This window comes from Loxodonta africana, chromosome 8, assembly GCF_030014295.1.
Source record: "Loxodonta africana isolate mLoxAfr1 chromosome 8, mLoxAfr1.hap2, whole genome shotgun sequence".
In the NCBI taxonomy this organism is placed as follows: Eukaryota; Metazoa; Chordata; class Mammalia; order Proboscidea; family Elephantidae; genus Loxodonta; species Loxodonta africana.
The window spans coordinates 92,589,750-93,743,182 of NC_087349.1; the positions used below are offsets into that span (position 1 = coordinate 92,589,750).

Below are 1,153,433 nucleotides of genomic sequence, written 5' to 3' on the forward strand. Positions count from 1 at the left end.
GGTGAAAAAGTACTGGCTGTGAGTTCTAAACTAGAGGCTGAGAAACATTCAAAGAACTCTAAACTAGGATCTCTCTGGATATGAGACTTAAAATACAGTTGGGGGAAAAAAAAAAAAACAATAACATATGAAGCAAACATGTCAAATTAGCAAAGCAATTCAGCCTCTCCAGGGCCAAGAGGTTGGACTCCAAGGTAAGTTAGTTGTCTGGAAGCCTGTCTGCATGGAGAAGTATTGTAGGAAAGTCATTAAAAGTATGGACCCTGGAGGTAGATTGATTAAATGCAAATCTTGGCCCTTGGCAAGTTATTTACCCACTCTCGGCTTTGGTTTTCTCATTTACTTTGTAAGGCTGTTGTAAAGATTAAGTGCCTAATGTCTAGTAAACCAAAAACCCAAACCAGCTGCCATCCAGTCAATTCCGACTCATGATGACCCCATGTGTGTCAGAGTAGAACTGTGTTCCATAGGGTTTTCAATGGCTAATTTTTCTAAGGTAGATTTCTAGGACTTTCTTCTGAGGTGCCTCTGGGTACACTCAAACTTCCAACCTTTCAGTTGGCAGCTGAGCACACTAACCATGTGCGCCACCCAGGGACTCCAAACTCACAGCAAAGATTACCTACCTATTACTTTTTTTCTTTCGGAACCATGTTAAAAATGAAAGTTCGTGTCTCAGGCTAGTCAGCAAAACTCATTCATGATGACAAGGACCACCACAGCATCCTCATTGTCTTTTGCCATGTTTGATGCACAGGAGGCATTCTTTAAATATGTGTTGAATAAATTAATAGACGAACTAAAACTAATTGTATGTTAATTCAAATGAATTTAACTTAAAGAAATGTTTAACAGGTTTTACCATTTTTATGAGAAATGCCTCTTGACATTCCCACTCTCCCTACGACCACCACCATATTGCAGCCTCCTACCTCAAAATGAAATGTGATTAGTGACTTTCATTCCATGCCCAGGTCTTGGGGATGAGATAAGACCTCCCCAGCCCTGGAATAACTGACAGCAAGACAGGAAATTATCCTTCTTGACTCAATGTCAATAATCAGTAGCCGTAAAAAGGAAAAACTTTCATCTTGTCTCTCACAGTGACCTGGACAAGAGCATTTATGATTTCAAGGTGGTAGCCCCATGGAGTTAATTCCTATACCTAGTAATTTGTAAACTGGGTACTCGTAATTTAGGAGACGTGTTAGTGATAAGGGCAGAATGTCTATCATAAATGCCATAAAAATCAAACAAAGAAGATCATTATGAACAAGCGAGGAGTGGAGCTCCCAAAGACTAGCTGGGTTTTGATGGTATGGAAGACTGCGACATTTCTGCCAGGCTTTCCATAAGCAAAAACTCTTCCTGGAGAATGAGTTTAGATGTTCAGGAGGCTTTGCAGAGATTGTCCTGGGTGAAATCAGGGGTGATAATATGAAAGAAGTATGGAAAGACGGGAAGTTATTGAAATAGAAGGAAAGAAAATGAACACAGAAATAGGAGAAGAAAAGGGACTCTTGGCATGTGAAAGAGATGAGTAGTCATATTCAAGGAGGGAAGAGGAAGTCAAGTTCAGCAGATTCAAGAGAATGTGGATGTATTAAAGGCCATTAACTTTGGTGAAGAGGACACATTTTTTTCAAGAGTAGTTTAAATAGGGCAGAGAAGACAAAAGACAGATTACAGGGGCTTTTGAACTAAGTATGAACCTAATGATCAGAAAAGAAAAATTCAGCTTTGAAAGGAAGAGAGTGAAAGCAATGTATATTCAAGAAAAATGTCTCCTACCTCATTGCCCCCACATCCTTTCAATTCCCCCTCTTAGGATGAGGCAAGGAAATGTTGAGAAAAGATTAGAAATGGTGTATGAAAAGGGAATAATTGAGAAAGGAAAATGTCTTTGAATTTGGAACGGGATTGGAAGAGGGGTGTTGTTGTTATTATGTGCCTCAGAGACAAGCCAAGGGGTAGCAGTAGATAAATCATTTAACTCAACTTTACCACCATGCATCTGTCAGTTTGTTTCACTGTGGTGGCTTGTGTTTTTCTATGATGCCGGAAGCTATGTTACTGATGTTTCAATTACCAGCAACGTCACTCAAGGTGGAGAAGTTTCAGTGGAGCTTCCAGACTAAGATAGACTAGGAAGAAGGGCCTGATAATCTACCTCCTAAAATGAGCCAATGAAAATCTTGTGGGTAACAACAGAACATGGACAGATACATGCTGGAAGATGAGGTCCTTGGGTTGGAAAGCAATAGCTATAACAGTGGACTTAAACATACCAATGATTTTAAGGATGGCACAGGACCAGGCAATATTTCTTTTGGTTAAATATAAGGTCACCATGAGTTGTAGTTGACTCAAGAGCAAGTAACAACAACAAACCATTTCAAATTTCCTGGAAGCTGTATGTATGGTCTTTGAAGTAACAGTCTTTTGCTTATTTCTACGAGCAAAAAATGAAAACTCCAAGTTCAAGAGAACTGACTTTGGGTTTCTGCTTGGGCAAGACTGCTTTGTCTTTAAATCCAGCCTGCTCCTAAGTGGCAGGAGTGAACACCCTTCACATATTTCATGGTGGGAGGAAGCCACCCACAGAACAAGTCATCACAGACTGCTTGTGCCTGTCAGCAGAGTGTTGACAGAACAACCTATTCTCAAGGATCTGCCTCTACCTCACTGAATCATTTGGAAATCTTTAGAAGTGTTTGTGAGACTTTGATACTTGGATGAGGAGGGAGCACAGAAGGGCATATCTGGCTCGGCTTTACTGCTTTGGTGTTTGTGGTCTTCCAAACCTTTAAGTAATGGGAACAATGTTTCTCATTTTTATAGTTTTAATGAATATAGCTTTAAATATTTTAATAATGTGGACCCCATTGGCCAACATTAAATAGTCTATATAAAATAGCCTATATAGAGACTAGAAATAGAACAATCAAATTATGAATTTATCTTGTCTTGTCCAACTCTTTCATTTTATGCAAGAGGAAATGACATTCCAGGAGATCTTGAAATGACATGCCCAATGTCATACAGCCAGTTGGTAACTATCTAATAAGTAATAAATACTTTATAATAAATTACTTTTGTGTTTCCCTGTTGATTAATTAGTATCTTTCATATGCTTGTTAGATGTTAGCAGAAACAGAAGAGAAGTATTTACCTAGGAAATTGTGTTCCAAAATGGCAGAAGGTGTGGGTATCAAGTGCTTAGCCAGAAAATTTGTTTCAAAAGGGAGGAATACCCTTTACATGTGTGTATAATTTTCTCTATTTCCCGATCTACAGTGCATTATTCCCTGATGTTATATACCTGTTCCTGGCAAGTGTGTAGTAGCTGCACATTCTGACAAGTTGTTTAGCTGCTGAGTACCATTCTTAATGACTCCATAACCAAATTTGCTTTGATATTCCTCAATTTCTTGTTGGTATAGACAGTCACTCATTCAACAAACTTGTGCTGAGTACCTTTTCCATGCAATTATGATATGAGAGCTAAAATCTCTGTCCTGAAGAAAATTCCAGAGTGGTTGGACAGAAGTGTAAACACAGACTTAAGAAAAGATTGTGAAAATATTTTAATAGTGCTGTACATTGAACTATAGGATTACAGAGAAACCACTAACAAATGTCCCCCTTGACCACAGGACACATTCAGAAGCTGTGGTCAGGGTACATCGTGTAATTGTTACCATGGGATTAAGTCCACAATGGAAGGAATGTCCAGACTCTGATATGAGCCCCTAACTAGCCTCAGACAAGTCTGCATTTTACACGGTCTCAAGATCACAGATGCGTAGCTCGGAATCAACCTGACGGCAATGAATTTAGGTTTTTTTTTTTGAAGTTCCCAGAATATTCTCTTGCTCCCCGAATGTTTTTATTCCTCAATTATCCAAACTGAGTGATCTCAAGATGACTTAGGTTTTCCACAAACTAAAAGTGTCAGATTTACCTTCTATGAGAACTTTAATCAAAACTCTTGCATTGATTTGTAATTCCTCTCTCTTCACTTGCCAAGACAAAGGCAGAGGGCAATGTGGAGAAGAGAAAGAAAAAGAAAGAATACGGTTTATTGTTTTGTATACATCTTTCCTTAAATATTCCCAACAACCTTATGAAGTGGTGATTTCATACCCATTACAGAGATGAGGAAATAGATTATCAGAGAAGTGTGGATGTTTCCCCAAGGAGATGGCTTTAGAAAGCAGCAGACCAGAGATTAAAATCCAGTTTATTTGGCCTGAAAGTGCTTACTCATTTAACCATGTAAGAACCAAGAATGTTGGCTAAGCCAACTGGATATTCCTGTCTCAAATAACAAAACAATCAACTAATATTCGGGGATTATTTACCCAGGACAAAGTGCTGCACTGGGATCTCTGGGGAACACAGAGATAAATAAAGCACAGTCCCAACTTTCCTAGTATGAACAGCCTGTTTGGAAGGACAGCCTGTTTGCATAATCAAAACCAAAAACCAAACCCATTGCTGTAGGTTCGATTCTGACTCTTGGTGACCCTAAAGGACAGAGTAGAACTGCCTCATAGGGTTTCCAAGGCTGTTAATCTTTACAGTAGCAGACTGTCACGTCTTTCTCCCACAGAACAGCTGGTGGGTTCAAACTGCCGACCTGTCAGTTCACAGCTGAATGCTTTAACCACTGCCCCACCAGGGCTCCTTCCTGTTTGCATAGAGGTGTAAAAATTTAAAGAACGCAGAGGATAAGAATATAATCAGTGTGGCTCCTTTAAGAATCAAAGTATCATGTTCCATGATTTCACTATGGGCTGAAGGTTAAACAGTGGAAAGGAGCATTAATGGTTGAATGTGCTCAAGTTAAAGCAAATATGGAAACCGTGGTGGCTAGTGGTTAAGACCTACGGCTTCTAACCAAAAGGTTGGCAGTTCGAATCCACCAAAAGCTCCTTGGAAACTCTAAAGCAAATATGTAGTGAAATTAAAGTCAAAGCCCATTTTTTCTACTTTTGATGATTTTTAAAAACTTGAGGTCTTGCTAATATTTTGGTACTTTGTTTTTTCTTTCTTTCATTTTCAATACACAGTACTTTTTTTTCCCTTACAAGATTGGGTTCTTGGTTAATATGTAGTTTTGCATCTTCTTTTTTTATTATATATGATATAAGCGTGCTCTTACGTTAATAGGAGTTCTTTATACGCATAAGGATTAATGATGTTATAGTCATCAGAACTGAAGGGATCTGAAGAGAGAGAAAGTGCTGGAACCCTCAGGCAACCTGATCCAGTATGAGGATTCCACTTTGGGCCAAGTCTAAGGCGACAAGAACTTGGTTCTGAAATGGTGCTGAGGACAGAGGTGGTAATCTGAGGAGTCAACAGAGGCCACTCTCCATAACTTCTGCTCCGTCAGTCTGTGTGGGCTCTTTAGGGCTGACACCATGTTGGTGTCCCTTCCAAAGGGCAGCCTCTGGGGGCTGAGGATCTAGGCCAAGTGAGTGGCTAACGAAAGAAGGTCATTCCAGCATTGGAGAATCCGTTTTCCTGAATCAGACTGGTATACTAACTGGGAGGCCACCCACTAAAACAGAGGGAACAAAAGAGTTTTTCTTTACAAACAACCCCTGATCCTTGCTTTACCAAGGGTTCCCACTTTCTTCATCAGGCTTATTCCTGCTTGTGGCCTAGTATAATCCTCATTGGTTGTGCAAGGCTGTGGCTGAGCTCAAACATGCCAGTATAGAATGAAAGTTAGGGACACGAGAATAAAGCAACGCTTTTATTTTAAAATTTAATGATTTTCATAGTGTTATATTTTTGAAAACCAAACCAGTTGCCATCAGTCAATTCTAAGTCATGGAGACCCCATGTGTGTCAGAGTAGAACTGCACTCTGTAGGGTGTTCAAGGGCTGATTTTTCAGAAGTAGATCTCCAGCCCTTTCTTCCAAAGCACCTCTGGATGGACTCAAACCTTCAGTCTTTCAGTTAGCAGCCAAGAGTGTTAACCATTTGGGTCTGCCCGGAGACTCCACAGGGTAGATAGTATCACTAGTGGTCATGGGACAGGCTTGGAGTCCTGCACCGGCTGTGAATCCTGTTTGACTCTGTGGCTTTGGACACGCACTTTGACCCTCTGCCCTTTAATATAAAATTGTATCAATTGTACCTTTGTTGACAGATTATATAATGGATGATTTTAAGGATATAACTGTTAGATGAATTTGAAGGATATTTATTATGCCAAGCAAAATGTTCTAAACTCCCTCCTTGGCCTGGGTGTGCCTTCGAGTTCAATTTCTTTGCTCTCTGTCTCCAACCCAGACCACCAAATTAAACCTCTTCTACCAACATTATGTAGCTGCCTCAGAGTGTGGGTGTGGCTGGTAACAAGCGAAGTAGGCCCTGGTGTCCAGCTACCTCCCCACTCAAAAAAAAAAAAACCCAAGATCTCTGTCAAGTTGATTCCAACTCTTGGTAATTCCATGTGTTATAGAGTAGAACTGTTCCATAGGGTTTTCTTGGCTGCAATCTTTATGAAAGCGGATTGCCAGGTCTTTTTTCCATAGTGCTGCTGGGAGAGTTTGAACTGCCAACCCTTTGAATTAGTAGCTGAGCACAAACTGTTTGCACCACCCAGGACCTTGCCTTCCCACTCGGGGGCGGGGAGAGAGGGGGCATTCTGCTGTATTGAGATTGGAGACCCAGCTCAGATGGGTGAGCCAAACCTGCATAAGGCTGTGAAGCTAGATTCACTCATCTCATTGTGCCGGTTCTAGCCTCTCCCTCTCGCTGAGCTGCTCATTGTGTCTGATCTCTGTGTGTTTTAAATTGGCTTGCCAGGTTACTCTCTTATGATGGCGGGGAAGTCACATGCTTCTGACAACCCTCAAGGAAGCCAGGAAAAGAGCAGGAGAGAGATTCTTAGGTCCACCAAGAGGGCATGGACCCGCCTGGACGAACAGCTGCCTCCTGGCTCGGAAGAGGACAGCCGGGGTCTCACCAACGTCACGCTGGGTGAGAGGGGCTTCAGAGCTACTTATACGATTGGTGAGGGATGTGGTGGCTTATGGCTGGGGGCAGATGATTTGGGGACAAGGACATTGCTTTGATGGGGGGGTCAGTGTTCCTGGCATGATACCAGAAACTTCCATGAAATAGGCACTTCTGACTTGCCACACAGGCACTCAGAACTAAGACCTTCTTGATGGAGATAAACCAACTAAAGAATGGACTCTCCATTCTTCCCACACTGATCTCCCCTCATCTTGAATCCTCCAGGACCCTGAACCCTGGTTCATGCCAAAGGCATGGGGCTTCTTCCAGGACATTTACTTGAAAGTCTTTGCTGTGCTGGGCCTTGCATGAGGCTTTGATAATTATTTTAATCATGTAAAGAGTAATAAGTAAGAAAATACTTCTCCCCCTACCTGCCCACCCAATGGCATAACTGTTTAATGGTTTTACCTCTTTACTTACTCCTCCATTCATTCCTTCTAAGTACTTGAACTGGAGAATAAGAGCCTCCCACATCCACAGCAGTCCATGGGTGATGCGAACTGTTAAGCGTTGGGCTACTGACTGAAAGGTTGGCAGATCTGACCCACTCAGTGGTACCTTGGCAGAAAAGTCACAGCCTTGAAAACTCTCTGGAGGGCAGCTCTATTGCACATGTGGGGTTGCCATGAGTCAGAATCGACTCGATGGCAATAGATATAGCCCATGTTCACCTGGCCGTTTCAGCTCATCTGACACCTTGGGACGTGGTAATTCAATTGCCTTACTGTTGGATCAGATAAAGTCAAAGAAAATCAGTCCAGAGTAGCCTGTAGCCAACCAGAATGGAAGCAAATATTTAACAGGAAACCTGGCCTTTGTACCCTTTCATTTTTGCCAGTTGACGATGTGTTCAGCCAGTAGTAAAGATCCACCTTAAAAGACTGGGGCCTTTTTAACACAGGGTGCCTTTGGCAATCTGGGGACTCTAGTGCAATTTGTCCCTGGAATGAATGCAAATTTGGTTTCTAACCTGGCAGAGAACTCCTTGCAAATAAACATCGCTGGCTGCTTGCCTTAGGTAAATGTCGTGATTCAATAAGGAGAGGCTCTGTGGTGATTTATATCCAACAAGAAAAAGACAAAAGTCTCGTATGCTTTTTCACCCTTCATATTCATGCCAGGTAATTAAAAAATTGCTCTAACATCTCTTGTTCTTCAGTGATTTTTCTTGTCTTCCCTTTCCCGTTTTGTTTCAAAAAAAACTTACGGTTTTTTGGCAAGTTTACACTTCATTCTCAGGAAAGGCTGGTTATGGAAAGCGGGAGGTTTTGCCTCAGGAAGAAAATGAATATGCTTATAGAAACAGGGGACTCAATCTGTAGGAAATAGAACAGTTGAAAGGTGGCAGAATGATGGGGTCGAGTAGTTTTAGCTGGTTGTGTGTTGGCTGACTTGTGTGCTTCCTTCTCATTTGTAGAAGATTCCAAACGAGAAAGTATTCAGCAGTGGGTGGACTCTGGATTCTTGTAAGTGTCTCTTTGTGCCCTTATTATGAAATTATTTGGTCCTCTATTATTTGAACTTGTGCTAGGGAGGCCCCTCTCCTACTTATCACCTGGGCTTTCCCTCCTGAAAAGTCCATAGGAGAAAGGATTTTCTCTAGAATAGCCTAGTTTTAAAGACACATACCTCTTCTGTGTCCCCATTTCCAGTCTCGGCTGGTGGTTCTGCTGCAAAGACCTATGAGAACAATATGAGCAACCCTGCTGGGGAAAAACGAGACATGTAGAGATTTTTCTTTTAGGTGCTTGAATGATTACCCTACTATTGCAAAAGCTGCAAAGCAGTTTAAAAGTACAAAACTAAACGTTATTTTAGTCCCTAACTAAACTACCAGTTGCCCAAAGTCCTTTCTTAATAAAGCCTAACTATGCATTTGCTTTTGTCTGTTTAATTAAAGAGCAATTTGTTATAATTTATCTACACACATTGTTTGACTCTCAATGGTTTTGTTTCTTTGTAGTGTCTTTATAAATGAAAACTTTCAGCAAGGCATCGACCACACCGGTAAGACAAGAGAACCCAGAAGCAGTTACACTTGGTGGATCTGAGAGAAAATGCATTGAAATGTCTGTATGAAAAAATCGTCTTAAAGTGAGCACAGTTAGAGGCTCCTAGAAATGGAAGAGATCTCAAAATCCATTCAGCTTAACCCCTTCAATTTAATATATAAGATGGAGGCCCAGAAAGGACAATGTACCCAGGGGTAGGTCAGGGTCTAGAAAACAAGCTCTTTCTAGACCATCAAGCAGCTCTGACTGGCAGAAAATTTGCTGGGTACTATGAAGGGCATTTGCAAGGATGTAATCAATAGAAATGAAATTGTTTAATTTTCCTCATACTGTGTTTTAATTTTATATCTTAATCTAGTTTCTTTCTGTTCTTTGGTCTCAAAATCACACTTGTACCCTCCCTTTCTAATGACGCATTTGTTCTCAGTAAGAGCAAACGGCTGAATTCTAATACAAACAGTACAAGTGTGTCTGTGGCAGAAAACGTACCACACTTGTTTCACTGAAATTTGCTAAGAGCATTATAGAAAGAAAGAGAAATCTAATTACAAGTCTCACAGTTTTCATCTTTATTAAATGGGATCATGTATTTCATAGAATCCAAGGTCCCTCAGTTATAAGAGGCACTGGTATTTTAATATGCTTCAGACAGAATTAAAAAAAAAAAAACCTGACAATTTAAAATGAAAGCCAACACACCCTGATTTCACAGATGTTAAAATGTGAAAAAGTGTGTCTTAAAATTGATGAAATACCATAAATCATGTGAGTGGACAAAATTAATGAGAATTAAGGATTTAATTATTCAAGGGAAAACTATTAGCTTAATATTTACTTATTTTGCTGCTTTTAATTACATTGCTTTCTCCACTGCTATCTTAAATTAGGATTAACGTTGGCACAAACCATTTGAAATTTAAGCTGTTTTACCTTTTTTTGTTTTAAACTAGGTGTATCACTGAAATTTCTTTTTCACCAAAGTTCTTTATATTTTTTTGCCAACAAATTGAAGTTAAGTGCCTCTGTTAATAATATAACAACCATTAATAATATGACTCAAAGAAAGGCAAGAACTTAAGAAATATAGCCAGCATTTCACATTCCCCTGACATTTCAGCTTGCCTGGGTCACGATGAGAGGCCTGGCACTGGCCTGGCGGAGTCAGGAACTCTATGTAAAGCTTCACTCCCCAGAAATTAAAGACAAATCATGGCCTTCCTCCTCTGAGGCAAGTCAATGAACTGTAAAGGCAGAGACATGAGGTAAAGACCTGAAGGAAAGAAAGATTATCAACGTGGCTCTGAGATCAGAAACGTACAGTTTCATTTTGCCAGGTCCTTTATCTTCAGCAAGCTTGTTAATAACAAAGGAATGGCTTCTTACAGTCTTAATTGAGCCTTCGCTTTTACAAGGCCCTCTCTCATCTATCATATTTTGAACTCAGTAACCTGTGTAGTAGCAAGGGTGGTTCTCAATTTTGTTTTACAGATGAAGAATCTGGGGCATAGAGTGGTCAAGTACCGTGATTTGTGGTCACAGCTGGTTGGAGGCAGGAGGGGGAACTCGAGGCCCAGACATTCTGTTAACCCTTCTGGGTGCTGAGATAGACACACACCAAGGGTCAGGAAGCCAAGCGCCACACTGGAGAGTATGGAGGCTAGGACACTACCAAAAACTGGTGACCTAAAGGCCATGGTAAGGGATGTAGGGAGAAAAACTCTGTGGAAATGGAAATAAACGAAGACGAGAAAGAAGTCACTGCTAGGAAAAAATAAAATTCTGTCCAATCCCATAAAATGCTGATATGATGTAGAGTGGTATACTCATTCCTTAGGGCTGCCATAACAAGCTACCACAAACCTGGTGGCTTAAAACAACAAAATTTTATTCTTCGCAGTGCTGGAGGCTAGAAGTCTGAAATTAAGGTCTTGGCAGAGTGAAGCTCTTTCCAAAGGCTGAAGGGAAGAATCCTTCCTTGTCTCTTCCAGCTTGTGGTGGTTGCTGGCAATTCATGGAGTTCCTTGGCTCATAGCTCCACCGCTGCAATCTCTGCTTCTGTCTTCACATGCCACCTTCTCCTCTGTGGATCTGTGTGTTCTCTCTTCGTCTTATAAGGACATCAGTCATTGGATTTAGGGTCCACTTAATCTAGTGTGACCTTATCTTAACTGATTACATCTGCAAAGACTATTTGCAAATAAAGTCACATTTTGAGTTCCCGGATGGACATGAATTTTGAGCGGACACTATTGAACCCAGTGCAAGTGGAATTCATTCTGAGGCTGGTTTTCCTTATAGATCACGTCACAGGTTTTATACAGTAAGGTGCAGATTAACTCCTCTGAGTGATCACCAGCTACACGGGCAAGCATGTTTGATTCTAGGTTCGGGCTCTACCTTCCCATAACCACAAACACAGTAGGACATTCAGAGCCTTACTAGGGTCAAATATGGTGCTAAAGGGAACAAGAGAATAGGACTGTTAGGGTCTCTCTTCCAAGGCTGCTGACTCATTCTTAATCCCAGATACCAACAGGAAGCTGTGTATAAGAAAGCCTGGAGAGAATAGCTGGTTTGTGGCAAACTCATTCCCTGGGCAGGAGAACAGATTAAACATCAGTACTCTCTGACTATGACAGTGCCTTGTTATTATATTCCGAGGATACACATACCATGAATGCAGGTTCCAACATGTTAAGTTTATAGAATATGTGCTTGTTTAACAAAACATACCAGCATGACAGCAGTTACGCTTGGAACATGCTTGGGATATGCTGTTGAGAAAACTAGAACTGATTAATTCATGTAGTTAACTAATTACATCTAATCTTAGTCAAATTACACCTTACTCTAGTAAAGAGATAGCTTTTGTCAACAATATGCTTGCTGTCATTGACTATTTGATGGGTGGTTAGTCATTTGTCCTTTTTTATCTTTAGATATTTCCTCTCCAAACCCCAGACAGGTCCCACAAGAGTAAACATACATCTTTTCAGAAAGAACATATTAAATAATAAGAACTTACAAATCAAATCATAAATCTTTTTTTTTTTTTATTGTAAGAAAGGTCGAAGTAAATTCAATCCAACATAATAAATGTTCCCCTAATGCTTGTCGAATGAAGGCATTCAGAGCAAGCAGCTGGGCTAGAAGGCGATTACAGAGATGACGAAAATAAGGCTTCTGCTCCCAGGTATTTCCTTATGGCTTTCCAGGACCATTACTATCTGAATGTAACCTCCACCAGCTCTTCTACAAGACCCTTTAGTCATATCCCTTCTCATTTCATCCCTAGTTCATTATCTTTCTTCATCCAGCTCTTCCTTTATTAAAGCTTTTCCCGTTCTGTTCTTCTCTCACCTTTCTTCTGAGGTCTGACTCAAGTCCCATCTTCTTTGTGAGGCCCTTCTTGACTTCTCCAGCACAGAGAGACTCAATCTCTCTTTTGAACACCAGTAACATCCTTTAGGTTTCTGGGTGATGCAAAGGGTCTACACTCATCTACCAAACAAAATGTTGGCAGTTCAAACCAACCCAGGGTGCCATGTAAGAAAGACCTGGCGATCTGCTCCTATAAAGGTTATAGCTAAGAAAACCCAATGGAGCACAGTTCTAAATCTGTAATACATGGGATTCTCCATGAGCCAGAATCAGCTTGAAGGCGATGGGTTTTTGTTGTCGTCGTTGACGACAGGCAGCATGTGTTCTACCTGCGAAACCCTTGGCCTGTGCTGTCTCATATTATTATGGATATGATCTGTCTCACTAACAAAATTGCACACTCCGCTGGGGCAGGAACCATGTCTAAATCATCTGATTTCACCAAAGCTAGTCAGTAAAAAGATCTTAGTAAAACTAGTTCATAAGTAAGATGAACTAGTCAGATCAAAAGATGTAGTCAGATTGGGAAACTATCACAGGTAGGACTTGAGACGGGCAGTGAGAAGGATAGAGCTTTTAACAAAGAAAGAGGAAAGCAAGAAAATTTCATTTGGCAAAAGCGATAGGAGCTGGAGCAAAGGCCCAGAAATGAGAAGAAAACTAAATGCGCACAGGAAAGGATATGAAAGGTGGTCAGATCAGAAAAGTGGTTTCACACTAGGGAGCAATGGAAGAATTTTATTGTTGTTGTTAAATTGAGTGTGGCCAGATTATAAATGACCTTAAAATCACACAAGAGGGAATCATACTTGGTGTCACAGAACAGAGATGGCAAGGAAGTGGCATCTCTTGTCAGAACATATCAAATGGATGTGTAGTTACAAGCGTGGTGTGGGTTGGGTAAAAATTTGAAGTCATATCTTTGTTCTCCTGGAAAGAAGGTCATGAGTAATTAGTGATCACTTCTATAGGTACAGCATTGGGGAATTGAAGCAAGTGTGCTACACATTTACCATGTCTATTGTAATGAGGTAGGTAAGGGTTTTGAGAAGAGGAATGACAGATTCCACTGTTTAAACTGGCAATGGAAAGAGGGTATACATATTGGCTTGAGGTGACGAGGGCTTGGGCAGGGGATCAGCAGTGGAATTGAGAACAGCTATATGGGTGACAAAGGGCAAAACATTAGAGTTGGCTTTAATATTTCGAGCCTAGGTATACCATAGAACGTAGGAGGCTCTATTTTGTAAGAGATGCATTCATAATTTTCCATCTGAGACGAATAAGCCCTGCTGATTGCCTCTACTAAGTGTCCTGGTCATGCAGGAGTTAAATATACAGAAAGCTGCAAAATGCTATTATTTTAGAGCCCTGTGAAAATGTAATTTGATTAGTCTATTGGACGATATTCCAAAGAACCAAATGTCTTCCATGAATCAGTCAGAAATGCTTAGGAAAACCAAAATAAAAAATGCTTTCGAAGCCAATAAAGGTGCTAATTAGTGCCTTCTGCATATCTAGCTCCATATTCCCCCGTAATACATTTTGCAGGGTTAAGTGTGGTGTCTGCTGCTTCAGATGGCAGAAGTCCACCTAACAGTAGGGAGGGTAGCTGGAGACTCAAGTAGATAAAAGGGAATCAGAGCTGGCATGTTAACCCAGGGAATGGGGTGTATTAAGTAGAGCAGGGAAGTTTGTGTTCTCACTTGAGTTCTCCTCCAAATCAACCCTCAGGCAATTTGAGGATAGTAGGGCCTTAGAAGAAGCCCTGGGTACTGCAAATTGTTAAGCACTAAACACCTAACAAAAAGGTTGGTGGTTCAAAACCACCCAGAAGTACGTCAGCAGAAAGGCCTGGCGATCTGCTTCTGAAAGTTCACAGCCTTGAAAACCTTATGGAGTGGAGTTTTACTGTGACACACGTCAGGTTGCCGTGAGTCAGAATCAGCTCAGCAGCCACTGATTTGTTTGTTTCTTATAGGGCTTAGAAGAGGTCCCGGGGCGGTGCAAATGGTTAACACATTCAGCTGCCAACGGAAAGGTTGGAGGTTCGAGCCCACCTGGAGTGTCTCAGAAGAAAGCCCTGATGGTCGACTTCTTAAAAACCAGCCACTGAAAACCCTGTGGAGCACAGTTCAGCGCTCACAGACATGAGGTCGCTGTGAGTCTTAGTCGACTTGATGGCAACTAGGTTAAGGCCTTAGAAAACAATACAATATAGTGGTTTCTTTTTCCCTCCTCCAATGCTTTCAGAGAGCAAAATCTGGTATTAAAAGCTTAATAAGGTATGCTGGAAGGAAGAAAGAAATGGGGAAAACGTCAAAAACTAGAGCAGCAAACGTGGAATTGAGGACGGCTTAGTGAGCAGGGCTTCATGTAGAATCCAGGTAAATTTATGAAGTTCCCGTCTTCTACCTGGGGCAGCCTCAAGAGCGGTGCCTGCAGAAGCTTGGGGAAATTTAGGGTAACAGGAGCACCCTTTTTATGCCATTGTGGCATTCTGTGGAATTGAAATTCTTGCAAAGTTAGCAAAGTCAAACACTTCGTGTAGCCAGGCAGGTGACCACTAATGAGTGAAGCACACAGGATAGAGGCTGTGGACAGTTGGAGAGCACACCGCCTCCAACAGATTGTTGCTCTGAAGAGAAATGAAGGGCATTGCTGGATCTCCCAAGCTGTGAGGAAGTCTGGGGATCCCAGTGCCCGTGGGAGCTGGCACACTGTGGGCCCCAGGCGTGTGCTCTCAGTTCAGGCTCATCGTTGAAACAGGAAAAGAAAGCAAGGACCAGACCCTGGCAAGCTTGCCTTAGGCACCAGGGAGTTTATCTTAAAAATAAAATAGAAAAAAAAAAAAAAATCCAGCAGGAAAATAATAATAATCTCACATGAGTAGGAATTGACTCAACGGCAGCAGGTTTGGTTTGGGTTTTGTGCAAGAATCTCAACTGTCTGAATCCAAGGGCTGGAAAGGCCTATTAGCTGCTTTTGCAACATCAAGTAAACACCAGAGTCGATTTCTACTCACAGTGACTGAAACTGTGCTCCACAGGGTTTTCAAGGCTGTGACCTGTCGTAAGCAGATCACCAGGCCATCTTCTAAGATGCCTCTGGGTGAGTTTGAACTGGCAACCTTTTGGTTAGTAGTTAAGTGCTTAACAATTTGTGCCACCTGCTGGCTCCCAAACACCCAGTAATGCTGTGAAAATACCACCAGGCCTACCAGGATCTAGGCAACCGGGGAACGTGGGATGGAAATCAAGCAGCAAAACAAATTAATGTTTAATAATTTCATGCATTAGGTTTATCTGTGAGTTAAAATACATCTCACAAAATCTAAACTTGGCAGAAGAGAGGCCTGTATGTCTACATGTATTGGATGTAGATAGACATTTGTGACATTTGAAATAAGGTTAAGAAGAAAAAACAAAGTCTAGTAAAGAATGCACAACCTTGCAGTATGCCGGCCGTGGTGGAATTCTGGGTCACCAGTACCAGTTGCCATCGAGTTGGCCCCAACTCATGGCGACCTCATGAATGTCAGAGTACAGCTGTGCTCCATAGGGTTTCCAGTGGCTGAAGTTTTTGGAAGTAGATTGCCAGGCCTTTCTTCAGAGACCCTTTGGGTGAACTTAAACTGCCAACACTTTAGTAACTGCTGAGAACATTCACTGTTTGCACCACCTGGGGACTTCAGGATTCTTTGCGGGGCGGGGAGAATCAAACGTCCCTCCCAACCCTAATTGTCAGTAATGGTGGGCCTCAGAGGGAGCCGCATGGGGGAAAGTGAGAAGGCCCTTCTCTTCAGCAGGGTGCTAAAACTGTGTGTAAGGCTTTTGTATGTGCTACCAGACCAGAACACCCTCCAATTGTGACCTAGCCTGTCTCATTTGCAGACTTCTGAGAAAACATATTATCCACAGAGACTTCTTTTCCTCTGGGAGCCTACTCTTGGTTTCCTGGTAACCAGGTTGCTCCCGAATAACACTGGCAGGGCTGAGGGTGTGGCCCATGGAGTGTGGGCACTGGATTTGTGTGGGCATTAGAATCCCGTGAAGACGCCCTGGGTGAAGTGCTGCGGATTTTTCTGGGTGGCTAGATTTTCTGCAGGGCTAGGACTTCTGAAACCTCGGCAAGGCTGAGCTAACTTTTTTCATCAATATCTAAAAAATTAATCATTTCCTCTTAACAGTTGGAGCAATTCACTGCGACCACAGCGTCGGACTCTTGACCCAGAGTTACACATTCATTCACACCCAGAGCAATCACAGACAACAGAAGAGATTGAAGCAAGGGCTAAGAGTGATGGTTCTGGCAGAACGAACAACCAAATGTCCTAGAACCATGGGAGAGGAGCGGTGCTCAGAAACTCTCCAGAATTGTCCCGATTAGCTAAACCAGGCATACATACAGCCTTCCTATGTGAACTACAGGCAAAGCAGTAGATGGAGCTGGGGGTGGAGAAAACTGAGAAATTTTGCTTCCAATGATAAATATTTCTTTTACCTCCCATTTTGGACAGCTTATTCTTTATTTCATCATGGCATGAAGTCATTACAACATGATTGCTAAAGATTATACTGTGCCTGCATCGCTAACACCACTAATAAGGTGGCAAATGGGTTTTCCCTCATGTGACAACTTCAATCAATTGACAGTAGCTTCATGAGCTTGAGAAGCTCTGAGACTGGGTAGAATTCTGTGAGCAGGACGCTGCAGTGGACTAGCAATGCCTGCCTAGATGACAGACTTGTGCATTGAATACAGTGATAGATACTTTTCCAACTCCAGATCCTAGAAGGGCCTCATGGGTGAAGGACAAACTAAATAGGAAACTACTTCATCCTTACATTATTAGAATTTTGCAAAAGATTTCCTGTGGTTGTGGGATTCCTCTACCAAACGCAAAGTTTCCAATGTACTGGTGCAAAGGTGAAAAAGACTGTATACTGTTTCTAAGTACATTGCTGAGTTGGTGCATAAGTTTAAATCAAATATTTTGTCTTAACTTACGTGAGCATTTGTCACCAGATGTTGCAGAGGAAATTTAAGAAATGTCACACTGTGTCATGCTAATGATTACTCACCTTACTATTCTACCTTTGGCAGCATTTCCCTGGAATGTTTTACGAAGCACTATGTGTTTTCTTCAAGTCACTAACTTCTAAAGTCAAGATATATACCTCCAGATTACTCTGCTTTTCTCAAAAACCCACTCTTGAGTTTACTCTAAACAGAGAATGGTGCATAAGCTTCATCTCATGTGATAATTCTAATCAGTTGTCAGTGGCTTTCCTGATGATTCTGAGAGCCTATCTATACTCGATGGAAAAGTGATGCTATTGATTAATGATGTCTGCCATGGGAGTAGGATTGGCAGTGGTAGGTAGCACAGAGGCCATACATAGCCAGAGGCCATACATAGCCCTACTGTGTACTTAAAACCTTTAAGGCACTTTTATATTTTTCACCTTATATGACTCCTCGTGACAGAGTTCTGTTTGCTCTGTAGGGCAGACATTTCTTGTATCCCTTACATCACTACTTCTTTTAAGGAGTAGTTGTATATTTGGGGCTTAGTTAAGAATTCACTGTTCACTCACACCTCAGTAACGTATCTCCAGTTTTTATCTTTTGAGACCAGTCTTGCTTTTTCATTTAGCAGAGTCACTGAGCCTTTTAAAAATCTGTTGAAAACTATGGGTATTCCTATTTATGACTCCAACATTTGGCATTCAGAGAGAAGTTCACAGATACCTTGAGATCTATTCATAGACCCTAATCCTGACAAGAACTCTATCTCCAGACTGAAGAGCCTTTTTATTATTTTCAGCCTTTTTTCACCCTGTTTCAATCATTTCATGATGGTTTTTCTGAATTTTTGCAATCTTTATTATTTTTCGTATGGTGAAAATCTTCGTATTTTCATAGAAGTGCAGGAGGACAATACTTCCTGGCTTTATACAAATCACACATTTGCACCAAGGAGAGCCACAAGTGTGAGGACATGAGAAGACAAGTGAACCTTCTGAGAAACTTGCCCATATTCTGAACTTGTCCCTCTGCTGACGTTTGCTGCAATGTTATGTCACGACAAAGGGTCTGAATACTGCACCTGCCCTGAGTGGGCCTCTCTGACATCCAGTGTTTCTCTCCTTTAATCTGTCCTTAAGGAGCCCTGGTGGCAGAGTGGTTAAGTGCTCAGCTGCTAACAAGAGGTTGGTTGTTCAAACCCACCAGCCGCTCCTTGGAAGAAAGATGTGGCATTCTGCTTCCATGAAGGTTACAGCCTTGGAAACCTTATGGGGCAGTTCTACTCTGTCCTATAGTGTCGCTCTCAGTTAGAATCAATTCGATGGCAACAGGTTTGGTTTTGGTTTGAATCTGTCCTTAGCACCACTACCAGGCAAATGGCTCTTCAGTATCATCTTTATCACATTTACTTGTTTGCTTAAAAACATTTTATGGTTTTCCATTTTCTCACATATCCATATAAACTCCTCTTTCTGACTTTCAAACAAGCTTCACGACATTCTGTTGGGCAGAGTGGTGTTAGGAAAAGAACTAAAGAAACAACAACAACAAAATACAATAAGTATGGCATCCTATGGGCCATGAGAAATTTATTTAACCTCCGTGAGACTCAATTTTTCCCTCTGTTAAATGGGAGTTAATAATACCTACTTCATGGATTTCTTACTAGAATTAAAGAGAGACTGTACGTGTAACACGCTCAGCACAGGGCTCCTCACAAAGGAATTGCTAAATAAATAGTTACTATTCTGGCTGCAATTAATAAGAAAGGTAATAAAAATTTCCTGGATCTGCTAATTTTAATTTTGTGATTGTGGGCTCATTTCTTAACTTCAACAAGTTTTAGTTTCCTTATCTGAAAAATGAGAATGTTTCCTGAATTATAAAGCTTTTGTAAGGATTATATGATAGGAATAAATGGAGGATGCTCAATACAGGATGGGTCCTTCGTGTATTCTTTTGCCGGTCCCCGCCCTTATACCCCAACTTTATGTACCTTGAAAGGCCATCCCCAAAAGCCCTACGTTGATACCATATGACAGGCCAGCCCTATCATTGTGCTTTGCACTGGCTATAGACACCGTACTTTCTCTTCTTTCACAGTAAGCTCTCTTTTCCATCCATCAAATTCTACCCCTTCTTAAAATACCAAGACAAGTACCACTTCCACTATGACACCTTTGCTGACTACTTCATTAGTCACTAGCTTCTCTGAACAAGTCTCACATTTCTTCAAGTGCTTGTGACACAATACAGCCATTAATTATATCCTGTCTTGTTCACTACAGAAGAGATGTGTATCTCATGCCTATATGCCATTGGGTGTGGAAATCAATTCCATGTCAGTTCATTTGGGGATGAGAAAATCTCCCATGAGACAAAAGAAAATGAACTCTCCTGTCTTCCTTTTGTTGTTGCAGTTTCTTTGCATGAACAAGGAATGGTTCAGATGACCGTGAAAGATTACATGAGGTATGTGGCAGAATCCATGTTGTTTCACTCTAGCTTTCTACAGCCGCATCTTTGACAAATGAAATAGAAGTGAGGGAGTTTGTTGATAATACCATGGGTCTTGGGATCATGTGAAAGGTCACTGGTTTAACCACAGTGCCTAGAATGTTTTCACTAGCCTTGAGAGAGATAGAAGTTCTTTAAATGTTATAAAGGAGTGAGCACATTAAATAAACAGATGCTGACTTGGAGGGAAACGTAACTAGAACATATACACAAACGACATTTTACTACAATTCAACTGTTCTTGAGGGCCTGTTCATACAATAGTGGCATTCATAATTTCATATTGCCAGCATTATCGTGACGTTTGCTGGACGACAATACACATTACTTCCAAGGTTAGATAGAAAGTAGTGAGAGTACCTTAATAGGAGGATAGAATAGGTCTCAGGAGTGTGGCCCCTGGAACAGCATCAGCAGCGTCACCTGGGAACTTGATGGAAATGCAAATTCTCAGGCTCTACCCCATACACACTGAATCAGAAAATCTGGAGAAAGGGTGGAGAAAGCTGTGCTTTTGCAAGGCTTTCAGATGATCCCGATGCACACACTCACTTTAGCACCGCTGGAAACCCCAGTAGCGTAGTGGTTAAGAGTTCGGCTGCTAACCAAAAGGTTTGCAGTTCAAATCCACCAGGTGCTCCTTGGAAACCCTATAGGGCAGTTCTACTCTGCCATATAAGGTCATTATAAGTCGGAATCAACCCGATGGCAATGATTTGGTTTTGGGGTTTGGAATAGATGATGAACAATTTGAGGTTGAGGACTGTGCTTCCTGTGCTTCAGTCAACCTTGCATTTTCAAGCCCAGCACCCAAGCCAGTTTCTGTGAAGCCCATTCAGACTCATAATGACCCTATTAGGACTGAGCAGAATGGCCCCATAGGGTTTCTAAGGCTGCAATCTTTGGGAAAGCAGACTGACACATCTTTCTTCTGTGGAGAGGCAGGTGGATTCAAACTGCCAACCTCTTGTTTAGCAGGCAAGCACATTAACCACTGCACCACCAGTGCTCCTTAGGGCCCAGTGCAGTGCCTGGCAAATAATGAGTATGGAAATATTTTTAGATAATTGAATTGAATTAAACTATTTAAGCCCCATGAGCAGATAAGGCAAAACACAAGGAATACACAGAAAAATCTTCAGATTATACCAACCAAATGAAGACTAAAATGGAGTGTTGCTGTTTATTTGGTTAATCTGTGTGATATAACTGGCAAATTTGTATAGCTCGGGAACAAAAGTCCTTCATACCATGTAGAAATTGCACTGAGAGGAAGACAGTTCGCAAAATGCTGGGATCGGAGTTCTTTCTTAACACGCTCGGGAATGACAGGTGGTTCTTGGGTTCTTGATTGGTCTGGGTGTCATTCAAAAGAGATTTGTCTCCATTTTACCTGTTTCTTTATACAGTCCCACTGCATTATGACAGTGGTTGTCAACCCAGTCCTTGGCTACACATCAGAATCACCTGATGAGCTCTCGGGAAATGCAGATGCCTGGAGCCCCTTCCCAAAAGCTCTGATTCTATAGGTTTGGGATGAAGCCTGGGCCTCAGCAACCTGGGTGATCCTGATGTGCACCCAGGGCTGAGAACCAGGTCTTGACTGCATGAAACTGGGTTGTTGAAACTGTGCGATTTCACTTGGCATTTTATGTTGTTATCCTTCGCGCTTTCAAGTACCATATTTTAAAAGAGAATTCTATGGAGATATGTTTGTCAATCCAACAGTCATGAATGAGAAATGTAAAATTCTGACTGGCCCATTGCATTGCTATTAGAAGTAGTTTGGTCATTTTCACCAAAGCAGTCAACTTGGGATTCTAAATGCTTAAATGAAGACGGAAGGGGGACTTGAGTTCCATGACCTGTAGAAGGTGCAGAAATTGGACAATTGGATGGGAAAAGGCCCTTCTTTGCCCTCTTTTTTGTACCTATACAGTTTGCTAAATGCTTTATATTTCCCACTCAAAAGCAATACCTCTATTGTAGTCACGATTGGCCCCTTGAACTTGATATTAACTTGTCAGGTGATTATGCTTCATGAGTCTTTCTAAAGGAAAGCATTCAATAGTTTTTACTACATGACAATGTTAAATTTTCTCATTTTTCAGGTGAAGATGCTAAAAACCTGTGGGGTAAAATGACTTACCTAAAGTCTCATAGCCAGGTTGTAGCAAAGCCAGGTTGTGGCAAAGCCAGGACTTAACCCCCCTGGCTTCCCCCAGTGTTCTAAAGAAGGCACAATCCAATCTGGTAGATTCTCTCTCCATTAAGCTGTCCAATCTGTGACTTGCCAAGAGCTGCTAAGAACTAATTTTTTAAAGTTTCATTAAAACATCAGTGTCATTACCCACTGCTATCTTGTCAAATCTGTTTATGACATTTAGATGTGAAGGGGAGGGAGATAAAAGAAGAGAATGGAGGACAACCAGGAAGAGAGAGCATGAGAAGGAAATCACAGTATGGAATATATGCATCAGGCTGTACGAGGCAGCCCATGAGTGAACTCAGCTGTATGTGTATAGAGTCAAGTAAGCTTAGCCTGAAATATTTAAAACAGGATATAATTCCAACAATTTGAAAACCAAACATGCAGTCAGTACAATTCATACTGAAATGTTGTCTTAATTTTTCTCTCTTAATGTGTTGGTTGTTTTTGCTACTCATAGAATCATAGAGGTAGAAGGGACCACAAAATCCCCCAGGCATCTCTCTCCTTTTGTTGGAGAGGACGATGAAAGCCAGCTTCAGGGACTTGTTCCTTGGATCCATGGATTCTCCTAGATCCAAGGCTGAGGCTGTTTCTGGCTGACTCTTCTGAACATTAACTAACTACAAATTAGGGTGTAACCTCAAACCCAGAATGAAAAAGAAATTATGGTAGGCTGAATACAAACTGAAGAAGGAAATAAGTGAAAGGATATCTTACCCCTCTCTTCAGGACTGCCAGCAATCTCAGTTGTCTGTTAAAGCCAGAGTTTTTATTATTTAGAGATAAGCACTTTCTCAGCCTTAATGTAAAAAAAGCAACTGAAGAAAGAAGAGGCAGGGCCCAGCTTTTCTTGCTAAATGTGCACTGGATTAAGGCGAATTCGGTAGCCCAAGTAGGTTTTAATGACAGCCTCCAGATAACTTGGTTTCCTTGGGAAGACTGATATCTTCTTTGTTGTTGTTGTTGTTAGGTGCTGTCGAGTTGGTTCCAACTCATAGCAACCCTATGTACCACAGAACAAAACTCTGCCTGGTCCTGCACCATCCTTAACATCGTTGTTGTTCTTGAGCCCATTATTGCAGCCACTGTGTCAGTCCATCTTACTGAGGGTCTTCCTCTTTTCCACTGACCCTGTACTTTACCAAGCTTGATGTCCTTCTCCAGGGGCTGGTCCCTCCTGACAACATGATCAAAGTATGTAAGACACAGTCTTAACATCCTTGCTTCTAAGGAACATTCTGGTTGTACTTCTTCCAAGACAGATTTGTTCATTCTTTTGGCAGTCCACGGTATATTCAATATTCTTTGCCAACACCACAATTCAAAGGGATCAATTCTTCTTCAGTCTTCCTCATTCATTGTCCAGCTTTCACATGCGTATGATGCTATTGAAAATACCATGGTTTGGGCCAGGTGCACCTTAGTCTTCAAGGTGATATCTTTGCTTTTCAACACTTTAAAGAGGTCCTTTGCAGCAGATCTTCTTTGTAGTCTTTGATAAATTCCAATTTTATGCTGACTGACTGTTCTGTTTAATGGAACTAGATCTGAGCCATGGTGTATTTGAGTTATGTAGAACTGAACTGCATTATTACAGAGCTCTCTCTTCTTTGGAAGCACTTTAAAATGATTTGCATTGGATAGTGGTGATGGTCTCACAACATGGTGAACGTAATTAACGTTATTGAATTGTTTACGAAAAAATGTTTGAAATGGCAATTGTTTTTTTTAACATATATTTCACCACAATTAAAAAAAAAGTTTAATTCAGGCCTATGTGAATAGACTGACACTTCCTTTTGTGGTAAACAAGTTGTTTCCATTGTAAATGGATGGGTGACCACAGGAGCCTGAAGACACACTTAGAGATTGTTAGCCATGCAGTATGAGAATTAACGTGGAGTCGCTTCAGTGGCTCCTCGCCGTACCTTTTTCATCACATCATTTTAACTTCTTCCCAAAAGTTGGTGCCTAGCAAAGCTGTATTCCTGAAAGGTTCCCCAATGATTTGCCATCTGTCAGAAGCAAGACATTCTGTCACCTTTATAACGAGCACTAGCGGGGCACCTAACACCTAAAGTCTCACACCTTCTGTAACACAAGGCTCTCAAAAACAGGAGCAGCTCCTCAGCTGCACACACCCGCTTCTTCAGGGGCATGTCCATTGTGGAATTATTAGAAACTAAGAGGAAAGGCAAATGCTTGCTCTGGAAGGGAAAGCTTCACAGTGAGCTCCCAGGAGACTGTCTAAATGAGCACATTTCATCATTGGTATTTTCCTGGTATTTTTCCCCCACTGTAGATCTCTGCATCAGTTTTCAGAAACTCCTACCCTATCCAGAGGGACCAGTTTCAATTCTTGCCATTCTGCTGCAAGTATACCACAAAGGTATGTGATCTCCAGGCACTTGTCATCCAGAGAAATCATTCTGTGGAACAATGGATTTCATGAAATTATAAATAGGCACTTGAGAAATATTTGGTGAATGAATGGATGAGGGAATGAATAAAGGATTTCTATCCTCCAACTTGCAGGAGCAAAATAAAAGAGTCAGTGAAATTGGAAACAACCTAGATATCTGTCAACAGGGAAATGGCCAAATAAGTTATTGGCCAATCCATTTTATGGAATGCTATACAATGGAATAGCACTGGGTTATACAATGGAATAGGCAGAGAAATACATACTAACATAGAAAGCCTTTCTTGTCGTATTTTTTAGTGGGGCGGGGAAGCAAAATACAGAAAGATACACATAGTAACATACTAAGTTACTATTAATAAAGCAAACAAGTAAAAACTATAAAGCATGTGTATGTAATCGCATAGAAAAATATCTGGAAGGGGATTGACATAAATTTAGCAGGAAGGGAGTCAGGACTAGTGGGGGTTATGGCCAACAGGGAAAGGATCCCTGGTAGTGCAATGGTTAAACATTCAGCTGCTAATTGAAAGGTTAGTGGTTCAAAACCAGCAACCACTTTGTGGGAGAACCATGTGGCAATCTCTTTTCATAAAGGTTACAGCATTGGAAACCCTATGGAGCCATTCTACTCTGACTTACATGGTCATTGTGAGTCAAAACAGACTCCCAGGTAACAAATTTGGGTTTTTTTGTTTGTTTTTTGTTTATGGCCAAAGGGGAAGACAGCCTTAAGTGTAATATTGTAATTTTTCAATAAAGTGAGTGTATTTTATGTATTTCTTGCATAACTAAATATAAATAAAAATAGTTAATAATATTGACATTATGTTTAATGACAATTCAATCAATAATACATTCTTGGCCCTGAGGCAGTGAGCCTTGGAAGACAGGGACTACGTCTTTGTTCATTTTTTTGCTTTGGGTGCTTAGCACAGAGCTGGAACATACCAGATGTTCAATAAATATTTTTATAAACAAGTAGAATAAAAATTTGTACAATGAGGTTGATATGATAATAGATTAAATCTTTCAGGAAGAATTTAGGTTTCTCACAAGAAATTTTTTTCTCCATTAAGCCTCTTTTATACTAAGTTGTATGTCAGCGTAATGAAGTAATATGGCACCTCCAATTGTCCAGTTAATTCTAATGATTAAGGTGTCCAAGCTGAGCCATTTAAGCCTCACAGTAAGGGTTCCTGGACTACCTTTTTTTCCCTGGTGGAATCAGGAGGCAAAGCACCAGATCCCTACGTCATATTAGATTGTGTGAACATGAGGCTGGCTGGCGTCTGAAAAGTGGACCTGCCCAGTCAGACTGTAGGTGGCTGCTGTTGATTGATTGAATGGTTGAGTAAATGAATTGTAATTAGTCCAATTTAAATAATGGAGTCATGAAAGCAAAATTCATCTACATTATTTCAAATAAGCACATTGATATTGCATATAAAGTAAAGGTAAAGGCAAACCCCAATGAAATTGCTGAACAGACCTGGAAAAACCTTACAAAAAGTTCTGATTCCCATAGAGACCGTGAGTTTTCAAAGATCAATAGCCTAGTAACAGAAGAGAAATTCGGTAATTGGGAAATGAGTTGTTATACGTAAATATGATGTCCAGATAGTTGATGTTCATCATTTTAAGTGCCCAAACTGAATAAAACTATTTGACAAAAGCATTTCTTATTTCTCAGCAAAGTAAAAAAAAAAAAAAACTATGGAACACATTTTAGCTCTACCAAAAGGTCAGGAGTTCGGATCCACCAGTTGCTCCTTGAAAACCCTACGGGGCAGTTCTACTCTGCCCTATAGGGTTGCTAAGAGTTGGAATTGACTCAACAGCAATGGGTTTGGTGTTTTTCTGGATCTGGGGACTTAAAATCATTATTTGTAAACATCAGTCCTTGTATAATTGTATCTGTATAGTTGATGATGCCCTAGATCAATGCTCTTTAAAAATATTCTCCTTCAAGTCACTGTTGATAGCTTTTTCCCATTTCCTTCCTTGCCATCACCTTCCATTTCTTTGTAGTAGTCAGTGCACTGTCTTGGACTGCTGCCCCACAATCTTCCTGCCCTACGTAATTTAACAAATGCCTACTCTGAAATGGAAAGTCAGATAAATAAATTCATTGGTATTGCACGTAAAGTGAAGGCAAATTGTCCCTGAGAGGAGGTGGAGGGACTGTCCTTTAAGTAAGTATATATTTGTTGTTGTTTGCTGCCATCAAGTTGGCTCTGACTCATGGCAACCCCATGTACAACAGAATGAAATGTTGCCCGCTCCTATTATTGGAATGCTGGAGTACATTGTTATAGCCTTTGTGTATTTTGGGTGTCTTCTAATGTAGGAGGCTCATTTTCCAGCACTATATTGGACAATATTCTATTGTGATACATAGGGTTTTCATTGGCTAATTTTTGGAAGCCCTGCTGGTGTAGTGGTTAAGAGCTTGGCTTCTAACCAAAAGATCGGCAGTTCAAATCCACCAGGTGCTACTTGGAAACCCTATGGGTCAGTTCTACTCTGTCCTATAGGGTCGTTATGAATTGGAACCTGCTCAATGGCACCTAGCAGCAACAGCAACAATTTTTGGAAGTAGATCGCCAGGCATTTTTTCCTAGTCTGTCTTAGTCTAGAAGCTCTACTGAAACCTGTCCACTATGGATGACCTGCCGGTTTTTGAAATAATAGTGGCATAGCTTCCACGTCATAGCAACGTTAGCCACCATAGTATGAAAAAATAACAGAGTATATATTGCCGTTGTTGTTGTGTGCCATCAAGTCCATTCCAACTCATAGCAACCTTATAAAAAAAATAGGACAGAGTAAAACTTTTTTTTATAGGATTTACTAGGGTATAATCTTTACAATTTCTCCTGCCAAGTGACTAGTGGATTCAAACCCCTGACCTTCTGATTAGCAGCTGAGCTCTTAACCATTGTACCACCTGGGTTTCTCTAGGATATATATAAGCATTAGTAAATGCACCATCTGTTTGTCTACTCAGGTCCTTCTTTCACTCAATTTCTGAAGGATTAAGTGGTTGAGATAACTAGAAAAATGGCTTCTGTTTAAGTGAACTGTTACTGGATAAAGATATTCCTATTTTTACTGCAGCATCCCTGAATGGCTAGAATTTTGGGAAAAAGATCCCGTGGAGATTCTCTTGGATCTGGGGTTTGGTGCTGATAAGCCAGACATCTACACACAAATCCCGGCCAGGTTCCTTTGTTGTGGCTCTGCAGCCAAAGGAATCAACATCCGTGTGTTTCTTGAAGCTCAAAAGCAGCGGATGGACATTGAGAACCCTAACCTGTATGGTAAGTGAGGACCGTGTCATATTTACGTCTCAGCAATGACAGTGTGTGACCAGATGGGCCATTGGGATGAGCTAGGAGGTCATGTGCAGTAGTAATCAACCTCTTTATCTCAGTGGCTTGAAACAGAAAAGGTTTATTTCTTGATCACTCCACATTTCCACTGCAGGACAGTGTGTATGTTTGGGAGGGAGGAAAATCTACTCCATGTTGTCCTCCCTCAGAGATCTGGCTCCACCATCTGGAATGTCACTGATGAAGGGCGGAAATGGAGAACAAAACCCTTCTGTTCAGAACTTATATGTATCACGAATGCTCAGATTTCATTAACCAATGTAAGTCATGTGGCCATACTAACCTTTCAAGGGGGAGAGGGAGGATCTGCAATCCTACCATGTGCCTCAAACAAACAAACAAAAAACCAAACCCGCTGCCATGGAGTCAATTCCGACTCATAGTTACCCTGTAGGACAGAGTAGAACTGCCCCATAGGGTTTCCAAGGAGCAGCTGGTAGATTCTAACTGCTGGCCTTTTGGTTGGCAGCCTTAGCTGTCAACCACTGTGCCACCAGGGTTCCACCATGTGCCCAGAATGAAGAAAATAGGCATTACTGGTAAGCAGCACCAATATTGACCATAGCTACAGCCCAGGAAGCGAAGAAGCCAGGCAGGCCCTGACAAGGCTTGTCATGTGTCTCTAGTTAAAGCCTCAATTTCCTCATCTATGACTCTCAGAACGCTACTTCTTCCACCACAACATGTGAAAGGTAGTTATTAATGAGTTGTCTGTTGCCCTAGGCTAGGTTCTCTAGACAAGCAAAACCAGTGAAGCATATGTATGTATATGTATACATATGTGTGTATATATATACATATATTGTATATATAGAAAGAGATCGATCCCAAGGCTCACATGGTTGTAGAGGCTGACAATCCTAAGACTGTGGGTCAGGCATCAGGCTGGAGACTTCTTCTGACTCATGTAGCTGTAGCAGCTGCCGAATCCGAGATCTACAGGTCAGATGGCAGGTTGCTAGCTCATGGCTGCGAAGACTGATGAACTCAAGATCAACAGGTAAGATGTCAGACTGCTGGCCCAAGTCCCAAGAACTGGCGGTCAGATGCTGATGAGCCAAATGCAGGTTCCAGAGCAAACAAAAGCCAGCGGGTTTTGCCAGAGAGTCCACGTATATTGGATGCAGGCCACACCCCCAAGGAAACTCCCTTTCAACTGATTGGCTACTCAGCTACTTATAGCAGGTCCCATCATAGAGGTGATCACATTATATCGGATTTCATCATGGAAGTGATAACATCATTATACAACTGACAAACTACATCATGACTGCCAAACCACTGAGAATCATGGCCAAGCCAAGTTGACACACAACCTTAATGATCACAATCCGCCCCTTGTCAAAATGATGCCTGTACATACCTCCTTAAACCATAGATAATCTCTGAATAAAGGCAACTATAAAGTCATAATTGCACCTAACATGCTTACAACCCAAAATACACTAACCCTGTTTGCACCTTATATTTTATAAGTGAAGAAAACAAAAATATCTGATGAACACATGCAAGGAAGAAATACTCATAACAATTAGAGTCCTTGTTTCTGCAACAGGTCATGTGGTCGTAACTGGTATTTAGAACTACCTTCTTCCACCATCCATTCTGTATTCCTTTTGTCCCCAGCAAGCACTTCAGCTTGTCATGGTTCTTTGCCTGGTGGGGTGACCCAAACCTTCATTCCCGAAAGGTCTGGGCCATTAGTAGTCATGTAGGAATTGGGTTGCTGTAGTTTTCCGTTGACTTTAATCACAGGTCAGGTAGTACTAAGAGACACCGTAAGGGATCTCCTGTATCCCAGACATACGCTTCTTGACCTCCATTATGCAATATCAATCCAGTTTCCTCTTGGCAATCAGCATCAATCACACCAGCCAGTATGGCAACTCCTGTCTTCGATCCAGAGGCATAAGAGGCCCAAAGTGGCCAGGTGGCATTCTTAATTTCCAGTTCAGTGGAATCAGTGATGTATCTTCAGGTAGGAGCATTCCTTCCTTTGGAGCTAGGACCTCTAGACCCACAGAGCAAAGGGTTATGAGTACAGGAAGCAAAAATTTCATGAGTGGGTCAGTAGGGATTCTGTCATACCTCCAGATTTGTGGAATAACTATGCCTAAATTTTGTAGTGAAACTTGGTGGTATGGTGGTCAAGTTCTCGGCTGCTAACCAAAAGGCCAGTAGTTTGAACCCACTTTCTCCATGGGAGAAAGGTGTGGCAGTCTGCTTCCATAAAGATTACAGCTTTGGAAACCTTACAGGGCAATCTACTCTGTCCTACAGGGTCACTATGAGTCAGAATCGACTCGATGGCAACTGATCTGTTTAAACCTTGCAATTATCATGAATGCTGCTGGTTTTTACCAACTTGTGCTTAATGAAATACTTTTCTCTAGAACATTACTAGAGAAGTTGTTGGGGTATGTGTATTGTGCTCAGATACTTTCGTGGAAAGATGCCAGTTAAGCAGGTTTATTTAATTCAGAATTTATTTAATATGCTGAGGTGAACTCTCACTATACTAAAGGGGATACTGTGCAGTGTTTTCAAAATCAGTTAAACGCATAATCCCTCTTGGGGGGGCATGAAAGAACATCTCTTCAGTGGCACAGAGTGTGAGGAATTCTGTTTCTGAGATCTTTTTTTTTTTTTTTAATAAATAAATTCACCAAAAGGAAAGTCAACTGAGTTGAAGTATTTTCCTCAAACAAATATCTGAAGCCAAAGGTTCACTGGAATTTTTCATTTAAGTTTCTGTCTCCTTTGTTTTCATCATTATGTGTGTAAAATAAGGAAGCACAGCCATAAGATTTTTTTTTCAAAGAGTATGTAATTCTGAAGTGTTGCAATGTAGTGTTTCTTAATCTTTTAGAAGAAATCAACATTTTCATTTGTTATCTCTTCTTCCAAATAGCACAGAAATTCAAGCTCTTTGATCAATCCTTTATTTGGGGAAAGTAGTAACACCAATATCTAGGTAGTGTTTAGGCTGATCTGTGAAGAAAGTAAACATCTTACAAATGAAATTGACACATGGATTATGAAGGAACCAGGACTTGACCTCTGCTCTTGCGATTGCTGGCCCACTCTTACTTCCACCACTTACATTGGGCTAATAGTTACCAATGCACTTTTGATTCAAGAAAGCTGAGGAGGTCAAATATAAAACAAGCAATAATAAAATTAGTTGCCTTTGCAAAAGATAGAGTGGAAAATTTATGTCCCCTTCAAAGTCAATAGAAAATGTTCAAACGTGGGGGGATGAAAATCAACTGGTCCATTGTTCAGCCTACCCAAAGGCAAAAAAGAAACGCACTAATCTAACACTTCAGACTATTTTGTTCTGAAATTGACTGAGCCAATTAAATTGATAGGTTTTGTTTTAGTCTAAGCATAAAAATATGCAGTGGAATGGCTATAAGACAATCATAAAAGCTGATTTGTGATTCAATTGTACCCTCTGGCTCATCAGAGATTTATTTTCGACCTTGTCAGAATCTAGGGGAAAGATGTAGTCAGAATTCTTCTGAAAACATCTAGTACCCAAGAGTTCCTAAAGGTCTTGCAAGACTATCACAACTCTCTGTGAGAAACTCATCACATTTTGGAAAGAGAAGAATGGTCAGTCAATATTTTCCCCTTCAGGCGAAGGAACAGGTGGTCTTCAGGACATGCCCTATGGAAGCATCAACAGTGTTGCTCTGATGGTGCAAACAGGACAGAGGACTGCATCCTTACCCACTTATGTGGCCCTTGACCATTGTTGAGGGATGCAAACTTGAATGCTATTGCTGGGGTTGAGAGAAGGCTATGGAATAAAAACAAAGTATTCTGTTTTTACCTTATTTTTATTACCTTGAGATGACAAAAAATATTTTTCACCATTTTTTTTTTCCAAACTGGCCATGTATCCCCAAATTAGCCCTTGCTGCATTAGGCCTTTCTCATATCCTCATTAAGTGAATACTTACATATTACTTAAATGGTAGAGGCTAAATCAACCAGAAAGGCTTACACACTGAGGAACTGGTCTGATTTGATATTCACAGCAGGTATATATTATTATTGTCATTTTTCAGCTGAAGAAATTGACAATTTACAGTACAACTTGCACAGGACTAAGCATTATATTGATTCATTTACTCTATGGTCACTCTGCCAGTGATTGGTTAATAAACTGGGTTTGGATCCAGGTCTTTTGACTCCATATGCCATGATTTCTCCACACCATCGGGCGACAGTATAGATGGAGATGATGGAGATGGTGATGAGGTTATTTACAGCAGAAAGCTGTGAAAGAATATCCAAGGTCACCTCATGTGAAAGAGCTGGCTTTATTCTTTTACATTTAGGTTCATGTACCTAAATATATAGATTTGCTCATGTCTACAGCTTGATGGATTAACACCTATAAAAACTGTAAGCATATATGAATCTATATAGTTATCTGTTTTTAAAACATAAAAGACATTCACTTTGCCCATAATACAGCGATACCTCCTTCTGCAGGGAAATCATCATCATAATTATCAGTGATCTCTACTGAGAAAAACTGGAGTTCAGGAGCTTAAGGTCCTTCCCTTCTTGAAAAGCACATGTGTAAACCTACCTCTTCAGTTTTGACTACATTAATGCATTTAATTGAAAAGAGTCAGTCTAAGAATTTTGTGTTACTCGTATTGTTTAGGACGTTTTCGACAGCTGGAAATCCTGGACCATGTGACCAATGCCTTTTCATCTTTGTTGAATGATGTTAACGTCCTACAGACCAAATCTGAAGAGAAAAATGGAGGAAAGAGTGTGGAAAAAGTTCCAGCGAGTGGGGCCAAAGAGCATCAGAAAAGAATGGGTGAGCTTCTTAAAAGGGCTTCAAAACTGAGCATAAGGAGGGATTGTAACTCAGAAGCATTGGAGTCATTGAAGATGAAGGATGAATTTTTCATCCCGTCTGCAAAACCAGAGGAGTGTGGAGCAGAGTTACCAGGGATGGCAAACAACCATGAACAAAATCATTCACCTCCCTTGACAGAGCACGGATCTCTCCAAGCCCATGGTGACTCACTACCTTGTCATCCTCCCCAAGCTCTTCTGAGAAAGCGGTGGCCTGTCTCATCCAGGCTAGCCCAGAGTACTCTACCTTCCAATGTGTCTGATGGGCCCGTCAAGGACAGAACTCGAAAGGAGGACTCAATTCAGACTAACGAGCTCAAAAACTTGTCTCGTCTTGCAGGAGAAGCCCTGGACTCATTCGAAATGGAAGAGGTCAGTGTTGTCCCTATGCATCTGATCTCCTAATGGAAGTAACCTTCACCCTTTGTCCTCCAGCCCTCATTCAGCCGCTCCATCTTTTAACCCATCCTCATTCATCTTATTACTCTACAACTCTTGTTTAGTCTAGGACATTTAAGGTCATTCGAGTTCCTTCAATTGGGAATAAACTGGTATGAAAGCAGCTTTTGCATTCTCCTATCCTTTTCTCTCCTCACAAATGAATCTACAGTTCATTTTTTTTAAATAATATTTTATTGTATTTTCAGTGAAAGTTTACACAGCAAATTAGGTTCCCATTTAATAATTACTACGCAAACTGTTCAATGACATTAGTTACGTGTTTTGTGATGTGTCAACCTTTTCATTAATTTCATTCTGGATGTTCCAATTCCAGTAATCTGGTTTCCCTGTCCCCTTGCCTTTTCATCTTTGCTTTAGAGTAATTGTTGACCATTTGGTCTCATATAGATGATTTTTTAAATAGACTGTTACTCACTGGTAATAGTCTTTATTTTATGAGCCAATCCGTTATTTAGCTAAAAGGTGACCTCAGGGAGTAGTTTCAGCTCAAGGTTTATGGAGTATCTCACGGCAATAGTCTCGGACAGTTCTATAGTCTCAATAGGTCTAATAAGTCTGGGCCTTTTAAGGATTTGAGTTCTATTCTGCGTTTTTCTCCTCTTCTATCAGGATCCATCTATCATGACCCTGATCAGAACAGTCGTTAGTGGCAGCCAGGCACCATCTGGTTCTTCTGGTCTCAGAGTAGATGAGGCCGTGGTTCATGTAGACTGTTAGTAGTCTCGTAGACTAGTCTCGATATTGAGGAGGTTAGCATTTGTCTGCTTTGGGATTTCTTGATGTTCACATAACTTGATTCCCATTTCAGGCATACTCTTTACTCCTTCATCACCATCTTCCTTACTCACACGTCTTTACCTGTATTTAGATAACAGCCCCACATGTACGTTTCAGTCTTTTGTTCCAAAAAATACATACACGTTTTCCCCATTTCTCTATTCAAATAGCAGCTAGGTTCAGAAAGTACAGAAGAGCCAAAAAAAAAAAAAAAAAAAATCCCCTTTTATCTAAATTATCCAAAGGTAGGGCAGGATATTTATATACAAATCCCAAGGTGGGGCCCCACTTTTGAGCTCTCTGCCTGTTGGGTGCATGGTGGGCCCTGGGCCTTCAAGAGAGCCACAGTGCAGTTGCCAAGGTGAACACAGAAACCAATAACATGGTAGGGACAGGGACAACCCTACTAATATACTTTTATGGAACTATAGTGACATGTTTGGGGTTTCTGGAGAGCAAGAGAAGGGTTCTTAGCACACCTAGGGGCTGAGAATATTAAGGAACATATGAGTAGTGAGCTTACCCATAATAGGAGTTGGTTTTGCCTATTGGTAGTATTCCTCAACGTAGAATGAAGTAAAAATTGCTCCAGAACGTGTAGCTGTTTATGGCCTAAATATCTATGTGTGTGTGTGTGTGTGTGTGTGTGTGTATAGTTGTTGTTAAGTATCAAAAAGTTGATTATGACTTGTAGTGACCCCATGTGACAGAGTAGAATTGCCTCATAGGATTTTCTAGACTGTTTTTTTTTTATTCTCTACTGAAGCACATCATTAGGCCTTTCTCTAGCAGAGCTGCTGGGTGGGGTCAAACCTCCAACCTTTCTGTTAGCAGCTGAGAGCTTAACTGTTGTGCCACTTGAATGCTCTCTCTCTCTATATATATATACATACATATACATACATGTATGTGTGTGTGTATGAATATGACTTGTATACAAAAAATTAAGAATCTTAAAATATTAAGCTGAATTTCAAATAGTACCATAAAAGCAAATAAAAATTATAAATGGAGAAAAAATTATACCTTTGGCCAAGTGCTGTGCTTTGATGATAAGTTGAGATGGTATTATAAAATAGTATCTTCTTTTAACTCTATCTTCCAAAAGGATTGTTTAATGACCAAACTAATAGTTAAATCAGTATAAAGGATTTCAAGTAAATAGGCAACTCATTAGTCAGACTGCAATATTTGCCAGGATTCAAACAAGAAGTTTTGCCAAACTCGAGCTCATTTACAAGACTCGCTAGTCTCTTCCATTCCCTCCATTCCTTAAGCTTCTGCTGCCTCAAACCAGGAGTCAGGAAAAAAAAAAAAAAAAAAGCCATCTATATGTGAGAGTACAGAGATTATAGATAAACACCAAATTCAGCAGTTTTTGCCCAGAATAGTTTCAAATATTGTTATAAAGAAAAAATATATGTGTATAGAGAGAAGGGCACACTCAGACACCAAAATGAAAGAAAGTCACATGTTCTTTTGGCACATAGTAGGTACTCAGTAAATATTTGTTGAATGACTCAATTAACATTAAGAGGTTTTGATAATACTAATTTTGTCTAAGGGTGGCTTTCAGATTTCTAGAAAACAGAATATTCTGTTGAACGTCATAGTCAACTTTGTTTATGGCATTCCTTTAATGTGTTCCTGTGTGTGTAAGAGTGAACTAGCCCCAAAAAAGGTGAGAAAGAAGCTCACTACGTGGATTTTGTTTTTCTAAAAAAGTGTATTTAAAGTATTACACCACACAGCCTAGGGAAAAAATATTTGTTTGACTCAATACCAGTAGAAGAGTAAATGAAGCTTGGGTAGGTTGCATCTTAAAAAGGAACTAATGCCAGATTTAATATTTATTTTTCAATGGCAAATCTAAAAATCCAATTATAAGAAATGAAAAATATGTGTGAAATTGGCAGATGTTCCTGGCATTTAAAGCATGAGCCAATGTGCTTAAATAACTAGCTATCAAAATATCAAATATGGTTGGCCAAATTTTGCCTCCAGATCAATCTATGATGCCTTCCCTAAAGTCCTACTAAAGACTGAATTTGGCAATAGTTGGCTCACTTTTCAAAATTATGATTCCGACAAAATTGTGCATCGATTTTAACGCAAAAATCAACACATTTTTGTGTTTACTTTTACACAAAGTAGAATTGATATTGCTCCTTTCTTTTTTATTCTCAGACATATTGACTAAATTTAATACTTACGCAACTTGTACAATTATAAACTCAAGGTAGGGAACTTCTTTATATCCACAATAAATTTCTTGATTTAAATTTTTTTTAATCCATTAATAAGTTTGGCTCAGATGGAATAGCCCACCAGTAGGCCTAGCTTCCCTTTTAGACCGTTGGGACTTTTTGTTGTTCTTTTCTCAATAGCCAGCGGAGCCTGTGCCGTTGAGACAAATACGTAACTTACATGACACTGAGTGGATTTTTCTCCATGGTAAAGGTCACAGAAAAAGAATTCTTTATTATACTTCTTTACGCACGCTAGAGTGTGTATTACCAAAACCAACCAAAATAATGATAAAAAACGTGTTTAATTAATTACAAGTGTAAAGTAACTTCTTTTAAAAAAATGGGATGAAAAAGAGTATAAATATTTCTTCTGACATTGTTGAGGCATATCCTTAGTATGCTCAGTTTATTCCTGGGTTGATGGTCATTTTTGGCCATGTGTACCACAGTGTTCAAAATAATTATATCCTTTGATAGAGTTTTCAATACTCAGACATAAGCCCAAGTAAACAATATGATATAGAATTAGGTTTACATAAAGTAGGATTGAGCTCACTCATTTCTTTTTTAAGGAGATTCACCTCAATATTATTTCTATCTGCAAAATTTAGAGAGCATTCCAACAGTGGGAGAATTGGTAAGTAAAAAGATGGTGTTTTCAAAGAGATTTTATGAAATGAGGGAAAAAAAACCTTCGAATTTGGGAGTGAAAAAATTTGGCTACACAACTATATCCAGAATAAAATTATTAAAATGAAAATCTGCCAAGAAATAGTCCAAAATATTAACATTAATTGTTTCCTTACTTTTAACATTTTGGATCTATCATGTTTCTATGGTAAGCAGGTATTGCTATTTTATAAGTAATATTTGTTATTTTGCTTTCACAATAATTTTATTCTCATTGGCAGAGTAATATTTATTAATTTCCAAGAATAATTAAAAAATAAATTCTGCTCTATTTGGAAATTAAATTAGCTTTAACAGACCTAAGTCCTGTATGACAACTAAGTCATGAATTTTCTGATTGGCTCTCCATAAATTTATCAAGTAGTAAGTAAATCCTCGGAGAACTAACTTACAATTGAAAAATTACTTATTTGTTCCTAAAAGCTTTAAAGCCCTTTGGAAGAAAAAAAAAAAAAAGAAGAAAATCTAGAATAATAATAATATTATTATTATTTAAACTTAGTTCAAATGTCTTATCTCCCAGAAAGGGCTTCTGACCTTACCACCGAGAAGTAATCTCTCCCTGCCCTGAACTCTTCTGGTTTCTATTCTGATATCATGGACACCTTGTCAACGCCACCTCTTTGCAGTAAACTGTAAGCTATTTGAGGTCAGAAAATTATATTTGTTGCTCTTAGCAGTAGCCAGTAGGCACTCGATGTGGGTTAATCAAATAAAGGAAGTGAATTTATTATGAAAAAATTTCTAATGAGATTAATGCATTTTGATGTCTCAGGTCCAGAGTTTTGAAGAAGACACAGGCCATTCTCTTGACATGACTTCAGAAACCGCAGGTAAGAATTTAGTAATTTCATTAGTTGTCTTTCAGAAAGAGAAGGTGCATCACTGGTACCCAAATTTCTTAATATGTACAGAGCTTAAAATATCTCCGGGAGATACCGTGCATCTGTGTATCATCTGGGACATAAAAAACCTACTAGCATTGCAAATATACATGTAAATTTATAAATACCACAAAAATGTTCAACATCTCTGGGTCTTATTCAGTACATGGATTGTCTAATGCTGACTTTGTGTGATCCAACCAGGATGGTGGGATGGATTTCATATAGTACTGAGATTGACTGGGTAAATGTCTTACTCCTACCTCCAACTAGCTGCTGGTATTACAAAAGTCATATCACTTTCCTGGGCCTCAGTTTTCCCATCTGTAATAAACGGTTCTTTGCCAGCACTTACACTCTAAAATCAGTGATGGTATGGCCTTGCCATAATCCCATCATTGGAACAATTTGCCTAGATGTACCTTTCCAAACCATCTCTTAGAATAACACTGTATCACCCCAGACAACAGAGAAGGAAGCCTTTCCCTACTCCTGGTTCACATGCCCCCACTCTGCCATCACTATGACTCAGCATTTCCATGATCCTATAACAGAGCTAGAAGTAGACAGGAATTAGTCAAGCAAAATAGAGCAGATGAAGCTTGTGCATTTCCTGGAAAGAAATATGCAAATTTTTAATTTACTTTAATGTGGTGTCAAACTTCTCTTTCATTACAAAGTGTATGTATGGGTCTTATTTTGCTAAATGCTGTTTAGAAATTATGCATTAGTAATTACAGGGTCCTACTGATTGACTGATTATATAAATTGTTATCCTGCTCTCCAAAGTAATTACTTCATAACCTGCGTTGAGGTTTATAAGACAAAAATAAGCATCTAATTGAACGGTTCTCGGTGAAGCTGGAGAAGCTTGGTGAAGAGGTTGCCAGTAGAAATTGTCTTCCATAAATTCAGTTAAGAGGTCTGCTGATATCGTGTAAGTCACCCCAGTAATTCCAAAAATGATCTGAGAAGTGAGGCAAAAGTACTAACCTACACTTAACCTCAAACTCAGAGAGCAAAGTAAGGGAGATGAAGGTTAGCCTAAAAGAGAAAATCTGAAATATGGCACAGGAAATGGGCTTTTATTACTTTCACAAACAGTGTTGTTAACCGAAGAAAAAGCAAGGCTGGGGAAAAAATAAGTAAAACTAGTTCAACTAATGGAAAATTATCACTTTGATATCATGTGTGTGTGGGTGTGTGTGGTGTGCGTATATGTGTGAAATTATTTTTTGATTGAATTCAAATGCTAAAGCACATGGACTGCTTTGATCAATAGTACATGGAAGAAGTGATCCTGTGCTAGTTCTGGGACGTGGCCCTTAACCTGCCTGGAAGCTTTGGATCCTAGCTCTGGGGATACTCACTCTTAGAACACTGTCTTTAGGAGCTCAGTCATGACATTGCAAGAATTCTAAGCCGCATGAGGAGGCCACATGTAGGCATTCTAGTGGTGTGGTGTGAGGCATGATGGATCACTTTTATATGGCCTTTCTCGATATGGTCTTGTAACACCGAGCAAATGACTGGACATGAGTATGCAAACAAGGTGCTTGTGGCCCACCAAGGGAATTTGTAGCTTGCTAATAAAGCAAATAAGGTCCATGGCACCCTTGTAGGTATATTAAAAAAAAAAAGCAAATAAGGTCCATGGCACCCTTGTAGGTATAGGACCATGCAAACAAGGTATATAGAGCCTTTGGAGAGTATTGGTCAGTTTTGTCTTCCTGCTAGGCTTAAAATGAGTCATTCCAGAGGCAGGAAGGGGGACCTTACTACCACCAAGAAAGAAGAGCTAGGAGCTGAGCACTTCCTTTGGACCCTGGATCCCTGCACTGAGAAACTGCTAGGAGACAGAGAGAGAGCTGTAACATAGGAGACTGTGAAAGACAGTGAGAAGCAGTGGCAAAGAAATGGCAGCAGCAGAGGCAGCAGAACCAGGAGGCCAGCAGGAGACTGCGCAGTAGGATTCCTGCCCACAGAGAAAGAAAGCTGAGTACCTTCAGGCAGAAGACTTGCTGGTGGAGTGAGGTACTTCCTGGCACATGTTGATGGAGCTAGGCTTGCTGACCCACAGAGCAAGAGAGCTGAGTGCCTCCGGGCTGAGTCTTACTGGCAGAGTGGGGTGCCTCTGGGCACTTATTGGCTGGGCTAAAGAGATTTGTAACACTTGACTGAATAGGGCAGGGGCCAGGCTGGCCCAAGAGGCCCGAGGGGCTGAGGGCCAAGAGGCCAAGCGCCATGGAGAGGCCTGCCTGTGGGCATAGCCAAGAAACTGTCCTGACTGAAGAACTGTATCCTGAGTTGTTCCTGATCCTGAATTGTACCCTGTTACTTACCTAATAAACCCCAGAATCATGAGTATTGTCTGAGTTCTGTGTGGCCATTGCAACAAACTATTGAACCCAGCAGAGAGATAGACAGTGCTGTGTCAGGGACAGCTGGTGTCAGAATTGATAAAAAAGGTTGGAGAGAGAAGGTATGTCTCACCTCTCCTTCATAGGAATCAACCTTCGGCTGATGCTGATGGTGATCCTGTCTCCCCCTCTTGAAGTTAGAGGTGGTCAGATGCCTCTACCATGACATTTTTATGGGTGGACAGCCCTTAATGAGCTCCATGTAAATAAGCCATCTTGGACGTCTAGTCCAGTCCAACTTTCAGACGACTCCAGCCCCAGACATCGTATGTCTGTAACTACCTAAGAGAACCAAGTGACAAGCACTCAGCTGAGCTAAGTCAGCTCACAGAACCATGAGCATTAATAACACATTGTTGTTTAACGCTACACACACATAGAAATAGATGAAAGCACATGACAAACTCTTCAAATACCTTTAAAACTGAGTTAAAAGTCACTTTTTTAGGACTCTGTTTCCTCTACTCATTCACAGCACTCTGAAAATGAGCAGAAAAGATGTATTTAAGCCTTTTACTAAATAAATTTGAGCAAATCAACTTCATACAGAAGATGGTGACCTGAGGTCACAAATTTACTTTCCTCCGTTTGCCACTTACCAAGAGATTAAAAAGACCAAAACTGTACGAAGACCTTAAGGCCGCAATTTCCAAAAGAATCTCACTTAACTCTTAAATTGGATAAGCTACAACTTTTCTGTTGCCTATAAGATAAGCAAATACAACAAAATAAACATGAAAATATTCAGCAGTTCAAAATCAGAGACTATTCAGAAGATGTGCCCACAGATAAAAGGATGACAATAAAGAAGCAAAAGAAATGTTTAGAAATGTGTACTCTGGATGAGATATACAAGAACATTGCATCTATGTACAAGAACAATCTCCAAGGAGTGAATATGCTTTAAGATAAAATATGCAACGTCAGATTCTGCTTCACGTGACAACTAAGTTATTCCTAATGGGTCAACCCTCTCACAGATAATAACTATGAACTCTTTTTTTTTTTTCTGGGCAAAATATTTAAAAACTACTACCTGAGCCCTGATGATGCAGTGGTTAAGCATTTGGCTGCTAACTGAAAGGTTGGCAGTTTGAATCCACCAGCTGCTCCTTGGAAACCCTATGGGCACCTACTCTGTTACATATGGTTGCTATGAGTCAGAGTCAGCTGGATGGCAGTGAATTTGAAATGCACTGGAGAGTGACCAAAAGCGGGCAGATAGTGGAGAGTATTTTAACACTTGGAGGAAGGGAATAACATAGGGTGAGTTTCCTGTTTTAAAAAAGTCCTTTAGCCTGAGGGCAGATTCCTGTTGGTACCATTCTAAAACTTCAGTAGAAAGTAGCAGCCTTAGTGAATAGAAAAAACAGAAGAGAGAGTTTGGAGCAATGCCAAAAGCTAGACAGTGAGGAGGAAATCCAAGAAAAGAGAAAGCCAAAAAGAAGATCCCCCAAATTCTAGGTATGAAATTGCCGGAATCTCTAGCCAATTCTTAACCTAAATATGCATGTGAAATACTTCAAGAGACATAGTAAGGCTGAAAGAAATGAACTGAGATTTCCTTCTGGAGTTTGACTCCAGGTAAGTTTCCTGCCTGCTAAAACAACTTATTATTCACACTGTCCAGGTACAATAAAAAAAAAAAAAAAAAAATACTGGATTTATGAAGAAAAGAATATAATCTTTACTGGAGAAAAGAGGCAATCAGTGGAGACCAACCTCGAGATAACCCAGATGTTGGAATTAGCAAATAAGTTTTTTTAAAGAAGCTATTATAATCATGCTGTAGGCTTTAAAGGAAAATATGCTCATAATTAATGAAAAGATAGAAAATCTCAGAAAAGAGACAGATACTGTAGCAAAGAGTAAAATAGGAATTCTAGAAATGAAAACTATAATTTCTGAAATATAAAATTCAATGAACAGGCTTTATAGCAGGTTAGAAATGACAGAAGAAATATCAATAGAAATTATCCAATCTGAAGAGCAGAAGAAAAAAAATAGAAAGAGGCTACAAATTATCTGAAAAATTTATCTGAACTCCAGGAACCTAGGGACAATATCAAAACCTCAAATGTGCATGTAATTGTAGTCTTAGAAGGAAAGAATAGAGAGAATTGGGCAGAAAAAAGGTTTGGAGAAATGGCAGTGGAAAATTTCCCAAATGTGCTCAAATATTTATAGATTCAAGAAGCTCAGCAAACTTCAAGCAGAATAAATACACACACACTCACACACACACTGCACTTCAACGGTTTTATGGTCAAACTGATACAAATCTAGAACAAAGAGAAAAATCTTCAAAGCAGCCACAGGAAAAATGACATATTATATACAGGATACAAGGGAATAACGATTTTAATGACGTCAGCCTTCTCATTGGAAACCCTGGCGACGTAGTGGTTACGTGCTATGGCTGCTAACCAAAGGGTCGGCAGTTTAAACCCACCAGGCGCTCCTTGGGAACTCTGTGGGGCAGTTCTCCTCTGCCCTATAGGGTCGCTAGGAGTCAGAGTTGACTTGACAGCACTGGGTTTGCGGTTTTGTTTTTTTAAGCCTTCTCATTACAACAACAGGGGTCAGAAGACAGTAACTGTAAACCCAGGGTTCTATATGCATCAAAAGTATTCTTCAAGAATGAAAACAAAATAAAGGCATTTTTAGATAAAGAAAACTAAGGCAACTCATCACCAGTATGCCTGCACTGCAGGCGAGATTGAAGAAAGTTCTTTACACCAAGATAGATCTTCCAGAAGGAATGAAGAACAATTTCATGGCGTATATGAGGATAATATAAAAGGTTTTTTTCCTACCCAAATTTCTTTAAAATACATATAACCATTTAAAGAAATATTATAACAGTGTATTGTGTTTATACCACATGTAGATGCAATACTTAGGATAATTATCACATAGAGGATGGAGAGTTGGTAAATGGACCAAGAGGGTTGCAACAGTTTTACAGCTTACATGAGGTTGTACAATATTAACTTTAGACTGTGAAAAAGTAAGGATATAAAGCAACCACTAAAAAAAAGAGGTATAGCAAAATACCAATAACCAAACAAAAAAAACCATTGCCATCGAGTCAATTCTGACTCACAGCAACCCTATAAGACAGAGTAGAACTGCCCCGTAGAGTTTCCAAGGAGCAGCTGGTGGATTCGAACTGCCAGCCTTTTGGTTAGAAGGCATAGCTCTTAACCACGCCACCATCAGGGCTCCAAAATACCAATAGAAAAATTAAAATACAATTCTAAAAAATGCAATAAAGCAAATAAGTAACAGATTGAATGCTGCCAAAAAATAATAATAACTGGATTACAAAAGTAGGACATATCCTGAGTAGAAAGAGATGAAGAAATGAATATGATAAACAAAATGTCAAGGAAGACAGATCCAGGAAATATTACATAGATGTAACAGGAGGTTGGAGTTGGATTCTCCCTGTCTTAGTTTTAACTGAGGTCCTAAAAAAAGATAGACATGAGATACAAAGGCAATGTGTGACAAATCTATATATGCAGCTTTTCTAAAGAAATTGTAGGAGCCAGTTCAGCAACTCTTAAATGTTTCAGCCCATCATAATGTTTGATAAAGAGGGGGCAAATTGCAGAGACAAGGAGGAGAAGTTTGATAGATTTCACTGAAGAATAATATTGCCTTGCTGCACGTTCCCCTTCCACCTTCTGGGGAAGAACTGGGAATGCTAGCTTTTAACTCCAGGAAGGTTAAATGTGAAAAGCTGAATAGAGGATAAGAGAGGAAATGAAGACAAAAAGAAATCAGTGATTTTGATATTAATGTCTAATAAAATATACTTCAAGGAAGGAGAATATGTTAAAAATAAGAAGAGGACTCTCAAAAATTAATCAGAATTTTAAACCTCATTGAAAACTCAGCAATTTGAATCATTACCTACTAAGTAACTTTAAATCCAATATATAAAACATAAAGGTGCTGATTTTATTAATTTGTAAGAGCTCTTAAAAAAAATTTTTTTTCTTACAAATTAATGAGAAAAAAAAAAAAAAAAAACCAAGATTGTATTAGATTAATGGGCAAGAAAGTAATTAAGCAGTCCAAGGAAGAAACATAAAAGCTCTGTTAAAAAGGGGAAACACGATCAACCTCACCTGTAATTAAGAAATGCAAATTTAAACGATGAGGATGCTGTATCTCACCCATTATTTTAACAAATATTTAAAGGTTTAATAATACCCAGTAAACAGGAAAAATATGGTAAAACATTCATCCACTGTTACCTTGAAATGTGACCTGGCAATGTCTCAATGTTTTAAATATATACACTTTTTCACCCAATTGTCCTGCTTCTAGGATTTTGACCTCCTGGTTTAGATTCACAAGTACACACAAGTCTTTTTTATTTGCAACAGTGTTATAATAAACAACTGGAAAAGTCTAAAGGCTAACAATGTAAGTCTGTTTTGAACAATTAGGGCACAGCCTTAAAATGAAACACTATTAAAAAATTACATAGTCATTATTTTGAAAAATGAGGAAGACTTTTATGTGTTGATATGGAAAGGACTCTGGGATACTGAGTTGTTAAATGAGAAAGATAAATAAAGAGCTATGTGTAAAAGATTCTACAAAGATACCCCTTTGTACTAAAAGGGCAGTACACACAAAGTTTCCGGAAGGATGAATACGTAACTGTTAATGGCAGTACCTTAACAGAAGGGAAGCTGACATGTTTTAAATTAATTGGCATCTTTTAATTTTCTTTTGTTACCATGTGCATATGTTATTTTCCTAACACTACATAGCAAAAAATTCTGGCACTACCATAAGAAATGGAGACAGTAAAATTAGGAGATTTTAATATTCATTTCAGTCTTTACAGATCAAGTGTGAAATAATTAAAAAAGGATAATAAGTACATTTATATTATAATTGATAACATGGCTTAACAGAAAAATATTGAACTGAGTATTCTTCTTCCAGTGTTTTTGGAATATCTACAGAAAATCTAACAACTTACAAATGCAAAGAAATGATATACACACACATACACACCTAATGTTTAGGTCACTTTGCTATAGCTGTAAATGCAGTAACTTTTGAATTCAATAATAAAAGTACAAACAACAATTTCCTCTCCCAAAATAAAACAAGACAAAACTGAGTACTTAGGGGAGTTAGACTGCTTCTGTCCTAAAGAAAAGTGCAAAAAAGGGTAAGTTAAACCTATGAATCCAAATCATTTGAATAATAACAACAAAGAACATTTCATATAAAATCTAGGAGGTGTGACAAAAGTAATATGAAGCCAATTCATAGAATTAATTGCTTTCATTATCAAACAAAAAAATTAATTATTTACCTCAAGAAGTCATCATAAAAACAATAATATAAACATAACCAGAAATTAGAGATTAATAAATATAACCAGAAATTAATAATTTAGAAAAGAGAAAACAAGTAATTTGAGAAGTATAACCCAAGCATGATTTTTCTTGTCAGACAAAGACAAAACTTTTAAGAAATAAAAGTTGAAAATCCATACTAAGTTAGAAAATCAAAATAAAATGAGAGAAAAGGCATATAACTACTGATATAGAAAAGAATTGATACATTTAAAGGCTATTTTTAAATTATAAAGGAAATCTATACAACTAGTGTAATTTTAGGATATATTCGTTTATGTTACCAAAATTAACTCAATACAGAAAGAAAGGCTATAATACGCAAAATCCATTTTTTAATTATAAACACCAGTACAAATAATGTAATCATAGGATATACATACATTTATATTATGAATATGCATAATACATAATGTTATAGCTAAATAATAATAAAGTAATCCCTTACTGGGGAAAACAACAAAATTTCAGTTTATCATAAACTATCTCTGAGAATAGCAATGAGTGAATGAAAAGCAAACAAAGATCATTATGTATCCAGGTTCTTTCAGTCTTTCAAGAAAGAGATAATACTTATTTACAAACTCTTCCAGAGAATATAAAAATTTGTAAATCTTCCCCATTTCCTTTAAATTTTAGAAAAACCTAGTATTAAGATCTGACTAAAATAACTCACACAATTGATTTTTTGTGAAAAAAAATTAAAAATTTTACTTACAAATACAGATCTAAAATTTTTTTAGCATAACAACGATGATTTAAAATCCAGTAATATATTAAAATACTAATCCTTGACCAAGCAGCAGTTTTTCTTCCAAAATTTCAAGAATATTTCAAGAATTGAAAATTTGATATAATTTATCTTAGTTGTTGTTGTTAAGTGCCGTTCAGTTGGCTCCAAGTCATAGCGACCTCATGTACAACAGAATAAATCGTTGCCCGGTCATGCACCATCCTCACAATCATTGCTATGTTTGATTGCAGCCATTGTGTCAGTCCATCTCACTGCGTCATTGAGAATCTTCTTCTTTTTCAATGACCCTGTACTTTACCAAGCATGGTGTCCTTCTTTAGAGATTGGTCCCTCCTGTTAATGCGGCCAAAGAGAGACACATGGGATACCTCAGTCAACTGCCATCACAAAGTTCACTTTCTGCAACCTAGTGAGGTGAGTAGTGTCTAGGGTCTTAAAAGCTTGCCAGTGGCCATCTAAGACACAAATGTTGGTCTCTACCCATCAGGAGCAAAAGAGAAAGAAGAAGATCAGAGTCTCAAGGAAAAAAAACTAGTCTACAGGGCTAATAGCCTATCGGAGACACAATCTCATCTACCTGAGACCAGAAGAAATACATGGTGCTCGGCTACGACTACCAAAAGTTCTGATCAGGGCCACAATAAATAGACCAGAATAGAATGGGAGAAAAATGCAGAACAGAACTCAAATTCTCCAAAAATCCAGACTTACTCAACCAGTTGACACTGGAGGACTCCCTGAGACTATAACCCTGAGATACTTTTTAAAACTTGAACTGAAACTATCCTTTAAGGTCACCTTTTAGTGAAATAACAAACTGGCACACAAAATAAATTATATTACCCTTGAGTACAGAGCTCCATTAAAAAACCACCTATATGAGACCAAAAGGTCAACAATTACTCTAAAGCAAAGATGAGAAGACAAAGGGGGCAGGGAGACTAGAGTACTGGAAATGGAACAACCAGAACAAAATTAAAGAGAATGTTGACACATTGTGAAAAATGTAAGTAATGTCACTGAACAACTTGTGTAGACATTGTCAAATGGAAACCTAACTTGCTGTGTAAACTTTCACTGAAAACACAATAAAATATTATTTAAAAAAAAGAAAGAAACGAAGGAGACGAAATCTTGCCATCCTTGCTTCTATGGAGCATTCTGGCTGTGCTTCCACCAAAACCAATTTGTTAGCTATCCTGGCAGTCCATGGTATAGTCAATATTCTTTGCCCACACAATAATTCAAATATGTCAATTCTTCTTCTGTATACTTTTGTATACATATGAGGCAATTGAAAATACCATGCATGGCTTGCGTTAGGCATGCCTTAGTAATCAAAGTGACATTTTTGCTTTTTAAGATTTTGAAGAGGTCTTTTGCAGCTGATTTTCCTAATGCAATACACTGATTTTTTTTAAATTGTGCTTTAGATGAAGGTTTACAGAGCAAATTAGTGTCTCATTAAACAATTAATACACATATTATTTTGCGACATTGGTTGCCAACCCCATGACACGTCAACACTCTCCCCTTCTTGACCTTGAGTTTCCCATTACCAGCTTTCCTGTCCCCTCCTGCCTTCTCGTCATTGCTCCTGGGCTGGTGTGCCCATTTAGTTTCGTTTTGTTTTATGGGCCTGTCTAAACTTTGGCTGAATGGTGAACCTCAGGAGCGACTTCATTACTGAGCTATACTGGTGTCTGGGGGTAGGAGGCATACTCTTGGGATTTCTCCTGTCTCCATCAGACCAGAAAGTCTGGTCTTCTTTTGTGAGTTAGAATTTTGTTCTACGTTTTTCTCCAGCTCTGTCCAGGAACCTCTATTGTGATCCCTGTGGGAGCAGTCTGTGGTGGTAGCTGGGTGCAATCTAGTTGTACTGGATTTAGTCTGGTGGAGGCTGTGGTACTTGTGGTCCATGAGTCCTTTGGACTAACCTTTCCCTTGTGTCTTTGGTTTTCTTCATTCTCCCTTGCTCCAGACGGGGTGGGGCCAGTGAAGTATCTTAGATAGCTGCTCACAAGCTTTGAAGACCCCAGATGCTACTCACCAAAGTAGAATGTAGAACATCTTCTTTATAAACTGTGTTATGCCAATTGAGCTAAATGTCCCCCTGCCCCAACATCATGATCCTCAGCTCTCAGCCCAGTAATTTGGTCCCTCAAGAAGTTTTGATGTGTCTATGAAGCTTCCATAGAAGCTTCAAGTTGTGCTGGCTTGGTCAAGTTGTGCTGGCTTCCCCAGTATTGTGTACTGTCTTACTGTTCACCAAAGTTACCGCTTATTTGTTGTTTAGTTATTGTTTTTCCCTCCCCACCCTTCCTCTCCCTTGTAACCATCAAGGATTGTTTCTTTTTGTGTGTAAACTTTTTCATGAGTTTTTATAATAGTGGTCTCACACAATATTCATCCTTTTGTGATTGACTTATTTCACTCAGCATAATGCCCTCCAGATTCATCCATGTTGTAAGATGCTCCACAGATTCATCATTGTTCTTTATCACTGCATAGTATTCCATTGCATGTAAATACCGTAGTTTGTTCATCCATTCATCTGTTGATGGCCACTTAGTTTGTTTCCATGTTTTTGCTACTGTGAATGATGCTGCAATAAACATGAGCGTGCATATGTCTATTCATGTGATGACTCTTATTTCTTTAGGATATATTCCTAGGAGTGCGATTGCTGGATCATATGATATTTCTATTTCTAGCTTTTTAAGGAAGCACCATATCATTTTCCAGAGTGGTTGTATCATTTTGTACTCCCACCAGCAGTGCATAAGAGTTCCAATTTCCCCGCAGCCTTTCCAACATTTGTTATTTTCTGTTTTTTTTTTGATTCGTACCAGTAATGTCAGGGTGAGATGATCTCATTGTAGTTTTGATTTGCGTTTCTGTAAGGGCTAGTGATCTTGAGCATTTCCTCATGTGCCTGTTAGCTACCTGAATGTCTTCTCTGGTGAAGTGTCTGTTCATAATCTTTGCCCATTGTTTAATTGGCTTGTTTGTCTTTTTGTTGTAGAGGTGTTGGATTTTCCTTTAGATTTTAGAGATTAGACCTTTGTCGGATTTGTCATAGCCAAAATTTTTTTCCCAGTCTGTAGGTTGTTTTTTCTTTTGGTAAAGTCTTTTGATGAACCCAAGTGTTTAATTTTTAGAAGATTCCTGTTATCTAGCTTATCTTCTGATATTTGTGTATTGTTAGTTATGGTTTGTATCCTGTTTTTGCTGTGCATTAGGGCCTCTAGAATTAACTTACTTTTTCTTCTATGATCTTAATTGTTTGGGGTTTTATATTTAGGTCTTTGATCCATTCTGAATTAGTTTTTGTGTATGATGTGAGGTATGGGTCCTGTCTCATTTTTTTTGCAGATGGACATTCGGTTTTGTCAGCACCGTTTATTAAAAAGACTGCCTTTTCTCCATTTAATGGGCTTTGAGCTTTTGTTAAAGATCAGGTCACCATAGATGGATGGATTTACATCTGGTCAATAAGTCTGTCATTGTACTAGTTCCAGGCTGTTTTGAGTATTGTAGCTACATTATTTGATTTCTTGACTGCTGCTTCCATGCATGCTGATTTTTTATTCAAGTAAAATTAAATCCTTGACAATTTCAATATTTTCTCCATCTATTATGATGTTGCTTATTGGTCCAGTTATGAGGATCTTTGTTTTTTTTTTTTAATGTTGTGGTCTAATCCATACTGAGTGCTGTAGTCTTTTATCTTCATCAGTAAATGCTTCAAGTCATCTTTACTTTTGGCAAGCAGCATATCTCAGGTTGTAGTGAGTCTTCCTCCAATCCTGATGCCGAGTTCTTCTTCATATAGTCCAGTGTCTCAGGTTATTTGCTCACATACATATTGAATAGGCATGGTGAAAGGATACAACCCTGCTGCACATCTTTTTCCGTTTCAAACCACATAGTAGCCCCTTGTTCTGTTCAAATGACTGCTTCTTGATCTATGTACAGGTTCCTCATGAGCACAATTAAGTGTTCTGGAATTCCTATTCTTTGCAATGTTATCCGTAATGTGTTATAATCCACACAGTTGAATACCACTGATAAATGATACAATCAATTTGATAAATTTTGAAAAGGATGTGTGTGTGTTTAAAACATTTCCATCCCAGAAAAGTCAGTACACAATACTGGGGAAGCCAGGGCAACTTGTATAAAGCAAGGTCATGGAAGCTCCTTGGACACATCCAAACTCTCTATGGGACTGAATTACTGCGCTGAGGGCTGAGGACATGGTCTCAGGTACATCTAGCTCAATTGGCATAACATAGTTTATAAAGAAACTTTCCTACATCCTACTTTGATGAGTACTGTCTGGAGTCTTAAAAGCTTGTGAGCAGCCATCTAAGATACTCCACTGGTCTCACCTCATCTGGAGCAAGGGAGAATGAAGAAAACAAAGACACAAGGGAAAGATTAGTCCAAAGGACTCATGGACTGCAAGTACCACAGCCTCCACCAGACTGAGTCCAGCACAACTAGATGGTGCCCAGTTACCACCACAGACTGCTCTGACAGGGATCACAATAGAGGGTCCTGGACAGAGCTAGAAATAAATGTAGAAGAAAATTCTAACTCACAAAAACAGTCCAGACTTACTGGTCTCACAAAGAATGGAGAAACTCTGGGTGTATGGCCTCCAGACACCAGTATAGCTCAGTAAAGAAATCACTCCTGAGGTTCACCCTTCAAGCAAAGTTTAGACAGGCCCAGAAAACAAAATGAAACTAAGTGGTCATACCAGCTCAAGAGCAAGGACAGAAGGCAGGAGGAGACAGGAAAGCTGGTAATAGGTAACCCAAGATCAAGAAGTGGAGAGTGTTGACCTGTCATGGAGTTGGCAACCAATGTCACAAAACAATACGTGTATTAATTGTTTAGAGAGAAACCAGCTTGCTCTCTAAACCTTCATCTAAGTACAATAAATGGATAAATAAATAAATAAAATATTCCCATGTCAACCTTTACCAACCAGCAATTTCAGAGGGATAAAAAGATTAAATGCAAAAACCTCCACAAAATTGTAAAATAATTAGAAGTAAGTGTAAGTAAATATTTATATAATTTTATTTAGAAAGAGAATGATTTTTAAAGTTGGACATAAAACATGACAGCCATATAATTAATTAATTTATGCTACCTAATAGTTAATGACAAACGGGAAGTATATTTTCATCATAAACAACAAAGGATTATGATTTTTACTGGAAATGTTGTTATGTATATTTTTTATAACAATAAGAGAAAAAAAAATATCTTGTAAACCGAACATCTGAAAACAGAAGTGTTTTTTCTATAAATTTGAGGGTAGATTAACATCAGTAAAATTAATAAAGCATATTATATTAATAGTTCAAGAAATAAAAACATTTAAATAATCTCAAAAGGTGTAAAAAAAAGTATATAACCAAATGTAAAACAAAGCAAGCAAACAAACAAAAACTCTTTGCAACTAGCTATACAAGGAAATTTTCTGCCTCAATCAAAAATTCATAACAACTATCAATCCTAACAATGAAATCATAGAAGAAATTCCATTAAACAGGGAACAAAAGCTGCTAGGACTATTTTTAATCAACATTGAACTAAAGATCAATGCAGGAAAACAACACAATGAAGTAAAATGTATAAACTGGAAATTTGTTCTTCTTTGATTCACTTCCCAAGAAAATCAACAGCCATATTGGTAGAAAAATAAAGATTAGTGAGTTTTTTGGATGGAAGATCAAAATAATAAAAATCAGTAGTATTTCCAGGCATCAGCAATAATCAATGAGGAAGACAAAAAAAGGATAAAAGATTTCTTTAATAAATGCAACTACAATAAACCTATTCCGGCACCTTAGAACATATCTGATAAAGACTTTTAGGACATTTATTGGTAAAATTATAAATGATTACTACACCTCATAAAGAAGACCTAAATAAAAGTGGAACTATATCATGTTCATGAATGGGAAGACTCAATATCACAATAAAGTCAATTCTCCAATTAATCTAGAATTGCAATACAATTCCAGTAAAAACCCTGATAAAGTTTTCTGTGGAATCTGCAAGATTATCCTAAAATTCATATGTATCAGCAAAGGTCCACAAAAAGCTAATACAATTATGAAGATCATGGAGGAGGAACTTGCTCTACTAGAAATCAAGGCATATAATAATCAAAATTAAGACAGTGTGCTATTGTTAAAAAAAAATAGATATTAGGCCACATATCTGGAAATGATAAGTAAGAGAGAGCATAACAGAAACAGTGAAGAAAGCATGGGCTTAATTGGTATAGTACATTGGTTATCCATATGGACAAAATGTCAAATTAAACCCTTGGCTTTCCCTCTACATAAAAATAAATTCCAAGTAAAGTCCTAAATGTGAAAAGGAAAGCATTTGTGTTCTTGAAAGAAAATAAAGAATGGTACTTTTATGACCTCAAGGTAAGGGACAATTGCTTAAATAGGGCACACAAAAAGGACAACTCTAAAGAGAAACATTGATAATATGACTGCAATATAATTGTTAACATTGGTGTGACAGTATAAACAAAGTTTGAAGACCAGCCACCAAGTAGGAGAAGGTATTTGCAACTTATATACAACAAAATATTAGTCTCCAGAATTGGTAATTTCTAAAAGACAATAAAAAAGGCAAGTCACCTAAAACAAATGGACAAAGCATATGAATATATGATTCATAGAAACGTTGGCCAATAAACAAGAAAAAATGCTTTATCCCACTATAAGAAAGGACACCATGTTTGATGGAGGGTTAGCAAAAATGAAGGAAACCCCCAATGAGATAGATTGAAATATTAGCCATAACAATGGACACAAGTGTACCAATGATACCAATGATCACTTAGATGGTGCAGGACCAGCAATGTTTCATTCTGTTACACACAAGGTCGCCAGGAGTTGGAGCTGACTCAACAGCAACTAAGAACAGCAATCAGGAACGGATAAAGTCAACTGATTAGATACCATTTAAAAAAAAAAAAATTGACGTTGAGTCGATTCCGACTCATAGCAAACCTATAAGTCAGAGTAGAACTGCCCCATAGAGTTTCTAAGGAGTGGCTGGTGGATTCGAACTGCTGACCTTTTGATTAGCAGCCAAGGCTCTCAACCACTGAGTCACCAGGGCTCAAAAAAAGATACTATTTTAGACCCAGACAATTTGCAAAATTTTTAAATTTGGTACCGCGTAGTGTTGGTGGGAGCCCTGGTGGCCCAGTGGTTAAGTGTTCAGATGCTAACTCCGGAGAAAGGGAACCACTCTTAAACTGCTAGAATTATAAACTGGTACAACCACTTTGCAAGTGGGCAAAGTAGACGAAAGCTACAACAATTTCAGATGCACACACTCCTTGACCCAGCTGTTCCACTTTTAGTATATGCCCTAGAGAAATCCCCACATATATGGAGAAGAACAGAGCCATGGGAATTCTTTTTTTCAATACTGAGTGAAAAACTGAAAACAACCTAATGGGCAATAAAATCAGTAAGACCATGGCTAAATATATTGTAGCATACTTAAAAAAAATATAGCGAAAAATACATACAACAATGATATACAATGAATGAAAGTTAATTTATCCACATGGATTAAAAAAAAAAAAACACAGTTCCAACTCATAGCGACCCCATGTGTTACAGAGTAGAACTATGCTCCATAGATTTTCTTTTTCCCTTTTTTTTTTTTGTAATATTTTATAATGTTTTCCATGAAGATTTATACAGCAGTTTAGGCTCCCATTCAACTCCATAGGGTTTTCAAGGCTATGACTTTTCAGAGGTCAACGGCAAATCACTAGGCCTTTCTACCAAGGCACTTCTGAGTGGGTTCAAACTGCCAATGTTTTGGTTAGTAGTTGAGCACTTAATCATTTTTGTAAATTTCAAAAATGTAAGATGGAGGGAAACAAATCACAGTTGGTTACATACAACATATAAAGTATCTATGAACCTTGTTGTTGTTAGGTGCTGTTGGGATGATGTTGAGATGATTCTGACTCATAGCAACCCTATGTGACAGAGTAGAGCTGTCCCAGAGGGTTTCCTAGGCTGTAATCTTTATGAGAGCAGATCACAGGTCTTTTATCCCACGAAGCGGCTGGTGGGTTCAAACTGTAGACTTTCAATTAGCAGCAGAGTGTTTAATCACTGTGCCATCAAGACTTCTTACATTAACCTAAGCAACATTCACTGTGTGTTAATAATATACGTACAGTAAAAGCACAAAAATGTGCAAGGAAAAATATAAGCACCAAATTCAAGTTAACTCTGGGGTGGAGGGAAAGGAGGGAGGAGATGGGATCAGGGCGGGATAAACCCAGGGCTTCTACTGTATCTGTGATATTTCCTTTTAGAAAAATGTAAAATATGGCAAATGTTAAGATTTAATAGAGTTTCTGGGTAATTACAAGGAATGGGTATTTGTTGTTTTATTTTCTGCACTTTTCTACATGTTTCAATTACTTCCCAATGCAAAAAAAATAAGTAACAAAAGGCAAAGGTGTCAATAGGAACATTTCTAAATAAAAAAAAAAATGAAGCCATTTTCATCCACAGCAGTAAGCTAAGACATACAAAAAAAAATTACACTCAGATAAACAAATCAGTTAATAAACTGATAGAGGTTTAAAACATCATATAATCTAACGTTGGCAAGGAGGCACTTGCTTTCTGGAAGGCAATATATATCAAAAAATTTACCTGAAAATGAAGCTGTGTTTACCTCCTGACCTGTGTATATTTTCCAGAAATTTATCCCAAGGCAATTTTAAAAGATGTATGAAAAATTAGAAATAGCCTAGGTGTTCAATATAGGGAGTTGTTTAAATAAATAATAATACATCCATAAAATGGAATGTCCTGTGTCATTAAAAATGAGGACATAATGATATTTCATGATACAGTGGATGAAAACATACAGTTAAGAGACAAGTCATAATATAAAATGCATATTTACATAGAAAAATATCAGGGTTCTCTTACACAAAATTACATATGTGATCTATACAGAACACCTAAGAATTACATATAAAATTAACTACAGCTAACAGCTTGGTGACCATCTCATAGTGGTGGGTTTTGGGTAGTATTTTTACTTTCTTCCTTTTACTTTATATATTGTTACAGTTTTAATTTTTAAAATAAATTTCTAATCCTCAGCTTTCTCATAAAAAAAGATAGGTAGACAGACAGACAGACAGATCACAGTATTGACAATGTCAGTCTCTAGGCATTGAGATTACATCTGACTTTTCCTTCTTTTTTATCTGTATTTTATAACTTTTCTACAACAAATTAAACAATCATTCAATAAAGATTAACAAAAAGGTTCATTTTTGCAAGTGAGTATGTTTGGGATTTGTTGTTGTTGTCAGGTGCCGTCGAGTCGATTTCGATGCATAGCGACCCTATAGGACAGGGTAGAACTGCCCCGTAGGGTTTCCAAAGAGTCTCTGGTGGATTTGAACTGCCGACCTTTTGGTTAGCAGCCGAGCTCATGACCACTATGCCTCCAGGGTTCCATTTGGGATTTAGTGAGAGCTAAATTATTAAGGTTTTGCTAGTAGAATTTTTGCACCAAAGCACATTTGGAAAAGGTAACTTTGATATAGGTAACTTTTATGTTCTGTCTCCTGACTGGTCTTTAAGTCCCTCTTCCTCACAGGTACCACTAAAATATATTCTATTTAACCTTTGTGTGTGTATGTGTGCGTGTGGTTGTTGTTGTTATTTCAAAGGGGCTGGTTTACTGATTTAGAAAACCCCCCAAAAATAGTCCTTCCTGTGTCTTCAGCAGACAAATTACCCTGTCCCTGCTTCTCTTCCTTCATTTTCTCTAGCTTTAATTTCACATCTTATGCTATTACTGCTCTTGGTAAATGACACCTCTACAGGAGTCATCTGGAGAAACTAATTTCTTATATTTCTCTTCCATACTAGAATGGGTTCCTCTTGAGGACAGGAATCGTTTATTATTTACCCTGTGTCCCCAGGCCTAGCACAGTGCCAGACTCATAGTGGAACCCCACACCTACTCTTTGCCTCCCCGCATCAGTCATGTCACCATAGGGCTGCTCTTGTCTTAGCCAGGAGAGTTCCATTCTAATTTGTCAACGGTGATTTAAACTTGTGGCAGTATCTTACGTGCAGTATAATAGTGACTACTTTAAAAATATACCAGATGGTATTTTTAATGGTTTTTACAGGCATGGATTTTAATATTTGTAACTTAAGAATGTATATTGTCTTCCAATCTATAAATTGTTGCTTTATATTTGCAGGTTCTTCAAGGACACTCCAATATTTACCCTTAAAAAATGTAAACTCATTTACTTTGGTTGTGCACAAACATCTCTCAGAAATGTTGGTTTACCTGGATGTATGTGGAGCCTTGCTTAACTTTATATTAGATCAATTGCAACTGTTATTGAGGAGTATTTCATTGTTAATTAACAATTTACATTGATATGTGGATTTTCAGTGTCCCCGAGCAGTTTCAATCACATTACTTATTGTGATCATCACATTATTATTTCCTCTTTAGAGATTAGACATCAAAAAGATTGAATAACTTGCCTAAGCTTCCACAGTTAACAAAGGGAAGAACCAAAATTCAAGTCAGGATTTCAAAAGATTTCAGAAAATTAAAAATTCAAATCTAGTCCACCTTCCATGCTGAATTCTTTCATTTAACAAATATTTAGTGAGCAGTTAGTTACATGTATAAGACCCTGCTCTAGGTGTTAAGGATACAAAAGGAAACAAAGCAGAACCTAGTCTCATGGTGCTTGTATCAGGAGAAACCAATTAAATTACTGAATTACCATTTTGTTGTATGTCGTGGAGAAAAAGTATAAGATACATCAAGAGTGGCTAACATCTAGGAAAAAGCCCAATATGGGTTTGAGACCTTTACTAAAGGGTCCTTTAAATTTTTTGGCAACATTTACTGAGTGCTTAATCTGTGCCAGGCATAGTTCCAGGCACTTTCCATGTATCAATTCATTTAATCCTCTCTTGGCAGTGGATTCTATTATTGCCATTCCCATTCCACACAGGAGGAAACTGAGGTAGAGAGATTGCTTAACTGCCCACACCGCACACTCCAGAGCCTCTGATGGTTTCCTGCAGCCAGTTGTCCTCTGAATTGACCTTAGCACTTGCCTTAAACCCTAGTGCAGAAAGTCCGTTCAATCAACAAAATCGCTCAAAGATCAAGCAGACTCAGGTCATGAGGCTCAGAAGACACTGATTTCTGCAGTAACCTCCTACATGGGAATCTACATTGCCATCCATGGTTTCATACCTGGGTTTGTTACCCCTGCTGATGTTGCTAACCTGTTAATAAAATGGACTACGTTGTCCCTAAGATCAGAGGCCATGGCACCCATATTTTTGTAGTCTGTTTGGTTTTGGCAGTGTTGTTTGTTTTCAGGGAATTAGTGCATGAGGAAGAAGCACGGCCAAAATGAAGGGAGCTGAGCTTCGGCACCCACCTATTCACAAGACAGATTAGGACCAGGACGCTGGTGGAGAACAGATCCCAGTGGCCCTGTCCCTTGGCTCAGTTGCCTGGCCTCAATTTGAGTCCAATTGCTTAATTTTCTGCACACCCCATGAAAGCCAATTCCCATGCTGCTCTGTGTCTTCTTTATATTTCTCTATAATGTAGTTTCTGGCTGTTTAACTGCAGCAGGCTTTATGATAAGGGTTGTTGTTTGCTGGTTTGTTTGTTTTGTTTTGTTTTTTTTCCCTTGGCGGTAGGCAAAGACTTAATTTTAAAAGACACACTCAAACTCAAACAGCCCTGAACGACTTACACAGAAAACAGGGTGTTTTCTAGCCTTGTTTTTAAAATATTACAATTTTTTTTATTAGGCATTTTTATCATTGTTATAAATAAGTAATTGTACTGGGGAGAAGGGATAATCCTTATTTAATTAAATTCATCTATACTCCCAGGTTGGCAGCAACAAGACATATGTGAGACTAATACCCACAGCCTGCCTCTTTGCATGTGCAATTAAAAATTCACTCTACAGTAGCACTGGCAGTTTAGTGTTGCTTTTGGCATTTACAAATTCTTTTATTTTGTGACTTTTTTTTCACCATACACATATGCTGGAGCAGATGTTGCTTATTTGTTGTTTATTCAAATCTGTAGGCTCTGGCAGCTAACTCCATTGTTCTGTAATGAAGCTTTATTCACTGTCCTGTAATAGGACCCAGCGCCTGCACGAGAGGCTGCGTTCCTTCCCAGTAGGATGCCACAGTTATTGCCCTTCTACTTGGCTGTTTATAGTTGGAAGTTGGCATTGGAGAAAACAACAACAACAAAGGGCTGGGTGGTTACAGTCAGGGTGAGTGGAAGGGACCAGGTTGGGAAGGTCATCCAGCAATTCTCTGCTCTGTGTTTCTGCCTGATATCCTCAGACAGGCATCCATGCTCATCTGCTGTGGGGATTTGGTGTCTGAGCCTGGGAAGCAGATTCTTCCTGTGCGTTATCTTCTTTTCCTTTCCTTTTCAATCTCTAGTTACTTCTTCTGTCCACAAGCCTGATGTCTATTGCATCTCCCTTGCCCCTAATTTCAAGTGTATCCGTAGATTCGTTAGCAGCTACTCTCAACCTCAGGAGCTGTGTCCAGCACAGACCTGGGTCTTCCATCTATCACGCCCTCATCCCACCTTTCCTCATTCAGATACTATTTCTGGCTGCCCATGTTCTGGGGGTAGCCACACTTCATAAAGTCGAGAATGTCAGGTCCATGTTGACCAAAATCAAGACCTGCTGATCCCTAGAGCTCAATGCCAATTTGGAGACATTTGCCTTCTGGAAAACCCCTGTCTTGGCCAGGAGACAATCAATCCGAGATGTAACCACCTCCATCTGGCACATTATGACATGGAACCTTACTATTAACACGTTTGTGATTCATCTTGTCCCAGTGAGCGGTGCCAGGGATCAAATACATCCTCCCGCCCCGTGGCAGCTGGGAGCACTCTAGCTTCCCAGCATGCAGAGTTAACACATTGGCTCCTGTGACATAGCAAGTAACAATTCTTTTAATTATCACACCTCCCCTCCCCCTCCCCACCCACTCCACAGACGTTTTGGCACCATGGGGATATTTTGCAGCCGGCAATCAGTCCTTTTCTTAATTGACTTAGTACGTTCCAGTAGCGGGAAGCATGGTATTATCCCATCAAATGAATTTGCCCCATCAAATGAAAGGGACAGTTGCTTAATGCTAAGTTCTATAGGTATAACACCTACACTTGGTTGGGGGCCTTTACTTCCATAAGGATGCTAGAGTGTTCATTCACAATTATTTTTTAAAAAATGATTTCCCTTAATTATATAATGAATTTGAATCTCCTTAGGATTGAATTCAAAGTATTTTCCTTTTTGGCCTCAACCCATCTTTAGTGCCTCAGTTTCTCTCCCACACCCCAGACTCTGCGTGTGTTGGGTTATTGAGTTGCTCATTGTTCCCCACCATTCCCCACTTACGCATCTCCACAGATAAATTGTTCCTTTTTCCTGAAATCCATGTTCAATATCCTTTTCCACATTCAAAACCCATCCTTCCTTCAAGGTACCCATTCAGTTATTACCTCTTCTGTTATCTCCTCCAAGAACCCTATCCCCCAGAAATACTCCTTCTACAGTGCTCCTATAAATTTTGAGATACACATTGCCATAGGCCTTAACACACTTTATCTTATAGTATTATTACCCGTGTATAACCCTGGTGGCGTAGTGGTTAAGTGCTACGGCTGCTAACCAAAAGGCCAGCAGTTCGAATCCAGCAAGTGCTCCTTGGAAGCTCTATGGGGGCAGTTCTACTCTGTCCTAAAGGGTCGCTATGAGTTGGAGTCAACTTGAAGGCACTGGGTTAGGTTTTTTTTGTGTAAAACATATAGCTCTAACCAAATCATAATTTCTTTTAAGGATATACACATCTCGATGGCTATCTCCGAGCTTGCAGGTGGTATGGCATTGACAGGAGTTTTAGCATGGAGAGTGGGTTATAAGGAATGAGAATAAAGCTTTATAAAGCACAATGTGTCTCAGGTAATATACAAAGCACTTTGCATTCTTAATTTGTCATCACAACAACCATGAGAGTAAATGGATTTTATCTTCATTCTACAGATGAGGACTGAGATGCAGAAGGGATCAGTAATTGGCTCAAGGTAACCTAGCTAGTAAGTGACTGGGCTAGGAGTCAGAGGTCTGTCTGACCCCAAAGCTTTTAGTCTTGCTACAACACGCCTATAATGAGATACCAAGCAAATATAAAAATGTAGGTAGAACTAGATTTGTGGTCCAACAGAGGAAACATTGCTATAGATCTAGATTTGTGGTCCAACAGAGGAAACATTGCTATATTCTAAGGGCGTATTGAAATCGGTGTATACTAATGGGCTTCAAGTGATCCACCCCCACAAAAAGGAGCAAATTAAGTTTGTGATTTAGCCAAGGGTTGAGTTTATTTAAACTTAGAATTAATAATTATGTTATATAAAAATAATAACTCTATGTATTTATCTATAGAAACAGAATTATGCTAGATATAAAAAATAAAGTAGAACATGCTTTTCTATGTGTCTCATAAAAATTAAATTTTTGTCTTTAACAAGAGATGTGTTTCAGAGGAGAGTTTCCATCAGATATAAAGCCAAGGACCCTTTTTTTTTCTCTTAGCCTGAGAGGTTGTTTTGAAAAGAGGTTGGAAAATGAATCTCTCACAGGCCTTTTTGAGCCTGCAAAGGTGATTATAGAAGGAAGGAAAAGTATGGCCAAGGTAGGTGACAGAAGGCACCAAAGGAGGAGGAAGCGGAGATAGAGTCAATGCATTTCAGATGCTCTTTATCTCATGTTCTAGCCCGTATCCTTGTCCCTTTCAGCCCCACCGCTTTTCTCCACTGCTTTCTTATCCCCTTTAACTACTGGCCAAGTACTAATGTATGAACTAAATATGAAGATCAATGGCTTGGGGGAGAGCAAGGGAAAAAGATGTCATAGCTTCCCCTCTCCTTCTCAGGGATCTTTTGGAAGGAAGATGCCAGTTCTTGCTCATGTGTGGAAAACATTACTTTTTTTTTTTTTTTAATTGCACTTTAGATGAAGGTTTACAGACCAAATTAGTTTTTCATTAAACAATTAATATACATATTATTTTGTGTTTTTGTTTGGTTGTTAACCCCACAGCATGTCAACACTCTCGCCCTCTCAACCTTGTGTTCCTCATTACCAGCTTTCCTATCCCCTCCTGCCTTCTCATCCCTGCCCCTGAGCTGGTGTGCCCATTTAGTCTCGTTTTATGGGCCTGTCTAATCTTTGGCTGAAGGATGAACCTCAGGAATGACTTCAGTACTGAGCTATATTGGTGTCCAGGGGCCATATTCTTGGGGTTTCTCCAGTCTCTGTCAGACCAGTAAGTCTGGTCTTCTTTTGTGAGTTAGAATTTTGCTCTACATTTTTCTCCAGCTCTGTCCAGGACCTTCTATTGTGATCTCTGTCAGAGCAGTCAGTGGTAGCTAGGCACCATCTAGCTGTGCTGGACTCAGCCTTGTGGTACTTGCAGTCCATGAGTCCTTTGGACTAATCTTTCCCTTGTATCTTTGGTTTTCTTCATTCGCCCTTGCTCCAGACAGGGTGGAACCAGTGAAGTATCTTAGATGGCCACTCATAAGCTTTTAAGATCCCAGATGCTACTCACCAAAGTGGGATGTAGAACATTTTCTTTATAAACTATGTTATGCCAATTGAGCTAGATGTCCCTGAGACCATGTCTCCAGCCCTCAGCACAGGAATTTAGTCCCTCAGGGAGTTTGGATGTATTTATGAAGCTTCCATGACCTTGCCTTGGTCAAACTGTGCTGACTTCCCCAGAATTATGTACTGTCTTACCCTTCACCACAGTTACCACTTATCTCTTGTTTAGTTAGTGACAAACATCATCCTTTAGGGCAAACATGAAGCTCTAGAAAAGGTTGAGGGAAGAAGACAGCCGATGAAAAGGAAACTGGTGATCGAAAAGGCTTTAAATAGGGTTCTTCCTTCCATAACTGACCCTTTTCTGGCTGCTGTCCTCACCTTGGAAAGAGAATTGGCATAGCCCTCTTTTAGCCTTCCCTGAGAAAGTTGAAGCCAGAGGCGGGACTGGTTTTTCTTCCTGGGAAGAGAGGGTAGAGATCGACTCAGTGCCAGAGCAGCTGAAATTTTGATTGGTTTCTTCTGCTGCCAACTCTAGTCTGCTTCTGGTGCCCACACAGACATCAGTGATGATTGTTGACATGGTCTATTTCCTCCAACATGTGCAGTTTGCCCACCTGCGTGGCAATCACACGGGTTTAACCTTGGACATGGACTGATGCTTGAACCAATGGGATTTAAGATTTATTTTCTAAAATATAACAAAATATGAACTTGTATATACTCTACCTTTTAAAACAATTTTCTTAAAAAGCATAGAGTTGGTCTACAGGGAGTTTCAAGGTTGCGTTTTTATCATCATTGTTTCTGTTCTATTAAATATCTAAAGAAATTGTTTTAAATTTATGGTTGTCTTTGTTAGCTGCCATTGAGTCAGGCCCACATTCATGGCAAGCCCACTCACAACAGGATCAGACTGTTGTGATTCATAGAGTTTTCATTGGCTGATTTTTTGGGGAAGTAGATCACCAGGCCTTTCTTAGTCTGTCTTAGTCTGGAAGCACCGCTGAAACTTGTCAGCATCATAGCAACACACAAGACTCCACTGACCGGTGTGTGGGACCAGAGCTTGTGGTGCACTGGCTGGGAATTGAACCTGGTGTCTCACATGGAAGGCAAGAACTCTGCTGCTGAACCACTATTGCGCTCAAGTTTATGGCTACATAGTTTTGTTGGAAATGACAAAGGTATTTATTTTAGATCAATGCTTTCATATGACTTTAAACCATGAATGGCTGTAGGGAAAAGTGATTTGGGAAAACTACTCATATATTTTCAGAACAGTAGTCACAATATTAAGGAATCAGATGCTAAAATTTCAAAAGTGCTAGAAAGGGGGGGAACAATTAGAAGCTACCTGATATAACAATTTCGATTTATATAAAAAGCAGATTATTTGTTCAGGGTAAAATAAAAACTTCAGTTTCTAATTGGTGGATAATTTGGAACCTCATACTCAGGTTTAAGGCCATTCATGAATTTTTGTCATATTATCATGCAAGTTAGAGTAGATTTGCCTTATAATTCTAACAAATTTATTAAAACTTACATTTTTCTCTGAGTATCAATGTGTTACTTGCTGTGTCAAGTTTAAACACAGGAGAGGGTAGGGGTGGAGCATGGTAAGTGACTGGTAATGGGTATATGGTTTCTTTTTAGGGTGATGAAAATGTTATGGAATTAGTAGTGATGGTTACACAACTGTGAAAATACTAAAAACCACTGAATTGTGCACATTAGAAGGATGAGTTTTATGGTGTGTAAATTATATCTTAATAAAGTTGTTATTAAAAAAGAAATTAATAAATGAAAGAATGAGCAAAAATGCATAAAGAGAGAACAAGAAGGAGATAATGTAATTTTGAGAGATAGAAAGTGTAACTGATTTATCACATAGAGAAAGCTGAATCATAAAACAACATCAAAAATGAAAACCATTTATAAGCAACTATCCTTCTCTATAGGAGTCCTGGTGGCATAGTGGTCAAAGTGCTCGGATGCTAACTGAAAGGTCTGTGGTTTGAACCACAGAGAAAGATGTGGCTGTCTGTTTCCATAAAGATTTACAGCCTTGGAAACAATATGGGGCAGTTCTACTCTGTCCCATAGGGTCTTTGTGAGTTGGAATTGTCTCAACAGCAACGGGTTTGGTTGGCTTTTTGGTGGCCCAACGGTTAAGCCCTCAGCTGCTAATGGAAGGTTGGTGGTTGGAACAATCCAGTAGATCCTTGGGAGAAAGACCTGGAGATCTGCTCCCATAAAGATTAAAGCGTAGAAAACCCAACAGGGCAGTTCTACTCTATCACATGGGGTTGCTATGATATGAGTCGAAATTGACTTGATGGTATGTAACTACAGCAACAAAAATTACCCATTTAGGAGTCCATGCATGGCACAAATGGTTAAGCATTTGACTACTAGTTGAGAGGTTGATGGTTTGAACCCACCCAGAAGAGCCTTGGAAGACAGGCCTTGTGATCTGCTTGCAAAAGTTCAGAGCCTTGAAACCCCCATGGAGCAGTTCTACTCTGCACACATGGGTCACCATGAGTCAGAATCAGCCTGATGGCAACTAACAAAAACAAGTCACTCTTTCTAACTACCCGTGAAACAAAACCACAGAACATCTTTCCTGGGAACTGCTCTTTGACAAGGGTGGGAGACTCTTTAATTGTCTCTCCATACAATGACCAGGCAATACCATTCATTCTAGACAAAAACAAAGCCGGAAGGATTCGGTAAGATACATTGCATGCTGGGAGGTTTAGTTCCAACAGGTAAAGCACTGAAGGAATGTGTATGTGAGTGTGTCCCTGTGTGCGTGCCTCTGTGTATGTGTATGTATATGACAAAGATGAGTTGAGAGAGAGAGATGGTCACAAAAAACCCCAGTAGTTGTGAATGTAGGTGATTATTTTTATGCAAACGATCAAAACTTCAGGATACGAGAAGATCCCATTTTAATAAAGCAGATATAAATTAGGTAAGTGACTACCAAAAATTGGCATCAGGTTGCAATCCCTGCATGCAACCTATGTGGAAATTAAAGGGGAAATTTTATCTGTTACTTAAGTAGACAGTGACTGTAGCCAAGGGAAATATATATAAATGACATTTTTAATAATATTTTATCATATTTCCAGTGGAAGTGTACACAGCAAGACAAGTTCCCATTCAACGATATCTATACATTGTTGTTCACTGACTGGTTACATTCCTCACATTGTATCAGCAGTCTCATCATTTCTGTTCTGATTGTTCCATTCTCATTAACCTAGTCTCCAAGATCCCTAACCTTCTCATCTATGCTTTAGATATTTATTGATTATCTTGTCTCAAGTAGATGATTTTTTAAAAAGAGCACAGTACTCAAAGATGATATTCACTATGCGTATGCATGTGTGAGTTAACCTGCTTTTTAGCTAAAAAGTGACTCGAGGGGATAGTTTCAGGTCAAGGTTTAAAGATAATCTCAAGGCAATAGTCTCAGGGACTCCTCCAGTCTCAATGGGTCCAGCAAGTCTGGAGTTTTTGAGAATTTGAAGTTCTGTTCCACATTTTTCTCCCTTTCTGCCAGGATTCATCTATTGTGGTCCTGATCAGAATGTTTCGTAGTGGTAGCCAGGCGCCATCTAGTTCTTCTGGTCTCAGTGTAGAAGAGGCGGTGGTTCATGTGAACAATTAGTTTCTGTAGACTAGTTCCTTCTCTGGGCCTTGCATTTCCTTCTTTCTGTTTTGCTCCAGATGAGTAGAGACCAATTGTTGTATCTTAGATGGCCACTTGCAAGCTTTTAAGACCCCAGACATTACTAGACTGGGATATAGAACATAAACTTTATGAACTACATTATGCCAACTGATCCAGTTGTCTCATGAGACTGTGAGCTAAGTCTTCAAACAAACAAAAAAATTAATCATATGAGGTGACTGGTTATGTCTAAGAAATATCAGTTTCTGTGACCTTTGTTTTATTGTGTGTGTGTGTGTATTATATAAGTGACTTTTGGCAAAAACTCAGGTGCGTGGATCTCTTCTCATTCCAAGGTGAGAAAAGGAAGTGAGGAAAGAAGCCCTATGAAAAAATATGGCGTAACAGGGGACTAAGATTATCATCCTGCAAACTCAGAGGAAGCGTATATATCTGAAATGTATTTACTCAGGAACCAGAAGAAAATTCTGAAAACTGTTAGGGATCCTCCACGAAATGCTAGGGTGGAAAGGATCTATAATACAGGAAAGAATATTAATAAATAAGTGGCATTTAAAAAGACTGAGAAAGACACAAAGACCAAAAAACTGAGGACAAGATTAAATAAGAAGGATACAGACAGCGTTATAAGAAATCTAAACCTGCAATCACAGGATTAAAAGCCACATTTGAAATATCTTTACCCAAAGCAGATCTTCTAATAGTTATACCCGCTGCCTCTGAGTTGATTCTAACTCATAGCGACCTTACAGGACAGAGTAGAACTGCACCATAGGTTTCCAAGGAGTGGCTGGTGGATTTGAACTGCTGACTTTTTGGTTAGCAGCTGTAGCTCTTAACCACTGTGCCAACAGGGCTCCTCAAATAGTTATAAAGAAACAAAATACGCCAATTTAATAGGTACAAAAGATTTTCTTGTTAGTATTATCTACAATTATTTATGTGAAAATGAAATTTTAACCTGATAATAGGGGTAATTGTATTTCTTCTTTTAGTAATTATTTGTTCATGTTTTGGTCTTTTTGTTGAGTTCAGTTTATAGCCTATTTTCTTTCACAAATTTTTGTCATGTATTCAAAGTTATGAATTTGCTTTGAGAGGAACTTTGGCAGGCTTTCTCATAAATATTTTCAGGAGTCTGAAATTATGGTTTTATTTTTGTCTTGACTAAAAACTTACAATTAAAAGTGTTTTTTATTATTTATTTTTATTTCCAATGAACTTTTGGGATTTTGTCAGGTAAAGGATAATATCTAAGCTGAATGACCTAAAAAAAGTTTTACCCATTATCTCTCTGATTTATTCCTTTAGACATTATCAGGTATCTACACTGATATTAGCATTTATGATTTTTTTGTTTAGTTAATTGCTTCAGGTCCAATTTTCTTTTTATTATAATGACATTCAACTTTAAAGTGCTTATTTCATGGAACTTTATATAAAGAAGGACATTAAGCATATATTCCATAGTAGGTTATCAAAATACAACCAAAATATTTTTCAAACGGCTCTCCCACAAATTGACCTTGGCTTAAATAAAACCAAGGCACTTCAGATAAAACTTTGCAAAGACAGAACAGTCCACTAACATAGCTTTCTGTTGACCTGATTTGATACGGAGAAAGAACTTCAAGCTTAAAGGAATAAAAAGATTTTTATGTCCCTCAGACTGTCACTCTCAAGTATTAATATCAAATACTGTATCAGCTGGGATTTTCATCAGAGAAATTAAAGAGAAAATTGGAAGTCTACATGGAGATGTTGAAAAAAAAAGGTATGAGCCAAAATATTTATGGCAAATGATAATAGAAAGAAAAGAAGTATGACAATATTAATATTAGACAAAAACAAACAGCATTGAATTGGGTGAAGAGGAGTAAATTATACTGATGAAAGGTCCAGTCCACCACCCATTACCCACCACCATCAAGTCAATTCTGACTCACAGCGATCCTATAGGACAGAGTAGAACTGCCCCACAGAGTTTCCAAGGAGCACCTGGTGGATTCAAACCGCTGACCTTTTGGTTAGCAGCCGTAGCTCTTAACCACTACCCCACCAGGGTTTTCCCAGTCCACCAAGGAGATCTAATATTCATGACATTTTAGGTAGGTGGATAGAATTTGCATTTGAGTGTCCTTAGCTCCTAAACCCTCTTTACTATTCCAGACCATGGTAGGTGCCCTCCTGGGATATCAATAGTCATTGGCAACCCTGCCTTGCTTGCTCTAAAACTGATGGAGCACATGCATGAGAGGGGTATCTCTTTGTTTTTATGTCCAATCACCATATTAGCATCTCTCTTCTAGATGTTTTCTCATTATATTGATTTTTTTCTTTTTTTTTTTTTTTTGGAGTCGTAGGCTGGGCTCCAGTGCAGTCCCTGACACCTTTTGATCTCAACTTTGGACCTAATGTCCAATTCTAGGTAACAATTCTATGAAGATCTTATTCTCACAGGGGAGCCATAGGCTTCCTCTTTCCCAAGACGCCTTCTAAAACACCATTAATATGTCTGTTATTTCTTATGTACTCATGTGTCTTAGTTACCTAGTGCTGCTATAACATAAATAACCCACTGCCATTGAGTTGATTCTGACTCATAGTCACCCTATAGTACAGAGCAGAACAGCCCCAAGGGGTTTCCAAGGCTGTAAATCTTTACGGAAGCAGACTGCCACATCTTTCTCCTGTGGAGCTGAGCGGCTGGTAGATTTGAACTGCCAGCCATTCAGTGAGCAGCCAAGCACTTAACCACTGTTCCATTAGGGCTCCTTGTAACACAAATAGGTGGCTTTAAAGAACAGAAATGTATTCCCTCACAGTTCTTCAGCTGTGTCTATTCCTTCCTTGTCAGTAGCCCTGGACGCTCCTTGGTTCCTTGACAATCCTTGCATGGCATCTGTCTTCCCCTGTGTGTGTGTCTCTGTGTCTATTCTGGTCTTTTTATAACTCAGATATGATTGGTTTAGGATCCACTATTTCTTGAAATATTCTTCTGCCCCTTTCTTCTCCTTCTAGGACTTCCATTATGCACATATTGATATATGTTATGGTGTCCCACAGGTCTATGAGAATTTTTCATTTTTCTTCATTCTTTTTTCTATCTCTTGCTCATTCTAGATAATCTTAATTGACCTATCTTCAAGTTTCTGATTATTTCCTCTGTCAGTTCAAACCTGGTGTTGAGTCCATGGAGTGAACTTTGAGTTTCTATTATTTTTTTTTCCAGTGAATGGGCAATACTTTACTGTTTCTTTGCATGTCTTGTATTTTTTGTTTGAAACTGGAAATTTTATAAATAATATAATCTGACAGCTCTGTAACTCAGATATATCCCCAGTGTTTGTTATTGTTGCTATTTGTTGTTGTTCTTGTTGTTGGTTTTTTATTTTGTTCTGTTGTTTTTTAATAACTTTCCTAAATTCGTTCTGTAAAGTCTGTATTCTTTGCCATGTGTGGCAGCTGAAATCTCTGCTCAGACAGCTTAGTGGTCATTTAATGATTAGAAATAGATTTCCTTAAATGCCGTGAACAACTTGCTCCTACCCTCTCTGTGCATGTTGGGATAAGCCTCCAGTGCTCTGCAGCTCTGCCTGAACCTTCACTGCCTGCTTGTGCAGAGCTGCACAGTCAAACAGGTGAGAGACTAGGGTTTTCTCAGTTCTTTACTGGGCATACTCATGGTATTGCACATGTGCCCAGCCTTCTAAGTCTCCGGGAATATGTCACAGTTCTTCAAAGTTCCCCATGGACATCCATTCCTCACATTTTCCCTTATATTTTTTGGTCAGCTTATTTGCCCCAACTTGTATTGCCTCTCTCAGAGTTGCAATGTTAAACAAATTGTTTCTGCTTTTGGCAGATGCCCTGGCAACAGGGTCTTCCTCACGGAAGGAGTTATGGGTAAGGTCAAATAAAGAAAAGCCACTAAATAAATACGGTTTGCCAGAGCTACCAGACTGGTCACATAGTAACAATTCTCAGGGAATGGGCTCTTTCTGGAGTTCCAAACCCTTCCCCATTCCTCCCATAAATGACAAATTACTTGTTTTTACAGTTACCGTATTTTTTAGACTGCTGGTTTTCAATGCTAACACTGAGTCGAGGAGAGGGTGATGGAAATAAAAAAAAATAGGGTAAGTTAAAATGCCACAAGGCTCACTGTTCTTATAAGATTCAGCCATTTTCTCACATATACGCTTCTCAGATTGTTGTAAGCCTTTGATTAATTTCTAGAATCCTTAAAATCCTTAAGAATGATTAAAATGGTGATTTTAATCATTTTTGCTTGTGGTCTCATTGCTATTGTGGAGGAATGTGGTTTTGTGTCTTCCTCCACCATGTTAGAATTGATTCTCTCCCCTTTATGTCTTTTTAATAAAACAAATAACTTCTTTTTAGTTTTAGTGGGATATTCATAAAGAAAAAATGAGACGTGTTATTCTACCATTTTAGTCCAGAGTCTATGTTTGTTTTATTATGCAGAAACAATGAATTTAAAAAATCCTATTAGTGGAATGTCATTTAGTAAGTCAGACCATAAGGACAGATATTTTTGGTTAAGACCATCCTTTCTTTAAATCCCCACATGATTAGCAGTCTGCTCTGTTTCAGCCTAAAGCTAGACCGAGTATTTTGTTTATATTTATGGGGTGTACCCAACAGCACTCTGGGCCTTCCTGAATTTGAAAGGCATCTTCTCAGTAATGCAGATCTTATTTTAAACTCTTTCTTGTCCTCCATATAGCACAGTAATATCACATTACATTTGTGTCATTCTTGCCATTAATAAGAGCTGCAATGTTCTTGTGTTACGTGTTGGTTTTTTGCTTGTTTTTTTTCTTATAGTCAGCTGTGGAATGGCTTAGGCAGTGAAGATTGCCTACAATTTTAAATCTTAACTTCAGCTTAGAGGAGTTAAGTGACTTGCCACAGAGCAACCATTTACTAAGCATCAAGGATGGGAGTTGAATGCATCCAGGTTATCTACATTGAAGTCTAGGGACCACTCCACTAAACCACCCAATATCCTTGGCCTCAGATACCACAGAGTTTTAGATTGTCATTTACTCCAAACCATCTAATGCTTAAAATCCCACTACAACATCCAATATCTTCCTGAGCACCTAAAGTAAAGGGAATGGAGAGATCTCTCTATAAATTCTCTCCAATATAATTATGCTTTACAATGAAAGGATGGAGCCAGTTACCTTGGCTTTCAGTGAGTGGAAGGGGAGGTTGTTACCTCAGTAACTTATTAAAGAAATAATTCTGATGCAGGGCTTCAGATTTATGCTTATTCTGGTAATTTAACAAATATTTATTGACCACTCATTGTGTGTCCGGAGGTGTAAATAAGATAGACAAATCCTCTACAAAAGGAGGAAAAAACAGACAATAGGTATGCATGTCTCATGAGTAAAATAATTTTCAGTTTTTTCCAATACTGTATACCCAGATCCTTAAAACCGTTCCTAAAACATAATGGGTGCCTGATAAATATTTATAGAATGGATGAATGAGATAATTTCAGATGCTTTTAAGAGTTATGGGAAAAAATTGAATGGTGTAATGGAGCACAGAGTGACTTGGCACAGGAAGCTACTTTATACTGAGTGGTTGGGGAAGGATCTCTGAGAAGAGAGTGTTGGAATCCTTTGTCACCTGATTGTAGTACAGTCATTGATCATTTTTGAGAAAACTGCTTCAGAAACAACCATTGAGAAAACTCCTGAGCCAGGAGCCCTATTTATACTTAGAGATCATAAGGAACCCTGGAACACCCTTTCTTGTTCCCTGGGGTAGAATGTCAGGAGTGAACACTAAACCTCACTGGCAGTCTCTTGTTAATGTTTTCCATCACCAAGGGGCTAAATGGATATTTATTTTTAAGCAGTAGGTTGTAGGCTTGATAATGTACCTTAATTCAAGTTAATTTTATATTAACCTTCATGGGCAGAATAAAAATGGCTTTTAGAAAGTATATATTGATTAACAAAATTCTAGTAGTTACCATAACCCAGAATTTAGCCCTTAGAAAATAAAGTGATAGAGGTTTACTAAGCAGATAATATCAACACTGTGTCATTTCTTCTTTGGGCTTAAATATGGGGTTGACCATTAAAATACCAATGATTTGATACGCATGGTTTAACGGGAAAGTATATGCATAAAGTCAGATAGATATGAATCTGAATGCTAGCTCTGCTACTTACCTATGTAAGTTATTTGAGGTCCACCACCTCAGAGTTCCCATCTTCACAATGATCATGATAATAACATGGGTTAGCTGTTGCAGGAATTAGAGACAAATGGCAGATATTAGTACTATCATTATTACTACGGATTCACCTTGCAGTCATTTGCAAATTCTCTTACGCCACTTCTATGGGCAATGACGTGAAAACAAGATCAGTGATTATCAATATATACTCCTTGGTACTCTCTTAACCAAAATGAGCCACTAACTGATTAAAAAATGGAAATCCTTTCTTTGATTTTTATGAGCAAAGTAATTCCATAGACTTTCATCTTCAGATGTGACCAAGCATAATTACTTTTTTTTTAAGTGCCATCGAGTCGATTCCAACTCATAGTGACCTTTGGTATAACAGAACAAAACGTTGCCCAGTCTTGTGTCATCCTCACAGTCATTGCTGTTTGAGCGCATTGTTGAAGCCACTGTGTCAATCCATCTCATTGAGGGTCTCTCTCTTTTTCACTCATCCTCTGCTTTACCAAACATGACGTCCTTTTTCAGTGATTGGTCCTTCTTGATGGCGTGTCCAAAGTAAACTAGACAAAGTCTCACCATCCTCGTTTTAAGATATTACTAGTAACATACTAAGTGACTTATTAAGAGCTAATATAGGTAATATAGTCTTATATTTTACTGAGAATTCTAATTTAATTTTCTGCTAAGAAGCTTAACTGCTAATCAATGCTTTGACAGTGTTGCAAGATTCCTATTGCACATACAGATATGTACATTGCTGGAACTGTAATTTTCAATGTCAATTATTGTAATTTTCAATAATTATAGTTTGTTATCAGTACATTCATAGCATTATCTTGAATTGATCATGGTTTTCAGTTGTAGCTATTCTCGATTTTTTAAATGTAAATTATTGTCAATTTACCTTTTGAATTTATTATGGCTTTATGATTATCTCTTTCGTAATTGGCGATTAAGATTTACATCTCCAGGCCTATTGTTTTCAATAATTAGATTTTTAAGTTCAGCTATGAACCATCCCTATCCCTTGTTTTAGACTGGGTTCCTCAGAAGCAAAACTTTGTAGGAGTTCTTTCTTAAAGTGATTTGTTAGGAAGTGTTTCCAGGAAAAATGTGGGAGTGGGGAATGAGACCAGGAAGAGAAAAGGGTAACCCACTCATTGACACACCCTTCCACATACCTGCAATTTTTTCATCTAACTTATTGATTCCACAGGCACTCTTGTCATTTTAGCTTCGAAAATAACTAGTACCTTAAGTCCCACAGCAGATTTCTCAGATTGCTGGAGGAGTAATCTTTAATGGCCTTTCACTGATTTCCCTTGTGCCCAAAGCAGGAAGAGGCATGAGGATTGAGCACAAGTGAATGAGAAAAAAAGCACAAGACCAAGAGGGTTTATAAAATTCATATGTTGGTAACAGAAAGACATTAGATTCTCTTTCACACAGTTGGCAGACCCCCAAAGCTCTCCTGCTTATTTTTTGCCTTTCGAAACCCCAGTACTCCATTTACAAAAGAAATTATTTTAATCTGGGCTGTTTGGGAGTATGGTGTAGTTGTCCTGGTCATATTCCAGTCAAGATAATTATATCTTCTCTTCTCCAGACTCCCTGTTGCTTATATTCCAAGTGACATTCTTCTTTCCTTTTTAACAAACTGCTCTTTAAGGCATCGCTGTAAGGTTATAAGCAGCTGGAGAGAGCTACCCCGGAGAAAGCTGTGTATCAGTGGTAGGTGAGCTGGTCCCAGTATAATTTGTCTATCAACTTGTTCAATTTTTAAAACATTTGGGATATTTCAGGAAGGAAAGCCTGGAGAATCCTATTATTACTCCTAGAAGCTCAGTAGATTTGAAGCACTACTCTAATTAGAATGGAGATAACACCAATAATTGAAAAGTGGTAGACCTTTGCAGAGAGGATGGTTAACCTATAATAAAGCTAAGCTTTAATTGTTAGATTGTCAAAGATACTATATCTCTACGCAGTATTAGGAGTCCCTGGGTTGTGAAAATGGTTTAATGTGCTTGACTGCTATCTGAAGGGCTGGAAGTTTGAATCCACCCAGAAGCACCTTGGAAGAAAGGCCTGGTAATCCACTTCTGAAGAATCAACCATTGAAAACCCTATAAAGCACAGTTCCGCTCTGACCCACGCAGAGTCATGAGCTGATTAAATGGCTACTGGTATGCAGTGTTAAACATTTCAAAGCTAAGCAAGGTGGGCATTGAAATAGTAACCAAATCTCCCCAAAAGTTTAACTAAAAGCAAATGTGTATCTGAATAAACTCAAAACAGTCTTGCTTTTTGTGAAGAACACTCCACTGTGGGTGGAGCTAACAGAATTCAGACGAAATTATTTAAGAGGAAACACATTCTGATTGGTCTCCTCCATTAGAAGGTAAAGAAGAGTCCTTTACCATCTAAATGATTAAATTCCTCATTTTTTAAAGAAAAAAAAAATCACCTGATTACCTTGTAATCTTCTGGTTTATATTTGTACTTCTTCCTGCAGTACTTTATAGGGACACTGCCTTACCTAGAATAAGTTCAGTAAATTTGGTTGAGAAAACGGAGGTAAAATATTTGAAGAATATTGAATTTCAGAAGAAAATATGTGACTTCTTCAAAGAAAGGTGTTTAGATTTACCACTTCTAACATTACAAACCACTGCGGGAAAAGAAAATAAAGTCCCTTTTCTATTTGTAGCAAGGATGTGATAGGAAAAGAATTTCAGAAGCACAATTATATTCACTGTTGTTAGAGAAATCATTCACACTCTCCAGACATTTCCTAGTAGTCGTGGTCTTCCAGAGATCCTAAAGAAGCATGGAGAAGACAGAAACCCATCTGGTTTATAGACCTTTAGCATAAATTATACCCTTTTGATGCTCATCAATGTTACTGGAACACAGGCTGGGATGTCAAAGATGGAACCATTTCCCCAAACTTTTATAGACTAAGGTCTTTTTCAATTTCTGTATATTTTCTCCAGTCCACACCCAATTTGTTCCTCCCTCCACTGCCATGACCATCACCACAAAAAAAAAAAAAAACAGCCCATACCTCATAATAAATAATTAGGACTGCTCACTGGAAAATCCAAAGTGGTCAATTCCAGGTTATTCTTTGGGGGATCCACCGCACGTCCTCTTCTTCTGACACACAACACCTCTAATTCATCTGTTTGAGTTCCAGAGGCATCTGGATATTTGCAACTCTTGGACCCAGGTTTTACAAATCCTTTGGTCAAGATAGGGAAGGTATGAATGTTTCTTTGCTGATCCATAGCTGTATACCAAGACAAAATGCATCTAAGGGCCCTTCTCCTTGAAGAGATGATGTTAGAAAAGACTTTGAATCAGAAAATCAAGGGGGCAAAGAAAGTCCAAAGGCAGGTTTCAGAAACTTCTTTTCCTTAAATTGGTTTACAGTTATTGTTGTCGTTAGCTGCCATCTAGTCCCCATGCACAGCCGAACTAAATACTGCCTGGTCCTACACCACCCATATGATTGGTTATGGATTGAATTGTTGTGATCCATAGGGTTTTCATTGGCTGATTTTTTGGACATAGACTGCCAGGCCTTTATTCCTAGCTTATCTCAGTCTAGAATCCTCTACTTCCAGATGCTTGGTGTCTGCACATGAGGTGTATTGGCTGGGAATCGAAGTTGGGTCTCCCACAGGGAAGGGAAGAATTCACCACTGAACCACCGCTCTCCCCAAATCCCCCCTAATTCTATATTAGTATTAGGACTTATTGACAATTATTTCTAACTTATGAATGAGAAAGAGTCCTGGTGGCACAGTGGTTAAGAGCTCAGCTGCTAACCGAAAGGTCGGCAGTTCAAAATCCACCAGCCACTCCTTGGAAACCTTATGGGGCAGAGAAAACCAAGGCTTATAAAAGTGAACTTACTCAGTTCACCCAGCCAGCAAGTGTTGGAATCAAGGTAAAATCCAAGTCAATCTAACCCCAAATTGCACGCTCTCTCCATAGTCTGTGTGATGAATAATCTAATGGACATAACCTTATTATAAAATGCACTTTGCTAATGCAGATTGAGTTCTATTAGAAGCCGAAATGAATAAAATGGCTTATCACAGGCATTATGAGACAGCTGGTGGCACCAAATATTTCAGGGTTCACTATGTAAGACCTGATTACCTCAGTCATCTTATTGTATGTGTGAAAGATAAGATCCTTCTCTCTTTCCTGACTCCAGGTGTACTTCTTTCAATTCTAAAATACACGCACTTTACTGTTAATTTATGTATATTAATCATAATGTTTTATTAGCCTTCTAAGTCCACCTTTTTTTTTTCCTTTTTGTCTGTAAATACATGTAAGATGTTCTTTGAATGTCTCCGTAGGCTTCAGTGAACCATGTTGAGACAATACTCACACATGTGTTGAGTATTTGGTGGGATTATGATAATCTAAAAGGAGCTCTAGTGGCAAAATGGTTAAGCACTCAGCTGCTAACTGAAAGGATGGCAGTTCAAACCCACCAGAAAAAAAAAAAAAAAAAGACCTGGTGATCTGCTCCAATAAAGATTTCAGCTTAGGAAACCCAATGGGGCAGTTCTACTCTGTTCTCTATGGCAGTTATGAGTCAGTATCTACTAGACAGCACACAACATAACACAGTTATTTTGAGATAACCACATTTTTATCATTATTATAGAAAGGCTTAATGGCTAGATTTCTAGACTAACTCTCATACTTTACAGGTGAAGAAAGAAAGGCCCATGAGTTTAGGGACCTTTAGGTGCTAAAGGTCATTAGTGACAAAGCCAAACCCAGGACTTTTGGTTGTCGGTTCAATGCTTTCTCAGGTCTGAATTTTCAACTCTGATTTTATTTTATGATTAACTAGTTATCTGTGCAACATGATCATGACTTATTCTTTGTTTAAACTGTATGTGTAAAGCTAGGTTTGCAGCAGATAAATCAAGTGAACCTGAAGCATTTGACATCAGGGACAATGTCTGCTTTATCTTTCATCCTCAGTACCTGGCACATAGCAAATACTCAAAAGTAAATATGTTGAAGAAACAAGTGGGTTTATAAATAAAGAGTATTCTACATATACATACATATATATGTATGTGTATATGTATACATATATATGTATATTTTTAATTACCATAGAGTAAATTGACTTTTTTATGGTGTATAGTTCCATGAATTTTGACACATGTATAGATTTGTGTAATCAAAACCTTTGTTCCACTTTCTTCTGGCCTCTTTAGTTTCTGATGACAAATCCACAGTCATTTGAAATTTGTTCTCCTAAAAAAAAAAAAAAATTTTTTTTTTTTTTTTTTTATAGGTAATAGGAGGCCTGTTGGCGCAGTGGGTTAAGTGCTTGGCTCCTAACCAAATGGTCGGTGCTTCAAATCCACCAGTTGCTCCATAGGAAAAAGATGTGGCAGTCTGCTTCCATAAAGATTTACAGCCTTGGAAACCCTATGGGGCAGTTCTACTCCATCCTATAGGGTCGCTATGAGTCTATGAGTCAGAATTGACTTGACTGCAGTGAGCCTGGTGTTTTATAAGTAATTTGTCTTTTTTTTTTTTTTCTGTCTGCCTTCAAGACTTTTCTTTAGATTTTAGCAGTTTGATTATAAGGTATCTGGTATGGATTCCTTTCAATGTATTCTCTTTGGGGTTCACTGACCTTGTTGAATCTGTAAACTTATTCTTTCACCATGATTGGGAAGTTTTCAGACTTTTTTCTTCGTTTTTTTTTTTTTTTTTCCCTGTACTACATGTTGCTCTCCTCGTTCTGGAACTCTGATGACACAAATGTTTGTCCATTTGTTATTGTCTCATAGGTTCTGTTCTTTTTTTCTTCAATCTTTTTGTATTTGTTGTTCCGATTGGATAATTTCTGAATCTATCTACTTCTTTCTGTTATCTCCATTCTATTATTAAGTCCATAGACTTTTGTATCAATCAGCTCTAAAATTTCTATGTGGTTCTTCTTTATGTCTTATATCTTCTATTCTTTGCTGAGATAGTGTTTCCATTCATTTTAAGAGTAATCATCCTTTGCATGGGGGGGCATTTTATAATAGCTTCTTTAAAGTCTTTGTCAGATAATCCTCAATATTTATGTCATAGCAACGTTGGCATCTGTTCATTGTCTCTTCCCAAGAGAGTTGAGATTTTCCTAGTTCTTTATATACCAGCTAATTCTGGATTGTGTCCTGGACATTTTGAATACTATGTTAGGAGATTCTTGGTCTTGTTTAAATCCTATAAAAGACGTTTATAGTTTGTTTTGACAGGTAATCAAATTGGGTTCAGATTGTAAGTACTGACTAGCCGTCTGTGGTTTGTGATCTTAATCTGAGCTCTGTTTTCAAAGCCTTTGTCATGTTATTAAGGTCTGTTCTGCATGTCTGCTATGCAGTGGTCAATCTAGGCCCTGGGTGGTTTATCTCTTAGTTTAGTTCTCAGATTTTTTGATATGCTATTTAGAGTAAAATCCATACATACGTAGATCAGGGTGACCCCAAGATTCATAAACAACTTTGTGGGGTTGTTTCCCAAACTCCCTCCTCTCTGCAATCTTCCTCATACTTTCTGTTTCCGTGGGGCTCCTTGTTTTGATCCTTGATGAGAAAAATAAGGCCGGGGCTTTAGTCACTCCATTCTACCTCACACTTTCCACAACTGCAGCCATTTCTGAGGACAACTAGCGTGAGAACAGAGAGAAAACGAGTGTTCTACTTTTAACAGTTACAAAGTTAGAGTAAGTGTCTCTAAACATGTCTTTTAACAAAAGCTTTCCTTTTACAAAGTTATTTTACAAATGCTTAGTCAAAATAAAGTGCTCTCACCTAAAATTAAAAGAATATATTTCATATTCAGCTATCGAAAAAACTAAACAAAACACACTTTAATCAAGTGAATTCTGACTCATAGTGACCCTATAGGACAGAGTAGAACTGCCCCCAAAGGTTTCTAAAGCTGTAGATCTTTATGGAAGCAGACTGCCACATCTTTCTCCCATGCAGTAGCTGGTGGGTTCAAACCTCCAACCTTCTGGTTTACAGCGGAGCACTTAACCCCTGTGCCACCAGCGCTCCTGATTCAATTAACCCAAATGTTAATAAGAAGTTTCTTCATTTACAGATATTTGGTGATGATAAATGTCTTCAGTGAACTTTGTTAAGACTTCTTTTTCTATGTCTAAATCTGTGATTTTTCCAATATTAAAATGAGCCTAAGTTGATTCTAAAATGAAAGAACAGACAGAAGTTCAAGTGGGTTGTAAACTTGGCAAAAATATGTTCTACCAAGAAAAAAAAGTCTCGAAATCTGTTACTATGCATGCATCTTCTGGTTTTCCTTACAAGACCAAAGTCCAGAAAAAAGAATCACAACACTGCATAAAGAAATGAAATCTATTTTGTATGATTAAAGATATTGAAAATGTTTTGTCTGAAATCAAGCCAACCATATGACTCCTTCCGAAAAGTCATTTTGAAATAAGATACCTAGTAACCATAATTATGCTTTAAGTTTAAGTGTGTAACCTTATGTTCTGAACACTGTCATCGATAATGTTTTTTATTGCCATTACTAATCTGGTGCTACTAAGTAGAAATAAGCTTTTCTAAGACATTTTTGTTTGCATTTTATTATTTATAGGCTCATGAATGCCGCTTCTACATTATGCTTCCTGTTGATATCATGAATATTGCAATTCATGTGTAAAACATCTTTAGCTGATTTTTCTTTCCCGCTCTAATTGGTGTTCACAATTTCTCTTCTGATCAGTTTTTAGTATTTTCAACCCTAAGCCATGTTCTAAAGGAGGAGTTATTGCTGCTGGGGCCCAGATAAACAGACTTAGTTTTGAATGTCCCCAGAAATATTTTTTATAAGGCATTTTTACTCATTATAAGGGCTACGGAACCTTCTCAGAGTTCATCCTTGGAACATTAGACTCGGAACTTCTAGAGAAGAGAGGCACCATCTTATTCACTATTCTATTCCCTGCATCTAGCGAGCTGCTTAACACACAGTAGGCACCCAATAGATAAGTATTTGTGAAAAGAATGAAGAAATATAACAAGCTTTCTTTCAGAATCAGCTTGAAGAGTAACCAGTGGTTTTTGTTTTGTTTTGTTTTGTTTTTAATTTCATTGCTTAAAGAGGTATGCCTTGTGAATTATGCACCTCTAAAACACATATGTTGATGAAGGTTGTATTCAGGTAATTATCATTGCTATAATTTTTTTTTATCAAATTAAGCTGAGAGGTAGTCCTGGTATTTTTCATTACCATCTATTTTATATTTTATCCTGAATGTGTAGCTTATTCACTTGATGAGATCTTCCAAGACTGGGACTGTGTCTTTCACCTCTGCCCATTGTCTACCCAGTACCTGGCTCAGAGCAGTCACTCTTTAAATGGTTGTTATTAAAGGATTGAATGAGAATACATAAAATAATTTTTAACAGAATTTAAAATAACTTTAAAGCAGTAAAGATTAATTTTTAATGCCAAAAAAGTGACATTTAAGACATTTCTTAGAAAATCATAAAAATGCAGGTGAACTGGACAAAGAGATGAATGTGATTAAATATGAGAGAGATGGAGGGCAATGTTCCAATTCTCTGGCTAAGTGTTTTATATTACCTTATTTAATCCTTACTTATGTCTTGTTTCTCAATTCTTATTGCTTATTATTAGCTGCTAGTAATGCTGAACTGATAACGTTTCTGTGGCTGAATCAGAACTCAGCAGAAAAGTCTGTCATGGACAATTAATGATGCCTTTTTTCATAATGGGGGGGATCAAATGTGATGCATATTTACTACATCAATCACAGTAATAAAAGTAAAGAAAATAAAAGTAGATAACAAAAAATTACAAAAATAAGACCAAATGCGTATCTAATTAAAATAGTTATATGTGAAATAAATGGATCTAACAAAGAAAGAGATTCAAATGTCCTTCAAAAATTGTATCCACATTTAAAATAAAGAATCGAAAAAAGTTACAAGTAAAATGAATGGGCAAAAATATACCAAAAAGAATGCTAATACAAACCAAAAAGAGTAAAATTCAAGCAAAAAAAAATTGTGCATACAAAAATTATGAGATAAGGCCAAAGTTATTACAAGAGGCAGAAACATAGTCTTTTCCCCTTTAGAAAGTATAGAATGAAAATAAATTCATTATTTGACTAATGACATTAGAAAAGTAATAAAAATATATAAATACATGACCATTAAGTCAAGAAGTAGGAATCCTTAATTATCAACAAGTACTGAAGAAATTAAAAGTTGCCAAACAATTTTATCTTTTAAGATGCACGATTGTCAGTAGTTTATGAGCTCTTTTAAAATGTTAAAGTGATAATATTTACGCTTTATAAGCTGCTTGAGTGCATAGAAATGAAACAGAAACCTAACCAATTATTTCTTTAAAGAAGCAGCACAATTGTGATATTAAAACCTGAAAAAAATTCACATGCTCACAAACATACACACACGCACACACACACACACAAATTATAAACTAAACTAATAATCCAATCTCATTTATTCAATCAAATAACCAAACATTTACATAACAAGAAAGCATCTTTCCCCTCTCCAATTGATAAACGTTAAAATTTTTGTCGTTGAAACTGTAGTAACATGCGTACTCTCAAAAATTTTGTTAACAGCTGTGTGAACTGTTAGAACTTTCTTAGAAAAAAGAATGGGGGCTGTTTCTCTAGCCATAAAATCCTTTAAGCCTATTCTAGTTCTATACTTATTAAGTCTATTTTAATTAAGATGTCACAAAAATACATGCTTAAGGGTACTCACGCCATTACTGTTTATATTAGCAATAAATTGGAACCTATAAAGATCCAACAATATGGTATTGGCTAAATTAATTGTACACCATTTTACAATGTATTTTTAAAGAGCATTTAAAGATAAAATTTACAACATATTATTTGAAAATAAGCAAGATACAAAATGTGCGGGGTATGATTATTATTTTACAAAACATACATACACATGCACACAAAGAAAATATCCTGGACTGAAATGCATGGAGATAGTAATTTTTTCTACATGGATAAATTAGAGTTTATTTTTATCTTCTTATTTATACTTTTTGTTTTCCAAATTTTCTTTACTACCATGCATTATTTTTATAATGCTGAAAAACAATTAGTGGTATGAAATTAAGTTTATTCAGAGAAGTATCTCTTTTTTTTTTAATGATGAAGAGAAATTTTTCTAAAAGAAAGAAAGAAAAAGAACTCTCAGCCTATAAGAGCTTGAAACAAAAATGTCAGCAGGGGGCTACTGAAAGGTGTCAAAATGTTATGTAGAAATCTATATAGGGCAGAAAGTCCTCTCCCTAAGTCTCCTGACAAGGAAGGAAAAAGAAATTTGCTCGTAAGTATTTTTCACAGTGTGAATATTTTCGGCCTTAGTTCAGGTCTATGATCAGAGTTAACATACATATAAGCTTCCTGAGGGCAAGTACTTCTGTTGACACTGTCTGTGGATTATCTGGAACAGGGCAGCACCCATAGGTGCCCGATGAATATTTTTAAAGTGAATGAATGAAGGTTTTCAGTACTACAACACCCGGCTCTGTCTCCACAGCCTGTTCTATTCAGAATATTAACAATGACTTGGCCATGCAGCATGAATGTTTATCACAGCTATACCATATTTTACACAAATAACGTGCACCTTCCACATTTTTTTTTTTCCGCATTTGTATGTCAACTGCTCCCTCCCCCTGGGAGATATTTGTGTAAGCACAGCTATGCCAATTTTTTTTCACATGTAGCTCTAAAAAAAAAAAAATAGCATAGCATGTTTACAAAAATACCTTACGCGGGGGGGGAAGCGGTTGGCAAACAGATGTAGAGGATGTGTGTTATTTGCATAAAATACAGTACGTAACAGAAATATTCAGATTGAAAACCAAAATTATCTTTGACAAGCTGAAACATATAGTCCAAATTATGTAAATCAAATTCACAAGGATATTACCAAGTCATTTATTTAGGTTTCAAAACATTTCTTTCTTTCTTTTTTTTTTTTATTGTACTTTAGATGAAGGTTTACAGAGCAAACTAGCTTGTCATTAAACAATTAATACACATATTGGTTTGTGACATTGGTTGCCAACCCCACAACATGTCAGCACTCTCCCCTTCTTGACCTTGGGTTCCCCATTACCAGCTTTACCAGCTTTCCTATCCTCTCCTGCCTTCTCATCCTTGCCCCTGTGCCAGTATCTTCATTTAATCTGGCCAAAACATTTATTTCTTGATTTCAAAGTAAAAACTAATCATATGAATAGAATCCAACACTGTGACACAACTTCTGACTAAGCTAACACACCCTTAGGCTGTATGTATAGAAGTGAAATACCCAGACGAGGAAAAAGCCAGTCCTCTTCTCTTCCATGCTGGTCAAAACAAATCTCAATTATTGAATCTAGTTCTGAGTGCCAGATTTTACAGCAAACATCTAAATAAGATCATATTAAAATAAATAAGAACATATTAAAAAGTACAAGTCCAAGAACACAAATGACCTGGAAACCCTGCCATGTGAGGGTTGATTCAAAGGATCAGGGGAGAGTCAGCCTGAGACAAAGAGGCCTACAAAATATAAGAGAGCTATCTTGAGGAAAACGGGTTAGATATATTCAGTAATTCTTCCAAGGAGCATAACTATGACCAATAGATGGAAAATGCTAAAGTAGATTTGCCTCAATATAAAGAAGCATTTTCTAAAAGGTATGATACACTCTGACTACATATGCATAAGTCTGTCAGTTTGTTGTACTGTGGTGGCTTCTGTGTTGCCATGAAGGTGGAAGCTATGCTACCGATATCTCAAATACCACTAGTGTTACCCATGGTAAACAGGTTTCAGTGGCGCTTCTAGACTAAGACAAACTAGGAGAAAGGCCTGGCAATCTACTTGCAAAACTTAGCCAATGAAAACCTCATGAATAACCACAGTACATTGTCCAATTCATAACAAATTATGGATAACATTGTGAAGAATGGTAACTCCAGAACACTTAATTGTGCTTAAGGGGAACCTATACATAGATCAAGAGGCAGTCATTCAAATAGAATAAGGGTATACCTCATGATTCAAAATTAGAAAAGTGTGCGGCAGGGTTGTATTCTCTCACATTACTTATTCAGTTTGTGCACTGAACAAATAATCTGAAAAGCTGCGCTATGCGAAGAACACAGCATCAGGAATGGAGGGAGGCTCATTAATAAACTGCAATATGCAGATGACACAACCTTGCTTGCCAAAAGTGAAGGTGACTTGAAGCACTCACTGATGAAGGTAAAAGACCATAGCCTTCAGTATGGATTACACCTCAACATAAAGAAAACTAAAATCCTTACAACTGGACCAATAAACAACATCATGATAAATGGTAAAGAAATTGAAGTGGTCAAGGATTTAATTCGTCTTGGATCAACAATCAATGCCTTGGAAGCAGCTGTCAAAAAATCAAATGATGTACTGCTTTGGGCAAATTTCCTGCAAAAGACCTTTCTAAAGTGTTAAAAAAGCAAAGATGTCAACTTTGACAGCTAAGTGGCACCTGGCCCTAGCCATGGTATTTTTAGTTGTCTTATATGCATGAGAAAGCTGGGCAATGAAAAAGGGAGACCCAAGAGAAATTGATACAATCTAATTGTAGTGCTGGCAAAGAATATTGAATTTTAGGACTGCCTAAAGAATGAACAAATCTGTCTTGGAAGAAGTACAGCTAGAATGCTCCATAGAAGCAAGGATGGTGAGACTTCATCTCACTTACTTTGGACACTTTATCAGAAAGGACCAATCACTGGAGAAAGATATCATGCATGGTAAAGTAGACGGTCAGCAAAAAAGAAGGAGATCCTCCATGAGATGGATTGACACAGTAGTTGCAACGTAGCAATGATTGTGAAGATGAGCCCCTCAGGTTGGAAGGAAATCAAAAGATGACTGGGGAAGAGCTGCCTCCTCAAAGCAGAGCTGACCTTAATGACATGGATGGAGCTGAGCTTTCGGGACCTTCATTTGCTGATGTGGAACAGCTGAAAATGAGAAGAAACAGCTGCAAACATCAATTAATAATCAGAAAGTGTAATGTATGAAGTATGAATCTAGGTAAATTGGAAGTCATCAAAAATGAAATGGAAAGCATAAACATTGATATCCTAGGCATTAGTGAGCTGAAATGGACTGGTATTGGTCATTTTGAATTGGACAGTCATATTGTCTACTATGCCAGGAATGACAACTCGAAGAGGAATGGCATTACGGTCATTGTCAGAAAGAACATTTCAAGATCTATCCTGAAGTACAGTGCTGTCAGTGATAGGATACTATGCATACGCCTACAAGGAAGACCAGTTAATAAGACTATTTATTATTCAAATTTGCACACCAACCACTAAGGCCAACAATGAAGAAATTGAAGATTTTTACCAACTTCTATGGTCTGAAATTGATCAAACATGCAATCAGGATGCATTGATAATTACTGGAGATTGGAACGTGAAAGTTGGAAACAAAGAAGAAGGATCAGTGGTTGGAAAATATGGCCTTGGTGATAGAAATGATGCCAGAGATCACATGATAGAATTTTCCAAAACCAACGACTTCTTCATTGCAAATACCTTTTTTCACCAACGTAAACAGTGACTATACACGTGAGCCTCACCAGACAGAATGTACAGGAATCAAATCAACTACATCTGTGGGAAGAGACATGGAAAATTTCAATATCATCAGTCTGAGCAAGGCCAGGGGCCGACTGTGGAACTGACCATCAATTGCTCATATGCAAGATCAAGCTGAAGAAAATTAGAACAAGTCCACGAGAGCCAAAGTACAACCTTAAGTATTTCTCACCTGAATTTACAGACCATCTCCAGAATAAATTGGACGCATTGAATACTAATGACCAAAGACCAGACAAGTTGTGGAATGATATCAATGACATCATACATGAAGAAAATAAGAGGCCATTAAAAAGACAGCAATGAAAGACCAAAATGGATGTCAGAAGAGACTTTGAAACTTGCTCTTGAACATTGAGTAGCTAAAGTGAATGAAAGAAATGATGAAGTAAAAGCACTTAACAGAAGGTTTCAAAGGGCAGCTCGAGAAGACAAAGTATTATATGACATTTGCAAAGACTTGGTGATAGAAAACCAAAGGGAAAGAGCACTCTCTGCATTCTCAAGCTGAAAGAACTGAAGAGAAAATTCAAGCCTCAAGTTGCAATATTAAAGAATTCTATGGGGAAAATAGTAAACGATATAGGAAGCATCAGAAGAAGATGGAAGGAACACACAGAGTCATTATACAAAAAGAATGGGTCAACATTCAACCATTTCAGGAGGCACCATGTGAGCAGGAACCAATGGTACTGAAGGAAGAAATGCAAGCTGCACTGAAGGCGTTGTCAAAAAACAAGGCTCCAGTAGTTGAAGGAATAGCAATTGAGATGTTTCAACAAATGGTTGCAGCACTGGAAGTGCTCACTCATCTATGCCAGGAAATTTGGAAGACAGCTACCTGGCCAACCGACTGGAAGAGATCCATATTTATGCCTATTTCCATGAAAGATGATCCCACCTAATGCGAAAATTATCGAACAATATCATTAATATCACAAGCAAGTAAAATTTTGCTGAAGAGCATTCAAAAGCAGCTGCAGCAGCAAATCAATAGGGAACTGCCAGAAAATCAAGCCAGATTCAGAAGAGGACCCAGATCCAGGGCTATCATTGCTGATGTCAGGTGGATCCTGGCTGAAAGCAGAGAATACCAGAAAGGTGTTTCCCTGTGTTTTATTGACTATGCAAAGGCATTCAACTGTGTGGATCATAACAAATTGTGGATAACATTGCAAAGAATGGGAATTCCAGACATTTAATTGTGCTCATGAGGAACCTGTACACAGATCAAGAGGCAGTTGTTCAAACAGAACAAGGGGATACCATCTGGTTTAAAGTCAGGGAAGGTGTGCGTCAGGGTTGTAGCCTTTCACTGTATCTATTCAACCTGTATGCTGAGCAAATTATCCGAGAAGCTGGAATATATGAAGAAGAACGGGACGTCAGGATTGGAGGAAGACTCATTAACAGCCTGCATTATGCAAATGACACAACCTTGTTTGCTGAAAGTGAAGAGGACTCAAAGCACTTACTGATGAAGATCAAAGACCACAGCCTTCAGTATGGATTACACCTTAACAAAAAGAAAACAAAAATCTTCACAACTGGACCAATAAGCCACATCATAATAAGCGGAGAAAAGATTGAAATTGTCAAGGATTTCATTTTACTTGGATCCACAATCAACACCCGTTGAAGCAGCAGTCAAGAAATCAAAAGACACATTGCATTGTGCAAATCTGCTGCAAAAGAACTCTAGAGTGCTGAAAAGCAAAGATGTCACCTTGAAGACTAAGGTACACTTGACCCAAGCCAAGGTGTTTTCAGTTGCCTCATATGCATGTGAAAGCAGGACAATGAATAAGGAAGACCGAAGAAGAAATGACACTTTTCAATTGTGGTGTTGGAGAAGAATATTGAATATACCATGGACTGCCAAAAGAACGAACAAATCTGTCTTGAAAAAAGTACAACCAGAATGCTCCTTAGAAGCAAGGATGTCAAGACTATATCTCATATACTTTGGACATATTGTCAGGAGGGATCATTCCCTGGAGAATGATATCATGCTTGGTAAAGCAGAGGGTCATCAAAAAAGAGGAAAAGCCTCAATGAGATGGATTGACACAGTGGCTGCAACAATAGGCTTAAGCATAACAACTACTGTGGAGATGGACAGGGCAGTGTTTCATTCTATTGTATACAGGGTCTCTATGAGTCCGAGCCAACTCAATGGCACCTAAGAACAAGATTATGGAATTTTCCACCATTGGGGGGATGGAAGAGAGAGGGACTTAGCAATGAAAGAAGTAAATAGAATTGATTAACGAAGATGGTTAACCCCAGATAATCCAGGGTTGAACTATTTCGCTTGTTCTACAAAGCTCTTGCATAAATCATACCTCTCCAGACTCCCTTTTTTTTTTTTTCTCCCTCCTCCCATTTATCTTTTCAATTCCATAGGCTTTTTTCTTTGTTTTTTTTTCCATGACCCTGTATGAACTCAGACTACATTAAATGTGAAACTGTCCCCTTAGGATTCAGAAGCTTTGATTATCAACCCAGGCCCTAAAAGCAATTAATTCTTCAGGTTGACTTTCTGATTAGTTTTAGCTGTTCTATTGGCAAGGCCCTGGCTCTTTGGGTTCTGTGGTCGGTATAATGCTGCCATCTGGTGATTTTTCTGACAAAGTGCTGAGGCATCCACCTCCTCCCAGGCAAAAATGTTTGCAAACGTATAGGCCAGGCAGGGTCCACCTGTTTGGAAGGGTAAAAGCCAACTCTGTCAGAACAGTTGTGTGCTGAAAAAGGGAATTTCTAGTAAATATCAATATTAATAATGATAATTATTGATATTTAATAATGATATTAATAGTGATGGAGGCCTAATAGATAATAATATTAACAATGATGATGTTCTGCAGCCAAAAATGATATATATAATTGTATTATCTTTTATATGTACATAAAACCTTCATATATATATTACTGGATATTATCCTCATCACAGCCCCACAAGTAAGATACTGTTAACATATTCATTCTTTTCCTCATGAAGAAACAGCCTCAGGGAGGATAGGTGGCATACCCAAGATCACACAGCTAGTAAATGGGAAGGTCAGGATCTGAACCCAACAGATCTGGCTCCACATTTTCTAGATAACCTGCCTATGGGGCCTCATTGGATCTCAGTAGAATACGTCGTGGAAAAGTTAACCACCTTGAGCCATGGGATTGTCAGGGTGGAGATAACCAACAGTCTAAAGGGTCGTGACAAACTCATGGGAGTCGTGGTGGTCGTCAAAGGGTCTCATTTTTCTAACTGGCTTGGAATAGGACCCAGCCAGCAGTGAAGGGTTTGATAAATAAGATCTAGTTAGGGGAAAAGGACTAATAAGCGTAAGGTGGGAAGTCAAGTCCTCAATCCTGTAAGTAAGAGTGAGAAGAGTCATGGCTCACTGGGCATATTAAGTGCCTAGGGAAAATTACATTGGAGGCGATGAGGCTTCTCATGCTCTCCCAGTCTTGCCAAGATAGTTTCAGGAATTGGATGGGGCTCATCTGGGAGATAGTACTCTTCCTTTTTTCTTGCCACATGCTATATTGTCTCCCCCAATTCAAGCCTTCTCTCTTATTCTATATTAGGTGTGAGGGTGTGGGAGTGATAAAGGGTGAACATTTGTTTTGTCTGTATGCTCCATAATCCATCATAGCCATACTGGGCTAGGTGGTTGCTCATCCTTTGTCTCGTTTAAACCCTACAACCGTAAGAGAATGTTTAGAATTCGAAACTTGACTTTGAGATGATTATAGTCTAGTTGCTGGAAAAGTGCTTTATAGGCAGGTAAGATTTTTAGCCTCCTAAGTGGACTTCCTGGGTAAGTGGCCTTCCTGGGTAAGTGGTCTTCCTGGGTAAGTGGCCTTCCTGGGTAAGTGGTCTTCCTGGGTAAGTGGCTTTCCTGGGTAAGTGACCTTCCTGGGTAAGTGGCCTGCCTGGGTAAGTGCCCTTCCTATGCTTAAGTGCTCTGCTGCTACACGAAAGGTTGGTCATTCAAGTCCATTCAGTTGCTCCATGGGAGAAAGGCCTGGAGATCTGTTCTCGTCAAGATTTAAAAAAAAAAAAAATTGCCATCGAGTTGATTCTAACTCATAGTGACCCTATAGAACAGAACAGAACTGCCCATAGACTTTCCAAGGCTGTAAATCTTTATAGAAGCAAATTGCCACATCTTTCTCCTGCGGAGCAGCTGGTGGGTTCAAACGACTGACCTTTTGGTTAGCATCCGAGTACTTAACCACTGCACCACCAGGGCTCCAAGATTACAGCCTAGAAAACCCCATGGGGCAGTTCTACTCTGTCATATGTGTTCGCTATGCATGGAAATTGACTTGATGGCACCTAACAATAACAATGAAATGAAACCGTCTGTAGATCGGTCCATATTCCGACTGGCAAATCTCTCAAAATAATTTGAATGCATACCATTCAACTTCTGACTCTCAAAATAATGAGCTCTACTCCTAAGAAAGGGAGACGTGGTTGTGCAGTGGTTAAAGACTCAGCTGCTAACCAAAAGGTTGTCAGTTCAAATCCACCAGCTGATTCTTGTAAATCCTATGGGTAGTTCTACTCTGTCCTATAGGGTCACTAGGAGTCAGAATGGACTCCACAACAATGGGTTTTACTCCTAAGGAAACTATGCTCAATTCCATCCTATACCTTCATTAAAGTGAGGCTTCCAAAGCCTGATTGTTTCACAAATTCATTTAAATGAGTTTCATAATTTTCTTTTGTACTTTACACAAGTGCAGTTAGCTAAAGGTAACAGTTGCATCCCAAATGTACCTCTTTTAGAGGAAATTACTCTTCCTACCTTTGAGAGACCCTTTATGTTTGTGGATGTATATTTTCATTTAGACCAGGCTGATAAGGACCAGCCAGCATATAGACCCATGGGGCTCTAACATATTTTGTTCTAGTGCTCTAACATATAATTTAATTCTGGGGCTGTAGGAAGGGAATTAGCAAACATTTTATATGACAATTATGTACCAGAATTGCTATTGCTTAGAGATATTCTTGAAAGTTTAAATAATAATAATGTACTGCTGGGAGTCTTTCACAGTTTGCGGAACAATTCTTGCACCTAATCTCATAGAAATAGCAAGAGGACCCAAGGCTTCATCTTGCCCATCGTTCACCAAGGCTCAACCCCTCCTTGCTGAATATCTTTTGGTTCCCTAATGCTTATACAGTGAAACCTGTGAGAGCCAGAACTAGATGGGACAGCCTTGTTTTTCCAGGTCTTACAAGTTTTCCCACTTTGACAAGGTACAGTCTTATCACTTTTCTATTGCTCTCTATTAGTGGAAAATATTTGATTTGCCTTCTCTGACAGGTTTCTGCCACCTTACACAGTTCTGGCTTTCACAGGTTTTACCGCATAGTGTAGGGGTGGGGCGTGAGGAGTGAAAGTCCTCCTTGCTCTCTCCTATCCACACATTCTGCCTAGTGCAGAGGGACTTTGGGGCCAGAGTAGAAACCAGCGATGGTGACTCCTGAAGCACATGAAAGATTGCTTAGAACAGAGGACTTGGAGAGACAATTCTTGAGAAGGGCTGGCCACCTTTACAGGGTTGTTTAGAGGAAAGTTTCTAGAAACGAAAAAAATATTTTAAATTCTCCATTGAGTTGTTGAAATGCTTCTGCCATGATCATCATTTCTTTTAAACTGATAGTTGATGTAAGGAGGAAAATAGATGATTTCTAAATTTACAAAATTCTGAACAGTATTTATATTAGCTTAGTTAACTGTAACAAGGACAGTGAAGTTGCAGTCAGTGGGTTAAACATTACACAAGTTGTTGTTAGGTGCCGTGGATTGGGTTCCAACTCGTAGTGACCCTATGTATAACAGAATGAAACACTGCCCGGTCCTGTGCCATCCTCACAATCGTTGTTATACTTGAGCCCATTGTTGCAGCCACTGTGTCAATCCATCTTGTCTTCCTCTTTTTTGCTGACTGTCACAGATTGAATTGTGTCGGCCAAGAATATCTGTCAATTTGGCTGGGCCTGATTTCCAGTGCTGTGTGATTGTCTACCATTTTGTCTCTGATGTGATTTCCCTATATGTTGTAAATCCTATCACTATGATATTGATGAGATATATTAGCAGCAGTTTTTATATTGATGAGCTCTACAAGATTGGACAGTGTCTTGGGCCAGTCTCTTTTGAGAAATAGGAGAGATAAGCCAGCAGAGACAGGGGGACCTCATACCACCAAGAAAGCAGTGCCAGGAGCAGAGCACTTCCTTTGGGCCCAGGGTTCCTGCACAGACAGGTTTCTTGACCAGGGGGGAGATGGATGGATGGCAGGGACCTTCCTCCAGAGCCACAGAGATAGAGAGAGCCTTCACCTGGAGATGATGCCCTGAATTTGAACTTTTAGCCTACTAGACTGTGAAAAAATAAAAAAGTCATCCACTGTGGTATTTCTGTTGTAGCAGCACTAGACGACTAAGACACTGACCCTCTACTTTACCAAGCATGATGTCCTTCTCCGGGGACTGATCCCTCTTGATAATATGTCCAAAGTGTGTAAGACGCAGTCTCACCATCCTTGCCTCTAAGGAGAATTCTGGCTGTACTCCTTCTAAGACAGATTTGTTCATTCTTTTGGCAGTCCATGGTATATCCAATATTCTTCACCAACACCACAATTCAAAGGTGTCAATTCTTATTCCGTCTTCCTTATTCATTGTCCAGCTTTCACATGCATATGAGGCAATTGAAAACACCATGGGTTGGGTCAAGTGCACTTTAGTCTTCAAGGTGACATCTTTGCTCTCAACAATTTAAAGAGTACTTTTGCAGCAGATTTGCCCAATGCAACGTGTCTTTTGATTTCTTGACTGCAGTTTCCAAGGGCATTGATTGTGGATCCAAGTAAAATGAAATCTTTGACAACTTCAAACTTTTCTCCGTTTATTATGATGTGGCTTATTGGTCCAGTTGTGAAGATTTTTGTTTTCTTTTTGTTAAGGTGTAATCCATACTGAAGGCTGTGGTCTTTGATCTTCATCAGTAAGTGCTTTGAGTCCTCTTCACTTTCAGCAAACAAGGTTGTGTCATCTGCATAAAGCAGGCTGTTACGAAGTCTTCCTCCAATCCTGATGCCCCATTCTTCTTCATATAGTCCATCTTCTCAGACTATTTGTTCAGCATACAGATTGAATAGGTATGGTGAGAGGATACAGCCCTAATGTACACTTTTCCTGACTTTAAACCATGCAGTATCCCCTTGTTCTGTACAAACGACTGCCTGTTGATCTCTGTACAAGTTTCTCATGAGCACAATCAAGTGTTCCGGAAATCCCATTCTTCGCAATGTTATCCATAATTTGCTATGATCCACACAGTCGAATGCCTCTGCATAGTCAGTAAAACACAGGTAAACATTTTTCTGGTATTCTGTGCTTTCAGCCAGAATCCATCTGACATCAGCAATGATATCCCTGAATTTGCATTTTTTTCTGAATCCAGCTTGAATTTCTGGCAGTTACGTGTCAAAATACTGCTGCAGCCATTTTTGAACGATCTCCAGCAAAATTTTACTTGCATGTGATATTAATGATGTTATTCAATTTTTTTTTTTTTTTTTTTTATTCAATAGTTTCCATATTCATTTGGATCACCTTTCTCTGGAATAGGCATAAATATAGATCTCTTCCAGTCTGTTGGCCAGGTAGCTGTCTTCCAAATTTCTTGGCATAGATGAGTGAGCACTTCCAGTGCTGCATCCATTTGTTGAAACATCTCAGTTGGTATTCCGTCAGTTTCTGGAGCCTTGTTTTTCACCAGTGCCTTCAGTGCAGCTTGGACTTCTTCCTTCAGTATCACTGGTCCCAAATCATATGCTACCTCCTGAAATGTTTGAATGTCGACCAAGTCTTTTTGGTATAGTTACTCTGTGTGTTGATTTCATCTTCTTTTGATGCTTCCTGGGTTGTTTAATATTTTTCCTATAGAATCTGTCAATATTGCAACTTCAGGCTTGAATTTTTTCAGTTCTTTCAGCTTGAGAAATGCTGAGCGTGCTCTTCCCTTTTGATTTTCTATCTCCAGGTCTATCTACATGTCATTACAATATTTTGTCTTCTTGAACTGTCCTTTGAAATCTTCTGTTAAGCTCTTTTACTTCATCATTTCTTCCTTTCACTTAAGCTACTTGAAGTTCAAGAGCAAGTTTCAGCATCTCTTCTGACATCCATTTTGGTCTTTTCTTTCTATCCTGTCTTTTTAATGACCTCTTGCTTTCTTCACACATGATGCTCTTCCACAACTCATCTAGTCATCCACAGCTTATCTGGTCTTCGGTTCAATGAGTCAAATCTATTCTTCAGATGGTCTCTAAATTCAGGTGGGATATACTAAAGGTCATAATTCAGCTCTCGTCAACTTGTTCTAATTTTCTTTGGTTTCAACTTGAACTTGCATATGAGCAATTAATGTTCTGTTCTGCGGTTGGCCCCTGGCCTTGTTCTAACTGATGATATTGAGGTTTTCCAAGTCTCTTTCCACAGATGTAGTCTATTTGATTCCTGTGTATTCCATCTGGCAAGGTCCACGTGTATTGTCATTGTTTATGTTATAGAAAAAAGGGTATTTGCAATGAAGAAATTGTTGGTTTTACAAAATTCTATCATGCGATCTCTAGCATTGTTCTATCACCAAGCCCATATTTTTCAATTGTGGATTCTTCTTCTTTGTCTCCAACTTTCGAATTTCAATCACCAGTAACTGTCGATGCATCCTGGTTGCATGTTCAATCAATTTCAGACTATAAACATTGGTAAAAATCTTCAATTTCGTCTTTGGCCTTAGGGGTTGGTGTGTAAATTTGAATAATATTCAGATTAACTGGTCTTCCTTGTAGGCATATGGATATTATCCTATCACTGACAGCACTGTACTTTAGTCTAGATCTTGAAATGTTCTTTTTGACAATGAATGCAATGCCATTTCTCTTCAAGTAACTTACACAAGAAAGTTTCCAGTAATAATTACACAATGAGTATACACTATTTTCTCTGACAAGTAAGCAAGTATTCTGTTACCCAGATTAAAGGGTCTATAAAAATTACACATCACAGTTAAAGGAAAATCTTGCAAGCATCTCTTTTCTATACAAACTACTCAATTGTATAATAACAGGTTTCACAGGCTTTTCTAGGTCTTTGTTGTAATCCCCATTCTACGTTGTTATTATTTTTGCTTAAATAGTCGATTATCCTTTAAAATGATTTAAATAATATTAAAAACCTTGGTATTTACCCATGTGGTTACCGCTTTTCATTACTGTTCATTCCTTTGTGTAACCCCACATTTCTATCTGTTATCATTTTCCTTCTGCCTGTGGAACTTCTTTTAACTTATACTGAAGATTGGCTGGTGATGAATTCTTTCAGCTGTTGTACATCTGAAAAAGTCTTTATTTCATCTTTGTTTTTGAAAGAGATTGAATTTCACTGGGTCTTGGGGTGGGGGTTTAGAATTTTACATGGACAATTTTTTTTTCTTCCAGTATTTTAAAGATGTCTCTCCTCTACCTTCTCACGTGGATTAATTCCGATGAGAAATCTGCTCTCATCTCTATCTTTGTTCTTCTGTATGTACATAATGTATCTTTTTTTCTCTGGCTTCCTTTCAGGTTTTTCTCTCTACCATTGGTATTGCACAATTTGATTTTAAGTCTGTTGGTATAGTTTTCTACATATTTTGGGTGCTTGCGGTTTGTTTCACTTCTTGTATCTGTGGTTTATAGTTGTGTATGTGTGGTTTTGTGTGTGTGTGTGTGCTTTAAGTGAAAGTTTACAGATCAAGTCAGTCTCTCATACAAAAATTTACGTACACCTTGATATATACTCCTAGTTGCTCTCCCCGTAATGAGACAGCACACTCCTTCTCTCCACCCTGTATTCCCCATGTCCATTCAGCCAGCTTCTGTCCCTGTCTGACTTCTTATCTCGCCTCCAGGCAGGAGCCCATATAGTCTCATGTGTCTACTTGAGCCAAGAAGCTCACTCCTCACCAGTATCATTTTCTATCTTATAATCCAGTCCAATCCCTGTCGGAAGAGTTAGCTTTGGGAATGGTTCTAGTCTTGGGCTAACAGAAGGTCTGGGGACCATGACCTCCGGGGTCCTTCTGCTCTCAGTCAGATCATGAAGTCTGGTCTTTTTATGAGAATTTGAGGTCCGCATCCCATGGCTTTCTTGCCCCATCAGGGATTCTCTGTTGTGTTCCCTGTCAGGGCAGTCATCGGTTGTAGCTGGGTACCATCTAGTTCTTCTGGCCTCAGGCTGATGTAGTCTCTGATTTATGTGGCCCTTTCTGTCTCTTGGGCTCATAATTACCTTGTGTCTTTGGTGTTCTTCATTCTCCTTTGATCCACGTAGGTCGAGACCAATTGATGCATCTTAGATGGCCACTTGCTAGCATTTAAGGCCTCAGATGCTACTCACCAAAGTGGGATGCAGAATGTTTTCTTATTAGATTTTATTATGCCAGTTGACCTAGGTGTCCCCTGAAACCATGGTCCCCAAACCCCCACCCCTGCTACACTGGCCTTCGAAGCATTCGGTTTATTCAGGAAACTTCTTTGCTTTTGGTTTAGTCCAGTTGTGCTGACCTCTCCTATTTTGTGTGTTATCTTCCTCTTCACCTAAAATAGTTCTTGCCTACTATCTAATTAGTGAATAACCCTCCAGTTTATAGTTTTGATCAAATTTAAAAATTTTCTTCAAATGCCCCACCTCTTTTGGGGATTCCAGTTATCTACATAGTAGGCTGCTTGAAGTTGTTCCACGGCTCGCTAATGTTGTTTTTCATATTTTCATTCTTTTCTGTGTTTCATCTGGGATAGCTTCTATGGCTATGGCTTCCATTTCACTTATATTTCCTTCTGTAATCTCTAATCCACTATTAATCTTTTTCAGTGTAAGTTGTCACTTTCAGCTCAAAAAGTTAAATTTGGATCTTTTTTTAATCTGCCATATCTCCACTTAACATGCTTAATCTTTCCTTTAGCTTCGTGAACATACAACTATAGTCATAATAACTGTTTTTAATGTTTCGTCTGTTAATGCTAACACCTGTGTCAGTCCTAGGTCAGTTTTGATTGATTGATTTTTTTCCTCATTATGGATCATATTTTCCTGGTTCTTTGCATACCTGATATTTTTGATTGGATACCAGACATTTTGAATTTTACCTTGTGGGTGCTAGATATTATGGTATTCCTATAGATATTCTTGAGTTTAGATCTGGAACACACTTGTGTTACTTGTAAACCATTTGATTCTTTCAGGTCTGGCTTTTACACTTTGTTAGGTGAGACTAGAGCAGTGCTCACTCTAGGTCTAATTATTTCCCACCCTTGAGGTAAGACCCTTCTGAGTGCTCTGCCCACCAATGTCCTATGAATTATGAGATTTTTCAATCTGGCTGGTGGAAGCATGTACTATTCCAGGCCCTGTGTGACTTCTGGGCACTGTGCCCTCTAATCCTTTCAGGGGGTTCTTGTTCTTTCTTCAGTCGTTCGTAATTTCCTCACATGCATGATGCTGATCATTACTCAGCTTAACACTTGAGAGGGACCCCCTGCAGATCTGTAAAGTTCTCTTGATGCAGGTCTCTTTTCTCTGGTACTCTGTCCTGCAAACTCTAGCTTCCTCGGTCTCCCTGGACTCTCAGTCCTGTGTCCTCAGCTTAGGGAGCCTGCCAGTCTCCACTTGAGTTACTTCTTCCTACATCATGGCCTTTAAGCTCTCTCAAGTCAGTAAGCCAGGACAATCTTAGGCTCACATGACTTGCTCCTGTCTTAGTTGCCCGATGGCCATTGTTTTGAAAACCATTTTTTCACTTATTTTTCTAGTTTTTTTTTTTTTCAGGTGTGAGGAAAAATCTGGTCCCTGTTACACCACCAAAAGCAGAAGTCTCATTTACGGCTCTGACTAGTAGCTATTTTCTACATTTTCTCCTCGCCTGTGTAATAAAAAACTATGGCTAGTTTAAGACTTTTTTTTTTTTTTTTCTCAAAACTTAGCTCAAATTCTCTCAGTATCTTCAGGAATCAGTTATTAAAAACTTGTATCCTCTGATTTTTTAGCATTTAATTTTATTTGAGGCCAAATTGAGAGATTTGGGCTTTATAACTTTTAATGACACAAAATTAAGACTCATTCTCTTTACTTTGACCTCAAGTTGCGGTAGTTGAGATTTTGGCTGAGTGGACCACATCTGGGGTTGATGTGCCACCTCCTGTCTTTGCTCAGATGTGCGTGCAGTGAAGACTCCGGTGGGAGACAGCCTTACAGTGAGATGAGGGGCTGCCACCCTTGTTTGGGGAGCTGATCTTGAAGGATGGGCCTAGAATATCTGTCTTAGATATCTAGTGCTGCTATAACAGAAATACCACAAAAACCTGTTGCCGTCAAGTCAATTCCAACTCATAGCAACCCTATAGGACAGAGTAGAACTGCTCCATAGGGTTTCCAAGGAGCGGCTGCTGGATTTGAACTGCTGACCTTTTGGTTAGCAGCTGATCTCTTAACCACTGAGCCACCAGGGCTCCTAATACCACAAGAGGATGGCTTTAACAGAGAGAAATTTATTCTCTCACAGCCTAGTAGGCTAGAAGTCCAAATTCGGGGCATCAACTCCATGGGAAGGCTTTCTGTCTCTGTCAGCTCTGGAGGAAAGTCTTCGACATCAGTCTTCCTCTGGCCTAGGAACTTCTCCATGCAGGAACCCTGGGTCCAAAGTATGCACTCTGCTCCCGGCACTGCTTTCTTGGTGGTATGAGTTCCTCCATGTCTCTCTGCTAGCTTCTCTCTTTTATATCTCAAGAGACTGGCTTAAAACACAACCTAATCTTGCAGATTGAGTCCTGCCTCTTTAACATCACTGCTGATAATCCCACATCATTAACATCATATAGGTAGGATTTTAACACAAAGACAATCATATCAGGTGACAAAATAGTGGACAATCACACAATACTGGAAATCATGGACTAGCCAAGCTGACAGATATTTGGGAGGCGGGGGTGGGGGGGGGGACACAATTCAATCTATGACAATACCTAAGCAGAGTCTGAATTTTTTTGTGTCTGAATCCTTCTGTAGCAGTTAGTTCTTCAAGCAAAGTCAAATACCCTATTTCTTGCTCATCCAGGTATTATATCCCCAACAATTAGCTTTTTCTTTTCAATGCCCTCTTCAGACAAACATCCAGTCTTTTCTCGTATGAGAAACAAGGCTTCTCTCTCTGTTCCGTATCTTCTAAGGGAGGCTGCATCCTAACTCCCTCTCCCAGAAGATTTCTATTCTAGCTTATAGTATGTTATTGTTGTAAGCATTTCTCATTAAAGCAGAGGTGAAAAAATCCTATAATTTAATCTTTAGCAAGGTGACCTTCTAGTAGCCATCAATTTCCCCCACCCCACAATTATAACATAATAATATTGATATAAGAAGCTACAGATGGATTTAGAATTTTAAGGTGCTCATGTTTACAAAGTGGTTATCTCCCCACAATTCATATTATTCTTTCCCTGCCCAATTCCAGCCCCTCACAACTGATAAGAACATGAACCTGTAATCACACAAAGACAGTCCAACTGAAGTTAGTAATAAGAGATTCTTACCCAAAATTTGGAGCCCTGGGGACTCACTGGTCAAGAGCTTGGCTGCTAACCAAAAGATCAGCATGTTGGAATCCACCAGCTGCTCTTTGGAAACCCTATGGGGCAGTTCTACTATGTCCTACAGGATCACTATGAGTCAGAATTGGCTTGATGGCAACAGGTGTAGTCTTTTGGTTTTGATACCCAAATTTTAGTAAAAAGAAATATATATATATAAACATACGGTTAAGATCTCTGCTGCCAACTAAAAGGTCAGCAGTTTGAATCCACCAGCCACTTCCTGGAAACCCTACGGGGCAATTCTACTCTGTCCTATAGTGTCTCTGTGAGTCAGAAGTGACTCAACAGCAAGGTTTATATATATATATATATGAATATAAATGTTGATCTTTTATTTTTTTATTAGAACACCATATAAGGCAAATACGTTTTCTTCCCAATTTTCTTCCTATTTAGTTTTGAGAGAGATTAGTTCCTCCTTCTTTGTTTCTTGTTTTACTCTCACATCAGCAAACAGTGATGCAGTTTTACTTCAACTCTCTGAGAAGTGAGAAAAAAGTGTCCTTGGAATTTCTTCACTCGTTTATACTTCTGTGCAGTGGGCATTTATTGAGTATCTCCAGCATAGCAGGCACACAGAAGATTTATTCCTGGTCCTGTTGGCAGTATGTTTTCACTTTACTAAAACTCAAGGCCACTTGATTTCTTTCTGCAGGTCCTGGGGTAAACAGAGCAAACAGCTGTCAGTCTGGCAGCAGTGGGTTTCTGGAGGAGCCACCGGAACCACTGCCCCTCGAGGTAAAGTGTGCTCGAAGATTGAAATAAAACCCTTATTGCTAATCCCAAACTTCCCACTTCAGCCCTATCAGCCTCCCTGCCTCACTGACCTCACTCACTGCTAGCTTGGAAGGAAATATAAGTTTGAAGTTGCCCGTCCACAATTGGAAAGGCCCAATCAATACTTAGCAGGTACAAGTTACATGTACCCAAGAGGCAGGGAATGATGGAGTCATACTAGACAAGGTATCAGAAAGCTCATGTTTCTTTCATTTGATTTTTCTGAACAAGGAAGCTGAGCCTCATAGAGACAAGGCCCAGGCAAAGTAGTAAACCAGTGAAAAACTCAGATGACCCTCATCTCCTAACTCTTAAGTCAATCATAACTATAAGAAAACAAACAAAAATGAAAACCACTTCTGAAACCTAGTGTCTCCCCCACATTCCTGACCATTTTGCCTTTATCCTGGGTTCTTTTACAGATACCTTTCTTGCCAAGCAGCCAAAGTCCTAGTGAGAATGGGTGTGGAAAGCCCAGGGATCAGAGCCACAGCTTAGCATCATCCCAGAACTGTCAGCAAGAGTCAGACGAGTCTGATTCCAAGAGCATGGTGAGCACATCTTTTTCAAGCCAAGGCTGGAGCATCTTGGAAGAAAAGACCTCAATATCTGTGGAGGAGGAAGAGACTCAGCTTGATGCCATGGAGGGCCCACTGGAAGTGTTGATCCCAGATATGGCCATGGACAAGACCACCGCTGAGGGAGCTCACCCAGGGAAGGACATCCATCTGCGGCAGCTCCCACCAATGCCCAACTCTGAATATGAGGTTGTCAAAGATGTAGCCATTTCCAGGTATGATTGCCCTCTGGGATTTGTGGTGTCTCACATCACAGAAGTGAAAGACAAGTTTCTGAAACCAGAGGAATCTGGGGAAGTGTATGTGGAAAGCCACCACTGTGGGTCTCCAAGATCACCCGGAAGTGAACATGTTCAAGACAAGTTCCTTCATTTTGACTCTGAGGCCACAAGAGGAGAAGAAAGCAACAAACTCTTTTCTGACGTCAACAACACCGTAATGACACTAGAAAGTCCACCACAACTTTTCCGCAAGCACAGCGATGTCACATCCTATACAAAGGATCTCATTCGAACATGTGAAAAGTTCATTCCCCACCAGGGTGAACTGGCTGGAGATACGCCCCAAGCAAAGCCAAGGTGTAATGCTTTGGACGAAATATTATCTAGGGCAGAAGCTGTGATGGGAAATGTTTCTCCAAATTCTGACTCAAACACTGGCAGCTCCAGGTCCGTGACAGTCCATATGTCCTCCAATCTGATGTCAGCTGCCCAGAGTGCTGTGGCCTTAGGGACAGACTCTAAAGGATCATCTTTAGAGTGCACTATGTGTGACCCTATTACCACAACAGGACCAGGGCTGGGGACAGAAGTGAGACAGTCCAGAGATGCTTCTGTTCAGACTTATGTTTGTGAACCCAGGACCTGGCACTGTTTTTCAGCCTCAAGTAACAAGGCCTTGGTACATGGACACCAGCCCCTCAGCAAATCTGTCTCTCTAGACACAGGTTTCCCTAATACCTACTCAGTGGACACCTGCCATGGCTCACCTGTCCACTGCTGCATCTGCTGTCATCATCATCCCCACTGCCACACAGAGGGGCTAGGCCCTGACCCTGCATGCTCAGCCTGTAGACACCGCCTGGGCTCATGTAACCATCATCCGGAAGCCAAGTTCATGAAGACTTTGAAAGTCCTCCAGGACACTACAGTGAGAGAGCTATGTTACGTAAGTGTTTACCTCTGCAAAGATGGAAAGGCAGGTACACCAACAATAAACACCTCAGGGATAATGTTGGACCTTCCTTTCCAAATGTGAGATCCCAGGGCATACCTCTCTCTTTTTAATCATGAGTAAAATTTGTAGAATGCTTTGTTGTTTATGATATAGTCTCACAAATTTCTTCCTGCTTGGTGCTTCCAATCACCTTGTAAAATAAGGAAGGCAAATTTTATTATTAATTCCCATTTTACAGACGGGAAAACTAAGACAGAGCAATAAAGCCATATATCCAAGGTTATAAACATTAACACATCTGTACTTCATCTTCAGTTCTGTATAACTGAAAGTTCTCTGTCTTAAATTCACCTAGCTGTATAATTTTACGCAAGCCCTTGAGTCCCTCTGGGCCTAGTTCCTGTTTCATAAAATTAAAGAAAGGATTCATACCACTAACACAGGATTGTTTTAGGATTAAATGAGATAAAGCTTACAAAACACTCAGAACAGTGTCTGGCACATAGAAAGCTCTAGAAATGTTACTTGTGTGGGTGTTATTATCAATTTTCGCTATTATTTTTATTATTATTGTGGTTTTGAATCTAGAGCTTCTCGTGTCAAGTACAGGGACTTTCGGTCTACCGCTGCCAAGCTTATTTAAAAGAAAGATGGACACAGGGATTACTGAGGACTGAATGATTCCACCACTCTTCAACCCTTGATTAATCAACAAACATTTAATAACTCCCTTCAACCCCCACTCACCATAGTGATTCTCAAAATGAGAAATGATCTAGATCTTCAAGGGTAGCCATTGATTAAAAAATTAAGATTATCTCACACGAAATGACATGTATAGAGAGTATCTGTGGCATTTTCTATGGCACAAGTAACGTAGGACTGCGGGAGAGTGGAGAACTACAATTTACTGACCGCCTACTGTTGGCTGCCTGTTGGTTACTCTTCCATTCTTAAAATTCCACAAATGTTTATTAAGTGCCTATGCTGATCACTTTGTTAACTTTTTTTAATTTTCATTTTCATCTAGAACATAAATATTTATTGAGTCATTGCAACGTGCCAAGTTTTCCCTCTTTTAGAAACGAAGAAACTAGAACTGAGAGAATTTAGGTAATTTTCCCAATGTCACCCAACTACTAAGTGGTAGGTCCAGATTCAAATTCAAATATGGCCGACACAAATTCCTGGAAAATGCACTCCAGGCAAAGATATGTCCACCTTTAAAATATCTAAATCTATATAAAATGCAATACTAACAATAGAAGTGACTGTTTGAAAGATAAAGCAAGTTACCACATGGTCCTTCAATATATGGAAACTTACATAAATACAGTGAAGGGTGTTGTTTAGCATAGGGACCAAAGACTAAACCTGGGCCAGCTCCAGGCATGATGAAAGATACTGAGTGGAGGCCCAAACTCTCCCCATTCCTCCTGCCTAATGTCGAGAGGGGGCCTTGTGCTCTTTTCACAACACTAACGTTTCTAGACAAGAGAAAGCATTTCATGTGCTCACTTAATTAAAAGTACAAAAGAACTCTTTATATTCATATCAGCAAATCATAATTTCCCAGGGCATCTGACAAAACAAAAGAAAACGTTAATACACAGAGCACTTCTTTGTAATAGTTTTTACTGCACCTACAATATAAAATCACCATTTCCCACAGATAACAAAATGAGGATATACATATTTGCTTACATACTTGCTCTGAGAATTAGGGACTCTGGTAAGGATTGTGATTTAGTTTAAGGGGAAAAAAGGTATGGACCAAGTTGCAAAACTAAGCCAATTAGCAAACTAGTTAATACATTGATGGAAAAACAAATATTTCCAGAAAAGAAAAGAAAATGTATCAGAAGATTTTTGATGCTACGAAATCCTTTTATAATGTTTATTATTTAGGTTTCAATAAAATGAAAAGCATACAAATTTTTAAAAGTAGTATGGGTCAATTCAAACTCAAAATTTTATTCATTTTGTTTTGTTTTTGTGGTATTGCACTGAGTGAGTTTTTACTGAGTGAGTTAAAGCTTATTTTAATGGACTTGGGTCAATAGAGAAGGCCTCACATTGTGTTCGGAATTTAATCCGGGCTTTACATTGGAAGAAACAGTTCAAAACATTTTTGTTTTTTTTGAGCCTATGATATCCTTTCTGAAAAGACTCATAACTGGGCTAAAATGTATTTTTTAGTATTTTCAAATGACCAAAAGATGGCAGCCTTTCAGAACCATCCATATCACTCCCTTTCACAGGAAATAAACACTATCATTTACCCCAAAGTCCGGCCCCCCCATACTTTTCATTCACAAAGAGTTACTCCAGACTAAGTACACTAAGCATGACATTCAATGTTTATAATGTTTAACCTATTTGAGCACCATGTTATCATGGCCCCTGGCCTCACTGATCCTAGAACTTTGAAGTGAATTTGAAGCAGCTGATCCGTCTTGCTTACCTTGTAAGAACCTACTAACCCAGTAGAACCACTCAAGCGGCCCACTCCTAAGGACAGATAAATTTTCCATGTGTCCAGCTACACTGTATTCCCTGCTGTGACTCAGATCTTGAGAAAAATAATAATGATAAACCAGGAGACTTGGGTTTGAAATTTGACTGCCATTTTTTGACTGTGGATAAGTTAATTAATCATTCTGTATCAAAAAACCTTATCTATAAATTAAACCCTTCCTGTCTCCAAGATCTTTTCCAGTTTTAGGAGCCCATAATTCTAGTGGCCTTTCAAGACAGATAAATTTTCCACGTGTCCAGCTACACAGTATCCCCTGCTGTGACTCAGATCTTGAGAAAAATAATAATAATAAACCAGGAGACTTGGGTTTGAAATTTGACTGCCATTTTTTGACTGAGGATAAGTTAATTAATCATTCTGTGTCAAAAAAAAACTTATCTATAAAATAAACCCTTCATGGTCTCCAAGATCTTTTCCAGTTTTAGGAGCCCATAATTCTAGTGGACTTTCTCGCACCCATGTCAGCAATAGTAATGCTTCAAACACTTCTCTAGTTCAAATCCATTCACACTGATGCAAAAAATAATTGGAGAGTTTTACTATGCAAATTATGTTTTTCAGTATAAAAATTAGGAGGACAGGATCAAAATCAAACTCTCAAAGAAAAATAAATGGAGAGTTTTCCATATAAAAATACTCCTCTTAAGAAAATATTACAAAAGATTATGACAATCCCAGCAAAGATAGTCATCATGCTGCCAGGATCTTGGCCATGTAGTTTGGGGAAAAGGGTAAGAAATCAGGCTGCCAAGAAACAGTGCTATAAGGTTAGTCTCCATGGAAGGAGGAAGAAGATGCTAAAAGGGGCCTGCCAGCTAAATCAGTTCCCTCTAAAGAGCTTCCGAGAAGCCCACTCCATCTTTTCTGCTTCCATTTCATTGGCTATCCTATCTGTAAAACGAGCTGGGAAATTTTTTTTTTTTTTTTTAGTTAGATACATTGTTGTCCCTAAGGATATTAGAGTTCAGACAATAAGGATTAAAAAAAAAAAAAAAAAAAAAAATCCGTTGCCATACAGTCAATTCTAACTCATAGCAACCCTATAGAACAGAGTAGAACAGCCTCATAGGGTTTTCAGGGAATAGCTGGTGGATTCAAACTGCTGACGTTTTGGTTAGCAGCCAAGCTCTCAACCACCGTTCGGTAAGGATAGTTAATAAAAATAGCTAGTAGGCAACTAGCCCCGGCCTCTGCCACATTGACCTGGAAGGGCTCCAAGCCCACAGGCTTGATAGAGACGGTGATAAGGGTCCAACATGTATTCATAGCACTCAAAGTCAGCTGGGTGGTGGCACTGTGGTTCTGGATCATGGATGTATTCAAAGAATGTTCCAACCTAGGCTGGAAAACAAGAGGGACAGCTGGTAAGAATTTAACAGATCATCAGAGTTCCCAGCAAATGAACTGGATTTGGGAGCAGCAAGGAGATAATGTTTAAATAGGGAACTAAACAAACAAACAAACCCCTTGCTGTTGAGTCAATTCCAACTCATAGCCACCTTATAAGACACAACAGAACTGCCCGATAGGGTTCCCAAGGCTGTAGTCTTTACAGAAGCAGACTGACACATCTTTCTCCCGTGTAGAAGTTCCCCTGATTCTTTGTTTTGAGAGCTTGTTGAGGCGATCATGGTCTGTTTCTTTATGTGACTTGATATTGACCGTTGTCTCTGAGCCATCTATAAGTTATTGTATTAGTTTATTTTATGTTTGCTTACAGTGTCATATCTTCTTACTTTATTTTGTTATGATATGCCCAAATGGGTTGCTTGAGTGAGCTAGCTTGATTATTTTCACCTTTGGAGCTCCGACGTCCTGTCCCCAGATGGCTAGAGCTGTTATCGGGTGTATCAGTCTAGGAGTCCATTTGCTCTTCTTGTATGAATTCAGCTCAGGTGTCCAGGTAGCTGATCACCAAGTGTGTGGTACATGCTGTGTCCTACAGTCTTAGAAGGACAGGGGTGATTGGTGTAGGTACCAGTATCTGGTTGCAGCTGTGGGTCACACTCTGAGCAAGGCAGGGGGCTGAGAATTGTGCCCCACATGTCCCTGAGGAAAGCATATTCCTGTTCCCTAGAGCGTACAGGTGGGTGGGTTCTGCAGATGGACCATGGACACCCAACGTTTTTGGTTGTAAGGAGTGGGAGGTACTATTATCCTTGGACCTCTGTCACAGGTGGCTGGATGAACTGAATAGAGCTACCAGTCCTCAGGCCTCTGATGTGGGTAGATGAGGACCCTGTTTAATAGGCAAAGCAATGTCAAACAACAAACACCCACCTGTCCGCCACACAGCTGAAACGGTTAGAGTCTGCCAACAAGGGCCTATTCTCCTGAAATAGGCCCACACAGGTCCATGCAGAGGGGAAAGGTACTCAAAGTCCACTGACTGTTTATGCCTGGACAGGAGCCACTTCTGTCCTGAGCTCCCCTGGTTAGTGGAGCTGGCAAATTATCTTTTCCCCCAATTGCAAATTTATTCCTTCTCCGAGGCCAGGAGGATGGCTCTAGGCACTCAATAGGCCCTGTCTGAGGCCCAGGGAATTCAGCCCCTGAAGCCGGCTTGGGGGCGGGGTGGGAGGGCGGTAAAATACAGGCAAATACTTAGCTTTTGCTGAGAGCACCGTTCTTCTCTGAATCTGCTGCTCTGGGAATGGTGCCTGAGGGCTCCCTGCGATTCAGGTCCGGTAACTCCTCTCCGCTTCTCAACCATCTTTTCCTCCCTCTGCTGCACAGTTCATTTTCTGACCTTGCCTTTGATGTTCAGGGCTCCTAACTTGTCATAAATATACTTGTTTTCCTTGTTTTTTGGGGGGGGTCTTTGTTGTAGGGAGGGCTCACCAGAAGCGTCTGTCTATTCGGCCATCTTGGCTCCACCTCTCATCTTTCTCCCATGGAGTGGTTAATGGGTTCAAACCGCTGACCTTTCAGTTAGGAGCTGAGCACTTAACCACCATACCACCAGGCCTCCTTAAATAGGAAAACTAAGGCAAAAACATAGTCGTCCAGAAAAGTAAGATTTAGAGGCTGATTCACATCAGGAATAATGGGGAGTGTGATATGGAGGTGGGGAGATGGAGTTACATTTTAGATTCCAAATCCCAGAGAGGATGGGATGCCTGTTCCACGTCTGTTCCAATCTGAGTCTGGATGGGTGCCTTAGCCAAGTGGAGCCATCCTGCAGGTTCCAACCACCAGAGACTGTGGTTAAGGAGGGTTAAAACTAATAAGAAATATTCTAAGCAAATTTTCTTTAATCAAACACATGCCATCTGAACAGATGTGTTCAATGTTATTGATACTCAGCATGAGGCAATAGTCAGCACCAAAGTTAAAAAAAATTAAACAAGACTCGACTTTTCTAAGCACAAGCCCTCACTCTGGGCCTTCATCCTCTGGCTTTATCCTCACATCCCTGCATCATGTAGTCCTCCAGACTGCCTATCCATCTCCATGATGGGACATAATGATTTTCACCCAAAGGGCCGCCAAACAACTGCTGCCCTCCTGTCCCAGCCAAGTACTGCCTCTAATCTCTCCAAGAAGCTAGAGGCTGGGCTTTTTCTATTCTCTTCCCCATGGCTTCTTTACAGCATGGCTTCTGTCTTAGTTACCTAGTGTTGCTATAGCACAAACAAACAAAAAAAAAGTGGGTGGCTTCAGCGAAGAGAACTTTATTTTCTCAGTTCAGGAGGCTAGAAGTCCTAACTCAGGGCAGTGGCTCTAGGGGAAATTCCTTGTCTCTTTCAGCTTCTGTAGCCCAAGGATTCCTTGGTTTCTTGGTGGTGATCCCCACCATCTGGCGTCTGTCTTTCCCATTTGCACTGACTTTTTTTTCTGTGCCTAATCTGCTCTCTTAATAACTGGGAAGTGATTAGATTTAGGACATACCCTACACTGTACGGCCTCACTAAAATAACAAAGAAAACCCTGTTCCCAAATGGAATTACATCCACACTTAGAAGAGTTAGCATTCCAACGTGTATACTGGGGGAACACAATTCAATCCATAATAGCATCTTTGCAAACAGGTGAGACCACTTGGAGAGGCAGGCTCCACTGTGGAGAGCTTTGTAGTGAATTGAAGAGGACTGCCTTCCAGGCAAGTTACTCTCAGCTCATTCTAATTGTTCTCAGTGCACAGTCCACGAGATGGAAACCATGAAGATGGCGTGCCAGAGTTTCCGGGAGCATTTAGAGGAAATGGAACAGCACCTTATGGGACAACAGGCGCTCTTTTCCAGGGACATGTCAGAGGAAGAAAGGTAATTATGTAAGGGAGCCATAAAAGTAAGTACCAGCCCACACACCTGGAACAAGAAAAGGTAATCAGGTCAGGACAAATGAGCATCAGGGAGCAGGGCTAATGAGAAATCTGCCAGGCTTGCCTCTGCTTTCACACTCTTGCTTCCTTGGTGGGAGCCTATGGGGGCCATTCACTAGATAGCAACACTTATTCTTTTAGGAGGGGGATATTTGAGAGGGTGAGAAGAGGGGCAGTCAACTGGGAGAAGGGGGATTACCAGAAGGACAACTTCAATCAATGCCAGTGGGGCTCATGCAAAGGCAAATGTTGGGGGTTATTAGAACTTTGGAAATCTGCATTATTGTCACATAGATTAAAAATATCTGTCCCAGAGGTAGATTAGTGGTGCCTGGGGCTGGGAGTGGTGTGGGAACAGGGATTAACTGTAAAGGGGCACAGGGGATCGCAAAAGGGGAACGGAAATGTTCTATACTGGATGGTGGTGATGGTCACACACTTAGTAAATTTATTTAAAAAATCATTGAATTGTGGTGAATTTTATGATACATAAATCACACTGCAATTGAGTTGTTCGGAAAGAAAAAAAAACTGCTCTAGAAATATACTTATGCCTGTAACTGATGCAAATAAAGAAGGTGACATTCTCTTTTTAAAACATTTCAAGGAAGTGACCTACATCATGAGAGGGGCCATGGAAGACTGCACCTGTGGGTGATTGTTGCTTGGGGTTGTTTTCTACTCTTCCCCTGCAGGGAGGAGGCCAGGGAACTGCAGATACTCCGCGAAGCCCTGCGGCAGCAGGTGGAGGAGCTGGAGTTTCAGCTGGGAGACCGTGCGTGGCAAATCCGAGAGAGGATTCTGTTGGTACGAGGTGGTAGGGTGCAGAGTTTGACTGCATCCTGCCCACCATAGAAGAGGCACATTAAATGAGAACCCTGGGTGTGCAATTATTCTAGATGCTAGGATTATGTACCAATTCTTAATGTGCAAGATCCAGAAGGAAGCTTAGAAAATGTAATCCAACACCCTCGTGTAAGTATAAAGAAATTGACAACCAAAGAAGTAAATTGGTTTTCTCAGGACCACACAGTTATCTGACGGTGTTCTAGATCTAGAATTTAGGACACCCAACTCCCATGTCAATCCTTCCCCTGCCCCGTAAATAAGAGACAAGTAGTCAGTGGTAGAATTCCTCCACATGGGAGACCCAGGTTCAATTCCCTGCCAGTGCACCTCAAGCTCAGCCGCCGTCCATCTGTTAGTAGGAGTTTGTGTGTTGCTATGATGCTGAACAGGTTTCAGCAGAGCTTCCAGAATAAGACAGACCAGAAAGAAAGTTCTGGTGATTTACTTCCTAAAATCAGCCGAAGAGAGCCCTGTGCATCCCAGCGGTCCAATCGGCAACCAGTCGTGGGGACGGCACAGCAACAGGCAATGTTTTGTTCCAATGTGTGTCGGGTTGCCATGAGTCAGGGGCTGACTCAACAGCAGCACAGACATAGTCAGGCTGATCTTGTCAGCTAATATGAGCTAAGTCACTGCCAGAATCTCCTGAGAGCTTGCTGAGCCCACTGTGGGGAATTTTTCATCTCATGAACAACTCTCCCACAAGTCTGGGTTAGCTGTTTGGTGCAAATATGATATACTATATTGTGTTAAATGTTTGCTGTAAATATGTTGTCCACTTTTTGCTGCTGTGTTGTTTTCCTTTTAACAGCTCGAGCTGCTTACAGGGGAACCAGCCGAACTCCATACAAATCTGCGCCAGCATAACTGGACAGAGGAAATAAAGGGTCAGATGTCATGTGTGGAACCACCACTCTACCCAGCAATGGCCCCTGGAGCTACCTCTCCTCCCAATGGTGGGCAGCAGGCTCCCAGCTCAGGTGTGGCCCATGTGGCTGCCTTCACTCCTCCTGCCCTGGAGAGAAGCACCAGGGTGTCTCCTCCATCACCAGCTCCAGCAGAGTCCGGTTCTGTGGTGAAAAGGATACTAAAGACTTCCTCTAGATCAGAGCAGATTTGATGACCTACCCGCTAAACGTAAGAGCATGTTCCAGTCATAGCAAGGAAATCTAAACCTGACCTAATAGAGCCCCTTTTTCCTCAAGGAGAAGGATCTATCAACCTTTCATCAGCTATTTTGTTTTAATACTGTACTCTATGGTTACTTCCTACGGCTGCCGTAACAAAGTACCACAAACTGGGAGCCTTACAACAATAGAAATCTATTCCTTCACAGTTTGGGAGGCCAGAAGTCTGAAATTAGGGTGTCAGTCACGTTGATTCCTTTGGAGAGCTCTGACAGAAAATCTGTTCATGCCCCTCCTAGCTTCTGGTGGTTTCCCGCAATCTTTGGTGTTCTTGGCTTATACCTCTATCAATCCAGTCTCTGCCTCCGTTGTTGCATGCCTGTCTGTGTCCCCCTCTCCTCATCTGATAAGAATATCAGCTATGTTAGATCAGGACTCACCCTACTCCAGTACGAACTCACCTTAATTTAACTAATTGTGTCTGCAAAGATGCTGTTTTCAAATAAGATCAAATTCACAGGTACGGGAGAGGGGTGTTATAGATTGAATTGTGTTCTCCCAAAATGTGTGTCGGAGTCCTAACCCCTATACCCATGGATGTAATCTAATCTGATGTAACTGTAATCACCTTCTGTAATGCAATCTAACGTCATGTAATCAGTCAGTTGAGATCATACAGGTGTAGGTTGTGTCCTAAACTTAATCACTTCTGAGTTATATAATGGGCAGCATAGACACAGAGACACATGCACACACACAGGGGGAAGACAGATGCTGTGTGCAGATCATCTATAAGCCAAGCAATGCCAAGGAACCAAGGAACACCCAAGACTACCTATAAGAAAAGGAATCACCATGGCTGTGACCCTGATTTGAACTTTTAGCCTCCAGAACTGTGAAAAAATTCATTTGTGCTCTGACAGCCACCCATTTGTGGTAAATCTGTTACAGCAGCAGTAGAAATCTAAGACAGGGAATTAGGACTTCAACGTATCTTTTGGGAAGACACAATTCAACCCATAACAATAATTAAACCTGAGAGGGACTAAAACCAAAAACCCATTGCCATCAACTTGATTCCAACTCATGGTGACCCTATAGGACAGAGTAGAACTGCCCCATAGGGTTTCCGAGGAGCAGCTGGCAGATTAGAACTACTGACTGTTTTTGGTTAGCAGCTGAGCTCTTACCCACTGTGTTACCAGGGCTCCATGTTAAAGGGAATAACAGGGCTTTACGAAAAGGAACACAGATGGGAGACTGATTTAGATTAAAGTATCAGGGAGAGCCTGGTTGAAGAAGGGACAATAGGAGGAGGAAAGAGGATCCAGGCCTCAAAAGAACCAGACTGTCCAAAAGCCTGAGTCAGCCAGCCAGCCAGCCAGAAGGAGGTATGAAGCACCTACTATGTGCTGAAGGCAGTGCTGTGGACAAGACAGATTTTCTACTCATAAAGAGTTGGGTGAAGAGTGAGAGAAAAAATAAATAAAAACAACCAACAAACAAGGTAATTTCAGGTGCTGACAAGTGTCACAGAGAAGAGAATGTTATAATATTGTAAAGAGTGATGTGAGATGGAAAGCCCATGATGTTAGCCAGCGTGGTTGGGGAAGGCCTTGCTGAAGGGAAGATAATTGGGTAAGACCTGGATAGTGAAGTAGAGGAAGCCTCACAGAAGTCTGAGGAAAAGCATTTTAAGCAGAAGGAATGGAAAGGAAACGCAAAGTTTAAAGGCCCTAAGACATAGAAACAGCCAGTGTCTGGAGTGTAAAGAGTAATGGGGGAACTGGTGAAACAGAAAGTCCAAGAGATGGGCCAGCCAACTGTAGGCTGAGGCAAGGAATCTGAGAGGCTGATTATCTTTCCAAGTGTAATGGAAAACCATTGCAGGTTTTAAGCAGGGTTGTCATGTGATCTGGAGCCCTAATGGTGTAGTGGTTAAGAGCTCAGCTGCTAACCAAAAGGCCTACAGTTCAAAACTACCAGACGCTCCCTTGAAACCTTATGGGTCAGTTCTACTCTGTCTTATAAGGTCTCTATGAGTTGGAACCGACTCAACAGCAATGGGTTTGGGTCATGTGATCTGATTTACATGTAAAAATCACTCTGGCTGCCCACTGGGAAATGCTGTTGGGAGCCTATAGCTGGGCAGAGCTCTGGGTCAGGAGGCTGTTACTGTCATCCCTGAGGTGAGGAGCAGAAGCCATCCAGTTGCTTTCATCATCCACGGATGGTTTGTGGAGCTCCCACAGCAGTGGAAACCCAAGGAAGCATACACAAAGACCAGACACACTTGGCAGTCTCTAAGGACTACAGGAATGCTAAGAAACTGGGAATAAGGGAAGAATGGAATCATCAGTACAACTTCACGGAAAGAGTAAATTCTTGAGTGATACTTACAATTTGTATAAGAAGACAGACAAGCAGAGGTCACTTCCTAGCAAGGAAAGAAAGAAGCTACTTGTTTTGAAACTACCCACTACCAGAACTGATCTCATAGCCTATTTTTCTTCTCCATCCTTCTCGCTTTTTGGAAAACTTTTGGCTCAGCGGGGCCCTCTTACCCCCGAACCTCTCTGATGTTTCCCTTGTTCATTGTTTGTGGGAACATTCCCATTCCATTCTGGGCTTTCTTCCTTTTTTTTTTTTCCTTCTTTTTATCTCTCCACATCATCTTCAATATTCATACTCACTCCACAGGCATCTTCACCCCCAGCTCTCTCCAGAAATCCAGTCCAGCATTCCCTACTGTCTGCAAGATATTTATACCTGAGAGCAGCATCTGGGGTCTTAAAAGCCTGTGAGTGGCCATCTAAGATACTCCACTGGTCTCACCCCTTCAGGAGCAAGGAAGAGTGAAGAAAACTAAAGTCATAAGGGAAAGAATAGTCCAAAGGACTAATGGACCACATCTACCATGGCCTCCGCCAGACTGAGTCCAATACAACTAAAGGGTGCCCGGCTACCACCACTGACTGCTCTGACAGGGATTACAATAGAGATCCCCAGATAGAGCTTGAGAAAATTGTAGAACAAAATTTTAACTCAAAAAGAAAAACCAGACTTGCTGGCCTGACAGAGACTGGAGAAACCCTGAGAATATGGCCCCCGGACACCCTTTCAGCTTAGTAATAAGGCTACTCCTGGGGTTCACCCTTCAGCCAAAGATTGAACAGGCCCACGGAACAAAACAAGACTAAAGGGGCGCACCAGCCCTGGGGCAGGGACTGGAAGGCAGGAGGTAATAGGGAACCCAGAGTTGAGAAGGGAGAGTGATGACATGTTGTGAGGTTAACCAATGTGTGTACTAATTGTTTGATGAGAAACTAGTTTCTAAAGTGCAATAAAAAACTAATTAAAAAAAGATATTTTCACCTGAAAGACTTGCCTGTAGGTCTCACTCAGTCTCTTTTCCCCAAATCAGTTCATCCTCCCGATGTTTTCCTCCTGCTAACAGCATCGCCATTCTCCTTGCCATGCAGATTCAGAACCAAGAATTTACATCATCACCTCATTCTCCTTCATCCAGTTCCCTCAGATTCAATTATCACATGTCATCCCAAGTGCACTGCCACAAGCTAGTTCCCAGAAGTCCTTCCAGAACCAGCTGTGACGGCACAGCTGAGGGGCCTCCCAACCGCCTCCAGCTTCCTTCTCCCTGAGCTATACTGGCTTCTGCCAAATGGGTCTCCTCAGGCACCATGTAGGTTATAGTCCCTGACCTAGGGTGAGTTCCCAGGGAGTACATTTAGGATATCCCAGAGGATTGGACTGAAATCATAGGTTCATACTTCCCAGAGCAGTCCTGCACCAGAAAAACTCTGTACTCTAGAACCATTAGAATCCTCTGCTTGTCTCCTAAAATCTGTTTCTCCAGTTGCTGCCGATTCAATTCCAACTCATGGGAGCCCCATGTGTGTCAGAGTAGAACTGTGCTCCATAGGGATTTCAATGGCTGATTTGGGGAAGTAGATCTCCAGGTCTTTCTTCTGAGGTTCCCCGAGTGGACTCGAACCTCCAACCTTCCGCTTAGGAGCAGATCTCTTCACAGTTCACTGTTTGCACCACCCAGGGACTCCTCATTTCTCTTTACCAGGTCCCTTTTATGGCTCCTATGCCATGGCTCAGGTTCCACCCCCAATTTGGCTCATGATATGTTGTATTCAAACCTCGCAAATTGCTTCTGACTCCTTCTTAAGCTCTTTGCCTAGATCGGACTTTTGACCACTATTTCTCCAATGTAGTCTTTGCACTTGCTTTCAGCTCCATTATCATTATCTGCGTAGATGATATCTTCTGCACTATATTTAAAGGTGCTTAAAGCCTGTAAATTACCCTCTACCTTTGTGGTTAAGAGTGAGATGGTCTAGGTCAAAGTGCAGGGTCCCACCTTTACCATGTGTGACCTTGGGCACTTGTTCTCTTTACCTGAATTTCTTCCTCTGTAAAATAGGGATAAGGATAATTATATTCCCTCTCTGGTAGGCCTGTTGGGCAGAAAAAATGCAACAAATCATGTTTAATCTAGCACCATCACATAATAAGTACTCAATAAATGTTGGCTACTGGAAAGAGTCACTTATCAAGGACTCAATCAGAACTCAAGCTGTTATCATTATCTTTCTTCTTTTGAAAAGTACTCTATTAGCAAAGTACTTTACACACAGGGAATATTAACAAATGCTTGATGAATGAATGAGATGGGAATAACTGTGGTGGTCTCAGGACATAGTGAAGGGAATTATCTAAGGAGAAGCACCATTTTAGGTTGTCATAGGAGGCTGGTTTGGATTTTTCAAAAGGGAGCTTGTTTATGGTTGGCTTTGACAATCAGGCAAATGGCTTAACATACAGTGGAGGAAGGAAGGAAGATCCTTTGCTTTCAGGTGAAGGGTAGCCTATGGAATCCCCCAAAGACCTCCAGCATTCAGCGGTATATCCTGGTTTATTCTCCCAATTTTCTAACAAAAAGAACAAAAGAACAACCAATATGTAAAGAAGCTACTCCCTCCTACCCAGAACCTTTGCTGCCATCAGTCCATAATGAACTGATTACCATGCCACTTCCAGATATCTTCTTTTTTAGCTTATGCCTTTACTTTCATGGATATGAGAACACTAGAAGCCCACCCTTCCAAGTGATCTGTGGATTAACTGTTAGCCTACTCAGTGGTTTTCAATCCTAGCTGCACTTTAGATAGGAAGGTTCTAAAAAATACTATAATAAGGCCCCACCCCAGACCAACTAAATAAGAATGACCAGGAGTTGGGTCCAGGTAACTACAAAAATTAAAACTCCCCCAGGCAGTTTCAATGTGCAGTTAGAGTTGAAAAGTATTGCTGTAGATGAATTTTTCTGTTTGTTGAATTTTCCTGTTTTTTATTCTAAGGACTCTTTTTATTTCTCTTTTTTTCTCCCAGGTAAGAAGTCTTTCAAGAATTTGATTAGTAGTACCAATCACTGAAGACAAAATAAGGAGAAGAAAGAAAGAAAAAACGATATGTGGACTTTACTTCTGCTGCTACTGCTTTTACTTCTTCCTTGCTCACCAGGTCAAATGTTTCATCTTCATTTGACTTTGCCATTGAAAACTTTGGTCTTTGTTTTCCTATCTTCTTCAAAGGACCTGCTCCAAATTTGGCAAGTTGAATTAAAGATACATATTTGATTCAGTAGGTCAGTTTAGGATTATTTGCTTTCTCAAGCCTAATAACTCCAACAACCCAAACACCCCTTGCAGAGTATGTATGTATAAAATAGCCAATTATGAAAATTATCCAGATATGAATAGCCTTTCAAATGTATCTAGGTGTTTCATTGTTAAGGTACGGCCCAAGCATTCTAGGAATTAAACAATTGTCCTTTACAGTGTAAATATTAAAATGTCAGAAGCTGAGTGTTTTGAATATTATTTATAACACATGAGGATATGAAGCAAGTCGTTCAAGGATAGAATCTAAGACAAGCATTCAGGTAGCTTAAATATTCTAATCTTACAGTGTCCCCTATAGGGGAGTCATGAGTCAGAATCAACTCTATGGCAACGTGTTATCTTGTAATCTTATAACATCCCTTATTTTTTGTTTGGGACTTCCTGGGTTGTGCAAATGGCTAAGTGTTCTGCTGCTAACCAAAAGGTTGGTGGTTTGAGTCTACCCAGGGGTACCTCAGAAGAAAGACCTGGTGATCTGCTTCCCAAAAAAATCAGTCATTGAAAACTCTGTGGCTTATAGTTCTACTCTGAACATATAAGGGGTCACCACGAGTTGGAATTGCCTTGATGCCAACTGGTTTCATTTTTTTTTTTTTTTAACTTTTGTTCTGCCACCTTTCCCATCAATAAATTTCAGAAAATTGTGCATCTATCATAGTGTTTATAGAAATCATAGTGTTCTACTCAACATCAATTTATTCGACTTAAAACATTATGGATATGAATAGAATGTCAAAACATTTTTTGCAGTGACCTAGTAAAACAAATGTCTCCCCTCCTGGCCCTTCAGGTGTGCCTTGCTGGCTTGGCTTTTTATTTTCATGTAATATATAAACAATGCCCCATGCCAATTACTTATACTATAATCTCTTTCTCTCAAAAGCAGGCCCAGAGCAAAAATGTTCATTAGGCTTGGAAACCCTCTCCTCTCTGAAAACCTACCTTAAAGCTAACCAGAATTCCATTTTCAAGTTCATAGATGCTTTCAACTTGAGTTGCTTCCACTCAAAATAAGTGGAAATAATGACTTGGTGGTTAGTAGTTCACATGCTCAAACTGAATAAGATAGAGCGACCATGTAAGTCACCATTTGCTTGTTAAAAAAAAAGTCTTTTGCATGTGACAGGCTTCACTTCGTTGGAACCTCACAACTCAAAGGGTAGCACTCCGCTATTTGAACAGTGAAGAAGTTATGTAATATATGGAGAGATTGACCTACATAGGCACACACTGAGTTCTGCACTTTGTTATTAATGAGAAAACACCGAGCCCCAGGGTTAAAGGCTCAAGCTCTGGAGGCAGATCCAGGGTTTGGGGATCAAATCCAACTCCTGTATTTACTATCTGTGTGGCATGGGATAGACTACTTAACCTGCCTATGCCTCAAAGTCATCATCTGTAAATTTAAAGAGTTAATGCATATGTAGACCTTTAGAGCAAACCTGGGACATGGTAAGTATTAATGATTAGGATGACGCTGATAATAACAAGAATAGATGCAATTTATTATCTACCTACGTGCAATATTCTGTACTAAGCACTTTATTTGCATTATTGTTTGTCTTTGCAATAATCTCGAGAGGTAGGAATTAGTCTACAAATGTGCACACAATACAAGCTCAAAGAGATTGTAAATTGTCCAAGGTGTGGCAACTAGTAAGTGATTGAGTTGGCTCTATGATTTCCTGTTTTGCTATACCAGTGGTTCACCCTTGTGGCTCTGTGAAGCTCTGGTGCCCAAATGAACCAGAGTATTCTTGTATTCTATATCAGGCTTTAGCAGAGATTTTTCCTTATGGAGAAGATTTCATTGTTATAAAAAAGTTTGAAAATCACTATGCTTATCTCATCCAGCTCTTGTAGTCAGATATAGGCTCTGAGTTGCTTTGATATAAGACTTCCATCACATAGGAATCCTCTTGGACCTACCATCCTAACAAACTCTTATTTTATTACCACTTGTCCCACTACCATGCTTGTGAAAATAATGCCAAGAGCCCTTTGCAGTCCTTGAATGATTTTAATCCCTAAAATCCTGAATTCTCTTTCCTCTTATATGTTGACCGTATTAAAGTTGACTATATTTAGGAAAACCCAGGTTGCAGAAAATGTAGTAAATGTTTGCAAAAAATTAATAACATAACAAACTCTTTAATTTTGAAACCAAACTCAGGTGAGAGTCATTTTGTTTAATTGAAAAAGAAGAAAAACTGTAATACCAAACTACCTGATCCTTTTCAAATTTAGAAATTGGCAAGGAAACAATTTGACCTGTTGTACATCAAAGGACAAGCACTCTTCCCACATGTTAATTTCATTCCATCCATATTCCATTTCTGTAATCAAAGCCAAGAATTTGGAAGAGCTAAATGTAGAGCCATGAATCATACATTTGCTTTCTCTAAAAAAGCTTTACTAAAATGGGGACTTTATGAGATTTAGAAAGGCAATAACTTTTCTTTCTTATAGTTGGGTGGTGTTTTTGCAAAACTGTAGATTGCAAAAATACTTGGTGTGGACTTTTTGCAAAACATCCAAGTCACTTAGAATTACATCAGAAACTTCCAGCTGTTTCTTACTCACTTTTTTATCCTTCACAAAATCTGGAACCAGTTCCATAGTCACTTCTCTATAATGTTGATTGAGGTAAATTAAACTGCTTTACTTTGCTTTGAAACACCAGTGGCATAGCTTCCAGCATCACAGTAACACAAAAGCCACCACATTACAACATTCTGACAGATGGTTGATGGTGTTCACGTTTACTTCATGGATAATAATTTTAAGGGGTACTTTAGGTCTTTTCTGTCTGATAATTCCAACATCTTTGTCCTCTTGGAGTTTGCATCTGTTGTTATTTTTTTCCTTGAATGTTACTGAGATTTCCCTAGTTCTTAGTATGTCAAGTAATTCTGGATTATATCCTGGACTTTTTGAATATTATGCTATGGACTCTGGGTTATGTTAAAATTTTCTGAAGAATGTTGGGTTTTTTGTTTGTTTGTTATTTGCCTTAGCAGGCAACCAAACTAATTAGGTTTAAACCACAGTCCTGACCCATCTGCAGACTCTGGTTTCAATGTCAGTTTAGTTTTCAAAGCCTTTGCAGTGCTGCTCTGGCCTGCCCTGTGTGTACCCCACGCACGTGTCACTCTGGGACCTGGGTGGTTATCTACACTATAGTTCAGTTCTCAGAGCCTTTGCTGTGTTGCTTCTGATCAGTTCTATGCATTCACAGCTTGGAGGTAAACCCAAGACTTTATATACGTGGAGTCTTTTTGAGATTTAAAAAGGCAATTTCTTTTCTTTCTTATAGTTGGGTGGAAAGGATCCCCTTCTCCAGCTAATTCCTCTCTGAACTCCCTCACACTGTCTGGCTTCTAGGGGCTTTTTTCCTGGCTAACTAGAAAACCATGGTTTTAACATGATTACACTGTCATGCACTTTCTGCAACTGGGTCTAGCTGAGGGCAAAGTAATAAGAAAAAATACTCTTAGGTGATCCTGCTGCTCTAGTTGCCAGCATGGATACTGCCACCACTGCTGCTACTATTGTCACTGCCATGGGTGTGCCACTTCATTACTGGGGCATGCCTGAGTAGGGCCGGTGGGTTGGGTGATTTAAAACAGTTCTGTCTCTCAGGGGCTCCTTTCCTGGTTCTCTGGCCCAAGAAGGAGATTTTACTTACAGCTTTTTCTGTTAACACCTGTTATACAGTTTCAAGATTCAGGCTTTCCTAAAGTCTATGCCAAGAGATACGGAAGAAAAAAAATACTCAAACTCTTTGAATTTTTTATTCTTCTCCCCGGTTGGCCTGCTACTCTTTAGTTTTCAGAGTCCTCAGATAATTGCATCATGTTTTCTGTCCAGGGCTTTTAGTTGTAATCAGTGAAAAAGATAGGGCAGTATGACTTACTCTAGCTTGACCAGAACTTAAATTTATCAACTTAATTGTTTTTAAAACTATTTTAAGTAAAAAAAAAAAATGCTCCAACTTGCTTACCATGTGCTATGTGCTGTGCTAACCTCTTTACATGCATGATTTTCATATAGAACAGCAAATATTTGAGGTATATATGATCATCCCCATTTTAAAAGATAAGGAAACTGAGGCTTACAAGGGTTAAGTGAATTGATCAGTGTCACACAACTGGAAAATCAGGTTTGAGCCCAGGCCGGTTTGAGCCCAGAGCCAAATTCTGGATCACTCTACAATATAGCCATAACCAGCTCTGTCATGAAGATTGAGTGGGAACACAGCTACAGGCATTCTGATTACAGGTGAGGATCAGGCAACGGTCTTATCTGAGACCCCTGTTTTCCTAGCTTTCATCATTGATTAGGTCAGGTTGAAAGATGTACTTATGTGCAAGGCAGGTTGAGACTTAATATTGCTTTGTGTTGATTACTGGGCACATGTTTGCTTAAAGGAAGAAGAAACAGGTGTGTGGGCACTGATTTAATTACATGATGGAGGAGGACACGCTGATCCATGGCCATTCTCAAGGAGAGATGCTGATTGTACAAATTAATCATTTGTCAGTGACCACAGAACATAATAGAAAATGATGTTCCAGTTTCCATAGTTATGGAACACAGACTCGTGTCTGGCTCTCCCAGCAACCAGATGCAACTGTTTATGATGACAGCAATTAAGATGTAGTACCTGAATCCTCCTGGATTACCATATCTGGGAATATTTGAAGGAAGAGTGCTTTATAAACTCACAGGACCTCATCCAACAGAAATTACCTCTCAAAGGAACTTTTCCCTTAAAAAAAAATTGTGTCTTTTAAATCATGCAGGTATCCCTGAGATGCCTGGAAAAACATTTGCCCATTCTGTGATTTGAAATAGTCAAGTTACCTCACCTGACCAAGACATTTATGCTCAGTATGGAGTGTCATAATAATATTTAGTTCATTCTTTCATTAATCCATTTGCCACACTAAAGCCAGAATGGTCCTTTAAAAACATAAATCAGGTGCATTGCTCCCTTGATGAAGAATCTCCAACAGCTTCTCAGTACATTTATAATCAAATCCCAACTCTTTACCAAGACCTACAAAGCTCTACAGGACGCATCCCTGCATACTTCCCTGACCTCACTTCATACCACTCTCTCCCTCCCTCACTATGATGCAACTACTTGGGTCATCTTGCTATTTCCTGAACACAGTAAGGCATTCTCACCTCAGGGGATCTGCCCTTGCCATTCCCTCTTTGCATTTACAGTTCGTCTTTTCCTAGCTATTTGTATGACGGGTAACTTCTCATTATTCAGATTTTTTCAAATGTCACTTTTCAGAAATGCTTCTCTTGAATCCTATATCCAACATAGTACCTCTTCCTACACACATTTCTAGGTATTCTCTACCCACTTAATCTATTCTTTTTTTTCATTGCATTTATTACCTGGATTTTTATTACTTTGTTTACTTGTTTAGTGTCTGTCTACTGTTATGGGTTAAATTGTGTCCCCCCAAAATATGTGCTGGAATACTAACCCCTATACCTGTGGATGTAATCCTGTTTGGAAATAGACTATTATATTAACTAGACCAGATCCAAGCAAGGTGGATTCTAAATCTAATCACTTCTAAATTATAACAAGAGCAGATAGACACAATGGCATGCACACATGGGGGAAGGTAGACACCCTGTGAGGACCTGTCTACAAGCCAAGGAACTCCAAGGAACCAAGGAATGCCTATGGCTACGGTCAAGGAAGGAATCAACATGGCTGAGACCCTGATTTGGATTTTTAGCTTCCAAAACTCTGAGAAAATAAATTTCTGTTCTTTAAAGCCACCCACTTGTGCTGTTTCTGATAAAGCACCATTAGGAAACTAAGACAGTACTTTACTGGAATGTTAACTTCATGTAGTCTATCTTTTATTCACATTTTATCCCCAGAAACCTAACACACAGCCTGGCATGTAGTGGGCTCACAAAAAGATCTAATGAATGAATGGACAAGAGATTTAATTAACTACTCAACTTATCAAGTATAATAAATATTGGATATATAAAAAACAAGAAACAATCTAATCCTATGAAGGATTTTTAGTTGTGGAGGAACACAGATATAGCTAATAATCTGTTTGTGTTACTTCTCTGTGTATAGTTTTCAAAAATTCCCCATCAACGGTGGGGCTTCTGAACCAGGGATCATTGTTTTCACCAACCAATGCAGAAGCTGAAGGAAAATAAAAATATTCAGACAATGTGGCAAATTTTTAATGAAGTTAACTAACCCAAGTAACAGCTTTCTCCCTTTTGCTTCAGGGTTGCAGCTGGACAGATTTCCTGAACTTCTAGGACTCTATCTCTGTGTGGGTTATTTTGGTTTTACTCAAGGATCTAGATCAGTGATTCTCAAATCTGGCTGCCTATCAAAATTATCCAAGAGGTTTCAAAAAGTTACCAAGGCCTAGGAACCACACGTAGAAATTCTAATATAATTGATCTGGGGTGGGACCCAGGCATTGGTATTTCATAAAAGTGCCCAAGCGATATAATATATACCCAAGGTTCAAGAGATTTTAATATGTACCAAGTTTCAGAACCAATGATTTAATATCTGTAGAGAATTATAGGGAAGTAATTTCACTTTCTCATAAAGTGTCTCATTCAAAACTTCTCTGTGAGAATCTCCTATAATTTCTTCAAGAAACCACACCTCTTACACTTACAAGTGTTGATGTCACCACAAGAGCCACCCTAGTCTCCAGGTCTACATTATTCAGTCTTGACCTCCACCCTGGGGTCCCCCAAATTTGGAGGCCTCTGCTGTAGTCTTGTGGATGGAGTATAGAGTAGAAAATGTGGAGAAACATACTCCATGGATTGTGGCTTGTTTTCACCAAAAATACCTGAAATCAAAACCCCTTTGCTACATTAGAGGTTAAATTTCAAGAGACCTGTATCCTCACAGAATATATAAAGCTGGAAAGAGCACCACCTTTAACAGATAAATTACAAAATCACAGTTTCTGCAAACCTATCAGAGAGCTGAAGTCGCAGAGCAACAAAGTAGCTGGAAATCCAAGGAGAGACAACCACCTCCCCAAGAGGAGAGACAGGAATGTCTTACCTGAGACAGAGCCTGGGAGGAAAATGTGAAGGCCATACAATGATGTAGAAGCAATCAACTGATGAGGTAAACAGTAAAGGCTGAGTGTGGGCTAGCCCCCGGGCACCTCAGACACGTTTAGACTCTCTCCCATGGAACCCAAAGAAATACTCAAAAGGATTAGGGGCGGAACAGGAGAAGAAAGAGAACTTCTCCCAGAGGTACATACATACTGAAGGGAATTAATCACCACTGTGAAAAAGGCATGGAACTCTGCCAAGCTGCCCAAATCCTCTGTGAAAAACAAGTTGCCCTCAAGTGGACTCTGACTCATGGCGGCCCCGTGTGTGTCGGGGTAGAACTGTGCTCAAAAGGGTTTTCAATGGCTGATTTTTCAAAAGTAAACCACTAGGTCTTTCTTTTGAGGCACATCTGAGTGGGTTCAAATTTCCAACCTTTCGGTTAGCAGCCGAGTGCATTAGCCGTTTGCGCCACCCAGGGACTCCCAAACCCGAAAACTCTGGGAACAGTTCAGCAAAGCCTGGGGACCCCTGTGGTACAGGTACATACTCGTTACTACTGGAAGAAAGATAGAAGGAAAAACTCTCTACCCCTGTGAAGGAGCAGAAAACCAAACTGGGCCTAGACATTTAGAGTTCTCCTACCACTGGGGGAGGGTCACTGAGAAAGACACACCCTGGAGAGAGAGAAAATTCCAGGCCTAAATGTCCTCCCTGGTGAATTCTACTAAACATTTAAGGAAGAAATAACACCAATTCCACATGAACTCTTCCAGAAAATAGAAGAGGGTCTATTTCTGTTTTCTGCTCTGTTCAAGTGGTCTGTCTGTGCATTCATGCAAATATTCCATACTGTTAATTTGAGAGGCTTTATAAGGTTGGCAGTTTGAATCCACCCAGAGGCACCTCAGAAGACAGGCCTGGCAATCTGCTTCCAAAAGGTCACAGCCTTGAAAACTTTATGGAGCAGTTCTACTCTGCACATGTGGGGTTGCCATGAGTCGTAACCAACTGGACGGCAACTAACAACAACAACAAAAATGCTGGATAGAGTACCTGTACAATCCCACCACCACCACCACACACATATACACCTTTGCTTTTCTTTTTCAAGGTTTCTTTGGCTATTTTTGCTTGTTTGTTCTTTCAAAGGGACTTGCCTGGATGGGCGGGGTGAGGGGAGGAATGTGTTTTAAACTTGTTCAAGTCTACTTTTGAGTCCTTCATGACTACAGTGCTCCTCCTATAACTTCTAGATACTTCCTCTTAAATTTATGCCTAGCTTTTTTCTTTTTTTTAATCTGTTGTAAATGGGGTCTTTTCTTCTGTTGTACCTTCTACATTGTTATTGTTTATATGAAGGCTATTGACTTCTGTATATTGGTTTTATAATCTGCTATCAAAACAAAACAACAAAAAAGATACTAAAAGAGAAACAACTACCAGCCAATATCCCTAATGAATGTAGATGCAAAATACATGCAGCAGAATATTAGAATTTACATTTTCAATAGACAAAAAGAATAACAAACGATGATACAATTCGTTTTAAGAAGATTGGCCTGGTTACCTTGTGGATAATGGACTCACGGGGCAGGGAAGTCTGAACTTAGAAATCAAATGCAGTAGATTTTTTCTTTTCCTTCTTCTCTCTTTTTTCTATATACACAAGAAGCAAGGTCGCTTTATATTTAGAAGAACTGTTCACCTCATGAATTGTCCCAGAAAAAGACACCGCCCAAAATATTTGACCTACTATTGACCTTTGGTAATTCAACAAGTCATACATTATGGTCACCAGAGAATAGTCTAATAATAAAAATTTAAACTACTCTTTATATAATCAGTCTTTACAAAGAAGGTATTATCCTAATTTAGTATCTAAACCTGCTTCACTCCAAATAACACTGTCAAAGTAAAACATAGGCCACTTTGTCTATAACAACTCTTTCCGCACCAACTTCCTAGCTCGCAGCAGCCAAATGAATTTCCTACATTACAAACTACACAGTCTTCAGTGCTATATTTGGAAACAGAACAATAAGGCTTCTGTAGAAAAGCAGTATTTGCATCAGTCTCCTCTTCTTGCCTAAGGGATTATTTCCTTTGCGCACGCTGAAGTGGGTGGCAAAGAATAGGCAGGCTTTGTTAGGCCATTACTCATGTAATGAGATTTGAGGTCTGCTATTCAACTCAATTTTCAATGGGCACTTTTCCCAGGGCTAAATTGCTGCCTACAGACATTTTGATTATCAAATATAATTTAAAAATAAAAGAGTACAAAATACCCCCTCTTTTCTGCAGCCCACACGCTTTTGAGCTTGTCAGCTTATCTGATAGAGGATTGCCCAACCCAGTGCTAGGCTCAACCTTGGAATGTCAGATTCTGATCTGGGTCTCCTCCAGCCTTTCTCCCATACCAATGACAGATCCCAAGGCATCTCTCCAGATGGCCCAGATATTTCTATCCTGGAGCCAATCAACCTTGAAAGTATGAGTGACTTCATAAAAAATACCTTGTCTTTAAGCCACTCCCATTCATATGCCACATATCCACTTGTCCATAAAGTTGAGACATGCCCATTTTAACGTTCATTCCAAAGCCTGTTCATCAGTTCTAAACCTGCCCTAGCCTCCGTGACAATTTTCTTCCAGCTTCTCTCCTTCGTGATTCCGCACATTTCCCTGTGGACTTTATTTTGCCCCAATCCTCTCTGGCTGATAACTCTTGTCCTATTATAGACTCTCATCTGTAGTCTACAGTCTGTAATTCAGGAGAGTTTGAGGTGTCCTTTAAGGTAGGCTTGTAGGCAATGTTGCGACTTCAGGCCCAAGCTCTGTCTATACACTGACATGGTACCATCATACTACACATGACATAAAGCCATATTGTGTGAAGTAGTACGGTTCATCTCAGTTTTGAACATCAGCCGCTGTCCTCACTGCTTTTACCACCAAACTCAGAAGCATCTGAGTGGTTGATTCTGGCTTAACTGATGTTTTTTTTCTCTCTCAACAGTTCCATTACCTGCCACTACTTAGTTGTCCCTACCTCAGCTGTAGCTGATGCTACTGACCCCCCCTGAGGCTCAGTGATATTCCCCACATAGCCCCCAGCCTTGGGCAGCCCATCCATCCATCCTGCAGCCTCTGCTATAAGGTTCCATTGTCCTGCACTAAGGTTACTCATTATCTTGTGCCATGTCTGGCTCCCAAATATCAGTTAGCTGCTATGCATCCCTGATTCCACCTACCCCTACCAAACTGGAGTATGCTGGAATGTCTGGCTTTCTGCTATACCATGCCCAGGCTGCAGAGAACCCCAGGACATTGTCTCAGATCCTATCTCTACCTAAGCCCACCAGGCTGGCATTTTTAATCTGTTGTGCCCACCCCGTATAGCCATGGGACACGTTGCTAGGAGGTCAACCAGAGTCTCTGATAGGCAGAGGGCCGTAAGTTCCCTTAGCTCTGTGTTTCTCAAACCTCTCTCAGAAAATCCCAGAGGTACAACAGAAATCTAAGAGGTAGGATCCAAGTCCCACACCAGAATTCTTTCCCCCTCCATCTCCTAGCTTCCGCTATTTTTAATTTACAAGGACTTTTGTATTTGTGGAGGATAGGAATGTCCTCTATCATAACTGCCATTCTTTCATGCACAATGAAATTAATCCCTGATTTGTTAAAACCCAGTGTCATGGATTGAATTGTGTCCCCCAAAAATATGTGCCAACTTAGCTAGCCCATGATTCTCAGTATTGTGCAATTGTCTACCATTCTGTCATCTGATGTGATTTTTCTGTGTTGTAAATCCTGCCTCTATGATGTAAATGAGGCAGGATTAGAATCAGTTATGTTAATGAGGCAGGACTCAATCTACAAAATTAGATTGTATCTTGAGTCAATCTCTTTTGAGATATAAAAGAAAGAAGCTCGGAGAGAAACAGGGGGACCTCATACTACCAAGAAGGCACACCAGGAGCAGAGCATACCCTTTGGACCTGGTGTTCCTGTGCTAAGAAGGTCCCAGACCAGGGGAAGATTGATGACAAAGACCTTCCTCCAGGACCGACAGAGAAAGTCTTCCCCTGGAGCTGGCACCCTGAATTTAGACTTCCAGCCTCCCAGGCTGTGAGCAAATAAATTTCTCTTTGTTAAAGCCATCTACTTGTGTTACTTCTGTTGTAGCAGCACTGGACAACTAAGACTCCCAGGATGGGAATTTTCTAGAAAATTATTATTTTTCTCTCCTAAAACCTTGTTTTTATGACTTTTCACTTTACACAAACTTAAGAATTCTCAAAACTGAGCTATGACTTCTCTGTTCTACATGCTATCTATCCTCCCCTTAACTAAGGCAAAAAGTCTCAGACTCATGGTCAAGTCCTAACATCAGAAAAACTGTTTGGCAAGGGAGAGGAGACATACATTACCAAGAAGGGAAAATACATTGGGAAATCTTTAAAACATTACACAACTGCAAATATATTGTTGGCATTGCTTCATGGCTTCATTGTATTGAGTTATAAATTGTTTTACCATTCCCACTAATTCCTCACATTGACATATAGATAGCTTCTCATATTTCCTTCTTATTAACAATAAAATAAATATATTTGTACATTGATCAGATTATTTTTGTAAATTAAATTCATAAAACTGGAATTTCAGCATCAAAATATGAACACATTTAAAGCCTTAGATACATGTTGCCTAAGTATCTCTCCTTTTGATATACACACAATTGATAAACTCACCAACAGTGACCCTTACTCCATAGCCTCTCCATTGTAAGTCATTATCATTTCATTTACATCTTTGTCAATCTTATAGGTGAGTTTGGTTTATATTTATCTGAATACTAGTGAAGTCAAACATATTTTCATGTACTTTCACCCTTTGTGATTTTTTCTTTGCTTTTTTTTTTTGGTTTCAAATTTACTATTCAAATTCTTCGTCCATTTTTCTATTAAGTACATGTTTGGGAGTGTGAAAATAAACGAAGACTGCTCAAAAGAGAACAAGCAGCAACAATTTGTTCAGAGGTTACTATAAAAAGGAGTCAGACACCACCTTGCATTTAGCAGAGACTCCAGGGCAGGCAGAGGAATGAGAAGCTTCATAGTAAAAAAAAGGAAGGCTTTAGGTATACTCTGAATGGAAACTGTTGGTATGGGAAGCTGGAGGCAGGCTAACTAGAAGCGAGGCCTGCTGTCTGATTGCTTTGAGAAGCATATTTGACTTTTTCTGCCTGAGTTGGAAGTGAGGGAAAAAATTAGGGAAGCTGGCAGTAATTTGACCAAGTCCTGAATGCTTTAGGGTCCATTGCTAGAGAGATGTTGTTTGGCTTCCTGGAATGGCTTCTACAAAGGTTGTGTTTTGGCTGGTCACCGCAGAGGTGGTGGGTCAGAGTTCTACTTTTATATAATGAGCTGGCCATATAATTTGGTATATTCAGTCTCTTAGGAAGAATAAAAAGTCTCCTTCTCTTATAGATTAAGGAGATTCAGTCTTTGTCAATGTGTTGCAAATATTTTAATCAACTGATCCCGAATTTTGAATTTTTTATGGTGTATATGCCATATTAGTTTTAAGTTTTTCTATAAAATATAAATTTTCATGGCCTCTGATGTAGTTAGTTTAGAAAGATTTTTCACAAAAATTGTAAAATATTTACCTACATTGAAAAATGCATCAAGAAATAATATGTGAGTGATAAACCCATGGCCATCAAGTCAATTCCGACTCATAGCAACCCTAAAGGACAGAGTAGAACTGCCCCGTAGGGTTTCCAAGGCTGTAAATCTTTACAGAAGCAGACTGCCACATCTTTCTTCTCAGAGCAGCTGGTGGGTTTGAACCGCAGATCTTTCAGTCAGCAGCTGAGTGTTTAATCACTGTGCCACCAAGACTCCTGGTATATGCATAACCAAAAAACCAAACTCACTGCCGTCAAGTCGATTCCGACTCATAGCAACATATTTCCCGTAAAATCCTTTCAAATTTTTTGTATGTTTGGAAATTTCCATAATAAAATGTTAGGAAAGAGAAAAGGAAAAGCAAAAGCCCAAAGAAGAATTAAAAAAAAATTCTGAAGAAAATAATCAAGATTAGGGGAATACATCTTACTAGGTACCACTCTACGGGGCAGTTCTACTCTGTCCTATAGGGTCGCTATGAGTCGGAATCGACTCGACGGCACTGGGTTGGGTGGGTTTAGGTATCAAGAATGATTATAAAGACATATTAATCTATACAATGTGGTGTTGACATAGAGATAGAACAGTTGACCAAGAGAACAGAATAGAGATCCCAGAAACCCACACTTATGCAGAAATTTGTGATTGAATTTATGCATATTCATTTATGATTGAAATAGCATTGCAGATCAGTGTGGGGAGAATGGATTTTTCAAGAAATGGTATTTGGGCAATAGGTTATCCATGCAGAAAATAAATAAATAAATAAAGATTTCAAGCTAACAGCATAATACCAGGCGAATTCAGGATTAAGTGGAAAGGCAAAGCTGTGAAAGTTCTAGATGTGCTAGATGTGGTTGACTGATGTACAGAATCCATTTCCACTTCCTTCTGATGGGTCTCCCCGCACTGCAGAAATCCTTAAAAAAAAAAAGACATTTTCCAAACTTCCGGCAGCTATGGATCTGGATACAAATTAGGTCTCGTCAATTATGGGCATGAGATCTAGACGGTGGCAATGAGGCCAGGGCCATTTACCTGTTGCTTTAAGCTGTTTTCTGTTTCAAGCAAGACCAAGGAGATTCCAGCAGGCAGCCTCCTGAAGACTGCAGCAATAGACAGGCTCTGCTCCAGTCTTCAGTCACCAGCTACTGAGCTGCCAAGAGGTGGTTGGTTTGGTAGTCATGGTGGCTTTGTGATTAAGGCTTACTAATCCTGGAATGTAGCTACTGTGGTGTGTTCTTGATTTAATAGTTGCAGAGATGGCCTTGCGATTCACTTCTTCCAGATTTGTGCACAGGTATAAATTCCCTTGATGGGTCAGTTCTATAAGTTCTGGAAGTTCCTGGTTGGCACAAACAATTAAGTGCTCAACTACTAGCCAAAATTTTGAGGTTCGAACCCACCCAGAGTCACCTCAAGAGACAGGCCAGCGATCTGCTTCAGAAAGGTCATACACAGCCTTGAAAACACTATGGAGCAGTCCTACCCTGCACAATGAAGTCGCTATGATAGGAGCTAACTCCATGGCAACCAACAACGACAACCCAAGGGCCCAACCTACAGCTTACTCTTGGAGGCCTGTGTTTCCTAGGGCTGCTGTAACAAATTACCGCAGACTTGGGGGTTTTAAATAACAGAAATGGATTCACTCCCAGTTCTGGAGGTTAGAAGTCTGTATCCAAGCTGTTGGTAGGGTCATCCTCCCTCTGAAAGCTCTAGGGGAGTATCTGTCATTCCTTTTTCTAGCTTCTGCAATCTTTTGTAGTTTTCTGTGAAAACATTGCACATATATTTTGTTATATTTATCCCCAAATTTTTCATATTATTTGATTATATATAAATGGTCTTTTTAATTTCATTTTCCAATTGTGCATCACCTGTACAGGAATATAACTCAACTGTACTGAGCTTGTTATCAGGAGGGACCAGTCCCTGAAGAAGGACATCATGCTTGGTAGAGGGTTAGTGAAAAGAGGAAGACTCTCAATGAGATGGATTGGGTTGACACAGCAGAGGCAACAATGGGCTCAAGCATAACATAGATCATGGAGATGGTGCAGGATTGGGCAGTGTTTTGTTCTGTTGTACGGAACTGACTCAATAGCACCTAACATCAAATAACAACATACTGACCTTAAATCCTGTAACTTTGCTCAATTTGCTTACTATTTCTTGTATTTTTTTAGATTCCTTTGTATTTTCTATGAATACAGTCATCTAATCTGAAAAATATTTTTACATCTTTCTTTTCAATATTTCCTTGTTCTTGATTCTAAGGGTAATACACTTATTACCCTTAGAAACTACCATTTGTAGTTTACCAATAAGCATTATGTTAGCAGTAGGTTTTTAGCCTAAATATTTTTTATCAGGTTGTAGAAATTCCTAGCTTAATACTAGATTTTATCATAAATAGATTTTGAATTTTGTTAAAATGCTATTTCTACATCTAATTATAAGACCATGCATATTTTCTCCATTATTCTGGTGATGTTGGTAAATTACATTGATTGATTTTTGAGTGCGAAACCAATTGTGCGTTCTTGGCATAAACTTCAGTTGGTTATGATATATCTTCCTTTTTTATGTATTGTTGGATCTGATTTTCCAGTATTTTTAAGGATTTTATTCTGAGCACTTTTGCATTCATCAGAGATGTTGGTTTTCTTACAAAGTCCCTGTATAGTTTCCGTGTGAGAATTATGTTGGTCTTATAAAATGACTTTGGACGTGTTCCCTTCTCTGCTTTCTGAAAGATTTTGTTTAAGCTTGGTATTATTTCTGTCTTGACGGCACTGGGTCTGGGATTATTTCTGTCTTAAAAGTTGATAGTACTCAGCAGTGAAGCCCTGTGGGCTGGGAGTTTTCTTTGTGGAAGATTTTAATTATGAATTAAGTTTCTTGATAATGAAGAACTATTCAGATTTTGTTTTTCTTGCATCCATTTTAGTAATTTCTTTCTTCCCTGCAATTTTATCTAACTTTCAAAATTCATTGAGGTAGAATTCTTCATCATATTCTCTTATTATACCGATGTTTCCTCATTTATCCCTGTTATTAGAATTTTGTAATGTCTTTCTTTTTCCTTGAGCAGTTCACTAGGTTCTTTACTAATCTTATAAATCTTTTCCAAAAACTAACTTTTGGTTTCATTCATTTTTTGCTATTGTTTGTCCATTTTCTATTGCACTGACTTCTGTTCCTTATTATTGGGTTCAATTTGATTTTCTTTTCCCAGTTTCATAATATGGGAATTTAAATAATATATTTTGAAACTTTTTTCTAATATGAATTTAAAAACCTAAATTTACATGTAAACATTGCTTTAATAACACCTTACAAATTTTGATATGTTGTCTTTTTATTATCATTCAGTTCAAAATGTTTTTTGTTCATTTTTTTCCTAGACTAATGGGTCATTTGGAAGTGTGACATTAATATCCAAATGTTTGGAGATTTTCTAATCATTAAAAAAATGTTAAAGTTAAGTCCACTGCAAATATATTCTGTATTATTTCAGTCTTTTTTTTTTTTTAGAAATTAATTAATTGATCCTGTGTGTGTGTGTGTTTATGGATCAGCATACAGTCTATATTGGTAATGTTCTATGTGCACTTGAAAAGAATATGTTGTTGAATGGAATAGTCTAAAATGTTGATTAGTTTAATTTGTTCGATGGTGCTATTCAAGTCTTCTATATTGCTACCAATGTTTTCTTCCTAGTTGTTCTATCAATTACTGAAAGAAGAGTGTCAAAATCTCTAAAATTGAAATTCGTCTATTTTTTCTCTTTAGTTATAGCAGTTTTTGCCTCATGAAACTCTCAGATGCCTACACATTTATGATTTTATGTATTTTTGATGAACGAAGCCTTTTGTCATTATGAAATATCTCTCTTCATTTCTAGTAATGCTTCAGTTCCTGAAGTCTATTTCATTTGATATTAGTGCTACAACTGCAGCTTTGTTAAGCTTGTTGTTTTCATGACACATTTTTATCCAATCTTTTCATTTTATCCTATTTGTGTCTTTATACTTAAAGTCTATCCCTTAGAAGCAGCACATAATATGGCCTTTTATTGTTTATTTAATCTGACAATCTCTGTCTTTTAATTGGAGTGCTTATTCCTTTTACATTTAATGTCATTGCCAATATTATCCATTTTCATACTATAATCCTAATTTTTCTATTTGTCCCATCTGTTCTTTGTTCCATTTTTCTCAATTCTTCCCTTCTTTTGAATTAATTATTTCTTAGGTTTCTATTTTATCACAACTCTTGGTTTATTAGACATACCTATTTGTTTTCTTTTTAACTATTACTCCGTGGTCTATAATATGAAATTCTGGGTTGCTGTGAGCTGGAATTGACTCCATGGCAACAGGTTTGGTTTTTTGGTTTTTAACTTATTACAGTCTAACTTCAAGTGATATTATGTACTTTATATGTAATGTAAAGTGTTACATTATGCTTCCCTTAGTTCAGTACGCATCCTTTTATCTCTCTTTGAACCTTTGTTCTCTTATTGACATACATTTTACTTCTACATATGGTATAATTTCCACAATAAATTGTTATTCCTTACGCTTTCAGCATCAATTATCACCTAAACAAATTAAGAAATGCAAAAAATAAGTATTTTATATTGACTCACATATTTACCATTTCCATGAGTCATATTTTTTGCTTCTCTGCATACCTAACAATTTTTCTGTTGTGTGGCAGATATCATGGGTAAATCAATAGTAGAGGCTGAGATAAATAACATTTACCTACAGAAATGGGCACATGTATTCCTCTGTCAAGCAGGCCTTTGGAGGTCTTAATAAATTTAGTTTGTGATTGAGTAGGGATTGGGCTTTGTTATAGCTATAGTTAGGTTCAGCTTACCACTGGCTTCAAATGTTTTCAAAATGGCATTAGAATTTTCCATTTAGTAGGTTCTGTGCATTGGTGATTTCAAGATCTCTTTAAGGTTCACTGCCTAACTGCCTGCTTTTAGAACTATGGGACATCATTCTCGTTTTATAGCCCAATTTTCATCTTTTCGGGACTTTGGAGTATTCTCTTTGCTCTCCAGTCCCTCCTCTGGTTTTGTGTATCGGGAGACCTCTCTCCATCCTGCCTCTCTGCTTCCAGTCTTTGACAGTCTCTAGAATGGGTCCAAGTGTACTTGGTGATGGCCTAGAGTGCCTTGGAGCAATTTCTCTTGTTTTCCTGCTCTGCTCCACCATCCCGTAAGCACCTCAGACAACCTCCTTTAGTTCTCCTGTCCTTCATGCAGCCTTCTGCAGGCCACTGAATTTCACTTGGAGAAGGCCTCATGTGCCTTGCTTTCTCCTGCCCCTTGCCTTGCCCCAGCTTTCGACACACTACCTACTATCTTGCAATCAATGAATATCCTTGGGAAAGTGATAGCAAGTAGGGGTTGATTCACATCATGTACAGGGAAATTCAGGATTCCAACCCATAGCTCCAGTTCATACCAGCCATTAAGGTCTCCCTTATCTCTGTCTTCCCTCCTCACAAGGGATGAAGGCAGCCATACGTCTCTTCTCTTTGAAGAAGTGCTCATCACTTTCTCTAGTTTAGCTCATTTAAGTTTCTTTGCATCTTCAACTCTCTGATAGGTTAAAAAAATAAAAACCTATGATTTTGTGGCTGATCTTACTTGTTCCTGTTGTTAGGATGAAAGCAAAGATCTCTTGCAATTTTCTACATCCTAACTGGTAGCAAAAGTTTCTCCCCAATGAATATATTTTGTAATGGTCATGGAACACTTACTAGATCCTCTTACATATGATTTTCAAAGTTCTATTGAACATCTAAATACATATTTTGATTGAGTTGATCCAGAAAATCCTTATTTGACAAAATGAAACTTGATATTATCATTGAAGAGAATATGAGAGTAAAAGATGAGGCAAAGGAAAAGGGAAAAGGATGAATATTTATTAAGTACTAGATCATTCATGGTGTTATCTACTTTAATACTCACTACAACTCTGTAAGTTGTGTAATTACTATCCCCATTCTTGGATAGGTAGGGAAAATGTAGTCTCAGAGACATTGAATTGTCTGTGATTGCCCAGAGAAGATAGAATTCAAGCCCAGCTTTCTATGATTTAAAATCTTGTACTTCATTCCCAATGCAATATATTTGAGACAAGAGTATCTTCTGGAAAAAGAAAGGAAATCATTTGGAAGTAGTGGGTGACCAGGTTGGAGAGGTAATATGGAATCATACAAATAAGCCTTGATTCTGGTTGAAGATGTTCAAAACTGACCTCAAAGCCAATTGGCGCCATTACAATTTCCCTAATTGTGATGGAACATAAGAAAAGCTCCTCTGGCAGAGACAGAGGATGATTGACTCAGTCTTCCCATAATCTGCATCAGCATTACCAGTTCAAACCCAAATGAACTTACAATCTAGTGAAAAACTATATGCTTGTTTTTAAATGCAGCTTCAAGGCAGGTCTTCAAGGCCCCTCCTATGTAGGCATTCTAGAAGTGCCACTGTCAGGCCAGGGTCTACTGGACAGACTGGAGGAGAGGGCCAGAGCTCTGTAAAGAGACCCTTGCCAAAAACAGTGTAGCTGACCTTCTTACTGGCAAAAGGTAAGAGAATTTCCCACCCGGCTTTATGAATGTAGTAATATGAGGCAAATGCAGAAATTATAACTGCTATTTTAAATACACACTAGGCTTAAAATTTGCTTTCACATATTCCTAAATTGTGTCATTTTTATGCAGTTGAAACTATAGCTGCAAAGTCCTAAAACTTAGAAAAAAAAGTTCCGCATCATAAAATCCTTAGTCAACACTTTTCTTTATGCCCTTAGAAAGCTAATGAACTTTGTTATTAATATTTTTCATAACACAATTCAAACGTTATAACCCCTCATGTTTAACCACTTCCCTCTGAGCAACAGAAGCTTGAAACTACTTTGTACATACCTTAAAATTCTATGTGCCCTTTGGGAAAAAAATATGTGCTTGCTCCCTCTGTGTTTAGAAGCCCCCATAAATAGTGTGTCGTATCTGCACTATTGCCATCTGGTAACTGACAACAATTCCCTTGCTGGTTTCCTCCAGCAAGGCAGCCTTATATGAACACTTGCGGTAATGTTTGACAGGCTTTGGTGACACCGTGGGGATTAGGCTTGGTTTCTCTTCTGTGCTGCCTCTATAGAGGAAATTCCTCAGAATTCAGGCAGGTCTCAGATTTAGGAAGTTCTTTAATAGCTTAAGTGGAAGGAAGCAAGCAATGGATGAGGGCAATGCATACTTCTCTCCACAGGCTAATTCCTTCTTGTGTGCTGTGAGAGATAACCAGTGGCCACAGAGCATTCAGCGTGCCCTTAATGACTTAGAGCTGCATTAGTCAGCATATTTTCATCATGTTTCTCATCTTTAGTACACTTAATTGAGCATTGAAGAAGAGGTGATAGAATTAATATTCAAGCAAATCTTTGGATTAGTAACTGAATGAGAGCCACATGGCTCTCTTGCTGTTCTGCTGAGCATTGAACACCAGTTGATGTGGCAGCCAGATGTCCAGCTTTGAGAGCATGTTGCTCAGGAAGAATAAAAGCAACTTGGTTTCCATGAGGAAGCAAACGATGGGTCAGATCCATCTCTTCAGTGCAGGAGTATAGGAAAACATGAAACATGGGAGACCACCCATGCAGAGATAGCTGGGGGAAGAGTCATGTGCATTACAGGGTGAAATAGATGGAGGAACACTGACTCTGGAGAAGAGATCTGGATTCAAATCACTCCGTTGCTCTTTAGTAGTTGTGCTAATCTGACAAGCTATCTTTGTTGTTGTGGGTAGCTGCTGTAGAGTCATCTTCTGACTCATGGCAATCTCATGCACGATGGGATGGAACACTGCCCAGTCCTGCACCATTCCCATAATTATTGCTGACAGGATCATTGTGATACATAAGGTTCCCATTGGCTGATTTTCAGAAGTGGATAGCCAGGCTTTTCTTTCAACAAGTTACCAGATGAAGTTCAGGTTTCCAGAAAATAAGATTTTATATTTATAACAAAAGGTGATAACATGTTCCTCATGAGGTTGTGATGGGGATTAATCAGAATATGGTTTGAAGGCTATAGTGGTATTTAATAAAAGGTAGCTAAGTCAGAGAGACTGTGGCCCTTTGGATCAAAATGGCTTTCAAGGTAACTGTGACTATGGCCCCTTTGGTCAAAATGGTGCTCAGGGTCAGTGTGTTGATGACCCACTGGGTCAGAATGATTTTCAAGGTCAGCGTGACTACAAACATTTAGGAAATAATGGCACTCAAAGTCAGCATGACTACAGTCCATTGGTCAGAATGACACTCAATGGACTCATGACTGGATCTCCATTGATTAAGACAAACTAACATAGTTCAGGACCTGGAGACTAGATAGATGCACCTAGGTAGGGCAAGCCTTAAAAAAAAAAAAAAGCCTTAAGACCAAATTAATCACATGAAATGAGAGAAAATCAAGGCCAAAAAGTGGAACAAAGGATGTGGTATGTTTAGAAAATGAGTCATTTTGCAAATCAGATACACAATCAAGTACTGGAATGCTTCATTAAGAATATAGTTGTTCACGTTCTGACAGGTATGTATATACCCCAGAGATGTTCAGACCAGGAAGTGGGGGCCAGTCCAAGGCATGGGACCACCCATATATCTGGGGAGGTGCTATCATTAAAGCCAAAAAATTAGAAATAATTCAAAGGTTTATTTGAAAGCAGATAATTCTGGATAGCATATGACACATCTGCATATAAAAGATTGGAACTTTTTGTTCTATTTCAGAAGTATAGTTAAGCACATGTTCTTTCCACTTTCATAATTGGGCTGTACTACTTGGCCAATTCCCTTTGCCACATTCCACGAAAAGGACTTTAAGATTGTAGAGGACAGGCACTGTATTTTATTCATCATTTTGCCTACGGTAACACGTTGTCTGAACATAATTCTTCAAAGTTAGTTGGATGGATGGATGGATATATAATAATTTTTCAGCCTAGATTATCTTTTTACACCTTACATTCAAAACTATCCCTCCCTGTATTCAAATACCCAATTTATCTCCCCAGAAACAGGTTCTTGTTTCTTACCCTGTGGCCCCACAGTACTTGGTTCATTTTTTCTGCTGGAACACTCAATGCACATAATTGTAATTTAGTTATGCTTCTGTCTCTACCCTCCCTGTCCCATTTCCTCCAGATTATGAACTTTTAAAAGACGGAGATGGAAGTCTGGTTTTTGTTCAACTTATAAAGTGATTGAAAGTCATCAGTCCTGTCCTCATGACAAAAGAAAAGATGAAAGAACTGAAAATCAACAACTCTTTTTAGATCTAGAAGAGAATTGAGGTACTAGCAAACTACTGCCCCCCAAACTGAAGAGACAGGTGAATACGAAGAATCACAGCTTACTGCAAGCAGAAGTTGCTGCTAGAGCCTAATGAGAAGACTTAAAAGATAGTTGACTAACTGCTAGAAACTAGGTGTGGACTAGTTGAAGTGATAAAATATCTGGGGGCCCATCCTTAGGAGGATTCCCACGCTTTGATGGGTTTTACCTCCAAGAGCCCCATCAGGTTCTCAGGGTGAAGACTGGAGAAAGCTCCTGTCATGATTCTGACAGGTGATAGTAAAAAGCTATCATTCTGAAATAAGCCCATGGAGCTCTGTTTTCCTCCCAGTGAAACTATCCTCCAAATGTGAAAGAAAAATTAAAAAAAAAAAAAAAAATCTCAAGCAAAAAATGAGGGAATTTGTCATCAGTAGTAAGCATTTGGCTGCTAACCTAAAAGCTGGTGGTTCGAACCCACCAGCCATTCCACGGGAGAAAGACGTGGCAATCTGCTTCCATAAAGATTACGGCCTTGGAAACCCTACAGGGCTGTTCTACTCTGTCCTGTAGGGTTGCTATGAGTCAGAGTCAACTCGACAGCAAATGGTAGGTTAGGCTTGCCTTGCAAGAAATGTTAAAAAAAGGTTCTTCAGAGAGAAGGAAAATAATACAGGTCAGAAACTTGAATCTACATAAAGAAAGGAAGGGCATTATCGCAGAATAAGAGAAAGTATAATAAAATGCTTTATTTTTCTTATTCTTAATTTATTTAAGAGATAACAGTTTGTTCAAAATAATAATAGCAACAACATATTAGGTGATTATAGTTTATGGATTAAGTGAAATGAATGACAGTAATATAATAGGGGATAAAAAAGAAGGGAGGAATTGAGATTACTCTGTTATAAGATACCTGCACACCTGTTATAAGTGGTATAGTGTTATTTGAAAGTAGACTTAAATGAGTTGTAAATGTGTATTGCAAACTCAAGGGCAACCACTAAAATAATCTTAAAATATAATTAATATACTAAGAGAGACAATATCATATAAAATGAGCTATTAAAACCAGAGGAGGCAAAAAAAAGGTAGAAGGCCAAAAAATAATAATTATAATAAAAGAAGAAGAAAAAAGAAATAGAGAACATGGGCAACAAATAGAAAACATTTGCAAAATATACCAAATCCAAACCCATTGCTGTCAAGCTGATTTCAACTCATAGCGAACATACAGGAAAAAGTAGAACTGCCCCATAGGGTTTCCAAGGAGTGGCTGGTGGATTCAAACTGCTGACCTTTTGGTTAGCACCCACTACCATCGAGTCGATTCCAACTCATAGTGACCCTATAGGACAGAGTAGAACTGCTCCATAGAGTTTCCAAGGAGCACCTGGCAGATTTGAACTGCTGACCTTTTGGTTAGCAGCCGTAGCACTTAACCACTACACCACCAGGGCTTCCAGGTACAAATATAGAAGGTATTTATCCAACTATATCAATAACTACTTTAATGTAAATGGTCCAAATATACCAATTAAAAGGCAGAGACTGTCGATGTGAATGAAAAAAAAAAAACCCAGCTATATGTCATCTATAAGAAAATCATTTTAAATAAAGACACAGATAGAGTAAAAGTAAAGGGTTAGAGAAAGATATACCAGCTTACACTGGTCAAAAGAAAGCTGGAGTAGTTGTATTAATTTCAGACAAAGCAAACTTTAGAGCAAGGAAATTATGAGGGATAAAAAGAGGCAGTACATAATGATAAAGGAGTCAATTATCTAAGAAGGCATAGCAATCCTTAATGCGTATGTACCTATCAAAAACCTGTTATAATATATAAAGCAAAAATCAATAGAACTGCAAGGTAAAATAGACAAATCTGGGTGGGGCCAAGATGGCAGAATAGCCATACACTTCCTGCAATCCCTCTTACAACAAAGACCTGAAAGAACAAGTGAAATGATTGTATTTATGACAACTTAGGAGCCCTGAACATCAAAGGCAAAGTTAGAAAACAGACTAAATGGCAGGCGGAGGGAGAGTAATTTCAGAAGCAGAGAGGAGTTACCAGACCTGAATTGCTGGGATCCCTCAGCCACCATTCCCGGGAGCGGCTGTGTTAAGATGGTGGTAGCATTTGGCTTCAGTTTCCTCAGGAAGAAGCAGTCAGCCACACAGTCTACTCACACCTCCAGACCCAGAGAAGAACGGCTCTCTCAGCAAAAGCTAAGTAGTCATGTATATTTTTCTCCACCCCCTGCCCCCAAGCCGGCTTCAGGGGCTGTTGATTTCCCTGGGCCTCAGATAGGCCCTACTAGTGCCCGGAGCCATCCTCCTGGCCTTGGAGTAGGAATAAATTCACAGCTGGGGGGAAAGATAATTTGCCAGCTCCACCAACCACAGGAGCTCAGGACAGAAGCAGCTCCTGTCCAGGAATAAACGGTCAGTGGACTTTGACTACCTTTCCCCCGTATGGAACTGTGTGGGACTATTTCAGGAGAATAGGCCCTCGTTGGCAGGCTGCAACTGTTTCAGCTGTGCGGTGAAGAGGTGGGTGTTTGATACCACTTTGCCTATTAAACAGGGTCCTCACCTACCCACATCAGGGGCATAAGGACTGGTGGCTTCACTCAGGTCACCCAGCCACCCATGACAGGGGCCCAAGGATAACTGGTACCTCCCGGTCCTTACATCCAAAAGCACTGGTCCGTCTGCAGAACCCACCCACCTGTGCACACTAGGGAACAGGGACATGCTTTCCTCACAGGCACTTGAGGGACGGTTCTCAGCCCCCTGCCTTGTTCAGAGCGTGAGCCGTGCCGCAACCAGATACCAGTACATATACCAATCACCCCTGCCCCTCCAAGACTGTAGGACACAGCCTGTACCACACACTTGATGATCAACTACCTAGACACCTGAGCTGAATTCAGACAAGAAAAGTGAATTGATTCCTAGACTGATCTACCTGATAACAGCTCTAGCCATCTGGTGAAAGGATGTCAGAGCTTCAAAGGCAAAAATAATCAAGCAAGCTCACTCAAGCAACCCATTTCGGAATATCAAAACAAAGCAAAAAGCTAGGCTACAGTAAGCAAACATAAAATAAACTAATACATTAACTTATAGATGGCTCAGAGACAACACTCAATATCAACTCACATAAAGAAACAGACATGATTGCCTCACCTAGTTCTCAAAAGAAAGAATCAACAGATCTTCTGGATGAAGGTACCTTCCGAGAACTATCAGGTGCAGAATTCAAAAGATTAATATACAGAACTCTTCAAGACATCAGGAACGAGATTAGGAAGGAGATCAGGCAGTATGCAGAACAACTCAAGGAACACACAGATAAAGTAATTGAAGAAATTTAAAAAAATTGTTCAAGAACATAATGAAAAATTTAATAAGCTACAAGAATCCATAGAGATCAATCAGAAATTGAGAAGGTTAACAATAAAATTACAGAAGTAGACAACTCAATAGAAAGTCAGAGGAGCAGAATTGGGCAAGTGGAAGGCAGAATTTCTGAATTTGAAGATAAAGTACTTGGCACCAATATATTTGAAGAAAAATCAGATAAAAGAATTTTTAAAAATGAAGAAACCTTAAGAATCATGTGGGACTCTATCAAGAGAAATAACCTACGAGTGATTGGACTACCAGAACAGGGAGGGATAACAGAAAATACAGGCAGAATTGTTGAAGATTTATTGGCAGAAAACTTCCCTGATATCGTGAAAGATGAGAAGATATCTATCCAAGATGCTCATTGAACTCCATGTAAGGTAGGTTTTAAAAGAAAGTCACAAAGACATATTACAATTAAACTTGCCAAAACCAAAGATAAAGAGAGAAATTTAAGAGCCGCTAGAGATAAACGGAAATTCAACTACAAAGGGAAGTCAATAAGAATAAGCTCAGACTACTCGACAGAAACCATGCAGGCAAGAAGGCAATGGGAGGACTTACACAAAAAATTGAAGGAAAAAAATTGCCAGCTAAGAATCATATATCCAGCAAAACTGTCTTTCAAACATGAAGGTGAAATTAGGACATTTCCAGATAAGCAGAAGATTAGGGAATTTGTAAAAACCAAACCAAAACTACAAGAAATACTAAAGGGAGTTCTTTGGTTAGAAGATCAATAATATCAGCTACCAATCCAAGACTAGAACACTGGACAGAGCAATCAGAAGCCAACTCAGACAGGGAAATCACAAAAATAAATTAAGATTAAAAAAAAAAAAAGCTCCAAACAGGGGAATAACAATGTTATTACATAAAAAAAAGACAACATTAAAACAATAAAGAAGCACTAAGAAATGTAGTCATAGATCTTTCATATGGAGAGGAAGACAAGGCAATATAAAGAAGTAAAATTTAGGTTTAAACTTAGAAAAATGGGGTAAATACTAAGGTTACCATAAAGGAGACTAACTATCCCACTCATCGAAATAAAATACAACAAAAAAAATAGAGACTCAGCAGAAACAAAATCAACAACAGCAAATAAGAGGAAAAGACAATATATAAGATAAACTACTCAGCACAAAAAATTAAGCAGGAAAAAGAAACTGTCAATAACACACAAAAAAGACATCAAAATGACAGCACTAAAATCGTACATATCTATAATTACTCTAAATGTAAATGGATTAAATGCACCAGTAATGAGACAGAGAGTGGCAGAATGGATAAAAAACATGATCCATCTATATGCTGCCTACAAGAGACACACCATAGACTTAGAGACACAAACAAAATAAAACTCAAAGGATGGAAAAAAATATATCAAGCAAACAACACTCAGAAAAGATCAGGAGTGAAAGTATTAATTTCCAACAAAATAGACTTTAAAGTTAAATCCACCACAAAGGATAAGGAAGGACACTGTATAATGATTAAAAGGACAATGCTATGAGTCGGAATCAACTAGACGGCGCTGGGTTTTTGGTTTTTATACCAGGAGTATATAACCATGTTAAATATTTAGGCACCCAATGACAGGGCTGCAAGATACATCAAACAAACTCTATCAGCATTGAAAAATGAGATAGACAGCTTCACAATAATAATAGGAAAATTCAACACCACTTTCAGTGAAGGACAGGACATCCAGAAAGAAGCTCAATAAAGACACGGAAGATCTAATGTCACAATTAACCAACTTGACGTCGTAGACCTATACAGAACACTCCACCCAACAGCAACCGAGTATACTTTCTTTTCTAGTGTACATGGAACATTCTCTAGGATAGACCACATATTAGGTCATAAAGCAAGCCTTAGCAGAATGCAAAACACTGAAATATTACAAAGCATCTTCTCTGACCATAAGGTCATAAAAGTAGAAATCAATAACAGAAAGAGCAGGGAAAAGAAATCAAACACTTGGAAACTGAACATTACCCTGCTCAAAAAAGACTGGATTATAGAAGTCATTAAGGATGGAATAAAGAAATTCATAGGATCCAGCGAGAACGAGAACACTTCCTATCAGAACCTTTGGGACACAGCGAAAGCAGTGCTCAGAGGTCAATTTATATCAATAAATGCACCCATACAAAAAGAAGAAAGGGCCCAAATCAAAGAATTATCCCTACAACTTGAACGAATAGAAAGAGAGCAACAAAAGAAACCCTCAGGCACCGGAAGAAAGCAAATAATAAAAATTAGAGCAGAATTAAATGAAATAGAGAACAGAAAAACAACTGAAAGAGCTAACAAGACCAGAGCTGGTTCTTTGAAAAAATTAACAAAATTGATAAACCATTGGCGAAACTGACAAAAGAAAAACAGGAGAGGAAGCAAATAACCCAAATAAGGAATGAGATGGGCGATATTACAACATACCCAACTGAAATTAAAAGAATCATATAGGATTACTATGAAAAATTGTACGCTAACAAATCTGATAACCTAGAAGAAATGGATGAATTCCTAGAAACACATTACCTATCTAACACAAACAGAGGTAGAACAACTAAACAGACCCATAACAAAAGAACTCCCAACAAGAAAAAGCCCACAACTTCACTGCAGAGTTCTACCAAGCTTCAGAGAAGAGTTAACACCACTACTACTAAGGGTATGTCAGAGCATAGAAAAGGACAGAATACTCCCAAACTCATTCTATGAAGCCAGCATATCCCTGATACCAAAACCAGGTGAAGGCTACATAGAAAAAGAAAATTACAGACCTATGTTGCTCATGAACTTAGATGCAAAAATCCTCAACAAAACTCTAGCCAATAGAACTCAACAACATATCAAAAGAATAATTCACCATGACCAAGTGGGATTCATACCAAGTATGCAGAGATGGTTCAATATTAGAAAAATGATTAATGTAATCCGTCATAAAAATAAAACAAAAGACAAGAACCACATGATTTTATCAATTGATGCAGAAAAGGCATTTGACAAAGTTCAACACCCATTCATGATAAACACCCTCAGCAAAATAGGAATAGAAGGAAAATTCCTCAACATAATAAAGAGCGTTTATACAAAGCCAACAGCCAACATCATCCTAAATGGAGAGAGTTAGAAAGTATCCCCCTCGAGATCGGGAACCAGACAAGGATGCCCTTTATCACCACTCTTATTCAACACTGTGCTGGAGGTCCTAGCCAGAGCAATTATGCTAGATAAAGAAATAAAAGGCATCCAGATTGGTAAGGAAGAAGTAAAAGTACCTCTATTTGCAGATGACATGATCTTATACACAGAAAACCCTAAGGAATCCTTAAGAAAACTACTGAAACTAATAGAAGAGTTCAGCAGAGTATCAGGATATAAGATAAGCATATGAAAATCAGTTGGATTCCTCTACACCAACAAAAAGAACATTGAGGAGGAAATCACCAAATCAATACCATTTACAGTAGCCCCCAAGAAGATAAAATACTTAGGAATAAATCTTACCAGAGATATAAGAGATCTATACAAAGAAAACTACAAGACATTACTGCAAGAAACCAAAAGAGGTCTACATAAGTGGAAAAACATACCTTGCTCATGGATAAGAAGGCTTAACATTGTAAAAATGTCTATTCTATCAGAAGGCATATATAGATACAATGCAACTCCAATTAAAATTCCAATGACATTTTTTAATGAGATAGAGAAACAAATCACCAACTTCATATGGAAGGGAAAGAGGCCCTGGATAAGTAAAGCATTACTGAAAAAGAAGAACAAAGTTCAAGGCCTCACTCTACCTAATTTTAGAACCTGTTATACTGCCACAGTGGTCAAAACAGCCTGGTACTGGTAAAACAGCAGATACATAGACCAATGGAACAGAATTGAGAATCCAGACATAAATCCATCCTCATATGAGCAGTTGATATTTGACAAAGGCCCAAAGTCAGTTAAATGGGAAAAGACAGTTTCTTTAACACATGGTGCTGGCATAACTGGATATCCATCTGCAAAAAAATGAAACCAAGACCCATACCTCATACCGTGCACAAAAATGCACTCAAAATGGATCAAAGACCAAATATAAAATCTAAAACGATAAAGATCATGGAAGAAAAAATAGAGACAATGCTAGGAGCCCTAACATATGGCATATATAATACACAAAACATTACCAACAATGTAGAAGGGAAACTAGATAACTGGGAGCTCCTAAAAATCAAACACCTATGCTCATCCAAAGATTTCACCAAAAAAGTAAAAACATGACCTACGGACCGGGAAAAAGTTTTTAGCTATGACATTTCCAATCAGCACCTGATCTCTAAAATCTGCATGATACTGCCAAAATTCAACTACAAAAAGACAAATAACCCAATTAAAAAATGGGCAAAAGATATGAACAGACACTTCACTAAAGAAGACATTCAGGTAGCCAACAGATACATGGGGAAATGTTCATGATCATTAGCCATTAGAGAAATCCATCTCACTCCAACAAGGCTGGCATTAATCCAAAAAACAAAATAATAAATGTTGAGAGGTTGTGGAGAGACTGGAACACTTAAACACTGCTGTGGGAATGTAAAAAGGTACAACCACTTTGGAAATCAATTTGGCACTTCCTTAAAAAACTAGAAATAGAATTACCATACGATCCAGCAATCCCACTCCTTGGAATATATCCTAGAGAATTAAGAGCCTATACATGAACAGATACATGCACACACATGTTCACTGCAGCACTGCTGACAATAGCAAAAAGATGGAAGCAACCAAGGAGCCCATCAGCAGATGAATGGATAAATAAATTATGGTATAGTCACACAATGGACTACTACTTATCAATAAAGAATAATGATGAATCTGTGAAACATTTCATAACATGGAAGAATCTGGAAGGCATTATGCTGAGTGAAATTAGTCAGTTGCAAAAGGACAAATATTATGTAAGACCACTATTATAACTGGAGAAAAAGTTTAAACAGAGAAGAAAATATTCTTTGATGGTTACGAGAGGGGGGAGGGAGAGATGGAGAGAGGGAGGAGGGTTTTCACTAATTAGATAGTAGATAAGAATTATTTTAGGTTAAGGGAAAGACAACATACAATACAGGCGAGGTCAGCACAACAGGACTAAACTAAAACCATTGAAGTTTCCTGAATAAACTGAATGCTTCAAAGGCCAGCATAGCAGGGGCGGGGGTTTGGGGACCATGGTTTCAGGGGACATCTAAGTCAGTTGGCATAATAAAATCTATTAAGAAAACATTCTGCATCCCACTTTGGAGAGTGGCATCTGGGGTCTTAAATGCTAGCAAGCAGCCATCTAAGATGCATCAATGCATCTCAACCCACGTAAGGCAAAGGAGAATAAGGAACACCAGAGACACAAGGTAATTATGAGCCCAAGAGACAGAAAGGAGCACATAAATCAGAGACTGCATCAGCCTGAGACCAGAGGAGCTAGATGGTGCCTGGCTATAACCGATGACTGCCCTGACAGGGAGCTCAATGACGAGCTGCTGAGGGAGCAGGAGAGCAGTGGGATGCAGACCCCAAATTCTCGCAAAGAGACCAGACTTAATGGTCTGACTGAGACTAGAAGAACCCCAGAGGTCATGGTCCCCAGGCCTTCTGTTAGCCCAAGACAGAAGCCATTCCCAAAGCCAAGTCTTCAGACAGGGATTGGACCGGACTATGGGATAGACAATGATACTGGTGAAGAATGAGCTTCTTGGATCAAGTAGAAACATGAGACTACTTCGGCATCTCCTGTCTGGAGGGGAGATGAGAGAGCAGAGGGGGTCAGAAGCTGGCCGAATGGATACAAAAATAGAGAGTGGAGGGAAGGAGTGTGCTGTCTCATCAAGAGGAGAGCAATTAGGAGTATATAGCAAGGTGTATACAAATTTTTGTATGAGAGGCTGACTTGATTTGTAAACTTACATTTAATGCACAATAAAAATTTTTTAAAAAATAGACAATCCACTATTATACTTGATAATCTTAACAATCCTCTATCAGCAATTGACAGATTCAGCAGGCTGACTATCAGTAAGAATATAGTTGAACTAAACAACACCACCAATCAACCAGATATAATTGATATTTATAGAATATTTCATCCAACAACAGCAGAATACACATTCTTCTCAAGCTCACATTGAATGTTCATCAAGACAGACCACGAAAAACAACAAATTTAAAAGAATAGAAATCATACAAAGTATGCTTTTAGACAATAATGGAATTAAACAAGAAATCAATAACAGAAAGATAGCTAGAAAATCCCAAAATATTTAAGATTAAACAACACACTTCTAAATAACACATAGATCATAGAAGTCTCAAAAAGATTTAAAAGTATTTTGAACTAAATGAAAATTTGTGGGATAGAGCAAAAGCAATGCTTACTGGAAAAATGTACAGCATTGAATGCATAGATTAGCAAAGAAGAAAAATATAAATCAATTATCTAAGCTTCTACCTTACAAACTAGAAAAAGGTAGAGAAAATTAAATTTGAAGTAAGCAGAAGAAAGAAATGGTAAAAATTAGAACAGAAATCAATGAAATTGAAAACAGGAAAATAATAGAGAAAATCAACAAAGCCAAAAGCTAGTTCTTTCTTTGAAAATGTATATTAAAAAAAAAAAAAATACATCTTTAGCCAAGTTAAAGAAGGCAAAAAGAGAGAAGACACAAATTATTAATTTCAGAAACGAAGTTAATTGATCCCATGGATGCGGAAAAGATCATAGGAGAATATGTAAACATCTCTATGCCCATAAATTTGATAACTTAGATGAAATGGACTAATTCCTTGAAAGACACACTCTACCAAAACTCACACAAACAGAAATAGATAATCCAAATAGACCCAAACCTCACACCTTATATAAAATAAGCTCAGGATGGATCATGGACTTAAATGTAAAACATAAAACTTTCAGAAAAAAAAACATAGGTGAAGATTTTGGTTGCTTACTGAAAATGACGAGGACTTGAAACATTTACTGATGAAGATCAAAGACTACAGCCTTCAGTATGAGTTACACCTCAACATAAAGAAAACAAAAATTTTCACAACTGGACCAATAAGCAACATCATGATAAATAGAGAAAATATTGAAGTGGCCAAGGATTTCTTTTACTTGGATCCACAATCAACACCCATGGAAGCAGCAGTCAAAAACTCAGATGGTGTATTTGCATTTGACAAATCTGCTACAAAAGAACACTTTAAAGTATTAAAACGCAAAGATGTCACTTCCAGAACTATGGTATGCCTGACCCAAGCCATGGTATTCCAATTGCTTCACATGCATGAGAAAGTTGGACAGTGAATAAGGAAGACCAAAGAAAAGTTAATGCATTTGAATTGTGGTATTGCTGAAGAAAACTGCCAGAAGAATGAACAAATCTATCTTGGAAGAAGTACAGCCAGAATGCTCCTTAGAAGCAAGGATGGCAAGGCTACTTCTCACTTACTCTGGACACATTATCAGGAATCACTGGAAAAAAACATCATACTTGGTAAAGTAGAGAGTTAGAGAAAAAGAGTAAGACCCTCAACGAGATGGATTGACACAGTGGCAGCAACGATGAGCTCGAACACGGCAATGATTGTGAGGATGGTACAGGACCAGGCAGTGTTATGTTCTGTTGTACCTGGGGTCTCTATGAGTCAGAACTGACTACATGACACCTAACAACAATAAAAACAGGGCTAGACAGAGTTCTGGGGCTTGAAATCAAGAGCACAATGAAAGAAAAAAGTTGATAAGGTAGACTTTGTCAAAATTAAAACTTTTTGCTCTGTGAAAGTCCATGTGAAGAGGATGAAAAGCTACAGACTGGGAAAACATTATTTCAAACCATCTATCCAGCAATGGACTAGTATTTAGAATATACAAAACCAGAACCAAACCTGTTGCCGTCAAGTCATTTCAACTCATAGCGACCCTATAGGACAGAGTAGAACTTCCCCATAGGGTTTCTAAGGAGTGGCTGGTGAATTCGAACTCCCAGCCTTTTGGTTAGCAGCTGAGTTCTTAACCACAGTACCACCAGAGCTCCATAGAATATACGAGGAATTTCCAAAACTTAATAGTAAAAATCAAACACGTAATTAGAAAATTGGCAAAATATATGAAGAGACGTTTCACCAAAGAAAATACACATGTGCCAAATAAGTTTGTGAAAAAAAGATAGATGTCCAACATTGTTGGCCATCAAGGATGTGCAAATTAAAACCACAGTGAGATATCACTGCATGCCTGTTGGAAGGGCTAAAATAAACTGACAGCACCCAATGGCGAGTAGGATGTGGAGAAACTGGATCACTCACTCACATGATGCTGGTGGGAATTTGAAGTGGCACAGTCACTCTGGAGAACAGCTTGGCAGTTTCTTATCAAACTATACGCGCAAGTAACAAACGAGCCAAAAATTGCACTTCTGGGCATTTATCCTAGAGAAATAAAAACTTGTACGTGCATGTTCAGAGCAGGGTTTTTTTGTAATAAACAAACGATGGAACCAACCCAGATGTCCTTTGATAAGTGAATACTTAAACTTTATATATCATGGAATACTATTCAGCAATAAAAAGGAACAAGTTATTGATACATACAACGACCTGGATGAATCTTCGGAAAATTATGCTGAGTGATAAAAGCCAAATCCAAAATGTTACTATAGGCTTCCATTTATATAACGTTTTTGAAATGACAAAATTATGGAAATGGAGAACAGCTTAGTGGTTGCCAAGGGTTAAGGATGGGAAGTTTAGAGTGAAGTAGGTGTGGCTTTAAAACAACAACACAAGGGATCCTGTGTTATTGGAACTCCTCAGTAGCTTGACTATGGTGGTGGTAGATACAATGACCTACTTTGACGATAAGATTTTGTGTAGATTAACTCAAATTACCGAGACCTAAAATGTGTTCAGGGGCTCTGGGGCTCTGGCAGTGGTTAAGCACTTGGCTGCTAACAAATAGGGCAGCAGGTGGAATCCACTTGCTGCTCCTTGGAAACCCTATGGAGCAGTTCAACTACCCTATAAAAGGGTTGCTATAAGTTGGAATCAACTCGATGGTAATGAGTTTTTTTAAATTTGTCTAAAGCTGTTCAAATCAAAACATAGTCACTTGTTTACCAGAAGATTTTTTTATTGATTTGAGGTAGTTCTCCTCTCTGAGATGCTGATAGAAACCATCAGAAATTCAGTAATAGCATTGGGCTAAAACCAGTCTTCAAATAGTTCGTGTTTTCTCTCTGGATAGAGAAGCTGGAGCCTCATCTCCCATTGACACAGCAACTGCCCTAGATTGGTTTGGAGAGTCTAGCCTTTTAAGTGGACATTTTATAGATTATTGACTGAAATAAATTGCCTGGAAATGCTCATCATTGTGATCATCCTTATTCATAAAGATGGAATATTTGTGATTAAAATTAAGATCTACTCATTTAAAGCTGGTTACCATCAGGCATTCATCAGGAATGGAGCCAAAAGTCAATTCGGCCACTCATCAGAGGACTCTTGGACCTACAAATTATATCTTTGACACAATAGCTCTTGCATTTACACTGGGAGAGCTGTAGGCCAAGGGTCTATGACTTCAGCACTGCACATATGTGGCTGTTATTTAGAGCTCTCCGAGGTATAGATTTACATTACCATCTGCCATCTCAGTTGCTGTTTACAACTGCCTTAAAAAAAAGAAGTGAGGAGGGCATAATCAATTAAAGTGTGTTTAGAATGTTCCAGAAAAATAGCAACAGCAACTTGAATTTGGGAGAAGTACCCATATCCAATCAAAGCAGAAATAAAGCATTCATATTCTCTTCTTTCTTTGAAAATAATTCCCTTTGAACTGAGTGAAATTAAATGGCAAACAGGTTTGTTAACATCCACAGGCTGAAATAATCCTAACACCGTTCAGCCTCTCATAAGAGCCTTAGAAATCATTAATCTCATTTTTTTTTTATATGCACTTTAAAAAAATTTAATGATAAATTGAGCTTCATGAAAATTAAAAACCTCTTCTCTGTGAAAGACCTCTTAAGAAGTTAAAAAGGCAAGCTACAGGCTGGGAGAAAATGCTTGCAAACCATTTCCTGATGAAAGGCTAGTATCCAGAATATACAGAGAACTTTCAAAACTCAATGGTAAAAATCAAATAATGCAATTAGAAAACAGGAAAAAGACATGAAGAGACACTCACCAAATAGAAAATACATGTGTCAAATAAGTACATGAAAAGATGTCCGACATCATTAACCATCAAGGAAATGAAAACTAAAACCACGATAAGAAATCACTACACACCTATCAAAATGACTTTAAAAAAATTGTGACAACACTAAATGTTGGTGAAGATGTGGGAAAACTGGATTACACTCCCATTGCTGGTGGGAATGTAAAATGGTACAGTCACTCTGGAAAACAGTTTGGCCGTTTCTCATAAAAGTAAACGTGTAATCACCAGACGAGCGGACAACTGCGCTCCTAGACATTTATCCCAGAGAAATGAAAACTTATGTTCATACAAAAACTTGCACATGAATGTTCATAACAGCTTTATTTGTAACAGTCAAACACTGGGAACAAACAACCCAGACGTCCTTCAACAGGCGAGTGATTCAACAACCGCAGTACATACCATGGAATACTACTCAGCAATAAAAAGGAATCCGTTACTGATACACACAACCACCTGGATGAATCTCCAGAGAACTATGCTAAGTGAAAAAAGCCAATCCCAAAAAGTTAAATACTGTATGCTCCCATTTATATAACATTTTTGAGATGGCACGATTATAGAAATGGAGACAAAATTTGTGGTTGCCTGGTTAAGGAGTTAGTGGGAGCAGGAGGGAACTGGGTGTGGGTATAACAGGGCATCGTGAGGGATTTTTTGTGATGATGGAAATGTTCTTTATATTGATTGTATCAGTATAAATATATTGGTTGTGATATTATACTGTAGTTTTGCAAGAGGTCACCAGTGGGGGAATCTGCTTAACGGGTGCAGGAGATCTCTGTGTATTATTTTTTAGAACTGCATGTGAGTCTACAATTATCTATATTTTAAATTTTTTAATTAAGGAAAAAAGAATGTAAGAGTTTAGGAAGAAGTTTATCTTTTCCACTCAGGTGTGGAAGTGAAGATGCTGCTAACCCATTGGCTAACAAATCTGCCGATGTGAAGGTAAAGTACAGAGTTTGGAACATAGAGCTGTTTCTAAGGACTTTGCCTCAGCACCTAGGGGCTTTCCTTGCTAGCCAGGGACATTACCTTTCAGCAGCCCCCATCTCCATGAAGAAGACCCTCAACAAAATGGATTGATATAGCAGCTGCAACAATGGGCTCAAACATAACAACGATTGGGAGGGTGGAGCAGGACAGGGCACTGTTGTACATACGGTCACTATGGGTTGAAACCAACTCAAAGGCACCTAACAACAACAACAACAACAACACCTCTCTCTAGGAGGTTGCAATGAGAACCAAGACAAAATAGATCAGAAAAGGAAGTCCACTCCCTAGTGATTTGTTACTGAGGTCTCTGAAAACATTTTAACCTTGGAGTCTACCTAAAGATGACTTTACTGGGGTTCCAGTCCTATTATTTAGGATGCTGGGAAATGGGAAGAAGGCATCAACTAAGCCCCTGTCAATAAATACCAAGTAGTTGAAACCAAACAGGGGTTGCTCAGGCCCTGTACTGTGTGCAGCCCTGGGAAGGAAAGAAACAAAATAGGGAAAGCACCCATACTTCTCTGAGACAAATTATCCCTTGGGGGTCATTGGTGGGTGGCCTTTTGGGTGCCCTTGGGGATCTAAAGACCTTATAGTCTACATTTCCCCCAGGCTGAGTTCCCTGCTCTTAGTGTCCAGACCAGTGACTACAAATGACTGCTCCTCCAGTCAGGACGGAACATTTTCCTCCAGTGAGCTTATCTGAAACAAAGACTCTTTTCCTCCATTTTTGTTTAAATACCCTTTGGTCCCAAGCCTTTCATGGAATGTGTGTGTATTCTTAATATTGCAACATTTGGCTTAGTTCCTTTGAGGAAACAAAATTTTCCTGCCTCCACACCCTAACCTGTATAGTTAGAGGCTGTATCTCTTTGCTATGTGCTATTTCTCTTTGAAATGCTCTCTGGTGAGAAGCACAGAAAAGTAGTTAGGAGCATGGACTCTAGCATGTTACTGCTTGGATCAAACCCTAGCCTACCATTTACTAGTGGTGCAACCTTCGGCAGATAATTTAACAACTCTACGCTCCAGCTTCCTCATCAGTAAAATGGGGATGATGACAGTAGCTTGTCTCCCAAGGCTGTTAAATGAGTTGATATATGTATAGTGTTTGGAAGAGCGCCTGGCACATGGGAGGCATTATGTAAATGTCAGCAGTTACTACTATTATCCTCCTTCTCTTCATCACGGTATTATTCTAAAAGCAGCAGTGGTAAGTGACAGTACTCTGAATTTAAATCAAATAGATTTGATGGCCAAAATTAGCAAGGGGACCTCTTGGGCAAGGCACTTAATCTCTCTGTGCCTCAGTTTCTATATTTGCAAAGTCAGGCCAGAAAACCTACTTCGTAGGTTTGTTATGGAGATGAAAAGACTTAGCTAGTCTGTCTGGATTTCTCTGGAGTGCACACTTAGTACTCAGAGCATGGCTCTGTGGGTTGTATTTTTAATGGACAATTATTGCAGTGGAGAGCAGGGGAGGCGAGGTGAGTCCTCTTTCCCACTCCATCCCCCTGGCCCTGGCGCCTGAGAAGCAGAGCATCCCCATGGCAACAGCAGCAGCTGTTCCCTAGATAAGAGGAGCTGAAGCAGCAGCAGCAGCAGCCAGGCAGCAGAGCAGCAGAGGAGCCAGGCCCGGCTTCAGTGAGCAAGCACGCCCTCCCCATCTCTCCTCTTTCATCCAGGGCCTGCACTGATTGGTAAGTTCTTCCAATTTTTACTCCCAGAACTTTTGTGGAGAGGAAAACAAGTTTCCAGTAAGTTGCAGCTTCTTTATGGTTGCTGGGACAAAGAAGGTTGCAGCTGGTCATGCATTATGGAGCAAGGCTTACCTGGGGGTAGCCACGGAGCAGAAAAAGTCACCACTTGTGAGTCACTGTTCTAAGAGAGATGGGGTTGTGAGGTCTCTAAGAGCCCTGAGTTTTTGCAAATTTGATTGCAGAGTTTTGAGATGAACATTGTTACAGCTGTATATTCACACAAAATAGAGAGGTTGTTTTTGTTTTACAACACCGGGGAAAGGATACTTATCCAAAAACATCTCCATGTCCTACTTTAAGTAAGAGTCACTCCTCAAGGAATACTGCAAATGTAGGTCTTCTGAAGGAAGAAATTGGATTTTTAAATGTTGTACTTTATGACCTAAATTTAATCTTCAAGTTAAACAAGAGGTTTGACAAAGGTCATGAATTTTATGTAACCAGAGGACAAATGAGCCAGATACCACACTGGGCTGTGGGCATAATCTAACATTTTACTCCATCAAGTAATTCTGGGCCTGATGGCTTTGGTGACATTCTTTGGAACCGCACATCTAAGCTAAGAATCAGCTTGCTTTTGAGAATCTCCATTATCGCTTTCCCTAGACCTGGACATGCGTGCTCTGCAGTTGGTTTGTTCCTTAGGGTATACTAACCTCATCGTTAGCTTCCGGGAAGGCCAGCGATGAGACAAGTAGAAGATTCTGGTTTTGAATTTAGATAGACATACGATAATAACAAGGGGAGGACCCAAAAAGCAAAGAAGTCGACTAACACTTGTTGAAGTGTTAGCAGGTGCTAGAACCTGGGCTGCGTACTTTACACACACTGTTCAATACTCTCAACAGCCCTGGAGAAGAGCTTCTACATTCCCCATTTTACAGCTGGAGAAACTAAGTTTCTAAGAGGATATGTAACTTTCCTAAGTTCACCCAGCTAGAAAGTGGTATAGAGAGCCAAACATTTACTTCTACCTCATATTAGCTCACACCATCAAATGCTTGCAGTCGTTGAGGAATTTTCGGTCCGTGAGCTAAACTACATACTTTAACAGCCAAATGAGAACCCCACTCAGCGTTGTAGACCAAGAGCAAAGTGCCTACCCAAGTTTCTGACCTAAAGCTGGACTGACTGTAATCTTTCTTCAGCTACAGAGATGGCACTACTGACCTCCTCAAATAGGGAACAGCTCTGAGGCTTGTTGTTGTTAGCTGCCATGGGGTTGATTCTGACTGAAACTGTATAGAGTAAAACTGTGCTCCATAGGGTTTTCAAGGCTGCGACCTATCTGAAGCAGATCACCAGGCCTGTCTTCCCAGATGCCTCTGGCTGGATTTGGCAAGTAGTCAAGTGCTTAACTGTTTGACCCACTGAGCCCGCAGTTTCCATAGGCTGCTCAGGTGTGTCTGTCATCCACAACATAGTGGAGTTCTTACCAGTGCCCAGTTCCCTGGCCCTTTTGGTTACTTTTCTCAAAAGAGAAGGTGACCTTTGTCACTAACAACCCCTGTGTATTATGATATCAGTTAATCTATTTCCTCTCTCAGTGGTATTTGCATTTACAAGGGTTTCTCTGTGATAAGAAAGGCTTTGTCCCTTGTGAAAAAAATTTAAGTATTAACAAGAGGAAGATATAAGAGTTCAGCATCTGTAATCCTAAAAACTTCCCTCAAATCCCCAAAGTCATATCACTTGGTCTCTTGTATATGTTACGGTTGAACCACCCACATTCCTTCAAACAACAAGAGAAAAAATGCATATCCACAGTTCCTATCTTCTATTTGAAAATCTGAAAAAATTCTGAAAATCGAAAGTTGGGTTTCTTTTGAAAGCACATACTTACATGGTAGCAAAACCTGACCTGAAAGCGTTTGAGTCTTTTGTAGTCTTTAATTGTGTCATTTGGCGTGAATATTCACATTTCTGCTTTGGAAATATTAATGGAGGTGATTGCCAGTGCTTCCTGAGACTCCTCGGGGGTATTACATAATCAAAACGTTCTGGTTTCACAGCACATTTGGCACCAGACTTTTCAGGTTGGGGGGGCGAGCCTATATTGACAACCATAGTGGCAGACCAAGTCATCCACTGTGTGAGTATTGAAATTCAGAGACCAAGCTGAACCAATGGGTGGAGAGAGAAAGTTAAAGAGGTCACACACAAATCTTTGTACTAAAAGGAACACCTCCAAATGTGAAGTGTGAGTCAACAAACCTCTCTTAAGGTCCTAGCTTCTGGCTGGAATCTAAAAAGCCAGGGGACCAGGTATTTAGGTGTGAAAAAAGAAGCTGCTGCCTAAGAAAGTCCCTAAATTATATGAAGCTGCTGAGGTAGAGTCCCTGAGTGGTACAAACATTAACACACTTAGCTGGTAACTGAAATGTTGGAGGTTTGAGTCCATCCAGACGCACCTTGGAAGAAAGGCCTGGCAATCTACTTCTGAAAAATCAGTCATTCAAAACCCTATGGTACACAGCTCTACTCTCATACACATGGGGTCACCATGAGTTGGAATCAAGTCCATGGAATCAAGTCCATAGACAGAAACCTAACATTCCCTGGGCAGGTTGACAAGACCAGCATCCCTTTGCTCGTGCAGAGGTGGCACCTACTTTGGATGGAAAGTGAATTAAAAAGGAGAATGCATGGGAGAGTTGGGAATAGGAAGTGCAAATATTCCATTTCTCAGTTCAAAGATTAGACCAGTCCATGTCTTACAATGAATGGCTTGATGATAAAGGGGCATCTCTTCTCACTGAGGGTAGAAATGGAGAGTGGGCAGACAGATGAGATCATTGTATGCAAACATTCAAGGGGCAGGTAAAATGACAGTTATGAATAAGGTGATGCTATACTCTAAATATCTCCCCCCTCCATTGCCCTTTCCTTTGTGTGAAGGTTTTCTGCCAAGAAAGCCATAATGACATCATCTATGATGGAAGTCTTTTCTAATCCCTGTGGACAAATCATAGCCCTGCCCAGCCCTGGGAATTTTCTGAATGTAAAATTCAAGATCTGGAAATCATCTCTCAGCTCCCTAGCAAAACAGAGGCTCAATGAGTCACACCATCATCCTGCTAATCACACCCATTAAAAATATTATTCCCCCATAAACAACATGTGTTGTCTGGTAGAGCAAGTGTGTGTCAGTTTTGTAACTAATACAGGCTTGCCCTCACCTGGTCCAGAGACTTGTGACATGTTGAACTGATCCTTGCACAATTCAAATTCCGAGGGTGGGCTCCCCACTCTTAGGTGCAGGAGGGCAATAGCCATTTTGCTCAGATGATGGCTGGTCTTCCCATGGTTCAGCATCTAGGTAAAAACTGAAAGACTCAATCATTTTTTAGAGCTTTTCAGTTATACAACTGAGCTTCACTAGTCAGATATAGTATAAAACTCTGCCATTGAGCTGATTCCAGCTTATGGCGACCCCATGTGCTACAGGGTAGAACTATTTCATAGGATTTTTTGCATGAAATCTTTATGGAAGCAGAGCACCAGGCTTTTCTTCTGTGGTGCCACTGGGTAGGCTTAAATCACCAACCTTTATGTTACTATGTTAGTAGTCAAGCACAAACCATTTGTACCACCCAGGGACCTTGTAGACAATGTTATATAATATCTGCCATTTACTCAGTGCCTACAATTTGTGTGCAAAGCATAAAGCGATCCTATTTAATCTTCACAGTAATTGTATGAGGCAGGTATTATCACTGTATTACAGATAAGAAAACTGAAGGTAAGAGTAGAGGACAAAGAAAGACATATGTCCCTGGGTGTCAGTCTATGGGAACACCATAAAAATACTAAACCAAAAAACCAAACCCACTGCCGTCCAGTTGATTCCAACTCATAGTGACCTTGTAGGACAGAAAAGAACTGTTGTAAATCTTTATGAAAGCAGACTGGCACATCTTTCTTCTATGAAGTAGCTGGTGGGTTCAAACCACTGACCTTTCAGTTAGTGGCCAAACACTTATCCACTGCACCACCAGAGTCTTTACAAAGATACTTTGAAAAAAAAAAAAAAAAACTAAACCCATTGCCATTAAGTGAATTCCAATTCATAGTGACCCTATAGGACAGAGTAGAACTGCCCCATAGTTTCCAAGGAGCTCTTCATAGATTCGAACTGCTGACTTTTTTTGGTTAGCAGCCATAGCTCTTAACCACTACACCACCAGGGTCTCCTACAAAGACACTAGCCTTTGCAAACTCTAGCATAGCTACAATAGCTTGGAGGGAGAGAGGGCAAGAATTATCACATTGCCCTTGAGCTCTGTGTACCCTTACTATAACACTAAGGCTTAGCAATTTCATCAAATTCATATGGCTTGTTAGTAAAAAAAGAGGTGAAATTTAACCTAGGTCTACTTGACTTGAACCCCAGGTTCAAATGAAATATCTAGCTATTGGGCACATGTTGTTATTGTTGGTAGTCGCATCGAGTCAATTCCAACTCACGGCGACCCCATCTGTGCAGAGTAGAACTGCTCCACAGGGTTTTCAAAGCTATGAGCTTTCAGAAGCAGATTGCCAACTCTCTTCTGAGGTGCCTCTGGGTGGGTTCAGACCATTAACCTTTTGGCTAGTAGTCGAGCACTTAGCTGTTGGTGCCACCCAGAGACTCCATTGAGCATATGGGAGCAGCCATATGGTCCAAGTACAAAGAACAACTTACCTGTTGGAGGAATACTAATCCCAGATAGGGCCTAGAGTAGAAGGTAGGGGGGCTAAGTTCAAGTGCTGACTCTGACCCTAACTGTGTAACTAATGGTAGGTCATTTTAACTTCTTTAAGCCTCAGCTGCTTCTTCTGGAGAATGAAGATTTTAATCAGATCTTCCATGGGGAGACTTTTAGCACTTAAATCTGGGCCCATGACCATCTGTTGAAAAGGGGGGAAGATTGGTTAAGTCGGTCCATGAGACCAGCCCGTGACTTTGCCTCCAGACCTCAACACTGAGCCCACGCATGCCTAGTGATGTTTCCATTCTTTTCCCTCCACTCAAGCCGGTATGGGCTAGCCCAACCCAAGTCAACAACGTACTTCCTTCTGGTCCTAGGGAGTTGGCAATAGCTCTGTACATACGCTAAAAACAATAGTCTGAATTGATATCTGCTGAAGTCACTCAGAAAAATCTGTCAGCTCAAAGTGACACTAAAAGCCGGACTCAAGTGATCAGTTAATGGCTCCATCTGCTATGCAGTGATCTCAGCTTGTCAGGAGAGAGGCCCTCCAGCCTTCCCAAAGAAGACTAGCTTATTCCCCAGAAGACAATTGAGTTGGACTAATTCTCTGAGCTTGAAATGTTAGCACAACTGATCTGTGCAGTCATCTGTAAGACAGTGACCCAGGAATCTCAAGAAAAAAGAATCAGTTGTGTCATTGTAATCTCATTAATTCCTCTCCAACTGTCCTGGCTACGGTAAAAAAAAAAAAAAGTGAGTAACGAATTATCAGAAACTCAAGAAACAGAATCTAGGCAGGCTTTAAAGACTCCTTATGAATTTCAGTCAATGCATTTCTGATTCAGACCAGACACATGGCTGTGCTGAATTTTCACTCCTCCTGGACAATGGCAACAACTAATAGCTCTGGAAAGTTCAGTGGATATGTGGTCCAGGAATGATGCTCTAATGTCAGGAATCTGTAGGGAGAAAATAATAAAGCTCCACTCTAGACCTAGATTTCCTCCTACCATGTCTCTACCACCACGGTAAACTGGATGGGAGGCAGTCTCATTATTTTATGGTAATAGGATATAATGGTAGAAAATCAGAAGCCTGGTTCAATTCTGGTTCAAAAGATTCCCTTTGTTTTTAAGAGGCTCAGGAATGTAATGGAAATCAGCAGAACTGGGTTTGAATCCAGCTTTGGCTATTTAATAGAGGTGTGACTAAATAAATTAATGTGACCTTCTGAGCCTCAGTTTCTTCATCTGTGAAGTGGGCATAATCCTACTTTGCAGAACTCAAGAGAGAAAATATAGGCAAGGTCTAAACTAGATTTTCTGTAGCTCAGCTAACTCATTCTAATGCAGACTTGACAAGTGTTTGTTCTGAACTCTCAAAGTGTCTCTGACAGAGGGCAAATATTTAACATTTGATAAGTGCCTATTACCAAAATACCTGCGTGTGTGTGTGTGTGCGCGCGTACGTAAGAGAAAGAGGAAGAGAGAGAGAGGGATTAATTCTATTTTGGCTTAAATCTCAAACTTTGGAGCTTCTTATAGCTAAGCATCGGAAGCTGACTTGAAGAACAGGAGTTTTAATAGTAAGTACTCTTTTTTTTTTTACTCAGTAAAAAAAGTATATTTATTTAGTAAATAAATGGTATACTCATGGACTCTTACACTTTGGCAGTGCTGGGGAAGAATTACACATACTCACCCTCCTTTGATGATGTCAACTGAGCGAATGCAGCCCCTGGAGCTCTCAGAAGACAGACTGGACAAGCTAGACCCTCGTTGCAGCCATTTAGGTAAATGTTCCAGCATGAATGTCAGTGGTAGGATCAGAAAGGGGGCATTTCGGCCATTGGTTTGCAGGCCGGTCAGAGGAGGCCCTCTGAAACCTGATAGGCGACGCCTTCTGGTGCCAGCCAGCACCAGATGGACAGGCAAACAGCCATGAGTCTGTGGGGTCTGCCATGCAAATATTAGCTGAAGCACTGGAGAGAAGTTCATTAGGGTTAAAAAGAGCAAGAAAAGGCATCGTCCTCTTTTTTGGGTCGGACGGAGTCCCAAGCAGAGCATTTCTGAGGCAATAAATGGAATGTGGCAGCGCTGCTTGTCTCCAGTATCTTCCAGCACACTTACACCCCATGTGCAGGGCCAATAAAATATTTCAAATATCTCTCTTTGCCTATCAAGACAGAATTTTAAATAGCCTTTTTCTGCTTTATTGTCAATCTGTTTCCTTTCCAGAACTGACTTTTTGCATAACCTTTGTAATGAAAATACCAGAAACATTTCTGCCTCTACCCATTTCTAAAAATGAGACACTCAGACTTTTGATGAATGGGCCTCTTGCATATTCATAGCCTTTGTTTATGCCTCATCTGGTTACGGCTCCCCCTTCCTTTCCCCTGTCTCCATTTGCTATCAAGATATTTTATGTTCCAGGATTTCTCACAAAAAAAAATGGGAAAAAAGTGCAATTGAAGTAAAAGTCAAAATCGAAACAAAAGTTTTGCTCTCTGAGTAGGATCTGGTCAGGCCCATATTAGCCTGCATCTCCGCAGTCCCCACAGCTAGGCAGCGTCCATTCTAAGCGTCATTCATTCATTCAGCAAATGTCCATGGTGTGTAAAAAAAGGCGGCGGGGGGGAAGGAATTAACTGAGCTATGCAGCCATAAATTTTAAACATTGTTTTTAGCCAGGCATTAAGGCCCATAGTCCTTAGAGCCTGGGTTGGATTCCAATCCCCTCGACTACCAGCAGTGCATCCAGGGCTTCAGTTTTCTCATCTGCACATTGAGGATGAGAGTGTACCTTCCCTGTGGGCTCATTGTGAGAGCTAAATGAGATAATGTATTCAGGGATGATATTTAACAGCTGGTAAAGCACCAAAAAAAAAAAAAAAAAAAAAACCAAACCCGTTGCCATCTAACTCATGGTGACCCTATAGGACAGTATAGAACTGCCCCATACAGTTTCCAAGGAGCGCCTCATGAATTCAAATTGCCAGCCTTTTGGTTAGCAGCTGTAGCACTTAACCACTATGCCACCGGGGTTCCCTGTATGAAATGTATGTGAAATAGCCTAGTATGTAGGTGGTGCTCAGCAAAGCTCCTCCTACCACCTCCCTTTTTTTTGTGCATGTAAACTCAGTAGCATGCAATCCATTGCTTTGCACATAACAACCTCAATAAATGTTTATGGAATTGAAGTGATTGCATGAAATCAAAATGATTTTAGGTGAAAGCAAATATTAGAAGTGGCTAAAGAGAATGCCATTTGATTTCTACAGTTAAGTATAGTGACCTTTTGATGATGCAGGCATAATGAGCTAGGGTTACAAAATATTTCTAATGGTGGGTTCCTTATGTCATGTTGAGTATTCTAAAATAAGGAACCGTGCAGACATAAAGCCCAATAGCTTAAACATAAATTGAAGGCAAGGACCATTTTTCACTTGGCCTTTTATTTTTGGAAGCTAGCACAAAGCCTGGCACACCCGAAAAAAACATACTTAAAAAAAAAAATACAGTAGGAGCTTAATCAATATCTATCGAATAAATAAATGAATCAAGGCACAGGCTAGGTCTAGACTCATAAAACTAAAGTGAAAAGGTTTGACACTGATTTATCATTTAATCCTCAAGGTTTTAAAGAATAATTTTGTAAATTTATGAATATTTTCTAAAAGATAAAAGTAAAAAGAGAGAAAGAGGGAGGGGAGGAGGGAAGGAAGAAGCTGAAGGGAGGGGACGAAAAGATCCAGTTAATCTCTTCATTTCCCATATTCATTCATATTTATAGATATAGCCAGACTGTATTCAGGCATAGTTAGAGTTTCTAGATGAGACAAATAGCTTCATTGCCTTGCGACTGCTTTGAATCCTAACAGAATAGTTCCTTACACATAAGGTATTTTAGTCCCTTCACTGACGAATACATTCAACAAGCATTTATTACTGCTAAGGAGACGAAAGACAAGACCTGTCATCAAAAAAGGGAGAGAAGACATATGCAGAAAGAAAAATCAGATCATCTTTTTCAGGTGATACCTGAGCAAAAATTCTGTGGATATTCAGAAAATGAGAAAAAATACCCAGGACTGGAGTTAATATGGAAAGAAACATGAAGATGGGGAAGGGAGGGAATTCCTTTGTGACTGTCTCTCTCTCACATCCACACACACACACATACAGTGATTTAATATTATCCTGACTTTGAAAATATGGAATATTAAAATTCATAGAAATTAATGTCCAAGTTGATAAAAATAGCAAATGACAGAGTCAGGATGTGAACCCAGGTGAAACTCCGCTTACTCATTCACTTCCCATGCATTTACTGAGTACCTACTAGAGAGAGAAGCAATGAAGAGCAAATTATGAAAATGATAGAATCCTTAACCTCCAGGAAGGCTCTGGGGAGGTAAATCATTATAGAGCGATAAATAAGTGCTGTGAACAATGGTATAGGAATTCAAAGGAGGGCAACAGAACAAAAGCAGAGAGGGATAAGACAGAGCAGAGCAAACACTTTAATTGGCAAGGAGTGATCAGACTGGATGAATTACCAGAACAACTCCTGAAGAATATGATGTAGAACCTAGGCTTCCAAAGCTCTAGCGGCATAAAGTAGAGTCTTCAGAAAAGCAAACTAATAAATAAGAAGACAAATAAGACCTTGGGTAGGAGAGTTGCAAAGCCAGGGGGTAGTGAAAAGGTAAATGCTAACTCTTACCTGGGAATCATCAGGAGGATTTGGCTGGCCACAGACATGAAAGTGAGTGAGGAATTCCCTGAGAACCCTATGGAAACTTCCAAGACCAACGAGAGCAAAAGGTTACATACTGGCTCTGGGGTCTCCAAAGGGAAGAAGCCTTGAGCACAGGAAATTGAGAAGGAGCATTTTTGCACAGAGAATCTGTTCTCCCACTGGAATTTAGCTCAAACTCACACTGTGGCCTGCCTCACTATATTTTAAAAGTTTCTCGTTGCCTTGATTACCCAATCCACTTGAGTTCTCCTTATTTGGAGCTTAACTTAATTCTAGTTTTCCATTTTATTATTCTATTCATGAAAGACTACTGAAGGCCTCAGTAGAAGAGGCCATAATACTTACTTTTCTTTTTCAGACCGAGTAGTCTCTACCCCTATCATCAGGCGTACCTGGAAACCAACCAGTTTGTGCTGGATTCTTATTCATGTTGCCTTTTTTTTTTTTTTTTTTTTTGGTATCCTGCCCAAATCAGATGATCTTTCTGACCAGTTCATTCAAGATTGTGATCTCAAAAAGAAGCCAAGGAAGGGGAAAAATGTTCAGACCACCTTGAATGTTGAGTCTGACCAAAAAAAACCAAGGAGAAAAGATACACCAGCCCTGCACATCCCTCCTTTTATACCAGGTAATGGGCAATGAGGTCAGTTTGCACGTCTGTAAAGAGCTGACGCTAGACCATATTAGTCTTATAGCTTTCTCCTTAAATGTTTTGATATTTGTTTAATAATTGTACACTCTCACCTTTGTATTAGTTACAATATGGACAGCTGCTATACCAAATAAACTCTAAAATTTTAATGGGTTTACACAAGACAAGTTTATTTCTCGCTCACTGATAGTGACAGTGTGGGCTGGGGAGGCAGGCACTGCTCCAAACAGTCACTCAGGGACCCAGGCTGATGGAGATTCTGACATCATCAGCAAACGGCTTCCAAAGTCCCCATGAGCATGAATGTTCAGCAGGCATGGGGTAGACAGAGTGGAGGGTTGAGAGGGAGGTTTATGTGGGCCAGGCCTGGGAGTGGCACACAACTACTAGGCCTCCACTGACTGAAAGGTAGCCTCCCTGTGTGCCCAGGAGAAAAGCAAAACAATTTGGTTAACAACCAACATGTCTCTAACACCCTTTGATGTGACATGCTACACTTTCCAATTCTCAAAAGTTTCGTTTCCTTCTCTCCTTCCCTCTCCTGGTCATTTATTTAATGCCCTCTCTAATGCACTCTGAGGGCTACAAAATAAATGAAGCACAGATCTTCCTGTGAAGGAGCGTTCAATTCTATAAGAAATAAACAAAAACACCAGTTGATGTCAAGTCGACTCCAACTCATGACAACCCCATGCGTGTCAGGGTAGAGCTGTGCTCCATAGGGTTTTAAACGGCTGATCTTTTGGAAGTAGATTACCAGACCTTCCTTGTGAGGTGCCTCTGGGTGGACATGCACCCCAACCTTTTGGTTTGCAGCCAAGCACTTTAACTGTTTGTACAAACCAGGGACTCCACAAAAAATAACAGAAGCATATAAATAGCTGAAACATGCAGTAAAAAGCACACCATCGTGGAGGTCCTTAGGTAGGGATTTGGGGAGCTCTGCCTGAGCAATGAATTGTGGAAAGTTTTAGAAAGTTTGTTTTTATAGATTTCTTAAGCTGTGGCAAAAAGCTTCACGTGTAAAAGAGAGAGGAGAGGACTTGTGGGTGAAGGGGAGAGTGTAACCAAAGCATCAGGATGGGAGTCTGAATTACGTGGAATGTGGAATACAAAGGCAAACCTGGGCCAATTCCTGTCTCTGACACTGTGAGCTGTGTTATCTAGGGCACATTTCTTAACCTCTCTTAGGGCTTGTTTTCCTCCAATATGTGATGGTGGTAGTGAAGCTGAAATAAAATCAGGCATGGAAAGCCATTTGCACAGAGCATATTTCATAGTGTAGCCTCAATACACGCTAATTCTTATTATAAAGGAACTTCTATTAAATCAATTAGAAAAGCTACAGTGTATAGACTACTTCATAGGTGTATGTGCAATACATATGTACAGTCCTCATATATTAGGATATATGTCATTGACCCTGTCACTCCCTCTGTTCCCCTAATCATGCAGGTGTGCTTTCAGAACATTTAATTAGAAGATACGAGGTCCAAGAGAGACAGCCAAAGAATAAAATGAGTCCAGCTCTTCATAACACTGACCTGGAACAGAAAAAGCCAAGGAGAAAAGACACACCTGCCCTACACATGCCCCCCTTTGCAGCAGGTAAAAGAGCTGGTATAGGGCATTTGCAGGGGCTGGTGGGAATAGGTGGAGAGCCTTACCGTCTGGATGTGCCGCGGGAATGACCTTCATCCTGGCCCAGCAAGCTGTGTCCCGCTAAAGGGCTCTGGGGAGGAGCGGAGTTTGCTGCTGCTTTTCTGGTTTGTCTTCTTCACTGGCGGCTCCCCAGGGCTTGGCCAGGACATGAGGGAGGGTCAGAGCATTACTCATGCTTCAGCAGAACTGGCCAAATTCACCGAGCCCATGAAACGGAAAAGTCAGTGGGTCCTTGAGAAGAGTAGCCACGCCCCCCTCCCTGCCCATCTTCCATGGAGAGTACATGCTGTGGCTGATGACTAATTCTCCCAAGACACCTGGATTACTTGAAAGAATCCTCAGAGTAAGACAGGGAGAAATGCAGAAACATTGATAGCTATCTGAATATGTGTCAACTGCAAGCTAAAGATATCTTTCTGAACTATGCGCACAACTCCACGCTATAAGGGAGCCAGTGTGTAAGGTATAGTCCTTGGCCTTGAGACATTTATGTGCCCCTTGGGGAATAAGACATGTACGTTCATGGTTAGAGTATGAGACAGTGTAAGTGTGTGTACTATACAAGCACATATACATATGCTTTATAAAATATATGTGTGTGCTTGTATATATCTAACGAGTTGGGGAGCGGTACAGTGGAAAATGCACTAATGTTTATCCAGAGACATTAACCATTAGGCACTGACTTATGCATGTCTCATAATTTCTTTAAAAAATCAACTGAATAACACAAGAGAGTAGCTATTATACCCCTTTACAGATAAAAAAAAACAGAGAATTTAACTTACTGAGCCACTTTTAATTCTTTAAATTCTTAAGTGGAATGAAATCAGTGGATGGATGGATGAATGCTTCATTTGATTAATGATTGGATAAATAGAAGATTATGCCCAAGATCAAGCACTACTACATGGCAGAAGTGGGGCTCAGAGCCCAGGTCTGTCTATCTTTGGGTAGCTTTTCACTTACACTATGCTGTGGGTTGGACTTTTAGCATTACAGGAATCCAGAAGGAACACTTTTGGAAGGAGATGAGTTTGGCGGTTCTTATAAAACAATGTTTCTCCTTTATTTCATTTAATATAGAAAAGAAATTGAAAGACTCTGTTCAGAAGACTACATCATGACAAAGGCAGTCAAGGAGCTTGGCATCCCCAGCCACGTTAAAGGGCCTTGTCCCAAGTTCCACGGAATTTGTGTTCTTTGAACTTCTGTTCTTTTCCCTCTCTCTCTTCCTCTATTCACACCTCCTTTCTCCTCTATCCATCCCTCTGTCTTCACTTGTCTGTATATCTGAGATGAATGGCAAATATATGACTATGAGACTCTATTCCTGGTCAGTAATATTTAGTGACAACTATTCCCCACTCTCTCTCTCCCTCTCTTCTTCACTCTCTCATTCACACACACACACACACACACACACACACACACACACACACTTCTAGAATCCAGCTTTTCTGAGCATTGACTACATGCAAGCTTGTGAGATAATACAAATATGCTAAAAATACCAGAAGTTTAGGACACGCAGAAGTCTAATTCTCAGTCTATCTTCATCCTTTTAACAAATATTTATCGAGGACCTGCTATGTTACAGGCACTCTGGAAATGGGAGAAAGGCAATAAACATAAATAAATAACAAAACATCTGCTAAGAATAAATGCTATGAAGAAAATTAAAGCTAGGTAGGGAAAGAGAGAGATGGCGACTGCTCTCAGATGAGGTGTACAGGGAGGACTTCTCTGAGGAAGAGATATTTTACCAAAGGCTGAACGGAAGTGTGGGAGAGAGCCATGGGGATACACAGACAACATTCAAGGCAAAGGGACACTCCAAGAGCTCTGAGGTGGAAATGTCTGTAAATTTTACTCAATTAGTGTTTATTAAGCATCTATTATATATGAGACACTGTTCATGTATTAGTAACACAATAGATAGCAAACTGAAAAAGTTCCTGTCCTATTTGAGGGAGATTAGGGAGACAAAATAAATAAATATTTGGTTCTGGTGCAGGAAAAAAAGGTTTTCCTAAAACTCAGAGCCAGGCAGCTTGGGCACCATGAGATACTCGTTTAAAGAGAGAAACTGTTCTGAGACCTCCTATTATTACCTCCCTGGGGCAGGGCCTCGTGGCCCTCAGTGACTTCCTGCATAACTCACCTCATCTAATATGGAATCAAGGGAGAGGTCCAAGCACAGCCCGTTTGCCTCCTATAGGACATGAAGGGCAAAGCTGTTGTCTATTTTCTACCAGAAACATGGCCACAAGCCAGCAGCCTCCCAAAGAAGAGGCTTTCTGCAAATGACTTTTTTGGCATTACCCAATCTTCGCTCCGAGTAGTTTGCTATTAGACCTACAGAGCTTGATGTAACTGACTTAAGAATAATAACCAATAGCCAAAATTTGTTAATTCCAACTGTTTCCCAAGGGGAGAAAGAACCTTTAAATGGTGATATTTCTGTAAAAGAGGTTCACAATGTTATTGGAATAATAAAGGCTCTGAGAAGTCCTGCAGTAAAGGAATTAGTTTGACTTTCTATAACCCAGCCCTAATCTATTTGCCATAGAACCTTTTTTTTTTCCCTTGGTTTTTTTTTTTTTTTGTTTCCTGCCTATTGGTCTAGTCATTCCACAGATTTTGCTACAATATGGAAAATTTTGTCTTAGAATTGCATGTAACTTAAAAACAACTTTTCACCATTTTTCTTTTGCCTCTGTCAAATAATTGTTGTGTCTAAATAAATGAGGAAAAAATAGAGGTACAGACAGGGCCACACGCTTTTTGATTTTTAAATAAGGAGCAGAACCAAGAAGTGCCTGGGGTTTTAAAAGCTTGCAAGCAGCTATCCAAGACACGACAATTGGTCTCTATTCACCTGGAGCAACAGAGGAAGAAGGAGGGTGAGGAATAGGAGGATATGGAACGTGTGGCTGATTGCCTCCATGAACAGCTGCCTCCTTGGCCATGAGACCAGAAGAACTGGATGGTATCTGGCTATCATACCAAACATTTTGTTCAAAGTTTCCGTAGAAGAATCCTGATCAAAAAGGGGGAAATGTAGAGCAGAATTTCAAATTTTCCTGGACTCCAGATTTTCTGGAGCCATGGATGGTGGATGAAGCCCTGAAAATTTTGCCCTGGGATAATCTTTAAACCTTAAAGCAAAAATATTCCCTGAAGTAGTTTAGCTTAGCTAGTTAAAAAGGCCTGCCTTGAGCAGCATGCTCTTTTGAGAACTATCTATATGGATCAAATTGACAACAGCAACTGAAAATATTAGACAGGAACCTAAGGGGGCAGTGAGTTTATGTTAATGAGGGAGGAGCAACTCAGAAAAGAAAGATGAAAATGGTTTTACAACTCGAAGAATATAATCAATATCATTAAATAGTACATGTAGAAACTGTTGAGCTGCTATATGTTTTGCTGTGTCTATTCTCGACAACAACAACAAAATAAATAAAATTTAAAAGAAAAAAAAAAGAAAGGTGATATGGGACCTGAAGAGGCACTTTCCTGGAGATATGGACCAAAGACTAACTGGGGAGGTCTATGCCTTGGAAACCCTGGTGGCGCAGTGGTTAAGTGCTATGGCTGCTAACCAAAGGGTTGGCAGTTCGAACACTCCAGGTGCTCCTTGGAAACTCTATGGGGCACTTCTACTCTGTCCGATAGGGTCACTATGAGTCAGAATCGACTTGACGGCAGTGGGTTTTTGGTTTTTTTATACCTGCCTCAGCCATGCTTCTCATAGGCTTCCCTGCTCATCCTTCAACCTAGCACACATTTTCCCCAAGCTCTGCCCCTGTCCAGGTCCCAGTCACATTTGAAGATTCAGCTGGTTCAAACCCTTTGCTAACAGACCCTTCTACGTCTAAAATGATTCTTTTCTATTCTGAACTCACTCTATTAATAATGGGTGTGCAACTATCCAAAACTTTGTTATCTCTATTAGAATTGTACCTATTCTCCTGTTGATATTATTATAACTGTTACTTAAAAATTGCTTTACACCAATTTGTCTCACGAACTCATAAGGACTGGGCTGTGGTTGCTCCATGGATTCGATACTTTATTGGCAATCACAATTCTGCATTCGTAGTGGAGACTGATTATTTTCTGCCTATTCTTGTATTTGTCTTTACTGAAGGCCTTGTAGGGGAAGACTTGGCAGAGGCAAGCAGATATTTATTGGTAAGGAGTCATCCTAGTACTAGTCCAAAACCAACCAAGCCCATTGCCGTCAAGTCAATTCCGACTCATACCGACCCTATAGGACAGAGTAGAACTGCCCCATAGAGTTTCCAAGGAGCGCCTGATGGATTTGAACTGACGACCTCTTGGTTAGCAGCCATAGCTCTTACCCACTGTGCTACAAGGGTTTCCAGTACTTGTCCAGTTGCCATCAAATTGAGTCAGACTCATGGTGACCCCAAGTGTGTCAGAGTAGAGCTATGTTCCATAGGGTTTTAACGATTGGTTTATCAGAGGAGCCTTGTTGGCACAGTGGTTAAGAGCTGGGTTGCTAACCAAAAGGTCAGCAGTCTGAATCCACCAGGTGGTCCTTAGAAACCCTATGAGGCAGTTCCACTCTGTCCTCTAGGGTCACTATGAGTAGGAATAAACTCGACAGCAATGTATCGGTTTATCAGAAGCAGATTGCCAGGTCTTTCTTCTGAGGCATCTCTAAGTGGACTTGAACCTCCAACTTTTAGGTTAGCAGCCAAGCGTATTAACCATTTGCACTACCCAGGAACTCCGCCATCCTAGTACATGGGATTAAACATGGGCTTTGTAGTCAGAAAGGCCTGGCTTTGATCCTTGATTCTGCCCTATATTAGCTCTTTGACCCAGGGAAAGTGATATAAACTATCAGAATCTCCTTTTCTTCCTCAATCCGTGAAGGGGGGACCATAAAATCTGTATCCCCTGGAATTAACAAAACACATAAAGCACTTAGCACAGTTCCTGGCATATTGAAATTCCTCTATAAATGTTAGTTCTCCTCCGTTCTCAGTTGAATCTTCTATTCTCTGAGATAAGTCAAACCACTTCTGAAGGTGAGAATGTTATTAGCCACAGCTTTTCACCTGCCTGTGTAAACTTGCTGATTCAAAGAACTTCCTAAAGTGTTGAGCTCTGTCCACCTGGCAATGGATCCTGCCTACTCCCACTATGTGGAGTCCCTGAGTGGCACAAATGGTTCAGTGCTCGACTACTAGCCAAAAGGTTGGTGGTTCAAACCCACCCACAGGTGCCTAGGAAGATAGGCCTGGCAATCTGCCTTGGTCACAGTCTTGAAAACCCTACGGAGCACAGTTCTATTCTGACACACGTGAGGTTGCCATGAGTCAGAAATCAGCTTGACGGCAACTAACAATAACAACGACAACTCCCAATATCTACATTCTAAGAGAGCAGTCTCCTTATGGAATAAAAAATGGTTTGTGAAACAGTGTAGAGTAAACAAGAGTGAGGGGAGGAGCCTGTGTATTCATAGACTCTACACATTATAGAATTCCTTGGATCAGCAAGTCTCTGTGTTATCAGTATGTGCAATTATAGATATTGTTCTATGATTTTAGTTTTTATTAGCATATTAGCTGAAGTACTTTATTTTTGAAGAGCCTTTTAGTTTCTAAAGATTTGGCAGTAATCAAAAAGCTAGTTAAGCAGATAAGGATGGAGCCTTTAGCAGATGTTTAGAGAGACTCACATTGGTTCTAATAAGGGTGTTGAGAGGAACTCTCAGACAAAGGCACTCTGGAGATATCTCCTCTCATTAGCCCTTGGCAAATGAAAACTGGACAAGGATTCACTCTCTCCACTAAATCTCTTGCTAACTACCTTCATTTCCCTAGGTTAATGAGCTTATTTGATAGGTTCCAATTGCCAGAACAGCCCCTCCATGTCGTGTAATCTTGGGCTACCTTGCCAGCTCTAGCTTTGCTCCCAATTTGGCCCAGTTGCTAGGACTCCCCATGCTGGTGAATGCGTGATAGGAAGCATTGGTTGTGATTGGTCAGATCTGGGTAGCTAAGACCTGCTGAAGAGAGAATGAAGTCTTTAATCTAGGTCTATGCCAAAAGGAACCAGGCAAAGGAAAGAATAACAAGACTAGAAGCATCAAGGAGAGGTCTTCTGGAAAATTGTGAATACTTGGGCAGCTCAAAATGCTCTTTGTACCAAGAAAAGGGACTGGTATTTCCTTTGAAAGTGATACCTTTTCTGTCTTTCTAGGAATAGAGTATGTTTTCTGGCTTGGTTTTCTAGGAAAAATGATGTCTTAGCCCTGGTTCCCTTGAATCAGAAGTGCATGTATGTAATGTGACTGACCAGCTCTAGATGGTGCTCTGCGGGGTTTCATGGCCTAAAACACATTGCCACAAGGTTTATTGGTCCTTAATAACCTTGGACCGATGCCCTTGACCTTAAAACTAAACTCTAACAAACAGCAAAGTTCCCTAACCTCTCCTGTATAGAAAGAGGGGTAAGGGGAAGAAACTGACATTAACTGAATCCCTACATAATCCAAGTGCTGTGCTAGATGTTAGAAATATCCTTCAAGAATCCCACAGCTCAGTAAGGGAGACAAAGGTATTGTCCAATGGTTCCCACAATGCAAAAAGTACTTTACTTGAGGTTCATTCAAAGAGTTGTTGAGGCATTAAAAAAAAAGGCGGGGGAGGGGGGCTAAGTCTACCTAAGGACATCAGACCTTGTGGGAAATAAAAACTATTTTTTCTCCAATTTTACAGATGAATAAACTGAGGCTCAGATAGGTTAACAGTGACCTGCTCAAAGCTGAGTGACTACCAAGGGGAAAGCTTTCTAGCTGTAAATCTACATTCCTCCCATGACATAATCCACTTCCCACAGGAGAACAGGAGGATTAGGATGGGGCTTAAACCAGACCAATGTTTCTCAAACTTCCGTCAACTTCAAATCACCAAAACCAATGATAAGAAGCTTCAAGAAAAAGAGTGCAGTAAGGACATGTAGACATTATTAACTCAAGCCTCATCCTAAGCAATGATAGCTACCATATACTTTTTCATAATGAGACATCAAAATATAATGCTTAACTATATTAATACAGCGGATTCCCCAGGGTGGCGCAAACGGTTAAGTACTCAACTACTAACGGAAAGGTGGGAAGTTTGAACTCACCCAGAAGCGCCTCGTAAAAAAATTTGAGGGGTTATACTGGCAATCTGTTTCCAAAAGGTCACAGCCATGAAAACCCTATGGAGCAGCTCTACTCCATACGCATGGGGTTGCCATGAGTTAAAATTGACTGGTTTGGTTTTGGTAGAGAGATATAAAATGTTAATTCCCATTCTACTTGAAATTGTCTTCTGTGCCCATGTGGAAAACCCAGCCAACTTCGGGAAAGGCTAGCCTGGATGATTTAAGAGACTCCTACCAACCCTGGGAAACACTGGTGGCATAGTGGTTAAGTCCTACAGCTGCTAACCAAAGAGTCAGCAGTTTGAATCCACCAGGTGCTCCTTAAAAACTCTATGGGGCAGTTCTGCTCTGTCCTATAGGGTCGCTATGAGTCAGAATCAACTCGACAGCAGCAGGTTTTTTTTTTGGTTTTACTGTCCCTGAGATTCCAGGGCTTTATTTTTTTCGCCCAGATTCTTAAGTGATTAGGTTTCAGGGAACCCAAAGCAACCAGAAAGCCTGCCAGTATCCAGGAATTTAAAGGCTCTTGCCTATTTTTAATCAACCCAAATTTGGCTTAACATAAGGAGAGATTAAGGAAGGAAGGATGGAAAGTTTGGGAGCTCAGCATAACTAACTTCATATTCCTCTCCCATGTTAGCCTTAATTCCAAGTAAAAATCCAAACCTCTATACAGTTGGTAAAAGAAAACATTCCCCACTGTGTTTCATAAGTGATTTATACAAAAACCTTGGCTTCAGTCAGCCTCCTGAAATTGTTTTTCTCCTCCAATAAATATCAGCTAATTGGTAAAGAACCCATATGAACAAACTAAGAACTGAATCAAATGAATAGTCATTAAGATCAACACATCATTTTCATTAATTTGCTGCTATTGAATGGAGTCCAGTGCAGCAAAAAGGCCTCTTGTGGTGCACAGCATCCCTGCCTCAAGCTTAGAACTTTATGAAATGCTTCATGAATGGAAAGGTCCCTAATTGTTTGAGACAGAATGGTGGAGGGAGGGAGGTGGCAGGGTACAAAACTGGTTGTCTGGCTGGGAAGGTAACTGAAACCATGGTAGACTGGCCTGGAATCATAGCTTCCTTCGTCCTTTTATTAAAATGATCCCACTTCACACTTCTGAAAATGAGTAGAACCACCCAGACCTTCTTGGCTGGTCCTTTCTGGGCTAATTATTCTCTTAAGTTGTGCTCACACTTCTGAATTTCACAGACGAAGAAATTTTAAAAATACTGTGGAGCTCAAGGTAGTAAGAGTGACTTTTTGTAATAATTTATTTTAGTTTTTGTTGTTGAGAATATACACAGCAAAACATAAACCAATTCAACAATTTCTACATGTACAATTCAGTGACATTGATTACATTCTTCAAGTTGTTCTCACTTTCCCCTTCCAAACTGTTCCTCCCCCATTACCATAAACTGACTGCCTTCTAAATTTCCTATTTAATCTTTCTAGTTGCTGTTGTCAGTTTGATCCCATATAGATAGTTCTTAAAAGAGCACCGTGCTCAAGGCAGATGTTCTTTTCTAGTTAAGCTAACCTATTGTTTGGTTTTACGAAGAGTTGAAGGGATATTTTTGGTTTCAGGTTTAAAGATTCTCTCAGGGCAATAGTTACAGGGATTCACCCAGACTCCCTGACGCCAGAAAGTCTGGAGTCCGTGAGAATTTGAAATTCTGTCCTGCATTTTCCCCCATTTAACTATGATTCTTCTATAGCATCTTTGATCAAAACATTCAGTAATGGTATCCAGACACCATCAGGTTCTTCTGTCTCATGACAGAGGAGGCAGTTGTTCATGGAGGCAATTAACCACACATTCCATTTCTTCCTGTTATTCTTGACTCTCCTTCTTCCTCTGCTGCTCCAGGCAATTCCAGTAACTTTTATTTTTCCTAGTAAGGAAGCTTAAAAAAAAAAAAAAGCCATCTACCATCCCTAAAATTTCATAAAAGAAAGAATATTGTAACCCGCAAAAGAAGGAAAAGAATCGTCTCAAAATAAATAGCTGCATGAAAAACTCACAATTTTTTCCTTATGTTCTCATTTCGCTTTGAACCATGTAAACTTTATCATCTGTTGCTACCCACATTTGGCAAGGGCACGTCCAGACCCTCAGCTCAACGTTTTCCCCAGATGTTAGTGAAAGGTTTTGAAGTTGGACTTCTTGAGGCTAACCAGTTCTTTTCAACAGGAAAATAGTTTAGCAGATTTTGAAAGGAAAGCAGGCACTGACTCTTAGTTGCCTGCAGGTGTGGCTCTGTGCTAAGCATTGTATGTACATCTTATTAAACTTCATGAGCACCCTTCATAATAAATAATGGTGTCCTCATTTTACATACGAGAAAACTTAGGTGTGAAGATGTTAACTGGCCCAACACACAGTCAGTGAGCAGCAGAGCTTGGAGCCCAAAAGAGTTGAATTCCAAAATCCATACTCTTTCTATCCTACTCTGTTGCAAGCTTAGGATCAGAACTCTGAGAAGATGATAAAGGCTGCCTCTGACTCTCAGGTTGTATGTCCCCTTGTAGCCAGAGTAGTGTCCTCACTAGCCTTGGCACCTTTGGAGGGGCCAAATAAGACCACTCAGATCCCTCTGTCTTGGTTGGCACTTCAGCAGTTAGTTTTGCAGACACTCACAGGTTTCTGGGTTGCCATGTTCTTGTGTACTGTGTCTATGCGGTAAGGTTGTCTAATATTTTAATTAGAGGCACTTAATTGCAGGTGTGTTCTTTGTTTTGCAGGTGTGAGACTGCTCAGGGACGAGAGACCTAAAGTGATCATGGAAGATGATGAAAAGGACAGTGACAAGATAGCTATTTAAAGCTATTTCCCCTGAAACCACTTGTAAATAGGTTAGATTGGTTCCCTACAGTGACCTAGAAGAAAAAATAGACTTGTGTCTGCTCTCGTTTTGTTATAGTCTGCCTTTAAATCCAGACACTTTTCCCCACGAGACACGCTATATCTGATTGCCAGTTACCTTTGTTTCTCTCTTCTTCCTTAAGTCTGATTTCTATTCAGTGCCATTCCCACCCTGTGAATTTTCAATGTGGATTGTCCTAAATTAGGAGGTAATAGAGAAAGATCTGGTGTTCAGCTTCTGTACCCTCTGGATCAATTCCTGGAGAAAAGAACAGGAATAAGATGGGGCTTCATTATTTTGTAGCTCCTACCGCTTTTTTTTTTTTTTTTTTACTGCTGGGCAAGATTTGGTTTAAGAGCATCCAAATACCAGGCCAAGTGTGGACTCCCGGTTGCCAGTTAGGGAGGTGAGAATATTTGGATTCTAACTCACTGATTGCTTTGGAGAACTGGTGTTTTATTTCCCTTGTCCCATCTTAACAGTTCAAGTGTCTCTAGTGACATTCCTAAGACCTTTGCAATAGATGCCCTAAAGGTGAATACACGAGGTGAGGAGACAGTCTGGTCAACCCTGCCTTGAATAAAAATACCAGAAGCAGAGAGTGCTGGTGTATCTGGGAAGCTTGGCAATAAGTCCCTATATTTATTTTTATTTTTAGAAGCAACAGTTTTTAACCGTTATGCTGACAGTTGTGAATTGTGTCACAAGTGAGCCATGACTAGTAACAGATAAAATAGCAACATTTGTGATTGATTCACTTTTTGAAAAATTAATTCAGGTCAATTGAAGGTCATTCTTATATTTTTAGCACACTTATTTATTTACACTCCAGGAGGTAAAGATGTGGTGTTAGCTAGTGAGCAGGGGTGTGTGCGTAACTCCTGCCCCAGCCTGCAGTGTGTGGGTACAAATGGGAGGGCTTCACACACGGGCTTCATCCATCCGGTGATAGACTTGGAGACAGGAGAGAACTATTGTTAAAAGGAAGGAATGTGGATATTCAAACAGATCATGCCTAAGTGTGAGAATTTGGAAGCCGCGTACACACCCCAGCTCCAACAGTTTGTTAATCCCTTCTTCCGTCTGTCCCCCTCACAAAGTTAGAAATGACACAGGACACTGCTGGTAATAAAGATGCTTCTATCCAAATCTGTGTTCTCTGGTGCATTTCTCCTAAAAATATCCTATTTACTTACAAAGTGCCGAGGTTACGAAGAGAGACTTAGGAGATTTTTTTGGCCCACGAAGATTTTAAAATGTTTGAATTAACTGTTAACATTTAACAATCCTGGGAATTTAAATAAAATGTACATAAATTTAAACAGAACTAAAAAAAAAAAAAAAGTTAAATAAAATTTTCAGATCTCAGAAAATCATCTCAAGACCTGGCAACCCTGGGCCTGATTATCAACATGGCAACCACCAGCTAGAGCTGAACATTAGCTGCCCTTTTGGAAGGAATATGCATTCTCTAGTCTACCATATCACCCACCCAGGCTATTTCACTCAGCCGTTTCACCCTCCAGACTCCAGAAGACATTTGAGTTTGAAGTCCCTGGTAAAGACCCACCCTTTGTGTACCTAACGATCCCTCTTCTCCTTGGGTCTAGCCCAATCACAGTTTCATGGAGAGGTAGGTAAGACTGTGGGCAGGCTGCTGGTTGAGGCATAATGAGGAAACACCCACTATAAAGTCTTCTCAAAACCAAAAATCAATTTCAGGTATGTGGACCACAGGATTATATCACTACTAGTAGCAATTTTTACCAAGCATTTCTCACTCAGAAAACACAGATGCACCCTGAGACTTTCAGGCTTGCTGTATAAACAGTGTACTCCTGAGTTATGCCAGCAGAGTGTGCTCAGTAAACATATAGGCTGCTCAGAAAAGCACCTGCCATTTCTGAACACGTGGGGTGGGGTGGAAAGCCCATTGGCTATGGAAACTGAAGCCCTGGATTCTAATATACCAACTCCACGCCACCGAGCAAGGCCCTAGAACTTTCTGAGTCTATGTCTTTATTTTTAAAGTGAGGATACTACTTTGCCTTCTTCATTGTTTGAGAATTAAATGAGAAAATGTGTGGCAAAGGATGTTGTAAGCTAAAAACCTTACTCAACACTTGCACAGGATAATTTTAAGATAACTTTAGAGCATACAGCGCACCTTTTCCATCACTGACTCTCCATTGTCTAGTTCATAGCAGATGCTCAATAAATAGATATTGAATGGATAGCAATTGTGTGGAATTTATTCCCGGCATCTGAAGAAATACTTCAAGTAAAGAGATTGCATCACTTGTACCCCCTTAACTAAAAGGTCAGTCCTCCTCTTCCTGAAAAATTGGCCTCCTTTTCTTTCTGGGAAGTTGGTTTTTTTTAACAGAGTCCCAGACTCGAAGGAGCATACAAAGAATGGTGAGGGGCAAAGTCAGTCAAAACATCCAACCAACTCTAGACACCATTGAAGTCACCTCCTCTTGCTCCATGTGCTCCTTTTCTAGGCAGGTAAAGTGAAAGTCAGTGGTTCAGTGGTAGAATTCCCACCTTCCATGGGGGAGACCTGGGTTCAATTCCTGGCCGATGCACCTCATGCACAGCTACCACCCTTCTGTCAGTAAAGGCTTGTGTGTGGCTGTGATGCTGAGCGGGTCCCACCAGAGCTTATAGACTAAGAGGGACTAGGAAGAAACCCTGGTGATCTAGTTCCACAAATCACCCAATAAAAACCCTGTGGATCATAACAGTCCGTCTGCAAATGACCATGGGGATGGTGCACTACTGAGCAGTGTTTTGTTCTCTTGTGCATGGGATTGCATGAGACGGGGGCCAACTCGAAGGCAGCTAACAACAACGGTTAGGAGTACATTCCAATTAAAATAGTTCTTAGTTAATTGCCAAGAATTTCCCTACAAATAGTAGTTATATTCGGAAAATGTCAGCCCATTCAGAAAGGAGATGTCCCAACAGAACTGACAAGCCAAGTAACTATTTGTTCATTCTGAAGGCATTTACCTCAACCCAGGCTGTCTGAGATGAGGTATTAGACAGGAGAGATTTAACTCTTTCAAAAGCCCCACACAGGACTGGAGCCCTTCTTTAACTTCAGACACCCTTTAAAAGCTATTGGCGGAGATCACAGGGCCAGCTTCTAATGCCTAATTATCACTTGGAAAGGCAGAAGGGTGCTGATGGGACCATAAAGGACTCAAGCAGTGTTTCCTTTTAAATGCAATTAGTGAAATTTTCCTTCCAGATTGTGTTGTCCAGGTTGCTTTTTTAAAAGATGGATAGACTGAGATACCATGTGGTTTTGAAAATAAGTTGAGTCAAGCAACTATTTTTCTTCACTGAGAATAAGAGGCTAGTTGCACAATGGATTGTGTGGAATCTCTGTCATCTTGTGTAAATGAGCCTCCCTTGCCACATGCAATTTGTAAGTGTGAAAGTGTTACTCTGAAAAATCCCCAAGGCTGTGAGTGAATGAACAGGAAATGGATGAACTGAGAATATTCTCTTCCCATTCTCCTGGACATGGATTGCCTTTGAATGACTTTGACATATGATCCCTGCAGAGGTTCTGAACGCTATGATGACCATAATTCCTGGTCCAAAAATCAGGGCAGAGGATTCTTCATAAATTTATGTGGAAAACAATGTACTATTTGAAAGCAGCTTTCCCTGGAAAATCCAAGATATCAGCTTAACTTCCTCAAAAGGAAAAAGCATGGAGTCTTAGGCTGGGTTCTCCACAGGAACACAACTAATGAAGCATATATATAAATACATATTATCTAGAGAGAGAGACAGAGAAAGGGATTTATCACAAAGAATTGGCTAAAACAGTTGGGGAAGCTGGCAAGTTCCAAATCCATGCGTCAGATGTCAGGCTGGAGGCTTCTCCTGACTCATGTGGTTTCAGAGGCTGATGAACCCCAAATCAGTAGCTGAGATGACAGGCTGTGGAAGCTGGGAATCCCAGATTTACAGGTCAGATGGAATGCTGCTGGATCACATCCCCAGAACTAGAGGTCAGAGAACCATGAGGCGATGTAGGATCCAGAGAGGGCAAGCTTTGCCAGGACATCTATATATATGGGATTCAGGCCACACCTCCAAGGAAGCTCCTTTCAACTGATTGGCTGCTCACATCAGGTCATAAAATGGAGGATGATTACATAATATCTGCCGAATCACTGAGAATCATGGCCTAGCCTAGTTGACACATAGCCTTAACCATCACAGTTCACCCCTTGTCAGTCTGGCACCTGTACATACCTCATTAAACCATACATAATCTCTAAAGACAATTATAAAGTTATGCTTGTGCCTAACATGATACAACTAACAGGCATACAACTGAAAACACATTAGCCCTGTTTACATCTTGTAATTTATAATAAGTATTGTTTTTTTTTTTAATGGAATAAGGGAGGGAAGAAAACAAAGATATTAGCAATATATATATTATGCACTCAAATGTATGTGCATGTATGTATATGCACTCAAAGCAAGCAAGATATACTAAAAACAATTACAGTCCTTGTTTCTGCAACTAGTCACATGGTTAAAGCTTAGTATTTAGAACTACCTTCTTCCACCACTCTTTCTGTATTCCCTTTGCCCTCAGCAAGCATCTCAACTAGTGTAGTTCTTTGTTTGGTGGGGTGAGCCAAACCTTCATTCCTGACGGGTTTGGGCAATTAGTGGTCATATCAGAAATGGGTTGCTGTAGTTTTCCATTGACTTTAATAGCAGGGCATGGTAGTACTAAGAGACGTCCTAAGCTATTTCCTTTATTCCAGACATACTCTTTTTTACCTCCGTTATGTAATGTCAACCCAATTTCCCCTTGATAATCAAGATCAGTCATACCAGCCCACACAACAACTCCCATCTTTGCCTGTTGATTCAGAGGCATGAGGGGCCCAAATGGCCAGGTGGCATTCTTAACTTTCACTTCAATGGAATCATTGTTGTGCTTCTTCATGTGATCTTTCCTCTCTTTGGAACTAAGACCTCTAGACATGAAAAGCATAGTGTCACAGGGCAGGAAGTAAAATTTTGCAAGTGGGTCACTAGGGATATTAGTGAGTGGTGCCACTTCCATTTCCACCCTTTGATTCCTGGACCCACGAATCCTGGCTATGGGAAAAAACAGCACCATATATTGAATGCTGGATTAGAGCGTATACAGCCTTCTGGAAAACACTGCCCCAGTGCTACAAGGTATTGACACCTAGCTGGCACTGTAATTGTGTCTTTAGAAGGCCATTCCATCATCCTATCAAGCCAGCTGCTTCTGGATAATGGGGAACATGTTAAGACCAATGGATTCAATGACCACGAGCCCATGGCCACACTCCATTTGCTGGGAAGTGAGTTGACTTGAGGCAATGATGTGTGGGACACCATGACAGTAGATAAGGCATTCTGTATGTCCATGGATGGTAGTTTTGGCAGAAACATTGCATGCAGGGAAGCCAAATCCATATCCAGAGTAAATGTCTATCCCAGTAAGAACAAAATGTTGCCCTTTCCATACTGGGAGTAGTTCAGTGTAATCAACCTACCACCAGATTGCTGCCTCGTTGACCCTAGGAATGGTACCATATCAGGGACTAAGTGTTGGTCTCTGCTGCTGGCAGATTGGGCACTTAGTAGTTGCTATAGCCAAGTTACCCTTGGTGAGTGGAAGTGCATGTTGCTGATCCCATGTGTAACCTCTATCCCTGCCACCATGGCCACTTTGTTCTTGAGCACATTGGGCAATGACAGAAGTGGCTGGGAAAAGGGGCTAACAGGTATTCACAGAATGTGTTATACTCTCCACTTGATTGTTAAAATTCTCATCTGCCAAGGTCACCCTTTGGTGAGCATTCAAAGGAGACAAGAACATCTTCAATTCTTTGACCCATTCAGAGAGGTCTATCCACATGCCTCTTTCTCCTACCTCCTTGTATTCAATTTTCCAATGATGTTTCTTCCAAGTCCCTGACCATCTAGCCAAACCATTGGCCACAGCCCATGAATCAGCCTATAATCACATACCTGGTCATCTCTTTACAGTACTGCCCCGATCAACTCCATTATAATTTCTCAGTGAAAGTTCTCATGTTTCCCAGGAAACAGATCTCTCCTTGGTGTTGGTTGACATCACACTAACCCTCCACCTTCTCCCTAGCCACAAATTGCCCTCTTTCCCCACCCCATCACATGGCCCACTTGGTTCTGTGTTCTATGTGACACCAGTTAGAACAAAAATAAATTTCACACATTAATTGAAATGAGCTATCACGCTTATGAAGGGTTTGAGTCACACTGGTCAACCCCATTGCTCTAAAACTTCTACTCAGAAAGAAAACAAGCACTATGGCTAGCCTCACTCCCCACCAAGCCCTTTTATTTCATAAGGAAGCTGTTTGCTTCCATTGTTAAATGTTTTGTGGATCCTTATATTCAAAGGAAACTGTAGACACATAAAACCTGAAGTGCTAAGTTTGAGTAGGGTAGGCAGCCCTATGCCTCCCCTCCCCTTTCTTCCACCTCCCCACCACATCTGTGGAGACCTTTAAGAAAAGCCTTAGTGCTTTGCTGAAGGGCCAAAAAGCACTGCAATAGGTAATGAGGCAGCTCCGAGTATTCCTTCAACTGCCTCCAAAGTGAGAGTCCTTGGTTCAGACTCAGCCCCAAGTCTCCCATGTGGAGTGGGACGAGGACTTTCATTGTGTGGGTAATGTATGGGTTTTAATATACAAGTTTGCAAGCTCAGTCTTTGATATACCCCATGCATTTCTGAATAGGAACAACGTCCCCGGCGACTCCTCTTTCTGAGCAGCAGCCAAATCTGCAGCCAGCCTCCTACAGAGCGATGCAAACGCCAGCAATAAAAAAACTAAATAGCAAATCAACAGGGTGCAGTTCTTGAACAAATGCACATTCATAATTCGTAACTGTGTAGTTATAAATCCCCTCCTAGAGCTCTGCTCTAAGGATCCAAAACAGAGAGGAAGCTTTTATTTTTTTTCCAGTTGGGTATTTGGTGAAGGAGCAAGGTACATATGCCAATGGTACAAATATTTATATATATTTTTTACTACTTTAAAGCATTGCCTTAAATGTAATGCAGTTACGGAGAATGGGTGCCTGATTTTGCCAACCTCTGCCTCTGAAATAAAATGAATATCAGCCACAGATATTAATTTTAGAGACAAAAGAGTCTCCTTGACTTGTCACACGAGGTTTAAAGATATAAGCTCCATCACCAAATCCTCAACTGCATGTTTGCACGTGTACATGAGAAGTCCCTGAGTTGTACAAACTGTTAACATACTCGGCTGCTAACTGAAAGGTTGGAGGTTCAAGTCCACACAGAGGCAGCTTGGAAGAAAGGTCTACTCCTGAGAAATCAGCCCTTGAACCTCCGTGGAGCACAGTTCTACTCTGGCACACATGCGGTCACCATGAATCAGACTCAACTTGACGGCAAGCAGTGGATAGTGGTGGATAGGAGTGTGTATACATAAATCTCAGCCTACAAATGTTCTTTCTAACCAGTGTCAAGCACATGATGTTTGACAAAAGACAGAGAATACTGGGGTTCATTTTATCTCAAGCTCAGTTTTGATTGGGAGAGTAGGGAAAAAGTTAAACAAAAGACAATTCTTTCTAGAGCAGAGATTATGTTCACCATTTAGAGATGATTAGCTCACAAAAAACATGTCTCCTGTTGCCATGGTGCTCAAATGAGGATCCCTTTTCAAATGAGGATATGACATCCAATTATTTGGAACAAGCTGTCCAATAGAACTTTCTGCAGTGATGAGAATGTTTTAGCTCTCTGTTGTCTGATATGGTAGGCTCTAAAGGGGCAGTGGTGGGTTAGTGGTAGAATTCTTGCCTACCATGCAGGAGACCCACTTTCTATTCTCAACCAAGGCACCTCATCGCAGTTGCCACCTGTCTGTCAGTGCAGCTTTGTGTTTGGCTATGATGCCGAACAGGTTTCAGTGGGGCTTCCAGATCAAGACAGACTAGGAAGAAAGGCTCGGCAATCTTTTTTCCAAAAGTCAGCCAATGAAAACCCTACGGATCACAATAGTCTTATTCTGTCGTGCACAGGGTCGCCATAAATTGAGGTCCAACTGATCAGCAGCTAACGACAACAGTAACAGTCACCTTGAAAGGTGGCCAGTGAGACTTAGGAATTCAGCAATCTATTTTATCTAGTTTTAATTAATTTAAATTCAAATAGCCACATGTGGCTAACGGCTACTGTACTGGGAAGTGCAGATTTGGAGTATTAAGAATTTAAGAGACTATAGCTGAGAACTGAATCAACCATCGAAGCAGTCCTTCTGATTAAGTGTATAAAACAGGTTTTACGTTGGAGGATGTCTTAGATAACATTTTCATATAGTAGAAAGAGTGGGATAGGAATTTTAGGTTAGATGCCAGAGGTTAAATAACCACAATAATGGGATTGGATAGGAGTAATAGCAATGCTTGGAAAATCTCTAGCCAAGAAGATTTACTCCATCTTAAAAGCTTGTGAGTGGCCATCTAAGATACTCCACTGGTCCCACCCCATCTGGAGCAAGGAGAATGAAGAAAACCAAAGACACAAGGGAAAGATCAGTCCAAAGGACTAATGGACCACAACTATCACAGCCTCCACCAAACTGAGTCTATCACAACTAGATGGTACCTGGCTACCACCATAACTGCTCTGACAGGGGTCACGATAGAGGGTCCCAGACAGAGCTGGAGAAAAATGTAGAACAAAATTCTAACTCACAAAAAAAGACCAGACCTACTGGTCTGACAGAGACTAGAGAAACCTCAAGAGTATGGCCCCCGGGCACCCTTTTAACTCAGTACTGAAGTCACTCCTGAGGTTCACCCTTCAGCCAAAGATTGGACAGGCCCATAAAACAAAATGAGACTAAATGTGCACAGCAGCCCAGGGGCAAGGACCAGAAAGCAGGAGGGGACGGGAAAGCTGGTAATGGGGAACCCAAGGCCAAGAAGTGGAGAGTGTTGACATGTTGTGGGGTTGGGAATCAATGTCACAAAACAATATATGTATTGTTCGATGAGAAACTAATTTGCTCTGTAAACTTTCATCTAAAGTACAATAAAAGAGATTTAACCCTACTATAAACACCTGCTGAAGCTCTTTTGGCCTTGAGAGAGGCAGGCTAAATGCTCGGCCACTTCTGTGGCTGCACAAAGAAGGGTAAATCAAAAGGAGAGGGGACTGGAGGGAAATTGCATTCCCTGAATAACTACCCTGTGCCAGATGGTTCACCAGTGAACTCTCATTTCACCCTTATCACAATCCCACTCCCTGCAATTAGGAAGGAGAAAAAGTCTCGGAAAATAAATGACTGGCCCAAGGCTCAAACAGCTTATTAAGCATAGCCTCTGAAATTAGAACCCTGGTCACTGTTGTTTAGGTAACTGTTACATTTTTCTTACCCAATTGCTATAATAATTGCTTGCTCCTGCTTCATGCTACCAGTGTCCCTCCTTATTTCCATTAGGATTTTATGATGATTATTTAAAAATCGTGTTCTGTTAGTCCATTTGATTTGCTTTATCTATGTAAATTCCCCAGTTGGATGCCTGTTTGTTTGTTTGTTTGTTTGTTTGTTTGTTTTAATCATAGATGTACTCCTTTGTCCTTTTTCTCTTTTTCTGTGTGTGAGCTCATGCTCCCTGGGGTGTAAATCTACCTTAGCTGATAACTTATACCTGGGGAACAACTTAAACCTAAGCCTAGTTTGGTCTCCTTCTGGTGGTTTGGGGAACAGAGAGGGCCTAACTGGAGGGCCCTCGGGTATCAAATTAGGGTATGTTCCCATCAATCCCAATCTTAGGTATAGCCCCAAAGAAATGAAAGCAGGAATACAAACAGAAACCCGTATACCAATGATCATTGCAGCCCTTTTCACAATAGCCAAAATGTGGAAACAACTGAAATGTCCATCAAAGATGAATGGATAAACAAAATGTGAAATACCACTCAGGCCTAAAGACAACTGAAGTCCTGATGCAGGTCACGGCATGCAGGAACCTCGAAAACATTGTGCTGAGTGAAATAAGGCACTTACAAAAGGACAAATACTGTACGATCTTACTTATATGAAATAAGCTAATATATAGAAACCAAAGATTATTAGTAGTTACTAGAGTGGGAAGAAGGGGGAATGGGGGGGGTGCTTAAGAGGCATTGAGTTTATGTTAATTGTGGTAGAATGATTTGGAAAAGGGTAATGATAATAGTTACCAGCATGGATTGAATTGTGTCTCCAAAAAATATCTGTCGGCTTGGCTGGGTCATGATTCCCAGTATTGTGTGATTGTCTACCATTTTGTCATCTGGTGTGATGTCAGTATATGTTGTAAAGCCTATCACTCCGATGTAGTGAGACGGATTAGTGGCAGTTATATTGATGAAATCTACAAGATTAGAGAGTATCTTAAGCAATCTCTTTTGAGATACAAAACAGAGACGTGAGCAGAAAGACATGGGGACCTCATACCACCAAGAAAGCAGTGCCTGGAGCAGAGCACTTCCTTCGGACCTGAGGCTTCTGCGCTGAGATGTTCCCAGACCAAGGGAAGACCCATGGATCACAAGGACCTTCCTCCAGAGCCCACGGAGAGAGAAAGCCTTCCCCTGGAGCTGATGCCCTGAATTTGGACTTAGAGCCTATTGGACTGTGAGAAAATAAAGTCTCTTTGTTAAAGCCATCCACTTATGGTATTTCTGTTACAGCTGCACTAGATGACTAAGACAGTTACGAACATGAAGAATATAATCAATGTCTCTGAATTATACATGCAGAAATTGTTGGTGCAGGGGAAAGATTAAAAAAAAATCAGGACTTCTTGATTTCTGTGTGCTATCCCTCCCCAAGGAGTCCTGGTGGCTCAGTGGTTAAGAGCTCACCTGCTAACAAAAAGGTTGACAGTTTGAATCCACCAGCCTCTCCTTGGAAACTTTATGGGGCAGTTCTACTCTGTCCTATAGCTTATCTATGAGTTGGAATTGAATCCATGGTGGCGAGTTTTTTTGAGGTCCCTCCCCAAGTGACTCTTTGCCTCAGGAAAACTCCCTTTATCTCTGGGAGCTATCCCCCACATCTGTAATGAGCCAGCTCTCAGGATGGGGACATATCTGGGGAAGAAGAAACACGCAGGGGCAGGCAGATCAGTCTACAACTGCTGTTATCTGCTCTACACCCCACCCAGACATGAGCGTGACCCTCAGTTTTCTCCACCGTTCCAACTAAGGCTGCTTTTTTTCCACCACGGAATGGCCATGGAGTAAGCAATCATTCACATTAACCAGTCATTAATGGGGGTATTTGATTAAAAAAAGAAACAAACTTGTTGCTGTCAGTAGATTCCAACCTATAGCAACCCTGTAGGACAGAGTAGAACTGGCCTATAGGGCTTCCAAGGCTGTAAATCCTTACAGAAGCAGGCTGCCACATCTTTCTCCCCCAGAACAGCTAGTGGGTTCGATCTTTTAGTTAGCAGCTGAGTGCTTAACCACTGCCATCAGGGCTCCTATGGGATAAAGACAGGCACAATTACTAAGCTCTTCCTTAGTTTATGCTCATCCATAGGATCCTGTCCACTCTGGCTCTGGGATGCTCCTCTCTATGCCACCCATACATATACACATACGCACACACTAACCAGGATTCTACCACCTTCAGCCTCTCTAAGGGTTTCCCACTGAGTTTGCATTGTTTTCTTAGATCCTTCAACCTCCTTCTATTTCTGTGGCATCTTCAGTGTCAGGTTCAGGAGATGGAGCTAAAATCTCACTATTCCACATGTAACATTCTTAATAAACAGTCTGAACTGGGTACAGACAGAAACAACTTCATGTTTGTCCTACCTTCATCAGTGGTGTCACTAATGGGCTGGGGTGTGCGGACCACACCCCCTGACACTCTCTGTCAGAGAGGCTGACATCAAAATGACCCCAGGGCTTGGTGTCACCCATTACCAGGTGTGGTAATTCACACCCCCTCCCCATCACCCTTCAGTCAGGGTATGGGGGCTAGGCTATGGAGCCTGCCACTGGGCAGGAGGAGGGTCTCCACTTTGTCCAATGGGAGAGGGGAGAAGCTGTGGGGAGCTATGGGGGGAACCACGGGGGATGGCCAGGAGGGGCAGGTGACTCAGTGCACTCAGCCCACGGTGGGGGGGGGGTTGACACCATAAGTTACTACACCTCAGTGAGTAACACCAACCCTAGTGATGCCATTGACCTCTGATTTCAACACACTCTGCCTCACATATGTCCTGTCCTACTTGATGATACCTTGGAAAGATGCTATAGCTTTCCAGTCACTTCTGCTTACTTTCAAGAACAATCACAATATGACTGATCATTAAGACTCACTTTCAGGTATTAAAATGTCTACCCAATAAAAGTCTACTTTCAACCTGTACACCAATATTCATTACAAAACTTTTCACAATAGCCAAAAGGTGAAAACAACCAAAATGTCCATCAACAGAAGAATGGATAAACAAAATGTGGTATGTATACACACCATGTATATACCACAGTCATAATATTACTCAGTCATAAAGAGAAATGAAATCTTGACACATGCCACAACATAAATGAGCCTTGAAAACATCACATGGAGTGACATAAGTCAGTCACAAAAGGACAAATATTGTATGATATCACTTACATGAAATAAGCAAATATATAGAAACCAAAGATTATTAGAGCTTACCAGGAGTGGGAGAAGACGAAAAAGAGCAGTATTTGCTTAGAGGGCATTGAGTTTATATTAACGGTGGTGGGTGATTTGGAGAAGGATAGAGAGAATGATTGCACAACTTGAAGAGCATAGTCAATGTCACTGTATTACGCATGTAGAAATCGTTGAGATGGCGTGTGTTTTGTTATGTATATTTTCACCACAATAAATTTTTTTTTTAAGTCAAAATTTTAATCTGACAACCAATCGAAAGCATCTTCCTTCCCTGACCCCCTTCTACAGGGGAGGAGGTGTGATCTGTCTTTTTGAGCCTTCTTGCTCGTCCTCTCCTCAGCTCTAGTGCACCATAGCCTCAGATTCTGCCTGTTCATGGGAATTACATTTGAAAGTTTCCAGGAGAAAAACCCCTGAGAAACCCGCTAAAGCTTCCCTTTACAGGAAATAGCAGCATTAAACATCTCTCAAACCCAGAGAACACAATGTCTGCTTTAAAAACATTTTTTTTACCCCCAACAAATTTATCCAAAGGCTCTCTTGACTTCCTAAACTTTCAACCTTTAAAGTACCCATAAAATGGGTGATAGGCTGTTGTTGGGTGCTGTCGAGTTAACGCCAACTCATAGCCACACCGTGTGACAGAGTAGAACTGCCCCATAGAGTTTTCTTGGCTGAAATCTTTATGGAAGCAGGTCACCAGGTCTTTCTCCCATAGAGTCACTGGGTAGGTTCAGGCCACCAACCTTTTGGTTAGCAGCCAAGTGCTTAACTGTTGTGCCACCAGAGCTCCTGGGGTGATGGACTAAGGGTTGCAAAATGCTTTTTTGTTTGTTTTCTTTCTTTCTTTTTTGATCAGTCCCTTTAAAAGTCCTATTAGCACTTTGATGAATTAGCACCTTAGACTGTGAGGGTAAGTGACATGCAGTATTTTGTACTTAACTTGTGGAGCCTCAGCCAACAGTGAGAGAGGAAAATACCTTTTTAATACCCTATTACATGAGCTTTTATACAAAAACATAGGGTACTTGCTAGATATTTAAAATTTCTCTTCCTTCCTTTGTATCCTGCCAGGACTTAGTTTGTATGAAAAGATTTAAGACTTGCCATGTATTTATTTATCCATTCCTCCGTCATTTATGGATCATCCATAAATGTATGAGACTTGCCACCATTGCGACAATCTCATCATCTATTCAGGCCCACAGGAGTTTGCTTTGTGGCACTGCCTGCAATGCCCAGTCTCCTGGCCACCGGCAGGTACTCAGCTATGAAAGGAGATCACTCTACATTGCTGTCTTCATCAACCACCATCCAGTCAAACAAGAGTGACCCTGGCTGTACAGATAAGTTTTCACATCATGGTTTTATTCCAGCTTCTGGCAAAGGTCCATCCAAAGTTATGAGACCCAACTGACTTTGGAACAGGAGACTTGTGGTAGCTAAGCTGATCCCTTATCAAGAGGAGAGGTACAATGGAGAACGTTCTGAGCTCACACCAGACATAGAGCTTGGGCTGGCGACTCTTTCCTACCAAATTACTAAATGCTAGTTAATCGCGTTGTCCACTTGGTTCTAAGCACTGTCCATCAGGAGTGAAGGGAACTTGATTCTTCAAATGTTGGATCAAAAGAGACTGGATCATATCAATATCAATTTTCTGGTTGTGAAAATGTGAAAATGTGCTATAGTTATGCAAAATGTTAGCACTGGAGGAAACTGGGTAAAAGGAAAATGGGGTATCTCTGTATTACTTTTTACAACTGCATGTGTGTCTACTGTCTATAATATCTCAAAATGAAAAGTTAAAAAAAAAGGGAGACTGAAGATCAAGTTCAATAAAAAAAAAAATACCTTCCATTTACTTGTTCGTTATTATTGGGTTTATTTTACTATTGTATCTAACTGCCATCTATAGCTTACTTTTTTCTTTAGAAGCAACTTTTAACTTAAAAAAAGAGTGAGAGAAATTCTGAAAAGTGGAAAGACAAAACTAGAAAAAATTATGATTATTCCACCTTACTGATTTGATTATAGTGCACACGTGGTATATTCATTTTCATACTGCCTTTACAAAGTTAAGAATAATATTTTTAATATTGCATTTTGTATATTCGATTTTGTATTATGTTTTTAAAATTAACCACTGAGAATGAAAAAGTAGCCCCTGATATCAAGAAGCTGGCCTGGCACTTCCAGCAAGGCCATAGCATTCTCCTGCTGATCATAAACAGTTTCATGGGGCACCAATATTAGGCAAGGACATTATGTGACCACAGTGGATCAAGACAAAAACCAGATGACTCCAAAATCATGTGTGAACACAGACAAAAACATGAACATTTCCCAAACCATGAAATGACCAAACTAAACATTTTCCGTCTTGGCTAATATGAGTGATTATTGCTTCTTTGCCAATTAACGCTTTAGCTTTGATCTAGTCTCCTTTTATTCCAAATAATATTTATTAAGATACCTAATCATAGAATTCACTTCACGAAAGCATCCAATCCAGAGAAAAGCCTTACTTCCTAAAACCCTCCCCAAATTATCTATCACAAGCCCAAATTCTGTTAGTCTTTTTTAACACCCTCTTATTGAAATGCCCCACAATTCCCCATTCTTCCTCAACATATCCACAGCCATCCAGTCAATTCCAACTCATAGTGACCCTATAGGACCACGCCCCATATGGTTTCCATGGCTATAAAGCTCTATGGAAGCAGACTGCCATATCTTTCTCCTACAGAGCAGCTGGTGGGTAGGAACCACCCACCTTTTGGTTAGTAGCCAAGCGCTTTAACCACTGCACCACCAAAGCTCCTCTTCCTCAATGTAATGAGTAATAAATCGAATTTGTTCAACTTCAAGTGTGCTTCTGGAATTATTTTGCTAGATGGTATTGATACTATAAATACTCAACTATGCTATCTATCACATATGCTTTTTAATTTTCCTTTTAATAGTTTTATTACATGCCATTCATTGAAGGTATCGTAGTTCATTTGACCCTAATGTTGTACCATTAATTCTTTTCCAGGTTCTAAATATGGTTAATAATACTGTGATGTGCACCTTGGTACCTTTCCACCAATATTTCTGGTTATTTCCTCAGGTAAAAATCATAGAATTCCTGAGACAAACTGTGCAGATATTTTTAAGGACCTTGATGCACATTGTTCATCTCTTCATTTTACAGAGGAAAAAACTAAGGAACAGAGATGGAAAGTAAATAACTTGCCCAAAGTCAATAACTAGCCAATAACAGATTCAAGGCATAGGCTTCCTGACTCTAAGTGCAGTCTTCTTTCATTTATTTATTTATTTTCTGAGACTACTATTGGAGATGTGTGCATATAAGTCAACTATACATACGTATATGTCTAATTATACTTATTTCACAACCGCCTGGATTGTAAGGATCCTACACGGGGTGAAGTCTATCAGCAGTCTTCAGTCATGCTCAGGTTCTCTGGAACCCATCTGGCACTTCAGTCTCTCAAAGGCCATCCTGGATAAGGACCTTTTTCTAAGTTTTTTATATGCTCAGATCCTTTAGGCATTAATCTTAGGGCCAGTGGGCCAGGGGAGCCTGGAGTTGCCATCTGTCTCCTGGGACTGAAAACAAGCCAGTGCTTCTCTCTTGGGTGGAGACAACCAGGACCCCTAAGGTACAATTCTTCAGCCCCAGGAGCACCATGGCTTGTTTCTTCCATTGGCTAATAAAGGTCATTTCAGGCCAACCAAATTCCCAAAGCATGAGCAATGCAGCATTTGTTATTTATTACGCTATTTTAGAAGTTATTTCATAGTCCTTATATCAGTTTCCTATTCTTAAGTTCTGGAATTCATATTCATTCATTCATGTATTTATTTATCCATTCCTCCATCATTTATGGATCATCCACTGTTTTCCAGGCACTGAGGGTTCAGAGATGATAAGACAGAGTCCCAGCCCTCCCTGAGCTCACCCCATCCTGAAGGAGGCACCATGCAAATACTCATGACACACTAAGTTAGATGCCTTATAAAGGTCAGCTCCGGAACCCAGAGAAAAGGGGAGGGGTAAACACTGTCAGGGAGGACTTAGAAGAATTCATAGAGGAGGCAAAATATTTTAACTTGTTTTGAATCATTTGGCATAGAAAGAGAGAATGGGGAGCAGAAAAGGCATTTCAGACAAAAGAACACATAGGCAAAAGCAAAGAGGGGTGGAAGCAAAGGAATAGATGTCATGTCCTACCGTGATGAATTTTTCAAGCCCGGAGCCTGGGAATTATACTTGGTTTTAATCATGTGGTCCCGATTCCATTTCAACTTGCACACCACTGACTTGAGGTTTGGGCTTAGACAAGTGTCTTTACACCTTTGGAGCCTCACTTCCTCATTGGGAGAAATAAATGATAAATCCAGACTTTGCTAGGCTGTTGTGAGGATTAAATATAAAACTATTTGTGTAACCTCCTAGCACTAGGCCTGGTCCAAAGGATACACAAAATAAAAATAGAAGCTCTTCAGAAGAAGTTGAGAAAGGATAAGATGAGGCCACCCCTACCCACAGAACCATGGTGATGAGCCTGCACTGGGGTTAGCTTAGGTGAATGAGTTCTCTCTGCTCTTTATTGAAGGCTTTGCTGTGGCAATAATTACAGATTTCATAAAAACTCCAACTCCTAATACACCACAAGCCTACAGAGAGTAGGCACTCAATGAGGATTCAGCTGAGAGAAAAAACACGCTATGTTTTGCATTTTTGAGCATTTTTACGTCTGTGTATTGACCTTTTTTTTTTTTATTATTAACGATAGCAAGAAATTTAGCTTTAGGTATATCTGCTGATTTCGAATCTACAAGCACCAGTAGGTAATTCACTTGCTACACATGAAGAAGTGCAGCTCACACCCAGGGTACCGGAGAAAGACAAGGGTGCCACCTAAGTAATACCTGTGCACAAAGTTGGCTAGAGGCTGGTTCCAAATCATCAACTCAGTCCCAGGAGGAGAACAAGATCAGGTAAGTGAGGGGTAGTTGGGGTTGGCAAAGTATCTTGGGAGATCGTCTCTCTTTAACCCAGGATCCATAGTTACATGAGACAAGTATTTCTGATCGATGCTCCTTTGGGCAGCAAAACATTTTTAACTGTCCTCAGGATCCTTCTGAATACAAGACATGAAAATATGATTTGAGAGCACAAATACGCATGTAGGGAGAATGTGGTACAACAGGGAGCTCTGGAACCAGACCCGAGGTATGAATAACAGCTCAGTCAGCTACTAGCTATGCATTCTGTGGCAAGTTGCTTAACCTCTCTTAGCTTCACCATCTTCATCTATAAAAAGGATTTGATTATTCTTTTGTTACCAGGCTGACATGACAAGTAATGGAGATTGCGCATCTAAAGCCTCTGGCTCCTTTGGTCATTAATTCAATCTTACTTCACCTCTTTTCCCCACCACTTCCCTCTTGAAGATTGTGTCCTTGTTTACACTAATTAGGAGGTTCACCACTAGATATTGTGCTGCACAAATTCGTACACACACTCACACACACACACAGTACACACGCAGGTGCATAAACACACATACACACTGATGCCAGCCTTTCAACACAATAGAAATATTTTAGGAACACTGACCTCCAATCTCATTTCTTGGGTGCACTTTCTGCTCCCCTCACTATGCCCCTTCCTCATCCACTTCATCAGGTTTCCAGGTGGCACCCCAAGGCCCCGTGTTCCTGCAAAGTGCCATGCCAGCCACCCTTGCCATCTCACTCACACTCTATCACCCTCCAGCATCCGTAACCTCCAACCTGCAAACGCCAGAGGGATTTGTTCCTGTCTGTGATGCCTTCCAACCCTGAATTAGTCCTGTGCAATGTGAGAGAGGAAACTTGGGCTTCCAGGTCAACTCAGTTAAAAAGTATTATGTTGTTGTTAGGTGTCATCGAGTGAGTTCCAACTCACAGCAACCCTATGTACAACAGAAAAACACACTGCCCAGTCCTGTGCCATCTGCACAATCGCTGCTATGTTTGAACCCATTGTTGCAGCCACTGTGTCAATCCATCTCTTTGAGGGTCTACCAAGCATGATGTCCTTTTCCAGGGACTGGCCCCTTCTGATAACATGTCCAAAGTATAAGAGACAAAGTCTCGCCATCCTTGCTTCCAAGGAGCACTCTGGCTGTATTTTTTCCAAGACAGACTTGTTCGTTCTTCTGGCAGTCCATGGTATATTCGGTATTCTTCACCAAAACCATAACTTACAGGCATCAACTCTTCTTCGGACTTCCTTATTCATTGTCCGGCTTTCACATGTATATGATATGATTGAAAATATCATGGCTTAGATCAGCCACACCTTAGTCTTCAAAGTGACATCTTTGCTTTTTAACACGTTAAAGAGGTCTTTTGTAGCAGATTTGCCCAATGCAATACATGGTTTGATTTCTTGACTGCTGCTTCCATAGGTGTTGATTATGGATGCAAGTAAAATGAAATCCTTGACAACATCAATCTTTTCTCCATTTATCATGATGTTGCTTATTGGTTCATTTGTGAGGATTTTTGTTTTCTTTATGTTGAGGTGTATTAACAAAGTACTATTTTTTTTTTTTTTAGTTGACGAGTGAGCCTAACTTATGCCAAGCACTTTCCTAGGTACTGCTGATATAGAGGGTGAATAGTTTCTGTCCTTGGTGAGCAATGGAAGATAGATATGTAAATAAATAAATGCAATAACAGAGTTGCATTAAGGCACAGAGGTCACACAGGAGAGGGTGAGTTTTACTCTGCTGGATGGAAGAGAGTTGACCAGAAAAAGCTTAAAGATGAGATGTCACATAAGGTTTTGAAGGATGAATAAAAGTTCTCAAGTGAACAATAGAGGAAAGGCCACTGCAGAGAGAGGAAGCAATGAATAATGGAAACCTAAAATAGCCTGGGACACTTATTCTAGTAACGACTAGATAAGAAAATACAAGGAGGACAGGGAAGGAGACTAACAGGAAGTAAGACTAGAAACTGCAAGTAGACAAACAATGGAGGGCCTTGCAGGCCAGCAAACAAGTTGAACTTTATCCTCCCATCAATGGGGAGCCACTGAATAGCATTACAGAAAGGAATGAATGAGGTGATTTGTGTTTCAGAGAGCTCACTCAGGATGCAGGGTGGGATTAGATTGAGAGTCAAACCCTGAGGGACGCAGGGAGGGAAATCAGAACCACAATTTACCAGGCTTCCAGGAACCCGCAGGGCACATTTAAACGGGAAAGGAAAGCTGAGGGTCAGTGGGTCAGTTAGCTTAGCTCTTCTCAGGTGCCCCAACAAACTACTGACTGGAAATCATCTCCCAATAAAACTAAGCACAATATTTGGGGAGAAATTAACAATATTTTTCAATAAGCAGACAATATATTTATAGGAATGTCTTTTTCACAAGTTTCCAGGTATTGTGCCAACCGTCCTCCAAGTTAACCTCTGATCTGGGCCATATTCTGGTAGAGGGTGATGAGGAGAGCTGAGAAACAGGGTATTATTCCCCGCCCCCATGACTCTGTCTGTTTTTTTTTTCCCCCAGAGCGCCAATCACGTCTTCCAATTCTGAATCTGACGAAGCAGGTTGTTACTCAAAAGGGACTCACTCCAGTGAAGGAAGAAATGTTGATGAAAAGGGTATAACAACCCAAAGATGGATCACCTCCTAGTGAGTACCTACATGCAGATGTTCTCCACACCCACTCAGGTGTTCCCCACACCCACTCAGATGTTCCCATTCATTATCTGGGGCCAGAAAGCCCAGAATTGGAGTGTTGGAGGAGGAACTTAAGTACTTCATTTTCCTAAGACTTTTTCCTGGGAATGTTCTCCTTCCTGAGCTTTTCTATCATTTGGTTTTACTCATCTCAAGGTGGTACCACACACTTAGATTTCTTCATTCTCAGAATTTTATACTTAACAGTTAATATGGATACAACCAATGATGGGAAATTGTGAACCCAATGGAGAATAAAAGGCTTCCCAGCCAAACAGTTTTGGGATTAATTGTTGAATGTTCTCAGTTTGGAGCCGTGGGGGCACAGTGGTTAAGAGCTCGGCTGCTACCTGAAAGGTCGGCAGTTCGAATCCATCAGCTGCTCCTTGGAAACCCTATGGGGCAGTTCTACTTTGTCCTGTCCTCAGTTTGATTCTCAAAAGACAGGATTGGTAGAGGCTGAAGCTATCAATGCTGGTTGGGTGGGGAGGGCGGTGGTGAGGTTAAAAAAAAAAATTTTTTTTTTTTTTGTTAGGTGGGTAGACAAAGTGATTCATCCTGATATTGAGGTTAGGGTGGAAAGTGGTTCTATCATATTAGGGAAATGTGTTAGGCTCTGAGCTTGAAATTTCCATCCCTAAAGGAAGCCCATTCCACAGGGTTGTCCCAAGGGAAGAATAAGAATAGTGGGCATTCAGCCAATGTCCATCTTCTTTTGTGAAAGGTTTTGTCCCAAAGGACACATCAATATTTATTAAATAAATTCACCTATGGTGTCTAATTTTTTACCTCTCTAATGAATAGAGATTGAGTGTCTCCTTGTCTTCTCCTAACGGCTCCTTTCCATTTACCTGAATAACACCTGAGCCCGTAATTAGTGACATTGGGGAGGGATCGCCACTCATTGATTGCGGGATTATGGTTTTTGGAAGCTAATGTCATTTGCTGAACATACTGCACCTGGTTGGTCAACTCTATATGGAAGGGATCATCAGATGACAATGGTGGTGGTGACTGGTCTTCCTGACTCACAAAGCACTTTCTCATTCAGTATCTTTTCTAACACTCTCAGTGATTCCACAGGCAGACAGAACCTCGTACGACACCCACTAAACAGCTAAAGTGAAATACAGAGAATGAAGTGACTTTCCAAAACTCACATAGCTAGTACACATTTGTTCTAAAGTTGAAATCCAGACCCCTTGTCTCTGAGTCCTCATCCATTGTCATTTATATTCCTTCCCTTCTGGAATATTCCATGATACAAAAGTCTCCACTCTGTACTATTGTTTCTTTTTAGCAATTACTACAAAAATAAAACCAACTGCCAGCCTTTCAGTTAGCAGCCGAGGGCTTAACCACTGAGCCACTGGGGCTCCTTACTACAAAAATGCTGGCCAGTAAGATGCTTCTTCCATGTATAAAAAATATTTTGGATATTAAAGAAATAATAAAATCTCCTCCCAGGAAATTGATTAAAATGTTTTCAAATGGCATTTGTTGCACAGCTCTTTACAGAGCAAGTACTATGAGGAAAGACCTTGGGATCTGATGTTGAATAAAATATAACCTTTGCTCTCTGAAAGCTTAATAATCTCTCGGGCAGATGAGACATGTTTACAGATAATTAGAATCACAGATATTGTATCCAAATGATCTCAGTAGTTAATGTGGTCCTCTCTATACAGAAAAGGGTCCCAAGACCTTCAGCAATTTAGTGGAAGAGCCTCTTGGCACCTAACCCAAAGCTCTCTCTGATACTCCACACGACTGTTCTTTAATACAAGGCAGAATGCAGTCAAGCATTGGTCCCAAACTGTGCACTGAGGTGCCACAGGATAGTAAATGTTAAGAGAGTACAGTAATACTTGCCATTCATCAGACACTATATACACTACAAGTTCTAGGTAGCTCGCTGTTTCAACACACCTACCTACCTACCTACCTACCCCTTGCCATCAAGTCAATTCCGACTCATAGCAAACCTATAAAACAAAGTAGAACTGCCCCATAGGGTTTCCAAGGAGCAGCTCGTAGATTCAAACTACCGACCTTTTGGTTAGCAGCCGTAGCTCGTAACCACTAAGCCTCCAGGGTTTCTAACATGGGATGTGCTAAATTCCTTTTGATGATACATCTTTATGAAGCTGGATTTTTGGCTGTTGCTGTGCTAAAAAGCAAATATCACAAAAAAAGTCCACATGGAACAGGAAATTAGGGTAGCAGTGTCCAATCTCATACCGAGGTTGGAGAAGTTGTGCAGGGTCCAGTGGCATATATATCCCATTAGTAATGGTGGTTATTTAAGAATAAAATTAAAATATTATAGTTTTCTTTTGATTTATCTGTATTATTTTTTTCAACCAGCTACTAAGTTATTAGAAGATAAATACTTATTCAGCTGTTTTCACCTAACAACTTAATAAATGAAATAGAATTCTTTTTTTTTTTTTTTTTGGCCTAGAGCCCTTGAAAAAAACTTAGTGAGACAGCAGAAAATTTGGGCATCTCTGCAGATTAAAGCCTTGCTGCTCAAAGCAGTTCAAATCTGCCAGCCGCTCCTTGCAGACCCTATGGGGCAGCTCTACTCTGTCCTATAGGGTCTCTATGACATGGAACTGACTCCGCGGCACCTAACAACAACAACTCAAAGTGTGGTCCCCCTGCCAACCAATATCTTTGGTATCACCCAGGAACTCTTAGGATACAGAACTCCCTGCCCCATCCCAGTCAGAATTTCATTTTTACAAGAGCCCCAGGTGATTTGTACACACTTGATTCACATTTGAAAAGTGCTGCATTTAAAGTTTCATAAGGGTAGTGTAAACAAACTCTCTGAACTTGCTATCTCTTCATCATACCACACAGAGAGTCTCTGCCGGGGTCAGAATTCAGAGCCCTCCCCTGACACATACTAGCTATTGATCTTGGATAATATTCTAAACTTTGAGCCTCAGTTTCCTCACTGTCAAGTGAGGTCATTCCTACCTCCTGTGGGTAATAAGGGTTAAATGATACAATGCTTATAAAGTAGGATGTCTGCCTGTCATGGATTGAACTGTGTCCCCCAGAAATATCTGTCAGTTTAGCTGGGCTATGAGTCCCAGTACTGTGTGATTGTCCACCATTTTATGTGATTTCCCTATTTTTTTATGATGTAATAGGAAACCCTGGTGGCATAGTGGTTAAGTGCTACGGCTGCTAACCAAGAGTTCAGCAGTTCGAATCTGCCAGGTGTTTCTTGGAAACTCTATGGGGCAGTTCTACTCTGTCCTATAGGGTCGCTATGAGTCGGAATCAACTTGATGGCAGCGGGTTTTGTTTTCTGGTTTATGATGTAATAAAATGGATTAGCAGCAGTTAGATTGATGAGGTCTACGAGATTAGATAGTGTCTTAAGCCAATCTCTTTTGAGATACAAAAGACAGAAGCAAGTAGAGAGACATGGGGACCTCAGGCCACCAAGAAAGAAGTGCTGGGAGCAGAACGCTTCCTTTGGACCAGGGGTTACTGTGCTGAGATGCTCCCAGACCAAGGGAAGGCTGATAACAAGGACCTTTCTCCAGAGCCAACAGACACAGAAAGCCTTCCCCTGGAGCCAGTGCCCTGAATTCAGACTCCTAGCCTCCTGGACTATGAAAGAATAAACTCTTTGTTAAAACCATCCATTTGTTGTATTTCTGTTATAGCAGCACTAGATGACTAAGACACTGGCCTAGATGGTCAATAAACAATAGTTTCTTTTTGCTTCCTGAGTCTGTGGTTTTAGGGCAGGTTATTTATTTTCCTTTTATGAACTTCGAAAGGTCACAATTCCAGGAGAAATAGAATTTTATATACAGTCACTGGAATGGTGGTCATACCAGCTCCAATAGTTAAGCAAACGCAAAAGACGCTCTCTCCCAGGTCTTGTAGTAAACAGTGCTGCCTGGAAATGTGTGTAGGCTTGCCTTAACCAGCTGCTGACAAGTCACCTCCAACTCATGGCAATCTCTTGTGTGTCACAGTAGAACTGTGCTCCATAACATTTTTATGGCTGATTTTTCAGAAGTAGGTCACCAGGCCTTTCTTCCAAGATGCCCCTGGGTGAGTTCGAATCTCCAATCTTCTCATTAGCAGCCAAGCCTGCTAGCCATTTGCACCATGCAGGGAATCCAGGCTTACCTTAGGGGCTGCTTTGTCTCTGCAACTAGGGCAAACACTGCAGGCCCATGGGCAGAGAACTTGCTGTGGGGTTTTTTTGTTTGTTTTTATTAAGTTATTCCCCAAGAGCAGAGTGATGACCCTGCTTGATAAACAAAGACTGAGCTCCCCGATGAGGGGGACCCTCCCTCACCTTTACTGGATTCGTTGCACACCCAGGGCAGTGTCTGGAGACTAGAAGGGATCCGCAGGTTTTGCTGACCTTAAACGGAATGTCTGGAGCCAGCCTCTCTTCTTCTCCATCCTGGGAGCCTGTTGTCCCAGAGCACAGCTTTTCTCCCTACACACCATCTCCACCTGCCGGAAAGACTGCCACATTGCAGTTCCCAGGCTAATCCCAGTGCCTTCGACCAAGGCTCAGCACACACTCATGATTTAGAGCGCATAGATTCAGGTTTTTGAGATCATTTAGACAAGATTGAGGTTTACTTATTTTTAAAGTTTTTTTCCTCAGAGACAAAAGTACAATAGAGTTAAATTAAGGGCTGACAGTAAGTCTGTGTGTGTGTGTGTGTGTGTGTGTGTGTGTGTGTGTGTATAAAGAGAGAGAGAGAGAAGTTGAGAACCAGGGTGATGTTCCTGATCAGTGAGAATAGCTTGTATGGAAGGACTTTCTAAGAAGGAATGGAACATGGCCCAGGGTGGTATAAAAAGGACGCAGAAGGCTGAGACCAGTACAGGCCTTTTAAAGGAGTCCACTTAGGCATTTAGGTATTTTAAAAACAGTCCACTTAATGTAGTAGTGTGGAGCCCTGGTGGCGCAGTGGTTAAGAGCTCAGCCCTTAATGAAAAGGTCGGCAGTTCAAACCCATCAGGTGCTCCTTGAAAACTCTGTGGGGCAGTTCTACTCTGTCCTATGGGGTTGCTATGAGTTGGAATCGACTCGACAGCAACAGGTTTGATTTTTGTTGTTCACGATAATAAATCTTCAACTCATAGCACCCTATAGGACAGAGTAGAACTGCCCTGTAGGGTTTTTAAGGCTATAAATCTTTATGGAAGCAGACTGCCACATCCTTCTCCTGCAAAGCGGCATCTGTGTTCCACCTGCCGCGGACCTTAGGTTGGCAGCTGATCTCTTAACCACTTCACCAGAAGGGCTCCTACACTAACCAAAAAAACCCATTGCTGTTGAGTTGATTCTGACTTTTAGTGACCTTATCTCATAGCTACACCATCGGACTGAGTAGAACCGCCCCATAGGGTTTCCAAGGAACACCTGGTCGATTCGAACTGGCAACCTCTTGATTAGCAGCCATAGCTCTTAACCTCTATGCCACCAGGGTTTCCACTCCAACCACAGCTCCAGGAAAAAAGCAAATGAACACCACCATTAACCTAGTTTGATCTCTTCGTCTTCTGATACAATAAAACTGGTCTTTTTGAAACCTAGAATAAGAACTGGATTCTTCAGTGGTTCAGATGGACAGCCCCCAAAATAATAATAGAATTCACTCTCTGACATAAAACATCACCTCTCACCCCAATGATATCATACCAAAAAACAAACAAACCAAATCCGTTGTCGTAGAGTCAATTCCAACTCATTGCGACCCTATGGGACAGAGCCGAACTGCCCCATAGGGTTTCCAAGGAGCGCCTGGTGGGTTCAGACTGCCGACCATAGCTCTTAACCGCTGGGCCACTGGGCCCCAAAGGATATCGTAGTGTATAAAATAAATCTAAAATCTAAGCTTCTATTTTTTTTTCTTTTTTTGCAATAACCATTCTGAAATAATCTGAATTTGGTCACTTGGATGAATGAGAAGACATGAATGAACAGGAGAGTTAAGCCCTGCTTGCCCCACAGGTGGGCCCCTGGGTGGTACAAATGGTTTGTACTCAGCTACTAAACCAAAGGTTGGCAGTGGGAACCCACCAAGTGGCTCCATAGAAGAATGCCTTGAAAATCTGCTCTAACCCTATGGAGCAGTTCTACTCTGTAACACATGCGGTTGCCATGAGTCAAAACTGACTCAATGGCAGTGGGTCTGGTCTTTTCGGTTTGCCCCAGAGGATAATTATGTACATTTAAATATGATAATATGAAGCCTGGAAAACGTAGTACATACTCAACAAAAACTTGTTTCCTTTCTCATTGAGCTGGGCTTTCTCTTCCTAGACCCCATCTGTATCCCAATTCCTCCCCACGCCCACCACATAGCCTTACCAGGTGCCCTTACCAGTGGTGAGGTCCTCAGGGTCTGTCAGTTCACACCTTCTTCTAGCCACTCAGGCAGGCAGAAACAGGGGGAACCCAGGAAGAAAGAGCGTGTGTGTGTGTTGAGAACGGGTAAGAAAAAGGTACTGCCTGAAAAGAAACATGGCTAGGAGGAAAGGTGTTTCTGAGATGCCATCCCACAGAGAAGCTTCAGTGGGACAGGCAGGTAGCAAATCCATTGGTTCCTCCAGAAGGGGCAGTGGCTTGAGCTGACAGGAAGAAGCAGGAGCTTGGACTCAGGCTGACCTGTGTTGGAACTCAAGCTTCACCAACTGCCAGTTATGTAGCCTCAGGCAGGGCACTGAACTGTCTCAACCTCAGCTTTCTCTTATGTAAATCAAGGATGATAATTCCTACCTCTTGAGGTGATGAGGATGTAATGAACTAAGATGTGAAAGCCCCACCTCCCCCACACAAAGTGCCCTACTCTTTCCCCTCGTGTCTCACCCCCAGCCTCCCGACATACATGCACATACCTTATCCCAGTCCCTATAGATCCTCCCTCCTGCCTGCCCCCCTCCTCAAATCCTTAGTCTCCAAAATCCAGTGGCAACTTTCTGCTCATATTGTATTATCAAGATCTTCTCGAAGATTTCCTGTTCACTAAGCAGTCAGTAAAGTCCCTGGATGGTAAAAATGATTAATGTTCTGGGCAGCTAAAGTAAAAGTTGGAGGTTCAAGTACACCCAGAAGTACCTCAGAAGAAAGACCTGGCAATCTGCTTCTGAAAAAGCAGCCATTAAAAATTCTACAGAGCACAGTTCTATTCTGATACACAGGGGGTTGCCCTGAATTGGAGTGGACTCGACGGCTACTGGCTTTAAGAGGTCAGCAACTGGCATCAGAAGTAACATAGGTACATGCTCACACACACACACACACACACACACACCAGCTTTTCTAAAGCAAATTTTCATAGTGATCATTCTTTAAATAAATGGGATAAAACCTCACTCAAGCACTAACCAGCCCGGGAAAAGTTTATGGAGAAGGCAGGGGGCAAGAGAGACTTCCCAGAGCCCCTAGAAATCTATGGCGTAGGAGGGAGATAATGTCCATATTTGGCAAAGGCTCTTGGAAGTCCTCATAATCTTGATGGGAATATAAATGAGCATTTATTATGCACTGACCATGTGCCCTGCACTGTGCTATGAACTTTACCTGCATTTTATAATGTAATCACTGCAATTACTGTTATGTGCACTTAATAAAGAATAGTTGGTTAAAAGATTAAGCGATTTATTCAAGGTCACGTAGGCTGTAAGCCATGGGACCATTGAGTAAATCCTATAATGGTGGTGGACTAGGGAGCACATGGCACCTAAGAGCACACTCAAAGTGTGGGAGGCTCCTGAGCTCTCTGAGCACCCCGTCCCATCTCCTTCTTCCCACTGAGCCGTATTGAAGATCGTCTTGGACAATGACCTTGACTCCCAGTGACTTCAATTCTCTGCCCAGGCCAGGAGATTCCGACCAGCTCAGCTCTCCCAGGACCATGCCCCAGATGCTGCCCCTACCTGCTGGGCTCCTACCACACCCGATTCTCAATCTTGGCTCTCCAGCAGAGGGAACAGTGCATGCAAAGGCTGTGAGGCATTTATCACAGGCTGGAGCTCATGGAGCACGTGTGGGAATGAGACAGATAGGGTTCACTGTGCCTGCAGCTGAACGAAAGATGTGTTAAAAGATTACCATCTAGAAGTTGGGTAAACAGGAACCCACCCTGTCAACATAAGACTGAAACAGCCTATGAATTACTATCTCCTTCTTAGTGTTTTTCTAGTCTCTTCCTCCTTTACAGGCTGCACATGTGCAGAAGAACAAAGTGTGACCACTGTTTAACCTTCCTTAGCCTTCCAAAGATGGCGATGTAGTGCCGAAGATCAAGCGCACTTGCACTATATCCCATAATAAGTGATGTCAAGGGCTGCCTAAAGGAATCCATCTTGAATGTCAGCGAGTTCCATCTTAGATTCCAGATGCGCAGGCAGCCTAATTAGCATACACCGCCATTCTGAGAAGTACCCGCCCCTTGAAAGAAGCCCACTAAATATTCATTACTTTATTGTCTCCACTGAACCCATATTAGCCCTAGCCTTGCTTCCCTTTTCTAGTTAGTCTTTTGGAGAGGCTTAGATCCTCTCTTGCTCCTTTTGCTTGACTCAAATAAAATAAAACTTGCTGGAGATAAAGTTTGTCTTTCACATGTATTCTTACTCGGGAAAAGACAAGGAGCCTTTGTGTCAGATTGGCAATTGGAGGAGGTGAAAAGGCAGGGCCAGGTCACAGAGGGCAGGGTAAGCTATTCCTGGGTGCTCAGGGTGTGTTCTGAAAGCAGTGGGAAGCCACTGGAGTATTGGGGAGGAAGTGACTTGATTAAATTTGGAATTAAAAATATCATTCTGGCTGTTGTAATGGCTATGACCTTGCATTCATCAATCCATAGTTTTACTTCATAATACAGCAGATTGCTTCTAGGGGGTCTGACAAAATTTGTAGTAAATTTCAAATGGCATTGATCTTAGAAAATGGAACTCAATTTATGAGTTGATTAAAAAAATAAAAACATTCTTCTGTTTGTTAAGTATTGTGTGTTCTCCATCTGGGTTGCATAGTTTTGATTAGAGAGTTTGCAGGAATTTGGAAAAAAATAGTGTTCCTCAGGCTGAGCTAACTTCTGAAACAAACGGCCCCCAATCTCGGTGGATTGTTGCACTAGAGGATTATTTCTCACCAGGCCACAGTCCACCGTGGGTTGGTAGTACCGGATGGTGTTTTGTGGGAGGAGGAGATGATCTCCTCTACCTAGTCATTCAGGGACCCAGGTGCCTACCATCTTGTGGCTCCAACAGCTCCCAGGGCCTCAGAGCTCTTTGGCAGTTCCTGAGGCCAGAGAAAATGGTTGAGAATTATACAGCAGAAAGCCTAAGTGTGTGCCCAGCAGGAAAGGAAATTCGTATCAGCACCTCCACACTTCCCCACCCACAATACAAATTTTAAACCCTAGAATTAGAATCCTAATCCAAGAAGGACCAAGCAGGCATCAAAGAAGTTAGTCTCAGACGGCAGTCTTCAAATGGGACATGCCTACCGTGTGAATTCATAAAGACTTTCCAAGGGGCTCATAGACATACAAAACTAAAAAACCAAACTCATCACCCTCGAGTCAATTCCAACTCATAGCGACCCTATAGGACAGAGTAGAACTGCTCCGTAGGGTTTCCAAGGAGCAGCTGGTGGATTCAAATTACCAGCCTTTTGGTTAGCAGCCATAGCTCTTAACCACTATGCCACCTGGGTTTCCATATAGACATAAACCAAAACCAAACCAAATCCACTGCCGTCGAGTCGATTTCAACTCATATCGACCCTATAGGACAGAGTAGAACTGCCCCATAGAGTTTCCAAGGAGTGCCTGGAGAATTCGAACTGCCGACCTCTTGGTTAGCAGCTGTAGCACTTAACCACTACACCACCAGGGTTTCCCCATATAGACATAGAACATGTTAAATTACTCAATTTCTTGATTTTTAATGACTCAATTTCTTGATTTTTAATTTTATTCTCTCTCCTGAAACTGACCTGCTTGAGAACTGGTCTGCACTTTCATGATTCCTATCTCGTTTCTTATCTCACCCTTCCCCACTCTATGAAAGGAAGAAAAAAAAATTGTGGTTGAGTCAACTCCAACTCATGGCGACCCCATGTGTGTGAGAGTAGAACTATGCTCCACAGTGCTTTCAATGGCTGATTTTTTTGGAAATAGACCCCCAGGCCTTTCCTCCGTGGTGCCTCTGGGTGGGCTCTAAAACTTTCAGTTAGTAGCCAAGGATGTTGACTGCCCCACCCAGGGACTCCAATGATGTTGTAGCCATTGTTATTTGTTTCCATATATAATTTGTCACGAATATTGTTTTAATTTGAGTGCTATATTATATTTATTAGGAGTCCTATAATGTGTCTCCCAACATTTTTCCCCACTCTATTTTCTCCATAGAGTTATATTTCCTAGCATGTATTTGTTATTATTATTTTATCTACTTATTTATTTCACAATAGGACTACTTAAGAACCTAAGCCCTGTGTTGATGAAGGGACACACACATACAGAAATGTACCAGAAATAGTCTTCCCACCCTCTTGAATTCGAAGAAGCTTCAAAATTCATTCAGCTAAAAACAAGCACCATTGAATGTCCCCTGGAACTGAACAGGCGTCCAGGGTGGCACAAACGGTAGAGTTTTGGGCTATTAACAGAAAGGTTGGCAGTTTGAACCCACCCAGAGACGCCTTGGAAGGACGTCCTGGAGATACGCTTCCAAAAGGACACAGCCATTGAAAGCCCTGTATGGGGTGTAGTTCTACTCTGAAACACATGGGGTCGTCATGAGTCGCCATCGACTCCACATCAACTGGTTTGGTTTTTGGTTTGGAACTCAGAGCTCATACCTCTGAAGTCCACTAGGTGGTAGTAGAGTACAAGAAGTGGTGGCGATCTAGTCAGGCTAGATTAGTAATTTGCTTCCATCAAATTAAATAGACCAATGTAATTTTTAAGTGTGTGCCTAATCCAAGTCTTTGTGCCACCAGTTTGTCGTGGTTTCAACCTCATTTCCAAAAATGAGAGGGTCATGGTGAACTTTCAGTGACACCCATCTTCTTTGACTTATTAACATTCAAATTCGTTTCAGATGGGTGGCTGTTTGTGAAAACACAACTGTACTGCCTAACACAACATTGCCCAAGGTATTTTTAGCCTATTTTAGGAAATGGTCAGATCACAACCTGGTATTTGTTTCCAAAATTCTTGATTATAATGGGGTCTCCACGGATAGGATGTTCCTGGGACACAGCCCCAGATGCCCAGACTACCTACTTATAAGAGTGAGGCTCTAAGGGTTGGAGATACATCCCTTTGGAGGAATTTTGATTCTTAAAGAGGCAGGTAAGGCATAAAGAGCAGCAAAGCAGTCTTTTTTTTTTTTTTTTTTTAATCATTTTATGAAAATATAATGACACTTCAATCTTTAAACATATATTCTTTTTTCTGAATCAGCTGAGATTTTGACACATGAAGAGATGTTTAATCAGCACAGCAGAGCATTAGGTTAAAGCAAAACTGGGTTATATCTTTATCCAGGGATGATAAATTGATTTTAACAGAATGAAAACTCCAATCGATTGGAACCAATGTCCTGGAGCTCTGTGTTGGGAAGCCTCTAGGCTTAGTGAGAAAGTTACAGTGATTAATTAGAGATGTCTGCTATCAGTGAAGAGATGAGGCATTGTAATATATTTGCCAGGTGTTTATGCATTTTCTATCCATGTCTTACTCCCATTTGGCACCATCTTCAACCATTACATTTTTGAGCCTCTGCTTTATAGAAAGCACCGAGCTGGTTGCTATTGAGGATACAGACATGAAAAAGAAATGGAATGGCTCCTGTTCTCCAGGAGATGATAATATATTAGGGACGAAATAAGATCTAGACAATTTGAGGCAAAAAGACTTGTGTCATTAAAAGAAAAAGTGAAAAACTAGAGCATTGTGCAGGTTACCCAGGGCAAAAGACCACTTCCAGTCAGGGAGATCAGAGCATACGTCCTAGAGAAGGTGGCATTTTCTGCTGAGCCTTGAAGGAATACTAAAATTCCAGACAGAAGAGATATAGAAGGAAATCCATAAAAATGGAGCGATGCGAACAAAAAAGAGAATTGGCTTGGCTTAACCAGGAAACAGCTGTATGTGAAGGTGGGTGGTGCAAAATAGTGCCGCAGGTAGAGGATGTCACTTCATGGGAACATTGTCCTCCAGGAAAAGGCACAGTTAATGTATCCCCCACATATTTATTCATTAAACAGAACAGGTAACATCTACGTGCCTTTATGATTCAGAACGCTGGAATTCAAATGTTTAGGAAGTTATTTGATCTCTTTATGCTGAGTATGATTGGGGGAACAGGGATGAGGACAATTGATATGGCTTCAATACAGAGCACCACCCCAGTCCAAGTATGGGAGGGAACCAACAATTCTTTGTGTTGGGATGGATCATACTAATGTTACTGGATTCCATGTTGGAATGATGTGAGCATGGTTGAACAACAGAAGATTCATGGGGATGGTGGGGAGGCTCAACAAAGAGGTACGCAAAGAACATCTGTGGGAGCAACATGGCATTTTGAGAAAAATACATAGCAGTGCAGAGACCTGCATCTGAATCTCCTCTCTGCCTTTATTACTAGCTCAGCAAACTTCAGCAAATTATTTAAACCTTCTGAGCCTCCATTTACCCGTCAGCAATGAGGATAATATGCCTTCCCACGAAGATTTTGTTAAATATATTAGCATATCTTAAAGTGCCTGGAACTAGTGTATTCTCAAAAAAAAATTTACTGAATTTTGAAATCTATTGTGCTAGAGCTGTGTCCTATAATTTCATTTTTTCAACAGCTCAGATTGGACAATTCCACCTCAGTTGTTTTATTTATTTAGTATCCTTTTACATTTGTGTGTTAAAGTGTGGAATCTTTCTTTATCCAGTGAGTCATCCAAAGGGCAACGACCATAAGTGAATCATTTCATAATGACAGATTGTGGTCAAGGTGCTTCTATAAGCACAGGTCAGCTGAACCTCTTACCCAAGTGTACCAAATGAAGCACACCACAGAAAATTCAGAGAATCCAAGTCAAACATTAAAATAAGTAGATGAGAGTAGTATTCCATTGTTATTATCATTTGTTATTGCCAAAAAGGAGCTTTTCATGTTCTCTGAAGTTCATAAAATTATAATGAGTGTTCATAAGCCTCCTAGATTAGTCTTAAAAACAATACTCGCCAACAGCAAGACCCACTTTCTAGTATGTCCCAGAGAAGATGGGACCGCTGCAGAGTCCTCTCCTGCCTCAACTGGTCTTCCTATGGGCACCAGGCACTATGCCCAGGACAGAGCCTGGAGACCAAGTCTTTAATCCTTCACCCACCCCCTCGCTCTAGCCCTAAGGTATCCTCCCTTCTAGCCTAATTTGACAGATTCCCAATAAGCCAAGATCTTGGCTAAATAGAATTTTTTTCAAACTTGGAAATGGGTTAAAAAATTGTAATTGATCAAATGAAGCTGTCAGCCAGCAGGAAGACAAACTCAAACCTTATAGATGAGTAAGTGGTCTTCCATCAGGCTTGCTGTTATTGGATGCCGTCCAGTTGATTTCGACTCATAGTAACCCCATGTGACAGAGTAGAATTGCCCCAGAGTATTTCTTGGCTGTAATCTTTACGGAAGTAGACGGCCAGATCTTTCTCTTGCAAAGCCACTGGATGAGTCTGAACCACCAGCCTTTCAGTTAGCAGCCGAGCTCTTAATTGTTTGTGCCACCAGGCTTCTTCTTAACCCATTAAACCCATCACCATCGAGTTGATTCCAGCTCATAGCAACCTTACAGGACGGAGTAGAATGGCACCATACAGTTTCCAAGGCTATAATCTTTACAGAAGCAGAGTGCCACAACTTTCTCCAGCAGAGCAGCTAGTGGGTTTCGGCAGTTGAGTGCTTGACCACTGCAACACCACAGTAACTTGGATGTAAATCCTCAACTTACAATATCTCCACCTCCTCCCTCTAACCCAGGGGATTCTAAAGTGTAGAGTGGGAAAAGGCCTTTCCTATTTCCCAAGCTCAGTGGCTGTGCTCATGATAAGGCTTAACTGGCCTGCAGTAGGAAGAGGTAGGAGTGAAGAGAATTAGCATCCTCTGAGCACAGTCACCGTGCTACCCTCGTGAGGTTACTATTATAACTGTTGTTAGGCGCCATTGAATCAGCCCCCCAACACATGGTGACTCCATAAACAACAGAACAAAACACTGCCCTGTCCTGCACCGTCCCCATGAGCAGTTGTAGTTGGAACCAGTGTGATCGACAGGGTCATTGGCTGATTTTCAGCAGTATATTTCCAGACCTTTGTTCCTAGTCCTTCTTAGTTTGAAAGCTCCACTGAGACCTTTTCAGCATCATAGTGACAAAAAGCCTCCATGGACAGACCTCTTCAGCATCATAGTGACATACATACAAGCCTCCATGAGGTGCACTGGCTGGGATCAAATGGGTCTCCCACATGGAAGGTAAGAATTCTACCACTGAACCATCAAAGCCTCTGCTATTATAACTAGATGGGGGGTAAGGAGGAACAGAATTCCTGAGGGCTTATTCTGGGAAGAGGGAAGACATATCTATACTGCCCTTTTCTTACAGGGACTAGTGGGGAGGGAGACCTGCCTAAGAATTGTATTCCCTTAAAGAGAGAAACCACTTCAAAGCTTCTATCTGTTCTTTGTGCTTATAGAAGCAGGACCTAGAATAAATGCCCCTTGTGTGGTACAGCGAGTTCATAAGCAGTGAAAATGCCCACCAGTTGTGCGGTGTGTAGAATGTGTAGAGTAAGAGACAGACTGCTGTGTACAGTCACAGGGATTTCAGGGTTCAAGACTGGAGGAGAAAAGCCTTGGTACAAAGAGAAATCCAACAAGACAGAGGCAAATCTGGGCCTAAGGAAGACACCAAACCAAACTCATTGCCACTGAGTCAATTCAGACTCATAACAACCCTACAGGCCAGAGCAGAACTGTCCCATAGTGTTTCCAAGGAGCAGCTGGTGGATTTGAACTGCTGACCTTTTGGTTAGCAGCCCAGCTCTTAACCACTGCATCACCAGGGCTCCAAGGAACACAGAGGCAATGAGAAACTCTCTACAAAGGGAGGTTAGCTGATATTGCAGTTGTTGTTGTTCTTGAATTTGAAATGTAGGTAGTGCTCCTGCTGTACTGTGATCCCAAGCCTTTAGGTAAAATCTGTTCTGTATAGCAGATGTGTGTGAGTGGAGCTTGGGGAGAGTAAAAAAAAAGTGGGGGTGGGGAAGAAATGAGGTGAATAGGAACATAATGAAGACAGCAAGTGCTGGGAATGAGATACAAGGGATTGGTCAGGCAACAAGAGATAACCCAGTAGATGGAAGTTCAAGAACTCCAAAGGCATAGGGCCCTGGAGAACAATGGGGGTAGGGATGTCAGTTTTCCTACTAAATGTAGGAATACATATTAAAGAATAAAGAGCAGAGTGATACAGAAACCTGGACAACATGGGAACAGTCAAATGGGTAACACACAGTTAAATTATTTACTCCTTTTCACTGAAGCGGTAGTTGAGTAACAATCTGCCTGATGTCACAGAACTAGTAAGGCACATTGCTCAAATCTGAAAGCCTAACTTCTCTTTACCACTCTCCACTCTCTTTCTGAGCAATAACAGCAAATATTTATCGAGTCCTTAGTATATGCCCAGCCCTGTGCTATGCCGAGTTAAATATTATTATTATTCTCATTTTATAGTGGAGGGAACTAAAGTTTAGAGATGTTATTTAACTCGGTAAATATCACAGAGCAAACAAAAGGCAGAGCCAGGATTTAATTACAGCCTTTTCTATCTTCAAGTCTCATTTCTTAGCCACTAGCTCTACAGCTTAGCTTGGAATGATGTAAACAGAGCATGGTTAACACTGGTGATCCCCTACTGACTAGATGCTATTCTGGGTTACTCATATTAACAAATTAATGTCTTGGGTCAGTGACACAGAGAGGAGGAGGAGTTTCTAATGAAAAAGCTACCACTGACATAATCAGAAAGCAAATTGTAAAGGATAAGTTATACTAGTCACCTTGACAAATATTCAGAACTGAATGGTGCCAAAATTCGGGGAAATTTAGCTCTTTCCAGGTGAATCCCAAAGAAGAAAAATGATGACTCACATGCAGGAAAGTCCTTTAAAAGCATCTTTTTTATTTGCTGTAAGAATATAATCTGGCATTTCTATACAATCCATCATGCAAAAATCGTGGTAGGCATTTTACAAGCAGTGAAGAATCTTAACATCTGTACATTTGCTCAGTCAAAATATTTGCAAAGGCTGAAAAATAACATCTTGGGACAAAAGAATACAGAAGGAGCCAACTCTCTTCCCCTGGATCATGGCTTCCAACACCAAGAAGCACAGCCACAGAAAACCTTTAAGACTGAAGGTATCGAGAGATAGGTAAGCAACCATCTTTTGCTGGTTGATCCACTGGGTAGCAAGGAGGCCGCTACTCAACGGGCAGTTTCACTGTGTGGTCAAATGGTTCTGGGCAGCGAGCACTAAAGCATCAACAAATATGTAGAAATGACCTGTTGAGTTGGAATAGACACTACAAGGCTGCAAAGGAATCTTCTTGCCTAGGCGTCAGGCAGGGTGCTAAGAATTACAATTGCTTCCCTAGCAAAAAGTCACAGTGATTGTTTTGTATACTAATTAAATGTCCCTGAAACACCATCATAAAGCACATTATACATAAATTGGTCAATAGCATGATGGGCACTAATCTCTGGAGCTGGCTCAACTTGCTTAACTGCAGTTTATCTGAAATGAGGTATGGGGAAGGAAAGGAGAGGACGCTAAATCTTATGGTCAATCCCCAAAGAGTGTGGCCATGAAGGCCCAGCTCCTTCTTTGTGGGAGTGTCCTGGAGTACCTGTTTTAGATGTAGAGGGCTCGGAGCTACACTGCTCATGCACCTATTACTCACCAGGTTCAGCACGAGCACTCAGAAATTATATTAACATTAATCTTCATCACCAAATGCAAAATGGGTATTATGAATCCCACTTTTTAGTTAGGCTAACTGAGGCTTTTAAAAATTATGCCATTAGGCTGAGAACCTGCAACTAGTTATTGATGGTGCAAAGATTGGAGATCAGACCTACCTGACAGTAAACCTAGATTTTTCACTGTACCAGGCTGTTTCTGAAGGGACCAAGGCTATTTCTAGCCTTGAACCTTGCCATTTCTGTGATTAGGTCTCAAAGGAAAAGCTCTAGGGAGAGACACAGAAAGGCTAAAAATGCCACCATGGAGAGAGGTGAATTACAGAATCTTCTAGTTCACCAATAGCTCCTTCCAACCCAACGAGAGCATTGGGATTCCCAAGGGCATCGAGTTTGTGGTCTATTGGGAAAGCGATCTGAAATTTCTCTTAAGGGCATCTCCAATCTTATGGGGAAAATATGAGAATAAGGAATTTGGGCTAGGTTCAGGATTTTACATCCTCCTGCCCCAGGAACACAAGACCAAATCGATATCTCCTGGGTGAGTCTCTGAGGCATGGTCATTCTGTTGATTTCTCACATTGTCTATTTTGGGCAAAAGTGAAGGATTAGAGGGAAGCTGAATCAAAATGCATCTTCTACTAACTCTCAAATCCTTAAAAGTGCAATGATGCTATTGGGTATGAGGTACGCCATGAGAAGCAAAAAAAAAAAAAAAAAAAAATTTTTTTTTTTTTTTTTTACTTTGATCTGCTTTGTGAAGTCTGCGTTCAGAAATATCCATGAACATAACTCATGAGCCTTCTCCTCCCTCTAAGGCTGTTACATTTAGAAGTACAATTTTATTTTGAATGCCTTTACTTTGAAAGTTACGTATTTGCTGAAATTTTAAATAGGTGTATTTAAAACTGGAAAAGATGTTCTTGGACTTTTTTTCTTTTACTATGATGATTATTAAACTAATATTTTTTTAATGGGGCAAATCAACATCCAGGGATGGAAACAGTGACAATAGAAGGAATTCAATTTTTCCTGAACGGGTTTGAAAAAGCTATGTATGCCAGTAAAAGCGACATTAGACAACCCTCTTACTGGTTTGCTGTTGGGCTCTGGATTGATCCCCAAACCAGTGGTTAATGAGTTTACAACGTTAACAACAAAGTGGGGACTCATATACAGCATTCACATGGCCTTGGTGGAGTCAACCATGGTAGTATCGGCCCCAGAGTCCCCCAAGAGTCTTGGAGGCATCCCCGGAGTCACTAGCGAGAGCTGAGAAGCAGATAGGTAGGTCTCTCCTTTCCTTCTCTTCTTTCCCTTTGACCTATTTTCTGTTCCAGTTATGTGAGATGTTCTGAATCTTTTTCATTTTGATCCTCTGGTCCAACATCTTATACCTCACAGGATGGTCATCAGTTTTCTTTGGAACTGAAGGTGCATAGGAGCTAGATGCATAAGCAGGGCGTTTAAAATGGCGTAAAGGAGGCTTGATGACTGGAGGCCATGGAAAGGAAGACAGAAAACTGTTAGCCTCATTAATAACAAACTCTTAAAACCCATTGCCATTGAGTAGATTCTGATTCATACTGATCCTACAGGACAGAGAAGAACCGCCCCATAGGGTTTCCAAGGAGTGGCTGGTGGATTTGAAGTGCTGGCCTTTTGGTTGGCAGCCGAGCTCTTAACCACTGTGCTACCAGGACTCCCACTAATGACATGGCATGATAGAAATACTGAGGGCAACTTCTTAGTCCCTAGACCTGTCTCTTTCCTCTAAAAACGGGAAACAAAGGGGCTTGAATTCCCATTGAGAACCTTATTGCAGATAGATGAATAAATACATTATCATCTTGATCGCTCACTTAAAATAAATAAAGACAAGAAATCACTAAAGATAGACAGCATTGACCCCTGAACTTGAGGTTCTTTGATAACAAATAGATGGGATTATGGAAGCGAGAGGGAGCACTGGGGTCATTTTTGGGAACAGGAAGGCGAACATGGGTTAGCAGGGCCATATCATTAACCAGCATTTAATACTGTATATATTTGTAGGTTTGGAAACTGGCATGCAAGCCTAAAGTGCTAAGAAAAAAAAAAAAATACATACAACATGTCAGTTAAAAAATGTTTACAAAACACATATCTGATAAAGGTCTTCTATCAGAAATATACAAAGAACGCTTAAAACTCAACAGTAAGGAAACAAACAAGCCATTACAAAATGGCAAAAGATCTGAACAGACCCCTCACCAAAAAAGATAGACAGATGGTAGATAAGCACATGAAAAGATGCTCAATATCTTTGTCATTAGCGAATTGTAAAATTAAAACAACGAGATACCGCTACATACTTATTCTAAAAAAAAAAAAACCAAACCCATTGCCGTGGAGTCGATACCGACTGATAGTGACACTATAGGACAGAGTAGAACTGTCACACAGGGTTTCCAAGGAGCAGCTGGTGAATTCGAACTGCCAACCTTTCAGTTCGCAGCCAAATGCTTAACTGTTCTGCCAGCAGGGCTCCTCACATACCTATAAGAATGGCTAAAATCCAAAACAATGACAACACCAAATGCTGGGGAGGATGCGGAACAACAGGCACTCTCATTCATTGCTGGGAGGGATGCAAAATGGAAGAGACGGCCTGGCAGTGTCTTACAAACCTAAGCATAGCGTAGTCTTACCATAGGATCCAGCAATCGTGCTCGTAAGTAGTTGCCTGCCTGATTTGAAAACTTACATCTATACAAAAACCTGCACATTAATTTTTGTAGAAGCTTTACATATAATCACCCAAAACTGGAAGCAATCAAGACGCCCTTCAATAGGTGGATGGATAAACAAACGGTCGTACAGCCTCACAACGGAATATTATTCAGTGATAAAAATGAAATGAGCTATCAAGCCACATAGAGACATGAATGAATCTTAAATGCGTACTGTTAAATGAAAGAAGCCAGTCTTTAAAGGTTACATACTGTATAATTCCAACTATGTGACATTCTGGAAAAGGCAAAATGATAAAGATGATTAAAAAAAAAAAAAACGGATTGTCAGGGATTCAAGGGCAGCAAGGAGAGATGAATAAGTGAAGCACGGGTGATTTTTAGGGTGGTGAAACTATTCTTTATGATATTGTAAAGGTGGATACATGATATGCATTCGTCAAACCCAATAGGACCTGAAAGAACAAAGACTGAATTTTAGTGTACAAAAAAAAAAAAAAAATCATTTAACAGAATGGGGTATTCCAGGATGGAATGCAGAATGTATTAAAACAGCTAACTGCATTACAAATGTAGGAGCAACCTCACTTTTCCCTTGTGTGGAAAAAAAGGCTGACCTAAGCAACTTCAGAAATGAGTGGAGTCTGTAAGACTAAAGGCCAAAGATGCTGTAATAAGCACTGTGTTTCAGTTGATAAATTCATTTCCCAAGGAGGTTCAAGTTATAATTCCCTGGTGGCACAGTGCTTAACGCTATAGCTGCTAACCAAAACGTCGGCAGTTCAAATCCACCAGGCGATCCTTGGAAACTCGATGAGGCAGTCCTACTCTGTCCTATAGTGTAGCTATGAGTCGGAATAGACTCGATGGCAATGGGTTTTTCATGGGCTAAACATATACACTGGAATTGAACAACTAAGTAAATGAGTGGCAGATGGTGGGAGCCAGGTTTCTTACTGTTGGGGTGGGAGTTTATAGATAAGCAGCGGGAGGAGGCTAGAATGATCCATGTGATAATGGATTAGGGTTGGAGACAACAGTATGGACTCATGTAGTTTACTAAGCGGTTACACATTGAAATATTTATAGCTATGTGTATACAGGGATTAGTGCACACACATATTTCCTTACTATATGAGCTGAGAGGGTCTAGAAGCAATGACACCAGATCTCGATTTAACAACATTCTCCAATTAAAAGAAACCACAGTTCTACCTATGGGGCAGTTCTACTCTGTCCTACAGGGTCACTATGAGTTGGAATCAACTTGATGGCACACAACAACAACAACATAGACTGTACAGGCTAGTAGGATGGTTACCATGTATCTGAAAAAAGCATCCACATGATTTTTTCATTAAAAATATGAATTCACAAATACCATTTTAATAGTCTGGTGAAAATTTTGTTGAAGAAACCCTTTTTGAGGTACATACCTTGTGTGATTTAGAAAAGAGATTCCTTTCTGAAAAGGTAATTGTGCATTTGACTTTATATATTTAGAATAAAGGTAGAAGAAACCAGTTCAAAGAAAAAAGAAGAAAAAAATCAGAGACCAGAGTTCTAAAGAAATGGCTGATTTTAGGACTATGGCAGAAAATATACAAGATGAGCTCAGAGCATCTTGTATTTTCAGAAAGTAAGAAAGTGAGCAAAAACAAAACAAACAAAGAAAAAAACATAATGATGGAACAGAGAAGCCAAGTGTAAGAGCTCCCAATGAACAAAGCTGGAACAATTTGAGCAATAAAATAAATAAAGCAGAATTAGATTATAAACCAAAATGTAAAGTAAATATCCACAAGTTCATACTACTATAAATAAATGATTGGATAAATAAATAATTGTGGGAGAATAGAAAAATATCCCATGCAGCAGAATTCCAAATAATTTATAAATACTCCACCCTCAAGGCGATGAAGCATAATTCCCCACTCCTTAAGTGTAGGCTGCACATAGTGAATCCTTCCAAAGAGTTCAGTACAGAAAGGGCAGACAAGGGTAGCTTTCCAGTGGAGAAACCTGACAAACACTACCTCAGTCAGGAGATCAAGGTTATCACCTACGGTGATGTGTCATGTTGATAGTATGTACCCTTGATATGATCTGATGAGAACAGCACTTTGTGGTCTTCCTCCCAAAAAGTATGACCCCAGTCTAATCATGAAAAAAACAAAACTATACAATTTCCAATTAAGGGCCATTCTACAAAATGCCTCACCAATATGCCTCAAAACTGTCAAAGTTATCAAAAACACAAGGAAAGTGTAAGAAACTGTCCAGCCAAGAAAAGGCAAAGGAAGCCTGATAACTAAGTAGAATGCAGTATCCTGAGTAAGACCCCAGAACAGAAAAAAAGACACTGGATAAAAGATAAGGTTACCTGAATAAAGTATGGACTTTAGTGAGTAAGAAATACCAAAAAAAAAAAACCTGTTGCCATCGAGTTGATTGACTCACAGCGACCCTATAGGACAGAGTAGAACTGCCCCATAGAGTTCCCAAGAAGTGCCTGGTGGATTCAAACTGCCGACCTTTTGGTTAGCAGCCGTAGCACTTAACCACTACACCACCAGGGTTTCCTTAATGAGTAATAGTAGTAGTAATAAGATACATCACCTAACCTGCAGGTCTATAAACAGAAGAAGGTTAAGCACTGACAGATTCTCCCCCTTCCTTGTCCTCACCCAACCCACCTGCCCTACTTCTTCCCCTTCTTGATTCTGTTGAAAAGTGCTCAGCCAGTGAGACAACTTAAAAGTGAATAAAAATATAAGCATGTTAATATGATAATTAAAAAAACAAGTTGGAGATAATAATCAGGAAAAAGGTGTGAATGAGCAGAGCTGGTGCCGAGCTGGTGTCTCAAACGTTAGCTCTCAAGGGTCAGAAGAATGTGTGATGCCCAGGTGGGTCAGCTTGAAGTGTCAGGCTGGGGAGACAGACCTGCTAGATCACTGAGGCTGCCCTTGTGAAAAAAGAGCTCTTCCAATAATGGGAAATGTCATGGTATTTACAATCGTAGCAAAAGGTTAGAAACAACTTAGGTGTACAATCCTTGGGAATCGGTTAAATAAATCCTGGTACATTCTTGAAATATACTACAGAAAAACCTGCAAAAGCCAGAACCTGTAAGGCGGAAACCTGTCAGAGGAGGAAAACTCAAATATTTTCCACGAATAGAGAGTGACAGAAAAGTGGTAAGAAGGCACCCTGTCAAGGGTGGAAAACTCACAAGACCTAGAAAAACAAGGCAGTCCCATCAAGTTCTCACAGGTTTCACTGTATAAAAAAAGATCTATGTGTCCATTTATTAACATAAATAGAAGTTCATGTAATAATGTTAAGTGAAAAAAGTAGTATATATATATATAATCTTATTATTATAAAAATATATAAATATGTGAATAGAGAAATCTGGAAAAACAGTTAAATCATAGCAGTAGTTATTTCTTAGTAGTACAAACATTATTGATATTTCATTTCTTTTTGGTTGTTTACATTTTCTAATTTTTCTATTACAATATTAATTTTAAAAAAGGAAACATACTACAAAACTTTCTTCTACAGAATCATGTATCAGAGCTATGCTACAAAATCATATATAATAGAAAGTTGGTAAAACTGCTTTCACTTTGGGTTCTAGTACTAGACATCTCAGAGAGCCCATAACTGAGAACACTTTTCACAGCCTACAGATTAACAGTCCTTCGTTAACTTCTTAGAGCACCTACTGCGTAAAACAGAAATCCCTATCTTCATGGACTTCCACTCCAGTAACGCCCTCTGAAACCTGTGACTGACTTACAGGACAGTGTTCAAGTATAATAAGCGACACTATTACTACAGTTCCCTAATGCCCACATCAGCTTGGCCTTTTGACTTGGCCTAGGAGTCCCTGGGTGGTGAAAACAGTTGAATGCTCCACTACTAGCTGAAAGTTTGGTGGTTCAAATCCATCCAGAGGCACCTTGGAAGACAGGCCTGGTGATCTGCTTCCAAAAGAGCACAGCCATTGAAAACCCCACGGAGCAGTTCTACTCTGCACACATGGAGTTGCCATGAGTTGGAATTGACTGGGCAGCAACTACAAAAACAACATGTAGTAAGGACTTTCAGCAAATGGTCCCGTAGTGACATAATCAAATATATGCAGAAGAACAGAGATCTTTTTTGAGATCTCAGAGTGCTTAATTCTGTTTTTTAGGATAAACGAGGGATCACAGCACAAAACAATCTAGGAACAAATATAAAAACAGTTCTGTTCTCCCAGAGAATGGAGTGGAGGCGAGAGTTTCAGATTAAAAGCCAGCTGTTGCAAATGTCTGGGCTAGCTAATGCATTGCTCTTCAAGCCACAGTCCCTTTCCATATTCATCCCATTTTCGCTACTCAGCATGAACCCAGCCAAAGTATTATTGAATTTCCCACTTCTCAGCATGAAGAAACATTTACTGTTTGCTGGAATTCTGGTTCAGAACAAAAACTCTCCTTGCCACTGGAGTCGCTGCAAATAGAGTTGAACCTGCTGATAGAGATCGGCTCCCAACTGAGATCGTGGAAATGCTTATATGCCTGCTGTCACCCTAACTCAAAATGTGGAGGAAAAATCCACGAATCGCTGTTTTGTATGCATTCATTACCTTTCCCGCTCTGCAGGGGAACGTGATTTGATGACAGGGCAAAACAGCAGAGTCAAGAGTGATGGCGCCATCTTGAATTTAATGTGGACCATTCCTCTGGAATGTTGGTGTGGACTCCAGGGGACTCTGCTTCATTATCTTCAGGTTATTCCTGAGGTAGTGGAAGAGCGCTGACCTTCCCCCTTTCCCACAGCTGAACCTAGCCAGCTCTGTTACAATTCTCCCTCTGTAGAGAAGAACCAAAACCAGAAAGAGGCCCCTCCCACACGCTTGATTATCAGCTAGCCGGACACTTCTTTCCCTTGGGGACACATTCAAAAAGTCTGCTCTCACCTCTTAAGGCAATTTCCTTGGAGAAAATCATCTAATTAGCTAATGAAGATATGGACAAAGGCGCATATCTCTGCAGAGAGACAGAACTTGGCAAGTTCAATATCTATATTACTTTCAAATGTGCTTCGGGAAAGAGAAGTTTGAGACAAAAATTGACACATCATCACCCTTTATTATACAAATACACACAATGTTGTCTTTTTTTTTTTAATATAAGAGTTGATTTTTAGGAGGTTTGAATTCTCATCTGTTTAACTTTCACTTTTTCATAAATACCATGATTCCTCCCAAAGGTGTCTATGACCTACCCTTCTTCCTCCGTCATCACCATCACAGATTTAACTATCTGTCTCTCACTCTCCCTCTCTCTCTCTGAGACCATTTTATATGCTGGCTTATTTTGGGGGGTGAGGGGGTGAAGTAGTAGCGGGAGACTTTTGCATAGAATTATTCTTCTCCAGAAAATAGATTCAGATTACTCATATACCAATTTAGTATATTTGTTAGCTGTTAGTTATTTATTAAAACATAAATAAGCACTCAGTTCCTTGATCAGTATTATTTATACTACTCTCCTGTTACCCAAGGAGTCCTTTGGTGGTGCAATTGATTAAGCACTCAACTACTAACTGAAAGGTTGACAGTTTGAACTCGCCCAGTGGCGACTTGAAAGAAAGGCCCGGTGATCTACTTCTGAAAGGTCACAGCCTTGAAATCCCTATGGAACAGTTCTACTCTGCACACACAGGGTGATCTTGAGACACGATCAACTCGATAGCAACCAACAACAACAAACTTAAATCAGTATCTTCATGACAAGACTTCTCAGAGCCTTAAATAATGGCTTTATGCATTGTGACTCTTAAGAACAGCCAATAGCATGTAGTTTTTCTCACTTTTATTTGGCTAGGGAACCCCCTTTATCAGGGAGCATGTCAGAGAATGTTCAGCAGAAAATTAAATTAATTTGCCGAGCATTCCAGTCCGTCCATGGTTTGTACTAAGTGAAGGGAGACCAGAGAGAACATTTACCAGTCTTCATCTAATCTCTGGCCTGCTTGCACTCCCCTGAGCTCAGTAATGATTTCCATTAGAACCCTTTTCCATTCCTTTGATCCCCAGTGACTCCAGTGTGATCTTTTGGAACCACCAACTGCTGTATGATAGCATCTTCATACAGAGAATTTCTGAATCTGGATTACAGAGCATTACCTCAAATGGCACCAACTTGGCCTACTCTTCACTTGGAAATAAATTCTAATACAGGCAGATTTTTTAAAAAAGGAAGTGTTGGACATCTGTTTTCTTCTCTTTCCAAAAAAAAAAAAAAAAGCCATAACACAATTTTTGGAGAAGACATCTCCATCTATGGAAATTTTCTATCAGCACCGACAGTATACACACACACCAACATATTCAACACATACACTAAACTAACAAAATGAAAAATAATCATTTATTGCCTCTTAAATGTAGTTTTACATGAAGAGCAAAATCCCACTGCCATACGTTGCATTTCTAAAATCGGTCTCTGTTTGTGGTGTCTGCCTGAAGGCTGATGGAAAGTCCTTAGAAAAATGCCCACAATCATCCTTGAGTTTTGAATTGCAAGTGGTTGGGATGTTAACATCGGCTTCACTGAGGATGGAACAATTTAAGAACTGAGCCTATGATTTTCATTTCAGGAACTGCTATGATAAAATAATTAAATAGCTAATGTACATTGTGTACTAACTGTGGTTCTAGGCACAATGCTAAGAATTTAACATGATGCAGGCTTTAATCTTCCCTACAATCCTATGAGGTGAGCATTATTATTACCACATTTTTGGATGAGGAAACTGAGGCTTAAAGAGTTTAAGCGCCTTGCCAAAGGTCACACAGCTAGTATGAAGGGGTCTACATTCAGATTCAAGCAGCCTGACTCCAGACTCTTCCTCCCATATTTAAAATAACCTTGGGTCAAAGTTCAAAATACATTTTAATAACTACCATAATAAGTTAAAAGAGTCAAGTTAAAATTATACCTCATTTATTCTATTAATATTTGAGTATATACTTGTGTTACAGACTGGATTGTTGAATGTACTTGTTAGTAGCTCTAATCAAGGTTTCCCTAAAGCAAGAGCAAATCACCCCCTTAATACAATTTGTGGAGCCCTGGTGGTGCAGTGGTTAAGAGCTGTGGCTGCTAACCAAAAAGTCAGCAGTTCAAATCCACTAGCCGCTCCTTGGAAACTCTGTGGGGCAGTTCTACTCTGTCCTATAGGGTCACTATGAGTAGGAACTGACTTGACAGCAACAGGTTTGATTTTTGGTTTTAATACAACTTGTGGTAATGGCTCAGGAAGGAACTTCATAAAGGTTCTGATTTATAATTCACTCAAGTAATTGATTTTATTTCTTTCCTCACCTACAGGGCCCAAATGGAATGTCAACAGATATTCTGAGAGCAGGGCTTCCAGCCAGTTTGCTAAGGTTTGAACCCCTGCTGAGAATGTGCATCTCTAACAAGTTCCAGGGGATCCTAATGCTGTTGGGTAGGGACTAATTCTGAGTAGTAGTACAGCAGTGGTTCTCCAAATTTATTATACATAAGAATCACCTGGGAATCTTGTTAAACTGTAGATCCTGATTCAGTATATCTGGAGTAGAATGTAAATTCAGTTTGAAGCGCTGTCTGAAAGTCTAAGCCAGTGGAGACAAGGAATTCAGCCAGATGACCACAGGTGACTTCCATGATCTTGAGTGAAATTAATTCAAAGTTGGTAGTTCTCAGCCCTAGCGACATATGACAACCACCTGGAGAGCTTTTAAAAACCCTGATGCTCAGGTTGTACCCCAGGCCAATTAAAACAGAATACCTAGGGTGGGACTAAGGCCTCAGGAATTTTTTAAGTTCTCCAGATAATTCCAAAGGAGCCCTGGTGGCACAGTGGTTAAGTGTTCAGCTGCTAACCGAAAGGTAGGTGATTTGAACCCACCAAACCCATTGCTGTCGAGTCAAATTCCGACTCATAGCAACCGTATAGGACACAGTAGAACTACTCCATCAGGGTTCCAAGGCTGTCATCTTTACAGAAGCAGACTGCCACATATTTCTCAGGAAGAGTGGCTGGTGGGTTTGAACTGCCAACCATTTGGTTAACAGCCGGGCACTTAATCACTGTGCCACCAAGGCTCCTCCTGTAAGGATTACAGCCTCAGAGATCCTATGAGGCAGTTCTACTCTGTCCTCCAACTCACAGGGTCACTGTGAGTTGGAATCAACTCGACAGCAACAGGGTTTTTTTGGTTTAGGTAATCCCAGTCTGCAAACAAGTTTGTGAACTACCGTTCTCATCTCTCCAACCCTTTCCTTCCTCATAGTCATAAAAGAGGCAATAATAATACTCTGCACACACAGGGTTTTATAAACTGCGAAGAATCATCCAATGCTGCTGATACTTTGACCACGATGACAAACTCCTTGACTGGGGGGAGTCCTTTTATTCATCTGTTAAAGTCACTGTGGTCTTCAAAATTATACATTTTTTCCTCTCTTCTTTCCACTATATTTTGTTCTTCCTGTTGGGTCTACTGTGAAGACAGGTTCTGGGAAATGGAAAAGCATTTTTTTTGTCTGAGAAAACAAATTTGATGCTATCATTTGAGGACTGTAAGCAAAACCACACAAGAAGAGCCAGCCCTGAAAGTCTGCTAACTTTTTCTAAATAAATATAAACACTTGGAAAACAAACAGGATATTCATGACATCTGATGCAGAGTTAAGAGCAAGAGTGTTAGTGATTGAATTTTGTCCCCCAAAAATATGTGTTGTATATCCTAGCCCCTATAGCTGTGGATGTAATCTCATTTGGCAATAAGGCTTTTGTTATGTTTAATAAGGTCATATCAGTTTTTTTTTTTTTTTTTATCAGTATAGGATGTGTTTTAAGCCAATCACTTTTGAGATATAAAAGAGCAGATTAAGCACAAAAGAAGGAAGACACGGGGGAAGACCCACAGCATCTGAAGATGGAGGAGGCAGGCCAGTCTACAAGCCCCGGAACTCAAGGACAGCCAGCTAGAGAAGCTGAGACAAGGATTTTCCCCCACATTGAAGAGAGAGAGAGCCTTCTCCTGGAGCCAGTGCCCTGAATTTGGACTTCTAGCCTCCTAACTGAGGGAAAATACATTTCTGTACATTAAAGTCACCCACTTGTGATATTTCAATTATAGCAGCACTGGATAACTAAAACTAGATAACTGAAATCGAGTGCCATTCAAAGCAAAGCAAAAAATATATCTCCCACATTCTAAAATAGTTAGGCAATTTAAAAATACGGGGGTTCATTTAATCACTTTGAGCAACACCTAACCATGACTGTCAAGGAGTACCAAAATCCCAGATGGAAAGTATGACTTAAACAACCAGACAGGATGGAAGGGGTTTCAATCCCTGAATTCTAATCTTGGCATAATTGGGAAAATGACAAGATCACTTTTGATTCTTATGATTCGTTGTGTATATTATGCTGAGCTACAATAACTCTTGGAGTCATCTTCATGGGAAGCCAATTCCTAGTCTTTCAGACGCTGAGATAGCCCTTCGTGCTTCATCCCCTAGACAATTTAACCCTATGAGGATAGGAGCAGTACCTATCAATCCCAGTACTGATACCAGTAAGTAGGTGCTGAAAAATATTTCATGAACGAATAAACTACACTCCATCAGACTCATTAACCTTTGTAAATCTCCCACTTAATAAAGAATAAGTAAATCTCTTAGAACATTTACCAGCTGGCAAAGTTAACTGGAATCTAAACCAAAACCAACCTGTTGCCGTTGAGTCATTTCTGACTCACAGCAGCCCTATAGGACAGAGTAGTACTGCCCCACAGGGTTTCCAAGGAGGGACTGGTGGATTCGAACTGCTGACCTTTTGGTTAGCAGCTGAGCTCATAACTACTGCACCACCAGGGCTCCATTCGGAATCTAGTGAGCCTAATATTTTCCCTAGCTTCATTAATGTCTTGATACCTAGATTTGCTGCCTATGTTTGTTCAAGAAGAATGTCAGTAAGTTCTTCTTTTAAGTTTCAGTCACCTTTGTTTCACATAAATGCGACAAATTCAGCTCATTCTACAGGTCTCACTATGTATATATAGAGAAGCACTGAGGGGTAATTTTCAAATCCCACCCCCACACATGCAAATAAGTGAAAGGAGAGGAGCCATTAAATAAAAATAATTAGCTCTGTTCTTATCCAACAATGGCTACCTATCAAATGCCCTGCAGCCCTGAGATTTAATGCTGAGGATATAAAAAAGAATAAGAAAGCCCTCCAGCAAGGAGATAGGAATCTTTAATTTAGGTCTTCGTTTGCACTTTGTTTGCCCTGGCAAGCACAATGTGCATGATGCTTGCTGTTTCAACAGAGAAAACAATTTTGGAGATCATGCAAATTAAGTCTTTTGTTTGATTTTTTTCTCATCAACAAGAGCAGTTTTCCACATGTGCATGCGAAGATGAGAAATGTAAGGCTAAATCAGTAGCTCTATGTCTTCTGTCCCCACTAACAATGGCCTTTATGAGAAGAAGTCTGTAAAGATGAATTTCTTCAGGGTTTCAGAGCCCCAAAGGGCAAAATCAACACGTAACAAGTGAACTCTGATCCAGTGCACAGGAAGAATGACAAATGCCATCCTTTATACTGAACTCAAGGTAAAAGAGTTGTAGAGAGACCACTCTATCAAGCCATCACTTAAAAGATAGTGCAGGGTCCCTCCACACCCCAACTCTCTGCTTGAAATTTATGCACAGCGATTGATTTAATCCCCAAGCAGAGTACACGTGGGAAAGAATGGCTGTAACTACATGGACTACTTGACATCAGTCTTTGCCCACTGGCAATGAATCTCAGAGCAAAGAGCACAGGCTTGGGAGTCAAACTGGCTCTTTAAATCCTGGCTCTTTCACCTTCTGACTGCAAGCTATTTAATCCACTTGTGTCTCAGTTTCCTAATCTGTGAAATGGGAACAATAATGCCTTCCTTAGAGGGTTGTTGTGAGGATTAAATGAAATAATACATGTTAAGAACCTAGCATTGTTCCTGGTATTTGGTAGGGGTGCAATACATATTGAAGTATTTATCGTTAAAAACCTGAAGTAAAAAAAAAAAAAAGGGGGGGATCAGAAATGATCATTTTTGAAGTTAATCCTTCAATAACTTACAATACGCTTAATATTTTTGTTTCAGTAAGAGAAATATAAGGTTCCTAAAATGTCTTCGGACCTCAGAGCTGGACAGTTCTCTTCTGAGAAATCCTCTGGATGACGTTTTATCCGTAGTCCCCTAAAACAGGACACACAACAAGATTATTGCAAGCCAGCGGGCATCTAAACACACAAACTGGTTCTATAGCAGGCAGTGGAGCTTAGAAGCAAACCCACATCTACTGCCAACGCTACCGTGCACTCCAGCAGCAGCACACAGCAAGGAGCAATCAGCTATGTGCATCTACGGTACTGTACCTTTCCATTTAAGGAGCACTTCCGGAACGTGATGGGACTGGGGAGCCCTGGGCAAGCTGCTCGGATGGAAGTCACTGACCAGTCTGGATCATTGGCAGTCATGACTGCAACTGGTAGTGAAGCTGTGGGCCACTCTTCCTGTGAGAGCCAACATTTATGGCCCACCCATGGAGCTCGGTTGGGTTCACAAACCTTATGGCGCTTTAGGCAAAGTTGGCTCTAGGAAAGAATTGACTGCAGGTGCTATTATTTTATCATACAAAAGTCACTTTGCTATAGATGTGAGAGGAATCAAGGTGATGTTCCCAGGGTGGTTTTCTGGTGCTGGAACTCCAGGATGTCCCCTTAGGTAATTTTGGAAACTACAAGAGCAGCACTTCAATCACGTGGTCTCTGGTGGCTTCTGGATTGAGACATCTTACTTGCAGAATTTTCTTCATACCTGAATTCTTACATTCCAACATCCACCTCACCCAAGAAGTCCGAAAGGGAGAACATGACATTTCTTTGACATATATGTGAAATCATGAAACCAAACAAAATTATCTTGGAAAACAGCCACAGATTTTTTCACTTAAAAAAGAACTTTCTTTCAAATAATTTAAGCAAACATAAAAGTATAAATAATCATAATATAGCAAATACTCATGGACTAGCCATATGGTTTAATGAAATCTTAATATTTTACATATCTGCTCAAAAAAGAATTTTAAAGAGACTAAATATCACAGGTAGAGTTGAAGTACCCAGGATATCCCTCCAAGATACTTCCCTCTCTCCCCAAAGAAAACCATCATCTGGAATTTGGTGTTTATTATTTCCCTGCATATATTCATGTCATTATTGCATTTTTATCCATAAAAAATATGTAATATTTTTGCTTGTTTTAAAACTTAGTATAAATTGTATTCAATGTTATATATCCTGGTGCAACGTGATTTCTTGCTTAACACTGTGTTAAGCCTTGTTTCCAAAAAAATGGAAAACAACTGAAATGTCCAATAGGGTAATAATTAAATATCCTGTGGCATATTTAAACAATAGAATGCTATACAGATGTTAAAATGGATGAATTTTTTTTCCAAAGAGCCAGCTTTATATTTGCATGGCATTTCTTTGCCATGCATATTAGCGAACTTTGTGTGTGTGTGTTTTTTTTTTTTATGCTGTGTTTTTAAAAGCAACCCAAACACCAAACCCACTGCCGTCAAGTTAATTCCGACTCATAGCAACCCTATAGATGGAGCTACATTTTGTTTTTCTTATCTAATCAGATAATCTCTGTATTTCAATAGCTGAGTTTAAGCCATTCGCAATTATTGTTATCGCTGATCTTCTGGATTTATTTCTACTGTTGAATTTTGTTTCATGTTTACCATCCTTTACCTTTGCTTCTTTTTTCTTCCTTCCTGCCCTCTGTCAGCACATTTTCTACATTCCCTTTGTTGCCGTTGTTCATTTGGTGATTGAGATGCTACAGGGTATATTTCAGTTATTTTACCGATGATTCTTTGTGTTACGAAGTTAAAAAGCTCTGACCAAAGATAAAATCAATTTTACCACTCTTTAACTCCCTACTGAATATCCCTCCTTCCTTCTGTTTAACACAAAATTAGGACGTTATTTTATAGTCAATGGCTACTCAAACTTATCACCATAGTGTATGTATTTGTGTGCTCACCATTAATTCCTGTCACCACACTTTCCCTTTGGGTTCACTTTTCCTCTTGTTAAAGCAAATGGCTTAATATGTTCTTTTACAGAAGGTCTGTGGGTAGTAAATTATGTCATTTAATACCTGAAAATATTTTTATTTTGCCTTCATTCATGATTAATAATCTATCTATTTTAGCTATTACAGGTTGCTTTATTTTCCCTCATCGCTTGGAAGATGAAACATCATTGTCTTCTGGAATCTACTGCTGCCAATGAGAATTTTACTGTCAGTTGATTGTCATTTTATTTTAAGCAACCTGCTTGCAGCTCCCCTGATCATAACCAGCTTATTGTAGCATTTATGATTTTCTTACCCTGGACGTAATTTTGAGCAATCTCCCAACAATGTTTTTTAGGTATGAATTTATTTTCATTTATGTATGGCAGTTGGGGTGTATATTCTAAGAATCTGAGTTTTTCATCAATTCTGGATAATTATCAGCTATCATCTCTTGAAGTACTGCTTGCCCAACACTCTCTCCATACCCTACTACAAAACCTGAGAGATGTTTTCTACAGCCTTTGTATCTATCACCCATTATCATCCTTTTTTCTTTTTTAAGTGAGATAGAATTCACATATGATAAAATTTACCCCTTTAAAGTGTACAATGCAGTAGTTTTTAATATATTCACAAGGTTGTGCAATTATCACTACTACCTAATTCCAGAACATTTTCATCACCCCAACAAGAAACCCCCTACACATTAGATGTCACCCCCAATTCCTCTCTCCTCCCAACCCTGGCAACAATTAATCTCCTTTCTGTCTCTATGGATTTGCCTATTCTGAACATTTCAGATACATGGAATCATAAAACATATGGCCTTTTGTGACTGGCTTCTTTCACTTAGAATAGTGTTTTCCAGGTTTATCTATGTTGTAACACGTATCAGTACTTCATTCTTTCTTATTGACAAATAATATTCCATTTTTTTTTTATCATATGGAGATACTACATTTTGTTTATCTATTCATCAGTGATGGACATTTGGGTTGTTTCCACTTTTTAGCTATTATGAATAGCGGTGCTATGAACATTTGTGGACAAGTTTTTTGTGTGAACACATGTTTTCACTTTTCTTGGATATGTAGGTAGAAGTGGAATTGCTGGATCATATGTTTAATCTTTTGAGGAAATGACAAACTGTTTGCACAGTGGCTGCAACATTTTACAATCACACCAGCAGTGTATGAGGGTTCCAATTTCTCCACAATCTCGCCAACACTTGTTACTGCCCCTTTTTTGATTACAGCTATCCAAAAGGTTGGTAGTTCCAACCCACCAGCTTCTCCTTGGAAACCCCATGGAGCAGTTCTACTCTGTCCTATAGGGTTGCTATGAGTCAGAACTGACTCAACGGCAACAGGTTTGGTTTTGGTTAATATCGGGTCACTGTGAGTTGGAATCAACTCTATGGCAATGGGTTTTTTTGGTTTAGTGGGTGAAAGTGGTATATCATTGTGGTTTTGACTTGTGTTTTCATAATGACTAATGATTTTGAGCATCTTTTCATGTGCTGATTGGCCACCTGTATATCTTCTTTGGAGAAATGTCTATTCAAGTCCTTTCCCCATCTTTTTATTGGGTTATTTGACTTTTTATTATTAAGCCGTAAGAGTTCTTTACGTATTCTGGATGTTGTTGCTGTTGTTAGGTGCCGTCGAGTCGGTTCCAACTCATAGTGACCCTATGCACAACAGAACGAAACACTGCCCAGTCCTGCGCCATCCTTAAAATCGTTTTAATCCTTGACCTCATTGTTGCAGCCACTGTGTTAATCTACTTCACTGAGGGTCTTCCTCTTTTCTGCTGACCCTGTACTTTGCCAAGCATGATGTTCTTCTCCAAGGACTGATCCCTCCTGACAACATGTCCAAAGTATGTAAAACGCAGTCTCACTATCCTTGCTTCTAAGGAGCATTCCGGTTGTACTTCTTCCAAGACAGATTTGTTTGTTCTTTTGGCAGTCCATGGTATATTCAATATTCTTTGTCAACACCGCAATTCAAAAGCATCAATTCTTCTTTGGTCTTCCTATTCATTGTCCAGCTTTCACATACATATGATGCAATTGAAAATACCATGGCTTGGGTCAGACGCACCTTAGTCTTCAAGGTGACATCTTTGTATCCAGACATATTCTGCATACTAGACTCTTATCACATATATGATTTGCAATTATTTTCTTTCATTCTGTAGCCTGTCTTTTCATCTTCTTGATAACAGCCATTGATGCATAAAACATTTTAAAATTTTGGTGGAGTCCAATTTATCTTTTTTGTTGTTATTGTTTATGTTGCTTGTGCTTTAGATGTCCTATCTAAGAAACCATTGCCTAATCCAAGGTCATGAAGATTTACACCTATATTTTCTTCTAAGGGTTTTATGCTTCACGTTCTTTCTTTTTTTTATTTGGTTCCCTTTCTATACTATGTTTGGATTAAAGTCCTCAGGACTATCTTCCAACATTTATTCTCTTTTAAGTTATATTCCACTGTGAATTTACCCCATCAATGAAGTTTTTCTTCCCTTCTTAAATTCTCACTGAATATATGTTTGCTTGCTCTTTTAAATTTCTGATTTTGAATTGGTCCTTTTGCTTATCTGTCTGTACTTATTTTGTTGCTGTGTGATTTCAGTTTATTGTTTTTCAAAGACTATTATTTCTCCCTTTGGTTGAATATCCTAAAACTTGGTATTTTAAAGTTCTGATAGCCTGCACCAAAAATGAACTTTATCCAGAAGAAGGTCATGCTCCAGTTGCTGATTTCTGTGGCAGACTGTATTACTGGTACCAGTTCTACACCCCACCCTGAATCCATGGCCCCTTTTCAGGGTAACCCTGCAAGACATATTTCCCTACTTCTTGACTTGACGTTTGACCATATGGCTTGCTTTGGCCATTCCGTAAGGTGTGTGTGACTGTGTGCCAGTAACTTGCTTAGGCCACAAGAAGCCCTTCATCTTTCTGTCTGTGTCTTTGCACCTTTACATTTCCATAAGAGGGGCATGCCCAGGCAAGTCCTCTGGTCCCAGGAGGCGTATGAGAGATACACGGAGAAGGGCCAAGTTCTCTTGCCCAAGGCCAACCTACATCACCTGACCCTTAGATGTAGAAGTAAGTCCAGCCAAGCAGAGCTTAGACCAGCCTAGACCAGTCAACCCCACAGATCATAATACATGATTATTTGTCATTAAGTTTTGGTGTGGTTTGTTATGCAGCTTTTGTTTTTGGCCATAATTAACCGATATTACTTTGTTGCCTTATCCAATTAGCATTAGATGTCTTCATTGAATTTTGGCTCATTCTAAGTAGAAGATATTTTGGCTTTGGGTTCTGTCTCTCTTTTTTGCTCTTCCTGCTCTGTTTAGATTTGTGGTTACTTCCACCCGGCCCCTTACAGCTTCTATTTCAGAGCCAGGACTTATAGTAGCATTTTACAACTGATGTCATATTGAGGATGTTGCAGACCCAATTCCAAAGCTAGTTTGGTCTGCTAGAAAAGCCACATCACTGTCCTCCCACCTCTCTAGGCCAACAGCTTCCTATTAATACTATTAAGCTGTAGCTCCAGCTAACAGGTCAGCAACAACTTTTAGCCTCCCCACCTCAGGCCCTGTAACCCCAAGCAGTGAGCCTGGCTCTGGTCCCAGTGTTCCATGGAGCACGTTTAGTTCTGTGGTTTGTGGGAGTCAAGCTCTTGGTGACCCTCGCAGCTCCCGTGGCACAGCCCATGTGTCACAGGACTACCATCCTGCCGAGGCAGTCTGCATAGTGCCTAGTAGTTTTACTTCGTTTCTGGTCCCCAGAGGTATCTGTCTCTGGCACCAGCTTTTTTTTTTTTTTAATAATGTATTTATTTTATCCATTCCTGTATAGGGTCACTACGAGTTAGAATTGACTCAATGGCAATGGGTTTGGTTTTGGTTTGCTATGTATTTAGAGTAGAGAGGTGTGTGTCAAAGAATGAACTTACTAGGCCATCTTGACTGGAATTCACAACAGATGTTTTCATCTCTTAATGACCAAATTGGATTAGCCTGCAGCTTATTGATTTGATTACACTGTATTTAGCCATGTAGATGGTGGGAGTAGAAAATAACACCAACCTTGAAACCCCCAAATAGGTCCATTCAGTGACTGTTAATCAAAGGATTTTTTTTTTTAATGCCTATTTATTGGTGGTGGAGTCCCTGGGTGGTGCAAAGAGTTAAGTGCTCAGCTACTAGCTGAAATGTTGGTGGTTCAAGTCCACCCAGAGGCACCTTGGAAGAAAGGCCTGGCGATCTGCTTCTAAAAGTTCACAGCCTTGAAAACCCTACAGAATGCAGTTTTACTCTGACACACATGGGGTCTCCATGAGTCAGAATCAATCCGACAGCAACGATTTATTTGTGGCAGTTAAGAACTGTCTCTTGTATGCTATGATATCAAAGGAAGACTCTCCTGGTGGAGACCTGAGGAATGAGTGAAAGCCAGCCAGGGATGGGAAAAGGGTCATAGAGGCATTTGAGTCAAAGGGAGGCAACATGGAATGTTCCTGAGGCAGGAGGAAGAGGTACCAAGCTGGCCATGGTAATGAGCAAGGTGGAAGGTGTCTGCTAGACAAAGCATAGAAAATTATGTCCAGTGCTTCGGAACTACCCACTCCACCCCTACAGGCAGAACTTGGAGCCCAAGACATCCAGCTTGAGACCAGTCTAGATCGCCAAGCTAAGGCCAAAGGCAAGGTGCTTATAACACCAATTCAGAGGCCCTGAAAATGGTAGGTCTGAACCGGGTCAGCTCTACATGTTCCTGTAGGTAACCAGGATGGCCTCAGCGGTCTCACCTAGCCCAGGAGTGCTAAGACCTTACAAAGACAAGAAAACATGATCACTACACACTGGGGTTGCTTGGTTTAATGCTGTTTTCCTCCTACTGCTCTATAGTCCTAACAATAACCACAAGCAGGGTCAAGACGGAAGGGGCTTCCAGAGGCTATGGAGCAAGGTCTACTCAGGACTACAAAGCAAGTTAGCATAGCTGAAACAAATCCAACCCTAAAAATGAGTGTTTTTCTGAGAATGATTGTTTTCTATGTAATTACAAATTAAATTGAAGAGTGCTCACTCATTCACCTACACCCACTATATTTACTACACTATTGTCAACGAGTTGATTCTGACTCATAGCAACCCTATAGGACAGAGAAGAACTGTCCCATAGGATTGCCAAGGCTGTCAGCTTTATGGAAGCAGACTGACATCTTTCTCCTGTGCAGCAGCTGGTGGGTTCAAACCACTGACCTTTAGGTTAGCAGCCAAGCATGTAGCCACTGCACCACCAAGCCTCCCCCTACACACCCAGCCTTAAATGGTAATAAGCATCCCTGGCAGGCACCGGGGACAAAAAGGGACAATATAGTCCCCACCCTTTAAAATCCATCAATCATTCAGTGAAGGGGAATTATAAAAAATATACATATATTAATTCTACCTACATGATTTGGAGAGGACTGCAAAGAAAATTAGCTAGGGAAGAAAAGGTGAAAAATATTCCAAGCAGAGTGACAAAGCAGGAAAGAGCAAAGGTTGCTCAGAGGATACTGAGTTCGGTGTGGCTGGACTGGGGTGGGGAAGCTTCAGGAATTGAGGTTTCAAACACAGTTTGTTGTCTTTATTAGCTGCTGTCACGACACACCCAATTCCTTGAGACCCCGTGCACAATGGATCAGTTATGGATCAGACTGTCGTAATCCATAGGGTTTGCACTGCCCGATTTTAAGAAGCAGATCACCAGGTTGCTCTTCCTAGTCTATCTTAGTCTGGAAGCTCTGCTGATATCTATTCAGCATCATAGCAACACATGACCCTCCGCTGACAGACAGGTGGTAGCTGTGCCTGAGGTGCATCGGCTGGGACTCGAACCCTGATCTCCCGCGTGGAAGGCAACAATTCTACCATTCGACCACTCGTGTCCCCACAAAAACATAGCTAGTATATTTAATCTAATTTAAGATGTCATTAACTGTAAGACAGGCTACTATTTTATGTATAACCAAGAAACACACTCCTAGGTAAATTATAACACACCATCGATTGTAAAATACAGTTTCAGGGTGGTTAAAATGCAAAGCAACGTGCCTCTCAGAATGGATGAAATAGTGTAATTTCCAAAAGAAGAAATGCGAAACATGAATTAACATTAGGAAACAGGTTTTTAAAAAGAGAAATATTGTATTTTACACAAACAATGCGTGCCTTCTGTTTGTTTGCCAACCGTGCCCTACCTCCATAGGTGTTTTCAGTAAGTGCCCCTGTTATGCCAATTCTTTTTTCCATGTTGTTGTAAAAAAAAAAAAAAATTATCATAGCACTTAGGAAAATACCTTGTTGGGGAGGGGGTGGTTAGCAAACCAAGGTAGAAGGGGAGCACTATTTGCATAAAAATGCGGTAATATAAATGCAAACCAGACAAGGATATCATTTTTTCTTATCACATTGGCAAAAATTTAAAAATAATGTTCAGCATTAGCCAAGGAATGGTGAAATATTGTTGTTGTTAGGCGCCGTCAGGTCAGTTCTGACTCATAGTGACCCTATGCACAACAGGACGAAACACTGCCCGGTCCTGCGCCATCCTTACATCGTTGTTATGCTTGAGCTCATTGTTGTAGCCACTGTGTCAATCCATCTCGTAGAGGGTCTTCCTCTTTTCCGCTGACCCTGTACTCTGCCAAGCATGATGTCCTTCTCCAGGGACTGATCCCTCCTGACAACATGTCCAAAGTACTTTGGACATCGTGAAATATGCAACCTCCTAAATCGCTGCCTACAGTGTTAAGTGAATACTGCCTTTCTGGAAATCACTTTGACAATAGCATGGCAAGAACCTTAAATATGTAGGCTACTATAGGAAACTAGCCTAACTCCACATTCAGGCAAAGATTTACGTACAAGCATGTAAGATTATTCATAATTACAAAAAGAGAACTACATCAATGCCAAACTATCCATGAATATATAAATAAATTGTGCTGTAATCATATGAAATGTTAGGCAATCACTGAAATATTTCTAAAATATTTAATAACATTGGGAAAAGTTCACAATGTAATGGTAAAAATCTAAAAGTCAGGAAAAAATTCTAAGTTAAATATAATCCCAATATAAGAAAAAAAAAAGTAATAAAGACCAGAAGGAGAGGTGACTCTGGTTGGCTCAGAGTAGTAGCGTTATTGGTGATGTTTCTCGTTCCCATAATTTTAATTATTTTTTAAATTGTCTACAGTGACCATGTTTACCTTTTACAACTTCTTAGTCCCTAAACGCCAATGTGTTTTATCCAAGTTCTACTTGCAAAAATTAAATTGTAGTAGCCTATGCTTGGAGATAGCATGACCCATAGATGCCCCTTATATTAAATAGTAATTATACATGATCATCATGAATGATTAAAATTTTCTAATAAATGATAGATGGGTTCTATCACGGATTGAATTGTGTCCCCCCAAAAAGTGTGACAACTTGGCTCGGCCATGAGTCCCAGTATTGTGTGGTTTTCCTCCATTTTATGATCTGATGTGTTTATCCTAAGAGTTGTAAATCCTAACCTCTATGTTGTTATCGAGGCAGGATTAGGGGCAGTTATGTTAATAGGGCAGGACGCAATCTACAGGATTAGGTTGTGTCTTGAGTCAATCTCTTTTGAGATATAAAAGAGAGAAACTAGCAGAGAAGATAGGGACCTCATGCCACCAAGAATGAGGAACCAGGAAGCTCCTAGACCAGGGGAATATTGACAAGAAGAACCTTACCCCAGAGTCAACAGAGAAAGAAAGCCTTCCTCTGGAGCTGACATCCTGAATTTGGACGTCTAGCCTCCTAGATTGTGAGAGAATAAATTCCTCTTTGTTAAAGCCATCCACTTGGGTATTTCTGTTATAGTGGCACTAGATAGCTAAGATAGGTTCCAAGAGAGATCATCCCTATTTCTTAGTAGTAGAGACTAGCTAAAAGCACCTACTATGTGTCAGTATCATACTAAATGTACAAGCATTACTGATAATTGGTAATCCTTATCATCAACCAGACAGAGGAGAAAATGGAAGTTCCAAGAAGTTGAACTCACACAATTGGAACAGGGTAAAGCTACATTTGAACCCAGGTCTCTCACCAAGGATCATGCCCCTGCTCATCTGCCTCTCAAATAAATACTTCTGTAGCGTGTCTAGATGAACACCAAGGTGATTAATTGGGAAAGAGCGACATTCTGTTCTTTCTATTGTGAGAGACTATAGATAAGCCCGAGAGATTATGAACCAACTCTGGATATATTATGACCATTCCCTGAGGAATCTCACCAAATGGGATGACAGAGACAAAGCTCTGGGTAACATGCATAAACTAGATAAATAAGGAACCAGGTTCTGTTTATCAACCCATAATCTGAATTCCTGAGAAGCTAGTCCTTTCTGTTATCTATGGTCACCAAGGTTACTGCGCAATGCTGTTTACCCACCTGGCAAGGTAAGTCGACTTGTGGAGCTAGTACTCGGGGCTGGAGAGCTGTGAGAACGCCGCTTTGTCCCTGCAAAGAGGAAAAAGAGGATTAGGAAAGGAAAGAGTGTGGACACGTTTGTCTGACAGGCAGGTGCTCACCTGAAACGTTAACAGATGATCCAAATAGTTTGGGTATGAAGGCAAACGTTTAGAAGGAGGGGCGAGGCTGCAGAAACAAGCATATCCCTGTCATCCAGAGAAGCCAGGGGTGCGCGCAGCCTTTACCGATATGAGAGTGATGTTCTCAGTTCCCCCACACAGGTAGGTGGGAATGTCGGGAACCAACACAAAACTGAGCAGGGCCACACCTTCAGGTCATCAGATAAGCTTTTACTTATTTTTTTGTCTTTATGGTATTTTAATTGGGATTATGTTAAAATTACAGATTTATCTAAAGAGAATGGATAAATCAGAATTTATCTCATTTACTCAAGACGTTTATATGTCCTTCAAATATTTTTTTTTAATTAATTTTTATTGTGTTTTAAGTGAAAGTTTACAAATCAGGTCAGTCTCTCATGCAAAAATTTACATACACCTTGCTATACACTCCTAATTGCTCTCCCTCTAATGAGATAGCACAGTTCTTTCCTTCACTTTCTGTCTTCGTGTCCATTCGGGTAGCTTCTGGCCCTCTCTGCCCTCTCATCTCCCCTCCAGACAGAAGATGCCAACATAGTCTCATGTCTCTACTTGATCCAAGAAGCTCATTCTTCACCAGTATCATTTTCCCTTCCATATTCTAGTCCAATCCCTGTCTGAAGAGTTGGCTTTGGGAATGGCTCCTGTCTTGGGCTAACAGAAGGTCTGGGGGCCACGGCCTTCAGGGTCCTTCTAGTTCCTGTCTGACCATTAAGTCTGGTCTTCTTACAAGAATTTGGGGTCTGCATCCCACTGCTCTCTTCGTCCCTCAGGGGTTCTCTGTTGTGTTCCCTGTCACGGCAGTCATCAGTTGTGGCTGGGCACCATCTAGTTCTTCTGGTCTCAGGCTGATGTAGTCTCGGTTTATGTGGCCCTTTCTGTCTCTTAGGCTCATAATTACCTTGTGTCTTTGGTGTTCTTCATTCTTCCTTGTTCCAGGTGGGTTGAGACCAACTGATGCATCTTAGATGGCCGCTTGCTAGCGTTTAAGACTCCAGATGCCACTTTCAGAAAAGCTTTTAAATATGCAGTTGCCTAGGCACCAGCCCAAGAGGTTCTGATTTCATTGTACTAGGGTAGAGCCCTGGCATCAACATTTCTAAAGCTCTCCAGCTGATTCGAATATGCATCCAGGGTAGAGAACTACTGTGATGGGAGGAAAAGTTCTGGATTTAGAATCAAGGAGTCAAGGGTTCTATCCCTGCTTTGTCCCTACAGGAGACCCTGGGTGGCACAAGTGGTTAAGTGCTTGGCTGCTAACTGAAAGGTTGGTGGTTCAAGTCTACTCAGAGGTGTCTTGGAGGAAAGGCCTGGCAATCTACTTCCAAAAAAATCAGCCACTGAAAATCCTGTAGAGCACAGTTATACTCTGACACACCTGGGGTCACCAGGAGTCAGAATCAACTCTCAAGGGCAACTGGGTTTTTTTTTTTTTTTTGGTCCCTATAATTTAAAGAATTAATCTCTCTGAGGTGCTCAAGTCTTCATCTACAAATAAAAAAACAACAATTATATCAAAGTGTTCCGGCGAGGATGAAAGAAACCAAGGCATGCCAGAGTGCTCAGTGTGCGGTGGGAGACTCACACATACCAGGTAGGTGGGGTCTGTGAGGGTCCCAGCAGCTGGCAATGGAGTTCCTATTAGAAAGGGGATTATCTTTGTTCATATAAACTATTTGATGGGTCATGGGGGAATGAAAAGGCAGACCTCAGGGTGAGGTGAGGAAGGAGAAAGCAGGAAGGCTGACTGGTCCTACTTAAGAAAAAAAAATACACACATTCTATTTTTGTTTGTTTTTTAACTGTCCAGAGGGGAAGAGTGGGGAGAAAGAGGCCTGGAAGCCAGACTGCAGTCATATGGCAGATGCCCAGAGCCTGAGCTGGCAGAAATGGAGAGGGGATTCTTAAGCAGAAGACGTACCTGATTCAATGTCATTTCTGTTATAAATCCCCTCAACCTCTCTAAGCCTTTAGTTAAAACTGTTTTACACACAGAGGCCTGGCATACATGGAAGTTGTATTAATTGAGGAAACTGCCCTAGTCAACACAGTCATGGGTAAAGATAACAGGATGACCCATAGACTGAGGGACATCAGAGGAAACAGGAACTTGGGACTGGAGGTGAGCAGGAAGCTATAAGATTTTTCTACCCCAGAATCCTCAGTGAGACGAGACATACACTTGGGATGGTGTTTGAGATGGTTTCATTTTAGTCTTAAAAAGCAGGGTACCACCACTGATATTCTGTGTTATTGTTAATTATTATTAGTAGTAGTAGTATTAATAGTACTGGTATTAGTAGTCATAGTAGTAGCCATTAGTAGTGTAAAAATAGAAAACACAACATTAACCCAAACTGAGTTTGCAGGGCTTCCGTTCTCCATTATCCAGGTCTCACAGATGCCCTGAATGTCAGAGTTGGCAGGGGACCTAGAGGATCCAAAACTGGCTTTGCCTGTGCTTCAGAATCCCCTGAAGTGATTTTCATAAATATGGATTCCAGGGCCCTTTCCCGAATCTACTGAAGCAGAATCTCCAGAAAATATGGCCAGTCTGTATTTTAACAAGCTCCTTAGGTGAGTCTAGTGATCATCAGTCTAATAAGGTGGGGCAATAAGATTTATCCAAAATGACATTCATCCAAAGGCTCGTCCAAACTGGGTCAAGGTTAGGGCTGCCTTATCACTCCACTTCAGGGGGTGCCACTGCCATTGTCTCCTACCCAAAGAAGGCAGACCCTGAGTGTGCATCACGGTGGCCCTGGATGGGCACTGCAGGGTGAAAATCCACATCTCTGACCTTTAGGTTCAGAGCCATTCTTGCTCTGCCGGAACCACCTCTGTGCCCCACTGGATCCACCGCCACCGTGGGCTTGCCAGTGGCTCAATGCATTTATCCCTATTTTTTTTTTTTTTCTTGCAAGACTTTCACGTGGCTCACTTTCCTTTCAGGACAGGGTTTCTCAAAAGCTGCACTATTGACAATTGGGCTGCGTAATTCCCTGTTGTGGGTGCTGTCCTGTGCATTGTATGTAGATGTTTAGCACCATCCCTGGCCTCTCCCTGCTGGATGTCTTTAGCACCTCCCCCAACTCATAACAATCAAATATGTCTCCAGACATTGTCAAATGTCCTTTGGGGGTACAAAATCGTTTTCAGATGAGAACCACTGCTTTAGGAGGGATGGAGCCATGATTCTGGGCCATGATATACAATTTGGCCACTTGGTTATTAGTGATAGTCTGTGACATATCAAAAAGTTACTACATCCTAGGTACTGTATTAGCACAATCAAATGTGCATGGGTTGTCTTTCATGATATTAACCCTCTTGGGATAAAACTATTCCCATTTTACAGGTGAGGACGTTAGAGACAAAGGGAGTTTAAGCAATTTGCCCAAAATACAGAGTGCTGGCTGAGGGTGGGGGTAGGGGACAAATTTAAGCCAAAAAAAATTGCTGTTGAGTTGATTCCAACTCATAGCGACCCCACAGTACAGAGGAGAACTGCCCCCATAGGATTTCCAAGGTGCAGCTGGTGGATTCAAACTGCCAGCCTTTTGGTTAGTAGCCGAGCTCTTAATCACTGTGCTGCCAGGGCTCCAGAGCCCAAACCTAGAGAAGCTTTATTCCACAATTCTTGCTGCTTCTAAACCAACCGACTACCTAGATTTCCTTCACTTACAGTCTTCCCAAATTTGCCTAAGTATAAGAAAAATCTGGAACAAATATTTTGGCAAAAGGGAAAAACCAAACCAGGTTCCCAGGCCCAACCAAGCCCTGGAGAACTAACATTTCCAGAGAGGAGGCCTGGGGATCTGGGTGATTCCCATGTGCCCAGGTAATCTGGTCTGCAAGCGGGCTTGGGGGAAACAATGCGTGGTGGAAATTTCTTCTGATCTAACTGATAGAATACATGGCACTCTGTTTTCCATGGTTGCTCTTGTGAAGTTGAGATATCAATTTTCATGCTGCATATGTGAGCGCTTAACAAACTACAAAGACCTCAACAAGTACAAGCTTTACTCTCATTACCTGTAGAAACATTCACAATTGCCAGGTTATTTCATATGAATGCTTGGTGCAACTTTCTTAAATCACCTACTATAATCTTCGAAAAGCTGGCAGCTTCATAGCTTTTTCTTGGGGTACTTTTTCATTCTCTTGCTATCTTCTTTGCAGACACTGAATGAGATAGAAACCTCTGGTGTCCTTGGTCAGTGAAAAAACAGCCCTTCTAGAAATGCTGTTTTTTTTTCCTGTATGTTTGATGAAATATCCAACATATCAGAAAAGGGAGAACACTATCCCCACCTCTCTTACTCATGAGTCATAAACGGGTAGCTGGCAGGACATAAAATAAGCCCGTTTGTAATTTCTCTCGCCCTTCTGTCGGCACCCAGGGACCACTGGGGTGGTTAGGTTCTGAGTCAGGCTCCCACAGGCTTCAGTTAACTGAGGACATGTTCCTGAAATCATTTTCCACTCTCTAGCCACCAAATTACCTCTCACTTTACTCAAAGTTCCATTCCTGAGAATACTCTATCTAAGCTTCCTTTACTAAAACGCTTCATCCCTCCCTCACTCCTATTCCAGGGAAAACATCAGAAACAGTGTTGGATGAACATCCGGGTCCAGATCCAGCTTTCAGGCTGCATGATCTTGGACACATGACAATCTGTACTGCATTTTGTCTGCAGATGGCCTGCAGAGCCCTGGGACAAACCGCCCCATAAAACATGGAACTCTTGGACTTATATAGGAATCCACTTGGGCTGGCTCAATGGTTAAGTGTTTGGCTGCTAACTGAAAGGTTGGTAGTTCAAATCCACCCAGCAACTCCATGGGAGAAAGACCTGGAGATCTGCTTCCATAAAGATTATAGCCTAGCACTTCTACTCTGTCACATCGGGTTGCTATGAGTTGAAAATTGACTTGACAGCACCTAACAACGGTAACTACTCGGGGATAGTAACCCACTTGTGACTCTTTGTTCACTCTGTCAGTGGTTTTTGACCTTGGCTACACACAGAATCACCTGGGTAGTTAAAAAAAAAAAAGCGAACACCTGGGCCCCTTTCTCAGAGATGCTGATTCATTAGTCTGGAGTGGAGCCCAGGAACGTGTACTTTTTAAAGTTCCCAGATGGGTCTGAACTGCAGCCATGAGTAAGAAACCCCACTAGGTGGATCCTCAGAAGAAATTTCTTCCATCTGTCAATGGGAAATCATTCTTTCCTCTGCACAGGTGGTGTGTTTTCTCCTCGTGGATGATGTGAACTTCGTAAACGATTTCTTTCCATTTTTATTTAGGTCTCCAGGAAGCTCAAATCCAATTTGTGACTTCAGGCCATTGCTGTCAAGTCGAATTCCAACTCATAATGACCCTATAGGCTGGAGTAGAACTGCCCCATAGGGTTTTCAAGGCTGTGATCTTTACAGAAGCAGACTGCCACATCTTTCTCCTTTGGAGTGGCTGGTGGGTTCAAAGGGCTGACCTTTCATTTAGCCACTGAGCACTTAACTGCTGCCCACGAGGGCTGGAAGCTAGATGGGCCTATTTAGCCAAGTCAAAAAAAAAAAAATTATTATTATTTTTTTTTATATACTAGTGTTTCCTCAATTTTGCTCTATCTACACTAACTCTACTTTCTGTATCTGGTTTTATTCTTTTTCTTAATTTAAAAAATATTAAATTTATGTAATTTTTGAATTTTCAAGTATTTTATAAATGAGGTAGGTAAAATAAAAACAAATGAATAAATAACTACATCAGTGCTGGCATTTCTAAGTTTCGTCTTCCTCATCCATAAAATTAAAAAACAATTTCAGGAGACCATTGTGATGATCAAATAAGAGTGCACGTGTGACTGCCTAGCAAACTGTGAAGTGTAATACAGTGTTTGTTATTATCCAGTTTATATTCAAAACTTTTATGTATGTATACCCATGTGTATGAAGTAACTAATGTGTTATCTTTGGGAGATAAGGGCAAGAATTACATTGTCCTTGACCCACGGCACGTGGGTGTTCAAAGAGTAAACAACCCAATCCGTCAGCTTGGGCAGAAATGTTATCACTGCACCTAGTATGACTTGAGGTATCTTTTGACAAAGGGATAGCTTTCAGGTATTTCAAATTAATGTCCTTGGTTGGTTCAGCAAAAGAGCAATGAGTCCAATTCATCAAGAGTCTGGAGAAGAGGACAGTGATAAAAGTGACAACCCAAACTGCCAGCCTTAGGGTGAGTACATACACCTAAGACTCAAGACGTGAAGTTCGCACTAAACTCCTGTGATTTGCAGTTTGACCTCAGGCAAATAATTTCCCTTCTGCAAAATGGAGTTAGCACAGTTAAGCCCATAATCCGCTGAGGAAAGGGTAATTTAGAGAGCTCTTTCAACCATGCTTCATCATTGGTAATGGCCCAACAATACCAACGTTGTTATGACACAACCAGATCCCACAGTGCAGAAATGAAGACCGAGGCAGGAAGTTTCTGTCAACCTATTGGCCATTTCCAACTTCTTTTAGCATAGTGCAAATGCCTGCCATTATGATACCCACAGAAACCCTGGTGGCATAGTGGTTAAGTGCTACAGCTGCTAACCAAAGGTCCAGCAGTTTGAATCCACCAGGCGCTCCTTGGAGACTCTATAAGGCAGTTCTACTCTGTCCTATAGGGTTGCCATGAGTCAGAATCAACTCGACGGCACTGGGTTTGGTTTCGTTTTTATGATACCCACAGCCCCTCTGATCATTATTGGTAGGCATATCTGCCAACATTTTCTGTTCCATTTGGGCTCTGGCCAAGGGCAACAAGCCAGCCTGGTGCCTCAGCACACATCTTCGTCTTTCCCCTTTTATATTCTCGAAAAAGCATCAAGGGAAGTCCAAGTTCTGCTTGGAATCACTGAAGAAGTTTGGAGGGCTTCAGATTCATCCGCAGCTACCTCAGAGTTGTTTTCCAGTAGTATATAAATTAGGGCTACACAGTCAGGGTGTTTAATAATATTTTAATTATATATATTTTTTCCTCTACAATACAAGCACCCATTAGTATTATGCTTGCTTTTGTGTGACTTGATCATGCATTACAAAGAACAATGGCCAAAAACACAAGAGCTATGTCGATATGCAACACTACATACTATTTGGCTATGGTGCTTTTAATATTTGAATATGCTTTGGAATTGGACATACATATGAGAAGTCTGAAATATGTGCACAACCTTTGACCCAATAATTGTACATCTAAAATTTTGTCCAATGGAGATATTCAGAAATATGACAAAGCCTTCCGTACAAAGAGTTCCGTTGTTATGCTATTTGCAACTGCAAAAAATAAAAGCAAATAACTTCATTTTTTAACAGCAGAGCGTGATTAAGTGAACTGTGAGAAAGCCACAAAATAAAGTATTATGTTGCTATTGAAATCATGTTAGTGAAGTTTTTTTTTTAAATGGGAAAATGTTTATCATCCAATGCTATGTGAACAAATCAAACAAAAAATTAAATATAGAGTATGGACTCAACTATGTAAAAAAGCATAAGAAAATACAATAAAGTATTAATAGTGATTAATCTCCAGATGGGACATTATAAGTGATTTTAATTTTCTTTACTATACTTCTCTACATTTTCCAAAATGAGTAAATTTGGATTTGTTTTCAGGAAAAAAAGGAATATTTAAAATATGTTTCAGTCCATGGAAAATACAGCTGCTGCAGGGGAACATCAAACCCCATGTGTCAATGTAACTCTCCAGTGGAGTCACTGGGTGGGAACAACACACCAGGCAGCCCACATGAGGCTGTGGTATCATCATTGCCACTAGGAGGCTCCCTTTTAGAGGCAGGTTTGAAGGAGACAGCCTAAGTGCCACACAGTATGTAACACTTGGATCCCCACAAACAGGGGTAATGACTATTTCCTGGTGTTATGGGTTCATTTGTGTCCTCCCAAAATATATTTTCAAGTCCTACCCCCCAGTACCTGTGAATGTGACTTTATTTGGAAATAGCATCTTTGCATATTTGTAATTAGTTCAGTAGGGTGGGCCCTACTCCTATATGACGGTCATCCTTATAAACTGGTGTCCTTAGACGAGAAGAGACGCACAGACAGAAACACGAAAAGACACCATGTGACAACAGAGGCAGGGACTGGAGTGATGCATCTGCCAGCCAAGGAACACCAAGAACTGTGGACAGAGCTGGAAGCTGGAAGAGAGGAATGGGATAGACTCTCCCTCAAAGCCCACCAGATGGAACCAAACTTGCCTACACCTTGATTTCAGACCTCTAGCCTCCAGAAATGTGAGAGAATGAATTTCTGTTGTTTTAAGCCATCTGCTTTGTGCTAATCTGCCATGGCAGCCCTAAACTAGAAAAAACAAAACAAAACCATTACCATCGAGTCAACTACAACTCATAGCAACCTTATAGGACAGAGTAGAACTGCCCCATAGGATTTTCAAGGAGCAGCTGGTGGATTCGAACTGCTGACCTTTCCATTAGCAGCCATAGCTCTTAACCACTGCACCACCAGGGTTCCATGGCAGCCCTAGGAAACTAATATGCCTGGTCAGGTCAGACTCCTTGTGTTGCTGGCTGGAAAGAAAAAAAAAAGTACATATATATGAGAAAGAAAATCTGAAAAGAAAGAAATTTTGGAATTCAAAAGCTAGCTGGAAAATCTTTATATCATTATATCTGGAGACAATTTAAGAATATAGCAGTTAGTCTGATTCCATGAGTGCTGAGATTTCTTAGGCCTCTAAGGAGCTTCCGATAACCCACTCACCCCAACCCTCATCATCAAAAATGATGGTGTGAAACCTGATACTGTCGTCCCCTGTGTATATCTTCCAGTGTGCAGGCAAAGGCACTTAGTCCACCTGCGTATTGGGTGGCATTTGGGGGAATACAAAAGAGACAGATGGTTGAGAGAGCTTCCCTGTATCTGGGACAGAACATAGACAACAATGAAAAACATTAAAAGAACAACAACAAAAAAAAAAAAAACAGCCTTTTCATTATTCGAATTCCAATTGAGAGGTTAACTCATTGTTTTTATTTGGTAATCAGAGGAACATACAAATACTTATTCATCACCAGATGTTGGGGGGAAATTACACATTGAAAGACTGTCAGCCTCACCTTTGCAAAAAAGATTTACAGTCAACACATCTTTCACTTCTGAGAACAGTTCAGCATACTCTGTTTTACATGAATTCCTATGATTTATTTTTGCATTTGGAAATATGATGTGGTGCCATTTGAATAGGTTGCTTTAGTACAAACCAACCTCACAGGGAACAAAGCACTCTTCCTTAGTGCACATGGTCATTCTCTTGTCCTATGGTGCACAAATACAAATTGCAAACTGCATTTCATCTGCCAGAAACACATTTCACATCACGGAAATGCATTCCATCACTGCAGTAAAATGAGAGAAGTCCTTTTTACAATTCTCCTTTTGGAAGCGCATTCTCAGAAATCCCTTCCTTGTTCATCCAAAGAATTATTTATTCAGCATGATCTGGCTGGAAGTCTGGGGCTTTGGTTCTCCTTACCTCCCTTTTTTAAGTCTTGTTAAACATTCCTAATATGAATCCAGACATTGGCCACAAATTCACCTGAGCAGCAGCAAAATCTAAGGTTGAGGAGATGAGCTGATTTTTTTCCATTCACATATGACCAGTGCCTGTCTTAGGATGGAGTCTACAGAACGCTGGCAAGGGCACTGCATCATCCTAAGGAGAAAAACTCTTTGACAGCAAAAATTGTGCTCTCCACTGAAGGAAGGTAAGGGTAACATTGTGTTAGCCTCCAAGTGACTCACCTTGCTCTGGGTAATGGGCCTTCCATGAGGCTTTTCTTTCCTCAATCTATCCCCTGCTCCCTTCCTATCCCCACCCCACACTTTGCACCTAATATTTCCTTGTGTGGGTTACACTAGAACAAGGTGCTTTGGTTTTCTCAGTCATTTTGTATTTCCGTGTTCTACGATGATATTGCAAGCTGAATGGCTTACCAGTATAGAGGCCAAAGAAGGAATGTGTGAAAGGTAGAAAAATGGCAGAGGGAAAGGGAACGAAAAGGGTGTGAGAAAGATGGAAGTCACTTAAATTAGATGGGATTGTTTGGCTGTAAAGCAGGCATAAGAACTGATAAAAACCTAACTGAGCCCTACAAATGAAAATAGCAAATATGTTTTTAAAAAAATTTACAGCATATAAAATTGTATAAAAATATCATCAAAGCAAGAAAAAAGGAAAACAGATACTCTACAGTTCTCTCTCTAGAATCAGTTGCTGGACAACACCTATGGCTGTGGATTTTTACTATAAATCTATATATACTGGTTGTGGCTGTATTTCAGCTCCATCATACATACCTAGACTCAAAGCCAAGGACAGTCATAGTGTACATGGTAGATCACGACAGAGAGGCAAAGACTATACAATAATGTGCCTCCAAGTCAATCTATTTAAAAGCCATTCTATAGCCATTGGGTTTTAATATGCTTTATTTTAAGTGAGTTATCCTTTACCATAATCTGATGGAGAAAGCTTTCCGCTGGCCCAGAAGCCAGCTCCCACGAAGGTACATGAGTGAAATTCAGGAATCATGGCTTAGGAGATGGGCCCTGATGATGGCATTGATTCTGGCCCACTCCAGTTTGCATCTACCCATGGAGATGGAGAGATCACTCCAAAGGAGAGTGACCAAGTGTGCCTGTGTAAGCTGCATAAGGGCCCACACACCACTCCCTACTTCTTCTGGCTCAGCAGATGGCAACCTAGGCTGAGTCCAACTTCACTGAGTGGAGTTAGTCACTGTCAGTGTTGATTCGCACCCTCTTGGGAACAGAGCCAGAATAAACATGTATTCATCTCAAATTATTTCCGAAAATATTTTAAAGAAAAATGGGTGGGGGTGAGTGGACCACTACCTAAGGAAATAATCAGGAATGAATAATGTTTAAATTTGACTTTCATGAATCCTTCAGTCCAGGTCTCCTACTGCACCCCACCCTTGTTCAAGGTAAAAACAAGAAGTTCTTTCAATGAATCAATTATTGGCTATTGCAGGCTGTGATGGTTAATTTTACGTGTCAACATGGCTAAGCTATGGTTCCCAGTGGTTTGGCCAAACACTAGACTAGCTGCTGTTCCATAATGTAATCTAATGCAGCATAATGTAATCACATTCCATAATGTAATCTAATCAATTAGCTGAAAGGGGAGTTTCCTTAGGGTTTGATCCACCCCAAACTAGGTATTTTGGCAGAACTCACTCTCTGTCTCCACTCTGCACCCTTCCTGTCACCTGAGCTACAGATCTTAGGTCACAAGCCTGCACAAGTCTCTAACCTGTGGCCAGCCACCACAATCACATAAGTCAATTCCTTGAAGTAAATCTGTCTCTCTCTCTATATACATATATCTCATTGGTTCTGTACACAGAACCCTAAGGTATAGACTTTATTGGAGGAGAACCCAGTCTTTTGAAAATGTTCAATGACAGCATCCAGAAACCTGCTTCCCATGTTTCTAACCACCCTGGGCCCAAGTTTTCTTATTGGATGAACAGTCTAATGTCGTAGAAAGCTATTACTATTCTAATTCTAGTGTCAACTCTGTTCCTATCTGTGCCTTTGATCAGAGGAAACCTTAAAAACCGAAATCTGGTCTTGGTAGGTAACGTGTCTCTTGGCTGTCAAAGGGATACTTCATAGGAATATTGCCATTGTTCAAAAACAGTTTTTTTCATTAAGTTCATTTTCTGAGTGATAATGAGGACTTTAATCACAGACCACTGTTGATGAATTATAAGTATTACTTTCCACTCATTCGAGAATAAAATCTAATATAACATTATTAGCGCAACATTATGTTCTTTAACATTCAATTTTGCCAGGTTCAGCACTGTACCAATCACAACACTGATGGAGCGAAACCATGCAATGATTTCCCATGCTGCACATACGGAATCTCATATTTGCACCAAGAGGGTCCATTTTGGAATTAAAAAGTTTCAACTTGGATTCTAAATAAATTCATTGGTGTTTCATATAGATTGGTATCATCATTCCTTTTTTTTTCATAAAAAGGTCATAGAGTTTTACTTTGTGTGTGAGTGTTTATAAACTCAGTTCTGACCATTTTTTCCAAATTACCTGCAATTTCCCATTTTGTATAAGCTTTTTTTTTTTATTCCTGTAACTAGGATATGTCTCCATACACTTAAATGTAAGCCTTTAACAATGTCCTTGGCCTAAAGAAGCTGTTGAATAGATTTTCAGGTCAATTTGAATTTTGTTTTCATTCACAGGTGGGTAGTGGATTTCAGTCTGACAGTTCCGCATGTGTTTACCGATTGTGTCAAGCACTGTGCTGGGTCAGGAGTGCAACTCTTGCAGGGCTGTGTGAGGATTTCAGAATCAGAAAAATGAAGTTTCAACTGGAAAAAAATTGATGCCTGAATTCTCTAGCTCCTCTTTATTTGAGAGATAGTGCTATACGTATATATGTAGATACATGGGCTTCCAATCTTAGAATTCTCTATTTCGTTATGAGGAAGAAATTTTGTGCTTTTCTGTTTGTTTGTTTTGTTTCCCCTCACGCTCCATGGGGGGGGGGGGAGTGTTACAAAGTAATTTCTATCATCTAAGTCTACTCAGACGTTAAAGAAGAAGAAAATTAATTATTTATCTATGTATCTATCTATCTATCTTAAAAAAAAGGTAATCCATGAGAGAAGTGATAGTAAAAGGCCAGTATCCTTAATCCCAAAATACAAATGCCAAGATTGGTCTCCATCTTTCTGTCTGCTCTCTGTCTCACATCATATGATAATGTTGTTCTTTACTTTTCACTTTTTACATTTATTAAAGGCATGGTTCCATATGGCAAATATAACACAATGGCTTATATTCTGCAAATGAAATGAACGAGATTATCCTTTGACTCTCTGATGTTTAGATATCATTTTATTGTTTAAGTAAATCAGGTCCTTAATGGGATCCTGTCAGATGTTTTCAAGAGTTTTTATAAAGCTCCAAGAATGAAAGGGACAATAGAAGAAAATCCATTTCAATTTAATGGGTTAGAAATGAGTCCCTTGCCTGCTGCCATAAACTATTAGGCCTCATAACCTAAGATGCTGGCATGAATAAAAGATGAAACAGAGACCTCCCTAAGGATGGATTATTATTCCACTAAAACTATCACTTAAACACAACCTGGAAGTGGAGCTATCTGGTGACATGGGGATCCAAACTCACTGGCCAACTCCATTTGTCACTCTCCACCCAGTACAGGCAGAACTTGTAGCCTGTCAGTGGCGGGGATGTTCTACTGCTTTCCCCACACACTCGTCAATTCTTCATTCAGGTGGGTAAGCCCTTGCTTTCTGTGTGAACACATAAAATGGAATAAGATTCCATCATCCGTATAAGAATGTCTGTACCACATTGCTGCTCAATGTGGAGAATTAAAAGGCCACAGAAAATAAGCTGGAACTTTAGAAATACTGTTCTTCCAGTTCACACTGACTTGGAAATAATCATTTTAATATTTTAGCTGCTCCAGTATCAATTCATAGCATAATAATACACTGTTTTGTATTTTTAAAAGAGATAATTTTGTATTTTTACACAATGTCCCTTCAAAGCACTTTTCATGGATTTAAAAATAAGGGTTTTAAGCAGAGGTCTACGCTGGATCAAATTCTCTTGCCGTTCTTTTTGCAGCTAATTAATGACAAAGCAAATGAAAATATTTTTGTCTTTACTGGTGCTAGGAAAACAATGGCTATATTCCTGTTCCCTTTTCAAATATTATTTAGTTTTGCCTGTTAAATTACAAAAGGTAAGATGGCACACGTTCTATTTCGACTGATCGCAAAGCTCCATGTACAAAAATACAGACTAGAAATGAGGTAAAAGATCAATGTTCAAGGTCAATAATTTACATACACTTTGTTGTATTTAATTCCTTTACAGAATCATACCACCTCAAAGAACATGGTTTGCAAACTGTTATCCATGTGTTGAATACAGCTTATAGCCACGTTCTGTTTGTAACTTTCTGAATTAGCTGCCGCTGGTATTTTAAAAATGGGTTAGAGTTTATATAAAATCCAGAATTCAGTCTGAAAAATCAGATCTGGCAATGACACCGGACCCGCATTCCTTCATGGCACTAATCCAGTAGCTGACTAATGGCTGCCCCCTTTTGACAGCACACACTTTCTCCAATTTCCCACAGTCCCTACCACTCCCTATTGTCTCTCTAATACCAAGGTCCTACATGAGGAACTGCATTTATCACAGTAATTCTGATATTACATGGCTTGCTTTGCTCGTTTACTTTTACCAGCTAGTCCCCTGAAGCAATTTGAATTTGTGACCACATTATTTACTGTGGTTACTGTTGGGAAAGCAGGATAATTGTTATTAACAAGACAAAATGTAGTGCTGACAAAAGAAACCACCTCAAACGACAGCATGCTACTGTACCTTCTCTACAACATAGTAGTTCAAACCCTTCTGATGGGGAATAGTTCAGCGAGGCACCCTTATAGACCACACACTCAGTCTCCTTCTTTTGTCTAAAGAAATACCAGTATTTTGCCTTGGTAATGAGAAGATTTTTAAATGTTCACTTTTGTGCTTTGTAGTGTAAAAATTAAACCCACAATTGGGAATACACTTAAAGCTATCATCTAGCTCACTTTCTTCCTACAATTAATCCCATTCTATTACCAGGATCTTCGCGTGATTTGCTTTTGGGAATGACTCAAAGAATCACTCTTATCAAAATCCTACCACTCAGAGCCATAAAATCACACCTTAGTGATGCTCCATTGAATCCCACTTTCGGTTTGGTTTCAAGGTGGCTAAGTGTCTTTATTCTCTTTCCATGATGCATCTACTATTCTTATTTTTGACTCATGCTATTAATCAGCTTCTACCTGGTACGTTTAAAGACCTACTAAAATGAAACAAATTATCTATCTTCCTGATACTAATTCCCTTAAGTACATCCCTGAATAAAAAGAGCAATGATGTCAAACCACAGACACCCAAATGAACAGGACTAGTCAGCAGTAAGTATCACGGTAACCCTTTAGTTGTGGATGCTACCCAAAGAAAACAATAGGTTTCCCAACTGAATAACACGGTCACCAGCTGAAACTTTCAGGTTTGTATTAATGAATGCAGAGATTAAAAAAGAGTAAGCATCAAATAAAAGTTCCTATTGGATGATCTCCTTTTATAAAACAAAGAGAGTTTCATAATGTATAAATGGAAAGAAAAGCATAAGAACAATTTTTAAGTCTGAAAAGAAGTTGGAGAAAAAGAATGTTTCTGACTCAGGAAAGAAACAATCAGGTTGGAATTGTCATCTTAGCTGCGGTGAAAGCCAGCATGGGCGTATCCACCATCGGTAGCCAGTGCAAAAATAACAACATTTAAACTAACAACATCGACGGTAATGAAATGGCAATCACTGTGTGCGTGGCTTTTTGAGGCCTTTCTCAGCATATCCAGGATGTCCGTTCTCATCAGCCAGAGAGGTGCCTTGAGAGCCCGAACATCAGCAAAGGATTTGGAGGAAGTCCCTTCATGTTTTGTTTCTGTTTGTGAAAAATCGCAAGTTGTTTTGTTTGCTCAGGGGAAACCCCCTAGAGTTCTAAGACCTCAGACCAACTCCCAAAGAGTCATTCCCTTGGAAGGAGATGGCATGAGAGAAGGCCAAGTGTGTGGGGGGGCTTGGATTTGAAAGTTGTACACCTTCCCCAGACATGGTCTTTGTGGAAGGAGGAGAAGAAGGAGAATGAAGAAGCTCAGCTAAAATGATGCAAGACATTGGCAGCCTCTTTTATTGTATATGAGGTGTTTTTTACTCTTCTGAATCTGAAAAAAAGAAAAAGAAGAGTGTCAACGTTGCCTTTCCCCCCTCTCCACCCTCCAGGTCTGAGGAGAAGAAAATCTGGGGGAAAAAAGGGGAGTAGGGTCAATTAAACATTTCAATACTGGTCATTGCTATCTCCTTTGTAACACGATTCGTTCTATTCATGGTGGGAAAAAAATCTCAGTGGAGAGTTTTAAACACTGGTTACATTTGACATCTTAACAGTTGCTTTAAGCTAGATTTTCAAACATCTGGTTCATGTAATATGGACGCCGTTGTTGTTGTTAGTTGCCGCCAAGTTGATTCTGGCCCGGGTCCACAGTAAAACTGTTCCGTAGAGTTTTCAAGGCTGTAGAGTTTTCAAGGCTGTAAACTTTTCAAAGCAGACCACCTGATCTGTCTTCCCAGGTGCCTCAGGGTGGGTTCCAATCACCAACCTTTTGGCTAGTAGTTGAGCACTTAACCTTTTGTGCCACCCAGGGACTTCCATTTGGACATTTTCATTGTTAGGTGCTGACAAGTCAATTTTGACCTATACTGACCCCATGTAACAGAGTAAAACTGCCCCATGGTGTTTTCTAAGCTGTAATCTTTAGGGGAGCAGATCACCAGGTCTTTCTCCCACGGAGCTGCTGGGTGGGTTCAAACTACCAACCCTTTAGTTAGCTGCTGAGGGCTTAACCGTTGCACCACCAGGACTCCTTATACAGATACGGACATTAAGACATCTCATTTTGCAATCAGGATGGCTGTGGCTGCCAGAACGGGTCAATTTCCCTCAGGGGTCGGTGGGACTGGAAGAAGTCAGATTCATCTAATCCCAAGGTTTCCCCACCAAAACCAATACTCCTCTCTCATAATTTTTGCCCTACCCTCAGAAGCTTCTGAAAGAAATGTAAAGCAAGATGTGTTCCAACAAAAATCATTGTGCAGATGGGTAAACCACCTGAATTCTCTGCTGTGTGAGTGGGTAGAGGAAGAAGACAAAGATGGAAACAGGACTCAGGTTAACGGAAATAGACAATGTTGGTTTTGTTTTTACTCTACCTTATGGAACTTTAATGGGCTTGGACAGAATTATAAAAGAAACAAACAAAAACACTATGTTGTAGCTTCCCATAGGTGTTGCATTCTCTGCGAGTCATCATACCTTATAGTTAGAAAGGGTTCCCTGCTGTGCAGGACTCCAAAGGGATAGAAGTACAACGGCTTAGACTTTGAGAGGAACACCAGCATCTACAGAGATGTTAGGAGTCATCAGAGGATAAGGAGAGTTTTCCATTCAACTTCAAGGACTAAGATGCTCTCCTAAATAAGACTCAGCTGAAATTAGGCAGAAAACTAGCTGGGAATGGGAGAGCCTTTTCTGATCTATTGTAATTACAGTTAATTCTTAATTTCCTGGGGCCATTGATCCAGGCCTCCTGCTGTTCCTCTTTCTTCTTTATGGTCTTGATTTTTTGTATATTTACTCTCCAATTAGCACCCCCACCCATTTGGGAGAAATAACAAAGGGAAGGGTAGAGCTTCCGACCAATCACTTTGATACTAGCACTAATACACTGCTAGGAAGGGAAGAGAGTGACACAAAATCTAAAATCAAGGACTAGAAATTTTCCATGGATTTTGATAGTCTATACAGGTTTGTCCATTTGGGTGTTGCAAGACAGGGCACCTCCTTAGTGCTCTGGCCCTGCCATCCCCAGCTTGAGGACACATGTCATGAGACACCCATTAGATGGTCATCATAGTCCTGGCCACCTTAAGAGATGTCTCCAGGCCCTCAAATGAAAAACCAAATTGGACATAGTTTGGATTTAAGTTTTGAATAACTAACTGATTGTTGGATGGAAGCTTGGGACCACATGGCTGGAGCTAGATGACAAATGCTGCTGTTACACACAGTTTGCCCCATAACAAGGGGAGAGGTGAACCTTCTCTTCTAGGCAGCCTGGGTTGGCAGTGGTCTGTTCTCCAGACTGCTGAATTCTAGGGTCTTAACGGGACCCAAAGGTTGCTGAGGGGAAATCTCCCTCCCTCTCTCTCCACTGCAGTGCACTGATTACAATTTTGGGCTAGATGGTGAGGTCTGTCCTCTGGTTGTGGGTCTCTATCCCCCTCTACCTCCTGGTTAAGGAATGAAGTGAAGGAGCTGGTTAAGGGGAGGAGGAAAGGAGTAAATAATGAAAGTCTGAGTCTTTAAGCTCTGTCTGTGCTCCTTGCCGTTAAGTACAACCAACAGTAAAACAAAAAGAGACAGATGTTCTATAGCTGGGTCTGTGACCCTAGTGACTGTCCAGACCTTTCCAAACACATGCTGTCTCTCCAGTAACTTCTGTTTATGAGTCTCTTAGGGCACTTACCCTAAGGTGCCTAGTATCTGCAGGAAGACACTCCTTGTAAAAAAAAATAGCTCCATTGTGGATAACTTTTTGTGGGAATGAGCACCTGCTATGCAGGCAGCTTTATCATGTTTGTAAGTCACTCCTAGGTTCCTCCTCTCACTCCATCCTTCTCACCTGAACTTCAGATGTTCTGTACCTGGTTTGTTGTACTTTGACTTTATGCATTTGTTTTCAATTTCAATTAAAATTGGGTAGGCATCAGCATGACTACAAAATATATGAACATGAGGGCCCTAAAGACAGACAGAAGAGGCCACTCTGTCTTTACCTGAGATACATACCTTTTTTGTTACAGTCACTTTGAATTTTATTGATTCTAAATTCATGTTGGCTTTTTGGAAGCCATAAAAAGTAGTCAAATCAACTCATCAGACATGGAAGGGACTGGACAATGGGTTGAAGAGAGATGCTGATGAAGAGTGAGCTACTTGTATCAGGTGGACACTTGAGACTGTGTTGGCATCTCCTGTCTGGAGGGGAGATGGGAGGGTAGAGGGGGTTAGAAACTAGCAAAATGGCCACGAAAGGAGAGACTGGAAGGAGGGAGCAGGCTGACTTATTAGGGGGAGAGTAAATGGGAGTATGGAGTAAGGTGTATATAAGCTTATATGTGACAGACTGACTTGATTTGTAAACTTTCACTTAAAGCACAATAAAAATTATTTAAAAAAAAAAAAGTAGTCAAACCCTACCCATCTTTTTAAAGTGATGGACGAAAAGAAAATGGAAAATATTATCACCCAACTTGAGAAAATTCAAGAAGCTAAGTCATCATAATTGCCACCTCCTCATTAGTCCCTTGTCCAAAGACATTCCACATCTCACAGAGGGGAAGGTATGATGGCTTTGAGTCCTGAAGCACATGGTGTATGAATTCACGGAAATGTATTTACTCTAAAGGAATGAGTGATAAAGAATGTTCCAGCAACTGCAGTTGGAGAATGGGAGGTGGAGATTTAAAACAAAGTGGCCTAGTTTATTTATTCCATCTTCACAAGTTGCTCTTGCAAGTCAATGGAGATGCTGCATATGGATCTTAAACCATCTGGTTAAAAGACAGTTGTTTTAAGGAGAGGCTTAAAGTTTAAGTTAACATGACCGGACTCTAAAAATGTGTCCGTCAGTCATAACGTCTATTCCTGGGCTACATGTGGAGCATCCATGAGGCAGGCCTCATAAAAATCTGGCCCTGGACTTTAAGGCAAGTCTGTCATCACTTTTGTTTTTCGTTTTCCTTTGGTTTTATTTTTAAGCCTGATTCAACTATCACTCTGGCTCTAAGAAGTAAGCTGACTTGGCTGAGAACCAAGCTGGGATTGAAAGCCAGGTTTGCAAGTCTCCAAAACTCTACCACAGCTGCCCCCTATGGAGTCAACTTTCAACACAAACAGCAAAGTGATACAGTAAGCAACAGAAAGAACTGTAAAAGGCTAAACAGAAATAATAGTAGTAATAACGGTGAGAAAGAATAAATGTGATTAAACCAAAACCAATTTTAAATGTCAAGTAGAATTTCAATCGGGTTTATGAATGGGTTCTAACTTTGTTTTGCTTTTTAATAATGAGAAAATACTAAGAAAAACATTATTTTAGCAATAGCTCTTAGGTTTTAACTAGACATAGATTTCATTGATCTACATTATAAGTGCATGACACCTATTTTAAACAGCTATCACTAAATCCATGAAAGTATGTGTGCCCACCTTCTCTTTGCCTAAAACAATAAAGGACGTAACAACAGTTGGGTTACTCTAAATTAATTCACTGCATAATACCAATGCTACCATAAACCAGCTAAAATAAAATACTCTGATCGTTTTTCATCCTAGCATAGGTAAAGTGAGAAAGAGAAGGAGGAAGAATAAAGTGGTGGCAATTTCATAACTTCACGAAGCCTTGCCTATGCCATCCTCTCCGGAAATTTACTCATTCAGTCCAAGTGAACAGAATAAAGACAGTACAAAGATGGCAGGGCTTAGGTCCAACTCTCGCCTTCATTTTTTGTCTTTGTTTTAAAGAAGACTGATTTATTTTCTTAGAATACTATGAATTCAAAAATGAATAATCCAACTTTAAATTGATAAACTAGAAAAGATACTAAACAACTCACTTTTTTAAAACACTACACTTAACATGTTGTACAACCATTGACACTATCTTGTCTTTCTTTTAAATCCATGGTATCTGTGCGACCACTGAGAATAATGGCTGTTAAACTTTTCTCCTCTTCTTTGTTGCTTTCTCTCTTCCTTTAGCATACTCTTTCTTTTCAGTTTTAAAATATGTGTCTCTGTACTGTCCCATACTGTTCAAGGTATTTTACTGCTCCTATTTACTCTGTGTTAAAGGAGCCCTGGTAGCACAGCGGTTAAGCACTTGGCTGCTAATCAAAAGGTCAGTGGTTCAAACCCACCAGCTGCTCCACAGGAGAAAGACGTGGTAGTCTGCTTCTTTAAAGATTACAGCCTTGCAAACCCTATGAGGCAGTTCTAGTCTGTCCTGTAGGGTCACTATGAGTCAGATTTTACTCAACAGCAATGGGTTTGGGTTTTGTTTTGTTTTGTTTTTTGGCAGGTGGGGACTCTGTGTTAAGGAGTCCCTGGGTGGCACAAATGGTAAAGCACTTGACTACTAGCCGAAAGGTTGACACTTCAGAAGACAGTCCTGGCAATCTGCTTCCAGAAGGTCATAGCCTTGAAAACCCTATGGAGTGCAGTTCTACTCTGACACATCTGGGTTGCCAGGACTCAGAGTCAACTCCATGGCAACTAACAACAACAACAACTCTGTGTTAAGAGCACAGTACTTTAATACTTAAGGAACGATTGAGACATCTAACTCTCTATGTGCCCCCAGCGCCTTCCCCGCTCTTAAAAGGTAAATAAAACGTCAGGCATCGGCTCCTCCTGTGAGTCCTCTGGGGATAAGTCAGTAGCCCTGATCCATGGAGGTGCAGGTGACGACTGAGTGAAGCACCTTTGTCTGCGTAGAAGAGTTCTGTGGCTCACTGGTCATTGGATCTTCTATTTTTGAAGCCAACAACAAAAAAAAACCAGGGGCCAACAAGACTAAGGAAGTCCTCCAGAGCAAAAAACGAGGCTTGATATTAGACCTGAAACATTTTGACGGCTCTTCATGTTTTTCTCAATTATTTTAGTTCCCAAAAAGCAGCGAAAGAATCAGAATGAATGAAAGGAAAAAAAAAAAGAAACATTTTTCTCATATTTTCACTGTGGCTCCAGGGTATAGAATAAAAGTAGCATATATTGTAAAAGGCTAACACCTATGAAATACAGATGTTGTCACTTGGAGATCAGGGTGCCCTTTGGTGGAGAAAGCTAAAAATAAGTACGGAGGGGGAAAGCTTCAATACTTGCTTGATAGTGCATTTCTAACAGCTCTCCTAGCACTCGGGTGTCTAGAAAAGAAATGGCATTAACGATGTAGGCCGCGCTGGTTCCAGGCTTTGGCACATATTTATTTCAAAGGCAGCAGTTATTTTAAAGAATTTTTTGTACTGATAATAGAATTTCTTTTGACAAATGTATTGTTGCTTATGTTTCTCCAATCCCTTGTATCAAATCTGACAAAATATAATGGCAAAACTGATAAAACATTTATTTCATGATTAATAAAAAGTTGTATTTTTTTTTTTTAAATCTGAATATCAGCATTAAAGAAAAAAGAGAAATCACATTTTCCTCAGTAGTGACAAAATTTTTATCCTCTCTGTCAAACCAGTATCCTTTAAAAATACAATGGCACATTATATAATCGATGTCACTAAATGGCACACGTAGAAATTGTTGAATTGGTGAATGTTTTGCTGATATATTCTCAACAACAATAATATTATACGTATATATATATATATATATAAAGAGTATAACGTCTAGAAGATAGATTGAAACAAGAGAAGTTTATATACAAAAAATTGGACAGGAAAAGTTGTTTTAAAAAGATTAATTTTGTGATTAGCAAAATGTGCATAATATACTTGCACTTGACATTTCTACTATGTAGTTACTTGGTAAGAGACCGGGATCTAAATAAAAAAAAATTGCTATGTAAAAAAGCAGAATTGACATTGAACATTTTCCTTAGTATAACACAATTTAATTTTTTTAAACCCACCGAACTTACTTCACACACATACACACACGCAAATTCAGGTCTAGTTTCAATACTACAAATGTGAATTTCAATCACACAAAAATTTACAAGAGGACAATTGCAGTCTCATGCCCCCTTATTCCTTTATAATCGACCATGAGGATGTCTTTTATATATCCTCCTTGAAAAGCACAAGGACATTCAATGAACCTAAAACTGTATAAAAAATGCATTGGATTATAATGGATGTTTGTAACCAAAAGAGCTAGCCGTTCTGATTCACCATGACTCATCAATGCTAGAATCAGGAGTAAGGAACAGGCTTTGTACTTCTATGCTCCCAAGAGTATAAGTCCACAGGAAAAAAGAAGAGGGATGTTTTTCTGGTTCACCCCATTTGACTACTTGCCACCCACAGATTATGAATTCAATAGAGTCCCCCAAATCCATCCAATAAAATAATTGCATTGGGTTTCAGCATTGCTAACTTCACAATAACTCTTATTGTTGGGTCAACCTACCCAAGAAAGTCAACCTATAGCACCGCTTCCAAAATTAGCTAGAAACTGACATTGAAGTATATCAATCAGTATATAAGCAACAAAACCTTTCAGAGGCTAATTAATGAGGTCTTATCCGGATGCATGAGGTAATATTACAATTCTGTCCTCCATTTACTGACTTTTTGTGCTTTTCCCTTGATAGGAACATCGGAATGGAGTGTTTAAACACTTGGATTATCAATATACTTGAGGGGAAAAAAAAACAATGTATAATGATATGAAAAATAAATATTTCATGCCTCTTCTTGCTAAGCCACAGCCTTTACTCCCTGTTGGTGTTCATGTGTTAATACTTATAAATGTATTAAGTAAATGGGTCACAGGAGTTTTCATAAGTAAATGGCTAGAAGGATGGGATATTAATCAGAACATGTGTGCTTATGATGGCTTATCTTAACTGGGACTCAAGGCACTCCAGATGCTTGGTCCCTACGCACTCATGGAAAACAATCCACAAGGCTGCAGAATTCTCATGTTGATGACAATTCCTTTGTTAAAGAAATTGGCCTACTTTTTCTCAATACAAAGAAGGCTAGGGGAGATACCTTTCCGGAACTAAGAAATAAGGTCATCGTCTGAGAGGGAAATAAGTACAAAACCCAAAGGACGGGATTAACTATTTGTAGAAGCTTCATCAGAGCAGCAGATGTTAATTTTGGTTGTATAATCAATTGTGAAGCATGCTGCAAATCGTTCATTACTAAAAGCAGTTAAGTGGTGAAGTTAGGACGATTTAATTTTAAAATAAATTAGGAAACATTCAAGGTTATTGCTATAGTAGCTCTGCTTTAGGTCTGAGAGGAAAGGATGGGATACCAGTTTATGTTCCCAGAACTGTTCACCACACTTAGCCTATTTTATCCACACAGCCCTTGGCCTATTTTACCAAAACAGCCCTTGATCTGGACACACCTTTGGAGTGGGTGAAGCTTTGAAATCTGGTACACTCAGGTGGAAAAAAAAAAAATCAGAGAACAACTTTGATAACATCTGCTTAAAGACAAGTTTCCTCAAGATTAAACCCCAGAATCACAGTCAAGGATGGCTGAAAGTGAGCAAGAATGATAATCTACTCTAAGGGTATCAACACGTCTGATGCTGAACATGAATGAGGTTGAAAAGGAGGCTAGAAAAGTGGGTGCCACAGAGGAGTGTTCCTTGCCCTCTTGGGATATAGGGCATTCCAGATGGCCCGTATCTATCCATCTCAACAGTGGAGATAGATGTATCAGGATATTCTACCTTGAGGTCACAATTCTTCAATTACCTCCCCATACATTCTCAGCTTGCAAGCAAACTTTGTGATATGATTTGACTTTCCAAGTAAGTTTTGTTTTTGTTTTCAGGAGAGAGTAACTACTGACTGGCCAGTTGACATGAACATTCCAGTGTACACCGAGGATATATTTCACATTGCATATCAGTAAACTGGCAGTCAAAATCATGCATTGGTTGTGAGTATTCATTTCATAATAAACAAGCCCTCTGCAGTATAATCAACACTTCACTCACTGTCTATATGGAACTCCTTGGTCTACCATTGTGAAAGGTTCTTCTCGTCTTTACAGTAAAGCCTCTCTCTCTAATCATCAAATATGTCCTGCGCTCCCAGGTGAAGATAGCATTGCTTGTTCCCCAGAAAAGACAATTCTTACATTCTGAACAAAATGATGAATAGCAAAGTGAATTTCATTTCAAAACTTCAAAGAATTCCAAAAAAGTGCCATAATCTCTGCCGTGCAAATTGTCTTATGCATAGCTTATGCAACATGAACTGGAGTAGAAGTTTGAACTAAGATGGCCATTAATACTACCATACCCTGTGAATTTTAGTGGACCCATTAGAACTCTGACAAAATCATATTGACAGTTGCTTAGAAATAAATCGGTCTTTCAGATAATAGGAAAAGTATTAATGAATACAAAATGCCCTGTAAAATTCCCAAAGCTAGGGTATATGGAACTGATTGAAATATTAGTGCACTAAAAATGAGTATTTAAGTGTTGCTATGGTTTTTCATGAGAGTCCCTGGATGAACTGTTAATGTGCTCACCCACTAACTGAAAGACTGAAAGTCTGAGTCCACCTCTGGACTTAATGTACATTAAGAAAGGCATAGTGATCTACTTTTTAAAAATCAGCCATTGAAAGCCCTTTGGAGCACAGTTCTACTCTGATTCACATGGGATCTCCATGAGTTTGGAGCTGATTAGAGGGCAAGAGGTTTCCTTGCTTTTTAATGGCTTTTGGTTACTAGTGCTAAAATGAGGCATCAACTAGAGGCAAAGGCTTTGATGAGTTTGAAATAGGGCGATTCTTTATTCCGGGGTATAAAGACAGCCTGAGGCCACTGACCTGAGTGGCACGGGGAAAAATATCTGGAAGAAAGAATGAGTTGAGTTTGATTCCCTGAGATGAGAATAGTGGGACGAAGGTATGTGTACAGATATGAAAACTGATGATGGTCTCAGTGTCTATACAGCTAATGAACGCATGCTTCCTGAGTAATGGTAAATGTGCCATTGCTTTTGTTGCTTCTCAAAGTCCTGTACACGAACCTAAGTCAAACAATATATGTCTATCTACGAGCACCCTGCTGATGGTTTCCTCCCTGAATCTGCAGAGAAAGTCACGCTCCCAAGCTTGCACAGGTTCCATCTATTGCTCACCATCAGCTCCATGGCAGAACAGGTCCTGACACTCACCTGCAGGCCATAACAGGAGCCCCATCTTTGAGGCAACTTACAAACATTTTTCAACTATAAATATAGACTTTAAGTACAAATCAAGTGTAAAGATTCAGACTTTTATCTTTCCATTGTTCTATATTTTACTTGGATCCCCAGTCAACACCCAAGGAAGCAGTAGTCAGGAAATCAAAAGACGCATTGCATTGGGTAAATCTGCTGCAAAGGACCTCTTTAAACTGTTGAAAAGCAAAGATGTCACCCTGAAGACTAAGGTGCGCCTGACCCAAGCCATGGTATTTTCAATCACATCGTATGCATGTGAAAGCTGGACAATGAATAAGGAAGACCAAAGAAGAGTTGACACCTTTGAATTGTGGTGTTAGTGAAGAATATTGAATATACCATGAACTGCCAAAAGAACGAACAAATCTGTCTTAGAGGAAGTACAACCAGAATGCTCCTTAAAAGCAAGGATGGTGAGACTGCGTCTTACATACTTTGGATATATTGTCAGGAGGGACCAGTTCCTAGAGAAGAATATTACACTTCATAAAATACAGGGTGAGTGGGAAAAAGGAAGGCCCTAACAAGATGGATGGACACAGTGACTGCAACAATGTGCCCAAGCATAACAACGACTGTAAGGATGGGGCAGAGCTGGGCAGTGTTTCCTTCTGTGGTACATAGGGTGGCTGCGAGTCAGAACCAACTCAACGGCACCTAACAACGACGACAACATTCATGTTATCTATTTCATCTTGAGTGAGTTTGAGTAGTTTTTTTGTCGTTTAAGGAACTTGTTCACTTCATAAAAATTGTCAAGTTTACTGGCATAAAGACGCTCATATTACTTTATTATCCTTTTAATATGTATAAAATCTGTAGTGACGCAACTTCTCTCATTTCTGATACTAATAATTTGTGTTTTCGCTCTCTTTTCCGTAAACAGTCTAGCTAAAGGTTAATAAATCTTATTAATCACTGTTGTTGACATTCTCTAATTTTTTTCTTTTGCTTTGTTTTCTATTTCATTTATTTCTGATCCGATCTTTATTATCTCCTTTCTTGGGCTTGCTTTTGGTTTAGTTTGCCTTCTTTTTCTAGTTATTTAAGATGGAATTTGAGGTCATTGATTTGAGATCTTTTTTCTTTTCTAACAACATAGGCATTTAGCGTTGTAATTTACCCCCTAAATACTGCTTTTGCAGCATGACAGAAATTTTGATATGTTGCATTTTTTATTTTCATTCAGTTCAAAATACTTTCTAACTTCCATTTTGATTTCTACTTTGACCTAAGGGTTATTTAGAAATGTAATGTTTAGTTTCCAAGCATTTGGGAGATTTTCCAGAGACAGTTCTGTTATTGATTTCTAATTTAATTTCATTGTGGTCTGTGAACATATCTGGTATGACTTCAGTCCTTTTGAATATATTGAAACTTGTGCTATGCCCCAGAATATGGTCTATCCTGGAAACTGTTCTGTTTGCATTTGAAAAGAACGTGTATTCTCCTACTGTTGTGTGTTCTATAAATATCAATTAGATCAAACTGGTAATAGCGTTATTCTAGAGGACTTGAAGCAGTTACTAATGAAGATCAAAGACCACAGTCTTCAGTATGGATTACACCTCAATATAAAGAAAACAAAAATTCTCACAACTGGACCAATGAGCAACCTCATGATAAATGGAGAAAAGATTGAAGCTGTCAAGGATTTTATTTTACTTGGATCCACAATCAACAGCCATGGAAGCAGCAGTCAAGAAATCAAAAGACGCATTGCATTGGGTAAATCTGCTGCGAAGGACCTCTTCAAAGTGTTGAGGAGCAAAGATGTCACCCTGAAGACTAAGGTGCACCTGACCCAAGCCATGGTATTTCCAATCATATCGTATGCATGTGAAAGCTGGACTATGAATAAGGAAAACCGAAGAAGAGTTGATGCCTTTGAATTGTGGTGTTGGCGAAGAATATTGAATATACCATGGACTCCCAAAAGAATGAACAAATCTGTCTTGGAAGAAGTAAAACCAGAATGCTCCTTAGAGGCAAGGATGGCAAGACTGCATCTTACATACTTTGGACATGTTGTCAGGAGGGATCAGTCCCTGGAGAAGGACATCATGCTTGGCAGAGTGCAGGGTCAGTGGAAAAGAGGAAGACCCTCAATGAGGTGGACTGACACAGTGGCTGCAACAATGAGCTCAAGCATAACCACGATTGTAAGGATGGCGCAGGACCGGGCAGTGTTTCGTTCTGTTGTGCATAGGGTTGCTATGAGTCGGAACTGACTCGACGGCACCTAACACAACAACAACAGTCTTCTATTCCTTGCTGTTTTTTTTGTCTACTTATTCTATCAACTACTGACAAAGGAATAATATTAATATTTCTCACTAAAATTGTGAATCATCTTCAGTTTTGTTTTGCAGTTCACATCATATACTTTGGTGCATAAATATAAATGATTATTACAACTTCTTGATGAATGGACCACTTATTATGAACTAACTTTTTTTAAACCCTAGTGATAGTCAGGAAATCCTGGTGGCGTAGTGGTTAAGAGCTACAGCTGCTAATCAAAAGACTGGCAGTTCGAATCCATCAGGTGATCCTTAGAAACCCTATGAGGCAGTTCTACCCTGTCCTTTAGGGTTGCTATGGGTCGGAATTGACTTGACAGCAACGGGGAATAATGATAGTCATTGTTCTGAAATCCACTTTGTCAGACATTAATGTAACCACTTCAGTTTTTCTTTTTATTAGTGTTAACATGGTATATTAATTTCCATCCTTCTTAGCTATGTGTGTATTTATGTATAACGTTAGTTTCTTATAAGCAGAATATGGTTGGGTCTTCCATCCGAAAATCTCTGCCTTTTACTTGGGGAGTTCAGACAACTACCTTAATGTAATTTGTGATATGCTTAGTTTTAAGTCTATCATCTTGCTATTTGTTTTCTCTTTGTCTCATCTGTTCTTTGCTACCTTTTAATTTATTTATTTGCCTTCTTTTGGATTAATTACTTTTATTATTCCATTTTTATCTCTTTTGTCAGCTTATTAGCTATACATCTTTGGTTTGTTATTTTAGTGCTTGATTTAGAGCTTATAATACAGGTCTTCAACTTATCTCTATCTATCTTCAAGTGATATTATACCACTTCATGTATAGCATTAAAACCTTAAAATATTATACTTCCATTTCTCCACTCATGGCCTCTATGTTATTATTGTCAAGCATTTTAGTTTTACATGTTATAAACCCCATACTACATTGTTATTATTTTTGTTTAAGTAATCCACTATATTTTAAAGATATTTAAATAATATTAAAATTTTACGTATTTATCTATGTAGCTACCATTTCTAGCACTCTTCAATTTTTTGTGTAGGCCCATATTTCCATCTGGTTTCCTTTCTGATTTTCTTCAATATTTCTTGTAATGTAGGTCTACTGGTGATGAATTCTTTCAGCTTCTGTATGTCTGAAAACATTTTTATTTCATCTTTGTTTCTGAAAGATACTTTTGTTGGGTATACAATTCTTGGTTTAGTTTTTTTTTTTTTTTCTTTCAGCTCTCTAAAGATGAACTAAAGATGTTGCTCCACTGTCTTCTTGTTTGCATTGTTTCTGATAAGAAATCTACTATCATCCTTATCTTTGTTCATCTATATATAATGTGTTTTCCTTCTGGCTGCTTTTTCAGTTTTCATGAGTGGTTTTGAGTAATTTGATTACAATGTCTTGGCTTAGTTTCAAGTTTCTTGTGCTTGGGCTTTTTTTGCACTTCTTGGACCTACAGCTTATAGTTTTCATCTTTTGGCAAGATTTTAGCCACTGTTTCTTGAAGTAAATTTTTTCTTCCTTCTTCTCTCTCCTCTACCTTGGGGACTCCAATTATACACGAATTAGGCTACTTGAAAGTGTCCTACAGCTTACTGATGCTCTTTACAATAATTTTTATTCTATTTTATTTTTGTGTTTCATTTTGGATAGCTTCCATTGCTAATGTTTTCAATACTTTTTCCTTCTGCAATATCTAATCCCATCCAGTGTATTTACCATCAATCCTACCATATGCTATGCTTTACTAACATCCACTGTTTATTTTTCATTTCAGACATTGTATTTTTCATTTTTAGAAGTTCAATTTGGGTCTTTTTTTTATATATATATATCTTTCATCTCTCTCCTTAAAACTGAACATATAGGTTACAATTATAATAATTGTTTCAATGCCCTTTACTGCTAGTTTTAACATTTGTTCCAGTTCCGGACAGGTTTCAATTGATTGACTTCCCTTCTCCTTATGGGCAGTGTTTTCTTGTTCTTTGCATGTCACGTACACTTTGGTTGGATTACAGACATTGTGAATTTTCCCTGGTTGGGTGTTGAATATTTTTGTATTCTGAACTTGTGCTTTATTCTAGGATGAGCTTTATTCAATCAAGTTATTTAGTTGAATGCAATTAAGCTACTTGGAAACATCTTGATCCTTTTAGGTCTTGCTTTTAAGATTTGCTAGGTGGAACCTGGAGCCCTGGTGGCGGTGTTTAAGAGCTACAGCTACACGTCAAAGGTGGGCAGTTCAAATCCACTAGCTGCTCCTCGGAAACCCTATGGGGCAGTTCTACTCTGTCCTATAGGGTCATGAGTTGGAATTGACTTGAAGGCAATGGGTGTGGTTTAGGTGGAACCAGAGCAGCATTTAGCCTATAGCTAATTATTCTCCACTACAAAGGCAAAAAAAGACAACTATAAATATTCTACACAATGTCCCTTAGATTATGAGTTATTCCAGTTTGACTAGTAGGAACAGGCATTTTTGCCCTCTCTGTGTGAGCATGGGGACTGTTTCCTCTAATCTTCTCAGATGGTTCTTTCGTGGTCTCTGCTGAACATTCAAGAGGCACCCTCTTCAGATCTTTGAAACTCTATCTCTCTGGAGCGCTCTCCTCTCTGGTACTTTATCCTGTGAATTTTAGCCATCTTGGTCTCCCTGGGCTCTTTCTTATACAATTTCTTAACTCAGGGAATCTACCAAATCCTCCTAAATCCCCCAGCCTCTATGACACCTGGAAACCTTCTCAAGGTAGAAAACTGGGGCAAGTATGGAGCTCACTTCAATCAATTTCTCTCTCTCAAAAATCACTGTCCATCGTTGCTTCATGTCTGATGTCCAGTGTGTTGCTGCTGTCATTGTTGGTTCAGGTGGGAAAGTAAATCTAGTTCTTATTGCTCCATCTTTGGCAGCAGTGTGCATCCATAGATTGTCTTTTGTCCACCCTTTCCACTATTCACAACTGACTTTTAAATTCCATGGACCAACATCTGTAATCGTTACAATTCCCAGAGCACTCAATGAAAGAGACCCCTGCTGAACTCACTTCCTGGGGTTTGGCTAATAACACTGCAGCCCTAGTTATAATCAACCTTTTGAAAGGCACAAGGGGTGGATGTCTCCTGTATCTCTGTTAATATGGTCAAGTGATGTTAAGGAACTATCATATGAGTTGGAGTCGACTCGATGGCAATAGGTTTGGGTTTTATAGGTTTTATGATAAATTATGGCAGGCCCATGAAGTTATTTTGCTACAAACATGGCTAGAAACACAATCGAAAGAATTCATTTGTGTAGAACACCACATGTCTCCCAATGACAGAGGAAAAGTTTCGCCACTGTGAGAATTTTGGCTCAGAAACCCAGACCTCTTTATGTTAGTACATTTCTCCCTAGGGGTAAGCAAGGTACTTTCAAAGGACATTCATTCTTTGAAGTCAGTTGGAAAATTAGTGCTGCAGGGCACTAAATAGCACCTCAATGACCTGACAGAGATAATGTACAACTGCAATGTGTTCATTTTGCCAGGAGGTAATTTACTCTTTTAGCACATGCTGCTTCCCTTTGTGTGTACCCCAGCCCATGGGAGTTTGGGAATAACCAACTGCAGACCAGTTTCCATTGGTTTCTCTCTGAATGCTCACAATTCTGCAGCTTTAAATCATAGTGGGTTTGATCATATTGGGCTTTGAATTGTGCCTGGATACTCCTTCCCAAACAGTAGAGAGTGCTGGTTACCGATGTTTTCCAGGAGTCACATCAGATAGATGTAGGGCATTAAAAATAGTTAAATTGACTCCCTTTGGCCATCAGATGTAATAAGATCCATTAAAAATAAATGTTCAAAATATATCTGGTTATTTTTACATAGTTTTAAAAAATCAACATATCTACTGATCTACAGATTCTTCTTTTCTTTTTTTTCTTTTCTAAAGTAAGAGGGCTTTAATAACCAAGAGGTAAGGGGTAGGTGAGAATGATTAAATTCTTCTCCACAAGAAGCCACCAAGAATTAACTTCAGTTCTGGTAAAGGTTTTAGACAAAGAGTGTACAAGTTACGGAAACCCTCTAAGTCCTGATGATACCAAGGCAGTGATGATGACTGATGCCATGTCAGTCAATCAATGAAGTTAAAACATAAAAGTTGTTCATACTCATGTTTTCGCACAAACTTGCAAGTATATGGACATATCATGCCCCACTTAAGGTAGTGAAATGTTGGGGTCATGGAGGGCAAAGGAGATAGATGTCAGAGAAGGTCTATCCTTTATTTACTGTAGCCTGAGATCAAGAATCCTGGTCATTAAACAATCGAGCTTTATACTTATTTGTTCAAAAGAGTATAGTATCTAGTTTACTGTCAAACTCTGCCCTCCAAAAAACTGTTTAAAATATTTGAGAATAATTCAGTTAAAAGGGAAAAGGTAATACAATACGGCTTTATAAAGGTAATAAAATTTGAGCCACAGTGTACACAACACAAAATTATAGCACAGTATCTGCTACTAAATGCAGTAAGAACCAAGGCCCCATGTTAAAGATTTGGGATTTGGTTTATTCTGGCCTTTTATGCTATAGAGATGCAGATGAGTAAGTGATGGGTCAGTTGCTAGATTCAGGATAGGCTATATGTTCAGGTGCTGGGCTTATGCCAGACACCATTCTCCTCTACTGTTCATTTTCTGGCTTATCTTGCATTCACTTGGGTCTAATGATGTACATCAAGGAGCCTCCAGTATTTGAACAAACCTTACCCATAACAGAGTGTGCCATATTGAATTCTATTTAGTCTTCGTGTAACTCATTTCTTAGTCACAATCATTAAAGGAGGACACATTCACTAGCTAAGTGGTTCCATTTACATAAACAAATTGGTGAAAAACTGCAGGTATATGCTCCCCAGATATTATGTGATAAGACACCTGGAGTAAATTATTTGAATGGTCTTAAAAGGAAAAGTTTGAGAACTGATTTCATGCATACAAGACGCCATATTATAATAGCTCACGGATGACAGGTATAGAGGCTACTACTTTTATAAAAACCAGGTGAAGAGTTGTGTTCAGATTTCTTTTTATTCAACCTGATTTGGCAATGTTTGTTGTAACCAAATTATTCAAAGAATAGCTCAGCATCAAATACAACGCCTCCAGGGAGGTGTGATTCAAACAGAGTCTGGGACTCTAACAAAAACCACTACTTGAAAAAGTTTGCCTTTAGTTTAACATCATGTACATGTATGGATGAATAACTCATTAGGAATGTTTGAGTAAATAACTAGAAATAACTAGGCCCATGTTGCAAGGGAAACAATGAGATCTATAAAAATGGTGAGGACAGGTTTCTCAATCTAATAGTTTAAAGTCTGGAGGTAATATAATGTGAACTGTCAGGTTTTAGAAAGTGTGAAATGCTGTTCACGAAAAGTAAAATCAGTGCTCAGGAAGTACATTACAGTGTAGGTCCATTCTAACTTTGATTTGGGAGAGTCATCTAAACCCTTGCCTTTAAGACTTGCTCTTGCTGGCCAAACTATTCTACAACCACGTAGGTTCTCCAGGATTTGGGCCTCCCAACATCATGATAATATTAAACAGATCCATGCTTTTTCTTTTTTCCTTCTGACCTAAATTAATAACTCATTCAAAGTAAAAAATGTTAAAGCTGAAAACATAAAACATTTCCTACTTACACTGCAAAATTCACGATCAAGACTTTAAACATTTTAGCAGTATGTGTTATTCCATTTTATTACAATCAGCAAGCCCAGAATCAACCTTTTATAAAGGTTAAAATGAAAAGTATAAGTAGGGAAAGAAAGGAAATAGAATGCATTTGTGATGGAGAAAGCATGGTGGAGGGGAAAAGATGCAATAATAAATCATAAATTATTGAAAAAAGGATGATAAGCAGTACTTTCAAAATGTAGTGAAGTGTTTTTTCAAGATATAACATAAGGATATGTTAACAACCACGACGTCAATTTTGGGTGTAATTGTAACAAGCTTGCATTATATTGCATATTTTATGGAAAAACGTAATGGGAATTATACTCTTACCATCTGTTTTCTTTGAATCATTTCCGACACTGGATTGATCCTTCTTGTCTGACTTATTTTTACCATCTTTCAAGTCACCTGAAAATAATAATCATGACAAAGAGTATATGTATACAGCTGAGAAAGAAATTATAAATATCTTTAAACCTGTCAAGGTAAATATATACATATTTAAAAAAAGTGCAGCATAATTTTATAGTCACTAGGTTTTTTTTTTTTAGGGGTATATGTCTGAGTGTAAGTATTTCTGTAATCACATATGTTAGGTCCTGGAATTTAGATTATAATCCAGAAGTCAAGATGGAAAATTCCTATCAAATAGCACTATACTTCAGTGTCTGTCAGTTTGTCGTACTGTGGGGGCTTGTGTGTTGCTGTGATGCTGGAAGCTATGCCACCGGTATTCAGATACCAGCAGGGTCACCCATGGAGGACAGGTTTCAGCTGAGCTTCCAGACTAAGACAGACTAGGAAGAAGGACCCGGCAGTCTACTTCTGAAAAGCATTAGCCACTGAACACCTTATGAATAGCAGCGGAACACTGTCTGATATAGTGCTGGAAGATGAGCTCCCCAGGATGGGAGCCACTCAGAAGATGACTGGGGAAGAGCTGCCTCCTCAAAGTAAAGTCGACCTTAATGATGTGGATGGAGTAAAGCTTTTGGGACCTTCATTTGCTGATGTGGCATGACTCAAAATGAGAAGAAACAGCTGCAAACATCCATTAATAACTGGAACCTGGAATGTACAAAGCATGAATCTAGGAAAATTACAAATCATCAAAAATGAAATAGAATGCATAAACATCGATATCCTAGGCATTAGTGAGCTGAAATGGACTGGTATTGGCCATTTTGAATCAGACAATCATATAGTCCACTATGCTGGGAATGACAACTCGAAGGGGAATGGTGTTGCATTCATCATCAAAAAAAACGTTTCAAGATCTACCCTGAAGTACAACGCTGTCAGTGATAGGATAATAACCATACACCTACAAGGAAGGCCAGTTAATACGACTATTATTCAAATTTATGCACCAACCACTAGGGCCAAAGATGAAGAAAGAGAAGATTTTTAGCAGCTGCTGCAGTCTGAAATTGATCGAACATGCAATCAAGATGCATCGATAATTACTGTCGAATGGAATGCAAAAGTTGGCAACAAAGAAGAAGGATCAGTAGTTGGAAAATATGGCCTTGGTGATAGAAACAATACCAGAGATCGAATGATAGAATTTTGCAAGACCAACGACTTCTTCATTGCAAATACCTTCTTTCACCAACATAAACGATGAATATACACATGGACCTCGCCAGATGGAACACACAGAAATCAAATTGACTACATCTGTGGAAAGAGACAACGGAAAAGCTCAATATCATCAGTCAGAACAAGGCCAAGGGCTGACTGTGGAACAGACCACCAATTGCTCATATGCAAGTTCATGCTGAAACTGAAGAAAATCAGAGCAAGTCCACGAGGGCCAAAATATGACCTTGAATATATCCCACATGAATTTAGAGATCATCTCGAGAATAGATTTGACTCATTGAACACTAGTGACCAAAGACCAGACGAGCTGTGGAATGACATCAAGGACATCATACATGAAAAAAGCAAAAGGTCACTGAAAAGACAGGAAAGAAAGAAAAGACCAAGATGGATGTTAGAGGAGACTCCGAAACTTGCTCTTGAGCGTCGGGCAGCTAAAGTAAAAGGAAGAATTGATGAAGTAAAAGAATTGAACAAAAGATTTCAAAGGGCCTCTTGAGAAGAAATAGTAAAGTATTATAATGACATGTGCAAAGAGCTGGAGATGGAAAACTGAAAGGGAAGAACACGCTCGGCATTTCTCAAGTTGAAAGAACTGAAGAAAAAATTCAAGCCTCGAGTTGCAATAGTGAAGGATTCTATGAGGAAAATATTAAATGACGCAGGAAGCATCAACAGAAGATGGAAGGAATACACAGAGTCATTATACCAAAAAGAATTAGTCGATATTCAACCATTTCAAGAGGTGGCATATGATCAGGAACTGATGGTACTGAAGGAAGAAGTCCAAGCTGCTCTGAAGGCACTGGCGAAAAACAAGGCTCCAGGAATTGATGGAATATCAATTGAAATGTTTCAACAAACAGATCCAACGCTGGAGGTCCTCACTCGTCTATGCCAAGAAATATGGAAGACAGCTTCCTGGACAACTGACTGGAAGAGATCCATATTTATGCCTATTCCCAAGAAAGGTGATCCAACCGAATGTGGAAATTATAGAACAATATCATTAATATCACACACAAACAAAATTTTGCTGAAGATCATTCAAAAACAGCTGCAGCAGTATATCGACAGGGAACTGCCAGAAATTCAGGCCAGTTTCAGAAGAGGATGTGGAACCATGGGTATCATTGCTGATGTCAGATGGATCCTGGCTGAAAGCAGAAAATACCAGAAGAATGTTTACCTCTGTTTTATTGACTATGCAAAGGCATTCGACTCTGTGGATCATAACAAACTATGGATAACACTGCAAAGAATGGGAATTCCAGAACACTTAATTGTGCTCATGAGGAACCTTTACAAAGATTAAGAGGCAGTTGTTCGGACAGAACAAGGGGATACTGATTGGTTTAAAGTCAGGAAAGGTGTGCGTCAGGGTTGTATTCTTTCACCATACCTACTTAATCTGTATGCTGAACAAATAATCCGAGAAGCTGGACTATATGAAGAAGAACGGGGCGTCAGGATTGGAGGAAGGCTCGTTAACAACCTACGTTATGCAGATGACACAACCTTGCTTGCTGAAAGTGAAGAGGACTTGAAGCACTTACTAATGAAGATCAAAGACCACAGTCTTCAGTATGGATTACACTTCAACATAAAGAAAACAAAAATCCTCACAACTGGACCAATGAGCACCATCATGATAAACGGAGAAAAGATTGAAGTTGTCAAGGATTTCATTTTACTTGGATCCATAATCAACAGCCATGGAAGCAGCAGTCAAGAAACCAAAAGACGCATTGCATTGGGTAAATCTGCTGCAGAGGACCTCTTCAAAGTGTTGAAGAGCAAAGATGTCACCTTGAAGACTAAGATGCACCTGACCCAAGCCATGGTATTTTCAATCACATCATATGCATGTGAAAGCTGGACAACAAATAAGGAAGGCCAAAGAAGAACTGACGCCTTTGAATGGTGGTGTTGGTGAAGAAAATTGAATATACCATGGACTGCCAAAAGAACGGAAACCCTAGTGGCATAGTGGTTAAGTGCTACGGCCACTAACCAAAGGGTCAGTAGTTCGAATCCTTGGAAACTCTATGGGGCAGTTCTACTCTGTCCTATAGGGTCGCTATGAGTCAGAATTGACTCGATGGCACTGGGTTTGGTTTTTTTTGGGTTTTGCCAAAAGAACAAACAAATCCGTCTTAGAAGAAGTGTGGCCAGAATGCTCCTTAGAGGCAAGGATGGTGAGACTGCATCTTATATACTTTGGACATGTTGTTAGGAGGGATCAGTCCCTGGAGAAGGACATCATGCTTGGCAGAGTACGGGGTCAGCGGAAAAGGGGAAGACCCTCAACAAGGTGGATTGACACAGTGGCTGCAACAATGAGCTCAAGTATAACAACGATTGTTAGGATGGCGCAGGACCGGGCAGTGTTTCGTTCTGTTGTGCATAGGGTTGCTATGAGTCGGAACTGACTCGACGGCACCTAACAACAACAACAACATACTTCAGTCAGCGATGTTCATCATTCAAAAAAGGTAGTTCAGCTTTACTGTCAGGCTGTGGAGTAAGGAAAAACTTGGGTTAAGTGTAAACTCTATCAATTAGTAGCTTTTCACTTTCCTGGATGTTCTTACCTATCTTATAGACATATTATGAGGAAAAAATTAATGTAAAATATTGAATGTGGTATCTGACACATCACTCAATGACAGTTATTCTAAAACAGAGCTATAAATGGTATCCTAATTAACGAGCTCATTGAATTACACTTTTGTTGTTGCTGATTTCAAAATGTTTGTATTCATCCTCCTGCTCAGACATTATAGAACTCTAATGGTATGTGAGAGCTTGTGGTACATTTCACAGAGTTATCATTTTTCATTGTGTCCAACTTGGCCAATAGCAGAAATCTGGCTCAAATTATTATTCTTGGAAAGCAAATTCTGAGGTCACAAAAGACTACCCTGAAATGGCTATACTATCTCTGCTGATATGCTCAGTTTCCATATATTGCAATGTGTACACTACTGAGTTATGGTGACAGTTTGAAGAAAATTCTTCATAATATTGAGAAAACATATTTGAAAGGGTATAGCAAAGACAAAGCATAACTTTTTGCACTTTATCCATACACACACATGCATACACCAGTTTGATTTTTAACTGTTATTTTTCAATCAAATATTTTCTCTTACTTTTTTTTGTGGTCAAAATATACTTAACAAAGCATTTACCATTTCAACACTCTTTATGTGTACAATTCAGTGACCTTAATTACATTTACCAAGTTGGGCAACTATCACCACTATCCAAATTTTCCCATCAACCTTAATTGTAATTTTTCAAAACGTTAAAAAATACGACCCTCATACAAATTTAGAATGAACATGTGTCAAAAATGTAACTCACCTATGAGGGAGCCAGTGAGATAGTGAGGCTCGTCCCATGAACATTTAAAGAACTAGTTATTTATAGACATTAAAATAAGAATGCTAGGCTAGAGACAAAAGTGGTTATGCTCTACCGGGCAATAAAACCATAACCTTTGGCATTATCTTCTGTACCAGTCAAAAATCTGTAAGTTAACACACAACTTCACAGTACCCGAGCTTGAATCAACTAGTAAATATCAAAGTCAAGCAGAGGCAGGGACCAGCAAACAACGGCCCACAGGCCTATCTGGCCCAACACTTATTTTTGTAAATAAAGTTTTATTGGAACACAGCCACGTGCCATCATTTACATACTGTCTATGGCTGCTTTTGCACTACAACAGCAGAGCTGAATAGGTTCAAAGCTGGGTGTATTTACTATCTGACCTAGTACAGAAAAAGTTTGTTGACCCCGGTCCAAGACAACTAAATAATCCTTAGGTAGTTCTATTAAACAATATGCCAGTGTGACATTTAGAGGGCATGGCACCCCTTCCCTCAGCCTTATTTTCAAGTTTTGGATATTTTTCTTACCAATCTCACTAACAGAAATTTTCTTTCTAGCTTGCTGCAAAACCAAGAATACATTAGTATTAAAATACTGGTACTTACTGAAGCAAAAAGACCCTAATAATAATTGCGACCTGATACAGGGTATCTATAGACATTAAATAGACATTTACAGACATTTAGCAAGTAGGTCCTAAAGAGAGGGAAAGGGACTGTTATCTTTTTCACCCTCTTTGTGCCAGGCAGTGTGCTAAATGCTTTGCATGTATCATTTCATTAAATTCTTACAACAGCCCTATTATGAAGGTATGATTATTGAAGTAGGCAAATTCATCAAAGATCAATCCAATGAGAATGTTTTCCGAGTTTTAGATTTTCCTTGACTCCATTGCAGCCATTCCAGCAGACGCTGGTCAGTGCAGCAATGCTGCATACAGCATTCCGCACACCTCCGCATGGCTCCCACCCTCTCCTGGCGCTGTCTCTGCCTCTAACCTTGACTCTGCTTCTCCTTCTGCCGGCTAAACTGCTGATGCTGACTACCACAGATCTGGTTTAAGTCCTTTGACAGTTTCTGACCAATGGCCAATTGATCCTTCTACAGAGTGATTTTGCTTAAATCAACTTGTGAGGGATTGACCTGGACCTTGTATGTGTATCCCCATTTTATGGTTGAGGAGCCTGAGACACAGAGAGATGAAGTAATGTACTCTAGGATACACAAATCAGCCTGATTCTAGAAGCCAGGCTCTTTGCTTCCATTTCTAAATGCCATTGACCTAACACATTCATAACAAAATGGCTTTTGAAGGATAATTCAAGACTTTTTTTTTTTGATGGCGATATTCTACAAAGTAAGCCCTTTTAAAGGAATTTAACAAATTCTAAGCTAGATTAAGAGTCCCTAGGTGGTGCAAATGGTTTATGACGGTTAATACATTTGGCTTCTAACTGAAAGGTTAGAGGTTTAAGTCCACCCAGAGGTACCTCCGAAAAAAGGCCTAGAGAACTACCCCGCAAAAATCAGCCATTAAAAAAACCTATGGAGCACAGCTCTACTCTAATACACATGGAGTCAGCCATGACGTTCTACTTCTAAAAGGTCACAGCCTTGAAAACACTATGTAGCAGTTCTGCTCTGTTCACATGGGTTGGAACCACCTCAACAGCAGCCACGGCCACCACCCACAGGAGTATATAAACTCTCCAGGTTCCCTCTCATTCGTAATTCTGCAGTAGGATAAACTGGCTGTAGGGATGGAAGAGCAAGGGAGTCTCGAGGGCCCAGGGCCCAAGCAGGAGGAGTTAGGAGAGCATGTGGTCTGCACCCTCTACCACCATCAATGGCCAAAAGAAAAAGATTCCTCTAGAGGCTCCATGAAACAGTACAAATACTGGTTGTCCCTATTTTAAGGATTCTAGAGATGGTCAGATTTTGAACCCTGCCATCAGACTAGTTTCCTATAGAAAAATTATCCTCCTTCCCTCAAAGAGCCTTCATGCCCCTAATGTACTTGACTTTAAACCCTTCCTGGTTCCTCTGGCTTAGAGCTTTACGCACTGCTGCAGCAACAGTAGGGTGTCTTCCTGAAGTCAGCAGAAGCAGTTCAATATGCTGGATGCGAGCCTGCAAGCTGGCAGAGTGCCTTCTCCTCTGCCAGGGTTGGGAGAGGCTGAGGGAAGGGGTTGCCTACACAGAGACCAAAACTTAGGGGATCCCATAATCGCTGACAGAAGACCAAACCTCTAAAACTCCACTTAACCAATGTCCTTCAGCTCAAACTTGAACATATCTTGGGCAGCATACAATGAAAGAAGGGTCCCAGGAATGTGACACACACTTGTTTGACGATGGTCCTTGAACAGAACCCATCAGGTAATTTTCCATGGGTTTTATGTGGAGTAATGGTCGATGTGAGCTGTTATTCAATAAACAGGGGAAACAAAAGAGCCTTTCTGTGTGGTTATAAATCATTTTAATTAGGCGGCGTCCCGAACCACCATTAGCTGTTCTTGTTATTGCTCTAAATTGATTTCTTTTCCCACCTCTCATTTCATACTCCATTTTTAAGGGAAATGGTAGACTGTTGCTTACTTTGGGAAAGGAACAAAGCAGGGAAGTCAACCCAGCCCAGTGAAATACTCAAGCTCCTCCATTGCTCCTTTCAAGCCTTTCTCCTAATCTTCTTCAAAATAAATTGTTGCCACCTCAGTCCTCTCTGAGGTGACACAGTTTATACCCCTTTTGTAGAATTTATAACTTCTTTGCGATGGGCTTATTTGTATTCGCTGGTTTCTCTCACTGACTAGACCAAGTGTTGGCAAGCTATGGCCCATGGGCCAAGCCCGGCAGGCTGTCTGTTTTTGTACAGCCCACAAGCTAAGAATGGTTTTCTCATTTTTTAATGGTTGGGGGGAAAAAAGAAGAATATTTTGTGACATGCAAAAATTCTATAAAATTCAGATTTCAGTATCGAAAAATAAAGCTTTATTGGAATGCCTGTGTATGTATTGTTTGTGGCTGCTTTTGCGCTTGAAGAGCAGAGGTAAGTAGTTGCAACAGAGACACATGGCCCACAAAGCCTAAACATTTACTATCTGGCCCTTTACAGAAAAAGTTTGCCAACTCCTTGTGGACAGCAGTTGTGTCTCATTATTTCTCCAATTCCTCTTCCCTTATGCTGAAAACAAACCTTGCAAATACAAGAAATATGCTGCTTAAAGAGTATAGAATTTGGACTCAGGTGGCACCAAGTTTGACCTGAGATCTCTACTGAGTGATCACTTCCCCTTAAGCAAGTCAATTAACCTCTCTGAGTCTCAGTTTTCCCATCTGTAAAACGGGAATAAGTGTATCCACCTCATAGGGTCATTAGGATTTTTTAATGACTCGACGGCACTGGTTTTTTTTTTTTTTTTAATGTAGGTAAAATTGAAAGTACAATATCTGGCACATACTAAGCATTTAATAAACGGTGGTGGTTATTATGATTACTTGAGGAGGGAATATCTTCTCCTCATTACTTCTATTCTATTTCTACTGAGGGAAACACATTTTTAACCCACTCTTTTAAAAGTAAGAAGTAGGGAAGAAACACATCTTGCCTCACCTTACCTGTTCCTCCTTTGGAAAGGAGTGACTTAGCTGGGAAGGAGTTCAAGACACACAGCTCAGCCCAGTCACCTCCCTTCGAGATATGTTTTCCACAAGACACGCACCTTTTCTGTCACTCCAGAAGTAGCCTGATGGGGTGCTGGGTTGGGATGCAGGCTGAGCTGCCAGGCTGTCTGGCTGGGTGAGCTCAGTTCAGGGCAAGTGTGTGAAAAGAAGCTCACATGCTCAGCAGTCCAAATCCATGTTTTCCAATTCGGCTCCAATTGAAGTAGAGCCAATATTCTGATCCCCAGCTTTCCGATTCTCATGTCTATCTTTCAACTGGTTCAGGCTTCAAACCTCTTCCTCAGGGGAAGAGACGAGTGCTTTGCACTGCCCTCTACAACTCCAACAGGTGCTCCATAGAGTCTTACTAAATTGAACATATTTTCTGAAATATGATGCACTTGCATACAATGCAAACCAGTGCTTCCTTTGGTCAAAGTCAATATTCTCTCTGTCATTTCTATCTCAAACTTTCATTAACAATAATTTGTGAAAATAATTACCTGGCCAAAGTCCTATTAAGCAGAGGCAGAAATGTAAAGTGCTAAGCTAAATCAACCAAGGAGCTAGTGCTTGGAATCAAATTCCCTGGTTCCTAATTCTAAAACTACCATTAACAGCTGGATGACCTTAGGCAAATTCCTTTACTCTCTTCCTCATTTCCACCATCTTCAGAATGAAGATGATGGTGCCTACTTCCTATGACTGTTGTGAGAATAAAATAAGAAAATGTGTAGGAATCTCTCAGTACAGCGCCTGACGTACAGTAAGAGCTCAGTAAATGTCACCCAGCCCTATTGTAAGTTTTGGATCTCTGGGTATCACAGAGTTTTCTTTCTTAGAACAATAAATCTTCTTTAAAAAAATACTTCTAGAATAGCTACCAAAAATACTTCATCTAACTGTAAAGATCGAATCCCTGCCTACAAGACCACAAGCTCTGCCTTGCAATGATGAGGAAACAGGAATCTCAGGTTATCGTGTGGACACCCTGAGTTTGAGGAAGCCATAGGACAGCCAAAGGAAGATGTCAAATGAGCACAATAGACCTACTAGTGTGGAACTTGAAGAAATTTGGAACAGAGGAGTAAATTCTGGAAATCACCAACATGGACAGTATGTAAATCCGTGGAGATTGATGAGATTTTCTGAGCGTTTAAGGAGAAATGAAGGTGGTCCAGGATGATACTCTGAGAAACCCCAACATTTGGAGGTCATACTAAGGAGAAGAAACCCCAAAGAAGACTGAGAAGATAAAGAAGGAAGAAAGGAGGTAAATGAGGACAGAGTGGTGTCTCTGAAGCAAGAAAGGATGTGTTTCAAGAAGGAAAAAGTAATTGGCTGAAGTGCAGGTTAGGTAAGTTGAATGCCAGAATTTCCACTGACTTTTCACCCCACCCACTGCCCCAATTTCATGCCCAGCCACGCTGAACCTCTTTGGCCTCCCTGAACATACCGGGCTTTCTCTAGATTCTGGGCCTTTGTGGATGTAGTTCTGCCTGGAATAGTCTTTCTTCACCTACAGATCCAAGAAGTCTCCCTGAACAGCCTTCCACCAATTCCCCAGACCAAATAAGGTGTCCATGCCCTTATTGTGTGTTCACTTAGCACTCAAAACTCCTATTATTTCATTGTATCATAATTGCTTATTTAATTGTCTTTCTCCATCTCTAGGCTTGAGCTCCACCAGGGCAGGCACTATGCTTGTTCATTATTAGACCAACAGTGCCTATCACACTGCCCACTGCATGTTGGGTGTCATGGATGGAATTATGTCCCCCAAAAAATGGGTGTATCAACTTGGTTAGGCCATAATTCCCAGGATTATGCAGTTGTCCTCCATTTTATGACCGTAATATTATGTTGAGAGGGTTAGGGTGCAATTGTAACACCACCCTTACTCAGGACACCTTCCTGATCCAATGTAAAGGGAGTTTCCCTGGGGTGTGGCCTGCACTACCTTTTATCTCTCAAGAGATAAAAGGAAAGGGAAGCAAGCAGAGAGTTGGGGACCTCATACCACCAAGAAAGCAGCACCAGGAGCAGAGCGCGTCCTTTGGACACGGGGTCCCTGCATCTGAGAAGCTCCTTGACTAGGGAAAGATTAAGGACAAGGACCTTCCTCCAGAGCCGACAGAGAGAGAAAGCCTCCCCTGGAGCTGACGCCCTGAATTTGGACTTGTAACCTACTAGACTGTGAGAACATAAACTTCTCTTTGTTAAAGCCATCCATTTGTGGTATTTCTGTTATGGTAGCACTAGATGACTAAAACAGTGGGTATTCAGTAAATATTTCTAAACAAGATGCCTGGTGGGACCTATAAACAGAATACCCAAAATCACTCCTCAATCTCACCCTCTTCCTCCAGACCAAACAGGGTACTATCATGAACCAAGCCCACAAAGGAGGCTTACACATGTCATCTCAGTGGAAACTCTCCAAGGTAAGAGGCGATGTTGGGTTGACTTGATAAGTGGCTCAAGCTCAAAGAGCTGTGAAGAACAGAAGCTGGAATTCCAACCCACATTCGTCCAGCTTCAATGCTGTGCTCTAACAAATATTTCCCAGCTCCCTGGGATAATGGACGTCGCCTCTACTTTCTTTCCATCCATGGGAGAGCCTAACACAAAGCATGTAGAATAGATGACCAATACATGCAGTGATCACAAGCAGTCTCTGGAACCAAGCTGCCTGGTTTGAGTCTGGGTCCAGCTTTACCAGCCGAGGGACGGGTCAGGTCTGGTCAACAGCCTTCCCTGCCTCTTAGGGTGGTCATGAGGTTTAACTAGACAAACTTATGCAAAGTTCTTAGAATGTGATAAGAGCTAGTATCATTATTACATAGATTAAAATTTCATTTTCTGATTACAAATCTTATATATGTAAATTATAAAAATAACTGGAGAATGTTGTGCTAAGCACTTTCTACACATTTTTCATTTACAGAGGTGCTGTAGCACAAAAGCTAGAGTACATCTCTGGTGTAGATCATCTGGCCTACCAAAACCCCAAGCCAAACCCGTTGCCACAGAGTTGATTCTGATTCATAGCGACCATACAGGACAGAGTAGAATTGACTCATAGAGCTTCCAAGGAGCGTCTGGTGGCTTGGAACTGCCCACTCTTTGGTTAGCAGCCATAGCACTTAGCCACTATGCCACCAGGGCTTCCTCTGGCCCTACCGGGCAGTGAAAATGTAAAGAGAGAACTTAAAACAGCATCTGGTGCACAGTCAAGAAATGCTACGTGCTGTCGTCGTTGTTCTTGCTATTATTATCATTAAGGGTTCACAAGAGGCCCATGCTGTGAGGAGGCATTACAATGTGCATTTTACAGAGACAGTGGAAGGTTAAGCACCCAGACCACAGATACCAAGGAGTGAGAGGCACAACTGTAACTTGAATCCAGGTCTGTTTCACTGCAAAACTACCTTGCTCTTCCATGTCACTACACCTGGGTAAGAGCCTTTCACCAGTGCAAATCCATTCCCGAGACTGAGAACTCACCGTTCTGCTGCTTTTCTCCTGATGACTTCTCAGCTTTGGAATTTTTCCCTCGAGGGTTGTCACTTTTGCTTGTGCGTATTCCACTGACTTGATTCTTCGCTTCCCCAGGTGTCTTTTTCTCAGCTTTGCCTTCTTCAGCCTGGCTTTTGGCTTCCATTTCCTTTTGCTTCTCCTCTGCGGCCAGGCGAGCCTTTTCCTCTGCTTCCTTCTTGGCTTTCTCCTCTGCATCCATTGCAAGTTAGTAAAGGCGTAGAAAAAACAAAAAGAGGCCACGACATTAGGAGAATTGCTTCTTTGAAAAAAAAAAACAAAACACACAATTGTCTATACTGGGAAATGGTGCACTAGAATGACCCTAGGTGTTTACTGAGTGTTTCTGGCTTATTTTTGGTCAGTACAAGTCAGACTGGCATATTTACTTAGGAAATCAATAAAATAGGTTCATGGTGATAGCATTTTAAGGAGGGAGAAAGTCATAATAAGGATAATAATAATTAATAAATTAATATTGCAATTGACATTATTACTACTACTATTATTATCACTGGCAGCATCTGTTGAGTGTATCTTCTATGCCTGGTATTATGCTAAGTGCTTCCAAGAATTATTTACCGTCATCACCAAGACAACCTTAAGAGGTAGCTACTATTATTGTAACCTTGTTTTACAAATGTGAAAATCGAGGCTCAGAAAGGTTACAAACCTGGCCTAAGACCACACAGAAACCATTGGAGCTTTATGTAAGTTTACTTAAGACCTGGAGTTTAAACACAGACAACTGATTGAAAACCAAAAAGTCTGGGAAAATAACCACCACTAGAACAGCAGAGTTTCAGGTCACTGCTTGTGAATTTAGAGAGGAGGAGGATAGTTAAGCCTCACAAAAATGTGGTCTTCAGACTGACCACAAGATGAGAGGTAGCCTTTGGTTTGGACAGGTATCCTGGTCCAGGTCATTCCCCTTTAATGAGACGATGTCAACATTTTTTCCAACTCAGTTGATTGTGAAGGAGTCTGAGTCTGTGCTTAATAAAAACTACAGCATAATTGCATATGGTCAAGTATTTATGAAAATATTCATTCATTCATTTAATGAATACTTGAGTTCCTACAGTTCCAAACACGATTTTAGGCACAGGGGATAAGGCAGCAAACACAACGGACTGATGCAGAAGACAACAATTATGTTAAAAAAAAATCACTATGATAGTTTCAGATAGTGAAAAGTGCTTTGCAAAAGTAAAACAGAATATGAGGGAACACGATCAGCATGGGGGAGGGAAGTAAGATCAGATAAAGAGGTAAAGAAGACTTCTTTGAGAAGGTGACATCTGGACCAAATCCTGAGTGACCAAGAGTCAGTCATACAATAATCTGGGGAAAGAGTTTGAGGCAGAGGAAACAACAAACACAAAGGCAGAGAGGCAGGAATGAATTTGGTAAGTTCGAGGGACTTGGAGTTGTCCAGTATGGCTAAAGCAAAGTTGGCAAGGGGTTAATGACAGATGATGTGGATGGATGACCAAGGGCAGGCAGGGTTCAGATTGTGCAGGACCTTGAAGGCACTGGGTGGACCTGGGTTATAGGAAGTAGCACACATGGAAGAACACCTAACGGGAACCAATCTTCCTTAGTCTAGAGCCTCACACCGTATAGTAACCAATTCACTCAAAAGGCCTTCCATATTGGTCCATCATCAATCTCTATCGTGAAAAGCATTACTGTGTTTGTACCTAGGTGTGCTAAAAGTGCCATGCACCTCATTATCAGGTGTCCTCTTTATTGCCCTGTGTTATCAAAAAAGCTGGTATTTCTAGACAACGTGTTTGTTTTTAATCTAATGGACACCAAGGTGGTTATACATCTGATTATGCTTCCCTTTATTTTAGCTGCTAAAGAACACAAAGTCAAAATCTAGTCCAGGTTCACATGCTTATGAGGCTTTAAAAACCAGTCACTGTCAGTCGATTAGAACTCACGGAGACCCCATGTGTGTCAGAGTTGAACTGTGCTTCAGAAGGTTTTTAATGGCTGACTTTTCAGAAGTAGATCGCAGGCCTTTCTTCCAAGGCACCTCTGGAAGAACTCCAAACTTCAACCTTTTGTTTAGTATCTGGGTGTGTTAACTGTTTGTACCATTCAGGCTTTTGGGCATATATATTGTGGATTTCTATTACCCCTGGCTTCATTTTACTTCTCCTGCCCTATACTTGCTTGGCTCAAGTGTTCCCCTTATTATATTATGAATTTTTCATTTATCCATGACTTCATTGGTCCATCTATTCATTTAAACCAGTGCCCTGGCCTTACTGCAGACAAAGGCAACCTGGAGGGAGAGGGGGAGGAACAAGGATAGTTGAAATGCTCTCCAGGTTATTCTAACATGCAACTGGGGGTAGAAAGCACTGATTTAAGTTATAAATGTTTGCCTTTCAGTATTCAAGAGAAGAACTGATGCCTATGAATTATGGTGTTGGTGAAGAATACTGAATATACCATGGCCTGCCGGAAGAATGAATAAGTCTGTCTTGGAAGAAGTACAGCCAGAATGCACACTGGAAGCAAGGATGTTGAGACTGCGTCTCATGTGTTTTGGACATATTATCAGGAGGGACCAGTCCCTGGAGAAGGACATCATGCTTGGTAAAATAGAGGGTCAGTGACAAAGAGGAAGACCCTCAACAAGATGGCTGCAACAATGGGATCAAGCATAGAAACAATTGTGAGGATGGTATAGGACCAGGCAGCATTTTGTTCTGTTATACATGGGGTTTCTATGAGTTGGAACCAACTCAAAAGCACCTAACAACAAAAACAACAACTTTCAGGACACTTACTTCCCAATGGGACATATTTATAATTTATAGGTAAGGAAAGAAATTTCCTTACAAAACAACATTCAGATATAGTATGATATGTTTCCTGACTTCTACAGAAAGGTAGAACTAAGGAGTGAAAGGATGCCTTGCATAAGTTGATGGTGAGATGGCATTCTCAGTAGACTGTAGGGCCAAGAAAGCCCCTGGAATGTTCATATTAGCTCCTCTCATTCTTCTTTAGTGCTGTGAGGTCAAGGGCCAAATGTCATCTCCATCACTGAATTCTCAGTGCTTGGCATAGCACCTGATACATAGCAGGTGTTTGTGGAGTATTTGTTGATTAAATGTATGTACACATGGGTGTTATTTACCCTATTTGCCTAACCCACTGCCTGTGTGACCTTATTTGTACACATTCTATCTTCAGCGTAAAACACAGAAAGTATATAAACTCTAAAGCTGTATTCTGAAAGAGTTAATCACTGGACAGCTGTTACTTTTCCTTAACCACTAATAAATAAATAAAATAGATAATAAATAAAAAAGATGACTGTCCTTATTAAACGGAGAAGGAAACTGAGGCAAGGCAGAGACTCAGAGCCTAGCAGGAAGTGAGATAATTTATAAACCCCTCATCGAATCTCCACTTAATCTGTGACAAACTTTCAACATTCAGAAAAAATGTCCCCACACTGAAAGTAATTTTGATAAAAATCGAAGGTGTTAAACTCTGGTTTGCTACAAAAGAGCATGAAATATTATCTGAGCCAGAAAATTCAGTTGACAACTGCGTCAGACCAATTTTCCATGGGAAATCTAACAAAAAATAAAACCTGGGAGGGGGCGTGCATTTCAGAAGCAAATGTGTTTTTGCTCAACTGCAGCTGACATCAGGCAATTAATGTTTAAATTAATAAATGGTAGCCATTATGACATCATAATCAAGTCAGATAGGAGTCTTCCCCCTGTGCAATCCCTTTCTAATTATGTTCCAGCAGGTGGCTCCGCAAGGCTCTTCAACTTTGCTGCTCACCTTCTATCCCTGCCTCGTACCTTTGAAATAGCTGGTATTAGTATAATTATCTCTATGGAACCCAAATCGGTCCTACTTAAAGTAAGTAGACCAAAATGAACAGGCAGATAAGTAACAAAGAAGAAAATAAAAGAAAAGTTAGATCTTTTCCAGTTCGTTCAGATTCCATTATATTTCAGGGTAAAATTATTAGTATACATAAAATTTTCTACGATGAGAAAACGTAGGTACAAACACAGTTAATTTGTACGTGCTAATAGGTTCCAAAGATCGCATGTACAGAAAGAATGAGCTTTTCAGGTCCTAGATTTAACATCCTTGGCGCTCCTAACCTTCTATATTTGTAGAAAGCAAATGTCGCAGTTCAACTGTGTTTCCTTTTGCTTTCCAATTCTAACCGCGGGTAGTGATGTTGAGACAGGATTAGGCTGAAGCGGGGCCGGTTGGGGCCCCGGCACACAGGCCAGGAAAAGGTCAAATAGGACAGAGGGTCGAGTCAACAACCTGACCTATTGGCAGTGGTACAACCATAACCCACCTCCTGGAGATGAGAACAGAAGGCACAGGCCCTGTGGGGCGAAACGAACTGAACTGTTCTAGGATACTGCAAATAAACTGTCGATGTAGGTCTTGCAGGTCTCACAGGCACGGAGCATGTGCAAAAGAAGTAAGAGTGACCACTGTTTGACCTTCCCTGGCCTGCCAAAAGGGTGATGTGACAAAGGGAACCAGTGCGCCTGCGTCAAATCCCATAATGAGTCATGTCAAGGGGAGCCAAAGGACTTCCATCTTGAAGAAATCTTGCTTGTGCACCTGTATTTACATAACCCAACCCCTTCTCAGAAATCTCCATCCTCCCCTCCTACCCCCGAGAACCTCATGAATATACATGAAGACCCTTCCTTGTCGAAACATTTAAATACCTGGCTCTTAGGAAAATCAGGGAGATAGTCTCTCTGAAGGTTCTAGCCCTTACTCTCTCCTTTTGGTAGCTGCTGGCAAAATAAATTTGCTGTGTGAGTCCAGGCTGCCTCAATAGTCTTATTGGGCTGCGCAAATCCAGTTGGGTTCAACCAAGGTAGGAGCCCTCGGTAACAATGTGTCTAATTATGAAAACGGCCAAAAGCAAACGGTGAAGAGTTAAGGTAGAGCACAACCCTCATGGTCCATATATTACATTATTTGTGACTGAGAGCTTGTTCTTTTCCACATTAAATGTCTGTGCAGTCTTGAAAAAAATACATTGATTTCTTCATTTAATTTGTCGTCTCAAAAAATGACACTAGAATCTTGCTTAAAAATGGTATTGCATTTGTTAGCCCTTAACATAGTTTTCTGAAATGTCTATTTTACCTATAGAAAGAGAGAGACAGAGAGGCTGAAAACACCAACCAAAAAAACATATACATTTTGAATAATCAATTCTCAGTTATACAAAAGGACAACACGAAGGCACTTCTAGGAAGCTAAAGACTCAGGGAGTGTTCCTACAGGATGTTCCTGAAAATTTTCACTCAAAGAAGTACTCCAGCCAACAGAAAAATTCAATTAATATTAAAAACCGAAGAATGAGGAAAATAAATGCTAATGGTGTGTAAGGAAACCAGTAAAGCTTAGTGTTAAATAAAAATAATTGTTAAACTAGATTTGTAGCTTGATACAAATATTAAAAAATAATTGTTGAAGGATAAGGTGATTACGGAAACCCTGGTGGCGTAGTGGTTAAGTGCTATGGCTGCTGACCAAAGGATCAGCAGTTCGAATTTGCCAGGCGCTCCTTGGAAACTCTGTGAGGCAGTTCTACTCTGTCCTATAGGGTCACTACGAGTCAGAATCAACTCGATGGCACTGGGTTTGGTTTTATCAGGTGATTATAAAGGTAGCAATTTACTTATAACCTCCTAAATTTAAAATTCCATATAATTTCAATAAAAACTGGGTGATGATGAGGGAAGTAAAAATTCACTAAATTTTTCAGCATTTGTAAAAAAAGTGTCAATACATGCTATTCCATTATTTACATTGATCGAGATTTATAATTCAATAAGAAAACTTATAGGTAATATCTAAAACCAAATTGGAAAAACAAAACAAAACCCATTGGCTTCAAGTTGATTGCGACTCATAGAGACTCTATACGACAGAGTAGAACTGCCCCATAGGGTTTCCACGGAACAGCTGGTGGATTTGAACTGCCGACCTTTTGGTTAGCAGCCAAATGCTTAACCATTGTACCACCAGGGCTCTTAAGGTAATATCTAGTAGAATAAAAATAGGATGTATTGAAAAAGGCCATAAGCAAAGTTACAAGGCATACAACAAATTGGGGTGGGGAGGAAATTATGACGTATTTTGTCAACTAATGTCTTAGTTATCTAGTACTGCCGTAACAGAAATACCATAAGTGGATAGCTTTAACAAACAGAAATTTATTCTCTCACAGTTTTGGAGGCTACAAGTCTGAATTCAGGGTGCAACTCCAGGGGAAGTCTGTATCTTTCTAACGGCCCTGTGGGAAAGTCCTTGTCATCACTCCTCCCCTGGGTCTAGGAGTTTCTCAGCACAGGAACCCCAGGTCCAAAGGATATGCTCCGCTCCTGGCTCTCCTTTCTTAGTGACAAGACGTCCCTTCTTTCTCTGCTTGCTTCTCTCTTCTTTTATTTCTTCTAAGAGAAACAGTGATATAGGCCACACCCCAGCGAAACGCCCCTTACATCGAATTAGGGCTGTGACCTGAGTAAGTGTTGCATTCCAACCTAATCCTCTTTAACATAACCATAACATAACCTAAATCTTGCCTCATTAATCACATTAACCACAGGCAAGGATTAGGATTTACGAGACATAGGACAATTACATCAGGTCACATAATGGAGGACAACACACAACACTAGGAATCATGGCCTAGTCATGTTGACACATATTTTGGAGGGACACAATTCAATCCATGACAACTAAAGAATTAACATCCTTAATATATAAATATAAATATATAAAGAATATATAAATTCTTAATATATAAAGAATTCTTATGGATCAATAACAAAAAATAAATTTCCTAATATGAATAATAAGGGGGGAATATGATTCCAAAACCAAAACCAACCCCACCGCTGTTGAGTCGATTCTGACTCATAGTGACCCTATAGGACAGAGTAGAACTGCCCCATAGAGCTTTCAAGGAGCGCCTGGCAGATTCGAACTGCCGACCTCTTGGTTAGCAGCTGTAGCACTTAACCACTACACCACCAGGGTTTCCGGAAATATGATTAGGGAAACACAAAAGGAAATACATATGAAATTTGCCATAAAATACTATATTCACATATAATACCAGCAAAGATGAAAAAGAATCACGATAACCCATGTTGACGTAAGCATAGGGAAATAGGTACTCTCATTATACACACTTCTACTTGGAGATAAAATTGATTAAAAAAAAACTTCTTTGAGAGAAATCTGATAATATGTATCATGAGCCTTAACAATCTGTCTACTTTGACACAAGAATTCCACGTCTAGGAATTTATCCTTGTTAATCAGAAATAGGCTCAAAGATTTTTAAACTTGTATTCAAAACAGTGTTATATACAATTATAAAGAATTAGGAAGTTAAATGTGCAGTAATAGAAGAATAGTTAAATTATGGTAGTCCATACAATGTAGTCATTTAAACTAGATTTTCTAAGACTATTATTAACAGGATAAAATGCTCAAGATAGAAGTAGAAAAGCAGAGTACAAGACAATATTATACTATGATCTCAATTTAGGGGAAAATTTACTTGTACATATATGCATAGTAAAACAAAGTTAAAAAAATTATATCATAATTTTAATCACAGTTAAATCTGGCTGAAGAGATTATGAGTCATTTTTATTTTCTTCTTCATATATGTATTTTTTAATATTTGTAACCTAAATACATATTATTTCTCTACCAAAAAATAAAGGTTAAAAAATATATAATACTAAATGGAAATTAATCCATACTGATTAGACTTGCAAATTGCAACACCTATACATATTTGATTGAAAATAATGATTTTCAGCTCTGAGAGCTGTAAAGGATATTGATTTGATCTTTCCTAACAACTATGGGCTCTGATCTAACTAACTTTGTAAATCAGGTTGGTTAATAAAACCAAGACTTTAGGTCCAATTCCATTTCTGATCAGTTTAATAACTGATGTTTGAAGCAGCTTTCTTGAAACCAAGTTTTTCTGGTAACACAAAGCAGTGAGCAAACCCATGCATGGCAATCTAGTACAAACTGACCACCCATGGAAACACAGACGCCGCCTGGTCTGCTTATTAACACCAGTCAACAGCATTACTGGGAGGCTGGAAAAGTTACAAAATATTAGTTACAGGTTGGTATTTTTATCCCCAGCTTCTTAATGTCACATTCAAACCTCTAACCTTCTTTTCCAATTGATTTAAATAACAGCTACCACTTATCAGATACTAACCATGTGCAGGCTGTTCTCAGTGCTTTACATGTATTATTTCTATTATTTGCATCAACTCTGCGATGTGTATTATCACCTTCAAAATGGGGCCTCAGTGAACTCACCTGGATTTGCCCAAGAGCACAGTGAAAGCCGTGATTCAATTCTCTTTCCCCATTAACTGCCATTTGCACTTATAACCAAACTATCTACTCACAAAATATACACAACCTAGGCTCTGCCCTTGGGCCCATCTCCTTTCTCCTGGTTCCCCGTTTCTAACTACAACACCTCCTTCAGGACTCAATCGCCAGCATCCCTTGACTCCTGGCTACCCGATGCCTTCCTAAAAGCCTCAAGCAGGGTCAGGACAAGTCCTTCTATGCTTCCAAAATAGCTTAAATATATTTCAATCAGCATACCTAATATATCTTAAAGTTATTAGCAGCTTATTTACCTGTCCTTTTTAAAGGGCCAGTTTTCCCCTGGAAAAGAAACCCTCTCATGCTTCCTCAGATGGTGAGTTTTGGAAAGTAATTTTAGTAAGCCAGATAACTGCAAACAAATGATTTTGAAGCACATCTTTAAATTGTGCATTGTAGGGAATTGGATTTTCAAGTGTAACGAGTGTAATCGATTATGAGAGAGTGCTTCTTTTGAGATGATGCAGTGGCTGCCATGGTTGCTTGCAACACCTGCCAACAGGGAGAATTTTAATGTTTAAAGCATTTGAATGGACTATCAGAGGGTACACTTAAAATACTGGAGAGACATTAGCTCCCTCCGCAGCTCAGGGTACAACATCTGTCCCTAAATGATAAGGGTCCAGTTATGCCCTAAAAGCACCATAAATATAAACTCTTTGTCCCGATTGAAATGAGCAGCCACTTGGACAATATTTTGTGGGGGAGTCACAGTGGTTTGCCTGTGAATAATTTCAGTAGTTGGGGCCCTCCTACACTGAGAAGCAGAACCTTCATGTGTCCCAGACCAAGACTGCTAGAGCCTGCTCTTCCCTGTCTCTCCCATCCTTCTCGCTGGTGCTGATAATGGAAGGACAGAAATTTGGGGATAAAACACTCCTTGCCAGCTGAGGGCTGGTAAGTGCTGGTTGACAAGTACAAGCTTCTAATGATCTCCCAGTCTTGCTTTGAAAGAAACCCTATAGTAATGTCTACTGCCCCTCCTCCTCCACAAGACTGTGAACGTTGAGGATACGGGTGTCTGTCACTCATCTCTGTACCCTGGCGTGGAGCACAGACCCTGCATACAGTATGCACTTGGTAGATGTTAGCAAATATGACTGCTGTTGACGGCTCACCCCCACAAAGCCTACTGGGATCAGTTCCCCTCTCTCCATGTCCACGCCCCTCCCTGGAATCAGGCACCACAGCCCCATACCCCTTATTGCCTTTGTTACTTGTGGACATACTGCCTCTCTACCTATACTATAAAAACCTGTTGCCATCGAGTCAACTCATAGCGGCCCTATAGGACAAAGTAGAACTGCCCCATAGAGTTTCCAAGGAGCATATAGTATGATCATATAATATGTGCTGATCATATAGTACATGCTCAATAAACACAAATGCCTGTACAAACAAAGGAATCTCAGCCTCCCCGAAATGCATGTTCAGTCTTTTTCTGTTTATCGTACCAAGAGCAATGACGTTTCTGGTCTGAATTTTGATGATGTTTGCTTTACGGAATTTCTGTGTACCTACAAGTTACCTCCATCTCAGAAGATTAGTTCTGTGCTCTGAGCAAAGACTGAAGGGAAACTGTGAACGTGAAACCAAGATAAACATGTTTGCAAGGAAAGTAAAGCTCCTTATACCCCGACACAATACCGACTGCCTGGGATTCACGTAGGTCAAAGAGGGAAAGAAAAGCCTCATAGTTGTGCCATATGACACAGAATGAGAATGACAAGATGGTCTAGCTGAAACCAAGAAATAATAAAACACATTCCCTATAGACTCTTAGTACTAAGAAAAGGAGTTGAGTCACATAGCACAAAGGGTGTGGTGTCAGGAGGCTGGAGTTTTGCCTTGATTTTATCATGCACTGAGTGTTGGATGTGATTAAGATAAAAAATGGTAGGTCCTAGTGTTCAGCTGGGTTAGTGTTCAGCAATTTGAATCTGCATCCCAGGTAACTGTGCTTCATTTTCAACATCTGTAAATCAGGGATGGTAATTCCTTGTTTTAAGAATGGGTGTTGAGTGGGCTCAGACAGGTCTCCTCGAGTATTCTCCAGTAACACGTTACCTTTGGGCACCTTGGCCCTCCATCTCTCCCGGTTGATATGCACCACCTCGGTCCAAGTGGCTTTGAAACTCTTATAGTCGACAGAGATGACGGAATTGGTGATTGGCGCACTTCCTTCTGACCCAGAGCTCTTGACACCTGAACGCTTTGCATCTGACGAGGTGATGTTGTTCAAACTACAGGACGAAAAACATACCCAGTGTTTGGAAAATGTATGCAAATGAGCAAGCCCAAGAGAGTAGTAGTTGGTACTCATCAAGTTATTGCTGTGAAATTCCTAGGTCCTGAGGCTTGTAATTATCCTATTTTTCAGATGTGACAGGTAGGAAATTTTGTATCTTCAACAGGGGAAAAAAAAAACAAAAACATTTCAGCCTCATGAGTCCTAATATCCCTCGTATTTTTTCCCTGTCGACTGGTCTCTTCTCTTTCCCAATGTGATTAGAATCCCCTTCCATGATGCTATATACTCAGAAATTAATGAATATGAACTGGAACTTCTGCTTGGTTCCACCTACTTGCTTCCACACTGAACACTTATCCAATTTACCCAGTAATTTGATCGTTTCTTTCCAGATCCACCCTCCACAGCACTCAGGGTCTCTGCTGATTCCATTATCCTCAAGGTCATGGGAAGATGGAGAAGAACAGCTTGGAGGCTGGGAGAGCATGTCATAAAACAGAACTCTTTTTATATGAACACTATTTTATGCTTTAAACATGGACAACTTTGCAAATATTAGAAGGTGCTATCCTCCTGAAAAATTTTAAGGAACTATCTATCGTATGCTTACAGGTGGCAAAAGGAGTGACTGGCATGAATGCAAAGGCCCTGAATGACAACTAAGGCTGCCCAGACAGGCAGTACGTGTTTCAAACCAGTGCTTGAAGAGCTGCAGGGTGGGGGACTCGGGCAAGGCCTTTTGTTCTCCTTGTTAGCAGCCTTAACTGGGTCCACTCACCTTGAGAATTCCTGGGGTCCCACTGTCTTAAAGTTTCTCTTGCTTTACCCTCTTTCTATTCACTCCTTCTCCTCTGCCTTTTCATTCCATTTCTCTTCTTTCTCTTTTTATGACAAAGCTCAAGGTAAAATCAGTAGTCATCAAGTAGACTCTGATTTATGGCAACCCCGTGGGTCAGAGTAGAACCGAGCTTCATAGCATTTTTAATGGCAGATTTTTCAGAAGTAGATCACTAGGCCTTTCCATCCAGGTTGCTTCTGGGTGGACTTAAGCCTCCAACCTTTTGATTAGCAGCCGAGTGCGTTAGCTGTTTGCACCACCCGGAGATTCCTAGTACTAAGAGTAGTACTACTGATAAAGATGTAAGTATTTGCTTTACAGTAACTACCACTTCCTTGGGTTAGACTCTGTTCTGAGTGTTTTACATGTATTGAATAATTCATTCAATCTACCTAGCAACCTATGAGTATTATAATTTACATTTTCTCAGATGGGGAAATCAAAGCAACTTGCCCCAGGTTACACAGCTAATAAGTACTGAGGTCAGAACTTTGAACCCTGGCATTCTGATTCCATAGCTTGTATTCTGAATTATGAATATACACTTGATATAGTGATATTCTGACAGAAGATGATTTAAAACTTTCATATTTTTTTCTCTACTTCATTTTCTTTCTGAACCTGGAATTGAAAGTCAGTTCTACTTCTTGTGATAATTCCAATCAGTGGTACTGTCTTTCTGGAGTATTGGGAGCAAGGATCTAAGACTACCTGGGCACAGCAGGTAAAAGGGCTATGACTGATGTTGTCATTAGCAAGGCTAAGAAAGGATAGAGGCACCAGCATCAAGTATCTCCCCATCTGAACCTTGGTCACACCCCGCCCCACAGGCCAATCCTCTGAGAAAAGAAAGGAGGCAAACAGGACTCTCTTATAAATAGGAGGTCAGGCATAACATTATCATGAAATACCACTCCAGCCCTAACCGAAAGAAGAATTCTAACCTCATGGACAGGCCAACCTCGTCCCAGTATGCTGAGCTTTTCCACTGACCTCGAACGCCTCTGCCCTGTCCCGGCAGGTTGGGAAGTGTCCTCGATGACAGGGTTCACAATCTTCTCCGTCATGTCAGTAAGCACAGTGAAAGTGGGTTCCACAATGAAATCAATGAAGCCTGAAGAGAAACAGCAATGCTTCAGAGGAATTAAACATAACTTGGGCCTTTCCATATTTTTCAATGGGAACTGATGAGTCTTCTCTTTCTTTTAAAAATCATCTGAAGCACGAGGCATTTTTAGGGTAGCGAAACTAATCTTTAGGATACTATTATGGCCGATACATGGTATTATGCATTGGCCAAAACCCATAGGACTGTACAACCCAAAAAAAGACTCCTAATGTAAACAATGGACTTTAGTTAATAATAATGCATCAATATTGGTTTATCAATTATAACCAACGTACCACACTAATACCAAATATTAATCACTGGGGAAACTGTGTGCAGGACAGGAAGGGAGTGTATGGGAACTCCTTATACTTCCTGCTCAATTTTTCTGTAAACTTAAAACTGCTCTAAAAAAGGAAGTCTATTAAAAAAAAAAAAAGTCTTCCACATAGGGGCTCCAGGCCAGATTAGGAGAGGATGGGTCTTATTTATTTAATACAGTCCCTCATTAGAATATCATGAGTTGGTTCTATTTCTCCAATATAACTTTCCTTTTACTTTTCAGTAGATAGTTCAATAAAGTGCTTTAAAAATACATATTCAACACCCACTATGTGATAACACGATAGGAGCAGTGTAGAAGACTAAGTTGAATAATAGATCCCTGCCTTTATGTTAGCTTCGCATCCAGTCGAATCCTTAGTATCTCACAGGCCACCTCACTTGTCTGGCCCTCATCATTACTTCTCTATAATCCTTCAGGAGGAACCCAACTAGTTTCCTTTCCTCTGGTCTAACTCAAAATCCTCCAATTAATGTTCTACACTACTGTCCACATAGTGTTTATCATAACTGTTTAGTGCTGTTGTAGCATGAAAGCAGCTGTAGACAATATGAAAGTGGATGAACTTAGCTGTGTTTCAATAAAACTTTATTTACAAGAACAAGTGGTAGGCTAGAACTGGCCCATAGGTCATTGTTTTACCAATTTTTCAACCTTAGTTAAAATCCGTTAGATAAGCCTCGTTTCCTACAGAAAGTATAAGCATGTGCTGTTCTTAATAGAATATACAATCTGGGCCTGATTTTCTCACCAGACATGCCCCTTACTACACTCTACGACTCACCCACTGCTCTTGCCATAGCTTTTGCAATGTAACACTGTAGTTTGTTGATCATGTTAGGCTGTTTTAAATTTCCCCACTTTTATATGCTACTTCTCTTGCCTGAAAGACCCTTCCAACCACCTACTCCCTGCTTACAACTCAACTCAAACATTGCGTTCAACAAGGCTTTCTGGACTGCCTGGGTCTAACGGTCCACATATTCTGTCTTGTACCCCACTGTACCAAGTACAAAACTCTACCATAGCATTGTAACACTCTAATAGATTTTGTTTTCATAATGCCTTGCCTACTACCCAGTGCAGGCTTAATGCTCTCAAGAGCAGGTATCATGCCCTCAAGAGCAGGTATCATGTCTAATTTGTCTTTGTTTTATAGCATTCAACACCTAATACAGCCTTAATATATTATTATGAAAAGAGCACTAAAAATAGTATAAAAATCAATAAATCTTTGTAGAACTTATTTTTTGAATGATTTTAGACTCTTATGAGGCAGAGATCACTGATGACATTTAATTTATATATGGCACAGGTACCCTCTCCCATATCTAAGAATATGGGAGTGCGATGCACTTATATAGTGGTTATTAGCAATATAAAGGTTATCCTTTATTAAAAAAAAAAAAGCAATAAAAATTGAAAGAAAGAAAGAAAACGAAATAGGAGAAAGAGAGAATAAACACATTTAAAAGGAGTCATTCCTGGAAGTAGGGTTTTCTAGGAAGTGGGGCTGGTCTGGAAACAGGCTACAGGAAGCATAAATGAGGAGAAATGTTACACTGACTTCCAGTATTGAATGTGGAATGGAGAAGCTGAAGTAGAATGGGCTTCCTGACAATGACACTTGTCATCTTCTTGTAAACTTGAGGTCCCATTTTTTCTTGGCAGGGGATGATGGAGACACCAGAGTGTCAGTGTCTAATCTTGCCACGAACCAGCCACATTCCAGGGAGAAGGATGGGTAGAGTGGCTTCATCAACTCAACCAGCCAAAGCCATGAGCACAGCATGGCAGAATGGAGTCAGGTCCTGAGCCAAGGAATCACTGGTAACAGCTGAGCTTAGGTCTACAGACTTCTCCCTCTGTTTGATTTCTCCCTCCATCCAAAGGGCTGGCAAACACATACCTACTTGCGACTGAGCGACCATGGTTGACTTTCGATCACACAGAGGAGAAAAAGGCAGCCCCAACTCTGCTTCTCTGTCACCCTAGAAAAACAGGAGGTCATAGTAAATTAAGAGCAGTAGGCTGAACCACTCAAATTTTATTTAGTAGCTTCAGCTGCCATGCAGCCCACTGGTCTTCATTTTAATTATTTCAATTGCATTATGTAATAAGTCCTTATGGGTCCTGCACATCTGCATAAAAGACACAAGAGGCTGAATTCCCTCTGGGTCCAATCATTCCACCCAACTGCAAAGACACAGGCTGTTGTAAAGAAAGCCTCACTGAGCAGCAATAGATCCCCCGTGAAAAATAAGAAAAGCAACATGTCTTATGGTCTGGAGCCAACAGTGGAGTCAGAATTCCTATGTTTTATCAAACTGTCTGCATCAACCTGTGACCTTGCTCAAGCCAGTGAATTCCTCCCAGCTGTGGGCAGTGTCCAAGGCACAAATTCAAACTGGGCTGATTCAGGTTTATTCTCCTGGTGCTACCTAAAACCACACAGAGCTGGAGCAAGTGCTTCTGCGTTCTTAACTATGGGCTTCTGTTCATAATGAAAAGTGGATCAAGAAAAACCAGAGTAAATAATTGCTTGTGTTTATCAAGCTAGACAATGAAACTTCATTCTCTAGCCAGCATACTCTCAATCTCACCAAAAAGCATCACTATAATAAACAAACGCCATGGAAAGTCTAAATAATGGTGTTATTGTTGTATGTGCCATCAAGTCAATTTTCCACTCATAGTAACCCATGGGACAGAGTAGAACCTTCCCATAGGGTTTTCTAGTCTGCAGTATTTACAGGAACAGATTGCCAGGTTTTTTCCCACAAAGCTGCTAGATGGCTTCAATGTGATTTTTTTTAAAAAGCTCAATACTTCTGTCACACACAGAAAGGAATGGGAAAAATGTCACCCTTATAGAAATAAAGTTGTGCTGACTGATTTCACTTAGAAAGAACTGACTATGCTTGCATCCTGCTTCTCTTCTCCTATGTGCGTGATCATGGAATGTTATTTTTCCTCTCTAAGCTTCAGTTTTATGACGTGTAAAATGGGGCATAAAAATCCCTACCTCATAGGGTCATAATGAGTAAAAGAGAAAATATATGTAAAGTGCTTAGAATGCTCCATAAATAAAAAGAACAATTATCATTTCCCAATAGTTATGGCTAATGTTGGATAGGTTCCTCAGAAAAGTTAAACACAGAATTACAATATGATCTAATATTTCCACTCTTAGGTATATACCCAATAGAATTGAAAGCAGGACACTTGTACCCCAGTGTTCACTGCAGCATTTTCCACAATAACCAAAAGTTGGAAATGACCTAGGAGTGCATCAACAGATGAATGGATAAGCAAAATACGGTACACACATACAATGGAATACTACTCTGCCATAAAGGGAAATGAAGTCCTGACATATGCTACAACATGGATGAACCATAAAACATCATGCTGAGTAAAATGAGTCAGACATATAAGGACAAATACTGTATGATTCTACTTATATGAAAGATTTAGAACAGGCAAGTGTATAGAGAAGAAAGTTTATTAGTGGTTAACATGGTCGGGTGGGAGGAGGGGAAGAAGGGAACCCAGTGCTTCGGGGACACTGAACTTACATGAAGGGGATGGAAATACCTGGAAACGGATAATGGTGATGGCTGAGCAACATGATGAACGTAATTAATGTCACTGAATACGTGTAATGATTGTTGAAATGGCAAATATTTTGTTACATATATGCTTACCGCAACAATAATAAAAAAAAAAGATTTAGTGAATTTGCTATAGGGTCGCCATGAGTTGGAATTGACTCAACGGCACTGGTTTTTTTTTTTTTTTTTTATACACTTTGATTGTAATAAATAGCACCAATTAATAGTAAATAAAGATTGATAACAGCCTTAAACAGGCCTCGTTCAAGAACTGAATGCTTTTTCCTTCCAAGGCATGTTACCAAAGAGAAAGGATGTGAGCTCACACACATGTTTAACCTCTGTTGAAAGGACAGAAAAGGAATGGGGTCTGAAGAAGCTGAACAGTGGGTCACAGTGGGAGCTGGGGACATCTAAGGTTCTCAAGAATAGCCTTGAAGTGGCTCAGTGTCTTCTGCACCCCTTTCCTGCACCTATTAGGCACCCCATAGGACATAATGGCTGATTTGTTTCCACGTACTCCTTGCCGATGGCTGCTCCATCTCTCAAGTGGCATGGTAAAAGTGATTTACTCCTGAGCCATTTCTATCCTGGCAGAATGAAGAGAAAAAAAAGAGTACTTATAACACAAATTGGAGTTGTGGAACCTGGATAGTGTGAGTGGTTTGTGATCAGCTGCTAACCCAAAGGTTGGTGGTTCGAACTCATCTAGCAGCTCCATGGAAGAAAGGCCTGGCAAACTGCTTCCAAAAGATTACAGTCAAGAAAGCCTTCTGGAGCACTCCTTCTCTGTAACACATGGGGCCACCACGCGTCAGGGGTCTAACAACAACAACAATGAGATGGCTTAGTGGGACAGCTTAGCTAAAACAAACGAAAACCTTTTCCATTCCCTATGAGGCAGGGGTACAAGCTGATTTGTTGGTACATTTTAAAGGGAGGGGTTTGAGGAGAGACGGTGAACATTCTCTACTTTGACTATTGAAGCGTAAGCATTAGTTTGGATTTTATTACTAAAAACTATCTGCATGATATTAAATTTTTTCCAATCCTGTGGACTTGCCCGTGCCCATATCTATACATCATTTACATCTTTCAGACTGAATTGAGCAGAGCAGACGCAACCATAAAAAGCCTATTTTAATACAGTGGCCATCTTGAATTCCCCTTAGAGGGCAGATACACTTATAAATCGGAAAAAAATGTGCTGAAAGTAATAGGAGGGATATACTTCTACGAGTGAATCTAACTTGACTGACAACACAATACTGTATGACTCTATAGCTACAGGCCTTTGTGAAATTATTCATATCCCTTCCTCTTAACTGAAAAGGTCAACATTTTCAAAAAAAAGATGAAGCCTCGGGGGCACAAAGGATTTTTATTATTATTATTTAAGTGATCCATTTTTTTTTTCTTCCAGGACAACTCAGAAAAATAAATAACTATCATTCCTGTTTTAGGGGTTAAGATGACTTTCTCTGATAAAGTCACGTAGCTGGTAAATAGAAGGAACGTACTGAGTTTTTGTTGAATGAATGAAAAGATGAATTTGGTTATAAACACTCAAGTTCCTTTGGCCACTCAAGACATTTATGACAGGCAAGTTGGAAGGATCAATTAAGCAGTCAGCTGTTCAAATCCCCCTCCTTCTCCCTCCATTTCCTGTCCAAACAATGAAACTACAGTTCCCAGAATCCCTGGCAGCTAGTGCTAGATAAGAGAACAGGAAGGGAACAGATATATTTCTACCACAGTTCTGGCCTATCAAATCCCCTGTTCATAGTTCTCCACGTTTTTCCCCCTTATTCCTGGTTTCATTTGGAAAAGCACCTTGGAAACCACCTATAGATGGTAGATTCTGAGTCTAAAACCACTGCTTATTATCTCTTATTGAGATCCTCCTGCCAGTCAAGAATTCTTATTCTGTACTTTCATGAGTGGGTGATAAACCTCAATTTTATGTGTGTTGCTATACATTCTGGGGTTTGTTCATTACAGTAGCTATATGTATGCAGCAACTAATCAAGAAAAAAAGAGTTCTTTCTGTATTGGAAGTTCACAAGGCAGATAACATCTGTCAATGCAACAGCTATGAAAGCCTTTTAGGTAACATCTCAAGAGTCTCCTCAGGTGGAGGGAAGAAAAAGCAGATGTTTGAGGAGGCAACAAAAACAACCAGGCAACAAACTGCAGTGATACACACTCTTCTTTCCCAGGGGAAGAAATGACAAATGTGAAGCATAAGAAAATTATTGTGATTTTGGACTTAAGATAGCATAGTAAAGAAGTCTTTGCTATTATCTGTCCAAAATAAGGAGAATGAGAAACAGAAATGCAAATGTGAACACTAGAAGGTACCCGTAATCTCAAATCAAAACTATATGAGGAAGTGTTGCCAAATGCTGTGGATATCAGAGAAGGACAAGACAAGATGCTCAGAGGAGAGGCCAATGGCTGCATTTCTCAGGTAAAGTTTGAAGAATATAGCTCTCCAAAGCTCACCCAAATGGAAAAAAATACCCAGCATCCATTATTTAGTAAAGCAGGAAAGGGTGGTATGTGTTGGTGTAGGGAGCTACCCTGGGCCCTGAAAAGTAGCAGAGGAAGAGGAGTTGGCTCATAGGCATGCCAAGAGATTGGATGGAGGATAGAGACTGAATTGTGAGCAGCCCGACAGCTCAAGCCTACTGTTGCCTGGATAATCCCACTTAGTTTAGACCCCTGTTCTGGTTTCTTCTTGGCACAAATCTCCTGCAAATCGCTGGTCTAGAAAGAACTCATTTCACTCAACAATAGTAAATAATAATAATAAAATGAAGAAGAAGAAGCTGAAAAAAGAGGAGGAAGGAGAAGAAAAACAAGAACAACCAGCACAGAACCTATAAAAAGGCACCTTGAGGGTAACAGAAAAAAGAATAAAGAAACAGAAAAAGACAAACAGATAGGAACACTCACCAAGTGAATGACAATGATGGCCAAACATATTGTCATGAACTGGAAGAAATTCCTGAAGTTATCAAGAACAAAAGCTGGCAGAACTCAACAAAGACAGGGAAAATACAAATAACACAGAACATGACATAAAAGAAGATCGCACTGGAGACAGCACGGAAGAGAAAGGAAATGGAATCATGGCCAAAGTGTTAAAAAAAAAAAAAAATTATGAAGAGGCTGGAAGAATATATTTAATATTAGTCAACTTTGAATTCTGGGTAAAAAATTAAATGAGATAAAGAAGAATACTTTATAATGATAAAGGGCACAATAAATTATGAAGATCTACCAATTTTTACCAATTAGACTATGAATCAAATAACACAGGCTCAGCGTTCATGAAGCAAAAATTGCACTGCATAAAAATAGAAAATAATAGAAATCCCCTTAAGCTGATGATAGATCAATTTTTTAAATGGCATACAGAATGCTTGATAACATAATTAAAAATGCACCTGATGTTCTTGGAACTCTATATCTTCCTTGTAAGTAGAAAATAAATCTACTTTCCAAGGTCGTGAATATTCACAAAAGATGATTATATTGTAGGTGACAAACAAATTTCACAATAAATTCCAAACAATGAAAACATTCTTTCATCACATTTCAGTAAGCCACAAATTAATTACAAACCTAAAGAGCAAAGAAACCTATCACTGGAAAGTTATAAACAAAGAAACAAAACAAACACTTCTCTCTGAAGCAACTGTTGGGTAAAATTACAGAATACTAACAATGGTTGTGGGCACCCCACGTTCCAAAACCTATGAAATTTATGATAAGCAAATGGCCAACTCCTAACATTCCATTTATTAATATTAAATAGGCAAGAAAGAAAAGAAATGAATTGAGCATCCAACTTAGGGAGTTAGCAAAAGAGCAAAATAAACTCAAGCAGAAGAAAGGAACCGATTAAAATGGAAATACAAATGGAGGCATTATAAAACAAAAGAAAAACAATAAAAAAATCAAACTATTAGCTAATATCATAGAGAGATTACGAAGAAAACACAAATACATGAAAAAAGAAAGGGAAAGGAGGAAGTAAGGAAAGAGACAGAGGAAAATGAAAAGAATTTTAAGGGACTTGAAAAATATAACAACATACAGCAATACAAAGGAAATGAACCTCGAGGCTCTTACAACAAGATATATTTACCATGGAGGCAAATGTATACTTCAATAAAGTCAATATTTCATTCAAAAGCACCCTGAGGCAGTGGTTTGGATTTTGTAAAATGTGTTCATAAAACTGAAGATGTAACTTACTCCGTTAGCACAGCGTGGGCGGTCTGGTCCATTGGCGCCAAGGCTATGCCCTTATTTTGAAATACAACCCAACTTTCCAAATGTAATTTTTAAAAGACTCTATAGTCCCATTGAGATTTCTCCTTTGAACTTTCCAATTTAAAATCTATAGTTAAGTGCCGAGGCAACAATTCTCCTACATAAGTTACTTACTGTGGTTGATGGCATCTGGGTTAAAATACTAAGTCAATGAAAATAATTTACTGAATCATAATTACTAAAAAATAGTTCCAGTCCAGTGACTTAACATTCAGTTCCCAACAGGCAAGAAATTCAATATGATTATTTTCACATTGCCTGTAGCACATTTTTATTCAATTTGAGCATATGTATATGCAAACAAGGTTTCTTTTATGGGAGAAATGTTCACATACTTAATTTCTCATATTCACTCTCTCTTAATTAAAAAAAAAAAAGGGGGAATCACTTCAATACCTCAAACTTACTTGAGTTAGTTAGCTGTGATCTGTCATTTGGCCATGGACTATAGAGAGTGTTATTATAAAAGCAATATCGAAGAGCGCATATGATAAGGGGAATGAGGATTTGGAAAAAAATCCTCTCACTACTATTAGAAAACTAGCTTTTGGAAAAATGACTTGAAATAAGACCTTCATTAAGGATGAATTTGCCGTCGTCCTTGTATGTACAAAGCAGCCAAACCTGCACCTCTCCAGTGCCCTGAACACCGTTAAGTTCCCTTTGAGAACTAGTGTGTGATACCAAGTGACAGCAAGGAGAAAGGCCCGCATGCTGAGCAGGGCACCTGCTGGTGTGTTCATAGGAAGCCTAGGGGTGCGTGTGTGCTTGTGTTAACGTGTACCCATAGACAGAGTGAAGGAGACGCACGGCATTTAGTGTTGGGAGAGCCTTAAGAACACATCTGGTACACCTTTTTCCCAAATCCCCTTCCCACCAGCCCCCAAAAATAAATCACGAATAAGAACATAGCGTCCTGAGGGGTGACTTGTAGTCCCAGGCTACAAACTAGTTGAAGTAAAAACTCCAGCCGATGGCCTTCTGGTCTTTAATATGCTGTTAACTCCAGCTCTACTTCATTGCCAGATACTGCATACAGCTTCGGGGGAGAAAAGGGGCAGGGGATAGACAGATACTTCTTACAATTTCTCCATTCAAACCAGAATCACACATTAATTGGCTCCCAAAAATCTGAGTAACCAGTGAAAGAGAGTAACCAGACAGTTCACAAGATGAATTTGAAGTTGATGTTGGTAAGTGGTGTTTTATAGAATCTTAGAGGACTCTGAATATATACTGTGAACTTCCTTTGTTAAATTAATAAAAATATAATTTAAGTCTCACAGTCTCCTTGTCCTTTTGCCTTCAACCTCAGGGCCTCATGTTCCAAAGTAGATACTTTAACGGCAGCTCTCATGGAAATGAGGTGAGCACACAATCTCAGGGCCTCATGTTCCAAAGTAGATACTTTAACGGCAGCTCTCATGGAAATGAGGTGAGCACACATGCCTGAGCGTGGGGATACGTCAGTCTTGGTGCTGTACGTGTCTTGCCCTTTTTATGCCTCTAGTTCTATGCACTTTTTCATTTTGTTTAAATTTTAAAGTCATGCATACTTATTGGGGACCATGACTATTCTTGTAGCTCTGAGTCTCAGGTTGCAATAAGTTTAAAAATAATTGAAACAATAATTTCTAGAAATGTCGTGACCCCAGATTGCCACACCTGGCTTTGGAGTTTTCCAACATGGGCTTGTCTGCTGGAAAGAAACAGTCCCACCAATTATAATTGAGACATGAGTTAAAAATTAACACCTTAATCTCACAGGGTAAAGCCAAAGTGACCACCACTTTGTCAACCCATTTAAAAATATATATAAAAGGGCTCCTCGAATGGCATTTTAACAAAAAACTGCTACAGGGGAACGCTTTTTCTTTAAACAAAAATCCATAGCATAGTAAATGCCATAATGAGCTGAGAAGCAGAAATTAGGTAAGATTCAAGCATTATAAGACCAGGAAGCTGAAGAAGCTATAAAATTCTCCTCCCTACCCCCTCACAAAATTACTATAATCTCAATAGTGCTTATATCATAGCATTGCTGAAGTATAAAAATCAGACAATGTCTGATGATGACTAACTGGATAGTACAGTAACAAGTTACCTGTCTGAAGAACTCTTCCAGAAGTGACATTGTCCAGCGATGATGGAGGTCCCATGCTTTTGCCGGATGGCTAATATCTGCTGTGTGCAGCATCAGGGATAAGGCTTTTGGCTTCTCAATTCTGTAAACCCAAAGGAACCAACACATGATGATTGAACTCTTCAGAATCTCGGGAAGATTTGGAAAAAAACAAAAAAACAGTATTTTTTAAGCCTTTTCTCATTGTCCCGTCTCAAACCCCACTCCAACTGAAATCAAAAGGACAAAGTGAATCGAAGAGTTGGTATCTTCTTTTTATTTGTTATTTTGCATTGATTGGACCTTTGAGAACTTAGTTTTCCAATGGGAAATATTTTAAATTCTAATTGGAGCAAACTGTTACTTACTGGCCCTGATAAGAACATACCTAATTGTGATATGCAGTTCTCTTGCCTTCTCCTCTGAACATCACCACTTTATGAGATTGCTCATTAAAGTTACGTTCAAGGAAATACCTCTTTAAAAGTTCAATGACATGGCCAATACCAGCTCAAATGCCTATAAACACACACGATGTCACAGCCACTCACGCTTCTGGCTGCTGCAGAGCAGTCTTCATTGCTTTGATTTGCTGGAAATGACAGGACATATCTGTGGCCATCACCATCTCAATGACCAAGGTCCGAAACTCCCTTTCAGGGACACCCCAGGAAGAAAAAAGGAAGGATGGAAAAGATGAAAAGTATAAATTAGTTCATTTTTTGTCACTTCTAATCAAAATCAATTATCTCTGACATTTCTAATCTATTTTGAGCTTTTTAAGTAGGCTTTTCATGAGGAATAAATGAAGGTTAAGGTTTAAGAAGATCATTTATTAGAAACGCTACATGTAGAATGCACATATTATTTGGAAAACTAACTCAACAAAATTCCAATGAAACTGAAAAGTATAAAGCATGCCCTTCTCAACTGACTCAAAGTTCTAAGGGACAATTTGAAAATGATCTTAAGAAGCAGGCTGATAATTCGTATTATATTTTTGGAATAGCTATGCTACTCCAAAAAAAAAAAAATCAACTATAAATTGAGTTTTATTCAATTCATCAGTTTGAACAGTTGAATACACTTTTGGAAACACCACCACAGTCAAGGTACAGAATATTCCCATCACCCTCTCAAACCCCTTGCAGTTCATCCCTCCCTCTGTCAGCACAGGACCAGGCAACCAGTGATCTTTGTTCTTCTGTCACTGTAACAGAGTTGGCATTCTCTAGAATGACACACACACATACAATAAAAAATGTGTTGGGCTTTCCTCATTCCGTATGACTTTTTGATTCATCTATGTCCTGGTTCATCAATGGTTCATTTGTTTTTATTGTTGAGTGGTATTCCACTGTATGAGCATAACACTATTTATTTATTCACCAGCTGATGGACATAGGGTTATTAGATTCTCGTTTTGGGCTACTATAAGGGGGCTATTTTTTTTTTTTTTATGAACATTAATATACAATTCTTTGTGTGGTCTTATGTTTTCATTTCTCTTGGGTGAATACCTAGGAGTTTATAGGCTGGTTTATAAGATAGTTGAGTGTTTATAAGAAACCACCAAACATTTTTCAAAATGGTTGTATTGTTTTACATTTCCACATACAGTGTACGAGTTTTCGTTTCTCCTCATCTCTGCCTACTTTTGGTATTGTCAGTCTTTACTTTCAGCCATCCTAATGGATGTGTAGTGGTGTCTCATTGTGGTTTTAATTGCGTTTCCCTGATGACTGGTGTTGTCAAGTTCCTTTTCATGTGCTTATAGGCCATGTTTATATCTTCTTTAAAGAAATGCCTGTATCAAACCTTTTTTATTTGTTAAAGTTGAAATGTTTGCCTTCTTATTATTGAGTTGTAAGAGTGCTTCATAGGTTCTCCATATAAATTCTATGTAAGATATGTATGCTGTGAATAATTTTTCTGGTCCAGTGGCTTTTTTTTTTTTTTTTTTTACAGCTTCTAAAGAGCAAAAAGTTTTTAATTCTCATAAAGCTCAGTTTGTCAATTTTGCTTAAAGCTTCATGGTTTTTGCATCCTATTTGACAGACTTCTGTCTATCCCAAGGATTTTACTATGTTTTCTTCTGGAAGTTTTATCATTTTAGCTTTTACCTTTAGGTCTATGATCAATTTTGAGTTAATTTTTGAGTATGGTATAAGGTAAGGGCAAACATTATTTTTTTCCCAAATGGGTATCCAGTTCTTCCAATATTATTTGCTGAAAAGATTTTTCTTCCTTTACTGAATTGCTTTGACACCTCTGTCATAAATCTACAGATGAATCAATTTTCGAACTCTCCATTCTGTTTCATGAATCTGTAGGTCTATTCTTTCACCAATAAAATACCTTCTTGATTACTGTAGTTTTATAGTATGTTTTAAAATCAGGTAGTAAGTCCTCTAGCCTCATTCTTTTTAAAAATTCTTTTGTTTGCATTTCTATATAATTTTTTTAATAATCTTAGCAATTTATAGCATAATTTTGCTGGGATTCTGATTTGGATTGTGTTGAATCTATAGCTAAATTTGGGAGCACTTGATATCTTAACAATACTGAGTCTTCCACTACATGAAGCAGAATCTCTCTCAATTTACTTAAATCCTCTTTAATTCACCAATGTTCTATAGTTTTTAGTGAACAGGTGTTAACATGTTTTTTTACAGCTACTCCTAAATATAGTATATTTTGTGTTATTGTAAAAGAATTTATTTTATTTCATTTTCCAATAGTTCGTTGCTATTTTATACCTTTTTTAAAAAACATTAACATTGTATCCTGCGACCTTGAAAAATTCATTATTAGTTCTGGAAGCTGTTTTACAGATTCTTAGGATTTTCTACTTAGTCAGGTCATCTGTTAATGTAGACTTTTACAGTGTTGATGAGAGTTGTCTTGTTCCCAGTCTTAGGGCAAAACATGCATGATTTTACAATTAAGTATGGTGTACGTTTTTCACAGGTGCCATTTTATCAAGTTGAAGAAGCTCCTGTTTCTATTTTTCTGAGAGTTTTTACCATGAATGAGTTGAATTTTGTTAAATGTTTTTATATATTGAAATGATCATACACATTTTTTTCCTTTTTTAACATGTTGAATTATATTAGAGCCAGTGGCACAGTGATTAAGAACTTGGCTGCTAACCACAAAGTCAGCAGTTTGAATTCATCAGCCATTCCTTGGGAACCCTATGGGGCAGTTCTACTCTGTCCTATAGGGTCGCTATGAGTCAGAATCGACTCAGTGGCAACGTTCTTTTTACAAAAATCATATTAATCAGTTTTTGAATGCTGAATTAACCTTCAATTCCTGGGATAAACCCAAATTGGTCACAATCTATCATCCTACCTATATATTGTTATATTCATTTTTGTTCATATTTTGTTAATAATTGTATAACTGTTCATGCGATGGTCTCCAATTTTCATTTTTCTGTAATGTTTTTGTCAGAGTGTGGTATCAGAGTTATGCCTCATAAAACAAACTGGAAAGTATTTCTTCCTCTTTATTTTCTAAATAAATTTGCATAAAGTTATTGTTATTTCTTCTTTGAATTTTTGATGGAGTTCACTAGTGAAACTATTTGAGACTAGAGATTTCTTGTCAGAAGATTTTTTATGACAGGTTCAGTTTTTCAATAGACATAGGATTAGTCAGATTTTTCTGGCTTTTTTCTTATTTAAATATTTTTAGGTTCCATTTTAATGTATCCATTGAATTTTTATCTATTATTAGCTATTATTGTTATTTTTTTAGTGGTTGCTCTGTGGACTACAATATACACCCTTATTTTTCACAGTATACTTAGGGTTAATATTGTGTCATGTTTAATCTTGATAACACAATACTGTAAAAATATTGCAACAGAATAGGCACATTTATTACAACTAGCCATCCTTTTTGTTGTCACATGTATTTCATCTTCTTATATTATAAACCCCATAAGATGTTGTAATTTTTGTTTTAAACAGTCATATGTTTTAAAGAAACTGAATAGCTTCTTGAATCTGTACAACTTTATCTTTCATCATTACTGGGGAAGTTTTCAACCATTGTTTCTTCAAATATTTTTCTGCCCCATTGTCTCTTTCTTTTTCTGGGACTCCAATAATCCTTATTATTACTAAAATATTGTCCCACATGTACCTGATTTTTTTTTTAATAATTTTTATTGTGCTTTAAGTGAAAGTTTACAAATCAAGTTAGTCTCTCACACAAAAACCCATATACACCTTGCTACACACTCCCAATTACTCTCCCCCTAATGAGACAGCACACTCTGTCTCTCCATTCTCTCTTTTCATGTCCATTCCGCAGCTTCTAACCCCCTCCACCCTCTCGTCTCCTCTCCAGGCAGGAGATGCCAACATAGTCTCAAGTGTCCACTTGATCCAAGAAGCTCACTCCTCACCAGCCTCCCTCTCCAACCCATTGTCCAGTCCAATCCACGTCTGAAGAGTTGGCTTTGGGAATGATTCCTGTCCTGGGCCAACAGAAGGTCTGGGGGCCATGACCACCGGGGTCCTTCTAGTCTCAGTCAGACCATTAAGTCTGGTCTTATGAGAATTTGGGGTCTGCATCCCACTACTCTCCTGCTCCCTCAGGGGTTTTCTGTTGTGTTCCCTGTCAGGGTGATTGTTTATCTTTTTAATCAATCTTTTTTCTCTTACTTCTTCAAACTGGATAACTTTTCTTAATCTATTTCAAGTTCATTGATTCTTCACTTTGATATTAAGCCTATCCAGTGAATTTTAAATTTAGATATTTCATTTTCAGTTTTAAAATTTCTATTCAATTCTTATTTATATTTTCTTTTTTTTTTTTTGATAATTTCTTTTTTCATTACAGGCGCATTTTCCTTTACCTTACCGAGCATATATATCATAAAAAAAATATATATCATAGCTGCTTTAAAAGACCTTGTCTGATAATTCTAACATTTGGGTTATCATGGGGCTTACATCTGATAATTGTTTTTTCTCCTGAAAATAAGTCACATTTCCTGTTCTTTGTATGTCATTTAAATTGCACCCTGAACATTAACAATGCTATGTTGTAGAGACTCTAAAAAACCCACTGCCATTGAGTCGATTCCAACTCTTAGCGACCGTACAGGACAGAGTAGAACTGCCTCATAGAGTTTCCAAGGAGTGCCTGGTGGATTTGAACTGCTAACCCTTAGGTTAGCAGCCGTAGCACTTACCCACTATGCCACCAGGGTTTCCGTAGAGACTCTAGGTTCTGTTACATTCCTCTGAAGAGTGTTCATGTTTCTGTTATCAGGCAATTGATTTGTTTAGACTCAAAAAGCAAGCTTTGCACAGCTTCAGTGAACAACAATCAGATCTCAGACTGCTTTCAGTGTACCACACAAATGCATGGTTCAGGAATCAGTCAGAGACTTTGGCAGAGTTTACAGACAGAATTTGAGTGTTTATTTGGCTCTCTTTCTTTTTTTGTACAGGTGTTTTTGTACATTTTCTATTGGTTCTCCCTTTTTTTAATTTAGTTTTTTCTTTTTTTTTGTATTGTACTTTAGGTGAAGGTTTACAGAACAAACTAGTTTCTCAGTTAGTACACACATTTGTTCTACAGCACTGGTTAACAACCCCACGACATGTCAACACTCTCCCTTCTCAACCCTGAGTTCCCTATTACCAGCTTTTCTGTCCCCTCCTGCCTTCTAGTCCCTGCCCCGGGGCTGTGCCCCTTTACTCTTGTTTTTTTCCATGGGGCCTGTTCAATCTTTGGCTGAAGAGTGAACCTCAGGAGTGACCTCATTACTGAGCTGAAAGTGTGTCTGGGGGCCATACTCTCAGGGTTTCTCCAGTCTCTGTTAGGCCAGTAAGTCTGGGCTTTCTTTTTGAGTTAGAATTTTGTTCTACATTTTTCTCCAGCTCTGTCTGGGACCCTATTGTGATCCCTGTCAGTGGCTCTCTTCTTTCTGGGTTCCACCTAAGTCTCCAATATCCCTGGTTATCCCAAGTTCTTTACCCTGATTCTACCAACCAGAAAGATGGTGAAGTTTGCTTATTTTATGTATTATTTATTTATTTTTTAGTTTTGGCTACCTAGTGCTGTTGCCTTGACTGAGTCTGACCTCAGGATAAAGTCACAAAAACATGAAACTCACCTCATCCTGTAACTTTCTCCAAATTCTGGCACCCTTTTAAAATCTGCCTGCTTTTTTTCACCCTCTAGAGCTCTCAAGGAATTGCTTTCTTTGTAGTTGATAGTTATTATTTGCAGGAATATTCGTTTATTAGTAGCCCATTTGGCCTGCTGAAAGTAGAACTCCATGATATCCCACTTTCAAATGTGTCTTAGGCTGGGTTCTCTAGAGAAGTAAAACCAGTGAAATACATATATATATACACACACATACACATACATATACACACACACACACACATATATATATATATATATATATATATATGCAAAGAGAGAGAAATTGAGATTTGTCTCAAGAAAATGCTCATGCAGTTATAGAGGCTGGCAAGTCCCTAGTCTATGGGTCAGGCATTAGGCTAGAGGCTTCTCCTGACTCATATAGCTGCAGGGGCTGATGAACCCAAGATCAGCAGGTTAGATGATAGGCTGCTAACTCACAGACTACTGATGCTGGTGAATTCCAAGACTGGAAGGCAATACAGCAGGTCACAGGCTCAAGTCTCAACAACTGGAGGTCAGATGATGAAATGCCAGATGCAGGACACAGAGTCAGCAAAAGCCAATGAATTTTGCCAGAAAGATTATACATATTGGATGCAGGCCACGCCTCTGAGGAAACTTCCCTTACAACTGATTGGCTGATCACATCAGATCCCATCATGGAGGTGATTATATTACATCACAAAATGGAGGATAATTATATCATTAGTTTCCAAATTACATCATTACATAACTCCCAAACCACTGAGAACCATGGCCCAGCCAAGTTGATACACAACCTTAAACACCACAGTCTACCACTTGTCAACTTGGCACCTGTATGCATCACCTTAAATCATACACAGTCTCTAAACAAAGACAATTACAAAGTCATACTTGCACCTTACATGATACAACTAGCATGAGTACAACCAAAAATGCACTAACACATTTACATCTTAGATTTTTAAGTGAAGAAAATAAAAATATTTGATATCCACATACAAAGAAGAAATACTCATAACAATTACAGTCCTCCTTTCTGCAACTGGTCACATGGTCTAAACTGGTATTTAGAACTACCTTCTTCCAATACCCATTCCGTATTCCCTTTGCCCTCAGCAAGTACTTCAGCTGGTCATTCTTTGCCTGGTGGGGTGACCCAAACATTAATTCCTGAGGGGCTGGGCCATTAGTAGTCATGTCGGAATTGGGTTGCTGTAGTTTTCCACTGACATTAATCACAAGGCTTGGTAGTACTAAGAGACGGCCTAAGGGATTTCCAGTCTTCCAGACATACTTTATCTCCATTATGTAATATCAATTCAATTTCCTCTTGATAATCAGGATCAATCACATCATCCAATACAGTAACTTCCTTCTTTGTCTGCTGATTCAGAGACATGAGGAGCCCAAAATTGCTGGGTGACATTCTTAACTTACAATTTAATGGAATCAGTGATATGTCTCCTGGAGGAACCATTCTTCCCTTTGGAAGTAAGACTTCTAGACCTATAGAGCACAGGGTCATGGAGACAGGAAGTAAAAAATTTTGTAAATGGGTAACTAGGAGTACTAGTGAATACTGCAACTTCGATTTCCATCCCTTGAATCCTGGACCCCTGAATTCTGGCTATGGGAGAAATAGCACTATATATTGGATGCTGGTTTAGAGTATATATACAGCCTCCTAGAGAACACTGCCCTAACCCTACAATGTACTGATACCTAGCTGGCACTGTAAACATGTCTTTAGAAGGCCAGTCCATCATTCTATCAAGCCAGCTGCTTCAAGATGTTGGAGAACATGGTCAGAACAGTGAATTCCACAAGCATGGGCTAATTGTCACAATTCATTTGCTGGGAAGTGAGTTCCTTGATCTGAGGTGATGCTGTATGGATTACCAGATGATGGATAAACCATTATGCAAGTCCACAGATGGTAGTTTTGGCAGAAACACTGAATGCAGCAAAGGCAATCTGTGTCTATTCCAGTAAGAACAAAATGTTGCCCCTTCCATGATAGAAGTGATCTAATATAATCAACCTGCCACCAGGTTTTGGCTGATCACCTCGAGGAATGGTGCCATACAGGTACTCAGTGTTGCTGGCAGATTGGGCATTCGGTAGTGGCTATAGAGAAGTCGGCCTTGGTGAGTGGAAGTCTGTGTTGCTGAGCCCATGAATAGCCTCCATTCCTGCCACCATGGCCACTTTGTTCATGAGCCAATTGGGCAATGAAGGGAGTGGCTGGGGAAAGAGGATGATCGGTTCCCACAGAACAAATCATCCTATCCACTTGATTGTTCAAATTCTCCTCTGCCGAGGTCACCCTTTGCTGAGCATTCACATGAGATACGAACATCTTCATTTCTTTCACCTATTCAGAGAGGTCCATCCACATACCTATTCCCCATACCTCCTTGTCACCAATTTTCCACTCATGTTCCTTCCAAGTCCCTGACCATCCAACCAAATCATATACTGAATGAAATCAGTATACAATCACATACCTGGCCATTTCTCCTTCCAAGCAAAATGAACAACCAGTTGCACTGCTCAAAGTTCTGCCCATTGGGAGAATTTCCCTTCACCACTGTCCTTCAAGGAGGTCCCAGAAAGGGGCTGTAGTGCTGCCACTGGCCACTTCTGAATGGTGCCTGCATATTGCACAGAACTATCTATAAACTAGGCACGAGTGTTCTCTTCCTCAGTCAACTGGTCATAAGAAACTCTCCGTGAGGTATACGTGCAGATTGGGAAAGAAGGTAATGTGACAAGAGTGGGCACTTGGGTTACTTCTTCATTCAACTTACTTGTGCTTTCAGGTCCTTTTTGGTCCCAATCTCATATATACCACTTCCATTTAATGGTGGAGTGCTGCTGTGCACATCCAACTTTATGACTCTGTGAGACAGACAACGCCGAGTTCATGATGGGCAGTTCAGGTGCAAGGTGACTTGGTGGGCCAGGGTGAAGTGTTCAGTCTCTATTAAGACCCAGTAAAAATGGTTTCTCAAATGGAGAGTAGTTCTATGCAGAGGATGGCAGGGTTTTGCTACAAAATTCTAAGTGTCTGTGCTGTGATTCACCAACAGGGGCCTGTCAAAGACTCCAAACAGCATCTCTATCTGCCATCAACACTTCAAGCACCATTGGATCAGGCAGCATATGACTCAAGTAGCAGAGTCACTTACACAGCAGCCTCAACCCATCGCAGAGACTTCTCGGCCTGGGCCCCACTCAAAACTAGCAGATTTTCAAGTCACTTGATAAACACGCTGGAGTAGCACAGTCAAATAAGGCATAAGTTACCTTTAAAATCCAAAGAGGCCCACCAGTTGTGGCAGGGGGCAGATACAATATCTTATCCTTCACTTAAGAAGTAATATCTTGACATGCCCCAAACTACTGGCCCCCTAGAAATTTCACTGAGGTAGAAGGCATCTGCGTTTTTGTCTGATTAATTTCCCATCCTCTAGTACACAAATGTCTTACCAATAAATCTACAGTCATTGATACGTCTTCCTTATTAAGTCCAATCAGCATAATGTCCTCAATGTAATGGACCAGTATGATATCTTATAGAAGGGAAAGGCAATCAAGGACCCTGCGGACTAAATTATGACATAGGGCTGGAGAGTTGATATGCCTCTGAGTTTGGACAGTGAAGGTGTACTTCTTGCCTTGCCAGCTGAAGGCAAACTGCTTCTAGTGTTCCTTAGAAAGTGGAATCAAGAAAAAGACACTGGCCAAATCAATAGCTGCATACCAGGAACCAGGAGATATATTAATTTGCTCAAGCAATGACACCACATCTGGAACAGCAGCTGCAATTGGAATCACCACCTGGTTAAGTTTATGATAATCCACTGCCATTCTCCAAGATCGATCTGTTTTTTGCACAGGCCAAACAGGCAAGTTGAATGGGCATGTGATGGGAATTACCACCCTACATCCTTCAAGTCCTTGATGGCGTTGTAATCTCTGCAATCCCTCCAGGTATGCAGTATTGTTTTTGGTTTACTATTTTCCTAGGTAGCGGAAGTTCTAGTAGTTTCTACTTAGCCTTTCCTACCATAATAGCCCTTACTCCACATGTCAGGGATCCAATGTGGGGGTTCTGCCAGTTGTTGAGTAAGTCTATTCCAATTATGCATTCTAGAACTGGGGAAATTACTACAGGATGGGTTCAGGGACCCACTGGATCCACTGTGAGATGGATATGAGCTAACACTCCACTAATAACCTGACCTCCACATGTCTCCACTCTGACTGGTGGGCCAAAGTGACATTTTGAGTCTCCTGGACTTACTGTCAATTCAGAACCAGTATCTAGTAATCCCCAAAAAGTCTGATTATTTCTTTTTCCCCAGTGAACTGTCACTCTCTTAAAGGCCTAGATCCTTTTGGGGAAGGCTGAGAGAAAGATTAACAGTATAAATTTTGGGCATTGTAGTGGGGTCCTTCCGCAAAGGGATCCAGCCTTCCCTTAATTCAAAGCATCGTGAGTCTATAAACTGGTTCAAGTCTGGCAATTGATTGAGAGGCCGTGACTGTCTATTTTGGTGAGTCCAGTTAGACTTTTGTTCACTTGACCTAGAATTCTTCCACTTGTACTTTCAAGTAAATATTTAGTAGATTATACTAACTCACTCCTAAGGTCCCTATTTTACTCCTAGGGACCCTATGACTAAGTAGCCAATGCTTTAAATCCATATGAGTCAGACTATTCTGATTATTGCTTTGACTCCACTGTCCATTACGGTAACCATGCCCACCTTGTCGATGGAGTGCCGCCACTTGGCCCCTACCACCAAGGGGTCCAATCAGCTCCATTGTAGTAAGGTGCCTTAATTCAGTTAGGACAGTTCCCACTGTCAAATCTGACTTCCATAAAATAGCAATCACAGCAGTCTTCAAGGATGCTGGCGCTCCATTCACAAATTTGTTTCTCACTGGTGTGGTAAAAGGTGTGTCCTCTGGGCATATTTGTAGGTCTATGGGTCTAACCTGATAAATCCACTCTAACATGCCAATTTCCCTAACCTTCGGATGTTTTCTTCCATAGTATACCAAGACAGGTCAGGTACTTCAATTTGATTTAGTATAGGCCACTGCATAATCCATGCTCCAGTGAATCAACCAAATAAACTATTAGATCCTTCCCTAACCTCTCAAGCTGAAACAATGAATGAAGAATCTGTGCTTAAAGGACCCATATCAACAGACTCAGACTGATTCAACTTTAGGTTCCTTGCACCATTATTCCACACACTTAAAAGCCATTCCTACACATATTCTTTAGGTTTCTGTCTACACATATTAGAAAAGTCAAGCAGTTCTTTTGGAGTTTGGCATACCTCCTTCTGGGTCACACTTTCTTTTTCACCTTTTAGGGTTCACTGGGACTTAAGTCTAGTAGTGGTTAAGTGGTTAAGTGCTACAGCTGCTAACCAAAAGGCTGGTAGTTCAAATCTACCAGGCGCACCTTGGAAACTCTATGGGGTGGTTTTATTCTGTCCTATAGGAAAAAAAAAAAAATTTTTTTTTTTTTATAGGATCGCTATGAGTTGTAATAGACTCAATGGCAATGGGTTTGGTTTTTTATGGGTTTTATAGGTCTAGAAGCAAAAATGGGTGGTGGAGATGTGTTCTGAGAACATTTAGCAAAGTCTTGTAAGGGCTCTGCCTCAGGTGATGCCCCAGGAAATGACTCAGATGCCTCCCTAGGCAATGACTCAGATGCTGCCCCAGGCAGTACCTCAGACAAATGCTCTTCAGACAGAGCTGGGTTAATCTTACCAGATGGGGGTTGAGAGGTTAATGGTTTTACTAGAGAGGGTAGCTTATTAGGCAAAGATAGAGTAATCTCTTCAGATGGGAGTGACAGGGCTGGTTCTGTTGGCAGGAATTATTCAACAGAATTTAGGGGTTCAGAGTCCCCATCTTCCTGATTATCTGCCCATATGTTCCCATCCCAAGTTTCAGGATCCCATTTGTTCCCAATCAGTGCCCTCATTTTAACATTAGACACCATTCAAGGTCGAGAATTCAACTGACGTTGTAATTCAGCCACTCTTACAATAGGATCCTGGGTTTGGTTTTCGGCAGTATCAGTTCTGTCACTATAAGAAATAAGGCTTTCTTTCAGGGCACAAAAGGCAACTTTGAGGTCATTTGTGCAGTGCTTGAGCTGTGATTCTGAAGCCCTGAGCTCATCTTTCTTACACCAATTTCTCTAGTGAAAATAGAATCAACCAACCAGTCTCCTTATACTGGTCATTCTGACAAAGCTGTAGAAAAACATCAAACATGTGATCACCCAGAGCCTCACTTCTCACCAACACTTGATCTATTGGTGGTGATATTTTGTATATTTCTATTACCACCTTACACCATGGATTAGCAGTACCCTCTTTACTACTGGAAACAAAGTCATCAACATCTTTAAGACTAACTAGACTTGAGAACCAATTTAGAAAACTCACACTTACAATTTTGTTTCTCTAGAACCACCCTAGCTACCAAATGTCTTAGGCTGAATTCTGTAGAGAAGCAAAACCAGTAAAGCAGATACTGAGAGAGATTTGTCTCAAGGAAATGGCTCACGCAGTTGTAGAGGCTGGCAAGTCCCAAGTCCATGGGTCAGGTATCAGGCTGGAAGCTTCTTCTTACTCACATAGCTGAAGGGGCTAAAGAACCCAAGATACGCAGGTCAGATGGCAGGCTCCTGGCTCACGGTCTACGGAGGCTGATGAGTCCAAGATCAGCAGGTAAGATGGCAGACTGACTCACTGGTTACAGAGGTGGATGAATCCCAAGATCATGAGGCAATATGGCAGGCCACTGGCTCAAGTCCAAGAACTGGAGGTCAGATGATGATGAGCCAGATACAGCATCCAGAGTGAGCAAAAGCCAGTGAGCTTTGCCAGAACATCTATATATATTGGATGCAGGCCACACCCCCAAGGAAACTCCCCTTACAACTGATGGGCGGATCACATCATAGGTGATTACATTATATCACAAAATGGAGGATGACTACATGATTACATAACTGCTAAATCACATCATTACATAACTGCCAAACCACTGAGAATCATGGCCCAGCCAAGTTGGCACACAACCTTAACCATCACAAAATGCAATAAATATCTGGTAACACATTTATTTACAAATATCCTAAAAAGTCTAAATCAATTTTGTTGGTCAATAAATAAGTACGTAAAATTGTTTTCTTAGAAAGACATCGGATACTAAACGTAAGTTATCTATGGGTTAATATGCTTAACTGAGAACTCTAAATAATAAATATTTTTATTTTATGATATAATACCAACATCTTGATGTACAGAATCTACAAATTAATAAAATATGGTAAAACAATAAAATATTTTAAAAGCTATCCTTGAATAAACACATAGAACACCAACTCTATGTAATTTAAATAATAGAATCATCAACTACAGTCTTTTAACATACAGAATCCCACAAAAACAAGGTGTAGAAACAAACCATAGCATTACAGGTCATAACTGAAATGAAGTTTCCACTAAATTGGACTATCCCAATTCCTGATACACTCCATGATTCTAACCGAATTATATTTCACTATCTCGTTGTTGTAATAAAGGGAATGCAGGATAAGAAAAGTATATGAAAACTAACATATAAACAGGTTTCACTAAACTGTACTTTCAAATGGCTCATTAGACTTTTTTTTACACTAAATTCACCAATATTTTGCTTAATCATTCCATTTTTTATTGTTGAATCATTCAGTTTTATAACGTTTTGATCATTCACAACTGGCACTTCACAAGTTCCCACCAATAACAATGGAGAACTAAAGATAAACAACCAGTATGGCTGCAGTCATGTGCTCCAGTGTGCTCCAGGAGATGCTGGGTTTAGATACTGCCTACTCCAGCTACAGTATAGTAGACTATAAGAGTGAATGTAGCTTATGATCATAATACAGTTGAAACACAAATAAACCTACTCCTCACTTATCGACTATCTCATTATACAATATTTCACATTTACTGCAATAGTAAAAAATCTAGTATCTGACTATTTTGCACATTAACAACGTACGTCTGCCAGTAATAAACACTGAGGTGTGAATCAGAGCAACACTGGCTCTGATGGTTAAGGTTATATGTCAAATTGTCCAGGCAGTTATGCAATGATGCAATTTGGCAGTTATGTAATGATGTAGTCATCCTCCATTTTGTGATCTGATGTGGTCATTCTCCATTTTTGTATAATGCCAATTTTAGCATAACAATCTGGTCATTGGAACCTAACCATGTTGGTAAGTAAGGTGCAGGTGTAATATAGTTAAATTTTGGGCAAAAACACAGTAGGTACAAAATCCACTACAAAAATATAGATAACTGAGGGAGTATATTTATGCTTCGAAATTAAATTAAGAGGCAATTATGCCAGTTTTGGAATACTTTACTTACTTGCCAGTAGACCAGGAATGTATGCTATCTAAACAAGCTCTCGTACAAATCCTTCAACACCATGATGCATCTAAATATGTGTGATGCTGTTCTCTGCCATATTCAAACTTTTCATTATATCTTTATAAACATTTAAACTGGATAAAATGTTTCTTTTTTCATGAAGATGTTCACTGATTAACTGAAATGCTCTGCATTTTCCAGATACTGGCTGAATCCATAATTTTCCAATAAAAATCCAAGCCAAATGCCCCCTGTGTTTTAACAAACTATAGCTGCATGGAAACTCCTAGCCACCTCTTACTAGAAACCAGTTTCTCAGATACGTTGTTTGATAAGGCTTATTTCTCTGAATCCTCGCATAATGGCTAGCACATATACAATAAACAGCGTGTCACTTATCTAAAATGTAAGCATTGTTTGAGTTATATGGATTCAGAGCTTCGTAAGGATTTAAATGATTTTGCCTATAAGTTTTGAAACATCTTGACCTATATATAAACCTACAATGATTTGCAGGCTTGCTAAATGCTTAGCATTTTAAAGGGATTGTCTCATTTATTATAATCCTAACACATTAAATAGTAGATCTTATTGTCTATTTTCTAGAAAAAAAAAAAGTTTTAAAGAGATTGAGTAATGTAACCAGTGTTATACAGATAGTAAGTAAATGAGTCCATATTCAAACCCAGGTGTCCCTGAATACAAAGCCACACAATGTGATTTAGGAAGCAGAATGAAGTACTAAGTATTGGTTTTGATTTGTTTTGTTTTTAAACATCAGAATAATTTCCTTAGCATATTTAGACAGATTTTTAAGAAGTCCAAATATATGATAAAAAACAAATATTATGTGGTAAAATTCAGATTTCAGAAGCTAAGATAAAATTAACACAAGTTTTCTACGGCACCATACAGCAAATGGTCCACCTACACTCGGACACCATCAGAAGTTGGTTTTCAAGTAGCTCAATTGGCATAACATAGCTAACAGAGAAAATATTCTACATTCTACTTTGGTGAGTAGCATTTGGGGTCTTAAAAGCTTGTGTGTGGCCATCTAAGATACTGCACTGGTCTCATCCCATCTAGAGCAAAGGAGAATGAAGAAAACCAAAGACAAAGAGGAAAGATTAGTCCAAAGGACTAATAGACTGCAACTACCACAGCCTCCAGCAGACTGAGTCCAGCATAATTAAATGGTGCCCTGCTACCACCACTGACTTCCCTGACAGGGATCACAATAGAGGGTCCCAGACAGAGCTAGAGAAAATTGTAGAACAAAATTCTCACTCACAAAAAGAAAAAAAAAGGCCAGGCTTACTGTTCTGACAGAGACTGGAGAAACCCCAAAAATATGGCCCCTGGACACCCTTAGAGCTCAGTAATGAAGTCCCTCCTGAGGTTTACCCTTCAGCCAAAGATTAGACAGGCCCATAAAACAAAATGCGACAAAATGGGCACTCCATCCCAGAAGCAAGGATGAGAAGGCAGGAGGAGACAGGAAAGCTGGTAATGGGGAACTGAAGGTCAAGAAGCGGAGTGTGTTGACACGTCGTGGGGTTGGCAACCAATGCCACAAAACAATAAGGAAAAAAAGGAACATGTGGGTTTTCATATATTCTTTCTTGAGAATTTTTAGCCCAATACTGGATTATTTGACCTAAACTGTTTTCATTTCCTGGTCCATTAGTAGAAAAGCAATGAGAAGATGGCCAAAAAAGTTTTTGGTACCTAATCATAACATTCTATAGCTTCTCTTTACATATATTTGAATATTTGTGGTAAGAAAAAGTATATAGAGAAAAAAGGAGCCCTGGTGGCACAGCAGTTAAAATGCTTGGCTGCTAACCAAAAGGTCAGTGGTTCAAACCCACCAACTGTTCCATGGGAGAAAGTTGTGGCAGTCTGCTTCTGTAAAGATTACAGCCTTGGAAACCCTATGGAGCAGTTCTACCCTGGCCTATAGGGTCGCTATGAGTTAATATCAACTCGACTGCAATGGGTTTGGTTTTGGGTTTTGGTTTACAGAAGAAAAATTGCATTAAAAATTTTAAGCAGAGTATTATTTCTTCAAAAGCAGCATCTTTTATCTACCCTTCTTAGTTTCTTCCCTGGCCTCCAGATCTCTCTCATCTCATCCTTACCTCCAGTCATCCTTTGAGAGGTTGATCAAAATATTCATTTCCTCATCTTCTTGTAGAAGACGATAGACTGCACTTAAATGGTGATTTTCCAGTACAGACCTATCGTTGTACAGAATGGCTGAATCAGATCTGCATGGAGAGCCAAGAAAAATTGTTTAGGATGCTAAACAACCAGGCTTTTTCGGGTAACTTTCCCCAGGCTCGCACGCACCACCTCTCTTTCCTGTGTATGGAAATTATCTTTGCCCCATGCTGTTTATATCAACCAAAAAGTTAAAACTAAAACTAACATTTCTTGACACAATGATCAATACATATATGTAGCATATTTTAATGTCAATATGTTAATGTGAAATACGTGACGTATTTCAGAATTCTCTGAAAGCTGTTTTATAACCAGATCTCATTTACCTGTACCAGTTACAAAGGTGATTTTTAAAAAAACGTGGGTAACATCAAACTTCCTTGTATTTTCTGGAACATCTTTAACTTTTGATTTTTATTTTATTCAATCGATTCATTTGTTCATTTATTTTAGCTGTACTTCTATGAACACATACCACCTGGTAGTAGCTTGATCTTAACATTTTGCCATGCAAAAGTCAGATACGAAAACTGACAGTAAAGAATATAAGGATCATGTAAGACAATTGTCAGTCACTTTCTCAAAGACCACTGTGCCACTAAACGTCACTAAGCACAGGGCTGTATAAGATTTTAGTGTCTTTAATTTAATGAAATATTATGAGAGCTTATTTTTTTCTCAACACGGAAACTGTGTTGCAGAGATGTAAAGTGACTCCTTAAAGCCCCACAGTGGGCACGTGGCAGGGCTGGGGTGAAGCTACGTCTGCCAGTTGGGCCACTGCTCCCCAAGATGACCTCCATCTGTCACTGGCCAAACTTTGGAATTTGTGTAGCATATCTTTAAAGTGTTAGGTTTAACACTCTGTCACTCAAAGAACAAAAAGGACATGATCACAAACTTAGTTTTCTGAACAAGGATCACATGAGCAAGATGCTTAGGATAAAATCTTATTAAAGAAGGCCATGTTTAAATTTCATTCCAAAGCAAGCTTAACCAAACCCCCTGGAATTATTCTACTTCTGCGGATATAATGGAGTCCCTGGGTGATGTAAAAAGGTAACACACTCAGTTGCTAACCGAGAGGTTGGAGGTTAAGGTCCACCCAAAAGCAACTTGGGAGAAAGGCCTGGTGATCTACTTCTAAAAAATCAACCACTGAAAACCCTGTGGAGCATGGCTCTGCTCTGACCCACGTGGGGTTGCCATGAGTTGACTCAACAGCAACTGGTCTGGATATAACACAAAAGCTGAAAATCCAGAGGTGAAAAGATCTGCTCTTCCATCTGTTGAGTAGGTCAGGCCCTAACTGATGTGTAGTTTGTGACAATGAGCTATTTTCCACCTCCTGTACTTAAGCTGTTTTTCTCTGGGTTGTGACTGCCTTTGATACTGGTCTCTAGCAAAGATCCATCTACAGCTCTTCCTACTCCTCAGTTCCTTCAGTAGGGCTATCACTGTGGTTCTCCGGCCTCAGAGCAATGATTCCACTCACAGATACACATTAAACAAGTTACTCCATGGAACTCCCTGTATTTACAGACCTTGGAACAGAACCACAAAAGGCTGCTTCCCAGCTGTTGGGACTATTCTATGTGAAGAGGTAAGAGGTGGGAACTGAAGGGAGCCCAGCTTAAGTCCTTTGGCTGGCTTCCATTCCACTGAAATCCTCCTTCTAAACAAGGATCAGATAGATGCCATTGTCTTCTTTCGTATAACCCATAATTAAGTGCTGGGTTCATTAAATACGTGTAGATTGATTTAATGAATTTAAACCTATTTAGGATACGGCTCTGCTTTTGCAAGTGAAATCCACAGTTATTTAGTGTTAAACTCCCACCTCTGCCTGCTACATTCTTTCCCTTTCCCTTACCATTTATCCCCAAACCCTAGCTTCTATTGATGTCAAGGCCCAATTTAATCCTACTGTCAGATTCCCTCCAGTTCCATATCATGGTCTTAGGAGAAGGTATGTTCTAAAGCCGGGAGAGGGTAGGTAAGCCTTCACGCTAATGAAAATCACCCGTGGCTGTTACTGCTCGCCTAGAACTCTATGCTGAGAAGAATATTAAGGCTAAATCCACAGCTTGGCAAGAAAAAGATACAAAATTAGTGATGTCTGTTACAGATCATGAGGTTTAGCGGGGAACGCCTGAACCCATATTTACCATCCCTGACAAAGGTTTGCATTTACTTAGCAGTTCGCTGGGAGGATGCACCAGTTGCCTGTGGTGGAAGTGGCCTGCCTGAGACAACCTAGCTTTCCAAACCCTGTGCCAGGGAGGGAAGTAAGCACTGGACAGAGATGAAGTCAAGGAGAATGAGAAGAGTGTCTCACCAGAACCCTAGAGATCAGAGAGTATAAAAAAGTTAAGAAGGCTTAATTCATGTTAATACCAACGCTCCAGTCATCGCCAATCTTCACTGATTTCATTTACCTATCTGGGCTTTTATGTAAGCTGCCCTGCATTCTCTTAGAAACAGGCTGAGTATGCATAACACATCAACAAACAAACAAACAGTTAGCACTAGAATAGAGGAGGAAAGGACACCCAGTTAGGTTTGAACAAAATATGATTAGAAGCAAATGACTTGAACAGCTAGAAGTGTTGATTGAAGTTGCCCAGACTGATCTCCTGTTTAAAGGCTCATTTGTTTCAAAAAGCTAGAACAGAGCAACCATGCAGAAGAAAGGTGACTAATACCTGACTTCTAAAATTCTATCCCTGCCCCCTCTTGCCTCTTCTCCAAACACGTCAACCTCCTCACCGAGTTTGAATGTGGAAATTGTTGGTGGTTCCGGTATGCTCGTAGTCATGGATGGCAGCTGAGAAGATGATAGCGAAGATCTCCAGCTCCGTCAGCCAGTTCTGAAAGGGAGATTACAGAGCAATCAGACAATCTGTCTCCAGTTTGCTGACAACACACCCACATCCCTGCCTTTCCGCCCCGCAGCTGGGAAGCTATTGCCAAAAAACAAGTTTTCTGACAGGCAAACTTTTTTTTCTTTGAAGAGTCTGGGGGGACACGTTATTTGAAGCAGCACGCCCAGCAAGGTTTAAAGAGCTAACTAGTAGTTCTATCTTTTTCAAGGAAAAAAGATCCTCAGTGGACCCTCTCCATATAAAGTTTCTAGGTAGACAAAGAAGGAAGAAAAAAAAAGAGAGTAAACATTTCAGCACAACAGTAACAATCAAGAGTAACAGAAAACCTAATGTCTGGTTATGGGAGGAACACCCACTAGAAGGTAGGTAGGGACAAATTGAGAAATAATACAGCCTTCTGCCATATGCACGCTGATGCTGGGAGGAGCCTGTCTGCATGCACACCACCAAAACCTGCTACAGGGCAGTAGTCCTCGAAGCGAGTGCCCTGGACCGGCAGCATTAGCAATCACCTGGGAGCTTGTTAGAAAGGCAATGCTAGGGCTCCCAATCCTTACTGAATGAGAAACTCTGGTAGAGGGACCCAGAAATTGGTATTTTAACAAGTCATCTAGGTGATTCTGATGCCCACTACAAAAAAGAGCCTGAGAATCACTGCCATGTTTGAAATTCCCTTAATTGACTTCCATTTAATGAACTCTGTGGATTCACTGATGCTTCCCATCCCTCTGTAAACCATACAGTCAAAACTCCTATCAGTCGTGACTCTAGAATACCCTTTGGGACCCTCTGCTCATTTTTGTTCCTAGTTGAGTTGATGCTTACAAGAGTCAGTGTGGTTTATTCCAATTCCTATATTGACAAGTTGCACCTGTTGTTATAATTCTGTAATTAAATACGACATAAACCAATAAAACAGGAGCACAAAAATGCAGCTTAAGTCCAATGCTTTGGACAGACACTAAAAGAATTTCTACCAAAACATGTGTGGTAACTGTGAAACAGCAGAAAAAATTATAAAAATTTAGAGAGATTCTGCACTCAGCTTGCTTTACTTTAAAGAAATGAAACCTGAAATCTTAGATGGGGTGGGGTTAATGTAAGACAAAATGAGCACCCAAATCAGCAGAATTCAGAGAAGAGGACTGAGATCTGAATTACAGATTAGTGAATAAAATACACTTAAAGGAGTTAAGTTCATACAAAATGGTTAAAATGAACATATGTTTTTATGATTCCTCACTTTAACCATTTTTCAGTCAATTACTAATTTTGATCCTCATCTAAAAACTTCCTGAGAATTAATGTCTTCTTGAAGATGAAGATGACTAAGGAAAAAATAAACCAACCACATACAATCTATGAAAAAAAAGGACTTTTTAGTTAGGGAAAGAATGAGCATAGAAATAACTCAGAAAAAATATACACACTTTTGAAAATGATTTATTGAAGAATCCAGCATGAAGTATAAAGAAACTCTACGGTATCCTCAATAATATGCCTCAAAAAACACAAACTGATGTATGAGGAGCAGAAGAACATACAGAGAAAACAGACTGAGAAGAAAAACCAGCAAAATGAGAGAAAAAGGGTTAAGTAAGATAGAAAAGACTGCAAGAAAACTAAAGTTGCCAAATCTGTACTGCCAAGAGCTTCATCACCAGGGTTCACACTTGCTGAGGACCTCCTATATGGCAGGTCCTATTCCAAGTGCTTTACATATACAAACCTATGTAATACCTGCAACCCCATAAAGGTAGTACTACTGTTACCCCCATTTTACAGATGAGGAAACTGAAGTCTGGAGAGGTTAAGTAACTTACCCAAGGTCACACAGCTAGTTGTGCAACAGTCATACAATATGACTCTAGAGTTCCCATTCATAATCTTTAAGTTATATTCACTTTCATGTGTTCATTAAACCTGGCATAATTATATAGCTATAATTTTATATATTTTTCATGACATTATCCACACACATTTACATACATACCTACATATTTTTAAATTATGGTAATATCTTCCTTCTCTGCCCCAGTACCCTGTCCCCACTCATTTCACCCTGACTCCCTCTACGCCCCATGTATATCTTTCTCCAAGCTCATGCAAAGCTAATTTAACATTTTTTGTTGTGCTCTAGGTGAAAGTTTACAGCTCAAGTTAATTTCTCATTAAAAAATTTATGCACATATTGTTTTGTGACATTGGTTGCAATCGCCACAATGTGACATAACATTTTAAATTAAGATTATGAATGGGATACAGTGAACCATCTAAACAAATCTGAGTCACTGATCACCAGCCCAGCCAGAAGAAAGTGTCTAAACAATTACATCTTTATAGTTTCTGCATTACAAGTATCGGTGAAACTTCCCTCCTTACCCAAATATACTAACAAGTGCCTATCTTAGGTATAACCTACCTCTGATAAATCAAAACAGCAAATGATTAAGCAAACACACAACAAAAAATAAAACCACAATCTTTATCATTTTAATACCCTGGTTTTTTTTTAACAAACCCCACGGATGCTTAGGATGGGATTTGCTGGTTTGAGGATAAGAAAAAGGTCGGGGAGGAGAAGGATGAGAAATAGCTTCACAGACAAAGGGCATTTAAAACATGCCTTGAAGGCTGGACAGAGCAAGAAATTAAGGTGGGCATTTTCCGGAGAATGAACAAAATGAGCGAGTCCCAGTGCCAAAAGCTTGGGGCACAGACAGGAGCGGGAGTCAAGGTTGATCAGGGCCCCATAACATCAGACTAAAAGCCTGGGTGAAGGATGTAAACAAGATTCAATAGGCAACGAAGTTCATCTGCACGAGAGTAATCTATTCAGCACACTCCTTTAAGAAGGGTATCTGGCCAGTAGCTGAGAAGGGAGAAATAGCAGTATTTTTAGACTGGAAAGTCATTATAGAATGTATAGACAATAGAAGGGAGAATCCACATGACCAGCAATTAGCAAGAAGAGGTTACAGTCAAGGAGAACAATGAATTAAAGATTACCCCAACACTCCGAGCCTCTTTGACAGACAGAACTGTGGGAGGTACTAGATGGCATCATTAATGGAAATAGAAGGTGGGAGGAGAATCGGGCTTCATATTTTAATATGGCACAGATATTTTAATATGGCACCAATGTCTTTACCTTTCCCAAGTTAATTGCTCTGAACTCATACAGTTTTGTGTCAATCCAGAGAAGTCAGAAATTTAAGTCCCATGTGAATTTATTACAGAATTATTGAACTGTGATATGGTACAAGTCCCAAGATCCTATCCATGTTTCTCTATCTACAAAAGAGGAGTGTCATGACTAATTCAATGACAAGTATGCTATGGCAACTGGTAAAGGTGGAGTTTGAATTTTGCTGTTGCCTACGAGGGGCAGACGGGGACTGGAGGCTTATAACAGACCAGAGGAAACCTGAGGAAAAGTACATAAGCAACTCCCCATTGTTAGAGAAGACGTTAGCAAGTTATAACTTTGGTATGTGAATGACAGAGTTTCTTTAGTAATCTCCTTCTACACCTATATTAGTTTTCTATTGCTGCTAAAACTAATCACTACAAACTTAGACGCTTAAAGAACAACACCTACTTATTAGCTCACAATTCTGTAGGCATATGTCCAGCACAGTATGGCTGGATTCTGTTCAGGGTCTCACAACGCTGAAATTAAGGTACTGGCAGAGCTGTGCTCCTTTCTGGATACCTGGAAAATATCTGCTTCCAGGATCACTCAGGATGTTGGCAGAATTCATTCCTTCTTTCATTTTCTATGTGGCCCTCTTCATCTTCAAGCCAGCAATGGCCAGTCAAGTCCTTCCAACGCTTCAAATCTCTAATGTCTTCCCCCATATCTCTTTACTTTTAAGGGCTCATAGGATTACATTGGGCCCACCCAGATAATACAGAATAATCTTCCTATTTTAAGGTTTATTCACGGCATTTACGAAGTACCTTTTGCCATGTAATACAGCATTAATGAATATAAATCCAGGGGCAAAGGCTATGGGGACCAAAAACCTGCTGATCAGAGCCCCTATTATAATTACTTAGCACTCTTCAATTAGGATGCCACCTTAATATCCCTAATGTTTCCCTGGGTGGTACAAATAATTAACGTGCCTGGCTGCTAACTGAAAGGTTAGAGGTTAGAGTCCACCCAGAGGCTCCTCGGAAGAAAGGCCCGGCAGTCTACTTCTAAAAGATCACAGGTATTGAAAACCCTGTGGAGCACAGTTCTACCCTGACACTCATGGGGTCACCAAGAGTTGGAGTCAACTCAACGGCAACTTGTTTCGTTTGTTTTTTAAAAATTATTTTCCTTACAAATATGATGCTATACCTGACAAAAAGAATAAGACACAGAGCTTCTTCCTCCTAAAGGGAAAAAAAAAAAAAAAAAACAGACAAAAGAAAAATTAATGGCAACTTGCCTGAAAAAAGCAATGAAAATGGCCAAGGTCTATACCTTTGGAGTTTGGACTCTTTTGACCTAAATCAAAAGCAGACTGGAGTTTGGTCGAATTAATATCTATTCAGTCAACAACTCTTCAATCTAATTCTCTTAAAGGACTTTCTCTTAGAAATAAGCCAAAAAAACAAACAAACAAAAAAAAACGACACACACCTGAAAGGATTCAAGCATACTCTAAGCACTTCAATTAGAGCAATGATGAGTAATGCAAACAGATTACAATGAGTAATACTGTTGATGTTGAAAACTAGACATCCTTTATCAACGGGATGTTTTGATTCCCTGTGTGCCTTACAGTTTATAGAACTGAAATGATTTAAAGCATTCTTCCCCTCTTGTTTTGTAACGAAAGGTTAGAGTAACAATGTGTTCTCCATTCATCAGCATGCTCCCCACTGTGTCTGTAAACTTGCAATGGAAGGAGTTTGTTTTGAACTGCATTTCCAAGGCAGAGTGGGTGGGAAGCACTTTCTAGATTTAAGAATTATTCTGAACATGACGTGAAGTGATAATGAAAATTCAGTGGCAAATGAGCTGATTTAAGCACAGTGTGCAGGCCATCAGGATCACTAGATGCTAAGGTGTAACTTTTACGTCAGTGACAACTGGCACTGGCATAAATGCTTAAGAGTTTGTCTTGAAGGCTGGAGCTATGTACAATTCACATTTGCATCCCCATAGTATGCTGTAAACAGTACACAGTAAACTAAATACATGCTGAGTAGATAAGCTCAGGGTACATGCTTCCATTCATTTTGATCCTCATCACAATACTTGGAAGAAAGTGCTCGTGAGGACGCTGAGGTGTAAAATATAAGGGGCTCTACGTTGCTGGAGGTGTTGTAGTAGCAACTCTAAATATTTAAATGCATAGCTTTAGAGGTCAGACAGACCTGGGACCAAATCCTGGCTCTGATATTTTATGTCTGTTGTTGTTAGCTGCTATTGAGTCACTCCCTGACTCATGGCGACCCCACCCACAAAAGAAGGAAATGTGGCCTGCTCCTACGCCACCCCCATGATCAGTTTTGAATTGCACCTTTGTGATCTATAGGATTTTCACTGGCTGATCTTTCAGCTGTAGATCACCAGGCCTTTCTTCCTAGTCTGCTACGTGTGAAAGCTACGCTGAAATCTGTTCAGCACCATAGCAACACGCAAGTCCCCAGTGATAGACATGTGATGGTTGCACATGAGGTTCATTGGCCAGGAATTAAATCCAGTCTCCTGCATGGAAGGTGAGAATTCTACCACTGAACCACCAACGCCCCCAACTTTATGTTTGGGTGATCTTAAACTCTAAAAACGAGGGCTCATTCTTCTTTAAGAATACTACTAATTTCAGTGGCATACACTGCTGGTGTAAGATCAACTTTCCCCTTTCCTTACTAACAATATCCTGATTTTGTTTGGAATGGCAATGTTTCCAGTCTTCCCTAAATTGTTGTTGTTATTGTTGTTAGGTGCCGTCAAGTCAGTTCTGACTCATAGCGACCCCATGCACAACAGAACGAAACACTGCCCGGTCCTGAGCCATCTTTAGAATCGTTGTTATGCTTGAGCTCATTGTTGCAGCCACTGTGTCAATCCATCTCATTGAGGGTCTTCCTCTTTTCCGCTGACCCTATACTGTGCCAAGCATGATGTCCTTCTCCAGAGACTGATCCCTCCTGACAACATGTCCAAAGTATGGAAGATGCAGTCTCGCCATCCTTGCTTCTAAGGAGCATTCTGGCTGTACTTCTTCCAAGACAGATTTGTTCGCTCTTTGGCAGTCCATGCTATATTCAATATTCTTCACCAACACCACAATTCAAAGGCATCAACTCTTCTTCAGTCTTCCTTATTCATTGTCCAGCTTTCACATGCATATGATGCGATTGAAAATACCATGGCTTGGGTCAGGCACACCTTAGTCTTTAAGGTGACATCTTTGTTCTTCAACACTTTGAAGAGGTCCTTTGCGGCAGATTTGCCCAATGCAATGCGTCTTTTGATTTCTCGACTGCTGCTTCCATGGCTGTTGATTGTGGATCCAAGTAAAATGAAATCCTTGACAACTTCAATCTTTTCTCCGTTTATCATGATGGTGCTCATTGGTCCAGTTGTGAGGATTTTTGTTTTCTTTATATTGAGGTGCAATCCATACTGAAGGCTGTCGTCTTTGATCTTCATCAGTACGTGCTTCAAGTCCTCTTCACTTTCAGAAGCAAGGTTGTGTCATCTGCATAAAGCAGGTTATTAATGAGTCTTCCTCCAATCCTGATGCCCTGTTCTTCTTCATATAGTCCAGCTTCTCGGATTCTTTGCTCAGCATACAGATTGAATAGGTATGGTGATAGGATACAACCCTGACGCACACCTTTCCTGACTTTAAACCAATCAGAATCCCCTTGTTCTGTCCAAACAACCACCACTTGATCTATGTAAAGGTTCCTCATGGGCATAATTAAGTGTTCTGGAATTCCCATTCTTCGCAATGTTATCCATAATTTGTTATGATCCACACAGTCGAATGCAGTGGAATGTGACACAGTTCTGTCTAATGAAATCTATGTAAGTTGCTGGCTTGGACAGAATAGTTCTTTAAAAGTGGGCAGGCTTATTTGTTTTGCACCTTTTTGTGCTTTGTCCTTTCCCTTATATTCCTACCTGAATGTGCAGAGGCACACTAGCCATTTTGGAAGCATAAGGACAAAAGCCACATGCTAAGGAGGCTGGGGAGGAAACTGAGAAGAAGCCCGTGGCTGATGGTATCATGGAGCCCCCACACCATGGCTCTCTGGGCAGACCCCTCAATGCAGAGGACACCCACACCACTGACCCATCTAACTCACTTTTTCATTTACTAATTTACTCCTACAACCAAAGATCACTGGAGTGAGGAGTGATGACTCAAAGCAGACAACTCAACTTCCGCTCAAGGAAAAAAAAATCCTTTGTTGTTTATTATCCACTGAGATCTTGGGATTGTTTGGTCCTGCAGCAAAACCTAGCCCACCCTGATGAATACACTCCAAGTGAAAGAAAACTTACAAGTCGGAAGTATCCTCCTACCAGTATGTGGCAGTATGTTGTTGTTAGGTGCTGTCCAGTTGGTTCCGACTCATGGCGACCCCACGTACAACAGAAGGAGACACTGCTTGGTCCTGTGACATCATCCGAATCGTTATTATGTTTGAGCCCATTTTTGCAGCCACTGTGTCAATCCATCTCATTGAAGGTCTTCCTCTTTTTCGGTAACTGTCTACCAACCATGATGTCCTTCTCCAGGGACTGGTCCCTCCTGTCCTCACATACTTCATGTCCAAAGTATGTGAGCTGAAGTCTTGCCATTCTTGCTTCTAAGAAGCATTCTGACTGTACTTCAAAGACAGATTTGTTTGTTCTTCTGCCAATCCATAGTATATTCACTATTCTTCACCAACACCTTAATTCAAAGGCGTGAACTCTTCTTTGGTCTTCCTTATTCATTTTACAGCTTTTGCATGCATGAGGTGATTGAAAACACCATGACTTGGGTCAGGTGTACCTTAGTCCTCAAAGCGACATCTTTGCTTTTTAACACTTTAAAGAGGTCTTTTGCAGCAGATTTGCCCAATGAAATGTGTTGTTTGATTTCTTGACTGCTGCTTCCATGGGCATTGATTGTGGATCAAAGTAAAATGAAATTCTTGACTAGTTCAATCTTTTCGCTGTTTATCATAATGTTGCTTACTGGTCTAGTTGTGAGGATTTTTGTTTTCTTTATGTTAAGGCGTAATCCATACTGAAGGCTGTAGTCTTCGATCTTCATCAATAAGTGCTTCAAGTCCTCTTCACTTTCAGCAAGCAAGTGAGGTGGTGTCGTCTGCATATTGCAGGTTGTTAATGAGTCTTCCTCCAATACTGATGCTGCATTCTTCTTCATATAGTTCAGCTTCTCAGATTATTTATATTATATATATATATTATATATATATACTCCATTATAAAAATTAAAAGGCTAACACAAATTTTAAAATGTTTTACATATATGACAAAGTGTTTTTAATCCTCATTATTACTGCTTAATAATAATAACTACCATTTACTGAATCTTTATTACATGTCAGGCACCAGGTAAACATTTTTAAAAAGAACCCCTAAAAATCTTTCAGCAAACTATTAAGCTCTCAAGGAGAATATGGATACGAATCATAAACAAAGAGAGAAAATAAAAGTGGCTAAAGCACATGAAGAAAATGTTTAATATTAACAGTATTAATGAAAAAAGTAAACACATGGGAACTCTATGGGAAAATATGTACAAGGAAGTTAATCAGAAATATTATTTATAATAATGAAACAATGCAAACGAACTGTTTAACCAATAAGATGACCCAATAATCAACTATCCAAATTTTTGACCACAATGAATTTATAATGAATTACTAGAGAAAGGATTATACAATTTATTGGGGAAAAAAAATAAGTCTATATATATTATCCTGACTGTGTACACACACACACACAGAGTCAGGATCATATTATATACATAGACTTATTTATCTTGTTTTTGCATCATTTGCATTGTTTCATTACTACAAATAATATTTCTGATTAGCTTCCTTGCACATAAATATTTTCCCATAAAATTTTCATGTGTTTACTTTTTTTATCCATATATATATGTGTGTGTTTGTGTGTGTATATATATATATATATATACACACACATATGTACATACATATGTATATATACATATATGGAGCCCTGGTGGCACAGTGGTTAAGACACTGGCTACTAACCAAAAGGTCGGCAGTTTGAATCCACCAGCTGCTCCTTAGAAACCCTATGGGGCAGTTCTACTCTGTCTGATAGGGTCGCTATGAGTTGGAATCAACAGCAATGGGGTTTGGTTTGGTTTTGGGTAGATAGATAGACAGACACACACACACACATATATATGTATATACACACATATGCACGTATGTATCTATATTTGTATATTTTCTAAAAAAAGCACATGATTTTTATTACTACATCTTCAATAGATATTTTGATATCTAGTAGAGTAAGAACTATTCCTCCACAGTATTCTTTTTCAAAACTCTTTTCTAATGTTGTACAATATTTAATTTACATGAAATTATTCATGCTTCATGTTAAATCCTATTGGTATTTTGATTGGTATTGCTTTGAATTTATAGATGAATCTGAGGAAAACATCCATGTAATACTGAGGCTTCCCATTAATAAGCACGATGCATTTCTTTATTAAACATTATTTCTGTGCCCTTAGATTTAGTTTAATAGATTTCTTCTTATCACTTTCAAAATTTTTATTAGGTAATTTATAGATTTTTACAACTGTTGTGAACATATGTTTTTCTATCACACTTGCTAATTAGCTCTTTCCAGCGTAAAAGACAGCTGTCTTATCTAGATCTAACTGAGGTATTTTATTAGCTTTAATAATTTGTAGTTATTAAATTATTTTCACATACTACTTTTAAATATTTTAGAAATTGTATCGCATTGGCTGAGACCTCTAGTAAAATGTTCAATCACGGTAGTAAATCGGGGAGCCCTGTTTTGCTCCATGTTTCAGTGGAACCACCGTTAAGTATGACATTTGCTGTACGTTTCTGGTAGGAAACTTTTATCCAGTTAAACAGATTCCCTTTGTAGCGTGTGTTTAAAAAAATAGCTTTTTAAGTAATATTTTTAAGAAATCAGCTTTATATCAAGGAAGAAATTAAAAATGTTAAGAGGTTTTGGGAAAATCTAACAAAGTTTTAATAAAAATTCCTAATTGCTGCACTTTCTTTATTAGGCAAGCAGAGTATTTAATTTATTCTTAAGCATCACAGCACTTCTGCAAGGGAGAATATTTTTCACCGTTTTAGAAATGAGGAAATCCTGTCTTAGAGATTTAAGCAATTTTTCATAGGTCACGAAATCTAATAAGTAATTAAGGAGGGATTTATATCCAACTATATCCACCTCCAAAGCACACACGCCTCCCACTGTATTCTATTTTTAATTCGGTGAGATATGAGACCAAGTCTTTCAGCATGTCCCAGCACGGAAGATAAAAAATGTGTACTGGGTTTATGGGCTAATTAATAGCTATACCCAAAGAATGTCTATCTTGATGTCAGTTCTGAAGGAGATTTTAAAGTAAAAAGTTATTCCACTGCCATTGAGTTGATTCTGACTCACAGGACCCCACAGGGTTTCCAAGGCTATAAATCTCTAAGGAAGCTGACTGCCACGTCTTTTTCCCACAGAGTTGGTTGCCGGTGGTTTTGAACCACTGATCATTCAGTTAGCAGTCTAACACTTTGGCCACTGTGCCACCAGGGCTCCTTAAAAAGTCACAGAGGCCTGTTTTTTTGTCACTAACGGCTATACTTAAAAAAACATATATTTAGACAGAAGCAAAGAAGGCAAAGTTGAACAGTTTAGCTAATGGAATAGATTACAGAACAGGGATCCAAAGCACAGCCATGTTGAGCCCAAACAACCAAGATAAATTTCAAATGGTTAGAAGTAAAATTTGACACAAGTTAAAACAAACAAACAAACAAATGCACATAAATGCCATGAAAATAACCATTGCTATTGTGTGCTATGGAATTGATTCCAACTGATAGCGACCCTATAGGACAGAGTAAAGGCGCCCCATGGGGTTTCCAAGGTTATAATCTTTATGGAAGCAGACTGCCGCATCTTTCTTCCACAGAGCAGCTGGTGGATTCGAACTGCTGACCTCTCAGTCAGCAGCCAAGAACTTAACCACTGTGCCAAAGCCTCCTTGAAAAATAACCATAGTCCCTATGGAAAAAACCAAGTGGTTTAAACCAAAAGCAAACCTTGTGTAACATGGTGGTGAAATACACTCAATGCAGTTTCAATATGTGTGAACCTCACTGTTGGTGATCATACTAAGAGGTTAACAGTGCCACTCTCCGTATCTAGAAACATATCTAGCTTTAGTTGAATTGGTTATAACCTAGCGAGGATGCAGGACACTTCCAGTTATTTATTTCTTCAAGTCCAGGCTGGAGAAAATTTCAGGGGCAACAGGGAGCCCCAAGGCTTTCCATGACCAGGATGGATGAGAACAGGAAGTATACAAAACAGTACACCTCCAGTGGGCTCTGCTTCAGTGGAAGAGGGACATCCTCTACTAAAAAAGGTACCATGGCGTCTCGTGTATCATCTAAACATTGTCTCTGTACTTACCGCCACTCCTGTCTTATAGAGGAGGTAATGTACAGTCTGTGTAACGTCGGCAGCATGCATCAGGTTGTGGTAAGGGTTTTTATGCTTGCTGTATCCCACTTCCAGAGCCTCTACAAAGGAGACAAGTGCAGAAATCGGGATCTGAAAAAGAGTAGCAAGGTTAATTCACTAGTGATTTACTAACTTTAAGTGAAAAGGCAAAAGTCTAAGGCACCCTCATTGCCCCCTTCTGGAGGCATAACATAGCCAATGAGGAAATTAAAACTTTCATTAAAAAAAAAAAAAAAAAAACCCATTGCCATGGAGTTGATTCTGACTCATAGTGACCCTACAGGACAGAATAGAACTGCCCCATAGAGTTTCCAAGGAGCACCTCCTGCATTTGAACTGCCAACCTTTTGGTTAGCAACCATAGCTCTTAACTGCTATGCCACCAGGGTTTCCAAACAAAATAAGGGGACCCTGAAAACATTTATTTTATTAGTTTTCTGAACCAATTTCACAGTTTAGGGTAAATTATCAAGTACAAGGCAGGTGGAAGAGGACAGAGTGTGTGTCCCAGGAGCTTATCAAACCCATTAGCAAGGAAGAATAATGAAAATGCTCTGGTAATATGTCATGAGATTCCATCCCAGGTTCTTCCTTGAGCATATTTTCCCAAATTTATCATTTGTGGATTTTTTTTTTTTTTTTAATTATGGCATTTTAGAAGTCAGAGATTAATACACTTTCATTTTTAAAAATAAAGATCCATTGAACCTGGGTTCCTTGGACTGTTCTTCAGAGATCTATGAAGCAGGGCTTCCAATAGGTTTGTTCTGGTTTGAATCCCTGCTAAGAATCTGCATTTCTAGCAAGTTCCCAGGAAGTTATACATAAGAATTAACCAGGGATCTTGTTAAAATCTAAGTTCTGACTCAGTATATCTGGGGTGGAAATGCAAATTCTCCACAGGGGTTCAAACCAAAATAAACCACTTAGAAGCCCTGCTATGAAGCCACTGAAATGCCAGGTAAAGGTGGGTGTACATGCATAGGGGTTTTGCTCTAAGAGAGGATCTCAACCCTCCACTGGATTCTCAAGCAAGTTTTTGATGTAAAACAAATTAAGGACCACTGACATAAAGTGAGTCCCTGAGTAGTGCAAACAGTTAACGTACTTGGCTGCTAACCAAAATGTTGTGGCTTTGAGTCCACTCAGAAGTACCTTGGAAGAAAGGCCTGGCAATCAACTTCCAAAAAACCAGCCATTAAAAACCCTCTGGTACAGTTCTACTCTGACACATGTGGGGTTGCACTGAGTCAGAACTGAGTTGACAGCAACTGGTCAGTTCGTTGGCCATAAAGTGTTTATGGTCATGTAAAATACATATTCCTAAGAAGAAGAAAGTAGGCAGCCTCACACTCCCCAATCTCAGAACCTACTATACAGCCGTGGTACTCAAAACAGCCTGGTAGTGGTACAATGACAGACACATAGACCAATGGAATGGAATTGAGAGCCCAGCTGGAAATCCATCCACCTGTGAACAGCTGATCTTTGACAAAGCGTCAAAGTTCATTAAATGGAGAAGAGAAACTCTCTTTAACAAATGATGCTGGGAAAACTGGATATCCATTTACGGAAAAACAAAATAAGATCCATATCTCATACCATACACAAAAACTAACTTAAAATGGATCAAACACCTAAATGTAAAACTTAAAACCATAAAGATGACTGCAGAAAAAATATGGACAACACTAAAGGTGCTAATATATAGCATACACAGAATATCCAACATAAGTTAAAATGTACAGATTCCAGAAGATAAACCAGATAACTGGGATCTCCTAAAAATTAAACACTTACACTTGTCAAAAGACTTCAGAAGAGTAAAAAGGGAACCTACAGACTGGGAAAAAATTTTTGGCTAAGACATATCCAACAAGGGTCTAAACTCTTAAACTTATAGAAAAATTCAACATTCAACAACAAAAAGACAAAGAACCCAATTAAAAAATGGGCAAAGTACATGAGCAGACACTTCACCAAAGAAGACATTCAGGCAGCTAAAAAACACATGAAGAGATGCTCACAATCATTAGCCGTTAGAGAGATGGCAAATCAAAACAACAATGACATACCATCTTACCTCAGCAATAATGGCACTGATCAAAAAAACAGAAAACAACAAATGCTGGCGAGGCCGTGGGGAGATTGGAATTCTTATACACTGCTGGTAGAAATGTAAGATGGTACAACCACTATGCGAAATGGTATGGTGCATCTTTAAAAAGCAAGAAATGGAAATACCATATGATCCAGCGATCCCATTTCTAGGAATATACCCTAGAGAAAAAAAGAGCTGTGACAAAAATAGACATATTCACACCCATATTCACTGAAGCATCATCCACAACATCAAAAAGATAGAAACAATCTAAGTGTCCATCAACGTATGAATGGATAAACTGTGGTACATATGGGATAATATGCAATGATAAAGAATAACACTGAATCTGCAAAATGTCTCATAACATGGGTGAATCTGGAGGACATTATGCTGAGTGAAAAAGTCAATCACAAAAAGACAAATATTGTATGAGACCTATATTATAAGCAGTCAAGAAAAGGTTTACACACAGAAAGAAACTTTTTTTGATGGTTACTAGGGACGGGAGCAATTTGTGTATCAACTATTGAATGGGAAACTAATTTGCTCTGTAAACCTTCACCTAAAAGACAATTAAAAAGAAAAAACATAATAATAACTAAAACAACAAAATAAAACTTTATCTCTCAAAGTTAAACATGATGTTTTACTAATGAATGAGAAAGTAAGCTGCCAATCTTAAGAAATTTATGTACAAAGAGAGAATTTTGAAAACAGATGTTGAAAATGTTCCCATTGTTATCTGATTTTGTTGTTGAATCAATGCAAATATGTCATTGGTTACTAACTCTTACGTGTGCACTTTAAAAGAACCATGATGTCCAGGGAAATCAATATGTTAGACAAAAAATGACCTGCATTTTCCAGAGGCTCATCCATCTACTAAGAGAAGCCCAAGTCATTGATATGACAGATGCTGGCAGATAAATATACAGGTTCCCTTGAGAACCTGGCCCGACCTCAAGAGCCTGTGATATTCCAAGACTGAGGGGGCTGAACACTGGAAAAGATGCACGCTCTCTTTTTAAAGTCGAAGAATTAATTTGAAGTATGAATGGCTGGGAAATACCAATGATCTATCACAGATGATAAGTGAGAGTATTTGTCTGAGTGAGCCAAGCGGCGGAAAAGGAAAGTCTGCAGACAGCAGGTGCTCACTCTGTCTCCATTACTGTCTCTCTGAAGGCGGTGGTCTATAGGACACAACATCATGCCAAGATGAAATCTGCAGGCAGAGCCCACGGGGGAGCTTGGCGATTTCAGGCTTCAGGTTGTACTTCTAGCAAGACTGGGCTCTAAATGGGCTTCTCCAGCCTCTCCCCTGCCAATTAGACCACCAGGCAAGTGGGTAATGAAGAGTACCCACCACCAAGGAGCTCTCCACAGCGGCTGTCCCAAGGATGTGTCCCAAGTCACCCAGCACAGTGTTCTGGTGATATGAGAAGGCATTTCTTGGTCTTGGCCCACAGGTCATACAAGGATGGGCAAATGTGTGCAGTTTATTTATTTTTTACGTGCTCTTAAATTGTGGCTGAGGAGAAGAAATGAAACCTGTGTCCTCGTCACTGACCTTGAAACGGCTGATCAGATCATAGCGCGTGAGTAATTCATAGAAAATGAATTTCAGTGCGTGGTCCCCGCTGGCGTCATTGAGGGAAAAGACATCAAAAGACCACTTGTCCACATCCTGCAGGACGAGGTTGGGAGAAAGAATGCCATTAGTCTACAGCTGCTCAGAGAGCTGTTAATCTCCCCACATTGGGGCTGGCCATGCCGTTCTTAGTCAAGACTTCACAGCCCAAGACCAAAACCCTAAAGCCCACCCATTCTCAAACTCTTTCCAACTTGGCAGTCCTACACAGCATTTACTGCTAAAATATTAACTAGTAGTAGCAGATGAATATACAGGTTCCCTGGAGAACCTGGCCCGACCTCAAGAGCCTGTGATATTCCAAGACTGAGGGGGCTGAACACTGGAAAAGATGCACGCTCTCTTTTTAAAGTCGAAGAATTAATTTGAAGTATGAATGGCTGGGAAATACCATTCAAATATCTAGTAGTAGTTAATATTTTAGCAGTAAATGCTGTGTATGAGTCTGAATCAATTTGACGGCACTGGGATTATCACTAAAACAATAATATAATAATAACACAATTTATTGAGCACCTATTGTATGCTAGGCATTGTGACTGGTGATAAATACGTAATTTATTCTGAAGACAATCCTAAACGGTAGTTATTATTAGTAACATTTTATAAATGAAAATATTGAAGAAAAAAAACACACATACAACCAAACCTGTTGCTGTCGAGTTGATTCTGACTCATGACAGAGTAGACCTACTCCTTTGGGTTTTCCTGGCTATAATCTTTACTGAAGCAGATCTCCAGGCCTCACTTCCACGGTGCTGCTAGGTGGGTTCAAACTGCCAACCTTTAGGTTAGCAGTCAATCGCAAAGAGCCTGCGCGACCCAGGAAACTGAAACATTACCTAACTTCCCTAAGACTAACCAAGGGTAAGTGGTAGGGATAAAACAGGAGCCTGAATGCAAACAGAGCCCTGGTGGTGTAGTGGTTAAGAGCTATGGCTGGTAACCAAAAGGCTGGCAGTTTGAATCCACCAGCTGCTGCTTGGAAACCCTCTGGGGCAGTTTTACCCTGTCCTATAGGGTTGCTATGAGTTGGAATCACAAAGTTTAACTGACATCTAAGTTCAGGCTCTTTCCATTATGCCCTTCAGATGCCACTGTTTAATTTCAAATATTTAATTAACTCCACATTAACCTATGGTGCTTTTCTCCTCTAACTTGACACTCTTTACTGACTTCCTCTTAGTCTAGAGTTGAGAATGCTAACTCATTTTAAAAGTGCCCAGAAACATGAAGCCTATAGTAAACAAAATAATGTGTCCCTTCAGTCTAAACTATTGAGACTGAAACCAAGGTAAACCTAGGAGAATGTATTCATATCATGGGACAGAAAAATGCTACCAGTTCTGGAGTCACTAATCTGGAGATCTACTCCTAAAATCTCTAAGTCACTTTACTGAAAAAAGTTTAAAAAAAAAAGCTAAACCAAACATACTCCTATACATCATTCTTGAAGTTCAAAGTCTTCTTTGTATGTAAATAAATAAAAACCCATTGCTGTCGAGCTGATTCTGACTCATAGTGACCCTATAGGACAGAGTAGAACTGTCCCATAGGGTTTCCAAGGCTGTAAATCTTTATGGAAGCAGACTGACACATCTTCCTCCCATGGAGTGGCTGGTGGATCCAAACTGCCAACCTTTTGGTTAGCAGCCGAGCTCGTAACCACTTAGCTACCAGGGCTCCTTGTTTATAAATAGCTACTCCAAAATGTATGTAAACATTGTCTGATGAGCCCCTGACCTTCATAACCAGCTACTTGTGGGTAAACAACGGTGTGTTTAAGCAATACAGTTAAAGCAATAGTCATTTGGTCTCTCATCATGCCAAGAGTCTTACTTTCTATAAAAAAAAAATTACTGACTTGAACAGACAGTAAGAATCCACTTTCGACCACATGGACTACAGGCAAGGCTTCAGATGGTTCCCAGCTAGAGACCTCGGCTTTCAGAACTACTGACAGGATTGGTTCTTGTCCAGTCCTTGCTGCATCCCGACCTAGACCATGCATTCCAATCCTGTCCCTCTCTAACACCCTAACCGTCAAATTCATTCAATGGCATCAAGGGTCTCTCTCACAAATGCCAGGCCACAGAAAAACTGATATTAGGAAAAACAAACTTTTCCAAAAGGGTTTCAATTTCAATTGAATTGTTTCCATTCACACTTGGTGGCAACTTCATCTCGGCCTTCCATTATAATGATTAAGAAGTAGCTAAGTTATTGAGCATATTTTCTGTGCCTGGCACAGTGCAAAGTGTTTACATACACTCACAAAACTTCACAACTCCAGAAATAGGTGTTGTCGGATGCTGTAGAATCAATTTCAACTTACAGCAACCCTATACGACACAGTAGAACTGTGCCATAGGGTTTCCTAGGTTGTAATTATGGGAGCAGATCACCACGTCTTTTCTCCTGAGGAGTCGCTGCTGGGTTCGAACCACGGGCCTTTTGGTTAGCAGCTGAGCGCTTAACCATTGTACCACCAGGGCACCTTAGATTTTACAGATATTCTCCAATTTTACAGATGGCAAATTCAGAGAGATGAAATGAAGGGTCTAATTCCATAAGGTAGCAGAACCAGATAAGAGTCCCACTGATACCCTCTACTGATCTCATGGATGGCAGTTTACATGGTAAACTCAATGAACATATGAATATATACTGTGGCCGAGGCCTCATTCCCCCCAGTATCCCACTAGGGCCCGGGGCATAGACCCTGGGGCAATTTAAGATTAACCCAAGACTTAAAGCTTCACATTGGTCACTACAAATTGGCATTGTCAATGAGCCTAAGCCCTTGTCTGACCATGCGCCAGCCCTAAGGAAAAGTCCATTGACAACTAAATAGGTTGGAACACTTTGTCATATCTGACGATCTTTAATCCTAGTCTCCAGAATGAGTAAAAAAAGAGAAAAGTTCTTTATCACTGGAAATATAGAAAGTACCATAGTGAAAAAAGCAAAGCTTCACTCTGAATGGGAGACCTTGAGAGCTCAGAGAATCAGGGGGATGAGCGAACAGAGACAGTGAGGTGGATGTCCTTTGCATCTCTGACCCTCATTTTAGGGAGGCCTTAGCCGTGATTCTCAATTTTTAATGTTCTTCAGATCCACTTGGAGTGATCAGTAAAAATGCTGATTCTAGGATGGGGGACTCCACAGAATCCTGGTGGCAGGGCCTGGAATCTGCATTTTAACAAGCAACTGCTTTAATTGCTTTATGCCAAACTTTGCCCAAGACCATTCCTGTGGAGAAACTGCCTGAACTTCCTGTGAGTCTCACATAAAGGAAACCTGAACCTCCTCACTTCCTTTCCTCCCACTTTAAGCCTGGAGTCTGTCCAAATGGGTCTCCTCCTGATCACACAACAAGCTCTCCTGAAGATAAGCATACTTCTCCACTTCCAATAACTCCACCCCAGAAGACAGGGATAAAACACCCACAAAGCAGAAACTAATACATATTGACTGAAAAAAAGAAAAAGAACAAAAATGCAATGTATTTCAAATTTAGGGACTGGTAGTAGCTAATCACTCTCTTCCTGAAATGTCATTCTATGCCATGCCCTTACATGAATCACAAAAGTTACCAGGATAGTAGCGCAATGCTTGTTTTATTAAATTGTATTCTCTCAGTCTTTGGGCAAAATTTCTGTAGCAGAAGAAAACAGTACTGATCCCATATAAAACTACCACCAGTAAAGTGGAAATAACCTTTTCCTAACAGGCACCATGTAAAAAAAGAAAAGAAGACTCAATCTCTGTAATCTCTCCAACTCACCTCCAACCCACTGCAAATAAAACCAGAGTTTGGGGAAGTGGGGAAATATTAGATTCTAAAAAGATTCTGAACCTCCCTAGGAAACAGGGGGCAGGACCAGGAGAAATTGCGGTTTTGGCAGTATATGCGGAAAAGTATAACTATTTAGAAAGTTAGTACTTATTCCTTTTGTGAATAATCTAAGCATCTTTCCCCTCAAAAAGACATGTGTGCATCTACAAGTTACTTCTTCCTAAGCATAAAGTAACAATTCACGTGCATCATAGGTTGTGTCCCACATTTTCTTCAATTGTTCTGCATAGAAAAGAAGTCTCAGTTTGGAAGAAACATTTGCATAAATTTCTGGGTACACATATTTATGGCCATGGTAAAGCAATAAATTAAAGGTAAAAGATGGTTTCAATATTTCTAGGACTTTCACTGAGTGTTTCAGACTCAGTTATGAAAAACCAATGTAACTTCATACCGGTTGTTATGAAACATCAGATTTCATGAAGGATTTCACACATTAACATGAGAAATGTCACTGTAAATTACACTAATATATTGGCCATCAGAGTAGGGGTTAAAGAGGAACCACAGAAAACATGCATGTCTTCCAGCTGTGAGTATTCTTTCTGCTCTTAAGATGAGTTAAGAAAAAAGAGAAAATACAGAGACAGAAAAGGGAGAAATGAAAATTCATGTATATAGGGTCTCACAAATTCAGCTAGTGAATGTCTCATAGATGGGAGAAAGGAGTATGAATATATACTCAAAGGGCCCTAAAGGGCTCTTTCCTGACATTGAATTAAGAAGCCCTTCTATCCCTGATTCCATGAACTTTTTAAGCTGTCCTCTGAAAATATCACCAGGTAATATATTTTTCAGGTTTCAGAGAACAACAGCAATCTCTTTAGCAAAGGTCAGGATGTGATGACGTCCCTGAGCAAGTGGACCCAACTCCATGTGTAGACACCATGCAACATCAACCAGCCCAGTGATCCTAGGCCTTAGCACAGGCCTGCTCTCGAATTGAGAAGCCAAGTCAGGTTAAGCGCAGCTGGGATACCCTCAGAGTAGTTGATTTGACCTAACACACTCCTAAAGGAATACTTCTGCTTTGGGGCTCTTAGAGATATTGTATACAGTTCCAAGAGCTTGCCCGCTTGGGAGTACTGCTGCAGCATTTAGCCCATTTAAACTCAAACATCTGCATCATTTCACAAGGAATATTTTGGCTCAGTGAGAGTCTTGAGAAAACAGGAGGCTATGTGGAGAAGACAAGGGCCCTGGGGGTGTACATTCATGAAATAAATGTTACTGAGAGCTTACCATGTGACAAGAGCTCTGGGGTAGAACCCTAGCTCTATCTCTGACTAAATCTGGTTGAGTCTTAGTTTTGTTGTCTATAAAATGGATTTATATTACGATCAACAAAGATACTCTGATGTTAAATACTTATAGCCAGAATAAATTTGATCATTTTTTATGGCCAAAGATAGACTGCATCCCATGATACCAACTGTACAAAACCTAAACCGCTCCAGGGAAGTAGAAAGAAGTGAAACCAACTGCATCCCATGATATCAACTGTACAAAACCTAAACTGCTCCAGGGAAGTAGAAAGAAGTGAAACCAACACAGAGTTTGATTTAAAAAAAAAAAAAAAAATAGGAAGATGGCTGAAAATATAGTTATACTGTTAGAAGAGATACAAAAAAGATAATGAGAGAAAAAAAGTCAGGAATGACTGGGTAAAGAGCTGTACATAAAAGTCTCTTATTTTACAACAACAAATTTCATTACACTTTTTATAGGGTATCGCGTACATTTTAAAATCTTTTCATTGGTATTACCTTTAATGCTTCGATAACAGCTGGTGGGTAGCTCAGTCCAACCATGTTTGATGTTCGTCTATACATTCTGGCAAAGACAGAGTGGAAGAATGCATTTTAATTTCTTACAAAGACGGATTAGTAGTCCACAGACTTACACGAAATAATTAGAGGTCATGTCCTCTGCTAACCCAGGGAACCAGCAATTTCTTCTATGATCTTTTTCATAGTCACTCAAGTGGGCTAAGTGCTGAATTCAATAGAAATTAAAGCATCATAATGAATCTCTGGAAACAAAAAAATTAAGTCTATGTGTCCAGGGCTGGGAATTAAATTATTAAAACATGTTACTTTTGTCAAAAGTGAATTATGACACAGTATGGACAATGTGAAGTATAGTACTTTTAACCTGAATGAAGAATTCATATGGACAACCCACTTAGAAGAGCATTTTCTTTAGAACTGTCAAAAACAAGGAAGAGAAATGGCCCAGGTGAATTTCGAACTCAACATGGAATTTATAAATGTGTAATTGTGCAACAGGGATTATAAGGATAATGTTTCTGGAATCTATTTTGGAGGAAGGAGGAGGGCAATTCAGTTTTAAACAGTAAGATGGCTCATAAAACTGAAAAGTATCATGAGAAACTCAAATCCCTGCAAATAAACTGCCCTTCCTGAGTCAGCAATCTCAAAGCATTCCTGACCAGCTCCCAATGTAGCCATCATGAACATATGTCAATGAATGATGGATTAGATGGGGTCCTTCTTCAAAAACTAGAGACTGAACTCAAACTAAACCATCTCTACTTCATAAAAAGAATTCTGAGGAAAGGCAAAAGTTTGTCCTAACAATGCTGCAGATATTAAAATAGGTATGTTTTGCTACTTCTCATTTACCTATTCTTTCCACCCAGAATTTTCAGTATTTAAAAGGTATCAAAACTAGATTGGAGTAAAGCTTCCAGCTATTGGAAACTGGTATTCCATTTGCTGCTTTGGTCACGGAATGGTGGCCATCTTTACCTCTCCACGAATATCCCAGCCTGCACTGCATGGACAATACTCTTGAACCGAGGCTTCTCCTCACTCCTTCTGAGCATCATCCCCATCTGCCGTGTGAAGGTGGAAGCCAGCCAGTCTCGGACCTCAGATGGCACAGCATCTGACTGGATGTCACTGAGCTCATCCTCGGTATCCAGGAGTCGCCTGAATGTGAAAAACATAACCAGGACACTGAGATTTTATCTGAAGTTAGAGCTTTCTGTTCAACACAGCTTCTCCCTCTCTCCATGCCACCTACATACAAAGGGGCAAAGAAAACAAGTTACACTGGCCACAAAACATGCAGCAGCTTTCTGATAAGGCTTGTGAAAGCACATCATTTGTGTTTCAGGATGGTTCTCTTTACCAGAGTGGGCAGAGGAACAAAGGGGTGAGGGGGCTCAGATATCTCTCATCTAGGTTCTGTGGATCCCTGCACTCAGGAGCACCCAATATCTTTACTCCTAGAAGATCTGAGGGTATTTAAATCTTCCATTTTAAAATGCATTCACAGAAGGCTTAGTGGCCATTCAATGAATTACTTCATAAATGGACTATTTGGCATTATTTTGTCCAAAAAACAAAACAAAAAAAAGGACATTTAAAGACTGGAAAGAAGTACCCAAATCACAGCTACCCAGTCCTCTGCAGTGCTGATGCTAAGCAACGTCAACTGATATTCTATCCAGTTTTAGAAGATGTTACAGAAATTTGAATGTCTAAATTCAAACAAAATGTCTAAAATAATGCAGTTTTTCATTTGAGCATATGATTTAAGTCATCTGACACTGTGCTTAGCAGATTTTTCAAACTTATTCAGAGGGAAGACCACTAGAAACATAATTAAAAAATAGTAAGTTAAAATAAAACATAAGATTATATTTTATATTATATTAACCCCTACTAAAAATAAGCAGTAGCAGCAAGTGCCAATGTAAAGTGTTTTCTTTGTTTTGGTTTTTCCTTTAAGCACATTAACTGAGGGGAAGGAAACAACACTTATCTGAAAAATACTACGACATCAAATCTTCTTAAATTAGGAGCCATGCACGTCACCAAACAATAAACCATATAATCCTGAGATTACAGTGAAACATTTTCAGATTGGAATTTGGCAAGGAAAAGTAAGATGTTAAAAACACTGACAAGTAAGCCTATTTGAATTAGAAAAAAAATAAACCCTTTTATATTCTCCATTTTAACATTTTTTGAAGGAAAAGCAATTTCTTTTTTACTTTTAAATGGCTTTAGTAACTGCAACTGCTTTAGTGCTTTTGGCTAATTTAAGTGGAAAGAGTTTGCCAGGAAAATCAATAACATGTAAGATTAAAGGAGAAATACTGGATACTTCAGAGAACAAATACTTCTCAATCACTTCAGGTGTCTCCATTTCCTGATGAATATTGTGAATTAAAACAGGAACATAATTTTTAGACTGAAGCTAACAATAGTAACGGTGAAACTAACTCATTTGATAAAAACCTTACCAGATTTTTAAAAATGACTTGTTCTCTTACATTACTTCGCTTCATTGTCATAATGGCCCTGTAAGATAGCTTCTGTTAACTCCTTTTATGTGAGGAGGCACACAGGCTAAGTGACTTGTCCAAATCTACCCAGTTTATTTCTGGAAACTAAGGCTCCAACACAGTAATTTGAATCCTACTCCCTACCTGCCATGAAGGACAATTTCAGAAAGACGATTTAACAGAAAATTTACCATCACTGGACTAGTTTACCTGGTTTCATCAATGTATACAGATTCAAGTACTGTGGCTGCATATTCCAAATTCTTCTTAAGATCCACCACTGATGCCTCTCCTCTTTCTAATTGTTTGACCAAAGAGCGTAACCTTTGAGAAAAAAAAAAAACAGATATGATTCAGTTAGAAAATGACAATCAAAAAATAATCCTAAAATTATAGTGGTACATTTTACAGTTACTGAACGCTCTATTAATTCCAATATGTCTGAAAGGAAAATATAAATCTAATTATGGGGCAGACCAATACTTATCAAACGGATGATCCAAATAAAAAATTGTGAAGCAAAAACAAAAATATTCTTGTCAACCAGGTATTAACCAACCCCAATATTTTTCTAGCTGTCTCTTATGTTCTAGCTGTCTCTTATGTTCTTTATGTTCCTAGGTTATTAATTATGTTCCTTTTATTCCGATTTTTTTGTTGTTGTTGTTGTTGTTCTAATCCGATGTAGTAAAGCACAACCAACAACATCACAAAAACCTCTTGAGATTCTGCTAAGCTCAAGACACTGTGTTCAGCAGCAGCAATAGAGAAGGATGCTCCAAGACAGGTGAGGAGAGTTACACCATCAAAATAACCACAGACAGCTAAAAAAGGAATATGAGAATATAAACCATTTTACAGGACATGAAGAAAACCTACTAAAAGCAAATAAACACTCTAGTTAAAAAAGAAAATACAGTGGATGATAAATCAAGGAACTGAAAACAAGACCTTCCCATCTCTAGTCAAAAGTTCTAGCCATAAACGGACATATCCAAAAAGAAGAAAGCGCCAAAATCAAAACATTAACCCTATCAGAACCTTTGGGACACAGCAAAAGCAGTGCTCAGAGGTCAACTTATATCAACAAATGCACCCATACAAAAAGAAGAAAGGGCCCAAATCAAAGAATTATCCCTACAACTTGAACAAATAGAAAGAGAGCAACAAAAGAAACCCACAGGCACCAGAAGAAAGCAAATAATAAAAATTAGAGCAGAATTAAATGAAACAGAGAACAGAAAATCAACTGAAAGAGTTAACAAGACCAAAGCTGGTTCTTTGAAAAAATTAACAAAAAATGATAAACCATTGGCGAAACTGACAAAAGAAAAACAGGAGAGGAAGCAAATAACCCAAGTAAGGAATGAGATAGGCAATATTACAACAGGCCCAACCGAAATTAAAAGAATCGTATCAGATTACTATGAAAAATTGTACTCTAACAAATTTGAAAACCTAGAAGAAATGGATGAATTCCTAGAAACACACTACCTACCTAAACTAATGCAAACAGAAGTGGAACAACTAAATAGACCCATAACAAAAGAACTCCCAACAAAAAAAAGCCCACAACTTCACTGCAGAGTTCTACCAAACTTTCAGAGAAGAGTTAACACCACTACTACTAAGGGTATTTCAGATCATAGAAAAGGACGGAATACTACCAAACTCATTCTATGAAGCCAGCATATCCCTGATACCAAAACCAGGTAAAGACTCCATAGAAAAAGAAAATTACAGACCTATATCCCTCATGACCTTAGATGCAAAAATCCTCAACAAAACTCTAACCCAGACCCAGTGCCATCGAGTCGATTCCGACAGCCAATAGAATTCAAGAACATATCAAAAAAAATAATTCACCATGACCAAGTGGGATTCATACCAGGCACACAGGGGTGGTTCAACATTAGAAAAACAATCAATGTAATCCATCACATAAATAAAACAAAAGACAAGAACCACATGATCTTACCAATTGATGCAGAAAAGGCATCTGACAAAGTCTAACACCTATTCATGATAAAAACTCTCAGCAAAATAGGAGGAAAATTCCTCCACATAATGAACGGCATTTATACAAAGCCAACTGCCAACATCATCCTAAATGGAAAGAGTCTGAAAGTGTTCCCCCTGAGATTGGCAATCAGATAAGGATGCTGTTTATCACCACTCTTACTCAACATTGTGCTGGAGGTCCTAACCAGAGCAACTAGGCAAGAAAAAGAAATAAAGGGCATCAAAATTGGTAAGGAAGAAGTAAAAGTATCTCTATTTGCAGATGATATGAACTTATACACAGAAAATCCCAAAGAATCCACAAAAAGACTACTGGAACTAACAGAAGAGTTCAGCAAAGTACCAGGATACAAGATAAACATACAAAAATCAGTTCGATTCCTCTACACCAACAAAGAGAACTTTGAAAAAGAAATCACCAAATCAATAGCATTTACAATTGCCCCCAAGAAGATAAAGTACTTAGGAATACAACTAACCAGAGATGTAAAAGACCTCCACAAAGAAAACAACAAGACACTACTGCAAGAAACTGAAAGATACCTACATAAGTGAAAAAACATACCTTGCTCATGGATAGGAAGACTGAATATTGTGAAAATGTCTATTCTACCCAAGGTGATCTACAGGTACCATGCAACCCTGATCCAAATTCCAATGTCATTTTCTAATGAAATGGAGAAACAAATTACCAACTTCATATGGAAAGGGAAGAGGCCCTGAATAAGTAAAGCCTTACTGAATAAGAACAAAGTGGGAGGCCTCACACTACCTGATTTTAGAACCAATTATACCACCATGGTAGTCAAAACAGCCTGGTACTGGTACAACAACTGATAACATAGACCAATGAAACAGAATTGAGAATCCAGATGTAAATTCATCCACCTATGAGCAGCTGATATTTGACAAAGGCCTAAAGTCCATTAAATGAGGAAAAGACCATCTCTTTAACAAATGGTGCTGGCATAACTGGATAGCCATTTCCAAAAAAATAAAACAAGACCCATACCTCATGCCATGCCCAAAAGCTAACTAAAAATGGATCAAAGACCTAAATATATAATCTAAAACAATAAAGATCATGGGAGAAAAAATAGGGACAACAATGGAAGCCCTAATACATGGCATAAACAATATACAAAACATTACTAACGATGCACAAACACCAGAAGAGAAACTAGATAACTTGGAACTCCTAAAAATCAAACACTTATGCTCATCAAAAGACTTCACCAAAAGAGTAAAAAGACAACCTACAGACTGGGAAAAAATTTTTGGCGACGACAAATCTAATCAGGGTCTAATCTCTAAAATCTGTAAAATACTGCAACACCTCAAGAACAAAAAGACAAACAACCCAATTAAAAAATTGGCCAAGGATATGAACAGGCACTTCATCAAAAAAGACATTCAGGCAGCTAACAGATACATGAGGAAATGCTCACTATCATCAGCCATTAGAGAAATGCAAATCAAAACTACAATAAGATACCATCTCACCTGAACGAGGCTAGCATTAAGCCAAAAAACACAAAATAATAAATGTTGGAGAGGTTGTGGAGAGACTGGAACACTTATACACTGCTGGTGGAAATGTAAAATGGTACAACCACTTTGGAAATTGATTTTGCACTTCCTTCGAAAGCTATAAATAGAAGTATCATACGATCCAGCAATTCCACTCTTTGGATTATATCCTAGAGAAATAAGGGCCCTCACAGGAATAGATATATGCACACTCATATTCACTACAGCATTGTCCACAATAGCAAAAAGATGGAAACTTAGGTGCCCATCAATGGATGAATGGATAAACAAATTATAGTATATTCACACAATAGAATACTACCCAATGATAAAGAACAATGATGAATCTGTGAAACATCTCATAGCATGGATGATTCTGGAAAGCATTATGCTGAGTGAAATCAGTCAGTCGCAAAAGGACAGATATTATATGAGACCACTGTTATGAGAACTCAAGAAAAGGTTTAAACACAGAAGAAAACATTCTTTGATGGTTACGAGGGTGGGGAGGGAAGGAGTGGGGTATTCACTAGCTAGACAGCAGACAAGAATTACCTTAGGTGAACAGAAGGACAACACCACAATACAGGAAGAGTCAGCAAAACTGGACTAAACCAAAAGCTAAGAAGTTTCCTGAACACAACCAAACACTTCAAGGGACAGAGCAGCAGGGGCAGGGGTCTGAGGACCATGGTTTCGGGGACATCTAGGTCAACTGGCGTAACAAAGTTTATTAAGAAAATGTTCTGCATCCCACTTTGGTGAGTGGTGTCTGGGGTCTTAAAAGCTAGCAAGCGGCCATCTAAGATGCATCAATTAGTCTGGACCCACCTGGAGCAAAAGAGAATGAAGAACACCGAAAACATAAGCCCAAGAGACAGAAAGGGCCACATAAACCAGAGACTACATCAGCCTGAGACCAGAAGAACTAGACGGTGCCCGGCTAAAACCAATGACTGCCCTAACAGGGAACACAACAGAATCTCTGATGGAGCAGGAGAAGTGTGGTGCAGAACTCAATTCATGTAAAAAGACCAGACTTAATGGTCTGATTGAGACTGGAGGGACCCCAGAACACACAGCCCCAGACTCTCTGTTAGCCCAAAACTAAAACCATTCCTGAAGCCAACTCTTCAGACAAAGATTTGACTGAACTATAAGATATAAAGTGATACTTGTGCAGAGTGTGCTTCTTAGCTCAAGTAGATACATGAGACTAAATGAGCAGCTCCTGTCCAGAGGCGAGATCAGAAGGCAGAAAGGGACAGCAGCTGGTTGAATGGACATGAGAAATACAGGCGGAAAGGAGGAATGAACTGTCACATTATGTGGAGAGCAACCAGGGTCACATAACAATGTGTATATAAACTTTTGTATGAGAAACTAACTTGAACTGCAAACTTTCACTTAAAGCACTCACACACAGAAAAAGTTCTAGCCAGTACAAGAGAAACAACAAAACATGTCCTTCTGTCTTGATACATGCTAGACAGTAAGCTTCACAAAATAAGTCAAGCACAGAAGAATGAATATTGTATGGTTCCACTTAATACAAAATGACAAGAATAGGTAAATATATAGAAATAAATGGTTAGTGGTTACTGGCGGGGGGAGGAGGAGAAAAGTAGTAAATTTTTGTCTATGGTGATAGGAAAATTGGCATTGACTGAAGGTAATGGTTACATAACTACTGTAAACACTAAGCTGAACACTGGAAAAAAAAGGGTGGGGGGCAAGTTGGTAAATACAGTGTCATATATAACTCTATCATTAAAAAAAAAAGCAGACCCCCCCCCCCAAAAAAAAAAAAGAAGCAGCAGCTGTTGATACTGCTGAGGTACAACTACTTGGGCACAAGATGTTTCCTTTGTTCAAAGGTTTAGAGCCATAATTTTGTGTGTCTATCCAGTCAATTGGCCTAATGTTGTCTTTAGATTCTCTGTTCTATCTCCTTGTTCACTGAGTAGTGCCTGGGGTCTTCAAAGCATGCTGGTGGCTACCCAAGGTACAACAATTGGTCTCTATTTGCCCGGAGCAACAGAGGAAGAAGACAACCCAGAAATCACAGAAGGAAATGGACTGTAGGTTTAATTGCACCCATAAATTACTGTCTCCTTTGCCATGAAACCAGAAGAAATGGATGGTGCCCTTTGATCAAGGACCCAACAGATGGCTCCTTAGCAAAAGGATGAAGAAATGTGGAACAGAACTTCAAATTATCATGGAAACCAGACTTAACTGGTTCCATTGAGACTGGGTGAATCAACAAATCTACTGCCTAAAAAACAATTTTTAAACCTTGAACTAAAACTATCCCATGAAGTTATTTTTAAGCTAAACAATGTTTTAGCTCAATTACTAAAGAATGTTTGTCTTGAGGATTATGCTCTTTTAAAGAATTATCTGTATGAGATCAAAATGACAACTGTAACCCTAATGCGCAGGTGAGAACTTTAAGGGACAGACAGTCTAAGTTAGCAGTGGTCAAACGATATGGGTAGAGATAGTGAGAATGTTGACAAAATAGTTTTTACATGTGCAGTTCATTGACATAATTTTGTCAATGAACTGCACATGTAAAAACTATTTTAAAAAATGCTCTTCCCTCATTTACATAAGTTTTATCCACACTGGGAAGGAAAACAGACCAATAAAGTATATCAGACCAAAAAAAACAACTACAGATGACAAAAGGCCTGTAACTGACAACACTTTACAGACCACAGAGATTTGGAGATTGAATAACTCTTCAGGCTGTTTGACTGGCAGCAAAGAAAAGAGTAGAACTTTGAAGACAAATTAGACAAATTAGCATTTGAATCCCACTTCACACCTATCAGTTATGTGATATCAAGTAAGTTATTTAACTTCTCTGAGTGTTATCTATAAAATGGAGAGGCAACTACCAAATTTTCAAGGTTGATATAAAGATAAATCAAATTGATATATGTGACACGTAGTCATTCGTTTTTCCAGTGCTGGTATTCAATTACCCTAATTATCACAGGTAACAAAATGAGAAAAATTTTAGCAGGATACTTTGAGATTATTGCCAAGTCTCCATTTCCCATTGGTTTATGCAATCTGTGCCCACTTTCCTGACCTGAAAGTATTCTGTCTTGTATTCATGGAAGAGAATAGGCCTGCTTCTTGGCAAGATGTAAACAACTCCTTTCCAGTTCTATACAAAAATGACCAACAGTAGAGAATGAAGAAAAATCCTGCATCAACCTTAAAAAAGTAGGCAAGAGGGCCAACATACAAAAGAAATTTCCAGGGATTTCAATACCGTAAAGCACAGATGAGAGTAGACAGAGGGTAGTACCTGCCTGGCTTGTAAGTCTCCAGCATGCCAAAGGGAAATGCACAAAGGAAACCAGCAGAGCCCTCTGCAGGCTTGGCTGAGGGTCAGCCCTTGGATCCCATTAGCAGCCCAAGAAATATTCTGGGTTTCAGAGACAGTACAGGACAGGGGGTTGGCATGAACAGCTTACTAGTCACTCATGTTCAGTGAACAGCAAGCCTGCCAAAGAACAGGGAGATTGTGGCAGCTAGCCCTGACTGCTGCCCCTAAGAAGGATAAGAAGCTCTTTAGCAAAACACATCCCTGGCTAAGTCGGCCGTCTGAAATGAAAGGGAAAAATATATATATAAGTTTAAATTTACTCTCATTTTACTTTGCTTGTTTTCCTTTCATTTAGGACTTTTTAGGACTAAAGATTCTACCAGATATTGACATGAATCTCTCATACGACCCATCTCAATTTACATAAACTTAGGCGACAGGACTAAGCAGACAAAAATGATGAGAGAAATATAGACAAATAGAAGTATATAAACCAGAAGATCCTACCTACTGATAATGGGGCTTCCATAAGAAAAAAGTAAAACAACAATAACAAAAAACAAAAACAGAAGCTTTAATCAAAGATAAAATAAAAAAGTTTTCTAAGTCTGAAGAAAACCAGAAAAAAAATTTAAAAAGTAAACACCCAACATATGCTCTTTCATTTTTGAATTCAAGAATAAAGAAAAGATTTTGTAAATATTAAAAAAAAAAAAAAGATTACTTATAAGGTAACAAAAACCCAAGCTGGCCGTAAACTTTTACCATGCCAAACACCAGAAAGCAATTTTCCACAATACCAGTTTCATATGTTGTAATTCGCAGTGGGTTTTAATTCAAGATTTTGTATATCTAGTAGAGTTGTCACGTGTATGTTAAGCAAAGAAAGATACTCTTAGATATAAAGCAGCTCAGAAATGTTATCATACATATACTTTCCCAGTGGCAGGGGGGCAGGGGGAGATTGAAGGTATACTCAGGAGCTTTCTGAGAGGTAGATTCATGGAGTTCAGTTAAACGGGTTGTGGATTCATGATCTAGATTTAATTAAGCTAACCTTTTAAAAATGGAAGAGTGATTTGAAAAGATTCCTGAGAGAAGCGACAGACTAAATGTAACGCTAATAATTCAAGGACAAGAAGAGGGCATGAAAATGGCTGAGCTGACATTTCTTCTTTCCTAGAACAATAGCTCCTATTCCTCTTACAAGCTCTTACTTGGTCACTGTACAAACTAAAAGCTAAGTATAATCAATCAAAAGAAATTGAAATTATCAAGAACATTACATGGATTATGGATTTATACCCACTATTGTCAATGATTCCCAGTCCTGGAATCAGTACATTTCAAGTGAAGAGCCTCATATTACATCCCAGGCCAGAGCAGTAGTGGTGCTTACAGGGAGTGCATCCCTGGGAATGCCATTTAGCGGTTCAGATCGGCAGCATTGAAAGTCAACTCCACTACAAAGTCTGGACCACAATTAGCAGGAAATCATAAGTGTGGCCTCTTCTTCTTTTTTTTTAGTTGCGTTTTAGGTGAAAGTTTACAGATCAGGTTAATTTCTCATACAAAAATTTATACACATATTATTGTGTGACACTAGTTGCAATTCCTATCATGTGACAGCACACTCCCCCTTTCCACCCTGGGTTTCCTGTGTACATCCAACCAGCTCCTGTCCCTTCCTGCCTTCTCATCCTGCATCTGGACAGGGGCCGTCCAATTAGTCTCATCTGCCTGAACTAAGAAGCACACTCTTCACGAGTAGTATTTTATGTTTTATAGTCCAGTCTAATCTTTGTCTGAAGAGTTAGCATCGGGAATGGTTTTAAGTTCTGTTAACAGAGCATCCAGGAGCCATGTCTTCAAGGGCTCCTCCAGTCTCAATCACACCATTAAATCTGGTCTTTTTACTAGAATTTGAGTTCTGCACCACACTTTTCTCTTGTTCCGTCAGGGACTCTCTGTTGTGTTTCCTGTCATTCCTGGTAGCTGGGCACCATCTAGTTCTTCTGGTCTCAGGCTGATGGTGTCTCTGGTTTATGTGGCCCTTTCTGTCTCTTGAGCCAATATTTTCCTCGTGTCTTTGGTGTTCTTCATTACCCTTTGCTCCAGGTGGGTTGGGACCAATTGATGCATTGCAGTGTGGCTACTTGCTGATGTAGTGACCAGCAATGCCAGGCAGATGTTGGGCACAGCCACATTTATGTATCCCACATGACGATCTAGCCACACAGAATGCCATAAACAGAAAGCAAACCCAAGCCCAGTGGCTTCAATAGATGCAGAGAAGAAATGGCAGAGAGATAAAGTACCTTTGGGATGCATAAGAGGTACCAGAAATTTATATCTACCCCATATTTCTGGCTTATGATCTGAGCAGAAGATTCTACCAACACCCGACAGACAACAAAGAGAACATAGGAAAACCCACAAACTCCATTTATGGAAAAACACCCGGCGTACCTTCACCTCTCCTTATTCAAGGGAGACTAAATAGAAAAAAGATATGTATCTATGCAAAGATTCAACAATAAAGACAGAGGAAAATGCAAAGGAAGGGCTCACGTTTGCAAAAAAAAAAAAATCAGTAAAGGAAACTGAAGTAAATTTTAGGGAGCATCTGCTTTGTGTTCAACAAAATTCAAGAAAACATAGATTCTGTGAAATAAAGTTGAAAGCTGAAATCATAGTGCAATAAAAAGTGAGCATATTGAGAAGAAGAAATCAAAGGGAAATAAAAAACATGGCAACAGAGAGACTATAAGAAATGCATTTTAAATAGAGTAAATGGTGACCAACTTTCTACAGACCCAGCTCCTGTTTGGGCTACACCTAAGTCAGATACACACTATAACTGTCTCCTTCCACACTGCTGTTGGCTTTCTGCTCTATGTAGCCGCCACACTTAACACTGGGTAATTCCAGATGCTCCTTCTTTCGAATATTGTTGAGCTTTAGCAGCCTTCAGTGGGTGCTTCTCCGTCTGGCCCTCGGCCCATCCTCTCCTCCAGCCCTTTATCCATCCCACTTAAAACATCCTGCCCTCTTCTCCTCTACCTACCACCCATCTCTTAGTGAAACTATTTCTTGGGCAGAAGATTTTCAAATTAGCTCACACCACTGATCAACCAAAGTCCTTGGGTGGTACAAATAGTTAATGACCTAAGCTGCTAACCAAAAAGTAGGCAGTTCGAGTCCACCCAGAGGTGCCTTAACAGTACAGCCTGGTACCTACTTCTAGAAACTCAGCAATTGAAAACTCTCTGAAATACAGTTCTCCTCTGATACACATAGGGGTCATCAGAGTTGGAAATGACTCGACATCAACTAGTTTGGTTTTTGTCTCAAAGACAGTATTTTCTTAACATTTTTGGCAATAAGGAGGCACCCTTTCTTGATTTCCATCCAAGTGCAGATTCTTCCTAAATCTGAATTCATCTTAGTTAAAAAGGTTTGTCTAAGATAGCCAGCATATTTTGCAACCATGTTAGGAAGCATTTTTGTTATACTTGGAGAAGACTAGCTGGGTAGGAAGGCTCAGCTACCTGCCTTTGTTTTCCAAGTAAAGTCTGTCTGGATGGTTTTCCATGTGAATTCATTTCACTAAAAGGTCAGTGTTCCCAAAGGCCAGAGCCTACAGTAATTTGTAGCCCATATTTTGGGAAAGATGGAAATCTAGCTTTTGAACACTACTCAAAAGGAACTTTGGCCTGGGCACCTAACGGGAGTTAACTTCATGAACATTCAAAATAAATGGAAGGAATGGATGGATGGAGGGATGGAGGGAGGAAAGAAGTTGGGAAATATACGACAATAAAAATAATAATAATAAAGTTTCTCTTCTGAGTAAATTTTCATAGTGCCCAGCACTCCCTCCATTTCTGTCACTGTGCCTGCCAGACACCAGTTTTAGTATAGAAGCAAAACCATTTTAGGAAGAGCTTATGCTTTCAAACTTTGGCAAGTTGCCTTTCTGTTAAGGTAGCGTATAATCTCACTGTGCACGAGCCATTGCATCTTTACCCACATGAGTCTTCTGTACATAAACTCTTTGCTTTCCATATGCTTCTTTGTTGCAACACATATGATGAAATGCTGTATCACTTCACTTCTCTGTGCCCCTAAGTCCAAAGCAGGGAACTTGGATATTGAGTCACCCTGAAACCATGCCAATATATGGGGTGTGTAAAGGAGTCAGAAGAGGGGAACCAAGTGAGAAAAGGCCTAAGAGAAAATTATTTTCCACAAAGATAATTTCTAGGATCAATGGGTTGACTTTATTAAGAAGCAACCTATTGGCTCAAAATAAGGTAAAACTTTCTAACTTAGAAAATGGTCCTATAACGAACTGGGCACTATTTCCTACCCAGGTGAGATTCCGAAAACCCTATAATATCATGCCTCACAAGCATAAATATTTATTGAGCTTCAGACACTTCAGGAATGAAATCATTGGAAAAGCACAAGCAAAAACAAACTGGAGTAAAAAGCTATTAAAACACAGCTTCTTGTATCTGTCCATTACGACCAAGGTTATTCCCTCTGAGAATGAATAAACTCCAAAAATGCCAGCGTGGGCTGCTGTCTTAAATACAGGTTTGGTTTAGTTTGAAAGAATGTGAAAGCGAGCTGGATCTTTTACAGACTTCCCATACATGTCCTGGTGAGTCATGAGTCCTTGAGACTCATTTGAATTAAAAAACCCACCTTTTCAGTTCATCACATCCATGTATTTGTAGGGCATAGGCATCTCTGTGTACTTCTCACCCACCTGTTTCCTCCACGTCACTCCTGTCCCCTGTCACTTACCTAAATGCCATAGAAGATAACTCCTAAAATCTGTGCTCCAAAGTGACTTTCAGGCTTATTCTTTAAAACCGTCTAATGATACCACTGTCACCCAAACATTTTTCTGGCAATTTGTTTCTATATTTAATTATAGGAGCTCTGGTTGCCCAGTGGTTAAAGTGGTTGGCTGCTAATCAAAAGGTTGGCGGTTCGAACCCACCAGCTGCTCCATGGAAGAAAGATGTGGCAGTCTGCTTCCATAAAGATTACAGCCTTGGAAACTCTATGGGGCAGTTCTATTCTGTAGTATAGGGTCGCTATGAGTCAGAACTGACTCTACAGCAGTGAGTAGGTATACTTAATTACAACAGGTTAAGATGGCTGCACCACTTGTCTACGGGAGAAGGCTTGTGTGTTTCTATGATGCCGAAGAGTTTCAGGGTAGCTTCCAGACTAAGACAGACTAGGAAAAAAGACCTGGTAATGTATTTCTGAAAAAAATCAGTCAATGAAAACCCTATGGATCACAACAGTCTGATCCCATTGTGCATAGGGTTTCCAGGAGTCTAGGGCCAACTAGACAGCAGCTAACAACAGCAACAAAAAGATGGCTGTACTTGAAGCCCTCATTCAACATCTATGGAGTGCTTTCGGTGTGCAGGTGCTGTGATCGGATCTAGGCTTATAAGAGTGGAAAACGCAGTACCTCCCTTCAATTAGGGAAGACAGAGAGGCAGTGTAGTAAGTGTGGTGGTAGAGGAGAGAAATCGCTATGCAGGAAGCAGGGGCTTCCCAGAGGAAGTAACATTGGAGCTGTCTTGAAGGCCATTTAAGGGATAGCCAGGCAAGCAAATGAGATGGAAAGATGGTGCTCTCCAGACAGAGGGAGCAGCACGTGCAAAAGGTCCCACAAATGTGAAGACTGTGGCGTACTCAGAATTCCATGGGTGCTTGGAGCTCAGGAGCATGTCAAGAGATAAAATCTCAGAAGAGGGCTGAAGCCAGATAATGGTGGGCTTAGTGCAAAGCTAAAGACATTTACTTTTCTTCTGGAAACAATAGGGAGCCCCCGAAGAAATTTTAAATTTTAAATGTGGGAGGAAGTTGCATGGCAAGATTTGCGTTTTAGAAAGATCAGTCTTACAGCAGAGTAGAAGATGGCAAGTACACGGTAATGCTGTATGTTTTCATTGTAATCAGGCTTATCTGATACCCTGAATAGCACAGTATTAATATTCTCTTTTTGTGACAGTATTTTGATAGGGTGTTACATAAGTTTGGTGGTTGTATGAAAGTTTACTTTTAAGAATTTCTGAGGAAGGGCTTGTTTTGGGCATGTGGTTTCCTTAGTCTAGTGACTGTCAAACCAAAAAAGAAGACCACCAACAACAAAAATAATGACTGGCAAGAACAGTCTGAATATGTAGCCTTTACCTTTCATTGATATCATAAATAAATGAGAATTTGCTTCTTTAGTTTCCAATTACACATGCTTAGGGCAGATATACAAATAGATTAATTATTAGGCTCCAACTACTTTTTTTTTTAACTACTTTTTTACTTAAGAAAACAAAAACAAAAATCCGGGGGCCTATGCTTATATTTTTACATACCTCTCTATATAACAGGAGCCCTAGTGGCACAGTGGTTAAGAGCTCTGTTGCTAACCAAAAGGTGAGCAGTTTGAATCCACCAGCCACTCCTTAGAAACCCTATGGGGCAGTTCTATTCTGTCCTGTAGTGTTGCTATGAGTTGGAATAGACTTGACAGCAACGGGTTTGGTTTTGGTTTTCTCTATATAACTGATTAACCAGTAAAAAAAAAAATTAGTAAGGTTAAGGAAGATTTAAACAACATTATTAACAAAATTGACCTAATTGACATATACTGAACACTACACCACACTGCTGCAGAATACACCATTGTTTTCAAGTGCCCATGTAACATTAACCAAAACTGACCAAATGCTGGGTCATAGGGAAAGTCTCAGTAAATTTCAAAGGTATGAACTCATGCAGATTATATTCTCTGACAATAGTGCAACTCATCTTGAAATCAGTAACAAAAAAATAACTAGAAATAGCAATATACTTCTAAATAACCCATGGGTCAAATATGAAATCGGAAAATAAACTAAATGATAATGCAAATATGACACATCAAAACTTGTGGCATGCAGGTAAAGCAGTGCTTGGAGGGAAATTTATAGCCCTAAATAAATATATTTAGAAAAGAAGAAAGCCTGAAAATAAATGATCTCATTATCTATCTCAAGAAGTTAGAAAAAGAACATGTTAGTCCAAAGAAAGTAAAACATAGCAGCAATGGCAATACTAAAAATAAGAACAAAATTTAATTCTGTAGAAACCAAGCTTAAAATAGAAATAATCAACAAAGCCAAAAGGTGGTTCTTTGAAAAGCTTAATAAAATTTATAAATCAAGCAAAATTGATCAAGTAAAAAGAGAAAAGGCACAAATAACTAATAACAAGATTGGAAAAGGGAATATTACCACAGATCCTACAGGCATTTAGAAAGGCAATACAAGGATATAGTAAATAATTTTCTGCAAATACATTTAACATTTAGATGAAATGGAAAAAAAACTTAAAAATATAACTTATCAAAACTGACATAAGAAAAAAAATATGAATAGTTCTGCATCTATTAAAGGAATTGCATCCATACTTTAGAAGAAAATCTCCCACAAAGAAAACCATAGTCCTAGATCATTTTATTGGTGAATTCAAAGAAGAAATAAGATAAAGTATTCCAGTGAAAAGCAAAAGAAGAAATTCTTTTCCAACTCGTTTTATGAAGCCAGCATGTTTTTGATTTCCAAACCAAACAAGGATGTTATGAGAAAAGAATTACAGGCCAGTTTCTCTCATGAATGTAGATGCAAAAATTCTTAAAAAAATTGTATTGAATTGAATCCAGCAATAAATAAAAAGGATAACAAACACTGAGCAACCTTGCAGTAATGCAATATTGGTTTCACATTTAAAATCTATGAATAAATGTATTTCACTACTATAACAAGAAAAAAGGTAGAAAAATCATATGATTATCTCAATAAATTCAGAAAATGAAAAGTTAACAACTATTTGTAATAAGTACCCTAGCAAAGAAGAAATAGAAATGAATTTCCTAAATCTAATATTGGGTCTTAAAAAAAAAAAAAGCTACAGCAAACATACTTAATACTGAAAGATGCAAAGCGTTCCTGCTGATCTAGCTAATATGAGGATGTCTACTATTACCACTTGTATTCAAGGTTGTATGGGAACTCTTTACCAGTTCAATAAGAAAAGAAGAAATAAAAGATATAAGGACTGGAAAGAAAAAGTAAAACTCATTACAGATGAAATAGGATATCTAAGAAAATGAACAAATAATTATTAAAAGGTGAATTTAGCAAGGTCACTGGATAGTCATATAAAAATATCAATCATTTTTTAGCAATTATCAATTAGAAAATGGTATCATCAACACAATCATCAAAATAGAAAAAACTTAGGAATAAGTCTTACAAAAGACATACAAGTCGTCTATGTAGAAAACTGTAAGACAATATTGAGAGTTTAAAATGACCTAAATAGATGAAAGAATAACACACATCCACAAATGTTAAAATTCAGTATTTTAGAGATGTGAATTCCTCCTAAATTTATCTGTAGATTCGGTGAAATCCTAATTAAATTTCCTACATGTTATTTGGTAGACATTAATAGGCTGATTCTAAAATTTAGTTGGAAATACCAAGAACTAAATACAGCCAATATACTTTTGAAGAATAAGAACAAAGCTGAAGGACTTACATATCAGATATTAAGACTTATTATGAAATATTTTCAGTTCTGGTCTGCTCTCCTCTACTACCAAATTACTTTCACCCTTCCTCCTCTCAAAAGTGTGTATTGTTGTTAGGTGCCATCGAGTAGGTTCCGACTCACAGACACCCTATGTACGACAGAACGAAAACACTGCCCAGTCCTGTGCCATTCTCACAATCATTGTTCTGCTTAAGCACATGGTTGCAGCCACTGTGTTAATCCATCTGATTGAGGGTCCTCCACTTTTTCAATGACCCTCTACTTTACCAAGCATGATGTCCTTCTCCAAGGACTGACCCCTCCTGATAACATGCCCAAAGTATGTGAGACATAGTCTCACCATCCTTGTTTGTTAGGAGCATTCTGGTTGTACTTCTTCCAAAACAAATCTGTTCATTCTTTTGGCAGCCCACGGTATTTTCGATATTCTTCACCAATACTACAATTCGAAGGCATCGATTCTTCCTCAGTCTTCCTTATTCATTGCCTAGCTTTCGCATGCATATGAGGCGACTGAAAACACCATGCCTTGTCAGGCGCACCTTAGTCTTCGAGATGACATTTTTGCTTTTCAACACTTTAAAGAGGTTCTTTGCAGCAGATTTGCCCAATGCAATGAGTCTTTTGATTTTTCGACTGCTGCTTCCACGGGTGTTGATTGTGGATCCAAGTAAAATAAAGTCCTTGACAACTTCAATCTTTTCTCCATTTATCATGATGTATTATAATCCCACTGCCGTCGAGTCAATTCTGACTCATAGCGACCCTATAGGACAGAGTAGAACTGCCCCATAGAGTTTCCAATATTAGGTGTATATTAATACAAGTACAACATAATTAGACAAGGAAATCAACTACAAGAAAAAAGAAATCGCATAGTCTATACCACGACCAAATATGAATTGATTTTAAATTATTCTATTCTGTATGTTCCATTCCATAAGCATGGACCTATTCTTTTTATACCCAATCTTGGTTGCTATGGATTTTCTGATCAATATTTGAGTTCCTTTTGTTTTCATGAAGCAAAAGCAGTGTTTGGTCCAAGAGAAGTCTCATATTTTTAAGTGTACCAGGAAGCACTATGACTCACGGTTAAAGTTTTAATTCATCTTGAGTTTATAATTTGATTTTGTTTCTTTGGGGTTCTTGTAGTTATACAATGCAGTCATTCAAAAAGGGGTTACCTCCCAGTCATTCCTGGCCTTAGAAAGAATTGTTTCTTTAAAACCTGCTTATCTGTTACCTGTTTTTCCTGCCATTCAACTTCCACGTTTTGTTAAACGGAAATAGGGTAAAAATAAATAAAGTGCAAGATTCACAATTATGCTAGGAAAATATTCCTGAAGGAAAATGTCAGCTTTCTAAAGTATGACCCCAGGTGGGCAGAGGTTATTGGGAAAAAACATTAATACAAGAACCCCCTTTACTGGCCATTGTTCTTTGGGAGAAATAAATAAAAAGAACAAGAAAGAAAACCCAAAGCACCATTCAGAACCCACCAGAGGCGATGCTGGGGACTGAGACAGGAAGGAAGCGAAACTCTGCCAAGCTACCAAGAGGTGCATTCCAGAAGCCATTTTTCATTTGTAGCTATTCATGTAGAAAGAATCACCATCACTCTCCCCTGCTGATAAACATACCACTTCAAAAACATCTGTCTCCATAGACCAAAGAAATGAGAAGAACTAAAAACATCTTTGAATGGTGGTAATGAGAAAAGGAAGATGAGCAGAAATGAGGAAAAAAAAAGTTTGCGGGAAGATTTAGAAAGGTTGAAACCCATGCATAGACACGCTTCTCTGTATCTTAATAACAGTTAACTCAATCCCATGATGTCTTCGCCTTGCTTCCCTGAATTCAGTTTCTTACTCAGTCTGAGTTGCATTAGGTTGGTGTGATCATCCAGAGAAGCTAAAGATTACTCACCCAGCAAAATCACAGGAATTCTAACACACTAGAAACAGCATAAGGAGCCTGGGTGGTGCAAGTGGTCTGTAATTGGTTGCTAACCTAAAGGTTGGAGGTTCAAACCCACCCAGTGGTTCCTCGATCTGCTTCCATAAAGATTACAGCCAAGAAAACCCTATGGAGCTGCTCTATTCTGCAACATAGGAATGAATCGGGGGCTGACTCAACAGCAGCTAAGAACAACAGAAACATGTTTTAGTAAGATAAACCCAACATTATCTTTTTCCCACTTTTGCTTTTAATTTTTTTCTTATATAACAAAAAATAAAATAAAATTAATTCATGGCGGGAAAACCCCTCAAATAATAGATACGATGCTAAATTAGCACACCTCTCTGCCTTGAGGTTAAAACAGCAGAATTATAGAATGAAAAAAACAAAATTCAAAAGAAAACTGAGAAATTTCTAAGGTGATTTGAGGCTGCTGCTTTGAATGTATATTTGGGGAAACGGGTTCTAAGAAGGGTAGGAATCCTTGGTCTGGGACAGGGTGCAGCCCTGCCACACCTGGGAAGGAAATGATAGGAAAAGAACTGTTACACCCGCTAGTTTCTCTCCTCTCCGTTGCCTCCAGCTGCACAGTGGCTGCCCCCACACCTGTGTTGACTCAGAACTGACTGTGAAACTCAAGAGAACCTGGAGAGTTAAACCAAGACTTTGTCCCGCCTTGTGGCTCCCTTGGAGTCCCTTGTGGTACAGTTAATGCAGTCAGCTGCTAACTGAATGGTTGGAAGTTCGTGTCCACCCATAGGTGCCTCAGAAGAAAGGCCTGGCAATCTACTCTGACAAATCTGCCACTGAAAACCCTATGGAGCACAGTTCTACTCTGACACTCATGGGGTCTCCAGGAGTTGAACTCGCTTAGGTGGCACCTGGTTGGTTGGGGCTCCACTAAGTTCAGCATAGGTTCCCGAGATTGTCACAGAAGAACATGTGTGGGAAGTTTTTGTGAATGAGGATGGCATTGGAGCTCATCACTTCTGGTCACTGTCCATTGTCCAAAATCCAGTCATGCGGCCACACCTTTCTAATAGAGAAGCAGAGGATGTAATGTAGTTGTACACCCAGAAGGAAGAGGAAGTGGCTTGGTGGACAGCCAGCCCATCCCTGCCACAGCTTGATAGCTCAGGTAGCTAAACAAGGTACATGCTGATAGAGGGCCACCTCTCCTGTCCTGTTAGTTGTTTTCTATCAGAATTGACAAGGAAAGTTGATTTCCAGAGCAATCGGCAGCAAAAGTAGCTAATACTCATGGACCCATATGGATAAAACACTCCGCTTGCCCCAAGTAAACCACTCCTCATTGTTCACAATGGTAATTCTTGGTTTAAAAATATTGTCTAATGCTTTGGAGTTTTCCCCTCATGAGTAATAAAAGTCTCCCCTGTAGTAGGACTTCCTCATTTAACATTTTATAAACCTCCTAAATCTCAGCACATACTCTGAAGATTGTATTTTAAGTGACATTTGAACATAATGGTGTCTTAATGTGTTCTATTACTGAATGTAAAAGGAAGACATTTTTTCAAAAGAACTTTGTTGAGTTTTGCACTCTTGCTTGGGACTGGAAAGAGGAAGAAACAATTCCTTCAAATGATTCTCTATTTAAGGAAAAACAGACACAGAGGGAATCACAGAATGTTCCACACTTGACATTGACTCTCTGGAAGTGTGCATGAGATTTGTACAGCCTTGAGGAAGGAGTGGTATGGTGTTCACACCTATGCATCAAGTGTTTCCAGAGGAGTTTTCCTTCCTCCCTACTCTGCTGGGAACATGAAAGAATGGGGCCTGGTGATACGCACTGGCCTGGCCTCCCTGCAGAGATGGCACCAATCTATCCACAATCTGGCAGAGCCAAAGACTAGCCAGAACAGGTTCAACACCCGGTTTGGGTCTCCCCACCAAGCCTGAGAAACAGCCAAGATTCGTCCAATTCTGGTGTGAAATGAGGACAAAATGAGCCACTTCACTGGCATCGGGGCCGTTCTTTAAAATTTATACTCACACAGATTGCACAAGGAATAGCCATTTCTGTGTGTGATTTGGCTCTTGGCTATTTACTATTGTTTACTGTAGACTAGACGCTGACTCCTTCCTTTCCTTTTCCTCTTAGCTCCTACACTCACACATTTCCCAGAAAGAAGATGCCACCAGAGTCAGAAGGGAAAAACCAGGACCTACGGCCTGAGTGAGCCATCGCTTTTGACCTCCCTCACCTTTGACCTCCCTCACCTAGCCCTTGAATTCAATGATATGCAGCAGAGAAGAATCTTTTTTTTCATCCCCACACTCAATACTTCTCCTCAGCAGCCTTTCCACCATGTTAAGCCCTGGCAGCAGTAGGACAGATTCCACTCAGGAAAGAAGAGTCTATGAACGTGGGTAGTGTCCTGGACTAAAGTCCTGAGGTGGGAGATAGTTACATGAGTGGAAGAAAAAACTGAGAGCTGAGGAATTTAGCCTCACTTCCTTTTGGGGACAGTCCCGGGTGGTAGAAATGGTTAACATGCTCAGCTACTAACCGAAAGGTTGGAAGTTTGAGTCCACCCAGAGGAGCCTTGGAAGAAAGGCCTGGTGATCTGCTCTTGAAAAATCAGCCACTGAAAACCCTATGAGCACAGTTCTACTCTGACACACATGGGGCTGCCATAAGTAGGAAATGCCTCATCAGCAACTGGTAACTGCTCCTTTTTAGGACTCAGCAAGGAGATGACCTCGGGGTGACTCCCAGGATGCCCTCGCCCCAACACAGGAGAGTTGTTTCAGAGTAAAAGCAGCTGCACAATACAGTTAGGCAGAGGGAGGTCACAGTTGAATTCCCCAATTCCTCAGCTCCTGGGCAGGGAGAAGGAAGGTGTCAGAAGTCTCTGTGCCCTGCAGAGGGACACGGGATGCAGCTGATAGTTTTGACTGGAGGGAGGGGTGCTGCGATGGCTGAGAACAACAGGGATGTCCTCCCAAGTCAGGGACCAAATGGCAGATCCACAGTGCCAGCAGGAGCTAAGCAGGGCCAAGACGGTAGGGAAGGACAAAGCCACAGACCTTGACAAGAGATGCCACTGAGACATCCAGTGACCAAGTGGACAAGACATACCACCATGGAGACAAGAGGCACAATAAAAGGACCTGTGCTGTCTTGGAGTGGAGCAGAGGGGAGAATAAGGAAACTGGAAAGTCTAAGCATAAAAAAAAAAAAGAGTGAGTTACCTAAAGAGACTGTTTAAATTATAAGATTGGAGGAAGTTTCATAAATTTGGATTATAATTAGTTTCTCTCTTTTTGCCTCTCTCTCCCCCTCTCTCTCTTTCTGTCTCTCTCACATACACATACACATACTCCATTACATATCTAGACCCAGCAGGTAAGGGCTTATGAAGATGAGATCACACGTAGGAACTAAAGAAGCCACTGTTTCCTTGCACACGTGAGTGTGCTGTGAATGAATGGCCGACCCTGCCACCCTCACAGCACTTAGCACCTCTCCGGGACAGGCAGTGTGCAGGGGCAGCAGGCAGGGGACAGGGGTGGGTGGGTGCTGCAATTCAATGCCTGCTCTCAAGGTACTCACAACCTGGCATGGGAGACAGATGACAAAACAACTCTGGTATTCCATGCCAAGCCTTGGAACAGACTATAATCAAGAACCCTTCAAGCACAGAGGAGAGGGGAATTACTCCTGGTCATAGTAGGCTGTTAACTAAAAGGTCGGCAATTCAAATCCACCAGGCGCTCCTTGGAAACTCTGTGGGGCAGTTCCACTCTATCCTATAGAGTTGCTATGAGTCAGAATCGACTCGATGGCAATGGGTTTTTTATGGGTATACTGTTACATATTTGGAATATGGTCTCTGAATTAAGCACAGAACCACCAAAACTTATTTACTCCTCCACATTCACATGCTTCTTTAGAAGAATTTTTGGTCAAGACTGAAAATAACCTGACAGGTAATAATTTTTCCTTCTTTCCTTCCAGTAGTCAGAAAACCAATGATGAGCTGTTTACTAACCATAGAACATTCTCAACTACAATGACAGTGTGTAAATTTTCTCAGATTTTATTTAATAATTTTCCTAGCATTCTTCTAAGTAACAGAATTTGGTTTTGTTTTTTTTTTTTTTTTACTGTAACACATGCAAAAAATGTGAGATGAAATTAATGTTTCCTAGTGTTCATGTTCATTGACAGGTATCAGCAGAGAAGATTCAAAATGAAGTGTTTTACAAACCATGAACATACTTGTCATTGGCCCCTGTTAATTTTTTTTTTTTTTAATTTTAAAAACTTTTGTTTTATTTGCATTTCAAAAAGAATACCTGGCCATTGAGGGAAATTTAGAAAATACCTATTAGGAAAGAAGAGAAAAATAAAAATCACATTGAATTCTACCATCCACAGAAAACAACTATGAACATTTTGTCATTTATCTATAGGTAAATTTTTTTAATGGTGGGTTTTTTTTTTTTAACCCTATGTGCTTAATTGGTTCTGTGCTTAATTCAGAGACCAATTATTTTTGTAGTATGGTTTTATACTTTATGTATTTTGACTACCTTCCCATGTTATTAAATGCTTTTATCCAACATAACTTCAATAGTTACATATTTTGTCATTAAGTATACATATATCATAATTTATATAATCAGCCCACTAATTTAACACATTCAGATTGTGTCTAATTTTTGCTACTCTGAACCACATTAAAATGATTTTTTTTTAATTAGGACAAAATTTAGAAGTCCAATATCAGAATTAAATGAAAAAAAAAAATTCTAAACTTTTTGATGCCTATTGCTAACTAGTCCCTAGGTGGCAGAAACGATTAAGCGCTTAACTATTTGCCAAAAGGTTGGCAGTTTGAACCCACCCAGAGGGGCCTTGGAAGACAGGCCTAGTGATCTGCTTCCAAAAGGTCACAGCCTTGAAAACTCTATGGAGCAGTTCAACTCTGCACACACGTGGTCCTCATGAGTTGGAACTGACTTGATGGCAGTTAACAACAACTGCTAAACTCCCCACTAAAAATTTACAGCAATCTTTTCTTTTCCACCAGCACCAAATAAGCTTGCCCACTTCTCGGTATCATCACAAAAACCTGGCAAGACTGTTTAAAAGGTAATGGAAATAGATATGTGTTTCATCTCAATTTTATATTCCTTGGACTTTTTAATGGAAATTCTAGAAAGAGAAAAACAAAGGGCTTGAAATAAGATGATTATCTTTAGCTGGAATGACTCCCTCCATCCCAAACTAGATTTTAAGCGGCAAAAGTTATTTATGTTTTTAATATAAAACAGTCAAGAAGTCAACTTCTATCCTCTTTGCTTCTCCATCTAGCAAATCTGAAGCTTCATATCATTCATGCAGTCTAGCCTCCTATCAGAGGACCCTTGGCACAGCACTGCTTGGCAGGAGTTTGGGTTCTAGTCCTTACCAAGGGCACACATTTTCCCATTTATCCTAGGTAGTCTTGACTGTAGATAATAGCATAGAAAAAGTGGCAACTGATCTTGTAAGCCCCGAGAGATCCCAAAGGCCCAGTTATTAACAGAAGTGTTAAAAATAAAGGTATTACAGATTTTATAAGTCATTTGTGCGAAAGCTGTTGCGACCAAGGGAGAAAAGGAGTCAGGGTGGAAAAAAAAAAGGAGGGAGGGACAGAAGGAGCAAGGGAGAGAGGAGACAGAGAGATATAAAGAAATTATGTAAACCCTCACAAGGAGAATGTTTCAGTTTCATCCGATAAGTGAAAGGAAGCAGTTTAATCTATGTCATGGATTGAATTGTGTCTCCCAAAAATACGTGTCAACTTGATTAGGCCATGATTCCCAGTATTGTGTGGTTGTCCTCCATTTTGTGACTGTAATTTTATGTTAAAGAGGATTAGGGTGGGATTGCAATACCCTTGCTAAGGTCACATCCCTGATCCAATGTAAAAGGAGCTTCCCTGGGGTGTGGCCTGCACCACCTTTTATCTCATTAAGAGATAAAACGAAAGGGAAGCAAGCAGAGAGTGGGGCCCTCCTACCACCAAGAGAGCAGTGCCAGGAGCCAAGCGTGTCCTTTGGACCCGGAGTCCCTGTGTGGAGAAGCTCCTAGTCTGGAGGAAGATTGATGAGAGGCCGACAGAGAGAGAAAGCCTTCCCCTGGAGCCAACACCTTGAATTTGGACTTTTAGCCTACTTCACTGAGAAGAAATAGATTTCTCCTTGTTAAAGCCATCCACTTGTGGTATTTCTGTTACAGCACCACTAGATGACTAAGACAATCTCTTACCTATTTAACTCTTCCCATAGGCTTCCATTCGATGAAACTGACTCCTGAATGTGTTCATCATTACTGTCTCATTCTAATGCAGTTGGTCTCATCTGGGGGTGCATTGTCCCCCGGGGGAAATTTGGCAATGTCTGGACACATTTTGGTTGTCAAAACTGGAGGTTGTTACTGGCATCTAGTGGGTGGAGGCCAGGGATGTTGCTAAATAAACTACAATGCACAGGACAGCCCCACAACAAAGAATCATTTTGCCCAAGCATCAGTACTGCTGAGGGTGAGAGCCCCTGCCCTAAGGAAAGCAAACGTTTAGTTATCTGTTCTTGTTGGAGAAATGCAATGTCATTTGGCTGTCTCTTTTTACTTAAAAAGCCCACAGAAAGAAATAATTAAGTTAAAAAACAGAAAAAGAAAAATCTCGAGGCAGACCACTGATTGTTATATGTGTGTGTATTTCAAGTTTTAATTTCATATTTTCTCTATCACACATACTATTAATCAGCAGATTTGTATTAAACATCTGTTGCACTAATCACATAGAAGCAGTGAAATCTCTTATCAAACACTTATTCTTCCTTATCTGATATATGCCATTGCTAAATTCACATCTTCTCAAAAACAGGAAAAAGAACTAGGTAATGTTCATTATCGTTGTCTTCCTGGTTATTTCTTTACCATAGTAAGCAATCCTTTACTACAGATTGTTAAAGTACTACCAAAAGATTAAATTATAGCTAGTTCATCTTTTGTATTCGTGGGAAGCCAAACATTTATGGTCCAAACACGACAACTATCAATCAATAAACTGTAAATCAAACGTCTATCAAGAAGGTACTATGTGTCCAACATTCTACATATTTTGTAGAAGTTTACAAAAGCACAGTGACGCACACAAATATATGCATATGTGTACATGTACATGGAGTTCCTGGGTGATGCAAATGGTTAAGCACTCAACTACTAGTCGAAAGGTTGTCAGTTCAAACTCACCCAGAGGTTTTTCAGAAGACAGGCCTGGCTGGAGGTCTGTTTCCAACCCACAGCCTTGAAAACTCTATAGAGCAGATCTATTTTGCAACACATTTTATTTCTAATGAAAACACATGTATTTTTTAAGTAAACAACTTTTTTTGGAAGGAAAATACAGCTTTTTATAAATTTGGAGTCATACAGAGGAATTGTTTTAAAATTCTAAAATAAATATTCCCATAGAAAACAGAAAAATATCTGAAGATATATACGATGATGGAAACTTTTAATACATTGTATTTTATTGCCTGCTAGGTACTGCAGTCAAGAGATATCCTATTTTTACAAATATGCCATAAAATAAGAGGAAAAAAACCCTTTATGGACATAGCTGATAAAACATATTATTTCACTTGGTAATGAATTCTAAAGATCCAGTATCCATGCCCCAGTAAATTATAAATGGCACTCAAATATCACAAGGCCAGCTTCTTAGATGAATTCATGCATTAATATTCATTGCATAACTTGTCAATCTTTAAGCACTATAGACTCTTTTTTCTTTTATTTTTATTGTACGTTAGATGAAGGCTTACAGAACAAACTAGCTTCTCATTAAACAGTACACATATTGTTTTACGACTTTGGTTAACCACCCCATGACACATCAACACTCTCCCTTCTCAACCTTAGGTCCCTATTACCAGCTTTCCTGTCCCCTCCTGCCTTCTAGTCCTTCCCCCAGGGCTGGTCTGCCTCTTTAGTCTTGTTTTGTTTCATAGGCCTGTCCAATCTTTGGCTGAGGGGGGGAACCTCAGGAGTGACTTCAGTACTGAGTTGAAATGGTATCCGGGGGCCATACTCTCAGGGTTTCTCCAGTCTCTGTCAGGCCAGAAAGTCTGGTCTTTCTTTTACAATATACTCTTGTCAGTCCTTCTATCTATTGCCGTCGAGTCAATTCCGACTCATAGCAACCCTACAGGACAGATGTTTCCAAGGAGCGGCTGATGGATTCAAACTGAGGACCTTTTGGTTAGCAGCTGAGCTCTTAACTACTGTGCCACCAGGGCTCCAGTCAGTCCTCCCATGATGTAATAATTTTGAGACTTTAAATATCAGGATAGCCAATGCTTTTCCCAAAGCTTCTAACTGGGAAACCTGGAATGAAAAGACTGTTTCCTTAAGGGAGGTTTCTCCAAAAATGGCTGCCTAAGTCAAACACGAAAACACTCGGCCAAACTCATTTATTATTACAATCTAATCATGTTTTATAGCTGCCCATCTAGAAAATCACATTTACAACTTTAATTAAAGGGCCAGCATTAATGCTTATTTAATAATCAGTTCTTTGATAATCTCTATCATTGAGATAAATATGATTGAAACAAGATAGGAAGTGATGATTTTCTTCTTCAACTTATTCTGATCCTCAATTTTCCTATTTATAATTGCACACACATTAGAATAGTGAAATTAGGCTCAGAAGAAAATTCAGAATGAGGATGTTTTCAATTTCATGGGCAATCTTGTGTGTACACCAGACACACAAAGGCCTCTCCCTACAGTCTTTTGAGAAATGCTTGTCCTTCTAGCTCCACACGAACCCAGAACAGAAGCGGAATCTAGCCTGCATTGACCCAGGATTGGCAACAGGACGACAAGCACAGAACAAAGTGAAAGGAAAAAAAAAAAAAAAAAAAAACCAGAAACTTTAAAAACTAATAACCCTAAGACAATTTTCATCGAATCATACATACAGAAGAACAAATTGGAAAGGAAGGGTGAGGATTTGTGCATAATATGAAGAATGTAATCAATGCAACTGTATTGTACATGTAGAAATTATTGAACTGGTTTATGTTTTGCTGTGTATATTTTTTAACAACAATAAAAAAATCATACATAGATATTTTCTAGTTCAAATTATTTTAAAGGCAACTTAACTATGGAGCAGATGGATTAAAATAGATCTCAATGGGAAGCTTTAGAATTTCTCGTTACGGGTCATGGTGAATCCAGACTTGAAGACACTGCTCTCACACCATGAAATCTGCAAGTAAAATCACTGAAAACAAAAATCTATATAGGATACAAGAAATTTCTCTCAAATTTAGGGTCCTATGACAATTGACAATTTTGCAACTCCTCAGATTCTTATGAATGGAGATACATCTCTATTCGCTTTTTAAAAAATATATAAATCCTGTGTGTCCAGACATTTAAATATGGAGCAGGCAGGTTTTTTGTATAATTATCCTCCTACTGATCACTGCTAAGTACTAAAGCAACTCACTGCCAAAATGGCTAAGAATAACTTCAGAATTTTTCTGGCATTTGCTGACTTTCCATCACACTTTCAATCTTCTGAGAAAGAACTATTCAGTAAAAATCTCATTAAAATGCCCATCACAATCCAAGTGAGTACAAATAATAGTAAATTATGCATGAGCATCCCACTCTCTGTTTTAGGCCTACAACTGATTATTTTTAAATGGCTTTTGGAAATGGTTTGGATGATCTGTTAACTGATCATATTTGTCGATGAGATGATTTTGTCATCACAAACCAGGAGCATCTTAAACAGTAGTTGAATATATTAAAAAACCCTTTCCCATCAAGTAGATTCTGACTCGTAGCGACCCTACAGGTTAGAGCAGAACTGCCCCATAGGGTTTCCAAGGGGCGGATGGTGGATCTGAGCCGCCGACCTTTTGGTCAGCAGCCTGAGCTCTTAACTGCTGTGTCACCAGGGCTTCAGCTGAATGTATCAGCTAGTTATTATTCAATTGAAAAACTTGGTAAAAACTAAGCTAAGCTTTTTTTTTTTTTTTAATTTCATTCTCTTATACACTGGGCAAACATATTTACTATAGGTTGGCTACTATGTTAGACACTATGGGGAATGAACAGATGACTCTGTCCTGAACCTTGGCCTCATATTGCTTACAGCCCAATAGTACAAGTTTGCTACAGTCAAAGCATCAAGGATTGGTTCCGTTTACTATAATAAATATTTGAAGACTGCCAATGTGCTAGATATTGTTCCAAGCAGTTGCCACCGAGTCCACTTCAATTCAAGGCAACCCCTACGTGTGTCGGAGTAGAACTGTGCTTCACAGAGTTTTCAATGGCTGAAAGACATTGTTCTAGACCTTGGGAAACAAAAACAAATAAGTCACAAATTGACAAAAATCTACTTGGTTTTAGATTTACATATTAAAAAAAAAAACTCCATTCTTACAGGTAAAGTAAGAATTGTCACTATATTACATAGTCAGATATCAGTGGGCCTGGACATTTTTATCTTGATTTCCTGAAAAAACACACTGAGTTATTATCAAATGTTTTTCCATCTATTTTTAGAAAAATTTTAGAGATAAAAACAACTACTTAAAAGACTATGCCTTTTCTTGCAAAAATATCCTACATAAGGATCCATAAAATAAATTTTTTCCTCACCTTAGAACCAGGAAATAGTTCCCCCCTTCAGTTGGACAGTGATAACTACATAACTTAATGTGTACAAATTTTTGCCTTCTTCTAAAGCCCTTCTAGTCGAAAGTTCCTTTATAGTATTATGATTGTTATAAAAACCTTATGGACATTAAATAAATATGTTGGATAAATAATGCATGCCAAACCAAACTTTTCACTTTAAGTATGTTTTCTCTTACATTTAAATTGAATACAAAATTGGTTACTATCAGTTTCTTCCAAAGTCTTCATATATGTGAAGTCATTATCTAACGATAACCTTCTCTTCTTTATGTTAAATATTCCCAAGTCATTTCCTCACAAGCGTCTATGTTTTAACACCTTCAATCATCTCACTCATTCTTATATGACTCTTACAGTTTCTTCGTGCTCTTTGTAAGGTGTATCATGAGATTCTAATTAGTTATTATCTCTCAAATGTCAACTTCTCTAAATACTTCCAAAGAACATGTTAACTTTTTGTATCATAGTAGAAGCTTACACTCAAACCATGTCAATCTGTGATTTCCATGTTTTTTTCCTTTTGCTTTAAATAAATTAGCTGTACAGTGAAAAATATTTTCTTTGGGCTGGTCTTGATATAGCCAAAGCAGAATGGAAACCCATATCTGGCCAATGTTCCCAATATCAGAGTGTGAGCATGAGAATGCCAGCTTGCCAAATACACAATTGACCTCTCAGATCTAGCTGGTCAATTACAATGTGGGGACATCTGACGTGACCCAGTATTGGTCATTGTTGAGCCTTGGTATTGTTAGAAAATGTTGTTGGTGCTAAGTATATGGCAGGTGCTATGTGGGCTACAGAGATAAGTGATGAAAGAAGCTTCCAGTTAAGTGAGAAAGACAGGCATTCATTCATGCAACACTGAGTGAATAAGAGGTGGTATAGCCCAGTGGTCGAACATGTGGGCTTTGGCATACAAATCCTACCATTCCAAAGGCTGGCTTTCCCACTTACTAGTTGTATGACCTTGAACAAGTTCTTTAAACTGTGTGTTTCCATCTTTTCTTTGGTAAACTAGGGATGATAAGAGTACCTACTTTATAGATTTGGTGATGGTTACATGAAATAATGTATGTAGAGAGTTTAGTACAGTGCTTTTAAGCCCTCAGTAGCTACTATGAATGCATAAATGTATATATCGTATATACATACACATGTTGTTGTTAAGTGCTGTCGAGCCTGTTCTGACTCATACACATACACAGACATACGTATATGCACCTTGTGCCAGGTACTCTGCTAGGTATACAAACAATGATAATGCAAGGTTGAATGAAAAAGAGAGATAAATTGAAGAGCAAAAATAGAGCTTCAGACTGATATGCGATGTATGTGTGTTTCCTCCCTCAGAGTCAGATCTAATCTCAGAGGGCAGGAAGTTCTGAGCCTACAGGTAGAAGAAAGGTAAATCTCCTTGTCCAAGGAAGCAAAGAGCAAGAAAAATGGCAACCAAGTCATATTACATGGAAATACCTGCATTCCTGTGGATGAATCCTTCCTTCTGGAAACATAAAGCCTCCCGCAGATAGGGTCAACTGTGACTCATAGCTCACTCTGTACAGAGACTATCACAGAGAAAACTCATCAAGCATAGGAGGTATTTAATAAATAAGAACTTGTAAAACTTTATGGGAAGCAGGTGTTTGAATTCCATTTTATGTAATGTAAGCAGGGGCAGATTATCCAATAGGCAAGGTAAGCATGGTGCTTACCTTGCTTACCAGATCATCTGTAGTGAACAATTTCAGATGTGCCAAGTACGTGGCAGGTATAAACTGTGAAATTGTTCACTAAAGATTATTAAGTAAGCACAAGTAAGCCTGTGCTCACCTTGCTTACTGGGTCATCCACACCTGTCAGAAACTGTAAATTTGAAAAGAGGCTTTGACTCTGTAAGAAGGTGCTGTGGGAGAAAGCCAGATGCCACCCATACCTAGAAGCAGAATCTTTGATGTGGTGAAAAAAAATGTGCAATTGTTCACTACAGACGACCTGCTCAGCAAAGTGCTTATCTTGCCCATTGGATGATCCGACCGTGAACGTCAGTCTAACAATAAGAGTTACAACGAACTATCATGAAGTTGTTCTGTCTGGAAACAATCATGGGGACGTAATCATATGCCCCCACAAACTAGACTATGAATCTCCTGTTGTTAGAATAATTCCAGTTATACATCTACTCATAATTTTATAGTCTTTCCTTTCATTTCATTCTTCATCAAAAGTTAATATATTGCAGCTCATTGCCAGGCAATTTATTTTAGGTTGAAAAGTAATTTAATAAAACAATAAAATCTGTGAATGTGAAAAAATATCCCAAAGACGTAAGCAGATTTATTACACATAACTGAAAAACATATCTCTTATGTGAAGGCATTCATAAAGTGAGTTAAAGTCTTTGTGCAGAAGTTCTTTTGAAAATATACTTGTTACACAGAGTCATTTACTTTCATTGTCAAAAACCACCTGGGAACAAGTGAAAATTATTCCTACAAGTCAAGAAGTATTTCTACGCAGTCAAATAGCTGAAGCAAAATAAAATCTTAGGGGAGAAATAGATGAATGCACTGGGCAAAGAGGGAGGAAGAGAAAGATAGAAAACACTAATATAAAAACAGTTAAGCAACCCAATATCCATGCAATGATTGAATTATAAGATACCTAGAGTCTTTATTTTATTTCACAACTTTCAGTAAGGAAATCTCTAAGCAAGTGACATTCAATCATTTCTTAATATTGCTCTTCACACCTAGAAGTTGTTCTTTAGGATCTTCAAACAGTGAAAAGATACAATACAGTTTTTCTTTTTTAAAATCATTGCTTCTTCATTAAACAATTCATCCGTTATCACCAAATCCATCTCAATGCCAAGTTTTCAAGGTAATGCCAAGGTTCACTCTCTGTGAGCAGTAAAACCAAAAAATGCCATACCCCCACCGTAGGGGTACACTGGCACTCTCATTCCAGGGGGTTCCCACTGCATTCTACACATCCCACCACTATACGGCACATAGGTAATTGTCAGTTTGTACGCCTTTATCAGTGACTGTGCTGTGTCAAGGCATAAAAAAAATGCACAATAAGGTCCCTAACTTCAAAGTGTAAATACCTGGGGCTTTGCACAGATGATCTCATTTAGTCCTCAAAACACATCTATGAGGTAGTTAATATTGCTTCTCCCACTTCACAAATAAAGAAACTGTCTCAAAGAATTAATGTAACTTTCCCAGGATCAGTTATGGATTGAATTGTGTCCCCACAAAATATATGTTAAAGCCCTAACCCCTATACCTGTGAGAATGACCTTGTTTGAAAATAAGGTCTTTGAAGATGTTATCATTTTGGTTAACATGAGGTCACAGTGCAGTAGGGTGGGTCCTGGTCCTATATGACTGGTATCCTTATGAGAGAGAAGATACAGAGAAACAGAGGAAGGACGGTCATGTGATGACCGAGGCAGCTGCAGCTGCAACCCAAAGTACGCCAAAGATTGCCAGAAGCCACCAGAAGCTAGGAGAGAGGCATGGAACAGTTTGTCTCTCAGAACCCTCAGAAGGAGTAGACACAGCTGATACTCTGATTTGGACTTCAGCCTCCAGAACTATGAGACAATAAATTTCTGTTCTTATAAGCCACCCACCATGATCTTGTTCTTATTCAACCTCTCTAGTTTCTTTGAGATAGAATATTCTTGAATGTCAGTTTATAAATTTCTCAAGTCAAAATTAGATCCCAAAGACCATGCTTGATATCATGGACACTGCCATCCAATGAATGAGCTGAAGTGGTGAAGTGAACTATTAATAGTCAAATTAGCCAAATTGATCCAAAAATGAATCTAACTGTTGCAATGTCTTATAAATACTGCCCAAATAATGTAATGCCAAAGTCTTGTTAGAAAATTAATAATGGGCTAAGATATTATGGCCATTACTATCCATAAATTATGCAGTTTAAAACAAATTTCTTTCAAACATCATTACAATGGCTCTTTTGATGTGCCAACTTGACTAGGGTACCAAAAAAAAAAAAAAAATTGCCATTGAGTTGATTCTGACTTATAGCAACCCTACAGGACAGAGCAGAACTCCTTCATAGGGTTTCCAAGGTAGATTCCACTTATCAACCTTTTGGTTAGCAGCCGAACGCTTAAAATTGTACCACCAGGGGTTAGGCTACAGTCCCCAGTTATTCAATCAAACACTAACCTAAGTGTTGATGTGAAAGTATTTTGAAGATGTGACTCAAAATACTGTTGACTTTAAATAAAGGAGCCTGTTCTAGATAATCTGGGTGAGTCTGATTCAATCAGTCGAAAGACCTTAAAAGCCAAGAAGAAGAAGAAATACTGCCTGTGAAGAGTTGCTTAAGCCCATGCCTGGGAGTGCCCCAGCCTGCCCTTCCTGCCAGTCTCTCCTATGGATTTCAAACTTGCCTAGCCAGCCCCACAGTTGAGTAAACCAATTCTTTGCAATAAATCTCAATGCATACCTCCCTCTGGCCTGGCTTTCAATGCCAGATCTGCCACTCAGGAGCTGTGTGAGCTTGAGCAAGCTCCTTGATCTCTCTGCCTCATTTTCCTCCTTTGTCAAGGGGAAAAATAACAGTCCTTACCTCACGTGGTTGTTGTGAAGATTAAATGAGTAAAACACTTCGAAAAGTACCTGGGACATATGAACACCAGGTAAATGTTTGCTATTATTACAGTGACCCAGTTTTAAAAGTAACTGAGATGCATTTTTGGCATGGCCTGTTAAGCTGGTTTCCAATTTTTCAGCGAATACTTATGTCAAAATACTAAACCCCACCCAACAAAAACATATAAGCAAATTGTTTACATATATTCAGATGACAAACATACACACACAAACACACGCACTAGTAAAATTCTAGTAATGGAATTACCAACATTTTCTTGGAAAACAATTCTGAACATATGAAATGCTATACAACGCTACCTATTATCAAGACATACATATATAAAAATATGTAACAGTGACCATAAATCCTGAAGTGCCTTCTGAATCATAAAAATTAAATAATGGTTGGGGTATTTTAGTATTGATATTAGTTGACTTTACTTAATTACCTGTATTTGAAAACTGAGAAGAATCTATATGGTATCTATGGCACTACATGTTGCCTTTCTGCCTGATGTGTACCCCTCCCCCCCCCGTCATAAACAGTCTGAAGGTAATCAAGTAACCTCTAAGCTAACCCTGCAGAACCTTCCACATTTATTATGGTAGCTTATATCATTCACCATAATTGATGGAGCAAGCCTCATCCTGATAGCTAGCCCCAGAGCAGGAAGCAGAAGTTGCTGACCTCCCTAACACCATTCCTATATCACCTTTCCTGACATTCTCAGTCCCTCTACTTCTGCCCATCCCATTAGTGGAGGAGCCATAGAGGCCTCCCTTGGGCTCCCTGTGTGACAGTAAAGGATAAGTCACTTTCACTTACTATGTGCCAGGTGTGCATCATTTCACTGAACTGTCACAGCAATCCTGAGTTAGGTACTTATATTATTCATTTTACAGAAGGAAAAACTGAGGCTAAGAGAAGTACATAACTTTCCCCAAGCAACCACTAGCCAATGGCAGATCTAGAATCTTTACTCAAGGAGTCTGTATGAATCTAGAGGAATTGGACAAATATCTAGAAACACACTACCAGACGTAGAACAACTAAATAAACGTATAATAAAAGAAGAGATTGAAGAGGTAAAAAAAAAAAAAACTCCCCCCCCCCAAAAAAAAACCTCTGGCCCTGAGAGCTTCATTGGAGAATTCTACCAATCTTTCCCAGAAGCGTTAACATTAGTACTACTAAAGGTATTTCAGAGCATAGAAAAGGAAGGAGTACTCCTGAACTCATTCTATGAAGCTAGCATAACTCTGATACTAAAGCCAGGTAAAGACATCACAAAAAAAGAAAATCACAGACCAATATTTCCCATGAACATAGACGTAAAAATCCTCAGCAAACTCTAGCCAACATATCAAAGAAATAACTCACGAGAATCCAGATATAAATCCATCCACATATGAGCAATTGATATTTGACAAAGGCCCAAAGTCTGTTAAATGGGGAAAAGACAGTCTTTTTAACAAATGGTGCTGAGACAACTGGATGTCCATCTGCAAAAAAATGAAACAAGACCTATAACTCACACCATGCACAAAAACGAACTCAAAATGGACCAAAGACCTAAATATAAAATCTAAAACGATAAAGTTCATGGAAGAAAAAAATAGGAACAACACTAGGAGCCCTAATACATGGCAGAAACGGTATATAAAACTTTACTAGAACTGAAAAAACAGCAAAGGAGAAATTAGATAACTGGGAGCTCCTAAAAGTCAAACACCTATGCTCATCCAAAGACTTCACCAAAAGAGTAAAAAGATTACTTACAGATTGGGAAAAAGCTTTTAGTTATGATATCTCCGATCAGTGGCTGATCTCTAAAATCTACATGTTACTGCAAAAATTCAAAAACAAAAAGACAAATAACCCAATTAAAAAATGGGCACAGGATATGAACAGGCACTTCACTAAAGAAGACATTTAGGTAGCTAACAGATACATGAGGAAATGCTCATGTTTATTTGCCATGAGAGAAATGAAAATCAAAACTACAACAAGATTCCATCTCATTCCAACAAGTCTGGCATTAATCCAAAAAACACAGAATAATAGGTGTTGGAGGGGTTGTGGAGAGACTGGAACACTTACACACTGCTGGTGGGAATGTAAAACGGTACAACCGCTTTGGAAATCAATTTGGCGCTTCCTTAAAAAGCTAGAAATAGAATTACCACACGATCCAGCAATCCCACTCCTTTGAGTATATCCTAGAGAAGTAAGAGCCTTTACACGAACAGATATATGCACACCCATGTTTATCGCAGCACTGTTTACAACAGCAAAAAGATGGAGGCAACCAAGGTGCCCATCAACAGGTGAATGGATAAATAAATTATGGTATATTCACACAATGGAATACTGTGCATCGATAAAGAACAACAATGAATCTGTGAAACATTTCATAACATGGCGGAACCTGGAAGGCATTATGCTGAGTGAAATAAGTCAGTTGCAAAAGGACAAATATTATATGAGACCACTATTATAAGAACTCAAGAAATAGTTTAAAGAGAGAATAAAATATTCTTTGATGGTTACAAAAGCGGGGAGGAAGAAGGAGATTTACTCATTAGATAGCAGACAAGAACTAATTTAGGTGAAGGGATAGACAACACACAATACAGGAGAGGTCAGCACAACTGGACAAGACCAAAAGCAAAGAAGTTTCCTGAATAAACCAGACACTTCGAAGGCCAGAGTAGCAGGGGTGAGGGTTTGGGGACCATGGTTTCAGGGGACATCTAGGTCAATTGGTGTAATAAAATCTATTAAAAAAACATTTTGCATCCCATTTTGGAGAGTGGCGTCTGGGGTCTTAAACACTAGCAAGCAGCCATCTAAGATGCAACAACTGGTCTCAACCCACCTAGAGCAAAGGAGGAGGAAGAACACCAAAGAGGCAAGGTAAGTATGAGCCTAAGAGTCTGAATGGGCCACATAAATCAAAAACTACATCAGCCTGAGACCAGAAGAACTAGATGGTGCCCAGCTACAAGTGATGACTGCCATGACAGGGAGCACAACAGAGAATCCCTGAAGGAGCAGGACAGTAGTAGAACGCAGACCCCAAATTCTAGTAAAAAGACCAGACTTAATGGTCTGACTGAGACCCAGAGGGACCCCAGAGGTCATGGTCCCCAGACCTGCTATCAGCCCAAGACAGGAACCATTCTCAAAGCCAACTCTTTAGATGGGGATTAGACTGGACTATAAGACAGAAAATGATACTGGTGAGGAGTGGGCTTCTTGGATCAAATAGACACATGAGACTATCTGGGCAGCTTCTGTCTGGAGGGGAGATGTGAAAGCCGAGGGGGACAGAAGCTGGCTGAATGGACACGGAAACACAGGGTGGAGAGAAGGAACGTGCTGTCTCACTGGGGGAAAGCAACTAGGAGTATATAGCAAGGTTTATATATGGTTTTGTAAACTTTCACTTAAAGCACAATAAAAATTTAAAAATAAATAAACAATTCATCATGCAAGTATGATTCATACCAGGGACGGGTCAACTTTAGAAAAACAATCAATGTAATCTATTACATAAGTAAATAAAAGGTAAGGACCACATGATTTTATCAATTGATGCAGACAAAGTTCAACAACCATTCCTAATAGAAATACTCAGTAAAATAGGAATAGACGGGAAATTCTTCCACATAATAAAGGGCATTTATACAAAGCAGCAAACAGCCAAAATCATTCTAAACAGAACGAGAATGAAAGCATTCCCCTTGAGAACAGGAACCAGACAAGGATGCCCTTTATCACCACTCTTATTCAATATTGTGCTAGAGGACCTAACCAGAGCAATTAGACAAGAAAAATAAAGACAGGGCATCCAAATTGGTAAGGGAGAAGTAAAAGTATCCTTATTTGCAGATGATAAGATCTTATACCAGAAAATCCCAAAGAATCCACAAGAAAACTACTGAAACTAATAGAAGATTTCAGCAAAGTATCAGGATACAAGATAAACATACAAAAATCAATTGGATTCTTCTACCCCAACAAACAGAACTTCAAAGAAGAAATCACCAAATCAATACCATTTACAACAGCCCCCAAGAAGATAAAGTACTTGGGAATAAACCTAACCGTAGACATAAAAGATCTATACAAAGAGAACTACAAAATACTACTGCAAGAAACTAAAAGACACCTACATAAGTGGAAAAACACACTTTGCTCATGGATAGGAAGACTCAGCGTTATGAAAATGCCTATTCTACCCAAAGCCATCTACAAGTACAAGGCAAGCCCTATCCAAATTCCAATGGCTTTTTTAAATGAGATGGAGAAACAAAATCACTAACTTCATATGGAAAGGGAAGAGGCCCCAGATAAGTAAAGAATTACTGAAGAAGAAGAAAAAAAAGTCAGAGGCCTCACACTACCTGATTTTAGAACCTATTATACACCTTGGTAGTCAGAACAGCCTGGTACTGGTACAAAAACGGATATATAAACCAATGAAACAGAATTGAGAATCCAGACATAAATTCGTCCACCTATGAGCAGCTGATACTTGACAAATGCCCAAAGTCCGTTAAATGGGGAAAAGACAGTCTCTTAACAAATGGTGCTGGTATAACTAGATATCCATCTGCAAAAAAATGAAACAAGGCCCATACCTCATACCATGTACAAAAACAAACTCAAAATGGATCAAAGACCGAAATACAAAATCTAAAATGATGAACAGCATGGAAGAAAAAATAGGGACAATGCTAGGAGCCCTGACACATGGCGTAAACAATATATAAAGCATAACTAATAATGCACAAACAGCAGAAGAGAAACTAGATAACTGAGAGCTCCTAAAAGTCAAACACTTATGCTCATCAAAAGATGTCACCAAAAGAGTGAAAAGACAACCTACAGACTGGGAAAAAATTTTGGCTATGATATATCCGATAAGGGTCTGATCTCTAAAATCTAAAAGATACTGCAACACCTCAACAACAAAAAGGCAAATAACCCAATTAAAAAATGGGCAAAGGATAGGAACAGATACTTCACCAAAGAAGACACTCAGGAGGCTAACAGATACATGAGGGAAGGCTCACAATCTTAGCCATTAGAAAAATGCAAAACTACAATGAGAGACCATCTCATCCCAACAAAAAGGCTGGCACTAATCCTAAAAACACAAAATAATAAATGTTGGAGAGGTGATGGAGAGACTGGAACCCTTAAGCATTGCTGGTACAACCACTTTGGAAATCAATTTGGCACTTCCTTAAAAAGCTATAAATACAAGTACCATACAATCCAGCAATCCCACTCGTTGGAATATATTCTAGAGAAATAAAAGCTGTCATATGAACAGATAATATGCATACACATGTTCACTGCAGCACTGTTCACAACAGCAAAAAAGATGGAAACAACCTAGGTGCCCATCAGCAGACAAATAGGTAAACAAATTATGGTGCATACATACAATGGAATACTATGCAACAATAAAGAACAATGATGAATCTGTGAAGCATCTCACAAAATGGATGAATCTGGGGGCAACATGCTAAGTGAAATTAGTCACAAAAGGACAAATATTGTATGAGACCCTTATTATAAGAACTCAAAAAAAGGTTTAAACACAGAAGAAAACATTCTTTAATGGTTACGAGGGTGGAGGGGGAAGGAGAAGGGAATTCACTAAGTAGATAGTAGACAAGGAACATCTTCGGTGAAGGGAAAGACAACACACAATACAGGGGAAGTCAACACAACTGGACCAAAGCAAAAGCTAAGAAGTTTCCTGAACACATCCAAACACTTTAAGGGACAGAGCAGCTGGAGCTGGGGCCTGTGGACCAAAGTTTCAGGGGACATCTAGGTCAATTGGCATAACAAAGTTTATTAAGAGAATGTTCTGCATCCCACTTTGGGGTTGCATTAATCTAAGGTGCATTAATTGGTCCCAATCCACTTGGAGCAAAGGAGAATGGAGAACACCAAAGACACAAGGAAAATATTAGTTCAAGAGACAAAACGGGCACATAAACCAGAGACTCCATCAGCCTGAGACCAGAAGGACTAGACAGTACCTGGCTACCACCATGATCAGTGACCACCCTGACAGGGAACCCAACAGATAGTCCCAGACGGAGCAGAAGAAAAGCGAGAACCAGAACTCAAATTCACATAAAAAGACCAGACTGAATGGTCTGACAGAGACTGGAGGAACCCCTGAAACTATGACCCCCAGATGCTCTTCTAACCCAGAACTAAAACCATTCCCGAAGCCCAATCTTCAGACAAAGAGTAGACTGGACTATAAAACAAAAAATAATACTTGTGAGGATTATGTTTCTTAGTCCAATCAGACACATGAGACCAAATCGGCAGCTCCTACCCGGAAGCAGGATGAGAAGGCAGGACGGGACAGGAACTGGTTGAATAAACAAAAAAAGCCAGAGTGGAAAAGCAGAGTGTGTTGTCACATTACAGGGATGGCAACTACTGTCACATAACAATATCTGTATAAATTTTTGTATAAGAAATTAACTTGAGCCGTAAACTTGCACCTAAAGCAAAATTGAAAAAAAAAAAAAAAAGTCTGTGCGAAGACTACCATATATTGCCTGTACCTCAATCCACCACTGGGATTCCTTGCCTGCTATCTCTGCTTCCTAAAGAAGCAAAATGGTTTCATTCTCTTGTTCCCCGTTTCAGGCCACCAATCCATGTCCTTCTATCCAAAGCCAATTCTTCTAGCCAAAGTTTCATAGGAGCTTTCGTTTTCTCTGATGTCCCTGTTCAGGTAGATGGTGTTACATCCAACGTGTTAGTTTTCTTTTAATCAAAAGTTAAAAACATTGGTTGCCAGGAAGCAAAGGGCTACTCTATAGAGGTAGAACAAACCAAAAGAAATAAACATATATACAAATGTGATTAGCAAGGAGGATAGAAACAGTAAAAAACTCATTACTTCTGAAACCACAGATGGAGAGAAAGAATAACTCAAACCTAGTTGAACTTGTGATCTTATACACTTATTGCCACCAATATTCAGAATTCAGATTTCTTTCCATTTGGGCAAAAATTCATTTGTAAAATGAAATTTACTTTGGAATAAGAATTTCTATTTCCATACCACAGTGTATCAACACCTAGATAATAAAACAAATTCAATGACTTTTGGGACAGGAAGTTAAGATGCATCTAATAGGACTGCTGTAAGAAAGACGACGAGTTAAAAAAACCAAAACCAAATCCAGTGCCGTCGAGTCAATTCCCACACATAACGACCCTATAGGACAGACTAGAGCTGCCCTATAGAGATTCCAAGGAGTACCTGGTGAATTCGAACTGCCGACCCTTTAGTTAGCAGCTGTAGCACTTAACCACTACACCACCAGGGGTTCCAGACAACGAGCTAGCTGGCTAGAAATTACATAGAAAGCAGAATTTTTTTTCCACACACAGAAACGTGTTTAACAGGTAATAACTGAAGATGGTTGTGTTTCACAGACTAGTACTCAAACATGTGGCCACAAAGTTGGACTTGATTTTTATCTTCTTGATCCCAAATGGCTGGGTAGACCAAATGTCTCATATTTCAACCTGTAGTTTTGGTGACCAAGAGACACTAGGGCTCAGGAACTGAGATATCTTCCCAGCTCTGTTGATTGACCTCGAAATTTCAAGTACACAAGCATTCTGAACCAAAGCTTCCTCCTCTGAAAAGCGCTGTGGTATGGGTTCGTTATTATTGCCACAACAAAAGGATGCATAAATTGGGGGCTATTTACATTATTTGGGGGCTAATTTTTTTTTTAATTATATTACTTATAATTCACATACTCTGTTTTTGACTTTCACTTTAGCTCTCTATGTAGAAAGTAGGCAATCATATGAATTTGCTCTGAAATTTTGATACTGCTTAGAAGAAAAGCAATCCTCAGGGTACAAGCTAACGCTTTGCAACAGTTGGGTCTGATTTCATTTTATTAAAGAGTTAATGGGGGGAAAAAAACACCATATATAATAAATTGTGGCCTAACTCGGTCAAACAGCAGGAGGGAGGCTAATGATAACAATCAATACTGGGCCAGAAAGACAAAGCCAAAGCCTGGAGTCACAGAGCAGGAGTTATACTTGTTGTTAGTTGCTACAGAGTTGGCTCCAACCCATGGTGACCCCACATACAACAGCACGAAACGTGCCATCTTCACAATCGTTAGTATGCTCAAGTCCATTGTTGCAGCCAGTGTGTATTTTGAGTGCCTTCCAACCTAGGGGGCTCATCTTACAGCAGTATGTCAGACACTGTTCTGATCCATAGAGTTTTCATTGGCTAATTTTCAGAAGCAGATCACCAGGTCTTTCTTCCTAGTCAGTCTTAGTCTGAGAGCTCTGCTGAAACTTCTTAACCATGGGTAGCCCTGCCGATATTTGAAATACCAGTGGCACAGCCTCTAGCATCATAACAATATACAAGTCCCCATAGTATGACAGACAGACAGGTGGTGGACATACAGGTAGCATGAAATTAGAGATGTGACTATGGATGAAAACAGCTATAATACACAAAAGATACCAAAATCTGAATAGGACAAATGGTAGGGTGATTTAAAATTTAAGAGCAACCCAAGTGATCAACACAAGTATGGGATTTGTGATCCGGGACCAACACAACAGCAGTCTGGAGCTATTTCAAGAGACAGATCGGGCATCTCCTTTGAAGGATCAAGTGCAAATTGGTATCTGTCCTTAAAGAGAGTTCTCTAATTCTAGCCTCAGAAAACCAGTTCAGCAATGGCTACCGAGCAGCATTTATGTCTTGTTTGCTATCTGTGTTCCTGAGCACAAAGGACGAAGTTTTTTTAAAAAAAGAACCTGCACAGTACACTTACTATCTTCTGTTCAACTTCTCAGGGTTGTATGTTACTTAAATACACAGCAGTTATATTTTTAAACCAGCAATTATCCCTGTTCCTTCTCACTGACACTCCATTCAGTTAATCTGGTTTATGTCCAAAGCAAAAGAAAAAGGAGGGAGGAGAGCGAAGGGTACTAACTAGATGAATTCACATACACGTAACTCAGATTAGATCAAAATCACTCAAGTGATTTTTAAACAGTTCCAATTTTATTCATGGTCAGATTCAAAGTTGGTTTTATATCAACTGTGAATTAATTATCACAAATATTTTCAAAACAACTGTAAATGCTACCAAAGGCCAAGAACTTAATTAAAATGTAGTTTACTTTAGAGAAGGTAGAGATATCGTGGGAAAACCCTATCACATCAAGACAAATATAACAGGGTGGATTATATGTAGAAAACTTTTGTAGCAAGGAGTTCAGGCAAGAATTTAACAATTCAATATCCAGCTTTATCCAAATGGCAATATATACTGTGTGTTTTCTACTCGTTTACTAAATATGGGTACTTGCACTGGCTCTGATAACAGGAATGTTTCGAAAGCAAACAGTACAACCAAACATAACACCTCTCACTTTACCTGTAGTCAACTCATTCTAAAAAGACCAGTTGCCGTCGAGTCAGTTCCGACTCATGGCTACTCCACGTGTGTCAGAGTAGAACTGTGCTCCATAAGGTTTTCAATGGCTGGTTTTTCAGTAGATCCTCAAGCTTTTCTTCTGAGGTATTTGAACCTCCAACCTTGCAGTTAGCAGCCAAGTGTGTTAACTGTTTGCACCACCCAGGGATGCCAACTCACACTAAATACATGTTTTTAAGGTACATTAATTAGGAAAATTGATTCCTCCTTTCCCATTAGCGGCTGTCTTCTTCAATTACACAAAGGTTGAATACTAACCTAACAAATACATAAATCAGACTTTACCTCAAGAATGGCTTTGGTAAAAGGTATCCAGGCCATACAGCCAAATTGAAGTTACACCTACCTTGCTTTTTTTTTCTTTTTCTAGTTAGTATCTATAATACAAAAATTGCTGTTCCATTGAAAAACGTTTGGAAGAGAAGGCTCTAGTTTACTTATGAAGCACAATCACTATGCCTCTGAAGCTGTGAGAGAACTTGGGGCAGGGATGCAGGATGACAGTAAGGAAAGGGAGGAACACTCAGTCTTTTGTGTTCTTTCCCCAAAACGAACCCAAGCAGATGGGGTGGGGGCTAGGTAATAAGAGGCAATTACACAGAAGGACTTGGAGAACTGGTAAAGTAACCAAAATTCGAGAATAAGTCCATTATCACAGAGGAACCACTTCTGTGAGAAGCATGGCCCTGCTCCTGCTATATCCTCAGGATTGTTGGGAGGTCCATGGTTGCAGCTGTTTTACCTTGGTTGACAATTTGGTCCAAATTTTGTTTGCAAGAATAGGATCAAATTGTGATGCAGAATGCCCCTGTTATGTTTAACCTGATCCCAGAACACTGAAGCTACAGGTGAGGTGGGAGAGTCTAATCAATATTTAATTCAATTGATAATCTGTCATTGGAATATTTAGTAAAAATGTTAAAAGAAATCAGTAGCTACTCATGGATCTGTTTGATACAGTAAATCAATAAATGAATTTACATTCGAATTTCTCATCACCTTGACCTCCTACAAACCTCCTGGGATTAATATTGGAAAAGCCTTTTATACTAAATGTCTTTGACAGTCTTTGATGTATGTGATTGTGGATAGCACCCCATGTTATTTACTGTAGTATGGTTATTTCCAAAAGGTTTTCTAAAAGGCAGTGATTTGAATCTAAACTATTCCATCTGTCATTTCTAACAAAGGCTTTCCCAGACCAGGGAGGAATAGATATTTTTAACAGGCCATTTGGTTAGACAAGTTGATTATCAAACATTATGACTGAAGAGTAATATCTTAATGAAGAGTGGAGTTATGCGGAAGAAATACAGAGAATTATAAAGAGTGGATCAATAGCTTGCCAGCTCCTTAATTCAGGTTTAATGTAGTAATTTGGAGAAATAGAAGATTATTGACTGTTTTCTACGGTTCTTCTTGTGTCTCTTGTTTGTCGTCCGACCCCCCCTCCCCATTCAGTTGCTATATGAAACAGTAACTTACCCAAACCCAACCTCAAGACTATTAATGTCATTAAGGAGAATATTTTTTCAGCAGGCTTTTTCACAGAGTCAGTGCATTAAAACAACTCTACAAAGGCTTAGTTTTGGCAGCAAATTGAAACATCGTGCTCAGAGACTCATAGGTCTGACTCATTTATACTTATGTTGACATTAATTTGCTTTAAAGAGGAATACCCATCTGTGATTGTTGCATTTGTGAAAGGTCATAAAACCATGAAGTGTCCTCAAAAACCTTTCAATGAAATCAATGGCTATAAAATCTTCCCCTTCTCAGAAATAAATAAATCCCTGGGCTCTTTCAGCATACAATCTAACATAGCATGTCTTCTGTTGGCAAAAAGAGAATTATCTCTACCAAAATTATCTCTCCGTCTATCTTGTGGTTGTATCTGTCAAGTGTAGGACATTTATATCTCCTCTCCCCTTTTTTCTTGTGCACTGCACCTTCTTCATTGTTTTAATACCATGTAGAAGAGTTCCATGAAGGAGCCCAGGTAAATCCATGTTTTTAATCTGCCAGTGTTTAGTCAGAAGTCTCCACTATACTACACTGCTCTATTACACTACATCACCCTAACCTAGATCTATACAAGCCAAGATGGTTAATTTGCAAGATGGGACAGGCTGAATAAAGTAATGCATTGTATTACTTTTGCTCTTTCCTGCTCTTCTTGTTTCCATAGATCAGGATATATGCAAATACTTAGTAAGCAGCACTGCTATAAGTAAATCATATTAGTGTGAGGTTATCAGATAAATCCCAAAACAAAGTTCAAATTTACGTATGTGGCCAATTATTTACTATCGTATTCCACATTAAGATATATAAAATGGGGAAAAAACACTCATGACAATAGAAGTAGTTGCGTCAGTGTGTCAGGGAATTACCCATACGATCCTGGCTAGACAGTACAGTCACATCGAACATATATTTAACTTAGTTAATACCGTGGTTGATAGAGAAAAGCTTACATCAAAAAAGACTACTTCCAGTTTTTAGCAAGAAAGTAAGGCAGAATCACATATCTATGTTTAAATCAACCACAGTACTTACTTTTAATTTTACAAATACTACTTCTAAAATTACTAATGATAACAACTATTGACCACTGTCATGTAATACTACTTCTATTATTAATAACTATACTACTAATTATAATAAGTTTGTGGAGCAGTAGTTAAGAGCTTGGCTGCTCACCAAAAGGTCGGCAGTTCAAATCCACCAGCAGCTCCTTGGAAACCCTGTGGCGCAGTTCTACTCTGTCCTATAGGGTCACTGTGAGTTGAAATCGACTCGACAGCAATGGGTGTAAATGGGTTTATTTACTTTGTATCAGGCACTGTTAGTATTTTTTTTTTTTTCGCATTAACTGGTTTAATCGTCACAACCATATGAGATACATGAAAATTAGAGTTGAGAAGTTAATTTATAGCTTGCTGAGACAGCTGATATGTGGTAGAGCTAGAATCTGAATCCTGTCTGCCAGCCTCCCAAGCTTACTTCCTAACCTCTTCATTATACTGCCTCTCTGTGCTTTTGAAAAAAGGAGCCCTGGTGGTGCACTGGTTAAAGCGATCAACTGCTAACCGAAAGGTTGGCGGTTCGAAACCACCAGTGGTTCTGCAGAAGAAAGATGTGGCAGTCGGCATCCACAGAGATTTACAGCCTTGGGAACCCTGTGGGGTCACTATGAGTCGGAATCGACTTGATAGCAGTGGGTATTTGTGCTTATGAAAGTCCACGGCATGAAGAATGAAAAGGGAGTCTGCAGTGATAATATTCAACGTTTCTTTAAATACCTTCTTATGTGATGTCCTTGGCCCCTTTACAAACACTTCAGATTATTCTGGGTAGGCTCTGTTTAACAGTCTTAAAGAAATGCTCTCAAAGCATCAATAGAGCTGAGCTATTACAATATAAAATCTCATTGCCCCGAGCAAGAATGCACTCTGAAATTAGAGCCAGATTTTACTTGTAATTTAATAGTCTTTTTTCTCAATTATTTGCATAGTGATACAGCTTTTATAGAGTTTTAATTCTGACTTTATATTTCAGAAATATCAATCTGAAGGCTGTAACCCTACTAACTTTTCTGTATGCCTATTTTTCTAAACACAAATAAATGTTTATTTTCTTTCAGCAGCATACTTCAGAGGGAAAATATATTCCGAAGGCTTTAATCTATGCATAGGCCATCATAAAACTTCCCTGGCATATCCTTCTCTTACAGTTAACCAAATTACATTTGGGTATTTGAAGTAAATGAGGATATAACAAAGTGATCTGGGTGGACAAAATGTATGAACTGCATCTTGTTTATGGAACATTCTTACAATTGTATAGCCTAACAGCTATGCTTAGAGAAGCAGTTGAAGAAGCAAATGAAATCATTCACCCAGTGGTTTAGAAGCAGAAGAAAAAAAGGACTTTAATTTTCAAGGTAAAAGTGCAGAGTCAAGAATGAGTTTTACATATAAAAAAAAAAATTCTCATTACAAAAGCCCTTAAAAGGATGTAAAAGACAACACAATTTATGATGACTACTGGGAAGGTTAATTAACTGAGATAGGTTTGGAAACCTCTACCCTTCTTTCTTTCTGTGTATCTATATATGTAAAATTTCTGTCAGCTTGGGCAGATTTTTGTCTAATTTGGCGTGTACATTTGGGAAGCTACGACTAAACATAGATTAATGGCATATGCTGAATCGACATGGGCAGAGAGAGGTGGGGGTACACAGAGCAGCTGAGGCCGAACCACAGCAGGGAGGTCCCTGCGCTCAGCAAGCAGGAGATACATGCAACACGCATTAAGATGCTCTAAACAGAGAAAATACAGAGGTTTTAAACGTGATCTCCAAATCAGTACTCCAGGTGCTCTGGAGCAGATTCCGACGCATGGCAACCCCATGGTGTGTCAGAGTAGAATTGCTCTATGTACGTAGGATTTTCCTATGACTGATTTTTCAGAAGTAGGTCACCAGGCCTTTCTTCCAAGGCACCTCTGAGTGGACTCGAACCACCAACCTTTTGGTTAGCAGTCAAGTGTGTTAACTGTTTACACCACCCAGGGACTAAAAAAAAAAAAAAAGACAAAAATCAAAACTGATTGCTCTTAAGTTGATTCTGACTCAGAGCGGCCCTATAGAACAGAGTAGAACTTCCCCATAGGGTTTCCAACACTGCAAATCTCTATAGAAGCAGGCTGCCACATCTTTTTCCCATGGAGCAGCTGGTAGATTTGAACTGCCAACCTTTCACTGTGCAGCCAAGCGCTTAACTCACAGTTTAGGGGGCTAGACGTCCTAATTCAGGGTGCTGGCTCTCGGGAAAGATTTTCTCTCTTTGTTGGCTCTGGAAGAAGGTCCTTGTCTCTTCAGCTTCTTCCTCCTGGTTCCTTGGAACCAGATGTGTCTTGTTATCTATTTTACCCTTCTCTCTTCCCCAGTCTCTGCTTTCTTGCTTGTCCTAATCTGCCCTTTTTATATCTTGTAAGATATTGACTCAAAACATACCTTACACTAATTCTGTCTCATTAACATGACAAAGACAACCTGTTCCCAAAAGCGATTATAACCACAGGCATAGAGGTTAGGATTTACAACACATATTTATGTGAGACATAATATCAGTCCAGAACATTCTACCCTTTAAAAAAAAAAATTTAGCCCCTCAAAATTCATGTCCTTGCCACATGGAAAACACATACACCCCATCACATCATCCCGTAAATTTTAAATCAACTCTAAGTCCAAAATCTCATCTTCTGAATCACCTAAATCAAATATAAGTGAGACTCAGATTCCATCCTGAGGCAAAATTCCTCTTCATCTGTGAACCTGTGAAATCCAGACTACAAGTTTTCTGTTTCCAAAGTACAAGGCTAGAACGGGCACATGGTAGACATTTCCATTACAAATGGGAGAAATTGGAGGGAAGGAAGGAATAACTGACACCAAGCAAGTCCAAAACCCAACAGAACAATTTGCATTAGCTATCAAATCTTGAAAATAATCCTCTGTTCTTTGGGACCATCTGGGCAATGGCCCTGCCCTCCAGATTTTAGTGCTGGCCATGCCCTCTGGATTCTGGGTGGAGGACCCTCAGCCCTGGGCTTCAGCTCTGCCTTCTACTGTTCAGGAGGCTAGATGTCTGAATTCAGGGTGCCAGCTCTCTGGCTCAGCTCTGGAGGAAGGTCCTTGACTCTTCTGAGCTTCTGTTCCTGGGTGATCTTCACGTGGCTTGGCATCTCTCTTCCCCCATCTCTGCCTGCTAGTTTGTGTTTAATCTCTTAGATGCACTGAAGTGCCATTCTGATTTTGAACTGAGCTGTTTCTCACCCAGGCCACATAGCATGTTTCAGACATAGTATTTTTCAACCCTAGCAGCAAGTCAGAATCACTTGAAGGGCTTTTAAAAACTACAGATGCCCAAGTCTCACTCAGACTACTTAAATTGGAATCTATGGGAGGGTGGCCCCAAGGCAACTGCATTTTGAAAACTCCTCAGGTGTTACCAGGGTAGAGAACCACTAGTTCAGGATGAGTAGCGGCCAGAATTTATTTAATGAAGATTACCAATTCTCTTCTGAGTAATATGGAAGAAGCCAACTAGTATTATATAAAATTAACATGACTCTTATAAACAGTTGAAATTACTTTATGTTTCACAGTGGGCATACAAGAAGCTTATACAGTGAAAAGCTAGAAATAAATAGGAGATTAGAAGTGAGATTTGGCCTCCGCAAAGCCAAGGCCAAACGCTCACACCAAGGTATCCTCTAGTTTCTTGTAGTAGTCCCGAATTCCTAAGGTGAACTTCTTGCTATTACTCCCACATCTGATCAAGAGGATGGTACAGGGCCAGGGAGCATGTAGTTCCAGTGTGCATGTGGTTGCCATGAGTCAGGAACCAACTCAACTGCAGCTAACAACCACCACAACTCTCTTGGCTAGCACTATTCATATTGTATACCTTCAGAAAAGGAGAGCAACTAGGGTCTCCAGAAAAAGAGTAATAAGGCCACCTTAATTTGTAGCAAAGCCGAGTAGCAGGAGATTCCCCTGAGCTGACAAACATTTCCCATCCCACCCATGCAATCAGCTTTGGAATTCAACCTAGGAACAGAAGGGACTCGGTTGTCGGTTGTCGCCTGCAGGCATCATGGCTGGCACTGATAAATCCCTGCCTAGCAGCATTCAGACAACATTGATCAACAAATCAATGAGATACATAGGCACCTGGTTCCCCATAAAGGGCCACTTCTGTCCAGCTTCGTTTCCTCCATGGATCCAACAGTGGCTCCTTCCTTTTGGGAACCCTGGCTTTATAGGTAGTGTTCAGAGGGAGGACAGTGTTTACTCTATTACCTTTTCCATTCAAAGAAATGGGCAGTGGCCTACATTCTGTCCTGCTGCTGGAATCAAACTGGAGTGCCCAAGCCATTGTGTTTTCCCCAGGAGGAAAAAAATGGTGCTTGATGGAAACAATACCAAAAAACAAACAAGCCTTCAAGTTGACTTTGACTCATGGTAGCCCCATGTGTTGCTCCAGAGAGTTTAAGGCTATGACCTTTCAGAAGAAGACAACCAGGCCTTTCTTGAGATGCACCTCTGGGTGGGTTTGAATCATCAACCTTTCAGTTAGTAGTAGAGTGCTTAACTGTGCCACCCAGGGTCTCCATGGGAAACAATATGATTCTGTTATTAAAATAATTTTAGGATCAAGATAGTTAAGTTCAAACAAAACACCATCAGCAAAGAATGAGAAGAGCCTTGTTGTGTTGTTGTTAGGTGCCATTGAGTTGCTTCCAACTCATAACTACGTTGGAGCCTATGTACAACAGAACAAAACACTGCCTGGTCCTGTGCCATCCTCAGAACCGTTGCTATGTTTGGAACTGAAAGTTGGTGGTTTGAATCCACGCAGATGTGCCCAGAAGATAGGCCTGGCAATTTGCTTTCAAAATGTCACACAGCTTTGAAAACCCTTTAGGCAGATCTACTTTAACACATGAGTCGCCATGAGTTGGAATAGGCTCTATGACAACAGTTTTTTGTTTGTTTCTTTTTATACATGGGTCTACAAATTCTAGGGGTTTGTAGCACAGTGGTTACACATTTGGCTGCTAAGCAAAAGGCCCGCACTTCGAATCCACCAGCCAGTCCTCAGAAATCCTATGGGGCAGTTCTATCCTGTCCTATACAGTCGCTGAGTTGGAATCAACTTGACAGCAACGAGTAGAAGCATAAATTTTAAAATATCAAGACACTGAAATACTGCAGAAAACAGCATCCTGGGCAGATGGAAAAGAATAAAAATGTTCACAAATTGCCATAAAACTCTTTTGTGTAACTGGGATTAATGCTTTAAAAAAATGCTTAGCTAATAACCCTGGGCCCTGGGCATTTTCCATTTTCTTAATAATCAGGTCAATTATTTTGACTCTACCTCTCACCCCAGCCCCTGCTTCACTCTATAGCTCCCTCTTCCTGATTTCAGGGCACAAGTTCATTCTCCTCTAGCTCTTGCTTTTCACTCAGAAGTTCACATGCCTGAAAGGAAAACCCATAAATCAGTTCTCAGGACAAATGAAAATCCAGCAATACCAAGGTCAGAGAGAGGTTCCATTACAGGGGCACATGCATTCATTTATGTATTTACTCATGAGCATTTATTAAGCACCCACTCTGGGGCAGAAGAAACCCTGGTGGCATAGTGGTTAAGTGCTACAGCTGCTAACCAAGAGGTCAGCAGTTCAAATCCGCCAGGCGCTTCTTGGAAACTCTATGGGGCAGTTCTATTCTGTCCTGTACGGTCACTGTGAGTCGGAATCGACTCAACGGCAGTGGGTTTGATTTTTTTTTGTTCTGGGGCAGGCCCTGTGCCAGACCCTGGAGACAGATATAACAACAAATGAGACTCAGTCTCTGTGTCTCAAGGTGTTTAAAATCTGGCCAGGGGAAAATAAATTAAAGTTATGATGCATGTACTAAAAGCAACATTAAAAAAAGTGTTATGAGATAGCCGAGAATACGTGATCCCTTGCACTGAAGTTTCATTGACTCTTGGGCCTCCAATTTATCAGGGTCTAACTGGGTGTTCCAAATGGTTAACCCTGTGTGATGGTTAAGATTGTGTGTCAACTTGGCTGAGGCATGATTCTCAGTGTTTTGGCAGTTGTATAATGTTGTGATCACTTCCCTGTTGAAATCTGATATGTTATCACTCCCATGATGGAATGTGCTCACCACTCCCTCAACCTTCATCTCTCCGCCTTCCACCACCTAGTTCCTTCCTGCTCTCCTTGCCAAGGTTGTTGGCTTGTTCTCGATCCAGCAGCTGTCTCTTGTCTGACCTCTGGCTCTTGGGAATTGAGCTAGCAGCTTACCTGTCCATCTTGTGATTCGGTGATCTTCACAGCCTGCAAGCAAGAGTCCTGCTCCCTCACCTGCCAATCTTGGGTTTGTCAGTCCCTGCAGCTACATGAATCAGGAGAAACCTTGTGGTCTTGCTGCCAACCTTGGGTAACCTTGACCTTCACAGTCTGTGAGTAGGAGCCCTGCTCTCTGGCCTGCTGATATTGGGTTCACCAGCTTCTGCGGCTTCGTGAATTGGGAAAGGCCTCTATCCTGATCCAAGGACTTGGGACATTCTAACCTCTACAATCACTTGAGCTGTTTCCTTGATATAAATCTTTCTATATATATTTATACACTTTACTGGTTTTGCTTCTCTAGAGAACCCACCCTAAGACACCCTGTGAGAATCTAACCGTTAACGCACTCAACTACTAACTGAAAGGCTGAAGGTTCCAGTCCACCCAAAGGTGCCTTGGAAGAAAAGGCCAGAGATCTACTTCCGAAAAATCAGCCATTTGAGAACCCTATGGAGCACAGTTCTACTCTGACACACATGGGGTTGCCATGACTTGGGGTCAACTCAAAAGCAACTGGTTTACTGGTTAACACCACCAAAGAGCAACCTATAGAAAGAAAACCAATTCTAGCAGTAACAGCAGCTTCTGTAAAGCTTACTACACTGAGCATGGGTTGGGGAGAGGCCAGGAGATGAGGTCCATTACCCTACTTCTCACATTTTGATAGAGAGAAGGCGACTTCACTCTACTCCTCATAAGGGAGCATAGGAGTGAGCGGCCATTTAAGATACTCCAGTAGTCTCACCCCTTCGGGAGCAAAGGATAATGAAGAAAACTAAAGATACAAGGGAAAGATTACTCCAAAGACTAATGGACCACAACTATCATGGCCTCCACCTGACTGAGTCAAGCACAGCTAGGTGGTGCCCAGCTACTGCCATTGACTGCTCTGACAGGGACCACGATAGAAGGTCCCAAACAGAGCTGGAGAAAAATGTAGAACAAAATTCTAACTCACAAAAAAAGACCAGACTTACTGGCCTGACAGAGACTGGAGAAACCCTGAGAGTATGGCCCCGGACACCCTTTTAGCTCAGTAATGAAGTCACTCCTGAGGTTCACCCCTCATCCAAAGATTAGACAGTCCCATTAAACAAAATGAGACTAAAGGGGCACACCAGCCCAGGGACAAGGACTAGAAGGCAGGAGGGGACAGGAAAGCTGGTAATAGGGAACCCAAGGTCAAGAAGGGAGAGTGTTGACATGTCATGGGTTTGTTAATCAATGTCATAAAACAATATGTGTACTGTTTAATGAGAAGCTAGTTTGTTCTGTAAACCTTCATCTAAAGTACTATTAAAAAAAAAAAAATCTACGGAATAGTTCTACTCTATACACATGGGGTCACTATGAGTCAGAATCGACTCAAAGGCAACTAACAACAACAAAAAATAATAATAATAAGGGAGCATAGGAGGGAGTGCCCTCCAAACCTTCTCTCCACCTCCTCTCCTCAGGAGCTCTCCTGGCACCCTGATAGTGTGTAAGGCACCCTACATCCGTAGGGGCTGTTGATGTGCTATAAATCAGTGATCGTCAAACTTTTCTGTTTTCTAAATCCTTAAAATAATTTTGAAAACTATGTGCTTCATACATTTTTATGTTGACATCTAACATTTTTCATCACAAAATAATTGCAAGAAAAGATAGAATTTTCAGAATATTTGTAAATATTGGCATTTTGAAATAAAACTTTTACAGCACTCTTTAAAAGTAGCTGATGAATTTTGAATATACTCCTGTGATGTGCCAATGTGGCTAGGCTATGGTTCCCAGGGGTTTGGCCAAATACCAATCTAGTCGCTGATCCATATTATAATCTAATGTAACACAATCAATCAATCAATTGAAAAGCGAGTTTCCTTAGGGTGCGTTCTGCTTCCAACTATAGATAGGCATTTTGGCGGAACTCGCTTGCTCTTTCTTTCTCTCTGTCTCTCTACTCTGCATTCTTTCCATTGCCTGATCTATTAATCTCAGGATGCAAGCCCACAGAAGTCTCCAGTCTGCCACCTGACCTATGGATTTTAGACTTGCCAGCCCCCCACAATCACGTGAGACAATCCCTTCAAGTAAATCTCTTTTGCTGTATGTGTGCATGTGTTTCTCTGTAGAACCCTAAGACAATCAGGAATTTTATACCCACCATTATCCATTTAAAATAATTTCACAAACTCACTCTTCTTTAACGGTCAGAAATTTTATATCACTCTTTATGTTCTTCAACTTATATTTCCACTCCAGTCTCTTAACATAATTTTATCCTGCTGTAATATGTTTTATGCTTGAAAGTCTCTTACTTGTCGTGGAACTTTCCAGTTGTTTGAAAGAGTTTCATTGATGATGACCCCTAAACTTAGACAAGATGGGAACTGGAACTACTCCAAACCATGTAGGCAGCAACTCTGTCCAGGTTTTAACCGTTTCTCATTATCTACTTTTACAGCGACCATATTCTGCAAACCAAAAATCAGGACGTGTGGCCTAGCAAAGAATACGTTTTTTTTTCACCTCAAATTAAAAAATGTGTATATTTTTGTCAACAGTTTTAAAGACCTAAAGACTGAATCACATCTGGCTATCTACTCAACAGATGGCTTTTATTAAAAACAATAATTCACAGGAATTAGTGAATGGTCCATAAAGTCCATTGCGGGTGTTGGGATGCCCAGACAGTAACAGGTAGCATGGATGATTTGCTTCCACCACACCCAAATTAGAGGGCAGTGGTGGTTCTGTGGTAGAATTTCCATCTTCCATGAGGGAGACCCAGGTGCAATCCTGGCCGATACACCGGAAGCCCAGCCACCACCCATCTGTCAGCGGTAGCTTGTGTGTTGCTGTGATGTTGGATGGATTTCAGTGGAGCTTCCAGACTAAAACAGCCTAGGGAGAAAGGCTTGATGGCCTACTTCTGAAAACTAGCCAGTGAAAACCTTGTGGATCACAACAATCCCATCTCACTGTCATCAGGGGTCGCCATGGGTCAGGGCCAACTCGACGGCAACTAACAACAATATCCACATTACACTGATGCAGATGCGACAAAAACCCAATTAGAAGAATTATTGCTGCCAGTCACTGACAAGAGTTTAAGTTTTCTTTCCCAGAGATTTAAAAAAGAAAAGTAAAGGGTTTACAGGGAAGATATACGCTCTCAGAAACAACACTAACCATCGTCTAATCCTTTCCTCTCAAACCCAGTAACCCAGTGCCATTGAGTCGATTCTGACTCATAGCAACCCTATAGCACATAGTAGAACTGCCCCATAGAGTTTCCAAGGAGCGCCTGGTGGATTCGAACTGCCAACCCTTTGGTTAGCAGCCGTACCACTTAGGAAAAAAGAACTTCAGAAAGTTGTAACCCCTTATTGATCCCAAATCCACAGGAATCAAAACACATATATACTAGGCAGTAAAGAAGCAGGAAAGGAGCCTGGTGGTGCAATGATTAAAGCACTCAGCTGCTAACTGAAAGGTCAGTAGTTCAAACCACAGAAGAAAACACCTGGCGATCCGCTCTCATAAAGCTTACAGCCTACAAAACCCTATGGGGCAGTTCTACCCTGTCCTATAGGGTCGCTATGAGTTGAAATCGACTCGATGGCACACAATAAGTGAGCTGGAAGGGCCAAGATAAACCCCACTAAGTTCAGGTACTAACCTTAGCAGGAAGCGATAACAAGTAAGACATTTAGAGCCTCATGAGACCCTATTAGCTTATATTTTACAAACAAGTCTAATAACTCTGCTTGTCTGGTTTAATAGCTCATAACAGATTAGAAACAAGGAATTAGAAAGGGGGTAAAAGGAAGAACTGCTTAAGTTAGGCATATGCACAATGGCTGGCACACAGTAGATGTACCATAAATGTCTGTCCCATGAATGAATAAATGAATAAGAAAAATGAGTCACATCCGATAGCTTTGCAATAAAAAGACAAAATACAACAAAGGCTGATCAAAACACATCCAGTACACAACCCTTATAAATTTCTATGCACATTGGTTATGCCCACTACTATTAGCCAATGCTAATGATATTGATCAATAAGAAATTTACACTTTATTTAGAATATTATGCTTAAGAAGGCACAGACAGAAAATATATACTTTCAAGATCGTCCATTACAAAATAGTTTTTGCAAGTGGTATTTGAAGTAGTAAACTTCAGTTGTTTGTAAAATTCATCAGAATGGGGCACTCCATCCATTCCCAGACAATGCTTTATTTATAATTTAAAAAAAAAAAAAAAACACATTGCCATCGAGTCAATTGCAACTCATAGTGACTCTATAGGACAGAGTAAAACTCCCCCATAGAGTTTCCAAGGAGTGCCTGGTGGTTCCGAACTATCAGCCTTTTGGTTAGCAGCCATAGCACTTAACCACTACACCACTGTGTATTGCTGGTGCAGTGGTTAAGCATTTGGCTGCTAACGAAAATGTCGGCAGTTCGAATCCAACAGCCACTCCTTGGAAACCCTATGGGGCAGCTCTACTCTGTCCTGTGGGGTCACTATGAGTCGGAATAGACTAGGCAGCAGCGGACTTGGGTTTTGGAAACCCTGGTGGCGTAGTGGTTAAGGGTCAGCAGCTCCAATCCACCAGGTGTTCCTTGGAATCTATGGGGCAGCTCTACTCTGTCGTATAGGGTCGCTATGAGACAGAATCCACTCTGCTGGCAATAGGTTTTTTTTTTTTTTTAAATAAATAAAGCTTTATAAAGAAATTTTATGCTCACTTAAAATAAAATCCTTTATGATGAAGAAAAAGCCTTTTTTTGTCCTTAATCATCCAGAGTAGAGATCTATATTGATTGAGCCCTCGGGATAATTACTCGCCAGAACATTTCATAATGTATAGATACAATCCAACGCCTACTATAGTACTTGCAAGCAATTCTGAAATTCTTACAAGAATGGCATTTTGGAAGATGGATACATTTCTGATTCAACAAGGGCCGTTAGGCCAATATCCTGCGTGGAAAAAATCAGTAGGCATTTAAAACATTTAAAATTTGTAGAGGTCTAAAATTTGCAGTTTCCAAAACCATTCACAAATGTGGGTCATTCCAAAAAGTTCCTGTGTTGTCATAAAGTATCTCAAAACAGTCGGCAAAACAGATGAACTGAGAGTCAACAGACCACAGAGCTTAAAGCCATGCTCAGTTTTACCGATGGAAAGTTCTTTTTACCTAATATAACGTTTGCTCTTAGCATACTTTCCTTTTATCATATGTTCAATGTCAAAATAATCTGCCTCAGCCTCACTAATGCCAAAAACAAGAAGTTTGCTGTGAAACTTCTCAAAAATCTACTGTGGGTCATCTTCATATATCATAATTAGTTCCCAGCACATATAAATATTCAGTCATTGAAATGTTTGTCTTTCAGGTCTCAGTGACACAATGGCAAATGATACATTTCTAAACTTAGTCATTGTCAGTGCCTCAGGAACGCTGCCACCAGGTGTTAACTCCTGGAGGCATGCTCCAGGCATTACACAGGACAATTCAGACAACTCAAGCTCTGTAAGAGGGTCTAAATTAAACAGGCATAGGCAGAGCTTTTAATTTGAAATTAGTATTCAGCTGTGTGGGATTAAAACAACTATTTAGGCAACTAATTTTTTTTTTTTTCAAGTCAGCTGCTTTGGCTGTAAAAGTTAGTGTAGAAGAAATCTCTCTCTCACACGCACACACATACAGAGAGAGAGTAAGGGAAGCGCCTAAATCACTTAGTGGTTATTGAGCAATGTGTAACTGATTTCGGTGTGCAATGAATAGATAACAACACTGAGTTCAGGTGGTGCAGGACAGGGCAACACTTCATTCTGTTATCTATAAGGTCGCTGTGAGTTAGTGTTGTCTCGACAGCACCTAACAACAACAACAATCCATAAGGTGATAGATCTTGACAAGTGTTAAAAGGAAAATACATCTTTAAAAGGTAAATCCTCGCTTCGTTTTTTAACATATAGCGTTATAGTCTCTGTCAAAGACTGGGAGGGTCACTATTGCCTGTATTGCCGAAATGTCAGAAAACACAGAAGAAACATTGACAAGCATTTCACATGAGGAAAATAAGTAAATCTGAGAGTTGAGGAAAATGCAGAAAGAAGCAAAGGGTTTTTAGGAGAAAATAATTGGGAGGGGGTAAAAAGTGTAAATATAGATTTTTAAAAATAGCTTCAGGACAAGCAAGAAGAGTTCTCACTCTACATGACTTACCAGGACCTGCTTAGGACAAAAGCCAAAACACCAAATCCGCAGCCATCAAGTCGATTCTGACTCATAGTGACACTGTAGGACAGAGTACAACTGCCCCATAGGGTTTCCAAGGCTGCAGTCTTTACGGAAGCAGGCTGCCACATCTTTCTCCCAAGGAGCAGCTGGTGAGTTCAAACCGCTGACCTTTCAGTTAGCAGCCAAGTGCCTAACCACTGTGCTTCCAGGGCTCCCGCTTAGGACAGAAGATGCTAATTATCTTTTCTTTACCAAATGGATTCATGAAGTATGATTAAAATACAAAAAAGAGAAGTGATAAAATACAAAAAAGAAGTGATAAAACACAAGAGAGTATGAGACAAAAGTCAACGTAGAGTGAAAAGAAGTCATGTAGAAAAATAAAAGAGTATGGCCAACTCCCAAACAACAGTCCACCCAAGACCAATTGAGATTCATGCAGAGAGCCTAGGGAAAAAATGAGTCACCCACTATCCCAGAGAGTGATGCCATATGGAGACTGTGAAAGCAAGAGCCAAAAAATAAAAACCAAAACCCGTTGAGTCAATTCCCACTCACAGCAACCCTGTAGGACTGTAGAACTGCCCCATAGAGTCTCCAAGGAGTGGCTGGTGGATTCAAACCGCTGGCCTTTTGGTTAGCTGCCAAGCTCTTAACCACTGTGCCACCAGGGCTTCGGATTTGGGTATAGCCTTTTTTTTTTTTTTTTTTGGAAGCTGTCCAGGTGATTCTACTATGGTCAGAATTCCCATTCCAACTATTTGACAGAGAAGAGACTATAGCCAAAGGATGGTTGAATTCCTCTTCTGTAACCAATTTTCTGACATTTTCTTCTCATGGATATCTTTGGGTATCCATTAATATTATATGTAATGGAAAGGGCAACAAACTGGGACACCAGGGGCCCTGCTGCAAGTCCCAATTCACCTACGTCACTTTAGGCAGAGCTCTCTTGACCTTCCGTAAAGGTGAAGTAAAGAGCTAGGCAGTTACACAAACTCCTTCTACAGTATGAAGGGGCCATTCTTCTGCTAAAGTAGCTTCCTCCAAAGTGGTTTATCATCTTCTTCACTTTTGCTATCAAACTGTCAGTTCTGCATCACCATCCAGTGTACCCACTCTTCCCTCTGCACCGAGCTTATTCATGGGGTATGAGGGAGGCTCTTCTTCTTCATTTCGGAAACTCATAACCGAGTATTCACAAGAAGGCTTCCTCCAAAGCCTAGAAATTCTTCATCATAGGATAATACTTTCAGGTATGAAGACAAGATTTTCAGATATGACCCCAGGCCACAATCTCTTTTTAAGCTCTGCACTACTGTTTTACTTTGAAAATAACAGAAGGCATAAACAATGAGATAAATGACATTTTCAATATTACACTGATATTGAAATTCCATACAGGGGGTCTACCTGATGAATCATCTTTCTCATAAAATCTTACCTGTGGAGAGAAAGGAGTACTCTCTTTCTACGGACAATTATTTGGAATTGGTACCCCCATCAAACTAGCATTCAAGCAGAAAGGCCAAAAAAAAAAAAAAAGACAAATTTTGGACTTCCCAGCATCAAAGACTTTATATCCCATAGATGACATCGGAAAGACTAGAAAAAAAAAATGAGTTTAAGAAAGAGGAAGACATAGAATACAATCCACAGAGCAGGCACAGGAGAATGCCTGGAGATGAGGCACCAGCTCTTTCAGGTAGGGCAGTAGGGCACAGTCCTCGTGCCATGGTTCTGGCCTTGTGCGTGGGAAACCTAGCTTAGAGACTCATTTAAAAGCATGGTCTTTTCCCAGGATACACCAGGCAGCCCCACTGTGCCTGGGCAGTACATGGTTGCTCCAAGGAGCACGGTTGTCTGGGAGACTGGATACTGGGTCCTAGGAGGAGGGCACAGAAATAGCATCTGGTCTCTTTGGGCCCCAAACTTCTAATGGGTTAAATGGTGAAAATTGTTCTTGATTACCTCAAAGTACTGATCTAAAGTTTCTTATTCGCTTCAAACATGTGTGTTGTGAACCACCACACTCTCTAAGGAAAGGGCTGTTAAAGACGGGTAGAATGTTTCATCTCTCAGCTATTCGCTAGGCAGCTCTTGACTATCAAAACATTCACTGAGTTCCTGCCTGGTTCTACCTCTTTGCTGGGCCCTGAAGAAGCCCAAAAGACTAAAATAAGACCCGAGTCCAGGAAGGGCTCCTAGGGAGAGGGCTGCAACCATTTCTGGAGTTTAGTCCCTGGGGGGCACAAACAGTTAAGCACTGGGCTACTAACTGAAAGGTTGGCAGTTCAAATCCACTCGGAGGTGCCTTAGAGCAAAGACCTGATGATGTACTTCCAAAAGGTCACAGCCACGAAAACCCTATGAAGCACAGTTCTACTCTGAAACACATAGGGTCGTCAAGAGTTGGAAGTGACTCGACAGCAAGTGGTTGGTTGGCTGGTTCCAATTTCAGTGCAGAGTCTCAGCCTGGGTCTCCAATGCTCTCCGGGATATCAGGAGAAAGCCCATTCTACATTTCTGAGCCCCTAAAAGCAGCGGTTAAGAGCCCAGCTGCTAACCAAAAGGCTGGCAGTTCAAATCCACCAGCCACTGCTTGGAAGCCCTATGAGGCAGTTCTACTCTGTCCTGTAGGGTCACCATGAGTCAGAACTGACTCCACGGCAACAGGTTTGAATTTTTTGGTTTTTAGTAAAAGCAAGTACTTGGGTTATACATTGCTTAAGTTCTGCATTCCCATACCTGTTGGTGGATCACTGGAGACAAGTGAGCATTCTGGGTGACTTGGCCTGAAGTCTCCATATCTCCTCTCTATCTGATGCTAAAACTGGGATGTAGTTTTTTTAATGTTTCAAATTATAAATGGGACTGAATAGACCCACAGGCCCGGAAAGAAATCAGACTTAAAGGAAGGTTAGAGGTTACCAGTCATCATGATCATCACAGATACTATTTGTTTATCAAATATTCTATGTCAGAGATTTTACATATTTATTGTCTCTCATTGTCACAACAACCTTCTGAACCAAACTAGTTGCCATCAAGTCAGTTCTGACTCGTGATGGCCCCATGAGTGTCAGAATAGAGCTGTGCTCTGCAGGGTGCTCATGGCTATGACCCTTTGCAGGTAGATTATGAGGCCTTTCTTTCAAGTACCTCTGTGTGGATTTGAGCTGCCAAGCTTTCCTTTAGCAGTCCAGTGCTTAACTATTCGTGCCACTCAGGGGATTCTAACAACTTTCCGAGGCAAGTATTATTACATGCCTTCACAGGTGACAAAATAGCAATCAGAGGGCAGAGTGGTTTGCCTGAGGCTCCACAGCTAGTAAGTAGCAGAAGCAGGATTTGAACTCACATCTATCTCACTTCAAACTCCATGTCCTTTCTACTTTGCCAATCTGCCTCCTCCTCACCCTGCCCAACTTGCTGTACTGGAGAAATGGAATTGCCTTCACTGTCAGCAGTTCAAATTCACCAGGCACTCCTTGGAAACCCTATGGGGCAGTTCCACTCTGTCCTACAGGGTCGCTATGAGTCAGAACCAACTCAATGGCACCTAACAACAACAACTCTGAAAAGGAGTCCCTGGGTGGTGCAAACAGTTAACAGCGCTTGACTGCTAACCAAAATGTTCAATTCACCCAGGGGAACCACGGAAGAAAGGCCTGGTGATCTCCTTCCAACAAATCAACCATTGAAAATTCTATGGAGCACAGTTCTACTATGACATGCATGGGATCACCATGAGTTGGAATCAATTCCACAACAACTGGTTTTAACTCTAACAAGGAACTGGGGAGGGCAAGATGAATAAAACTCAGTCAGGCTCTGTGGGCAGGTGAATCCAGAGTTTCTCCCTGAACATCCTGACTGTGTCCTCTTTCTCACACAGACTTAACATTAACAAGTCATTTCCATCCTTCTCACTCTGGTCCCTTTGCCCTGCCCATTCTACCATCCAAGAACAGACCATGCATACATCTTCCACCACAAATCCAGGGTTTCAAATAGGAAATTAATTCTAGCTAAGACCCATTTCTGCATATGACAGATGATAAGCAAAGTACCAAACTTCTAAGTAAAAACAAATATGTCAAAACACTCAGTGGCCGCCTACCTAAGCTATTCACCCAAGCACAGAGCAGCCACCCAAGGAATATCCCACAGTAGAGAAAGACAACCTGAACTCTGACTATCCTGCACCTTTGGAAACTAGATGATACTCTAAACATATGGATGGAGTGTACCACTAACTAGCAATGATCCACATACCAAGGAACAAACAGTTCCAGCAACACTGTGAATCAGATAGCTAAGGGTGAAACATATCTATTTATGTGAACAAAGAGAGGGAAGGTAAAAATCTTTCTGGATTCTCTTTATACATTCACCTCTAAAAGACAGCAGCTAAACATCTTCCTAAGAATGGAGAAAAGGACAGCCCTATTCTTCCCTGCAAGAGCAGCCTGGGGGTACCATTCTTTTAAGAGCCATGTGCTATATGGACTTGAGCTGTAGCATCAGTGGAGACCTCGTTTCAAAGGTAAGAGAAATCATAAGTTATATCAAGGCATACAGTTTGGTGTAAATCTGCAAGACCTCCTCCAGTGATCTCCAGGAAAAGTATTAGTTTCAGAGTTGCTGGCTCTCAATGCATGCCCCTAAACTAGCCTTTTGTCATAACCCAATTCCCTCATGCTGCCCTGGCTGGCCCCTGAAAGGGAGGAGGGGCATTTTTTAAGTCGTGACCCTTGATAATGTATGAACCTGACAGGATATTGCTGAAGCCATTTGAATCCCCAGAAGAAATACACCCTAGAAATGTCATGAATTGAAATTGATCAAGGGATCTTGAAATGGATGTGGGTTCCCCTTTGTCTCATTGGTCATAAATGATGCTGTACAAAGAAGCGGTAATGCAAAATATTGGAAGAATCTGAGGGAGTAACTCAAGATCATTCTTCTTAGAAGCCACTCATCTCAAGAGGCGGGTGATAGTTACTTTCTAGAGGCAATAATAAGAAAACATGGTCTCACCTGAATTAAATCTACCTTTGCAGTCAGCTGCTATTCTTGGGGCATGTTCGAATGTGGAAAGCAAACAAAATCTGTATTTGTCCTCATTTACATTTCATTCAGTAGAGTTGATCCTCATAAGTAATAACAAGAGATTTTCTGCTGATAACTCTACTAATTGTGTTCCTGTCACTAAGAGGCTTTTAAAAAACAGTATCATGTGGGCTAGGAGCAAGGTGTCAATAATGGCCAGAAAGATAAATGGCTAGGACTAGAGAAAAATGGCTGTAGCCACTGAGGCAGGCCCAGACATGGTCCCTGAGAATAAGCAAACCAGTTCTGTTGAGTCAATTCCAAATTATGGCAACCTCATATGAGTCAGAGCAGAACTGGGTTTCATAAAATTTTCAATGACTGGTTTTCAGAAGCAGTGCCAGGTCTTTCTTCCAAGGCACCCCTGGATGGATCCAAACCTCCAACCTTTTAGTTAGCAGCAGAGCACATAACTGTACCACCCAGGGACTCCATTCCCTGGTCAGGACCCCCAAAAAGGACCCTGTCCTTCAGTAATTTGGAAAGCCTTTGAGCCTCAGGGTACAGGATGCATGTGTAAGAGCCATAAATGTAGGACAAGTGCTGTAGGGTAAGGTCCCATGAAAGCTACCAATTGTTACCATGCAACAGTTAATAGCCATATATGCCCATGACATACCTCCAGCATCAGAGAACGGTATGTGAGGTCTAGTCCAGTGAAGCTCAGACACATCTTATTTGACCCCTGCCCTGCAATCACTGCTCATCAGACATCACTTTTGAGTCTTCTCATCTTACTCAGCCATTGGTCTTCTGCTTTTGCTGGCTGTCCTTCCCTTCACTGTCATGCTCAAGCGTGGAACTGGCTCCAGGGACAGTCTTATTCAACAAAAAGCTATACTGACTGTTGATTCACTCTGTATTGTTTTATGCAATGATTTCCCTAGAATGCAGGTCATCTAAATTTGCTTCACCTATAGTGCAGGTAACTTATAACAGAGGATTCCCATTAGCGTCTCCCATTTCTTGTGACATTACCATCAATCATTTCATTTATTCATATGCCATAATCACCCACTACATTGCTATTACTATATCTTATGCAAATAATGCATGACTTCTACATTTGTTTGCAACTGCACCCTCCCCCCATGAGGTATTTTCATAAGCACTGGTATTTTGTAAAAAAAAAAAAAAAAAAAAAAATTGGCATAGTGGCACTTATGAAAATACCTCGCGGGGGGTTGCAGTTGGCAAACATAGAAAACGAAACCCGTTGCCATTCAGTCAATTCCAATGCATAGCAACCCTCTAAGACAGAGTAGAACTGCCCGTTAGGGTTTCCAAGGAACAGCTGGTGGATTTGAACTGCCGACCTTTCAGTTAGCAGCCTGAGCTCTTAACCACCGTGCCACTAGGGCTTCAACAAACATAGAAGGTGTGCATTAGTTGCATTAAAAAATATGGTATTATTGCTTTAAATGAACAGTTATCTTTCTGATCCATTAGAAATAAGACAATAAAAAATTTCATTTTACCTTCACTACTCCTTCTTTACGTAGGTCTGAGTTTCTGACCTATATTGCTTTTCTTCAGCCTGAAGAACTTCTTTGAACATTTCTTGCACAGCAGGTGTGCTGGAGATGAATACCTTCCATTTTTGTTTGTCTGACAAAGTTGTTATTTCTCGTTCGCTTTTAAAGGGTAATTTTACTGGATAAAGAATTCTAGGCTGGTAGTTTTTTGTTTGTTTGCTTGTTTTTCTCTTTCAACACTTTAAATATCTCATTCTACTCTCTTCTTGTTTCCATGGCTTCTGATGAGGAGTCCAGTATAATTCTTATCATTGTTCCTTTATAGGTCTCCCCAACTCCTAGTCCTCTGGTGTCTTTCAAGATTTTCTCATTGTCTTGCAATTGGAATACGATGTGCTTAAGTGTGGTTTTTTGGGGGTTTTAGTATTTATCCTGCTGGTGTTCTCTGAGTTTCCTGGATCTGTGATCTGGTATTTGTCATTAGTTTTTGAAAGTTCTCAGCCATTAGTACTTCAAATACTTTTTTCTACTTTATTGTCTGTTTCTTCTCCTCTGGTATTTTTGAATACACTTATGTTACATCTTCTGAAATTGTCTCACTGTTCTTGGATGTTATTTTTTGTTTTTGTTTGTTTTTCATTTTCCTCTTTGCATTTCAGTTTGCGAAGTTTCTATTGACCTATCTTCAAGCTCACTGATTCTTTCTATGGCCACAATGAGTGTACTGATGAGTACGTCAAAGATATTCTTCATTTCTATTATTGGGTTTGTTATTCCTTACATTTTCTTTGGATTCTTTCTTAGAGTTTTCATCTCTCTGCTTACATTACCCATCTGCTCTTGTATGTTGTCTACTTTTTCCATTAGAGCTCTTAATACATTAATTATGGTGATTTTTAGTTCCCTGTCTTACAATGCCAACATCTGTGTCATACCTGAGTCTGGTCCTGATACTTGCTTTGTCTTTTCAGACTGTGGTTTTTCTTGATGTTGGCATGCTTTGTAAATTTTTTTTGTTGAAAGCTGGACATATTGTACAGATAATAGAAACTGAGGTGAAGAGACCTTTAGTGTAAAGAATTATGTTAATCTGACTATGAGCTGGGCTGTGTTTAATTGTTTGCTGTAGCTGGTGGTGCGATGGTAAAGAACTTGGCTGCCAACCAAAAGGTCAGCAGTTCGAATCCACCAGGTGCTCCTTGGAAACACTATAGGGCAATTTTGCTCTGTCCTATGGGGTTGTTATGAGTCGGAATCGACTCAACGGCAGCAGGTTTGATTTTTGGTTTCATAGGTGCCAGAGGTTTAACATTCCTTTAGTGTTACGTTTTTATCTCCTTATTTGACCTCGGCTTTTTTCCTATGCACTCCTTCTCAGAGAGGGTCTGTGCCTTGCACCTCTTTCAGTTATAATCCACTATTGTTATTCTCGAGTCCTGTTTGGGTGGTGGTAAGATGTGGAGGAGAGGGAATGTTCTATATTCTTCCAATTAAATCTCAGGATTTTAGTGGGACTATTTTATGTCAGGGCTGTGATCTTCCCAAGAGTTTCCCTCATGGTATAGTGTTGTTTCGTTTTCTTTTGTTTCCTCCTATCCCTACTCCTTTGGATCCCTACGCCCATCCCTGGCTGCAGAGTTCCCAATCTATTTCTGTGAAGCCCTGACCACCTTTTGGCTGTTTTCCCCCTTAGATAAGACAGGAAGGCTAGAGGTGGCTGAAGGGTGAAGAATGCCCTTCCCCCGAATGAATAAGGCTTTGGCTAAGTCTTTTCCTCTGGAGAGTGGTCTTTGTTATAAGGCTGGTATACTTCACGAAGATTACTCTTCTCCCTCTGCGAGAGCCTCTGCCAGGGCCTCTAAGAGATCTTTCTTGGATCCATGAGACCTTGGTGGGGATCCTGGCGGTGAAACCCGTGGAAATGAGGGGGATCCCAAAGACTGCAGCCTCCAGGACTTTCTCACTCTCATGCTAGTCTACATGCAGCCTCCAGTAATTTATCAAATTTACCATTTAAGTGTTCTACCAGTTTACGGCTCCAGCAACTTGTAAAACACTTTTATGCTTAAAAGCCTTTAATGATCACTCTACCATGCTTAAAAAAAAAAAAAAGAAACACTGCCATCGAGTCAGTCCCGACTCATAGCGACCCTATAGGATAGAGTAGAACTGCCCCATAGAGTTTCCAAGGAGCACCTGGCGGATTCGAACTGCTGACCCTTTGGTTAGCAGCTGTAGCACTTAACCATCTATCATGCTTACCTACTACAAACTATGTATAAAATTAAAATTTAATAATTGATTGATTTCATGATACCAAAAGTCTTTAAAGATTTTTTAAAAGTGTGTATTAAATTTTGATTATAGTTACTATAAGTATATATAATATTTCAGACAAACAGTCCTAAACATAAACATAAAAATTTTAACTGTACCCCTTAATAAGCTGAATTATAATCAAAGTTTTCTTATGCATTTAATGAAAAAGAAAAGTATATACTACTAGTTATTATTTTCTGTTAAAAAGAGGTAGAAAAAACTTTAAAATTTTATAAGACAATATATGATGAGAACCGACTATAATTTGATTAAATAATTCCTGTTAAGATTTGATAAAACAGATTTTAATTATCTTGATGAATAACAAATAATGAGAAAGAAATGGAAAAGAAATCATATACAAGTTTTATTTACTAGTTTTCACCAATGTATCTCAAAAAAACATTCCAGTATTGAGAATAATTGAAAAAAATTGCTTGCATTTAATTGTGCTGTGGGGAAAACATCTTTACCATTAAATACTTTTTACTGATTGTCTTTTGCTTTGCTCTGTTACGACTCTCCCTCAAAAGCTATATATTCTTTGACAGTGGAAGGCGTACAAAAGATGAAGAGTCATGAAGCTGAATCCAGAACTTCGCAACTGAGGTCAGAAACCATGTTTCCAAATACCATACTTCACCCTTAACTAAACATGTATTGGATGTAGAAATACAAGAATCCCCAGGGGTCTAGATTTATCATTAGTAGGTTTCCCTTTGCTTGGTGCTCACAGGTTACCATACCCCAGGGCCATGCACCATAGGGGTGAGTGAGGCCAAGGGATGAGTGAGGCCCAACGCCTTTAACTAATCAAGGCAGAAGGGCAATTGGGAACTCCGCTGCCTTCTTGGGCAAATCAGTTATAGAAAAGGTATGTATGCAAGCTGAGGATCAGGAAATTGATTCGCTTAAGCCCATCCATGCATGCACACCCTCTCTAAAGTTCTCATGTATCCTCAGGGCAGGTGAGCTCCAGGTGGAAGTCCTACGGAATAAACTACATGGAACTCTTTAAGAAGTCAGAAGTAGTTGTGGAAGACAGAATATTCCCCTCCAAAGATGTCCACACTCTAATCTCCAGAGCCCATGAATATGTAGCAAAAAGGACTTCACAGATGTGACTAAGGTTATGAACCTTGAGATGGAGATATCATCCTGGATTATCTAGGTACCCGATCTAACTACATGAGCCTTTAAAAGCTGAAAAGTTTCCCAGCTGCAGTCAGAAAGATGAGGTTGGAGAAGAGGCAGGAGAGTTTCAAAGCATGAGAGGAACTCAATCCACAAGTGGTGACTTTGAAGGCAGAGGAAGGGAGCCACAAGCCAAGGAATGTGGATGGCCTCTAGAAGCTGAGAACTACTCCTGGCTGACAGCAAGCAAGAAAACGGAATCTCAGTCCCACCCAAAAACCAAAACCCACTGCTGTGAAATTGATTCTGACTCAAGCAACCTTACAGGACAGAGCAGAACTTCCCCCTAGAGTTTTCAAGGCCCTAAATCTTTGTGGAAGCAGACTGCCACATCTTTCTCTCAGAGCAGCTGGTGGGTTCGAACTGCAGACTTTTCTGTCAGCAGCCGAGTGCTTTAACCACTGTGTCACCAGGCCTCCTTCAGTCCTATGGAGGCATGGAACTACATTTTGTCAACAAACTGCGTGAGCCTAGGGCCTCCAGAAAGAAATGCAGCCCTGCCCACATCTTGATTTTGGTCTTGTGAGACTCCAAGCAAAAAAGCCAACTGAGCCCACCAGACTTCTGACCACCAGAACTGTAACGTAATAAATTTGTGCTGTTTAAAGTCCTAAGTTTGTGGTAATGTACATGGTAGCAGCAATAGAAAACTAAGACAGTGGTTACTTGTCTGTATTAACAGCTACAAAAACTTGCTTTTCTTTAACAATAGGTTTTGGTCTGGTGATTAAGAACTCAGCTGCTAACCAAAAGATGAGCAGTTCAAATCCACCAGCTACTCCTTGGAAACCCTATGGGGCAGTTCTACTCTGTCCTATAGGGTCAGTATGAGTCAGAATCGACTTGACAGCAGCAGCTTGGGTTTGGTTTGGTCGTAAGTTATTTTCACAACATTAGAATTTGACTACCTTATTTTATCATTTTACTGCTTTCAATATTTCATCATTATTTGATACATTAAAATAAAGACATGACTTATAACTCTTATATACTGGAATTAGAGATTCACCATTTTACCAGTAAATGACCATGGGGGAAAAAGTTCTAATAGGAAAAAATCATATTCCTCCCAGCATAAACAACTTTAAATAGATACATTTTTTTTTTTTTTTTTGCTCTATAAACATTATACCAAGTTCTAGTAGTGAGTGTCCAATAGTTTTGTTTGCCTAAAAATGGGAGAATCAAATTTCAGCATGTGAAAATTTTCAATCCCTTCAAGTGGGATAGCCCCAGGGGCCATATCAGCAATGTTTGGAGAGACATGGTGCTAAGAACAGTTACATCTATCTCAACAACACACACTCGCACTCACTCTCACCAGATGGAATTCATTTTAAAAATCTAAAGTCAGATAAGTAATGCCGCCATTTTCTAGGGCCCATATCATTCATAAATTATTCTGTATGTTTTCTTAAAAGGTACAGTACTTGGTTTATAAAATCTACTTTGAAATCTTCTTTGAACCAGTTGTAATGTCTTACTGGTTGCCTCATTCATAAATGAGTTAAATAAAATCTGTGACATGTATTCATGATATATTTGTATAAGAGTTATGATTTTACCTTTTTTTTTTTTTTTTTAATTAACTTTTAACAACTGACGAGTCTTTGAGGCCAAATCAGGCTGAGTCTTACTCACTTCCAAAGCCAAGCTCTCCCGGTGTTCCATTCAGCACAGGGAAAGCTCCTATCTATCTATTCACCACCACTGAGCTGTGTTGATGATCTTCATGTTCATATGATTGTCATTGGTAAAGATTCTCACAGTCTCTGCCTTTAAAAAGCTTTTGCAAAATTAATGCAACATTCATTCAAAAATACTAATTGAAGATCTGTTACGATCAAGTCGCTGTAGGAAATACAAGATAGTAAATACATCGAGGAGCTTAAAATATACTTGAATAGACAAGACACAATGCACCAGTTCAACATTTGTTTTTAAGTAGAGGATTAAGTCCAGGTACTAGTAGATTTATACGGGAAGGTCCGCTCCAGCTATAGCACTGTCCCGAAGAAAATCCAGCAAGATATTCAGGTTGATGGTGGTAATAGAGTGACTGACGGTGTTGAGAGATTCACCTCTGTTTTCAGGACCATGTCAATGTTTGGGAGACTGAACCCAATACAAACCACATCAGCCAAGAAGTCCTATTAAGTGGTACTGGCTTCTCCACTTATGCAACTCCTAAAACATTGCTAGCTCGCAATCACACTTCTCTCTAGGCCTTTTTAACATCCCAGCCCACCAGGCAACAACTTAACAACTATTCAAACACTCGGATTATAAAAATGCATACCAATTTCTCTAGAGATGTCAGTTCCAGTGATTCATGTGAGAGTCTTTCCCTTATCAATACGGTTATGTGTACTTTGGACTTGACTCATAGGGAGCTCTTTTATTTGGTAAACAGAGATATCTTTGCTGATTGGCAACCAGGGAAAGGAGCTGTGAATGATACACTCTGAACACGTACAGGTCAGCTTCTCTTCAAAACAATAGTTTAGATATTGGCTGAAGGAAATATCTGAAGGTTTAAAACAGTCCATTATTTTGGGTTATAGTTGAATTTTATTGCAGTAGTATCATTTGGAAGTGACTCAGCACTTTTCAGCAGCTCAGCTCCTTGAAGGCTATGAACCAATCTGCAAGCTTGTGGTTTTAAACATAAAATAAGGAAAGGCATTCAAAGTGTTCATATCTTAACATCTTCTTCAGATCTTTTTCTTTCTCCAAGTTCTCCTTTCTTACTTGTCCCTGTCCTTAATGTTTCAGTCATCCTTATCCTTTTTTTTTGTGTGGGGGGAGGTGGGGAGGAGTTGTTTTGGGGAGAATTCTGCTGTTGTTTTTATTATTATTAAGGAGTATTTAGTTAAAGGCTACAAATCTAGTTTAAAAGACATCACCAATCTGGCAACCCAGGTCCATGACAAGACCCAAACTGGGGCAAAGCAAGAAGAGTCTTCCCTAAACTGATGCTCTAAAATTTGTTCAGTTTGCTGGAAAGTCCTTTATTTTACAGACACCCCCAACTTATGTAACAAACTGGGTTACCACTCCCCATTGTGTTAGAACTTGCAAACTTGAAGGGGCTGGCAGTAAGAGAATACTGGACATGAGAAAACCTACAAAGAACAGACAAAATTGTTCCATAAGCAATGAAGCCTGGGATCTTTCACATTGATGAACTATATTCAACAACTCTATCCAGTTTTGGCTAAAAAAAAAAATTTTTTTTTTTTTTTTACTTTTTAATGTATCTGAAATTGAAATGACTCTTAGAACTGATGTGTTCTTTTAATGTATGGTGTTTTTTCTTTAATGGCATTCAGTAATGGCATAATCTTGCAATCTAGAATAGAAAAAATGAAGTAATTAATATGCATAGAGAGGCTGAGTTGGGTTCACTGTCCTCTGGAGTGATTGCTTTCAAATATTTTACAAAAATTATCACCCAAAATAGAGCATTTTATCTCTGAGTTTGGCTTAAACGGGTAACCTAGGAAAATTAAGTTCTGTGGAACACTGCATGCCCTGAAGATCTTTGAAGAATTAACTATATGTTTAGGCATATGGAGCTCCCAAAAGAGATCCCAGGGGTTAACACAGTCATTGGCTTACTTTCTTAGTAGATTTTCTTTTTTCCTGATTAACTGGTGTTTAACTTCACTGCTTCTTCAAAGACCTGTTTCAGTTAAGTTTGGAGGCTTCATAGGCTTGAAAGCATAATTTTTCAGCTCCCGCATATATAATGAAGAAGTAAAGCAGTCCCTATTTGCAGATGATATGATATTATACCTAGAAGACCCAAAAGACTCTACGAGAAAACTACTGGAACTAACAGAAAGATTCAGGAAAGTAGCAGGTTATAAGATAAACATACAAAAATCAGGTGGACTCCTATACACCAATAAAGAAAACAACCAAAAGGAAATCAGGAAAAACACACCATTTATAATAGCCCCTAAAAAAAAATATATATATATATTTAGGAATAAATCTAACCAGGGATGTAAAAGATCTATACAAAGAAAACTACATACACCACTGCAAGAAACCAAAAGAGGTCTATATAAATGGAAAAACATACTATGCTCATGGATAGGTACACTCAACATTGTGAAAATGTCAATTCTACTCAAAAAAAAAAAAAAAAAAAGCAGTCTACAAATACAATACAATCCCGACCCAAATACCAGCAACATTCTTTAAAGAAATGGAAAAGATAATCATTAACTTTATTGGAAAGGGAAGAGGCCCCAAATAAGTAAAGCACTATTGAAGAAGAATAAAGTAGGAGGAGTCACACTACCTGATCTCAGAACCTATTATAAAGCTACAGTAGTCAAAACAGCCTGGTGGACTGGTACAATGACAGATACATTGACCAATGGAACAGAACTGAGAACCCAGATGTAAATCCATCCACCTATAGTCACCTGATCTTCTACAAGGGCCCCAAATCCACCAAATGGGGAAAAGGCAGTCTTTTTAACAAATGGTGCTGGCAAAACTGGATGTCCATCTGCAAAAAAATGAAACAGGACCGATGCCTCACACCAGACACAAAAACTAATTCAAAATGGATCAAAGACCTAAATATTAAGCCAAAAACTATAAAGATCATAGAAGAAAAAATTGGATCAACACTAGAGGCCCTGATACACAGCATTAACAGGATACAAACCATAACTAACAACACACAAACTCCAGAAGATAAGCTAGATAACTGGAATCTCCTAAAAATTTACTTATGCTCATCAAAAGACTTCAGTGAAAGAGTAAAAAGAGAACCTGCAGACCTGGAAAAAAAATCTGGCTATGACAAATCCAACAAAGGTATAATCTCTAAAACCTATGGGAAAACCCAACTCCTCTACAATAAAAAGACAAATAATTCAATTAAAAAATGGGCAAAGGATATGAACAGATACATCATGAAAGAAGACTTTCAAGCGGCTAACAGACACATGAGGAAATGCTCTCAATCACTGGCCATTACAGAAATGCAAATCAAAACCACAATGAAATACCATCTCACCCAGCATTACTGGCAAGAATAAAAAAAAAAAAAAAAAAGAAAATAACACATATTGGAGAGGCTTTGAGGAGATTGAAACTCTTATGTACTGCTGGTAAGAACGCAAAGTGGTACAACCATTTTGGAAAACAATATGGCACTTCTTTAGAAAGCTAGAAATAGAAATACCATATGATCTAGCAATTCCTCTCCTAGGAATATATCCTACAGAAAGAAGAGCAGTCACACGAATAGACATATGCACACCCATGTTCACTGCAGCATTGTTCACAACAACAAAAAGATGAAAACAACCTAGAGGCCTATCAACAGATGAATGGATAAACCATGGTACATACACACAATGGAATACTACGCAACCATAAAGAACAATGACGAATCTGCAAAGCATCTCACAACATGGATGAGTCTGGAGGGCATTATGCTGAGTGAAATAAGTAAATCACAAAAGGACAAATATTGTACGAGACCACTACTATAAAAACTCGTGAAAAGGTTCATACACAAAAAGAAACGTTCTTTGATAGTTACGAAGGAGGGGAGAGCTGGGGAGGGAAAAACACTAAATAGACAATAGGTAAGTGGTAACTTTGGCGAAGGGTAAGACGGTACACAATATTGGGGAAGCCAACACAACTTGACAGAGGCAAGGTCATGGAAGCTCCACAGACACATCCAAACCGCCTGAAAACAAACAAACCAAACCCACTGCTGTCAAGTCGATTCCCACTCATAGCGACCCTGAGGGACCAAATTACTGGTCTGAGGGCTGGGGACCATGGTCTCTGGGAGTGTCTAGCTCAATTGGCATAACAGTTTATAAAGAAAAAGTTCCACATTCTACTTTGGCAAGTAGCATCTGGGGTCTTCAAAGTTTGTGACCAGCAATCTAAGATGCTCCACTGGTCTCACCCCGTTGGGAGCAAGGGAGAATGAGAAAAACCAAAGACACAAGGGAAAGATTAGCCCAAAAGACTAAGAGACCATAACTACCACAGCATCTGCCAGACTGAGCCCAGCATAACTAGATGGTGCCCAGCTACCACCACAGACTGCTCTGACAGGGATCATAGTAGAGGGTCCCGGACAGAGCTGGAGAAAAATGTAGAACAAATTCTAACTCAAAAAAAAAAAAAGCCCAGGACACTCTTTTAGCTCAGTAATGAAGTCACTCCTGAGATTCACCTTTCAGTAAAAGATTAGGCAGGCCCCTGAAACAAAACCAGACTAAAGGGGCACACCAGCTCAGGGGCAGGGGAGAGAGGGCAGAAGAAGGCAGGAAAGATGGTAATGGGGAATCAAGGCGGAGAGGCGGAGAGTGTTGACATGACATGGAGTTGGCAGCCAATGTTACAAAACAATGTTTTGCTCTGTCAACCTCCATCTAAAGTACAATAAAAAATTAAAAAAAAAAAAATTTTAAGTTACTTGTTTTAGCGTACAGTGTTTCTTGACCATTTCTCTTGCTTTATTTCTTTAATAGTTAACTGACCTAGTCCTCAAGATATCCCAATAGAAATTTAAAAAAAAATGGAAACTCCCATTTAAATATGTATTAAAACTATGTAACTGGCACTGTGCTCAATCAGTACTGCATTCCAAGATAAAGAAGATGCAAAGTCTACTCCCGGGGGCTCTAGAGAGTCTTGACATAAAAAACAGAGATCTTATTAAGGGCTCACCATTAATCAACATAAATCTTCTAAAGTATACTCCCACAGCCCACCCCGACTTCTTTAAACTGAAGCATTCTTCCATAACACACTCCACTTTGGTTAACACCCTTAAAACTTTGCAGAATAGTTATTGCCAAATTTGGTTTAACTACGTATCACATAAGGATCCTTTCTGGCAGAGATTTTGTGTATGTGTGAGTGTGAGTTTCAGGTGCATACACACGTGTATGTTCTTGCTATGACTGCACTCCCTGTCTCAGTCACAAAAGTACATTTGATTGCTATGACTTCACTCCCTGTCTCAGTCATGAAAGTACATTTGAAAGAAACTGAGAGCTACACCAATAGCCTTAAATTTACTCATTAAGTAAATCATTCACAACCTTCAGTATTTTATTATTAGCTACAGATTACTTGCAACATGCCACAAGACCAATCTATAGTAGCCATTACCCTGAGAATCTAATCAAATCTAAATTCTACATATTAAATGAGAATGTTAAGATTTGAACTTGAAATAGTATTAGAGAAGGTTAGAAATTTTAGTATTCTCACCAATGTACAGAGTTCCCTAACTACGTGGTAACCCCAGGAGTTGGGGAGTTCTTACTCCTATTGAAGTAAGAACCATTTGGCCCCAGAATTGTCCATGAATAGACTAAAAGAAGAGTAGAGTCCAAACTCATCAAAGCACACTTGATAGTTTAGCCACTAAAAACAAAAACTCTCCGCGGAGCCGATGCCAACTCATAGTAACCAGACAGGACAGAGTAGAACTGCCCTGTAGGGTTTCCAAGGCTGTAATCTTTATGGAAGCAGACTGTCACATCTTTCTGCCACGGAGTGGCTGGTGGGCTTGAACCACCAACCTTTTGGTTAGCAGTCTAGCTGCTTTAACCACTGAGCCACCAGGGCTCTTTATTTAGCCACTAGCTCCTGGTTAAACTAGCCCTCGGTCAAGATGTCTTCCCCTCACCAAGTTTATCCTATTTCCCACCACAGTGTGCTGTCAGTAGTTATTGGTAACCAAGTGGGTCTGAGCAAAGAGGCAAAGAAGAAATGGAGTAGCTAACAGTTATAGCTATCATTTCCACCGTACAATTCTCAGATTATCTTCTCAGCTGTGGGCATCACTCAGTAGACTGGGCTTTCCCCCTCACAGTTAAACACATGCTGATAGGGCCTGCCTTTATCCAGCATGCCCTCATGGGTCTTCTCTTCAGTGAATAGTTTTTACTTTGCTTGACCTAACACATTACCCCACGGGCTAAATGTTCCCACAGTCTCCACTGTCACCTAAGCCTCAACCCTCTGTGTGAGAAAGTTGGACTGTCCCCACCCAAAGGACACAAAATATTGGCCTCTATCCCTTTGCCTGCCATGGAAAGGCTGGTGTTGGCCTCAACTTTTTCCTTTTCCTGGGTCTTCCACATGGAGATACTAACTTAGAGTTCCGCTTTCCCATCACTGTTACGAAAACCATAAGCAATTTAGAATATTGAAATAAAATAATAAGAAACAAAAATAGCTACTAGTTATTAAGTGCTTACTTTGCACCAGGGACTATGCTAAGTGTTTTCCGTCCATTATTTCACAAATTCTTTCATGAATCCATGTATCATTACCCCATTTTACAGAAGGAAGAATTGAGACTTAGAGAATTTAAGTAACTCCTCCAGGATAATACTAGTAAGTGTCAGAACTAATACTCTATTTCCAACACTCAAGTTTCATCTACTACCTTCTCCTGCTTGCCTAAATATAAGTTTCTTACCCTCTTTAGGCACAAGAATGCACTTACATTAGTGAGCTACTTATTTTTAGGGAGACAGTGAGATCTATTGGAAACAGTACTAGTTATATTTTAGTCTTGGATTTCACATGCTACTGATCTCCAGTCGGGCTACTGCTATGCCTCTCTGTGCTTCACACTCCACATCTGAAACCTGGACTAATTAATGCCTGCACTTCACACTGTACAGAGTTGCAAAAAAAATAGAAATCAGGTACTAAGCATAAATGGATTTTGAGAAAAATCAATAAAAAAAGTTAAACTTATTTATACTAGTCAAACTTCAAGGAAGAATATTATACTATTCTCCATGGCATCTCTCTTGAAAACTCCCGCCATCCAAGATCCGTCTCTCTTCTGAACTCCTCTAAGAACTTAGAGTTTGTTCCATTCTCTTGGCCCCTAAAATATATTATGTTGTTGCGTGCTGTCAAGTCGATTCCAACTCACAGCGACCCTATACAACAGACTAGAACTGCCTTATAGTGTTTCCTACTGTAATCTTTAGGGAGCAGATGGCCAGATCTTTTCTCCTACAGAGTGGCTAGTTGGTTCGAACTGCTGGCCTTTCAGTTAGCAGCCAAGTGCTTAACCACTGAGCCACCAGGGCTCCTAAAATACACTATAACCTGCTGTAATTTAACATTTACATGCATATAATCTGGAAACTTGGGTGAGCCTGTAAGTACTTCAGTTAGGGAGATTATATCCATTTTTCTAGGTAGTTCCCTATAGTGCCCTGCATGCTTTTCCATATAGTAGGTGTTCAAAAAATACCACGCTGTTGGATTGATAATAAATACGTATGACCACTGTTATAGCCAGAGAGCTGGCATTAACTGGTAGTCATTTAAAGTATGAGATTATATTTTCTAAGTCACTGAATGTTTGCTAAGTGTTATCTTTAACCAACCTGCCTGAATCTGTTTGGGCCTGAAGAGCACAGGTTTGCAGCTGTGCTGGTCCAATTAAGGACCACAGCAGGTTCCATTCATTACTAGGCTTAATGGACTCCAACATTTACATCCTATTTCCATAGCCAAGAGGCCACACTCTAACCTGAAGGCATAGGGAGAACCTTGGTAGAGAAGAGGGAGGCTTTTGATTCTTTGGTCTCAAAGTTGCTAATATTTAAAACATAGAGTTTAATGTATGTTCAGAAGGTGATCAATAACAGGTTTGCATATAAAATGAAGCTCTCCATGTGTCCATGAACTTTCTTGTTAGGGAGAATGTGCTATTTAAATCTCTCAGTGGCCAGACCGAAGTTAAGAGAAGTTAAAGTTTTTTTTAAACTGGAGTTAAAGTTATTTGCAATTAATAAGTTTCTCTCTCACTCATCCACAGTGCCAACTTCTGAGTCAACTCAACTGTCCCTTTGGGAAGCCCTGTCCTGAAGTTTGCTATTTAACTTACCTACCCATGTCACCTACAGCCACCAAGCAGAAAAAAATTCAAAATTATTAAATCTGACAAAAAATCCAATTAAAACCTAACTCACTTGTTTTCTAAGAAAAAAACTCAACAACCAAACTAAAATTTCCAACCTTTATCACAACTGTAAAGCCAAAAAACCAAACCTGTTGCCATCGAGTCGATTATGACCCATTGCGACCCTAGAGGACAGAGTAGGACTGCCCCCACAGAGTTTCCAAGGAGCTCCTGGTGGATTCGAACTGCCGACCTTTGGTTAGCACCATAGCTCTTAACCACTACACCACCTAAGAGTCTTTCAGAATATACACGTGCAGAAAATTTCACATTCGTCAGTCAAAACCGGGAAACGCTGGTGCATAGTGGTTAAGTGCCAGTACGGCTGCTAACCAAAAGGTTGGCAGTTTGAATCTACCAGTGGCTCCTTGGAAACTCTATGGGGCAGTCCTACTCTGTCCTATAGAGTCACTATGAGTCAGAATCAACTCAGTGGCAATGGGCTTGGGAAGTCAAAATCCTAGGCAGATAAACAATGGAACCAATTTCTATTTGGACAGGTTCCCACTACCTATTTATACATTGGCATATCCAAACGTACAGAACAGATTTTTCTCCTTGAGTACAAATATTCTTCCTAACAATCTTATCTAATTTCTCTACAAAGAGATCATAATGCAAACATATGTCAGAGCCAGAGGCAAAACTGGCTGATCTGTACTAGGAATAAAAATTGGAAAATTTGTTAAAGATCTTTTTTTTTTAATGAGAAAAAAAATTGTGTTAAAACCACAGTGCTATTAGAACAGAAATTTCAAAATACACTTGATTTTGCCAAATCTTGCATTTCATATTAGAGAGGCAAGTCAGTCAACAACTCTAAGACAAACATAAAGAAGACTTTTACGACCTGGTATTTGGCATTTCAAGCATAAAGCTAATTTGTCTGGGTTCCATCTGTTCTTCCTACTTGGGGCACTGGCCAGCTTGTGGCAACCAGCAAAAACCTAACTGTTTTTGGCTATAACTCTGGCATCGCCCAGTTCCGTCATTCAACTGCCTCCACATAGTCCTTGAAAAGAACAGCAGAAGACACCCAGCAGAGCCCAGGTAACCCATTACTTGTATGGGACTATATAGATCACCTAACCCACACTGATGCACGGGGTCACTCCATGTCTCACGGTCAAGATGCAAGGCAGGAGGACAGCAGGGAGGGACTCAGCACTTGGGAACTGTGCCATCGCTTGCAAATTTAGGTCTGTCCTCTGTAAGATATGACAAGAGGATTTTTTCTTTTCCTACAAACCCTCTCGATTTTTAAAAATGGGACACACTGGTTATTGCATGCAGCATTCATCATACTCACCAGTGCACCTTTCCCGGGTAGCTCAGCAAAAATGCCGTTTCTCAGTAGTTTACCTTCTAGTTGCAGCTTTGGTTATGGATGAGGGATGATGGGGTTTAAGGCAGAGGGGCAAATGGAAAACATCATCTACTACTAGCCACTGAGAGGCAATCAGGATCAGATGTGCTGTGTATGCTTTAACAAAGTGCCATCCAAATGCTAAATGACTCTGAAAATCAGCTGGCTTTTATTAAAAAGCACTATTTCCAGCTCCAGAGCTCCGGTTTGACACATGGAATGCTGAATGGGCCAGTGAATCGCTGGCTTTCCATTCACTGAGGAGTTCTAAACTTTAAATACTGCAGCATTAAATAAAAGGCCTTTTCTGGTTTACACATTGTTTTAAAGCTAAGGATGTACCAAAAAAGTTTTCTTATCCAAACATCTGCATTCGTGCTAGAGCCAAGCAGGGTAACACAGGTAAGAAAGGCCTGACCTCTGTTCCCCATTCAGGCACATGCAGTTTTCCAGGTCTCCTCAGCCTACCCTAATGAGCTTCCAACCACCTACTCCGACTGCACCCCTGAAAAATTACAGTCATATTTAGACACATTTTAGCATTTGTAAACGCTTGTTTTGTAACCACTTGTATAGACGTGCATTTATATTAAAAATGAAAACCCATTGCCCTCAAGTGGATTTCAACTCGTAGTGACTCTATAGGCCAGGATAGAACTGCCCCACAGGGTTCCCAAGGAGCAGCCAGTGGATTCAAACTGCCAGCCTTTTGGTTAGCAGCCAAGCTCTTAACCACTGCACCACCAGGGCTCCACATCTACATTATATGGTCAAAATGTTCCAAAGGAACTGTCTATACACTGATGTTTTTGTAAATTGAGCAATTTTCAAAAGCAATAAAGAGTACTCAATATTTACAGGAACTCTATGATTAATTATTTTGCAAAGTTTCCGTCTGTAATCTGAACATTCAGCCCTGATATATCTATTTTGTAAACACCAATTTTCACATATCAAGTATATCTAAAATGTGCCTACCACAGTGCCTGGCAAATAGTAGTCATTCCATAAATGTACTGGTTTAGCGATCTTGCGGCAGTTTGAGGAAATCTGCAAAAACAATTTACTACATACCATAGTGCCCCAGGCACAATTCTTAAAGCTATGTATAAGGTTATGACCTTGGAATAATATGGGCATATTAGTACTCTTTCTGATATTAGAGGACTGGGGGAAGAAATGCTATGTATAATGACAAGCTGTAACATTTGAATACAAACTGTAAATCAGACAATAGCATTTTACCAATGTTAAACTTCCAGATTTTGATAATTGTGCTGTGATTATGTTAGAGAGTGGCAATGGTTCTTAGAAAACACGTACTGAATTATTTAGCAGTAAAGGGTACTTACTCTCAACTGGTTCAGGGAAAAAACAGATGGTAGGTAGGTAAGTAGGTAGACAGACAGACAGATATGGGTGGACAGACAGATGGAAGGACTGACAGAGATGAAGCAAAAGTGAAAAATATTAACAATGAGTGAATCTGGGCAAAGAGTTCTTCATACTATTTTTGCAACTTTGTGAGTTTGAAATTATTTCAAACTAAAAAGTAAATAAAATAAAATCTATGTGTCAGATTAAAATATGAGAAAGAGTACATAATTTTCCAAAATTTTATCGAATATATCTGTCAAAATGCTACAAAATGCTGTAAAGTCTAGATTGTTTTTTCTCTCCAGGATCCTTGTTAGTCACACAGTTTCTACTCTCCAGACCAACTTGTTCATGTATTTCCCAGCAACAAGATCTGCAGGCTCAATTTTATCAGCTCTTTTCTCAATTTGGTCTAACAAATTGGCACTCTCTGTCTGCCACCCTCTTAAAAAATAGTAAAGAACGTGCTGCTTTCTGTGCCATAAGCATGAGCTGCTTTGCCTAAGAAGCAATGATTAATTAAGTTTAAAGACGAATGGTCTACAATTAATCTAGCTGAGTCTATTGTCAGCAAAAAAAGAAAAGCCTTCAGCAAGAAAAAATGTATCCAAAACTCTCTCTGTATGTATCTTTGCGAAATATATAAGGAACGGTATTGCAATTTCTCAATTTAGACATAACTTTGAGGTATCTACTAGTAGAGATTCTCTTCAGAATATAAGGTAAAAAGGATTAAGTGTTTCTAGATGCTATATTTCATGTTCATTTTACATGTGGGTCTCAGAGTATATGGGACACACTTTTTCATTTATACCCACTCCATTCTTCTGAGGAAAAGCGTAAATAATCCCGTTTAGCAGATTTTTTTTAGCAGATAAGAACACTAGGACAAAACGGGCCACAGGACTTGTACTATATAAAACCATAGGTAGAGAGACTATTAAGTGAGAAATCAGCTTGCCAAGTTGCCTGTGTATCACTCCATACTGAGCCATGCTGGTATCTACCTGAATTTTCCCATTTCCACATAAATATACACATCTACATGTACAGAGAATACCAAATATGCTGGGAGAACAAACAAATCTGTCTTGGAAGAAGTACACCCAGAATGCACATTAGAAAGCAAGAATGGAGAGACTTCGTCTCACATACTTTGGACAAGTTATCGGGAGGGACCCATCCCTGGAGAAGAGCATCACGCTTGATAAAGCAGAAGGTCACTGAAAAAGAGGAAGACCCTCAATGAGATGGACTGACACAGTAACTGCAACAATGGGCTCAAGCATAACAATGGCTGTGAGGATGGCACAGGACCAGTGTTTCATTCTGTTGTACATAGGGTCGCTATGAATCAGAACTGACTGGACAGCACCAGACAACAAAAACAAGGCATACATACATATATACATGAATATACATACCTAAATATATAACCCACACCCAATATATAATTTCACCCAAACTCAACCAAGAACCAACACCAATAAGAATATTTCCAGAAGCCTTTTTTCTCTTTATGTCCTTATCAATAAAAGGAGGTAACGAATATGTGAATTGAAGTAGATATTTGCAAAAACAAATCCTGCCCAGGTTACTAAAATAATCCTTAAGCTACAGACAGTTCAAACTTCAAGCCTCAGAGATAAAACTTACAGGCAGTGATCTTTATAAAATCTAGAGTAAATGTTACATGACAATTGATGGTATACATCTATCTGTCTATAATGCCCATAGTTTCATAACGAGAAATCAAATTCTGGCTTCTAATGTTCAAAAAACTTTGTCTTTTCATCAAAACAGCAAGAGGTACTTTGTTCTCACTGACCTCTCAGGCCTTTTATTAAAAGCACCTTACTTTTACTTCTAACCACCAGGTGCCGCCCAGTAGACTCCGACTCACGGTGACCCCGTGTGTTTCAGAGTAGGACTGTGCTCCACAGAGCTTCCAATGGCTGATTTTTCAGAAGTAGATCACCAGGCCTTTCTTCCAAGGCTCCTCAGAGTGGACTCGAACCTCCAACCTTTCAGTTATGGTAGAGCATGTTAACAGTTTGCACCACCCAGGGATGGTTCGAAGTAGAAAAGCCCAAATAATATCTCAAAGTGTTGCTACTCCTAAAATTTATTTCCCTTGGAACCACATAAATACAAACATTTTTCAAAGCCAACTTCACCTTGGTGCCTACAACCAAACCCCAAGGATCTACACAGAAAAGTAAGCCTTTCTGTGCTATTTGCAACCATTGAAAACCAAAGCTTTCCAGGTGGACATATGGCAGACTGTCAAGACAGAAAATAAATCCTACAATGGATGTGCTCATGAGCCACATTTTTCACTCAAACAAAAGTGACTCACTCCTGCTTCAACTGTTGTCTCTAAGGGACAAGGGCAGTGGTGTGCTTGGCAGGGGGGGATCAGAGGAGGCACAGAAGTAGAACTAAAAGAGTATAGCCTTAAAATTCCCTAGCCAGAAAATCTAGAGAAGGCTTCAGTGGGAGGAGGAAGAAGACACAGCTATTTTCCATGGACCCTAAAGGGGAAGATTGTGTCAGAAATGGACATAGGCAGCCAGGACACCAGCATGAGGGTGTCAGATGCCCACTGGGCTCCCCTAGGATTGATCGTAGCCAAACAATTCAGTGCCAGAACATCCAAGTTTTACACCTGAGGTCCTTCCATCAAGTCAAGACTCATACAGGCCAGGGGAATGGCCAGATAAGAGGTCAAAAGGAATAATCTGAGAACCAAGACAAGACAGGCCACAGCAGTCCAAGAAGCACACCAAGAGGCTTCTGAAAGCACAGTCTACTTAGCCTGTGACCAGGGACCATTACCAGCTCAATTCCCTCAATAAGCGCAGCCCCTTTAAAGATTATATTGCTTATGATGCCTTTGGGATCCTCCTTTTTCTTTCCAATTAAAAGCAATTTGTGTTAATTTCTTACTATAAAAGCAATGCTTTAGAAAAATGAGAAAATACAGAAGAGAAAGACCATATGACCACCGCAGAGATTAATATTATAATTAATTATAAATATAACATACAAATTATAATTACAAATAGTAACAGAGATAAACAGAACATACAAACAAATAACACGGGTAATAATGAAAGCAAAATAATAATAACTGGGCCACTGACTATACATTTTACAGATATTATCTTATTTCATCTTCACAATAAGCTTATTAAAAAGGTATGAACCCGTTTTATAGATGTTTGTCACCAAATGTCATGCTGAGTCACTAAAGTTATATCTGGCCAGCATATATTTGCTTGTTAACTTATCCACTTCTTTCTGTGCTTATATATTTATTTGGTAATGAAACAATTCCCATCTTAAAATTTGAAGTCTTCCCATTCAGAAACATGGATTATTTCCCAATTTATTCAGATTCTTTTTATGTCTTTCAGTAAAGAATTAAGTTGTTGTTGAGTGCCTTCAAATCGATTCCAACTCACAGCGACCCAGTGCGAGTGAGTAAAACCACTCAGGAGGTAAGGAGTAGTTCTAACACATGGGGTCAACATGAGTCAGGGGTCAGCTCGATGGCAGCTAACACAACAGCCCTTCCACAGCACTTTGCTTATACCTTCTCTGGGCCAACTGCTGACTGGTTTTTGTGAACTTCTTATGACAGGGACCAAGATTCAGTGGTCATAAGCATGTAGCAGGCACCATAAACCCAGGTGGATCACAGTTCAACTCCCTGTTTCATCAGTTACTAGTTGTGGGATTTTGCACACATCATTTTTCTAAGCCACACTTTCCTTCTCCGTTAAGTGAGGCTACTAACGGTACCTTCTATTAACTCAACCCATAACCTATTAACTTAACTGTACAGAGACGGAGGTAACTTAATCCTGATCAGTCTAAATGTTGAAGGTCCCACCAAAATGCAAAATCTTACATATTGTTGGGTCAGTGGACAGCTGACAGGTAAGAAACCAATGCAGAAACAGAGAAACCAGAATCAGGTCTTCATGTTGGGCCCTGATGTCCACTAAACTCAAACACTGTAACTACTGAAACAGTAAAAACCATCAACAACACCAAAACCAAACCAAACCAGTTGCTGTCAGGTCAATTCCGACCCATGGCAACCCCAATTGCACTCCACAGGGTTTTTATGTCTGTGATTTTTAGGAAGCAGGTAGCCAGGCCTTTCTTCTGACAGTACACTTTGCTGAAAAGTCTTGGAGGCCAGGGGGTGGACACCAGATGTATAAAATGGCTTCTCAAAGTTAAAACTTCTCAGTGTTACTGAGATGTAGAAAAGCCAAAAAGCGTGGGTTGCCTTCTTTCTGTCTTAATTTAGTCAATTATTCTGGACACAAATTTCCTTTCTTCAGTTAAGAATTTATTACAGTTTTGCTTTTCCTAAGAAAGGAAAATTGCAATTGTTGAGTAAACAACTTGTAAAGCGATCTATTCTTGCTGACACTTACTAAGTACCTTTGCTCCCTGCACTGAATTTCTATTTAGTCACTTTCCACAACACGTCACTAGATCTGAACTGATGTGTTGATTATAATCCATGATGGGATGAGTGGGAGGACTTTTTAAAGCACTCCACCGGTGAGAGGAAAGCATCAGAGTCACGTGGGGCTACATACCACACTTTTTTTTTTTTTCTTCCATTTGATCTAGAAAAGAGAAAGATGACTGAAGGGAGAACTGGAAGAGAATAAGTCTTTGTTGAGCATCTCGTGTGCATCTGACACTGTGCTCAATACTTCACATGGTTTTCCTCCCAGTAACCTTCTATTTTACAGACTTGGAAACTGAGGCTTATAGCAGTTACAGCATAAGAGGGGCTTATAACATACAGGCTTTGGAAGCATGGACTTGGGGTTCAAATGCCAATTCGGCTGTTTACTAGCGATGTGATCCTTAGTGAGTTATTTAATCACTTCAGCTTTCTCACTAATAAAATATGAAAAAATCTTCTAGGGTGGCTATGAGGATTACGTACATAAAGCACTTAGCACAGTGCTTGGCATAGAGCAAGAATGCAATAAATGGCAACATCCTCCTGTCTCTCTTCCCCGCTCTGTGCCTTGGACACTTCCTCATAAAGATGGGCTCCTTCATTGCCTGGCTTCTGGCTGAGTAAGGCCAACGGGAGGCCCTAACAAGAAACAGAGGTCAGGAGGAGAGAGTTGAGGCATTTCTTCCCAGCTTCTTTCTCCCTCCGAGCTATGTTTTCTGACAATGACTGTATCCCTCCATGACTCTTTAGTTCCTGTCTGGAGACTCCTCCTCCATAGTTTCTACTCTCACTGGCTTCCTGTAGTGTTAATCCCTCCCCTTGTCCCTTCAGGACTAAGGGAGATAATAACTTCTCATTGTTACTAGTCTCTAGGTGGCCTAACACCACTTGGTGGTTCCCTTACCCTGTCCTCGTGTCTGTAAGTGGCTCCTCTACTACAATCTCTTGCACCATCCAAGTTGGAGTGTGCTTCCTGTGAGACCCTGACTGATACTCAAACTCAAAAACCAAAACACCAGTTTTCATTTGTGTCCAGAGTAAAACTGTTCTCCATAGAGTTTGTAATGGCTGATTTTTCAGAAGTAGATTGCCAAGTCTTTCCTCTGAGGCAGCTCTAGGTAGACTCAAAACTCCAATCTTTCAGTTAATAGCCAAGTGCACTATCCATTTGTGCCACCCAGGGACTTCTTCACTCCAAAAGCACCCCCTCCCAGTTATGCAAGTTGGTCCAAACCCAGCCCTGTGGGTAGCACCAACTACAATCCAATTTTCTTTCCGAGAAATGTCAATATGACTTTATTCTGAGAAAAAGGAAGACCAAGACTCCTCATAAAATCTTAGAGAAAAAAAATCCCGAAGTATAGCCAGCCAGTTTTTCTCTGGCCTTCTGAAAACTGCTTATCAAAAACTTCAAGCGCTAGAAACCACTGTTATCAAAATACCACCAAAGCCATTTTGCAAGCCATCATTTTCAACCATGTTCAGTAAGGACTCTACAGACCCACTTCAGCAGGTCTCATTTTTTTCCTAGCAATCCCAAGTATAATTGCTAATCAATCCATGAGGCATGAATAAGCATGCAATTACTCAGTTAAAGAGTAATTATACGGGCATTTATTTCTACTCTCCAAGCTCAAGGAATATTGGAGGCAATATCCAAAAGGGGCGTCCTGTGTGTTTTCAAAAACTCAAATTTATGTTTGCTTCGGTGTTTCCTTTATGCTGTTTCTATGGATTTTTTTTTTTACAGCTTTTGTTTTGGTGCACAGTTTTGCTGTGTGAAGCTTAAGCACATTAGATTAAATGCTTAAAGTAATGTGCCACAGTGTTTCACATGACTGTGTAATCAGTTTTGACGATTTGAAGCACTTTTATAAGTGACCCCACATTATTAGCAAATCATTGCAAATTTCCTATTTTGGAATGGAGCAATAAGACAGTGGTCTTGACAATTGCTGGTCATCAACAAGCTTCTAGCTGGCAGGGCAGACCGGGAGTAAGAGCTCTGAGGCCCTGGCAGCTTGCCACTTTCAGTAATTACATTCTGCCAATCTTAATTCCCAGCTGCAATGTCAGCTGGAGACTGAACTCTTATCCACTTCCTGCCCTGAACACTGTGCCACGCAGCCACACAACTGCTGGGTCTTGCCCCAGATGCTGGGACTTTCCTCTGTGGATGAAGTGATGGCTTTTGAAGGCTCTTCCTATTACAGAGAAGGTATCATAAGAATTTTTTTCCCCCGGGTTACGGGGCTCACGACAGCGTCAGTCATGCTTCCTTGTCATCTGGACCTCCGGCATGCACACTCCATTCATCACGGTTTATCCATCCTTTTCATCAGAATGATTCTGTATTTGCAGCCATTTTTCCAGCTGCCAACCCCTATTTAGCCCTCTGCTTCTGCCTAGCAAGCACATAACCAAAAACCATCTGCTGTCAAGTTGATTCCAACTCATGGTGACCTCATGTGTTGCAAACTAGAACTGCACTCCACAAGGTTTTCATGGTGGTGACCTTTTGGAAGCAGACCACCAGGCCTTTCTTCCAAGGTGCCTCTAGGTGGATTTGAACCACCAATCTTTTGGTTAGTAGCCAAGTACTTAACCATTCACACCACCTAGGGACTCCTTGGCTAGCATAAGGCACAAAATAAATACTTTAGAAATGAATGAGTAAATAAATAAAAGAATGAATAAATGAATGTATGAGTCCAGTCCACCTGAGTGTCCCAAAACAGAGCTGTTTCCCATATAATTAATAGTCCTCCCTCCTGACTCTACTCAAAGTACACAGGCATCCTACATTCATTAGACCCTAACTGGTTTAAATACACCCCAAGAGCCAAGCCTGTGGCTCCACTTGGCAGCCCTGCTGTCTCAACAAGAGCAATGAGCTTGGTCCTGCCCATCCCAGCTCCTGCATCAGTCTTTAACTGATTCATTAAAAAAAACACGCCATGCGGCTCCATCCTGGCCTCACAGAGCCCCGCTTCCTTTCTACCTTGTACTCCCCAAGCCTGACCCTTTGCAATCAGTCACTACAAGAGGAACTGTATCTGGTATATAGTAATTGCTCAATCAATGTTCACTACCTGGGTGTTGCAAGCAGTTAACGTGCTCAACTGGTAATTGAAAGGCTGGAGGCTCAAGTCCACCCATGGACTTGAAGAAAGGCCTGGTGACCTACTTCTGAAAAAATCAGGCACTGCAAAGCCTATGGAGCACAGTTCTACTCTGACACACATGGGATCACCGTGAGTCTGTGCCAACTTGACAGTAACTGGATTATTATTATTACAAACAATTTAACAAATGCTGTACCTTCGTCTGAATGCTCTATTAGTGACTTAACATGTGCCTGTCAACTTTTACCCATATCTTTTTTCACCAAAAACCACTTAAATTTTGGAAATAATAATAGAGGAAGTTAAACAAGGACACCAAACCAAAACACAAGGAGAAAAACTGAAAATTTAGCATGGAAGTGTCAATAAAATCATGGACCTGTTCCCATTTGGAAAAAATGTATCGGACTTGGAGTTCAGCCCCTTCCTTTCTAAAACTAAAGAAACTCAAGCCCACAGAGCTGAAGTTCCTAAGCCAAAGTTACAGAGTTAATTAACAGCAGGGTCTGGACCATAGGTTGGGTTCTTGACTCCTCAGCCTGGCAAAGAGGATGGAGGGAAGAAGGACAGATGGTGAGAAAGACCTAAGTGAAGTCAGATCGAATGGCTTCACGGCAAGGGGGGAAATGAGAAAGTAACAAAACTGATATCCTCCTCCTACCAGGTCTTCCTATAGGGCTTCCCCTTCACCAATGAGCACGCGGTGACAGGTAGCTCAACGGTCTGGCAAAGTGCACATAAGACCCCTCAGATCCCCCATTGCAAAAGGCTTGCAATACTACAGAAGTAAGGAGACGGGGGCAGGGTGGGAGACACCCCAAAGGAAACCACCAGGCCAGGACCAAATTACACCCCAAAATCCCAGCACCCGGTCCCAGCACCGCTGCCCCATCCTGCAAAGTTTGATGATATTCTGCACTGGGAGGCCCTGCATATGGATGATGTTTTGCCAATTAGATATACATAGATAGATAGATACAGGCATAAATAAAACAAAACGTAGCACCTACAACGTGTCAGGTGTTTTTAACAGTTTTGACAAATAGGACCTCATTAAATCCTTAAAACAATCCTATGAAGTTGGTATTATTACCCTCATTTTACAAACGGGGAAACTAGGACACAAAAAGGTGAAATAACTTGTTCAACGTCACACAGCCAGTGAGTGGCAGAGCCCAGGATTCAAATGCAGGCAGCCTGGCTCCACAGATGTTCTCTTAACTACCCTGCATGGAAATAGTAGTATAATTAACAGCCAAATAGGACAAGCCCTTTATAAACTAGACAGACAAAAGGAACAATGTAGGATTTATTTCCAAGGCTTTTTGTTGTTTGTGTTTATTAATGATTTTCCCTAAAAGGTATTAGGGCTGGACATTGTGGCTTATGTAGGCCTGGGTTTTAGCAATGCTCACTATTCAGAACTGGGTCTACAATGAAGCTATACTTGGTAAGAACAGTATTTTTCTGCCAGAATCATATAGTAGAAGACATCTGTGACTTTTTAAAAAGCTGCAATTAAGCAGTAGTCCTTGGCTTATTGCTTTCATTAAATATCAATGCTGATGTCTTTTTTCCCCAGACCAATGTCCTAAATGGTTTTTATCAGGACAAATATACTCTCAAATGTGGAAAGCAGGTGTCTTTATTTTTCTAGTAATTAAAAGGGAGATACTAAAATAATAATAATAACAATTAGACTAATAACATAGGCACAGTTAACAATGAAAATCTTTTATCAATTTTGAACATGGCTCAGGTCTCAAGATAAAAAGTTCCCTTTTAGGATTTCCAGGCCGATATTTTCTTTTTGTTTCTAATATGGAACCATTTCCAGAAATGCAGTTTCCTGCAGACTAAAGGAAAACTGAAGTGTTTTGTCACACTGAATACACTAACTGACTGAAGGTGACAGCACTGCTTAGGAATGACTTCCACTCTGGGGCTGGAGGAGGTCACAAACATCACCTGAGCTCCGTGCAACACGATTCTTCCAAACAATCCAAACAGTTTGACTTTAACCTGTCTGGGCCTCGGAGGCGTTGGTGGTTCAGTGGTAGAGTTCTCGCCTTCTACCAGGGGGCTCTGGTTCAATCCCTGGCTAAATCTCCTCATGCACGGCCACCACCTGTCTGTCAGTGGAGGCTTGTGCACTGCTATGATGCTGAACAGGCTTCAGCACAGTTGCCAGACTAAGACGAGGAAGAAAGACCTGGCGATCTACTTCCAAAAATCTGCCAACAAAAACCCTATGGATCACAACGGTCCAATCCTCAATCAATCATGTGGATAGTGAGGGACTGGGCAGTGTTTTGTTCCACTGTACATGGGGTCACCATGATTCAGGGGTTGCCTTGACAACAGCTAACAACAACATCTTGGCCTAAGTCTTTTTTTCACAAAAACAATATAAAGAAATTTAGCTGCGTGATCTCTTAAAGATTCTCCTGGTCTGCTACTTCTAGGCTTTCCTACTCCTACAGCCCAGCCCCATCCAAGTACTCATATCCCATGGCCACACCGGCTGCCTCTTACGTCTCTGCTTCTCTCCCAGTGCCAGGAACACCCTCCCGTCCCTGACCAGGTGATGAACATGTCTTCATATTGCCAAGGTCAGCCCAAGTCTCCCTTCCATGAAGCCTTCCCTGGGACTCCCAGGAGTGGACAGGCCTCTCTCTCCCATGTGCCCAGTATTCCTTGTAGTTCCTCTCACATGTGACTGTGATAGTATTTTACCCTTCCCTCAGGGAGTTTACAATCTGGTGAGGGACAGAAGATAGGATATTATCACAGTTGCATATTCTCTCCTATGGGCCCTAGTGTGATACCCAGGGGGTGATACTCAAAATACTTACAAACTGGTTCAGCCTGGGAAACAACCAGTTGGAGCAGACGATGGCCACCCAGGCATACAGGGTCCCGTGAGGCCCCTACTGGGTCAGGCATCACCCCTTTTGTTGCTGGATAATGGGAGGCTCAGAGGCTGGTCCTGGGATACTCGGGCAGGACAAGGGTGGCCTGGAAAATGATTTATCAACTGGGACTGAAGCCTTTTAATATTTTATCACTCACAGGGTTGTCCTGGTACATACGAGGTAAAAATCAATCGTTTGTATCCCTGATAGTTACGTAGGTGTGGTACAAACTAAGTGTTCAATAAATATAAATTTAATAGGTAAAACAGAGGGAGAGAGATCCCTGCTTCTGGGTTTATCTCTCTCAAATGTGTTCTCTGGGGCAGATTATCCAGTAGACAAGGCAAGCAGGGTGCTTACCTTGCTTACCAGATCGTCTGTAGTGACCAATTTCACATTTTTTCACCACGTCAAAGATTCTGCCTCTAGGTATGGCTGACATCTGTCTCTCTCCCAATCCCACAGCACCTTCTTAACAGAATCAAAGCCTCTTTTTAAATTTACAATCCCTGCAGGAGCGAATGACCCAGTAAGCAAGGTAAGCACAGGCTTACTTGTGCTTATTTACTAATCTGTAGTGAACAATTTCACCAGGGTTTCAGCACATCTTTGATGAAATTGTTCACTACAGATGCTCTGGTATGCAAGGTAAACACCATACTTACCTTGCTTATTGGATAATCCGCCCCTGGTCTTCCTCATTTTGCTCCTAGAGTTTTTAAATGAAATGTAAAACTAATCCCTTAAAAAACCTGCAGTGTAGGAACTGACTGCAAACAGGCACAAAAAAACTCCTTAGGGTGGTGGAAATTTTCTCAAACTGCTGTGGTGATGACTGCCCAGCTCTGGAAGTTTACTAAAAAATTCTAAATTGTACACTTAAAACAAATGAATTTTATGGTATGTAAATCATACCTCAATACAGCTGTTTAAGAGAAAATTATGCAAGTTCTACCCATTGTCTTTGGAATAAAGCCCAAGGTCATGAAAACATGTAAGGTCCTTTAACATAAGGCCCCTGCATATCTCACATCTTTTTTGCCACCTGTGTTCCCCCAATCCCTTAACCCACCACTCCACTTATGTTCTATCTACTGAACAATATGCAGTTTTCAGAAAACCTGAGGTGGTCTGACACCCCCATGAATCTGCTCAACTTACTCCCTTTGCCTTCTGCCTTGGAGCCTTCCTCATCCTAGTTGCTGGGCAAAGACAGACTGGGGGTTCAAGACACAGCTCAACCTGACCCCTATTCTAGGAAGCTTTCCTAATCTTCTGGGTAGAATTGGCTATTCCTTCTTACGTATCCCCAAATACCCAGTAATTTAATGTCTGTATACTATACTTTATCTTTAAAGATGATACATACGTCTGCAATTCTGTGAAAACATTCATGTCGCACCAATCCTTTCCTCTTCAGGCCTACAAAAGTAATGAGTGAGAATGTGTAAAGACTGACAAGGAGATGACGTACTGTGGAAGGGAGCCAAAGGAATAGTTCATTTCCTGACTGCTGTATCTAAGTCAAGGAACTGTGTCAAAAGCAATGGAAAGAATTAGTTGGTTTCTTTTTTAAATCTGCCATATATACCTAGCAGAAAGAACATAAACTTTAGAGCCAAAGAGACCCCTACTCCACAACATGGCTACCCAAGTTATTAAACCTTCGCCTTGAGCACATAAGGAAAAGTGGTGGTTCAGTGTTAGGATTCTCGCCTTCAACCCATAAGACCTGGGTTTGATCCCTGGCCAATGTCCCTCATTCACAGCCACCACCAGTTGTCAGTGGAGGCTTGCATGCTGCTATGATGCTGAACAGATTTCAGCAAAGCTTCCAGACTATGACAAACTCGGAAGAAAGGCCTGGTGACTGACTTCCAAAAAACTAGCCAATGAAAATCCTATGGATCACAAGGGTGTGATCTGCATCCAATCATGGGATTGGCACAAAACCAAGCAGTGTTTCATTCCGTTGTGCATGGGGTCACCATGAGTCTTGACAGCAGCTAACAACAATGAGCACGTAGTTTTTTCATCTATAAAATCGAGCTATACCTATCTTGAAGGAATAGTGAGTAAGGAATAGGTAGTAAGGAATAGTTGAGACTCACCATACAAAGTGGTGGCACTTAAAGGCTGTTATTTCACTTCCACTTGCCTTCCTTATTTAGGCCATTGGTTCAATAATAATGTTACTGAAAGCCAGATGTGCTAAGAACTCTAGCACTGATTTACACTCTCCTCCACTTGTCTGACCTATAGGTGACAGCGAAAAAGCATTACAACTCAGACTGATATGCATTTAGTCTCACATCCCATAGCATCTCCATCTGCTTTTAAAACATGTCTGTAGAGCTGATTTCAATAAAAGATGTTCATAGTAAAGGCTGTAAGTCATCAAGAAAATGTTAAACTCTGCTTAGAAGGCAGGGAAATACCTATGGACTTTAGACAGGTTTCCTTCAAAGGAAGATTAATATTTTAGCACACAAAGAATTATCACACAACCTGGGAAATTAAATAATATGTAACTGCATACTGGAGATAAAAAAATTATAGATTTCTATTTGGAATCCAGTGTAAGGAAAAAGAAATGTATTCATTCAACAACGATTCAAATATCTGTTGAGCAAATGATTAAAGGATGAAAGAGCCAGTTATGAAGGCAAGAACCTACGATCTGCAGGTGGGAAATATGCTGCAAAGGAATGTAAGAAAAATGCTGTTAGGTCCTTAACTTCAGAAAGTTAACAAAAGACTCAAGGTCAGTAATAATTAAATTCATAACAAATTCATAACAGGTGTGTGAAAAAATGACTAGTTCTAAGATGGTCAAGACGAACCTCTCTTAGCAGATACGGGGTTCCATTAAATATTCAGTATCAGTTAAGCCATTTTCCTCTTGCCATATCCAAACTATCAGCAAGGATTGGAAAGCCCACCTCCAAAATGCATCTTAAATCTGTGCACCCGCATTGCAACTCCAATCCTTGCTGATAGTCACCATAGTCCGAGTCACCACAGTCCGAGTCACCATAGTCTCTCATTTGGGCAATTCCAATAGCCTCCTACCAATTTTTCTCCCACCACTCTTTCCACAGAAGTCACAGTGAACCTTTTAAAGCATATATCAGATTACATCATGCCCCAGATTAACACTTTTCAAAGCTTTGCCATTGCACTTGGAATAACAAGCAGATGCTTTCTCATGGATTCCAGACCCTCATGTCCTGGCTCTGCCTGCCTCTCCACACTCATCCTCCACCACTCACCAACTCATTCTGCTCAGACCAGTGGTGATCAAAGTGTGGTCCTAATACAAGCTCCACCAGCTTCAACTGGGTCCTTGTTAGAATAACATATTCTCAGCCTCCACCCCAAAACTGCTAAATCAGAAACTCTGCGACTGGGGACCAGTAATCTGTAATTTAACAAAGCCCTCCAGTGATCCAGATGCACACTTACGTTGAGGACCATGGCTCTAGAATACATTAGCCTTCTTTCTATTCCTAGAAAACGTCAAGTTCTTTTCCATGGTAAGGCCTTTGCTTAGAATGTACTTCCTCCTCCCCACATCACTGTCTTGATTCCTAGATTCCCCTCTCCTCATCCACTACGTAAAAACTCCACCTGACCAAAAAACTCACTATCATCTATTCATTTCCATCATATCAGTACAATCTAATTTTGTCTTGTTTATTTGGTGTGTGTGTATGTGTGTATGCTTATTTCCTGTCTATACACTAAGACATGAGCTCCTTGACAGCAAGGACCTGTTTTATGAACCACTAAGGACCCCTGGTGGAGCCCTGGTGGTGCACTGGTTAAGCACTAGGCTGCTAATCGAAAAGTTGGTGGTTCTAACCCACCAGCTGCTCTGCAGGAGAAAGATGTGGCAGTCTGCTTCCATAGAGGTTTCAGCCTTTGAAACCCTATAGGGCAGTTCTACTCTGTCACATGGAGCCACCTTGAGTTGGAACAGGCTCACAGGCAATGGGTTTGGTTTTTGCAGCTCCAATGGGCTGCACATACTAGTTGCTCAACAACTATTAAATTAATCAAGGAATAAACCCAGGTGTTGCCATTTAACATTATATGGTTAGAATAATAGTGATAAAGATCCGACGCTGATTTATAACAACCAGTATCCAATTTGCCAGGCCCTGGGTTTTTTTTTTTTTTTTTTCCATGATTTTCTTTTTTAATTCTTGCTAACCCTATGGGGCAGCTCTACTCTGAGTCCTAATCAACTCAACGGCAACTGTTTGTTTTCAGACCTTAATGATGTAGAAGAATCGCCATTCCCATTTTAGAGATGAAAACATTGAGATGTAAACAAGTTAAACAAATTGTCCAAAACTCCACAGCTGGTCATTTTCAGAGACAGGTTTCAAACTCAGGCTATCTAACTCCCAAGTCCATACTCTTCATCACCACCCTAAACTGTGTCTGCTGAAAAACGCATCTGCCCAGACATTTTCACCGAGGACATCAGCCGGCTCTCTGCAGGGATGCCCCAGCAAGGAAGCCACCTTCTCAAGTTAGATCCCCTAGAGATGGAAGCTGGGCAGAGAGGTAGCCAATTCTCCCATCCAAGTGTCACAAAATTATTATGTTAACTGATGGGAGCTTAGAGAATGAACATTTCAGAAGACTCTTAAATTGAGTACAGATGTTTAGAAGATTAGTGTCAAATTAGGAAGCATTAAGCGGACATTAAGGCAGACCTAATCGGTCTTTTGGGGAAGCTGTGTCAAGACGGGGGAAATGTGTGCTTGCTGAGTAGGCCAGGTTACTGAGAGGTGGGTCTTCTAACTTTGAAATCAATGAGAGGAGCCCAGTACAGCCAGAAGACTAGACAGAATAAGAGGCCTAAGCCCTGGGGCTGGAGGTTTGAGCTAAATTCATTGGGAGGAAGGAGTTGATTCTCCTGCCAAACATTTACAGTGGCATCACTCTGGGTCTACACATACAGCACTAGAAGCTGAGGACTCCAAGGTGTTTTCTTAACCATTCCTCTGATGCTGGGGATGTCGAGGCTGCCTTGGAACTACCACTTTCCCAACAGAAGTCACTGGTAGAAATGAATGCAATCCTATCCCTGAAGGGACTCTCTCACATCATCCATTCATGGGTTTCCAAGGGAGCCGATGGTCTCCGGTTCTTTTAAACCAAGCTGTGCCTTTATTTTCATTCAGTGGTTTTATCATATCCAGAATGACTGAGTGTATTTCCCCTTTGTGAAATCTCATTCTCAAAATTTCTTTTGGAATACATGTATGGGTCTCCAAATGGTGCTCCATCTCTAGCTGTATTTGCTTATAAGCCCAGGAGGGGAACAAAAAATCCTTGGGTGAAGAAGACACTTCATCTTGTGTGGTAGAAAATGCTAAGATTTCAACTTTCCAACTCCAGCTCTCACGTCAGACATCATTTATGAACCACGGCCTCAGAGTCCTTTTTAATCCATCCATCAGAATTAGCACTCAAAAGCTATGTGCCTCTCCTATACTACGAGTAATCTGTATGGAAATAAAAAAGTGGAAGAGGCAGGCTTCACTCTGGAGTTAGACAGATGTAGGCTCACATCTTGGCTTTTGTCGCCTACCAACAGTCTGACGTTGAACCAGTTATTCATGCCATAGTTTCCATCTCTAAAATGGATTAAAAATAGACCTTAACTCATCATATGGAGATTATACGAATTAAATAATTCAGGTAAACATATAGCCACTATTTTATAAAAATGTGCTAGGTAGTACTCTAAGTGCTTTTCACATAATTAACTCATCTAATCCTCAAACAGAAACCCTAGTGGCATAGTGGTTAAGAGTTGGGCTGCTAACCAGAAGGTGGGCAGTTCGAATTCACCGACCACTCCTTGGAAACTCTGTAGGGCAGTTCTACTCTGTCCTACAGGGTCGCTATGAGTCAACTCAACAGCAGTGGGTTTTTTGGTTAATCCTCAAACAAACCTATGAGGTACACGTGTCATTATCCCCATTTCCAGGGAACAGGCACACAGAAAAATAAAGTAATTTACCCAAGGTCACACAGCTAGTACGTTGCAGAACCAGGACGAAAACCCAGGCAGTCTGGCTTCACAGCCCACACTAGTGAGCACTGCACTATTAAGAAGAAAGTAATTCCCACTCTTAATAGCTTCTTGCTTCAGTAATTTGCTTGGGCTTCATTGAAGTATGTAAAAAAATATTTGTGAAATTTGCTATGAGAGCTCCACTTAAAAGCTAGCAAAGAACTACAAAGGATTACCTTACTACTTTAAGCCCCATCCAGGGAGAAAGAGAAGAAGCAGAATGGACTGTACCCAAGTACTGTATGGTTATTTTGCTTCAAGTAAATAACTATAGCAGGTTCTGGTCTCCCTCTTCATGGCAGGTGACAGGTAGTGCCCCGATTCTTCAACTCATCAGACCTCAAAGCAGTTACCGTATTCAGCACTCCTGACTGTAGGGGGCGGAAATATGTAAATCACCCTGGGGAATAGAAGGCTATGTGAATGTTCTAGGGTTTAGCTCCTTTAGCAAAAAGTAGCCTTCTTCATACTTGCTCAGATTTCTGAAAGGAGGTAGGTACCCCATGGCTGTCAGCTCTCCGCTGCTCTGCAGGGGATGAGCCTTCCCACCAGACAGAGGGCTCACTGTCCATAACAATTCAGCTTAGCATTCTGCTAGGCTCACGCCCCTCCCCCCACCCCGCCCACCACAAAGGTAGGCAAGTCTGCTTTATCACAAGGTTTCAGGTGAGTCACAGATATAAAGTGAATCCTTAAGTATCAAAGATTAATATTTCAGGAAGTAATTTTTTTTTAGAAATAAGGTTAAATTTTACAAATATGGAAATTAAAGCTTTATTCTGTGCAGAATAATTTAAATTTTGGCTTAATTTCCACCTACTAATATAATTATGATGACTAATCTTAATAAAAGTGCATTGAATTTGCCTAACACCTCCTAGATGATTTATTCCAAGGGCTTCAGTAAATGCTAGGTAGCAAGATAACCGTTCTGTTTTACATTTTGTAAAACTTTTATAAGACTACAGGAAATGAGCCACACGTAGATTTTCACCTTCTTGATCAAAACATAGTTAACCCTATGAACAACTTACTTCCTGACTTGATTAGTTTCCTCTGGCTGCTGTAACAAATTAACACAAACTTAACAGCTTAAAACAATACAAATGTCTTATCTTACAGCTCTGGAAGTTGGAAATCTGAAATGGCTTTCACTGGGCTAAAATCAAGGCGTCAGCAGAGCTGAGCTCCTTCTAGAAGTTCTAGGGAAGAACCAGTTTCCTTGCCTTTTCCAGCTTCTAGAAACCTCCTGCGTTCCTTAGCTCGTGGCCCCTTCCTCCATCTTCAAAGCCAGCAACGTAGCATCACAGCTTTCTCTCACTCTGACACTCCTGCCTTCCTCTTATAAAGACCCTTGTGATTATCTTAGGCTCATCTGGAATAAGCCATTATAATCTTCCCACCTCAAGATCCTTAACTCGGTCATTTGTAAAGTTCTTTTTGCCATGTAAAAAAAAAACCCACTGCCATCGAGTCGGAAACCCTGGCAGTGTGGTGGTTAAGGGCTATGGCTGCTAACCAAAAGGTTGGCAGTTTGAATCCACCAGGCGCTCCTTGGAAACTCTCTGGGGCAGTTCTACTCTGTCCCATAGGGTCGCTATGAGACTGAATCGACTCAATGGCAATTGGTTTGGGTTTGGGTTTTTTTGGCCATCGAGTCAATTCCGACTCATAGTGACTGACCCTATAGGGTGGAGTAGAACTGCCCCATAGAGATTTTAAGGAGCACCTGGTGGATTTGAACTGCCGACCTTTTGTTTAGCAGCTGTGGCACTTAACCACTGTGCTACCAGGGTCTCCTTTTGCCATGTAAGGTAATATATTCACAAAATTTGAGAATGAGGATGTGGACAACTTTGGGGGCCATTATTCTACCTAACACACTACCTTCTTAACACTTCAGCTCTGGAAGTCTTCTCTCCTACTCTACAAATTACTAAATGTCAAAATACTGAATCTTAAATTATTTTTTTAATTATATATCACCTTGTCCGTATCTAGTAACTCAAGCTTATGATAATAAGTTACATCAAACTGCAACCAAGAATATTGATATCATAACAGCACATATGTAAGCCTAGGAACGGAAAGTACAGTAAAAAAATTAAATCTTAAATCCAGCTTCTGTGCATTTATGTACCTATGAATTAACACATAAATGAGATTCAGTAAATAAGGTTATAATACAAGTAAATTTTGACAATATATCACTTGTCTTTAATTGGTCTACTTCATATATTTTAATTATAAATTATTATATACAAATTTAGTGACAAAAGTCCAAACCAAGTTAATTTTCTGTCTACTGAAATGTTTCAGTGGAAAAGTCAGTCTAAAGTCAATCTGCTCCCTGGATTTTGATCAACAATATTTTTACTCATTAAGAATGAAGGCTTTATAAACTATGACCTACAGTTTACCCCACTGCCTCAAATGACAAAATTTTAATATGTTTTAGCTTTAAAAATGTATCCACCCACAAATGCTTTTTCTTGACAGCCATGCCTACTCTCTTAGCTTAACTAGATGACACTTATATACCACTATATATAGTTGTACATGTCAACACACATAAAAGAAGAGCTAACAGGGAAGGTATTAATCTACATGTATTATATCTTTTGATAACATCAATTTAGAATGTTTAATATCTGAAAATATCGTAGGGTAAGAATCAACACCATCTTACAGATGAACTTGATGCCTAGAAGCAGAAGAGAATATGACATTTCTGAGCACGTTTTATCTGTTACACCCTGTTCTAGGTACTCTACTCAACCATTCTCAAATATATCATTTTTTTGTCAGTGCCTTAATAATAGCCCATTATGTTACCTTAGATAACACTCCTCCTGAGTTGCCAGTACAATTCATTCATTATCTTATTTGATGTTCTACCTGAAGTGGAGGGTAGAACGTTATGCTTTTCATTTGTGAATATCCAGACTTATGTGGGGGTTAAGTGTCTCCTCCAGGGAACAACAGACAACCCAGGGGATGGTTCTCAGCTAGACTCCTCATCTGGCAGCCAGTCAGTCATGGCTCCTGTTATGGATTGAGTTGTGTCCCCTAAAAATGTGTGTCAACTTGCCTAGGCCATAATTCCCAGTATTGTGTGACTATCCACCATTTTGTCATCTGATGTGATTTTCCTTTGTGTTATAAATCCTACCTCTATGATGTTAATAAGCAGGATTACAGGCAGTTATGTTAATTTAAAAAAAAATGTTAATAAGGCAGGATTCAATCTACAAGATCCCATTGTATCTTGAGTCAATCTCTTTTGAGATATAAAAGAGAGAAGTAAGCAAAGAGACGGGAATCTCCTTACCACCAACCAAGAGTCAGGAGCTTGAGTGTCCTTCGGACACAGGGTCCCTGCACTGAAAAGCTCCTAGATCAGAAGATTGATGACAAGGACCTTCTCCCAGAGCCAAGAGAGAAAAAGCCTTCCCCTGGAGCTGGTGCCCTCAATTTGGACTTCGAGCCTCCTAGATTGTGAGAGAATAAATGTCTCTTTGTTGAAGCCATCCACCTGTGGTATTCCTGTTATAGAAGCACTAGGTAACTAAGACAGTGCCCTAGACAGGCAGTACTAGTCACAGACAGTGACTGCCATCAGGCATAACAGTCACCTCTCAATACTCTATAAAAAAAAAAAAATGAAAGGATAAAGATAAATAAAATTCACAGAAAACCCTATCATAAAATGAGCAAAGGACTTGAATAGACATTTCACCAAAGAGGACAATCAAATGGCCGCCAAACACATGAAAAGATGCTCAGCATCATTAGCCATCAGAGAGATGCAAACCAAAACCACAATGATATATCATTACACTCCCACTTGGATGGGTAAGATAAAAAATAACAAAAGTTGGTGAGGATGTGGGAGAATGGAACCCTTACCCATCACTGGTGGGAACGCAAAATGGGACAGCCTTTGTGGAAAATAGTATGGTGGTTTCTCAAAAAACTGAAAATAGAACTACCATATGACCCAGCACCTCCACTCCTAGGTATATAATCAAAAGACTTGAAAGCAGATTCAGAGATTGATACATGAACGTTCATTGCAGCACTATTCACGATAGCCAAAAGGTGGAAACGACCTAAACACCCATCAACAGATGAATGGATAAACAAAATGTGGTACATACATACAAGGGAATACTACTCAGCCAGTAGGAGAAAAGATGTCTTGATAAATGCTATAACATGGGTGGGGGCTGGAAGACATTATGCTGAGTGAAATAAGTCAGTCACAAAAGGACAAATATTGCTTATGATCCCATTTATACAAAAAGACAAGAAAAGGCAAATGTACAGAGAACAAATTTTATTAGTGGTTACCAGGGGTCGGGGGGGAAGGTGAGGGGGAAATAATGGTGATGGAAATAATGCATTGATTAAAATTAGGGTTGCACAGGCGATTATTGTAACTACTGTCAATAAGTTGTACATCTGTAAAAAGTTGACTTGGCAAAAGTTCTATGATAGACATATTTATAACAACAAAAAAGAGTAGCTGCTGAAGCTGCTTACACGCAACCAAAAACCTCATAAGATTTGGTTCCTTGGTTTGGAGGTTTAGGGTTTAGGGTCATGGTTTCACAGGCCATCCCAGTTAACTGGCCTAAAAATATGTTTAGTGCTTCTGTTCTACCTCCAAGTTCATTGGATAGTGCCTGAGGTCTTAAAAGCTTCAAAAGGCCATCTAAGATACAACAACTGGTCTCTATTTGCCTGGAGTAACAGAGAAATAAGGAGCATCAAGAATAGAAGGAGGATACGGAATGTGTGGCTAATTGCCTCCGTGTACAACTGACTCCTTTGCCATGACACCAGAAGAACTGGATGGTGCCCAGCCACCATTACTAAACATTTTAATCAAAGATTCTATAGAAGAATCCTGATCAAAAGGGGGGGGGGGGAATGCAGATAAGAATTTCAAATTCTCATGGACTCCAGACTTCCTGGAGCCATGAAGGTTAGATGAACCCTTGAAACTATTGCCCTGAGATAAATCTTTAAACATTAAACCGAAAATATTCCCTGAAGTCTTCTTAAAACCAAACAACAGTTTAGCTTAACTAGTGAAAAATGTCTGCCTTAAGCACTATGCTTTTTTTAAAAACTATCTATATGGGATCAAATTGACAATAGCAACTTGAAAGATTAGATAGAAACCTTAGGGGGCAGTGAATTTATGTTAATAGGGGAGGAACAACTCAGAAAAGGAGGGTGAATGTAATCGATGTTACTAAATGATACATGTAGAAACTTGAATTGGTGTATGTTTTGCTGTGTATATTCTCAACAACAAAATAAATTTTTTTTTAAATTCACAGAAAATGGCAATACTTCATTGAAACCAATAGGTATAACAACCTCCTGTCATTAAGGCTACTAATAGAGAAGGTTCTGTTCTCGTTTTAACATCTAGGCAAAAGTCAATGGGTTCTGAAAGGGCCACATAAATCAGAGAGTACATCAGCCTGAGACTGAAGAACTAGATGGTACCTGGCTACAACAGATGACAGCCCTAACAGAGAACACAACAGAGAATCCCTGATGGAGCAAGGGAGCAGTGGGATGTACACCTCAAAGTCTCATAAGCAGTGGGATGTACACCTCAAATTCTCATAAGAAGACCAGACTTAATGGTCTGACTAGAAGAGACTAGAAGGACCCTGTAGGTCATGGTCCCCAGACCTTCTGTTAGCCCAAGACTGGAACCATTCCCAAAGGCAACTCTTCAGACAGGGATTAGACTGGACTATAAGATAGAAAATGATGCTGGTGAGGAGTGAGCTTCTTGACTCAAGTAGACACATGAGATGGTGGGCAGCTCCTGTCTGGAGGGGAGATGAGAAGGCAGAGGGGGACAGAAGCTGGCTGAATGGACCCGGGAATACAGGGTGGAGAGAAGGAGTGTGCTGTTTCACTAGCGGGAGAGCAACTAGGAGTACACAGCAAGGTGTGTATAAGATTTTGTATGAGACCGACTTGATTTATAAATTTTCACTTAAAGCACAATAAAAATTTTTTAAAAATTAAAAAAAAGTCAATGGGTTCCTTTTAAATTTGGAAAATTCTGAGTGAAGAGTCCAAACCAACAGACTTTCAAAGGGGCCTAAGAGTAACACATACACACACACCCATCGCGTGTGCGCACACACACACACACACCACTAATTAACTTTAATGAGCTAAATGGAGTCAGGAAACAACTCACTGTAAAAAGTGGTGTACAGGTGCTTCTTATACTAACGTTTTAACTTTTCCATATGTTTGAAGAAATTTCAAAATAAACAGTTGAAAAAATTTAAAAATAATCCTGAAGATACCTTTGAACCATTTGAACTTTGATAAATTTCCATAAATTTGAGGCATATTCAGACAAACTAGTTAGCTCATCTCTGCATATACAGCCTGCCCATTAAAAATTATACATATATATATATGTATGTGTGGCGTGTCGTGTGTATGTGTGTGATACATATCTATATCTATCACCTGAGAAAATGAAAATGCACATCGCTTCATACCTCTTCCGAATAAACAAAATGTGACTGGTGCAGAGTTAAATTCTTTAGAGAAATTTCCTCTTGCAGATCATGTCATATTGACACATACTAGAATAGCAATTAAAATATTCTTCACCCATCCCCCTTTCCGTGTAACTATCCTTGTCACACTTTCAGTAAGAGCACAGGCTGTCCCAGAGCTAAGCAATGACAGAAACATCTCCCAAATGCGCCTGGTTACAAAGCCTCAAAGATGGGTACAATGAACGTTCTGAGGCCTACACACTCCTTAGTGAATTCATATTTTCCAAAACTATGAATGATCAAAGAGAGTCATATGAAAGCTTCTACATAAGAGAAAGGAAATGAGAACCTGGGCGGGGGGGGGGGGGGTGGGGGCGGGGGGAGAGAGGCACAAGAGGAGGAGGGTACAGATAAAGCCTTTATTTAAGATCAATTTTTGGATGACCCCCTAACACAGCACAGAGAATCTGGCGTAAAAGAAATGCACTGAGATAGATACTCATTCAGTTTATCATCACAGCTGATAATCCCCAATACTGTGCTGCTAGTAGAAAGTGAGGAGTCCCTGGGTGCTGTTAATGGTTCACATGCTTGGCCACTAATCAAAAGGTCAGGGATTCAAGTTCACCCAAAGGCACCTCGAAAGAAAGGCCTGGTAATCTACTTCTGAAAAATCAGCCATTAAAAACCTCATGGAGCACAGTTCTAGTCTGACACACATGGCGTTGCCATGAGTTGGCATCAACTCAGCAGCAACTGATTTTTATTAGAAAGTGAATGGACTGCTCCTACAAAAGTGAAAAAAAGAGCAAAAATGCACCAAAGTTCACAGTGAAGGACACTGTCCCTGCTGCACAGAACTTTAAATTTCCCAAAACGTTGTACGAATGCCTCTTTATGTCTATTCCTTTCGGAAGGATGAGTTCCTTTAAAAGTTAGAAACCATCAGATTTAGAGTCCCAACCCCATACTTGTTTTGCCTATAAAACCAACAAAACAAAAGAATGACTAACTTTGCAAAACTACCAAGAAGGTCTCTGAGTTACTATGGGAGGAAACTTCATTCTCTGCCCACCGCATGCCCTTCTCTCTCTCCCTTCTTTCCCACCCCACCTCTTGGACACCCTACCTTCTTTTCTGGATTCTTCCACAACTCCCTACCCCATCACTGCTTTTCCTTTTCCATTTTCGTCCTTCTATTTTGTCTGTTTCTTTTAGGCAAACTTCAGCTCCCAACACATGACCATTGAGCTCACTGTACTCAGTTCTGAAGAAACAACACTGGTAAGAATTAGTGACTGAACTATACAGAAAGTCATAGAGAATGGAAAGAAAAAAACATTAAGAAAGGAACTGCTTATCCCTTATAAACCTTCAACAAGCAGATGAATCTTCAGTGTACAGCTCTACCAACCAAGTTTAGCTGAACAGTAGTCAATGTTTGAAAAAAAAAAAAAAAAAAACCTGTTGCCATCAAGCCAATTCTGGCTCATAGTGACCTTATAGGGCAGAGTAGAACTGCCCTATAGAAACTCCAAGTGGTTAGACCTTTTGATTAGCAGCCGAGCTCTTAACTACTGTGCCACTAGGGCTCCATGTATACTCAGTGTTTTAAAACTCAGTTACCCAAAACCTTCTGTAAAAAAACATTGAGGATTACCAAATTCTGAATGGCAGTATTTGTCAAAGAAAGGTCCATGGCTTTGGAATAGTCAGATCTGTGCCACTACCCAGATGTGAGACCTTGGGCAAGTTATTAAACCTTTCTGAGAATGTGCTGCTACTGCTGCTGTTGTTAGGTGCCTTCGAGTCACTTCCAATTCATAGCTACCCTACGTACAACAGAACGAAATACCACTCGGTCCCGCGCCACCCTCACAATCATTGCTATGTTTGAGCCCATCTTTGCGGCCACTGTGTCAATCCATCTCATTGAAGTTCTTCCTCTTTTTTGCTGACCCTCTACTTTACCAAGCATGATGTCCTTCTCCAGGAAGTGGTCCCTCCTGATAACATGTCCAAAGTACGTGAGACAAAGTCTTACCATCTTCGCTTCTAACGAGCATTCTGGCTGTACTTCTTCCAAGCCAGATGTGTTCATTCTTCTAGCGTCCATAATATTCTGCACCAACATCATGATTCAAAGGCATCAAATCTTTTTTGACCTTCCTTATTCACTGTCCAGCTTTCATATGCATATGAGGCAACTGAAAATACCATGGCTTGGGTCAGGCACACTTTAGTTCTCAAAGTGACATCTTTGCTTTTTAACACTTTAAAGAGGTCCTTTGCAGAAGATTTGCCAGATGCAATGGGTTGTTTGATATCCTAACTGCTGCTTCCATCAGCATTTGGGTGTTGGCTGTGGATCTGAGTAAACTGAAATCCTTGACAACTTCAATCTTTTCTCCATTTATCATGATATTGCTTACTGGTCCAGTTATAAGGATTTTTGTTTTCTCTACGTTAAGGTGCAATCCATACTGAAGGCTGGAGTCTTTGATCTTCATCAGAAAATGCTTCAAGTCCTCTTCGCTTTCAGCAAGCAAGGTTGTGTCATCTATATAACGCAGGTTGTCAATGAGTCTTCCCTCAACCTTGATGCCAAGTTCTTCATACAGTCCAGCTTCCTGGGTTATTTGCTCAGTATACAAACTGAATTAAGTATGGTGAAAGGACACAGCCCTGACACACACCTTTCCTAATTTTAAACCATGCAGTATCCCCTTGTTCTGTTCAAACAACTGCCTTTTGGTCTACGTACATGTTCCTTATAAACACAATTAAGTGTTCTGGAATTCCCATTCTTCTCAATGTTATCCATAATGTGTTATGATCCATACAGTCAAACACCTTTGCATAGTCAATAAAACACAAGTAAACATCTAATACTGCTGTCTTGAAATTCTTAATTTTTTTAACAAGGGTCCCCACATTTTCATTTTGCATTGTCTCCCACAAATTATGTAGCTGGTCCTGCCTGGAAGATTTAGGGATTCACCAGTCCAGATGGAGAGTTTTGGAAAACAATTCTGAGGAAGGTCACCTCTGGTGCAGAGATTTTTTAAAAACTGATTATTTGTAAATTCTCTATGACCTCAGTTTATAAAAACACTGAGTGCTAAATTAAATGTTGATACAAATGAATCTTGCCATGTGGGAAAATAACCTCTTTTTCTCTCTGATAAATCCCAGTAAATCAACAAATTGTAATCTGGAAGCCTAAGACAGGAAATCTAGCAAAAGAACAAGAACATCGTTTTTCAAGAGAGAGCTGCCCATTAAGCTCCCTACCCCAGGTCCATTCCTTAGCTCCTCTAAAATTTGACCCACACCTCAAAATGGTAGAGAAGGAAATGTAGGGAAATGTTTATCAAAAAGCAATGCTTAAAGAAAAAAAAACTGGAAAACTGCTATTGAGACATCATCAAGCCATGAGGGCATAAAATTTCTCTAAGGAGAGACTTATCAGCTGAGAATACACTGGTCTGTCAGCACCATTGCTGTTTGTTGTCAGCTGTTGTCAGGTTGGCCCTCAACTCACAGCCACCTCATGCGTAAGCGTAGAAATGCCCGTAGGGTTTTCTCAGCTGTAATCTTTATGGAAGAAGTTGGTCGGGCCTTTCTTCCACAGAGCCACTGAGTGAGTCTGAGTTGCTAATATGTGTGTTTGCCGATCACAAACACTTGCGCCACCCAGGCTCCTGTCAGCACCGTAAAGGTCATGGCATGAAATAATACCACATCTTCCCAGGGAAGGAATGCATTTTCTCATGGTTCTCCTGGACTCAGGGCTCTACGAAAGCACAAAAGTGTTCTAGGTCACATTTTTAAAAATAGCCAGGGCTGTTTATGTAATCTGATAAATTTACAATTAACTCCAAAGAAATGGTTTCTTAGAAACCTTGAGAACCCTTTACATCTTCGAGGAAAAAAAAAAAAAACTTTCAACATCAATTTTTAAGGGAAAAAAAAGTGAATTCAAGCCCTGCCCTGTCCCTTCCCTTAGTACTTGCTCCTCATCTGTATAACAAGCAGAATTAATACTTACTTTACTTCCCTCACAGTGAAGTTGGCTTAAGGACCAGATAAGAAGCTCGTAAAAGTGCTTTCTAAGCTGTGTGAATTAATTACTACTATATTAGTATATATCACTAATTAATAATATATTATTAATTACTAATATATAAACAATAAAAAAATACAATAATATAATTACTATATGTTGAGGGCAGTAGTGAGTCGGGGTAGAATTCTCATCGTCCACAGCCACCGCCCTTCCGTCAGTGGATCTGCATGTCACGGGTGGCTATGAGTTGGAGTCAACTTGATGGCAATGGGTTTTTTTAGGATGCTAGACAGATTTCAATAGCCCTTCCAAACTAAGATAGACTAGGAAAAAGGGCCTGGTGACCTACTTCTGGAAATCAGCCAGTGAAAACCCTATAGATCACAATGGTCCGATCCCGCTGTGTGCTGGGTCACCATGGGTCAGGGGCCAGCTCTACAGCAGCTAACAACAGTATTACTATGTGGAAGAGTTCCCTCTTTTCACCGTAACTGGAGAAGTCCTAAGACTCCGTTTTGCTCACGCAGGTCGAGTTTGTCCTGCCCTGCCCACCACTGCCCTGCCCAGCAACAAATGCTGCAGAGCTTCTGCCTACACCTTTACCAGAGTCTCCATCTTCACCAGCAGCACGGCTCTGGAATTAGGGCACCTGCGCTAAGCCCCGAAATTGGCTGTTACCAAAGTCAAACCATCCACCTACCCCCTACCAAGTGGCTCTCTGCCTGTACCTCTTGGTTTCCTCAAATGGGAGTTCACTCTTCAGGACTTGGTTTGGATGTTGGTTACAATGTCACTTCTTCCAGAATCTTCCCTGAACACATACACACGCACAGGCACGCACGCACTCCCCATGTCCTCGCATTCCTACGTCCTTCCATACCACTCCGCGTTCAATGCTACCACAGCACTTGGCACAGTGTATTGTCAGAGTTTCCTTTAGATGTCTTTCTCCTCCTCACTAGACGGGCAGCTGCTTCAAGGCAGGGTCTGTGTTTATTTCGCTTGTATGGGCTTTTCACTTGGCACAGTGGCCAACAAGAATAGGCATTCAGTGAATGTTTGCAAAATGAAAGATGGAGAAGAAATAAGGAAAAAGAGTTCATAACATAAAAAAAAATATTGTAACACTGGCATAAGCTTCCATTAAAAAAAAAAAAAAACTAGGCAGAAATGCATCTGTTTCAGGATAAACTCCAAATCTTGTAACTTAACGCCAACATGGATTAAATCAAAGGACTATAAGAGCCTAAACTGCCTAAATTCTACTGACTCAGTGTGCCTTGAACAGCTGTGTGGAAAAAGATGTGCTTGGACAGACAGGAATTAAGCTACTAGATATTTCCTTTATTTATTTATTCTCTCTTGTATTTATTTAGTGGAATCGAGTTTTAAAAAGAAGGGCATTTAAATTATTTATCAGGAAATCACTGCTAAAGAAATAACCAGCGCTTGATAAAACAAGGATTCTCGAGAAAATTCAGAATGATAAACAAAGAGACATAAATGGGACATGCAATCCAAAGCTTTTTTTGCAGCAGCTCTTGGGAAGCAAGACAGAGTGGGAGTTGACCCCGCCGAGCTCTTCTTGCCTCAGCAACGCCCCCTTCCAGAATGTCTCTGAGTTCATTCTGTCCACAGCCATCTCTTCACGGATAGTGGAAGACATTACACTACCAGCTGCTGTGGCGACAACTCCAACTCATGGTGACCCCAAGTTTGTTAGAGTAGAACTGTGCTCCACAAGGTTTTCAACAGCTGATTCTGCAGAAGTAGATGGCCAGGTGTTTCTTCAAGGAGCCGCTGGGTGAACTTGAACCTCCAACTTTTTTATCAGTAGTCAAGTATCTTAAATGTTTACACCACTAGGGACTCCAGGCAGACATTACCAAACAAAAAAACCAAACCTGTTGCCATGGAGTCGATTTCGACTCTTAGCAACCCTATAGGACAGAGTAGAACTGCCCCATAGGGTTTCCAGGGAGCAGCTGGTGGATTCGAACTGCTGACCTTTTGGTAAGTAGCCGAGCTCTTAACCACTAGGCCTGGAATTTCTAAAATTGCTTATAGACAACCACACCCAGGCTTAAAGGGAAAAGAACAAGCTTCTAAGCTAAGGAAGTATCTTCAGCTGCAATCTCCTCACAGGGCTTTGTTCTCTCAATTCGTATCTCTGCCAAGTGCCCAAATGAAATGAAATGCTCAACTTCCTTAATAAAACCAATTTATTTGAGCATCACCACAACAGAGTCATCACCTCATAAGCATACAAAGTAGACTTCAAAAGAAGTTCTTTCTGATATATTCAGTAATAAAATTCCTTTGAATAATATCAAATATGGAGCTATCTCTTGCTCTGCTGCAGACAGTGTCATAATGAACTTTCAGTACAAAGCTGGGTTCAGTAGAAAATGTCATGTATCTGTATCGGTTATTCTCTGCCAACTCAGATCCAACCTCCACCCTTCTCTGTGCAGGGAGGGAGGCAGGGTGGACTGCATTACTCTGGCTCTCTGGCCCTCTGATTCTTGGTTGTGTTCCTATTGGAGGCACCAGAAGACCAGAGAGTGCAGAGAAAAAGAAGTAGGGGTAGATGAGGAATTTATCACCCTTGCCCAGCTCACTACTGGTCTGGCAACAGACAGGTCAGGAAGTTCCCCTCAGATAGCGCCAAGCTACCTCCAGACTCCAGTAACTTCACCCTCTCCCCTGCCTCTTCAGGCCTAGGGTGGTAGGAGCTTCCCACTATTGCTAGTACCTGGGTACCTCAAGAAAACCCTGGTGGTGTAGTGGTTAAGAGCTACGGCTGCTAACCAAAGAGGTCAACAGTTTGAATCCACCAGCCCCTCCTTGGAAACTTTATGGGCAGTTCTACTTTGTCTTATAGGGTGGCTATGAGTTGGAATTGATAAAACGAAAACAGGGTGTTTTTTTGGTTTTGGGTGCCTCAACATTCCTTTTGGTTCTGTTAGCCCTGCCCACATGCCTATAGACCGTCTCCTCATAAAAAGTTTTCAGGTAAACCCTTGGGCCCGCCATTGGTTTCCTGCCAGGACCATGACTGATGAAATAATAATGTCACCCCTATAAGTCATTTTTAAATATGTCCATGCAATTTATGTAAATAATTGTAGAGTTCATAAGATAACTTTGCCTTCCCTGCTTTCTCCCCTTCCACCTTTACCTGTTGAAACTCTACCTATCCTTCAAGGAACATCTTTAACATATTTTCTAACCACATGTTGTTTTTCCACATTTGGCCCTCTATAATGATTTTTAATTATTAATTTTTACTTTTTTAAATTCGCTTATGATATTTTTCTCATTCCACTTTATTTTCATTTGTGTTCAGATCGTATCCTCCTTCTCTGGCTAAAAACTCCTTAGATCAAAGATAGAGTGGTACTATGCTGAGCGAAATAAGTCCATCACAAAAAGACCAATACTGTATGATCTCATTTGTATGAAATAAGCAAATATATAGAAACCAAAGATTATTAATGGTTACCAGGAGTGAGGGGGAGGGGGAAAGGGGAGAATTTTTGTTTGGGAGGCATTAAGTTTACGTGAATGGCAGTAGAATATTTTGGATGAGGATAGCAATAACGGCACAACATGAAAAATGCAATCAATGTTATTGAGTTGTAAACGTGGAAGTTGTTGTGTGGGTCAGTGTCTTGGTGTGTATCTTTTCACTATAATAAAAAAAAATGGAGTGCTACTATTTCTGTATCTTCCTGGCAACCCAGTAACAAGGCCAGTGCCAGTACACATGTTGAATAAATGTGTGTTGCTGTAAGTTCTAGCCAGTTACACCTTTTCATTTACTTTCTCATCTTCAAACCAAGAACATTTATATAAGCATGCATACCAGGTTTTATGTGTTATATACACATGTTACATATTATTTTATATACCTACATAAACACCCTATTCTGAATTTTTCACCTGACTTCTCCTCTTCCATATATTCTTTTTTTTTTTTTTTAAATAGAAGCCCTGGTGGCACAGTGGTTAAGAGCTTGGCTACTAAGCAAAAGATCAGCAGTTTGAATCCACCAGCCACTCCTTGGAAACCACGTGGGATAGTTCTACTCTGTTCTATACGGTCGTTATGTGTCAGAATTGACTCGACAGGCAATGCGGTTTGTTTTGTTTTTGTTTTAAATAATGAATTTTTGCCTTTCATCAAATAGTCTTCCAAAACACCTTATACATTCTTATTTATATTTCAACAACTCTGCTAACCCTGAATTTACTTGCTTCCTCATTCCCTTTTCCCTTTAAGGAGACCCCATGATGTCATTCATTAGAGCTGTAGCCGGCCCCTGATTGGTTAACTGTCTTTCACCTTCCCTGCCAATGGCAACTCCAGAAGCCAGCTGTGTCTATGTCTTATCCTTGCCCTGGGCAGGCACTTTCTCCTGCATGCTCCATCATTTATTACTCAGGTAATTATCTGCAAGTTACCTATCCTGTCTGAGCATCAATTCCTCAACTGCAAAAAAATGGTAGTAATTTAGTCATTCAGAGTTAAGTATTGAAGACTGGAGTCCCTGGGTGGCCCAAATGGTTATGCACCCAGCTACTAAGCACAAGGTTGGTGGTTCGAATCTACCCAGGGGCACCTCAGAAGAAAGGCTTGGCAAAATCTACTTCAGAAAAAATCAGCCACTGAAAACCCTATGGGGTAGGGAGCATAGTTCTACTCAATGGCAACTGGTTTGGTTTCTTTTTTTTGGTTAGTGAGGACTAGATGCTAGGCTGGACCAGGTAAGGGGGTGAATCTGCAGCAGTCCCTCTCCACGGAGCTTGCATTCTGGTGGAGGATGTGGAGGGACAGAAAGGCAACCACAGTGGTAGAGGAGATGGGTATTGTTGCAGGGCCATGTAGGAACACATAGGCAGGGTACTTGATCAGGTTGGTTGGTAGGAGGGGTAAGGGAAGACTTCCCAGAAGAAAAGACTGAGCCCAGTATTCCAAGTTGGAGTTAGCCAAATAAAAAAACTCCTTCAGTATTTGGCTGGCTTTGAGAATTACAGAAATAATTTCAGTTACAGTTGCAAAAGCAGGAAGATGCTTTCCATAACTGAAATTAATACAAATGCACTTGAATTCCACTAAGTGTAAAGAGAAATTATCTGCTTTGGTGAGTCCGACTACGGAACTTAATTCAGCTTCAGAATTAAATTATTCCTCAGCTGGAGATTCACTTAGAGTACCAAGATATAGGAAAAATAAATTTAAATGAAAATTTTACTTAAAAATTCAATACATCACTGTGCTCTTGTTATGATATTTATTTCACTTTTAAACAACTACAACTGATGGCAATGGTTTTGGGTGGGTTTAGGTTACTAGGCTGTGAGTGCAGTGGTGGTTCAATGGTAGAATTCTCGCCTTCCATGTGGGAGACTTGGCCAGGTTTGATTCCCAGCCAATGAACCTCATGCACAGCTACTACCCATCTGTCAGTGGAGGCTTGTACGTTGTTATGATGAAGAACAGGTTTCAGTGGCTGTCTTAGTCATCTAGTGCTGCTATAATGGAAATAACACAAGTGGATGGCTTTAACAAAGGGAAGTTTATTCTCTCACAGTCCAGTAGGCTAGATGCCCAAATTCAGGGTACCGGCTCTAGGAGAAGGAAGGCTTTCTCTCTCTGTCAGCTCCGAAGGAAGGTCCTTGTCATGCATCAGTCTTCCCTTGGTCTGGGAGCATCTCATCACAGGAACCTCAGGTCCAAAAGATGTGCTCTGCTCCCAGAGCTACTTCCTTGGTGGTATGAGGTCCCTATGTCTCTCTGTTTGCTTCTCTCTTGAACATCTCAAAAGAGATTGGCTTAAGACACTATCTAATCTTGTAGACCTAATCGATATAACTGCTGCTAATCCATCTTCTTACATCATAGTGATGGGATTTACAACACATAGAGACATCACATCAGATGATAAAATGGTAGACAATCATACAAGGGAATCATGGCCTAGCCAAGTTGACAGATATTTTGGGGGGACACAATTCAATCCATGACAGTAGAGCTTCCAGGTTAAGACAAGACTAGAAAGAAAGGGCTGGTGATCTACCATATTTTTACACAAATAACATGTGCCTTCTACATTTGTTTGCCAACCATGCCCTCACCCAAGGAGGTTTTTTGTTTTTTTTTCCTCCTGTGAGGTGTTTTTGTAAGTGCCGCTATGCCTTTTTTTTACATGTTGCTGTTAAAAAAAAAAAAAAAAAAAAAAGGCATAGTGGTGCTTATGAAAATACTCCACAAAGAGGGAAGGCATGTTTTGCAAATAAATGTAAAAGGCACACATTATTTGCATAAAAATATGGTACTTCCAAAAATCAGCCAGTAAAAACCCCATAGATCACAATGGGCCTGTCCACAACAAATCATGGGGCTGGTACAGGATCCGACAGCATTTCATTTCCTTGTACACAGAGTTGCCATGAATCTGGGGCTGACTTGATGGCAGCTAAGGACAACAATCACGACAGGTTCCCAGTTTAGTCCTCAAAAGCCCATTTCACTGTATAGCAAGTAGTCACCATATTGAACAACACCTCCATGGAGAAAATACAGGCAAAGGTCAAATTCAGAGCCGGGTCCTGGTTCTGATGAAGTAAATGAGGTTAGAACCTCTGAAGCAAAGACTGGAAATGGGATGGTGGATACAGAGCTGAGTGAGGTATCGGGGACCCTTGTGCTGTGCGAAGGAAAGAGGTAAGGCTTTGGACTCATCCAGACCGGGGCTGGAGTCTCAGATTCATTAGTTACCAGCAATGTGGCCATTGATAAATTATATTCTCTGTCCCTTCATATCCTCAATTACAAAAGGGAAATGGTACAGGGCACAAAAAAAGATAGCATGCTGTGCACCTCCATAAAGCCTGGTACAGAGCAGGAAGTCAGTAAATACCGGTTCTCTGCCATTCCTCCCTTTCCTTTCTGAACCTATTACTTGTCTTGGTATATGGAGGAAACGGCCTCCATTATAGAATTATGATAGAATATTAAAAGATTATTTATGTATGTATGTATATGTATGTGTGTGTATATATACATATACATATATGTGTGTGTATATATACACATAATACGTATATGCGTGTATACACACACACACACACGTATATGTTTCTCCCAGTGAATAATAAGTATGTGGCCCAGGGAACAGCAAAAACGCAAATGTTCATTTGCTTTATTTTTCCACCAGCTCCAAGTACTATGCTTGACCCAGTCTGCTGCTTTTTCCACTGATATAGCCTGTAAATTCTGGCTCACCGTCCTGTCCCTGGTCCACTGCACTGTGATCACAGTGTTTCTTCTAACAGTCACCAAACCATCATTTGTACGGCTGGTAATATAGTCCTGCCTGGGTTAGTCTGGAGGAGAGGAAGGGAGGCAACCTGAAGGCATCTATTTCCATGAGTTGACCTGCATGGTCTGAAAAGGCCCTAGTGTTGGGGATGAGTATGAAGAGAATAACTAGTGTCTATTTTTTTTATTCCCCAGCAGGAGCCCTGGTGGCTCAGTGGTTAAGAGTTTGGCTGCAAACCAAAAGGCTGGCAGTTCAAATCCACCAGCTGCTCCTTGGAAACTCTATAGGGCAGTTCTATTCTGTCCTATAGGGTTGCTATGAGGTGGAATCAACTCAACAGCAACGGGTTTTTTGTTTGTTTTTATTCCACAGCAGGGTCCCACATACTACGCCCAAGCCAGAGAGGAGAGGGGCTTGGGCAGAGGCAGTAAAAGGAGTATATTCACAAGGGTACCCAAGCCACGAGCGAGTGGAGGAGAAAGATACTTTCCACGTATGCACAGAACACATGTGGCTCCAGTTCAGTGGCACCCAAAGGGCCATAACACCATTAGGGCGACTGCTGTGTTTGCATTTTTAGGAGCACCAGGAGTCCACATTAGGACAGGGAGGCAATGAGAACACCAGCGATGATGATAAGATGAATGAGGTACTAGTACCTAGTGCCTCCAAGCACCTTGACGTTGGTGAAGGAAGGGATCAGGAGGAAAACTATGAGAGGACTGTTTTGTGGTCACATATGAGATACCCCTGGGAACTCCCAAACAACCAAAGGAAGACTTTGATGGAGGCAGGAAGGCAGTACTGGGACTTCAGTAGGGATGCAAGCCAGGCCATTTTTAATTTCCTCGATGTTGCTTATTTTGTACCTGTAGACTGGTGAGGTATGAGGAAAGCTGGGGCACAGGTAGAAGGGTGCAATCTAAGAGGAAGTCAGGCTCTGTCTGCAGCAATGCTCACAATCATCAGGAGGAGCTGAGCCTTAATGGCTTAATAGCAGAACGTAATAAATGGCTGTATAATTATAATTATAGCTGTATAAATAATAGAGTTCCTAAATATTATGGCAGCATTATTAATAAGTATGACTCTCTTTTAAAACAAACATATGCTGAACCCTGATTGTTCACTGTCACACAGAGATGACAGAAAATGACGGCTTTCTAGTAGTTGTCAAGATCTTGGGCAGAAGACACTGTATAAATATGAGTAATAGTTGAAGTTTTATCATTTTCCACTCTGCATTGGCATTTCGTATGTAACATAATAAAGTTTTCATCTCTAATCCTCACGCCATACCATCAGCACCTACCTCGTATACTGTCTATAATAATTATACTCTGATGAGCCTATGCCAATCGCCTATGAAAACATTTCTTATAGGGGCTTTTCTTATCCAACAGTTATGCTTTTGGCGTCTTCCAGTACATGTCCAATATGCACTGGTTAGTACTTCAGGGGCTTCACACTTAAAACTGTAACCATTAACCAGCTGCCATAAAGTCGACTCTGACTCATACCAATCCCATGTGTGTCAGAGTAGAGCTGTGCTCCATAGGGTTTTTAATGACTGATTAATTAGAAGTACATCACCAGGCCTTTCTTCCAAGGTGCCTCTAGATGGATTCAAACCTCTAACCTTTCAGTTTGCAGTCAAGCATGTTGACTCTTTGCACCACATAGGGACTCCATTTAGATAATATAAAAATGTTATGACTATACCCAGGAGAAGAACAACCATGACTTTACTCCCTATTTGAACTCTAACATGATTTTACCTCATCATTCCATACGAGTGTTTAACACAAGAAATAATTGCTGTTTTCCAGGATTACACTTGGAGTTGGTTTATTTAAGGGTATCTGGAATAAAGCAATTGAGGATATGCAAAGGATGAAAGTCTGGGCTAATCTGGGGTGACCAGGGTAAACACAAAGAGTGGGAGGGTCTGATTGGAGTTATTTGGAACTGTAACTTAGGGGAAACAAGAATGAAAACACAGGGACCCAGAGCAGCAATTTTCAAATCTCCTAAGTGATCAACTGCCAATCATGAGAGTTGATAGATGTCCTCTGAGCCTAACTTTTTCCTGTTTCACAATATAATAGATTATAGATATACAAACTTGATATGGGAAATAAAGAGAAGAAAATTTGGGGTAAGGAGTCTCCTAAAATCTTACGAAACAGTAGGAAACATTATTAAAAAATTCATAGTTTGAATCCCAACATATGCAAAAGAAGTAAGAGAGTAAAAAGAGACTAAAGCAGAAAACCAGGAGGCCTGAGTTTTGTTCCTAAGTCTTGCACTAATTTACTTGGTAACCTTGGCAAGACTTTTAATCTCTCTCAGTCTCTTACCTCATCAGTAAAAAAAGAAAAAAAGTGATAAACGAAATTAAATCTTTTTTTTTTTTAAGTTTTTTTAAAAAACAAAACAAGCTTTTACAACTGGCCAAATGCAACAGCCCCAAGTTTTCCCTTTTTGGACAATATTAACTTTAAAAAAAGCATAGGATGCACTTATCAAGACATCATCCCAATTTCCCTGTGTAAAAAAAAAAGTAGAAGACAGAAAAAAAAGCATTAACCCCTAAGAACGAGAAACTAGACAGTGGAAGTTTCACGACGAATTTCCTATATGAACCCAAATTTCCTGTATGAACCCAAGTCCCATATTCCTGTATTTCTTCAGTATCACCCAGCAGTGGCAAGTGCTCCAAGCCTGAAGTGAACCTTATACAAAGGCAAACCACAGTCACACGGTGTGAGAGAAAGGATCACAGTTCTCCTGTTGCTCTAAGGCTGCTTCGTAGCCTTGAGTAAGTCCCCCAACTTTCTTATGCTAGATATGTAATTAATATTATCTAAAATGCTTTTGCAAATAAAAAGACTCCAAATTAAAGCATTTAAGAATAGAAAGTAGCAGTTTGGGGAGCTAATGGTCTTACTAGAAATAGCACTGAACCTGGAGTCAGAAAACTGGGTTTGAAAGCAGGTTTGCTATCTGTGAGCTATGCACGGTTATAACCTCCCTCTCAGTTTTCTGAGAGCACACATTTGTAAATCTTCCCTGTCCACCCCAAGATTGCCTAGTTCAAATGAGATTATAAAAGACATGGTACTCCCTGAACTATACCAAAACCAAACCCATTGCCATTGTGTCAATTCCAACTCATAGCAACCCTATAGGACAGAGTAGAACTGCCCCGTAGAGTTTCCAAGGAGCGCCTGGCGGATTCAAACTGCCAACCTTTTAGTTAGCAGCTGTAGCACTTAACCACTACGCTACCCGGGTTTCCCCCTGCAGGTTATAAAAAGTGAGTTCTCAAAGCCTCAGCACAATTGGAAGGAACCAAATGACCTTCTTTCCACTCTCACTCGGTCATTAAGTTTCACAGGCCTAACAGTGGTGAACTAGAGAACTCTGGGCTTCCCAACAGGAGAAGAAATATCTACAAAAGAACTGGATCCAACCCAAGGTACACCCAAAAAACCCATTGCCATTGAGTCAATTCTGACTCGTAGCGACCAAGGCGCACAACGTTGTGTAAATCTAGGAAGAATAACTGCAGAACTGCTAGATGCAGTTCAACCATCATTTTTAACTGGTTTGAAAAACAACAGTAGCAGCAGATGTTAACAAATGTTGTTTACCAACTAGTCCATACTGTCGAAAAGCCCCACTGAAAATACAGTAAGAACTAGTCTATAATGACTTGGATCATCACCCACAGAACTAAAACCCCCATTAGCAGAACGGACTGGACAACAATAATGCCATTTGAAAATAAGTTTTCAGTCCTGTCTCCCAACCAGGACCATCCTGGAGAGAAGCACAAACAATCCTAAATGATCTTAACTACTTTTATGGAAATGTTTGTTTCTAGATACTATTTTGGATATTTTTTTTCTCTCCCACATTCTTGTTTATTCAGAAAGGTAGCTTTTAAAGAAGCCCGGTGGCGCAATGATTAAACACTTGGCTGCTAACCAAAAGGTTGGAGGCTCGAACCCACTCGGTGGTTCTGTGGGAGAAAGACCTGGCAATCTGCCCCCATAAAGATTACAGCCTAGAAAACCCTAAAGGGCAGTTCTACTTTGTCACACCGGAGTTACTATAGGTCAAAATCGACTCAATGGCACCTAACAACAACATACATTTCCTGCTCCAGCCAACAAGGATTTCTTAACATCGAAAAACTCAGAAAGATAGCGTTTTCTTTCCCCTAAGTATTCTGTATTCCCTTTAACCACAAGTACAGCTATTGCCCATGGGATTCCTAAAATTACACTGGAAAGTAGAAGGGGATGGGGGGATAGAGCCCGTGAGGCCCCTCTTGGCTGTAGGTCTATTTTGTGAAACACTTAATGGGCAATTTTTGTTTGGAGGACCCAAAATACAAATTTGTACACCCACCTGCAATGACACATTCTCCACCACACCCCCAACGCACAGAAGCCCTGTCCTACAGCAAAGAATATTTTTCCAACATTTTCCAACTCTGCATTTAAATCCATTTAATAGTAAATCATTTTAAAATTATGTTTAAAATTACAAAGTAATTATCATATTATGCTTCTAATTTTGCACCAAGTTTTCTTTTCGTCTCATTCCCTCTAGATTTTGGTTGGGATTTCCCAGTTCCTGTAAGCAAAAATAGATTTTCTTCTCGACTTTGCAATTACCCAAACCAGCAAATAGAGTTTTTGTCTACACAGGGTGAGTCCTGGTTACAGCTGATGGGCCAACTGGTCTCCTAGCAAAAGGCACCAAATGTTAGGACCAAAATAAACAAATAAAAGGCATCAATCCTGAACTGTCACCACCATCCAGACCAAACAAATGCTTTTGTGTTTGTCCATGCTTCTGATTGATCTGTGTTCCCTTGGAGCCCTGGTAGTGCAGTGGTTAAGAGCTATGGCTGCTAACCAAAAGGTCAGCATTTGAATCCACTAGCCACTCCTTGGAAACCCTGCGGGGCAGTTCTTCTCAGTCCTATCGGGTCACTAAGAGTCAGAATTGACTCGATGGCAAAAGGTTTGGTTTGGTTTGGTTTGGGTTTATGTTCCCTCTGTCTACGTGGGATGCAGGCTGCCTATTCAGAGGGTAGAAGGGCCCTTGGCAATGAGTGCAGGTGCCAGAAAACATAGGCTTCTTGGGCAACTTGCATTGCCCTGAGAGGAACATCTGTTCAGCAGGAAGCTCCCACTCTGTGTCAACCCTTCAAAATCATCTGCCTCTTTATGCTTCAGAACACACACACATAGACACACACACACACTTCCATGCATTCACTGAGTGTGAAACCCAAATTGGGAGGGAGAAGCTGGCAAATAAAAAGTCTCCCCTTATAGAAGAGGCTGAAGGAGCATGTAATGAAGAACCATCATGATTACCATATGGGCTTGTTGTCCCTGTTTGGGAGGAAACAGTTTCCCATCCTGCCCATGCCCACTCCAGCCCTATCACAAATTAGAACAGTAAGTTACAGGCCTCAAAGACCTAATAAAGACCACCTAATATGAGCTCCAAAACCAACTTTCAAGGTCATTGATCTACTGTGAAATCTTCAGACACTCAGAAAATAACTCTTCTAAAACAGCTCTCTTATGGAGAGGTTAAAGGAGAAAATGCGAAGTGTCTTTTGGATGGATGACCTTTAAACACAATGTGTAGCTGGTCAGATCAGGTGACTGGAGAAAAGGGTCAATGAGAATAAAGCCATACAAGACAGACACAGGCAAGCTGTTGCCTGGAGACTTAAAGGGCACGTCCTATCAAGATCTGTGTGTGTGCACACATACGCAGTAGTACACACACGTGTGTGGAAGGATAGGACATAGACAGTATTGCTCAACGGATCTAGTATCTCTATTGTTGTACATTTTTAAGCTGATGTCCAAGACAAGAAATGCTGTTGAACTATTTGCAAAATGCCATGATGATTTTGTAATATAAACCTTACTGTAAAAATCTGGAAGTTGAAAAGGCAGTTAAAATGAGAGTAGAGAGGGTGGTAGGGACTTCTAGAGAGAAAGGGGGAAATAGTAATACCAGAAATCAGAGAGGAACGACGGCGTATGAGCACTAAATCTGGCTCTCCAGTCAAGCAAAAAGAGAATTATGAGAGGTGACACAGTCCTCACCTTATTTCCTGGTGGTTTCTGAGAAAAGGGAGAATCGACGGCTTACAGAAAGACAGGTTCTTCTGCACTGAATTCTAGGAGGAATTAAATTCATGGAAATAGAGAGAAAAATGGATCAATAAATCAGCCAGTATTGACAAAACAATAAATAACAAATAGTGCTTCATAAAGCAACTTAGCATAGAAGTTTTGAGTATGGGCTTTGCAATAGACAAATCTGGGTTCAAAGTAATAACTATGACATTGGGCAAGTTACTTAAGGACACCAAGCTTCTGATTCCTCATGTCTAAGATGGAGATGATGGCACCTACTTCTTTAGGCTGTTATGAGCATTAAATGATAGGACAAGAGTAAAGGACCTAGCACAGTACCTGGCTGGTAGGTGCACAGGAAATGTTGTTTCCATCTCCCATCCCCTGCCCCCACTCACAGTGGCTGCATTCAGGTCTTTGTGTGGACAATACAAAAGTCAGAGACATGATGCCTTTGAAGGCATTTCCAGTACTACAACGGCCCAAATAATTTTCCAACCAGACACAACAACAGAGCTTAGAGAACCTGAACAATGGTGGCTAGGCTGTGCCTGAGACTGACAATGGTCTCAACCACAAGGATATTGCTGCAGGGTGTCAAGACTGGCCTTCCAGTGAGAACCTAAAATACACAGGTTCTCTGTCACTGAACAAAGAGAGGTTGATGTTTGAGTCACCAATGGTCAGGGAGTGGAATTAACATCTTTGGGGCTGTCTCACCCAGATAGTGAGCCATCCCACCTCCACACAGAGGGCTGGTTATAGGCATAATTATGGGCAAAGCTTGTTTTGTCTCAAAGAAAAGACACATTGTGAACTTCTTAAATGTTTAGACAACAATGAATTGAGATTTCAGAGCTCTGTACTAGAGAGAACTGGAGCAGTGATTTGAACTGGAACATTTAAGGATAAATGTCACCTACTTAAAAACCACGAAGATATGAAATGCCTGTATATGGCTGCTAAATTTTTTACTTTTAATAGCATTGTCACTGGGTGGAAAAATGTGTGTACACATTATTGGATGCTGCTGTTGTTGTTAGGTGCTGTCAAGTCAGTCTCAACTCACAGTGACCCTACGCACAACAGAACAAAACACGGCCCTGTCCTGTGCCATCCTCACAACTGTTGCTATGCTTGAGCCCACTGTTGCAGCCACTGTGTCAATCCATCTCATTGAAGGTCTTCCTCTTTTTCACTGACCCTCTACTTTACCAAGCATGATGTCCTTCTCCAGGGACACTACCTTCCTGAAAACATCTCCAAAGTATGTGAGACATAATCTCACCATTCTTGCTTCTAAGAAGCATTCTGGTTGTACTTCTTTCAAGACAGATTTGTTCATTCTTTTGGCAGTTCATTCAATATTCTTCGCCAATGCCACAATTCAAAGGCGTCAATTCTTCGGTCTTCCATATTCATTGTCCATCTTTCACATGCATGTGATGTGATTGAAAACACCATGGCTTGGGTCAGACACACCTTAGTCTTCAAAGTGACATCTTTGCTTTCGAACATTTTAAAGAGGTCTTTCGCAGCCAATTTTTCCAATGCAATGCATCTTTTGATTTCTTGACTGCTGTTTCCAAGGTGTTGATTGTGGATCCAAAAAAATGAAATCCTTGACAACTTCAGTCTTTTCTGGTTTTCATGATGTTGCTTATTGGTCCAGTTGTGAGGATTTTTGTTTGCTTTATGTTGAGGTGTAATCCATACTGAAGGCTGTGGTCTTTGATCTTCATCAGTAAGTGCTTCAAGTCCTCTTCACTTTCAGCAAGCAGGTTGTGTCACCCACATAACGCAGGTTGTTAATGAGTCTTCCTCCAATCCTGATACCCTGTTCTTCTTCACATAGTCCAGTTTCTCAGATCATTTGCTCAGCATACAGATTGAATAGGTACGGTGAAAGGATATAACCCTGATGCACACCTTTCCTGTTTGAACAACTGCCTCTTGATCCATGTACAGATTCCCCAGGAGCACGATTAAGTGTTCCGGAATTCCCGTTCTCTGAAATGTTATCCATAATTTGGTATGATCCACACAGTTGAATGCCTTACACAGTCAATAAAACACAGATAAACATTTTCCTGGTAGTCTTTGCTTTCAGCCAGGATCCATCTGACATCAACAATGATATTGTTGGTTCCACGCCCTCTTCTAAATTTGGCTTAAATTTCTGGCAGTTTCTGTCAATACACTACTGCAACCACTTTTGAATCATCTTCAGCAAAATTTTGCTGGCATGTGATGTTAATGATATTGTTCTATAATTTCCACTTTCGGTTGCATCACCATTCTTGGGAAGAGGCATAAAAATGGATCTCTTCCAGTCAGTTAGCCAGGTAGTTGTCTTCCAAATTTCTTGGCACGACGAGACAGCACTTCCAGCACTGTATCCATTTGTTGAAACATCTCAATTGGTATTCCATCGATTCCCGGAACCATGATTTTCGCCAATACCTTCACTGTAGTTTGGACTTCTTCCTTCAGTACTATCGGTCATATGTTACCTCCTGAAATGGTTGACTTTCGACCAATTCTTTTTGGTATAGTGACTCTGTATATTCCTTCCATCTTCTGTTGATGCTTCCTGCGTTGTTTAAATTTTCCCCATAGAATCCTTCAGTATTGCAACTCAAGGCTTGGATTTTTTCTTCAGTTCTTTCAGCTTTAGAAATGCCGAGTGTGTTCTTCCCTCCTGGTTTTCTAACTCTAGGACTTTGCACATGTCATCGTAATACTTGACTTTGTCTTCTTGAGCCACCCTTTGAATCTTCAGTTCTTTAACTTCATCATTTTTTCCTTTTGCTTTAGCTACTCGACGTTCAAAAGTAAGTTTCAGAGTCTCTTCTGACATCCATTTAGGTCTTTTCTTTCTCTCCTGTCATTTTAATGATCTCTTGCTTTCTTCCTGTATGATGTGCTTGATGTTATTCCACAACTCATCTGGTCTTCAGTCATTAGTGTTCAACACGTCAAATCTATTCTTGAGATGGTCTCTAAATTCAGGTGGGATATTCTCAAGGTCATACTTTGGCTCTCATGGGGTTGTTCTAATTTTCTTCAGTTTCACCTTGAACTTGCATATGAATAATTGATGGTCTGCACCACAGTCGGCCCCCGGCCTTGTTCTGACTGATATTGAGCTTCTCCATTGTCTCTTTCCACAGTTGTAGTCAATTTGATTTCTGTGTATTCCATCTGGTAAGGGCCACATGTGCAGTCATCGTTTATGTTCATAAAAAAAAAAAGGTATTTGCAATGAAGAAGTAGTTGCTCTTGCAAAATTCAATCATGCAACCTCCGGTATCGTTTCTACCACCAAAGCCATATTTTCCAACTACTGATCCTTCCTCTTTGTTTCCAACTTTCGTATTCCAATCACCAGTGATTATCAGTGCATCCTGATTGTGTGTTCGATCAATTTCAGACTGCAGAAGTTGGTAAAAATCTTCAGTTTCCTCATCTTTGGCCTTAGTGGTTGGTGCATAAATTTGAATAATAGTCATATTAACTGGTCTTCCTTCTTGGAGCATGAATATTATCCTATCACTGACAGAGTTGTACTTCAGGATAAATCTTGAAATGTTCTTTTTGATGATGTGCAACGCCATTCCTCTTGAAGTTGTTTCCAGCATAGTAGATCATATGACTGCCTGATTCGAAATGACCAGTACCAATCCATTTCAGCTCACTAATGCCTAGGATATTGATCTTTATGCATTCCATTTCATTTTTGATGGTTTCTAATTTTTCTAGATTCATACTTTGTACATTCCAAGTTCTGATTATAAATGTATGTTTGCAGCTATTTCTTCTCATTTTGAGTTGTGCCACATCAGGAAATGAAGGTCCTAAAAGCTTGACTCCATCCCCGTCAATAAGGTTGACTTTACTGTGAGGAGGCTGCTCTTCCCCAGTCATATTTTGAGTAACTTCCAACCTCAGGGGGTTATCTTCTGGCACTATATCAGACACTGTTCTGCTGCTATTTATGAGGTTTCCACTGGCTAATTATTTTCAGAAGTTGACTGCCAGGTCCTTCTTCCTAGTCTATCTTAGTCTGGAAGCTCAGCTGAAACCTGTCCACCATGGGTGGCCCTGCTGGTATTTGAATACCAGTGGCATAGCTTCCAGCATCACAGCAACTCACAAGCCCCCATAGTAGGACAAACCAACAGATTCATGAGGATTATTTAATCATCTATCCATTATTAGATAGATAACTAAATACTTATCAATCCTTTATCACATGTCAGACTGTGTGCTAGACCTTTTGCATATATAGTATTTCAGTTCATTCCAGCAACAGGAAGACAAAAGGTAGTATACTGAATTATCATCATCGATTATGCTTGTACATATATAGGTACAACTGTACGTTTATAGCAGTGATCTATAAAAGAACTGTTAAACTAAATTAAATAATGCTACACAATCATATATATGGTTCATAATACAGCTAGTGGCAGTAAAGCAGAAAATGACCATTAGTACCAAAATCATGGTAATTTAGTCAATACATAACATTGTTTTGAGCATGATTAACAATTTGTTTAATGCAACCCAAATTCTAATACTAGTTCTTTAGCTAAGGAGGAATTAACTCAATTATTTCCACAGTCAAACTGCAGCCCCTGGAAAATTTTCCAATATCTTTACATTTTCTTAAATGGCAAAAGCAGGTCAATAGTAGTAAGCCAGAGCAACAGTTTAATTTTAGCAATTCTCTACGCAAAAGCCACTGCGGTCAAGGTCACAGCCAAGGTTACTGTGCCACCTCCTAACAGCTGTGCTGTCAGAAACGCCACGATCACTTCCAAGTACTAAAACATGAAGCAAACATTGGATTTCAGCAGCAGAGGGACCAGTGTACTTGGAGCGCTTTCAGAAACTCTTTTATGCCCATCACCTTTCTCATCTCCTTAAAGATACGTCCCTAAGGTCAGGTGATCGACTTCTGAAATCTAGCCAGTAAAAACCCTACAGACGAGAAGAGAATATCATCCAACTGGACTCAAACATGCCAACAACCGTCAGGATGGCACAGGGCTGGGCGACATTTTGTTCTGTAGTACACAAGGTTTCCGTAAGTCAGAGCCAACTCTGTGGCAGCCACCAACAACAAAGACACCACCATTCATTCACTCCATGTTTATGAATTGCTTACCAGGTACCAGGCACTGTGCTAGGTCCTGGAAGTGCCGAGCTGCATCAGGCACAGGCACAGCTCCCCGAGAACCTACAGACTACTCCTCACTTCCTTTCTATGCTCAGACCTAAGCAGAAACTTGAAGGGTATGATGCCATGAAAACAAAGGGTTAGGATCAAAAAGCAAACACGTTATGTGCATGTACGTACTTCAAAAGGACCTATCATGTGTTCAACACGCTCAAATTACACTTGGGCAAAAGATCCAGCAAAATTGAGACTCTGTTACAACTCTGGAGACCTTGTGGTGCAGTGGTTAAGAGCTCAGCTGCTAATCAAATGGCTGGCGGTCCAAAATCACCAGCCGCTCCTTGGAAACCCTATGGGGCAGTTCTACTCTTTCCTACAGGGTTGCTATGAGTCAGAATGGACTGAATGGCAATGGGTTTGTTTTGTTTTGTTTTGTTCATTTATTACAACTCTATCCAAATGCCATCTCAGGATTCCCAAAGCTAGGGACAGCTTAGGGGGTGGGGAGGAGGAAGGAGCTGTGGATGCCACACTCAGAGCCGTCCCGCAGAACCTGGAAGATGCATTGGCCATGTCTGCGATCCCCCGGCTCTCTGACCCTGCAGCCACTCCACACTCTAGCTTCAGGACAAGCCCCATATGACTTTGATGAGTTATTAAATCTGTTGATCACATGGCAGACCAGGAGCCGCGGATCGAAAGGCATTCCCACAGGAATATAAAAATGCTTCCAGGCAAAAACAGGGAAACCCTGGTGGTGTACAGCTACAGCTGTACTACAGCTGTAGTGCTACAGCTCCTAACCAAAGGGTCGGCAGTTTGATCCGCCAGGCGCTCCTTGGAAACTCTGTGGGGCAGTTCTACTCTGTCCTATAGGATGGCTATGAGTCGGAATCGACTCGACGGCACTGGCTTTAGGCAAAAACACGGATGCACTCAAGGTGAGATGTCAACATGACGATATCACATGCTTTTATACTCTTCCAGTTGTAATTACAAAACGACTGCCTCTGAGTGAGACATGCTGTTAAGCTTAGGTAAGGTGAGAAACCTCACTCCCAGAGCAGCCATGAGAAAGACTGATCACACAATAATTACTTACTGAGTACCTTCTGTATGCCAGGGGCAACGGCAAGCAATGCTGGTATTGGCGGAGAAAAGAAGGCCTCGGCAGTGGGTGGGTAGATCGGGCACAACTGCCTCTAGTACAAAAGGTATATGTGCAAGTTAGAGAGGAAAGAACTGGAGAATCAGATTTAAAGCCCAGTTCTGTCTCTTGGTGTTGCATGACTTCCGCAAGTAACTTAGCTTCTCTGAGTGCGCACACACACACACACATATATATACACCCATGGTGGCACAGTGGTTAAGAGCTCAGCTGCTAACCAAAAGATCAGCAGTTCGAATCCACCAGCCATTCTTTGGAAACCCTATGTAGCAGGTCTACTCTGTCCAGTAGGGTCGCTATGAGTCAGAATTGACTCAACAGCAAAGGGGTTGGTATACACACACACACACAGAGAGAGAGAGAGAGAGGAGACTTGGTGGCACAACAGTTAAGCCCTTGGCCACTAACCGAAAGTTTGTCAGGTCAAACCCGCCCGCTGGCTTCACAGGAGAAAGACCTGGAGATCTGCTCCCATTAGGATTACACCAACCAAAAAACCAAACCCAGTGCCGTCGAGTCGATTCTGACTCATAGCGACCCTATAGGACAGAATAGAACTGCCCCACAGAGTTTCCAAGGAGCACCTGGCGGATTTGAACTGCCGAACCTTTGGTTAGCAGCAGTAGCACTTAACCACTATGCCACCAGGGTTTCCCATAAAGATAAAGATTATAGCCCATAAAACCCTATGGGACATTCTTTTTTGTCACACGGAGTCACTATAAGATGGTACCTAACAAGAATAACAACACAGATACAGAGAAAGGAGAGAACACGCCAATTGCAACGTGAAGAAATGTAAACACTATGATCACATTTCTGTAAAAGAATGGATATGTATATACAGGCAGTCGCAGGATTACAAACCTCCGACTTACAGACAACTTGTATTTGCCCTTCAATGTTATATAAAGTTGCCCTCACCTTGAAACAATTGAACGAACTCTTACAATAAATTTTTCATCACGAACAACTTCAGTCTCCACACCTGCAGCTTTTAAATCATTGAAAAGGCTTTAAGCCTTTTCCTGCACTAAAAGAAAAATTTGTGAAGTTGAGTCTGATTCATAGCAAGCCTATAGCACATGGTAGAACTGCCCCATTGGGTTTCCAAGAAGTGGCTGGTGGATTCAAACTGCCAACCCTTTGGTTAGCAGCCAAGCTCTTAGCCACTTCTTGCACTAAAGTAAGCCTAAATAAGAACTGTATGCACCCGTTCTGACTTACCTACAAATCTGACTTAAAGACTTAAAGACAGTTAGGAACAGATCTCGTTCCTAACGGGGGGACTGCCTGTATCTCCAGTGTGTGAATACAAATTCTTAATGGATACAAAAGAACACATTTACAGTGATTTTTCTCTGGAGAGTAGGACTGAGAACTTTATTGTCAAAAAGAGACCAGCTTTTCTTTTAACATGCTTTTATATTTTTTAATTTTATACCATGTACGTGTACTGTTTTTAAACCTTATTTCAAAATGAATTTAAAAAATAAACAAGGAGTCACATGTTAAAAGTTGATTCTAAGTCCATTTGCAGATGAACGGATAGATAAAAGGTGCTATATACATGCAATGGAATATTATTCAGCCATAAAGAGAAGTGAAGTTCTGATTCACACTACAACATGGCCAAACCTTGGAAATACTATGCTATGTGAAATAACAAACCCAAAAGGATAAGGATTATATGATACCACTTACATGAAATACCTAGAAGAGGTAAGAGGAGTCCCTGAATGGCACAAATGGCTAAGCACTCGGCTACTAGCAAAAAAGTTGGAGGTTTGAGCCCACCCAGAGGCACCTCAGAAGACAGCCCCGTGATCAGCTTCTGAAAGGTCACAGCCTTGAAAACCCTACGGAACAGTTCTACTCTGCACATACGGGGTCGCCATGAGTCAGGATCGACTCAATGACAACTAACAACAATAACAACAGGATGGGCAAATGCACAGAGACAGAAAGTAGGTTAGTGGTTACCAGGGACTGGAGGGAAGGGGGAATGGGGAACTATTGCTTTATGGATAAGTTTATGGATAAGTTCCTGTTTTGGGTGATGAAAAAGATTTGAAGATAAATAATGGTGATGGTTGAGAAAGAAAGAGAGAAGGAAAGAAAGGAAGAAAAAGACCTTAGTTCATTTTCTTTACCCAATTATAAAAAAAGTTGACATAAAAAAGAAATATAAACATATTTATAGCTGTAAAAAAATGCTTAACATCACTCATAATAAAAGAAAAATCAACTTAAAAAAGGTTGATTCTAATGCCTAAAGAAAACATGATCCCTGGGGTTCATAGTAAGTTGTTGGTAAATGGCAGCTGCCTGTTGTCACTATGATTATTTATATTATTACTGTGTCATGGTTATTTATGTATATAGGATCTCCTCAGTGAGGTTGCGAGCTCCATGAAGATGGCTTCTTTCTGGATTGGCCTTTGTACCCACCACAGCAGAGACACAGAACCTCTCACAGAGGACATTATCATCTCGGACTGACCAACTGAATGGCACACACACAAATGGAATGTGAATAAATCCCCACCCAATGCTCCCATCAGGAAGGGGGAAAATGCATCTTATCGCCATTTTAAAGGTGAGCAAACTGAGGAACATGGGGTCATGTGAGTGGCCAAAGTAAAAAAAAATTGGAGGAGAGGCTAGAACAAAATCAGGTCTACAAGGCTCCCATGCACAGCTTCTTTACCTCAGCAGTGGAGGGCACATTAAAACACTCTATCTGACTATATCTGCTTGGTAAAGTAGATGGTCAGCAGAAAAGAGGAAGACCCTCAACAAGATGGACTGACACAATGGCTGCAACAATGGGCTCAAGGAACCAACGATTGTGAGCATGGCCCAGGACCGGCAGTGTTCCATTCTGTGATATGCTATGAGTCAAAACCGACTTGACAGCACCTAACAACAACAATATTTGACTCAATGCTGGATGCTAATACTGAGAATCCAACAGAACCACAGCTGAGACTACTAAGTGGCAGCTTTCTAAAATAGATGAGAAAAAAAAATGTCATTTCATTGTACACACATGTAGCAAGATTTTTCTCCTGTACCATGAAGTAGCCTTAGAGGCTTTCCCATGAATATGGATTCCAAACAGACACCTGGAGGAGAGTAATCTATAAACGAGGAAAACAGAAAACAACTCCTTAACCTCCACAGACAGCACATTGAGGAGAGCTGTACTTACTAACATGGTTTGCACAGTGGCGCTGGGCAGTCAGTCAACTGCTTAAACTTAACCGTGCTCATAGAGAATCTGTACATGGATCAAGAGGCAGTCGTTCAAACAGAAGGGGATACTGCATGGCTTAAAGGTACATGGTAGGGTTGTATTTGTTCACCTTACTTATTCAATCTATAGTCTGAACAAATAATCTGAGCAGCTGGACTATATGAAGAAGAACGTGGCATCAGGATTGGAGGATAACTCATAAACAACCTGAGATCTACAGATGACTCAACTTTGCTTGCCAGAAGTGAAGACAATCTGAAGTGCTTACTGATGAAGGTAAAAAGACTACAGCCTTCAGTATGGATTACACCCGAATATAAAGGAAACGAAAATCCTTACAACTGGACCAATAAACAACATCCTGATAAGTGATGAAGAAATTGAAGTTGTCATGAATTTCATTCTTCTTGGATCAACAATCAATGCCCAATGGAAGCAGCAGTCAAGAAATCAAACATTGCATTGGACAAATCTGCTGCAGAAGACTTCTTTAAGGTGTTAAAAAGCATAGATGTGCATTTGATGACTAAGGCACACCTGACCCAAGCCATGGTATAGTCACCACATGTGCATGTGAAAGCTGGACGATGAATAAGAAAGACTGAGGGCCAACGTATGCATTTGAACTATGGTGTTGGTGAAGAATATTAAATATACCACGGACTGCCAGAAGAATGAACAAATCTGTCTTGGAAGAAGTACAGCCAGAATGTTCCTTAGAAGTAAGGATGGCGAGACTTTCACTTACTTTGGGCATGTCATCAGGAGGGTCCAGTAGCACGTGGTGCTTGGTAAAGTACAGGGGTCAGCAAAAAAGGAGACTCTCCATGAGATGGTTTGACACGGTGGCTGCAACAACGGACTCAAACACAGTAACAACTGCGAGAACAGCACAGGACCTGGCAACATTTCATTCTGTTACACATGAGGTCACTATGAGTTGAAGCCAACTCCATGGCACCTAACAGCAAAAGTAATTAGAACAGCACCTGACATGAAAAGTATTCAATAAATGTCAGTTGTTGTGCTTGATACTTTTATTTTTATTAGTGAATAAAAAAAATAGCCAAAATACCAACATCATACACACACACCATCCCATTCCAAAAAGATTTATTTGTCACGTCCTACAGTATTATACCAGATTCAGAAGAGGATGTGGAAGGAGGGATGCCATCGCTGATGTCAGATGGATCTTGGCTGGAAGCAGAGAATACCAGGAAGATATTTACCTGTGTTTCACTGACTATGCAAAGGCATTCAACTGTGTGGATCATAACAAATTATGGATAGCATTGCAAAGAATAGGAATTCCAGGACACTTAATTGTGCTCATGTGGAACCTGTACATAGATCAAGAGGCAGTCATTCGAACAGAGCAAGAGGATGCTGCGTGGTTTAAAATCAGAAAAGATGTATGTCAGGGTTATATCCTTTTACCATGCTTATTCAATCTGTATGCTGAGCAAATAATCTAAGAGGCTGGACTATATGAAGAAGAACTTAGCATCAGGATTAGTGGAAGACTCATTACCAACTTGCGTTATACAGATGACATAGCCTACCTTGCTGAAAGTGAAGAGGACTTGAAGTAGTTACTGATGAAGATCAAAGACCACAGCCTTCAGTATGGATTACACCTCAACAGAAAGCAAACAAAAGTCCTCACAACAGGACCAATAAGCAACATCATGATAGATGGAGAAAAGATTGATATTGTCAAGGATTTCACTTTACTTGGATCCACAATCAATGCCCATGGAAGCAGCAGTCAGGAAATAAAATGACATATTACCTTGGGCAAATCTGTGGCAAAAGACCTCTCTCTTTAAAGTATTAAAAAGCAAAGATGTCACTTTGAGGAGTAAGGTGTGCCTGACCCAAGCCATGATATTTTCCATCGCCACATGTGCCTGCAAAAGCTGAACAATGAAGAATCAAAGCCTTTGAAGTATGCTGTTGGCAAAGACTATCGAACATACCATGGGCTGCCAGAAAAGCAAACAAGTCTTGGAAGAAATACAGCCAGAGTACTCCCTGGAAGGAAGGGTGGTGAGACATCATCTCACATACTTCCGACATGTTAACTAGAAGGGACCAGTCCCTGGAGAAGGACATCATGCTTCGTAAAGTAGAGGGTCAGCGAAAAAGAGGAAGACCCTCAATGAGATGGATTGACACAGTGGCTGCAACAATGGGTTCAAACATCGCAATGATTGTGAAGACGGCGCAGGATACAGGACGGGGAGGAGTTTCCTTCTGTTGTGCATAGGTCCACTATGAGTCCGAACCGACTCAATGGCACCTAACAACAACAACAAACAGTATTACACACAGACTTTTATTGTAATATTTAACACAGATACTAAAATTAGCTGTGTACAGATCTGTCTCTCCCTTCTAGACTAGATGTTTCTTGAGACCACAACAGGTTATGTCTTATTCAGTTTTGTACCTCAGTGCTTAGCACTTGGAAAGTGCTTATATGGGTTTGTTAAAGTGTCAAAATGCAATGAAAATTTTTAAATAATTTAGACTCACAGAGTGATAACTGCAAGTAATATTCTGCAAATTGAAATTCAGTTTTTCATTTTGTTGATGTCTTTTTAGATAGTTCACCATAAAAGCAATATCTATAAATAAAGATAACTTGTGCTCTGAGATCCACTAATGTGTGAAACCATCAGCCCTGTAGCTTTTCTTGATGTTCATTTAACTTCATTTCTGCAAAGTTTAAGCTTACACATTTGACCAAATGAATCCAATTCATCAAGGAGCCCAGACCGTAACAGACCTACTCAGAGTCCAATTAACAGGTTCTCTCTGGAGCAGGGAAAACCCCTTTAACAGGGGCAGCCACTGGTATCAGTTATCTTTCTCACAGCTTTCAGGGAAGTGGGGGTGTGGAGGAATTGACAAAGGAAATTCTAGGTCACTTTCAGGCACTGTAACAAAATTCTATGAATGGCATAATTACTTCTGTATCTCAGCCAAGGAGATTTTGAGATCGTGAGCTCCATGAGCATGTTAATAGTAACCCATATTCCATTTCTTATATAGCGCAATTACATCTGTCCTCAGATGCAAGTGTGTGCTTCAAGATAAAATACTCTCTAGTACAAATGATTATTGTTTTTAAATGTAAGATCCATCCATCATGGAGGGCAGACTCATTCCTTGCCTAAAGCCAGTAATATGTCTTTTAGATAAAGTAACAAACTTTGGGAGTTAATAACTTCATCACACCTCGTGGCCCATCCATTATAACAACATTGTTATGGCTGGATTCAGCTATTGTAGTTGTTCAGTTCACCCTCATTTACAAGGCAGTTTCTGCCTACAGAGGCAATAGAAGAATGGCTCTAGGAGTCATTCATACATGCCCTACTAAATGTTTATAGAGTTCCTACTACATGCCGCTCACTATTTGGGTGATGTGGCTACTGAGGAAAACAAGATAGAAAACATTTTTGCCCTCATGGGGTTTAATGTTAACAGGAGAAGATAGATAAAAATACCAAACAAAAGCTAAGTTCAGATAATGATAACTGTTGCTAAGAAAAATCAGGAAGGTAAGATATGAATGATGAGAAAGGGGTGCCATGAAAAGATTGTCCACTGCACACAATTCAATAAGGCAGCTCTGCTCATACTTACGTGGAATTTTGTAGAAGAACCATATTGATCAACTTCCCAGAGAATTAAAACTAAGATTGATCATTAGGAGCTTGAACTTAACTTCATGCAACACAAGCCCAGGATCCCTAGAGAGATCTTGTCAGACCTTTGAGTGTAGTTTATCATGTGGGGAAAGCCTCTATTGTTTTACTGAGCTTGAACACAAACTGGCCCCCAACACACCTGAAAACAGAGAGGAATACTCTAACAAAATAGGCTATTTAGAACTGTCATCATCTCATTAAGAAGAATATCCTCTATCTAAACTTTACCAAAGTACAGGTGAGCTACAAATGCATGGAAAAGACAACTGAGGAGTCCATAAATGAAGTGGACCATTACTGAGTATCAGCTACCTGGTGTCCACTGCCCCTTTGTTTTGGCAATAGCACACTCATTTTCTCTCATTCTCAGATCAATTGCTTTGAGAGGGCCCCGCTCCCAGCACCCAGGGGAAATGTCTGACCCAGATGTGGTCAGTGCACCCTGAATCCCCACCACCACACACACACACACAGGAACTGGTAAGTGATGGGCATAGGACCCAACCTGCTCCAGTCTAAGTGAGTCCTGGGATTTGTGCAGGAGTTACTGGAGACATTTTTTCTTTTCTGCTGGACCTGAACTTAGGGGTACATGAGACCCAGCTACTACATGTGAGCCTGGCAGAAAACGGAGCCCACGCAGAACAGAAGTGTGGGAAGATGGACCAAGACACCAGGCACAGATGCCTTCATCTGAGCCCCTGGATCAAGCCACACCTAAATCCAACACATCCTCAGATTCATTCATTAATAAATTATCTCTTGTATTTTTACACCAGTTTAAGGCGAGTTTTCTATCACATGCCACAGAACGAGTTTGAATACATTACAAAAAAAAAGGGGGGAGGCGGGGCCAAGATGGCGGACTAGGTGGACGCTACCGCAGATCCCTCTTGCAACAAAGACTAGGAAAAACAAGTGAATCAATCACATACGTAACAATTTACAAACTCTGAACAACAAACACAGATTTAGAGATGGAGAATGAACAAATACGGGGAGACAGCGATTGTTTTCAGAGCCAGCAGCCAGCGTACCAGTCAGGTGACCTTCGGAGCCCGATTTGGGGCAGAGCCCAGGGGGGCAGACGGCACAGACAAGGGGCCCAGCCCTAGCCCCCAAACTCATCCCGGGAGGGAGCCCAGCTGGTTGGCGCGGGCGGCGTGGGGGCGCAGCTGGTGGGAGAAGTCCCCGGGAGACAGTGACTGGTCTTGGAGCCTTGGAGCGGGGAGAGCAGCATCCCAGCCAGGGAGCCGTCCCGCTGGGATTTTGGCGGGGAGCGGGCGTGGCGCGAGCACGGGGACCACCTACATTCCCCTGAATTGACCCCGGGGAAGAGCCAAGCCGCTCACGCTGGCAGCGCCCACCCAGTTCACGTGAGCGGCGCAGCGCGCCGGAGGGAGAAGTCCCCAGGAGGCAGTGACTGGTCTTGGAGAGGGGAGAGCAGCATCCCAGCCGGGGAGCCATCCCGCCGGGATTTTGGTGGGCGCTGGCGAGGCGTGAGCGCGGGGTGCATCTCCATCCCCCTGAATTGACCCCGGGGCGGTCCCAACTGGTTCGCGTGGGCGGCATGGCGGTGCAGCCAGTGGAAGAAGTCCCCGGGAGGCGGTGGCTGGTCTTGGAGCGGGGAGAGCGGCGTCCCAGCGGGGACGCGCAGTCGCAGCTCAGGTGCAGGGAGCTGCTCCACTCTCCTGAGCTGACCCCGGGAGGGGGGAGCCCACCCGGTTCGCGGGAGCGGCGCGCCATGCGGCTGGTGGGACGGGGAGTCCCCGGGCGGCAGCGACTGATTTTGGAGTCAGGAGTGCACTGTCCCAGTAGGGGAGCCTTAACCTTGGGGGTGGGGCTGACAGTGGAGGATCTGACCATGACGCCAGCGGGCCAGACCCCCGGGGGGCAATCTCCACACAGCCAGTATATATAGACGACGCGCCCCACGGAAATCTCAGATATAAGAGTCATTCCAAGTAAGACAAACAACTCTGGCTATATTCTGAGGAGCTACACTTCTAGCTCTCTGATCCTCCCCCACCCTCCCCAGGCGGCTCCATTAACATCTGAATAGCCTGAGCCAGAGGGAGAACTCTGATAGGGATCTGACTGCATTTTTTTTTTAGCGGATTTTCTGGAAAAACTAGTTTCCCAGTGATGGCTCAGAGACAGCAGTCCATATCAAACCACATAAAGAAGCAGACCATGACAGCTTCTCCAACCTCCCAAACAAAAGAATTAAAATCTTTCCCAAATGAAGATACAATCCTGGAATTATCAGGTACAGAATATAAAAAACTAATTTACAGAATGCTTAAAGACATCACAAATGAAATTAGGCTAACTGCAGAAAAAGCCAAGGAACACACTGATAAAACTGTTGAAGAACTCAAAAAGATTATTCAAGAACATACTGGAAAAATTAATAAGTTGCAAGAATCCATAGAGAGACAGCATTCAGAAATCCAAAAGATTAACAATAAAATTACAGAATTAGACAATGCAATAGGAAGTCAGAGGAGCAGACTCGAGCAATTAGAATGTAGACTGGGACATCTGGAGGACCAGGGAATCAACACCAACATAGCTGAAAAAAAATCAGATAAAAGAATTAAAAAAAATGAAGAAACCCTAAGAATCATGTGGGACTCTATCAAGAAGGATAACTTGCGAGTGATTGGAGTCCCGGAACAGGGAGAGGGGACAGAAAACACAGAGAAAATAGTTCAAGAACTCCTGACAGAAAACTTCCCTGACATCATGAAAGACGAAAGGATATCTATCCAAGATGCTCATCGAACCCCATTTAAGACTGATCCAAAAAGAAAAACACCAAGACATATTATCATCAAACTTGCCAAAACCAAACATAAAGAGAAAATTTTAAAAGCAGCCAGGGAGAAAAGAAAGGTTTCCTTCAAGGGAGAATCAATAAGAATAAGTTCAGACTACTCAGCAGAAACCACGCAGGCAAGAAGGGAATGGGACGACGTACACAGAGCACTGAACGAGAAAAACTGCCAACCAAGGATCATATATCCAGCAAAACTCTCTCTGAAATATGAAGGAGAAATTAAGATATTTACAGATAAACACAAGTTTAGAGAATTTGCAAAAACCAAACCAAGGCTACAAGAAATGCTAAAGGAGATTGTTTGGTCAGATGACCAATAATATCACAAAACAGAACGTCCTGATATCAACTCAAATAGGGAAAGCACAAAAACAAACAAATTAAGAATCATTCTAATAAATAAATTAAATAATACACATAACAGGGAATCATGGAAATAAATAGGTAAAAGATCACAATAATCAAAAAGAGGGACTAAATATAGGAGGCATTGAACTGCCAGATGGAGAGTGATACAAGGCGATACAGAACAATACAAGTTAGGTTTTTACTTAGAAAAATAGGGGTAAATAATAAGGTAACCACAAAAAGGAATATCAACTCCATAACTCAAGAAAAAAGCCAAGAAAAACGTAACGGCTCAACTAACATAAAGTTAAACATTATGAAAATGAGGATCTCACAATCTACTAAGAAAAACATCTCAGCACAAAAAGGTATGTGGAAAAATGAAATGGCCAACAACATACATGAAAAGGCATCAAAATGACAGCACTAAAAACTTATTTATCTATAATTACACTGAATGTAAATGGACTAAATGCACCAATAAAGAGACAGAGAGTCACAGACTGGATAAAGAAACACGATCCATCTATATGCTGCCTACAAGAGACACACCTTAGACTTAGAGACACAAACAAACTAAAACTCAAAGGATGGGAAAAAATATATCAAGCAAACAATAAGCAAAAAAGAAGAGGAGTAGCAATATTAATTTCTGACAAAATAGACTTTAGACTTAAATCCATCACAAAGGATAAAGAAGGACACTATATAATGACAAAAGGGACAATTGATCAGGAAGACATAATCATATAAAATATTTATGCACCCAATGACAGGGCTGCAAGATACATAAATCAAATTTTAACAGAATTGAAAAGTGAGATAGACACCTCCACATTTATAGTAGGAGACTTCAACACACCACTTTCGGAGAAGGACAGGACATCCAGTGAGAAGCTCAATAGAGACACGGAAGACCTACTTACAACAATCAACCAACTTGACCTCATTGACTTAGACAGAACTCTCCACCCAACTGCTGCAAAATATACTTTTTTTTCTAGTGCACATGGAATATTCTCTAGAATAGACCACATATTAGGTCATAAAACAAATCTTTGCAGAGTCCAAAACATCGAAATATTACAAAGCATCTTCTCAGACCACAAGGCAATGAAACTAGAAATCAATAACAGAAAAACTAGGGAAAAGAAATCAAACACTTGGAAAATGAACAATACCCTCCTGAAAAAACACTGGGTTATAGAAGACTTCAAGGAAGGAATAAGGAAATTCATAGAATGCAATGAGAATGAAAATACTTCCTATCAAAACCTCTGGGACACAGCAAAAGCAGTGCTCAGAGGCCAATTTATATCGATAAATGCACACATACAAAAAGAAGAAGGAGCCAAAATCAGAAAACTATCCCTACAACTTGAACAAATAGAAAGTGAGCAAAAAAAGAATCCATCAGGCACCAGAAGAAAACAAATAATAAAAATTAGAGCTGAACTAAATGAATTAGAGAACAGAAAAACAATTGAAAGAATTAACAAAGCCAAAAGCTGGTTCTTTGAAAAAATTAACAAAATTGATAAACCATTGGCTAGACTGACTAAAGAAATACAGGAAAGGAAACAAATAACCTGAATAAGAAACAAGAAGGACCACATCACAACAGAGCCAAATGAAATTAAAAGAATCATTTCAGATTACTACGAAAAATTGTACTCTAACAAATTTGAAAACCTAGAAGAAATGGATAAATTCTTGGAAAAACACTACCTACCTAAACTAACACATTCAGAAGTAGAACAACTAAATAGACCCATAACAAAAAAAGAGATTGAAACGGTAATCAAAAAACTCCCCAAAAAAAAAGTCCTGGCCCGGACAGCTTCACTGCAGAGTTCTACCAAACCTTCAGAGAAGACTTAACACCACTACTACTGAAGGTATTTCAAAGCATAGAAAAAGACGGAATACTACCCAACTCATTCTATGAAGCTACCATCTCCCTGATACCAAAACCAGGTAAAGACATTACAAAAAAAGAAAATTATAGACCTATATCCCTCATGAACATAGATGCAAAAATCCTCAACAAAATTCTAGCCAATAGAATCCAACAACACATCAAAAAAATAACTCACCCTGATCAAGTGGGATTTATACCAGGTATGCAAGGCTGGTTTAATATCAGAAAAACCATTAATGTAATCCATCACATAAATAAAACAAAAGATAAAAACCACATGATCTTATCAATTGATGCAGAAATGGCATTTGACAAAGTTCGACACCCATTTATGATAAAAACTCTTACCAAAATAGGAATTGAAGGAAAATTCCTCAACATAATAAAGGGCATCTATGCAAAGCCAACAGCCAATATCACTCTAAATGGAGAGAACCTGAAAGCATTTCCCTTGAGAACGGGAACCAGACAAGGATGCCCTTTATCACCGCTCTTATTCAACATCGTACTTGAAGTCCTAGCCAGGGCAATTAGGCTAGACAAAGAGATAAAGGGTATCCAGATTGGCAAGGAGGAAGTAAAGCTATCACTATTTGCAGATGACATGATTGTATACACGGAAAACCCTAAGGAATCCTCCAGAAAACTACTGAAACTAATACAAGAGTTTGGCAGAGTCTCAGGTTATAAAATAAACATACAAAAATCACTTGGATTCCTCTACATCAACAAAAAGAACACCGAAGAGGAAATAACCAAATCAATACCATTCACAGTAGCCCCCAAGAAGATAAAATACTTAGGAATAAATCTTACCAAGGATGTAAAAGACCTATACAAAGAAAACTACAAAGCTCTACTACAAGAAATTCAAAAGGACATACTTAAGTGGAAAAACATACCCTGCTCATGGATAGGAAGACTTAACATAGTAAAAACGTCTATTCTACCAAAAGCCATCTATACATATAACACACTTCCGATCCAAATTCCAATGTCATATTTTAAGGGGATAGAGAAACAAATCACCAATTTCATATGGAAGGGAAAGAAGCCCTGGATAAGCAAAGCATTACTGAAAAAGAAGAAGAAAGTGGGAGGCCTCACTCTACCTGATTTCAGAACCTATTATACAGCTACAGTAGTCAAAACAGCCTGGTACTGGTACAACAACAGGCACATAGACCAATGGAACAGAATTGAGAATCCAGATATAAATCCATCCGTGTATGAGCAGCTGATATTTGACAAAGGACCAGTGTCAGTTAATTGGGGAAAAGATAGTCTTTTTAATAAATGGTGCTGGCATAACTGGATATCCATTTGCAAAAAAATGAAACAGGACCCATACCTCACACCATGCACAAAAACTAACTCCAAGTGGATCAAAGACCTAAACATAAAGACTAAAACGATAAAGATCATGGAAGAAAAAATAGGGACAACCCTAGGAGCCCTAATACAGGGCATAAACAGAATACAAAACATTACCAAAAATGATGAAGAGAAACCAGATAACTGGGAGCTCCTAAAAATCAAACACCTATGCTCATCTAAAGACTTCACCAAAAGAGTAAAAAGACCACCTACAGACTGGGAAAGAATTTTCAGCTATGACATCTCAGACCAGCGCCTGATCTCTAAAATCTACATGATTCTGTCAAAACTCAACCACAAAAAGACAAACAACCCAATCAAGAAGTGGGCAAAGGATATGAACACACATTTCACTAAAGAAGATATTCAGGCAGCCAACAGATACATGAGAAAATGCTCCCGATCATTAGCCATTAGAGAAATGCAAATTAAAACTACAATGAGATTCCATCTCACACCAACAAGGCTGGCATTAATCCAAAAAACACAAAATAATAAATGTTGGAGAGGCTGCAGAGAGATTGGAACTCTCATACACTGCTGGTGGGAATGTAAAATGGTACAACCACTTTGGAAATCCATCTGGCGTTATCTTAAACAGTTAGAAATAGAACTACCATACAACCCAGAAATCCCACTCCTAGGAATATACCCTAGAGATACAAGAGCCTTCACACAAACAGATATATGCACACCCATGTTTATTGCAGCTCTGTTTACAATAGCAAAAAGCTGGAAGCAACCAAGGTGTCCGTCAATGGATGAATGGGTAAATAAATTGTGGTATATTCACACAATGGAATACTACGCGTCAATAAAGAACAGTGACAAATCTCTGAAACATTTCATAACATGGAGGAATCTGGAAGGCATTATGCTGAGCGAAATGAGTCAGAGGCAAAAAGACAAATATTGTATAAGACCACTATTATAAGATCTTGAGAAACAGAAAAAACTGAGAAGAACACATATTTTTGTGGTTACGAAGCGGGGAGGGAGGGAGGGAGGGAGAGGGTTTTTTATCGATCAATCTGTAGATAAGAACTGCTTTGGGTGAAGGGAAAGACAACACTCAATACAAGGAAGGTCAGCCCAACTGGACTGGACTAAAAGCAAAGAGGTTTCCGGGATAAAATGAATGCTTCAAAGGTCAGCAGAGCAGGGGCGGGGGTCTGGGGAACATGGTTTGAGGGGACGTCTAAGTCAATTGGCAAAATAATTCTATTATGAAAACATTCTGCATCCCACTTTGAAATGTGGCGTCTGGGGTCCTAAATGCTAACAAGCGGCCATCTAAGATGCATCAATTGGTCTCAACCCACCTGGAGCAAAGGAAAATGAAGAACACCAAGGTCACACGACAACTAAGAACCCAAGAGACAGAAAGGGCCACGTGAACCAGAGACCTACATCATCCTGAGACCAGAAGAACTAGTTGGTGCCCGGCCACAATCGATGACTGCCCTGTCAGGGAGCACAACAGAGAACTCCTGAGGGAGCAGGAGAGCAGTGGGATGCAGACCCCAAATTCTCATAAAAAGACCATACTGAATGGTCTGACTGCGACTAGAGAAATCCCGGCAGCAATGCTCCCCAGACCTTCTGTTGGCACAGGACAGGAACCATCCCCAAAGGCAACTCATCAGACATGAAAGGGACTGGTCAGCGGGGGGGAGAGAGATGCTGATGAAGAGCGAGCTAATTAAATCAGGTGGACACTGGAGAATGTGTTGGCAACTCTTGACTGGAGGGGGGATGGGAAGATAGAGAGAGAGGGAAGATGGCAAAATTGGCACGAAACGAGAGACTGAAAGGGCTGACTCAATAGGGGGAGAGCAAGTGGGAGAAGGGAGTAAGATGTATGTAAACTTACATGTGACAGACTGATTGGATTTGTAAATGTTCACTTGAAGCTTAATAAAAGTTAATTAAAAAAAAATTTTTTTTTGAATACATACAATAGGTAAATTCACCTTAATACAAAATTACTGAGCATAGAACATACTTCTCAGTGTATCTAAAGAGCCATTTCAGAATTCTACATTAATAATAAGAGAAAAATCAGGCGTCTTCTGACTTCCATTAATCCACAGTTCTTCATTTGGCTTCTGTTATGTGTTCAACAACGGGCTCAAGCATAACAACGATTGCGAGGATGGCGTAGGACCAGGCAGTGTTCCATTGTGTTGTACAGAGAGTTGCTATGAGTCAGAACCAACTCGACAGCATGTAACAACAATGTGTTCAAGGAGCTCCGGTGGCACAGTGGTTAAGGCACCTAGCTGCTAACCAAAAGGTGAGCGGTTCAAACTCACCAGCCGCTCTATGGGAAAAAAAGATGGGGCAGTCTGCGTCCATAAAAACTACAGCCTTGGAAACCCTATGGGGCAGTTCTACTCTGTCCTATAGGGTCACTATGAGTCAGAATCAACTTGAGGGCAATGGGTTTGGTTTTGGGGTATTGTGTGTTCATCTTGGCACCAGCTCCTCTAGAGGAAGAAAATGCATAAAACATGGATTCCTTGACCTCAAAGTGCGTCTTCTGCAGTCTATCACTATTACCACTGCCTTACTGATTCATAGTGCTCCGTAGTTTATGGAACACTTTTTATACATTGAACTTCAGGTACATAAATTGATTAGATCAATCAAAACCTTTGGTTCATGAACTCTCATGATTGTACCATGCATGGCTCCTTTTTGTCAAGTGCCTACAACCCCCCATCCCCAATCACATAATTTTAATTCATCTTTACAACTGAGCAAGGAAGGTGAGATCATGAGAAACTGCCCAAACCTCACAATTAGTGAGCACCAGATGCAAAAGTTTTACTGTTGTATTCTCGCCCCCGCTCATCTTCCTCTACATGTAAGTATAAGAGGAGGAGTCCCTCAGATCACACAAGCAAAGAGCGACACTGAACTCGCTGGCATGTCTGAAAGGCATAATTCAGAATAGAGAGTTTATCCCTAAACAAAGATCCAGAGTCTAGGTAATTGCTTTTGGTCTACTGCTGACTTGGCATCTTATTCCAATTCATTATATATTTCTTTGAATGTGGTCATTTTAAAGAGAGATTTTGAACAAATTCAACTGGTATCTGCCAAGCCACTGGAATACTCAAGGTTGGCTTAAATCAGAATTGTCCAGGGCAAAACAGGAAATAGTCTAAAGTATCGATACAAAACATTCAACAGTTACTTCTTTCCAATGTCATCACTCCTTTTCTTTAGGGGCATTTTCTTTTGGCAGATCAGTAATAAGCCTATTGCCCCTTTCTTGGTCCCACTGGTTCTGACTGAAGGCAATCAGGTAAGAAAAGGAGTTTCATTGATGTATCCAGAATCAAAATCACCTAAAAAAAAAGGCAGTTTGTTTTTTGTTTTATAGGTGATTGATTTCCACTTCTTTGCCTGAAATGACTCCCCTCTTGTTTTCCTGGTATGTTAATTGGGTGAGACAGTTTCACTTTATAGGAACAATGCTCTTCATAAGAACTAATTTTCTGTGCATTGGCTGATCAATTTGGAAATATCATCTTATTCATCTTAAAATATAAAATCCTCCCTACACACTATACAATTCAAGGGGTGGGGGGTTATAAGAGTTAAAAAAAAAAAAAAAAAAGAAAGAAAGAAACAGTTTTACAGTGGTTGATGTTTACAGGGGAAATAAAACATGGCTTGGGTTCCAGATCCTTCAGACACCACCAGTAGACAAGTATCAGAGACCTCATGTTCAAGAAGGCTCCATCACCAGGCCCATCACTTAAGGTGGTGCTAACAGTACAAAATGGATTAGTGCCATTTCCTTAGGCAGATAAGAGGTCAATGTTGGAATATTTTCCTTCTATGGGGCAATTGTACTGTCACATGGGATCTCTATGAGTCTGAACAACAACAACTCATAAGTACAGCAGGAAATGAAAACATTGATGAAATCCCATAAGTTGGTAAGTTGAGTATGGAAGAGACAACGTGACTGACACTGGCAATGAGGTATGCTCATAACTAACAGAGCTGAGGAAGAAGGAGACTACTGTGACCCTCAGAGCCACCAAACATAGCCAGGAAAATGTAGCATGGGACCATGGTACCAAGTGCTTCATCTATAGAGTCAGCCAGGCCAGGCTGAATTCTATCTCTCCTGCTAAAATGCCTTGTAGCAAGAAAAGGATACAAAGAGCCTACTGCACATCAACACTTCAGTGTAGCCATCTTTCTTTCTCCCCTCACCACTCACACACACACACACATATCAAAGGTCTTTTTACATAAGTACAATTTAGTTTAGACCCCCAAGAAAACATCAACAATTGCTTTTCTCCTCCAACAGACCAATAGTATGTAGAATTGCACAATGAGAAGAGACAGGAATGAGTGGCATCCTCATAATATGTGGGCGAAAGACCAGGCCTGGACAAATGTCCTTAAGCAGTGCAGTAACTGATAAAGGGCAAGTTTCACAGATACTTTTTATGACACTTTGGAAAAGAAAATAAGGAAAATTTCAAATGCCAAAGGCATTACATTTCAAGTCAGTAAGCGGCTATCTTGAAAACGTTCAAAAGCTACACAATCAACAAAACAAAAACTTCTGGCATAATCCGACTTGAAAGATCACACCAGTGGTTCCTGAAGTGACATTATTTTGAGGCCAACAAATCTGGTTTGTTTAGGAAGCAAACACCTTCCAGAACTTTTACTTACTGTGTCTTAAGAAGTATATTTCAGTCTTTTTTTTAACCCTAAAATTACAAAGTACCCATTTATTTCTATCACATATTTTCCAAGTTCGCTGTTCACCAAACAGAAAAAAGATATGGTCTGCAGTTCTGTATAGAAACCTCAATGATGAGTATTTCGTTTAAACCCTAGTTTTCTAGGCATATGTATTTAAGACTTTTAGCAGTAAAACAGGCATTGTTGAACAATGGCAAAAGAATAAGGAATCGAATGCTCAGTAGTCAGTATTACAGGTGGCCTTCTAATTTATAGGCCTGTACAAATGTAGTAACACTTATAAAAACAATGGTTTCCAAAATGTACAGGCACTAAGGTTTATCTCTATATGTGTAAGGTTTCACTACACTTAAATTCAATAAAGTGACCTAACTCTTTTCCCTCAGAGCAATGGGCTATGTCATAGCCCTACAGTCTGAGCCCTGGGTTTGAATCCTAAGAATCCCTTCCTAGCTATCTGATCTTAGGCAACTTACTTAACCTACTCAGCCTCTGTTTCCTCCTATGTAAAACAGGCAAGAAAAAACAGTGCATTTTGCTGTGAGGATTAAATGAGATAAAGCTTGTAAAGCATTCAGCAGAATGTTTTGTGAAAGAAAGCACTTAGTTTTAGCTTCTAACAAAGACAGGCACATTTCTAGTTCTATCTGTCTAAACTCTTTGAAAGATAAAAAAAAATCTGAAATAAAGCTGGGGTCAAAATCAGAAATGTGTTTCATACATATGGGAAAACCAGATTAAAAACAAAAAAAAAGAATTCATTTTCTAAATAAATTGTATAAAATCAGTCTGGCTGCCATCATCATCTTAACTACAAATCGGATTAGGAGGCCAGAAAATTACTACATGGCTTGAGGAATGGAATAAGCAGTTTACTAAAGCAGGAAACTGCAAATCTCCATGTGATACTAACTGAAGTGGGTCTTGAGTGAAATTCACCATCGGATAGTACATGGACTTTTCTAACCAATGTCACTATGAAAGTCCAAATAATCTCATATATAATACATTAAATTATTTGAGGCATAAGGTATCATTTCTAAATGCTAAAAAAAAAAAAAAAACTTAAAGAGTAAGAACTTCGGAGAGCAAATTTCATCTCTGAAAACTACACAACTTAGAGGAAATCCCTATTCTCCATCCCAGCCAACCTCATCACTAACACTTTTAATGCCAAATAGATATATTGATGCTTTATTTCTCCGTAAGCTTAGGGGCTACAGATAATCAGTGCTTAAGAAAAAAACAAGGAGGGGAAGTAGGAAGTGCAATACAAATGTTAGTTTATAATCATTTTGTTATACACTAATTCGTTGCTGTCAAGTCGATGCCAACTCATAGTGACCCTACAGGACAGAGTAGAACTGCCCCATAGGGTTTCCAAGGGGCAGCTGGTGGATTCAAACTGCCAACCATTTGGTTAGCAGGCTTAGTTCTTAACCACTACACCACCAGGGCTCTGCATGCTAAATACTGGTAGCAAATACTGATAACTGGAGGAGCGAGCGGCTGTCTTAGCCCACGGTGAAAGACAGCTCCCAGTAAGCACATCCATGGATGCACTTATAATTCTGAATTCCTATGTAATTATACCTGAAAAACAACCAAAGATAAACACACAGAAATTCTCGTAGTTTTTTCCTCCTTTTCTTCTTGTGGGTAAAAAAATAAAGGGAGGTACTTTAATTTTATAAATTCCGAATCTGTTTTTTCTGAAATAAGTATGCATGTAAAGTGATGCGAAGACTTCCAAAATATTAAAGTTTTACTAGATCCCTTACTCAACATTGTGCACTCAACCTCAAATTCCATAGATCTGAAGCACAGAAATTTAGAAATCAAATGAAGGGGGAAAAAAAGCACACACATAAGTACTTGCTTTTATGGAGCAAAAACATTTAGTGTAAAATTGCAGTCATATTTTCTGAAAAGCACACTAGAGCCTCAAATTCCAGCAATTTGTACAAGGATAAACTGTATTCAAACAAGACCCAAAAGAGTTCATTCTGTGTCAGACAACCTTCCCACAAATCTAAATTTCCCTCTGCGGAGCAAATCAAAATCTTCCCTGATAAAGTCTGGGATTTGTTTTCATCAAGATTGCCAGGAACATAACATTCCAAGCCATGTTTTGCACACGTAACAAGCCGTAATTTCTATATCCTCAGTCGATAAAACTCTTGGGGTTGGTGACAAAGGTGGGGCAGCCACATTTCTCTGCTGCAGAACGATGCTTTGCTACAGAAACAATACACGGGAGAGAAAACCCACAAAACTAAAGTCTGAGGAAGGCATGTAAGTGAATTTTACAAAGAGTTCCTCAATTCATCCCTACATACCCATTCCTAATTTGCACTGTGATCCGGTGTTACTGGGGATATCACTGTCCATTTTACCCCAATGAAGTCAGTCACTAGGGACACACTTGTGTCTCTAATCCTGGTGTTCTCTCAGCCCATCTTTGCTTAGAGATATTTCCATCATTGGTTAACTATACATACCTTCTTCACTTTTGGCTGGAAGGAATGTTTCTGAGTTTTTATTGTTTGGAAATGAACTGCCTCAGTCTTTCTACCTTTCTTTTCCCCCCCTTAAAATCCAGGGCTCTAAACTTCTTAAGCTCTGTAAATTTTCCCTCCAAATCCGTACATCATTGACTTCTCTCTAAACGAATCACGCTCTGCGGAACGTTCCAACTTGGAGTATGTTCTTCCCACAATACCTTTTCTGGGGAAGGGAGAGAAGCAGAGAAGAGCTGGATGATGGCACAAGGAAAACACCTGCTGCCTTTTATAGACAAGATTCTTATTTACCATTAACCAAGCCCCTCAGTCATGGAACAAGATAAAAAATAGACACAGCACAGGCGAATGATAAGCAAACCAAATACTTATTCTCTACTTCTGCTTGCCTTTTTTGATTTCAGAGTTGTATCCTTTGGCTAAAGTGCTTTGTGTATTCACAGAAGTTATTTCCACAAACAATTTGAATTTCAGTCATGTCTACTCTGACATTTTTGGTTCATATCATCAACTAACACCCAGTTGATTGCCAACAAAACTTAGGAACACAGTAATTTTTCGTAAGCTCATAGAATCCTGGATCTGGATCAGAAATGGGTCCTATTCAGTCCGCTATCATGAAAAAAAGACAACATTTGCATGCCCTTCTCTCAGGAAAAACTATCATCTGGTATTTAAAATTTCTAGAGAACGGTATTCACTACTCTCTCTTAGGATATCCCTGGTCTCTCAATCTAACAATCAGGAAAGTTTTTAAAATTCCTAATGTTTACCTTAAATATACAATCAAATTACCCCCAGGGACTTAGTGTGTGTTTTAATTCTTCTCTCTACAGTGCCTGGAACATAACAGGTGTTTAGTAAATATTTCATAGATACTTGGAACAGAGCAGAGGAAATAAAGAGGAGGGGAGGAAGAATGGGCAGACAAGGAGTAAAAAGGAGGAAGAAAGAAAGAGAGGGAAAGAAAAAACCAATAAATACTAAGATGAGTCAAACATGAATCCAGCACTCAAGAAACTAACACTAAAAGAGCAGAGATGTGAAATGTAAGTAAATAACCATAATACAAAATGGCAAGTATTAAGAGCCACAGATAAAATATTGGGGAAAATCAGATGAAAGTTATACAATTTCTAGCCAGGAGAATTCAGGAGAGTGTCAACAGAGGAGATAATATTTGATGTGGGCCTCGAAGACTAGGAGCCCTGGTAGTGCAGTGGTTAAAACCTATGGCTGCTAACCAAAAGTTCGGCAGTTGGAATCCACCAGCCACTCCTTGGAAACCCTATGGGGCAGTTCCACCCTGTCTCACAGAGACGCTATGTGTCAGAATCGACTCGTTGGCAGCGAGTAAGTTGCCAGATAGGAAGGTTTCAGACCAGTAGTCATGAGGGGAAAATGTAATTCCAAGAAGAAAAAGTCATGAATGTGGGAAAGCATGGGTGATGGGGAATAATCCTATGGGATGGGGCCCCTGAAGTACCCGAGCATATAAAGATATAGCAGAAGTATTAGTAATGATTTAGGAGATCATGTGACTGAATCATTCCCCCAGCTGACCCCAGTGTTATGAATGAATGAACAAATAATTAGCCTGGCATTTTAGAAGATGAAAGAAGAATATGATTATGGTTTCTATAACCATCCACTGATGTCATGGCAAATTACACCTCTATCCCTGCAAAGGACCTCAAGGGAAAGCCTTCTTTCAGCAAATTAGATCTACGTGAACAAAAAGATGAATGACAGAATTTTAATCCTTTAACATTGTTTGCATGTCATTTTATTATAATCCCAGGGACAGATAAAGCCAATATGACATTCTTTGTTATATTCTTATTACCAACACAATGGTCTAGTGTGCTTTTGCTTTCTTTTCTTTTTATTTCTGTTATTTTTGAATACCTAAAAGCAAACAAAAAAGGCTTCATTCCTGCTCTTCCTCTTGCCTATTTGCTCCTGTCATTTAAAACACACACACGTAACAGACCCGCCAACAAGTCTGTCAGTAGACTAGTCTCCTGCTGTCTTTTATGGCTGAGTTATTTCTATTAAAGAACTAAGAAATAGGACATACTGTAATATAACTGGTCCTGGCAGAAATATTAACTCTAGAATAAGAGGGATAAAATAAAAATCAGTGTAAAAGCCAGTGGGATTAGTAAAGGCTTTAACATACAGCTTGCTATGGTTGAAATCTCTTCTGATCCATGATGTTTGCTAAAGATTATATTTGCTGAAAAACAACCTCAGCCACCGTCATTAAGTTCTAGTTGAGTTTTCACTCTATAGCTGTCAAACTTTCTATACAATGTGATGATATTTTTTCAATGCCTAAGTGCAAATAAATTTCTAAACATGCATCGGGAAAAGAACTTTAATCTCTCTTTCATGCGGGAACTTACACAAAAATGTTCACAGCAACTTTATTCATAATAGCCAAAAATTGGAAACTACCCAATGTGCTTCAATAAGTGAATGGTTTAACAAACTGACGCACATCCATACCATGGACTACTCGCTATTCAGCAATAAAAAGGAATGAAGTATTGATATACAAAACAACCTGAATGAGTCTAAAGGAAATTATGTTAAGTGAAAAAAAAAATCTTAAAAGGATACATACTGCATGATTCCATTTAGGCAACATTCATGAAACAATAAAAACGTAGACATGGAGAACAGATTAATGGTGGAGGGGAAGGAATGGGTGTGGCCATAAACGAGTAACATGAGGGAGTCTTGTGGTAATGGTACAGTTGAGCATCTTGATCATTGTGATTACACAAGACTACACATGCTATAAAATTGCATAAGGGTATGCATACATCCACCATCCACCAGTTTTTTGTACTGTGGTGGCTGGCGTGTTGTTGCGATGCTGAAAGCTATACCACTGGCATTTCAAACACCAGCAGGGTCACCCATGGTGGACAGGTTTCAGTGGAGCTTCCAGATTAAGACAGACTAGGAAGAAAGGCCTAGAGATTTGCTCTGAAAACCAGCCAATGAAAACTCTATGGATCACAACAGAATATTGTCCGACACAGTGCCAAAGACGCAAACATACCAACTGTCACGAAGATAGCTTACAACAGGGCAACATTTCATTCTGTTATACATAAGGTCACCATGAGTTGGAGTTGACTGGACAGCCATTAAAACAACAACATGCATATACACAAATGAGTAGATATGTAACTACTGACATCTGAATAGGCACTATGGATTGTACCAATGTCATTTTCCTGGTTTTGATACTGTATTACAGCTGTGTAAGATGTTAACACTGAGGTCAGCTGGGGGAAGGATGCACAAGACTTCCCTGTACATTTATCTGTAACCTCCCATGAATCTATAATTATTTCAAAATCAAAGTTAAAAATATTAATGGTAAACTCATATAAGATGTGTAATGAGGTTTATCTCTATTGAGTTGAGCAGTACTTAACATAGTACCAAGTATAGGAATAGGGTCCCAAATAAACACTTTTTAAAGAAAATGAGGAAGAGAGAAAAGAGGGGGAAAAAGTACACAACAATCCCTATTGTTGTTAGGTGCGACCCTATGTACAACAGAATGAAACACTACTCAGTCCTGTGTCATCCACACAATTGTTGATATGTTCGAACTCATTGTTGCAGCCACTGTATCAATCCATCTCATAGAAGTTGTTCCTTTTTCTCTGACCCTCTACTTTACCAAGCATGATGTCCTTCTCCAGGGACTGGTCCCTCCTGACAACATGTCCCAAGTACTTAAGGCAAAATCTCACCATCCTTGCTTCCAAGGAGCATTCCGGCTCTATTTCTTCCAAGACAGATTTGTTCGTTCTTCTAGCTGTCCATGGTATATTCAATATTCTCTGCCAACACCATGGTTCAAAGTCATCAAATCTTCTGTCTTCCTTATTTACTGTCCAGGTTTCCCATGCTTAGGAGGCAACTGAAAATACCACGGCTTGGGTCAGGTGCACCTTAGTCCTCAGCTCTTTGCTTTTTAACACTTTAAAGAGGGTCTTTTGCAGAAGGTTTGCCTAATGCAATACATCCTTTGATTTCCTGATTGCTGCTTCCATGGGCATTGATTGTGGATTCATGTAAAATGAAATCTTTGACAACTTCAATCTTTTCTCTGCTTATCATGATGTTGCTTATTGGTCCAGTTGTGAGGATTTTTGTTTTCTTTATGTTGAAGCATAATCCCTAATGAAGGCTGTAGTCTTTGATCTTCATTAATAAGTGCTTCAAGTCCTCTTTGCTTTTAGCAAGCAAGGTTGTGTTATCGGCGTATCACAGGTTGTTAATGAGTCTTCCTCCAGTCCTGATGCCCCGTTCTTCTTCATATAGTCCAGTTTCTCAGATTATTTGCTCAGCAAACAGACTGAATAAGTACGGTGAAAAGATACAACCCTGATGCACACATTTCCTGATTTTAAACCATGCAGTATCCCCATCTTCTGTTCAAACGACTGCCTTTTGGTCCTGCACAGTTCCTCATGATCACAATTAAGTGTTCTGGAATTCCCATTCTTTAAGTTATCCACAATTTGTTATGATTTTTATGATCCAAATAGTCAAACGCCTTTACATAGTCAATAAAACACAGGCAAACCTCTTTCTAGTAGTCTCTGCTTTCAGCTAAGATCCTTCTGGCATCAGGAGAGCTCTTGAAATGTTCTTTTTGACAATGAATGTGACACCATTCCTCTTCATTTTGCCATTCCCAGCATAGTAGACCATATGATTGTCTGATTCAAAATGGTCAATATCAGTCCATTTTAGCTCACTACTGCCTAGGATATTGATCTTTCCACATTCCATTTCATTTTTGATGACTTTCAATTCTCCTAGAGTCATACTTTGTACATTCCTCATTCTGATTACTAATGGATGTATGCAGCTGTTTCTTCTCATTTTGAGTTGTGACATATCAGCAAATGAATGTCCCAAAAGTTTGACTCCATCCACATCATTAAGGTTGACTCTACTTTGAGGAGGCAGCTCTTCCCCAGTGGTATTTTGAGCACCTTTCAATCTGAGGGGCTCATCTTCCGGCACTATGTCAGACGATGTTCCACTGCTATTCATAAGGTTTTCACTGGCTAATTTTTTTTTTTTTTAAGTAGATCACCAAGTCCTTCTTCCTAGTCTATCTTAATCCAGACACTCTGCTGAAACCTGTCCACCATGTGTGATCCTGCTGGTGTTTGAAGTACCAGTGGCATAACTTCCAGCATCTTAGCAACACACAAGTCACCACAGTAGGACAAACTTACAGACAAGGAGTGGAAAACCATCCCTAGAAGATCTAAAATCGATGAGAACTTGATTTGGGGAACAATTTACAACGTGGTCTTATGGCTTCAATACACCTTTCTACAATGGAGACACTAATAACAACTCTAAAAAGTAGATATGCAAATTAAATACATTAATACATTTAAAGCACTTAATATTTGAGCCCAAGACTCAAGAAATATTAATTAGCTTCCTATAAGCAACAAGAGGAGCCCCAGTGGCACAGTGGTTAAGCGCTTGGCTGTTAACCAAAAAGGTGGCAGTTAGAACCCGTCAGCTGCTCCACAGGAGGGAGATGTGGCAGTCGCTTCAGTAAAGACTTACAGCCGCGAAACCCTATGGGGCAGTTCTGCTCTGTCCTACAGGGTCACTGTGAGTCAGAATTGATCTGATGGCAACGGGGAATAAGCAACGGCAACGATAATAACAAAAAACTTCTCTGTTATTTTAACATTATTCTTCATTCTCTACTCTTTCTACCCTATTGCATAGCCTTACTTCTTAGTAAGATTATTTCCTCCTCCTCCAATTATCAGAGAAAGCAAAGATCAAACATAAAGTCAGAGCTTGTTTCATCTGTCATAAATTGTCTACGTTTAATCACTGGACCACTGAGTCATAGCTCTGCAAGTTTCCAAAAGCACAACAATAAGGAACAGCTCAGCCACAGGGTGAAATGTTGTAGCATTTTAACAAGAACCATGCTTTGAGCACTTAACACCCAAACCCTCTCTAGCCCTGTCTCCTTCCCAAAAAAAAAGCCCTGTCTCCTTCCCAGAAGGAGTGCAATTTCACTTTCCTCAGTAAGTATACACCTCCCCCGCCTTGTTTCTTTTCGTGAATTGTATGGGCATGTGTAACTACTGTGTAATTACTGAGATCTGCATAAACTCTATGGATAGTTGTTGTTGTCAGTTGCTGTTGAGTAGGTTCCGACTCATGGCAACCCCATATGTGCAGAGTAGAGCTGCTTCATAGCGTTTTCGAGGCTGTGACCTTTCGGAAGCAGATCTCCAGGCCCATCTTCTGAGGCACCTCTAGGTGGATTCAAACCACCAACGTTTCGGCTAGTAGTTAAGTGTTTAGCCATTTGTGCCGCCCAAGCCAAAGACATTTTCTAAAGAAATGGCAAACAGAACATTATAAAATTAAGAGCGAATCCATCCACGGAGCTTAAAATGGAAGGCACAAGCAGTCCTAGGACCAGCAAGGCAGGAAATAGCCACAGATTCAGCAGACAAGGGGTGCAAATATCCCAAAATGCAACAGGCACTCATTGACCCCAGGGGTCAAAGCAGACAAGGCCAAAAGCTGGGCAGCAAGCTCAGAGTCATCTTCATGTAGTAGGGTTATCCTCTTTTTAGAAGATACTTTCCCACGTGTAGATGTGCCTACTTATTTACATTAATTTGTATGCCAGAATCCCAAAAAGACAGTGTAAGAGAGAGGTCAGACACAAGGACAGCCTGAAACCTAAAGCCAAAGGCCAGGCCAGGCCAGAGGTGGGGAGGAAGTGGGGTGGGAGATGGGGAGAGTCAGCAGGAACTGATGGGGCAGGGAGATCAAAATTAGGAGCTTTGTATGTATGTATGTGTTCATGCCACTACCTGCCTGTCAGTTTATCATAATGTGGTGATTTGTATTTTATGACAATGGAAGATATGCCACTGATATTTCAAGTACCGCCAGGGTCAGCAAAGGTGAACAAGTTTCAGCAGAGCTTCCAGACTAAGACTAGGAAGAAAGGCTTGGCCATCTACTTCTGAAAATTAGCCAATGAGAATATTATGGATCACAACTGAATATTGTCCAATACAGTGCTAGAAGATGAGCCCCCTAGGTTGTAAGGAACTCAGATTACACAGTGGCCACAACAACAGACAAAAATATACCAAGGATCATAAAGATGGCTTAGGACCTGGCCTCATTTTGTTCTTTGTACACAAGTTGACCATGAGTGCCTGCTCAACGGCAACAAACAACTACACGTATTCATGGCTTGAACGACCATGAAGGCTACAGGTGTATGAGAACCTGATCCTAGCAGGGCTGACCTAGGTTTCCAAGACAGGACAGACAATCAGGAGGCAGCAGTGGACAGTGCCAGGTGAGACAGACAGCAGCAGCTCCAGTGAGTGAATCCTAACAGTCTCAGAACTGAGGCAGAGCAATTAGGTACATTCACCTGGGCAAGGTCTCACCAGGGGGGAGAGGACGGTTCAGGTCAATTATTATCTAACTCAAACTGGCTGGCACATAATTACTTATTCAGCACCCATGTTATGGGTAGAGTTTCCAATCCGTACTTACAGCCAAAGGCCGCACAGCTAGGGTACCGGCCCCACTCCACCACTCTGTCCGTGAGGGAGCACGTTCACTTTTTGATCATACAGAGGAGGACAGAATGCCTACCTCACTGTGCCTTTTCAGCCCAACCAAGTCTTGGCAGCTTCTGTTTCCTTGTAATACCTTCCCGGGAATCTGCTCTGCTAATGAGGCCCCTCCATCTGACAGCTGGTTACACAAGCTGCTATCAGAAAACAAAAGCTGCATGTTGAGGTTACCAATATTCTCCCACATACACACACACACACACACACACTCCCCCGTAGAATTCAGAAACCATGGTCAGAATGAATCAAGCGCCACATGGAACAAAAGCTGCCTCCCAGATAATTACAGTTGGGGCTGAACTTTTTCCAGCTTAGGCTCAGCATTCCCACTTTTGGGTTTGCCAAGCCTACAGCCGGCACTATACTTAAGTTCACCCCAAGAGCAAAGCTGACCACAGCCTGCAGTTCCCAGTGGAACGCTAGGGCCTCATCCTCTGGCCTGCCCTCTTCCGTTACACTGAATCTCAGAACCTCAAGAACATACCCTAGTCCTCCAATGACAGCATTCTGCTGGGATGAGAGCATTCCAACTAAACCACTCATCTGCTCATGTTAAAACAATCTTCAGAGGCTGACAAAGTCAAACAAAAAATGAGGTGACATGTAAAATAAGTGGTATATTGTAGTTCGTGTGTGTGTGTGCACGCGTCAGCAAATAAGTGTTTAACTAGATACCAGGTTATAGTGTCCTAAAGGAATGCGGTCTTTACCAATTTTGGAAAATTTAAGACTCCAAGTATGCCACAAATGAATGCCATGGCTTCAGTTTTTCTTGCAAAGACAAACACATGACAGATAAAATACATTCAGCCCAGTGTCATAAAACATCAAATATGGCAAAGGGACCAAAGGAAGCCATCTGTATGGTTCAAAAGTCACAACTTAGATTCTATATCAAGATGAACCTCACTACTAGTGGCTCTATTACAAACTACTATGGCAAAACATTTTCTTTTTTCAATTATAATCTGTTAGGTTAATACAAGGAGTCCTGGTGGTGCAGTGGTTAAAGCGTTTCACTGCTAACGATAAGGTCGGCAGTTTGAACCCGCTAGCCACTCCACAGGAGAAAGGGGTGGCAGTTGCTTTCTTAAAGATTTATAGCCTTGGAAACTTCATAGGGTAGCTATAAGTTAGGATCGACTCGATGGCAGTGGTTTTTTTTTGGGGGGGGAGGCTAATGTTGTGATCACCATTTCCTCAAATTCTTCATGTTTTCAAATTAGCAATAAATGTAATAAAGCTTGTATTGAAACCATAGTAAATCTTCAAAAACCAACCAGAAAAAGCATACACAAGTCTTGGCATTTGGACTTAATCTTCTTTAGGGAGTGAGGGTAGGATCAGAACTAAAGTGTGTCCTAACAAAGAGGATGATGCGCAAGCCAGCCTGGGCCACCACTCACTGGCCGGTTAACAGCTGGAGCAGAGCTGCCAAGTAGGAATAGACCACAAGTCACAACTACGGGCCACATATGTAATTTTAAATTTCCTAGTAGCTATACTTTTAAAAAAAAAATAAAGAAGTAAATCAATATTAATATTATATTTAACTCAATATATCCAAAATTTATCATTTTAATACATGACAGTAGCCACATTTCAAGGGCTTAATAGCCACATGTGGCTAATGGGTGCCGTATTGGTACAGCACAAACCTAGACTTACAGGGTATAGCTATAAGTTTCCAAGGAGTCCTCTGTCAAATATTTATTTGTTAATTCAAACGCACATATTAAGTCCTCTCACGCACTTCATCGTTCTTGGTACTAGATGTTCACAGAGTCAGCAGCCGCAGCAGTTGAATCACCCTTTCAATCTATACTAAAAAATAAAAAAAATGAAAAGACTAGAAAAACCAAAACCAAACCTGTTGCAATGGAGTTGACTCCAACTCATAGCGACCCTATAGGAGAGTAGAACTGCTCCATAGGGTATCCACGGAGTGGCTGATAGATTTGAACTGCCGACCTGTTGGTTAGCAGCCAGGCTTTTAACCACTAAAGTGTTAATGCAACAATCAGCTCAACTTCAGTTTGATGATGATGATGGTTATTACCATCTCCGGTTTATATTCTTCCCGTGTTGTTTGGAAAAGCAAATAATTCAGAGTGATGTACATAGTCTGTTTAAACAATAATCTATAGATTGTGAAGAAGGAGAATAAATCAACAAATAATACATGCAAAGCTACCTAGAGCCTGCAACAAAAGTGGAGCTGACAAGGGTGACAGGGGACAGAGCGGGACAGAAGGAGTGGAGGAAAGAAAGCACTCCTTTGGGGAGGGGCAGATACCACAGCAATTCAGAAAAATGAACTCAAGGAACCAAAAGTTTAAGAGCAGGATTTTCACATTTAATGGCTTTTTACTCAAACAGGTAACCTAGGTTTTAGAAAGTATGTAAATGTTATAAAAGGGATTTTCAAAGCAATGAACATTGATTACACGCACCAATACATCTGAAAGAGCCAGAAAGCACAGGATTTAGACAACGCATTTGTGCATTTTAAAGACTAAGACTGTCCCCTAATAAACACAATAAGTGGCCTTATTTCATTACAGCATTACTTATCGCAGCAAAAAGCTGGAAACAACAAAAATGCCCATCACTACAAGAACAGACCAACTAATTATGATTTGGGTATACTGTGAACTTTTTAAAGAGGTAAATTTGTATGAACTGACATAGGAAAATCTCCAAGATACGACTGGGTGAAAAAGCAAGTTCCAGAAAAATACATAAATATTATATAAAGCATATGCACACAGACCCTAAACTGATCATAGTTATAATCTCTCAGGAGGAACCTGGAATAAAGACGATTGAGAGAAGAAAGGAGTAGTCAAAAGGGAGTGGAGATGCCAGCCTTCTCAGTAATATTTTAATTCTTTATAGAGAATATATTCATGTTTTGAGAAGGAAGAAAAAAAAATTTAAAAACAACAGCACACACTCTCTAACGTGTTTAAAATTCCCAAATCGAATTTTAACATCTTGTACCCCGGCACACTCAGGTGTGTGCTGACCTAAAAATCAAGCTTCTCCCACCATGTCTGCAGACATATTGGAACATGTGGGTGTATCCCTGATTACAGAGAAGTTGTTCCTTTGAATTACTTATCTGAAAAATTCAGATCTCTGCGAGTCTTCTCATGTAAAATTGAACACATTAATATACTTCTACTTACCTACTTATCTGCTACAATCAGTCTCCGTGATACCATGAAATAAAAATAATATAGAGAAATAAACTGGATTGGATACTGAGGTTGATTACAAACTGCAGCTCTGATTCACAACCCCTCACTGTCCTTTGACTGAACTTATAATCATGGTTATAAACCTGAACTTATGAACCGAATGCAAACTGTGGTAGATGCTATTACCATTTGCTAATACGTACTCCCCCTGGTGAGAGTACACTCCTCCACCCACTGATGCTGGACTTGGCCACGAGACCCACTTTGCCCAAAGAAGTGTGAGTCACGATACACTCTACAATGAGCAAATACTTTAAAGGTGACCAAGTGGGTTGTCTTTCTCTTGCTTCTGTCCTGTGCCACAAGAGACATGTTCCATGCAGGGGCTGGATTTTGTTACTCCTAGGTTCCAGAACTAGTGGACTTAGGAAGAAGAGCCAAGCAGAATAAGCAGAGCCACAGCAACTGGACCAAATAGAAACATCATGGTTGCTTTAGGCTGGGTTCTCCAGAGAAGTAAAACCAGTAAAGCATATAAATATATATACAGAGAGAGAGAGAGGGATTTATATCAAGGAACTGGCTCTCATGGTTTTTAGAGGCTATATATCCCACATCCGTCCAGTAAGAAAGAGGATTCTCCTGATTCACGTAGCCACAGGAAGTGGTAAACCCAAGATTAGCAGGCCAGAGAGCAGGGCTTTAGCAGCCTGTAAAGATCAACAAATCTCAACATCAGCAGGCAAACTGCTAGCTCAAGTCCCAAGAACCAGAGATCAGGCAAACAGGAGCCAGCTGTAGGATCTAGAACAAGCAAAAACCCTGGCAAGGCAGCAGGAAGGAACTAAGTGAAGGAGGGCAGAGAGATGAGGGCTGAGGAGGCAGTGAGCCGCCACAGGCCCCCTCCCCCGCCAGTACGACTAAGTAGATTCCATCATGGGGGTGATCACATATGCAATTTCAACAGGGAAGTGATTAAAACATTATACAACTGCCAATACACTGAGGGTCATGGCCCACCCAAGTTGATACAAAATCTTAACCATCACAAAGATAAACAGAAAAGATTGAAGTTGTCAAGAATTTCATTTTACTTGGATCCACAATCAACACCCAGGAAAGCAGCAGCCAAGAAATCAAATGACGTATTGCATTGGGCAAATCTGCTGCAAAAGACCTCCCTCTTTAAAGTCTTAAAAAGCAAAGATGTCACTTGGAGGACTAAGGTGCACCTGGCCCAAGCCATGGTATTTTCAATCTCCTCATATGATGGGAAAGCTAGTCAATGAATAAGGAAAATTGTTCATTGACTAGCTTTCCCATCATATGAGGAGAAGTTATAAGAAGAATTGATGCCTCTGAATTATGGTGTTGGTGAAGAATATTGAATATACATGGACTGCCAGAAGAATGAACAAATCTGTCTTAGAAGTACAGCCAGAATACTCCTTAGAAGCAACGATGGTGAGACTTTGATTCACATACTTTAGACATATTATCAGGAGGGACCAGTCCCTGGAAAAAGACATAATGCTTGGAAAAACAGAGGGCCGGGGAAAAAAGGGGAAGATCCTCAACAAGATGGATTGACACAGCGGCTGCAACAATAGGCTCAAACATAGTAACCATTGTGAAGATGTCCCAGGAAAAGGCAGCATTTTGTTCTATTGTGCACAGGGTTGCTATGAGTCAGAACTGACTAGACGGCACTGAACAAAAACAACAACAATAATGACCTGGCTACATGGAGAGATGGGTCAGGCAAGTGCAGGCACCTGAGAGATTATATTCCAGCTGCAGTGAGCAAGATCCCAGATAAGTCCTAACACTCTGAGCAAGAAGATGCTCACAGTTATCTCACCCCTCACAAGAGAATGTCTCAGGATATATTTAAGTGATTTGTCAATGTTCAATCCATCAAGTAATCACAGCAGGTACCTTCTCAGGACTCACTCTGTATCTAGCACTCACATTTAAAACGTAAGCAGTAAAGACAAAGCTACCAGACAGAAAACAATCAAAGAAGAATTACAAGCTAAATTATGTCAGGGGGAGGAAAGTCATATTGATTGAGTACTGTAGGGCAAGACTTTGTGCTTCAAAAGAAAACTATGAACTATGCACACCCTCCTGGAAAATCGGATTCTGATTCTATGGGAACTCTGCCTCTGAGCTATTTTACAGCTCTGTAAACTACAGATATCAACAAGGCAATTCTTACCTAGAGACACGCAGATAAATTCGGTCTGCTGGAGGTTCACCTGGCTTCTCTCCCTCATTATGGAAATGTTTTGCCTCCGTTTGCACTTTTCTAATCTATAAATGTGTCTACTCTTTGGACTGTCCTTGGAACTGGCTGTAACATCTTACCAATTTCCTCATTAATAATGAGTTAAATCTTTAACACGTTTATAATATATCTAAATGAGAGTTGTGATTTTTTTAATTAGATAATTTTACTATACATTTAACCCTCTTAACAACCACATCTATTAATGAGAAAACAGAAGCCACATACTGATTAACAGTAAAGCTGGAATCTAAACTCTCGTCTAGCTGATGCCTTCTCCACACTGCCTCAAGATCAGCCATCCTGAGAAGGAAGAGATTAGTGAGACATTGGAGTGTATTATGAAATCACAGAAATTTAAAGGCTCAGTTGTTTTGTTGTCATCTGAGAGAACTAAAGCTCAAGGGTATAAAGATCTTGCCCATGTTGAACAGCTTATAATTGGGAAGCCAGGACCAGAACCCCTGGCCCTGTATGTCCACCCTAGTAATCTTGGGTTCAAGGAGGAAGAATTCTATTTGGCCACCGATGTCTTGCTAACGGGCAAGGGCACAGTGTAGATCCATGTAGATGTGTAATGTGGAGAATGGGTAGAAGGCCTTCCAACCGAAACCGTCTACAGAGCATCTGCATAGGAGAGAGGGTGGGACTAGAGGAGACAGGACAAAAAGCCATTGTCAAAGGAAACCCAAGACAGGATTCTTGGCCTGAGGCAGCCACAGGTCTGCAGTCCAGGAGTGGTACTGCTTGGTGGAGAAACACCAAGAGGTTGTGCAATGAGTTCTCTTTTCTCCTAGAAATCAAGAGAAACATCCAAGGCCATCTGCCCTCAGGAACAACCCTTCACCATTTGAGCTCAGTTGCTCCATCCAGGACTGAGCAAGATGACATCTAAGATTCCTTCTAGAGCCAAAAAGCTACCACACAGTCAAAAGAGTAGATACATTTCTCCTTAAATTGATATCGTGTTACGTCGTAACAACTTGAGTTACAGAAACTCAGGGTGCCACAGCCAACCAAAAGTGCCTACAGGCAGCCCTGGAGAGAAGAGACCACATCAAGGACTATGAGGGAGGAGGTGGAGACCCCACAGCCTGCAGAGGAGAGCAAAGCTACTCATCTTCACCTGACTGGCTGCCAGGCTGGGTCCCAGAACAGCAGGGACTTCTCACCAACATGAGGCATTTTTTTCTGGCGAAAAGATGTGCCACTATCAAGACTTTCTCACACCCTGAGAGTTTTCCCATCCCTCTGCTGCCTGGGCCCTGTTCCTCCCAACTCCAAGGCAAGAATCAAGTTCACAGAGAATCTCTTCGCTCCTGTGTGTGGAGACAGCCCTGACTGGAAACAGGAAGCCTGATTCCCAAAAAGCAAATATAAAATACAAGATGAATGCATAAAGTGATCAGGCTGGATAGTGAAATCCAGTTGTATCTAGAAGGAATGATGACTCCTGATTCTTTTAGTATAGATAAAAATCTACCATCCCATGGTCACATATGGGGTATTTTCAAAACAATGGGCACACCCATAGACAGTGCCCTCCATCGGCACCTACACACTAACCTATGGGCTTCACTCTTCAAGGAATGGCCAGAGACTAGGTGCAACCACATCACCTATTAGAAATGGGTCTTGCCCATTTCTTGGGTCCCACCCCAAAACTACTGAATCAGAATCTGCATTTTAACAACATCCCTAGGTGATATACCTTAGAGTTTGAGAAGTACTGCTCATAGGGTACCCAGGAGCAACGCTGATGTATGCTGCAGGAAAGCCAGAAGGACTGTCAGGTGAGCAGAGAGATGGAAATGGAGGAAATCCAGTCCACGAATCAGAAAACACAAGCCAGAGAAGCAGTTATATAACTGGGTCGGAACTCTATTTACAAACACAGTAATTCAGAAGGTGACTTCTCAAAATTCATCTTCAACTGAAATCAGCCGACAACTCTGAGGCCTGCCTGTGATGAAGTGCGTAATGAAGCCACAGGCAGACACAGGCCAGAAGGGAGGAGAGAGCTCTCTCTTGATTGCATCCCAGGAGAATCGAATGTCAGTTTCCAAAGAGGTCCTAGGATCCATTGATACTGAGTGGTGATTTTGCTGTCTTTTTGTGACTCACCCACAGATAAGCGGGCTTAAAGAAAAGGGAGAAGCCAGCCAGGAAATATAGTAAATTACAGCTTAATCTTCCTCACCCTGAAATTCATGCAGTAGTTTTAATGAACTTACAGTCTGGAAGGCAGGGTGAAGAATGCTTATGAAATACCTTAGCAGGGAGAATCTCAGGCCACCTTGCACATCAAAGAAGCCCGATTCCCTTTGTTATTAAAGAGATAAATGTCTTTCCTTGAGTAAATACTTTGACAAAAGGAAAAAAACAAAAATCTGTTTTCCATTATTGTTGTTACCTACTATGAGGCCCCAAAGAAGTTGTTCCCAAGAGTCCAGTTTCCGTGACTTTGCACTTTTGCCCTGTAACCATCTAAGCACACAAAGACAGAGGGCCCTGGGCCTTCACACAGAAACTCCACCAAATTCTCTCATGCTTCAGCCTGACCCACAGATCTGAGAAAGGCCTTCAAATGACTTGCTTCTAATTCAGGTTATACAAAAACCCAAAGACCCCTGGAAGGATACTGAGTTAATTCTAAATTACAATAAAAATAAAAGTGATGCCTAGATTTCTTAATTCATTTAGGCTAGACCTGGATGTTCAAAATCATCCACAAAAGAATACAGCTTATGCTCTTACAAGGAGCCCCAGTGGCACAGTGGTTAAAGCACTTGGCTGCTAAGCAAAAGGTCAGAGGTTCAAACACAGCAGCCACTCAGAAAGAGAAAGATGTGGCAGTCTGCGTCCATAAAGATTACAGCCTTGGAAACCATATAGGGCAGTTCTACTCTGCCCTACAGGGCTGCTATGGGTCGGAATCAACTCAACAGCAGTGAGTTTGATTTTTGAGTATGCTCTTATACTCAGCTCCCATCAATCACTGTAAGGGATCCCACAACATACCACAAACTAGTAATTTTCAAATAATGGGCTGCTTTTTTTTTTTTTACCCATTAGTGAATAATAAAATCAGTTTATTGGGCCCAGCCACCAATTTTTACACTAACAGGAAATATCAGACTTAATCACTGGTAGCAGCTAAGTATTTTTTCACAAAACTTTTGTTTCAGTTGAGAATATACGTGTGTGAATACATATTAAGTCACCAGGTAAAATGTATTTCTTACTCTGGGTTGCAACAAATCAGCAGAAAAGCCACCTCACTGGCTTATAGCATCTGGAATTGGCCCTTCACTGGAAAAAGAAGGGAGGGATCACAGAAAGAGAGTTGGGAAAACAGATTTCCTGCATGAGCTTCTAAAACAGAAAGAGGAAGAAATCAAGTCCTCTTGTGGCCCAACATATGGGGCTGGGGTTTCTGCATACACACCCCCTCCCCCATTATGGCTCAATCAGAAAGAGTGTCTCATCATAAATCTCACATGGGGGCGGGGGGGAGCTGATTTGTGCCAGGCAGAGAGGCATGCCTCCGGACAGAAACACCAATCTGGCGTGTAGATTCCCGCCAGCAGTGCAAGAAGAGGCCAAGCAATTTAGAGATCCTTTTTTCTGGCCCAGTTTTCACTGAGGTTCTAGTTTTCCACAAAGATCATTTTCCTTTTCTCTCCCAGGCATGTAAATGTTATAGGAAAACATTTACATGTTTTCATGCTTGGCTCCAAATGCACAGGAAAACTAAACCCAGGAAAATCAATTGTCCAAATCACCTGCATCAGAATGACTGTTATCGATACTGATGATAAATTTTAGTGCAAACACCATGTCAAAACTTCCACATATAGTGTCACCGTATCCCAATATCTCCAAAGTCAAACAGAGAGGCAATGCAGCATAGTAGTTAAGAGCTAGAGGACAAGCATCAAATAGGCTTCAGTTGAAGTCATTTTCTGACCTTGGGAAAGTTACTCTTGTTCTCTAAGACTCAGTTTTTTCACCTGTAAAATGGGAACAATAATAGTACCCATCTCAGAGGTTGCAGTAAAAATTAAATGAGATAAGTGTGAAAAACATCCCAGTGCCAAGAACATAATGACTTTCATGTATGGAATTTATTATTATGACTATTATTATTATTACCATCATGCTTGTTATTATTTCAAAGCAAAGTTTAATTTCTCCTCAGCCTAGTCTGTTTATTTGTTTGTTTGTTACATTGAGATCTATACTATTGATTTTCCACCACCCGTCCATCGATTTTTTTGTATTGTGGTAGCTTGCGTGTTGCTATGATGCTAGAAGCTATGTCACCAGTATTTCAAATACCAGCAGTCACCCATAGTGGACAGGTTTCAGTGGAATTTTGAGATTAAGATACACTAGGAAGAAAGGCCTGGCAATCTACTTTCAAAAATTCACCAGTGAAAACCCATAGTTCACAATAGAGTATTGTCCAGTGTAGTGCTAGAAGATGAGCCCCCTAAGTTGGAAGGCACTCAAAATACACAGTGACTGCAACAGTGGACTTGAGCATACCAGTGATCATGAAGATGGTGCAGGACCAGGCAATGTGCCATTCTGTTGTACATGGGGTTGCCCTGAGTTGGAGATGACTTGACGGCAACTAACAACACTACTGATTTTAAAGTACAAGGATAAAGAAATGATATGTTGTTGTAAACATTTGTTATAAATGCTTCGCACAATGATGGGCTCCAGAGAATTCTTCATTTCCACTGGGAGAATGAACATCATAATTATTCTCTCTTTAAGTGAGTTAATAAAAGCCAGAAAACCCACGGATTTGAGAGTGGTTTTATCTCTGAAGACCCAGGAGCTCAAAATTCCAAGAAGATGAATCATCTGTCTGTTCTAGTATATGGAGTACATTAGGGGAGAGCAGTTCTTGCTTCTGATAGCAGCCAACACCAGCTGCTGCCGAGGAAATGGGAAAAGTAACCCTGCATTTCAGTTATAATGCACCTGACCAGTTGGGAAATACGACTTAAAGGGAAAGAAATTTCATCCTGACCCCATCTGATGATGAACATACAGTCTAAAACATGAAGGGCTCCCTTGCCTCCAAAAAAAAAAAATGCCAAAAGGGGCCAGCTCAGAGAAAATTTAACCAACTTATACTGTGAAATAATGTTCTCTAAGTACCAGGCCAGCTTCATAGCCACCTACTATAATAGCTTTTCAAACAAGGGCTCCTCTACCTAAATGGTGTCCCTTAGTTGGAAAATCACATATGCAAGAAACAAGGAAGACAGCTAACAAACTAGGTCAGCCACATTCACTTATCCACCTGACCCAAGATACCCATCCTACTGGTTTACTAGAGAAACAAAAATGAGTGAGAGCTCTTCTATGAACGAACTTATGAGATAGTTGGAGAGGCAAATAAAACAAGAGTTGAGTGTGATTAAGTATAAACCTTATAGATCAGGATAACACTTATAGTATATAGATCAGGCACCAGGGAGGTATGAAGGGGAAGCAGTGATTAGAGGGAACTGTACAGTTTAGACACTTATATTAGAAAAGGAAGAAGGTTTAAAATCAATGCTCTAAGTTTCACCTTTAAGAAGCTAAAAAATGAAGAGCAAATTAAACCCAAAGTAAGTAGAAGAAAAGAAATAATAACGGTAACAGCAGAAAGCAATGAAATGTAAACATTTAATAGAAAAAATTAACAAAAACAAAATTTACTTTTGATTTTTAATAAAAATAACAATAATAAATTAAAAAACCTAGCAAGACTCATCAAGATAAAAAGAGAAAGCACAAGTTAGCAATATCGGGAATGAAAGAAGGGATATCACTGCAGGTATTACAGACACTAAAAAGATCATAAGGGAATAATATTAGCAACATTATGCTAATTAATTCCACAACTTAGATGCAATGGACAAATTCCTTCAAAAACGCAATTTAACAAGAATGACTCAAGAAGAAATAGAAAATCCTAATAGTCCTATACCTATCAAAGCAGTGGTTCTCTGAGTAGAGTCCCCAGGCCAGCAACGTCAGGACATCTGGCAAGTTTCTGAAATGCAAATATTCAGGTCCCACCACAGACTACTGAATCTGAAACTCTGGAAGTGGGAACCCAGTAATTTGTGTTTAACAGGCCTTTCTTGGTGATTTTCATACCATTTGAGAACTGTTTGAATACTACCTTCCCTCAAAAAAACCCAGGCCAGATGGTTTCACTAGTTAATTCTATCAAACATTTAAGAGAAAGAAGAAAAAAAAAAAATACTACCAGTCTTACACAAACTCTTTGAGAGAATAGAGGATGAGGGAACACCTCTCATCACTACTTTTGGTCTCTACTCCATTATAGAACATATAAGGGATTCTTTTTAATCTGCCTTTGATTCTTAATTTGAAGTGATTCCTGGATTCTTCACGATGGGCCATTCTGACAGATAAGTTCCCAGGTGGCCACACTGCATGCCCCCAAGTAAACAAAAAGATTTTATTAGTTCTGTTCTTTCTTTTGTTTGCAGACTTTGGAGAAGTGATTACCAACCTAAGGCAGACAGCTTGCAGGTCACCCACAAGGACATTCGCAGCTCAGTGATCCTGCCCTACCCTTGCATTCCAAACCTCACTGAAGCCAGAGCAGGGACTGGGATGCATAACAAAAGTGGTGATAAAAATCAACTATCTGTTCATACTATTTCCTCCAAATAAAATACCCATACCACCTTTCCACATCTGGCTGCTTTTCCTTATTCATCCTTAAGCCTTAGCTGAGGTATCATCTCCAAAAAGCCTTTTCTGAACCCCCAAAGTAAGTAGTAAAATGGCCTTCCTCTATGCTCTTGCACCTCTGTAAAAGAACTTATATTGAAATTACCTGCATGGGTCTCTCTCTCTCTCCCATTAGGCCATTAACTACTTGAGGGTAGAAATTACACCTTACTCTTTCTTTTTCCTTTTTTTTTTTTAATCTCTCACAGTGCTCAACCATCACATAGTTGATACTCAGTAAACGTGTTGAAATGAAAAGTCTGCGAGTAGTGTCAGACGAGTCAAAATTTACGTCCATAAATTTTTTTTTTAAATGAAATATGGTCAACTTTATTTTACTCAATACTTTTGGTACAATTCATTTTTTAAAGTAAATACTTGATTTTCTCTTCATCCAACTTTCTGTAGTATTGTTAGTGCAAACCATGCGGGCTGATTTTCATTTTGCAAATTCGGCCTCCCCCTTTTAAGTCTCTGGTGGGCATGTTAGGTCTACACCCACTGACATTTCAGGACCTATTAGAGAATGACTAAAGGGACCAAGAAAGCAGCAATGAACAGATGACTCCTAGAATCTTTGGCTAGAAAGGTTGGCATTCCTTCTTTTAGACACTTTCTGTAGACCTGTACTTTGTCTTCACAGCCTTGTGATTCAGCCTGAAGCTCAAGGTGGCAGCTTCTTCCACCTCTGCTCATAATTTTCTGGCAGCATTCCAACTAATCCTCTGGGGAATGAGATTCTGAGGAAATAATCTCGTATACAAGCAGAATAAGTCCCTGAGAGGGTCCAAATTTTGCAAAGAATTTGCAAGATCTCACTCTTAGTTATGATGCAGGGTGGCATTCTGTGGTCAGTAATTTTTATTTGGGAGAGAGGGTAATTAACATAGTTGTATTAACAGGCAATATTTTTTAAGCACTTACTATATGTTTGGAACTGTATACCATACATATACTGTCTCATTTAATCCTTACAACTCTATGAGTTAGGTACTATCAGTAGCCCTTATCTTGAGGATATGTGTGCTTAAAAACCAAAAAAAACCCACTGCCGTCGAGTCAATTCCAACTCATAGCGACCCTACAGGACAGAGTAAGCTAAGCTCCAAAGAGTTTCCAAGGAGCGCCTGGCGGATTCGAACTGCCAGCCTCTCGGGTAACAGCCGTAGCACTTAACCACTACACCAACTGGCTGAAAAACCACAAAGTTAAGCAGAGGTAGAAATGAAATTTAAATTTAGACCTCTCAGATCCCAAGATTCATGCTTCGAATGCCAATGGTACATTGCCTTTATTTACAGACTTTTGGTATAATTAAGCCATTTTTTAAAATGTCGCACAGAAACCAATAGCAGAAATCAGTCACTGATATCAAGGAGAGGGAACCACTGATACCAAGGTGGGGAACCACCCCACCAAGCTACATACCCTTTAAACATAATTCATCTTCCACACAAGAGACCGATTTGGGGAAAATTTCTTTTTATTCAAAATAACAACGCTAAATGGGAAGCTATTTAAGCTTTACAAGGGCTTCATCAGAATCTCATCTGTCAAATCCCAAAATCATACTCCCAGAATACATTTCTCAATACAGAAAAATCAGCTGAGGGGAAAAAAGTAGACATTAAGGAAACAGGTGAAAGTATGAAGGTAGCATGCCCTTCTGAGCATAAAGTACAGCTTTAATGAATAGTTGTGCTTACAGGGCACCACCACTACCACCATCACCACCATCAGTCGTTATTATTAAATGCCTTCATTCCCAAAAGGGAACACTACGTCCTCTGAAGGAATGAAGCTTCTGTTCACCCATTAAATAGGCACCCTTTGCATTACCAAAAGGGTTAATGTTCTCTCTGTTAATAATGGGTCATGAATGAGCAGTGTTGACTAATAAGTATTTTTATTATTCCTAAGAATACAGAACACTAGCAGTCAGTAAAATTATCATAAAATCATGGCAAAATTATCAAAGATTTAGAATTATGGATGTGGCATACCAACAGAGGGATGATCAAACATCTCGCTGTCTATATCGTACAACATCAGATTCTTAAGCTAGTTCATGGCTTGTACTAGCTCTAAGAAACTCTTGATTATGATATAAATGATAAAACACATCTTAAATATTAAGAAACTAATTATACAAAAGTCAACCTTCAAGGCCTCTGTTTGTTATTTACACCAGAGGGCAACAAGACAAGGGGGTTGACCCTAGCCCCTAGTGGCAGGGCGCTGCAACACACAAAGTCACAGCAGAGAAGAACTTGACCTCAGAATCCACATATCAGTGGTAATGACTGTACTTGTACTGTATTTGCTCCTGGACTTGTATCAATTTTAAGGGATATTTTTGTTGTCTGAGTGAACTAAGTAAGGTCCCATTCCAATTTATATTACGGTTTGCTTTGTAGCTGCTAGTTTTCCCTGAAATTACTATGAATTTACTTCCTTCCTCCCCACACGTTAAGGGATTGGACTTCTTTTTCCCAGTAAATTTGTTTTGTTTTATTGCCCTCTATGTAACAATATGCAATAATATCAAAGTATTTCTTTTGAGATCTGTGATTATATGCTTTTTCAGGCTAAGTAGAATATAATATCATGTAGACCTTATGATTTCTGATTTAACTCAGGATAGAGTATACTGTTTGTGTATAAACCAAGCAATATTTTCCCTTCAAAACACCTTTAAAATCTCTGTCCATGAATGATTAAAGCTACTTTTTAAAATGTTCCTTGTGAAATTGCCATGCATCTAATACACCTGTAAAATCTTGTATGTCAGCTACATAAACTACAAAATATAATTCATAAATTTGCTACATAAGCAATGGATCATAAGTCAGAATAGAAACATCAATAATAATAGCCAAAATACTCTTAACACTTGCTAAAAACCAAGAAGTATATTCAATGCTTTCATCCTTGGTCTCGTTTAGTCCTTACAACAACACTATTAGGCAAGAACTGTGATCATCCCCTTTTTACAGATGAAGAAAGTGAGGCATAGATCAAGGCTTCTCAACCTCTGCACTACTACCATTTTGGAATAGATCGTTCTTTGTTTTAGTGGGGATGTTCTGTGCATTGTTAGGATGTTTACCAGCATCCTTGGCCTCTACATACTAGATGCCAGGAGCACCTACCCTATGTGAAACAATCAAAAATGTCCCTTGTGGACAAAATACCTCCCCCCACCCCATTGAGTACCACTGGCTTAGAGACATTAAGTAACTTATGAAAGGTCATACACATAGAAAACAGTGAGCAGGGATGAGAACCCAGGCATTCTGACTCTAGAATGCATGCTCTTAACCACTAAAATATAGTGCTATTCACTCTTTGATAGTTTAAAATATATATAATTCCCTCAAAACAGCGCACTAAAAATTAAGCTGAACTATGGGTGACATCCTGTGGAAAGATCTACCATGACTGCACCAGACTGGCCCCTTTCAAACTTTTGTTTTCTAATTAAGGCCCACGGCCCAACGGTTTGGGCCCTTAAGTGGCTTGTTCCCCTGTCCCACGTACCCCAAACTTTTCAGTCCTGTTATATGTGCCCCAACAGTCACCCATCACTTGTTAAGGCTGAATCCACCCTTCAATAAATAAGACGCAGCCCCTGCCCTCACTAAACCCCTAAACAGCAGATCTGTCTGCTTGCTACCAGTCCTCTTAAATGGTTGACCCAAGACTTCCACCCACACTGTCCCAAAACGTAAACCCTCTGCACAGTGGTCAATGAGTTCTGGTTTTCTCTCTCCTGAACCCTTTCCCTTACCAGGTGCCAAACATTGGCTATGTTCTTTACATACACTATCTCATTCCAGGTTGAAAAGGACCCTATAAAGCAAATATTATTAATTCCATTTGACCAAGCAGAAACTGAAGTTCCAGTAGGTAAGGGAACCTATTCAAGCATTATAAAGGGCTTTTGTCAAGACAAAGATTTCAACTTAAGTATGGGTGACTCCCCATCATGTGTCTATCAGTTTGTTGTACTGTGATAGCTTGCATGTTGCTGTGATACTGGAAGCTTTGCCATAGGTATTTCGAATACCAGCAGGGTCACCTTTGGTGAACGGGTTTCAGTGGCACTTCCAGACTAAGACAGACAAGGAACAAGGACCTGGCAGTCTACTTCTGAAAAAAAACTGGCCAGTGAAAACCTTATGAATAGCAGTGGAACACCGTCTGATATAGAGCCGGAAGATGAGCCCCTCAGGTTGGAAGGCACTCAAAGGACAACTGAGGAAGAGGTGCTTCCTCCAAGTAGGGTCTACCTTAATGATATGGATGGAGTCAAGCTTTTGGTACCTTCATTTGCTGAGGTAGCACTCAAAATGAGAAGAAATAACTGCAAACATCCATTAATAATCAGAAGGCAGAAGGTACAAAGTATGAATCTAGGAAAACTGGAAGTCATCAAAAATGAAATGGAATGCATAAGCATGGATCTCCTAGGCACTGGTAGCCTGAAATGGGCTGGTACTGGCCATGTTAAATCAAATAATCATATGGTCTACTGTGCTGGAAGTGATAAATTGAAGAGGAATGGCATTGCATTCATCATCAAAAAGAACATTTCAAGATCTATCCTGAAGTACAACTCTGTCAGTGAGAGGATAATATCCATGTGCCTACAAGGAAGACCAGTTAAAATAACTATTATTCAAATTTACGTACCAACTACTAATGCCAAAGATTAGGAAATTAAAGATTTTTACCAACATCTGCAGTCTGAAATTGATCAAACATGCAATCAAGATGAATTGATAATTACCGGTGATTGGAATGCAAAAGTTAGAAATGAAGAAGAAAGATTGGTAGTTGGACAATAGGACCTTGCTGATAGAAATGACACAGTAGATTGCATGATGGAATTTACAGGCCCAACAACTTCTTCACTGCAAATATCTTTTTTCAACAACATAAATGGCAACTATACACGTGGACCTCACCAGATGGAAAACACAGGAATCAAATCAACTACGCCTGTAGAAAGAGTTGATGGAAAAGCTCTATATCATCAGTTAGAACAAGGCCAGGAGCTGACTGTGGAACAGGTCATCAATTGCTCCCATGCAAGTTCAAGTTGAAGCTGAAAAAAATTAAAACAAGTCTAAGAGAGCCAAAACACAACCTTGAGTATATCCCACCTGAATTTGAAGACCATCTCAAGAATAGATTTGATGCATTGTACATTAATGACTGAAAGCCAGACCAATTGTGGGAAGATATCAGGGACATCATACATGAAGGAAGCAAAAGGTCATTAAAAAGAGAGGAAAGAAAGGGAAGATCAAAATGGATGTCAGAAGTGACTCAGAAACTTGCTCTTCAAAATAGAGTAGCTTGAATGAATAGAAGAAATGAAGTAAAAAAGCTGAACAGAAGATTTCATAGGGCAGCTCAAGAAGACAAAATAAAATATTATAATGAAATCTGAAAACACCTAGAGTTGGAAAACCAAAAAGGAAGAACACACTGGGCGTTCCTCAAGCAGAAAGAACTGAAGAAAAAATTCAAGCCTGCAGTTGCAATTTTGAAGGATTCTACCGGCAAAATATGCAAGAAGCATCAAAAGAAGATGGAAGGCATACACAGAATCACTGTACCAAAAAGAGCTTGCTGACATTCAACCATATCAGGAGACAGCATATGATCAAGTACCGATGGTATTGAAGGAAGAAGTCCAAGGTGCACTGAAGGCATTGGCGAAAAACAAAGCTCCAGGAATTGACAGAATACCGATTTAGATGTTTTAACAAACAGATGCAGCACTGGTGGTGCTCACTCATCCATGCCAAGAAATTTGGAAGACAGCTACTGGCCAAGTGACTGGAGGAGATCCATATTTGTGCCCATTCCAAAAAAAGGTGATCCAACCTAATGTGGAAATTATCAAACAATATCATTAATATCACACACAAATAAAATTTTGCTGAAGATCATTCCAAACGGCTGCAGCATTACATCAACAGGGAACTGCCAGAAATTCAGCCCGGATTCAGAAAAGGATGTGGAACAAGGGTAATCATTCCTGATGTCAGATGGATCTTGGCTGAAAGCCAAGAATACCAGAAAGATGTTTACCTGTGTTTTATTGACCATGGAAAGGCATTCAACTGTGTGGATCATAACAAATTATTAACATTATATAACATTGTGGAGAATGGGAATTCCAGACCATTTAATTGTGTTCATGCAGAATCTGTACATAAACCAAGAGGCAGTTATTTGAACAGAACAAGAGGATACTACATGGTTTAAGAGCACGAAAGACGTGCATCAGGGTTGCATCCTTTCACCATACTGATTCAATCTGTACGCTGAGCAAAAAATCCAAGAAGCTGGACTATATGAAGAAGGATGTGGCATCAGGATTGGTTGGAAGACTCATTAGCAACCTGTGATATGCAGATAACACCACCTTTCTTGCTGAAAGTAAAGAAGACTTAAATCACTTACTGATGAAGATCAAAGACTACAGCCTTCAGTATGGATTATGCCTAAACATAAATAAAACAAAAATCCACACAAATGGACCAATAAGCAACATCACGATACATGGAGAAAAAACCGAAGTTGTCAAGGATTTCATGTTACTTGGATCCACAATCAATGCCCATGAAAGCAGCAGTGAAGAAATCAAACTACATATTACATTGGACAAATCTGCTGCAAAAGACCTCTTTAAAGTGTTAAAAGGCAAAGATGTCACTTTGAGGACATAGGTGTACCTAACCCAAGCCATGATATTTTCAATCATCTCATATGTATGCGGAAGCTGGATAACGAATAAGGAAGACCGGAGAATTGATGCCTCTGAATAATGGTGTTATCAAAGAATATCAAATATACCATGGATTGCCAGAAGAATGAACAAGTCTGTCTTGGAAGAAATACAGCCAGAGTGCTCCTTGAAAGCGAGGATGGCAAGACTTTGTCTCACGTACTTTGGCCATGTTATCAGGAGGAACCAGTGCCTGGAGAAAGACATCATGCTTGGTAAAGTAGAGGGTCAGCAGAAAAGAGGAATACCCTAGACAAGATGGACTGACACAGTGGCTGTAAATGGGTCAGACATAATAATGATGGTAAGCACAGTGCAGGACTGGTCGGTGTTTCGTTCTGTTGTACCTAGGGTTGCTATGAGTTAGAATCACCTTCAGCACACCAAACAACAACAACATGGATGACTCCAAAACCCATGCTCTTTTCTCAACTCTACACTCTTCTCATCTTATTGGCTGAGAAAAGAACACGGACACGCCTCTTCCAAAGCATATTCCTCGCTTAATCTAGTCCCTCCAGCATGCTTAGAAATTCTTCATTCAGTTCCCCTCTCCCTGGCATTCCAAATTATGGGAATAAACAATACAGAGTTGAGAGTGATTCCGCTTGTGGAGGGGCAAAGGGAAAAACTCAGGCAGTGACCTCATGAACTTTGAAAAGGAAATAGCATGTTAAGTCAGAGGATAGAAATATATAGACCAAGCTTTTGCTTATCTGATTCTATTTTTATTATTTACCTTTCATTCATGGCTATGTATTCATGTATGACTGATCACATCGTTTCAAAGCATTTTAAGCTGTTAAAGTACAAAAATAAGAAGAAAAATAGACAATTTTTAGAAAAAGAATTTGATGGCGGAGGTGAAGGATTTTCCCCCTGAATCACATTACTTAAATATAGTTGTGGTATTTTTTCTGAAGACTTCATTAAACTTCCCTGATAGCTTCATCTTTTGGGTTGAGACCAAATCTGGAAAATTTCAAGAGTAAAATGTCCTGACAAGAAAAGAGCAATTGGTGGGATGGGGAAATGAACTACAAAAGACATACCTTTCTGATCCTTTGACTTTATTCTGCTTCATTTGGGAGAAAAAAAAGGGAGATTCTACAGCTGTAAAAAAAAAAATTATAAAACCACTGGAATGGAAAGAACTCAAGAAGTGTTCACATTTAAAAGATCTGCCTGTAAATCCTGGCCTGACCACCTCTCTGCTTTGTGCCCTCAGTCAAGTTACTTATTTCTCTGAGTTCCTTATCTGTAAAACAAGGTCATTGGGAAGATTAAATAAGATAATGCCTGTGAAGCACCTGGCATACAGTAGACACACAGTAAAGTCAATCAGTAGGATGCCCTTTAGACATATCTGTGTTGTTTTACCAAGTTTTGCGTTGTAGTAATTGTCCTTTTAACGTACTTTCCATGATTAGTTCTCATTACTTAGGTTAAATTAGCGGGGGCGTGTTTTTTTTAGGGGGGCTCTGGGTGGCACAAATGATTAAGTGCCTGGCTAATAATCAAAAAGTTGACGGTTCAAATCCACCCAGAGGTGCCTCGGAAGGAAGGTCTAGAGATCTACTTCTGGAAAATCAGTCACTGAAAACCCTATGGAGCAGTTCTACTCTGAAACACATATGGTCACCATGAGCTGGAGCTGACTTGAGGGCAACTGGTACTGGTACTGGTACTGGTACAAGTATCTAAACCAAGGGTGATCTGGTTGGTGGTCACAGGTCGATCACTATGGGGCACAGAAGATATTAACTGCCCGATGACTTCCATGTTAATCAGCAATTTCTACTCCTCTCTGGTGATTCAGTTATAGGGAACAGGGTGCCTACCATCACAGCAAATGCTGGATAGCGTCCCAGGCTTTTTTGTGGAAGGACCTCAGTAATTAGAATCAGAGAAGTTTGTTTTTGAGCTAAAAGGAATCAGGGAAATCCCCATGTTCAACTTTGTCTATTCATAGATAAGGACATCAAGGCCAGAGAGGAGTGATTTGACACAGCTAAATCAGTGACAGAATCCACAGCTCCTAATTCTTAACCTTTTATCTACACCAGAGGTTCCCAACCAAGGATAATTTTGCCCCCCACCCCCAGGATATTTATTGGTTGTCACAACTGGATCAGAGGAGTTGCTACTGTCACCTTAGCGGGTAGAGACCAGGGAGGTCGCTAAACATCCTACAATCCACAAGACAAAGAATTCTCTGCCCAAAAACATTAATAATACTAAGGTTAAGAATCCCAGATCTACACCGTTGGACTAAGTGTCCCCAGGGGCTCCAAACACTGTCTCTTAAGCTGCTGCTACTGAGAGCTGGCCTTGGCCCTAAGTTGGAGGCCTTCACCAACGACTGAGTCCATGAAGTCAAATTCTATCTTTCTAACAGTGAGGACCACTGGAGTTAGGAGTGATCTAGAAGTCTGCTAACTTCTGAAGCACAGTGATAGGCCCAGCATTAGTGCTACTGATAGTTTTAAAGACACACTTAGGTCCTTATTAGGCAATCCAAGAAAATGATCCTCAAAGCCATTTTGGCAAAACACCACAAAATAGCTAAATGATGCACACTCATGCAGTTATCAAATATTCAGAACAATGCACTTCAAACAAATACAGTTGATGCTACATGGGACATCTTCAGGTTTAATACTCTGAAAGGAGGGAAAACAGAGATTATAGCATCGATCTATAGCAAAAATATTCTCATAGTTTTCACAAAATGCTGGAGTTCCATGTTGGAGAAACTAAAAGAAAAGTCAATGATCCAAGCAATTACATACTTTCTGGTTCTTGCCCATGCATGCCATCTGGTTTGCTGACCTCACAGTTCTCCACTCCAGCCACTGTGATGGCCAAATAACAAGAGTCTGGGTATGGGAGTAGACGGTGAACTGCAAAGCCATTTATAAGTGTGAGTCATTTATTAATCTGACCCCAAAATTCCATCTGGTAATTTTGACTTTATATTGGTAGGAATATGTGAAGGATCTCAGTTCTATTCATTCATAAATTCAACCCACACTTGATAAATACATACCATGTCCAAAGTACCACGCTTTGGGTGAGCATATTCTCTATTCCATAAAATCACAGTGATTCCAGGAAGAATGACATGCACCCACCCAACTAACTCTTGTAGGTACAATTAGAGCAATAGGAACTGGAAGAGAAAGATCTTTGTTAGATGGGAAGATATACGAGGGTTCCATGGAAAGACATGGCATCTGAATTGGATCCTGAAGAAAAGATGGGATTTCAACAAGTAAAAATGAGAACATTCAAAAGCCCACTTACATGAAATATCTAGAAATAGGCAAGTTTATAGAGAACAAAGTTTATTAGTGCTTACCATGGGCAGGTGGGAAGGAGGTAGAAAGGAAGACTCAATGCTTAGGGGGCACTGAGCTTCTGTTCAGGATGATGGTATAATTTGGGAATAGACAAGGATAATGGTTGGACAACATGATGAACATAATTAGTGTCACTGAACTGTACATGTGAAGGCTGTTACACACATACTTACCATAATAAAAAAAAAATACTAGAAAAAGTATGCACGAATGAAGAAGAAATCATAGAAAACACAAGCCAAATACGACAGTCAGTGAGGAGATCAGCTTGACCGCAACACAGAGAGTACAGATGACAAAGCAGGAAAGTTGAGGTGGAGACAGACTGTAGTGAGTCTAAAGATCCTAGGCAAGAAGGCAGGTTTTTATTTTTATCAGCCAACAGGAAGCCAATGGAGTTTTTTGTTTTAAACAGACATGACACAATCAAAAAGGAGCTGTGGAAAAAGTAATCATACATTGGTGTGAAGAATGGAGAAGATGTAGAAATCAGAGTTAAGAGAGTAGTTAGGAGCTTACTCAACTACTCAAGAAATGGGGGTGGGGGGAGAGTAATAAGAACTGGACCAAGACTTGGGGAATGGAATCAGGATGCAAAGGTTCACAACCTATTACTCATTGCCATCAACTCGATTCCAACTTATAGCGACCCTAGAGGACTGAGTAGAACTGCCCCATAGGGTTTCTAAGAAGTAGGTGGTAGATTCAAACTGCCAGCCTTTTGGTTAGCAGCCATAGCTCTTAACTGCTTGTTGCATTACCAGGGCACCCCCAACCTATTAGCAACCTATCTATCATGGGTGAAAAGGAAGAGCAAAAAGTTGAAGGTAAAGAAACACACACAACAGAGGAACATATAAAGTAACTAAAAAGTTTTGATCCTGGATAAGTGGGAGAATGGTAGTAATTATCAGACATAAGGAGGATGGATGAGAAAAAAAGAATGACTTGTGCCTAGAGGATCCTCTTGACTCAGAAATGACAGCTCAATGCCAAGATCATTCCGGCTACTCGTACCTAGATGTATCGCCCAAATCAGTGACCCAGCTATTTTCTATATCCCAGCACCCTCTCACCAAGCCTAGTTCCTAACTCCTGCTAAACAGCCTCTCTGGGTCTAGAGCCCGGCACCAGTGCTCCCCAGACTCCTACGTATATATTAGGAAGGTGTCTGAGCGAGTAAGGGATGAGTGAGTTGATATTACTTGGTACTCTGAGCTCTGACCAAAACTATCTGCCTAGACCCTCCACTGCCCTCCTTTGTCCTCTGGCTATGTTTCACGTGAAATTACAGTACTTCTAGGCCCTTTCACATGCCATCTGCCTTGGGCATTACCCTTTGTGGACTAAGTCTCAGTGTCTGCCTGTGATCTCTGGCCTAGCCAGATCGGTATTGCTGGTCTTCCTGGTCTACCCTGACCTGCCATCGCTCACAGTGAAGTTGTCCTGATTCAGCTGGCAATCTTGGAAGGTAACCTGAAGATAATCTCATGGCTGATGTACTTGTCCTTACTATTTTGAATATTTATTGGTCATCAGAAATATAGGAAAAGGTTTTTGTTAAAGAGTTTTTCTCTAAGAAGATTCTCTTGTCTCTGATGTCACCACTAATCCTTAGCTTCTACATACGACTACTACTAAATAAGTAAGTATGCAGAAATATGACCCTTGATCTATTCTGCCATCCCTTTTAACCTTCCAAACTAGTTATTTGGCTGCCATTTTAAACTGCAAAAGTAGGGAAATAGTCTACTCACTCTATGTCTAAGATGCTGAAAGGGCTTCAGAATTCACCAATAGGTCTTAATATGTCCTAGGCAAGAGAGACGGGCACTTTTCAGTAGAAGATGCTAACACTAGGATACAACAGCTTAGAAGACAACCTTACCCAAGGGTGATATCCACTCACGTTCCCACCCCCCAGGCACGACAATTCACTATTAACAGCAAAGGGCAGTTATGTTGATGACTCACTAAGTATGCTGATTCATGATGGCCAGATATGGGCAGACCTGAGTTAGAGAGTCATTTGCTGGATTAAATCAATTACTGAGCTCATCAAATATGATTACTGAGCCACATCAAAATCCAAGCAAAAGAAGGCACTAGACTCCTGGGGGAAAAATAACTTCTTGTTTTGCCTTGCAGGAGATGTCAGGCACTTTATTATCTATTTGTGCAATATCTACTTCATGGTTATTTATGGATGATCTCCTCAAATGTTTGTATCCTGGTCTGTCTTTCCCCTGATGTCCAGGAGAGTTTTGAGTCATTTATCCCTTTGAGAGTAAGCCTGAAGAATTAGCAAAGCACACATTTAGAAAGAACTGAAAACATGGAAGAAATCTCTGTTCTAGAGTCAAGAAGAAATGACTCTGGGCTATCTTATTAAACTTCCATACCCCCATATTTCGGAGCATCATGAAAAATAAGCAATACTGTAGGCTCTCTTTGTAATCTAGTGACAGAAGAGTGCATGTTAATGCAAGTATCTCCCACCAATAGACCTAGTTGTTTCCAATGTCTTTTAATACTTACGTTGTTGTCAGGTGCCATTGAGTCCGTTCTGACTCATAGCAACCCTATATACAACAGAACGAAACACTGCCCAGTCCTGTACCATCCTTAGCCTGTTACAAGTATTACCACATTCTCTTATAATTATTTGTTCATATGTGTCTCACTGATACGCCTGTGTACCTCTTGACAGAGGGCTATTTATTACATATATTTTTATTTCCAGGGTTTACCAGTTTGTGGCAATTAAAAAGAAAAAACCAAACCAGTTGCCACCGAGTCTATTCCAACTCATGACAAACCAATAAACCCATGTGTATCACAGAAATGTGCTCTTTAGGGTTTTCAGTGGCTGCTATTTTTTGGAAGTAGACCACCAGGCCTTTCTTCCCAGGTGCCTCTGGGTGGACCCAAACCTCCAACCTTTCAGTTAGCAGCCAGAGGCATTAACCGTTTGTACCACTCAAAGCGTCGTATGGCAATAGTAAATAAACTTTTAAATTAAGCGTCGTATGGCAACAGTAAATAAACTTTTAAATTGGAAGATTTTTATATCATACTATTTGTGTGACTATCAAATATAGTGTGATTGTCAAAAAGATAATAGATGCCTTTGGCTAAAATTAACTGCTCACAGATATATCGAGACTTATAAAAGGAGTATATCAAATATAGTAATCAGAACTGAGAACTTTTACTTAAACTATGTAAGCAGAGGTAGGATTATTGATAAACAAACAAAAACCTTCATGCTAATGAGGGTTTTGTTACCTGGTATGGCTTAAAACTCCAAATCCTGATCACCCTGACCAAAGTGTTCCCATAGTCCAGACACACGAAAACCCAATATTTGTACCTTGGGTTTGTGGATGTGTTTTTATTTATGCCTCTGCGTCAGAACTATGCTGACCAATCACAGCATCACCTAACACACTGAAATAAGGGGGCGTGTGTGTGTGTGTGTGTGTGTGTGTCTTCTAACATAGATTCAGATTACAAGGGTATGTCTGACAGCAAGCTCCTTTCTTTAAGGGCAGCCCAAGAGTCTTAGATCACTGCTGCTAAGTATCTGTGATTATTTTGTACATGGTCTGGCACGCTTTCTCAGAGGTACAAACTCCTCCTCAGAGCTAGACTTGGTAACTTGAGCCTGAAGCTGCATTAAAAGCAAGCTGATGAGAATGTTATGGGGCAGCAGGTTTACTGTGTAATCTTCCTAGCTGTCAAATTACCCTTGCACCACTTCAGCAAATCTCTTGGAATGATTGGCCCTCATGAATAAGTCTCATTCACAAGGCAAAAGGACGACTCCTCTTAACCATGTTGATTCAAAGGACAATCCAATAAGGTTTTCAGTGCATAGAGAAGCTTACCTCCTACCTATTGGTGCCCTTGCTAGTCCATTAAAGAGCACTTATAACATCACTCCTTAGGCTGAAATTCTGTTCTTGGAAGAGATGAGTACATTTCCATTAACACAAAAAATGAGTCTCGGTAGAATCACCATCAGCAAAACATTCTCTTCTCCTACTAGGATCTGCCTAGTACTTTATGAAATATTGAAAGAAACTACCTCAGTTGAATTGTAGTAACAGTATGATTAGTTTGAAAGCTGATGGATTTTTTTCCTTTAATATGTCTTTTAAAGGTAAATAAATATATACCCTGTTGTCATCAAGTCAATTCCGACTCCTAGGAACCCTAGAGGACAGAGTAGAATTTCCCCCATAGTGTTTCCAAGGAGCGGCTGGTGGATTTGAACTGCCAACCTTCTCGTAAGCAGTTGAGCTCTTAACCACTGTGCCACCAGGGCTCCAAATAAATATATAAAGGGAATAAACTTAGCAACAAAATTTCAGACAAAGGTAGGGTCACACAAAGCAAAGTTATGAGCTATAACATCTTTCTAATGCAATCATGTCATTTCATTTTCCTACATGAAGTCACCAGGTTTGTTTGACTATTAACTCAAGCCAAATAACTACACTTAGAATTTAACTAACTAATTGAGTACACATTGGTACACATTGGTATACCTGTTGCTAAATTGAAAAAGAAATCACAGTTGCCCCCAGTCCAAATGAATCATTAAATAGGCAAGTATACATTCAAATAGACCAGAATTTGACTTGGAGAACCAAAATATACTTTAAAGTGTCTACCACTGGGAGTCTCTGGTTGGTGTAAATGGTTAACGTGCTTGGTTGCTAACTGAAAGGTTGGCGGTTCAAGTCTATTCACACGTGCCAAGGGTAAAGGCCTGGTAATCTACTTTCGAAAAATCAGCAATTAAAAATCCTCTGGAGTACAGTTCTCCTGTGAAACACATGGCGTCACCATTATTCAGATTCAACTCGACGGCAACTGATGGTGGTGGTGAAGATCTACCACTGAGCAAATAAATCATCCATGTACCCAGAACCTACAGCTCCCAAGAAAAGGTCTCAACCAATATTTTGAAAAAAGGTTAGAAAGTGGATTGTGGTAGATTAAAAATGGCTACAGATCCTTTAACCCTTTCCATCAAGAGGTGCAATCTATGTCCCTATCTCTTCAATCTGGGTGGGCTCTGTCATAGCTTGAACAATAAGATACAGCAGAAGTGACACTTTCTGGGTGCAGGGCATAATTAAGAGACTCAAAGCTTCCACTTCTTGTCTTACTTGCCCTTGGAAGTCAGATACCACGTAAGAAGTCTGACTACCCTGAGACTACCATGCTATAAAAAGCCCGAACTACATAGGAGACACTGTGAAAGATGAAAGCCATGTAAAGAGAGAGAGAGAGACAAAGGAACACCAAGGCGCCCAACACGTGAGTGAAAACGCCATCTTGGAAGTAGATTCGCTATCCCCAGCCACCCCAGCTAACATCAGGTGGATCAGATTCAAACCACCCAGCTGAGCCCTTCCTGAATTCCTGACCTATAAAATCTTGAGCTAAATAATATTGCTGTTTAAGCCACTAAGCTTGGGAATAGTTTGTTACTCAATGACAGATAAGTAAAACTTTGGTCAATTTCATAGGAAAATATATGTCTGATTGAAAATAGAGCTCAAACCAATCATCTATTAATCTGTACTTTGCACAACTTCAATAAAATTGGTACAAGACTGCCTGTTTTTTATTATAATTACATAAAAAATGCTACAGCATTCAAATCCAATATGCAAAAACTATGCTTTCAAAAAATCAGGATAGTAATTTCAAACTTGACAGCTTTGAGCAGCTCTCTTGTAAAACTCCCTCTCACCTGTCTATTTATCTCTCCTTAAAATAAAATTGAGGCAACTCTGAAGTATCTCATGCCCCAGGTTAACTACATGTGAAAATGATAAATTACCTTTTATTGCTGAAGGCTATTATGCCCTCTCATCTGAGTGATTAATTTACATCCTGCTCACTGGTTCACATGCAATTACTAGCATGCACCCAATGAACCTGAACAAGACATGGCTGTTTAGCCATCTGTATAAGCTCAATTTAGAAAAGTATATCAACTTCCAGGAAGCTTTAAAGTTTTCGTTCTTTTTTTCCCCTCAATGATTCATGCACCTCTACATCGCATATCAAATTATAATACCACTACTTTGGATTACCGGCTTTATTTGTGAACTATGTGACACAGGAGTCTCTGCTGTGACATGATGCTTATTAGGACAGATAAGATTAAAGTGGTCTTTATTGGAAAATGCCATTGTTGAAACCTATTGGCAGACTTTAAATACATCAGTGATTTTTGATCAGAATGTAATGTGTCTACATCTACAATATGGATGTCAAGTACAATGAAAAGCAGCCACTTCCCTTTTAGACGGAGGTGTAGACTTTGAATATTTGACCAATAAAAGGTTTAAACAGCCCTGTTTATTGGAATGTGCTTTCCAAACTCTGCTCAATAAAATGGAATAAATATTCTGGCACTTGAATTAAATATATTCCCAATGTCATTCTTTAGTGAAGCCACTGAGGCTGAAGTGGCTGAAGTTAGCACATGACTTTTATTAAGAAAGGATTTTTAACCATAAGAAATAGTATTATTTTCCAGGTTTTCACTGGATCATGTCAAGCCAATCCTGACCATTCCAGAATTCATTCTGACTTTTCCTGGAAAAGAACTTGAAAAACTCACATGGCATTACTGGATATGCAAAACAGGGAACATATATATTAAGGAAAAATAACTTAGGCTTATATTTTAGTCAACTCAAGACAAATGTGTGTTCTTCAAATGATTAAACCTAGAGATACCATATGATCCAGCAATTCCACTCTTAGGTATATACCCAAGAGAAATTAAAACATATGTCCACACAAAAACTTGTATACAAATGTTTAAATCAGTGCTATTCATAATACTCAAAAAGAAGAAACAAGCCAAATGTCCATCAATGGATGAACGCATGAGCAAAATGTAGCATACCCATATAGTGGGATGTTATTCAACATAAAAAGGTATGTGATGACACATGCAACAACTTGAATAAGCTTTGAAAACATTATGCTAAGTGAAAGAAGCCAGTCACAAAAGGTCACATATTCTATGATTCCACTCACATGAAAGTCCAGAATAGAGAAATCCATAGAGAAAATAGATAAGCGGCCCAGGATGGGGGCGGGGGGGAAGTTTAATGGGAGCAGTGACAGCTAATGGGTGTACAGGCATACATGGCTTCTTTCTGAGATGATGAAAATGTTCTAATATTGACTGTGGTGATATTTTCATATATCTTTGATATACTAAAAAAAAAACACTGAATTGTATTCTTTAAATGGGTGAATTGTATGATATGTGACTTCTCACTGTTGCTAGGTACCATTATGTCCGTTCCAACTCACAGCGACCCTATGTACCACAGAACAAAACACTGCCTGGTCCTACGCCATCCTCACAATTATTGCTATGTTGAGCCCGTTGTTACAGCCACTCTGTCAATCCATCTTGTTGAGGGTTTTCCTCTTTTTCATTGACCCTTTAGCAAGGATGATGTCTTTCTGCAGGGATTGGTCCCCCCTGATAACCTGTCCAAAGTACATGAGACGAAGTCTCGCCATCCTCACTTCTAAGGAGCATTCTGACTGTACTTCTTCCAAGACAGATTTGTTCATTCTTCTGGCAGCCCATGTTATAGTCGATATTCTTCGCTAACACCATGATTCAAAAGCATCCAGTTCTCATCGACCTTTCCTACTCATTGTCCAGCTTTTGCATGAATATGAGGCAAATGAAAATACCATGGCTTGGGTCAGGTGCACCTTAGACCTCAAGATGACACCTTTACTTTTTAATACTTTAAAGAGGTCTTTTGCAGCAGATATGCCCAAAGCAATACATCACTTGATATGTGACTTATATCTCAACAAAATAAAAAAGAATTTTGAAAAACAGGCACTTCTGCCTGGTGCAATCACCAATAGCAGGAACAATACCTTCGAAGAGCCCAGTCTGTAAGAAAACACTTAGTATTAATTCATTCACTCAACAACATTTACCAAGTGGTTATTGTTCCAGGCAGTGTGGCAGGTGCAAGAAACATGGAAGGCATAATACACAAGATGTTCACAGGTAGGCAGGGAGAAAGTGCAGTGTGACACAGGCCACTACAGGAGCACACAGAAAACAGACACAGCTCAAAGAGGGTTAACCATGAGATGGGAGCAGGTTCAAGGTGGGGAGAAGGAACTGCACATGCAAAGATACAGAAGAATGAGTCAGCACAATGTGTTCAAAGAGCTGCAATTAGTATGATGGGCAATATTTACCCACTCCCTTATTCAGGCCCCAGAAAGTTTCCAGGGAGCGGCTGGTGGATTTGAACTGCTGACCTTTTGGTTAGCAGCCACAGCAGTTAACCACTATGCCACCATGGTTTCCCATCCTTAGGTGAGATAAATATATTCATTGTAAATCTAGCAAAGTTCTTCCTAAGAAAGCATCCACGACTGTCTGGACCTTTAGAGTCACGTCTTTGGTGTAAAGCAGTAGCTAAAGTTTAGAGAAGAGAAAGGAAAGTTGGAGGACACAGGAGATGATGCTGCAGAAATTAAGAAGGTCATGGGAGGCCTTAGGTGCCATTAATTTCCAATTACATTTATGAAAACAAATAATTGCTTAAAAAACATGTATACAAGATGAACTAATGAATGAATTCCACCATGAAGTACATGACATTTCCTAAACTCATTTCATTATTCTATTATTTGTAGAATCCACCCTCCTCCCACATCATCACAACTTGCTTGTGTGCATACACAAATACACGCACTGCTCTGACAAATCAGCAAAGAACACCTGTCAAAGAGCACTTTAATGGGGAGTTAAATTCACGTAATCACTGAAAAATGGGCTCTCCATTGGAGCTGGGAGGCCATGCACTCAAAGACCCCTTAAGTCATTTCTGAACTGGAAATACAGAGGATGCATGACACAGGTCAAGGTCAATGTCAGCCTGAACCTGTCATGGCTCCTCATCCCAAAGGGCCTCCAAAGCATAGTTCACAGCCCAGCAGGGGCTTTATCTTTATAGATCCATTTTTTTTCCAAGCAATGGGTTCATGGGGATGATGACAGATAATATTTTACTTTAAATTACCCTATCCACAGTCAAATCAAAGACCAGCACTACCTTTAAAGGACATCATGTTTGGTAAAATAGAGGACCAATGAAAATGAGGGAAACCCTCAATGACATGGATTGCCACAATAGCCACAGCAATGGACCCAAACATACCAAAGATCACGAAGATGGCACAGTATGGGGCAACGTCTCCTCCCATTATACATAAGGTGGCCACAAGTCATTGCTGACTGGAAGACAACTAACAAAAGCAGCAATCTTTATATCTGTACCTATGCTTTGAGCTCAGCGGCATGTATTTAAAGACCCCTTTGTGCTCCCCATCAACCCCAGCCCAATCCCTCTTTGGTCAAAGTTTTAGTAAAATCACTCGACAGCCCAGCAGGAATAAGCCTTTTAATCCACAGGACCCACTCTCCTGTGAAGGTAGACACCTACTGAGCCACATGAAAGGCCTGCAATCAATTTTTAATTACAGCAGCAGCCTCGACCAGAAGATAAAGCAGGCAGCTCACTGAGAAGACACCAAGAGACTGTTTATTTCAATTAATATCCACCACGGAGCCAAACTTGTGAGGTTTGGGAGACAAATGACTCAACCAACCACGGTCCAGGAAGCAACCCTGGCTCAGGAAGATGCTCTTACCTCTGGGACGTTTTCTTATATTTCCTCCTGTAGGAAAAAGAAGCATAAACACATATCAGAAAACGGTTTGTGGCAGGCAGTGGTTTTGAAAAGGATTAGTTCAGTGGGGATGAGCATGGCGTGAACACTTCAGAGAGGGTTCTCTCTGTGAAGCTTGTGTGTTTCAAAGCCCAGTGAAAAGTTTTGGATTACTGTATTACATTGTGGTCAGATTTATATAACCATAGTCATAACAGTTAAGAATAGCATCCCAGAAGCTCAATGGCTCTGCCCCCTATGTTCTTCCCTTCTCTCTTTAAGGGCAGTTTAACATGTTGGTTGAGATCTGACTTGAAAAGCAGCAAGATCCAGGTTCAAATCTCAGCCCTTCTATTTACCAGGTTCATGGCGGGGCGAGGGGTGTGGAATTGTGTGGATTAAATGGAAGGATGCTTTTAAAGCCCTTCTTGTCTGGTACGTGTTAAAAAGTCAATACCTATTAGCTATTTGTATTGTTATTGTTGTCACTATTACGCTCATCATCTTACAAGGAAGGTTTTAAGAATGTTGCTTTTTAAACTGCGGATGTGCAATTGTGCAGCTAGACCATCTTAAGGTCAGATATATGGTCTTTAAAGCCAGAAGAAGCAGGTAGGGAGGCAATGAGAAGGGGCAGGACCTAAGGTGGTGAGAGCAACATTAGGAACTTGATAATGGCTCAGATGTGGGCTCAGGTTCAATCTTTCAAGTCTCCTGAGAGAACACTTCCCCAGGAAGCAGAAGAGGCCTGAGTTCCAGCCCACCTCTGCTATTTACAGTCGTCATTTGGCCTTGGTCAGATTTCTTGGGTTTGGGGATTTTTAATCCATAAAATGGAGGTAACAGTACCTGCCCTGACTACCTCATGTAGGTCATAAAGGCATTTATGGGGGAAAAGGCCGTATAAGTATGCTGTCTCCATACTGAAATTTCTTTTCAGCTTGGTGTCAGTTTTTGTAGACTCTGGAAACCCCCAAAGGAGCTTTACAGGCTCTTCACCAGTGGGGATAAGAGGAAAGGAAGTGCATTGAGAGGAAAGGCCATCTCCTGTGTGACCTCCAGGAAATGCAATACTGCCCAGTAGTCATTAGTTCCACACCTGCATCCCCATTACAGTCACCGAACCCAGGAAATCAAGCTGTATGTTACATGTTTAAAAAAAAAAAGGCACAGATATTTCAAATTTAAAATCACTTAGATATTTTATATCTCTGTTGTTGCTGTTGTGTGCTGTCAAGTCGATTCTGACTCATAGTGACCCCATAGGACAGAAAGGAACTGCTCCATAAGGTTTCCTAGGCTATAATCTTTACAGAAGCAGGTCACCAGATCTCTTCTCCCTCGTAGCAGCTGATGGGTTCGAACTGCCAACCTTTTGCTTAGCGGCCGAGCATTTAACTATTGCGCCACCAGGGTTCCTATTATACCTCTAATAAAGTGAAAATATATATGGCAATATTAAATGTTAAGTGAAGAAAGCAGCATGCAACACAGAACCTACAGTATATTCTTGACCGGGTATCTACCCATAGCTATTAATCTGAAAGGAAACAACCAGAATGTTAACCATGATCTCTGGGTTGTAGGTTAATGGATGACTTATTTTATTTTTATTTTATGAATCTTCCAAATTCCTTTAAAAATAAACATTGTGATTATAATCAGAAAAAACTCTTAAAATATGCACACATATATACATATACAGCCTCATCTAGATATACACAAATATAATAATATAGAATATATATACGCACATACAGGAGAGGACTACAGGCAGGCCCCCAATCACAAATGAGTTCCATTCCTAAATCTGTCTTTAAGTTGAATTTGTGTGTTAACTCGCAAGAGTTAGGTACAGTTCATACCTAACGTCAATTACTTAAATGCTTGTCTTAGTATATAGAATACATTTCTGTGCATAAAAAAATTAAAGAAACACTCCCAGATACACTAAAACATCTTTAACATAATAATACAGTAATAATAATGTTTCCATGAGCGTCGCAAAATAGCACCCATTTGTTATTGCAAACCATTGCATGTACCTCAATTTTTTAATATAATAGGCTTTACGGGGGCTGGTTCATAACTGCAGGCTGTACGTAAGTTGGACATTCGTTACTCAGGAACTGCCTGTATAAATACATATAAATATATACATGTTTGGGTAATAAATATAAGGACGAAAGTTACCTACAAGAATGGGCAGACTTGTGAGACAAACTACCTGTGTTCCAGTATTGGCTCTGGCACTTAGCTCCACAATGCTGTACTAGTTACTCAACCCCTCTGAGTTTCATTTTCTTCATCTGTAAAGTGGGAATAATCAGGGAACCACCCCTGAGACACTGCTGTAAGAAATAAATGAGATAATCCACCAGAACGTCAGCTCCCTGGGGGCAGGTTCTTTGGTTCTCCACTGCATCCCAGTGCCTGAAACAGCACCTTGCACTCTCTCCAAAAGCTGTGACAGATGTGCACTGATATCCACACTCCCCCACCTGGACCCTGTCACCACTGACAACTCACACTCTCCAAGCAAATGGTCAAGGGCAGAGTGAGCTGTAGGTATGACCCATACCCTTAGGCCTCATTAGTACTGCTGTCTAATAAACAGATCTAAGAAGCCTCTGGCAAGACCAGAAATACCCCTTTGAGAGTGTAAGAGGACCAAGGGCAGAGGGCAAAGGGCTAAATGAATGCCCCTGGTTTCTACCCAGAAGCCCAACTAATTCCATCAGCAGAGGGTGTCTTCAGAGGTCAGGAGAACACAATTTTGCTATTGGTTTCCACAGAACTCTCCTAGCATTTGCCAAGCACCAGGCAAAACCACTGCTGGGGGCGCTGAATCAAAGATGAACAAAAATAAGAACAGCTTCCATTTTCAGCACCTACTAGTAATAAGGAAACCCTGGTGACGTCGTGGTTAAGAGCTACGGCTGCTAACTAAAAGGTCGGCAGTTCAAATCCACCAGGCATTCCCTGGAAACTCTATGGGGCAGTTCTACTCTGTCCTATAGGGTGGCTCTGAGTCGGAATTGACTCGATGGTAATGGGTTTGGTTTTTTGTTTTTGTTTTTTTTTTACTAGTAATAAGGAGCCATGGTGGCACAGTAGTTAAGAGCTCAGGCTGCTAACCAAAAGGTCAGCAGTTCAAATCCACCAGCTGTTCCTTGGAAACTCCATGAGGCAGTTCTACTTTGTCCTACAGGGTCACGATGAGACAGAACTGACTTGACGGCAATGGGTTTGGGTTTTTGGTTTTACTAGTAATAAGCACTTAACACACATGGTAAATCCTCCTAACTCTGCAAGATTCTCTCTATGAAAGAATTTCCATTTTGAAGAGGAAGTTAAGGCATGTGCCTGAAGTGTAATATGATTGTAACAGCAAATACAAGGGGTGGATCAAGGAAGCTTTGTGGAGGAGATAGTCTTGATTGATGGGTGGGATTTCAATTAAGAGGAATACCATGTAAGTATGAGGCTGGAAAGTAAGGAGGGCAAGCCTGAGGCCTCAAACCAGCCCAGCCTAGCCCAGCCCAGATGACAGGGGATATAGAGGGAGCTGGCAAGAGTTAAAGCAGAAAAGTATAAAGGACAGAGTTAACCAATAATATATATATATATATATACACATATATACTTTTTTTTTTTTTTCTTTTAAAAAGATGTTACTTGGAGCAGAAGGAACCTCTTGTGGGAAGTGGGGTTATACATTTTCTCCTGTTGTCCCACAGCACCCTAAAACCTATCATACACCACACCCTACTGCACTGCATTGTCCACATCTATGACTGCGTGGAAAGACAACAGGGCTCTAGCGTGTCCACTCCAGACACCTACCACAGCCATGATTTCCAGCACGCAGAAGGAAAGTAATAAGAGAAGAATGGGGAGCCTACAACTGTTGAGCGCCAACTCCTTTCCATGCCCTTTGCATAAATTAACTCGCTTAGTCCTCCCAAAACCCTGGCAGGTATACCCCACTTTGTACTGGACAAAAGAGAGGCTCACAGAGATCAGCAACTTGCCTAAGGATGGAACACCTAAAAGTGACTGAGACAAAAAACAAACTCTGATGTCTTCAAAGAAAACTGAGGAATTTACACGAAGAAATCAAAAGATTCCAGTAAGAAACTTGGATACCAGACGAAAACAAACAAAACCAACAATAGAACATACTGGGTTCTTTCAATCCAAATGCAGGAAGTGAGCTGGAAAAGAAACCCAGTTTATTCTCAGCCTTTTGTTGTTAAGAACTTACAACGGAACTTATCCCTGATTCACAGCCTGGAGGATAAGGGGGGTGTTTTCAAATGTTCTGTTTTGTTTTTCAAATTTACTTTAAATTCACAGTTTTTTAAAACTGGAAACAATAAATCACAAATCTCAGTATGTAGTAGATTGAGCTGATGTAGAAAGCAGAGAGTAGATCAAACTGCGAATGGCTAGGAGCAGCTGGGCTCAAGGATCTGGGAAGGCTGGCAGTGTGAGAGCTTCAGGAGGCCACGATAAAGACACCACCTCAGAGAAGTTCTAGAGCGCAGTTTTCAAGCTCTGTACCCCAGAATGGGCATTACCCTTCACGCATACACACACACGCATACACACACACCTAGCTTCCTCTGTTTGTTTTTTTAAGGATAGGCATTATAGACTTAAATATATATACGTGTATTTTTTTTATGTGTATATACCTATATAATTATAAATTGGTTATTAAAAAAAAAAAAAATGTTGCTGTTGAGTCGATTCCAAATCATAGTGACCCTATAGGACAGAGTAGAACTGCCCCGTGGGGTTTCTGAGGCTGTAATCTTTACGGAAGTAGACTGCCCCATCCTTCTCCTGTGCTGCAGCTGGTGGGTTCGAGCTGCCATCCTTTCAGTTAGAAGCTGAGCGCTTAGCCACTGCGCCACCAGGGCTCCTTATATAAAGTCACAGATGTGTATATAAATGTACATGTGTATGTAGAGAAAGAGAGAGAGTCAGAGTTGTCCCTGGGTGGTGCAAAGAATTACATGTTTCGCTAAGCAAAGGACTGGAAGTTTGAGTCCACTCAGAGGCACCCCTAAAGAAAGGCCTGATAATCTACTTCCAAAAAGTCAGCTATAGAAAACTTTGTGGAGCACAGTTCTATCCTGACACACACGGAGTTGCCATCCATCAGAGTCAGCTCAACAACTGGTGCCAAATGCTTAAGAGCACTTGCCTGAGCTCAAATCCTTTCACCTTTCGTAACCTGGGTGACCTTTAGCAATTTACATCCCTTCCCCAACCGCCAGTCTCCTCATCAGTAAAATGTGCGTAATAATACCTGCCTCACAGGGCTCTGAGAGGATTGAGAGTGATAAGGAATATAAAGCATTTAGCACAGTGCTAGGTATTCAGCAAACGTTCAAGAAAGTCAGCTACCGTATTGATACCAGTATCTGTCATCGTTGAGCTGATTCTGACTCATGGCGACCCCATGTGTTACAGAGCAGAACTGCTCCATAGGATTTTCTTGGCTGTAATCTTTACGAAGCAGTTCGCCAGGCCCTTCTTCCATGGCACCACTGGGTGGGTTCAAACCACCAACCTTTAGGCTAGTACTCAAGTGCAAGCCATTTGTGACACTTAGGAGCCTACTGATAGCGATAGTATTACGTAAATAATAATGGTAGTATTATTGAAAAGGGTTCCAAAATTTGTATGAAAAAAAAAGTATTTCACTGATTAAAAATATAAAGAAAAAAAGGTTGAAAATTGCTCTTCTAGGGTGAAAAACTGAATACATTCAAGTCTCAGGAACAGCTGAACCACAGAGAAAGCAGGTGTTAACCCAGTCCTGCTAAGAGGAGGACCTGCTGAAACCCTGCTCGGCTTTCCTCGGCGCCCAAGAGAGGGACACGGCAGCCTGTGTAGCCTGCCACTCACTCAGCAACGGTCCCAGCTAACCTAGCACACACTTCCCTCTGATGTGAAAGCTGGGCCACTGCTCAGAAGGCAGGAGACAAAGAAAGTAAACCGGTTATTTCTGAACTGGGTACTATAATAATTCTCAGGTATATCTATCTTTTCACAAAAATACTTTTTATCAATAACTCTCTGAACACTGAAGCCGAGTGAGTTGCTTACAGAGCATCCCCAAGCACCCTCAGGAAGTTCTAACTCGATGCAAAGATATTATGGGCTGTAGCTAGAGTTACTGATTGGCCCATACTCCCTCACCTCTTAAGCAAATTAAAAGACTGCTGGCCTTCACTGAAAATCTATGTCTATTTAAGTCCAGAATGTTTTGGTGGAAGTGAGGATTACCCAAGAAGTGTCAAATGGTGTGTGTGTCTGTGTCTGCGTCTGTGTCTGCGTATGTGTATGTGTGTGTGTGTGTGTGTGTGTGTGTGTGTGTGCAGAGTAGAGGAAGTGATGAGCCAGAAAACCTTCCCTGGAAGGCTTCCATCCATTTTCATCCAGGCTGATCACATTCTGACTAGTGGATACTGAGACAAGAGCATCATTAAAGGGCAAAGAGCACTGACCCCCCAATATTCGAAAAGGTTTCCCAAAGCTCTCTGTGGCTACTGCATCTCGCACAGTCTTCTCAACACTGAGCTCTGCATTTTACCTCTCCTGGACCCAATCACAGCGAACCCATGTGTTACAGATTAGAACTGCACCACAAGATCTTCTTGGCTGTAACCTTCATGGAAGCAGATCGCCAGGCCTTTCTTCCATGGCACTTCTGAATGAGTTCAAATCACCAACCCTTAGGTTATCAGTCGAACACAAACCATTTGCACCACGCAGGCAGATGGCAATGGGTTTGGTATTTGGTTTGTCCCCAGTCGGGGTGAAAATTAGCAAAATAAAGGGTAATTCTATTCGACTCCATGGCAGTGGGTTTGGTTTTTAGTGTGTTCATAGCAGGCCTGGATCTGCCTGGGGGTAGAGTAGAAAGGTACAGGGAATATCAAGAAACAACAGTGAGGTGGGCACCAGAATGCTTTTAAGATGCTTTATTTGCTTTTTAATCAATCGTTAGGAGTTCCCAAAGAACCAGGCACACTTGCATTCAAATGTACACATCATATACTCCAAAGTCAGATGACGTGGGGGTCATTTTTGATAGCCTGGAAGTGAGGGCCAATTAAACATTGATGTTAAATTATGAAACGCCTGGCAATCTTTCTTTTTTTAAAGTGATTTTCTTTGAGTAAAAGCCATATGGGTGCTGCAATAATGAGGTTATAAATAGGCTTAATATTCTAATGAGCTGGCTTTGAAAAACCAAAACTGGTGCTTGGTTTCTAAACTGACAGCAAGGTCCCTCCCAGTTGGGCACTGGGAGGTTTTCTGGGAAGTTCAACATTCAGGAATGCATCTGCACAACGAGAATTCCAAGTCTGCCTTCAATGCTCTCCCAGGTTTCTGGGTAAAGATGACTCACACTGCTCCAGACTCCATCACATCCTGTCCCTGTCCTTCCTGACAGAAACCAGTGCTGCTGCCCATCCACAGTCAGGCAGCTTTGGGAATGTCCGTTCTCAGCCTCCAGTTCCCTCAAGGGAGAGATTGGAGGACAGACCTCAAAGTGCAGAGCAAGACTCACACAGTTAACTGCATGTTCTTACCAGCTCAGGTCACGTGTGGCTCACTTGTGGGAAAGTAGGCTGAGATAAAATGCCACAAAGAACCGTGAAATGGGCGAGGATGGGAGCAATCATCTGATCCTCTGGTTTTGCTTTTCATTGGCAGATGGGGTGCAGACTGAACAGAACTGGATATCTCTAGAAACATCCACTGACTGTCTCAAAGCATGAGTAGGAACATATATTTTGCTGAGGATGGCAGGTCCTGGTGCATTTCTTCTCAGTCCTGCCAGTGATTTCATTTCTATGATGCATACAGTAAAGCCTAGATTTGCAAAGCTAGGCACTTTGGTTGCTAGCGGGCCTTTCCCATAGTTTGAACAAGTAAATGCCAACGAGAAAATATATACAAACTTGAGCTCTCCTGGCACTTTCTGTCAGACTCTTTGGGGGCATGGAGGGAGACAGTAGAGAGAGAGAAAATCTCTCCTCTTGCTACCTTGAACTTGCTTTCTTAACTGACAAGCTACAAAATGAAATTCCGTATTAGCCAAAAGATCCAAGAAGGCAAGGCAAAAAATAATGAAATAGCATAAATTCACTTTCACCAGGAATAATCCAATAATTAAGAAAGAGTTCAGCAGTCCCTGCATGGTGCAAACAGTTAAGCGCTCAACTACTAACTTAAAGGTTGGAAGTTCAAGTCCACCCAGAGGTACCTCAAAAGAAAGGCCTGGCAGTGTGCTTCTGAAAGGTCACAGCCAAGAAAATCCTATGGAGCACGGTTCTACTCTGCACACGTGGAGTCGCCATAAGTCAGAATCGACCTGGAGGCAACTGTTGTTTGTTTGTTGTTTGTTTCTGTTTAATTTTCCAGGGCTACTTCTGTCCTACAGGCTCATGCCCTTTCATTTAGCATTATAGAGGAGGCAGAGCTTCTTCAGAGATAGGCTTCTCCCAAGGGTACAAAACTCCAAGTTTAGTCAAAAGTGATGAATGAGATCAAATTCTAATGAACGGACCTTTTGAGGGTGGGGTCTGTAGGTGGGCATGATGTACGAGAAGAATGGGAGAATTCTAATCTGAAAAAAAAAAAAATCTGAAACAGAGCTGTAAATAAGACAATCCATTTTTAATCCACTCCTGGAAACAAGTGTGTTTGCAAGCATTATCTCACTGTGACCGGGAAGTGGAACGAGGAGAAAATTTTGAGGAGAAGGTAACCTAACCCAAATCAAACAACCCCACAGGAAACCCTACCTGAAGCTGCCTCAATTCACACAGCAAATACACTCGCGCTGTCCTGGCTCCTCTTGGTTCTTCTCCCTCCCCAGCCCTTGTCATCTGCCTGCAGACAGCTGGCCAGACTCAGGAATCCAAATCTGCTATTCAGGCCTGGGTCTCAGCTCAAATTTCAGCATTTGGATTACCATCTAATGGGCTCCAGGCCCCAAAGAAAGCTGAAATGGTCTCTTGGAAAGCAAAGTTTTTTGAGTAGACCAAGAGCTGACTATTTCCCTCTAGCTAAAAGTTCAGTGTTTAAAGGTGGACAGTGAGATCACCAGTGGAACCAACAAAAAAATAGGCAAAGGTTTTGAGAGAAAGAAAACAGAAAGTGAATGTCACGCTCATAGAAGTTCAAGGAGTATGTCTTTTGCATGAATGATTTATTCCTCTATTCACATATTTACAATCACTTGCTGTGTTATAAGTACAGTAAAACCCTGTGGGCAGGAATGAAAGAGATTTTTGTGACCTCCTTCCTGGGAGCCTGGCTCCTATTTAAATAAATACCAATGAGAAAGGTTGGAAACAAAAATATTTCTGAATATCTGTGACGGCACTGCCAGAATGGAGATCAATCCAAAGGATTAAGACAAAAATCTCACTCTTCACAGAAATATCCTTGTAATTAGAGGAGGGGTGGACTTTTTAATTCAATTAAGAGATTTGTTTCAATTCTTTGCTTTGTTTTTCCCACAGAGATTCTGCAAGAACAGAAGCTGTATCTTCTGAGGAGTTGAACTGAAGCACCCAGTCTAATTTTTCTTAGCTTTTCCCTTTCATCCCCAAAAGTATTCCCTGCACTCTCGTCTCTTAAACTCCTCTTCCAAGTCTATCAAAATCTACGCCTAACAGAGAGCTACAGCTATGTTAACATACTCAGATGTTAACCTAAAGGTGGTTCGAGTCCACCCAGAGGCTCTTTGGAAGAAAGCCCTGGCAATCTACTTCCAAAAAATCAGTCCCTGAAAACCTTACGGAGCACAGTTCTACTCTGACACACATGGGGTCACCATGAGTGAGAACTGACTCAATGGCAACAGCTTTTATTGGTCATTTACAATCCCAGATGAATCTAAGCCAATGTAATATTAAATTTGAAATATTCAATTATTCAGTAAGTATTATATTGAAATATTAAATTGATACAGGTCCTTCCTATTTCTTCTACACGCGTACCTCAAAATAGCATCATTTGAGTGAACCCTTGCTCTGGACACAGACTCAGTAAATTTCAATAGTTTAAATACGGCAAAAATGAGGCCAATGTCCAAAATGCTGAAAAGACAATTAGCAGATGCATTCCTTAGGACCTGTTTGAGCTCTTCTATCAACCGAAATCAGTTGAGCATTCCATCAAATTCTCCTTAGCTACAGGTACCTCCACTAAGACTATGCCAGGTCTCCCAGAAATTGGTGCTTTGAGCAAGCCTTTCATATTTTTAACAATGACCAATTTCCGTCAGTGGTTTTATAGACAGGAGGGTAGTTCTCTGCAACATTTATGATAATTAATCCTTAGGCTTCATAAATAAGCTACAACAGAACCCTAATTTACAAAAGTGTTTACAGCTCCTGGTAGCTAGCAGACAGGGTTTCCAAGTCACAACCAACTGGAATAGTATACTGAATATAATATAGTTTAGAGGCCTTAATTTAAAGGTATTGTGCAACCTCTCAGAGTCATCCTTAGACAATAGTCAGAGGGATAGAGACGAAAAAGGGGTGGGATACTAGTCTGAATTTGGGCTAATCCTAAAACACACCTGGAAGTAGCTTTCAAAGATAAATCTCGTGCTACCGTATTTACTTGGTGTATGTATCATAAAACATAGAGTATAGGAAGAGTCCTGGTTAATTAAGCATTTTAGTTGTTTGACATCTGGATAAACAACAGTTTAATTGTCTTTGGATGTCCAGTAGTGACTCTCAGCCAAAATTCTCAATGCATGCTCACGGTGACCGTCTAAATTTTCAATCTTCTGGTGACCTTAAGGAAAAGGAAAGCAGTAGTTCAAAACAATATTGGGTTCCTGCACTAGACCCTTGGAGGAGGGTGTGAAAGGAAGGAGATGGACCATTTGGGGAAGGGCTTGAAAAGCAGGAAAAGGTCATTAATGAGGCAGAGATACAGATATAATTTTCGTCTTCTTACTTTGATGGAGTATCTCCAATTCAGATCTTACTTTTAAACTCCAAGCCCACTTATCTAATTGTTCATGCCTTCACCACATCTCCTCAGGATGTCACAACCAAGCCTGTAAACTTGTTTCCCCCTCAGTGATTCCGATCTATGTAAACAGCACCTGAGAACTCAAGTTAAAAAATTCAGGAGTTATTCTAGACTCCATGATCTTCCTCGTTCCCAAACCCAAGTCCAGTTAATTTCACCCCTTGAAAAGCTCTCAAATCCATCCCTAACAATGTGCAGTGTCTTCCCACTGCAAAGGCTCCCTGATCTGACACACAAGGCAGGACCTGACACTTCTTCACCTGGGTCTTAGCCACCTGTCTCCTTACCGTCTACGCTGCAACCTCTAGCCTCCCTTTGTTTTCTCAAAGGCACCATGTTTCCTCCTGACTTTGGATCTTTGCACATGATGCCTTCCTTGGCCTTGAATACCTTAGGACACCCTTCTGCAACTCTTCACTTAACTAATACCTACTTATTCTTCATATCTCTGCTTAAATCTCACTCGTCAAAGAAGCCTTTCCTGATTCTTAGATCAGGTTCAGGCTCCCTCTTATATTTTTCACAGCATGCTGTATTTCTTTGTTACACTCATCACAGTGAGTAATTATTTGTGGAATTACTTGTTTAATGTCTGCCTCTGTCTGCAGACTTCACTACCCTTGAGGGAAGGCACCTTTCTGTCTTGTTTCACCGTGTCCCCAATGCCTAGCACACTGCCTGGCAGATGGTACATGATAGAGGAATGTTTGTGGATTGAATGAATGGTGGATGAGTTTTCAGCATATTTAGGGGTGTGTGTGTGTGTGTTTGTGCAGAAAATGCTAGGTGGTGTGTACAGTCATTCAAATGTATAAATAAAGCTCATTACCTATAATCACGTTTTTATGTTTTCTTGACTGAATTATTCTCTTAAGCTTTTTCATAATTCATAGGGATGTCTGGGTCTTTCTTACATTCATGAAGACTTGTTTGTCTTGTTTAATAACATTTGTCAAGAGACCTTTAAATAAAGAGTACATTCTAATAACAGCATGAATAATACCAACTCTTTACATGGATTCAGTATAAATTCTCCAGAAATACAGTGTTTCATTTGTTGTTCACTTTTTATTACTAATGGAAAATTATGATGGTCATTCTCAAGGCTTGTCACAGACTATTTTATGTGCCCTGTGTTTAACAATTATTCTTCTTATTTATTTCTCAAAAAGCCATTGAAGAAGGTCACATAAGTACTTTCCTTCTATATGGGGATACGGGAAGTGAGGAAAGTGGTTTTCTATGAGCCAAAGAAAATTAAAGACAGAACACTGGAGCTAGAATTGCAAAAATATCTCTGCTTAGGGCTGCTTCTCACCCGACAGAGGCATGCTATAAATTTTGGTCAAAATAATAAGCACTTAAGCTGCTAAATATTGAGTTATAATCAACTAAAAAATTAGTACAACCAAATTATGATAAGCAAGTAATGATGTACTAATATATTACATTGTTGTTGTTGTTAGGTACCATCAAGTCAGTACTGACTCATAGTGACCTTATGTCCAACAGAACGAAACATTGCCCAGTCCTGTACCATCCTCACAATCGTTACTATGTTTAAGCCCACGGTTGCAGCCACTATGTCAATCCATCTCATTAGGGTCTTCCGCTTTTTCCAGGACCTTCTACTTTACAAAGCTTGATGTCCATTTCCAGGGACTGGTCCCTCCAGATAACATAACCAAAGCACATGAGACATACTGCATTAGTATCCAAATGAAGAAATTTCCACTCTAAATGTGAGAATCTACTTACTCTTTTTAATATTTATTTCTTTTTTCCCTTTAATATACAGTAAGAATGTATTTTTGGAGAACTTAATTTGATCTTTATTCGGAAAAGAAATACAAAATCAAAATCAATCCCTCAAACACAAGTATCTTCCTTCTCTGGATCCCAGCATACAGTGTCAATAACACTCATTTAGCAACTAATTAATGCCTTCCCTCTTACTGTTACTTAACTTTTCACGTGTATAAGAGTGGTCTTGTCTCCCTAGCTAGACCATAAGTTTCCTGAGGGCAGGGCCTTTCTTATAATATTTTCATATCCTTTCTGAAGCTCCTGTTGTTGACATTAGCTACTATCAAGTCTGTCCCCGACTCATGGCAATCTCTTGCACAATGGAAAAAACTGCTGCCTGATCCTGTGTCATCCTCATGATCAGTGGCGGATCACACTGTTGTGATCCATAGGGTTTTCACTGGCTGATTTTTGAAAGCAGTTCTCTAGGCTTTTCTTCTTAGTCCAACTTAGTCTGGAAGTTCTACTGAAACCTGATCATCATCATAGCAACAGATACCTCCAGTGACAGACAGGTAGTGGCTACACATGAGGTGCATTGGCTGGGAATCGAACCCAGGTCTCTGAAACGGAAGGAAAGAATTCTACCACAGAACCACCATTACCCCTCCTCTGAAACTCCTCCTACCTAGCACATAATAGGAGCCTGGTAAAAACGTGCTCAACCACCTGACAATTCCTAATAAAATGGAAGGGTGGAAGGACCAATTAATATACTAAATATGTAACCTGGGTGGAAAACAACAACTTTTGAAATTATTCTAGAACAGCATTTTTGGTGAGATTCAGGTCCAGGCCTTCTTTCCTAGGCCATTCATTCCCTAGGCTCTAGTTAAGACCCATGACCCTCAGATCCACTGCTCCAGGACAGAGGTCTCACTATAGTTCCAGAATGCTATCACCAACAGCTACTTGGACATCCCAGAAGCTACACCAGTTTCACATGTCTAAATCCACGTTCATTATTCTGCTTTGCCCAAGCCTACTCTTCTCTCCATGGTACCTAATGAGGCAAATGGCACAAACTCACTGTCATGGATTAAACTGTGTCCCCCAAAAATATGTATCAACTTGGTTAGCCCATGATTCCCAGTACTGTGTGGCTGTCCTCCATTTTGTGATTGATATAATTTTCCTTTATGTTATAAATTCTAATCTCTGCCTGTGGTTAATGAGGTAAGATTGGATTATGTTGAAGAAGATTAGGATGGGATGTAACACCCTTGCTCAGGTCACATCCCTGATTCAATATAAAGGGAGTTTCCCTGGGTTGTGGCCTGTACCACCTTTTATCTTACAAGAGAAAAAAGGAAAGGGAAGCCAGCATAGTGTGGGGGCCCTCATACCACCAAGAAAGAAGCACTGGGAGCAGAGCGTGTCTTTTGGACCTGGGATTCCTGCATGGAGAAGCTTCTAGTCCAAGGGAAGATTGATGACAAGGGCCTTCCTTCAGAGCCGACAGAGAGAGAAAATCTTCCCCTAGAGCTGATGCCCTGAATTTGGACTTCTAGCATACTAGACTGTGAGAGAATAAATGTCTGTTTGTTAAAGCCATCCACTTGTGGTATTTCTGTTATAGCAGCACTAGATGACTAAGACACTCACTAAGATACCCAAGCCCTCAAAAACTCGGAAGACAATTTCTCCTTCTTCCTCAGCTACAAATCTAGGTTCTGTCAATTCTGGTGTCAAATATGTCTCCGATTCTTTCATCTTCCATGGCACTATCTTAATTCAGGCATCTTCTCCAAGTCTTCTCTGCGCCACAAGTCTCACCTGACCTGCACACTTCTTCCAGAATAACCATTCGAAAATTTAAATCTCCTTTCGTTAATCTTCATCTTCAAATCTCTTTACAATTCCTTAAAACCTAAAGGATAAAACCCAACCTCTTTACAATTTGTTTAAATCCTTTCCTCCTTAAACTACAGGCATGCATAATTTTAAATAAAACAAAAATCAAATTTAAAAAACGTATAACGTAGACTAAAAATAAAACAAAAATTTTTAAAAATGCATGTATCACCACCCGGCCCGTGCCTTCCTTTCCAGCATTATGTCTCACTTTTCCTCCAATGTGCCAAGGTCCTCTGTGCCTTTGTACCTTTGCCCTCACTCTTCCCTCCATCCATGTCTATCCCTCGATAATGTACTGTATGAGCTGCTAGATGACACCACACAGAAACCTTTTAAGGAAAGTAACTAAGGCTCTTGGGGGTTGATCTGTAGGGAAGGGCAACTCTGTTCCCGGATAGCTCATGGACCAGCAACCAGTTTAGGCAACAAATTGCTTCCGAGATAACCTGGGAGATTTCTGACCAATAGCTCCACGTTGAATGCCAGCAAACAGACCCAATCACACTCCCTCCCTTGGGAAATATCAATGAGAGGTGAGCATAAAAGCCACTAGACTCAGGCTATGTCCCTAGCAAGTATAAGCAGTTTTTCCAGCTCTCCATAAAAACAGCTCAGAATTCCGGGCTGACTTCTTCTGGGATGACTGGCTGACTCCATGTTATTTCTGCATCCCATTAATCTTTGCAAAAGGCTAGCATCGATGAGAGGAGTCTGTGCAAGTTTCTTCCCTGAGACTCTAAGGGCTCTGCCCAGAATGGTCTCATAGCTCACTGCATGTCTGTGACACCTGCTCGGGCCCTCCCAGGCAGAGGGAGCTCACCATACGCTCCTCTGTAACTATAATCCCCACATCCAGTATTCATGTCAGTCTCTCCCACAGCCTGTGAATTTCTGAAGGACAGGTAAGTATCTTACTCACTTTTTCGTACCTGGGGCTTAGCGAAGTGCCTGGCACTTAACACTCAATAAATGTTAAGTTAGTAACGTAATGTTGCCTGAACACAAATAACACTATTTAAAAATTCAGATAAAAGAAAATACATAACAAGAGGGCTAAATTAGAAATATGAAACCAAAGATCCAGGTTCTTTGCCTATGGTTTTTCCCTCATCTTTGCTGTATAGCTTAGAAGAACATTAACAACAAGCCCATTGCCATCGGGTCAATTCCAACTCATAGAGACCCTACAGGACAAAGTAGAACGGCTCCATTGGGTTTCCAAGGAGCAGGTGGTGGATTCGAATTGTCACTGTGCCACTAGAAAGTCATGTAAATTCTTTGTACTTCAGTGGGATTACTAAGACCTTCTGGGGAAACCAATCTCAAAACAGCTAAGCAAAAGCAGAAACTGATGGGCTCATGTGGCTGGAATAATTGACAGAAGTAGAGAAACCTCTGCAGGAACTGGGGTTTCTGGAAGGGGACCAGGGATTCTCCTCCATCTTCTCACCTCTGCTTCTCTCTGAGTGTTGGCCTCACTGTCTTCTATCACAGAAATGTCTTCTCCATGAGGTGGGAAATGTAGCCAAGGGCAGCCACTGTGCAAGCCCAGAAGAAGAGGAAAGCATCTCTCTCCCTCCGCCAATATAGAAATCTCAAGGAAGGACTCTAACGCCCCCGTTTGGGCTCCATGCCATCCATGAAATCGACTGCTGTTGCCAGGATGGTAGAATGCTATTGGAATTGGACTGGTCAGTCCTGGATCATAAGCCCATCCCTATGGCTGGATGCAGGGGGTGGCATGGGGGGCAGGGTCTATTTCCATAATATGCGGGGTGGGAATGTTTGCTGAATAGAAAAACAGTAACTGCCCCAGTCTTCCATAGGCGGCATCAACATAATTAATCTAATAGTCATTCTTTATGTTATAAAATTACTGCCTTTATAAGAGTACTTTTTTTTTATAAGATTACTTTAGATAATGAAAAAAAGCAATCATCATCTTCGTAGAGAGTGCTGTATATGCATAAAATTTATTATACTAACTACCTCATAGTTGGGCAGAATAAATACATGGTAGCTTAGATAATTACAAATGCGACAATAAATGCCAAGGAGTAATTCAGCTTAGTGAAACCTACTCTCTTGCTCTTGATTGAAAAAACAAAAATTGCAGAGAAGCATCTTTTTGTCATCATATAGCAGGCTAGCAACAGGAAACTCTTGGTTGGAACCCGAAGTGCAAATCATGACCCAGCTGGTCAAACTCAAGCTACCATAAGGCATCATCAAGGGAATAAAACACTTCCATAGCCATATTTTCCCCAGATTCTCTGACAAAACAGTGACTGGGAGGGGCTCTTAAAAGATTCCACCCACTCCCCCAGAGGAAAAAGGCATGACAACAGCTTGTGGGGGAGAACGGGGGTTGATGGAAAAGCAAGAATGGGGCTCATCATAGAAAAGTAAGAGGGCAGCACCCTCTTGACAGATTTAATTAAGAAAGTTCGAGTATGCAACGTTTGTTCCCTTGTTCCCTTCCAGCTTAGAGAAATGCAGACCCGTGTATGAGAGGGTGGGGCTGTGGAGGAAGGCTGGGGGGCGCCATCCCACTTAAATCACAGTTGGCCTCTCTGTATTCGTGCACGGCTCCTCGCTCAAGCGAAATGGGGAGTCATCGCAATCATGAACACCTAAGCTTGCAGTTTTTTTTATAATTTCAGCTGTGATGTTAGTATTTAAATCTCACATTTCTAATACTGATGCACTATTAGCATGTTGGAGCCCTGGTGGTGCAGTAGTTAAGAGCTCAGTTGCTAACCAAAAGGTTGGCAGTTTGAATCCACCAACTACTGCTCCTTGGAAACCCTATGGGGCAGTTCTACTCTGTCCTATAGGGTTGCTATGAATCATAACTGACTTGACGGCAACAGGTTTGGTTTTTATTAGCATGTTGATGATGTACAATGCTAGATTAAGAGTATTTACTCATTCTTTTCTAGAGAAACACGAAACAGACCTAGGTTTCAAATATGTGTTAACAATTTACTATGTACCAGGTAGTATTATGGGCACTAGGGATACACCAGATATCAAAGCAGACGAAAAACCCTGTCCTCATGGAGCTTATATTCTAGTTGGGAGAGTGAGACAGACAATAAACATAACAAATAAATACATACTATTGAGATGATGAGAATTGCTAGAGAGAAAAATAAATCAAGGAAGGGGGATGGTGGAGGCTGTAATGTATACAGGATCAGCCTCAGTATGGTCCAAGGCTGTACATTCTTGAGGATGATAACCACAGCAATTCTCTGGTTGCTAGTAACGACCACTCCCGCACAGTGCAGAAAAGGGGACAGATAAAGGGAGGGAAAGAGGGCACTGGTGGGTCAGTAGTAGAATTCTTGCCTTCCACGTGAGAGGCCCAGGTTCAATTTCCAGCCAATGCACCTCATACGCAGAAAGCCACCACTCGTCCGTCTTGTGTATTCCTTTGATGCTGAACAGGCTTCGGCAGAACTTCCAACCTAAAACAGACTAGGAAGAAAAGCCTGGAGATCCACTTTGGAAAATTAGCCAGTGAAAACCCTATGGATCACAACAGATCCGTAACCTATCAGGCGGATGACACAGGACCAGGGACAGTTTTGTTCCACCCTGAGTGGGAGCAGCTACAAACAAGAGGAGGAAAAGAGCAAGCCTGAGTAAACACAAGAGTAGGTCACCACTTTGCCACAGCTTGCCCATTTCCTATCTCAGTTTAGATATGTGTGCTCCAACCTGGGTGATGGTGCTGACAAAGCCTGCCTTCCATCTAGTGCATGGAATATTGTGTTGATGGGTGTCATGGCTGATCCAAGCATACATTTATCTTCATTTTGAAAGTTAAAAAGTTTACACTTTGATCTTTATGTTTCTTTCATCACACATTGATTGAGCATCTACTATGTGCCAAACTCTATTCTAGGCCCTGGAGACACGGCAGTGAGCAAGACACACAAAGTGTCTGTCCTCGTAGAGCTTAAGTTCTAATGGAGGAGATTAAAATTCAATACCAGAATGAACAGGGGGGATACTGACAAGAAGGAGACAAAACACCACTGCATAGTCCAGGCATGTGATAATCAAGTCCTGAACTTAGAATATCCTTAGACAAGCTGAATTGACTCCCTGACCATCCATAGTCACTTATGAAGCCTCTTCTATAAAGGTGTCATGGTAATAAACTGATATTAAAATCAAATTGTAGCTATTGGGCCTTTTTAAAACATTGAAAGAGCAGCTTCCTTTCTCTGGCCCACAGTTTGTTGTATGGACAAATATACACACACCCTTCCGTCTCCTAAGGCTTTCTATTTTTGAGGACTACAAAAGCGTTATTCCAAGTTGTATAAATGAGCATGTGTCTTGATTTCCAGAGTCCTCAGCAACTTATTATAGCATCACTGTTTTGTTAAAAAAAAAAAGTGGTAGTAAAATCAAACCAGTAGTAAAAATATAACAGTAGCATGTCCTTTTCAAATTAGACAGTGAAGCTAAAGAACTTATGGGATTTCTGTTGGGCAGGACATTTCCATAAGGAGAAGAAGGAGAGATACAAAAACACACATTTGGAGAAGAATCCACCCACACCTTTTACGTTCAAAGGAACCCTGTGCTGGGTAGATAGGAGGGACTAAGAAAATGAAAATTTGGATACATCACACTGTAACACCTTGGGGAAAGAAGCCTAACAGATATGAAACAGAGAAAGCTCCAAGACAGGGTATTAGAAGTGCTAAATGCTTTTTTGCACAGGTTCCCACCTCAGCCTTGCAGATTTCACCAAACACTTGTCTTCTAGTCAGAGTAGCTGGGGGAGTCAGTATGAATTGTAAAGCAGCCCAGGAGAAGTAGTTCCTGAGCACGTAAACACTAGTCCTTCTTATGTGGATAGCAAGGAACCAGCTGTACAACTTACACAGTGTGTGCCTCAGACCCAGACTTCGTGGATGCAATAAACTTTCTGTGTGCACCACAGTACAATCTAATGCAATGTTCTCTACAATGAATACGAGATTGCTGCAAAGACAATTCTGAAGGAGCTTCTGCATGCACCTAAACCACCAGGAGAGCTTGCCAGCTAGAATGACACGATTTCCAAGTACGTTTACAGCCTCTACTTGCAGCAGCCAGACAATTCAAAAATCCCATTTAGATCAATGGCAATGAAGCTTACTGGGATTGTTGATAGGAGAGCTTTTATAAATTGGACTTTAAGTAGGGACTCCCTGAAAAGAAACACGACAACAACACTGCCATATTGCTTTCCCTTAAAACTTTAGATACCTTGGTTGGGATGTGGTCTCCCCTAAGACAAAGCCCACATAGGTCAGCTCCTTTTTTGTTTTGTGTGTATTTACATGATCGTGTGTGTGTGTGTGTGTGTGTGTGTGTGTGCTTTCAAAAACAATAACTGCAGCAAAACAAACAAACTGGTGGGGAGTTTGTTTTCCCTTCATTGCCCTTGGTAGCAACAGAACATCTGGAGAAAATACTTGGACAGAAACTGTTTTTTTCTAAATTGCACTAGATATCTGATGCCAATACCTAATGAAATGAGTACCTGGTAGTTATGGAAGATGTCTTCGGGATCTGGTCAATCGAAGGGCAAATTGTAAATGTACAGCTTTCTGGTTGGGGTATTTTGAAATCTTGTCACAGAAAAGATCGAATATTTTCAGGGCACCTTTCCTCAGTACCCGAAACCAGACAGAACCCAAGGAAGTGAAATTTAGAGACCTCTGTCCATTAGCCCAACTAGAATTCTGAGCACTGTATTATAGCAAATGCCCTATTTCGCTGTTCAAGTATTGCTAGGGAACCTCAGTTATTGCCCCTGATCCCCACTTTCTCCACAAGAGCCTTTCCTTCCAGTAAGTGTTTTTCTGCTTTAAAGTACCCTAAGAAAATATCAGAAATTGAACTGGGCTGAGGAGAGGGAGGAGAGAAAGAATTTAGTAGCCAGAATGCATGCTGCATTTGAGCCATTGCTAAGTTCTTGGACCACCTGGCAAGCTGTTCCTTTGCAAGCAGTAAGCAATTTGCAGAGAAAATCTCTTCCTTTGATTTTCCCTGACCAAGATCCCCAAACTTTTTTCCAGTGGCAAAAAGATCTCCGTGGCTATTGAGCTACTACAACTGTCTCATCAACTGACATCTCACCTTCCCCCCAAAAAGCAAGACTTGAAAATAACAAGGCATCCTGAGACACTCAGAAAGACAGCCATCTCTCCGTTGAAAGGTAGCAGTGACTGTAATTAACAGAGAAGCAGTTGTGGAACTTCTAGGGCTGTATTTAAAGGGCCCTGCAGGTGTGACTGGGGCGATGTAGTAAAATAATGATGGCAGCGGAAAATAGAGCAAGAGAAATTAAACAGATTTACTTACAGTCCTCGGAGCCGCAGCCAGATTTTCTCGATCTGTTCCGGTTGCAGGTATTTCAAAGAGTTGCTCTCAAATTCTTCAATCTCCTTGGTTGGTGACTCCATAGCTGCAGGTTATCACTGGGGGTGAGGCGGAAAGAGTTTGGGCTGTCCCCTCCCCGCCTGCTGCCAGTCGGCCCGCGATCTCCAGCCCGGCCGGCGCGGCGCCCTCGCCTTGCGCTCCCCCTTCGGCGCCCCCAAGCCCAGACTTAGAGCGGGCTCAGATCGTGGGCGACGCCGGCTCCAGGTGCGCTCCGGGGACAGCTGCGGGCACCAGCCATGGCCCCAGGCTAATGCCCAGGGAGAGAGCTTGTACTCCTGCCCAAGGCGAAGGCACCTCGATCTATTCTGATTCTTTTATGGCAAAGCCAAGGAACTATCGGTGTGTAAGCTGAAGGATTGGGAGGAGAAAGGGAGAACTGGGTGGGGAGGAGGGTAGGCGAGGAGGGCAAAAGTGAGAAGGGGAGCGGAATGAGGGGTAGAGCCCAGGGGGCGGGTGGTCGGGGCCCGGAGGCCGCGCTCCGCCCCCCGGCTCCTAGCTCTCCGGCGCCCAGCGGCTCCCCCGCGCCCCTCTGCCCCTGCCTTGCTGCCGGCGCGCCGCTTCTCTGTTTTCTTTCACTTACCTGCAGCTCTGCTGACAAGCGAGAAAAGTGACAACTGAGAGAAAAGTCGTCTGTCAGCGCGCGAGCCTGGCGTCTGGTCTCGCACCCGCGGGCGCGGAAGCAGGGAGGGCGCCAGGCCCCGCCGGCCGCCCGGCACAGGCTCGTCACCTCCAAATCCGCAGACCCGACCACCGTCTCCTGCGAGGGCAGCCTGCGGCTTCGGGGGCCGCGGCCAAGCTGGACCCCCAGCCGAGTGCTCCTATGGCTCCTGGACCCCGCACCAAAGAGATAACTCGGGCGCCACGCACGAAAATCCGAGGGAAGGGGACTCCGTATCCCCCTCGAGGGCTGGTGGGACAACCGCCAGGGGCGAGGTTCCGCGGAGTGTCTACTTGGAGCTTTTATTTACAGGGCTCACTTACATGCCCGCGAGAGCCGGGTCCATTTTGAAATATTAAAGCAATTGACAGGAAGTAAAGTTGTCACATCACACTTAGAAAATCCCGATCTCTTTTCTTACTAATGGGAGTTTTCGTTTCTCAATCTCTCTCTCTCTCACACACACACACACACACCATGGTGCAAAAAAAGAAGGAAAAAAAACTGTGAGGAAGTAGGAGTTTCTGCTGATTAAGGCCACATACTCCTCAAGGGGTCCCTGCTGGGTGAGTCCTTAGAGGGTGGCTGGGGGGTGGATGCTAATCCTGACAAAGAGTTTCAGCTTCACGAAGCTGCAGCTCACTTCAGTGTCCCCTAAGGTCAATGACAATGTCAATAATGTAGGATGTTCTGAAAGAGTGGGACCAGGCATACTGGAGGGGAAGACTTAGGAGAGGGACCAAAGACAAAAAGAAAAAAAAAAAAAAATCAGGCTCAAGTGGATTGCTGCCTTGGCATCACAAAGCTGGTGTTCAAACTCCTAGATGAAGCCACCACCACTCTTCCCCGAGGCCATTTCACACCTGACACTCAGGGTTCCTGAGATTCAGGCTGTGGCGTGCCCTATAACAGCGTTTTCTTCAGTCATATTCAGTATCCCTTTTCTATCCATCAGATAACTGCCTGCTTTTCAAAAGTAAGACAAACTTAAAGGTGAGGACTATCCTTTTTCTTTGCTCAGGTAAAGATCCATTCATCTGACCTTGACAAAGTAACGAAATGATGGCATCTGAATCCTACATGTCCACCCATTTGGCATGCACTTTTCAGAAATTAGCGGTGAGCATGCTGAGGATGGCATGACCGGCCCCATGCATGCTGGTGGGGAAGGGACCTGGCTCAAAGTGAAACGACAGACCTGTTTGAGCCAAAAAGACTTGTCCACTCACCTGCCACAGAAGCTGAAATGACCTCAAAAAGTCAGTCCTTAAAGGTTTTATGGAAGGATATACTTGAGTTAAGGCATTACAGAGCCTGGGTGGTGCAAGCGGTTTGTGATCAGCTGCTAACCTAACGGTTGGCAGTTCAAACCCACCAGCAACTCCACCGAAGAAAGGCCTGGTGATCTGCTTCCACAAAGATTATAACCGAGAAAACCCTATGGAGCAGTTCTACTCTGTAACACATGGGGTTGCCATGAGTCCGGGGCCAACTGCTCCACAGCAGCTAACAACAGGAAGTCATTATTACCAGTCAGAGTTAACATCCAGCAGCCAGCATATATTAGCATGGAACTCATTTATCTGCATAAAGCCAATTACCCACCCAATGTGACCAAGCAGGGAACCGTGACCTGCGGGAATGGGATGCCAGAAGAAGACATTATTTTAGCTACTTGTTTTGGGGATGAAAGACAGAAGCATGGTGCCCATAACGGGGTTTTTCCATCAGGTTGTACGCTAGGCAGACTGCTGTCAGAATAAAGAAGTGCAGTAATGATAAAAACAGCAAACCTGTATTAGAAACTTTCCATGGTCCAGGCACTGTTCTGAGAGTTCTAAGCTTATGTAATACAACAACTCCATGAGGTAGGTACTATTATTATCATTCCCATTTTACAATAAGAAAACTGAGGCACCAGGAGGTTGTTACATAGACCTACCAGGAAAAGAACTGAACTGGAGAAAGTTGGAGTTAGAGTTATGGCTCACTAACTTACCCTAGACAAATCTGTCCACTCTCACATGGTCCCATTTTTCACAGCCACAAAGTAAAGGATTTAGGCAAAAAGACTTCTTACATCCCTTCCACCTGCAGGGTTCTATGAGGTCATCTAGAGAGACTTGAGGAAAGGAGCTGCTGAAAAGAGAGATGACTATTGCTGAATACATACTTTAACTACGTCATGGTTTCTTCAAGGGCTGGCCTGGGATGAAACAAGAGAACAATAAAGGATGAAGGATAAAAGATGAAATTCATCTCCTGGCCCCACACTATGCCTATGACTTTTTTCTAGTGTTAGTGGGATTTTGATTAAGTCAGAGAAAAAGCAAATTTTGGAAGAAAAAAGAACAGTCTTCCACTGCAATTAAGCAAATCGGAGAGGACAAAAATATTCTTTAAAATGGTTCTGAAACAGGACTTTGTTTCATTTTGGTGAAATTAAAAAATCAAGCATATATTAGAAAGTTGACAGAAACATAACTTTGCAGTATGTTAGAGTCATAATAATCTTTGGAGCTGAAAGGGGCCTTAAAGATAATCTAGGTTAGAGGTTTTCAAATTTTTTAAGCAACAGAATAATTTATTTCAAATAAAGTCTTACTAAAAAAATTCCAATGCCTACATTCACTTAAAAAAAAAAAAAAGAATAAAAGTAGAACTGCTCTGGTTGAATGGGGAAGGGAGATAGTTCTTAAGGATCTCAAGAACAGACCCCAGTCTCTGCCTCCCCTTCACCCTATCTCAAGTGCCCAATCACCCAACTACACAGATAAAAAAAGCTGAGGTCAAAGTCCCAGGAAATAACTTAGAAATTCTTGTTCTTAATCCAGGGTTCTTTCTAAATCACATTAGAAAATAAATTGGTCTCCTCCCTATCAATGAAATATTATTATTTTTAGATGCACATGTTATTATGTCACCCAGGTTTTGTTCTCTCTTTATCACAGACACGGTATACTTCATAGTTGCAGCAACCTTACAAGCCGTGAATTCTAGTGGCATTCTGCTGAAAGCCAAGCAAAACAGACTCAGGCTGACCCAGAAACAAAAGGCCTAAGAAAGCACAAAGCCACTTACAACTTTGTTTGGGAGGTTAATTTCTATTGTGACTTTCTAACTCAGCTTTTTTAATAAGACCCTAGAAAATCTCACATGGTCAAATATAACTAAATATACACAGACACATACATGTACATGCATAAATATGTATACCTACACACACGTACGGAAACCCTGGTGGCGTAGTGGTTAAAAGTTACAGCTGCTAACCAAAGGTCAGCAGTTTGAATCCATCAGGCACTCTTTGGAAACCCTATGGGGCAGTTCTACTCTGTCCTGAAGGGTCTCTATGAGTCGGAATTGACTCAACAGCAATGGGTTGGGTTTGGTTTTTAGTTTGGTACACACACACACACACATACAAACACAGATACATACACATATAACTGCTAATTAAAAATATTCCCCTAAATGTAGATAAAATAACTTAGCCTAAATACTAGCAAACGTCTGCACCATCAACCTTAAAACAAAAACCATTGCTGCAGAGTCAATTCTAACTCATAGGGACCCTATAGGACAGAGTAGAACGGCCCCATAAGGTTTCCAAGTCTGAAATCTTTACAGAAGCAGATGGTCACATCTTTCTCCCATGGACTTGAAAGTGGGTTTGAACTGCCAGTCTTTCAGGTCACAGCCGAGCGCTTTAACCACCATGTCACCACGGCTGCTTATCATCAACATTAAGTATCACAAAAGAAAGAAAGTGAGTTCTCTGTCCCTGGCAAAGTTCAAGGAGAAGCTTGATGACATTCTGACAAGGGAGCGAGAACCAGGCTTTGCAAAGATTGGAATGATCCCTCAGGTCCCTTTTATCCCTAAGATTTCATGATTCAATATTAATCACAACAACCACACCACTACCTCTACCAGTTAATGGGAACTACCTGGTGCGAGACACCACACTAAGCGCTCACAGGCTGATTCCTCAACAAAACACTTAAGAATAGTTTTATTATCCCCATGGTGCAGCAGTTAAGTACTCAAGTGCTAACAGAAAGGCTGGCAGTTCAAACCGAACCAGAGGCTCCATGGGAGGAAGACCTGGCGATCTGCTTCCATAAAGATTACAGTCAAGAAAACCCTATTGGGCAGTTCTGCTCTGTCACACAGAGTCCCTATGAGTTGGAATCCACTTGACAGCACCCAACAACAACAACAACATTTACAAATAAAGACAGAAGAGGCTCCCAAAGGTCAGATAACTTTTGCAAAGAAATAAGTGGCAGAGCCAGGTTTTGCACTCAGAGCACATTGCAAAGTTCGTGTTTTTTTTCCCCTTGCCATACCACCTTCCTGCAGACATATAAAAAGACTACAAATTAAAATGCTGTAATGGGGTGGGGGTTGTGGTGAGGGACTGCAGGAGCACAGATGAAGGGGTCACTAATACTATGGAGTACTTAAGAAGACTACATAGTAGAGGTGACATTTGAACTGAATCTTGAAGGTGGATAAGTATGAGCTGCTTACATGGGAGGTGTGTGGAGGCAGATCATACCAGATCATACCAGAAACAGGGCACTGCATGAAAAGAGGCACAGAAGCATGAGGGGGGTGGGGTGCCCAGCCATCTTTTTTTTTTTTGTAACTAAGGCCTGTGACTCAGAAGAGCAGGAGAAAATGTTGGAAGGGTCAGCCAGACCCTTGTGGTCATGGGGAAATCTTGGGCTCTGTCCTACAGATTATGGGGAGTGTCATGGATTGAATTGCGTCCCCCAAAAATATGTGTCAACTTGGCTAGGCCATGATTCCCAGTATGGTGTAATTGTCTACCATTATGTCATCTGATATGATTTACCTATGTCTTGTAAATCCTACCTCTGTGATGTTAATGAGGCAGGATTCGATCTACAAGATGACGTTGTGTCTTAAATCAATCTATTTTTTTTTTTTGCTTTAAAGAACAGAAGTTTATTTTCTCACACTTCTGGAGGTTAAAAGTCCAAATCAGCGTCTTAGCCATGTTAATTCCTTCCTTGTTGGTGGCACCAGGCAAAACTTGGTTCCTTGGCTTGTAGACAGTCCTCACATGCATCTTCCCCCGTTTGTGTGTATGAGAGAAGAAAGCAGAGAGACATGGGGACCTCATACCACCAAGAAACAAGAGCCAGGAGAACAGCATGTCCTTTGGACCCCAGGTCGCTGCACTGAGCACCTCCTCTACCAGGTAAGACTGATGACAAGGACCTCCCTCCAGAGCCGACAGAAACAGAAAACCTTCCCCTGGAGTGGCACACTGAATTCAGACTTCTAGCCTCCTAAACTGTGAGAGAATAAATTTCTGTTAAAGCCATCCATTTGTGGTATTTCTGTTATAGCAATGCTAGACGACTAAGACAGGGAGCCACAGGCAGTTCTGACCAAGGGAAGGCATGGTCACATGTGGAGGGTACCTGCTGCACTGAACATGTTGTATGCTTCACACACTGAGGCCGTCTTTCCTGAAGCCTGCCATGGGGCCACGCAACAACCATGGGGCAAATGATAACCACGGCTCCATATGAGGAGTCCAGCTACCAAATGCAAACAAGCTCCATAGCTTACAAAGAAAGAAGAGTAGGACAAAGAAGAAAGACAACAAAAGAAAAAGCAAAACACTGTCTCCTCTGAGATTTCATCCAACAGCTTCAAGATTCTGATTGCTTGCTTTGACCTTCATGAAGCCAGCTTCTACCCTTGATCTAATTTACAACTTGGCAGTGGCATCATCAACAGTCTGTTAAGGGGGAAATTCTAGAGAAGCACGCAGGGCATCGGAAGTAGCACCATTGGGCATAGCAGCCTCTCTCTCCCGCCCACACCAGATGTGAGATGCTCCCAGAATGCACTATCAACAGAAGCTCTTCTCTCCCACTGGCTTCCCTTTCAGGCAAGGGGTCTTTTTGGTGACACTGCCACACTGCTGTTCCCTATAACATCTTCTCCATTTGCTTTTATGATCTGTAAACATTTGGAACAGGAAAAGGAAATGACTTGGAGTGGCGCTGATTTGCTGTGTGATCTGGGATAAGGAAGTTCTCTTCTTTGGCCATGACTGGGTTGGGCTCAGTAATCTCTAGGTCACTTTCCAGCTCTTATATATCATGATTTGAAGCCCACGGTCTGGTCTTGGCTAACCAAGCTTTTCATAGACCAAAAAAAGTTACGAGAAAATCTGAGTCTGACTCACAGGCTAGATTTGACTATAATAGACATAACCTAGGTTGCTCAATCAGGTTGTTGGGTATGTTGGCCTCCACCCCATACCTTTGAACAAAGTGACTGGTCTAAAAAGGGATACATGACTTAAGCAGATCCAATCACGGTCCTTTCTGGGAGACTTGATATGGTCACTGGGGGAGTCTATTCTCTTTTCTTTGAGATAACAGGCTATGAGACTTGGGTAAACCTGGCCCTGAGGTTATCTTTCCCAACATGTGGATAACGCCTAACAGAAAATGCTGCCACCATAGAGAAAAGCAGAGAGAAGAACTAGAAAGAGAACTAATGAGAATCTTTTGAGCACCTTGATCCTGATACGCCTGAAGCCAAGATACCCAAGGAATTTCAGGCTATATGAATGAAATAAATGCCCCTCTCTTTTTTTTTTTTTTAATTTAAGCTAGTTTGAGTTAAATTTCTATCACTGACAACTAAAAGAATTCTAATTAATGTAACCCCTCCCTTAAAGGAATATTTAAGAACTTAATAAAACAGTTTATGAATACTGCCTTGCACATTGGAGGATCTCATTAAAGAGCAGTTCCTCCTCCACCCTCTAAATTCGTCTTCTAGAGGCCTCACTCACCATCACTGCCTCCCATCCATCTGATAGGACATGAGGGGAATAGAACTGGAAGACAATACAAGAAGCTTGGATTGGACATAGCACCCAAGGTAGACATGCTATTGTTGTTAGCTGGTGCAGAATCGGCCCCAGACTGATGGGAACCCCATGCGTAACAGAACAAAATGCTGTGCCATCCCCATGGTCATTTGTGGATCAGATCATTGTGATCCATCGGGTTTTCATCAGCTGATTTTCAGAAGCAGACCAACAAGCCTTTCTTCCTAGTCCATCTTAGTCTGGAAGGTCTGCTAAAACCTGTTCAACATCATAGCAACACGCAAACCTCCACTTGCATAGAGGTACACTGGCCAGTAACCAAAACGAAGTCACTTGCATGGATGGCAGGAATTCTACCACTGAACCACCACTGTCCCCACAAGGTACACTTTATTATCTTGATAAATACATAACATCAATTTTTTTTACAATAACTTTGATAATGACGTATCAAAGTATTGCCATATTACACACATTTGTTCTTATTGTTGTTAGGTGCCCTTGTGTCAGTTCCGACTCATAACGATGCTATGTACAACAGAAACACTGCCCAGTCCTGTGCCATCCTCATAATTGTTGTTGTGCTTGAACGCATCATTGCAGCCACTGTGTCAATCCATCTCCTTGAAGGTCTCCCTCTCTTTTGCTGACCTTCTACTTTATCAACCATGATGTCCTTCTCCAAGGACGGTTCCTCCTGATAACATACCCAAAGTACCTTAGATGAAGTCTCACCATCCTTGCTTCTAAGGAGCATTCTGACTGTACTTCTCACAAGACAGATTTGTTCTTTCTTCTGGCAGTCCATGGTATATTCGAATTCTTCACCAACACCATATCTCAAAGCATCAATTTTTTTTTCGGTATTTCTTATTCATTGTCCAGCTTTTGTGTGCATTGAGGTGAATGAAAATATCCTGGCTTGGTTCAGGTGCACCTTAATCCTCAAACTGACATCTTTGTTTTCTAACACTTTGAGAGGTCTTTTGCAGAAGATTTGCCCAATGCAATACATGCTTGATTTCTTGACTGCTGTTCCCAAGGGCATCAATTACGGATCCAAGTAAAATGAAATCCTTGACAGCTTTAATCTTTTCTTCTTTTATCGTGATGTTGCTTATTGGTCCATATCATGGATTGAATTGTATCCTCCAAAAATATGTCAACTTGCCTGGGCCATGATTCCCAGTATTGTGTGATGGTTGTACCATTTTGTCATCTGATGCGACATCCTTATGTGTTGTAAATCCTGCCTCCATGATTTTGATGAGGTGGGATTAGCAGCAGTTATGTTAATAAGGCAGAGCTCAATCTACAAGTTATGTCTTATCCAATCTCTTTTGAGATAAAAAATAGAGAAGTGAGCAGAGAAACAGGGGTCCTCATATCACCAAGAAAGTAGTATCAGGAGAAGAGCTCATCCTTTGGACCTGGGGGTCCCTGCACTAAGAAGCTTCCAGTCCAGGGCAAGACTGATGACCAGGACCTTCCTCCAGAGGCAACAAAGAGGAAAGCCTTCCCCTGGAATTGACACCCTGAATTTGGACTTCCAGCCTAGTAGACTGTGAGAGAATAAACTTCTGTTTGTTGAAGCCATCAACTTGTAGTATTTCTGCTATAGAAGCACTAGATAACTAAGGCAGTCCAGTTGTGAGGGGTTTTGTTTTCTTGATATTGACGTATAATCTATACTGAAGGTTGTAGTCTCTGATCTTCATCAGTAAGTACTTCAAGTTCTCTTCACTTTCAGCAAGCAAGGCTGTGTCATCTGCATACAGCAGGTTGTTAATGAGTCTTCCTCCAATTCTGCTGCTAGGTTCTTCATATAATCCTGATTCTAAGGTTATTTGCTCAGCATACAGTTTGAATAAGTATGGTGAAATGGTGAAAGAATACAACCCTGATGCACGCCTTTCCTGATTTTAAACAAAATAGTATCCCCTTCTTCTGTTCAAATGACTGCATCTTGCTCTATGTACAGGTTCCACATGAGCACAATTAAGTGTCCTAGAATTCCCATTCTTTGCAATGTTATCTATAATTTGTTATGATCCATGCAGTTGAATTCCTTTGAATAGTCAATAAAACACAGGTAAACATCTTTCTATTAGTCTCTGCTTTTAGCCAAGATCTGTCTGACCTCAGCAATGATATTCTCAATGAATGTCCCCTTCTGAATCCAGCTTGAATTTCTGGTAGTTCCCTGTCGATATACTACTGCAACCATTTTCGAGCTATCTTCAGCAAAACTTTACTTGTGTGTGGTATTAATGATATTGTTCAATAATGTCCGCATTCTGCTGGATCACCCTTCTTTGAAATGGGCACAAATATGGATGTCTTCCAGTCAGTTGGCCAAGTAGCTGTCTTGCAAATTTCTTGGCATGGATGAGTGCGCACTTCCAGCGTTGCATCTGTTTGTTGAAACATCTCAATCAGTATTCCATCAATTCCTGGAGCCTTCTTTTCTGCCAATGCCTTCAGTGCAGCTTGGACTTCTTCCTTCAGTACCATCAGTTCTTGATCATATATTACCTCCTGAGATGGTTGAACATCAACCAATTCTTTTGGTTCAGTGACTGTGTGTATTCCTCCCGTCTTCTTTTGATGCTTCCTGCATCGTTCAATATTTTGCCCATAGAATCTTTCAGTTTGGCAACTCAAGGCTTGAATTTTTTTCTTCAGTTCTTTCAGCTTGAGAAATGCAGAAAATATTCTTCTCTTTTGGTTTTCTAACTCCATCTCTTTGCACATTTCATTATAATACTTTTCTTCTCATGCTGCCCTTTGAAACCTTCTGTTCAGCCCTTTTACTTCATTTCTTCCATTCACGTTAGCTAGTCTACAGAGCAAGTTTCAGAATCTCTTTCGACATCCATTTCTTTCTTTCTTGTCTTTTAAATGACCTCTTGCTTTCTTCATGAATGATGTCCTTGATGTCATTCCACAACTCTCATCTGGTCTTCGGTCATTAGTGTTCAATGTGTCAAATCTATTGTTGAGATGGTTTTTAAATTCAGGTGGGATATACTCAAGGTCATACTTTGGCTCTTGTGGACTTGTTCTAAGTTTCTTTGGCTTCAACTTGAACTTGCATAGGAGCAATTGGTGATTTATTCCACGGTCGGCCCCTGGCCTTGTTCTGACTGGTTATGCTGAGCTTCTCCATTATCTCTTTCCACAGATGTAGTTGATTTGATTCCTGTGTATTCCATTCCAAGATTCACATGTATAGTCGCCATTTATGTTGTTGAAAAAAGATATTTCCAATGAACAGGTCGTTGGTCTTGCAAAATTCTGTCATGTGATCTCCAGTGTCTTTTCTATCACCAAGGCCATATTTTTCCAACTACTAATCCTTCTTTTTTGTTTCCATCTCTCACATTCCAATCACCGGTAATTATCAATGCATCTTGACTGCATGTCTGATCAATTTCAGACTGCAGAAGTTGGTAGTAAAAATTTTCATTTTCTTCATCTTTGGCATTAGTGGTTGGTACATTAATTTGAATAATAGTCATATCAGCTGGTCTTCCTTGTAGGGATATGGATATTATCCTATCACTAACAGTGTCGTACTTCAGGATAGATCTTGAAATGTTCTTTTTACAATTAAAGTGACACTGTTCCTCTTCAATTTGTCATTCCCAGCATAGTAGATGGTATGATTGTCTGCTTCAAAATGCCCAATACCAGTGCATTTCAGTTCACTAATGCTTAGGATATCAATCTTTTTGCATTTCATTTCATTTTTGACAACTCACAATTTTCCCAGATTCACACTTCAGTGGTTTCTTCTCACTTTGAGTCTTGCCACTTCAGCAAATGAAGGTCCCAAAGCTTTACTCCATCCACGTCATTAAGGTCTACTTTGAGGAGGTAGATCTTCCGCAGTCGTATTTTGAGTGCCTTCCAACCCAAGAGGCTCATCTTCCAGCACTATATCAGACAACGTTATGCTGCTATTCATTAAGTTTTCACTGGTCAGTTTTTTAAGAAGTTGATCGCCAGGTTCTACTTCCTGGTCTGTATTAGCCTGGAAGCTGTCCTGAAACCTGTCCACCATGGGTGACACTGCTGGTATTTCAAATACCGGTGAAATACCGGTTCCAGCATCACAGCAACATGCAAGCCACCACAGTATGACAAACCAACAAACAAGCGGTGGATTATACACATTAGGCTGTCAAACCATGGCTAATGTTTTATCATTCCCATTTAGGAAATGAGGTGGCTAACAGCTTAGAGGTCATCGGCTTCCCTCAGATTGGTTTACCCTCCAGTCAGTGACAGGGCAGGATGACAGTTGAGGCTTCCTCACTTCTGGCCCCTGTGGCCACTTTGCCTCTCGGAACATACTGCCAACCCAGCAGAATTAACTTGGCTGTACTAACAAAATTGGAAATTTTGTTCATACAAAACTGCTGATGCTACAGTCAGCCAAATTTTGACCCAAATGCACATAAATCAGTGGGTTGTTTCTCCTATCACTGCAAAACAAATTTGAATACGGGAAACTTTAGAGCTGAAAGGGATCTGAGCAATCCCCTAACCCAAGCTCCTAATTATACTGATAAGGAAGGAGTGGCCTGAGCAAGTAAGGTAACTGTGCACAAGGCCCAGCACTGCTGGTGGCAGAGCTGGGACCAGAAGCCATGTGCCTGGACTCCCAGCTCAGTGCTCCATCGTCTGTAAACTTTCTTCCCGGAGCCTCAAACATAACTGCTGCTTCCATGCAAGGATTTGGTTCAATGGTTAGTTCACAGGTATGGAGGGAAATTCTCACTAAAAGAGAAGCCATTGGCAAAGGCTTCCTGAAGGAAGGGGGTCTCCTGGAGAGTGGGTAGAACTATAAAAGGGAGACTCCAAGAAAATGGAAATGTGTGTGGTGGCTCAGGTAATAACTAAGAACCTGTGTGGCAGATGCAAGGAGGTCAAGAAGGAGACAATGGGAGAAAGGTTGGATTTGCTGATGGAGGTGGTCCTGGAATACCACACTAAAGCTTAGGTTTTTAATGCTCTTCCCAGTGGGGAATCATAAAACTTGTTGAGCAGATATGTAGTAGATGCAAAGTGGAACTGTGACTTAACCAATGCAATTTTCAAAGAGGATAAAAAGTTTTCCTAAAAAACTGTTTCTGAACTGCCACCAGACATGAAGATTTGTACATTCTTGAAACTATATCAGTGGGTTAGGGGGGTGCTGAACATGCTGAAAACTCTTAGATTCATTCTTCATTTATTTATTCATTCCTTCTGAAAACATTTGCTGAGTGCTTACTATGTGCCAGGCACTCTGTGATACTAGGTATGCAGAGGTTAATAAAAATACTCTAAGCCCTGCAGCATGGATAGTCAGTCTAGTTGATAAAATAGATATTAAACAGATTAAAAGCAACAAATACATCATTTTAAATTGCGAAAACAGAGTGTGTAGTACAGAGAACAAAGGTGGGGGGCCTGTTTACGAATAGGGTGGTTTTTCAACTATCTACTTCTGTGTAACTTTGGACGTGTTGTCAGGAGGGATCAGTCCCTAGAGGACATCATGCTTGGTAAAATACAGGGTCAGCAGAAAAGAGGAAGACCCTCGGCGAGATGGATTGACACAGTGGCTCCAAGAATGGACTCAAGCTTAACAACGATTGTGAGCACGACGCAGGACTGGACAGTGTTTCATTCTGTGGTACATAGGGTCCCTATGAGTCAGAACTGACTCGACAGCACCTAACAACAACATTGCTGTGTAACGAACCATTCCTAAATTTAGTGGCTTAAAACAACACCAACCATTTTCTTTCACTCATCATCTGTGTGGTTGATTAGGCACCTCTTCTACTGGTCTGGTTTTGGGTGTTTCACGAAGCTATAGTCAGATGGCGCCTGGGGCTAGAATATCCAATATGGTTTCACTCACATGTCTGGTGCTTTGGCAGAGACAACTGTAAGGCTGGGACCTCTCTCTCTCCACATGGCCTCTCTACATGGTCTCTCCACATGGCTAGCTAGGACTTCTTTACATGGCAGCTACATTGCCAGATCAAGTGTTCCAAGAGGGAGGAGGCGGAAGCTTCACTTTCACTATGTTTAACTGGTTTGTAACCACAGTCGCAGGCCTACCTCTGATTCAAGGGAGGAGAAATACACTCCTTGATAGAGGGAGTGACACAGATTGTGCAGCCATCATTAATTCACCCATGTGGTCAGGGATGGCCTCCGTAAGAAAGTGACATCTGAGCCAAGACCCAAAGGAGAAGGAATCAACTGGTAACAAGTAGGGGGAAAAATTTTCTGCCAAGAGGCAACAGCACGTCCAAAGATTCAGCCATTGAAAATCCTATGGAGCTCAGTTCTACTCCGACACACATGGAGTAGCCACTAGAACCAATTCGATGGCAACTGGTTTTTCTTTTCATTTAAAGTTCAGTGGGGAATCACTCTGGAGTTTCAAGAGATTTATGTTTGTAAAAGATTAAGCTGGTTGCTATGTGAAGAATCATTGAAAAGGAGCACCAATGTCCCCTGGCTGAATTAGAGACGCTGAATGATCTCAAGAAGTGACCTGAAGTGAGAAAGAGACCCTAGACCCATGAGCTCCAGCATCCAAAATTCACAGTGATGATATTGAGCAAATTCATCAGTGATGATGAACTAATTTTTCTATTGGTAGTGTTTTTAAGGGAGCCACTAGACTGTACTCTCACAGAGACAATGAATGTCTTGTTCATCACTGTCTTAACAGATCAGCAGACCAACTGACAGACTGATGGATTTCACTGGGTTTCTTGGAGAAGGACTATGAAGTTTATTTAATTTATGTTCCAAGGCTGGTGATTCCGCCATATAAACTATATTCAAAAAGCACACCTGAGATGTGGAAACAAACGAATTTAAACTAAACCAGAAGCTAATGTGAGGTTATTCAGGGAAAGGCTGTAAGACAGTCCCAGTGTTACCTTTCAATGCATAAAAGGGTTAACTTCCAAGTATCCCACTTTGCCTCATCCCTGAACCATTCAAATAAGTGAAATCTTACTTTTTGTGTGATTCAGCACTCGAGGGGAATGAGGAGTATTAACTTCTTCAGACAGTATTTTCAAAATTGTCTTTGGGGACATTTAAATGGTCCATTCTAGTCCCTGTGCTTCTCAGAAGTGAAACTATTTTTAAAACCCAGAAGAATAAAAGAACAAAGTCTCCACAAATGCCATGCATCAACATGCCTTTCACAGACCACTGCTAATAAAAAAGACCCTGAAGGCACCTTGATTGGGGGCCCATAATCCTTCACACATATAGACTGACAGACCCATCAAAAGTAGATAGATATGGGTTTATATTTCTGCTTTTGAGAGACCAAGAGACCCCTAAAGCAGGCAGCGGGACTTGATTGATGGAGAGGGATGGAAATTTATGGACACATTATAAAAGTGATTAGCGTGCAAAGCAGATCTCACAAGAGACCCTCGAACTGCTTCTGTGTGGCCAGTACCACCATGAAACCAGCAGACTCTCACACGTACAGTTATGTGGCTGCCCCCACTGCCTTGGCTAACTGTAAATGAAAATTTTCATCCTCAATGAGACACAGGAAGCACATAAGACTTTTCACCAAAGCACTGAAGTTCAAAAAGAGTGCTGAATCCTTGGAAACAACTTCGATCAAGTAAATTAAGATAAACTGCTAGGAGTTGTTCTGCTTTCACTATGCGCAAACCAAACAGAGCCTTCCGAATCAATCAGCCTCTTAATAAGAAAGATTTCATGTCATACTTCCCCTCCTCCACCCAGGCACACACAAACAATCAGTCCCACCTCCACCCCACCAGAAACCCTAGTGGCATAGTTATTAAGAGCTCTGTCTGCTAACTAAAAAGTCGGCAGTTTGAATCCACCAGGCGCTCCTTGGAAACTCTACGGGGCAGTTCTATTCTGTCCTATAAAGTCGCTGTAGGGTTTGGTTTTTTGTTCCACCCCATCTACCCATATAACCTAGCAGAAGTACCCTCTTCATCCTGAGCAGAAATCAATTTTGCTGGCCATGGAGACTCCATTTTTAAATTATTATTGTAATAATTTCCTATGTACTCTTGTAATATATGTGAGTAAACCCATCAGAGACCAGCCATTTCTGCCAGAGGAATGCTAAGCCATTCCTAAGGACGCTACTCCTGCCCAGGACTTCTCACCACTTGCTTACTCATTTATTCAGGTATTCATCTGTCTCAACTACATGCTGGAACCAGCTGGTCAGAGAGGAAATTTAAGGCATGACCTTTCTAAACACCTCCGCCTTCCATAGCAAAATCAAACCCGGTTAAGGATTTATTGACAGAGGGCTGGTCATTTACTACTGGTGACCTCAGGAGCTTTATCTGATAACTATGGCTTTTAAAGCAACATTCTCATCAAAATGAAAATGTGTTTATGTCAGAATATTGGCAGGGAGACTTACATCATTCAGTTTGATTATAAATTTGATTTGAATTTCAGTAATAGCCTACCTTCCACCATTATTATTATCTAGCCCTAGAAACCATTAATGCATCATCAGAAAGCATTTAAAACACAAAAAAAGGAAAAAGGAAGGCGAGAAAGCCAGTCCTAAAAAGCTGCAGAATATTTCAAGGCAAAAAGACTTCTGAAAATGTAGTGATTGGATTTTTCTCTCCCGTTTTTTTTTTTTTTTTTTAAACCAATTAAGCAGGTGCTTAAATGTGAGAGCTTATCAGAGTTTGCTCTTCAAAAGTGCATGTAAATGCATTATTACGGGCATCTTGGCAGCAGCCTCGTGTGGCTTGATTTCGTGCCGCCTGAAGCCCCACACAGATTCCTGGCTAAGCCCATCTCGCCTGGCATTTGCAAACATCCCGGACCACACGACCAAAGACCCACAGCAGCGAGGGGGTCCCATTTGTCCGAGCTGCTGCCAACCCTCACAACCAAATCAAAATCCTGTCAGAAAGCACTTTCATGGCAGCAATTGATAGCGTCCCCGAGGCGCTGTGACATCACTGGGTGTTTGCAAAGCAGAGGAAAATCCCTCTTTGCACCACGGACTCTGACCTCACTCTAGCAGAACGCACTTGCCTTTCTTTAATCACCCGTGAAATGGCGCAGAGGAGGGGCAATGCAGAGGACAGGCCGTGCAGAAATAACCCCCGGCGACAACCAGATATGACTCATGCTCTTCACCTTTGAAGGGAAGTAACATTTTGGAACAGGATTCCACCCTGGCCTGCCTCCAAGAGACACAAGAGAGAGAATACCCTTCCTGTTCTTGGCAGACAAGGACCACGCAATGCAGCTGAAAGTAAATAGCCAATAATGCATCCAGCCCAATGGCTGGCATATCTTTTCAGCTATCTGGGTAATTGAGCAGTTGTCAAAATAGAGCTCTGAAAGGCCACGTGTGGATGGAGCCTGGACTGCTACTGAAAGGGCAGGTTTAACCCTGGATGAGCTCCAGAGGGTATATTCCAATCTCTCTCCTTTCCTCAAACATAAATACTGCCATAACACTAGTAGTAATAGTAATAGTAGTACTAGTAGCAGTAACAATAATAATAGCTACTATTTATTGTGTGTATTTTGTAGGTGACACTCTCTTTGCAAGCATGGTACCTCATGAAACCGTCACACCAACACTTAAGTAACTCACTCAAGGTCATATTCAGTAAGTGGCAGAACTGGATTTGAACCGCAGCCCATCCAGCTTGATCTACCGCACTACATGCTCCTCAGAGATGGGTACTTTTTTGTACAAATTGAGAAGCTTAACTCCATATGTCTGATCAACAAATGGAAGGGTCCTTTGACCCAAAGCCCGCTGATCATCCTATTATGACTTGGCAGTAACTGACCACTTCAACCCATCTGCTAAGCAGCTTTACAAACAAGAATGAGCAGACAAAAGTAGAAAAGAAACCACTATCCCAAGGCCACACTTCAAGGCAGTGGCAATGCTGAAAAAAATAAAGGAATCAGCACTTCTTGTTATGAGAACTGCTGCAATCTTCTATTTGAGGGTCACAGGGCTTTCAATGCTCTCTTCCCAAAGGCCCCTTAATGACAAAAAGGGAATATACAAGCATGCTGGGCAATGCATACAAGGGACACAGAGTTAAGGGCCCAGATAAGAAGCTCTGGATATCGTACACCCAGGAAGCTCCGTCCCCGCCATTCGTTTTCTGGCCTTTGCCCTGTCATACTTTACTTCTGTCCAAGAGGAGGGGAGAGACCACAATACAATTTCTACTTGCTTGCTTGCTTCACAGAAAGGACAAAAGTAGGTCCTAGGCACCATTTCCTTGCCTTTTAAACTCCTCCATTCCTTTCATCTGATTTTTTTCTTGCAAGAAAACATTTTCCTAGAATGACACATGGAAATGAAGTCAGAATGATGGGAGCTACAGTCGAATGCTATAGAGCTGGAAATTATCCATGGAGCTGAGTGAGCAAGCAGCTTTATTTTTAATAACATTAATAATAATAATAACAGCACCTCTGCATTCATCTCCCTTGGGGACAGTCCTTTCCACGGGCTTCCCAAATCAGAGCACGGAATTACATTGAGCGCCGGAGGGGCTCTCACCCTCTCTTCAGTACTCAACCAAGATGAAAGAAGCATTCATAACACCTGTGCTTACACTTCTTGCCCTGTCATCCCAGCCATCTCAGGAGTGGTTTCATCTGCGTGGGAGCAAGCTTGCACAGGCTCTAAATTCCAGCTGTACCAAGGATTCAGAAGGCAATGACCTTCACATACACAGACTTTCCTCTAGCCACCCAGGAAGCTGTGAGCTCAGCACCAATACCAGACAAAAGCCATTTTCCACACCGGACTTAATCGTCATTTCAGAGTTCCCGTTTCAAATCTTTGTTTGGAGAAGTCCAGAATAGCAGACCAAATATGGGGTCTTGGAAAGATTACGATTTTTACGGATCAAGGGCACCCTTTGAGAATCCAATAAAAGCTATGGATTTTACATATATCTTAGGAGGTTCTTGGACTCCTTGGAGCTCATCCAGCCCCCTTTCCCAAAAATCCTTGTGTGACTCAATAACTTGAGTATTTTTTTATACTTTGTTTCCTGATAGGAATGTAATGATTCATTTAAAACTATTTACAAACAAATTTATTATATGTTTCTTCACTAGAATATAACTGTTATGGCAGTAGGATCTTGCTTATCACTTGCTTATCACTGTTTAGGACAGTTTAAAATAGTTCATAATGGTTGTTGTTAGTTGCCATTGAATTGAGTCCAACTCATGGCAACTCTATGTGTACAGAGTAGAACTGCTCCTTAGGGTTTTCAAGGCTGTGACCTTTTGAAAGGTCTTCCGAGGTCCCTGTCTTCCAAGGTGCCTCTGAGTGGGTTCAAACTGCCAACCTTTTGGCTAGTAGTCATGTGCTTAACCATTTGTACTACGCAGGGAATCCCCTAGCTCACAGTCCAAAAATCAAACCAAACCCACTGCCATCGAGTCGATTCTGACTCATTGTAGGCACTCAATAATTATTTGTTACAGGAATGAGTTAATGAATACATGAATGAATGACATAATGACTTTTAATAGTTTCTGTTTTTTGTTTTTGCTTCCATTTCCTTTACTCATTTCTTTCTAATCAACTCTCCACAGGTAGAATTGTTTATCAAAAACAGCTTCTCAGATCAAAACCCTTCAGTGTCTTCCTAAGTACATGATAACATCACTCTTCTCAGTCTATAAAAACTACTCTTATAACTGTTCTTAGTCTACTTTAACTGAGGCTTAGAGTAGAACTGAACATACAATATTAGGTCAAAATCTTAACATTCACATTTGGCCTTAAATTCTGCATTCTGCAAATCAGAAAAGTTGGTCCTCTATAGAGTTTTAGAGAGGAAAGAAGTGAATTTGTCTAGATTATATATTTACCTTTCCTTCAGAGATGCTTCCAACTTGTTCCATTTTCTGTTTTATTTTTTTTTCTCATTTTTAATCTTTTTCTATATTTTAGAATTTTATTAGCTAAGTGCTATTTTTTTCCAGGTTCCACGTAGAGCTATAGAAATTCTATAGAAAATTGGAATTTGTGTTTAGCCTGTGGGATTGGTTTCTTTCATGTCATTACCTCTTCCTTAGATCATTTGTTTGTGTGTGAATATTATCCAGGGGCTTAAATTTTTATATTTGCCCTCTTTTAATGGAAGTTCTTCAAAAGGATACCTAATTGACAGACAATTACTTTTGGTCATACATTTAATTTTTAACACTTCTCTATAATAAATTGGCTCTATAGTATATTGGGAGTTTTTTAAGTACTCAATTAAATTTTCATGTAGCTTAATTATGTGATTTATCAAGATGAAACATGAAACGTTCCTAAGCTTTTTTCAGAATTTTTTTCTAAATTTTATTTATTTTGTTGTTGTTGTTGAGAATATGCACAGCAAAACATACACCAATACAACAGTTTCTACATGTACCATTTAGTGACATTGACCACATTCTTTGAGTTGTGCAACCATCCTCACCCTCCTTTTCTGAGTTGTTCCTCCCTCATTAACATAAACTCCTTGCTCCCTAAGGCTCCTATCTAATCTTTCCAGTTGCTATGGTCAATTTGATCCCATATAGATAGTTCTTAAAAGAGTATAAGGCTCACGGCAGACCTTTTTTATTAGTTAAGCTAAATTATTGTTTGGTTTAAGGTTTAAATATTATCTCAGGGCAATAGTTTCAGGGATTCATTCACCCTCTATGGCTCCAGAAAGTCTAGAGTCCGTGAGAATTTGAAATTCTGTTCTGCATTTTCCCCTTTTTGATCAGGGTTCTTCTATGGAATCTTCAATCAAAACGTTCAGTAATGGTAGCCAGGCACCATTCAGTTCTCCTGGTCTCACGGCAAAGGAGGCAAATGTTCATGGAGGCAATTAGCCACACATTCCATATCCTCCTCCTGTTCTGACTCTCTTTTTCCTCTGTTGCTCCAGGTGAATAGAGACCAATTGTTGTGCTTTGAATGGCCACTTGCAAGCTTTTAAGATCCCAGGTACTATACAATGAACTAGGAGGTAGAACAGAAGGCCAGTTAACTGGGATAGCCCATGAAACCATGACCTTAAACCTCCAAACCAAGGAATCAAATCCCACGAGGTGTTTGGTTGTACATAAGCAGCCTCGGCAGCTACTCTTTTTTTTTTTTTTGTAAATATATCTATCATGCAACTTTTGCCACTTCAACTTTTCACAGGTATACAACTTTTTGAAAGTGTGTGTTTTTTTTAATTATTTTAAATCTAGTTTGGTCTTCTAAGCACTAAAAGAAGATAGTATAAACTAAAAGGGGAAGATAACTAGTAAAAAGTATATTCAAGTTCTTTAAAAAAGGAGCAAGCACCAAATATTTGCCAAGTTTTCCAGCAGGTGTATCATACATGCTCTTGCATTTAATCCTTTTAATAATCTTATAACAGCAAGGACCAGTTTATTGTATTTACCTCTCTATCCCCAATGCCTTCCACAGCACTGGTGCTTATTAAATACTTGATACCATTTTATAGGTGAGGAAACTAGGACTCTGAGAGGTTAAAGAACTTACCCAAGCCAGACAGTGAATAAATGGAATTTGAACTCAAGTTGGCCTGGCTCCAAAACCTATGACCTTTCCACTGTGCTTTGATGAACATTTAATATGAACTTCTCTGAGACTAAAAAAAAAAAAAAAAAGCAAAGGTAAAAGCATAATAAATTATACGGTACATTAGTGGCAAGAACTGTGGGAAAGAAAAGGTGGAGGGACTGGGAGTATTTGAAGAAAGAGGGAGAGTTGCTGTATTAACCAGAGTGGTCACAGCTGGCCTCATCGAGAAGGTAAGATGTGAGCAAAGCCTTGAAGGAGAGGAGAGGCTGAGCTATGCGGGCCAGGTCAGAGGAGCAACTAGGGCCAGGCCCTAAAGCAGAAGTGAGCCTGGTGTCTCGAGGAGCAATAAGGAGGCTCCTGTGGCTGGCGTTGGCTGAGCCGGGGGAGAGCAATAGGAGATGAGGTCAGAGAGGCCATAGTTAGGTCAGGGAAGGATCATGTGTCAGGTCACAGCAAGGACCCTGACTTTTAGTAAGAATTAAATGGGGACTCATTGTAAGGTTTGGAACAGAGGAGGGACATGATCTGACTTCCATTTTTTAAAGCCCACTTTGGTTGCTGGGTTGAGAACAGACAACGGTGGAGGCCAGGAGAAGTGGGGGGATTAAGGAGGAGGCTATATCTAGTTATCCAGGCAAAAGGTAATGGGGCTCAAGCCAGCATCACAGCAGCGAAGGTGAAGAGGAGCATATCCTGGAAGTATATTTTGAAGCAGAAAAACCAGTTGCCATCAGGTCAGTTCCGACTCATGGCAACCCCATGGGCATCAGAGTGGAATGTGCTCCAGAGGGTTTTCAGTGGCTGATTTTTCAGAGTAGATCATCAGGCCTTTCTTCCTGGGCGCCTCTGGGGGGACTTGAACCTTCAGTCTTTCACTCAGCAGCTAAGTGTGTTAACCGTTTGTACCACCCAGGGACTCCACTTTGAAGTAGAGCCAGGAGGATTTCCTAACTAAATGGGTGTGTAACATGGAAAAGAAAAGGACGATGCCAGGGTTTTTAGCCCAAGGAACATCTGTTTAGGCTCACCCTTACATTCTAAAAGACAGGCCTTGAAAGCCTGCTGTCTTACTCACAAGGCCTCAAAACTAACCTGATCTGAGAGAAATAAGATGATGTTTCATAGGTTCCAAAGATGTTCCCATTTTTCAAGAGAGAGATGCTTGCTCCATGTAGCGTTGTGAGAAAGAGGGAGAGGGTGAGCCTTACCAAGTGAATGTTTTTCATTTGATTTAAGTTTTGTAAGGCAAGCTTTGTAAGGTATTTGCTTTGTCTCATTCCACACCTTCATGTCTAAAGCTGCATAATCATTTTTCCTGGTCTTCAGGACACCAGGTTAGTAACTGGACCCACCTATCCCGGCTACTGAACACTGGTGCTTTCAAACAACTTTCTGAAAATGGGAGCTCTAGACAGGTGACTCGAATCTGACACCTAGAGTGAGAAGGCAGGGCTGTCCCCTCTCCCCCATGGAAAATACAGGTATTTCTAGTTATCCTAGACAAATGTCAAGTCATTAGCTCTGGACACAGTCAAGAGTGAATCTGAAGTTTCCTTCCAGATCACACTGCTCAGCCAAGAAGACAATCTGCAGCAAACGTTAAAGCAAACGTTGCCAAAGGTTCTGCACAGGGTAGGTCTCCCATTTCCTTCCTTCCTTTGATGGTTTGCTTTAAAAACATTAAAATGTGAAAACCAAGATGGTAGACAAACTTTTTTTTCTTTTTTTTAAGAAAAATGTATTGTAAATCTACTAAGTGCAAGGCATTATGTCGAGTGTTTTTAAATCTATTACTTGCTGGATTTACACCAGGGCTTTGGCCTGTACTCGGAATGAAACGGGGACCTTTTGCAAGGTTTGGAGTAGAAGAGGAACATGACTTCCACTTTTACAAAAGATCACTTTGGCGGGAAAATCAGCTTTCTTTTCTTCTCTTTCTTTTTTTTTTTTTGGAGAAAGAAAATTTAGAGAGGTTAAGCAACTTGCCCAAAGTAATCCAGCTAGTCAGTACAGATGTGTGACTTCAAACCAAGAGCTTTCACCACAGCTGCCTCTAGTCTGACCAGCTGTTCTGTTGCCTGGGCTGGAAAAAAGAGGGTTTTAAGTCCAGGAAAGCCTAAGGCAAGCCAGGATGAAATGGTCACCCTAACTGCCTCTTTTAACTGTAACATGCATCAAGAAACCGCAGTCATTTCACGAATACCTAGAAGATCCTGTAGAATGACTGAAGTTGTTAAAAACATCACTGAGAATGTTAAAAGTGCACACCTTTATTTAAGGTAAATGTGTGCTCCTACAGGGCGCACCTCTAAGAAAAGCAAATCTCAGTTCACAGCCTGTCTTCTGTAATCACAGGCAGTGGAGTCCTCGGTGAGAATGTGCCGCAGGACATTAATCCCCAATTTCCTACACATTCAACCACACACCGGGATGGTCCCTTCCCACTGACTCCCAAAGCAAGCTTGCCCGTTGTGAGAGTTCCCAAAATCCATTCCCCTTTTGCATCTGCTTGCTGCAAAATGTCAGCTGCATCTCTCATTCTGGCCATTATAGTTCATACCTCTGACTATTCTACCCTAGTACTCTGGCCCAGTATTGTGTTGAGGGGATATCAATGAATTCAGCTGCTTGGAATAAGATTCAGCTGCATAGGAAACTGGTGTTATTTCTCCAGAGCGTGAGTTGCACCATGTACTAGTACATACTGCTCACTCATTCATTCCACCAACATTTATGCTGCTTTGTGTCAGGTCTAGGACTGTCCCCTTTGTATGACCTGTCAACTGGCAAAGGTCTCTGCTTATTGGTATGGTGTCCTGGGGACCTAGACTGTGATGGATGGCGTAGAAGATAATCTCCTTCTCTCAGTCATTTAGTGACTTGATTAGAAAACTGAGGAGCAGAAAAATAAGTCAAAGCAGTTGAAGTGTTGCACTGGCCCCCATGGGCTTTGAGCAGCCAGCACAGCTGTGCCCAGTAGGAGAAACCCCTGACACAAGCTTATGTGGTTTAGAATACTATTGGCAGTGCATGTCCAAGGGGCAGACAAGTCCTCTGTGCACCTCTCTCCACAGGCTTGGATCACAATGGAGGAATGATCTTCTGGCTCCCCTCTCTCGATCTTGGGGATAATGCCCCAGTGGAAAGGAAAGTTGAATGCATCACTCTGACCCGGGAGCAGATGTACAGCAGGAGGGTATGGGCCACCCTGCCTGTCTCTCTTGCTCCTGCAAAGTGTCCCCCATTTTAGTGGTCTGCTGGGAAATGACTTACAACTGGCTCTCAGCGGGGAGGGGGGCCCTTATTTGTAGCATTTGCTGATTTTTTGTGATGTAAATACTCCCACCAGGGCCAATTTCAAGCTACCAACATGACATCCCTGCACATGGCGCTGGGAAGAGACATTAAGAACCACCTCTGAGAATCCAGCTCCAGCACACCACTGTTTGTATCCCCACACCAACAAGAGAGCCAAACTCTCTTCCAATTCTTGGATGAGAGAGGAGGGAGAGTTTTGTTGTTGTAAGAATAACTAGACAACAAAGGTGGATGGGGGAGCACAAGACATTTTGCTTGACTGTAATAGGGTAAGAGTGGACTTTTACTAAAGTCAAGTAATTTCTCTAATGGTAAACAAGCTCACATGCCTATTTCATTGCAGATTTTAAAACTGCTGTGAAAGCAGGGAAACAATTGTTATTAAACAGCTAAGCTCAGAAATAGCTGTAAAGTAGTTAAGAGATTCAACCAAACAACTAAATCTGAGTCCCAAACCCTATTCATTATTTATTCATTTGCTTGTTAAATACCCACTTCATCTCCCCACAAGAGAAGTCAGTGTTCTAAGTTTGAGTATGTCCCTACCCAGCTTTAAGTCTTCCAGGGGCTCCCTATTAACTGTAGGATAAAGTCCAGGTATGTAGCATGGTGGGCTGCAAGGCTCCAAACCAGTTCATTCCGGTTCAAATCCCTCTGAGAATTTGCATTTCTAACAAGTTCCCTGTTGAGAATTAGCATTTCCACCCCAGATATACTGAATAAGAATCTACATTTTTAACAAAATTTCCAGGTGATTCTTATGTATAACTTCCTGGGAACTTGTTAGAAATACAAATTTTCAGCAGGGGGTTGAACTGGGAGGAACTGGTTCGAAGCCCTGTGGTGGGGTCCCTGGATAGGGCAAATGGTTAACACACTTGACTGCTAACCAAAAGGTCAGAGATTCAAGTTCACGCAGAGGCACCTAGGAAGATAGGCTGGATGATCTACTTCCCAAAACTCGGCCACTGGAAATCCTATGAAGCAGAGTTCTACTCTGGCACACATGGGATCACCGTGGGTCAGAGTCAACTCAACAGCAACCAGTGGTATGTAGCCTGGCATAGAGGCCATCTTTGCCCTGACCTCATCTCCTCTGCAGCTTTATCTCTTGTTTTACATCTCTCCTCACCAGCCCTTCAACCTTGGCTAAACTCCAGCCACAGTGCTTGGAATTTCTTTAAAATGACTGCCTCTTTCACAGCTCTGGCTTCAAGTGACACCTCCCCACCACCACCATAATTTCAGACACTCCTTCTTTGTGCCCAGCCTCTATCTGCCAGCTAAGACTTGCATATTTTTCTACTAATACATGTCCTTATTTCTTTAGAAGGCAGTCTGCCCCTCTAGGTTGCAAATAAACTCCCTGAAGGCAGGGAGTGTATTGGATTTGACCTCTAGAACATAATAGGGTAAGTTCAATAAATGCTTGCTGAATCATCTTGTTATTTCATTAAGAAAAGCAGTCCTGCTGCTCAAAATGACTTTTTCGTGCTCAGATATCCTTCCTGAAGGCTGAAAATCTTGTTGGGAAAGAAACCAGACTGCAGTAGCATTTCTGATGAGGGATGGGGAACACAGAGTGAAGTCAAACAACAAGCAGAGTAATTCCGAGACAGGCAGATCTGGAGCCGCCTATGGGTGCATGTGAAATCCCTCCTTCGTTTTCAGTTCCTTCTCTCCAGACAATGGTGCTTGAGCCATGTTGCTCTCAGCAGCCTTCCTCTGCTATGACTGGTCTTCCCTTTGCAACTGTGGTCCAGTGTGCAGCTGCAGAGGTTTATAGCAATAGATGCACACATCAAAAAAGTAGAAACATTAGCTACACAACTTGAACAAATAGAATGAGAACAGCAAAAGAAGCCCACAGCTATCAGAAGAAATAATAAAGAGCGGAAATAAATGAAATAGGGAATAGAAAAACAACAGAAGAATTAACAAAACCAAAAGTAAGTTCTTTGAAAGGATCAACAAAATCGACAAACCATTGGCCAAATTAACAAAAGAAAAACAGGAGAGGATGCAAATAAGAAATGAAATGGAGGACATTACAACAGACACAACTGAAATAAAAAGGATCATAACAGTACTATGAAAACTATACTCCAAAAAATTTGAAAACCTAGAGGAAATGGACAAATTTCTAGAAACACACTAACTACCCAAACTAACATAAACTGAAGTTGAAAATCTGAACAGACCCATAAAAAGAGAAGTGATTGAAAAAGTAATTTAAAAAAAAACTCCCCCCCCTCCCCAAAAGACTCCCAACAACAACAAAAAAAGCCCTGGCACAGATGGCTTCAGTAGAGAATTCTACCAAACATTCACAGAAGAGCTTACACCAGTACTACTCAAACTATTTCAGAACATAGAAAAGAAAAGGATACTTCCAAATTCATTCTATGAAGCCTGCATAGCCCTGATACCAAAACCAGGCAAAGATCACAAAAAAGAAAATTACAGACCAATATCTCTCATGAATATAGATGCAAAAATTCTCAACAAAATTCTAGCCATTAGAATTCAGCATCATATCAAAAATATAATACACCATGACCAAGTGAGAGTCATATCAGGTATGCAAGGATGATTCAACATTAGAAAATCAATGTAATCCAGCACATAAATAAAAGAATCACGTGATCATCTCAACACAAAAAAGGCATTCGACAAAGTCCAACACCCATTCCTGATTAAAAAAAAAAAAAAACTTTCAATAAAATAAGTATAGATGAGAAGTTCCTCAAGATAATAAACGGCATCTATACAAAGCCAACAGCCAAAAAAAAAAAAAAAAAAACAGAAATAGGATATGCAGTGTTTCCCTCTCACCCCTTTTGGTGGGTCATCTGTAGGCATTAATGCTCTCCCAGCAGTCAAGAAATCAAAAGATGCACTGCATTGGGCAAATCTGCTGCAAAAGACCTCTTTAAAGTGTTGAAAAGCACAGATGTCACCATGAAGACTCAGGTGTGCCTGGCCCAAGCCATGGTGTTTTCGGTCACCTCATATGCATGTGAAAGCTGGATGATGAATAAAGAAAACAGAAGAAGAATTGACACCTTTCAATTGTGGTGTTGGAGAAGAATCTTGAATATATCACGGACTGACCAAAGAACAAACAAATCTGTTCAGAAGAAGTACAACCATAATGCTCCTTAGAAGCAAGTGTGGCGAGATGACGTCTCACATACTTAGGGCATGTTTTCGGGGGGATCAGTCCCTGGAGAAGGACATTATGCTGGTAGAGGGTCAGTGAAAAAGACGAAGACCCTCAATGAGACAGATTGACGCAGTGGCTGCAACAATGGGCTTAAACATAACAATTGTGAGAGTGGCACGGGACTGGGCAGTGTTTCGTTCTGTTGTACATAGGGTTGCTGTGAGTCAGAACTGACTCAGTGGCACCTAACAACAACAACAGCGTAACTTTGGAAACCCAGCTCTAGGCCCATGAACTCATTCGATGATCACTGAGCAGGTGAGGCACTTCAACCGAACAGAAAGAGGAAGAAAGCGTTAAGGTTTTGGAGAATGGTTTTTAAAGTAAACAGAAAATGTTAAAATATTTTCAAAACAAAATTTTTTGGAAAAATTGTAGAGCCATGTTGTTGCTGTTGTGTGCCGTCAAGTCAATTCCGACTCACAGCAACCCTATGTGACAGAGTAGAACTGCCCCATAGGGTTTCCTAAGCTGGAATCTTTATGCCAGGAGGTTGCCAGGTCTTTTCTCTCACCCAGCCATTGGTGGGTTTGAATCGCCAACCTTTCAGTTAGAAGTCAAGCGCTTAACCGCTGTGCCATCAGAGCTCTTTCTGTAGTGCTACAGACAGCATAAAACATTGTTGAGAAAATAAACAGTTCATTCCCACTGACATCAATTTGCATCATTGGGAAGGAACTCTGGTGACGAAGCAGTTAAGCATTTGCCTGCAAACCAAAAGGTCAGCAGTTCTAATACACCAGCTGCTCCTTGGAAACTATATGGGGCATTTCTACTCTGTCCCATAAGGTCGTTATGAGTCGAAATCGACTCCACGGCAACGGGTTTGGTTTTGTTTTTTTGGAGGAGGGGTTTCAAATCTTGACTGTGTTCCAATTCACTGGATCTAAACCTGCCTTTAAGGGCTATTGTGAGAATTAAATAAGACAATAAACACAACCACATAATAATGAGTAATTAATACATGCTTTAAAATTAGTATTTTCTATGATATGGAAAACATCCCACTATGTCATATGCAAATAATCTGTGCTCTATCAATATAGAAGTGATGGTTCTATTCCAAGCTCTGGGCCAAGGACACATCTAAATATGGTTACTGAATTAACTAGTTGGAGTAGATCTGGAATTTGGGACTGTCAGGCAACCCAAGTGCCAAGCAGTAAGCTGAAATGCCAAACGACAACCCAATTGCAGTGCTGAGATGCCTAAAAAACCAAAGCAATGATTTAATAATCTAGCTAGAGGAATCACTGAACAATCTTGTCTGCTGCCCACTGACTGACCCCCAAGGTCAGAAAACATTGACAGATACCAACATTTGGAGAAGAAAACTCCTCTAAGTCATCAAACAAAAAGCATCCCACTCTGAAAGCAATGAAGAATACCTCATTTGAGAAAATAAGTGGTATAAATTCACAATGCCCTGCCCTGTTGGTGCATAATAAACGAAAAAGCAGCAACCCCAATGAACCTCTGCCAGCACAGATGAAAGTGAACAATTAAAGAGGGCAACTGAGACTATTCCGGGGAAATGGGAAGAACAGTTGCCACGAGCGCTAAAACCTCAATGAGACTCTAACTAAAACCTTCATCCTGCTGAACTTCTTTATACTCCACTTTTTAACTGGAAAACAAATCACAAGGTAACATGGCATGAAAAGAGACATGAACTAACAATTGCTCAGCACTCATGTGCCAGGCACTGTGTCAAGCCTTTTAAAGACACTGGCCCACACAATTCTCACCCACAACCCTGAGACAAATACACATTTATTTTCCTCATTTTTACAGATGAGACAACTGGAGTTCACCAAAGTCAAGTGACTTGTCAAGGCTATACGACCTTTGAGAGTTTTCCCCCTTACGGACAATGAGAGTCATATAAATGATTGTATTTGCCCCTTCATAAAAGATGCCAGGAAACTGAAATTCACATGATCTTAACATATTCCCTGCTCACAGATTTTATTAAATTTCTGTTTGTTTGTTTGTTCCTGTATGTTCTTATAAGCCACATGAAAACCTTTACGAATCAAAGTAGAAAAAGGATGGATGGGTAGACAGATGAATGCGTAGGACATCTGGGTCTACGATCCGGATTTATCTGATTCCAAAGCCCTTACTCTTTCTACTTCACTAAGTTGGAGAGATTTGATTTAACTAGGTTTTTGTCTCATTTTGCTTTTTTAATGCATTCCTTCAGGGATTTCTAGGGTGAATCCTATTTATTTGGGGACTGCAATGGACCTGTAAATAATTTCCTCCAGAATCACCCCCATCTTGCCCATCCTATTGAATGGCCCAGAGCTCTTTTTCTAAAGCACTGAACGACCTGATCAAGTCAGTCCCTTGGTGTTGAAATTAAAAACATTTACTTACTGCCATTAAAATGTCAAATGCTGCGTAAGATATGCATACTGAAGTGCTTAGGGAAAGGATACTGATGTCTACAACTTACTTTGAAATGCATTAAAAAATAAGGTGTGGGAAAAGTAACGTGGATTGATGGATGATAGAGGGATGGTGTCATGGACTGAATTATGTCCCCCCAAAATTTGTGTATTAACTTGATTATGCCATGTTTCCCAGTATTCTGTAGTTGCCCTCCATTTTGTGACTGTAATTTTATGTTAAAGAGGATTAGGGTGGAATTGTAACACCCTTACTAGGTCATATCCCTGATCCAATATAAAGGCAGTTTCCCTGGGGTGTGGCCTGTACCACCAAGAGATACAAGGAAAGGGAAGTAAGTAGATAGTTGAAGACCTCACACCACCAAGAAGGCAGCACTGGGAGCAGCACGCATCCTTTGGGCTCTGGGTCCCTGCGCCTGAGAAGCTCCTCAAGCAGGGAAGATTGAGGACAAGGACCTTCTTCCAGAGCTGACAGAGAGAGAAAGCGTTCTCCTGGAGCTGAGGCCTGAATTTGGACTTTTAGCCTACTTGACTGTGAGAGAATAAACTTCTCTTTATTAAAGCCATCCACTTGTGGTATTCCTGTTATAGCAGCACTAGATGACTAAGACAAATGGAAAAGCAAATACAGCAAAATGTTCATTGCAAAGCTGAGTTGGGGGATATATGGTATTCTCTTACACAATTTTATTACCTTAGCTATTTATTTATAAGTTTTCATTAAAAACATTGTTGGGGGAGAGAAAGCAGTGAATTATTCCCCCCCAAAATGCTATAGCAATAATAATTGCTCTTGCCTATATGCAGAAAGGATAGAATAAAAATTGGGATATTTACAAATATTTTTACATAAGAAACATGAAAAATGAAGTAAAATTTTTGAATAAACCAGACTAAAAAAAATTAAGTCTTTAAAAATGGAAGTTATACACATATTATTTGGTTTCAATAGAAGAAAGTACCTGAAGGGAGGAAATGTCATCTTTAGTATTATAAAGAACCCTGGGCTGAACTGAGAAGTCTGATTTTGATTCAAAGATTCCCACTAAATAGCCATGTGCTGTTCTGCAAAGCACATCACCTCTACTTTGTTGTCACCTGGAAGAAAAATGCTGGGTTGAATGATAATTCAGGCCCTTTTCAACTCTAACATTTTAGAATTTGTGGAATATTTTGCATGTTCTGTACAACTTCTTGTACATTATAAGGTCAAATAAATACTAGCTTATTTGATTTTTTAAAGAAATACCCTCTGCTGGAGTCCTCTGATCTGCAGAGTGAAGAATGACCTCCTGGGCATGGCAAACAAGGCCCTCGAAGCCTACCTATCCAGCTTCCTCATCACCCTTCACTCTTACCTTTTATAGGCTACAGTCATTCTCCTTTTCCTAAGTGTATCATTCACAGTGCCTTTGCACATGCTCTTTCCACTGGCTAGAGATCCCTGTTCGGCCTCCCCTCTCCTCCGATCACATTCATCTCGTTCTCCAATATGCATTCTCCTGGTTTACTCTGACTCTTCCTTTAACCCAACTCAACTATTATCTCTTCAGTGAGTTCTTCTACTGAACTTCACTTTCCCAAGCCCTCACCCCTCATCATCATCACCACCAACATAAAAGCAATTGTTCCACCTTCTACAGTCCACATTTTCTACACCTCCTATCAGCTCTACTCACATTGCACAATTGTTTTTTTATATGCCTGTCTCCACAGAGAGTGACTGTGTCAGGGAACACCCCTTAGACTCCATTCCATTCCCAGGTGCCTAGCACAGGAGGTGGCACATGGTTGGAATGTAAGGAAGAAAAGAAGGAGGGAGGAAGGAAGGAAGGATGAATTTCCATATGTCCCATCAAACTTCAGGCTGTTTTATGATGACATTCCTAAAGAAGAATTTAGTGGTACAAATTCTACTATGTTTGATAGGAAAATAAATCCATAGTTTTGGTTGCTCTCATTAGTCATCCAACACCATAAATTAAAGTGTTGCCTGGTAGCATATTAATCTACTTCACCGTAAATTACACATTCATACCATAAGCTTTGAGCTGCCAATCTCTACTAAATCCAGAAAAAACTGAAGATGATGTTTTCCTTGAATTTTTTAGAAAGCCATGTAAAAACTTAAGTCTTGGCTAAGGCAGTGCCTAATGAATAACATAAAGTCAGTCATTGTCTAACCCTTCCTCTTTATTCTAGACCAACCCACTCATGACCCACCAACTTTCCATATAGAAAGGTCAGCTCAAAACACCAAAAAGTACCTGAGGCAATGCCCAAGACCACCACGTGTACACATACGCACAAATGAATACACACACACACACAGATGTATACGCTTGTTTTCCTGCTCCTGACTTTCTTTCTGATGAACAACTCAGTCTCAACATTCACCCCAACCTTGGGACTCTCCAGACTCTAAATATTCCTATGTTCTCACCAACATTTAGACAAATGTGCAAAAAGAAAAGAAAAAAAAGAATACTGGACAAACATGCCCTTAAGAACTTTTTCATTTGCTATACCACTACCGTGTTCTAACTAAAGGAATTTCCACATGGCATAGAAAATTGGCCCCAATGAATATTTTGGTTGTATTTCATATCACTTCCACACCAAGACCCCTGGCTTAAATATAGGATCATGGTGCTGGAAATTAAGAAACAAGACCCAGATCCAAATTATCTCACCCCCTGAATATATGTTGTTTTTTGCTTGTTACTTTTTGAAACATTCTTTTGAAACGCATCACCAAAGGAGGTCAACCTGTTTAAACACATGGACGTGGTGTCAACCAGCAAAACTGTTCTCACAACGGATTCACCACAGAGGATCCTGAAAGTAATGATAAAAATTTGGTTTGGGTATTATGAGATACCAAGATATATTACTTGGTCATTAACCAGAACAACTGAAAGTTGATTGGATATTTAAATTTTTGGATTTTCCTGAACAATGATCTACAATTCAAAGCATTCCTCAAGTTCTTAGAGTAGTTACAAACGGAGACTCTTTCTTCCCTCACATTCATTCCTTCACACCTTAATTGAGCCCTTTGGGTATGTACCGAATACAAGCATGATTCTTTTGAGGTTTCCTGGGACCAGAGGCCTCCCTTTCCATCATCATCCAGAGTGATCTGCTCAAGAGGGAATAGTTCATGAGCTTGACAAACTTGGGTTCAATCTCCATTCTGACATTCACTGGCCCTGCCTTTGGGCAAGTTGTTTAAGCTGCCTGAACCTCAGCTTCCTCATCTGTAAAATGAGGGTGATAATACTATCCTGAAAAGGTTTTATTAGCCTCAAAGAATGAGGTTAGTGAACCTATATAAAGCATCTGGCACAGTGCCTACCTCAGTAAATGTCAACTCCCTTCCCTGCTTCCTTTCTTATCTGGCAGGAGGCAACTGTCCAGGAAACATAGCACTCATTCCTGAGGGGTCTGGAGTGACAACTGCTTCCATAGCATGGCACACTGCCAAAAGGGAGACAAAGGGGCAAAGGGCAGCCTTTGTGGCGAGTGCTGTTTAGCCTTTGTGTTTCTGGTGTGCTCTCCTGAAGACCGCTAGCAGAGGCAGTGCCCACACACCTGCTGCAAATGGCAGGCCATAGAGAAGATGATTCATTGTGGGCATTCTGAACTCTGCACAAGCACACACAGAGGGCTCTCAGCCCTCCATTCATCTCAGTGGGGTTGCTTCACACAGACAGAAAAGTGGGGATTAGGGAGTATCCCCAGATGGCTGAGGAGTGCATGACATAAAACCACATCCTATTCAATAGGGAGAGGGGTTCCTGCCTTGGCCAGCTGAAACTCAGTTGCCACGTCCAAGGAAAGGAGAATTACCTGGACTAAAAGCACAGATTCAAGGGACCCTGGTTAAATATAATCAATTTATATAAGCTCAGGCTTTTTCACCTCTCCCATCCAATACACCACTGCAATAAATAAGGACAAAAAGAATGTGGAGAAGACATGAGAGGGTAAGAGATCCCAACAGATTTTTGGAAGCAGAAAAGACAAGGGGGATGATAAAGGTTGGCTATCCTACTAGATTTTTTTATCCTACTAGAGCAGAGAATGCTACCATCATGATGCTTATAGAGAGTGAGTAGATTTTTTTATCCTACTAGAGCAGAGAACGCTACCATCATGATGCTTATAGAGAGTGAGTTGATTCCTTCTGCAGAATCCAGGAAGACCAGGACATGAAGGAGTCAAGTTCAGCAGAAGGTAGGGGTAAGGATGGAGGTGAGGACAGGGGTCTGGGCCTGCTTCCTGTTCCCCAGAATGCTGGCAGTCGGGCAGATGTCTCCCATCCACTCCTGTCCAGAATGGAAACTTTAAGATTCCTCTTCTGAAAAATTGAAGAGCTACAGAGAAAATACTACTAGATACTAACATATGAGTCCCCCAAATGAGACCAGTTAGAAAGCTGCCCGATTGCCCCACAGTAAAGATCAATAGCTGACAAGCCCACCCATGCAGACAGGGCCAACCATTAGCTTTTAGTGCTCTCTTCTCTTAAATATGAATGGGAGGTGATGTCATATAAATTTAAGGAAAATCTTTAACATGGTAAGACTCAAAAACAAAGGACCAAAAGGAGATCCTGGGAAAAATCAATGCAATGAAGGGAAAAGAAGAAAATTTGGGAGAAAAAAGCAATAATTGATATATAGAGAGAATGAAAGAAGATATTATGAGCAAAAAATAAGACTGGAATGCTACCCAAATAAAAAGAGAACAAGACAGCTATTAAAAATGAAAAGTAGATTAATCAAAAAAACCTGTTGCCATCAAGTCAATTCCAACTCATAGCGACCCTATGGGACAGAGTAAAACTGCCCCATAGGGTTTTCAAGGTAGATTCAAACTGCTGATCTTTTGGTAAGCCAAACGCTTAACCACTGCACCACCAGGGCTCCAAAAGCAAATTAGATGAAATAGAAAGATTCCACAGAAAGAACAGGAGGTAATGTTGGGGAAAAAAAAAAAAAAAGGCATAAAACAAAAAGACAAAGATGTGGAAAATAACAGTAAAGATCTTAAAAAGTGAGAGACCAATCCAGAAGATCCAACATCGGACTAAAAAGAACTCTGGATAAAGCAAAGGGAAAATCCAAGGGAAGACATCATCAGGGGAATAATACAGTAACATTTCCCAGAATTGAAAGGCGCAAGTTTCCAGAATAAAAGCATCCTCAGTGTGCCCAGCACAACGAGAAATAACACTCAAATCAAGGTACATTATCATAAATTTTCAGAACCTCAGTGCTAAAGAGAAGATTCTAAAATGTTTGGGGGAGGGTAACAATCTACATTACAAAACGACAGGAATCAAAACAGTATCATACCTCTCCATTTTAACACGAGAACCTAAAAAACAATACTGCAATGCCTTAAGTGTTTTGAGAGAAATATATTTTTCAACCCAGAGTTCTATGCCTAACTAAAATTTTAAACAAGTATAAGGGTAAAATAAAGACATTTTCAGACACGCAAGGTTTCAAAAAAAAACGTTTCTTTTCTTAGGAGGGTATAAAGGATATGCCACTGCACAGGGTCAACTTAACTTCTCTCCTGAGTTGGAGTTCCTGCTTCTTGGGTCCCATGTTTCTATTTAACTCAACAGTCAAGATAATATAAACACTGAATATTAATGATGGAGGTAAAAAGAATAATGTAAATACACTGGGAGAATGGAATGAGGGGAAATGGGATAGCAGTGTAAGAAAGCTATCATAACAGGTCAGTAGATTATGCCTAAATTTAAGAAAGTAAGAAGATTGCTATCTATACATGTGTCTGAGGGGCCTAGTACTGCCACACAAAAAAAATTCAAGTGGGCAGCTTTAAAGAATAATTTTGGAGGCTAGGAGTCTGAATTCAGGGCATTGACAGGGCTAGTCTGTCTCTCTCTCTCTCTTTCTCTCACCTCTAAGTCTCTCCTCTAAGAGGAAGTCTTGTTTCCCTTTCCACTTCTGTAGCCCAGGGCATTTCTTGGCACTCCTTGGGTGTTTACGATGTATCTTCGCATGGCCTCTGTCTTCCCTGTGTTTGTGTCTATTCTGCTTTTTTTATAAGGCCACTCAGAAGGGAGTAAGTTTATGACTCACCCTACTCCAATATGACCTCATTAACCTTAAAAAAAAAAAAAAAACTTATTTCCAAATAGGGCCATATTCACAAATATAAGAGTTAAGACTTTAACATAACTTTTTGAGGAACACAATTCAATCCATAAAAGCATTATTATTTTGATAAATATTGATTTAAAACTAAAAGGGTCAAACACTTGATCATGACTCACCACAGAATTTAGAGTAGTCTCAAAATTGTAACTGATCAGCAAACCAGTCAAAGGCAAGGCAGAAAGAACCCTTCAAACACCTTCTCTTTGAGATTTGAACTCAATTTGTCTTCCCTCTTCAAGGATCCAAGAAAAAAAAAAAATTATTTTTAACTCCAAGAACCTGCCAAAGTCCTCCCCTATGGCTTATCACTGGCAAGCCTACCTCTCCAAGCTGAGGAAAAGAAGGGTCAAACTGTAAAAGAAGGTCTAAGCATGTCTGTTCAAAAGTCCCCATGGTTGCTGAGACCAGTGAGATGGTAGGAGACAGAAGGGAGATTCATTTAGCTAAAGGTGGTAGACTAACCCCACACATTTATCTCCCTTTTTTCTCCAAAACTGCACTTAAAGGGTGTCTTCGTCATCTAGTGCTGCTATAACAGAAATACCACAAGTGGATGGCTTTAACAAAGAGAAATTTATTTTCTCACAGTAAAGTAGGCTAAAAGTCCAAATTCAGGGCTTCAGCTCCAGAAGATGGCTTTCCCTCTCTGTCGGCCATTTCGTCAGTCTTCCCCCGGACTAGGAGCTTCTCCGTGCAGGGACCTTGGGTCCAAAGGATGTACTCTGCTCCCCAGCACTGCTTTCTTGGTGGTATGAGGTCCCCCTGTTTCTCTGCTCACTTCTTTCTTTTATATCTCAAGAAACTGCCTCAAGAAACAATCCAGTCTTATAGATTGAGTCCTGCCTCACTAACACAACTGCCACCCGTCCTCCCTCATTAACATCATAGAGGCAAGATTTACAACATACAAGAAAATCACCCAAGACCGGGAATCATGGCCCAAACAAATTGATACACACATTTTTTGGGGGGAGGACATAATTCAATCCATGACAACGGGGCACAACAGGATTATGTCTTAAGGCATGAAGCCTACAAGGACAAAGAAAATGAGAGATGATACAACACCAACAATATTTTGGAAGCTGGGAAACAAATGGATGAGTGGTGACTAACTTAGCGGACCCAAGAAAGAACTTCCAAAAGGCTCAGTAATTGGTGGTACATGTTTCTCTGAAAGAGAAAAGGCTGAAAAGAGGAGGATTGGTTGAAAATCTGAGCAAGAGAATCAGATCCCAATATTCCCTACCCTACTCTACATTGATCCCAGCAAAACTGAAGGTTTAATCTTTGGGGAGAGTAAAGCAGAATATCTCTGAAGTAAGAGGGGACTTCCAACCTGGGTCACACCCAGAATGTGGCAGATGAGCATTTAGCCTCCAAGTAAGAGGACGGAAGAGTCTCTAAGCAATTTGGACCAGCCCAAGAGAAAAATCCAAATATAGTGATATCAGAGATCCCACCCCAAAACAATTCAGCCACATTAGGGTGAAGCTTATAATCATAATCAACAAGCATCACCCTCACTACTCCCCATTTCCTATCCCAGGTAAAGAGCTTACAACCTGTGTTTTCCAGTTAATGCACTTGACTGCCAACCAAAAGACTGGAGATTCAAGTGTACCCAGAGGCACCTCGGAAAAAAAGGCCTGGCAATCTACTTCTCAAAAATCAGCCATTGAAAACCCTATGAACATAGTTCTACTTTGACACACATTGAGTCCCTCTTATGGATTGAATTATATCCCCCAAAAATGTATATTGACTTGGCAAGGTCATTTCCAATACTGTGTAGTTGTCCACCATTTTGTGATCTGATGTGATTATCCTATGTGTTGTAAATCCAAACCTATGTAATGTTAATGAGGCAGGATTAGAAGCAGTTCTGTTAATGAGGCAGGATTCAATCTACAGGATCAGGTTGTAACTAGAGTCAATCTCTTTTGAGGTATAAAGAGAATTGAGCAGAGAGAAAGGGGAGCAGAGCACATCCTTTGGACCTGGAGTCTCTGTGCTGAGAAGCTCCCAGATCAAGGGGAAGATTGATGACAAGGACCTACCCCAAGAACCGACAGAGAGAGAAAGCCTTCCCTGGGAATTGGCACTCTAAATTTGGACTTGCAGCCTGCTACATCGTGAGAGAATACATTTATGTTTCTTATAGCCATCCACTGGTGGTATTTCTGTTATAGCAGCACTAGATAACTAAGGCAGTTGCCATTAGTCAGAGTCAACTCGATGGCAACTGGTAGTGGTCTTATATATGAGCAACCTATCCAAGAAATAATAAACACCTGAGGAAAGCCTCCAACATAAAAGATGGAGCTGAGACAGGAAGAGAGGGAGAGAGAAGCAGAGGTGGAGGTGGAGGTAAGGGAGAGGAACTGAGGGGAAACAGATTTTAAGGAGATAAAAACTTTAAAAAAAAAAAAAAGCTATCATATTTACCTTCAGCAACATACGGGAATAAATAACCTCTATAAAAAAAAAAAAAATTTTTTTTTTTTATGAAACAAGAACAGAATGCTGTTTTTAAGAGTAAGAGACCAAAAAAGAGTTCTTGGAAATAAAAGAAATGATAAAAGCAATAAAAATCCAATCAAGGCATTGTAATATAAGTTGAGGAAATCTTTCACAGAGTAGAGGGGGGTAAAAAAAATAAAAAAAAAAAACAGAGTGGAAAAGATAAGAAAATTAGAGGATCAATCCAGAAGATGGTAAAGATTCAAAGGGTTTACCCAGACCATGATACCAGAAGAAAACTCTAGACATGCAAGATATGCAACTTCATTCCTTCATAAACATTTTTTGGGTGCTTATTTTACCCCCAGAACCAAGATAAACACCAACATTTGGCTCAAAGACTGCTCCCTTCTTGTTCTAATAAGCATATGGGGTGCACAGCAGAAATGTTCACAATTTAAAAAATGTGACCATGGTTTCCTCCAGTTGTCAGGTATCAACCCGGGGCCCCTCTGGCCTAGTTCAGACCTACAGAACCAGGCCTGCGAGTTGTGCTAGAGCATGGAGATTTTAAATGGGATTCTGAGTCACTCTGCAGGACGCCGGCTAACAAATGCCTCTGCGCCAATGTTCGTGCTTTCTCTTCAGTTCAGCCTTACCCCTGGCACATGGATATTCTGACTCATCTGGTCTACACTCCAGGACTTGGGATAAAATAAGGCTCCTTGGCCAAAGGAACATGCAGGGAATTGGCTACAAATACCACAGGAGCAGAGGAATGGAAGCTTGGCCCTCAGGCACATTTGCTGAGTGACCATCCAGTGTTAGGCACTGGGGGTGCAAAATTTAACGGCATGCATCAATATCTGTGTGCAAGAATTTCCCTCACAATGTAGTTTATGATTTAAAAAAAAAAAGGAAATAACCTAAATATTGGAAAATAAGGAAAGGGTTTTTAAATCATGGTTCCTTCATACAAAGAAGGGATAATAACAGAGGGAGGGGTTTATATACAAAGATGTTTATCATTGAGTAGGAAAAAGAGACTACAAGACAGTATCTACCTTTCATTACATTTTTGTTTTTAAGAAAGCATATAAGCAAAACCCTTGCTGTTGAGTTGATTCCCACTCACAGCGACCCTGTAGGATAGAACAGAACTGCCTCATAGGGTTTCCAAGGTTGTAATCTTTTCAAGAGCAGATTGTCACGTCTTTGTCCCGAGGAGCGGCTGGCGGGTTCAAACTGCCGACCTTCTGGTTAGCAGCCGAGTGCTTAACCACTGTGTCACCAGGGGGCCTATTAAAAAAATTTTTTTTTAAGGCACAGAGCACATCTAATAGATCTAAATCAGAATTTCTCAACTTTGGCACTATTGACATTTTGAACAGGACAATATTTGTTGTGGGGAACTGTCCTGTGCATTGCAGGAGGTTTAGCAGCAACCCTGGCTCTACCCACTAGCTGCCAGTAGCAACTCCCCAACTGTGACAATTAAAAATATCTCTATGCATTGTCAGATGTCCCTGGGAATCAAAATTGTTCCCAATTGAGACCACTCGTCTAAATTAAGGAGATGGTAAGGGCACAGGGTATATAATTCGGCTGCTAATCAAAAACTTGGCAATTTGAATTCACCAGCCGCTCCTTGGAAACCCTTTGGGGCAGTTCTACTCTGTCCTATAGGGTCACCATACTCAAAGACAATGGGTTTGTTTTGTTTTGTTTTGTTTTGTTTTGTTTTGTTTTGTTTTTTAATTCAACAAAGTCTTAACCATGGCAGTCTCTGACTGGTGGGATAACAGGTGATATTGTCTTGTCTTCTTGTTTTTTTAGAGGGAAGAGGACCTCTGGGGTGTCTTTTCAAGTTTTCATAACATGAACATATTTCTTGAGAAGTTATTATTATTTTTGAAACACTGAATTTTTAAATTGAAGTAAAGAACGCACCTTGGTCAACACAGTTTGTTAATAAACCCAAAAGCAAATGTGCTATTTCTGTCCTTGGACCCTGAATGTCTACCTTAGATATACCTGGAATAGAGATGATTTTTTAATTCAGAGAATAACAGAATTTTAGAGGTGGAAGGAACCTCTAGTGATCATCTGGGTCAGCAAACCACAGGTGGGCCAAATCCAACCCACTACCTGTTTTTGTAAATAAACTTTTACTGGAACACCAAAAACTGGTTGCCTTCAAGTTGACTCTGACTCATGGTGACCTTATGTGTGTCAGAATAGCACTGTGCTCCATAGGGTTTTCAATGGCTTATCTTTCTAAGGTAGATCACCAGGGCTCACTTCTGAGGTGCCTCTAACCTTTTGGTTAGCAATTAACCATTTGCACCACACAGAGCCTCCTTTTGGAACATAGTCACACCCATTCGTTTACGTACTGTAGATGGTGGCTTTCACACTACACCTGCAGAGTTGAGTAGCAGTGACAGGGACCACATGGCCCACAAAGCCTAAAGTATTTACAGTCTGAGTGCACACAGACAGTGACCAAGGGCCTCAGCTTCAACTCTCCCAGGATTGGCCTCACCGCTGCAGAGGCAGCTGCTTCTTCACCCATCAACTTTGAGGGTTAGAGTTTTGTGTCTGTTTCCTTTCTTCCTGAGCTGAAACCTGTTTCTCTGTTACTTTCTGTGTTCCCAGTTCTGCCTTGTAGAACTGCATAAGCTATTTCTACCCCTGCACCTTAACTCACTGCCCCCTTTTACTGCACATCCAATCCATCCACAAATCCTGTTATCATTACCTTGAAAATATATCCAAGATTTGATTGCATCTCACACCTCCACTGCTTCCACTCTGTTTCAAACCACCACCATCTCTCACCTAGATTCTAGCAATAGCTCCTAACCAGTCTCCCTGCTTCTGCCTTATCCTTTCTCAGTCTCTTCTCAAAATCGCTCTTAATGTGATCATTTAAAAATGTATGGTCAGTCATGTCCCTCCCCTTCTTAAAATCAAGCAATGGCCCCATCTCTCTTCAAAGCCAAAGTCCAGGGCCTTAGAAGTGCCTGTAAAGTCCTGCATAATCTCTGGTCCCATCTCCTACCACTCCTCCCCACTCCCTCCCCTTCTCTGTCCTCCTTGATGTTCTTCACTCAACTCAAGGCCTTTGCACTTGCTTTTCCCTTGGCCTGAAATCCTCTCACATAGGTCTCCATGACTCACTCCCTCTCACTCCTTCACCTCCTTCAGGTCTCTGCTCAAATTCCCCTTCTCACTGAGGTCCTAACTGAACTTGTAACCCCTCTCCCACACAGCACTCATAGGGTCACCATGAGTCAGAATTTACTCCACAGTAGTTTGTTTGTTTGTTTGTTTGTTTTAAGGAATGCAAGCTAAATAAGAGCAGGAATTTTTGTCTGTTCTGCTCACTTCTGTGTATCCAGTGCCTAGAACAGTGCTTCCTTGAGGCAACCCACAGAGCCGATTGTGACTGTGGAGGTATGCGTGCATTCTCACCCACTGTCTCCATAAAGCATTGGGAGGCTCAACCCAGCAAGTTCATTACCTATTTAGCTCCGCCTAGAAACCCTGGTGGCATAGGGGTTAAGAGTTACATCTGTTAACCAAAAAGGTCTGCAGTTTGAACTTACCAGGCGCTCCTTGGAAACCCTGTGGAGCAGTTCTACTCTGTCCTATAGGGTCGCTACAAGTCAGAATTGACTCGATGGCAATGGGTTTGGTTTTTTTGGTTTACCCATAGCTGGGAGCCCTGGAAATGCAGTGGTTAAGAGCTTGGCTGCTAACCAAAAGGTCAGCAGTTCGAATCCACCAGCCACTCCTTGGAAACCCTATGGGGCAGTTCTACTCTGTCCTATAGGGTCACTATGAGTCTGAATCAGCCGGAAGGCAATGGGTTTGTTTTTTACTCAAAGCCCAGCCCTACAAAAAGGGAGTGGCAGGGAGCTGACCGCTGCCCCCTGCGCGGCTTTACATTTCAAGACAGACACGTGAACACGCACAGGACAGAGGGCCAGCCAAACAAAATCACAAAAACCGTTACATGAAAGGAGAGTAATAGGTTCAGATCATTGACAAGGCGTGGGTAAGTGCATTTTACAAGGAGCAAGTTGAGGACATGTTTGGGGCTGAGATGAGGTGTTCCCTATCCTGGACAAGAGGAAACAATGAAGGATCATGAAACAAAACTACATCAAGAGCCTACTACATTCCAGGATGACATCAGGTTCTTTTACTACCCTTCAGAATAAGATATAGATGAAGGGACTAAGGCTTAGAAAAGTCACCTACCTAGTCACATACCCAGGTGTGTCTGTCTCCAAATCCCATGAGCTTCCTAGTGAATAATATGTATAACCAAGTGCCCAGAACAGTGCCTGCACATAGTAATCAATGTAAAGAGGGCTAAAGAGATAGAAAAACAGACAAAGATAGAGACATGAGAGAGATACAGTCAATCCTCATGATTCATGGATTCTATATTTGTGAATTCGTTTACTCAGTAAAATTTATTTGTAACCCCAGAATCAATCCTCATGGCTTTTACGTGGTCATTCATGGGCATGTGTAGAGAAGCAAAATATTTGACTCATACATTCCCAGATGAAATCAAACAAGGTGACACTCTGCCGTCTTGTTTCAGCTCTCATATTTAACAAATGCCCTTCCATAGACTATTTAGTGACAGTGCCATGTTTTTCTTAATTTTTGTACTTTTTTTTTTTTTGGTAATTTTCCTGTTTAAAAGCGCAGTGCTAAAGTACTGTCTAGTGTTCCTGAGTGAAAAAAGGCTGTGCTGTGCCTTGCAGAGAAAATACATGGGTTAGAGTCTTCATCCAGGCGTATGTTATAGTGCTATTGGCCGTAGGTTCAATGCTAATGAACCAACAATACATGTTAAACCAACTGGCTTAAAAAAGAAACACACATAAAACAGTTAGGTATTGGTCAGTTGATGAAAATGTTCCAAGGCTCACAGAAAGCTAACTCTGTATTTCCCTAGGAGTGATGGTTCAGTATTCACTAATTCAATGTTTGCGGTGACTTGTAGAACACAGTTACTGTGAACAACAAGAGTAATATATATATGTCTATACAGTTGACTGGAAACCCTGGTGGTGTAGAGGTTAAGAGCTACGGCTGCTAACAAAAGGGTCAGTGGTTCGAATCCGCCAGGCGCTCCTTGGAAACTCTATGGGGCAGTTCTACTCTGTCCTATAAGATCACTATGAGTAGGAATCGACTTGATGGCACTGGGTTCAGTCTTTTTGGTTTTATACAGTTGACTCTCGTTATTTGTATATACATACAGTATATACATACAACTATATGTATGTGACTATACATCATACATATGTGTGTATATATATACACATATGAATGTATGCAATTATATGTTCATACACGTGTGTATACATATATATGCACACACCAAAAACCAAACCAAACTCATTGCCATTGAGTCAAGTCTGACATATATATATATATATACATGTGTATATATATCAGTAGTTATCATTACTATTTTCATTACTAAGTCCTGCTGCCTCAGAAAAAAAAAAAAAAGCCATAACTAAGGAAGAACCAAGGAATGATGGGCTTTTCCTCGAATAGACAAAAAATACTACAGCTCCAAGCCTTTCTCCCCTCTGTCGTTATCTCTTTCCCTCCCCATCCTCTCCCTCTCTCCCTCTGCCTAATTTAAAGCAAAGGACTAACCTCAGTCTATACATCACCATAACAAAGATGCCCGATGAACCGTCGTTTCTCAAGATGGTGGTGCTACCACAAACTTAGCTGTCTTTCAGAGGCTTCCATTTGATTAAACCCCAGGGATGGGTGGTATTTTCCAAACAACTGCATTTAAGATCTCAGAAGCTGGTGGGGGAAGTAACAGCTGAGTTTATTAGGAGAAGATTTCAATTGCCTGAGAGGAAACCAAAAATCTCCCTAAACTCCCCAGAGAAATTTCAAAAACTCCAGAGTGGCTCTGAACGTGACTACACACTTCCTACAAATAAAGTGTCTCAACCAAAAGTACTCTCACAAAGCCAGAGGGTGCCGTTAGGAGATGCTAGGTGAGGCAGCGGACAGACAGAAATTAAACTCCAAGTGAGGCCTATCACTAGCACCACAGCAGGGTTGTAACCAGATGGCAAAACAGGACTTGGAGAGTGAGGAACTGTTCACATTCCTTCAAGACACAGCTCTCCCTCTCTCTGTCCCAGCACAAGCTCAAGGGTAATCAGAAATCAGACTCAAAAGGGCCAACTTGCTTAAAGGCCTGAGAATACATAAGAACATGAAATCAGAAAGTCGAAAAAATATATACCACTTAGTCAAAGTCCCTAGATTTTCAAACTCTGGGCAGAAGGGCATGTGTGAAGTGACAAAAAGACACCAAAGATAGGAGGTTTGATTAATGATCCTGAAATCTTCTAAAGAATATCAGCACATTCATAGCATTTTAAAGGCATGAAATTGTGTGGGGGTATAGGGTATTGTTTATATTAAACCCCCCACCCACCGACCATCATGGGAAATAGTGCTAGGAATAAGGGTGGAGTGAGTGGCAATCAAGGATGGCTTGGTGACAACTCACTAGCCTGAGATTGTAGGGCCATGGTTGAAGGTTGGGTTCTTTTTGTAGTAGCAGAGATCCCTTTTTGGAGCTATAGTCAGGATCCAGGAGTCACGAGCCCATCAAGTCAAAGTCTGTTGTAGAAACTGAGGTTCAGACAGGAAACTTTTGGACCACAGTCAGGCAGCAACCAGAACTGCAGAAGAAAAGGTGAGCGCTAAGAAGAAACAAGATAAGGGCAAGAAAATATTTGGTGACGTGGAAGGTGAGGGTTGGTTGCTCCTCATGGGTCAACACATGGATGGCCTAAGGGTGGGTCACGCTGACTTGAAGGGTCGGAAACAGACCAAACAAGATTCAGTTCTACCCCGTTAAGTTATCTGCCTGTCCACTTTATGGGAAAAATACAGATGGTCAAATAAGTGAAGCTGACTTTCCTTGTTCTCCCAGCCATGTTTTGGTACCTTCACCCAGAGGCAAGGCTTCTACAATATTCCTTTAACTCGTTTATGCCTAGACAGTGAAATCTGTGAGAGCCAGAGTTCCATGTGACTGCCTTGTTTTTCTGGGTCTCGCAAGTTTTCTGCCTTTGACAGGGTGCAGTCGTACCACTTTTCTATCACTATTAGTAGAAACTATTTTAGTTTTCCTTTTCTGACAGGTTTCTACCTTATGCAGGTTTCAGCTTTCAAAGGTTTTGCTGTTACATTATCCTTCAGTCATGAAACCATAATTTTCTGTTCCCAAACAAATGGGTCATTTGAAACCTAACTTTCTAAACACCCTGGGAATCTTAAAGGGAATCTATGATTTCCACTCAGCTTTCCTCATCTCCGAAATGATGTTTCCTATGTTTTCTCCTACTTCCTTAGGTTTCATCCTACCTTGCCATCTCCTCTTCCTCCTCTTCTTGCCCTCTCTTCCTCCTTCCTCCCCTCTTCCTCTGCCTCCTCCTTGTCATCTCTTTACATTTTTTTCCTTCTAAAGCTTACTGTACAAATGACATAAGGGATCCAAACTTCACTTAGCCACCCTTTATCCACCAATTTAAAAAGCCTTCTTAATCACATATAAAACTCTTACATACTTGGATCCATTTCTGGGCTTTTTTGTTTTATTCATCTTTGTCCATACCTGAATCTGTATTTTAATCTTTAAAGTTTATAATACATCTTTTGAACAGTGCAAATTGTCCCTCATTAGTATTCTGTTTTAAAAATAATAATAACTGTCTTTCTATTTCTACTTTTATAAGAGTTTTACTGAGAAATGGATATTGGCTTTTTTAAATCAAATTATCTATTAATATAATAAATTTCTAGTACTGAACTATCCTTGTATTTCTAGCATAGGATGTTTTCCCTTTGATGGGCTTCCAAATACATGCCAGATGCTAGGTTAAATTTTCTAATATGTGTTTTTAGAATTTTTGAATCTATATTCAGAAATTAGATTGGCCAGAAGTTGTCTTTGAAGTATAATTTCTGAAAAAAATCATAACCATGATTTGCAAAGTTGAACATGCTACATCTTCTAATTTCTAACTTCCATGAGGCTAAATAGTCCTAATCAGAAATAATAAGCCAAAAAAAGTCAACCAGTCTAGATAATCTGCCAAATGGTTGATCAACTACAGTATGATAACTTAAGCAATATGTGGTATAATTATAAACGTAGGAGAGTTTACCACCTTTCACCAATTCCTCTGCCCTTTTAGCATCTTCCTTGTCCCCAGCTCTCTGAGGAGAGAAAAGACTAAAGCTGCATGGGCAAATTCTGAAAATAACACCTATCAGAGGAAAGAACTACACCTCCCAGGCAACTTTGCACAGCAGAAAGATGTGACTTGTCAGAAACCCATCATGCAAGACTTCAGAAGATAAGGGGCCAAGATGGCAGGGACAAAATGGCATGGATGAGGGAGGTCCACTCAAGTAAAGTGTAAGAACATGCTAGGAGAGTGGGGATACTGAAAAGAAAGAGAAAGAGAGATTTTAAAAAAGTTTCCTAGATTAAATCCTTAAAATCCCTTAAATACTTGAGAAGCTTGAGTCAACATTGAAAAGTTTATCCTTAAGTGTGACATTTCCCTGGAATGAAACTACAGAGGTGCTTGGAAACTTCAGGTGATGCTTTGAAAGCATCACCTTAGTCAACCCATCCCCTTTTTGCTTCTGCACTTAGGTCTGCAGTAGGGTGCTCATATGCTACTCAACTTCTAGAAAATTTGATGTGCTTCTCTTCTTCCTGCCACAGAACTATACCAACCTCACTGCCAAAGGACATTCCTAATGGGCTCCGCAAACCCCATAAGACAATACACCTGCTATTCCCAGGAGATGGGAGAAGCATGTCCTTTCTGCCTCTGATTAAGGCTGACACATCATAATAACCAAGAAGCAGGCAGGAGTTTGTCAGATTTATTCCAAGTAAACACCTTAATGACCTCCCCAAATGGCAGGGGGGCTGCTCATAATAGGCGCATGCATATGTAAACTAGCAAAAGGGAAGATGCCAGAATTTTTCTGCCACCTGTACTTCCCTCTCCTGATTCCACCACCTAGGGTGAGGGGGATGATGAGCTGTTGGAAACTCAGAAAGGTGCAGTCATCTTGGAAAGCTGGGAGCTGGGGAGGTAGTGAGCCAGAGAGTGAGAGGAAGCCAGAACAAGAGAGGCTGATCTGAAAGCTCTTTTAGTCCACATTCCCTACTGGGCAATTTTTGTCCTCTTTTACTCTGACTTAGGACTACAAGCTTATAGGATTATAAAGTGTGTGCCCCTTCTAACCACATACTCATTTCTTCCCAGAGTTTCAGTTGCACCTCTAGATGAGTTCATCAACAGCACCATCTAACGCATTTCATGGCAATAAACTAAGCATCACAACAGAGTGCTAAAGCTCTTCATTCACTCTGACTTCCAGGACCATATGGGAACAAGCACTTTTATTTGCAAGTTATTGCTCAACTATGCAAGTGAAAGTCTCCTCTCTGTTTCTTTGCTCCTTAGAGAATGCACATGAAAAAAGCAGAAATCAGAATCATCACTTGGTATGCATCTGGAAGCCCATCAGAGGGAAAACGTCCTTGAAATTTCTACCTCCCTTGATATGGTCAACTTGACTTTCTGTCAGGCAGATTTTGTTTTAAAGGTCAAGAGAAAAATCTTGATCTCCAGCAGCCCGGCTCACAACAAAGATGAATATTAAAACATTCATCTCCAGATTCTAGGAATCTTCCCCAACTGTGGCTAGTGGGGCTTTGAGCCAGGCTGGATTTCATCTAGGAAAACAAAATATAATATTACCTCTAGGTCATGAAGCATTTTGCAATTGCTCTTTCTGATACTATGGTAATATAACTGACTTCTGACCGCACCCAGAAATCCCTCTGAAGGGAGTCCTCCAGGACAATGGGACGTCCCAAATGCCAAGCCAGAAAATGTGTAAGAGGATAACCAAGACATGGGGGTTGGTTGGGGTGCTGAAAGGTAGCAGCCTCAATGGCAAACTGAAAGCAGGTTTTTATCTCCTCCTCTCTCTCTCCCCCACTGAATCTCTACCTTTCACATTTAGGAGGAGCAACTAAAACCAATGATCATGGATATCCTAGGGCATTCTCTGTTTACGCTGAAATTCCAAGTCTCCAAAAAAAAAAAAAAAAACTCAAGGAGATTCTCAGGAAACTGGGAGCGAATAACAGAGACTTCAAATTCTCCAACTACTAAGCCAAAACTGCCAGCTGGGAACACACAGAACGACATCGAAAAGCCCCAGGGTAAGCCAAACTCTTAAACACAACTCTGGGATTGCCTCCTCCCAGGCTCCTACTGGGAACTGCCAGAGGGGGGTCTCAAAAAAAGCAACAGCTTAATGGGAAATGCCCCAATTTCTACAACAGCTTAAAATGGTAAACTTTCCCAACACCAAAGGTTGGACAACTCAAAAGATTAGTAAGATAAAATAGTCAAGAAGGAAGCTGTTCTCAGGCAGTTGTTGAGTGCTGCTGTTGATAGCATGCCTGGAGACATGAGTTCCACACATCATAGGGAAGCTTATTAGATGCAGAAATGTGACTATTGGAACAGATGCTTGCCCCAGTATGACTAAGGAAACAGGACTCATGGAAAAGTTTGCTTTTAATAACTTGAAGAATGGGATGAGAAATATGATTAATAATAGGTGTTGTTTTTGTCTGCCTAGAACCCTCTGTTAACTGGAGAACTACTTCTCCTACATACAAGAGAGATCTAAGGAGACTGTCAACCACAGAATCCAACCTCATCTCACTATTCTAATTATATATATTCATTTAATTGTCATAGTAGCCCTATGAAGTAGACATTATGCTTATCTCCTTTTTTATAGATGGAAAACAGGGACAGAAAGAAATAAAGTAACTTTCCCAACGAGAAAGGGCAGAGCCAGGGTTTGAACCCAGGCAGTCTGCCTCCAGATTCTAGTATTTCACCACAATATGACACTACAGCTGCCATGCACAAACATAGAGAGCAAGACCAAAGGCAACTACTAATCCTATCCACTGACAGCGAGTCTGGCTAGATGACTAAGGGATTAAAAAAAACCATAGGGCCTATGAAAGAACAAATGCAGTACAGAGTTGCATTTGGATAATTCAGAGGAGAGATATAGCTCTGATAATAATCAAATGATGAAACCAGAAGATAATCTTAAATAACTATTTGGAATTCTCAATAAAATACAATAAGGTACAGTCTCTACTTAATAGAAGACTGAAGTAATAGTGATAAAACAAACTGAAATAAAATAATTGCACAAAGAAGAAGTGCTAGATGAGATAAGGAAGACCTACAAGAAAATAAAAAAGTACAATGGTGAATTAAATTCAAATTGGAAGCAAAAAACAATAGAATTAACCTTAAAGAAAACTGAAAGAATAATGTGGAAGACCAGTTTAAAGCATTCTTCAAAACGCAAAGGAAAACAATGACAGAGTACTTTCATACAACAACCCCTTGTGCTGAGTCGATTCTGACTCATGGTGGTCCCATGTGTGTCAGAGTAGAAATGTGCACCATAGAGTTTTCAAAGGCTGGTTTTTCAAAAGTAGATTGCAAGGCCTTTCTTTCAAGGCATCTCGGGTGGACTCAAACCTTCAACTTTTCAGTCAGCAGATGAATGCATTACTCATTTGTACCACCCAGGGCTCTAGTTTAATATCATAGGAGCTCTTAAAGCAAGAGCTGAAACAGAATAGTTAAAGACATAATGAAAGAAAACTTCTCTGGGTTGGTCTGCAAATGCTATGACTGTCTACCAGAAAGACTCAAAAGAGAACCAGTAAGAACTCAGAAAGACAAGTAACAAAGTAAATCATAAGAAGTAATAATTTTCCTACATACCAACAATAAGCAAGAAAATATAATGGGGGAGGAGGTCTTCTAATAGTAACGATAAATACAAAATACACAGAAAAAAGCTCAACAAGAATAAGATCGCCAATTAATAAAATCTTTCTGAAGAACATAAAAGAGAACTTGAATAAGTACAAACCATACCAATTCTTGGACTGAAAGATTCAATAATGTGAAGATGTAAATTAATCCCAAAATAATCTATAAATTTAATGCAATTTCAATGGAATCAAAGAGACTCTAGACGTTACCCGGAAGATTAAATGTATACATTGATTAAAATGTTTCTGGGGAAAAAAAGAAGAGTAATAAAAGAAAAGTTACCAACCAGTAAATAGAACAATGTGATACCAAGCGAGTAAAAATCAGGCAGATTAATGGATGAGCAGAATTGAAAGTTAAGAAAAAAATGAAGTAAACTTAAGGATTCAGTATATTAAAAAGTGCATTTAACATTGCTGGAGATAGATTTTAAGAGCTGGTATTGTGTTAGTAGATAGCAATTCAAAAAATAAAATAAACTTAGCACCTACCTTATGTTGTCATTGTTGGGTGCCATCAAGTCAGTTCTGACTCACAGACATCTTATGTACAACAGAATGAAACACTGCCTTATGCAAGACACCAAAAAAAAAAAAAACAAAAAAAAACCTGAGTATTAAAGATATAAATGAAAAAATGGAGTCGCATGAGTGGTAAGATGCAGCTTTTTTTTTTTTTTAATAAGTGTTGGCAATACGATTACCATATCATACAGAAAATACTAAGTATGAAATTATGAATTACGGTGTTGGTGATGAATACTGAATATACCATGACTGCCAGAAGAACAAGCAAATCAATCTTGTAAGAAGTGCAGCCAGAATGTTCCTTAGAAGTAGGATGGCGAGACTTCGTCTCACATAATTTGGACATGTTATCAGGAGGGATCAGTCCCTGGAGAAGGACATCACAGTTGGGAAAGTAGAGGGTCAGCAAAAAAGAGGAAGACCTCAACAAGATGGACTGACACAGTGGCTGCAACAAGGGGCTCAAGCATAACAATGATTGTGAGGATGGCGCAGGACCAGGCAGTGTTTTGTTCTGTTGTATATAGAGTCTCTATGAGTCAGAACCGATTCAACGGCACCTAACAACAAGAAAAAGAAGTATGAAAAATAAAGAAAAGGACTAATTGACTTTGTAAGAATTCCTATATGTCAACACGCAACATAAACACAATCAAAAGTTAATATATGAGGGGAAAATCACAACATGTATGACATACAGCTGGGGTAATGTCATATTTCTTAAATTCAATAAGATAAATATATATCATCAACACTTATAAAAAAAGAAATTCAAATGATTTATAAGATTATAAAAAATGTTCAACTGTATTATTCAGTTTTAAAATGTCAATGAAAACAATGATAGCGTTTCTCAACCATCAAATTGGATTCATTAACCCAGCAATTCTACATTTTTGGGAATCTTTCCTAGAGGAACTCATGCGCAAAACACAGAAAAATGCACAAAAATATTCACTGCAGAACTGAATGTAATAGCTAAAAGGTTCATCAATAAGGGAATGGGCAAATAAATATTGGGATGTTCACACTACAGAACACTATGCAGCAGTTAGTAAGGTACAGCTGTATGTATTGACACAGAAAGATGATTAATATATACGTAGTTGAGTTTAAAACAAAAGTTGCATGACCTATATTGTAGAATACTATGTACTTATGTTTTAAAAACTAGCCCTGAAAGCTGATGATATTGATGTTTAACTTCAGTTATAAATATATGTATAAAAATAATCTGGAAGAATATAGCACACATTGATAACATGAATAACCTCTCCTAAGGAAGTGCCTGAAACTGCAGCAGTGAAAGGATGGGTGGCCAGCAATGAGCTTCTTCTTTATTTGTGTTGTCTGTTGTTGTGGTTGTTTGTTGTTGTTGTTGTTGTTGCGTGCCATCAAGTCGGTTCCAACTCATAGAAACTCTATGTGCAACAGAATAAAAACACTGCCCGGTCCTGCGCCATGCCCCCAATCATTGTTATGCTTGAGCCCACTGTTGCAGCCACTTTGTCAATCCATCTCATCGAGAGTCTCTTTTTCATTGACTATGTACTTTACCAACCATGATGTCCTTCTCTAGGGACCGATTCCTCCTGACAATGTGTCCAAAGTATGTAAGACACAGTCTTGCCATCCTTGCCTCTAAGGAGCATTCTGGTTGTACTTCCTCCAAGACAAATTTGTTCATTCTTTCGGCAGTCCACGGTATATTCAATATTCTTTGCCAACACCACAATTCAAAGGCATCATTTCTTCTTCTGTCTTCTTTATTCATTGTCTAGTTTTCACATACATATGTTGCAATTGAAAATACCATGGCTTGGGTCAGATGCACCTTAGTCTTTAAGGTGACATCTTTGCTTTTGTGTTGTCTGAGCATAGTTTAAATGAGCTTGTATTCATATTACTTACAAAACAGAAGTGTTTTATATAAGTAATTTGTGCTATGAAATGATTAAAAAAAAAAAAGAAAACCTACATGGCCAACAATTGGGGATTTGTTTTCAAAACATAATTTATACAGTGAAATAACATGCAGTCATTCAAAGTGATATTGCAGATAAGTAGCCGCCACGTGGATAATTTGTTACATAAATGGCCCATCTTTCACCCCTCCCCTATGCTCCATTCTTCTCCCTTTAAAAAATAACTGACATAGAATGCCACTACCAAGACTGTGTTTAATCAATCAGTGTGCTGCAGTAAAAAATGGTTGGGACCACTGTACTATTGATGCATATTTATTGACATGGAAAGATATTCCTGATATAGTGTCCATGCAAAGGGCAAACTATAATACAGAATGATTAAAAAGACATTAAAAGATATCGCAATGGTTATATCTGAGTATTAAAATTTCATTTTTTAATTTTCTTTTGCTTATTTTATACTAATTTCAATACATTAATATATAGTTATTTGCTTGCCAAATTTAGCATACTAATGAATATACTTCTATAACACAAAACCAAATTATTTTTAACTTGTTAAAATATACTAGATAATAGCTTTCAAGTTTCTCTTTATCACGGTCTTACGTCAGCAGAGGTTTGTCAAAAGAACAAAACAGTGCTCATGAACTCAATCTTGCTTTTTCAATTGCCTTGAAGTTAACACTAGTTTTCCTCAGATTCAAAACTTTTTGCATTTGCTCTCTTCAAGCCACTCTACAGTAACTTGAAAAAACACAAAAATAGTCTTGTAATAGTATAACTTCTTTACTGCTTTCATTCAAAGACCTTAAATTGTTCTAATGGATTTTTTTCCTTCTTCTTCTCCTGTGTTAAGACAGAAATAATCTTTCCAATGACTCTTAGTTCAGTATTAAAATAGAGCACACATTGTTCTGATAGAATTAGGCCTAAAGTTCTTTTATATGGCACTTAAAGTTAGAGAATTAAAAATTGTGTTTCTAAGCTTCCAAGCTTTTTCTTCACTGTTACCTGGAAACAACATACCTCACACGATAATGATGGAAGAATATTTCCAATACAGAAGTCCAACAACTAAGATAACTTTTTAGTTAATTTTTCATAATGTGGATTTGTCTTTTTGTTTGTTGTTTTTGTTTTAGTTTTCAAAAAATGATGCATAATGTACAAATAGGAACGACATGGGAAACAACACTCTCTCTCTCCCTCCCTCCCTCCCTCCTTCCCCCTCTCTCTCTCTTTTTCCCACCCCAGTGGCATAGTGGTTAAGAGCTCAGCTGCTAACCAAAAGGTCAGCAGTTCAAATCCACCAGCCACTCCTTGGAGACCCTATGGGGAAGTTCTATTCTACCCTACAGGGTTGCTACGAGTCAGAATCAACTTGACGGCAACAGTTTTGGTTTTGTTCTTTATCTACCTTATTGTTAGCAGCCATGGAGTTGGGGCCCTGACTCATGGTGATCCCACGCACAATGGAACAAAATATCACCCCGTCCTGTGCCATTCTATCAGTTGCGCATTACACTGTTATGATTCATAGCGTTTTCATTGGTTGATTTTTGGAAGTAGATCACTAGGCCTTTCTTCCAAGGCATCTCTGGGTGGACTTGAAGTGCCAACCTTTTGGTTAGCAGCCAAGTGTGTTAACCATTTGCCCCACCCATGGATATTACAAATGATATATACTGATAGGAGGTAATTAAGACAAGGAAAATTCATTAGAAACCTGGCCAAGATATGAATATTAACTTAAAATTTTCTCATCCCTCCCTTTCCCCTCCTTCCCTTCTTTCATTCTCCCTTTCTTTCTTATAATACACTGGTAAAAGTACCTGATTAGAAGTTAGGACACTCAGGTACTACTATCCTAGGATGGTCTTTATTTGGATGTATAGCTTTGGCATAAAGCATTTCTCTCTTTGGACCTCTCATTCCTTGACTGTAAAATTATCTCCATGGTCTGCTACTTCCCTGTCTAACTTCCTATGGCCTGTGTCACAAACTCCTCCTGTTTGTATGCACCAACAACCTTACCAGCAGGAAAATAGACTCCCTTGCATCTCTCTTTTCCCTGGCTCTCTCTAGTACAGGAGACAACATAGTTAAATAGCACCACCATGCATTATACTGAAGAATAGGAGAGAAACAAAGACCCTAAAAGTTATAGCCTCTCTCCTCTTAGTTCCTCCCAACTGGGCAAGCAATGATCATATAAGTGTATCTCCTCTGTATACGCTCTACCCAGTTCCCGTTGTAATAATAATGGTAATAAATAAATGTAATTATTGCCAGGCATTTTGTGTACCAATTTCTGTTTCATGTTCTTGGTCTCTTCAGAATGAGGTCAGCATAAACCCATGTGAATCAAGTCTGCACATTCCACCACAGGGTGCTGAGATTTTTTCCACAGACTTCTTAATGGTTTTCCTACATGGATCTGTATGTATGCCTTTTCCCTGGTGTCTGTGGAGCTTTCACTCATCCTTCAAACATCACAACTCAACCATCTCCTTTTCAAAATGCTCCCTGGAACTTTTTCACTCACCCCCAGAGTGAGAGCCCTAGGCACATCCCCCATTAGAGCATTTATAATGCTGCGCAGCACTGATTTTTTGCATGTCTTTTTTTTTAACTCTACCAGTCTGACAACAATACAAGGCTTGTGTCTAATCAATTCTTTATCGCCAGGGTCTGGCCCAGGACCGGGTTCATGTTAGATTCTCAGCAAGGATAAGTGACATGTTGGTTGGCTGGTTGATTAGATGGATGAATTGAAAAAACGTAAATCCTTAAATGCTTACAAGGAAGCAAGTGCCTGGTCACTTGGATATCACAACTGACCTTGCGTTCCCATTAATAAATTATTAGCATCCCTGATAAAGCCATTTCATTAGAGTCAATGAAGCCCAATGGACCTAATTCGTTCACTCTCTACCTTAGGATAATTTGCTTGTACTGAATCTCAAACTGATCTGATAATATAATCCATGATAAGATGTCTTACTGGGCCTATCTTCCCTTCCGCCAATTGCCACTGACCTAGTTCAGCTTCCCCCAGCCCTACCTCGAAACCAGAGACATTGCCTTCTAAATGGTTTCACATTCTTTCCTTTCTTGGTTCAACAATTCTTTATTTAGCATTGTCAGGCATTGTTCTAAATAATGGGGACACAGCAGGGAACAAGACAAACAGGGATCCTTACTTCACAGAATTTATAGTAGGGGGAGACAGACAAAGAGGTAAAATAATAACAGTAGTGGTATCAGTAGCAACAGCAACAGCAACAGTAGTAGCAATGTGAAATGGAGAAAATAAAGGAAATAATGTTTGATGGTTAGTTTTACGTGTCAAGTTGTCTAGGCTATACCTGTTGCCTTCAAGTCAATTCCGACTCATGGCAACCCTATAGGAGAGAGTAGAACTGCCCCATATGGTTTCCAAGGAGCACCTGGTGGATTTGAACCGCTGATCTTTTGGTTAGCAACTATAGCTCTTAACCACCACACCACCAGGGTTTCCTGTAGTGCCCAGTTATTAAATCAAACGCTAATCTAGGTACTTCTGTGAAGGTATTTTGTAAATGCTGTTAACATCTGCCGTGAGTTCACTTTAAGTAAGGGAGATACCCTCAATAATGTGGATGGGTTTCTTATAATTAGTTGAAGGACTTAAGAGCAAAAACTGACATTTCCTGGAGATGCAGAAACTCTGCCTCAAGACTATAGCATCAACTCCTGCCTGAGTTTTCAGCATGCCAGCCTACCCAATGAATTTTAGGATTTCAGACTTGCTAGCTCCCACACCTGCGTGAGCCAATTTCTTAAATCTCTTTGAATAAACGCACACACACAAACATATGTATATATGTGTGTGTATATATATATATATATATATACCATATTATAGATGAAGGTCCTTTCAGGCATTCACTTCCAGAATAAGGTTTTGCCCATATTAAAAATTTGCTAAGGCAAATAACCTCCCTCTACAATTAGTTTGATCTAAGGTTTCAACAAATTCTTCTGCTGCCTTCCCATCAGCACTCACGGACTCACCACTCACTTTCACATTATGCAGCAAAAAACACAGTTTGAAGTGCTTGAGCCACCCAGAGTTAGCACTAAACTTGGTATCATACCCTGGTCCTGCTGTTTCTTTAAGCATCTCAAACAAGCTTCATGTTTTAGCAGTCATCATCAACATGCTGAGACGGATTCGCTTTTTCGTTTGGTGCTCAATCCATTCTAACCTTATGGGACCACAGATGTATATGTGATCAGACTTTGCCCAAATGGACGTGTGTGTGTGTGTGTGTGTGTGCGTGTGTGTGTGTCTTCAGCTTTGAATCTACCAGCCACTCCTTGAAAACCCTATGGGGCAGTTTCACTCTTCTCTATAGGGTTGCTGTGAGTCAGAATCAACTCCACAATATTGGGTTATGATGTTAATGAGGCAGGATTAGAGACAGTTATGATAATGAGGCAGGATTCAATCTACAGAATTAGGTTGTATCTTTAGTTCTATCTCTTGTGAGACATAAAAAAGAGTCGAGCAGAGAGGGGAGGGATCTTATTACCACCAAGCAAGAAGAGCCGGGAACAGAGCACGTTCTTTGGACCCAGGGTCCCTTCTCTGAGAAGCAACTAGACCAGGGGAAGACTGATGACAAGGACCTGTCCCCAGAGCCGACAGAGAGAGAAAACCTTCTCCTGGGGCTGGTGCACTGAATTCAGACTTGTAGCCTCCTAAACTGTGAGAGAATAAATTTCTGTTTGTTAAAGCTAAGAAAAAAAAAAAACTCCTGGGTTTTATATTTTTTATTTAAAAAGTGGAGTGAAGAATGGCAACATTTACTAAAATGGGAATATTAAAAGCGATTAATATCTAGGGAGGAAATTAAGTACTCTGTTTTGAACATAACAAATTTGAGATGCCTACTAGAAATCCAATAGAAAAATTAAATAACAAGTTGAATATCTGAGCCTGAAGCTTGGAGGTCAGGGTTTAGGGTGAAGGAGGAATCCTTCCGGTTCTTCATTCTTTGTGGTATGAGGTCCCTCTGTCTCTCTGCTCACTTCTCTCTTTTATACCTCAAAAAAGATTGCCTCAAAATACAACCTAATCTTGTAGATTGAGTCCTGCCTCATTAATATAACTGTCTCTAATCCTGCTTCATTAACATCATAGAGGTAGGATTTCAACACAGGAAAATCACATCAGATGACAAAATGGTAGACAATCACACAATACGGGGAATCATGGCCTAGCCACATTGACACACATTTTGGGGGGGACACAATTCAATCCATCACAGCAACCAAGTAAGGAGCCTAGGGCATCCTGAGCAACCAGAGTGAGACCAAAACACCAAACCCATTGCCATCAAATCAATTACAACTCATAGCGACCAGAGTGACAGCAAATGCCAATTAGTATTTAAGTTTAGCTCAAGTATCTGACTGAGCCCCTAGATTGCAGCTAAGACTTAAAGAAAGAAATGAGGTCTGAGCCATTACCAAGCACAGGTATAACAATTTATATAACAGTTAATTGCCTGCTAAATAACAAACATCAACACTCTTTGGAGCAATATAGCAGTATCTAGCAATATAGCAACATAATGTTCACAATGTCCAGGATACATATGAAGAGCCAGGAAAATGTGGCCTATTCTCAGTAAATGTCAACCCTAAGATGAGCCCAATGTAGAGATTACCAGATAATGACTTGAAAGCAGCTATTATAACCACACTCATTGAAGTAAAGGAAAACATGCTAATAATGAATGAAAAGACAGAACATTTCAGCAGATTAACAATTTTTTAAGTGAATATTTTAGAATTGAAGAATGGTACATATTAAATTTAAAATGTCCTGGGTTGGCATAACATCAGAAAGAAGATGATGAAGGAAAGAGTCAAAGAATTTGAAAATAGATTAATTGAAATCTGATAATCTTTTTTCTAGAAAAAAGTATAAACAGCCTTAGGAACTTGTGGGACAATTTAAGAAAGTCTAATATAAGGATAATTGTAGTTGGTGACGAAGAAGAGAAAGAAATTGGCGCATAAAAAAAATTAGGAAAAAAATCATGGCCAAAACTTTCCAATTTGGTGAAAGACACAAATTTAGATTCAAGAAGCTCATCAAACCCCTAAAAGGGTACAGTGAAAGGAAATCACATTTAGGCACCACCATTGTATAACTATCGAGACAAAAGATATAAGTCTGGGACAGATAAAATCACCTAAGGAAAGAGTAAGGATCTTAAGGGATATGCTCCATGAAGCACAGGCAGCCTTACGGTCAACTCTGGTGACGTTAGCCTTATTCATTCATTCATTTTTCTTTCCCTGTGCCCAGAAGTTTCTAGCATATAGTAGATACCCACTAAATATTTTTTTGAAAAAATAAATTCATTTGAAATGGCTCACCATTACTTCTCCAATGGATTTTATATTTCATCAAAAAACTCTTTCTGATAAAAACGCTTGTTTTGTCACAAAGAGAGAGGGCCCAAAACAGAAATGTACCAATAATGGCAAAGCCAAAGTTGCTGAAGCATCGATTCATGCTGACTTAACTTTAGCTCAGTCCTTTGCTTCCAGGATAAACTTACACTGCTTTGTTGTTGAACAGAGGAAGTATCTGGGCCTAAATCTAAAATGTCTGACTCTTTTCTATAAAGTTGCCTTCATGTGAAAAGACACGCAGAGTTCACTTGTTTAATGGGAAATAGTTTGGCATTGCTTATTTAGCAGTCACTGATAGAACAGAAAGAAGCAATTAGACCTAGGAGATTTTATTTTTAAACATACCATTTATTGAGCATTGTATTTTCTTGATGTACTTTATCCTTACTCACAGAGTCCTGTATCCTTTCATTCATTCATCATTCATTTTATTCCTGTATATAGTAATCCAGGATGGGGCATAAGACTATCATAGTGTTGTTGTAAAATAAAGGTATGGTTCAATAAAGGCTTTACACAACACTGAACACAATATGCATTATGAAGGCAAGTTTGCTTCCAGAAACCAGGTTTCATGCTGCAAGCAAAGGTGCGTAGCAAGCAATCACAGCAATCTAAAAATAGACCAAGGTACACCCCCAGCCCCAGTAATTTCCATCCTCACTCACCCTTTGGAAAAATGTCAAAGTCACCTGGTTCATCAAGGGCTGTACAGTTATAGCACCCTTAAAGCCCGCGCTCCATTTTCTGGGCGACACAATCAAATTAATCCCTGTCATATGCTTTGCTTGAATGTCACCATTATTAAAAGGAAATGTGGAGGCTGCCTGAAGAAAGGTTGATTAGCAAGCATAGTCCAATAAAGGCCCTAAAATTGAATAATCAACCAACTGAGGGATGGCCTCATTGCCAGCTGTTGTGTCTCTTCTGTCCCCTGGAGAAGAAGCAGAAGGGAAGGTGACTAAGGCTGCTCATCATCAGACTCAATAATGAAAAAGCCAATAATCATTTTCCACTTCAATATTTGTTATCTAGTTCACTTGACCGGCCGTGCAAGTTTTATCCACACCTGTGAAAGAGTCCTTCCTCTCTGGAAACGATACTGACAGAGAATACTTGAAAGAAAAGGGGTGTGTCTGTCCATTCATTTCACCATCCCCTCCTCCTATACTTTCTGACATCATCCTGGCCTCTACATGGAAACGGCTACTTACAGTAAATAAAAGGCTGCGTCAACCCATAAGCATTTACATGTCTGATTGATCAAGAAAATTCTATTTTATAATTTAGCATACTTTTTGTGTGAAGATCCCCAAGCTCTTCCATGAAGACTTATGAATTGAATCTGTTTATTTTGTATATCACAACTCTTAAGAGAGTTTAGTGTGGCTATTTGTTAATTAAGGAGCCCTGGTGGCGCAGAGGAAACCCTGGTGGTGTAGTAGTTAAGAGGTACAGCTGCTAATCAAAAGGTCAGCAGTTGGAATCCACCAGGAGCTCCTTGAAAACCTGATGGGGCAGTTCTCTATCACTATGAGTCGGGATCAACTCGACGGCAACAGGTTAGTTTTTTTTTTGGTTTTTGGTGGCACAGTGGTTAAGCATTCATTGCTAATCGATAGGTTGGCAGTTCAAACCCACCAGCTGCTCCTTGGGAGAAAAGACCTGGCAATCTGCTCCTGTAAAGATTACAGCCTAGGAAACCATTTGGGGTAGTTCTACTCTATCCTATACTGTCACTATGAGTCAGAATTGACTCAATGGCACACATATGGTAATTACCCCGGCAAATGGAAAAGGTACAAAGGCCTAATAGAGAGCAATAAAGGCATCCTGTTGTTGTTGTCAGGTGCTGTTGAATCGATTCAGATTCATAGTGACTCCATGTGACAGAGTAGAACTGCCCCATATGGTTTTCTAGGTTGTAATCTTCATAGCCCTTGTGGTGCAGTGGTTAAGCACTCAGCTGCTAACTGAAAGGTCAGTTGTTGGAACCCACTAGCCGCTCCACAGGAGAAAGATGTGGCAGTCTACTCCTATAAAGATTACAGCCTTGGAAACCCTATGAGGCAGTTCTACTCTGTCCTATAGGGTTGCTATAAGTTGGAATTCGCTCCGCAGCAACGGGTTTGGTTTGGGTTTTTTGGTTAATCTTTATGGGACCAAATTGCCAAGTCTTTCTCCGGTGGAGCAGCTAGATGGGTTCAAACTGCCAATCTTTCAGTGAGCAACAGTCAACAGCCAAAAGGCATCTAGAGATAACATAAATAGCACTAATTTGGAATCAGGAGTTGGGCATTCAAATCCTTTTATAATCTTTTTAAAAATATATGCTATGTATGTTGAATGAGAGTTTTATTGGGTCAAATCCTTATTTCATTTTTTTTTAAATTACCTCAAACTAATGTACCATATAGTAGAAATTTAGCCTCTCTTTGTCTGCAGATGGGGATAATGATAAACTCGTAAGTTTATCATGACTATTAAATGGAATAATGACAGTGAAGGGGATATTGAAATATAAAGCACTATTATTAGTAATACTAATAAATAATTAAATCAAGAGATCTTCCAAACTCCTTATTTGAGCCAACGTTCTTCACCCAAGACACTGACAAGTTATGATTTTTCACTGTTTGAATTTAGTCCACTCTCCGTTCCTCGTCTGGCTGATGAAGGTGCTGACAGCGGGCAGACCAAGACAAGAGGGAAAATAATGTCACAGACAATCACCCCTTGAATACCCAAAAGTTGAGGTTTATGGACATAAATGAGTATTCACAAAACAAATTAAAAATTAATTAAAATCAGTCTGGGCCAAGATGGCTGCCTAGGTAGACGCTACCTCGGATCCCTCTTGCAACAAAGACTCAGAAAAACAAGTGAATTGATCACACACATGACAATCTACGAACCCTGATCAACAAACACAGATTTAAAGAGTTGACCTGAGTGACAGAGACTGAGAACGAACAACCACGGGGACGCAGCGACTGTTTTCAGAGCCTGGAGCCAGCGTCCCAGTCAGGAAACCTTGACGTCGGGCTTTGGACTGGGCGTAGGGGAGCTGAGCACGGCATCCTGAGACGGCACAATAACGGGGCGCAGCCCTAGCCCCCCGAAACTGACCTCAGGGGAAGCCCAGCCAGTGCACTCAGGCAGCGCAGAGACGCAGCTGACAGGAGGAGAAGTCACTGGGAGGCAGCGACTGGTTTTGGAGCTGGGAGTGCGGAGTCCCTGCCCGGAAACGTTGGCGCTGGGCTTTGGACTGGCAGCGGAGGAACTAACCGCAGCTTCTGAGACAGCGCAAGCACGGGACGCGGGCCTGACCCTCCGGGGCAATCTCTACCCAGCTAGCGCACACAGTCGACGACGCGCCCCTCGGGAATCTCAGATAAAACAGTCATCCCAACCAAGATAAGTAACTTTGTCTATATTCCTGGGTGTTACTCTCTCATATTTATCTGAACCCTCCCCTCCCATTCCCAGGCGGCTTCATTAACATTGGAATTTCCTGAGCCAAAAAGTAAACTGCTCTGCGGTTTTTTTTTTCTTTCGTTTTGTTTTTGTCTTTTTCTAACCCATTCTTCTGGCCTGAGAGAAGCAACTACAAAAAACCCAGGGACCAAAAATCCTCCCCTAATTGGACTAAAAACACGGAACCAGCTCCAGCCAAGCATATGTGATCCACAGTCTCGGGCTTTCATCCCTACAGGGAACAAGGCAGCTATTATAATGCAAAGGCATTTCTGATAGGGATCTGACTGCAATTGTTTTAGCGGATTTACTGGAAAGACAAGTTTCCCAGGTCTGATATCTCTGCATATTCAACAGAGCCCTCACTGACCCACAATAGGAACTGAGGGCTGAAGCTCCCCCCAGACCACCTAGCCTCCTGCCTTAGGGGTCTAAGGAGGGTGACACCTATCAATCCGTAGAGGTACTTGCATTGGGGGCCTAAGGTACAGCTGCAGAGCCCACCCACCAAAGTGCTTTAGGAATAGAGACACACCTACCTTACTGACACTTGGGGGAAGCCTGTCAGCATCTGGCCCTCTCCTGGAGTGTGAACCCCAGCTGCTACTAGAATCTGGTGCACACAACTATCACCACTACTTCTCAAGGTGGATAGGTGACAGTCTGCATCACACACTTGATGACCCAAAATCAGATTCTACTCAAGAATAGTGAATGGACTCAGGCTTATATATCGGGTAACAGCCCAAACCAGCTGGTAATAGGACATAAGTGAGTCAAGGGCTACAACACTCAAGACAGCGCAATCTAGTAGCCCATCTATGTATATTGAAAGAAAACAAAACAAGATAAGACTCAGTGAGCAAATATAGAATAAATCACTACATCTTAGTGATGGCTCGGAGACAGCAGTCGATATCGAACCACATAAAGAAGCAGACCATGACAGCTTCTACAACCCCCCAAACTAAAGAATCAAAATCTTTCCCAAATGAAGATACAATTATGGAATTGTCAGATGCAGAATATAAAAAACTAATTTACAGAATGCTTCAAGACATCATGGATGACCTCAGAAATGAAATAAGGCAATCTACAGAAAAATCCAAGGAACACACTGATAAAGCAGTTGAAGAACTCAAAAAGATTATTCAAGAACATAGTGGAAAAATTAATAAGTTGCAAGAATCCGTAGAGAGACAGCATTCAGAAATCCAAAAGATTAACAATAAAATTACAGAATTAGACAATGCAATAGGAAGTCAGAGGAGAAGACTCAAGCAATTAGAATGTAGACTGGGAGATCTGGAGGACCAGGGAATTAACACCAATATAGCTGAAAAAAAAATCAGATAAAAGAATTAAAAAAAATGAAGAAACCCTAAGAATCATGTGGGACTCTATCAAGAAGAATAACTTGCGTGTGACTGGAGTCCCAGAACAGGGAGGGACAACAGAAAACACAGAGAGAATAGTTGAAGATCTGTTGCCAGAAAACTTCCCTGACATCATGAAAGACAAAAGGATATCTATCCAAGATGCTCATCGAACCCCATTTAAGATTGATCCAAAAAGTAAATCACCAAGACATATTATCATCACACTTGCCAAAATGAAAGATAAAGAGAAAATTTTAAAAGCAGCCAGGGATAAAAGAAAGGTCTCCTACAATGGAGAATCAATAAGAATAAGTTCAGATTACTCAGCAGAAACCATGCAGACAAGAAGGCAATGGCATAACATATACAGAGTACTAAAGGAGAAAAACTGCCAACCAAGGATCATATATCCAGCAAAACTCTCTCTGAAATATGAAGGCGAAATTAAGACATTTATAGATAAACACAAGCTTAGAGAATTTGCAAAAACCAAACCAAAGCTACAAGAAATACTAAAGGAAATTGTTCAGAAAACCAATAATATCAGATACCAGCACAACACAAGCTCACAGAACAGAGCACCCTGATATCAACTCAAATAGGGAAATCACAAAAACAAATTAAGTTTAATTTAAAAAAAAATTTTTAAAACGCTCAAAACAGGGAATCATTGAAGTCAATATGTAAAAATCACAATAATCAAAAAGAGGGACTAAATACAGGTGGCATAGAACTGCCATATGAAGAGGGAAACAAGGTGATATAGGACAATACAAGTTAGGTTTTTACTTAGAAAAACAGGGGTAAACATTAAGGTAACCACAAAGAGGTATAACAACTCCATAACTCAAAATAAAAACCGAGAAAAACGTAACGACTCAGCAAAAATAAAGTCAAATACTATGAAAATGAGGAACACACAATTTACAAAGAAAAACGTCTCAGCACAAAAAAGTGGAAAAATGAAATTGTCAACAACACACATAAAAAGGCATCAAAATGGCAGCACTAAACACATACTTATCTATAATTACGCTGAATGTAAATGGACTAAACGCACTAATAAAGAGACAGAGAGTCTCAGACTGCATAAAGAAACACAATCCGTCTATATGCTGCCTACAAGAGACACACCTTAGACTTAGAGACACAAACAAACTAAAACTCAAAGGATGGAAAAAAATATATCAAGCAAACAATAAGCAAAAAAGAGCAGGAGTAGCAATATTAATTTCTGACAAAATAGACTTTAAACTTAAATCCATCACAAAGGATAAAGAAGGACACTATATAATGACAAAAGGGACAATTGACCAGAAAGATACAACCATATTGAATATTTATGCACTCAATGACAGGGCTGCAAGATACATAAATCAAATTTTAACAGAACTGAAAAGTGAGATAGACACCTCCACAATTATAGTAGGAGACTTCAACACACCACTTTCGGAGAAGGACACAACATCCAGTAAGAAGCTCAATAGAGACATGGAAGACCTACTTACAACAATCAACCAACTTGACCTCATTGACTTAGACAGAACTCTCCACCCAGCTGCTGCAAAATATACTTTTTTTTCTAGCACACATGGAACATTCTCTAGAATAGACCACATAGTAGGTCATAAAACAAACCTTTGCAGAATCCAAAACACTGAAATATTACAAAGCATCTTCTCAGACCACAAGGCCATAAAAGTGGAAATCAATAACAGAAAAATTAGGGAAAAGAAATCAAACACTTGGAAACTGAACAATACCCTCCTGAAAAAAGACTGGGTTATAAAAGACATTAAGGAGGGAATAAAGAAATTCATAGAATGCAACGAGAATGAAAATACTTCCTATCAAAACCTCTGGGACACAGCAAAAGCAGTGCTCAGAGGCCAATTTATATCAATAAATGCACACATACAAAAAGAAGAAAGAGCCAAAATCAGAGAACTGTCCCGACAACTTGAACAAATAGAAAGTGAGCAACAAAAGAATCCATCAGGCACCAGAAAAAAACAAATAATAAAAATTAGAGCTGAACTAAATGAATTAAAGAACAGAAAAACAATTGAAATAATTAACAAAGCCAAAAGCTGGTTCTTTGAAAAAATTAACAAAATTGATAAACCATTGGCCAGACTGACAAAAGAAATACAGGAAAGGAAACAAATAACCCGAATAAGAAACGAGAAGGGCCACAACACAACAGGCCCAACTGAAATTAAAAGAATCATATCAGATTATTACGAAAAATTGTACTCTAACAAATTTGCAAACCTAGAAGAAATGGATGAATTCCTGGAAAAACACTACCTACCTAAACTAACACAATCAGAAGTAGAACAACTAAATAGACCCATGACCAAAAAAGAGATTGAAACGGTAATCAAAAAACTCCCAACAAAAAAAAGCCCTGGCCCGGATGGCTTTACTGCAGAGTTCTACCAAACTTGCAGAGAAGAGTTAACACCACTACTACTAAAGGTATTTCAAAGCATAGAAAATGATGGAATACTACCTAACCCATTCTATGAAGCCACCATCTCCCTGATACCAAAACCAGGTAAAGACATCACAAAAAAAGAAAATTACAGACCTATATCCCTCATGAACATAGATGCAAAAATCCTCAACAAAATTCTAGCCAATAGAATTCAACAACATATCAAAAAAATAATCCACCACGACCAAGTGGGATTTATACCAGGTATGCAAGTCTGGTTTAATATTAGAAAAACCATTAATGTAATCCACCATATAAATAAAACAAAAGACAAAAGCCACATGATCTGATCAATTGATGCAGAAAAGGCATTTGACAAAGTCCAACACCCATTTATGATAAAAACTCTCAGCAAAATAGGAATTGAAGGAAAATTCCTCAACATAATAAAGGGCATCTATACAAAGCCAACAGCCAACATCACTCTAAATGGAGAGAGCCTGAAAACATTTCCCTTGAGAACGGGAACTGGACAAGGATGCCCTTTATCACCGCTCTTATTCAACATTGTGCTAGAAGTCCTAGCCAGAGCAATTAGGCTAGACAAAGAAATAAAGGGCATCCGGATTGGCAAGGAGGAAGTAAAATTATCTCTATTTGCAGATGACATGATCTTATACACAGAATACCCTAAGAAATCCTCCAGAAAACTACTGAAACTAATAGAAGAGTTTGGCAGAGTCTCAGGTTATAAGATAAACATACAAAAATCACTTGGATTCCTCTACATCAACAAAAAGAACATCGAAGAGGAAATAACCAAATCAATACCATTCACAGCAGCCCCAAAGAAGATAAAATACTTAGGAATAATTCTTACCAAAGATGTAAAAGACCTATATAAAGAAAACTACAAAGTACTACTACAAGAAACTAAAAAGGACCTGCTTAAGTAGAAAAACATACCTTGCTCATGGATAGGAAGACTTAACATAGTAAAAATGTCTATTCTGCCAAAAGCCGTCTATACATACAATGCACTTACGATCCAAATTCCAATGACATTTTTTAATGTGATGGAGATACAAATCACCAACTTCATATGGAAGGGAAAGAAGCCTCGGATAAGTAAAGCATTACTGAAAAAGAAAGTGGGAGGCCTCACTCTACCTGATTTTAGAACCTATTATACAGACACAGTAGTCAAAACAGCCTGGTACTGGTACAACAACAGACACATAGACCAATGGAACAGAATTGAGAATCCAGATATAAATCCATCCATATATGAGCAGCTGATATTTGACAAAGGCCCAGTGTCAGTGAATTGGGGAAAAGATGGTCTTTTTAACAAATGGTGCTAGCATAACTGGATATCCATTTGCAAAAAAATGAAACAGGACCCATACCTCACACCATGCACAAAAACTAACTCCAAGTGGATCAAAGACCTAAACATAAAGACTAAAACGATAAAGATCATGGAAGAAAAAATAGGGACAACATTAGGAGCCCTAATACAAGGCATAAACAGAAAACAAAACATTACTAAAAATGACAAAGAGAGACCAGATAACTGCGAGCTCCTAAAAATCAAACACCTATGCTCATCTAAAGACTTCACCAAAAGAGTAAAAAGACCACCTACAGACTGGGAAAGAATTTTCAGCTATGACATCTCTGACCAGCGCCTGATCTCTAAAATCTATATGATTCTGTTAAAACTCAACCACAAAAAGACAAACAACCCAATCAAGAAGTGGGCAAAGGATATGAACACGCACTTCACTAAAGAAGATATTCAGGCAGCTAACAGATACATGAGAAAATGCTCTCGATTATTAGCCATTAGAGAAATGCAAATTAAAACCACGATGAGATTCCATCTCACTCCAACAAGGCTGGCATTAATCCAAAAAACACAAAATAATAAATGTTGGAGAGGCTGCGGAGAGATTGGAACTCTTATACACTGCTGGTGGGAATGTAAAATGGTACAACCACTTTGGAAATCTATGTGGCGTTATCTTAAAAAGTGAGAAATAGAACTACCATACAACCCAGAAATCCCACTCCTCGGAATATACCCTAGAGAAATAAGAGCCTTCACACAAACAGATATATGCACACCCATGTTTATTGCAGCTCTGTTTACAATAGCAAAAAGCTGGAAGCAACCAAGGTGTCCATCAATGGATGAATGGTTAAATAAATTGTGGTATATTCACACAATGGAATACTACGTATCGAAAAAGAACAGTGACGAATCTGTGAAACATTTCATAACATGGAGGAACCTGGAAGGCATTATGCTGAGCGAAATTAGTCAGAGGCAAAAGGACAAATATTGTATAAGACCACTATTATAAGATCTTGAGAAATAGTAAAAACTGAGAAGAACACATACTTTTGTGGTTACGAGACGGGGAGGGAGGAAGGGTGGGAGAGGGTTATTTACTGATTAGTTAGTAGATAAGAACTACTTTAGGTGAAGGGAAGGACAATACTCAATACACAGAAGATCAGCTCAACTGGACTGGACCAAAAGCAAAGAAGTTTCTGGGTTAAACTGAATGCTTCAAAGGTCAGCAGAGCAAGGGCGGGGGTTTGGGGACTATTGCTTAAGGGGACTTCAAAGTCAATTGGCAAAATAATTCTATTATGAAAACATTCTGCATCCCACTTTGAAATGTGGCGTCTGGGGTCTTAAATGCTAACAAGCGGCCATCTAAGATGCATCAGTTGGTCTCAACCCACCTGGAGCAAAGGAGAATGAAGAACACCAAGGTCACACGACAACTAAGAGCCCAAGAGACAGAAAGGGCAACATGAACCAGAGACTTATATCATCCTGAGACCAAAGAACTAGATGGTGCCTGGCCACAACCGATGACTGCCCTGACAGGGAGTACAACGGAGAACCCCTGAGGGAGCAGGAGATCAGTGGGATGCAGACCCCAAATTCTCATAAAAAGACCAGACTTAATGGTCTGACTGAGACTAGAGGAATCCCGGCAGTCATGGTCCCCAAACCTTCTGTTGGCCCAGGACAGGAACCATTCCTGAAGACAACTCATCAGACATGGAAGGGACTAGACAATGGGTTGGAGAGAGATGCTGGTGAAGAGTGAGCTACTTGTATCAGGTGGACACTTGAGACTGTGTTGGCGTCTCCTGTCTGGAGGGGAGATGGGAGGGTAGAGAGGGTTAGAAACTGGCAAAATTGTCACGAAAGGAGAGACTGGAAGGGCTGACTCATTAGGGGGAGAGTAAGTGGGAGTATGGAGTAAGGTGTATATAAGTTTATATGTGACTGACTGACTTGATTTGTAAACGTTCACTTAAAGCTCAATAAAAATTATTTTTAAAAAATTAATTAAAATCCATATTGCACAATGAAATAAATGTCACTGAATTATACACTTTGTTAAAATGGTGAATTTTAGGTGATGTAAAAAAAAAAAAAAAACCCATGCTGAAAATGTATGCATATTGACAAACACCAGTTTCAATTCCTATAGCTCAATGGACAAACAGCTTATGGTAAGAATTTCTAAATGTTGATCCATAAATAATTTTTATCTGTTATTTTTTCAATCAATTTATCCATCAAATTATTAAACTCATATACAGGTATTAGTAGTCTTGGGTATCTCACTTGATCAGAATTTTAGGTCTGAAGGATAATTGAGACCAGTGTTATCCAGCAGAACTTTCTGTGATGATGAAAATGTTATATAATTTGCTCTGTCCAATACAGTAGACACTAGCGACAAGTGGCTCTTGAATGCTTGGAATGTGCCTAGTGCAACTGAAGAACTGAATTTTTAGCTTTATTTAATTTCAATTAATTGAAATGCAAACAATTACTTCAGGATGTAACCCCAGGGTTGTTCATCAGAATCTATTCAGCCATGCTCCAGGAGAGACTCCCCTGTCCTGGTGGAAATCCCAAAACAGTGGATAACCAATCATTCCTTAAGCTTGCTCTGAGATTCTACAACATTAAAGAGTGAATCAACCAACCAACTTAAAGGGGAGAAGATACACCAATATTTTAACCAATCAAGCCAACGACCAGCCTCATGAATTTTCTCAGTAATCCTGTTTGTTCGATCTGCAAAAAGCTTCAGGTATTCAAATCCTCCTTGCCCCCTTGACAGAAGCTAGATTTGTTTCAGGTAAAGTTGTAGCCATTGTATTAGATTCTGAAGCTGGAGCCTTCGCCTAAGAAGTGGATCCTGATTGATCTAAATCAAGTAGGGTGGCCCATGATTTAGACATGGGTCTGTGATTAATTCTAGTCAATGGGACATGAACAGAATTCAGCTGGGAAGGAACAGTGGGAGTGGGGGCACTTTTGAAAGTGGTTTCCTTACGTCTAAGAAAAACACTGGGAGAGATGAGCTTATCATACTCTGAAAATCGACATCTACAAACGTGATGCCTGAATCTTCAGCTGTATTGTGACTGTGAGGGTAGTGTGAGGACTTATCCTTCTTGCTGAGTAGAAATATGGAGAGAACCTAGGCTTTTGATGACAATGTTGAACCTCTGAACCAACTAATTTTGGAGCCACTCTACTGATAATCTTCTGGATGTGTGAAAACAAATATTCTTAATATTCTTCTGACTCTTTTGGCTACCTCTGGTTGGATTTTCTGCTACTTTCAACAAACACAACTGCCATCTAGTAAGAGTCAGGCACTTCACAGGTGTCATCTTATTTATTCCTTGCAACAACCATCCAAAGCAAATTTCATGAACTCTATTTTACAGCTATAATCTGAGGCTCTAAAGAGACGAAGTCGCAGAAGTCACTTACTAGTAAATGTCAATGTGAAGATTGAAACTCAGGTGTGACTGATGCAAAGCCCACGAGCTTTCCCTTCCAGTCCCCTCCCTCTAAAAACTGTAAAGAGCATGTGAATTAACGGTCTAGAGGATGCTCTGGTTCTTGCACTCTGCTGCATTACTTTTCACATGTGTAGAATAAAGGGATCCGCCCAGATGATCTCACCCAACTCTGATTATAAATGGAAAACAATTAAAACTGTGACTCATTTCAATTTTTATTTCAAAAGCATTCCCTTTACACTTCTGACAGCTGAGAAAGCAGGCTTTGAAGCCGGAAATTCCACCTTCCATCAGACATTCTGCAGGTCCCACTCTGACATGCCTGATCCGATGAGCGGGCTGGGTAGGTGTGAGTGTAGCTGCTACAGCTCCAAAATGCACCCTCAGGCCCCCCTTCCCTTACGGCCAACAGAGCAGAGCGCCTCAGCACCTTAGCCAGCTACAAAGGCCAGGACTAATTTTGAAAAGCTGAGGTTTCCACCCCAGAGAAGATGTATATTCATGAATAATGGAGGCAGTCAGTGAATCAAGCAGCATTTTGCTGTTATTAGCCAACTCCAAGGTGTGCTACTTCACAGAATGATTATATGCAAATAGGATCATTTGCTTGCTTTGTTTTGATTCCTTAGGACAGACTCTCTCTCTTACCTGTGGAAGAAAAATGTGCAAGGCTCTTTATTTAGTTGTCGGGAGAAGGCTTTTGAGGCCATGATTTATGTCCTCCTTTGAGGCTCAAGTCTATTTAGGGACTTTGAAAGCATTCAGATTGGGGAGGCAAAAAGAATAGGATGTTCTAAATTATGTAAGGAATGCTCCCCCTTCTAGGAGGTGGAGCTTAATCCCACCCCTCTTGAGTGCGGGCTGAACTTAGTGATTAGTATCCAAAGAATAGAGTGTGGAAAGGGGAAAACAGTAAATTTAGAGTTGAGAAACCTAGCAAATACTACCTTATCCAAGTGACGAAGGTTAATATCATCAAGGATGTCATGTAGATGTCATGTGCCGCTTTGCATGATGTGGTGAGGAGAAAACAACCTCTACCGTCTTCCTCCCAAAAACCTATAACCCCAGTGTAATCATGAGGAAAACATCAAATAAACTCAAATTGAGGGTTATTCTACATAATATTTGGCCATCACTCTTCAAAACACTCAAGGTCAACAAAAAAGACAGAGAAACTGTCACTAGCCAAAGTGGACGTGGGAGATGGGACAACTGAATGCAACATGCTACCTTGAATGGGATCCCGAAACAGAAGGAAAAGGCCTTAGTGGAAAAACTGGTGAAATCCACATAAAATTTGGAGTTTAGTTCATAGTAACGTACCAGTGTTGGCGTCTTAGCCATCTAGTGCTGCTATAACAGGAATACCACAAGCAGATGGCTTTAACAAAGAGAGAAGTTTATTTTCTCACAGTAAAGTAGGCTAAAAGTCCAAATTCAGGGTGTCAGCTCCAAAGGAAGGCTTTCTCTCTCTGTTGGCCTTCTTGTCAATGTTCCCCCAGACTAGGAGTGTCTCTGTGCAGGGACCCCGGGTCCAAAGGACGTACCCTGGTCCCAGCACTGCTTTCTTGGCAGTATGAGGTCCCTAACTCTCTGCTTGCTTCCCTTTCCTTTTTATCTCTTGAGAGATAAAAGGTGGCACAGATCACACCCAAGGAAAAACTCCCTTCACATTGGATCAGGGACCTGACCTGGGTAACAGTGGTGTTAAAATTCCACCCTAATTCTCTTTAATATATAATTACAATCAAAAAATGGAGGGCAACCAAACAATGCTGGAACTCATGGCCCAGCCAAACTGATACATGAATTTTGAGGGGACATAATTCAATCCACGACAGTTGGTTTCTTAACATTGGGGGAAACTAGGCAAGGGATGGAGCCCTGGTAGTGCAGTGGTTAAGAGGTATGGCTGCGAACAAAAAGGTCAGCAGTTTGAATCCACGAGTGGCTCCTTGGCAAACCCCACGGGGCAGTTCGACTCTGTCCTACAGGGTCGCTATGAGTTGGAATCGACTCCGCAGCAATGGGTTTGGTTTTTCTCGGTTTGGTTGGGCAAAGGATATATGGAGAAACTCTGTATCATCTTTGCAACTTTTCTGTAAATGTAGTATTATTCCAAAATAAAAATTGTCTTTAACCCTCCCCTTGCCCCTGCAACAAAAAGAACAGAAGGAATTGGAATGTCTGCTGTCTTCACCACCACCACAATCATGCCACGTACACATCCCTGACTCTGTGTGTACTTTGGCAATTTGGGGGGGGAATGAAACCTGGGCTGAGAATGAAACATCGGTTGAGAGAAGGCAAAGGGACTAGGAAAGCTTCAGATTATGAAGAGGAAAATCACCAAGAGATGAAGACAAGAAAAAGGCACTGGAGGAGGTTTTGCCCCTGCTCAGGCGCAAGGAAGCAAAATTAAAGGAGCGAAAAAACAATGAGTGCAGTGCCAGAGGTTGCTCTTTCACACCAGGTTCATTCAATCACGGCAGCCTGACAGGTGCAGGGCACTTCATTGAGAACTTCCAGATTGGGCAAAATCATGAGACAATCTTCTGCCACAGGGAAGTGAAATTAACTGGCCAGATGCTCACCACTCCCATTTCCTCTTTCAGGACCCACAAGAAAATTCCATTTTCCAGCCGTCCTTGCTTTCAGCGTGGGAACATAAGACATCAGCTATCAGTGGAGTGTAGGTAGAAGAGATGTATTCCACTTCCTAGTCTAGCCTCTAGAATACCATATGCCATCTACCATTTTTTATCTCCTGCTGTCCTTCTCTCCCTCCCTAGACACACAGTTACAAAGTAAGTCCTCTCACGTGGAAAAGCCACATTGTGAAAGGTGTCTAGCTTCCTGACAACCTGTTTGGAAGTGAGCCACACAGGACAAATTCCAAGCTGCATCAGATAGTGGGTGAGTAAAAAATAAACATTCATTGCGTTAAGCTATTGGGATTTGGGGGTTGTTCGTTATAGCAGCTAGCCTATCCTAATACAGATATATATAGAGATATAGATATATGTTTATATCTTCAGGGCAGTTCAGAGGATGGGGAGGTCAGCTCAACTGACAGTTACCTTCAGGGAGCAGATGGCATTAGTCTCTAGCCTCTTACAGTGTTGGGAACTTAATATTGCAGGTGGAAAGACCTCCCTAAGGGATACCAAGACCATAAACAGCAGGACATAGTCAGCAGTAGGGAATGGTACATGGTTCACTTTAGCTGGACACAACAGGGAGGAATGGGATTGCTGGGAAAGGAATTGGTAAAAGAAAGGCGAAGTCATACCATAAAGACAGTTGTCTTCAAGTCGACTCCAACTCAGGGAGAACCCATGAGTGTCAGAGTAGAGCTGTACTCCATAGGTTTTCAATGGCTGATTTTTTTGGAAGTAGATTGCCAGGCCTTTCTTCTTAAGCATCTCTGGGTGAACTCAATCCTCTAACCTTTCAGTTAACAGACAAGTGTGTTAATCATTTGTACCACCCAGAGACAGTCATACCGTAGCAAGTCCTAAATGACTCTTTCAAGAGATATCTGAGGTACTTAAGGTTTATAGGCAAGAGTGTGCCAGGAGCAGAGAAGAACTACAGGGTCTTTCTGACCCAATTTTGGATAAATGAAGAAGGCAGGCAGGGAGTCCTGTGGAAGGCTACTACAGTGGTCCAGTGGGGATGGCAAGAAGGGAACAGTCCCAAAAGATGCTCCAGGAAGTGATATCCTATGTGCTGGTAGGAATTTTTCAGCTGCATAAGACACAGTGTTCCTGATGGTGACTTTCTTCACATAGCTTAGAATACAGGGCCCACCTAAGCCCCACAGGCTGAAAGTAGAGCTGTAAGTTTCTCCAAAGGGATACCACAAAGGATGTGCACATGCTGAGTGGGAAATAAATGTCACTACTGTGGTGTGAGGAATCCCTGGGTGATGCAAACAGTTAATGCACCCAGCTGCTAACCAAAAGGTTGGCGGTTCAAGTCCACCCAGAGGTGCTGAAGAAGAAAGGCCTGGCAATCTTCTTCCAAAAAATCAGCCATTGAAAACTCTATGGAGCACAGTTCTACTCTGATACACATGGGGTTGCCATGAGTCGGGCTCGACTCCATGCAACTGGTTTGTTTGGTGTTTGTTTCACTCTGGTGTGGCTGGAGGATTGCAGAGGGGGCAGAGATGGCTAGAGTGATGAAGTGGTAAGAGGGAAGGCTCAAAACGAAATTAAGACCAGGTCACAGAGGACCTTTCATGGCATGCAAAGGAGCATGCGTTTTCTTCTTCAGGCTTCTGTGTCTCAACTCTTTTCTTCTGGTAACATAAATGCTGAATGGCACATTGGCGGGCATACTCAGGGGCTATACGCGGTTTCCCCAAGCATTAACTCTAATTCCACCCTTACTCTCCCACGCTAGAGCGCAGTTATACAGTGAACCTTGCTCTAATTGGTTTTTAAAGAGTAAAACAAAAAGAATAAATTATTCACAGACTTCTGCTCTCTAATTATTAGCAGTAACAAATTACTTTTGATTCAACACTATCTCCCAATGTCTCAGCTGGGCACAGATGTTGTAGGCAATGGGGAGCCGTGGAAGGTTTTAAAAACAGTAGAGTCTGCTGTAAAAAGATCACTGTGATGGTACAGTACAGGGGAGATGGGGTGAGGAGATCCTAAGGGCACAGAGGCCAGTGGGGAGGCTACAATGGTAGAAAGGTGAGAGGGGGCAAGGACCTGAGCCAGACTAATAGCTGGAGAGAAGGGAAAAGGAGAAATGAATTACAGAGGTATTGCCCAGGAAGTAATTACTTATTGAGTGAGAAACAGCAACAGAGATACTTCAGGTTTAGCTGACAGCTTTCAAGTGATCCATTCTCACCCACCCCTCCCATTAACTCTCTCAATTGCACATCAGCTATAACGTTTTACCACCAGCTGCAGTCAAGCACATTCCGACTCATGGTGACCACATGAGTGTCAGAGTAGAACTGTGCCCCTTAGAGTTTTCAATGGCTGATTTTTCAGAAGTAGATCACCAGCCCTTTCTTCCCAGGCACCTGGGTAGACTTGAACTTCCAACCAAGGGTTTAACCATGTGCACCACCTAGGAACCCCAGCTATAACATACACACTGAAAAAATAATAATAATAATAATATGGGGCAGATAAGGGGAGTCCTGCCTGAGCAAAGTTCTTCCTCTAAGGTTCAAGAGTATTTCTTCACATCTGCTTATTAGTTGCACTTTAAAATATAATAAAATAATAATATTAACAACAATTGGTGACTTCGATATGATTATCAATGATTGTGTAGGTGTTATTAATAATGTATTACTAATTACCACAAAATTATTATTATCACGAATAACTCTTCAAAATAGCACCTTACATTTTATAGCACTTTGCTAATTACAAAGCAGCTGAAAAAGGATCCTGTCCATCAGTAGATAGGATAACTATCCTGTGCACCAACTAGGGGAAGGGTAAAGGCAAAACTTTCTAAGGCCAGAAAGACTGCAGATAGCACCTATTTGATATGAAAATGCCAAGTGAAGGGGAGCTGGAACAGTGTCTTAAAAGGGCAACGGAGGAAGATAAACGAGAGCACCTCTGACCCCGTGGCATGGTGGTTAAGTGATACGGCTGCTAACTGAAGGGACGCCAGTTTGAATCCACCAGGCGCTCCTCGGAAACTCTATGGGGGCAGTTCTACTCTGTCCTATAGGGTCGCTATGAGTCGGAATCGACTCGACGGCACTGAGTTTGGGTCCTCTGACCCCAGACCACAACGTCCCTCAGGGGAGTCCCACAAATTCAACCTGGGGTATGGGAATTTATCCTAAGGAAATAATCCTAAATCTAGGAAAATCTATTTGCACAAAGATGCCTACCTCAGCCTTGCAAATACGTTTTATACTATATTTATATTAGGTTTGCAAAAACACCTGATATAAATATAGTATAAAATGTATTTAAACAACTTCAACGTCCAAATATTGAGAAATGGCTGACTAAATTATGGCACATCCGTGAAGCGATGTTTCTAATTTTTTTGATGCTCATCAAAGTTAAAAAATGGGGAAATGTTGGATGGGGTTATAATGTTAAATTAAAAAAAAAAATACTGTGTGATCAAAGATAAGCATATTCATACAAGAAATAAATCAAATTTTAACAACTTGGAAAAAACTGATATTTTCCCATTTCCCCTTTTCTATGGGTATATATCACTCTTAAACAATAATTTTTGGAAACCCTGGTGGCGTAATGGTTAAGTGCTACGGCTGCTAGCCAAAGGGTCGGCAATTCGGATCCGCCAGGCACTTCTTGGAAACTCTATGGGGCAGTTCTACTCTGTCCTACAGGGTTGCTATGAGTCGGAATCGACTCGACGGCACTGGGTTTGGTTTTTTCGTTTGACAATAATGTTTTGTTTTGTTTCGTTTTTCATTAAACAAACGGGCAGACACTGCTAGGTTTTCCTTCTTCCCCAGGCAAGGGAAAAGCTCCTTTCGTATTTTGTCTAGAAAATGGGCTTCCACTGGTAATCCAGGAGATAATCCTTTTCTCTGAGTTGTTGATCTAAGCTGCTGGGTGGGTCAAGAGCTATCATCACCTTTTGGAAGGATGTGGCAACTGCTTTGCAGGCAATATAACTCAATGCCCAGGATGTCACTTTCCCAAGGTCACCCAACTCTGCAGAACTGAGCCCAGACACCAGATAAAACCCAAGTGTCACTGCTCGTATTCCCAAAGTGCCCTGGCTGGCTTCCAGCAGAGCCACTTCACATAGGGCCACATCAGTGTGGTGTTGCCTTACATGCCTGGGTGACTGCTGCCCAGCTCTAGGAGATGATGTCCACGCTGTTCCAAGAGAGTCAACCACATTAAGTCCTCAGTGATAAAGAGCCTATAATAGGAAATACCCTTCCAGTAAGTCAGGGGCTGGCACAAATAGCTAGCTCATTACCTCTCCTAGGCTGCAGACTGGCTTTGCCAAGAAAATAGGCCTTCTCTTCCTTTTAAGGTCTAGGATTTCCCAGGGATGAACAGGACTAAAATGGAGACAAATCCCCACCCAAATGACAAAATCTCACACCTTGCTGATAGGCATTCCGGGGGAATAATGGAGCCATTCAAACTCAACAGAGGAGTTAAGCCATTCAAAGTCAACAGAGAGGTCAAGCCACAATTCAGTGATTAATCACTTGATTCTAGAGCCAGGCTGCAAGGGCTCAAGAACTAGCTCTACCACTTGTGAGCTAAGTGATCTTGGACAAGTTAACTATATTTTAGCCTCTGCATCTGTAAATGAGGATCACAGGAGTACTTATCCCAAAAGTTGCTGTAAGGATAAAATGATTTAATGTACATAAAGCATTTAGAATAGGACCAGGCCCTAGTAAGGGTTAGAGCCTCATTTCATTTGCAAATACTGGTTAAGTGCCTTGGTGGCGTAATGGTTAAGAGTTTGGCTGTTAACCAAAAGGTCTGAAGTTGGAATCTACCAGCCGTTCCTCAGAATATGAGGCAGTTCTACTCTGTCCTATAGGGTCACTATGAATCAGAATCAACTCGATGGAAACAGGGTTTGTTTTTTGTTTTGGTAACATGGACTAAGCCCTGTGCTGAGCTTAACATATCTGCCTTTTTCAATCTTCACAACAACCATGAAATGTAACTGAGTATTTCTGTTCTATACATGAGGAAACAAAGGCTGGGAGGGGTTAAGCAGCTCATCTGAGTCATGAATGACAGTCTCCAACCAAACCCAGGTCTCTCAGGATCCAAAACTCAAGGGTCTTCCGAGGTAAAGTCCAAATTTAGAGTAAAATATTTAGGAAAAATAAGCTTTTCTACCATGCTTATCTATTAAGAAAGTTTACTTACTATGCTAAGTCTGTGTGTTTTTCTCTTTTGTGCGGGGTTCTGTTCCTTTCTGTATATGTCATTTCTACAGGACCTCCTCCCCCTTCTCCTGACTCTTGTTTCTCACCCCGGGATGGGATGGGGCTCAACAGCAACGGTTCCAGGGCTCTGGTGAATTAAGGACACAGAGGCATTAGGAAAGGCTGTTGTTTCTCTATATGAGAACTGGGAAAGATGCCTCATCCACCCTCTGGCTCCTCTTCCATCGTGCATCCCCTTCCCCAACCACCACCTCCACCCTTATAATCTGCTGTGATAATATTATTAACAATAATAGATTTCATTTTGCACAGTATTGAGCCATTTCCTAAGCAAAATTATCTCCTGTGAACTGGCAGTGGCCTTAATAGGTAGAAAGGAAAAATATTTATCCCTATTTTACAAATGATGAAACTGAGGCATTCAGAGATTAACAACTTTCCTGATATCATATGGTTAGAGAAGGGCTCAGGTTACTTGAAACCTGCTTCACACTCCTTCCAACACACCAACAGTTTGGAAGATTTTTTGAATACAAACCCTATTAGAATCTGTTGAAAGTTTCGGATTCTCAAAAAAATAAACATATAACCCTTTGCTGTCATTTCAGACATTCCCAGACCCCTTGAAGTCATCCATATATGCCTAGCCCCAGGTTAAGAACTGAACTACACTCAGTGTCAGTCCACATGGCCCACAGAAGAAAAATTGAAAGGTTAGAGCCACAAGGAGGGACAGAGGCCTTCCTCATGACAGAAACCTCAAAGAAACTGTGACACTACGAATAGATATATACACACCCATGTTCATTGCAGCACTATTCACCATAGCAAAAAGATGGAAACAACCTAGGTGCCCGTCAACAGATGAATGGACAAATTCTGGTATGTACACACAATGGAATACTACACAACGGTAAAGAACAATGATGAATCCTTGAAACATCTCACAACATAGATGAATTTGGAGGGCATTACGCTGAGCGAAATTAGTCTGTTACAAAAGGACAAATATTGTAATAAATTGTAATAGACCACTATTATAAGAATTCAAAAAAAAGGTTTAAACAGAGAAGAAAACATTCTTTGATGTTGGGGAGGGAAACTCTGGTGGCGTAGTGGTTAAGAGCTACGGCTGGTAACCAAAAGGTTGGCAGTTCAAATCCACCAGGCGTTCCTTGGAAACTCTATGGGGTGGTTCTACTCTGTTTTGTAGGGTTGCTATGAGTCGGAATCGACTCTACAGCAATGGGTTTTTTGGGTAGGTTGGTGAGGGAGGAAAAGGGGAATTCACTAACTAGATAGTAGACAAGAATCATCTTAGATGAAGGGAAGGACAGCACACAATACAGGAGAAGTCAGCACAACCAGACTAAACCAAAAGCTAAGAAGTTACCTGAACACAACAAACACTTCGAAGGACAGAATAGCTGGGGCTGAGGTCTGGGGACCATGGTTTCAGGGGACATCTAGGTCAATAGGCATAACAAAGTATATTAAGAAAATGTGCTACATCCCACTTTGGTGAATGGCGTCTGGGGGCTTAAAAGCTTGCGAGCAGCCATCTAAGATGCATCTATTGGTCCCAACCCACCTGGAGCAAAGGAGAATGAAGGACATCAAAAACACAAGGAAAATATTTGCCCAAGAGACAAAAGAGCCACATAAACCAGAGACTCCATCAGCCTGAGACCAGAAGAGCTAGATGGCACCTGGCTACCAGCACCAATGACCATCCTGACAGGGAACACAACAGAGAGTCCCTGACAGAGCAGGAGAAAAGTGTGGAGCAGAACTCGAATTCACATAAAAAGAACAGACTTAATGGTCTGACTGAGACTGGTGGAATCCCCAAAACCATGGACTCTGGACACTCTGTTAACCCAGAACTAAAACCATTCCCAAAGCCCACTCTTCACACAAAGGTTAGACGACTATAAAACATAAAATAATACTCATGAAGAGTGTGTTTCTTAGTCCAAGCAGAAACACAAGACCACATGGGTGGCTCCTGTCCAGAGGCAGGATGAGAAGGCAGGAAGGGACAGGAATTGGTTGAATGGATACAAAATACCTGGGGTAGAAAGGGGGAGAATGCTGTCACATTATAGGGATTGCAACTAATGTCACATAACAATATATGCATAAATTTTTGTATGAGAAATTAACTCGAGCTGTATACTTTTACCTAAAGCACAACAAAAAAGAAAGGAATAAAGAACAAAATTGTGACATTCTTTAGCTGTAGTCAATTTGGGACCAGGCAGTGGGGGATTAACTCAAACCTTCCAAGTATACCTAGGAACTAAAAGTTTCAGAAATGCCATTGTAAAGGAAACACCCAATGACAACAGGCCTAAATTGGTTATTAAAATGAGTGAACCACGAGAAGCTCCTATGTCCATGCCTGACCTGACTCCCCTACTTTTTTAAATTCCTCTCCAAGCCACCTCCTCTCACATGGTATATACGACCACACTGCCTGATCAGATTGCCTTTGTGTTGTGAATGTGCTTTGGTGGCTGCTGATATTCAATAACAAACGAAGAGATTAGTGAGGGACATTTTGGGATCATGTGGAATGAAAAACACTATTATAAATCTACAGTCTTACCCTGTAAACACAAGTTACAATTCAGAGAGAGGAAAATGTCTATAAAATATTGACAGGCAGAGCAAAGCAGTTCAGTTCTTCATTCTACATTGTTTTTCTACTAACCTTATAAATTAACTCTTTTGCATTCTACATCATATCTAAAATGAAGTTAACTTAACAATATATTTACATAGAGACTATAAAGAATTCTAAAGAATACTTCTAAAAAGAAGATTCATGTATTTACTTTCATCCTTTAAAATAATCATGAATGTATAAAATCCCTAAAAACAGTTCTTACTCCTGCCCATAATCAATATTATTTTCTAAGCAATAAATTCTCCTTCAAACCAAATAATGGTTGTTGCAAACACAACAGTATTTCTTAGTAATCATACGTGCAAAGTTCCCAAACCAGGTGTTTTCAAGTGGGAACCAGCCACATACCCACAAATGGAATGATAACTCCCCAAGAGGGAGGGGCTCCACTTGCCAGCCGTCCACATGAGATGCTCTGAACTCCCTTGACTCCATAGCTATTTCTTGCCCAGGCCTAATTTCTTAGAATTTATAGAGCAAATTGTCTCTCACAGCTCATAAGAGCTATCGTGTGCACCTCTTCCCAAGTCCACAGCATGTGACTTCAAGTTGGCAACTCGAAATTGGCCACGGTGGAGTATTCACACCAGAGAAATTGTCTATCAACACTTGAATGGATAATCACAGTATAGTCACACAATAGAATACCACTCACCAATAAAAAAGAATGATCTATCAATATCTGCAGCACCATGAGGACTCAAAATAGTAATGCTAAGTGAAAGAAGCCATAAAAAAAAAAGAATGCACACTGTATGATTCCACTTATAGAAAAATCTAGAAAATGCAAACTAATCTATATAATCTATAGTGGCAGAAAGCAGATCAGTGATTGCCTGGGAATGGAGTGGGATAGTGTGTCAGGGCTGGAAGGAGAGATGAAAAGGGCATGAGGAAACTTTCGAGAGTCATAGATGTGGTCATTACCTTTATTACAATGATGGTTTCACAGGTGTATAAAAATGTCAGACTTACACATTTGAATATTTGAATATGTGTAGTTATTTCTATGTCAATTATGTCTTAATAAAGATGTTTTTTAAATGTTCTCTTCTGTTTATTTCTACGACAGCATTTATTTTAATTGGTATTTTAATATTAATTATATAAATAACATTTTAATACATAAATGCTATTTCACCATACAGTAATGACTGACTTATTTATTTCTTCTGCTAAATTCTAAGTTCCTTGGGAAAGAACCTCTATGAAGTCTTTCCTGGGCACACATTTTCTCCCGTCTTGTCCCTAATTCCTCATCCCAAAACCAAAATCTCATCACTGTTGAGTTGATTCCCACTGATAGCAGCCCTATAAGACAGAACAGAGGCTGTAATCTTTATGGAAGCAGATTGCCACATCTTTCTCCCACGGAGCAGTGGGTGGGTTTGAACTACCAACCTTTCAGTTAGCCGCCAAGCACTTAACCACTGCACCACCAGGGCTCCTTATTTCCTCACCCCAGGAACAATTTATTACTCCATGCTTTGTGCTCCTGAAAGCTAGTGGAGTGAGTGGAGAGCACAAAGGCTTTGGAGCTAAAATGATGAAGGTTGAACTCTTGGCTCTGCTGTTGTGCATCCCTGGGCGAGTCGCTTAATTTTTTTTGGAAAAAAAAAAATTACTCTGCTAGTATGTAAAAGAGTGATACATGAATATCTACCAGGAACTGAACAAAATGTAACTACAGTCATATGCCACGTAACATCCATTCAGGCAACATCTGACCACATAAACGTCTGTCATCCCATAAGGTTATAACAGAGTTCAGAAATCTTGATCAGAATACAGGTCCTAGTGGATGTAACCAGACGTAGCAAACATAACAGCTTCCTGCACACAACACGTGTATCTCATGTCTCTTATATACAAAGTGATTGCACTGCCAGGCATATAATGGCATACTATGTATATAACCTATAATACATATGTCTTGATAATAATAAACACCTATGTTACTGGCTTAAGTAAATAGTGTACTTTCTATCCTTATTTTCATGGGAACTTTCCCTATTTAAAAATAAAAATTTTACCATATAACAATGTATGCTTCAACTCATAGGCAAAGCATCCAATCTCACACATGTTACAGCATTATCTCTCTGTTTAATTTTCTTTAGAAAATATTACTGTGATATGCGTCATGGCTCCCAAATGCAGCAAAACCAGTGCTAGTGATTGCAGCAGCAAGAGGCAAAGGAGAAGGATTGATTTGGAAACAAAACAAAAGGTTATTAAACAACAAGAAGGTAGAAAATCAGCGAATGCTATTGTTTGTGGTTTAGCCATGTTTAACAACATCCAAATCACATAACATCCTATTTCACAGAATACATCGTGGACGTTAAGTGACATATGACTATATTACTTTTGTGTGCAGTATGTCAGCAAAGGACAAAAAGTGCCTGCATGGGCACTATACGGCTTTCATGAGAGGACAAGCGAATTGGAAAGAAAAATAGTAATAGACAATTCAAAGATGGGAGAAATTAGCACTGTCACATGCAATCTAAGGGGCTCAATGCTTGTGGAAATTGATGGAAGAAGCTCCATTGAAAGGAGTTACTCAGGAGCTCTCTTATAATGTGATTTATTATAAGAAGCCCTCTGACCCAGTGTTTCCACTTTTAGTTACCTATCTTCAGAAATTCCAGAGCACTTAATTGTGCTCATGAAGAACCTGTACATAAACCAAGAAGAAATCATTCAAGCAGAACAAGGAGATGCTATGTGGTTTAAAATCAGGAAAGGTGTGTGCCACGGTTGTGTCCCTTCACCATACTTATTCAATCTGTATGCTGAGCAAATAGTCAGAGAAGCCGGGCTCTGTGAAGACGAATGGGGCATCAGGATTAGAAGACTCATTAACAACCTGCGCGATATGCAGAAGACACAACCTTGCTGAAAGTGAAGAGGACTTGAAGATAAAAAAAAAACTACAGCCTTCAGTACGGATTGCACATCAACATAAAGAAAACAAAAATCCTCACAACTGGACCAATAAGCAACATCATGATAAACAGAGAAAAGACTGAAGTTGTCAAGGATTTCATTTTACTTATAGTGCAGCAATAGTGATGTGGAAAAATAAACTCTCAACATGCTCACACACACACACAATGTGGCAACATGGAAAAATGCTTAAGATAAAATGTTCAGTGAAGAAAATTGGGATACAACTGTATCCACACTATAATTACAACTATAGGAATAAGGCATAGGTATAAAGACTTCAGGAAGAATGCCAAAATGATATATCAGGGACTATACTTGGGGTTTTTTTTTCTATTAGCATTTATCAAATTTCCTACAAGGTAAGTATTTTTTTTTTAAGTATATTATTTTTATGACAAAATTTCACAAAAAGAAGAAAGGAGGACTGGTTACTAAGAAACTAAGGTGATATCTCAAAGTCAGTTTATCCAGAGGGTGATGAAAACATGTCAGCCATTGAAATAGTAAGAAAAAATAGTCAGTGCCTAGCAGGCTTTTGAAAGTTTCCACATATCACATTCTCCCAAAGAAAACATGCAATAAGCCTGCATTCTGTTGGACTGGCTTTTGGAGAAAGACAACATAAGGGACATTTGTTGACACTTCAGTTATCTAAAACGGCATGGACATATGGCACCTCGGGGGCGGGGGAGTGTTTTGTGATTATTCCAAAACTCTAGACACTCATCCCAGATAAATACCATGTCCCATGAGGAAAGGGGAGCAAAGGCCATATCTGGTGACTACGGTCAAGAAAGGCCTTAATGGTCATTAGAAAAATGGCACCCTGTGGAATCAGCACATATCCAGGCAATGGGGATGAGGGAGAAGGAAGAGAAGGCCAAAGGGGGAGCCTGAAGTGCAAGTGGAGTAGAGGCTTCCAGCCCTGGGTATGCACATGAGAATAACCAAATGCCTTTGAAACACAGAGCCTCCCAGGTCCTACCCCAGAGATACTGATTTAATTCACCTGCTTTGGGGCCAGCTCTTCAGTATGTTGTGCAGCCTGGGTTAGGAACCACTGAAACAGAAGGTAGACAATAAATCTGAAGAGGATAGAGACCACAAGGTGCAATAAAAGGCAAGCTTTTCAACTGGGATAAGATGACATTAGAGCAAGAAGGGAATTAATTCACCGGTGGTTGCTGGTGATGCCACTGATGTTGTTTAATGTGTTAGAAAATAAAAATTGTTTTAGGATTTGGTCCTTCTCTTAGATAGATAAATGCTTCTCTCTCTCCATGTCTCTCTCTCTCTGTGTTTCTTTCTCTCTCTGTGTCTGTCAACTTCTCTCTCTCTTTCAACACACCACCACCAAAAGTAAAGCTGGAGACAAATGCATACTCAAGGTGACACTGAAAGCCAGAAACAAAGCCGGGATTAAAACTAGACCTCATGTGTTTCCCAATGAATCTCTCATTGATAAGATGTAGGCATAACGAAGGTGTTGGCACGGTCAGCAGATACTGGTCATCAGGCGCAGTGAGCGGGACTAAACGGACAGAAAGAGGACAGTAAAAAAAGAAAGACCGGGAGATTCTGCTAAAAGTTCAGATGACCCATTTGAACTCCTTTCTCTGCTTGACTTCTTCTCCCAGCCCACTCTATAGGATTCTCTTCACCCTGCAAATTTCCGTAGTTTCAGTGGCACCAATAGGTCCAGGTAAACAACATTGTTTTCTACCAGATTAGAGAGCCCTTACTGGTCAGGTGTGTCTCCCATTCACACCACTGGTAGGGCAGGAGGGTTAGACCCTGGATTTGCTGATGCACATCTTTGTCCTTCAAGTCAGTTACTTATAAAGATCAAAGACCACAACCTTCAGTATGGATTACACCTCAACATAAAGAAAACAAAAATCCTCACAACTGGACCAATAAGCAACATCACGATAAACTGAGAAAAGATGGAAGTTGTTAAGGATTTCATTTTACTTGGATCCACAATCAACACCCATGGAAGCAGCAGTCAAGAAATCAAAAAATGCATTCCATTGGGCAAATCTGCTGCAAAAGACCTCTTTAAAGTGTTGAAAAGCAAAGATGTCACCTTGAGGACTAAGGTGCACCTGACCCAAGCCATGGTATTTTCAGTGGTCTTCTATGCACATGAAAGCTAGACAATGAATAAGGAAGAAGGAAGAAGAATTGATGCCTTTTAATTGTGGTGTTGGAGAAGAATATTGAGTATACCAGGAACTGCTAAAAGAATAAACAAGTCTGTTTCGGGAAGATGTACAACCAGAATGCTCCTTAGAAGCAAGGATGGATAGACTACATCTCACATACTTTGGATGTGTCATCAGGAGGGATCAGTCCCTGGAGAAGGACATCATGCTTGGTAAAGTACAGGGTCAGTGAAAAAGAGGAAGGCCCTCAACAAGATGGATTGACACAGTGGCTACAACAATGGGCTCAAGCATGACAATTGTGGGGATGGCACAAGACCGGGCAGTGTTTTGTTCTGTTGTACATAGGGTTGTTAGGAGTGGGAACTGACTTGATGGCACTTAACAACAAACAGGCTCGATGCACTTTAGACTGAGAGATCACCAACAATTCCCCTCTGCATGGCCTTTGTGGCCTTTCTCTCATCAACAGCCCCTGGGCTCCAGGTTGGATATAGATATAATGGCTTATAAAGTATTGAATAAAAAGAATCCAGAGTTCACGCTCGTACTAAAACCAGGGCTTTGAACCCGGTTCATTCTGATTTGAACCCTTGCTGAGCATTTGCATTTCTAACAAGTTCCCTGCTGAGAATTTGCATTTCTAACAAGTTCCCGGGAAGTTATACATAAGAATCACCTGGCGATATTATTAAACTGTAGATTCTGATTCAGCACACCTGGGGTGGAAATGGCAAATTCTCAGCAGGGGTTTGAACCAGAACCAACTAGTTCGAAGCCCTGACTAAAATATAGAAAGGAATGTAGATAAGCAGGTAGGTTAAAAAAGAAACGGAAAGCTCTTATTTACTGTCAAATATCATCTAATGAAAAGATGATGAACTTAGAAAATCACCATCGATTTAGGCAAGAATCATCAAGTGATGATAAACCACCCCACAGAAGTTTGTTTGGGAAAAGGTTATTTACATAGTCTCAAAATATCTCCTGACAGACTATTTCTTAATTACAAAGAGGAGAAAGATGCCTTGACAGGAGAAATTGGGGAAACAATCTTAACCAAATGATCAAAGTTAACATCACCAGTACTGGGACAAACTGGCAATTCTCCATATTCTGCACTGAGAAGGACACGACATCACTAATATAGTATTCTCATCAAAAATGAGTAACCTGAACCTAATCACCAGGCAACATCAGACAAACCACACATAAAGGAACATTCTACGATGCAAAACACACGGCCTGTTTGCTTCAAGACATCAACGTCACGGAAGACAAAGAAAAGCTGAAAACCCTTTCAGATTAAAGAAGAGTAAAGAGGCAAGGTAACTAAATGAAATATGTGCTTCTGGGATGGATCATGGGCCAGAAGAAGAAACTGCTATAAACGACATTATTGGGACATTTGGTGAAATCTGAATATAGGCTCTACATTAGATAATGGTGTTACATTCATGTTCAGTTTCCTGAATTTGGTCATTCTAGTGTGGCCATGTAAGAAAACGGTCCTATTCTTAAGAGATACAAGATGAAACTGAAAGGTCACAAAGTCTACAACACAAGATTAAAAATTCATCAAAAAAAAAAAAAAGATATAAAGCAAGTGTGGCAACGTGATAAAAGGTGAGTATAGGTAAAAGATAGGCAGTTGTTCATTACACTAGTCTTGCAACTTTTCAGAGGTTTAAAAACTGACAAAATACTAGATGGTATCCAGTTACCACCAATGACCTCCCTGACAGGGAATACAATATAGAGTCCCTGATGGAGCAAAAGAAATGTGGGGTGCAAAATTCAAATTCTAGTAAAAAGACCAGACTTAATGGTCTAACTGAGACTGGAGGAACCCCAGAAGACATGGCCCCCAGACTCTCTGTTAACCCAGAGCTAAAACCATTCCCGAAGCCAATTCTTCAAACAAAGAATAGACTGGATTGTAAGACATAAAATTATACTCGTAAACAGTACACTTCTTAGTTCAAGTACATAAAAAAACACGAGACTAAATGGGCAGCTCCTGTCCAGAGACGAGATGAGAGGCCAGAAAGGGACAGGAGCTGGTTGAATGGACACAGGAAATTCGGGAGGGAGAGGAGGAACATACTGACATATTATACAGATAGCAACTAGGGTCACATAACAATGTGTATATAAATTTTTGTATGAGAAACTAACTTGAGCTGTGAACTTTCACTTGCACCACAATTTTTAAAAAACTGTCAAAACAAAGTATTTTTTTAAAAATTCAAAAGCCTTTCTTAAATGTCGGTACCTATAAGTTGGCTTGGAAATGCTTTGGGGCAGTTCTACTCTGTCCTATAGGGTCGCCACGAGTCAGAATGGACTCAATGGCAACAAGTTTGGTTTTTTAATATGTTGGCTGAGAGCAAGACACTACAACTTGATTCAGTGTCACCCCTGAAAATTCAACCACCAAAGAAACTCAACCCTGACATGGGCAGATACAGTCAAGGATAGAATAATTAGCAGGACATTGGACAAACACACAATTAAGTAAGTATAATTCATTGCTTCTTCACACACACTCTTCTTATCTAAATCTGGACCATTTTCAAAAACTGAAAAGGATGAACAGGTCCAGATTTACAATTTTGGATCTCTAATCCAAGTTTGCTTTTGATTCACGTCTTCTGTTTCTGACTCTGGAGAGTCCACAAGCCACACTCTTGGGCAGTTTGCAATGTGTCTGCCTTCAAGTACTAGAGCCACATCAACTGAACCAGAGTTATCACCTCTTCCAAATGAGGACAAGCTGTAGCTCTGTGCCAAGAGCAATCTGCCCCTAGCAGAGCTGACATCCAGGGTCTCATCCAAGTAACTCATCCTAGCAAATTCACTTCTGACTACATTTAACAGTAACCAATAAATGGGGAAAGGCTGTCTATTCAACAAACATTAATGCATTTTGAAGTAATAAATAATTGTCTCTACTCCAATCCATGGGGAAAGATTTATTTTCAGAGGTTCCTTCACAAAATTGTCCATGCACTTCCTCCAGGCACCAAGAACGTCCAGGCATTCAGTCCCCTGTGCTGTTCTCCAGCTCCATTATTCCATCTCTCCTGCTGGTCGGGAAATGTTCACATTGATGGCATGTGTATAGAGGAACAAGGCACAGAAACATAATTCTTAATTCTGTAGCTTAATGAAAAAGTATATAGTCTCTGCTTTCCCAAAGGTAACCACTAAGAGTTCTCTTCGGCCTGTGAAATAAAATCCAAACTTCTCATGACAAACCAGGTTCTTACGTATCTGGTCCCAACTTACTTTTCCAATACTGACTCCCCTTCACCTGCCTTATGCAAGTCAAACAGTCCCTTCCACATATGAAATGTTTTCCTGTCTCCCAGGCCTGGTTCATACTGTTCTTTGTACTTCCCTTTTATGTCCATCAGGATCCAGGGTGTCCTGTTTCATGGTACACTGAGCATCATTGAACACATTCATTAATCCATGTGTGGTCCTGGTGTGGTGTATGTACTAGCCCAGTTCACCCCATGTGGCTCCAGTGCCCCGACAGGATGTGACTGCAGAGCCTGCACTGGGCACCTGCATGGGAGGACACCATTCGTTATTAGAAAGATTCTAATAAGAAAGGACTGGGGGCATTGGTGGTTCAGTGATAGAATTCTCACCTTCCATGCAGGAGACCCGGGTTCAATTCCAGCCAATGCCCTTCATGCACAGTCACCACCTATCTGTCAGCAGAGGCTTGCGTGTTGCTATGATGCTGAACAGGTTTCAGCAGAGCTTCCAGACTAAGATGGACTAGGAACAAAAATCCTGGCAATCTACTTCCAAAAACCAGCCAATGAAAATCCTATGGATCACAATGGTCTGATCTTCAATAGATCACGGGGATGGTGCAGGACCAGGCAGTGTTTCTTTCCATTGTGTATGAGGTCACCACGAGTTGGAGGACAACCCAATGGCATCTAACAACAACAACAATAAGAAGGAAATGGCTCCTTTCTTGCTAGCAAGGGTAAAATCCCTGCCCCAATGCTATAAGTAGGAATACAAATTCCTTCAGAGCAAAAAGCATGGGGTCACATTATTGTGAGGTGAATAATGTGAACTGGGGGCCCCTGATACAGTGGACAGGTACCAATCACCAACCAAGTGATATACAAATTTTCATATCACAGGGCACACTTTTACAGGGTTTTATTTCACTTTTATTTAGGATACTTTATTTTCACTGCAAAAAAAAAAAAAAACGCAGTAAAGTCATTCATCGCCATAAGTTTGTGTGGGCTAACATATGGTGTTTTTGAAATATTTCCCAGTGTAGGGTCCCATATCAGTAGGCCAATCTGTCTCTTTACCGCATCTACCATTACGACTGCCCAGGCCTGGTATTGAGAAGGAGGAGGATAGAATGTAGAAGAAGTGGAAAGCTTTCTGACTTATGAGGTTATAGGAAGAAGGGAAATAGAGGCAGAAAATGCAGGGGTAAGGTCTTTTGGGGCAGAAGAGGCTGGGGTGAGACCTGTGTGCCTCCCTTTTCTCTCTCTAGACGGACACAGCTATCAGCAAATCGGAGGGTCCACATCAAAGTAAAGTCAGTGGCCGGTGAGGTAGACAAAGGGAGGGAGCGGTCCCAAGTTGTCTCTTAAGCTCTGTGGGGTTTGGACAGGTCTCAGAGGTTCCCACAATCTCCTGAAGCCAAACCTGGGAAGTTCACTGAGATTGTGACTGAGGAGTTGGGCAATGAGGTTTACTTGGGAACAAAGTAGCCAAGGGCCAAAGGCTAGGTCAGAGGATCCAGAACCATATGAGAATCACAATCAGACCTTCGTGGGCTCCGAAGCATTGCCAGGCAAGACAGGTAGGGCTGAGGGAGCCAGGGAGGCCAGATGGTAATTGTCAGCAGAGGGAGCCAGAGAACCCTTCCCTCCAGCTGCCTCAGAATGAGAAGCCACAAACCCAGACACCATCTTGGCAAGGTGTGAAGGGAGAGAGGGAGACATCTGAAAGAGTGAGCATTTTAGTTAAAGAAACTAAATCAGCAACCGAAAAAGCACTACCCAAGTGATAGGTTCATATTGATATTTGACTAAAATGTAGGGTTTTTCCCTCCTGATACCCAGTAACGTGGGGGCTCTCAGCTCAATGAAAAAGGAAAACAGGAAGCTACATTTCTCTGCACATCTTGGGACACCGTGAGAAAACTGTGGCCCTGTTACATAGGTATTTCTTATGTTATGATATCAACCTATAAAGTAGGTTCTCTGTAACATAGCCCCCTACACCCTATTACTCACATGATTAAACCCTCTCTCCTCTAAGAAGCCAAGTCAAAAATCTTTAGCAAAGAAAGGAATCTGATGGAGGTAGCCCCTAGAAAGCTGACTTCCGCTGCACTCTACTGACACATTTCCTTTCTACAAGACTTCTGAAGTCTACAGTGTATTTGCAAATATACTTCTGCTGTTGCTCTCTCTCCCAACCAGGAATATCTCTTAGGCCTGAGATGTACTGAATTTGTATTTGTAGCTCCTGGAATTATACTACCCTTCAAATTTTAGGCTGATTGGTTAAAGCAGAAAAGATGACCTGGACTGCAAAACCAGAGACCATTCATACAACCAGCAAACACACACTGAGCATCTATGATGTGCCAGGGGACACAGGATGTCAGTCATTGCTGCCTGAAAGATTAGTGTCTAATGGGGAATATAGACCAGGGCAACGTCAGAGATCCTAGAAGGGGGGAATTGCAAAGTGTTCAGGGAGCACGTGGGTAGGAGGCTACCAACCAAGATGTGAAGGTACTCAAGGGGGAGCACAGACTGCCTTCAACCTCATGCTACACCGCTGACTTCCAGGACTCTGCTGCTCCCACCTCCACATCTTCTAAGTGCTACCTTCACACATGAAGCTCCACTGAAAATCTCTTAATTATAAGTGTACAGGTTATGTACAAACAGAATGCTTCTTAGAAGCAAGGATGACAAGACTTTGTCTTGCTTACTTTGAACACATCTTCAGGAAAGACCAATTGCTAGAAAAGAATATCATGTTTGATCAAGTAGAGGGTCAGCAAAAATGACAGAAATCCTCAATGAAATGGATTGATACAAGTCATAACAATGAACTTGAGCATATCGATGATCATAATGATGGCACAAGACCAGGTGATGTTTCATTCTATTATACATAAAGTCTCCATGAGTCAGAGCTAAACTCAGAGGCAACTAACAATAACAACAACAACAAAAACAATAACAACAACAGGTTATATACAATGAAGAAGTAATTGCTTAAGTAGCTGGAATGAAGAAATGCATTTGCCATGCTCCCCCCATTGACCACTGGGAGTTGTTTGGCCCAGAGAGATCACAATCCTCAAGTTGCCTTCCTTCATTTAGAGAGAGAACTTTAGGATTCTCTACATACTTCAGGTCTCTGTGTGGTCTATGGCAGAAGTTCCTATTGCTAATCAGGAAGCATGGGAAGGTTTGTCTAAACTTCACAATGGGAGATTAAATGGGGATTCCAGAAGTGTGCCACCCCACCTGACAGTCTGAAGCTCCTGCTCTTTCCAGTGGGGTTATTCTTGGATGAATAGCTTACACTTTGTAAAATGTACTCCTACGTGCTATTATGTTTTAGGCATACACTAAGGGTTTGAAGACACCTCAGATAGGCTTCATCTCTGTGGCAAGAGGCCTGGATTTCCACTACAGACTGGTGAGAATGTGCTCTGGTTTGGAGAAGAAAATTCTCTCCAGGAGAAGTTGGCCCTGAAGACAGGCCTGCTGTCTGGGAACTCAAGTGTGTCCATAAGCCAATCTTGTATACCAAGTTCAACATTTTTGAGTATTTCCCCTGGACAATGGAAACAGTCATATTTCAGGTATAATTTAAAATTCTTCCCTCTTATGTTGTAGCTTCTTTAGTTAATCCCAACACTCCAGAAAAGTTTGTTGTAGACAATGAAAGTACAAAGTACTAAAGGAAATTGTGGTCTGTCCCATGTTCGCCCCATCACTGGCACCCATGGCAGGGGAGGGGGCGCAGCAGCAAATATAAAATACAAAATCAAATAAAGAGACTACCCCAAGCCAGTACAGAGCTGGAAGTAGCAGGACAGCAGAGAACTACAGCATGGGACAAGACTGTGTTAGCCTGGGTTTTTTGAGAAATAAGTGCCAAGATAGGATTAAACATGCAAGAAATTCATCAGGAAAAATGCCTGGGACAGAAAAAAGGGAAGGAGCTGGGTGTGATTCCCAATGAAGGACATAAGGAAGGACAGTTTCATGGAAGCCCCTTAGATAGCACTGCCGTTCTAAAGGAAGTTCAACAAGGCCATCAAGGAGTTCTTAAGTCAAATACACCATCAGAAGAGTCCCGCTTCTCCCAGGAACACTGCCTTAGTATCCCAGACAGGCTCAGTCACTGATTGAGAGCATTGACTGAGTCAGTCATTTACCGAGAGCACAGCTTCAGCCCTAGCAGTGAAAAATTTTCCTTCACGGACGCTGGGACCATGGATCAAGTCTACTCCCAGCAGCTGGAGATGTGACAGGTGTATTCTCATGGCCACAGACCCCTTTGTTCCCAAAATACCAGTGGAAGGACAAGGAAGAATGCAAAAGGGATGGTGTCTGCATTATTATTTGTCAACTTTCTACACTTGAAGATCTGTCTAGAAAAGCTTATGGAGACCTAAATGTTTCCTTTATGTGAAGCCACAGTTGCAATATAAACTTTGCCAGCCCTAAAAAAAATACTCAGAAGCTATTCTTCCATTTTTTTCCCTTGGCAAACTTGAGGAAGACTCTACTGATTTGGATTAGTAAAGATTATGTGGGGGCAGGGAGTACGAACCAACTCTACAGAGGCAGTGGTAAGTCAGGGGAGTAAGTGTCCCCAAAAGTTCACAGTGGGTAACCAGCACATGGTGACAGAGAAAGATGTATAGCCAGACTTCCCATGAGCTAATTGGGAATTTTAACCCATGACTCATCCTGGGGTGGGGTCCGAAGCTGCAGGGGACACCACCCCACACCACGCCATATCATCAGCCAGATTGCACATTTCCTGAAAGTAATCAAGTCAGAAACCGGCTTCTTGGCAGCAGCCCCTTGTGGAAAAATGACTGCCAAAAGCCAAAATGAGGACGAGTTCACTGATTTCATTCTGCAGGGAAAACACAATCCATTCAATGGGATCTGACAAGGCCCTAATCTCATCCATAGCAGAGGGTGTTGGCTCAGTGCAGTTTTGCTCCCTGGAACGTATTCTTAGTCAGCTATGTATAGAATCTGGAAAGCCTTTGCCAAAACCCAAATAAGTCAGTTCTAAGTGGGAAAAGAAGCTCATCAAAACCCCAGTGATTCTCTAGGGAGTGAGCACACTATTCTTCCAAATTCAAAATTCTCAAAACCTGGCAAGTCAACCCATGTTGGGAGTCGCACGAATTCAGATAAGTAACCAAGATGGCCAATGCACTGGAGCAGCTTCAGAGTTTCCACTACTGCCCAAGGAAGTTGGGCTGGTGGCCAGCCTTGCTTATGAAGTATCCTTGGGCTCATATTCCCAGCCTGGGGCTCACAACACAACACACAGAAGAAGGGATTGGGTGTGGAGCATCAGGCCACTACTAAACAGAAAACTGGGAGAGAAGGAATAAGGGCTGTCACGTTCACTAGCTCACTTAACCCTAGCAACAACCCTCAAGGCTTGTGTTCTTATTTGATTGTTTCCATTTGAAAAATGAGGAAACTGAGAATCAAAACCATAACTCAAATCACATAGTTTAGAATACTGGGATTCCGAATCCCATGCCCTTTCTTTCTACCAATCCTTAGGACTGGAAGAGCTTAGAATGGAGTGTGCCTCAGAGCCTTGCTATTCAAAGGGTGGTCCTCAGGCCACTGTATCACCTGGGAGCTTGTTGAAAATGCAGAATCTCAGGCTGCACCCCCAGACCTGCTGAATCAGAATCTACATATAACAGGATCCCCCAAGGAATCCATTTAGACCATAATGTTTGAGAAGGGCTCCTATCTGAAAACGGGTGGGTGAATTAAAAACCTAAGTCTGGATCAAAAAAAGGAGATGAGTGCAATGGAAAAGGGTCAGTCTCATAGGAGAAGCATCAAAGTCCATACCCAAAGTGCATACCCAAGGTAGTACAACCAATCACAGTATCTTATCTCACCAATGACAAACCTAGCAACATGCAGGCAAAGGTGACACAATGGTAGTAGAGCCTCGTGGAGAGGTCATGGTTTAGAGCCAAGTATACTGGCCTGAAATCTCCAGCTCCACCACCTGCTGGGTGGCTTTGGGCAAGTTGCTTAATCACTCTGAGCTTCAGATTCTGATCTGTACAAGTGATACAACAATACTCATCTTGGCAGGGTTTGGAGGAGGGGGACTGCACTGCACAAATGAATACACAGTGCCTGGCACATAGCAGATGCTTGATAAACATTGGTTTCTTTGACTTTCAGTGTAATCTGAGCTGGGTCCCACCTCTGCAAATGTGCCCAGCAGAGGCTGGAGAAAGGCTCTCAGTGGCTCCTTCCTGTTCACTTGTATCCTCCAGGGCAGGTAGTGAGTTTCTCATCACTAATCAGGTGGCTGGACTTGTCTCTCTTGCTGAAGCCCCAGATTCAGTTTATTCTCTCTTAAGAAAAACCCAGGCAGAGTGACAGGCACAAAGGGGCAGGACACAAAGAACAAGGAGAATAGCCACTGGGGTGAAGTTCCCAGGCAGGCCTACTTTCCAGGCACTGAAGCCTTTTTATTCAGGTATTGTTCCCACTTTCTTCCTTTTAAAAGTCTCAGGTTTTGAAAGCAGACTTTCAATCCAGAGGTTCGGTGAGCTTTTGGGGCCTACAGTGTCTGCATCTGGAGCCTCAAAAGCCAAGTCTGATCCTATTTACCACATGTGCATGGGTGCACACACGTCTGTGTATATACGCACATATGCCCACGGGCATGCAGTTGAGGTTTCTAGTGAGTGCTGAATAGAAATCTGAAACTGACACTTTCTGAGCACGTTCTAAATGCCGGGTACTCCATTTCTCTCTTTCATGAACATGATCCCCTTCAAATCCTCCCAACAACCCCAGAAGTCTTTATCTCCATTTCAAAGATAAGAAAACGCAGGCCACATTAGGTAAGTGACCTGCTCAAATAAACACAGCAAAAGATTTTAGAGTTCAAAAAAAAATGAAATATCATCTAGTCCAGTGGTTCTCCAAGTGTGGTCCAGCAGCATCAGCATCTCCAGGAACTTCTTAGAAATGCAAATTATTGGGCCCCACCCAGAGGAGGAAGTAAGCCCAGGAATTTGTTTCAACAAGCTCTCCAGGTGACTGTGATGCACAATCAAGTTTGAGAACCACTGTTCTAGGCCAACTCTCAATTTTGAGTTAAGGAAGCAGAGCTTCTAAGAGACAAAGCAATTTGCTGATGGTAATTTTTTTTTTTTAATAGAATTGGGACTACAACACAGGACAGCCACATTCAGAAGCTGAGTTTTCCCTACCTGGGTAGCTGTTCAGCTTAGAACGTTCCCTTTCATGGACAATAAAGACTAGGGCCCACAGTCTGCCAGAGCACTAACCTGTATTACTCTCCAGGGATATTAGCTGGGATTTGAACTTGGACAGGGTTGAAGAGAACCTTCCCTTCAAGCTTTAGCACTTTCCTCTCAAACTTCTGCTGAGCTCTGTTCTAAGACATTTGTCTCATTGCCACAGCACAGCAAAGAGAGGGATGAGAGGGGAGTGTCAGGAAATGGATCCAGAGTTGAGATGGTATTTGCACACACCTCAACTCAGAACCACTAGTTTGTGTTTTAACTATTCACTTATAATCCTTGGGGAAGAGTGATGCCGCTCACTTTCCAGAGTCTTTAATGCTAAATCTGTGTGTCAAATTCTAATTTTTAGCCATATCCTCTAACATTATTGGTAGCTAGACATAATATGACATAAATAAACATGCTGACCACCAATGGCAGCCCCAGAGGGTTTGCAGGACAGGCACTGAGGTGACAATCTGGCTGCAAGACAGGGACTTAAGCTGTCTTTGCATCACAAGCACAATTTTTTGGTGGGCTTTAGATGATATATTTATTGGGGTGGGATTCCAGGGGCTCATAGAGTTTAGGTAGAGCCTAAAGTCTACTCAAGCTACACCTTGCTGCTGCCACTGGTAACCACCAACCTATAAGCAATTGCCCTATTAGTTTATGTTTGAACTCAATCAGAACCAACAGTTTGTGTTTGAACTCAATCAGAAACATCTCTGGGCCAGTTTCTTCCCCTCTAAAATGGGCATCGTCTTTGTGGTGTTGGCATCATGCCTGGCAATACAAGAAGAGTTATTATTTTTATTACTGTAACAGAGAGCCTGGGGGAGACTGAAACAGAAAAACTTTTGAACTTTTTTTTTTTTTAATCTGCCATTTATAAATTTATAAACACTGTCTACTTTTGGGAAGGGAGAGTAGAATTTACCTTTAGGGAAGACTGTCCCTTTGATCTAGAAAGAACAACCTGAATGAAAATATTATTCAAATATAAAGCAAATGTGTGATTTTTATCCTGTGGTCAGCTTGTATATATTTGCCTCCATATGTTTGCAAAGAACTAGAAAAGACTTCTGGGAAAAAGCAGAATTAAGTCTCTGTGTCCTTCCTTTTGAGGATCAAAGTCATTAGGACATGGCTGAGAGAAACTGTGGTGGCTCAGAGCCCAGGTGTTAGGAAAAGACAACAGAAACCAATGAGAAGAGACACCACAAGGAAGAGGAGATGAGGGCTGATGACATAGACTCATAATTTCAGTGAGGTCAGAAAGTCTACCCTCAGCATGAGACCCCACTTGCCTGTCAGTGGCAGGAGGCAGAACATGGTAGGAGCTGACTCTAAAGCCACTGTCAGTAAGCTGGGGGTCCTGGAGAACAGTTAGGGAGAAGAACCCAGAAAGAATACTAGATGTCCTGCCTAATATTCTGGCACGTGGGGTTTATCATCATTGCAATTTGGATCTTCTTTGACAATAAAGGCTGACAACCATATTTAGTGGCCCCAGATTCCAATTGCCCTCTAAGCATGAACAAGAGAACGAGAGGGAATAACCAAAGCTCTCCATTTACTTGGGTCTCTCTGTGGTAAACGATCCTATAAAGGAGCTGTAAGAGGACAAGTCCCTTCAGAACTGAGAGGAGCAGGATGTTAACAATCGCATGCCCTGGTCTCTTTAACAGACCCACTAATTGGGGGCAGATATGTCGCTATAGGGTCGCTATGAGTCGGAATTGACTCTATGGCACTGGGTTTGGTTTTTGGTTTTCTGTGTGCAAGTACACACTCGCACATACACACAGAGAGGGCAGGGTGGCTGAGGGGTTCTGGATTTCAGAATCAGAGAAAAGAACCAAACACTTCAACCTCAGAGGCAACAGTGTGTCCCTTGGTGGTGACAGCAGGGACTGAAAGCAGAGATCATCCATCACCCCTCAAGTTAAAAAATGTGGGGGTATAACACCATTCCTCATAGACTTTCTAGACTCACTAACACTAGAAGTCAGCAGTTCTCAGGCTTTGTCACTCTTTGAGTCACACTATGGAGGTAAGAGCACATGAGTGACACACTCCTATAAGCATTATTTAAAATCCAGCTACAACTCCATTCCTTTCTTTGCAATTTAAGAAGCACTTGGAAAACAAGTGACATTATTACAAGGGTGATCTTGGACTCTGCTCTAATTTATTTATTGATAAGTAAATGGTCCCTACACTTCAGTACTTTACCTATAATTTACACACAACCAATCTCACAACTGATTATGACTATTGCCATTAAGAACAACTGCATTAGAGGATATTTAACAACTAACATTGCCATCGAAATCAACCATCTTTTTGGAAGAAAGGTTGGTTTCAGAATAGCACGCAATTTTATTACGGAGAACAATAAATAAATAACAAATGCCAATGGATTACTACCTCCAATTGCTAGAGGGCTGGCATATGTGCATCTGCTGTGTCCTTCCTAATACGCTGTTACATGACACCAGAAGTCCTGAGCTTAAAAAACTTAAGATTTTGTCTCCTTCTGGAACTAAGACATTGCTATATGATAAAACTACCACATCAAACGAAGTTCATGGCCATCAATACATTCTCTCTATTAATGAGCACTGTGAAATGTAAAGAGAAGGGATGGTATTGGAGTCAGACAAACAAATAAGATTTTCCTTTCATGACAATGACTCTTTAGCTGGTCCTTGATAAGGACAATGGACATGGTTCAGGATAGAAGGAGTAACTATGAGAATATTGTATATAAAGAGATTGACTCTACAAACAAGCCAAGGTGAGAACACATAGACCAGGAAGCCATTCACCACCCCCGCCTTTGCCACAACCAATTGCAGAGAGAATCGCAGGCTCATAGGATGTACTTCTCTAGGTGAGTGGGTTTTATTTTATTTAAAACCTCACAACGCAAATTAAATACTTATGCTCATCAAAAGACTTCACCAAAAGAGTAAAAAGAGAACCTACAGACTGGGGAAAAAAAATACGGCTATTACAAATCAGACAAAGGTCTAACTTCTAAAATCTACAAGGAAATCCAACACCTTTACAACAAAAAGACAAATAATCCAATTAAAAAATGGGCAAAGGAAATGAACAGACACTTCGCCAAAGAAGACATTCAAGCGCCCAACAGACACATGAGGAAATGCTCACCATCTCTAGCTATTAGAGAAATGCAAATCAAAACCACAATGAAATACCATCTCACCCTGGCACTACTGGCACAAATCAATAAAACAGGAAATAACAAACATTGGAGAGGCTGCGGGGAAATTGGAACTCTTATGCATTTCTGGAGGGAATGCGAAATGATACGACCATTTTGGAAAACAATACGGTGTTTCCTTAGAAGCTAGAAATAGAAATGCCATATGATCCAGCAATCCTACTCCTAGGAATATATCCTAGAGAAATAAGAGTTGTTACACAAATAGATATATGCAATATTCATTGCAGCATTGTTCACAATAGCAAAAAGATGGAAACAACTTAGATGCCCAACAACAGATGAATGCATAAACAAACCGTGGTACAAACACATAATGGAGTATTATGCAACGATGAAGGAAACGATGAGAAGCACCTTATAACATGGATGATTCTGGAAGGCATTATGCTGAATGAAATAAGTCAATCACAACATGACAAATATTGTATGAGACCACTACTGTAAATACCATGAAAAGGTTTACACAAAAAGAAACAATCTTTGATAGTTACTACGGATGGAAAAACATCAGACAATAGATAAGTAGAAACTTTGGTGAAGGGTAAGACAGTACACAATACTGGGGAAGCCAGCATAAACTGTACAAGGCAAGGTCACGGTAGTACCATAGACACATCCAAACTCCCTGAGGGACCAAATTGCTGGGCTGAGAGCTGTGGGGACCGTGGTCTTGGGGAACATCTAGCTCAATTGGCATAACATAGATTATAAAGAATACGTTCTACATTCTACTTTGGTGAGTAGCGTCTTGGGTCTTAAAAGCCTGTGAGCGGCCATCTAGGATACTCCACTGATCTCAGCCCTTCAGGAGCAAAGGAAGAAAATTAAAGATACAAGGGAAAGATTAGCCTGAAAGAGTAATGGACCACATCTTCCACGGCCTCCACCAGATTGAGTCTGGTACAACTAGTTGGTGCCTGGCTACCACCATTGACTGCTCTGACAGGGACCACAATAGAGGGTCCCAGACAGAGCTGGAGAAAAATGTAGAACAAAATTCTATCTCAGAAAGAAAGACCAGACTTGCTGGCCTGACAGAGACTGGAGAAACCCTGAGAGTATGGCCCCTGGACACCCTTTCAGCTCACTAATGAAGTCACTCCTGAGGTTCACCCTTCAGCCAAAGGTTGAACAGGCCCATGGAACAAAACAGGCTAAAGGGGCACACCAGCCCTGGGGTAGGGACTGGAGAGTAGGAGGAAAGAGGAAAGTTGGTAATAGGGAACCCAGGGTTGAGAAGGGAGAGTGTTGGCATGTCGTGGGGTTGTTAACCAATGTCATAGGACAATGTGTGTACTGTTTGATAAGAAACTAGTTTGTTCTGTAAACCTTCACCTAAAGTACAACAAAAAAAGAATTATAAAACCTCACAATGAAATAACCAAACCCTTACTAGGAATAAGAAAAGCATTTGCCTGCAATTCTTGTCCTGTCACAGCATCACCCATGTTATATAAAGAAATCCAAACCCCTGTTCATCACTCCTCTTCAGAACTCATCTATAATTTAATCTACGCTAAGAACCTTCACACAATGAAATGGCTTTTACTGAGCAATTACACGCATCACTGTGATACAAAATAGAGCACATTTTTCAAATATATTTCACAGACTCCAAAAGTTATCTGAATTGCTTATGGGTGGAGAAAAGCCAGGTTTGTATGCTCTACCAGACACGTGGAGAGTAGGAAAGCATACAGTGTAAAGAAAAATGAAATATTTTAAATTAGGTTGACAGAGGAAAAAGAAGGGAAGAGGGCAGACTGGCAAAATAATTAAAGCATAATTTCTAATACCAGTAAAAAAACTAAAAAAAAAATTTTTTTTTTTTTTTTTTTTTAGTAGCACCATGTATTTAAGAAGTGGGTTTGAAAGACTCAGAAAAAAAACAAAAAAGCAAAAAAAACCACCTTTATATGCCACATCCACAGCCAGATTGATTTTTATTTAATATGATTCATGGGTGAAAAGGTAAGGGACAGAGTTATGATGGAAATGGAGTACAATACAGAAAAAAATACAGGAAGATGCAAGGCTAAACGATGAATAAGAACAGAGTAAACAGACACCTGGGAAAAAACACACAAAGATTCTTGCTTCATTTCAGAAGGCAGCACCTCTAACAGCTCTTACAACCAGACATCTTCCCCCAGCAAGAGGCTCTAAAAGCACACAGCTGAATTAATTCCCACCACGTGCTTTTTCCTCTGTGCACTTATCTCAATGCATCATCCTTCTTTGAAGCAAGACTCATTAATCCAATTCAAATTGCCAACATAAGGAAACCCTTCGCCTCAGCATTTAAATGCCAATACCAATTAAATACCAACAGCAACTTAACTACTGATATGATCTTCACTACATTCAGGAAATCCAGCCAGAAGTCCAGCCAGCATTAATTCCAACATCCTTCATCTATTTTAATTTGCTCCATGCAAAGAAATGAGGTAATATGCTGGCCACTCTAACTATGCATCCAACTGGACTGAAATAACTCCATAAGCAAACAAAAAAGCAACAAACTGAGTTGCAATCCACCAAACCTGAAGGATGTCTTCACCAGGGCTTCGGGGCTATCCAACTGTGGCAGCTCATCAGCTAGGATTTCCTCCGGTGGCCGGGGATCATGGACAATCGTTGGCCGTGGCTTCTCCTTGACATTTCCTGTGAGTCCGTCAATGAGGGAGTTCCATAGACAGTTCTGAGACTTAGACCCTGTGAAATGAGGAAATGATGAAAAAGTGTGTGCAGGTGAGTCACCAGCCGACCCATGTCCTGCTTTACCCAACTCAGGATTTTCAAAAGCAGAGTGGGAACATCTATTCATTTCTTATGATCTCCACCAACATAAGAAAACTCCAGAAGACTTATGGAGTAATCAGGGATTTTTTAATTTGTATGCAGAAAATAGGCTTATAGCATGAATATTTTGTCTCATAACTAAGTATTACAGATACATCCTAGTCTCATTGAAGTGGTCATCCAACCCCAAACTCTTGATAGAATCACAGGTATCTACCTGAGATATTTATCCGGCAATTTGGAGGTATACAAACGACTGCCATTTTAGAGGACAGTGAAGCTGTTCAGACACAAATCTTTGCTGTGAACTCAGTTTGCCCAAGGCCCAAGTCTCATGATTTGTCTAAGAACTAAGAACTAGGTTCATTTTTCTGCAGGATCAAGATTCAAGGAAACTTACACTGCGTTTTTATTGATATCCCACACCACAAACACTTCAAAAATATGAGATGAACATTAAAGGCAGACATAAAGTGGAAATGATGTCAAAAAAATTGAGTCTGATCAACCAAGTGATCAAGGTCAACAATAAAGAGCGATAAGTCATTCTAGTAGTATACACCCTTGACATGACGTGATGAGAATGGCACTTTACCTCTGTAGCCTTCCTCCCACAAACATATAACCCTAGTCTAATCATGGGGGAAAAAGGAGCCCTGGTGGTACGATGGTTAAGTGCTGGGCTGCTAACCATGGTTTGAATCCACCAGCAGCTCCATGGAAGAGAAGACCTGGTGATTTGCTCCCATAAAGGTTTATAGCCTAGGAAACCCTATGGGGCAGTTCTACATTGTCCTATAGGGTCACTATGAGTGGGAATCAACTTCGCAGCACACAACAGTCATGCGGAAAACATCAGACAAATCCCATCTGAGGGACTTTCTACAAAACACTTGACCAGTGCTCCTCAAAACTGCCAAGTTATCAAAACCAAGGAAAGTCTGAGAAACTGTCACAGCCCAGCAAACTCTAAGGACACATGACAACTAAATGTCATGCGGTATCCTGGGTGGGATCATGGAACAGAAAAAGGACATTAGGTAAAAAGTAAGGATTTCTAACAAGGTATGGACTTTAGTTAAAATAATACACGTAATCCCCAATTTACGACGTATTCGAGTTCCAACAAACTGCATTTACAACCATACTTTTTCTTTTCATTTTTTGGACATCTTATCGTTAGTAATATGTGCTACATACAGTGTTGTAGAGCATAATTTGCTGCTGTTATCATTCTCAGATGTTGACTTTCAGATGTTAAATTTTATGATTTACTGTTCAAAACATTGCCATATAGATTTAGTTTTCTATTCTAAACTAAATCAGGGGCTTCAGTTGCTTGAAAACATGGACCCAAATGCTGGTCACTCTGCTGAAGTCAACAGGCAGATTTGGGAAACAGTGAGATGTTACTGCAAAATACATAAAGAAAAAAAGAAAATGACCATACAGACAACTCCATGCCCATTCCCAGAGATAATTCAGATGATCCAGAACCTTCCACAAGTGGAGTTATTACCCCATCTGACAAAATCCCAACATCATCCAACTCTTTTTCATTGTCAGAATAAACTTTTATGATTTGTGTGTTTTTTAGTGTATGTACTAAAATATATCTGTAAGTTTGTATGTAAGTTTCCAACCCCCAAAGACAAGTAAAGATTGGCTTTATAAAGATACCGATAATAAAAACCAAACCCCATTGCCATTGAGTCGATTTCAACTCATAGTGACCCTATAGGACTGAGTAGAACTGCCCCATAGGGTTTCCAAGGAGCGCCTGGTAGATTCAAACTGCTGGCCTTTTGGTTAAAATAAAAGGCAGTACTAATGAAAACTAAAAAAAGAGAGAGAGAGAGAGAGATTTGACTTACGCCTGAATCGACTTACACTGGAGTCATCAGAGTGAAATCCCACTGTAAGTCAGACACTACCTGTAGTGTATCAATATTGGTTTACTAATTGTGACAAGTGTACCATACTAATGTAAGAAATTAATAACAGAGGAAACTGACTATGGGGTATATGGGAATTCTATGTACTATCATTGCAATTTTTTAATTTTTTTGTAAATCATCATTGCTTTTGCAGGCTATTCTCCACCCAGGAGAAAGGAAGCCTTTATCTTGCACAAAAACACTGTTAGGTCACCAAGTCATGCATTCACAGAGCTTTGTCCACCTATGCAAAAGGAGATCTTTCTCTAACTCACACAAAGGGTCTTTATGAGAATGAGAGGCGTGCTTAGAGGGGTAAGGAGTAATGCCAGCTAATGCACACAGTGCGAGAAACAGGTGGGTAGAAAATAGATTTGTGTACACATGAAGATGCCTGCCTAGCCACCTGTAGCCCACCACAGCTAAAATCACCCTCATCGGTAGTGCCTGAAGGGTAGCTAACGCTAAAATCAAAAGATCTTCACACACAAAGCAGAGCACCTCACAAGGATGCCTGAGCCTTCTTCAACGACACCCATGAGTCAGCAAGTCACTCACATCCAAACTGCTTTTGTGTCAACCAAGAGAAAATTAAAGCACACTAGTGAGAGGACAGAGACCCCTCCAGCCCCTGAAATGCAAGACAGCCTTTTTAACGTCCTACACATTTATCTTAATAAGATCTGGTCCTGAGTTGATGAAGGTTTGGTTCTGTGTTAATTAAAATCTGTTCTATGTTAACTAGAGTCTGGTTCTAGAAGGAAGAACAATAGGAGCATCCTGTTTTCCTAAATTTGGTCTAAGCGAAAGCCTTATGATAAACTCTCTGCATATTTCCCTTTATCCTTTCATTTATTTATTCAACAAACACATATTGAATTCCCTTGATGTGCCAGATTCCATTCTGGACCCTAGAAATAGAAAGATAAATGACACAATATTCCTACCCTTGGGAACCACTCTACCCACAAAAAATCACAATAAATAGATAATACACCTTAACTAAGGGGCAAGGTACTATGGGATACCAGAGGACCCAGAAAGATACACAGAGAAGGTGATCTTTGACCTGGGTCTAAATCACGAACAGAGGATCAGCATGCAGGGAAGAAAGGGAAGAGTGTTCAGTATGAACAGCGTGTGCAAAGGTTCAGAAGTATAATGAAGCAGCTTATTAAGGCTGGAGCAAAATGACACGAGAAGTAGCCAGAGATAAGACCAAAGGTCAGCTGGGCCAATTACAAAGTACCTAGAATAAAATGTCATTAAGGTGTGGTACGTACTCTCAAACAGGCAAGCATGGGGCCCAATGGGAACGTTCCTCTACACTCCCTTATCCCACGTTTTGCTCACACCCTCTTTATCCTCCAGTCGAAAGACACAGCTCTGTATCTCTCATGTTTCTGAGCTATTCTCTCTGCCCAGAAGGACTATGAACCAGTCCCTGCCCCAACTCTGCCCCTGATTATGTTTGAATAGCACCCACGCTGTTCAATCTAGCCATCTTCACAACCCACCTCAGGCTCCAGCTCCTCCAAAAAGCCTCCTGGTACCTAGCCCGATTCTGGGTTAGGTCTTCAGGAGCCAAGCACCACTCTGTAGTCTTTTTTTTTTTTTTTTTAACAATTCTCCCCTAAGACACTGGGAGCCCTGTGAGGTGGGAACAGAACTGAGCTTCTTATCTCTGTATTGGCACTACGAGGCCAAGCTCATAATATATAATTAATGAAATTATGGTAGAGAAAGATAAGGTTGAAATGGCAGATGCCAGGCCAGCTAATTTGTGGACAAAAAGAAAGTGTTTGTAATTTTTTAACAGATGTATCTGTTTTACAAAGCTCAGTTTTCCACTGGAGGGAGAAAAGGAGATGACACTGGAAGTCTGGAGACCAGCTAGGGAAGGTATCTGGCAAGAGATGAGGAAGGGTTTATCTAGAGGCAGGAAGGGCAGATGGCCAGGCATAAAGAAGAGAAATAGTTAAAGTTGAACCCAACACTTTAATTACAATTATCTATTTCTGAAATAGATCATTCAGAAAGTAGAAGTATGCAATACAGAAAGGAGAAATAGATCATTCAAGAGGGAGAAAGAGATGAGGGGAAAGGGAAGACAATGAGTTTCAACCTGAACTTTTTCAGGCAACAGCAGCATCTCCAGGAGGCAGACGAGGATTCAAACCTTAAGGGACAGAGATATGATAGATAGTCCCCTATGGAAGAGTGACTGTGCAAGTTCTCCTAAGTAGTAAGTAGGGAGAGAAGAGAGCAAAGGCAGGAGGACCATGTCTTAGAAAACATCTCCAAGAGGGTCAGGGGCTGCAGCTGGAAGGAACTGGGCTGAGAAACTGAGCCTCAGAGACAGGCTAGGATTTGCCCAAGAGTACAGGCTTCTTTCCACCTACAGGGCCTGGGGGAAGCCATGCTTAAGAGTATGATCTCATCTTCTTAGGAAACTCCGTGACCAGCCTCTTCCCATTGATACAACGGACATCCCCACCCACAAATTTATCATCTTAAACCCTTCTTTAATCTAGGACAACAAATATGTCCAGTGGCCAGTTGAATTAGCTGTGGTACATTCATACAATGAACTACATTCCACTGAGTAATATTCCAAAGAAAAAGAACTCTGTGAACTGATAAGGAGTGATTTCCAGGATGTATTGTTAAATGAAAAAAAAAAAGACATATACGTAAGAGTATTTATATTATCCTATCTCTTGAGTAAATATTTGTTTTTGCTTATCTTTGCAAAAACGTATTTGCAAGTAAAAGTATTTGCTTATTTTTTACAAAAAGACACACAAAGAATAAAACAACGAAAATGGTTATCTACAGGGGATGAGTTGGGAATAGGGAGGTTAGGATAGAGATGAGAGACTTCACATTTGTATATAGTTTTTAACTAGTAAATGTTTTCATATTCAAAATGAAATAAAAATTTTAAATCCTAAAATTAAATACAAAGAGAAGCAAACCTGCCTATCAAAATTGATAACACCCATAATAGAAAACAAAAGTTAAGAATCTTTTGAATACAATACTCTGATTGTCTACCCTTAGAGAGGGCAATTCTAGGCACACACACAGGACAAAGAAATCTGGAATTTCCCTTAGTAGGTTTGATGTCAGTAGTAATCATGAAGTAGTAACTCTAAACCAAACCATGTTATACATATTGTAGGATACAGCAAATGAGCAAATGTAATGATGGTGTTGGGTGCCAGAGCTCTCACTACTGGAGAATGGAAATACAAACAGGCAATGGGAGAAGGTAAAGAAGAACTCTGTGGTGTTGGATTTGAACTGGAAATATCAGTATGAACTCATGATTATATTCAGCAGGCCCTGAAGAGATGAATTAATTAATTAATGATGACTGCTTTTCAATATACAAAAATAAAATGAGTTTCAACAGCTATAAATAAAAATATACCACAGGAGATATACTATGAAGAATGAGCAGAGGATATGACCATGTCATAAACCATTTATCTAGAGAGAAATGGGGTCTTTCTTAGCCCATCCTGAATTGCTTTCAACATATGGTCATGGCCTAGTTTCCTTACTGAGAGCAGACCCTGAACCAAGGCTTGTGGTAACTTTATTTTGGAAGTGATTCCAGGAAACAGGAATAGGGGATAGGCAGAACCAGGAACCAAAGGAAAGCCAACACACAGGGGCTATACTGAGTCATCAACACTGTGGGCAACTGGGGCTAAGTCCTACAGGGCTCACTTGATGAGCTGTAGAGGATGTTTTTCAGAATTATCCTCCTTAGCAATGAAAGAGGGAATATTTACCTGCTGGCTGTCATCCGTCACAGACAAAAGTAACCCCATGGAGGTCTTAAACACTAGCAAGCAGCCGTCTAAGATGCATCAATTGGTCTCGACCCATCTGGATCAAAAGAGAATGAAGAACACCAAGGACACAAGGCGATTACGAGCCCAAGAGACAGAAAGGGCCACATGAACCAGTGACTACATCATCCTGAGACCAGAAGAACTAGATGGTGCCCGGCTACAACCGATGACAGCCCCGACAGGGAAAGCAACAGAGAACCCCTGAAGGAGCGGGAGAGCAATGGGATGCAGACCCCAAATTCTCATAAGACCAGACTTAATGGTCTGACTGAGACTAGAAGGACCCCAGTGGTCATGGCCCCCAGACCTTCTGTTGGCCCAGGATAGGAACCATTCCCAAAGCCAACTCTTCAGACATGGATTGGATTGGACAATGGGCTGGAGAGGGATGCTGGTGAGGAGTGAGCTTCTTGGATCAGGTGGACACTTGAGACTATGTTGGCATCTCCTGCCTAGAGGGGAGATGAGAGGGTGGGGGGGAGGTTAGAAGCTGGTGAAAAGGACAGGAAAAGAGAGAGTGGAGGGAGGGAGCAGGCTGTCTCATTAGGGGGAGAGTAATTGGGAGTGTGTGGCAAACTGTATATCAGTTTTTGTGTGAGAGACTGACTTGATTTGTAAACTTTCACTTAAAGCACATTAAAATTATTAAAAAAAAAAAAAAGTAACTCCATGGGGTGTTAACTCCTTAATGGTCAGTTCTACCCACATGTGAGTATTTCTCCATCCTCAGAGAATCCCCAGGGCAAAAATCTGGAGAAGGCAAGTGCAGCAGAGCATGAAAAGTGGGACAAGAAAATATGAAGTTGGTCTCAAGAGCTCCCAGTATACAGTGTCCACATAGTCCTGGTATCCTGGAAAATATAGCCAAAAACACTTCTGCTACTCATTCCTGCCTCAGAAAGGTCAAAACTGGCCCCTGCAGCAGCTCATTCCAACTCAATTTGGTGTGAGCCCTCTGGATCAAACACTCTCCTCTTTGAATCCTGGGAGAGTGGGAAAGAATTCATCTGTGATTCTCCACAAATGTGGGCAGAGTGCTCTCCAGGGGCACTGGAAAGGTCTGCTCTGACCAAATGAAAAGGAAAAATCCCTCAGCTCTGATTTATTTTAAGCTGAATTCGAAAGCATGAAATGTTTCTGACTAAATGAAGCAAAATTACTGAAACAGAGTCACGCAGGTCTCTCAATAATGTCAAAAAAAACCCCATGAGAAAAATCACAGGTAAACTAAGCCTTTAGGGTACCAAAAATAATGTGGCTCAGGTGCAAAAATGAGCAGCTCCATTCAGCCCCCTCATCTCTTCCGCTCCTCTCGACTCCTCTCACCACCCCAGCTGTCCTCTCTCCTTTGACTTGTCCCTGACTCTGATTGGATGCCTATTACATTCTCCTCTCTTGTTATCTCCCTCTGTCCCTGCCATAAATCCTCTTCTTTCTCGTCACAGAGACAACTTTTCTTGTACCCCTCGAACCCTCCAGATTGATTATAAATCCTCCAGAGTCATAAACTCTGGTGGCAGTATCGGTACCACCGAGCTCAAGAGAACAGTACTCAGATTCAAATGTAACAAACATTGGTTCAGCTCTTGCTGTGTGCTGGGCATTGTCACGATGTCTTCACCTGTGTTACCTTATTTAATCAACAAATCAACCTTCAAAGCAAACATACTGAAATTTCATTGAACATGAAGGCATTAACGCTCCAAGGGATCAAATAACCTACATCATAATCATAATCATAGACTTAGAAAATAGATTGTTTTGATTCAAACTTCTTGTACTCCAAATCCAGGGCTCTGTGTGATATATCACACTGTGTTTGTACTTTATTTATGAGCAAATAAACATACACATAGTGTAGATCAAGCAGAATGTTCTGCATATCTGACTATGAAACAGATGTCTTTTTACATAAGAAGTAAGATACATTTTATCTGCAACTCAGGAGAGCCTTGACTTTTCTTAGTCTCTTGCATTGAGGCAGTTTGCAGCTTCCTTTGAAGAAGGAAGTACGGGCTGCAGGGGAGAATGAATAATGCAAGGTGAGTTTAAAGGGTAGAAGAAAGACAAGAAAGTGATTCTGGGAAGGTGGTGGCATAAACAAACCATCGTTTCAACCTGCCCCCACAAATACAACAAGGAAACTGTGCTCAGCTCTGAGGGACTCGAATCACAGAGTAGAGGAAAGCAGCAGGGAACTGCAAACAGGCAAGAATCAACAAATCAATGAGTCACATACCATAGGAAAATCACTTTTTCCACTGTTCCTACTCCTACCCCAGCCATGCAGGCCACTGGCTGCTGTGAACTGGGGTATTGGCCCCAGAAAATTAGCCTGCTTCCCTAACCGCCACAGCCCCTGACAGTACAGACAGACAGGACCCCAAGGCTCTGCCCTAAAATCAATAAGGCAGACCTCCTGGGGGGTCCATTTGGAGTGTGCCAGTACCTCCCCTACCTGAACACTGCCATCTGCAAGCCTGCCGTGAGTTACTACAGATGGGCCCGGTAGTGGAGTCTGCTCCCATAAACAGCACTCTACCTGCCTCCCTGTGTACCCCATAGCTCTGGCCTCTGAAACCAACAGGACAGACTCCCTGGGGAGTCAGTTCAGGTCTATCTGCTCCCCCTTTAGGTCACTGCTGACTGAGGCTGCTGTGTATTAGAAAGCAAGAGTCTTGAGTGCAGGCTGCACTTACAGCCAATAATCTACTGGGGCGGACTTTGACAACAACAAGGTATATCTCCATTGGGATCTGACTGGAGAGTGACACCCCCTCCCCCACCTGGTAATTGTTGTTGCCAGGCTGTTGCAAACTGCTACAGAAAGTCCCCACATTGCAGTCTGCTCCACAGTCAGCACTCTACCTGCCTCCCTGTATACTTCATAGCTCAGATCTCTGAAACCAACAGGACTGTCTTCTCTGTGGATCAGCTTGGTCTGTCAGCTCCCTCTTACACTCAGCACTGAGGACTGCTGTTTGAGGCAGCTGTGTGCTAGGAAGCAGGCATCTTGAGTGGAGGCTAAAACCACAGCCAACGTACTACAAGGTGGGCTCTGATAGCAATAAGGCAGACCTCCCTGGAAGTCTGTTTGGAGTATAACTACCTCTCCCCAATTGGTAACTGCCAGCTGCTGGACTGATACAAACTCCTACAGAAGGTTCCCTACGGTGGAGTCAGGAGGTGGGTCACATAAGTGGAGACTGCTCTCCAAACCACCACACGGCCACTGGGGCTCTGAAAGCAACAAGATAGATCTCGCAGAGGTCCTTCTGGGGAGTGCCAGCCCCTCCTTCTCCTGAAATGGAGGAAAATCTGCCTGTGCTTCCCCTGAATGCCAGCTCAGATATAAGCAGCCCCCACAGAGCAGGGAAGGAAAGCTTGGACAAAACCAGAGGGCAACACCCAACCCCAAAGGGGGCTAAGTGGGTGGGGGCTTTCTGACTAAAAATGTGATTGCAGAAACAGAGAAGGGAAGGAAGGAAGAGAGAGGGACTGCACCCCCTGGTGGAAAAATTGATGAGTACACAATATCTCACCTTAATGGTGGTGCCTGCTGGTGGACAGACGGACCACAGCATATCCTCTGGTGTGTTTGGGAGAGACTGAAGGTTGCAAAACAAGATCTGGAACTTTCAAATCCCAATTAAACCAGGGAGGCAGAAGGAGCTATCACAGAAAGGGAGAAGAAACAGTAAGCAAAGGCCAAAGGCTTTGCCCACCTAAGAGTTTCTTGCAGAAAGTAATATGGGCAAAAATACCAGATACTGGGGAAAACTGAAAAAGTTAACACCTTGAAAATTCCAATGCCCCAACCAAAAATCACAAGACATACAAAGAACAGAAAAAACAATTGCTGGTTCAAATGAACATGACAAAGGGAGTGGATAAGATAGTTAAAATTACAGACTCTGAAAAGCAACAAGAATGGAGGCTCAAGAAGGCTGAGCACAGTTTAATGGAATTATGGGACAGCAACAAGAGGCCTAATATACATATTATGGGAAATCCAGAAGGAGATGAAACAGAGGAAAGGACAGAAAGAATATTTGAAGAAATAATGACAGAAAATTTCCCCAATCTAGTGAAGGACATGAATCTACACACCCAAGAAGCTCAAAGAACCCTAAACAAGATAAACCCAAAGAGACCTACACCAAACACATTGTAGTTCCAACCCGTTGCCCTCAAGTGGATTCTGACTCATAGCAACGCTACAGGACAGAATAGAACTGCCCCACAGTGTGGTGGGATTGATTACTTTTGTGTGACCTTTCTAGCCATGGTCTTATAACTCCCACCCAGGTGATTGGGCAGGACTGTGTGATAGGGTAATTGTGGCCCACCAAAGGGTTTGGTCAGTTTTGCCACCACACTGGGCTTGAAATGAGCCACCCCAGAGGTGGGAAGGAGAAGACTCCACCACCACCAAGGAAAGAGAGACACGCAGGAGATACTTGCAGGAGATGGTGCAGTGGGCTTCCCAGCTCATGAAGCAAGAGAGCTGACTGTCTTTGGGCAGAGACTTAGGGGCAGGGAGACATGTGCCTATGAGCATGGTTGGAAAGAGGCTGTCCTGATGGAAGAACTGTATCCTTGAGTGTTCCTGAGCCTGAATTGTAACCTATTACTTTTCTAATAAACCCCATAATTGCGAGTACAGTCTGTGAGTTCTGCGTGGCCAATAGAGAAGTAGAGAGTGCTGTGGAAGGGACAGCTGGTGTCAGAGTTGGTAAAGACAGTGGAGAGAGGAGGAATATCTGACCTCTGGCTCATAGGAATCAGCCTTGGGTGGTTGATCTTGATTCTCCTTCCCCCCTTATAAAGTTAGAGGAGATCATACACTGCCCTCATGCCGTTTTTACACATAGGGCTTCCAAGGAGCAGCTGGTGGATTCAAACTGCCGATCTTTTGATTAGCAGCCAAGCTTTTAACCGCTGTGCTGCCAGGGCTCCACATTATAGATAAACCAAACTAAACCCACTGCCGTTGAGTCGATTCCGACTCATAGCGACCCTACAGGACAGAGTAGAACTGCCCCCATAGAGTTTCCAAGGAGCTCCTGGTGAATTTGAACTGCTGACCTTTTGGTTAGGAGCCAAAGCACTTCACCATTATCCCACTAGGGTTTCCACATTATAGTTTAAAAAAAGGTTCTCAAAAATTAAAGATAAAGAGAGGGTCCTGAAAGCAGTAAGGGAGAAGCAAACAGTCACATACAAAGGATCCCCAATAAGAATAAATGCTGATTTTTCCTCAGAAACATTGGAGGCCAGAGGGCAATGAAATGATATATTTAAAGTGATAAAAGAAATTAAAAAAAAAAAACTGTCAATCAGGAATACTATGCCCAGCAAAACTGTCCTTCAAGAATGAGGGTGAAATTAAAATATTCCCAGATGAACAGAAGCTAAAAATTCATATCCACCAGACTGGCCCTACAAAAAGTACTAATGGGAGTTCTGTAGATGGAAGGGAAAAGACGCTAGAAAGTAATTCAAAGATATACATAAAAAGAAAAATCCCTAATAAAGGGAAATGCATAGACAATTACAAAGGCTACCAATAAGGTATTTGTGATTGTTAAGATCGTGTGTCAACTTGGCTGGACCATGATTCTCAGTGGTTTGGCAGTTAAGTGGTTTGGCAGTCATATGATGATGTAATCGCCTCCATGATGAGATTTGATATAATGTGATCACCTACATGATGGGTTCTGCTGTGAGTAGTCTATCGCTTGTAAGGGATTTTCCTTGGGAGTGTGGCCTGCATCCAATATAGATGGGCTTTCTGGCAAGACTCGTGGGCTCTTGCTCACTCTGGACCCTGCAGCTGGCTCCTGTCCACCTGACCTCTGGTTCTTGGGACTTGAGGTAGAAGCTTACCTGCAGTCTTGCCTGCTGATCTTAGGATTTGTCAATCTTTGCAGCCTGTGAGCAAGAGCCCTGCTCTCTGACCTGCTGATCTTGGGTTCTCCATCCCCTCTGGCTATGTGAATCAAGAGAAGCCTCTATCCTGACCCATGGATTTGGGATGTTCCAGCCTCTACAACCATGTGAGCCATTTCCTTGAGATATATGGTTTTGCTTCTCTAGAGAACCCAACCTAAGGCAGTATTCAGGCTTGGTAATTCTAAGTGTTTTATCTTTCATGTTTTTTAATAACAAATACATAAAAGGCAAGGATAAAATTATGTTACAGGGCACATGAAATATAAAGACACGATTAGTGATAACAACAACAATGGGGATGGAGAGGAAAGGTATACATACAGAATTTCTTGTATGTTACTGAAGTTAAGTTGGTACCAACTTACCCAAGAATGTTATAAATACAAGCTCTTAAATGTAATATTCATGGTAACTACTAAGAAAATATACAAAAAACATATGCAAAAGGAAAAGAGAAGGGAATCAAAAAAGGATCATGACAATAAAACAAGACACAAAAGCAAGCAGTACTAAAGGATAAAGAAAACGAAGGCTTAAGACACACAAGCAAACAACAAAATGGCAGAAGTAAGTCACTTCTTATTAGTACTTACAGTAAATATAAATGGAATAAATGCTCCAATCAAAAGACCAGTAGTGACAGAATGGATTTAAAAAAAAATGATCTAACTATACACTGTTTACAAGAGACACACCTTAAACCCAAGGACACAAGTGGGTTGAAAGTGAAAGGACGGAAAAAATATTCCATACAAATAATAACCAAGAAAGAGCTGGGTAGCAATCTTAATATCAGACAAAGTAGATTTAAGACAAAATCTGTCAGAAGAGATAAAGATGGACATTATATACTGATGAAAGGGTTAATTAATCAAGAAGCCTTAATAATTATAAGTAAAATGCACTGAACATCAAGGCACCTAAATATATAAAGCAGTCACTGATAGACTTGAAGGGAGAAATAGTATTTTTTTTTTATAATAATAGTTGAAGACTTCAATACGCCACTTGCAATATTGTACAGAACATCTAGAGAGATCAACAAGAAAACAGAGGACATGAATGATACTATAACCCAACTAGGTTTAACAGACAATATACAACATTCCACCCAAAAACAGCACAATATACATTCTTCCCCAGTGCACTTGGATCATTCTCCAGGATAGATCACATTTTAGCTCACAAGGCAAATCTCAATAAATTTAAAAAGACTGAAATCATGCAAAGTGTTTTCTCTGACCACAACAGAGTGACGCCAGAAATCAACAACAGCAAAAAAAAAAAAAAAAGGAAAATACACAAACATATGGAAATTAAACAACACACTATTAAACTACCAATGGGTCAAATAAGAACTCAAAGGAAAAATCACAAATTTCTTAGAGTCAAATGAAAATGAAAGGAAAACATACCAAAACTTGTGGAAGGCAGGGAAGGCGGTACTCAGAGGGAAATTTACAGCAATAAATGCCTTCATAACAAAAGAAGAAAGACCTCAAATTAACAGCCTAACACTACAACTTCCGGAACTAGAAAGAGAAGAATAAACTCAGCCTAAACCTACCAGAAGAAAGGAAATCACAAAGATCAGAGCAAAAATAAATAAAATTGAAACAGAAACAATACAGAGAATCAATAAAACCAGAAGTTGGTTCTTTGAAAAGATCAACAAAATTGATGAGCTTTTAGCTAAACTGACAAAAGAAGAAAAAAGATTCAAATAACTAAAATAAATAACTAAAGGGGGGACATTACAACTGACCTGATAGAGAATTATGACAGAATATTACGAGCAGCTTTATGGCAACAAACTGGATAACCTGGAGGAAATGGACAAATTCTTAGAAGCACACAACCTCCCCAAACTGACTCAAGAGGAAATAGAAGGTCTCAACAAACCCATAACAAGTGAAGAGATCCATTTAGTAATCAAAAACTTCCCAGCAACAACAAAAGAAGGTCCAGGACCAAATGGCTTCACTGGAGAATTCTACCAAACAAGTTCTTCTCTTTAGAGAAGAACTGACATCAATACTGTTTAAACTCTTCCAAAAGATAGAGAAGAAAGGCATACTCCCTAATTCATTCTAAAAATCAAACATAGCCCTGATACCCAAACCAGGCAAAGACACCACAAGAAAAGAAAAATACAGCCCAACATTTCTTATGAACACACATATAAAAATCCTCAACAAAATACCAGCAAACAGAACCCAACACCATATTTAGAGTTATACACCATGACCAGATGGGATTTATTCCAGTAATGTAGGGATGGTTCAACATTAGAAAATCAATCAACATAATATACCACGTCAAGAGAACATAAGAAAAGAACCAAATGATCATCTCCACGGATGCAGAAAAAGCATTTGATAAAATCCAACAGCTTTTCTTGATTACAATCCCAAAGCAGATTGGAATAGAAGGGAAATTCCTCAATATGATTCGAGGCGTATATGAAAAGCCAACAGCCAACATTATACTTAATGGAGAAAGACTGAGATTTTGTTCCTTGAAGTCAAGAACAAAAGTACCCGTTCTCGCCACTTCTATTCAATATCGTATTAGAAGTCCTAGCTAGAGCAATAAGATAAGAAAAATAAATAAAAGGTATCCAGATTGTAAAAGAAGTGAAGTTATCTCTATTTGTGGACGATATGATCCTTGTTGTTGCTGTTGTTAGGTGCCACTGAGTCGATTCCAACTCATAGCAACCCTGTGTACCATGGAATGAAACATTGCCCAGTTCTGCACCATGCTCACAATCATTGTTATGCTTGAGCCCATTGTTGCAGCCACTCTGTCAATACGTCTCGTTGAGGGTCTTTCTCTTTTCCGCTGACCCTGTGCTGTACCAAGCATGATGTCCTTCTCCAGGGACTGATCCCTCCTGAAAACAGGTCCAAAGTATGTAATACACAGTGTCGCCATTCATGCTTCTAAGGAGCATTCTGGTTGTACTTCTTCCAAGACAGATCTGTTCATTCTTTTGGCAACCCATGGTATATTCAATATTCTTTGCCAACACCACAATTCAAAGGTGTCAATTCTTCTTCAGCCTTCCTTATTCATTGCCCAGCTTTCGCAGGTATATGGGTCAGATACACATTAGTCTTCAAGGTGACATCTTTGCTTTTCAACACTTTAAAGAGGTCTTTTGCCCAGTGAAATGTGTTTTTTTATTTCTTGGCTTCTGCTTCCATGGGCGTTGATTATGGATCCAAGTAAAATGAAATCCTTGACAACTTCAATCTGTTCTCCATTTATCATGATGTTGCTCATTGCTCCAGTTGTGAAGATTTTTGTTTTCTTTATGTTGAGGTGTCAGGAGGGATCAGTCCCTGGAGAAGGACATCATGCTTGGCAGAGTACAGGATCAGTGGAAAAGAGGAAGACCCTCAATGAGGTGGACTGACACAGTGGCTGCAACAATGAGCTCAAGCATAACAACAATTGTAAGGATGGCTCAGGACTGGGCACTGTTTCATTCTGTTGTGCATAGGGTCGCTATGAGTCAGAGCTGACTCGATGGCACCTAGCAACAACAACAACAACATGCTGAGGCGTAATCCATGCTGAAGGCTGTGGTCTTTGATCTTCATCAATAAGGGCTTCAAGTCCTCCTCACTTTCAGCAAGCAAGGTTGTGTCATCTGCATAACGCAGGCTGTTAATGAGTCTTCCTCCAAGCTTGATGCCCCCTTCTTCTTCATACAGTCCATCTTCTTGGATTATTTGCGCAGCATACAAAATGAATAAGTATGGTGAAAAGATACAACCCTGACTCACACCTTCCCTGACTTTAAACCACACAGTATCCCCTTGCTCTATCCGAACAACTGCCTCTTGATCTATGTTCAGATTCCTCATGAGCACAATTAAGTGCTCTGGAACTCCCATTCTTCACAATGTTATCCATAATTTGTTATGATCCACACAGCCGAATGCCTTTGCATAGTCAATAAAACATATCCTTCTGGTATTCTCTGCTTTCAGCCAAGATTCATCTAATGTCAGCAATGGTATCCCTGGTTCCACATCCTCTTCTGAATCCAGCCTGAATTTCTGGCATTTTCCTGTTGATATACTGCTGCAGCCACTTTTGAATGATCTTCAGCAAAATTTTGGTTGCGTGTGATATTAATGATATTGTTTGATAACTAACTGACAGACACGTGGAGGATATGATTCTATATATAGAAAATCCCAGAGTCCACAGAAAACTTCTAGAGCGAATCAACAAAATTAGCAGAGTTACAGATTACAAGGTCAACAAACAAAAATCAGGTGGGTTTCTTAAACCAGCAATGAGAAATCTGAAAGGGAAATTAGGGAAACAATTTCATTTACAATAGCATCTAAGAGAATAAAATACCTAGGAATAAATCTAACCAGGGACATGAAGGATATACACTGAAAACTATAAAACATTGCTGAAATAAATTAAAGACTTAAATGGAAATACATTCTATGTTCACGGATTGAAAGACTTAATATTGTTAAGATGTCAATATCATCCAAAGCAAATCTATAGGTTCAACACAATCCCAATCAAAATTCTAACAGCCTTCTTTACAGAAATAGAAAAATAAGTCCTTAACTTTATATGGAATGGCAAGAGACCCTGAATACCTAAATTGACTTAGGGAGAGGAGAACAAAGTAGGAGGACTCACATATTTCCTGATTTTAAAACATACCATACAGTCACAGTAATCAAAAGAGCCTGTTACTGGTATAACAATAAACACATAGACCAATGGTATTGAATTTAGAGTCAAGAAATAAACCCACACGTCTATGGTCAACGGGTTTTTGACAAGGGTGCTAAGTCCATTCAATGGAGAAAGAAGAGTCTCTTCAATAAATGGTGCTGAGAAAACTGGATTTCCACATATAGAAAAATAAAACAGGATCCATACCTCTCACAACATACACAAAAACAAATACAAAATGGATTAAGGACCTAAATGTGCAAATTAAAACCACAAAATTCTTAGAAGAAAAAGCAGGGGCAATGCTGTCAGGCCTAGCTTTCAACAATGGATTATTTAATATAATAACAAAAGCACAAACAGGGAAAGACTAAATAAATGGAACCTCATAAAAATTAAAAACTTTTGTTCATCAAAAAAAGTTGAAAAGACAAGCTACCAACTGAGAGAATATCTTCAGAAATCATATATCTGACAATAATCTAATAATCAGAATATATATAAACCTTCAACAACTTAACAACAAAAAGACAACCCAGTCATCAAATGGACAAAAGACTTGAATAGACATTTCACCAAAGAGGACATTCAAATGGCCAAGAAACACATGAGGAGATGCTCAGCATCTTTAGCCATCACAGAGATGCAAATCAAAACCACAATAAGATACTATTACACTCCCACTAGGATGGTTAAGATTAAAAAAAAAACAGAAAATAACAAATGTTGAGGATGTAGGGAAATTGGAACTCTTATCCATTACTGGAGGGAATGCAAAATGGTACAGCTGCTCTGGAAAACAGTGTGGAAGTTCCTCAAAAAACTAAAAATAGAACTACTGTGTGACCCAGCAATTCCACTCCTAGGTATATACCCCAAAGACTTGAAAGCAGAGACTTGTACACCAATGTTTATTGCAGCACTATTCACAAAAGTCAAAAGATGGAAACAACCTAAATGTCTATCGACAGATGAATGGATAAACAAAATGTGGTACACACATACAATGGAATACTACTCAACCAGCAGGAAAAATGAAGTCTTGGTACATGCTGCAGTATGGATGGAGCTTGAAGACATTATGCTGAGCAAAATAAGCCAATCACAAAAGGTCAAATACTGTATGACCTCGCTTATATAAAAAGACCAAAAAAAAGGAAAATGTAAAGAGAGCGAAGTTTACTGGTTGTTACCAAGGGCAGAAGGGAGGGGAAAATGGACAGGAGGAAGTTAATGATAATGGAAATATCACATTGATTAAGAGTAGGGTTGCACAGCCAATTATTGTAACTGCTGTCACTAAGTCATACACCCGTAAAAACGTGAACTGGCAAAAGTTGTGTGATAGACGTATTTACAACAATGACAAAAAAAAAAAGAATAGCCACTGAGGCTGCTTATGTACAACCAAACACCTCATGGTATATGGTTCCTTGGTTTGGAGGTTTAAGGTCCTGGTTTCATAGGACATTCCAGTTAAAAGGCCTAATAGCATGTTTAGTGCCTCTGTTCTACCTCTGAGTAACATTGTACCTGGGGTCTTAAAAGCTTGCAAAAGGCCATCCAAGGCACAATTGGTCTCTATTCTCCCAGAGCAACAAAGGAATAAGGAGAGTCAGGAATAGAAGGAGGAGGATACAGAATGCGTGGCTAATTGCCTCCATGAGCAACTGCCTCCTTTGCCATGAGACCAGAAGAACTGGATGGTGCCCAGCTACCATTACAGAACATTTTGATCAAAGATTCCATAGAAGAATCCTTATCAAGAGGAGGAAAATGCAGAAATGAATTTCAAATTCTCATGAACTCTAGCCTTTCTGGAGCCATGGATGGTGGACGAACCCCTGAAAATATTATCCTGAGATAATCTTTAAAAATTAAACCAAAAATATCCCCTGAAGTTGCCTTAAAACTGAACAATAGTTTAACTTAACTAGGAAAATAGGTCTGCCTTGAGCACTGTGCTCTTTCAAGTACTATCTATAACCGGGATCAAATTGACAACAGCAGCTTGGAAGGTTAGACAGGAACCTTAGAGAACAGTGAGTTTATATTAATGAGGGAGGAGCAACTCAGAAAAGGAGGGTGAGAATGGTTGCACAACTCAAAGAATGTAAACAATGTCACTAAATAGTATGTGTAAAAACAGTTAAATTGGTATATGTTTTGCTGTGTATATTCTCAAGAATAACAACAAAATAGATAATACTTAGGAAGAAAAAGAAAAAAAATGAGGTGAGAAGAGGCTGAAGCAGAAATAACTGCAGATTCATTTTGCAATGTGGCTAATGGTGGCAGCCTGAAGGCAGGAGGAGCCCAAAGTGAGTGGTAATCCTATTTAAATCTGACAAGTGACTTATCAACTAGGTTCCTCATAAAAATACACAAAGCCTGTGCTGACAGAAGGCTGAGAATTTAGAGAACTACAAATCACAGAGGAGAGAAGAGACTGAATTCTCCAGAAAGGGAAAAAAAATCCTGGAAACCCCCAAAGGCTCTAAGAGTGTCTGAGACATGGATTTGGGTGTCCTCGGGCTTCTAAAATTCCCAGTGGGTAGGAAACTGTGGTTAGGTCACAGCTGTCAGGACAAACCTAATGAAGACCAGATGAAGAGTTTCAATCTCACTAAAATAAAACAATGTATGTTAGTACAAAAGATAAAGTATCAATAATGTATTGAGTATCTCAGAGCCCTGGTGGCCCAGTGATTAAGAGCTCAGCTGCTAACCAAAAGGTCGGCAATTCGAATCCACTAGCCTCTCCTTGGAAACCCTGTGGGACAGTTCCGCTCTTTCCTATAGGGTCACTATGAGTCAGAATCGAGTCAACCACAATGGGTTTGCTTTGGTTTGGTTTGGTTTTTAACTTAAATCAGGAACATACATAGGTAATGTTCTGTTATTTCCAATATGCTAATTCTTGGTCTTAGAAGCTTTCCAGGAATTCTGTCTCCTGAGGTTTAAAAGAAATAATTGAAAATTTAACTGTTTCACACATCATACACAACAAGGGGTGAGTGTGTGTGTGTGTGTGTGTGTGTGTGTGTGTGTATTGGTTTTCCCATCCAAAAATAAGAAGAATCCAACTTGATTTGTGATGACACATTCTAAATTCACAAATATACCAGGGTTTATTTCTGAGTTACCCTGCTTGATTAACCTGACTTTTTTAACATTTGGATCACTTTGTTTTACTCAATCTAGTTTATAAAAAAAAATAGTATGAGACCTCCTTTCCCTTCTTGGCTATTCTTACTTGCTTAGTCTCTAGGAAAACTGTAGTTAAAACCACTTTGTTAAATTACTAAAAAGAAGTCTTTTCTGGATTTATGTTGAGATGGTGTCATGGATTGAATTATGTCTCTGCAAAAACGTGTGTATCAATTTGGTTAGGCCATGATTCCCAGTATTGTGTGGTTGTCCTTCATTTTGTGATTATGATTTTACATTAAAGAGGATTAGAGTGGGATTGTAACACCCTTATTCAGGTCACATTCCTGATCCAATGTAAAGGGAGTTTCTCTGGAGAGTGGCCTGTACCACCTTTTATCTCTCAAGAAATGAAAAGGAAAGGGAAGTGTGATGGTTAAGATTGTGCGTCAGCTTGGCTGGGCCATGATTCTCAGTGTTTTGGCAGTTGTATAATGTTGTGATCACTTTCCTGTTGAAATTTGATATGTAACCACCCCCATAATGGAATCTGAGTGGTACCAGCAGGGGTGGGGCCTGTGGCAGCTCACTGCCCCCTCAGTCTTTATCTCTCCGCCTTCTACCATCTACTTCCTTTTCCTGCTCGCCTTGCAAAGGTTGTTGGCTTGCTCTGGATCCAGCAGCTGTCTCTTGTCTGATGTCTGGTTCTTGGGACTTGAGCTAGCAGCTTAACTGTCCATTTTGGGATTTGCCAACCTTCACAGCCTGTGAGCAAGAACCCTGCTCCCAGACCCGCCTATCCTGGCTTCGCCAGCCTCTGCAGCTGACTCAGGAGAAACCTCACGGTCTTGCCTGCCGACCTCGAGGATTACTCCAACGTCACAACCTGTGAGCAGGATCCCTGCTCTCCAAACTGCTCATCTTGGATTCACCAGCTTCTGCAGCTCTGTGAATTGGGAAAGGACTCTATCGTGATCCAAGGACTTGGGACGTTCCAACCCCTACAATCGTGTGAGCTGTTTCCTTAATATAAATCTCTCTATATATATTTATACAAATTACTGGTTTTGCTTCTCTAGAGAACCCAGCCTAAGACAGGAAGCAAGCAGAGATTGGGTACCTCTTACCACCAAGAAAGCAGTGCTGGGAGCAGAGCAAGTCCTTTAGACCCAGGGTTCCTGCATGGAGAAGCTCCTAGTCCTGAAGAAGACTAGTGAGAAAGACCTTTCTCTAGAGTCAACAGAGAGAGAAAGTCTTCCCCTGGAGCTAACGCCCTGAATTTGGACTTTTAGCCTACTTTACTGCAAAGAAATAAATTTCTTTGGGTTAAAGCCATCCACTTGTGGTATTTCTGTTATAGCACCACTAGATGACTAAGATAGATGGTATTTAACAAAAGCATAATTAATTATTTATTTACAAAACAACATGTTAATATATCATGTGTTCACCCAGGTAGATGAATGATCTTTTCCATCGGGTCCATCTGTTTTATTTACTTCCCTAGTAACTCTTCCTCCCTACTTTTCCCTCTCATTTTATTTTGGGAACACCTCCCTCATTACCGATTCCATGTGAAGTCTGATAGGCTTTCAATTACATTACTTCTTGACCCTAGCCTCAGTAACTAATTGGGGGGGAGGGGTGGTGTATGACCCAAGCTTGGATAATCACAGTTCTTCCCCAGCATTTTTCATACGGAAGCCAAAGAGAGGAGCCCTTTTTTCCATCTTAGATTGCATGTACCAATATATGGAGAAGACTGAGAAAATGAAGCTCATACCCCAAGGAACGCAGAAAAAAGAGAAGAAATTCTAGAAGTGGCATATCCCTGGTTCTACTCCCTCGTATTCTCAGATCTACCAGGTTTCTACAGCTGTGAATTATTTTAATATTTTCCAGCAAATCTTACTTCCACTTACAATAATTTGTGTCAAGTTTCTGTCACCTGTCACCCAAAAGGTATTACCATGTATTCAAGAATTTTATTTTCTTCACTAAAGTTGTAAATTATTATTGTCATCCTAAACTAAAAAAACTTAGTAAATTTGTTTCCTGGGCATTTATATATTTTCCTACTCTTGTTAATAGAGTACATTTTTAGATTATATTTTCTAGATTATTATTACTGAAATATAAGAAAGCTATTTATTTACTTACTAAACCTATTAAACTTACTAAACTCCTACTCTTTTGAGGAGTTTTTCTTGTTTTTTTCATTTTATTTTTGCTTTTCTAAGTACATGCATCAACTACACAAATTTTCCCCTCTCTTTTCTAATATTCATGCCTCTTATTTCTGTTTCATGTCTTATTGCATTGGCTATAACTTCTAGAAGAATTCTGAACCATGTTGATGACAGCAAGTGACTTTATCATTTTGCTGGCTTCACTTCATTTTCTCTTTATGAAATGCCTATGAAATTTCCTATTGTAGCCTTATAATAAATTTCCCTTTTCTGTGCTAGCTTGAGTGACTGTCATTTGTTCTAATAAATAGAAAAAATTTTTTAATCAAGATAATTGAATTTACCATATATTGAGATGATTATGTGTTGTTGAGGTTTTATTCCTCTCTTTCTCCTTTTTGACCTATTGGTATGATGTATTATATTGGTAGTTAAATGGAGAAAGAACTAATTTTCCAACTGGCATCAAATTTCCCCTATAGAACTTTGTTGGGAAAACAATTTGATAAGATGGGGATGGTGGTGAGGAGAAACCTTAAAGACACAGATTAAAAAGAAAGAGCTAAACTTTCCTGCATATAAAATAAACAGAATTTAGAGGTAGATAAGAGCAGAGGCGAGAAAAAATGGAGAGGAGAGAAAAGGTGAAGCAATATAGCTATAAGCTTGAACCTTGACAGAAAGAAGTTAGAAACTAAAGAAGATGTAAGTCTGATATTCATGTTTAAGTTCAAGCTGTATGGAACTGTAATGTAACCACATCTTCAGTACAATAAAATTCTCACACACTTGCTGCTTTATGAAAGTGAAGATGGAGAGAAGGGTCAGAAATTATGAAGAATGGGCTATATCCCACATTTGGTTTGTTGTCTGGAAAAATTAAGTGATCACCTGCAAGACGTAAAGTACAGGAAAAAATTCAGCATACTCAGGAAACCATATCCAGAAGTAATGAGAAGAGACCCCTGGAAATTCACAAAAACCTTAGGGATTGAAACTGGGTGTGAATGGGGAGTCTTAGCAATTATGTGGGCCTTAAGGGTCATGTCTTTATGCCATCTGGCTCATACTCTAAAACAATAGTGAAGATGTCTTGCTTCACTCAAACATGTTCTGAGTTGTCGTACTGTTATTATAGTATACTTATAGAACTGCATTGCTAGAATTCTGTTTAAGGCTTCTTGCAGTTATATTCACAAAACAGATGAGCCTTTAGTTTTTTTATGTAGTCCTCATCATGGGAACAATCTGCTCCCCAATATTTGTATAAATTGTCTATAAAACTCTTGGTTAACTTGAGCTGTAAACTTTCACCAAAACCGCAATAAAATTAAACAAAAACCGCTTGGGATCCAAAGTCTTTTTAGCAGAACAATTATTCACAAAATTTTCAATACCTTTTTTTTTTTCAATTGTTGCATTCGGGTTATCTATGTCTTTCAGAGTCATTATTTTCCTGTAGAAAATGCCATTTGTAGAGATATTCAGATTTATTAGCATAGATATCTATGTACTTTCAATTTTAATCTTCATCTATGTATTTAATAATTTTGAGTATATGATACTTTTTTCTTTGTATGTAGGTTTGTTTTCTTCTGTGATTGCTTTCTAGAGCTGTGCTGTCCAACATGGTATCATTAGCCATATGTGGCCATATAAATTTAGATTAATTAAAATTTAAAACTAAAGAATTTCCTCCCTTAGTCTGACTAGCTACATTTCATGTGACTAGTAGCTACTGTATTTGACAGCACACATGTAGAATACTTCCATCATTACAGAAAGTTCTACTGGACAGTGCTGTTCTAGAGGTTTATATCTTTTGTCACTTTCCTAAGGAAATAGCTCTTGAATTTATCAGCTCTACTGCTCATCCAATAATAATGGGAATGTGGAATGTACAGAATATGAATCTAGGAAAATCGGAAATCATCAAAAATGAAATGGAATCCATAAACATCAATATCCTAGGCATTAGTGCGCTGAAATGGACTGGTATTGTCCATTTTGAATCAGACAATCATATGGTCTACTATGCCAGGAATAACAACTTGAAGAGGAATGGCGTTGCATTCATCATTGAAAAGAACATTTCAAGATCTATCCTGAAGTACAACACTGTCAGTGATAGGATAATATCCATAAGGCCTACAAGAAAGACCAGTTAATACGACTATTAGTCAAATTTAGGCACCAACCACTAAGGCCAAAGATGAAGAAATTGAAGATTTTTACCAACTTCTGTAGTCTAAAATTGACCGTGCATGCAATCAGGAGGCATTGATAATTACTGGTGATTGGAATGTGAAAGTTGGAAATAAAGATCGATCACTAGTTGTAAAATATGGCCTTGGTGACAGAAACAATGCCAGAGATTGCATGATAGCATTCTGCAAGACCAACAACTTCTTCATTGCAAATACCTTTTTTCACCGATATAAATGGCAACTGTACACATGGACCTCACCAGATGCAATACACAGGAATCAAATCCACTACATCTGTGGAAAGAAATGGTGGAAAAGCTCAAGATCATCAGTCAGAACAAGGGCAAGGGGCCAGCTGTGGAACAGACTATCAATTGCTCACATGCAAGTTCAAGTTGAAAATGAAGAAAATTAGAACAAATCCACGAAAGCCAAAGTACCACCTTGAGTATATCCCACCTGAATTTAGAGACCATCTCAACAATAGATTTGACGTGTTGAACACTAATGACCGAAGACCAGACGAGTTGTGGAATGACATCAAGGGCATTATACATGAAGAAAGCAAGAGGTCATTAAAAAGACAGGAAAGAAAGAAAAGACCAAAATGGATGTGAGAAGAGACACTGAAACTTGCTCTTGCACACAGAGTAGCTAAAGTGAACAGGAGATACGATGAAGTAAAAGAGCAGAACAGAATATTTCAAAGGGTGGCAGGAGAAGAAAAAGTAAAGTATTATAATGATATATGCAAAGACCTGGAGATAGAAAACCAAAAGGAAAGAACACGCTCAGCATTTCTCAAGCTGAAAGAATTAAAGTTCAAGCCTTGAGTTGCAATAGTGAAGGATCCTACAGGGAAAATAGTAAACGACACAGGAGGCATTAAAAGAAGATGGAAGGAATACACAGAGTCACTACACTGAAAAGAATTGGTCGATGTTCACCATTTCAGGAGGTAGCATATAGTCAAGAATCGGTGGTATTGAAGTTCAAGCTGAACTGAAGGCATTGGCAAAAAATGTGGCTCCAGGAATTGACGAAATATCAATTCAAATGTTTCAACAAACAGATGCAGCTCTGAAAGTGCTCATTCATCTATGCCAAGAAATTTAGAAGACAGCTACCTGGCTAACTGACTGGAAGAGATAATATTCATGCCTATTCCCAAGACAAGTGATCCAACCATTGCAAAAATTATCAAACAATATCATTAATATCACACCCAAGTAAAATTTTGCTGGAGATCATTCAAAAGCAGCTGCAGCAGCTTATCAACAGGAAACCGCCAGAAATTCAAGCCAGATTTAGAAGAGGATGTGGAACCAGGGATATCACTGCTGATGTCAGATGGATCCTGGCTGAAAGCAGAGATTACCAGAAAGATGTTTACCTGTGTAAAAGGTATTCAACTGTGTAGATCATAAGGAATTATGAATAACATTGCAAAGAATGGGAATTCCAGACACTTAAATGCGCTCATGAAGAACCTGTACATAGATCAAGAGACAGTCGTTTGAACAAAGGGATACTGTGTGGTTTAAAGTCAGGAAAGGTGTGCGTCAGAGTTGTATCCTTTCACCATACTTATTCAGTCTGTATGCTAAGCAAATAATCCAAGAAGCTGGATTCTATGAAGAACGAGGCATCAAGATTGGAGGAAGACTCATTAACAACCTGAGTTATGCAGATGACACAACCTTGCTTCCTGAAAGTGAAGTAGACTTGAAGCACTTATTGATAAAGATCAAAGACCACAGCCTACAGTATGGATTACATGTCAACATAAAGAAAACAAAAATCCTCACAACTGGACCAATAAGCAACATCATGATAAACAGAGAAAAGACCGCAGTTCTCAAGGATTTCATTTTACTTGGATCCACAATCAACACCCACGAAACCAGCAGTCAAGAAAACAAACAATGCATTGCATTGGGCAAATCTGCTGCAAAAGACCTCTTTAGAGTGTTGAAAAGCAAAGATGTCACCTTGAAGACTAAGGCGCGCCTGACCCAAGCCATGGTGTTTTCAATCGCCTCGTATGCATGTGAAAACTGGACGAAGAATAAGGAAGGCCGAAGAATTGACACCTTTGAATTGTGATGCTGGTGAAGAATACTGAATATACCATGGACTGCCAAAAGAATGAACAAATCTGTCTTGGGAAGAAGTACAACCAAAATACTCTTTAGAAGCAAGGATGGCGAGACTGCGTCTCACATACGTTGGACATGTTATCAGGAGGGATCAGTCCCTAGAGAGGGTCATCCTGCTTGGTAAAGTAGAGGGCTGGCGAAAAAGAGGAAGACCGTCAATGAGATGGATTGACACAGTGGCTGCAACAATGAGCTCAAGGATGACAACGATTGTGAGGGTGGCGCAGGATGCGACAGTGTTTCATTTTGTTGTACGCAGGGTCACTATGATGCACCTAACAACACTGCTTCTCTTATTTCTAATTCATTCATTTTTGCTTTTAAATTTGCTATTTTTGCTTCCACATGTGGTGAATTAATTAACTTTTGTGTGTGGCCTTTCTAGCCATGGTATTGTAACTCCCACCCTGGTGATTGGGCGGGACTGTGTGATAGGGTAATCCCAGAGGATTGGTCATTTGCCTTAAAATAGATTCAATTCCAGTGCAGAGGGAAGGAGCCCACTACCACCAACAAAGGAGACACCTCCAGGAGAGACCTACCAGCAGAGACTTGGCAGCAGGAGACAGCACAATGGGCTTCCCGGCCCACAGAGAGAGAAAGCTGAGTGCCTTCGGGCAGAGACTGAGGTCCAGGGAGAGGTGTGCCTGCTAGCACAGCTAGGGAGAAGCTATCCTGATGGAAGAACTATATCCTGAGTGTTCTTGAGCCTGAATTGTAACTGGTGCTACCCTAATATACCCCATAATTTTGAGTATGGTCTGTGAGTTCTGTGTGGCCATTGCAGTGAATTATTAAACCCAGTAGAGAAGTAGAAGAGTGCTGTGCGAGGCATGGCTGGTGTCAGAATTAGTAAAGATGGCGGAGAGAGGAGGTTTGTCTGGCTTCTGCCTCATGGGAGTCGGCCTTGTGCTGGTGATCTTGGTTCTCCTTCCCCCTTGTGGGGTTGGAGGAGGTTAGACACTGCCCCCACAGTTTTTACACCATATTTTCAACATGTTTGTCTTCTTCTTTTTTCTCAATTTGTTTTTTTAAATCAGAGCATTTGTGTCTATGGCTTTGGCTGGCTACATGCCAACAGTTTTAACATTTTATCTTCCCACTAAATATACTAAGAAGTCTGCGATGGCAATTTTTCACTTATCTTTTGACCCAGAAGTTGACTCTTTTTGAAAATTTATTTCATGTGATTTATTTTTATTTTTGGTTGCTGTCATTTAAATTTTTTTTTTTTTAATTTAATTCCCAGGTTTTATAGCACTGTGATCAGAGATTATGTTCTACGTAATTTTGATTTGGGGAATCTATTGATGCTTTCTCTGTCACCCAAGTTACAGTAACATTTCTAACTATTTCATTGAGTCTTGAATAAAATAAAATACGGATCACTTCTCTGTGTAGAATACAAAGTATGGAACTATCACATGTGTACTGTGGACTGTAACTCAGTGGAATATGACTCACTTTGCTTTTTATTTCTTGAATTCTGCTTTCTATAAAATTAATACTGCCATGGCTAGCTCATTCTTTATGCTTGCCTGAAACATACTTGCCCATCAATTTTGGTTTACGTTATGCCTCCTGAAACAATATATAGCTGTAATGTGTTTTTAATCCAGATTGGAAAGCTATAACAGTTATCTTTAAATTGAAAATTATATATTCTTGAAATTGTTTCTCTTACTATCAACATCAATAATATAACGGTATTGAATCCATAGGAAAATTCAACACCTCTACAACCCAATTAAAAAATGTACAAAGGATATGGACAGACACTTCACCAAAGATGACATTCAGGTGACTAACAGACACACGAGGAAATGCTTGTGATCACCAGTCATTAGAGAAATGCAAAACGAAACTACAGCGAGATACCATCTCACTCAACATTACTGGCACAAACCACAAAAACAGAAGATAAATGTTGGAGATGCTGCAGGGAGATTGGAACTCTTATTCACTGCTGGAGGGAATGAAAAATGGCACAACTATTTTGAAAAACAATACGGCAATTCCTTGAGAAGCTAGAAATAGGAATACCATCCCAAACCCACTGCTGTCGAGTTAATTCCGACTCATAGCAACCCTATAAGACAGAGTAGAACTGCCCCGTAGAGTTTCCAAGGAGCACCTGGCAGATTCGAACTGCCGACCTTTACAATTAGCAGATGTAGCACTTAACCACTGTGCCACCAGGGAATACCATATGATCCAGCAATTCAACTCCTAGCAATATATCCTAGAAAAATAAGAGTCGTCACATGAATAGACACATGCACGCCCATGTATACTGCAAATATACATGAATAGTATAGTGAAAAGATGGAAACAACCTAGGTGCCCATCAACAGACGAATGGATAAACAAACTATGGTACATAAACACGATAGGATACTACACAACGATAAAGAACAATAATGAATCCGCGAAACATCTCACAACATGAGTGAATCTGGAGAGCATTAGGCTGAGTGAAACAAATCAATCACAAAAGGACAAATACTGTATGAGAGCACTATTATAAAAACTCACGAAAAGGTTTACACACAAAAAGAAATAATCTTTGATGGTTACGAGGGAGGAGAATGGTGGGGAGGGGAAAGCACTAACTATACAATAGACAAGTGATAACTTTGGTGAAGGGTAAGACACTACACAATACTGGGGAAGTCAACACAACTTAACCAAGGCAAGGTCATGGAAGCTTCACAGATACATCCAAACTCCCTGAGGGACCGAATTATTGGGCTAAGGGCTAGGGATCATGGTATTAGGGGACATTTAGCTCAACTGGCCTAACACTAAAGGGGCATACCAGCCCAGGGGCAAGAACTAGAAGGCAGGAGGTGACAGGAAAGCTGGCAATAGGGAACCCAAGTTCGAGAAGGGGAATGTTGACGTGTTGTGGGGTTGGTAACCAATTTCACAAAACAACATGTGTGCTAATTGTTTAATGAGAAGTTAGTTTGTTCTATAAACCTTCATCTGAAGTACAATAGTAAAAAATAAAAATAAAACAGTATGTAGGCTAATGAGAAACACATGAACAACAATTTAGGTACAGATTTATTGAATTTACATGAGATTCTGAACATATTTCTCAGTTGTCTTCTGCTATGTAAATGCTGCAGAAGAGAATAAAGGACCAAGTCTGATCGTTTTTTTCCTTTGTCTGCAAACCTCTTTATCTTCGTAATTCAAAAATTTTGCTACTGTATATGTAGTTGTGGATTCTTTTAACTGATGTTTAAACTATTTTTTTCTAGAAAACAGTGAGCTCTTTCAATCTGCAAACTCAGGTCTTAATTTCCTCTGCTCAGAAAGCTGCCTTCAACTTTGTCTTTGATTAACTGCTTCTGTTTGGCCTAGTCCCAGAATATCTATAATTCATTTATTTATATTGGGTATGTCTTCTTTGACCTATCATTTTTTTCTCATCATTTCTGATCCTTCATCATTTTCGTTTATACTCTAAGGCAGTGTTTCTCAAATGTGTCTTTCGATCATGGATTAAAATTTCCTCAGTGTCATTTCTATATTTCAATGTGAATTTTAATTCCAACATTGCATATTTACTTTCCTTGCATTGTTTACTTTTGTATCTCCAGCTCAAAAGCTAGACCAGGAGGCAGCTGTTTGAACAGAACAAGGGGATACTGCTTGGTTTAAAATCAGGAAAGGTGTGCGTCAGGGTTGCATCCTTTCACCATACTTATTCAATCTGTATGCTGAGCAAATAATCTGAGAAGCTGGACTATATGAAGAAGAACACAGCATTAGGATTGGATGAAGACTCATTAACAACCTGTGATATGCAGATGACACAATTTTGCTTGCTGAAAGTGAAGAAAATTTGAAGCACTTACTGATGAAAATCAAAGACTACAGCCTTCAGTATGGATTACACCTTAACATCAAGAAAAAAAAAAAAATCCACAGAACTAGACCAATAAGCAACACCATGATAAATGGAGAAAAGGTTGAAGTTGTCAAGGATTTCATTTTACCTGGATCTATAATCAACACCCATGGAAGCAATGGTCAAAAAATCAAATTACGTATTGCATTGGGCAAATCTGCTGCAAAAGACTTCTTTAAAGTGCAAAAAGCAAAGATGTCACCTTAAAGACTAAGGTGTGCTGGATCCAAGCCATGGTATTTTTAATTGCATTATATGCATGCGAAAGCTGGACGATGAAAAAGGAAGACCAAAGAAGAATTGACGCATTTGAATTATGGTGTTGGTGAAGAATATTAAATATAGCAGGGACTGCCAGAAGAACAAACAAACCTGTCTTGGAAGAAGTGCAGCCAGAATGCTCCTTAGAAGTGAGGATGGCGAGACTTCATCTCACTTACTTTGGACATGTTATCAGGACGGACCAATCCCTGGAGAAGGACAGCATGCTTGGTAAAGCAGAGGGTTAGCAAAAAAAAAAAGAGAAAGACCCTCAATAAGATGGGCTGACACAGTGGCTGCAGTGATGGGCTCAATTGTGAGGACAGCAAACGGCTGAACAATGGTTCATCCTGTGATACATAGGGTCACTATGAGTGGGAACCAACTTGACAGCACCTAACAACAACAGTTGCTGTCAAGTTGCCTCCGACTCTCAGTGACCCCATGTATAGCACAACAAAATGTTACCTGAGCCTGCTCCACCTTCATGATTCTTGGTATTTTTGAGTCTACTGTTGAGGCTGTTGTGTCAATCCATCTCATTGAGGGTTTTCCTTGTTTTCAATGGCCCTCTACTTCACCAAACATAATATCCTTTTCTAGCAACTGATCTCTTCTGATGATGTGTTCAAAGTAAGCAAGTTGAAGTCTCAGACAATATTCTGTGATCCACAGGGTTTTAATCAGCTAATTTTCGAAAGCCGACCACCAAGCTTTTCTTCCTAGTCTTACTCTGGAAGCTCCACTGAAACCTGTCCACATGCTGGCCCTTCTGGTATTTGAATCACTGGTGGCATACCTTCCAGCATCATACCAACATGAAAGCCACCACAGTACTACAAACCGACAGTGCACAGCCCAAGCCTAAAAAGTGAGCAAAAAGAATGGTGCAAAAGTCACTTCAAAGCATAGCCTTGCATGTGTCCTTATCAGATTGATATGCATAACTCCTACATAACTTCCAAAGTCTATTTAGAAATTCATCTGGTGCAGTGGAGCACTATCTAGTAAGACCATCAATTCCGAGAGGAAAGGTCTTGATTTCTCTTTGTCATACATATAAAGAATGAGCTTGTTCAGCAAAGTAATGATGTAGACAAGATTAAAAGGAGACTGTTTTCAAGAACTTTGACAGCATCCATTTTGTATACTAATTAAAAGAGAAACTTATCTATTAAGAGTGAATTCTACTTGACAAGCACTTTTTAATGGCTAGTATAATTTGGGTCCTTGAGAGTTAGAAGATGACATTTTTTAACATTTTCTGTAAGTCAGACTTTCAATAATTCAGACCCACCAAACCCATTAACGACAAGTAGACTCCAGCTCATAGTGACCCTACAGGACAGAGTAGAGCTCCCCCTTAGGGTTTCCAAGGCCATAAATCTTTACAGAAGCAGACTGCCACCTCTTCTCCTATGGAGTGGCTAGTGGGTTCGAACCATTGACCTTTCAGTTAGCAACCAAGCGCTTAACCACTGCACCACCAGGGCTTCTCCAACCCCCCCCACGCACACCCCAAAATTAAGTGAAGAATTTTCCATGCCTAACTACCTCGAAGTATGCTGATGTCTGCAGAGCATGCAAAAATCCAAGTCTTACCATCTGCTGGATGACTCATTTGTAAATCTGCCTACTATTCCTTTGGGAAGTTCCAGGGCTGATTTTTTACCTCATTATAAAAACTTGGTGGGAATGAATTCAGTAATACAGTACATACGAAAGTTCTCTGAGCTGTTTAGAAGAAGGTACCACATTAATCCTAAACATATTTAAATGAGATGTGTACTGTGATCAAAAATAACTGTGTTTGAAAGTAACTGCATGGAGACTTGTAGTTTTTATTAAAAGTTCCAGAAAACCAGAGACTTTTGGGTAGTATATGGTCACAGAGAAGAATTTCTCTACTTTGGGCCCAAACTAGCCATTGCTGGTAACAAGGACAATAGGTCATCTGTTGGTAAAAAGCTCCTTTTGGGGAAAGAACTGTGACTTATTCATTTTTTATACCCCTGTAGCCAGCAGGGAAACCCTGGTGTCATAGTGGTTAAGTGCCACGGCTGCTGACCAAAAGGTCAGCAGTTTGAATCCACCAGGCGCTCCTTGGAATCTCTATGGGACAGTTCTACTCTGTCCTATAGGGTCGCTATGAGTTGGACTTGAGGCAACAGGTTTGGTTTTTTGGTACCCAGCAGGAAAGAACCCTGGTGGTGCAGTGGTTAAGCACTCGGCTGCTAAGCACTCAAACTCACCAGCCACTCAGTGGGAGAAAGATGTGGAAGTCTGCTTCCATGAATATTACACCCTTAGAAACCCTATGGGGCAGTTCTGCTCTATCCTATAGGGTCACTATGAGTCAGAATCAACTCGACAGCAACAGGTTTGGTTTGGTTTAGGTTTTTTGGTACCCTGCAGAAAGTGCCCTTTCGATGTTAACTCTTTTTATCTATTTTTATGATGTCAATCTCTGAGGCTATAGAAACCACACTAAAAACTTAGATGAATGCCTCATTTCAGCCTTTTCTCCTTCTATATCTGTTTCAATTATATCATGCATGGGTTTTCTTCAGTTTCTGACCAAATTGCCTTCCTGTCTTGACTTCCCTTCTTGTTTGGCATTGTCAGATTAGAAAAGTAGGCAATTCTTTCACGAGTTCAAGAATTGCAGCTGCAAACATGAGATTTTCAACAGCGCCTTCGCAACTGCACAACTGAAGTGAGAGTCATTCATAGTTTAGTCTACAAAATGATCCTCCCCTGGAGTTGTACGTTTCACAGCCTCCAACACTGTATGTATCCATCGTGGGCTTCCAACCAAGCTTAGCCACAGCCTAATGCGTACCATGGCAGGAACCACAGCACCACCTTGGTCTACCTGCCCGTCTTGGGAGGGAGATTAGACATGGTGCTTGGCACACAGTAGGTGCTCCAGAAACATTTGTTCAACAGAAGGTATCATTGGAAGCTGTGATTGGTAAATCATGGGAACCCCATAACTTAAATCCATCTGACTTTTTTCTAATAAGGTTACTGAATGCGAATCTCCAAGAATCGTCCAGGGATGAGTGGGTTTTCTCCCCTTGTCTGGAGTTGTTCTCGATCCGGCATCTTTCCATTTATTCTGCTTTCAGTCCAATTGAACAAACATTTACTGAACACTTATTAGGCACAGCTTCTGCTTTCAAAAGTCAAAATCTAGTGCAAAGATAATCATTAAATAAGTATTTACAATGCAGTGTGAAACAAGGAATAATGTAACAGTGCAAAAATATATAGTTGCAGAAAAAAGGAGAGGTGATTATTTTTGTCCTGGCAGTCCAGCCAGGCTTTACAGAAAACTTGGCCTATGATCGGTGTTTTGAGAGATGAATGGGCTTGCCTGGCGATCAGCAGAGTGAGGGACCATTTCAAGCAAAAGGAATTGTGTGACAAAAGGCATGGAGGAGTGAAACAGTGTGGTAGGGCAGTTAGTTTGATTTTTCTGGAGCTTAAACAAAGTAGGGTAAGATTCTGAAAGGACTTGGATGATGTGCCAAGGACTTGAACTTTATTCTGGAGGCCATGGGAAGGCTTTTTTTTTTTAACTTTTTATTTTGATATAATTGTAAATTCATACATATGCAGTTGTAACAACAAATACAGACAGATCCCGTGTACCTTTTACTCAGTTTCCCCAGGGCAACATTCTGTAAAACTATCATTCAATACCACAACCAGGACACTGACACCGAAACACTCCAGATGCAGAGCATTTCCATCACCACAAGGATTCCTCAGGGTGCTCTTTTACAGCCACGACCACTTCCCTCCCACTGCTGCCTCCTCCTTTACCCCTGGTGACCGCTCATCTGTTCTCTAATTCTGTCATTTTGTTGTTTCAAGGATGTTACACACAAGGAATCATACAGTACCTAACCTTTTAGGATTGGCTTTTTTCATTCACCATAATTCTCTGGAGATTCATCCAGCTGGTTGTACATATCAGTAGTTTGTTCCTTCTTATTGCTGAGTAGTATTCCATGATGCAGACGTACCACCGTTTGTTTAACCACTCGCCCATTGGAGGACATCTGAGTTGCTTCCAGTTTGGGGCTTTTACCAAGAAAGCTGCTATACACATTGATGTACAGGTTTTTGCGTGAAGGTAAGTCTTCATTTCTCTGGGATAAAAGCTCAGCGGTACTCTTGCTGGGTGGTATGGTAGTTACATGTTTTCTTTTTTAAGAAACTGCCAAACTGTTTTTGCCAAGTGGCTGTACCACCAGCAACATATAAATGATCCATTTTCTCTGAATCCTCACCAGCATTTGGTGGTGGTACTATTTTTTTTCCCCTAGCCACTCTGATAGGTGTGCAGTGGTACCTCATTGTGGCTTTAATGCGCATTTCTCTCATGGCTAATGATGTTGAACATCTTTTCACTTGCGGATTTGCCATCTGTATATCTTCTTTGGTAAGCAGTCTTTTCATGTCTTTTGGCCATATTCTAAATGAATTGATTTTTTACTATTGAGTTTTGAGAATTATATATATATATATATATATATATATATATATATATATATACATATATATATTCTAGATACAACTCCTTTCTTGGATATGTGGTTTGCAAATATTTTCTCCCACTCTATAGCTTGTCTTTTCATCTTCTTAACAGGGTCTTTCATAGAACAAAGGTTTTTAATGTTAATGAAGCCCAGTATATCCATTTTTTTCTTTTATGGATCGTGCTTTTGATGCCAAGTCTCTCTCTCCTAATCTTAGATCCCAGAGATTTTTCTCCTGTTTTTTTCTAAAAGTTTTATAGTTTTTTTGCTTTATATTTAAGTCCTTGACCCATTTTTGAGCTCATTCTTTTGTGAAAGGTGTGAGGCTTAGGTTGAGGTTCATGTTTTTACCTATGGCTATCTAATTACTCTCGCATCATTTATTGAAAATGCTATATTTCTTCCATTGACTTGTGTCTGCACCTTTGTCAAAAATCAGTTGGGCATATTAGTGAGGATCTATTTCTGGGTCCTCTATTCTATTTCATCGACCTATGGGCCTTTGTTATTTGTACTGATCTATAATATAAATCAGAACATTGTACTGCTCTGCGAACACAGCTTCCAGACCTCTTTTCCCCGGCCTTTGCCTCCACCTCACTATCACACAGTTTTTCAATTATACCACTGGTTCTCAAACTTTGGTTTGCATCGGAATTTGTTAATACACAGATTACTGGACCCTGCCTCAAGAATTTGTAATCCAGCAGATCTGGGATGGGGCCTTGGGAGCATCACCATATAATAGATGCTTCCTCGCCCTCTATCCCAAGCCCAGTGCTCACCCTCACTGTACATCCCCCTTGTCCCTGCCCAATCCTTGTCCAGCACAGAGGCTCATCCACCAGCATAAAAATACTAGGAGACCTTCCCTTGCTTCACCATCTACCCACCCAAATTACTCCAGCTTTTCACAGGACAATCTATTTCCAACAATATACAGATTTTTACCTTCCAAAGCAAAATATGCCAAATTTGAAGGCATTACTAATTAGGCTCCATTTTCTTACTGCTTTTGATACTACTATTTTCTTTTCAGCCAGGTGCTCATTTCTGGGCAGAAATTATTCTCCCCTCAGTCAGGGAAGCAATCAAAACTCCAGAATGGATCTGCCCAGCTATACAAGCTTTGGGGCCAATATCTCTTCCAGTGTTCCTACATTCCCTTAACCAAGATCCTGTCCTATTGCCCTGAACACAGCCTATTTTAAGTCTCCTGGAGTAGAGAGGAAACCCTGGTGGTGTAGTGGTTAAGAGCTATGGCTGCTAACCAAAAGGTCAGCGGTTGAAATCTAGGACCTCCTTGGAAACCCTATGGGGCAGTTCTACTCTGTCCTACAGGGTTGCTGTGAGTCAGAATCGACTTGATGGCAATGGCTTTGGAGTACAGAGACATGCCAAAATCTAGGCTTTTCCTGCCACACTGTGGCCGCATCTGAATACTACATGTGGCCTTTATTCCTTTATCGGTAGTATTTTTTTTTATTATTATTAGAAGTTACTTTCTATACCTGTTAAGCCCTACTCACTTCCCAAGCTTCAGCTAAGGCTTGTCTCCTCCAATAGGACACCCTTGAATCCACCTCCACGCCAGGCCAGGTGAGGTGTCCCCCTTCTGGCTCCCACAGCACCTGTACTGATCTCTAGCCCGTCCCTCCACATGCTGTATTGGAGCCGTTTATTCCTCCACCGCCCTGATCAGACTGTGAGGTCTCTGGAGAAGAGCTTACTTATCTTTGTCTCCAGGGCTTAGTACTGAAAAGTCTTCAGTAATACCAAAACCAAACCCATTGCCATCAAATCAATTCCGACTCACAGCGGCCCTATAGGACAGAGTAGAGCTGCTTCATTGGGTTTCCAAGGAGTAGCTGGTGGATTCGAACTGCCGACCTTTAGGTAAGCAGCCTGAGCTCTTAACCACTGTGCCACCAGGCTCCAAGTCTTCAATAAATATATGTGAAAAGAATAAAGGATGAATGGATGGATGGGAGGGAAGAAGGGAGGAAGGAAGATGGAGATGGAAATGATTCAGAATATATATAATAACAACAACCCCTAATAATTGAGCATGTATGACGTGCAGGCACTGTGCTAAGGGTATTATACAATTTAGCCCAGTCATCAAAGCTGATATCCACCTCAGCTGCCCCCACTTCAGCTAACAACTGAGGTTAAAGCCTGCCCTATAAGGGAGTCTCCAGAACTCTGCTCCTTTACACCCCTACCCACTTCTTGACCACCCCCCTACAGTCAACATCTGTTAGTTTGCTCTGTGACCATGTCACATGGGATTATTTTGACATTCACCTCTTCACGCGATAGTCACAATACCTCTGGGAGAAAGTTCTGGTACTGTCCCCAGAATTCAGGTGAGGCAAGTGTGGCTTAGAAAGGTTAAGTTACCTGTACAAAGCCAGGCCTGACACCAGAGCCTGCGTTCCTAGTTGCTTTTGAGGACTCTCGAGGGAGTATATGGAAAACCCTTGATGACAAACTCCAGAGGGGCTTTGGGAGTGTGTGTGCTGGGCAGTGGGATCACCTGAGCTGCTATGAAGGTAGGATGAGGAAGAGGAGGGCGAGCAGCTGCAGGCAGAGTGTTACACAGTCTTCACTCAACAAGCATTTGTTCTCACACCAGGCACGGAGGATACACAGCTCAAACAGACGGGCCCTTGCCCTCAAGGAGCCCAGTGTCTAACAGGGACACTGACATACACATACAACAGACATTTCCAGGCAGGGTGCTATCTTCTCCCACCTGGTAGTGGAGGGCAGCCTGGCCAGCACCCCAAATGTCTGCACCTGAGCTCCTGGCCACAAGATGTGCTCAGCAGGGGACCCAGCCCCACAGGCCAGCTGACTTTTCCCGGAAGCCATGGAATGTCAGAAGCCCCAGCCTCAGAGGGGCTCCACAGGCGTTCCTGGCCCAGCCAGGACTGGGAACTTGGCTGGGGAGGGCCAGCTTTTCACAGCACAGCCCTGGCTTCCAGAGGGCACCCCAGCTCCAGGAGGAGGCTGAGGTACAACCAAGTATAAAAACCCTTCAGAGGCTCCGCCCCAATCAGCTCCACTCATTAGGCACAAAGACCTTTCTTGGTTTGCCCAAGCGACCTCTCCGGCCAGTTTTCCCAATGTGTAAGGCTCTTTAGGGCATGTATTAGTTCCCTAAAAAAACAGTTGCCTTTGAGCCAACTCTGCCTCATGGTGACCCCATGTGCGTCAGAGTAGGACTACTGCATAAGGTTTTCAAGCTATGGCCTTTCAGAAGCAGATGACCAGGCCCTTCTTCTGAAGCACCTCTGGGTGGATTCAAACAGCCAAACTTTCAGTTAGTATTCGAGTGCTTAACTGACTGCACCACCCAGGGACTCCCCATTCGTTTCTACGACTACCACAACAAAGTACCACAAACCAGGTGGCTTAAAACAGCAGAAATTTATTCTCTCGAAATTCTGGAGCCTAGAAGTCTGAATTCAGGGTGTTGGCAGCGTTGATTCCTTCTGGGGGCTCGGAGGGAAAATCTGTTCATGCCTCTCTCATAGCTTCTGTTGACGTCGGCAATCCTGGCACTCCTTGGCTTGTAGCTGCATCGCTCCAATCTCTGCCTCTCTTTTCCCATGACCATCTTCCCTCTGTCTCTGTGTTTCTTCTCCTTTATAAGGACACCAGTCATATTGGAATAGGCCCCATCCTACTCCAGTATGACTTCATGTCAACTTAACTAATTACTTCTTCAAAGACCCTGTTTCCAAGTAAGGTCACAGTCACAGGTACCAGGTGTTAGGACTTCAATGTATCTGCTGGGGGACACAATTCAACCTATCACAGTGCTCGTGTGTTTTCCTGGCATGTGCTCCCCATACCTTCCTTGCCTGGATAATTCCTGTCATCCTTCAACACTCACAGTATGCATCCCCTTCTCCTAGAAATCTGACCTAACTTGTTTAGAGGCCCTGTCCTGTGTTTCCACTGGTCCTCACCCCCCTCCCCATGCTAACCCCTCTGATATCACTTACCACATTGCTGGCTAACTTTTCTGTCTCCTCATTCCAACCCTTATGCTCCTTGACAGCAGGGGTCTTGTTTTAATCAGAATTTGAATCCTTAGCATACAGCACAGAGCCAAGCCCATGGTGAGTGCTCAGTAACTATTAGGTAAATGAATGAGTAAATGAAAGGACAAATGGAATACCCGCTCTGCCACCTCTTTGACACATGTAGAATACACATTCAGGGGTCTGGGGGAAAAAAATCTAAGTCTGCTATCAATCATTCTCACCATAGTAAGAACGTGAAACCCTGTGTCCCCTCTCTCAAACGAATTTGCACTTCAAGTCCTCAAGATTTTCCCTTATTTAGAGAACTTCTGATATTAATGAGCTAGTGGATAGGGGTATTTTGGGAAAAATAGAATCAATGCTTGTGGACTGTGAAGCTTGTCCTGTGTTCAGGCTTGCGTACCTCCATTATCAAGATGATTGTCCCCTGAGTCCCTGAGGCTCAGAAATGGTAAATGCCAACTGCTTAGATAGGGAGGAAGTAATGTGCACTGATAACAGCCAGGTTTGGGTGTTGGGAGTCCCAGGATCCCAGCAGTGAGCAATTCTCCCCATTTCTCTGGGCCTAGCTGTCCTCATTCATAAAACGGAGACACCACTGCTGCCTGCCTGGAGGGGTGGCTGTGAGAACTAGATGTCAGAGAGCTGTGCATGAACTACCCACAGGGGGTGCCCTGCCAGCGCAGGCCTGCCCACTGCAGAGAATGAGGGAGCCCCTCCCACAGGAGCTCCAGCCCCATGACAGGCAGCCTTCGTGGTGGGGGCCATTCTTAAAACCAACTGTTTGTCCAAAGCCAATGTGCCTTGGCTGATGGAGTACTTTAGAGCCAAGGCCACCCTTCACTCCTCATTCTCTCTGACTCCATCGTTCGCCTGCAGCATTCGAGACGAAGATAATATTCTCTCCTTTCTCTGAATCTCTCCCCACTATCTCCCTCTCTCTCCTTTGTTTTCACCTTATGTACCCATAGTTATCCGGCAGATGCTCTGATTAAGGCCAGATTAGTCAAAATCCACTGCGAGAGCCTGAAATGATGGGGGCAGAGGTCATGAAGGGACCCCGATAGCATTGGGCTCTTACTCCACATGTCGATCACCACAGCATTGCTAGTTGACTAAAAACATCAAGTGCTTCCAGACTGAAGGTGACAGACACTGAGTTACAGGGGGCCTCAGGCGTGAACTGTGGGCTTTGGCACTGATTCATTTGAGAAAAGCACAATCGTTCTGTGTGGTGGTGTCAGCCACTCAGAGACAGAGAGTGCTGGGAAGAATATTAAGTTCAGGGATTATGTTGTAGAAACAACCCTCTGAGGAAGTGGACGAGGAGGAGGCCAGGAAGGCTGGTAAACCAGCTGGCCAGGGTAGGATCAGAAACGAGCACTTAGGAAAGCTAAATTGTTCTCATGCTTCATACATTCTATTTCTTTTTGGTTCTCCTTTTTCGTTGTCATTGTAGTTAGCTGCCGTGAAATCGGCCCCCAACTCAAGGTGACCCCATGCACAACAGAATGAAACACCACCCTGTCTGTACCATCCCCACGATCAGTTGCATATCTGACCATTGTAATCCACAGGGATTTTACTGGCTGATTTTCAGTAGATCACCAGGCCTGTCTTCTCAGTCCATCTTTATCTGAAAGCTTCTCTGAAGCCTATTCAGCATCACAGCAACACACAAGCCTCACTGACAGGTTGTGGACACACATGAGGTGCACGGCTGACTTCTCCTTTAGATTCCTTAATACGATCACCACAGCTCATCTCTGTTGCGGTATGGGGAAGCCAAAAAAAATATATTGATTCAAACTTGGGCAAAATTTAGGAAAGCGAACATCATATTCCAGATGCATCAGGAATCAGAATGTGAGGACCCCAAAGGAAATGAAAAGCTGGGATAGGTGGGGACATTGAGCCAGCCCCTCTCTCTTCACTGGAAGTCTTCTCTGCTGACCCCCTGGAGGCTTTGGTTTCCACAGCAGAGGCTCCTGCCATCTGCCCATTGGGCCTAAATCTGTACTGTGCAATGCACACATCTTGTCTGATGCAAAAATCAGAGAGTGCCGCAGCACTTCGTCTCACAGTCTCCAAAGAAAAACCTACCACCCGGTCCTCCTGGTCTTCCCAAACTGAATTCTTCATTCACATGACACAATGAAGGTCATTTTCAACTTGGTAAAGTGAAGTGCCAATCAGATGAGGCTCCTTTAAGGATTTTTTTTTTTTTCCTTCCTAAAAGCTAATTTTTCCCCTCTCTAGCATTTGCTACAAAAAGATTTAGTAATTAATGTGCCATCTGATGTTTTTCCAGGACACTGCACTAAGTCAGGAGGTTGTTGTTTTTTGGGTTTTGTTTGTTTGCTTTTTTGTTTTTTGCCTCTCCCCACCCCCATCAGTCCAGCCTAATCGGTTTGCCACTGATTACATTCTTCCTGTGTAGATTTTTTTTTCTTTTTCCCTCATGCCCTCATTTATCTCTGGCTAATAAGCTTTCAAACGATACATCATTCTTCCAACCCAGTCACACAGTTTAGAAGCCTGTGAAAGCAATTTACAGGAGGAGTAACCCTCTTCTCTCCGTGAAAGGACTAAGTGCTCCAAGTGTCATTTGGCCTTCACGGTTAAAGAGCACCATCCACTGCCTACATGTTGCCAAGCGCGTCAGTACACCAGGAGACCCCGGGGGGTGCGCGTAGTACGGCGTGTGCAGCGTGGTCGGGTTACGATTTGGGCATATTCATTTGCCTGACTACTGCTCGGAGATGGAGAAATAAAGGTAATAAAAGAATACTCATCATCCTCACTGAACTGTGGGATGAAATACTTATTTTGGAAATAGTGATTCCAGGTAGGAGGGCAGTGAAAAATGGAGCCTGTGAAAAGCGAGTATTTTATTATACAATTTCTAAAATGTGGGCATTCAATGTTCTTTCATTATCATACGTTATACAGTTCTATAAAAATCATCTGTAGGAAATCAATCCCAAAGTTTTGAACTCCTCCCAAAAAGAGATCAAAGACAAGGTTTAGAAGAAGCCCTGAAAATAGAGAATTTATACTTTTAGCTTTACCTATTAAGACTTACTATGGCAGTGTCCCCAGTACCCATCTGTCAGTTTGTCATATTGTGGTAGCTCTTGTGTTGCTGTAATGTTGGAGAATATACCATCAGTATCTCAGCAGGGTCACTTATGGTGGACAAGTTTCAGTAGAGCTTCCAGACTAAGATGGACTAGGGAGAAAGGCCTGGCAATCTACTTCCAAAAATTAGCCAGTAAAAACCTTATGGATCACAACAGAACACTGTCCGACTTGTTTGCTTTGGACTTGCCATCAGGGATCAATGGCTAGAGGACATCATGTTTGGTGAAACAGAGGACCAGTGAGGGTGAGCAAGACCCTCAGTGAGATGGATTGGCACAACAGCTGCAACGATGGGCTCGAACATGCCAGTAACCATGACGATGACACAGGACAGGGCAACGTTTCAATCTGTTGTGGACAGTTGACTCTGGCAGCTATCTATTTCTGGCAGTGTCCATAGGAGAAGCCTGAACAGTCCTACATGAACAACACAGTGACTAGGAAGTCTCATGCCACAACTTTAAAAAATGGCAACATTTTTGTAAAGGACTGAAAACAGTTATGACTTTCCTATTTTTCAGATGGGGAAACTGAGGCCCAGAAAGCATAAGTGAAATGACTTTAAGCGAAAGCCAGAGAGGCAGCAATGATGCTGGAGAAAAGAATCCGCCTTTTTGTTTACAGCTCTACCACCTCTGTGCTTGGGGCACAGTAGGTTTGGGAGCATCCACCATACCCCCCTCAATCTCATTAGTATTTTCACTCCCTGCATTGGGATCAGGGTTTTCAATCCAGGGAGTACATTAACTTGCTATATAATTTTCTGGTCAGACTGGCAGAGAAAACATCAAGAGGCTTTTGACTCCTGCTTTCTCTCATCTCATTGGGAGCAAGTGAAATAATGGGGAGCTCCACAGCCAACTGATTGTCCCAGGGCCCCAGGAAACACATTCCATCTCTTTGATCCTCAAAATGTCCTTGAACTAGGTCGACATCCCGTAAATCTCATGAATCCACCTTGGGTGGTATGCTTTGACATGTGTATAGACCATGACAGCTACAAGCATTTCACATACCCTGTCTCACTTTATCCTCATAAAAGTCCTCCCTCCCACTGCAGTGTGCTCTTCAGGGATTCCACAGGAACCACCTGGGAATCTTGTTAAAATGCAGACTCTGATTCAGCAGGTCTGGGTTGGGGCCTGAGGTCCTGCATTTCTAATAAGCCCTTAGGTGACATCAATCCTGCCACTCTGAGGACCACATTTTGAATAGCAAGGCCCCAGAGCACAGCTTGAAAACCAGAGCTCTAAGGATTGAAAGGGGTCCCTGGATGGTGCAAACGGTTAAGCGCGTGACTGCTAACCAAGAGGTTGGAGGTTTGAACCCACCCAGAGATGCCTTGGGAGAAAGATCTGGCAATCTACTTCCAAAAATCATCCATTGAAAACCCTGCAGAGCACAGTTCTACTCCAACACACATGGGGCTGCCATGAGTTGGGGTGGACTCGGCAGCAATTGGTTTTTAAGGAGGAAAAAGGCACAGTATAGCTCACCTGTGATGGGGCTCAAATGACCTATGAAACAGGTGAAGACCTTTTCTACACGGCTGTTCTACTGACAGAGACCACATGGCAGGGTCACAGCGGTGAGCCACGCAAGTGAAAAGTCTCCTGGGGAGCATGTTAAGAAGCAGCCCAGAAAAAGGATGAGACAAGATTTACTCACGGGAGAAGCGGGCAAGTGGTCTGGCATTCTTGTCCCCGGCCTCATTTGCAACTGGAAAACAAAAAAAACAGAAGACGCAACTCAGAACAAGGCATGTGTGTCCATAGACTATACCTGGCCTATGGCTAATCCTCCAGATGATTTGACATTAAGCTGTACGTGCGAGTCTTTTAAGAAGATAAAAGCAACTTACTCCCTCTCTTCTGCATGTCCAGTGTTGCTCTCAGTTCCCAAATGAGGTCGAATGTCTTAATCATTCTGATTAGAACATGTGAATAAAGTCGGAGACGAACTAAAGAATATCTAGTTTAATATGTCTACAGAAGTTAATTAATTTGCATCCAATTAGTAAGAGGCATGTGTGTCTGATTTCCAGGCGAGTGTACACTATTTTGCTTCAAGCTTCCAACCACCAGGCTGCCGTCTAACACACATATGCATCCCAACCATCTGAAATGAGTCCTAATTTTTTCTGACCCATAAGAGCAAAGCCAAGGCAGAGACTTCAAAAGATAATGACAAAGCTGGTTTTGGTTAAGAAGGACATTTAAATTGGATGTTAACAAACAGGCGAGTTCAAGAAAAGTATCCAGAGAACCATCCTTGAAAATCTTACCCCTAAACTTTCTCAGCAGGGTAGCTTGCCTTCCTCTGAATAATTTATCATCATGCAGAGAGACTTAAATTAATACTCCGTATAATTTGGAATTGACTCAACGGCACTGGGTTTGGTTTGGTTTTCTATAATTTTTACGAGGAGCCCTAGTGGTGCAGTGGTTATGAGCTTGGCTGCTAACCAAAAGGTCAGCTGTTCGAATCCACAAGTAGCTTCTTGGAAACCCTATGGGGCAATTCTACTCTGTCATATAGGGCCGCTATTAGTTGAAATCGACTCGACAGCAATGGTTTTTGGTATAATTTATGAAGCCATTTTTGTGGGTTAAAAGAAAAACCTATGACTAATAAGGGAGACAAGTTTCACTCATTTTAAAAATTATACCTTCTCAAACACACTTGTTTTGTGTATACATAGTAAACAGGCATAGGTACCTGCCATCTACTTGAATGAACACCCAAAGCAATCAACCAGAGAGATCTGTTCATTTTAGCTTAGAAAAAAAAAAAACCTTGAGCATCGGCAAAATAAAGGAGACTGCTAATTTAGGCATTAATGTACACAAAATTGCAGCAGCAGGACAAAATAAATCACTGCTTCATGAACTTATTACCTCGTTTTGCAAGGAATGAAAGGAGACAAAATGAATCCCTTTCACCTTCTCACAAAGGAAACATTTTAAAATTCACTACATTTGGACAAGTAAAAAAAAAAGAAAATTAAACATTTCAGTCTCAGTTTGTTTTGGTATTCCTGTCACTTGCATCATCCCAGACCCTGCCTCTATCCTTTGTACAGTGCAAACAAGACTGTAACAGCGACCAGCAGGGGGAGGCAGCATTGCAGCCTGCTCCCATTACCTCACATTTCAAAAAAGTAAAACTAAAAGGGGAAGAAGGGAAGGCAGAAAGGAAGGGAGGAAGAGAGGAAAGCAGGTAGGCAGGCACAGAATAACTATACTCTACAAACAGATTTTAAAAGAGAAGATTTCGAACGCAAAAAAGGGTCCAACCCACTAAAAACCCACTGCCTCCTAGTCGATTCCAACTTATAGCAACACTACAGGACAGAATAGAGCTGCCCCATAGGGTTTCCAAGGTGGTAATCTTTGTAGAAGCAGGCTGCCCCATCCTTCTCCCACTGAACGGCGGGTGAGTTACAACTGCTGACCTTTTGGTTAGCGACTGAGCACTTTAACCACTGCGCCACCAGGGCTCCTCAAAAAAAAAGGCCCAGGAATTCCAAAAGCAATGGATTATTTTCTCGCTGTCTTCTAAAATTATTCTTAAATGTTAGTAGAACCAGCTTATGAACATACGTAATTCACATTCACATACCTGCCTCTGAACAAAGCCACATCTAAATTACTTGAGAACAGCTACTATCTCGGTAGGAGTCTTTAACCATAATTTAACATCCTCACGCAGATACTATTACAGCCAACTATAAGAGACACAATTTTTACGAGCACCTGAAGAACTCCAAGTTTTCCCACAGTTGTCTCATAACCAAAGAAGGAAAAAAAAGCCCTGGTTAGTTATAGACATGAGTCCCCCTGGCCCTTGAATTCAAATTGCTTCCTCTTCAGACACCACAGATCTCTAAAGAAAGAAATAGGACAAGTTGCCCCCCCAGCCCCTTCCACCAAATGTTCCCTGCAGAAAGTGATCGGCTGCTTTTAAAGCAGGGTTACAAAGACCATTCACAGCTGGGAACACCAAAAACCAACCCCCGAGTCGATTTGGACTCATAGTGACCCTATGTGACAGAGTAGAACTGCCCCATAGGGTTTCCAAGGAACGGCTGGTGGAATCAAACTGCTGACCTCTTGGTTAGCAGCCTGAACTCTTAAACACTGCACCACCAGGGCTCTGAAATTCTCAGCTTGGCAGATGTGTGTTTTCCTAGGGGAAGAAAAGAGTACCCAGTGTCACGGTTAGATACACATCGCCACTGCTTCCTCATGCAGCCTGAGACCCTCCCTCCACGGCTTTTCCTCCTCTCCTGCCATCCTGGAAGAGGAATTGCTGACCCAGATCCGAGTCACCCCAGGAGAAGCAGGAGTCAAGATCTAGGCCAGTGAGGTGCCAGGAGAGTTGTCTCTACTCAGAAGGAATCTGAGTCCCTTACAAGCACTATTCTCCTAGACGCAGACCTGATGCAGCACGCCTGCTTAAAGGTCACCAGTGATGCCCCAACCCCTGCAAAACACGATCCAGCTAATCTGGCCTGGTACTGAAAACCTGGCCCCAACCTATTCTTCTCAGCTTACCACCCACTGATCAGGAAAAATGTCTTTATAGAGAGGTGGAAAACAATTGGCTATTGCTTTTCTTCTAAAATAAATACACTTATTTAATGTATGTACGTAAAAAGCCCTGGTGGCGCAGTGGTTAAGCGCTTGGCTGCCATCTAAAAGGTTGGTGGTTTGAGCCTACCCAGTGGCCCTGCAGGAGAAAGGTCTGGCAATCTGCTCTCGTAAAGATTACAGTTTTACTGTCACATGGGGTCACTATGAGTCAGAAACTGATGCAAAGGCATCTAACAACAACATGTGTATACAGGCAGCCCCCAACTTACGACACATTCAAGTTATGACGAACCACACTTAGGACCGTCAGTGTATCTGGAACACTGCATCTTCCTGAGAGGAAGTTACAGGAAAATGCACACAGGGGCTATGGAAAACATTGCTGAGGTATGTGAACACGCACCAAGCATTCCATCAGGATAATATGATGAAAGAGATTGGTGGGAAAATCGTCCATATGGCAAGAACACTTAACTTAGAACTTGATATCACCAATACGGAACAGCTCATAGATCATGAAGATGAGGAATTGGCAGATTGGGACCTAATAAATTTTGAAGAGGAAAGAAAAACTGAAGGAGAAAGAAACGATGAGGAAGAGGAAGGACAGAAGTTGTCAAAAAGTTTTACAGTGAAGGAATTCGCTGGAGTTTTTTCTAAACTAAATCAGGGGCTTCAGTTGTTTGAAAACATGGACCCAAATGCTGATCGTTCTTCTAAAATCACTAGGCAGATTCGGGAAGTAGTGAGATGTTACTGAGAAATATAAGAATAGACCATACAGATAACTCTCACTAATTTTCTGACTAGAAACGCCACCCCCATTCCCCCAGGAATAATCCAGATGATCCAGAATGTTCCACAAGTGGAAGTTATCCATCGCCAGAGTAAATTGTAAATTTTTATGATCTGTGTATTTTTTCCGTATGCATGTATGAGTCAGCATCAACTCGACAGTAATGGGTTTGGTTTGGTTTTTTTATGTATTAAAATATATCTGTAAATTTACATGTAATGCTCCCAACCCCCAAAGACAAATAAAACTCAGATTTATTTATAAAGATACTGATAATAAAAGGCGATAAAAATGAAAAGTAAAAAAAAAAAAAGAGGTATGCGACTTAAGTCAGAACTAACTAATGAGAGAGTCGTTGGAGCAGTCAGGGACTACCTGTGTGGGTATACACGTTGTATATATTAGAGTCTATTATAACTCATGGCGACCCCATGTGTGTTAGAGTAGAACCGTGCTTCGTAGGGCTTTCAGTGGCTGATTTCTTTGGAAGTAGATTGCCAGACCTTTCTTCCAAGGTGCCTCTGGATGGAGTCAAACCACCAACCTTTCAGTAAGCAGCCCAGCACATTAGCCATTTGTACCACCTAGGGACTCCATGTGTATATTTACATGTAAATACTACATATATCTGTGTGTATATGAATGTGTGAGTGTGTTTTGGGTTCAGATTTAAAAGCAGTCATGGATCACTTAGTCTGGGGGACCTTCCATCTCTAATCCAAGAGGTTTCCCTGTAAGATGCAAGAAACGAATCTCTCACTCCCCTCTCCATGGGCTTCCAGACATTCTTGGTCAGTGGTTTACAGCCCTGGCTGCACATTAGAATCACCAGGGGAACCTGAAAAAATTCTGATGCCCAGGCCACACCCCATGCCAATTACACAGAGCCCTCAGGAATGGGACCCAGGCATCAGTATTTTTTTTAAGCACCCCAGGCGATTCCAACATGCAGCCAACATTGAGAATCACTAATAAATGGTGTAACTTCATACAACTTTATCAAAGCCATAATCAGGAAGGTGGGTAAGCCTCAGATTCCTTCAAAAATAATTGCCCTTATTCAGTTCTTCAAGGAGCCCTGGTAGCATAGTGGTTAAAGCACCCAGCTGCTAACCAAAGGTCAGCGGTTCGAACCCACCAGCCCCTGCACAAGAGAAAGATGTGGCAGTCTGCTTCCATAAAGATTTCCTCTTTGGAAATTCTATGGAATAGTTCTACCCTGTCCTGTAGAGTTGGTATGAGTCAGAATCAACTCAACGGCAATGGATTTGGTTTATTCAGTTCTTCTTTTCAATATGCTGTTGTTTTGTTATTAAAATCCTGAACAGAGGCATGCCTCTGCTTTAAGAAAAATTCAGTGGTTGAGAATGCAAACGTGACTATGGAGATCAATTAGTTGGAAATTCTTCGCGTTTTGAAGCATTCTTTATAAAAGGCTTCACCTCGCATTGCCTCTAACTTTCAACACACACGTATTAGCACACCTGGGAGCTCGGCACTGGGCTAGACACTGGAAACGTTGAGACAACAGATTTCAATCAGCCTTAACATACAAGCTGGGTAGTACAAACAGTTAATGTGCTCGGCTGCTAACCAAAAGGTTAGATGTTCAAGTCCACCCAGAGATACCTTGGAAGAAAAGCCTAGCAATCTACTTCCAAAAAATCAGCCATTGAAAACTGTATGGAGCACAGTTCTACTCTAATACACGTGGGGTCACCATGAGTCTACTCAACAATAACTGGCTGGTTATGGTTGCTGTTTTTAACACACAACAGGTTAAGGAGGTAAACTGTGCCTCTCAGCCTGGGTTTGTTGGAATGTGATCACCTAGAGAAGTGACTTTAAAATAGCAAAGATGATGATGACGATGATGATACCGATTCTTTGGTCCTACCCCAGATCCACTGAATCAGTGGGGAAAGGAGTCTAAGTTTTAAACAATTGCCCAGAAACCACTGAGGTACACTAATGTGTGAAAAGCAACATTCTAAAAGAAGTGGTCCGCTGATCTGTTTGCTGTATGTCTCACTCTCTCAAAAACTCGCCAAAAAGGAATCCTTAAGTACCTGCCCCGGAGACCAGGGGGAGGGAGGCAGGTGCGCTGGGACGTTAACTCTGAGCGATGAACATCCCAACCACAGGCAATGAAACCAGATCAGGTGCTCCAGCTGGAGCCACAAACAACCTGGGTCATCAGAACAGTGCAGGGGAGGGCAAGGGGCTGACAAGGGGGCAGGTGGGTGTTCTAAGCAGTTGTGGCTGAGGCCTGGGCAGGTGCACACTGCTTTGTAACCAAAACCAGCACCACAAACACCACCACCCTTGTTTTGAAGGCCCTGGCACCTGGGTGAGCGTAAATGCAGCTGAGGGTGCTGGGTGCCAGAGCAAACACACAGTGAGCAAGCAGGCCTTGGCAGACCTGGCTTCCTGCAAGAAATCTGCCCAACTACCTAGCTGGCTGCTGCTCTGCTGAAAGCTCTGGGTCCAGCCCAGGGATCCTCTCCAGGTGAGGTCCTTTGGGAAGTCTGGTGGCTGGAATGCTAGGTACCACGGACTCCCAGAGAAGACAGTATGGGAGTGAGGTTCTGGGCACCTTCCCTAGTTACAGTAGGAGGTGAAGGGTGGCACTGCTCACAGGTATTTGGCTTCTCTCACCTTGCAACAACCTGAGCAACAGCAAGGAAAATGGGATGGAGTGCTGGAGGAAAAGAGACTTGTTCCAAGACCATCATTACCCATATTCCCTTAGATGTCACCTTCCAAGGAAGGCCTACCATGTTATGATCGCAGCTCTCAAGTCCTCCCCTCTGTGCTTCATCCCCCTCCCCTGTTCTATTTCTCCCACTGCACTTCTCACCTTCTCATATGCTCAATGCTGTGTTTATTTATTGGGTTTATTGCCTTCTTCCTCCCACTACAATATAAGACCCACGTGAGCATGAGTTCTCTGTCAGTGTATCCGCAGTGCCTAAATGCCTGCACACAATGTTTATTGAATGAATCAGTGACCAACCTCCTACCAATCTCCCATGGGGAATGTAGTGGGGGCCTAGAAGGAGAAGGAAAAGAGGAAGATCAAGGCTGTTAACATCTGTCGAACACCTACCTATATGTGCTTTTAATTTCCACTCAGTCCTTCAGAAATATTTATCAAGCACTGAATAAATTGCATGTACCAGATAAAGCTGTGAACCACCTGTATGGTCCCTCCTGACACGGAATAACACTCATTCCCATTTGACAGACATGGCACTGAAGCTCAGAAGGGTTGGGTAATTTTTTCCAGGGCCACACAGATAGCAACCAGCAGAATCCCAGTTCAAACCCAGTGTATCTGGCTCCAAAGTCTCTGTCCTTCCCATGTAGCCTCCTTTCCTTCCATGAAGGGTAGGCAGGTAGGACACATGCTCCAGAGAGGGCTGCACCTACAGAAAACCTACACACCTACAGAGCTGCGACCTGGCCCCTCTACTTCTCTACCCCAGTGAGAGCCACGTGCCAGCCTGCAGAGAATAGGGGAGGTCACCTGGCACCTGGCACAAGCCCAGGAGATTTTCAGTAGAGAGAGGGCCTTTGGTGAGGTGGGCAGGAGGACCAGGACTCACAGCAGTAGGACCCAGAGAAGGGAGAAGCTGGTTACAAAACGAGGAGCTTCACTGCCCATGTTCATGCAAGCACCCCAGCTACCAGGCAGGTCCCTAACCCTGTTTGACCTCCCTTAGGTAGAAAATGGAGTTCTGGATAGTGCAAGCAGTTAACACAAGTTAATTTAATACATAAAATATGAGAGCTGCTTAAAACGAGAGATGCTACATAAGAACTAAGGACTGTGCTAAGCACTGCTCATTCATCACCCAATTTATCTTCATAGCAACTCTCTGAGGCAATTGCTATTATTTCCCATTAGCCAGATGTAGAAACTGAGTCTTCAAGAGCTTAAGTAAATTGCCTGAGATGAAAACAGCTAGTAAGTGGTAGATCTGGGAACTGAATCCAGTACCACCTCATTCCAGAGCCAGTGCTACCCCTATCACATTGTCAGCATCTGAATATGGGTACTATTTGATGAGTCCGGGCCTGGCAGGAGAGCCCTTTGCCTCCCCCTCACTTAGCCTAAAACCGGAGGCACCACAGAGGAATGTACTCTGCTCTCTTGTTCCTCATGAGAACACAGCTCTGCACTCCTGTTGGAATTTGTACCCAAGCAACATAAAAGGCATCACCACCCCCTAGCCTGTCCCTTTTTCCCCTTCTTTATTCAGAAATGCTTGGCATTGCCTCATTATACCTTCTGGGCCAATTTGGCTGTCAAATCAACTCTGAATCAGGCTCCTACACAAAGGAAAATAAAACCAATTTGTAGTGATGACTCATCAGGGCCTGATAATTTGAGAGTGGCAGAGATGGAGCACCTTCCAGGCCCTTGTCTCCTAGAATAACAGGCAAATCCTTACAGAGGGCAAGGCTAGCCTGCCGGAGGGCAGAGCAGCTCACCAGCTCAGCTCAGCCCAGCCCAGGGCACAATGAAACACAGAGGGAAAATCAAACCAGTCTTTGCCAACCCAAGAAGACAGCTTGAAAACATATTTTCTTTTTTTTTTTAAATTTGGAGGAATTAGAGTCACATGGAAATGCCCATGTTTCTTTCCTTCCTACATACATACATATTTTTTGTCTATAGCCTATCTCATTTCACAAATCACATTTTATTTGATATTTTGCTTTGTGCACCAAATTCTTTATTGAATAAAGTGGAAAATTAATAAAAGTAAAATGCACTTATTTCAATTACTCTTTGCTCCCTTTCCCTCATCCCTCTTTCCAAGTTGCCAGGCTGTTCAGATTAACTCTCCATGGCTTTCTGTCACTCAGATCAATCAATCAATCAGCCTATATTGAGTACCCCCTCCCTACCCCCATAGCTGTACAGGATCCAAGGATGGATATAACATGGTCTTTGGGTGGCCAGGAGTCCAGCTGAGACCCATGAAGGTCTGGCAATGAGCTTCCTGACATGGATTATTTACATGAATTTATCAAGGTGTCTGGTATTTCTGTACAAACCACCTGGCCTAACTACCAGGCTCTGACCTCACAGAACCTGAGGCCTAAAAATAGTATTAATATGTGACATGATCCAAACTCTCTTGACTGGTCATTGGAGGGTCCTTGTTCACAGAAGGGAAAGATCCTTGTGGACTGGGTGAGTAGTACTGGGAGCTTCCAGGAAGACAGGGGACAGGAGAGACTTAGTGAGGTGGAAAGGATGATGTCATCTGTTCCAGGGAGCGGGGAGAAGTATGGTGCGTCATAGGCCCTGGGGAAGACTAAGGCGCAGCAATTATACTGTAACTCTCTCCCCTGCACATGCAATAAAAGCTTTTTATTGGGGGCGAGGGTGCTGTAAAAGGTAGTGGAGGGACAGTAGCACTCGCATCTTGATAAATTAAAAAATGCCTCTCTCGCTGCAACCCCACCTTCTCTCCTATTCCCGTCTAAAAATGATTGCATCCGCAGATGGAAATGTGAATTTATCTGCGAGCAGTTGTGTCTAAAGATGTTCTAAATTCAGAGGCTGGGACACTGGTCCAGTGTGGGTAGTCACTACAAAGCACTGGCGACCATTGAGGACCATGAGTCCTTCCTGATGTGATGCGCCTGTGTGGCTCTGTCCAGCCTGCCTGACCAATGTCCTGGCGATCATGATGGCCATTTACCTGGAGGACTGCTGGCCCGCATCAGGGGTGCAGCCTCACAAACCAAGGCTTGCCCACACAGGGCCTCTTACAATGCTGGCCACGTTAAAAAGCCCCAGCTGAGCAAACCGGACATAGGCCAACCACCAATAGTGAACAAGAATCAGAAGTGTATGAGATGAAAACAGATCAAGAGAGCTGCCAAACTGTTAGCTAATTACAGTCCACCCCAAACAAGTCAAAGAAAGGAACGATACAGAAGAGGGAGAAAGGGCACTGAAATTTATTAAGTCTGTACTTCTTGCCAGGCACTGCTAGGAACTTGGTGGTGGTTGTTGTTGTTAGTTGCCATCAAGTCAGCTCCAACCCATGGCAACCTTATGTACGATAGAAAGGTCCTGTGCCGTCTTTAAGATCATTGGTATGTTTGAGTCTATTGTTTTGACTATTATGTCAATGCATCTTATTAAGAGTTTCCCTCATTTTCACTGACCCTCTACTTTCCAAACATGATGTCCTTTTTATAGCACTTGGTCTTTCCTGATAACATATCCAAAGTAAGCAAGTCAAAGTCTCACCATCCTCACTTCTAATCTTCTACAACAGATTTGTTTGTTCTTCTGGAAGTCCGTGTATACTCAATATTTCTTCACCAAAACAACAGTTCAAATACATCGATTCTTCGCTGTCTTCCTTGTTCATTGTGCAGCTTTCACATGCATATGAAGAGACTGAAAAGATCAAGGCAGCATAAATCACTGCATAATTTTTATGTAATTTTTACGCCATCCTATGAGGGAAGTATTATCACTCCATTTTTTCAGAAGAGGAAACTAAGGCTCAGAAAAGTTCAACAACTTGTCCAAATTAGGGAGCTCACCACTTCTGTAGATAGACCCCTCTACCTTTAAACAGTTCTCCCAATGTTCGGAAGCTCTTCATATCGAGGCAAAATCTTTCTGCCCCACACAGAATAGATCTGATTTCCAGGGGCCCTTCCAACATTTGATGACAACTCTGTGCCTTCAGCCCCATAAGCCTTCTCTTCTCCGAACTGACAAGCCCAGTTCCTTCATTTGACAACATGAAAATCCTAAGGCCTTTCCCCACAAATGTAAAGTCACCTAAATTATTGCAGAAAGAGAAGAATATATGTTTTTGTTTTAAATAAGCTTCAGCAGCCCACTGTTAACAACATTCATTTCCACCTCCCTAGGTCAAGTTCTTTTGCTTCATTCTCAGTCTAAACTGAGGGCACCTTGGGTCCATCTTCAGCCTCGTCCATCTAGGAGCCATCCAAATGCACTGAGCGTTTCCCAGAAGACTGCCCTCCAAAGCAGCGTATCTCGGACTGGACTGTGCACAGGAAAAATGGGGGGATCTTTTTAAAATGTAGATTCTGATTTAATAGATCCGGGGTGGGGCCTGAGAGCCTGCATTTCTAACAAGCTCTCAGGGGATGCCAACAATACTGGTCCTTGGAACACACTTTGAGTAGCAAGGTGCTAAAGGACATAATCTACTTTGAAAACGAAAAGTCAAGTATGTTTTCTGAGAGCCCATCAGAAAGCCCCTGGATGGCTACGAAAATGTATAGCATGAAGGCAGGAAGTACTGATACATGGATGAATCTTGGAAACATTATGCTAAGTGAAGGAAGGTAGACACAAAAGGTCAAACTCTGTATGATTCCATTTATATGAAATATACAGAGTAAGTAAATCCGTAGAGACAGAGAACAGATTGATGGTTGTCAGGGACTGAGGGGCGGGGAGGGAAGGACAGGGAGTAACTGCTAGCATGTATAGGGTTTCTGTTTGGGGTCACGAAAATGTTCTGGAGCTAGACAGTGGTGATGATTGCACAAGATTGTGACTGTAGTAAATGCCACTGAATTGTACACCTTAAAATGGTGAAATTGGCAAATTTTGTTATATGTATTATATCACAATAAAAAATTTTTTCTTAAAAAAGTACAGTCCAATAGGGCAATTGCGGGCCCGAGAGACAGAAAGGTTCACGTGAACCAGAGACTACATCATCCTCAGACCAGAAGAACTAGATGGTGCCCGGCTACAACCGATGACTGCCCTGACAGGGAACACAACAGAGAGCCCCCGAGGGAGCGGGAGAGCAGTGGGATGCAGACCCCAAATTCTCATAAGACCAGACTTAATGGTCTGACTGAGACTAGAGGGACCCCAGTGGTCATGGTCCCCAGACCTTCTGTTGGCCCAGGATAGGAACCATTCCTGAAGCCAACTCTTTAGACATGGATTGGACTGGACAGTGGGTTGGAAAGGAATGCTGGTAAGGATAGAGCTTCTTGGATCAGGTGGGCACTTGAGACTATGTTGATGTCTCCTGCCTGGAGGGGAGATGAGAGGGTGGAGGGGGTTAGAAGCTGGAGAAATGGACACGAAAAGAGAGAGTGGAAGGAGAGAGCAGGCTATCTCATTACGGGCAGAGTAATTGGGAGTGTGTAGCAAGGTGTATATGGGTTTTTGTGTGAGAGACTGACTTGATTTGTCAACTTTCACTTAAAGCACAATAAAAGTTATTTTAAAAAAAAGTACAGCCCATAGTATAGTCAATATTCTTCATCAAAACTATAGTTCAAATGCATCAATTCTTCTTCTGTCTTCCTTTTTCATTGGTCAGCTTTCACATGCATTTAATGCCCAATTCCCTTGGGGTTTTTTTTTTCCAGCAATTTTGTGTAAGAAAAATCTACTAACAGTATGACTTTGAAACCTACTTGAGACAGATATTCGCAGTATGTGCATATGAGAGCGCGTATTCACAGCCAAGAGAGACAGAGAGAAACTCATCCCCTCGACAGGCTTCACATAAAACGGAGCTGAACTGGAGATCACCGCTCACTCTGGGCATGTCGCCAGCAGGGCATAGAGCCCAAAACACACAAAGAGAGCCTCAGATCTGATAAAAGACATCAACTTCACAGCCAGGACTAACTTCAGCTGCTCCATTTTTATGCAAGTTCCTCATAGCACCAGGTACTTGAGCTCATGAGAGCCAGTGTGTACGCATGCACACACATACACACACATTAATACACATACCATACACATATACACACACATGCACATACACATTCACACACACATACACACATGTACATATATACTAACATACACTCACACACATATATACATACACACTCACACACACAGAACTTGCAAACATCAGCTCCGTCACGAGCTGCCAGCATGGTTATGTCCAGCAGCACAAATCATCACATAATTACCAACTGGGATGCAGCCTGAACAGATCAAAATTCACCAAATAAATAAAACCAGGGCACAGGAAATCACAGCTTTGGGCATGGAACTGAGGTGCCCCCTAGACTGAGCTTCCATAGACATAGTCCACATTTTCTCACATGATTTCCCCCCAGCCTAGCTCAGGGCCTGGCACACACTAGCTATGAAGCAAAGGGCTAGGGAGGTCTGAACTCCCAGAGTTCCCAGGATGGAGACAGGCCATGCTGATCGGAGCTCTCACCCTCTTCCTCCTCTGCCAGTAAGCCAAAGAGTCTTTCCATCCACAAGTTAAAGGCTTGCTCTTGTCTTAGCATCTTATCTCCTAAGCAGGATGGAAGTTTAGAGGCCATTTGGGGGTCTCCACACACTTAGATGAGTGTGTTTGGTTTGGCAAATGCAGTGTTTAAAAAATAAATGAACTGCGATGGTTGAATAATGTGATGAATGTAATTAGTATCACTGAATTATATATGTAAAGAACGTTAAAGTGGCAAATGTTTTGTTATGTATTTACCACAATTTTTAAAAATCACTTCTAAAAAAAGTCAATTGACTAAACGAATGAGTGAATGATCCGAATACCCTTGGGATCAGTTTACCACGGTCCCCCTGAATCCCTGCTCCTCACACCAGGGCTGCTCCGTTCCAGCTGCCTCACCAAGACCTGCACAGGGATGTGCTTTAGGGCCCTCAAACTCAATATGCCGGAGCAGAACTGTCCATTTGTCCCAGAAATCTGCCCTTACGCCAGGTTTTCCCATCTCAGTACCTGGCACCACCACCCCTGCAAGCTGATCCATACAAAAATAGTAATCTTTATCTCCATCCTTTCCCTCAGGCCCATAGCCCTTCCAACAGTAAGTCCTGTAGGCTTTACCTCTAAACTATATCCTCACTCCTTTGAGCTCGTGCTAAAACGCTGGCCCAAGCTTCCAGGGCCTTTGCTTGGACAACCCATCACCCCCGAGTCCCTCTTCTACCACTCTTGCCTCCCCCACACAGCAGCCATCCAACAGATCACATCACTCCCCTCTTAAAACCCTCCCATGCTTCTCACAAATCCCTACCGGCTCTGACCTCATCACCTCTTCTCATCCACTCGTTGACTAAGCTCTGGCTACACCGGCAACCTCTCTGTCTCTCAAACCTGCCAAACCTAGTTCCCTGTCAGCACCTTTTCCCTTGCTTTTCCTGCATGGAATGCTAGGTTACCGGCAAGAATAATTCCAATAGCAGCAGACCCTTCCCTGTGCCAGGCACAGGTCTAAGCACTTTATATCTGCTGACTTATGCGATCCTCATAAGAACCCTGGGAGGTAGTGCTATTGTAACTGAGGCACAGCGATGTTAGGTCACCTGCCCAAGGCCACAAAGCTGGTAAATGGCAATGCCAAGTTCATATATATCTAGGCAGTCTAGCTCCAGGGGTCTATGCTTTTAACCACTAAGTTACCCTGCCTCTTACAGATCCAGATGCCTCTGGCATCCCAGGAAGTCCAAACCCTGCTCTGGTCCTTTCGTTTTACTATTAACAAGAGAAAAAAACTGAGAAATGGACAAAATTATGGTTTCAGCACCTTTGATTTTATATTAGAAAAACAGGGGACAAGGAGGACCTCATTCTGGTCTCAAGGGGTGGGGGCAGACCAAAGATGATGAGAACTCCCAGGATCCCGGGCATCAAACTGAACCTCCAGTGGTCAACCTTATTATTTAAAAAATCTCAAAATATACAATAATCTATTTGTGAACCAGAAAAAAAATGAAGCTTTAAGGGCAAACGAATCATCATCCATTTTCAAAGAAGGCCTGTACTCATCACCCACTGGCGATCTGGCTGGATTTGTTAAACTTCCACAGAGCCCCTGCCGAGAAAACATATTCCAACTGAACAATGTAAAGGGGAAGTGAGGCGGCCGTGCTTCTGGAATCCCATTATAAACCTTCACGGGACGTACTTGATGTGCTTTCTCTTCTCCTCCCTTTGTAGTTTCTACAGGTTTGTGTTTCTTCAAAGCGTTCAGCCTGTGCTCACGCACTCGCGCAGACACATCCTAACCGCCTGGAGGATTGCAGCCATTTTCATTTCTCTCTCACAAGCTTTTCTGCTAATGATCTTCTAGTCTAACAGCTAAGGATTGCGACAAGTGCTAAGACAAAAAAGTCCAGGTCACTCTCAGAGAGAGTAACGGGCTAGGATTGCTTATTTTACATTGGGGGTCAGAATAAAACTCTGAAGAAATTAAATTCAAGCTCACAATGAGATTTCAAAAAATATACTGCCTTAGAGCCTCCAAGCAGTACTACACTCCCTCGGTTGGCCTCTGCACAGAGCCCTGCAAAGTGGACCTTGTCTGAAAGGCTAAGGACATGCCCTGTCAATGGAAACAGCTTTTCTTTTTTTTTCTTTTTTTTACTCACTTTGGGCAACTTGTATCAGTAAAGCTGTGTTATGAGTGTTACTTTTAGCCATGTGATTGCAGATTTTATGTCCACTGTAGGTTAACACTTAACACTTAAAATGTAGTACAGCATGGTGCTCTGGATTTAGAATCACGGGGCCTGCTTTGAATCCCAGCCTCCGCCTGCATGGCCCTGACCCCCTCACTCAGACTCTCTGGGCCTTAGCTTTTCCCACCTTGTTGGTAGTTGCTTTCAAGCCTGCAAAGATTCACGCCAACCCCATGTATAACAGAATGGGATGTGGCCTGCTCCTGCATCACCTTCTTACAGCTGGTATGCTCAAGGCCATTTTTGAGGCCACTGTGTATTTTGAGTGCCTTCTAACCTAGAGGGCTCATCTTCCAGGGCTATATCGGACAACATTCTGCTGTGATTCATAGGGTTTTCTTTTCATTGGCTAGTTTTTGGAAGTAAATCAACAGACCTTTCTTCTAAGTCTGTCTTAGTTTGAAAGCTCCACTGAAACCTGTCTACCATGGGTGATACTGATGGTATTTGAAATACTGATGGTATAGCTTCCAGCATCATAGTAACACACTAGCCACCACAGTACTACAAACTGATGGACGGGTGATGATCTTCTCCTATAAAAAGGCTTTAATGATGCCTATCCTGCCTACCTCACAGTGTTGTTCAGAGTAAGGGCTGAAGGAGCTAATGTATAAGGAAACAACTGTAAACTATAAAGTGATGAGGGGTCAATAGGACTTCCTGTCACATTGTAATATTTTATATCTCAACTAACACAGAGGACTTTAACGTTTTACTCACCTGTATAAACATTGTGACCCCTTTTTTTTATCTTCGGAATTTGTACTTAAAAGAACTTAATAATAGGTATGATTCGTACAATGAAGAGAAATAAAGCCATATGTCTTAGTCATCTAGTGCTGTTATAACAGAAATACCAAAAGCGGATGGCTTTAACAAAGAGAAATCTATTTTCTCACAGTTTAGTGGGTTAGAAGTCCAAATTCAGGGTGCCAGCTCCCGGGGGAGGCTTTCTCTCTGTCAGCTCTGGAGGAAGGTCCTTCTCATCAATCTTCCCCTGGACTAGGAGCTTCTCTGCACAGGAACACCAGGTCCAAAGGACTTGCTCTGCTCCCGGCACTGCTTTCTTGGTGGTACAAGGTCCCCACTCTCTGCTTACTTCCTTTTCCTTTTATCTCGTGTAAGATAAAAGGTGCTACAGGCCACACCCCAGAGAAACTCTCTTTACATTGGATCAAGGATGTGACCTTAGCAATGGTGTTACAATTCCACCCTAATCTTCTTTGACATAAAATTATAATCACAAAATGAAAGACAACCACACAATACTGGGAATCATGGCCTAACCAAGCTGACACATATTTGGGGGGCTAGAGTGCAATTTCAGATGGGATGGTCACGTGGGGCCTCTGATGAGATGAGCTTCCAGTAGAGACCCAAGCGGAAAGAGGAAGGGGCCGTAGGGGTACCCAGGGAAAAGCCAGTAGGCAGAGGGAGTAGCAAGTGCAAAGGCCCTGAGGTGGAACATGATGGAGTGGGGATAATGCACACTGCAGGGCCTAGAATAATCAGCACACAGTAAGCAGGAGCCATTGTGATAGTGATGATCATAGCTCTTTCCTCCAGTTTTCCCACTGGCTGCAAAAACAGCGAACTACCACTTATGGATGAGCCAAAGCAGGTGTCTTAGTTTCTCAGTGCTGCTTATAACAGAAACAGGATTTATTTTCACAGTTCAGGAGGCTAGTAGTCCACATTCAGGGCACCAGCTCTAGGCAAAAGCTCTCTCTGTTGACCCTGAGGGAAGGTCCTTGTTTCTTTCTGCTTCTTTAGCCACGGCATTCCTTGGTTCCTTGGTGATCTTCATGTGACATCTATCTTCCCCCGTTTGTGCTTGCTTGTCTCTGTGTCTATGGTGCTCTTTATACAGGTGGTGTTGCTTAGCATCCACTTGGGCAACATCCAACCGAATATATGTCCGTGGATGGAGCACCCAGATGTCTGAGTGCCAGGACGCCAGATTCTCATCTTCAGTTAGGAGCCCCACTTCTGCCTGGCTGCTGTGCATGTGGCCCAGCAGCCACCTCGTCTGTGACGATGGAGGCCCAGGCCCAAACTCCCAGCCCCAGTCCCCTCGGCTCCTGCCAACTCACCAGGTCTAGTCCCCCTGTTTTCCCCAGTGCGGTCCCATAGGGTGCCAGTGGAAAGGTAAGCATCCTGGGTTCAGCCCCCTTGGCCAGCACTGTCCTCTCCCCAAGCAGGTTCTCACGGTGAGCCGGCTTTCCCTGCAGCTGGCTTAGCAGAGAATGCGGCAACAGTCGCACGCATCAGCAATTTGGGGGAGAAAGTGTGAGTTGATTATTGACTCACACCTTCTCTCTTCAAATGCCACATCTGACCAGACTGATTTGAAGAGAAAATGCCAGCAAGCAGATTTTTGTGGCCAGCTCTTTGCCTCGGCTGCTAACCAAAAGGTCAGCAGTTCGAATCCACCAGCCACTCCTTGGATAACCTATGGGGCAGTTTTACTCTGTCCTATGGGATCTCTATGAGTTGGAATCAACTGAATTTTTTTTTAATGGGGTCTCTATGCGTCGGAATCAACTCAATGGCAAAAGCTTGTTTTTTTTTTTTCCCCTCATATGGGGTCAGCTCCCCCTTTCATGTTCTGTGGCCATAAGGAGCAAGTGTTTACTGTGTTGTGCTCTGTTTATAGCTTTGGAACACTGAGTCATAAATCTTGCCCAGCCATAAATGACAAAAACGGTCGGTATGCATAAGGCCACCCCAGCCTGGAGTGCTTTTAGATCTCTTCCTTTTCCCTTGGCTTTGTTTTTGCTTTAAGGTGGCACTTTGGCTCCCTGACAGTTTAAGCATACTACATATATTTTTAACACCTTGCCACGGCCCTACTCAGCAGCGAACCCCCCCCACCACCCCCACCCACAAGAGGAGTAGGCATCCGATCCTGCTCCGGAGCACCCAGAATCAGCAGGCAAGGTTGGCAGTCATCAAGGGCCCAGCCGGGCAGGGGCACCAGTGGCTGAGACTCTTCCCCTGGTGCCCAGGCCAGAGCCAAAAGCCTCTCCACCGTGACCTTCCCAGGGCTCTGGGGCCTGCACGCTAGGAGGGATATGGCCCAGCACTGAGGTGTTCACAGCAGGAGCTTCCCTGGGCCACAAATGGCACAGCAGCCCCCCGGCCCATGCACCTGAGAACCCTGCACCTCACAGACCCAGGCGTTTGCACAACGTACTAATCACATGACATCCTATTTCACAGAACATATAGTGGACATTAAGCCATGCATATCTGTATACCTCAGAAGTGATTAGGACATACCCTACATGATAATGGCCTCATTAACATAAGAAATAACCTACACCCAGATAGGATTACAACCACAGATACAGGACTTAGGATCCCAATACATATTGAGGGGGAACACAATTTAATACATGTCACCAGCAAACCCAATATACCACAACAGGCACTAGTTTGGGCCTGTTAAGACCACAGCTCCCAAGTTGGAACTTCAGCTCTAGAGGTTCTGTTATTGCTTCTACAGAAAGCAGCTGTGCCTGGGCAGAGGCCACTAAGTAGTACAAGCACAGGAGAGTGGCAATTTCACTGTATTTCATTCTCACTTTCCTCCTACCTCCTCCATGTTTGCCTTCTTCCTCTTCCCAAAACATACCTCCTGCTGGTGTTGGACCATGCAATCACTCAGCTCAGATTTGCTGATCACCTACTGTGTGCCAAGTTCTGGGACAGGCACTGGGGTCACTGAACTGTAACACAGTGAGATCTCTACTCTCCAGAGGTCCACAGTTTGGCAGGGGGGTAAGAGGTGGAGAACAAATTGATCAAGAATAATGATGAGCAAGTTGGAGAAGTGCTAAGATGGTCATCAGTACAAAAGTGGTCTGAGGACACGGAAGAGGGAATGTCCTCTCAGAAAAACTGACCCTAGATGAAGGCCCCTTGTTATGTTTTCATCATACCTGCTCTGTCTCCTTCCTTTCTTTCACAAAACTGTACTTGAATAATGATTTGTGAGATCACTTGTTTAAAGTCTGTCTCCCCTGCTAGACTGTGGGCTCCATGAGGCAGGAACCTTGTCTGTTTTGTTCACATCCATATTCCCAGCACCTAACACAAAAGTGGTATATGGTGAGAGCACAGGAAAACATCATAAATGAACAATGTTACTGAATGCCGGAAGACTTTATTCTGTTGGGGAAATGTGATATCAGCCTCCAAGATGGCCCCCAATGATCCTCACCTCCTAGTATTCACACCTTTAAGAAGTCCCTTCCACACTGAATCAGGACTGACCCATATGACCAATAGAACACTGAAGTGACAGTATGTGACTTCCAAGACTTGGTCATAAAAGGCATTGTCACTCCCACCTTCTCTCTCTTGGCCATGCTGTGAGGACAACACTCAAGCAGCTCTGTGGAGAGGCTTGCAAGGTGAAGAACTCAGGCCTCCCACCAAAAGCCAGCACCAACTTGCCAGTCATGTGAGTGAGCCAGATTAGAAGCACGTCCTCCAACCTTCAAGTGACAAGAGCCCAGATGACATCTTGACTGAAACCTCATGAAAGACTCTGAGTCAGAATCACCCAGCTAAAATGATCCCACATTCCTGACCCCCAGAAACGGTGTGAGGTAATAAAGGTTTGTTGTTCTTTTAAGCTGCTAAGCTTCAGGGTAATTTGTTACCTGAATACAGGAAAGGACTAGAGAACCTTCATAGACAAGGACTTTGAAGAACAAAGAGGATTTCATGGGGCAGACATTGTTTTCATGCAGAGGGAACAACCTGAGGAAAGGCATGGCGAGAGCACAGGGCATTGCGGGCTCAGAAGGTGGGAGAACAGCTCAGACTGCCGGCTGGAGAGCAAGGTGCTGGGAGTGACATTGAAAAGGGAGGCCAGGCTGGGTCCTGATAGTCCTTGAATATCATTCTATAGGGCCTGGTCTCTTTAGAGGTGGAAATAATTACTTCCTCTTATAAATGAGGAAACTGGATCTCAGAAAGGTTAAGGAATTTGTCCAAGGGCACACAGCCAGTAAGTAGCTGTCCTGAAATTCAAATGCAGGATAAACAACAGAGCTGGCCTCTTTCCAGTGCATGTGTGTCGGGAAACTCAAGGCTCCTCAGTCAAGGCCACAAAATCCCCAGTCCCAGCTCCCTCAGCCTAACCCGTGGTGACCCAGTGCTCCTGCCCTACCTGCTGGTTAGGCATGAGCAGCCCATGTGTCTCCTTCCCCCCATGTGGAGGGCTCCCCAGGGTCACCCCTCTGCTAGGCAAGAACTCCTTGCAGCCTGTGCTGCTCTTCCTTTCTGGGCCGGGCTCTCCTGGGTCTCCCCACTGCCTCGCAACAGTGACGCCACTATGCATCCCCAGGTGATCAGACCCTATCCCTGGGGGCTCCCCCTCTCCCCCAAAAGGGGAAGCAGAGACAACATTCCAAGGCAGTTTGGAATGAACTCCTGAGACAGCAACAAAAGCTGGAGCCAACTAACAAGATGTGTCTCCCAGCTCTGAGCCCACCATGCAAACACTAGGCCACCATTTGCTATTCTTCTGCAGCGGGAGATGCTTTGGTTGTTGAAGACCACAGCAAGAGTATACTTGGAAAAAAGAGAAATTCACATTTCCGGAGCAACCTGTATGAGCCCTAGACCTGTGAGTCGGAATCGACAGCAACAGGTTTGTCTTTGTTTTTTATCCTTACCATGGAGTCCCTAGGTGGTGCAAATAGATAATGTGTCTAGCTACTAACCAAAAGGTTGGCAGTTCAAGACTACCCAGAGGTGCCTCAGAAGAAAGGCCTGGCAATCTACTCTGAAAAGTCAGCCACTGAACAGTCTGTAAAGCACAGTTCTGTTCTGACACACACATGGGGTCGGCAACCGGTTTTACTGGTTGTATGCTCACTACAACTCCATGAAATAGGCATTATCCTCTTTTTCAAGATGAGGAAACCAAGGCCCAAGGAGACTGAGGAACTTGCCCAAGGATAGACAGCTCTTGTGTAGAGTTAGGCAGGCTGTGCACTGCACAACTGTTAGGAGCACAAGTCACATCATAGTCCCTATAGATTTATATATCTATTGAGACAACTTTCCAGTAGAAAATGACTTTAGCGGAGGCACCTTTTTCAGTTTTCGCAAAGACACACATGGGTCAGTGATGGTTCTACAAGACTATCCCACTGGACAGTGGTGACTCTATCACATATCTATCCAACTCCAAAGCTCTGCTCTTTTTCCAACATCTATGCCTTCCTTGGGATAACGTGGGATGATTCCAAGCATTTCCATATGGCATTCTTCACAGTTCAACTGACAAAAATGAAGACAAAGACCTCCAGGCCACTCTATCTGGAAAAGATGTTGGCAATCAATAATCTACCTTAAAACCTTCTCTTTGGACTGGAGGAATCCAAGGCCCAGAGAGGAGAAGTGAGATGCCCAAGATCACAAAGATGGGTATGGCACAGTTGGGGCTTGCAATCTACTTGAAGGAAAGCAGGTCCAGCCCTGATACAGCACTGTTTAAGCACAACCATAGACAATCAGAGCTGGATTATCTAGGCTTGTGGTTTCAACTTTCTTATGTAGCAGAATCACTTTTTGTAAGCAAATCTGACAGAGAAGCACCAGAGCTGCTCTGGGCCTGAAGCTCTAGCAGCTCAATGCCCCTTCCTTCTTCTTGGTGCCTTCTGAGGCCCTCACTGAACCCTAGGGTCCCATGGTGAGCCTCAGGAAGAAGACAAAGTAGGAACTGCAAGGCCACCAGGAACCTAGGGAGTGGACTCCATCTATCTCCACCCTTGTTTTCCTCCTGATTCATTTCGCACTAGTCCCCAGAAGGGAATGTGGCTCCCCATAGTTCCCAAAGTACATGCTACTGGTCCAGACTCATGAAGAAACAGATACTCTCAACTCACCTCTAAATGCACCACACAGATAACCCGTTTGGTTAACCATGGTCAGGTGCCCGCCCAACCCAATTAACTTTAGCCAAAGGGCTGCCCAAGACCCTTTCCCATGGTCCCAGGGAGTGGTGGGAGGGTGGTGGCAGAGTAGGAAGAATGGTTGTGAGCTGGGAAGACTGCTCCAAATCAGAGTTTCTGTGATGACATAGCATCATCATGTTTCAGAGAGATGTTGACACATCAAATAAGTTAATGCACCCATCATTAGGTGGGAACAGGAAGTTCCCATGCCAGTTTAAATATAAAAATAGGGGTGGGGAGTGAGGGGCAGGTAGCCAGGAAAATAGAATTAGGAGAGGTATTTGTGCTGTATCAAGATAAAAGGGCGGTGCCTCGTTTTTTACCACAAATACAAGGCAGTGGGTATTACCATTGTAGGACTCCCTGGCTGGTGCAAATGGTTAACACGCTCAGCTGCTAAATGAATGGATGGTGGTTTGAATCCACCCAGAATCACCTTGGAAGGAAGGCCTAGTGATCTACTTCCCAAAAACCAATCAATGAAAACCCCATGGAGCACAGTTCTACTCTGACACACACGGGGTCACCATGAGTCGGAATCGACTCAACGGCAACTAATTTGGTTTTTTCTTTTTACTGTTATTTTATACCAGTAATAGGTAATCTGTGGCATGGGTCAAATCCAGTCACTGCCTTTTTTTTTTTTTTAAGTTTTTTTGGGACACATCCATGCTTATTTATTTACATATTGTCTGTGTCTGCTTTCATGTTACAACAACAACAACAAAAAAGCCAAGCCCGGTTGCTGTAGAGTCGATTCTGACTCATAGCAACCCTACAGGACAGAGTAGAATTGCCCCATAGGGTTTCCAAGGAGCAGCTGGTGGATTCGAACTCCTGACCTTTGGTTAGCAGCCAAACATTTAACCACTGAGCCACCAGGGTCCCACAGAGCTAAATAGTTGCAGAAGAGGCTGTATGGCCTGCAACTCCATGCAGTTTTTTTGTTTGTTTTCTTGTTTGTTTGCTATCTGGACCTTTACAAAAAAAATTTGCCAACTCTCATTATATACAAACCACGGGTCAGCATCATACCTCTGTGCCTTTGTCCACACTGCTCCTCTTGTGTGGAAGGTTCTCGCAAGAGTCCTAAGGACTTTCATTAGCCCTGGGCACTGCGCCTATTATGCCTAAAGAATACATTGGTCCTGGGTTCTCCCTCCTGAATTGGACACCTGGAAACACCTATTCATCTCCTTAAAATTTCAAGCATCATCTCCATTCCATAAAAAAAAACCTTCTAAATTCCTCACTCCCCTTTCATTCTAGTGCACTCAGTCCATCATATCAACTTCTTTCATGCTGATTGACACACATTAGGGCACTTACTTCTCTATCTTGGGAAGTCCACCCACTAAGCTACAAGCTTCTCCAGGACAGGAATTGTGTGTCTGTACCTTTCACCTGCTAGCACAGGGCCTGGCACCTGGCAGATGCCCAGTGTTTGTTAAATGAATAAATCAGTATGTATCATAACCAACCAAGAGATGAGTCAAACCATCAAGTAAAGTTACTAATTACTGTTATTGTCCTTTCCCCAATTACTTGAAGACTCCTGGACCTAGGACAGTTGTTTACTGCAGTGTGAAGCAGGGAACTGTGGGTGAAGGCAGAGAGTAAAGGAACCCCCAAAAGACAGTGCCCCACACATGACAAGTTTTTGAAGTTCAGGCTTAAGGCAATGAGGATTAGAGGGCTGGGGGAACTGGAAGGGCACAGCTCAGAAGCCTCTCAGAAGGAGAGAGGTATATTCCACTGTAGGCCTGTCAGGTCCAGGGAGGAAAACTGTTGCTAAGTGGCAGTTTCTAAGCCCTCCCAGGTGGCTCTCTGACTGACTACTGAGTGGCAGACGTGAGGGACATATCTGAACAGCACTTCAAAAGCTTTGAATAAAAAATTGCTTTCTAATCACAACCTATAGAATGTTGGTCAAAACTTACAGTGTGAACCCAAATGAGTCAAATCACTGCTAAAACAAAAATATCAACATTCTCCATAGGACTTTAAAGAGCTCCAGAGTCGCATCACACAATATTTAAAAAGTCCAAGATAAAATTTAAAAATATCTTGCATACAAAGAACCAGGAAAACTCAACATGCATAAGAAAAAACAATCAATGAACATCAATGCTGAGATGACACAGCTGTTGAAATTATCTGACAAAGATTTTAGAGAAGCTATTATAAAAATTGGAAACCCTGGTGGCGTAGTGGTTAAGTGCTACAGCTGCTAACCAAAGGGTCGGCACTTTGAATCCACCAGGCGCTCCTTGGAAACTCTATGGGGCAGTTCTACTCTGTCCTATAGGGTCGCTATGAGTCGGAATTGACTCGACGGCACCGGGTTTGGTTTTTTGGTTTTATTATAAAAATTTTCATGCGTCTGTCAGTTTGTCATACTGCAGTGGCTTTTGTGTTGCTGTGATACCGGAAGCTATGCTACCCGTATTTTGGATACCAGCAGGGTCACCTATGGTAGACAGGTTTCAGCTGAGCTTCTAGACTAAGACAGACTAGGAAGAAGGACCCAGCATTCTACTTCTGAAATAATTGGCCAGTGAAAACTATGAATAGCAGCAGCAGAACATTGGTACAGTGCCAGAAGATGAGCCCTTCAGGTTGGAAGGCACTCAAAATATAACTGGGGAAGAGCTGCCTCTCAAAGTAGAGTCAACCTTAATGACGTGGATGTAGTCAAGCCTTCGAACCTTCATTTGCTGATGTGGCATGACTCAAAATGAGAAGAAACAGCTGCAAATATCCATTAATAATCAGAACATGGAATGTACAAAGTATGAATCTAGGAAAATTGGAAGCCGTCAAAAATGTAATGGACCATATAAAGATCAATATCTTAGCCATTAGTGAGCTGAAATGGACTGATACTGCCATTTTGAATCAGACAGTCATATGGTCTACTATACTGGCAGTGACAAATTGAAGAGGAATGGCAGTACATTCATCGTCAAAAAGAACATTTCAAGCTCTATCCTGAAGTACAGCACTGTCAGTGATAGCATAATAACCATATGCCTACAAAGAAGACCAGTTAATACAACTATTATTCAAATTTATACACCAACCACTAATGTCAAAAAAGATGAAGAAATTGAAGATTTTTACCAACTTCTGCAGTCTGAAATTTATCAGACATGCAACGAAGATGCATTAATAATTACTGGTGATTGGGATATGAAAGTTGGAAACAAAGAAGAAGGACAGGTAGCTGGAAAATACAGACATGGTGATGAAACGACGCCAGAGATCACATGACAGAATTTTGCAAGGCTAACAACTTCTTCATTGCAAATACCTTTTTTCAACAACATAAATGGCAACTACACACATGGACCTCACCAGATGGAATACACGGGAATCAAATTGACTACATCGAGACAATGGAGAAGCTCAATATCATCAGTTAGAACAAAGCCAGGGGCCAAATGTGGAACAGACCATCAACTGCTCATATGAAAGTTCAAGTTGAAGCTAAAGAAAATTAGAGCAAGTCCACAAGAGCCAAAATACAACCTGAATATCCCACCTGAATTTAGAGACCATCCCAAAGAATAGATTTGACTCATTTAACACTAATGACCAAAGACGGGAAGAGTTGTGGAATGACATCAAGGATATTATACATGAAGAAGGCAAAAGGTCATTAAAAAAAAAAAAAGCCAGAAAGAAAGAAAAGACAGAAATGGATGTCAGAAGAGACTCTGAAATTTGATCTCAAACATAGAGTAGCTAAAGCGAATGGAAGCAAGGATGAAGTAAAAGAGCTGAACAGAAGATTTCAAAGGGCAGCTCAAGAAGACAAAGTAAAGTATTATAATGAAATGTGCAAAGACCTGGAGTCAGAAAACCAAAAGGGAAGAACACACTTGGCATTTCTCAAGCTAAAAGAACGGAAGAAAAAATTCAAGCCTCGAGTTGCAACAGTGAAGGATTCTATGGGCAAAATATTGAAAGATGCAGGGAGCATTAAAACAAGATAGAAGGAATATACAGAGTCACTGTTCCAGAAAGAATTGGTCAACATTCAACCGTTTCAGTTGGTATCATTGATCAAGAACTGATGGTACTAAAGGAAGAAGTCCGAACTGCACTGAAAGCACTGGCAAAAAACAAGGCTCTGGGAATTGACAGAATGCTAATTGAGGTGTTTCAAAAAACGGATGCAGCACTGGAGGTGCTCACTCATCTATGTCAAGAAATGTGGAAGACAGCCTCTTGGCCAACTGACTAAAGGAAATCCATATTTGTGTCCATTCCAAAGAAAGATGATCCAAGGGAATGCAGAAAATATCGAACAATATCATTAATGTTACACCCAAGTAAAATTGTGCTGAAGATCATTCAAAAGCAATTGCAGCAGTACATCGACAGGGAACTGCCAGAAGTTCAAACCAGATTCAGAAGAGGACATGGAATGAGGGATATCATTGCTGATATCAGATGGAACTCGGCTGGAAGCAGAGAATACCAGAAAGATGTTTACCTGTGTTTTATTGACTATTCAAAGGCATTCATAACAAATTATGGATAACACTGCAGAATGGGAATTCTGGAACACTTAATTGTCCTCATGAGGAACCTGTATGTAGATAAAGAGGCAGTCCTTCTAACAGAACAAGGGGATACTGTGTGGATTAAAGTCAAGAAAGGTGTGAGTCGGAGTTGTATCCTTTCGTCATACTTATTCTACCTGTATGTTGAGTAAATAATCCAAGAAGCCAGACTATATGAAGAATAATATGGCATCGGTTTTGGAGGAAGACTCAGTAACAACCTGTGATACGCAGATGACACAACCTTGCTTGCTGAAAATGAGGAGGACTTAAAGCACTTACTGATGATGAACAAAGACTACAGCCTTCAGTATAGATTGCTCCTTAACATAAAGAAAGTCAAAATCCTCAGACTGGACCAACAAGCAATATCATGCTAAACAGAGAAAATACTGAAGTTGTCAAGGATTTCATTTTACTTGGATCCACAATCAACATCCATGGAAGCAGCAGTCAAGAAATCAAACAACGTATTGCACTGGGCAAATCTGCCGCAAAAGATCTCTTTAAAGCATTAAAAAGCAAAGATGTCACTTTGAGGACTGAGGTGCACCTGACCCAAGCCATGGTATTTTCAATTGCCTCATATGCATACAAAAGTTTGACAGTGAATGGATAAGGAAGACCAGAGAAGAACCGATGCCTTTGAATTATGGCGTTGGTGAAGAATATTTAATATAGCATGGACTGCCAGAAGAACAAACAAATCTGTTTTGGAAGAAGAACAGCCAGAACGCTCATTATTAGCAAGGGTGGCGAGACTTCATCTCACATACTTTTGGGCATGTTATCAGGAGGGACCAGTCCCTGGAGAAGGATATCACGCTTGGTAAAGCACAGGGTCAACGAAAAAGAGGAAGAACCTCAATGAGATCGATTGACACGGTGGGTGTCTGCAACAATGGGCTCAAGCATAACAATGATTGTGAGCATGGTGCAGGATCACTAGGAGTTGGAACCAACTCAATAACACCTAACAACAATGACAATTATAAAAATGCTCCAACTAGTAAGGGCAAACACTTTCTATGAATGGAAAGATTAGAAGGTCTCAGTAAAGAAATAGAAGATATAAAGAAAAATCAAAGGAAATTTTTACAGCTGAAAGATACAATAATAAAAATTAAAAACTCATTAAATAGACTCAATAGCAGAATGGAGTCAGTGAACTTGTAGATCAGTTAAAAAATATCCAGGGTGAACAAAACAGAGGAAAAAAAGATTGAACAAAATTAGCAGACAATCAGAGATCTGTGGGACAATGAAAAGGTATAATAATTATGTCATCAGAATTTTAGGAGAGGAGAAAGACTGCAGTACATGAAAATAGTTGAATAAATAACAGCAGAAAACTTCCAAAATTTGGCAAAAAAAATGTAAAACTATAGATTCAAGAAGCACAGCAAACTCCAAACAGGATAAACTCAAAGAAATCCACACCCACCACCACCATACCACCCACTGCCATCCAGTCGATTCCGACTCATACATAATAATCAAACTGCTAAAAAATAAAGGCCAGGAATCCTGAAAGCAGCCAGAGAAAAACAATACAACATTGTCTACAAGGGGAACAATGATTCAAACGAATGCAAATTTCTCATCAAAAGTCATGGAGGCCAAAAGGAAGTAGAAAAACATTTTTCCGAAGCACTGAAAGAACAGTCAACATAGAATTCTGTAACTGGCAAAAATATCCTTCAGAAATTAAAGACAATAATGTAAGCTAAAAAACTAAAGCAAATTAAACCTAAATTAGATTTTTTTTAAGGAAATAATGAAGATAAGAGCAAAAATAAATAAAATTGAAAATAGAAAAACAATAGAGAAAATCGGTCAATTTAAAAGCTGATTCTTTGAAAAGACCAATGAGATTGGTGAACCTATAGCAAAACTGACAATGAAAAGAGAGAAGACACAAATTATCAGTAACAGGAATAAAAACGGAGATATAACTACAGACCCCACAGACACTTTAAGGCTAATAAAAGTCTACTTTAAACAACTCTATGCACATAAATTTGACAAGTTAGATGAAATTCCTCAAAAACCTCAAACTACTACAACTCACCCAAGATGAAATAGATAATCTAAATAGTTCTATAACTAATTTTAAAAATTGAATTTATAGTTTAAAGCTTTAGGAAAAGAATACTGCAACTCTAGATAGTTTGACTGGCAAATTCTAGCGAACATTTAGAGAAGAAATAACACAAATTCTGCACAAACTCTTCAATAAAATAAAAGAGAAGGAAACACTTCCCAACTCATTTTACGAGGCCAGTATTACTCCGATACCAAAGACAGGACAAGAGGACCAAAAAATAAAAATTACAGACCAACGTCTCTCATGTCTCTCCTGAACATAGACGCAAATACCTTCAACAAAAATAATAGCAACTGAATATAGACACATATAAACAAATAAGAGGGATTTATTCTTGAAATGCATGAATTGTTCAGTATCAGAAAATGAAACAATGTATTCCCCCATTTTAACAGTCTAAAGTAGAAAAATCACATTACATCAGTTGATGCAGAAAGAGATGTTGACAAAATTCAACATCCATTTCTGCTGTAAACTCTCAGAGAACCAGGAATAGAATAGAACGTCTTCAATTTGATAAAGGGCATCAACAAAATAACCTACAGCTAACATCATACTTAAAGCTGAAAGGCTAATATTTTACCCCCTAAGATCAGGAATAAGGCAAAATTTCACTGACCACTCCTACTCAACATCATACTCAAAGTCCTAGCTAGCGCAATATGAAAATCAATCAATCGATGGCATACATTGGAAAGGAAAAAATAAACTGTCCCTATTCATGGATGACATCACTGTCTATGTATAAAATCACAAGTACCTACAAAAATCTTCCAGAATGAACAAGGGAGTTTAGCAAGGTCAAAAGATCAACAAGAAAATGAATTATTTTTCTATTTATTGACAAAGAACAACTGGAAACTAAAATTTCAAAGATGATACCCTTTACAATAACTCCCTTAAAAATATGAAATACTTATGTATACATTTAGTGAATGTCATTGTGTTGTTGTTAGGTGCCGTTAAGTCGGTTCTGACTCATAGCAACCCCATGTACAACAGAACAAAACACTGCCCCGTTGTATGCCATCCTCACAATCGCTGTTATGCTTCAGCTCATTGTAGCAGCCACTGTGTCAATCCACCTTGTTGAGGGTCTTCCTCTTTTTTGTTCACTCTCCACATTACCAAGCATGATGTCCTTCTCTGGGGACTGGTCCCTTCTGATAACATGTCCAAAGTACGTGAGACAGAGTCTCACCATCCTTGCTTCTAATGGGCATTCTGGCTGTACTTCTTCCAAGACAGATTTGTTTGTTCTTTTGGCAGTCCATGGTATACGTAAGTATTCATTTAGCGAAACATGTATAGCATTTGTGTACTGGGTGGTGGAGAGTTTGGTTCCAAAGGGGCAGCATGAGGGAGTGTTTTAGGGTCATGGAACTGTTCCTTACCGTCATTGTGATGGAGCTTACATGAATCTAAATATGTACTGAAAAATATTAAAAAAAAAAAAAATACTATGTCAATTTAAAAAATAAAATTAAAAACAAACAAAAAAACTTCTTAGCAAACTAAAAGTAGAAGGAAACTTCCTTAACCAGATAGTCTACCAGATGACTAGAGCAAGCATTCTTCTTAGTAATGAAAAATGAGAAGGATTTCCTTTTAAAGTCAGGAATGAAATAAGGATACCCGCTATCGCCACTTCTGTCCAACCAGGAGTCCTCACCAAGGAGAGGTTATAATTTTCAAACTAGGAGATGCAAGAGAAGACAGAGACAAACAGAATTAATAAGAGAGCTAAGCAAATTTGCTGGATTTAAGGTTAGCAATAAAAATCTACTGCATTCCTTTATGCCCACTAACCACCCACTGCCGTCGAGTCGATTCCGACCAATGTACAATTAGGAAATGTAATTTTTCAAACAGTAGCAAGAAATATCTACAAGTTTAACAGCCAAGTGCTTAACCACTGCACCACCAACCCCCCCAAAAACAAACCCACTGCCTTCAAGTCGATTCCAACTCACAGAGACCCTATAGGATATCGTAGAACTGCCCTCAGAGGGTTCCCAAGCCTTTAAATCTTTAGGGAAGCAGACTGCCACATCTTTCTCCCACAGAGCAGCTGGTGAGTTCGAACTGCTAACCTTTTGGTTAGCACCACCAGGGCTCCAGGGCACCACCAGGGCTCCTTATTTACAAGGTACTCAGAAATAAATCTAGTCAAATGCATCAAGACCGTTATGGAGGAAATTATAAAATTTTATTAGAAGGTCAGATATTCACCATGATCACGAAAGAGAAGATGTCAGTTCTCTCCAAAGAAATGCATACATTTTAACTGAGTAAGTATTTGTAAAGCTTTTAGCTGGCACATAATAAGTGATACGTAAGTGTTGTTGAAAAATAAATCAAAATTTCAATAAGGTTTTTCGTGGAACTTGACGAGCTTATTCCAAAATTTGTAAGGAGGAACGATGGGCCAAACATAATCAAAGCAATCTTGAAGAACACAGGTGGGAGGAAGGATAATGCTGGTCCTACCAGAAATCAGCACTTACCTATGAAATCATTGAGACAATGTTTTATTGGCCTAGGAGTCAACACATACAGTAATGGAATACCATAAAGAGTCCTGAAATGTTTGCTCCATGAAATTTGATCTATAACTGAAGAGGCACTGCAAATGAGCGGATACTAAAAGTGCTCGCTGTCCATATCTTAGAAAAATTAAGTCTTAATCCACACCATTTACAACTTTCAACTCCAGGTAGAAAAAAGACATAAACATGAAAAGCAAAATTTTGAAAAGAAAATGTTATTTTCTTAGAACAGGAAAAAAACTTCTTAAGATGCCAAAAAGTGCAAATCGTAAGACTGATCAACAGCAGAACATTTAAAACTCCTGTGCTTCAGAGGATTCTACAAAAAAGGTACAATACAAGCCACAGACCAGAAAAAGATATTTATAAACTCATATAACCAACAAAGAACTAGTATCCAAAATATAAAAAGAATGCGTATAAATGAATATAAAAGAGATGAGTAATGTAATAATTTAAAAATTGGACAAAGGCTATAAACAGGCAACTCACAAGAGAGGAAACCCAAATGAGAATAAACATGAAAAGATGTTCAACCTCACTAATAATCAGGGAAATGGAAATTAAAAACACAACAAGATATCACCAAATTAAGCACGGTGATCTCTTCTAGAGAATAGGGAAAGAAGTGGGATCAGGAAAGGGGTCACAGGGGGCTTCAGCTATATTGGTAACCGTGATAGTCATTTGGACTACTCACAAGTATTTGGATTCTCCTCCTTCCAGGCACATGGTAGGGCTGCACTACCACGTCATCCTTAAGTTAGGCAACTGTGTGTGGTTCGCCTCTGCCAAGGGTCTAGAGGGCCCCACCCAGACTAGCTCTCAACTCTTTCATTCAGCTCCAGCCCCAACGGCTTCCTTGCTTTTCTGTGTTTTTACTGTGACTGTTCTCCCACTCTCACCCCCCAGAAAGCCTTCAATTCTGGTCTCTGCTCAGACATTTTTTTATCAGAGAGACACTGTTGACCACAGTATTAAAATACTTCTCTCTTACACTCTATTCCCTTACCCTGTTTTATTTTCATCATAGTAAATATCACCACCTGACATATTAAGTATCTACTTTCCTGTTTTCCTCTCCACAAAATCTGTGACTTGTCTTTTTTGTTCTCTGATGAACCCTGGCACCCAGAACAGAATCCCTGGTGGCACAGTGGTTGACGCACTCGGCTGCTAACCAGAGGGTCAGTGTTTTGAACCCATGAGCCGCTCCATGGGAGAAGGATGTAGCCAGTCTGCTTCTGTAAAGATTACAGCCTTGAATACCCTTTGGAGAAGTTCTACTCCGCCCTGTAGGGTCATGGCTATGAGTCAAAATCAACTCAATGGCAATGGGTTGGTCAAGGGGGAGAGCTGGGGATGGTGAGGAATGATCAGATTCAGGATTATAGGTGTAGATGACGGAATTTGTTAATGGCATAGGTCCATGATAAAAGAGAAACAGATCAAGGGTGACCATAAAGCATGTAGTCTAAGCAGACGCAAGAATGGAGATATTAACTAAGTAGGAAAGACTGAGGAAAAAGTAGGCTGCAGGGAGTGGACTGGATCAAGAGTTAGGTTTTGGTCATGTTCTGTCTGAGATTCTAACTATAAATCCAAATGAAGATACCACGTAGACAGTTAGATATGAGTCTGGAGTTCAGGGGAGAAGTTCAGACTACAATGGACAGCACACATCTGGTATTTAAAACAATGGGCTTGCACATTCACTCACAGAGTAAATGTAGACAGAGAAGAGCTCCAAGGACTTAACCCCAAGGCAGCACAACAAACTTAGAAGCAATCTTCATTGAAGAAGAAAAAGAATGGAGACTAGTATCTCAAAGCCAAGTAAAGAAAATGTTTAAAGAAGGAGGAGTGATCAACCACGCCAAAAGCTGCTGGAGGTCAAATATGATGGGCCCTGGATTTGGCCAGTACAGAGGTCATGGGTGGTCTTGACATAAACAATGTCAATGGAACTGTGGTAGGCTTCAGGAATCATTTAGATTGAAGAAAAAAACTGATTCAGCATAAGGAATTTTTCTACAAAGAGGATCTAAGAAATGGGGCAATAGCTAGCCATAAGAGAATGTCAGGCCAATTAAGGGTTTCTTTTTTTTTTTTTTTTAAGATGGAAGCAATTAGAGCATGTTTGCATGCTGGTAAGAATGATACAGTAGAAAAGGAGAAGTTGATGATACAGTGGAGGAGGGACAATTGCAAGCAAAGTTCTTGAGAAGGTGAAAGGAGATCAGATCTATTATACTAGTGGAAGTACTGGCCTGAAATACAGTCTATCCACTGTACCATGAGCCACTGGTGGTTCAGTGGGAGAATTCTTGCTTTCCATGCAGGAAACCCTGGTTCAATTCCCGGCCAGTGCACCTCGCACACAGCTATCACCTGTCTGTCAGTGGAGGCTCAAGTGTTGCTGATACTGAACAGGTTCAGCAGAGCTTCCAGACTAAGACAGACTAAGAAGAAAGGCCTGGCAATCTACTTCTGAAAATCAGCTAATGAAAACCCTATGGATCACAACAATTTGAACCCAACCGATCATTGGGATGCCACAGAACCAGGCAGCATTTTGTTCCATTTTGCATGGGGCCACCACGAGTCAGGAGCCAACTGCACGGCAGCTAACCACAGCAACGGGGTAAATAAATAGCTTCTACAGTGAGACAGAGAAAAACATAGTTATTTTACATGTCAAAGAAATGTCCTTGCTTCTGGCTCTTGCCTTCCATGCAGCAGATTCGGGTTTGATTCTTGGCCAATGTACCTCACGTGCAGCCACCATCCGTCTGTCAGGGAGGGCTTGAGCACTGCTGTCGTGCTGAACAGGTTTCAGCGGAGCTTCCAGACTGAAATGGACTAGAAGAAAAGGCCTGGTGATCTAATTTCAAAATCAGCCAGTGAAAACTCTTTGATCATAATGGTCCAATCTACAGCTGATCAAGGAGATGGCACAGGACCAGGCAGCATGGGGTCACAATGAGTCAGGGGCTGACTCAACGGCAGCCAACAACAAGTGGGCCAGGTGCAAAGATCTTTCAGATGACTATAATAAGAAGGGGGACTGGGTGGTATAGACTGATGGTGACAGCCTCAAAAGAGCTGGGAGACTGGAGGGGCTTCTAGGAAGGACGCAAGAATAATGACCTGAAGCAGCCATGAGGAATGAGAAGTTCACCTATCCACCTCTGGACCCAGGGGTTATGAGATGAAATAGAGCCGGTGGAAGTAGTGTCCACGGAAGACCACCCAGTTTTAGTTAGAGCAAGAAGGTAAAGGGGCCATTGAAAGGAAAGACCTAGGACACAGGGGACTTTGTTGATGAGAAAACAAGGGTTCCATAGAGCCCAGTGGAAGGTTTAAGGGAATAGGGAGAAATACGAGATAGAGTCAGATTAGAAGACAAACGAGTCATAAGGGAATGAGTGTCCAGGAAACGGTGAGTGTCCAGGAAATGGTGATGGAGGACCCAGGGCCTCCAGCTTCCTTGGGTGCCTGAGTTACTCCTGTGGACTCCTAGGGAGAGATGGTGTCTTAGACAGATTGGGGAGGGCGGGTAGGGATAGTTAGGAGAAGGGAATTTGCCTGGATCACACTGGCACTACACACTGCTTTATCTTTTAGGGAAATGGTTCAGAGACAAAGAGCTTTGTAACAAATGAGCATTGCGGGGGAAGGGTCTCCACACAGGGTGTGCCAGTCTCCATGGGTCGAAGCACACACATTCTTAGTGGAGCAGGGAAAACAGGGAACACTCACATCAGTCGTTTGAGTCTCTAAAAATAAGCAGCTTGGGGTGATGCTTCAGTGGAGAGGAAGCTGATGACACTGGCTAAAAATGGGGTGTAGAAATGATCTGTGGTTGTCAGCGATTCACGTTCTGCTTGACCCACCTGTCATGGCAACTGGCTCTGGGTGGCCTTCAAATGGTTCAAACTGCATGCCAGAAACTGAAAACAAAGTCCCTACCCATCGCACACATCTGCAGAAAAGCCAGGTCTTCGAGAACATCACAGCCGGGGTGAAGGTGGTGATACTGGGACCTGGAAGGGTCTTTCTAATTATGAACAGCTAGAGATAAGGTGGTGCAGTGGTTAAGAGCTTGGCTGCTAACCAAAAAGAGGTCGGCAGTTCGAATCCACCAGGCACTCCTCGGGAACCCTATGGGGCAATTCTACTCCATCCTATAGGGTCGCTGAGTCAGAATTGACTGGACGGCAATGGGTTTGTTTGTTGTTGGTGGTTTTTTTTTTTTGGCAAAGATAAGGTCAGACAGGCCTGGGTTCAAATCCTGCCTCTTTCTTGGAAGAAATCATCCAAGTCTTAGTTTCCCCCAAGTAAGCATGTGGATGGCATCTACATGTGAGTGTACTGTAATTGTGAAAAGGAGGCCTGGTGGCGCAGTGGTTAAAGCAATCGACTGTTAACCGAAAGGTCAGTGGTTTGAAACCACCAGCGGCTCCGTGGGAGAAAGACGTGGCAGTTTGCTTCTGTAAAGATTTACAGCCCTGGAAACCCTGTGGGGTCGCTATGAGTCAGAATCTACTCGATGGGAGTGGGTTTGGTCTGGTAGTAGTGGAGAACAAAGTCTGTCGAGCTCCTAGTACTAAATCAGTGCTTGTTTTTTTTTTATCGCCTTCCTTCCAAGAAAGGAACAATGAAATCAAGGACAGACAGACATGAGTAAGAGGACAAGAAAATATAGGTATTCCTGATTAGAATGGACACTTAGAAACAAGAGTTTCTGAACTGGCCGTAAAAAAGAATGACGTACCCCTCAAATGCATTTCAAGATAAATATTTATATGTCAGTGAGTTTCCAAGGAGATAGATTCTACAAAAGCTACTATGAGATACCCTCCCTCACAAAGACACGATAACATCATGATCTTGCCCTCGGTGAACTCCTTCGACATTCTGACAGTTGAGGGACGTGTAGGAGGAAGAGGGCTAAACGCAGGATAGGAAGCCAGCCCTCCACACCCCATTTGTGGAATGAATGAATGAGTGAATGCCATGTTTTTCCTTCACATACAGATGGGGGAAAAGAAGCAAAGAAGATGTAAAAGTGGCCACAAGGAACCCAAGGAGGGAGCCCAGAGGCAGCTGGGAACCCAGCTGATGGGCCTGGGACACACACTTGGTGGTAGATAACAAGAAACAAAGCAAGAGCATCAAGAACATGAAAACCACTGGACTAAGCAATACTTGGAGCCCTGGTGGTGGCACAATGGTTAAGAGCTTGGCTGCTAACCAAAAGGTCAGCAGTTTGAATCTACTAGCCACTCCTTGGAAACCCTATGAGGAAGTTCTACTCTGTCCTATAGGGTCGCTGAGTTGGAACTGACTTGATGGCACATAACAACAACAACAACAGCTATACTTAGGTCCTTGAATGGCACAAATGGTTTGTGCTTGGTCACTAACCTAAAGGTTGGTGGTTTGAACCCACCCAGAGGTGCCATGGAAGAAAGGCCTGGCAATCTGCTGCCATAAAGATTACAGCCAAGAAAACCCTATGGACCAGTTCTTCGGTGTAACACATGGGGCTGCCAGGAGTCGGAATCGACTCAAAGAAAAAGGGTTTGGGTTTTCTTTGTTTGTTTTTGGTAGGAATAATTAAATGTATAAGCCAGATCCTTTGCCTTAAATGGGCTTATCACCTAACAGTGGAGTGAGGAGTGAAACCCATGCAGAGTGAAAACAGCACGTAAAATTGAAACAACAGCTTGATTCTGCCCCAGAAGGGATTCCCCAGAACCCAGACGAACCCCTGTCTAGTGAGTTACACAGATAAAAATCCAGGGCCACAACAGACTGACAGAAGACCTCCAGAGGACGTGAGCTCCATGGATAAATACAACCTCCACAAGTAACCATCACTCCAAAATACCCACTGCCTCACTACCTCTCAGCAAATAGACATGCCAGACGCTTTACTGTAGCAAATACTGTCTGACTTGGGTGGGTTCGGACCACCAACCTTTAGGTTAGTAGTCAAGCGTAAACCATTTGCACCACCCAGGCACCTAAGTGTATCTAGTCCTGTACTTTTCACAACCTTGGTGCTTTTGCTTTGTTTCTTGTTATCTAACCACTGTTAACAAGTCAATTCTGACTCACAGCAACCCTACAGGTCAGGGTAGGATTGCCCCATAATTAACTTCTAATCACACTGAATGGCAAAAATGTCACCAACACTTGGAAAACAAAGCATTGGCAGGGGACAGACTTTGTGAAAAGCTTCCTTTTGTCTTTGTGCTTTGCACATACATGCTACTGCACATGTGAAAAATAGATATGAGGCATGTTGGGTAGGAGTATAGGAGCATCGTTTATGGCGAGCAAGAGAAATATCTACAGTCTTCAAATGTCTGAAGGCATATCTCCTAAGGCATCAATGGATGGGAGCCCTTGGGAGTCAGAATCTAGGACATTCTAAAGATGCCCAACAGCCAAAGATGTCTGGAAGGGAGTGTGCCACCTTGGGGAATAACAAGATCCCCTTCAATAATGGCAGTGTTCAAGCAGCATCTGGACAACGTTTTATCAGAAATGCCATGCAGGAGATTCAAATATGGCACAGAAAGTCCCTTTCAAGATTCTAAGGATCATTTCACTGAAGGTGGTCTTCTAAACACTACAAAATGTGGCTGCAAGAGCTACTGGAGGTTTTCTCCTTTCCTCAAGGTGGGTAAATACAAGCCCACAGAAGCAGACATTTAACTACATATTAGAGCGTCTGTTAAGCAGTAGGAGCCCTGGAGGCACAGTGGTTAAGCATTCGGCTGCTAACCAAAAAGGTCAGCAGTTCGAACCCACCAGTCGCTCTGTGGGAGAAAGATGTGGCAGTCTGCTTCCATTAAGGTGACAGCCTCAGAAACCCTATGGGGCAGTTTTACTCTGTCCTATAGGGTTGCTATCGAATCGGTGGCAACAGGCCTGGTTTGGTTTGGTTTTTTTGGTTAGACAGTTAGGTCCAAGCCTTATTTGGACCATGGAAAATGGCATCAGTGCTATAGGCAACGGTATTCTCTCAGTGGCTGCATGGGAGGTTGGGGGAAAGGCCAGTTTGTAGAAAGTGAAGTTGAAGGGCCATCCCACCACACTATTTTTGTCAATTCTAATTTGGACTAATATAAAACTTTTTCTTTTTTGCAAGTGCCTTTCACAACTGCCATCTCATATGCACCCAACAGCCCATGAGATGTCATTATTTCGATTTTGCAGATAAGAAAACCAAGGTATAAAAATAAGTCAATCATCGTGTATTAAATATAGTGGAGTCACATCTTCTGTGGGGTGAGGTTCTAAAATTAGCTCACAAGGTAAAAATCACATGTACTCAAGGATTGCCATTGAAAATCCCTTAGTTCAATTGTAAAGTATAGTCTCTTTGGTTTTATGGATACAATCCTAAATCATGTGGCAGATAAATGCACACAGTAAGGTATGTGCTTACAGTATTTAATAAAGAATATGCATGTAACATAAATTTGTGGAATTTTAAATTATATAAAAGGGAGGAAAATGAATGTGTACAGTTGTTTTTGTAAGTTAAATGTGTACGTTTTTTAGCTCCAACATACACACGCACAGTGTGCTAAACTCTACGTGCTATCGTGCGTTAGGTGCTGTCAAGTCGGTTCCGATTCATAGCAGCCCTGTGTACAACAAAATGAAACACCCCCCAGTCCTGCGCCATCCTCACAATCGTTGTTATGCTTGAGCCCACCCACTGAGCCAATCCATCTCGCTGAGGGTCTTCCTCTTTCTCGCTAACCTTCTACTTTACCAAACATGATGTCCTCCAGGGACTGATTCCTCCTGATAACATGTCCAAAGTATGTGAGATGAAGTCTCACCATCCTTGTTTCTAAGGAGCATTCTGGCCGTACTTCTTCCAAGACAGATTTGTTCCTTCTTCTGGCAGCCCACAGTATGTTCAATATTCTTCACCAGCACCATAATTCAAAGGCATTGACTCTTCTTCAGTCTTCCTTACTCATTGTCCAGCATACGAGATGACTGAAAAAATCATGGCTTGGGTCAGGCACACCTTAGTCCTTAAAGTGACATCTTTGCTTTTTAACACTTTAAAGAGGTCTTTTGAAGCAGATTTGCCCAAGGCAATGCGTCTTTTGATTTCCTGACTGCTGCTTCCATGGGTGTTGATTGGGGATCCAAGTAAAATGAAATCCTTGGCAACTTCAATCTTTTCTCTGTTTATCATGGTTTTATCATGCTGAACTCTACATACAGATCTGCACTAAGACTGATGAGCTGCCCTACTTCAGCTGCCTGTCAGAGCTGAGTAATGACACAATAGCTACCAGCTAGAGGGGCATTTGTGGGTCAGCGGTAGGATCCTCGCCCTCCCTGAGGGAGACCTTGGTTTGATTCCTGGCCAACACACCTCGTGTGCAGCCACCACCTGTCTGTCAGTGGAGGCTTACGTGTGGTATGACGCCGAACAGGTTTCACCAAAGCTTCCAGACAAAGATGAACTAGGGAGAAAAGCCTGTCGAGCTACTTGCGAAAATCGTCCAAGGAAAATCCTGTGAATGACAATAGAATCTGCAACCAGTTATGGGGGTGGTACAGGACCAGGCAACATTTCATTCCACTGGGCATGAGATCCCCATGAGTTGGGGGCTGAGCCAACGGCAGCTGATAACAAGCTAACAAAGCTACCACTTACCGATCACTTACTGCCTGCCGAGGACTGGGTGGAGCACTGTCCGAAATCCTCACCACCACCTACCTATGGGGTGGACACTGCTACTATCCATCCCCATTTTATAGATCACACATCTGAGGCTGAGAAGGAGAGGTAACCCTGGTCACAAAGTCAGTAAGTGGCAACGCTGGAACCAAGCAGAGGTCTATCTGCTGCGAACCTTGAGCTTTCAACTTACCCAGGAGTGATTGCCATCTTAGGTGTGCGTCAGAATCATCCAGGGAGGGAGCTTGTCTACAATGGGGCACTTCTCAGGCCACTGGAATCAGAATCCTCACTCCCTTCCCTGTCCATTCAGACGCAGGTGGCCCACAGACCACACTTTCGGAAACCCTGCTATAGGCCCTCATTCCCTGCCTAAGGCACTTTCTACTGAACCACGTGTCAGTACCGTCTGCCCAATGCCATGGCGGCTACTGAGAAAACGTCTGATGATGATGAGTGATAACGCTATTAAAAAAAAATAATAATAATAGCCACATCCTTTTACCACTCATCTCAGAAGCAGCGTGCCCAAAGCCTCTCCACGAGTACACCAGCGGCCACGGGTCTGTTCTAACGTTTCAGACCAGAGTGAAGCCCTTGGAACTGTGAGGTCTTTTCCCATGTGAAATCTGTTTCACAGTTAATCCAAATGAGCTTTTTCCTTACACAATACGTCAACGGCTGATGACAAGTTTGGGGCTGGCTGTAACACACCACAAAGGCATCCAGCCACGGCCTCGCCTTTCGGAATGGAATCATTCTGCTCCTTTTGATTGAAAAAGCGCATGATCTAGTGCCAGATGGCACCATGTGCACAAGTCAAGCCGGGTTAAGAGCTTTAGTGGAGCACGATGCAGATAAAGAAATGACAGATTACCAGCACACACACACGACCAGCGCTAAATTCCTTCAACAGCAGCAGCAGAGTCCACATCAGCTGATGCCTGCTCCCTGACTTCTGTGGTCCCAAGCCTCTCACAGACAAAGATGCTACTGCCCACCCACCCGCAGCTGGCGTGTCCAGGCCTAAATCGGGTAGCCCAGATCCAAGGCAGCCCACTTTTAACTCCACGTTTGAAGCTGGGTTGGCCCAGTTCAAACACAGCATGAGCAGCCTGAAGTTTTGGCTCTGGGAAAGATACCATCACCCACCCAACTTTCCAAGTCGGCTATCTGGGTATCCAGCATCCCTCACTCCTTTTCCCTCACCTTCCACATCTAATCCATCACCAAGTCCTGTCAATTCTACCTCTAGTCTCTGCCTCTTTCCAGCCCACTGCTGCCAGGGGGATCTTAGTTTCCTATTCTGGCCACCATGCTTCCTCCCTGGATTACTGGAATGGTCTCCTACCCGTTCTCCTGCCCCCAGACTCTTCCTTGTCTTGTTGGCTGCTCTCCCCAGAACCTGCACAGTCCTGGTTCATAGGAAGGTAATAAACACACAGGACCATTAACCCCTGAATAGTAAAAATCTAATTAAAATATCCATAATCTCTTTTCCTTTCCCCATTCTCCACCCTGTCTCCTTAAACCTTTGTGACTCCCCCCTGGGTCTTAAAGATCCAGCTCCTTATGATTGCTCACAATGGTTGGTGATTGTCATCTCTCCATCTGTATCACTTGCTACTTCCCTCATCACACTCTGCACTCCAACAAAGTGCTGTTCTTTCCTTTAAGATCTGGTCTGACTGATTGTATCAACCAGATCTCAGCCCCGGGGTTGTAAAGACAACCCAACCGATGACTAAAGGCCATGTCTCCGGGTTTCATTTTCTATTTCCCCATAAAGCCTGGATACTTAGGGGCTATGAATATTTCAGGCAAATTTCAATTATTCAGGGGATGATGATTTAATTATGTGATATGTCAATCCCTCCTCACTGACCTGTTTATTCTTAGTCAACTGCTCTCTTGTTTTAAAATTATAACTAATATAATTGTACAATGTACAAAGCACATTTTCCAATCAATCCTTCATACACTCATTCAGGAAGTGTTTACTGAGCACCCACTGTGTGCACTGTACAAGGCCCCAGGACCATAGAGCACACACAATAAGGCCGGCACAGCTCCTTCCTGCATGGAACATATATTTTAGTGGGAAAACACGTTTTAAACAATGAATTATACAATTAATTATTTGATGGTGATTGTGCGTAGTGCTATGAAGGAGAAGAATCAGGTGCAAAGACAGCATATAACTGGCTGATTTGCTGGGGGGGAAGGGAAACTTCTTTGAGAAGTTGTGTGGGTTGAGACCTGATGGAGGCAAGGAGGAAGCATTCCAGGCAGAGGGAATAGCATTCGCAAAGCCCCAAGTGGAATGAGGATGAATATCTGAAGAAGCAAGTGTGGCTGCATCACAAAAAGGATGGGAATAGGACAAAAAAGCAAAACTTGCAAGGCAGCAGGGCCAGAGCCTTCAGGCTTTGCCGGCCCAACCAACCGCTTGCCATTGAGTCAATTCCAACTCATGGCAACCCCATGTGTTTCAGAGTAGAATTGTGCTCCACAAGATTTTCAAAGGCTGTGACCTTTTGGAAGCAGATCGCTGGACCTTTCTTCTGAGGCACCTCTACAGGGGTTTGAACCTCCAACCTTTAGTTTAGCAGTCGATCACTTAACTGTTTGCATCACCCAGGAAATCCCCTTGCAGGCCAGTGCTGCTCAAATTATTTCTTTATTTCCAGTTGGTCATGCAGTGATATTTTGTAAAATACAATAAAAACAAATTACTAGAAAACTGAAATTTAAGAAGACAGAAAATACAAGCCCCAATTTTTTATTATTAACAGATGTAAAATTACTCTGCCAATTACCATAAAAGCTTCTCAACACTTTCTCTCAATTTTCCTTTCTCATGGCTTACCAATAACAAATGACTGGCAAAGGGGCACGGGTCCACAGACCACACCTTGAGTAGTACAGAGGATGGGAAGCCATCAAAGGACTTTAGGGCAGGGATGTGGCAAACTCGAGTTGTGGTTTTCAAAGATGATTCTGCGTGCTGTCTAAAAATTGGTCAGGGGTTTGCATTAGTTTCCTAGCTGCCTTAACAAGGCACTACAATTTGGATGGCTTATAAGAACAGAAATTTATTGTCTCCCAGTCCTGGAGGCTGAGAGTTCAAAATCAGGGTGTAGTCAGGGCTTTGCTCTCTGTCTCTCTGAAGACTTTTGATCTTTTCCCAGCTTCTGGTAGCTCCAGGCACTCTTTGGCTTACAGCTGCAGCATAGCTCCATTTCTGCTTCCGTGATACATGGCCACTTTCTTTCTCTGTCTGTTTAGGTCTCTTTTCTTTTATAAGGACATCACTCTGATGTTATTAGGACCCACCCTACTCCAGTGGGGCCTCACGTTGACTGATAACATCTTCAAAGTCCCTATATCCAAACAAGGTCACATTCACAGGTGGGGGGAGGGGGAACATTAGGTCCTCAACATATCTTTTTGGGGGACACAATTCAGTCCATAACAGGGTGGGAGGGACAACTGAGGCTACTGCAGTTGGTGAGAGACGACGTTCCTTAGAGAGGAGAATGATATTTAACGCTCGCAACACTCTATGAAGTAGGCATCAACTTCCATTATTAAGTGAGATTTAAGATCATTTCTGGAAGTGGAATTCACATTTCCAAAAAGCTAGTAACCCAGGTTCTCCAAAGCCTTAGTTAAACACAGTCCTTAGGGCCACCTTATTGGTGACCTTATAGCAAGATTCTTTTTGCTACTTCTGTAAATAGCCTTACTCCGCCGTCCACAGCCGAACTGGCCTTTAATGAAACCCCAAGATGATCCATCAATGTTATCCCAGCCTTTCAGAGAATACAGCTGCCACTGTTTATGCAAATTCCTTGCAACGATGAAACCCCAGAGGTAGGAAGAGAATCAGCTTATAACGGGCTGTGCTTTTCACCATTTTCTTATCTCTCTTAAACTGATGGATTTCCAAAGGGTCCTGATGACTTTTAAGAGACAATTAAGTTTATGCAGCTGGGAAAAGAGGTGGGTTCAGGGAAGGCCAAGAGGCAGCCCAGCCCAGAAGGGCAGAGACTTTTGTATTTGGAGACAGGACCCTGTGACCTGCCTCCATCACACTTCTGCTGTAAGACCCAGTGCCAATCGTGGAATCTCTTTGCACCTCAGTTTCCTCATCTATAAGGTGGGACCAATATCACTCGCAGGGCTGATGTAAAAGTCATTTCAATTTAATTCAAACAAGCATCTGTGACACAAGCAATGTGCCAGGCACTGAGCTGGACACTGACGTTATGGACATGGTGGACAATGTGTAAATAACTAAGGCAATACTGGTGGTAAATGGAATAGACACACACACGGAGAGAAGCGCTCAGAACAGAGAGTGTCCATTCAGGTGGAGGGGACATTGATCAGGGAAGGTATCCTGAATGAGTTGGTGGCTGATTCACTTTTAAAGCAAAGAAAGGAACTTTCCAAGCAGACAGGTCTAGGAACCATCCTTGGGAGAGAGATCAGGATGATATATTTGGGAAACCACAAATAACACACTACTGAGAAAGTAGATGAGAATAAGCGAAAAGGAATTCGACAGGACAGGGGCTGGGGGAAGAGTCATCAATACAGGGGGTAGGGGAGAGTCATTGAGGAAGAGTCAGTCCAAGAGTCACAAGAGGTTATATGGGGCATGTGTGAGTAGTAGTTAAGAGCTATGGCTGCTAGTCAGGAAGTCAGGAGCTCGAATCCACCAGCCGCTCCTTGGAAACCCCATGGGGCAGCTTTACTCTGTTCTATAGGGTCACTCTGAGTAATGGGTTTAGTTTGGGTTTGCGGCATGTGTGAAGACTTGGGGCTGGCCTATACTCCAGGAGGAGACCCGAGTGTGTACTCTTGTCGTAGTTACTGTTGTAGCTCAAAGAGGACAAAAAAGTGGTTGTGTACGTGTGACACTCCTTATGGATGCCTCCAGAAACAACTGGACTAGACTCTGAAGGTCCATGTCATGCAGATGGGAACAAAAGCGAGTGACATCTGACTTGTTACTGTGACCTCACTTGTACTGGCAAGTCCAGGAAACTAGGTCCCCTGCACATTTGTGAGAAGGTACAAAACCGGGTATTGACACCGGACAGACAACAGCACAGCTTTTCTCTACCAAACCTCCTGAAGAAGGAGAAAAAAAAAAAGAATGCTCTCCCTTCCCCCCAACTTTGAAAGGTAGCCTGAAAGCCCAATGGCTTCCTTCACTGGTATCACAGTATTCTAAACACAACAAATAAATACTGTTTTCTAGGCCAGAATGAAAGAGCCTGATTTTTTTTAATATTCATCAGCATTGCTTTAAGGAAACCCATCCAGAGTGAATGGTGAGTGTGTATGTGACAGTGTGAGTGGTGCGTATATGTGTGTGAGTATAAATGAATGTATGTGTATGAAACTGTGCATGTGAGTTTGAGCAGGTGTGTATGAGTGGATATATTGTGTGAGAGCATGTGTGTGCTCACACACATGCACAAGTGAGACAGGAAGGGAGAGAAGACCCCTAAAGACTCCTGCTTCAGATGAGTCCTCCCCCTCCAAGAAGGGCTGCAATGGAGAGGAGTCTAGGAGCCTGCCATCAATTCTATGCTTCCAACAAGGGCCCTCCCTGCCAATTAAATCTCTCAGGAGATAATGGCTGACCCAGAAAGCCAAATACACACCCATAAATCTGCCTTGGAAAAAATCAAAGAAATATCTTTCCTTTCTTCTCTAAAATCTGCTGAAAGCCATCTGTCTAAAGTAGCTAAAACACTGAACTTTCCCTGTTACCAAACTAATCCCAGAAGAGCTATGAATCCCAAGTCTCTGTTTTGGAAATCACCACATTGATATCAAGAGGTCCCGAAGGTCAAAGAGAGCCCAGAGCATGAACCCGGGGTGGTTGACGTCACTCTACAAAGCTGTTAAGAGCATTAATGAGTTTATGGGAGTCAAGGCCACTCAGATGAAAGAAGCCATGATAAACCACCAGATTTATTTCTATGCCTGAGGGGTCTTGCCCCAGATCTCCACCTCTTCTTGCTGAGAGAGGAGCAAAGTGGGAGGAGAATGGGCAGAGACTTTGGAGATGCAGAGACCTCAGTTCAGGATAGTCTAGACATGAGAAGGGCCTTGATTATGGTGAGGAATTCCTCACGAGGGAAATGAGACACTGAATGTTTAAGCAGAGAAGTGATACAACCATACTTGTGTTTTGGATAGAGTACCGTGGCAGCCCTGCAGAGGTGGATAAGAGGGCTAGGATTAGAAGTAGGGAAACCATTCAGGAGGTAAGAGATAAGAAAAGTCTGACCCAGAGTGATTCAGAGGGAAGGAGATGAGAGAACGAATTTCAAAAGGCATTTTGCGAAGAGAATTGCCCAAATTCGTTCCAGTATATTTTACCACTTCACATAAGCAAGAGTCACATAAGCAGTTCATGCTCAGGGGCCTGAGCACCTGACCATTAACTAAAGGACATCTTCCAGAAGGTTTCATTCAAGTGGTTGTAAGATACAAGCAGCTTCTTCCATGGAGTTGAGTGTAAACATCCTATTTGGAGTTACTGAGAAGGGTCTCCCACTGCGGCTCCTGTTGTGGCCCTGCCAGGTGGCCTGGTGGGAGACCCAAAAGAAGGACCACTGACCCAGTCATCTGGCGGCAGAGCCCTGGGCATCCACACCCTAGCTCCCCTTCCTGTAAAACATGAGTGCCAGGGCTTACTGGCAGCCTTAATTTGCGAGGGGGCCATATTTCTGCCACAAGCAGTCATTTCCCTTGGCCTACATCCCTGCCAGCCAAAGGATTCCTGTTCCCACTCAGTTGCGCCTGGTCACAGGGACTGCTCAACTACTCAGTCGGGCCCCCACCCTGCTCTGGGTTTGACCAGCCCCAGGCAATATCAGGGGAACTACCAGAACAGAGTAATGTAATCTTGGGCAAGTCATTTCTCTTGGCCTCAGTTTACTCATCTGTAAAACTGCAGAAATATTATGTGCTCTGCCTCTAACATATGTTCTTAGGAAGAACAAATAAGACAAAGTATATATAAGTGCGTTAAGAACTGTAATTCAGTATAAGGTGCCATTGTTTCTATTACCAACACACTCATGCTTCCTGCTTCTTGCTTTGCCTCCACCTTCTTTTAGCCAGCCCCCCTCTCTCTGTTCAACCAGGAAAGGTCATTTGGGGGCTGAGCTCTAGGTAAAAAAACACAGGACTGAAATTCATCAGTCTATGTGTCCATCCATCCATCATCCCTCCATTCACCCCTCTGTTCCACAAACATGTATTAAGCATATTTTATGCACCAGGCTTTGTGCCAGCTGCTGGGATTATCAGGCACACAGCTCCTGACCTCAAGAAACTCACAGATAAGCCACTCACCCAAAGTTTGATGACTGGCTACTACGTGCCAGCACATAAATGAGGAAAAAATGATGCAAAAATAATAACAATAATTATAAGATTGTGGAAAAATTAGAGAAAAACAGGAAGGAAAAGAAAATGAGAAAGAGAAATGGCAACTTTTTGGGTGTCAGTATCTCCTGTGTCTGAGTGTCTTCCCTCCCGGGTCTGAGTACGTGCCTGGAAGACAGAGGGGCTCAGTGAAGACTTCTGTATTTTTAAACAACGTTATAGAAGCCAACTCCCTAAATTCAAATAACAGCTCCCTCATTTACTGTGTAACCAAAGAAAAAAAAAAATCTGTTGCCATCGAGTTGATTTCGACTCAGGGTGACAGTCACATGTTGCAGGAGTAGAAATGTGCTCATTAGAGTTTTCAAGGCTGTGATCACTCAGAAGCAGATTGCCAGGCCTTCATTTTAGGCACCTCTGGATGGGTTCAAACTGCCAACTTTTTGGTTAGTAGTCAAGTGCTTAACCGTTCACGCCACCCAGGGACTCCTCTTTGTATAACCATGGGCAAATTATGTGACTTCTCTGCCTCAGTTTTCTCATCTACAAAATGGGTAGATAATGACTGTACCTTCTTTAAAGCGTTGTTATGAAGATTAAAATGAGTCAACACTTGTAAATTGCTTAGAACAGCGTCTGGCATCTCATAAGTATTCTATGAGTACTTTCCATTATTATTAATTATTTAGCAATCATGGAATGGAAGAGGTGATGCTTGTCTCTTGGGAAACAGGACGAACAATGCCACTCAAGTTCACATTAATTCATTTCAATTGTTCAAGCCTAGCAGAGGCTCCCGGTGAGGCTAGAGCCCCAGTGCAGGGGGCTGTTTCAGCCAGCCAGGCACCAGCAAGGGCTCTGCCTAGACATGATTGTCCGTGTCCATGTCAGAACTCCCTGATTGTCCATGGCCACATTCTATCTCATGCTATCTGCGGAACCAAATGCCCTCATTGCATCCGGATGATGCCTCCACGAGAGACTGGCAGAGGACAGCTCTCAAGGGGACTGTTCTACAGACAAGCAGATGGATGCAGTAGGTTACATACCATCCGTCCCATCCAGTTGCTCAGGCAAGTTGGATAATTTCTAAGATGTCAGGCAGGCAGATTCAAAGATACCAGGCCCCTCTACAGAGTTTCCAGGGGGCTGTAGATGAATGGACAGATGTCTCAAAGGTACAGGACAAAAGCCTCACATTGACTTAGGCCAGGGGAAAGTTTCTGCACTAGACTTGGCATCAAATTTGGTCTCTACCTCCTGCTAGCTATGGAGCCCTGGACAAGTTCCCTGACCTCTTAGCCTATGTAGTTGGAATGACAAAACCAGTCTACCAGGATTAAAGCCTATCTTAACATGAGGTCTGGCATGGGGTCGACATTCAGAACTGTGGCCAAAACGGAGCCTGCATTGGATCTGGCGTTAACATTGGCCCATGTCTGTTAACCCGCCTCTTCAAGACATGCAAGCCAGTACTATCTCTCTGACCAATACCTTTTCCATGTGCTTCCTGTCTTATCCCATGACAGCTGGGGGCCAGGCCTGGGGATGGATGATGTGCAGAGGGATAGGGGCAAGGGCATGTCCCTGGAGAATTCTCAATTAACAAGCAGCACACATGCCCAGCACACCCTGTGACACTGAGGGAATTCAAGACATTGGGCTTCCTGAGGAATCATCATGGTTAAAAAAAAAAAGAAAGAAAGAAAGAAAAACCAGCCAGGCCAATGAATGAAGGTGCCTCAGTTTGGGGCCTGGCACATACATACATGGAAGCTCCAGAAACCCAGCGGGCAACAGCAGCCAACTTCCTGAAACGTTATTTGGACAAGCTTGCAGCCTTCTATGATTTTATACTCAAGGCAAGAAATCTCTTTCTTCATACCCTCAAAGAATCCTTCAAAAGGCTCAGCTCCTTCCAGAGAAACTCTTGCTCTCAAAAGGCCTGGGAGACTTAAGTCATTTACCCCCTCAGAGCCTCAGTTTTCTCATCTGTGAATTGGAAACTACAGGACCTACCTCCTGGAGCTACTATGGGGAGTGAAGCAAATGATGTCAGAGTGTGTCCAGCACAGGGAAGGTCCTCAGCACGTGGTCCCCAATCCTCCATCTCACTTCCTGGTTTGGACTTGGGCAGATGATTCCACATGGTAGGCAGGCAATAAGGGTTTATCAGATGAAAAACTATTTTCATACAATGTTTATCAAACATTTCATAGAATGTATGTTCCCCAACTCTCCAGTCCCATGAGAGATGCTGTCAGCATTTTTCTCTTGCCAGTGATAATCTTTTTGATAAACTGCTTTCCCATGTTCTACACGGGGAGGAAGAGTAGGTTATGGCTGGTGAGGGGCAAAACCTAGTCATCAACTCAGGACTTTCTCTCTCCTGCTCTTTTTCTTCTTTCTTCCCTCATGTTTCCTCTCTCTCCTTCTTCTCCAGCACGTCATTAAATTCCACCTCTGTGCCAGCACAGGTGAGCATGGCTGGACAAATGCCCCCAAGGCACAGGACAAATGTTCCCCTGTGCTTGGGGCAAAGGGAAAGTTTCTGCTCTCGGGAGGAGGCTGGATGGATTCAACTTTGGGTTCTGCCTCCTGCCAGCTGGGGAACCTTGGGCAAGTTCCCACACCTCTTAGAGCCTCTGGGTCCTCGTCAGGGATGATAACACATTCCTGGAACTTGAATTGAGGTCTCACTTAAAAACTCATGGTTTTCTCACCATACTACCAGCAGTTGCCGTCAAGTCAGCTCCAACTCATAGAGACCACATGTGTGCCAGACTAGAACTGTGCTCCACAGGGTTTTCAGTGGCTGATTTTTCTGAAGTAGATCACCATGCCTGTCTTCCGAGACACCTCTGGATGGACTCAAACCTCCAACCTTTCAGTTAGCAGCCAAGGGCATTAGCCATGTGCACCATCTAGGGACTCCCTTCTCACTATGCTGGGCAGAAATTTAGAAAGCAATGCAAAACAAAACACCTCGCTTAAGTAAGTTCCTTAAGCAAACGTCATCACAGTTTCACCGTATGATATGGCTACGGTAGCCGAAGTGGACCCAATCAATGTAGAGAAAGACAACATTGTCAGCAGAGACCACCTGCCATTCCATAAGCTCCCCTGCCTCCAAGCAGATGCGTAACTGACTTATTGTACACATTCACTGCTCAACAACTGTAGTTACATAAGTCTGTCAAGTGTCACTGCATGAGCACACAACACAAAACCACAGCATGTCCTTTCTTTCACCCAGCCATGGGTGGGCCCAGAAATTCTTTGTCCCAGTTAAACAAGGGCTGTTCCCAAAAAGTGCCATCAGACTGGGCACTGGGCCTGACAGTCTCTAGAGAGTGGCTACATGGGTCTTCCTGCTACCAGGCTGACTGATGAGGGTCATCTGCCAGAGGAGACATTAGTGTTTGGGACTTTGGCTTCGCATTCTGACCCAAGGCAGGGAATCTGTGAAAATGAGAGTCAAGGTCAGGGAGGTGGGCAATGAAGGGAAGGGTCATAACTGAAATAAACAAGCACCTGATTCAACAGTGGAGCGGTTGTGAAGCCTGGCCGCACTACTCACTAGCTGTGTGACCTTGGGCAAGTTATTCAACTTTTCTGAGCCTCAGTTTGCCCGTTTGCAAAATGGTGTTGCGTAATTCTATTTTTTCAAGATTTTTTTGCTATGGGCATTATGGAACTAAGTTATGTGTAAAATGTCTGGCACAGAAAAGACATCAGAAGGGACATGAGTTGCCTTTTCCCTCAAATTTAATGCACCCCAATTCTTCATTTCATGAGCAGGGTGGTCAGTCCATGAAGGGCAGCCCTCTGTGGGTTATTCTCTATAGAAAGATCTCATCTTCCTCACCTCAGGGTGACTGAGAGACACCAGAAATGTGCCTTCACTGCTCCCTGACTTTGCTGTTGGCCTCTTGGATCAAAAGCCAGGAATTAAGTCAACTTTGATTTTTATATGGAACATGCCCAGAAGTGTTACAGCTAGAAAAGTAGAAAGCGGAACAATTAGACATGTAGGTGGGTGTAAGTCATTCATTATTTTGATATCATTTTTTCTCTCGGCATCCGTCCAAAAGCACTACTTCGTAGATTTTTTTAACATGCCACCAATTTTAAACTATTGTCCCTAAGGAGGAAAAAATTAATCAACTTTGGTTACCTTGAGGCTCCGTTCTGAACACCAAAAGAGTTACAAACATTTTGTGCTGGTCCTGAAGTGGGTGGCTCATACCCCTGTGTGCACTGGGGTTTTTAGATGTGAAACCTAGTGGCTAATGAGAAAACAGCTGCCCAAAACCAGGTAAAGAGGTAGAACTTCATCTGATTCGCCCACATTGGGTTGCTGATCGGAGTATGTTTTAATTTTTTTATTTCTAAATTGAACTATACATAGGAGATGAAAAGCTAGTTGTCAGGATAATTTTGACATTAATTTGTATTGTGTTCTCTGCGGTTCCCACCTCCACCTCCAATTCCTAGCAAGTAGCCAGATAGCTAAGTCTGAGGCTCCCGCCTGCCCTTTGCAAAACCCGAAATTCACTGGAGAAATTACACAGGTGGGTGGGTGGGTGGGTGGGGAGTCCAGGAGGATGCTGTAGAGAACACTAAGTGCCTTCGAAGGTTCTGAAGGAGGAAACGGAGACAAACCCCTGAGAAGGTAGATCCACAAGGAGGAGCGGCTGCACCTGCTGTGTGGCAGGGGAGCGGGATGGTGGGATGGCCTCACAGGGATGACTGCAAGGGGCACCCGGAATGACAGCACCCCTGGCAAACACAGTCTCAGACTGGCCAAAGATCCCCTGTGTACTGAACATGGCAGAGAAGCAGCAAAGCCACCAAGCAGCCCTGAAGGGAGCCAGGCTGGGCCAGGAGGCTCCACTGGATCCAGTGTGGACCATGAATGAGTGTGGACTTGGGGCTTTTCGTCTCTCAACACACTTCATGCTGCACTGGTTCCTAGGACTTCTATGAGACCCAGTGTATTGGTTTCTTAGTGCTGCCATAACAAGATATCACAAATTAGGTGGCTTATGAGAACAGAAATTCATTGCCTCACAGTTTTGGAGGCTAGAAGTCCAAATCAGGGTATCGGCCATGTCGATTCCTTCTGAGGGCTGGAAGAGAGAAATTGTTCTATGCCTCTCTCCAAGGTTCTGATACCAGCCGGTGAGCCTTGGTGCTCCTTGGCTTATAGACGCAACACTTCCACCTCTTCTCCCTGTGTCTATGTCTGTTCTCTTCTCCTCTTCTTCTAAGAACACCAGTCACACTGGATTAGGGTCCCCTGTACTTCAGCGTGACCTCATAGTCACCTAACTGATAACATCTTCAAACAGGGTCACATTCACATGTATCAGGGGTCAGGACTTAAACATATCGTTTTGGGAAACAATTCAACCCACAACACCTAGGATGGAGAACAGCAGGGAAGCAGAAGAGCCCCAATAATGACTGATGGATAAGAGCTTGGAATAAGGCTTAAATTGATGTTCAGAAAATTAAGAAAGATAATATTTCTCACACTCCTCGGTGTGGAGGCTAAAATTTCTATCTAAAGACTCTCCTTGCCATATAAGGCTTCCCTGACCTCTTTCTTTCCTGGATCCGTTAGTCCTCAATCACAAAAATCATTTCATTCAAGGCTTTGCAAAGTTATAAATCCTAGTTGTACCAGTTTTGAATTGTACCTAAAGAATTAAGATGTCAAACGTGATTGTGACGACGGAGTTCAGCTCCTGCCTTTCAATCAGGTGTGGCTGGAAGGACCTCAGAATCACTGGGAAGGTTTTCCAAAGCAGACCCATACATCGTGACCAGCCCGACAGCCCTGGTACACCAGGGTCTCTTGAGGTCAGGGAAGGTGGGAAAGCATGATGTATTGTTTTTTAACTTTTTTTGGAAATAATTTTAAACTTGCATAAAGTTGCAAATATAAAAATAATACTGAACACCCAAATACCCTTTACCTAGATTTATTTTTTTTATTTATTTACTGTTAACATTTTACCTCATTTGTTTTTCTCTCTCTCCCTCTCTCTCTTTCACTTTCTCCTTCTCCCTCCCTTCCCCCTCTTCATGTATTTGTTGTTGTTGCTAGCTGCCATAGAGATGACTCACAGAGACCCCACACACAACAGAAGGGAACACTGCCTGATCCTGCACCATCTCACGATCATTGGTATGCCCAAGTCCATTGTTGCGGCCACTGTTTTTTTTTTTTCCAATCTAGAGGGCTCATCTTCCAGCACTGAACTGGACAATATTCTGTTGCGATTCGTAGAGTTTTCGTTGGCTAATTTTTGGAAGTAGATCACCAGGCCTTTCTTCCTAGTCTATCTTAGTCTGGAAGCTCTGCTGAAACCTGTCCACCACCGGCGACTCTGCTGGTATTTGAAATACCAGTGTCATAACTTCCAGCATCAGAGCAACACGCAAACACGACAGTAAGACAAGCTGACTGACAAGTGGTGGTATATATGTAGATGCTGTTGCTGTTGTTGGTGGTGGCTACTGACTTAATTCCAACTCATGGTGGCCCCACACGTACACGGTAAAACTGCACTCCGTAAGTGCTGATATGTCATGGAGTTGATAACCAATGTCGTAAAATAGTATGTGTACTAACTGTTTAACGAGAAAATAGTTTGTTCTATAAGTCTTCCTCTAAAGTACAACTGAAAAAAAAAACAAAACTGGTTTTCAAGGCTATGAACTTTTGGAAGCAGATCACCAGGCCTTACTTCCAATGTGTCTCTGGGTAGGCCTAAACTGCTAACTTTTCAGTTAGTAGTCCAGCACTTAGCCATTTGCACCACCTAGGCACTCCTATAAAAAAAAAAAAAAAGTAGATAAACAGATATAAATTTATTTTCCTAAACCATTTAAGGTTAAGTTATAGACATCATGGCCCTTTACCCGTAAATAACTTAAGGGTGTGCTTCCTAAGAACAGGGATAACGCAGTAGAGTTATAAACTTCATAAATGTACACTAATAAGGACTTTTATCTAATCTACCATCCATATTTCAATTTTGTCAATTGATCTAATAATGTTCTTTACAGCATTTTCCCCTCCGAATCAGGATCCAGTCTAGGGTCAGGAATTGTACTTAACTGCCATGCCTTTTTAGCCTTGTTTCATCTGAAACATTTCCAGCAGCCTTTACTTTGTCTTTTATGACATCAACATTTTTAAAGAATACAGCCCTGGCCCCACTACACACTATTTTTTATAACAGAACATTCCTCATTTTGTGTGTGTCTGGTATTTCCCTGTGATTAGGCTGAAGTTTTGTTCTCTCAGCCACAACACTGCAGAAATGATGCTTCCTTCGTGGGGTCTCACATCTGGAGGCACACAATATCCATCTGTCCCTGATAAACAGTGCTCATTTTGATCACCTGATCAAGGTGCTGTCTGATTTCTCCTCTATAACTCTACTGTTTTATTTTCTCCCTCGCAATTAATAAGCAGTCTGGGGGAAGAAACTTGAGGACAAGGCAAATATCTTGTCTTCATCAAAATCCCACCTCCTACCCACTAGGAATCATCCATTGACGATTCCTGCCTGACCCGATCTTTAACATGAAGGTTACAAAATGATGGCCAGAAAAGCTTCCCAGGTCACTAGGATACCTCTACACCCTTAACAATTGAGACTCACTAGAATAGGAAAAAAAAAAAAAAACTTTTTTTTTTTGAGAACCCCTAAAACACTGTGACAGGTGTTGAAGATTTAATGTACAAACCACAGGGGTCATGAGAGATAATGTCACTAGTGTTTACTGAAAAAGGAATGGACACCAATATACCTACTATATTCAAGCCCTTTATATACATTATCTTAACGACCCTTCATGACCACCCTATGAGGCACACTGTCTTTTAAAGATCAACACACTGAGGCTCAAAAGGACTAGGTAACACACACAGAACCACACAGTTTATTAAGTGACTGTGCTAAGATTTTAACCTAGTTCCATCTGACTCCACAATCCATGCCTTTTAAACTCTGGTATTTTCGTGGCTACCTAATTATTCCCTCCAAAACAGACCCAAGTTTTTATGTCTACTCATCGCACTAAGTGTCCACTGGGGTGGGAGGCCTCATGCAGAAATAGCCCATGCCATCCAGAACTTTGGCTGGGTACAGCCCACTTGCAACACTCAAGGAATGGATGCCAAAGGCCACCCACCTTAATTCAAAGGGATCCACCAGATCCAGTGCCCACAAGACCCTATCTTTTTCTACCTGTCCTGAAGTTGACGAACCAGAATGTTTCATGCCCCGCATTCTCTAAGGCTATCACGGAGCCAGAAAACAACTACATGGCATGAACAAAAAAATTCTAATGAGAAGCCTTTCACACTTCTCTCTTCCTTTTCAAGTAGGATGTTCCAAAATGCCCAAACAGATGCTTTTTTTGTGCCTCCGGTTTCACACTACAATGTCCCCTATTGCTCTTTAATCCAAATTACATTTCCCTTTGGAATCTGGGATGGCTCTGCCAAGAAACAAGGGCAATAGTCCAATTTGTGAGGAAGCTCACTCAAAGAGTTCAGAGTAAAGGCAACCTATAAAGTTTAAAAGAGTAGTAATGGGTTTAACTATAGAACAGAACACTCCTCTGACACACCGGGTTGCTCTGAGAAGGAGTAGACTCAACAACAACTGGTGGTGGTAGTGCAATGGGTTTAAGCAGTTGACAAAAGAGGAAGGGTGGACCTCTCCAGAGAGCACAAGATTAGCAAAGGAGAAGGGAATTTATCTCATCAGTGCCTTGCGCAGTCTCTCAATACCTTTAGCCCAGATAACTACATTCTACTAACACTTAAAGAGCAACTATAGGCAAGGAGCACTCACTCCCACTCAGTTCATGAAGTCTGATGAAGCCGGCCCTACCCTTCAGCTCCAGAGGTGGTCACCTGACTTGAGCCTGGCCAATCAGTGCATCCAGCTGTCCCCCGGCCATAGCAACTGGTTCAGGGATGGACGGGTACATGATTTAATCCAGGACAACAAGACTCGATTATAAAACTTTATGTTGGAATTACAGGGAAGGGAAAGAAGCTCTTATCTTTTGTTTTAATGATAATGTAACCAGAAGCCACCACACAAACAGGGTTTGTCTGAGAGTGAAGCCAACATTAAGTTGAGCCAAGAAAGGATAGGTAGGTAGGTGGGTAGGTGGATAGGTGGATAGGTGGGTAGGTGGATAGGTGGATAGATGATGATAGATAGATAGATAGAGAGAGAGAGAGAGAGAGAGAGAGATGATAGACAGACAGACAAACAGACAGATAGATAGATAAAGAAGGAGAAAGAACAAACTTGAGGACATAATTTGAGCTACTGAATTCAACTATGCCTAAAGCTAGGCTACCCTTGGATACTTTCTGTTTTGTGAGTCAATAAGTTAGGTTTTTCACTGAAGTCCATTGAGTTAGGTCTTGGTCACTTGCAACCAAAACAACCCTGACTAACAGAGATACAAATCCAAAACCACTGCCATCAAGTCGATTCCGAATCATAGCGATCCTGTAGGACAGAGTAGAACTGCCCCATAGGGTTTCCAAGGAGCAGCTGGTGGATTTGAACTGCCAACCTTTTAGTCCTTTGAAGAGCAGCCGAGGTCTTAACCCCTGTGCAACCAGAGCTCCAAATAACTTCAAAATGTGTCAGAATGTTAGCTGTCAGAAATGAGGAAGAGATGATTTTATGTGTGTTCCCAGAAGAAAGATATAACTCCCTAAAGGAGAAGCAGAGACGGTTACATGAAGAAGCGGTATCTGAGCAAGTTTCTAATAGATATGTATGAACATCTGGGAGACCACCACTCCAAAGGGAGGGGCCGCAAGGGGGCTAGAGGGAAGGGGGCGCATACCAGGCAAAGAAAACAATGTAATCAAAGGCATGCAGTAATTTAAAGCAAATCCCAGACAGCATTTTACTAATAAAAACCTTAGTATTTATCTCTTATATATGTAAAGACTTTTTTAACACATCCACAAGGCCATTATTACACCGAACACAAGAAACAGTAATTCTTTAATATCTAATACATACTTTGTATTCAATTTTTCAAATGTCTCTAAAGTGTCTTTTTACATTTGTTTTGTTCAAATAAAAATCCAAGCCAGGCACCAGAGGGTTTGAGCAGTCGAATTTATATTTTTGAAAGATCACTCAAAAATTTTACAAAAGACAAATCTGTCAAAAATAGACAAGTTTTCGGCCAGGGTCTTGGTGAGAAGCGCAAACAAGGAGGTGGCTGTAGAAGTGGAGAGGAGAGATGGGTTTCAAAAATATGTAAGAGAAAAAATCTCCAGGGGAGGAATGGAGAATGATGACCAACTTTCTGATTAAGGCGAACAGGAGGGTAAGGAGGTAGTACCATTAGCAGAAGACAAATTTGGTAAAGGACAAATTTAAGCAATAGCGTTTGAGTGCCTGTAATATGCTAGGCACTGTTCCCTGCACTGGAACACACTTGAGAACAGACAAAACTCTTGTCTTTTGAGAGCTTACATTCTAATTGAGGGGTAAGGAAGAGGAGAAAGCAATAAAATACAAGTTCAGCAATTAAAAAAAACAATTCAGATGTGCTGTGAAGAAATTCCACCACTCATTGTACTGAGATAGCTTGCATGTTTCTGTGATGCTTGAAGCTATCCCACAGGTATTTCAAATACCAGCAGGCTCACCCATGGTGGATAGATTTCAGCAGAGCTTCCAGACTAAGACAGACTAGGAAGAAAGGCATCACAATCTACTTCTGAAAATTAACCAATGAAATCCTTATAGATCACAACAGAACATTGCTCAGTTTGCATGCTTTGGACACATTATCAGGAGGGATCAATCACTGGAGGAGGACATCATGTTTGGTGAGACTCTTGGTGAAATGGACTGGCAAGGTGGCCACAGCAACAGACTTGAACATGCCAGTGATCATGAGGATGTCGCAGGACTGGACAACGTTTCATTCTGTTGTACATAAGGTTGCCACGAGTGGAAGTCCACTGACTGCAGCTATCTGTCTATTCATAAAGGAATTAAAATCTGTGAGTTACTAGATAAAGGTTGGGGCCAGGGGTACCGGGGGGACTTGAGACAGAACAATCAGAAAGACCTATCTGAGAAGATGGCATTTGAGGGGAGACCTGAATGGTGAGATGGAGCTGGTTGTGAGGAGGAACATTAAAGGTAGAAAGCACTACAAGTGCAAAGACACTGAGGTGGGAATAAGTAAAAAAAAAAAAAAAAGTATGTTCACCTCAATCCTTGGATAAGCAGATTCCAAAATGAGATTAAATGTGTAAGGATTTCACTAGGATATATGTCTGTGAGAAAAAGTGGAGACAGAGTTGGAGACACTGGGAGGGCAGTCAGACCAAAATGCAAGGGTCTGACCCCAAGTGAAGGGAAGAGGAAGAGAAGATTGGGTGGAAACACCCTAGACCACCAAATAGTCTAAGGAAGGTCTGTCAAGGCCACCCTGGAGCCAAAGCCAGCAGTCAGAGGAGTCCCTGGTGGCCCAGGAACAGGCTGCCTCGGCCCCCCGCCACCGGCCACTGGCTAGGAGAAGCCCTGGGAGGCGCGGCCCCATGCAGAGCCGACCTTCAGAGCCAGCAGCTGGGGGCCTTGGTCAATTATGTTCCCTGCAGGTAGAAATTTGTGAGAGCATTCTCACTCAAGTATCATGAGCAAGGCTGGGCCTGGTGGAGGCAGGTCAGAGAGGGATACAAAGGCCTGATCATAGGCTGTGGTTAGAGGATTTTACTCTAAGGCAGAAAAGGGACTAAAGGTGAGTTCTGTTTGGGACACACAGAGCCTGAGGCATCTAACGGACACTGGGGTAGAGATGTCCAGTGGGCTATGGGATGCATGGCTCTGAAGTTAGAGAGAGACCTCTGGGATGGGGAGAGATCTCTGGGACTCCCTGGCACACAGGTGGCAGCAAATACCTTGGAGTGAAAAGAGAGGGTAAGACAAGGTCCAACCTGGGGACCACATCCATGTAAGGAATAGATGGAGGAAGAGGAGTCAGGTAGAAGCGGGGTGAGGCGGGGGAGCAGAGATCCAGCAAGCACTGGAGGCAGGGAAGGCTTCTGGGAAAAGGTAGAATTAAGCTGTCCTTCTCTCCTCACTAGAGACGCTGGGTGGTGCAAACAGTTAACGTGCTCAGAAAGAAGGGGCTCTACATTTATTTACTGCCACCTTGCCTTGTTCCAAAAGAGGTTTAAGGCAGCAGGTGCACAATAAATATTTGTTGACTGCATAAATATAAAACAGAGGCTTGATCTCCCACAGAGAGCCTCAAAGAGAAAATGAGGAAAACTTGCCTACAGTGAAATTCATTGGGTTGTTTTTAAAATCAATGATTTGAGTTCCAGCCTTCCACTGGGGCGGGGGGGCGGGGGGACGGACAAATAAAACGAGTTCATTTAAAATGCAGTTAAAAAAAAATAGGTAACACGTCAAGGGACATGCAGATTCTCACTAACAGTATCAAACTAGACATTCTCTACCCATACTCCTCCCCTCCCCCAGCCCTCACGCACATACCTTTGAAAGGATTTCTAAATGAGGGGGCAAGAGAGATCACAGGGCCGGATAGCAAACCTGAAGATAAATTTCTTAGTTATTCTTGGAAAGAACCTCTCAGCATCTCGTGAATTCTTTCTTATGAGATGTAAAAAGAGATAGTGGATTATAAAACATGAGTCTTCTGAACTTGCTGAATTCATGTTGTCATGACAGCTGTAACAGTAGTAATGTATACCCGAAAAAGAAAAAAAAGAACTCATTGCCATCAAGTTGACTCCAGTTGATGGCCACTTGATTTGATTTGTGCAGAGTAGAACTGCACTCCACAGAGTTTTCAAGGCTGTAATTTTTGGGGAGCAGGCCTTTCTTCCGAGGTGCCTCTGGGTGGGTTCGAACTGCCAACCATTCAGTTAGTAGCCCAGCACTTAACCAACTGTGCCAGCTAGCGATTCCCATAGCGTACACAGACCTCCTTAAAGATACCTTAAAGATGTCCACCACAGTGGTGTTCATAATCGTAAAACACTGGAAGCAAACTAAGTGTTCAACGATGGAGGCAATGTGACATAAATCCCCTAGGGATGGTATTAAATTGCAGATCTGACTCAGCAGGTCTGGGATGGGGTCTGAGGTTGTACATTTCTAACAAGTTCCCAGGTGAGGGCAAAGATGCTGGCCCACGGACCACACTTGGAGTAGCAAGGCCTTGGTTAAACTATAATAGATTAATACAATGTGCACCTGTTAAAAAATGAGGATGTAAATCTATACATATTTGTATGGGAGGGAGTTTAGGATGTATTGTTAAGTGATAAAAGCAGGGTATCCAGTTAAAAATAAAAAGCAGAGCACAAAATAGTATGTATAATACCATTTTACATGCAAATGTTTGCTTATAAAAAATCTGAAATAATATACTACAAAATTTAACAGTAGTTATCTCCAAGTGGTGGAATTGAAAGTGATTTTAATTTGTTTTTCCTTTAGGACAACTGCATTTTCTAATTTTTTTTTTTTTTTTACAATAATCAAGTAACATTTGGGAATGAAAGAAAAGAAGCCGGCAACAGGTTACAAGGCCTTAGAAATGCTCTCTCTCTGGGGTATTAGGCAAGAATACATATACAGGCAAAGACAAGAACAGAAAGAGATGAAAGACTTCTCAAAAAAATCAAGCTAATTTCAAATGTGACCACTCCACCCATCAGAGTGGATGCCCCAAAAACCTTCATAAAAGGAGATTTTTCTCCAACGACTTGCTGTGAAGAAAGGACTTTGTGCATGACAATTTGTAACTCTACACGTAAGGGGCTGGTTAGGAACAGTGAACAAGATACTGCCTGGCCTAGAGATCTGAAATGCCCCAACACCTCAGTGTCCTCCTCAACAATATTATGGTACCTGGGACACACAGAGTAGAGAGGGCATAGGAGTGGAATAGATTAGATCCAGATTCAAATTCCAGCTCTGTCATTGTCAGAAGTCCCTTAACCTCTCTGAGCCTTAGTTTCCTCAAATGCAAAACACACGTGCAAATAGGGCTCTGCCAATGATTAAGTGAGATGACCTCTGAACAGTCATTGCCTGCCATGTGGACAATCTAGCCAATCCGTCAGGGGAAGAACCAGGGAAAGGACTGTTTTCTTAAGTCAGTACACATTGTTGTGCTAAACTGAGTACCCGTTTTTTCCTTTGAGTGATTTTGTGCAAGGACAGAATGCTATGATATTCTAGAAGTAACAGATAGTAAAAGATAACAGTAAGAGGAGAAAAAGTTTAAAAATAAGAATATTTTCTCTAGGAGCACGTTTCTGAAGCAGGAATGATTCTGTGAAGTGGGTAGTTTTCATCAGAATGGAATTCATTACAGTGAGGAAGATACAGTATCAGAGTCCTTAGTTGAAATTGAATAAATTACTTGTGTAAACTTAGAAAATAAAGTCCCACAAGACCTTACTGACTAATAGACAAAAGAGAAAGAAGCCAGAACACCTGTGGCCAGCTTGGCACAAGCACCATCCCTCACTGCCTTGACAAAAGGGCCCACACCTTACGATAATTATAAATGGGGAGAAAGCTTTCAAATGAAATGAATAGTCAGAGGTGCAGTCTCCTGAGAGCTACACCTTGGGTGAAGGTCTGGAGAGGCATCTGGGAGGACTTTTACTCCAAATAAAGAATGAAGTCATGCAGTGATGTATATACGGAGTTAAACTGGGCCTTCTTCCTGGAGAACTTCTTGGACCTTGTAGACTGTTCATTTTCCACTGGTTTAATTGTAACAAGTAAAAATAAATCGCCCATTTCACCGGCTCTTCCCAGAAGCATCTCAGCCTGCATGGGACCTTGCCTGAGAAATGAAGATGCTATTAACTTAGGCAAGTAGACTGGGAACCGTAGCAACTGTAGCACCCTGAAACTTAAATAGCTCTCCCTGCCCCTTTTAATCAGCTAGTACGATGGAGACTGACCAAAGGGTGAAAGGGCACTAGGGGCAGCAGTAAACGAGGCACAGTGAGCAGGGTGAGGGCCAAACTCAGTGGGAGCCCTCCCAGCTCTACTGAATTTCCTCTGTGGTTTCTTGCATTTGTTTGTTGTTGTTGATGTTGTTAGGCACTGTCAAGTCAGTTCCGACCCATAGTGACCCTGTGTACAACAGAATGAAACACTGTCCAATCCTGCGCCATCTTCACATTCCTGGTTATGCTTGAGCCCACTGTTGCAGCCACTGTGTCAATCCATCTTGTTGAAGTTCTTCCTTTTTTCACTGTCCTCTGCTCTACTAAGCACGATGTCCTTCTCCATGGACTGGTCCCTCCTGATAACACGTCCAAAGTATGTGAGATGAAATCTCACCATCCTTGTTTCCAAGGAGCGTTCTGGCTGTACTTCTTCCAAGATAGTATTCACTTCAGAACTAAATCAGGCAGAACAGATGAGTGTGTTAATGGTCTGAGGGGAAGAAGATCCATGATGACCGGAAGAAAGTTTGAATCATACCTTTAAGGACTTACAATTGGATTCTGGGGGCACTGCACATAAGATTGTGTCTATAGCATAGCATGAAGCTGATTGACTCAATAACAAAATCAGTTACTGTGACATCATAATTGTGGTGGCAGCCCAGTCCAAACAAATCAAATGCAAGTGTCCGCAATCCAAAAATACTGATTGCTAGTGTCCCAACAATATGGGAATACTGTTGAGTTCCTGAAGAAAATAACCTGTTTATAATATGGATTTTTGCTGCTGCCACTCCCCCAGAGATCTCAACGCATAAGTGAGCACCATTCTTGTTACAGAACAGGAAAATCAAGACAGGAAGGCTTAAAGTTAAATCTGAAGAGAGTTTTACTACTAGGAAGTCTTAGAAACATCTAGTGCAATGACTCCAACATTTTTAGCAAGTGTTATTATGTTGTTAGGTGCCTTCAAGTCAGTGTCAACTCACAGTGGCCCTATGTACAACAGAACGAAACACTGCCCAATCCTGCCTCATCCTCACAATCATCAGTATGTTTGAGCCCAATGCTGCAGCTACTGTGTCAATCCGTCTCATTGAGGGTCTTCCTCTTTTGCACTGACTCTCTACTTTACCAAGCATGTTGTCCTTCTCCACGGACTGGTCCCTCCTGATAACATGTCCAAAGTACATGAGACAAAGTCTTGCCATCCTCACTTTTAAGGAGCACTCTGGCTGTCCTTCCTCCAAGACAGATTTATTCCTTCTTCTGACAGTCCATTTTACATTCAGTATTCTTCACCAATGCCATAATTCAAAGGCATCAATTCTTCTTTGGTCTTCCTTATTCATTGATCAGCTTTTGCATGCATATGAGGTGGCTGAACGATTGAATGATGAGGCGACCATGGCTTGGGTCAAGCACACCTTAGTCCTCAAAGTGATGATCTTTACTTTTTAACACTTTAAAGAACCCTTTTGCAGAAGATTTGCCCAACGCAATACATTGTTTGATTTCTTGACTGCTGCTTCCATGGGCATTGATTGTACATTCAAGTAAAATGAAATCCTCGACAACTTCAATATTTTCTGTTTATCATGATGTTGCTTATAGGTCCAGTTGTGAGGATTTTTGTTTTCTTTATGTTCAGGTGTAATCCACACTGAAGACTGTAGTCCTTGGTCTTGAAGCTAAAAGTGCTTCAAGTCCTCTGCACTTTTAGCAAGGAAGGTTGTGTCATCTGCAAATCACGGGTTGTTAACGATGCCGCATTCTTCTTCATATAGTCCATCCAGCTTCTTGGGTTATTTGCTCAGCATACAGACTGAGTAAGTATGGTGAAAGGATACAACCCTGAACCACACTTCCTGATTTTAAACTGCACAGTATCCCCTTGTTCTGTTTAAATGACTGCCTTTTGGTCTATGTACAGATTCCACAAGAGCACAATTAAGTGTTCTGGAATTCCCATTCTTCACAATGTTATCCATAACTTGTTATAACCCACACAGTTGAATGTCTGCATAGTCAATAAAACACAGGTGAACATCTTTCTGGTACTCTCTGCTTTCAGCCAAGATCCATCTGACATCACCAATGATATCCCTCATTCCACATCCTCTTCTGAATCCAACTTGAATTTCTGGCAGTGCCCTGTTGATGGACTGCTGCAACTGCTTTTGGATGATCTTTAGCAAAATTCTACTTGCACGTAATAGTAATACTGCTCAATAACTTCCACATTCGGTTGGATCAGCTTTTTTTGGAATGGGCACAAAAAAGGATCTCTTCCAATCAGTTGGCCAGGTAGGTGTCTTCCAAATATCTTGGCATAGACGAATGAGCACCTCTGGCACTACATTCCTTTGTTCAAACATCTCTATTGGTACCCTGTCAATTCCTGCAGCTTTGTTTTTCACCAATGCCTCCAGTGCACCTCGGACTTCTTTCTTCAATACCATCGGTTCTTGATTATAGGTTACCTCCTAAAATGGTTCAATGTCAACCAATTCTTTTTGGTACAGCGACTCTGTGTAGCTCTTCCATCTTCTTGTGATGCTTCCTGCATCATTCGATATTTTGCACATAGAATCCTTCAATATTTTAACTAGAGGCTTGAATTTTTTCTTCAGTTCTTCCAATTTTTTTTTTTTTAGAAGTAGATTGCCAGGTCCTTCTTCTTAGTCTGTGTTAGTCTGGATGCTCTTCTGAAACCTGTCCACTAAGGGTGATCCTGCTGGTATTTAAAATACCAGTTACACAGCTTCCAGAATCGCAGCAACATGCAAGCCACCACAGTAGGACAAACTGACAGGCAAGTGATGAATTTTTAGCAGTAGAACCTTTTATTCAAATGAAATTTTACGCAGAACCCCAAAGTGGATATAATAGTATTTCATGAGCACAATTAGCATAATTTATTTTAAAAGTAAAAGCATTTTATATTTATTATAAGGTAGGTTAGTGAGATCAATGTGGCTGTGCTGTGGGATGTGAAAATTTCAGATCAGGGGTAAGGATGACTGATGTGCGTTATATCAGCTTCAGCATCCAATGTTATGTTCTCATTTAAAAAAAAAAAAAAAAACCACTGTCATAGAGTCAATTCAGACTCATGGTGACCCCATGTGTTATGGAGTAGAACTGAGCTCCATAGAGTTTTCTTGCCTATAATCTTTATAGAAGCAGATCGCCAGGCCTTTCTTCCTTAGCACCACTGGGTGGGTCTCAATCTCCAACCTTTTGCTTAGTAGTCAAGCACAAACTGTTTGTGCCACTCAGTGACCTATATTTTGATTAAAAAAAAAAAACAAAACAAAACATTGCTCTTGAGTCGATTCCGACTCATAGCGATCCTATAGGACAGAGTAGAACTCCTTCATAGTGTTTCCAAGGAGCAACTGGTAGATTCAGGCTGCTGACCAGTTACTCAATGGACCACCAGAATGCCATATTTTGATCTCACAACATAAAAAAATCTGATTGGCACCTATAAATAGAGCAAGCTGCATGAGTTTTGCTACTCACCCTGCAATCTCAGGATATTTTTCAGATAAACTGAAATGATCCTGTTGAGACGATTCTGAATCATAGCAACCCTATAGGACAGAGGAGAACTGACCCATAGGGTTTCTAAGGCTTTAATCTTTGTGGAAGCAGACCGCCACATCCTTCTCCCATGGAGTGGCTGGTGGGTTCAAACTGCCAATCTTTCAGTTAGCAGTCAAGCAGTTTAGTTGCTGCGCCACCAGGGCTCAAATTGATGTTTGAATCAAACATCTGCCCAATCCCTAAAGCACCTCTACAAGGCTCTAGGATTCTGCAGAACAGCTTAAAAACTACTGATTTAATTAAATGCTTTCATTTTTATAAAGAACTTAGGCTTGGATTAGGGAAATTATTGCTCAAAGTAACATAATTAGAGGTGCATATCTAGGACAAAAACCCAGAACTTTTTACTCTAAGACCAAGATGCTTCCACTAAACATGCCTCATTTCTAAGAAAAGTTGTTCCCCTTCTTATGTACATGGTACCATTCCTACTGCTAGCAGGGAAGCCAAATTCATGTATTTCATCAGATAGGACCTCAAATACCTTGACCTGTATTTCCAAGTTTAAAAAGAGAAAAACTTCTGGATAAAAGCTTCTCTACAGAATGTCAAGCCTAGCACCCATGGACGTCAGTGGACCCAGAGCCCAGAGGGTTCACACAAACTCCAGTAGGCACATAATCTAAACACAGTCATCCATACTGGTGGCCTCTCTCTCTGTGGCCTATACTTTGTACTTCCTCAGTGAATCCTGCTGAACAAAAAGTGAGAAGTCAGTGAACCTGAAAACACATTTCATGGTAAGAGCTTAGCATCAAACAAAGAAATACCAGCAGCAGATAGCAGCTCAAGTTGGCCTGACTACAGCCAACTCAACGAAATTTTCCAACCCCTCTTTCTGTATCCCAGCCTCTAGCCTAAGACTTCCCCAACCTGTAAGTTAACAGGTGTGTTGGAGGAAAGAAAAACAAAACAAAACCAAAAAAAACCTTCAATCCTTCCTGGGTTGCCCCTGCAAACAGCTCCTGGAAATGGACTGTGGTCCTGGGAGGGCAATGATATTAAAAGAGCTTGTAGAGATGGAGCCAAGATGGCCAACGAGGCAGAAGCTTCTGCTGAACCCTCTTGCAACAAAGACTCAAAAAAACAAGTGAATCAATTACATATATGACAATCTACGAACCCTGACCATCAAACACAGAACAAAGGAATCAACCTGAGTGACAGGGGAGCGAGAGACCGTGCAGAAGGAGCGACGAATTACCGAGCCTGCTCAGTGCCTCAGCTCCGATTCCTTGGTGCCGTTCTTTGGCGTGAATGCGGTGGGGCTGATGGTAGTTTCCTGAGACACGGCAAGCACGGGACACAGCCCTAACCCCCTAGGGCAATCTCGGCAGGGGACCCAGCCAGTGCACACAGACTACACATGCCTCTGGAATCTGAGATAAAACAGCACTCTCAACACAAAATAAGTGATTTTGTCTATTCTACCATGCAGATCTAATAGCTCCTTCTGAAAGTACTCTCTCCTATCTATCTGATTCCTCCCCTCCCTGCCCTAGATGGCTTCATTAACATTTGAATTCCCTGGGCCTGAGATAGAAGTGCCCTGCTTTTTCTGAACCATTCTCCTGGCCTGGGAAAAAGAAACAAATTAACAAACAGAGGAAAAATACTTTCACAACTCCCCTAAACTGGAAGATCAGAGCAGAAGTGGCTCCGATCCAGGCATAAGCGATCCACAGACTTTGGCTTTCACCCCTCCATGGAACCAGGTGGCTATTATAATGCAAAGGTAAATCCGTTAGAGGTAAGTCTGTAATTGTTTCAGCTGTGCAGTGGAGAGGCAGGTTTTGGAGGTCTGATACCGCTCTACCTATTAAACAGAGCCCTCACCTACCCACAGCAGAGATCCACGCCATCTAGCCACCAGCAAAAGGGGTCTGAGGACAGCGGTGCCTCAGTTTTTACAGGTATAAGCATTAGGTGCCTAAGGTACAGCTGCAGAGCCCACCCACCAGAGCGCTCCAGAGAACACAGACACTCTTTCTTCATTGACACTTGGGGGAAGGCTGTCAGCACCCTGCCCCCGCTCAGAGTGTGACCCCCTGCCGCTACCAGAAACCAGTCCATACAACCATTACCACTACTCTAAGACAGAGGTGAGAGCGTACACCACACACTAGGTCACTGACTATCAGGACACATGAGCTGATTCTATTCAAGAAGAGTGAATGGACTTATAGGCTTATATACCTGGTAACAGCTCTAACCATCTGGTAACAGGACATTGGAGTTTCAAAGGCTCCAATAATCAAGTTAGCACACTCTAGTAACCCATCTGTGTATATTGAAACATAATAGGACACAGTGAGCAAACATAAAATAAATTATTAAATAACTTATAGATGGCTCAGAGACAGTAGTCGATATCAAATCCCATAAAGAAGCAGACCATGATTGCTTCTACAAACTCCCAAAACAGAGAATCAAGGTCTCTCCCACATGAAGATGTATTCCTGGAATTGCCAGATGTAGAATACAAAAGATTAATATACAGAACACTTCAAGACATCAGGGACAACATCAAGAACTAAATCAGGCAATGCACAGAAAAAGCCAAGGAACACACAGATAAAGCAGTTGAAAAAATTAAAAAGATTATTCAAGAACATAATGAAAAATTTAATAAGCTGCAAGAATCCATAGAGAGACAGCATTCAGAAATTCAAAAGATTAACAATGAAATTACAGAATTAGACAACTCAATAGGAAGTCAGAGGAGCAGAACTGAGGAATTGTAATGCAGAATCCAGGAGATGGAGGATAAGGCACTTGGCACCAATACATTTGAAGAAAAATCAGATAAAAGAATTAAAAAAAATGAAAAAACCCTAAGAATCATGTGGGACTCTATCAAGAAGAATAAATGTGTGTGATTGGAATTCCAGAACAGGGAGGGATAACAGAAAATACAGAGAGAATTATTGAAGACTTGTTGGCAGCAAATGTCCCTGACATCGTGAAAGATGAAAGGATATCTATCCAAGATGCTCATTGAACCCCATACAAGGTAGATCCCAAAAGAAAGTCACCAAGACATATTATCATCAAACTTGCCAAAACCAAAGATAAAATTTTAAGAGCACCCAGGGATAAACAAAAAGTCGCCTACAAAGGAGAATCAATAAGAGTAAGTTCGGACTACTCGGCAGAAACTATGTAGGCAAGAAGTCAATAGGATGACATATATAGAGCACTGAAGGAGAAAAATTGACAGCCAAGAATCATATACCCACCAAAACTCTCTCAAAAATGAAGGCAAAATTAAGTCATTTACACATAAACACAAGCTTAAAGAATCTGCAAAAACCAAACAAAAGCTACAAGGATTACTAAAGGAAATTCTTCGTTGAGAAAATCAGTAATATCAGATATCAACACAACACAAGGACACAAAACAGACCATCCTGCTATCAACTCAGATAGGGAAATCACAAAATAAGATTTAAAAAAAAAAAAACGCTCAAAACAGGGAATCACTGATATCATTACATACAAGACAACAATAATCAATAAAGAGGAACTAAACACAGGAGGCATAGATCTTCCATATGGAGAGGAAATCAAGGCGATATAGGGAGATACAAGTTAGGTTTATACTTAGAAAAATAGCGGTAAATACTAAGGTAACCACAAAGAAGACTAAAAATCCCATACTTCAAAATAAAAACCAAGATAAATATAAAGACTCAGCAAAAACAAACTCAACTACAATGAAAGAGGAACACACAATTTACAAAGAACACATTCTCAGCACAAAAAAACTAAGTGAAAAAAATGAAATTATCAACAACACACAAAAAAAGGCATCAAAATGACAGCACTAAAATCATACCTATCCATAATTACGCTGAATGTAAATGGTCTGAATGCACCAATAAGGAGACAGAGAGTTGCAGATTGGATAAAAAAACATATTCCAGCTATATGCTGCCTACAAGAGACGCACGTTAGACATAGAGACACAAACAAACTAAAACTCAAAGGATGGAAAAAAATACATCAAGCAAACAACAATGAAAAACAAGCAAGCATGGCAATATTAATTTCTGACAAAATAGACTTTAAAGTTAAATCCACCACAGAGGATGAGGAAGGACACAATAAAATGATTAAAGGGACAATATACAAGAAGGATATAACCATATTGAAAATTCATGCACCCCATGACAGGGCTGCAAGATACATAAAACAAACTCTAACAGCATTGAAAAGTGAGATAGACAGCTCCACAATTATAGTAGGAGACTTCAACACACCCCTCTCAGTGAAGGACAGGACATCCACTAAGAAGCTCAATAAAGACACGGAAGATCTAAATGCCACAATCAACCAACTTGACTTCATAGACATATACAGAACACTCCACCCAACAGCTGCAAAGTTTACTTTCTTTTCTAGTGCACATGGAACATTCTCTAGAACAGACCACAGATTCAGTCATAAAGCAAGCCTTAGCAGAATCCAAAACATCGAAATATTACAAAGCATCTTCTCAGACCCTAAGGCCATAAAAGTAGAAACCAATGACAGAAAAACCAGGGAAAAGAAATCAAATACTTGGAAACTGAACAATGCCCTGCTCAAAAAAGACTGGGTTATAGAAGACATTAAGGAAAGAATAAAGAAATTCACAGAATCCAATGAGAACGAAAACACTTCCTATTAGAACCTTTGGGACACAGTGAAAGCAGGGCTCAGAGATCAATTTATATCAATAAATGCATACATACAAAAAGAAGAAAGGATCAAAAACAAAGAACTGTCCCTACAACTTGAAGAAATACAGAGCAACAAAAGAAACCCTTAGGCACCAGAAGAAAACAAATAATAAAAATTAGAGCAGAATTAAATGAATTAGAGAACAGAAAAACAATTGAAAGAGTTAACAAGACCAAAAGCTGGTTCTCTGAAAAACTTAGCAAGATTAATAAACCATTGGCCAGACTGACAAAAAAAAAAAAAAAAAGAGGAAAGGAAATAACCTGAATAAGAAATGAGATGGGCAATATCACAACAGACCCAACTGAAATTAAAAGAATAATATCAAATTACTACAAAAAAATTGTACTCTAACAAATTTGAAAATCTAGATGAAATGGATAAATTCCTAGAAGCACACTACCTACCTAAACTAACACAAACACATGTAGAACAACTAAATAGGCCCACAACAAAAACAGAGATTGAAAAGGTAATCAAAAAACTCTCAACGAAAAAAAAGCCCTGGCACTGACAGCTTCACTGCAGAATTCTACCAAACTTTCAGAGAAGAGTTAACATCACTACTACTAAAGGTCTTTCAGAGCATAGAAAAGGACGGAATACTCCCTAACTCATTCTATGAAGTCAGCATATCCCTGACACTAAACCCAGGTAAAGACACCACAAAAAAAAGAAAATTACAGACCTATATCCCTCATGAACGTAGATGCAAAAATCCTCAACAAAACTCTAGCCAATAGAATTCAACAACATATCAAAAAAATAATTCACCATGACCAAGTGGGATTCATACCAAGTATGCAGGGATGGTTCAACATTAGAAAAACGATTAATGTAATCCAGCATATAAATAAAACAAAAGACAAGAACCACATTATTTTATCAATTGATGCAGAAAAGGCATTTGACAAAGTTCAACACCCACCCATTCATGATAAAAACTCTCAGCAAAATAGGCATAGAAGGAAAATTCCTCAACATAATAAAGGGCGTTTATACAAAGCCAATAGCCAACATCATCCTAAATGGAGAGATTCTGAAAGCATTTCCCTTGAGAATGGGAACCAGACAAGAATGCCCCGTATCACCACTCTTATTCAGCATTGTGCTGGGGTCCTAGCCAGAGCAATTAGGCTAGATAAAGAAATACAGGGCATCCAGGTTGGTAAGGCAGAAGTAAAATTATCTCTATTTGCCGATGACATGATCTTATCCACAGAAAGCCCTAAGGAATGCTCAAGAAAACTACTGACACTAATACAAGAGTTCAGCAGAGTATCAGGATACAAGATAAACATACAAAAATCAGTTGGATTCCTCTACACCAACAAAAAGAACATTGAAGAGGAAATCACCAAATCAATATCATTTAGAGTAGCCCCCAATAAGATAAAACAACTAGGAATAAATCTTACCAGAGACATAAAAGACCTATACAAAGAAAACTACAAGACACTACTGCAAGAAACCAAGAGACCTACATAAGTGGAAAAACATACCTTGCTCGTGGATAGGAAGGCTTAACATTGTAACATTGTCTATTCTACCAAAAGCCATCTATGGATACAATGCAATTCTGATCCAAATTCCAACAACACTTTTTAATAAGATGGAGAAACAAATCACCAACTTCATATGAAAGGGCAAGAGACCCCGGATAAGTAAAGCATTACTGAAAAAGAAGAAGAAAGTGGGAGGCCTCACTCTACAGTAGTCAAAACAGCCTGGTACTGGTACAACAACAGATACACAGACCAATGGAACAGAACTGAGAATCCAGACACAAATCCATCCACATAGGAGCAGCTGATATTTAACAAAGGCCCAAACTCTGTTAATTGGGGAAAAGACAGTCTTTTTAACAAATGGTGCTGGCATAACTGGATATCCATCTGCAAAAAAAATGAAACAAGACCCATACCTCACACCATGCACAAAAACTAACTCAAAATGGATCAGAGACCTAAACATAAAATCTAAAACGATAAAGATCATGGAAGAAAAAATAGAGACAATGTTAGGAGCCCTAATACATGGCATAAACAGTATATAAAACATTACTAACAATGCAGAAGAAAAACTAGATAACTGGAAGCTCCTAAAAACCAAACACCTATGCTCATCCAAAGACTTCACCAAAAGAGTAAAAAGACCACCGACAGACTGGGAAAATTTTTTAGCTATGACATTTCCAATCAGGGCCTCATCTCTAAAAACTACATGAATCTGCAAAAACTCAACTACAAAAAGACAAATAACCCAATTGAAAAATGAGCAAAGGGTATGAACAGGCACTTCACTAAAGACATTCAGGCTGCTAACAGATACATAAGAAAATACTCATGATCATTAGCCATTAACTCATTAGCCATCAGAGAAATGCAAATCAAAACTACAATGAGATTCCATCTCACTCCAACAAGGTTGGGGTTAATCCAAAAAACACATACTAATAAATGTTGGAGAAATTGTGGAGAGACTGGAACGCTTATACGCTGCTGGAGGGAATGCAGAATGGTACAACCACTTTAGAAATGGATTTGATGCTTCCTTTAAAAACTAGAAATAGAACTACCATATGATCCAGCAATCCCACTCCTTGGAATATATCCTAGAGAAATAAGAGCCTTTACACGAACGGATATATTCACACCCATGTTCATTGCAGCACTGTTCACAATAGCAAAAAGTTGGAAGCAATCAAGGTGCCCATCAACAGATGAATGGATAAATAATGGTATATTCATACAATGGAATACTACGCATCAATAAAGAACAATGATGAATCCATGAAAGATTTCATAACATGGAAAAATCTGGAAGACATTATGCTGAGTGAAATTAGTTGCAAAAGGACAAATATTGTATAAGACCATTATTATAAGAACCGGAGAAATAGTTTAAACAGAGAAGAAAATATTCTTTGATGGTTACGAGACGGGGGAGGGAGGGAAGGAGCTAGAGGGGTTTTCACTAATTAGATAGTAGGTAAGTTTTATTTTAGGTGAAGGGAAAGACAACACACAATACAGGAGAGGTCAACACAACTGGACTAAACCAAAACCAAAGAAGTTTCCTGAATAAACTGAATGCTTCAAAGGCCAACGTAGCAGGACCAAGGGTCTAGGGGCCTTGGTTTCAGGGGACATCTAAGTCAATTGGCATAATAAAATCTATTAAGAAAACATTCTGCATCCCTTTTTGGAGAGGGGCATCTGGGGTCTTAAACGCTAGCAAGCGGCCATCTAAGATGCATCAATTGCTCTCAACCCACCTGGAGCAAGGAAGAATGAAGAACACCAAAGACACAAGGTAATTGTGTGCCTAAGAGATAGAAAGGACCACATAAACCAGAGGCTACATCAGCCTGAGTCCAGAAGAACTAAATGGTGCCCGGCTACAACCGATGACTGCCCTCACAAGGAACACAACAGAGAACCCCTGAGGGAGCAGGAGAGCAGTGAGATGCAGATCCCATATTCTCATAAAAAGACCAGACTTAATGGTCAGACTGGGACTAGAAGGACTTCTGAGGCCATGGTCCCCCCAGAGCTTCTGTTAGCCCAAGACAGGAATCATTCCCAAAGCCAACTCTTCAGACAGGGATTGGACTGGAATATGGGATAGAAAATGATACTGGTGAAGAAAGAGCTTCTCAGATCAAGTAGACACATGAGGCTATGTTGGCATATCCTGTCTGGAGAGGATATGAGAGGGCAGAGGGAGCCAGAAGCTGCCCAAATGGACACGAGGAGAGAGAGTGGAGGGAAGGACTGTGCTATCTCATTAGCAATTAGGAGTGCATAGCAAGGTGTATGTAAATTTTTGTATGAGAGACTGACCTGATTTGTAACTTTCACTTAAAGCACAATAAAAATTAAAAAAAAAAAAAAAAAGACTTCACCACAATAGTAAAAAGAGAAACTACAGACTGGGAGAAAACTTTTGCCCATGACATATCCAACAAAAGTGTAATCTCTAAAATCTCTAGGAAAATCCAACACCTCTACAATAAAACGATAAATAATTCAGTTAAAAAATGGGCAAAGGGTATGAACAGACACGTCACCAAAAAAAGACATTCAGGTGGCTAGCAGACACATGAAGAAATGCTTGAGATCACTAGCCATTAGAGAAATGCAAATCAAAAGTACAATGAGATACCATCTAACCCTGACATTACTGGCATGAATCAAAAAAACAGAAAATAACAAATGTTGGAGAGACTTCAGGGAGAATTAAAATTCTTATGCACTGCTGGCAGGAATGCAAAATGATGCAACCATTTTGGAAAACGATATGGTGCTTCTTTAAAAAGCTAGAACTAGAAGTCACACAATCCAGCAATCCCACTCTTAGGAATACATCCTAGAGAAATAAAAGCCGTCACACGGATAGACATATGCACATTCAAGTTCATTGCAGCATTATTGACAATAGCAAAAAGATGGAAACAACCTAGGTGCCCATCAACAGAGGAATGGATAAACAAACTATGGTGCACAATGGATTACTATGCAACGATAAAGAACAGTGATGAATCTGCAAAACATCTCACAACATGGATGAATCTGGAGGGCATTATGCTAAGTGAAATAAGTCAATCACAAAAGAACAAATAGTGTATGAGACCACTTTTTTTTTCATTGCAAATAACTTTTTCTTTTTTACTTTTTTTTTAATTGTACCTTAGATGAAGATTTACAGAACAAATTAGTTTCTCATTAAATAGTACACACACACACATAAAGAACGTGTGGAGTTTCCTCTGTGGTTCATACATACTTTCCCAAACCTCAAGACCACAGAGAACTGATAAATCACTTGTTCCTGGGTCTAACTGAATGTCTATGACGATATACTGTTTGCGATAGGTAAAAACATCCAGCAAATTCACTGATATGATGGCATGATATGTAGTCATGTGCACTTTGTAGAAACCAGCTGCCATTGAGTTGACACTGACTCATGGCAACCCCACGTGTGTCAGAGTAGAACTGTGGTCCATAGGTCTTCAATGGACGGTTTTTTCGAATGAGATAATCAGGTCTTTCTTCTGAAGTGGCTCTGGGTAGCCTCAGATCTCCAACTTTTCAGTTAGCAGTCAAGTGTGTTAACAGTTTCCACCACCCAGGCACTCCTTAATTGTTGTTAGCTGTCATCGAGTTGGTTCCAACTCATAGCGACCCTATGTACAACAGAAGAAAACACTGCCTGGTCCTGCACCATCCTCACAATCATTGCTATGTTTGAGCCTATTGTTAGCACTGCTGTGTCAACCCATCTAGTTAAAGGTCTTCCTCGTTTTTTTGCTGACCCTCTACCAAGCATGATGTCCTTCTCCAGGGACTGGTCCCTCATAACATTTCTGTCATGGACTGAATTATGTCCCCCAAAAAATGTGTGTATCAATTTGGCTGGGCCATGATTCCCAGTATTGTGTGATTTTCCTGTATGTTGTAAATCCTGCCTCTATGGTCTTAATGAGGAGGATAGGTGGCAGTTGTGTTAGTGAGGCAGGACTCAATCTACAAGACTGGATTGTGTCTTGAGGCAATCTCTCAAGATATAAAAGAGAGACGTGAGCAAAGAGACAGGGGGACCGCATACCACCAAGAATGTAGTGCCAGGAACAGAGCGAGTCCTTTAGGTCCCTGCGAGGAGAAGGTTCTAATCCGGGAAAGATTGATGAGAAGGCCAACAGAGAGAGAAAGCCTTCCCCTGGAGCTGACACCCTGAATTTGGACTTTTAGACTACTTTACTGTGAAGAAATAACTTTCTCTTTGTTAAAGCCATCCACTCGTGGTATTTTTGTTATAGCAGCACTAGAAACTAAGACAATGTCCAAAGTATGTGAGTAAAGCCTCGCCACCCTTGCTTCTAAGGCGTATTCTGGCTCTACTTCTTCCAAAACAGATTTCTTCCTTCTTCTGGCAATCCATGCTATATTCAACATTCTTCACCAGCATCGTAATTCAAAGGTAGCAATTTTTCTTCGATCTTCCTTATTCATTGTCCAGCTTTCACATGCATTTGAGGCGACTGAAAACACCATAGTTTGGGTCAGGCACACCTTAGTCCTCAAAGTGACATCTTTGCTTTTTAACACTTTAAAGAGGTTTTTTGCAGCTGATTTGCCAAGTGCAGTATGTCGTCTGATTTCTCGACTGTTGCTTCCATGGACATTCATTGTAGATGCAAGTAAAATGAAATCCTTGACAATATCAATCTCTCCTCCATTTATCATGATGTTGCTTATAGGCCCAGTTGTGAAGATTTTTGTTTTCTTTGTTTTGGGGTGTAACCCATACTGAAGGCTGTGGTCTTTGATCTTCATCAGTAAGTGCTTCCTTAATAGAACTCCTTAATAAAACCAAACCAAACCTTTTGCCGTTGAGTAGATTCCAACTCACAGCGACCCTACAGGACAGAGTAGAACTGCCCCAAAGAATTTCCAAGGAGCACCTGGTGGATTCGAACTCCCAGCCTTCTGGTTAGCAGCTGTAGCACTTAACCACTGCACCACCAGGGTTTCGGGACTCCTTAATGGGACCCCACAACTGTAGACGTTAGCTCATCAAGTTCTCTAACCTTAACTATAAACTTGCATAAGTGAAACTTAATTTCCAGTTTGTGAAAATGCAACATAGTTTTATTTACTTGGGTATAAATAGCTTGATGAAAGCATAAAATTTCATGACAATATTACTGCTAATAATAATCTCAACAATAGCTAGATTTATTGACCGTCTATTGTATACCAAGTACTCAACGTGTATTATCCCTTTGATTTTCACCATAACCCTAAGAAATAGGCACTATTATCAGTCCTGTTTTACAGGGAAGTACACTGATGCAGAGACGAGAAATAAGGTTTCTGACAAAAAACAAGTATAAACAGGAATTTAATGAGTGTGTATTTTTTCCTACCTAGGTTTTTTTTTTTTTTTTTTTAGGTATTAGTTGGTATATAACCATGACTCTGAAATAAGGGAAAGAAAAAAAGTTTAAACCTTCTACATCATCTTCAGCTCTCACAAATGAGAGGCATTTCAACCCACAAGCAAACATACATTAAATTATATAGTTCAGGGATTAAATGAAACCTTGGGATCCAGGAGAAAGGTAGAGTAACTACAGGAAAGGCAGCTATTTTAAGAGCTATTGTGTGATGGTCAGGAATTGGGGCTCTGGAATCAGAGGGCCTGGATTCAAACCCTGTCTCTGCCACTTATAAGCTCTGTGATCTCAGGCAAGTCACTTCACCTTTCTATGGGGATAATAATAACTATCTCACAGAGTTGTTGTGAGGATTAACTGAGCTACACATGTGGAGCCCTGGCATAATACTACCCCAGGAGAACCCTTCGACAATTGCTAGTATTATTATAACCACCACCACTACCATCTGGAGAAAGAAGAAACTGGGAAATGAGGTTTTGATTGGCACAGAAAGAACAAATTCCTGGATTTTATAAGACCAAACCAGTTCCCAACGAGTAGATTCTGACTCATGGCGACCTCATGTGTGTCAGAGTAGAACTGTGCTCCGTAGGGTTTTCTGTGGCTGATTTTTCAGAAGTAGACCACCAAGCCTTTCTTCTGAGGTATCTCTGGGTGGACTCAAACCTCCAATCTTTCGGTTAGCAGCCGAGCACATTAACTATTTGCACAAGACAGTTGCTCCCTATTCTGCTCCTGGATTCATTCATGGGAGAAAAAAATACCTACACCCACATCACTTAAAAACTACATGCACGCCAGGTTTTCCCACAATAAGAAACATGTGATTCTGCTCAGATACGAATAGTTACTTTATTTAATCTTCTATAAACCCCATTTTTGCAGTCTTCATAAAACACCAATAACCATTTAAAATTTTTAACACAGTCTTATAAATCAAGTATGAGCCTTCTGGCCCAGAATGGTATTAAGCCAAAAGTCCCTAATGCAAATGCTCTTGAGTTCTCACTAATAGCAATGGAGACACAGAAAAAGATAAAAAGTCATAACAAAATTAAAGTTGACTACAGCCCAACGGCAGAATTTAGGAACAATTAATGATGATTATAAAATAGGTGGCACTGGATGAAAGCAACAGCTCCTGAGACCTCAGCTCTTGACACAGTCTAGCTCTGATGAATGAAGAAACCCAGAGAGAGCGAGATCCCCCACTTTCATCCCCAACCCCAATCGCACCTCTTTCAAATCTAAGCAGAAACCACATTTCTAGAAAATACAATCTTGCTGTGGGTGAGAAGAGACTTGATGGTGTACCGTGCATTCCTCTTAGACAAAGGCAATATACCATCAGGATGAATCCTGACGGCAATGCATACTGGGAACTGTTGGTTTATCCATGTTCAGAGAACCAGAATCAGGGATTGAGAGGAGGCAGAAGATGCCATTCCAGTAGAACAGGACACAGCAAGTGATACCCCCCAAAAAAGCTCGTTGCCATCAAGTGAATTCCGACTCATAGCGGCCCTATAGGACAGAGTAGAACTGCGCCATAGGGTTTCCAAGGAGCTGCCGGTGGTTTCGAGCTGCCAATCTTTTGGTTAGCAGCCAAGCTCTTAACTACTATGCCACCAGAGTTTCCCAGTAGGTGACAGGCTAATGGAAATGGGAAGCTGGACTGGGAGCAAAGCACCCCAACATGTAGAACTATGATCAGATGGAAATTAAAATACAACAAGTTACAAAGAAAACAAATGCAGGTGGGAAAAAAAGGAATCCAAGAAAATAAAAATGCAACAGTAGAGGTAATATATACATTGGAAATAATTAAGTTGCTGCTGTAAAAAATCCATTTAGTGGTGTGGAACAAAGACTTGCTAAGTTCCATTGGAATCAGGGAAAGAGCATGGAAATTAAAATAATTCTAATTGTCAAAAATGGAGAATGGAAAGCTGACATGGGGATGAAGAGAGTTCCAGAAGGAGAGCTCAGAGCAAATGGAAAAGTAAGAATCACAGATATAATAAGATGTCATGGAAGAAATCTTTCCTCATCTGAAGAAAAAGTACATAAACAAATCGAATGGACCCTTGGTTTTCTTTGAAAGCCAATAAAAGAGACCCACATCTACCCATCTGCTAACCAAACCTTTTAACTATAAGGATAAATTAAAAAAAGAAAAACACCTTGAAACACCCAGGCAGACAGACCAGGTTGCCTGGAAAGTATTAAAAAAAAAAATCAGTCAAGGCTCAGATGTCTCCAATGCTAGACTTATTATTAGTACCAAAAAAAAGACTTATTAATAATAGTAGACTAAATCCAAGGAGATACTGAATCAGTGCCTGTAGCATTTTGAAATTATAAAAAAAAAAAAAAAAAAGATATGATCCAGGAATTTCATACCACCAATTTATCTGTCATGTTAGAACGGAGTTTTCAGATATATGTGATCTTAAGATTACAAGAGCTTCTAGAAAATTCACTGAATTTGTAGCCTAAAAATCTGATGATTGAGACAAGCTAAGACCTCCAGAAAATGTAAAAAAAAAAAAAAAGTGACTTGATGTGAGAAATCCAAGTAGTTAGATAAACAATTGGCAGAAAGCTGGATATAAAATTGGATCCAATGACCCGAAAGGCGGATAGGGGTTCTTTTTTCAGTGATGGAAATGTTTTCAAATTGGATGGTGGTGATGGTTGCACAATTGAGTAAATTTACTAAAAATTGCTGAAATGACACTTAAATAAGTTAATCTTATGGTATGTAAATTATTCCTTTAGAGTTGTTTTAAAAACTGAATTCAAATATAAAAATTTATTCAAAGAGAAAAACTGATAATGCTAAAAATAATGCAGACAGTCCCCGACTTAGGACAGTGTTCCATTCTGACAGCTCCATGGTAAATCGGTTATGACCTAAGTCAAATACCTCCTCTTTTTTTTTTTTTTCATTATTATTGCCTTTTATTGTAAGTATCTTTATAAATCCAACCTTTATTCATCTTTGGGGATTAGAAACATTACATATAAACTTACAGATATATTTTAATACATACAGACTAAAAAAAATACACAAATCATAAAAATTTATTCCGACAATGAAGAAGGGTTGGATGGTATTGGCATTTTGTCAGTTGTGGTAGTAACTCCACTTGTGGAAGGTTCTGGATCATCTGGATTATTCCTGGGAATGGAAATGGCGTTTCTAGTTAGAACATTAGTGAGAGCTGTCTTTATGGTTCTTTTTTCTTTTTTTTTCTTCATATATTTCAGGGTAACATCTCACTGCTTCCTGAATCTGCCCATAAACTTTAGCAGAGCTGTCAGTGTTTGGGTCCATGTTTTCAAGCAACTGAAGCCCCGGAATTTAGCTTAGAAAAAGCTCCAGCTCAACTTTTCACTGTAAAAATTTTTGACAATTCCTCTTCTTCCTCTTCCTCATTATTTCTTTCTTCTTCAACATTTCTATCGTGTTGAAAACCCATTAAGTCCTGATCTGTCAATTCCCCTTCTTCATGATTTGTGAGCTGTTCCTCATCAGTGATATCAAGTTCTAAATTCAGCGTTCTTGCCATATGGGTGGTTTTTTCACTGATCACTTCCATCATATTATCCTGATCAAACACTTAGAGTATGTTCACATAACTCAACAAGTCGTAACAGCTGCCAGGCATGTGCACAGTTCAATTTGTCGTATGTCATTAGAGGTGAACATCACCGAACTTTCTATCCATTACGACAACTAGTACTGATACCAACTTCATTGTAGACCAGGCCAGAGCCTGCTATGCAGCAGTGTTTTGAACAGTAAATCATAAAACTGAATATCTGCAAGTGAACATCTTAGAATAACATCAGCAAATTATGTGCTACAAGATCGTATGTACTACACATTAAAAAAAAAAAAAACCAAACCCGTTGCCGTCGAGTAGATTCCGACTGGTAGCGACCCTATAGGACAGAGTAGAACTGCCCTATAGAGTTTCCAAGGAGCACGTGGCGGATTTGAACTGCCGGCCTTTAGGTTAGCAGCCATAGCACTTAACCACTAGCCACCAGGGTTTCCCTACTACATATTACTAAAGATAAAATATACTTAAAAAAAAAATGGTTTAAGTGTGGTTTATCATAACTCAAATCCATCATAAGTCAGGGACTACCTGCAATATAAAACCATCTGGATTTTAAACCCAAGATTATATTAATGTAGCCTAAGAAGTAAACTGCATGAGTAAAAGTGAGATAATACTTTATCTCAAAAGGTGCCATTTCACACTTACTCTGACAATCTGAAAAAATCTTGTTATAGAATGCTTAGAAAAGCTTAAAGGTAATCATTAGTAGAATATATGACTACCAAACACTGGAAAGGATAAAAGGTAAAAAGTCTACATTTCCCAAAGTTAAAGGAAAGTACAAGGCAGCATTTTTTAAAGTAGAAAACACTGATAAAGTGTCAGAAAGAAGAGCAAATATAACAAGTATAATGATAATTATATTAATCTCCTCTATTTTTTTTTTTTATTTAAAAAATTACAACTATCAAGCTGTTTTAGGTACAAAATACTGTACAAAACATTGTACCTAAAACGAAGTAAGACAAACAGGATGAAAGCAAAAGAATGGGGGGTCAAATTTCTTGATATGATGAAAAATATAAACATTTTGAACCAACAAGCACTTCATTTAAAATGGTTATTTAGCTTTGTATTTAATGCAACAGAAAGACAACAAAGACATATTTTCGTGTGGAAAAAAAAATAGATTATACAACAGCACGTACGGAATGATCCCATTAGTTGCAAATTGTGAATGTGTGTATTTATATGCACTCACCCTCATGAAAGTGTAGAAAAAGGTGTTCACCAGAACATCAGAAGCGGATTTGGGGAGATTTCATGCTTCTTTGTTCTAGTCTGTTTAACTTGAATTTTTAACAATGTGAATATAATATATTCAGATACAAAAAGAGGCTGTTGTAATTTCAAAGAAAGAAAATGGCCCATTTAGTTACCCAGAGAATCATTTTATATAGGTAAAGAGTAAAATTGACAATGAATATAAAATTCTCATAAATTCCATGAAACAAGTTACAGCACACCAAAACACATGTAAAGCTAAAACTAAAATATAAGAAATCTATAAGAATAGAATATAACATTGAGATTTTAATAAACAAGCAAGTCTTCATCAGATCAAGCCACCAAAAAATAAAGAGGATCTGAATAATAGTATTAATATAATCATTAATCTGGATAATTAGTCTAGATTATATATTTATGATATAATTAAATACATCTTAAATTATATACATGAAAAACAAGAGAATACACTCTATTTTTCAGGGTGAATGGAATATTTATAAAAGTTGATTTAAAATTAGATCACTTAGGAAATTGCTAAGTCACACTCTTAACTACAACTCTATTAAAAACTCTAAGAATATTTTAAACAAATTGGCAAATTTAAAGACAATTAAGAAAAATGAACAAGAATATCAAAGAACTTTTTGAAAAAATTGAGCAATTTATATAGTCTTGCCATATTGTATGTTGATAGGTATCACAAAGCTGCCATGACTATATAGTATCACACTACCCTAAGAAAACACTGGCTGATGGAAAAGCAGAAAAGAAATTCCAAAAGAAAACCCAAGATGTGTGTGTGTTATATTATGAAGCTAACAGTTTATATCTGTGCGGGAAAAATAGGTAAATTTAGGGGGAGGGAATAAAATTAAATCTCTACCTCAACTCCAAATAAACTTTAAATGAGTTATATACTTATATATAAAATTAAAATCATAAAAGCACTAGAAAAAAACATGGATTCATACTTTCATAATCTCTTCAACGCAGAAGGTTCTTCTAAACACAAACTAAAAATGAAAAAAAAAAAGATGGCTATACTTTAAATTTTAATTGCTGAACATCAAACAAGGTTAAAAGCCATATTTCCAAACTCTGAAAACTATCTGCAGTAAATATGACCAAGGTTTAATAGGCTTAATATATAAAGAGCTTATATAAATTTTTTTATATATATAAATTAAGGAAAAACATCCAATAGAAAAGTGGACAAAAGGCATAAATATGCTATTTATAAAAGAAATACAGATTAATATATGGGGGGGAAAAGTTCAACCTCACAAATAATGAAATGAAATTAAAATTAACAGAAGAGTTATGCCATTTTTACCTACCAAATTACAACGATCTTAAAGGTTAAAGTCTCGTGTTAGTAAAGCTCAACAGACAAATCCATACTCTATGGGAGGAACTGTAAACTGGTACACCACTTAGGGAGGCAGAGGTTAGAACATGTATCTCAAACGCTTTCAAAGATATTCACCTCTTTCTACCCAACAACTTTACTTCTAGGAATTTATCCTAAAGCAAAAAGGATTTATAAAAATGTAGAAAAAATGATAGTCATCTCAGTATTATTGTGACAACAAGAAGGTAGAAAAAAACCTTAAATGTCCAGCAATAGAGGAGTAGCTAAATAAATCATGGTACCTTTAAAATTATGCAGAAAAAGATTACTGATACGAAAAAACATCCATTATGCATTGTTAGGTGGAAAAAATAGATTGCAAAACAGTAATGGTCTCATATTTTAAGTAAAATAGTAACAAATGCTCTTATTGCCGTGGAGTAAGCCCCTGACTCATGGCGACCCCACGCACAACAGAAACACTGCCTGGTTCTGCGCCAGCCCCGTGATCTGTTGCTGATTGGACCCTTGCGACCCAGAGAGTTTTCATTGGCTGATTTTCCGAAGTAGATTGTCAGGTCTTTCTTGCTAGTCTGTCTTCTTCTGGAAGCTCTTCTGAAAGGTGTTCAGCATCATAGCAACACAAAATCCCCCACTGACAGACGGTGGTGGCTGAGTGTGAAGTGCATTGGCCGGAAATCAAATTCAGGTTCCCTCAAGGAAGGTGAGAATTCTACCACTGATCCAACAATGCCTCAATAATGGACACACATATATGTTAGTTCACAAAAAATTTAGAGAGATTTACTAAAATGTCAACTGTGATTATCTCTACATGGTGATATTATAGATATCATTTTGTGTTCTCTTAGCTGATCTTCACTTTCTAAATTTTTCTACAATCAACATACCCACTGGCATGTTGCTCCTGGGTGCCATTGAGTCAATTCCAACTCATAGTGACCCCATGTGACAGACCAGAACTGCCCCCAGAGGGTTTTCTAAGCTGTAATCTTTACAGGAGCAGATCACCAGGTTTATCTCCCGAGGAGCTGCTGGGTGGGTTCAAACTGCCAACCTTTCAATTAGCAGCCGAGCACTTAACTGTTGCACCACCAAGGCTCTTTTTTACGGCTAGTATAACATTGTCTCATAGAGACCCTATAGGACAGAGTAGAGCTGCCTCATATGGTTTCCAAGGAGCACCTGGTAGATTTGAACCGCAGACCTTTGTGGTTAGCAGCTGTAGCTCTTAACCACTACGCCACAAGTTGAAATCAACTCAATGGCAACGGGTTTTGGTTTTTTTATAATCATTTTTGAAATAATAATACTGCTGAAAACATCAAGTTTTTTCTCCTTTTCAAAGAACATTAACACGCTAGTTCTTTTCCTCCTTAGCGTGGAACTAAGCACCATGGATCCCCATTAACTTAATGGAAAAAGATGTGGCTCGCCATCACCCCGAGGGATGCTTTCAGTGGGATGATTACAGCTGCTGCTATGACAACAAGGGGAGGACGTGATGTCACATAATGATCTCGTGACTGCGATATTCCTGTCCCAATGCAGAGCTCTTGCCACCAGCTGGAAAGCCAGCAGAGACCTCATTAAGGGCATCTGTTCGGTAATTACTACAAGTTTCCCGTCATCAGGCATACAAGCCTGAAAACACCCCTACCACAGAACTCCAGCTCCTGATTCATAGAGGGCCTTCTTCTCCCACTTCTGTAGAACTCAGGCTGACGGTTACCAAAGAGCCAGGGTCATGTTGCAGCACAGTCGATAAAAGCAACCTTGACCAACAGAGACCCAAAAGGAAGAAGCAGCCAAAGGACTTTCATTCAAGCCAACACAAACTAAAGCCTCAAGGTGTTTAACTAAAACCTAAAACCCATTGCTGTCGAGCTGATTCTGAATCATAGTGACCCCATGAGTTGCAGAGTAGAACTGAATTCCACACGGTTTTCTTGGCTGTAATTTTTACATAAGCAGATCACCAGGCCTTTCTTCCATGGTCCTGCTGGGTAGGTTTGAATTGCCAGCCTTTCAGTTAGTAGCCCAGGGTGTTTAAACATTGTATTTTCCATTAAAGAAAATCTAAGATGCCTCTAAACCACAGAAAAGGGCAAACGGCAGTGGCTCTGGGTTACAAAGCAAGCCAGGGAATCAACTGCAATGTCAGAATAAACAACGAATTATCTTACAATGAATATAAAGTCTCAAGGCCCTGTTTGCACAGCACTGGCACAGTGCTTTGCACACAGTAGGGGCAAACTGCTATAGAGGAAAGTCAGATGAGCCCCATTACTTACTAACATGGGCAAGTTACTTAATCTCCTGAGCCTCAGTTTCATCACCTGTAAACTGGAAATATTAATGAGTCAAAAGCGTTGTCAAAAATTAAATATGCTGAGCCTACTGCACAGTACTCAAGAAAAAAAAAGTTCCCCTAAAACAGTTGCACCCAGAAGACTGGATGGATAGGCCAATGAATTAACCGGCTCCTCATTATGTCTTGCCTGGACCAATGCACAAATCCCCTAACCGGCCACTCTTGCTGCTAAGCGTTCCAAGCATACATCACGCTGTTTTTATACATGCTGTTTTCTCTGCCTAGAATGTTCCCAAAATTTCCTCCCTGCCCGCCACAACCCTCACTTCATCCAGTTCAGTGAGTCCCAAACAAGACTGCATATCAGATTCACTTGGAGAGCTTTCTAAAAACACGTATGTCTGGGTTCATCCCATAACAATGGAATCAGAATCTCCAAAAGATAGGATCCAAAAATTTTTAACAAGCTCTTCATTTGGTTCTTACGCAGCTAGCCCTCCCCCGCAGTATCTGACAGCCATTGATCTAGCTAATCCCTGTTTCTTTAAAATTCTATTCAAGAACCCTCATACTTTGCTGGTACAATTGTACAATGGTGTGGCCACCTCAGAAAACAGTTTAGCAGTTACTTAAAAGTTAAACATAAATTTACCACATAACCCAGCAATTCCACTCCTGGGAATCTACACAAGAGAATTAAAATATTATGTCCACACAAAGACTTGTACTTGAATGTTTATAGCAGCATTATTCATGATAATCAAAACACACCAAATGATCCAAGTCTCCATCCACTGGTGAATGGATAAACAAAATGTATACATATTTTGTTATGTTTGTATATGATGGAATACTATTCAACAACAAAAACCAAGTACTTACGCACAGTGATGACTGCACAACTCTGTAATTTTACTAAAAATCATTGAATTGTACCCTTTAAATGGGTGAATTTGATGGTACATAAATTAGACCTCAATAAAGTTGTTTTTAAAAAAAAAGAGAGAAGGAAAACAAAGATCAAGTCCTACAGGCAGTCAGACCTTCCTACCACTGGGTAACCCCCATCCTTTATAAATCTCTCAAGCCGCACTCGGCATAGCCATGTTATTTTTTAATGTCGGTCTTCCCACAAGCCCACACATTTTTCAATGATAAGAAAATTGTATAACACCTCCTTATATTGTCAGGGCAGTCAACGGGTATTCAACAAAATTTGTGAGAGAATGAATGAAATTTTGAGCTTTCAGTTGAAATAAACTATAAGAAAATTCTGGTCCTAAGAGCTAAATACCCAATGTACCTCCCTCATACAGGGTCATAAACTCTCTCATTGGGATGCTAAAAGGAGATAGAGTCCAAACACGACTTGGATTTGCCAAAGGCCTGTCCCACAGCAATAAGAAAGGGCCCTTGCACAATCAGACTGTCATTTCCCCTACACAATCAGACTCACATGTAACCATCTTAGCTTCAGACACTCTGGATTCAAATGCTGGTTTCTCTACTTCCCTGGGAAAGTGCCTTCTGATGTTTCCTCATCTGAGACAGTGGATATTAAATGAGCTAGTCTTACGATGCCCTTAGAATAGTGCCTAAACCCCAAAAAAAGCCAACTCCATTGCCATCGAGTGAATTCCAATTCATAGTGACCCTACAGCACAGAGTAGAACTGCCCCATAGGGTTTCCAAGGAGCAGCTGGTGGATTCAAACTGCCAACCTTTTGGTTAGCAGACAAGCTTTTAAGCGTTGTGCCACCAGGACTCCAGAATAGTGCCTGGCATATTAAAAATGCTCTGGGTGGGTAGGTAGGGAGGTAGGGAGACTGGTAGGGAGGGAGGTAGGTACGGAGGTATGTCAGGTAGGTAGGTTTGGTAGGTAGGTAGATAGGTAGGTAAGTAAGTAGGTAGATAGGCAGAGAGACAGACAGGCAGGCAGACAGACAGAGAGATAGATAGGGTATATAAAAAATAAAAACCAAACCAGCTGCTGTGGCATCATCTCCAACTCATGGCGACCCCACATGTGCCTGAACAGAACTGTGTTCCATAGTGTTTTCAGTGGCTGTGACCTTTTCGAAGTAGATCTCTGTTTCTCTGTCTCTCTCTCTCTGTATATATACACACCCACTGCCATCAAATTGATTCCAACTCATAGCGACGCTATAGGACAGGGTAAAACTGCCCTATAGGGTTTCCAAAGCTGCGATCTTTACAGAAGCAGACTGCTACATCTTTCTCCCTCGAAACCGCTGGTGGATTCAAACTGCCAATCTTTCTGTTAGTAGCCGAGCGCTTAACAATTGCACCACCAGGGCTCCTCATGTATATACATACATGCATATACATATGTATACGTATATGTGTATATATATAATTGTGCATGTGTGTATAATTGGTGAGACACCAGTACCCAAACAGACCATGCTGTGAATTGCTCGAGTAAGTTTCAACAGCTCATGGGCATTCAGGGTTAGAAAAGCTGAGATGACTGCAAAAGGGGATCTAGGCACTAAGCTGGAAAGAGCAAGAATTGAGTAATTTAAAATATCCATACATACAATTCAGAGTTTTTAAAAAGCTGGTAATGGAACAACATGTATGATCCCATTTAAATAGAACTGCAATACAGTGTTATATGAACCTATGTAAACAAAGATATATAGAAACAAGTTCACCTAAATATTAACAAAGGTCATCTCTGGATAAAGAGGCTTTCTTCCCTTAATTCCTAAAATGAATATGGATCATTTTTATAGGAAAATAAAATTAATAGCGAGTAATGGATTGAATTGTGTCCCCCAAAAATGTGTCAGCTTGGTTAGGCCATAGGTGGTTGTCTTCCATTTTGTGATTTTTCTATGTGTTATAAATCATAATGTCTGCCTGTGGTCCAAAGGATTAGAGTGAGACTGTAACACTCTTGCTCAAGTCACAAACCTGACCCAATGATAAGAGAGTTTTCCTGGGGTATGGCCTGCACCACCTTTTATCTTACAAGAGATGAAAGGGAAGCAAGTAGAGAGTTGGGGACCTCATACCACCTAGAAAGCAGCACTGGGAGCAGAGCACGTTCGTTGGACCCGGGGTCCCTGCACCTGAGAAGTTCGTTGGACCCGGGGTCCCTGCACCTGAGAAGCTCCTCGACCAGATGAAGATTGACAGTAAGGACCTTCCTCCAGAGCCGACAGAGAAAGAAAGCCTTACCCTGGAGCTGACACCCTGAATTTGGACTTTCAGCCTACTTTACTTTGAGGAAATAAATTTCTCTTTGTTGAAGCCACCCTCTTGTGGCATTTCTGTTATAGCAGCACTAGATGACTAAGACATAGTGTTATCTTCATTTTGTTAAAAATGCATTAAGTAATTAGGAAAAAGAAGAGAGGCTCCAGACTCTGGTTCCACCTGTGTTTCTGTCTGGTTTGTTCCAAAGGAGAAATTAAGACTCAGAAGGACAGAGGAAGGCCCAGACACAGAGGAGGTATGCCACGCTCACTATGATGGGGAGTTATTACATGATGGCAGCACCACCCAACAAGCACTCATTGATTGTCCACAGTACAGCCAAGGTGTGCTTTTGTAAACACAAATCTGATCATGCTACCTGTTTTGTCCACATTGTGTCCTTAGTGTCAATACAACAGCTACTATGTGGTGGGCACTCCATGAGCACAGGCAAAGTAAATGATGACAATCCATAGTAAGGCAGGGCAGGTAGAAGCTCTGCAGAGTGTATAGTTCTTAGCTGCTATCGAGTTGGCCCCCAACTCATGGCAACCCCAAGTACGATGGAGCAAAACACTGCCCAGTCCTGCACCATTCCCATGATCAGTTGTGGATCAGACCATTGTGATCCATAGGGTTTTCATTGGCTGATTTTCAGGATCAACGGTCCTTTTTTCCTAGTCCATCTTAGTCTGGAAGCTCCACTGAAACCTGTCCGGCATCATAGCAACACGCAAGCCTCTGTTGGCAGATGGGTCTGAACTAAGGCAGAAGAGATGGAGAGAAAAGTATGAATAGGAAAGATTTTAGAGAAGAGAAATCTACAGGACTCCATCACTAATTAGACAATGTGGGAGTGGGGGCACAAGGAAAGGAATCTAAGATGGCTCCCAGATTTCAGGTTCAGACGCCTGCACTCTCCCAAATGTGGAAACCAGGTTTGAGTCACCGTTCTGAAACAAGTCACTTTGACCTCTTGGCACCCCAGTTCCTCCATCTGTAAAAGGAAGATGCTTACGGTTCTGTTGCAGAACTATTGGTAAAATGAAATGAGTTGATGTTTGGAAAAGTGCTTTGCGAATGGCAATCCTCTACCGTGGAGCTGATTCCAACTCATGGCAATCGCATGTATTTCAGAGTAGAATGTACTACATAGGGTTTTCACGGTTGTGACCTTTCAGAAGCAGATCGCCAGGCCTTTCTCCCAAGGAGCCTCTAGGTTCAAACCACCAATCTTTCAGTTAGTAGTCCAGAGCTCAACCTTTTGCACCACCCAGGGACTCATCAACATGTGGACAATAGTTTCGTTTCAACAGCTACATAATCACCCCCCGAAAAACTGCCTCCTTAGAATATTCAATTGAAGGTTTAGATAACTGAACTAAATTCTGAACTTTTAAACTTTTTTCACTGCCTTAAACAGCTGGCCTCGCGAATGACCCAGATGAGAAAGGAAGAAAATGCTTTTTCTTGCAGATCTGGGTTTCCAGGGGCCCCGCAGAGGACTGGAATCTGGTTTGGACCACAGCCCGGCTGGTTCCCTCTTTCAGAGATGCTGCATTCCCCTTTAATGTTTATTCATTTGACAAAATTGAAGTAACTTTCAACTGTCAGAGAAAGATGAGTCACTAGACACAGTGGCCTTTCTTGGAAATTATAAACTAACAACTTCAAAAATCTATCAACTTTTCCACTCACTGCCCAAATTCTGTTGTGTTAATTTGGAGTCTCTGTGTCCAAGAGCCAGAGTAAAACAATGGCCGCTTTCTCAGGGAGATGAAGCTTCCAAAAGGCTGGAGGGTTCCCATACTTTGTGGTCACAAGGTAAGCCTCTAAGCCAGCTGACATACTTTCAGGTTTGGTACGAACTATGGAAGGAAAAAAGGGAAGAAACTAAAATTTATAAGCACCTACGATGGCCTCATTACTGGGCTAGTACTTTACATATGTCTGGAATCGACTCAACAGCGACCGGTTTCTTTGGTTCATCGTATATAGATATTCCCACTTTACAGTCAAAGAAACAAGATTCAGAAAGATAAAGAGCATGGTCAAATATCTCATAAATTGTGAACACCAGAGTTCAGCAATTCAAATTCTGGTTTATCCAAAAGTAAAGGCAGGAATATTCCCTCCAGCATGTAAACCAGTTGCCACTGAGTCAACTCTACTCATGGCAACCCCATGTGTATCAGAGAAGAACTGTGTTCCACAGGGATTTTTCATGGCTGATTTTTCAGTAGGAGATTGCTAGGCCTTTCTTCTGAGGCACCTCTGGGTGGACTCAAAACTCCAACCTTCAGTTAGCAGCTAGGCACATTAACCATTTGCACTACCTGGGAACTCTTTATATACCACGATAATCCTTTGAAATATCTCCAATGGCCAAGATGTCTGATGAATAAAATATATAATCCTGCAGGTCCAACACACCACTCCAACCAAAAAAGAAAAGGAAGGAGCACTGAACTTGAAATCAGGATGGAGACCCACACTGAAACCCTCAGTCACCAGCTTGGTTTGGGCAAGTCATTTCTTCTAAGGAAGCCCCAGTGGTTCCATCTGTAACCCACAGGTGAAAACTCAATTAGACCATCTATTAAAAGCCCTTTCTTAAAGGCTACAAGAATGCTAGTAGATAATAGCGATGCATCTAGTGGCTAGTTACCAGGATAGCTGTTCTTTTCCTATTTTCTTCTCAAACCCCATGGAACCATGCCTGAGCTACTATCTAGAGTAATCCACAACAGAGAAGCACAATCTAGTTAGCTCGCCTCCAGCCTCCCCACATCAACAGCCCACAATCAGGGCAGACCCAAAGTCTTTTTTTCCCACTACAAAGCTTTCCCACTCTTCTGCCTGCCTTTGAGTCTCTGACAAGTACAAGTGATGGTGGCTGACTCCCTTCCTATAACAAGCTCTGAATAAACAGCCTTTACTTGTTCTCCAAGAGAGAGAAAGAGAGAAGCACAGCTGTCTGGAGCAGCTGAGAGAAAAGGTAGGAGTCAGCAAATCAATTAACGTGATTTCCTTGTGAAGAAAGAAACTCAGGCAACAGCACATATAAACTAATAGTAATGAAAGAAGTCTTCCATGGTTTCGACTTTCATACTACCGGGCAGAAGTGAAAAAGACAACTTCCATCAACTCTGCCTCCAACCCTCCAGGCCCTTGGGAAGGCCTGGTTCTCAAGCCAAGTTCCCGCCACACTCCAGAGCCTGTCTGCCAAACAGCACAGGAAGTGCCAACCAGCTCTCCCAAGGCAGCTGGCACCAATTACCCAGGCCCAGCTGGAAGCACTCAGCCAGGGTGAGGCAGGCGCTCCAGACCCCAGGCCTGGTCAGAAATCCTCCACTAAAACAAAGACAGCCGTGCAACCATGCCAGCACTCGACACAAGTGGCTGGTCGGGTGCTGTCACAGGCAGCCAGGAGGCAGGCTGGTGAGCACCGTCCAGGAAAGCAGCTGTGTGCCTGGGAGACCTGCCCACTTCCTGATTTCAGAGCCTCCATCATCACAACCAACAGCTACCAATTACTGGGCACCTGCAGCATACTGGGAGTGCCTGGGTGGCGCAAACGGTTAACACGCTTGGCTGCTAACTAACTAAAAGGTGGAGGTTCGAGTCCACCCAAAGACACCTCAGAAGAGAGGCCTGACAATCTACTTCTGAAAAATCAGCCATTGAAAACCCCATGGCGCACCTTTCTACGCCGACATGCATGGGGTCGCCATGAGTTGAGTCAATTTTACAGCAACTGGATTTTGGAACAGCATATTAGGATCTTATGTTCCTTATCCTATTGAATTCTCCAACAACACAACAAAATAGGAACCGTTATCCCCATTTACAAATGAAGGACCTGAGGCTCAAAGAGATCAACTGTTTTTTTCACGACCACAGGGACAGGAAGTGCCAGGACTGGGTCTAGAACATAGATGCCAAGCCACATGGAGACCTCCAAGGAGCCAGGAAACAGAAGCTGAAGAGTCAGGGACTTTCCCTCAGAGCTGACAGAGAAAGAAAGTCTTCCCCTAGAGCCAGTGCCCTGATTTCAGACTTCCAGCCCCCTAAATTGTAAGAAAATAAATTTCTGTTTGCTAAAGCTATCCACTTGTGGTATTTCTGTTACAGCAGCACTAGATAACTAAGACAGAGATTCACTTTGCAAAACCATCAGAAGTGATACACTAGAACATAAAAGATGATGAAACTGGTTGAGGAGATGGGAATATTTGGAAGTACACCAGAGTCTCCACGAACAGCTCTCTGGCATCAGAAGACCAACGCCCAAGGGCACAAAAGTGGTGCCTTCTGGCAGGAAATGCCAATTTGGAACAACAGGAAACAGAAGTCTAAGGTCTTCCTTATAACTTTTCAATGAACAGTTTATATGGGTGTTTGATCAGGTAGAATTCAGAGCAGATTATTATTATCATTTTCAAAAAAGAATATTATCATAACGAACACTTATACTGTATAACCAACCAACCAGTTACCACCGAGTAGACGCTAATTCACAGCAACCCCATGTGTGTCTGAGGAGAACTGTGTTCCACGGGGTTTTCATAGCTGTGACTTTTCAGAAGCAAATCGCCAGGCCTTTCTTCCAAGGCACCTCTGAGTATGCCTGAACCGCTGACCTTTTAGTTCGTAGCCACATGCTTAACAATTTGCACCACCCAGGGAACTTACTATATACCAGGTGGAGTTCCTGTGTGGTGCAAACAGTTAACACGCTCGGCTGCTAACTGAAAAGTTGGAGGTTCAAGTTCACTCACAAAAAAGGCCTGGCAATCTACTTTGAAAAATCAGTCATTGAAAATGCTATGGACCACAGTTCTACTCTGACACACATGGGGTCGCCATGAGTCAAAAGCGACTCTGTGGCAACTGGTTAATTGGTTATGTACCAGGTACTGTTCTAAGTGCTGTATCTACATTAACTTATTTACTCCTCCAGTGCTCTGGAATGTGGGTACTATCATCTCCATTTAACAGATTAAAAAAAAAATTTTTTTTTAGCACATTGAAATACAGAGAGGCTAAGTATCTTGTCTAAGAGCAGACAAATGATAAATCTTGAAGCTAAGAAGGAAACCAAATTAGTCAAGTTCCAGAATCCCCGTAAATCCACTGCCATGAAGTCCGTTCCAATTCATAGCAACCCTATGATACAGAGTAGAACTGCCCCATAGGGTTTGCAAAGAGCAGCTGGTAGACTTGAACTGCTGACCTTTTGCTTAACAGCCAAATGCTTAACCACTGCACCACCAGGGCTCCATGTCCACATATACCAAACGCCAACTCACAGTGACCCTATAGGACAGAGCAGAACTGTCCTGTAGGGTTTCCAAAGAGTGCCTGGTGGATTTGAACTGCCAGCCTTTCGGTTAGCAGCCGAACCCTTAACCACTGTGCCACCAGGGCTCCACCTTTATGTACACTGCCTCTCAAATCCAGCATGCATTTTTTAAGCAGGCCCCCAGCCTGGTCAGAAATCCTACACTAAAACATGCAGATGCTTTCATGTCTGTATCATCTATTATCACATTTATTCCTCATAACAAACAAATCTGTTAACATGAATTGAAGTCACAAAGGCTTCATTCACTCGGAAAGGAGTTAGCCCCCAAAGCAAGCAGAAGCACTTGGAAATCTCCACCCATTCCCCCATGTCCCACTTGGAATTTGATAGGTAGCATAAAGGTAAAATGGGTGGAAAGCCCAGGCAGCTATATATTGACTTGGCTTTGGTTCCTTCCTTGAGTTCAACTCTGGTTATCAAACGTTGCTGTTAGTAAGTCTGACTGTACAAAGTTGTACACACAAAATCTAGTATACTGACTTCAAGGACGATTTTGACCCTGTAGATCTTCACTACTCCTACCTGAAATTTGCCTCTACTTTGCTCTCAACTCTGCAACGCATCTTTCACAAGAAATCACCAGTGAGACTCACTTAGCCATCCCCCCACTTACCCCACTGTGGGAAGGCTATGGTAGCCTCACCTCCTTCGGGAGTGGCAAGAACCTCAGAGATTTCCTTATCCAGCCAGCTGATTTGCAGGCAGAGAAACTGAGGCCCAGGTGCCTTGCTCTGGATTCAACAGCAAGTTAGTAAGTTCGGAACAGGGAGCCCATTCTTGATTCTGAGTCCAGAATGTGTTTTCCACCACGTGTTTTCCCCTAGTCTCCCCCAACCCCACCCCACCTTTCTCTGGTGCCTAATTCAGTGCTATATTCAGCAAACGTTTAACTTACCAATAATAATAACTAACAATTTTTTAATAATTTTTATTGTGCTTTAAGTGAAAGTGTACAAATCAAGTCAGTCTCTCACACAAAAACCTATATACACCTTGCTACACATTCCCAATTACTCTCCCCCTAATGAGACAGCCTGCTCTCTCCCTCTACTCTCTCTTTTCGTGTCCATTTCACCAGCTTCTAACCCCCTCCACCCTCTCATCTCCCCTCCAGGCAGGAGATGCCAACATAGTCTCAAGTATCCACCTGATCCAAGAAGCTCACTCCTCACCAGCATCCCTCTCCAACCCATTGTCCTAATAACTAACAATTTTTGAATGCTTAGTGTGTGCAAGGCACTGTAGCCGGAGCTAGGGCCACATATGGCTTTCATGGGCTCTAGGCACTTGCCTTCAAGGGCCTCTTCCTCCATAAAATAAATATATATAAAGACAACATTGGTATAAAGAAGGATATATTAATATTATGTACTAAAACATTTTATTTGACCTAAAACTTCACTTTTTTTCTTCTGGTTTTAAATTATAATATTTGTGTCGGCTTTTAAAAGTGTCACGGTCCCTAGGCGTGTGTCCACTGTGCTTAATGGAGGAGTCAGCCCTGCTAGGAGCTGTATTTGCATCGTCTCATTTAATTTCCCAAAGCAGCAAGGTAATACTATTTATTATGTCCATTTTACAGCATAGGAAACTGAACTTTCACCGTGTAATGTCACTTTTCCACGATCACAACAAAAGGGGGGATTCAGAATTTGACTCCCAAGTATCTAACTCCAGAGCTTGTTACATTCTGGGCACTATTAAATCCAATTTAGTAGTCCAATTTAGGATGGCATTAAGCACTCGGCTACCAACCAAAAGGTTGGTGGTTTGAATCCACCAAACATGCTTCAGAAGAAAGGCCTGGCAATCTACTTCCAAAAAAATCAACCATTGAAAACCCTATGGAGCACAGTTCTATCCTGACACACACGAGGTCACCCTAAGTTGGAACTGGCTTGACAGCAACTGATTTTTTTTTTTAATTAAATCCGGTTTAACCATCCTGGTCCCTTCTTTCTGCTTGGTCAGGCCCAGGACATCATTCTTGCAATGCTGTTCTCCCAACCATGCCCAACTTCCCTATGGCCCCAGGTGGACTCTGCCCATTGCTCCACCAGCTCAGTGGCAGCTGGGCAGACACACCAAACATGCTGTGTGGGCCGGGCAAGAGGGCGCCCCGGGCAAGAGGGCGCCCCATTCACTTCCCTCTTGTTCCCTTCTGCTGTTGGCGACCAGTAGAGTTCTTCAGGCATTCTGGCTGCCACTCCAGCATAATTCAGGCCAGTACTGACCCTCCTCTGAGCCGACACAGAGAATGCGGCCACGAACCCTCAGGAACACGCCACCGACCCTCACCGCACTCCCAGCCAGAGCCAGCTGTACTCACAGTATGATTTTAGACAAAGGAAAGGAGCACCGAGGAACCCTCACAGAGCAACAGCCAACTGCTATGCCTGGTGCTTCCCTCCCGACTCCAATTAACCTCCGAGGAAGGTATGGCTAGCCCCCTTCACTCTGAGAAGGAAACTGAGGTTCAGAGAAGCTAAATGACTTGCCTGTTGGCACAATAAGTCTTTATGTGACTCTAAATTGCAAGGTTTCCAATTACAAATGCAACCTCTTAGCTGACGCGCACCCCTAAATGTGTCATTTAAAAGCCCATCATGAGGCCTCATTCCTCAAGCGAAGGGCAAGCTTTTCTCTGTTAAATATCGTGGAGAGGCATACACAAGTTTTATCCAGTAGTCAATTCTTTTTTTAGTGATAATGATGTACTAATAACAAACATTTTAATGGCATTTTAAAGTTAACAAAGCAATTCTTCACATGACTTCGCTTGCTCCTCACCATAGCTCCATCACTAAAGATCACGCTCACCATTTTATATATGAGGAAACTGAGGCGCAGAGAGGTGAAGTGACTTGTTCAAGGTGAAGAATGTGTGGGGTGGGGATGTCTGACACAGCAGAGATGCAAGCTCCAGTCCACACAGCCCTGTCTTTTCAGGGCCCCCTCTAACCTCACTCTGGCTCCAGTTCTCTCAGAGATGTGAGGAGGGGGAGGGAATTAGAGAATGGGTACTGGGAGGCGGCTGCAGAATATTTCACCTTGGATCCTTGTTTGGTTCTTTGCTGCCCACCTCCTCACCACCACCCTCCAGTTGTGTAACACCCACAGGTCTTGTCTCCACCCAGAGAGACAAGCAGCCAGATGAAGACAAACAAGACACTTGGCTAAGAGAGTGCAGAGAGCAGTCTGAGCTGAGGAAGTTCGCAGCCACGTGCACCCAGGAAGGCCAGGGGCCTCTATGCCCTGGCTGGAGGGTGGGCCTCTATGCCCTGGCTGGAGGGTAGGCCGCACCCCCCAGTGCATGCAGCCAAGTCACCCTGGCCCCAGCCACCCAAGGAGCCCTCTATGAACAGCATCCCCCCAGAGGCCTCCTCCACTCAGCTTGGGCTCCTACTTTCCCTGCAGTCCACAGTCAACACAGGGAATCCTCACTCCCAGCCCCTCGGGCCTCAGATTGCTGCTACCTAGGGACCCGTTGTTTTTCCTCCTCTGGGACAACCCCAAGGAGCGAAACATCAGGGTAGGAGAGCCAGTGGTGGTTGCTACAGGAAACACATCCCTCTGTTAGCAACACCTCTTCAGAACAGGCCTAGAATTTTCCACAACACCACCAGGTTCATTTTCGAAGGAAGCAGCCTCTTTGCAGTACACTCCACCGACTTGATGTCCTCCCAGTCTGCAGGCTCTGATACAGCCGGGGTCATCACTGAGAGGGTGAGGGAAGTGAGGGCTCTCTCTATGCCCCATATTCTCATCTGTAAATGAGTGGTCAGGAGTATCAACTGAGGCCCACTCAGGTAGTTTAACAAGACAAAAAGTGCTTTTGTATTTTGCAGACGTATTTCACTCTGGGATAGAGGTGTTTATTTGCATTTCAGGCAGCCTCACAGAGAAAGTAAGACTCTGAATCCATTTAATACAAAACCAGAATCAAACCACATCAGTTGCCATTGAATAGACGTGTGTCAGGTAGAACTGTGCTTTATAGGGTTTTCAGTGGCTGATTTGGGGGAAATAAATAAATAAATCTCTAAGTCTTTGTTCTGAGGCATCTCTGGGTGGACTCAAACCTTTGACCTTCAGGTTATCAACCAATTTCATTAACCATTTGTGCCACCCAGGGACTTTCCACTTCATATATAACCAAAGAGATATCTGAACCCTAGAAGACAGAAAGTTCCAAAAAATAATGATACTGTACTGTCCAACCATTCACTTCATATTCAAATGTTCACTCACAAGTACCTCGCCAGAGTCAGGTTACACCTGAACGTCTACATCTGGCCTTCAATTAATTCTAACTGTTATCATCATTTGCTGTAATCATAAATTTAATGGTCTTGTAGGGATGGAGCTCTCAAATCACCATGGCTTGATGACAGCATTTTCTGAATGCGGCACACGTTCAACCTCATAGTCTTGTTCCCAAGACCCCTGAAACAGCTCTTGACCATACCCCCATTTCATGAGCTAAGAAAATGAATAAAGAACACACAAAACACTTTGCCCTGGACACGGGGGAGCACAGGCATGAATAGGAAGCCCCGGTGAGAGGCTCTGCTGATGAGGCCAATTAACCAGCCCTGCTAAAAAAAAAATTTTTTTTTTGTTCCTCCAGCTGATCTCCCTCCAGGAACAGCCCCGCCCCGCCTGCTGCAATGGTCCAGTTTCTTTCTGGTCCAGTTTCCTTCTGGTTCTGCTCCAGCCTACGCTGGTTCAACAGGCCTGGCAAACTCCCAGATCTCTATCAGATGATGGGCTAGTCCCAAGGCCCAGGCAGCAGAGAAGTCCACAGTGGGAGGCAGCATGGTGTGAGGGACTAACCCTGAGCTGAGGAGTCAGGCAGACATGAGTTTGAATCCAGCTCTGTCACTTCCTAGCTGTGTGACTTCAAGCAAAGTACTTACTCTCTCTGTTTTAAGAGCTTCTTCTTCTAAGATAGCAGCTAGAGCTGTGAAAGATGATCAAATGAGCTAAGAGGAATAAAGCACCTCGCTCACTGCCCACACTCCACAGCTTCTCATTACAAGTGAGGCACCTGTGCTCCGTGTGGCCTTGACCATCAGCTCCCTCCACTTCCCGCAGCCAGGGCACAGGCCAGTTCAGGAGCCCCAGGGTTCCATGTTAGAGGGAACCTCACAGGCTTTCCCTGTGGGAATCATGCTGGGCCAGGACAAGCCTCAGTGTGCAGGACTGTCCCTCACATTGCAGAATGTCTAACTTCTCTGGCTTCTACTCACTAAATGACAACAGTGCCTGTCCCCTGGCTCCAGCACTGTGACTATCACAAATGCCCCATATATGTTTGAACAACCCCTCGAGAGTCCCACCCCAGTTAGAACCGTATCTGAAGCCTTCTCGCTACCTATCTGAAATCAAAAGTAGATGCCTCTCCTCAGCTCAAAGAGAAGTTTTGTCAAGATCCCCTCAAGTTCAGACCTTGCCACCGAAGCAGGTCACCCTTCCCTCCTGCAGAACTCCTCTAAGGTCTCCATTATCCTCACAGGCCGCCCCGGAAGAATCTCTTGAGTCACCAGTACCATAATATGAATTCCTTCAGTGAAGTCCTTTGACCTGGAAATTTTGCATAATTAACAGACTAGAAGAGGTGGTGATGCCTAATGCCAGAACGTCAGACACTTGAAAAAGAAGAGGTCTACGGCCACCAGGATCTCTGCAGGGTTCCTCTCTCACACCCTGCTGAGAAGTGTGACAAGCTGGCACCATGCGTGTGGGCTACAAGATGTCTGCACATTTCTGAAATAAGTCCTGATGGTCACACACTGATGTTGCAGGAATACGAGTCCTCATGCTTGGAAGAAATATTTGTAACACACGTGACAGGTGGCACTTGCTACTTGCAAATATTATATATACACACATACATGTGTAGTACAAAATTAATATGTCTTATTTACATAATTATTGTATATAATTAATATATACTATTATAATTATATGTTTTACATAATATTTTAAAAAATTGCCAATGAGTTGATTCCGACTCAGACTGACCCTAGAAGACAGAGCAGAACTACCCCATAGGGTTTCCAAGGAGCGCCTCGTGGATTCAAACTGCCAACCTTTTGGTTAGTGGCCACAGCTCTTAACCACTGTGCGTGCTATATTATTAATCATATACAACATACATGTATAGTGTAAAATTAATATGTATTAATTACGTATTAATATATAGTATTATAATTATATGTTGTATTTTTTTTTATAATTAATAATGTTAATTGTAGGTAGATAGGTAGATAGATATATTGATAGACAGAATGAGTACTTGCAAATTAAATAGTAAATGAACTCCTCCAGAGGAAAAATATACAGGCATGGACACAAACAAGAGATTCTTACTTTCAAAAGAAGTAAACATGTGAAATATAGTTCAAATGACTAATAGACAAAGAACTGAAATACCACCTCCCACCTCTCAAATGACCAACTTTTTTAAAATGATAGTGTCCAACACTCATGAGAGAGCATGGATAACTTAATATTCTGCTGGTGGAAGCATAAACTGGTCAATCTTTGCAGAGGGAAGTTAAGCAATATGTTTCAAAATCCCTAAAAATATGCATACTCTTAGAATAGCAATTTTAGAAATTTATCCTTAAAAAAATTTAGTTTTTTTTTATTATTGCTTCTTGTGGTGAAAATTAAAATCAACCTAATTAGCCAACAATAGGGGATTGATTAAATAAATATTTTATAGCATGAAACAAAGATAATAATATATTATTAGATAACAAATTACCAAACACGATGATTGCATTTTATTTTTTAAAAATTAAGTATATGCAAAAAAAAAAAAAATACCACTGGTCTGTCAGTGGGCTTGCATGTTGCTGTGATGCTGGAAGCTATGCCACTGGTATTTCAAATACCAGCAGGGTTGCCTGTGGTGGACAGGTTTCAGTGGAGCTTCCAGACTAAGACAGACTAGGAAGAAGGACCTAGTGATCTAAAAAAATTGCCAGTGAAAACCTTGTGAATAACAGCAGAGCATTGTCTGATATAGTGCACAGAAGATGAGCCCCTGAGGTTGGAAGGCACTCAAAATACAACTGGGGAAGAGCTGCCTCCTAAAAATAGAGTCGACCTTAATGACATGGATGGAGTAAAGCTTTCAGGACGTTCGTTTGCTGATGTGGCACTATTCAAAATGAGAAGAAACAACCATTAATAATCAGAACCTGGAATGTACAAAGAAGGAATCTAGAAAAATTAGAAGTCACAAAAAATGAAATGGAACACATAAACATTGATATCCTAGGCATTAGTGAGCTGAAATGGACTGGTGTTGGCCATTTCGAATCAGACAGTCATATGGTCTACTATGCCAGGAATAACAAACTGAAGAGGAATGGCATCGTAGTCATCATCATTTCAAGATCTATCCTGAAGTGCAACACTGTCAGTGATAGGATAATATCCATATGTCTACAAGGAAGATCATTACTCAAATTTACGCACCAACCACTAAGGTCAAAGATGAAGAACTTGAAGGTTTTTATGAAACTCTGCAGTCTGAAATTGATCAAACATCCAATCAAGATGCATTGATAATTACTGGTGATTGGAATGCAAAAGCTGGAAGCAAAGAAGGACCGTAGTTGGAAAATATGGCCTTGATGAAACGACACTGGAGATGGCAAGACAGAATTTTACAAGATCAATGATTTATTCATTACAAATACCTTTTTTCAACAATATAAACAGTGACTATACACTTGGACTTCACCAGATGGGCTACACAGGGGTCAAATTAACTAAATCTATGGAAAGAAATGATGGAGAAGTTCAATATTGTCAGTCAGAACAAGGCTGGGGCTGAGTGCATAACAAACCACCCATTGCTCATATGCAAGTTCAAGTTGAAGCAGAAGAAAATTAAAATAAGTCCACAAGAGCCAAAGTACAACCTTGAGTATATCCCACCCGAATTTGGAAACCACCCTCAAGAATGGATTTGACGCATTGAATACTAATGACCGAAGACCAGATGAGTTGTGGGATGACATCATACATGAAGAAAGCAAAAGGTCATTAAAAGGAAAGAAAGAAAAGACCAAATGGATATCAGAAGAGACTCTGAAACTTGCCTTGAATGTAAAGTAGCTAAAGAGAATGAAGGAAAAGAGCTAAAGAGAAGATTTCAAAGGATGGCTGAAGAAGACAAAGTAAAATATTATAATGAAATGTGCAAAGACCTGGAGTTAGAAAACCAAAAGAGAAAAACATGCTTGGCATTTCTCAAGCTGAAAGAACTGAAGAAAAAATTCAGCCTTTGAGTTGCAATACTGAGGGATTCTACAGGCAAGATACTGAAAGACGCAGGATGCATCAAAAGAAAATGGAAGGAATACACAGAGTCACTGTACCAAAAAGAATTTGGCTACATTCAACCATATCAGGAGGTAGTATATGATCAAGAACTGATGGCGCCGAAGGGAGAATTCCAAGCTGCACTGAAGTCATTGGCAAAAAAACAAGTGTCCCGGAATTGGAATACCAATCAAGATGTTTCGACAAACAGATGCAAGGCTGGAAGCACTCACTTGTCTATGCTCAGAAATTTGGAAGACAGCTACCTGGCCAACAACTGGAAGAGATCCATATTTGTGCCCTGTCTTAGTTATCTAGTGCTGCTATAACAGAAGTACCACAAACGGATGGCTTTAACAAAGAGAAATTTATTCTCTCATTGTCTAAGAGGCTAGAAGTCCAAATACAGGGTGCCAGCTCCAGGGGAAGGCTTTCTCTCTCTGCTGGCCCTGGAGGAAGGTCCTTATCATCAGTCTTCTGTGCTTGATGGGCCTCTAGGCGCAGGGACCCCAAGTCAAAAGGACGCACTATTCTCCTGGCTCTTGTTTCTTGGTGGTATGAGGTCGCCCTGTCTCTCTGCTCACTTCTCGCTTTTAAATCTCAAAAGAGACTGGCTGAAGACAAAATCCAATCTTGTAGATTGAATCCTGCCTCATTAACATAACTGCCACTAATCTCATCTCATTAACATCTTAGAGATAGGATTTACAACACATAGGAAAATTACATCAGATGACAAAATGGTAGACAATCACACAATACTGGATATCATGACCTAGCCATGTTGACAGATATTTTGGGCGGACACAATTCAATTGATGACATGCACATCCCAAAGAAAGGTGATCCAACAGGATATAGAAACTATTGAACAATATCACACAAGTAAATTTTTGCTGAAGATAATTCAAAAACAGTTGCAGCAGTACATCCACAGGGAACTGCCAGAAATTCAAGCTGGATTCAGAAGAGAACCTGGATTGAGGGATATCACTGCTGATGTTAGATAGATCTTGGCTGAAAGCAGAGAATACCAGAAAGATGCTTACCTGTATTTTATTTACTATGCAAAGGCATTCAATTGTGTGGGTCAGAACAAGCCAAGGATAACATTAGGAAGAACGGGAATTCCAGAACACTTAATCGTGCTCATGAGGAACCTGTACATAGACCAAACAAAACAAGGGGATACTGCATGGTTTTAAAATTGAAAAGGTGTGTACCAGGGTTGTATCATTTCACCATACTTATTCAATCTATCTGCTGAGCAAATATTAAGAAGCTGGACTTTGTGAAGAAGAACAAGACATCAGGATTGGAGGAAGACTCATTAACCACTCACGATATGCAGATGACACAACTTTGCTTGCCAAAAGTAAAGAGGACTAGAAGTACTTACTGACAAAGATCAAAGACTATAGCCTTCAGTATGGATTATACCTCAGCGTAAAGAAAACAAAAATCCTCACAACTCGACCAATAAGTAATATCACGATAAATGGAGAAAAGATTGAAGTTGTCAAGGATTTCATTTTACTTGGATCCACAATCAACAACCATGGAAGCAGCAGTCAAAAAATCAAATGATATATTTGCATTGGGCAAATCTGGTACAAAAGATCTCTTTAAAGTGTTAAAAAGCAAAGATGTCACTTTGAGGATTAAGGTGTGCTGACCCAAGCCATGGTATTTTCAATTGCCTTATATGTATGTGAAATCTGGACAATGAATAAGGAAGACGAAGAAGGATCAATGCTTTGAATTACGGTGTTGATGAAGAACATAGAATATAACATGGAGTGCCAAAAGAACAAACACATCTGTCTTGGAAAAAGTACATCCAGAATGTTTCTTATAAACGAGGATGGCGAGACTTTGTCTCACGTACTTTGGACATGTTATCAGGAAGGACCAGTTTCTAGTGAAGGACATAATGGTTGGTGAAGTAGAGGTTCAGCAAAAAAGAGGAAGACTCTCAACAAGATGGGCTGACACAGTGGCTGCAACAATGAGCTCAAATATAGCAAGGGTTGTGAGGATGGCACAGTATCAGGCAGTGTTTCATTCCGTTGTACACAGGGTCAGCACTGATAGGAACTGACTAAATGGCACCTAACAACATAAAAACAACATATGCAAAAAAGTACGGGAAGTACACACAAGAAATATTAACAGTATTTAGCATTGAGTGATAATGTTACAGATGATTTTGTTTCTTTTTGATTATCTGTATTTTCTCAAATGTCTGTATTACCTCAAATTTCTAACATGTCTCTCATGTCACTTACTAGTCTCTACTTTGTAAAATGATTATGTGTGAACACGTCTCATCAACCTAGCAAAGTACGAATTCCCTGAATACAAGTGTTAAATCTGATTTATCTTCATAAACTCCCATGATTACAACAACAATTACCATGTATTAAATGTTTGCTATCTGTCAGGCATTGTGCTAAACTGTATCTTTTAATATAAAAAATATATAGTAAAATTAAATAAACATTTTTTGAAGAAGGAAGGGCAGGAGGAAAGGAGTGAATGAACAAATACCCATCCATCTGAAATAAGCTGGCAGCCACTTCACCTGGAAGCAACCAGGTCATTTTTGGGGACCCTTCTGCCCCTCAGATCATACCAATCTGCCAGACCACATCTTTTAATGGGGATAGGAGCCAAAGGATGGAGGAGGTCAGGAGGACAAGGACCAACCTATGAACCTGAGTTTTAGAAAGCCATACTTTTGGGGGGATAAAATCTCTCAAGAACTAGCAGGTCAAATTCCAAATTGCTTTTGAAAATTTTCTTATCAGACTCATTAAAACTAACATTAGCATTACAATGGCCTTTTAATGAAACACATTTGACCAGCCTGTTAAAAAACCTGTTGCCTTTGAGTGGATTCTGACTCATAGTGACCCTATAGGACACAGTAGAACTGCCCCATAGAGTTTCCAAGGAGCGCCTAGTGAATTCAAACAGCCAACCTTTTGATTAGCAGCCTGAGCTCATAACCACTGTGTCACCAGGGTCCGCATTTGACCAGTGCAGCCGTTAATTCACTTCTACCAACCTTTCCTAAGCAGTCACCATCACCCATTGAGAGTGAAAAATCAATAAGACACAGTCTCGCCCTATAGGAAATTGTAGTGCCTTGAGGACAACCAAAAGGTCCCTAAATAACTGAGTCAAGGCAAGATGTGAGCTCTAACAGAGGACTACGGGGCTATGGGGAAAGCAAAGGAAGAATTCTTTCTGACAGAGAAGGGGGTGGAGGGGGTTGCAAGTGAGAGCTAGGGTCTGAAGGATGGGCAAGATTTCTCAGGGCAGAGTTGGGGGAATGGCACTCCCAGCTGGGGGAAAAGCCCAAGTGAAGGCTCTGAGGGGTGGGATACCGGGTTGGGGCAAGGGCAAAAATGATGACTATGTGGAAGAGACAGGTCAGAAGTGATAGTTGAGGCAAGAAAGATAAACTCAAGAGGGACTGGTGAGCCTTGGGAAACAGCCTAAGGAGTATAGATTACATCCCGGAATAACATCTTCAAAGTCCATGCCCCTGAAACCTCGGGCCATTTCAATAGAAGAAGCAAAAGTGGCCCAGGCATTAGCTCCTCTTTCTTGGTCTCTTCTTGCCCCTAGAGCTTTCTCCCTACACCTCCAAGCAGGCAGAGCCCACCGAAAAGCAGAATGCGACACCCTCCTTTTGCAAATTGTGGGCTTAAGCTCATATTTAAAGCCACGGTAATCTAAGGAGTCCCAGGTACAGAAACGCTGGAGTAGCTCCTTGACACCCGCCTCTGGCCTTCTATTCTCCACATGCTGACATTCCAGAGAGGAGGCCTTCACGGCACTACCTGGGATTCCTAGTTCTGCTGGGATGAAAGGGCAATCGCTGGACAGGTGATTTCAAAACAGTTAGCAGCCTGGGATCAATAAGAAAAATATTAAGGGCTGGTCTCTACAAGTAAGTGCTCAGCCTCCAGAGGGTCAGCCCTGTGGTCCTGCTCCCTCCAACAGCTGTGAAGATACCCCCCAGCCCCCTCTGGAACGCCCCGTTGGTGAAGGTTTGGAAAGGAAAGAAAACAGGCAGCCACTGGGAGCCCAGAGGGCAAGACAGGAGAACCTCACCTCACAGCTTACTGACACCACAGCTTTTACTCAAATATGCCAGTAACATATATCCCTCCCTCCCTCATTTTGCTTCTCTCTCTGAGACTCAGAATGTGTGTCTTTTTCTGTTTTTACTTGTGTGTGTGTGTGGCCACTGTACATGTGTCCTTTCTCCTTGTTTCAACTTTTCTGGAAACTACTGTTCAATCTCTCCCTGTCTCTCTGTTCTGTCTCTCCATGTCTCCGTCTGTTCCTTCTTCGGCCCCTACCTCTCTTTCCTATCACAGTCTCCATGTGTCTTTCTGTCAGCGTGGGTCTTGGCGTTTCTGTTTGTCTCTGTACTTCTGACCTGGTGTTTGGGGCTTCTATTAACGTGTCTGTATCTAGATATCTCTGTCATCATGTCTCTCCCTACATCGCCGTCTCTATCTTTCCGTCCTCGTGTCTATCTCCATGGCTGTGTGTTTCTGTCGCCTTCTGTCTTCCCTCTCGCAGTATCTCTACCTCCATCTCTGTCACTATCCCTGTCTCTACCCCTCCTCTCCCTGTTTTCATTACTAAAATCACAGCAAGGAAACCAAGGAGCTTAGAGAGGTGCGATCCTGAAACCAGGCTGCGGCGGGATGCCCAGTTAGAGCCGGTTGGGGATCCGCGGGGAGAGCCACCCCCCCCCCCCGGTGCGGCGACACGGCCGCCCGCGCAACTTCCCGTCCCTCGGCGTCGCGCTCCAGGACCCCCGCTCGGCCCCTGACTACTCCCGGCCCCCACTTAGAAAGGGACCCTCGCCGCCACCTGAGAGGGCGTTTGCTCAAGCTAGGAGTCGGACAAGGGGTGAAAAGTTCTCACCGATGGTGAAGTTGTAGCCATCGATGCTGAAAGTGGCACTCCGGCATTTTTTGAAGCCCTCCTTCCTGTGGCTGGCGTCCGTCATGGCTCGGCCGGCGGGACAGGAGCGGCGCAGCACGGCCAGAGGCGTCCCGGGTCCCCGCCGGAGCGCGCAGCCCCGCTCCCGCGCCCCGCGCTCAGCCGCGTCCCCTGCCCCGGCCGCGCGGCGCGCTGTCACCGCAGAGCCGCCGCTTGCTGCCCGCGGAGCGCGCTGACTGCAGCGCGGGGACCGTAGGGTCAGTTAGCGCGCGGGGTCCGCGGCGGAGTCAGCGAGCCATCGCAGCCGCTCCGTCTCCAATCCGACGTTCCAACCAGGCGAGAGGAGTGTTAACAATGGGAGGCGACGCGCGCCCCGGAGCGTGTCGGGGACTGGAGGGTGGGTGCCGAAATCCCTGCCTTTTCAACTCTGATCTTTGGGAGCTGCCAAGCCAGCGCTTTACAGGCACATTTGTTTTCTATTTCGGCATCAGGAGGCTTGGTGGGGTTTGGGGACCCAAAGGAACGGTTAAGATTTGGCGTCGCGGTTCTTTCAGATATGTTTTCTCTGGCAGACCAGAGTGCTCCCAAAATCACATCAACGGATGGAAAAGCAAACATGTAAGCCGTCAGATGCTGCCGAAGTTTACTCCAAACAAGGAAGTCAGGAGACTCGCCACGCCCACTTCCTCCCAGCAGCTGTACCCACAACTAGCTTGGTGCCCGACAACCGTCCCTGGACAGAAAAGAATAAAACCGCCCATATTTGCGGACAAGCGCTTTCACACAGGGGCTATAAAATATCCAATTTACAACCGAGCTCTAGCCCCAGTACAATCCATTCCAAATGGCTTGTCCCTGTTCGGTTTTGCCCAATATGATACCAAAAACCAAATCCGCAGTGGTCGAGTCAATTCTGACTGATAGTGACCCTATAAGACAGAACAGAACTGCCCCCATAGCGTTTCTAAAGACCGGCTGGTGGATTCAAACTGCCGACCTTTTGATTAGCAGCCTGAGCTCTTAATCACTGTGCACCAGGGCTCTCCAACTCATGATAAAAAAAAAAAAAAATAGGCCCCTGGAATTTGTGGAGGTGGGAGAGATTATCCAATCCTATAGCTAGCTCTCTTCTTACAGATTAGGAAACCAAGGCTGAGAGAAAGTGACAGAGTTTGGATGTAGATGTTTCCCTTTATGACACCTGATCAGTCTTTGGTCCTTCCAGTACCCGAAATGACTAAATTAGGCTTATACGGAGAAAACTATTACCTCCTACCAGCAAGCAGTAATTGGGGATCTACAGTTGTAGTGCCCTGTGTTAGGAGCTGGGGATGCACATGTGAAGAGAGACCCTGGAGGAGGCAGTTTCCACCTGGTGTGACATGTGCTATGCTCAGGGCTATTAGGGGAGCACAATAATTAATTTAACCTAGTTTGCTGTGACAGGCCTGGTGGTGCAGTGGTTAAGAGCTCAGGATGCTAACTAAAAGGTTGGCAGTTCAAATTCACCAGCTGCTCCTTGGAAACCCTATGGGGCCATTCTACTCTGTCCTGTAGGGTCTCTGTGAGTCTAAATCAATTCAACAGCAACGAGTTTGGTTTTACAGGTTTTTGTTGTGACAGGAGCCCTGGTGGCACAATGCTTAAGTGCTCGGTTGCTAATCGAAAAGTCGGCCGTTAGAACCCACCAGGCGTTCCACAGGAGAAAGATGTGGCAGTCTGATTCTGGAAAGATTTACAGCCTTGGAAACCTTCTCAAAGCAAAAAAGAGAAGCACGTGTACATACGTATGCAGTATTCTGCAGACAATTTCAAAGGACCCATAAAACCCCCAGGTCCACTGGAACCCAGGTTAATGCATGTCTCAAGAATTCAATCTTCTCTGATTTACCACATATTTCTAAAGAAATGTTCTGTTTTATTTATGTCAGAATGCAGTTGGGACTTTCATTATGAATTCGCTCACATTGATAATTTGGTTAGGTCTATGGCAAGATCTAACCAAATTATTAATGTGAGCAATGGGTATCCACACACCTCACGTCCCACACAACATGTCTCAGCATGGGAGTCGGGGGTTCTTCAAAACCATGATGTACACCTTAAGACTGATACCACCATGTCTGGAATTGGTTACAATGTGAAGGCATGAAAAGGGTTATACAGAAAGATCTGAACACGAAATCTTGTTCTATGACTTAGCAGTTATACGACCCTGGGCAAGATGCGTGACCTCCCTGAGTCTGACTTTCCTTATCTCACAATGATGACTGAGGTACAGTGCGTAAAAGCCAGACGTGCAATAAAGTGTGTAAAACCCGGAAAGTCAGTTATGGTAATCACCAGGTGACTCCCAACTTACATTATGAAGACTTTGCAGAAAATTCCTCTCTGGAGGATAATATACTTTAGTTATTATTACCACCATAAATTTTATAGAAATTTTTACATATATGATTTGTATATATATTAGTTACATTTCTTTTTAATATAGCTAGAGATTGCAGTGACCACCAAACGTTCCCATTTCCCAGTATTTGTCCCACTTTCCCAAACCTTCAGCTGAAGTACATGTGCTTTCTTTTGTGTCAATGAAAGTCCTAGAATGAGGAGCTGGAAAGCCCTGAGTTATACTCTCCTGTCATAAATTATCAAGAAAAAAAATTCTAGTGCAATGGGAATTTCTCCTTGAGTGAGTGAAATTAAAATTTAGCGTTTCATTGCTTTCAGCAGAAAGCTTTTTGAAATATAATCTATAAAAATAATAACAATGTGATCATTTATCTGTCCCCGGAAGACTGGTAAAAATAACTTGCCTGAGCAATTAGAACTGTTTTTAAACCGCTTCTCCCCAGAATCATTCTTTCTCTCCCCGGTTGTGGAGCGTATAGAACCACTAAATGCATCGCTCAAGTGCAAAGACTTTAAGCAGCTCTCTCAACACAGGGCTCTTACATCAAACCAAGTGAAGCTGAATGCCAACATTACACGAGCCGAGAAAGAGGCGTTGCTTTTGTTCACTCTCTCAGAAAGGCTCTCTCAAGCATGCCTGTGAAGTTTAAACAAAAATGGAACCAAGACAGCCAAGCAGATGTGTGAGTCCTATGCTTTTCTTGGTTATTGCAGGGATTGAACTAAGAATAATTTACACATTTTTAACAGCCATAAAAATTCCAAAGAAGAATATTTTGTGACACATAAAAATTATATGAAATTACAATTTCAGAATCCATGAGCAAAGCTTTATTGGCGCATAGCAACACTCATTTATTTACGTTGTCCACAGCTGTTTTCACACAACAACAGCAGAGGTGAGTAGTTATGCCCAACACCCTATGGCCTGCGAAGCCAGAAATGTTTACTTCCTGGTCCTTTACAGAAAATGTTCGCTGACTCTTGGATTATGGTGAGTATACTTACACCTGTAGGGCTTGGATAACTTCTAATTTTATTGTATTTATTTTAAGTTTGAAAAGGAATTGGTCTTTTTTTTAATCTACTGGGATGGGTTCTTGGAAACCTTGGTGGCTTAGTGGTTAAGTGCTACGGCTGCTAACCAAAGGGTCGGCAGCTTGAAACCGCCAGGCGCTCCTTGGAAACTCTATAGGGCGGTTCTACTCTGTCCTATAGGGTCGCTATGAGTAGGAATCGACTCAACAGCACTGGGTTTGATTTTTGGTTTGGAATGGATTCTAACAAGGAAGGCATAGTAACAAATGTTTGATGAATGAAGGAAGGACAGAAGCAATGAAACAACACCCATGTTAGTAGTTTGATCCAGTCATTAGCCAAGATTAATCTGCCAAGGTTAATTTCTCCCAAGGCATAATGCATGACCCAGGATTCATCTCAAGAAAGTAGATTAGCAGCTAAACTCAGTACATACATCAGATCATAGCTTATGAATTGAATGATGTCCTTCAAAATAGAGCAAATAATTACAACAAAATGTAAAAATTAAAAATATGGCAGGATACTTCTCTGATTCAGGTAGTAATCATATCTTTTGATTCTACCTGTTTCTACATAAGAGAAAGAATAACCACAAGTACTGTTGCTCACTGGTTTTTAACTTTTAATTTTCTGGAAAAAGATAAAATACTATATGTAGTGGTGCAGTGGTTAAGAATTCAGTTACCAACCAAAAGGTCAACAGTTCGAATCCACCAGCCACTGCTTAGAAACCCAACGGGGCAGTTCTACTCTGTCCTATGGGGTCACTATGAGTCAGAATTGACATGATGGCACCGGGTTTGGGGTTTGGTTTTTTTGTTTTTGTTTTTCGGTAGACTATGTTACCAAAGAGTGAGCTTTCTAAGAAAATAACATTTTATTTTTCAAAAAAGTCATTTGTTTACAAGCAACTCCACTCTTCCCCATTTATGTCTACTCAACTTTCCTCTATGAATGTGTTAATTCATTATTATTAGTTGCTGTCGAGTCAATTCTGACCCATGTGTGCAGAGCAGAACTGCTCCATAGGGTTTTCAAGGTTCTGACCCTACAGAAGCAGGTCAGCAGGCCTTTATTCTGAGATGCCTTTGAGTAGGTCTGAACCACCAACCTTTTAGTTAGTAGTTGAACACTTAACCATTTGCACCACCTCCCCCAAAATAGATCCTGACTCTGCCAATCTTGGATGAGGTTGGGGGTCTGAGCGTTAGTAGTTTTTCAAGTTCCCAGATGCCTTTTGTGAGAAGCCAGGGTTGAGAACTGGTCTATTCTCAACCCGTTTCCATCATGATGTTTCTATCTGGATCCTGACTCTAAGCCATGTCTTCCACTGAAAACCCCACCACGTGCCATTGGCAATGTATTTGGGTTTCCCTGCTTGATTCCCAACTTTCCCTCAAGGGCCTGGCTCAGACTTACACTGTCAACTTCTCACCTCAGACTTTTCTTGAGAGGATTCTGACATTCTGGGCTTGTGCTTCCTGGGGACCACAAGAAAAAATACTAATATTTATTGGGCACCTACAATGTGCCAAATCCTATTTTGGTCTAGGTGGCTAAACTCTGTAACAAATATTCCCAAAGTCTCAGATTTGTTTCTTGCTTATTATGCAGTCCAACGCATCGGGAGGGGGACCTGTTGGGTTTTGTTCTAAGGAGTCATTCAGGGGCCCAGGCTCCTTCCACCTAGTAGTTTCACTGTCCCCTAGGGCCTCGGAGTCCTCCACTGGATCCTCCACATCTAGCTGCAAATGAGGGAAGAGAAAAAAGGTAGAGGAGCATAAACATCTCCACTGGCCTCACCAAACTGCAAGCAGAGGCCCGGAAATAAAGTTAGAACAGAAAATAGGGTTTGGTAAACAAAGACCCTTTGAAATCCTACTTGACTTGACCCAATCTGACCTCCAGCTTACTAGGTAAGGACATGGTTTACACCTGTGTGCCTGCCCAAGGGCTAAGGTAAAAATCAGCCCCCAAACTTGAGCCGTAACTTTCCACTCTTAAGCTCAGGCTCACCCACCATAATGATGAAAAAGAACACCAATTTTTCATTTTGTCTATTGTTAGTGTTATCACTTACAGAAGGTTTAAGGGTATAAACAATCTATGGCTTAGAAATCAAACCCAAAATAAAATCAATTTAATAGTTGAAAATTGTATCATCTTGTGGTATACAATTTTTTTTCTTCCTAAAACTACAAAACATAAATATATAGAAATATAAAAATGACAGTATGTTAAGAGGCAGCAAGGAATTGCAGAGGGGTAAAAATTCAATGAATAATTTTTCTTAGGCCAGCGAAGTTGCCACATCAAAGATGCTTGATGAGGATCTGGGGAACAGATTAGAATAGATACAGAGCATCCAAGGTTACAACTTGCACAGCGATAGGTCCCAGATGGATAACCAGTTAGAGACAGTGTTGGCACATACTTGCACTTGGATGTGGGGAAAGGAGCATGGTTTCTTAGGGGGCTAACACATGTCAGGGCACCACGTACCAGGCCCTGTGCTGAGTGTACTACACCCACATCTCCTTCCAAGCCTTCCAGGAACAAAGAACGGATTTACGGAGTCAGCTTTTCTTACTGTGGTTCTAAAGTCCCTGGAGAAGGTAACTCCATGGCAACGTTGGCAAGAGAACTATTGAGAGCACCCAGAACGCTGGAACCAACAAGAACAGCCAGGCCACCCAGAAGAGGATTTCCGACACACAGGGTGGATACAACTCTTTGCCGAAATGACTTATGATAAAGAGATTCTCCTCCATCTGCTCTTCACTGGCAGCTAAAATCATCTAGGATTTTTTGCCACATTAGTAATTCACCTCGAATAGAACAGCAAATACAATCCTTGTCACCAGCAAACATGCACCCACACAGCTACACACACAAACACTTTTGTGTCCTGAATGTGGCTTCTGCTATTGGTGACAATGATAAAGATGTTAGTATTTTGAAAAATGTCACAGAACAAGTCAGTGAGAGCAAAGATAAATTATACGTTAAGAAAAAAAAGTGCAAACCAGAAAGTGGGACACAAGATGGTCACAACTATGTAAAAAATGCCCTTAAGAAAGACAAGCAGGAAACACTCCAAAGTGATAATAGTGATTATATCCCAGAGCTGGGGTTACAGAAAATTTGGTTTCCCAGAGCAACCAGTTCAGGCTTGTCCTAACTCCTCTGAACGTAGACTGGAACTTTGAGAGTAATTTAGTTTCCTCTCTGTGCCCTCCAAATTTTCCACCGTGCCCATAATTAGAAACAAGAAAAATAAACTCTTTAGAAGTTGGTTATCAATACAGACATAGGTATCTAAATTACTTCCTGTACCTTTCTGTCTGTTTAAATATTTTATAATTTAAAATAAATATTAAACTAACGTATATTTTTTTTTATCCTAAGCCAGATCAACGACCCATCCAAACTCATATGCTTGCTAGATTCTAGCCTGAGGGCCAGAACCTGTGTCTGTTTAGTCCACTGATGTATTCCAAATACCTAGAACAATACCAGCACTGAGGAGGCATTTAATAAATACGTGTTGAATAAATGAGCGAATAAATACAGAGAATTCTAGAAATTAACATTTCAACCTTCGAAGCCAGAAATGTGCTCTAACCATCATCCGTGGGTCAGCATAACATGGTTCATGTTTATCATGGATTGCGTAAAGAAGATTTCACTTTTGTATTCGGAGACTACTGGCTCCTTGTTTCAGAGGAGGCTCCATTCTTCCATCATTCCAGGACCTAAATGAAAAAGTACGCTGTCCCCTCCCCATGGTCTTCATGCACTTACCCACTGGGACAAATGTCTTCATCTTCCAACTCCTTTTCAACGAAGCCTCTGTTTCTCATGTTATTTGAGGGACAGAATTTTAATAGAACCGCAAAACCACAAGAAACTTTAAAAGGTCAGTTTTTCAGCCTCCTGGCCTTCCTTGTCTAAGCCATCCCAGAGAGATAAGCTGTAGATCTGATTTGCATATGCCTCCTAACAGACTACCATGGAGGGCCCATGCTGCAACGGAAGGGCTGCACAGACTCCGGGGGACTCGTGAGGGTACCGCCTGGTGACTTTCACATGGTCACAGCTGGTCCTCCTCAGCCTACCAGGTCCAAAGGCTCCTTCTTGTCAGCATCCTGTATTGGTTAGATTCAAAAGGACAGATTCATGCTGACTAAACTCACAGACAATCTTTAAGACTTATGTCTGAACCAAGCCTTCACACTGGAGGTTTACCCTTGTTCTCTTGTCCTTACCACATCATCAGCATGATGATGTATTACCAAACCAAAACCCATTGCCATCAAGTCAATTCCGACTCATAGCGACCCTACAGGGCAGAGTAGAACTGCCCCATAGAGTTTCCAAGGAGCACCTGGTGGATTCGAACTGCCAACCTTTTGGTTAGTGCCCGTAGCTCATAACCAGGGTTTCCTTATATATTAGTAATTTATAAAAACATTAGGCACGTTCTCCATACAAGGCAAGTTGATGCCCAAATAAATTTATTACATTACAATGGGAACTACACAGAGATCAATAGGCTTTCTTATTCTGATGCCTGCATCTTCACAATAGAGATAATGCATGTGGCAGATACCAGACAGATGATGTCCTCAGGCTCCCCTTCTTAGTAGTACTTGGAAGGGCACTGCTGCTGCCTGCCTCCATGACTTTCATTCCCTCTGTTTCCATTTTTCACCGGCCCCAGCTGTGATTGCCTTAATTCAGGTTATAGTCAAGACTTACAGACCTAGAAAGAATTTTTGTCTCTTCAAGGAGATTTTAATGTGGCTGACATGATCCATTTCATTCAACTATCCAATAGGTCCAATAGGTCAGCTAACCAATAAGTCATCTTCTACATTCAAGACTTTGTGCTAGATGCTACAACTAGAAAGATTCGTGAGACATGGTGCCTGCTTTCACCAATCTGATTGTCTATAAGGGGAACAGACCCAGAAATAGACAATTTCAGTGTAAGACAGCGAGTGATGTAATATGCCTAAGGTGCAATGGCAGGGTTTAATTGTCAGGGAATCTTATTTCCTTCTGTCACGTTCTTTGGAGATGTATTAGCTTCCTAGGGCTGCCATAACAAAATGCCACAAAGTAGGTGGCTTTTAAAAGCAGAAACTTATTGTCTCACAATTCTGGAGGCTAGGAGTCCAAATTCAGGGTATCAGCAAGGCCGTGTTCTCCCTGAAGGCTCTAGGGGAACATCCTTTCTTGTCTTTCCCAGCTTCTAGTAGGCCCAGGCAATCCTTGACATGCAGATTCATCTTTACGTAGTCGTCCTCCCTCTGTCTGTGTCTCTGTGTCTCTTCTCTTTTATAGGACAAAAAAAAAAAAATGAAACCCATTGCCGCCAAGTCAATTCCAACTCATAGTGACCCTATAAGACAGAGTAGAACTACCGCATAGGGTTTTCAAGTTGCTCCTGGTGGATTCAAACTGCCAATCTTTTGGTTAGCTGCCAAACTCTTCACTACTGTGCCACCAAGGCTCCTTACAGGACACTACTCAGATTAAATTATGACCCACCCTAATCCAATATGACCTTATGTTAAATGATAACATCTTTAAAGACCCTATATCCAAAAAAGGTCATGTTCACAGGTACTATGGGTTAGGACTTTAAGGGGAACTCAATTCAATCCACAACAGAAGAGTACTTCATTACAATGAGAGCAACTAGGGTCATATAACAATGTGCCTATAAGTTTTTGCATGAGAAACTGACTTGAATTGTAAGCTTTCACTTAAAGCACAATTTAAAAAAAAAAAAAAGAGTACTTCATTGTCACCTGCTTGCCGCCATCAAAACCTCCAAAGATCAAAGGCTTCCAATTTCCTCCTGTTACCACATCGTCAGTATATGACAATGTAAAAATGGCGTGGAGGTGGCATCTGACCTCCTCTAACTTCACAAGGAGGAAGAAGAATCAAGATCAACAGCCCAAGGCTGATTCCTATGAGGCAGAGGTCAGACATGCCTCCTCTATCCACCATCTTTACCAATTCTGACACCAACCGTCCTTCCTATGGCACTCTCTACTTCTCTGCTGGGTTTGATAATTCATTCTAGTGACCACACAGAACTCACAGACAATACTCATGATTATGGGGTTTATTAGGGAAGTAACAGGTTACAACTCAGGTTAAGGAGTGCTCAGGATACAGCTCTTCCATCAGGACAACCTCCCCTCAGCCTTGCTCCAGGCACATCTCTCTGGCTCCTCAGCCTCTGCCCTCCAACAAGTGTTACTAAGTTCTTTTAGCTCTGCTGATAAGTGCCCTGAGGCACCCCACTCAGCCAGCAAGCCTCCTGTCCTAAGGCACTCAGCTTTCTCACTCTGCGGGTTGGGAAGCCCACCCCACTGTCTCCTGCCAGTCTCTCCTGATACCGTTTCTCTGCCACCACTTTTCACCATCTTCAGTGTCATAGCTCTCCCTCTCTGTCTCTTGGTTTCAGGAGCTTCTCAGTACAAGATCCAAAGGACACACTCCACTCTTGGCCCCTCTTCACCTTCTTGGTGGTGGTGAGATCTTCTTCTCTCCACCTCTCAGATGGCTCATTTTAAGCCTAGCAGAACGGCCAAACTGATCAGCCCCCTCATTACAGTTTCATATACCTTATTAGCACAGTCCCACCCAATCATTCGGTGGGAATTACAAGCCATGGTGAGAAAGGCTATACAAAAGCGATCCATCGGAACACAGACATCCTTATAAACATTAGACATGTTCACTATTCAAGGCAAGATGATGCCAAAATAGACTGCAGACTCGTTTGGTTGAAGTTTTAAATTATGATCATGAATTATACAAACTTCATGTGTGGGGAAAGCTCAAAGTCCCTACGTTGACAAGATGACTGAAATTTCAGAATCACAAGCAAATTTCTCCAGATGTTGACTACACTGCTGCCCAAAATCTCTACCAGAGAATCAGACAGTCTGTATTATCATGATAAAAGGAAGAAGTTATAGTTGGCAGCAGGTGGGAGTATTAATGAGTTAATGTTGAGATGCTCTTGTCAGGTATTTAAGCTACCAAAAAGTACTTTCATTGTGATAAATTCTTGCACATTCATTTGGCAACCGAATTTTCAACACAACATCTCTCAAACCAACAAAGGGCATCTGTGAGAATGGGAGGTGATCTGATTTCCTCCTTTCACACAGTTATCTCTTGTCTTAATCAATCTCCCTCTGAATTCGAAGATACCCCTAAAGCACAAAGCACCATCATTAACACACAGTAAACACTCAGACGTGGCTATGGAACTGACTCAAAATATGTGATCACTGACACAAGTCGCAAGGAAAATGGAACTGTGCAGTGGGCTAGAAATGCAAGATCACGTGTCGGAAAGAATAAGACAGTGGAAAGGGGGTAAAGGTGAGATGTTAATGTAGAGATTAAATGAAAGAAGCAAGAGAAAAGAAAATGGATTCTTCTGGTCGTTTTCTTCATTTTCAACTCATATTTGTTGAGGTCCACACAGTGGGCCAGGCACTGTGCCAGATCCTTCCACCTACAGAATCGCATTTATCCCTCCCAATAATCCCCATTTCACAAATGAAGAAACTGAGGCCCAGCTACAGTAAGGTTGGCATGAGATCTAAATGGAGATCCATCAGATTCTTCTCCAAGCCTCCATCCACCATGCTAGGATGCCTCCCTTCATCTTCTAGAGGGTGTTATATTCCAACACTCTTGTCTGATTGGCCCTCCACCCACTCTTACTTTTTTTCCGCCTCTTCCTTTTTTAACAAAGTGCAAAGAAATAAGGTGCCTCAGAAGAAAGGTCTGGCAGTCTACTTCCAAAAGATCACAGCCATTGAAGGCCCATGGAACACAGTTCTAGTCTGACACACATAGGGTCATCATAAGTCAGAATTGACCCCACTATAACTGGTTTACTGGTTTTTAAGTAAATAAAGGTGATAGGTCCTAGTTAGAGTCCACAGTGTAGGAACCAATCCTCCCGCAGCCTCTTACCTGGAATATAGGAACTGTGCCCCTGAGGTTTACTGTCCTTGAGCTGCCCTTGAGGTTTCTGTCCCTGGGGAGGGAGCCCTTAGCCACCTCCCAAGCCCACCACCCCATCCTCCCAAGCATCTTAGGTGGGCTTGCCCATTCACAAAACTGGCACAAGCCCCCCTTGCTAACCACCAACAGCTTCCTGCTACACAAGCTGAAATGAGAAAGTCCCAAGTGTAGTGTGCATGACTCACCCTGAAGTCAGCCAGCCCCTTGGAAGACTACAGGCCTATTAATACCCTTGAAGACCCTCAACAGGGACTCTCTTGGGAAGACGGGAAGGAGATCTAGCTGTCTGAAAGAGCGGGAGGGAAGAAAGGCAGGGGAGAAAATGCCATAGGTACTCAGACACCAGTATCTAAACTCTATACGGGTACAGAGACCCAGCATCCAAGCTCCACACAGGTACCCAGATGCCCAACATCCAAGCTCAGTGGTCCCCCTGCCAGGGCCAGGCCCTGGGTCAAAGTTGGAAGAGACCTAGTTGTCGCCGTCAAGCAGTTCACTGTCTAGGTGGGCAGACCTTCAAATGAATAGACAACAATCTAATGTGATGTAAGACAGAAGGAAGCTCAGGAAGCATGGGGGCTGTTAGGCTAGCCCACAACTTCCTGGAGATAACATTTACACTCGTCTCCCTTTTGAGATTAAAAAAAAAAAAAGGCACGAGAGAAATTAATAGTCTTCTTTCTACACTAGTATCATTTTCATTCTACCACGCTCACGTCATTGAAGGTTTACCTCATTTCGCTGGCCCTCTACTTTACCAAACAGAATGCCTTTTTCTAGAGTTTGGCCTTTCCTGATGATGTGTCCAAAGTTTCATCACCCTCACTTTTAATGAACATTCTGGTTGTATTTCTTCTAAGAAATGCGATGGACTGACACATAGCTGCAACAACGGACTCAAATATGCTAGTGATCATGAAGGTGGTGCCAGATCAGGCAACGTTTTGTTCCGTTGTACATAAGGTCACCATGAGTCTGAGCTGGCTCACAGCAGCTAATAACAACAGCATACTCAGGTCAGTGCAATAAAACATCACGATCAATCCTGGAGCTGCTCCTATTGGCCGGATGGCTGTGAGCTATGCTTCAGTTTCCTTAAGGAAATGGTACCTCCTATGTGAGAGCCCTGGTGGCACAGTGGTTAAACACTCCGTTGTGAATTAAAAGGTCGACAGTTCAAATCCACCAGCCACTTCTTGGAAATACTATGGGGCAGTTCTACTCTGTCCTATAGGGTTGCTATGAATCAACTTGATGGCAATAGACTTGTTGTTTTCTTTTTAAATGGTTGTGAGGACTAAATGAATTAATATGTGAACAGTGCTTAGAGCACTGTGTAGCACATAGTAACTGCTCAGTAAATATCAGCTGTGATTATTATAGTTCTTATGTTATTATAGTTTTTATGCATTCCAGTGCAGTTTCACACAGTATCTCATCTGTCTTAGTAACCTTGAAGGATAAGAAGTCAGAGGGGAGACAAGATTGCACTAATAATGACAACTAGTAAATGACATCTAGCTAGTGTGGTTCAGGTGCCAGACTTCAGCCTGATCATGTTGTTTCCAATGCTGAACAGCACTTTACAAAGATGTTTTTAAAAACCCTAAACTTTTAGAAGGAAGCTCCTTTAAAAATCATAATGACTTCAGTCTCCTTACACATAAACAAGGAGGGAAATCCTGCTGGTACACAATGTACCTAGCAACATTCAGCAGATCAGAGGACCCCAAACCTGGGGTTAACTTGTGGGTCCTTAGAATCCAAACTGAACCTCCCTTCTGAGTGTGATAAAATCCCTCCCCACTCCAGCAATTGATCCAGGATCCTCCATCCAAACATCCCCCATACTTCCGCAGCCCACAGCTTCAGGAACATCGCTGTGGGAGACGCAGGCCCTCCCTCCTCCAGCTCTCGCCCACCAAGCCCTCACCCCTGCTGTCCACACAGCTGTGCTTACAGCCAGCCCTGCTCAGGGCAGTGCCAGCCTGTGTGCTGGCAGAGCTCCACCCCACACAACTGGGAACTGTCATTTAACAGAAAAGCAGCAGGAAGACAAAGGGGGGAAATGTCAGGGACCAAGAACAAGTGAAGGGGACATGCCTGCTGGGAGTGTTCTCCTCCAAACTGGGCTTACCTTCTTGGTCTGCCTGGATGGTCTCTTCTCACCAGAACATAGGCTGCCGTTGTTGTGTTCCATCCAGGCAATTCCGACTCATGGCAACCCTACAGGACAGAGTAGGACTGCCCCCATAGGGTTTCCTCGGCTGTAATCTTTATGGGAACAGATTGCCAGGTCCTTTCTCCCAAGAAGCAGCTGGTGGGTTTGGATAGCCAACCTATTAGTTAGCAGTAGAGCACTTAACCATTGCACCACCAGGGCTCCTTAGAACTTAGGTATCCCCCTCTTATCTGGCAGATGTAATCAGGGTGAAGGGCAGTGAACACATAAGCAGGGTAGAGGTGAGAAATCATTAAGTGATTAGCCATGAGGACATTAGGCTCACACTCAACCACATTTGCCTGAATATTTTCCCGCAAAGAGAAACACAGCAGAGTCCGGCAGGGAGGCCTTCTGTGTGGCCAAGATACCTGGATAAGGAATGCACTGCAGTCTTCCCACCCGGAGCTTCGGAACGGGACACACTTCGGACACTCCCACAAGACGCTGCTGGTCCAGAGTGAAGGGCTCTGGACTGAGGTTGGGAGAGCTAGATTCAAATCCCAGCTCCACCACAATGACTGAAAAAAGTTGTCGGAACTCTGAGTCTTGGTTTTTCCATCATTTCACTAGAACTAGCAGTGCTTTTTATTTCTCTGAAAAGAAAAGAAGAGCCTGGAGAAATCTGAAGGAAGTCAGTTGTGTGTAGGGTGGCTTACCTAGCTCTCCTGTGCCCTTGAGTTTCTCCACGGCTTCCTCCAGGGTGTTCCACTCCTCTGCAGCTGCTTTCCTCCTGGCTCCAGACTCTATCAGCAACAGAGAAAAGAGAGATGCCCTGTTAGGCACCTGAAGATAACATGAGAAGCATGTCCTTGGTGACCTTTCTGGGGTGTCTGACACGGTTGACTGGTTCCTCTGCCTTGGCCATCCTTTCGCACCCCCACGGCCACCTCTCTCCTGGCTGGCCTTCTACCATCCACTTGCCCCTTAAACGTTGGTACTCTCAGACCCTTTTCTCTTCTCACTCTCTAAGTGGTTCCAAATGCCACCCAAGCATCTCTGCCTTGGTTCCAAATACCACCCATGTGTCACTCACTCCTGTTATGAGTTGAACTGTGTCCCCCAAAAAGATATGTGGAAGTCCTAACCTCCGGAGCTGTGAACGTGACCTTGTTTGGAAATAGGATCTTGGACAATGTTATCAGCTCAGTTAGTATGAGATCATACTGGAGTTGAGTGCATCCTGATCCCATCTGAGTGGTGTCCTCACAAAAAAGAAGAACAGAGACAGAAGGAAGATGGCCAGGTAAAGATGTATCTACAAACCAAGAAACACCAAGGAGCACCTGGTTTGTCAAAAGCAGAAGATAAGGATCTTCCACTACAGCAGGTGGAGAAAGAGCATGGCCCTGCCGACACCCTGAAAACAGACTCCTAGCCTCCAGAACTGTGAGACAACACATTTCTGTTCTTATAAACCACCAGCTTTGTGACATTTTGTTACAGCGGCCTCAGGAAACTAAGACAACTCCTACCTCTCAGCTGCACATGATGGGACAGGAGCCAACTGGGCAAGTCAGTGCTGGAAAAGAGACCCACTGGGGAAGGCAAACAAGCTTCCTCCGAATTCCAGAATGATCCCTACATAACAAATATTCCAGCACCCTGAAGGCATCGGTCTAGAGAAGGCAGGAGTGGAAAAGTACACCAAACTCTGTGCTATATAATAAATCCCATTTTTCAAGTGGAAAAAACTAACTCAGAGAGGTTAAGTAATAGGCTCAAGGTCACGGAGCATTTATATGGCCGAGTCAAGATCTGAACACCATTTTTTGACAAGTGCTGTGTACTGTCCTCCTCGCATCAGCGATCTGTCTTGGTGGGAAAGATGAAAATGTAGAATGTGGACTCTACACTAAAAATGCTCCTGCAGAAATTTTTCTTAGGATGGCTTTTAATTGCACCTGTTTTATGTTGACTGAAAGTATTTTCTCTCAGTTTTGTATCATTTGTATGCCCCCTGAACATGGAAAAATAAAAATCAACTTAACTTTCAGAAATGAATGGGGTAGATAAAAAGCCCCCCAGAATTCCATGGTCCTAGGCAGAAAGCAAAGCTTCCCTGCCTACAATTCAACCAGGCTGAAGAGGGGAGAGCCAACTCATTAGCCAACCAGAGATTCACAAACTGACAGATTACTGACTCACCAAAACCTTGTTTCAAGTAACTTTTCATAAAAGTTTACAAAGGTCCATGTTTCACAGAGGCCACCCAAAGTATAATATATTTTTAGAATGGCAATGTCTTGTGTATTTTGAATTCCAGGTATCAAGTATGTCACAAATATCAAAGATTTTATAAGTGTAGAACAGAGTTCTCTTATCCAGCGCATTTGCAGACCAGTCTTTTTTTTTTTTTTAATTCCTATGCTTCTTGGTTAATGTACTTGCTTTCTTGATAGAAGAAAAAAAAGGCGTAGTTGAAGGTAGTGTGCAAGGAAGTGTTCTGGAAACACCATCACACGTGTGTCTGCATGCTTCTCCCTCCCCCCAACAGTATGCAAAGCATACACAGTCACACTCCTGCCCCCACTCACAAATTAAAAGTCTCATCTACATGTTAATTTTCACATATCCATGTCAATTCAACCACGTTTAAGGAAAATCTCACCATTCATAGAACACAATGAGCTTCTGGGGAAAAGGAACTTTGAAAGCAAGGAAAGAAGTGTTTCTGAGCACCTACTAAGCCCACGAGGACAGCGGTGGTTCATGGTAGAATTCTGGCCCTCCAAGCTGGAGAGGAAAAGCTGGTGGCATAGTGGTTAAGAGCTACGGCTGATAACCTGTGGAGAGCAGGTTAGCTGAAAGCAAATGTAGAAGCAAACAACATGTGAAGAAAGGAGATAAAGAAGATGATGCAACCTAGGGGAGAAAAACAATCTTATCAACAGAAGACAGCAGGATCAACTAAGTCACAAACAAGGACTTATCAATACCAACCAAACAGGCTCAAAGAGCTCCAGCTAAGGCATAAAGAAGGACTTATCAACAGCAACCAAACGGGCTCAAAGAGCTCCAACGTGTATAAAAGGAGGGACACTAAGACTCAACTTTGCTCGGAGTCATAACCAGAGCCATCTCAGTCATACATTGCTGACTGGGAAGCAGTGGGCTGCGGCAGCTCATCTGGGCTTACTCCCAAGTCCTAGAGACATTGTCTATCTCGGTCATACATTGAGGACTAGGGCCCAGGAGGTTGGAAAGCAGTAGGCTATGGCAGCTGCCCGGGCTTACTCTTAGTTCACTCCCAATCCAACACACGTTGCTTTGGCCATATGTTGAGAGCTAAGGGATAATAAGCCCTTGTGCTCAAGAGACGTGACAGGGATCCACAAGAGATTCTCGGGGATCAAGGCTGATTTGACATTCAAGCCACCGATGACAGCAGGAGTGGTCAAGAGTTGGCCTGGACCAGAGAACAACAACGCCCAACACCGTCTTCATTTGCTGTAAGCTTGCTTGCTTTCCCTCTCCTTTTCCCTGGTGAATTGAGATCTCTGGCATCTGGGGTAGCCAAGAACATGTGTGCCTAATAAGTAATAAAGACATTGTGGAAAGACACAAATAGTTTGGAGTAGTCATTGCGACCCCTTCCTCATGACATAACCGAAAAGTCAGCAGTTGGAATTCACCAGGTGCTCCTTGGAAACCATATGGGGCAGTTCTACACCATCCTGTAGGGTCACTATGAGCCAGAATTGACGCAACGGCAATGGTTTTTTCACGCTGGAGACTCAGGTTTGATTCCCAGCCAAGACACTTCATGCACAATCACCACCCGTCTGTCAGTGGAGGCTTGTATGTCGCTACGATGTTGAACAGGTTTCACCAAAGCTTGCAGACTAAGATGGAGTAGGAAGAGAGCCCTCGTGATCTACTTCCTAAAATCAGCAGAGAAATACCCTCTGGGTCACAGTGGTCTGATCCCCAACATGGCACAGAGTGCGTTTCGTTCCCTTGTGCACCGGGTCCCCACAAGTTGGGTGTCAACTCTGGGGCAGCTAAAAACAACAGCCAAGCCCCCGGAGCTCTGCCGCATAAGGTCACTGCAATGCTCCGTCAGGCCGAAACCATAACCACGTGTGAGGTAGGTGTCATCATCCCTGTTTACAGACAAGAAAAGTGAGGCTCGAACTAGAAAGCGCATCACATGCCCTAGGCCTCTCCCTAGATTGAAAATCCTTACTGAAATCCAGATCTGTCTTGTCCCAGAGACAGTAAGTTCTGGAGTAGGGAGAGGACTAAGGATAAATTTCACAATCCAGTCCTGGTCTCCCTTAACCAGCAATCAACCTCTCCTCCCACTTCGTGTCCTGATCTCCTCTTACCAGCTGCAGAACAATGGCTCAGTAACAAAAGAATAAAAACCTCAGAGACTTACGTCAACCTCCATCACTGTGCAAGTCCCAAAAAAGACAAATTTGTACCCCTCCCTTCTTTGGTGCGGCAGCCTCTCTTTTAGCACAACAGCAGCACAGAGCCACGCGTTGTTAGTGTGGCTTTGATTTGCCAAAAGACAGCACAGGTGAGTTCCAAGAGGAAGAATAATTCACAAAAGGCAAAGTGACAATGGATGTGGGAGGGGGAGGAATGGCGGGGTCACAATCCCTATGTCACCGTCAAATTCCTTTTGGAAGGTTGTGGGATGTTAGCACATTATGTTCATTTTTCCCACATGAGTAAAATAGGTGCCCCAGAGTCATGGGAACATTCCTGACTTCTTCCTGCCTTCTCTTTAAGTGCATCCTTCACTAATTAAAATCTATTATATCCCAAAACACTTAGTAACACCTAAGCAGACCCTGGAGAGGGCAGCAATGGAATTTTGATAGTAGGTCTGCTACTAACTTGAGATGAAATCAGCTTAATGCTAATTATTTTTCACATTCAGTTTCTATATTTACCAAATGGCCTAACTTTTGGAGAGCAGGATTCTTCCTACATATGCCTGCTGAATGACCCCTTCCCATCTATCCACTCTACCAATCCTTCAAGCCACATTTTGAATCCCATCAGTTTGTTCAAATCCCCTTGCTCCAGCCCACAAGGATTGCCCCCTTCACTACCTCCATCTGTACTTTTGCTCACACAATTAGCATTTCATATACATATGGAATGTTTTAAATACCGTTATCTGACGTGTGTCAGACAATATGATAAGAACTGAGGAGAACATGATGAGCAATGATGGCTGAATTCACTGAATACTTACTAAGGGCAGGTACCGTTCTAGGTGCTTTTGTGTGTAGTAAATTATTTAGTCCTCAGAAATGAGGAATGTTCTACTACGAGTCAATTCCACAGACGAAGTAAACTTACTTAGTAACTTGCTCAGGGTTACCCAGGTCGTAAGTGGTAGAACCAGAATGTGGACCCAGGCAGCCTAGCTCTAGAATCCCTGCAATTAACCACTACTCTATAGCTGCCTGTCATGACCCGTATTCAAGGAGCTCATCACTGAATAAAAGACAGACATGTAATCAGGAGATGAGAAAATGGTGTGAGAAGTTCTATGATTGAACACACCAAGGAAGGACATCAGACTGGGAGGGTCTAGTAGGAATTTGTCAAGCAGGTGTAGGGGTACAGAGATGGAAGGCAGAAAGAATAGCAAAAAAAAAATTATATATATATATATATACATTGTCTGGCAATTTAGCAACTGACACTACACCTAACTCCGAATTCTTCCTAGCTCTACCTTTCTACAAATCAATAAGTAGGGTTGTGTCAGAACCTAAAGAATAACTTTCCCCGGAGCCCTGGTGGTGCAGTGGTTGGCAGCTACAGCTGCTAACCAAAAGGTTGGCAGGTCGAATCCAACAGCCGCTCCTTGGAAGCCCTATGGGGCAGTTCTACTCTATCCTACAGGGTCGCTATGAGTCGGAAACAATTCAACGGCAACAGGTTTGGTCTTTTTGTGTGTGGGGGGAGGGGTGGGAGGCTTACAAAGAATGGTGTGCTGGTAAACCAGCTCTCAGGGGAGGGGGTCAAAAAACGCCCTCATGCATAAAAGAGCTTGTAAATTTCTTTTGCCAATTTCTGTGGTGTAAATACTCCCACCATAGCAGATTTCAAGCTACCAACCAAACATCACTGTATTCAGATTTAGGAAGAGAGGTACACATTTGGGTCTCATGAGCTGGCTTGAGCCGGCCCCAGCACATGATGTTCTCATGGTGTCAGGGGCTAAGAAAGGACAGCCAAGAGCTAGATGGGCAGAATGTCCACCCCCAGGAGAGAGAGACCTAGGAAACTCTAGAGGGAGGCAACATGTACTCAATTTCTACAAGGCTACATGAGCCAGAAGGATACTCAAAAGGTAAGAATTCGGAAGTAAAATGGGGTAAATGAAGATACAAACCAGAGAACCAAGTCATAGGGCCAGAGTCACTGGCATATGTTGTAACTTGCTGTTGAGTCAGCTGCAACTCTCGGCAACCTTATGCACAACAGAACATAACATTGCCCAGTCCTGTTCCATCTTCACTATGGTTGGTATGCTGAAGTCCATTGTTGTAGCTACTGTGTATTTTTAGTGCCATCTAACCTAGAGGGCTCGTCTTCCAGCATTCCATCGGACAGTATTCTGATGTGATCCACAGGGTTTTCACTGGCTAATAATTTTTGGAAGTAGATCATCAGGCCTTTCTTCCTAGTCTGTCTTTCTTGAAGCTCCACTGAAACCTGTCCACCACAGGTGACCCTACTGGTATTTGAAATACCACTGGCATAGTTTCCAGCATCACAGCAACACACAGGCCACTACAATATAATGAACTGACAGACAGGTAATAGCACTGGCATATAGCTGGTTTTTAAAACCATGAGACTGGATGAGATAACCAAGGGAATCTTGTGGGTAGAGAATAAAAGACCAAGGACTAAGCTCTGCTGTTGTTGTCATTAGTTGCTGTCGAGTTGATTTCGAATCATGGCGACCCCAAGTGTGCAGAGAAGAACTGCACTTTATGGGGTTTTCAAGGCTATGACATTTTGGAAGCAAATTGCCAGACCTTATGTCTGAGGCACCTCTGGGTAGGTTTGAGCCACCAACCTTTAGGTTAGTAGTCCAACACTTAACCATTTGTGTCCCAAAGGACTCAGACTAAGCTCTAGGATACTTCAGAATTAAGAGACCTAGGAGAAGAGGAGGAGCCAGCCAAGGAGGCTGTAAAGGAGTAACTTGTGAGGAATCAAGAGAGTATGGTGTCTTGAAAAACAAGTGGAGACGGACAGAGTGATCAACTAAGTCCAATGCCTATAGCAGGTCAAGTAAGAAGAGGACTATTGAATTTAGCAATGTAAGGTCATTGGTTACCTTGACAAGTACAGTTTCAGTGGAGGGCTGGAAGCAAAACCCTAATTAGAGGGAATTTATGAAAAAATGAGGGGAGAGAAATCGGAGACCTGGAGTATAGAGAACTCTGTGGAGGTGTTTTGCTGCACATAGATGCAGAACAATGGGGGTGGTAGCTAGTGAACTAAAGACATGAAGAGAACATTTTTAAGGTGGCAGAAGTAATATTATGTTTGCATGCTGATGAGCATGATATAGTCTAGAGAGGAAAAAAATGATGCAGAGAAAGGAAAGGGAGAATTACTGGAGTGATGTCCTTGACTAGGCAACAGAGGTGGGATCTAGTGCAAAAGTGGATGTCCTTCAAGTGGCACCAGAATCCACCTAAGGACACGGGTAAACATATAAGAGCCATCCTTCACTCCCCCTCCTCTAACATCTCCCACCCACAGCACACACACACAGACACACACGCATGCACACGCAACCCCCTAATCCATCAGTAATCTGAGTTGGCTACACTGCCAAAGTATGACAGCTCTGACTGCCTCCACTGCCACATCCTGACCCAAACCTGATTTATTTCTCTATGGACTACGGCAATAGTCTCTCACTCTTTCTTTTTTTAAAGGAAACTTTCAGTTTAAGTATGACATATACATAGCAATGTACCAAAACATAACTACACAGCTTACTCACTTTTCCCAAAATAAACATAACCACATCAAGTATAACCACAACTTGGATCAAGAAACAGAACATGACCAGCATTCCCAAAAGGCCCTCACATGCCTATTCCCAGTCACTCCTCAGCATCCCAAAGGTAACACCAGCTAGACTTCTACCACCATAGATGAGTTTTTTCTGTTTGACATTTGTATAAATGGAATCATACAGTGTGGCTTAGTTTGTGTCTGGCTTCTTTCACTCAAAATTGTATTTGTGAGATTCATCCATGCTGTCTGCACGTAGAAATAATTTGTTTATTCTCTTTGCTGTATTGTATTCCTTTGTATGAATATTCTGCAATTTATTTACCCATTCTACTGTTGCTGAATATTTGGATTGTTTCCAGTTGGGGCTATCGTGAATAGGCTGATACTCACATTCTCCTTCATGTTTATGGGTGTACAAATGTACATACACTAAGGAGTGGAATTGCTGGTTCATAAGTTATGCGTACAATCAGCTTTAGTCGATACTGCCAAATAGTTTTCCAAAATGACTGTGCCATTTTACACACCGATGGCAGTATAAAAGAGTTCCATTGCTCCCCATCCTCACCGACACTTGATTGTGCTCTTTTTTCATTTTAGCCATTCCAGTGGTAGGCAGTGCTAGGTTCTAACTTAATCGCCTTTTAATTAGTTTCCCTGCTTCTGCTTTGCCCTCCCTCCAATCCATTCTCCAAAGAAAAGCCAGAGAAATCATTTTCAAATACAAATTTGAGTAACCATTTCCTTTATTAAAATATTCCAATGGTTCCCATTCACGTTCAGAGTAAGCCCAAATTCTTAGTCAAATCCTCCAACTCCTTGCATGATCTGGCTTCTACCTATCCGTCCAACTTCGTCTTACGCCATATTCCATGTCTCCACTGTGCTTCAGCCACGTCAGTCCCCTCTCTCTCTCTTGAACAACCCAAGCTCTCTCCCACTTCAGAGTCTTTGCAAAATGTTGCTCTTTCTGTCTGGAACACAACCCCACCTCCACCCTCTACCCTCTACCCTAACTGCTTCCTGCCTATTGTTGTCATTTATTCCCAACCATGTTATGATTCCAACTCATGGTGACCTTATTTACAACAGAACGAAACACTGCCCAGTCTTGTGTCATCATCCTCACAACTGCCAGCATGTTTGAGTACATCATCATGGCTATTGTACCTGTCATGGATTGAATTATGTCCCCCCTAAAATGTGTGTATCAACTTGGTTAGGCCATGATTCGCAGTGTTGTGTGGTTGTCCTCCATTCTGTGATGGTAATTTTATGTTGAAAGGATTAGGGTGGGATTGTAACACCACTCTTACTCAGGTCACCTCCCTGATCCAAGGTAAAGGGAGTTTCCCTGGGATGTGGCCTGCACTACCTTTTATCTCTCAAGAGATAAAAGGAAAGGGAAGCAAGCAGAGAGTGGGGGACTTCATACCACCAAGAAAGCCACACCAGGAGCAGAGCTCATCCTTTGGACCTGAGGTCCCTGCACCTGAGAAGCTCTGCGACCAGGGGAAGTTTGAGGACAAGGACCTTCATCCAGAGGCAACAGAGAGAGAAAGCCTTCCCCTGGAGCCAACACCCTGAATTTGAACTTTTAGCCTCCTTTACTGTGAGGAAATGAACTTTTCTTTGTTAAAGCCATCCACTTGTGGCATTCCTCTCATAGTAGCACTAGATAACTAAGACAGTGCCACTCCATCTAGCCGAGGGTCTGCCTGGCAATTTCCCCTCCAACGATTGGTCTGTCCCAATGACGTGTTCGAAGCAAGTGAGTTGGACAATGTTCTACTTGCCTAACTAATATGCATCTTTCAGGTCTCAATTCACAAGTCACCTCTCTCGAGATGTCATGTCTGACTTCCTCATCAAGAGTTCATCTTTTCCGCAGCACTTATAGAAGCTACACGGATCTTGTTTATTAGCTTGTTTGTGTCCTATTTTCCCCACCAGATTATGAAGTCTGGAGGGTAAGGACTTGATTCCTGTGTTCTCTACTGCATGCCCAGTACCTGGCACATAATAGGAGCTCAATAAATTTTATCAGGTGATTGATTTAATGAATAGTAACCCTGCCAAGGGGGATCTAAGCTGAACAGCTCTTTCACAGTGAAAAAAAGCGATGAAGCAAAATGTTTATTAAGCACATGGGGTTGCCAAGAGTCAGGAGCCGACTCTACAGCTAACACCAACAACTATGTATGGATGGGATGAGCCCTGTCTACTCTGCAACAGACACCGCGTCTGCGCTCCCTCTCCGTTGCCTCTGAGCTTTAATGCTGTGCAAGTGATCTTGAGGTGCCTTCTCCGTCTGCCTCGGGACTCCTGGTCCCCACTCTTAACCACTTTGTACAGGTTCCCCCTTCCTTCACTGGCGTAGCAGCATTTGAATTAATATGTGCGGATTTGTTTTTGTTTTTTTAGTTCAGAAAGTTTGTGGGGGGAGGGGGTTACTTATAAGGCTAAGAAACTCTTGTTGTTTCTGTTGTTGTTAGTTGCTGTCAAGTTGATTCTGACTCATGGCAACTCGGGTGTGCAGAATAGCAGTGCTCCGTAGGCTTTTAAAGGCTCTGACCTTTTGGAAGCAGATGACCAGGCCCGTCTTTTGAGGCACCTCTGGGTGGGTTCAAACCGTCAACCTTTTTGGTTAGTAGCTGAGTGCTTAACTGTTTGCGTCACTCAGGGACTCCCGTTAATAAATTATCACTTTAAAAATTTTGGAAAATTGATAAGAAAAATAACAGCCATCCACATTGCTACTACAGAGGAAAACCCAGCGTATCTCCTTTAAGCCTTTGTTCTCTCTTTTTCCTTTTATTGTCAATGTTGGTCAAAAGGCTCAGTATCGGACTTGGCTGAAACTACCACGTAAAGTAGGGCATTTGGGGGATTCTAACTATTCAGGTCCATATTGTCCTCTATTCCCAAAACTGGTGGGGAGGGACTGGGGATGGTGTCCAGTTCATTTGCTCAAATCACCTTCCACATTTTGCCTTTGTCTTCCCATCAGGGATGCTAAGGACCCTGGCAGTATTACAGCAATTCAACAAATACTGCCCTGAAATCAAGAGTGAAAATACAGTGTCTCGTAGAACAGCCAAATAGATTCAAAGGCCCTTCTTGGCCACCTTTCTCAAAACATGGAAGATTCTGTTTGGAAAAAGAACAATCATGTATGAGGCACCTACTCTGTGCCAGGCACAGTGCTGAAAACATTACCTGACTTATTTAATCATCACAATTATCCTATGTTGTTGGTAGTTGCTGTCGAGTTGATTCTGACTCATGGTGACCCTGTGTGTTACACAATAAACTGCTCCATAAGATTTTCCTGGCTGTAATATTAATGGAAACAAATCACCAGGCCTTTCTTCCACAGAGCTGCTGGGTGGGTTCAAACTGCCGATCTTTAGGTCAGTAGTCAAGTGCAAACCATTTGCACCACCTAGAGACCTTAAATCACCCTATAAAACCAAAAGAAAAAGCAAAACAAACCCATTGCCATGGAGTTGATTCCGACTCATACCCTATTAAAAAAAAAAAAAACACTTTGCCATCAAGTTGATTTCAACTCATAGTGACCCTACAGGGCAGAGTAGAACTGCCTCATAGAATTTCCAAGGACTGCCTGTGGATTCGAACTGCCGACCCTTTGATTAGCAGCAGTAGCACTTAACCACTACACCACCAGGGTACCGCAGGCATTATTTCCATTTTGCAGATGAGGAAGTTGAATCTCAGCAAGGGAAATGAACTGTCCAAAGTCTCTCTGGCTCACTTAGTAAGTGGCTGAATGAAGTTTGAACCCAAGTGTTTCTGGGTAGCCTTGCTCAGCTGCTCTAATTGGTTTCACCTCAGCTGCAAACTGCTAGAATCAAAGGAGGACCCTTTCCTGTGCTGGATTTGGAACCACTCGTGGACCCACAGGGCTGAGCACAGACTCTTCAAAGGGGACTGGAGAAAATGTCAAATTAATTAAGATTATCACAGGGTTAGATGACAAACCTAATAAAAGGCTAAACACTGGGGACACGGCCTCAATTCAAGTCAGAATTTCAAACTGCAGTCTTGTGTTTTTCGGATTCATTTTGATGCCTAGCTCCGTGCCACCACCTTGGATAAATGTGAGTTAAAGAATTCACAGTTGGATAAGGAGCTGGGCCATTGAGACATGGGCAAGGCCCATCCCAAAGCTCCAGCCAGGGCTGTATTCCACTCCTGGCCGCAGTTCCAGAGGGAGAGGTCAGAGCAAGGACCTGGGAATAGGGTCAACCCCAGAACAGAAGTGCACCGAGTTTCCTAGAAATGCTATGGGTGGGAGAGAAGTTAAAGCCAAAGAGTCAGAATCATGTTCATTAAACAGGTGAAGTTTTCCAAGTTACAACCATTAAGCAAGGACATCGGTGCCTTGGGAAGATTTTCCTATTTCCAGTCTTGCCAAATCCTGACCTTCCTACAGTTTAGGTATATTTGCCGCCTCCTCTCTTCTTCTTGGCCTCCTTCTTAACTTCTGGCTACCCTCGTGGAGGACCCAGCAGTTAAGGCACCCTTGACCAACAGTCTTCTCCCTAGCCATGGGGGAGAAGCAGGGTCTTTACTACCCCTTCAGAGTCAAACTGAGTGGTCCAGCAAGATCCTAAACTCACTTATCCAAAGACAAAACCTCTTCTTTGAACACTGAAGTTAGGTATGTTGATTTCCTTTCAAAGACAGGATGGGTGGTCTAAAGGGAGTTAGCTCTCCATCCCTGGAAGTGTCCAGAAGAGGTTGAATGTCTGCTTGAAGGGGCATTAGGGACTTGGTTCAGACCTGAAATGAGGTGTTCATTCAATCACTCACATTCAAATTCAACAACTACTTATTGAGCTGCACTTATGTACAAAGCAGGCCTGGATCCTGCCTTCATAGGGACTGTGGATCAGGGGGGAAGACAGGCTTTAAAACAAAGGCAGAAAGAAATATATATTTACAAACTATGTGCTAAGTGCCACAAAGGAAAATACAGGTAATGAGGAATACAAACTGGGAGAATAAAGAACTTTGAGAAGGGGCTCAAATTTGTTTCAAAACCCTTCACTACGGCTGCTGCAGGAGACTGGGTTGGGGGAAGGGGGGAGCATGGAAGCAGGAAGCCAGGCAGGAAGGCATCCCATCGGCTCAGGTGATAGATGATGTAGCTCGAACCATGGTGCTGGTGATCTGCTCCCATAAGAATTTCAGCCTAGGAAACTGCCCTACAGGGTCACTGTGAGTCAGAATGCACTCAACGGCACACAACAACAACACAGTCAATAAGAAAAACACAGGCAACTCAACCGAAAATGGATAAAATTAAAAAGACTAACACCACCAAGTATCGGTAAAGATGAAGAGCAACTGAAACTCATATATTATTTGTGGAGATTTAAATTGATACAATTAATTATGGAAAAAAATGTTTAGCAGGATCTACTACTGCCGTACATATAACATACACATAACCTATGATCCAGCAATTCTATGCCCAGGCGTTTATCCAACAGAAATATGTACTTTGCACCAGAAGATGTTCTCACGGGCACTATTTTTTTTTTTTTTTATTGTGCTTTAAGTGAAAGTTTACAAATCAAGTCAGTCTCTCACACAAAAACGCATATAATACCTTGCTACACACTCCCAATTACTCTCCCCCTAATAAGACAACCCGCTCTCTCCCTCCCTTCTCTCTTTTCGTGTCCGTTTTGTCAGGTTCTAACCCCCTCCACCTTCTCATCTCCCCTCCAGGCAGGAGATGCCAACATAATCTCAAGTGTCCACCTGATCCAAGAAGCTCACTCCTCACCAGCATCCCTCTCCAACCCATTGTCCAGTCCAATCCATGTCTGAAGAGTTGGCTTCGGGAATGGTTCCTGTCCTGGGCCAACAGAAGGTCTGGGGGCCATGACCACCGGGGTCCTTCTAGTCTCGGTCAGACCGTTAAGTCTGGTCTTATGAGAATTTGGGGTCTGCATCCCACTGCTCTCCTGCTCCCCGAGGGGTTCTCTGTTGTGCTCCCTGTCAGGGCAGTCATCGGTTGTAGCCGGGCATCATCTATTTCTTCTGGTCTCAGGATGATGTAGTCTCTGGTTTACGTGGCCCTTTCTGTCTCTTGGGCTCATAATTGCCTTGAGACCTTGGAGTTCTTCATTCTCCTTTGATCCAAGTGGGTTGAGGCCAATTGATGCATCTTAGATGGCTGCTTGCTAGCATTTAAGACTCCAGACGCTGCTCTCCAAAGTGGGATGTGGAATGTTTTCTTAATAGATTTTATTATGCCAGTTGACTTAGATGTCCCCTGAAACCATGGTCCCCAGACCCCTGCCCCTGCTACACTGGCCTTCGAAGCATTCAGTTTATTCAGGAAACTTCTTTGCTTTTGGTTTAGTCCAATTGTGCTGACCTCCCCTGTATTGTGTGCTGTCTTTCCCTTCACCTAAAGTGAAACTTATCTACTCTCTAATTAGAGAATGCCGCTCTCCCATCCTCCCTTCCTCCCCCATCTCGTAACCACAAAAGAATGTTTTCTTCTCAGGTTAAACTATTTCTCAAGTTCTTATAATAGTGGTCTTATGCAATATTTGTCCTTTTGCAACTAATTTCACTCAGCATAATGCCTTCCAGATTCCTCCATGTTATGAAATGTCTCACAGATTCCTCACTGTTCTTTTATCGATGCGTAGTATTCCATTGTGTGAATATACCATAATTTATTTAACCATTCATCCATTGATGGGCACCTTGGTTCCTTCCATCTTTTTGCTATTGTAAACAGTGCTGCAATAAACATGGGTATGCATATATCTGTTTGTGTAAAGGCTCTTATTTCTCTAGGATATATTCCAAGAGTGGGATTGCTGGATCGTATGGTAGTTCTATTTCTAGCTTTTTAAGGAAGCACCAAATCGATTTCCAAAGTGCTTGTACCATTTTACATTCCCTCCAGCAGTGTGTAAGTGTTCCAATCTCTCCACAGCCTCTCCAACATTTATTCTTTTGTGTTTTGGGGATTAATGCCAGCCTTGTTGGAGTGAGATGAAATCTCATTGTAGTTTTGATCTGCATTTCTCTAATGGCTCGTATATTTGTTCACTACCTGAATGTCTTCTTTAGTGAAGTATCTATTCACATCTTTTGCCCGTTTTTTAATTGGGTTATTTGTCTCTGCAGTTGAGTTTTTGCAGTATCATGTAGCTTTTAGAGATCAGGCGCTGATCAGAAATGTCATAGCTAAAAACTTTTTCCCAGTCTGTAGGTAGTCTTTTCACCCTTTTGGTGAAGTCTTTGGATGAGCACAGGTGTTTGATTTTTAGGAGCTCCCCAGTTATCTAGTTTTTCTTCTACGTTCTTAATAATGCTTTGTATACTGTTTATGCCATGTATTAGGGTTCCTAACGTTGTCCCTATTTTTTCTTCCATGATCTTTATCATTTTAGATTTTATATTTGGGTCTTTGATCTATTTTGAGTTAGTTTTTGTGCATGGAGTGAGGTATGTTTCATTTTTTTGCAGATGGATATCCAGTTATGCCAGCACCATTTGTTAAAAAGGCTGCCTTTTCCCCATTTAACTGTTTTGGGGCCTTTGTCAAATATCAATTGCTCATATGTGGATGGATTTATGTCTGGATTCTCAATTCTGTTCCATCGGCCCATGTGCCTGTTGTTGTACCAGTACCAGGCTGTTTTGGCTACTGTGGCAGTATAATAGGTTCTAAAATCAGGTAAAGTAAGGCCTCCCACTTTGTTCTTCTTTTTCAGTAACACCTTATTTATCCAGGGCCTCTTTCCCTTCCATATGAAGTTGGTGGTTTGTTTCTCCATCTCATTAAAGAATGTAGTTGGGATTTGGATCGGAATTGCATTAAATGCATAGATCGCTTTTGGTAAAATAGACATTTTTATAATGTTAAGTCTTCCTATCCACGAGCAAGGTATGTTCTTCCACTTATGTAAGTTTCTTTTGGTTTATTGCAGAAGTGTACTGTAGTTTTCTTTGTATAAGTCTTTTACATCTCTGGTAAGATTTATTCCTAAGTATTCTATCTTCTTGGGGGCTACTGTAAATGGCATTGATTCGGTGATTTCCTCTTCAATGTTCTTTTTGTTGGTGTAGAGGAATCCAACTGATTTTTGTATGTTTATCTTGTATCCCAATACTTTGCTGAACTCTTCTATTAGTTTCAGTAGTTTTCTGGAGGATTCCTTATGGTTTTCTGTGTATAAGATCATGTCATCTGCAAATAGAGATGCTTTTACTTCTTCCTTGCCAATCTGGATGCTTTATTTCTTTATGTAGCCTAATTGCCCTGGCTAGGACTTCCAGCACAATGTTGAATAAGAGTGATGATAAAGGGCATCCTTGTCTGGTTCCCAATCTCAGTGGGAATGTTTTCAGGCTCTCTCCATTTAGGGTAATGTTGACTGTTTGCTTTGTATAAACACCCTTTATTATATTGAGGAATTTTCCTTCTATGCCTGTTTTGCTGAGAGTTTTTATCATGAATGAGTGTTGAACTTTGTCAAATGCCTTTTCTGCATCGATTGATAAAGTCATGTGATTCTTGTCTTTTGTTTTATTTATGTGGTGGGTTACATAAATTGTTTTTCTAATGTTGAACCACCCCTGCATACCTAGTATGAATCCCACTTGGTCACGGTGAATTATTTTTTTGATATGTTGTTGAATTCTATTGGCTAGAATTTTTTTGAGGATTTTTACATCTACATTCATGAGGGATATAGGTCTATAATTTTCTTTTCTTGTGGTGTCTTTGCCTGGTTTTGGTATCAGGGATATGGTGGCTTCATAGAATAAGTTTGTAGTATTCTGTCCTTTTCTATGCTCTGAAATACCTTTAGTAGCAGTGGTGTTAACTCTTCTCTGAAAGTTTGGTAGAACTCTGCAGTGAAGCCATCCGCACCAGGGCTTTTTTTTTGCTGGGAGTTTTTTGATTACCTTTTCAATCTCTTCTTTTGTTATGGGTCTATGTAGTTGTTCTACCTCTGTTTGTGTTAGTTTAGGTAGGTGGTGTGTTTCTAGGAATTCATCCATTTCTTCTGGGTTTTTTAATTTGTTTGAGTATAGTTTTTCATAGTAATCTGATATGATTCTTTTAATTTCAATTGGGTCTGTTGTAATATCGTCCATCTCATTTCTTATTTGGGTTATTTGCTTCCTCTCCCGTTTTTCTTTTGTCAGTTTGGCCAGTGGTTTATCACTTTTGTTGATGTTTTCAAAAGACCAGCTTTTGGTCTTGTTAGTTCTTTCAATTGTTTTTCTGTTTTCTATTTCATTTAGTTCAGCTCTAATTTTTATTATTTGTTTTCTTCTGGTGCCTGTGGGTCTCTTTTGTTGCTCTCTTTCTGTTTGTTCAAGTTGTAGGGATAATTCTTTGATTTTGGCACTTTCTTCTTTTTGGATGTGTGCATTTATTGATATAAATTGGCCTCCGAGCACCGCTTTTGCTGTGTCCCAAAGGTTCTGATAGGAAGTGTTTTCATTCTCTTTGGATTCCATGAATTTCTTTATTCCATCCTTAATGTCTTCTATAATCCAGTCTTTTTTGAGCAGGGTATTGTTCAGTTTCCAAGTGTTTGATTTCTTTTCCCTGCTTTTCCTGTTATTGACTTCCACTTTTATGGCCTTATGGTCAGAGAAGATGCTTTGTAATATTTCAATGTTTTGGATTCTGCTAAGGCTTGTTTTATGGCCTAATATGTGGTCTATTCTAGAGAATGTTCCATGTGCACTAGAAAAGAAAGTATACTTAGTTGCTGTTGGGTGGAGTGTTCTGTATATGTCCACGAGGTCAAGTTGGTTGATTGTGGCATTTAGATCTTCCATGTCTTTATTAAGCTTCTTTCTGGATGTCCTGTCCTTCACTGAAAGTGGTGTGTTGAAGTCTCCTACTATTATTGTGGAGCTGTCTATCTCACTTTTCAATGCTCATAGAGTTTGTTTTATGTATCTTGCAGCCCTGTCATTGGGTGCATAAATATTTAATATGGCTATTTTTATATCTTCTTGGTGTATTGTCCCTTTAATCATTATATAGTGTCCTTCCTTATCCTTTATGATGGATTTAAGTTTAAAGTCTATTTTGTCAGAAATTAATATTGCCACTCCTGCTTTTTTTGATTGTTGTTTGCTTAATATATTTTTTTCCATCCTTTGAGTTTTAGTTTGTTTGTGTCTCGAAGTCTAAGGTGTGTCTCTTGTAGGCAGCATATAGAAGGATCTTTTTTTTTAATCCATTCTGCCACTGTCTGTCTCTTTATTGGTACATTTAGTCCATTTACATTCAGGGTAATTATGGATAGGTATGAATTTAGTGCTATCATTTTGATGTCTTTTTTTGTGTGTTGACAGTTTCTTTTTCCCACTTGATTTTATGTGCTGAGTAGATTTTCTTTATATATTGCCCTTTCCTCATATTTGTTGTTGTTAATTTTGTTTCTGCTGAGTCTGTATTTTTCCCTCGTATTTTATTTTGATGAGTAGGATAGCTTGTCTCCTTTGTGGTTACCTTATTATTTACCCCTATTTTTCTAAATCTAAAACTAACTTTTATTTCTTTGTATCGCCATATCTTCCTCTCCATATGGAAGGCATATGATTACATTTCTCAGTCTCTCTTTATTATTTTAATGTTGTCTTCTTTTATATAGTAACATCGCTGTTAACCTGTTTTGGTCTTTTTTATATATATATATAATCTTGCTTTGTTTTTTTTGATTTCCCTGTCTGGGTTGACTTCTGGTTGCTCTGTCCAGTGTTCTAGTCTTGGGTCAATACCTGATATTATTGATTTTCTAACCAAAGAACTCCCTTTAGTATTTCTTGTAGTTTTGGTTCGGTTTTTACGAATTCCCTAAACTTGTGTTTATCTGGAAATGTCTTAATTTCATCTTCATATTTAAGAGACATTTTTGCTGGATATATGATTCTTGGCAGGCAATTTTTTTCCTTCAATTTTTTAAATATGTCATCCCTTTGCCTTCTTGCCTGCGTGGTTTCTGCCAAGTAGTCCGAGCTTATTCTTATTGGCTCTTCTTTGTAGGTGACTTTTCATTTATCCCTCGCTGCTGTTGTAATTTTCTCTTTATCTTTGGTTTTGGCAAGTTTGATTATAATATGTCTCGGTGACTTTCTTTTAACATCTACCTTATGTGGAGTTCGATGAGTATCTTGGATATTTTCTCATCTTTCGCGATATCAGGGAAGTTTTCTGCCAACAAGTCTTCAATAATTCTCTCTGTATTTTCTGTTATCCCTCCCTGTTCTGGTACTCCAATCACTCGTAGGTTATTTCTCTTGATAGGGTCCCACATGATTCGTAAGGTTTCTTCATTTTTTTAAATTCTTTTATCTGATTTTTCTTCAAATATATTAGTGCCACATGATTTATCCTTGAGTTCAGAAGTTCTAGCTTCTACTTGCTCAATTCTGCTCCTCTAACTTTTTATTGAGTTGTCTAATTCTGTAATTTTATTGTTAATCTTCTGAACTCCTGATTGCTGTCTGTCTATAGATTTTTCCAGCTTATTAAACTTTTCATTATGTTCCTGAATAATCTTTCTAATTTCTTCAGTTGCTTTATTTGTGTGTTTCTTGTCTTGTTCTGCGTATTGTCTCATTTCCTTCCTGATGTCTTGAAGGGTTCTGTATATTAAACTTTTGCATTCTGCATCTGGTAATTCCAGGAATGCACTTCCATCCTAAAGATCCCTGGATTCTTTTTTTGAGAGCCTGTTGAGGTGATCGTGGTCTGTTTCTTTATGTGACTTGATATTGACTGTTGTCTCTGAGCCATCTATAAGTTATTGTACTCGTTTATGCTTGCTTACTGTGTCATAGCTGCTTGCTTTGTTTTGTTTTCTTATACCCCTATGGGTTGCTTGAGTGAGCTAGGTTGATTGTTTTCACCTTTGGAGCTCTGGTGTCCTGTCCCCAGCTGGCTGGAGCTGTTGTCAGGTATATCAGTCTAGGAGTCCATTCAGTTTTCTTGCATGAATTCAGCTCAGGTTTCCAGGTAGCTGATCATCAAGTGTGTGGTACAGGCTCTGTCCTACAGTCTTAGAGGGGCAGGGGTGATTGGTGTATATACCGGTATCTGACTGCAGCAGAGGATCATGCTCTGAACAAGGCAGGGGGCTGAGAACCGACCCCCAAGTGTCTCTGAAGAAAATGCATCTCTGTTCCCTAGAGCGTGCTGGTGGATGGGTTCTGCAGAGGGACCATGGGCATCCAAAGGAGGTACCAGTTATCTCTGGACCCCTGTCACGGGTAGCTGGGTGACCTGAGTGGAGCTTCCAGTCCTTCGGTCCCTGATGTGGGTAGGTGAGGGCCTTGTTTAATAGACAAAGCAATGTCAAACGTCAAACACCCACCTCTCCACCACACAGCCGAAATGGTCGAACTTTGCCAACAAGGGCCTATTCTCCCAAAATAGGCCCACACAGGTGCATGCAGAAGGGAAAGGTGTTCAAGGTCCACAGACGGTTTATGCCTGGACAGGAGCCGCTTCTGTCCTGAGCTCCCCTGGTTAATGGAGCTAGCAAATTATCTTTTCCCCCCAGTTGCAAATTTTTTCCTTCCCCAAGGCCGGGAAAACGGCTCTAGGTGCTCTCCAGGGTCTATCTCAGGAGGGGCACTATTCTTAATAGCGAAAAACTGGGAACAACCCATATGTCCATCCATAGAAGAATGGATAAAATAAACTGTGGCATAAGCATACGAAGCAATTCTATATAAAAATGAAAGTGAATAAATAAATGCGACATATAACAGTGTAGATCAATTCCAAAAACCTAATGTTGAAAAAAGAAGCTAGATGCAAAAGAGTGTATACTCTTTGACTTAATTTTTGTAAAATCCAAAATAGGCAAAATTAATCTATGGTGATTAAAAGAAAAAAAGTTGGGAGGTTGGAGACCTCTGGGGGGGGGTACTGGTGACTAAGACTGGGTACCTGCAGGTTTCTGTGTGCAGGTAATATTCTAGTTCTTAATCTGACTGCTGGTTAAACAGGTATGTCCACTTAATAAAAATCCATCAACTTGTACCTTATAATTTGTCTACTTTCCTGTATAATGTTACACATCAACAAAAATCTACTCTAAAAACATCTGGAAAAAGCATTTACAATACGGCTACAATAAATAACCAAAATCATGCTCAAAAGAAACCACATTCATAGTCAGAGAATCAGTGCTAAGTGTCAACTTAAAAGTGTGAGATGAAAAAAAGAATAACTAGCAAAACCACTGTAGAGTATTTTCAAATATTAATTTTCTGAGAATTTTTCAAGTTTTTGGTCTTGATATATTGCTATCACAGCACTTGGCTCCCAACTTTTGTTTGGCTGTAGGATTTACTGTATTTTGGAAGTTTGCAAAGGCATTATTGTATCCCTTTCAGGGCAGTGTTTTGTCCATGTATATACATATACACCCATGTACCCACAAGGATATATGCTGTACACAGTATAAGTATGTGACTACAAAACAATGAGAATGATTCCCATAACCACCCACATAATGACCCTGATTATTTTATCAACACGCCTAGTCTACGTGTACATGCTTTTTGCCACTGAACGCCCATTAAACAGTCCAGAAACTATTTGCAAAGCTGCCCAGGTCATCAAAAAGCAGTGTGTTGTGTAATGAAAAAAAAAAAAAACCATGTTTTGGAGGCTGCCACTGAATGTCTATGCACCACAGGACAAGTTATTCAACCTCTTCCACTTCATTTCTGTTCATGTCAAATGGAGGAAATAATACCTAGATTGTGGGACCAGAGTGCAAATTAAATGCAGTGTTTATGGAAAAGTACCTGTCTTGGTTATCTAGTGCTGCAATAAGAGAAATACAAGTGGTTGCTTTAACAAACAAAAGTTTATTCTCTCACAGTTTAGGAAGCTAAAAATCAGGGCACCAGCTCTAGGGGAAGGCTTTCTCTCTCTGTTGGCTCTGAGAAAAGGTACTTGTCATCTATCTTCCCCTAGTGTGGGAGCATCTCAGAACAGGGACCTCAGGTCCAAAGGAAATGCTCTGCTCCCGGCTCATCTTTCTTAATGGAAGGAGGTCCCTGTGCTGAGAAGCTCCTAGACCCGGTGAAGACTGATGAAAAGGACCTTCCCCCAGAGCCAACAAAGCGAGAAAGCCTTCCCTTAGAGCTGATGCCCTGAATCTGGACTTCTATCTTCCTAAACCGTGAGAGAATAAACTTCTATTTGTTAAAGCCATCCACTTGTGGTATTTCTATTATAGCAGTGCTAGATAACTAAGACAGAATTTGGTACCAGGAAAGTGGGGTGCTACTCTAAGAGATAACCAAAATGTGGAGGCAGATTTGAAATTAAGTAAGTAGAGGCTGGAAGAGTTTTAAAGTGCCTAAAAATAAAAGCTTAGATTGCTTTGAAGAGTCTGTTCATGGAATTGTGGACATCAAAGACAATTCTGGTGAAGACTCAGAAGGAAGTGAGGAGTGCCATATACCAGAGATGGTGCAGGTGGTGAGAAGCAGCAGCAGAGAAATGGCACCAGCAGAACCAGGAGATTGGCAGGGGACACCGCAGAAGCCAACCCATGGAGCAAAAGAACTGCGTGGCTTCGGGCAGGAGGTTTCCTGGTGGAGTGGGGTGCCTCTGAGCACTTGTCAGTAGAGCTAGGCTTGCCAAGCCACAGAAGGAGAGAGCTGAGCGCCTTCTGGCTGAGGATTACTGGTGGAGTGGGGTACCTCCTGGCACTTATCAGTGAAGCTAAAGAGCTCTGTAATAGTTATTGGGCAGAGCAGACACCAAGCTGGCCCAAGAGACCCAAGGGCTCAAGGAGCCAGGAGGGCAAGAAGCCAAGAAGCAGAAGCTGGAGAGACAAGGAACACAGGAAGCAGAACTTCCTCAGTCTCAAAGGCTAGGGCCACAACCTCTGGGGTCTCAAAGGGTGGAACCATGCCTGCTGGGTCTCAAAGAGTGAGGCCATGGCCTCCTAGGTTTCAAGGACTCAGATCTTCACCAACTCAGTTTCAAAGTGTGGGGCTGCTGTTCAGGAGTTCCAGAGGGATTGGGCCGGATCCACTGCCCAAAGCTGAGGGGGCAGTGCTTTCATGCCCGGAGGGCAGAAGAATGGGGCCTGCCAGGGCCAAAGGGGTAGAGTCGACACTCACAGGGACTAGGAGAATGTGGCCACCCAAATCCAAGGAAGCAGATTTGCTGCCCCTGTGGTCCTGAAAGGCAGAGCTGAAGCCCAGGGCTGAGGGGCCTTCACCCAGAACCCAGAGGGTGTGGCCAAGACCCAGAGTCTGGAGGGCATGGCCATTGCCTAAATGGTCTCAGAGAACAGATGATTATTTTCAAGCCTTGAGAGCTAGTGTAATGTGTTCTGCTGACTTGCTTGATGCCTGTTATCGTTTCTTTCCCTTCAATTTCTCCCATTTGTAATGGAAACTCTACCTTGTGCCTGTTCCACCATTATACTTTAGAAACAGACAACTTGTATTCTAGATTTCACAAATGAAAAGGAATTTTGCCCCAGGACGGGTTGTGCACTTGGAGTTGATTTAAGACTTTTGGGATGATATGATGGGGTGAAAGTGTTTTACGTGTTTCAAGGACATGAATTTTTTAGGACCTCGTACCATCAAGAAAGAAGCAGCGGGAGTGGAATGCATCATTTGGATCCAAGGTCCCTGTGCTGAGAAGTTCCTAGACCTATGGAAGATCGATTGACAAGGACCTTCCTCCAGAGCTGATACAGAGACAAAGTCTCCCCTAGAGGCAGCACCCTGAATTCAGACTTCTAGCCTTCTAGGCTATGAGAGAATATATTTCCTTTTGTTAAAGCCATCTACTTGTGGTATTTCTGTTACAGCAGCCCTAGATAACTAACACAGTGCCTGACATGTCAACAAAAGCTGCTTCCCACCCCCATTCTCAACCCTCCTGTAAGATTCAGAGAGTTGGAGTCATTTAGCAGACTTTTTGCCTGGGGATTTTATCCATTTTAAAGTAAACATACTACCATGTTCTATTTTCTCCGTATTTTAATAAGGATGAAAGGTCAGGCCTTTTGAACTTGCTTCATAGACTGGACATTTTCAGAAAATGTGTAAAAATATCCCAGGCCCGGTCATTTCAGAAATACAGGCAGACAAATATAAGAAGAAAGAGTATTGGAACCTGACATCTGAATTCATGCAGCACACAACTTTTCAAGTACACACTCAAAAAGTAAAAATAAAATTAACCACCAATTAATGAATGAATAAAAGGTTAAAAAAAAAAGTCACAATAATAAATTTTAATTTCATATTTTAATCAAATTTCTTTCAGTAAAACTAAACTACTTCCGATGACTAAGCATAATTACTGAGAAAGAATAACTTCAGTTGCAATTGTCTAAATAAAAATCCTTGCTTATTTTTTTGATAACGGAATGTGTAATACATACCTTTAAAATATTTTTCCTGGACTATATTTTTCCAACATAATTCCACTAGCATTTTATACACATTTCTTATTAGAAAATGAACTTGTTTTACCTGAACACTAAGGTATTAGTCAAATAAAGTATGGCACATTTCTATGATGGATATTAAAATGTAACTGGAAAGTTGTATTTTCAAAGAATATTTGATGACTTGGGAAAATATCCACAAAATATTTCTAAATAGCCAAAAAACAGAGGCTATGAAATAGGATGTGTACAGTGTAGTTTCATTTTCATAATACACATGTATATTTGTATATTGATAGAACACATTTTTGAAAGGACAGCTAGTCCAAATGTTCCTAATAGTTAGCTCCAAATCATAGGATTGTGGGAGATACCTAATTCTTTCCTTATACTTTGTTTTTTCAAAATTTCCATCATAAATATTTACTACTGCTATAATTAGATTAAATGCTTTTCTTTTTTAAATTATTTATAATTTTTTTTTCCTTTCTATGTGTTCTATCATCTGGCAGAAATCTCAGTGTAGACTTATAAAATCTTTCTTCCCCCATCACTGCTCTCTCCCTTATCACTTCTTTCATTTTGGCTTTTCCTGTGAAACACTTAGGAACATCATGTAAGCTAAGGAAGAATAAGTACCTGTTTGCAAATGATTACACTCGCATATTCACAATTTTAAGACTTAAATAGCATTTTCTCAAGCAAACTACAAAACTGATGTGTCCAAATCTCTTAAGGGACAATGCGGTGGGCAATGAACTCAAGTCTACAGTCAGGCCTCTACCTAGGTGTGTGGCCCTGGGTGAGTCATCTGACTACTCACCACCTCTGTGCCTCACCTGGACCGTAAGACGACAGCCTCTGGCATCTCTGAGGACCAGGGCCCTGCTATCAGCGGAGAAGACTCAGCAAGGCTGGTCACATTCTGTCAAAGAGCTCCTATCAAAGAAATGAATATAGAGAGGAGGAGAAAAAGGTCTGGTTGAACAGGAGAGTTCAGTTAAAGATAGTATTTTCTTCACACTCCTTCATAGCAGAACACTGCTTAATAAAGGTGCCCTCAGTGTAAGGGGTCTTCTGTATATTACCCAATGTGATGGTTAATGTCACACGTCAACTTAGCTAGGCAGTGTTTCCCAATGGTTTGGCCAAACACTAGACTAGTGGCTGTTCCGTGATGCAATCTAATGTAATGTAATGTAACTCCTGAAATGTAATCTATGTAATGCAATTAATCAATCTGTTGAAAAGGGAGTTTTCTTAGGATGTATTCTATCTTCAGCCTGACCTATGGATATGGGGACAAAAACCTACAAAAGCCTCCAGCCTGCTGCCTAACTTACAGATTTTGGACTCTTGCCAGCCCCAGCAATCACATGAACCAATCTCTTAAAGTAAATCAATCTCTCTCTCTCTCTCTCTCTATATATATATATATATATAAATTTTGGGGAGGACAGCTATTCAAAATGCTCATTAATAGTTACCTTTGAAAGGTAGGAATGTGGGAGATACGTAGATAGGTAGATAAAGAGGGGATCTATACATCCATAGAGAGAGAGAGAGAGAGAGCCCTGGTGGCTCAATGGTTAGGAGTTCATGCTGCTAACCAAAAGGTCAGCAGTTCAAATCTACCAGCCACTTCTTTGAAACCCTATGGGGCAGTTCTATTCTGTCCTGTAGAGTCCCTATGAGTCAAAATCAACTCAACATCAACAGGTTTGGTTCCCTCCCCCCGCTCCCAAACACACACACCCTTTGGTTATATATATAAATATCATTGGGTCTATTTCTCTAGAGAACTCTAAGACATGCAATAAGCCAACAGTTGAAGCTATGGTACCTGCTGTCAACTCAGTTCAATTGTAGTAGCATCCCCACTTTTATCCTTTAAAGAAAGGCTGTCTGGGAACGTCTTTGAATATTTTACCCTTTTGCCCTTATTATGTCAAATAAATGTGTAGAAAATGGGGAAATGACAGGCTAAAACTAGTGATCAGAAACATAAGTGTCATAACCTTACTACAATTGACATAAAAATATGGGCTCGAATATGGGAGTCTCTCTCAACTGAAAGTTCACTGACTGTGCGTACATCTGTAAAGAGAAAAAAAAAAAGTTTTTTTTAAGCTAAAGAACATAGACTAAGTTCCAGAAACAGATCATCAAAGATTGGGCCTGTCAAAAAGTTACAAGCTTTACATTGTGGAAACATAAAGAACTCTCCTGCCCATGACACTAATGGTCATTTTGTTAAACGTTGTTAAAAATCTAGCACTGTAACTAACTTTTAGCTATACTGTAAGCTAACCTTTAAAAGCAGCTAGGTAACTAGGCCCACTGAAATCAGAATGTGGTGGTTTCATTACTCATTAACTTTCATTTAACACTCAGAAAACAACTGAAATTAATAAGCGTCCTGTTTTCAAAACTAATAAACATATACTGTTTTGAAAATATCCTGTTTTCGGGATCACAATAGAGGGTCCTAGAAAGACCTAGAGAGAAATGTAGAACAAAATTCTAACCCATAAAGAAAGACCAGACTGGAGAAACCCAAGAGTATGGCCTCCGCACACACTTTTAGCTCAGTAATGAAGTCACTCCTGAAGTTCACCCTTCAGCCAAAGATTGGACAAGCGCATAAAACAAAATGAGACTAAATGGGCACACCAGCCCTGGGGCAAAGACTAGAAGGCAGGAGGGGAGAGGAAAGCTGGTAATAGGGAACCCAAGGTTGAAAAGGAAGAGTTTTGACATGTCGTGGGGTTGTTAACCAATGTCATAAAACAATATGTATACTAACTCTTTAATGAGAAACTAGTTCTGTAAACCTTCATCTAAAGTATAATAAAATAAATAAATAAGAAAATATCGTGTTTTCAAAACTTTAGGGGGCTTGTAACCAAGACTCAATTATGTTGTGATTGTCTTATAGCTGTTTACCAAAGTTACATAAATGTCAACCGATCAGAAATTTTGTTCAAAAGTTCCTGATAACTTTGCATAAAAGCACTTTACGAATCCTGATTAACTGGAGCACTCATACTGCCCAACTTTAAAACTGTCTATTAAACCTGCATCAAAAAGAACCAAACTGCTGCCGTCGAGTCAATTCTGACTCATAACAACCCTACAGGACAGAGCATAACTGCCCCATAGGATTTCCAAGGAGTAATTGGTGGATTCAAACTGCCGATCTTTTGGTTAGCAGCCAAGCTCTGACCCACTGCGCCAATTAAACCTGCATAGCAATCAGTTCTGAGTTGCTTATTTTTTGACAGGACTAAAAGGCAAGATGTAATTTGGGATCTTAAAATATATTTTAGCTCTCAGAGAATGGAATTCCCTTTGCAACATGCAAGTACCTTGAATAACTTTCACACATTTGACATTTGTACATTTTTTCAGGTACTGTCTATAGAAAACTTTCTATAGGAAAGCTGATAAATTTCTGCAGGAAAGTGGGAAACTGTATTACTGTTCTTTGCTGACAGTTTCAACAAATTATATTACACAAACAACTCTGATGAGCGTGACTTAAGTCCCTAGCCACCTCACTGAAGCATATTTTCTGCACAATCCCTGAGTCATCGTACAGTCCTTTCTCTCCCCTGCCCCACAGTCACGTTCTGAGAATTCTGCTTTCATGTTACTTAAATATATCTTTGCCTTTCCACCCTGTCTTTCCTAGTCCAGATATTTGTTGCATAAGAGACTCCTAAGTGGGCTCTCTGCCTCTAGTCTTCTTGCCTCTAAATCACTCCACACTCCTCTGCAGGACGATGCATTTATTTGTCCAACTAACAGGTATTTACTGAGCCCTTACTATGCGCTGGGCACTGGGGATTCAACCTTGAACAACACAGGCACACAACCTAGGCACACACATAGTCTGGGGGGGAGATAGCCAATTGCAGTAAACAAATAACTAGAATGGACTAGCATAGCACTTGCTACCACAGGGAACAGCATGCTACAAGAACAGATAACTGGTAGACCCAAACTAGTGCAGCAGAATGAAAAAAATGCTATTAAAAAATGTTTACAGCTGTACATCTTATTTCTTGGATGTGGTCAGCAAAGACAGAGATGGGGAAAACTTAAGAATGAACAGATCTCAGTGAGGTAATCAATAGATGTCTAATAGGTATTTAAGATGTTTACTAGACATCCGAGCACAGATGTCAAGAAGGCAAGCGGATGTGTGAGCCTGGAATTCAGAGTCCAGGTTGAAGATAGAGAACTGGGAGTTGTTACTGTTTAAAAGCCATGTGATTGGATGAGATCAACTAAAGAGAGGAGAGAAGGGAAGAGAGGAAAACAGAAGGGGAGAGGAGGGAAGAGAGGAAAACAGAAGGGGAGAGGAGGGAAAAGACAAGTCCTGAACCTATGGAGATCCAGCTTTTAGAGGTCAGAAGGATGAGAAGAAACTAGTAAAAGAGAGAGAAAAGGAAAGACCAGTGAGGTAAGAGGAAAAGCAGGGGCATATTAATCACAGAATGCTGGAAATGAAGTGTTTCAAAAATAAGGAAATGTATGATAGACATATAGACTGATGGAATAGAATTGTGAATCCCCAAATAAACGCATACATCTATGGGCAACTGATTTTCAACAAGAGTGCTAAGTCCATCAGATGGGGAAAGAAGAGTTTCTTCAATGAATGGTACTGGGACAACCGGATCTCAACATGCAAAAGAATGACATTGGACCCATACCTTACATCATATACAAAAATTCACTCAAAATGAATCAAAGACCTAAATTTAAGAACTAAACCCTTAGAACAAAACACAAGAGTACTGTTTCGGGATCTAGTTTTCAACAAAGGATTCTTAGATATAACCCCAAAAGCATGAGCAACAAGGGCAAAATAGATAAACTGGGCTTCATCAAAATTAAAAACATCTGTGTATCAAAGGATTTTATCAACAAAGATATATCCTACAGAATGGGAGAAAGTATTTGGAAACCACATCTCTGATAAGGGTTTAACATTCAGAATATATAAAGAATTCCTACAATTCAAAAACAAACAACCTAATCAAAAAATGGGCAAATAACTTGAATAGACATTTTACCAAAGGAGACATACAAATGGCTGATAAGCACATGAACAGATGTTCAACATCTTTGGTCATTACCAGTTGCTATTGAGTTGATTCAGACTCATGGCAACCCTATGTGTGTCAGAACAAAACTGTGCTCCATAGGGTTTCCAGTGACTGATTTTTCAGACGTAGATTGCCAAGTCTTTCTTCTGAGGCACCTCGGGGTAGACTTGAACCTTTCAATTAACTGCTGAGCACTTTAACTGTTTGCACTACCCAAGGACTACCATTAGTCGTTAACCTGTTGCCATCAAGTCAATTCCAACTCATAACAACAGAGTAGAACTGCCCCAGTACGGTTTCCTAGGAGCAGCTGGTAGATTCAAACAGCCAACTTTTTGATTAGCAGCTATGGCTCTTACCCACCACACCACCGGGGCTCCCATTAGTCATTAGGGACATGCAATCAAAACCACAATGAGATACCACTCTGCCCCCGCTAGGATAGCTATTATCAGAAAAATGGAAAATAACAAGTATTGGCAAATATGTAGAAAAATTAGAAACCTCACCCATTGCTGATGAAAATGTAAAATGGAGTAGCCACTGTGGAAAACAGATTGGCAGTTCCTCTAAGAGTTAAACATAGAATTACCATATGACCCAGCAATTCCACTATCAGGTATATACCCAAAAGATTTGAAAGCAAGGACTCAAACAGATACTTGTACACCAATATTCACTGCAGCATTATTCACAATAGCCAAAAAGTAGAAACAACCCAAGTGTGCATCAACAGATAAAAGGGTAAGTAAAATGAGGTATATGCATACAATGGCAAATTATCAGTCATAAAGAGAAATTAAGTTCTGATACATGCTATTACATGGGTAAACTCTGAAAACATTATGCTGAGTGAAATAAGACACAAAAGGACAAATATTTCATGATTCCACTTTTACAAAATATCTAGAATAGGCAAATGCATAGAGATCAAAGTTTATTAATGGTTACCAGGGGTGAGAGGGAGCCCTGGTGGCTCAGTGGTTAAGTGCTCAGCTGCTAACCAAAAGGTTTTACCAGGGGTAGGTGGGAGGAGGAAATGGGGAGGTATTGCTTAAGGGGTACTGAGTTTCTGTTTAGGGTGGTGAAAAAAGTGAGAACAGATAGTGGTGATGCTTATACATCGCGAGGCACATGTTAACTAATATCACTGAATTATACACTTAAAAATGGCTGAAATCACAAATGTTTTGATATGGCTTTAGAGACTTCGTTGAAGTCGTTTCAGTATATAGTCATGCACCCCATAACGTCCTTTCAAACAATGTCTGACCACATCCGTGGTCCCAGGTTATGAACATTCAACTTATGTATAGCCCACACTTACGAACCAACCCCCATAAAGCCAATTATATTAAAAATTCAAGGTACATACAAACGTAATAACAAACAGGCACTACTTTGCAACGTGCATTATTATTATTACTGTATTATTATGCTAAAGATGTTTTAATGTATCTGGAAGTATTTCTTTTATGTTTTTTACACATAGAAAGGTACACTACATACTATATTCTAAGACAAAGCTTGGCTGACGTTAGATACGAATCGTACCTGTTACAACTTACATACAAATTCTACTTAAAGACAGGCTTAGGAGTGGAACTTGTTCATAACCCAGGGACTGCCTGTATGTAATACGGTGTTCTCACAACGTCTAAATCATATAACATCCTATACCACAGAACACTTCGTGTACATCAAGTGACGCATGCATGTACTGAGTTACAGAAGTCTGACTGAAATGTGTGTGGAGAAAGACTGGGAGGTAAGGGAATAGAATACACGAGAATACATAATATTTGCAATCATTTTAGCTAGGTAAAGAAGCATAGAAATGAGGCCATAGCTGGAGGAGGACATGGAGTCAAAGGCCGGCAGGATGAAGACAAGGAATGGCCGCCTGTAGTGTGGAGTGGCTATTGGAGATCTGGGGTCTCGTGTTTCATTTGAGTCCTGGTGGCATGGATGTGTTGTTTTCTCCAGCAATGCTCAACTGCTCAGGTGCTGCAGCAGAGTAAGTGGGTAGTTGGCTTTAACCAGGGTATGGTTTTTTTCCTAGGCAAGGACAATAGAGGAAGAGAGAAAAAAAAAACAAAACCAAACCCACTGCCGTCAAGTCGATCCCGACTCATAGGTTATTTACAAAACTTTGCAAAGAATGATTACAATGCTGGCCCACAGAATCTATGCCGGGAAAAGAGAGAAGCAAGGGCATGAGGCAGGGATACAGGCAGTGGAGTAGAGGCCACATTAAGTTCTGGGACTTGCCTGAGTGCCAGCACTAAACAGGTGACCTAGAGGTATAAGAGGAGAGGATCAGAGAGAAAGCAACATGTATGAAATCTAGATTTCAGAGGAAGCAGTGATTGTCAATGACTTTGTCAGGCAGAGAAAGGGAAAGGTCCTTTGAGGTAAGGAGGCCAAGAAACCGAAAGTCCTGAATATTGACTGGATCACATAGGTGGATGCTGAAGTTATCCCCAAAGAGTGACAAGAGAGGTGAAGGGGAGAACAGGTAGCACAGATGGAGAGTAGGGGAGGATTTGCAAGCAAGGGGGATCAGCATGTGTAAAGGCCCTGAGGTACGTGAGAATGTGCTCCTCACGTTAAGGAACAGAAAGACATTCATTAAGGCTGGAGAAGGGAGTACCATTGGGCAATGAAGCTAGAACGTCTTCCCAGAGCACACAGTGAGATATCCTGTTTGAGTTACTGTCCATATTATTCTGTATGATTCAGGTTTACATAAAAATACCTTTAAGTGTGCATCTAACTTGTACATAAGACTTGCATATTCTGATGAGTCACTTTTCAAATTTATGTCTTTGTTGTAATGTTTTAGTTCCTCATTACAGCCTGCTTTGTAATAAATTATCCTTGGTAATATCCTCCAGTATATTTTTCTTTCTTTTAAAACCCATTTCAAAGAAAATAGATGCATTTTTGTATTTAAATTTTATTCGTTTGTACATAGGGCAATATTGTCATCTTTTTGGTCAAGTAAAAAGTTGCTGCCGAGTCAATTCTGACTCGTGGAGACCCCGTGTGTGTCAGAGTAAAACTGTGCCTTATAGAGTGTTTAGTAGCTGATTTTTCAGAAGTAGATTGCCAGGCTTTTCTTCTGAGGCACCTCTGGGTGAACTCAAATCTCCAGCCTTTTGGTTAGTAGCCTAGCGTATTAATCATTTGCACCACCCAGGGACTGCCTTCGTCTTTTTGGCAGCTCTGTAATAATATTTTAGATCAATTTATTATCATCTATCATCCACAGAGTATCATTTGCCATTTTAAAAAGTCAACTATTTTTCAATGACACACTGAATTACTTGTATTGTTCAAGAAATAATTTGAAGAAAATATAACTATTACACACCTGAATGGCATAGGAATTTAGATATTGCAGTTTAACAAAATTTTATTCTAGTTCACTCTATGTAAAAGCTAAAGTCTTAACAGTGGTTTAGAAGGCCTATGTGATCTGGCTGCCTCTCCTCTCTTGCCTGTCTCGCTCTTCACTTTCTTGCTGGTTCTACACTGAGCTCCAGAGGAATCCTTGAACAGGTAGGTCTAGCATACTACTGCCTCAGGGCCTCAGCACTCGTCAGGACCTCTGCTATTTCTATTCTTTCCTAAGCTATCAATTCCTCACCTCAAAGGTTACCCTGTCAGTGAATCTGACACTGACCACTTGTGATGGATTGAAGCGTGTCCCCCCAAAAGGTATGTTAAAGTCCTAACACCTGTACCTGTAAATGTGACCTTGTATGGAAAGAGGGTTTTTCTTTTGTTAGCAGTTAACAGAGTCGTACTACAGTAGGTTGGGTCCTGATCCCTTCTGAGTAATGTCCTATAAAAGGAGAGAACAAACACAGAGACAGAGTCACACAGGGCGAAGACACCATGTGAAGACACATGTACAAACAGCAAAGGAACGCCAAAGATCCCTGGCAGCCGTTAGAATCAAGGAGAGAAGCGTGGAACGGTTTCTTTCTCAGAACCCTCAGAATCGACATGGCTGATACCCCGATTTGGACTCCCAGCCTCCAGAACTATGAGACAATAAATTTCTGTTCTCATAAGCCACCGACTTGGTGGTATTGTGTTGTGGCAGCCCTAGGAAATAAGATACCACCCTACATAATATTATGCATCTCCAGCATCCCTGACTCCCCAGCCCCGGCTCTTTTTTCCCACAGCATTTGTCACTTCTATCATACTCCATCATTTTACTTTCTTTTGTATGTGTTGTCTGTCTCCCCTTCCTGAATGTGAGATCCACAAGAACAAGGATTTTTGTCTGCTTTGTTCTAGTAATGCATCCCCAGGACCCAGAACAGCGCCTGGCACATAATGGGTGTTCAAAAGATATCTGTTAAACTAATGAAGAGATACCAACGACACAAAAAGAAGCCCTGGTGGTACAGTGGTTAAGCACTTGGCTGCTAACCTCGGGAGAAAGATAGGCAGTCTGCTTCCGTAAAGATTTACAGCCTTGGAAACCTAATGGGGCAGTTCCACTCTGTCCTACAGGGTGGCTATGAGTCAGAATCGACTCGACAGCAGTGGGTTTGCTCTGATTTGGTTTGATTAATGACATAAAAATGTCCTGAGTCATCTCTTTATCATTTATATTAATAGTATTGCATCTATCTTCTAACTTTCAGGCATAGCTAAAATGGAGGTGGATGCTAACCATCAACCTTAGAAGGCGCTCAGATTTTGACACCAATTATAACTGAAATCCCTAGAACTTCAGCCTCAAATTGTTCCTCTTCCATTATTATCCAGAGATAACATCTTCTTTGAAAACTCATTATGCAGGGTCTGGGGATGCCCCTCACCCCAGCAATTTCCATGTGATGTTTTTCCTTCTCAAGGGAAAAGCAGAGCAGTCAAGTGGTAACTCTTATCAACCATCCCTCAGCAACAGCCCCGAGCCTCTCCCCAGACACAGGCTGCTCGTCTGCAATAGGGAGGACACTGAGAGACTACAAAAACCCCCTAAGTCTAAAGAACACACTCATTTCCTTTTTGTGTTTCTATGAAAATCAAGAGAAACCTGTCCACAAGTTTCCCAAATCACATTCCCCAATTTCTGCTCTGAGGAGACGGATGAACAGAATCAGATGACACCAAAAGCATGAACCACAAAAGAAAAAAAGTGATAAATCGGACTTCATCAAAATTTAAAATGTTTGCTCTTCAAAAGACACTGTTAAGAGAATGAAAAGACAAGTCACCATCTGGGAGAAAATGCTTACAAATCACATAACTGATACATAACTTGTATCCAGAATATATTTTTTTTAAGTTTACGACTCAAAAATGAGGCAAACAATCCAATTTAATAACTAGTGAGCAAAGGATTTAAATCAACACTTCACCAAAGAAAATATACAGATGTCAAATAAGCACAAGAAAATATGTTTAACATTATAGGTTATTAGGGAAATGCAAATCAAAACTACAACAAGATATCACCACACCCCGCAGTAGAATACATATAATCAAAAAAACAGATAATAATGGGTATTAGCAAGGATGTAGAAATAACCTAACCCTCATACACGCTAGAAAACGGTTACCATCGAGCTGATTCTGACTCATAGGGACCCTATAGGACAGAGTAGAACTGCCCCATAGAGTTTCCAAGGAGCGCCTGGTGGATTTGAACTGCCGACCTTTTGGTTAACAGCCATAGCTCTTAAGCACTACGCCAACAGGATTTCCATACATTGCTAGAGGAAATATAAAATGGTATAGCCACTTGGAAAATAGTTTGGCAGTTTCTTAAAAAAACTTAAGTACAAGTATATTTAAGCTTCTTAATAAACATAAGCAATTGCATTCCTAGGTAGCCACCCAAGAGGAATAGAAACATATGTTCACACTAAGACTCATTAATGAATGTTCATTACAGCCAAAACCTAGAAACAACCTAAATGTCCATCATCCGGTCAACAGATAAACAAAGTGATGCATCCTACAGTGGAATCAGGGCCGGCTGCACAGACATACAGCCAGTGCACTAGCACAGGGCCCTGCCCTCAGAAGGGCCTCACACTTAGAGTTTAATGCTCTGTGGTCACAGTCTTGAAACTGTTAATAAATTTATCTTTGAATTTGTGTTTTGTAAGCAAAGTTCCCTGGAACAATGAAGCATGCATCAGATCTAGGTACCTGGCGTGTCCTGGCATGGAAGCTGCAGTACTCCTTAGGGTCACCTGTCTACCATGGGTTGGGACCGTGGGCCCAGGGGACAGGGAAATATCTGGCTTGACGTCCCTGCCCTTGGCTGGGGTACAGGCACAGCACGTTGGTCCAGTGGCTGGTAGGAATGAGAACCCAGCAGCTGGTGAGCCACATGTACACAGTGAGTCATGGGCCCCAGGTGTCTCTGACGTCTATACTCACCCTGCGTCTATCCTCAGGCCTGAGGGATCACAACCTTAAATAGCTAATAAAAAGCACATGACAGGTTGAGCAAGAAATTGCAGAAGAAAGGAAAAGACTTTATATTTCAATAACCTTAATGGCACTTTCTTCCTGATTTTTGAGCAAGGAGCCCAGCATTTTCATTTTTTACTGGGCTCTGCAAATTACGTAGCTAGTTCTGCATGGAACACCACGCAGTAATAAAAAGGAAAGAACTAATGATCCATGCAATGACATGGATGAACCTCACGAACATTATGCTAAGTAAAAGAAGACAGACCCCAAAGATTACATATTCATGAATCCATTTATATAAAATTTCTAGAAAAGGCAAAACCACAGAGTCAGAAAACAGGGGTCGGGGGTAGGAGCAGAGACTGAGTGCCCCTGGGGATTCATTGCAAACTTAAGGGCACAAGAAAATTTTAGAGTAATGGGAGTATTCTAAAACTGGATTGAGGTGAAGATTTAAAGGTATACATGTACTAAAACTCATTGAATTATACACTTAAGATGGGTAAATCTTATGGTATATACATTATACCTCAATAAAGTGTTTTAAAAAAAAAGGCATCATTACTCCTCACCCCTACTCCCCGCAGCTCATACACACATCTTGTAACGTAGCCTGGTCAGGCCAAGACAGGGTCGGTGGCACAGCGTGGATGACACTTCCATCTATGGCGAAGGAAACGCTGAGGCTGGAAACACTTCAGGCAATTAAATCATCCCTTATCTGAGAGGTCGAACAGTGCAGCTGATACCTGGTGTCTTACTTTAGTGCTGCTGTAACAGAAATGCCACGAGTGGATGGCTTTAACAAACAGAAATGTATTCTCTCACAGTTTAGGAGGCGGGAAGTCTGAATTCAGGGCACAGGCTCCAGGGAAGGCTTTCTCTCTCTGTTTGCTTTGGGAGAAGGTCCTTGTCATCAATCTTCCCCTGGTCTAGGAGCTTCTCAGCACAGGGACCCAGAGTCCAAAGAATAAGCTGCACTCCAGGCTCTTCTTTCTTGGTGGTATGAGGTCCCTCTTCTCTCTGCTCGATTCTCTCTTTTGTATCTCAGAAGAGATTGACTCAGGATATAACCTAATCCTGTAGATTGAGTCCTGCCTCATTAACATAACTGCCTCTAATCCTGCCTCATTAACATCATAAAGGTTAGGATTTACAACACAGAAGATAATCACATCAGATCACAAAATGGTGGACAACCACACAATATTGGGAATCATGACCTAGCCAAGTTAATACACATTTTTGGGGGGACACAATTCAATCTACAACACCTAGGTAGTACATGATTTTGAGTTTGATGAAGATAAAGGAAGAGTAGAACTCTCTTGGCCAGTCTGTCTTTATAGATCCTGCAGTTTCTGTCTTACTGGAATAGGAATAATTTTCTTGTGGTTGGCAGAACTCTAAGCTGGCTTCCATGGATCCTCATGCCCTGGTGTTCACACCCTGTATAATCCCCTCCCCTAGAGTATGGGAAAGATCTGAGACTCGCTGCTGTTGTTGTTAGGTGCCACTGTGTTGTAGCAACCCCATGGGTGCAGATCACTAGGTCTTTCTCCCATGGAGCTGCTCAGTGGGTTCAAACTGCATACCTTCAGTTAGTAGCCGAGCACTTAGCAGTTGTACCACCAGGGCTCCTTGCCTCCAGACGATATAAAATGGCAAAGGTATAGATATTTTGCAGATGGAATTAAGGCCCCAAATCAATTTTGAATTAATCAAAAGGAAGATGAGCCTGGTTGGGCCTGACTTAATCAGGCAAAAGCTTCTTCTGAGGTCAGATATCCTTCTTGCTGGCTTGATGAAGTAAGCAGCTTATGCCAAAAAAGCCCACATTGCAAAAAATTATAGGCAGCCTCTAGGACCTGAAGGCAGCCTTCGGCTGAAATCCAGCAAAAAGCTGGAGCCCGGAGTTTTACAGCTGTAAGGAAATAACTAGTGCCAAGAACTCGAATGAGCTTACATGGAGATTTTTCTCCAGATGAGAATGCAGTCCGGACACCTTGATTACAGCTTTGTGAGACCCTCAGCATAGAACTCATTTAAGCTGTACTTTTAACCTCTTGTTCCACAGAAACTGTGAGATAATAAAGGTATCTTTTTTAAACTGCTAATTTGTTATACAACAAGAGAAAACTAACGCACTTACCAACATAGAGGAGCCATCGTTAACTTCGTCCAACTCTAACACAGATTGTTATGTCTCTCTGTGTTCATGGGAGTGGCCATTAAGTGTGACAATCGCATTTAAACCAAACTCATTGCCATCAAGTCAATTTCAACTCATAGCGACTCTACAGGACACAGTAGCACTGCCACTTAGGGTTTTCAAGGCTGTAAGCTTTACGGAAGCAGACTGCCACATCTTTTCCCCACAGGACAAACGTATTTACTGAACTGCAAATCATGATCCTTGGTCTGATAACTGCAAATGACTTTATGTGGAAAATGGGACTGGGATTTTTATCTCATAAAATCAGAATGGGTGGCCACCATAGCTTAAAGACGGTAAGGCACACGAAAGCCTAGCACAATACCCAGCAAGCCGTAAGTGCTCAATAAATGTTAGTGTACTCTTCACTTATTTGAACACTTCTCCTTTCTGCACAACCCAAAATCTAAGTGTGCATTTCAACAATGGCCTTCTAGAGACAATAGATCCATCTTCGTTTTCTAACATGGGGTAGGAAGACTCCCTATGAGGCCAGCGAAGGGTATATCTTCAAGCCAGTGACTCCCTGAAGCTCTTATTACACAGCTTTACGTGACCACCCTATTTGCTCCAACAGGTGAGATCACCCATAATATTCACTCCTGTACCAAAGAGCAATAACTGACCATAAACTACAGCTGTAGCTGAAACTTCTGACAAAGAATTATGAATTTTTTTCAATACAAGTGAAGTTATGGATAAGACAGCTCCCTGAAGAAGACATTCTCACTGAGAACCACCAGGGGGAGTTAAACTATCAAACAAGCAATGAACCATCTCTTCAAACTTATTATCAAATTAGTTTGATAACTACCCACAGTGGTAGTCCTTGCAGTGGCCTATGGCCTCCTGAGAGTTACCTAGGATGTGGCAGAGGTGAACACTCTGGGTCAAATCTGATTGGGTCAAATTCGATTCAATGCAGTCCAGTTCATCTCCACCATGCCCCAATGTGCCTCAGGCCTTGTGTTGTGGGTGAGAATACACTGCTCAATGAGGCATGTCCCTACTCTTAAGGAACTCAGCCCAGCGGAGCAGTCCATGACATAAAACAAATATTCTTTTTTTGTTTATTGTACTTTAGGTGAAGGTTTACAGAAAAAACTAGCTTCTCATTAAACAATCAGTACACATATAGTTTTGTGACATTAGTTACCAACCCCACGACATGTCAATGCTCTCCCCTTCTCAACCTCAGGTTCCCTATTACCACCTTTCCTGTCCCCTCCCACCTTCTCGTCCTTGTGCCTGGGCTGGTGTGCCCCTTTAGTCTCATTTTGTTTTATGTGCCTGTCTAATCTTTGGCTGAAGGGTGAACCTCAGGAGTAACTTCATTACTGAGCTAAAATGGTGTCTGGGGCCATACTCTCAGAGTTTTTCCAGTCTCTGTCAGGCCAGTAAGTTTGGTCTTTTTTTGTGAGTTAGAATTTTGTTCTGCATTTTTCTCCAGCTCTGTCCAGGACCCTCTATTGTGATCCTTGTCAGGACAGTTGGTGGTGCTAGCCGGGCACCATCTAGCTGTGCTGGACTTAGTCTGGAGGAGGCGGTAGTGGTCGTGGTCTAGTAGTCCTTTGAACTAATCTTTCCCTTATGTCTTTGTTTTCTTCATTCTCCCTTGCTCCAGACAGGGGGAGACCAGTGGAGTATCTTAGATGGCCACACACAAGCTTTTAAGACCCCAGATACTACTCACCACAGTTGAATGTAGAACATTTTCTTTATAAACTATGTTATGCCAACTGAGCTAGACGTTGCCCAAGATGACGGTCCCCACAGCCCTCAGCAATTCGGTCCCTCAGGGAGTTTGGATGTGCCTATGGCATAAAATAAATATTCTTGCACAAATAAAAACACACATTTTTCCCTGGGTGGTGCAAACCATTAAGTGCTCGACTACTAGCCAAAAGGCTCAAACCCACCTAGAGGTAACTTGGAAGACAGGCCTGGCAATCTGCTCCTAAAAGGTCACAGCCTTAAAAACCCTACTCTGCACACATGGGGTCTCCATGAGTCCGAATGACTTAACAGCAACTAACAATAAAAATACATAGATGAGGGGGCACAGGTAAGGGATACAGCAGTGAGGAAGGGATGGGGTAAGAGGAGAGCTGCAAGTTCCAGAAAAAAAAATCCCAAATTAAATCCACACAGAAATGTATGGGCTAGCATTAACTTTTGCACTCTGTAGAGAACTGTTTTCTAAGAGTGTTTAAAGCAAAGCATTTTTTAAACTGGCCCTCATGACATCTATTTGCATTTAAGTAATGCAATTAGAGCTGTCTCCTGTATTCATTCAAGAGGATCTGAAAGATTTCTATTTAGAATACTCCGCTAGGATGAAGCCCCTTTGCTCCATGGGCAATAATACTTTCCTCTTTTGTATTCACATCTCTGATCTGCTACAGCCATGTGATCAGGGCCATATTAAGGCATGTGAGGGCCCTAAGCACTGATAATCTGTGGTGCTCCCTCCTATGCTTACTCGTACACTTGAACGAGATGTGAGTTATATGTGTGTCTCAGTTATCCATGATGTAACTTCTTTTTAAATGTGACCATAATATTAGGGATTGAACACGAAATGGCATATGCCATTTTAGTGGAATGAGATGAACTAGATTAGAAAATTTTTAGTGGGTACACTAAGCGGGGTACTAAGATTTTTACTATATACCACATTTCCTACAAAATGCCCTGTCAGTTCCCATCCACTGTGGCTCTTGCTTTTCCTTGTGTCCTGTCAACTTGGCATTATGGGTGTTTGCTTTGAACAACTGATGCCCCTGTTTTGTGGATGCCCTAAGCATGTGCTTACCTTGCTTATTGGGTAATCTGTCCCTGCACACAATACTTAACCATGTCCTGCCTGGTGGTATTTCTTCGTGTTGTCTCTCTCTAACTTTTTATTTTGGGGATTTTCAAACACATTGATTCCCCATGTACCCATTGCCCAGCCCCAACTACCACCAACCCACGACCAATTATGTCCTTTCTACACCCTCGTCCACATTTCCCCTTCTTGTGTCATTTTGAAGCAAAATCCAGACATCATATCATTTCACCTTAAATACTTCAATATGTATCTCTAAAACATAAAGGTTTCTTTCTTTTAACATAGCCACAATACCATTATCACACCTAAACCAGGTTAAGAGCAATCCCTTAATAGCATCAAATATTCAGGTATAAATATGCAATTCTCTCCTAAATGTCATAAATGGTTGCTAGGTTCTTCCTTAGCTTGTTAGAATCAGGGTCCACTAAGGTCTCCACATGGCACTTGATTGATGTCTTTAAGTTTCTTTTATGCTGTAGATACCACCTCCATTCTTTTTATTTTCCTTGCAATTTATCCATTGAGTGTATTGTCTTTTAGATTGTTTAAATTTCTTGCATTAGAAGATCTGACGCTTAGAGGAGCTTATGAAATGACATTATGGAAGAAGGTATTCTTCTCTTTTTCATATTAGTCGTATTTCAGAAATGTCCATTTTGGAGCTAGGATAGGGACATCCATGTCCTCACTCCCTGGGTGCCCAACTGGGTATCATGATGTCAATACAACCTCCTCAGACCCTACAAGGCAGACAGGTATTGTCTTCTTTAAAGTCAATCTGGGATCCCAAAGAACCAAAACTACTGAGAGAGGCTCCAGCCCCGGGAACACCACACAGCTGGCAGAACTCCTGGCATATTCACTCCTTTCACACTCACCTGTTCCCCTTCCCCAGATGACTGCTGAGATCCCTCTCAAGCAGGATTCCGAGATCCTGATTGCTTATTATGACATCTAAACCTCTTAGAAAAGGCCTAACTACCAAATAATTGGAGGAGAATGAAGTACACCAGACCTCAGGCCAGCCCCTTGAACTCTGATAAGTGTATACATATGTACATATTTGGCCAATAAAGATGAACTTGGGGAATCCTCTCTCTCTTTTGCTCAATTACATCTGTTGCAATGCTATTGCCTAGTTAACTTCCAGAAATCTCTGAATTGTTCTGACTTTTAAGAGTTTATAAAAATCCTTGCAGGAGAAAAGCCTACACCCATGGGTTTGGGACAGTCACACAACCTGTCCCAGAGTACTGCCTGGAAATCAGGAGATCTGGGTTCTCACTCTGTCTCTCTAACTCATTTGTCAGTAGACCCTTTCCCATTTGTGAAATGCCTGGGAGTTGGACGGAGTCCAGAACGGTAAATCAACATCTCACTGCCACTGCCCTGTCCAACACCGGGAGCAGACACACTCCTCAGTCATCCAACTCTTTCCCACTCGTGCAGAAGCATCCTCAACCCAGCCTTCCAGACAACTATTACCATTCAATGAGAGTCAGTACAAAAGATGAACCATGTTTCCTACCCCTGGGCAGTCTGGGCTGTGGTGGTTCAGTGGTAGGATTCTCACCTTCCATGTGGGAGACCTGAGTTCAATTCCTGGCCAATATACCTCATTTGCAGCCACCACCCCTCTAACAGTGGAGGAGGCTTACATGTTGTTTTGATGCTGGACAGGTTTCAGCCGAGCTTCCAGGCTAAGATTAGGAAAAAGGCTTGGCAATCTACTTCTGAAAGTAAGGCAATGGAAAACCCCATGGACCACAAGGATCTGATGTCCTTGTGCGTAGGGTCCCCATGAGTCAGGGGTCTACTCGACAGCCACTAACAGCAACAACCTCCCCACGCAAGGTCTCTACAAGGTCTAAGGGTTCTTACAACTCTTCAAGATTTTTTTGAATTTTAAGTTTTTGCAAAGTCAATTCAGATTTCACAATGGCCACTAAGATTTTCCCTCACTCAAGGACTTCCCCTTCCCAGACTTTTTAGCCCCTCCCAACACCCCGAGGCTCTTGAAAACACCCTAGAAAACCCTATGGGGACAGATCTAGTCTGTCTTATAGGGTCACTATGAGTCAGAATTGACTCAACAGAAACGGGTAACAGGTAGGTTTATCCTAGGGTCTGGCAAAAGGAAGGTACTCAACATATGTCAGCTGAATTAAAATGAAACTTAACTACACCCATTGTCATCACTGCAGTGTAATGAAATAGATACTCCCTGAAGGTGCTGCAAACTTTTATAGACTTTATATAAATATCTGATGGAATTCCCACCTGAGATAAGGTACAGATTTATTTCCAAAGTTCCTCCATAATACTCTCAAGTGTTAAATTATAACCCACGCGGTCATCATTTTCCATTTCCCTGGTATGTGTTCCTCATTGTGAAGAAATCTACTGATAATACCTTGAAGGATGATTGTACGATAGGATCTAACTGATGCACAGAGTAGACAATAGAGGAACCAAGAAACACTATCAGATAGTAAAAATTCCCTGTTCGACCAGGGACTGGGTGAATGATCTTTCAGGGACATTGCAGAGGACAAGGATGGAATGCTGGACCAGATGACTACCAAGGCTCCAGCCAACCCTCAGGTTTTAGAACTCCAGGAAATCAGAGGTGTTCTCATCCGAGACACGGGTCAACAGGCAAAGATCCCATAATGTCTTCTTGGGAAACAGCATTCTCATGCACTGGGAGAGCAAGGAGAAAAAGGGTCCTGCCCTTTATTATTTACAATGAGCTTGCCTTTTGATGACCATTAAGAGAGAAGCAGCCTGCTCCATAAAACAAAATGTTGCCATCTAGGGAACACTTAGAAGTGGACACACGTCACAAGACTGAGTGAACTGAAGTAGTTTGCTTAACCCAGGTGTTTTAAGTTATCCAGAATCTCATTCAAATGGGCACATACGAGGAGAATACTCACAAATCATCGTGGAAATGGTGCAGATGTGCCCCAGTTCCTCTTTTCACAACAGAAGTAACATATACAGTTTCTTGGGAGTCCTTCTGAAGAAAAAATCAGCCTCTACACCCTGAGAATTAGCTGTTGGCTTGTTAGTTTACTTTATTTAATATGCCACAGTTACCTAATCACCTACTTCTGCTATTCCAGCTTTGATTTTTTTTTCATATTCATAATGAATTAATTACATCTGCTTTTCATATTTAAAAGTCATTTACTTTACAAATGAATTATGAATAGAGAGTATTCCAGACTCATTTCCATACTTAAGAGAGACAACCATTCATTCCCTGAGTTAGAAAAGGAAGAGTTCAGCAGATGCTCACAGGATGAGAGCCCTGGAGGGGACGTGCTGGATGGTGCCACTTATCTCCTGTCAAGATCTATGTACCCTACAGCTTTCCTAATCTGCAACAGGCATATCTTCACTTTTGAGCAAATCATTTTTGTTCAAAAACCTTAGGTGACTTGCTGTGGCCCAGCAGTGTGTAATTCAGAAAAAAATGTAAAATAAATCACAGGCCTGAATTTAAATTTGCCCTATCATTTTTAAATGTGCTTTATCTTCTTTCTGGAGCCCCTGGATAGGTGCAAACAGTTAATGTTCCTCGCTGCTAACCAAAAGTTGGAGGTTCGAGTCCACCCAGAGGTGCCTTGAAAGAAAGGTCTGCAGATCTACTTCCGGAAAATCAGCCATTGAAACCCCTATTGAGAACAGCTCTGTTCTGACACGTATGGGGTCACCACAAGTCAGGTCTGACTCAATGGCTACTGCAAAGAAAAGTCTTCTATCATTTGCTCTGAGGATTGGCTTCAGGATGGAGATATTTTAAGAAGAAGCAAGACCTAGTGGACTCTGGCGGAATTAAAGTGTTGAGAAAGGCTTAGAAAGGGTGTGCTCACACCAATAAAAAGAACTATGAAAAGTCAATTAGGAGAGCAATATCATGTATGATAGCCCCTAAAAAAAAATTGAATACTTAGGAATAAATCTAACCAGGGATGTAAAACACCTATAGAAAGAAAACTACAAAACACTACTGCAAGAAATCAAAAGAGGGCTCCGTAAATGCTCATGGGTAGGTACACTAAACACTGTGAAAATGCAGTTCCACCTACAAATACAATGCAACGCCAATCCAAATACCAACAGCATTCTTTAAAGAGATAAAAAAATTAATCATTAACTTTATGTGGAAAGGGAAGAGGCCCCGGATAAGTAAAGCACTACTGAAGTAGAATAAAGTAGGCGGACTTGCACTACCTGACCTCAGACCCCACTAGCAGCTAAGGTAGTCAAAACAGCATGGCACTGGTATGACAGACACATTGACCAATGGAACAGAACTGAGAACGCAGATGTAAATCTATCCACCTATGGGTCACCTGATCTTTGGCAAAGGCTCAAAGTCCATTGAAAGGGGAAAAGACAGTCTTTTAAACAAATGGTTCTGGCAAAACTGGATGTCCATGTGCAAAAAAAGGAAACAGGACCCATCTTACACCATACACAAAAGCTAATTCAAAATGGATCAAAGATCTAAATGCTAAACCAGAAATTATAAAGATCATGGAAGAAAAAACAGGGTTAACACCAGGGGCCCAACTACATAGCATAAAGAGGATACAAACCATAACTAACAATGTACAGATACCAGAAGATAAGCTAGATCACTGGGATCTTCTAAAAATTAAACAAGCTCATCAAAAGATTTCACCAAAAGAGTAACAAGAGAACCTACAGACTGGGAAAAAAAATTTGGCTATGACAAATCCAACAAAGGTTTAATCTCTAAAATCTATAAAAAAATCTATAAGATCTGTAAAATCCAACACCTCTACAACAAAAAGACAAATAATCTAATTTAAAAAAATGGGCAAAGGATATGAACAGACACTTCACCAAAGAAGGCATTCAGGTGGCTAACAGATACATGAGAAATGCTCGTGATCACTAGCCATTAGAGAACTGCAAGTCAAAACTACAATGACATACCATCTCACCCCGACATTACTGCACTAATCAAAAAAAAAAGAAAATAACAAAATATTGGGAGACTAGAACTCTTACGCACTGCTCGTGAGAATGAAAAATGGTACAACAATTTTGGAAAACAATATGGCACTTCAATAAAAAGCTAGAAATAGAAATACCGTACGATCCATCAATCGATCCCACTCCTAGGAATATATCCTAGAGAAATAAGAGCTGTCACACGAATAGACATTTACACACCCATGTTCACTGCAGCATTATTCACAATAGCAAAAAGATGGAAACAACCTAAGTGTTCATCAAAAGATAAATGGGTAGACAAACTATGGTACATATACACAATGGAATACTATGCAATGATAAAGAACAATGGTGAATCTGTGAAACATCTCACAACAAGGATGAACCTGGAGGGCATTATGCTGAGTGAAATAAGTCAATCACAAAAGGACAAATACTGTATGAGACCACTATTATAAAAACTCATAAAAAGGTTTACACACAAAAAGAAACAATCTTTGATGGCTGTTAGGGAGAGGAGAGTGGGGAGGGAAAAACCACAAATAGACAATATAACTAGAATCGATGGAATACCAATTGAGATGTTTCAACAAACGGATGCAGCCCTGGAAGTGTTCACTTATCTTATGCCAAGAAATCTGGAAGATAGCTACCCGGCCAAATGCCTGGAAGAGATCCATATTTATGCCTATTCCCAAGAAAGGTGATCCAACCGAATGTGGAAATTATCAAGCAATATCATTAATATCACACGCAAGCAAAATTTTCCTGAAGATCATTCAACAGTGGCTGCAGCAGTATATCAACAGGGAACAGCCAGAAATTCAAACCAGATTTAGAAGAGGACGTGGAACCAGGAATATCGTTGCTGATATCAGGTGGATCCTGGCTAAACGCAGTGAGTATCAGAAAGATATTTACCTGTGTTTTATTGACTATGTTAAGACATTCAACTGTGTGGATCATAACAAATTATGGATAACATTGCAGAGCATGGGAATTCCAGAACATTTAATTGTGCTCATGAGGAACCTTTACATAGATCAAGAGGCAGTTGTTCGGACAAAACAAGGGGATACTGATTGGTTTAAAGTCATTAAAGGTGTGCGTCAGGGTTGTATTCTTTCACCATACCTATTTAATCTGTATGCTGAACAAATAATCCGAGAAGCTGGACTACATGAAGAAGAACGGGGCATCAGGATTGGAGGAAGACTCATTAACAACTTGCGTTATGGAGATGACACAACCTTGCTTGCTGAAAGTGAAGAGGACTTGAAGCACTTACTAATGAAGATCAAAGACCACAGCCTTCAGTATGGATTACATTTCAACTTAAAGAAAACAAAAATCCTCACAACTGAACCAATAAGCAACATCATGATAAACAGAAAAGACTGAAGTTGTCAAGGATTTCATTTTACTTGGATCCACAATCAACACCCATGGAAGCAGCAGTCAAGAACTCAAAAGACGCATTGCATTGGGCAAAACTGCTGCAAAAGACCACTTTAAAGTGTTAAAAAGCAAAGACATCACACTGAGGACTAAGGTGCACCTGACCCAAGCCATGGTGTTTTCAATCGCCTCATTCACATGTGAAAGCTGAACAATGAATAAGGAAGGCCAAAGAAGAATTGATGCCTTTGAATTGTGGTATTGGTGAAGAATATTGAATACACCACAGACCGCCAAAAGAATGAACAAATCTGTCTTGGAAGAAGTACAACCAGGATGCTCCTTAGAAGCAAGGATTGTGAGACAACTTTCACATACTTTGGACATTTTATCAGGAGGGATCAGTCCCTGGAGAAAGACATCATGCTTGGTAAAGTAGAAGGACAACAAAAAAGAGGAAGACCCTCAATGAGATTGATTGACACAGTGGCTACAACAGTGGGCTCATGCATAACAACTGTGAGGATGGGGCAGGACCAGGCAGTGTTTCATTCTGTTGTGCATAGGGTCGCTAGCAACCTGAACCAACTTGATGGCACCTAACAACAACAACAACTAACAGACAATAGACAAGTTGTTAACTTTGGTGAAGGGTAAGACAGTACACAATACTGGGGAACTCAGCACAACTTTACCAAGGCAATGTCATAGAAAATTCATAGACACATCCAAACTCCCTGAGAGACCGAATTACTGGGCTGAGGGCTGGGAACCATGGTCTCGGGGGACATCTAGTTCAGTTGACATAACATAGTTTATAAAGAAAATGTTCTATATTCGACTGTGGTGAGTACCGTCTGGGGTCATAAAAGCTTATGAGTGGCCATCTAAGAGGTACCCACTGGTCCCACCCCATCTGGAACAAGGCAGAATGACGAAAACCATAGACACAAGGGAAAGATTACTCCAGAGGACTAATGGACCACAACTACCACAGCCTCCACCAGACTGAGTCCAGCACAACTAGATGGTGCCTGGCTACCACCACTAACTGTTCTGACAGGGATCACAATAGGAGGGTCCAGGACAGAGCTGGAGAAAAATGCAGAACAAAATTCAAACCCACCAAAAAAAAAAAAAAAGACCAGACTTAGCGGTCCGACAGAGACTGGAGAAACCCCAAGACTATGGGTTCCCTTCCCGCACCCCTACCAGACATCTTTTAACTCAGTACTGAAATCACTCCTGAGGCTCACCCTTCAGCCAAAGGTTAGACTGGTCTATAAAACAAACAATAATACATGTAGCTCAACCGTGTATACGAGATTAAATGGACACACTAGCCCAGGGGAAGGACGAGAAGGCAGGAGGGGACAAGAAAGCTGGTAATGGGGAACCCAAGGTCGAGAAGGGGAGAGTGTTAACACACTGTAGGGTTCACAACTAATCTCACAAAACAGTATGTGTATTAATTACTTAATGAGAAATTAATGTGCTCTGTAAGTCTTCATCTAAAGTACAATTTAAAAAAAAATTAGGCTTATAAAACAAACAATAACACGTAGTTCAACTATGCATATGACACTAAATGGGCACACCAGCCCAGGGGCAAGGATGACAAAGCTGGATGAATGGAAATGGGGAACCCAAGATGGAGAAGGGGAGAGTGTTGACACGTCACAGGGTTGGCAGCCAAGGTCACAAAACAATATGTGTATTAATTGTTTAATGAGAAACTTATTTGCTAAAGCACAATTAAAAAATTGAAAAAAATAATAAAGGGGGTGCTCAAACAGAACTGAGTGGACTCTACTGGGTTCCCAGTTTAGGGGGAAAGTCCTGAAATTAGCAGGTGTCTCAAAACCAACTTAACCAACACCCCCCTTTCCTTTGCCTCCCTAAACAGCGCGCCTCAGCCTCTGACACCCAGCATTTCTTTATCTATAGCGCCATCTGGTGACCACATGCACTCATGGCTCTCATGGTCACATGGAGATAACTGGAGCCTGGACCTTTTGGTGGTCCCCTCCATGCTATGTAGGGTTGATATAAGGCTGGCATCTGTCCAGTCCTTTGATGCTGGCACTGGGAGGGTATGCATCCTTAGGTCAAACATTTCAGAAGTGTCCAGTTCCATCTGGAATCTCCAATGAAGATGAGCTCATGCCTTATGTCTAATTTGTGAGTCTAAGGTTTTCTAACTTACACAAAGCCACTCCATGGGACAGGCAGCTGACTTTATGCTCTTAACCAGAGACATGTACTGTCCTCCTGGGAGAAAGTGCCTGCTTTACTGAAACGAACTCTAATATTTTTGTTTCTTTCTTTCTTTCCCCTCCTGTTCCACTCAACGTCTGTCTACTGTCAAAGACTGTCCATTAGAGGCCCACGGCTTACCAAACATCTGAGCCAGGGCCAAGAGTCTGTCCACAGCCTGCGGAACAAGCCCTCCAAACACCACAGCATCTTTTCTCTACAATCCCCAGAGGCATTTTTGTTCTCTGCACATCTATTTTGACTTCAAAGGCCAGAGAGAATGGAAATTGGAAAGGAACAATCTGGGTATTCTGAGTGGCAGCTCAATATAATTGGATTCAAATTGCGGCCTGTATCGCTTAATAGTGTGGGCCCTAGGACAAGGCGCTTAACTCTCCAAGTCATAGCTTCTTCAGTAGCAAGAGGAGCTGATAATACAGCCACTCCTCCTCAACAGGGCCTGGTGTGGATAAAATCAGGCAGAAAATGCTGAGCTCTATGAAGAGCCTAAGAGGCCCTGGTGGCACAGTGGTTAAGCACTCAGCTACTTTCCAAAAGGTCAGTGGTTCGAAACTACCAGCCACGCTGTGGGAGAAAGATGTAGCAGTCTGCTTCCGTAAAATTCATGGCCTTGGAAACCCTGTGGGGCAGTTCTACCCTGTCTGCCCCATAGGGTTACGGTGAGTCGGAATTGACTTGATGGCAATGGGTTTGATTTTTTTTTGGCTTTTATAAACAGACTAAGGAGTTCCTAGATGACGCGGACGGTTAAGTTCTGGGCTACCAAGTGAAAGGTTAGTGGTTTGAACCTACCCAAAGGTGCCTTGGAAGAGAGGCCCTGCAATATGCCCTGAAAGTTCACCAGAAACCCCTGTAGTGCTGTGTTACTCTGCACACAAGGGGTCGCCATGAGTCAGAATCAACTCCACAGCAACTTGGTTTGCTTTGGTTTATGTCTCCAATGCCTGTAACTATGTAAGTGTAAGGGATTATAATTAAACGTTTTTATTGTTGTCCATTCTGCTCCATTCAGCTCAATTTCCTGTCTCCCAGAGTAAGTCTATCACTCTCATACCAACGTCTTTGCTCATGCCGTCCCCTCCACCTGAAATGCCCTCCTTCCACTCCGGCGTGCATTCAAATCATGTCTATCCTTCAAGGTCACCTCAGGCCCCAACCCTTCAAGGAAGTCTTTCCCAGGTCTCCAGCCCACACACGTTGGCCTCTTCATCAAATTTTCCTGTAATTACAGGTACATTTCGTTTGGTATTTAATTGTTTTCAGTCAAGTAGGGTCCCCTTACTTGATTGCAGATTCCTTCCTGGGGGACAAGGACGATGTGTCTTACCTGACTCTGAACCCCACACAGAGCCAGGAAAGGACCAGAAACACTCGGTGCTTAGTGATTACTGCCCAGAGGACAGAGGCCAACACCCCAGCTCGTTATCACCAGCCTGGCAGCCCTAGGGCGTGAGGGCAGAACTGTCCAATGAAGTTGTTCTTGTTGCTAGGTGCCATTGACTCAATTCTGACTCACAGTGACCCTACGTACAAGAGAACGAAACAACTGCCAGTTGCTTCGCCATCATCGCTGTGTTTGAAACTGTTGTTGCAGCCACTGTGTCAATCCATCTCATTGAGGGTCTTCCTCCTTTTCCCTGACCCTCTACTTTACCAAGCATGATGTCCTTCCCCAGGGACTGGTCCCTCCTCGTAACATGTCCAAAGTACATGAGACGAAGTCTTGCCATCCTCTCTTCTAAGAAAGCATTCTGTCTGTACTTCTTCCAGGACAGATTTGTTCATTCTTTCGGCAGTTCATGCTACATCCAGTATTCTTCTCCAACACCGTAATTCCGGGGCAGCAAGTCTTCGGACCTCCTTACTCATCATCTAGCTTTTGCACGGACATCAGGCGACTGAAAAATACCATGGCTTGAATCAGGCGCGCCTTAGTTCTCAAAGTGACATTTTTGCTTTTTAACACTTGAAAGAGGTCTTTTGCAGCAGATTTGCCCAATGCAATATGTTATTTGATTTCTCGACTGAACCCTGGTGGCGTAGTGGTTAAGTGCTACGAATGCCAACCAAAAGGTCAGCAGTTCAAATCCACCAGGTGCTCCTTGGAAACCTTATGGGGAAGTTCTACTCTGTCCTATAGGGTCGCTATGAGTCAGAATTGACTTGACATCAGTGGGTTTGGTTTTGGTTTTGGCTTCCGTGGGCGTTAATTGCAGATCCAGGTAAAATGAAATCCTTGACAACTTCAATCTTTTTTCTGTTTGTCATCATGTTGCTTATTGGTCCAGTTCTGAGGGTTTTGGTTCTTGTTTTCTGAAATGAAGAGAAGCAATTTATGGGGCAGCTATGTTTTACCACTAAATGTTCATTTTACTTGTGATCTGGGTGGTGCAAACAGTCAACACACTCAGCTGCTAATGGATGTTCTAGCCCACCTCCAGGTGCCTTGGAAGAAAGGCCTAGCAATCTACCTCCAAAAAATCAGCCACTGAAAACCCTATGGAGCATAGTCCTGCTCTGACACACATGGGGTCGCCATGAGTTGGAGCTGACACAACAGTAACTGATTTTATAAAGTGTCCGGGAACAGAATCTGTAAGTAATATGAGAGACCAGAAGCAAGCTATCCCCCTATTTGTTGCTATGGTTACCATTCCCAAAGGTGAGAACAAAATATGCCCAGGGGGTTTTGTGAGGACAACACATAGTACTGAATGCAATACCAAATATACATCTTATTTTGAAAACCAGTGTAATCTGACTTGACTTCAAAGGGAAGCAGTGGGAGAACATTAAACGCCACTCTGGCTCTTGTCCATTTAAATGCCATGAAGTCAAAGCTTTCAGGAAGAGAGGAATCCCAGAGCTGGCTTCTTGGGCACGCAGCCTGTGTAGTCACGCAGGCTCTGTCCTCAGAAAAGCCTGTGCTTGGATTAACACTGCGCTGCCATGTCTTGGAATTCTTACTGATTTTTGAACAAGGAGGCTCACGTTTTCATTGTATACTGGGTCCTGCAAATTAGGTAGTCGGTCCTGAGGAAACCCTTCAGGAGACAGACAAAACATCATATCTCTTTTCACTCACTGCCGCACAAGATTCCCTCTCTGAAGTCAGGGGCTCGGGACTAGAAAGTACTAAAACAGAAGGCAATCAAAACCTCCTAGCTGACCTAATAATAACAACAGCAGCAGTCAACATTTATTGAGCACATACTATGTGCTCAAAAAAAAAACAAACTTGTTGCCATCAAGTCAAGTCCAACTCACTGCAACCCTACAGGACAGAGTAGAACTGCCCACGGGGTTTTCAAGAAGCGGCTGGTGAATTCGAACTGCCGACTTTTTGGTAAGCAGCCATAGCTCACCACAGCTCTTAACCAGTGCAAAGAGCTTTATGGGTATCAACAATCTAATCTTAAAAAACAATCCTACGAGGGAGGCATGAGCTTTATCCTCAGGTTATAGACATGGAGGACGGGGTAGAAGAGAGGAAAGGGCTTATTTAATTGAACACCTATTCAGTCCCCTGTGTTGGGGACCTTCATACCGTGTGCCTCATTTAATACTCACAGTTTTGCACAGATGGGGAAACAGGCATGAAGTTAATCGCCCAAGTTTTCACAGGAGTATTGGCTGAACAAAGCATCCAGGTCAGTTTTGCCCCCACACTGTACTTGGAGCCCCTTGCAGTGGATTCAAAGGCATGACGCCCCCACCTTTGAGGCACAAGAGTACCTGGCCCACACCCTGCACCAACTGCACCATCCTTAAACATGTCCCGTGTGCATGCCCCTGGGAGGTTCCTCTCATTGTGCCCCTGGGTGAAATGGTGAGCTCTTCATCTCCCCTCAGGGTCCACCTCAGGTGCCCCAATGACCCCTCAACAGAAATAACTTCTCCCTCTTCTCTCCTCTATCTTTGCCGGGTGCTCTGCTCACTTATCTCTCATCCCACAATCACAGCGCATCATCATCGTTTCTTTACTAACGTGCCTTCCTCCCAAACAGCACCCTCTCGGCTGGCACCATGTAGGTGCTCAGACAGGCTTAAAACAAACAACCACACAGGCTTACCAGATGAAAAATAACTGAGTCTGCTCTTCTGCCCCATGAACCTAGACGTGGTTCAGACCTTAGTTCACCTTTCATTCAACCGCGCTTACTATGGGCCAGACGCTGGCGTCACAAAGACAGAGGAACAGATCACTGCCCAGTGGAGACTGGCAAGTTAACGTGTGATTCCAGTGCAGCAGAGTGAGGGACACACAAGAGGTGGAAGGAGAGGTACCAGAACACAAGGAGGAGGATGGGTCAGGCAAGGTGAAGTCCAAGCAAAATATAAAGATGAATAGTACGGGCCCCTCATGTACCTGCTTCTGAGTAGACTGTATCTCAGCCACATCTTTCTTACTGACTTTGGTCACTTGATTCAGAATTTCAGTCACCAAGAGGAAAGTACCCTGATTAATGTGTGAACTCCCAAAGGTGAAAGGCAGACACACGTAAAAGCAATTAGGTGTGGCCCATGGTGTCTGGCACCAGGGGGAGTCTCGGGTGCATGTGGCCCTTATGGTGGGTCATTCCGTCCACGGGGAAGAGCTGGTGCTCAGGGACTGAGAGAGGGGCATGTCACGGATTCAATTATGTCCCCCAAAAATATGTTGAAGTCCCAACCCCTGTACCTGTGAATGTGACCTTGTTTGGAAATAAGGTCTTCGATGATGTTATCAGTTAACACGGAGTAGGGTGGTTCCTAATCCTATATGCCTGGTGTCCTCATACAAGAGAAGAAGAGACACAGAGACAAAGAGGGTGAAGAGAGATGGCCATGTGAAGATGCAGCCACAAGCCAAGGAAAGCCAAGGAACACCTGAGGCTACCAGAAGCAGGAAGAGCTAAGGAAAGATCTTCCCCAGGGCAGACAGAGAAGGCATGGGCCTGCCAACTCTCTCAAGTCAGACTACTAGCCTCTAGAATTGTGAAACAATAAATTTCTTTCTTGGAAGTCACCCACCTTGTGGTATTTTATTACAGCAGCCCTAGGAAACCAATACAAGGAGGAAACCAGTCATTAAACAAACTTACTCATGGGTAAAAACACATTTATGGCATTTACTTTGTGCTAGGCACTATTCAGCTTTCTTTTGAAATAGAGTGACTGTATAATTTACTGTCTAAGCCAGGAACACTTTTAAGAGTGGAAGCCCATTGTCATCAAGTTGATTCTGACTCATAGTGACCCTAGAGGACAGAGGTGAACTGCCCCACAGGGTGTCTAAGGAGTGGTAGGTAGATTTGAACTGCTGACCTTTTGGTTAGCAACTGTCTCACCTAACCACTGTGTCACCAGGGCTCCAAAGTGGGCACCCTTGCTAATTACGCTGGGATTACAGGCATAATCACAGAACACCCTGGAACAGTCCAAAATGTACAATCATCCCATTATGTATGAATTTAATTCATTTAGCCCCATGGGGTAAATGTTATTATTATCTTCATTTTCCAGATGAGGAAACAGCCTCAGAGAAGCTAAAATATGTAACTTGCCCAAGGTCACACAGCAAGTAACCAAGCCAGGCCACCTCAACCTCACTCCTCTGCTGCCTTCCGCAAAGCCCAAAGCTATAGCAAACCGCAGAATATTTATATATTCATTTCCTAGGACACAAAAGGTCCCAGAAACTGTGACATGAAACTTAATCTGAACCGGTTGTAGTCAGGCTGAAATTCAAAATGTTTTTAAAGAAATGAGCTTTTACTACTTTCAACACTTAAAGCGATGTTGCCAAGCATCTCAGTTCTTTTTTTAACAAACAGATCAAAACAGTGCATAATTGACATCAATTATATTTAAATGAACACTGCTAGAGTGCTTCTAGTGTTTTCTTAAAGTAGATGAAACAGCACACAAACACACATTTTATTTTCACTCTTAACTGGTGCTATTCATACCAAGCTGTTCAAACGCTAGTAATGACAAGATCAGTACCTTCCCTGCTAAAAACCTATTTCTCTTAGGATTAACAATACTTGTAAGGACAGACAACACTTAATGACCTCTTATTACGTGCCAGATATTGTTCTACATGTTTTACAGGTATTATTTCAGTTACTCCTGGCAATAACCTTATTGGCTAGGTGCTATTATCGCTCTCGTTTTATAAATGAGGAAACTGAGCCGCAGAAAAGGTAAGTAACTTGCTCAAGGTTATATAGCTAATAAGTGATGTTATGAATTGAATTGTATTCCCCCAAAATATGTATTGAAGCCCTAGCCCCTGTACCTGTAAATACAACCCCTGTTTGGTTAGCAATAGGGGTTTTCTTTTGTTACATTATTGAGGTCATTCCAGAATAGGGTGGATCCTAAACCTAATCAGTTCTGAGTTATAAATAGAGTAGAAGAGACACAGAGACACAAACAGGAGGAAGGCAAATGCCAAAGAATATCAAGGAACACCAAAAGAATGCCAAGGAACTCCTAGGACTACAGTCAAGGAAGGACTCGCCCTTACAGCAGATGCCCTGATTTGGACTTCTGACCTCCAAAACTGTGGGGCAATAAATTTCTGTTCTCTAAAGCCACCGCTTGTACACTCTTTTCTTATGACAGCAGTAGATAACTAAGACGAGCAACATCTCGGATGCAGAATCTGAAGTCTTAAACCTATACCTTCTCTAACGTAGCCCACAGGCAGTGTGGTCTCACCCCTGCCCACCCCACCAGCCTCACCTCACAACGCACATACACTGCCCCAGTCTCTATATTTTAGCCACGTGAACCTCAGTTCACATCCCCTCACTCTGCTCGTTTCAGTCTCTGGTCCTTCGTTTATACTGATCCTTCTGCCTGGAATATGGTCCTCCAACCCCCTGCTTTTGCCTACCCAGTGCCTATGTATCCCTCTAACCTCCACTCAAATATCACTTTCTCAGGGAAGCCTTCCCCGATCTGTCAGGCCAAGTCAGGTCCCCTTTTACATGCCCCATAGCAACCAAGAGTTTCCTTCATAGCATTTCTCAGTCTGTGAATAATCACAATGTATTTGAGTCATTCTTTGACAATGCCTTTTGCTCCCCATAGTCTGTATATCCAGGAAGTCAGGTACTGGCCTGCTTTTGCTGCCCATCCTACTCCCAGTGTTTGGTGGAGGGACTGGCTACAGCACACACTCAGTCAACATTTACTGTGTGAATGGCATGGATGGATGCTGTGGTGGCTTAAGAACAATGGCTGCAAAAAATAAGGAAGCAAGCCCATTTACAATAGCATCAGAAAGAATAAAATATTTAAGAATAAATTTAATAAGCCCAAAACTTATACTCTGAAAACTATAAAAAGTTATTGAAAGACATTAAAGAAGACCTATATAAATGGGAAGAAACCCATGTTCATGTATCAGAAAACTTAATATTGTTAAGACAGCAATACTCCTTTATCAACGCAATGCCTATCAAAATCCCAAATGGATTTTGTAAAGAAATTGACGAGCTGATTAAAAAATTTGTATAAAAAGCAGGAGACTCAGAAGAGCCAAAATGATCTTGAAAAAGGACTCGCCCTTCCCAATTTCCAAACTTAACTACCAAGCTACAGTAATCAAGACAGTGTTGTACAGCCACAAGGACAGACACAGAGAGCGATGGAATAAGATCGCTGTTGGTTGCCGTGGAGTTGATTCTCATGGAGACCCCATGTGTGCAAAGTAGAAATGCTCCACAGGTCTTCAACGCTGTCACCTTCTGGAAACAGATGGACAGGTCTGTCTTCCAAGGTGCCTCTGAGTGGGTTCAAACCGCCAACGCTTCTGCTAGTAGTCAAGCGCTTAATCGTTTGCACCACCCAGGATTCCAGAATAGAACTGAAAATATATACATAAACCCATACATCTACGGTCAATTGATTTTCAGCAAGGGTGCCAAGATGATTCGATGGAAAAGAATATTTTCAACAAGTTGTTCTGTGACAACTGGATATTCTTGTACAAATGCATTAAGTGGGACCCCTTCCACCTATCATACAAAAAAATCAACTCAAAATTTATTACAGGCCTAAATGTAAGAACTAAAACTATACTACTCTTAGAAGAAAAAATAGGTGTACATCTTCATGGCCTTTGGGCAAAGTCTTCTCAGGTATGACACTAAATGTACAAGTAAGAATATATGTGCAAATCTCATAAGGGACTCATATCTGGAATATATAAAGAAACTTTACAAATAAATAAAAAAAAGATAAATTACCCAAATTAAAAATGTGAAAGGATCTGAATAGACATTTCTCAAGAGAAGATATAAAAACAGGCAATAAATATACCCACATCATTAGCCATTAAAACCAAAAACCCATTGCTGTCAAGTAGATTCCAACTCATAGCAACCCTATAGGACAGAGTAGAACTGCCCCACAGAGTTTCCACGGAGTGCTTGGTGGATTCAAACTGCCGGCCTTTTGGTTAAGAGCCATAGCACTTAACCACTACGACACCAGGGTTTCCCATTAGCCATTAGGGAAATGCAAATCAAAACCACAATGAGATACTACAATATCGCTTCATACCCACTCCAATGGCTATAATCAAAAAGACAGATAATAACAAGTGTGAGCAAGGATGTGGAGAAATTGGAACCCTCATCCATTGCTGACGGAAATGTGAAATTGTGCAGCTCTTGTGGAAAACACTCTGGGAGTCCTTCAAAGGTTAAATATAAACTTATCCTATGACCCAGCATTCCACACCTAGGAATATACCCAAGACAAATGAAAACATATGCCCACACAAAAACTTCTACATGAATGTTCATAGCAGCATTTATTCATATTAGCCAAAAAATCAAAACAACCTAAATGGGCATCAGTGGATGAATGGATGAACAAATGTGTTATATTCATACAATAAGATTTAACCATATCAAGGAAAGAAGTACTGACACAAGCTACAACATGGATGAACCTAGAAAACACTACACTGAGAAAGAAGCCAGTCACAAAAGACTACATATTATATGATTCCATTTATATGAAATGTCAAGAACATGGAAATCTACAGAGATAGAAAGTATATTAGTGGTTACCCAGGTCAAGGAGATGTGGATTGGGAGAAAATGGGAGTGACTGCTAATGGACATGGGGTTTGTTTGTGAGGTGATGAAAATGTTCTAATATTGATTGTGGTGATGGTTGCATAATTCTCAAATACACTAAAAACCAGTGAATCGTACACTGTAAGTGGGTGAATTGTATGGCATGTGAATTACGTCTCAATAAAGTTATTGAAAACAAAATTCTTTGACACTCCTTCCATGGAAAAACGGGGCCTATATCCTCTTCCTCTGAATCTGGGTGGACTTGTGACTACCTCAACCAATAAAGTATGGAAGTGACCTTATGTGACTTCAAGGTTGTTTGCTGAAACACTGGAACTTTGTGTCCTGAGCCACCATGTAAGAAGTTCAACTATTCTGAGCGTGCTGTGTAATGAGGAAGCCAAGCCACATGGAGAGGCAGTCTAAGTCTTCCAGTCATCCCAGCTCAGGCATCAGCCACGTGAGTGAATGAGCCTCCAGATGATTCCAGCTCCCACTACAGAGTCACCCTAGCTGAGGCCCTAGACATCATGTCTGTCCCAAATCCTGTTCTCCTGAATCATAAAATGGTTGTATTTTAAGCCACTAAGTTTGAGGGGGAGCCCTGGCAGCGCAGTAGTTAAAGCGCTCAGCTGTGCAAACCCACCAGTGATGCTCCAGGAGAAAGATGTGGCAGTCTGCTTCCATAAAGATTCACAGCCCTGGAAGCCCTACGGGGCAGTGCTACTCTCCTGATATTGTTGCTGCAAGTCGGAATCGACGCGACAGCAGTGGAGTTCGGGGTTTAAGTCCGAGGGTGCTTTGTTTTGCAGTGAAGACTTTGGGTGGTGCGAATGGTTAATCCACTCAGCTGTTAACCAAAAGGTTGGAGGTTCAAGTTGACCCAGAGGCACCTCAGTGGAAAGGCCTGGTGATCTACTTCCAAAAAGTCAGCCATTGAAAACCCTATGGGGCACAGTTCTACTCTAATACACACAGGGTCACCGTGAGACAGCCCTGACTCTGCAGTAACTGGTGGTAGTTGTCACACAGCAAAATAATCAGAATAGACGCTCCAAAGGTAAGCTTAATCTAAGGTTTTGACCAAGACAGAAAAAGCTCTGAATCCCTGACATCACATGAACTCCATCTTACCCCAACTCAGTAGTCACTGAAAGGAAGGAAGACTTTATCTCACTTGGATCATGTCCAGCCCCACCCAGGCCCAAGGCACACATCATCCTTGCCATAGGGCAAGTACCACCGAGCTCCGCTCCGAGAAACCAGGTTGCCCAGATTCCCTGTGTCACTTAAGTTCCCTCAGGAAACAGATAATAAAGAGGATAATCTGAGGAAGACTCAAAGGGACTGTTTTTAAAACTGTGGATGAAAAAAAATCCAAAGATTCATGCAGTATCCAGGGATTAAGAGCAGCAAGTTGCTACCTCCCCAGACTCACAGGTCCTGGGAAGGAGATGGGTACCATGAAGAAGAGAGCTGAGTAGTCAGCCCCATTGGAGAGGAGCAGAGACCTCAGTCAAGGTGCATAGCCAGTCCCAAATGGTCTTGAGCTTCTGTTTGTACTGAAGCCAGCTGGAAGGCAGAGAGCCCAAAACCCATTGATGTAATCCTACAAGTCAGCCTTGGAGAGGAAATCAGTGCATCTGGAAGGGCTAGCAGGCAAGAGGGCAGGCAAGACCTCCACTAAGCCATCCTATGGGGCTGTGGTCCTCAACTGGGACTATTTTGCCCCCCCAGGGGACATTTGTCAGTGTCTGGAGATATTTTCGGTTTTCACAATGGAGGGGGGCAGGACTACTGGCATCTGTTGCATAGAGGCCAGGGATGCTACTAAACATCCAACAATCCACAGGACAATCCCCTACAACTAAAAATTATCCAGCCCCAAATGTCAACAGTGCTAAGGTTGAGAAACTGTGCTGTAAAGCGTTCTGGGAACAGTCCTGGTCTTGGGATCATATACCTTGGCTGCCATCCCCAGCAATGCTGCTAATAACTTCATGGCCTAGACCAGTCACCCAACTTCCCTGAGTCACTCTCCCATTTGTCAGATTAGGGGATTAGGCCATGATAATATAGGACAGATGTTTCTTATGTAAGAGGTGCATTCTTGAAGAGTTTGTCTAACTTAAACCTTGAATAATACAAAGCCAGTCCTGACAAATAGCAGCAGGTAGTTCTGTGTACCAACTGAACCTACGTAGCCTTGCGGCACTAGCATAAACACAGTTGGTAATTCCCTCCACCGGCCAGTTTTGAAGCTATGTGATGGATTCGTACACTTGGGCAGATTCATATTATTCCATGCATGAAGTAATATTTTATTAATATCTTATATCATGCTTTTTCACACTCATGTCATTCAAATTCTCGTAAAATGAATCATCTCTATACCTGCCCTGCCTTGCCTTACCCATGGAGGTTGTTAAAGTCAGTAAGGTCTTTAGTCATAGAGCCCTGCACCCTCAGAAAAGGAGGTTGCAGCTATAGGTATAGCCACCATGTGGGGACTTCCTTCTCTGTCCTTTCTCCTTCTCCTAACCTCCAGGCTGTCTCCTTCCTGTGGGGCATCTTCCATGGCAACTAATCTAATGGGTGAAATCAGCATTTGCTATAGCTTCATAAACCCATGTCCATTTGGATAAACATAAAAATATGACAACTCCCCCTTTCCAAGGATCCTATAAGTCACCCTTCCCCATAGACACTCCCCACAGACCAGGTAAGAATCACTGTATGCTCTGATGCAACCATCTCCTCCCCCTACCTTTCCACTCCTCAGTCAATCTAGAGAATGAAATGGAAAGATTCAGTCAATGGCCCAAAGATCTTCAATAACTGAGCAAAGTGGAGTCGCCATAGGCATTAGGCATTAGGAGTCGCCCAGAAGTGGTCCAATTAGTCACAGGTGTGAAAGGCTGGGTCTTTGGGAAGCAGTCCAGGGAGCCTGATGAACCTCCCTACCCACTCCACCCCCATTCTGCTCCCCTGCACCAAAGGCAGCGTTGATGCCTCTGTCTTTCCAAAGCACTTTGTTCATACACCATTATAACCGCAGTGCACTGTAACATAGTTAGCCTGTAATACTTGTCTTGGATAAATGTGCCCTCTATTAGCTATTTTAGAGCAGTCTGTGGCTCCCATCTTTGTCTCTCTGGTACCCAGTTTTGGTGGGTCTCTTTACAGCTGTTTTGTTTTGCCTTTGAGAGGCACTTTACCCCTGCCCTCCATCCTCAAATGTTCCAAGACACCAGTAATAACAGCTAAGACATATTCAGTCTTACTCTATGGACAAGCCTAATTCTAAGTACATTAAAACTGCCATTGAGCTGATTCAGACTTTTAGCAACCTGGCCAACCAACTAGAAAAGATCCATATTTATGCCTATTCTAAAGAAAGGTGATCCAAATCGAATATGGAAGTTATCGAACAATATCATTAATATTACACGCAAGTAAAATTTGCTGAAGAGCATTCCAAAGTGGTTGCAGCAGTACATTCACAGAGTACTGCCAGAAACTTAAGCCAGATTCGGAAGGGGATGCAGAACCAGGGATATCATTGCTGATGTCAGATGGATCCTGGCTGAAAGCAGAGAATACCAGAAAAATGTTTACCTGTGTTTTATCGACTGTGCAAAGGCATTCAACTGTGTGGATCATAACAAATTATTGATAACATTGCAAAGAATGGGAATTCCAGAACACTTAATTGTGTTCATGAGGAACCTGTACATAGATCAAGAGGTGGTCATTCGAACAGAACAAGGGGATACTGCATGGTTTAAAGTCAGGAAAGGTGTGCATCAATGTTGTATCCTTTCACCATACTTTTTCAATTTGTATGCTGACCAAATAACCTGAGAAGCTGGACTATCTGAAGAAGAATGGGGCATCAGGATTGGAGGAAGACTAACAACCTACATTATGCAGACGACACAGCCTTGCTTGCTGAAAGTGAAGAGGACTTGAAGATCAAAGACTACAGCCTTCAGTGTGGATTACACCTCAACATAAAGAAAACAAAAATCCTCACAAATTGACCAATAAGCAACATCATGATAAATGGAGTAAAGATTGAAGTGGTCAAGGACTTCATCTTACTTGGATTCACAATCAACACCCACGGAAGCAGCAGACAAAAAAATCAAACGGCAGATTGCACTGGGCAAATTTGTTGCAAAAGACCCCTTCAAAGTGTTAAAAATCAAAGATGTCACTTTAGGGACTAAGGTGCACCTGACCCAGGCCATGGTGTTTTCAATCGCCTCATATATATGCAAAAGCTGGGCAATAAATAAAGAAGACCAAAGAAGAACTGACACCTTTGAATCATGGTGTTGGTGAAAAATATTGAATATGCCATGGACTGCCAAATGAATGAACAAACCTGTCTTGGAAGAGTACAGCCAGAATACTCCTTAGAAGCAAGAATGGCGAGACTTCATCTCCCATACTTTGCACATGTTACAGGAGGGATCAGTCCCTGGAGAAAGACATCACACTTGGTAAAGTGGAGGGTCAGCGAAAAAGAGGAAGACCCTCAATGAGATGGACTGACACAGTGGCTGCAACAATGGGCTCAAGTATAACAATGATCGTGAGGATGGTGCAGGACTGGGCAGTGTTTCGTTCTGTTGTACACAGGATTGCTATAAGTTGGAACCAAGTCGATGGCACTTAACAACAACAATAGGACAGAGTAGAACTGCCCCATAGGGTTTCCAAGGCTGTAAATTTTTATGGAAACAGATTGCCACATCTTTCTCCCAAGGAGCAGCTGGTGGATTGGAACTGCTGGCCTTTTGGTTAGCAGATGAGAGTTTTAACCACTGTACCACCAGGGGACCTCTAAGTACATTACAGGTATTAATTTATTTAATCTTCATAATAACACTATGATATAGAAAAAAAAATTTTTTTTAATAGGTCACTATTTATTATCCCCATTTTAGAGATGGAGAAGTTGAGGTACAGAAAGGTTAAGTAACTTGCCCAGGGTCAAGGTAAATGATGGAGCTGGAAATCAAATCCCTGCAGTCCAAGAGTCCATGCTCTTCCCATTGTACTTTACTGCCTTTCATCAATCAAAACCTCAAAAGGACACACACGTTTCCTTCGTTGTCTGTTTTGTTTCAACAACCCACAGACTAGGATTGTGATTTCTGCTACAGAAGTGTCCACAAAGGAAGATAACTGCTTCCCTCAGTCTCTGTGAGAGGAGAGTATTTCTGCGAGGTGGAAACAGCATTAAAAGTGACACTATCTCTAGCCCCATACATTTGGGAGAGTGAGTACAAAGACTGAAAGAGATGGGATTTGCATGGGTCACTTCAGGGGCATGGTGTTCCCGCAGCCAAGTAGGAGTCCTGCATCTGAGTACATTTACTCTGTCAGTGCCTGCCCCCCACACCCCTGCTGCCACCTCCCTAGCTCAGGCAGGTGCTTCAATGAACAAAGCCTCCTGACCAGTCTTTCTCTCCCCTCCAATCCACACTCCTGGCAGGAGCAGCCAGAGAGATTCTTCCAAGATGCAAATCTGGCCATATCACTTACATTGTTAAATATTCAATGGCTCCCCATTTCCTTTGTATGAAATACAAACCCCTTAACCGGACTTAACAACACCTTCTATGAGCTTGCCTGTCTCTCCAGCTTCATCCCCCCCTCACTCAGCTCCAGCCCCACTGGAGGACCTCCAGTTCCCTGAGAGAGGGATCATGTTCTCTTTGTGGCTTGTCTTCCCTCTATCCTGTGAGCCCCTTGAAGACATGTCTCATTCATCTCCGAATCCCCAATGCCTAGCACAGGCCTGGCCTACAGTAGGGTCTCAGTACACGTTGAAGGAATGAGGCTGGCCCTAACAGCCAGGTGGAGCCCTCTCTGCCTATCAGAACGCAGGGCTGGCAGCCAGAAACTCAGGCAGCCAAACTGGGCAAGACACGTAGGAGAAGAGACTGAGGCCCAAGTCCAGGTAACAGGACACAGCTTGGGAAACCACAGGTGGAGACTCCTTGAGCTAAGGAACCAGCTGTCCCAAGGGTCAGAAGACACCAACAGAGACAACCACTTTGTATACAAAAGGACAGAGAGGGAAGGCTGGGCTCTTCTCCAGAGAGAAAGAAAAACAGAGAGAGCGATGCCCTCAGCAGCAGCAACATCCTCCAACGTCCTGTGTGAAGGCAATGCCACGAGCTATCTTGGCATGTTTGCGAGGTTATAAACCATAATTAGGACTAGCAAACAGAGGCTTCCTTCCTACAGTGCGAAGTTCCTGAAAAAGGAAGCTGTGCCTTGGGATGAAAAAGCAAGAGCGTTGCCCATAGCCTCAGGAAGTTGTCTGTTATTTGGACAAACTCTCAGATGGTCAATGCCGAGCAGCGCTGAAATAAAGCAGCTGGAGACTTCACCTTCACAAGAGTTGTCTAGAAAATCTGGAAAAAAAAAACACCCAATTATAGGCTTTCATCTCATTAGTTTTCCTGAGGGTTCCTCTCTGACTCTTTTTAATGCAAACACAGCTGACACCCAGCCGCTGCCCGGGAGCTCTAATTGAGCTGTTGATGGACAACTGCGTAATTTGGAAGCCAAGAATTTCCTACAGCTGCTATTAGTGGCTGCCCTGTCTGGTTTCTGGTAATAAGTTCGTTAAATTTGCTGCATTTTCAAATCCAAAGATCTGAAGCTATAAAAAGAACATAACATTATTCCCTGAAATGAGTCTATATTCTCTGCAGAACTCACTCTGTCACCGGTATCCCTTCCCCCAGGAAACACCCAGCCAGCCCCCAGGGCTTCTTTGCAGGTTGTGAGCTGTAATTGAAGGTCAGCCCCTCTCCAGGGCTCCCAGGTTCCAGGACTTGTCTCTTGCAATTGGCCCCTCTCTCTTGCATTATTAGCTTTCCCCTTCTCTACTGGGTCACTCCCAGCAGCATACAAATTTCTTATTTCTTCCATCATAAAAACACCCACCCTCATCTGCCTGCACACTCTCTTACACATATTGCTCCATTTCTCTGCTCCCTTTTGTAATAAAACTCCTCAAAATAAGTGGCTATAATCACCACCCTCCCCTTCCTCTCCTCCCATCCTCTCTTGAGCCCACCCCAAACAGGCTTTTCTCTCCAATACTCCACTGGTCCTGCCTTTATCAGGCCAACCAACCAGTTGCCATAGAGTTGACACCAACTCATGGCGGCCCTATATGCTTCAGAGTAGAACTGTGCTCCATAGGGTTTTCAAGGGCTGATTTTTCAGAAGTAGACTGCCAGGCCTTTCTTCCAAAGTGCCTCTGGCTAGACTCAATTCACCAACCTTTCGGCTAGCAGCTGACTGCTTAACTGTTTGCACAACCCGGGGTCTCCCTCAAGGTCAACAGTGATCCTTTATTTCCAAATCCAAGGTCAAATCTCAACCCTCACAGCACTCAGCCTCTGAGCAGCCTGTGACACATGTGATCACTACCCCTTCTGGAAACTGGAACCTTGCTGGCTTCCAGACACCACTCTCTTGTTTCTCCTCCCACCTGACTGGCCATTCCTCCCCAGTGTCCTTTGCTAGATCATTCTCATCTCTCTGATCTCTAATGCTGGGGTGCCCAGGGCTTAGTCCTCGGAAGTCTTTTCTTCTCTGCACTCACTTCTCAGGTGACCTTGCCCATTCTCGCAGCTCTATGTACCATACACATGCTAATACCACCCACTTTTACACCTCCAGGTCCAATATCTCCACCAAGCGACTTTCCTGGCAACCTCATTATGGCTTCTGAGGCTTACTACGTCCAAAATAGAAGGAATGTTTTCCCCCTCAACACTTACCCCTCCCCAAGTTTTCTTCATGTCAAAATGGCAACTTCATTTTTCTAGTTGCTCAGGGCAAAAATATTGGCAGCATTCCTGATCATTCCTGATCTTCTCTTTCTTTCTGACTCCACATCCACTCTGTCTTCATTACTTTGTACCATCTGCCACAATTTCCCTAGGCCAAGCCACAGCCATCTCTGGCCTGTAATATTGCAACAGCTTCAGATGTATTCCTTCCTTCTCCTTGCCCCACTTCCCTCTCTTCCCCACCAGTGTATTCTCCACCCAACAGCCAGAGAGAATGTTAATAAATGTGTCCTGGGAGAAATTTCCCAGCTCTGCCCAGCAGTCCCCCGCCCCACCATGTCATTCCATCTCACAATAACATCCAACATCCCTACTGTGATTCACCCTGGTGCTACGTTAACCTGACCTAACTCCCTCTCTGACCTCCTCCCTGCTACCTAACTCGCTCACTCCACCAGCCACACTGGCCTCCTTGCTGGTCCTTGAAGGTCCCCAACATGCTTTTACCTCAGAACCTCCACAATTACTCTTCCCTCAGCCTGGAAAGCTATGCCCCCAATATCCATGGGTTATCTCAGTTATCCACGTCTTCTAATAAGAAGTTTCCCTGACCACTTCATCCAAAGTAGTCTCCCTACCCCAGCCCTTTTGCCATGCTTACCCTGCCTTATATATTACCCCTTGCCAGTCTGTACTTATTTGTGTATCTGTTTATTGCCTGTCTCCCCTCCACTAGAACATCAGCTCCATGAGAAAAGGGACTTGGTTTGGTCTTGTGCCACATTCCCAGAGCCTAGAATAGTGCCTGGCACATAGAAGGTCTCTGAATATTTAGTGAGCACTGCCATAGGGAGCTCCTGAGTGGTGCAAATGGTTAAAGCACTCTGCTACTAACAGAAAGATTGGAGATTCAAGTTCACCCAGAGGCATCTCAGAAGAAAGACCTGGTGACCTACTTCTGGAAAACCAGCCATTGAAAACCCTCTGGAGCATCATTCTACTCTGACATACAGGGGACTGCCGTGAGTCAGAACCAATGCCACAGCAACTGGGTTAACTGCCCGTATGCCAAGCACTGATTTGAAAGCTTTACACGAATTAATTCATTTAATCTTTCAAAGAGCCTATGAGGTAAGTGCTATGACTATCATTCCCATGTCACAGAAGAGGAAGTTGAGACACAGAGAGGTTATGTGTTTTGCCCAAGATCACACAATTAAAGAATGGCCGAACCAGGATTTGTACCCAGGCAGCGTGGCTCCTGCTTTCTTAACAACCACAGTGCAACTGCCTTAAAGAGCTCACTGTCTAGTCTGGAGGAATTTACGAGGCTCCATTCAGCCCATCGTTCTGGACTTACCACTCAGCACCTTGGCTGCTCACCAGCTCAATGGGCATCTTCCTTGCTCTGAGAGGTGGTCCCCATCTGGGCCCCAATTCTGTTAGTGTCATTCCTGTTATACTCTTTGGATCCTAATTCTCATCTTGGCCTACCTGCTTAGCACCTGTCTGCAGAACTGGGCCCTGCCAGAGCCCCTCCCAGCAACGAGAAGGCTTCTAGCTCTACCACGGGCTGAGAAACCTAGTGCTGGCCATCTGGATATCTGGGCAGAGCCTATTCCAGGAGTCTAAGCCAAGTTTCAGGCTGCTCACTGAACATGGCCTTGGAACATGGCTGAAAGCCCAATAACTGCCTCCAAAACTAGTCTGTGGGCAGAGCACTGTCCACGTGCCCCTACCAGGTAGCCTTATTAGTTACTAGTCTACAGTTAATTAACCATTTAAGTCATTTACAATGTGCCCAAGCACTGTGTAAATCACTTCCCGTAATTACCTCATGTAATCCTGTGAGATAGAGTTTATCAACCCACTTAACAAATTTAAAAAACATAAAACAAAAAAAAAAAACCAAACCCAGTGCCGTGGCATAGTGGTTGAGTGCTACAGCTGCTAACTAAAAGGCCAGCAATTCGAATCCACCAGGCACTCTTTGGAAACTCTATGGGGCAGTTCTACTCTGTCCTATAGGGTCACTGTGAGTCACAATTGACTCAACAGAAATGGATTAAAAAACATAGAGGCATATAAATCAAGAAACTTGTCAAGTGTCAGAGTGGGAATGTGAACCGGGTCCTTTGATTCTCTGCCCTTGTTCTCGCCCATCACTTTGCCCTCACTGTTGCCAGGCAGACCTTTTCCATTCTGTAGATACGTCTGCTTCTGCCTCATGGTCTCAAAGTCAACCAAAAACCAAGACAAACCAATTGCCAGTGAGTCTATTCCAACTCATGGCAGCTCCATGTGTGTCAGAGTAGAACAGTGCTCCACCAGGTTTTCAATGGCAGATTTTTCTGAAGTAGACTACCAGGCCTTTCTTCCGAGGTACCTTTGGGTAGACTCAAACCTCCAGCCTTTTGGTTAGCAGCCAAGAGCATTAACCACTGCACAATCCAGGGACTTCTCAAAGACAACAGGGGGCAGAACATTCTGAAACACATTGTCCTGACCATCTGAATATTACATTCAAACATATACACATACAAAGCCATGGGGCAAGGCCTGGCCAGCAGATGTCTCCACTCAGAATTAACAGACAGCTGCATTAGGGCATCTCAGGACTGTTCACATTTACATTTAATAATAGCAATTAATTTATTATCTTTGACACTAATTGCAGGGGTCTGTACGGGTCATCACAGCACTAAACGTGAACTTTCTAAAAATCACAGGGGACTTGCATCTGACTGAGATGTGAATCATCATCTACCCTGCAAGAGCTCCCAGAAGTGAGCAGTGATTACAAGATCAGCACCAAGCACTTACTGAGCACCTGCTGGATACTAGGTAGCACAGCCCAGTGGACAAAGCTCCCAACTGACTACTCAAAGGCAGGTGTTTGAATCCCAGCTCTTTTACTTATTTGCTGTACAATCTTGGGCAAATCACTCTGTTTCTCCAAGTTTCATCTGCGGAAAGAAAGAATGAGGCCAGCTGACCTCTAAGGAGGTCTCTTCTAGGTCTGGCATTCTATGGAGTGGCAAGGAGGCTTTGGATGACACACAGCAGGAGTCAAAGGAAAGGTTTGGGGGCTGCTGTCAACAGAAAAGACCAGGAAGGATTGTTCTATGCTAGGAACAATTGTCTTTTGGATGCAAAATGCCTGATGTACTAGAATAATTACCACAATGATGGATGGATGGACCAAAAAACCAAAATCAAACCTACTGCCGTCAAGTCGATTCTGACTCATAGCGACCCTATAGGACAGGGTAGAACTGCCCCAAAGAGTTTCCAAGGAGTGCCTGGTGGATTTGAACTGCGGACCTCATGCTTAGGAGCTGTAGCACTTAACCACTACGCCACCAGGGTTTCCGATGGATGGATGGGTGGACTAATTCATTCAGGACAGAAATGACCAAACTGAACTTTACTCAATTCCTGACTCCAGAAAAAGTTACCAGCTTTGGAGTCAGCCACCTCCCTCTGGGCTACAGTCCTGGCTCCAGCTCTTACGATCAGTATAATCCTTGACATATAGCTTAACCTCTTCAAACCTCAGTTATTGCATCTTTAAAATGAGATAATGAGTCTCCAAAAGACTTAGAACTGTTTGAACACCCTCAGATTGAAGTAAAAGTTTATTTGTCACTCATCCGTCTGAGAGGCCTGTACCCACACAGAACTAATCTGTTAATTCACCAAACAGGTCATTTATATCCCACGTTCATCATATAAGTGAAACTCACCATTCATTCAACCAGCTTTTACTGGGTATCATATCATGACAGGCATTGTGCTAGGTTCCAAGGATGCACAAGTGAATAGACAGACAAGGCTTCTGTCCACACCAAGCTTCAAGTTTAGTGGCAGAAATGGACAGGCAAACAGCATCTACTACACAGGGGAATCTCACCGACTTGCATTCCAGCCCAAAGCAGGCAGGTGCTATGTAAACACATTTGTAGAAAGTAAAAGAATAGATGAATTGATAAAATAAGAGAAGTACAGGGTGCCACAGGAGCACACAGAAAAAGAAGTACAGGGTGCCACAGGAGCACACAGAAGGGAAACATAAATCACATAAGGGAGGTCAGGAAGGAATTCCTACAGCAAGCTATGTCTCAGCAGAACATTCCAGGCAGAGGGAAAATCATGTGGCAAAGGCTTGAAGGTAAGACACAGAGCTCAATCTGTCAAAGAACTAACAGCAGCTCAGTGTGCCCCTGCTTGGAGGTCACAGGCAGGGAGCAGTGAGGCAAACCTGCACAGGTAGGCAGGGACTCGGTCTCAAAGGGTTTTGTCATTAAAGGAGGGTGGATTTTCCTGAGAACAGTAGGGAGCCCCGAAGAGTTTTTTAAAGGGAGAGACATAATTAGAGATCTTTGAACTATGCTTCTCAGACTTTAATGTGCTTAGAAATTACCTGGGGATTTTGTTAAATGCAGATTCTGATTCGGTAGCTCTGGAATGGGGCCTGGGGTTCCACATGCCTACCAAGCTCCCAGATGATGCAGATGGCAATGGCCCAGGGACCACCTGAGTACCGTGGTGTTAGAGTGGTCACTCTAGCTAGTTTTATAACATGGATTGGAAGACAACAGGACCAAAGAGGGAGAAAAGCCAACTGGATGAGGGATGATGTGGAAGTGGGCTGAGGAAGTAACAAATCGAGCAGAAATAAATGAGCAGAAATGGGCTATTGCAGGATTTGTTGAGGGAGAAGAAGGTAAGAATGGTGCTTCAGTTTCTGGTTGGGGCATCTGATTAAATCAAGATGGTGTTCACTGAGACAAAGACATAGAAGGAGAAACCAAGTTTGGGAGAGAAGATGAATTTATCTTTGGACAGGCCGCTTTTGAGGTTCCTCTGAAAATTCCAAGTGGACTTACCAAGCAAGTAGTTGAATATACAGACTGGGAGTTCAGATGAGAGTTCTAGACAGAAAATACATATCTCGAAACCGTCACAACGTAGGTTTTTATTCTTTCCTCTCCATGATGCCAAAGAGGCTTAAGCTAAAATTTCCTTCCTTCTGGCAGCCTTTGAAGTACTTTCCACGTGATGGCGCAGGGAATGAATAGGTCCATAGCACTCCCTTTCTTGACCCTAGCCATTGCTCTCCCAGGATACCCCACAGCAAGCACCTCGCGAGACTGGGACCTGCTCAGTAGAGAAGGAATCCCTCAGACTAGGAGAGAAGCTCATCCTGAGTCTTTGTTTCAGTTCACTGAAATACAAACTCAATCTCCTTCATAGGGTATTTGAGAAAGGAAACGAGGGCATATCATGCCTAGCAGAGAGTGGTGGGAGGAAGGGAGGGGCTAGAGCAAGGCTATAACCAAACTGAAAACGAAACCCATTGCTGTCAAGTCGGTTCCAACTCATAGCAACCCTATAGAACAGAGTAGAACTGCTCCATAGGGTTTCCAAGACTGTAATCTTTAAGGAACAAGACTGCCACATCTGTCTCCCGCAACAAGGTTGTATCTGTTGCCATCGAGTCGATTCCAACTCATAGTGATCCTATAGGACAGGGTAGAACTGCCCCATAGGGTTTCCAAGGAGCGGCTGGTGGATTTGCACTGCTGATCCTTTGGTTAGCAGCCGAGCTCTTAACCACCGCACTACCAGGGCTCCAAGTAATGGACAAAACCATGCCCAGGGGAATGAGCAAGAATTTGGCAGAACTTAAACCCCAAAGGGTCAGAAGGGCCCCACATGAAAGCAGGCATGGGAAACAAGAAATACAGGAAGGCACGGGCCTTGAACATCAAACTAATTATGAAAACCAAGGCACAAGGTTAGCAGAACCAGGCTTGAGTTGTAGATTTATGATATACTGAACTACTAGCCTGGGGGTCCTTTAAACTCCCAAGACCAGGACTGGGACCTGTCCCAGGGTCTTGAATGGCCAAATGCCTCTGGCTGTGGGACTGGAAGAATGTCATTTCAAACCTCCATGCCTTTACTGACTCAGTTACTTCTTCCTGAAATGTTCCTCCTTGTTTTCAATATCCAGCTCAAGCCACCTCTGCTAAGAAAACTTCCTTGGTCCCTCCATAGGTAGAATTGACTATTCTTGCCTTTATGCCCTCTTTACCCTGTATAGATGACCATCATATCTGCTACATCAATTTATTATGTGTTATGGTTTAACTATCTTTCCTTCGCTAGACCATGAGTTCCTCATGGCTACTACAGTGCAACTGAAGAGCTATTTACTAACAAATAGACTGACTTCCATGTTCAGCAATAGGGAAGACTTGGATGTTAATGGAAATGACCCCTGGTATGGGACACCTAAAATGCTAGTAAAGCATTTTTTAAATATCTTTTCAGTCACGTGGTTGAGTTGGCAAGAGAGTAAAAGAAATGCTCAAAGGTCAGGAACAATAGAAACCATAAACCCAGAGAGATAAGCAAGTACTGGAACTGGCATTTTCTCTGGAGGCATCTGTCATCCCTGGTGGCTTGAAGACTGATTTTAATGGCTCACATGAGCATGGGAGGCCAGGAAATAAAGTCTGAAACCAGAACGGGATGGAGGGTTGGATTAGAGATCTCATCAAAACTAAGACCATCAAAAAAGGCAACATCCTTAGTGGATGAACTAGATTTTTTTTAAAACCATCCCCGCAGTGTGGAAAAACAACAGAGATCTTGGATGTTTTACCCTTGACTTTCGGTACAGTGGAAAATAAGCAGGTGGGGGGGGATCTCCCTAGAAAATTCTTATTAAGAAGTCTTATTAACAAGTCTTTACTCATATGGATTCAGAGCTGGAATTTATACTACCTGTGGGGACAGAAAAATCCCAATAAAGCAAATGAAAATCCTGTCTGTAAGAATACTTTAAATCAGGCTTCAAATCATTTCCAAAGAAAAAGTTCCAAAGAACACAAATTCATAATCAAATTAACTAAACACATGAAGAAACAAGCCACCACGAGCAAGAGTCAGCAGACACAACAAACTGCAGAGATTGTACATACTAGAATGATCAAACACAGACTATCAAATAAGCATGTTTAATATGTTTAAAGAAATAAAATAAGGTATTGACGGCATGATAATAGAAATGACACTACCAACCAACAAATTATAAATTCAACTTAAAAAAAATTCTTATAGAAACAAAAAGTGCTATACTTGAAATTAGAAACTCAATTAATGATTAAGGTTTAGACAGACCTGAAGACAGAATTCATGAATTAGAAAATAGATCTAGAATAATTCTCCAAAATCCTGCAATAAACGTAGATAATATGAAAAAGAAGTTGTGATGGTTAAGGTTGTGTGTCATCTTGGCTAGGCCACGATTCTCAGTGCTCTGGCAGTTATGATGTAGTCTGGCAGTCGTATGATGTTGTGATCACTTCCATGATGAGATCTGATATAATGTGATCACCTCCATGATGGGATATGCTGTGAGTAGCCAATCAGTTGAAAGAGGGTTTCCTTGGGTGTGTGGCCTGCATCAAAAATAAGTGGACATTCTAGCAAGGTTTAGGGGCTTTTTGCTTACTCTGGATCCTGCAGCTGGCTCCTGTTAGTCTGACCTCCAGTTCTTTGGATTTGAGCTAGAGGCTACCTGTGGTCTTGGCTGCATTCTTGGGATTCTTGATCTTCGCAGCCTATGAGCAAGAGCCTTCTGTCTGACCTGCCAATCTTGGGTTTGCCAGCCCCTGCAGCTACATGAATCAGGAGAGACCTCTATCCTGACCCTCAGACTTGGAACATTCTAGCCTCTAAACCTCATGAGCTATTGCCTTGATATATATATATCTATATATATATACACTTTACTGGTATTGTTTCTCTAGAGAACCCAGCCTAAGAAGTTAAGAGTGATGGAGGACAGAATGAATAGGTCTACTATACGTCTAACTGGATTTCAAAAAGGATTTATAGCGGAAATGTACCCAAAACCAAACTCATTGCCATCAAGTCTATTCTAACTCATACCGACCCTACAGGACAGATCACAATTGCTCCATAGGGTTTCCAAGGTTGTAATCTTTATGGAAGCAGATTGCCACATCTTTCTCCAAAGAGAAAACAGGGGAGTGGCAAAATGTAAAGAGATAATGCCTGAGAGTTTTATATAATTCATGAGACATAAATTTTCAGCTTCAAAAAGACCAGTAAATCTCAAGCAGAATGAACAAAAGGAAAGTCATATCTGCAGAGTAAAGGCTCAGTTAATCCAATTACATTTTACACTGGGGTGGGATGCACAAAAGCACTGTATTGAAAGTAAAAAGACATTGTTTTGGTATCACCATTTATTATCTGTATGTCTGTGTATATCACTTTCCCTCTCTCAACCCTCATTCTTTAAAATAAAATTTTTTAGAATCTGATGAGTTCATAGGTCCCTTTCAGTTCTGAAAGATTCTGTTCACACTTCTACACATCCCCTTAGCTTATACTTGGCTCTTGCCAGATGCTTTCTCTCAGAAATAGAATAACGGAGTGAACATATTACCATGTCTCCCTCTAAGGCTGCAACTTCCTCTTCTACACACCACACAGTGTGAGGTCCCAACGTCCTCAAGTGAAAAGGAAATTATAACCATCCAAACTATGACAGAAATCAAAACATAACAGAACATGAAATCAACTATAAAAATTACAAAACACACACAAAAAAAATTCAAATCTATCACAGATCAATACTTAAAAAAAAAAAAAAAAAATCCCAGTTCAGTTTGTTCTGCAATGGAAGAAAAAGAATACATTTTTCAAGACAGAAAATAAAGAACAATGGTAATTATGGTGTCATCCCACGGAAAGATCTAACATTACCAGATCTGATTATGACCCTCCAGTCATAATTCAAGAGTGAAGAGTAAATGAGAAGAGCAGATCACATCATGGAGGTGATTACATTATATCACAAAATGGGGGATAACTACATCATTACGTAACTGCCAAACTAAATCATTGCATAACTGCCAAACCACTGAGAATCATGGCCCAGCCAAGTTGACACACAACCTTAACCATCACTTAGGGTAACAGAAAAAGCATTAGCCCCTAAGTCAGACAGCTTTCATTCAAGTCCTGGTTCTACCATATGTTGGCCATTCCTGGACCGGGCCACATAACCTTTAACAAGTCATTTCTCTGGACATCAGTTTCTCAACTTGAAAAATGGAAACAATCACACACTTCTTTGTCACAGGGCTCTTGTGATCATGTTTGTAAAACACCTGCCCAGTGCCTGGCAGCTAGTAGGTAGAGAACAAATGTTACTTCTTTCCTCTCACCCTGTTCTTCTTTTCCCTACTGGGAAGCAAGGAAGTGAGCAAGCAGAAAGACAAACCAGTTAGGAGAAAATGAAGCTGAGGAGAGCCCAGAATGACTTTACCTCATCTGAGTTAACAGAAGGAAATGAAAAAATGAAAGCCCTCCCTTATAAGCCTGTCTTTCCTCCTTCTTTCTCCCTCATCTATCTAGAATCCTGATCATGGAGTGCTGACAGACATCACAGCTGGTTTCTCGGAGCTAGCTTTTTGGGCAGGTGCCAAGCAGCACCCTAGAGTTGGGTCCATTTCTTCCTGACTCCTGTCTTGAAGACCTAGCCAAGCACAGAGATTAGTCACAAAGGGCAGGAAAATGGACCCCAGACCATTACCAAAATGCACATTTCCTACTTCTTCCTCCATTTCCACTTGACCACTATTTGCTATGAAGAGGGCCCCAAATATGAATTTGACTTTCTCACTTCACAACGTCTGCTCTTTACTGAACATGCCAGGCACTATGCTAGCACATGGACCCATTCCACCTTCACAGCAATCTCATGGTCCTCACAACGACCTCATGATGCCATTATTATTTCCACTTAACACATGTAAAAAATGAGTCTCAAAGAGGTTAAACAACTTGCTTAGGATGATGCAGCCAGTAAGGGGCAGAGCCAGCATTATGGACCCAGGACTCCGACTCCAAATTCCTTGCTCTTATCCACTAAACAGTGGTTCTCAAATTTAGGCTTGCATCATCCTCAACTGGGGCGGTTGTTAAAACACAAGTGGCTGGGCCCACCCCAGTTTCTGATTCAGTAGATTTGGGGTTGCTGTTGTTAGATGCCATTGTTGTTCTTGTTGGGTGCTGTCAAGTCGATTTCTACTCATAGTGACCCCATACGACGGAGCAGAACTGCCCCATAGTGTTTTGTTGGCTGTCATCTTTATGGAAGCAGATCGCCAGGTCTTTCTCCCACAGAACCACAGGGTGGTTTAGAACTGCCAACTGAAAAGAAGAGCGCTTAACCATTTGTGCCACCAGAACTCCTTAGGCTTGAGGTAGAAACTGAACATTTGCATTTTTAATAAGTTCCCAGATAATGTTGATCCTGTTGGTCGAGGGACCACTCTTTGAGAATCACTGCACTACAGGACACACTAAATACAGCCCCAAACAGATATTTTCTACCTCATTCTTACTGCACAGCCCTGGGTGGTTCCTGGGGCCTGACTACCGACAAATACAGGCTGGCTACACTGAAAACACCTCTTCTGAAGAATATCCTGAAATATTTTATTTCCAAAGACTTCTACAATAAATCAAGAGCCACATAAAAAGTCCTAACTTAGGTCTGGGACTACCTTAACTGCTCCAGCAAACAAAATCTGTGGCATTTCCTGTCCCCATGACCCTGTCCTGGCTCAGGGGCTGACCCCTTGTGGGCTGAGCCTTGCTCTGTATAGAGGCTGCAATGAAAGTCTGTTCTCTTAGCCAAGTGAAGCTCTACCTCTGCCTGCTCGGGTCCCTGGGAGTGATGGCCATCGACTGGGGATCTAAAACACCTGTCAAGATAGGAGCTGCTCCCTCCTCGCATCTAATAGCAGTCTCCATTCAATACTGTTGCTGAGGTGGAGGGAGCCTGAGGTCTGAAAAGGCTTCTAAAATACTCTTCGTTTTTCCAACTACATGTCTGTGTGATACCAGATTTTCTTTATTTACTTCCACCAAAACAACCTATCACAGGGGAAAGAACGGTCTCTTCAACAAATAGTGCTGAGACAACTGGATTTCCACATGCAAAATAATGAAGTTGGGCTCCTATCTCTCACCATATACAAAAATCAAGTCCAAATGGATCAATGACCTAAACACAAGAGCAAAAACCATACAATTCCTAGAAGAAAACATAGGGTAAATCTTCAAGATTTTGTATTTGGCAATGGATTCTAAGGTATGAAACCAAAGCATGAGCAACAAAAGACAAAACAGACAAGTAGGACTTCATCAAAATTAAACACTTTTGTGCATCAGAGGGCATTATCAAGAAAGTGAAAAGGCAACCTATAGAATGGGAGAAAATACCTGGAAACCATGTATCTGATAAGGGCTTCATGTCCAGAATATATAAAGAACACCTACAATTTAACAACAAAAAGATAAGCAATTCAATTAAAAACAGGGCAAAGGACTTAAATAGACATTTCTCTAAATGTCCAACAAGCATGTGAAAAAATGGTCAACATTATCATTAGGGAAATGCAAATCAAAACCTCAGTGAGATACCACTTCATACCTCTAGAATGTCTATTAGCAGAAAAATGGAAAACAACAAATGTTGACAAAGATGTTGAGAAATGGAACCCTCATCCATTGCTTATGGAAATGTAAAATGGTGCAGCCACTGTGGAAAAGTTTGGTGGTTCCTAAAAAAGTAAAACATAGAATTACCATATGATCCAGCAATTCCACTCCTAGGTAGAACTCCCAAAAGAACAGATTGCTGCCATTTTCCTATAGGCTGATCCATCCTAAAAAAAAAAAAAATCCTACTCAGTGCTATTTCCTGAATAATTCCAAAAATATGTTTGTTTCAGCCTCTAGGAGCCTGAAAATATTCAGCAGTTTTAGAAAGTACAGACCTGTCCTTTGTATATTTTAAAACATAATCTTAGGCCTCTTGAATTTGGAGGCCTCTTCTGATTTCCTGCCAAGTATTTTGCCTGAATTTGTTCCAACTCTCAAGTCATATATTTTGTTTTATTTTTGCCAGGAGATTATTAACATTCACACCATTTTATGTCTTCCCCTAACTACAGTTACGACATATTTTCCCAGTGCACAAACACTTCAGCATTTACAAAAAATGTTAACTTTTTGCTCATGGTCTCTACTTAAAAATGATAAAAAGAAAAAAACACTCCAGGTTTCTAATGACTCAGAAATGATGTCAGGCAGAGCTGTCATTGTACAAGGCTGTTTTTGGAAAAATTAATTGTTGAGAAATAAGGACACATCCAGCTTCTGAGTTATGTGACCTTCTGTGGGGACCCCTGGAGTTTGGTAATTAAGATGCATGGTCTGTTGACGACATAAAGGTTGTGGAAAACTATGAAATGTCTCTCCAGTTAAATGTTTCTGAAAGCACTAAGGGATTGATCTGAAAATTACATCATAGAGGAAACTTTTAAAAGAGCTGGAAAAAGGAGGCTGAAAGAGAGACACGATAGAGATCTCCAACTATCTTAAAGGCTTCTATATGGAAAAGGTCACTATTCATTTAGTCTATAAATATTTCAGTATATATGATGTGCCAGAAATGGTACTAAGTGTCAGTAATACAGACAGGAAGAGAAACAGGCATCAAAGAGTTTACAGCATGTAAAAATCCTCACTTCACAATGTCATAAGTACAGCAATCAAAGCAGGAACACCAAGGGGGGGCGCTATGAAGATAGGAATCAGGGAAGGCTTCCTAGAGGAGGTGATTCTTCAACTGAATTTGGTAGAGAAAAATAGAAGTTTAACAGACAGATGAGGAGGAGCTATAGGCAGAGTCATGAGCAGAGGCACACAGGCATAAAAGTGATGGTGTGGGAGGGAGGGGAGAATAGGTCACTCAGTATCGCTGAGGCATAAAGTAAGGAGGGGAGGTAGCAGTAGAGGAGTAGAGAGGCCGACAAAGACTAATCGGCATCAACTTAAACTCCTGACTTACATCTGGAGGGTAGGCTTAGAAGCAAAATTATAAATCTTATACATTATTCCAGAGGGCTAAATTAAAACGTAAGGTGGGGTTATAAATTACAAGGAAAAACATATTGGGTCAGTATGAGGAAATAGATTTTAATTATCTAAGGCTAGAAAACAAGGTGCTGCAGGGCTGGGCAACATTTCACTCTGTTATGTATAAAGCCATCATGAGTCAGAGCCAACGAACAACAACAACATAAAACAAGGAAGTTGTTTTGCAAAATATTGATCATCACCAGTGTCAGCCAGAGATATTTGTTAAAGAAATAATAAAATGTAGTACAGATATAATAAAAAGGTTTCCCAGAAAAAAAAATATGAGGAAAACTTTAAAACACTTCTGAGTTGAACAACTGGAAAAGTATCTGTCAAGGATTGAATGGTGTCCCCCAAAAATATCTGTATCAATTTGGCTGGGCCATGATTCCCAGTATTGTGTGGTTGTCCTCCATTTTGTGATTGATACAATTTTCTTATGTGTTGTAAATCCTAATCTCTGCCTGCGGTTAATGAGGCAAGATTAGATTATGTTAAAGAGGGTTAGGGTGGGATGTAACACCCTTGCTCAGGTCAGATTCCTGATCCAATGTAAAGAGATTTTCCCTGGGATGTGGCCTGCATTATCTTTTATCTCTCAAGGAATAAAAGGAAAGGGAAGCAAGGAGAGGGAGGGACCTCATACTACCAAGAAAGCAGGACCAGGAGCAAAGTGTGTCCTCTGGACTTGAGGTTCCTGGGCAGAGAAGCTCCTAGACCAAGGGAAGATTGACAACACGGACATTCTTCCAGAGCTGACAGAGAAAGCCTTCTCCTGGAGCTGACACCCTGAATTTGGACTTGTAACCTACTAGACTGTGAGAGAAAAAATTTCTCTTTGTTAAAGCCATCCACTTGTGGTATTTCCGTTATAGCAGCACTAGATGACTAAGACAATATCCTTTATTCTTGGACAGGACAAGATAACATCACAAAAAAACGTCAATTGCCCCTAAGTTAATTCAAAAAGTTAATGCAATCACAATAAAAATATCAACATGCTTTTTTTTTTTATGCAGTAGAAGTTGATACTAAAGTTCACATGGAAAAAAAAATCATGCAATAGTGTGATTTTAGTGAAAACACTAAAAAAAGAAAAGCTATGAGGGGGGACTAGCCCTACCAGATATTAAAAGATAAGACCACTTCCTGGCCAACTGACTGGAGAAGATCCATATTTATGCCTGTTCCCAAGAAAGGTGATCCAACCGAATGTGGAAATTATAGAACAGTATCATTAATATCACACACAAGCAAAATTTTGCTGAAGATCATTCAAAAGTGGCTGCCACAGTATATCGACAGGGAACTGCCAGAAATTTAGGCTGGTTTCAGAAGAGGCCATGGAACCAGGGATATCATTGCTGATGTCAGATGGATCCTGGATGAAAGCAGAGAATACCAGAAGGATGTTTACCCATGTTTTATTGACTATGCAAAGGCATTCAACTATGTGGATCATAACAAATTATGGATAATATCACAAAGAATGGGAATTCCGGAACACTTAATTGTGCTCATGAGGAACCTTTACATAGATCAGGAGGCAGTTGTTCAGACAGAACAAGGGGATACTGACTGGTTTAAAGTCAGGAAAGGTGTGCGTCAGGGTTGTATCCTTTCACCATGCTATTCAATCTGTATGCTCAGCAAATAATCCAAGAAGCTGGACTATATGAAGAAGAATGGGGCATCAGGATTGGAGGAAGACTCATTAACAACCTGTGTTATGCAGGTGACACAACCTTGCTTGCTGAAAGTGAAAAGGACTTGAAGCACTTACTAATGAAGATCAAAGACCACTGCCTTCAACATAAAGAAAACAAAAATCCTCACAACTGGACCAATGAGCAACATCATGATAAACGGAGAAAAGACTAAAGTTGTCAAGGATTTCATTTTACTTGGATCCACAATCAACAGCCATGGAAGCAGCAGTCAAGAAATCAAACGATGCGTTGCACTGGGTAAATCTGCTGCAAAGGACCTCTTTAACATGTTGAAAAGCAAAGATGTCACCTTGAAGACTAAGGTGTGCCTGACCCAAGCCATGGTATTTTTAATCGCATAATATGCATGTGAAAGCTGGACAATGAATAAGGAAGACCAAAGAAGGATTGGTGCCTTTGAATTGTGGTGTTGGTGAAGAATATTGAATATACCACCGGCTGCCAAAAGAACGAACAAATCTGTCTTGGAAGAAGTACAACCAGAATGCTCCTTAGAAGCAAGGATGGCGAGACTGCATCTTACATACTTTGGACAAGTAGTCAGGAGGGAAGAGTTCCTGGAGAAGGTCATCATGCTTGGCAAAGTACAGGGTCAGCGGAAAACAGGAAGACCCTCAATGAGGTAGATTGACATAGTAGCTACAACAATGAGCTCAACCATAACAATGATTGTAAGGATGGCGCAGGACCGGGCAGTGTTTTGTTCTGTTGTGCACAGGGTCGCTATGAGTCAGAACTGACTCGACAGCACCTAACAACAACATAAAGCCTCTGAAGTTCCCCAGGTAGTGAAAACAGTTTGCACTTTACTGATATCGTAAAGGTTGGTGGTTCAAACCCACCCAGAGGTACCACAGAAGAAAAAGTCTGGCGATCTGCTTCCATTAAGATTACAGCCAAGAAAACCCTGTGGAACAGCTATACTCTGTAACACATGAGGTCGCCATAAGTCAGAATCGACTCGATGGCAACTAACAGCAGCAACATAAAGCCACTATAATTAAAACAATGATATGCATATTGGGTGGAAGTATACTGATGTTAGCAACTTTTTGGAAATGTATAAAAAATAAGATGGTTTCATGGATAAGTAGAGGGATGGGTGGATAGTTATGTGATAAAGTATAGTAAAATGTACATTGTAGAATCCAGATGGTGGGCCTCTCGACGTTCGCTGTAAAGTGCTTTCAACTTTTCTGTATGCTTGAGAAAATATAAAATAAAATGTTGAAAATGTTGGGAAAAAATATGAATCAAATTTTCGTCCCAGCTCCCAGCATGCACAGGCTTCCCACACGCTTAACCTTTGCTAAAAGTATGTTGCCATGCTATCATTACTGAACATTTTGATCAAAGATTCAATCCTGATCAAAAGGGGGGAAATGTGGAACAGAATTTCAAATTCTCATGGGCTCCAGATTTTCTGGAGCCATGGAGGCTGGATGAACCCCTGAAACTACTGCCCTGAGATAATCTTTAGACCTTAAAACAAAAATATTCCCCAAAGTCATCTTAAAACCAAACAATAGTTTAGCTTAACCAGTAAAAAAAAGACCTGCCTTGAGCATTATGCTCTTTTAAGAACTATCTATATGGGATCAAATTGACAAGAGCAACTTGAAAGATTAGATAGGAACCTTGGGGAGCAGTGAGTTTATGTTAATGTGGAGGAAGAACTCAGAAAAGAAAGGTGAGAATGGTTGTACAACTCAAAGAATATAATCAATGTTGCTGAAATGTACGTGTAGAAACTGTTGAATTGGTTTATGTTTTGCTGTGTATATTTGCAACAGTGAGCACAAAAAACAATAATAAAATTTTTTTTTAAAGTATGTTGCCGTGAACTGGACCTAATGATGGTCATAACCTTGTTTGCACCATTACCTAAACTAGTGACCTCCCAAGTGTTTTGATTGCACACTCAAACCAGTAAAAATATTCTGATATATACTCCTTATTTATTTACTCATAGATATGCTGTCCTGTCCTCATACAATATGACCTTTACAAAATTTATAAAAACAAGAATGTGGGAAATAAACATGCTAAACCGAGAAAATACTGAAGTTGTCATGGATTTCATTTTACTTGGATCCACAATCAACCCCCACGGAGGCAGCAGTCAAGAAATCAAACGACATACCACATTGGGCAAATCTGTTGCAAAAGACCTTTTCAAAGTGTTAAAAAGCAAAGATGTTACTTTGATGACTAAGGTGCACCTGATCCAAGTCATGGTATGCATGCAAAAGGTGGACGATAAAAGGTAGACCCAAAGAAGAATTGACGCATTTGAATTACTATGGTGTCGGCAAAGAATATTGAATGTAGCATGGGCTGCCAGAAGAATGAACAAATTTGTCTTGGAAGAAGTACAGCCAGAATGCTCCTTAGAAGCAAGGATGGTAAGACTTTGTCTCACTTACTTTGGACATGTCATCTGGAGGGGTCAATTGCTGAGGTAGGGCATCATGTTTGGTAAAGCAGAGGGTCAGCAAAAAAGGGGAAGGCCTTCAAAAAGGCAGACTGACATAGCGGCTGCAACGATGGGTTCAAACATAGCGACGAGTGTGAGGATGGCACAGGACCAGGCAAGATTTCATTTTGTTATGCATAAGGTCGCTTTGAGTCACAGGCAACTCAACGGTACCTAACAAAAATAACAAAATATTGGTGCCCAGCCGTAACCAATGACTGCCCTGACAGGGAACACAACAGAGAACCCCTGAAGGAGAACAGTGGGATGCAGACCCCAAATTCTCATAAAAAGACCAGACTTAATGGTCTGACTGAGACTAGAAGGACCCCAGTGGTTACGGTCCCCAAACCTTCTGTTGGCCCAGGACAGGAACTATTCCCGAAGCCAACTCTTCAGACATGGATTGGACTGGACAATGGGTTGAAGAGAGATGCTGATGAGGAGTGAGCTACTTGCATCAGGTGGACACTTGAGACTGTGTTGGCATACCCTGTTTGGAGGGGAGATGGGAGGGTAGAGGGGGTTAGAAACTGGCAAAATGGTCACAAAAGGAGAGACTGGAAGTAGTGAGCGGGCTGACTCATTAGGGGGAGAGTAAATGGGAGTATGTAGTAAGGTATATATAAGTTTATATGTGACAGACTGACTTGATTTGTAAACTTTCACTTGAAGCACAATAAAAATTATTTTAAAAAATAACAAAATATTTTCTTATGGCTCCCCAGTAGATTGCCTTGGTCTCCCCTCAGGTGTTTGCCCCTCACCTTGGGAACTTCGACGCTCAACGCCTGAGCTGACCCTCACATAAGTTACCAACCTACAGGAAGCAGAAGAGGCTGTGCCCAGGCTCTAGAGCTGAGCAGGGAGTATTGTTAAGGCTTGAGGACACTCAGGTGGAAGAAGCACTCATCACTTTAATCATCCAAGGAGACAGGAAGTGTGGGAAGATAAAGGTTGCGACAATCACATTTTTCATCGCTCTAAATTTTGGCTCAGTTTGCACCCCCCCCCATCAACTTGAAACCACTCCATGACTCATTTTTATTCAACTCAATCAGCACTTCTTACACCCCTACACTTTTGCAGGAAGCTCCTTCAATCTTCCCTAAATGGCACTGGCTTTATTTTATGTTTACAGATTCAACAATGTATGCAGTAACTATTCTTATTTAGTACCTGCCAAGGGCCTGCTGCAGTGTTAGACCCTTGGAGGGGCAGGGCGCAACAAAAGGTTGAGGATGCCCTTTTTTCCATTTCTGTTTTTAATTTATTTTATTTTAAAGATAACAGTACAGGGTTAAGGAAACAGGAAATTATGATAATAATTCAAAAATTATCCATGTTACCACCTAACGCAAGTACCTTCACTGTTGCGTCAAATCCTCCTTAGGCGTACATACATAGGTGTTTGGGGAATAGCAAGCACCTGGGCTCTGGGGGGAACAGCTGGGTCTGAATCCTAGCTCCTCCACTCGGGCAGCAGTCTTTGGGACATTGGGCAAGTTCTTTAACTTCTCTGTGCTTCTGTTTTCTCATGGGTAAGGTAGGAATTACCATGGGGCTACCTACCTCATAAGAGTGTTATGAGGGCCACATGAGTGTATACATGGAAAGCATTTTGAAAGTGCCAGACATAAAAAAAAGAAAAGCAAATAATAAATAATGGGGGCTGTTTACTTACACCATCCACACTAGGGTTTAGTTTTCAATAACTGTTATTTATTTGTTCGCTGACATTGACAACTCTCCCAATTCTTTGTGTGCATGTGCTCAATATGTATAGGGAATCTGGGGGTGCTCCTTAGAGCCATTGGGATTTTCTTCGCTGAGACAGGGAGCCAGGGAGATCCACCGTTCTGTCAAAACACTGTGCCGCGTGGGTGTGCCCTGGGTGGGAAGAGGAAGTGAAGAGCCAGGATTGGATCGGTGTCTTTTGCATTTTGCTTGCCTCCTTACCCCACTGCCTGCAATACCCTCTCCAGCGCACTCATGTTAGTATCCTATACTTTGTTCATGCTCATCTAATCATACCAAAAAAAAAATCATATCTGATAAAAATCCCTGGTGGCACAAAGGTTAAGCACTTGGCTGCTAAACTAAAGGTTAGCAGTTCAAACCCACCCAGAGGCTCTGCAAGAGAAAGACCTGGCGATCTGCATCCGTAAAGATTAAAAAATTACAGACTAGAAAACCCTGTGGGGCAGTTCTACTCCGTCATATGGGGTTGCTAGGAGCTGGAATCAAGTCAATGGCACATAACAACAACAAAACCATATGCAAATTTATATAAAGAGGAGTGTATATAAGCGAGTGCGAGAGTAAGAGAGTGTTTTTTAAAACCTAAGACCATACTATTACATTTCTATGCATCTTGCTTTCTCACTCAAAATACCTCAGCCAAGAGTGGCTTTTTTCCTCATAGGTTTGTAATTTTAGTTGGAGACTTTATTTCAGCAAGACTTTCTGTGGAACCCTGTGGGTCTGGGTTGGGGACCTCTCTCTAAAACAAGTATTTAAATTCTTCTGCAAGAGCCCAGGCACAACCAACCCAAGTCCACACGATGTTGTACGGTGTCCCAGATCATACAGGAAGCATGAACCAGAACCTAAAACTCATGTAACAGCAGAAGACCAGAACCAGCTGCCATCAAGGCACTTCTGCCTCATGGCAGCCCCATGTGTGTCAGAGTACACCGCTGCTCCATGGGGTTTTCAATGGCTATTTTTCAGAAGCAGATCACCAGGCCTCTCTTTCAAGGCATTTCTGGGTGGACTTGAACCTCCAAACTTTCAGTTAACAGCCAGGTACCATTGCACCACCCAGTAAAGTCCTAAGAGAGAGTCCCTTAAACCCAGGGTAAATAATTTATTATTATTATTATTATTTCCTATCACTGATGGGCAAAACTTTTTTAGCACATTCTTTCACAAGGGTCCTAGGTTTATGCAGTGATATCAGTTCTAACTCCTCCATTAACACATGGCTGAGGCCTTGTCTCCGGTCCCCAGAGCTGTTAAAAACCTGACTGCTGAGATATGCAGCCCTACCCCACTTCTTTGGCCCCCAAGAGGTTTCCATAAATTCCTGCAAGCTCAGCTAGACATTTACAAAGATGCTTGTTGTGCTTTATCAATTATTCTAAGTATTTTGTAAGAAGTGTTGTCAGGCTCCCTCTTCTACTGTAAAGGTCAGGCAGAAGTCAGAAACCTATTAGTATAGCTTTGTGTCCCGTTAAATGCATATCCTTCCCTCATGTATTATATCAATAATAAGTCATCGTGTTTGTGAAGCTCAGTATACTTTTCAAAGTGCCTTTCACATCCATTATATTCTTTGGTAAACTCAACAACCCCATGGGGTAGACATTACAGGTATCTTCATTTTCTAGAAAAGGAACAGATGCCCAGAGAAGCTAAGTGCCTTACGGTAAAAAAAAAAAAAACCGTAGAGGGGCCAAAAAGCAAACTAGAGGCAAAGCCAAGCCTAGCATCCCGCCTCCATCCACTATCTTTCCCTGCACCATCGGCTCCCATCCTAGCAATGCATTTATTTATTCCTGATACCTATGAATTCCCTGAGCTCCTACAGGCCCTGGCAATTAAAAAAGAAAAGAAAACAAAGTCCCTCCTAGGGGCTCCTAGGTTGGTGGGGAGGATGAGTACATTTTACTCATTTGAATATTTCTCAAATATGACACACTCAGGTATGAAGAGTATAGAAAGCAGTGAGGAGGCAGACACTGGTTTTTCCAGATGCCTTTTTTTTTTTTTTATTGATCATCACTATTTCAGTGTATAAGGGAGGGAAATGTGCTATCCAAAGCTGGCTGCAGATTTCCTGCTGTTCAGCAAAACATACTGATGTTTACAAGAAAACCCCTCCGTAACACAAACAGTGGGATCCAAAAAAATCCAATTGCAGAAAATCCTTGGGTCGCGCTATTGTGAGGTTAATGAAAAGCAATATTTTTCAGAAGAGTTTCCAGTTACTGTATAACGGGCATGCATGGGGGTATGGGGTGCTCTTGGCAGAGACGGGGAGTCAAGGAGACATATGCTCCTGTCAAAACACCTTGCAGGGTGGGTGTAACCTGGCGAGAAGGAAAAGGGAGAATCCAGGATCCCACAGGGCTCAGACTCAGCGACTGACCGGCCGATGCTAGCCGTGCTGTGACCTCCTTACACTGAAGGATACAGACTGTCCTGAAGAGAGAAGGGAACTCTTCAGATTCAACTGAGAAGTCCCAAATGGTCACAAAGGAGGAACTTCTTACCACCCACCTTCCCCCACCCCACAAGTGACTGGGATTAAAAACCAGCTGGGTGTTTAAACTTGCACACTGAACGTCACAGCAGCTTTGTTCATAACACAACATAACATCATGACCAAGATGTCCTTCACTGGTGAATGGATAAACCAAGTGTGGCACTCCTACGCAATGGAGTATTATTCAGCCTTAAAAAGAAATGAACTACGAAGCTACATAAAGACATGGAGGGACCTTAAAGAAAAAGACAGCAGTCTGAAAAGCTACATACTACAGATTCCAACTATATGACATTTTGTAAAAGGCAGGACTATTATGGAGTCAAACATACCGGTGATCATGAGGATGGCACAGGACCGGGCAACACTTCGTTCTGTGATACATAAGGTTGCCATGAGTCAGAGCCAACTCACCAGCAACTAACAACAACATAAAGACAGTAAAAAGATCGGTGGTTGCCAGAGGTTCAGGGAGGCAGGGAGGGATGAAGAGGTGGAACACTGGGCATTTTTACGGCAGTGAAACTATTCTGTATAATACTGTAATGGTGGACATATGGCATTATGTATTTGTCAAAACCCATAAGACTGTACAACACAAAACAGTGAACCGTAATGTAAACTAGGACCTTTAGTCAATAATCTTGTACCAAAATTGGCTGATCAGTTGTAACAAAAGTACCACACTAATGCAAGATTAAACGGTGTGCAGGGGAGAAAGGGGGGATTCTCTGTACTTTCTGCACTATTTTTCTATAAGCCTAAAACTGTTCTAAAAAGCAGTCTATTTACTTATTGGAAACCAGACTCACTGTATACATTGAGACTGGAGGAACCCTGAAATCTATTGCCTGGAAACAACTTTTAAGCCTTGAACTGAAATTATCCCATGAAGTCATCTTTAAACTTAACAGCAATTTAGCTCATTTAATAATGCTCGCCTTGAGTACTGCACTCTAAAGAATTATCTATATGAGACCGTCTGACAACACTAACTCTAAAACACAGATGAGAACTTTAAGGGGCAGAGAGTCTCAGTTAACAGTGGTGAAACAATATGGGCAGAGACAGGGAGAATGGTGACACAATGTGAAGTATGTAACCACTGTCAAGAAACTATGTTTTGTTGTATATATTTTCACCAAAAAAAAAAAAAAAATTAAGTATTAAAAAAAGAAGAAAACAGCTGCGGGGGATGGGGGGGATTTGCCAACTGTGTTATATATGAATTTGCATGATCCCAGGGCACAATTATTACTGGGCTTTATTTTTAGATAAGCTCCAGGACACAGCCTGGAGGTGAAGGAGTAAGAAAGACTAAGAGTACTAGAAAACTGTCCATAATAAAGCAAGAAGAATTCTGAGGGGTAGGGAAAATAATTGAACAAAAAAAAAGTTGTCATTGAGTCAATTCAGACTCATAGTGACCCTAGAGGACAGAGTAGAACTCCCCCATAGGGTTTCAAAGGAGCGGCTGATGGATTTGAACTGACAACCCTTCGGTTAGCAGCTGTACCACTTAACCACTGTGCCACCAGGGCTCCAGGGAAGATGACAGAAGGCAGGAAAGAGAAAAAAGCAAAGGAACCAGAGGTAGACCACGACACTCTGTGAAGCAAAGAACACAGGAGTTTAACGTAGTGTTAAGTTGGTTGCTGTGCTAAGCTCACTGGTACCTACCTCCGCTGCCCTACACCTTCAGTAAACTCTGCTACACCAGCACCACGGGTCAGTGGTAATTTGCGGAACGATGGAATCAAGCAGCATCCAATGAGGCTGTAGCCAGGAGATGTGCAGGCGGCAACATGCAGAGGGAAGAATGGGGCAATGCAGCAGAATCTAGAAATCAGGAGCCAGGGTTGACCAGAAGGAATGTGCACAGCCCACTAATTGTTAGGGGAGTTTGAACCCTTCCTGCTTAATTTTTAATAAAATTAAGAGGCAAAGAGACTACCCAACTTTAAATAAATAAATTTTAAAATATGAATGAAATATACAATTTTCTAGAAAAATAATTTGCCCAAAGATTCCTTAGAAGAGGCCACAAATTTAAGTGCTCCAGTTCACGGAGAAGAAAGAGAGTAAGTTGTCAAAAAGCTTCCCACCTCCCTCAAAAAAAAATCACCAAGCCCAAGGGATTTCCAAGAGAGTTGCACAAACTTTTTAAAAGCAAGTGATTTCAATGGCAATTAAGCTTGTTCAGAGTATGGAAAAAGAAGGAAAACTTCTAAGCTATTTTTATAAAGGGAGAATTACATTGATATCAAAACCTTATAAATATTTCACACACAATATAAAGACAAATCTTACTTAAGAATACCAATGCAAAAATCCTAAATAAAATATTAACCAACAGAATACATCAGCCATTAAAACAATAGTATGTTATAGCCAAGTAGAGTCGATTATAGGAATGCAGAGATGGTTCAATATTGGAAAATCTGTTGATTATTCATATTTATTGATCTAAGGAGAAACATCATACCTATTCCTTAGAGGCTGAAAAAGCATTTGATAAACTTTACTTCCCACTCTTGGTTTTTTTTAAGCTAGATAAAACAGGAATTTTAAAATAATTCCTTCATATTATGTATTTGAATATACGTATATATACATGTACATGTGTATATGTACATACACACACAGATACTCACCCATATACATCCCTAACATGACATGTAGTATTAGGTGTCAGTTGATGGATTTTAACTCATAGCAACCCCATGTGACAAAGTTGAACAGCCCCACAAGGTTTTCTAGGCTGTAATCTTTACAAAAGTAAATTGCCTGGTCTTTCTCATGGAGTAGCTGGGTGGGTTCTGTTAGCAACCGAGTGCTTAACCACTGTGCCACCAAGGCTCCCTTAATATATGTATATATATATGTATACTCCTTTATATATGTATACACACACACACACACACATATATATAAAAATACTAGAGGCATTCCAATAAAGTCAGAAACAAGAAGGCTCACTCTCACCATTACTATTTGGCCTTGTCCCAGAGGTCAAGGTCAATATGAATGTAATTAGACAAGAGAAAAAAATAAAAGTCATAAAAGCTGGAAATAACAACATAAAACTATTGCTACGATATAGTTATATATATGGAAAACTCAAGGGAATTAACCAAAAATTACTACAAACAATAGGAAAATTCTCTAAGAGAAGTACAAGATTAATATAAAGTAATTTGAAAAACCAGTCACTTTCCATATGCACACCTATGTTCATTACGGGACTAGTCACAATACCCAAAATATGGAAACAACCTAAACGCCCATGAGCAGATGAATGTATAAACAAAATGTGGGACCATACCAGACTTACTGGACTGGTCAAGATTGGAGGACACTCCAAGACCATTGCTCTGAGGTACTCACTCTTCAAACATTGAACAGAAAATAACCCCTGAGGTCACCTTGTAGCTAAAAACAAACTGGCTCAAAAAAATAATGAATATCACCCATAAGTACTGTGCTCCTTTAAAAAAAATGACCTATGTGAGACCAAACAGTCAACAATTACTTTAAAACAAAAATGAGAATGTAAAGGAGCAGAGAAACTAGATTAATGAACAACCAGAACAAAAACAGTGAAAATGTTCATCCATTGTGAAGAATGTAACCAATGTTACTGAACAACTTGTGTAGAAATTGTTGAATGGGAACCTAAACTGCTGTATAAACCTTCACTGAAAACACAATAAAATAACATTAAAAAAAAACACAACAATAACAAATGCCTAGGAATAAACTTAAAAAGAAATACATAAAGTCTAAGATACAACTATTGGTCTTTTTCCTTCTGGAGCAAAGGAGAGTGAAAAAAAAACCCAAAGACTCAAGGAAACAATTAGTCCAGAGGGCTAATGGACCACAGGAACCACAGCCTCCAGTAGCTGAGGCCAGAAGAACTGAATGGTGTCTAGCTATCACTACTGACCACTCTGACCAGGATCACAGTAGAAGGTCCCAGTTAGAGTGGGGGAAAAAACAAAAGTAGAACAAAACTCAAATTCATTAAAAAGACCAGATTTACTTGTCCAAGAGAGACTGGAGGAACCCCCAAGTCTATGGCACATAGACACCCTTCTAAATTGGAACTGAAGCCATTCCTGGAGATCACCTTTCAGCCAAATAACAGGCAGGCCTATAAAATAAACAGTGATGCCCGTGAGGAAAGCGCTGCTTAGAAATCATCAGTATGAAACCAAAAGGGCAACATCTGCCCAAAGGCAAAGACAAGAAGGCAGGAATGGACAGGAAAACCAGATGAATGGAAACAGGGAACCCAGGGTGATAACAGACAGAGTGCTGACACATGGCAGAAATTGCAACCAACGTCACAGAAAAATTGGTATATAAATTATTGATTGAGAAACTAATTTACTCTATAAATCTTCACCTAAAGCACAATAAAATGTTCAAAAAAGAAATATATATGATCTAGGTGCACTACTATAAACAGTACTGAAGATCACGCCAAAAAAAAAAAAAAAAAAAAACACTTGTATAATTGTAAAGACATGTCCGTAGAAAGAATGACTCAACATTATCAAGATGTCAGTTTTCTCCAAAATTTATATGTAAATCCATCATAATCCAAATAAAAAATCAAGAAACTGGATTTTGTTTTATTTTTACCTAAACAGATTCTAATATTCATTTGGAAAACTAAACAAGCAAGTATATCCAGGTAAATGCTAAGGAAGAAAAGCAAGGAGGTGGGGACCGCAATTTACTTTTAAAAGCACCAAAAATAAGATAAACGAAAGGACAGATAGATGGATCAATATGTGATAAAGCAAAAATAAAAAAATGGTAAGGGTAAAATCTACATACGGGTATAGTAGGGTTTACTATAAAATTCTTTCAAATTTTCTATGCTTGAAATGTTTCATAATTAAAAAATGTTTTAAGGCTAGAAGAAAACATGGGAGAATTCTTTGTAACCTTGGATTAGATTAGAGAAGGTCTTTATAACTTGAGATGGCTCAGAATCCAAGTATGTTTATCCCAGAATTATTTATAATAAAGAAAAATGGAAACATCCCTCAAACCTATGAAATGAAGGGTGAAGAGGTAAAGTATGCTACATGTTACAAATACAAAATAGCACCCATTAAAAAAAATTGATCTTTAACTATACTGGTACAAAAAAATGCCACAAAATATTATTGACTGAAAAACATTATGTAGTTATAAATGCATCTGTGTATAAAATGTACACACATATGTGCATATATGCCTAAAGAGATGATAGGAAGGGTATTCACCAAAATGTTAACAGTGGCTATCTTTGGCTGATGACTTTGTTATTCTTTATTCTTTGTACTTTCCCACATCATCTGGCATTTTTCCCACAAGCCTGAATTCTTTTATAAAAATAATAAAGCCATTTTCAGCTCATACTGAAATACTAAAAGAAGTTGGTATCTACTCCCAGATGATATTCTTGGTATCATCTATCCAGCTATAAAGATTCATTAATACTGTGTATGACCAAGTATAAGGAGCCTTGGTGGTGCAATAGTTAACCACTCAGCTGCTAACTGAAAGGTCAGCAGTTGGAACCCACCTAGCCACTCCTGGGGAGAAAAGACCTGGCAATGCTCCATATAGACTGCAGCCTAGGAAATCCTATGGGGCAAGTTCTACTCTGTCACATGGGGTCCACCGTGAGCCAGAATGGACTGGACTGGCACACAATAACAGCATGCCCAAATATAGAGCAAGAATTTGAATTTTTTTCCCCAAAATTAGCCCTTGGGAAAGAGGGGCTCACCTCATATTTGGGTTTGCTTCAAGTCTCTAATTTCCACTGGACTAGAACTCAGGCTTCACATAAAAGGGGAGGAAGAGAAAGGAAACCTCAATGGTGGAAACCTAACCATAATCAAGGCCTGCCTGGGGATAATATTTCCAGTGACAGCATTATTCACAGATTCCAAACGTGCAGTAATACAAAACGACTTAGATACAGGAAGAGAGGATGTGCTGTGGTACACTGTCAGATGACCCCTCAAATTGCTTTCATGAAGACAAGGCTACTAGTGGTAAAAATGCCCATAAAAAGATTAAAGAAGATTGTTTTATGGAACATAAGAGTGGAAAAAAGTAATATCCTAAATTGATGTATTTCACACAACTCTAGATTTTCAAATACCTGTAAGAAAATTCGTAAAATAAATGCTAAAAGTACACGTGTGATTTTTTTCCAGTTCGCTCCAAGTTTATGTATTGGAATAGGGCATGAAAAAGGGGGGGGGGGGTTGAGGAATCTTCTCAAAGGGGGAAAAGGGGAACTGCGTTACATTGGGGGTCATTTTATTATTCAACCGTTCTAGAAGTGTGTGGGGTGCACGCAGCAGCCTGGGGTCTCTACTTACCCCGCACTCTTGCCCTCCCCACTTTCCCGGCTCTGTGCAGCCTGAATTCGGGACCGATGAAAATAAAGCAAAAAGGCTGGAGGCTGGCAAGGGGCTGAAGAACAAAGCACACACTCGTCTCCTGTCCTTCTCCCTGGGGAGCTCACAATTAGTAAGGCGGTGGAAAAAGTGACAGAATGGAAAAAGCAAAAACTCAGGCTCGCGCGCTGCTTGCTCGCTCACTTAGAGGCGCGGCTTCTCCAAGGCCAAGTGGTGGGTGAAAATCCCTGCAGAAGAAGGGTTTCCCCAGGAGTTGGGCGGGGGCTGGTTCTCAAGGAAGCGTACAGACATTTCTGAAAGTTAGGGGAAAGGGGTTAGGTAGAGAGCTGAGCTCGGCCGGCCCAGCCCACCTCAGCCTCCTCTCCCTCCTCCACTCCCCTCCCTCACCCCCCAGCCCCCAGCAGCCCAGAGGATGGGAGGTAGAGCCCCCTGGAAGAGACCAGCGGTGCTGGACCCTGCCGCCTCCTGTCCCCAGCTTGCGCCGCCTCCTCCCAGGCAGCCTGAGGGGCCTGACAGGACCTGACAGGATGAGCTGGCTCGTAGGGCCTTGGAGCTTGTCAAGGGGTGCGGGCCTGGGGGCGGGGTATACGCGCGCTGATCTGTGAACAGAGGCTTGGGCGGTGCTGACGAGAAACGCTGAGCATCCTTGATCCAAGATCAGAGAGTCCTCTCAGAACCCCTTTCTCTTCCTCTCTCTGGAATGCAGAGACTCAGGAGTGTGCTTGTGCTGGGGAATGACCAAAAATCCGTTGACATAGAGTTGATTCCGACTCATAGCGACCCTACAGGACAGAGCAGTATGCCCCATAGGGTTTCCAAAGCTGTAATCTTTACAAGAGCAGATATTGCCACATCTTCCCCCCTGGAGCAGATGGTGGGTACAAACCACCGACCTTTTGGTTAGCAGCCAACTGCTTAACCACTGCGCCACCAGGGTTCCTTGGGGAATACAAAGGGACTTTATACGGGGGATAGAGGCAAAAAGGGCCTCTCTGCACCACCAGCCCTAGGGTGTGGCCCGGAAGGGAGAGAAATATTGGAGATGTCATCTGCCCTGCATCTCCAGAAAATTCAAAATGTAACCTCAGAGGGATTTGGCCAAGAGGTTACTCCCTACTAAGAAATGAACTACATGGTGTATTGGAAACGGAATGCGTTTTGATGGTTTTAACAGCCATTTTGACAAGGCTGTCTAGTTAAGCACTCTGCTACTAACCAAAACAAGCCAAGTCAGTGGTGCCTCAGAATAAAGGCCTGAGGATCCGCTTCCAAAAGGTCACAGCTATGAAAATTCCTTGGAGCACAGGTCTACCCTGACACACATGGGTCACCACGAGTCAGAATTAACTCAAAGGCTACTGATTTGTCATTTTGGGGGTTCATTTGTTTGTTTTTAATTTTTATTGTGCTTTAAGTGAAAGTTTACAAATCAAGTCAGTCTCTCATACAAAAATTTGCATATACCTTGCTATATACTCCTAGTTGCTTCCCCCCTAATGAGACAGCACAGTCCTTCCCTCCACTCTCTCTTTTTGTGTCCATTCAGCCAGCTTCTGACCCCCTCTGCCCTCTCATCTCCCCTCCAGACAGGAGATGCCAACATAGTCTCATGTGTCTACTTGATCCCAGAAGCTCACTCCTCACCAGTATCATTGTCTATCCCATAGTCCAGTCCAATCCCTGTCTGAAGAGTTGGCTTTGGGAATGGTTCCTGTCTTGGGCTAACAGAAGGTCTGGGGACCATGACCTCTGGGGTCCTTCTAGTCTCAGTCAGACCATTAAGTCTGGTCTTTTTACAAGAATTTAGGGTCTGCATCCCACTGCTCTTCTGCTACCTCAGGAGTGGTTTGTTTGTTTTTGATGGCCAATTGTTTATAATTATTTTTTTAATGTGTTGTTATTGAGTAATATGCACAATTTAATCACCTAGCCTCATCTCTGTCCCTCACCCATTTCTGACCCTCACCAGGCTATGCTCTCTGCAAGTGTGAGGGAAAGAGAGTGTGGAATGACAGGTAGGCTGAAGCTCAGGGATGCTGACAGGAACTGGGGAACAAGCATCAGGGGCAGGCGGAGAACCCAGTGAGGCTCAGGCTTGGGGTGGGGGTCTGCACACATTTTTAGGAAACACGAAGTGTTCAGAGAGCCAACTCACAGTAGTATTTACTCAGAACACTTCTAAATCTGAGCAGGTCTAGTGGGGAATGGCTGTCACCTCAGCATGAGGAGGAATTTGCCAACAATGAAGAGCTGGGGAGGGGTGACAATGGAGAGACTGAGGGGAAACTACTTGCCCGTGTGGGTCTAAGGAGGTCCAGAGAACAACCACAGACTGAAGGCAGCCTAAAACACCCTTTCCAGTTCTTGCTCTCCAGCCAACACACTTTGCCTATCCTCAGGAGAGCAAGGATGGTTAAAAATGCTGCTGACTCCCTCGGAGCACATGGACCTGGCCAGAAAGCTCAAAACCATCGACATTCTGGCCCTCAAGTGGCTTCAAGCACCACCTGGAGCAAAACCTGACTCTAGGCTCATCTGAACCTTTTATTGTTCCAGTTGCCACCAAGCTTTTACAATGAGTGGCTCTGGACAGAAAAACCCTTTCTATGGCACAGGTGCCATGACAAAAAAAATCTGTCGAGAAGCATCCAGCAAAGCTAGTGCAAAGCAGGAGTGAGTACTCATTTCAACCAATTTCGTTTAGAAAGCTAGACAGTGATGACTGTTTAGCCCTACTTATAAGGAAGTCATGCTAAAAATGCACCTTTAGTACCAGTTAAGGCACGCACCCCTTAACTGAAATAATACCCAATGCCTATTGAGCATTGACTCTGTGCCCAGCACCATGCTGAGAGCTTTACATCAAACCACCCACCAAAAAAACCCCACACAGATGATAAGTAATGTATCCAAGACTTTGTTGTTGTTGTTAATTGCTCTAAAGTCGATTACAACTCATGACAACCCCATATGTGCAGAACAGAACTGCTCCATAGGGTTTTCAAGGCTGTGACCTTTCAGAAGCAGATTGCCAGGCCTATCTTCTGAGGTGCTCCTAGGTGGGTTTGAACCACCAACTTCTCAGGTAGTAGTTGAGCACTTAATCTTTTATGCCACCCAAGGAAACTTGTCCAAGGCTATGCAGTTATTAATGGGCAGAACCAAGATTCCAACAACATCTGTATGCCTCAAGATCCTGGCCTTTTAATCACCAAACAACATTAACTCTGAGCTATGTGACCTTAGCAAGTCCTGTCACTACTCTGAAGCTCAGTTCCTTCATTTGTAAAACGGATAATAATAACGTCTGTCTTGGCTGCCTCAAGGAGTCCCCAGGCGGTACAAAGAGCTAACTCACTTGCTGCTAACTGAAACGCTGGTTTTTTTAGTCCACCCAGAGGTGCCTCAGAAGAAAGCTGTGTTGATCTACTTCAAAAAAATCAGCCAATAAAGTCCCTACAGAGCACAGTTCTACTCTGACATATATGGGGTCACCGTGAGTCAGAATTGACTCCGCAGCAACTGGTTTGTTTTTTTTGTTTGTTTTGTTGTTTTTTTTGTTTTGTTTTTTTGGTGTTGGCTGCCTCAAAAGCTTGTTGTAAGATTCACAAAAGATTTTAATTGTTAAAGTAATGTGAAAATAATACAAATGCAAGGTTTCATTTTGATTAAAAAAATTAACTTGACAAGCTAAAACCAATAACTTATTAAAGATGTATATATGCATATATATACATATACATATACATATACATATACATATACATATACATATACATATACATATACATATACATATACATATACATATACATATACATATACATATACATATACATATACATATACATATACATATACATATACATATACATATACATATACATATATCTCCACAGGAGAAAGATGTGGCAGCCTGTGTCTGTAAAGATTACAGCCTTGGAAGCTCTATGGGGCAGTTCTACTCTGTCCTATAGGATCACTATGAGTTGGAATCAACTCCAAGGCCCACAACAACAACAAATATATATATATTATATATATATTTCTCTTAGGTCAGGGGAGATAAAGTGGAGGTGATATCTAAGAAGAGCAAGTTTGAACAGAAGCCACATCAGTTTCCTGGGGTATTCGCTTATTAGCTCCAATCGATACCAACTGTAGCCCAATATGAGCATTTATTTTCCTGAGTTCAGCCAGTTCCATGAAAATGAAATCAGTGTCTACTGGTACATATTGTTCCAAAGCCCTTGAACTTCCATGATCTCACTTGATCTCAGTTCTGCCCCAGTCTATCCAGGAGCAAGTCACTGAGCCTTTCAACTGGATGCTGTGAACGCCACAAGGGATGGCTTCCAAACATTAGGGTGAATAAGATTCACCTGGGGAGGAGGGTGGAAAATGCAGATTTCTGGACCTCAGTGATTCAGTAGGTAGAAGAGGGCTTGAGAAAATGAATTTTAACAAGAATCCCAAGCAGCCATCTAAGATGCATCAATTGGTCTCAACCCACCTGGACCAAAGGAGAATGAAGAACTCCAAGGACACAAGGTAAATATGAGGCCAAGAGACAGAAAGGGCCACATAAACCAGAGACTACATCAGCCTGAGACCAGAAGAACTAGATGGTGCCCAGCTACAACCAATGACTGCCCTGACAGGGAACACAACAGAGAACCCCTGAGGGTGCAGGAGAGCAGTGGGATGTACACCCCAAATTCTTGTAAAAAGACCAGACTTAATGGTCTGACTGAGACTAGGAGGACCCCAGTGGTCATGGACCCCAGACCTCCTGTTAGCCCAGGACAGGACCCATTCTCAAAGCCAACTCTTTAGACAGGGATTGGACTGGACTATGGGATAGAAAAAGATGCTGGTGAGGAGTGAGCTTCTGGGATCAAGTAGACGCATGAGACTATGTGGGCATCTCCTATCTGGAGGGGAGATGAGAGGGCAGAGGGAGTCAGAAGCTGGCCAAATGGACATGAAAAGAGAGAGTGGAGGGAGGGAGTATGCTGTCTTATTAGGGGGAGAGTGATTAGGAGTATATAGCAAGGTTGTATGAGAAACTGACTTGATTTGTCAACTTTCACTTAAAGCACAGTAAAAATTAAAAACAAAAAACAAGAATCCCAAATCATTCTGAGACAGGGGTTTCTAAGCACACTTTGAGAAACACTGTTATGGTATAAACCATGCATTTCATTAACTAAAGTCTATCTTGCACTGTTCACCATTGTTTAACTTAGATTTCTCATCTCTCCCAGTTTCCAGATTGAATCCCAACTTTGCTACTTACTAGTTCTGTGATCTCCGGCAAGTCACTTGACCTTTGTGAGCCTGTTTCCTCAGGTGTAAAACAAGGAAAATAAACTCTGCAATGTGATAACATCACTAGTGCTCACAATATTTATGGTTCTCCTCCTCTTCCTGGATTCATAAAACAAACAAAAAAAAAAAACCAAACCATCGCCATAGAGTCGATTCCAACTCATAGCAACCGTATAGGACAGAGTAGAACTGCCCCTTAGTGTTTCCAAGGAGTGGCTGCTGGATTTGAGCTGCTGACCTTTTGGTTAGCAGCCAAGCTCTTAACTACTGCATTACCAGGGCTCCTCTGGATACATGGAAGACTGCATTTCCATTTCAGCCTTGCACACAGATGAAACCATATACCAGGAGGACCAGTCAGCATCCAAACAGAATCAGGTTTCAAAATCCTCTGCTAAGAAGCTGACTGCATGGTAGCCAATAATAGTTCACCCCTAGAGGAAAAAAAAAAATTTTTTTTTTTTTAGAGGACAGATAGGAGCCTTGGTGGTGCAGTGGTTAAGTGCTTAGCTGCTAATGGAAAGGTTGGCAGTTCAAATCCACCAGCCGCCACACAGGAGGAAGATGTGGCAGTCTGCTTCCATAAAGATTACAGCCTTGGAAACCCTATGGGGCAATTCTACTCTGTCCTATGGGGTCACTGTCTGTAGGAATTGACTCAAAGGCAATGGGTTTTTAAAGGGCAAATTAAAACTAACACACACATACACTGTCTATGTTGAACAGTCTGGGTAATTAATAATAGGAAAACACCAGGGATAACATAAATTTGTGTGATCTGTGTCCTTACCTTCAGAGTAGGTGATCTAGGGCCCGACCCTCCAACACCACCTAGACTGTTTTCTGTTTTCTAGCTGGCTCCCCTTCTGCCTTCAGTCTCCTTCTGACCCCACTCTCTTTATCTTCCCTACTTCCCTTGTTCCACTTATTTTTCCCCCCACCGAGGAATCATCATGGTGTTGTAAAAAAGACCCAGACTAGAATCAAAAGATCTGTATTCCAGCTCTGCCAGTCTACTGCATGAGAGACTCCAAGGAAAATCACCTATGTCTCTGATCCATTCATTTATCTGTAAAAGTAAACAATATTTACTAAATGCCTGCCATGTCCCAAGGCCTGTACTAAGTGCCTCGCATAAGCTGCCTTATTTAGGTGAAGTCAGTACCATTTCCAGGTAAGAAATTGGACTCAGAGAAATTAAGCGCATGGATCTGGGAAGAGTCAGAGCCAAGGATGGAGACCCTAGAGCCTTTTTCCCCAGCACCTTGCTACCTGGAAGAATTAGTAATGGGCCACCTGAAAGTCTAACTAACTGCAAGTGATAAAACCTGTCATCAATAATAAATACAACGTAGAGTTAAATTCTCTTTCTTTAGTAAATAGAACAATACAAAAGAAAACCCAGGGCCGTCGAGTCGATTCCGACTCATGGCGACCCTATAGAACAATAAGGTCCATCTACTTCAGGAAACTGACCTGAAGATCAAATGATAACGAGACTCTATAGAGACTTTCTAAGCTGTAAAGTTCAGTACAGATATAAGGCATTCCCTCCCTAAATCTTCCACCCAACAGGGCTATGGAGGTTACTCAGCTCCGCCCTAAATTGACACTGACTTTGGAAGCAATGACTCTAGTAACTGCCAAGAAAAAGGGTCAAAAAAAAAGTGGTTTGGAGACTTTCCAGCCTGGATAGGACACTTGATAGGACTTGCCTCCATAGGGGGAGAAAATATGTCAGGGAGGGCAGTTCCTGGAGGTAATGCCACAACCACAGGGACCCATCACTTGCCCATCACACACACATCTGTTCTCATCAGTATTACCTGTCACTATCCCAAGCTCTCAGAAGGCTGCCCGTGTCTGTTTAAATTAACTCGGAACAGGGACACACATTAGGAAATGCTACGAATATTGAAGATTAAGACACTAGTGACATCACCACTTCAGCCGTCCACCCACTGATCTTAAAAAGGAGTAGTGTTTAGTTTTATTTTTGCAGTCATCAGTTCTTTTCATTCAGCTGAAAGTTACAAAAAAAAAAATCTTAATCCCAAATCAAAAGCATCACTGGCAAAAAAAAAAAAATCATAATTATCCTGACATTTTTAGAAACTGAAAAAAAGGGTGGCTGCTAAGGGGCTGGGCGGGTGAAGGAGGGAGATCCGGTGAATGAGGGCTGCCTTGAATCCAGAATCTTCCTCCTCCACAGCATCTGTCAAAATCCCAAATCAAAAATTCAGTAACACGCTAGACCTGAGAATAGTGCCCTTCTAGGTGTTTTCTATTCATTGTGGTTTTCAAAGTATGCTCCCCTGACCAATAACATCAGCTGCATCTGGGAACTAGAAACGCAATTTCCCATGCTCTACACCAGACTTCTTGCTGTTGTGCACCTTTGAGTCAATTACAACTCATAGCAACCCTATAGGACAGAGTAGAACTGCCCCATAGAGCTTCTTAGGCTGTAATCTTTATGGGAGTGGATCGCCAAGCCTTTTCTCCTGCAGAGCTGTAGGTAGGTTCAAACCACCGACCAGGCTTACTAATCAGAAACCCTAGAAGTGGGGCCCAGGAATCTGTGTTTTAGCAAGCCTCCAGGTGATTCTGCTGCATCTCCAGATGATTCTAACACACACTAAAGATTGAGAACCACTGATCGCAATGTCTTAGAGGACCCACCTAGAAGCAAATGGCGGTAACTTGATCAGTAGTCACAGAGGATTCTGATGGAAAACCAAGAAGTAGACAATGAAAATCAGTCGGACAGTACTCTAAGACAGTCATTCCAAAAATCATGGTTGCACTTTAAAACTAGCCCTTTGTAGGACTTACTTTTTCCAAATATTTTTAACAGCAGAACAAAAAAAAAGAAAGGAACAGTAACTGAAAATTGAAGGAGCCTCAATAACTTTAATATACATGTAATAGACCAAAACTCACTTTAACCTACAATGTCGAAGTCACTCCCCATCCAGGAAAATTTAGAGCAAAAGCCAGGAGCCTCAGGTAATCAACTGCAGATGATTAATCAGGTAGTTGTGGCAGGCTTATTGTTTGTTTTATTTGTTTATTCTAGGGTGACTGTCATTGAAAATGAATTAAGCTGTTCTTTATCCTTTCCACCAGTGAGTGGGAGCCAAAGCTCTGAAAATAAACAAGCACACAAAACACCCAGGCTTAATGTATGCAGGTATCCACTCAGGCTTTGACACAGTATCTCTCTGAATCTTCACAACAACATGATGTAAGAGGAGAAGGGGACCATCTGCATCCTTTATAAAACCAGTTTTGGAGGCTCACTGCATTTCAATCTAGATGAGGAGAGGCAGCTGGCCTAACTGCCCTAACTCTGGACAGTGAGTTCTAATTTCCCTTAAAGTTCTCTGGTTTCAGTTACCACCACAGTGATACCCAAGGTGACTGTTTCCCTCTTACTACTCTGACACTCACTTCCCAAGACCAAAGTGCTTTCCCTTGGTTCCCCTCGCCATAGCTGGGACAAGATAAAACTTCCAAAGGATTCCACGAAATGATAAACATAGGACTAACAAATGGGAAATAAACACAGCATTGAAGACAACCCTCATAGAGAAATGGATAAGAACAAAGTTCTAGAGCCAGACCACCTAGGTTTAAATTCTGGGTCTGCCATGTACTAGCTGTGTAAACTATTCCTTAACCTCTCTGTGCCTTAATGCCCTCATCTGCAAAATGATAACTTTAAAAAGTACCCATCCTTCCATGTCCTAAAATACCATCTGGCACATAAAAAATATATATATATTCAGTCTGATTTATAAAGTTTAAGTTTTAGATTGCAGCATAGCTAATTGGCTCCCGGGATTCACAAGCTCTGTGCTCTTCTACCCATTATCTAGAGAAATCCAGCTCAGTCCACCCAGCTTCACTGCTAGGGGCAACTCAACTTATTTTTACCTATGGTAAAACCGAGCCTCATCTGTAATCCCACCTACCAAAACCTACCACACTTTAAAGATTTAAGTTCAAATACTACCCTTTTTTAAAAAGCAAAGCATAGAAATCTAGTAACTTCGTATAACTTTCCTAAGGGGCATAAAACTCAGAACATCATTTTTTAAATTATGAAATGAAATGGAAGGAATAAAAAAAAATAATTCTTGTTCAATCTAAAGGTTAAAAGTATTTCCAAGGTATACATATACCCACTGCTTCCAGAACAGAAATTAACTCAAAGCAGATTCCTAGAAATTGGTTTTTAGGCATTATAAATGTGTGAATTAATTGCAGTATCTGAATCTTCTGCCCACACCACCAAAAGCGTAAGAACAAAAAACATGGCAATATCATTCTATGGATATATGATACATGTATTTATAATTCAACTGATATCCCACACAAAAAAAAATTAAAGAGTTTTACAAAGGAAGCCCATATTTTATCCTGTAAAACTATGGGAGAGCATGATAAATTTATATAAAAGCTAAATATGCCTCCTGCACATTGGAAAATAACAAGCCTCCAGATATTTTAATAATACTTTACAGTAGTACGGTACTAATAGTTTACAAACCATTTTCACCTCCGACATGACGTTTGAGCTTCATGGCATAGGAGATGGTACAATTATATTTGTGCTCACTTAAAAGAGTAGATAGTACAAGCTTAGAAAATATAAGTATCCTGCCCAAGTATGCAGAGCTTAATGGAACTCAAGCATCCTGACTCCAAATCTGATTCTTTTCCCATTAATACCACAAAAATATGTCCTTTGTTCTTCAATGGTTACGAGAGCAGGGAGGGAGGGAGGGAGAGGGGTTTTCACCAATTAGATAGTAGATAAGAACTATTTTAGGTGAAGGTGAAGGACAAATATTGTATGAGACCACTATTATAAGAACTCAAAAATAGTTTAAACAGAGAAGAAATATTTTTTGATGGTTACAAGAGTGGGGAGGGAGGGAGGAAGAGGGGTATTCACTAATTAGATAGTAGACAAGAGCTATTTTAGGTGAAGGGAAAGACAACACGCAATACTGGAGAGGTCAGCACAACCGGACTAAACCAAAAGCAAAGAAGTTTCCTGAATAAACAGAATGCTTCGAAGGCCAGCGTAGCTGGGGTGGGGGTTTGGGGACCATGGTTTCAGGGAATATCTAGGTCAGTTGGAATAATAAAATCTATTAAGAAAACATTCTGCATCCCACTTTGGAGAGTGGAGTCTAGAGTCTTAAGTGCTAGCAAGCAGCCAACTAAGATGCATCAATTGGTCTCAATCCACCTGGACCAAAGGAGAATGAAGAACTCCAAGGACACTAGGTAATTATGAGCCCAAGAGACAAAAAGGGCCACATAAACCAGAGTCTACATCAGCCTGAGAGAAGAACTAGATGGTGCCTGGCTACAACCGATGACTGCCCTGACAGGAAATACAACAGAGAACCCCTAAGGGAGCAGGAGAGCAGTGGGATGCAGACCCTAAATTCTTGTAAAAAGACCAGACTTAATGGTCTGACTGAGACTAGAAGGACCCCAGAGATCATGGTCCCCAGACCTTTTGTTAGCCCAAGACAGGAACCATTCCCAAAGCCAACTCTTCAGACAGGAATTGGACTGGACTATGGGATAGAAAATGATGCTGGTGAAGAGTGAGCTTCTGGGATCAAGTAGACACATGAGACTATGTGGATAGCTCCTGTCTGGAGAAGAGATGAGAGGGCGGAGGGGGTTAGAAGCTGGCCGAATGGACACGAAAAGAGAGAGTGGAGGGAAGGAGTGTGCTGTCTCGTTAGAGGGAGAGCAATCAGGAGCATATAGCAAGGTGTATATAAGTTTTTGTATGAGAGACTGACTCAGTTTGTAAACCTTTGCTTAAAGCACAATAAAAATTAAAAAAAGAAACTCATAAAAAAGTGTCCTATGGATAGAAGGAATTAGCATATTTTACAATGATAAATTCCTCTTGCAAGAAAAATGTGTATTTATCTTCTTTAAAAAAAAAAGCCTGTTTGAACAAAATAAGAGCAAATAAAAGCTAATGGATCAACTCAAAACATTTTTTAAAAGACAGATTTCAAGGGACCAACAATACATGTATTCTTATCCCTCAGTGAGTCAGTGTAAGCCAATCCCCCTCTTCACTAACCTCATTCCTCTCTCTTTAGGGGATTCTACTGCATCCTTCTAGAAAACTCAACACACTATCACAGTGAACACTACGACCTTGACTGGGACAGGAGAGATTCATATATGAGACCAGAAGGCCAGCTGATGCTTTTAGTAGCCTCTCTAGTGTGAGAGATTTTTTTTTAATTACATGTACCAAGTCAGGAGTTTTCCTCCCACTTACACAAAACGGGACCTGTCCTCATGAAAAACAGCCTTTATATGTCTCAAACTAAAACATTAAAAGTGAGAAACTTTCACTATTCCCTCAGCTATAGGTTCTAAAGATCTGGTCAGATATAATACTGGATATTTGCATAGCCTTTTACAGTTTGCAAAGTACTTCTTCATGCAATGTGCCTGATAAGATTTTCCATCTACCTAGTGAAGTAAGTAGTATTATCATCCCTAAGTAATAGATGAAAAAATTGAGGCTCACGGAGACTATCTCGCCCAAGATCACGGGAAAGTAACAGGTAAAGACTAAATTCACGTCTACCACCACATCCTGTGTGCTCTTATCATTTCTCCCAGACTTCTTACCCTAAAAAAAGTCTTCTTCCAACTGTCCACCCCAAGTCCCTTCCAAAGAAACTGGTCCAAAGGCTGTTTCCCGTCTTCACACGTGGAACCAACTCTTGGACAAATAGGACTCTCCCACCCTTTCCCCAATTCCCCTGGAAGGAAAAGTGAAGGAGTGTTTCCTTCATCCCTGTTTTCCAAGACAACAAACAAGGAAGATTTTCCCCACGGTGCTGACGCCGGCACAAAGCTAGGAGAAAGAAATCCTTAGGATGCAAACTGCCTTGCCAGTTACTGTTTAAATGCGGTCCTTCTGAAATAAGCCCCTGTTGAACTAGAAACAAGTCTTAATTTGTTAAAAAGAAAGAGAAAGAAAAAAGTTATGGGCAAGACGAGAAAAAAGCAAAATCGTTTTGGAAGGCAGAGCTTTTTCTTCTCTTGGAGAAGGTAATAAGCCTGACAAAGGTCGCCTGGCAGCAGTTCACCGGGACCCTTAGGAGAGATAAGGAGACTCACCCGCTGCGCTGCGGCTTCCGGGTAGGCAGGGCTGGAACATACTCTCCGAGCGCTTCAGCACCGTGGACAGCTCCGGACTCGCCAACTTCGCTGGCCCTTCCGTGCTCGGCACCGCCGTCTGCACCTCCCAGGCTGCGGACGGAGCGGGCGTCTCTCCGCGCGCGGGCTCCGGCCTCCGGGTCTCGGGGAGCTCGAAGGAGTCTCGGGGAGCAGCAGGGGCAGCCAGAGGCGCCTCTGGCTGTGGTGGCAATGAGCCCAGTTGCACCACAGCGGTGCGGGACCGCGCCAGCGCCGAGGAAACGGAGCCCATCTCTGCTGGCCGGGCCGGGCCGGGGCCCAAGTGAGCGGCTGTGGCTCCCGGTGGGGCCCACACCCGTAGCCTGCCAAAAGCTCTCTGGCTTCTCGCCCCGGGGCGCCCCCAGACGTCTGCTCCGATCCGGCCGGCTGCAGCCCCTCCTCAGCAGCGGAGGAGGCTACAAGGAGGGCTTCGTGCACTCTAGGCGGACTGAGGGTAACCGCGGCAGCGTCCGCGCCTATCTGACAGTCCAGAGTGAATGAGGACACTTGATGGGGGGTCGATATGCTGAGGTCGTCTGGATGCTTTACTGGGGCGGAGCAGCGGGAGAGGAGGGGACGTGGCATTAAGTGAGGGATACTTTTTCTCTACTTTAAGCACTTGGTTCACTTGGGGCCAAAGACCTGACGAGTCCTTTCTGCTCCTCCCAGCACATCTGGACCGCCCCTGTCCCCGGAGAGGGTGGAAGGCTTAGCAGGGGCGGAGGAGGAGCCGAGATTTATTTTCTTCTCAGTTACTCTTCTCTGAGCCAGTGTCTTCTGGGCTGTACTTCTCTGCAGGACCCCTGCCCACAGCTGCCCCTGGAGCTGGCTTGGTAATCCCCCTGCCCAGCGTGCTTCCTCCTGTGCCCCTACCCTCGGCGAGCTGTTTTTGTGGGTACCCAGTCTACCCACCCTTCCTGTGGGGGATTGAGGTCCGAGACAGGTAGAAGCGCAGGGGAAGGCAGATAAGCTAGTAGTTCTCTGCAGGACAGCGAACAGGGAGGTGCCAGAGGCCCTATTAATAGGTCTGCCCGCTAAGGTCCCAGCACTGCTGGCGGTGTTGAGGCCACTGGCTTCATTTCTCTTTGAGTGCTGTGAAAAGACGTTGATGCCTAATGGGGGAGCTGAAGCAAGAAGAGCGGCCTAGGGATTGTGTTTTAGCTGAAAGCCTGTTGCCAGGAGAGGTTTTAGGTCTTGCCCAAGGTCACACATCCAGTTAGTGGCAGAACTGGGTCTTGAACCTGGGACTCCTCTTTCTGGATCCAGTCTTCTATCTACATTGTTTCCCATTCCAAAGGTTTGCAGTCATTGAGTCATGAATCAAGACAGTTGTGCATTACAGAGGATATCTGAGATTGGTGTGTATGTGAAGAGGGTGACTTATCAGGGATTCCTCAGCTAGCCTGGGGCCCAAACTCACCCACTCTCTGCCCAGCACTCTTATTACAAAATGATATGACTCTTGACAATGTCATCTGTAAAATGCCATACAAATAAATAAATGCAAAGTAATATTATCATGGAGGTGGCTTCTAGAACCAATCAGACCAACAAATCCCAAAATGGGACAGGAAGAAAAGACAGGATTTTAGAAGCCTCAACTGGTGTTTAGAGAAGAGACAAGTCATAGGATTAAATGAGATGGGGCAGCTTCTGGTCCAACATGGCCCTCTCTCCTTGGCATTTCCTGTGAGGTGGGCAGAAGATGAAATCTTGAACCTTGGGCCAACATTACATGGAGGACCCTCTACCATGTGGGAGCACACACCATGATCTCCCACACCAAATAAGGGCCACAGCGAGTGTCCTCTCACCTCTGCCAACTTCAGGGACCTACCTTCTCAGAGCTGGCAAAAGGAATGCAACAAGATCCTCCTTCCCATGTGTTTGTGTGGCTATTAGTTTCTTAATACTTTTTTTTTAAATAACTTTTTATTTTTCCCCTGCTCACCTGATAGACTAAGAGGCCCTGGTGTAAATCCTTACTCTGGGCAAAGGCCCTATTAGAATGGGAGCTCCCTGGGCAGATATTTCCTATTCCTGTACCTGGCTTGATTTCCCTGCAAACCAGAATGGGCATCATTATCAATAATGCAAAGGTGAGCATGAAAAGAGGGAAGAGGTTCTTGATCTACCCTAAGTGGTATATTCCTCTTGGCTCTACCTGCTGTGAAAATACAGAAATACAATACTTCTCTATGGGATGGTAAAGAGCTGCTACCCTGAGCTCCCACAGTCCCCCTGCCAGCCCGGCTGACCCAGGCCCTCTCCCTGGATACATACACATACATACCCCATCCCATATTTGGTAACTAAGGGATTGGTGTCTGGCAGAGCAGGGGGCCTCCAGCCCAGTAGCCAGTACTTATTGGTTAGATCCCAGGCCATGCTCTTTTTGTCTATTTTGAATGTCCCCGCCTTATAGAATAAGAGTTCAGTGACTATCAGTGTCTTTTGCCTTTTCTTTCCTGTCCCTTCCTTTTATTATCTGGTAAGCGCTTACTGCATGCCCTGTACTTTGTAAATACTACATTTAACCTTCCTAATTGGTTTTTTGGCGGGGGGGAATTACCCTTCAGGATAAGTGTCCCCATTTTACAGATGAAGAAGCAAACTCTGGAGTTAAATGACTGCCCAAGGTCACCCCAATAGAAAGTTGCAGGGTCAGGTTTCAAATCCAGCTCTCCCTTGCTCCAAAAGGCAGTCCACATTTCCCTCTGCTCCCTTCCTGCGCAAGCTGCCCCCCAGGTCCCAGTTCTTCCATGACGAAGGATGCTCTGAAAGGGCTTTGCCACCCTGGGGATAAATGTCTTCTCCCATTTCCTATCCTCATGTTTAGGAAAATCCTGCTCCCCTGGCACTGGTACACACACGCGTGCACACACACACACACTCCCCTGAGAAGGAGATTTGGCCTCCTAAGAGTTTGGTTGCTGCTAATCAGACTCTCCCAGCTCTTGAACCAGTGTGAAGAGATGCACCTGGAAAAGTAAAACAATCTTTCCTGTCTCTTTTTCCACTTATGTTTTTAAAAACAGGGCTGCGTGTGGCCAGCTCCAGCTTGGTCAGAGGAAGCTGTCAGAGGACATGCCAGCTGTGGGTGATCTTATCTCATAGCCTTTGCCTTTGCCTTTCCTCTCCCAGGCTTCTGACCTCATCCTTCAAGGTCAGGAGAGCTCCTGCCAGAGTGCCATCAGCGGGTGCTCAGCAGTGTCTGCACTGAGGGGCACTGGAAAGATCTTCTGACCACCCACCAACATCCTGCTGGAACCTGGAATTCGCCAATCAGGATTCATTCCTTTGAATCCTGGAGGTTTTGCCATCTGTAAAAGTTTTCTTTTAGAATATAAGTATCTCTAAGAGAGAGAGCACCCTCAGCGTCAGTTAACTAATGCTTTTAATGGAGATTAATTTACCCCTCTTTAAATGAAAGGAAGGTGGGAGGGAGGGCGAGAATTCTTTGAGAATACTTGAACCTACCGAGTGCAAGACACAGTCCCAGGTATTTTACATACTTTATCTCACTTAATCCTTACAACAACCCGATGACATAAACATTATTATCCTCATTTTACAGATGAGGTTCAATACAGACAATTGCCTTGAAAAGGAACCTTAGAGATTCCAGAGTCCAGCCTCCCCCTTGGCCAGGTTGAGGAAACTGGAGTCCACCAGCTTATTAGTGGCATCAGGGCCAGGACTGGAGTCCTAATCTTCACCCTAGCCTCCATCTCACTGCAACATAACCACAGTTACCACTTGTCACCAGCTTCACAGTTCCGTCTTATTGACACAGAGCTTGATTCTAACTGCTCTGTGCTAAGGCAGGGTAAACAATCCCCAAGAAAGTTTGGAGGACTCCAGAGAAGTCCCCTAACCTGGGTGATCAAATTATTGCAAGTTATATCAGAAAACACAGGAGCAAAGAGACAGCCCAACTGGGGTCATTTAGAATTGATTAGGCACCGATACTTTTTATAGTCAACCATATATATAATATGTATATAATATATTGTTAATACAATATAATATATCATGCTGAGAGCCTGATCTGTACCACAAGCATTAAAAAGTAAATGGAAAACTCCATGTGATTCAGCCTTGAAAGGTCAGAGGGTAACCTGCTCCAGGGAAACATGACAGCCAGAAAATGGTTGGGATGTAGAGCCCTGGCATAATGACAACATTACTAAGCCTCTAGGTATGGTATGTGAATAAACATCATAACTATTGTTCTTAGAAACAATGACACACAGTGTATTTTTCTGCTAGTTGCTCCATTGTTTCATTTGTCTTTGTAGTATCCTTGTAAATTAGAAAGGTTAAAGGTATTATTCATCTTCATTCTTTATTCGAACAAAACAAAAGGTAAAACAAAAGCTATCATGGATTGCTCAAGCCTAAGTGGTAGTTAGGGACACAAGTCCAGCTCCCAGGTCTTCTGACTCCAACCAATGTTCTGTCTACCGCAAAAATCAAAAAATTATTTCAGTTGTATCTTTGGGCCATCTATTCCAACTTCCCATCCACTGTAGGGCATCCTCCCATAGGTCTCTGACAAAAAATAAATAAAACATTGAATGAATTATTTCTTTTAAAAGGATCACCACAAAGCTGGTTCCTATGAGGCAGAGGTTAAAGATGTCCCAAATGTCCAACTTTTCCAAACTGCTGTACCACTCCATCATCTCTAACATCAACTGCTCCTCCTCCCCTCAGTATATTTGCTCCTATCTTTTGGTTCCATAATTCACTATAACGTCTCGCAGAACTCACAAACTGTCAAGGAAATGGCTCACATGGTTGTGGAAACTGGCAATTCCCAAATCTATGGGTCAGTAGTCAGGCTGGAGACTTCTCCTGATTCACATGGTTGCATGGACTGACGAACCTAAATCAGCAGGTCATACAGCAGGCTGTTCCACAAGGCTGCAGAAGCTGGCGAATCAGGTCAGTAATAAGCTGCTGGCTCAAGTTCCAAAAACCAGAAGTCAGATGATGACACGCTGGATGCAGGATCCACAGCAAGAGAGATAACTTTGCCAAAGCATTTATATGCATTGGATGCAAACCATACCCTCAAGGAAAGTCCCCTTAGTTGAGCAAGGTAGTACAAGGGTGTGACTTGAATAAGGGTGGTAAGGGTGGTGATTGGGGTAAGGGTGGTGATTGAATCACACCTTCTAGTAAGGTGGTAACTCAAGATACTTCCCACCCTAATCCTGCCTTATTAACATAACAGACAACTCATTCCCACGTGGGACCATAACCACAGGCATAGAGGCTAGGATTTATAACACATAACAAAATGGAGGATAATTATATCAGGTCACAAAATGGAGGACAATTACAACAGACCACAAAATGGAGGGTGACTACATCATTACACAACTGCCAAATTACCTCAGTACATGAACTGCCAAACCACTGAAAATTAAGGCCCAGCCAAGTTGACAGATAACCTTAACCACCACAGGTTCTGTGTACATTATTTATATTAGCAGCAAGCCATCCAACCCCCTTTGTAGGCCACAAACATCTATCTTTATAGTCCCATCCAATCACTGTTTGGGAGTAACAAAAACTACGGCTAGAATAAGTAATTCACTGCACTGCAAACATATAGCCCCAAATTAATGCCTTAGTAATGGGGTTCATTATTTTTTATAATATATTCATTTTCTGATTTACTAAAGTGATCCACAGTCATGAGAGAAAATTTGGAAATTACAGAAAAGCATAAAGAAGAAAATGTAAAACACCCACAATGCCACCACATGGATATATCCCGTGTGTTCCACTTGCTGTTAAAAGAGAAATGAAATATAGATATGATTTTTTAAATGGTATTACAATGGATAATATCTAAGATATGATTTATATTACTTTCAAAATTGTTTCTTTTGATCATATATACCCATTCAATCCAGTCCAACATATCCATATTTTACAAAATTAGGATCATACTTTATATACTACTTTGGAGCCAAATTTTCTCCCTTAATGTTTTATCTTGAGAATATCTTTAAAACTGTTCATAAAACATGATTTGAAATGTCTAGACATATAGACACTTGCAATAAAAAATATCTACAATATATTCATTCATCATTTGATACACTGTAACTTATTTAACTTCTATCCAATGTTGATGATTTAGGTTGTTGCCATTTTTTTTTTCACTATTACAAATAACATGGAATGAACATTAATCTACTGGCCTATTCCTGTGATAGTTTATTCACTGCAGCTTTATAATAATTTTTAATAACATTTTCTAAAATCTTCTTATATGTCCTTACACAAAATTTCTTCTATATTTACTTTTATGAACTCCCCCTAAAAAATGAGGTTTTGTTTGAAATGCAGTCAATTTTACAGATTAATCTGAAAATCAATAAATTCACTCTCTTTTTATTGTGGTAAATACATAACAAGTGTGTTGTACGCTTATAAAGTAGTGATTCCAAATTATATATGTGTGAAACATGTAATGTATGACTTTAACATTTAAGCTAAGTTGTAAACAACCTAAAACTGACTGACAACTTCTCCGGCATAAACAACTTCTAATCTTATAAGCAACTACCTTGTTGTAGACATCTGCTTTGCTGTGACATGATGTGACATGTTGCTGTTAGGTGCCAACTACTCTATTTTGATTCATAGTGACTCCAAGTGACACAGTAGAACTGACTGATAGGGTTTTCTAGGATTCAGTCTTCATGGGAGCAGATTACCAGGTCTTTCTCCCGCAGAACAGCTGGGTGGGTTCAAACCACCAGCCTTTTGGTTAGCAGCAAACCACTTAATTGTTGCACCACCAGGGCTCTTTATGGTGTGACATAGCCCTTAGTCTATCTATCTTAGACCCAAATGTGCACCCCTGATTATGAACCTATAACGTGAGCTACCCTGGTGCAATGTGAGCAGGACACCACTGACAAGACTCTTATCACGTAAGACTAGAGGGACTAAACCACATTAAAAACCCCAGGCTTTTGCTCTTCCAACAAGAGCAAGGTAGAGGCAGAATAACTGTTGATCACATCTCTGACCTTCTCTGAAGACTGAGAACCTGCCAGAGGCAGCCAAGGATGAGCAGCTGGTCAAGGCTTCCTCCCAAGACCACTTGTTAAAGGTAAACACCTTAAGACTGAAGATTTAGACTTTAATTATTGGGCTAACTTTACCTTGCCCTGATTCTCCAGGTCTAAATGAATGTCTTGGGGTCTTAAGTGTGTGCTGTGCCATGACTACCTTACTATAAACTATTTGAGTTTATGCATGACAAACCTGAGCATTTATTTACTTATTTTAAAGTATCAAAAGACAACAACAAATTTACCATTTCAACCTTTTTTTACGTGTACAATTCAGTGATATTAATTACCCTCACCATATAAATTCATTCTTCTCATTGTTTTTGAGGCAATCCACTTCTCAGTCAGAGAAAACAAATGTTTTAAAAAGATGTTTTTATTAATGGTTCTAGACACTGATCATCAATGGCTCCTGATATAAAAAGAGAGACAAGACCACTAGATAAGACCTCCTGATGGACTTTCACAACCACCTATGAAGCTGTCTTGCCAAAACAATCAGACCTAAATCTGATCAAGCCCCTAGATCTAACTACCAATTTACAGGAAATACAGGGGACAGAGAAACAACTCTTCTGTTAAATGACACCATGGAGTTGCAATCAGCAAAGTCCAGACCATGGGAAATTTAAAGAGATAAGTAACTCATTTCTCAAAAAAACAAATTGCAAAGGGTGAGGATATCTTATACATTAAAAAGGATGAGGGAATCCTATACATTAAAAGTTTATTCATACATTGTAATGTATGAACTTTATTTGGATCCTGATCCAAGCAAACTATTACAAAATAATTTCACGAGACAACTGGGAAAAATATAAAAACTGATAGGATGTTTGATGATGTTAAAGAATTACTGTTAATTTTTTCAGGCAAAATAAATATTACGGTTAAATTTTTTTTAACAGTCCTTGTCTTTTAAGAATGACTGCTGAAATATTCACAGATGAAATTATATGTCCGGCAAATAACCCAGGTAAAAAATGGGCAAAGGATATGAACAGGCACTTTACTAAAGATGACATTCAGGTAGCTAACAGATACATGAGGAAATGCTCACGACCATTAGCCATTAGAGAAATGCAAATCAAAACTACAATGGATTCCATCTCACTCCAACAAGGTTGGCATTAATCAAAAAAACACAAAATACTAAATGTTGGAGGGGTTGTGGAGAGACTGGAACACTTATACACTGCTGGTGGGAATGTAAAATGGTACAACCACTTTGGAAATGGATTTGGTGCTTCCTTAAAAAGCTAGAGATAGAACTACCATACGATCCAGCAATCCCACTCCTTGGAATATACCCTAGAGAAATAAGAGCTTTTACACGAACAGATACATGCACACCCATGTTCATTGCAGCACTGTCTACAATAGCAAAAAGATGGAAGCAACCAAGGAGCCCATCAACAGATGAATGGATAAATTATGGTATATTCACACAATGGAATGCTATGCATCAATAAAGAACAATGATGAATCCGTGAAACATTTCATAACATGGAGGAATCTGGAAGGCATTATGCTGAGTGAAATTAGTCCGTTGCAAAAGAACAAATTTTGGGTGAGACCACTATTATAAGAACTCAAAAAATAGTTTAAACAGAGAAGAAAATATTCTTTGATGGTTATGAGAGTCGGGAGGGAAGGAGGGGGTATTCACTAATTAGATAGTAGATAAGTTTTATTTTAGGTGAAGGGAAAGGCAACATGCAATACAGGAGAGGTCAGCACAACTGGACTAAACCAAAAGCAAAGAAGTTTCCTGAATAAACAGAACACTTCAAAGGCCAGTGTAGCAGGGGCCAGGGTTTGGGGATCATGGTTTCAGGGACTATCTAGGTTAATTAGCATAATAAAATCTATTAAGAAAACATTCCACATCCCACTTTGGAGAGTGGCGTCTGGGGTCTTAAACGCTAGTAAGCGGCCAACTAAGATGCATCAATTGGTCTCAATCTACCTGGAGCAAAGGAGAATGAAGAACAGCAAAGACACAAGGTAATTATGAGCCCAAGAGACAGAAAGGGCCACATAAACCAGAGTCAACATCAGCCTGACACCAGAAGAACTAGACGGTGCCCGGCTACCACCAATGACCGCCCTACCAGGGAACACAACAAAGAACTCCTGAGGGAGCAGGAGAACAGTGGAATACAGACCCCAAATTCTTAATGGTCTGACTGAGACTAGAAGGACCCCCAAAGTCATGGTTCCCAGATCTTCTGTTAATCCAAGAAAGGAACCATTCCCAAAGCCAACTCTTCAGACAGGGGTTGGACTGGACTATAGGACAGAAAATGATACCGATGAGGAGTGAGCTTCTTGGCTCAAGTAGACACATGAGACTATGTGCGCAGCTCCTGTCTGGAGGGGAGATGGGAAGGCAGAGCGGGACAGAAGCTGGTTGAAAGGACACGGAAATAGAGGATGGAGAGATGGAGTGTGCTGTCTCATTAGGGGAGAGCTACTACAAGTATATAGCAAGGTGTATATAAATTCTTGTTTGAGAGGCTGACTTGATTTGTAAATTTTCACTTAAAGCACAATAAAAATAAAAATTAAAAAAATTATATGTCTGGGATTTGTTTTGGAATAACCCAGGTGAGGAGGGAAAGGGGTAGAGATGAAACAGGATTGGCCATGAGTTGGTAGCTATAGCAGCAGAGTAATAGGTCCAAGAGTGTTCGTTATCCTATTTTATTTACTTCTGTATATGTTTTAAGTTTTCTAAAGGAAAAACAAGTTTTTTTTTCAGGAAATTTTTCTTGTTATTGTGCTCAACTAGTCTCACTTCTTTCTGTGCTCCAGTTCTGTTCTCTAGAACAGTATTCAAGCTGTGGTTGAGACACTCCATTGGGTCATGAAATTGTTTTATATGTGGGAATAGAGGAGAGGAGAGAAGGTAAGATCAGAGAGCATCATGATAGGTACAGTTGAAAACTGTCTCATGAATGTTTTGTTTCATGTTTGTTCATGTGTATAGGTGGGTCGGTGTCCATTTTCTGGCTTACACTGGAAATTGTATTTCTCACTACAGGTTGTAGTCCAAATATTTTGGAAAACATTTCTCTAGGGCAGGAGTCCACAATCTTTTTCAATAAAGGGCCAGATAGTAAATATTTTTGGCTTTTAATGCCATATAATTTTTGTCATAACTACTCAGCTCTGCCATTATCATGTGAAAGTAGCCATAAATGATACACAAATGAATAAGCATGACTAGATTCCAACAAAACTTTATTTATGGACACTAAAATTTAAATTTTGTACATTTTTCATGTATTACAAATATTCTTCTTCTTCTGATTTTTTTCCCAATCAGTTAAAATTGTAAAAACCTTTCTCAGCTCTCAGACTATACAAAAAGAGGCCACAGGCCAGATTTGGCTGTAATTTGCCAACCCCTACTCTAGAACATTGATTCTCCGATGGAAAGGTTTATTGTGGGGAGGAGAAAAGTGAGGTTTAAGGAGTATGTGTGATTGGGAAAATCATCTTTAAGTTTACCATTGATTTGATTTGTTTTAGGACAAGAAGTGCCATTTATTTTTAGATTTCAAATACTATTTAAAAAGGGGTTAAGGTTTCTATTGTCTTTCAAAAGGAGAACGGGTTTTCTTGGGTTAAGAAACACTCCACAGAACAATACAAATCAGCATGTGAATTTTCTACATGATAAAATTGCAAATATATGAAGACAGCCATTGCATTCCATTAGCCTTCTCTTTTTCAAGTCAACTGTTACCAACTTCATCAGCTCTTCTCCATCTGTCAGGCTTCTCAGACTTCGGGGAAGCCAGAGGTCAGGAGCCTGTTGATGCAGTACATACAGGAAGGTAGGGTTGCAAGGTTTAGCAGATAAAAATACAGGATATCTAGTACTGCATATATACCCATACATGTAATAAAGCTCATAAGGGGCACGGTTATGGAGACCTCCTAGACATATCCAAACAATTCATGGAATCGGTTTATAGGGTTAAAAAGAACATAGTCTCATGGGACAACTTAGTCAATTGGCATAATATATTTCATAAAGATAATGTTCTACACCCTAGTTTGGTGAGTAGCCTCTGGGATCTTAAAACTTCTAAGAAACCATCTGAGACACAAACATTGGTCTCTACTCATCTGGAGCAAAAGAGAATGAAGGAAATCAAAGACTGAAAGAAGAAACTAGTCCACAGGACTAACAGCCCACATGAACCAGGGCCTCTTCTAGCCTGAGACCAAAAGAACTAGATGGTGCCCAACTACCACTACCAACCATTCTGATCAGGGACACAATAGAAGATCCCAGACACAAAAGGAGAAAAATGTAGAACAAAATTCAAATTCCTAAAAAATTCCAGACCTACTAGACCAAAAGAGACTGAAGGAACCCCCAAGACTATCACCCTAAGATATCCTTTGAACTTGGCATTGAAGCTACTCCTCGAGGTCATGTTTCAGCTAAATAATAGATTGACTTTTAAAATAAACAATATCATCCGTGAGTAATGTGCTCTCTCAAACAAACAACTTTATGGGCCTAAACGGTCAACATATACCCAAAAGCAAAGATGAGAAGGCAAGGAGGGGAAGGGAAGCTACATCAATGGAGACAGAACTAACAGAATGGAAATAATAAGAATGCTGACACATTGTGAAGATTGTATCCAATGTCATGGAAGAGTTTGTACAAAAATTGTTAAACGGGAACCTCATTTGCTGTATAAACTTTCACCTAAAACACAATAAAATATTTAAAAATTATATATATAGGACACCTAGTTAGATTTGAATTTTAATAAATGATAATTTTTACTATGTCTCAGATATTACACAGGATATGCTTACACTAAAAAATTGTTTGTTGTTTATCTGAAATTCAGATTTAACTGAGCATCCTGTATTTCATCTGGCAGCTCTACGGCCCAGGACACAGGACAGGGTAAAGAAGAGTAGAGGGTGGGTCTGAAGGGGCAAATTAACACTATCCAGTACAACGCCCATATTCCTTTTGTTAATAATCCTATTATTCCCTTTGTCTTCCCTTATAGTAACCTCCAATGTTCTCAGCCCTAGCTTTATCCCTCTCAGTGCTAACTAGCGAAAAATACTGGGCATGGCCTTGAAAAAAAAAAAGGCCTCCCTCCAGGTAAGGAAAGAAATCTGCACAAGATAAACTAAGTTCCCTCTTCCCTTCCAGCTGCAGAAAGCAACTAGGATGCTATGTCACCAACTTGCCCTTGCAGATGGTTTTTCTATCCAAGAAGTCTTCTAAGACTTAAAAAAGTCTGTAATTTTACTTGGTTGTCTTCCTTAATAATGTATTGCTCTGATAATATCTGAATTGATATCTTTGTTTTCTGGAAGGTATAAATATTTGTTTTTGTTTTTTAAAGCCAGGAAAAGATTAATGGCGTTTTCTTCTTTTCCCATGTGTACAAACCAAAATAAAACCTATGACTCTAGTTAGATTTTTTATTTAAACAGTTTGAAGAACTATGTTACAAACTAGATTTAATAGTAGTATCTACTTCTTAAATTATTGTGAAAATTTAATGGGCTGATGAATGGGGAATAGTTAACAATTACACATAATAAACTCACTTATTCAGGACTGGCTGTTAAAATCTCAAACCATGATTTGTGCACTTGTACATTAGAACAGAAACTCAGAAAGTGGAACAAACAAAACTAGTAGGGGCGTTAGACATGGCCAGCAGGCGGCAGGTCCAGAGACCAGCCATGGGAGAGAGAACAGTCAAGGGGAGCGTATTAGCCCATTACACAGGACGTTGGATACAACCTTCACAACGTGTCAGCATTCTTATTATTCCCATTCTGTTTGTTCTGTCTCCGTCGACGTAGCTTCCCTTCCCCTCCTTACCTTCTTTGCTTTTGGGTATACGCTGACAGTTTAGTTTCATAAAGTTGATTGTTTAAGAGAGCACATTACTCATGGATGATATTGTTTATTTTATAAGTCAATCTATTATTTAGCTGAAACATGACCTCGAGGAGTAGCTTCAATGCCAAGTTCAAAGGATATCTTGGGGTGATAGTCTTGGGGGGTCCTCTAGTCTCTATTGGTCTTGGCATTAGTGGGTTCCACCAAGAGAGCAAAATGGTGATCAGGAGGCTATAAGGAGGTGATATACACAAAGACAGGCCACATCTAGCACAGGAAGCTGGGGCTTTTCTCGGTGTGCCTACAATAATTTTATAAATGATTGCAAGTTATGGTATAAACTAAAACTAAATTTTAATACTTTTAATTATCTTTGCATTGCTAGCTTGTATTATTCTTATTTTACCATCTTTGGAGCATTTTAAGAAATTTTAAACCAATTCATTTAATAGTGCTTTTGATTTAATGTGCATTTATAAACAATAATAATCATAGCCAGTCTTTCTTGAGTACTTCCCACAGGCTTGGGGCTATGTTAAATGCAGCACTTTGCTTACTGTTTAGAGCAGAGCTTTTGATGACAGATATCCTGGATTCAAAGCTCTGCTTGGTAACTAGTTGTGAAATGCTGGTGGATTATCTAATCTAACCTTCAAGTTCTTCATCTGTAAAACAGGATAAGGATAATAAAACATCCCTCAGAGGTCTGCCTTTATAAAGCACTTACCCACAGTAAGTATTAATAAATATCAGTATACATCATCTCATTTCACTGCCATAACTCAGCAAGTCAGTACTAGTATTAATCCCACTTTACAGATAAGGAAACGGGTTCAGAGAGGTTAGGCTACCTGTCCAAGTTCACACAGCCAGGTCTTTCTCACTCAGTTGCCATGCACGTTCTTAACCACTGTACTATGCCAACCTCCCACCATTTATATGCAACATTTTGAAAATGACAAGATTGTTTTGGATCTGTTTTTCGTCTATTCTTTTTTTTTTTAAACTCTTGAAGAATTTATTTGCCAGTTGTCTAAAGGGTCATTTCTTTAGACTAGAACTGAGTTACAACAGACTATTAAGCCCTGGCCTGAGAATCAAAGGACAAGTCACCAGATATGGGATACCAGGAGGGGGTGGGGTCATAGCAGTCAGCACAAGATAGACAGTGTTCCCTCAGACCTAAGCAGGAAGTCAAAGCGGGACAAGCAGCAACACCCAAATGAGGCCGGGCATGTTCACTGTATCTGGTCTCCACAATAGCTCTTAAATGTAGGTCTGACTATCCTCAGTCGATCAGTATGAAGCTGTGACTTAGAAAGGTTAAATAAATTGCCCTCTAAGTAAATGCTGTGGCCAAGACTTAAGCTAGAGCTTAGCATTTGGGGCATGGTGTAGAAAAAGATGATGCTGGTTATGAAAGAATGAGCCAGGCCACGCAACAAACACAGAATTCATCAGAGGTGGCCCGAGGTGGTTGCAGGTGGTAAATTGCATGTATGCCCATTAGTCATGGGGGGCCCTTGAAGCCTTGTCCACACTGAAAGGATTCCAGCCAAAGTAGAGCACGCCCAAATTCAACTGGAGCATGAGCCTCAGGGTTTCCCTGCAGGGCAGGGGCTGCTGCCCCCACAGGGGGTTCTTCTCAGAGGATGGAGGGAGGAAGCAGAGATGAAGGTAAAGGAAGCCTGGAAAAAGCAAGCCCTGCAGGGACTCAACCTCTGCTCAGACTCCAGTGTACTGTCCTGGCTACCAGAGCCAACCTTTGATCGCCCCAAGTGCTACTCAATTCTGCAGCTGCCTTGGGCTGCAACTTGGAAGCTCCAACTCCGCTCTCAAGGGGGATGGCATCAAGGCATCCAACTTCATCTAATTTATGAACAAAGGAGAAAAATTCTTGGGTTCTATGTCAGTTTTGTGTAAACAATGACTTGACCGTAAGAACATTTATTGATCTCACCTAAAAAAAAAAACCCTGGAGATAGGTAGCTTCAAAGTTGTTTCAGCCTCTCTGTGATCACATTGGCTTTCTTCCCAGGGTCACAAAATGGCTGACAGTTCCCAGCATTGCATCCTCACGCAATAGAAATCTAAGCAGGAAGGAAGACAACTGGTTGGAAAGGGCCTTCTGTTGGTACAGATGCCTCTTTTATGAGGGAGAAAAACTGTGCCCTGGAACTCACCCAGCAATCTTCCCCCCTTATATCTCACTTGCCAGAACTCATTCATATACCCAGTTCCCTATACCAATCACTGGCAAAGGGATATGGGATTCCATGATTAGCGTAAGCCAATCCTGATTTCTCACGTGGGGCTGGGAGTTGTTTCCCAAATAAAATCAAGCTCCTGTTAACAAGGGTAGGCAAGCAACAGTGGCTCCATCTTCACCGACTCCTCCTACCCCATCCATCGCCACTCACCTCTCCCAAAGAACTTGGTCCTGATTAATTAGATACATTTGGCCTGCTCACAGAAGAAAGCTCTTTTTATTGATGTGGGAGAGTATTTGTGTAAGGGTTAGTTTCCACTAATTATACCACTGAAGTTCTCGTGACAGTCATTACACACGGAAACCAGGTGGCGTGGATCTCCATGGAAAGTCTTTACTATCTCCCACACTAAAGGACTCAGCACTTCAATATATCTCAAAACAGACCCAATTCCACAATAAATACAGTAGTCATAGATATTTGACTGAAGATTCCATAGGTGTGGAAACAGAGTGAAGAGCCTCAGCACATAGCCCTTCACCCAACAAATCTCTCTTTAACAACTCTTTCGGATCTACTTCTTTGGCAGGTCACCATCTCCCCTCTTTGCCCTCCTTTCACATACCCTCTACAAATATTGCCCTGAGTAATCAGACTCTTGCCTTCAGCTTACTTTGCCCACTTAGCCAAACAAAAGACCAGCAGCAGTTAGTGGGTCTGTGACCAAGTATTATTCCTCAAGCACAGCAACAAAACAATCACTCACTATTGTAGACATAGGTAAGTGAGATGAGTAGAAGAGCAAGGACCATGGGTGGAGATTCAAGTGAGTAATTTCTGAGAGAGAATACTAGAAGGGGAATGTTGATTGTTATATCTTTGGACAGGGATTCGTTTTTTAGGTCACTCAAAGGTACCTAACTTTTTAATTAAAATGCCTGTCTCTGTGAGATTAAAAATATGCCCAAATTTAAGCCCCTCAATTTACACTTAAAAGTGGTTAAAATGGCAAATTGTGTGTACATGCATCCAAATCAAGAACAAGACAATGTCACTTCAGGTTCTCATACTTTATTTTTGTTAGCTCTAATTTCCTCTTCAAACTTTTCTACGTAGGTGTGTGTGTATGTGTGACAGAGAGAGAGAGAGAGAAATATCAAGATTAATTAGCAAAATGGACTCAATGGTTCAAACCCCTGAAGAGTTTGCTGTGGTGAAACCAACTTCACAGGCGTCAATCTGACATAGACAGCCAATTATCAGGATCCCTCTAGAATCTGCTGTACCTGAAGGCTTGCCATGCTGCCCTTCCCTTTGGTGAGATCCGGGCAGAACAGGAAGGGAATAAAGTAAATGAAATGCTCTATACTGAAGACCCACTGACCTTAGTCTGCTGAGAGCTGAGGCTGAGAGCTCACAAAGGTGGTAGGAACTGTCAACAGGCTCGATGTGGGGTTATTGATTGAGAATAGTAAGTTAATGACTTAGATGTAACTTTCCTTATTGCCCTCTAAGGAAGCTGCCCCCGATCTATGTTTCCAATTTCTATTCCTATGTGGAGTCCCTGGGTGATGCAAAAGGTTAAGGCATTCAGCAGCTAACCGAAAGGTTGGTGGTTCCATCTACATCCAAAAACCTTATGGAGCACAGTTCTACTCTGACGCACGTGGGGTTGCCATGAGTTGGAATTGACTTGACAGCAACAAATTGTTCTTTGTTTGTTCAGCCACGTCGAACCAAAACGGATTTATCATTCCTCCTAAGCCTGAGGTTTGACTGAAAGTTCTTCTGCTCTATGTGATGTTGTCTAAAGCCATTCATGCAGCTTGCGTTCAGCTGGGAGCTCACCTGGGAATACCTGCTCTTCTTCATGCGGTCTCTCTTTCCATGTGGTGTCTCTAACTCCAGCTTCTGCCCAAATGGTCTCTCCCTCTGACAAGATCATCTGGACTTTATTTCAGCACGGTAGTTGGGTTCCAAGAGGCAACATTCCAGAGGGCAAGCCCCAGTGTATAAGGACATATTCAGCCTCTGCTTGTATCATGTCTGCTAATGGTCAAAAAAGTCACACAACCAAGTCCAGTGTCAATGTGACAGGAGACCACACGAGTGGTTCACTGGGGGCCTCATTGTAATTGTCTACCACAACCTCAAAGCACTAATTTCTTTACTCACCTCTCTGGAGAGCATTATACTCTACAGGGAAGACAATTATAAGACCCTATTTTATGGGCTAAACACTCCCTGCATCAACAGAAACAACCCTGCAGCCATGAGTATAGAATTAAGTTAAAGAGATTTTAGAATATGTGTTATTAAGAAGATTTGTGACTTGGTGTTGCAAAAAGAATAGTATTAATAAGGGTCAGTGAAAATATAAGCCCAAAGAATTTGATCCAAAAGGTTTAAATTATAAAGAGTCTGGAAGGTAATGGGCATGCCTAATTAAAACTTGTCTTCAGCCATGTTTTCTGATATGCCCTTTTCCCAAAGCCAGTACTTAACTTCATCCATTTCTTTATTTCTTCAGTAAGTGTTTATGAAGCAACAGACATCAGTCTATATGCTAAGCCTTTATGCTGGGTTCTATTTCAGTTTTCACCTTCTCCCACCTGGACTACGGCAATGGCCCAATAGCTGATCTCTCCACCCCAACAAAGCCTCCACATGAGCCCCAAAACGTTTTTCTACAAACACAAATTCAAACTCATTTTTTTTTCCAATTTTTAAAACCTCAGTGCTGTGCAAAATCCAAACCCTCTAGAGTAGCTTTCAAAGTTCTTCAGGACCTAACTTCTATCCCCTTTCTGTTAAAGGATCTTTTTTTTATATATATATATAAAAGGTAAAATCGTGACTCTCATGCAAATATAAAATGAACACATGTCAAAGATTTTATTTAACTCATCAATTAATGAGGAATTGATGAGTTGTTAAAACTCAGTTCAAAGGATAAACACATATATAGGCACTCAGGAATGCTGAAATAAATGTGTCAATAGATGCAAAACTGGATGTTTCCATGGGTAAGGGTGGGGGGTGAAGGACATGGGGAATCAATTGCACCTCCAAATGACAAAATTCATTTTCATTTCTATAGACAAGAATCATTTGCATTACCCTCAGTTTTCCACAATTCACAGAGTTGCAAAGAACTCAGACACTGCAAGGTGCAGACCACTAGAGAATCAGATAATATTAAAGAGTGCACTAGATGATGCAAAGCTTCCAGAAGACAACCAGTGAACTTATTTTCTTGTTCTTTCTTCTTTTTTTGCCACTTCAAAGTCTTTCACAATTTTTCCTGACACTTCCCGGCCCCACCTCCAGCAGTTCCTCTAGCTCTCCACTATAAGTTGTAGCCAAACCATGCTCCTTACAACTGCATAGGAAACCCCTAAGCACTTCTGGCCACTTTCCTAGTTACATTCTTCATGGAATTGACCCACTCTTTAAAAAAAAATTTTTTTTTTTTTTTTGTTTAGAGCTATCCTGCTGATCATTCTTTCAGTTTATTTAACAAATACTTCCTTCTGCACCAATAATGGGCCAAGCAGTGAGGATTCAGAAATGAAGAAGACAGAGAAGGTCCCAGTCTAGATTGGGAATATGAACTTTGTGTGGTGCTTTTTACCTCAAATCATGCAGGCTTTGGGAAATGTACTGATGTCCACCCATCATGTAACTGTGTATGGTATTTGGGTTTCCCCTGTAGTGAAAGGACATGTCAATCATTCTGAATGAAAGAGAAACTCTCAAAGTTGTTTCTGCTATCTATGATCACGTTGGCTTTTTTCCCAGGGTCAAAAATGGCTGACAAAGTTCCCAGTGTTGCATCCTCATGCAATAGAGGGACATTCAAAGAGTGAGCGGGAAGACCAAGAGAGACCAAGACAAGGCAGGCAGAAGAGAGTTTCAAGAAAAACGAGATGGTCGACAATGCAACCACGGTGGAGAGGTCCTTGAAAACATAAATATGGTCATCTGTTTTAGAAACTGCTCTTCACAGAGTGGAGACAGAAGTCATATTACCCATTGTCATTGAGTCAATTCCGACTCATAGCGACCCTATAGGACAGAGTAGAACTGCTCCATAGGGTTCCAAGGCTATAAATATTTACTGAAACAAATTGCCACATCTTTCTCCCGAAGAGCAGCTGGTGAGTTTGAACTGCCAACTTTTTGGTTAGCGGCAAGCGTGGAACCACTGCCCCACCAGGACTCCTTTAAAAATATTGCTCAGAGCTATAGATTGAAATAGAGGGGGTATAGAGGTAAAGAGACTGGATGCAGTTTTTTATTTTGAATGAATAGGGAGTCAATCGTGGAGCTAAAAAGGATTAAAAAAAAAAAAAAACCCGTTGCAGTTGAGTCGATTCTGACTCATAGCAACCTCAAAGGACAAAGTAGAACTGCCCCATAGGGTTTCCAAGGAGCACCTGGTGGATTCGAACTGTTAGCAGCCGTAGCTTTTGGTTAGCAGCCGTAGCTCTTAACCACTACACCACCAGGGCTTCCCTAGAAAGGATAGAAGATTGGAAAGAAAGCATGTATATAGCTGCTAAGTCATCTCCCAAAGAAAAATCAGTGAAATTGTGATACAATTATTCGGATTGGAGTAAAAAATTTAGGTTCACGTTTTGGCTATGAGATTTGGGACTTGTTATCCAACAATCCCTTTGGACCTTAGCCTTCTCATTTATGAAGTGGGGATAATAATACCTCAATATATCATTCAATGATATAATACTGGTAAAAGACCATAGTGCAAAGCCAAGCACACAACATGTGCCCATTGTATGTTATTTTAAGCCTCTGAGAGAGAGCAACTACTACCCTGAAAATCACGCAGAAAATCTTGACACATTCCCATGGTATTCATTCATTAACTACTGAGTTTGTTTTTTTAAAAAACATCCTGTCTGAGTGGGGTTTCAGATGTAGACAGTAGAAAAGTACTGTCCAAATGCTATAACCTCTTGCTAATAAGAATTTGCATTTCAGGGTTCGTTTTTAAATAAGGTCCTTGGAGATGATCTTGCCTTGCTTTGATTTGCTTTACAGAACAACAAGGCCCAGAAAGCAGATGAGACATGCCTGGTGACAGCAACAGCCCTACCCAGCAAGAGACCCTAGAAACCAGGTTTTCTGAGAATGGTCCACTGCCCTTTCCACAATATTAATTAGACCTCAGAAAGGTTCTGTGATGTGGACAAATGAGAAACATAAACAGCTCCTTTTCATCAAAGAGGAGACAAAGTATCAAAGAACTGAAGCAGCTTGCAGTAGAATGGATACAAACCGTAAGTCTTCTACTGATAGCTTTCTCCCAAACCCGCCACCCCCACCCCCTGGAGGAAGAATTAACTACTTGGAACAGATGACATCAGGTTTTCTTTCTGTCCTAAAGAGGGGAAAGCAACTTCACTTTCTCTCTTCTAGACAGCATCCTAATTTGTCTCCACTTAGCCAGATAGCTCAGGACAAGAGCTTTTGAAATTAATGATGCTTTTCTAAGAGTAATTGCTTCTGCTCTAATCACATGCTATTTCTTGCTACCCACGGGGCTCAGCATTAAAATTGCCTAAAGGAGCCAGCAAATTGCCCAAAATGCACTGCTCTCAAGACACCAACTTGCTTGATAGATGGTGATGAGTCACTCTAAGCCAGGTAGTCACCTCACATCCCTTATAAAGTGAGCTCTTGTGAGGCAAACCAGAAGGTGGGGCTGGGGGAGGCAGAGGCTCAGGTTATTTTTTAACAGTTTCCCACTTGTTTTTAATATGCCTCTCTGCTCCTTCAACTCCTGGAGAATACTTGACTAGACCAACTTCAAGAAATCACCAACAATATTCAGATAGAAACTATTATACGGCAATACATATCAGACTAAAGTTCTCACTTGAAAGCTCTTTCAAGGTAGAATAAAATATACAGGTCCTGCAATAATAACTAAATAGTATTTACTAACTTCAATTTAACTTCTTACTGTACTGAAGTTTAAACTCTAACTGCTACTTACTTAATTTTGTTAATAACCAATAGGCTTTGACTTTCAACTCACAAAATTGCTTATAGAATATATTCTCTCCCTTCTTTTAATACTCAGCAAAATGGAAATTCCTAGGCTTTGTCTAGCCAGGCAAATCCCCACCTCTTTTTAATCTGAATTATTCAGATTGGTTGTCCTGCCAACATGCATCTCAGCCCTTGTCTTCAGCTGTGCAAGCAGCACAGCGTGTCTCTTAGGAAAATGTCAGTGGTCAGCTCGTGGATAATATAAGGCTCAGTCAGTTCTTCCCCACCGTCACTTTTAACCATTTTTGAACATCATCCTAATGAAACAATTAATGTTTACTTGCTAATACTTTTTTCTTGATACTCTTCTACCGATATTTCTCAGATAAAATCTATAGTTAAAACAACCATTTCCTGAGAGATTTGCTACTTCAAAATACAAACGGCAAAAGCATATTTAATATGAATGAATGAATGGAAGGAAGGGAGAAAGTGAGAGAGGGAGAGAAGGAAAAAGATAGGATGCATTTGGAGGCACTCATAATGAATCCATCAATCTCTTATGTTGAAAAGCAAAATAAAAGATCAGACTGGTAGGTTTTAATGGATTTAGGACAGTATTGGGGGAAAAACCACAACATAAAATTATTGAGGAAGAAATGAAGGGTAAAAGCTGAAAGTGCAGTGTAAAAGAACAAAATAAAGAATATATTAGAATGCATCTCAAAGAACTGGGAATTAATGCACAGCTTCCAAATTCAATTTGAAACCCATTCAGGGAGAATTTGCTCATCAGTTTGATGGAGTAGTTCAATTGCTGGACATAACTGGAATTTTAAGACTTGGAAGTTCTAGTAATGTGGGAAGTTACCACATGTTTTGGTGTAAATGGTTAGCTCGCTTTGGAGCAAGGGTTAGATTGGAGGTTCGAGTTCACCCAGAAGCTCCTCAGAAGAAAGGCCTGGCAATCTACACTTGACAAATCAGCCACTGAAAACCTTATGAGTACAGTTCCACTCTGACACACATGGGGCCAGCAACAATTGGTTTTAAAGTAAAAAATTACGGTGATGTCCTAGTTGGATTAGAGGCAATTCATAAAACTGCATCAACTTATAATTACACTTATAAAGTAAACAGAGGTCTGATGTTTTAACATTCATTATTCTATATTTTGTTGATTTCTAAAGTTAATTTTTTTTTTTTTTTAGTTCAGGATATGCGGCCTCAAATCATAATATTCTGGAGCTATTATGGAGGCGCATGGCTAAACAAGAGGCAGATTTGCCATTGTGGGTTAGGCATGCCTGGGCTTGAAGCCAGGGGATGTCTAGGTGGTGATGGCAGGAGCAGGGAAAGAAGAGGAGGAGGAAGCAGGGGCTGGCCTGGGGCTGGGAGCCGGGCTCTGAAAGAGATATTCTTATTTCTGCCACATGTTGCTTCACCTCTTTCTCACTCATTCTCTTGCCACGTGACCAAAGAAAGCAACTAGAATATAAAAAGAAAGTGACCCACCTCTATTTTAGTGTAGACTACACAATTACTATTAGAACTTTTTAAGATTTCTTGAATCCTTGTCATTTCCCCATCTGCGTTAACTTTGGTTGCTGCCTTCCTATGATTAGCAGGAAAATTTTTAAAACAAGGTTACCATGCTGTGCCATGGGGTGGGGGTGCAGTTCTGTTCCCAGAGGACACCCCGGTCAGAAAGGGTCTCTTCTTGCCACAGAGACTACCCCAACAAAGCAGAGAAAGATTATTGAGAATAGGCACCAGACAACACATCAGACTGGAAACAGCGCCTCTTAGCCAGGCAAATAGATAAAAGCCACTCTCCAAAAAAGCAAAAACAGAATGACTCCAGCATATTGCAATACATACTGGAGGAAACAACTCCTCATAGAAATCTACTGATGAAAATTGCAGTAAATATGAACGTTTTGCAAACAGTTGCAAACCTAGAGTCAGACGCCTTGATATAAGGACACCATCTATGGGACTGGTCCCAGTAGAACGAGAACGAGGAACAGATGGAAGAGGAGCAATAGATTCAGGATACAGAAGACTTGATCTGAACAGAGATTAACCCTGTATCAGTTAGCATGCTTTTAGCAGAAAAGAAAGAACAAAAAGAGAAAAGAAATCTCAACCCAAATTAACTTAAATTTTAAGGAAATGTGTTGGTCCACTAAACGGGAAGACCAGAGGTAGGGTGCTTCTATCTCCATTTCTTTGCCCTTCTGCACATCTGGTAAAGAGAGAGCTACAGCAGGTCCCAGCCTCACAGCCACACACAGCAAAGCCCTGAGAAAGAAGAAAGCATCCCTTCCTATGAGTCTCTCTTAAAAGTGAAATAACTTTTCCCAGACTCATCCAGCACACCTTGCCAAATTAAGTCATAAGCAAGTCGCTGTCAAATCGACTGTGCCTCGTGGTGACCCACGTGTGTCAGAAGAGAGCTGTGCTCCACAGAGTTTTCAACGGCTGACTTTTTAGAAGTAGCTCACCAGGCCTTTCTTCCGGGGCACCTCTGGATGGACTTGAACTTCCAACCTTTGGTTAGCAGCGGAGCCCATTTACCGCTTGCATTACCAAGGGACTCCATATATATACATATGCATATACATATACGGAAACTGAGACCTGGAGAGGGAACTAGCTTGCTCCATCTCAAATGGCTATGAAATGACACAGCTGAGACTCAAACCAAGAGTGGTTAACAATAAAACCTCAGTGCCCTTTCCTCCTAACACATGGAGAGAGGCCAGCACCTCTTTACCACTCAGGAAAACCATTTCACTCAGGTCAAGAGACCCAAGTTTAAAGAACTGCTGGGAATTTCAGAAAGCCCCAGTCCTCCCAGGGCCTGTGGTGAAATAAACCTGATGGTTTGCTAGAATATCTTTAAAAAAAAAAAAAACCTTTCACCATCAAGTTGATTCTGACTCATAGTGACCTTATAGGACAGAGTAGAACTGCCCCACAGAGTTTCCAAGGAGCATCTGGTGGATTTGAACTGCTGATCTTTTGGTTAGCAGCGGTAGCACTTAACCACTATGCCACTAGGGTTTCCAGAGTATCTTTTACTAACACTGAAAAGGCCACCTACACCCTGCCTACGTGTAAGTCAACTCTTTAGCGCACATCCATTTAACACAAAGCCCTTTTCAGGTCAGGCCAGCTATTTTTGCTGTTTTGAGTTCATATGAGGCTGGACGGACGCGGAACAAATCACCTGGCAGAAACCTGCGCATGTTACCTCCCTGGGGGAGGTGCCGGGGGACGCTTCCCAGGGCTGGGAATTAAAGGAATTCAGTGCCTAGGAAGTGGAGACTTTTCCTATAGGAGCAGCAAGTTTTAGAGTCCAGATGACATACGTGGCAGTGTTTTCCAGCCTGGGGACTGTGTTGTACAGAAGGACTGGATAATTTTAGCAAGTTCACCTGCAGTCAATTTTCCTACTGAGCTGCCCTTCTGAGAAGGCTCCTCCTTCCCTCTCCAGGGCAACATGAGCTGGGATTATTCTTTCCTCTCCTGGAAGTTACTGGATTCCACATAAAATCCTTTGCCTCACCCAAGAAGTTCCTAGCAACGATCACCTTGGTTCCATGTTACACCACTGGATACTAACTCCATTCATTCATAGGCATTTAATGGGTGTCTACATGATGCCAGGCCCTGTGAAAAACACCAAGGACACAAAGATGAGCAAGATCTAGCTAGCCCTGACCCCAAAGAGCCTCAAGTGATGGAGGATTTGCATGTATCGTGAGTATAAAATAGACAGCAAATATGAAGGGTCTTGGCATTCCATCTGGCACATATAGGTGCACAGTGAACATTAGCTCCCTTTTTCATTCCCTTAATATTCTTTAAAATACTTTCATGGGAATTGTCTTGTTAATTTCTCATAGCCTTCTGAAATCCAATTTGGAATGAGACAATAAAAGCAAACAAATAAATATAGGAATCTTACGAGTAGAGAAAACCAAACAAACCAAACCCATTGCTGTAAAGTCGATTCCAACTCATAAAAAAAAAAAAAAAAAAAAAAACTCATAGCAACCCTATAAAACAGAGTAGAACTTCCCCACAGGGTTTCCAAGGAGCGCCTGAAGGATTCGAACCACCAACCTTTTGGTCAGCAGCCAAGCTCTAACCAGGGCTCCAGGAGTAAAAAAATGCAGGCTAAGCCTCATTTTTAGTTGAGGAAATGGCAACCAGGGAGGCCACAGTGCAGATGAGGAGGCATGGCTGTGGAGTCCGGGCTGAGATTCTGACTCTGTCACAAACCAGCTGTGTGACCTTGGGCATTCTGACTCTCTACCTCAGTTTCCGTATCTATAAAAAGGGGAATAATACTTCCTACCTCACTGAGTTGTGAGGAGTAGTGATCTTAAAACAGTACCTGGCGCAAAGGAAAAGCCACGCGAGTGGCAGCACTTGTTATTATGTCACCTACTCAAAACCACTCAGCTGGTGCTGTGAGCTCAGATGAGTTCTCTGATGCAGGACTTTTATACGACACCTCGTCTTTTCTTTGTCACCTGTGTCAGTCAGCTTCTCCAGAGAAGCAGCCAATAGGATATATTGTATGTGCATGTATATATGTGTACATATATGTGTGTGTATGTATATGTGTGTGTGTGTGTATGTGCATGTAAAAATATATGAGGCCCTGGTGGCGCAGTGGTTAAGTGTTTGGCTGCTAACCAAAAAGTTGGCAGTTTGAATCCACCAGCTGCTCCTTAGAAATCCTGAGGCAGTTCTACTTTGTCCCATAGGGTCATTATGAGTCAGAATCGACTTGACAGCAATGGGTTTTGGTTTTACATACTATATATATATACACATACATACATATACATATATACATACATACATATATATAGCCAGTCCCCAGGTTATGAACAAGATCCTTTGTTAAGTCTGTCTTTAAGTCTGATTTGTAGGTCAGGTAAGCACAAAATCACAAACCTCCTCCAGGATAACTGTGATAACCATGAAGCTGTTTATCTCATACAAAAGAATTTAACTTTAGGCAATTTCAAATGAATGGGAGCCACAGAAACTCTCTGGTAACCTGATGTCAGCTGATCTCAGACAGGAGGGCTTGATTTCAATCAGTCATGTGGAGACTAGCCAATGGTGAATTTTTACTCTGATTTTCTACTCTACCCCTTAAAAGTCTCATTGTAACTAGCCTGTACTGAGCCATTTTTTTTTAGAAACAAATTTGTCTTCCTGTATGCATACAGAATTGCTTGAATAAACCCTGCAGACTTTATTTGTGTTTTGATTAATTTTTTTAACACACGTAACCTCCCCCTAAGCACAGTCGGAGGAGGCCTGAGGGGAGACAGCTCTGTGAAGGAAAGAAGAGGTGCAGCTGTCGACATGAGGAAGTGAGGCGCTGCGGGCTGCTTCCTTATACGCTGTCTCATATAATTCTCATATAACCCTGGAGTGTGTGTTGTCATTCCCATTTTACAGAGGAGGGCACTAAGGCTTAGTGTTGTTAAGTAACTTCTCCAAGGTCATACTACTGAGTAGTGACAGAGCAGGTATTAGAAACCGCGTCCCCCACTCCACCTTTAAGTTACCTCCGGGAACTTTTTCCTCCTGCCCCATCTAAGTCCTTCCTCCTGATCCTCCTACCCCTTTGGCTCCTTGGTGATAAATCTCTTGGGACACCCTATGTCCCCAGGAACTCAGACACAAGTGATTTCCCTCAGCTCCTGGGGAGGAGGATAATTTTATCCCTGTAACCCAGACATCACCATCCGGTCGTGGCAGTGGAATGGCATAGCCAAGAGCACTGAACCAGCTCAGCCTGAGTCCCTTAGACAAGTCAAAGCCCCTCGTTGAGCCTAAATCTCCTTCTATAAAGTAAGGGACTGGCCTAGTGCTGCTCTAAGCTTCCTGCAACTCATCGTATTCTTGGCCCTGTGATCTGAGAGGCCGCACATCTCAATGAAAGTCATCAGCCTCACACGCTTAGAGAGGGAGGCCAGGGTCTCTGGGGTGGGGTGCTCACCTCTTGGAGCTCATCATTTATTTTCCCACCATAGATGTCAGGTAGAATAGAAGAAACTCAGTGTCTGTGGGGCTCTTTTGTGGTTACCATCGATATGGAAAATTCCATAGACAAAAAGAAAAAATTTTCTAGGCAATGTAAGTGTCTGCACTCTCTGCACTCCCCACCTGTGGTGATGTGAACACCCAATCTGAATCCAGGAGAAAACCTGGGCCAATTTGCCCCACTGGGAGCCTTGCTTCTTCCCCACCCCCTTCTCACCCTCTCTTGCTGGCACAGGCTGCCTCTTGCCTGACTCAATTTTCCCCACTAATTAAATGTCACACTTCCAGCTGCAACCACCAAGAGATTCCCCCTAGGGAATTCAGTAGAGGAAAAAATAAGGTCTTCCCCATTTCTTACTAACCTGATGAGATGTTGACTGTGAAGCTGGTGGAAAACCAATGACAAATAACGGGGTTGCTATGAGGAAGTGCTAATGGGATCCATGGCCCAAGAAGCAGCAATTAAGAGACAAAAGAAAATACTTACAATGAAATAAATAAACTCCTGCCCTGAGGGCCAGGGAGCCAGGAGAGCCCATGACCCACATATCTATGATTCACCACAACCCATGGTCTTGATCTTCTAGTCTAGCTATGTTTCTCTATTTTATAGAAAATATAATGACCAACTATTCTACAGGTATCCTTGAAGTCTGTCAGAGTTCTTTTTGCAAAGTGGTGGAGTACAGATTTAAAAGCCAAGCAGGATGTAGCAGCTGGAGGCCAATGATGAGCGAGTCCAGGTAGGAACCCAGAGTCATTCTCACACTGACAGAGGAAGTTATGTGAGTTAAAGCATCTCACATATATGGCCTTCCTAGACACCCAAAGGAGAATAGCAACTTGCTGCGCTTACTCAGGGCTTCTCCATCAGACCATGATTCCTCTGGACAGGGTTTCCACCCTTATCTTTTTCAAATTCACACTGTTTTCAAGTTGGCACTCATGAAATAGAACAGAGAAGGGGGAGGTAGCAAGGAGAACAGGGAGATTCACAGCTTTAAAAGACTAGCCACACATGAAAAGAGAGTGGAGGGAGGGAGCGGGCTGTCTCATTAGGAGGAGAGCAATTGGGAGTATGTAGCAAGGTGTGTACGTAAGTTTTTGTGTGAGAGACTGACTTGATTTGTAAACTTTCACTTAACGTAAAATGAAAAAAAAAAAAAAATGGACTAGCCACAGTATCCAAAACTATAGTTTCCCACAGGACAATAAGTCATGAACAATCAATATACATGGAAAGGTGCCCCAGGCTCCCAACAGCTACCACAGGACAACAAATTCCAAACACAGCACAGCCAGCAGTGATGAGTGGGCTGGTGGGTGGAGGAAAGAGGGAGCATGCCTAAGCCTTCAGGATATGGCCTGTCACTGCATGGTCAATTACTTGGACCTCAGGCCCTTAGCCGATTGTCTCATCCAACGAAATATAGACAACCAGTGACCGAGAGTGTGAGTGCTGAAAAAGGAGTGACTTGCCCAAGCTTACACAGCCACTTGGTAACAAACCCAGGTGTCCTGCTTACCTATCCGTTCGCTGCCAGTGTGTGACGGAGAGTCACAGGAGCACAGGAGTCCTGTCAAGGTGCCCGAGGGAAATTCCTGGCCCTGAAGGTGTAGAGTTTAGAGAGGCAGCTCTTTCCACTCTCTCAGATAACCCTTTCCTCTTCAGGATGCACAGCCCATGTGGGGATGAGTTAGGATTAGTTTAAGCGTGGTCATCATGCTGTCCTGGAATCTTTATTCCTGCCTGATCTTCATGTCTTCTTTTTTTTTTTCAATAATTTATTTTTTGTTGTTGAGAATATATACAGCAAAAACATACACCAGTTCAAGTTTCTACATGTACAATTCAGTGACATTGATTACATTCTTTCAGTTGTGCAACCATTCTCACCCCCATTTTCCAGAGTTGTTCCTCCCCCATTAACATAAACTCACTGCCCACTGAGGTTCCCGTCTAATCTTTAGAGTTGCTGTTGTCAATTTGATCCCATATAGAAAGACCTTAGAAGAGCATAATGCTCAAGGGAGATATTCTTCACTAATTAAGCTAAACTACTCTTTGGTTTTAAGAAGACTTCAAGGGATATTTTTGGTTCAAGGTTTAAAGATTATCTTAGGACAATAGTTTTGGGGGTTCATGTAGCCTCCACAGCTCCAGAAAACCAGCGTTCCATGAAAATTTGAAATTCTGTTCTGTTTTTCCCCTTTTGATCAGAATTCTTCTATAGAATCTTTGATCAAAATATTCAGTACAGTAATGGTAGCCAGGCACCATCCAGCTCTTCCAGTCTCATGGCAAAGGAGGCAGTTGTTCATGGAACAATTAGCCACACATTTTCTCCGCCTATTCTTGACTCTCCTTCTTCCTCTGTTGCTCCAGGTAAACAGAGACCAATTATTGTGCCTTGGATGGCCTTTTGCAAGCTTTTAAAACCTCAGGCCCTCTGCAATGAACTAGGAGGTACTGAACACATTATTAGAACAACTAACTGGGATGTCCCATAAAACCCTGACCCTAAACCTCCATACCAAGGAACAAAATACCATGATGTGTTCGGTTGTACATAAGCAGCCTCAGCAGCTACTCTTTTTTTTTTTTGGTCATTGTTGTAAATGTATCTATTATGCAACTTTTGGCAATTCAACTTTTTACAGGTGCACAACTTATTAACAGCAATTACATTAACCACATGCCTTCTTTTTGAAGCTGCTTCACCATATTTGTGATTCTTTCCTCTCTCGTGATGAAATCTCAAGGCCTCTGAAATCCCTCCCTTTAACCTGATTCCTTAGCACCTCTCCTCTGAAATCCACCAGATAAGCCTGAATATGTTTGAACCTACAACCCCCAAAAGACTTCCCACCCTCCTTGTAAATCAGATCCTTTAGAAAAAAGAATTCCTTGGCTCCACCCTCCAGGTCTTTTGAAGGCTTAGTTCTGGCTCACCTAGATCCAACTTTCAGATGCTCCCTTTATTCCAGCTACCCCAGAACCCTCATCCCGACCCCCAAATGCCAAATCCTTCACATCTCCCTGCCTGCTCCCCTTGTCTTGAAAGTTTCTTTCCCTCTTCTCTGCCTGGCAGATATCTACCCATTTTCCAAGGCCCAGCTCAAGTTTTTTCCCTTCTAGGATACTCTATCATCTAGGTCCCGGCAGGGTTCAAATGCAAAGACTTTTAAAGGATTACTTACAGAGGTATGGGCAGAATAAATAATGAACAAGGGATAGCGACGCACCCAGACACTAGCAAATACTGTAAGCCATTATTACCCCAGGACTGAATTGGGCAAGAGGAGGCAAGCATGTTTCAGGAGCCCTTTGAAAGCTGTATGAACAAAGGAGGGGCTGCCAGTATGTCCTATAGTCACAGAGAATCACAACCACTGCCAGGGACACAGTTCTGAAGCAGGGAAGGAGCCAGAGAAGAAATACTCCAGCTTCTCCCCTTCTCCTCATATTCTGCTGTTGCTGTCCTTGGGACAAACCCACCCAGGGCCAGAGGGCAAGGGAGCACAGGTGATGCCATACGTAGGATTCAGCATCCCAGGACACAGAACTGGGCAGAGAATGGATCTTGGGTGGAGAGAGGTGAGGAGCAAACAGAAGAACTAGCCTAGATGCCTTCTCTGATTCCCACTCCCACCATGAGCAGAATCAATCCCCCTCCTCTCCCTATGCTCTAAAAGCTAACGTAGTCATTGCACTGCATCGGGTAGGCCACCATCTCCCTGACCAGGCCGTGAGCTTCTTGGGAGCAGGTTCAAAGCAGATGCTCCATAAATGATTGCCTTATTGATGAACTAATGATAATTATGAACATATTTTGAAATCTCCCTGCCTCTTTATTTTAATTAATTTTAATCTAATCTTAAAGGAGCTCAAGTGGTGTTTTTTTTTGGCTGCCAACCAAAAGGGTGGTGGTTCAAGACCACTCAGAAGCACCTCAGAAAAAAGACATGGCAATCTACTTTCAAAAATCAACCATTGAAAACCTTATGGAGCACAGAGTTCTGCTGTGATACACGTGGGCTTAACATAAGTTGGGGTCAACCCAATGGCAACTGGTACTGGAACTAATCCTAAACTAAGTGTTTGTTAATTTAGCCCTTTTCTGATTAACAAAGCCCACTTTCTGTCTTGTCTGTTTTTTGTTTTTTAAAGCTCGTTTCTCACTCTATTATCACCACTTAACAAATACCATTTCAGCCCCTGTGCCCTAAGCACTATGCTTTGTGTAACGCAAGATGACCAGGGGCTCAATCTTAGGGGCAAATGTTAGTGACCATCTCAGTGACAGATCGCTTGAACCGTTGAAGTGGAATTGCTGTGATTAAAAAAAAAAAAAAAGCCCTAAAAATAAGTTGATTAAAAGGTTCTTTAAATAATAGTAATAACTACCACCATTGATTGAGCACTTACTACATCATAGAAACTATGGGACGCTTACCTATACTATCTTAGTTATCTTTACAACCCTCAGAGGTAGGGATTATTATCACCAATTTGCAAATGAGGGAATTGAAGCCAGAGAGGTTAAATAACCTGCCCAAAATCACAAAAGTAATAAATGACTGACTGGGATTAGAGTTCAGGTAAGTCTGATTCTTGAGCCTAAATTTTTATCCACATTATTCTTAAGGTAATTTTTTACAGTAAAAAAAGCACCTCATGTAGAAAATATACAGTACATGAAAGAAAAGCAGATTTCTCCTTTTCAAAATAGGTGTGCAAACAACAGTGTAGACTCAATCGGTTTTCTTCCCTCGTATAATTCAATAACAAGTATAGAACACTGGGAGACCAGAAGCCTAACTGACTTCAAGTGCAGACTGCAGGTAAAACTAAAAATTGCATCTATTCTTTTTAATCCTTTAATTTTTCTTAAGCCTACACTTTAACAACTCCTTGTATGTTTCCACAGCTCCCTCTGGTGGCCAGTGATGTCATGAATGATTTCTCTTATTAAACCTTGGATAAAGTAGATTGCCTATTTTCCAGCCCTTTTCTGTTCCAGCTTCATGCCCACTGACCTCACACTCCTGACTGAAGTAGACAGCATGAATTTGGGCATCAGGTGGACCTGAGAGGCTGTGCTGGTCCCACCACTTAGAAAGATGTCAGCGAGGGGGCCTGCTGCCTTCCAAGAGTGAGACTCACGGAGCACCAGGACCCTGCTGGAGCTCCCCAGGCTTCTGACCTGATCTTCCCTGTTAACAGCCAAAACCCCAATTTTGTCGGTGCATTGGGGGTCAATCGACCATGGCAGCCCAACTGAAACACTCAGATCAGGTGGTGGTGGTGGCGGTGAAGGCCCAGACTCTGGTCTCTGTTCCAACATTTTAACAGGATTTGTTTCCCTCGAAACCAGGACTTCCGCATGACATGAGCTGCTTGAGGCTATCTTTCTCAGAAAGGGGCAGCCGTTCAAGAAAATGCTTTGGAAAACGCCCGTCAAAGTCTCCACAACCTGTCCTGTGTAAGTACCTAACTCAGCATGGGGGGGGGGGTGGTGAGAAGGGTCTCAAAGGACTCTGCAGGAGGTGACACTTGAACCTAGTCTTACAGGTGGAGTAGAAGTAAACCAAATGAAGAGGCGTTTGGAGACAAGGGCATTCTCGCAGAGGTCGAACATGAGTAAAACCAAAGCCCAAAGAGAGAGGCCAGTGTTACAAATGCTGTGCTACTAAAAAAAAAAAAAAAGTTAAGACTATGAGGTGAACAGGTTTCCCTCACATAGTATTTTGTTATGGAATTGGGCTTTCATTCCCAAAACGAAAGAGGGGAAGTTGCTGAAGGGTTTGAAGGCCAGCGTGTGACGTGATCGTATCTGCATTTTAGGTAAATCACTGTAGTCCTCCCATGGCCATGGAGGACAGATGCAATGGAGTGAAATAGGAAGCAGGAAGACAAAGGAGGTTGTCATATTAGTACAGCAGACTTGAGGGCTCTCAGAGTCTTTGAGAGGACCAATAACGAGCAACCCTCTTCCATGCCTGAACTCTGAACCAATTCAGAAAAAAAAAGGTAAATAGACAGGGGTCAGAATATCATAGTCTAGGTACTTGGTATAGCTTCTACCTATGGACTGCAGTGAACTTCTTAGCACAGAACTCCAGAATTATTCAGACTTACCCTCAAGTATACACCTAGGAGTGGACTTACTGGGCCATACGGTAACTCTGTTTAACTTTTGACGAACAGGTTTCCAAGGCAGTTGCAGCATTTTACATTCCCACCAGCAACAGGCGAGGGTTCTGATTTCTCCACATCCTTCCCAACATTTTGTTGTCTTTTTTATTAGGATAGACATCCTAGTGGGTGTGAAGTAGTATCTCATTGTGGTTTGGATTTGAATTTCCCTAATAACGAATGATGTTAAGCATCTTGTCATATGTTTATTAGGCATCTGTATATCTTCTTCCCTCTGCCCATACTTTTTGATAAGATCGTTAGCTGCGATAATGCTGTTGTAGTTATGAAAGAGAATGCCAAGGTCATGAAGGTCCAGGAAAGACTGAAGAACTGGTCCAGATTGAAGACAAAAGAAACAGAACAACTGGGCACAGCACATGAGCCAGGACTGGCTGTGGGCGAGGCTGTTGGGGCAACTGACAAAATCTTAGTGGGATCCGAGTGAGAAGTTTAAGTGAGAGGTCTTTTTGGTATTCTGGCAACTTTTCTTCTGTGAAGTTGAGGTTGTTTCAAACAAAATTAAAAAAATAAAATTTCCAAACATATAACTTCACTGAGATTTTTCTCACCCTTAGTCACAGAAGATGGCATATTTTCTCTCCAATAAAAGCCCACATGTTTTTCTTCATTAATAAAAATCTACCACCTTTCTATGGGTCAAACTGCAATTTGGGGCCCTGAAATTGACCCAAATTGAGTTCTAAACCAACTAAGGAAAAAAATGGTAAACAGACAGGGGTCAGAATATAATTTTTATTACTCATATAGTCTAGGTACTCGGTGTAGCTTATGTAATCAACAAATTCAGAGTGAAACTGAGCTCACATGATGGGAAATGACTTTCATGCCTATGACGAGTCTTGTGAACCCAAGGCTGCCCCTCCACAGGCCCCCCTGAGTCCAGACTGAAGACAGGCATTGGGACAGCAGATGTATCACTGCCTGCTGAAACCTGGGACTAACATTTTTTAAATTTTATTGTGCTTTAGGTGAAAGTGTATAGCTCAAGTTAGTTTCTCATTCAGTAATTTATACACACACTGTTTTGTGACATTGGTTGTAATCCCCACAATGTGACAGCACATTCCTTCTTTTCCACTCTAGGTTCCCTGTGTCCATTCATCCAGTTCCTGTCCCTTCCTGCTTTCTCGTCTTATTTTTGGGCAGGAGTTGCCCATTTGGTCTCGTATATTCAATTGGACTAAGAAGCACATTCCTCACGTGTAATTGTTTATTTTATAGGCCTGTCTCATCTTTGTCTGAAAAGTGGGCTTTGGAAGTGGTCTCAGTTCTGAGTTAGCAGGATGTCTGGGTGCCAAAGTCTCAGGGTTCTTCCCGTCTCAAACTAGTAAGTCTGGTCTTTTTTTGTGAATTTGAATTTTCTACATTTTACTCCCGCTCTATCCAGGACTCTCTGTTGTGATCCCTGTCAGAGTGGTCAGCTGGGCACCATCTAGTTCTAGGCTCAGGCTAGTGGAAGCTCTAGTTTCATGTGGCCCTTTAGTCCTTTGGGCTAATATTTTCCTTGTGTCTTTGGTTTTCTTCATTCTCCTTTGCTCAGGACAGGATGGGACCGACCATCAGATGTATCTTAGATGGCTGCTTGCAAGCTTTTAAGACTCCAGACACTACTCACCAAAGTAGGATGTAGATGGCCCCCAGACACTCTGCTAACCCACAGTTGAAATCATTCCCGAGGCCACTCTTCAGACAAAGATTAGACAGGCCTATAAAACAGAAACTAATACACATGAAAAACCTGCTTCTTAATTCAATCAAATATATGCGACCAAACGGGCAGCTCCTGTTCAAAAGCAGCACAGGGCACAAAGGAACAGTAACTGGATGAATGGACACAGGGAACTTGGGGTGGAAAGGGGAAACATGCTGTTACATTACAGGGATTGCAACCAATGTCGCAAAACAATATAAGTTTTTGAATGAGAAACTAACGTGAGCTGTAAACTTTCACCTACAGCACAATTTAAAAAAAAAAAGGATATAGAACATCTTCTTTATAAACTATGTTATGCCAGTTGACCTATGTATCCCCCCAAGACTATGGTCCCCAGCCCTCAGATCCAGCAATTTGGTCCCTCGAGATGTTTGGATATATCTAGGAAACTTTTATCACTTTGCCTTGGTCAAGCTGTGTTGGATTCCCCTGTATTACGTGTCGTCTTTCCCTTTACCAAAGTTGACACTCGTTTATCTAGTTAGTGATTTCCCCTCTCCCTCCCTCCCCACCCCCGAAACCATCAAAGAATGTTGTTTTCTGTGTGTAAACTTTTTCTTGAGTTCTTATAATAGTGGTCTCATACAATATTTGTCCTTTTGTGATTGACTTATTTCACCCACCACAATGCCCTACCGTTTTATCCATGCGGTGAGATATTTCAGGGATTCATCATTGCTCTTTACCTTTAGGCAGTATTCCACTGTGTGTATATACCATAATTTGTTTATCCATTCATCTGTTGATGGGCACTTAGGCTGCTTCCATCTTTTTGCTATTGTGAACTGTACATTAACAATTTTAAGTAGAACTCCACTAGAACTCTAGCACACAGAGAACTTAGCTGCCTTGCACTTTAAATGCGGCAAGTACTATTCTGTCGCTAACGTATAAAATAGCTGTATCTTATAAAATACCTTTATTTTATACACTATCAGATTCTCTTTTCTATAATCAAATCCTTGTTTCAGTCATATCTGCTTCAAAAAAAAAAAACCCGTGCCTACGGCATCCTGCACTCTAAGGCCAACCAAACCCACTGCCATCAAGTTGATTCCGACTCATAATGACCCCACAGGGTTTCCAAGGCTGTAACTCTCTACCAAGCAGACTGCCACATCTTTCTCCCATGGAGCCGCTGGTGGTTTCAAACTGACAACCTTGCAGTTAGTAGTCTATCACTTTAACCACTGCGCCACCAGGGCTCCCTACACTCTAAGGCAGTGGTTCTCAAACTTTGGCGAGGAACAGTATCACCTGGGGAACTTGGTAAACATTCAGAGACCCCAGGCTCTACTCTACTTCAACCAGCCTGGGCCTCTGTGTTCTTTAGTAGCTCTCTAGGAGATCCCGATACTAGTTTCAAACCCAAGTTTAAGGAAAAACTGCCCAGAGTCACCACAGTTACACAGTTCTGCCTTTTCTGCTAAGGCCCCACCTTTGCTTAAGGGCTTAGCACATGCAGCCCTACCTCTACAGAGATAAAAACTTGTTTAAAAACAGCCACTCACCAGCATCATTTGGGCTTAAAACCACCCATCTTAACCTGCTGGAATCCCCAATCATAGCATTTCCTCAATTTTTATTTGTCTATATCCAAGATTCCTGGTCCATGCTCCAAACAGTGTGGGATCTTGGATAGTCCAATAAATAGTACCTCTATCATTTAGAACAGTAGTTCTTAACTGAGGTTGATTTGGCCCTCAGGGGACATTTGGCAATATCTATAGACGTTTTTATTTGTCACAACTGGGGGAGGATGCTACGGACGCCTGGTAGGTATAAGTCAGGATTATTGCTAAACATACTACAATACACAAGATGGCCCCACAAAACTAAGAATTATCTAGACCAAAATGTCAATAGTGCAGAGGATGAGAAACTCTGATTCAGAATAATACCCATTCTAAACAAATTAAGGTATAAAACAAAAGAGTAAGGAGGTGGGGTCCTACCTTTAGAAGTTATTACTTCTAAAGACTAAAACATATACCATATATCCACAGGCACATGAACTTCCTATTCTGAACCCCAAAGTTAGACCCACTATGTAGCCATAAATTAGGTAACTGTGTCTACTGTCACCCTTATATGAGGTCAGGCCCCATAAAACAAAAACATGTTAGAGCTAAGAACATGTGCTCCCTACAGGTTACTACCTCCTAAGAGGAAAGAAGAACTGACGGTGACCACCAGCTCCCATGGGATATCAGGTAAAGGGGTGGAAAAGGCTTGCACTGTTACATTACTTAGCCTCCATCCAAAGGGAATGAAACAACAGGAGAGGGAAAGCATTCCCCTCTAACGAGGATCAGAAGCAGTGGTATGGCGCAGCCAGCTCCTACTGGCTATCTGTTAAACCTTTGGGAAATCTGCGAGTCACTTGTTATATCTTTACCAGAAAAAAAAAAAAAAAAACAAGCCCGTTGCAGTATAGTCAATTCCAACTCATAGTGACCCTTTAAGACATAGTAGAACTACCCCATAGGGTTTCCAAGGCTGTGATCTTTACAGAAGCAGAGTGTCACATCTTTCTCCCATGGAACAGCTAGCTGGTGGGTTCGAACCGCATGACCTTTTGGATAGGAGCTCAGTGTTTAATCATTGAGCCACCAGGCCTCCTTGTTAAATCCTTGCTAGTCTGAAATCACCCACAGCGAGAGAATCTACATCCTGCGAAATAAAAAAATACTACAAATCGACGCTTTGTGTTTTCCAAGGGCCAGTTTGCCAGCACACCAACAACCGGAAGTGATGGCAAGGATGTAAAGGAGTAAGAGCAGATTTAATAAATACTTAGGTGAAAATCATTCATTTTAGGTGAAAATCAGCAAGGTTAGTGGTTGAGTAAATGTAGAAAATGAAGGAAAAGGTGTTGAGGAGGTCTTATTATCTAACCTTAACTGGGTATTACAGTCTCGCCATTTACTATACCAGAGAAAAAAGAATAGCAGTATGTTTTAGGATGGGTTTCTAGAGAAACAAAACAAGTGAAGCATATATATAGAGAGAGATTTATCTCAAGGAAATGGCTCACACAACTATAGAAGCTGGCAAATCCCAAGTCTGTGAGTCAGGCATAAGGCTAGAGGCTTCTCCTGACTCGTGTAGTTGCAGGAGCTAATGAACCCAAGATCAGCAGGTCAGATGGCAGTCCTCTAGCTCACAGGCTGCAGAGGTAGACGAATCTGAAATCAGCAAGTAAGACGGCAGGCTGCCAGCTCACAGGCTGTGGAGGCTGATGAGTCCCAAGATCAGTAGGCAATATAGCAGGCCACTGGCTCAAGTCACAAGAACCGGAAGTCAGGTGATGAAGAGCCAGATGCAGGATCCAAGCAAGCAAGAGAGCTTTGCCAGAATGTCTACATATATGTTGGATCCAGGCCACACCCCTTACAACCGATTGGCTGATCACATCAGATCACGTCATGGAGGATGACTACATTATAACCTAACTGCCAAACTATATCATTACATAATTATCGAACTACTGAGAATCATGGCCCAGCCAAGTTGACACACAGCCTTAATCATCATAGTTCACCCCTTGTTGACTTGGCACCTATACACATCTACTTAAACCATTCACAATCTCTAAACGAAAACAATTTCAAACTCATACATGCACTTAACATGAAACAACTAACATGTATAACCAAAAACGCACTAGCCTCGTTTACATCTTATATAAGTGAAAAGAAAAAAACTTGATGCACACATACAAGGAAGAAATACTCTTAACAATTACAATCCTCATTTCTGCAACTGGTCACATGGTCATAAATGCTATTTAGAACTACCTTCTTCCACTACCCATTATGTATTCCCTTTACAATCAGCAAGCACCTCAACTGGTCATGGTGCTTTGCCTGGTGGGGTGGCCCAAGTCTTCATTCCTGAAGGGTCTGGGCCGTTACTAGTCATGTCAGAATTGGGTTGCCATAGTTTTCCATTGACTTTAATCACAGAGCATGGTAGTACTAAGAGACGCCCCAAGGCATCTCCTGTATTCCACACACAATTTTTTTTACCACCATTATGCAAAACCAATCTGATGTCCCCTTGGTAGGCAAGATCAATCACAGCAGCCAATATGATAACTCCCTTCTTTGCCTCTTGATCCAGAGGCATGAGGAGCCCAAAGTGGCTGGATAATATTCTTAACTTCCAATTCAGTGGATTCCATGTTGAGTCTCCAGGTGGGAGCATTCCTCTCTTTGGAACTAAGACCTGCAGTGTGCAGAGCATAGAGTTGCAGGGACAAGAAGTAAAAATTTTGAGACTGGGTCACTAGGGATAACAGCAAATAGTGCCACTCCCATTTCTACCACTTGATTACTGGAACCGAGAATCCTGGCTATATGGGAGAAACAGCACCACATAGTACACGCCAGTTTAGAGCATATACAGCCTCCTTTAAAATATTATGCAAACCCTGTGAAAAGTACTGCCACATGGCTGGCACCATAACTGTCTTCTGGAGACCACTCCATCATTCTATCAAACTAGCTGCTTCATGATGGGAAACATGGTAAGACAGTGAAATCCATCAGCATGGACCCACTGTTACACATAATTTGCTGTGAAATGAGTCACTGGGTCTGAGGCAACGCTGTGTAGGATACCATGATGGTGGATAAAGCATTCTGTGAGTCCACAGATAGTTTTGGCAGAAGCACTGCATTCAGGGAAGGCAAATCTGTATGCAGTGTCTATTCCAGTAAGAACAAAACACTGCCCTTCCTATGATGCAAGTGGTCCAATGTAATCAATCTACCCCTAAGATGCTAGCGGATACATTGAGGAGTGGTACCATATGGGAGACACAGTGTTGATTTCTGCTTGTGACAGATTGGGCGTTTAGCAGCAGCTGTGGCCAAGTCGACCTTGTTGAGTAGAAGTCCATGTTACTGATTCCATGCATAACTTCCATTCCTGCCACCATGGCCACTTTGTTCATGACCCCATCGGGCAATGATGGGATTGGCTGAGGAAAGAGGATGCCAGGTTTCCAAAGAATGCATCATCCTACCCACTTGTTAAAATCCTCCTCTACCAAGCACTCCCATTAAACACAAATATCCTCACTTCAAAGTCTATCCACAAACCTCTTCCCCATACCTCCTTGTCACCAATTTTCCAATCATGTTCCTTCCAAGTCCCTGACCATCGAGCCAAACCATTGGCCACAGCCCAAGAATCAATATACATTCACACACACCTGGCCATTTCTCCTTCAAAGCAAAGTGAACAAATGTGTGCACTGCTCAAAAATCTCTCCGCTGGGAGGAGTTTCCTTCACCACTATCCTTCTGGGAGATCCCAGAAAGAGGGTGCAGTGCTGCCACTATCCATTTTCAAGTGGTGCCTGCATATTGCACAGAACCACCTATAAACCAGGCATGAGTTTTCTCTTCCTAGTCAACTGATCATGAAAAACTCCCCATGAGGCCACAGGTGCAGACTGAGAGAAAGCGAGTAATTTGACAGGAGTGGAGACCGTGGCATTTGGGCCACTTCCTCATGCAACTTACTTGTGCCTTCAGGTCTTGCTTGAGTTTGATCTTGTGTATACCACTTCCACTTAATGATGGTGTGCTGCTGTACATGTTTGACTTTATGACTTCGTAGATCAGATAACACCCGGTTCATGATGAGCAGCTCAGGCCACATGGTGACTTGGTGACCCATGCTTAAGCATTCATTCTCTACTAAGGCTCAGTAACAAGTCAAAAGCTGTTTCTCAAAAGGGGAGTAGTTATCTGCAGAGGATGGCAGGGCTTTGCTCCCAAATCCTAAGGGTCTACACTGTGATTCACCGTAGGGGCCTGCCAAAGACTCCAAAGAGAATCTCAGCCACTGACACGTAAGCATCATCAGATCATCCAAATCATATGGTCCAAGGGGCAGAGAGGCTTGCACGGCAGCCTGAACGTGTTGCAGAGCCTCCTCTTATCCTGAGTCTCACTAAAAACAAGCAGCTTTTCAAGTCACTTGATAAATACGCTGGAATAGCACACCCAAATGAGGGATATGTTGCCTCTAAAATCCTAAGAGGCCCAGCAGTTGATGTGCCTCCTTTTTAGCTGAAGGTGGGGCCAGATGTAACAATTTATGTGGCACAGTGGTTAAGAGCTATCTCTCCTAACCAAAAGATCAGCAGACCAAATCTACCAGGCACTCCCTGGAGATTCTTTGGGGCAGTTCTACTCTGTCCTATAGGGTTGCTATGAGTTTAAATCGACTCAACGGCACTGGGTTTAGAAGGAGTATCTTTTGACATATCCGACACCACTGGAAACCTACAAATTTTACTGCAGTGGAAGGCTCTTGAATTTTTGTGGGATTAATTTCCCACCCTCTAGCATGAAAATGGGGCCCTGGTGGCACAGGGGTTAAGCGTTTGGCTGCTAACCAAAAGGTCAGCAGTTTGAATCCACCAGCCGCTCTTTGGAAACCCTACGGGCAGTTCTACTCTTTCCGATAGGGTCACTATGAGTCCAAATCGACTCGACAGCAATGGGCTTAGCTTTGGTTTAGCACCCAAATATTGCAAAGAATGGGAATTCCACAACACTTAATTGTGCTCACGAGGAACCTGTACATAAATCAAGAGGCAGTCGTTCAAACAGAACAAGGGGATACTTCGTGGTTTAAAGTCAGGAAAGGTGTGCATCAGGGTTGTATTCTTTCACCATACTTATTCAATCGGTATGCTGAGCAAATAATCCAAGAAGCTGGACTATGTGAAGAAGAAAAGGGCATCAGGATTGGAGGAAGATTCATTAACAACCTGCGATATGCAGATAATTCAACCTTGCTTGCCGGAAGTGAAGAGGACTTACTTGTGAAGACCAAAAACAACAGCCTTCACTATGGATTACACCTCAACATAAAGATAACAAAAATCCTCACAACTGGACCAAAAAGCTGATATACCCGAGGTAGGTCGGTGAAGGTTTCAGCTGAAGGCAAACTGTTCTAGTATTCCTTAGAAACCAGAATCAAGAAAAAGGCATTGGCCTGATCACCAGCTGCATACCAGGTACCAGGAGCTGTGTTAATTCACTCCAACAATGAAACCACATCTGGAACAGCAGCTGCACTTGGGATCATGTCACGGTTAAGTTTACGATAAACCACTGTCATTCTCCAAGATCTGGTTTTTGCACAGGCCAAAGAGGCAAGTTGAATGGGGACGTGGTAATAATCACTGCCCCTGCATCCTTCAAGTCTTGATTATGGCAGTAATCTTTGCAACCCCTCCAGGAATGTGGTACTGTTTTTGGTTTATCATTTTCCTAGGTATGGGCAGATATAATAGCTTCCAATTGGCTTTTCCTATCACAATAATCCTTACTCCACTTGGCAGGGATCCAGTGTGGGGGTTCTGCCCCTTGCTGAGTGTATCTACTCCAATTATGCATTCTGGAACTGAGGAAGTAGTTCAGGGGCCCACTGTGAGACGAACCTCAGCTAAGACTCCATTAATAGCCTACAGAATGGGTTCAGGGGCCCACTGTGAGGCGAACCTCAGCTAAGACTCCATTAATAGCCTGACCTCCTGCAAATCAAAACTACAATGAGATTCCATCTCACTCCAACAAGGCTGGCCAAAAAACACAAAATAATAAATGTTGGAGAAGTTGTGGAGAGACTGGAATACTCATACACTGCTGGTGGGAATGTAAAATGGTACAACCACTTTGGAAATCGATTTGGCACTTCCTTAAAAAGCTAGAAATAGAACCATCCAGCAAGCCCACTCCTTGGAATATATCCTAGAGAAATAAGAGCCTTCACACGAACAGATATATGCACACCCATGGTCATCGCAGCACTGTTTACAACAGCAAAAAGATGGAAGCAGCCAAGGTGCCCATCAATGGATGAATGGATAAATTAATTCTGGTATATTCACACAATGGAATACTATGCATCGATAGAGAACAGTGATGAATCTGTGAAATATTTCATAACATGGAGGAATCTGGAAGGCATTATGCTGAGTGAAATCAGTCAGTTGCAAAAGGCCAAATATTGTATATTTGTATATTATAAGAACTCAAGAAATAGTTTAAACAGAGAAGAAAATATTCTTTGATGGTTACGTGGGGGGGGGGCGGGGGGAGAGAGAGGTTTTCACTAATTAGATAGTAGATAAGAACTACTTTAGGTGAAGGGAAAGACAACACATGATACAGGCGAGGTCTGCACAACTGGACTAAACCCAAAGCAAAGAAGTTTCCAGAATAAACTGAATACTTTGAAGGCCAATGTAACAGGGACAGGGGTTTGGGTACCATGGTTTCAGGGGACATCTAAGTCAAGTGGCATAATAAAATCTATTAAGAAAACATTCCACATCCCACTTTGGAGAGCAGCGTCTGGAGACTTAAAGGCTAGCAAGCGGCCATCTAAGATGCATCGATTGGTCTCAACCCACCTGGAGCTAAGGAGAATGAAGAACACCAAGGTCACTAGGTAATTATAAGCCCAAGAGAAAGAAAGGGCCACAAAAACCAGAGACTACATCAGCCTGAGACCTGAAGAACTAGATGGTGCCTGGCTACAACCAATGACTGCCATGACAGGGAACACAACAGAGAACCCCTGAGGAGCAGGAGAGCAGTGGGATGTACACCCCAAATTCTCGTAAAAAGACCAGACTTAATGGTCTGAGACTAGAAGGACCCCAGTGGTCACGGCCCCCAGACCTTCTGTTAGCCCAGGACAGGAACCATCCCCAAAGCCAACTCTTCAGACAGGGATTGGACTGGACAATGGGACAGAAAAAGATGCTGGTGAAGAATGAGCTTCTTGGATCAAGTAGACACTTGAGACTATGTTGGCATCGCCTACTTGGAGGGGAGATGAGAGGGCAGAGGTGGTCAGAAGCTGGCAGAATAGACACAAAAAGAGAGAGTGGAGAGGATCGGGCTGTCTCATTAGGAAAAGAGCAATTAGGAGTATATAGCAACATGTATATAAATTTTTGTATGAGGCTGACTTGATTTGTAAACTTTCACTTAAAGCACAATAAAAATTTAAAAAATAATAAATAACCTGACCTCCATACACCCCCACTCCCACTGATGGGCCACAGTGACATTTTGGGTCTCCCGGAATTAGTGTTAGTTCAGACTAGTATCGAATAATCCCCTAAAAGTCTGATTATTTCCTTTTCCCCAATGAACAGTCACTCTCATAAAAGGCTGCAGGCCCCTGTGGGGAAGGCTGGGAGAAAGATTAACAGTGTTAGTTTTGGGCAGTGTAGCGGGGTCCTTCCTCAAGGGAACCTGGCATTCTCTTTATTCAAGCAGTTGTGGGTCTGTAAGCTGGCTGAAGTCTGGGAATTTACTGAGGGGCCATGACCATTCTGGTGATTCGGGTTAGACTACTGTTCATTTGACTTAGAATCTCTCCACTTGTACAGATCAAGTGAATATTTAGATTTCCCATCTATTTCACTCCTAGGGACACCATGACTATGTGGCCAATGTCACAGGTCCTATTTTGATTATCACTCTGACTCTACTGTTATAATAACCATGCCCACCCTGTCTCTGTCAATTGAGTGCCACCACTTAGCCCCTACCACCCACAGGGTCTAATCAGCCTTATTGTAGTTAGGTGTCTCAGTTCAGTTAGGGCAGTTCCCACTGTCAAATCTGACTTACATAAAACAGCAATCACAGGAGTCTTCAAGGATGCTGGGGCTGCCTTCACAAATTTGTTCCTCACTGTTGTGGTAAAAGGTGTCTCCTCTGAGCACTCCATGTGTGGGTCTGTGGGTCTAACCTGATAATTCCACTCCAGCATGCCAATTTCCCAAGCCTTTGGATACCTACTTCTACAATATATCAACACAGGTCTGGTAATTCAACTTGATTTAGTGGGACTTGCCAGCCTCTACAACCGTGTGAGCCATTTCCTTGTGAAAAATTTCCCTCTCTATATATAAATACATAGATACACACACGTCACCGGTTTTTCTTCTCTAGAGAACTCAGCCAAAGACAGAAGTAAAATATAAGACAGAGAAGACAACTACGTAGTAGTTGCTCACTTTGCTTTGTGTCTGCTTTCCAAGATTTGTTTGTGTTTATGAACAGAATATGCTAACTAACTATATTTATGTTTAGCAAGACGATTAAGACTTTTGAGAACAATAATTCCTCAAAGGTAAGTTTGGATTTCACTAAACCTAAGAGCACTTAAGTACATGGCTGCAAACAAATAAGCACGTAACTAGCGCTTACATCACTGCCTCTCAATTCTCATTCAAGTTGCTTCTTACTTGGGATCGGGAGTAAAAGAAAAGTCCACTGCAAAAGCTAACGGACCTTTTATAAGACATTTTCCACTAGTAGAGTCAGAAATTTGTCGTATCTAAAGCAACTTACCCTTTCACTCAAAGATGTAACAAAAAAACAAACTAGTTGTCGCTAAGTCGACTCCAACTCATGGCGACCTCAAGTGTGTCAAAGTAGAACTGTACTCCATTGGGCTTTCAACAGCTAATTTTTCAGAAGTAGCTCTCCAGGCCTTTCTCCCAAGGTTACTCTGGGTAGATCTAAATCTGAACCTCTAACCTTTTGGTTAGCAGCCGAACACATTAACCATTTGTACCACCAGGGCCCTAATGAAAGAAAGATACTTTCTACTTAGCTAATAAAGTCTAAGATCACATTGTTTCCTTCAACTAGTGTACAAGTCAAAGACCTACAAAGTTACCACAGACCATGACACATGTATGGTCACATAAATAAAAGGAATAAAAGGGGAAAGGGGGAGGAAAAAGAAACATTTATTGAGCATCTACTATATTAGTCACTGGGCTACACAAATTCTCAATCTTTGCAAAAACCCTATAGGTAAGTATTAACCTCATTTTACAGATTAGAAAACTGAGGTTCAGACAAGTTATTTGCAAAATAAAATTGGATTCTTTTTTATGTGGAAATACAATTCCAAACGTATTCAAGATTTGCCAAAATAATAATATACCAGAAAAATAAAATCAGAACAACAAAGCTCATTCTAACCCATGTGTACCAAAGGAAAAAACCATAAAGGACATCAACATATGACTTCATCAAAATAGATTATGCCAAAAAATACAACTAAAAGGCAACTACAAATTGAGACCATTTACAAAGTACATGACTAAGAGTAGCCTATTGAGAATGCTTACAAATTAGCAAGAAAAAGACAAACATTTCAATGGCAAAAGGTCCATGTACTTCACAAAATACAAATGAGTTCAAAATTTAAAACATATCCGGTTTTGCCTATGACAATGGCAAAGAAGGGGAGAAGGTAAATAGCCAATGTTGGCAAGGACATAAAGGGTACTACAAAAAGTGCTGGCAAGAGTGTAGGTTGATCTTAACCCAACCCATGATCTTAGGCATTTATAAATTTATTCTAAGAAAAGTAAAAATGTACATAGATTAGACTACTATAACCAGTAACAGGAACAGGCTAAATACTTTACAATTAATCCATTTAATGAAATATCAGCATATATTAATGTTGTTGAAATACCTGACATGGAAAAACGTTCCCCATCTAAATTCAAAAGAGGACTTAAGTGGCAGCTACAAAATAGTATGTTCAAGTTGAACAAGTTTTAAAAAACCAAATGTACAGGAGAAAGTCTAAAAGGATACATAGCAAAATGTGGTCAATATTTTCCTTTGTGCTTATCTGTATTTTCTACCTGTTAAAAATACCAGTTGCCATCGAGTCAATTCCAACCCACAGCGACCCTATCGGACAAAGTAGAACTGCCCCATATGGTTTCCACGGAGCAGCTGGTGGATCAAACTGCCAACCTTTTGATTAGCAGCCGAGCTCTTAACCACTGCACCACCGGGGCTCCGCGTGTATACGTTACCTGTGCATTTTGTTTGTTCTTAATAGAGGTTAATTGAACTTGAGTTCAGTAGAAAAATCCTCTTATAAAACATTAGCATTTGAACTGAATTTTGTTAGTAAGCACTTCAAGATTTTTTAAATGTACCTACTCAAAATCAAAGTTCATCATTTTGTTTGGAACAATTTTGGTTTGAGAATCAATGGTCACATAAACAAAGAAGCAAACAGGCATAAAATGACAGGAAAGCAAGTGACAAAATAACTGTAATCTTTGTCCCACTGGCCATTACAGTCTAAAAAATATAGCTACAGTTAACCAAAAACATCTTTATTTTAGTCTTCAAATAGCACAGTGTTTACTTTTTTCCCAAGATAATCATGATTAACTTACAAAAATTGGCATTTACAATACATCTTCAAACCATCTCCCTTTAACGGGAAACTGAGCATTATAGAATCCCAAGATTAAAAAGTTAAAAAAAAATCCATTTTGTTGCCTTTATAAAGCAAAACAGAAGCTAGCACAAGTCAAGAAAATCCACTCATACTTCAGGTCCTTCTCCTCCAGGAACCAGCTGCATAGGAGGAAAAAGAGTTTATTAACAATGCCACAACATTTTCTAAAAATCCATGAACTTATCAATCAAAGCCACCTTTGCCTCTCTCTCGCTCCCTCATATTCCCATTTTCCCCAAGTCGTCAATAAAATCCAAACCAAACCCGTTGTTGTCGAGCTGATTTGACTCATAGCAACCCTACAGGGCAGAGTAGAACTGCCTCAGAGGGTTTCCAAGGCTGTAATCTTTACAGAAGCAGACTGCCACATCTTTCTCCCACAGAGCAGCTGGTGGGTTTGAACCACTGACCTTTCGGTTAGCAGCTGGGCACTTAACCACTGCACTACGGGTTTCCAATTCCCAATATTATCAACCAGTACTCACATAGTGTCTCAACAGTGATTTCTAACAAAATGAAAAAGGCCAAACAAGCTAATCTGTAGGCCCAATGCCATATTTAGTAGCTCAGCTTTAGCGCCCTGACTACCACAACATCCCTTTCCCATCCTAAGCATACTGGTCCATGGGCATTTAGTCAAACAAACAGCATCAGGAGTTAGATCTGTAACCACCGTCCTACAAAAACGGGCTACTGTTAAATAAAACAGTATTAGCTTCAATGTGTCTTACCATTGTTATATTATTTCCATTTAGCAAAATCTGATCTAATTTAGTAATCCTTCTTCCTTCCGGTGTGATTTCGCTAAATAAATAGATAAAATAGTCAGGTTAAACAGTGGTAATAAAAGCCAACATTTTGAAATCTTTCCATCCCTAAAAAGGTTATTCTTCTACGTAAGTAAATGTGAGGTGAAGCAATTATATCAAAAACTTTCAAAGATCAAGATTATCCACTGGGTAATGTACACTCTTCCTTAAAGGTAAGAGTGAACTGACTGGCCTAACATCCACTAAGTTCGATCTTCATTAAAAAAGCTGAAACTTGCCAAGGAGGCCAAATACGAAATATTTACCAGCTTCACTCTTTTTCTTTAACACATCCATTATTGCTCATCTCCATCCATTAAAAACCAAACCCGCTGCCGTCCAGTCAATTCCGACTCACAGTGACCCTATAGGGCAGAGTAGAGCTGCCCCATAGGGCTTCCAAGGCTGTAAATCTTTACAGAAGCAGACTGCCAAATCTTTCTCCCCCAGAACAGCTAGTAGGTTAGAACCACCAACCTTTTGTTTAGCAGCGAAGCGCTTTAACCACTGCGCCACTAGGGCTTCTCCCAGCCATTAAAGCAATTTGTAATCAGTTCAATTTTGAAAGCAGAGATATTGGTCATGATCTATATAATTAACACAACTGAGCCATCATTTACATTTTATGTTACACAGTTAAATGTTTTTATTACCAGTCTTTTATTTGACCTGAGCAGTTTTTAGTATCATTCATCTTAAAGATTTGTCTCTACTAATTTCCTAGCAACATGATAATAATTATATTAATAACCCTCTGATCTAATTTTACTAGCATCAGTAGATAAAATTTCCATCTTTAAGATAATGCCAACAGGCAATATTTACTTGTAAATCATTTTACTGACTCGATAGTATTAAAATTGCCTTAAGTTAAGAAGAGCAATACTCCTCCAAACTTTTCATTTTTAACACTACTTACAACTCAGTGACGTCTTCCAATACCATATCTGAAATTTGGTGTTAGGAAAATAAACATACCTGTCTGAATTTACTCTGTCTTGTCTTTGTTCAATTTTAGTGATAACATTTAACACAATGACTTAAATTTTCAACTCTCGTTATTGGTAGAAACTTTATCTTCGGTCAGTACATACCTGCTGCTGTCAAGTAGATTCAGTACATACGTCTCTTAAAATGTTACCACAAGTTCCCCAAGAGTGAACTGATCTCTAATATAATAATTAGTAAATACTGATTATCTATAGTTCTTACTTACATTATTAAATACCTAAGAAAAACCTATCCACCACCTTTTAAAAGGATACTGACAAAGTCATCAAAGCCTAGAAGCGTGCCAACAATTTCCTTATCACTCTTCATCACAATGTGAATTCTTGATCCTATACACTTGTCCACAAGCTCTAAGAATATATTGAGGAAAAAAAAGAGAGAGGAAAAAGATTATTTCAGCAATTCATTACTTCAACAAATATTTGAGTGCCTACTGGCACTCAATAACTTGCATATAGTGAAAGACAAACCAGGAAAAATATTCATTCAACAACTTTAGCTCTTATATTACAAATCTCTGTTCGATCATTAACAGAAAAGTTTCCCTTGATCTCTACTTAACTCTCCCTTGTAGCAATTTACCATGGTTGCACTTCTGTGTTTTAGGTTATTTAATAATATATGAACTGCCTACTAGACTCTAAGCTCCACGAGGGTAGAGACCGTGCTTGTTTCTGCTCATCACTGTATCCCCAATGGACAACCCCCCCCCCCCCGCAAAAAAAAAAGAGAGAGAGAGAAACCCGTTGCCGACAAGTCAATTCCAACTCACAACGGCCGTGCCTGCAATCAACCGGGCACTCAAAGAGTGTCAAATGAAGGAATAGAAACTTTTCAAGCACAGCCTCGTCTATTAACTTGGTCACTCTTCCCAGTCTCGAAATATTAGGGGAGAGAGGAGTATAATTATCTTCATCAGAGATTCCTATCACTACCTGCCTCACCCAACCGAGGGCTATTCTCTGAACTCTGACAGCAGCTTGAATATCTACTGAGCCAGTTCAGCACTATTCGGCACAATGCTCAGTATCCATTCCCTCCACTGTTTTCTGCATTATTTTAAGGCAAAGACTGTGATTTGAATTGCTGAATACTGCTGAATAGTGTCGTTATGGTGTCTGTGGTGGATGGCGCACAGTAGACGCTCCAATAACCGTTTGCTGAATGAATGACAACTGGAACCAGTTTCCAGATTCCTCTTTTAAATTTCATTCCTGACCTTCCCTCAATAACCGGCCAGACATAAAATAAGACAAAGCCTACTCTGAAGATCTTAAATGCTAGGTTTGGGGGGTGGGGGGAGGCCGCTACCCAACACACGATAGAGACGAGCTCACAACAACGGCAGGTTACACGTTCAGTTCATTAAGCATAAACCTTTCTCCGGAGACGGTTTGGTTTGGGGAGTCAAAAGTTGCTGCCTCAAGCGAACCTATCACGCTGAGGCAGGAGCGGTCAGGGGCCACAGACTTGGAGCAGAAGGAAAAAGCCGGATACACTTTTCCCCACACTTCGCCACCTCAGTCGCAGCGCCTCTGCCCCCAATCTTGAACTTCAGCTCCCCGCCCGGCCCCCCGTGAAAGGTTACCTAGCGGCAGCAGCTGCGACGGGTTGGTGGTGGCGTTAGCCGCCATGGCTGCGCCGGAAGTGGCCTGCGTCTATCGCGGTAGGGAGGGCAAGTTTGAAAGAGCGCGCTTCCGCTTTCTTCCCCTGCGCGGGCAGGCCTGACCAATCTGAGGCCGAGCGAGCGATCGGGCCCAGGCCCTGTAGATCGCGCCCACTCGCTTCTTTCGGGTGAGGTATCTATGTCCGCTGAACTTTTCTCTTAGAGAGGTACCCTCTCTTTCCTCGAAGTTTCGGAGGCATGTTAAAGATATCTTGGCTTGTGAATAAATTCTCCTTCTAACCCGGAAGATTTTGGAAAATTTTAAAGTCTTTAATTTCGTTGTATTTTTTTTCAGAAAGTTCTCTCTCAAGTCGGGCATCTTTCTTCAGACCAGTAAGTCAATTCATTTTTCTCGCCACCAACTCACTGTGTTGCAATTTTTGTAAAATCTGTTTTCTTAAGGGGGCTTATTATTTCTTTTGAAAGTCCAGTGGATTGAAAACCCACAACCAACCTTTTTTTTTTTCACTTTTCTGTGGTGGGGATTTAATTTGTTTCTTTACTAATTGATTTAATTCAACGTGTTTACCATGTTACATCTAAGAATTTAATTTATACTATGTGGCTTTTTTTTACTCTTTCTTCAATGAACACTAAGAGCAACCACGAGCTGTCACTCTAAATTATATGTTAATGTCATATGGGAAAACCATAGCACTTTGTACTTGTTTTGAAAATAATAGCAAACAAATTCCCTGCCTTATTCTATTTTATATTTATGTCTTAGGAACCTCAGGCAAAATAGTCTAAATATGACGGATCACAAAGAACATCATTCATTCATACAGCAAATGGTTGTTAAGCACCCATCATTCATTCATTGACAGATATGCATTACACCTACTCACTTGTCAACATGATTAGGTTCAAAGACCAAGTTGTTATGCAAAAATCGTCATTAATTGAAAACGGAAGATGCCCACATCAGATTACAAAATGGAGAATGACTGCATCATTATGTAACTGCCAAAGGACCATGAATCATGGCCCAGTCAGGTTGACACATGAACTTAACCATCACAGCCATTGCTAGTCTCACCTAGCACCTGATTTAGGAAATAATATTGGAATCATTATTCCCTGTCCTTGAGCATAGAGAATGTGACCCAGCTGGAGCTGGGCTCAGAAGGACTTACAAGGGCACATCAACTGGGCCCTGAGGCATAAAGACAATAAAAAAAAAAAATGCCAGGATAATTTCGGAAAATACCTTTTAGTGAACCTTTCACGTAAACTATTCAAACAGAACACAAAAGACTTTCCACTCTTTATCTTTTTGTATTAGCCTTTAGTGAATAGAAAATTGGTTGGACCAATCGAGACCCTCCTGAGTGTTATTACTGAAACCTGTATCAATGATTGTTAAGAAAGGCAATTCAAAATGTAGGATCACAGTTTCTAGCCAATCTGTGAAAAGGTGAAGCTTTCAATGGTTTTGCCCATTTGTGATGTTAATAAATACTGATGATTCTGTAATGTTCCTTGGACTCGGGCAGACATGGCTGTGGCACCATGCTTGTCCATTTTCCCATTCTTGCCTATTCTGTAATATTTCCTTGGACTTGGACAGACATGGCTGTGGCAGCATGCTTGTCCATTTTCCCACTTTTGTCTATTCTGTAATATTTCCTTGGACGTGGGCAGACATTAGCTCTGGCAGCATGCCTGTCTGCTTCCCACTTTTGCCTTTTTGAATATATGCTGATAAAACTTCCTTTTTGCTTTACTAAATTTTGTGATGTTTTTACTCTATAACACACCTGAGCATTCATTACTGCTAAAAAACAACAACCCATTGCCCCCGAGTTGACTCCGACTTATAGCGACCGTATAGGACAGAGTAGAACTGCCCCAGAGGGTTTCCAAGAAGCGGCTGGTAGATTAGAACTGCCCACCATTTTGTCAGCAGCAGTAGCTCTCAACCACTACACCACCAGGGCTCCCAATCCCTAGATTCTCAACTTGGCAGATGCATGTTTTCCTAGTGGAAGAAAAGAATAACTAGTGTCACTGTTGGACACTGCTTCCTCATGCAGCCTGAACCAAATTCTAGGCATTATTATGTTTCTGCTACTTGATAGAATTTTTAAAAATCAGAAAAATACTCTTTTCAAAGGGAGCCTGGTTTGCACTTTGTTTTCCTCTACAAGAACAGAATGAACATTAGCAATTTTCAGTGCATTTAATGAAGAAAAAAGAAAGTCTCTTTAGACTCTACAGAAGGAACTATTGTTCATTTACATAATAGTGTTAATGAAGATTGCAGGAGGGGAGTGATTTTATTTGATTGTGTTCTTTCCTGATGAAAGGCACAAAAAGAAACAACGGGTCAATTCCAGATGGAGACTTCGTTTTCAATCTCAAGGATTTTTCTTCCTTTAGGTTGTTTACAGAGTAGACAAAACAGGATTTATAATTCATCATGAAATGTATGTAACTAGAAGAGGCTATTTGATGTACTATGTGTTCAGAAAGGCATTCCTAATTTTTCTCTTGGAGATAAATGCCATTATAAAAATACAACCAAAAGTTTCCTTTTAAAATAATGTTTAGAAAGTATTCAGTTATCTCAAATTGGTATTTCAATTTCACTAATTTTCTTCCAACACTTTTGAAAACAAAGGAAAAATTTATTTTCCCAGCAGATACTTGTCCTTGTGAACAATATCTTGAAAATGGATTCATTCTGTATTAACACAACTCACATAAAAGCTAATTTAAAGAATTGTTATTCTAAACTAGTAAATGGACTGGTCTGTACATTCAGAGATGGATAAAATCCTGGAAATTCCCTTGCATATTTTCTCTCCCGTTTTGCCCAGTAATATATTTCCTTTATTTATAGCATTCTTCTAAGTGACATTTTTTTAAACATTTAAGCAACATATCATTATGAATACATGATTTAATCTTAGTTGAAACATCTAGGATGCAAAGTGACTCACATTTTTATAAAACTGTTACTAAATCTCCTGGACAGTGAATTAAACAAGCTGGCATTACACTGTCGATACAGAGTTCTAAGATACCTTGTTTTTAATCTTTTTAAAACAATGCTTAGTGTTTAATTTTAGTGATGCCAGTTGTAGAGAATACTGAAGCAGATGCAAGAAAACAGTTAACATATTCTGCATATACGGAATAGTGTAGCTTCACTCACAGTTCTGAGCCAATGCTGAGAATTTTGAAATATAGAAAAGAAACGGATAGTAACATCTTGAAAAAATCCATAGTATTTTTATTAGTATTAAGACATTTCTACTGAATTGTAGAAACCAAACTTGATTTTAGGAAGTCTGCTGTTTTCTTCAGCTATGCTTAGAATTCAGATCCTTAAATTTCAAAGCCAGGAGTAGAAAATATCAACTACTAAGGTTGCCTAAAATAAGGGATGTGTAAATAGTAATGGTAAACTCCACAGCCAGTTATTGTAGTAATCTCAAATTCCATTTGAAGTGGGCACCTATCCTTTAGGTTATTCCAAGGGTGCCCTGGATAAAACTTGCTGAGTCTGTTGGTACTTCCGTTATTCACTTTAAACTGATGGAAACGATGCTTTAAAAAAAAAGTAGTACAATCACTAAAGAAATATAAAACCCTGGTCACAACCAATCCCATATGTTTCGTGTTGACCAGAATGCTAAGCCCAGAAAAGGACAGAATGAAAACAATACTTTAAAAAATTCAGTGGACTAGAATAATCAGGTGACAGGTCTCACTGTAAAATTCCTTTATGTCAAGGATGTTCTGCTTCAGGCCTTAAAAGGCTTCCAAATTCCCATACATAATATTTAAATGAGAGGCAAAAAATCTAAAACAAGTAAAAGAGAAATCTTGAATAAACAAGTAATTCAAAAGGCTGAATAAACAGATACATAGCCGTACCAATATGCTTCCAGGTTATCAAACAATTAAGAGTGCAGGGAGGGGGAGACGGGGCCAAGATGGCGGAATAGCCAGATGCTTCCCGTGATCCCTCTTACACAAAAGATCCGAAAAATCAAGTGAAACAAGTATATTTATGACACGCTAGGAGCCCTGAGGAAATCCTGGTACCATAGTGGTTAAGTGCTACGGCTGCTAACCAGAGGGTCAGCAGTTTGAATCCACCAGGCGCTCCTTGGAAACTCTATGGGGCAGTTCTACTCTGTCCTATAGGGTCGCTACAAGTCAGAATCGACTCCATGGCACTGGGTTTGGTTTGGTCTGGAGCCCTGAACATCAAAGGCAATTAGAAAATGGACTGAGTGGCAGGGGAGAGAGAGGCCATTTAGAAGCGGAGAGTAGTCGCTGGACCTGAATCACCAGGAGCCCTCAGGCACCATTCCCGGGAGCAGCTGCAGTGGGCTGATACTAGCATTTGGCCACAGTTTTCTCAGAGAGAAGCAGCCAGCTGCACAGCCTACTCACACCTCTGGAACCAGAGAAGAATGGCAGTCTCAGCAAAAGCTAAGTACTTGAGTATATTTTACTGTGCCTCCCGCCCCCAAGCCACCTTCAGTGGCTATTGATTTCCCTGAGCCTGAGATAGGCCCATTTGAGGGCCCTGAGACATGCTCCCAGACGAGGAGAAAGAATAAATTTAAAACAGGGGGAAAAGATAATTTGCCAGCTCCACTAACCTGGGGAGGTCAGGACAGAAGCAGCTCCTGTCCAGGCATAAACACCCCATGGACTTTGAATACCTCTCCCCCTGCATGGACCTTTGTGGGCCTATTCCAGGAGAACAGGCCTTTGCTGGCAGACTGCGACTGTTTAAGCTGTGTGGTGGAGAGGTGGGTTTTTGATATTTGACACGGCTTTGCCTATTAAACAGGCTCCTTACCTACCCACATCAGGGGCCTAAGTACTGGTGGTTCCACTAAGGTCACCCAGCCACCCGTGACAGGGGTCCAAAGATAACTGATACCTCCCAGTCCTTACAACCAAAAGCATTGGGTGCCCATGGTCTGTCTGCAGAACCCACCCACCTGTATGCTCTAAGAAACAGGGAAGTGCTTTCCTCAGAGACACTCGGGGGATGGTTCTCAGCCCCTTGCCTTGTCAGAGTGTGACCCCCTGCTGCAACCAGATACCGGTACCTACACCAAACACCCCTGCCCCAACAAGACTGTAGGACAGAGCCTGTACCACACCCTTGATACCAGCTACTGGGACACCTGAGCTGAATCCACACAAGAAAAGTGAATGGACTCGTAAGCTCATATACCTGATAACAGCTCTAGCCATCTGGTATCAGGACGTCAAAGACCCAAAGGTGAAAATAATCAAGCTAGCTCACTCAAGCAACCCATTTGGGCATATCAAAACACAACAAAGCAAGAAACTAGGATACAGTAAGCAAACAGAAATTAATGCAATAACTTATAGATGGCTCAGAAACAACAGCCAGTATCAAACCACATAAAGAAACAGACCATGATGACTTCAACAAGCTCTCAAAACAAGGAATCAAAGGATCTTCTGGATAAAGGTGACTTCCTGGAATTACTGGATGCAGAATTCAAAAGATTAATATACAGAACTCTTCAAGACATAAGGAAGGCAATCAGGTAATACACAGAACAAGCCAAGGAACACACAGATAAAACAGTTGAAGAAATTAAAAAGGTTCTTCAAGAAAATTTAATAAACTGCAAGAATCCATAGATAGCAATCAGAAATTCAGAAGATTAACAACAAAATTACAGAATTAGAAAACTAAATAGAAAGTCAGAGGAGCAGAATTGAGCAAGTCAAAGGCAGAATTGGTGACCTTGAAGATAAAGCACTTGGCACCAATATATTTGAAGAAAAATCAGATAAAAGAATTTTTAAAAATGAAGAAATCTTAAGAATCACGTGGGACTCTATCAAGAGAAATAACCTACAAGTGATTGGAATACAAGAACATGGAGGGATAACAGAAAATACAGAGAGAATCGTTGGGGATTTGTTGGCAGAAAACTTCTCTGATATCGTGAAAGATGAGAAGATACCAATCCAAGATGCTCATCGAACTCCACATAAGGTAGATTTTAAAAGAAGGTCACCAAGACATAATCAAACTTGACAAAACCAAAGATAAAGAGAGAATTTTAAGAGCAGCTAGGGATAACCCAAAAGTCGCTTACAAAGGACAATCAATAAGAATAAGCTCGGACTATTCGGCAGAAACCATGAAGGCAAGAAGGAAATGGGATGACATATATAAAGCATTGCAGGAGAAAAATTGCCAGCGAAGAATCATATATCCAGCAAAACTGTCTCTCAAATATGAAGGCGAAATTAGGACATTTCCAGATAAACAGGAGTTTAGGGATTTTGTAAAAACCAAACCAAAACTACAAGAAATACTAAAGGGAGTTCTTTGGTTAGAAAATCAATAATATCAGGTATCAACCTAAGACTAGAACACAGGACAGGGCAATCAGATGTCAGTCCAGACAGGGAAATCACAAAAATAAATGAAGATTAAAAAAAAATCAAAACAGGGAAACAGCAATGTCATTATGTAAAAGAAGCCCACATTAAAATAATAAAGAGGGACTAAGAAATGTAGTCATAGATCTTTCATATGGAGAGGAAGACAAGGTGATATAAAGAAATAAAAGTTAAGTTTAAACTTAGAAAAATAGGGGTAAATATGAAGGTAACGATAAAAAGACTATCCTACTCATCAAAATGCAAGAAAAAAAAAGAGACTCAGCAGAAACAAAATCAACAAAACAAATAAGAGGAAAAGACAATATATGAAGATAAACTACTCAGCACAAAAAATTAAATGGGAAAAAGAAACTGTCAACACCACACTAAAAACGACATCAAAATGACACCACTAAATTCATACCTAGCTATAATTATGCTGAATGTTAATGGACTAAATGCACCAATAAAGAGACAGAGAGTGGCAGAATGGATCCATCTATATGCTGCCTACAAGAAACACACCTTAGACATAGAGACACAAGCTAAAATTCAAAGGATGGAAAAACATACCAAGCAAACAACAATCGAAAAAGACAGGGAGTGGCAATATTAATTTCTGACAAAATAGACTTTAAAGTTAAATCGACCACAAAGGATAAGGAAGGACAGTATATATTGATTAGAGGGACAATATACCAGGAACTACCAACCTCTTGGTTAGCAGCTATAGCACTTAACCACTACACCACCAGCGTTTCCTCATATAACCATATTACATATTTATGCACCCAATGACAGGGCTGCAAGGTACATAAAACAAACTCTGTCAGCATTGAAAAGTAAGATAGACAGCTCCAAAATAATAGTAGGAGACTTCAACATACCACTGTCAGTGAAGGACAGGACATCTGGAAAGAAGCCCAGTAAAGACATGGAAGATCTAAATGCCATAATCAACCAACTTGACCTTATATACAGAACACTCCACCCAACAGCAGCCAAGTATACTTTCTTTTCTAGTGCACATGGAACATTCTCTAGAATAGAGCACACATTAGGTCATAAAACAAGCCTTAGCAGAATCCAAAACATCAAAATATTACAAAGCATCTTCTCTGACCATAAAGCCATAAAAGTAGAAATCAATAACAGAAAAAGCAGGGAAAAGAAATCAAACACTTGGAACTGAACAATACCCTGCTCAAAAAAAAACCTGGGTTACAGAAGACATTAAGGATGGAATAAAGAAATCCATAGAATCCAATGAGAATGAAAACCCTTCCTATCAGGACCTTTGGGACACAGCAAAAGCATGCTCAGAGGCCAATTTATATCAATAAATGCACACATCCAAAAAGAAGAAAGTGCCAAAATCAAAGAATTATCCCTACAACTTGAACAAATAGAAAGAGAGCAACAAAAGAGAGCCACAGGCACCGGAAGAAAACAAATAATAAAAAAGCTGGTTCTTTGAAAAAATTAACAAAATTGATAAACCATTGGCCAAACTGACAAAAGAAAAACAGGAGAGGAAGCAAATAACCCAAATAAGAAATGAGATGGGTGGGGCGATATTATAACAGGCCCAACTGAAATTAAAAGAATCATATCAGATTACCACGAAAAATTGTACTGTAACAAATTTGAAAACCTAGAAGAAATGGACGAATTCCTAGAAACACACTACCTACCTAAACTAATACAAACTGAGGTAGAACAACTAAATAGACCCATAACAGAAGAAGAGATTGAAAAGTAATCAACAGCTCCCAACCAAAAAAAAGCCCTGGTCCGGACGGCTTCACTGCAGAGTTCTACCAAACTTTCAGAGAAGAGTTACCACTACTACTAAAGGTACTTCAAAGCATAGAAAATGACGGAATACTACCCAACTCATTCTATGAAGCCACCATATCCCTGATACCAAAACCAGGTAAAGACACCACAAAAAAAGAAAATTACAGACCTATATTCCTTATGACCTTAGACGCAAAAGTCCTCAACAAAATTCTAGCCAATAGAATTCAACAACGTATTAAAAAAAAAAAATTCACCATGACCAAGTGGGATTTATACTAGGTATGCAGGGATGGTTCAACATTAGAAAAACAATCAATGTAATCCAGCATATAAATACAACAAAAGACAAGAACCACATGATTTTATCAATTGATGCAGAAAAGGCATTTGACAAAGTTCAACACTCATTCATGATAAAAACTCTCAGCAAAATAGGAATAGAAGGAAAATTCCTCAACATAATAAAGGGCATTTATACAAAGCCAACAGCCAACATCATCCTAAATGGAGACAGTCTGAAAGCATTCCCCATGAGATCGGGAACCAGACAAGGACACCCTTTATCAGCACTCTTATTCAACATTGTGCTGGAGGTCCTAGCCAGAGCAATTAGGCTAGATAAAGAAATTAAGAGCATCAAGATTGATAAGGAAGAAGTAAAAGTACCTCTATTTGCAGATGACATGATCTTATACACAGAAAACCCTTAAGAATCCTCAAGAAAACTACTGAAACTAATAGAAGTTTTGAGCAGAATATCAGGATACAAGATAAAGGTACAAAAATCAGTTGGATTCCTCTACACCAAAAAAACAACATCGAAGAGGAAATCACCAATCAATACCATTCACAGTAGCCCCCAAGAAGATAAAATACTTAGGAATATATCTTACCAGAGATGTAAAAGACTTATACACAGAAAACTACAAGACACTACTGCAAGAAACTAAAAAAGACATACATAAGTAGAAAAACATACCTTGCTCATGGATAGGAAGACTTAACATTGTAAAAATGTCTATTTTACCAAAAGCCATCTATAGATACAGTGCAATTCCGATCCAAATTCCAATGACATTTTTTAATGAGATGGAGAAACAAATCACCAACTTCATATGGAAGGGAAAGAGGCCCCGGATAAATAAGGCATTACTGAAAAAGAAGAACAAAGTGGGGGGCCTCACTCTACCTGATTTTGGAACCTATTATATCACCACAGTAGTCAAAACAGCCTGGTACTGGTACAACAACAGATACATGGACCAAGGGAACAGAATTGAGAATCTAGACATAAATCCATTCACATATGAGCAGCTAATATTTGGCAAAGGCCCAAAGTCAGTTAAATGGGGAAAAGACAGTCTTTTTATCAAATGGTGCTGTCATAACTGGATATCCATCTGCGAAAAAATGAAACAAGACCCAATGCACGAAAACTAACTGAAAATGGATCAAAGACCTAAATATGACATCTAAAATGATAAAGATCATGGAAGAAAAAATAGGGACAATGCTAGGAGCGCTAATACATGGCATAAACGGTATACAAAACATTACTAACAATCCAGAAGAGAAACTAGATAACTGGGAACTCCTAAAAATCAGGCACCTATGCTCATCCAAAGACTTCGCCAAAAGACTAAAAAAATTATCTGCAGAATGGGAGAAAGTTTTCAGCTATGACATCTCCAATCAGCGTCTGATCTCTAAAATCTACATGATACTGCAAAAACTCAACTACAAAAAGACAAATAACCCAATGAAAAAATGGGCAAAGGAAATGAAGAGACACTTCACTAAAGAAGACATTTCAGGTTGTTAAAAAAAAAAAAATTCTTTTTTAACAGATACATGAGAAAATCCTCACAATAATCAGCCATTAGAGAAATGCAAATCAAGGCTATAATAAGATTCTATCTCACTCCAACAAGGCTGGCATTAATCTAAAAAACACAAAATAATAAATGTTGGAGAGGTTGTGGAGAGACTGGAACACTGCTGGTGGGAATGTAAAATGGCACAACCACTTTGGAAATCAATTTGGCGCTTCCTTAAAAAGCTAGAAATAGAACTACCATATGATCCAGCCATCCCACTCCTTGGAATATATCCTAAAGAAATAAGAGCCTTGATACGAACAGATATATGCACACCCATGGTCATCGCAGCACTGTTTACAACAGCAAAAAGATGGAAGCAACCAAGGTGCCCATCAACGGATGAATGGATAAATAAATTATGGTATATTCACACGATGGAATATTACACATCAATAAGGAACAATGATGAGTCATGAAACATTTAATAACATGGAGGAATCTGGAAGGCATTATGCTGAGTGAAATTAGTCAGTTGCAAAAGGACAAATAAGACCACTATTATCAGAACTCAAGAAATAGTTTAAACAGAGAAGAGAACATTCTTTGATGCTTATGTGAAGGGGGAAGGAAGGAGGGAGGGAGAGGGTTTTTCACTAATTAGATAGTAGATAAGAACTATTTTAGGTGAAGGGGAAGACAATAGACAATACAGGAGAGATCCCCACAATTGGACTAAACCAAAAGCAAAGAAGTTTCCTGAATAAACCGAAGGCCAGTGTAGCAGGGGTGGGGGTTTGGCGACCATGGCTTCAGGGGACATCTAAGTCAATTGGCATAATAAAATCTATTAAGAAAACATTCTGCATCCCACTTTGGAGAGTAGCGTCTGGGGTCTTAAACTCTAGCAAGCAGCCATCTAAGATGCATCAATTGGTCTCAACCCACCTGGACCAAAGGAGAAGGAAGAACACCAAAGACACAGGCTAATTATGAGCCCAAGAGACAGAAAAGGCCACCTAAACCACAGACTACATCAGCCTGAGACCGGAAGAACTAGATGGTGCCTGGCTACAACTGATGACTGCCCTGACTGGGAACACAATAAAGAACCCCTGAGGGAGGAGGAAAGCAGGGGGATGAAGACCCCAAATTATCATATAAAGACCAGACTTAATGATCTGACTGAAGTAGAATGACCCCAGAGGTCATGGTCCCCAGACCTTCAGTTAGCCCAAGACAGGAACCATTCTTAAAGCTAACTCTTCAGACAGGGATTGGACTGGACTATGGGATATTCAATGATGCTGGTGAAGAATGAGCTTCTTGGATCAAGGAGACACATGAGACTATGTTGGCATCTCCTGTCTGAAGGGGAGATGAGAGGGGAGAGAGGGTCAGAAGCTGGCCAAATGGACACAAAAAGCGAGTGGAGGGAAGGAGTGTGCTATCTTATTGCAGGGAGAGCAATTAGGAGTATATAGCAAGGTGTTTATAAATTTTTGTATGAGAGTCCAACTTGATTTGTAAACATTCACTTAAAGCACAATAAAAATTCAAAAAAAAAAAAAAAGGAGTGCAGGGAGGAGAGTGGCCATCTAAGATACATCTGTGGGTCCCGTCTTGCCCAGAGCAAAGGAGAATGGAGAAGACCAAAGACACAAGGGAAAGAATAGTTCAAAGGACTAATGGATCACAACTACCACAACCTCCATCAGACTGAGCCCAAAACAACTAGATGGTGCCCGGTTACCACCACCATCTGCTCTGGCAGGGATCACAATAGAGGGTCCTGGACAGAGTGGGAGAAAATATAGAACAAAAATCAAATTCACAAAAAAAAAAAAAAAAACAGGCTTATGGTCTGACAGACTGGAGAAACCCTGAGAGTATGGCCCCCAACACTCTTTTAACTCAGTACTGAAGTCACTTCTGAGGTTCACCCTTCAGCCAAAGATTAGACAGGTCTATAGGGCCAACCATAGTGGTTAAGAGCTACGGCCGCTAACCGAAAGGTCAGCAGTTGGAATCCACCAGGCACTCCTTGGAAACCCTATGGGGCAGTTCTACTCTGTCCTATAGGGTCGCTATGAGTCCGAATCGACTGGACAGCAACGCATATGGGTATAAGGCCAACAATAACACACACGAGGGACATGCTTCATACTTCAATCATGTATATGAGATTAATGGGCACACCAAGCAAAGACGAGAAGGCAGGAAAACAAAACGAAACAAAAAACCAAACCGGTTCCATCGGCTCAATTCCGACTTATAGTCGACCCTATGGGACAGGGTAGAACTGCCCCATAGAGTTTGCAAGGAGCGCCTGGGGGATTCAAACTGCCAGCTTTTCGTTAGCAGCCATAGCACTTAACCACTTCCCCACCAGTGTTTCAGAGAATGCAGGAAGGGACAGACACATTGCAGGGCTGGCCACCAATATCACAAAACAATTCATGTACTGTTTAATGAGAAACTAATTTGCTATGTAAACTTTCACCTGAACCACAATTTAAAAAAAAATTCTTTGTTAAAAAAAAAAAAAGAGTGCGGGAGGAGAGACCCTAGGCCAGAAAGCGAGGCATATATAAGGTATGGCAGATATGGCAAGTACCCTGGGTGCCACTTTGAGGGGAGGGGGCGCCACTGGGAAGTTTCTATTAACCCAGTGCGACTCAACCTTCAAGTACAGCAGACACAGAGGCACGATGGGGCGGGGAGGAGGGAAGGGTGCACTTGCCCCCAGAGGCAAGACCAAGGGGGTGCCCAGGCATGGCGCGGAACAACATCCCAAGGTGCCACAAATACGACTGAGGCAGCCTGACAAAAGTGGGACAAGAAGGGGGAGAGCATTTGTGCTGACAAAGGCCGCTATCAGGGTGTATTCATCTTGAATTTTAGAGAGTGCCCCTCCTTTTCCTCCTTACCCTCACTAAGAGAGGAGCAATTTCAGTGCTTGCACAGGCACTATTTTCTGTAGATACACCTCTGAGAGAGGGGACGGAAAGAAGTGAAGGAATCCGACATTCTGAGATTACAGAAAGGATGTTAAAAAGGAAAACTGAGGAATGAGAAGAGGTGGAGACTTAAGAACTGCAAAGGAGAGGGCAGGCTTGAGATCCCATCGCGCGACAGGTAGAGCAGGAGGCCCGCCCCGCAGGCCCCGCCCCCGTCCCGTCAACGCCTCCGCCCCAGGCCCCGCCCCGACGCATCCCTCCGGGTCTGCCCCGCCCCTCCTCCGGGCCCCACCGCCCCGTCAGGTCCTGCTCCGCCCCGCGTCGCCGGCAGCGGCGGCCGCGTCTGGTGACAGCCCGGAAGCTGCGCAGGCGGATGAGGGAAGAGCGGCCGCGGCCCGAGGGGGCGGCGCGGAGCTGCGAGAGCTGCTGGGCTTCCTCCGGGCTCTGCGCGGCCCTCATGAGGCGCGCTCGCTGACACCTGAAGTGCGCCCGCTCTCGGTCCTCCTGGGGACCGCGGGGCCGTGCGGCCCGCCGCCTCTGGCGGTTGAAGTCGTCGTTGTGCGGGCCCGCAGCAGCCGACCATGGAGAAGGCCGGGCGGGACGGCGATGGCGCCCCGCGGGGGCCCGTGCTGCACATCGTGGTGGTCGGCTTTCACCATAAGAAGGGCTGCCAGGTGAGGAGGGTCCGCGCCGGCACCCGGCCGTTCGGGCGTTCGCCCCTGGCCCGGCACCCACGCCGCTCGGCCGCGCGCGGTCTCCCGTCCGCTCGTCCTCCATGCTCCCTGCGGCCTCGTCCCTTGAGTTTGACTCATCTCCCGCCGCTCTCACTCTCCCCACGCAGCCTGAAGCCCAGCTCCCACGACCCCTTCTTTCCTCTGCCCCTGAAAATGGTACTGTGAGCAGCAGAGGAGCTGATTTGGTATGTGTGGGCTGCTAGTTTTTTTTAAGTTCTCCTTTTTTTTTTTTTTTTTTTGGTGAAGTGGGAAAAAGGTATCGAAGATCGGCTCCACTCTTTTCCCCGTCGCTCTCTCCACTAGCTTTTCGGGTGTTCACTTGCAGTGGGAGCCTTTAGAAAAATTCAGCACTTGGATCCTGTTTTCAAGGCAGTGAGTCTTCAGGCTTCCATACAAATTCCTCAGCTTGGTTGAAGCACATGCCGTTGTTGTGGGGAGATCGACCCAACAAATGCCTTTATTTAATGGAAGTCCTAGAATCTGTCGTATGGATTTAGTGTTGTCGATTGACTCCGCCCCTTCCCCTCATGAAGGCTTAGTTTTGCTGTTTGATATGTTCCAGGTCTTCGATGGCACTGGGTTTTTTGGGGGTTATGTTCCAGGTCTTACCTTTGCCAAGAGATTGACCTGTCCAGATCAGTTGTAATAGGAGAACGTATATTTACTGAGCATAAACTCTACAGATAGGCATTTTTAAGGCTGTTTACTGATTCTTTAATTCAATATTTTAAATGGTGAACGAGAACAATGGAACATTTGCGATCTATGTATTGAAGGCAAGGGGACAAAATAGAAACGGAGTTATTTAATGGGAAAACAGTGACGTCATAATGTCTAGTAAACAGCAAATCCAAGTGCTTTTTACAAGTATTAGAAGTACCACTGGGTGATGCCGCGTTTGGTTTCTTTTCATTTCACAGAAAATGTAACACTTTAGGAGTATCTTATTGGCAAAATTTAAGTTCTTTAGAGGATGATAACAGAAAAGTGATGGAGTGAAAAGATGGTTGTGTTTGTGTTTTAAAGACTGCTTTACGTTAAAATACACTCCGCGTCTCTCAGGTAAAAATGTTACAGAAAGATACCAAGGAGGAAGTGGCATTACTCAGTGTGTTACTAAAAAAAACTACCTGGTATTGGTGGAATATACATTTTTTTTAATGTAGCCCCATTTTTAGAGGTAAGAGAAAAGATATTTGAGACTACCATGGAATGCAAACACTCCATCGTCATTAAATTTTTAATACTTTAAAACTTCTCATCTTTGAACTTAATAGTTATCTTATAACTTTCTTTGGATATGGGTGAGTTAATGAAACTTGAAGAAGGTAAAATGATATTGCTGAGGTCACACTGCAAAACAGTTCTGAAGTCAGCGTTAGAATTGCTTCTAGCACCATGTGTTCATTCTGCTTGGCCATATGGCATTTTAGGAGTCTTTCAGGGTAAATTAAGAAGTAGGAGCCCACTTCAGAACCAAACTGAATGGAATTTTGAAGGCAAGAAAGAAGAAAATATTTATATTGGTAGGAGATAGATTAAAATCTCTTGATTTTTGCTGTGTAAAGCTGAGATTAATTGTATATTATGCCTGTGTTATTGGGGAAAGTAAATAATGTTTCCAAAAAGGGAAAGTTATTTCTTTTATGAAATAAAATATAATGTTGCTTACGTTTTAAAGAAAACTGAAAAACAGATTATAAGAGGAAAGAGGCACTTTGGGTGAAGTAGCACCTTGGGTGCTATGGCATTTCTTTTGGGTTTGTCTGGCTTTGTTTCAGCACTGACTTAAAGGTGGCTGGTTTTGTAAAATGAGCACTGTGCCAGGAGTCAGGAGACCTGGACAGCATCCTGGCCTACTCCTCCCATGACCTCCAAAAAATTCAAATAGCTTAAATTTTCTTTACCTCACTTTCCTCTGCTAGATTAAGAATTTTAGACCTCGGAGGATTCCTTAGAGATCATCTACTCCAATTCCCTTACATTTAAAAAAAAAAAAAATTTTTTTTTTTTTACATTTACAGAAGAGTAAAATGAAACCCAGAAGAGTTATGACTTACATAGCTAGTTTGGTCTTCACATTGAAACCCAGATGTCCCAAGTCTGTATAACTACATCTCTTTTAATAGCGTTTTTAGGTGCAGACTGTTGGGAGAAAAGCAAAAAAATACCTTATAGGTTTTTTTTTTTTTTTTTTTGGTAATCCAAATAGTGCCTCATGGAGACAATGACAATTATTTTTTGAGTAAACATACTTGAGTGCTCACCTTGGTTACTGATAGAATAAAGAGAATGCAAGGGATTCTGTCACAATACAGTGAAAGATGAGAAACCCAGTATGGGTTGTTTTATCTCAGGTGCACAGAGTGGCTTGTTTTATTATTGCTAAGTGGAAGAAAGTGGCTTCTGTCATTAAAACCAACAAAACCAAACCCAGTGCTGTCGAGTGGATTCCAACTCAAAGCAACCCTATGAGCTTTTGTCATTACATCTACCTATTTTGTGTTGTAGCAGAAAATGAAGAGCTAAGAACCTGTCGTATTAGTTTCCTCAGGCTGCAGTAACAAAGTCCCATAAATTCAGTGGCTTAAAACAACAGAAATTCGTTCTCTCACAGTTCTGGAGGCTAGAAGTCCTAAATCAAGATGTTGACCAGTCCATCCTCTCTCTGATGGCTCTAAGGAAGAATCCTTCCTGGCCTTTTCTAGCTTCTGGTAGCCTCAGATGTTCCTTGGTTCCCAGCATCACTCCTGTCTCTGCCTCTATCTTCATATGGTCGTCCTCCCTCCTCGTCTTCTTACAAGGACACCAGGTCATTATGACCTCATCTTAACTAATTACATTTGCAAATAAGGTCACATTTTGAGGTTCCAGGAAGAACATGAATTTTGGGGGGACATTATCTAACCCAGTATAATTGTGCAGACTTGCACTTGTTTTGTAAATCAGTGTGATACAACTAATCAAAGTCACAATGCACAGTGAGTAAAAAGGGTCATTTTTAGATCTTTTAGAAAAAATTTTCATATAAATTGTACCTATCAGCCAAAGTTGTATATTTTGTACTTTTGCAAGAGTCAAACATTTATTTTAGTGAAACCATTACTATTTTTCAGGAAAATTTGGCTTACCAGTACTCTTCTGTTAATTCTCATTGTTCCTCTAATGGAGGTTGGTTGGATAGGTGACGCTAGGATTTCTGGACTCTAAAAGAGCGTTACAGTTAGGTGAATGGATAAGCTAAAAATGTTTATTGGAAACCCTCTGTGGTATTAGCCAGGTTGTGTCTAGGGAGTGCTAACACAACCGGTCCAGCCAGGTCCCAGAGCAAGCGAGTGAAGAAGTCTCACATGGGGTTGGTTGATGAAATTGACAGGTCAGTTCACTCAAAAACAATGGAAATTTTGCTGGAGGCATTTAACTGGGACAGGACGGTAAATGGATGTGCATTTGTATTGGAAAAAATGCTAAAATAATTTGACTGAATTTTTTTTACCCTACTTTTTCCCCCTTTCGTCTTTGCTTTTATAAAACATCAAGAACAATGTTGACTTTGATAGGGAAAGAGGATTATTATAGAAGCAAGTACACTAAAATTTCTAACATATGTTGCATTAGTTCTTAAAGGACGTTCTTTACTTCTGCAAATAAGTTTTTTTCCATGTACTAGAACTCTGCTTTCTTAGCCCCCCAAAACCAAATGTATTTCATAGTTTTGAAAGTGTGTGTATTACATGCAGTCTTGGACAGAATGACTTTTCTAGAGACTGTTCCTTTTAACTGGTAGGAATAGCAGGTGTTTCAGAGGCTCTTGTAAGATTTCCTCTAGGATGGATTATTCAGCTACCTCATTCCCCATTTTAAGATTTGATTTCCAGGTATAAAGGATTAAAAGTGCGCAGCTCATGCAGTTGTGACTCTGACCTCAAACAGTTTTAGCTTCCGTGAGGGTGCTTTGCTACACTGCGTTTCCAAGTGTTCAGAATTGCCGCTGGTCACTTGATCACCAAGTCTTTCCACGCACAGAGATTATTCATTGATGTGCCATCATAACAAAAATTCCCATAGATGGTAATAATTTGTAACTGTTAGATTCAGGGGAGCCAAAGTAAAACCTTTGTTTGAAAGTAATGCCTTCCAGTAGTCTGCCTGGTTAAACATGACAGCTTATTGTAGGGGAATGTACTAGATCTTTGCAGAATGTCTGGTGTTATAAAGGTGCTCTTTGGTGCTATGGTAAAGCAGTTTTTTCACATGGACCGCAGGTGAAAGCAGTCTTCTAATCCAGCTGTGTTGAAGACAGACTAGACATATGGAAGGTACTCGTTCGTTTTCTTTCTTACATTTTTTTCTACCATTGAAGTCTTCAGGTATATTTTAAAGGAAAAAATGCTTTTATTTAAATTAAAATGAACATCTGTTAACTTTATCACTTGATCATCCTACTATTGTAGGAGTGCATGTTTCTGTAGAAAACGTGTTAGCTGTGGTGATTATTCTAGTTTATTGATATACTTAACATTTAGAACATTTTAAGTGATTTTAAGTACTACCGTGACATTTAAAATAGTTTCGAAAACTGATTAAATATAAAATATTTATCCATTCCAACTCTTTAACTGAGAAAAAAAATTTTTTTTTTTCTTTTTAATTTGGCACTTAACAAAGGATTCTCTTCCTTAGAACCTTAACCTGAAATTAGATTCTTTGACATGAAACAATTTACGGACACCTTCTGTATAGTAAGTTTGCTTGTTATGGATCATATGGTCCAGAGTTTTGTTTGATCCACATTTGCTTTGTAGCAGAAAATATATGAACTGTATTTGGCAAGTTAGCATACTGTTTTGCTACATAATATAATCAAGTATATCAAATAAACTCGTTGGTTCTTTAATAGGTAGATTGAACTTTTTTAAACAATTTAATAGGGAATAGTTATTTTCCAAAGTGATGTCATGAAAAAGTTGGAATTTCGTGATTGTGCCCACTTTTCTGATAGAGTTCATGGTTTTGTACACACAGCTAGCAGTTGTAATTCTTGAATAGACTGGTTTTACTGGACTGTGCTTCTTAGAAAAAGCAGAATTATGGAAGAACTAGGACTAATGTTTACGCTGGAATAAAAGTAGCTAGAAGCAGTGAAGAGAGAGGCGTATTTTCCTGGTGGTCTGAGTGGACTGCTCACAGGAAAATCTGCAAGGGTAGCAGAATGTTGCGTTGCAAATTCAGGGGCGGTTTGAGGCGATTATCAGAGTTTGGTTTGTGTTAAGGTGAGATCAACCGACTCAAGCCCTGACCCATTTAGGTTTGGTGACAGATGACCAGCTGACAAGCATGTTGTTTTGGCATCTGCTACTGACGGAATTTTGTAGTGACAGTGATAAAACATTCAGAGGTGGCATTTGTGACTCCTGTTGTGTGTGTAGTAGGCCTTTGGGACAGAAGAACAAAATTTCGGAGGGTTAGAGTTTAGGGAAGGAGCCCTGGTGGCGTAAACAGGTAAGAGAAAAGGTTGGTGGTTCAAACCCATCCAGCGGCTCTGTGGGAGGAAGACCAGCCCATTTGCTGCCGTGAAGATTTTTGTTGTTGTGCCATCAAGTCGATTCTGACTGCTGGCGACTCTGTGTGACAGAGTAGAACTGCCTCATAGGGTTTCCTAGGCTGTAATCTTTATGGGAGCAGATCACCAGGTCTTTTCTCCTGGGAAACTGTTAATGGGTTCAAACCGCTGGCCTTTCGGTTAGCGGCTGAGGGCTTAACCATTGCACCACCGGGGCTTCTCTTTCAGTAAAGATTATAACCAAGAAAACCCTATGGGGTAGTTCTGCTCTGTCACATGGGGTTGCTATGAATTGAAAATGGCTCAATGGCACCCAACAACAACAGAGTTTAGGGAAGAATAATATTATCTAAAGATTCTTTTTTTTAGCTACTAGCTTTAAGGAGCTATGGTGGCAATGATTAAGCGTTCGACTGCCAGCTGAAAAGTCAGGGGACTTGGAACCCACTCAGCAGCTCAGCTGGAGAAAGACTTGGTGATCTGCTTCTTTAAAGATTATAGCCTAGGAAACCCTGTGGGGCAGTCCTTCCCTGTTGCATGGGGTTACGGTGAGTAGAAGTCAACTTGCCAGCACCTAACAACAGCTTTTAACAACAGCTTTAGAGAAACTTTATCCTGAAACAAGATTGCATTTTCTGGCTGTCCATAGTACGTTTATTTCTTGAGCTTTAATATTTTGGTGATAGCCTTTTTCTGATTTAGGCCGTGCTTTTTTGTATATGCTGAAATGGTGATCTCTGATTTTGTAGAGCAGCAACATCAACACTTAGAACAGTGGTATAGTTTTTATTCAGGCCTAGCATCACCTCAGCAGAGTGTCAACCTGTATAATGGAAATTTAGAAATATCAGGACAATTCCTTTGTCCTGTTAAGATTCCTCCCAGCTAGCTAGGATATATCTGATTTTCTTCCTTTGATTTAAGTCTTTGATCCGTAGTAAAATGCTTTTACACCCCAGTTAACCTTCTCCTTCATGTTATTAATGTCGTTAAGATCCTTTACCGAGCACAGCTTTCGCTAGACAGGAGAAGACCACAGAAGGGCCCTGACCTACTAGAGATGAACACTATGAGAGGCATATGAAGGCATATAGAGAGAGGTGTCTTTACCTACTTAATAATTTTGAGTAAAACTGGCACTATTATGTTAATATTCTTCAGTTAAGATGCTGTCAGAATTGGTCGACGTTAACCTTTTCAAGAGGTAGCATATGATCAAGAACCAGTGGAATTGAAGGAAGAAATCCAAGCTGTACTGAAGGCATTGGCAAAAAACAAGGCTCCAGGAATTCATGAAATACTAATTGAGTTGTTTTAGCAAACAATTGTTAACGCTGGAAGCGCTCACTCATTTTTGCCCAGAAGTTTGGAAGACAATTGCCTGGTTAACTGACTTGAAAAGGTCCATGTTTGTGCCCATTCCAAAGAAAGGTGAGTCAATGGAATGCAGAAATTAGTAAACAGTTATCATTAATATCATATGCAAGTAAGTTTTGCTGAAGATAATTCAAAAATGGTTGTAACAGTGCATTGACAGGGAACTGCTAGAAATTCAAGCCGGATTCAGAAGAGGACATGGAACGAGGGATATCATTGCTAACGTCAAAGGGATCTTGGCTAAAAACAGAATGCCAGACAGATGTTTACTTGTGTATTATTGACTGTGAAAAGGCATTTGACTGTGTGGATCATAACAAATTATGGAAACATTGTGACAAATGGGAATTCCAGAACACTTAATTGTGTTCATGAGGAACCTGTGCATAGGTGAAGAGGAGGTCCTGTGAGGTTACTGTGTGGTCTAAAATCAGGAAGGGTATCCATCAGGGTTGTATCCTCTCACCATACTTTTTCAATCAGTATGCTGAGCAAATAATCCAAGAAATTGAACTGTATGAAGAAGAATGCAGCATCAGGATTGGAGAAAGACTCATTAACAACTTGTAATATGCAGATGACACAACCTTGCTTGCTGAAAGTGAAGAGGACTTGAAGTACTCACTGACAAAGATCAAAGACTACAGCCTTCAGTAAGGATTGTCCCTCAACATAAAACAAAAATCCTCACAACTGGACTAATAAGCAACATCATAATAAATGGAGAAAATATTGACATTGTCAAGGATTTCATTTTACTTGGACCTATAATCAATGCCCTTGGAAGTAGCAGTCAGGAAATCAAACAATGTATTAGACAAATCTGCTCAAAAGACCTCTTTAAAGTGTTAAAAGTCAAAGGTGTCACTTTGAGGACTGAGGTGCGCCTGACCCAAGCTGTGGTATTTTCAGTTGCTAATGCATTTTTTTTTTAATGCATGCAAAAGTTGGACAGTAAATAAGGAAGACCAAAGAATTAATGCCTTTGAATTATGGTATTGGCGAAGAATGTTGAGTACACTATGGACTGCCAGAAGAATAAACAAGTCTGTCTTAGAAGTAGTATAAAAAAAAAAAAGTAGTAGTATAGTCAGAATGGTCCTTAGAAGCGAGGATTATAAGACTTCATCTCTTGTACTTAGGACATGTTATCAGGAGGAACCATCTTGGAGAAGGACATCATGCTTGGTAAAATGAGGGTCAGCAAAAAAGAGGAAGACCCTCAACAAGATGGATTAACACAATAGCTGCAGCAGTGGGCTCAAACATAGCAATGATTGTGAGGATGGCACAGGATCAAGTGGTGTTTCCTTTTGTACATGGGGTCACTATGAGTTGGAACCGACTTAATGACACCCTAACCGCAACAATATGCTGTCAGATTAATAACTCCATTTCTCTCTAGGATATTTTGAGAGGATGTTACATAAAGATATTTTTAGCAATTTTTAAAATTACATTCCAGCTATCTTAAAGTTAAAAATGACATTTTTTATGTTCAGAAGTAATATGTGCTCGCCATAGTAGAAAGGAGCTCTGGTGGTATAGTGGTTAAGAACTCAGCTGCTAATCAAAAGGTCAGCAGTTCACATCTACCAGCTTGTTCCTTGGAAACCCTAGGGGGCATTTCTACTCTGCCTGTAGGGTCGCTATGAGTCGGAACTGACTCAACAGCAACAGGTTTGAAAAAATGAGAAAATATAGACAAGCAAAAAAAAAAAAAAGAACACTTGTAATCTTGTGCTCTAGAGAATTCTGTTCCTAACACCTCGATATGAATATTCCTCCAGTTGTTTTTATTTGAACATGAATAAAATTCTTTCAAAAATATATCATACTGTAATTAAGTTTTATGACCTGCCTTTTTCTCAGTAACAAAGTTGTTGCTGTTGGTTGCCGTGGAGTCAATTCATGGAGACGCCACGTAGCAATATACCATTAATATCTTTTCATATTAATAAATGTTAAGTTGCAACATTTAAAAATTACTAAATAGTATTCTGTCTTATACTTTTAACTGGTCACAGTTTTAGACACTTAGGTGGCATTCCGGTTTTTCACTAATTTTGCACAGCGCTGCAAAGAACATCCTTGGCTAATTGTACCCTTTTTTCTTCAAGGCGGAGACTTCATTTTAATCTTTTTTTTTTTTTTTTAACGGAGGTCTTCTTTTAATGGATTTTGAAACAATATATCGAACACAATTTTAGTCTGGATGACCCTGTCTTCATAATAAGTATCACTCATTGTAATGTGACATTCTCAGATTATTTTAGCATACAGAGTGTTTTGCACATGCCTCTGTCTCAGCTGGGCCAGTCAGAGTAGAGGGAGGTGACAGAGATATTGGCAGTTACTTCTCAATGTTGACAGTATACATAGATTTTCCCCCCTGCTTTCTCATTTGTTGCTTCTTCTCTTCCAGGGACTGGGAGACCACACATACTGAATCTATTAGAACTGTGTATGAAATAAAATGACTCAGTCATAGGTTTTGAAAGGATACCTAAAGCCTTCTCCTTAGTATACCATAGGGAGCTTTATGATGGCAGGATAGGCGGATAGATGCTTTTGTTGCATGTTTCTGTTCCGTGGCAGTGTAGTAGGTAATTTAAGTTGTCAGAAGTCTGACTGCTAAATAAGCTATGCTCTGGTATCCATTTCGAGTTGAGATATGTCCTTCTGTACTTGTGTTTTCTTCATATCATTGATACTCGTTGTCACAAAGTATGTTATGTATTCATATATGTGGATTACTACAGGGTTGCTAATAAAATCTATTCCTGCCCCCATGGCCTTCACTGGTGATATTAGTAATTTTGATTCCACTTGGTATATCTTCAGAAATTGGAAGATCTTTTTTGCCACATGAAAGTTCATTATTGAAATGTTAAAAATAAATTGATGTATAAAAGATTGCTAGGGTAAAGTTTATGAGTCAGAATTGACTTGATGGCATTGGGTTTTTTTTTTTTTTTTTAGGGTGAAGTTTATTAAAATGATTTAAGTAGTTTGTTAGGAAGTTTCTCATGTTTTTTCCTGCAAGAAAAATTTTTTGTAACTTTGATATTATCTTCACACGTATTTTCCATAACCTAGAGATAAGTAACATTCAGAAAACCACTCTGGTGTGTATCTTTGTCATTCCCCCTACATTTTGTACTAATCCTCATCCTCTCTCTCCTAACTTTATATATATCCTTAAGATCCGTTTGTACTCTCAGCTCATATAAATTTTCTTGTACCACTGTCTACTTGATCAACAGCAGATTATATCTGAGAATCAGGAGTTTCAGCTTGGCTCCGATAGTTACTGGTTGTGTAACCTGGGGCAAGTTGGCCAATGGTTATAGACTTCAGTTTCTTCATCTGTAAAATGAGGGTTTTAGAATAGATACGGTTCCGGGGGGGAACCTTCCCTTCCAGGATTTGAAGGTGAAATCACCAATCATTTACTGCATATCCATAGAGGCTACATTCAGAAACATGCCCTTCAGTTTAAGGACCGGCAGAACCAATTTCTGGTGATTGAAATCTACAGAGCATGAAAGAACTTTGTGGGATGATGGAAATGTTCCTTATCTTGATGGGGTGGTGGCCACGTGGATATATAAATGGTCAAAACCCATGAGCTCTGTACATGTAAGATCTTCACGTTTTATACTTTGTAGTTATATCTCAAATCTAAATAACATAAAAGTTGGGGGAAAAAAACCTTTTATTCCATAGCAAATCACAAATAAAACCCTTCATCCTTAAAGAATTTTAAATAGCTTTTTCCAAAACTCTTTCATTCGTGATTTTCTTTCTTAATCTTTAAGCCCGTTATACTTGAGCAAGGAATTGGCAACAATTCTCCATTTGCCTTTTTTAAATTTTGAGACTTGCAAGCGTATAAAAACCAAACCAAACCCAGTGCCGTCGAGTTGATTCCGACTCATAAAAAAAAAAAAGTGACCCTAATTTAGAAAAAAACAATAATTCAAATTAACAATGGCTCTGATCGTTTCTTATGATCTTATGATCATCACGTATTGTTCTAAATAAGCATGGTGTTGTGAATTGAATTGTGTTCACCCAAAATATCTGTCATCTTGTTGTGATTCCCAGTACTGTATGATTGTCCACCATTTTGTTACCTGATACTATTTTCCTATGTGTTGTAAATCCTGTCTCTATGATGTTAATGAGATGGGATTAGTGGCAGTTATGTCAGTGAGGCAAGAGTCAATCTACAAGATTAGATTGTGTCTTAAGCCAATCTCTTTTGAGATACAAAAAAGAGAAAAGTGAGCAGAGAGACAGGGGGACCTCGTACCACCGAGAAAACAGCACCAGGAGCAGAGTGCATCCTTTGGACCTGGGGTCCCTGTGCTGAGAACCTCCTCGACCAGGGGAAGATTGAGGACAAGGACCTTCCTCCAGAGCCAACAGAGAGACAAAGCCTTACCCTGAAGCTGACACCCTGAGTTTGGACTTCTGGCCTGCTAGACTGTGAGAAAATTAATTTCTCTTTGTTAAAGCCATCCACTCGTGGCATTATAGCAGCACTAGATACCTAAGACACATGGTATCTTTGGAGGCATAAAAGCCACAGTTTAGTATGGAAACCCAGACCTCTCTTGGATGCTTATGTAACTTATGCACTGAGAGCATAAATTTCCTTAAGTAAAGTGGTTTTCTTCACTTTGAAAACAAGTTATAGTGAAGATTCTAAACTCCAAAAAGTATACCCTAAGTATGATTCCTGCTTGTTGTGAACTATTTAAAAACTATTTGTGGGAGCTTGTATGAATATAAAGTTTTAGACACCGTGCAATTCATCATTGTTTTATGAAGATATTATTAATAGTGGCCATTTATTGAATGTTTACTGTATACTAAGCATTGTGTTAGATGTGTTTATTATCTCATTTGTTCCTCCTAACAAACCCCAATTATTATATTAGCACATTTTTATGAATGAGGAAGTTGAGGTTTAGAGATGATCAGTGACTTGGTTGCTCAAAGTCACATAGCTAATTAAGTTGCAAGCTGGGACTGGAACTTAGTGCCTATCCATTTTCAAAGGCCCATGCATTTAAAAAACTTGGTCTTTGTGTTGATTTTTTTACATATGTTATTTTCTTAAATGGAACAATTATGAAAATTGAACTTATGAATAATAATACACCAATCTTAAGGGTGCAGCTCAGTAAGTTTTCACATAAGTGTACATCCATGTGAACATCACCCAGGTCAGGATATAGAACAATTCCAGCTCTTTAGAAGGTTCTCACATGTACCTCATCTCAGTCAGTACCCACCCAGGGTGACCACTGTTCTTCCCCGTGTCACCACAGACTAGTGTTGTCTCTTGTGTCTGACTTCTTTCACTCATTGTAATGTCTGAGATTCATCTTGTCACTTATATCAGTAGTTCTCTATAGTATTACGTTGTATGAATATACTGTGATTTATTTATCCATTTTGCTGCTAAAGGACATGTGATTGGTTTCCAGTTTGGGGCTATTATAAATAAAGCAAAAAGCATTTTCTTTTAGAAGTTTGTTATTTGTTTTATTGAGTTTGTTTAAATCTATGAAAGTTAGGCTTTTCCCGTGTAGTTACACACATTTGTGCTGCATGACTAAAATGGAACCAGGATAATATAGGAGCTCTAGGTTTCTCGAACAAAAGATTCTAGTTAAGTCAAATACATTTAAGATCCTTCATGACAGTTTTTCACCGTTAATTAGGAGCTCATAATTAATATACACATTTGCAGCTGTTTAGCTTTATATAAAGTAACTCTCCAAAACTAATCTGATATTACTGGAAAGGAAATGAGACTATCGTTTTTGTCTCAGACACTTAAAAATCAAACTGCATTAAATCCGTATCTGATTATGTAACTTATAGATCTACAGCTACTGATATTTTCAACGAATGCCAAATCCTTAAAATGGAGTCGTTTTATTTGCATATCAGGTATGTTTGTGTCATTAACATTAATGGAAAAACAAGTGTATATACTTTGCAAAGTTTAACTAATAGACACTAGCAGGTTGACAGTGTGAGTCTATAGGTGAGAAATTATGTAATAAAAATAATCGGAATTTATTCATAATCAGTCACTTCCATAACCCAGTATTATTTGATTAATAAAACTTGCTGCCCAAATCAGGCATCTGGTGTACACTTCTACTGCTACTCAATTTGTAGTACTGCTCCCCATCCAGCTTCTCCACCATTACTAACATAGAAAATTGTTGCAAAGTAGGGGCAAGCATTTGCAAAAACAAAGAAAAAAAAATCCAGGTGTATTATAAACAGGAATGTGTGCGATGGGATTTCTTCCCCAAACAATGGATGGTATTAAAGGAAGAAGTCCAAGCTGCACTGAAGGCATTGGTGAAAAACAAGGCACCAGGAATTGATGAAATACCAATTGAGATGTTTCCACAAACAGATGTGACACTGGAGTTGCTCATCTATGCCAAGAAATTTGGGAGACAGCTACCTGGCCATCCCACTGGAAGAGATCTGTATGTGCCCGTCCCAAAGAAAGGTGATCCAAGAGGATGTGGAGATTATCGAACAATATCATTAATCTCACACACAAATAAAATTTTCCTGAAGATAATTGAAAAACAGTTGCAGCAGTACATTAATAGGAACTGCCAGAAATTCAAGCCGGATTCAGAAGAGGACGTGAAACAAGGGATATCATTATTGATGTCAGATGGATCTTGGTGAAAAACAGAGAATGCCAGAAGGATGTTTACCTGTGTTGTAGTGACTATGCAAAGGCATTCAGCTGTGTGGATTATAACAAATTATGGATAACACTGCAAAGAATGGGAGTTCCAGACAATAGTGCTCACCCAGAGCCTGTACATAGGCCAAGAGGCAGCCGTTCAAATAGAACAAGGGGATATCGTGTGGTCTAAACTCAGGAAGGGTATGCATTAGGCTTGTATCCTTTCACGATAACTATTCAGTCTTCTAGAACCTGAGTTATAGTCTGAGAAGCTGGACTATATGTACAACAGAGCATCAGGATTGGAAGAAGATTCATTAACCTGCGATACTGCAGATAACACAGCCTTGCTTGCTGAAAGTGAAGAGGTCTTGAAGCACGTACTGATGAAGATCAAAGACTACAGCCTTCAGTATGGATTACACTTCAACATAAAGAAAAACAAAAATCCTCACAACTGGACCAATAAGCAACATCATGAAAAGTGAAGAAAATATTGAAGTTGCCAAGGATTTCATTTTACTTGGATCTATAATCAACACCCATGGAAGAAGCAGCAGTCAAGAAATCAACAAATGACGTATTACGTTAGGCAAATCTGCTGCGAAAGACCCCTTTAAAGTGTTAAAAGGCAAAGATGTCACTTTGAGGATTGAGGTGCACCTGACCCAAGCCATGGTATTTTCAGTTGCCTCATATGCATGGGAAAGCTGGACAATAAATAAGGAAGACAAAAGAAGAATTGAACTTTGAATATGCCATGGACTGCCAGATGAACGAACAAATCTGCCTTGGAAGAAATACAGCCAGATGTTCCTTTGAAAAGAAGATGGCGTACTTTAAACGTGTTTTCAGGAGGGACCAGTCCCTGGAGAAGGACATCATGTTTGGTAAAGTGGAGGATCATGGAAAAAAAGACTATTAATGAGAAACATTGACATAGTGGCTGCAACAATGGGCTCAAACATAGCAATGATTGTGAGGATGGCACAGGACTGGGCAGTGTTTTATTTTGTGGTACATAGGGCCACTGTAAGTCAGAATCAACAGCATTTAGCAATAACAGCATTAATGTTGATGAATACTTAGTAGAGTTTCTCCATTTCACTATTCGTGTTCAGTTAGTAAAGAGTTTTTCTTCCTAGAAGAAATACATATTTAAAAGAATGATTCTATAAAGTTCTACTTTAATTGGCTGTGAATGCATACAGTTCCATGCTAGTGAATATGTATACTTGTTGTGATATGGTGAATGTATTTTGCATATGGGAAGAATATAAATTTTGGGAGGCCACAAGGTAGAATGTTGTCCATTAATTGTATCCCCCTGCAGACTTTACGACACCTAACAGCAACAACGGAAACCCTGGTGGTGTAGTGGTTAAGAGCTACAGTTGCTGACCAAAAGGTCGGTAGTTTGAATCCACCAGGCACCCCATGGAAACTCTATGGGGCAGGTCTACTCTGTCCTATAGGGTCACTGTGAGCAGTGGGTTTAACAGCAACAGCAACCCCCAAGTTATGTGTTGGAATGCTAACACCTGTACCTGTGGATGTAGTCCTGTTCGTGAATAGAATTTTCTTTGTTATGTCAGTGAGCCATGCCAGTGTCAGTGTGTCCTAAACCTGGTCACTTCTGAGTGATAAAAACAGCAGATTAGATACCAAACCCCAAAACCAAGCCCACTGTCATCAATTCGTTCTGACCCAGTGACCCCAAAGGGTTTCCAGTGCTGTAATCTTTGCGGAAGCAGACTGCCACATCTTTGTCTGATTAGATGAAGTAAGCAAAATAGTGGAAAGATAGGTACCACAGGAGGAACCAAAAAGGACTGCGGGGGCTACAGAAGCTGAAAGCGACAAGGGTTTTCTCACAAAGCCGTCAGCTCTCCCCTAGGCTAGTGTCCTGGATTCTCTGAGCTGTGAGAAAATAAATTGTTCTTTGAAGCCGCTTGTGATATGTCTGATGCAGCAGCACTAGAAAGCTGGGACATGTGTAAAAGTCCAGCGGTTTAAAAGCAGAAAAACAAAATGCTGATGTCTTTAATTTTTTTTTTTTTTTTTTTTTTTATTTTAGTGCATCGGGTACCTTTAGTATGAAAATCAGCTTCCTTCATATTGGATTGACACCAGCAAAATGTCATGTTTTTCTGTGTAAAGGAATCTTGATATAATTCTGGATCACTGTAGTGGAATTCACAACTATGTAAAAAGTAAATTTTTCTTAAGTCAGGCTTGAAAGTCAAAAGAACAAATACTGTATGGTTTACAAATACTAGAGGAAGAAATGCATAGACAAGTTTATCAGTGGTCACTAGGGCGTGGGGAGGCGGGAAACGGGGAGTTACGGCTTCAGGGTACTGGATGTCTATGGGGGGTGATAAAATATTTTTTTGGAAATGGGTAGTGGTGACTGGAAATGGATAGTGGTGACGGTGGCACACGTGGTGAATGTGATTAATGTCACTGACTTGTGCACTTTAAAACTGGTTACAACAGCAGAATTGTTGGGATATGTATTTACCATGATAAAAAGAGTGAATTTATGCAATTAAACAAAATACACATCATCTGTCTTCCTGTTCATAATCCAAACACCTCATCTTAAAAATATATATATATATATGGAATAGTAAGATATCTCCTTAATTCTTAAAAAAAAAGAAAAGAACAGCCTTTTATTCGCTTACATATATAAAAGCAGATGCTTTAAACTAAAATATTTGTTTCCATTTAACTTAAAAAAACTTGTTACTTGGTAGTAAATCTCAATAATGCCGTTTTGCTTTTACAGTACTGTATGCACTTTATTTCTCTGGGCATCTAGTATGCAGTGAAACTATAAAATAACATGTGATGCTGAGGAAGAGAAGTGTTAATTAAACACAAGCAGTTTCAAAAATAAGTAGGCAACAAATATGGTCATTTGCTGCCAAGGAGGTAAGAGTGGAGAGAAAGAGTGCCGAGTCTTTTGTAGTATTGACTCTTCACAGGATTTGGGAGGGAAAACATAACTGAGAGAAAATGTAAGTTGGCTAACTCCAGAGGTTATTTTGTTGTTGTTGTTGTTTGTTTTTTAAGCAAAAAGTATGACAGCCTTGACTTTGGTGCTAAAACTTTATGACCTCGAGAAAACAAGTACTCTGTGCTGCTGAATGACGGGGGAAAAAATCCATCAGTGCCTAGAAAGGGAGCAAAGAAGCAGAGCAGCTGGCCCAGAATTCACTGGGAAACACTGTCCTCCCCTCAGTAAGCCACGGTGTACCCGTATCCATGGGGTCCATGGGTGTGTTTAAATTGTGTGCTAGTGGTTTAGCACTTCTCTTCTGTTGTATGGTTCTCTGACAGCAGAATGGACGTTGCATTGTTAAAAAGTGATCAAAGGGTACTTCTGAAGCATGCAAAGTTCACACTAGGATATTTTTTGTTTTGTTTTGTTTTTGGTCGTTTTTTGTTTTCCACCCCCCCCCCCCCCCCCAGCTTTTGTTCTGAGAACAAAGTGAGTAGAATCCAATTAATTTTGTGAGGAGACTACCACTCCTTTCTCCTGCGGAGCAGCTCTTGGTTCTAAACCACCGACCTTTCAGTTAGCAGTTGGATGCTTTAACCACTGCGCCACAAGGGCTCCTCTCAAAGCAAAAAATTGGGGGTAAAAAAGCTTACCGGAATTGTTTCCTTTATCCCTAATCCCCAGGCCTGTTCTTTCCAGAAATAAAACCTCTGCTAACAGTATAGTTTCAAGTGTGGTTTTAAAATCCTTTGACAAATATATATATATAAAAAATACACATATATATATGCTTATATTTATGTATATAGGTTAATAAACATAATTTTTATACAAATGGAATCACAGTATAAACAGAATTATTATACTGTATCTACTGGTACTCTGCTTGCTTTTTAAATTTAACAATGTGAGTTTTCTACTGCTATTGTAGCAAGTTACCACAAACTTAGTGGCTTAAAACAATGCATATTTATTATTTTAGAGTCCTGGAGCATGGCTACATTCCTTCTGGAGGCTGTAGGAGAATATCCGTTTTCTTGTCTTTTCCAACTTCTAGAGACCACCTGCGTTTTCTTGGCTCTTGACTCCTTCCTCTGCCTTCAAAGGCAGCAGTGTAGCTTTGCCAGCATAGTCAGGATCAAATTTCTGTTGCTAATTCTTCTTCCTCCCCTTATAAAGACCCTGTGACGCAAGTGGCAGCTTGATTCCATTGAAATGTGAGCAGATGAGCCACCATCACACCTTTGTACGTTACAGATGGGATCTAAATGTAATTCTTACCTTCTTCCACGGTTAACGTGTGTATTACTTATGCAAACGCAAATTTCTGTTTAGACACACTTTGAAAGAAAAACAAAGCATAAGCCACCTCGAATTTATGAGTCAAGATAGCAACCTAAACCCTGTCTATTTAATTCTGCCTTCGTCTCCAAAAGTCTTTTTAAAATAACAAAAAGAAATAGAAACAGAAAAAGCTAATAAACGCAGGGAATGCTAGAAACTGTTACTTCCACAAGACAGTGTTGGAGAGACTTCTTTTAAAGTTCTACGGTCAGTTCTCATACTCGGAATCACCTAAATGTTGGCCAGTCCTCCCCCGCTTTGCTCCAACAGAACTCCGTCAAAACCCTTAACTCAAAGCTGCAAGTATTGGAAGCAAGGGAGCCAGTTGATGGGGAGCAAACCTAGATCTTGACTTAACATCCAAGGCCCCCTTGTTGGACCTCTCCTACTCACTCAGTAGTCTGTTGGTTTTCCTCAGGGCTCCATGGCTTCAGTTATCATCCCAAATCTAAATTTCCAGTCCAAACACACCACTATCACCAATACCCCTACCCCTCTCGTCTTACGCACGCTGAAGTTTAAAAACCCTTAAAATCAGAAAGGAGGAAAGACTTTAAATCTTTCCTTCATTTACTCCTTTTTTCTTTTTTGCCTTCAGTGCCTGAGGTTTGCTGGCAATGTCTAATGGCATCAACAAGTGTAACTTATCCACACTTTGTCATTCAGAGATTAAGATCATTCTCAGTGCTCCCTTTGATCAACCTTTTGGCTAACATCCCGTACCATTTTAGGTTGAATTCTCTTACCCGCCCCTGATTCCAGGGGATGGACATGACAGCCACACTCTACCTGAAGAATGGAAGTACTTGCCATTCCTTGCCTTACCAGACGGCGCACACAACTACCAAGAAGGTATGTTAAGAGACAGTGGAGCAATTACACCTTTTAAAAAATTTGCCGAGACATCTTAGATTCTAAGTACTTGAGTGAATGAAAGGCCTTTGGCTTATTGTGACAATATATTAAATATTTAAATACTTGTTTGGAGGTGACTGGTCATGCTTTCAAGGACCTCCAGAGGAGTGCCAGGCTTATATTGGCAATGGCTGGTGAACCTTGGCTAGCCTTCTGCCAGGAACCCTAGGTAAAGTGATGAGCCAGATCAGGATACGTGCTGCATACGGGCAGCAGTTCCTGCATTTACGCTCTGACTCCTCAGAAGCAACATGAAGGGCCTGCCCGCACCAGTTGCAGCTCAGTTCAGGCTCTAGCTGCAAACTTAACTAGGTTAGTTAATAGTCAGATGCCACCTGGAAACAACTGGAAGTGTTCCTCCACCCCTGAGGCCATTGTTATCATAATGCTCTGCCTGAAGGTTTGCCTGCCTGCTTGCAGAGCATGTTAACACCTTCAAAGGGAACAGTGCTGTGAAGTTAATACTGAGTCTCTTGTCACTTATAAATGAGTGCTTTGCCTGACTTAATGAAGGACTATATTTTTTACCATGGTATTAGAGGCTACACGAAAGCTCCAGATTAAACTGTTTTCCTAGTACTTAGTAATGTTCCTATGAATCAGATGTCATGCAGTTTAACATAAAATTTTAATACAGTATTTTTAACCTCACAAAGCCCTTTTCCCAACTTTTTATTGTAAAAACTTTGAAACATACAGAAAAGTTAAAAGTAGTAAAGTGAATATTATACAAATTTGGTTTCTTTATATCTGTGTGTATGTAGTTTTCTCTGAACTATTAAAAATCATTTGTGAACATCATGACACTTCACCTCTGAGTACTTAAGCATGCCATCTCCTAAGAATAAGGTCACTCTCCAGGGAAACTACCAATACCATTATCACAGCTGAGAGAGTTAACAGCAATTCCATAAAGCCATCTGATGTCCAGTGTTCAATTTTCCCCAGTTTTCCCAAGAATTTCTCAGATCCATTTAAGGTTCATGTGTTGCCTCTACTTTTTTTTTTTTTTTAATCTAGAACAATCTCTCATAGATAAGGTGCTTTCTGAGATAAGTCATTATAGTCTCAGTTTAACCTGTTATAATTCAGCCTCTTGTGCTTTTTGTGGGAAGTGTACATTATGAGGAATTCTAAGAAACTAGTAGTTGTGATGTTGAAAAGTGTGACATTTTCTTGTTACATCATCTTTGTCTTAATGACTGAATTATAAATTGTAATTTCATTATTTATTATTAAGGGTAATTTACCTCAGTACTTACATTTTTCTATGTATCTTTTAGATACTGTGTATTTTCACTTACCACCTAGAACTGGAAATGGAGCCACAGTATATGGTATCTCTTGCTACCGACAAATTGAAGCCAAGGTATGGTAGTTATGATGAATTAAAAAATTAAAAAACAAACAAAAATCCTGTCTTAGGTGTTGGCCACTTAAAATGTAAAATTGTGGAAAGTCTTTATTTTTCGTGTGATGCCTGTGATATTGTTGTAAGTTTTTATCAATAATTTGTAGCTTTTTTCCAAAATTACCAAATTTTTCACACAGATGTGTTTATAAGTTGACATTGGTGAATATGATTATATGTGTATTGTAATATTTTGCACATTGTTTTTAGGTAGTGATAAATTATCCTTTTGCCTTCAAAATACTTTTATTTCGATTTCATGGTGTCTTAGTCATCTAAAAAACCAAAAAACCAAACCCAGTGCCATTGAGTCGATTCCGACTCATAGCGACCCTCATCTAGTGCTGCTGCTGTAACAGAAGTACCACACGTGGATGACTTCAACCAAGAGAAATGTATTTCTTCACAGTAAATTAGGTTAAAAGTCCAAATTTTCAGGGTGTCAGCTCCAAGGGAAGGCTTTCTTTCTCTGTTGGCCTTCTCATCAGTCTTTCCCTGGACTAGGAGCTTCTCCACCCAGGGTCCCCGAGTCCAAAGGATGCGCTCTGTTCCTGGCACTGTTTTCTTGGTGGTATGAGGTCCCCCTCTCTCTGCTCCCTTCCCTGTCCTTTTATCTCTTGTAAGATAAAATGTGGTGCAGGCTACATCCCAGGAAAAGTCCCTTTACATTGGATCAGGAATATGATATTAGTAAGGGTGTTGCAATCCCACCCTAATCCTCTTTAACATAAAATTACAATCACAAAATGGAGGACAACCACACAGTACTGGGAATCATGGCCTAACCAAGTTGACACATACTTTGGGGGGGACACAGTTTAACCCATGACACATGGATTCCTTGAATTTTCTATTTCTAGTGTTTGTTACATAACTTAGAAAATTGAAGAAATAATGTGTGCAAGGAGCCCTGGTTGTGCAATGATTAAGCACTCAGCTGTGAACCTAAAGGTCAGCAGTTCAGTCCCACCAGTGGCTCCAAGCGGGGAAGGACCTTGGTGACCTGCTCCCATAAAGATTTCAGCCTAGGAAACCCTACTGGGGCAATTTTACTCTGTCATATAGGATCGTTATGAGTCGGAATTGACAGCACACAACAACAACAACAGTGTATGCTGTATTTTTTTTTTTTAACGTCATTATAAAAGTAGTGGAATGTACTTACAGTGGCTTCCAACAACTCATGTTATCTTAATCATCTATAAAATTTTGATAATACTTACACAAATAAACCAAGATAAGATGAACAGCCCCATCTTTTATGGTTTACTTTTAAACAGTACCGTTTTTTCCTGATGGGAACAATTTTAATGAGTAAAATTTCTTCTCATGAGTCCATTAATACTCTAAAGCAGTGATTCTCAACCTTGGCTACACTCTGGGGAGCTTTAAAAGACTAGGGATGACTTGGTTCCAACCCCACAGATTCTAATTTAATGTTCTGGGCATCAGTTTTAAAAAGCTTCCCAGATGATTTTAATATGTAGCCAAAACTGAGAACCACTGCTCTAAAACAATGGACTTTAACCAGAACTTCCTGGAGACTTTTAGAAAAACTACATGCCTGTCTTCTCCTCCTACTTACGGAATTAGAGTCTTTGAAAGTAGAGCCCTGGCAACTATAAGTTTAAAAAGCTTCCTCAGATGAATAATTATCGTAGTAAACCTTTTTTAAATTTTCTTCTAACTTTTTATTTAATGAAAAATTCAAACATACAGATAATTAAAAGAATAGTACAATGCACATCTGTATACCCACCACCTAGGTTCAACAATTGTTAACATTCTACCAAATTTGTTTTGTGTGGGTTCCCCCCCTCCCCAATCATTTGAAAGTAAAATATAGGTGTAAATTCCAGCATGCCTACTGTAGTTAACTACTAAGAAATAACCCTTCAAGTACAGGGCCTGGAACATAGGATGCACTTTGTAAATGTCCCTGGAATGAATAACTGAATCTAAAGTTGTGTATGAAAGAAACCTGAGAATAAGAGCTAGCCTGTTAGCCTTCCACGTGTGATTTTTTTCATATACTGTTACTCTTACGTAAACACCGTGATGAACTGAACTGCTGCCCTTTCTTGGACTCTTTTCCTTTTACTACCTCTTATCCCACCCACATAGATCATGTAAGCACTAGTAAGATTATTTCTGTAAAGGTGTCTTACCCCTCCCAGCTGTTATAATTAACACCGATTCTTATGCTCTGCAGAGCCTTTAAATGGCATTGAATACTGCCTGTCTTTCCCATCTCCAGGGACTGACCCACTCCAGAATACATAAATGTTACCCATTTCTCTTAATTTTTCTGACTTCATCTGAGAAGCCAGGTATCAAAGGGACCTAGAGCCAAGGAAAAAGACTTTAATTCCTTTTGAATGAAAGTAGGACCTATTGGATGAATCCAGTCAAGTTAGAGGGGTAGAAAATAAACTGAAGAAAGGCTGTACTCTTGAATTAATTTAATGATCATTCATCAGTCATCAAAGCAGTTGACGACACTGAGGCCCCTTGGTCCTTAGGACAAGATCCAAAGGAGAAGTCATCTCTAAGTTTGAGATAAGTAGCAATAGAGAGGTCAGTTCTTAACTGTGACCTATGGGGAAGCTTCAAGGAACCCATGCCCCTTCCCCCAATTTTAACTGTTTATGAAACTGCGTATTCATTTTTTTCTGTGGAAAAAGTCTGTAGTTTTCGTCAGATTTAGAAAGTTCTTTGTCCCCCAAAAGGGTTATTTTGTTAACATAAGATCGGAGGACAAGATGAAAATATTTTTGAAATAAATTGGGATATTTTATATTGAACACTATTCTGGATTAGTCCTTGACTGTAAATCAGAAAGCACCCTAATTTTGATAGTTTTTTTTTTGGGGGGGGGGTGTTGTTTGCTTGGTTGGTTTTTAAGCTGTAGAGGAGCAAGAGCACTTGAGAAGTTTTTCTTTTTGAGCCACTGGAAAAATGGGAATAAGAATCTGAGTTATCTTAGATTTTGGAACAAACTATGATTTGGTTTCTCCAAAGACAAGATAGTAAAAGAATTGGCTGCCAGAAACTAGATCTGGAGACTAAGGGGAAGAAAATTAGATAGGGATTTCTTTGTCAGGAAAATGGAAATATAATATACCACAGTCCTTGTACTTTTGAGGGTGATGTAGTCCCCGGCCAGAAGACAGGTGGATACCTTCAGATCTCTTTTTTTTTTTAATACTCTCTCAGGCAGTACACTAGAAGGGGAGGAGTCGTTCTTTCCCTCACAGCCTTCCCAGGTTGATCAAATCAAGGCTTGCTCTCTTTTAGCAGAGAACTGTGGAAATCCGAATTGATCATTCTCAGAATCACCGAGGTGTGTGAGTTATGTACTTAGAGCTGAGTGAGCTACAATACCAGTGTTCCAGGATAGTCTGTAGGCAGCATAGAACAGCCAACTTAACAAAACTGCTGACAAACCTTCCACCTCTGGGAAAACAAGCCATCTGTACTGGCGTCTTCTCATCAGAACTTGTGTTCTCTGAAAGAGCAGCTTATCTTAAAACCAGGACCAAGACCAGTTGATTCACATTATGGATGTGATGACTTAAGCCTAAAGTATTCTCCCTCAGACTGTAAATTCGTTGAGAGTAGGGATTATCTCTTCACTGTTACAGTCCCAGTGTCTAGCACAGATTCTGGCACAGTGTCCAGACCAATACTTAATCATTCCGTTTTCTGAGGTGCTCAATACATAAATACCTTTTGAATTTAATTAACTAAATGCAAGAAATTTCCATTTGTCTTATATGTATTGAAAAAATATAAAGTTAATATTTCTGTGAAATATTTCTAATAATGACTTTGTTTATAATAGGCATTGAAAGTAAGGCAAGCAGATGTCACCAGAGAAACTGTTCAGAAAAGTGTCTGTGTTCTAAGCAAGCTGGTAAGAGACCAACTAACCTATTAATGTGTTTGCTAAACATTCAAGGAAAACTGGCAAATTTTTGTTTGAAGATAAGGCATTATTAGAATAAAAAGAGATTTAAGAAAGTAATAGAATATTAAAAGAAATCAGGAAAATTTAATCAGGGGCTCAGTAGTTATGCTTTTGTGTCTCCTTTCTGTTTGCCTTTCAGGAGTTTTGCTTTAATTTATACTTTGGCCTAAGATTAGGTAAGAGGAAGGAGATCTAGTAGATGGATTGTTGGGAAGGAGGGTGACAGTTGACAAAAATAAGGTTTATGGTATATTTCATTTATCCATTTTTGGTTTTTTCCCTAGACTTTGGGTAAATATTTTATTATAATTCAGCATATTATAATTACTCAGAAGTTTTTGATTTGGTTAGTATAGAGATATAAATTCACTTCTAAAAATTTTTTTTTTAATTTTATTGTGCTTCAGGTAAAAGTTTATAGTACAAATTAGTTTCTCATTCAAAAATTTATACACAAAATTGTTTTGTGACATTCGTTGCGATACCTGCAATGTGTCAGCACTCTCCCCCTTACTCTGTACACCCTGGGTTCCCCATGTCCATTCATCCAGTTTTCCTGTCCCTTCCTGCCTTCTCGTCTTTGCTTTTGGACATGAGTTGCTCATTTGGTCTCATATACTTGATTGAACCAAGAAGCACATTTCCTCACGTGTGTTATTGTTTGTTTTATAGGCCTGTCAGATTTTCGGCTAAAAGGTGGACTTTGGGAATGGCTTCAGTTCTGATTTAGCAGGGTGTACAGAGGCCATAGTCTCAGGGGTTCGTCCAGTCTCTGTCAGACCATTAGGTCTGGTCTTTTTTTGTGAATTTGAATGTTGTTCTACATCTTCCTCCCGCTCTGTCCTGGGCCCTCTGTTGTGATCCCTGTCAGAGTGGCTGGTGTGGTAGCCAAGCACCATCTAGTTCTGGGCTCAGGTGAATGAAGGCTGTGGTTCATTGGTCCATTAGTTCTTTGGACTAATATTTTCCTTGTGTCTTTGGTTTTCTTCATTCTCCTTTGCTCTAGACAGGATGGGACCAATAGATGTATCTTAGATGGCCACTCACAAGCTTCTAAGAACTCAGACGCTACTCACCAAAGTAGGATATTGCATATTTTTTTTTAAGAACTATATTGTGCCAACTGACCCAGATGTCCCCTGAGACCATGGTCCCCAGCCCTCAGCCCCAGTAATTAAGTCCCTGAAGGTGTTTGAATGTGTCTAGTAAGTTTCTGTGACATGCCTTGGTCAAGTTGTACTGACTTCCCCTGTATTGTATGTTGTCGTTGCTTCACCAAAGTGGACACTTGTCTACTATCTAGTTAGTTATTCCTCCTTCCCTCGTAACTATCAAAGATTGTTTTTTTCTTTGTGTAAACCTTTTCTTGGGTTTTTATAATAGTGGTCTCATATAATATTTATCATTTTGTGGTTGACTTATTTCACTCAGCATAATGCCCTCCAGATTCATCCATGTTGTGAAATGTTTCTCAGATTCATCACTGTTCTTTATCATTGCATTGTATTCCATTGTGTGTATGTACCATAATTTATTTACCCATTCATCTGTTGATGGGCACTTAGGTTGCTTCCATCTTTTTGCTATTGAGAATAATGCTTCAGTGAACATGAGTGTGCATGTGTCTGTTCGTGTGACAGTTCTTATGTCTCTAAGATGTATATCTAGGAGTTTGATTACTGGATCATATGGTATTTCTATTTCTAACTTTTTAAAGAGGCAGCATATTGTTCTTCCATAGTGATTGTACCATTTTACACTTCCATCAGTAGTGCATGAAAGTTCCAATCTCCCTGCAACCTTTCCAACATTTGTTGTTTTCTGATTAGTGCCAGTATTGTCAGGGTGAGATGGTGGTACCTCATTGTAGTTTTGATTTGCCTTCCTCTAAGGGCTGGTGATCTCAAGCATTTCCTCATGTGTCTCTTAGCTGCCTGAATGTCACACTAACTTTGGTGAAGTGTGTGTTCATATCCTCTGCCCATTTTTTAATTGAATTGTCCTTTCGTTGTTGAGGTATTGAACTAGTCTATAGATATTACAGATTAGACCCTTGACAGATATGTCATAGCCAAAGATTTTTTCCCAGTCTGTATGTTCTCTTTTTACACTTTTGGTGAAGTCTTTTGATGAGCATAAGTGTTTAATTTTTAGGAGCTTCCAGTTATTTAGTTTATCTTCTGGTGTTTGTGCATCGTTACTTACGGTTTGTATTGTATTTATGCCCTATACTGGGATTTTATACTTAGATGATAATAATGATGTATTAAGAGGGAGACTGGGGGGATGACTACTCCAGTATTACTTGTTTTAACTGACTATATTGGTGTCTACAACATAAAAAGAGTATAGAAATCAGAAAACATCCAGAAAAGAACGTTAAAAAAAAAGATAGAAAGTTGATTGGTAAAAGAGGGTCTTAAATAGGAGAAATAAGAATTAAGGAATAAAAGCCAATTATTGTAATTGCTGTCAATAAGTTGTACATCTGTAAAAAGTCAAATTGATAGAAGTTGTGTGACAGATATATTTACAACAACAAAAAAGAGTAGCTGCTGAGCCTGCTTATGTATAACCAAGCATCTCATGGAATTTGGTTCCTTGGTTTGGAGGTTTAGGATCATGATTTCCTGGGACATCCCGGTTAATTGACCTGTTAACATATTTAGTGCTTCTGTTCTACCTATTAGTTTGTCCCGTAGTGCCTGGAGTCTTAAAAGTTTGCGAGCAGCCATCCAAGGCACAACAATTGGTCTCTATCCGCCTGGAGTAACAGGAAGAAGGAGAGCCAGGAATAGGAGGAGAAAATGGAATGTGTGGCTAATTGCCTCCTTGAGCAGCTTTCACCTTTGCCATGAGACCACAAGAACTGGATGTTTCCAGCTACCATTACTGAACATTTTGATCAAAGATCACAACTACCACAGCCTCCACCAGATTGAGTGCAACACAACTAGATGGTGCCCAGTTACCAACAACAACTGTTCTGACAGGGAGCACAATAGAGGCCCTTTGGCAGAGAAGGAAAAAAAATGTAGGACAAAATTCAAATTCACAAAAAAGACCAGACTTACTGGTCTGACAGAAGACTGGAGGACTGTGGCCCCCAGACACCCTGGTAACTCAGAACTGAAGCCACTCCTGAAGCCCACCTTTCAACCATTGATTAGACAAGCTTGTTAAACAAACAATAACACATGTGAGGAATGTGCTTCTTGGTTCGGTCAAGTATATGAGACCAGTTGGACAACACATGCCCAAAAGCAAAGATGGAGGGCAGGAAAGGACAGGAAATCTGGGTGAATGGACACAGGGAGCCCATAGAGAAAAATGTAGAATGAAATTCTAATTCACAAAAAAAAGAGAGAGAGACCAGACTTATTGGTCTGACAGAAACTGGAGAAACCCCGAGAGTATGGTCCCCAGACACCCTTATACTTCAGTAATGAAGTCACTGCTGAGGTTTATTCTTCAGCCAAAGATTAGACAGGCCCATAAAACAAAACAAGACTAAATGGGCACATCAGCCCAGGGGCGAGGACAAGAAGGCAGGAGGGGACAGGAAAGGTGGTAATGAGGAACCCAAGATTGAGAAGGAGAGAGCATTGACATGTCGTGGGGTTGGCAACTAATGACACAAAATAATATGTATATTAATTGTTTAATGAGAAACTATTTGCTCTGTAAACTTTCATCTAAAGTATAATAAAAAAATTTTTTTCATGGAAGAATCCTAATCAAAAGGGGGGAAATGTAGATCAGAATTTCAAATTCTCATGGACTCTAGACTTTCTGGAGCCGTGGATGCTGGATAAACCCCTGAAACTATTGTCCTGAGGTAATCTTTAAACCTTAAACCAAAAATATTCCCTGAAGTCATCTTAAAACCAAACAATAGATTAGCTTAACGGGTAAATAAGGTCTGCCGTGAGCATTATGCTCTTTTAAGAACTATTTCTATGAGACCAAATTGACAGCAGCAACTCGAAAGATTAGACAGGAACTTTAGGGAACAGTGAGTTTATGTTAATGGGAGAGGAACAACTCGGAAAAGGGGGTGAGAATCGTACAACTCTAAGAATGTAATCAGTGTTACTAAATTGTACATGTAGAAACTGTTGAGTTGGTATGTATTTTACTGTGTATATTTCTCAACAACAACAATATAAATAAAATTTAGGGAAAAAAGAATTAAGGAATAACTTTGTTCAAGTATACAAAAGAATATTATGATCATAGAAGAGACAGACTAATTCTTATAAGGCTCTACAAGAGACACAAAGGGGAATGAACTTAAATTTAATCATGAATATTCATCTAGATGGAAGAATTACCTGCTATATGGATGACGAAATGTTGCCATAAGCCAGCAGAACAGTTTGTAGGATTGTTGTTGCTTCTAAGTGCCATCGAGTTGGTCCTGACTTATAGCAACCCTATATACAACAGAACGAAACACTGCCCGGTCCTGAGCCATCCTCACAACCCATTGTTGCAGCCACTGTGTCAGTCCATCTCATTGAGGGTCGTCCTCTTTTTTGCTGACTAGCTACTTTGCCAAGCGTGATGTCCTTCTCCAGGGACTGATCCCTCCTGACAACATGTCCAAAGTATGTGAGACGTACTCTCAGCATCCTTGCTTCTAAGGAGCATTCTGGTTGTACTTCATGCAAGACAGATTTGTTCATTATTTCAGCAGTCTGTGGTATATTCAGTATTCTTCTCTAGCACCACAATTCAAATGGGTCAGTTCTTCTTCTGTCTTCTTTATTCATCATCCAGCTTTCACATGCATGGGAGGCGATTGAAAACACTATGGTTTAGGTTAGGTGCACCTTAGTCTTCAGGGTGACGTCTTTGCTTTTGAACACTTTTAAGAGGTCTTTTGCAGCAGATTTGCCCGGTGCAGTGCATCTTTTGATTTCTTGATTACTGCTTCTGTGGGTGTTGATTGCGAATCCAAGTAAAATGAATCCTGTTCAAAAGGGGGAAAATGTAGATCAGAATTGACAACTTCAGTCACTTTCCTGTTTATCATGTTGCTTATTAGTCCAGCTGTGAGGATTTTTGTTTTCTTTTTTTTTTTATGTTGAGGTGTAATTATACTGAAGGCTGTGGTCTTTGATCTTCATTAGTAAGTGCTTCGAATCCTCTTCACTTGCAGCAAGCAGGGTTGTGTCATCTGCATAACGCAGGTTGTTAATGAGTCTTCCTCCAATCCTGATGCCCTGTTCTTCATATAGTCCAGCTTCTTGGATTATTTGCCCAGCATACAGACTGAATAGGTGTGGTAAAAGGATACAACCCTGATGCATACCTTTTGTGACTTTAAACCACACGGTATCCCCTTGTTCTCTCTGAATGACTGCCTCTTGATCCATGTACAGGTTTGTAATGAGCACAATTAAGTGTTCTGAAATTCCCGTTCTTCACGATGTTATCTGTAATTTGTTATGTTCCACACAGTCGAATACATTTGCATAGTCAATAAAACACAGGTAAACATCTTTCTGATATCCTCTGGTTTCAGCCAGGATCTGTCTGACATTAGCAATGATAAACCTAGTTCCGCATCCTCTTGCTGAACCCAGCTTGAATTTCTGGCAGTTCCTGTTGACATACTGCTGCAGCCGCTTTTGAATGATCTTCCGCAAAATTTTACTTGCATGTGATGTTAATGATATTGTTTGATAATTTCCTGTTCAGTGGGATCACCTTTCTTGGGAATAGGCATAAATATAGATCTCTTCCAGTCAGAAACCCTGGTGGCATAGTGGTTAAGAGCTATGGCTGCTAACAAAAAGGTCAGCAGTTCGAATTCACGAGGTGCTCCTTGGAAACCCTGTGGCAGTTCTACTCTGTCCTTTAGGGTCGCTGTGAGTTGGAATTGACTCGACGGCAGTGGATTTGGCTTTTTGTTGTCTTTTTTTTTTTTTCCAGTTGGCTGGCCAGGTAGCTGTCTTCCAAATTTCTTGGCATAGACAAGTGAGTACTTCCAGTGTGGCTTCCGTTTGTTGAAACAATTGGCATTCCGTCAGTTCCTGGAGCCTTGTTTTTCACCAGTACCTTCAGTGCAGCTTGAACTTCTTCCTTCAGTACCATTGGTTCCTGTTCATGTGGTGCCTCCTGAAATGGTTGAACTTCGACTAATTCTTTTTGGTATAGTGACTCTGTGTATTCCTTCCATCTTCTTTTGATGCTTCCTGAGTCGTTTAATATTTTCCCCATAGAATCCTTCAGTATTGCAACTCAAGGCTTGAATTTTTTCTTCAGTTCTTTCAACTTGAGGAATGCAGAACCTGTCCTTCTCTTTTAGTTTTCCGTATCCAGGTGTTTGCACATGTCATTACAATACTTCACATTGTCTTCTCGAGCTGCCCTTTAAAATCTTCTGTTCAATTAGAATTAGAATATGTTTTAAATCTTACAGTAATAATAGCTAATATTTGAATGCTTTCTATGTGCCAGGTACTCTACTAAGTGCTTTTGCCTGTGTTATTTAATCTTTACAGTAACCACATAAGACGTACTATCTTTCAACATGCCTATTTTCAGATCAGAAAACGTGGGGAGGGAGGTTAAGTGTTCAGAGTTATACAGTGAATAATGGAGCCAGATCTAGGAAGCCTGAACCCACACTCTTAACCACTCTTGTGTGACAGTTGTTCAGACACTTTTTATCTGCAGCCAAAGAGCCAGAACAGGCAACTTCCTGGCTTTTAGCTGTGGAAATAATAAAGCACTGAAGCTGACAATTATTAAGTTTTTTTCCTTCTTCAAATTAAAAAGGGTGTGTGTGTATTACGTTTTACTATTACCAGCCTAATGGTAATTTTTCTTTTTTCTTCAAGCCTCTCTATGGGTTACTTCAAGCAAAACTTCAGCTCATTACACATGCATATTTTGAAGAAAAGGATTTTTCCCAAATTTCCATTCTAAAGGTAACTTTTTACCTCTTTAGTAGATGTGTTTGCCTGAAGACAGATTCAAGAAGCAAGGAGATTTGTAATATTGTGAAGGATGACCATTCGTTAGCTTAGGAAAAACATTCTGCTTTGTTTTGAGGATTAAAATGACAATTATAATGTAAAATGTGTCTTTCATTAGGAAATAATGACTATAAGTGACTGTAACGTAAATGTTTCTCTTAATGGATAACAGCCCCTTCTCCATGGCATTGCTTCTGTAAATTTGTTTATCTTATTAATAAATTGCACGATATGTTTACATACAAGACTTCTGGATCCCAGCTTCCATAGTAAAACCAGATACACCACACAACTATTTTATTAAAGATGGGTAACATGTTTTTCTCAAGACTGCCATGAATGTACAGAACATGGATCTCTCCTGAATTCTGTTCTGAACCCAGTGAGAGTTAGGCAGCTAGGTATTTAACAAGGAGGCAGAGGGAATTTATCCTAGAATTCCATACCACTATCTGAATGAATCAAGTTCTAAAACGTAGAGGGAGAGAAGGGATACCCTGGGGAGCCTTCCACGTGTCCTACCTAGACCTCTTCTGATGTGACTCATGCCTGGAAGAGAAGAAACGAGTGCCAGAAGCAGTCATGCTTACAGAGAGACCTTGATTGTAAATTTAGGGCCTAGCAAAACAAATTGCCTAACTTAAGGAACTGGGTTTTTTTTTTTTTTTTTTTTAAATCATTGTACTTCTTAATCATTGTCTCAAGTGATATAAATGTTCTAAACAGAATCTGTATTTTGCAGGAGCTTTACGAACATATGAATAGCTCCTTGGGAGGAGCTTCATTAGAAGGATCCCAGGTATACCTTGGTAAGTCTTTTTTACCAGTCAGAAGAGACACCCTCATGTCTTTTGTTTGGCAGACTGGATTGCATGCAAAAACTTCATGATCAGAATTGCATCGATATATGGGATCTAAATTCTTCAGCGTTTGATGCTGCTGTTACCCTTAAAAACTTTGAAACCTACATTTTACACCATAATAGAGCCAAGTTACAGAAGACTTTTCCTTAAGTATCTTCTTAGCCAGTGTTTATATCGAGATGGGTTATCATAGCATATCTATACTGTTTGTAGCAGTTTTGTAGCTATTGTTGTACAAAGTGAATTTCTGCCTTCAAAATAGTAATGGAAGTTTTTTCTTTCTGTTCCTCAGAGCAGGCCAGCTAAATTCCCTGTCATAGCAGAGAGGGAGGGCAAAAGACAGAGAAATTTGCTCACCTCTTCTATTTTAAGATGCTTCAGGTTGGGAATTTTGTTTAATTTATACCACCTCATGAGAATATTCATTGGTGTCCTAGGTACTCAGTGGATACTCAACAAAATATACTTTTCATGATTCAAAAAAAAATTTTTTTTTTTTTTTTCTTAATCACATGGTGACTTACGCTCACTCATTCCTATTTCACCATGAAGTGGCCAGATTGTGGTAGTGCACTGTTGCAGCCCTGTGTGTAATGTGAGCTGATTTCAGAATTCCTGTTCTGAGAATACATTTTTCTCTGAATCATTATCTTTTGTCCTATGGTGTTTTGAGGCAGATTGTTAGAAAAAACGTGATTCAGAAATAATAGCATGTCTAGTACCATGGCCCAAAATCCAGATTTAAATGACTGACTGCCAACGTTTATAAGTTCTGTAATTTCTAAACTTCTGTAATTTGTAAGATGCTTATAGAACGAGGGGAAGTTGTTAGACTTGGAACATCCAAAGTAGTAGCCACTAGCCATATATGGCTATTGACATTTAAATTAAAATGAATAAAATTTAAAATTCAGTTTATCAGTAGAACTTGTCACATTTCACGTACTCAGTAGCCACATGTGGTACTACTGAACAGCACAAATATAGAACATTTCCATCATCACAGGACGTTCCATTGGACGGTGCTGTGTCAACTGTTAACATTAATTTGATAAATTCTGAGGGTATGTGTATTTAATCAAGTATTATGTGGCTATTTGTATATTCCTTCTTTCTTTTTTTTAACTTCTTTTTCTTTGAAGGAAAAAAAAACAACTCTTTGACAAAAACAGTGAATTATATTCACAGATTAGCTTTTTTGTTAATATTATAGGTCTATCTCCTCGAGATCTTGTCCTTCATTTTCGACACAAGGTAGGATTTATTATTTGATTTATGATGTACTAAAGTGGTATAGGAAACCCTGGTGCATAGTGGTTAAGTGCTACGGCTGCTAACCAAGAGGTCGGCAGTTTGAATCCACCAGGCACTCCTTGGACACTCTATCGGGCAGTTCTACTCTGTCCTATAGGGTCACTATGAGTTGGAATTGACTCGACGGCAGTGGGTTTTTTTTTTGTTTTTTTTTTTGATAAAGTGGTACATGCTGTTCTTCCTGTGTTCGTTTAACTGGGCAAAGTCCATGTGCTGTGTGGTTGAATACAAATAGCGGCATGACTATGTTTGAGCTTTTCTGAAACGGCACTCAGTCTCAAAACTATACAAAATTGAAGGTGCTGTTGGTAGTGCTTGTGTATTTTCTAAAAGTATACAGATACGGTATGTCTATTTCTTTGCAGGATAGGGTATTTTTTTTCTATTGTCTTTATAATTTTAGGTATCATGAGATTTGAGTGGATAGAAACGTGTTTTAATCTTGCAGAATATTTTATGTTTCTCTGAGAGTAGAACATTTTCCAGTAAAACGTCTATACTTGTGCTTTCTGATCTTTATTAGAAAAGCATATGTTGTCTAGGATGTATACACATTGATCATTCATATAACAAACATTGGCTGAGTACCTGAGATGTGAACGCTGGACATCCAGAAATAGAAGAGTTAGTCCCTGCCCTTTAAGGTGCTTGCAAGTATTTCAAGCAAAAATGGCACCACTCTTTCCAAAAAAATACAGTTTCAAGAAGAGACTTAAGTACGTATCAGTTTGTTTGTTTGTTTGTTTGTTTAAGGGACACAGGTAATATTTAATTTCTCAGTATAAATTAGTAATTTTCAAAGCACTATAATTATGTTAATTAAATGATATGTGGTTATGTTTGAGGAGGGGAAAAGGCAAATGAATAATAGAGTTGAAATCCTTATTTTAATAAAACTTTTCTTTCTGCAGGTCTTAATCCTATTTAAATTGATTCTTCTTGAGAAAAAGGTAAGATTTGAAGGGATGAAAGGAAGGATGGAATATTTAACATTTATTGGTATTTCTTAAATATTAATAAAATCGAAACTAATGAGAACGTATAAATTTTTTGCCTATCAAATTGTGGTGAGCTGAGGAACATGTTGTTCACTGCCTAAAAAGTATGAATGTGTGCAGTTGTTCTGGGGGCAGGTACAGTACAGGCGGTCCCTGGGTTATGAACAGCTTCCGTTCCTAAGTCTGTCTGTAAGTCACATGTTTGTCTTAGTATATAGTGTACCTTTCTACGCATAAAAAGCATTAAAGGAACATTTCCAGATAGAGTAAAACATCTTTAACATAATATAGTAATAATAATGTTTTGATGCACTTTTCAAAGTAGTGCTTGTTCGTTATTACAAGCCACTGTATGTACCTTGAACTTTTAATATAATAGGCTTTACAGGGATTGGTTCCTAACTATTAGTTTTATGTAAGTCAGATGTTGGTAATCTGGGGACTGCCCGTATACTCAAGTATCAAGATGGTTTTAACTACAGGTAACAGAAAATTCAATTTAAGCTGACTTAAATAATAAGGAAATGTGTTGGGTCACTTCAGACTTCAGGGTTGGTTGGTGCAATGATACCAAAACCAAACGGGTTGCTCTTAGAGTCAACTCTGACTCGTAGTGATTCAGTGATACAACTGTATAACTAAGTGGGTAGGTTTTTCCATCTCTGCTCCACAGTCCACAGTGCTGGCTTTATCCCAAACTGGTTTCCCTAGTAGTAGGATAATTGTCAGCAGTAATTGTACTGCTTGCTTCCTTAGTCGTATCTGGTGGCACAGATAGTATCTCCTCCCAAAACACTTAACAAGAAAACTTCACTTCAGTTTGTGTGGGCCTAGCCCTGAATCAATGATGGTTGCTAAAGAAATGTCTACACCGATGGGCTTAAAGCTGAGTTCCAGAACCACTCTCTATCATATCACTTTATATATATACATATGTGTGTGTATGTATATGTATATATAATTATTGAGAATATATACAGCAGAACATGCATCAATTTAATAGTTTCTACATGTACAATTCAGTGACATTGATTAGGTTCTTTGAGTTGTGCAACCATTCTCAACCACCCTTTTTGAGTTGTTCCTCCCCCATTAACGTAAACTGACTGTCCTCAAAGGTTCCTATCTAATCTTGCGAGTTGCTGTTGTCAGTTTGATTCCATATAGAGAGTTCATAAAAGAGCATAAGGCTCAAGGCAGACATTCTTTACTAGTTAAGCTAAAAACTACTCTCTGGTTTTAAGAAGACTTCAGGGGATATTTTTGGTTTAAGGCTAAAGGATTATCTCAGGGCAGTAGTGTCAGGGGTTCATCCAGCCTCCATGGCTCCAGAAAACCTAGAATCCATGGGAATTTGAAATCCTTTTCTATATTTTCCTCCTTTTGATCAGGATTCTTCTATAAAGTCTTTGAGCAAGATGTTCCGCAATGGTAGCCAGGCACCATCCAGGTCTTCTGGTCTCATGGCAAAGGAGGCAGTTGTTCATGAAAGCAATTAGCCACATATTGCATTTTCTCCTCCTATTCCTGACTCTGCTTCTTCCTCTGTTGCTCTAGGCAAAGAGAGATCAATGATTGTGCCTTGAATGGCCACTTACAAGCTTTTAAGACCCCAGGCACTATGCAACAAACTAGGAGGTAGAACAGAAGCACTAAATACATCATCAGGCCAATTAATTGGGGTGTTCTATGAAACCATAACCCTAAACCTCCAAACCAAGGAACCAAATCCCATGAGGTGTTTGGCTGTATGTATATATTCCCCCTCCCCTCTGTGAATCATAATAATTTGAAAGTAATTGGCAAACATCATATTTCACCCCTAAATATTTTAGGATCTGTTTCTTAAGAATAAGGGTTTATTTCTACATAACCAAAATATTTCACATTTAAGAATTTAACATCGGCAGAATAAATGATATCTGATATAGAGTCCACTTCCAAATCTCCCCAGATGACAAAATGGTGTCCTTTATAGCTGGTTGTTGTTCGGTCTGGGATGCAATCAAGAATCATGCATTGCATCATTAGGTAACCTGTGGGATGATAGATTTGATATCATATGAGAATATCCCATTTCCCAGCAACTTTTCACAATAGTTTTAGCATCCATTGATAATATTTTCCTGAATCAATTGTTTATTACATTGGTGGACACCAAATGGTGATTTTTGAATTCTATCATTTCTTCTACATTTACTGTCAATCTTCTATAAAAAAGAGCATCCCTCCCCCCCCTTTTTTTTAGTATCATTATGAATTTTCTAATTTAATTTTGATTGACTCCATTTCAGGTTCTCTTTTACATTTCTCCAGTAAATAAATTGGTGGGTGCACTGATGACTGTGTTATCCCTTTTTCCAGGTAAGAGAGTAGCAATATCTACTCTTTCTTCTGTTTTAACTTGTACCGGAACTTTCAGTGATAAGAATTTTTGTGGGTAAACCCACCAGGGTTAACATTTCTATTTTAATATGACATTTTCTTTTTGGTAGTAGGTTTCTCTCTTTTATTTGGGTTTTTCTTTCTCTCTCTCTTTTTTTTTAATAAATTAAAATGTAGGCATGTGTAGCTTATTGAATTTTTTATGGAAGAGTTCAACTAATATAAAATGAAATATACTGCTGTTATTTTCTTCTATATTTATCATTATAAGCCAAGGTCTTCTCCAATATTATATATTTTAGGCATGATTGAACATGGTCTCAGTGACTGTTCTCAGTATAGACCCCGAAAAAGTATGTCAGAAGATGCTGGGCTTCAGGAAACAAATCCTCCTGCAGATGACTTTGTTTCTGTGTCTGCACCTGACATGTCAAATAGCATCCCAGGAACTGTTAAGAAAACCATGACAGGAAATCGTGGAGGTGATGCTGTCATCAGGACCGAAGAACCTTTATTCCAAGTAGGAAGTGACAGCAGCAAAGGACCAGAACCCAATAACACCAATCAGTTTTTGAAGCCTCCTTCCCGCCCATCTCCAGAGTCTTCAGAAAGTGACTGGGAGACCTTGGATCCTAGCGTATTAGAGGACCCCAACTTGAAAGAAAGGGACCAGGTGGAGTCAGAACAAACAAACTTATTCTCAAAGGACTCTGTGCTCGCAGACAGTCCTCCAATTACTGTACAACCTCAAGCTAACACAGGGCAGGTGGTCCTGATACCAGGACTGATATCAGGTTTAGAAGAGGACCAGTATGGTATGCCCCTGGCCATCTTCACAAAGGTAAAGTTTAGTGTCCTTTACTTACTGAGCCCCATATAGAATATGACAGAGTCTTTTTAGAGTTTAACTTTTAGTGTTGAACACATTTTCACATCTGAAAATTTTTCTTAAAAGCTGTAATATACCACATTGCAGGTATAGTACCTTGGTATCTGTGACCATCTGTACAGCTATAGGGAATCAGTTCAGTGGTTTTTATTTGAAAGAATTTTGAAACTTACTAGATATGAGGAAACCTTGGTGGCTTAGTGGTTAAGAGCTACTGCTGCCAACCAAAAGGTCAGCAGTTTGAATCTACTGGCCACTCCTTAAAAACCATGTGGGGCGATTCTTTTCTGTCCTATAGGGTCACTATGAGTCAGAATCAACTTGATGGCAACGGATTTGGGGTTTTTTTTGGCTTTTTAGTAGATAATGAGGTCAGCGGTCAATATATTAGGCCTATTTTTAATTATTCTAATTTCTCTTTGAAAAGATGAATTGAGCAAGTCCGTAAGTCTTTATTTGCATCTAATAAATATATATTAAAATACTACAATTCCAAAAGTACAGTTTAAAAAGAAAAAAAACTCTTAGATGTCTAACTTAAGTATTAGTAAACTTCATTTAGATATAATTTCGTGTTTTGGTTGATTATTTCCTAAAAACAAATTTTTACTCTTTTTATGAAAAAATTATTTAAAATATATTTGTAATTTTTTAAAATAACTTAATTGCAACATAGTGAATCAAATAGAATCTTTGATCCAAGGTATTGTGTCTCCAGATACCATTTCTTAATGTGCAGTAACTCTTTAAAATAGTGAGATAGACTATCCAAGATATATTCTGGAAGTGACATTGTTTTAGTGAGCGTTGAAAAGAAAAATAAGCTGACTGGTTCCTTGAATCAGTTTTCAAATGAATAAATGGAAACAGATTTCTGCGTAATAAAATGAGTTTGCTTGAAATGGGTCTCCCAGCTCTCTAGCTTTTTAGGAAGGGGGGGAAAGGATGCTGAGGGGCAGGAAGTGGGACTTAGAGGCAGCCGAGGAGTAGGCTGCCCATGGGGTGAAGGAAAAGGAGTGGGCAAAACCAAAAGAAGTAGAACCAAAAATGAGAAAATGTAAAAGAGAACCTGAAATGGAGTCAATCAAAATTAAATTAGAAAATCCATAATGATACTAAAAAAAAAGGGGGGGAGGGATGCTCTTTTTTATAGAAGATTGACAGTAAATGTAGAAGAAATGATAGAATTCAAAAATCACCCTTTGGTGTCCACCAATGTAATATTCTCTTATTACTATTTTTAGTATAAATCTTTTATATTGATTGGCAGTTCTTTGAGTGCCTTTACCAAGTAGAAGGATTCTCAGTCCTAGTTAGGGTGTGGGTGTCCTAGGGCGTCATGTGAACTTTGAAAGAGTATTCAATATTGTAATATTCTATGTTTGGAAACGGGGGTGGGGGACGTCTCTTGTTTTTAAACACAAAGCACACAGGGAACGGAGACTTGACCGTTGTGACTGAGTGTGGATGAGGAGCAGGCCTCCTTGAGCAGGGACACTTCTAGTGTTTAGTCACGGGCTGTGGGGGCCGTGGGTTGAGAAGCCCTATCCTGATCATCTCTTATGCGTAAACATAGATGTATTTTTGCTGCTTCTATTAGAGTTTTATAAAACAGCAAAAGACACTGTCAAGAATAATACCAAAGGGAGGAAAACATTATACCAAGTTGGTAGACCTGGATTCCTACTTTTGGGAGCCTTCCCTCACATATTAAGTATTTAACAACCACCTGTTAGGTACTAGGCACTGTCCCAGATACAGTGAAGGACATGAAGTCGCAAAAGGGATGTCACCTGCCCGCAAGTTGAGGTAAACAAGACATCATCCAGATAACTCCAATTCAGTGTTTAAAAAAAGAAGAGAAGTAAAAACATAAAATTGACACACAACTTGAGACTGAAAAGAAGTTCAAGGGCTCAGCAAGCCTGCCCTCCTGGCTTCACACACAGATTGCACCACTCATTGGAAATCTATTCTGATTTACAGTCGTTCAGCAGAAATTTCATATCCTTCTTCAGTGATTCATTCCTTTACTGTCAGGAAATAGGCTGCTTTTTGTACTCAACTGCCTGCTGCAGTTTGGCAATTGAACTATAATTTTCAGGGAAGTGCAGTTTTGAAATACAGTTCAAATAGTATGAATACATGACAATTGGCAATGCCGTTTTTGCTTTATTCATTCAGTAGCAATTACCTTGAACTATTGCATGAGTTTTAACTGCAGGTTAACCAAACGAATGCCTATGTAGTGCTTTGCTTTTCTCATAACAGTACTTTGGTGTTCGTGTGCAGATGCATGTGTTTTACAATTTTACTGAAAGAACTAACAGCTTTCTACTAAACGACATACTTTTTAATGCGCTCAATAATACCTCATTTCCTAAATGAAGAAGTTCAAGCCATTAGTTCCTGTGGAGGCTTTTACATTGAACTGAGAACAAAGTGACCAAATAAGACAGCCTTTGTATTAAACCACCTGGCCAAGATGTGACCGTTCATGGAGAAGAGAAACCATTAACTGGCCTTTTTGCAACCAAGGCCTGAGGTTCCCCTAGAATATTATTTCAGTGAGTCAGAGATTAGCTGCGTTAGGAGGCGGGGCAGGGGAGAAAGAATGGGAGTTTCTTGTTCTACTGTTAGCTTCTAGGCTTGAAGAGAGATAGCCATCCTTTTACTCTCCTAATATTTTTTGTACTCTTGTCATTCATAGGGCTATCTCTGTTTGCCTTATATGGCATTGCAGCAGCATCATCTTCTCTCTGATGTCGCCGTTCGGGGATTTGTTGCTGGAGCTACTAACATCCTTTTTCGACAACAGAAACATCTCAGTGATGCCGTTGTGGAAGTACGTTTACGTGTGTGTGTGTGTGTGTGTGTGTGTGTGTGTGTGTGTGTGTTTGACACTGCTGGTCCTTCTTTTCCTTATCTAAATGCAGTTATGAGGGTATGGTATTAACACTAATAATGATAATAATCACTTACATATATGCTGGGCATTCTGAGCACTTTACATATGCCAACTAATGTAATTCTCGTAACAGCTCTGTGAGATAGGCACTGTTACTGTCCACATTTTCACCTCCAGAAGCAAAGGAACAGAGAAGTTAAGTAACTTGTACAGGATCAAACAGATTCTAAGTGGAAGAACCAGGATTCAGACCCAGGCAATCTGGTTTTGCTGCAGTCTCACCATTAACATGTGTTTATTGTTTAAATAATGAAAATAGTTTTAGTCTATTTAATACCCATAAGAGTAAAGAAGCTGAGAATAAACAGTTGACATCTATATATAAGAAATTTAAATCATTTCTTATATTAAAGTAATTGTAAAAAAAAATCCAGCCACATTTAGGCTTTTACAGTTACTGGCAGAAAGTACCAAAATATGCTTCCTCGGAAAATATTTATAGTATAATAAATGAAAAACCCAGAGTTTCAAAGCTATGTTGTATTGTTCCAGTTTTGAGGAAGAAATACATATGCCTTTCAAGTCGGGAGGATATGGATGAGAGGACCACAGAGTTGCTTTGGCATTATTGGTTACATTCTGATTCTGAAGCTCATTGGAGGGTCGTGGCTATTTTATTATACTTCAAAACTAACCTGTAAGTTATTTTAGATAGATAGGTCTTTGGTGTAGCAAACATTATATAGTTTTAAAAATTACAAAGTATCTGTTTACTCCAAGGAAAAAATTAAAGGAATTATACTAATTGTTAACTGTTTATTTCTGGGTGTGGAAAGAGTGATTTTTATTATACATTTCTGTGTTTTCCAAAATGCTTATAATCAAGGCAAGTTACTGTTATATTTTCAATTATATATTGTGTGTGCATTTTCTAAAATCAAAATGAGCATTTTTAAAGCAGAGAAGCAAAAAAAGTATAAAAACCTCTTTCTTTCTTAGACTCACCTTTTGAGAATGCTGTTATTCATATGTTTTTATTTCCAGCTGCAACTTCCCAGTAGTTACTCTTTAAAGTGTGGCATGGATATCTGCGTGAATGCCCAGACTCTGACTTATACCTGGGTACCCTCTAGGTAGAAGAAGCTCTGGTCCAGATCCATGATCCAGAACTCAGGAAGCTGCTTAACCCAACCACTGCAGACCTAAGGTTCGCAGACTACCTAGTGAGGCACGTGACTGAGAACCGTGATGACGTCTTTTTGGATGGCACAGGCTGGGAGGGAGGTGACGAGTGGATCCGGGCCCAGTTTGCAGTCTACATCCATGCACTGCTGGCTGCTACACTGCAGTTTGGTAAGAAACCACACAGCCTGCAGCCACCCTCTTTGTTAAAATTTTTCATTTTGTAACATTCCTGATGTTTTGAATTGTACAAGAAATACGTGTTCATTTGTAGAAAAAATTGCCTGTTGTTGCCTGAGACAGGAGTCCCTGGGTGGTGCAAATGGTTAAGCGCTCTTCTACTAGCCGAAGGGTTGGTTTGAACCCACCCAAAGGTGCCTCGGAAGATAGCCATTGAAAACCCTATGGAGCTGTTCTACTCTGCATACATGGGGTTGGGTGAGCCTGAGTGAACCTGACGGCAGCTAACAACAACATCGCCCCATACAGAGATAACAGTTCCTAGCATTTGGAGTGCTTTATATTCTTGCAGGCTTTTTTATGCATGTATTTTGGATTTTAGTTTTTGTTGTGTTTGTGGTGGTCCTTTTACAAAAACGGATCATAGTATACATGTTTTCACAAATTCTTCTTTCTTTATGATAGGATCATGAACACTTGTCAAGACAGTAAACAGAGACATTTGTCACTTTCACAGGGTGGTTTAGTATTCCACTGTATGGGAGGATATATCAGTATTTGGGGGCTACTTATAAAAATACTGCTCAGATGTTTTTAAGCTATGTAGTGGGAGGGAAAAAATAAATTTAAAAATTAAGTGCAATTAAAAACCACAAGATATAGTGGGAGAGAAAAGAAATGTAAAAATTGAAAATCACAGGCTGAGTGATTAAACCTTCAAATTTATACCACAGTCTAAGAAATGTTGTTATTCTTATTAACTGGCTAAAAAGGGGAAGGTAAACATAGAATCGCCTGTTGATTAAGCCATCATTAGTGATGCGAAGCCTGGAATCCAAACTGAACTATCTCCTTTTCCTTAGAAAAGGTATAAAAAGAGAAAATGGAGCTCCGCAGTGAGCTTTCCCATCTTGTTAATTTCTACCTGGACATTGGCAAATATTTGGTAGATTTTTGTAGTCAGCCCCACCACTGCCGCCACCTCCTCCTCACAGGTTAGTTCTTCACATAGTGTATATAGAGTTAAACCCAGGCTTCAGGAGTCTTCCTCATTTATAAAGTAGAGCTAAGGAATGGTGCTCATTTGTTAATATTGTATTTCAGAAGGTCTGCCCTCTCTACAGCTAGAACAGCTGAGACAACAGATTCAATCCTCTATCCCAGAATCATTAATCTAGAAAGAAAACTCCACCAGCCATATAGATAGCTTCATGACTAATTAATTTGCCTTTAAAAAATATTTGCCCAGATAGCTGGTACCAGTGAACACTAATAGTAGCTAACATTTTTTGAACATTTAATATGTGCAAGGAACTGTTCTCAGCGTTTACATTTATTAGCTTATGTCATTCTCACCACAGTCCTAGAGCCAGACACCTTATTGTCTGCTTTTCACAGACGAGAAAATGAGACACAGAAAGGTTAAATAGCTTGCTGATCCGTCTGTTAAGAGGCTAAGCTGGGTTTTAGATCTGAGCAGTCCGTCTCAGGACCATGCTCTTCACCAGGTGAAAGAAGATACTCAGCCTAACCAACAACTGCTGGAGGAATATGTTCTAAAAAGAACTTCCTTATGCTACCCGTGGAACCTTCTCTTCCTTTATAGCTCCTTCTCTTCCTTTCCCAGCAACAAAAGGCACTCGCATTTCACCTTCAAAGCCAGCAACATGCAATTAGTGTGTGAAGCGATAGCCATTTGAATCAGTTCTCCAGACCTCTTCTGTTCCTTCAGGTGGGAGAAACGCTCTGCATTGAAGCTTTCCCATGATATAATAAAGTTGAAAAGTTTTAAATATTAAATATGAAAATACCTGTTATTATTTTAGGTATTTTGTCAGTGAAATGCATGGAAGCTCAAGAATGAAACACCAGTGAGACGAAGTCCAAAGAAGAGAAAATAGTGGCTAAAAGAACCATTTCATGTATTCATTCTTCACCTTTTTTCTTAGAAAAATGAAATTTGTGAAAAAGATAGATAACCTAATCGCCTACTTTATATGCATAAAAACCCAAACCTGTTGCCGTCAAGTCAATTTCGACTCACGGTGACTCCATATGTGTATGTATACATCAGTACGTTTGCTCCCTGTGAAGCCTGTAGTTCTGGTTCACTACATAATGCTATCTTTATAACCTTGGTAAGGAGAAGATAGAAATATTTTGGAGTTACAAGGAACCTTAGAGAATATCTAGCTCAATCCTCTTATTTTCCGGTTAGGAAAATGAAGTTCTGAGTGCTTAAGTGACTTGCCAAAGGCCACATAGCTCCTTAACAGGATTTCTGGAACTAGACCCAAGTTTCCTGACATCTGGTAGGCTATCTCCCCGAAAACGCAGGGGGCTGGGGGGATAAAGCCATTCCTTTACCCTTTTTGGTTGTTAATTGTTACATCCCTGACTGGCTACAGTCTAGCTCAACTTCTTTCAAATATTTACTTGACAGATAATGAAAAGATACTATCGGACTACGGGATGACCTTTGTTACAGCTTGGAAGAACACACACAACTACAGGGTGTGGAACAGCAACAAGCACCCGGCACTTGCAGAAATAAATCCTAAGTAAGCACACCCTCTGAAGACTGAGACAGTACATAGCATGGCTGGTTCACTAAGTGTGCCCCAATATACAGAAAATCATATCTTAGCCTTGATGATATTGTGAGTATCTTAAAGAATCTCCTTAGGTGGGTTATAAAAAGGCTCCCAAGTGTAAGAAACAGCTTGAAAACTGCTTCCCTATTCAGACTTATACAAAAAACAGGCATTATTAAAAGCACTAACATTTCTCTGGGCTCTGATGTAGTTCAGAGAGAAGGTCTCTTCTTTCCTTTTCCTGCTGAAAAAAGGTCAAACAAGATGGAAGCCTTGGGGAGAAGACCACTGGTGTAAAGCTGGGAGGTTATTTTAAAACATGAAATATGAAAAACTAAGTTAAAGTTGATATTTGAACACAGATAAGTGGTTAAACCTGTTTTTCACATCAAATTCTGAAATTCAGTAAAATTGAATACCTGCCACAATATTGAGTGTTAACTGAAGCTTTATCCTAAATAGGCATAAAAGATACTTAAATATGATCTGGATTGGAACTATTATGAAATAATAACATTTGTGTGTGAATAAAGGAGCCATGGTGGCACAGTGGTTAAGCGCTCAACTGCTAACCAAAAGGTTGGCGGTTCGAACCCACCAGGCGCTCCGTGGGAGAAAGATATGGCAGTCTGCCTCCATAAAGATTTATAGCCTTGGAACTGGCCCATAGGGTTTCCCAGGCTATGAATCTGAAAGGAAGACTGAAGAAGAATTGATGCCTCGGGATTATGGTGTTGGTGAAGAATATTGACTATACCAGGGACTGCCAGAAGAACGAACAAATCTGTCTTGGAAGAAGTACAGCCAGAGTGCTCCTTAAAAGCTAGAATGGCAGGACTTCTTCTCATGTAGCTAATGTGGACACGTTATGAGGAGGGACCAGTCCCTGAAGAAGGGCATCATGCTTGGTACAGTAGAAGGTCAGTGAAAAAGAGGAAGACCCTCAATGAGAAGGACTGACACAGTGTCTACAACGATGGGCTCAAGCAAGGCAATGGTTTTGAGGATGGCACAGGACTGGGCAGTATTTGGTTCTGTTGTACATGGGGTCACTGTGAGTCAGAAAGGACTTGACTGCACCTAACAACAATCATCAGGGAAGCAGACTGCTGCATCTTTCTCCCATGACACAGCTGGTGGGTTCGAACCACAGACCTTGCTGTTAGCAGCCAAATGCTTAACCATTGTACCACCAGGGTTCCTTATCCTTAACCCTTATACTTGTGGATTTACAACACATTTTGGAGGGACCAACTCAGTCCCTAACAATCTGTCATAAAAAAAAAAAATGACTGGATTCAACATAATCTTGTTGAATTTAGTCATCACACTGAATTACAACAGAAGCCTATACTGCCATTCAGATATAGTCAAAATTAAAAGGCAAAAACATTTCAATAGTATTAAATAAAAGAGTAGAAGTTCAGAACATTCTCCCTCACTAACTACAAGGTCTGTATTCTAAAAGTGATGAAGGGAAGCATATGTGAGCTTGTTTGCCTAGGGGCACTCACGGGGGTTGGTGCTCTGCATTGCTGGACTTGGTCAAGTCAGTATCCAGTTGCTGCTTCCGGTGTCGTGCCTTTAACTTGAACCAGCTCTACAGATTTTAATGCAGGTCCATAACAGTCTTGGCTGGAGTGGGTCTTGAAAAGTTGTAAAATAATTCTTAGTAAAAATGTATAAATAAACTGAGGTTATGTAGGTTGAAGAGAAGGCTGAAGGAGGTCCTGTTAACTGAAATATATAGGTAGGGGCATTATGCAGATACGATAGCAAAGTGTCAACACTTTCACCCAACTAAAAACAGGAAACGGTAGTCTTCAGTTTCCAAGGGGTATAATTTAGAAATAATTCCAAACTAATCGTAAGATTTGAGAGCTATGGAACCCTTTCTTAAGTTCCTAAAAATTAGACAAGGCAGGCCTCTAACTTCCCTCAACAAGCAGGAGGCATATTTGATCCCTTAAATGCAGCCTTTCCAGGGTCACAGAGAATGACTAAGTGACCTCCAGTTCTTTCCGCCCTGTGATTCAGGAATCCAGAAGAAGAGAGTTACTGTTACACATACTTATTTTGACCCACAATGAGTGGTTTGTAGTCATTTGAAAAACCGTAAATAGCATTTTGTAATAAATAGCTATAGATTTCACTGGGGCCTTTTTCTTTGTTAGACATGGCAGATCCCTGAGTATAAGATACAAATTTGGATATTTAATAACCCTGTTTTATAGAGTAACCTCGGTCAAGTCGCCTGGATTTTTAAAATATATTCTGCAGTGCACACACACCATTATCTGTGATGTGTTAACAGATCATTCATAAACACCACGTCCCCCTGATCAGAGCCAGAATGCAAGGACATGGAAAGTAGATAGTAAAAGATACATAAATAATAGTTTCATGGTGAGGAATTGATGTTTACTCTTACATCACTGACTGGCCCGTGTCTCGGCTCTGCCCCCTTCCCTGCTGGTCCAGCTCTCAACTAGCAGCCTCAGGACAGTCCTGGACTGGCATCTCCAGGAGCAGAACTGCTCAGTGGGCAACCCCTACGTGGGTCTATCCAGGGCTGGTGAGCCAGGACCGTTAGCACCTCGGACAGGGCCCCTGTGCCGCCTCTGGACCTCTTACTCTCACTCTCAGCCGGGATTTCTTTAAGCATTTTTCAGCCCGGGGGGAAGCCTCTGTGAGCCTGTCTTCTCAGGGCTTCCTGAGGCTTAGACAGTGTCACCAGGTGATCCCTCTTAGTCAGCTTGGCCCTTTCTTATTGGTCTCAGGCGTGGACCTACCCTCAGAACCAGGACCAGAAGCCCAAATTGTTGACTGCAAAAGGTATCCCATAGCTCACACAAACACTTTTTCTCCCCTTTGTATAATGAAAGCAGGGCAGAAAGTATAATGTGCTTTCTTAAAAAACGAAGATAGTGCTATTTTTATTAAGGCCTACAGTTTTACTTATTTTCTAATAGAAAGTATGGGTTTTGCTGATCCATGCACAAATCTTTCCATGACCAATAGCAAATATTTATAAGGCGACCAGGATACAGCCTAGATTTTGAAGCTTTGAATATACTGGAGAGCTTTTTTTTTCTTTTTTTACTTGTTGTGAAAATAGATACACCAAAACATTGGCCAGCACAACTTCTGCGTTTGTATTTCAGTCACATTGATTATATTTTTCTGTGCCACCATTATTGCTATCCTTTTCCAAGATACCCAGCCACCATTAATATAAACTCAATGCCCCAAACAAAAACTCCCCTTTCCCCTCCCTCACCCTTGGTGACCATTAATAGTCTTTGGTTTCTGTGTATTTTCTTATTTCATGCAAGTGAGATCATACAATATTTGCCCTTTTGTGACTGACTGATTTCACTCAGCATAATGTTTTCAAGGTTCATCCATATTGTGGCATACATCAGAATGTACTAGAGAGCTTTTAAAAAAAAAACTGATGCCTGGGCCCCACCCCAGACCAATGAAATCAGAAAATTAGGGTAAGACGAACGGTGCCCCCTCCAAAAAAAAAAAAAAACACTTGTATTACAGGTAAAAAAAACTATAAAGTTCAGAGAGGTTAAGTGATGTCATTTGGGTCCCAGAGCGCTAAGTGGAGACCCAGTGTTCTCATAGCAAGTTCGGCGCTACCATGGCTGTCACCCCGAGAGGCTTACTGATACTGCCTTGTGGTGGCTCTTGTGCAGCTTTTTTGGTGAAATTGTTCATGGCCTCAACTCAAACTCTCTCTTGCAGCCATCCGTTTCAAGGCCAGTACTCGGTGTCAGACATGAAGTTAAGATTCTCACAGTGAGTATTTAGAGAAAATATTGGGAAAACTCTGGTGTCTGAATTTATGCCATGTGTTTCATTGCTAATTGGGAATTGTTTTTCTCCACTTGTTACACTTGTGCTTCAAATAGTAAGCAAATGTGTGCTTGGCATTCTCCAGCTCCGCAGTGTGTATGTTTAAGAGTGAAAACACTGCTGTTCCCTGGAGAATGGTGTGAACTAATAACAGAATTTGCCATTTTTTTCCTGGTGAAATGCTTTCAGCAAATCATATCTGTCAGGAAGAATTAACCAGACATCCTTAGGTCCTTATTTTTGGATCTGTTTTATGTTCTTTTAGAATTTTCTGAAGATTCACATGCTTTAAAAGTTGGTAAATTTATCCATGACCAATTGTGAATAATTTAGCTTCTTTTCTCAATAATTCTCATTTGGGATGGTTATAGAGTAGATACCAGGATTCAGATCCACTGTAGTGTGTGTGTGTGAAATTTTTTTAAATTGCACTTACCACTCATTTCCTTTTCTCAGTTCTGTTCAGAACAGCGAACGTGGCAAAAAAATTGGAAATGTCATGGTCACGACCAGCCGGAATGTTGTACAAACAGGAAAAGCTGTTGGTAAGGCATACCTTTAGCCAAGAGCAGACTGAAATCATAACGTGTCTATTTTCTATCTTTAATATGTAGTTGATAAAAACATAAACTAGTACAGATCAGGAGTCCTGGTGGTACAGTGGTTAAAGCTCTTGGTTTCTAACCAAAAAGGTGGGTGGTTTGAACCCACTAGCCACTCTGCAGGAGAAAGATATGGCGGTCTGCTTCCATAAAAATGACAGCCTTGGAGACCCTGTGGGGCAGTTCTCCTCTGTCCTGTAGGGTCACTACTATGAGTCTGAATCAACTTAGGCCATGTGTTTTTGTGTGTGTGTGTGTGTAGACATCTGTGTATCACATCATAATATAAGGTGGTTGAAAACAGGTTTTTAAAGTTTTTGTCTGTCTTTAAAAAAATTCTTGTGACACCAGATAATATAAAAGTTCAGCAAATTTTACCACATCTAACAGAGTGACATACTGTCCTGATGGGTTCGCTGTTCTGTTGTCAGGACTAAAGCGTGACAACATTCCCTGAGCCCTTCTTTATAAACAGCAGTGACCCATAATAAACTGGGCATTAGGAGCTGCTGTCTCCTAAGGTAGTATCACAGGATTATGAAAGCCAGTGAAACCAACAGTTGGTGTTTTGAAAAGATCAACAATATTAATAAAACCTTTCTAGGCTCACTAAGAGAAACAGAGAGAAGACACAAATCACTAATATTGGGAATGAAAGGACCTATCACTATAGATGTTATAGAAATTAAAGGAATAATGTGAACAATTTAGTATGCCAACAGATTTGACAGCCTAGGTGAGATATACTAATTAATTCCTGCAAAGACTCAAATTACCAAAACTGAGGCAAATGAGAAATAGGAAATCTGAATAGCCCTGTATCTATTAAGTTCAAAATTAAAAACCTTACCACAAAGAAATCTCCAGGCCCAGATGGGTTCACTTAGGAACTCTATCAGAGACTGAAGGGGAAGACATTATACTAATTTTACACAAACTCTTTCAGGAAATAGTGGATGAATAATACTCCCCCAATTCATTTAATGAAGCCAGTATTGCCTTGATGCCAAAGCCAGACAAATAGTAGCGTACTGTGTGTACTATGCCACATCTGTCTTTTTCACTTAGAATAATTTGAAGATTGGTTCATATCAATTAACAAAGAGATTTTCATTCTTTTTTATTTTTGATATAACTTAAAACTTAAACATCACATTAGTACAAGGAATTCCCAGTTACCCCAGATTCACCACTTGTTTACATTTTTCTCCATTTGCTTTGTCATACCAATATATAAAAACAGTACCCACCATCTTCCTTAGCTCCTGAGAGAGGTTGATTAACCCTTACTGAAGGCAGTTCAGAAGCCCCAGAACTAGGTAATCTCTTTGTAGGAGTCTTCTTAGCTCTGACCATCTGTCTACCTAGAGAGTGACGGAGCAAAAGAACTCAACAGACTCATTTTAAAAGACAAACACAGAACACATAGCCCTATCACTAGGTTTATTTTATTCCAAGGGAATAAAATTTGGTATATAAGCATTTAATTCCATACAGTATTAATGCATTTGACTTATTTTGAATTCTCATTTTTTAATAGAAAAATCCCACTTCATTATAGGTATGTAAAGTCAAACGTTAATAAATTTTTAGTGATGTTCTTGCTGGTAATTAAATTCTAAGGACAGTTCTCCACACTCTCCTCCCGAAGAATGGGAGTAGATGATTCAACTTAAATAATTTCACTTCTGCATCAGTTTTGAGATAATGCTCTTTAAAACAAAATAGACCTGTATTCCCTAAACTCTTCTCTAAACAGTGGCTTAACGGATAAAGAATGTCTGCTTGAGCATGGTGTTCTTTTAAGAACTATCTGTATGGGATCAAACTGACAACAGCAACTTAAAAGATTAGATAAGAAACTGAGAGACAGTGAGTGTATGTCAGTGGGAGAGGAACAGCTCAGAAAAGGAGGGTGAGAACGGTCGCACAACTTGAAGAATGTCATCAGTGTCACTGAGCTGTACACATAGAGATAGTTGAATTGGCTCATGTTCTGCTGTGTATATTCTCAACAACACCACCAAAAATAGAATAAATTATAAAAAATAAAATGAAAAAAATAGGCCTAGGGTAGGTAGAACTCTCTCTCTGTATGTCTGTGTTGCATGTAACACAGTTTCAGATGAAAAAAACATGTTTTCCCAGAGTAGCCTCAGTACCCTTTCCTGTGTTTTCAACTATCAACTTGGCATTTAGGGTACAGAGAGCACATAGGACCTTTATAAGCTCTCCGAATGGTTCTGATGCACAGCCAGAGCGAGAACCACTGGCCTTGCCCTATGGGTGTTGAGAGGGCAGTTTGCTGAATACCTTCAGAATGCTAAGGAGAGTGGACTCTCGTGCCATGAAATTACCCAGTTTCCTATAAGACGTGTTCATGGAAAGGAATTATTTTGAAAATAGAAATTTAAATGATATTTTAATAACTGTTAACATACTGGCATGTTACAGCGAATTCACATTTATTACTGAGTATTGGTCTTTCCCTGCCTCTTAACAAAGTAAGACATTTTTCCTTTTGTTTTCCCCTCCTTTTCCATCCAGGCCAGTCAGTTGGAGGAGCTTTTTCCAGTGCAAAGACAGCCATGTCTTCGTGGCTGTCTACTTTCACCAACTCCACCCCTCAAAGTCTCACCGAGCTGCCCGATGGGAAGCCCTGAGCAAGGCGTCCGGAGGCTGCTGTTGCTTTCTTGGGTTGAAGTGTTCCCTGTTCATCTGCTGCTCCCACACTGCTCCTCGTCAGTGGCCACAGGTCCATGGCAGAGGACCCAGATGTCAATCTGTTTACACGAATGATTGCCCTCTGTCCAAATGAATGTGACAGGATGCTGGAAAATGAAATCACAACCATTGCAGGGACAGTTTCCAGGTTGGGGTTTAATTCGACTACTTTTATTTCAGTCTGAGCCTGATTAAAACACACAAGGAAATGAACCTGGTAATGAATTCTGAATTCTGATATTGTACGTTTGTTTACTTTAGAAAAGTTTGTACTAATGTAAATTTTGCTTTGTTTTGCTGTTTGAATATCCACATGGTCACTGTAATTTATATTTGCTAAAATTAAGTTATGTTACTATTTTAATTACTCTAAAGTTAGCCCTAAAATGTGCTTATGAGGTTAAGGGACCACAGAGCCCAGCCCCCTTTGCTGAGTTATATAAGATTTTGTTTGTTTGTTTGCTGCTCACAAAACACATTGATCAATTCACTTCCTCCCAGAAACGTGGAAGTCAGAGGTGGTAGCTCTGAGATTTTCAACTTGTTCTTTCCAAGTCCTTAAAAGCTAACAAGGAGGCATCAAGGAATGTCGCTGTGCTCTGTTTCTTTCCTAAGTATGCAAGTAGGTGTACAGAGACACAGCATAGTGACGGTTATGATGGTGTTCACAAGTTTAACATGAATGTGTGCATAGGGCAATATTCTAAAAGACCTATGTGTTAGTTTTGTCAACTCTAGTCATATCGTAATGTTTTACAAGCATTTTTTAATCCAAAGTTTGTGCCTTCTAGTTTCTTCTTTTGCATAGTTTTCCGTTGGGTGTTTACAGACCTACAGGTTTTCTTGTCTTATTCTTCATAAAGTTTTTCAAGGCACTTGGCCTTGCTGCTTCCCTGACAGAAATTCCTCTGTAATCAGTCCCCACCTCCCTCTAAAAGTATTTATAAAAGAAAAGCAAGAGGATCCATAAATATGAAATAGAAACTGCATCTTAGCGCAAATTTAGAAAAGCAAGAGGAAAGAGAAGAAAACTGCAGCTTCACCTCAGCTCTCTCTGTCACCAAGGATATCTGGCTTCCTGCTAGACACATGCCCGTGTGTGCTGTCTGCTGGTGATGTTACACAGCTGGACCTCGTGTGCTGCCATGCTGAGCTCTCATGCACTTTTCCAGGGGACTTTGAATGGACGTTCTCAGGGAGTACTTACGGAGGACAAAGGATGCTTGAAGAATACATTGTGAGTAACATCTACCTATGCTATAAAGAGTGCTGTGAAAATGAGGGATTGAATTAAGAAGGACACTGATTATCCCCTATGAAATGTTTTTGTGAGTAACATCTACCTATGCTATAAAGAGTGCTGTGAAAATGAGGGATCTAATTAAGAAGGACACTGATTATCCCCTATGAAATGTTTCTGTAAGAAACGTCTTCCTGGGGCTTGTGAAGTGGACACAGGGACATAATGTAAATATCCCTAAAATTTCCAGTTTGTGTTTTAACGCCCTGCAGCAAGTCTAAAAGCGTACTTCCATTAGCGCATAATAACTCAAGAATTCAGTGATGATAAATGAACGGACTTAATGTGAGAACTCCATTAACTCCGCTTCTGCTGGGAAAGTTAACCTTCTCAGGAAATATTTGGAGAGGAGAAAGTAATACCAAGCAAAACTTTAAAAGGTATTTTAATCAGTGTTGCGCTGAAACTCTTAAGAATTCATCGTAGCATCTTGTTTCATGAGGCCACACTGTTAGTTGGTGTGTGGAAGTGTGTTAGCGTGCAGTTGCTGCCTTTCAACTCTCAGAAGCTCACAGTGCTAGGAGCACTGCGAGGGGTCAACAGCCGCCTGTGGGTTTGTCGTGTTGTTTGTACTGTTTTATGGTTGCGTAAACTCCATCTCTCCCTCTCTGAAAGCAGTCCAACCCATACTTTGGAACCCTGCTGAAAAAAATAATTACATGAAGTTTAGCTATGGTTTAGGACCACTTATTACCCATTTGAATATACACTTTAATTGAACTGTCTATTAATACTTCTGGAAACCCTGATGGTGTAGTGGTTAAGTGCTACGGCTGCTAACCAAAAGATCAGCAGTTCAAATCCACCAGGTGCTCCTTGGAAACTCTATGGGGCAGTTCTACTCTGTCCTATAGGGTCTCTATGAGTCGGGATTGGCTTGAGGGAATGGGTTTTTGGTTTGATTATATTTCTAGTTAAGAGTTCACCTCTTAAAGTGATCCTTTAACTGACTTCCAACATAAAATGAGCATTTTGGAAGATAGAACTTTCATCATAGAAACAGCAAAAGGATCACACCTCTGTTTCCTTCAGGTTCTAGGAGGTGTTGGGAGTTTTCAGGAATGGTAGGCCATTACATTGTTGGCAAGGGCCCCCAGGGCAGCCAGCACAGTTGAAGGCAGGAAGACTGTCCCTTGTCCTTGAACCAACACACTTCAGGCATAGGTTCCAGACTCCGGCTTAGTACCAGCCTAGAAGCAGTAGCTTCCCTGGCTTTGTGAGCCATCAGTACCGCCTTTGGACCATCTTCTGGCTGTATCACTGGGAAAGGTATGTGTTTTGGTGGCCATACTTGCTCCAGTGCTTCCCAAGGCTTTTGTATTTAAGAACTAAGTATTTGTAAACAGGACAGGCCTGAGGGAGCTAGGGTCAGCTAGCCTTCTCTCGGAGTGCCAGGCACACAGACTGCGTCTGTAGCGTAAGTGCTGTCCAGGTGACTTAAAAATGGTGTTTGGAAAAATACCTGTTTACTTTAATTTCTACTAGGCACTGTAGTGACAGTGACATAGGGAAGGAAGAGAGAATCAACACTACCAGGTGTCGTGGGCTAAATGAGTAGAAAAAAGTTGCACATCTGCTTAAGGTGTAGCTTTATTTTGCATTTGTGTTTAGCTCATGTAACCAGTATGAATAGTCTTGTTCAAAGTTCATTAGTGATACACTAGGCCCAGAGGCTTGAAACAATTCTTGTCTACTTTTTGCTTCAAGAAACACAGCAGCAATATACTTTTTGGGCAAGCCAGAGTATATGACCTGACTTCTCCGACCTTGTTTTTCAAGTTCTAGATTAAGCATTTAAATTTTTTTAGAAAGCCAAGGAGAAAGCAGATAAGGAAGGGAAAGGAAAACTGAGAGGATGTTGCAAGGCTGAGGAACAAAGCACTTAAAAGCTGAATGAAAATATTTTGAGAGCAGTATTTAATATGCTAAAGGTAATAAGAATTAGAAAGAAGTTTTAATTTTGCTAGTTTCAAGTTTTAAAATGAAACTACAACATTTTTTCCCTGACAGGCAGGTTTTACTTTTACTTGATATCTTCTGGAGAAAAGTTTTGTATAGGTTACCGCCAGTGGTACTTCTCTCTCCGGTGCTGGTGACAAGTTTGGGGGCGCTCAGCTCTGCAAGGAGCTCATGACACTGACTGGTCCTGAGCCGCTTGAACCTTAACTGTTCAGCCTGTTGCCTGTCAGGGAGTTGGTTGGGACTCTTGGACTACATCACTATGGATTTCCTGGTCCTTTGGTCACAGGTGGCACTGGCATCTATGGCTTTTCCACCGAGGTCCTCGGTAGCCTTTAAACATGGCAGAGAAGACACCACCCGTATTTCTAGAAAATGATCGTCATTCCATGTAGCACAATGTGCTGCTAGGAGTTTTATCCTTCCAGGTCTTTGGACTTCATAACAGTGGAATCATTTTTTCACAATTTTCAACATTCCATAAACATTTGTCAAGGACAAAGAAAAGGAATGAGGATCCTTATTCTTTTCATATAAATAACTTTGTACACATGACTTTCTGCTTACATTATGAAGAAACTAGCTCACTTGTATGGCAACTCCAAAATTGAAAGATTGTGCACGTATAAGGGTTTAGATATATTTTGTAAAACTCTAATGCATTTGTATTTCTGTGCTGTTCTGAAGTTTACCTTTTTATTTACATTAATTAAAGATATAGAAACTATATATTTAAATCATGTAAACGGGACACAATTTAGGGGTTTTTTTCCCAATCTTATTTTTCATCAGCTTCTCAAACACACGTAGTATGCTGCTTAAATTTTGTGTGTGTGTGCAATATAAACATTTGAACATTTCAGTCAGGTACTGAGCCAGGAAAGGTAATTGAAGTTTTCAAAAAGCTTCTGTGCTTAGAAAACATTTTTTTTAATATGAATAATTTATAGCTGGAAAATAGGATCAAGACTTCTGTGTTTTGGGCTCCGTGGTCATTGATTCCTAAATTCAGGAAGTATTTGATTAGAGTTGGTGAAGGCATTTAACAGTTACAAAAATAGTTTAGATATTTGAGATTAAAGGCTTTCCACAAACCCTTTCTAAGAAAGTTTTCTAAGGAGATTTAGCTGTGACACATGTTTTGATCAGAAAAGTGGTTTCTCTCTGCTGTAGTAGTTTTACAATTTGTACCAGTTCTTTGTTTCTGTTGTCATTTGTTCAAAAAAAATGTTAAAATACAAATCACATCCAATCATACTGAATTATAAAACTTCTACTGTTTCTTTAATTTGAGAATAAAATTATCTTGTTTGTCCTGCATACAGTCGTACTTGACCTGTCTTTCTAGAAGTACCCTGCATATTGTCAGTGGGGTTTCTGGCTGCTTCACAGTTGGACAGCGGTGCCAGCTTCATTTATTAAGCACCAGTGCTCATTTAATCTCCCATGGTGGCATGGCTTACAGGATGGTGGCATGGCTTACAGGATGGTGGCATGGCTTACAGGATGGTGGCATGGCTTACAGGATGGTGGCATGGCTTACAGGATGGTGGCATGGCTTACAGGATGGTGGCATGGCTTACAGGATGGTGGCATGGCTTACAGGATGGTGGCATGGCTTACAGGATGGTGGCATGGCTTACAGGATGGTGGCATGGCTTACAGGATGGTGGCATGGCTTACAGGATGGTGGCATGGCTTACAGGATGGTGGCATGGCTTACAGGATGGTGGCATGGCTTACAGGATGGTGGCATGGCTTACAGGATGGTGGCATGGCTTACAGGATGGTGGCATGGCTTACAGGATGGTGGCATGGCTTACAGGATGGTGGCATGGCTTACAGGATGGTGGCATGGCTTACAGGATGGTGGCATGGCTTACAGGATGGTGGCATGGCTTACAGGATGGTGGCATGGCTTACAGGATGGTGGCATGGCTTACAGGATGGTGGCATGGCTTACAGGATGGTGGCATGGCTTACAGGATGGTGGCATGGCTTACAGGATGGTGGCATGGCTTACAGGATGGTGGCATGGCTTACAGGATGGTGGCATGGCTTACAGGATGGTGGCATGGCTTACAGGATGGTGGCATGGCTTACAGGATGGTGTCTCGGCTTTTAAGGTGGTGACCCCTGAGGAAGAATTACTGTGGGTGTGGGAGCCCACCAGGCTCTGGACTGCTAAGTGCTCGGTGCTGCACACAGTACAAGCAAACAGAGGTTGGTCCTGGGATCGTATCTTGTCACATGCTTCACTAACAGAAACTCCCAGGGCAGAGGACATAATCCTGAGCAGCCCATTTTCCTACCCGGACTGGTGCAGTGAGTTCAGGGGAGTTGGGCTGGTCAAGGGAGAAGACAGGTTGATGAGATGGCAGCATTGCACGACAAACTGTTTATTGGGGTTGGGGGGGGACAGCAGGAGGTCTGCCAGAGGCAGACAGCCGTAGCCACCACAGTGGGAGGAGGTCGAGGAAACTCCCAGGGATGAGGCAAAGGGGGTGGGGCTTATACATGCTTGGGCCATGTCCTGCAGCCCTGCGGGGAGCAGCTGGTCAGAGAACTTCAGAGGACAACAGCAGCTCGTCGTCCTTGCAACTACAGGCTTTATCTATCTGTGGCCACCAGATGTTGGGCACCGTTTCACAGGGGTATGTAAAGCAGGCAGGCTCTAAGTGACTAAATATCTGTTTAAAACAGTTGAATGTGTTCCAATTTGAGTATGGCATCAGTGGGCTCTTTTGGGGCTAGCAGGCCTCAGTTTGCTATAAAGAAGTAGACAACCTGGGGCTAATACACAAAGGCCATCTTTGGCTCAGTTGTATAACAACTGGTAGCCTTCAAAATAGCCCTTGACATTTCCGATGAAGATTCTTAGTACATTTTCATATTTATTTCCATGTACTGTGGTTTCCTTACAGCTAGCTAACCCTTTTTTGTTGTTCTATACAGTGGCTTTGTTAGAACCCTCCTCCATTGCTGGTGGGAATATAAAATGGTATAGCCATTGTGGAAAATGATTTGGAAGGAAAAATTAAACAGAATTACTGTATGACCCAGCAGCTCCACTCCTAAATATATACCAAAGGGACTTGAAAGCAGGGACACAAACACATACTTGTACACCAGTGTTAATTATAGCGTGAGTTACAGTAGATAAAAGGTGGAAGCAACACAAGTGCATCAACAGATGAACGGATAGACAAAATGTACATACGTACATGGGATACATACCAAAAACACCCCAAAACCAAACCCATTGCCATCGAGTCAGTTCTGACTCATAGCAACCATATAGGACAGAGTAGAGCTGCCCCATAGGGTTTCCAAGGAGCAGCTGGTAGATTGAAACTGCCAACATGTTGGTTAGCAGCTAAATGGTTAACCACTGTGCTACCAGGGCTCCATACATACATACAATGGGGTATTTATTCAGCCATAAATAGAAATGGCATTCTTATATATGCTACAATGTGGATGAACCTTGAAAACATTATGCTGAATGAAATAAGTCAGACACAAAAAGACGTATGATCTCACTTAACATGAAATATCTAGAATAGGCAAGTGTGTAGAAACCAAAGTTTATTACTGATTACCAGAGGATGAGGGAGGGGGAATAGAGAGTTACTGCTTAAGGCATACTGGGTTTCTGTTTAGGGAGATGAAAAATATCTTTTGGAAACAGATAGTGGTGACAGTTGTATAACATGGCAAATGTGATTAATGTCACTGAATTGTACACTTAAGACTGAAACAGCAAATTTTTTGTGATTATTTTACCACAATTAAAAACAACAGCAACAGCATAACAGTGGCTTTGTGGTGTGCTTCACAGACGACGCAGACAGACTACTTTGCCCCTTGAAATTTATGCTTAGTTTGGGTGATGGTGCGGGTTAAGTTTCAGTTACCAGTGTTCGTGACATGGCCTGTCAGAGCCAGGAGCTGCACAGACGGCTGAGGGCAGTAGACTGGGCACCCACGACATCTCTCTCCTTCCCTCTCCTGGTGACCTGCTGCAGCTGGGCTTCAGTCTGGGCCAGGTGATGTCATGGCAGCATTATTTCCCAGGTAAGAACTATCTGCTTTTCAGGCTGACAAGGTGGAAGTTGCAAAAATTAAATCTGGTAACATCTGGAAGGAGAATGGTTCTGGAGCCAGGTCTTTCCAAGGAATAACCCTTTGTGGAAAAGAGCTTATGTCTGCCTGAAGCTGGCATGGTGTGTATGGGGTCGGTAACCACACTGCAGCAGGACCGATCTGTCCAACTTCACCATCCACAAGTCCTCAGCTGACCTGCAGGCCTGGCAAGTGACAGCCCCCTCCAGTTGAGTGCTAAAGTCTGGTCACCCAGGATGTGACCGTGGAGAAAGAAATAGGATGTAGCAAGCACCTAAAAAGCCTTGACCCTGTGCCTCTTCCAGGTCAGAGCCTCTTCCTCTCCCAGACGTATCTGGTATTCTGACTTTTGTGATAATCATTTCTTTATAATTTACCTCCTACTTCCTATGAATGTATCCCAAACAATGTAGTTTGGTTTTGGTCTGGGATTTTTGCCTGATTTTGAGCCTGTGTAAATGGAACCACAACATCTGTGTTCTTTTTATGTCTTTTTCTGCTCGGTTTTGGTTTTTAGGAGCTCATTCACTTTCATTGCTGTATAATGTTTTCCCCTTGTCTGGCTGTACCACAGTTTTGCAGTCTGTCGTCAGTGGAGATGGGGTTGCTTCTTGTTTGGGGCTAATGGGACAGTGCTGCCCTGACTGTTCTGGTATCCGTACCCCAGTGCGTCTGGACATAAACTTGGGAGTGGAGCTGTGGGGTATAGGAATATGCACATCTTCAGCCTTTTTAGTTAATGTCAATTTGTTTCCAAGGTGGGGTTACCATTTTACACTCCCACCAGCAGCACATGAGAATTCCCATTGCTCCATGTTGTGTCCAACACTGGGTATTACATCTTGCCCATCTGGTGGGTATGAAATGGTATCATTGTAGGTTTTAATTTGCATAACCCTGAGTACTAATAAGATTGAGTACTTTTTCATTTATTTATTGGCCATTTGAATTTCCACTCTTGTGAAATGCCTATTCACTCTTTTACCTATTTTTCTACTAGGTTGTCAGTATCTTTTTTTTGTAGGGGTTTTTGTGTGTGTGTGTGTATTCTGGACACTATTTCTTTATCAAGTATGAGTGTTGTAGATATCTTACTCCATGGCTTATCTTTGTTCTTTATGGTGTCTTTTTTTTTTTTGTACTTTAGATGAAGATTTATAGAATAAACTAGTTTCTCATTAAACAGTTAGTACACATATTGTTTTATGACATTGGTTAACAACCCCACGACATATCAACATTCCCTTTCTCAACCTTGGGTTCCCTATTACCAGCTTTTCAGTCCCCTCCTGCCGTATAGTCCTTGCCCCTGGGCTGGTGTGACCCTTTAGTTTTGTTTTGTTTTATGGACGGACCTGTACCATCTTTGGCTGAAGGGTGAACTGAGGAGTGACTTCATTTCTGAGCTGAAAGGGTGTCCGGGGGCCATATTCTCAGGGTTTCTCTAGTCTGGTCTTTCTTTTTGAGTTAGAATTTTGTTCTACATTTTTCTCCAGCTCTGTCTGGGACCCTGTATGGTGATCTCTGTCAGAGGAGTCAATGGTGGTAGCCAGGCACCATCTAGTTATACTGAACTCAGTCTGGTGGAAGCAGTGGTAGATGTGGTCCATTAGTCCTTTGGACTAATCTTTCTCTTGTGTCTTTAGTTTTCTTCATTCTTCCTTGCTCCCAAAGGGGTAAGACCCGTGGAGTATCCTAGATGGACACTCACAGGCTTTTAAGATCTATGGTGTCTTTTGATGAATAGAGCTCTAATGTAGTCAGCAGAAAAGAGGAAGACCCTCAACGAGATGAACTGACACAGTGGCTGCAACAGTGGACTCCCACAGCAGCAGTTACGAGGATGGCACAGGACCCGGCAGTGTTTCGTTCTGTTGTACATATGGACACTATGAGTCAGAACCAACTTGATGGCACCTAACCATAACAACAGTGTAGTCAAATTGATTAGAGTTTCTTGTGTCTTATTTTAAATCCTTCTCTATCTCAAGATCGTAAGAATATTCCCTAAAGGTTTTTTAGTTTTTGCTTTTCACATTTAGGACCTTATTCACCTATTTTTTAGAGTGGTATAAAGTAGGGGTCCAATTTCATTTTTTTTCCCATATGGATAGAACGTTTTGCTACTTCTTATTTGGACAAACATGGACTCTCTTTGAGCTACCTTTTCTTAATGCCATCACTTCATACAAAGACATCTTAATACCAAAATATGGGAAGAACATAGATTCTGAATAAAGGAGAGGCCTTTAAATCAACTATTTGAGGTATATTGTACTAATTTAATTTGGCCATATTTCTCTCCTTTTGTTACAGGACAGAAACTTAGCTTTGTCTCATCACCAGTTCATGGAGAAGGATGAAGGAACCTTATTTTTGTCCAATAATCACATTATTTTTCAGGTATCTCCAGAACTGTCCTGGGCAGCCATAAACACTAAGGGCCTTTGACCCTGCTCTAGAAAGTCACACTGGCCTTCCGATACCCAAGACTTACACAGCTTTGGCTATTTGCACTGGAAAAGCACTCTTAAAGCCAACCAAAGTCCCTCTCACTGCTTTTTAAACCCTGCCTTCTCTCCCAGCAAGCACTTGAGCGCCTGCAATGTGCCACGTAGTGCGTGAGACACGCAGCCACTGGCTGTCTTGAAGCCTGCAGTTCTGCAAGGGGAATGGGCAGACAGAAGAGGGTAAGCAGAGAGTGCTGAGTTGAGCAGGGTGCTGTGCGAGCCCACCATGGGCAGCCAATAGCTCTTTGGCAGAATGAGAAGGTGTCTCTTCTAGGAGGCTAAATTGAGACCTGGAGACTGAGAATGAGGGGCTAAGGAGGGGTCGTAGAGAGGCTGTAAGATAACAAGGGCTCCAGAGAGCAGGAATAGCACCGGCAAATACTGGGAAGCAAGAAAAGGCAGTGTTGCTTTAGGGAACCAAACGCTTACTGGTGTGGGGGCACAGGCAGGAGATGAGGCTGGAAAAGAGATGAGGCCTGGTCCAAAGGAGAGAACTCTGTCAGCCAGTTGAAGGAACATGGACTTGATCTAAAAGGCAACAGGAGAACCCTGAAGGATTTCCTGCAGCAAGTGGCCGGTTCAGTGCTGTGTTCTAAAATGTTCATTCAGAAGAGGGATGTCACTGTATTCTCTTTACCCTTAGCTTCAGATTCACTGATGTTTCTCAGCTGGCCTTTTCGGAACTCCTTAACCACCCCTTTCCCTTCCTCCTTGGCCCAATTTCACAGCTTTCCACCAACCTTAAGTCTCATTTGCCCCAAACATAAGAGGCTAGCTTCTAACACCCAAAAACAAAACTCCTGTGGCATGACCCTCAGTCAGAAGCCAGTGACTGTAAGAACATGTGTTTTCCTTTGATTTCGCCAGAGGTCAGGTTAGTTAGTGTGAGCTGTTAATAAAAAGGAGCTGTGAAATGACCATGGGCAGAGCAGGAAGTCACTGTAGCATCTGTTAAAGTCATTCTCTTTGACAAAGTGGAGACCCAAGAGACGTGTGTTGATGTGCTCAAACTTGGATAAAACTCACTTTTTCTTCATGCAGTTGACAAGCAGGAAGGGAGTAGATTGCATACTCAAAAAAGTCCATCTGCAGCTAACATCTGGATTTTCACTTATCTTCCATCCAATCCATGGAATTTCTTTATCCTGATCCACTTCACCAGATGGACCGTGTGCTTGCTCTGGGGAATGGTTAAGTCAAAGTAGGACAATGGAGACTTTGAAAAGTAGCCTCTCTACCTGCCTCCTACTGGCTCTGCCCTAGGAAACAGTCACCTGGCAGCACTTCCTAGAAGCCACTGAGACAGAAGTTAAACTACACTATCCCTGGCTGCGGTAATCCTGAATTGGTTCTTTGTACAAGATCAGCCACCAAGAAATCAAAGCCTCTGTGCCCTCAATATGCCATTCTCTCTCACTAACTGCCTTCAAAATGGAAATTCCCAGGTAAAGGCTTAACAAATGAAGATAAGTATTGGCCACCTCAAGGCCATCAGGACTGGAACTTTTTACATATTATATATTTTACAATCTTTAAAGTGTATTTTTTCTGTTAGTGATCGATCCCTTGTTTTGAGACTCGATTTCCTTTGAGCATCTCAGAATTTTCTTCTGGGGCCTTTTCTTCTGCTTAGAAAAATGGTTTCTTTTCTTGGAAATCAAGTTAAACCCTGTGGCTAATCTCCCTTAAAGGGCAGTCAAGGTTTCCTAAGTTCCTACTACAATTCACTGGGAACTCAGAATGGATTTTCCCTTATGGATCATGTTTATGGGAGCTGTGTCTCAGCTCATAAAAGCCTGCTCATCTTTTATACAGCAAAGTATAGATTAAAGGTACAAAAGAACTGAAACGCTTCGTACGACAGACAGAAAACTGTGTTAACTTACAACCAAACAGCTAAAAACTTAGCTCCCCTCTGCAGCAGCCCCAGCAGGAGTAAGTGAAGATTCACTCAGTCACAAAACCACTTCCTATGGGTGAGGGGCTGTATGAGTTCAAGAGGACACCTGCAGAAAAATGTGATGAAAGTGATTAGTATGTTAAGAGAGATTCAGTAAAGTGCCATGGAGTTTTCAGAAAGGAGAGTCCTTTTAGCTGGGACAATCAGAAAAGGCTTCCTGGAAGAGGTAGCATTTGAACTGTTCATTGACTAAAGATGGTACGATTTTGAAGAGAGACAGTGAAGAGCAGATTTTCAGTTTATCCAAAGGTAGGCCCCATGGTCTGTGATGGGGAGAGAAGCAGAACAGAGTAACACCCTAGAAGGGTAAAGAATGACGAGAACCAAACCAAACCAAACCAAACCCACTGCGGTCGAGTCAATTCCGAGGAGTGATGATAGAGGAGATATGAGAAAGAATACAGGTTCTGGGGACGCTCAAGCCAGAAGGAATGTGAGAAGTATAGAAACCAGCCCCAGACTTGGCCAGGAGCCGCCTCTCTTCATTGTGTTCAGAATCCAGCATGGCGCTTGCTGAGATGGGACCTTCTGTGCGCACCTTTGGCAGGGACTCTGGCTTTTCCCATGTGGTCAGTCATGGGGCTGCAGCTTCACCTACGGGCTTCATTGATGGCGATCATAGACGAGGAGTCAGGGCAGGAGAGAAGGGCATGCAGATACCTCGTAGGCCTCCCATTCTTGGGGATCCGGCTTTCAGTAGTTAAGGAAGAAAGGGGCTGTGCTATTATAACTTTATATAAAATGGAAGTGTGATGTTTTTGTGAAGACTCAAAATGGCATGCGTGAGGTTAGCTCTGAATACACATTTGCTATTACTATTATTTTTTAACTCTTTCTTTATATTAACAATTGAAGGAATTCAGAAGAATCTTTTATCTCATGTGTATGGTATAAAGAATACTAATAAAATGAATACCGCTCAATTTAAGATGGCGTTTCTCATCCCTCTTTAAAATTTTACCGCTTATTTTTTCCAAATGTTATGGATTGAATTGTGTCCCCCAAAAAATGTGTGTCAACTTGGCTGGGTCATGATTCTCAGTATTGTGTGATTGTCCACCATTTTGTCAGCTGATGTGATTTTCCTATGTGTTATCAATCCTACCTCTATGATGTTAATGAGGCAGGATTAGAGGCAGTTATGTTAATGCGGCAGGATTCAATCTACAAGATTAGGTTGTATTTTGAGTCAATCTTCTTTGAGATATAAAGGAGAGAAGCAAGAAGAGAAACAGTGGGACCTCATACTACCAAGAAAGCGGCACTGGGAGCAGAGCATGTCCTTTGGACCTGGGGTTCCTGTGCTAAGAAGCACCCAGACAAGGAGAAGATTGATGACAAGGACCTTCCCCCAGAGCAAAAAGAGAGAAAGCCTTCCCCTGGAGCTTGCACCCTGATTTTGGACTTCTAGCCTTCTAAACTGTGAGAGAATAAACTTCTCTTTGTTAAAGCCACCCACTTGTGGTATGTCTATTATAGCAGCACTAGATAACTAAGACAGTAGACAACCCATTGTTCTGTTTTTCAGGTTTTTAAACTTTATATAAATTGAATCATAGTATGTATTAGTCTGTGACTTAGTTTTTTTTGCACATTTATAAATTTCTGAGTTGTGTTATAGCTCGTATATAGACACATGCCATGAGTGTAGCAGTAGTTCATTTTCACTGTCATAAAGTGTTCCATTATATGAATATACTGCAATTTGTTTTTACAGTCAGTTGTTCGTGAACTCTTTGTGTTTTTGTTCCCCTCCCCTCAAGGTTTGCTATTAAAATCAAAGTTGCTAAGGACATTTTTATGTGTATGTATCTTCTGATACACATGTATAAGAGTGTCCCTAGAGTACGTAGCTAGGAGAGAAATTGCCAAGCCATAGTGTATGGACATCTTCCGCTTTGTTAGGTATTCCTGTTGTCTGTTGCTACCTAGTGACTTAATGAGGGATCTTATTGGGGTGATGGAAATGATCTGGTTTTGTGGTGATGGTTGCACAACTTGCTGAATTTACTAAAAATCATTGAATTGTACACTTAAAATAGGTAAATTTTATGGCATATAAATTATACCTCAAGAAAATTGTTTTAAAAAAACCTAAGTAGTTTAAAACAATAAGTTGTTTATATTTTGCTCATGAATCTACAATTTGGGCAGATTGGCAGGGACAGTTCATTTGCTCCCAAAGAGTATCAGCTGGTATGGTTCAACTGACTTTGGAGGATCCACTCCCAGGATGCTTCACTCACATGGCTGGCAAGTTGGTGCTGGCTGTCAAGTGAGCCTCTCTCTGCAACTGCTTGGGCTTCCTGATAGCATCAAATAGCAAAGATTCCGACTCATAGTGACCCTGTAGGACAGAGTAGAACTGCCCCAAAGAGTTTCCAAGGAGCACCTGGTGGATTTGAACTACCGACCTTTTGGTTAGCAGCCGTAGCACTTAACCACTACACCACCAGGGCATCAAATACCAGGTTAGTATTTATTGACTAAGACTCGGGCAAAAGCTGCAAGCTGCCTTCTGACTTAGCCTTCAAAGTCCCAGAATATTACTTCTGCTGCATTCTATTGACCAAGCAAATCACTAAGGCCAGCCCAGATTCAAGAAAAAGGGACTTTACCTCTCAATGGGAAGGGTAGCAGAGAATGTGACCATCTTTAATCTATCATAAAAGCAATGTTACAAGTGCTTTTCAAATCTCACCATTACTAGATAGACTTTTTAAGATGAGAATTATTTGTATTTGAGTATTATTTGGTTTAATTTGTATTTTCCTGATTCCTCATGAATTGAAGTACCTTTTAAAATGTTTATTAGCGGTTCATATTGCCTCTTCAGTGAAGTGTTCGCTCAACTTTTTTGCCCATTGTATTATAGTGTACTTTGCCTTTTTCTTGTCTATTTGTAGGAATTTTTCATATATTCTTGATACTAGTCTTTTGTCAGTTATGTATATACAAATATCTTCTTCCAGTTTGTGGGGTTTCTCAATATCTTTGGATGAACATTCTTTCTATGTGTGGGTCTGTTTCAAGACACTTTCTCCTATTTCATTGGTCAACTTGTCTATCTCTGTATCAAAGCTATTCTGTCTTTTTATTGCATTATAATATGACCACTTATAACTTCGTAGATTTTGAGGGTTGTATACAATCATATCATGTGTGCTGGCTAGGACAGTGAACCTGACTGTGTAAAAGGCAAGAATAGGTTTTATATAAGAAAACTAAAGCTCAAACCCAGGACTCCTGACTTCTAATCAAATTCTCTTTCCATTCCCTCATAAACTTCCTACCACAGTGTAGATGGAGAATGCTGCTTGAAGAAAGTGAGAGGCTGGTTTTACTGCATGTACTCAATAATTTCTGCTCAATAAATGTTCATTTCCCCCTCCTTTAGCAGTGATCCGATGCATAGGCACGTAGACACATATTGTGAAATGCTCTGCACGAGTAAACTATTATTGTTGCTGTTTGTTATTGTGGTTCTTCAAAAATGCAAACACTTTCAGTAAAAGAAGCGGACTTCTCTCGAATCTAAAATATTTCGTTTTTCCCAAGCCTTCTCAAGGTGCCTCAACTTGATGTTACCTGTTCTGATCACAAGAGGGCACAAAATAGATGATTCTTTCAACCTTGTCATTTGAGGACACGCAAATTTCTTCCATTTCAAATCAAAAGTAACCACTTACCGGACCTTGCATCTTATGTACCAACTGCCATCGGGGCACTCTGCGTCCAGAATGCAGTGGCAAAACCCTGACACCCGTCACTGCAAAATTATTTTTCCCCTTGATGTTGGTATAACACCTTCAGAGGAGACGGAAATGAGAGCTCTTGTTGTGAATAAATCCCTAAATACAAAGTCACAAATCAAAGTACCCTCTTGATTACTTGTCCATATGCATCAAATACCAGGTTAGTATTTATTGATAAATGGGCAACTTAATTGTGCACCAAAATTTCTTCTTCAAAAAGTGGTATTGATGGTTGAAATGGAAAATATATTTTACTACTATTAAAAAAGAATGGTAATGGAGGTTTTTAAATTGCAAGAGGTAAAGGAATTCTTTGGTGACAAAAGCGTTGTTTGAAACCAACCTGAGTAAAGTGCCTGTCAGTGACAGTCTCAAATGTGTCCATATTGTGACTTGTAGGCATAAAAAAACCCCAGTGCCGTCGAGTCGATTCCAACTCATAGCAACCCTATAGGACAGAGTAGAACTGGCCCATAAAGTTTCCAAGGAGCGCCTGGCGGATTCGAACCCTTGATATACCTGTAAAATAGGGAGATGGCATAAGGCGACTTAGGCCACAGGATTGGCCTGACCACAGCAGCATTTAAGTCACCTCTGAGATAATGACAATGTGCTCAACACATCCTGACCAGTGCCAGGAGAATCCCAGACAAGGAAACGGAGCTGGTTAGGACAGGACTCATAAGCCTCGGGAGACCGTGCACCCTGACTGTTGGCTAAAAGGACCCTGGGGAAGTGAAGAGAAGGTGGTTCAAAGGCAACCAGTCAAGTACAATGTCTAGCAAGGAGGTGCAACAGTATATGTCACTTAGTAGGCATTTGAAAATGGTAGCTATCCTTACATTTCCAGTGGCCCTGGAAGAAGGATCCTGAATTAAGATGAATCCTTTGGTCTGATTCCTGACTCTGCCACTGGGTGGCCTAGAAAAAAAAAATCATAATTTCACCATGCCTCAGTTTCCTCATATGTAAAATAAGCTTAATAATATCTGCCTTAGCAACCCCAGAGGGTTATTATGATGATAAAATTAGATAATAGACATGGACACTACAAAGCCCTCTACAAATGAAATGAGAACCATTACTCTGTAGGTGTTGATTAAGAGCGTAGACTCTGGTCAGCCTGCCCAGCATTGCGCCAACCCACATGCCTAAAATGGGAATTTCACCACTGACCTCGTGGGGTCTCGGTGAGAAATGAGGAAGTATATTAGTTTCCTATTGCCGCTGTAACAAATTAACACAAATTTAGTGGCTTAAACAAACAAAAAATTATTATCTCATCATTATCTAAATTAGAAGTCCTAAAGGAGCCCTGGTGGCGCAGTGATTAAAGTGATTAGTGATGAAATTAGAAGTCCAACACTTATCTCACTGGGTTAAAATCAAGGTGTCAGTAAAGCTGCGTTCCTTCCTGGAGGCTCTACAAGAGAATTCATTTCTTTGCCTTTTCCAGCTTCTAGAGGCTGCCCGCATTCCTTTGGTCATAGCTCTCTTCCTCCATCTTCAGAGCCAGCACTTCTCTGACCCTTCCATAGTTGTATCTCGCTCTGCTCACAAAGGTTCTCTGCTTTTAAGGGCCATTGTGAATACATTGTCCCTGGGTGGTACAAATGGTTAACATGCTCAGCTGCTAACCAAAAAGTTGCAGGTTTGAGTTCACGCAGAGGTGCCTCAGAAGAAAGCCCTGGCATTCTACTTCTGACAAATTCGCCATTGGAAAGCCCAGGGAGCACAGTTCTACTCTGACACACATGGGGTCACCATGAGTCAGAATCGACTTGACGGCAAATGGTTAATCTGTCAGGTACAGAGCGAGTACTCAGTATATGTTAGTGGTCATCATCCTCAGAGCCCTGAAGGGCTCTAGCTGCCCCCAAAGTCTGAACATGTTTTCAACAGGCCATATTCAGCAGGGCTGGGATTAGGCTGAGGTGAGTGAGGTGCATAAGGCGCAACGGTTAAGAGGGCGCTCACTCTCCAGGCTGTGCAAGTGCAGTATGTCGAACAGCTCTGAGAGTGAGTGCCTCCTTAAATGTCGCACCCTCAGCACCTTGTTTGCCTCACCCTAATCCCAGACCTGAACTCAGGACTTAAAGGGGGTTGTTTCATGCCCTATTGAGTTAGAAGTTTCATTGGGTAAAACCCAATCACCTGTCCCCTCCAGCCACCACCTACCATGTCATTTGAACTACTTAAGTAATCATCCATTGCTCTTTTCCGTACCCCTTCTCTGTTTGGGCAGTCTGTTGGAGAAATCGACAAATGCAGACCTATCCTACTTTCCAGAAGCCTTAGGAGCACCAGGAAAAAAGTGACTGAATAGTGAGTGTGGTAAGGGTGCACTTGGAAAAGTTTCATGAAGGATTTGTCTTTCAGGGAAGGGTGCTCAGGACAGAGGGAGCAAACAACAGATGAAGGAACGGAGACCTGAAATCAGTTTGGTCGGGCTTCCTGCAGTGGAATGCGTGATGAGGCTGGAAAAGATAACTAGAAACCAAACTAGAAAGGACACTGTGTGCCATGCTAAGGATTGGGGAAGTGATAGGAGGAAATGAAGGGCTTTCACCAGAAGAAGGACATGATGATGAGATTGTGTTGTTCTTGTAAAGATTTGCCTCACAGCAGCATAGAAGTTTAGCCAGGAAGGGAGGCAAGTCCAGCTCCACCCACAGACCCTCCTTCCTTGGGCTCCCAGGCCATTCGCTCCCTACATTTCCCTCATTAACTAGAAGAGGATTGCTGTGTACAGAGAGCCCCAAACGGTGAAGGCAGAATACAGTCCTAGATTGTTGTATGCCTTGGGCAGGCTTTAAAAACCTCTCTGGAACCATGCCCTGAATAAAATGAAGAAGATGGATTCATGGTTTTCACATACTTTTTTAAATGGAACACTCTGAAGAAAACTGTACCCCGGATGCAGATGATGAGTCCAGCTGCTCTGCCTGGCTGAAGTGGACACCGCCCACAGCACTTGCCCATTCATTCCTTCCTTATTTAGGTCTCCATGACTCACTGCTTCCTGGACTGTATCTAGCTCCCACACTCTAATGGAGTTCTTTTTTTGGGTGTGTCTGAATGTTCAGCTAACACCTGTTTCATTGATTTAAAAGAGATGTGATTTCAAGAAGCATAGTCAGTAAAGCAGGAGTGACAATTTTTACAGCACTGGTCGTGACCTGGTTAAGTGGCTGCTAACCAAAAGGTCAGCAGTTCAAATCCACCAGCCGCTCCTTGGCAACTCTATGTGGGCAGTCCTATAGGGTCAGAATCAACTCCATAGCAACAGGTTTGTTTGGCTTTTTTTTGTTTTGTTTTGTTTTTTGGTAACTAATAAGGAGTCCCTGGGTGGTGTAAAAGGTTAAGCACTCAGCTGCAAACTGAAAGGCTGAGGGTGGAGTCCACCCAGAGTTGCCTCAGAAGAAAAGCCTGGAGATCTACTTCTGAGAAATCAGCCATTGAAAACCTTAGGAAGCACAGTTCTACTCTGACACACATGGGGTCACCATGAGTCAGGGCCAACTCAACAGCAGCTAATAACAACAAGCTAATAAGGAGAGTGTCCAGCTGATTTAAAATGAACCTAATCCCAACCTAAGCCTGATCAGGCATTCCATTCCCAGTTTATAAGGAAATACCCCAAAAAGGAAGAAAAAGCTAAGTGCATGAAGTTCTTTGTTGTGGCATTTGTCATCATAGTGAAAAAGTGGGAACAACCAATAGAGAAGGACTGAGTTATGATGTGTTAAGTGTAATACTAATGAGTATGATACTCAATGAGATGGTAGACAGCTATTAAAACAATTATTGTGAAAACCAGGGTAATATGAAGAAGAGAACACAGAATCCAAAATTAGACAAAGAGAAGAGGTTCTCAGGGGAGCAGGAGTCACACTTGCTTCCCTCTGTGTTTCCCCTTTCTCCTTCCTGTGGCTTTTCTCAGTTTCTCCCACGTAGCTATGAGAACACGGAGAAATGGGTTGATTTATCAGGGCAGTGACACTATAGTGATTTTCTTCTGCTTTTGAATTGTTACCGTCCTGGGGGAAGGGACAGAATCCAAGCTCTATAACGGGAGAGAAGGGGCTGCATGTGGTGCTAAGCCTCTCAGGCTCTTCCTAAGCTAGGCCAGTGCCTTTTTTTTCCTCTGTTGGGCCCTGAATATACCTCTGTCACTGTCCTTTCTGTTCTGGGGTAGCTATATGGTTTTGTCTTCAGGACTAGGTACCAAGCTACGAGGACAAGGAGCCTGGCACATAGTGAGCACTGGATAAATAAGTGCGACATGAACAAAGCATTCCTTTCCAACGCAAGGCTCTGTGGTTATGGCTTTCAAAGAAGCACAAAGATGTAGCTGGCGTACTGAGATTATTAAGCAGCAAACGGAACTAAGTAGGCAGAAGAAAGCAGTGCTTTCAACTATTTCTGTTTGACAAAGTGCTCGATGAAACTGTAAAAGGATACTTAGTACCACAAAAAGTAGGCCAAGGGTAAGAAAAGCTCTCCATACCCAAGAGAATTCAGCTGACCAAATTAAGTCTGATCCAGAATAAACAGCTCTCATGTGGAAATCTAGCGGCTCCAGAAAGTACTATGCAAGGGGAAAAAGACCCACAATGTTGATCTGCATAATGCAGGGAAGAAGGAGGAAGTGCCATCATATGGGGGGTGCAGGAAAATCAGTCTTGAGCATGAACAAAACCAGATCACTTGAGAAAATGACCGTTCTCAGTCCTCAAAGAAGACCAATACAGTTGTTTGTTATCCAGAGAAATAGAGCTCATGTGCCCTTTGCCATGAACTTGACCAACCTCAGTTGGTTCTCCCTGTGTTCACCCAGCATCCAAAGCCTAAAACAAGGTTTCTATTATCAACTCCTTCCAATAGGAATAACTTTCAAATAGTCATGTGAGTAGCATTACTTGTGAATGAGCCCGTTTGCAATGAAACTGAAGCTTAACCATTATGAAAAGGTAAAGACCATTTGTGTTAGTGTTTTATCAGGAAAAACATTATCATTGTCCCCTTAAAGGTCGATTTAAAACATCAAACATCTCCAGGTGGTAGTGGCGTTTTGTTTATGGTGATGGAAAAAGTGGCTTCACATATGGGAAAATGTTACACAACTTGACTCATGTAATTGATATCACTAAGCTGTACACAAGAAAAGGGACAAATTGGCAAATTTTATATATAATTTTACAACAGCAGCCCCACTCCCCACCCTGCAAAAAAAGGCTACAGCTGCTGATACTACTTAGACACAACAAAACACCTAATTGGACTAGTTTTCTTGGTTCTGAGATGTAGGGCCATGGTTTCACGGGATGGTCCATCAGTTGGCATAATACTGTTTTTAGAGTTTCTGTTCTATCTCCTAGTTCAGGGAGTAGTGCCTGGGGTCTTGAAAGCTTACAAGTGACCATCCATGATATAACAATTGGTCTCTATTAACCAGGAGCACTGAGGAAGAAGGGGACCCAGGAATCAGAGAAGGAACTGGACTACAGGATTAAATGTATTCATGAAATACTGCCTTCTCTGTCATGAGACCAGAAGAACTGGATGGTGCCCGGCTACCATTACTGAACATTTTGATCAGGAACATAATAGATAGATGAAGAATGTAACCAATGTCATGAACTGTACATGTAGAAATGGTTGAATGGGGGCATGTTTTGCCTCTGTATATTTTTACCAAAAATAAAATATTTTTTAAAAAAATCAAACACCCAGATAGTAAGAGGAATTTAAAATACGGTTTTCTTTCTCCAACAAATTGTAAAAATCTAGACTTGATTTTACAGATCCTTTGTTTTAATAAGAGGAGCCCTTATGGCGGCACAGTCGTTAAGCACTCAGCTGCTAACCGAAAGGTCAGCTGCACAAACTCACCAGCAGCTCCTCGGGAGAAAGATGTGGCAGTCTGATTCCATAAAGATAATAGCCTTGGAAACCCCATCTGGCAGTTCTACTTCGTCCTGTAGGGTTGCTGTGAATCAGAATTGTCTCGATGGCAACATGTTTGGTTTTGGTTTTAATGATGGGAACACGTATAATTTTGTCTTCAACTATTGTTAGTGGCACTTGACTGTATTTTATATATATGCTATTTTCTGGTAAATAGAAGACTCTGTTACATCCTGTATAAAAAATATGTCTTTCCCAATACATAGGAGTCATTCTAATTATAAAAAGATTGTCCTGTAGTCCAAAAATAAATTTATACATCTATGGTCAACCGATTTTCAACAAGGGCATCAAGTCCACTGAATGAACAAACAATAGTCTTCAATAAATGATGCCAGGACACGTGGATCTCCACATGGAAAAGAATGAAGTTGGACTCATACCTCACAGCATACACAAAAATTAACTCAAAATGGATCAATGACCTAAACGTAAGAACTAATACCACAAAACTCTTAGAAGAAAACATAGGGGTAATTCTTTGGGACCTAGTTTTTAACAATGGATTATTAGATATGACACCAAAAGCATGAGTAACAAAAGACAAAATAGACAAATGAGATTCATCAAAATTTAAAGCTTTTTGCATCAAAGGATTTTATCATCAAAATGAAGAGAACTTATAGAATGGGAGAAAACATTTGGTAACCATGTATCTGATAAGGATTTAATATCAAGAATGTATAAAGAACTATTAACAGCAAAAAGACAAACAGCACAATCAAAAAATTGGCAAAGGACTTAAATAGGCATTTCACCAAGAACCAAAAAAAAAAACAAACCTGTTACCACTGAGTCAATTTTGACTCATAGCGACCCTATAGGACAGGGTAAAACTGCCCCACAGGGTTTCCAAGGCACAACTGGTGGATTCAAACTGCCGACCTTTGGTTAGCAGCCAAGCTCTTAACCACTGTGCCACAAGGGCTCCATTTCACCAAAAGGATGTACAAGTGGCCAATAACCACATGCAAAGATTCTCAACATCATTAGTCATTAAAACCCCTAAACCAAACTCATTGCCATCAAGTTGATTCTGACTCGAGACAGAGTAGAACTGCCCCATAGGGTTTCCAAGGTGTCTTGGTTATCTAGTGCTGCTATAACAGAAATATCACAGTGGATGGCTTTAACTAGGAGAAATTTATTTCCTCACAGTAAAATAGGCTAAAAGTCCAAATTCAGGGCATCAGCTCCAGGGGAAAGCTGTATCTCTCTCTGTTGGCTCTGGAAAAATGTTCTCATCAATCTTCCCCTGGTCAAGGAGCTTCTCGGCGCCCAGTAACCCTGGGGCCAAAGGACGCACTCTGCTCCCAGCACTGCCTTCTTGGTGGTATGAGGTCCCCCTGTCTTTCTGCTCACTTCTCTCTTTTATACCCCAAAAGAAACCAGCTCAAGACACAATCTAATCCCTTAGATTGAGTCCTGCCTCATCAACAGAACTGCCACTCATCCCCGCTCATTAACGTCGTAAAGGCAGGATTACAACACACAGGAAAATAACATCAGATGACAAAATGGTGGACAGTGACACAATACTGGGAATCATGGCCCAGCCAAACTGATACACACATTTTTGGGGCACACAATTCAATCATGACACAAGGCTATAGTATTTATGGAAGCAGACATATCTTTCTCCCTCAGAGCAGCTGGTGGGTTTGAACAACCGAACTTTCAGTTAATAGCCGAGAGCTTTAACCACTGCATAACCAGGAATCCTTCATTAGTCATTAGGGAAATGCAAATCAAACCCAATGAAATACCACTTCTCCCCCACCAGGATGCCCATTATTAGAAAAATGGAAAATAATGTGTTGAGGAGGGTGTGGAGGAATAGGAACCCTCGTACATTGCTGGTGGGATTGTAAAATGGTGCAGCCACCATGGAAAACAGTTTGGTGGTTCTTCAAAAAGTTAAACACAGAACTACCGTACGATCCAGCAATTCTACTCCTAGGTGTATACACAAAAGACTTAACACAGGGACTCAGCCCAAGAGACAGAAAGGGCCACATAAACCAGAGACTCCATCAGCCTGAGACCAGGAGAACTAGATGGTGCTCGGCTATTGCCCTGACAGAGAACACAACAGAGAATTCTTGCTGGAGCAGAACAGTGGGATGCAGATCTCAAATTCCCGTAAAAAGACCAAGCTTAATGGTCTAAGACTGGAGAGACCCTGGAGGTCATGGTCCCCAGACCCTTTGTTAGCCCAAGATTGGAACCATTCCCAAAGCCAACTCTTCAGAGAGGGATTGGACTAGACTATAAAAGAGAAAATGATCCTCGTGAGGAGTGAGCTTCTTGGCTCAAGTAGACACATGAGACTATGTGGGCAACTCCTGTCCAGAGGCAAGATGAGAAGCAAGACGGGGACAGGACCTGGTTGAATGGACACAGGGAATACAAGGTGGAGAGGAGAAGTGTGCTGTCTTATTAGGGGGAGAGCAGCTAGGAGAACATAGCAAGGTGTGTATAACTTTTTGTATGAGAGACTGATTTGATTTGTAAACTTTCACCTAAAGCACAATAAATAAATTTAAATTAAAGAAAATAGGATTAAAGAGCATAAGATCCTATAGTAACAATGTAGCCATGAAGGTAAGATTAGCAATAAAGAAACCGAGGAAAGGTAAATCCCACCCTAGTGTGAGAATTTAATATTATAATTATTAATACAGGGCAGGGAAACAAATGTTTATTGTGCACATACTAGGTGCTTGATAAACATTTGTTGAATCGTGCTAAATGAAAGTAATGAAGCTAAATCGTTTGCTTTTTCTTTTCCTCTTTATTTCTTGCCATCGGGTCACTACATTGTTAATTATAATTTTTTTTAAAGAGTAAACAACCAAAAGGAATGGAAACAGAGAATCGAGCATTTTAAAGCTGGAAGTCCTTCAGATGAGAAACTTGAAGTCCAGGGAGGGAAACAGACTTGCCTAAGTCAGTTCCCCCCTAACACGGGATCCGAATCCGGGACAATTGACCAACAGCCCCGTGCTCTTCTCTCTACTCCAGAGGGAGAAGAAAGAGTTACAAATTCAAGCCAGTCAATTTTGTGGTTTGTTTAAAGGTCCAAGAAAAGGTTGAGATGAGTAGATGGATTCTGAAAAACGCAGGCTTCAATCTTTTCAGCCATAAATGTTACCCATTATGATGTTTAAACAGTTTGTGGCACTCTAAAATACAGATTTCCTTATTGTCATTAATACAATCACGTTTTACAATATGTAGTATGAGGTTTTGATATTTTTATCAAAAGATTTTATGTGGCCAAACTGTCAGAAATGTGCAGGGAGTTTTTATAAAAAGGATGTAAAATTCAGCTAAAGAGTTTTTATATATCCATGACCCTAGGTCTATGAAAGAGGTTATAACCACAGATTAGACAGTTCTGTTTTTGACTATGAAAATTTATATGCCATCCAGGTCTTTATTGCAATTGAACTGGAAAAAGTCCTTAAATAAAATGATTCCTTAAAAAAAAGAAAACAGGGACTCAGATACTTGTACATCAGTGTTCGTTGCAGCATTATTCACAATAGCCAAAAGCAAGAAAAAAAGTGTCCATCAATGTATGAATGAATAATCAAAATGTGGTATTTTTCATACAATGGGATATTATTCAGACATAAAGAGAAATTAAGTTCTGATGAACCTTGAAAACACAATGCTGCGTGAAATAAGTCAGACACCAGGGACAAAAATGATATGATCCCATATATGAAATATCTAGAAAAGGCAAATGCATAGAGACCAAACTTTATTAGCAGTTACCAGGAGCAGGTGGGAGGGGAAAATTGGAAGTTATTGCTCAAGGGTTACTGATTTTCTGTTAAGGGTGATGAAAAAATTTGGAAACAGATAGTGGTAATGGTTGCACAACATAGTGAACATAATTAACGTCATTGAATTGTACACATAAAAATACTGGAAATGACAAATGTTCTGTTATATATATTTTACTGCAACGAAATTTTTTAAAGGTTGTTCTTTCTGTAGCCCCCTCAGTGAACTTCTTCTGTACCTCATGCCAGTAATGATAGTAGTTACGCTGGCCAAATTTCTTAACACACTCTATGGGACAATAATCTGTCTTTTAACTATCAAATGGAAATTAGTCTTTCTGTTTCACTCACTCATTGAATAATAATAGCAATTACTAACATATATCTAAAATTGCTATGTGCCAAGAAACACACTAAAAACTTTAACATGTGTAATATATTTTTAATAATCCTATGTAGTAGAAATTATTACCAACTGTCCCGGATTGAATCATGTCCCCCCCAAAAATACATGTATCAGCTTGGTTAGGCCATGATTCATTCCCATTATTGTGTGGTTATCCTCCATTTTGTGATTGTAATTTTATGTTGAAAGGATTAGGGTAGGATTGTAACACCACCCTTACTCAGGTCACCTCCCTGATCCAAGGTAAAGGGAGTTTCCCTAGCGTGTGGCCACCAAGAAAGCAGCACCAGGAGCAAAGCGTGTCCTTTGGACCTGGGGTCCCTGCACCTGAGAAGCTCCTCAACCATGGGAAGATTGAGGACAAGGACCTTCCTCCAGAGCCGACAGAGAAAGAAAGCCTTCCCCTGGAGCTGACGCCTTGAATTTGGACTTTTAGCCTACTTTACTGTGAGGAGATAAACTTCTCTTTGTTAAAGCCATCCACTTGTGGTATTTCTGTTATAGCAGCACTAGATAATGAAGACACTATCCCAAATTTTCAAGAGAAACTTAACTCAAGATGGAACTCAAATTCAGCTTGTTGTCTGTCAGATTCCAAAGCTTATGTTTTAGCCACTGTACTACACTATATCTTGAAATCATGATATTTACCCAGGATCCACCATATGAAATTCTCTACTACCTTTCATCGTAAAATAAGTTTGATTTACAAAGAAGTTTCCTGAATAAACTGAATGCTTTGAAGGCCAGAGTAGAAGGGGCAGGGGTCTGGGGACAATGGTTTCAGGGAACGTCTAGGTCTATTATAATAAAATCTATTAAAAAAACATTCTGCATCCCACTTTGGTGAGTGGCATCTGGGTTCTTAAATGCTAGCAAGTGACCATCAAAGATGCATCAATTGGTCTCAACCCACCTGGAGCAAAGGAGAATGAAAAACAGCAAAGACACAAGGTAATTATGAGCCCAAGAGACAGAAAGGGCCACATAAATCGGAGACTACATCAGCCTGAGACTGGGAGAACTAAATGGTGCCCGGCTACAACTGATGACTGCCCTGACAGGAAACACAACAGAGAATCTCTAATGGAGCAGGAGAGCAGTGGGGTGCAGACCTCAAATTCTCATAAAAAGACTAGACTTAATGGTCTGAGACTAAAAGGACTCTGGAGGTTATGGTCCCCAGACCTTCTGTCAGCCCAAGACTGGGAACATTCCCAAAGCCAACTCTTCAGACAGGCATTGGACGCGACTATAAGATAGAAAATGATACTGGTGAGGAATGACTTCTTAGCTCAAGTAGACACATGAGACTATGTGGGCAGATCCTGTCTGGAGGGGAGATGAGACGGCAGAGGGGGACAGAAGCTGGCTGAATGGACTTGGGAATACAGGGTGGAGAGGAGGAGTGTGCTGCCTTGGGATGAGAGCAACTAGGAGTATATAGCAAGGGGTATATACATTTTTGTATAAGGGACTGACTTGATTTGTAAACTTTCACTTAAAGCACACACACACAAAAAAATCAGTTTGACTCAGGTAAACTATGTGTTCCCCCTGCTCCAACCCAAACCAAGTCATTTGGTAACAGCCATGGAGCCCAGTGTGTCTCCTAAACATTTCTTGATCACTTCTTATTACCAATATTGTTCAAGCATAGTCCTCCATGCGCGAAATGATCAGAATTCTACAGGAGTAAGAAAAGACATTTAGTGATTTTTAAGCTCAATCCTCTCATTATTGTTTACTTTCTTTTATTATGGAAATTTTTAAACATATACAAACATAGGAAAGTGTAATTAACCTCCTTTTATACAATAGTACCCCACCTGACCACATGAACCACAGCTTACAGGACCCTCAGGCCAAAAGAACTAGATGGTGCCCCTACCGACCACTCTGAGTTCGCAACAGAGAGTTCCAGTCAGAGTGGGAGAAAAATGCAGAAAAAAAATCCAATTCACAAAAAACACCAGATTTACTGGTCTGACAGAGACTAGAGGAAACCCTGAGATTATGGCCCTATGGCACCCTTCAGAACTAGAACTGAAGCCATTCCCAGAGACCACATTTCAGCCAAACAATAGGCCATAAAGTAAACAATAACACCCAAGAGGAACGGTTTCCTTAGAACAATCAATTATAATGAGAACAGAAGGACAACATTTGCCCAAAAGCAAAGATGAGAAGACAGGAAGGGGTAGAAAATCCAGATGAAAGGAAATAAGGAACGGAGAAATGAGGAGAGTGCTGACACATTGTGGGGAACGCAACCAATGTCATGGAACACTTATGTACAAACTATCTAATGGGAAATGAATTTGCTCTGTAAACTTTCACCTAAAGAACAATAAAAAATTAAATAAATAAATGTAAAATAATAAACCACCCAGCTTCAATAATTACCAACTTATGGCTACTCTTCTTTTGTCTTTACCCTTATTTTCCTCCATCCCATATAATATTTTTGGAGCTATTATTTTTTTAAACTTTTATTTGCAAATAATTTAAAACATACGGATAAGCTGCAAAAATGAAAAAAGTAAAAGGAGTATCCATTACCCTTTACCCAAATTCACCTATTGTTAACATTTCACCCCCTTTGCTTTACCATTTCTATGTGTGAGTGCTTGCTTGCCCATGCTCTCTTTTTCTCTCTCCCTCCCCCCATCTATATCTATATGGATACACACATATACACACACACATCCAGACTCACACGCTTAGTTTTTTTTTCTGAACCATTTGAGGATAACTTACATACATCATGGAGCCCTGGTGGTGTAGTGGTTAAGAGCTCAGGCTGCTAACCAAAAGAGCAACAGTTCGAATCCACCAGCTGTTCCTTGGAAACCCTATGGGGCAGCTCTACTCTGTCCTACAGGTTTGTTATGAGTTGGAATCCACTCAACGACAACAGGTTGGTTTTTTTTTTTTTAACATACGTAATGGCCATTTACCTCTAAACACTTTATTGTGTATATCCTAAGAATAAGGATATACTCTTCCACACCACAGAACCACAGAACTGTTGTCAACTTCACTAAATGTAACGTTCATTCAGTAATTTTATCTATCATTCATAATCCAATTATATCAATTGACCCAATAATGTTCTTTATAGCATTTCTTTCCCCTCCAGTACAGGATCCAGTCTAGGGTCAGGTTTTGCATTTAGTTGTCATGTCTCTTTTTTCTCTTTTAATCAAGAATATTTCCACAGCCTTTGTCTTTTATGACATTGATATTTTGGAAAAATAATCACTCCCCTCCTTTTTTTTAATGAATCTTCCTCATTTGGGGTTTGGCTGATGTTTCCTTGTGATTGGATTGAGGATTTGCATTCTTGGCCAGAATACTGCATAGGCTATGGTGTTCCTCTCAGGGCAACACATCTGGAGGCATATGATGTCCATTTACTCCTTAATGGTAATGTTAATATTGATCAATGGTCAATGGTGTTGCCTGATTTCAGCACTGTATATAATTATGTTTTTTTCTTCTGGCAAATAATAGTCTGTGAGGAAATACTTTAAATTAAGATCATCCAAATAATTTACCATCAAAATCTCCTGTAGATTTAGCATCTGTGTTAATTACCTATTGCTTCCAAGATGGTTTACTCACATTCCAGGCAAGATTGTTGGCACATGGGTCTCTCCACAGGGCTCACAACATGGCAGCTGTCGTCCCCTACAGAAATTGATCCCAAAGAGAGAGCAAAGAGAAATGCCTTTTATGTCCTCGTCTTGGAAGTTACGCACCGTCACTTCCACCATATTCTGTTTGTCAGAAGTGAGTCAGGAAGCTTAGCTTGAATTCAAGAGGAGGAGAACTAAGCTCCAGCTACTGAGGATAGAAAGTTCCTGGGTGGTACAAACAGTTTGCTCTCAACTGCTAACCTAAAGGTTGTTGATTTGAACTCACCCAGTGGCTTCATGGAAGAAAGGCCTGGAAGTCTCCTTCCATAAGGATTACAGCCAAGAAAACTCTATGGAGCAGTTCTACTCTGTAACACATGTGGTTGCCACGAGTTGAAATTAACTCAATGGCAACGTTTTTTTTTTTTTTTTAATTGAAAAGTATTGAATAATTTGTGGACATATTTTAGAGCCATCATGATGATTCTTGTATGATTCAATCCTGATAGGCGATAGTTGCAAAATAATGATTTTCCAACTGTCTTGTATTATTTATGAAGCAAATCCCAGCATCATAACCCATTGCCATCAAGTTGATTTAGACTCATAGCAACCCTACAGAACAGAGTAGAACTGCCCCATAGGGTTTCCAAGGCTGTAATCTTCACAGAAGCAGACTGCCACATCTTTCTCCCACAGAGCAGCTGATATGTTCAAACTGCCGACCTTTTGTTTAGCAGCCAAGCCCTTTAACCACAGTACCACCAGGGCTTCTCCAAGCATCATGCTTCATCTATAAATATTTAAGAATGCATCTTTAAAAGATAAAGGTTATATATCTTATTTAAAATAATTTCTTAATATTATTAAATAGAAAATCTTTTCAAATTTCTATTTGTCGCATAAATGCATATTTTTATTAAAATACAATTCTTATATCATAAAATTTACCTTTTCAAAGTGTAAAATTCAATGGGTTTTAGTATACTCAATAAGTAGAGCAACCATTTTCACTATCTAATTTCCAGAATATTTGCATCACCTCTAAAAGGAACTCCATACCCATTAGCAGCTGCTTCCCATTCCTCTCATCCCCCAGTTCCTGGCAATCACTAATCTACTTTCTGGCTCTGGACTTGCCTATTTTGGAAATTTCACATAAAGTTAATCATTTAATGTGCGGTTTTCTATGTCTGTTTTCCTTCACTTAGCATAATTAAAAATACCTTTTTTCAACATCAACGAGTGACTATACATGTGGACCTCACCAGATGGAAAACACAGGAATCAAACTGACTATATCTGTGGAAAGAGACAATGGAGAACCTCAATATCATCAGTCACAACAAGGCCAGGGACCAACTACAAAACAGACCATCAATTGCTCATACGCAAGTTCAAGTTGAAGCTGAAGAAAATTAAAACAAGTCCACAAGAACCAAAATATGACTGTGAATATATCCCATCTGAATTTGGAGACCCTCTCAAGAATACATCTGACGTATTGAATACTAATGACCAAAGACCAGACTAGTTGGGGGATGACATCAAGGACATCATACGTGAAGAAAGCAAAAGTTGTTCATTAAAAAGACAGGAAAGAAAGAAAAGACCAGAATTGACATCGAAGAGATTCTGAAACTTGCTGTTTAACGTAGAGTAGCTAAAGTGAATGGAAGATATGATGAAGTAAAAGAGCTGAACAGAAGATTTCAAAGGGCAGCTTGAGGAGACAAAGTAAAGTATTATAATGAAATGTGCTAAGACCTAGAGTTAGAAAACCAAAAGGGAAGAACATGCTCAACATTTCTTAACTGAAAGAACTGAAGAAAAAATTTAAGCCTTGAGTTGCAATACTGAAGAATTTTGTGGGTAAAATATTGAATGATGCAGGAAGCAGCAAAAGAAGATGGAAGGAATACACAGAATCACTGTACCAAAAAAGAACTGGTCGACATTCAACCATTTCAGGAGGCAGCACATGATCAAGAATCAATGGTACTGAAGGAAGAAGTCCAAGCTTCACTGAAGGCTCTGGCGAAAAACAAAACCCCAGGAGCTGACAGAATACCAGTTGAGATTTTTCAACAAACAGGTGTGGTGCTGGAGGTGCTCACTCGTCTAAGTCAAGAAATATGGAAGACAGCTACCTGGCCAACCAACTGGAAGAGATCCATATTTGTGCCCATTCCAAAGAAAGGTGATCCAACAGAACGTAGACATTCTCAAACAATATCATTAATATTACACGCAAGTAAAATTTTGCTGAAGATAATTCAAAAACAGTTGCAACAGTGCATCAATAGGGAACCGCCAGAAATTCAAGCTGGATTCAGAACAGAGCATGGAACAAGGGATATCAGTGCTGATTTCAGACGGATCTTGGCTAAAAGTGAAGAATACCAAGAAGATGTTTACCTGTGTTTTATTGAGTATGCAAAGGCATTTGACTGTGTGGATCACAACAAATTATGAATAACACTGCAAAGAATGGGAATTCCAGAACATTTAATTGTGCTCATGTGGAATTTGTACATAGTCCAAGAGGCAGTCGTTTGTGGTTAAAATCAGGAAAGGTATCCATCAGGGTTGTATACTTTCACCATACTTATTCAATTTATACGTGAACAAGTAATCCGAGAAGCTGGACCATATGAAGAAAAATGTGGCATCAGGATTGGTGACAGACTCATTAACAACCTTCAATATGCAGAGGACATAACTTTGCTTGCTGACAGTGAAGAGGGCTTGAAGCACTCTGTATGGATTACACCTCAACATAAAGAAAACAAAAACCTCACAACTGGACTGTTACGAATTAAATCGTGTCCCCCAAAAATGTATGTCAATTTGGCTAGGCCATGATTCCCAGTATTGTATGGTTGTCCACCATTTTGTGATCTGATGTGATTATCCTATGTGTTGTAAATCCTAACCTCTATGATGGGCTCCAGCATAACAACGATCATGAGAATGGTGCTCTATTGGGCAGTGTTTTGTTCTGTTGTACATAGGGTTGCTATGAATGAGAACTGACTCGACGGCACCTAACAACAACCACAAAGATGTAGATGATGCAGGATTAGAGAAAAAAAAAATTTTTTTTTTTTTTTATATTAATGAGGCAGGACTCAATCTACAGGATTAGGCTGCATCTTGTGTCAGTCTCTTTAGAGATATAAAAGAGAGAAGCAAACAGAGAGGAGAGGGACTTCCTACCACCAAGAGAGCAAAGCCAGGAGCAAAGCATGTCCTTTGGACCCAGGATCCCTGCGCTGAGAAGCTCCTAGAGCAGGGGAAGATTGATGACAAAGACCTTCCCCCAGAGCCAACAGAGAGAAAATTTTCCCCTGGAGCTGGCACCCAGAATTGAGACTTCTAGCCTCCTGGACTGTGAGAGAATAAATTTCTGTTAAAGCTATCCACTTGTGGTATTTGTTATAGCAGCATTAACTAAGACATGGATCAATAAGCAACATCATGATAAATGGAGAAAATATTGACATTGTCAAGGATTTCCTTTTACTTGGATCCACAATCAACACCCATGGAAGCAGCAGTCAAGAAATCAAAAGATGTATGTCACAAAATATGTATATTGTTTTAAACGTGAAACTAATTTGCTCTGTAAACCATTATCTAAAGTATGATAAAAAAAAAATTAAGTAGGGTAAACATTCTAGAATACTCCTCAGAGGGCCGACTAAAACATAAATGTCGAGAAATGAGAAAAAAATAAATAAATAAAATGATGTACTGCATTGGGCAAATCTACTGCAAAAGACCTCTTAAAAGTGTTGAAAAGCAAAGATGTCACTTTAAGGACTAAGGTGCGCCTGACGTAAGCCATTATATTTTCAATCGCCTCATATGCATGCAAAAGCTGGACAATGAATAAGAAAGACAGAAGAAGAATTGATGCCTTTGAACTGGCGTTGGTGAAGAATATTGAATATACCATGGACTGCCAGAACAAACAAATCTGTCTTGGAAATACAGCCAGAATGCTCCTTGGAAGCAAGGATGGTGAAAGTTTGTCTCACAGACTTTACCAGAAGGGACCAGTCCCTGGAGAAGGACATCGTACTTGGTAAGGTAGAGGGTCAGAGAAAAAGAGGAAGACCCCTAACGAGATGAATTGACAAAGTGGCTGCAACAATGGGCTCAAACATAGCAACGATTGTGAGGATTGCGCAGGACCAGGCAGTGTTTAGTTCTGTTGTACATACGGCTGCTATGAGTCAGAACTGACTCAACAGTACCTAACAACAATCTACTTTCTGACTCTATGGATTTGCCTATTTTGGAAATTTTACATAAAGTGAATCATTTAATATATGGCCTTTTGTGTGTGTGTGTTTTCTTTCACTTAGCATAATGTTTTCAAGTTTCGTCTATGTTGTAGCATGAATCAGTGTTTCATTCTTTTTTTTGGCTGAATAATATTTCATTGAATGGATATACTATATCTACTTTTTGGCTACAATCTATAAAGCTGCGATAAATATTTGCGAGCAAGTTTTCATGCGGATTAATACTTTTTAGTTTGTTGGGACCAGGATCAAACTAAAGTCCACACATTGCCATTGGTTGATACATCTTTTAAATCTCTGTAGGTTCCCCCTTCAGCCCTTTTCATTTTTTCCAAGTTGTTGAAGAAACTGAGTTATTTCTCCTGTACAGTTCTCAAAGTCTGAATGTTGCTGGCTGCATCCCCTTGGTTTGATTTAACATGTTCTTCCATTGTCTGTATTTACATAAATTGGTATCTGGATGCAGAAGCTTGATCTAATTCAGACTTGATGGTGCGGGGCTCGGTGGGGCAAGATTACTTTATAAATAGTTATTCCATCAACTATAAAGTCTAGTTGTTGCTTTTTTTGGTGTTAGCAGCATTGATGGTCATTGCCTAGATCCATTAAGTAATGGGAAATAGTGCTAGTTTAATTCTGTCATTTCTTCTTTATTGGCTGGAATATGACATAAAGAAAAAACCTTCCCTTAACTATTTTGTTATGATCCATTTTCTACTTAAAAAAAAAAGATACAATGCTTGAAGCTTCTCCTTTATTTACTAGTTTTCAAAATGAATTGCTTCAGCCTCCATGAACAACTGCCTCCTTTGCCAGGACTGGACTGAGCCTGGATACTATTACTGAACATTTTGATCAAAGATTCTATAGAAGAATCCTGATGAAAAAGGTGGAAATGCAGAATTTATAATTATCATGGAATCTAGACTTTCTGGAGCCATGGAGACTGGATGAACCTCTGAAACTACTGCCTTGAGATAACCTTTAAACCTTAAGCCAAAAATATTCCCTGAAGTCTTCTTGAAACCAAATAGTTGAGCTTAATAAAAAATATGTACCTTGAGCATTATGCTCTTTTAAGATGTCTATATGGGATCAAATTGACAACAGCAACTTGAAAGGTCAGACAGGAATTTTAGGGGCAGTGAGTTTGTTAATGGGGGAGAAACAACCCAGAAAAAGAGGGTGAAAATGGTTGCACAACTCGAAAAATGCCATCAGCGCCACTGAATCGTACATGTAGAAACTGCTGAACTGGTGTATGTTTTGCTGTGTATACTCTCTAACAACAACAACAACAAAAAAAAAACCCAGTTCCAAAGACATTTTTCACAACTCAAAAAAATAATGAAAACCCTCCATAATACATAAAATTGTAAAAGTGACATGATAAAAAAAATAGTGATCATCCTCTAACAGTGACCAAATATTTGTGGTCTTCTAAAAATGAACTCGTGGAGTAAACATGTCTGATATATTCCAACCGTCTGCAGTTACTAGTCTTACTGTTGCTCAGATTGTCCTCTCTTTGGCCAATGGTTCTATTTGGCTAGTTGGTTCCCAAGCCCTTTTGATGTGACTCGTAGTCTTTAACAGCTTCCTTGACATCTGGTAAGATAAGCTATTCTAAACTCCTTTGTATATTTCCGCCCCCTCTCCCCCAACGTCTGGAATCAGCATTTTCTCCAAGAATCTTTGGTTTCTTTAGTGGGAAATGTTATCTTGAGACTGCGGTCTGAGGGCCAAGATGCTCACTGCCATAAGATTGGTGATTGTTTGCAGGTCTCTTCAGTGGAAAGGAGGAAACATGTTTTGTTTCTTAGGATAAAACTATACATACACTTCCAATGCAGATTTAGGACCCCAGGGTTTTACTTACCCTCTTGATTTTATATGTTTCTCCTTTCTCCTTCACAGAGAATCCCAGCTCTCCAAGATTCCAGTAATAACAGATTAGAATATTACTCATTTGCTTTAACCCACAGTACGCACACCACAGTCTCACAATTCTAGTATCAACACTACCACTAATATGACTTCAGAAAACAGTTAAAGATGTTTTCTTTCATCCTTTTATCTTTAGGGTATATTCCACTAGAGATGCACAAATTACTGTTTTAAAGTTGATTAAAAGTTAACTTTTTGTGTGGTTATGCCACCCACTCGATACTCACTAAGGTTCATTAGCATCTTAAAATCTTGAAATGTAATTGTTTTATGTAAAACATTTACATAATGTAATATTTACATGGTTCCAAAGTTTACAAAGTGTAAAGAATTTTATTTCTATCCCTCATCCCATTCCCTTCCTCGAACCATTTAAAAATATTTATAATTTATCCTTCCATTTACAAAAAATATAAGCAAATCTTATATATTTTATTACACACACTGATTTCTCTCCACTTTGCTCTTTAACAATAAGAACAACATGTCCTGAAGATCTATTGTGTGGCTCTACCATCATTTAACCAGTTCCCTATTGATGGACATTTGGGTTGTATCCTGTTTTTTGCTATTACAAATAGTGTTGTGAGAAATAATAGCCTTGCACATACATTTAAAAAATATTTTTGCCAGGTTATCTTTGGGATAGATTCCTAGAAGTGAGATTGCTGGTGAAAGGACAAAAGCATTAGTAATTTTACCAGATATTGCCAAGTTTTACCAGACGTTGTCGTCACGGTAACCCTGGGTACAACAGAACGTAACTGCCAGGTCCTGCGCCATCCTCACGCCATCCTCACAATCGTTGCTACATCTGAGTCTGTTGTTGCAGCCACCGTGTCGACATTACCATCATAATGATTCGCAGGCTCATCAGGAATGGATGAGTATGCCTGTCCCCCACCAACAGTATGTCAAACTTTTGAATTTTTGCCAATTTTATATTTAAGAAATGGTATCTTGGTGTTGTTTTCTCATTTCTCTTAATATGAGTGAGGAGAGCACGCTTTCATATGGTTAAGGGCATCTGAACTTTTCCTGTTTATTGTTTATTTCACAAGCCCATTTTCCTATAGGTTTCTTGGTCTTTTTAATTTTCAAAGCTCTTTCTATATTAAAGATACACCTGCAAAAAAATTTTTCCCCATTTTGTCATTTGTCTTTTTACTTTGCCTATGGTATCTCGTTCTATGCAAGCAAAATTCTCTCAGCTTATTGCTTCTGTAATGAGCCATAGTTAGGTATTCCACGTTCCCTGGTTATAGAAGAATCCGTTTCTTCTAGTATTTTTATGGTATATGGATACATGGATACATATTCTTGAATTGTTCCAGCACTGTTTGTTAAAAAGATATCCTTTCCCTATTGAATTACCTTGGCACCTTTGTCAAAAAATTGACTATGTATTTCTGAACTCTATTATATTCTATTGATTTATGGGTCTACCCTTATTACGACAGTGTCTTGATTATAGTAGTTTTAAAATTGTTTGGTGTAAATTCTCCAATTTTGTTTTTTAAAAAACGTTTTGCCTATTGCAGGTCCTTTGTTTTTTCATATGGATTTTGGGATCAACTCACCAATTTTAACATAAAAAACCTAATGGGAATTTGACAAGAAATGGCATGGATTCTATAGATCAGTTCGGAGAAAATTACTATCTTAACGATATTGATTCTTCTAATCCACGAACACGGTGTATCTCTCCATTTCTTTGTCTTTAATCTCTCTCAGCAATGCTGTGCAGTTTTTAGTGTACAGGTCTTACGTATCTTTACTGAATGTATTCTTGCTTTTTGTCATTAATGAAATTTTAAGAATTTTCAGAAATTCTTTAATAGTATGTAAAAACGATTGATTTTTGTATATTAGTTTTGTTCTCTAACTTTGTTAACTTATTAGCTCTAGTATTTTTTTCTCCCAAAGATTCCTTCCTCTGTGTGCCTTTTTTTCCCCCCCTTGTCTTATTGCCCTAGCTCGCTATGAGTCAGAATTGACTCGACAGCCCTGGGTTTTTATGACCTCCAGTAGAATTGTCAATAGAAGTAGTGAAAGCAAACAGCCTTGTCTAATTCCTGATCTTAAAGAGAGAGCTTTCAGTTTTTCACCAATACGTTAGCTGTCGGTTTTACACAGATGCTCTTTATCAGGTTGAGGAAGTTTCCTCCTATTCCTAGTTTGCTGTTTTTTTTTTTTACCAAAAATAGGTGTTGGATCTTGCCAACTATTTTTCTATCGAGATGGGATCATATGGTTTTTCTCTTTTATTGTTAATATGCTGTGTTCTGTGACTTTGAGATGCTAAACCAACCTTTCATACCTGGGATAAACCCTACTTGGTCATGGTATATTACTTTTATATGTTGTTGGGAGGTTTGTTTCTTAAACAAACACTAACTCATTAGATGTTTATTCGCAAATTCTTTCTCCGTAATGTCACAGGCATTTCCATACTAATTACTACAATTCCAAAATAGTGGTCTAAATGAGTAATTTGAACTAATTCAAATTCCCCTTATGATTTACACACTCCTTTATATAGTTGTCACTCAGCTGTATGCCTTGGTGCCAGGCATTGTTAGGTGTTGAGGATACAGAAATGAATAGGATAGATACACGCCCTCGTCCTCACAGTCGTGAAGACAACCAAAACGAACAACTACAAAGGTTCGATGATTGTTAGGCAATATGTTATGGAACTGAGATTTAAAGAAAGGGAACCCAATGTTATAGAGAGAATAAAATAAAATGCCTCCTGGAGGAAGTTACCTGAAGGGTAAACTGAACTGAACCCAGGTTACCGTATAATTTACCACCCAAACAGGGGCACTTTTGAGAGAGGGACAAAAAGCATAAACGAGGATGCAGGGTCATCTTGGATTTAATGAAAGAGGAAGAGTGTTTCAAGGTAGAAAAAATTGTGCATTTTAAAAAGAGGCCAAGACCCATTTTAAAAAAACTAGCGAAGACCAGACTGAGAAGACTTTGTAAATCATAAAGGAACTTGGATTTTATTCCAAGGATATCAAAGATTCTAAACAAAGGTAATTCATTAAATTTGTTTGATAAGCTGATTACAAGGTGGAGAAAAATGTGAGCAAAACTATTGAGAGAGATCATGTAGAGGAAAATACTAATAGGTACGAGTTTCTTTTTGAGATCATAAAAATGTTCTGGAGACAGGAAAGCTGGTAATAGGGAGCCCAAGGTTGAGAGAGAAGAGTGCTGACATGTCGTGCTGTTGTTAACCAATGTCCTAAAACAGTATGTGTACTGTTTAGTCAGAAACTAGTTTGTTCCGTAAACCTTCATCTAAAGTTCAATTAAAAAAAAAAAGTTCTGGAGCTCTGGTGGCACAGTAGTTAAGAGCTTGGCTGCTAACCAAAAGGACGGCAGTCTGAACCCACCAGCTGGTCCTTGGAAGCCTTATGGGGCAATTCCGTCCTGTATGGTCACTATGAACTGGAATCGACTCAACAGCAATGAGTTTAACTTTGGGGTTAAAAATGTTCTACAACTGATTGTGGTGATGGCTGTACAACTCTTGTGAATACACTAACAATAACCAAACTGTACGTTTTAAATGACTGAATTGTATAGTATGTGAAATACAGCACAATAAAGATGTTATTAAAAAAATCATTTAGGAAATTGTTAAAAGCTCTAGGTGAGAGATGACAGGGGCTCTAGATTTATGTGTCAAAAGTGAGGATGAATTCAAGAGATATTTAAGAAAATGTACAAGGCCTAGTGACTGACTAGATATGGAGAAGGACAGGGTAGTGTCTAAGCTAACTTTCAAGTTTTTGGCATAAGCAACTGAATGGATGATGGTGCCATTTACTGACAGAACCTGGACCATAAGCCAGAATGAATGTGGGGTAATCAAGAGGGGAAAGACCTGTTCCATTTGAGATACCATGAGATATCCATCTTGGGTATCCAAGTTTGCCTCTTAGGAGAAAGGTCTGAGCTGAAGGGAATCAACATGAGTCACTGACATGACCAGAATTGCTTATGGCATGTGTGAAGAGAGAAAGGCCGAGACTGGTTAGATGAGAAATCAGCTAGGGTTTGAGGACGGGCCAGAGAGATAGGAAGAAAATCAGGAGAGTACAGTGTCACAAGTCCAGTTTAGTATTTTAAATAAGTGTATGGCAGTGTAACATACTATCACATGTCAAAATGAGCAGCCTCTGAACTCAGAAAACTGAAGTTCAAGTTTCAGCAGACTGATAGTTGCAGAAGCCAGTCTCAAGCAGGTTCAGTTGTAAATGGTGAGATGTGGTCCATCAGAACGCAATGAACACAAGGATTTAGGTTGGTGAAGGAGAAAAGGACTGGGGAGGGGAAATTTTTTTTTTTAAAGTTTGGTCATGTTTAAAGAAAGGAAAGGAGCCAACTGGAGAAAAAAAGATGCTGAAGGAGTGGGCTGGCTGCATAACAATCAGCTGGGGAGGATTCCTTGAAGTTCGTCAAGGGTTAGGGAGAGCCCAGAAATCTCTAAGTTGCCAACATGATTCCAGTGCACACGTTAAAGTTCAGGAGCCAGGTGAATTCACAGAGCAAAATTCCTAATAAGGTTGGAAAGGACGGAATCCTTAATACTCCTATTCACTTTCTGTATACAGAAGAACCACCAATGGTGGATGTGGGTGTTGATAAACCCACTGCCATTGGGTCAATTCCGACTCATAGCGACCCTGTAGGACAGAGCAGAACTGCCCTATAGAGTTTCCAAGGAGCACCTGGTGGATTCGAACTGCCAACCCTTTGGTTAGCAGCCATAGCACTTAACCACTATGCCACCAGGGGTGCTGACAGATTCACTAATGGATATTTGAGGGTGTTTCCCCTATATTATCTTTCCTGTGAAACAGAAGTAAACTGCTAACAGAGGAGAAGTTGGGGAGGGTGAAGATTTAATGAGACTGGAGATGTCAAATTACCAAGAATGAAGAACAAGCTTACTGGTGTTGAGGGCCTTGTTGAGGTTGGTGACCATGAATTATACACCCATTTATCCACTGGCATCGAGTCAATTCTGACTCATAACGACCCTATAGGACAGGGCAGAACTACCGCACAGTTTCCAAGGAGCACCTGGTGGATGTGAACTGCCAACCTTTTTGTTAGCAGCCATAGTGCTTACCCACTACGGCACCAGGGTTCCCATTAATTATATAGTGGTTCCAATCTGTGCTATCACATAGTTTTCTGTAGTAGTGCTCAGTACCCAGCTGCGAGCAGAGATAAGGCAGATATGGTTGAACTCATCTAAGTTTCAGATTCAGCCACACAGTTCTAAAATAACAACAGAGGAAATTATTTTAGGATATTGGCAAGAGAATGGCAGAAGTATTAAGATGACAGATCTAAATTAGAGGGAGATAGTCAAGAAAAAAGGTAACTGATAGAACTCCTGATGATAATAAAGACCTTGGTATACTGGATTTGACTCTTCCGAACGCCCCAAGTTGTCTGCATATACTTGTTTTCATTCAACATCTGGGATACAGCCATAAAAAAGAAAGTCTCTACCCTCAAAAAAATTGAGCATTTGGGAAATCAGCATTAAGACCACTAAGAATACTCAGTAGGATAATCAGTACAATTAACAAGATCAAGGTACAAGGTACTCAAGATGTGAGAAAGGGCTCTTCCCAGCACAGGTAAGAGGTGGCTGTCAGGGAAGCCTTCATTTACTGCATTAAACAGATACTGAACAATACAGAAAAACACCCACAAGCAGAGTTGGGATGAAAAGACCATTCCGAGTAGAGCCAGTAACATAGGCAAAGGCAGAAAATGGTGGGAAAACAATGTCAGATAAAGCTGCAGAGGCAATTTAAAGTCAAATTATAGAAGGCCTTAAATGTGCTAAGAAATCCAGACTTCATTCAGTAGGCAGTGGAGAGGAACAGTTAAAAGTATATAAACATGATCAAGGCTGTACTCTAAGAAGACTGGCAATCTAGAATCAAATCCTTATTATTTAAGGCCTAACCCAATGGTTCTCAACTGGGACTGCATAAAAAAATCACCTGTAGTGCTTTGAAAGGTACCGTTATTAGGTCCACCCACCAGAGATTCTGCGTCACCCTGTTCGCGACGAGGCTCAGGAACCATCTCAAACATTTAAAAGTACCCCAGGTGATTCTAATATGCAACCAGGGTTGGAAGTCACTGGCCTAACATACTGTTAGTCTGAACTCCGTAGTTTAGGTTAATTTAACAAGGATCAATTAGACAACAAAAAAGGAAAGGCATATATACATACGACAAATAAAATGCTGAAATCACCTATAACCGAACACTAAGCTGACCCAGTAAAATCCGTATTAAAAGTACACCTGCACCATTTTCATCACAGAAGAAAAACAGATATTGAATATATACAATTTATTTAATAAATTAATGTCATTCAAAATACAGTGCCAGAACATTATGCAGTTGAACATGCTAGTAATGTTTGTCCATGAAGCACCTGTGCTCATGTTAGATTGGCGGCACCCCGCTACTGCTAGTGGTTCCTGGGATTAATGCCAGAGCAGCACTAGTTATCTGCTCTTCTGCACAGCTAGTGCAGAGGATTCCTGAACAGTTCACCTTCCTAATCCTAACCCCCCCAACACACACACAACAGGTTAAAAAAAAAAAAAAAAAAAAACACACCCTGACAACTAACAGGTATCTATACACAATCACTCTACAGTAATGCTTGTTATTAAATTAACAAAGATGTTAACGACCTGGTTAACCCACTCTAAATCTTTAAGATGGAGAAATACATCAGCAGCAGGTAGTTATATGCATGAGCCAACGTTAATGTAATACAGAAAGTGGAGGCATTTACCGATGAAAGCTCCACACAGACCCGCACGATGAGGGGCTGGCAATTCTTTTTGCAAGCCCAGCAACTCAGTCCACACCTGGTAAATGACCAGCTGATTGGAAGACCTGTATTCTAGATAGACAAGTTAGTGAAAAGAGAATACATGCACCTAATAGTATAGTTAGACTGGTCCTGCAGTCATAGCTTTCTCTATGTAATACCATAAAGTGGAAGATCTTCCTCAACTATAGGATAGCATTTAGACGGCATTTCTAAACCAACAAGGACATTAGTGTTAAGTGCAGCTGAACTAATTACACTGAAGAAAACCATATTCCAGAACTTCAGAACAGAAGCACAGGAACAAAATACATATACTGAAATAACCTCAGCATAGTGTCACATACCACACTAGGAACAGGAAATTACCTTTTAAGTGAACTTCTTGAGCTGTACATACACAGGGCCAACGATCTGTCAGATAATCCAGATTCTTAAACTCTCATGGTACACATAAAAATTTCTCAATTATTGGATAATCTATTTCATATTATGGAAGCATCTTTCTGTAAGACTCACTGATATATATTATACTGATGCAAATATTAAGTAGGGCATAAAAATAAAATTTATCAAAGATAGACTTTTATGTACTCCTATTTAGTCCCTTCATAGCCTCTCTTGTTTAGCAAAGAAAATGACAAAGCCCATCAATCAGGCGTGCACTCTCTGAACTCCCGACTATACAGGTGGTGGCAGCGCAACCATTTCTCCATCCAGTTCAAACTCCTCTGTCCCATCCGGTGAAAACAGGTAAGTTGGTGGTTTCCATGGAGATTCTTCAAGGCAGGATGGATAAAGCTTCCCCACAGTGCATCGAAAATCTCTCCCCAGGTCCCACAGTACACGTTCAGATATGTGCTGGCGCAGGGACCACCGGTCGAGTTCCAGGTCATACTGGTAGGTGACATATTTAGCTCTCTCATTTAAGTGGGTTTCTCGCATAAACACACACAGAGAATTTGAGATTACAACAGCTCTTACACAGGGGTCAGAGTACCTCTTAGCAGGGATGTTGGCTGCCATTTTCCACTCATTTTTATTCACATCATAAATTTCCACAGTTACTGAAGACCCATCTACAGTGCCAGAGGGGAGTCTTATGCCAGAATTGGTGGCAATATGCAACCCTCCAATATAGAAAATTTTATCACCAAAAGCTGCTGCCGAAGCAAAGGACCTGCTCGTCTGTCTCATGGCCATTTCTACCCATGAATCAGACCTTGAAAAATAACAGTACATGAGGTTCAGTGTCATCACATAAATGCAGTCATGAACCACAACTGCTGCACTCCACTGCCAAGCACAAGGCAAGGGGCTTACCATCGTCCACTCATCCTTTTCAGTGTCGTATCTTTCTACAGTCCTCCTGTTAAGTTCCCCACCTACACTATCTCCTCCAATTGCATAGATGTAGCCTTCACAGCAAACCAAAGACGGTTTTACGCGGACAAAAAGCATTGGGGTCTTTGGAAACCAGGTATTTTGCTGTGCATCAAACCAATAAAAGCAATTTACAGTTCTGAAGGCAGTCTGAAGTTTGCTTGTTTTACTGTGATTTGTTTTTGTGTTTTTCAGAGGAACCTGACCCCCTGCTATATAGATGTCATTATCAGGAGTTACAACGGTTCCAACCTTATGCAAATCTGCTGGTGGGCTGCACAGCTTGTAAACTTTTTCTGCCTGGGGACTGTAACAGACTGAAGAGTAAAGACTACAAGGATTTTCTGAAGATGCTTCAATGAAAATCATCATCTCCTCTTTAGTCATCCCAAGTCTTGGTTTGAAAAACTTAGGCATAGATTTATATAGACCTTGAACCACCACAGACTTATCATTGGGTGGCAGACCTTGAAACCAAGCTCTCTGTGTTACTTCTGAAAGTGCATCAATTCTGATTTGGCTAAGAACTGAAGACAAGTACTGTGATCTTGATTCCGTGTTGTACTCCAGCCAAAGCATTGCAGCTTCACGAACTGTCTCCTCCTTTTCTACATTTAAATTGTCACTACTGAGAATGTCTATCAGTAGGTCATGTGACAACTGCATGAAAGCTTCCTGGTGATACACAGCCGTGAACTTGTGCTCCACCATTCTTTTAGCACTTTGTTTTAATTCTTCACAACTGAAGAGATCAGCAAAACTCAACAACCGCACACAATTCTCTGCATTTATTTTTTTAATTAAATATTCTCGACAACGTTGTAACACATCTTCTACCTAAAATGAAAGAAGAAAGAAAAGCAGGTAAGGGAAGTATAAATAAAAAGCCAAACCAGCTGCTGTCAAAAGGGTTCTGACTCATTGCGACCCACGTACACAGAGCAAGGCTACTCCACCATTTTCAAGGCTGCATCCTTTCAGAACTTGCCAGGCCCTTCTTCCGAGGTGCCTCTCTGGGTGGGTTCAAACCTCCAACCTTTTGGTTAGTAGTTGAGTACTTAACCATTTCCACCACCCAGGGACTCCTAAGGGGAGGGTAGACACATTTCACTTCTATGTAAGGCACAGATACATTAATCAGATCCACTTACAGTATTTTATTTTCAAATACGTATGTTTGGCCTAAAGGATAACGTCTTCCTGTAATAATAAAATTATAAGACTATGAATAGTTTTGCATTTCTTCTTCCTCCCAGTGGCCTACTTAACTGTCCTATTTAGGAGCCAGTAGTACAGCATCAAGTAGGCACTAGGGGACAAAAAAAACCAAATGGCCTTAATGGAAAGGTAAGAAAATTCATGCATAAGTTATACTTTCCTAGGCTTTTAAAAAATATTATTACAAGACCCAAATGAAAACACTGTGTCAAAGTACAAAAAACGATTATTGTTAAATAGCTAAAATCTGGTTTTCTCAATTTGGACAAGGCAGATATGTAAAACCAGAAAATTGTGCACAATGACTAAAAGCAGTGTTATTATTTGCCTTTCTTAGCTACAGAGATAATACAACCAATCAAAGGAACAATCAGTGTTCACTTTCAGTTATAAATTGCCTGCACTTAAATGACCCATATTAGCCACTCCAAGTTTCCTAGATTTATATTTCCTTTTAAAGTAGATTTCAGTTGGATGAGAAGTACTGCCAACCATGTATTCAACATCACAGTGGTTAACGAGAAGCCGTTCACAGTGAGGAGTCGGATTGCCTGGATTCAAAACCTGGATTGGCCAATCAGTATACCTGCATATTAGGCAACCAGCTTCACCTTCCTAAGCCTCAGTTTTTTCTTGTATGAAATGGGGAAACAGTAGTTGTCTATCTCAAATAATTATTATGAAGATGAGAATCTATAAATAATCAGTACAGTATCTGGCACATAAAAACATTACCAATTCATGTGGTTAATAGTGAAAGTAATGTCGATAGTCAGGTTTGCTAGGGTGACTCAGTCCAAAAGGCAGAGTCCTGTTTTGCATCTGGGCAAGCATATTTGCATGAGTACACACAATTCATTAAAATGGCAGAAAAAATTATAGGGAACAGTATTAATTTTAATCAGTAACAAAAGGTTCTGGAATTTAATTTCTTGACATTTCTTACTAATTCTGAAAAACATCTGCTTTTAATTCATGGCTTTGAACAAAGCAGTGAAAATTTGAAAGCTATAGAAAGACAGTGCTTACAGTAAGTGTTTTTCCTTTGTGAGCTTGGATTTAGGATGTGAGTGCCTTTGATTCTAAAGCACCAGGAAGCTACCATGACCCCAGGACCCCCAGAGTTGAAAATACACTAGAATACTGAACAATTTTAGAAAAGAAAGAAAGGTACATAAGGCATGGGTTGATTTCTGGTTCCCAGTTACATTCAGGTATAGGCATTTGACCAGGGGCATTCATTCATTCATTCATTCAGCACACACTTATCAAGTACCTACTATGCATCATGAACTGTGTACCAAAATTTACCCTTTGGTCTGAAGCTATCCCCTTGGAGAAACTTTGTTTCTGAAATACCAAGTGTTACTTCAAAACAGGGAAAGGAATGAGGAAAATACTTCTATGTTCCTCTTAAAATTTGACAAAAGAATTTGACAGGAAATACAGAGTAAAATAGTTTATCGTAGGCAATTACATAAATCACTTTGTTTTAGCTTAGTTTTAAAACCTTCTCCTCAATAGTTCAATATGATCACACGGCCATGATCAATATTTAAGTTCCATAATTTTCGTAAGAATCTTAAAACTTTCCATGTGAAAAAGAATACCATCAAAATTTGTACACTTAAGCTATTAACACAAAAACCCAAAGCACTGAAATTCAACAAACTCTGTTAAGAATTTTACTTGAAATCTAAATTCTTGGGTAAATTAGACAAAATATGAAAACAGTATGAAAATTTCACCTTTCCTTTTAATAAACTAAGTCCCCAAAACTATTTTTTGGCTGATCAAATGCTATTGTGCTTTTCCCTTACACTTTTTAAAAAGAAACCTTTACCTTATGAAATCTGCAGTAAGACGTCACTGATTCAACATTTCTTAAAAAAATAAAGAAGTCACATATGTAACTTCAGAGAAAAACTATTTACCTGCAAGAAGCAAGCTGTTTCATAAAGCTGTTCAACAGTGCTGTCATTTATTGCCAAGTTACCCGTGTATGCATACGTTATTATTATCTGTAAGGTGGCTGCATCAACGTTCCTCAGGTGCACATGTGTCTGTTTGCTTTCACTTAGTCCACTCATGAACATGGCCCTACAGTAGGATGGAAGAAAACAAACCTTAAAGAGTTTGAGGTAAAACAAATGTGTAGGACTAAAAAGAAAAACTACATGGAACATTTATTTAACATTTGTTGATGGACAACTTACAAGCAAGACTTCTGAGGGAGACAAAAGTATAATCCAATGCCAAGTGTACCAGAACATTCCACTATGCCATTCCCAGTGAAAACATGAAAGTTCACCTATTCCTCATATCCATACAATGGATACAATAAAAAGGAACTAATGATTGATATATACGACAACACAGGTGAACATAAACATTAGGCTCATCTGGATCCTTGGTTTGCAGGTTTAGGGTCATGGTGTTATAGGACATCTCAGATAATTGGACTAGTAACAAGTTTAGTGCTTCCACCTCCTAGTTTGTTGCATAGTGCCTAGGGTCTCAAAAGCTTGAAAGCAGCCATGCAAGGCACAATTGGTCACTTATTCATTTGGAGCAACAGAGGAAGGACTCAGGAAAAGGAGGATGACATAGAATGTGTGACTAACTGCCTCCATGAATTGCCTCCTTTGCCATGAGACCAGAAGAACTGGATGGTGCCTGGCTACCATTACTGAACATTTTCATCAAAGATTCCACAAAAGAATCCTAATCAAAAGGGGGACAAGGCAGGCCAGAATTTCAAATTCTCATGGAATCCAAACATTCTGGAGCCATAGAAGCTGGATGAATCCCTAAAACTATTGCTGTGAGATAATCTTTAAACCTTAAACCAAAAACATCTCTTATTTTTAAAACCATAGTTTAACTCAACTAGTAAAAACTATGTGCATTGTGCTGTTTTAAGAACTACCCATATGGGATCAAACTGACAACAGCAACTTGGAAGATTACACAGGAGACTTACGGGGGCAGTAAGTTTATGTTAATGGAGGAAAAACAACTCAGAAAAGGAGGGCGAGAATGGCTGCTCAATTCAAAGAACATAATCAATGTCACTGAATTGTACATGTAGAAACTACTGAACTGGTGGTGTGTTCTGCTGTATACTGAACAGCAACAAAATGATTTTTTTTTTTTTTTAATTAGGCTCAGTGAAAACAGTCAGAGCCACATACATGACTGCATTTGTATGAAATGTCCAAAAGAGGCAAACATATAGGGCAGAAGGTAGATTAAGGTTACCTGGGCTACAGGTGAGAACAGTGAGTTACTGTGTATGGGAACAAGGTGATGCGAATACTTTAAAAATAGATTATGAAGATGGCTGTACAACTCTGTAAATATACTAAAATTCATTTAACTGTATACTTAAGATGTAAATTTTATGATCTGTACATTGTATCAATAAAGCTGCTAAAAATTCACTTACTCAAATGATTTCCTAAAAATATGCAGGACACTTTCTTAAAAATCTACTATATACAGGAAACTGCTGGAAAGGCAACAGATGTTGTGGAGAATACAAAATAGAATGCCCACATGTGTGTGAGAAATGAAAAAACAATGTAAAGAATATTACTGCATGCATAGGTGAGAAATGCCTCTGCTTGCAGACATTACAAGTGGGTATCACGAAGTGACTAGCCTTGGACCTCAAAGACAAGGAAATGAGGACGTATTCAAGTAGGTAAAACAGTGAGTCAGGGTACTGTCTGTTCAATGGACATGGCTGAACATAGGGTTCATGCAGGATACTGGAAAGTTAGATGGGAAGATGAGTAGCAGTCAGATCACACAGGGCCTTTTAAGATGAGACAAGGGAGTCAGAGCCTTTTGCTGTGGAGGACATTGAATAGTGAAGGGATCTGAGATGCATTTAGCATGACAGAATGTCCTCTAGGATGAATGCTCTATACCCAGAGACCTCAAAAGCCCAAGGCTGAAGACAGGGAAATTGGTTATGAGGCTAATGCAATGAACAAAATGAGAGATAAGATGAATGAGCTAGGGTAGCAGAAGGATTTAAAAAAAGAAATTACAAAGAACCAAAGAGATTCGGTGATTTTCTGCATCTAGGAAATGAGATAGAACAGAAGTAGATAAAGGAAGAGTCAAAACTGTTTAATTTCATGTAAGTGCCTGAAAAAATACTGAGAGAAAAATCCTAAGGTGAAGGAGGAAAATCACTCCTAAGAAAAACATGAGTTAAATTTTGGATACATTTATTTGAGGTAAAGGCAACTGAGTCAAATGGAAATAATCAGGTAAGTGTTTAGAGGTTGAAAAATTAAAAAAGAAAACCTACCCAGAACCCCACTGACCAGCCTGAGGTAGAGTTCAATTAGGATAAGAGAAAACAAATGAACAGGAGGATGAAAAGATTCAAGAAAAATAAGAACAGCCAGACCAGTACAGAAGACCAGAGAAGCTAAAGGTGACAACTAGCAAGTGATGAGGAAATAACGGCAGCCTTAAAACGGCTGTGTTGTCTTTAAGATTGTAGTTATGATGAAAAATTAAGCTTCGTGGACTTCAGGAAAATCAATTTCAACTCAATCTATTAGAGATAAATAATAATCTTATGGCTAGAAAATTAAAATAATGTTTTACTTATATAGTACAAATAAACTTAAAATGAACCAAAAAATAAACCTAAGGAAGGAAAGGAGCTCTGATGGCACAGTGGCTAAAGTGCTCAGCTGCTAACTGCAAGGTCAGCAGTTCAAATCCACCAGCTGCTTCAAGGGAGAAAGATGTGGCAGTCTGCTTCTGTAAAGATTACAGCCTTGGAAACCCTGAGGTGCAGTTCTTCTCTGTCCTACAGGGTTGCTATGAAATCAGAATTGACTTGATGGCAATGGGTTAATGAGGAAGGGGAAAAAAAAGAAGACACCTAAATAAACCCACATGTTACTTTCTGTCATGGATTGAATTGTGTCCCCTAAAAACATGTGTATCAATTTGGCTACACCATGATTCCCAGTATTGTGTGATGGTCCACCATTTTGTCATCTGATGTGATTTTCCAATGTGCTGTAAATCCTATCACTATGATCTTTATTAGATGGATGAGCGGCAGTTATGTTGACGAAATCTACTAAATTGTGTCTTAAACCAATCTCTTTCAATATAAAAGAGAGAAGCGGGCAGAGAAACACAGGAACCAAGAAACCAGCACCAGGAGCAGAGTGCATCCTTTGGACCTGGGGTCCCTATGCTGGAAATGCTCCTAGACCAAGGGAAGACTTATGGCAAGGACCTTCCCCTAGAGCCAACAGAGAGAGAAAGCCTTCTTCTGGAGCTGATGCCCTGAATTTGGACTTCTGGCCTACTCGCCTGTGAGAGAATAAACTTCTGTTTGTTGAAGCCATCCACTTTTGATATTTCTTTTATAGCAGCACTAGATGACTGAGACATTTTCTGACAATGGGGTGGTTTTTCTCTTATGTCTTTAAGTGTACAAAGACGGAGGACAATACAGAATATTATTATAGACAGAATTGCTGCATAGGTTTAAAAGTTAGACCTGAGGACTGCTAAGGTATTCTACTCTATGCTTACAAATGTCAATCTGAAAATCCTTAACTACAACATAAAGCTCTTTCCAATGATGAGTGAGCGATTTAAAATTAATGACCATTGAAAAGGGAGAAGCCAATTTAGGTACTGACTAAATCTGTAACCTTGAATTTCTAATACCATCTAAGTCAATGGATCTCAAAAAAATTCATCAATCATTTGGGAAGCTTTTTTCTTTCTTTTTTTAAATTTTATAGCGATAAAATATATAACAACATATGTAACTTACTATTTTAACTATTTTTAAGTGTACGATTCAGTGACATTAATTACATTCCCCATGTTGTACGACCAGCACCACTACCCATTTTCAAATCTTTTTCATCATCTTAAACAGAAACCTAGTATCCGTTAAACGGTAACTCTCCATTTCCCTCGCATCTGGGAAGCTTTCAAATATACAGGTTCTGATTCCCTAACCCAAATCTGTTGAATCGAATTTCTGGGTTTCAATTCCAAGAATCTCTAATTTGTAAATGCATCCAAAAGGATTCTGATGACCAACCAGAATTCTGAAACCACTGTTTGCAAACAGGCTCTCTGATTCAGGCAAGAAAACCAGTGTCTAAAATTGCATGAAAAATCCACAGCTTAACCTGAAACAAGAACTGTGGCACAACAAAGGCAACTGGGATTTGAGGCCTTAGTTTCTGTAATCATGAGCTGGGTATGGTGAGGAATGTGAACTGTCTGTAACTGCACGTAAATCAGCCCTGAAAGGTCAGATTTAACCTTCCCTGTCTACAGCGGCCACTAACGAGCAGCAGAAACTAACTTTCATTGCTGGTCTCCATTTATGGCCGCTAATATTTGTAGTAGGAATATACCAGTCCACATCTAATTCATCCTTATGCATCCTTTCAATTATTAAGTAAAAATTCAATCTAAGGGCAGAGAACAAATAAAGGAATTTCTAAGCCTTAATTTTCTATTCACCTCACAAAACTTTAATAATAGAGACCTACTTTAAAAAGACAAAAACAAGTTACAAAAAAATCAAAAGAAACAAAAGGTTAAGCTTCGTTGATTTGTAATTATCAAAAAATAACTAAATCAGCTTCAAAGTTCTGAGGCATAAAGAACACCAACCATGTTATTAATTACTGAAAATTTCTATCTGGCAAGGAGTCTGGTAAGGCTAAAAAGATTATCACAAATGATAGTAGTAATAGTATCAACCAAGAGAAAAATACATTTTTGCAAAGCAAATAAAAATCCTTAACATGTCTTAACAGCACCAACTCAGCCTCTTAAAATTATTATCAGACCTATTTTTACCCTTAAGCTTATAAACAAGGACCACCGTCTTCTAAAGGTAGTATTTTAAAATTTTAAAAGAATTGTTCCATTTTTCATCTTCTTTCAATGGGAAAATAGTATCTTCAATCTTTCTGCCTCCCCAACATTGAAATTTTACTTTAATTTCAACAAATTTCTCATATTTAAACTTTTCTAACAACTTTCACCCATTCCATACTTATATATGCAAGGACAGGATTTGGCAAGCACTACATCATCTGAATATAAAACCTAAAGAAAACATTAAGATCTTTTTTAATTTAAATATTCTGAAAAATTCCTTTTAAAACATTGAAATAAGCGAATTTTCTGCATTTACAAACTAACCAAGATTAAAGCACTTACCTGAAATAAGAGCTACATGTTGCAAGAACCATCTTATGACAAGGGAATTCGGTGCCCTCAACAATTAACACTATGTCAGTAAACAGCTGCTGTTCATAAAATAGTTTTAACTGTTCCAACAAGGACACAGCATATTCAGTATTGATCTGCCTCTCCTCTTGAGTGGACATGACTGTATTCCATTAATATTTCCCGGACCAGATTAGAAAAGTCAATCTTACTGGTGGAAGGTCAAGTGAATGCTTTAGAAATAAAGAAAGGAGAAACTGTATGTGCTGCTATCTGCAGCATGCAGAACCAAGACTGACACAGTCACTAATAAATCAGTATCTTATTACAGGCTTAGAATCACTCCTAGGTCATCCCGTGTTAATTAGGTTCTTCAAAGTTCTTCAGCACATTCTGCAGACATACTGTTCAAATTTGCAACTGTGCAGCTCATGAGTGAAACAGAATAACATACGAGGTAGATCCGTGGCAACATCCTATGTTCGGTGGATCCTCTGGAGTAACTAAAAAGAAAAAAAGCGTTCGGTTAGAGTATCTAGGCCAGTACATTTTTAGAAAACTGTTTAAAATAGCAGTCTTAAATAAAAATTATATTGATTTGAAGTTCAACTTTAGACATTATCATACAAATGAAACAAAAAAATGAGCATTAATTATTAAAGTCTTCTACATTTAAAATACAGACTGCAGAAAGTTAACATTTGTAGATTTAAGGAAACTTTCTGCCTTCTACACAAAGTATAAACATCCCAGAAAATAAGGCACACATAAACAAGCATAATTTTAAAGCCTTTAAAAACAGAGTAAGTTACCAGCAAAGCCATCAATTTAAATTACTTAAACTATACGGTAAATAGATTCAAATCACTTATTTCCAAAGTATAAACTATATTTTTGTTTAATTTGATGTTCAATTCTCTTAAGGGATGTATGTGTAATACCTCTCTTGGTACAAAGGTTTATTCCTAGGATTTTAATGAATAAACGCATACAATTTTACTGAAAAACATAAAACATAATTAAGTGGTGAAACTCCATACTATATGAATTATGAATATTCTCCAAATTTATGTATAAATTTAATGGAAATTCAATCTAAATTCCACTAGCAGGGGGATTCATCAGGAAGAACAGCACAAAAATTGTCAGCATTTTTTGGGAGAAATAGGCAAGTTCTTCCTCATGACCCTACCGAATACTAAAATGTATTACAAATCTGCAATAAATCCAAGTATACATAAGAAATTAGACAAGATAAAGAAAAACATGGCATTTCATATTGGGAAGAATGACCTACTTCAACAAATAATGCTGAACAACTGGCTAACAACTCAGAAGAAAAACCTAGGTTTCAGTTTAGTCATACTGCATACTATTCAACAAAAGACATTCCAAACAACCTAAATGTCCATCAACAGATGAATGGATAAACAAAATGGAATACTACTCAGCCAATAGGAGAATTGAATCCTTGATATGTGCTACAGTATGGATGCAGCTTGAAGGCATTATGCTGCGCAAAATAAGCCAACCACAAAAGGGCAAATACTGTATGAACTCACTTATATAAAAAGACAAGGAAAGGCAAACGTACAGAGATAAAAGTTTATTAGTGGTTACCAGGGGTGGTAGGGAGGGGAAAAAGGGGAGTTAATGGTGACAGAAAAATCACATTAAGGGTAGGGTTGCACAGTTGATTACTGTAATTGCGATCTGTAAGTCGTAAACTTGTAAAAAGTTTAATTGGCAAAAGTGGTGTGACAAATACATTTACAACAAAAATAGAAAAAAGGAAAAGAGTGGCTACTGAGGCTGCTTATGTACAAATGCCTCGTGGGATTTGGTTCCTTGGCTTAGAGGTTTAGGGTCATGGTTTCACGGGACATCTCAGTTAACTGGCCTAATAATGTGTTTAGTGCTTCTGTTTTACCTCTTAGTTTGTTACATAGTACCTGGAATTTTAAAAGCTTGCAAGGAGCCATCCAACGCACAACAATTGGTCTCTATTCACCTGAGACCAGAAGAACTGGATGGTGCCTGGCTATCATTACTGAACATTCTGATCAAAGATTCTACAGAAAAATCCTGGTTAAAAGGGGAAAAATGCAGACCAGAATTGAAAATTCTCACGGACTCCAGACTTTCTATAGCCGTGGAGGCTGGACAAACCCCTGAAACTATTGCCCTAAGATAATCTTTAAACCTTAAACCAAGATAACTTCCCCTGAAACGATCTTAAAACTGAACAATGGTTTAGCTGAACTAGTAAAAAAAAAAGGTCTGCCTTGAGCATTATGCTTTATGGGATCAAACTGACAACAGCAATGCAAAAGATTAGGTAAGAACCTTAGGAGGCAGTGAGTTTATATTAACGAGGGACAAACAACTCAGAAAAGGAGGTAAGAATGTCACTAAATTGTACACGTACAAACTGTTAACTGGTGTATCTTTTGCTGTATATATTCTCAACAACAAAATATGTAAAATTTACGAGAGAAAAAAAGAGACATTCCAGCCGAATTAAAGTTTAACTTTAAAATGTTACTTGGAAGTCAGTATTTACAACACACAGCAAAGGAATTACAAATCGTGAAAAGAAAGGGGAAAACCCAAATAGAACGCTTCTAAATATGTTAGCTATGCAAACCATCATCTCTTTTCTAATTAGATGATTCTTAATTGCCATAATCAAAAAGCCCAGTGCTTTTGACATGGAATTCATAAATCATTAAAACCAGTAATATTTTTCCTCACAAAATACCTTTCATTATATCAAGAAAATCACACCGTACTTCCTGCCAAACTATACTATTACATGAACTGCTAACTTGATATAGGCTGTCAAGTTTCCAGCCAAGTTAACTATGTAACTAAAACAGGTGCAAATGCAGAGTGAGACCTTAGGTCATTTAAGGTAAAGGCTTTGCTGTTCCAGATCTAAAAGTTATACTATAAATGTAGGTTCTACCACTAAAATCTCTAAGGCTAATAATACCAAAAAAAAAAAAAAAAAAAACCAGTTGCCGTCAAGTTGATTCCAACTCATAGTGACCCTACAAAAAAAAAAATTAGAACTGCCTCACAGGGCTTCCAAGGAAGGGCTGGTTAACTCCAACTGCGGACCTTTTGGTTAACTGTTGCTCTCTTAACCACTGTGCCACCAGGGCTCCAACACCTAAGGATACTAAATTCACTGGCTATTTTCACACATTAATAATGCAGCAAGGCACACTGTTAGTGAGGGTGTGGGAACATGCATTCTTACACATTATTAATAGGCGTGTAAGTTGATACATCCCCACATGCCCTTATTCAAAACTATTGGAACAAGATATGTCCTGGAATTTAGAGTTTTCAGATTTTATAGAGGTAATGTGATGCACATATATTACAAAACATTCTCAAGGAATCTGGGGCAGCAATCCATAATCGAACTCATTAACGTCTTTGATGCAGGAATTATGAATAGTGTGGAAAAGTAGACTATATATAGTCTCATGTCACTTCAGGTGAGGTTTTGGTGGCAAATGACTTTTTTTAAAATAAAACCTGATTTTTGGAGCTTTTGGATTTCAGAATTACAAGTGGTATCTTACAAAACATGTATTTCCATAGTATGTATTTCATACCTTTTAACCAATCCATCGATTCTACTTGTAGACCACCAATTCTACTCGTAGAAATTTATCTTACAGAAATGCATGCATGCATTAATAAACCAAAGTACCAACTTCAGCTGCAGGACCCAAAACTGTTCCCATTCATACTTAAACCAGGTGACAACAGCTGGCAGCCAGGATGGATCTGGTTCATCCTGCTGGTCCCCAGAATTCCTTGCATACTAGCTGTACAGGCTCACTCTGATCATTTCGTTAACCTTATAATAATATGACTCAATTCCTTTTCAGTGAATTTTTTTGGGCCCCATTTAATTTATGTCTGGGTTTTACTAGATTTTTAAAAAAAATTATATGTAAGTTAACTATATTAAAACTATTGAAGTATGCTTTCAGAAAATTACACTGTGGGCCAACTTTATGTAATCCCCATAGTCACTGCTTTTACGACAGCCTTATTTCTCACCCCTTCCTTACAATCGTGGGTATATTTTCTTCATGGTGAAATATTCTAAATGCAAATTCCCATAACATTAAAATAGGCAAAAAAAAGTCAGTGTCGTACTAAACAAATTAAAAAATTTAAACAGATCTTTCTTTAGTACAATTAAAAATAAAGTATCCCACTTCTCTGGGAACACAGACTTTAAAATGTATTAACTAAAAATGTGAAAAGTTGTAAAGTTCTTTAAGATGATTAACAGCAACCTTCAAATGGCCATAACATGAACATTTTCTGTAACAAGATTCCTTCTCTCCTAAAAACAAAACTTCAATAAATTTATACCGTCCTTGGGTACACTGAAGTTTCATGAAAGTGTAGTGTTACTTAATTACCAAGGAATTTGTCATACTTTGTAAATATCCCCTTTCCAATAATTACAATTTTACTTGTCATTCTATATCATATGTAACATGAAGTTTCATGAAAGTGTAGTGTTACTTAATTACCAAGGAATTTGTCATACTTTGTAAATATCCCCTTTCCAATAATTACAATTTTACTTGTCATTCTATATCATATGTAACATTAGCTTCAAAATTAGTTATACATCCTGGTAGCTATAGAATCTAGCATCCTCAGACTGAGCAATTCTCAAACAAGGAAACTGTTCACTTAATTTTCTATTATAAATTAATGGCTACTTATATTTAACAGATTTCTACTGAGTATTTACTAAGTGCCAGTTGCTGTACTTTAAATATTCAGATTGAGGGTTGTCAATCACTAGACTAGAGTTCCAAAATACACACTGCATTTACTCTTACTAAAGACTGGGACCAAAACCATGACTATCATTTAAAAACATCCACTGTTGTTTTTAAAACCAGTTTTTTTTTTTTTGTACTTTAGATGAAGGTTTACAGAACAAACCAGTTTCTCATCAAACAGTTAGTACACACATTGTTCTATGACACCGGTTAACAAACCCACGACACGTCACCACTCTCCCTTCTCAACCGTGGGTTCCCTATTATCAGCTTTCCTATTCCCTTCTGCCTTCCAGTCCCTGCCCCAGGACTGGTACACCCCTTTAGTCTTGTTTTGTTCCATGGGCCTGTTCAATCTTTGGCTGAAGGGTGAACCTCAGGAATGACCTCATTACTGAGCTGAGAGGGTGTCCGGGAGCCGAACTCTCAGGGTTTCTCCAGTCTCTGACAGGCCAGCAAGTCTGGCCTTTCTTTTTGAGTTAGGATTTTTTTTCTCCATTTTTCTCCAGCTCTGTCTGGGACCCTCTACTGTGATCTCTGTCAGAGCAGTCCGTGGTGGTAGCCAGGCACCATCTCATTGTTCTGAACTCAGTCTGGTGGAGGTTGTGGTAGATGTGGTCCATTAGTCCTTTGGTCTTAAAAATCAATTATTTTAGACAATCTCAAAAGGCAAAAGAGGCCAAGCAAATGAGTGAAACAAGCATGAATGAAGACAAATTTTCTTGAAATCTAACCATCTTGATCTTCCAGTCCCAATTTTTTGATACAGACACGAGTGCAAGAAATTTTACTCCTTACCATAAGAAATACTGTAGTACAAGCAAAATTATGAAAGACAACTGGCGCTTGGCCTCACTGCTAACAGTGGTTCACACTGAAGAGAAAGGAAAGACTTTTCAAACCTTTTTAGTTTTACTAACATATGAAAAGATTACCTATTTTTTAAAAAAGTAAATTTTTAACAAGTAAACTACTTTCCCTTCTCAACACAAAGACAACTTTTCACATTCCCCCATGGTCCTTCTAGATCAGACGTCAACAAACTTTTTCTGTAGCCAGACGGTAAATTTTAGGCTTTGTGGGCCACTAGGTCTCTGTCTCAAGTACTCAACTCTGTTGTTGTACCCTAAAAGCAACCTCTGACAGTATGTAAATAAATGGATATGTCTATGTTCTAATAAAACTTTATTTACAAAACCAGGCCAAAGGCTACGTGTACCTAACCCTGTATTAGACTGCTTCTTGATCAAATATTAAGAGTCAGTGACTAAATTACCTACCTCATTTATTTTGCTAGAAGAATGTTTCCCCTTCAGATCACAACAGTGATGAAAAGGTACTAATCTTAGATTCCTGAGACTTGGATTAAATACAATTCTTAGTTAATATAACCTCTGTGTGTGTGTGTATCCCACTTTACTTCTCACCTGAAATATTTTAACATCTTTTCCCCTAATACAACTCCTTTCCCCAGCTCCTCCTAGTTCAGTGGACTTCTGAAACACTTTTTATCTAAAGCCTTAATAGCACAGAGCTTAGAAACATATGTGTGAGTACCCTTTATTAAGGTTAAAAAAAAACAAAGCTCTCCCTAAGATAATCTGTTGAAAAAAACTCACAATAAAAAAAAAGCCATAATAGATTTAAAATCACTAAAATTACTTTCTATTCGATCAACTACAACAATAGCTACAAACATTCAAAAAACAGAAGATGTGTATAAGACAATGCCTGTGTAGACATTTAGTGGACATATGGATTCACTAGATGGATCAAGGGCCACAGACTGGGAAATCACTGTTATATGCCACGATTCCTGGTACCAGGGTTAACAGTAAAGTGCTATATAGAACATATTCCACAGTAAAAAATGCCTGCTAGTTTAGATTAAGGAGTTCTTGGTTGGTGCAAATAGTTCAGTGTTCATCACTTGCCAAAAGGTTGGTGGTTTGAATCAACCGAGAGGTGCCTAGGAAGACGGGCCTGGCGATCTGCTTCTGAAAGGTCATAGCCTGGAAAACACTATGGAGCACAGTTCTACTCTGATGCACACGGGGTGACCCTGAGTCCGAAACAACTCAACTGCAACTAACAACAGTTCAGATTAATAGGAAAGTCCTATATGCTAAAGCAGTCATTAGAACATATTCCACGGTAAAAACAAAAAGCCAACGAGTGTAAGAATTAAATGGGGGTAACGAAGACACATATAATGAAATTCAGAATCCAGTAAAATTTCAATGTACTTTGACATAATAACTATGGATATTCTTACTCTTAGGCCTTTTTTTCTAAGCTCAACTAAACATTCTTTTTTTTTTTTTATTAACTTTTATTGAGCTTCAAGTGAACGTTTACAAATCAAATCAGACTGTCACATATAAGTTTATATACACCTTACTCCGTACTCCCACTTGCTCTCCCCCTAATGAGTCAGCCCTTCCAGTCTCTCCTTTCGTGACAATTTTGCCAGCTTCCAACTCTCTCTATCCTCCCATCCCCCCTCCAGACAGGATCAACTGAACATTCTTGATTGGTCTGTTTGATGGCATAGTAAAAAAGGGTAACAGTAAATCAAGAGTACCAGCAAAGATTAAAACGCTATACAGTGAGATTCTTCATTCTCAACCCACTGACTTTCTGCAAATAATTAGTGGACAAAGTCAATATTACTTTAACTCCAGTGTTAAAAGTATGGAATGTATAAACCAATTGAGGTGATTAAGATAAAGAAGTAAATATAGAAATTCTGCTTTTAATCCATTTTCTCTAGGATAACCAAGTCTTCAAGGTTCTATTGAGCGTGTTTCACCACCCAAAACAGTTTCAAAACAGATATTCTGTTATTAAATGTTTATTAAAATAGGATTAAATAATTCATAGACATACAACTCTACTTAAAAATCTCAAACATCTTTCACCGAAAATACAAAAAAAATTTAATCTGAAAACACCTCTCAAAGAAAATTATTTTCCTCCCTTAAGTAATCTTTTTAAGTAATCAATGTGACTATATAAAGTAAATCTTTGTACAGGTAACATTATTTTTCGATTTCACCACAAGGTAAGAAATGCATAAAGTCCAACTTTTGAGCTATTCGTATTCCAGAAATTTAAGTTGGCTGCTTTATTTTCGTACAAAATAACAGTATAAAAAGGTGTTTAAGTCTTTAGGCTGCAAAAGCCAAAACACACCTGAAAATAAATCTGCAAAGAAAATTTACACAAAGTAAATATTACTGTAATAAAAGTAAAAAAAGAGTAACAATAATTTTGTTTTATGGATTCTGAATATTGGTAATAACTTAAAAAACAAAACAAAACAAAACCAAGACTGACTAGATGATTAGATAGAGGTATAAAACAGGTTGAAACTCTTTTTGAAATTAAAATAATAATAATAATAGTTCCAAATAACTTTTAAAGATTCCAGGAGGTGATGATGGAAGTGTTGTTTTGTTCGTTTGTTTGTTTTTTTTTGGGGGGGGGGTGGGGTCTGGTTTTCCTTTGAAACTCAGTATTCATCCCCCCAGGTATGTCATCCGCAGTACTCTTCCACTGAGTAGCTATAGAAACACAAACAGAAGCCTGAGCAAACTTTTCAAATGTTAACCAGGCAAGATTTGGAGAATCAAGGAAAGAACAAATTAAGTAACTTCTGAATGTGAAAATCAGACTCACCAGCAATTAACTGAGGTGGAGGTGTGTACAGAAAAGAAAGGCATGAAAAGGGGGGGAAGGGGGAGGATGGTGAGGAGGTTGTGAACAAGGCCTACTGACTAAAATTTATTAGTAACCCCAAAATCAATATTCTCAGTGCTTTCGTGGTCATTTGCAGACACGCCCAAAGGAGTGAAAAATTTGGGTCACCTGAGAAGCATGGTCCTGGCTGGGGCTGAACAAGGCCGCTTGTTTCAGCTCTCATACTGTAAACAAGTATCTTTTTCGCAGTCCATTTAGTGCCACATTTTTTTTTACATTTTTTGTTTTTTGTTTATTTTGCTATTTACAATGGCCACCAAGGTAGTGCTCAAGTGCTATCTAGTTTCCTGAGCACAAGAAGGCTGTGATGGGTTTTACAGAGAAAATACACGTGTTAGATAGCTTTATTTAGGCATGAGTTATAGTGCTGTTGGCCATGAGTTCAATGTTAATAAATCAACAAAACCCAAAGACCTGTGGCTGCTGAGTCGATTCCAACTCACAGTGACCCTACAAAGCAAAAACCAAACCCACTGCCATCGAGTCGATTCTGACTCATAGCAACCCTATAGGACAAAGTAAAATTGCCCCATGAGGTTTCCAAGGTTGTAATCTTTACGGAAGCAGGCTGCCACATCTTTCTCCCACGAGCTGCTGGTGGGTTTGAACTGCTGACCTTTTGTGCTACTCAGCCACCAGGGCTCCTTAATAAATCAAAAATATATGTCAAATAGTATCTTTAAATATAAATTCATAAAAAAATTATGTACTGATTAGCTGTGGAAAATATTGTGACCAGAGGCTTGCAGGAACCTAACCCTGGATTTCCCCTAGGATCAGTGATTCAGTGTTCATGGTGACTCTACAGAACGTAACAACTGTATATAACAAGAACTGACTGTGTACGGTAGGGATGAAACCATGACAGAGAGGTCTCCCTCCAGGAAGGGGAGTGGGTTACAGGTCATTCATCTGTATGAAGTGCTTTCAAATGACGTATTACTAACTAGGGAGTGCTACATCCTCCAATGCTAAAAAAGTCAATATGGAAGACTGAACCTTATTGTTGGAAAGAATCCAAAACATACTGGATGTTGTGTTGCTAAAAAATTAAGACCATGGACTGGCTGTGCAGCAACTGTTGGACTGAAAGCTCAGTTCTACAACTCACTAGGTGTCTAACCTTTTGTAAGCTGGAAACCCTGGTGGCATAGCAGTTAAGTGCTACGGCTGCTAACCAAAAGGTCAGCAGTTCTAATCCAACAGGCGCTCCCTGGAAACTCTATGGGGCAGTTCTATTCTGTCCTATAGGGTCGCTATGAGTCAAAATCGACTGGACAGCTACAGGTTTTTTTTTGGAAGTTACTCTCCATGCCTCAGTTTCATCTGTAAAATGGAGAAATAAAAGACAGAACTCTTCTCAATGGATTGTTTAAGGACTAAATGAGTTTCAAAAAGAGCTTAGAACAGAGACTTACATAAATACTTGTGATTACTTTTATTAATGCACTCACTGGTCAAGCTTTTGTAGTACTTCACCAACTCCTAAATGGCCACACCTACACCAGAAAAAAAAAAAAAAAACAAACAAAACCAAACCCACCGCCATCGAGTCAATTCCAACTCATAGCGACCCTACAGGGCAGAGTAGAGCTGCCCCATAGAGTTTCCAAGGAGCGCGTGGCAGATTCGAACTGCTGACCTTTTGGGTAGCAGCCACAGCACTTAACCACCACGCCACCAGGGTTTCCAAAGAAGACATTCCGTCGGAGGAAATGCTCACAATCATTAGCCATTAGCCATTGCTTTCAAGTCATAGGAACCGTACAGGACAGAGTAGAACCGCCCCGTAGGGTTTCCATGGAGCGGCTAGTGGATTAGAACTGCTGACCTATTGGTTAGCAGCCATAGCACTTAACCACTGTGCCGCCAAGGCCCCATAGGGATCCCAATTATACAGTCTCAACACACAGAGTTCTCTTTCACACTGGATGAATTTTACTTCAGATAGAGAAATTTAAAGCTTTTAGGGACTAGTTTGGTGGTACAAATCATGCAACAAACTAGCTCAAAGGAGACTACTCTTGAGAAGGCTGATGTCAATGCAGAGAAACTAAATGAGAGCCAGGAAAGAAAATCCTAGTCATAAAACATGCCTTTCCTCATTGCAAAGAGGAGATAGGTCTCTCCTTATGGAGAACAAAATATTGGTGTCAGAAAGAGTATGCTTTCAAGTTACTGAAATAATCCTGACAATTCACAATGTTTGGAAAAGACCATTTGGTACTTAGATTGTTAACCACTACACAGACAGAATTTTCTAGAGTTATGACGAATATCAATTAAAAAACACACACACACAGCTTGCCTTTTGAAGATATCAAGTTTGGCAAATTTCATTACAGGTTCCTCTAAAAACAGGTTCCTCTACTTTAGTCAAATTCAGAGCTTAGGTCTGAATTTGTGTGTTCCCCATTTCCAATCATATCTAAAACTACATAGCTCCATCAAAGTAATTACTCTCAGTACCCTAACTAAATCCAGGTCACAAGTATAAGCTTCTGTACCACATTTTGATTAATAAGTTACCACACTTTTAAAAAATTAAAGAAGTACATAAAAGACATGTCATCTGTGACAAAATTATATCAGTGTAGTATGTCCTTTTATTTTGGGTATCGCTTTTCTTTTTTTCTCTCAGCTCCGCACAGCGACTTATTAAGAAAGCTGGGGAAAGGTGGGGTAATGCAAAACTGACCTAACTTTATTTCACCAGGACTTCATTTTCCACCAAGTGAATAATTTCTTTAAGCACAACAGTAAGAAAGTATTTCCCAGATACCCAAATACATTCATGAGGTTACTAAAGAAATACACCCTCAGCAATAATCGTGACTACTAAAGTTTCTCAGTTTCTTTAAAAAAAAAAAAAAGGTAAACTAAGGAATACTTATCTGATTCCCAATGCCTACCCATGGAAGCTACTACATGTCGCCACTTGTCAGAGGTATTAGAGTGTAGTAGAGAAAGAGAAGCTAAGATTTAAAAAACTCTCTCTTACAAAATGATTATCATTTCCACTAAATATCCTATAAAAATACCTTCTTCACGTACACAAGAATTTCCACATGACAAATTCCTGGCAAGAGAATCCAAAGTAATTTTTATATACCTAAAAAGCTACTTGAAACCAACCTGACAGTTCTAATAGTTTGAGTTATCCAAACTCCACAAAACTAAAAAAGATAATGAAGGCCTTTGAAATTTTCATTCATATATTTCATGGTGGCAGGATCAACCCTTTTTCCTGGCCCCACTTGTCTTAGGAATGCCAGCAAGGAAACAAACCCCTCCTCCCCCACAGAAAAATTTACCTGAATAAATTTGTAAAATCTTTTGAAAAACTAAGAAGGTATCTTTTGGCTTTTAAGGCTGCATTTAAGTTTCCAGGAATTTACTCCACCTTAACATATTCAATGTTTGGATCTTATACAACAGCTCAATACATTTACTCACCACGAGAAAGAAAAAAATACGTAAGGTTTGAGTTTAAGCAGTACTACGATACCTCCATTCCCCTCCCAGCTCCTTAGAGGCCCTGTGAAGTTAACATATTTTATGGTAATACTTCCTATGGGAGCAAAAAAGAGAAGAGTTATAGTACTCCAACTCCTACAAAACTGTGTGTAGCGAAACTACCACTGCATGAAACACGTGGACTATAGAGCACGCTCAATAGAAATATCATAGCCCTCCAGAATTACTGACAGACAACAGCCCTTGAGGATTTCAGGGCTCAATCTCAAAAGGCTTAAACAAACACTCGACCAACAAAAGATCAAAGTGAAGAAATAAACATAGCAATAGTTAGCAACGAGACAGAAAGGATAGCAAAATTCCACATCATCGTGATTGGAAAACTGACTAGTATGACTTTTCAATTTACTTTAGGTCAGAAAAAAGTCCTTTCCAAAGGGTAACTAAAATACACCGTTCGCAACTGCAAGACATTTTAAGTCCATACCACTGCACTCAAAATCGGACAAAATACAGAAGCAGAGATGCGGGTGGGGGGAGGACCTATCCCGTTAATTAGTTCTCTCAGTGAAAGAATATATCATTTTGGTCAGACCACACTGCTGATAGGGTTTTGTTTTCGAATGCCTGAATGCTCAGTGAGCCAGACGTACAGATCCATGTATAAACAACACGTGACCAATCCTGTCCCCCACGGTTTCATAAGACTAATTGATAAAGAAAACAGGTATTTCACACAAACATTCCCCTTTAAGGTTAATTTTACACCCAGGATTGTTTTTCTGTTTTCACTTGAAGGAGTCATCGTGGAAGCACCCTTCATACAAACCTCTACAGTATGTGGCCTGTTCAGTGGATATTCCTCTCCCTTTGGCTGAGGTAGCTAAAAAAGAGATCTTAGTTTGCTAAACCAGAAAAAGAGACAGTAATTCAAAATAACTGTCCCACATCAAACCAAAGGATGTTTTTCTACTCCACGGCTTCTCAACTCATAGGGAGAGCGAGGTGGTCGAGTTAAAATAAGTTAACGATTTCAGACTAAAGTAAATTTCAGTCTAAAGTAAACACGTACACAAATTTCCGTTTCAAAGGGCAGCTCCTGTTGTCCTCTCAAACTGTTAGTGGACCATACTGGAGCCTCTGTTAATCTAGTCATCTCTTGATAATTCCAGATGTATCAAGAGGAAAAAAATAGAAGGGCTTGCCCTTCTCCGACCCACCACCTCGCGAAAACGCAGCGAGTCTTTTCAAAGCAGCAAGTACATTCAGGAAGGAGCGGGCGCCAGCCGGGGCCAGGGCTCCGATTCCTGAGCCCGCCGCCGCGGAGGCGCCCTAGGGCAGGGGCCGGAAACGCCCCCGCGAGCGGCGCCCCGGGCAGCCCCTGCCCCGCGAACCGGCCAGGAGTCCGGCCGCAGAGGGCGGTGCCGACCGCCAGCGCCCCTCCCCCGCCCGCAGCGGAAGCGTCTCAGATTTGAAAGATGCCGCCGCCGCCGCCCCCAACCCCGCGCCCAGCGGGCCACAAAGGGCCGAGCCCCTTACTCCACAAACCTCCTGCCCAGTTCCTCCACAGGTCGCTGCGGGCCCCCCAGCCCGCACCTTCCCTCTCGCCCGACGCTGGCGACGCCTGCTCACCCGTGTCCTTCGGTTCCGCGGGGTGGGATCCGGTCCGACCGGCGTCTGGAAGACTCTGGGCCCCTCGGGCTTGGGGGCGGGGGCGTGGCCCTCCCGCCTCGGCCAGCCGGGGTCTCGCCTCCGCCTCCCGCCCAGGAAGGCTGGCGCCGCTGTCTCCTCTTCCTTCCGGTTTTCCCCCGAGCCCTCTCTTGGTCGGTCCGTCCGGTGCGGAAAGCAGCGTCCTCTGCGGGCGCCGCGGCACTCTCCTCAGGGCCCGGCCACTGCTAGACTCCTCCCCCCGGAGCCGCGCCGCCTCGTCAGCCTCCGAGCCGCGAGACGCCCGGCTCGCCGCTCCCGCCCCGCCCCGCCGCGCGCGCTCGTCCCTTTCGCGGCCCCCGTCTGCCGGGCCCGGAAGGCGCGGGCGCGGACCGTTGCCTAGCACGGGGAGCGCCCGCCTCTTGCCAGGCTTCCCTTCCCGCTGCTTGAGCGCGCCAGTCAGCAAAACGACAGTTTTGCACTTTCCCGGGTTCTCGAGATCCACCTCCCCCGCCCTTACTCCAGCTTCCCCCGCCCTTTTCCTTTGCAGAATCCCACCGGAAAGTCAAAACAATTGGGTCCGCGCAGGCGCGAAAAAGGAAGCGGCTAGAGCAGGAAGCGCGGGGGCGGCGGGGTGGCGGGGAAGCGTTAATGAAGGAGGTTCCCGGGAAAGGTCACCGGAGAGCCCGCGGAGGGCGCGTGCGCGGTGGCAAGCGGGCGGAGGCGGCGCCCCAGAAGGTGCGCGGGCCTGTGGAGCGAGCGGGTTCGCACAGCCTGAGCTTCAAGGCTGAGGCTGGCGGAAAGGAAGGGCCTAAGTCCATTGCTGAGAAATCCAGAGAGCGAAGCACCAAATTTTTTGCCGTAGGCCGGTTTTCCTCTCGAAATACCTACACTGTCTTCAGAGCAGATATCTGCAGACTGGGTTGGGGAGTGAGAATGAGTAGACTACCAGTTTCGGGGAAGAAGGTTGAGACGTCGAGCATATCGCTGAACGGGCTTTGTTTCCTCAGCCCCATCTCTCCAAAAACAGGCCTTCCACTTTGCGGAGCATGTTCGGTTTTCCCGAACTTATCAAGAAAGGCTTCCTAACCTGGTCTCAAGGCCAAGGAAAAAACTCAAAAACAGCACCCGAAAGGGCCCGTCGTTCTCGGGAGGGACCCGTTGGGGTGCGAGGGGGACCCTCTGCAAGTGAAACCTTTAGATAATGTGCTGCAATGCGGCGGCTCCCCAACCCCACCTCCACCGTACCAAGATCCAAAGGAGTACCTTAAGTTTTGGTTCACAAAGAGAACGGTTTGTAGCAGCTAATGGCTGTGGCTCACACTCGTTAGTTTGGCACAGCTTGCTAGCAAGCAGAAGGTTGTGGGCTTGCTCTTTTTATTTGATAGAAGTTATTCATGGATTAAAAATCGTCAGAAATGCCCACACAGATCCCACCTACCTTTGTAACTTCCACTTTTGGCACAAGCCCAACCTGGAGAATGTAGACGACTAATTATAAACCAAAGACATACACTTTACTGAGGGGAGCCTCTTCCTGTGGGAAAAATGCCACACTAGCCTAGATGTGTTTATCTGGGCTTACTGATAAAGAATTTAGAAACCAGATTCATCCAACAAATCTTTATTGAGCAGCCAAAAAAAAAAAAAAGGCTATACTTGTTGACACTACTTAGGTACAACTAAACACCCCAGCCATGGAGTCAATTCCGACTCATAGTGACGTTACAGGACAAAGTAGAGCTGCCCCATAGTTTCCAAGGAACGGCTGACCTTTTGGTTCGCAGTCTGACACTTAAACGCTGCGCCACCTCGTAGGATTAGATTTCTTGGTTTGAAGGTTTAGGGTCAATGGGTTCGTGGGTCTATCCAGTCAACTGGCCTAATGTTTTTAGACTTTCTGTTCTACCTCCTAGTTTGGTGAGTAGTGCCTGGGGTCTTAAAGCCTGCCAGGGTGGTCAACTGATTTTTTGACAAGGGTGCTAAGTCCATTTTATGGGGGAGAGAAGAATGTCTTTAATAAATAGTGCTGGGAAAATGGGATTTCCCCATGCAGAAAAACAAAACAGGACCTATGCCTCACACCACACACAAAAACAAATACAAAATGAATTAATGACCTAAATGTGCAAAATAAAGCCATAAAATTCTAAAAACAAGAAAGGGCAATGCTGTCAGGCCTAGCTTTCAACAGTGGATTATCTAGCAACAAGAGCACAAACAGCAAAAGGCAATATAAATAAATGGACCTCATAAAAACTAAAAACTTTGTTCATCAAAAGACTTTATATCTTTGGAATATCTTTGGAAACTGTACCTGACAAGAACTTAATAGCCAATATATGTAACACTTCAACAACAACAAAAAGACAACCCAATCATAAAATGGGCAAAGGAGTTGAATAGACATTTCACCAAAGAGGACATTTGAATAGCCACCAAACACATGAAAAGATGCTCAGCATAATTAGCCATCAGAGAGATGCAAATCAAAACCCCAATGAGATACCATTTCACTTCCACTAGGATGGCTAAGGAGCCCTGGTGGTGCAGTGGTTAAGAGCTCTGCTGCCAATGAGGTCAGCAGTTTGAATCCACCAGCTGCTCCTTGGAAACCCTATGAGACAGTTCTACTCTGTCCTGTAGGGGCACTATGAGTTGGATTTGACTCAATGGGAACTTTTTTTTTTAGGATGGTTAAGATAAAAACAAAATAAGGTTGTTGAGGACGTGGGGAAATTGGAACCCTTATTCATTGCTGATGAGAATGCAAAATGGTACAGCCATTGTGAAAAAGTGTGGTGGTGCCTCAAAAAGCTAAAAATAGAGCTATCATATGACCCAGCAATTCCACTCCTAGGTATATATCCAGAAGAGTGGAGAGCAGAGACTCAAAAAGAGATGTGTACACCAGTGTACATTGCAGCACTATTCACAACAGCCAAAAAGTGAAAACAACCTAAATGTTCATACACAGATGAATGGATAAACAAAATGTGGCACATACATACAATGGAATACCGCTCAGCCAGTAGGAGAAATGAAGTCTTGATACATGCTACAGTATGCATGGAGCTTGAAGACATTATGCTGAGCAAAATAAATCAATCACAAAAGGACAAATATTGTATGACCTCACTTACATAAAAAGACAAGAAAACACAAATGTATGGAGACCAAAGTTTATTAGCAGTTACCAGGAGTGGGAGGGAGGGGAAAAGGGTAGGGTTGCACAAATGATTATTGTAATTGCTGCCAGTAAGTTGTACACTAGTAAAAAGCTGAATTGGTAAAAGTTGTATGATAGATACTTTTACAACAATGACAAATAAAGAAGTATAACTGCTGAGGCTGTTTATGTATAACCAAACACCTCACAGGATTTGGTTCCTTAGCTTGGAGGTTTAGGGTCATGGTTTCATGGGACATCCAGTTAATAGGCCTAATAACCTGTTTAGTGCTTATGTTCTACCTCCTACTTTCTTGTGTAGTGCCTGAGGTCTTAAAAGCTTGCAAGCAGCCATCTAAGGCACAACAATTAGTCTCCATCCACCTAGAGCAACAGAGGAAGAAGGAAAAGGAGAAGGAAGTGGAATGTGTTGCTAATTGCCTCCAGAACAACTACCTCCCTTGCCATGAGACCAGGAGAACTGGATGGTGCCCGGCTACCATCACTGAACATTTTTATCAAAGATTCCACAGAAGAATCCTGGTCAAAAGGGGGGAAATGCAGACCAGAATTTCAAATTCTCATGGACTGCAGATTTTTTGGAGCCATGGAGGCTAGCTAAACCCCTGAAACTATTACCGTGAGATAATCTTTAAACCCTAAACCAAAAATATCCTCTAAAATCATCTTAAAACTGAACAGTAGTTTAGCTTAACTAATAAATCAAAGGTCTCCCCTGAGCATTATGCTCTTTTAAGAACTATTTATGTGGAATCAAAGGGACACCTTAGAGGGCAGTTTATGTTAATGAAGGAGAAACAACTTAGAAAAGGTGAGAATGATTGCACAACTCAAAGAATGTAATCAATGTCACCAAATGGTACATGTAGAAACCATTCAGTTGGTATGTGTGTTGCTGTGTATATTCTCAATAATAAAATTAATAAAATTTAGAAGGAAAAAAAAAAAAGCTTGCTAGCATCCAGCAAAATACAACAATTTGTCTCCATTCGCCTAGAGCAGTAAAGGGTAAAGAGACCCAGGAATTGCAGAAGGAAATGAACTGCAGGTCTAATTGCCTCCATGAACTACTACCTCCTTTGCCATGAGACTAGAAAAAATGATTGGTGCCCAGCTACCATTACTGGGTGTTTTGATCAAGGTCCAGATAGACGCATCCTGATCAAAAGGAGGAAAAATGTGGAACAGAATGTAAAATTTGTATAGAAACCAGAGGTGAGGCCATGGTACATGAAGACTATTAGTCCTGTGGACTAGTTTCTCCTTAAGTCTTTGATTTCCTTCTTTCTCTTTTGCTCCAGACACTTAGACATCAATAGTTGTATCTTAGATGGCTGCTCGCAAGCTTTTAACACCCCAGATGCTGCTCACCAGCCTAGGATGTGGAACATTAACTTTATGAGCTATGTTATGCCAATTGACCAAGTTGATCCCTGTCTTAATTACCTAGTGCTGCTATAATAGAAATACCAAAAGTGGATGGCTTTAACAAACAGAAATTAATTCTCTCACAGAGACTAGAAGTCCGAATTCAGGGTGCCAGCTCCAGGGGAGGCCTTTTCTCTCCATAGGCTCTGGGGGAAGGTCCTTGTCATCAATCTTGCCCTGGTCTAGGAGCTTCTCAGCACAGGGACCCCAGATCCAAAGGACGCATTCTGCTCCCAGAGCTTCTTTCTTGGTGGTGTGAGGTCCCTCTCCTTTCTGTGAAATTCTCTCTTTTATATATCGAAAGAGATTGACTCAATATACAACCTAAACTTATAGATTGAGTCCTGCCTCATTAACATAACTGACTCTAATCCTGCCTCATTAACATCATAGAGATTAGGATTTACAACACATAGGAAAATCACATCAGATCACAAAATAGTGAACAACCACATAATACTGGAAATCATGGCCTAGCCAAGTTGACACACATTTTTGGGGGACACAATTCAATCCATAACGCCTCCATGAGACTATGATCCTAAGCCCTCAAACTCAATCCTGCGAGGTATTTGGTTTTGTCTAGGAAGTATTCATAACTGTGCCCCCTATGTGCTTTATTTTATATATGCATATATATGCAGCACACACAAACAAGTATATACATTTGCCTACAGAAACACATATACTTGTGCACCATGTATTCATATGTGCTTACCTATATGTATGGATTGAATTGTGTCCCCCAAAAATGTGTGTCAACTTGGCTAGGCCATGATTTCCAGTATTATGTGTTTTTTTTTTTTTTTTTTATGTATATAAGCATATATATCTACCTATGTTTGTAACCACACACATGACCTCTTTTAAAACATCAAAAAGCAAAGATTTCACCTTGAAGGCTAAGGTGCACCTGACCCAAGTTATGGTGTTTTCAATGGCCTCCTATGTGTGTGAAAGCTGGGCAATGAATAAAGAAGACCAAAGAAGAATTCATGCCTTTGAATTGTTGTGTTGGTGAAGAATATTGAATATAGCATGGACTGCTAGAAGAATGAACAAATCTGTCTTGGAGGAAGTACAACCAGAATGCTCCTTAGAAGCAAGGATGGCGAGACTGCATCTTACATACTTTGGACATGTTGTCAGGAGGGATCAGTCCCTGGAGAAGGTCATCATGCTTGGTAGAGGGTCAGTGAAAAAGAGGAAGACCCTCAACAAGATGGATTGACACAGTGGCTGCAACAATGGGCTTAAGCATAACAATTGTGATGATGGTGCAGGACTGGGCAGTGTTTTGTTCTATTGTGTATAGGGTCGCTATGTGTTGAAACTGACTTGATAGCACCTAACAACAACAACAACCACACACATCTTTGGTGGTTATTACTGTTCTTGCAAAATTTATATGTGTGGCTTTTACCAAAATTGTCCCTTATTCTTGTGTACATCTTGGTATCATTTTTTGATGAGTTGATCTAGTTGTGCTGACTTTACCCTTATTTGATATTGCCTTACCCATCATCAAAACTAACAACTGTCTACTATCTAGAAAGTGATTACCCTCCCTCTCCTTCTCATCCCTTTTTGTATGTACACCTATTCTTGTCCTTTTACATACCTGTCCTTTTATGATTGGCTTATTTCATTCAGCATAATGTCCTCCAGATTCATCTGTGTTGTAACATATTTTGAGAACTTATCATTATTCTTTATGGCTGCATAGTACTTCATTGTGTCCATGTATCACAGTTTACCCATTCATCTGTTGATGGGCAGTTAGGTTGTTTCCATCTTTTTGCTGTTGTGAATAATGCTGCAGTGAACATGTGTGGGTATCTATACGTCTGTTGGTATCAGTAGTTTTAGTTTTCTAGGGTATGCACCTAGGAGTGAAATTGCTGACTCACAGGGTATTTCTATTCCTAGCTTTTTGAAGAAGTACCATATCATTTTCCATAATGGTTGAACCAGTTTACAATCCCAGCAGCAGTGAGGCAGTGGTGCAACCTCCCCTGAAGCTCACCAGCATTTGTTGTTTTCTGTTTTCTTAACATTTTTGTTAAACATTTAACATTTTTTTTTTAACATTTTTGTTGTTGCTGTTGTACTTTAGATGAAGATTTACGGAATAAACTAGTTTCTCATTAAACAGTTAGTACACATATTGTTTTATGGCATTCTTTTAACAACCCCATGACATGTCAACACTCTCTCTTCTCAACCTTGGGTTCCCTGCTACCAGATTTCCTGCCCCTCATGCCTTCTAGTCCTTGTCCCAGGACTGAATTGTTTTCTGTTTTTTTGATCAATGCCATTTTTTGCAGGGGGAGATGGTATCTCATCGTAATTTTGATTTACAACTCTCTGATGGCTAATGAGCACAAGCATCTCTCCATGTGTTTGTTGGTTGCTGGAATGTTCTCTTTGGTGAAGTGCTTGTTCATGTCCTTTGCCCATTTTTTAATTGGGTCGTCTTTTTGTTGCTGAGTTGCTGAAGTTTTCTATATATTTTAGAGATTAGACCCTTATCAGATATATCATTCACAAAGTTTTTTTTTTCCAAAGAGAAGTTTGTTTCCTCACAGTAACGTAGGCTAAAAGTCCAAATTCAGGATGTCACCTCCAGGGGAAGCCTTTCTCTCTCTGTTGGCCTTCTCATCAATATTTCCCAGGACTAGGAGCTTCTCCGTGCAGGAACCCTGGGTCCAAAGGATGTGCTGTGCCCTTGGCACTGCTTTGTTGGTGGTACAAGGTCGCCCCATTCCCAAAGATTTCAAAGCATCTCTTCTTATACTTTAAGCACTGAGGGGCTGACAGGCTGGATTGATGTTTCTGGGTTTTCAAAGAAACCAATCTTTTTTGTTGTGTTATTTCCTTGACCCAGAAAAGAACAAGTTGAACGTTGGTCCTCAAATATTTGTATCGTTTGCTATCTTGCACCAGCCAGAACTAAATTTCCTCCAATAACCCTTTCTTCCCATACAGAAGAAGCTACATACTACTGGGTTCTCTGGCAAGAGAACCCAGAGTAATCATTAGATAACTAAAAAGTTAAGTTCCCATTCTCTTTTTCTAAGAAAAGTCTCAGAGAGGACTGGAATGATCAGCAAGAAGGGGCTGGTACAGAAAGAAAAGGTTGACTCCTTGTTCAGCTTTCTCTCTACAGCTGCCAACATTAGCTTCAGGAACCACCTAAAACACCACCCTACTTCCTTACGGATTTTATCTCTCAACCTGAGAGGCCCTGAACAATCACAGCTAGTTACAGTGTCCGGTCTAGGGAGATTGTAAATCAGTATTTTTCAGCAATCACACGAACTTTTTTGGAATGTACATTTTCCTTGTGATCCATATCCAAAACCAGGCACATGACATTGTTTCCAGCATTTCTTTTTAGTTAACAAGGCATCTTTTCTTTTAATTATTTGCCAGTGGCCATGAAACAATATCCTCCTAAGACTGCATTTTAAACATTGTCACCATTCTAGAACAGAAAGAAGGCAAATGATTCCTGGAAAAATTAAAATGCAACAAAAACTTTTCTAAAATCGAGCATTTGCTTAGCCATTTTTGAATATATAAATCATAATCAAACCTAAGATATTCTTAATGTTAATTTTATTATTTTAAGCTATTTTTTACATTTTAAGTTCGAGGAAAGAAGTTAGCAGGGCCATCTCTGAGAGGGGCGGTGCATTCCAGACCTAATATGTAATATATCCTCTCCATCTTTTTTCCCCGTAATAATACAGAGAAAATCTAGTTGAAATGGTCTCTATTTTTAGAGGGTGGCTTGAGGGAGATCTTTTGTGGTGACAAAACAATTATGCGTCTTGATTGTTGTGGTGATCGTTTTTGTTGATTTTAGGTGTCGTTGAGTTGGCTCCGACTCAAAGCGACCCTATGCACAGCAGAACGAAACACTGCCCAGTCCTGCACCATCCTTACAATCATTGTTATGCTTGAGCTCATTGTTGCAGCCACTGTGTCAATCCACCTCGTTGAGGGTCTTCCTCTTTTCCGCTGACCCTGTACTTTACCAAGCATGATAACTTTCTCCAGGGACTGACCCCTCCTGACAGCATGTCCAAAGTATGTAAGATGCAGTCTTGCCATCCTTGCTTCTAAGGAGCATTCTGGTTGCACTTCTTCCAAGACAGATTTGTTTGTTCTTTTGGCAGTCCACAGCATATTCAATATTCTTTGCCAACACCACAATTTAAAGGCGTCAGTTCTTCTTCGGTCTTCCTCATTCATTGCCCAGCTTTCGTGTGCATGCGATGCGATTGAAAATACCTTGGCTTGGGTCAGGTGCACCTTAGTCTTCAAGGTGACATCATTGCTTTTCTACACTTTAAAGAGGTCCTTTGCAGCAGATTTACCCAATGCAATGCATTGTTTGATTTCTTGACTGCTGCTTCCGTGGGCTTTGATTGTGGATCCAAGCAAAATGAAGTCCTTGAAAACTTCAATCTTTTCTCCGTTTATCATGTTGTTGCTTGTTGGTCCAACTGTGAGGAATTTTGTTTTCTTTACGTGGAGAGTCGAAATCAACTTGACAGCAGTGGGTTTGGTTTTTGGTTTGGGTTATGTTGAGATACAATCCATACTGAAGGCTGTGGCCTTTGATCTTCATTAGTGAGTGCTTCGAGTTCTTTTCACTTTCAGCAAGTAAGGTTATATCATCTGCATAACGCAGGTCCTAAATGAGTCTTCCTCCAATCCTGATGCCCCATTCTTCTTCATATAGTCCAGCTTCTCAGATTATTTGCTCAGCATACAGATTGAATAGGTATGGTGAAAGGATACAACCCTGACACACACCTTTACTGACTTTAAACCAATCAGTATCCCCCTGTTCTGTCTGAACAATTGCCTCTTGATCTATGTACAGGTGCCTCATGAGCACAATTAAGTGTTCTGGAATTCCCGTTCTTCGCAATGTTACCCATAACTTGTTAATGATCCACACAGCTGAGTGCATTTGCATAGTCAATAAAACACAGGTAAACATCCTTCTGGTATTCTCTACTTTCAGCCAGGGTCCATCTAACATAATATTCCTGGTTCGATGTCCTCTTCTGAACCCAGCCTGAATTTCTGGCAGTGCCCTATTGATATACTGCCGTAGCCACTTTTGAATGGTCTTCAGCAAAATTTTGCTTGGGTGTGATATTAATGATACTGGTCTATAATTTCCACATTCGGTTGGATCATCTTTCTTGGGAATAGTCATAAATATGGATCTCTTCCAATCAGTTGGCCTGGAAGCTGTCTTATATATTTCTTAGCATAGATAAGTGAGCACCTCCAGCGCTGCGTCCATTTGTTGAAACACCTCAATTGATATTCTGTCAATTCCTGCGGCGTTGTTTTTCACCACTGCCTTCAGTGCAGCTTGGACTTCTTCCTTCAGTACCATTGGTTCCTGATCATATGCCACCTCTTGATATGGTTTAACATCGACTAAGTCTTTTCGGTATAATGACTCTGTGTATTCCTTTCATCTTGTTTTGATGCTCCCTGCATTATTTAATATTTCCGCCATAGAATCCTTCACTATTGCAAATCAAGGCTTGAATTTTTTCTTCAGTTCTTTCAGCTTGAGAAATGCAGAGCGTATTCTTCCCCTTTGGTTTTCTATCTCCAGCTGTTTGCACATGTCGTTATAATACTTTACTTTGTCTTCTCAAGCCGCCCTTTGAAATCTTCTGTTCAGTTCTTTTACTTCATCATTTCTTCCCTTTGCTTTAGCTGCCCAACACTCGTGAGCAAGTTTCAGAGTCTCTGCTAACATCCATCTTGGTCTTTTCTTTCTTTCCTGTCTTTTCAGTGACCTCTTGCTTTCTTCATGGGTGATGTCCTTGATGTCACTCCACAACTCGCCTGGTCTGCGGTCACTAGTGTTCAATGCGTCAAATTTATTCTTCAGATGGTCTCTAAATACAGGTGGGATATACTCAAGGTCATATTTTGGCTCTCGTGGACTTGCTCTGATTTCCTTCAGTTTCAGCTTGAACTTGCATATGAGCAACTGATGGTCTATTCCACAGTCAGCCCCTGGCCTTGTTCTGACTGATGATATCGAGCTTTTCCATCGTCTCTTTCCACAGATGTAGTCAGTTTGATTCCTGTGTGTTCCATCTGGTGAGGTCCATGTGTATAGTCACCATTTATGTTGGTGAAAGAAGGCATTTGCAATAAAGAAGTCGTTGGTCCTGCAAAATTCTATTATTTGATCTCTGGCATTGTTTCTATCACCAAGGCCATATTTTCCAACTATTGATCCTTCTTCTTTGTTTCCAACTTTTGCATTCCAATCACCAGTAATTATCAATGCATCCTGATTGCATATTTGATCAATTTCAGACTACAGAAATCGGTAAAAATCTTCTATTTCTTCATCTTTGGCCTTAGTGGTTGGTGCTTAAATTTGAATATAGTGTTATTAATTGGTCTTCCTTGTAGGTGTATGGATATTATCCTATCATTGACACCATTGTACTTCAGGATAGATCTTGAAATGTTCTTTTTGATGATGAATTTAACACCACTCTTCTTCAAGTTGTCATTCCCAGCATAGTAGACTATATGATTGTCCGATTCAAAATGGCCAATACCAGTCCATTTGAGCTCACTAATGCTCCTTGGAAACTCCATGGGACAGTTCCACTCTGTCCCATAGGGTCGCTATGAGTCGGAATCAACTCGACGGCGCTGGGTAACGCCTAGGATATTGATGTTTATGCTTTCCATTTCATTTTTGATGATTTCCTATTTTCCTAGATTCATACGTCCTACATTCCAGGTTCCAATGTTTGCAGCTGTTTCTTCTCATTTTGAGTCATGCCACACCAGCAAATGAAGGTCCTGAAAGCTTTACTTCATCCACATCACTAAGGTCGACTCTACTCTGAGGAGGCAGCTCTTCCCCAGTCGTCTTTAGAGTGCCTTCCAACCTGGGGGCTCATCTTCCAGCAGTGTATCAGAAAACCTATTCATAAAGTTTTCACTGGCTAATTCTTTTCAGAAGTAGACTGCCGGGTCCTTCTCCCTGGTCTATCTTAGTCTGGAAGCTCAGCTGAAACCTGTCCTCTGTGGGTGACCCTGCTAGTATCTGAATACCGGTGGCATAGCTTCCAGCATTACAGCAACACACAAGCCGCCACAGTATGACAAACTGACAGACACGTGGGGGTGGTGAAGATTATATGAATCTATACGTAAGATAAAAACTGTATACACACCTACAAAAAAAAAGTGGGAAAAAAGAGTGGATACCAAAACTGTGATAATATCTGAGTCAGGCCTGTAATTCAATTCTTTGTACCAAATAATTATTTCAAGATAAAAAAAGTTTTAGCAAATGGACATTACTCATTCAAGAACTATTTCTTTTAATGCCATGGGATATAGAGATAAAAAAAAAAACCTCATAGAAGAAAGACGGTACTTGGGGGACAGAGTCAAGCAAACCAACGGTGGAATAAAGTCTGTGAAAGTAATATGCGCAGTGTTATAAGAGCACAGAAGACCAAGTGGGCCAAGAAAGGCTTCTCGCCATAAAGAGAAATTACATTCTGATGCATGCTACAACACAGGTGGACCTTGAAAGCATTATGCTTAGTCAAATAAGTTAGTCACAAAAGGATAAATATTGTATGATCCCACTTATATGAAATATCTAGAATAGGCAGATGTCTAGAGACCAAAGTTTATTTGTGGTTACCAGAGGTAAGAAGAAGAGGGTAAGGAAGAATCATTACTCAGGGGTCACTGAGCTTCTGTGAAGGGTGATGGACAATTCTGGAAATGGATAGTGGCGGTGGTTGCACAACACGATGAATATAAGTAATGTCATTGAATTGTACACGTACAAAAGGTTGAAATGGAAAATGCTTTGTTTTATATATAAATATATACATATCCCAAAACCCATGGTCGTTGGGCAGATTCCTACTCATAGTGACCCTATAGAACAGAGTAGAACTGCTCAATAGGGTTTCCAAGGAGCAGCTGGTGGATTCGAATTGCGGACCTTTTGGTTAGCAGCCTGAGCTTTTAACCACTGTGCCACCAGGGCTCATTTATATACATATAAATGTATGTACGCACACACACACCATAACTTAAAACGAAACAGAGAGACAGAAAAAAGCTTCTCAGAAAAAGTAGAGCAGGGTAGGTTGAAAAGGAGGAAGACCAGAAGAGGAATACAGCAGGGGTCAAGACACAGAGGATTAAATGAGCCATGGTTGGTTTTACTATTAGGTTTTCATTGCGCACAGTACTTCTCTTTCATATCCCTTAAAAAAAAACAAACCCACTGCCGTCGAGTCGATTCCAACTCGTAGCTACCCTATATCCCTTACCATGGTTATAATTACGTATTTTTGTAATGTAAACTCCATGAAGGCAGAAACCACATTTATATCTTGTTGACTCTCCTGTGCCTTCCATAGCTCCTGTCCAGGCACTCGTCAGTATTTGTTAAGTGACTGAGGTCATTGGCCATGGCTGCACATAGAATACATGTGGGGGAGTGACAGGACATCTGAAGAGGAAGGCAAGGGGCACATATAGATCATGAAGGATGTTGTGGATTGAATTTTGTCCCCCTAAAATATGTGTTGTAAATACTAATCGTTAGGCCTGTGATTATAATCCCATTTGAGAAGGGATTTTCTTTGTTATATTAATGAGGCAGTATTAGTGTAGGGTATGTTTTAAATCAATGTCTTCTGAGATATAAAAGGCAGATTAAGCAAACAAGTAAGCAAGCAGAGATGGTGAAAGATTGATGACACACCGAGGAGCCAAAGAGACAAGGATCCTCTCTTAGAGGCAATAGAGACAGAAAGCCTTCCGCTAGAGCCAGCACCCTGAATTCAGACTTCTGGTCTCCTAAACTGTGAGACAATAAATTGCTGCTTAAAGCCACTCACTTATGGTATTTCTGTTATAGCAACACTAGATAACTAAGACAAAGGGCTTTGTATATTAAGCCTGGACTCTGTCCTAAAGGGAACATGGAACCATCAGAGGATCCTGATCAATTTTGCATTTCAGAAAGATGCTATGAAGAGTAGTATAGAAGAAGCAAAATGCAGTGCTGTCCCATAAGGTCAAAATGAAACCCAGTAGTTTGTGAGTTAGCAGGGAAAAGCAAGCTAGATGTCAGTAATTGTAGATCTCACTCCAGGGGTCATATGTCTTCCAGTCTCTGAGTGTCCTGGGACTTTGTTTTGCACCAATAATAGTAATAATAACAAAAATAATAGTTAATATGTGGTAAGAGTTTATTATGTGCCAGGTACTTACATATATTAACTCATTTAATCCTTACAACTACATGAGGTTGCTATTATTATTCCCACTTTGTAACACACCCTAGTTCACACTACTCCTAAGTAGGGGAGCCAGGATTCTAATCTAGGCTGTCTAGATCGATAACCTATGATCTTAGCCACTCTGCTTGACTGCCTTCTTCCCTCCCAGCCAACTGCTTCCCGTATCGTTTCGAATCTTAGGAACCACCATGTTATCTCAGGGACATGACTTAAATAGTATGAGCAGGAAGGAAAGAGGGGTGAGTTTTCTTCCCCTTCTCTCTGTTTATTAGATTGGAAAAATATTTCCCAGAATCCCCACCAGAGTTCCCTTTGTGACTTCTTGGCCAGGGGAATGAGATGACTGTGATTAGTTTCCAGTCACAGGGCTTGGGTGGGGGGAAGGGGAAAGAGATCCACCTTCTCTGAGCATGCTGCTTTTCTTTATTTGGACAAAATCTGAGTTTTTTTCAGCATGGAAAAAGGAGATGAGCCCACTGATTAGACCACCAACTACTCCTGCCACAAAGACAATCAACCCATGAGGCCAACACAGAAACTGAGAGATTGCTTCAGGAAGAGCACTGCACTGGGCTCTATCCTCACTCTGTGATTCAGTGGAACCCTGGAGGTGCGGTGGTTAAGAGCTCAGCTGCTAACCAGAAGGCTGGCACTTCAAATCCACCAGCTGTTCCCTGGAAACCCTGTGGAGCAGTTCTACTCCGTCTTACAAGGTCATAATAAGTTGCAATTGACTTGATGGCAATAGGTTTCATTTGGTTTTTTTGGTAAGCCTGTTCCCTCATACAAAAAATGGGTATCCTATACCTTAAGATTGTGTGAGGATTCAAGAAAATGTAAATAAAGCACTAAGTACATTAAAAAAAAAAAAACAGTTATCATCAAGTTGACTCCATCTCATGCCACCCAGATGTGTTAGAGCAGAACTGCTCCACAGGGTTTTCAATGGCTGATTTTTTGGAAGTGGATCACCAGGCCTTCCTTCTGAGGCACCCCTGGGTGGATTTACACCTCTAACTGAAAGTAGCTAGCAGCAGAGCAAGTTAAGATGTTGTACTTCCCAGGGACTACATTCTAAGAAAATAGACTAGTCATTTAATGCTAGTTTTTTTTTAATTAAATAAATAATAATAACAATCTTAATATTATATTCTTTTCCAAAACTTGGGGCCTGCCACATCAGCGTATAGTTATTTTTTTTTTTTTAATGTTTAGTCCCCTCCCACATTGTCTAGTTTGGTCTGTGTGACCAATAGCATAGGGCAAAGATGGTGCATCACTTCTGATATTAGGTTATAAAAGATTGTGGCTTCCGTCTTGTATTCTCTCCTCCTCCCCCCACAACAGGGGCTGAATCAAGGGGAGGATCTGGATGGGAAAGTTATTTCTTCATAATTTGCACTTCATTTGTTTCTGACAACATATTAGAGGTATTTTACCAAAAAAGGTCTTATAATAGGACTGTTAAAATGAAAAGAGAAAAGAGTCATTCCCTGTGGGAAGTAGAGGGATTAAGAGTGACATGCCATGTGGCAAAGAACAGAGACTTCCAGTCAACAGCCGGTGATGAACAACCACATGTGTGAGCTCCAAGCAGATTCTCCAGCCCCAGTTAAGCCTTGAGATGACTGCGGCCCTGGCTGAAAGGTTGACTAAAACTTGGTGAGAGACCTTGAGCCCGAACCACCTGGCTAAGCCACTCCTGAATTCTTAACCCTCAGAAAATGTTGGATAATAAATGTGTGTAGTTTTAAGCTGCTACGTTTTGAGGTAATTTCACAGCAGTAGATAACTACTGTTGTTGTTGTTGTTAACTGTCATTGAGTCGCCTCCAATTCATAGCAACCCCAAGTACAACAGAACAAAAGGTCTCTGGATCTGAACCTTCTTCACGATTGCTGGTATGTTCAAGTTCATTGTTGTGGCCACTAGGGGGCTCCATTTCCAGCACTATAAAACAAAACCAAACTCTTGCCTTTGGGTGGATTCCAACTCACCGCAATGACGTGTTATGGAGTAAAATTGCGCCATAGAGTTTTCTTGGCTGTAATCTTTACGGAGGCAGGTTGCCAGGCCTTTATTCCACAGGGCCACTGGGTTAGTAGTTCCGCACAAACTGTTTGTGCCACCTAGTGATCCCTCTCCAGCCCTATAAAAAAAAAAAAACCAACCCGAAACTCGCTGCGGACAAGCTGTTTCCAACTCATAGCTGCACTATACAGGACACTATTCTTTTTCCTTTTTTTTTAACCACTTTTTTTTTTTTAAATTGTACTTTAGATGAAGGTTTACAGAACAAACTAGCTTCTCATCAAACAATTAATACACACATTGTTTTATGGCATTCGTTGCCAACCCCGTGACATGTCAACATTCTCTCTTCTCAACCTTGGGTTCCCTATTACCTACCACCTTTCCTGTCCCCTCCTGCCTTCTCGTCCTTGCTCCTGGGCTGGTGTGCCCAGGTAGTCTCCTTTTGTTTTATGGGCCTGTCTAAACTTTGGCTGAAGGGGAACCTCAGGAGTGGCTTCAATATTGAGCGAAAAGGGTGTCCGGTAGCCATACTCTCGGGGTTTCTCCAGTCTCTGTCAGACAAGTAAGTCTGGTCTTTTTTTATGAGTTAGAATTTTGTTCTCCAGCTCTGTCCAGGACCCTCTATTGTGATCCCTGTCAGAGCAGTCAGCGGTGGTAGCCAGATACCATCTAGGTGTGCTGGATTCAGCCTGGTGGAGGTGTCCTGCACCAGAGGGCTTGTGGTCCATTAGTCATTTGGACTAATCTTTCCCTTGTATCTTTGTTTTTCTTCCTTCTTCCTTGCTCCAGATGGGGTGAGGCCAGTGGAGTATCTTAGATGGCTGCTCACAAGCTTTTAAGACCTCATATGCTACTCCCCAAAGTAGAATGTACAACATTTTCTTTACAAACTACGTTATGCCAATTGAACTAGGTGTCCCCCGAGGCCACAGGCCCCATAGTCCTCAGCCCAGTAATTCAGTCCCTCAGGGAGTTTGGATGTGTCTATGGAGCTTCCATGACCTTGCCTTGTACAAGTTGTGTTGGCTTCCCCAGTATTGTATACTGTCTTATCCTTTACCAAAGTTACCATTTATTTATTTTGCATTTAGTGTTTTTCCATCCCTCCCTTCCCTCCCTCGTAACCATCAGAGATTGTTTCTTTTTGTATGTACAACTTTTAATGAATTTTTATAGTAGTGGTCTCATATGATATCTGTCCTTCTGTCATTGACTTATTTCACTCATCGTAAGGCCCTCCAGATTCATCCGTGTTGTGAGATGTTTCACAGATTCATCGTTGTTCTTTATCGTTGCCTGGTATTCCATTGTGCGTATGTACCATAGTTCGCTTAATCATCCATCTAGATGATGGGCATCTAGGTTGTTGCCATTTTTTGCTATTGTGGACAATGCTGCAAAGAACATAGGTGTGCATGTGTCTATTTGTGTGATGGCTCTTATTTCTCTAGGATATATTTCTAGGAGTGGGATTGCTGAATAATACGGTATTTCTATTTCTAGCTTTTTGAGGAAGAACCACATTGTTTTCCAAAATGGTCAAACCATTTTGCATTCCCACCAGCAGTGCAAAATGGTACAACCATTTTTTTGCATTCTCACCAGCAGTGCACCTCCACGTCTGCAGTTTGTCGTACTGTGGGGGCTTGCATGCTGCTGTAATGCTGGAAGTTATGCCACCAGTATTCAGATACCAGCAGGGTCACCCATAGAAGACGGGTTTCAGCAGAGCTTCCGGACTAAGACTAGGAAGAAGGACCCGGCAGTCTACTTCTGAAAAGAATTAGCCAGTGAATGCTTTATGAATAGCAGCGGAAAATTGTCTGATACAATGCCAGGATATGAGCCCCCAGGTTGGAAAGCACTCAAAAGACTACTGCGGAAGAGCTGCCTCTTCAAAGTACAGTCCGCCTTAATGAAGTGGATAGAGTAAAGCTTTCAGGACCTTCATTTGCTGACGTGGTACGACTCAAAATGAGAAGAAACAGCTGCAAACATCCATTAATAATTGGAACCTGGAATGTACGAAGTATGAATCGAGAAAAATTGTAAATTATCAGAAATGAAATGGAACACATAAACATCGATATCCTATGCATTAATAAGCTCAAATGGACTGGTATTGGCCATTTTGAATCAGACAATCATATTGACTGCTATGCCGGGAATGATAACTTGAAGAGGAACGGTGTTGCATTCATCATCAAAAAGAACATTTCAAGATCTATCCTGAAGTACACTGCTGTCAGTGATAGGATAATATTCATACACCTACAAGGAAGGCCAGTTAATATGACTATTATTCAAATTTATGCACCAACCACTAGGGTCAAAGATGAAGAAATAAAAGATTTTTACCAATTTCTGTAGACTGAAATTGATCGAATATGCAATCAGGTTGCATTGATAATTACTGGTGATTGGAATGTGAAAGTTGGAAACACAGAAGAAGGATTGGTAGTTGGAAAACAGGGCTTGGGTGATAGAAACAATGCCGGAAATCGAAAGACAGAATTTTGCAAGATCAACAACTCCTTCATTGCAAATACCTTTTTTCACCAACATAAACAGTGACTATACACATGGACGTTGCCAGATGGAATACACAGGAATCAAACTGACTACATCTATGGAAAGGGACGACGGAAAAGCTCAATACCATCAGTCAGAATAAGGCCAAGGACCGACTGTGGAACCGACCATTAATTGCTAATATGCAAGTTGCAGTTGAAACTGAAGAAAATCAGAGCACGTCCAGGACAGCCAAAATATGACCTTGAGTACATCCCGCCTGAATTTAGGGACCATCTCAAGAATAGATTTGATGCACTGAATGCTAATGACCAAAGACCAGACAAGTTGTGGAGTGACATCAAGGACACCATACATGAAGAAAGCCAGAGGTCACTGAAAAGACAGGAAAGAAAGAAAAGACCAAATCTCTACAAAACAAAACAATCCCAACTCTCACAATAGCAGACTCCCCCTAACTACTGGCACATGGCAACAAAGAGTGGCTATCTGCCATCGGACAACTTCCTGTGATTTTCTACCCCCATCACTTTGCCCTGGTGGCATAGTGGTTAAGTGCTACAGCTGCTAACCAAAGGGTCTGCAGTTCGAATCCGCCAGGCGCTCCTTGGAAACTCTATGGGGCAGTTCTACTCTGTCCTATAGGGTCGCTATGAGTCGGAATGGACTGGACAGCACTGGGTTTGGGTTTGGTTATCACTTTCCCCAATTAACAGCTTCCAAACTGCCAGGGAACTGCCTGGTCCTCCGGAGGAGCTAATATCCGAGGTGGGCGGCGGAAGTGTCTACACACACCAGGTACGGCCTCAGGAGGGAAAACTCCGGATTGCCTTGGGGCGGGGTGCACAGGCCCACCTCCCACCCGGGTACTCAGGGAGCGTTTTACACGGGAGGCGGAGCGCCCCGGCCTCGTCCCGCCCACGCGCGTGCGCACTGCGAGGGGCGGAGCCGGGGCAACAGGCCGCACGTGCTGGCGGCCGCGCTTACAAACGCACTCGGCACAGCCGAGGGTGCGGATTCCACACCCATGGGTAGGTCTTTGGGTTTCGGGTCGAGGTTTGGGGCGCAGACAGCAAGGCTAGGCCGGAGCGGGGGTCACCCTGGGACTAGGGAAGGTTTCAGCCTGCGGGGAGGTTGGTGAGGCCTCGCCAGTGCGGGAGAGCTTGGTTCAGCCTGGAGAGGCTGCGAGCGGGTTTCCCTGGGGGTAAGAGGTGGCAGGCGAGACGGCCGCAGCTGTGCTTGGCCCCCTTGGGTTTGGGGTTGGAGGGCATCAGTATCCCACGGTACCGCTGCCCCGGAACGGAGGGGAGACCTGTTGGGGTCGCTCTCCTGGGCCTTACTTACTTACCGCAGCGGCTTTGGGCAGCCTGAGGGTGGCGCTCTGTCTCCCAGATCCCAGGCCACCGGACGTGAAGGAGACTAGGATGGCTTATCCGCCTTCGCAGAGTTTTTACACGGCACAGTACGACTGTCCTTTACTAAATGTGGGAGTTTGCCTTTCAGCCTAGCAAATAAACTCTTCAGAAAACAACGCACATCTTGAGGACAGCAACGCCAGACCCTTGTTTTATATGCAGAACATGGCCAAACAGCCTTACCCGGTCCGTGGCACCTGAATCCTGTCTATAGTCTTTTCTCTGTTCCTGGGGCAGGTAAGGAATCTCTGAAGACATCGGTGGGATTAGAGACGCTCCTGTAGGGAAACGCTTAATAATTTTTTGGTTGTCTGATTATCTGAGAGTATTTTTTTTTTTTTAGTAAAGTACCATAGTACCGTGCAGATACTTTATTTCTGAAAGTATTATTCTCATATTTGTCTCCATTATCTCGTTCCTCCCCGCCCCCCAGGTGCGCTGGATTGTGGCAGTAAATGGGGCAGTGTTGCAGGTTGACATTAACAGCTAAAGTTTGAATGCTAGCTATATAGCAGTTACTCTGAGTACTTGACATGGATTCTCTCATTTGATCCTCACCACAACCCAATGAGATAGGTGTTATTTCTATCCTCATTTTACAAATGAGGACCAGAGGCTTGTCCAGGGTTAACACAGTACTGAAACCAAGAATTTTCATCTGAGACTGGTCTGATCAGCAGAGGCACTTTAATTGAAATTTAGAGCTCCTAGTCCTTGTAAGGAGCCCTGGTGACAAAGTGGTTAAGAGCTCAGCTGCTAACCAGAAGGTTAGCAGTTCAAATCCACCAGCCACTCCTTGGAAACCCAGTGGTATAGTTTTACTCTGTTCTGTAGGGTTGCTATGAGTCAGAATCGACTCCCCGGCAATGGGTTTGGGTTTTTTTCAGTCGTTGTAAGGAGTCTGGAGGGTTAACAGCGTGGCAGTTAACCAAAAAGTTGGAGTCTACCCAGAGTTCCCTGCTTTCAAGTCTTGGGTATATAAATAGGAGTGGAATTGCTGGGTCATAAGTAATTTTATGTTTAATTTTTCAGGTAACTGCTAAATTTAACACAGCTAGCTGCTGTAACATTCATTCCACCTTTAGTTTTTATCCTATACATGGGATGTGTGTACATCCCTACATTAGCTGAGAGTTCCATTTTCTCCACATCCTCTCCAAGACTGGATACTTTTCAGTTTAATTGCCATCCTAGTAGGTATGGAGTGATAGCTGATTGTGGTCTCGATTTGAATTTCCTAATGATTAATGACCTTGAGTATCTTTTGATGTGCTTGTTGGCCATTTGTATCTCTTTGGAGAAATGTCCATTTAAACCCTTAACTGATCTTTTAATTTTTTTTTTTTTGTCTTTTTGTTGAGTTGAATAATTTCCTTATTTATTCTGGACATTAAACCCGTATCAGACTGTTGGCTTCCAAATCAGTAGGTTGTCTCTTCACTTTGTTGATAAAGTCTTTTGGTGAGCCAAGTATTGATGAGCCCCCATTTGTCTATTTTGTCTTTTGTTGCTCATACTTTTAGTGTCATATCTGAGAATTCACTGTCAAAAACTAGGTTCCAAAGTATTACTCTTATGTTTTCTGAGGGTTTTATGGTTTTATTTGTTATGTTTAGTCCCTTTATCCATTTTGAGTTTTTTTCATATGTGGTGTGAAGTTTGGGTCCAACTTCATTCTCAATTGATATTCGAATGTATTTGATATTTGAATATATTTCTGGATTCCATTGGTCCTATAGCATTATAGTAATATTTTGAAGTTGTGAATTAGGTTTTGACAGCTGGGGAGCGGGAATGGAGGGTGTCTCAGAAGAGGTAAGAGCATGAGAGAGTTTGGCATAGTGGGAACCTCAAAGTAGGGCTGGAAGGTAGTGTGGGTTTTGGTGGGAGAGTGATGAGATTATAGTGAGAAACCAGATAATGAGTCTTACGTGCCATCCTAAGGAGTGTGATACTTGTTTCCTACTTCCAGACAGAAAGTAATAAGACATTCAAATACTTTAAGTGGGATGAGGAATCAAAGTAGAGTCAGAAAGATTATTCTGGAAGCACTGTGGATTGCAGTTAGGTGAGATAACAGGGAGATCCATCAAAATACTGTTACAAGTGTTGGTGGGGCTGTAGAGAAATTGGAACCCTCATATTGCTGATGGGAAAGTAAAATGGTACAGCCACTGTAAAAAAACATTTTGACAATTTCTTACAAAGTTAAACATAGCCTTACCATATGACCCAACAATTTATGCATAGGTATCTTCCAAAGAGAAATGAAAACATGTCTACACAAAGATGTGTATGCCAATGTTCATAGCAGCATTATTCATAACAGCCAGAAAGGAGAAACAACTCAATATCCATCACCTGGATAAACAAATTACTATATCCATAAAGGAAAGGTATTTGGCAATAAAAAGGATCATGGATGAACTTTAAAAACATTATGCTCGGTGAAAGAAGCCAGATGCAAAAGACTGCATATTGTATGCTTTCACTCATAAAACATGCAAAAAAGGCAAACATATAGGTACAAAAGTAGATCAGTGGTTGCTTTGGGATGGGGATAGGGAGAGTGAGTGTAAATGGTCACAGGTTTCTTTTTTTAGGGTGATGGAAATGTTCTAAAGTTAAATTGGGGTGATAGTTGTACAGATCTATAAATATAGTACTAAAGTCCATTTAATTGCACGTGTAAAATGGGTGAACTTTATGTAAAGTATATCTCAAACCTGTTTAAAAAGAGACTCTTGTAGGTAGTATTTCAGGTTTAAAAAAAAAGCAACTTCAGTGGGGCTATATAATTAAGTTGATTGTAGTGGCAATAGAAAAGGGAAGAAGTTCAAAAGAGATTTAAAGTAGAATTGATAGCTTTTGGTGATTATATGAGGTATAAAGAAAAAAAAACTTCAACGACACTAATGTTTTTGCTATGAATATCAGTTTGGATAATGGTTCTGTTGTGGGTTTTGGCAGAGAAGGATTGTTGAGGCATTTTGTTCTACTGTATCACGTGTACAAGAAGCATGTTGGTGCTTTTATCACAGGGAAGTTGTATGCCTGTATAGTCACATTAACTTCATTCTGTTGGCCTTCAGCCTCTTAAAGAAATGTGTCTTTAAATATGGTGTGAAATGAATTGGTCTAAAAAGGTTTAGACTCCAAAGAAACTTTGTTCATTTGCTCTGTAAGGCTTGAGCTGGCTTGTACTTTTTAGAGCCATGATCACCATGAATTATCCTTAGCAAAATTTTATACAAAGTTGCTATAAGTAGAGGTAGTAGCCACCACGTGTTGACTAACTGGTATGGCTTGGTCACCAACCCTTCAGAACAGATGTCAGTTCTAGTGCTCAGGGAGTCATTTCTGGTTGAACACTGGCACCAACTGCAGGAGTTATAAATGGCTAACTAGATGTATTCCTTCTTTAGGTTTCAGAAATGGGAATTCGTATTATCCAGTAGCACTGCATGGGCATCCTGGCTTTATTGTTCTGCAGTCTCTAGTGCCTAGCAGAATTAACCAAAGACCTCCATTCCCTGAGTGTCATCATACAGCACGATTCCGGCACCGTAGTGGCCTTGGGAAAAATTGGAAACCAAAGAAACTCAAACTGACCCTCAAAAGCCTGAAACCAAATGCAAAAAACAAGATATTCACTTGGAAGCTGACAGCCGTAACATCGACAGGGTGACTTGTGTTCCCCCTGTTATTATTGAAACAGAAACTGACAACACCCCTGAGAAAACAACTGGGGCTTTATCTTCTGTTGCTCAGGAGAGGAAGCTACATGGTAAGAGCTCTTCTAATACCATTCCGTATAGAAATACACCTCCAGGAAGCTATGCCTCTGAGAAGGAGGATGTGAGAACAGACTATGGCAGTGGATCCCCAGCAGTACAGTTCTTAGAGACTTAAAGAAACCATCCCTCTGTATGACTTGGCCTGTGGCACAGCCATGCCAGAGGACAGGGCACAGCACAATCTGATTTCAGGTGAAAACATGGCTGGTGTGCACTATAACCCTCCAGAGGATAAGGATGACATTACATACATAGATGAGCAGAGAGCCTCTGTGGTGTTGGAGCAGTGTCCTGAAGGAGTACGAGACAAGGAGTCAGGATCTGGCATGGAGATGAGCTTGGATATAGAAAAAATAGGGTATGGGGCTGTTTCTAGAATCCTGTCACTGCCAGTTAAAGTAGAAGCTGCAGGTGATGGCCAGTCGATTGAAAACCAAAATACCCCGAGGTCAGAACTGTGCAAGTCTACTGAAGATGTGAATGAGCTCCAGCAGGGGAGTCCACTCTGCTCCAACAAGAAAGCTGTTAATGACCTGAGCCTGCAGTCCAGCACCCAGAACCCCCTCAGTGATGGGAAAAGAGTCCCGGACATCAGTGTTGTCGCCCCTGAGACAATTATGTCTTCACCTTCTTGGCTGGCATGGTTCAAGTATGTTGATGAAGCAATCTCTTGTGATATGTCCAGGTTCTCCTGGAATAATCCCCCAACTTCATCTGAGGACATGTCCACTCAAAGAACTGCCTTGGATAAGGAACTTGAAGCGGCTTATTACAAGGACTTTGACAAATTTACAAAGTGTTTCCAGCATCATACAGAGTATAAGCTAAAGAATGGCAAGAAGCCAGACATTGAAAAAGAGAAAGGCACGAAGTCTGAAGCCCCTCTTAGCTCTCCGAATGGAAGGGTAACTAATGTGTTAAAGAAAAATGGTGCCTTGGACTGCTTACTCTCTGAGGATTTAGAAGACTGGAAGATAGAAGAGGAAAGTGAAAATGATGATAAGGAGATGTATGAGGTAGAATGTCTCTTTGAAGAAGTTTATCCACAGCGTTGTCAGAATTCTTCCAAAAGCAGGCTTTATCAAGAGGTTGGCAGGAGAATAATCTGGAAGCCCTCCGAGAGCTCCCTCTCTCCCCAGCTCATCCTCTGGCCCACCAGAAATAAGCTGAAGTTGAAGCTTGGTGCATATGAGAGCATCCCTCTGGTATACCAGGTGAAGGAGCAGGAAAGCTGTGAAACCACTTATGGCAGGCACCAGAAGAAACATAGCATGGACAGGCAGGAGTCAAAGGGAGCTTCTCATAGGTCTCTGGAAAGTAAGTGATTAATGGGCTCAGGTATCTTACTTGGTTGTCTGTAGGAGTTCCACATTGGGACATGGAAGAGAAGGCAGCCTTGGGTTAATGCCATGTTTCTCAGTTTTGAAAATAAGTTCTCACTTGAGCCACAAGTGCCCCGTAAGCGGGGGGCATACAGATAGAATCTTAAGCTAGGGTTCCTGGCTTCTAGGAGGTTGTATTGTAGTTTGAGACAAAGACCCCACGTAGGTGATGGTACAGAGCTGTGTGATGGTGGTAAATGAGTGCTGGTTTCAGGTGTTCTGAAAAGGACAGGGACACAGATGTAGCTGGGGTTGCTGAGCAGAGGCAGTCCACATGAAGGCAGTGACTGGTATGGACTTTGGAGATGTGGTTTGGAGTGGAAAGGATGAGAAGTGGGCAGTGGGAATGGAGACAGTAACAGGCGTGAAATGGGCAGCCTGGGCAGGGCAAGTGTGTTCCAGGGTTCAGCCTGAGACCAGCCAGTCAGAGGGGAGACTTTTGGGGTTGGGACAGAAGCAAGGCCAAGCAGAGTTCTCCTTTCACTTCTATGGAGTTCTATCCTGTAGGCAATAAAGGGCCAGTACAAGCAGGGAAATGACACCAGGAAATAAGTTTTAGGAGTGTTAAACCAGCTGTATTATTTAGGAGGGTTTAGAATGGAGAGTGCCTGTATGCCTGGACCCTGTACCTACAAGTCTGCTGGATTAATTGGATATAAATCGATAAGGGTCCTAACTCAGAGCAGATAGAAGATAACAGGATTCATTTATAGGAATGGATTCTTATTAAAAACAACACAAAAACAGAGAGCTTTGAACCAGAGTAATTAGATAAAATGATTAATATCCATGAAAAATAGAGTTAACTTGGGAAGAGAAGTTGTTTTGCTTCACTGTGTAGTTGGGGTGGGAGGAGCATGAAATGGTGAGTTGTGGGACTGAAAGAGCAGAGCATCCAACCCTATGTGCCAGGAGGCTAGAGCACAGCTTTTTGCAGCTTTGTTACTGAGCAGGGATGGCCAAGAGTAGAGCTTTGGGGGCAGGTGGCATTGATCACGTCTGGGGTGCAGAGGATGAAGACTGAGACATGGGTCATATAAGGGCCCTAAAACAAAAAAGCCAAACCCTTGTCATTGAGTTGATTCTGACTCATGGCAACCCTTTGTGTTAGAGTAGAACTGAGCTCCATAGGGTTTTCTTGGGTGTATATTATAGAAGCAGATTGCTAGGTCTTTTCGTTCAGGGTACCAGCTGGGTGGGTTCAAACCACCAGCCTTTTGGTTAGCAGCGGTTTACACCACTTAGGGACCACCATAAGGACCCCAGCGAGGTTTAAATTAGGTTCTGGACTTAGCAACAAAAACTTCAGTTTTTTGCCTACCCCTCCCAGTTCTTAAGCTGGTTTTCCCTCGTAAGGGGAATGTTGTTTATGTTCCTTGTTTGCTGATTTCTCTGTCCAAAGATGCAGAAACTGCTCTGTGAGAGTTTGGGCAAGTTTGTAAACTTTTACTGCATCTGCTTCATGGTACAGGTCCCAGCTAAGGATGAACTCAAGGAATTCAGAGGCCATAGTCCTAAAAGAAGTCAGACTATCATTTAAACTCTCAGCTGTTAGTGTCGTGACTGATTTCATACTCAGTGATATAGAAAGGACTTTTTTAAAAATGCAGACTTTAGGATATAAACCAGAGTTGTTTTTTTCTCTTCTGGCTTTGTCATGATTACTCCCTGTTTAAAAGGAAGAAAGAAGGCAAAAGGAATGAATGTTCTGGCCACTATTTGTGGAAACCCCTCCTGCTCAATAATTGGAAGCATTTTTCATTGGGAAGTATTTGTAAACCCTAGTGCACAGTAGCTTACATCATAAAAAGAAATGGAAACTTCATTCTTTAATCACTACTTAAAACAAAAACACTGCCCACCTTCTTTACCCTTGGTCTTCTCAAAGTCTTTTTTGCCTCTGCTGACTTTCTCAGTGTGTATAAATAATTTTTTCCATAATTGTGGAATGCCATTGGTTCTTAGCTTTATTCTCTGTACTACCTTAGCACTGTAGTTAAGTAGCTTCAGCATTTTCTCCCTTGGCTGTGTCTGAGAGAACTTAGTCCTATCAATAGCAGTAACTGAGTAGAATGCTCAACCGTATTTACCACAAACCACCACCCGTCTGTTGGTAAAGCCTTGAGTGTTATGCTGAACAGGTTTAAACACAACTTCCAGAAGTAGAGGGACTAGGAAGAAAGGTCTAGCAATCTACTTTCAAAAATTAACCAGTGAAAACCCTACGGATCCCAGTGGTCCATTCCTCAGCTGATCGTGGAGACGGCGCAGGACCGGGCAGCATTTCGTTCTGTTGTGCATTAGGATGACAACAGTGTTCTGGTAGTTTCAGTTACAAGTTCACTTAAATCCTCACAGTAGCCCTGGGAAGAAGATACCAGGAACTGAGGTCAAAGTTAAATAATTTACTCAAAGTTGCACAGTCAAAATTTAATTTCCAGGTGTGAAGTTTCTTTTCCTTGGATAATGTCTATTAAATAGTTACTCTGTTCTGTCAAGTGAAAGCTTTTGATGCTAGGGTTGTAGGATGGAATATAAAGATAGAAAAGTATCTTGAAAATGTCATTTTCTTGAGGTCTGTTTTTTATTTGTTTTTCCCTTCGGGTTTTAAATACTTTAGATTATTGAATGTCTGAATGTTTTCTTAGATAACTCTGGGAGATCAAACAGGAAAGCGTGTTCTAGGCTAACAAATAAATCAGAAATTTGAGGTTGATGCTGTGGAAATTTGGGACATACTTAGTCAATGCAGAGGTTGGTATCTAAGCTATACTGAATTTTGATAAAGATTTATGTTCAGAATATCATTTGCTTGGTTCCTACCTGGTGTATGGTCTGCCTTCCAAAGCTAGCACTGCTGTGACCGATGAAAAGTGACAGCATTCTAACTGTAATAGACGTATCTATAAATAGATGCTACCTAGCTTACCAGAAGGTTGGAGTAAAAGCCAAAGCCTTTCAATACTGTAGAATACCCAGTATGTTTATACTGGTCTGACATTTAATTCTGGATGCTGTTAATGATATTAAATTGTGGGGTAAATGCAGTTTTGCAAGCTACCCCAGTGTTTTTTCTATGAAAATGTCCCGGGTTAGAGGTGGTTACTGGAAACTCAGCATTGCCCTTGAGACAGATAGTAGCAGGAAAGGCCTCCCTGTGAGGATCCCTGCCATGCCTCTGCAATCCTAACCCCAGGGCGTTAGGGCTAATGCTCTGGGAACAGTCTCTGTCTGTAAAGGCCACTCCTGCCCTGCGGTAGTCAGAAAGGTAAGACTGAACTCAGGCAAAATGACAAGACCTTTTGCATTATACTGAGGATGCTATACGAAATGAAGTTTTTGCTGTTAAGGGCTATAGGATGGAAAAGAAAGATAGAAAAGTATCTTGAAAGGAGATCATTTTTCTGAGAGGGCTGTTTGTGATGTATTTTGTTTATCCCTTTTAGTTTTACACAACTTAGTTTATTGAATCTTTCCTTTCTGTAGGTAACTGACAGGCCAAAGAGTAAAGCATGTTGCAAGCTGACAAGCAAACACAGATTTGAAGCAGATGCCATGGAAATGTGAAAAATACAATATTCATTAAAGAAAGACTAGTAACTTAGGCAGTGACAACGTACACCTTTAGGAATATACTGAAAAATAAAAGCTAAAGATATACTGATAATGATTCTCTGTACGTCTTAATTTCTTAAGTATGTTTTAAAGCAGACTTAAGGACGTATTTTATATGTTTTCATTTCATAGGAAACAAATTGAACTTCAGCTATAAAGAAAAGCATATCATTACATATGACTTGATGGGAAAGAACATGTGATCTCTTTCTGTGTTGGACCTAATAAAACTCTTTTCTATTAACCAATAAGTTAACAAAATGTGACATGCAAAGCCGCTGGAGTCAAGAGTTGTAACACAGGAAATAAATGACACTGAGTATATGTGTGATTCTTATGCATTTTCTTCCATCATCAGTAGTGTTGGATAAAATTGTTGTGTGCTGTCGTGTCAATTCCAACTCATAGTGACCCTATGGGAAAGAGTAGAACTGCCCCATAGGGTTTCCTAGGCTGAAACCTTTACAGGAGCAGATTGCTAGGTCTTTTCTCATGCAGAGCAGCTCGTGGGTTTGAACCACTGACCTTTTGATTAGCAGCTGAGTGCTTTAACCATTGTACCACCAGGGCTCCTATTTTGGGTAAGATTAGGTGCTTTCATTTCAGTTTGCCATGTGTACTTCTGTCTCTCAGGGAGGGTTAGATAAGGGGTAGATAAGGCCTGTGTCTTACTCATTTTTATAAATAATGAATGGCCAGACATATAGTAGGTCCTCAAATGTATTCAGGGTGGGTCATAGATCATATGGTATCTCATTCTTCACTTTCAACCATTGTTGAAATTTTGTCAATTTTATTGATCTTTTCAAAGAACTAACTTCTGGTTTTTCTGTTTTTGATTTTGTTTTTGCTCTGATCTTTATTTCCTTTCTTCTGGTAGGTTTATAAGGTTTAGGCTTAGTTTGCTCTTCTCTTTCTAGTTCCTGGTGGTAATGAGTTACGCTGTTAATTTGAGATCTTTTTTCATGTAGGCATTTATTGCTATAAGTTTACCTCTGAGTACTGCCTGTGCTGCATCACATGAGTTTTGGTGTGTTGTGCTTTCATTTTGATTTGACTCTGAAGGAATTTGTGATTTCTCTTTTGAGTTTTCCTTGATCCATTCGTAGTTTAATAGTGTATTGTTTAATTTCCATATGTTTGTGTATTTTCCAGGTTTTTTTTTTTTTTTTTTTCTCATTGATTTCTAGCTTCACTCCACTGTGGTCAGAGAAAATACTTTGTATGATTTCAATTTTTTTAATTTATTGAGACTTGCTTTGTTACCTAAAATTTCGTCTATCCTAGAGAATGATCCATGTGCACTGGAGAAGAATGTATAATGTGCAGTTTTTGGGTAGAGTGTTCTATATATGTCTGCTAAGTCTAGTTGGTTTGTTGTGTCATTCAGGTCCTCTGTTTCCTTTTTTTTTTTTTTTTAGGTTTTTTGAGGCTCTGCTACATGCTATGGGAATAACACTCTAGGTGTACTGACATCTGGGTGTATCTGCATCTTTTTTTTTTTTTGTATTTTAGATGAAGGTTTACAAAACAAACTAGCTTGTCATTAAACAATACACATATAGTTCTATGACATTGGTTAACGACCCCACGACATGTCAACACTCTCCCTTCTTGACTGTGGGTTCCCTATTACCAGCTCTCCTGTCCCCCCACTTCTTCTAGTTCTTGCCCCTGGGCTAGTGTGCCCCTTCAGACTCATTTTGTTTTATGGGCCTGTCTAATCTTCGGCTGACAGGTGAACCTTGGGAGTGACTATTTAAAAAAGGGTGTCTGGAGGGCCATACTCTCAGGGTTTCTCCAGTCTCTGTGAGGCCAGTAGGTCTGGTCTTTTTTGCGAGTTAGAATTTTGTTCTGCATTTTTCCCCAGCTCTGTCCAGGACCCTCTATTGTGATTCCTGTCAGAGGAGTTGGTGGTGGTCACCGGGCACTATCTAGTTGTGCTGGACTCAGTTGAGTGGAGGCCATGGTAGTTGTAGTCCATTAGTCTTTTGGACTAATCTTTCCCTTGTGTCTTTAGTTTTTTCACTCTCTGTTTCCTTCTTGATTGTCTTTCTAGATGTTCCATCCAATATTGAAAGTGGTGTATTGAACGCTTCATGTGTTACTGCAGTACTGTTTATTTCTCCCTTTAATTCTGTCAGTGTTTGTCTTAAAGTCTACTTTGTCTGATAGTAAGATTGCCACCCCAGCTCTCTTTTAGTTATTATTTACATGGAATTTTTTTTTCCATCATTTGACTTTAAACCTATTTGTATCCTTGGTTTTAAGGTGTGTCTCTTGTAGACAGCCTATAGTTGGATCATGTTTTTTTATCCATTCTGCCACTCTCTACCTTTTGGTTGGAGCATTTAGTCCACTTACATTGCCTGTAATTATTGATAAGAAGTGACATACTTCTGTCATTTTTTGTCTGTCTGAAGCCTTCTTTGTACTTTACTACTGCTTGCTTTTGTGTTTTGTTGGTTTATTGTAGTGATCCTTTTTGGCTCCCTTCTCCTCCTCTTATGTTTTATATATATATACATATTTTTAGTGGTTACTGTGAGTATTACATTTAACAGCTTGTATTTATGACATTCCAGGGTAAGTTGTTACCGGTTTCACTTCAGTAACGTCATGAAATTCTGTATCTATACCATCCCCCCGCCACCTTTTGTTGTTGTTATCACTAATGATGTCTTTATATTTTATGTGCCCTTTTTTATAACATAATTTTATTCTTGCCTTTTATATATTTGTTATTAAAAAACATGAAGGACAGAACATTTAGAATTATCAAGCATGAATACCTTTTACTAGCTCTTATACTTGTATGCTGAACAAATAATCCAAGAAGCTGGACTATATGAAGAAGAACATGGCATCAGGATTGGTGGAAGACTCACTAACAATTTGTAATACACAGATGATACAACCTTGCTTGCTGAAAGTGAAGAGGACTTGAAGCACTTACTGATGAAGATCAAAGACTACAGTCTTCAGTATGGATTATACCTCAACATAAAGAAAGCAAAAATCCTCACAACTGGACCAATAAGCAACATCATGATAAAGAGAGTTTGAAGTCATCAGGGATTTCATTTTACTTGGACCTGCAGTCAATGCAATGGAAGGAGCAGTCAAGATGGTGAGACTTTGCCTCACGTACTTAGGACGT

General features: G+C 40.8%; 6 protein-coding genes across 14 annotated transcripts; 3 read left to right on the forward strand and 3 right to left on the reverse strand.

Moving 5' to 3' along the window:
- The first annotated feature begins 6,820 nt into the window (after positions 1-6,820).
- ITPRID1 (ITPR interacting domain containing 1) lies at positions 6,821-111,076 on the forward strand. The gene is made up of 13 exons (XM_064290412.1): positions 6,821-7,003; positions 8,463-8,511; positions 9,009-9,052; positions 19,890-19,941; positions 24,501-24,587; positions 27,741-27,943; positions 32,700-33,274; positions 37,856-37,913; positions 100,369-100,451; positions 100,913-102,235; positions 108,921-109,048; positions 109,803-109,914; positions 110,768-111,076. Exons 1-13 carry the CDS (start codon positions 6,841-6,843, stop codon positions 111,074-111,076), a joined length of 3,186 nt encoding a protein of 1,061 aa, XP_064146482.1. The 5' UTR covers positions 6,821-6,840.
- A 50,401-nt stretch (positions 111,077-161,477) lies between these two features.
- PPP1R17 (protein phosphatase 1 regulatory subunit 17) lies at positions 161,478-177,485 on the forward strand. Its single transcript, XM_003406988.4, has 4 exons — positions 161,478-161,915; positions 165,363-165,515; positions 166,995-167,147; positions 177,150-177,485. Exons 1-4 carry the CDS (start codon positions 161,765-161,767, stop codon positions 177,227-177,229), a joined length of 537 nt encoding a protein of 178 aa, XP_003407036.2. The 5' UTR covers positions 161,478-161,764; the 3' UTR covers positions 177,230-177,485.
- Positions 177,486-213,816: 36,331 nt separating this feature from the next.
- PDE1C (phosphodiesterase 1C) lies at positions 213,817-817,932 on the reverse strand. 8 transcript variants are annotated; one of them, XM_064290122.1, is made up of 21 exons: positions 817,775-817,932; positions 709,426-709,476; positions 665,382-665,553; positions 540,170-540,196; positions 352,183-352,296; positions 350,426-350,608; positions 349,421-349,487; positions 343,715-343,831; positions 339,990-340,130; positions 328,179-328,279; positions 325,325-325,453; positions 309,093-309,194; positions 308,524-308,644; positions 300,371-300,452; positions 298,004-298,124; positions 295,989-296,164; positions 285,417-285,638; positions 273,573-273,650; positions 239,284-239,352; positions 228,822-228,881; positions 216,218-216,329 (listed from the first exon to the last, which is right to left on the reverse strand). In XM_064290122.1, the coding sequence occupies exons 1-20, from the start codon at positions 817,857-817,859 to the stop codon at positions 228,868-228,870; spliced, it is 2,172 nt and encodes a 723-aa protein (XP_064146192.1). In that variant the 5' UTR covers positions 817,860-817,932; the 3' UTR covers positions 216,218-216,329; positions 228,822-228,867. The 8 variants fall into 8 exon arrangements, 7 of the variants coding, with proteins under 7 accessions (XP_064146196.1, XP_064146195.1, XP_064146192.1 ...); XR_010322749.1 differs by having other exon boundaries at positions 216,219-216,329; positions 228,761-228,881; XM_023544312.2 differs by lacking the exon at positions 540,170-540,196.
- Positions 817,933-986,209: 168,277 nt separating this feature from the next.
- Positions 986,210-989,847, reverse strand: LSM5 (LSM5 homolog, U6 small nuclear RNA and mRNA degradation associated). Its single transcript, XM_003406983.4, has 5 exons — positions 989,762-989,847; positions 988,428-988,523; positions 988,082-988,109; positions 987,085-987,157; positions 986,210-986,472 (listed from the first exon to the last, which is right to left on the reverse strand). The coding sequence occupies exons 1-5, from the start codon at positions 989,805-989,807 to the stop codon at positions 986,440-986,442; spliced, it is 276 nt and encodes a 91-aa protein (XP_003407031.1). The 5' UTR covers positions 989,808-989,847; the 3' UTR covers positions 986,210-986,439.
- Positions 989,848-1,003,262: 13,415 nt separating this feature from the next.
- On the forward strand, positions 1,003,263-1,062,459 carry AVL9 (AVL9 cell migration associated). The gene is made up of 16 exons (XM_003406980.4): positions 1,003,263-1,003,498; positions 1,022,326-1,022,446; positions 1,023,793-1,023,878; positions 1,027,765-1,027,836; positions 1,034,742-1,034,831; positions 1,035,622-1,035,688; positions 1,036,956-1,036,996; positions 1,037,968-1,038,006; positions 1,040,349-1,040,418; positions 1,040,742-1,041,280; positions 1,044,039-1,044,173; positions 1,045,370-1,045,589; positions 1,048,042-1,048,159; positions 1,051,949-1,052,002; positions 1,052,516-1,052,604; positions 1,055,209-1,062,459. The coding sequence occupies exons 1-16, from the start codon at positions 1,003,406-1,003,408 to the stop codon at positions 1,055,322-1,055,324; spliced, it is 1,950 nt and encodes a 649-aa protein (XP_003407028.1). The 5' UTR covers positions 1,003,263-1,003,405; the 3' UTR covers positions 1,055,325-1,062,459.
- Positions 1,062,460-1,097,712: 35,253 nt separating this feature from the next.
- Positions 1,097,713-1,121,768, reverse strand: KBTBD2 (kelch repeat and BTB domain containing 2). Of its 2 annotated transcripts, none has more exons than XM_003406917.3 (4): positions 1,121,513-1,121,768; positions 1,107,804-1,108,315; positions 1,102,496-1,102,661; positions 1,097,713-1,100,180 (listed from the first exon to the last, which is right to left on the reverse strand). In XM_003406917.3, exons 2-4 carry the CDS (start codon positions 1,107,971-1,107,973, stop codon positions 1,098,642-1,098,644), a joined length of 1,875 nt encoding a protein of 624 aa, XP_003406965.1. In that variant the 5' UTR covers positions 1,107,974-1,108,315; positions 1,121,513-1,121,768; the 3' UTR covers positions 1,097,713-1,098,641. The 2 variants fall into 2 exon arrangements, with proteins under 2 accessions (XP_003406965.1, XP_023400076.1); XM_023544308.2 differs by lacking the exon at positions 1,121,513-1,121,768 and adding an exon at positions 1,120,953-1,121,191.
- Positions 1,121,769-1,153,433: the final 31,665 nt, after the last annotated feature.

Coding starts and splice junctions, on each gene's coding strand:
- ITPRID1 (XM_064290412.1), top strand. CDS start 6,841: ATGATGGCGGGGAAGTCACATGCTTCTGACAACCCTCAAGGAAGCCAG. Junction 24,588..27,740: donor GCTGCAAGTATACCACAAAG/GTATGTGATCTC, acceptor TTTTTACTGCAG/CATCCCTGAATGGCTAGAAT. Junction 109,049..109,802: donor GACATGTCAGAGGAAGAAAG/GTAATTATGTAA, acceptor CTTCCCCTGCAG/GGAGGAGGCCAGGGAACTGC.
- PPP1R17 (XM_003406988.4), top strand. CDS start 161,765: ATGGTATACTCATGGACTCTTACACTTTGGCAGTGCTGGGGAAGAATT. Junction 161,916..165,362: donor CCCTCGTTGCAGCCATTTAG/GTAAATGTTCCA, acceptor TGCCCAAATCAG/ATGATCTTTCTGACCAGTTC. Junction 165,516..166,994: donor CATCCCTCCTTTTATACCAG/GTAATGGGCAAT, acceptor CTAATCATGCAG/GTGTGCTTTCAGAACATTTA.
- PDE1C (XM_064290125.1), bottom strand. CDS start 817,859: ATGACGGACGCCAGCCACAGGAAGGAGGGCTTCAAAAAATGCCGGAGT. Junction 350,609..352,182: donor GTATACATTGATGAAACCAG/GTAAACTAGTCC, acceptor TTTCACATTCAG/GCGACTCCTGGATACCGAGG. Junction 239,353..273,572: donor TGATTCAAAGAAAACAGATG/GTAAGAGTATAA, acceptor TCCTCTTTGCAG/GGACAAAGCGGCGTTCTCAC.
- LSM5 (XM_003406983.4), bottom strand. CDS start 989,807: ATGGCGGCTAACGCCACCACCAACCCGTCGCAGCTGCTGCCGCTAG. Junction 988,524..989,761: donor GTCGCAGCTGCTGCCGCTAG/GTAACCTTTCAC, acceptor ATATATTCTTAG/AGCTTGTGGACAAGTGTATA. Junction 988,110..988,427: donor AGGCTTTGATGACTTTGTCA/GTATCCTTTTAA, acceptor ACCAAATTTCAG/ATATGGTATTGGAAGACGTC.
- AVL9 (XM_003406980.4), top strand. CDS start 1,003,406: ATGGAGAAGGCCGGGCGGGACGGCGATGGCGCCCCGCGGGGGCCCGTG. Junction 1,027,837..1,034,741: donor TCTGTGTTCTAAGCAAGCTG/GTAAGAGACCAA, acceptor TTTTTCTTCAAG/CCTCTCTATGGGTTACTTCA. Junction 1,052,003..1,052,515: donor ATGAAGTTAAGATTCTCACA/GTGAGTATTTAG, acceptor TCCTTTTCTCAG/TTCTGTTCAGAACAGCGAAC.
- KBTBD2 (XM_003406917.3), bottom strand. CDS start 1,107,973: ATGTCCACTCAAGAGGAGAGGCAGATCAATACTGAATATGCTGTGTCC. Junction 1,102,662..1,107,803: donor ACATGTAGCTCTTATTTCAG/GTAAGTGCTTTA, acceptor ATCCTACTGTAG/GGCCATGTTCATGAGTGGAC. Junction 1,100,181..1,102,495: donor AAACAGCTTGCTTCTTGCAG/GTAAATAGTTTT, acceptor CTTTCATTTTAG/GTAGAAGATGTGTTACAACG.